This window comes from Botryllus schlosseri, chromosome 8, assembly GCF_051294905.1.
Source record: "Botryllus schlosseri isolate E-star chromosome 8, Bs_hap1, whole genome shotgun sequence".
NCBI classification, from domain to species: Eukaryota; Metazoa; Chordata; class Ascidiacea; order Stolidobranchia; family Styelidae; genus Botryllus; species Botryllus schlosseri.
In genome coordinates, this window is record NC_137243.1 from 1,115,542 (window position 1) to 2,203,122 (window position 1,087,581).

Here is a 1,087,581-nt window from a genome sequence, read left to right on the forward strand (position 1 = left end):
GAAATATAAGCAATTTATACTAAATGAATACTAGTCGATCCTCAAGATTACCGGACCACGACCTGACCTATCGATCTCGCCTTCCGTGACATGCCACCCCATTTTTGTCGCTTGCTTTTCTATACTATCTTCTTTTACTTTTCATTCAGTGTGCATGCCTCCTCTTTACATCGCCTAGGCCACGGTGGGTGTCTGATTCCAAAGACTCCAAGTCGTTTCGACACACTCCTATCTTTTCATTGTATCGCAATATTTGTGGTGTAACTGACAAAAATTGCTAACATACCGAACCGAACCAAACCGAGCCGCTTACGTGGATCAGTTGCCGAGGAGGAGCCAACATTAACCTACAACACTTTATGGATTCTGGAGTCGACTTCGTAAAGCGTAAAATAGAACACTATGCAGTACAAATCTACTATTACCAAACATGCAGACTCGGATGGATGGATGAATAAATATGTATTTCGTAAAGACAGTCATAAATTATGGTGCAGCCAGAAAGACATTGGGAAAGAGGGAAAATAAAACAGTAGTCGAACTGTGACGAAGCAAACAAAACATGACGTGTAGTCATCCTAAAACTGAGCGAACGAGGAATGCAAGTTGAGAAACTTTCTTCTCTTTCTGCGCATAAACGATCAAAAAGGATGAGAAAATGAATAATATCGTTCTGATGTATGAAAACTCTGTTTTGAACTAGACCAGTGGTTTTCAGAGTGCGTGAATTTGAGAAACAGAGGACGAAATTGACGAATGGGGGGGGGGGTCAAATATAACATTCTGTCAATTTATTTAATTGACAGTCTGGTTTTCTGCCGGGTTCAATGTATAATCGAACTCGACTGATGTAGAATGAAAATCGACTCAATGCTCGACTCATCCTAGCCCGCGAAATGTGACAAGGATCAAATCGGGGAAAATTTACTTCAAATTACAGAAATTGAACTTATTTACGAATACTCTTAGCTTTGTAGCAGCGTGTTGTTGTAGTCAATAAAAAAACTACTTTTTCACTTGCCAAAATTAAGTAGCCTATCAGTATCAAAATCCGTTAAATCAGACGTGGCGTACCAAACTCGAGTAATTGAAACAAATGTAGAACTAAAGTAGCCTACTACGGAAAAATAGTACTTCGATACTGATCACCTCAATAAAGATTTGTCGAGTTTGATAAAGGGGCGATGAGACAAAATAGTGTGGGAACCACTGGCCTAGATTATACGACATTTTGATAACTTGACCAAAATCAGAAGTTTCAGCCGAGACGCATTGTCGCGCTGGCGGGCCTCTCGATGCAATCACTAGACGCAGTGAGGTCACTCACACAGAAGACATGCACGTTATAAGTTCATAGTCGAAGGTATTATACACGTGCACCCGGTGATGACGTTGTACTTCATTTTCTTTCCGTTCTTACGAACAATGATCGATGCGGTCATGTTGTGCGATACCAGGCTGTGATCTGGAGACATCATGGCCAGATCGAAGCAATGCTCACACAGACAGGCTTGATGGATGATAACCCGCGGATGTCTGTAACGTAAAACATTACACATTAAACATTACAGATCTAAGTACACATCTAAAATATTACTATAGATTACTGGCGCGCATAATATACAGTGTTTTTTAGAGAGTTTTAAAAGAACTGAGCCATGTATGATTTTCACAAACCGCGAAAACATTATAATGAATATTCATTGCAAATCAGTGTAGCTTCTGCTGTTCCTTTTCAGAAACCAGTTTGAAAGGCGAGGTTTCACTTGAGAAAGTGTCATCGTATTGTACTGTCGAAGCGCAGAAGCATGATAACAATTGCATAAATTCAAATGAGATAATATACTGGAGATAAAATCAGCATTACAGAATAGCGGGGTTTCGATTCCGAACCTCAACCTCCCCTGCGTACGTCATTGCACAATAGTCACAATTCGACTATTGATCGCGCGTAATTGCCTGCACACCATGATGACCAAGACAGGCGACCGAGCGTGTTATCACGAACTATATGTGCGAGTTGGGTGCGTGTCTTGAGTCTTGACGTCTAGCGCGCGGAACCTCGGTTAAGATCTAAATTATAAATCCCACAAGAGCGACTCACCTTGTCGGGTCGAAGTCAACGATTGGTCCGGACGGCGAGATGCTCCTTGATTTCAGGTCGTCAGATCCGGAAAAATATTCGTCGAAATCCGGGCATCGACGCGACCCCGAATTAAGCTGATTTTCGAGCCTCTGAACTTGTTCGCCGGTGAACGAGTGCGATTGCCTGCGATAAAATGAGATTTTGATTAGCGGGAGCAGTGGTTTATAACCGAGCATGGTTATAAACAATAGTTTCTCTGGATTATTACAGCGAATGGGATTAGGCAATACGATACACTGATTGGGAAGAACTTCAAAGCTGATCAACAACTCCATCAAATGGTGGGAAGATTTAGCGTTTCATGTCCTGTCCACTAAGGCAAACACATTTAGGGTTCAGTTACGTATGCACCTTCAAAAATATCATTTCCGCTGCAGAAAACGATGTGGCTGTAACGCATAGAGGTAAATTAAGACCCATGGTTATTTTATGATATCGTTACCCAGCATAGTTCCATATCTATGTTTCTCACTCTACAAATCGCTTTACATTTGGTTTCGACAGACTAATCTCCCGCTGTTAATTTAGGCCTATGGAAAATATTGAAAAGCGGTTGTTTGATTCGATCGGAAAGACATTTTCAGTATCTGATTCAAATCACCTGTGATTCGATTTTACCCGTGCCCTAATAATGACCTCTGTATCAGTCCGATCTTGCAAAGTGGGCTTCTGTGGCGTTGTAAATCGATAATAATGCGTTATACTATAGATCGAGCATTTTATGCTGAAACCCCGGCGTTGATATGTCAGACCTCCTAGCGTGCAATGATTTGCAGCATATAGCAACGTCAATAACGCAGTCGTTGCGTCAGAACGCTCCCGTCTCGTCTGCTTACCTGCTCCGCGAGCGGTCAATTCCTTTCTCTTGATCCAGAAAGTCTGCGCAAATATGTTCGTGATACTTTCTTGTGTTCTGAGAAGGCACGGCTGTTGCCAGGTGGAAAATAATGCAAATCCAACTCAGTCCATTGATTGTCATCTTCGATGCGTGGTTGTCGTTCTGTCGCGGTGGATGGTGAATTTCAATGTTCCATAATCTGCAGCGGAACGTTTTTATATCCTACATTTGTGAAAGAGATTTTAGGACGAAAAAATGTGGGCCGATCGCTTTCTCTTCGACGCATTCGAACGTAGCGTCGATTCATCGTACGATTCAGTGGATACTATTTACTATTTAAGCCTGGGTTTTTCCCCCGTAAATTTCCTGTAAGAGCAGACCTGGGTAACTAGATAATTCTAGTTGTGCAATGAGAGTAATTAAGGTACAATGTAGCGTTGGGACCCCGGGAAATCCGGATCCCGGAATCCCGGGATTTGAAGCAATCCCGAACCCGGGATTAATCGCAATGAAATCCCGGGATTTGTAAACAGCATCTACCAAGGCTTACGTAGCGTCATGTCTCTATAAAGCAGTGTTACAAACTCGGCTGATTGTCTAAAACAATTCACAATTATATGATAATAAAACCAACTACGGCATAAAATGAACTGCACAATCATTTACGTCATAGTCTACGGATCGTAGCAGTGTAACTCAGTATCGGGGCGTTGCAAAGACGATGCTGTGGAGGTGACATACAGGCCGGGATAATAGCGAATTTTGAAGATGTCAGTGCGACGAAAAAATCAGTTGTGTGGCAAAACTTTTTGTTTTGTAAATCTACAGAAAAAGCCAAATGTAACTTGTGTCAAGACGTTTTAAAAGCTTCAGGGTCCAGCACAGCGGTTCCCATAGTGGACGATTTTGAAAAATAGGGGGCGATCAGCGGCGAAAATCAGTTCAGTGAGATATATTTAATCAACACGGGCAAAAAATGCATGTGAACATGGCTTATTCTGCATACGACGCCAAAGTTGACTAAAATATGGTCAACTTAACGGCGGAAACCGGTTTTTGGAGCACCTACTCGGAAAAATTACCTTTTTAATTACTCAATTCTTTGGCGATCAAAGTAGTTAGGTGAATGATTTTCCCGTTTATATTTCCTCTTCTTCGGATCCGTAAATATGGGGTGATAGGGGATGGGGGGCGAAAATGTGTGCCAAGGTTGATAAGGGGGCGATGAGACGAAAAAGGTTGGGAACCACTGGTATAGCATAAAGGGACTGGTAACGTATTTAAGGTCCGTACGCATGATAGTAATTAAATCAACCCGCATGACTCAATCGGGCAAGTCAAAAAATATCATTCCTTTTATAAATCGCATCATCCTCGAGGAACTTCCTAGCCAACCGGGGTAGAATTCTCAAAATGCGGTGAATTTTTCCCACTTTGCGGTCGGTTCACTAAAAAAAAAAAAAAAAAAAAAAGGTCTTCAATTCGCTCAGAGCTGAAATCACCGCCTTTCCTCCGAAATACCCGCCGGAGCTTCACTTCTGCGCTAATTTGCGGCATATCACTCGCAATTTCCTCTATATCTGACCTAAATTTTCAAAAAAGAGGACAAAAGAGTGTCCTCCGAGGACACTTTCAAAAAAGTCAAAAAAGAGGACAAATCTTCTTAAAAGAGGACGTATGGTAAGCCTATTTAAGGCTGACGGCTATAACTTGCCAATATGTCACAAACGGATTCGGTACTTCGTGATCGAGCACAAAAAAAAGTCCGCAAGTGTGTGGAAGAAGAGCTTATGGCAATGTAACGGAATGATGGACGTTTTTCGATCACGTTGGACAAATCAACTCCTACACGAAGCAGGTGGTACATGAATTTAAACGCTCATTATCCGGAGGCTTTCGATCGCTGCGTTTCATTCGTATTCACGGGAGCTTGTTATTGCGTCAATATTACAAGGAATAAATGTTGTCTGTGTAGCTTGTATGTGCATTTTCCTACTTTGCCAATCCCGGGAAATCCCGGGATTGAGGAGCGATAATCCCGATCCCGGGATTTGAAATTTGATCCCGAAGTCCCAACCCTAGTACAATGTCGGTATTATCATTCTAATCTAATTTGTGATATGTTTTTATGCTCTAATTTTAATTCTAATCTAATGTCCCATTTTCCTGAAAGCGCTGGTAGAACAGCATAGTTAGAAACGAGCCAAGCTTGATGTACAGGCAATTTTTATTCGCGCATGCTTATGAACGAACTCTGATATTTGTATTCCTTTCTACTTTATTCAATCTCCAAGTTTTTGCAAATCCAATAATTCTAATTCTAGAATCAAGTTTGAAAAATTTATATGTATCTACCATTCTAATTCTTATCTAATTTGCAAAAGCTGAAAATGTTCTCGTTGTCTATGAGTAATATTGGGTATGAAGACCAACGGCCACTCGATCGACTATAGTTGAGTGGTCTTGGTATGAGATCAACGTGATTTTATGTGAATTTAGTTGCCGTATTCACGATGTTTGTCACATCAACGAAAGAACAGAACAGTCGAAGTACCATCAAATGGTGAATTATCCAGATACCAATCAACTTGCGCAACGTAAATTGCAGGCCTGCGTGAGTTGCAGGCCGCTATAGCAGGCAGCGTCTTGACGCGGCGGTTGGAGGCCTGATGACGCAAACAAGTTTCTATGTGCATCGTACAATTAACTTAAACTGATCATATTGAAGAAAATAAATAGATTATACGGTGATGCAACACGACTAAAAGTACACGTGTCACAATATACCGGATCGCGCGATGTATCCAATTGTTCTTGCGTTGGAATGGTCCATCGATTACGCTCACGTTCGTGTCTGAGTTGAGAGAATGCGATCATCGAAAGCCAATCTTTCATTTTCGGAAAAAAAATAACTTCGTATAAAAGCAGTTCACGCAACTTTACGCGTCAGTCTTCAGATATTCGGGGGCTCTTTCTATTCCGCTGACAGGCAGTTTTGGCGCCACCTATAGTCCTTTTATGTATGATTTTGCAGCAACTGTGTCGGTAATGATTCAAGCAAAACCGATCAAATTGTCTTCCCTGAATATGATTTGAAATCAAAGCCAGAATGATTGAAACTTAAATTGTAACCATCGGCAGCTCAATATCATTTCAAATGTGCACTGTTCGCGCAGTTGGTCTCAGCTCTAGCGTGTTTCCAAGTGTCAGCACAGTTCAGTTTATTTATATTTTCATCACACCACAAGATTATGATAAACTAAAAGATAATAAGGAGTAGAAACGACTTGGAGTAGTCTTTTAATCAAAAGTTGACCTTAGCATAAATTATGCAATTCATTTTTTCGCTTATCCTTTTATGTTATTATATTCTGGTGATGGGTAGGCCTATTGACATAGACAAGTGGTCGGTAACCTATGGCTCTTTTGAGTATAAGAATTTTTAATTTTGTAATAACTTTATCAATATTGCAGCAACTTGTTGGTAAATTTTCATAACGGCAAGAATAATTATTCTCGTGGTAGCCTAAACATGTCTTTGAGAGGTCAAGACAGTGGGTCATCCAGGGTTAGGACCTCGCATCTCCCTTTCAAAATCCTCAAATTTTCAAATTGCTGTCGCGTCGGCGACTAACGTCACTCGCGAATTCGATGTAGCTGACATCGCGCCCCTCGAAATTTTGGATTGTATGATACCTTGATTGATCGAAAAGAATATAGCAGACATGGAGACGCTTGCATGACAATGCAGTTTTCGAATACACATCTTCTTCCTGATCTACGCCAAGAAATGAACTGCCTTGTAAGTGACATTCACAATTATAGAAATTCAAATTAACAACAACGCCATTGCTATCGATGTTTTTGATTGGTAAGTAGCTTTCTAGTACCGCGGTTAAATGTAGGTGTGTAGCGCAACGTTTTGTTAGCCGAATACTGGAGAAGTCGATCAATATTTAGATATTCGGAATCAGTACGACAATTACGTTCGATTAATGTCGGTGATTATAAATGCTCAGCTATTTACGATGAGTCGCGCTATCCCGGGTGATGCTTGGCCCGTCTGTGCCTTACATCCGGCTTCGTGCTTATTTTCGAACAATAAATTTGAAAATTACTTGATTTTGGGAGTAAAAATGTTCAAAATCTAGTCATTCATAAGCAATGAACATCGATAGAAAATACCAATGATAATCATTGAAGGTTTCAATGTATGTAGGCCTACTTCTGTAGTGATAATGTTATTTGGCTCCACCTACGCATGTGAGCAGAGAAAATATGGCGTACACTACGAATTCCATGTGTAGGCCTATTAGTGCTACCAATGACTCTTTGAGAGTTTTATTTGAAAATGTTGGGTCAATATGGCTCTTCGGTCGAAAAAGGTTCCCGGCCCCTGATATAGACCGTACGCCAGCCGTTCCCAAACGTTTTCAGCTTATGGCGCACTAAAAAAATTATAAAACTCTCGTGGCACACTTAGGCAGAGAAAGGTTGCTTTATAAAAAATGGACGTGGTTGTTTATACGAACAGTACATACAACAGAAACGATGTACCCGCATTTCGTTCCTTCTCGCAATCTCATCCCCGTCAGCGCTCGGTGTCTTTAAACGCCGAGAAGTGGCCCGTGCTACAACTAGGGTTGCATTTAAAACAAAAATCAATTTAAAACAAACATGTTTAAAACAATACCCTTATTTAAAACATGCTTTTTATTGTTTTTATGTTTGTTTGTTTTTTATCAAACCATGACGTCACCAATATTCAATTTTGACGTCATAGTGGATTGGTATTGACAATTGAAAATATAGGGTAAATATAGCTCCTTTGACGAAATATCTGTACTATAATTATTGAACCGACTATTTTGAGGGTTCCAACCATCCCATATCGATATGCGTCGGCTAAATTGGGTGGTAAGTGTCCGTCGGTTCATACAACATGTTTTGGGAAGTATTTACACAATTATGGCACAATTTTACAGCTTAAATAAAAAACAATTTTACTTTTTTTCAAACGGCCTTTGTTTATAACACTGTTTAAAACATGTTTTAAACAAACGTTTTAAAACACCGTTTGTGAATGCAACCCTAGCTACAACCTACAATTCGTCAGCTACGGAATCAAAAATAAGGAATATAGACATGGTGTAAATGACCATTGTAGTCGGCAAGACATCACGAATACCACAAACACCAGCAACAACCCGCATTTCGTCATTAGCTCAAAGCAGCGTCTCTCGCTTAAGCCTCCTTTCCTGTGCCTTTGTGTAGCTCATGTTCATTGTTGCCTCGGTCACTGAGCTGAGTATCGCACGTGACATTGATTGATTGCTTAGCTTACACGTCTTGACCAGGTATTTCTAGAAATCCCTGTCTTGACTGGTGTTTAGGTTGATGGACGTGTACAATTGGCCAGAAGATCGCATGCGATGGTAGAGAGAGGTCGACTGTTGTTGCTGTTGTGCCTTGTGGCAAATTCTGTTTTAATCCTTGTAATAAACTTCGCATTAATTCCCGGCAAAAATGAAAAGCTATGGTCACGAAGTCATGAGAATGCAAATGATAACATCATCGTGGCTGTTTTTGCACCAGAATAGGATTTGGAAGGAGACAGCCGAAACTCGTCCAACTTCTTTTGTATAGAAAGAGTTTTTTTTTTTAAATCGAGCATTTTCGTAAATGAATTTAGCTGATCTTCTGCTGAAATATGGCTTGATTTATTACGATGTCATAATGGGTTTCATCGTGATTATTTATCAACTGTCAAAGAAGTGAGAGCGCCTTCAAGTCGCATGTGTTAGTCTTCAGACATTTTCGAAAATATCTATATAGCCTTGCTCATCTAAAATAAATTCCACAATATTTGTGTCGCACCCAATAATCTGTGGCGGCAAACTTATGTGTCGCGGCACACAGTTTGGGAATCACCCCCGTACTCATAGCGATAAAGTTGTGTAATATTCATTATACCGTTATATAAGGGTGTGAATATACAATCGTATTAAGTGAAACCAGAACCTACCTCAGACTTACATGTTACATCACGCTATAAATCAAACTTAACATAATAGTCCAAATGATGCTTGCACGTAGGGGCTAAGGAAGGTATGCACAATGCACATATGCAGGTATTATTTATAACCGCGATATAATTCTGAGTTAAGTAGGCCTACGTTTCCGCGTACCACCTTATGGGTGTGAAACACACTTTTTTCGCTAAGAGTGTCGTGGACTTTTCAACATCTTACTGTACGTTCATATCGCATTGTGTTTTGAGCGGATGAAAATAATATACGTTCCCGACTATGATTATGTGACTCTGTGCTATGCAACAGGGCAAAACTTGGCTGTAATGAAGAAAAAGCCTAACAGAGATCAACCATGTGCTATGATGTTCCTGACGCTCTATCACCAGTAAAACTCAATATATATCCTGTCATGCGACAGGTAGGCTAGCCTATTCGTCCATGCGTTTGACGCTTGTCTGCGGAAATTCTTTTCCCGGTTATCAGAAGCTGCCTTGAGCGGCTTATACATAGCTAAGGGCTACCATGCGTCCTGAGATGTCGTGAATTAGCACCGAAGTAACGCTCCGGCTGGTATTTCGGGAGATGAGCTGGAAAGTTGAGTTTTTTTAGTCAACCACCGGATAATGTGAAGGAACAAACTGAATTTCGAGCGTTGACCAAAAAAAAATAACCGGTTTTTTAGTCATTTGCCATTTTTCAGGATTTTCCACCTGTTTTGCAAGATTGATTTTTTTAAAAAGTGTCCTCTTTTCAGATTCCCAAAATATGGTAACTTTAGCTAATATGTTCGCATTGATATGAGGAAATTGACGAGAACTAGGCAATTCACAGAAACAAACAACAACTGTCTAACATATTTTTGGGAAGTCGAGAACATCCCAGAATAATTGGTTTCCAAGGTCCCCGTATACGGAACTCCATATCTTCAAACAAATGTCTCACGAACATCTTACAGCAAAGTATGTAAATTCTTTGTGAAATCGTTAATAAGTATCTCTTTGCCTAGTTTATGTTCTTGTCACCAGTGCCAAATCAATATCTTGACCATTCTTTGGGTTACCTCCTGTGAGGTTCAGTTTTCATCTGTCTTGATACATTGGGAACGTGTTATATTCTGCTTCAAGTTTCATATTACAACCAGTCTCTGATACTGCTGGCTGTAGCCGACTTGATGATCTCCCGATCCCTTCGCTACAGCCTGGTTCTGAATTGAATTATATAGACTTTGGTTTGTACTCGTGTGTTTTCATTTTCATGGAACCGAATAAATTCTCTCTCTCTCTCTTTTAAGGGGTCAAAAAGAGCCGCGGTTGGGCATCGCTGAGCTAGGTACACGACAGAACTCCCTATACATCCCTGCACTATACGAGACACGCTTGCTTAGCCGGAAAAATCCAATATCTTCTTCACACATAATATTATATAACAACATCGTATAATCATACATGATCACAGTCACGGGGAGCACAACAACGTAACAAAAATGGGCTGCGATAGTTTACGGAGAGTATATTTCGGACTTGTGTGCAATTAGAAACGTCGAGATAACTCAAATTGCAAGCCTTCAGGAGTGATTGTAGTCCAGGATAAAACACAGTGCAGTAAGACGAAGAAAATTATTCCTTCCATAACAGGGGTTTCCAACCTGGATGCCATGGACCTTGTTCAAGGGGGGAGGAACTGTCATATTGTTTGTTGCAATTGTATCATTTTATCATTCTAATTAACGGTTACCATATAAACCAGTGTATCATTTGAAATAATGTTCCTTAATTTTTTTTAAAGTTGAAAATAATTTGGGAGTCCATTGATTTTTCAAAGGGGCCACTGTGTAAAAAGGTTGGTAACCCCTGTTCTAAAGCAACGCATGGCTGAGCAATTTCAGACTCAAATCTGGATAGTAGAAAGATCTCGTGGATATTTTCGAGATTTGATGACTAATGCCGGAATTCACCGACTGTCCCGTGTTCTGATCATGACAATGCTGACACCAGTTGGTTGATCAGTCGGTGAATTCCACAAACTACTTTGGTAATTTGGTATGGATTTTGTGTGATCTGCTTCGTGCTCAGGGTAGGTAAGTGCCCTTCACCATCACTAATGGACCTCTAAACTTGCCACATTTTTTCTGATTGTTTGATTGTGAGTAGAAAATGGAGCACGCTTTTGTGTACAATCTTAGAGTTGGTCAGTTCTAGGGAACAAAGAGTTACAAAATATAGATTTGAAAAATACAAAATATGCAATATAGCGATGATAATTGTGCCATTGAAGCATTTGCTTTGCAGTCGACACGAACTCTGCCGGCAGTCTGGAGCAGAGGAGGTCGATGACCAAGTATACTTGTATTTTTTCAGAGTACTCAAGTAGATTTGGCCTACTTGGACTAGTTACTCGAGTGATAATGTTTTTGACTACTTCCACTTCAACAGTTTTTAGGCAAACTTCGTACTTTCTACATTTTGGCTTTTGAAAAGTAGAAGGTAGATTGATGATGTATTAGCATCGCATTTATGAGTGAAACTGTCATAAGAACCTATTTGAAATGCCATTAGTAGGCCTAGAACCTGATAATGACCAATAATATCCTCTCATTAACACACTTTGATAAAATTGTCGGACATTCCGGCAACGTCACAACATAGAGATTATTGATTTGAAGTTTCGGAAATGCACATAAACTAAATGCCATAACATCTGAATATCGGCTGAATATATCGTGGTTATCAATGCGAATGCTTAGTTAACGATTTTATTGGTATCGGCTCAAAAATACGATATCAGTTTGGGTCTAGTCATTCATCCAATTACCTGCTAAAAGCATTCAAAGCCTTGACCAAAATCGACTTTTGTGAACTTTTCGAGTAGTACTTTGGAGGCTTTATAATTTCTACTTCCACTTCAAAAAGTTTTGACATTGCTCGTCATTTGCTACTTATACTTGGAATTGAGCATAAATTTATGGCTTTACTTTCACTTTGACCGCCTCTGCTCTGAATAAGGCAGTTTCGAGTATAATTCTTAACAGGCGAGGGCCGCATAGTTAACCGCTACATGATTTCATTTTAGCATCAATTTCTGCGATTCTCAAGTTCCTCCTCGCTGTTACGAATTTCCGGTACATGATCGGATACTCTGCTGTGAGACGCATAAGACTGTTGCCTGCCGTATCCCAGAATATTCGACATTTCCCCGTCAGAAGACGATGGCGTCAACAGCGATGACATTTCGCTGAATTTTTCGCTGTCATCTTCAAACCCGCTTTTCTTTGTACGAAGCCACTGGGGTCTAACGGGGATCACACGTTCCCCAACCTCTCTCACATGATTTGCTACGTCGCGTCGAACATCAGACACGTCCCACATGCTCCGAAACGAGCGATACCACGGAATATTGTGTTCCGTCGTCACAAAAGGTTGGTACGAGAACGAAAAATGATGGGCTATCGCGGCAATCAGCATCTCGACACATATTATGAAATCTTGTAATCCGTTGGCCATTGAATCTCTCGTGTGCCAACCCCATTTCTCTTGAAACGGGATCACTTGAATGATCACTGCGATCGCCACGGCTTGCCAAAACGAAGCGAAAACTACTAATTTAACACACCATAGTTTTGACACAGGATGGATTGGCTTTAACTCTTCCCGCGTCGCCAAGTAGAATAACAAGAGACAGTACATCGCCCAGATTTGAGATGCATTATTGATGAATACAACCCACACCCAAGCATACGCGGGACTGAAGTTACCTTCATGGTATCTCCCGGATAGTTCGCATATAAGTGCAATAATTGTTGTGATCGGCCGCAAAATTGTGTATTGCAACACACCTTGCTTGCAACGTTCAATGAAAATACCTCCCATTGGCCACGGGCTGAGACAACAGAACGGAAAAGTGTGCTTTTGTTGCGATTTTGCGCCCAGAGTCCCAGCCAATTCATATTCTCTGGACAGATAATTCAGGAGATACGCCATGAAGTTGTAAATAACGTAAGCTTCATAACATTCGCGAGCCGTATCAAAGTAAATAGCGTAGTCAGGGATTATGATTGCTATCAAGGAGTCAATAGAGTATATTGGCACCATCCACAGTATTCTGATGATGTGCTTCTGAAGTTCAGGCTGTGTGTAGTAAATCAGATGTTGTAGTATCGTCCAAAACGATATCGGGATCGTGAAAGTAACGAATATCAACGCTATCAGCCATGATTCCTTTTTCGGCTTTGTTTTATTCCATTCCAAATATACTGCCACAAGAGGCACTGTCACTAGCAGTAGAATGATGTAAATCACCAAAACCACCGGCCTAATCCAACTCCTCCATCCTTTCAAAGTAATCCTCGAGCGGGCTGGTGCCTCTTGGTCATCCATTTTATAATCTAATCATGATGGTCATTGTGCAAGTTTATCTGCATGACAAATACACGAGTTAACAAACTAAACAAAGTAATAACAATTTCTAACAGGGCTCAAGCAGAGTATTGACTGAATCCGATAACTGTCACAGGCAAAAAGATATGTAAATGATTGGTAACATAGAAAAAGGGTAAAGCGTTATGACCAACTAAAGTGGTGTTACTTTTTCAAACACATGACCAAGATATCCTAGCATAGATTTGCAGTGATGCCAGCTACATGGAAAGCTCACAATGTAAACTGAATATCATACACAGATCTGAAAGCGAAATACAACACTAAATAAGACTAAAATGATCAAGATTACCTCTAGCAGAGTGGTTCTTAACCTTTTTGGAGCGGGGACCTGTAAATAGGTGTGTGTGGTCGCATGCACCCCGTAACCGTGAAATTGCGCGAGCTGATTACTAAAAAATGGTCAATTTGATTTCTTATAATCCATTCGGTTATTGTGACCTGTGGTGAGCACTGAAAAGACGAAATAAGGACAATGCAGTTTTATAGGAATTATTTACATTGGCCTTTCGCGGACCCCTTAAAACTATTCGGCAAACCCCCAAGGGGTCCACGGACGACAGGTTAAGAACCCCAGCTCTAGAATGTAGATGTAAAGCAATCGTGGCATGATATGTGTACTACACCATTCATGAAAACGACATCCATTAAAAATTGGTGCAGCGAGACTTCCATAACCATAGCAGAATGTAAATTTGAATTCTACAACAGTAATCGACTATGGTGCCACAGACATAATAATAATAGCAAGAATCTAAACATTAAAATGACATCAAATAATAATCAAAATCATCTCCTTTACAAATTTACAGCAAATTAGATTGTTTGATGGACTGAAGCACTCATATCATATCAATGAGTGCAGGATTTCCTTTCAATTCAAGATCAATAACACAGCCATCATCACACAATGGGGAATATGCATCAGGCTGCTTACTTGTACAATTGTACATTGTAGATAATCGCGTGAACAAAATAATCCATCATGTCCCATAGAGAGCTTTGCAGTATATTTGTCTGTACAAATTTCTCATAAATAGCCCATGAGGATAGACCAACAAGTGTAAAAGAGAGATCTATGGTTTTCACAATGGGTTGTATGATAACGCTGAAACAAAACAGTTTCATTCAGCTAATCATTGTCATGTCACAGAGTTACTGAATAAATAAAGTTATTGTTGACAAATAGGCTATTTACAAGTTGAGCAATGAGCAACACAAAAGCTTAATCTCTAGTGCGAGCATTGGCCGCTGATCACATTATCACGGTGTTCACCAAATTTATACAGGTCTTTGCGGGTAACAATTCCCACGACACGATAATCATCGTTTACAACAACAAGATGGCGCAAACCCAAAGCTCTAAACAGTCGGAAAATCCGTGGAAAGGATGAATCTTCATGACAAACATACGGTGATGGATTTACATACGGCTCAAGATCAATATGTAGTTCTCTCTCAGCGGCTGACACATTCAGTAAATTGATGCTGTAAAATCGAGGGTAGCTATCACGAAATACAGACAATGGTAACGGGCCGATGGATTCTCTCTCTTGGAAAACTTTATATTTGATCAAAATCAGCAACTGGGACCTCAATATGACTCCATGGAATTTTCCACGGTCATCAATAACTGGATACCCCCCATGATTACAACCAGGTTTTGATAGATTTTGGACAATGTCTTTGACGCAGGCACGCAGGTTTAAAGTAATCGGTGGATGAAACATGATTTGTTTGGCTTTGAAGCATCCAGATAACGGTGGGGGCTCCCAGTCTAACACGGGTACATGGTCTAACTCAATGTGCATATCGTACAAGCCGGTATTAAATAGATCACCAACAAATTTAGCGATGAGGAGTACAGCCATGAGAGGCAGACTAAATGAGATATTGCCAGTCGCTTCGATAAGAATTACAGTCAAACTTATGGTCATCCTCACAGTGCCACCAAGCTGTGACGCAGCACCGATAAGCGCGTATTTTTCAAGATCTTGAGTCCATTCACTATTCGGCAATATCGTATTTAATAACACACCGACTAGGCGACCCCAAGCTGCCCCTATCAGTAGTGACGGGATAAACAATCCACTCGGCACTTTAAGACCGTACGTCCAACAAGCCAGAAAGAAATACGGAAGAACAAATGCAACTAATGTAACGCACGAATATGCTCCTAAAGGATCATGAAATAGGCTTTTCACTCCTGATTCAGGGGTAGTAAACAATAATGTTGCCATGACATTATACTCTCCATCGGAACAAAAAAACTGTAACTTCATGGGATCTTGACCCAATGGTTTACATTCCGTGTTGCAGTACATTAACGTAAAAGAAATCATACCAGACACAATAGCCACGATGCACGCTTCTAAGACATGAAAAATTCTGCTTTTGACATAAGTCATGCGATATTTCATAAGACGAATGTTCAAAGCATTGAATGCGGCACCGGACATTCCCCCGAGCGCAGCCATGATAAAGAAGACTAGAAGATCTTGCAGCATGTATGTGCTGTCAAATTGCCCGAAATTTATGAGACCAGGGTACGATAAATCCCCCGGGTGATCATGATAGACACTAAGCAGAATATTCAAAGTGTAGCTCGACAGAATAGAGCATAAGAAAATCCTCCACGTCAAAGCTTGGTTCCAAAAGCTTGCGGCTTCTTCAAGACTGAACAAAACTCCGCCAACCGGGGCTCCAAACGCGGCAGAGACACCGGCAGCCGCCCCGGCACAGACAAAATCTCTTTTCTCTCTATCGTTCCGAAAATGCGTGAACAACGGAGTTGTAATGCCAGTAGTGATGGACCGACCTTGCGATATTCCGGCCGCAATTACAGCCCCTGAATGCACCATAGGACCTTCTTTTCCAACAGCTAAACCCCCGGACACAGTTGCGATTATCCCCGATACTTTAGCAAACAGAGTTTTCAGTCTTACAACTTCCGGCACCTTTACACCATTAAGGTAACATTTGATTTGCGGAATTCCACTGCCAGCCGCAACAGGTGCGAAAAATGTGGTGATGCTCGCAGCAAATGCGACTAGAAGAGTGTTGATTCCGATCCACATAAAGAGAGGCCTCCATAAACACGTCTCCTGGACACATTCTTTGATTGAATCTTCGAGCGCAGACATTTTCAAGCTCGCAAGCTGATCGATCGAAATGTCGATTACTACTGCAGTAATACCGGTCATGATTCCAATAGCGATGCATATTAGCCAGCGTTGTATGTTTATTGCAGTCAACTGTCTTGGGGATGTTTCAACCTCTTCCCTTATGAACAGTTCGTTTTCCACTTCATCATAATCCAAGGCTTCCACTTGTTTTACATTTTGCTTCCTCCAATTCCCGATTTTATTATGGGCAGTCGGAACGTTAATGACTTCTGCTTCGTTGGAATTGAATTCGTTTATCTCGTTTGGCACCAAAGGATCCTCATCTCGCGTTGACATGGTATCCGGAGTTTACCAACACAAGACTCGATCAAGTTTTACGAACGCGACCACGCGCTAATTACACCGCGCCATAACTAACCGACCACTGATAAATTAAAAGTCAGTTATTGTAAATTACCATCTCACCAGCTAACAAACTTGACCACCAAGAATTGCCCATAAACATAATGCAGTCAAGAAAATAATGTCTACACTACAACAGCGGCTAGTTCTCAGTTCTCAGCACAGAGAAAAAGCTCACCGACTCAGTACATACGATCTACATCCCACCGCCTACTGGGAAGAAATAAATAAATAAATGATAGGTCACGTGAATGGAAAAATAAATCAGCAAATATAACGGTGGAAATTTATTCTCATAATTTTAGCGATACTCTCTATTTCTTTAATTTCAGATTGCAGTCAAGTACATGGCTCGTCGATTGATACCGCGATTCTAGTCGCATGTAAATAAATCCGGCGATTATTGATTATGATTTAGCCTCAAATATCTGTCTATAGGGGGCGCTCGTGGTATATGAGTAAAGAGAAATACGGTAGGGAACTTGGGAACTCGGGATAGCGCGATCGTTCTGTTCATGTTCAAACTGTTGTTCAAAATAACTTTTTTCCCGCACTCTGGGGATTCACTGATTAAATTGTTAGGTTGTCTAAAAAAGGCTACACTGCTAATTTTGCTCATTTCAAACCAGCCGAAGCCGCGGCTGAGCAAATAGAAATTTTTGAATTTATTTAAAATAAATTACAAATGACTTTTTCCAATTTTATTGTCAACCATATGAAATTATTGAGTTGTATACAAAAACGATGCAAAAGAAATTTGACGCAATTCCAACCAGTAGAAGCGAAGTTATTTGAGTTTTGATCTGTATTAATCCTGGGATTACCCACCACCAATTAATGCTATTTTAGAGCATCGACAAGTTTCAACTGCAATAATTTCGCTCCTACAGGTTGGAACTGGAAGTGAGCAAAAATCGAGAGAGAGAGAGAGAAAGAGATTAAGTCTTGGAAAAAACTGTGATAGGCCAATTATATTTAAAATCAACCACGTCCATCTAATAGCCTACTTGAATGACAGGGATCAGATCAACATACTATTTCCAAGGTCGCACGCATTGCAAATCACTGCTGCAGATGGATCGATAATAACAAATCGACCAAAGTAATTCAAGTGCCAGTTACGTCATATTTCCCAGTGTCCACGACACCTATATGAGTATATACACGCTGAAGAGATCATACAGACGTCATGAAAAGCATTTATAGTGAAGTGAACATGATAAACAATCTTAACGAAACGCTCAAATGGAACTTCACGGAGTGGTTCTCTCTGTCGTTGTATAGAATTCGAATCTCCGTCGATCCTCGCTACTCTGCCGCACGGCCGTTCGTTGCTCAGTTCGATTCAGAATGTTGTCAATAACGCCTCCCCTAGGGTCGTTCAAGCCACCAGCCAATGGCAATTGTGATTGATTCGTCAAGTGGACATCAGCCTCTGCGGATGGAGACGGATTGCGAGCTTCTGTAATACGAATCATGCTTTGACGTTTTAGATGGAAAATTTAACAACGAGGATGCTGACAGGTAGAGCAATCAAATACATGAAAACTGGATTCATGAGAGAGAGAGAGAGAGAGAGAGATAGAGTATACTTTCATCCAACCAAAATACATAACACACGGTAGTGATGGTGGTACAGAAACATGCATGCACAGTATTCGGTATTAGATAGGAATGATCGATAAGACCGTGAAGGTCATCTAGTCTGATCACACCAGCATCAAACAGGTACACTTGACTCTAACTAAACAGTCAGTCATGCATAATCAGCTGTAGAGTATAATAGATACTCGATCAGCTCTTGAGTTTATCTTTATCATCACCTGTGGTTCTCAAACTTTTTCACATCAACATAGCCTACCGATAACAATATTGACTACCTCAATCAACCCATTTCAAAAATAGTTATATATTGACAGCGAGGACAACAACTAAAATAATGATGTCATAATTTCAGTGGAATAGTGGATGATTAGGCCTACATTCAAATCGATATAAACCCGAATATTTTCGGCTGACACTTGTCGGAAACTAAAAGAACATTCAGTATCAACAATCGTATCATCAAATATGACTTCACCGGCATCAAAATTCGAATAATCGACGCGAACAGATAGCATGAGCTCAATGTCTTATTATTAGGTTATACACGCACTCCTGTTGGTACAAACTAGTTTTGGCTTCTTTTGATGAAGGACATAATTCACACAACAAAATTGAGTGGAGCGCTAGAATTTGTTTTGAGGTATTGAAATAAATAAGTATCAAGGGGGTCTATGCATATTGTAGTATTTTCTGTTGGATCCCTTTTAATCCATGATGACCTCTGCCCGCAAGGTTATTTTATGTGGCCCTATGAGAACGTGATAGTCTAATAATGGATTGACCAAAAGCTACATTTTACACTATTAGGCACACAATAGAGAAGTCAGCCTCTAAATACGCAGCCTAGAAATGAGAAATGCACAACTTGAGCACATAGTAACAATGTAAAATATTTTCTTCCTATTTGTTTCGTATATTTCGTTCTTTACTTGGTATCGTACTCGTTCGTTAAGACGAGAGTTGTTTGTTCTGCGGAAAATTGAATAGTCCGACCTCTTAAATCGTAAACAATCCTGATATTGTCGGGTCTTGAACGATGCCGCTCCATTGACTCTTCGGTCTCACCTGAAAACACACGTGTGTGCAGGAGTGAGTGAAATGCTGGACTGATCACAACACCAAAATATGTAGCACGAAGTTACGCAAGTTAGCGGAAATGACATTTCTATCAACCCACAGCTGCGACAAAGTGCATTGTAGTAGATACGGTCGAAGGAATACCAGTTGATATTTATGTTATGTGGAACTGGCATTATTTACTTTGTGGCCGCAAAAAAGGTACATATCATCATATCATTCCTACTACATCTGCATTTACTACTCACCGTAAATATTATAAATACATCGGTCGTATTTAAATGGAACGATAACAAAATAAAAACTTATCTTTGTGCAGCGGCAGTACCATAACCAATGATCGTTTCGTGAGGTGTGGTTATTGCTAGTTGAAAACTATTACCAATACCCCGCCCTGACGACCCTCGTGGTCGGCAGTGGCAATTTCTGACGGGTCTCAAGGGACCTTGCTATCGAACGTAATCACTAAATCTAGTGGACCTCGGCTTATGGAAACTATGTTGTACAATCTTAAAATAGTTGTTGAGATTACGACCTCTCTTCAGATCAAGCGGGTGACGGCATGTTTGGTGACACGATTGTGATATAGGCCGACATTTGCTGTAAATCCCGTAGTCTTTATAAACATCAAAACAGAGCTGACTCGTGAAATACCTATACGCCGCAAAGCAGCTCTCCAATCTTCTTCAGTCTTGACAACCTCCCCGTAAGCGGGAGGTGGTGTAGGAGTTCTAGCAGTGCCAGTGCTGCTCCCGCCAAACATGGTCAACATCATGGAGGGGACACTTCTGGAAGTTCGTGTCCTATGACGAAATCTTGAAAGCGCTGAGCAATAGGACCGCCTGAAGAAAAACAGTGAGAGTTAGCCGAAAGCTTGATATATTTGTAGTTTATATGTATAGTAGCCTACAAGTCGCACGACCTCGAATATGCGAAGTTAACGGTCGGAAACGTCTTGATCATATAAAAATCAGACCTGCCTACGTACGTGCATTGCATACCTTCCTTCGTTCCGACGTTTTGGATTAAAATGTTGTACTCGATTTATACCGCGGTATATGTCTGAGGTAGGTTCTGGTTCGTGTGCAATGGATATAATAGCCTATATTCACACCGGCATATCAGGGGTGCTACACGGGTGGAAATACACACCCTTTCCCTTCATAGTGTATGACTTCAATATTCAGAAAACCGTTTCTCAAAACTCGACTCGGCTCGAATCATTACAATTATTGATACTCTATTCAGAATCGAGCACTCGAAGAATTGTGTCAAGCCCTAGTCCCATATGTGGCCTACTATGGCCTTTGGTTATGCAATCTCATTTCGAACTGTAATAACTGGGGCGATTCTTTTTTGACCTAAAAACGGAAGATTTTGACCTAAGAGATCTTAATTTGACAAAATTCTGCCCCCATGTATGTAAATTTGTTTTCCCTCATAATGTTTGAATTGTACTAGCCTACTTATCTTCATTTCTGGTTGGAACTTTCTGCGCTTACAAAGTAGTTTGGCCGCAAAAAACATTTTGACGTGAAAACCGTCAAATTTTTACTTGACAAAACTTTATTTACACTGAAGTTGTGCGTATACATCATAATTTTTCATCATGCGATTCTTGATTTAAGAGCCAATGCCCATGCAGTCTTGCTTCAGTTAGGATATCGCGGTACGTTGAGCATAACACCACGTCAATATATTTGTTTCATTCGACCGTTTTAGGATTCACAATTAGCAAACAAATGGTCGTCTACAATGGTTGGCCTATAAAGGAGGCAGCGGTAATGTAACATGTCAAATGATAAGTTCACCGACAGTACAAACATCTGCAATACAAACGAAGTGCAGGTTGCAAAAGAAATTTGACTTTGTAAACAGTTTTTGACAATGTTTTGACCGAACGCTACAATTTTGACCAAATTTTGACGTGTCAAACAAAAATTGCCCTACTAATAACTTACTCCGTGTAACAATGCGCCGTAGCAATGACAGCGATGACAGCCGACACGAAAACCACGATCGCCAGCAGTGCGCGAACAGACTCGTCGCTCCCGAACGACCATATCGCGTCCATCACGTCGGACATTGTTCCCGGGTTGTGCGTCGCACGGGATGATAGCTCTCTTTGCCGATTAGTTTGCTTCTGAAGACAACATGCTCGACCTGTGACATCAGGCCAACCGATTCGTTTCGAGATAATACATAGGAAGTTTCCTTTTTATCTTCAAAACAAGCGCTGATATTTCAGAAATGATCAAAATCAGTCAAATTTGCCACTCAAGTAAAAGTAGAAGTATAAGGCCGTAGATATATAAAACTAGAAGTATAACTATTTCCAAGACTCGTCAAAACTGTTTCAAGTTGGGAGACGTCAGACTTCGCGTCGTCGGGAGACGCCTTTCACACTTTCATGTGCGTGTGTATCTGTATGGAGTTTGCATTAGCAGAAGGAGATCGGCATTTGATGCCTGTGACGTCATGTTTGATGATACGATTGTTGATATAAAATGTTCTTTCCGATTCTCTACTGTAGTTGCTGACGACTGCTCAGGACGAGTGTCAGCCGAATACATATTCGCAACCGCCCTCACAACCCGCGATCAAAAAGTTTAATAATCAGGCAAGCTTTGCGACCCATGATGTAACTCACCACTGTATGAAACGAGGCGTGGAAGCCAGTTTTTGTCTTTGACATGTCAGCGTGAAAAACAATCACAAGAGTGCTGCCCGCCCTTTCCGTCATTCTCGGTGGCGGGATGTCCTCACCGCAGTACACTCCCCACGTGACCTGGGTCGTTCGCGGCTCTGCCTCGACTGATGAAGATTCTTCAGTTCTATCGGAATCGAGGTATTCTTCTGCAATGTACAGCATGTCGAAGTGACACTCGGCTTGTGCGAATGGGTTGAACTGAAAAACGAGTCGGTTATAAGCAGGGGCGGTTGCGTTGCGGACAAACGGACGCCATGGAGCGGTCGCCTTGCTCGAATCACTCAAGTCCAGTTTCAGGTGTGTTTTATAAGACAGTAATGGTCAGTTCCATTGCGGTCTCTATTGAAAATGATGGTTTTCATATTATGTGAGACATTGTTAAACTTTCGAATGTTTACGCTTATATTAATTGTAGAAGTAGGCTACTACATATTGTGTGTTCGTTGTTTACTGTACTATAGTCTTTGAAATATTCTGGAACATTGATATTTGACTATCATTCCTAGTATGAGTGAGGATGACTCATTTTGAAGGTGTTTTGGTTTCTCTGGTACGCTCGAGTTGAATGTTTTTGATACTCGGGTTTAATTGGTTACAATCTGGCTCCTTTCGTTGCATACGTTGCTCGCTGTATGAACCGGTTTGAAGCTGCATTTGCTATGTGTGTGAGTTGAACTGATATCTATTGAAAAGTAACAGAAAGGATTTCAAAGCCGCAGGTAGAACGGCCCAGATTCAGAACGTCATCGGTCTCTGCTACTCGAAAAATTCAATGACTGATCACCTCGGAATCAAAAGCACATCAGTGCAATGCAATACGCGCGCGCGGCCTCGTCGTCCAACTACCATATAATCGTCAGAATGAATTACATTACATGAAATCACATCTCTCTATAAGTAGGCCTATATGCCGAACCATAATTGTAGAACAGTATTTCGTCGGCTATCCGACAGGATGGAGGATGTCAACTGTCCAGTGTCCACATTTAAGTACATAATACAAGCAGATTCTGTAGGTCTACTGAATGCTGAATACTATTGTGAGCGCTCGAGATTACTGAACCACTCTACCTCATTATTAGCCACCTCCCAGTTTTAAATTATAGTAAGCACCTAAGCAATAACTCACGGCTGAATTGACATATCCCTCCTCCAAACTAAACTCATGAAAGAAGAGATAGGTGTAGCGATCTTTGGGCGACCGAATCTTCCAAATGCACGTGATATTGTTCGGGTAATTTTCCGGGAAATTCGGCGACGTGAATTCTCCTGAATTGCCGATCACCATCCCACCAGACGAGCAAATAGAATCTGAAATTCAAGCGACCATGTTGCCGGTATAGGGCATTGTACCATGCTTTATCTCCTGAGATCAGACTCGGAGCACCGGATAATTCGAGTTGACTCATTAGACTAGAGCGAAATGCCCTTAATTTAATTAGAATGTAATTTCTGCTTTTCCTGAAAATGCGACAGGCAGAACTATCCATTCGAAACGAGCCAAGGTTGGTGTGCAGACATTTGACATTCTCATGCTTACGAGAATGAACTCTGGTTTGATAGGAACTGAACTTGATTTATATTATTTTTCTTTCTAGTTAGGAATTGAGTCTGATTTCTAAGTTTCTGCGAATTCAATGATAGCCTACTAATTCTAATCTCGCTTAAAAAACAATTGTGTAGCTATATTATTCTAATTGTAATATCTAAAACTTTTCTAGTTATACAATAATCCGTTTAGGCCACAGGTCGCATATTCTCTTGATACCTGTTTCTATACTCGTCAAATTATAACCGAGATCTTCAACATGGCCGTCGTGGTCGTCATCAGCCGCTCCTGGAGAGGCTGGGTTGCTACTTTGTACGCTAGCCACAACGTCACGGGCTTTACAAAGTAAAATAGTTACCCATACTGCATACACACCACCCATACTTAAACCTAAGATTGACAGCAGGAGCCCTACCCTAGCCACATCGCAATACAAGTAAGTTTCGTGACTGATAATTTTACCGCATTGTTAACGTCACAAAGGATGTGGTTATCCCAATTTGCAACAGTTCCATTTTCGTCTACCCACGCGAAAGGGAGATAGGTCGTAAAAGTTCCTTGTTACATATAGGCAGGTGGCTGGCGATGATAGCAAATCGTATATTATGATCGCGGTTCTATATGATATTGTATCAGCTCAAAACACACAACGTACAACGCGATGTATGCCTAATGAACAGATTGGAGGGAGCGCATTCTGCGCAACGACCAGATCCGTCATCATTGATCTCCATCTTTCGGCTGTCTTTTTTTGGTACTTTTCCTTAGTTCATCTCTGGGCATTTTGTAAAGACCCCGTAAGCACAGCATCGAAGGTGAGAAGCCCACATAAACCTAGGAAACGTGTCATTGCCGAGCTGGGTTCCCACGCGTCAACGGCGATGGATTCGCGAGCTACGCTTTCCCCTCTTCGTTCGCTTCAACTAACTGTACTAACACGCACTGGCCGGTGGTGATATTTACTGCGGAAATCCAAACCGGAGGAATGCTTCGGACCATGAAGCGGACTTGTTTTGAATGACACACCCAGGCAGACTTGACCGACTACATAATTAGGCAACAGAACTGTACACTGTACAGAGCGAAACGAGCCAAGCCTGATGTACGGACATTTACCATCAGGGTTGTAATGATCCAACAGTGAACACAAGTCGCGATTTTCCGGTGACTGGCGTCAATTTCTTGAGTACTGAAAATGACTCAGCCCGAGTCAATTTGTGTATTGACTCGACTTGTAGGCCTACTTGGCCGTTCCACGTTTTGTTATTCGATCAATCAGTACTCGTACATCACAATTTGGACCAGAAATTGTCAAGAATGATAAGAATTTGCGTATTCTGAACGGGTTGAACTCGAAACTGAACGCAATACAATGACTCAACTCGGTGATGGATTGAATTCGACTTGAGTTCTTGACACAGTGCAGTTACGGTTCTCGTTACAGCCCTGATTTCCAATCTAGTACTCATGGGAATTAGCTCTGATTTCATATGAACCGAACTGGAAATTTGTCGTCCTTTCCAATTGGAATTTCCATCAATATTTCACTCAATACTAGCCAATCTTCAGGATTACCGGACCACGAAATAACATCGACCTCGCCCTCTGCCACCTCATTTCGCCGCTTGCCGGCTTGCGTCTTATATTCTCTGCTTTTCTTTTCATTCAGTGTGCATGCCTTTTATTTACTTCGCCTAGGCTAAGGTGGGTGTCCGATCTTGAAGGCTACTACAAGTTATTTCGACACCTTCCTATCTTTTCATTATATCGCAGTCTTGTTATGTTTTGAAACGATGAAAATATTAATAAACCTGATTGATTGATCCAAGTTTTCGAAAATTCAGCAATTCTCTAATTCAAGATCAAATTTGGAAAAAACAAAATTTACTTGTTGTCCAGCTCTGCCTCACATCAACTATTTTACAGATAGCAACGTGGTTTGAAACTGATGCGAAAAATAACAATATGATTGAATCCGATTCAAATTGTACAAAGCTACAAGTGGTAATAGTATAAAAGCCAGACAAACTAATCTTCATCATCGCTGTCTTTCTTGATTCCTCCAAACACTTGATCCGGAACCACCCTCTTCCTAATCTCCAGATTCTCTTTGGAAGCCGGCATCTCCTCCTCATCGTCATCCAAGTCGATTTCATCCGGGTTGTCAGTGGCCGTGGGCTGGGCAGAAGTCTGAGGTGGTTTGTCGCTTCTGACAAACAGGATTCCCTTATTCGGTTGCACTTGCTCTTGTTTCTGAGAGCTGGCCGCCTGGGCCGCTTTTGCTTCGAGTAGTTTCATCTCGTCCACTCCAGCGTCGCCTGGTACCAGATCCGACGCAGTGCCTGGGATGAAGAGGCGGTTCAGTAGGGATGGGCACAATGTTTCAATTGCACGAATCTGATTCGAGTATTGATTCTAATGGTTCGATCGTAGTACTGAAGCAAGCACTGAAAAGACCCCCTCGATGATACCAAGATATTATTTATAAACACGAATTATAATTAATAGAGTAGATTCCACTGTGGATGCCTAGAAACCTTGATTGACCGTATCGTAGCATACCAATCATGTAGTACAAACCTACTGGTGTTATCGTAAATCACATATCTGTGAAGTTCTGATCAACCCACAGCACTGTCACAAAGTGGAATGAACTAGGTAGGGATGTAAAAATACCAAATTATCCTTAATGTGATGTAGAATTGTCGTTGTATTCTTTGCGGTTGCATAAAAGGTACATATTTCAACTTTCGAAACCATTCATACTGCAATGACATTGCAGTGAATGACACTTGGAGCTCCATACTCGATTCACAGTATTCTGGTAGTTTTTGTCTGCTTGCAATACTTACCTGAACGGTTTTCAGACTGAATTAATTTGTACGTAACAGTTTGGCAAAACTAGACTAGCAGTAGCGGACAGACACTGCCAATTTTCTGCGACACATGGACAAACTGTGCTTTTACAAAATACTTAATTGAATAACTTTAACATATGTCCAAAATTGCTACTTCTACTTGTATTTATTAAAAAGTCTACTCATACTTAAAATAAATATATTTCAGGGTTGATATGAATCGAGTCATGACTCCGGTGACTCGAGATTTTTTGGTGACTCGACTTGACTCGAATCAGTTTTTCAAATGCGTAAAATGACTAGACTCGAGTCAATTTTTGTATTGACTCGACTTGTAGTCCAGTCATTGTGCATGACTCGAACCAAGTCATATGACTCGAGACTAGGACGGGCCAAGACAGACATTTCATTAAAACTTCGAAGAACAGTACAGTCACCAGATTATTGGTATTTCGTCCATCAGTCCAGATAATTGGAAAATAGAGCCAAAAACTGCTAGGACTGAGGAAAATTACGATATTATGAACGCGAGTCGTTCTATATCATTTGCGCAGAGTGGGTTGAACCGGATTGAACTCAAAACTGAATATAATGACTCGGACTCAGACTTTTGTCAAAACACTATGACCTGGACTTGACCCTCTACTAGCTGACTTGGGCTTGACTCGGTGGTGAGTTGAAAATGACCTGACTTGACTCTAGTCAAAACTATAAAAGTGAAATTGACATGTGACTCGTTTGTGTCTTGGTCACAACCCTGATGTATATAATAAATACATGACGGGCCGTCTATACCTGTAGTGTTAGACGCTGCAGCCAACATCTGCGCCGACATGAAATTGACTTGCGTGTTGTACGTGGCTTGCACGCTGCGTTTGATCCGCAGCATTTCGCGGACCGTGTCTTCGTTGCCGTGCTTCACTTCGAACATCTTCCACGTCTGCCAAAAGTCGGCGGTGGTTCTGAAAAGACGAGAGCACGTCACTCCACAAACAAACAAAAAAGACTGACAATGATTCAAAACCACGGACATACTCACCTTGGATCGCACATTTGCGAACAAAACGCATAGATAGCCCTCGCCCGATCGATCTCTCCCAGCTTCTGTTCCAAATCAGCAAAACGGAGGCACACGTCTTTAGCTTGTTGGTCTTCCAGAGTTTCGATAGCTTGCTGGTAAATAGCTCTAGTGTGAGTCACACCGTAGACTTCGGCCGCTCTCTTGATGTAAATGTTGAACATGTCATATTTCTCTTCGGGTAGGACAGATTTAGTGGCACGATCATAGACGGCCATCGCGTGTCGCGCAAGCCCGTGTTCTTCTTCTAATTTCGCGTAGAGGAGGTACAGATTCTTTGCGAATTTCGGAGGGCACCCTTCCAAAGCCTGTTCAAACAGATCCCTCGCTCTTTCAAGCTTTTTACCGCCATACCTCGCAATGAATTTAGTCAGATACGTGTTCCATATGTCAAAAACATTAGGCCATTTGAACATAGCGACTCCACGTTCGTATGCCTTAAAAGCCTCTTCGAAATAGTTGTTATCCTCAAGAAACATTCCATAATTGATGACAATTTGAGGAGTGGCTATCCTCAAATCCAGAATCCTATCATACACTGCTTTGCAAGTGTGAAAAGTGCCGAAACTTTCCTCCAAATCTGCATACATCGACCATAATTTCAACGATCTGTAAACTCTGCTCTGAACGGGCTCGTTATGATCAAAATATCCAGCTCGCTTCGGGGGCATAGCAGTGGCACGTTTTAATAATGTTATCGCACCGTCACAGTTATCATGACGGAGTTCCATTTCTGCCCATTCGCACCACACGCTAGCAAGATCATCAACTGCTTTGTACGAAACTAGAATCGCTTTTTCAAAAATGGTGCGTGCATCATCAGTCTGATCGTGATCCTCGTAAAATTTAGCGAAAGACACCCACAGAGTATGAATTTTTCCGACAGATTTTGGTATTTCGATAGTTTGAATCGCTTCCGTGTAGGTGTCGATGATTTTTACCAAGTCTTCTTTGTACAATTCCACTCTTTTGAGCCATTCGTTAACGTTGTGCGGGTTTTGACGGAGAAGAACACTATTCAAAAGCAACGGTCTTCTCGTGATCAAATCTTCAAATCTTGCGAGCCTCAACTCAATATCCACATCATCTTCATCTTCCGTCTCTTCCATTTTTGACGTAATAACAGACTCCTCAAACTGAGCATATGCGTCGAAAATTTGGGTAAAATCACGAACTGTGGTCACAGTTTCAATGGCTTCCTCGTAAATTTCTCTAGCTCTCTCAAAGAGCCCGCTTCTTATGTAATAATCGGCTAAAGAACACCATAATTGCCCGAGCTGATCCGTGAATCGTTTCAGCCCTCCGCGTATAATCGCTTCCACTTTTAGCGAGTGAACTTTATCTGGGTTTTTAGAGATCAACTCACACAGTTCGTGCCAAAGTAAATGGGTCGTCTTCCCGTGCTTTGAAGCAAAACTTTCATCATTTACAATCTCTGCGAGCTTCGTAGCTGCTTCATCGTAATGATCGATAGATTTCAAATAATCCACAAATTCCTCACTTTCTTCAGGCATGAGTTTGAGCATTCTACGGAACACTCGAATAGCTGTTTCGTGCACCGGGTATTTTCTGACAAAATCAATGTACAGCGGCCATATCCTGTCGTGTTGAGTAACTGGTAATGCTTCCAGGCAACGATCGAAGGTTCTACGAGTGCGTGTAATCTTCTTTTGCTCGACGAGAAATTTGCAATAATCTATCCAGATTCTGGGCATTTTGTGCATAAACACGAGGGCGCGTTCGTGGGCATTGTTGGCGTCTTCGAACTCGGGATCGTTGGGGCATTTTCCCTTTACTTGACTGCGTCTAATGCGAAGGTAGTTGTACCATAGCTTGTAGCTACCCGGTAGTTCGCGGAGCGCGCGTTCGTACACCAAGTTCAGTTGTTTGTAAGGAGAATTTTCTTTGTGTTCAATGTATCTGAAAAGAAACGTTTTACGTTGAACTTGGGTTGTACCGTAATCTAGTTACAAGGTTCCTCCTCACAAGTTGAGTAATTTTCAATTCTCTTCCAACTCAAGTCAGAGTCCAAGTCACACTGTTTATCATTACTGGTCAGTGAAGTTGTTCAAAAATAACTTTTTTTTCCGGATTCCGGGCATTCACTGATTATTTTGTTAGGTTACCTAAAAAACACTGCACACAAAAATTAGTCGATTCCAACTGGTAGACGTGAACGCACAGGAGTTTGAAAATTTTGGATTTATCATAAATAAAATTTAAATTTCATTCACAAATTTTACTGTCAACCCCATGAAACTGTCGAGTTGTCTACCGAAACGATGCAAAACAAATTTGACGCAATTCCAAATCGTACATGCGAAGTTGTTAGGTTTTACATTCATAATTCTGCGATTACCACCGTCCAGGCTATATTTGAAAATACCAAATTTTCAACTGCAATAACTTCGCTTCTGCCGATTGGATGCGAGCAAAAATTGTTAAGCATCGTCCTTTTAGACAACTTGACGATTTAATGGGGTTGAAAGTAAGATTTGAAAAAAAATTTTAAATTTTTTTAATCGTAAATTCAAACTTTTCAAACTCCTGTGCGTTCACATGGCTACCAGTTGGAATCAAGTCCAAATTAGTGTTTGCATTGTTCGTTTAGGCAACCTAGCAATGTCATCAGCAAATCCCAGAAATCACAAAAAATAGTTATCAAGTTGAGTTCAAGCCATGTTCAAGTAATTTTTCACAATTCTGATCGAGTGCAACGAATCCATTGCGTTCATAATATAGGCATATAATATACTCATTTGTCTCACTCATGGTCAGTATGTCTACCTTATCAAAGTACTGAAGTAGGTTGTGCCTACTTTTAGACTACTTCTATGTCAGTTGACTTGGTAGAGTCATGCACAATGACTCAAGTACGAGTCGAGTCAAAACACAAAGTGACGCAAGCCAAGTTATTAGAACCCTGGAATGAACTTATACCAAAATGAAGACAGTTCATTCTCACCTCAGCCACGATTTCACAGAGTACGGATTGCGGAGGATCTCCTCCTCATACAACAGATCTTCATCTTCGATTACAATATCACTTGACATCGGCATGATTATATAATAACCTTGTAAGTAAAAATATCAAAATTATTATAATAGCAGAAGGTGACATTTACTGTTTGTACCCTGTACAGACATCGACATCAGCATGCTGTCACATGTTGTGTAGGCCTGCTCACACAATCGCAATATGCAGGTTTGAAATTGCAGCACTGATCACAAATTCCACATTACCAATAGCAAAAATTTTCCGCACTGAAGTTAATTCGGCAATCATTGACCAGAAACAAGCTAAATTTCTTGCACTTTACTGCGAGAGTCCAATGATAGCCCCATGAAATCAATTCCCTTCGATGAAAAGAGGAAAAAAATAGAGAACCTTGTTTCTTATACGGCATTGTATGTAAAATATTATGAATCGCCAACATTGGCAATCTCTCGCTTACACAATTTTAATATAGTTTCAATATTATATTCATTATCTACGTATCATCGCAATTTAATCAAATCAAAGCGTTTCAAATTTCCTCAAATTTTGAGGTCCATTTTTCAAATTCGGAGAAATCATAAGTAAAATTTTAATTTTTTCGGTAGTATCTTGACCATGGTTACGTTTTTCTCATTGTTTCAAAGTTGATCATGGTCAAGATATTACTGAAAGAAAATGAAAGATTTACAAAATCTTTCTCTTTCAGAATGTGTAAAATGAAGATAGGCTACTCTGATTCCACCGTGACGATATATTAAAACCTAAGCTTCTTTTTACACAATGAATATATTATTGAAATGCACAGTACTGATGGATTCAGGAAAACTTTAAAGAATCATGAATCATCAAGAATTTCAGAACCATTTGAAATATGCTGTGCACATTGACTTTTTATTAGATTTGGTGAATTCAATTCAACTTGCAATCTATGGGATCATTGTCCTTGTTTCAATTCTTCCCGCTTTATTCACTGAAAAATTATAATTTACAATATTGTCCATTGCTTCATCAACTTTATCTTCTATGTTATCGAGAGTGACCCAATCTGAATATTCCGACATGGCTTCTGCGACTTCTTCTTCATACTTTCTCAACTTTTTCAGCAAATCTTTTTCAAACTCCTGTTCTTTTTGTAGAGTAATCATTTCACGTTGTTGCAGCAGTTTTTCAAGTCGAATCTCCCGATTTTTCTTCATATCTTCGTTATACGTAGAATTATATTCCATGCACTTTGCATGATGAGCTTTCTCGTCAAAAGCATTTGTTTCTGATTGGATGCTTGCTCTCTTGTTCAAAATTTCATATTGAAAAGCGGCAGCTATTGATTGTAGGAGTTCATTATATGACTTATACGCCAGTTCACCTCTTTCCATATCTCGAGCTGTCGGCTTGGGTTTCTCGAAATGAATTCCCTCTTTGGATGGGGCTCTGCCTAAGGACCTGGGCTTTCTGTGATGGATTTGAGACGTTGAAATGTAACTTTTACTGCATAATTGAAGTAGCTTACACTTAGTTGGCGTTTTGATCAAGACTCGAATTCCAAAAGTCACAGTCATATTTCTTGCGCGAAGTATCGCCTTTAAGTATCGACTTTACAGACCAATCGACATAAAAAGTACCGGTAAGTAAAATAGTAAAGCATTAATTATAAAACTTCAAGCGTGACATTGAAAGTGACGACGGGGTTCACCACACTGGCGTTAACAACGGTACCGACGACAACATAATTAAGGATAACGACTAATGTGACCGACAGAAACGCAGTTGTTTGTATCTACACCCCTGCAGAACACTATGGTTACGTGATACACAATCAAAGTTAACATTATCTTGAGATTAATGGAATTACCCATGTCGTTTAGACTAATTCTTCCTTTCTCTGTTGCTTGTCCCTTGTTAAGTAATTCTTGACGCTGTTTCTCATTCCACGCCTTCTTTTAACATGGTCTTTCCTTTTCTACCATAGACCAAGGTGGGAAATTGATTGATTGACCCAGGGATATCTAGACTAGATATCTAGACTTTGCCTCAATCGCCCTTTCCCCCGTCGCTCCCCCGAGATGTCATATTTTTTAGTCTATCGTCGCGTTGTTCCTGTCGTTTTCAGAAACTCCGTCGCCACTTTATAAACACCGACATCATGTGTGCACTATGGTCGTATAGGTGCTCCGTGATGTTTTGACAATTTCAAAACGACACCTGCCCGTTATAAGGTAGAAAATATATATCGCGTCATGATGAAAATGTCTGATTTTTGCTTTATTATAAGTAACTATGTAATATACCTATATTTATTACTTTGATGAATTGCGTCAATAGTTACGGCCGTAAAATATAGACGGGACGGGACTCTTAATGAATAACGTTCGAGGAGCTTCTCCGAGAGATCCGTTATTATGTACGGTATTTTCAATGGTTTCCAAAGTATGTGGAAGCTGGAAATGATTTTAGCTTCGAACCACAAAAATCTAGCAAATTCGATAGTGCAATTTTTTGAGGTTTTTAGCAGAAAGCATTGACGACACTTGGCAGGAATATGATTTAGATTTGCCGCTGCATTAAAAATGGCGATGAATAAATTTCGATTAAAAGACTCCATATGTAAACCACTACGTGCGCTGTGGGTAAGGGGACTGAGAAATGGTTTCGAAACCGAAGAACAGCTTGAAGCGCACAAAAAATCCATGCGAAAGTACAACAAAGCAGGATATGATTACGAATATCTATTCAATCTTGAGAAGCATCAGCTCGTTTACAAAGTAATTCGTCTTCAACGTCAAGTCGACAGTTACACCATCATGAAAAGTGTGACTAACGTTGATGGACGTGATAAAATCAGAGTGGACCATCCTGATCCGGAGAATGTTGTCGACCATTCTGAGTTCAACCATAGACGGGTGGCATTCAAGGTTGCCTATCTAGGTTGGGATTACATGAGTTATGCTTGGAGTCAAAATTCCGATCGCTCCATAAAAGGTCACACGAACAATGTAGAGAGAGTCTTCATGGAGGCTTTGCTGAGACAACAACTGATTTCCGGTGTGGGACGAAAAATAAACTTGGACCGCGCCGGGAGAACTGATTCCACCGTAAGCGGACTTTCACAGGTTATAGCAGTCAACGTGCGTTCTAACCTTGACGAAGGCTTTGGGGTTTGGAAAATGAAGACCAAAGAAGAGAGAGATCACGAGAAAGAATCATTAAAGGGTAAGAATTGTACTTGCATGGTATAGCCTATCAGGCATTTTTTTCTAGTAGTGTATCTATATTGTCAGTGTTGCCAACTTTTCTACTTGAGTAGCATAAATATTGGTATTGGTTACTATCTTGACCCCTCCATGAACTATATAGTTAATCAATGTCGTCAACATGATGCTATACTCGAGTAGAATAATGAAATATTTTTTCCTCTGCAGTGGAGTAGGGGTTAAACCCGCTCAGAGGCCAAACGCCAGACGTCAAATGGCCAAATGTCTGTACGGCGTTTGGCGTCTGTTATGTTCAGACGCCGAGTAGCTATACGGCGTTTGGCGTCTGGTATGTTCAGACGCCGAGTAGCTATACGGCGTTTGGCGTCTGGTATGTTCAGATGCCGAGTAGCTATACGGCGTTTGGCGTCTGTTATGTTCAGACGCCGAGTAGCTGTACGGCGTTTGGCGTCTGATATGGTGAGACGCCGAGTAGCTATACGGCGTTTGGCGTCTGTCATATTGAGACGCCGAGTAGCTATACGGCGTTTGGCGTCTGGTATCTCAGTAAACTGAGCAGAGGCTAAATCCTTTCATGGCGCGACTATATGATATCTAAGATTGCATATTGTTAAATGTTTGTCATAATATGCGGTGGCAGAATCCCAAATTATCTATTGCATGTTCAGCTGTATCAAATTATTGTATCACCGCCCAGGGTTGCAATGAATCGAGTCATCATCATCATCATCATCATCATCATTGGTTTATTAGCAATTTTATCAGTTCAATACACCACAAAAAATGCGATACAATGAATAGACAGGAAGATGTCGAAGCGACTTGGATTTGTCTATGGAATCAGACACCCACCTTGGCCTAGGCGATGTAAAGAGGAGGCATGCACACTGAATTAAAGTAAAGGAGACAGTATAGAAAAAGAAAGCGACAAGAATAGGGCGGCATCTCATGGGAAGCGAGATCGATAGGTCAGTCGTGGTCCGGTAATCTTGAGGATGGACTGTATTTATTTATTTATTTATTTATTAGTAATTGCATGTCATGACTCGACTCACAATTTTTTTGATGACTCGAGTCATTTTCTTGAAAAGGGATTTACTCATTGTATGACTTATTGAAGAATGGTATATCAGGACTGATAAATGAAAAATATGCCCAAACCTGCCTTTTATCTGTTACAATAACCATGTTTAGAATGGAAAAAATAAACATAAAAATTATCCGAGGCCTTCGATATCGCCCCCGCGAGTTCCATAGAAGTGATCTGAAGCTGTACTCGATAGGGAACAGTAAACACATGACATGGACTCGACCCATTGCTCGTATCGGACTTGACTCGTTAGGGATTGCTCGGACTTGACTCGCCGGTGAATTGAAAACGACTCGACTTGATTTCTTGAAACCAAGTGACTTGATGACAACCCTGTCACCATACCCCATATTTGTACACTCGCAATGAATTTCAGACCCAAGTCTGCAGTATGTAATGAAACTGCAATACCACAATATGAAATAGCCAACGGAACCACAGCAGAAGGCAATAAAACCACGGTAAAAGTCATTAAGAAATGAGCAGTGGAACCACAGTAAAAATGACTGAGAAAGAAGCATTGGAACAGTAAAAAGTCATTAAGAAATGAGCAGTGTGGAATCATAGTAAAAGTCACAAAGAAATAAGCAGTGGTACCACAGTAAAAGTCAGAGAAATAAGCAATCAAACCACAGTAAACATTGATAAATTAGCAGTGGAACCACAGTATAAACGCCGTTAAGAAATATAATTCACACAGTACATATATCATGCAATAAAAATCATCATCAGGATCAGGTATCTGCTGTCCCGGGCAACAGTCCTCGTGTGTCCATCGACCACAGCCGTCACACGCAACCTGGAAACGAGTTAGAATCAATATACCTGACAAATGTAATCTCGTAATTGCATACCCATTTCATGTCTTTTTGGGTGGTCTTGACTACTGCATTTAATGCAATAATCTCCATATTCTTTCACATCTGCAGGAAAAACATGCAACGTATTTAATATGGTTTGCATCTGACATGGACCAACATACCAGTCGCATCAAGCAAGATTTGACCAAACTGCTGGCGGTAGCTTTCGCAAGCTCGTCGGGAATGATTAAAATTAAGGTTGCCATATGGGATCCAGTGGTCAAGTAGAGTTTGGCGGCCTATTAAATGAAAGTTTGCATACCAATTTTCTCAAATCTTAATACATGAACGCATCACAAACCTTCAACGCAAGGACACCACAATTAAATCCGTCATTTTGAACACCGGTCCTTATTAATCCTGTATATCTCGCAACTGATTCTCTTCTTGAGTACGTTCGTATAAATTCGCTGGATTAATACAGAAATGAAATATGTCTCTTGAATACGACCTCATCGACTTACTCAAACTGTTGCAAGACATTCCCATAGCGATCCTCGTGGCCCATTGGATCGTATAGTAGAACCATATTTGATTCAACGTCAGATATCTAAAAGAGTATATACACACATTACACTAATACAGAATATATCAATTTATTTTAAATGAATTCTAGTTTTCAAGTAATCGCAAGCCATGATAATATCAAGCTTTTTAACACTCAGTCAATTACCCCTAAATCACAATCAAGTAGAGAGTCTTCACTGAGGAATGCAACATGGCTATACTCGGGTAAAATATTTACACACCTTGCACTTCGCGTTGTCGACAGCGTGAGGTACACGATGAGCCCAGTGTACCGCCTCGATATGCTCATCTAGCTTTTCTGACGTTTTGATTTCGCAGAGACCACAATTATGTTCGTGAACTGTTATGATTCTAATGAGGTGTGTCAAATCCTCAGCTAGAGCAATCGCTGTCATTGCTGCAAGGAAACTCGGTTATCATAAGCATCGAAAGACGTCTACCATACTGTAGCAGAATCTTTTGTTGGTCGGCGTTAAAGCTCCCAACTTCGACCCTTTAGCAATCCTTCGTGAGCGTGACTACCCTCAGATAACATCCTAGACGCTAGATGGCGTTTGGTGGCTACAGTTTTGAGACGCCAAGTAGCTATACGGCGTCTCACATTTCGGACGCCAAACGCCGTGTAGCTACTCGGCGTCTCAAAACTGTAGCCGCCAAACGCCATCTAGCGTCACCAGTTCAGCCGCCAAACGCCGTATAGACATTCGGCCGCCGCGCGGCGTTTGGCGTCTGGCGTTTGGCCTCTGAGCGGGTTTAACCCCTGTTGCTGCAGTGTTTCTTAACTATTCAAGTAGCCTTGAGCTGCCATGAAATGTTTTTCATATCCCCATCTAGAATTGAAACACCACTTTGTCAAATCGCCCCAAACCCCGGTCTTGAACCCCATGGGGTTTGCAACACAACTTCTGTGGATTTCAGGAACAGAAGATATTAATATCGAAGGTGTCGTCATGCTCTGTTTTTTGGATACAGTATAATTGACTTGGTTGTAGGTGCACCGAAGCGTCATAGGTTCGTTCCAGAATGGAAGTTACGGCCAATCCTGAAATGCCGGAGTGTGATAGTCCAACACCAACAGGTTTCACACTCCTGTACTAAAGCACCCACCCCGCCGGCCTCAAGCCACCATTCTCTCATAATTCCGAAAAATACTTTCATTTTTCATCATGACCCTACAGCTATTTTGTCGTAGAGAATGGCATAACTAAATTGAGAGCAACAATTTCCTTGAAAGAAAATTTTTGAGTTGAAAAAATCCGGCCAATAATATTCCACTTCATATTTATATTGCATCTTGATTTAGGTCATTCGTCCGAATAGCGTATAATTTCACACTGCATCTCGTACCCCCTACTTTGGTGATTTGTACCCCGGTAGGGTCCAGGTAAGAACCGATACTCCAGAGTCCAGATCAGTGGTTCCCAACGTGGGCGATATCACCCCCCACAGTGGGCGATATTGAGAAACTGGGTTGTAAAACCCAATTCCATCTTTTGAAATGATGTAAGCAGCCTTTTGATGTACCTGTATCAGGCTGAATACAGTTCCCCAATAAATAGAACTTTTTCCGCCCTACTTCTTGTGTGTTGCATCCGTTTTGTCAATGTCTGCAACTATCTCGACTCTTCCAGGGAATAATTCATTCTTCTACCCCAGTTATTGTTAATAATTACTTTGCCGGAGCATTTTGTTACCACTATCATCATGGGCAAAGGTTTTAGCAATCGCTTAAGTTTTACTATGTGGCTGGCCACCCGCAATCTTATTCATACAATCTTCCTCGACTGTTTCGTTATTCAGCATGTACTTACCCACACCCCTTGTTAAAAAAATATTGTATTGAAATGTTGACTGAGTAAACCCATTATTTCAGAGATTCCTGACCCAAATTACATCCCGAATTACCTGAAATACTCTGTCAAGGACAGATCACAGGACTCCAGAGAAATCCCGTACGTTCAGCTTCTCAATGAAGCACTTCCAACAGATATTAGAGTGCTCGCTTGGTCTCCAGTTCTAAGTAAATTTTCACTTCGCGGCGGTTGCGTGAGAAGGACATATCGTTATTTCTTTCCAAAGGGGGATTTGGATATTGACTTGATGCATCGAGCTGCTCAAAAGTTAGTCGGTGTGCACGATTTTCGTAATTTTGGGAAAGTGTCCTCGGAAAACATGGATCATAATTTTGAAAAAGAGCTTGAAAGTTTCGACATTGAAATCATGGCTGGAAGATGTGATCCCGCGTTACCAGAGTGCGATATCTGCTGTGCCACAATATCCGCGTCTGGATTTATATATAATCAAGTTCGCTTGATGATGTCGGTTCTAATGAGCATTGGATGTGGTGTTGAGGAACCGTCAATCATTGACACCTTGCTTGATACAGACAAGATTCGAGGTAGACCTTCATACTCAAGACTCGGAGGCATACCTTTACTTTTTTACGATGCGGAATTTCGTGACTGTGATGTTGATTGGCGGTGGGATGATGAGACCTTGCAATCGGTAGCGAGCACCATGGCAGAACTCTGGTCGCACAATGCAATGAAGAGTGAAATAATTCGAGCCATATACTCATCGGCCCTTCAAAATTTGAATCATCAAGATAGGATGGATATTAGGAACGCAGTGCATTTTGATGTAATCAAATCGGAAAACCAGTCGTCCCGAGGCAAAAAGATCTTGGAGATGGAAAAGGCCAAAGATGTCAAAGAGTTTCGTGACAAAGAAGTGGAACGCACGATCAGAAGGCTGCAAAAAAAGGGACGTTATAACGATGCGAAGAATGTGAAGGCAGGAACCAGTGATGTTTATGTGGGCTGGGCGTCAGATCGCTAAAGAGAGGTGACGTCTTGACATGCTCACCTCATCCCGCCAAAACAGCTCGTCAAGAATCAGGTGAAATTGATCTTGTAACTGTTTCATTTGCTCTTTTATTTCGCAAATATATTTCACACAAAAGGCGGGTATCATCATGATTCATTACAATTTTGACCAGTGGAAAATGCCACGCGATTTCAATACAGCTAAAACAATGCAAGTTGAAGCGACTTGGATTAGTCTTTTACTCATATAGAGTTTTAATGTTTCCTGCAAGCCAATACGACAGCTATGATGACACGAAAATACACATGTTGTATCCTTGATCGGTGGATAATCCACGATTTATCAACGAAAAACTCACATAACTCCGCTTCTACTGGTCGGAATTGACTCAAATTTGTTTTGCAACGTCTTTGAAGACAGCTCCACAATTTCATGGGGTTGGCAGAAAAATTTGGAATTTTTTTTTTTAATTTTTCATAATAAATTAAAAATTTTAATTGGATCTGCGGAGGCCTTTACTGGTTGGAATCGAGTGAAATTTGGTGAGCAAGGTTTTCTACTGCAACCTGACGATTTAAGAGGTGACCGGCTTGAATCGGGAAAAAAAAGTTATTTTTGAACAGCCCTACTGTACAACTGCACAGTGTACGCACAGTCTCACAGTCACAGTTTTTATTTTTAAACGGGTTTCCAGCCGAAAAAGGGGAGTGGTTTGAAATTGTTTCAAATTTACCAAGGTAGCATCAATCTATTGGGGTTAAGTACATGCGTAAAATCCGATAATATATGGATAGCACCAGCCTCCTCGTGATAACGAACTTTGCCAGCGATAGATTGCCGTCAATTTGCGATTCCTCTCGATCTCGCTTCAATACTAACTATTCACCAACTCGGATGTGGTTGTGAACAATTGGATACGCAACCGCGGTAACGACGAACTATTTCACAAATCAAAATGATCAAGTCTGTTGTGGAATCTGTTCTGTAATGGCACCGATTTCGGGTGAATCAGGCCTGTCCCGTCTTCTAATAACTCGGCCTTGACACTCATCTTCCGATGCTTTAGTATTAGCGCTAATCATTTACGCCCGTTTGAGTCGGTTCGAGGCCAATTGCACAGATCAAGTCATTCAATTTCACGTTGTCACTCTTATGCCAGCATCGCATAACAATCGCATGAATAGAGGCGAGGCCTGCTGTAGACTCGATAGTTCAGGCTAGTGACGATATCAGGCCCGCAGGCGGACGCGCTAAATAAAACGAGCGTCGATAACGCTCAGCAGATGTCAATGAACCGTTTCGCACACAAATGACTCGCGCCGATCAGCCAGTCGAATTTGATCCTGAAATGGTGCGATTTTAATTATTGGGTTGTCTTTGCAGCAAGAGCAATATCATCATTGGTTTATTAGCGATTTTATCAGTTCAATACACCACAAAAAATGCGATACAATGAATAGACAGGAAGATGTCGAAGCGACTTGGAGTAGTCTATGGAATCAGACACCCACCTTATTGGCCTAGGCGATGTAAAGAGGAGGCGTGCGCATTGCACACTGAATGAAAGTAAAGAAGACAGTGTAGAAAAAGAAAGCGACAAGAATAGGGCGGCATGTCATGGGAAGCGAGAACGATAGGTCAGTCGCGGTCCGATAATCTTGATGATGGACTGTATCTATTTAGTAGTAATTGCTTGTATTTCGACTTGTTGTATATTGGCGCATGCCGCGACCTTATCAATAGAAATCCATATCTACCAAATGCTCTATGGTTTGAAATTCGACTCGCATCTTGTTGCGCTCGAGAGAGTCGGTTCAGCAATGAAGTTTATTGGAACGTAGAAGGTCCACGTTCTAACTAATCGAATTAATTCAGAATTTGTGCCACCGTGTTGCATCAATTATTTGACAACGCCGTGCACCGCACAGTGCGCCGTATTAATAACGAATCAAGCACTGACATGTGACATTACGGGATTACGAGGGTATAAAGCAGACAAGAATTAGTACTACAGATGATTGCAAACGAGAAAGCTCACATCTACAGAAATTCATATCTTGCGTACGGTCATTCCAAACCTAGACTTCCGATGTTGACACCACTACCTTTTCAAATCTCCTGAAATTTGGCACATGCATAGATGAGCTTTCCAAACTGCATGAGCTACATTTAATAAAAATTGGACAAAAGATGGGACAAACGATCGTCATTTTAAAAATTGACAATTTTCCGCTTATTTCGGGTCTGCACTGTACTTTGCTTTATCAATACAGTATTTGAAGAGCTTCTTTCAAATACAGAAGTTCAATATACAATTGAATAGTATATTCATATTGTAATGAAACCAAATAAAATGAAACTCGTTAGGGGTAATCGTCAGCAACAATACAGTATTAAAGAAGGTGTAGCTGGATGTTGGAATACAGTTGATAGAGATTGAGAGAGAGAATCTATATTCGTATACGTTACATATCAACATTACGCTGCAAAAATGTAACAGTGAAATGCGACATGCAAGGTAGACGGGAGGCTTGATATTTGTCAATTGGATTTCTCGGTAGCTTTTCTTGTTTTAAACATGTTTGTTTTAAATGCAACCCGCCTACATTGGTATCATTTTTTTTTATCTTTTCTCTGTTCACGATATCATTTATCCGGTAGAGCTGAATGAGGTATCTTGGAAAATGTAGGGGAAGTAAATATTAAATAAATAGCATTTGTCTTGTGGGGTTCAGATTTCCAGGACAGGAACATTCGGCGCCAGCAGCCATATCGCCTGTGGACATATGTATAGGCTATATCGAAGCTTTCGGTCAGAATAACGGCAGTCCTTTTTGGCCAAGGTTTTCTCGTTGCCGATCGTCCTGACAAACTTCTCGGAGTCGCATATGTTACATGGACTAAACATTCATATGTCTTGGTGGGTTAGGTGCGTCGTGGCGCGGTAATGACCGACGCCGAAGTGCCCATTTCTATAAATCATGCGAATTTTTTCTTGGGAAGGGTACCCAATAATAAAGATATTTGGCAATATTAAATCGCGGTGATCCGGGCCGCATGCTGCCCGCGGGCCCAAGTTTGCCAACTACTGCTTTAGATCGGTAAAAGATGGAAGGTGCTCTGTGGTTCAAATTTGAAGCAATTCCACATGCATCGGATATAGAAAGCAAAGGTAGGTAAAGAGCTTCAGCTCAAACCGAGCGAGATAGTGTAATGGTTATGCGTCCGGCTTCTCGAGCGGTAGGTCGTGGGTTCGATCCCCGGCCGGGTCATACCAAAGACTCGAAAAATGGTATCCGCAGCTATCCTGCTAGGCGCTCAGCAATCACGGATAGCATGGAGGAGAAAAAAAAACGGGGGCGCAGACTAGATGACCTCATGGGGCCGTATCGCAACTCCGTCGCCAAAGCATCTCGATGGTGCAGGCGAGAAAGAATATCATCTCTCTCTCTCTCTCTCTCTCAATCTAATTGGTAAAAATCCTACAATTACACAGGAATAACTGCACCGCAGTACGAGCAATGAGCATACATTACTGTGGTTATCTGATCAATTCAATTTATTTATTGCTAAAAATTTTATCATCTTAATACACCACAAGACTGCGATACAATGAAAGATAGGAAGGTGTCGAAACGACTTGGAGTAGTCTTCGAAATCAGACACCCATCAGCTGACCTAGGTGGTAGAAAGGAGACTTGCACACTGAATGAAAGGTGAAAGAAGATAATATAAAAGGACGACAGGTGACAAAAATATGGCATGTGTCGAAAGGCCAGATCGATATATCAGGTTGTGGTCCAGGAAACTAGAGACTAACTATTATTTATACAGTAAAAATTGTTTGTATTTCGACTTGAATGTCGACGTGCTCGATGACTGTCGGATAGCAGACAAGGCTCCACAAATCAGGTCCGGCATATTTGATGGAGCGAGGATTCTTTTGTCCACCTAATGGTAGTTGGACGACTACCGAGGTAGATAAGTTATTGAAGTTTTCGGGACAGTGGCCGCAGCGGAACTGATACATACACTTGGCAATTTCTAGTTTCCGCATATCTTTTACGTTTAAGACACCGAATCTCTTTCAAAGACTACCCCGCGTCGATTCGACACGTTTCTGTCCTTTTATTGTATCGCAATCTTGTGGTTTTCTGATCTGATAAAATTAATAATATGCTCATACCGATACTAATAATACACGAACGAATCTTCGAGAAATTTTATAGTGTCACTGAACCATAACAAGCCATTGACAGGGTAATGTTCAGTTGTTTACAGATTGAGATTTGTGGCTGAATACAATGAAGGTGCCAGATTTCCTTACGTATTGCTATTACAATGACGGTAGTAGTAGTAGTAGCTATTACCCGTATTACTAATACTTATATCAGGAAGGAAGGGAATATATTTTCACATCTTTATAGTCTACAACTGGTGTAACGCTATTGCCCAATCATTTATTATATATAGGCCCATCGAAAAGAAATGACGTAATTTCGTGAGGATCAAGAAAGATTGTAACTTGTAACAGCGCATGCAGACATGCCAATAAATTACTTGAAACCAATCTATTTGTGGCTTATATTCATTGCACGGTAACTGTAGCAATAGACCTATGCCCTTTATTCATCCCATTTATATATATGATTGTGATTTGTTTGGTTGATTAGCTAACTTCACCAAGCATTCTTGATTGTTCTGAACTTACAGAAGTAATAAGAAAATATATACCTCTACTCAAGATTCTTTCATACCATAATTCGTATCAACGTATGCCCCACTCCACTATACCAGGAGTGATCAATCTTATTGGTTGTGAGTTGTGATCAATTTGCTGTATGAATGACAGGAACTTATGTTGGTAATGAATTGAGTTTGTCGAATATCGAATCTAGTGATTTGAGGTAAATATATAAAAAGTGCAATGTAAAAGAAATCACATCGCTGCTACATTTTGTCATTGGAAAATCATTTTTGATTGACAGCTTTAAATAACGCGGGTTTACAACTGAGAACTTTACGTTCTGGTAGAAATAGCCATTCTGATGCACCAGACTTTGGCAGCTACTAGGTACGGATAACTTTTGGCATTGAATTATTTTCTGCCATTACAGGAATTTTTGTAGCAATCTGAAATTATGCAGTGATTCTAAAGTACGATACCAATTTCTCCCAATGCTACACTGCCAGAATGATACTGATTCGGATATTCTTCACTGAAGAGAATCAAATAGATTGGATGGTACCATCACCGGAAGGGATTTACTTCGATGACGTGTTGGAAGCGATATGCCAAGCGAGTGAAAGAAAATTGGTTGTTACGTCATTCGAGTATAAAGATGAAGAGGAAGACTTGATAACCGTGAGAAATGAGCAGGATTTAAAAGCAATGATTCATTTTTGCCACGGTCAAGCAATTGAAAAACTTGTGATATACCCGAAAGCTTGTAAAAATCCAGGGAAACGAAACAAGTTCGGATTGAAAGTTGCAATAACTCCCTCAAAACACAGCCAAGGAATTTCTCAAAGTGATTTACCTAATCGACAGTCTGCAATGAACAATTCGATGACAGGTGGTAATCAAGCCTCTGTGGTAACACAGAATGCTTTTCAGACCGACTCAGTTTCTGCAAGTCACGGTAATATCGTGAATGAGATGGACGGACTTTCAAATTTGTCTTTGACTTATTTAGAAACTCTAGGACATGGAAATAGCGGAGTTGTGTACAAAGTTATACATAATAAGTCAAAAATGCATATGGCTGTTAAATCCATCCCGATTGATTTGACAGGCAGGGAACAAGAACGGATTAAATCAGAATTAAAGATTTTAAACGAATGTAACAGCTCTCCGCAAACTGTCGATTTCTATGGTGCTTATCTAAATGAAAACCGCATATTTTTATGCATGGAATTCATGGATGGAGGCTCGCTGGATCGTTACGGCAAAATCCCAGAACTTGTTCTTAAAAGAGTATGTCGCCGCGTTGTTTCCGGTTTGCGGTTCTTATGGAGTAAAAAGATAATTCATCGAGATGTTAAACCCTCGAATATTCTTGTCAATACCAAAGGTCAAGTCAAGCTATGTGACTTTGGGGTGAGCAGGCAACTAGTGAACTCGATAGCAAAAACGTACATAGGCACAAACGCGTATATGGCACCTGAGCGTGTCCATGGTTTGGAATACACAATACACTCTGATATTTGGAGTTTGGGTCTATCAATATCAGAAATGGCTACTGGAAGTTACCCATACCCGGAACTAGCGTCAAAGATCAAAAGCTCCCGCGGAGTAATACCTATGGAAGTCTTACAATGTATTGTAAATGCAGCCCCTCCGCAGTTACCAACACACTGCTTTTCTCTGGAATTGGTTGACTTTGTTCGCGGCTGCTTGCAAAAAGACGCTTCCAGCCGTCCGAACCCTGATATTTTGTCACTACACGCTTTTGTAAATATCGAAATGAACGACCATGAAGATGTCATCATTGCGAACTGGCTCTCACAGAGATTATCATTTGCTTCGTCAAAAAGATGTTGACGTTTAGTTCGTTTGCAGTGATTTAGTGAAAAGCGTCTTGTTATTTTTCAAATGCACGCAAATGTATCACGAGAACGCAATATTTCAAGAACTCTATGCTATGATATGTTTGATCTGTTCACCTTAGCTGAAATTTTGTTGTATAAAGCAGGGGTTCCCAACCTTGGCGGCCTTCAAAAATTTTGAAAAACAATGCTCCCCCTATTTTTTCACCTTTTCAAAAATTAAAGAAACATTATTTTATTTGAAAAACTGCTTTATACAGTAAAAGGCATAATAGTACACAATAAGCATGATAGTACTATAGCCTCATCAGTTTTTAGGCTACATATTCAGCTGACGTGATGGTTGAGATTGTTTTTACTCTGACAATGTCTAAATTACTGGTTTGGCCTCAAGAGGGAAGATAATTTTAATTCATTTCTTTTGTCATAGTGGAGCAGACTTGTAGATGATAAATATTTTCATGCCTCTTCTGAAAAAGGCTGAAGGCACCCCGGGTTGGGAACCCCTGGAAAAGAGAATCCCTGTTAGTAGCTTTGTAGGATGCAGGGATTTATGACCGAGAGGTATTTTGAACTCGGATCCCTTAGGCTTGCATTATTATAAATGCAATGATAATGTCAATACTTTATCATAAAGTTATCATGTTCAGATATAGTTTCATCTATTCTTATTGTTCTATTTCTATAAATATTTCATTCCTTTTATTGCTTGCAGCCGATGTGTGTAATCTAGCTTAGTTAATCGAAATGGATGATGCGTTCAGTGATGAAGAATTTCATGACTGTATGGACAATGTAAACGAAACAAATGCGACACAAGATGAACGCAAACAACATCCTTTAACCGATGAGGAGGATTCTAGTAGAAGCGTTGATGTGAAAGCAAATTGTGAGCCAACTGATGCAGATATCTCTTCCAAGTCAGAGAGCATTGATGTGAATCACGACATAAAACTAAATAGCCCTGATTCTTTGAAGCAAGATGATAGCTGCAAAGCGAGCCAACCAGTTCCACAGACGTCGGAAGCCGGCGATCCACTAAGTGATAAATTTGCAGACGCAAATTTGGAATCTTCTGAGGAAAGTGACGACGAATCAGCTCTGTCAGAAGAGGTTGTTCGCGACCGGACATTAGAAGCTACAAAATTAAAAGAGGAGGGAAATGCGGAATACAAAAATGGAAATTTCCAAGATGCAATGCGACTGTACACTGACGGAATTAAACTGTGTCCAAAATGTTCGCGGAAGGAGCGTGCTGTTTTACACTCGAATAGATCAGCCTGTTATGTTAAACTCGATCGTACTGATGACGCTATCAAGGACTGCTCGGAAGCCATCGATCTTCATCCGCAATACGTGAAAGCTTATTTACGCCGAGCTCAACTTTATGATGACACAGAAAAATACGAGGAAGCGCAGAAAGATTATGAGAAAGTATTAGAACTCGATAATTCCGTTACTTCCGCTCGTCAAGCGTTGGCGATGTTGCCGGAAAAAATCGAAAAGAGAAACGAAAAATTGAAACAGCAAATGATGTCGAGTTTGAAGGATTTGGGAAACTTATTTTTGAAGCCGTTCGGCTTGTCGACAAACAACTTTCAAATGCAGCAAGATCCAAATTCGGGGTCTTATAATATTCAATTTAATAATAATCCAGGGCCGCAGGCGAGTAACGGGCCTGCAGGAGGAGAATGATTGATTGCGAATGTTTTTGTTCGCCATAAATCACCAATAGATATCTGAAAAACTTCATTATACAGGTGAATAATATATTCATACTGAAGTAAACCCGAATATTTTCGGCTGACACTCATCACGGGTAATCATCAGCAACTTTATTTGGCTCTTGGACTATTGACTCTTGGAAGCACAGAGCTTCACTATGAAGTGAAAGTGAAAATTAGTATATTCACTTCTGATTTCACGATTATGTCTCGAAAATGCTCTATGAATAGTTGCATCGCTTTGAACAGAGCAGAAATAATAATAAAATCACCAATGGATATCTTGAAAGTAACCCGTACATTTTCGGCTGACACTCGTCAGGGGTAATCATGAGGAGTCAGCAACTAGATTACCCCCGTCGAGTGTCACCTGAAATTGAAAATATTCGGGTTCATTTCAATATGAATAACGAATATACTATTCGATTGTATATTGAAGTTCTGTACCTGCCAGAAGCTCTTCAATGGAAATCTGAATATTTGAATTGCTTTAAACAGAGTAGTAACATTATAGAATCATCAATGAATACCTATTATTTGTCCTGGTTTAAGGTTTAAGCCACAAAAATGCTCCATCTTAATATTTGGATGGCTTTGAACAGAGAAGAAAGCATAATAAAATCACCAACGAATATCAATATTTATCTTGATTTTTAGTGTATGCCTCGAAATGCTTTTTCACTTTTGAATAGAGCAGAAAGCATTATAAAAAACCTAGGCATTGGTACAATTGTTCGAGTGACAATAAAGCCAGTCAGTTTCGATACGCTCTTTTGAGACTTTTCAAACCTATGTTCAGAAAATATGATCGTATTTCTACATCGCCCGAGTTTTTCTATCATGAATCGCATTTTCATGTTTTCGCACATTTGAGCAATCGACTGTCAACATCTTTTATGCCGCAGGACTATTAGACTCGAACAACAAGCAGCTAGAATATGACCGCGCAAAGTGGAACGGTGTCACCGACCGCAAAGCTTGCCGTTCTTGTTCTGATGTCTTTTATGACAACCATTTACTTGATATTGATCCGATGGACCAGAATCACTTCCTCGGAGAAATATATCACAACAACAGCAGTAGCGATGCAGGTAAGTTGTGTCTGATTGCTGACGCTTTAAAGAGTAGATGTGATTTCGCATGTATTTTGGACAATGCGGAACAAAATAATTTTGGAATCCTTAGTGATGAAATATTGAAAGTTATGCAACAGCAAACTATTGTTACTCGTTGCAATGGTTACCTGTCCCTTGCAAGCAAAGGTGGTCAAAATAATCAGCATCGCCACTCAAGTAGAAGTGGAACTAGCTCTGTAAATTTCAACTTGATTATTAGAAGTAGTAATTTCCAAGACATGGCAAAACTACTTTGAGTGGAAGTAGAAAATGAGAGACGACAAGGTTTGATTGATAAAAAGGTCAATGTCAACAGGGGCCGATTTTTTTTTTGTCAAACCAAAAATGTTTCCCTAAAAATTCTTAAGTAATGGGTATTCTTGTCTGCTAACACGTCTTTTGTGTTTGTGAAATGTGTCCTCTTTTTCTAATCTCGAAATATGGTAACCTTGCAATATGTATCTCCGCGACTGATGCAAAATGGCTAATGACACTAGAAATAGGTAGAATCTTTGAAATTACATTCAGTTACTGCGACAAATGGTCCATTTTTTACGGTTCTTATGAATAATTTCTCACAGAGTGATGCAAACTTATCCCAAACCTGCTTTCTACTTTTCAAACTAGCAGAAAGTACGGTAAGTAGTTTTCCTAGAATCTGTTCAAGTAGAATTAGTCTAAAACATAACCACTCGAGTGGAAAAACCTTCATTACTCCGAAAAATTAGAATTCGTTACTGACCACTTGAGCTTACAAGCTCATATTAAACAATAATATGGTTTACTTTTTGCATAACATTGTTAAACCTTGTGTTTTGCAACCAAAGTTGAGTAATTACAGGTTTTTACTCTCAGTTGTGTTCTGCTGAAGTATATTTTATGTTTACAGTTGTCCATTCACTAATCAGCAAAATTTTGATCGTATTATTCCAGAAAACATATGTAATTTTGTACAAAATTTTGTTTGTTTTTTCAGGAATCCTTGAAGTTCATGTTTGCGTTTGCCATCCTTATTTGGGAGAGTAAAGGTATCTCGTCGGCGCTACACACCATCAAGTTAGAAGCCTACGATCAACCAATGAGCACGTTAAAGATGGCAGTGCCTTCCGTCGTGTACGCTTTGCAAAATAATATGAATTTCATAGCTCTCAGCAATTTAGACGTGCCTGTTCAGCAGGTGCGAGTCAAACTTGCTTTTCTTTACAAGAACTGCGGTCACTTATATTCACTTGCAGGTTCTTTACCAATTGAAGATTCCCGCTGCTGCTTTCTGCTCCGTTCTATTGATGGGCAAGTCTCTTTCCTACCAGCAATGGAGCGCCTGTTTCATGGTTTTTGCAGGTGAGGATACGTTTTGTTCATTTATCACTAGGTTTGTGCAAAATCGAAAACCAGGGTGACTCGATCTTGAATTGAGTCGAATATTCGAGCATCACTCATTATTACGTTACAACAGTATGAATGACGTGTGTAGTTCAAATACATATTTTTTATGCGAGCACAAACAACACAATGCCAGTTTCACATCACATTATAGATTATTTTGTATTTTTCCGGCCATGCCTATTTCATTGAACTTTGTGAGGATGCTGTTGGTTGACCGTGCCAATAACGCGTTTTCGCATTATGATGCAACAGATAATACCACTTGATTAAAAACTTGGGGCGCTTCAGGTAATCATCGCGAGTAGCCTTGTCCAACTTTAAGCGTCCCGATTTGCAGTTTTTAATCACATAATTAGCAGTCTCCCGGATCAGCTAAATTAACGATCTCTGCCCTACTACTCGAAGGCTCAACGCAAAGTTTAATACTCTATTCAGAATCAATTCGCCCAAGTAGCTTACTCAGTTACCTCCAGCCATATTTGTCACCCGCTATTTTCTAGGCCTTGCGATGGTAGAATATAATCCGTCTTCTGCTGCTGGAACGAATTCAAACCAGAATGTTTTGGTCGGCGTGGGAGCTGTTTTTGTTGCAGTTTTTTGCTCCGCATTTGCAGGTCAGTCCGCCTCTTTCTATGCTTTCACATGGATGAATAATATGTAGCCTATCCGATACAGCATGACCAATATCTGATTTTTGAGCCAATACTGATAAAACCTTAACCAATAACCCCGATATATTCGGCCGATATCGAATCTAGATTGAGGCGCATTTCCAAAAGTTCAGACCATTGATTCGAACAGCTTTACGGCCATCACTATGTTTGGAGATGAAACAAACTAGAAAGGCTGCATCTAGCATACATCGCTGTCTTCCTAGTAGGCCTACCATGCTGTGACGTCACAAAAGTTGACAAAGGCAATACCGATATTTCTATGAAAGGGTGATAGCACTCAACTCGAACGATTAGAAGCACAAATTTTATTCACCATGTTTCAGGCGTGTATTTTGAGAAGATTGTGAAGAAGGATGAAACATCTATCTGGGTATGCAATTTACAGATGTACATGTGGACCACTTCTGCGTCGATTATTGCTGTTTTAACAAAGGACTTGTCTGCAGTCAATGAATATGGATTTTTCTATGCTTATTCGCCTGCCGTATGGGTGTTACTAGGTTGGTAATTCGTGGAGTGCTGAAGATAACAGAATTCCCTAATCTTCTTCTGTGTTCAGTTATTGGCAGTGTTAACGGTTTAATTGTGTCTTTGGTTTTGAAATATGCGGACAATATCGTCAAAGGATTTGCTGCTGCGATTTCAATTGTTCTGTCAACAATTGCGTCCCACTTCCTTTTCCAGTACGACGTTGGTGAGTATTTTGTTGGTTTTTCTTGTAATCTGGTCTCAATTTTTTGTAACTTTGTGAGAGATTTGTCTTCGCGCTTACCGACTCAAAATCCCAGGGTTGTAATGACTCGAGTCATGACATGAGTTTGTCGGTGACTCGATTTGACTTCACGTCATTTTCTTAATTTTGGAAATGCCTCGACTTGACTTGAGTCAGTTTGTGTATCGACTTGAACTCGAAACTGAACAGTAATAAACGCAATTACTCAGACTTGACTCGGTGGTGAATTGAAAATGACTCAACTTGACTCGAGTCAAAACTGTAAAAGAAAGAGTGACTCGTGACTCGGAACCTTGTAACCTGGTTACAACCCTGTAATATCCTGGCCGTGAATCTTGTCTAACCTTGGCTTTGTGGAAGTTTTCCCTTGTAATGTTTCTTGTTTTCACAGGCCTGGGATTGCTTGTCGGCTGCACGATCATATGCGGCGCGATATGTCTGTATTGCTTGCCTTTGCCCTGTTTAGACTCAAAATTTGTGACCGTAGCTACCAAGATGACTGGCTCACAATATGACCAGCTGACGTCAGTCACTTTTGCCGATGAAGATGACGAGATCAATTCAGCCGATTCTACTAAGTAATCTGGCAAATTTGAAAGAATTTCATACCGCAGTACTATGTTCTCAAGCTACATGTACTCTCCTGCCACTGTGGGGTACTGTTATGCAAGCTTAGTGGTTGATGTTATTTTTTGTGTTTTAAAAACCTGTTGCAATATGAGCTTTTCGATGGCGAAGATTCCATCTTGCAGTGTGACTCAAAGTCTTCAATTCTCACAGCCTGATACATTCCTGTCTTTATCTTGTAACATACTAATTCTGCTATTGGCAAACATTTGATGCAGGGCCGGCCAACCCGTGGCCCGCGTGAAGGTTTTGAGTGGCCCGCGAGGTAATTTCCGAAATTAGTAGTATAATACAAAATGGATTGCACAGATTGTGAACTTGCAAGGCCAATCAAAAGTTTGATTAGTCTTGCCGCAACACTTGAGATATGATGACCAAAATTACAGTTCCGACGCATTGGCAGATCCATGAGCCAGTCATATTTTGGTAGATCTTTGTATACTACAGTAAAGCAGAATAATTTGAGATGGATTTATCAAAAGTAAAATTTGCTTCACGTTCCTGCAGCATGTTGTCACTCGATGTCTCGCTTTAAATATTATTACCCCTTCGTGAAAATGAAAGAATGCCTAACGTATGAGATTGAGTCTAATTATAGTCGCGATTACGAGACAAAGTGTCGTTCAACATATACGACCTTGCGTTTGCGCTAGCAGAAAGACCATCGACGATGAAACCTATATAGGCACAAAATGATTGACGCATGTTGGTCGAAGGTTTCGATATCGACATGTCCAGGCGACGAATAGTCCAGTCCTTGCAAACTGAGCCCAGTGATATAAAGCAGACCCGCAATATAGTCAAGTGACAATAGTATTGACCTATGAACTTCGAACAATTTTCGCGTGACCCGCGGCTAGTGACCCGCGTAGTAGTTCGGCAATCAAATGGGGCCCTTTGGCCAAAAAGGTTGGCCAGCCCTGATTTAATGGATTATTCTATTTGTTCAAGAAATTATTGTGGTGACATATTTCGAATCTCTGGGATTTGCTGTTCATTCTTTCATAATTGCGCCTTTAGTCGACTTTCATCAAAATCCACTTACCTTGGTTGCGCCGTAAAGAATTTATGTATATCTAAAAACAGTACATTGAGCCTAAGCCATCTACTCGCCTGGAATTTTTTATGCCTATGATGTCATATTTGGTGATACGGTTGTTGATATACGAAGCTCTTTCGAAATCTGCTAGTTGGCTACGTTTACCCCGGACGAGTATCAGCCGGAAAGATTCGAGCTTATTTCGATATGAATATTTTTCAATTGTATATTGAAGTTTTGTAGGCTACCGCCAACAATCTCTTCATCTGCTGTATGTGAATGTTCTTATGTCACGATTGTTAACCTTGCGTCTATTTGTCCTGTAGAGTCCCTAGTACTTCCTAATTGATCTAATACTGTTCCTTATGATGCATATGCGTCTACACTTTTCTTCGGGTGTTAGCATCTTAGGTATCCGAACTAGTAGCAATTTACGATATTTCATTCATGAAGAGCAATTGCAATTTACTCAGGTCAAATTTCACATCTTCACTGCTGCTCCATTTTCGCTTACTGTGACGAATGCTGGTTAAGTTCATGCAATATCTACAATGTTTTTATATTATGTTCCTGACATGATTTAAAGATCACAACATGATTATTTATTGATTCAAATGTTTGTTTTCACCTTCTCAGAAGATAGTCGACTAAATTTTAATTATGTCTGAACAAGGGGATCCTTTCCAGGGTCATAATTTCGCTGTCCCAGTGACCCGAGTCAGCTCTGCGATGGATATGGACCGCTGGGTCAAATCGAGTGGGTATGAGGATTACTTGGGATTTGTGACCACCATGAATACTGCTGTGAAAGGGAAGAAATTAAGTTGCGAATTTCAAGTGTCTGACGTTATCAAAGGGCTTTTGCACCTGCTCGACACCTTGGACAAGTGGATCGACAAAATAGCTCCAACGGAACAACCGCAGAGATTTGGAAATAAAGCGTTTCGGACTTGGTTTAAAAGATTGGAGTCGGAATCGGTCGGCTTGACTTGTGCGATTCTGCCAGATTATTTACACCGTGCCGCGGCAGAATTATCAGAATATCTGGTGGGCGGGTTCGGTAACCAGACTCGAATCGACTATGGAACTGGACATGAAATGTCGTTCGCGTGCTATCTGTGCTGTTTTTATAAACTTCGTTTGCTTGTAGAAACAGATAAATTGGCGACAGTGTTTAAAGTATTTGATCAGTACTTAAAAATTGTTCGTAAATTGCAAGTCACATATCGTATGGAGCCAGCCGGTAGTCGTGGTGTCTACGGTTTGGACGACTTCCAATTTTTACCATTCATCTGGGGTTCATCGCAATTTTACAGCCACCCCACTATCACTCCTGCTCATTTTGTGGAAGAAAAAATCGTCGCGGAGTATTGTTCGGACTTTATGTTTCTGGAATGCATCAAGTACATCACTTGCGTGAAAACAGGGCCGTTTGCCGAGCATTCGAACGCATTGTGGAACGTGAGCGGGGTGGCTCACTGGGGCAAAGTGAATTCGGGATTGATTAAAATGTACAGGGCTGAAGTGTTGCAAAAGTTTCCGATTATTCAGCATTTCAAGTTTGGTTCGATATTGACCCTCGAGCCTGCCTCTCACCCCCCGCCCATTCGACTTTGAGGTTGTTGTCTTAATTAGCACTCTCGCGTGTTAGTTTCGGTCTCTAATCGATGCTTGGGCGAAAAGTTGGCGTCTGTCAGGGACAAATACATCAACGCCTACACAAAACAACCAATCTCGTTTCTGAATAATTCGCTCTGCTTGATATGAGGGAATTTACAAGGTCGCTTGTCATTTACTTTATATTTTTGCTCAGTGACTTGTTCGCTGCAAACTTTCCTGTAACCATGCGTCGCAGTGTTATAAAGCATATCAAATTAAATGTCATGATAAAGTTACTGCTATAACTAGCCTACAAACACCTATATATGAGATGAAACAGTGGTTCTCAACCGTTGGTCCTCCAAACATATTTCCAGTTTTTTCTCAATTGCAAAATGAAAGAGTTATGACTTGTCCATTAATTAGAGAAGATGGTAATTTAGAATGCCATATGACACGATAGACAGTGTACTATCAACTTATCCTATGTATATATGCTGCAAATGTAGTACCAAAAGGTTTAAAACAAGTCTACAAATTGTTAAAGGCCTGTACTATGTGACAGCTATGAAGACTTAAGAAAAGGTTGAGAACTACTGAACCTGAACCAAATGGTATTCTGATGGCTTGAATATCTCCAATGTTCGTGATTGCGTATGAACCCTATGCAATTTGCAATAATGTTAATTATCCTCTCTCAGCTATTATTCACTATCAGCTTACTACAGAGGTTGACATTTATGGGAAGGGTTGTCGCAAGTGACCACCATGTGATGCTATTTGATGTGCAAAATTTCAAATACAATTTCAGTTACAGATTGTCCCTCTAAACTTACTATGGAAAGTGACGACAGCCAACCTGATGAATCGCTGACGGTTGATGCTGATGAAGATTTTAACGAACCTTTTGAAAAACCTGAGTTTGATCCCGACGAATGGGAGCTGGTGGAAGAAGATGATTGTTTGGTGGAACTTAACGGAATAACGAAAAAGAATTTTCTTGAAACATGCGACCGAGACAGAGTGAAGTTGATCGGACTTTTTGATCCAAAGGGAGAAACCTTCCTACAGCTCGATCAATATATATTTGCCGGCGGGCCCGCCGAAACATTCGGTACCAATGTTATTTTTGAAGAGATACATCAAGAAGACAGTTCCGGCGACGAGGAGGATACTTTTAAAAATAACTCGCCCGAGCAACACAGTAATAATGTCAAGTTGAAATATCACAGCAAGACCGAGCAGAAACTTTCTTTATATCGGGCTCTTTTGATGAATAAGACGTCTAGTTCTGACTCAGGGAGTTGAAATTGGTTGTGTTCTGTGACTAGAGCCCGACTGATGTTATGGTGTAGCCTATGTGTGACGCTACGTGCTTGCAATGTCTGCCTGGGTAATGAGGGGTTGTCTGTACACCGTGCAATGTAGAAATTGACTTTTTGGCAGTAGAACCAGTCGTGTAACTTAATGACCGATCAATTTTTCATGAATTAGCTTAAAATTTTGCAAGTTCTACTGTCTTCAACATCACTTTCCTATTCTCAGGTTGTACCCGTCTATCGTAGTTAAAATTTATTTGACTGATTTCATCCGAATATTCTTGCAAGATGGTCTGTGAGAAATGTGAGTATTTTAACTCTCAGGTGCTCAAAGTAGTCACTGATGCTACTCAATTTCCAGTAGAAGTAACAAGTTCCAAGGCATGGCAAAGCTGCTTCCGGTGAAAGTAGAAAATGAACTCAGCCTCAAAAGGAGATTTAGTCAAGGGCCACATACTTTAAGCCGTTAATCGGCTAAAGTGTAGAAGTCATGGTTGTAACCAAGTCGCAACGCTCCAAGTCACAAGTCAATCTCTATTTTATAGTTTTGACTCGAGTCAAATCGAGTCATTTTCAATTCACCACCGAGTCAAGTCCATGTCCAAATCAGAGGGTCGAGCCCGAGTAATGGTATTTTGACTCGAGTCCGAGTCATTGTGTTGACTGCTCAGTTTCCAGTTAAAGTCTTGTTAAACCCACTTTTTATAACCTTGTTTGGTCGTATCGAATGGTTAGTATTACGGTATAATACCAATTTTGCTCGCTTTTAACGATTTCTTGTCTCATTTTCAAGTACCAGTAGTCCAGTGCCATCAAATGAAAACCCAGTAGTGTGGTTACTGTGCTATTCTTCGAGATAACAATGAAATTTCAGCCTTGGCCTTCTGAGACTGTGGAGTCTACAGTCGTATGACTTGATTAGTAACACTGGTATCCATGACTTCCCTACTTGGCGCTCATGCATTACTGTGATAGCATGGGGGGGGGGTGGTACAAGACTTAGAAAGCCATATAAGGCTATATCTGATCTTACTTGTCCAGCGGCATATGCACATCATGCACTCATGATATGCATATGCTCAGATCGTGTGTATGTGTATCATGAGTCGGTGTATATGCCGCAAAAACATCAAGGACAAAAATAAACTACGTCCTTTCCTTCAAGTCGGGTCAATACACAGATTGACCCGAGTCATTACAACCCTGGTAGAAATAAAATTTGTCCTGAAAATGTTCAAGTCTAAGTAGAAACAGTTTGTAAGCATTAGGCAACCATTTGCGTAAGGCGTCGAAGTAGGCTCTGCGGCTGTTTTCTGTATAACCTTTTAGCGTTCCTCTTATCGTCCACAGTACTGGAATCATAGTGAACGTAAACTTGAGCGTCAGCCGTATCCATTTCAGGTCAAAAAAAGCTCGGCACTGTCGTGACGCCTGACGCTTGGAAGGCTGGAGCAAAAAACACAAACGGTAAACTGACATTCTTATATTACTCTTAGTGCAAGGTGCTTGCCTCTTAATTACATGTTATAGCCCAATGTGGGACCAGCTCTCCTATCTCTTCATTATATTGTGGTGTTTTTGAATCGATGAAAATATCAATATATTAGTGACAATGGCTGGGTGCCAGGTTTTTGACAATTTGTGTGTTGCGTTGTTGCGCGATACTTCTTGGCGTTGACATCGCTGAGCGTTTGTAGTTTATTGCAGAAGGCGGACGTAAAATTAACGAGAATAAAGCGTTGACCGGCAGGAAGAAGAGATACAACCCGTACAGCAGCGGAAAATTTGAAAAATGTCGCATCTGCAAGTTACAAGTCCACCAAGTCGGCTCACGGTATTGTCAAGGTCAGAGTGCGGGAATTTGAAACAAACTTGTAATACTGGGGGGTCTTGTGTACTTTCTTATCAACAACAACTGGTTAGAGCCCGACCGATATCCTTGAATTCGTCTTTGATCAGGTCTTTCTCGGGGATTTTTTGTTGTAAGGATGCTGTGCCGACAATCAAACCAGGGCCAACACCGTAAATGGCGGTGGAACTCCAATTCAACCACATATATTAGTATTTGGGAGGGTGAAGCTGAATAAAAGGTCATCATCGAGCAATCTGGCTGTGATGTTGAGTTCTGGCTGAAGGTGTTGACCTTTTTTCTAGTCACCCCCATCAGAACCTGGGGATGAAAAATGACATGACGTTTATTCGATTTATTTTATCATGTCGCCATGTCTTGCATTTTGGTGTCGCAGTTGTGTAACATACCAACACACTACTCAGTACTCAGGGAACTCAAGGTGCTAGGATGCTGCAAACTATTGATCACCTTTTAAAGGGTTCCGCGAGGCCAAAAAGGTTGAGAACCGCTAGGTTACGGTATCGCAGAAGCATTCATTACCCAATATCCATACCCTTACTGCCAATCCTAATCTTACCATACCCCAACCCTAATTTTACAGTAGTCCAACCATAATCCTACGACATGGCACGACATCTTTGGACATGTTCATGGGGTCGCCTGTTTGGTGATGGTCATGCTGTTCACATAAGAAATTAAGTGAAGGAAATGACTGCCTTCCTTACGAAGTAGAGTATCTCATTCCTCTTCTTTGACAGGCTGCGCGTACAAGAAAGGCATCTGCGCGATGTGCGGCAAGAAAATAATCGACACCACCAACTATAAACAATCTTCAACATGATTACTCGATCACTAGTGAGCTGCTCACTTCGAACCCTGCGCCGCAACTCGGCGCAATGACGCATTTCCTCCCGATACTTCGAGAACGGCTCGTGTTACCGCCGATTTCGGGCGACCGTTGGTTTCTAAATTGCATTATAGAAATATACACGCAGTTGACCGAGTAGTAAATCTAAGCAAACTGTTCTGTAATCCTTACTTGCACACTGACTATCACTCAGGAGTGGCCAGTAACGAAGTACTTCTACTTTTTACAGTTTTCAAGTAGGATTCGCGCTACTTACTCAAGTGGATATGTTCTTGGACTACTTCGACTTTTACTTGACACTTTTTCGATCCGTGCCACGTTCGTTTTACACGCTGTATTTTGAATTGTAGACAAGATAAGTTTGCGTCGCTTTTACGAGCGAAAATGTAATAGTCGAATGAAACAGGCCCTGTATCACGGTGATTGAATAACTCGCTAAAATTGCTCCGTTTTTAGTGTCATTGTAGTAATTTTGCGTTCGTCGCGAAGATGCATCTAGAAACTTTGAAGGCGGCCAGCTCCGATGCACTGCTAAAAGCTACTTTTTTTTATTTCTTGCAACTTTTGGTGTGTCTTGGAGATCGTTACTTGCTCTTGTAAATGAGTAGAAATATACGCCGTTATTTGTATTTCTACTTGTGTTTGGATACTATGATACTATAAAATTCTCAAGATTTTTCAAATCAGATTAAAATTGCAATTACTGAATTCGCGAAAACTTGGACATTGCATTAAATTTCGAATTGGAAAGAAATAACAACAAAAAAATCATGTCCGTTTCATATCAAACCAGGGTTCGTGCACATAATTATGAAGATGGCAGATCAGATGTCTGTAGCATTTTCAGGAAAAGCAGTTACATCAGAATTCAAATGAGTGCGCTGAAACACATCGCAATTAGATTGTAGGCATTTCGCTGTCATTGTTATAATCACACGACAAGGATTATGTCCTAGTCTGTTGGCAAGGCTTCTTTACAAGGAGAGTAAGCCGGCCTCGAAGAGTATTCGGCGCGATGTCTAATAATCAGTCAGTACGTCCTCTGTCGAGCCGTAATGTCCAGAATTCAGCATTTACCAGAATACTGTTGACTCGGCCGTGGAAAGTCATTCTAGCCAAGGCAATACTTCGATGTGACTCTACTTGGGTTGGAATTGTTTCATCGCTTGAGCAGCAACGATTGGCATATCACAACATGCAGAGTGGCCTTGTCGTCTGAACCAATGTTGCGGTCGCTACCGTCTTCCTTTTCTAGACCCTTTCGATTTCAAGCCATGTCAACGTATATGTCCAAGTTCTCGTTCTGAAGCGGGTCCTCATAGAAAGATTCACCGTCCTCGACGGCGTTCTGCGTATTTTGGTAGAGGCCGTCACCACTGTTCAAAGCGTTCATATTGCCATATTTCGGATCGGAGAAATTTTCGTAAAACGAGTCTGTGTTACGTTCCCCGTCTGTTTTAACCTGCAGTTCCTCTTTAGCGTTCGGTTCGATGTAGTATGTCTCGGTCTGATCCTTTGCCACCGCCAGATTTTCGTACTGAGGCTCACTCTGATGCAACTGCGAATTTCGTATCGCTTGGCTATTCCTAGAGTGTGACGATTCCCGGTTATTCGCCGCTCCGTCACACGATTGGCCGGTTTCTTCAATCGTGGATAGTCGCGGACCGGCTTCACCGTTTGAATCTCTTGTTCGAGTGTTTTTCGGAGTAAACTTGGCGTCAGATACGACCGACTTCTCGAGTTTCCTTTTCTTCTCCCTAACAAAGAAAAGAAAACTTAGTTCCAACAGAGATGGAAATCGACGAGACCTGCATGGTTTGTTCATGCGAGTAAGATATCAGTATCAAATTTGTCATCATTTCGAAATCCTGCAAGATTACCAGACCTGTACAGTGTACATGTACAATTAAAATATATAGGAAGGTGTATCCAAGCTACTTGGAGTAGTTGAGATGAGTGACATCATAAATCCATTCTTTGAGCACTGGCGACGTCAAACCATAATTTGATGGGAGTCGAAAATTGGGGGGGGGCAAAGATATGCCTTTTGGATATCTATTCAATGATGGAAATGTTTTTTCTTAACGTTTGGCTGGCTCGGTTAGGTTTATTAGCAATTTTTATCAGTTCAATGCACCACAAAAATTGCGATACAATGAATAGATAGGAAGGTGTCGAAACGACTTGGAGTAGTCTTTGAGATCAGACATCCACCTGGGCCTAGGCGATGTAAATAGGAGACATGTACATTGCACAATGCACATGCACACTGAATGAAAGTAAAAGAATATAATATAAAATGATAAGCGACAAGATCAGGGGGCACGTGACGGAAGGCTAGATCGATATGTCAGGCGAATGAAGAGTCGAAGACACATTGTCAACAATAAAACGGAAACTATGGCACTGATTAGCTGGATATTAGTCAACTTCATTGAGACAGCCTTGTTGTTAATTCATAAATCACAAATGAACTATACGAAGCAACAGTTCTATAGAATTTGAGAAATAAAGGTTGATATTTGATAAATCACAATCTCGTAGCTCGAGGTAGCATGGCCGAGCGGTCTAAGGCGCTGGTTTAAGGCACCAGTCATTTCGATGGCGTGGGTTCGAATCCCACTGCTGCCACATTTTATTTGGACACGGATTTCATTCGGCAAATATTCGGCATTATTATTGATCGAGATAGGAACATTCATACTTTTCCTTCCAATGACGAAATCAAAATTGTATCTAAGGTAGAAATTATGTACACAATGTACTGAATTTATAAATCCATCTTAGCCATTAGGTAGGTGTACTTGTATAGCCATATAGAATGTCTATTGCAGAACACCGGATCGAGGTAGCGTGGCCGAGCGGTCTAAGGCGCTGGTTTTAGGCACCAGTCATTTCGATGGCGTGGGTTCGAATCCCACCGCTGCCAGGGTTTTGCATGATAAGTTTTCATAGCTTGGATTTGACTTACAGAGAAAGAAGATTTTATTGTGAATGGTATTTTCCTTAGCAAATAAATTTCTGGATTCAGAAAATAAATGATATATTGAAGTCTTTGTGCACTATCGAACTTCGTTATTTTTGACGGTGACTTTCCTCGCACCCTCGAGGTTGAAGTCATTGTAACTATATACATCAGGTAAGTGCTAGGGATGGTGTGAACCTCTGAAAGGTTCAGGTTCGTGTGAACGCGAACCTTTTTGAAAGGTTCTGTGTGAACACGAACGTGAACCTCGTGACGTCACGTGACGTCATATTGCTAATTCTAACCCTGTCTTTCAATGAAGTGATAGCCTATATTAATGTACAGTACACGATACCTAGCGAAGACTCGGGCCCCATAATGTCACATTGCAGAAGTACATATTGGCGTTCTAAACGTCGCTAAATGTATCAACCCCGGTAATCAAACGATATAATAATCGCATAAAATCAATACATTCCGTCGCTTTGCCAACAATTTCGACGAAGACTTACTAGGGAATATAAGCTTATGCCTTAACGGTCTTAGCCAGACCGGACAATGTGTTCGGACTTCGGAGTCTGAGTATTGCTACATTGATATTGCGCAGAGTATAAAACGGGTTTCTATACTCGCTACCGATACCGCAAACAACAAGTTATACAGCAGTAGCCATCACCTTAATCGCACGGATTCGGTTTTAATGATACAGTAAAGATATGAAGTCAAGATTGATCCCGTACGCCCGCTCGATTTTTACATCAGAAAACGATATCAATGTCATTGACTGGTTGCATAAGCACCATTCGCTGACTACGTATATCGCTCGTGATGTTGTGTGATTGCGGGTCAAGCTCACAGCAGAGAGTCACTAAATATTCACAAACGGAAAGCTGGATATTTCGAGAAAGTTTTTGTATAAAAAAAAAGCAAGTGAAACTTTGAAAGTTGTCAAGATGCATGCTCGTTTAGTGTTGATTTTTTATGCTACCAGCGCCATGCATAGAGTGACCTGCAGTTGAAATGCAATAAGTTTGAACCAGAGATCTTATAATGAAGTGCAAATTACAATTTACCAAAAAGGTTCACAGTGCAGAACCCACCAAGGTTCTGTTGTGAACGCGAACCTATAAATTTCCGAGGTTCACACACAGAACGCGAACGTGAACCTCACGTTCACACCATCCCTAGTAAGTGCACTATACTTCTTTAAGTGGTTATGTATACTAGTTCTGTGTAACAGTTTTCAGTTTTTTTGGCAAAGCTAGTCCTAGAGTTATTACTAATATTTACTTACTTGGAAATCGCTACTTAACTTCTACTTGAGTAGAAATTTACGGCGTTACTTCTACTTCTGCTAGAATACAAATGATGGCTACTTTGACTACCTCGGCATATCGATCGTCAGAGCAGTGGTTCCCAATTTCTGATATGAAAATATTCCGCGATTCCCACATCTCTGATAAGCCGATTACTAAAAAGTTGGTAAGCTCATCGCGAAAAATGCTAAGCACATTCTCGGCCCCCAGAAACGAAGCCGGTTGAAAACCACTGCTGCACTAGACTACTAGAGCATGGAAGTGAAAAATGCGCTTATCCGCGTACCACTGGAAATTCATATCAAGAGATAGCAATGACACGATGCAAAAAAGCTACAGCGGACAGGCAGTGGCGTAAGAGCATGTGCTCCGCCCCCGGCTTTCGTTGAAAATGCCGTCGCTCGCAGCCTGCTGCCCCTGGCGCAGAGCCAGAACCGCCAAGTGGCTGTTACGCCACTGCGGACAGGGCCCAAGAGCAGGCCTATTCTATGGTCGATTGACACAGATATAATCATAATAAGTGGCGAGATAGCGTAGTGGTATGTTCGACAGCTGCAACACTATACGGACACGGCTAGGCTACCTTAGGGTTGCCATACGTCCGGAATTTCCCGGACATGTCCGGAATTTCACTGCTAAAACTGCGTCCGGGAGGAATTTCTAAAATATGCCAAAATGTCCGGAATTTTGAAGGCTTGAAGTAAGCTCATAATTTTTTCGTAAATCAACATAAACAGTATTATTTTTGTGCAGATTTATGCTACATGAAAATTTTCTTCGCGCTGGACCCGATTTAGTATCACATATATTGGTTTTAATATGGGGACTACCACCCTCGCACAAACTGCGATCAAAAATAAATAAATATATCATTCATTTACAAAAATAAATCTAATTGTAATCGCAATTACAAGATAGCGGTATACTCATAGAGTCGGTTTAGGGTAGGCCGTTTGGATGCTTTGTTCAAATATAGTGGTTCTAAACCTGGGGGTAGTTGCCTTTATTCTGGGGTGCGCGAAGATGTTGAACATAATCAGCTTCCAAAATAGGGCGTGAGAAAGTCCGGGAAAATGTGCCGACCTTTAATTAGTAATCAGCTCATCAAATTTAGAGCTGGGCCACGGAACATTTTCAAATTGGAAATGGAGTCGCGACCATTAAAGGTTGAAAACCACCGGATGTGCGGTGTTTATATAGCTCAGTGGTGCAGTGCGCACCGGCATTAGGCTGATAAACAGCCCTATCGATGTAACATGAACATGACTTAACGATATTCAATTACGCTCCTTGACCGCCCCTAGTCGATAAACAAAGCTTTTCTGGTGTGACGTCATATTGATCGACACTATGCTCATGGCTCATTTTGAAATCCGCTAGTGGGCGCTAAGAAGCGTCCGGAATTTGTGCAACAAAAATATGGTAACCCTAGGCTACCTCTACCATATTTTTGGATCCGGACACCTTTTACAAATCACAAAAGTTTACCAGACTAGAAAACGGGTGATCTGTAACTTTTTACGGAAAATTCTCTCGTGTTAGCTAGAAAAAAGGTCATTTTCCAACTCGACTACCGAAAGACCTGCTCCGATGTCCAGATTCCAGATTTCGCGTCGATGTTTTTTAGTTGTGCCTGTCTGATGGCCTGACTCTGGATGTCAAAGCTATAAAGGAGGACGAATTGCCAAAAAAATGACATTTGGGCGTCCTAGGAGGACATTTTGGATTTCCTGAAAAAGGAGGGAAAATGCTCCTAACGGAAGACGTATGGTAACCAGTGTTGGGATGACTCGAGTCATGACTTGACTCGGGTCAGACTCGAGTCACCTTTTTCGTATGACTTGACTTGACTCGAGTCACTTTCCAAAAATGACTTGACTTGACTTGACTCGACGCCTCAGAAATGCGGATTGACTCGTGACTCGGAGCAAAATTCACGAGTCAATTTCAAGTCATTAAGTAAACAATGTCGATTAAATCACCCTATATTATTATGTTTTGGTTGTTAGCGATACGCCGGTGTCACTTGTGAGAGCAACCAGTCTTCAATAATTGTAAGTTTCACTGATCATCCATTGTTACATCACAAATAAATTGACCGCTTACGAAACCACCACACCTACGTTGTCGTAGTAGCAGTAGATTTATCTAATCGCATCGTATCTTTGTTTCATAGGCAGCTTAGTGCTTACATTGCGTAGTGCTCACCTTTACCGACACTCTTGTATGATTTAAATCGAACGAATATAGTTTATGCCTTTATATTCTCACGGAGGTGTAGGTGGGTAGTGGCTATTGTACGACATCAATTTCTTCAACTTCTCGAGGCTTCGTATTCGATCCTTTATATTGGCTGATAAAATCAGACTGTGGCATGTAGCTATACAGTTACTCACGTATTTTATTATCAGTTCTACGTGTGCGTGAGCGATACAACACCTTTTTGCATGAATATTTAACTTTATAATCGTCATTTGATTCAAGATAAATTGCCAATTAATCTATCCTTCACACAGTTAGCAAAATGTAACGACTTTGAATCATCACATATACTTCGAAAATTCAATTTGACTCGAATCGTGACTTGACTCGTGACTTGACTTAACTTGACTCGAGTCACCTCCAAAAAACGAATGACTTGACTTGACTCGAGTCACCTTTGAAAATCAATTGACTTGACTTGACTCGAGTCAAAATGTGGAATGACTCGAGATGACTCGTGACTCGAAGGTAGTGACTTGATCCTACCACTGATGGTAACCCAATTCAACACCAATGGGTGAAAGAATTACTACCGAAGTGTTGGAGGTTTCTATAGCCTCCTTGTCGTCATCCGGCCAAGTCGTGTCTAAAGCCTAGAAGTGGGTCGTGTTACAAGTCGACAGATACGGAAACATAATGAATAACATCGGCCTGGTGTAAAATGACCAAGGTACGAAGGTAGTCGAACCACGTCATGAATACCACAAACGACAGACATAATCATGATTTATGTGAAAAAGTGCAGTAAAAGCGCAACCATGAGAACTCACCCTTTACGATACATGAGATAGCAAACCGCGATTATTATGATGACGCAAACGAGGGCGGATGCCGTGATTACTGCAATCACAACGTCTGGGTGAGGCGACTTATCTTCATTTGAGCTCCAGGTAGTTCTTCCATCTGCAAGTATTACAGCATTTCAAGTGTTACCGTCACTGCTGTGGCAGTTGGTGTGGCGTTAGCAGTGTGATACTGGGCAAGATATGCTTCAAGTTATAATGCGCAGAGGTGATCAGTAATGAAGTGCTTCTACTTTTCCAGCGTAATCCGAGGGATCAGGGTACTTTTAGACATCGTATTTTGTAGTGTAGAACATATATTCCCCGCATGATTCGGTGGGTAGAATCTATTTCGAAAATTGCGTCAACTTGTAGTGGCATTAGTCATTCTGCGTTGTTCGCGAATATTTCCTGTAATTTTTTATTAACGACCTCTGATCGAGTGCTAAAAGTATGCAACGTCTCGACCAAATCGACTTTTAGAAACTATACTCACTTGTGCAGGCCTACTTTTCAAGTATTCATTAGATGCTGTCGCTTGAAATGTTTTTGACATGACTTGCAATCGCTACTTCTAATTGAATAAGGATTTGCAGCGTTAGGCCTACTTCCACTACTTGACTACCAACGGTGACAACTTTGATATTTTCTGACAACTCATCCATATTCGTTTTGGATTCGACAGTTGCCCAGTATGTCCAGTGTCCACACTCAAGTCGAAATATAAGCAATTTCTTTTAAATGAATACTAGTCAGCCATCAAGATGACCGGACCACGGCCTAGCATAATGATCTCACCTTCTGCCACATGCCACCTCATTTTGCCGCTTGCCTTTTATATTCTCTGCGTTACTTTTCATTCAGCGTACGTACAGTGTACACGTACCATCGTACATACCTCTTTTTTACATCGCCCAGGCCCAGGTGGGCCTATCTTTTCATTTATCGCAGTTTTGTGGTGTTTTGAAATGATGAAAATATTAATAAACCGATACTGATACTGATTGCACGTCGAACACAGTTGAGTCTCATCATCGATATTAAAGTCGACCCTGTAAGGTGGTGCTAAGCGTAGGCATTCGGCAGTGCTAGAATTATGCGATGAAATATACAAATATGATACCACTATTCTTTATATTATATAACTATATACATCACACTGTACTGTCAGACTTGATAAACTAGGTGATGAGGAAGAATATGACGAATAGGACGTTGTATATGTTTGTCTCTAATGTTTGCAGCATATACACCGATTAATGTTTTGCGGCATATACACCGACTCATGATATATATAGGCTGCGGGGAAGCCATCGACACCAGTGGTATGCTACTAGTGTAGTGGTTACGATAAGCGCCCACCAATCTGACGGACTGGGTTCGATTCCCGTCGGAGGTATATCTGGGCTCCTCTTCCCCGCGGTTGCCGTTCTTACGGCGACAAAAAAGCCCAGTAAAAGACCCGACGAAAGAAAGCACTCTCAACGAATGGAAAGAATTAGTAGAAATGGCCGCGGCTTCAAAAAAAGATCAACATCGAAAAGAACTGTGACATCGGACACTCTAGGCCGAGGTGGGTGTTAGAGTAAAGGATCGCTACTGATGCTTGTCGTTCGACATCCTCCTATCTGTTCATGACATCGCATTGTATATTGTGTGTGACTTGTTCGGATGAAAAATATAACCCAACAAAAAATAAATTAATTAATTAAAAAAAGAAATAAAAATCAACTACGCAATTGAATTTTTGAGACATCTAAATCGTTTTTTTCAAGTGGTTTTCAAGCTCGAACCGAAATCGTATGATCCCGATGAAATAGGTGGAAAAATGGGCGGAGATAAAGTATTAATGACCACTGTCGGTATCGGATTTTCTAATACCAGCAAGACTATTAGGTAATAGAACCTCTTCAAATCAAACAAATGCACCCACGATCAAGAGGACGGACGCTCCACTATTCCGCTATCTTGTCGGTGGTAGGCCTACTTAATTATAGTTACCTTAATTTGACAAATTAGAGCGAATTTCAAGTAACTCTAATCAAATTTGTGAAATGTTTCTACTCTCTTATTCTTATTCTTATCTAATTCATGGTTTTCTTTTAAATCCTAGAGCTGCATAGTGCGAAACGAGCAGAGGTGGTCAAAGTAGTCAAGAAAGTTACTCAAGTAGAAGTAGAAGTAGCGACGAAAAATTCGACTCAAGTACGAGTAGGAGTACTTCTTCCATAAGCAACCTGAAACTACTTGAAGTAGAAATAGAATTGACTGACTTTCAATCTACTCAAGTAAGTAAGTAGTCGTTAAAACAATCGTAATTCGTTCGCATGGATTGTCAAAAGGTGCAAATTGAGCTATGGGAAAGGTGCCGAGCTTGATATATATTGATGCATACCAGTGTTGGGATGACTCGAGTCAGACTCGAGTCAACTTTTTCGCATGACTTGACTTGACTCGAGTCACTTTGCAAAAATGAGTTGACTTGACTTGACTCGGCGCTTCAGAAATGAGGATTGACTCGTGACTCGGAGCAAAATTTACGAGTCAATTTCAAAGTCATCTAGTAAACGGTGTCAATTAAATCGCTGCATCTCTTTGATGTTCGGATTGTTCGCGATACGCCGGTGTGACTTGTGAGAGCAAGCAGTCATTCACAGATTGTACTTTTCACTGATCCTCCATTGTTACATCACAAATATGTTGACTGAAAACGAAATGATCACAGCTTACGTTTATGTACTAGCTGTAGAATAGTCTAATAACTACGTATCTCTGTTTGTTAGAAGGCTCAGTGCTTACATCGCGAAGTGCCCAGCTTAGCCAACCCTCTAGTATGATTTGAATCGAACGAATACAGTTTATGCGATTATAATCTCAAGGATGTGTTGATGGGTAGTGTACCATATCAATTTGTTTCAACTTCTCGGCGCTTCGTATTCGATCCTCCATTTTAGCAGTTCTAAGAATTCGTGAGTGATACAACGCCTTTTTACACGTATATTTAACTTGATACTCGTTATTTGATTCAAGAGATATCACCAACCAATCTGTCATTCACACAGCTAGCAAAATGTAATGACTTTGAATCATCACTCATACTTCGAAAATTCAATTTGACTTGAATTGTGACTTGACTCGTGACTTGACTTGACTTGACTCGACTTGACTCGAGTCACCTCCAAAAAACGAGTGACTTGACTTGACTCGAGTCACCTTCGATAATCGATTGACTTGACTTGACTCGAGTCAAAATGTGCAATGACTCGAGATGACTCGTGACTCGAAGGTAGTGACTTGATCCCAACACTGCATACCAGGAGGTATCCAATTTTCGACAGCATAAGCATTCGTCCACATCATGGGATGAAAATGATATGGAAATGCGATACCAATCCTCTGTTTACTCGAACAGCACGTTTTAGAAAATATCATGGTATTGCGCACTCCCCCATATTATAGGCCCGTGGTTTAGTCGAAGAGCAACATGGAGAAGTTTCATAGAATACGGTGTAAACACTTTTGCGCGATTAGTAAACTTTAATAAAAAATATGGTGGATCGTAAAAATGCCATATTGTGTAGCTTTATTTCCGGAAATTAAAGGCATTTCTACACTTGCTTTTATACTCCAACATGTATGTTATCCAGACAAAAGATCTGATATTAATTAGAACTCAAAGTATATGATAGGCCTACTGGGAATTGAAAGCGAAATATAAATACTACTTCTAAAAGCGGAAAATGTATTTCATGTCTTTAGACCAGAAAGTTTCAAAGGTGGTATGCTAAAACAGCTCTAAAACTAAAGTTGGAATCCACCTTTCCAGATTAGGACACGCCACGGACTGCTACATTACGATATGATATAAGTGAATGCTAGATTGCGAAACATCAGTTTCAAACGTTATGATGAGCCATATATACTGAGATAAAATATTTCGTATGGGCGAAGGGCGATAATGCGGTGTGAACGGAACCACGCCAACCTGTTACCTAAATTATATTCACCGATACTTTCGTGAAATCATACTGGTAACTCCGACCGCGAAGCGCGACGAAAATTCTGGGCTCTACTCGACTCTTATGAAAATTAAATGTTTATACTCCGTGAAAACAGCCTCGAAATTTCTCAGTCTGTCTTCCTGATTGGAGGATTAAACTACTTCTACTTGACAAACTGAAAATGGCGAAAAGTAAGTAAGTAGATCATAAAAATATTACGAAGTAGAAGTAGAAGTAGCGAAAATCAGGTCTACTTGAGTAAGTACCAGAAGTAGAATAAAACTACTTGAGTACTTCGAAAAAGTAGAAGTACTTCGTTACTGACCACCTCTGGAAACGAGTCAAGCTGGATGTACGAAAATTTCCCATTCTTAGGCTTACGAGAGTCAACTTCGATGTGGTATGAACTTTACTTGCTGCAATATTGCAATTCTGTACTTCGAAGAACTTGACTTGCTACAATTCCAAAGTTTTTGCGAATCCAGTGAATCTAACTCGCATCTAATTTAGGAATGATGGCAATTTTCTAGTTGCCAAACTTTGTGTAGTAAATAGCAATAAATACGCATTCGATTTGATACCACAGCGACTTACCAGAAATGACTGTTGACTCCGTACTTGTTTGGTCAACAGTGGTCGTTGCTGGTACTGTCGTGGTCTCAGGCGTCGTCGTCGCTACCGGTGTCGTCGTCGTCGTCGTTGTCGTAGTAGTAGTTGTTCTTGTAGTTGTTGTGGTAGTAGTTTCAGTAGCTAAAGAATCAAGACATTGCAGATATAGACTAGGGTTACCATATTTTTGTGACCCAAATTCCGTACGCCCTTTAGCGCCCACTAGCGTATTTTAAATGAGGTACGAAGACATTTCGATCAATATGACGTCACACCAGCAAAGCTTTGTCTATCGACAAGAGGTGGTCACGATCCGGTTCAGGAGTATGTGTTTGTGTGTTGTAAGTTGTAACCACTGCCGAAGCTACATTTTTTTCAGCCCCCTCCCGCACAAATAAACACTATGCGTGATCGGCCAACCGTACGGTAACCGATGCAACTTCTGGGGGCTTACTGTATGCATCCGGTGGTAAATGATTTGAATGAATTACAGAAGATTGCGGAGAGTTAATCCTCTTCGATAATCGATATTCGATATCATAATGATAATAATTAATCGTTAGCACCTTTTCCTTTTTTTATCAGAACAAGGCACACGAGGCACAATGCGATAAGACAGTGTTGGGATGACTCGAGTCATGACTTGACTCGAGTCAGACCCGAGTCACCTTTTTCGTATGACTTGACTTGACTCGAGTCACTTTGCAAAAATGACTTGACTTGACTCGGCGTTTCAAAAATGCGGATTGACTCGTGACTCGGAGCATAATTTACGAGTCAATTTCAATTTATCAAGTAGTCGGTGTCGATAAAAATCGCTGCATAATTTACAAATGTTCGGATTGTTCTCGATACGCTGGTGTGACTTGTGAGATCGACAAATCTCACTCATTCAATCATTTTGCGTTTTACTGAACCTACATTGTTATATCGCAAATATCTATCGAGTTCGAATATAATTTACAAGTTTATATTACTAGTCAATCATTGACGCAGGCTTAAATTGTATCCCTTGGATATGTAGTTGGGTCTTGGATGATGTATCATATCATATTCCCCTATCTGAGGTTTCGTATTCTATGATCTATTTTGGCGATATTTAAAGACTGAGGGTATACAAATGTTATGTAGTTTAGTAGTACTACGCCTTCGTGACCTATACAACCTATTGACCTATTTAACTCAATATTCATCCCTCGATTTAAAATAAATGGCGACTCAATTTGAATTTCAAACAGCAAATAAAATGAAATGACTTAATCATATCTGGTATTTTCGAAAAGACAACTTGACTTGAATTGAGACTTGACTCGTGACTTGACTCGACTTGACTCGAGTCACCTCCAAAAATCGAGTGACTTGACTTGACTCGAGTCACTTTCAAATATCGATTGACTTGACTTGACTCGAGTCAAAATGAGCAATGACTCGAGATGACTTGTGACTCGAAGGTAGTGACTTGATCCCAACACTGCGATAAGACACAATGCGCTGTAATGAACAGATAGGCCTATAGTGCCCGGCGTCACAGTTATTTTCGATGTTGGTATTTTTGAAGCTGCGGCCCTTTCTAGTTCTTTCTATTCCTTGTGAATGCTTTCTTTTTTCGGATTTTTTCTGGGCTTTTTACGGCGGGGAAAGATGAGCCCAGACTTACTCACAGCCTATTTTGGAAGCTGATTACGTTCAACATCTTCGCAAACCCCAGAATAAAGGTAAACTATCTTTGAATAAAGCATCCAAACGGCCTCAACCGACTCTATGAATATACCGTTACCTTGTAGTTGCGATTACAGTTAGACTTATTTCTGTAATAAATGCTATGTTATATTTTTTATCGTAGTTTTTGCGAGGGTGGTTGTCCCCATATTAAAACGAGGATATGTGATACTAAATCGCGGACAGCGAGAAGAAAAATTCCATAAATCTGCCCAAAAACAATCTTGTTTATGTTAATTTACGAGAAAATTATGAGCTTACTACAAGCCTTCAAAATTCCGGACATTTTGACATATTTTTGAAATTCCTCCCGGACGTAGTAAAAACAGTGAAATTCCGGACATGTCCGGGAAATTCTGGACGTATGGCAACCCTAATATAGACTAGCAATGGGCCCAGACCATGCTGCGTCGGTAACGCAGCGAGCTGCCCCAGGGAGTCCCAGAATGAAGCTCTCTTATATATGTAGAACGTTACGATAGCTTTTAACTTGCCATTCAAACTTAATTTATCAAAACGCATACGTAATCCAACGATCCTCAACCTGTTCGCGGTCAGATTAACTAACGACTGCTGGCTAACATTGCTCAAACGGAACACGAATATATCGAAGCAAATTAGAGCAAGAAATTGCCAAGTTTATGAATCAATTCCATTGCAGTTACTGCCCCACAAACTTCAACGAATTCTTCACTACCTCGGAATATAAAGCGTATGCTGCACTTCACACCTATTGTATTGAAATTTTCATCAGATCAAAACACCTCAAAATTGCGATGTAATGAAAAGATAGGAAGGTGTCGAAATGACCTGGAGTAATAGTCTTTACATCAGAGACATGTGCGTCCTCATCGTCGTTCTACTACCATATGCTCAGAACAACCAACAGGAAAGAGCACCGCTACATCAGGTATGAAGGACCGCTTCTTGACAGAACTTCGCCGAAAACCCAACAGTCGTCGAGAATGCCCACACCACAGTCCGCACTCAAGTCAACATATCTGATTTTGTTGCATAAATACTAGTCAGCGCTCGAGATTACAGGACCCACGATCTAACATATCGATAACGCATACCATCACATGCCACTTCATTTCCATCGCCTGTCCTTTCATGCTATCTTCGATACTTTTCAATGTGTAATTTGTGCATATGCCCCTTGTTAAATAAGGTGTGAAAGCAACCAAGATCTTATTCTTAATTGCATATTCCAGCTAGGCCAAGGTAGGGTGTATGATCAAAGGACTATGCTTTGGCTCTTAATCGGACCTTCCTTTCTTCTCATTTTCCCGCAATCTTGTGATGTTGTGAATCGATAAAAATGTCCAAAATTCGAGTGAAACTATGCACCCATAGTTGCCTTTTCCATTTGCAATTCAACATCAGGTATTATTTCCTTTGGCTAGTGAAATTTCAGATTCGGAACAGTGACTATCGACTATACAAAATTATTTATTTCCTGAAATATGATTCGCCACGAGTCACGGCATGGGAATGTCTACTGTTCTGGGTTAAACTAACTCGAAACAGTGGGCCTCACAGGAAGTGGAATTTTGCGATTGGGTTAATTCATCAAAACTAAACTTACTAGAAGGTACGGGGGCCGGAGCAATGCTGTCAGCCATCCTGAATTGAAATAAGAGTATCTCCGATGTCGTCTTTGTTATGGTATTATCTGAAAGCATAGAGATTGGTGATAGATCGCCAGTCGTGGTTATCGTATAAGCATAAAAAAGTACAATCGGGCAAGGCAGCTATGCTGCTCCTTGCCATATCCAACAAATTACTAGCCAGGCGAAAGCCATCGCTCTGAGCATTTGAAAGAATTTGTAAATAGCTTCAGTAAGCGGCTCACAAAAGCATCCTCACTTGAAAATCCCCTTCTCACGTTACCCTCATAAACCAAAAACTGAATTTCTAGTTTCTTAGCGGATACGAATGCATGACACGAGCCGATCTTTCTTCTGATATAAAAACAGCCGAAACTAGTCACACATGATGTCATGTCCTCGATACCGACTGCACCATATGCAGCAATCGAGTTGCCTACCATTCAACCTGCTCTGGGGATATGGGTTCGATGAATCGGATTTATCTTTGATAACACCTTGAGTAATGCCATTGCCGCGTAATGTAAGATCTGCGGGGGCTATACGTCCTCTGCTACTTGCGATCTAGACTTGTACAATGTACATGTACAACTGGATAGTTTTAATTGTCTAGTTACGCTAATTAGACCGGAATGCCGGTAATCTAATTCTAATCTAATCCGTGAAATGTTTCCTTGCTCTAATACTACTTCTAATCTAACTTGTGAAGTGTTTTTATGATTTAGTTTTAATTCTAATCTAATATCTGGATTTCCTGGAAATGCTACAGAAGAACTGTATAGTGCGAAACGAGCCAAGCTTGTTGTACATGTACATTGTACAAGTACATGTACAGACATTTGCGATTCTCATGATTATGAGAACTCTGATTTGATATGAATCGAACTTGATTCAATTTCTAAGTTTTCGCGAATTCAGTAATTCTAATTCTAATCTAATATGGAGCAAATTGTGTAGCTCTAATTATAAATCTAAATTGAAAAAAAAAAGATTTTTTTAGCTGTCCCAGTCTAGTTCAAACCGAATCGACAATGCGTTATTTCTCACCTAAAACAATGCGCTGTCTCCGAAATTCTTTTGTCTACCTTCGTGACAGAGAGAGAATGAGCCTACGAATGGATCCAATATAGGCTAATTTAGGTTTGGGCGACAAATGTTCGATAATATATCCGACTTTCTGATGATCAACTCCTTGTGAGTTCACCTATTCAATATATAATCATATATGCGGTGCCTAAACGCGTATCCTGTGATTACTGTACTGTACACGTACAGTGTACTCTACTTGATACAGTTTCGGCCTTACAAAAACCACCTTCCATGTAGGCGTCTCAATATTTCTGTTGCCGTTCTGTTGTACGCTGAGGTTATTGAGAACGCTACCGAAATTTACTAGTAGGGATGCATTGTAGTGATGAACGCATGATCTTAGTCATTCGATAACGAGTGTTGTGGTTTGTTGCTAGGTACGTCATCGTGCGTGATCGAGTTAGCACAGTCGATCGACTAATTTAGTCATCTAGGAGCTCCGTTGATTGCAGTTCACTTCATATATTATAGATACGCAAAGGTACGTCCCACATTCGAAAACATATCCACGGTTTATATTCAGCCTTGTGCGTCACGTACGAATCAGAAGTTACAAACGCCGACTACAGTCGTGGGCTGCAATTGTTTGATTGCTTTTCAGTCACCGAGACTATCTCGATCGGCTCGATAATAAAGCAGTCATTTGCCGCGTAACGAGGCCGTGAGGTGACCTCCGTGATACAAGGCTACTCATGTTCATTAGGCGTTGTCAAATATAGACAAATATGTTTCCCAAGTGACAGTCAATATGTGGAAGTAGATTCCACGAACTGAGAACGTACCGTGTGGGTGAATCCCTTACAATGCAACATGAAATTGGCTTCCAGGACTTCTATATTCCTCTATCAGGCGAAGTACGAATTACAACTAATTGATAGTATTCTCGACACAGTGGAGTAACATCATCATGCAGACAATTATATGCAGTTAACTCGAGTCATGAAATGGTAGTACGTTCGGGGAATCTCGCAATAGTCACAAAGCGCAACGAAATAGTCATGGTCCGGAAATACATAATTATTTTGGATGGCGTGCTTCGGGCAACATCTTCCTTGTTATTGTTGTTAGGAGGTTATGGTATGTGGCACTCGAATCAACGTTTAATACTCGCCATCAAAATTACCGGACCTCGATCTAACATAGTAACCTCACCGAACGACGCATGCATCATTCATTTTCATCACTAGTCGTTTTGTGTTATCCCTTATATCAGGGGCGGGCAACTCTTCGGTCGGCGGGCCTGATATGGGAAAATGAAGTGCTTGGCGGGGATTACAGTATCGATACATTATTCGCCTATTCAGCCACCTATACAAGGAATAAATCGTATATAATTTAAACGTTAAGTTCAAAGGATAGACACCCAAAACAGTATTTAATTAATATATTACCCTAAAGTAGTTCAATAGCCGTTGAAGTTGATCAGAGTCGTCAACAAGTACTTTGAACTCTGACTGCATGTCCATTGTCCAATGTTGAAAGCCTTAGTAACGATTTCACGTTAGCATCAGTTAATTGAAACGCAACCTTGACACGCTAATGTTCATGGTCGAAAATGTATGTAGGTAGACCCGAACAGAACAAATAGTTTCATCTTTCTCGGGTTGGCAAACTTGGATTCGTTCTTTGACGCATAAAATTTGTCAATACTTTCAGATTACAATTTCCCTTTCAGGGTGAAAACTCTCTGCGGCCGCTCAAAATCCCGTCGCGGGCCGTATGTTGCTCGCTCCTGCCTTATATCTTTTCATCCAGTGATGCATGCCTCCCGTTATTTATATCGCCTATAGGCACGGGTGGGTGTCTGATTTCAAAGACTTCTCCAAGTTGCTTCGAGTTCGACACCTGTCTAAATCTACTTGAAATAGAAGTACTTCAATACTGAAAACCTCTGCCAACGCACTGATCTGACCCTGATCTCATTCCTGACGGACCCACCCCAAAATTTTCAACCACGCGTGACATCACAATCGTCGTCATTACTATTAAAAACGAAGGATATGTACAGGAAGTTTAAATAAAAGAAAAATACGGGAAATAGCGTTTTCGTCGTTTTCCACAATTTCATAAAAGCCCAAAATAGAGAACATGATCATTGACATTGATCAGAAACGGGTTTTTCGCGAAATAATTTAAATGAAAAGCGATAAGGAATTAAATACAAAAAAAAAGTAATATTGTAGAAACGAAATTATGTTTGGTCGGTAGCCTCCCAAATGATTGACGAAATCACAGAAATCGGTAAAACGAAAGAAAAACAGGAGTTTTTTGAACATTCCGCATACTATGAATAAAAAAATCTCTTCGTACAGGGAATGAGTTGGCGACACGCGAATTTTCGGATTAAAGTCAGAATTCAGACGTTGTTGAAGCGATTTTCCTACTTCGCGGCGGGTCCCCGCGGGAGCCGGATTACTCGGAAGGTGTAAAAGTAGCAAAAAGTTCGGGGAAGTGCATTTCAACGGATAAAAAACGCCCCAAAAGTCGCGCGCGCGCGCCAAGTCCGACGCCGCGCCCGACACAGAGTTGTTTGACTGGATAATAAGCCGTCGGTCGCCGTGCAGACAACTAACCCACGGACAGACGCGAAAAATAGTCTACGTCGACGGGCAAACCAGGGTATACGCTAGCGAATTCTGGTAGCTTCATAAACGAATATGGATGCATAATTCAATTGTATACTATAGTTCTGTACCTTCAAGAAGCTCTCCAGATAGGGCAACGTTATAGTTTGCGAACCGAACGCAAAATCCATTAAAACTGGTCATAAACAGAAGCCGCTATCTCATTGATTCCGAAAATATGAATTATGATCTGGACAGGCTTTGCATACCTATTCCATTTCTGTGACAATGCTGTGTGTTTTGATCTCACAGATATGTCATTTCCGCTAACGTGCGTAGCTTTGTACTATATGTTTCGTATGTTGCGACAAGACCAATCGATGTTTACCTTATTGTAAACATTACCGATTTGTATCTGTATCTAGTTTCTCGACCGCGCATCTGTCCGTAGGTTAGCTATCCGAACTCGCTAGGAAAGAAAACAGAAAATGAAACATGATCGCGTGATAGGGAAAAAAGATATAAAAGCAAACTCTCGCAACACAACTCTCGAACTTTATCTAATGAAGTGCCGTGTGAGGCCGGCAAGATGTCTGCATGGGGCACGCGCGCGTCAGACCGTGACCTCGTGCGCCCGCGCGCTGTGCCGGCTCTCCGGGGTCTGATTCCGGATTTCGGACCAACCCCGGTGCGAGGATGTGGTAGAATATCGATGGTTCGAGTTGTAATTATAATAGTTACCCGAGACTGATGTCATCGGTATCGACTGTGACGTTACTGATGTGCTATCGGGGGAGCAAGTACAACTCCTTTGTTGAGTCCTTGGGTTAGGTCGACAATGCTTTGTGTAAGAAGGGGGAGGTGAAGTCGCCCTACCGGACGCTGATGATCTGCGGCTACCCAGCACGCTTTCATAAGGGGGTAACCTAGGGGGCGATGGGTCCCTTCTTTGGGATATTTCTTCTGGAGGGCGATGTAGCAGAGTAGCCACTTCTGAATCGGAAGAAAAATCTTCATCCATAGATTGCTCGTCTTCTGTAAGATCATCTGATGATACAGGATATCGTCTGCGATGATCGCGCGGGCAACCCCCGCCTCTAGCCCCCATTGAATGCGACGCATGTCCATTAGAGGCTGTGTTGATTTCGTGCTGGCGCGTCTTACGATTCGCGGGTTTTCTGACCGGTTTCGCGATTTCTGGAGTCTCCGGTTCGTATTCGTATTCGTTCGGGATTCGAACTTCGAGCACTTCGGATCTGCCGCGGTCCCGAGCGCGTGTCTGCTCTTTTAGAGCCTCGGATTCGTCCACGGAACGCACCAGTACTGCTTTTGCGTCTGCGTTATTACGCGGTTCTGTCTCTTCCGTGCGGTTCGTGGGATGCGATTTCCTTTTCCGCGCCAAACACACGCACAAAATCACGACAGCTAGTAGAAAAACGACAGCGCCCGCCACGCATATCACCAGCATCATCATAACGCGGAACTGCGACTCTGCCGCGGGTTGGTCGATCACGATCGTGGTCTCGACTTTGACTTCAGTGACTGATTTCAGGACGGTGGAGAATTTGTCTCGGGTGAGAGCGCTCGAGAGAGCGTTGGCCGCGCGGGACGCGAGATCTCCTTTCGTGGAGTTGAGAGACTGTGAAAACATGCGGATTAGAACACTAGAACAATTACTAGTCCGTAATATAATTTAATCCAATTTGTGAAATGTTTTTCTGCTCCCATTTCAGCTCTAATCTAATTTCCGGTTCTCCTGAAAATGCGACAGAAGAACTGTATCGTGCGAAACAAGCCAAGCTCGTTGTACAGACATTTACCATTCTCGTGATTACGAGACTGCATACCCTGATTTGATATAAACTGAATATGATTTGTTTTTAGTTCGGAATTTCATTCCATTTTCAAGTTTTTGCGAATTCAGTGATTCTAATTCTGATGTAATTTGGAAGAGCTGAAAATTGTCAACTCTGATATCAGCATACGACAACACTTGGGCTACACAACTGCCGGACCTTTGCAGCGTTTAAGTTAGGGTTCTAGTTTTGGGCTTATAAAGTCGCATGCTTGTCGCACTTGTGCAAGCTACCATTCCAGTTAGAGTTGACGGTGAATTAACCACTTGCTTTGTGAGTAGTCCTAGTTTTAGTCGCGCATTTTGAAAAATCCAGTAGTTTGCACCAGTCTGACGGTATCCGTACATGTTAGTTATCTGCGCTCATACTCACAATGGTGACTTGTACGCCGTCTCTGTTTTCTTTGTCCACGGCGCATCGCAGCACCAGTTGGTGTTGGAACGAAAACTGGACCAGATTGGGCACACGGCGCAACGCGGTGCAGATATCTTGCACGTACACGCCCTGAAAACAAATTCATTATTTGTTCTCTGTTCCATTTCAAAGTTCTTGAATCCCCTATCAAAAATCGAGTGATTTTCTGTCGACGTAAGGACCACCTATATCGGAAGATATTTTGTCTGCATATTTCATCTCTCATATTCGAGTTTTTAATGTATATTTCTTCTCCAAGTTTTGAGGAAGTTATTTTACCACATATTTTATCTGTAAACTTCAAATTTTTACTGTATATTTCATCTCTTTTTAAAAAATCCACGAAATCCAAACCAACCACGTACCTGGTCCATATCTGCTCTTTGAAAGATGAGTGTCACCCTGGCGCAGTTCGTAGGCGGCGGCTGCTTTTGATTGGGGAAACATCCCGGGGCTACGTCCAAAGGCGGCCACACGCCGGGGTACAGCTCGTTTACAGTCTGACAGAGGCCCCTTCCGCGGCATTGCGACGTGAAACAATGTTTCTGGTCTAGAAGCTCGCAGATTTCGCCTTCCCGGCATTTGGCGGTTTTCGGCGCGGTGCTCTTGTGGCACACGGGCTGTCCGCACCAGATCTGTGGAAGAAGGGCGCCGTTTAGGACAAATCTTAACTCAGGTGGTAATAATGGGTATTTGGCCTATTCACTAACATTGAAAATTTTCAAGAGGAAGATATGGGGCTGATATTGGGTACCGGAGTACAACCATAGTTTCTGTATTTTATTTTTTGCAAAGCTTGTACGTGAGTCTAAATTTCTAATACATACCTGGGTGCAGTTCGCGTAACCTTTATCGCAGAAACACTTGTTGCACTCCTCATCCCATCTCGAATCGTGTGGGTAAAGCACCCCGTTTCGAACACAGCTCTCTTCGGCTCCCTCCACTGTGATGTCAACATGGGTTATTACGGTTCCCCCGCGAAAAAAACTTCTGATAGCTACCTTGATCGCAACGCTTCCCGTATCGCCCGGGCGGGCAAGTGCACGTGTAGGAGTCGATACCGTCGTTACATGTGCTACCGTGCGCGCAAGGAGACGAGGCGCATTCGTCCACGTCTGAATCGGAATTGGGCGCTCAGTATCGAGTATGATTATGGCGGGTAAGGATCAACTGTACTTACTCAAGCGACAGTCCGGTCCTGCAAATCCAGGCTTGCAAACGCATTCGTAATGATTATCTCCGTCGATGCATCGGCCGTCGTTATAACTGAACATAAAAGCAAATGATATTAAGCCCAGACTGAGATAATAATAATTTTTCACACTCACCATGGGTAAGGATTGCAGTCGTTCAGGTCTGGAAAGAAAATAACACTGTTACGAGGCTGCTAGTTGGCGATCACGCGCTATTCAGAAACGGCGGCGGTCACAATAAGGACTTGGCCTGACGATTTGAGTTTTGATTGTAACAATTGCACAGATTACAAATTTTACAATGAGTGTGTCCGCGGAAAACCGTCTACTGTGTGGTCAGCATACGATCACTGCTTGGAAAAGTATTGAAACGAGAGTGTGTGTGAGAGAGAGAGAGAGAGAGAAAGAGAGAGAGAGAGAGAGAGATAATACTTCAGAGGACGCATACAATGCTATTCCAATGAGAATCTGGGATTCGAAATAGGTATAAAATTGTGCAGCAATTCTTAGCGGGCCGGGACTGTCTTCACGGCTCTTTGATCCTGAACGATTTGAGTCGCGTACGTATCGAGCGCGGCATTCATACGACACAATGAGATGATTCGATAATTGAGCGTTTAACAGTCGTTTCGCGCTTCGCCGGTTCTCGGGCGCGATGCGATTCCCCGCGAAATCGATTACGAGTCGCGTTTTATCGCCGGATAATCGCGTCGTGACACGGTTTATCAGCGTCAAAAACCAAAATTTCCAGCTTTCCAAGTTTGATCACAATTAGAATTATGAGCATACATATAATCAGACAACTAGCGATACCGGTATATATATATTTCATCATATAAATTCACCTTCTTCACAAAACTGTCCCAGAAACCCGTCCTTGCAGAAGCACGACACGGAGTCGCCGTCGACAACGCAAGTGCCCCCGTTCTGACACGGCTGCGAGCTGCACAGGCTTTCAACGGCTGTAGCAAAAGAGAAATCGTCACCCTCACGAACCGTCACGGACGCAAGACAGCACTCACGGATATGGCAAGAGCTTCCTCGCCATTCCGGCGGACAGCTACATACGAAGGTCGAAGTGCTGGACGCGCAGATGCCACCGTTGATGCACGTGCTCTCGTCACACTGGTCCACGCCTGCATAAAATTATATAATATATTCATTCATATTGAAATAAACACGAATATTTTCGGCAGGGGTAATCGTCAGCAAATAGTAGAGAATTGGAAAGAACATAATATATCAACAATCGTAGAATCATATAATAAATACATTTATATCAAGATAAATCCTAATTTGCATTCAGTTTCTTCATTCACAAAGTAGTTTTAGCGTGTATTGTACTTGTGTATGAATCTAAATAGCCTCAGTATACAAATGAATGTGTTCATATCGAAATAAACCCGAATCTTTTCGAGTGAATTTAATCTCTAATGTACGACTGTTTCACCCCTGCTCGGGGATAATAAGAGGGTTACGATTACGATATCACCGAACGGCGGGACGGGCAATTATCGGATTTATCGAGCCGCACGAGTTTTAATCCAAGACAAACAAAACACGACCCCGTTGGGACCCAGCGACCCCACGACAAGAAATCAGCGAGTTTGGTTTCCTCACAGTAATTCGACACCGGAACGTGTATTCGCGAAACTTGTCATGAGGGCGACTTCTCGCGAGACGCATTTCACGCGCGCTACAGATATTTAGCACACTAGCATTTTCGTGTCATAAATCGGAAGGAAATGACGTTAAGCTATGTGACGTCACAAGTCGCTAAGTTGGCGACTATCGCGCAAAACGTAACTCTTGGTATGTTTGCTAGAAAACAGTCCTCACTCTCTACAATAGCCCCCGTCTACGCATATCCGTCAGGGGTCATTAACCCCCGCCACCGCGTAGAACCCCACCATCTGGAAAATAGCTCCCGCTTTTCAACGCTCCGAAAGATTTCCAGATTTAAGCTCAGCTAATTGTCTTGGACGTCATGACATCGCGCTAGAGAGATTCGGGCGTTTACACGGAGCATTGTTACAGCATCGTCACAAAGTGCAATGAAATTATCATGGTCGAAAAAATACCAAATTATCTTTAATGCGTCGTAGAACTGGCGTTATATTCGTTGTGGTAGCATAGGCCGTTGAGCGAGCGCGCGCGGCGCGATGATTTGCAAACGAGGGGCGGAAAGTCTGGTGACCCGCCGCGAATTCCTCCGGTGTCGAATTACGTTCAGCCATCCATCAGCGGGTTGCAACAACAACAGTTTGTAGGAAAAGCCAGAACTATGGGCATTTCGCGATGCCTGCTCCGTTATTTTGCCGGTCACGAGGTCGTTGTGCGTACATTAATGTAATAATGAACAGGGCTGTTCGAAATTTACTGGTTAATTGATAAAATTGTTACGTTGACTAAGAAAAAAAAACGGTGCTGATCAAATTTGGCACAATTCCAAATTGTAGAAGCGTAGCCGTTGGTGCAGAAAATTATAGATTTATTAAACAAATTGAAACGTTTTTCCTTCAAAATTCACTGGCCCCATGAAACTGTTTAAAAAAACAATGCACACCAAATTTGGCTGAATTCCAACCCATAGTCACGAAGTTAGTGGAGTCTAAATATTATTATTGACTGAAATGCTGTAACATCTAGTCTAGCCTATCATTCCGTATAATTGATGTACAAGTCCACGTCGCTAAGAGTAAACGATATAATTATATATATTTATTGGATTCGAAATCACTACAATAACTGACACAGACGAATGCGCAGAAAAACCTGTGATGTAATAAGCACCACTATCGCGATTTTACTAATAATAATAAAATTAAAATATATAATTATCATATTAAATAAATAATAAAGTTTTACTGCGAATAAAGAATATAACAATATTAATATGGTCGTTGTGACTCTTACATCTAAGGTGACGTCATAACGACGCCTTGAAGCGATATCGGGCTTCATCAAAATCGCGCTATTTAGCGAATTTGGAAACGAATCCAAAAATACATCCTATGAACCGCGACCGCGCAATTAACGGCTAGGAAACGGGGGCGCAATCAAAACAGGGGCGAGATTAGACACGCGAGGGTGATCGCAACGCCATTTTAACCGCTTCCTGAAAACGGAGCGTATTCGTGAAGAATTCCTACATTTCTAAAGCCTTAAGCCGACAAGTCAGGAATTAGCTTCGGATGACATTGGCTGCAAATTCTCGCGAAATCGAACACCGCTTGTGACGCGGCGTGACGTCACAAATACCGAAAGTCTCAGCGACTTGAAAGGGGTCGTTGGCCGCGGACGATTTGGCGCGAGGTATTCGACATTTCGCGACTTAAATCAAAACCGATGCGGGCCTAATCTGATCGAGCTAAAGAATATGAATCGCCTTCTAAGCCCCGCCATCTATCTTGCTTTTATAAATCTAGGTTCTTACAACTCAGGCCAAAAGCGAGTTTTGACTATAATTTGTCGCCAGTTTACGAAGGCGACGTCGCAACCCACGTCTTATCACCCCAAAATAGATTTCTCCTAAATTTTCATTTATATTATTTATTTTATATATTGATTTTTCCAGCTTTCGCAGCCTACGTCACCACTCACGGCAGATTATCCCGAAAGCTCTCTTTAGTTATTATTCAAAATTACTGTATTTATTTCAGATTTTTTTTGGTGCTTCTTAGATATTTTCGGCTAAATCATATCTTTTGACGAGTTCCATTCGAAAATATCCGGGTTAACCGCAATATCGATACATTAACCAACGTATTTATATATTATCTCGCATTTTTGGTCAGTTTTCGCAGCGCGAATTCGAAACCACTTTCCCGACATCTGCCCGGAGTCGAATATCAGATACGCGCGGAAACTTAAAAGCCGCGGCCCGGTCGGCACGAAACAACTGAAATAAATGCGAAACGAGATCTGCGCAATGACGTCACAAAGAGACACGTACGCGAATTGCAGGTCTTCCCTTTCCAGCCGGCCCGGCACTCGCAAATGAAGTCGTCTTCAGAGTCCACGCATCTGCCACGGCCGTGACAAGGGTCAGGGTCGCAGTTGTCAATGTCTAAACAGAGGCGGTCCGGTCAATAACGGAGTTGACTTGAACATATTTCCAGACAAGTCTATTTTGTGAAGCAGAGAGTAATTGCAGCATGAGCTTGCTTCGCTTTTATGAGTGAAATAATCTTCAAGCCTGCGCGAAATACGGGTAATAAATGTATTTTAGATGAATACACCTGTTTTTAGAGTCATTAATCATTTTGCGTTAGTTTCGAAGATACGTTTTGCAATTTCGAATGCAGCAGCCACCGAATAACTGTCAAACGCATATATGCAAACACTCAGCCAAATCTACTTTCTGAAACTACTTCTCGGGCCGTTCATTTCTACTTCCATTTGAAGCACAAAGTTTTGACATTGCTTGTAAAACACTACTTGCATCAATAGTTGAGTAGGCATAAGCAGCATTATGCTACATCTGCTTGTACATAGTAGCGACGCTGGCTACTTACGCACCACCGTGTCTAAACACGTGTTTGGTGATTCGGTTCTATTCGGTTCGGTTCGAATGCTTCTAGAATCTATACTTACTCATCTGGCATCGATCCCCGTTCCATCCCTCCTTGCACATGCAAACGAACCCTTCCACATCGTCTATGCAAGTGCCGCCGTTCAAACAAGTGTTCGGGAAGCAGTCGTTTACGTCTGCAATCAAGCGTATCATTGTTATTACGTCACTCGGTTTTGATTGGTCGAAAGGTCCACGACAGTCGCGTGGCGTTCTGCACTACATTTGGAAACTTGTGAGTAGTTTCTATGTTTCGATGCTTACATTTTCATTCTAATCTAATAACTGGCTTTCCTGAAAATGATAAAGGAGATATGTATAGTGCGAAACGAGCCAAGCTTGCTGTACGGACATTTGCCATTCTCGTGCTTATGAGAATCATATGAATTTAACTAGAATTTATTGAATTCCTTTTTAATTCGGGTTCTAAATTCAGCGTCCACGTTTTTCCGACTTCATAAATTCTAATTCCGATGTAATTTGAAAAAAAACTGTAACTAATCTAATTTGGAATAGCTAAAAATTTTCACTCTCACACGACATCGTTCGTTGAAGTCGCAAGTGTGATGCGTGTGCCTTGTCACAACAATGTCACCGAGTGTGACGCGACAAATCGCCGCGCTTTCGCCCAATCAAAAGCGCGCGAGAGAGCGGAACGGGAGAAAAATGACAGGAATTTATGAAAAGCGAGGCGGGTTATTTAAACTTTGCTTAAACTTGAAGAAATGCCGACACGATCCGCGAAACAGGTGCTTGTTTACAAACGGGGATGCTATCGCGGCTCGAAAACGCGATAAAGTCACGCAAATGACCCAAAAATGCCGATGTGACGTTGGAAAGGTCGAGTAATATGATGTCGCGTAAGGGGCGTCTCACAAAAAGTCTAGAATGTGGGATAAAAGTCGCCAGCGCGGAAAATGTAATGAAGAATATCGACCTTGGCGGTAGAGAACTTCAATATACAATTGCAAAATAAATTTCAAATTGAAATAAACCCGAATATTTTCGGCTGACACTCGTCAGGGGTAATTGTCAGAGCGGAGATTTCAAAAGAACATTGCTGTAAAATGACTAACCCATGGTCGAACACTAAAACAGTACGGTATACAATTGAATAATATATTCCTATCGGCTTGCAATTATCATTATCTACTAGTCACGAGTGTCAGAGGACAATAAACGGGTTTATTTCAAAACGAAGATATCATTTAATTGTATATCGCAGTTCTACACGTCAAAGAGACACTACTAAAGCATCAGCACCGTTTGAAATACTAATGTCGCTTGCGCTAACTCACTGAGATGGCAGTATTTCCCTTCGTATCCTTTGTCGCATTCGCACACGAACTGGTTGTTGGGTCTGCTGGCGCAGGTACCGTGGGCCCCACAGATACCCGACCGCAAGATTTTCTCGCCCCCGTCGCCCGTTAGACGAATGCTGCAGCTGTCGATCACTGCACGAAAACGAATCACCGGTAAAGCATTGCGGCCATTTTGTAACCGGTTTCAAGTGTACGAGTTCGGTTTATATAGATTCTGTACTCAAATCCTCTCGGCATCAGAGATGGGGGATGGTGATTAGTGCTCGTAATTGATAACGGCCTTTTCAAGTAATTGTAATCGTAATAAATTGTTTTGCTCGAGGTGGTGAAAGGAGTCATCGCTGCCCCTCAAGTGTATTTGGTGGTAGTAATATTTTACTTGATTAATTGTACAAGTAGACAAGGAATGTCAAAACTACTCCAAGTATTAGTAGAAAGTGAGATGTCTGAAAAGCAGTCAAGTAAGTAATATTAAAAGTGAATTTAGCAGTTAATCTGAGGTGGCTGCGTTCGATAATACTTTCAATCAAGGGCGAGTTCAGGATACTATTTCACTGACAAAATGCGATGGGAACTTACCTAAAACCTAATTTCTACTTTTCAATGTCTAAAACGTAGATAGAAATTAGTGTTGCCTGAAAAACTGTTATAAGTAAAAGAGCAAATATGCAGGAAAAAATAGTCAAATAAGGAAAGCCTATTTCAAAACTACGATAAAACAAAAGTAAGTTTCTCTGCACATGAACTATGAGATGAACGCGTAAACCCACCTTGACAGGAGCCGTGCTCGCAATGATCTTTGAGTTTGGAGCAGTTCTTGTCCGTGTAATTTTCCGTGCAGTTGCAGAAGTAATCGTGGTTCCTGTTGAAGCACTGGCCGCCGTTCTGACACGGGTTCGGTTCGCAGTAGCCCTCGTTGCGCTGAGGTGAGAAGATACCGTTGATAACGGGCGTTACGTCGTGAATGATTCACGAGAAGAAAATCCCGATGCATTATTGATAACGCTTATAAACACGAGAAGTCTCACCCAGAGTTGAAAAAGTTGAAAACGTTCAGCTTTCTTAAATTAGATTAGTATTAGATTAACTTGAGCTAAATTGCGAATTTGGAAGAAATACTACAACAATCAAGTTCAGTTCACATCAAATATGAGTTGATACTCATAAGCGCAAGTATGGAAATATCTGTACACCGAGTTTGGCTAGGTTTGCATTTCAAGAAAACCAGAAACTAAATTAGAATTAGAATTACCGGCATTCCGCTCTAATTAGTGTAATTAGACAACTAGAATTGTCTATCTGACTAATTCTAGTCTCACCTGACAACGGGAGCCGGAGTAGCCTCTGGGGCAAATGCATTCGAACCCATCTGGCAAGTCTACGCATTGACCCCCGTGCAAACATGGGTCGCTGGCGCAATCGTTGATGTCGATCTGGCATCTCTTGCCGGTGTAACCGGACGGGCAAGTGCAGCGGAACCCGTTTGTGAGGTCCTGCAATAAGGGGGTAGTGACGTCAGGAAATTTGATGACGTGACAACACGGTTGTAGGGACTCGTAGATAATAATCTGCAAAATAAATGCTCTGAAGTTTTGGAAACGCGCCTTAAGCTAAATCTTACGTGGGCCGAATAGATCAGAGCTATGGGTTTTATAGGTATCGGGGCAAAAATCCGATATCAATGGGCCTCTACCCAAAATACCGCCAAGTCCTGTTATTTTGACATAATTCGGTCGAAAAATGCTGATAAAATCCGACATTTACGTAAATTATATAATCAATAAACTCTGATCGTAGTCACAGCCCTAGTGTTTCCAAGACTTTAGGCGTTTCTAAATTAGGGCCCCGCGCATGACGCAGAGATCGGCAAATTGTTAGTTTATTTGTCCCAAACATCTGCAACTAAACGCAATCATTTCCAGCCGACCCTTTGAAGCCAAGCTCTCAGTGACGTCACGTCTGTTTTATGTGGATTCCGTGAATTTTGAGAGCGGGACGTTCGGTTCCCACGCAACGAGAACACAAGAGGCGGGCTGGCATCAAAGCTTAATTCGCGGCTTCTGATTGTTAAATTGCAGGTTCGACCGTGATTTCGCGCACAAAGACAATTCTCCGTAAACCGAGCCGACACGACTTTCGGGGAAATAAACATATTCCGTCTAAAATAGCTAAATTCAGTCGGTATGTTACAACGAACAATAAACAAAAATCTGGTGATACGATTGTTGATATACGACGTTCTTTTGAATTCTCTACTAGTCGCTGACGATTACCCCTGACGATTATCAGCCGAAAATTTCAATATCAACATATTATTCAACAAATTAAAATAAATAATTACACCGCTGATGAGAGTCCGTCGAAAAGCTTTTAGAAAGAAAGTTAACAATGTGAAGCTATTGCTTCGCGTAATAAACATATACGGCCCAAAATATATATAGATTCATTTATTTTGAGACGCCAGGAGACGACAAAATGACGCGAGGTTTTACTACACCGTGTTGGCACATAAATAAATTAAACAAAAAAGCATTAAAATATTTGCTTCAATATTAATATATTATCACAATATATATATTGTAGTTATGTACCTGAAGAGTATCCTTTAAAAACCAAAATCAAAAAGATAAAAAATCCGTTTCAAATCGACCGGACCCGGCACTCGACAGAGATCTCGAGATGACGTCACTCTTGGAAGTAAAACGCAACGACAACAAACAGCCTGTCGAGTGCCATTCAAAATTTGTCACCGACGCCGCCCGGTCCGAACATCGGGCGTAACACCCCCGTGGGACATGATTCCGATTAACCCTCTCACTCGGAACACTAGTACGTGTCAGGGTATTATCATCGCTAGTAGCTTACGGGTTAATGATAAAGTTTTGATAGGCTGGGAATGTCGCTTTCGTATCGAATGAGAGATGGAATCGAGTTGGTAACACTTATAAATAACCTGTCCACCTGCCGTATGTAAACACCCGTGTAGGCACTTGAGCATCTGGTAAGACGCCGGCAAGATGCTAGCAGCAAAGTGCCGTTCACATCAAAGTGCGCGAGAATCAATCCCCGTTCGACATTCGCCAAAAACAACTTTTACGCAGACTTTTCCCAAAAACGGGAATTAGCGGTGATGAATTCGCGTCACGCGCTACCCGCGAATATAAAGTCACCAGGGCCGGGCTCAATGATTAGAGTACTGAGATATAATTATTCCTAGTACTGAAATGATATGCTCTCTGCCACTAAGAGTTAATTTATCAACGAAAATCACAGTCTCGATACTATTCTCCACGGTAGAAGGTTGTAAACTTGGATTGGTCGTGTCATAACATACGAAACATTAATACAAAGCTACGCACGTTACAGTAAATCAAAGTAAAGTAACTAAGTGCAATGAAATAGGTATGTTCGAAAAAATATCCAATCATCTTTAATGTCATGTAGAACTGGCGTTATATTCTATGTGGTAGAAATTTCCACATTTTCCATACTGTTATAACGGTAAGCAACGGAATTACTCAATAATCAGGCACTCGATTTTGCCCACCAGCCCTCCCATAACAACATCACACAATGACGTCACGAGGGAAATAACGCAATCGAAGTCAATGTCGCTCATTATCTCCTAGGCATCTGGTTGATAGCACCTTCGATAAAATCTACACACGTTCGCCAACCAGTCAAGATGTCAAAATAAATCATCGGGGCCGCACTTCAATCAACGCGACGCAATACTCTATTTACACTAGCCGCCAACATAACGTGACTTTTGCGATTATGACATTTATTAGGCGTCGTTTCGTCAAAGCTGACAACGGGAGTTGTCACAATTCAAACAAGAAATGTCCAGGTATACAATTTACAATCGAGTAACATATTCATATTGAAATAAACCCGAGCATTTTCGGCTGACACTCATCAGGGGTATTCGTCAGGAACTGGCAGACAACCCAAAAGGACATGGCATATAGAGGAACAGAACTTCAACACACAGTTGAATAACATATTGATATTGGAATAAACCCGAGCATTTTCGGCTGACACTCGCCAGGGGCAATCGTCAGCAACTATAGTACAAACTTCACAAGAAATTTGTACATAATTATGCGCATTGAGCTTAAGCCATCTTTTCGCCGCGATTATTCCAATTTTTTCGGTGATACGGATGTTTGCATACAAATTTATTTTGTAAATACTCAGGCTTATTTTAATACGAATACATTATTCAATTGTAATCGTATTTCTGTACCTGAAATATTGTTCTATCTTATTCGATTGTGTATTAAAGCACTCCTAGTTTTTTGACTAATTGTAGTACTTGCTCGAGTGATTATGTTGACTGCTCTCACTCGTAATTCACAAAATTTGAGTCAGAACTACTTGTTATCGCGATTCGTATTTTGAAAAGTAGGAAGCGGTTTTGGAATGAGTTTGCGTCACTCCGATGGACCGAGATTGAACTTCAATGCCTTTAATATTCGATTTCTGATATGGGATGTTCTTTTCAATTCTCTGGAATTCGCAGACGATTAATTACCACTGACTCAGTCGCAAATATTCGGGTTTATTTCAATATCAATATATCATTCATTAGCAATCGAAGTTTTGAAACTCCAAGAGCCCTCTTCAGATACAATGTACGACCGTGTCAAAACAAGGCCACCCCCCTGTGATTCCACGACGCACTCGACCCACAAGTGGGAAGATAACACATCAAACGTTTGTCTCAACCCAATCGCACAATAGTCACGCCCGTTCCGATTCGATTCATCATCAATGACGTCACAATGGCCGGGTCGACATCTCGAAACCGTTATCTGACCAGTCACAGGCACTCGGAGAACCCGCTCTCTTCAGCCCGCGACCACTTATGAATCATTTGTCGCAGATGCGCGGCTCGTGACATCGCAAGGAGGCGACAATTGGCAAGCGCGCGTGACGCAACAGTGACTTACAAGCGATTCTCGCAATCTTACAATCAAAAATGTATTGATATAGAAATAAACCTGAATATTTTCGGCTGACACTCGTCAGGGGTGATCGTCAGCGACTGGTAGAGATTTTAAAACAACTTGTGTATCAACAATCCTCACTGGCATACAAATTGAAAAAAAAAATGGCTATATTAAATTAAAATAAATTGAAAGAAATGAAAAAATAAATAAAAACATTCGAGGCGAACAGATGGCGTATGCTCTGCGTGTATGTACTATTGTTAGATTATAAACATGACATTGATACTACGTACCTGACATGTCCCGCCGTGCAGACACTTTCCCTCGCAATCGTCGATATCTGTGTAGCGATAAACAGAGAGAGATTGAAGCAATTGCGAGAGTCTGCATTACAAGGCAACTTACTTTGACCGCAATCCACGCCCTCCCATCCACTCTCGCAGATACAATGGTAGCCGCCGGGTACGTTGTGGCACGACACCGCGTTGATGCACGGGCTCTCCTTACATTCGTCCGCGTCTGAAAATATCGCATGTTTGTTTTCTCGCATAGGTTGACGAAATAAATCTCTGTCTATTTCAAAAAGTCTGGTTCTAGTGGCGCATAAAGAAAATTAGTCGAGGAACAGCTAAACACACGTGTCGTCGTTTGGCGTGAATCGTGATACCGGTGTTCTGTCGTGTGATGTTCTCGCCGCCATTGCTGGCTTAATGTCATCACTGATTACGGTGTAGCCAGGGATTGGTTTTGAGGGTCGGCAACCCCTCCCATTGGAAACCCAGTGAAAATTCTTATCTCCAATAATTCATAGCTTATTTGAAATTCAGTTCATAATTTAGTTGCGTTTTGCAAGCTACTGTCGTCCTGCCAACAGCCGCTAACTTGTACTGTCGTAATGTAACGAATTTTGTTGTAATAACAGACATAAAATTGGTCTTAAACGAGCTGCGGACTATATTTTCGTGATACTTCTCAATTTTCATGCGATTGATATATCAACTATTATCGGATATAGACATGAGACGGAATTATTTCTGGATTCGAACTAGGAGTTGAAACATGAAAGCCGTTCATTTCTGACTGGCAAGTAACGTGGGCAACAAATACTAAACGACGCGCCCGGATGCCCCATTACTCTCTATGCAATCGTAATCGATGACAAACCATTCGAAATGGAACACCCATTTCGTGGCGACGCGTTGCGCTGGTACGGCGCGGAGAGACAATTACAGCTTACACGCGGTCCGCTGTTGAGAATAGAACTCGGATCGCGGCGACGACGCATAATTACTGATTTCCGTAATTGCAGGGTTGGACCGAATCACGTCTGCTACGGAAGCGGACCGAACGTGTCATTAATACAAGAAGCCTCGCAATAGTCGTATTGTACCGAGGACTGGCAATAATCGCAATCAAGAGCTGTTTAGAAGCAACAGCGCGACATTTAAAGCAAGATATTATGTCGGCAGTACTCGAACCTGAATCAGCATTAACTCTGATGATTCAATCGAGTCATCAGAGATGATTCTTTCGAAAACTGAACTTATTCGCTCCTTGCCAATAACAGCTAATTATGAATGACAATTATAGTTTTGATAGTATTTACCATTGTGGAAAACTTTAAAAATATATGGTCGGATAGCAACATACGAGACATGTAGTACAAATTCTAAGCGGAAATGACACATATATGAAATCGCGATCAACCCACAGCATTGTCACAATGAGTAATGATATCAGTGCGGTCGAAAAAATATCAAATTATGTTAAATGTGATGTAAAACTGACATTTTATTCTCTGTGGTCGCATAAAAGGCCCAGATTTAAACTTTCCACGTCATTCATACTGTTATGACGTCGTAATTAGTGACACTCGAATATTCGACGCCCAATATTCGATTCAGAATCGAATCACTCACTCGATCTCGCCCGCCCTTACACGTAGTATAAATTTCAATGAAGAAACAGACATATGAAAGTATCTTTCGTCGCTAACAAGAACGCAGGGATCACAAACCGGCCATTATTTCCGCGAATATCGACCCGCGATTTAGCCGACAATAGACCACGCGAGACCAAACAGACGCCCGTATCGCATCCGCAAAACACGGACATCATTCACATGCTGTAAGTTAATACCCTACGAAGATTCCACGCGCACGATATCAATTCGGGTGCCTTGAAATTCCATATTAGGGAAGAGTTACTCCGCGTAACGACGAAAAGGAATCGACATTGTAGGCGTCAACGCGATCACGTGACCTCCATCTATCAGCATAAATGATGAAATAGATAATTCTAGTTGCCTAATGAGACTAATTACAGCTAAATGCCGGTAATCTAATTCTAGTCTAATTTCTGGATTTCCTAAAAATGCTACAGGAGAACAGTACAGCGCGACAGGATCCAAACTTTGCGTACATACATTTGCCATTCAAATGCCTGTGGCAATGAACTCTGATTTGATACTGAGCTTGATTTTTTGTTGTATTACTGTACTGTGTAATTCGGGATTGTTTTTTGCGAATGCTATAATTGTAATTTTAATCTAATTCGAAAAAACTGTGTAGCTAAATAAGTCTAAATATACCGGTAACATAATTTGGGTAAGCTAAAAATTTTGTAGTTTCCCAACTGTGCCTCTGTCGTAGGAACAAACTGTGTAGCTGCTAGCTATAACATTCTAATTCTAACATGATTCGGAAAAGGTGAAAATTTTCCAGTTTCTCTGGAACTGAGAGGGTTAATCCCGACCGCAATTGCGCAACGAGAGTTAAGTATTACAAGTGAGGATAAAACGCGCTGACTTTCCCACAGATCCGCGACAAGCAAGGAATGTTAGTTGCCGCTTTGCCTGGCACTTACATCGCTTGAGCATATTAACCCGGTCGGCATCCAACACACTCACCTAGAAGACAGGTCTGGCCCTCCCACTTGTCCGGGCATTCGCAGTGGAAATCGTTGATTAAGTCGTGGCAGACGCCGCCGTTCGCGCAAGGGTTGTGTTCGCAGTCGTCGATGTCTGTAGAGTAATAGAAATTGGTCGGTCGCTGTATTTCACCTTATCAGTTTATTTCCTTTTCATAGTAGCATGGCGCAATATACAATTGAATAATATATTCATATTGAAAAATTCCCGGATATCTTCTGCTGACACTCGTCAGCAACTAGTAGACAATCCAAACTCATAACTCATCTTTACGACTCGATGATACGAATTAAACACCGACGATTCATATTTTATAATACGACTTTTGATATACCTCGTTATTTTGAAAATGTATTCTGGTTTATTTCAATATGAATATATTATTCAATAATAATCTCCGTTCTATACCTCGAAAAGTCCCACTACATTATTCAAATGAATCTTAAAGTACTTTTTCCAAGCACCGTACTCAAGTAGCTATAGCCTATTGGTATCACTTGCTCAAGCGATTACGCATTTAGATTACTCCCCCTTGTAATCCGCATTTTCTTTTACACAAAACCATTTCCTAGTGGTGTATAAGTTACAAGTGTAGCCGTAAATGTAAAGCCAAGTAGAAGCAGAAGTAACAATCTACAGGTAAGTACAAAATATTGCCTGAAAACCGAAAACTGTCAAGTACAAGTGGAATTAGTATACAAACATAACTACTTGAGTAAGCGGTGTATTTAAATTTGCAGCCGATGCACCATTATGTCGAAGTCGAAATTGCAATTTGAGATTGCACGGCTTCAACCGGTTGGTATTTTTTAGGCGACCCAACAACGTAATCAGTTAAACTTGAAATTTAGAATTTGCTCAGCAATGACGTCATAATGAGAAACACGACGTGGGGTCGCGCGGGTTCGTATTCGCGTCGCGTCTGGCCCGATTTTTGACGCATGTCCGCGCACGCGCCTCTTATCTCGAGGGGGACTCGAACCGCGAGGGAATTCGGTTCGAGTCAGACAGCGCGCGACCGGCATCCTCCGAAAACCACATGAATCGCGCGTCGTCCGTGACAAGACAGGTGGTTTTGACAGCGTTACTCAAATCAGCCTTGGCTGTATTTCTACCAAATTCGGACAACTAGAAAATTTTAGTTACGTAATTAGACCAAGAGCGAAATGCCGGTAATCTAATTCTAATCTAATTTATGAAATCTTTACATACTCCAATTTTAATTCGAATCTAATTTCTGATTTTCCTGAAAATGCTACAGGTGAACTGTATTGTGTGAAACGAACCAAGCTATTTGCTATTCTCTCTGAACTTGATTTTTGTTGTATTCCTGTGTGATTCGGAATTGAATTCAATTTCCAAGTTTTGCGAACCCCGTAATTCTACTTAAATAATCTAATTAAGAAGAAAAGTAGCAGTCTAACATCGCAATACTTGAGGGAGCAGTATATGTAGGCAAACCTACTTGAGTACTTCGTAAAAAGCAGAAGTACTCCGTCACTAACTCCGACCACATCTGTCAACCAAGACGGGTTGAAATATTACTGCAAGACTCCTTAGTACGTCTTTTCATGTTACCAAATTGTTGTGGTGTTATGAATCGTAAAAAATAATCATACAAAATAAACTATCATCATAGCAAAGATTTCCGAGCATATAAAAACGCAACCAACCGACTATGTCGAACAGTCGCTCGAGACATCCCAAACAAACCCATGTTTTCGCGTAATCGCGCCTCGTATCGAGTTTCCCGAATGCCAACATGGCTGACCTCCTTCCGAGGTAGAAATAGCGACAGAAATCGAAGCGAGATACAACTTTAGCTGCGCTCTCTCAGGAGTATAGGTTACCGCGATTACATCGTCACAAGCGACGTGTATCGTGGCTTATGATATAACAATTCATTAGCGGCACACACAATATCTCATAACAAAACAAAGAGTGGAAATACGAATCGGGACGCGGCGGTGTCGCGTTTCGCTGCGAAACCGGATATGACGAGCTGCCGAAGACCTGAACCCGCAGTAGAAAATCCTTAATCGGATTTGTAAGCCACAAACTACCAATCTAGTTAGCTGACGGTCAACTAATTACTGTTATTTAGTAATTCAATAGTTCTAGTTGCGTTCTAGTTTGAAAAGTAAGTAGCTCTAGCTTCTTTTAGTCGCGTCAAATGTGAGTAGTTCTAGTTCTAGTTGCAAGTTTTGAAAAGTAAGTAGTTCTAGCTAGTTTTAGTTGCGCATTTTCAAATGTGAGTACCTAGTTCTAGTTCTAGTTGCGAATTTTGAAAAGTGAATAGTTCTAGTTCTAGTTGCAAGTTTTGAAAAGTATGTAGTTTTAGTTCTAGTTGCGGCTTTTGAAAAGTGAGTAGTTCTAGTTGCGCATTTTTAAAATCCAGTATAGTTTGTACAATACATGTACGGTACGAAGTCTGCCTGTAACGCTTTGATTTCGCGCGAGATCAAAAAGCGAACACGCTCAGCGCGCGCGCGCGGGTGGCCGCGAAAACAGACTGTAGTAATCCCATTAGTCTGATGGAAACGCACAAGGTAAGCTTATAATAGAGAGTGCTAGATCGACCGTTTTAATGTTGCAAATTGTAAAATTGATACGATGCGGGTACGGCGGTAACGGAAGGCGAACCGACCGGTCGATTGCCGTATAAGGACCTGGTACGCAGTGAAAAATGCATATCACGAGCAATGACGTAACAACGGCGCTGGTAGCAGTACTGACGCGGGAATGATAGCTTGCATAAAGACAAGGGCCGATCAAAATGGAATACACAGTGATTCTGTTCGGAATCCAGTATTCGGCGTTAAGCCGAGTATGAATGATGTGGAAAGTATAAATATGGACCATTTACGGGCCATAAAGAATATAATCTCAGTTCGACGACACATAAAGATAACTTGATATTTCTGAGAATGCAGTGGGGGTTGATCACGTGGCGATAAATTCTCGTTAATAAATGAACTCTTAGTGGAACGGAGCGTAGAATCTATATGCTCATTGCTCAGCCTTGGGCGGGATTTTTTGGATTCGGATTTTAGCACTAAAGACGAAAATAGCATCCGGGTTTCATTTAACCGAACAAAACGGATCCATATCCCGAAAAAACATGTGTTTTCGAGCGCGTATTGGCGGTCGCTGAGGTCAGAATGTCATCGGGTAAGTGCGAAAGTGCCACTTCATCGTGGGAACAAAGACCGCACTTGAATACGAAGCGTCTGACACGTAACGTTCGCGACCATGTTCACGTCACAAGCGATTACTGCGCGACTGTTGAACCTCGCATTAAGCTAGATGCTATATCTTTTTAACATCGACTGAATATATATGGATGAGGACGATAGTAATCGGTTTTTATCGGTATCGGCTCGAAAATCCGGTATCTCGGACTCTAATCCCGATTCGTGTTGCAGGAAAACACAAGTATTTTATGACAAGGTCTCAAAAAGGTCACAATCACGCCGATGATGATCAGCATCCGAAGTGACAACGATAATAACGAGTTGTGCGATGCTGCTTTGGCTCTAACATCGGGCTAATAACGCCGTAATATGACATTTACATAATCGTAATATGACATTTACACAAAATGAAAATTTCTCTTTCACACGCTAATCGCCCCATAACACATTCCTAATTACATTGCCCGACAGTGCCCCTCGCAGGGCAACCGATGTAAAAGCGCTCTAATCACCACAATTGCCTGTTTATCCTGACTAATTACAGGCTTGAGGCACGAATTACGCGCTTTTCTCTGCGAATATAACGCCGGAATGTGCGCTATTTCGCGAGCCGTAGAAATATACTCACTCAGCAAACAGGTCTCCCCGGTCCAACCGGGCGGGCAGTCGCAATGAAACCGGCCCGGTTCTTCTCTACACCTGCCCCCGTTGCCGCAAGGATTCGACACGCACGCGTACTCAGCTGAAATTCGAATAATGTCAGTAAGTCATTCATACATTGAACAACATGTTGATATTGTACATATTGATACGATTGTTGGTATACAATATTCTTTCCAATTCTCTAGTAGTTGCTGACTTGGGACTGTAGTCCCTTGGCGAGTGTCAGCCGAAAATATTCGGGTTTATATCAATATTAATATTTTAACCAATTGACTAATATTTACTCAGTAGAAACTGACTGTATTTCGACTTGAATGTGTTACGCTGACACGCTCGACGACTGATATCTTATAAAACGTCTGCTGTCGCGTTAGAGTAAACACGAAACACAAAACGTGTGAAAAAATCGCGATTTCTCTTAGCATTGTTGAGATGTCAGTTTTGAGGTAAAACATTCGCGGGGATTATCTTAGCGCTCGTACGATGATCCGAGATGCGACACGCTATTAAGCCACTGTCTTGGGACGGCGCCCCCCGGGACTTAATAATCACCGTCACGTCATAACGCGAACCTGTAACGGTTCGGACGCGATTGCCACGGATCAAAGACAGCCTTGTATTGGGTTCGATGTGAGCGAAAATAAACGAAATTTTCGAAAACTTTCAAGTTATTCAATAATCCGATTAAATTCGAGTTGAAATTTTTACTCGGTGGCAAATTTTAGCGGATTTTGCAAAAGTCACAGGAAACGGATTCCTCTCAAAAATGTAATTCGTTTAAACATATAATCGGAGTCACGCGCGGTAAATAACCAAACGCATCAATCTTGTGGTAGAGTCATTCAGCCGCACGTCCCATTTTTTTTTAGCTACAACTGCAATGACTTGGACAACTAGTGTTAATTCTAGTTGTCTAATTATAGTAACTAGAGCGATATGCCGGTAATCAAATTATACTGTAATTTTTGAAATTATCATTCTAATTTTAATCTAATTTTTGGTTTTTCCTGAAAATGCTACAGGTGAACTGTATAGCGCGAAACGAGCCAAGCTTGCTATACAGACATTTGCCATTGTCATGCTTACGGGGATGAACTCTGATTCGATACGAACCGAATTTGAGTCAATTTGCAAGCGTTCGCGAATTCAGTAATTTTAATTCTAATCTTATGTGAAAAAAACTGTATCTACAAGCCTAATGGTAGTCTAATTCGGAAAAAATGCGTAGCTATAATACCAATTCTAGTATAATTTAGAAAAAAATATGCAGCTATAATTCTAATTCTAAAATAATTTGGGAAAACTGGAAATCTTTGTCAAAGTCTACACCTCCCTTACTGTCTCATTTGCAGTTCGAATTACATGTAGGAAATTTATTTTTGCGATGTTGAATAAATTTTAAACTCTCTCTGAAGCGTAGTAAATGAACAATGACCGAATTCGCAGACTTACCTATCTCGCAGTTCCTCCCCGTGTAGCCGTCCGGACATTCGCACTGAAACTTGTCCGGTTCAGGATTGGTGCAGGTACCCCCGTTCAGGCAGGGCCGGTGCATGCCGCAGTAGTTCAAGTCTGCCACAAAAAGATTCTTTCATGCTATCGTGCTATCACAGTTGGCACTCACATACAAGTAGAAATAGTGACTTTTTAAAATACATGTGAAAAGTTTTGCCAGAAAAAACTGGGAGCTATGAAGTAGAAGTAGTTTAAAATTATTAACGCTTGAGTAACAGGCTAATGTAGGCAAAATTTATAGCGTAGTTATGATAAGGGCTGAGCATAACGAATGAAGTACTCGAATATGAATTGAGCAACGAACGGAGTCTAGTACCGAGGGGTAATGTTTTTCGAGAATTAAAATAATAGGCCTCTTTTCATTAAGAGAAATCATTTCGATAGTGTGCGCCGTGCGCCCACCGTGGAAGCATTAAAACCAGATTGGTCTTTTCACGGCATACGAATCACGCAGTACAGAGCAACGTGCGTTAGTGGAAATGGCTTTTGTGCAGCATTTTCACGAAGGGCAATGAAATAGGCATAGTCGAATAAATATCAAATTATCTTTATGTGATGTAGATATGACATTATATTCTTTGCGGTGGCAAAAATTCTTCATTACTCGACACGAAGCCAAATATTCAATTCTGAATCGAATCGCCCAGGGCTTCGATCATTCCCGGCGTTAGTTATGTCAGCAAATCGCACTTACTCTTATGGCATAGCAGCCCGCCCCAGTTTGTGTCGCAGTGGCACTGGAATGGTTCCGTGCAAGAGCCGTGATCGCACCCAGGATACGGCACGCACTTGTCGCAAAAATCGCCCTGCCAGCCGTACTTGCATCTGGAAAAGATTGCGTTCGATTACGTAGGACATGTCCCCGGAGACGTGTCGCATTACTACTGTGTCAAAAGTCAAATATGCGCGTATAGACAGCAATGAATCAATCGGGTGCAAAGCGATCGACGCAGTCGATTCGATGATGTTTTAAATATAAATATCCGGTGTACTCACCGGATGTTTTAAATCCGGATGAAACATAACTGGGTCCGGTTAAATCGGACTTTGAAACTGAACACGCGCAAATCTTTATTCAAGATTACCAGCCACACTTGGGCAAATAGATCATTCTAGCCGCGTAGTTAGAATAATTTGAGCACAACGAAAGCGATATAGTTGTAATCTAATTTGTGAACTGTTTCCACGCTTTAATAGTAAATTCTATTATAATTTCTGGCCTTCCTGAAAATGCTTCAGAAGAACTGTATAGTAGGGGTGTTCAAAAATGACATTTTTTCTCAAATTGTACTGGCTACTTGGTAAAATTGTCCGGTTACCTAATTTAAGCCTACACACCAAATTTGGTTCAATTCCAGCCACTAGCCGCATTGCTACAGGAGAAGAAAGTTTATATTTATTATATAAAAATAAATGAACAAAAATTTCAAAATTTTCTGTTCACCCCATGGAAGTGTTAGGTTGTCTATAGAAACGATGTTCACCAAATTTGGTTCAATTCCAACCGGTGGAAGCAGAGTTATTGCCGTCGAAAAATTTGGATTATCAATAAAATAGTACTTACGGTGACCAATTCTTTAATTATTTATTGTAAGTGTTCGTGTCCACCGTAAACACTATTTTATTCAAATCCAAATTTTTCGACGGCAATAACTCCGTGTCTAATGGTTGGAATTGAACAATATTTGGTGAATATCGTCTCTATAGACAACCTAACCTTAAATTACGTAGCCTAATAATTTTATCCAGTAGCCAATACAATTTGGGGAAAAAAGTCATTTTTGAACAGCCCTACTGTATAGTGCGTAACGAGCCACGCTTGGCGTACATACATTTGTCATGCTCGTGCTAATGTTAATGAGCTCTGATTTGAGTATTGTCGGATTTCCTTCTAATTAGCAATTTAAATTCTAATCTAGTTTTGAAGAGCAGAATTTCTTTATAGTTGTCAAACTATTGTCAAAACTGACAGGCACTGATAGAAATATCAAACATCGACGGTTACATCACCGTCGTAAATACACAACCGCGATCGGGGGTTAGATGAATACCCAATTACCGAGAAGCTACCGTGACATCACAGTTACAAAACAAACACGCGCAAGAGTCAGGTGCCAATTCCCGGGGTTACTCATCCCCAGTCACGTGCTTTCAGAGCGATCGTTCGAAACGTTCACTTTTCCTACACTTCGTAAAAGCCGGCCGAAAAAGCCGCAAGTTCAGAAACTCAAAGTCGGAAATAAATTGCCCTGAAAATCCTCGCGCTATCTATCACACTTTATGGCCGTTAAATTTATCAGACTTGTCAGTTTATGGTAAATATAGATTGATGGAATGGCGGCTTGGTTTTGCGCCCGAAATTGAGAAACTCGAACAGATGATTTATCAGCGCCGTTAAGCACCGCCCCGTGCACATCACACGAGGTACAAAATACTTTCTCGCGAATACATACAAGTTTTATCCGAATTTGGAAAAGTATATCCACTATACATTAAGTTATTATAAGGGCGAGGTAGCAGTCAGTTGAGATTCACCCTGCTTTTAAACCACGGGCGGCCTTTGGCCTCGAGACGCGCCGTTTTTCCGATCCTATCAAGACCCGCCATCGTGAGAAACCCGATCATGCGAGAATTTGGCTGCCCGCAAATTTCGATGCTCACACTTGACAGAGCACGAGTAAATAAACCAGTTCGGGCCGAATTATCTAGTACCGTTACGATACATTCGCATTGATCGAAAGCATATTTCATGGCTGCTCTTCAAAAACTGCAAGTTTAAAGTTAAATTCAGCTCAGCGTTAAGTATTACATACCAAACCATCGATAATTCCAAGTCGCAACAAAATAATAGTGTCGAATTGTATATTGATATTGAGTTAATCCCGAATATTTTCGGCTGACACTCGTCATGGGTAATCGTCAGCAACTAGTAAAGAATTGGAAAGAACATTGTATATCAACAATCGTGTCACGAAAAATCACGTCACCAGCATGAAAATTCGAATATTCCAGGCAAAGAGGCAATTATTGATATGCAATGTTCTTTTCAATTCTCTACTAGTTATTGACGATTACCCCTGACGTGTGTCAGCCGAAACTATTCGGGTATATTTCAATATCAGTAAATCATTCAATTGTATGTTGAATTCTTGTCAAGAGTCTCTTTAAAAGAACAGTTTTACGCGATTTTCGTTTTTAACGCAATCGACCCAAGCATTACTCACACCAATACCTCACGACCTCGGCTTGTTATGGGGCTTTGCCGATCTCGATTTGCCGCCCCCTAACTGCTGTCTATCTCACCCTACATCTCTCAGGAATCCGATAGGAAACGCATGTTTTTTTGCTAGCGGTCGGCAGAATCAACCCGCAGCGTTCTTAATTCGGGGGCGTCGCGGAAATGGACGATCATCGCGTTACTAAGACGGTTGCCGGTATCGGAATCAAACAGAAACGAAGCAGGGAAACGTGCCGAACGCGCAAAAGCCATTGAAACTTCAATCTCGCGTGACCGTGTTTAGCCGCCTGATCGCGACTCGAATTTTCGAGCGGTTGATATCGAATGACTTTGTCTGCTCTTTCTCATGTTGACGGACATGCCAGCAGAATGCCGAAATACTCGGGTAAAATGTGGTTTGGAGCTTAAAGGACGCGGTGAGGTCACGTTGGCTGGCCTACGTTGACGTGATGGAGACGAATGACGAGCTTTATCGCGCTTGCAGATGATGTTACCATGCGAATTTCGGTATTCTGGTAATTTCGTTAATAAAGACCAACTCTGAGTATCAGGTACCGCGGTTAACGAGAAATTTGTGAATCCTACGATAAAATTGGGCCTGATTTCAATTCAAAACACGCGAGTAGCCATTGGAATGCAACGCAAGTTTTGTGACAGCAGAATAAATCATTTATTATATAACTTAGTATACAATTGCATAGTATATTCATAACGAAATAAACCCGAATATTTTCGGCTGACACTCGTCAGGGGTAATCGTCAGCAACTAGTAGAGAATTGAAAATAACATTGTATATTGTAGAATATAAACTGTGTTATGTCAATGTCGGTGTTTCTCAGCCTCTTGGACTGGTAAACCGTATTTTTTTTAAGAACGGTGACTTGTACGTTTGTTGGATTCTATTATTCGGAATACCGTCTAATATCGTTAATTGCACTGTCGATTTTTTGTAAAATCATGTCTGAGAACTCTGCTTAATCTTTACATATTACTGGTAGTGGGCGAGTTTTAGATTAATTTTAAACAGTTTGGCACAAAGTGGCAGGATTTTGACCTTAGATAAAGTCGAAAATACAGAAAAAACTCTATTGCTTCTGTAAACATTATAAATTGATAAATAAGTTCAAAATTTGGTGTTTTATTTCTCTAATTATCGGACAAGCCTACATCCTCTTCCATTTTACAAATGTCGATAAAATTGAAATATATTTGGCTATAGATTACAAGTTTATGCAACCCATTCGGTTTTCTGACCGCGGTAGTTTAGATTCGTAACAGGCGTCTGGACGCGTTTTCGAAATCCTAAGCCTGTTTTCATGTAAGCTGTCACACTCGACGGCCCGTTCATGTGTTGCCGGTCGTGATATCTCTCCCTCGATTGCTCTCAATTAAAAGACTAACGCCGGGCAGGCCCCATTAGACCCTGGATTAACTCAAGAATCCGCCACTACGCAAAGTAATAGCTCCATTAGACCGACATCTTAGCCAGCTGAGTCATGAATCAAAAGCTGCAATTGATTTCAAACGCGACCCGGGATTTCTGACGACGTGTTTGCCGAACCACTGTGACGACATACCGCCAACAAAACTCGTATGACGACAACTTCCACAGAACATGTCTACAATCGATATCAGATACTTGAACGAGTTTCAAATTACACTCAAGCACAACTCAGATTCCATTCAGTAACACTCACTATTTAGTAACATCAAAAAACTTTCAACTTGACAGAGATTTATTACGAAGCGGACACTCGACGGCCAGACCTCTTGATCCGTTTGGGAATGGAATTTCGCGTCGGATATTTTACGTTATTATCAAACAACACTTGTATTAAGCTTGATGGAGTATGACTCTGTCGGATCCGACAAAATAGATCAATACACACTTTCCCACGGCCCGTGTCAACGCAACATTATTACGACTCACGGTCAAAAATGTTCGAGGCATTTTTCTTCCATCGCGTTTTATTATGACAACAAAAAACTAATACTAATGGTGTGCGCGCACACAGTGGCCGGGTTGGTCTTAACACGCCACCAAAACTATATTTAGATCAGTGGTTCCCAACCTTTTTCGACTCATCGCCCCCTTTTGAAGCTCCACACCGATCATCGCCCCCCAGATATTTGGAACCGCACTTCGTCACTTTGAAACAGCACTTCGTCAGTCCCCCCCCAAAAAAAAACGTTGGTCTTTGGCCCCATAGGGTGATAAACCAGACCCCATCAGCCAGTGGACTTTTTGTCGCTACATATCAGCTATACCCAATTTCATGTACTGTTTGGTGAGTCACCGTATTTCGCCTAAGCGCGACAAATTTGTATAATTCATGTTTGAATCGTTCAATATGGTCGATGTGGTATGTTGGAAAAGGTAGGACCCCTAAATAATAGTTAAAAATCTTCGGGCGGAATCGTTGGTATATTGACGTCTTTACATGATGCTATTTCGTGACCTATATCTGCTATGTCAGAAGATATGGAAATCGTCAAAACGTACCAAACTAAAATACGCACATGATTTCATATTGGTACTTCTTTACTGGCAAATTATTTTTTCCTTGCGGAATGAAATTTGTCCTATAGGGTTAAGGTAGCCAGGACAGGAACATTCGACGGCAATCATTGAGGTGCCTACGGACAATTCAACATATATGTGTAATGTGTATATATCGAAGTTTTCGGTCTTCTCGCTGCTGATCGTTCTGGCACACTTCTCGGAGTCGCATGTTACATGGCCTCTAACTTCATATGTCTTGGTGCGTCGTGGCGCAGTAATGGCCGACGCCGAAGTCTCCCATTTCCATAAATCATGCGTATTTTTGTTGGGTGACAGGGACCCCAACATCAAGATAAATGAAAATATTAAAAACCGCGCAGCGAGAAAATTTTTTGAAAAAGTCGCATGAATTTCTAAAAAATTACTCTATCATTCATGTTAATTCACGAAATAAATAAGGGATTCCTTCGATTTTGGGCCCCTCACCCCCAATCGGGGGGTTTGGGATGCGGTAGTTACGGTCTCGACTCCAATATAGCCGTTTTAACGCGACATCGCCCCCTTCGTTGTTTTCGCCCCCCTATCGCCCCCTTCGTCCGTTTTCGCCCCCCTATCGCCCCCTTAGATATTTTCGCCCCCCTAGAATGCCAAATCGCCCCCTGGGGGGCGATATCGCCCACGTTGGGAACCACTGATTTAGATGAATACGACCCTTCTTAGCGACCAAAATATGACCACATAACATATATCCATTATTTCCAAATTATATCAGAATTAGAATTCTAGCAACACATTTATTTCCAAATTACAGAATTGGAATTTTAGCTACATAATTATTTCCAAATAAGGTTAGAATTAATGAATTCGTGAAAACTCGGAAAATAAATAGAGTTCAGTTCGTAACGAATCAGAGTTCATTAACATAAACAAGTTAATGACAAATGTCTGCACAGCAAGCCTGGCTACACTATACAGTTTTACTGCAGCATTGTCAGGAATTATGGAATAATCAGCAATTAGTTTATAATTACAATGAGACTGAGAGCGTAGGAACATATCGCAAATTAGACTAGATTTAGATTACCGGTATTTCGCTGTAATGCGTGTATTAGACAACCAGAATGATCGAGTTATCTAATTATCCACAGCACTACAGAACTATACTCACTTTTTAAAAATCTACCAAAACTTGACCTAAAACTACTCAAAAAACCAGTCGACAGTCAACTAACGAGACGGTATAGTTTGTACATATGCAAAAGTCTGAAGCAGACAAATATCAACATTGGTCAAAATTTACGCAGGACAGAACAAATGAATTTTACGCGGGACCCATGATAGCCTATGTCTGCGTTTTGACAATTATTACATCGCACCGGACGACGGATTAGCGTGGCGTTTCCGGAGAGTCGGAGACGCGCGAATTGGCTTCCGCCCTATCGGAGATGGACCCTACTGTGCTAAAATCGACCTTCGGACCCAACGCGCTGGCAATTTTATTACGACCCCTGAACATATAGGAAGTCCAACCGTTGAAAATTTGCTTGGTACGTGGTACGTTACGCAAATGCGGTAAAAATAGTCAACGTCGATACTCAAGTAGTAGTCATGACCTAAACTTATACTCAAGTACAGCAGAAGTAGCAATTTCGAAGTAAGTAAAAGAGTCGGTATCATAGGCCTAATTTTGCCTAAGATGAGCAATAAAACAATGAAAACTGTTAGGTAGAAGTAGTAGACAAAAAGTGGAAGAAATCATAGCAAATTTTTCACTCTATTTCAAATAGAATTAGCGATTTTTAAGTCAATAAAAGAGTGCGTATTCTGGGCCTAAGTGTTTGCATAAAGAACAGAAAACTGTTAAGTCTTAGTGGAATTCTATTCTTAATATCATAGCCTCTTGAGTACGAAGCGCGAGTAAGCAGAACATGCTAGAGTACTCCGAAACAGCTCGAAATGCCGGTAGTCTAATTCTAATCTAATATCTGTATAGCTCGAAAGCGTCAAGCTTGCTGTTGTACAGATATTTGCAATCCTCGTGCTTATAAGGATGAACGCTGATTTGATATTACCGGAACTTGATCCTATGTCCAAGTTTTCGCGAATTCAGTAAGTCTAATTCTAAATCTAAGTTAGAAAAACTGTGTGGCTATATTCTAATTTTAATGTAATTTGGAAAGAACTGTGGAGCTATAATTCTAATTCTACTCTAATTCGAAAAAAAAATGTGTACCGGTAGCTATAATTCTAATTTTGATGTAATTTGGAAATAACTGTGTGGCTATAATTCTAATTCCACCCTAATTTGGAGAATAAACTGTGTAGCTATCATTTTAATTTTAATGTAATTTGGAAATAACCGTGTAGCTATATTTCTAATTGTATTGTAATTTGGAAAAAAAGACTTTGTAGCTGTAATTTTAATTCTATTCTAATTTGGAAGAGCTGAATAGTTTCTAATTGTCCAAGTGTGCTTGCGGTGTGACTTCATGAGGAACTGAACTGCGCGTGAAGAATTCCTGTCCCGTGTTTGTATAAGTCGGCACGCGAGCCGACATCGTAAATTTGAGACGTTACAACACGGCCATTACGGTGAATAATAGACGGAACCGAACCCGTCACGAAACAATAACGCCCACTTCGAATTGATACATTCAATCGAACGAACGTAATTAAGCCTGATGAACGCGGGCGGGTTTCTGTACTACATTGATGACTACGACTCGACGCTTTGTTATGTCACGGAGAACATCTTTTGACAAATCGCCGAGTGATTGTCGATTATTGAGGGCACAATGCCTTCGTCTGGTTTGTTGATTTAACGCCATCCGTGGGAAACTGCAGCTAATCCACTTCAGCCCGGCAAGTGTTTGACGGGCGCACACAGATCTTAACCCCTTCTAGCGCTTTTGTAGCTATTTTCTCTTTACAGAATCGCGGAAAAACGACAATTCATGACGTAATTGGTCAATATAATGGAAGGTTTCGCGCAAAGGTGAATAAATCAAATCGAATGGGTCGACTCACTTGCATTCAAACGGCTTTTCGCAACTTCCATGCTCGGCGCTACAGCCCGGTTTGCATCGAGCTGCAAAATAAATTTGTGTGTGAAACATAATCGCTAAAGTATGCAATTGAATATTATATTCATATTGAATTGAACCCGAATTTTTTCGGCAGACACTTGTCAGAGGTAATCGTCAGTAACTAGTATAGAATTGCGACAGAGAATAATCACTACAACTCCGGCGCATCTGGGTAGATAAGTACAAATCATCAAAAGCGCGGTTAATCAGAAAATCGCGCGCAATTTAATATTCTCCCCTCCGACAGGATTCACTTCACAATAAGTCGATTTATCATGATATTAATATTTTTAATCATAAATCATCTCTAGGATACCGTTTCGCGGGCGGTTGTCGGGCGCGGGGACGCACATCGGCAAAACTCACGTCTGCAAACATAAGGTAGGAAACAAATGTCACCCGCACGCGATAAAGCGCCCGACATCTAAGAAGCCACCTAGCCGAAACGCGACACGTACCAATTTGACAAAAGATTGCACGAAATCCTGTAGCAAGGCGATTTATTACGCCTGAGAATTCGTCTGTCTAAATTACACGGGGGCGTCATCGACGGGGGATACCCTTTTGGTCGACAGCAGCGAATTCCGATCGGAGAGAGATAGAGAATCTTTATTTGTCAAATCAATAACATATATAACAAAACTGCAATACGGTGAAATATGATATATAGATAACCAGGCTAAAAGCTCTGTATAACATAGTTATCGAAGCCAGCTGCGACTTACTACAGAAGTGATTACCCTCAAAACTTCCGATTAACTAACTGAAAATACAAAGAAATGAAAAAAAACAATGAATAAAAAATAAAAACACACAGCATCATGGAAGCTAAAAATTAAATGATTAAAACAAGGTCATTGCAAACACAACTTAGCGGTAGCGAATCATCCGATTTGACGCGCAATAGAACAATCAATGTAATAAATGCAAATCAATCTGAATCTACTACTGTGGTGCAAAAGACCACCGCTGCTATAAGCACCATAACATGATTTTATTAATAAATAATAATAAAACTACTGTATGATGCCAACTCGCAAACCATAACATTTGTCACGCCATAATCGCAATAAGATCGATCGCGTTTCGAAACAGTGATCCTATTAGTTCAAGTCAAATCACGTATCGGCTCTTAGCGAGAAGTTCTGGGTCAAGCGATCATTGTGACGAAAGACAATGGGACCGTATTGGCAGTCGCCTGCTAGCTGTCAATTTGAAACGGCCGCCTGTAGCTTTGCACCGCGCCTTATCGCGCGAAAGGGACGCGTTAAAAGGGTGGTTGACGTGATAGAGCGTGTCTTATCTGCGACGCAACACATGGCGGGTCTTCTATTCGGGTGAATAACACGCGCGAATGTGACAAAAAAACGCGCGGATCAGCGTATCATTTTTCAAAATTTTGAAGCCCATTTTTGAAATTATGAGAAAATCAAGTTTTTGTAAAATTTAATCCTGTAAATTAATCCTTTCAAAATCTGTAAATGGGCATAAGTTACTCTGATTCCAAACTGACGATTTTAGACAGGCAGACAGACAAAAAAAAGACAGACAGACAGACAAAAAAAAGACAGTGAAACGGTGGACAGCGATAAGACCATTAACTGGTCACATTGTACACTGCACGTACAGTGTACTGTGTACTGTACATGTACAGTCATATTTCCGCTTGTATGTTTTAAATATTATTAAATGTCGTAAAAAGTATGATGTAACAATAAAATTTCAAGAGACTATTGGAGGTACACAACTTCAATACACAATTGAATAGTATATTCATATTGAAATAAACCAGATATTTTCGACTAACACTCGTCAGGGGTAATCGTCAGCAACTAGATGAGATTTCAAAAGAACATTGTATTGTATATCAACAATCCTATTTGGTGATGGTGATATGATTGTTGGTATAAAATTGTTCTTTCCAATTCGCTACCATGCAGTTGCTGACGATCAGCCCTGTAGAGTCACGAGTGCCACTGGGGAGGGCCTAAATGAGAAAGTCTTTCCTTGTACTGAACGCATCATGAAGTATTCGATACCGCGATCACAACACGCTACAAAAACAAAAGGTAACCAGATGCCCACTATGTATAACAGCGACCTCTGAATCGCGACATTTACGGGGAGAAAATTATTCCCATTCATCCCCATTCTTTTGTGTGACGTCACGAGGGAGATATAACGTGTCCTTTCAAAATTCTATTCTTTTCAGCGCCGATTAGTCAGCCGCATTAATACCAGACACTTAGCGGAGTTAAGTTTCGGGGCGGTTTCCTTGATCTCGGGACAATATCGAAGGTATCTCTGTATACTGGACACCAATGTCGAAGTAAAGATATATTATCTGAAGACCGCCGATGTAAATAGTTATCCATCACAGTGTGTGACGTCATACAGTCGATTCTCTCGCCGAGAAAATGTCTGCAGGCCTTCAAATTTTGGAATGCTCACATACCACACCAGATACCACCCTCCGTCAATTAATTATACGGAGATATCGGCGTTTGATATGTCGGGGGCCCAAATATATCAGACAAGATACGCTACGACGCGTCGTAGCGGCACAACAAGAAGCAGACGCAATATGTTCTGATCAAAAGCTAGCACATACTATCTCTTACAATAAAAGCTGTCTGTTAAAGGCACACTGCACTCTAAATACTATGTGGTCTCAAATTAAAGGTTAAAGTACCGGTATAAGAAAAAACATTTCAGCAGCAGACATTATCCGAAAAAAGCCACCGCATTTGAACTGCAGCTAAAATATGGTATCAAGGGCACGCGTCATCACTTTTCCATTCGAAGTGACGTCATAAATACTAGATAACCTTTGCACAGATAATAATATTCATCTTTTAATGTTTTATGAAACAAGGTAAACATAGATGTTTGTTTATGACTGGTACCTTAATAAAACCAAATACTCCAATGTACAAAGTTCTCAATTTCGTTGAAATACGCTATTATTTTCATTGTGATATCTATTTCCGTTGCGTAAAGTTTAACGAAAAGTATTTCATCACCTAATATGTTTAACAAATCAAAGTAAGCACGGATGTTTCTGTAATTACCTTTATCGCATTCGGGTCCCATCCATCCGTCCATGCATTTTTTATTCCCGTTATGATCGCACGTGAAATGGCCGAACGTAAAATCCCTTGGTCGACAATACTTGGTGCAGTTAGATCCGTAATAATGCTCTTCGCATCGCACGCGCACTTTGCATTCGATGTGCGCCGATGCCCCGTTGAACTGTAGGGTGTGCCATTGGTCGCCGGGGTTGAGAATCTTGGTGTGGACTACACGGCTGATTAGTTGGCTGTCTGGCGAGTGGTCTGAAGGGAAATTAAGTCAGTTTAACGAGTTTAGCTATAATTGATAGCAGGGCTGGGCAACTAAAATATTTTTAGCTTTCTCGAAAAGTGTTATAGAATTAGAAGGACCGCATTGCATTACTTATTGAATTTAAATTTGAATTGGAAATAAAAACAACAAAAATCATTGTCTTACCGGTAGTGTTATCCTTGTCGAGCGCTTCCAAGATCATGGTGTACGTTCTCTGCGAAAAAAAACCGTCAATTTTGAGTTATTTCAGTCGCGTTCCGAGGTGCTCAAAGTATAGTCAGCGTTGCTGCTCAAGTAACCTACAAGTAACACCGCAAATTTCTACTAAATTACGAGTAGAAGTTGCCATTCTTAAAATTTTCACTCGGTCGCCACGACAATTCCACCCGCAAAAGTGACGCAAACCCTCCGAAAAATCAGTAATTTTGCTTTAAAAACCGATGAGCAGAAGCAGAATATTCAAAAGTACTGCAGTTACTCAAACGCTATATTTGAGTACTCCGAAAATTGAGTATTCGTTACTGACCAACAGCGGTCGCATTGTGGATGATGTCACGCCGTAAAAATAGACCCATCAACTACCCGCGTACCGCCCTCTTTACTGCCTATAAATCATTGGCTTATTTCGTCGCGATGCAATGAATCAAACATTGACCGCCGACATAAAGAATGTCGTCATCAAGGATCACGGCGTAGTTTGTGTTATGATCGTGGAAGTGGACCGACAGATACGCGTTGTGACTTGCAACAAGGCGCACTTTCGTTTTATAAACCCGAGTCTATTATTTGCACAACGACTCCCTGACAGCTACGCGCGGGTCGCTGTTCTGTTGTTGTTGTTTTAGTATTCAAGGTGTGTCGACTACATCGGTAATTCAACACTAGGCCGATATTCTTGATCCTAATTGATGAACTACCGAATTTTAGCGGGCGCACTTCCGTTCTAGGCCAGCGGTTCACAAACTGGGGTCAGTATACAGTCGAATTTATAATGCGATTCTATAATAAAGGTTTGAGTGCGAAATAACTGACTTTATCATTAGTCCTTAGTTAGCGAATGTGTTGAACAAGTGGTTCTTGAACGGGCTTCACGTGAACCCTAGAGCCAGTTTCAGGAGTTCGCTGAAGGTCAAGACACGCACCTGACCTATATACCAAAGAATTCACATTAATTTGCAGTAAATATATTTTTGTTTTGTGCGAAAAATATGTTTTAATGGTTTTATTCTTTTAACGCTGTTACTGATGAGCAGTTCATTTTGTGCTTTAGAACTCTGTATTAATGTATTAGATGTGTGATGTCGTATATTTTTGTTTTTGTGACTAGAGACGAGGCGAAAATTTTGGGTTTGCCGAAGGCTTGCATTAGCGTAATGGTTCGCCGATGTTAGTAAAGGTTTAGAACCAATGTTTCAAACATTACAGCTGTGCTTACACCGTACTAGAAATACAGATTATTACAAAATCTTTCAGCATTAGGCTTTGCGTGTTGTTTTTTGCATTTTTACAGCATCTTTTTGATTTTTGAAGGGCCGCGAAATATCGGGTATGTATTGCGGAGTCGGTATCTGATACCAATTGGTATTGCAACTGTGGAAGATGGTTGTTTTAGATGCACACCTATACTGCGGTTGGGGACGCATAAAGATGGAGCTCGCTAATTCACAAGGTAACGAAATCATCATTGTTTCGAAGCGGTTTATTACAGCACAACGCGGTTCATTTTCCTCGAAAGCCTTATTTCAAGTTAATCACGACGGGGGAAACATTTTTTACAAAGCGAATCGCACCTGTTTTCGATACTTATTGCAATAGTAAATCTTTTAATTGCGACTTCACAATGTAAAACTAGCAATTTCCGAGCGTCTGGATATTGGAAGCGTGAAAAAATCGGTGAGAAAATCACGATCCTAAAAATGGTAATTTTTAATTAGCGCCGCACAAGAGAAGATAGAAGGTATAATCACGGCGATTAATACACACGGAAGGTCAACAATTACGCCATACTGACTGGCTTGTGATCTGTCTATTGTTATTTTACTCGAATTAATTTCGGGTTAAATGTTGTGTAAGGCGAAATCAATTTTCGGAATCAGTTCAAATATGTGCCGCGACAAACAACCTGCGATCAGTTCCGGGTATCAGGACGCTTCCGGAGAAAACTTACACAAATTACTAATTTAGTTAGTTGACGGTCAACTAACCACTGTTTTTTCAGTAGGTGTAGTACTAGTTGCAGATTTTTTAAGGGAGCAGTTCTAGTTGGGCATTTTGAATACCCAATACTTAGTACAAGTCGGTGTCCTGAGTCGAGAATCGAAAAATTGACTGACAGATCGTGACCTAGGCAAATACTCTCAATATTGGCGACATACTAAAAGTACCATCGCAATAATTATTAGCTACATAAGTAGCGCATCAATACCACTCTCCATAGTGACACTGAGCCTATGTTATACGGAGCCAATTCCCGGAGATAGCCATTGAAATGAAGCACATGAATTTTTTATCATGGTCGACAATGTCGGATGACAGTTGCCATTCATTAAACTCACATTGAGATTCGATAATATGCTCGCCGTCATTCACGTGTGCCCGACCATTAACTTGTTATGTCGACCGCAATAAGTGGCGCGCGCAGAACTATTGCGACCCGCCACTTATGTCCATTGTGACGTCGCGTATTCGCAATTCATACACCGATGAAACATGAAATAGTTTCACCGCATATATATCGCGTATTCTTCTTTAGAGCCCGACCGATATCGTATTTTGAGCCGATACCGATAAAACCGATAACTAATCTAACACCTTCACCGATAACCCCGAGATATTCAACAAACATTCGAAAGATACGACATCTAACTTGCGGCGCGTTTCCAAAAGTTCTCGGCGTTTATTTGAGCAGCTTTGCAGCTATTGCTATACGCTTGAACACGAAATGAACTAGAAAACCGCATCTGGACACATATAAGCAGAGTCGGCCAATAACGAAGCACATCTACATTTGCTACTCAAGTGGATTTTCCCTTCTTACAGTAATTAATGGAGTGGTTACGATCTCAGACTACTTCTACTACACAGTTTTCAGTTTGTAAGCGAAACTAGACTTGGAATTCTTTATTGAATTGTCTTGGTCACCGCGAGTGTTTTTGTGACATTACTAATGTGTGCCACGGGATTTACAACTAGATAATTCAAGTCGTATAATTATACTAATTAGAGCGAAACACCGGTAATCTAATTCCAATCTAATTTGTGAAATGTTTCTTTACTCAAATTCTAATTCTGATCAAGTTCCCGGTTTCCGTGAAAATGCTGTGTTGGAGAACCGTATAGCGGGAAACCAGTCGAGCTTGCTGTACGTACAGTCGTACACGCATTTGCCATTCCCATGTTCATGAGGATGAAATCTGATTTGATATGAACTGAACTGGGTTGAATGTCCAAGTTTTCGCGAATTCAGTAATTCTAATTCTAAATTAAAAAAATCTATGTAGCTATAATCCTAATTTTAATCGAATTGAAAAAAAACTGTGTAGCTATCATTCTATTTCTAGTCTAATTTGAAAAAGCTTTTCTTGGTTGTCCGAGTCTGGTGTGACGTCACCAAGGTGAACAGTAGCATCGACGCTTTGGAGCGATGTTCATTTCCTGATTTACACGTCGCTCGACGCGCCCACCAAATAACACGAAATTTATCAACGAAATTACGACTCATTACACAAAATTCACCGCCGAAGCTATATTGGTCGCGCGTCCCCCGATTTTGGTTTCGCCCGGTTAGCGCGCATCGCCGTTTGCTTTTCCCACGGTCTGGGAGGCCGCCACTTTCTCTTAAACCGCGCCCGGCCTGTTTCTTCAAGTTCCCACTCCGCGCGGCCGAGATGTTATCTTAGTCATGAATGGCCGGGCAAAGCCGCAGCTTTAACAGAAACCAAACTTCGGAATTAACAGTTGCAGGTCCACGATTTTTACGCAATCGGCGCGAGAGCGATTATAAAACGCGGCCCGAAACGCGAACCGATTCCAGGCTATTGGAAACAGGCAAGTTTCAGTATATTGCAAGTTACAACTAGGGCCTAGGCAAAATCGAGTGTACCCGAGTCCGAGTGATTCGATTCTGGATCGAGTTTCAGGCTTCGAATCGAGCCGAGTAAACGTTAAATAACAAAATGAACGCGAACGTGTGACGTTACAGAACACCCTAGGTCACCCCGCGAGCAAGGATTGCAATAAATAGACTTCGTATTCGGTAATGAGACTCGATTCGAATCCCAATGCTATATTGTTCAATGAGAATTCGAGTATTAGGGAGATCTCGTCACATTCCCTGTGAATATTGCCGGGATAACAGTCGCTTATCGTTGTTTTACGTTATCTTCCGGAACTTTTCATTCGGCTATCATGCCGCTTATTTCCATAGGCCCGGAATACTTACTTTTTAAATAATGGGAAATTGAAATTCTACTTGTGCTCGAGTAAAAATTTACGATCCTACTTCTACTTGAGTACGAACGACGGCTACGTTAAATCCTATTACTTTGCATTCACTGTGCTTGGCCCATAGTTACGCGTTCAAGGACAAGATGCATGCATGATTGAAAGACTACTTCAAGTTATCTGGAGTCTCGTGTTTTGAAATGGTGGAATTAATAATAAACTGAAGCGTGATGGGCATCGTAACTGGGAGACGTTTGCAATTGTATAATATATTGATATTGAAATCAACCCGAATATATTTTCGGCTGACACTCGTCAGCGGTATTCGTCAACGACTTGCAGAGAATTGGAGAGAACATTGAACAATACGTATTGTACGCTGATTCCAACAAGTCTCAAATATTTTGAGGTCACCACCAAGCTAGTAGATCCCGTCGGCGGAGTCAAATTTATGCAGATAGCAATCAAGTCAGACGACGAAATAATCAACCTCGAATGTCTCATGACGTGGCGTAATATCGAACACCTTCGTTAAGTGAACAATCGAATCACACTTCCTAGAGTAAACACATAATGACGTCACGGAGACAAGAAACAGTCAGAGTCGTCAAAATAGTAATGTGGTTTCCATAGAAATCGAGTTATTTTACACGATTTTCGGCAAACACGCTATTCGGTGCCCCACATCCCAGATCTTTATCAGCCTCGCGCAAGAGTCTAAAGTGCCGATTGTTTATTTAATATCGAAATGGATCACTTTTACACCATTCCGCGTAACAAAGCTTCCACAACTAGTCCCGCTGCGTCATAATGAACCGTTCCTCGTTATACACACGGCCGTAATGGAACCACAAATGTCAGAATAACGCGATAACAACGAGACGTGTCGGAGCGCGAAATGTCCGCTGCCAATGCTGGCCGTTCGACAAATAATCATCATTCGCGGCAAACACTGTTATCGCGCGAGAGCCAGATGCCAGCCGTCGTGATACCCGTTTGTTCTGTCGCAAAGTTCATTTATATCCGCAATTATAAGCGGGTGTGCGCAAACAAGAGATTATTCCAATTACCGACGCGGGGTGACAAAATATCATTCACGGTCGCCAGCACACAACTGCATATTACAAATATGAATATATTATTCGACTGCAAATTGCGTGGAAATCCTGGTTTTCATGAAAGGTCACGCGCATTGTCGGTCATTGTCTCTAACGGGACGCGACCTGGGAAGTCGAAATTCAATTGAATAGTTCCGTATCAGTACATGCAATGATTACCGAATCATGCTAACCCGGTTGAGAATAGGCGAAATCCCGCTTTGCGAATGTAGCGCGGCAGTTTCTTGCCACAATGTAAACGAAAATCGAGTATTACGCCGATTTTCACCCTATAGCGTAGCCTGCAAATCTGGTAAACCCAAATTAGATTAGAATTCGAATTACTGAATTCGCAAAAACTTGGAAATTCAATTCAATTCCTATTGCGAAAGAAATGCAACAAAATGTGTGTAGTGTACACCGAGCTTGGCAACAATTAAAATGTGTCTAATGGAGGCCTACTAATTCTTATTGAGACATATACCATGGGTGTGCACAAGAAATCCTCCATAGGTGGTGCACGAACATACAGCCCACTGTACCACTGGGCCCTGGATATATCACCTATTTGATTCAGCCATTGGAAGAGTGTGAAATCGCATTTGGTAGCTGCAAGTGCGGTTTGCCTGATTTTACAACCAAGGCCACGGGGAAAATCTGATAAATGCACCTATATTCCACCCATGTATTTCCAGTGCAGTAGAAGAACGACGGCTGTCATTTAGTAAACCCCGTTTCGCCGCAAAGCTTTCCAATTAGAACACGGTTTTAAGTTTCGTCACACAAATCGCGTTACTGACCGCCGGATTGTCAAAAAGACATTTGGCAACTTTTATTTTGTTTCAACTCACAGCGCCGTTTCATCGCTTTACCCCGGACCGTGTTTGAATGCGCACCAAGTCATTGTTTTGAGACAGAGCTTCCAGTGTCGCGTTACGATGGAATCTGGGTCAATCACCCGAGCGTGCCAAGAGAGTTGATTCCCGTCAAAGGGGTGTTGATAGAAAGGTGCGAATAATGAGAAAATGGTCGCCCGGGAAGACGCGCAAAAACGCAAACTCCCTGTTTTCTTGACTAAACTTGACATAGTACAGTTATGACGTCATATATACCCAGAGTTATGTCTCAGTGATTCTTAACAGGGGTGCCATCAGATTCCAGATCGTGATTCTACAATCTACAAGAACGAATTATTAGGCTTTAGTTAGCGAACGTTTCAAACCAGTTCTTAACCGGTGTTCACACTAACCCCAGAGGTTCGCAGCTAGCCAGTCTCAGGGTTCGCTAGGGGTCGAGACTCACACTCAACTTATCTACCAGAAGTCTCAATAATTTACCGTACATATTCATTAGCAGCTTTAGTTTTGTGTGAAAATGATGTTTTAACGCTGTCGTTGATACGCGGTTCATGTAATGCAGTAAATTTCATGTTTTTGTGACAAATCGAAAATTTCGGGTTCGCCAGAGGCTTGTAGATTAGCGTAAGGGTTCGTCTGGTTAGTAAAAGTTAAAGAACCAATGTTTTGGTGACAGCGGAGCGCGACTAACGTACCGATTTACGCCAAATCAAAATCAGGACCGTAGAATATTGGATCAACACGAGCACTAATCCGTATTTACGGGTGTTCGCTAATCCGGGAGTTAAGGCGATTGGAATATTGATCCAGATATCATCCTGTACATTGATCCACTATGACTGTTGCATCGATGTAGACTGCACAGTGCACATGCACAGCACACACGCCATTGCGACAACATATACAAGGCCGCTCTACCACATAATAGCCGTGAAAGGGCCGCCGATTTGAATTAATCACCGCCTGTCTGAGTGTTCAGATTAGAATTCACTCTTGTTGGCTTCGACAGCGGCCGAAAACGCAACCGCATTGTATTGTAACATCCGCTGTGTGACGCCACAACTGTAATTACACGCGAATGCATTCAGGTAACCCGCCGGCCGGCTGATCGCTAATTAGCAGAAAACCTGTTTGAGATTTGGAGATTAGAACGAGCGATCGAATCCATGACTCGGCGTGATTTCAAAATTCTCGTGTATTGTTATGACTAGAGCCCGAACGATATCGGATTTTCAGCCGATACCGATCACACCGATAACTGGAACCTTCACCGATAATACCGATATATTAAGCCGAAAGATACGGCATCTAACTGAAGACGCGTTTTCGAAACTTCAGAGCATTTATTTGAGCAGCTTTACAGCCATTTACAGCCAGATTATAGTTCTATGTCTCCTTACTACCACGTTGTGATCTCACGAAAATTGCCGATATTTGTCACCTCCAACTGCCGATACCGATATTTATTTCAAAGTGCGTTACGAGCCAAATATACAACGCAAAAAATCAACCCAGCTCACCATCCAGGCGAAGGAAAATTTGATGACGATTCTGCCGGGGCTGTCCGCGTTAATCTTACTCAAACGGAACGAGTTACCGCCCAAAACGGGCCCGATCCGTGACCCGAAGGCGCACGACGACGAATCAACTCTCTTGGGCGTCGATTGGAATTCTTTGAGGCACAATTTGAAGAAGGTATCGCACTGATCCTCGCTGCACGTGCCGTACCTGGAAATGTAGTGGCGTCAAGTCATTCTGCTACGTGATATGATGGAGGTGGGAATAATAATAATAATAAATATTACCAATATTAATATTTTCAATTATCTCTACCTCTTCGTTTTTCTGCCGCAATCCAGCAACCTAACTTCTTAATCTATTGCATAGGAATATAAAAGTTTGACTTTTTAAGTGAAATTTCATAAGTTTACTTCACTCTCGACATTTTCCTTGGGGGTGCAGGTTGCCTACGGATTGTGTGTGTATTTACCAGTTTGACTGCGAATAAGGAAGTAATAATAAATAATTTATTGAGCGGACCTTGTATTGCAATGTATCATTCCCTCACTAAGACGCTGTACAGAAGGCCAAGAAACACATAACAAGTATAATGAGACTAACAAACACAAACCTTCCTCGCCGGCCGTCGCAACACTCGCCATTCTCCAGTTCCCCGGCGAGATTCTTCACTTTCAAGATCTGTAGCTCGAAATATCCGAGCGATATCGCTCCCTGCAATAGAACGACAGTCAACTTCAACTTCTTTAACCTTAATCGTATTATACCATGATTACATCAATTCAAAACACTACAAGACTGCGATGCAATGAAAAGATAGGAAGGAATCGAAACGACTCGGAGTAGTCTATCAAATCAGACACCCACCTTGGCCTATAAGGTGTAAAGCCGAGGAATGCATACTGCACGAGAACTAATAGAATATAATTTAAAAGGGCCAAGTGATAAATATGAAGGGACTTATGACAGGCTAGTCGATATATCAGATCGTGATCCTGTAATCTCGACGGTGACTAGTACATATTCAGTAGAATCTTCTTGTATTTGGACTTGAATGAGAGACTGATACACATAGAGAATCATTACTTGTGAATAGTGCAAATCAGTTCAGTAGCATACTTTGCAAAATTGCAATTAAAGTTAAATACGGTATACAGATAGGCAAGGTATGGACGGCAAGATCGATATATATATACTAGAGTCATCAAAGCCAGGAGTATCTTACTATACAGAATGCGTTACCCTCAAAACTTTCAATTAATTAACAAAAACACAAACGTGTAAGTAAAAGCAGCATCATGTAAAATAATTAGAAATTAAATTTACAAAATCAAATCAAGGTCCTGTCATACCATGGCTGATATCACGTGGAATCCAACACCGCAACTGCGCAACGTTCACCGACATCGTATTGGGATAACGAGCGATTTTCCGCTCAACCAGAATACTAAACTCAATAAATTATCTCGAGAATAGTCGATTAGTATTCCTCGATTTGTAAACGATGACTCGCCGCCGTATCGCCGAGATAATCAAAGCCCAAGGGCTTGCGAGACGTCCATGAAACCTTTGTGTTAAGAGACGGAAATTTTCGGTGACTAGACTATTTTGAGCTGGTCCGTATGTTCTGATTTGATGACCGCCTCTAATCAGAAGTGGTCAAAGTAGTCCGCGTTGCTACTTTAGTAGAATTAGAAGTATCGCCGTACGTTTCTACCCACGTAGAAGTAGAAGTAGCAATTTTATAAACGTGTCAAAACTACTTCAAGTGGATGTAAAAAATGCAGATTTCAAAAGCACTAAAGTAAATACTTTCAAAAAGTAGATTTAGTCGATTGGTCGCACATTTCATGAGTTAATCAGAGGTAATAGTTGGGTAATACTACAGGTTGGCGAAACCTATACTTTAGCACTAGGAAAAAGTAGAAGTACTTCGTTACTGATTACATCTCGTAACACGAGAAGTCGAGCAAGGCAACAACCTAGGACCAATGCAATATTAGGTCGCGAGGGTTGCGAATAGAATTCTATTACCGCGCAGTACGCGGCGATGTAGAAGTCCAGTGCGTTTGCGCGCAAGTCAACATTTCAAAATGTCTCGAAGCGTTTGTGCAACGATGTTCACACGTGACCTGTATTGACCGGGCGTCGTTTATGAATTATTCACTAGCGAGACAATTAAGTCGGGCGCCGCATTAATTCAATTTACCTTAAGCGCCAGCAGATCATCGCGCGCGAAATAAAGGGGTGTTCATTATTTCTCAATTTTCATGCTATCTCTGAAAACTGCACGGAGAATAGTACGGTGATTGGCAGATAGTAATTAGTTGCGCGGGCGAAAAATCAAACAAACTGAAGGCATTGCGGAAGGCGTAAATATAGAATGTCTCTCAAGAGAAGGTATCCTGTTAGCTATTTTCAAGCCGAGGTCGGAACGTAAAACCACAACCGTGGCGGTAATTTGCAGAAATGAAACACCGTAACGGCAAGCGATGCCCGCCTTTTGTTCGATACTTTTCAAGCTTAAGCCTCAATCGTAAATAAATCCGGTAAGCCGCGCCGTTAGCCGTCTTGCCAGCGAGTCGGACGTTCCGCACAAAACAATGAGGCTGCCGTAGGCTATTTCCCACGATAAGAAAGGCATAATTACACACAGAATACGTAAATAAAAATAGAATTTAGCCAATTACGAAGAGCTCGTGCCTGTTTTCGGCCTGATAGCCGTTCTCTTGACATCGATTCATTAGCTTGACGTGTCATAATCGATCCCGCGTCCCGTGAAAGCCTACCGCGGTTTTAACGAGTCGGGATCAAATATTTTATCACAACCGGCAAGCTCACGCTATTAGATAGCGTATCTGAACATTTGCGGTGTTGTATATCGGTATGGAGAACGCGATATCAGCGACAAGGAACCCACGTGACTGAAACTGTTAAAAACCTTGAGGGAGGGACCTCGCACAACTATACTGCCGGCTGATCAAACACTCACGACGTGGGGCGACCTGCAGCGCAAAGATTGCGATGTAATCATGCAGTTTGCATTGGCCCGTAAAACCTTCCGAAAGTATTGTAAGCAAACAAATTCGCTACGCGCGAAGAGGTTACTTTTATCGAGTTTGTCATCTTTAAATCAATAAACACCAAACTCTTTCTTATGATGTTCCTGTGTCATAAATGGATTGGGATCACACAATAGTAAAAGCTGGAGTTGCTCGAATGTTAGTGCGAGTCACGTTTGATTCGAAAGTTCGATTCGATTCACTATTCTTAGAAGCGCTCCGCGATTTTACGAATATTTTAACGACACGGCCGCTTGACCCCCAGCAGCGAAAAATAACAGAGCCCGATATAGATCCCATCACATAAATACAAGTTTACATGGTTTTCGTGAAAGGGAATTCTGATTATAACTGCCCGGTGTCCCAGAACGCGGGTTTCTTTGGAATGTGAACATTTTCTGAAATTCTGTTCGCGGGAACATTCAACCTTACTTAGATTCCCACAACGCCGCTAGTTGTGAGCATACATGGTCGAAAATAAATTGGTCGAATTCTATAGACTCGTTGTACGCATTCAATAACCATCAGTTGATTGAAAAATATACTCATACTGAAATCAACCCGAATATTTCGGCTGACACTCGTCAGGGGTAATCGTCAGCAACTATGTAGTATCAGCATAAAATATTCTGATTTACTTCAATATGAATATATGATTCAATTGTATATTGAAGTTCTGCAGCTACATGAAGCCCATTAATTAATTCAAACGAATATTACTAAACTATGACTCGGCCCATGAAACCGCTGATTCGCATTTTTAAGTTGTTTCAAATAAGAAGTCTTCCGATTTTCGCCGCGCGACTGACATCTATTTCCTTCGTGCGATGAATATTGACTATTCTTAACGTGTTTGCATTGAGAGACAGCTGCTGACGATGGCAGATCAAAATGTAAATAAATTACGACGCAAATTACAGCAGGCGTGGGAACACGCTAGAAGAAACCCGGTGTTTGGACGCTAATCCTGTTTCTAGATTAGAGTTGTAACTTTTTATCTTTCTTGAGCACGGTGTTTCGAGAAAGCTGTCCATGTCAGAAGTATCAAAAAGTTTTATCACGCTCGTGATACACAAATCTCGGGGATGGGGCTAATATCAATAACCAACAGTTAGTGCAGCTTTTATTTCGATGTCGGTTCACATCGATTCCAAAGCAAAAAATAGTCGACTGCGAGACCAACACCGTTCGCCGTAAATGGATGTCAAAATCGCGGCGTAAAGTCGGAATTCCGCCGGCCTCGTGAGAACGTCGTGGATTCGTTCGAAAATGACCGCATAAAATAGTTTTGAATTGAATGAGCGAAATTTTCGACATTTCAATTCTATTGTATTTGATCATATTATACACGCGAATACAAAAATTTCTGAAATGCATCGCAGCTAAGTAATCAACCAAGTGTCATCATAGGGTTAACGAAAACAGCTTAAAAATGATTGTTTGAAAAATAGCGAGCAACTTCAAAAATGCGAAAATCGGCGTCGAGTTCAAATTTTGCCGGTACAACGTCACAATGCATAAACTTTCATGCTGTTGTTGAACAATGGCTTTGCGTCTAACAGTCGAGAATACTTTTCTCAGAAGAAACGCACAGCTACGTTGCGTTCCGCCCGGTAGTTTATTGAATATCGCGCGGCATGTATGCATGGAAATGTAGCTTCATACGCACGTAATTTTCTGACGGTGACAATTTTAAACAATAAAATCATGATTGTTCCCTACCACCCTGTCACGCGAATAAACATTTCATTTCAATAAGCTACAATTAAATAATGTATTGATACTCAATTCGGCTGACACTCGTCAGGGGTAATCGTCAGCAACATTGTATATCAAGAAAACCACGGTGCATTCGGTAAATTCGATGAATCTGCAATTTCGAAGACCCGTTATTAGCGAAATGCGTCCTCAACCCGAGAACCATTTGCAACATATTTCGATATTTAGGCAGATTTGTATCGAAAATTACGAATTTATTCAGTGACAAGTTACTCCGGGTACCCCGGCGCCATATTTGCGGTCCGCGGAAAACGGAATCGTACATACCTCGATCAACACCATCGCCGTCAAAACGGATGTCATAAATTGAGCACCCATGCCGCAAACTAGGACGCAGCTTCTCGATATATCCAACAAATTGTCGCAAGTTCTTGCTTTCTTGCGTGCGCAGAAGGTATTCCGATCCCGACAGTTAGTGCATTACTGTAACTGCTTCCTACTAAGCTCAACCAAGCGTCTAGCAATCTATCGTGATGGAATTATGCGATATAGGAAACGCGAGTCAAGTCCGCGCACGCGGAACAAAAATAAAACATTAAAAAATAAAAATAAATTCATTTTATCAAAGACATATCTACCCAAATCTATGTCGCACATATGCAGCGTGAAATTCGGCACAATTTCAAACCGTACTCTACAGCTCGCGGGGCAGTACTGCCGACGCGTGTCGCAATTTTTATTACGCTCATATAACTCACGAAGAATTAACGTCGTATTTAACGACCTGAACCGCGCAATCTCCTCATCAGGCGAACCTGCTGTGACGAATGAAACTCGGCACCAGATAAATTCCTTCGAGACAGGTTGTTACAGTCTCGTATTTAGAATCGGTCGTTGTTAGCGCCATCTACCGGAACGGGGTGAAGTACGAAATCTCAACCGTTCGTAGCGACGCCAGTCGGTCATTTACATCTATCGATTTAAAAACACCACTAGATTGCGATATAATGATAGGAAGGTGTTGAAACGAGTTGGAGTAGTCTTTTAACCAACCACACACCCTGCCTAAAGCAGACTTGGGAAAATAGTTAATTCTTGTTGTCAACGTAGACTAATTGAGCTAAATGCCGGTAGTCTAATTCTAATTTAACTTGTGAAGTGATTCTACGATGTCCTTTGAACTATAATCTAATTTGTCGTTTTCTTGAATATGCTAGAGTAAAGCTGTATCGTTCCAAACGAGCCAAGTTTGCTGAACAGACATTTTCCATTCTCATCCTTATAAGAATCAATCAATCAATCTAATTTGAAAAATACCTGTTTGGCTATAATTCCCATTCTTAACCAATTTGGAAAAAACTGAGTAGATATATTTCTAATTCTAGTCGATAAAAAAACTCTATAGCTATAATTCTAATTCTAATCTTATTAAGGCAGAAAATTTTCTAGTGGACCTAGTCCGCGTTTTTAAGGCGACCCATTTTACGAAAAATATTCCAGATCAGATGGGTAAAATCTTGCGACCCCCAAAATGGTCGTAGTATATTTCCTGATCAAATCGTTACGAAGTTTCGACGCAAAATGAGTTTGAGGACTGAGTAACGTACTTGAATACGGGCCACGGTGTATGTTTTTTCAAGTCCTGTTATCTCGTCACGTTTTCAATTATATTATTGTTAAGTTTCCCCTTCGATATACAATGTGCCTGTAAACTAGTAATTAAAAATAATCGCGACCATGCATTGGGAGCCGCTGGCCTGTAGCATGTAAATAATAGGCATGCGCACTGAATGAAAACTAATGTAAGATAACATAAAAGGACAATCAATGAAAATAGTAGCCCTGTTTTCTATAGGCCTTACTAATTGAAACAACTTGTATTTTCCCTAAATGTGGACATGATCGACCACTGTCCGATGACGTGAAATCGAAATCACGACTGTCACTATTTCTCGCCTAAAACAAGGTCATGAAATACCAAATCGTAGCCTAAGTATCTATTGAAAGATGCTGAAGGATTTAGTTTGGGGCAACATTTCATATTTCATGTCACAGTTAGGAATATTTTTTATTGCTCAACTACCGGTATTTTAGCAAAGGGTAATGACAGCTACAAAAGTTTAAATTTGGTTAGGTCCGTTATAACTTGTCCTCTTTTTTGACGTTTTTGAAAGTGTCCTCGGAGGACGCCCAAATGTCCTCTTTTTTGAGATTTTGTCCTCTTTTTTGATAATTTTGGTCAAATTTACGGCCAAATTCGACTGAGATGCCGTAAATCAGCACCGAAGTAACGCTCCAGCGGGTATTTCGGGCGCTGAGCCGTAAGTTGACCTTTTTTTTAGTCAACCACCTGATAATGTGAAGGAAAAACTGTATTTTGGGCACTGAGCGAGAAAGTTGACTCTCTTTTTAGTCAACCGACTACGAAGTGAGAAAAATTTACCATTTTTTCAGGATTTTCCTCCGCATTTGCAAGTCTGAAAATTCTGAAAAAGTGTCCTCTTTTCAGATTTCCAAAATATGGTAACCCTATTATAACTCTCATGAAATAATTCACAGTCATACAAATGTAATACGGTATATAGATATTTACAAAATCCGGTAAACCAGCATTAGCAAAAGCAACAAGCGAAATGCATGTATTGTTCTGTTAGTCACAGCTAGTGATATAATTTTCATTTTCTTGCTAGTTCTTTATATCTTGGTTCTAACGTGGTGATAACGAGCCGAAGGCAGTGGTGAAGGTTTACACCGGTCTAGGTCGTGCAGATGCGAAATCTATTCTGTATAAAGTTCATGTTTGAAAACGCTGGCTCGAAGCAGTGAAGTTGAGTAAATAATGAGGCCGATAAGGTCCGGATTCAACACTGAAAAGTTCCACCAGTTGACTAGACCTGAGGTAGTATAGCGAAAGTGACGGCGATCGGTCCGCGAAATAAAGTCGTGCGTTAGCCTACCATGCAACAGATATCCCAGCAATTCACACGACCGTTGTGCAGGCACGTGTTGACAACGGGTAAAGATGCATATCGCCACGTCACTAAGGTAAATATCCGCGCGCGGTTTATTATTTCTCACAGGAAAACCCTATTCTATAAAAAACAGCGAGGTTGTGCTCTGAGAACCCGCATGTTTGTTCGACCAAAATATAGCTCTGAATTTCAGCTGCAATTCGTCATCAAGGACCAGTGCGAGAATACATTTCGTTCTCAAATTTGATAATGATATTGTCTGATATTTGCATTCTTACATCGCTGGCAAACACATTGGTCTTTGTTTGAATGTGAAAGTTTTTGAGGCGATACCGATATAACCGATAAGTAGCACCATCGTCGATAACCCCGATATATTCAGCCGGTGTTCCGAAGATATGCTATCTCGCTAAATGCGCATTACGGAAACTTCAACGCATTTATTTGAACAGCTTTACAGCCACGAGCCTGTGGTTTTTGGTGATCGGCAATTCGGCATTATCGATCAGTACATCGAAGTCCCTACATCTTCCTTTCTCTCTCTCTCCCTCTCTCAAGCACGAGAACTGAGCAGCAAATGAAAACTTCTCCGTGCAGTTCAAATACAGCTGAAATGCAAACTTTTGTCGCTAACGGAAATGGTCTTTCATCCAAATTGCTTGTATCAAGCGAACCAAGCTGAAAATTTGATCGTTTCATAGGATTTCCACAGTGTCTAATATCGAAACACCACTGCATAGCGAGAAACGACCAATAAGATAATTTTTGTTCTTGTTTCAGATGGTCGAGTAGTCTAACTCGAAATACCAACATTGTCGACAGGAAGAAAACCCGTGTTTTTGAGGTCCTCTATCTAACAAAAATGAGTCGTATTTGGTGGTACGATTGTTGATATAAAACTTTCTTTCCAATACTCTACTAGTGGCTGACGACTACCCCTTACGAGTTTCAGCCGAAAATATTCGGGTTTATTTTAATACGAATATACTATTCAATTGTATACAGAAATGAGTTGGTTTAGAATATATTGGGAGTACCATTACAAATCGGAATCTATACGCGATATGACTTACTAAATTAGAAGTCACTCCTAGGACAGACAGGCTCCGAGACACCATGACAGCCATCCCACCAAAGCTACTTGACTATAATCGTTCGGACTATTAATAACATCGATCTGCGTGCTATGTCTCTGTACTGTTGTCACGAACAGAAGTTTTAATTACACATTACGGACGTATATTCCACAACAGCAAAATAAACAAGCAGTGATCGAGCATGTCATGAAAATCATCTCGGCGACAATAAATTGTTACGATCACTAAATATTTACGTAATGACGTCTCTGCAATGAACTTGGCCACGCCTAACTTTTGATTGCGGGGTTCGACGATGTTACGAGACATGCAACTCTCACTTTTTACTTATGGGTTTGGACCTTTTGCCCCACAAAACTAACCCCTAACCTGCAGTTCTATTACTGATGTGATGGCCTTATGTGATCTGGACGCGCGCCTAAACTCCGAAAATTGCCTATAGCCAGAAACTTTTAAACCAGTTTTCTCAGCCGTTTTTGGCGCGCGGTGAAGATGCAAAATCAAACTGAAGCCAAACTGTAAAAACATCAATTCGATGAGAAATTCGCTACTCTTTACGTGGTTCTAAAAAAGATTATGCAAGGCGAAGTCTCGCTAAAAACCAATAGCTTTATTTTTAATTTTCCGGCTGCTATTGAAAAGGAAACTGCGACTTTGCTGTTTGCTAGCCTCTACCATACTACAAATATCGCTCTCGAGCTGTCGAAATTTAGCGAATTTTGTTTAAAACGTCGCGTCGGCTTTCACATATAACTGTACTTATATATACGCTACTTTCAAACACTTCGGTAAAATACTCGTATCATTGCGACGTACTGTAGTAAATCAATTAAAAATTTGATGTTTCATTATTGTAATTAATGGACAAGCGTTCAAATCCTTGGACTTTGCCATTGCGTTTTAAATCACAAACAAGGAATTCACGAGATACATTCTTCCCAAATCCCAGGCGAGAAACGTCACTCTAAGTCAAACTACGTCACGATAGTCACAATAGTTGTAGTGCACTAAGCACGACAGCCAGCTATGCGAACCCCATTGCACAACCGATGTTATTACCGGGTATAACATATATCGATTTCGAACGGAATTAATTTCTGTGCAATAACTATTGGGTTCGCTGGAGATTATAGTAATGAGGTTTTATCAGACTGTCGCTGCATGAGAATTAGCAAGAACAAATAGACTACGAAATGAAATCAAACATGCTGCATCACCGCGTATGTTTTAATGACAGTCTCTTCCCTTGTTACGCGACTCGATGTCGATCATATCAAATCGATACCTGATTAGTGATTACTTCTACCCACACACTAACGAAGTGTACCGTATATGCCGTTGCGATGATCATATAATCCATTATTGCAATGCGTGCTGAAAACCGGTGATGGACAATTTATGTAACAACCCCAAATCTGAATGTCACATTTCTTCGTATACCTGATGACTTCACGATGCCAACTTGCGACGGCTGAACGAGGGTGAATCACCGAATTAGAACGCCATATGTCATTGACTTGTCATTATCACGAGCTATTGGAAATTCACAGGACATTCATGCAGACATGCAATTCTCCTAGTTCAGGGGTTCTCAACTTCCCTTGTACAACGGGCCGCATTTTTACAAATAAAGATGCTGCGGGCCGCAGAATATTATGATCATGTATTTGTGGGCTACTATTAAATTTAGGCTACTATAGCCTATTTACCAGTCGTATAATGGCATTTAGTACATTTTCATGCATTCTAAAGCATCAATGGACAGCATTCGTAAGTCTACATTAGCTGTTTTTTTTTTGGTGAGAATATGTATCTTCCAGCGGCGCAAGTAAATCCCCATATGGAGCCTGCATTGCATTCGTTTCTAAATAGGTATATGCACCCCAAACCCTTCCAACAGAGAACTGAACTCCATGTTTCAATGCGTGAGTGAGCATTGAGCAAGTATGAAATAACGGTCACTCCTTCGTTACAGAGGCCATTATCATGAATTCCAGCTCTCAGTGATATGAGAAGTCTGTTGTTCGGGGTCATTTCTGAGCAAACCATTCAACCCTTCTCCATTCCTTCCATGGCTGATGGAGCCCTGCACCAATAATGATGATGATGAGTCAGCTTTGTAAATTTGTTGTTTTTCGGATTTCCTCTGCAAATATGTCTACTCTGATAAAATGCACCCATATAATTAGCTATGCCATGTCTGTGGAGTCGGTGGATTCGTCCAATGCTAGGCTAAAGTAGTCTACGCGGCAACATGGTTCAGAAAATGCGATAAAAGATCGACTGGCATTGCTGTTACTCTGCTTGTCACGGTTGAATCAGACAAATGTAGCTGCGAAATTTGTCAGGTCATGTTGGCCTCGCTACTAAGTTCTGGAAACACCGAATATTCGCACAGTATGTTGAAGTCTTATTGAAATCACACCCTCTCTGCCAGATTTCTTGGGTTTAGCGATATTCTAAGCAATTTTGAAAGATGTGGCTGTAACGTCGCTGCCAATTTTAACAATGCCCGACATATGGATTGCCGGGCTTGCCACCAAGCTAGCTTCGTTTTTTCTAAGATCAGGCGATATGTGAAACTCCAGAAGGAACATGCGTAGGCTAGTATCATTTCAAGCTTCGACGCTTCGGTACGACAACTGTTCCTTGACAAATATGACACATCGATTTTCCATTTATATCTGGGAAAACAAATTCATTGCTCGACGCAGAGTTACAAACTCAGCTTTCGACGTTCTCGTTTCTAGTACTTGTTTCTGCTCAAACCATTCACGGTGTGTGAAACACTTTTTAAAAGTGTTCTACGCAGCGGGATTCTCTTGAAGCAGAGTGCAGCCGAATACCGATTCAAAAGAATAACAATCTAAACTTCAGCATAGGCCTATATCAAGAAACCAGAACACATCAAAGAATGAGTAGTCAAACGAAACAGACAGTGCGATAAGAAAGCTAAGTAGCTAAATTAATATGTATCAATTCTGTGCCAGTATAGTAATTGCTTCCGTAATGAAAGATGTCGCGGGCCGCAAAATAAACGTCGGCGGGCCGCATGCGGCCCGCGGGCCGCGGGTTGAGAACCCCTGTCCTAGTTCATAATAACCCCCAGAAGGTGGCGCCTCTCATTATGCACTTTAAATACGGGTTGCGCACGCCGCAGCAGTCTACAGAGCTCTGATTTCTTATATAGGCTTACGCTACTTACGTGGCATTACATAGTGTGACTCTATTCAGTTCAGCCTATGCCGCTATATACATTACTAGGTATCAGGTATATATTATAGACGAGTAGCAGACTGAAAAACCTTGCCTGTATAATAATGGCCCATTCGTCATTAATTGAGATGTGAATGCCTATCGCACACAGCTACCATATGCTGTACTACCCAGTCCTTTTTAAATAAACATAATAAGGATAGCTGCCTTGTGGGCCCTACAAATGTCTTCTTTGCCAACTCGAAGCGAAAAATAACTAGTACACGTAACGAATAACGGAGTAGGCCTAACTGTTACTAAAATATCGCTCCTGCGTCTCAATAAAAAGCCTGACCAGACTGGAGAGTCGCTTATAGTGGTATATTGTACGTTCCAATGTTGCAACATTGCTGGGTCGCAGGTTCAAGAGCACCCCAGAATCCCTTACTAACTGTTGAAGCTTTCTCTAGGTTCCTCATTATCAACTAATTCGCGTCAGCAGCATCTTTCAAATATACTAGGACTGAAGTGGGACGTGCTGTAAGTCTGCAGCTAAGGAATCATAACAAGATTATCGGAATGGTTTAAAATTACCATATTTATGTCGAATCACCATCAATGCTAAACAAAAATACTCCTCTATTGGCAAACCTGCGAAATATATATGTCATAACATCGCTTGCGCTCCGTACTACATAATCTGGCACCACATTTCGTCGAGTCATAGTTAGTAATCTGACTTGGTCCTATAAGGGCAAGGACCTTGTAGGACTAACGGTGAAAGGCGAAGCAGTAAACAAAGTGCCGAAAGGATTTCTTAATTCACTGGCATAAGTATCAACAGATTAAATCGAAGACTGAACTCGGCTGTCCGTTTCCAATTGAGAAGCCCTCGAGAGCATTTCAAAACATCTGTGCCCACAAAACGACCGTCGCCACTGCCTATCTCGCATATTCATTTTCACGCCGCACGAGTCGTTCATCATTATCTCACTTATGAACGTCACAATCAGCTTTTCATAAATGAATAGAATAAACACGCTGCGATCCGACGTCATCGGAAGCACGTATCCCGTATAACTGGATGGGGCTAAGATCCGCTTAGTAGATTTTTAATATGACATCACAGTAGCCGAGCACGTGGGGCGTGAAACTTCTAGGACAGTTGGACGCATTCGAGGAGCATCTGGTTCCGGCTCCGACTCATGATCTGATGTTGAGACTATACGGTATTGTTTTGTATCATATTTTACTGTTCTCAACTGTTATTTTTCTTTGATGATGACCCTGGATGAAGCCATACTGCCACCCAACTGCTGTCATTTATTACCTTGTGCACCATGGCTATTGATTTCTTGTATAGTTATTTGTTGTTTCGCTATACTGGAGTTATCTCCAGAAACTCCATCGTGGCAACAGCTGATCCGATGACCACATCTGTCCAATGTGGCCGTCACCATAACTCCGTGAATGTCGTCTCATAAATATTGTACATCCAATAAATACAGTCCATCCTCAAGATTACCGGACCACGACTGACCTATCGATCTCGCTTCCCATGACATGCCGCCCTATTTCTTGTCGCATTCTTTTTCTATACTATCTCCTTTACTTTCATTCAGTGTGCATGCCTCCTCTTTACATCGCCTAGGCCAAGGTGGGTGTCAGATTCCATAGACTACTCCTTGTCGCTTCGACATCTTCCTGTCTTTTCATTGTATCGCATTTTTGTGGTGTATTGAACTGATAAAATTGCTAATAAACCAATGATGATTGTATACATTTTCAAACTGAAGTTTTGACACTATGAGTCTTTTCAAATACTCTTGCCAACTTTCTCCGGGCGAATAAAAACAACTTTCTGCCTGACTAGCTTGCCGAGACCTCGAAGAAACAGTTAAATACAGAGATACGTGTCGACGATGGTTTTATTACAAGTGGCAGACCAAAGCACCGGTGGATACGGTTCTCGACAGACACCAACATACAAACACTTAATAATCCGGAGATGAAAGTGTAGCAGTTGTAGTATTGGTGGGGCGGCGCAGATCGCTCGCGATTGATCTCCGACCATGATGCGACTTTCTTCGAGCTACGCTGTTCCCCTACGTATCAAGTCAAACTAGAAATGTACGCGGGTGTAAGCTTGCCGACGAGCTATTTTCTCATTTGTCGGACTAGACTTCAAGACACGTCACAACAATCAACAGACAAGGACAGAGGCTTGCTATTTCTTGCGGAAGATGACGACCTCAGTCGAGTCGTAAGCCGAGACAGCGACCATTTCATCGCCGTGGAAGCCGACCCCGCATATCAGCCGATCCTTAACACTCGTGTACCAGATCTGAGAAACCTGTAAACAGAGTAGTACAAGTATAAAACAGACTGAATTCACGAAAACTTGAAAAGTGAACCAAACATGAATTAGAGAGAAAGACAAGAAAATCGTCATTATATATCAAATCAGATTTCATTCGTGTCATGTCATCGTGCATCGTGAAAATTGCAAATATCCGCACCGCACACCAAGCTAGCTCGTTTCTTACTATACAGTACTCCTGCAGCATTTTAAAGAAAACCAGAAACCAGATTAGAATTAAAATGAGGCCATATTTCTTATAATATATTAGAATTAGATGACCGGCACTTCGCTCTGCCTGTAAACAAAAATAATGCATCCTTTCGCCCTGTGCGGGTCAAAAAGACTTCTCAGCAGTGTTGATTCGAGATATGTCCCGACCTGGATTTTATTTTTATTCTCAATTTTCCAGATTCTAATGAAGGTGTCTTCGCTTCCAGTAACCAACTGAAAAAGAAAAGACCGCATAAGACCAAACAAAGGACATATGATAAATTCAAGCCTTGTATGCCAACCAGCGAATGATCCTCTTTGATCACGCAATCCATGCATGTAATCGCAGCCGCGTGAGCCGCGATGTCCACTTTCATTTGCCGCGATTTGATGTCGAATAAACAAACCCGTCCCGTGTAATAGCTCGCCCCGAGCAGTCCGTCATTCAGAAAACAGATTGCTGTGCAAGGGTACCTGTCGGACATATACTTGAATCTTAAACATATGGTCAATACAGCAACAGGAAGAAGCCTCCATCTTACGCATGTCTTCGAGTGACTTACTTTGCGCTGGAAAACAGTAAATAAAAACACGAATCAACCCTTTCAGCCCTATTTTTTTATTGCTCTTCTGACAGACATACAATTTATTGCTTCGTCAAAATAAATTGGGCTGAGGATCACAAATTGACCTTATCAAGGTCTAATTACTAGTCTTCCCTATAGCGATGGAGTAACATATTGTGTACATTGGATCAGTGGTGACTCTGGAAACTATATGGAATTACCGAAAAAATAACATCTGCTGTGGCAGTATATTAACAGTACAATATGAAGTTTGAAGCAGTAACCAGTGAGATTACCACAAGATCCGAATCGTCTAATTTGCGAAACAGAATAACTGAGGTACGAGGCTTGGAGTCGTAGAAAATGTAATACCTCAGATGTGGGATCCGTCCGATCAGCTCCAAGTTTTCGCCCATTTTCCAGAGGCAAATAGTGCCTTCGTCGTCCGAGGATGCGACATTTACCTGAAGATAAAACATCACATACTCTCACAATGTTCACTTTCTGAGTACTGATACTTCAAACCAGTGGTTCTCGACCGTTTTGTCCTCGAAGACCCCTTTTCGACCGTTACAGACCCCCGCGGACCCACACAAGTTTCCGTTCAAAATTAGCTCAATTATCATGCAACAGTCATCTGTCTTGTGCGAATATTAAATGTAGGCTAGTGATAAACAGCCACAAAATGACTTTCCTTGAAATAACAACATGTGGAAATTGGGCAGACTTTTATTATTCCGAAGCGAATCTTGCAGCTGTATTTATTGTCTTGAAAATCCGCGTATTCGTCTTGATATAAACGAGTGCCAAAAATCCATTTCCACAAAGATATGTGGTGGCGAATGTAATATTAACGCGTAACCCTTCCGACGATAGTTTTTTGTTGTGAGTTTTCAATAAACGTAGGTCTATCACGTCCAGCCCAGTCATTTCTATCGAACATTTCATCTTGAAGTCATTCAGTGGTTATATCACAGGATAAAATGGATTTCGGGGCGTGGTTTCAATTCCTTCATTGGAACAGATTACGAAAAACATTCAAGAATTTTTATTTCAAACCACAATTTGATGAAACTGACTCTGAAACTCCAAATCCCAAATGTTTTGCAAACATTTCGAAGTCACCCTGCTTGAACTTGCTAACTATAACATTTCATTTTTCCACAAACCCCACTAAAACATCTCTAAACAGCAATATGTTTGCATTGGCCGGCTATTGGAAATTTGACAATTAAAATAAGTCGGATATTTCATCTCAGACGACCATTTTAATGATGTGAGCCCTAAAGTTTTAGCAATAATGAAGCAAAACTGCCTCATGCTTTCCCTAATTTAAAGAAGTGAAAATTAGGTTTACAATCATTTTACAAATTTATTGGTTTCGCGGACCCCCTGAAAATGCTTCGGACCCCCGGTTGAGAACCACTGCTTTAAACGATAAGTCGATAACAAAATCACTCACAAACTTCATCATTATATGACACTGACTTGTGACTAATCCTAGAATTGAAAAATGAATAGAATGAAAGACACAGGTTCCCCTACATAATCTTGCAACAGCATGAAGTATTGTTTTTTTTCCACATCTCAAAGTATAGTAGCTTCCAGACGTACTTCTATTTTCGAAGCACCTAAGTAGATTTCGCCTACATGCAGTACTTCCTCAAATGGTCATGATATGGACTACTACATGACAGTTTTGAGTTGCAATGCTTACTTTTTACTTACTTGGACACAGGGTTGTAATGACTCGAGTCATGACTCGACTCGAGTCAATCTGTGTATTGAATCGACTTGGACTCAAGTCATTGCGCATGACTCGAACCAAGTCGTATGACTCGAGACTCAGACGGCCAAGACCGACATTTCATTGTAATTTCGAAGAATAGTAAAGTAACCACGCTATTGGGACTTCATCTGATAGTACTGGTACTTGACAATGCGACCAGAAACTGCTAACAGTGAGGAAAATCAGTAGGCTATATTATAAATGTGAACCATTCGATATCACCAAACAGCGGAGTTATCAAAAGTGGGTTTAACAAACTTTAACTGGTAACTGAGCAGTCAACACAATGACTCGGACTCGGACTCGAGTCATAATACGATGCCCCGGACTCGACCCTCTGCTCGCTGACTTGGACTCGGACTTGACTCGGTGGTGAATGAAAAATGACTCGGCTTGACTCGAGTCAAAACTATAAAAGTGAAATTGACTTGTGACTCGGAGCCTTGTGACTTGGTTACAACCCTAGACATCACTACTTCTGCTTGAGTACCAACTATGATTACTTTGACCACCTCAAGCAAATTCACAACTCAGCCTTGAGAGTGTTGCCATTGCCCATCAGTATTATCATTGAAGGTTCAATGAATGAGAACGATTGTTGGTTTCATCATCTATAGTAAGATGTGATGATTTTTCAAATTATACATTTGACGGGTGGGTTGCATTTATTCTTGAGTCACTTGAGTAATTATTACTTCTTTGTATCAATTTTAAATCGAGTTGAAAGAATGTACTGGCAGGCAAAACGATCGAACATAACAAAATGCGATATCTATCGGATGAAGCTTGCTTTACTGACCACAACCTAACGAATCAAACCCCTCCAAATGAGAACAGGTCGCCCAAGACAACAAAAAATGAACTTATAGGCCGGTGATGGATTAAAAAAGTGTTCCAGCCATTCTAGCAGCATTGCTAGCCAATAGAAATATTTATGCAGGCATGAAATATATTCTCAAACATACCGAGGTGCTGACATCAAGGTTTTTCCTGGAGGCAATTACAGTGACCGGCTGGTTATGAGCGTCCACGGTGTCTAAGACAGAGAACGTGTTCAGATCCAGTGTTTCGACTACGATGATTTTACCATCGCACGTCCCGACCAGAATATGATTTGTGCTCACGGCGATCCCCCTTGACAGAAAGCATCGCAAGTTACATTATTATCACAATGGAAGGGAGCAGGAATTTCCCAATTAGTTGCTTTGTGATACCATTTTGGAATAAAATTACTATTCAATTACTACAATGGACAATACAGATTATGTATGTGAATGATGATTGATTAATAAACAGAGGTGGTCAGCAGGAGCATAGTCAAGGGGGCAGAATTGAAAACAACTCTACCCGCTTTTCAAGGTCGACTCCACCCCCTTTTAAAATCCCTATTAAGAGTAATCTATTTATCCCATTTTCTGAATGCATTCGCATATTGTTTCTGCACGCTGTTGTACACCTTCTTAACTGCCTAAATCTTTAAAATTAACCATTCAACATACTTGCTAGGAAAAAATGGGCCCAGGCTAGATGGCTGCTATGACCACATCTGCTAATGAAGTGTAGTAGAACGAATAACCAGTTAAAAAAAACGAAATGGAAATGATTTGTAGCTAACACAGAATTGACCGTCTGCATCAGATCTTTTGTGTCACATCACATTCACCTGCAGTATGAATCCTTCACCTCACTGAGAACGCCACGATCCTGTGTGCTGTGCCAAAAGAGTAGAAGATTTCCCGGTTGATCGTAGATCTTAGAAAAGAATGAATTATTTACTGGAAACTGTTTGGTATCAATTCCACCTTCGGGAAAAATCTGACCTGGAATCCTCGCGAATGTGTCACAACCAAAACAGTCTGTCGCTCCAGCCTGCACCATTTCGATCCGAACACAAGATTATTGTGCTGAGTGCCTTTTTCTTTCGCAGACACCTTGACAACAACGGAATCACTCGAATCAAAATAGATTAATAATTGTAACAATTTGAGTCAAGTAGCAAGAGGACTCAAATTTAACGCCCGTTTCCACTACGAGTTATATTATCAACGAGAAATAGTTTCGGTGTATTTTCCAAATGCAGAAGCCTAAAACCTCAATTTGTCGTATCATAGCATCCAAACATGTAGCACAAAGCTACTCACATTGGTGAAAATAACATTTCTGTGGAGCCGTGACCAGCCAGCAACATTGTCACAGAGTCAAATAAAGGTAGGTACGGTCAGAAATATACCCAAATACCATTTGCGGCGGAACCAGGGATGTACGGTAATGACTCGAGTCGCGATTTTTTGGTGACTCGACTTGAGTCATTTTTTCAAATGTGCAGTATGACTCGACACTAGGACAGCCAAGACACACATTGCATTGTAACTTCGAAGAATAGTTAAGTTACCCCATTATTGTTACTTCGTCTATCAGTACTGATACTTGGAAAATAGGGCCAGAAACTGTTGACACTGAGCAAAATTACTAAATTATGAATGCAAGCCATTCTATATCACTCGAGCAGAGTTGAAAAAAGTGGGTTGAACCAGGTTGAATTGAAAACGGAACGGTGACTGGGACTCGAGTCAGAACACTATGACTCGGACTCGACACAAGCTGACTTGATTCGGTGGTGAATTGAAAATGACTCGACTGAAAACTATAAAAGTGAGATTGACTTGTGACTCGGAACTTTGCGACTTGGTTACAACCCCCTTTAGAACTAGGAATATTTTCTTTTTTTCTTTGAGGTCATATCAAAGTTACATATTTGAACTTTCCAAATCATCCATATTCTTGGCGTCATAATGAATGGTACTCAAATGCTATACTCAAAGTCTACTACTTACTCACTAATCACCAAATCTACTTCAAAATCTGCATCTACAAAAACACGATTGCAGCGACACCATTGTGCTCGTTTACAAGCAGATTGATTGAAAATAAACTAATCACATATGGTAACCTCATTCTCACCTCTTCGTACGAGAATTTGGCGTTCAGCTGATTGGTGACGTGTACATCGTGTTTGTGAACCGTTAGGAATGACGTCGTGTTGTCTGAAGATTCACTTTTTTATTGTGATGTGGCGACTGCTATCTCTATCGTGTACGTACCTTTGCCGGACCCAGACAGGATGTCGAGATTATTAAACAGACTTGAGCAAGAAGCCTTCAAGGCGACTGGAGTCATTTTTTCATACATTCTCTACAATTAGCCTGGTAATTAGCCTACTTACTGAATCTGAGAAAAGTCACACAAAGAAAAATTCATTTTTAAATGACAAGATTCGTCATGATTGAGACCTAAGAATCCTCTGCAAATGTAAGGAGCATTATGGGAAAACAACCATCCATATCAGAATTTCGACGGATATTGCTTTTAAAACATAAATGGGCAGATTCCGATCTGCCTCCGCACAGGTAGAAAATATCATTTTCAATTGTCTATTTTATTTTGGAGATGGTTCTTTTGATTTGCTCAAAACTTCCTGCTTGTATTTGTCCCAGTGTTGTCTCCGCGTGAAATGCTTAACCTGAAACGGAAGTGGAATATTATCGCTAGTATTGAGATGATTCGCGACCAATTTTCTCACCCAAACAGGAGGACAATCAGCAACAAACTGCTCATTGAATTTTTTACAAATCTGTTCTTTGTCTTGAGAACTTTTATTTTCACGGACACATTCAAAATAAGCATCTCTAGATTTCCAACATTTTGCTCTTTCTTCTGCCGTTGGCGTTTCACGCACCATTTTTAATTACCAACAATTAAAATCTGTAAAATATAAAATAAAGCATCCAGAACTCGCAATTTTCACATGTGTGCGAATGTTAGTTCTACTTTCAGTGCACGTTAAGTAGAAATTACTATTTTCAAAACAACCCCCACAATATTATAAGCACAGACACGTGTCAAAGTAGCAAGCAGCTCATAGACATTCACAGTGAAATTCTCATAGTCATATTCCCGCTCACATATCCGTAGATGGGTAGCCGTCTTATTGGTAGACTTGCATCTTAAGAGTAGAAAAATTCAATCAATCAGCCCAACAAGAAAGAGAATGGAGCCATATAATTGCATTCGCCAGCAAACTTTCTGTAATATTGTGAAAACTAAATGTAGATGACTAACTGATAAATCATGCAATTCCAAGTAGCTAGACATAGATATCCTGTTTATATGACTTTTGGACAATGATAACATCGACTCGACATTGACATAGCGATAAATAAGTGAAGGCGTCAGAGTTTGTTTTGAAAGAAAGCCAACGTTGAAGGATTTTTTCCACAGCCCAACCTCAATCCATTGTTCAAGTAAGTTCTGATTATCTCAGTGCTAGTAAAATTGCTGTGACAGACATTCTGCCACAAGGTAGGAAAAATAGATCAATTTATGGTTAACTACAACAGCAGCTTGCTCATATTACTTGTATAATAATTAGGGCTGAGCACAAGGATTTGACTACTCAAATCTGCATCGAGTATAAATTGCAATGATTCGAGTCGAGTAGAGTGAGATGAATTTTTCGAGTACTGAAATTATTCGCTCTTCTTCACCAAGAGTTGTATTATAAACGAGATTTATAACCTAGTTACGATACAGCAGGGCCGGCCAACCCGTGGCCCGCGGGCCACATGTGGCCCGCGAGAAGGTTTTGATTGGCCCGCGAGGTAATTTCCGAAATTTCTAATATCATCAAAAATGGATTGCACAGATTTTGAGCTTGCAAGGCCAGATCTGATTAGTCTGGCCGCAATACTTGAGATGTGATGACTAAAATATCAGTTCCGACGCAATGACAGATCCATCAGCCATTTGCATATTGGTATATCTTCGTACACTACAATAGAGCAGAATAATTTGCGATAGATTTATCAAAGGTAAAAATTTTCTACAAGCTTAGCGCAATATGTTGTCACTAGATTTCTTGTTTTTAATATTGTTGCCTTTTGTGAAAATGGAAGAACACCTAATGTATCAGATTGAGTCTAACTATATTCGCGATTACGAGACAAAGTGTCGTTCAACATATGCGACCTTGCGTTTGCGCTCGCAGTAAGACCGTCGACTATGAAACCTAGACACGAAATGATTGACGCATGTTGGTCACAGCTTTCGATATCGATATGTCCATGCGCCGAATAGCCCAGTCCTCGCCAACTAAGCCCAGCGATATACAGCATGCCCGTAGTATAGTCAACTGACAATATTACTGACCTATGAACTTCAAAAAATTTTCGCGCTTCGCGCGGATAGTGGCCCGCGCAAAAGCTCGTCAATCGAATGTGGCCCTTTGGCCGAAAAGGTTGGCCAGCCCTGCGATACAGCATCCAAAACATGTGGTACATAGCTACACGCGTTGCTGAAAACGGCACATCTATGCAGGGTTGTAATTGTAATGACTCGAGTCAAGATTTTGTGCATGACTGGAACCAAGTCATAGGACTCGAGACTAGGACGGCCAAGACAGACACTTCATTGTGGCTTCAAAGAATAGTAAAGTCATCCCATTATCCCAATAGGACCAGAAACTGTTGGGACTGAGGAAAATTACGATATTATGGATGTGATCCATGTAATAACAATCGAGCAGAGTTGAAATAGTGGATTGAACTGGATTAAACTCACAACTAAACAGTGAACACAATGACTTGGACTCGAGACAGAGCACTACGACTCGGACTAGAACCTCTACTCACTGACTTGGACTTGACTCGATGGTGAACTGAAATTGACTCGACTTGACTCGAGTCAAAACTATTAAAGTGAGATTGACTTGGGTCTCGGAACCTTGTGACTTGGTTACAACCCTGCATCTATGACGCAGTGATCAACCCATCAATTGTCACAAAGTGCAATGAAATAGGTGTAGTCGAATAAACACCATTAAGTAATCGAATGTGGTGTAGAGCTGGCATTATTTTTCATTGTGGTCCCATGAAGGTAGGCTACTATCTTCAACTTTTTACATCATCCATACCACAATGACATTTTAATGCGTGATGCCATAATACTCGACCAGAAGCAAGTACCGTACTCGATTTTGCACAGCCCAAACGATAATACCAGTATTGAGAGGAAATTTATATACTCTGAAAATCTAAAATATTTTCAATCCCAGTCAGGGTTATTATTCCAGGAGTTGCACTTTGTCAGGCGAGTCATCATAGAAGCTTGCCAATTTCTTCGCCATCCAATTAAACGGGGCGTCGACGCCGTTATTCTGTTTCGCCGAGCATTCGAAATAAATCATTCCAAGCTGTCCGGCCAATTCTTCTCCTTCTTCTGTGGTCACTTGTCTTCTTTGTTCCAAATCTGCCTTGTTTCCGATCAACACAGACGGTATACTTTTTTCCGGGTTCAGATGTCGAGATATTTTCTGCTTCCATTTTTTACAGTTATTTAAACTTTCCAAGTCAGTAACATCAAAAACTAAAGCAAGCAACCCAACGTCGTCCCAATGCTTTTCGCATATTTCAGAAAAAACTTCCTTCCCGGCCGAATCGAATATGAAAATGTCAACGGAGTCGTTCTTATTTCCCAGAGACATCATTTTTTGACAAACCTCCACCCCGGTAGTCATGGTGTAATTTTTCGGGAACATGGTGCCGTCGCTGTGGAACACTTGCGTGATCGCGCTTTTACCAACAGTAGAATCTCCCGCAATTAGACATTTCGCACGCAGCATTTCCATTTCGTAGTTTAAAGTAGCCCCGATAACTAAAATTTCAAACAACTAAGAACAAATAATAGTTACAGTATAAAACAGCTATGATAATATCAGTCTAAAAAAGAATGACATTTCAAAACATACGATTGATAGAATACTCAGCAGTGATAAAGATAATGAATCAGTGTACTACATTTCACAGAAAACAAGACACAGTTGATACCTATTGATACAAGAAAACATGATCTATTGTACACATAACTAAATCACAACAAACACTATATTTATAGTTCCGATTTTATTCCAGCAAACATAACCATGCTATATGTCATTCGCGAGTTTGTGTATATGCTTGTGATAACTACATCACAACGATTAAATTCTTTCTATATTTCAAATTTAGTGAGGTTCGCTCCTGATTGAGTCATTCAAAAAGCTTCGATTGGAATAAATTTGGCAATATGAGTATATTGTTTGTTGCGATATTATTAAAGTTCTGTACTTCTAAAAGCCTATGTAACTAAATCAATAGACAACAAATATTAAATCGATATGAATCAAAACCAATATCATCTTGCAAGATTATCAGAATTATATAACAGCTTCCAAGATTATAAGTGTCAATGGTGGACCACAGTTTGGGAAAGGATACATAATTTATTAAGCACAATCAACATTTAGACGTTATGATCAAACCATCTCTGCAACATTATAATGATTCTTGGTAATATGACTAATTATTTGAATCTCATTCTATAAGTATAAGTATAAATCACTATTTCTGAAATTTTTCCTGAAAATTCAATGCGTTAATCACCATTGTTTGTATTAAAACAATACCGGAGCACCCTTCACAGATACGGGAGAAGTATGTGCTCGCTCTTGTAGAATCGGTCGGTTCGACTGAGGGATCCAATCTTGTTGATCCGTGTTTGGTCTCGGCATGAGGTAAGAAAGATTATCCCCTTCCTCCTCCTGCAAGCAACGTTCGATACTTTGCTGTAAGTTATCGTTGATTTTATTTCCAGCGAGGACCAGATCTCGGAGTGAGTTCGGAAAACTTTCGAGTGTATCCAAAATGACAGAAGCGCCTTTATCGGATATTCCACATCCTTCAAAATCAACAGTTTGAAGCGAACGGTTGCCTGCCATAACCACAGAAAACAAACCAGCCACATAATCACCGATATTATTATAGTCCACGTTTAAAGTTCGAAGTTGCGAGCTAGCTGACATGGCGCAGAACAAATGCGACCAACCCATGTCGGTAATATCTGTGTTTGCGCTTAAAGTCAGCTCACGTAATCCCCGTTTAGCTCCATCAGGCGGAAGTAGACTGGTCAGAAAATGCATCCCAGCATCCGTGATTGCACAATCGCCAAGATCTAAACACACTAACGACGGATGCGTACACAGAGATTTAGTCAAAAGACCGAGCCCAGTATCTCCAAGAGGGGTGCCATGCAAAAGTAAAGTCTCAAGACTTCTGTTCTGGTACATAGCATCAGCGAGCATCGCAGTGCGTTTATGATCACTGACGACGCCGAGATTCAGGTTCAGCTGCTGAATGGAATGAGATTTTCCGAAAGCTTTCATTAATTTATGGAAATCGCGGTCGTCCAACTGGCAGCCTCGCAACGAGAGTAGCTTGATGGAGTCCGCTTTTAAGCTGTCGCAAATATCACGGACTTCCGATGATGTCAGCTCTTGACCGGATATTTGCACTGAGCCTCCAATCATATCTATGCAAAAGTGTACTTCTATAACCCTAGTATGTAGTAAAAATACGTTGGTGCAAAATAAAATAAAAGAGCGGTCGACAATGAGCCCAAACAAGCCCCCGACACATAGTTTCAGATTTACAAGTGCGTTTGAATGAAAATGAATAGGAATGCAGTAAAATATAGGATTATATATTATATAGTCTTTATACGGTAACAGTTTCTGTCACTATGTAATCCAAACTGTTCAATGCCTCTGAAAATATTACTTTTGAATTGAAAATATTTAGAAACAATAGAGTAGCTCGTTGTAAGGGAAATGTATGAAGAATTATGATATAAAATGCACACTGGTAGACTGTTGTAATAATTGTGAGGTGAGTAACGGGTGTAAGAGGTTGTAAAATGGGCATTGGGTATAACAAAGCAAAGCTCCAGAACCATAGATAGAGAGAGAGACATTCATTTTCATCCAACGAAAGTACATCACAAAAAGCAACAACAATGTTACAGAAAAAAATCGCAAACACAGTTTTGGTAACGGAAAGGAATGTTCTATACGAACTTAGAGATCAACTAGTCAGAAAACCGGTACACCGTCTCTAGATGAACACATTGTAAAAATATTATGAAAAAACTAAATAATTATATAATGGTAATACTAGGTAACTTATAGCAGTGATATAAAATTGGCAGCAAAGTCCATTTTCTCAAAATACGGAAATGACTCGACTCGAGTCTGTGTATTGACTCGATTCGGACTCGAGTCATTATGCATGACTTGAACCAAGTCATATGACTCGAGATTCAACGGCCAAGACCGACATTTCATTGTACTTTCGAAGAATAGTAAAGTAACCACACTATTGGGATTTCGTCTATTGGTACTGGTACTTGAAAAGACCAGAAACTGCTAAATGTGAGAAAAATTAGTATATTATAAACGAGAACCATTCACTATCACCAAATAGAGTGATAAAAAGTGGGTTTAACAAGACTTTAACTGGAAACTGAGCAGTCAACACAATGACTTGGACTCGAGTCCTAATAACGTGACTCAGACTCGACTCTCTGACTTGGACTCGGACTTGACTCGGTGGTTAATTGAAATAGAGTTGACTTGACTCGAGTCAAAACTATAAAAGTGAGATTGACTTGTGACTGCAAGCCTTGTGACTTAGTTACAACCCTCCCTACCTGTGGCTGTATACAATATGCAAAAGTGATGCATCATCATAGATTAGGCGCATTGTAGCGACTCAGCCAACGATCACTGCGAGAAGTCGAGAACTGGCACGTCTGAATGGCAATAGCGACAGCCGACAGGTGCCGAATTGAATTCGTGCATTTGGCGAATTCACTATTCTTCCTGCTAAAACAACTTTTTACAAGTTACTTTACAAATTTATATCTCATCTAGCCCGAGTTCCCATGAAATAGAAAACATTTGGGATGCAGGGAGCTAATTACAACAAGCATCATACATGATATGAATAAATAATAAGCATCACGCATCCCCTGTCATTGATTGGATAATAACTGCGGCTACCGCAACCAAACTTTTGGAATGCAAAGGCGTTACGCTCCATTAGGCAATAAAGATTTTGTCGTTTGGGCTATATCAGTTATTTGTACGATGCATGGACAAATTTTGTACCCTCTAACTGCTAGAAACACATTACTTTGCATGAAATAGTTGAAAATTACTTCACCGGGTGATGCAAGTTGTCGACTGAGGGCATAATAACGACTTGAACAACTGAGAAGTCACTGGTCACAGTCGATTGGGTTTGCAGCTTGTTGACCTTCTCTCCTAGCAACAGTCACGCACGAGAAAGGGCTTCCGAACTTGAGCGTGGATTTGAAAATGGATTCGGGTTTACTTTTTCTTTGTTGGGTTCGGATTTGAAAATATAATTTCCAGTAATTTGAATTCCCGTGTGGCTGTGATATCACTATCTGTCGACCAGCGTGTTCATTGATGGCTGACGCAAGGGCAGGAGCAGAGGTAATCACGATCCGGATTTGATCGATTTTGACTTATAAATTGACTTGAAAGTCGGATTTTCCATAGATAGAAAATATCCGAGATTTTCCCACCTAAGCATGTAAACTTAGCGGCATTTTTGGGGCCATCATTTCGATTTGCAAGCGGAAGTAGAACTGTAGAAGGAATTCGGAAATCCGTTGTCTGTTTCGGAGTTGCACACCACCCTACTTCTTTCGACTCGTTTCCTCGTCCCCTAGCGACAAACAGGACCTACTGATCTATATGAACCGCCTATAATTACTAACGGATAGATGCGCATCGCGCAACTCAGTCGTCACACCTGAATACGCAGAGTTATCTACTGTTGAGCCGGCTAAAACCACCATAATTGGTAGTCCCATAGCTGGCGATCCGAGCGCTCAGGTGTAATAAAAGTGGTCTTAATCGGAAGCTAGCGTCGCACTGATTACGAAAATACAATCCAGCAATAGCTGTCAGTCTGAAAATCGGTATTGTTCCGAACACTCGCTCGTGGAATTGGCCATTGGTCATGTGTTACATCATTCCGATTTCAATTCATTTTCAAGTTTTTCATAAAATTTAATCACTTCAAAACATCACAAGACTGCGATACAATGAATGATAGGAAGATGCCGAAACGACATAGGAGTAGTCTTAAGATCAGACATCCACTTGGGCGTAGGCGATGTAAAGAGGAGGCGCGCACATTGAATGAAAGTAAAAGAAGATAATATAAAGTAGCAAGCGACAAAATCAGGTGGCAAGTGACGGAAGGCGAGATCGATATATTGCCGAAAAGTTCATAATTTCAATACTCCACAAGACTGTGATACAATGAAAGATATGAAGGTGTCGAAACGACTTGGAGTAGTCTTCGAAATCAGACACCCGGGACACCCAGCTGACCTAGGTGATGTAAAAAGGAAGCATGCATTGCACAGTGCACACTGAATGAAAAGTAAAAGAAGATAATATGAAAGGACAGGTGACATGTGTCGGAAGGCAAGATCGATATGTCAGGTCGTGGTCCGGTAAACTTGAGGGCTCAATACACCACAACAAAAGGTGCGATACAATGAAAAGATAGGAAGGTGTCGAAGCGACTTGGAGTAGTCTTTGAAATCAGACACCCACCTTGGCCTAGCACTAGGCGATCTAAAGAGGAGGCATGCACTGCACAGTGCACACTGAATGAAAAGTAAAAGAAGATCTAATATAGAAAAGCAAGCGACAAAATGAGGTGGCATGTTACGGAAGGCGAGATCGACAGGTCAGGTAGTGGTCCGGTGATCTTGAGGACGCACTAGTATTCATTTAGTAGAAATTGCTTTTCGATTTGAATGTGGACGGACATGGACGTCGACTGTCGGATAGCCGGCGGGACACTGTTCCACATGTCAGGTCCGGCATATTTGATAGAACGATTATATTTTCGATCGAGCATATGATAATCGGACGCGCGTGTGTCGTACTTGTGCGCTTTTGACTCCGAAGTAAACGAGTCATTGAAATATTCGAGGCAATGACCGCAGTGGAACTGATACATAAACTTGGCGATTTCTAGTTTACGCATATCTTTTATGTTTAGGACACCAAATATCTTCATCAGCGACTTGTTGAATGGACATTATACAACCAGGCCCCATTGGGGGCCTAGCTATGATACGGAATACGTTATGTTGTAGTTTTTGCAGTGGCTCGTGTGCAGTTTTATACTGGCAGCCCCCAAAAGAGGATGCCATATTGTCATTGTGTTACGGCACTCCGATTGTTCGGAACAATCGGCTTTTTCGAAGTTGTCCCATTGCCCTGACTAGATTTAGTTAATATTTTTGTAATCAGTGCGACACTAGCTTTCGATTAAGACCAGTTATATTCAGTGTTGGGATGTCTCGAGTCATAACTTGACTTGAGTCACTTTTTCGTACGACTTGACTTGACTCGAGTCACTTTGGAAAAATGACTTGACTTGACTCGGCGCTTCAAAAATGCGGATTGACGGATTTACGAGTCAATTTCAAGTCATCAAGTAAACGGTATCAATCAAATCATTGTATTTTGTGTATTTGTTCTTATTGTTCGCGATACGCCTGTGTCACTTGTGAGAGTAACCAGGCATTCACTGAATGTACGTTTGAATGATCCTCCATTATTCCATCATCACATATATATTGACCACAAACGAAATGATCACAGGTTACGTTATCGTAGTAGTAGTAGTAGTAGTAGTAGTAGTAGTAGTAGTAGTAGTAGTAGTAGTAGTAGTAGTAGTAGTAGTAGTAGTAGTAGTAGTAGTAGTAGAAAAAGAAGAACAATACAATAGCAATTATCGTATCTATGTTTCTTAGACGGCTCAGTGCTGACATTGCGCAATGATCACCTTTACCAACCCTCTTGTATGATTCAAATCCATATCAATTTGTTACAACTTCTCGAGGCTTCGTATTCGATCCGATTGGCTGATATAATAACAGACTGTAGCATATCTATACACTACACAGTTAGTCGCGTGTTTTATTTGCGGTTCTACGTGTGCGTGATAGACGCCTCCTTGTATCCATATTAAACTTTATATTAGTTATTTGATGCAAGATAAATGGCAAATTATTCTGTCTTTCACACAGCTAGCAAAATATATTGATTTGAATCGTCACTGATACTTCGAAAATTCAATTTGACTTGAATTGTGACTTGACTCGTGACTAGGGCTGGGCACAATGATTCGAGTACTCGAATCTGAATCGAGTATTAATTTTAATGATTCGAGTCGAGTAGTAAAAGACGATTTTTTCGAGTACTGAAATTGTACGCTCATCGCAACTGAAAGTTAATTTACTAACGAGAATTATCGTTTTGATACTATTTTCCACTGAGGAAGCTGTAAAACCTTGATTGACCGTGTCGCAGCATACTAGACATAGTACAAAGCTACAAACGTTACTGGAAAGAACACATTTCTCAAGTCATGATCATCCCACAACATTGCCAAGAAGTGCAATGCAATCGGTATGATCGAAAATATACCAAAGTATCTTTAATGTGACGGATAACAGGCATTGTGTTCTTTGTGGTGGCATAAAAAGTACATATTTGAACCCTGACCTAGTACATTCCGTTGTGACGTCATAATTAGTGATACTCGAATACTCGACTCGACTCGAAGCTTTATACGTGATTCAGAATCGAATCACTCAAGTACTCGATTTTGCCCAGCCCTACTCGTGACTCGACTTTACTTGACTCGAGTCACATCCAAAAAACGAGTGACTTGACTTGACTCGAGTCAAAATGTGCAATGACTCGTTACTCGAAGGTAGTGACTTGATCCCAACACTGGTTATATTACATTTGAGCGGTCGGATCGCCAGCTGCTTTTAGACGACCTCACTGGACCGACTTTTTTCCTCATTTATATTAACGACATTGTTAATGCATCTTTGTTCCGCACAACCCTATTTGCTGATGATACTCACCTCTTCATAACCTCTAACACTGGCAATGATTTGCATGCATCCGTGAATAGGGAACTCCCAAAAGTGTCGAGATGGCTCCAAGCAAACAAACTAAGCTTGAATGCAGATAAGACCGAGATGCTCCTTTTAAATAATGCCAATCATAGTTTCACTGTGAACATCAATCATAAACAAATCTCCATATGTGACTCAGCAAAATATCTCGGTGTCACTATTGATGCTAAAATGTCCTGGAAGCAGCATATTGAATGCACAATATCAAAACTAGCTCGGTGTGTGGGAATAATGACCCGTCTGCAATCTCTGGTTTCCAGATCAATACTACGAACCATATATTTTTCTCTTTTCCACTCTCACCTGCAATATGGAATCGTAGTATGGGGAAGTGCATGCAAAATATTTCTGTGCAGAATTCGAACCCTGCAAAACCGTGCGATACGGCTGATCTCATCTGTACCTTTACGTACCAATTTATCGCCTTACTACCGTAAGCATCGAATTTTGCGAGTTGATGAGCTATATCGCTTCGAAGTATCAAAAGTTGTTCACAAATATTTTTCCAATACTCTGCCTCCTGTGTTTGATGACTTTTTCATACCTGCTAAAAATGTCCATTCCCATTACACGAGATCCTCGTCAAATGGAAATATCTACTTACCCCCACCCAATAGCAACCTAACTAAGAGATCTATCGACTACTCGGGACCTATCATTTGGAATGCATTACCACCACATATCCGTGAATTGCCTTATGATAGATTCAAAAAAGCCCTACTTGATCACCTCTTATCGTTACACTAACACTGTTGCCCTACCTCGCCCAGACATTGCTTCATTGATCATTTGCTACCATCGTTTAATTTTTCTTCTATTTAATTTTTTTAACTACTGTAACTTTTTTTACAGCCAGACTGTTTAGAGTCAAGTGTACCTGTTTGATGCTGGTGTGATCAGACTAGATGACCCTCACGGTCTTATCGATCATTCCTATCTAATACCGAATACTGTGCATGCATATTTTCTGTACCACCACCACTGCCGAGTGTTATGTATTTTGGTTTGATGAAAAATAAAGACTCTCTCTCTCTCTCACTGCCTATCAGGGCTGTGGAGTCGGTAAATTTTACCACCGACTCCGGCTCCAACTCCACACATTTTCAATATACCGACTCCGACTCCTGAGTCTTTAAACGTACCGACTCCGACTCCAGGGTCTTTAAACGTACCGACTCCGACTCCAGCATTATTACCAATTTACTTCGAAAATTATATGCCACATAGTCGGTTCATTGACTATCATACAACCATTAAACATATGCAAACATATGATTGACGGTGGCATGCTAAATTGTTTCATTTTGGCACAGCTCGGATTATCCACTATGCAATTAACATGAAAGAAAGATTTGCTATATAAATATCCTTCCTTTTTCAAGATTTTATAACATGGACTCTCTAATATCCTGAAATGTATGAATCATTCAAATATGGCAGATATCCAATCATGTATCGTAAAAATGTAGATAAAAAATCCAAATGTAGCTTTTGTGTATTAGTCAGCAACTAAAAAACAGATTGAACTTACTAATTTTGTCATTGCACACTATCCTGATTACAAGCACAAACACTCTTACTACCAATAGACATTGGTCATAAATGGAATTTAGTTAAGTAGTCAAAGACCATAGCCTATGTCTAGTCTACATGTAGCCTACTTATAATCAAGTATTCAAGGATTGGGACTTGCAGTCTTTCTTAATCAATTGTTCGACCCAATTATCTAATCTACACTACAAATATTTTTAATTTTGTCAAGTGGGAAGCATCGTTTGGTCATATTTACATCATTTTCATAATTTTACGAAACCAGCCGATGCATTTGCTCTGTTACAGTATCATGGTATAATTCCAAAAATTGCATCAATTTTGACTGCATCGCGAAAACGCATATTGCAATTTTCTTCCCCTGTGCAACTGAGTTGTAATTTGCAAGTAATGTCTAATTCATCTATATAAGGGGTGGGCAACTTTTTTGGCCATTTGGCCTTTGAAGGGACACATGAGATTTACGAACCATTGCGCGGGCAACTGGAATGTTGAGAACCTTTTTTTAGTCGTCCGATAGGAGCGAACCGCATTAGGTAACATTGCAAACAAGACTTATATTAATATGCTCCAAAATTGATAACAATATGTCATGCAACTGTGCAGTGCGCAATCAGGCCCTGGTCGCGCGAAGCGCAAGATATTGACTGAATTATATCAATAAATATGTTGCTAACATACATTGGGGGTTGCATTTGTATACCACTGGGCTCATTTGGCAAGGACAGGATTATTCGACGTTTAGACATAGCAAAATCGACGGTATCAGTGAACATGCCTCTATCATTTTGTGCAAATGTTTTGTCGACGATCTCGCTGCGAGTGCACAAGCGAAGCTGCATGTTGGACGACACGTTATCTCCTAATTGCGAATATAGTTAGACTCAATTCTGTGAATAATATGTACGGTATTTATAATTTTCAGAAGGGGGCTCAAATACTGAATGCAAGAAATCTAGTGACATGCGAAGTACCCAGAAAAATTTCATGTCAAATAAATCTGCTATAAAATATTCTACTTTATGGTCATATAAGAAGATCTGGGATAAATGTGGCTGTGGCTGGCCCCTGGATACGCCAATGCGTCAGAACTGTTTTTCTAGTCATCATCAAATTTCGCGGTCATGCTAATCAAATTTTGGTTTGCCTTGCAATTGTACCTGATGTCATAAATAATTTCGAGAATTACCACGCAGGCCACACCTAACCTTCTCGTGTGCCAAATTTGGCCTGCGTACGTGCCACAGGCTGGCCGCACCTGATCTGTATGGTTATTAATAACAGTGATTGGTGGTACATAAAAATTCTATTGAAAATTCTTTGAAAGCAAATGTTTTCAGGATCGAGAAGTTGGAGTCGCAGTCAGGGTCATTCTCACAAACTCCGACTCCAGTCAGTATTTTCCCCACGACTCCGACTCCAGCTATTATAGTTTTCACGAGTCCGAGTCCATCAAGCGAAAATTACCCAGACTCCGACTCCACAGCCTTGCTGCCTATTCAAGTGTCACGTCTGAGTTGCGCATCTACCCCCAAGTTGGCACAGTAATCTATCTTTAGTCGCACAGACACATGTCCTCAATATAACTCAAACTTCGTTCTCGTACTAAGTTCGGCCTCTTGAGTAATTAAGGTTCATGTCGTTAATTATTTCATTTCACCTACTTGTCTATATTCACCATTTTCGTTCCAAGTTAATCTATACTTTCTTCCCGTTTTTATAAAATTTATAGGTTACTTGTTTCATCATTATTACATTATAACAGTTAAACGGTGACCACATCAATTCTTGGCTTTGATAGCTCGTGTTATATCGGGCCACCCTGTCTGCCAACGATTTCTAAACTACTTTTGTCGCTGCCATTTCGTTTTGACGTCTTCTTGAACTTGAAGTAATATGGTGTACACTGTACAAGTACATAGACTACCACCGTGTGTGCACCGCAGATACTCCTCACACCAGTATCATAGCAATTTACAACATAGCTATGCCAGTATTTTCAAGTAGCCTATAACTAGCCTTGAAAAGATATATTTAAAAATGGTGGATTGATTCGATTTCGCCCATCCCTAATTTCAATTGCCAATAGATTGTTCCGAACATTGCTTCGGTCTTGTGCAAGAACAATATTCCAGTCGCCTTGCAATGACAACTATTTCCTCACAGTATCAGAAGACATCGACATGCATGAGAACAAAGCACCATGTAACTACTAGATCAGTAAATAAAGTGCACTGAGCAGTTTATAATTCTGACATATTTATTGTTATCATCCCTCAATATCATCATAAGAAATCAATTGAGCCAATCTGCCGTTATAAAATACAGTTCATACAGTAGTATCACAGTTCCAACTCTATTCAGTACCAAGTGGATTCCTGCTGCACTCGACAATTTAGTGGTACCATCTTAAAAAGGAGAAAACAGCAACGTAAGACAGAAATACATGAAAGACGGGAACATATGAATTAAGCGGCGACAGCTATCAGCGTTTACATCAGCAAAGGAAACTAAGTCTTCAATGTGGTAGCAAGATGCATAATTACGCATTGGTTCACAAAATATCCGCACAAACACGACTATTGGTCAGATCAGAACATTCGTGAAATTAAGCTCGAATCAAGGTTTGCATAACTGCGCATTTGATTTTGGTACTGCTTGCTAAACAGTTGTTTTATCGAGGGATCAAAATGAAAGCAGAGGTTTCAATACATGTGTAAACCAGTAAACTTGAGCTTTGCAATAACACCTGAAATTTATTGTTGTCCATATTCATTAGCACCTGGTAGTAATGGTAATCAAACGTGGGTCAAAGTTCCAGTATCAATATGAAAGCACCATGCGACATCAAACAGGTACAATAAAATAAACAGGTAAATTCGTGGTAAGATAATGAAAATTCTCCAGCAGATCACTCTGTATATGAATAATTCAAATGCTATAACTATCTGAATGGATCTTCAAGGACACATTCTGCTGTCACTTGAATGAATAGCATTTCATATAAACATACAATATGATAAGATCAATTTGTCGCCTGACCTTGCAGAGTACAAACACTACAGTGCTACCTCAAGGGTCAGTGTACAAAGGTAGCAGAGAGAGAATCATCAACGCATCAAGCTCATTTCACTGTAGCTTGTAGAAGAGCTACAAATCAGACCTCCGAAGTGTTATAAGCAAGTAAACACGACACCGATACAGAGAAACACATGACACTTGAAAAATAATCTGAGAGTAATCGTATAATAATAGCAATGATGTCATCACAAGTTCTAATGGAACTGAAAAATGAAAACAATATATATATATATGGGACACACTTTTGATATCGCGACGATGAGAGTCACCCCAAGCGCGGACATCACATTTGACATGGTTGACATAATCACCAAGTCCTACGGGACATGTAAATATGCTACGACCAGGTCAGGCTTTGTGACAGCAGCTCTATAGCCTGCGGAATTTTGAATTCCGCATTGCCTCAATCGCAAGACAACATCAACGCATACGGTAACAAGTTATTTCAAGAAAGACTCAAAATGCTGAGCGGGGAGTGTAATATCGAAGCACCGATCGGTATGAAATGGAATGAATGTCAGTTACACCGGATCTGATTATTAAACGTACCAAATTATCATAAAAAAGATCGCACAATGAAGTTCGCTTGCTCTGTGGTTGCACTTTCGATCGTGATTTCATAAAACGATAGTTTACGCTGGAGCCCGACCGAACATCGAATCCTATCAAACTTTGAAAAAAATATCTGTATCGGTACAGGTGAAAAAGTAACGGCAATTATTGTGACATCACAGCATGGTAGTAGGGACAGAACCATACTCTACGACTGCTAGACTCGGAATATTGATCCATTTCATATAGCCTAACAGTTGTCCAGATGTATCCTTCCTACTTTATTTCATGTCCAAGCGTAGCAACGTATGTAAAGTTCTTCAAACCAATACTCTGAAGTTTTGGAAATGTGCCTTAAGCCAGGGCCTAGGGTTACCATATTTTGAGAATTGGAAAAGAGGACACTTTTTAGATTTATATTGTCGGACGACAAGACAGGTGATTTGAAAATCTTCATGGGAATTCTGTGGTGTTGACAAAAAAGGCGATTAACCCGCTCAAAGGTTCAGATTCCAGATTTCGCAACATTTATGGCGTTTAGTTGTGCCTGTACAATCGCCTGGCTGTCCAAGCTATAAAATAGGATGAGTTGATAAAAAGTAGGACATTTTGGCGTCATGGGAGGACATTTTCGATTTCCTGAAAAAGGACGTATGGTTGGTAACCCTACTTAAGCTAGACACCAAATCTTCTGAATATCTCCCGAATATATCAGTGGGTTATCAATGAAGGTACTAGATATCGGTTCAAAAATCCGATATCGATCGAGCTCTAGTTTACACCGTTTGTCGTATACCTCACGAGCTCTGACCCATCGCTTTGTTGGAGCGCCGAGTCAGATGCTGTATAACGTGAGGCGGCAGAAGCGAGTTAGCCCCCGCGTCCATTTTCTTGCTCTGCGACAAAACGTTCATCCTCAAACGGCCCGTGCTTTCGGCCTCGCGTTGTCTCTCCGCTTCTTCCACGAGCCAATGCATGCCGCCTCTACCGCGATTCGCGCTGTAAGGACGAGGAAACGGATTCTGCCCGCGTTGTTGCTGCTGCTGTTGCTGTAGAGCGCGTCTCTCTTCGCTTTGCTTTTGCGATCTGGCTTGAATGCGTCTCAATTCCTCCGCCACGCGTTGATCTTCCAGTATCGCCTCCTCCTGCAGCTTTTTACGTTCCATCTCCCTCTGCGCTTCCTCCCTTTCCAATCTTTTCTGCTCCTCCATCCATTTTCTGCGAAGCTCGTTCTTTTCCACCTGTTTTTGCTCGAAATCGCGGGCGTTTTTCGCGATCAAAACATCCTCCCCGACTTCAGCAATATCCTTATTTTCGCCGACATTGCGATCGGAAACCACCCGTATTCTACGAACCTCGTTCTGGCGCATCTCTTGCTCAAAATCGAGAGCGTTTTTCGCCTTTAAAACATCCTCCTCAAGCTCATCAATTTCATCGTTTTCTGCGACGTTCCGATTGGAAAAAACTCCAGACACTGAATTCTGCCCGTATCTCGGAGACTGTCCGGTAGCGTCCAACTCTTCCCAGGAAGGGGGCGGCGGGAATTCTTCGTCATTGTTGTTATTATTGTCTCTAAACGCAGGAACTTGCTTTCGGGCTGCACTAGGAGACGACGTGGCGGAACTGGGCCGGTCAGAGCGCACTTGCACAAACCCACCCGGCGTCATCACGACTTTAGTGCCCGACAGCCCGAGAGAACTCGTCTTTTTCGCTTTCCCGTACCTTCGAATATTCAACGATAAATGCCCGGTGATCACACTCGATACAATCAACTGTACGATATCATCTTGCGTCTTACAATCCGCTAACGGAACATCGTTAATCGCAAGGATTTCGTCACTGACGCATAACTGACAGATATCGGCGGCACCCCCCGCACTGACTGTGTCTACAATGACAGGTTTGCCATCATCGCCGCCGCGGACAGTGAATCCGAACCCCTTTTCACTTCTCGGTCTTTGGTTGATGCATATCTTCATGTCGTCAAATAGCGCGCCAGATACGTTTGGTTGCGCTTGTTGCTTGCTCACACGTGGCGATACCATCGTCAGCCCGCTTGCCGACAGTTTAGCGGTCGGGTACACGACTGGTTTCTGCTGACTTGTGACTTGAAGAGGCTTTTGCGTGGTGCGCGGGACTGCAGGCTTTGGACCCGAGGTTTCTCGACTCAAATTCTGCGGGGCTACAACTTTTTTGGGCTGTTGCGGTTTCAAAACGGTCCCGTGGCTCGAATTCTGCGGGGCTACTATTTTTTTGGGCTGTTGCGGTTTCGGAGCTGAGTCTTCGACGGAAATTTGCTTTCGGACAGGCCGTGTTTCTGTACTGGAACCCAAGCTTTCCCACATATTCTTACGGTTTGCAAAGTTGGTCTTTCTGTATTTCTTAAAATCCGTTTCGCCTGGTACAAAAGGTTTCGGACTCGGGTTGTACTGGTAGTTGCGCGGCAGCGTGCTGCTACCTTGGTATAACTCATGCGCCGATTTCGGACGTTCCTTCATCGTTGGTCGGCCTTTGGAACGAAGCAAGACTTTCGGTACGTTGGAGCTTTGCTCCGCAGGTTGATTTAACCCGTTATGCTTTTCAAAGTTGCCTCGATTGCCTTGATAATCATTCTGTGCTTGAGAACCAGACACTGGTACTGTGACGGTCATTCTTTGCTGCGGCAGATTCTTCACCGGGGTCGTAGGCTCGCCGATTTGCGCAGTTACCTTTGTGGTGTATTTATACTCGACTTTGCTGTCGATCGTATCGGATTTTCTCGGAGAATTTAACGTTGCGTCCACTTTTCTTGGAGGATTTACTGTTGTATCGACTTTTCTTGTAGAATTCGACATCGTGTCCACTTTTCTCTGAGAATGTAACGAATTCTGCGTTTTTAACGGAGCCGAGAACGCTTCGTCGTCTGCAGAAGATTGCGAAGATTGCTCGGAATCGGCGTTCTCAAAAGATTTCTTTTCTATTATTCGAACCGGCTTGTCTGCTTCTGAAGATCTCGGGCTCACAAACTCATATTCGTCTTGATCGTTCAAATTCGCCAATTCCCTGTCGCGTCTCCGTTTATCCTCCACTATCTCTTTGTACGTTTTCGTTCTACGTCGCAAAGCTTTCTCTTCGGCCTCGCGTTCCAAATGGTCGCGTTCCTCCTTCCTACGTCTTGCTTCCTCCGTCACGCTACGCCTTCTGTTCTTCCAGCCTGCTAATTTCGATTTCCACGAGTCTTCATCTTCTTTCAGCATACTCTTCAGTTTCTCCATTTCTTCATACCTGTAATTGATTTGCGCCCTTTGATTTTCTTCCTCTTTCTTTTCCGCGTTCAAATCACTTAAACTTTTCGACCTCATGTGCGTTTGAAGGGCGGCCGCCGGGTTTCCGATCGGCGTGATGAATTTTTTGTAGCTTTCCTCGTATTTCTTTTTGCGTAACGGAGCCGGAATGTGGTTTGATACTCTGCGGCTGGCCATGTCGTCTTTTTCTCTCTCCACGGCTCTGCCGTCGTGTTCGTCGATCGAGTAACTCATTTTTCGACACAGACAGACTATGCCATATCATAAATTAATAAGGTTTAGATATCTGAGTGGAAAAGCAATCGAAAATCATTTGCTGTGTAAGGTAGATAACATAATTCATGCAGACTTGAAAATATAATAGCAAAGAACAGGCAATCTCCAGCAATTTAGCCATTGGCGTGCGTAAAATCATCGAGACTACAGATTTTGCATTGTCAGAGTTTATTCTTTCATTTATGTGGCTCAGAGTTGACTTTTATCAAAATCCACCAACCCAGTATAGGCTAAAAGAATGAGTTCATGTATAATCTAAATATACTACATTGATCCATCTGTTGACCTCGATTATTAGAATTTTCATGCCTGCGACATCATATTTGGTAATAGGACTGTTGGTATTCGATGTTAGTAGCTGACGATTACCCCTGACGAGTGTCACCCAAAAATATCCTGGCTGAATTCGATATGAATATATTATTCAATTGTATATTGAAGTCCTGTACCCTCATGAGCCTCATCACATCAAACTTAACCATTAAATGACTGCGCCTCAATAAACGCAAAAAATAACACTGTCAAAATAGGCCTACCTGTTTCACCTAAAAATCGAGATATCGACAAACACGCATACATTACAGTAGGAACGCATACCTTGTTCTCACTATGAACAATTATGGGCATATTTGCACAAATCAACTCCATATCGAGACTATATTTTCGGAACGATAGGTTCTGTTTATTTATGGTATCGACAAACATAAGGCTCTTAACACGGCGAATCGGCGACCATGCGTGAAAGTAATCCAGAAGTTAGGAACAGGCTACATGTTAAATTTTAATTCTGATCTGTCTGCGAATTTTTCTCGACGAAATCAGAAACAATCGGCACACAAATTCAGAGTAGAATGGAAGAAAGTGAGGCAACTATTCACCAACGATCCGTTTTTCCGCAAACAGACAGGCTTGATTTCTATTTTACAATAACAAGCATTTTAATCTAATCTACTTTCTTAGCACAAATCAAAACTAAGCCCACAATCGCAGAAGCAAAAAATGTGCAGCTAATATTCTTTTCTTCATGACTAAAATCGGTTCGGGAACTCAAAGCTGATTGAGATTCAATATGATTCGGATTTGAAAACCTTAAAATCCACTACAAAGAATCAGAAACCTATTTCTTCTAGAAATCAACGAAATGAGAATTAGACAGAGTGTATTAGATGAAGAAATAGTCAAGTTGCAAAGTTTAATTGACAAATTGAATCATTATGAAATCATCTGTGGCCAAATGAGCATGAAAACATTCGAAATTCGAATCAACGTAATGTTTCATAAGAGTTTTTAGTACCGTATAGAGAGTTGGAAATCACCCAAAAAATCGCAATCTATGCCACTTCTGCTAACAACAATAGGCCATTTTTGAAGCTAGACATATTAGAACCAAACTTAATGCTTTTCCAATTGCAACTCAAGATACACAACAATATCCTGCCCATTATTCCAATGATAATTAATAATTAATAACACTAACATAATCTTCCACTCCCAAGTCAATACACTTATTACACTACCCGTGCGCTACCTATTATGACAATGGATATTCACTAAACGTGCGCGCTGAATAACCAAATGATATCCACAGCGCAATGTTCTTGATCTCATGCTCGTGATCAGTAAGTAAATTTGCAGAGCAAACCTACTACTGGGCAGAGAAACATTTCAAGAGCTCTCACTAGAGACGTACCTAACCACTTCATCTCCGACTCAAGAAGACTTGGAAGTTTAGTCATACATAAAAACGCGCAAGCTGCCCATCTCAGACAGTTTTATGTTGAATGAAACTTTTGACAAACGCTGAAAATCAAACCCGAGAACACTCATTGAGTCATTTTTTTAAATGCATCTGATGATATTGAAACAACTACACTAGTTTATCGGGCTGATCATCAATCTTGAGAATTTGCAACGCATAATCTTGATGTGGCATCACATTCCCCAAACTCAAACCAAAGGTGAGTCAGAATTTGCTAAATGGATATCTGTAACAAAGGAAGCCAGCAACCCGAAAACACTTGATAATACACAGGCAGTTACCATATTTCTCAAATATGTTGCGTAGAACTACTGTGTTGGCTCCCATATCCAAGTACTGTAAGGATATTTTACACAAATTTTGAAGAAAGAAGTTATTCAACCAATGACAATTGGTCGATAACGTCATGAGCATTTTGGCTTTACAACTCAATCAAGCATGCCAACTGTGTTTGAAAATGTATTGATTTTTGCCACTACATTCCATTCAATTCACGGCTAGATTAGACCCTCAACGGGTAAGGAATGCCATGTGTTCACACATTCTATGCACAATTATAATGACATTATAGCCGCTAAGCAACATCGGAGTTTCTTTAAAATAGTGCAAGTATCTAAAAATTTGCTTTAAAACAGAAGAACACCGTCTGAGATACTCCTTTATTAATGATGCTGTTGCTGTGACCGAATTATTTGATCAACATGAAGGGTGAAATTTAGATTGAGACTCGATATTTGTCAATAACGATAGAAGACTGAAAAGGTATCTTGTTGCAGTTACCCTCCTTTCTGATGCTGTGGAAGATCTAATTACACAATAACAATGCTTGAATCCGCTTCTAAGGAAGAACAATTGTTAAGTAATTATCAACTACAAAAGACGAGCGCCGATAAAAGAATCCTGAAACGTTTTAAATTTTCCCCCTTGTAGCAAAACTTGTACACTGATTGAAATAGCAGTTGTAAAGCATTGCTGAGACTAAATCATCCTATATTTTCATTCAAAAGAACTAGTTTTCTTCATCATGGACAACTTGTTTTGCTACCAACTAACATATATGCTTCTAGATCACTAAAATATTAATGTAAAACTGCTTCCGACGTGCAAGGCTAAAAAGTTTCTTACTGTCACACATCACAAACCAACGTACTGGCAATGAAGTATACTTGCTTCAAGTGTTAACAACACACAATACTTCATTATGAAAATTGCAAAGTAAACATTTTTCACATTGGTTATATGATTTCTCAACTCAATACTGGGTAAGTGGTATAGATATTTATGAAGACACACAGAATGGAGCTCTTCTGCAACAAACATCAATAAACGGGGTACTCAACGTATAATTTGATAACTCAGGTGGTATTAGGCAACAACTGATATTCTTACGACAATTAGCAGCAAACTGATTTCATATTGACGTCAATTTCAACAATTACTCAGGCAATGAAAACCTGGCACAGATTTGAAGAATGATAGTCCATCTTGAGATTGTAAAAAATCCATTTCTTCAAAATGATTCAGGTAGTCATTAGCTCCAGCATTCGGTCACATCTACAGGCTGGCGACAATGGCATTTGCAATCTCTAACACAACCCGAATCTTCTGCTACATTACTTACATATAACGTTAGACTATAATATGGAGATATTCCAAAAGAACTAGCAATCCCACTAGAATCACGAAAAGAAAATGAGTTCACGTATTATAAAAGATTCTGTCAACTAAATGTTATGATAGTATGCTACATTGTTATGCTTGAAACTTGAGGTATTGTCGGTTACTTCTGATCCGCCATTCAATCCTTTTTAGGAACTAATTATTAGAGCCCGACCGATATTGGATTTCTGAGCCGATACCGATAAGACCGATATCCAGTACCTCCACCGATAACACCGATATATTCAGCCGATATTCAAAAGATATGGAATCTACCTCAAGGTCCATATTTAACACATCAGAGTATTTCTTTCAACAACTTTACAGCCATTGATATGCTTGAACATGAAATAAATGATCCAGGAACTATAAAAATATATCAAAAGCACCAATCCAGCAATTGCAGATTACAGTTCACGAAGCACAATTTCTCGGAGTGAACTTCTGTGGTCTTCCATAGATGATGTATATAGTACTAAACACATTGAGCAGTCTTTCACTTGGTACCATAGTTAGTGGCACAGCAAGAATTGGATATCTTTCTTCCTTACGGTTCCACCGCCCCCATGCAGGGGATCTTTCCTTCAATGGTTTCACCATATATTGATATTAATGTTGATATTCTTCTGGCAATGCACCTGGAGCCTTCAGCAAATCATTAACAAATAGCTGAAGAGAATGTGCAAAACAACTCAAATTGTCCAAGTCTGCAACTGCTCCATCCGGCCCCTTGGGCCTTGACCATGACCAGCATTTCAACAATCAACATTTTACGCTCTTGTGTCAGAATTGGCCAATGTCATCATGGCATCAAAAATTTTGGTATCAATTATTGGCTTTACTCCACGTTTGCTTGATTTTCTTGCCCTCATGCTTGCATATTTCCTATCATGGTGGCCCCGCAGGCCTCAGTCAGACGACTTCATACATTACTGGAATAATTAGCTCTGTTGGTACCGAACCGAGATATGTTTCGACGCGACGCTTTTCTCTGTCATTACGAGGGTCAGTCCAGCATGATTGAAGTTCTCATTTCTCTTACTGATTGAAATCTTCTGCAGACAACTATCCATCCAGCTGCTCTCTGTCGTTGGTGATCGATTACTGCAGGGGGATTCCCCCGAAGTCAGTGGGGCATAACGGTGGTTAGTTATCTATAATATTTTTCAGATAGGCAGTATGCAGTATGCACTATATGCAGCTTGGCCATTTATTTTTATAATTTACCGTCCTCACGTCTTCTATCGACTTCTCTGACTCCCTGCCACCATGTTGTGACGTCACGAAACTGGCCGATATTTTTTTACCTTCAATGGCCGATACCGATATTTCTCTCCAAGCGTGATATCGACTCGATATTATCGGCGAGCCGATAATCGGTCGGGCTCTACTAATTATTGTCTAACCCCTATACATAATGGAGGCAATACCAAGTACCAACTGTTAACAGAGACAAAACCAAACTACTGGAGCATATCCTAATAGCTCCTAAATCCCATTACAACAGACCTATGAAAGACTGTGGAAGTTCAAGATTTCTATTTTTTAAACGTATGGTCGATAATTTAGGTGTTCAGTCTTACAATGTAAATAAAATAACATAGCAATACAGGGTTTAAAGGACAAAAACTATTCTAGAAATATGATCTGAAATTTTCCAGAACAAAACAAATCCTAATTAGTTAGTATACAGCGGACGAAATCATCGATGGTATGCACTATGCAGCCATAGCCAATTTGGAAACTCCTTACATTAGGTGTCAACTCTTGGTAAGGAATCACTCACATGTAGGGTTACCATATTTTGGAATCGGGAAAGGAAGACACTTTTCAAACTAAGAATACTGGAGTGAAATCCGGAATAAATGGTTAATTTTTTGCGATATTGTGGTTGGTTGACTAAAAAATAGGTCAACTTTCCGGCTCAACGCCATAAATACAGTTTTTCTTACACACTTTACGTTGGTTGACTAAAAAAGGTCGTCACTATCGTTCGAACCACGAATTTCCTATTTAGCGACATTTATGCCCATTTTCACTCGAATCTATCCACTATCTTGGCTCTAAATGCTGCAAAGGAGGACGAATTGCCAAAAAAGAAGCCATTTAGGCGTCCTCAGAGGACATGGTAACCCTACTCGCTAGCAGTATCAACTTGACAAATTACACATAGACTATCACATAACCTGGCCTAATTCACACCAGAGACAGGATACTTCCGTCAATCGGTGAGGTTGTGAAATGAATAACTGAACCAACTTATTCTTACAAATCTCATCTCCTCAGCATTCTTATTTCCGTAACACATAGGCCTTCATTGTAAGCATGAATACTCTTGAAGTAGCGCCGTCGACTAGGAGACATGGTAGGAAGTTAAAAATAAGTTGCAGCGTCAGAGAAACAATTTCACAAATAATTCTGAACCCTTTGATCACACCTGATCCGCTGGTCCTATTTAGGAATGACACTATTCGTATTATTTAAGTCAGGACTCTAGGCTACTGTTGCCAATTACTACACAAAAATACTACTTTCGAGAAGTCAGGATGCTATGCCACACCACAATCATTGGCACCAATCAATCGTCATGGAAAATCAGTGACATAATGCCTAAGGGAATGATGAAGGTGGTGTAATAATACCACTCAAATTATGAGGGAATTTGAATTTTATCTGCAAGAAACTAACATTGGACTACAAGGGACACAACAGATTACAGACAACAGCTAACAACAGCCTCGACTTCAGATTGCTGAAATTGCCAAAAACACTAGGAACAAATATATTTAATAGAGCCATTTCTCCTTACAACAATATTCTGTAAGTCAACTCTCCCTAAAAACACAAACGAAGATATTCCCTTCAAACAACAAGAAGTACGTGAATCATGAGAGTGAAAGAAAATCTTAAACGTGACCATGAGGCAATGGCTTTCAAAGTAGTCAACCATGACACCATGATACAATGCAAGAGAAATGCCAAAAATGTAGAGAAAACTCAGACAGGCCTGATAAAAAAGGCAAACCAGGTGAATATACACTCGATTCAATAGGCCTAGCAAATTTCTATATTTAAGCCAGAAATATAATACTACACTACAGCTTTGAGTTCCAAATGTTGGAATTTTTCACACGGAAAAATATGGGTACATGTGAGAGCTAGAAAAAAGATGTTAGAATCAGCCGCTCATCCTCTCCATCAGGAAAATAAATACCGAGTATGATGTATAGAAATATCAAATGCCACCATAGGCATGGACAATGAACGTTTTTACGTTACTCCGATTTCACTTTCCTTGCATTCAGTAACCGAGCACCGACAATCCCACATACATCAGAGCTAGCAGCAGTATTGCACCTAATTTGTAAAGTATGCTGTAAACGAAGGAAGTCATAAGTTATCACAAAGACGTAAGAAACAGTCATTGCAGAAAGGACAGAGCACATTATGATATCACAGAGTAACTTGGAGAACATGTCCAAAGCAACAAAAATCTGGTCGCACATCTTCTTCATTACTCAGTATGACAGGTATCACGAGGATGACAAATATCTTAGCCAGCAACAGACTGTGGTAGTACAGGTGGACCCGAATCTACCAGCTGAAATCGTACACGATAAATGTTGCTTCAGCATGCGAGGTCTTCAAATGATTTACACTACAGATATACACGGAATTGGATTGAGCTGCTGCTTTGCAATCCAACTCAAAGACTCGGCCAAACTTTCGCATTAGTGAGTGTCCAAAGAGATGTAGTAAAGAGTCGCGATTGACAATGACAATTAGGATCAAGATAAAATTAACGCAGTAGTATGTTAAAATTGCCAACAATGGCAAGCAATAGGGTACCAGATTTCTAATCATTCGAATCAATATTGATAACAGTAACGACAGAGACATTTATAACGCATTATAAAAGTAAGGGGCCCATGGAGTATGATTTGTCAATACATACATATTATATCAAAGTCATTATAACAAGTCCACTTGAAAAGCCGTGCAACAATGACGATAGAATGAATGGATATGTTTGTAATTCAATACCATCATATCCTTACTAAGGCCTGATTATGATCAAAGTCTGGTAGAATTGCAACATGTCAAGCATCCAACAGCTTAATCAATCAACTCAAAGTCACAAATGATAATAATGAATGATGCCTCGTCGCATCCATGTTCGGCCAACAGGGAGTGAAGCCACAACAATGTGTCGAAGACGATGTAGAAACAGATCAAGACCAACTTGCTTTAACCATGATGTCACATTAGATTAAAGACCATGACTTTACAGAATCATTCGCTGTTGAAAGCCTGTCACGATAACGAAGGAGAAAGAAAAATAAATGACGAATGTATTGCAAAACTACACCAAAGACAACAGAGCAAGAATTGGTCTACTGCACAACTGGCGAAAGGACACAAATTCATGAAAATTGGTTTGCAGTGTCCGCCGTTAAACACCGATTCTCAATATGGTGGGATCAACTCCTCTCCAACATAATGAAATTAAGATTTTGGAAATGCTAAATTCAGAAAGTACATAATTGATTTTGTTCTGCTTGTGTAACCAAAAGTACTGGTTATACAAACAAATATAACAAAGTGATCGCTGATTGAGGAAAGATAATGCACCAGCTTGGTTCAAATTTCTAACTCTACAGATATCATACAAAGTAACATTTCCAATATTCTCTTAGGAACACTGGCTTCAGAAAGCAAGACATCACTCTTCAAGAAACATCTGTACCAAATCAACATAGGCATTAAATACATCAAATTTTGTGATGATGTGAGATGAGGTGGAAAACTACTGGGGTGCCAGATGCTAGCAGGACATGCTGCGCAAGTCACAAAAAATGAAACAAGCATTGATTTCCCAGGCAGGAGATATCAAAATCAAGGACTGCAAACTCATGTAGAACAGTACAAAAACACGATAACAAAATGCAGAGATTCAAATCAAAATAACGTTAACCATCTGATTTTGGAGGCGTCCGCCAGCCGGTCTGTTCGTGGATCTCGACTAGTCTCTTAAAAGACGACACAGCGGCTGAGTACGAGTACGATTCTGGCTTTGCGGAAAAGAGAATCCTGGTTTTACCCTTGCATAGTGTGGCAATGACCTGCATAATCAACGATTCAATCGAATAGGCGCCGCTCCAACCCTGTCTGGTTAACAGCTCCATACAAATGGCACCGCCACCAAAAACAAACCCACCGGTCAGTATTGGTTTAACCACGCGCACAAACGGTGGGACAAACGGGAAGTTCTCTTTGAAAAGAAGTTGCAATTCTATGTACGCTTTCTCCTTTTCTTTTGAATTTAGTTTCTTCAAGTCAGCATAAAGCGGACTGTCTCGGTCGACTTGAAGGACTTTTACACTCCAATTGTACAGATTATCGTTAATGATGTCAACAGTATAATGGCCGTTTTTGAAGCTGTCTGATTTATAAATGGCTTTCAGATCTTTCATGATGCGATCGCTGGCTTGTACAGAGCCGGTGGCCGTCCCAGCTATGTAACTACTCCTTTCGTTTTGTTTAATCCGATTCAAAACAGCAAGATTGTGTGTAGATATTCCGTCGTTTTCCTGCTCTTTTCTTCTGACTTCCTCCTCAATGTCATCTTCGATACCGATTCCTGAAATATCGCATTCTTCATCTTCAGACTCGGATTCTCTTTCAGATTCATTAAGCTCGTAAAATTGGCTCAGAATTTCAAGCTCCGCGGGTTGATCCAAGCCGCTTTTACGGCAAAGTTCCCTCGCCAGAAACTCGCATGATTTCAAAATACAGCCTCTACTTCCCGCTTTCATGGGCAATTCCGCAAGTGCCTCCAATACCTCACCCACCATTTTGTTTTCGGACTCCGAGTACCATATTGGCAGACCGCACTCCAAAATTTCGGATATGTTACAGTTCAGCACGATTTGTTCACTAGCCGGACCGATGAAGTGAACGGACAATTCGTCCAAGGAATAACTGGCGACCCGAAATCTAGGATGGGCGATTGGAAACAATTCCTTCAATTTTTCCAATTCTTTTTTCAGCTCGTCGATACGTCTGGCCATTTTGATGGAGCTGGACAATTTCAGACAGTGTGGGAATATTTCGACATACTACTGCAAAAATGTAGAATGACAATTGAAACTTCTGAGTACCATGAAATAGGATACATCGTACTTTGCCACCGTCTCCAATCAAGGTTCTCTATGAAAATGTCAAAATTTATGGCGTTTATACTTGGTTTTGGGTTTGGGTATCATAGGGTTCCCATTGTTGATCGGAAAACGAGGACACTTTTTATAGTTTTTACAAGTCACAAAAATGAAGTAGCATTCATTAACACGGGACATTTTGAAATTTTACTTTTAATATAGCGTATTAGCGTTAAGGGTTGACTGAAAAAAGACATTTTTCAGAGTCAACTCCCAGAAGACCCGTCTCCACACATATTCGGTTAGCATTTACTCTTTTTTTTCAGTCAACCTTGCCGTCGAAATCCAGATTCCACTTCTATTACAGCATTTTCTAGTTGTCTCCATATGGTCACCTGACTATCAAACTATAAGGAGGACGAATTGCGAAAGAGGACATTTGGGCGTCCTCGGATGACATTTTAGATTTCTTTTAAATGGAGCACAAATGTGGTAGGCCTATCGTAGCAGCATTCATTATCATTACCCCGATAGTGAAATTGGCGGCAACGTCACCTGCAATTTTCAGTTTAATTACCTAATTATTCTATGCAAGAAGCCCTTCTGTCACGCACAACTTATTGTCGAAAACAACCACTGTTGGCATTACCCAAACCCATATCATAAGAAACTTAACCATAACCCCCAATCCTATCCTCACCACCAAACCCAACACTAATCAAATCATAATAATATACCCAACCCTATTACTATGACACAGTAACCTAACCTAACACACAACCTCAATTTTACGATACATCCCTAATTCTATGATACATTGACGATCGATTGACCATTGACGCTTGACCCTAAACCAATTATCAACACCATATTATACTTTAACATGGTCATGTAGAACACTGATTGGTGATGGTCATGTTGTTGTGGATAAGAAGTTCACTAGGCCCATGAACGCAACCAACAATTAACAGTAGTGGCAAAAGCAGTTTGATAGCTTTTGGTGTGGCCAATCAATCAATCAGTTTTATTAATATTTTCATCGTTTCAAAACATCACAAGACTGTGATACAATGAAAAGATAGGAAGGTTTTGAAACAACTTGGAGTAGCCTTCAAGATCAGACACCCACCTTAGCCTAGGCGAAGTAAATAATCTTGAGGCATGCACACTGAATGAAAAGTAATGCGGAGAATATAAGACGCAAGCAGCAAAATGAGGTGACATGTGGCGGAGGACGAGGTCGATGTTAGGTCGTGGTAAGGTAATCCTGAAGACTGGCTAGTATTCATTTAGAAGAAATTGCTTGTATTTCCACTTGAAATTGAATGCGGACATGCCAGTCAGGCTCAGGCAGTCGACATTATTTTTCTCCATAGTAAGTTCTGAGTCCATGCTAGGTACTGCTATAGTGGACGAAAACCACACGATTGCATGTTCTGTGGACATGGATTCTTATATTACAGACTGCTCTGGCGTCTGGTCGTAACTTGTAAGACATGATTGATTGCCAACGTGCGCAACATCATGAAATTATTGAAATACCTGGTACGGTAGAGTTATTGCGGAACATAATCAAAATCATATGCAGCGGTGCTGTTTTTTATCCACACAACACACACAATGTACAAGGCGATACACAAGACACAATGCGGTGTAATGAACTGGAAAGAGCAGATAGAAACGACCTATGCTAGCAGCCTAGCACCATTAACGGTCATCTAGTTGAAGTCCACTGCGTCCTATTGGTATTAGCGTAACACTGTAACATATAAGTAAAAGAAAACATGTCTACAAATTAACCTATTGACATCGCAGCTGACTTACTCCGCCGTAATTCTAGGTTGGAAGCTTATGTTAAACAGAATCAGCATTTTTGACCCTACAATTTCAATTTCTCAGCCATGGACTAAACCACCTGATGTGGTGATACACATGATACGGATATATCACGAAAATAACCCTAAAATGAAGTATTTCGGGTCGGGGACAAATTTCCAGATGAATGATCATAGAAAATAGATAAATACTTGAATCATTCCAGGCCGCAATAGATGAAACGGATCAAATCTGTGAAATATGAAGGGTCGCTTCGACAACATCCTATCTTTTCATTGTATCGTATTTTTGTGGTGTATTGAACTGATAAAAATTGCTGATAAACCACTGAACAGCAACAGCGAGATCATCATCATCATTTATTAATATTTTGAGCAAATCCCTACACCACACGATTGCGATATAATGAAAAGATAGGAGGACGCCGAAACGACTTGGATAGTAACAGTATCAGTTTTTATTTTCATCATTTTAAAACATCACAAGACTGTGATATAATGAAAAGATAGGAAGGTGTCGAAACAACTTCTAGTAACCTTTAAGATCGGACGCCCACCTTAGCCTAGTGCAAGCCTGGGTAAAGTGCGGCCCGCGGTCCAAATGCGGCCCGGAAAGCTATTCTGTGCGGCCCGCGAAAGGTTGCTTCAAATTGAAAATATAAAACATACTTTTTATTGTTGCGGCGTGGACTAAAACAATAGGATGTATAAACTGAACCGGAAATTCGTTTACTATCAAGCCTGTTCAGTGTTCATTAACCAGAGGTGGTCAAAGTAGTCAAGACAGCTACTCAAGTAGAAGTAGAAGTAAAGACGAAAAAATCTACTCAAGTCCGAGTAGAAGTACTTCTTCCAGCCACCTAAAACTACTTGAAGTAGAAGTAGAATTGACTGACTTCAAATCTGCTCAAGTAAGTAAGTAGTTTTGAAAACAGTCTTAATTCGTTCGCATGTACTGTCAAAGCTGCAAATTGATGTATGCGGAAGGTGCAGAGAGCTTGATTCGTATTGATGCATCCCAGGAGGTATCAATTTTCGACAGAATAAGCATTCTTCCGCATCATGGGATGCAAATTATAGTATTGATTTGAAAATACGATACTAACCCTTTGTTTACTAGACGACCCGGTTTTCGAAAACATCATGGTATGGCGCCCTCCCCCATATTATAAAGCCCCAATTAAGTATAGGCGAAGAGTAATACGGAGAAGTTGTATCGGATACGGTTTCAACACTTTGCGCGATTATTATACGTTAATAACAAATATGGTGGATCGTTAAATTTATATCAAGTGTGACTTTATTTTCGGAAAATAGAGGCAATACTACACTTGCTTTTATGCTTCAACATGTATGTTCTGCAGACAAAAGAACTGAAAGTAATTAGAGCTCAAAGTATGATACTCGGAATTGGAAGTGAAATACAAATACCACGTCTAAAAAGCGAAAAATACATTTCATGTCTTTTGTCCATAAAGCTTCAAAGGTGATTTGCTAAAACCGGTGCAACGTTCAAAAAAGCCGGATTTTCCAGATTAGTAGGACACGTCATGGGCTGCTAGATTGCGAAACGGTAGTTTCAAACGTTATAGTGGGCCATATTTACTGTGATGAAATATTTGATATGGGCGACAATGCGGTATGAGCGGAGCCAAGCAATCCGGTACCTAAATTATATCCACTGATACTTTATTTCTCACTCCATAACTACTGTCTGCGAAGCGCAACAAAATTTCTGGGCTTTACTTGACTTTTATGAAAATTAAATCTTGGTACTCCGTTAAAAAAGCCCCGGAATTCCTCAGGCTATCTTTCGTATTGGGGGATTAAACTACTTCTACTTGACAAACTGAGAATAGCGAAAAGTAAGTAAGTAGATCACAAAATATTACGAAGTAGAAGTGGAAGTAGAGAAGAAGAGATCTTCTTGAGTACGTACTAGAAGTAGAGGAAAACTACTTGAGTTCTTCCAAAAAGTAGAAGTACTTCGTTTCTGACCACCTCTGTCATTAGCATGCCGCGATTACGCAGCATATATACATACGTCACATGGGTAATCCAGATTTAAAGTAAAGTCAATGTAGCAAAATATGCCGTTACAATTAAAGTCACAAAAAGCAGGGCATGGTATGGTATGGTATGGAACGACAATTTTCCATACTCCATACTTGCCTTACTCTCTCCATACCATACTTGCAATTTTCCCTACCATACCAACATTGTTCCATACCATACTTGATACATATTCCATACATTCAAATACTTGAATATCATAAGTATAGTACCTTTTCTAGCACCTATATTATTGATATTTCGGATGTCATTTTTGCTTAAACTAGCCATGATGCGAATCTAATTCCTGGTGATAGTTATACAGAGTCTGTTTTAGTGAGGTTTGGTTCACGGTGGTGAGGTGCCGTGTAAGTCCACTCTGCAGCTTCCGCGAGCAAAATGAATTAGTCAGCAGATTGTTATCTATGACAGTCCATAAAAGGGACGGGTAACATACGGCCCGCGGGCCAGATGCGACCCGCGACGACATTTTGTTCGGCTCGCGGACAGTTTCCCATCTTACATGATAATGTGGCCCGCGGCCCCACTACTTGCCGAGATTACCCACTACTTGTCTAAACGTCAAATTTTAGTGACTGTATGTTAGTATATAGGTGTGCGCACTGCGCAGCGTGCGAGAGTGGAGCTTACGCGTAAGCTCGTCGAAGCGAGAAGACTTGCATTATCGGCATTTACGATGTACTCAACCCTAATGAATTGAAATCTTGGTAAATTTTGGGTACCGCGCGGGCTTATCAAACGCTTTGAAATCTTAATTAAGGATTGCACTGTGATTTAGTTGATCAGAGAGAAACAGACATGGCGGCGCCTGTATGACAATGCTGTTCTCAAACCCACATTGTATTGTCGTTATCGGCGAGAAATGGCTCTGAAGTGACATATTTCTGTCAATAAAATACATTCATTAAATACGATATACACCCTGTATATGTGGATAAATAGGCGAAAATGTATCGATTCAACAATACGGCCCGCCAAGTACTTAATTGTCCTATATCCGGCCCGCGAACTGGATAAGTTTCCCGCCCCTGCTCCATAAGAATATCATCGCATTTTCGGTACATTGGCATGAGGCACATGCAAGTTTGAAGTAAATACTCGCAAAATAATTTATAATATAGGCGCACCCATAAAATATCCCAGCTACAGGCGATCAATACTGCAGCGATCTGCGTGATTATTAGTACAGTATTTGGTTGAGGTTAACGTGGCGAGAATTTCAAACTATATCTACCCCACTCCCTGATCTATAATCCTAATGTGAGATCGTTTGAAATGTGACCAATATAATGTCTCGCTATGTAAATAAAAGTATAAATGTGCGTACAATATTTCAGAAGAAATGTAATTATCAATCACATTGAGCAATTATTACGTTGCATCATGATTGCTTGTAAGCTGTCGTCACTCAAGGAATGAGGTAGTTGGAGTATCCCACATTACCAATTATTGTGTCACACGATAGACTTCGCTCGAAGACGTCGTGTCTAGACTCTATATAATATCGGATCAACATTACTGTTGTCATTATTACATCACAAAATCATGTCATCCCAAGTGCTCCTAAAACCGCTGCACAAGCGTGTATTTGATCCTGCACAGCGTTCAATAGTTCACGTTCACACATAACAAAAGCGATCGTGTTCCGTGAACAGCGAACAACGTACGCTTCGCTTCATGAAGCTTGCACAGATCACGATAAAATGTATAAAACACCAAAGTATGGGAGTATGGAAATGTCGTTCCATACCATAGATTAAAATCTTCCATTCCATACCATACTTGCATTGTTCCATATTCCATACCAAAATATCGATCCATACCATACCATACTTCCATACCATACCATACCATACCATGCTCTGACAAAAAGTCACCAGACCTTTTTGTTGCCATTGTCACATTACGCATTTTACGGTCTGTGTTTCGAATTGTTACGTGATGCGTTTCGAAATGCCTAATTCGTTAAACAATAAAGTCCATTAGTGCCCGTGAGTTCTATGAGTCATTATCAGTCATCACCCATAAAGGATGTCAAAAAAGAAAGCTTCAAGTTGAAATTCAAAGAAGGTGAGGCGGACAAAACATTTGTTTACTGGAGAGGGGTAAACCCGTATTTTCAGTTTTGGTGCCGAGCACGTTGCCGTATTTAAGGAGTATAATTTAAGTCGGTTGTAGGACAAAAACACGAAGACATACACTCGGTCAAGGGACGGCGAATTTCGGAAGAACTGCAACCTTGGCTCAACAACAAGGCCATTTGGCCAAGCTGTGCACTACCCGGACACCGGCGACCAAGACAATAAGCTTTCTATAGTATCCCAATAAAATTTATGCAACTTCCTTCAAATTTTCTCGCCCTACGCGCGATTTACAGATCAATGGTTTATAGAATTGGGCATTTCGGCGTCAGCCATTATCGCGCCACGACGCACCAAGACATATGAAGTTTAGGCCAACGCGGGACTCCGAGAAGGCACTGCAACTGTGACTCCTGATCAAATTAACTAAGTAAATGTAAAATGAGTTCGACAGCGGGAAAACCGTGGCCGAAAAGGACTGCCCTTGTGTTGACCGAAAACCACGATGTCCAATCGTCCATAGGAAATATTTGGCAGTGACGAAATACCAACTTGAAATAGTGTGCGTCTATTAGTTTAGTACGCATTGGCGGTTTCAATATCTTTCCACATAGCAGACGAGAGGTCACGAAATAACGACATGTAAGGAAGTCCGATTATTTACAATACGACACCTCACTCAGCTATAGCGGTAAAACTGAGTACGTGGGCTGAGAGAGGTTTAAAAAATATAGCAATACATATATGTGCAATTGTGCATTTACGCAATTACCAATATTATTGACCGATTGAATCATGTACCTTGGAAAATTCCACGCTTCGCGCGATTAGGGCATAAAACGTTACCTATTAGTCTATACAAGAAATCTTGCCCGGAAGTAGTGCATCCTGATGGGGGGGTTGAGGGCTTGGTTTATAACTATATGGGAGGGGGTAGGGCAAGACTTTCTCATTACCCGATATCGACACATGCACTGAGTGTAATTCATTGCTTTCAATCTATAAATAAAATCAATACACTGGAGAATATACAGCTAAAATGTTTGACTCAGCCCGTCAACATATTTTCTGTTTCTCATTTGGACCGCGGAGAAAAGTAATTGCCCACCCCTAGCCTAGTGTAATGGTGATGCGTCCGGCTTCTTGATCGGTATGTCGTGGGTTCGATCCCCGGCCGGATCAGACCATAAAGACTGAAAACTAGTATCCGCGGCTATCCTGCTTGGCGCTTAGCATCGACAGATGACATGGAGGAGAAGAAAACGGGGGTGCAGACTAGGTGACCTTAGGTGTTATCGCATCTCCGTCGTCACGAGCATCTCGGTTGTTCAGGCAAAAGAGAATATCATCTCTCTCTCTCTCTTAATAAAGAGGGTACTTGGATACATATATTATTGATATTTATCCTCTGTCACCCTGAGTGATCGGAATTACAGGTAGACCTGCTAGTAGTGATGGGCTCGAAAGCTTAGCGCTCGGAGTTAATATTCGTAAAAGTGGGGTTACCATATGCCCTCCTTTTTCAGGAAATTGAAAATGTCCTCCGATGACGCCTAAATATCCTCCTTTTTGGCAATTCGTCCTGCTTGATATTGTTGGCCTATGCCAGCGACCGGACACAAGGCCGTAACTGCCGCACTTCAAACCCCCTTGAGCTCGAAGCGGGCCCTAAATGATATCGTGAAATACCATAAATTAACGAGTCTTTATTTTGGATATTTATAGAACTTTTTTCAAATTTTCTTCGCGCATCGCGCGATTTACTCTCGCTAGCTATCTTCATATAGGGTCTTCTCAAAAAAAAAATGCAAAATTTATATAGAAAAGCATTTCGGCGTCGGCCATTACCGCGTCACGACATACCAAGACGTTGAAAATGACGTTTCGGCTAACATGCAGCTCTGCGAAGTGTGCTGCCACAAAGCTTTGCGGCGACGAAGCCTCGACCAAAATGACCGCCTCATATTTGCCGAAACCGATATAAACATGTCGAATTTTCCCTTGTCCATATGTGCCAATATGGATGGCTCTTAATATTATTGTTTCGGCAATCAGAGCCCCACATTACAAATGCCACCCGTAGACAAAAATTATGCTGCTCCCAGTGAGGAAATGCCACTTTGAGTCGTGTGCGGCGCACGGAAGAAGTTCTTTAGGTCTGGTAGTGTAATGGTTGTGCGTCCGGCTTCTCGATCGGTAGGTCGTGGGTTCGATCCCCGGCCTTGTCGGACCAAAGACTCGAAAACTGGTATCCGCGACTATCCTGCTGGGCGCTCAGCAATCACGGATAGCATGGAGGAGAAAAAAACGGGGGTGCAGACTAGATGACCTTACTGTAAAAGGCCGTATCGCATCTCCGTCGTCAAAAGCATCTCGATGGCGCAGGCGAAAAAGAATACCATATCTCTCCCTCCCTCTCTCTGGTGCGTTTCAGCGATTCAGAAATCTTTTGACTATATAGCAGACGGAAGGTCACGAAATAACAACTCACAACAATTAAAGTACTTAATTACGGGCCCTAAATCTTCAAACACCAATTCCGTCAGTAGGCCTACTAACGGTATAACTGAGCACGTGGGCTAGAAGTTAGGTATTTGACTGAAATGGAATTCCAATTTCATTGACCGAATCCTAGGCTACAATGAATTCCATTTCGCTGTCAACCGATACCAAGAACACTAGCGTTGTGTGTACGCCGCAAAGGGTTCGTTTGACACATCACCCTATACGGGGCTCAAGACCAGGAGGGCTGATGAAGGGCTGTTACGGTCCTGGCTAGACATCATATGTCTAGGGTAGATTCGGCTGTATTGCCACACGGACACTATATGTCTCCTGGGTCATGTTCGGACTTTGTTGCCCCTCTGATTTCATATATGGGGTGCTAATCCATTCCGTGGTTCTCACATTCTCAGTCCGAATAAATGACTCAGTCGACAAAGGAGCATACCAAACGAAGTAGCCTACCTCTGATCTGTGTGTTCTGCTGTAAACGGATCACATTGTCGTGTCAATTTAAGGTTTGCTACATATCAATTGAAAACATCGGGGCCACGAAGTAAAATTGAATCATAACCAGTCACACTACTAAACAATATTATTTATATTTAAAAACGGAAAGTCCAAGAGCTAAATCCATTGCGAAAGTAGAACTATTAAGGGTTGTGCCTGATCCGCTGTCGGCCGTTTTCGTTGAGAATTTTGTGATAGTCCGCCAGTTCGTAGTTGCGCCGTTTAACATTGCTAGTTCCGCGGTTCCCTGCTTCCGACGTTTAGATTTTAGTCATTTGCATTCGTCCAGAGATTGCAGTTCCGCTCAGTCGTGTAATTACAATAACGAAGCGCGGTCAATCAATAGCTAGCCAATCAACGTCACCCGCGAATTCCCACGCCTTGAAATATTAATTACGGACTGCAGGGTGCGTTAATTGATCAGAGAGAGGCAGACGAAGGCGCCTGTATGACAATGCTGTTCTCAAATCCAGATGGTTTTCCTCATCATCGGAGAGAAATGAACTGCCCTGACTTATGCATTTCTAATTACAGACGTAGGCAATACGTATCCACATTATTGATTATATCAGGTAGCTTTCTGGCTCTGCCTTTAAATGCAGACTCGTAGTCTCTTGTAGTTAGCGAGTTGTTTGTAGGCACTAGGCAGTTGACCTTTATGATCCGAACTTGATGCAGCGCTATCTCTACCTTGTTTTAGCCGTTTTACATATAAGAGTTATGCCAATTGCCAACCAGCTAACGTCTCAACTAAATTAATGCGGAGCCCGCGAACCTTCGATAACGGTACAATCACAGTGTCCTACAGCGGTGTGGACAAACGCAAATCTCGCGGCTCACTGAGATTGGGTCACGTCATTCTTTCCATTTGACCAAAGGCAATTTACGCCACTATTTAGACATACTTGCCGAACGCGAAATTTGATAAAGTTGGTATCAATCGAAAGCTAGCGTAGTAGTGATCATGAAAATGTAATTTTTTCTTCTGCTCGTGGGCCTGAAAACCCCCAAAAGGTTGGCATTGTGACGCCACAATACAGTCTGAAACAACGGATGTTGCTGCTCAAGAGTAAGTGAGCAGCACAGTGCCAAGGGTCATAGTGTGAGTGCTCAATTGCCTGTGCAACAATGGCCATTATGCTTGTGGTTTGCACTGCTACTCAACTTGCTTCCTAATTGCGGGAGCGCTGTTCCGGACAGTATGATTGCGTCACGATGCAAAATTCGAGGCTGATTTTGGGACCGAGAGCGAATCGACAAAGTTGGAAACGTCGCCACTACGCTTTGTCATGATTCGTAGAACGCATGGTTTTATTTCGTTTTGGCGTCGATGTATAGAGTGAGAACAAGCTGTTTCGACTATAAATTATGCTGATCAGATCATATCTTCTAACTCAGGAATGTAAAATGGGAGATGTTGACGTGGACAAGTGCAATCACAGTGACGAGTTCCTGTGCAGAAGCTGCGCTGCGTACCATATACGCGCTGTAGAGCAAGAATTGCGCGACTCCGACCAGGTGGGACTCACAAATCCGCAACTCTTCCGACCCTGCCTTTGCCTGCGCCAATTTTAGGTCAGGCGACTCGTTTCCGAAATGACAGAATCGGATTCTGATTTACCAGGAGCGAAAACGTTGCAAGAAAATGGCAGTAATGTGAAAAGTGAAATATCACAGGTATCTCACGATTTCATGGATGTTCTCTCTGTTTTTTTAAATTCATTGATAAATCTTCTGCAGTCGATAGAACGCATCATCTCGGAACTGCAGTCGCGAAAGGTATATCTGTTCGAGGAAGTAGACGCATTGGTCGCCATGGAAACCAGGTTCGTTCGATTTTCCTATGAAGCTGAAAGAAAGACAGAAGCAAAACGCGCCTGTTAGGGCGCTGCATAGAGTAGTGAGTAGAGTAGCATCCAATTGTAATTCTTGCAATCGACTACGGCAGGGGTGTCAAACATACAGCCTGTGGGCCGCATCCGGCCCGCCATACGATTTCGTCTGGCCGGCGTGGCAATTCTGAGTGAATTGAAAAATTATTGTATTATCCACCACGTTTCTAACAAAAGTTGAGATTTTTAGTAATAAATACTTTGACATAAATAATAATCCCCAAGACTGCTAATGTCCAACATGTACAGATACAAGTAGGCTACATTGTACATAAGCCACATTATAGCTATCTGTCGGCGATGTTGAGTTCTCACTCAAGTAACCATCAGGAAAAAAGTCGGTAACATTGACACTGCATTCCGAGCAGACAAAAAGTACACACTGATATCAGTTCGGAGTGTTCTGAAAAATATAGCAAATAATAGCTATTCACAGAGGCGGAAACGCAAATGAGAAATCGTTTTATGTAAAATACACGGATAATATAAATAGCTACACGAAGAATATAATTGAAATGCATTAAATCGCATTGATGTATACCTTACACTGACCCCAAAGGTCCCAGTCCCGGTTTCCAGAGAATTGGCGATAGAAAAGTAATGAGCGAAATTCCAACATCCGCATTCACAATCTCGTGTCTTTCTCACCACGAACACGCAGGGCCAGCGACGCATCACGACTAAAACAAGGTAACATAAATTCATAGAAAATACACAACTTCGTCATTAGAACCACTGCAGTGCTGTTCCAGGGTGGGGTACACCGATGCCGGTCGATCCGCGATTGCCGATTAAACGAATACTGGTGTTGCTAGAATCGAGCCCGCATAATTCGTGATTACCAGGGCAAGTTTTTGAAACTTATGCAACTTTTTTTTACAACTTCCAGCATCTTCCTAAATACTGACAGGTTATGTAGTAGTGTGTCTCGAGCTGTTTGGAAGAATCTTATATTGCAATTTTTCTTCATTTTTTTCATGCGATATTTTGCAAGTCTTTCCGATTTTTATGCAACTAACTTTTTACTGGAAATATTTAGCACTATATGTAAATAGATCGCTTGATTACACTGATCAACACAATTTTTGTTGACTTTGATCAGACAATTGATTTTGACTAACTTTTGGGCGATGAATCCAAAATAACTTCCGTTTTTCTCCATCACGTCAAGTTTTTGGGTTAGGCACCCACCACATTGTCTCATAACCTACCTTGCCAAGTAATCTTTTCTCACTTTTATGGATGTTGGAAGTTCCGAAGATTTCTATTCCAAGTCCCAAAGCTTATATCAGATCAATAACTCGTGTTGATGCACTACTCTACGTTTTGAATCACCTTCTATTTCAAAATCTTCATCATTAGGCCTGCTGTCCCTAAGATCTTCATCTTGATCCAAATTATCGAGTGTATAGAAGTTTCAAGTTACACTGGATAAGCTGAATGGGGTATTGGACCTATAGCTGATAGTAAATGTAATGTTTATTTTTCTTGCCATATCCTGCAGCTGGCATCAAATATATGTCTGAAATATCCTCGTATGATTGTATCCTCCAACCAAAAATGGGTGAGAGCCTAGATCGATACCAGTACCTTTTTTACTAATAATTCAATCGAGCCCTAGGCTATATAACTTATTTTATGGTAAAAGTGTGGATTTTTATGTGATATGGAAAAATAATATGGTGAAATTCGTGAAAATTTGCATATTTTCGGGATATGTCGTAGAGCGAAAACTTAACGTGATGGAAGAAAACCAGCGGCATTTTGGTAATCAGCACGCCAAAATTAGCCCAAATCAAGTTCAAATTCGTTGTTCAAAGTTGTTGCCCAGTGTTTATTTCACTGTCATTTAAATTTGAGGTCATTCCTGATTTGACATTCACACATTCACACAATTATATTTTCACCGTGACAATATTTTCAGGTTATTGATTTTGTTACAGTGCCTTGTTTTTGTTTGTTTTGGGGTATTCATGGTGTTTGTCGACTGCTATGGTCATTTACACCAGGCCGACATTCTTCTTATTTTCCGTAGCTGCCGACTTATAGCACGGCCCACCTTTAAGCTTATGTAAGACACCGCTGACGCGGGTGAGGTGGCGAGGAGGAGCCTAGGTAAACCTCCAACACTTAGATATCGGAATTCGGATGTCGACCTCGGTCGGACTCGAACCCGCATCCATTGGTGTTGCAGACGCGGATTATACCACTGCGCTATCTCGCCACTCAGAGGGCCTTGGCTACTGAACAATCCGAGTATCTCATGCCGCGATAACTTCAAGGAACTTATCCATAAAAGCAACTTTTTAGTGCAACTTTTGTGAACAATAAGTGCAACTTGTCACGGATTTGACTGCAACAAAAACTTGCTCTAGTGATTACTAATACTACTGGTGCTAATGTTGCTATTGGCGTTGATATTAAATCGTTGCAATGTAAAAGAAAGGTATGGATTTCCAGGTAACATATTTTAATCATTTGACTGGTCCGGCCTGCGACCCAAGTTGAGTTTGGCGCCCCTGGACTATACAGTAATATAGTAAAATAATTTGGTTGGGTTAGAACTCCAATACTTCACGATTGCTCTTCTTCGTAGAAGAGTTGGGCATATCGGGCAACTAGAAAAGTTTCAGCTTCTCCGAATTAGATTGCATTACAGTGGTTCTTATACTTTTTAGACCGCGACCCAAATCTGACTTTTAGTGGTATCTCGCGACCCAAGCAACACACACCAAAATGAATGCATTTGGGTGCCGACCAATTATATTAATAACGAAGGGTTTGGCCACCCAGCGACGGTCAATTATCGCCACCGAACTTTTTGGCACCGCACTTTGCCCAGCCGTATGTTGGCCCAACGCCATATATTCATGTGTCCAAGCGTGGACGGGTTTTGGCCTCATAAACCGGCAACCGCTAGTTGTACTACTCTACACTAACGCGTCCCAGGTCTCCGACGGTGTTTTCCAGAGAAACCAATGTTGACAAAATATTATCATGAATTCAAACCAATTTGTTTAATACAAAGGTCGGCACATTTTCATGATCAAGTCATGTTGTGGTGGCGACTTCTCCGCGTGTCTCGCTTATTGGCCGTGGTACCAAACTCAGTGACCTCTGATACGCTCAAACCAACCACAGTAAATCGCGCGAAAAGCGAACATATTTTGTTGTTGCAATGACCTCAAATAATATTACATACATATCAAAGGACCGCTCTGGTACCGTCGCGACCCAAAATTATACCCTTCGCGACCTATGTTTGGGTCGCGACCCATACTTTAAGAACCACTGCATTAGAATGACTGGATTCGCGAAAGCTTGGAAATCAGGGTTCATTCTCAAAGGCACGAGAGTGGAAGATATCAGAACACCAAGCTTGGCTCGTTTCGCACTATACAGTTCTGCTGTAGCATTTTCAGGAAACCCGAAAGTTAGATTAGAAATAAATTGAGAGCATTGAAGTGTTTCACATAGCTCTAAAATTCGAACCTTGCAAAACAGAGCCATGCGTTTGATGGCCGGCCTGCCCCTTTGAACCAGACTGTCCCAGTTCTACCGCAAACTCAGAATCTTGAAATTTGATGATATATTTAAATAGTGTATTCATATTGAAATGAACCGACACTCGTCAGGGGTAATCGTCAGCAACTAGTAGAGAATTGGAAAGAACATTGTGTATCAACAATCGTATCACAAAATATGACGTCACCAGCATGAAATTTCGAATGAGAGAGCGTTCAATGTACTATTTTTAGGTGGTACACGAACTCCTTTTGTTGACAGAGTTTTGGTTGGTGTATTTTGATAAAAGTTGATTCCAAGGCACACAAATGGAATTGTGAACGGCCTCGCCCTACGAATCGGAATCGGTCGTCTCGATAATTATTCGCACAAATCGGATTATCCAACAGATGTTTGCCGATGGCAGAATTAATGGCCTTTGATCGATCAGCATCAATCTACTAATTCTACTAGTTGCTGACGATTAGCCCTGACGAGTGTCAGCCTAAAATATTCGGGTTCATTTCAATATGAATATACTATTTAATTGTATATTGAAGTTCTGTACCTCCAAGAAGCTCTTCAGATGATATATTTGTATTTGAAGTTGCAAAATGAATGCATCGATATTTTTCGAATGACTTGCCTCCCGTCTTCAATCATTCATTCGTGCTTGCTCGAAGTGTACACTCCCACAATACCAGACATTCTTCCAAGGGCAACATCCATATACGCCCTCCCACCAGTAACCTCACAAAGAAATCAATCGAATATGCCGGTCCTGATATTTGGAACGCTATACCTACATCTACAAGAGACCTTCCTTATCACTTATTCAAAAAGGAATTATTCATACACCTTATCTACTATTACTGACACCACTTGTCTCACCCATTTTTTCGTGTTATTGTTATTATTTATGTTATGCTATGCTGAATTAGATAATCCCAACCAACTGTAACCAAATTCATAAAGATATATTTGTAATTGTTAATGCAGGGTGTGATCAGACTAGTTGACCCTGCCCAGAGTCATATCGATTACACCCTGTCCTACACCGTTAAGTATCTTGTTATAATTTCAAGCGTCAATGTTATTTTCGTTTCGGTTGGACGAATCAATAAATATTTCTCTCTCTCACAAATAAAGATTGGCATTAAATTACTGGCGTTTCGGTCTAATTCGTCTAATTTGACAACTGTCAAAATAAAGTGGAGGATCGAAATAATATAGCACGAGCAGTGCATCACCCTTGTTAAATGCACCTACTGTATAGCACCCCACGTCATAAGAGGTGGTAAAGGTGCGAGTATAGGGTATTAGCTCGTTTTATCAGCTCCCTTTCGATAACAAATACCGACAACGCCTTCGACCCAGGGGTTGTTAGTTGAAATAATCGCTGAGTTACATTCAGATCATTGCGACGTGCGCGAGAACAGGTTGAAGTAGAAATTGCGGCGTCGACGACTCACTACCAGGTCGCAAGTGAGATGTGCGAACGACCTCTTATACTCAGCAATCCAGAAATACTGCAATACCGGAACGAAAAAATTTGTTTGGCGCGACAAGGTAACGGACATCTCCAAAGCAACGGAATTTCGTCAGACAAAGCTCGTCAAACGATAAAAGTAAGTGAAAATGCGGAAAATCCATCAGTGACGTCACACGAATGAAATAATGTTCAGTTGACGAATCGCGACGAAAGCGTTGTGCTTTCCGCAATATCCAAATTCGGCACCGTTTCTGCGCAAGCGCAGCTCACATTTGAGATTGACTGGACCCAGGACAGCGGCACCGCCTTGTCGCGATATCGAAACAAAGGACAAGTAAAAAGGTGAATGGTTATATGTCTGACGCAAGAAATTCGAGGGTAAATGAAAGTGTGGGAGTGCGCGACCGGGGAAAGCAGGGCTGCGGAGTCGGTAAATTTACCACCGAGCCAAACTCTGACTACGACTCCAACTCCACATATTTTCAATATTCAGACTCCCGAGTCTTTAAACGTACCGACTCCGGCTCCGACTCCAACAGTAATACCAATTTACTTCGACAATTATATGCCACAGTACCGGTTAAATGACTATCATATTACCATCAAATATATGCAAACATGATTGACGATGGCATGCAAAATTGTTTCATTGTGGCACAGCTCGAATTATTCACTACGCACTTAACATGAAAGTTTGCCTTCTAAATATCCTTCCTTTCTTCATATTTGATAAACATGGATTCTCTAAGATCCTAATATGCATGAATTGCGCGGGCAACTGGAATGTTGATATAACCTTCTGTTGGTCGTCCGATAAGAGCGGACCGAATTAGGTTACATTGAAAACAAGACTTATATTACTACGCTTTAAAATTGATAACAATTATGTCATGCAACTGTGCAGTGTGCAGTTATGCCCTGGTCGCGCCAAGCGCGAAAATTTTTCAAATGTAAAGAATGAATTCTATCAATAAATATGCTACTCACATATATTGGGCTCATTTGGCGAGGACAGGATTATTCGGCGTTTAGACATAGCAATATCGGCGGTTGCGGTGAACATGCCTCTATCATTTTGTTGCAATTTTCTGATTTCGAGAATTTCCTCGCATGCCACACAAAACCTTCTCGCGAGCCACGGGATGGCCCCCTGATCCGTGTCGTTATTAATATCGGTGATGGATGGTGCATAAAAATTCTATTGAAAATATTGTGAAAGCAATTGTTTTCATGATAAAGAAGTTGGAGTTGACGGTCATTTTCACCAACTCCGACTCCGACTCCAGCCACTATTGTTTTCACGACTCCATCAAGCGAAAATTAACCAAACTCCGACTGCGACTCCACAGCCCTGGTGGAAAGTCGTCGTCAAGAATAAAAGCATAGATACCGAACTTACCAAATGCATTGTCGCGGTGCACAAGGCCCGTGCAGCCGATAAGCGCCACTGTCGTTGTTGTGTATATATAATAGATTTATAATGTCTTCATATAGCGTGTCTATGACCGTCGTTGAGTACTGCGGTGAAAAGTCGTTGAAATCGAATCTATTCGCAGGTAGCTGTGGTTGAATATGATTTGTTTGGCGATTTTAACTCAATGGTTTTGTTCGCCATTTTCACTATAATTGTTCGAATGCATTATATCAATGCGATCGTTGACAGAGTGCAATCTGTGACACCCTTGAAAAGGCGGATACTTCGCAGAATTTTCGGGTCACGACTCATATATGAGAAGCACGGACCAGCATTTGGCATTTCCTCAACGACCGCTGACGACATCGTAGTCGCAGATACCGGCAACCATCGGATTCAGGTTCGTGGGTTAACTCGTTAGGTTGAGGGTCACTCAGAGATTATGGTCGTCGTGCTTCAAGATCTTCGACGTGAACGGACGAGTGAAGGGAGTCTTCGGGAGCGAAGGAACATCGGAAGGTCAATTCGATTTGGTGGCCGACGTGTGTGTGACGCCACGCGGATGTATTGTCGCCTCGGACCCGCTCAATGAACGAATCCAAATATTCGACGAACGCGGGAGGTTCGTTCGGACATTCGGTAGCGAAGGATATGGTGAGATTGCGTGACGTACGTCACAACCGTCGATGAAGGTGACATCGATTTGGTTCAGAGGGCGGAGAGCTACCCTACCCTTTCGGAGTAGCAACGGACGACAAGGGGCTGATTTACGTTGCTGACGAGTACAATCACCGAGTTCATGTCTTCACCGAAAGCGGGCAGCTCGTTCGGAAGATCAATTCGGAGGAAAAGTGTTTGATGAACCCTCGGTATATTTCCGTGACTCCGAACGGCAGAGTACGTGAGTCGTCAGTGTCATATATATATTCTCGTGATATTTTACCTTTTCGCAGGTCGTTGTCGGAGACTACTGTAGAAACAGACTTCAGGTTTTCGACGACTACGGCCGCCATTTGTTCGAGTTGGGAAAGAAAGGAAGGAACGCGTCTCAGTTCAAGGATCCGGAAGGTGTCGCCACAGATCTCGATGGCAACATTATCGTCTGTGACAGCGGCCACCACCGAGTTCAGGTTTTCACAAACGACGGAACCTTCGTGTCTTGCTTTGGGACCAAGGGTTCTAAGCCAGGGCAGATGAAGACACCGATAGGAGTTTGCGTTTTGTCAGACGGGGGAATAGCAGTCGGTGACAGTGACAACAGGAGACTCCAAATCTTTTGAGCGACGATATATTGTTCTTCGAAGTGGAGACGTTCGAAATACCGGTCATGTGATGTGTCAGACACAGCGATCGGAAAAGAAAGCTGTCGAACAGTTATATAAGTTTATTTGCCATATATTGAGATCCTAAAAAGAGGACACTTTCAATAAATTCCGAAAGCTGCAGCACCGGACAGGAAAACTGGTGCTTCTGCAAAAAAGGTCATTACTTTGACCCGACTCCCGAATTACTCGTTTTTTTACGATAGTGTTTGATGTTGACTAAAAAAAGGTCATCCCGCTGACCGGACGCTCGATTTACCCCATTTTTTTACGAAACTCTCACGTACGCTGCGTCGAGGTCGCATTTTAATCCTTTTCAGTGAAAAGAGGACAAATTCACAAAAAAGAGGACATTTAGGCGTCCTCCGAGGACACCTTCAATTTATTGAAAAAAAGAGGACAAATCCTCCTAAAAGAAGACGTATGGTAACCCGATGTGATACCAGTTTGAAATCTTAACCATTATTAGAACATTTGGACTGAAAAAATAATTGCCCTATCTACGAGTAATGCTTGGCAGCAGGGTATCCAGCTAGGGTTACCATATTTTTGTGGAGCAAATTACAGGCACTCTTGAGCGCCCAAATGGGGTATGGAAACCGAGGAGATGTTAAGTCACAATATGCGAAAATGAATAGAAAAAAATTGTAAATATGTCTTTGTGTGAGAACTATAGAAATTAAACATGGAACGGCAACGACCGATTTTGCAGCTTCGTTCCGCTTCGTTGAGGCTGGAGTGGTGAATTGTCTTGCGTAAGCGACTGTAGGATTTCTGGCAATCCAAAAGCTATCTTCCCGAGCGCAGAAATTACTGAATCTGGTCTTGATCGAAAGCTACTGTTGCACCGATTCCGAAAATATAAATTAAAATATTGATCAGGCACTGATCCACGATTAGACGTAGTGGCACGTATGAAGTCAGCATGTACATATCGAAAACGTTAGGGAGAAACGGTGGCTTTTTCTACTGGCTATGACAACCTACAGTTAACAGCAACTAAAATAATTTCAAGCATATAATAACTGGAAGATAATGCTGAAGTAACCAAGTATTACGGAAGCGTGATGTGCCGTGTGCTGTTGAAAGGGGTATGCAATGAACTCGCAATGAAGTGAAATTGATGTACAGATTAACTGTACTTCGGCAGGCCGTATTACTGTAAGCTAAAATAGCCATAATTGCAAATTATTAGCAACTTCTGGCGAAGGTATACTGCACCACATCAACGAATCCTAATGGATTGAGGATTTATGGGAGCGTATTAATCTTTGAAGTCGGTTCAAAATGTCCGGCCTGGAAATCATTGTACATAATGAAAGAGTCACAGGAATTGATTGTATCATTGGATTGAATATTCTGACATCGCAACTTCAGTTGTTTTTGTACAAGACATACGAAGTACATAATGCATATTGACAAATCTTTCTTCACTTCTCTGTAGTACCCCATCCACCAATGAATTGTTCGATGCTGGCCTATAATTATTATAATATTCCCCACAATAGTATCACTAAAGTCCCAATCACACAGTGCGGGAATCATTGTGATCATTGTATTTCGCGACGCGAATGGAGCAGCGGACGAAAATAATCTACTTAGGAGTTATAGCTTATAATCTACCAGGGCCGTAACTACCGCACCCACACCCCCAATTGCGGAACTCGAAGGGGCCCAAGATTATGTTGTTGGTCGTTTGTTGGAGGATATTTATTCAACTTGAATTTTTTTTCGCGCTTCGCGCAATTTCATATCCCGGGAAATCGAGATTTAAATATCATCAGTTAGAGAAAAATGCGCATATTTGAGAGAAATAGGCATATCGGCGCTGTCCATGACCGCGCACCTGCATTAAACGGGATTATGACTCTAAGATATCAGGTGGGCCACAGCACATTTTCAAACAGCAAAATGGGCCACGGCCAAGAAATGGCTGAGAACCCCTGGTTTAGAGCCTTATGGACGGACGACAAGGGGCTGATTTACGTTTGTGACATGGACAATAACAGAGTTCAACTTTTCTCGGCAAGCGGGCAGTTCGTTCGGGAGTTTGGTTCGGGTCGTTTGCATAAACCGTATTATCTTTCCGTGACTTCAAACGGCAGAGTAGGCGAGCGGTTTGTTCCGTATGAATACTTTGACCTTTGACAGAAATGACAGTGTTCATGTTTTCGACTCGTACGGCGGCCGCCAGCTTTTCCAGTTTGGAGCGGCAGGATCACGCAAGTCTCAGTTCAGGCATCCGCTAGGTATCGCCATAAAGAATCAAGGCAACATCATCGTTTGCGACAGCTGGAACGACCGGGTTAAGATTTTCACGAGCGACGGACAGTTCGTGTCTTACTTGGCTCTGATCCGGGACAGATGCATGATCCGACAGGAGTTTGCGTTTTGTCAGACGGACGGATCGCGGTCAGTGACAGTGGCAACAACAGAGTACAAATCTTTTGACCAATTAGAGTTTGGCAATCGAACGACAGATGTTCATTTTTTTTATTGTCATCGGCGTAAATTGTGTCGATTTTTACGAAAAATTACGGTAATCTAATTCTAATCTAATATATGAAAGTTTCTATGCTCTAATTTTAATTATAATCGAATTTCTGGTTTTCCTGAAATTGCTACAGAAGAACTGTATCGCACGAAACGAGTCAAGACTGGTGCACAGTGCACACTTTACGGACATTTACCGTTCTCATGCTAATGAGAATTAGGTCTGATTCGATATTATCTGATCATGATTTAATTACCAAGCTTTAGCAAATTCAGTAAATGTGATTGTAATTCTACAAATCTAATTTGGAAAACCTGTGCAGCTATAATTCTAATTCTCATCTAATAAGGAAATAAACTGTATAGCTATAATTCTAATTCTAGTCTAATTTAATTAGGAAAAACGGAAAATTATTACTATGTTGTAGTGGGCGCAGGTATAACATAAAAATGGTACAACCAACTCCGCAGGTTAGTAAAGAGCCATGGTATAATCTGAGGTGGTCAGTAACGAAGTACTTCTACTTTTGTGACGTACTCGAGTAGTTTTCCGCTATTTAGGTACTTACTCAAGTATATTTAACTTCCCGCTACTCCCACTTGGCAATACTTTGTGATTTACTTACTTACTTTTACTTTTTCGCTATTTTCAGTTTGTCAAATAGAAGTAGTTTAATCCACTAATCAGAAAGATAGCCTGAGGAATTTAGGGAATGTTTTCACGGACTATCAATATTTATTTCTCATAAAAAATTCGTAAAGCCCAGAATTTTCGTCGCTCTTCGCACACATTTGGTATCCAGTGATTAATATAATTTCACGAAGGTATCGGTGATTATAAATCAGGTGGCGGGTTGCATGGTTCTGTTCACATCGCATTGTCGTCCATATGAAATATTTCACCACGGTAAATCTGGCCCATCATAACGTTTGAAACTGATGTCTCGCATTTATCTATCATATCGTAATCTAGCAGCCCATGACGTGTCCTAACCTAGAAAAGTGGACCCTTAATATTTTTAGCTTTACACCCGTTATAGCAGACCACTGTTGAAACTTTCTGGCATAAAGACATGAATTATATTTCCGCTTTTTAGCAGTAGTATTTATATTTCTATTTTAATTCCCAGTATCATACTTCGAGGTCATATTAGTTTCAGTTCTGCCGTCTGGAGAACATATACGTTGAAGTATTAGGCAAGTATAGAAATGCCTTCATTTTTCAAAAATAAAGCTACACTACCTGTCACTACATGACATTTTTACGATCCTTCATATTTTTTTTATCAAGTTCACTAATCGCGCGAAGTTTTAACACCGTATCCGATACATTTCCGTATTGCTCTTCGACTAAACTACGGGCCTTAGAATGTGGGGAAGGGCGCCATGCCATGATATTTTCTAAAACGGGCCGCTCAAGTTAACAGAGGATTAGTATCGCATTTCCATATCAATACTGCCACCTTTATCCCGTGTTGCGGACGAATACTAATGCTGTCGAAAATTGATTCCTTCTTGGATGCATCAATATGAATCAAGCTCTGCACCTTTCGCGTAGCACAAGTCGCAGCTTTTGACAGTCCATGCGAACAAACTATACGGTCGTTTTCAAAACTACTTACTTACTTGAGTAGATTTAAAGTCAGTCAATTCTACTTCAAGTAGTTTTAGGTAGGTTGCTTTTAAAAGTACTATTTCTACTCGTACTTGAGTATATTTTTCGTCGTTACTTCTACTTGAGTACCTTTCTTGACTACTTTGACCACCTCTGGGTATAATACACACAACACGCTTGGAGGTCGTTTATCTGTATATTTCGCGTGGCGCAGTATTTCGCGTAACAGTAGGCCTACTTGCCTTTACTTTTATTAGATATGGACAGAAATCGTTCGAAAAGACCTATACACTATAGTCTTGCTTGAGTTTCCTAATCCAAGGACGGAGGTTGACGAGTTCATAATTGCTATTTCTGCGCATGGCACACTTAATCGCGAGATTCATACATACGTGAATAGATTTGGGCGAAGGTATACTGACCATTGTTTTAGTTACCAGATCGTCCAATAGAAAGCTGGTGTTGCGCAACATTTTCACATGGAAATTTCGGGTCGCGACCATAGAAGTTTCAAATTTCGATTTAGGATTGAACGGCTTCTACCGTTTGGAATGGAGCCAAATCTGGCGTGTTGAGTTAGTTAGGCAGTCTAACATCTAGGGCATTTTTTTAACAAGCTTAGTGTTCAGTGTCATTGGTCATGCTATCGTGAAAATATTTAACGACACTGTCTGAATGAAGTTGACACAGTTCTATCTAATCATCGTCGCCGACACCGACAAGATAGCGTAATGGTTAAGCGTCCGGCTTCTTGATCGGTAGGTCGTGGGTTCGATTCCCGGCCGGGCCAGACCAAAGACCTGATTAGTAACACTGGTATCCATGGCTTCCAGTCGCTCATGCATTACTGGGATAACAAGGAGGGGTGATTCATGGCTTAGAAAGCCGTAAAGGCTATATCTGTACTTCCTTATCCAGCGGCATATGCACATCATGCACCCATATGCGCAGTTGAGTGTATCATGAGTCGGTGTATATGCCGCAAAATCATCAAGGACAAAAATAAACTACGTCCTTTCCTTTCCTATGCCATGACCACAGATGATTTGACGAGCATGACGCTAGGATGTGGTCGTATCGCTGTGATGGTCTGTTTCGAGCATTGAACGAATAAGTAAACTGTCAGTCTATACCTCAGGGGCGGCCAACCTTTTCGGCCAAAGGGCCACACGAGATTTACGAACCATTGTAGGACGACACGTTCTCTCAGAGTTGCGAGTATAGTGAAACTCGATTCTATAAATTGGGCGTATATTTGGTTTTTCAGAAAGGGGTACCAATGCTAAAAGCAAGAACTCGAGTGAATATAAATCGCGCAAAGTGCTAAAGAAAAAATATCGAGTTATATAAATCTGCCACGAAATATCCCACTTTATCGTCATACATAGATCTACAAAAATTGTGGATAAGACAATGCGTCGGAACTGATAATTTAGTCATCAATATTCCAAATGTCGCGGTCAGGCTAATCAAATTTTAGGTTAACCTTGCAAGTTCACAATAAATTACCCCGGTAAATAATTTGCTTTTTATAATATAACTAATTTCGAGAATTAGCCTACTTTGCGAGCCATTCAGGACCGTAACTGCCGCGCCCCAAACCCCCCAATTGAGGGGGCGAGCTCGAAGGGGGCCCAAAATTATTTCGTGAATTAGCATAAATTATAGAGTATTTTTTGAATATTTATGCAACTTTCTCAAAAAATTTTCGCGTCGGGCGCGATTTCAAATTGCCGAATATCTTGATTATTTGGTACTCCTCCCTCAAGAAAAAACTTGCAGGGTTTATAGATATGGACATATCGGCGTTGGCCATTACCGCGTCACGACGCACAAAGACATATAACGATTTAGGACAAATTACATGCGACTCCAAGAAGTGTGCCAGAAAGATCAGCAGTGTGAAAACTTTGGCCGGAAAGGAATGCCCTTACGCTGACCGAAAACTTCGTTATATACACAATATACACATAGGTTTAATTTTCCATAGACGCCTAAATGACTGGCGTCGAATGTTCCAGTCTTGGTAATCCGAACCTCAGAAGACAAATACCATCCCGCAGGGAAAAATTATATGCCAGTGAAGAAATACCAATTTGAAATCGTGTGCGTCTTTTAGTTTAGTACGTTTGGGCGACTCTATAATTTTTGATATAACAGACACGATGTCACGAAATAACATCATGTAACGAAGTCATATCAACGGGTCCGCCCACCCGATGATGTTTAATTATTATTTACGGGCCCTACAGTTACCAATACACCTCACTCACTGTACCGGTAATTCTGGTAACGTGAGCAGAGATGACAAGAAATTGATAGCAATATATATGCAATTCCCAATCATACTAACCGATTCAATCATGAATTATTGAAATTTTTCGCGCTTCGCGTGTCTAGGCGAGAATAGCTGACTCACCGAACGGACACCCAACATAGACGACAAGTAGTGTCAAAGAGCGCACAGTGAAAGGGGGGGGGGGGGTCCGGAGGCGAAGCCCCCCCCAGAAGTTCGGTTTGTCGCCCTATGGACCACCGACCTAATATACCTATCAGTAGTTTTAAAAGATCGGTTCGCCTCAATTTTCCTGCTGCAGCCCGCTGAATATATTTTAGGGTTTAAATCTCGATTGCAAAATTCAAGGTGTTGAACACTTGTGTATTGCTTAAAGAAATGGAACATGAAACTTGAAACTGGCAAAGCACTTCACAAATTTCGCAATTTGCAGCATTGTGATGGAACATGAAGTTCATTGATAGTAAGCAGTGCTGGGCACAACGAATCGAGCACTCGAATCCGAATCCAGTATTAAATCTAATGATTCGAGTCTAGCGTGAAATGATTTTTTTCTACCACTGAAATTAAACGCTCCTTGCCACCAAAAGTTAATTTAGCAACGACAATTATAGTTTCTTTCGATGACATCTGACACTGAGGTAGCCTTGAAACCCTGATTGAATGTATCGTAATGTACAACATGCAGTACGAAACTACTCGCGATAAATGGAAATGACAGCGGTATGAAGCATTGTCACGAAGTCCAACGAAATACGCATTGTTGACATAACACCCAAATCATTTGTAATGAGTAGGGCTGGGCACAATGATTCGAGTACTCGAATCTGAATCGAGTATTAATTTTAATGATTCGAGTCGAGTAGTAAAAGACGATTTTTTCGAGTACTGAAATTATTCGCTTCTCGCCACTGAAAGTTAATTTATCAATGAGAATAACAGTTTTGATACTACTTTTCATTGTTAAAGCGTTGAAACCTTGATTAGCCATATTGTAGCATGCGAAACATCTCGTACAAAGCTATGAAGGCTGCTGGACGTAGCACATTTCCGAAATCATGATTATCCAACAACATTGTCATCAAGTGGAATGAATTCGGTATGGTCGAAAAAATACCTGAGTATCATTTATGAGAAGGATAACAGGCATTATATTCTTTGTGGTGGCGTAAAAGATACATATTTGCACTTTGACGTATCGTATTATGGTATGACGTCATAATGAGTGATACTCGATAACTCGACTCGACTCGAAGCATATTACGTGATTAAGAATCGAATCACTCAAGTACTCGATTTTGCCCAGCCCTAGTAATGAGCAGTCGGACTGCCATTATATTACTTTCCGCATCTTGGTACTGTCATAATGAGTCATAATACTAGATCTGAAACCTATCATTCGATTCAATATCGAATCACTCGGGCACTCCATTTTGCCCAGCCCTATAGTGGCAAGTTACTGAAGTTCGCGTCATTGCGAGAAACTGAAAGCAATGTCGTCATTTCAGCCAGTCCAGGCCAGATTCTAGTTATTTCCACATCTAATGTTCTCGATAGCTTTTCAACCTCGTCAGCGTTGCCATCCCGACAGAGCGAGGTCCCGAAAGACAGCAGGTCACACGGAAATTCCCGCCGACCTTTCGCCGCGCAGGTCATCCGATGTCAGATATAACATGTGCTCTCTCGGTCTAACGTCGAATTGATCTCCGCTACAAACGATATCTATCTGGCGGCCCCGCAACGTTGACGACAGACGGTCCGTTTGTTTTGCCGAGCCCCGGTTTACCGGCGGCAGAGACGTGTAGGCCCTTCGTATGTCGAAGTATTGCGTTGAGACTGGCGCGGTGACGCAGGGAAGCAACGATGGTTGGATTTGGTTGGTCCTTGCGGAGCGTTTGCTGTGACCCGACGCAATACACATATTGTTATAGAACATCAAGACTTTGAGATAGAGCACTTATAGCATGTTCGTATTGAACAAGAAAAACGTATATTTCCGGATCGGTTGACACCTGACACTCAGGGGCAATCGTCAACAATTAGTAGAGAGTTGAAAAGTACATTGTTTTATTATTATTTATCAATAAAACCATGTTATGGTGCATATAACAACGTGGTCTTTTGCACCACACAATAAATTCCATCAATAACACAAGCTACATAACAATTTCAGTACACGATATTCTCATTGGGAAGTCAAATGACAGTAATTACATACGTATATAAAAGAACATTGTATATCAATAATCGTATCACCAAATAGCTTGCGGTCAATGTATACCATTTTAGGTGACACACGGCCTCTGCCGAGAGAAGTTAGTGTGTCCACAATAGTACATTGTGACTTGTGAACAATTGAGTGAACGGGCGGGGCGATCAACAAGTAGGCCTTACCTGCATTTTTCACGGCGTAATTTGAAAGCCGCCAGAGCGAGCAAAAGCAGAAAAACTAAGACGGCCGTTGTCGTTCCTGTTAAAGAGAATCACGACAGGTTCCAATCAGACGGATCATAAAACGTTCAGCTTCTCTAAATTATCTTATAATTATACCTACCCAGATTTTAAAAAATAGTTTGGAGTTAGATTACTGAATTGGCAAATACTGGGATATTGAAAGAATGGCAAATGTCTGTACACCAAGCTCGATTCGTTTCACACTATACAGGTCTCCTTAAGCGTTTTCAGGAAATAACGAAAGTAGATTCGAGTGAAAATGAGAGCGTATGAATACGTCACAAATTAGATTATAATCAGATTACTGCTGGTATTTCTCTCTAATTATCCAACTATAGAATCATGCAGTTCTCCAAGTGTGGTGCCAACAAAGTGACGATCAATCCGAAATAGCGACGGAACTCTTTCTCTGTCGTTCGTAAATTTACAGAACTTCCAGAAATCATAAGAGGCAATTGTCAGAACATTACGACACGCATACCTGCAATCGCTTTAATTTCAGAGTCGTCCGTTACTGACAAATTCGATTTTGGAGTTCGGACTGTGTGTGGCGGAAAGTCGCCTCGGCGATTGACTCCTAAAAGAGGGCAAGAAACATGTTGAATTGTCGGGATATTTATTACGTCTGACTGTGAATTACAGGGAAGGCCAATCGATTCAAATCAATGACGATACCTTTGTCGTGAATTCCTACTCAAGTAAAAGTAGAAGTAGCGAATTCCTAGTATGTAAAAAGTTAGTATTCTAGGGATAGATTAGCCTTTAGCGTAAAGAACTAAAAGCTGACAAGAAGAAGTATAAAGTTAGAACTAGTTCATGATATAGTGCGAGTAGGCAAAATTGACTTCAAGTACTTCGTTACTGACTACCTCTGTGGTTCGAGTCGTACTAGAACCATCGTTGATTCTCACTATCTCCAAGCACAAAGTAATTAACCAATGCGAGTTACACTCACGTGACGTTTCCTCGGATAATCGGTGCGACCACACCGCTACCATTGTGTTTTTGATGGAATATTCGCATTCGTAGAAGGCGGAATCGATCCCGGGCTCAAAGTTCATTATTTTTATTTGTCCGTACGTACTGAGTCTGTACTTATGAGACGGTTCTGCAAAGGAAATTGACACATGCGTTATGCAGTGCCATTCGTAACGAGACTATACACACCTGATCAGGCTTTAAACACTACATAATTCTAGTCGTAGAGGGCGAAAAAACAGTAATATGATCTAATTCGTGAAACTCATTAAATTCCCAATCTAATTATTAATGGTTTTTCTGAAAATGCGACAGGAGAATTGAATAGTTCGAAACGAACCAATCTTGCTGTATCAATTGTAATCAGATTTCCAAGGAAAGTGTATCTAAAATTCTAATTCTAATAAAATTCGTAAAAGCTAAAAAAAGTATTTGTCACCTACGTACCTGATATCACTTCCTTGGTGCCATCGTGCAGTTTCCACCATTTCGCGGTCACGGATGGGTTGCGTACTGTGTGACCCAACGTGGCATCACTTCCTTTGAATGCTGTTAATGCGACGTATATTACAGGAACTACGTCGAATTATCGCACCGCGTCGATATACTGACCTCGTGTTGGGTTCGAGACTGTTTTACTGATACTATCACAGATAGTATCTGCGTTGCCATGATAAATATCTTGCTTGGTGGTATTTCGATGACCGTTTCGAATAGAAACACATTGCTGGAAGTAAGGTGGTATAGATTAGTCGCAACCGTGATTTCATGGACAATAATAATCAGTGATACATGTGCATTTCACGGTTTGGAAATAAGTGAAGCAAATGGATTCCGTTGCAAACACATTAATCGCGACAGTTAGAGATAATGTAGGATCATCTTCGGACCCGGAATGGCATTTCGTAAATAGGATCCTGGAATCAGACCGAATAGCGATATAGGTTGCGAAGTATGAAGTTGAGTGGATGCATAAGAAATGCATGTTTATATTATAACTTGAAATTTATAGTAGGAAATAGGCCTACTTGAACGTAAATAATCCCTCGGGACATGGAGCAAATATCGAACATGCTAGTGTTAAACAGTTTCACGAAGCCTACATAACTCATCAAGAGAAAAATCGAACATGATCGTACGCAACATTACAACTATAGAGCATCGGCATTGAAACAATATCTGATAAAATCTACGATGAATCGGCGATGTGTACGCTATTCGTATATTAGCCGTATATAAAGGGACTACGCAGACTTGGACAAGTAGTGAATTTTTAGCTTTTCCAAATTATATTAGAATTAGAATTATAACCACAGTTTTTCCAAATTAGATTAGAATTAGAATTATTGCATTTGCGAAAACTCGGGCATTGAATGAAGGTCAGTTCATATCAATTCAGACATCATTCTTATGAGCATGAGAACAGCAAATGTATGTACAGCAAGCATGGCTCGTTTCGCACTATATAACTCTCATGCATCATCATCAGGAGAACCAGAAATAAGAAGTAAAATGAGCATAGCATAGAAATATTTCAAAAATTAGACTAGAGTTGAAATTAAAGCAAAAAACGTTTCACAAGATTAGTATGGAATTATATTACCGGCATCTAGCTCTAATCAGTCTGATTTAACTAGAATTATCTACTTGTCCAAAAATTGACGGGGTAGCGCATTAGTTGTGTAAACTCCATATAGCTATACCTTCGTTGAAGTGTCCCATCCGCAAAACGGGTCCCTCGACATAACACACATGCGACAGCGATCGCAATGTTCGCACGATTTCGCGTACGATTCGCAATTGGCAGTCGAAAGCTGGTACACAGCGTTACGAGTTCCCACGTAGAGATAGTCCTTACTTTGAGACAGTGTCATACTGAGGATAGCGGATGCGGATGGACGGTAGGTTGCCAATTCCAGGGTCTCTATTTCGTTATTCTGCGGTTGTGTAAAAGATGAGTTGAGAATTAAACGCGATGACATAATAAGTGTGTTGTATTATTTTATTATATTTGTGAAGACTATCATTACTTCTCTATAACAAAATGCCTCGCACAAATGTTATACCATTTCCGAACGGCTTGCGGTATCTATATTAGCGCAAATATGATTCAATCTTATCATCATCATCATCATCATCATTATCATCATTATCATCATTGGTTTATTAGCAATTTTATCAGTTCAATACACCACAAAAAATGCGATGCAAGGAAAAGACAGGAAGATGTCGAAGCGACTTGGAGTAGTCTATGGAATCAGACACCTACCTTGGCCTAGGGCCTGGGCCTAGGCGATGTAAAGAGGAAGCATGCACAGGCACACTGAATGAAAGTAAAGAAGACAGTATTGAAAAAGAAAGCGACAACAATAGAAAACAAAGCGCGTATTTGCTCGCTTAATCGGTAGACGACAATGTGTTTCTAAGCCCGCGCCAGTACGAGTGTAAAATTTAACGAATACCGTAACCAAACTTACTATTGTGACGGAAACCACTTTATGAATCCGACCGCTATCCGTTGCAACAAATAATACGTCGTGCGTCACACCGGATGCATCCGTAACTTGCTGGACTACGATCTGAACAGTTCGTTGCGAAAATACATAAGTAATAAATAAGGGTGAGTTTTTGCAGCTTTTGCAACTTTTTTTACAGCTTCAGGAAGCTTCCTGGATACTCAGAATCTATGTACTATGATGTTTCAAGCTGTTTGTAGGAATTTTATAGTGCACCTTTTTCTATTTTTAATGCAAATTTCTAATGCAAACTTTATCAAATATTGCGCAAAATGTAAAGAAGTAATTAAAAAAAGATGCTACAAACACTTTCTAGCATGGTTCCATTCCGTTTGATTTGCATTAACTAAGAGCTATATGATGGATTAGCTGCATCTCAATGTTATCTCTGACGCAATGGCTTGCACTGGGTCACCTTTTCTGGCTATTGATTTTGTTAAAATCGCGAACACCGAGTTTTTCTGCGATGCATTTGGTCAAGTTTGCAGACCTTAGAGGTTTGGAGAGTGGCATTCGACTTTTTAGTGGGAATGGGTTTAGGGTTAGAGGCTATTCTGTTCGACGCTTTGGGTAAGTCATTTTCCGAATTACGTTATTTTCTTGCTGTGAACCGGAAAACAAATGTAATTCTCGACGATCTCGTCAGATCGTCCGTGAAATGGGAAAGTAACAAATTTGACATGTCTGCCGTCAGATAGGGTTCAAAGCTAAAGAACATCAAAGTGTATACATCAGGGGCGGGCAACTTCTCCAGCCGGCGGGTCGGATATAGGAAAATTATGTACTCGGCGGGCCGGATTGCAGAATCGATGCATTATTCGCCCATTTATCCACATATACAAGGTGTAAATCGCATTTAATGAATGTATTTAACGACAGCAATGTCACTTCAAAGCCATTTCTCGTCGATAATGACGAAGACAATGCGAGTTTGAGAACAGCATTGTCATACAGGCGCCGCCATGTCTGCTTCTCTCTGATCAATCAACACACGCAGCAATCACTATTTAAGATTTCAAGGCGTTCGATAAGCCCAGCACCCCAAATGTACCAAGATATCAATTCATTAGGGCTGAATAGATGACGTGATAGCGTCGTTGTTCAACTGTGGGGCCTATTTTGTCTCGATATTGGATTCATGCATATCGCGGCTTCTACGACATTTGAAAAGTGGCCCTTACATCGTAAATGCCGATAATGCAACTCTTCCCGTTTCGACGAACTTACGCGGGAGCTCCATTCTCGCACGCTGCGCAGTGCGCATACATGTATTGTATATAATAACATACAGTCACTAAAATTTGACGTAGTAAGCAAGTAGCGGAGAATCTCGGCAGACTATAGCCGCGGGCCGCATTATCACAAAAGACGGAAAACTGTCCGCGGGCCGGACAAAATCCCTTCGCGGGCCGGATCCGGCCCGCGGGACGTATGTTGCCCACCCCTGGTATACATGATCGTGGTCGATTGAATAGCGAGTATAAAAAACGAACAAGCATATACCCTCGAAATCTCAAACTGTTAGGCCGTACTACGGAACCTTTCGAGTATCTAATACCCTAATAATTAAAACAAAATAATAAATGCATTTTTTACTATAACTTGTTCAAATTATATGCAACTTTCTCGCGGTTTTAGTGCAACAAAAACTTGCCCTAGTAATAATAACCTTTCAAACATCGCAGCCCAGAGGAGGGGCAGGAAAACTTCTTAGGTTGAGAACGACTATGATTACAAGTGTGACTGGGCAATGGGCATAGCCGAGTAGCTCATGGTAACGTCACAATAGTGTGAATGATGTGGAAAGTTCAAATATATACCCTTTACGCGACCACATAGAATCTAAGGCTAGCTCCAGATTACGTTAAAGATCATTTCATCATTTTCGACCACACCTATCTCATTGCATCTTGTTACAACTATGTGGGTTTTGATCACTTCACAGATACGTCATTTCCACTAACGTGCGTAGCTTTGTAATACATGCTTCGTATGCTACGATACGACCGATCGTGGTTTACAGCCTTCCGCAGCGGAAAACAGTACCGAAACTGTAATTCTCGTTGATATATCAACTCTTAGTGGCAAGGAGCGTATCATTTCAGTACTCGAAAAAATAACGTCTCACTAATCGACTCGAATCATTAGAATTAATACTTTTATCCGGATTCAAGAACTCGATCATAGTGCCGATTCAAAACAAAGCTTAGCTTTATGACACAAGAAACTGTACTTCGTTTGTTTTAGCACAAGATTCGATTGCATAATCAGCGATTTTAGTGAAACAATGACGATGCATGCAGTAGCAATCGACAATGAGCTCATATAAAGCCGCGTCAGCTTCATATTCGCTGTTACTTCGGTACAATTGCGTGGGTTTAGCATTCAGTTGCGGTTGTCTGCTTAAAAACCTTTTTGTTTTCAATTCCTACAGTTTTGTGGTGTACTTTAATCAAGTGCAAACACCGCTTCGGCCCTTACTGTATGACTTCGGACCAGACGCGTAGCCAGGGGGTCGAAACTCCCTGCTTTCAAAACGCAAAACCCCGTACTTTTGAAATGACCATTCTGACGCTAATTAATATTCAGTTGCAATTCAATAAGTCGTATTATCAGTGTTGCGCGCGGCCGCGGACAGTTAGCGAAAAGCGTGTTGCCAATTAGCTAGATTCGTCTGCGCACAATGTAACGCGACGTGATCTCCCGCTGAGATGATAGCGAGATTAGGTAATTGATTGCCGCGCACTCGGCAATCGTCGTTGGCCTGATTTATCGCGTCTCCAACAAGCCTAGTTCCGCTGGCTTGAAGAATCGCATCTGCAATAGGCCATGTACTCGCTATACCATCGCTGGCCTACACAATCGCATCTGCAATAGGCCTGGTACGAAAGATATCATCGCTAGCCAAAGCGTCGCGTCTCGGGCCTAGCATGCTTTGGCTCTTATCTCTCGATGGCTTGGAGACAATGCCGTTGAGAATTAACGGTTAAGGTGTATGCTGATTAGCGATAGTGATTAAAGAGTGACATCGCGAAACTGAACGACTTCGAATGTCGGCAAACACCTGCGTGCGTCGGGTGCCTTTATTTTGTGCTAGGAAACTTATGAAAATTATGGAAACTTATGAAACTTGTGAAAACTTATGAACCTTATGAAAACTTATGAAAACTTATGAAAACTTATGAAACTTATGAAACTTATGAAACTTATGAAACTTATGAAAACTTATGAAAACTTATGAAACTTATGAAGCTTATGAAACTTATAGAAACTTATGAATCTTATGGGAAATTATGAAACTTATAAAACATGAGGTAAATTAATTCAGATTCGAAGTTTATTGTGAGACCATTGCCTCGGTATTCGATACCAAATAGGGATTTTTAAATCATGATTGCAATAATGGCAATCAAGATTTACATAGACCAGTGGTTGCCAAAATCTTCAACCTCGCGGCACCCTCTGTAAATGGAAAATAGTCAGCGGCACCCTAGCATTATCGACCTTTTTTGGCTAGCAGCACACTGTAAACTACCGGAAGATTTGACAGCACCGATGTTCGATAGACACACGGAGGTGATCTCTGACGAAGCTATTTTACCTATTCGGTGACCGCGAGTAGGCTTTGCCTTCTTGTAATATACTTGAAACCATGCGGTAACTAAGCGCCAGCACGCCTAATAAGAGAATGCTGGGGACTGTTCTGATTGCAATATGAATTTATAAACTTGAACATCGACGACGCTTCATTTCTTGGTGGTAATTAGGAAGGCAATGAGGTTTTGAAAACCGCATTGTCTCACAGGCGTCAGTATGTCTGCGATCAATCAACGCATCGTACAAAACTGGATTACCCCTTCTCGGCACGCGATACGTCTGGTAAGTCGTAGTAGGTCTGGTCCGAGTTCGCGTGGATATTGGTTGTCGGCATGACAGAAATAATATTTTTACAAATAAACTTCACATCGAGACCGACGGATTATAATTTAGATCAGTGGTTCCCAAACTTTTTCGGTGTCAGGGCCAAATTTAGAATTGCAGAGCACGGTCGGGGCCGCACGAATACCGGGGCAATTAAACGGACCCAGAATGTCCTCAAAATATGATGATTGGTCGATGTGCGGTGATTCTATCTACAATCCTACATATAATTTTTAAAATCATAATCATTGGGAACGATAAGTAACAACATATTCATACGTCACATATGAGTGTATCACGACTAGGGGTGGGCAAAATCGAGTATCTGAGTGATTCGATTCTGAATCACGTAAAATGTTTCGAGTCGAGTCGAGTATTCGAGTATCACTCATTATGACGTCATAACAAAATGTAGTATGTCAAAGATCAAATAAGTACCCTTTATACCACCACAAAGAATATATAATGCCTGTTATCCATCTCATTAAAGATAGTTTGGTATTTTTTCGAATTTTTTCGACCATACGGGTTAATTGCACTTTGTGACAATGTTTTGGAATGATCATAACTTCGTAAATGTGTTATTTTCAGTAACGTTCGTATAGCTTTGTACTGTCTGGGATGCTGCGATACGGCCATTCAGGGTTTCAAAGCTTCCACAGGCGAAAATGGGATAGAAACTATAATTGTCATTTATAAATTAACTTGCAGTGGCGAGGAGTGTAGAATTTTAGTACTCGAAAAATCGACTTCTACTACTCGACTCGAATCATTGAAATTATTACTCGATTCAGATTCGAGTACTCGAATCATTATTCCCAGCCCTAATCACGACTTCGCGAGTATCTTCAATAATATCGCGAACCGAAAAGGTTGTCTTAAAGCATAGTTTAAGTTTATCTAAATACTTGAGTGGCATTGACGTCGACTATTATTTCCAAAGATACCAATTCAGCGTCAATCAGCAAACGCGACTGTGTCGCAATCTTCATATGCTAAATTGCTAACGCGTGACCCAATTTGATTGCCGCGCGGGGAACGTTCAAGATTGCGCAATGTGCACAATATCTCAGATGCGTTGATAGACGTCTCATTGTTTTGATATACTGTTCTTCACAACAGATTAAATAAAAATGCTAACTCTCCGGACGAAGCTTTAATTCTTCCACAATTACGAACAATGTTTATGTAAATTGCATAGTTAATTTAGGAGAATACCAGATAGCCTGATTCCGACATAATTGTCTACTTAAAGCGAAATGCTGGTAATCTCTAATTTATTTCTGATATTTTTCAATGCATTACAATTTTGAATCTAATCTACTTCTGGTTTTCCGGAAAATAGTACTGAACTGTATAGTCCGGAACGACCCGAGGTTGTTGTACAGACATTTGCCATTCTCGTGCTTATAACAAAGAGCTCTGACTTAATTGTTATGAACTGAATTTATCTCAATTTCCACAACTGGTCGTGAAAATTATCCGAGTTATCCAACTTCACACTGACAACGCCCACGGTTTTCACTTGGCATTCGAAATAAATTCAAGCAAAGTAAAGGTGAATGAGTCCAGTATAATTCGCGGTAATAAATTTTTTCTTTCCAGTCAGGTTTATAATATAGGATGAAGCGGGTGCGGACGGTTTCAACTAAAATTGATTGATTTTTTGGCTTGTATTCATTATATCATTGCGATTGTTGCTTTATAATGTTTTTTTTTTAATTCTCTACTAGCTACTGACGATTACCCCTGACGTGTTTCAGCCGAAAATAATCGGGTTCATTTCAATAGGAAGATATTCCTAAATGGTATATTGAACGGCTCTTCATCCAAGAGCTCTTTATCTTCATAAGTTTCCATAAGTTTCATAAGTTTCCGTAAGTCTCATAAGTTTTCTTAAGTTTCATAAGTTTTCATAAGTTTCATAAGTTTTCATAAGTTTTCATAAGTTTCATAAGTTTTCATAAGTTTCCATAATTTTCATAAGTTTCCTAGCACAAAATAAAGGCACCCTGCGTGTTATACATGGGAACAACACGCTTGAAAAAATCTCTCGATAAAAAACTTGAAATCACACCTTTCCTCATGTTTGTTTCCAATCGTGCATCATTTTCAGTCATCGCGCCCAGTAATCCGTATTATTAATGTTCCGCGCTGTCAATTAGCGACAAGCGTGTTACCAAGTAACAAGCAGCACAGCACGCGGTCTCTGCCGAGTTGGTTTGCCGTTTGTACGCGAGTGAAATTAGGTCATTGCGCACGAGCTAGCATTGCTGCATGCGCGCCATCCTCGCTAATTCATTGCGTCAAAGACAGGCCTGAACAATCGCTTGCGTAATCAGTCGCGTCTCTAAAAGACCTGTTGCGCACGACATAACCGTTGGCCTGAGCAATCGCATCTGTAATAGGCCTCGTGCGCAAGATGTCGTGTCGCTGGCCTAACCTATCGCGTCGCCGGCCTCGCAGACTTTGCTGCTATTTACTTTCATTTAGAGACAATGCCGTTAATTGCATAGAACGGTGACATCGCAAAACAGAACGACATAGTATACTGAAACACAGCTATTCGTGTACTGTAAATGCAGGGCGCGTACTATACATGGACACAGGCTTTTTCCGAGAATTTGCATGCCATTTTAAGGATGCATATTATACATGGGGGCGTACTAATACTTGAAAAACTACGGTACTTTGTCCGCCTAAAATATGTCTGGACCAGCTGTGTTATTGATCGTTTGCTATAGAATAGTGTTATTCTACGCATAATTTCAACACTTCGAAGAAACTTCTCGCGGCTCCCTTGCGAGACGTAAATGACACACTAGTGTGCCGCGGCACACCGATTGAGAACCACTGCATTAACATATAAGAGTCACAACCTTGTACACAATCATCGAAAAAATCGGGCATTTTCCCTTCAAAAATATCATCGCACTTCGTTTTGGTGAGTTTATCAGCCTCGTTGTGCAGGTGTCTGCATGTGAATTCGGATCAGCTTCAGCTGAATACACGTTTAAAGCGACTGGTATATAGTTTAGAGCAGGGCCGGCCAACCCGTGGCCCGCGAGAAGGTTTTGAGTGGCCCGCGAGGTAATTTCCGAAATTTCTCATCTCATCAAAACTGGATTGCACATATTGTGAATCTTGCAAGGACAACCAAAAATTTGATTGGTCTGGCCGCAACACTTGAGATGTGATGACTAAAATATCAGTTTCGACTCATTTACAGATCCATCAACCATTCACATATTGGTATATCTTCGTACATAACAATAAAGCAGAATAACTTGCGATAGATTTATCAGAGGTAAAAATTTTCTACAAGCTTAGCGCAATATGTTGTCACTCGATTTCCTGTTTTTAATATTGTTGCCCTTTTGTGAAAATTGAAGAACGCCTAATGTATCAGATTGAGTCGAACTATATTCACGATTACGAGACAAAGTGTCGTTCAACATATGCGACCTTGCCTTTGCGCTCACAGTAAGACCGTCGACTATGAAACCTAGGCACGAAATGATTGACGCATGTTGGTCGCAGCTTTCGATATCGATATGTCCATGCGCCGAATAGCCCAGTCCTCGCAAACTTAGCCCAGCGATATACAGCAGGCCCGCAATATAGTCAAGTGACAATATTATTGACCTATAAACTTCAAAAAATTTTCGCGCTACGCGCGGATAGTGGCCCGCGCAAAAGTTCGTCAATCGAATGTGGCCCTTTGGCTGAAAAGGTTGGCCAGCCCTGGTTTAGAGTTTACCTTGTTGAATTTCGCGCCATCTCGTACGAAAAGTGGACCGCGAGTCAGGGTATGTCTGCTTTTATTCCGGGGAGGATAGGCGGGCACAATTTCCTTCACAACCAGATTCATTTCCGAAATGAAATCCGCAATAATGTTCAGAGTCCGCTTACTGGGGTTGATATCTTCGTTTGGGCACATTCCCGGACGGAATGTATTAATCTGCAAGGGGGAGACATTATAGGGCAATGATCACCGTCGCATCAAAAGCTATACATTCATTCCAAGCGTCCGGACATCATATCATCACAATCGGACCATTCTAGCATGGCCAATGGCCATGTAGTTGAAACACTAATAAAACGTTAACAAATGGCTGTATTATCCAGCACATTTCTTACAAATGTTGAGATTTTTGTACGAAATATTATCATCAAAACATGTATGTTAAATTGTTCATGGGCCACATTATAACCATCCGACAGTGGTGTTGTGGTTTCGCTCTAGTAATCATCAGCAAGGAAGTGCCGTCATGTACGCATAATTCCGAGAAGTCAAATAATGCCCACTCAATTCTGAGTCTTTACGGAAAAATGGATTAAAAACTAATTATTCACCGCAGTGAAACCACCATAGTGAGAAACCGGTATATGCAAGTTACATGGAGAATATAATTGGTACACAAAAATATAATTCAAATATCCGTGGACGCACTCTCAATTTCGCTTTATGACTTAACAGCACCTCTGCATACGGAGAAACCTGAATCGCGATATAATAGTAATGAACCAGCTTTAATATATCTCTCGTATTCGTCATAACGCATGCAAATGCGGTATATATCGTCCTTACAGCTACACTTTAAGCAGTTTATATTACCGTGTTCAACCGGCCATAATCTTAATTTTGCTAATTTCATTGTTTGCTAATAAAGGTGTTGCTAGAGTAGAACCCTATGATCCGACATAATGTAATATATTATTGTGTAGGCTTAATATAATTGAGTATTCAAGCAAACAAAAAAACAAGGTTATGGAATTTCAAACTTTTGAATGGTCCGGTTCGCGACGCAATTTGAGTTTGACGCCCCTGGTTGAAATCTCTCGCTTGAAATCTATTTTTGCACAGCAACGTTGTCGCCGTTATAACAAGATTTTGGCATAACTCACTGTAATAGAAGGTTTGTTGCCGACAGCGCTCTGTAGCTGATTACTGTTAAATGCAGTTTGAATATCGCTCAGTCTGAACGAACAAACCGCACTCGATTGCGGTTCAGCGTCCTGAAAAATACGGACGCCATTGAAATGTCGATGCTAGTCCTATAGCATCGGTAAAGTAACAGCTAACCAGCGTCATAAAAGTGCCGTATACAAGATCACCGCTACCTTTCACCATATCGGTCACGAGATTGAAGTGGGACCTGTAGTTTTCAACATCAGTGGAACATTGTAAACGTAGTTTCAAAAGAGAGGTCCATTTCATGTTGAATGCTTCTGATCCTCCCGCATCATTTGCGCAGACCTTAAAAACGTATCAGAATGTAACGTAATGCTTAGATTGCAGGCATGACTATAGTAAAGTAAACATTTTCAAACCCGATTCTTGGACGAAATGTCGAAACCAAATCCAAATTAGTAATTCAACTTCAGGTATTCGATTAGGTATTTAGCTCTTCCTTCCAAAAGTCGTAAATTCAAATCTGAAATCTTCACACCCGTATGTTGAAATCCAAATACCGGATCGTGGTTGGGTGAAATCCTTTTCATCCAACTATTGATATATTACGTAACAAGTACAAAAAAAAAACGCAATGGCTCAAATTCTAGCCTTCAGCATCATTAGCAGACTTGTACGAACTACTATCCGAAATGCGCAACTAGAACTGGAACTAGAACTACTCGCTTTTTCAAACTAGCAACTAAAACTAGAACAAGAACGCAACTAAGAGATTCGATTCCGAAACAACATACAAATTACTGAGCTGAGCTGAGCTACGAAATATTGGATATAGAATCGGCATTTCAAATGGACGGAGTTTCGAGCTTGAAACGGGGGTATCGTGACTCATGACATGTGTCATGCCAAACGACGACAAATGTTTTTCCAGTTGTTTTACAACTACTGGTAAATGATTATTTTTAATTAGCAACTAAAGCTACTCAATTTTCGAAATTCGCTGCTTGAACTAAAGTTATACTAAAAAAAACAGTAGTTATTTGACCCTTAACTCACTATAGATTAGTAGCTTGTACAAGTTTGACTATACAAAACCGACTTGCCGACAATAGAAGGTATCGTTAACCATGAAATTAATCGTCTATACACGTTGACTTCAACGGTAATAATCTTACTTGCGTTACAGTGGCTCTTTGAACAGGAACAACCATTTCACGCGCCGTCTCCACAGAAACAGCGTACACTTTTCCCATGCCGACGGACGGTTCAGCGATGGTATCGTATGCGAAAAACGAAGCAACATAACGCGGATCGGAGCTGATATTCTGCTCGTTCGCGAGAACGGTATATCGATCAAGCGTTTGTTTCATGAGTGCCATCTCCGAGTCGACGCGGCTTCTCGTAGTCGAGAAAAACGCAGTCCCGCCGTTCGAGGACGGTACAGCCAATGAGGTAACTGAATCGTTCGGATCATAACTGCACAGCGGTAAATCGAGCATATTTTCATCATGCAGAACATATTCGCTTTTGCTGTCCTGGAAGAGTTGGGAGATGTCTTTTCAGGGGATGGTAACGACGTTCTTATGGCCCAAAGAGCATAAGAGATTCGGACTTGTACAAACTAATGGATTTTCCAAATCCGATACTAGAAATAGAATATAAGTACTTTCAAAACCAGCAGTTAGTTGACCGTCAACTAACATTGTGCCGTAATTGACTAAAGTGTGTCGATTTGCAATGAACGAAAGATACAGCACTCACTTTTCTTACAAGCAATTTGTTCTTGGGCGCCATGAAGTTGGTGCCGCAAATTAAAACGTGAGTGGCGTTCAGCTGGTGAATAACTTGAATCAAATTCCCGCATTCGGGATTTCGTCTGTTGCAAGGGTGACTTCGCTTCGACGGCCAAGACAGGGACCGAAAGACTGGTCTGCTGATATCGCCTGTTACACATTGGATAGATGATGCGGGTGTCCGGCGATAGCGAAAGCGGTATTATTACTGAGGTTCAGGCCGAATACTTTTTCTCTGGCGCCGACGAACAACGTTTGTCCGTCGTTGCTAACAAGCAATGTCTTGAAATCGGAGGTCTGTTCAGGTTCGAAGGTACGGAAGGTTTCCAAATCTGTAAGATATTGTGATATCTGCTAATAATTAGACCAAGGGAGATCAACCTTTTTGCTATTCACGGCCACATTTCGATTACGTCGATAGCATATACGGCCGCATGACAACTAACAAGTCTCGGACAGAATATTTTCAGCTTCTTCGAATTAGACTAGAATTAGATAGCTACACAGTTTTTTTCAGATTAGATTAAAATTAGAACTACTGAATTCGCGAAAAGTTGGACATTCAACCACGTTCAGTGTACGTACAATAATAGCAAATGTTTGTACAGCAAGCTTGGCTCGTTTCGCACTATACAGTTCTCTTCTGCAGCATTTCCGAAAAAAACAGAAATTAGATTAGAAATAAAATTAGAGCATAAAAACATTTCACAAATTAAATTACAATTGATGACCGGAACATCTAATTAGTCTAACAAGACAACTAGAATTATCTAGTTGCCCAAGTCCGCAACGGACAGCCGGTAAGGACTACATGAACGCCAACTATCAATGTTGAATCGACTACTGGTACTGCAGAGCCCTTTTGGTTTCTGCGCCATAGCCGGTTGCCTGTGAGATACCTTGCGCGTGACAGTTTTAGAAGCAGAACGCCCTATCTCAGAATGAGCGGCAACTTATGGCGTCGGGATTTGTGAGCATCACCATCCGTCTCCGTTATACCACGATTTTACGAGGTACCGTTTCAGATAACGTCAACTTGAAAGAATTCTACACATTTTCGTCGGCTACTAAAGCTTGCATTGATAATTGCAATGATAATTCGAAATGGCAACGGCATAGCCCATAAAGTAGGCCAGTTAATTACAAAGCGTGGAATTTAATTCACGTCAGCACTATCGGACCACAAATGATCAGTGTAGCATTTGGTTCCATACTGACAGCGATGGTGGTGACCTACAATTAATCCCAGTGATAGGTATGATGGGCTTGATCCATATATAGGTGGCGATTGAGTAGTCGATGAACAGTTGAACACCTCACAGAAGTTTGCTCAAAAGGACAATACAAATGTTCAAGGAATGGCGATGATCTTCATTTGTGATTACTGATTATGCTATTTATTCTGTATGCCGACTTGCGGACCAATCCGTGAATTCGAGATGCATTTAAGCGGCCGCCAACACCTGGTCATTGAATTACGCGTAATTATGCATTCAGTGGCCGCATGTGGCCTCAGGTTAAGCAGGTTTCATTCGTTCACAGTAGCCGCCGCCGAAACCAATTCGCGAATGCCGCCAACACCACACAGATAGATATAAATAGCTTAATGACGATTCGTAACCTGGGCTGCACATAATGACTGATTTATTCGTCAGGCATTCCAAACAGACCGGCCGTCTGATTATTTGGAGTCTATAGTGATACTGTTCGATGCCGAATAGATTCATTTGTCAGACATTCCAAGCAGACTGGCCGTCTGATTTTTCGAAGTCCTGAGTCGGTGCCAAATCTTGGAATGTTACACGAATGTTCTGCGTTCTTTTCGGATATTTATAACGTTTGTTTCTAAAACCGTACCCCGCAATCAACTAATTGTTCGTTTTCGATATCAATAGGTCACACAGGCAGTATATTTCCGACATTTAGGGCTCGGCTGCTGAACGAGAATTAGGCTTCGAGTCGAGTATCTGCGTATCACTCAAAGCATGGATGATTCGGAAAGTTTAAATAAGTACTTATTATTCGGCCACAGATAAAATGATGCCTGTTTCACACCACATAAAGATTATTTGGGTGTATTTCCACTGTAGGCTATTCATTTCACTACACCATAACAACGGCGTGGGTGGACCACGACTTCTCGGAAATGTCATTTTCCGCTCGCGTACGTAGATCAATTATGTTATATGACCAAGTAAGGCTTAACATCGTGGCGGGATAGCGTAGTGGTATAATCCACGGCTACAACACCAATTGGTTGTCGGTTAGATTCCGACCGAGGTCGGATCCAGAATTACTACCCAAGTGTTGGAAGTTTATCTAGGCCCCTCCTCGCCATCTAATCCGTGAAAGCGGTGTCTCATAAAAGCCTAGAAGTGTGCCGCGCTGCAAGTCGTCAGCAACGGAATAAAAATAAACAATACATCGGCCTGGTGCAAATGACCATGGTAGTCGACAAACACCATGAATGCAACAAACAACAACATCATCGTGTCAAGTCCTACCTACATTTCGAAATAGATACACCGTATTACGGCTGTACCTTTTATTGCTAGCCTACAATTCTAAAATTTTGCGGACGCAGCGCAAAATTTAAAAATTGTAGGCACACAATTGAACATAAGTTACATAACTGTAGCATCACCAAACATGATAATAACGTTCCATCAAAAATTCGACGGACTGCTCACAGAAAAAGCTCGATACGTAGAAACAGCCAGTTATTTGATCCGCTAAAATACGAACGCAACGCACATGCCCGATTGCCCGTGCCCGGGTTACAATTATAAACGCGTTCTAGCTTGCCAACAGGTACTTACACTCGCGATAAAACCAAACCACAACATAAATAATATTACTAGATTGTACTATACTATACGTTACCTGTACCATTGCATCCCTTCCGTGAAAGCTTACAAACTCTGAGAACAGAGCCTGAACCCCAACCTCATCCTATTGCTATCACCCCACTCAAGATTGAGAACCATACATCACCGGTATAGATATGTTTATATAAACTACTCTATATTCTATAGTCAATATGAAAACACATGAGTACATACCTGAAGTTGTTGGCGATGCAAAGGAATGTGACTCCAGCAAGCCCAAACATTGCCAACAACAGCTCATTAATCCCAATACGCAAAGCAACCTTGCGGTCATCTTGCCGTCTCAGCTGATGTGCAGAGTATACTTACTACTGTTCTATAGCAATCAACTGCGCAATAAGGTAAATATACCGGAGTGCGATGGCTTGATTGCAGCACTTCAATTAATCCCCTGATTGAATGACAGCGAGCAGCTCAATATGTACAGTGTACAATTGTACATATTGAGCTGCTCGCTGTCATTCAATCAGGGGACTACGTATACGTTAATAGGTATCCTAATGTGAAATGATGTAGTTATATTCGCATTGGTTATAACAACTCAGAGCATGAGCCTACGAAGGACGAAGAACTATTTAACCACTTACACCTAGTATCACCTTTCGTGACCTCAACACACAGTACAAATCACAATGCTACCTCAAAAATCATCCACCATACGCCGCAGTGACGAAATAGGAACTTGGTTTTGCTCAGGAAATACAGGATGGAAATAATTGTCGTCTCGGTGTGCGACAGGTTGTTTATAGCCTCTTGCGAGAAAACGGCGGTAATGAAATGGACTTTATTGAATCGAAATAATTCCGTTATCTATTTCCTGCGTGCTGGTGCTGTACTCCATACGACATTTTGTCCTTAACCGTTGAGGAGGTGGAAGTGCTGCAACGAAACAGTCGTGAACTTTCAATGAGATCTCCTAAATTTGAAGTCCAACTGTTATCTCGCATTAGGGAGTTAGGAAACACTTGATCCAAACAGGTCAGCAGGTCCTCGCGTCGCGTCATCGGTAGCTGACTGATTACTCGCGGCTAGTGTCATATGATTGTTTATTGTCCTTTAAGTACTCGTCTTTTTACGAAGAAATCAATTATATATGCATAGGCTACCAAATCTAAATGATGACGATTACGATTAAAACTAACTAAGATAAATAGGTGCGATTTGAATTAACTTCATTATAAATCAACAATTATTTATTAGCGATCATCAACTTTTAAAATCTGTGTTTTCGGTAGAACGGATATAGCAGAGGTCTCAAACTCAATGCCAATTTCCTACGGTTTGATGGCGCCGCAGACCGCTGCACCAATAATAGGGGGATTCAATGTATTTTCAAGAAGGCCTTATTTGACGGGACCTTGCAGACTGACATTCCACACACATCCTAAAAATGTGATATACAATTGTGAATTCACGCTGCCACCGAAAAAATAACATTTTTAGATATTTGAATAAAATTGTTGCTGTACTTGACATAGTTTGTCCAAATAATTAGTTGTAGACACCACGCGAGAGCACAAATGCATCAGGATAGTAAAAGCTGTCGCGTTATAATTTTGCTGCCAGCGGACATTTGACGTGCCGCAATTATAGGTAGAATTTTACAATTTTACAATGATTGATCTGATATCAGAGCATTGGAGCAGTACAGCCTAATCCGTATTTAGAGTATACTCCTTATCAACACCGTAACTGCCGCACCCCAAATCCCCCAATTGGGGAGGGGCGAGCTCGAAGGGGGCCCAAAATTATTTCGTGAATTAGCATAAATCATAGAGTATTTTTTTAATATGGAATATGGAATCTCGGTCCATTTTTTGAAATAAATCCTGCGTGATGAGAGCTTTTCTGCATAGAATAATTAAGCAATTGAACAGAAAATCCTGCGTGACGTTGCCACCAAATATTTATGCAATTTTTTTCCAAATTTTTTGGCGCTTCGCGCGAATTCAGGTTTCCATTTTTCTATATTATTGGGTATTGGGCCATTACCGCGCCACGACCCACCATGACATACAATCAAGTTTTAGGCCATATAACATGCGACTCCAAGAAGTGTGCCAGAACGATCGGCAGCGAGAAAAGCTTGGCCGAAAAGGTCTATGCCCTTATGCAGACCGAAGACTTCGTTATATAGGCTATACAAAATACATATAGGTTTAATTGTCCATAGGCGCCTAAATGACTGGCGCTGAATGTTCCTGTCTTTGCAATCTGAACCTCACAAGACAAATACCATCCCGCCGGGAAAAATTATATGCCAGTGAACAAATACCAATTTGAAATCGTGTGCGTCTCTTATTTTAGAAGCCTACGTTTGGGCGATTCTATATTTTTTGATATAGACTGGAAGTCACGAAATAACACCATGTAACGAAGTCATATAAACGGGTCCGCCCACCCGAAGATGTTTAATCATCATTTATGGGCCCTCCCATTTTCAAGACACTTCACTCAGCTCTACCGGTAAATCTAATTACGTGCGTAGAGAGGACAATAAATTGATAGCATAATAAATATGCAATCGCCGATCTGATTGACCGATTTTATCATAAATTATCGAAAATTTTCGCGCATCGCGTTGGCTCACAATACAGTACAGATAATTTTGTGACTAACGCGAACAACGTGATTGGGGGGGGGGTCGTTTTATCACCTTATGAGAACCCAAGACCCACGTTTTTGGGGGCCTGACGAGGTGCTGTTTCATTCCTGCCAACGGGTATACGGCCGAAGATGATTAATTATTGAGTGGTCCTACCTTTTCAAACACACCTCACTCAGCTCTACCGGCAAATCTGATTACGTCAGCAGAGAGAAGATAAATATTGATAAAAATATATGCAATTCCCGATCATACTGACCGATGAAATCGTGAATTCTAGAAATTTTGCGCGCTTCGCGCGCTTAGGCGACAAAAGCTGATTCACTAAACAAACTCCCAATGAATATAATGAATAGCGGTAAACAGTGTATCGCCTGAGGGGGGTCTGGGGGGCCAAGCCCCTCAGTAGTTCGGTCTATAACCCTATGGGGGGCCCAAGACCAAAGTTGTGGGAGGCTGAAGAAGTGCTGTTACGGACCTGCTCCTTATAACCAGGCTATTTATCATGTCATTACCGAAGTCAAATTAAATCAGCGTTAGAGTTACCTCCGAATATTTTAACAGATCCATAACAACTTGAATATAATGTGTGCCATTGCAATAGTAATGTCCAATGTGTTACAGCTGTAAAGCGTAGGCTACGACTAGTTTATACTCGATAGTAGCATTGATAGACATACCCAAGATGACACAGGATGTAACCAACTATACATCAAGAGGGCAACACAAAAGCCAATGGTTGCTATACCGACCTGATTCGATATCTAAATAAGTTACGAAACACAAGCTACGACCTTTTGATATTTTACTATTTTCCATACCAGTTTGATAGTTCGTTGCGTCCGCGGTTGTACCAAGTCGCGGCGTTCCGCGTCACAAAAGTCCTTCTCTGGTTGTATCTTTTGACGCGACTCAAGTCGAGTCATTTTTATTTTATCACTAGTTGAGTCCGCGACCAATTCCAAATCAAAATTTTCAGTACGAATCATCAACGGGTCATGTTTAAACCATCATAAACAAATAATGTCACGTACAATAGGTAATCTTCCACTGCGTCGTAACTTATGAAAGTGATGTAGGCTAATAATGCAGTTTGATGAGTGGTATCTGGCTTATGGAGTAGTTTTATAGCAAATTTTAAGTTCTCAAATTAAAAAAATTGTAGCTAAATATTGTCGAAATACTTCGAAATCCAAAATGCCGTCGCGGGCCTCGTGTTTGAGACCTCTGGGATATAGTCTGACATCAAGCCACTAACTCGTAATTCGGTTTTGCAGGGTTCGAGTTTTAGAGTAAGACACTAATATGAGATTCCAGCAGGGCCGCACACAATTATACCATACATGCACAACATAAATAAGCGTGAAGTAAGCAGACTTAAGGACCATGAGTTTGGTGGTAACCACGCTGAACCATATCCCATATAAAATCGTTGTCGAGGACAAATAAAATTAAAGCAATAAGATATAATGCTGGTGAATTGATTAGACATATAATATAATAAGTGTATTAGTCGATCATCAGTTATAATAAATCATAATGTACAACATGGGATGTTGAACGCATGTATGTTTGCTCATTGCGTTGCAGGGAAAGTGAATTTTGCGCGTAATGCAACATTTACTGAACTCTAGAGCAGAAACATTCTGCGGTGAATGGGGTGACCAACATCGTCGGTCATGTATAGGCCCAAATATCGAAAACATGATATCCTAATCCAGTGGTTCTTAACAAGGCTTGAAGCCAATAAGACACATACTGAACTCAGGTTTCCCTAGGCTCCTCCTCGCCACCTCATCCGCGTCAGCGGTGTCTTACAAAAGCCTAGAGGTGGTCCGTGCTATAAGTCGGCAGTTACGGAAAATAAGAAGAATATCGGCCTGGTGTAAATGACCATAGTAGTCGACAAACACCATGAATACCCCAAAACAAACAAACAAGGCTTGAAGCCAATAAGACACATACTGAACTGAGAAATATGGTTCGTGATATGTTGTCTGTCATGGCCATCATTAGATGCGGTAGGCGCATTGCGACTGTCTGGTATAGAATGTCGTGTGCATAGTGGCGTGCCAAGAGAAGTTGGGGTTCGAGAACGTGTCCGCCCTCAAGATTACCGGACTACGACATGACCTATATCCATCTCGCCTTCCGTGACATGCCACCCCATTTTTTCGATTCCTACTTTCGTATGCACGCAATATTTCGGTTCGCAAAGAATGAATTATGTCGTATCACGCTCAGTTTCAAGGTCAAACCAGGTAATGACTTAACTTTCATTCTAATGTCGCATGAAGATTCATAAGTTTTGAAACTCCATGTTCAAATAATTGAAATCCATATACCCAATCCAGTCGTAACTCGAATTCGAGAGCTATCTAAATACGACGGATTCGATGTTGCAAAAGTGGCCTGGCTTTTGCGTTTCAGTGTCCAGACTCATTCCTACGTGAATTCAATCAACAAGAATCAAGATAACATGTGAAATTTCTATTTCGTGCAAGAATATAGCAAGTATCAATAGCAGTATGTTATATAATACGAATAATATTTGCTTAAAATTTACATGCTAACAAATTGCCTGAGTCGCGGCGAAAAGTGTATGAGACCTCAGATATAGGTTGCTGATTTATTCCTGTCTATATCAACCCCAATATCAGTTTGATTTCACAACACAACACAACGAAAACATATTTTTCCTAGTATTAACTATACAAAATCCAATGAAGACATGCATAGACAAGGGTATATATTAAAGAATCTCACATGCATAGCCACATATACTTGGAAAGAGCAGCACACCGGGGGCCTGAATATACGCCTTTTGTTTCATCCGTACGCGCGTCAAGACTGGAGTTCAAGTTGTAACAGTTGACGACATTCCCAATCCTACACAATGAAGAGTCATCATAGCTGGAGCCAAGTTTCCGACAGCCTTGAGAATATTGGGTCACATCCTGTTCTTGAAAAGCCATTTTCTTCCGAAAGGGTCTTTAGCAGAATAAACAAAGGGCTTTAGACGCACTCCAGGTCAACAAGCGTTGTGAATATTCCCTCGTGCACCGTAATGTCATGTAGTATACCGCGCAGAATTTTGTAATTATTGCAAAAGCACAGTAAAGCAGTCTCTTGCCTGCGAGTTCCAACTGTCACATACACTGCACTGTGAAAGTATATCGCGTTAATTGTACGCTGTTGTCATTAAAATATTATCCTTGGTTGATCAGATATCGCATATCCTGGAATGACATAATGATGAGGTATACATGACAATCGCAAAACAACGGGACAACATCAACAAAGACGAAAAAGGCTCTCAAGTTCTTTGTGATCCTCAAGTTGTATATAATGCGAGAGTGCCGTAATGAAACCCGGATTCGCGATCAAAGTTTACGCTTTGAAACGTAGGCCTACCATGTTTTATATTCCAGCAGTTCGATAGGCAATGGTCGCAGGTGTTGGGCTGTTCGGCATTCACGTAAAATATACGACCACTGTAATGCTTATATCCCCGTTTTACTGGAGTTGATGAACCGGGTCCAGGCTACTAACAAGATTTCGTCTCAGGATTGGAGAACCCAATGCAACCAAGTTGAATTTATTAGCATTGTTAATCAGAATCATTCGATTTCTACAGTGCGTATATCTACATTCTACAACCGTGTTTGACGATACAATTGGTACAAGACAGCAAGAAAATGTGGAAGAAGCTTCTTTTTTGCATGTTGCTATTTATCAGCATGTACAGTATGGTACGCAACTTATACGCATCCGTCATGATAGAATGATACCTTGAATTACGTTGTCATATCACGCACAAACATTTATTTGTCGTCTTGTCGAGCAGTTTCGACAATTTACTGCGTCTCGGTCCAGGTTGTCGTGTCTACGTTTGATCTTGCGATAGTTCGAAAGCATCAGAAATTGAAATGTGAAGTACGATTGCTCAAATCCATGATTTTTGTTCAGATTCATGCAAAGGCTTTGCTGATAACTGATGAATGCGACAATGATGACGATTGCAAAGATAACCTCGGATGTGATTACCAGTAAGTGTTCGTGTTTGGATACGGTGACGATCAAGACTTCCAGTGCAATACGAGAGTAATAACCAAACTAGCATTCTCGTTGATCAATTAATTGTAGTGGCGAGACGTATCATTCCAGTATTCGAAAAAGTCGTCTTTCACCACTCGACTCTTTACAATTTATAGCCTGCACGATTTGAATTGTAGTCCTCGAATCATTGTGACCAGAAACACTTTCAATAACCTCGACGTCTGTCATTTTATGTGTGATACACGCCACACTGCTCTCAAAATGACAGTTTATTCACGCGGGAGTCATTTTCAGAACAAAGATGTGCCTCATCGGACACAAAATTGAGTGGGGGATTTAAAGAGAGAGATGAAGTAAGCAAGAGGAGAATGCTGTATTTCGTAGTTTTCGTCTCGTGTCAAACGTAGACTGTCGAGTCATAGAAATAACCGTTACAAAATGATCATCAGATTTGATGAATTTAGTTCAAATACACTCCTTGAAATTTAAACTGTGTTTCTTGATGAGATGAAGTAAGATATTCCGCAAAAAACGCAGACTGCAGGCGCGGATGAAGCGGGTATCTATTATAAAACATGAGCTAACTATAATCATGACCAAGTGGGAACTTTTCTACTCCTGCCGAACGCCGGGATGCTGTGGCAAGCTGATGAGACAAGAGTAATGTATGAAAACTGTATAATTATATTGTAATAAGCGTCAGTTGTAATGGATCCACGCAGAATTAGAGCTGCCCTGAACGGTCGGTTTCGCAAATTTTTGTTGCTGTAGGCTCGGTGAACACTGAACATATAATAAACACATGCAATTGAATACAACATCGACGCTCGGCGAGAGAACCTTTTCTTCCTCGGCCGCTATTCTGTGGAACAATCTTCCATTTTCTATCAGACCATCTGACTCACTATATGTTTTCAAACGCAAAATCAAGACCGTTTTATTCACACGAGCGTTCGAACTACAGTAGTGTTCATTCCGCCCTACAGCTACAACCATGCACGCCGTATTTTAGGCATATCGTTTACTTTTATATTTTTATTGCCTTTTACGTACAGCGCCCTATACTGTAGTAATTATGTGTTATTATATTCGGCGCTCTATAAATTATTATATTATTATTCTCATTAATAATATATTCTTATTGAAATATCTTTTCGGGTTTATTTCAGTATGAATATGTCACTCAATTGTATGTTGAAGTTCTATACCTATCCAAGAGTGTCTTCAAATGTCAGAATGCTGTAATAATGTTAAAATCACACCATTTTTTAAATTCAACCCTATAACCATATGCAGACGCTGCATCACGGCGGCAGCGTGGCACAATTCGAAGAGGCACTTAGCGTAAGATAAAACGAATCCTTGCATCGTAAAAAAGTAAGTGTAACTGTAAGCGGACATTGAATTAATACGAAACAGATGATTGCAAGTAGAGTCAGCGTACACCTATATCGTATTTTGGAACCGAATATCGAAAACTAGCAATTTCACCGATCACCTCGATAGCGATATATTCAGCCGATATTTGAACGATATAGCATTACAGCGCATTTCCAGAATTTCACAGCATTTATTGAACAGCCATCCAGCTATTGCTATGTTGGATATGAAATAAATTAGAAATATTTCACCTAGATACCAGTAGGCAGAGGTGGTCAGTAGCTAACTATTTATATTTTTCCTGAATACTAAAGTAGGTTTTGCCTACTTGCCCTCATATTATTCAAGTAGTTATGATTTGAGACTATTTCGAGTTTCGACCTCTACTGCACAGTTTTCACTTGTTTCGGCAAAATAGGCCTAGAAGGTACTATTTCCCTTGTTTGAAGATAGTTGCGGGGGACATAGCGCAGTGGTGACGATAAGCGCCTACTACTCTGGCGGACCCGATTCGATTCCTGTCGTAGGTTTATCTGGGCTCCTCTTTCCCCCCTCTCGCCGTTCTTACGACGACAAAAAAGCCCAGGAAAAGACCCGACGAAAGACAGCACTCACAAGGAATGGAAAGAACTAGTAGAAAGAGCCGCGGCTTCAAAGAAATTTCAGCATCGAAAAAGAACTGTGACATCGGGCAGTCTAGGCCGAGGTGGATATTAGATTAAAAGGATCGCAACTGCGTGTCGTTCGACATCCTCCGATCTGTTCATTACATCGCATTGTGTCCTATCGCATTGTACATTGAGTGTGACTTGTTCAGATGAAAAATATAACAGAATGAATGTTGTATAGTTAGTTCTACTTGTACTCAAGTATAGAAATTAACGACGTAACTTCATCGTGAGTACCAACGATAGCTACTTTAATCACATATGTGCAAGCTATAAAATAGATCGATACTCCCAGTCCAGCAGCAGATTTTAATCTCTCACTCATCTTGTGCCGCCGAGAAAATTGAAGATAATATTACCTCTAATGGCCCATACGGATATTTCTTTTAAAGTGTGATGTCCAAACAATACTATCGGCGAACCGATAACAATCGCTCGGGCTCAAATCAATCGCTAGGCCTCAAATTACATGAAATAATGAAGACTGCGGTCATCACAGTAATTCGTCTAGTACCGGAACTCAATGGCTTTGCCGTCGCATTGAGTTGCTCGCGTCGTCGCTGCAATTGTTTGCTGACTACAGCGGCGTTTTGTCTGCGTTGCTGATGCGTTTCCTATTGACACGTCCGCCAGATCGAGTTTCCTCTTCAAGTGATTAGTGATATTATAGAATGTAAACGTTTACATTCTATAGTGATATAAAACTGTCCTGTAGGTTGTTCAGAATTGAACGACTTTCAAAAAGTCATGGTTTTCAGTACGTTTCCCTTGCCTTATGCCTTAAAAACAAATTCTAGCTACTTTTTTGTAACTCATCCCTTGCATGTGTGGGCATGTTGAGCTGGAAGAACAATGAACATCGGCAGAAAACGGGGGATTCCCCTACAATTTGAGTCCCACGATTTTACTTAGCCTACTAAAATGCCATTTATGTCATAGTTTAAGCAGCTGTTGTGGTTTGGGGTGATGTACGACCTCACTATAAATATTTTTTCGGGTTCAGGACACCATTTTGATATTGCACACTGTCTTGGAAATCCTCAAACTTACTTAAAACTTAGCATCATTTTGCACGATTCACCATGCAAAACAATATAACTGTAAATACACCATCCAATTGCACAGCGACATTGTAAATATCTTATTATTCAATGAAACGTAAGAAAATAAAGTGGAACAGGATAATGAAGCAAAACAATAAAAACAAATAAATGGATTTATTTGACAAAAATCCAATACCAATCAGGTGGATGAATGGGTTGATTTTTCTTAATTTTGAAATCTTTGCCGGAGATCTTCCGTGGCTTGTAAGAGACTGTCTGGTGTTTTCTGTCGTCAGGTATGTACATAGCGCGGTCGGTATTTAAATTCATCATACGTGCTGCTGTATCGTTAAGTTCTTGACCACTATTGACAGATTCCCGAGCACTCCTGAGACGCGGATTACTATGCTACCCTGGCACTGGAAGACTCGACCTGATGGTGTTCCACAGCTATAGCATCAATAAGAACCAGGATTCTGTCCTAATCAAATGCACAATTAAAACATGACATAGGTCTCTGTGTCATTGAATAGGTTTACAGTCAGAAATGTAGATGAATGATCAGATTAATTTTGTGCAAATCTGAAATCCCTGCTATGGGGGTGTCAGCTGCCTCTGACTAAAATATATGTGCTCTAGCTGTAAGTTCACCTTCATTACTTCATGCTGCTGCAGACCGCTGAAGAAAACAGACTTTTTGCATGTGATAAAGAAATTAGAAGGCATAGCATTTTACCATGATCGAGGGTCCCAGATTAGCAACGATTGGCGCCAAAGACAAAGAATAGTTTTTTTTTTATTAAACTCGTGCAATAAGCTGCTAGAGTTGCATCGCCGCAGTAAGTGGCCAGGTAAACATATACAGAGAGCTCTTGTATATCTGCACAAGCACCTGATTCTCCCCATAACAGTGATTTTGAACTTGCACAATATGTATCTGATCATCCATCTAAATTTATTGCTCTGAAAGTCACTGTAAACCAAATAAACGGCAGAGATCTATGCCAGTATTTTTAAACGTTGATTTGCCTGAGACATCTTTTTCGTTCACATTGGGGGTATAGTGGTTAAACACCATTGAACGAGTCTTCCAGTTTCAGAATGACATAGGTATCCGCATTTCGTGAGTGCTCGGGAATTCGTGAATAAGTGTCAAGTACTTAACGATCCAGGAGAATGCATGATAAAATTATATCCCGACAACGCTATGTACAATGTACATTATACATACCGTACGACAGAAAACAACAGGTCTGTCTCTTACTACCCGTGGAAACTCTCTGGCAAAGAGATCAAAATTTGAAAAATTCAACCCATTCATCCACCTGATTGGTATCGGATTTATGCGAAATTAATCCATTTCTTTGTTATGTTGTTTCGCTTCGTTATCCATTTTCACGTTATGTTCTTACGTTTCATTGAATAATAAGATATTTACTAGGGATGGTGTGAGCCTCTGAAATGTTCAGGTTCGTGTGAACGCGAACCTTTTTCAAAGGTTCTGTATGAACGCGAACGTGAACCTCATGCCGTCACGTGACGTCATATTGCTAATTCTAACCAACTCAGGCCACATACCGCTACAATGCTGGAGTGCATATTGACGTTTTAAACATCGTCAAATGTATCAGCTGGGGCAATCAAATGATAAAATAATCTCATAAAATTAATATCTTCCGTCGCTTTGCCAACAATTTCGACGAGGACTTGCGAGGGAATATAAGCTTATACCCTTTAACGGTTCAGGCCAGACCGGACTATGTATTCGAAGTCTGAGTATGTATGGCAACGTTGATATTGAGCAGAGTGTAACATGGGTTTCCATACTTGCTACCGATATTACTCCATTAACAAGTTATACAGCAGTAGCCAACACCCCAATCGCACGAACTTGTTTTTTATGACATAATAAGCATATGAAGTCAAGATTGACCCCGTACGCCTGCTAGATTGTTTACATCAGACAACGATGTCAACTTCACTGATTGGTTGAATATGAATAAGTATCATTCGATGACTACCTAGATGTAGTGTATTTAGCTCTTGATGTTGTGTTATTTCGGGTCACCCTCATAGCAGAGAGTCACTTCGAGCACACTTTTGTATCAAAGTAAGTTAAATTTTTGAGATTGTCAAGGTGCATGCTCGTTTAGTGTTGATTTCGTACGTTTCCAGCGCCATGCATGTAGTGGCCCGCAGTTGGAATGCAATAAATTTCAACCAAAGAAGTTGTAATGAAGTAAGAATTGCAATATATGAAAAAGGCTCATATTGCAGAACCTACCAAGGTTCGTTTGTGAACGTGAACCTCTAAATTTCTGAGGTTCACACACAGAACGCGAACGTGAACGTCACGCTCACACCAGAGTTGGATAATTTGTAATTGAGCTGAATGTAATTAATTACATTTTACAATGTAATTGTAATGTAATTGTAATTTGACAAAAATTTTGCTCAATTACAATTTCAATTACATTAAATTGCTATTGAGACCTGACAAGCACAACATAAAATAATTGACTTATAATGCATTTTCTTCAAATGTCGACAAGGAATTTGGTGGATCCATTCGCGGAAAGCCCTTGACTGCGCCCTTGCGGGCGAAGTTTTTTAATTTTTACCGCTGCGCTGGCCTCGGCTGCCATTGTATACAATTATTAGATTACTAACCAACGGATGGATTCGCAACACGTGACTCACGATTGAATACGCCGAGAAGCGAACTGCTGAGCCGGCTAAAAGCAGCAGAATTGATAGTCCCATAGCTGGCGATCCAAGCGTCGAAATTTGATATGTATGGTCCTAATCGAAAGCTAGTGTCGCACTGATTCCGCAATAAAAGTATATTTCCAGACAATGGTACCATCCCAAAATAGTCGTGAAAGTCTGGAAATCGGCATTGTTCTGAACAATCGCTGGGCGTAATTGGTCATTGTTGTGGTCATGCTGCTGCAGCGCTCACACTTTTCAGAACAGTCGGCCTTAAACGGCTATTTTTGAGCAGTTACATTGCCCTGACGAGATTTTAATTTGTATTTTCGGAATTAGTGCATCAATAGCTTACGATAAAGACCAGATGCATCAAATTTGGACGCTTGGATCGCCAGCTCTAGGACTACAAAGTTTGCTGCTTTTAGCCGGCTCTGCAGTACGTTTGTCGGTGCATTCATCCGTGACTCACATCTTGCGCATCTATCCGTGGGTTGGCAATCTACAATACGATTTCAGATCACGATGCTGCATCGTTACTTCGTCTGGCTAACTAACCAGACCACTTGATATTATATAACGTCTTATCTGACAAAGCAGGGTTTTGTTTTTACTCATCATCATAATTCCTACGTCCCTCGATAAAAATAATATTATTTCTTTAATTATTATATACTATATACGCAAATCCAACACGTGCATATATTATAATACTTTTTTCAACGACATACTGCATACTGGAATAGTTAGAAAACGTTTTTGCTTTTTATTAATCAACGGGTATTTGCGTATTATGAATGAAACATGAATACTTGAATTGTTGTTAATTACGACGCTACGGTTGTCAAGGAGCACGGTTGAATTTATGATTATTCAATTACATGTTCAACAGCAGCAATTGTAATTGTAATGTAATTGAAGCATGCAAGGAGTAATTGTAATTGTAATGTAATTGAAACATGCATGAAAGTAATTGTAATTATAATTGTAATTGAACTGAAATAATGTAATTGATCCAACTATGGTTCACACCATCTCTAATATTTACAATATCGCTGGGCGATTGTATGGTTCATTTACAGTTGTATTCTTTTACATGCTGAATCGTGATAAAGCTAAATATGCTCAGTTTCGGGAATGTTTGAGGAGTTTCAAGGCGCTGTGCAATATGAAATGGTGTCCTGAATTCGGAAAATATGTACAGTGAGGTTTTGCATCACCCCACACAACAGCTGCTCAAACTGCGACATATATGGGATTTTAGTAGGTCAAGGAAAATTGCAGCATCCAAATTTTACGGGAATCCCTCAGTTTCAGCCGATATTCTTAAAGCTCAACATGCACACAGATGCAAGGGATTAGTTACAGAAAATATTAGCTAAAATATGTTTTTAGGGCATAAGGCATGGGAAACGGACAGAAAACCATGACTTTTTGAAAGTCGGCCAATTCTGAACAAACCTAGTGTAATTCTATACGTCGCTAATTTGCTCAGATAAGCATTACTACGCAGTGCGAAATACAAGGGGTAAATTTTTCATGCCGCTCAATTGACCGGCAAAGTTGTGCTGATCCATGTATGCCGCTTACCTGATTTGCAATCAAGTTACGAGGTTGCGAGTCACAAGTCAATTTCACTTTCATACTTCTGACTCGCGATAAGTCGAACGATTTAGTATTCGCCACCGATTCCAAGTTAGGGTGCAAAGGATTAAAGGATCATAGCTAGTGTTTATAACTGTTCATGTTCAGTGAGGAGTTCAAGTCATGTTCAACTCACTTTTTCACGACTTTGCTTGGATGATATCGAATATAATAATTTTGTCACCCCTTCCTGTTTACTCAAACGTATAAAAGCCAGTTTCTGGCGTTTGTTTTTAAGTAGGCTAGGCCTCTCGGTAATGATAATCGAGATACTATTAATGTGGTAGCTTGACTATTCTTCGAAGTCGCAATGAAATGCTTATTGTATTGGCCAGGGATATCTAGTTCTAGTCAATTACTTTTCAAGCCCAATTCGAAGGTGACCCAAAATTATATCGCTAGTCAACATAAAGTCACATTGGCACAATAAACTACAGCGTGTGTTCTGTGTTGATTTTGCTGGGGACCACGAGTAAGTTATAACTTTTCCAATGGACCGCTTCGTTAATTTCGTTGAGGTTTGAGAACCACTAATCTAGATGCATCATTTTAGTTTATTTCATTTCCAGGAACAGCAGTGGCTGTGTGGCCGTTCAAAGAAATAACTTGAAGATGCAGGAAGAAGCTTCAAGCTAGATGCTATATCTTTTTATTGTCGGCTGAGTATATGGGTGTTATTAGTACCCGATACGATCAGACTCTGTTGAAGACTCGAGTCATTTGCAATCCTGCCGTATTAATGACAGTATACGCGGCATACCTAACGTAACCTTGTTTGGCGCGTATGCTTCAACTCTCAGGTCATGCGAACTCAAGATGTTATTTCCTGTTATTATTATTATTAGACTCACCGCTCCCTTTCGCGACAAATGCAATCCATGTGCACTGTGCAGCGTTCGCAAATTTGCCCGCGTGCCTAAAATGCGCCTAGCAGCAATTTCTCGAATGAGAAAGCCATGTCACTGAGTTTTTATGAAAGCGATAGCATGGCAGCTGGGTACGCACGAGGTACAGTTCTCGCAGTTACATGATGCGCGGTCAATAATCAATCCGGTATTGACAAGACGAATGACAAATTTACTCAGCTCCACCTTGAAATGATCGCGATATCGCCGGCTGTCAGTACTCGCGATGTGATGAGGCTTCGCTGCTCAACATCTTAACGAGTAAAACTGGTGCACAGACGAGACATTTGCCTTCTCAGTACGAGAACTGGCTGATTTTATGTGTAACATTCTAGTATAGAATTAAATTCAATTCCACGGTTCCGCGAACTCAGTCATTGTAATTCTAGTCTAATTTGGAAAAGCATAAAAATTTGTAGTTTCCAAGTCCAGACCTGTTAAGTGTGTAGACGTAGAATGATTTCTCAATGCACATCCCATAGTATAACCTTTAATTTCCATACCGTTCCGATTTGAAATGCATAGAAATAATCGATCAAAAAAACGTTGCTTCGTTACTGCGCCAAGCATACATGCTGCATTCAGTGCATTGAGGAATATTGATCAATGTAAAAAGTGACGAAATCACTCGCAATTCACAGGGATAGATCTTTCCCTGATGGTTTCCAAACACAAAATGGCTACCTTCAAGCACTACTGTAACATTGACATAAACTAAGTCATGATATGCAGAATGTGAACACTTTTTTTGAGTGGTCATCAAACAATATCAGAAACGGCGATAATTTTATTTCATTACCTTGGGTAAACAAACCTAACTCAATTGTGATAGAAGGTATATCGAGATAAGGTAACTGATGGTCCAAGACATCAGCAATAGTATCGACCGACCAAATTGCTTTACAAAATTTGCCAATATCAGACAAAAATACGTTGCTTGTAAACACTTTAATCTTTAAACTATTCCTATCCAAGTTTTCATTCCCAATGCATTTTCTTGACGATCTTTTCCTTATATCTCGCATCAAGCTCGTCGTTGGACTTCACAACTGCGACAGGTATTTTAGCGCACACGAGTTTATCATCGCCACTCAACAATTCCCATTCAACGAAAAGTTTTATCTGAACAAGAAATGTATCGTGATTTCATTTTGTCAAAAATTGGGATTAAGAATTGACTAGTTTAACCGAGTTATGGGAAAGAAATTACAACCGGCTGTCAGTCAGTGGCTACTAACTCCGAGCATCTACGATCTACATCAAAGTTGGCTAATGATCAACTAGTGAGTAGGGCTGCACAAAATAGAGGGAGAGTGATAAGATACTGAATCGAGTTATTAGGCTTCGAGTCGAGTAATACTCATTATGGCGCCACTCAAAACAGTACTTATGTGTGTGGAAAGTTCAAAACATCTACCATGTGAGCGACCACAAAGACTAGAATGTCAGATCTACAGTACATCACACATTGTTTGGTATTTTTTTCGACCATACCTATTTAATTGCAGTTTGTGACTAAACTGCTGGTTGATCACAACTTCACTAGTTAGTCATCGACATGTCGAAAAGAGTCTAAATTATGTCAAAATTGTAGCGTTAGGTCAAAAAATGTCAAAATCGTTTACAAAGTCAAAATTCTTTTGCAACCTGCATTTCGTTTGTTTCGTAGATTTTGCACTTTTTCATGTAAAAATTTGTCAGTTTCTGAGTCTAAAAAAAGTTTTTCAGGCCAAACTACTTTGCAAGGACACACAGTTCCAACCAGAAATGAAGGTTAGTAGTACAATTCCAACATTATGTGGCAAAACACCTGATTTGCATACGTTACAAATCCAGTTTTCTAAGGTCAAAAAATGTCAAAATTTTGATTTTTAGGTCAAAATCATCCGTTTTCAGGTAAAAAGAAATCGCCCCAGTCATTTCCGATAACGCGTGTAGCTTTGTACTATACGTTCGTAGGCTATTTTGTGATACAATCAATCGAGGTTTACAGCCATCCACAGTGGCAAAGAGTATCGAGACTACAATTCCTGTTGATACATTACCTTTAAGTGGAAAGGTGATCATAATTCCAGTGCTCTAAAAAATCATCTCTCACTACTAGACTAAAATCAGTAGAATCGATACTCAATTCAGAATAGAGTTAATCGAAACACCGTGCCCACTGCACAGCCTTACTAGTGAGTGATAACTAGACTAAAATCAGTAGAATCGATACTCAATTCAGAATAGAGTTAATCGAAACACCGTGCCCACTGCACAGCCTTACTAGTGAGTGATGAGGGCGGATAGTTCTTGTTAATACGGATGTACAATACATGAACGGATAGTGTTTGATGAACTTACTGCTGGATATTCACTGAGAATAGGCAGAGTAGCCTTGTAAACCACTGCGGTCCCAGGATCCAGAGGACAAGTCAATCCAGAGTTTTTGCAGCCGTCCGGCTGATCAAACGGAAACGGAACTGGTACGCCCGCCACCACTCCATAAATTTTCACCGCAACTGATTCAGCGCTGCTACCTGCAAGTTAGAATCAATACGTCAAGTATTTTTCACGCGACTTAATGATAACGAGCCAAATTCCAACATCCACGTTTGCGATTAATCTCGTGTATTCCTAACAAAGCATACGCAGGGCGAACGTCAGATCACGGCTACAACAAAGCAAGCATAGATATACGCAAACTTATATCGCCATCAGAGCCACTGTTTTAGCGGTTTATCACTGCATTCAAAAGGCCTGTCACCGTATTGTTGCCAATTCCATTGTTTGCGAATATCGTCTGATATAGGCCTACTGATAATTCATTTTATCAGCATCACTCTCACACGCACCAATGCAATAAAACCACCAACCTGGAGTAAATGTAATTTTCACAGTGTAATTGCTGCCATGCTTCAATTGACAGGGATTTGCTTCGCAGGGTTCAACATTGATGGTCACGTCTCCTGCTTTGGATCCTAAAACAGGTTATATGATACGTAAATTTGAAGAAATTGGGTCAATCTAGACGAGGGATGGTTAAACTACGGCCCGTAACAGAGTTTCAAGAATCGGGATAACCGGCTTTCATCCCTAATTTTGACGATGAGAACGACCAGCTTCAAAATTATTGTCAATGTTTCTGATGCATGTGCGTTATAATCGAATCGAAGTTTGGTTTTTTCTAAATATACAAATGGATATCTATTATCTCCGTGCCATATATCACTATATAATCACATACCAATATTGAATTTTGGCTTAGTATCTCAATTTTATATATACAGTGTGGCCCGCGAAGGGATTCAAATGTTGAATGCGGCCCGCATGCTTAAAAGTTTGCCCAGCCACTGTTCTAGATGAACACATAACTAGAAGAAAAAATACATTGATAAATGCCAAGACTAACCAGAACTTGCATAAATTTGAAGAAATTAGGTAATTCTAGGATAAAGTACGAATCCATAAACCATAAGGAAAAGTACATTGATAAAGTTCAAGATTATTTAGCACTTCTATAATCACCAATTACTCAACAGACGGCATTGCAGCACTTACCACAGTCTTCAAATTGAACGTCAATTGCGAACGCGCAAACAACAAAAGACAATAAGACTAGCGACTTCATACTGTGTTACAGGGTATTGGATACTTCAATAAATGCAATGTACAAGTGCTGTAAAGAGATTGAAAGATTTTTACAGCAAGCGTCTTGGCATTGCACTCTCATATCTAATTAACAGTCAGCAGCCACTAGAAATCAGCGTTGCCATTCGGTCCGGGGTTCGTGACAGAATACTGGATTCTGCGACTAAACAGCACTAGATCGACAAAGCATAAACACTATTTTAGAAATGTAGGTCAAAAGTTATGGATTCAAGTTAATCACAAACTACGTATGAAATGCATTAATTAGGACCATGGGTTCAACATGGACTTCTGAATGTGACACCATATACGCCCTGCTGAGTTCAGGGTCGCGATAAATGTCGCCAACGCAGGTCCCTTACTCTACTACTGAGTGACAAAAATGCATATAAGCAAGGCGGAACAATAACCAAACAGGCTTTGATTTTTAATTGCCACCCCTTGCAAAGTACATCAAAATAGAATCGTATTTTAAATGGATTTTAGTGGACTATACTTCTAAGAATATACTTAAACACTAGTTTAAGCCAAACTACACTGACTAAATACAGTGCGACAACAGACTGAGATTGGCGACGACGCCGAAGTGGAGCCGACCTCAACTGGAGTCGGGTTGTTCCACTACACTGAGTTATATAAACAGCTAGTTCCCAATGTTGTATGTAATCCATAACATATAAACGGAAAAACGTACTGATCCTCGTCTAATTACCGTTCTACCTTGATTTCATAAAAGTTATTCATCTATCCGGAAAGTAGTAATTAAAAATGCATACACTAGTGTTATAGTTACTATAATATAAGAATCATTTCGAAAGCGCGTGTGATCGGAAGATAGTTGACCAAGACAATCGATGGGGCACACTCTCCGACTTTTGGACCCGAGTGGCGTGATGATCGTGCGGACGTCTCGATGGTCATTCAAAACGCTGCGGCGTACACTAATCATAAAGTTTTGGGTGTGGTTTTGGAATGGAATACTCACTATCTGTTACTGTTTAAAGTGAACATGTCCCACATTATGCTGTAATATTACTTTCACATGGGACGAATCAAGAAATGACCTTGTCTACCAGTCCGCGAAAAGTTCGTGTACTTACGCGTAGCGGTCAAGATCACTGTTAATAATTGACAGCAAATCATGTTAAACTCTTCAATCAAAACATATGTGTTACTGATTTCTGGAAATCCTTATAATGTATGATGAGCTGCAATCAATTTTCATCGTTGAGCATTTGTGTTTTCCGAAGACCGGCCGGTAATAAAATTTTATTTGAAACCAGTCCACACCCGAAAAGGTATTACCGACCCATGATCTCAAGAACAAAACCAATTTTGCCACTTCGGTTTTATATCCTCACATTACCCTATACTGAAATTTGTTCCAACGCTATGTAGTTGCTTGCTTTGAAGACATCAGAATAATTTTTATTTTATTTCCGTCACTTCAAAACACCACAAGACTGTGATATAATGAAAATATAGGAGGGTGCCGAAACGATTTGGAGTAGCTTTTCAATCAGACACCAACCCTGGTCTCGACTTTGAAATATGAGACCTCCTTATTTTGACGGTCAGCGAATTTACTTCAAGTCCACGTTCTGACCAAATCAACACTTCTGGTGCCTACATCAATCAGTTTTTGACGATGCTGTTTGCTATCAAACCTTCACTTACCGCATGAGGAATCTCAATGGGTGTTCCGTCATGTCTAGGGTAGAGTGTAAGACAAGCGATGCTACAGCCTACGTCAACTGGATCCCACAAATTATTCCAGCACTATACATCGCTGATGAGAGAAATCACACCAATTGTCAAACACCGGACAATACTTTATATCAAAATACAGCATCATATCTTTATTAAAATTTCACATAGACATAGTTAAATATTTACTACTGCCAGTCGCGGATCTTGTCGCAATTTCTGCTCCAACGCCATGTATCTGTTGGGTGCCATTTGCTTGTGCCTAAAAAGAACAGTAAATAGGTCTGATCCAGCATATTCCTTGGAGTGATGCTGGTGTGATTTTGACACTCAGTACTCTGTAGCGTTGTGAAATTTTAATCATGTAAAACTAGGTATGCGGAGTAACAGCAATTATTATGTGGCTACACTCCCTAACCTGACAAAATTGGGACCCCTACTTGGTCTGTTCTGAAGTGGCAACTGGGGTCCCTGACTCTTTCGCAACTATAACTGCCACCCTCTGTTCAAGTTATTTGCATCCGTCGAAACTGAGTATCTTCCGTGTGAAGATTTCGGTGAGTTGTTATTGTATGATCACAAGTAAAGCTCGAGTGATATCAGATTTTTCAGCTGATCCAGTATTCAAAGATACGGCATCTAACTCCTAAACTTCGGAGCATTTTGGAAGAGCTTTAGAGCCATTGCTACGTTACGAAATAACTAGAAAGGCCGCATCTAGACAATTGTAACGTAAAATAAATCTTCAAATCTAGCAAACACAGATTATAGTTCTATGGCTCCCTATCACCATGTTGTGACATCACGAAGATTGCTGATATCTTTGACCTCACATGGCTGATATCGATACTTCTTTCAAAGTGTGTTATCGACTTAATATTATCGGCAAACGGATAAAATCGGTCAGGCTCTAATCAAAAGTTATTGCGATTGAGAGCCAAAGTATGACTTGAAATCGGTCATACCTGTTCAATCTCAGTTCCAAAATGTGAATTCTGAACATAGCCTCAGAGCAATAGTTATAATATTCCTCTTCATCCTCTTTCGTCATAGAAACTTGCTTCTGCTGATATTCCTGTTGTCGGCGATGGAGTTCAGATGTTTCCTGCAAAATTTTCTCATGTGGAATCCAATAATATATTCATATTGAAACAAACCCGAATATTTTCAGCTGACACTCGTTAGGGGTAATCGACAACAACTAGCAAAGAATTGAAAGGAACTTTGTATATCAACAGTCGTGTCACAAAACATGGCTCACAATCTACGGCACTCGGATAACACAGGTGAAGACGTACCTTTTCAAATCGGAGCTGTATCAGATTGGCCTTGTCGATCAGTCGCTGCTTAAGATCTGCCATGCAGTCCTCCTTCAACTGGATAGCCTGCTTGGGCGAAATCTTTTCCGGATTTCCGATCTGAGCGAGGAATGGAGCCAGATAATCCATCTCCATTTCTTGGCGACGTAATTTTTCTTCTTGCGCCTGAATTTCCTGTAGACGATACACAGACATTGTCAGTGACAATGTAATTTTGTTCGGTTTTGCCTACCAGCACTACTTAATTGAGTGGTCGAACAGATTTTAGGCAAACCTACTTGCTTTTTACACTTTTGACGGTATTGATATTGGAATAAGTTTGCATAATTTTTGTGAGTGAAATGGTCATACAAAACTCGTGTAAAAGGCGCTGCATCACCGTAATTCAGTGTTTATTCAAAGATTTCAACCTTTTGTCCTATTTTCAAAAATACATCTTACCACTTCAAAAGTAGCCACCTCTGATTTACTAGTCAAAGTATGCCAGTATGAGCAACTCTACTTTTTGAGCTACATACTTGAGTAGACCTTTCATTTTCTACTCCCACCTAACGAAAATCGCTACTTCTACTTGTAATTGAGTAGTACTTGTTGAATAATCAATCACTAATTACCTTGAGAAAGTCTACCGATATATAGAAGTAGCTTTACATAAGAAATGCCAGGATACATGCATATATGATGCAGCAACAAGGACCATCTTATTTAACGTTATTAAAAATGTCACACCATTTCTTTTTTCTTCCGCTTCGCCTTCTCGTTTCTCTCCGTGTCATAAACGGAAATCGATAGTTCGTGCATCATTTCCTCGCGTTGCCTGTCCATCAAAATCTCGCGGACTTCCTCCTCAGAAGCTCTCACCGACTGCAATACAAAAGAGCCTTGCAAGAGAAACAATGTTCTAAGGAAATTAGGTAATGATTAGGGCAGGTTTTTGTTGCAGTTAAATCCGTAGAAACTTGCATTTATTTTCGACAAAAGTTGCAGTAAAAACTTGCAAAGTTGCACTAAAAAACCACATATTGCTCCGTTGACTAATAAAAAAAATGGTCAACTTCCCAGTTCCACTCCCGAAATACAGTTTTCCAACCACATTCTCTATTGGTTGACTAAAAAAAAAAGGTCAACTTTCCTTCTCAGTTGCAAAATGTTGCATGAATAAAAATGGACAAAAGTTGCAAAAAGTTGCACTATAAGATTCCTTCAAACAGCTTAAAACCGCATTCTACATATCTTACAAGTATTTAGGAAGCTGCCGGAAGCTGTAAAAAAAAGTTGCAAAAGTTGCAAAAACTTGCCCTAGTAATGATATATTCAGTCGATATTCAATAGATATAGCATCCAGGTGTAAGGTGCATTTCCAAAACTACAGGGCATTTATTAGAACACTTTTACAGCCATTGCTATTCTTGGACATGAAATAAACTAGAAAGGCTGCATCTCGACACCCGGAAGCTGAAAGGAATATGTCAAAATTCCTAGTCTCGGAGTCGCAGATTATAGTTCCCTGACTCCCTGCAATCATGCTGTGACGTCACGAAAATTTCCGATATTTTTTACCTATAAAGGAGGATACCGATATTTCTTTCAAATTGTGATCTTGACTCGGTATTATCGGCGAACCAATTAATCGGTCTGGGTCTTATCATGATTTCAGTCCAAACCTATAGAGCTCGACTCACTTGAATGCATTTCTGCTCAATCTGAATCAGCACCACCAATTGGTCGTAAACAGACAGATGTTTCGAAGGTGCAGCGTGCGAATCGACCTGAAAAATCAAGGAAACTTGATTCAAAAGGCACTATTCAATTCAATTCAATTTATTGCTACAATTTTCATCATTTCAATACACCACAAGACTGCGATATAATCAAAGATAGGAAGATGTCGAAACGAATTGGAGTAGTCTTCGAAGTCAGACACCCACCTGGCCTAGGTGATGTAAAAAAGGAGGCATACACACTGAATGAAAAGTAAAAGAAGATAATATAACAGGACAGGTGATAAAAAAAAGGTGGCATGTGTCGGAAGGCGAGATCGATATGTCAGGTCGTGGTCCGGTAAACTGGAGGATTAACTAGTAACAGCTTTGAGAGCTTCTAAACATCTTTTGAATTCAAAGTATATCCCGGATAAGGTCCTGAGCCCATCAACGAAATTACAGTGAAAGGCATATATTCATTAACGCCATCGGACTCCGGCACAGGTCGACTGTATTTACAGAGTCATTGCAACAGTACAAAACACAATGTCCCACAATGTCCATGATCCAATCACATATCCGATATAGAAACTATGTGTCAATTCTAGAGCTGGTCAAAGTAGTCAGCTTTGCCTCTCAAGTAGAAGTAAAAAATGAAAGATGTGACAAATACTCAACTGAGCAGTTTTAAAAAGTGGATTTGGTTGAGGCATAACATACTTTTAGCAGCTAATCAGAGTATCTTCACGAATAATTACACTACAAATAGGTATAATCTTTGATGATATATTCAGTTACAAAGATACAGGGGCTATTTCACAGGGATCTTTCATGACAATTTCACTCATTAAAGTGATTTAAACTCATTGCAAAACTACTTTCTACTTTAATAAATATAATATAATTCGAAATGCGAAATAAAGCCTTACACTAACTCTCTCCCTGACAGGATGTTGAGCTTACTTGAAACGTGATTGACATGTCTGGAGTCCATTGGAGATTGCCGATTTTCTCTTGGGCGTTTGGGGGCTTGAAAAATTCCCTCGTAGAGGCCGTGACGTTCTCGTGTTTACGATGGTAGGTCAGCTGGATTTTGTCTTCAGCTACGATGAAAGTTCGATCGGCTACGTCTGCGTTGGCGTCGATCGTTTCGTTGCGATGGAAGTGTTCGGATATTCTCTGCAATAGTAGACTTGCAGAGTTAGACAACCAGAAAATTTTCATCATTTCCAAATCAGAAACAGAATTAAAGTTAGAGGCTACATTGAAGTGTCCTAATTTGATTAGATTTAGAATTGAAATCCCCAAAAAATTTGAAGATTGAATTAGACTCCGAATTAGAAATAAATACATTAAAATCAAGCTCAGTCCATATCAGATCAGAATTCACACTCATAAGCGCAACAATGGCATATGTTTGTACACCAAGCTTGGCTTGTTCCGCACTATACACTTCTCATGTAGCATTTGTAATGATATGAAAGATCTGAAAAGTACTCCAGTAAAAAAAGTACATATGGTCAAGGGATTGCATAACTTGGATCTATTCCATTCGATTCTTAAGACAGTTTCACACACAAGAGTGATGCTAACTATACCCCAAACTGCTTTTCACCTTTTAAATTACCAAGTCTAAAACGTAAGTAGCAGATTTGTCTAGAAAGCCTTCAAGCAGAAGTGGAAGTAGTCAACAACTATAGTCACTTGAGTAAGTAGTACAAGTTGGCAAAATTACTTGACTACAAGGAAAAAGATAATGAACACCTCTCCTTATCATGACGGGGAGGATAAGGAAGCAGCACTCACAAGGATGGGTCTCGGAGTTCCTTCCGCCTGAGCCGGGGCCAGTTTCTTGACTCGCTTTCCGAATATTACATGCCGGAAGTACAGGAAATCTTGTCTGTTTTCAAAATATTCCTTCATTTCTTTCGAAGTCTCTTCTCTCTTGTAAAGTCCGTCGACTCTGGAAGCGTTCGTCAATTACGTTTTAGAGAGAGAGTGAGAGGGAGATAAATCATTTTTCATCTCATCAAAATACACGATAAACAAACAGCGGCAGTAATGATATAAATGCTTCTTGCCATTATTAGCTAATTTATCACCGAAAATTATACTTTCGATCATATATTCTACTGTAGAAGCCTTTAATCGTAGATGGGTCTTGTCGCAGCATGCGGAACATAAAGTACAACGCTATATACAATGCCACATACTCTTTAATATGATGTAGAACTGGCATTATATTCTTTGTATTTGCATTAAAGGTCCATATTGGAACTTTCCACATCAATGATACTGATGTGATGTCATAATGACTGATATTCGAAGACTAGATTTTGTAGCGAATCAATCAGGTACACGATTTTGCCCAGACAGATCTCTTTGTTGGATTACTATTTTGTTTGGGGAAACAGTTATTTCCCTAAGACGATGATCTTGAAACAACAATGGGAGCCATTCAAACCTCGCCGTGTGGTAGAATATCATGGTTCTTTCGGATTCCGGATTCGGCGTTTTCGCGTGATAAGTGTGTTCGCACAGCGACCTCTGTCGACCTTCCGTAAAGTTCTCAGTAATGACTCCGCTTTCTTCTGTTCGTTTTTTAAGCTTGTCTTCTCTGTTCGAAAACGTCTCCATGACTCGCTTCAAATTGTTCACTAAAACAAAGTAGACATGTTTGTTGATACGACTTCTGATATACAAAGTTTTTTTTCTTTACTAGTTGCTGATGATTACCGAATATTTGGGTTTATTTCAATATGAATGCATTATTCAATTCAGTATGCCATTACTTGTACTTCTACATGAGTACCCACAATGTCTATTTTGGCCGCCACAGCAACGAACATACTCACTTTCATTGTCATTGTAGACAGACAATCTCAAAACAAGACCTTCCTTCAACAGATACGGCGCGTATTTTTCCAGTTTGGCTTTCTTGTACAGTATCGTCTTTTTTCCCAACGGACATCTGAACAAAATAAATGGGTATTGATTGAAAGAAAGTGAGTCTCATACAGACTAAGTACAAACTACCTACAAACTAAATACTATAATAAATAGTTCTAGTTGCGGATTTTGAAAAGTGAGTACTAGCTCTGGTTCTAGTTGTGTATTAAAAATAAATAGTTGCCAAACCACAAGAGCACGTATGTCGTTATTGCTCTGCAGCCATTGCTAGCTCAGAGTCATCATTACTAACAGTAACGTAGCCAGGGTGAGTTTCGGGGGTCCAAACCCCTCCCAGCATCCCATTTCAAGCTTGCACTAATGCTCATGTGGAAAACTGACATGATGGCATTAAAAAATAATGAGTTGATTCAGAATTGAGCCTAGTTTTAGTTGGTCAGTGGTGGATTTTAAAAGGTCGTTAGTTCTAATTCAAGTTTTAGGTGAGCCTTTTGAATAGTGAGTAGTTGTAGTTGTAGTTATAGTCGCGAATTCTGAAAATCCAGTAGTTTATACAAATCTGGTCTGATACCGCAAAAAATTACACCTTGAATCGTAATCCTTTTCCGAAATCTCGATGGATTTGACCCAGGACGCCGGCATGTCGAGATGTTTCTCCTCCTCTTTCTTCTCGTCATCCTCATCTTCAAAATCATCGATGTCGTCATCCAGGTCGGGAATCTGCAGACTCGGTTCTTTGCTGCCAATCAGCATCAGCTCCCACGACACCGTGTCCGACAAATTGAACGACAGGTCCTGCAAAATATCAGAGCGTTGCCAAATATTTAATCGATAGTTTTATTTGAGGAGACTGTTGAAGGTACAGAACTTCAATATAAAATTTATTAATATATAGAAATTGAGATAAACACAAATAATTTCAGTTGACACTCGTCAGGGGTAATCGTGGAAAGTGTCAGCTGAAAATGTTTGCGATTATTTCAATTTAAATATGTTATTCAATTGTATACAGCAGGAAAAATTCCTGCCAGGGTTGTAATGACTCGAGTCATGACTCGACTCGAGTCCCACTCGAGTCACGATTTTCTGATGACTCGGCTTGACTTGAGTCATTCACTCAAAATATGGAAATGACTTGACTCGACTCGAGTCAATCTGTGTATTGACTCGACTTGGACTCGAGTCATTACGCATGACTCGAACCAAGTCATATGACTCGAGTCTCAGACGGCCAAGAACAACATTTCATTGTAATTTTGAAGAACAGTGAAGTAACCACCCTGTTGGGATTTCGTCTATTGGCACTGGTACTTGAAAATGCGACCAGAAACTGATAAAACTGAGGAAAATGAGTATATTATAAATGCGAACCATTCGATATCACCAGACAAAGTTATAAAAAGTGGGTTCAACAAGACTTTAACTGAAAACTGAGCAGTGAACACAATGATTTGGACTCGGACTCGAGTCATATTGCCATGACTCGGGCTCGAACCTCTGCCAGATGACTTGGACTTGACTCGGTGGTGAATTGAAAATGACTCGACTTGACTCGAGTCAAAACTATAAAAATGAGATTGACTTGTGACGCGGAGCTTTGCGACTTGGATACAACCCTGATTTCTGCATCATTGACAAACACTCACTCTGCAAGCATTCGCGCAGTCTTGCATATTCGCCCAGTAATTCCAGTTGTTCCAGACGCATTCGATTCCCAGGAATTTGCCTGAAGTTTGAGGATAAGCCACGCCTGGATGGAATTAAAACAGAGGTTGTCAGTATCAAAGTACTACTACTTGTACTACTTGTCATTGCGTATAAAGTTACTGGTTACTTTAATTTCTACTTGAGTAGCAACCCTGACTACGTTGACCAGCTCTAGAATTAGAATTGCACAGGTAGAAATGGAGGAGAGAGAAGGAGCTCACCTGTGAATGGCTCAATGAAGAAATCTTCTGGCACTTCCCTTTTGCCGGAACGAACCAAAACCCACGAGTGAATGCGAAGTCCGTATAGCGGGTCCGGAGGCGGTTTTTCGACTTCCTGGAATTATTTTTGTCATATTTGCATGAACCGTACAAACATTCCAGCTACTGAGTTGGGATGGTTACCATGATTTGAGTATTCTAATATGAATCGAGTGATCCCAAGATTTTTTCGGGGACTGAAATCACCCTGTCCCTGCCACTAAGATAACTATACTTTTGATAGTGTTTGCCACAGCGTAAGTCTTGAAACGTCAATTGGTAGTATCACAGAATACGAAACATGCAGCTCAAAGCTAAGCACGTTACTGGAAACGACATATCTGCGGAGTCTGATCAACACACAGCATTGTCACAAAGTGCAATGAAATAGGTATGGTCGATAAACACCAAATTATCTTCAATGCGATGTAGAACTGCCATTATTTTCATTGTGGTCTCATAAAAGCATGCCTACATATTTTACCTTTCCACAGCATTCATATTCATACAACGTTACTATGAAGCCGTACCAATTTATAATTGTGAAATGTTTACACCAAATATGGTCTAACATGCAGGTTTTCAGTGCGTTTTCACAAATGCAATGTCTTACGAGTATTCTTTCCTCTTCCTCTTTTCTCAATTTCTCTCTCTCCTCCTTCTCTTCTTTCTTTCTACGTTCCTCCATCTTTATTAAAAATTTGCTGCGGAGATCGCGGGGCGGTCGTACGGCGTATTTCTTTTGTTCTTTTTTAGGAGGATCGGGTTCGGGCTGCAAAATATTTACATCTCTACCCAACAACTCGGCAAATCAAATGTAACATTTGAAATCTTGATAATAAACATATCATCTTCCAACCTCTTCCTTGGGTTTCAGAAGCGGGCATATTTCTCTTGATTCGTCATTCAGACAAACTTCCTTAATCGCGTAACCGCTGACAACGTAGGCATCGTAGCCTGCCCCCAAAAGAAAGGAGCACAGAAGATTGCTGAAGTCGAAACAGTTGCCTGGAAAATAAAATGTACATTTTGAATCATAGTGAATTTTTATGGCAACTTAAATACATGTGTACTAACTTTTTGTCTTTCTGCAACATTCACTATCATTAATTTGTATCGAGTATTTATTATATCACATTGAATTGGTGCTCTTGAGGCTCAAAATGCATTATTCATTGAATAGATATTTTTTGTATCTATTCCGGCCGAAAATTATGTATCTATCCTGTAAATTTACTAAAGTATTGTAGTTCTTACATTGCATAATGTACTGGGATCATCTTTCTTATTCTGTGACTTAATCTCTTTTTGCTTTTATCATCTTGATATTGTGATCCATATTAAAGACAAAATACAATCCGATTCTACTGAATGAATACTTTAGTCTGCATTGAGATTACCAGACCACAATATGACATATAATTTTGTTAACTAAAACACGACACATTGTTTTCATTGCTTATCCAATTTATGTTATCATCTGTTACTTCATATTCATGGTCTATGCCTCTTATTCACATGTTCTAGGCCAAGGTGGGTGTTCGATTGAAAGAATATTCCAAGTCGTTTCGAGTATGCAGTGTTTTGAAATGGTGAAATAATTCATAAACTAAACTGAAATGATTAACTTATAACGTCAAGATCCCATCTACGTACCAAAAACTTCACGGCTACAGCTGACCCTTTGACCACAATGTGGTTGTATCGGTGTTCATGTTCCGTATTATATTATTTTGCACGACATTTTCGAAGTGAAAAAGTTTGTCTTGTCTGTCTAACAAATAGAAATTTCATCTTTCAAGATGAACTACGCGAATAATATTGCTATTGTGATTTGGTATGGTATGAAACTGAATGTATCATTACTATAATTAGCAACTAAAAGACAAGGAACTTCAAAAAATCGACATTACCTTTCTGCTGTTTCAAAATTGTGGTTGGCGAGAACAACACTTCTGGCAAATCTGTTGGTTTCTCGAGCGGCGTCATTGTGATGTAGTCTGAAACAAATTCCGCGCATCCTTGCCAATGATAAAGCTCTTTAAATTTGAGCAGCGTTGGGCGGATGGTGGTGCAGACAAATTTCTGGAAAGAACAAATTTATCCGATATATTTTTGAGTTGAATCTGGATGTAAACAAAAAGTAATTAGAGTTGCCCTACCAAGGAAACATATTGCGGTGAAAGAGATTGCACTCGGCAACGATAAGCAGCAAGCCAATCAAGCCAATGAGAAGTCACCATCTAGAGTAGACATTTTGTGGGACTTTGTAGTAAGCTCTCATGCAAAAAGCCTGGAGTTAGATATTTTGCACTGCGGAATATATTGACACAGGCATCGTAGTCTAAATTGCTGTTTGTAACGGAATGCAATCTCCTAAGGCCTGGTGATGGAAGCTTAACACCCGATATGTTTTAAATTTTCAATCCATTTGAGTGTTTGCAAAATGTTAGATATATAAAATCTGGTATTGTTCAAAGGAAAAACTTTACACTTGCTAAATGCTTGACATGAAAACAGATTTATTGCTATTTCATATTTTAGCTGAGGTACATCACGATAGACAGATAACTTGAATGCAAAAAGTGAAGTTTATATCTTAGATTCTGATATACTACTCAGTGCTCAAAATGAACTAAATTTTCACCTCGATCCCGCATTCATTGAGGGGATTCAAAAACAGTGGTTTCCGGTCTCTGAACAAATGGACATATTGGCGTCGATAGTTCTCTGCATTTTCGAGCACAGATTTCTCCTTCTGGCTGTTCTCTTTGTACGAATCCGGAAACTCGGACATATCAAACTTTGTACCTTGGATTGCTGTGCTGTTATACAAAGTAACTGTGTAATCAAATAACAATATAAAAATGTGTACTTTGCACAGCAAGGTTAAAGATGTAGGTACATCATATCAGAACATGTGTTGTGAACTGAGCCATATGTAATATGTGCGCCTGTATGGTGCTCATGTCAAAACATTAATCATGATAAATTGAAGTAGTACCAATGCCATTTCAAAGATACTGATAGACATTTTTACAGAATTATTCATGTTGAAGTATGGTGAACTAATAAGTATTTTGAATAACCAGAAGAAGACTGATAAAGTATCACAAGGAAATTAGAATGTAGAAGTTACATAACAATATTTTGGGATGGGATTCAAAGTGAAAATTTCGAATACACTTTTTGAATAGGCTTTTGGAAGTACAGAAATTCAACATAGCAACAAATATGCCAAATTTTTTCCACTCATTTCCACTTTGGACTCTCTTCAGAAGTGAATGTCAGAAAAGCTTTGAGTGGAAGTCATTTGGCAATATGAACGCGGTACATTGTTTGTTGCAATACACTTTTTAAAAATACAGTCACCATCTATATCCCAAATTTATATCTGGAAATCTTGTGAATAAACCAACTCACTCATTCTGAGGTACAATGATCTGAGTTTCTTCCAATTGTTTCTTCAAATCCCCAACATTCGCCTCGAGATCTTCAGGCTCTCCATCTTGATTTTCCTCCTCCTCGGCCTCTTCATCCTCCCTAACTTCCTCTTCTTCAATTTTATCCATGTATTAAGGCCGGTTCATGCACGACCAGACTGTTTGGTAATTACTATACTTAGTTATAATGCAATCATTGAAAATAAAAGATTTAAAAATTACTATTAAAACACTATACTTCAATCCGTTTCGAGAGCCCCCTATATTTTTATTATATCGCTATCTTGTGGTGCTGCGATCTGATCAAAATTTCAATAAAATGCCCGACTGGCTGACTAGCAATAGCCAATTGAATGTTATTATACTATCGCATGAAAGTTCTCTCTCGATTTCCTTTCCGGGATACGGCACTGTACTATCAGTAAGCAATAAAAGGGAATGACAATGCCGTACTTATAGTGCTCATGTTATTGTTAAGTACGAGATGTAACCGGGAATTATTCGTGGAGTTATTTAGAAACCATAATGGCATTTTCAGAGATCAAAAACATTACTGCTACGGTGAAGCTAAGCTGAGTACTCACGTTTGTGTTGCTAGGTAACAACGTCATGCATGATTGGGTGATACGGTATATTGGCTTTGTGATCTACAATGGAAAACTGTTTTCCATGGATCTACAATATAGTCCTCAAGTTCAAGTTTATTCATAAAATTTCATCATTTCAAAAATCACAGGACTGCGATACAATGAAAGATAGGAAGGTGCCGAAACGACTTGGTCAGCCCGTTTCCAACACAGATAATGCCAAATATCTCGGGGTTTTACTGGACTCGAACATGTCCTGGAAGAGTCATATTCAGTCCCTAGAAACTAAATTATCACCGAAGTAAGGCCTGTTCTACAGCCTTGGGCGCTTCATGCCAGCATGGGTTCTTCTGATACTCTTTAAATCCTTAATCCAATCGAAGTTACATTATGACATCCTCTGTTGGGGGGCTGCCAGTAAAACTGCACTCAAGCCACTGCAGAAACTACAGCATAAAGTACTCCGAATCATAGCTAGGGCCCCAAAGGGGCCTGGCTGCCCATCCAATAAGTCGCTGCTGAAGAGATTCGGCGTCCTAAACATAGAAGATATGCGAAAACTAGAAATCGCCAAGTTTATGTATCAGTTTCACTGCGGTCGTTGCCACGAATACTTCAATGACTTCTTTACCTCTGAATCAAAAGCGCACAAGTACAACACACGCGCGTCCACGTCGTCCAAATATCATATGATCGACCGAAAAGATCATCGCTCTATCAAATATGCCGGACCTGACGTGTGGAACAGTATCCCGCCGGCCATCAGGCAGTCGACGAGCATGTCCATGTCCACATTCAAGTCGAAATACAAGCAATTACTACTAAATAAATACAGTCCATCCTCAAGATTACCGGACCACGACTGACCTATCGATCTCGCTTCCCATGATATGCCGTCCTATTTCTTGTCGCTTTCTTTTTCTATACTATCTTCTTTACTTTCATTCAGTGTGCATGCCTCCTCTTTACATCGCCTAGGCCAAGGTCGGTGTCCGATTCCATAGACAACTCTTAGTCGCTTCGACATCTTCCTTTCTTTTCATTGTATCGCATTTTTGTGGTGTATTGAACTGATAAAATTGCTAATAAACCAATGATGATGATGATGGGTAGTCTTTGAGATCAGACACCCACCTGGGTGTCCCAGTGCAATTATTTGTCGAATTTCGAGACATATACATGATTCGTTAGTTGGAATAGCCTTTTAATTACTTCGAAACACTACTAGATTTTTTGCTGACCAACTGAATTTATAACGATTTCTTTTCCCGTTATCATTCATGATTTCTTCGATTATTATTAGAGCAGCAGATCAGCTGTAGTAAAGCGCTAATCGAGACTCTACGTAGGTTAGTTATCTGTAATGAAATAGCATAGTGGTAGAAAATAAATTCATAAATTGAAAGTTTCTTAAATCAAGTTCAAAGTGAAAGTATGCTACTTGAGATTTTATTTATTATGAAAAGTGAGTATGGATTGCTATAATTCAACGCTGTATTTCCCAATACTGTTGCTAACAGGAAAAGCAATTGCATTTGACATATTTCTCGATATTTCCTAGGTCTGATTGATGGAATATTACTAAGCAACTTGAGGGATGACTAGGGGTGCTTATTATTTGTTTATGTATAGACAGGGGTATAACTAAGTCACAACGTCTCGAGTCACAAGTCAACTCTACTTTTATAGTTCTGACTCGATTCAAGTCGAGTCATTTTCAATTCATCACCGAGTCAAGTGTGAGTCACAGTGCCGTGACTCGAGTATACGGGTCCAAGTCATTGTGCTGACTGTTCACTCCGTTTGGTGATATCGAATGCCTAGAATTCAAAATGTACTAATTTCCCTAATTGTGCACAGTTTCTGGCTCTATTTTACAAGCACCAGTAGGCTACGCACCGATAGACAAAATACCCATTATGTGGTAGCTTACTATTCTTCGAAGTTACAATGAAATGCCGTTCTATATAATATATAACTTTCGATTGTGAAAGGACATGGTGCAAAAAACCATCCGCAGTTATACGCACCATTTCCAATTATACATATACAATATACACATACATACAGCGTAGAAATTCTATCTATATAGTTCAAGTGTAAGTCGTTGCTTCAAGTCTTGTTCAGAACAAAGACCAGAACTTCCTTATGCGATCGGCCTAGTCGCATGGTGCGCATTTGCCGCAGTCTGATGATATGATTTTGTTTCAGGCATTTTCTTCGTCGTTTCTGGGCAATGCGAAGGATCCCCGCGCAATTTCAACCCGAGTGCTTCCAACTCGTCAACACCAGTGTTCAGCATCATATCACCTCATTATCCAAACGAATACAACAAGACGTCGGACTGTGAATGGACTATAAGCGGAAATGGTTACAGTTACGAGATCTCTTTTGTTAAAAAAGACCTTCACTTTCAAGATCCGTATGGAAGGAATTATTGTTCCGGGTCATACGTCATCGCTTTTAACGGAGGTACGAACTACGAACTTGCTCGCATGTTAGTAGTTGCTTAGTATCCGGATATGTAGTTAATATGTACTGTCGTATACTGGCATAATAGAAAATGTTTGAATCATGAATGTGTGATATGGCATTTGGAAGCAACCTACTATGCTTGAGAGGCTATGAATATCTTGAATATGAAATGAATATGCATTCAACTTCGAATCTTCAATTGTAAGCGGAGTAATGATACTCTTTTAAACCAAACGGGATGAAAGATAATCGTCAATGCATTTCTAGTAAAGCTCAACATATGTTTTCGGCGTGTGAAATGCAGAGATGGTCAATTAGTCAACGTTCGTACTCGAGAAGCAGTAAAAATAACAACGTAAATTTAGGCTCAAGTACGAGTATATGTAGCGATTTCCAAGACATGTCAAATCTATTTCAAATGGAAGTACAGCAAATGAAGGCAGCAGGAGAACAATTCAAGTCCCATCCTTTTAGCAGGTAAATCGCAAAATGCTCCTTAGCGACTATTGCGAAATGACAAATGACGCTGCAAATAGATGTAATTTCCTAATTTATAACCAGTCACGGATGGGCTAATAGTCTATTTATTGTGACAATTTTGCTGATAACCGTACCGCAAATTGAACAGAAACTACTTTCTACTTCAGAAAACACATACTGTAAAAAGTAATTTAGTTTTGCCTAAAGAGACTGTTAACTAGAAGTGGAATTAGTATATGTACATAAAAAATCGCGTCAATAGTAGTTTAATCCTACGTATGTACTCTGAAAAAATTGCAGTGCCGCGTTACTGACCGCCTCTGGTACAATGACATGAATTATTCCCATGGTGATTTCGAATATGCTACAATGAGGTTACCACATACATGGCTTACCATTCTTTATTGCAGAAGAAATCGACTGCTTGTGGCCAACAGATCCTCAAATGCATTGTTTCGCTTTCCACCAGCCCTCATGCGGCGGACCTAAGATGAACCCTACATGCAAATCGAAAACGAATCACAACGGCACCCTTCGTATCACCTATATATCTGATGGTAGAACGTTAGGCAAGCAGAATGTTACTGGGTTCGGCATGAAGATCAAGTTCACGAAATGCTGGAGCGAAGCGAACAGCACATCAGGTGAGCGTATCAGCGCAGGGTTGAGTTGAGTCTATATCCTTCAAAAACACAACAAGATTGCGAAACGATTAAGATATACAAGGTGTCAAAACGACTCGGAGTAGTCCTTAAAATCAGACACCGATCCTGACCTGCATAGGTCAGGGTGAAGAAGAAACATGCACACGGGATGAAAAGGAAAGGTCGATAGCATAAAGGAGAAGCGATAAAAATGAGCTGGCATGTGTCGAAAGGCGTGGTCAATGTCAGATCGTGATTCATGTATTTATTCATTCATTCATTTATTCATTTATTAATATTTTATCCCGTATTCTCTAACTCTGACTATAGTATATATTCAAATCCATCAGCTTACATCTTTACTTGAATGCGGACACACTCGATGACTGTACGATAATGCATGGTAATGAAAATATATTAAGTTATCGAGAGCCGAATATAGCTATATATCATCCCTGCACTAGGGCGCTTTACACAAGGCTATTAAATATAAATATACCCATACGTATAAAAGACGAAGCGCATAGTTATACGGAATGAATGAACACCGAGCAATGAACACTGCCGCTGTTGGAATGCATGTGTAAATGAACGTATGATTCTGAAATACTGCTTTTTGCAACGCATTATCCCCAAATTTCAAGCTTTTCCGTCAGTCTCTTCATATTAGTACACCGATAGCCTACTACCAAACCTTGTAAGTGACAAAATATTATTTCGCTTGTGCTCCGGACAGTGCAGATTAACGCGCACTTGTTTTAATTCCTGACACATTAAAACTGATTACTGTAACGGCGCACAAGACCTTGTGATGCCAGTCTTTTTCATTTTCCAGATACTCACGCTGTGAAATAGCCTACAATTGTGTACTGTAAAATATACATCCCTCGTAAACGGGTTTTACTATAGGCATATGACTATGAGGGTACCATAGTCAATGAGTTGTCGAATGAACAGCAACAACGTAGCGTAACATGCTTCTCTGTTTAGGCGTTCCAACAGCGACACATCATCCCACTCTATCCCACAAAACTTCGACCGGGGCCAATGATATAGGCCCCGTTTCGACTCCATCTCAAAGTGAAGACTAAATTTCTCGTCAAATGTTCCTTTGGTAATGTGGTTTGGTTTATTGAGTCATTTCACCGGTACTTCAAATGATACTTCGTATCTTCTTTAAAAGCAAGTAACAAAGAACCGAAAGGCATCAAAGCCTAGACCAGTGATGCATGTGTATATGGACGTGTGATTCTGAAATACTGCTTTCGAAACGCATTATTCCTCAATTTAAAGCTTTTCCGTCAGCCTCTTCATATTAGTACACCGCCACTACCAAACCGTATAAATGACAAAATATTATTTCGCTTGTGCCCCGCACAGTGCAGATTAACTCGCACTTGTTCGAATTCCTGACACATTAAGACTGATTACTTTAACGGCGCACAAGACCTTGTGATGCCAGTCTTTTTCATTTTCCAGATACTCACGCTGTGAAATACAATTGTGTTCTGTACAATATACATGCCTCGTAAAACGGGTGTTACTATAGGCATATGAGTAGAGGTCTCAAACACGCGGCCCGCGGGAGCATTTTGTGCGGCCCGCGACGGCATTTTGGAATTTCAAGTATTCCATAATATATTCAAGTGCCATGTATCTTTTTTTTAGAAATAAGAACTCAAAGTTCACCCTAAAAGTACTATAAAATCACTGAAATCCCAACAAAGTTCACTATTACAAAACTTTCAAAAGCTTAAATGCGGTAGAAGATCAGATATTATGTCACATTTCTAGTTCATGATGATAAAACATGACCCGTTGATGATTCGTGACTAAAAATTGTGATTTGGTTTGGTGCGAACTTCTCGTAAAATTACTCGATTTCGGATTGACTGGGTGATTTAATAAAAATGACTCCAGTTGAGTGGGTCAAACGTTAAAATCAGGGGACTTACTATTGGGAACGGTGACTTGGTAATCCTACGGACGCAACAAGCTATGAAACGGTCATGGGGAATAGTAATATATCAAAAGGTCGCAGCTTGCGATGCGTAGGGTATATAGCTATCTAATAAGGTCAGTATGGATACCATTGGCTTTCTGTGACCCCCGTGACGTAGTTTGTTACATACTGGGTGTTGTTTGTTCTCTATATCCATGATATTATCGGTGGCGAGTAGGACTATAAGGTAGTAGTACGCTCTACAGCTGTAACACCAATGAGTTATTCGCCGATTTGACACTTCTATTACAGGGGTTCTTGACCAGACTCCGTAGACCCCATCGGTGTACGAAGCACCAAATTAGGGTGTGCGAGATGCATTGTGCGTCCTATATGCGGTGGAATATTTTCTTGGCCAATTTATTCAACTGGAAAATAGTCTTCGCGCTACGTGCGATTTTATGTGATTTGACTTTCTGATTTTAATATAGGTACGATCGGTAATTGTGTTAAAATGGACAGGGGCTACGAGAAATCTTATTGGAAGCACAATGGGCACGATCGCCAAAAAGGTTAAGAAGCAATGCTATTACTATGGCTCAGGAATGATTATATTTAGGCTGTTATTGATATGTTCCTATATTAATCGAAGTGAAAATCTAACGCTGATTCAATTTGACTTGGCAATGACAGTAACAATAGCCTATACATATCACGACTATATCAAAACCAGGATTAGGCTGCACTGCTCAAATGCTCTGATATCAGATCAATCTTCAGTAAATTTCAAAATATTCCACATAAAATTGTAGCACGTCCAAGCTCCACTAGTTGCAATATTACAACTCAACAGTTTTACGATGTCCTGATGCATCCTCTCGCACGATGTCTATAACTCAATAATTAAAAAACAATTTTATTCAAATATTTGAAAATGTGATTTTTTTCGTGTCAAGCGTGAATAATACAATAGTAAATTACATGTCCACAATGTTTGTGGAATGCCTGTCTGCAAGGACCCGTCAAATAAGGCATATACTTGCAAATTATACACTGACTATCCCTATTATTGATGCTGCGACCCGCGACGTCATCAAAAACTAGGAAATTGGCCCGCGAGCACATTTAAGTTTGAAACCTCTGCATATTAGGGTACCATAGTGTATGAGTTGTCGAATGAACAACAACAACAACAACTTAGCGCAACATGCTTCTCTGTTTAGGCGTTCCAACAGCGACTGAAACACATCATCCCACTCTATCCCACAGAACTTCGACCGGGGCCAACGTTATAGGCCTCGCTTCAACTCCATCTCCAAGTGAAGGTACATTTAGGACTGAATTTCCCAGTCAAATGATCCTTTGGTAATGTGTTTTGGTTCATTGAGTCATTTCACCGGTAGTCCAAGTGATAGGCTACTTCGTATTTTCTTTGAAAGCAATTAACAAAGAACCGAAAGGCATTAAAGCCTAGACCAGCGATGCATGTGTAAATGGACGTGTGATTCTGAAATACTGCTTTGGAAACGCATTATCCCAAAATTTCAAGCTTTTCCGTCAGTCTCTTCATATTAGTACACCGCCACTACCAAACTGTGTGAATGAAAAAATATTGTTTCGCTTGTGCTCCGCACAGCGCAGATTAACGCGCACTTGTTCGAATTCCTGACACATTAAGACTGATTACTTTAACGGCGCACAAGACCTTGTGATGCCAGTCTTTTTCTTTTTCCAGATACTCACGCTGTGAAATACAATTGTGTAGTCCCTTGTAAAACGGGTTTTACTATAGGCATATGAGGGTACCATAGTCAATGAGTTGTCGAATGAGCAACAACAACGTAGCGCAACATGCTTCTCTGTTTAGGCGTTCCAACAGCGACTGAAACACATCATCCCACTCTATCCCACAGAACTTCGACCGGGGCCAACGATATAGGCCCCGCTTCGACTCCATCTCCAAGTGAAGGTATATTTAGGACTAAATTTCCCCGTCAAATGATTCGTTGGTAATGTGGTTTGGTTCATTGAGTCATTTCACCGGTAGTTCAAGTGATACTTCGTATTTTCTTTGAAAGCAAGTAACAAAGAACCGAAATGCATCAAAGCCTAAGACCAATGATTCTATTACTGATATCAAGCTGTATATTTCTTAGGGCTGAGTTCATTCGGATAGTATGTAACTTGTACTCTGTAGTTCTTCGTGTGACGGTAATTTATTTTCCAGCGTCACCGCCACCAACACGGGACTGGCAGATCATTGTGATTGCGATGGGAGCCGGATTCGGGTTTCTCTTCCTTGTCATGATCGCACTTTTTCTGTTTCTGCTGCATCGGAGGTACGGGTTCGCGGCAGAAGCTCGGAATGTATGAGCCAGTGCAGTAGTGACCTTTCAAGGAAAGCATAGGCGAACATGCCGGATACATTTCTAGGGTTTTATTAACTGAAACTCAGCTACCATCAACTACAAGGACGCAATGCATGCATTTTGAAGCACTGACATCAGCATTTTGAGCAACTGAGGAACGAACAGAATCCACAGAACGAAGTAAACTAATTACAGTTATCAACACATAGACACCGAGAGTCTTGAGCGATCATCCCAGCCCTACCAGCAAATGTTACCCTCGGAATAGAAGATAACTCTGGTTGAGTTCCAACCAGGGTTCATACAAACCCTAGGGTTCGCCGAGCCTGTCTCAGAGGTTCGCCGAAGGTCAGGACACACACTCGACTCATATAGAAGAAGCCACAATGATTCGCAGTAAATATTCATGCAACAGTTTTGTTTTTTTGTAACATTCATGTATTGATGATTAAACACAGACACATATTTGTCATACCCACATTCATTCACTCGCGATCATATACATTCAGTGTTGAATGAACAAGGCTGATCGCTTTGAAATAGCCATTTAGCCAATCATAATCTGGTAAGTATTCAGAAGTTGCGATTGTAGGCCTACAGTTGAGACCAGATTTTCGAATGAAGGATTTGTAGACGGTTGGTCACAAAATGACAAACTCTCAATAAATATTCAGAAATTGACAGTTTCTTATATCAAGTTGATATTGAAAAGTCAACCAACATTTGGCTACAATCAACTACAACGACATAAGGAACTTACGGGCGAGCAGAACACAGAACAAAATAAACTAATTGCGGTAAATACGTGAAAGGGAAGTGTTTATATTTTATCCAAGTGCCCGGAGCAATGACAACAGTGGGCAAATCGTGGTTTGTACTTTTCAGATCCAACTCTTCGCCGCCAGAGAACCCGCAACCCAAGAATCCACCCGTCGCGGAAATGCAACATATTTACAACTATCCGCCGCTCGAACCTCAGCTCAGTAACAGGGCGCAGTATGAATGCTAAAGATGCGAGATACATGCGATGTATCCACTGACAACGTCAAGTTGCACTCCTGGCTTCAATTACACGTCGGTTCCCGGATATCAGAGCAGTGATTCACACAAAATTAGAAACCACGAAAGTTTTGTTCCGCGCTTCAGCTGTTTCCCTATTACCGTAGCACATTATATAACTCCCATCTAGATTAACGTACAACGTACAGCCCACCGGAAGAGAAAATCCTCCTAATTCAGTGGTTCTTATTTATCCGGGGCTCGCAGAGTCTGTCTGGAGGTCAGGCTACGGCTGGACAATATCGAGTACCAGAATCAAGTATCCTTCCCTATGACGTCATAGCAGTATTGACGATATAGAAAGTTGACCTATGTACATTAGGGCTCTTCAAAAATGACTTTTTTCTCAAACCGTACTGGCTACTTCATAAAATTGTTAGGTTACCTAATTTAAGCCTACACACACAATTTTGTTCAATTCCAGCCAGTAACCGCTTTGCTACAGGAGAAGAAAGTTTCTATTTATTATATAAAAATAAATAATAAAAAAACTGAAAATTTTCTGTTTACCCCATGAAAGTGTTAGGCTGTCTATAGAAACGATGCTCACCAAATTTGGTTCAATTCCAACCAGTGGAAGCGGAGGTATTACCGTCGAAATATTTGGATTTGAATAAAATAGTATTTACGGTGACCGATTCTTTGTTGATTTATTATAGTTGTGCTCACCGTGAATACTATTTTATTCAAATCAAAATTTTATGTGTTCATTACATCGCATGGTGTCATCGCATTACATATTATTGTGTGTGTCTTGATCGGATGAAAATATAATTTCCTGATGATTGGTTATTGTCTTACCATACAATTGTCTTCACTTAGCCTAGTAATACGACAATGCGCTTTATTGCACTACTGCAAAAAGAGGATTTTGCTGATAGTGAAAGATCCCATAGATAATAATTAATACGCTCTATAAAGTTGGTATGTTACGATATGGTTTCCCTGGGTTTTCGAGCTTATAAATATAATATCTGATGTACCATATATGTCATTGATAGGCGTACAGACCATTTCCGATTTCAATGAACAGCATTTGTCTGGGCCGCTTGTGAAACTGCGAGTTTGGAATCAGTAAAAAGTTAGAATCAATCGAAAGTCAAATTTCAGTCAAATCTTAGTATAATTTCCACGTGCATTTAACCAAAATTCTCAAAAAAGAGGACATTTAGGCGTCCTCCGAGGACACTTTCAAAAAAGTCAAAAAAGAGGACAAATCCTCTTAAGAGAGGATATATGGTAGCCCTGCCTAATATAAATGCATAAATTATATTCGTTTGATTTAAATCATACAAGAGTGTATTGGTAAGGTTGAGCACTGCCCAATGCAAGTACTGAGCGATCTAAGAAACAAAGATACGTTGCTATTAGATTAATCTGCTACTGCTACAATAACAACGTAAGCTGTGATCGTTTCGTTTGCGGTCAATTCATTTGTGATGTAACAATGGAGGATCTGTGAAACGTACAATCACTAATCAGTGAATGACTGGTTGCTTTCACAAGTAACACCGGCGTGTCGCAAGCAACCCGAACATACATAAGATACGGTGATTTAAGCGACACCGCTTACATGAATTGAAATTGACTCGTAAAATTTTCTCCAAGTCCGAGTCAATGCATATTGCTGAAGCGCCGAGTCAAGTCAAGTCAAGTCATTTTTGCAAAGTGAATCGAGTCAAGTCAAGTCATGCGAAAAAGTTGACTCTAGTCATCCCAACACTGTTCACAAGCAGAACGCGAACGTGCCTCACGTTCACACCGTCCCTAAATGTAACACCGACACCACTTAGGTATAGACAAGGCGTAAACATACACAAAGAACTTCATTAAGCTGTTTTATTTGCATTTATAGAATTAAATCTGTTACTTTTGGGCTTCATTTCCAAATCCTATTCAATGATTAGTGCAAAAGCAATAAAAATGTATTTAAGTAACGTCTGTGTTTCAAGAAGACCTCACACATCCAGGATAACAGTAATTCCAGGTTACGTAGCCTGTCAGCTAAACCTACAATACTTTGGTAATCTCTTTCTACTCCCAGGAACCTCCTAAATCACTGTAATATTAGCATATCAATTAACGCTACGAGTGACAAGATTAATTCAAAAAATACGAGAACAAAACATGAAAATAAAAATAGAAACATCTCAATTTCGATTACCCATAATGTCGTTTTTTAAAAGACCTGGACTCTGTGATTGCCAGAGTCACTGACCGCAATGCCCCCGTCCGACAAAAGGCAAACTCCTTGTAGCCCATTCATCTGTCCTGGGTTAGAACCCTTGGTCCCAAAGCAACACACGAAGCCTCCATCGCTCGCGAAAACCTGAACCCGATTGTTCCCGCTGTCGCAAACAATAATGTTGCCGTGATGATCTGTGGCGATTCCTCGCGGATTCTTAAACTGAGACTCGTTTGTTCCTTCCGTTCCCAACTCAAAAAGATGGCGGCCGTCGTACGAGTCGAAAACCTGAACTCTGTGGTTTCCCGCGTCCCCGACAACGACCTGCGATAAGGTCGAAGGTAAGGAAAGTTTATATGGAACTAAAGACTCGCCTATACTCTGCCGTTTGAAGTCACGGAAAGATAATTCGGTTTATCCAAACGGTTTCCTTCCGAACCGAACTTCCGGACGAACTCCCCGTTCGCCGAGAAGACTTGAACTCGGTGATTGCCTGCGTCACAAACGTAAATCAGCCCCCTGTCGTCTGTTGCAACTCCACAAGGCCGGTGAAGTTCTCCATTTCCTGAAACCAAACCAATGTCACTTTCATCGAGAACTGTGATATCATGCAGCGTCACCTGATCCTTTGCGACCGAACGTACGAACGAATCTCCCGTGCTCGTCGAATATTTGGATTCGGTGGTTGCCCCAGTCCGAGGCGGTAATATGTCCCCATGACGTCACACACACGCCATGCACCCAATATAATTTACCTTCTGATATTCCTTCGCCCCCGAAAGCCCCTTTCACAAATCCGTTTTCGTCGAATATCTTGAAGTACGACAGCCTCAGGTAGGGCCACAGTGATTCGAGTATTCGAATCCGAATCGAACAATAATTGTAGCAGAGTCGAGTAGTGGGAAATGATAATTTCGAATACTAAAATACGAATATATGTTGCCATCCCATCTACCCGACGAGAAATTACGGTTTCGATACTATGTCCCAATGTAGACTCCTTCAAACCTCAATGGATCGTGTCGCAGAATAAGAAATACGAGGTATGCAATATAGCGTCGCAAACTCTGTCAGCTTTTATTTATTTTCTAGGCAACAGCACACCCTGTGCAAAAAAAAAATTGATTGGAAAGTGGTCAGCTGTGCCTTACCAAAGTGTAATGAGGTTCACATCCTTGAGATGCTCTGTTGGCTATGCATGGGTACGTGCTATATACGCTCCCGCAAAACAGATGTACGCAAAAGTCGATGTAGAGCCGCGTTAGTTTTAAAGTTGTTCCATCATGAAATGTGTGATGGGATTTGGGATGGTGCATTGTTATAATGTCCTGTAACCGCGTACCAACTTTCAAGGTGGGAATTCAATGTTTAACACGGTAATTCTGCTATTAAAATTGACTATGTATATGTATATGCTATGTTCACGCAAAACAGATATGCGTAAAAGTCGGTATTCGACTGCGTTAGTTTTAAAGGTGTTCCATCATTAGATGCGTGATGAAATTTAGCATGGTGCATTGCCATAATGTCCTACAACTACGTATCAAGTTTAGAGTTGGGATTCAATGTTAAGCATGGTAATTCCGTTATTAAAGTTGACTATGTATAGGTACGTGCTATACGCTCCCGCAAAACAGATGTAGGCCTACGCAAAAAGTCGATGTAGAGCCGCGTTAGTTTTAAAGTTGCTCCATTATGAAATGCGTGAGGAAATTTGGTATGGTGCATAATCACGATGTCCTACAACTACGTACCAAGTTTCATGGTGAGGAGTCACATATTAGCATGGTAATTCTGTTATTAAAGCTGACTATGTATATGTACACGCTACCGAAAACAGATTTAGGAAAAAGTTGCAATAGAACTGCGTTAGTTTTAAAGTTGTTCCATCATGAAATGTGTGATGAAATTTGGTATGCTGCATAATCACAATGCCCTGGAGCTCACCTAGATACGTTTTTAATGTAGTTACACATTCTAGTTGTTTTGATGTAAGGAAAAAATCATTCGATAACTCGATACAACTAGTTAACACGCGTTGATGTAACTTTCCTCATTTGTATGCATAGCCTACGCGAAATTGGTTACCGAATTTTTCGATTAGTTTGTATTCCGTATTTTATTTAAAACTGAAACTGTTAAGTACTATACTTAAAGTGTTAAAAAATGTGAAAAAGTGTACAAGTAGAATTATTATTATGTCATGAATAAGTAGTTTACAAATTCATACGATTTTTCTTGTTGCGTTCCGGGATAAAATGTAATTTTTCGCTCTTTTTTAGTGACATGAAAAGGAATGAATCGTATGAAATGTGGTCACTACAAGAATCGATCGAAAGCGCTGTTTCACGCCGTCTTGCATCGGTCACGATTAGTTTTACTTTTCAACTAACTTGTTGTCTGTCGTTATATTCATGAGACTCGCTTTCATGCGGCTAATTTGTTCCTATCATTATAACGTCAGGGATCGCGTACCTGCGGCGAAGGTGTTCGTTTAATTATAGCGACGAGAGCCGGGCCCCTGCGGCTAGTCCGTTGGCATTTTAGTGCTGAGTTAAATACCCTTATACTCGACATGCAAACATTATACAGGTAGCGGTTGTACTGCGAGCTGATAATAAGGCTTAAAATGTGGAGACCTCGGAAATCGAAACCGCGATCTGTCTGCCCTCAAAATCGCATTTTATATTATTCTAGGGATTACTATTATCAAGTCGCATTTAAGTAATTAATTAGTGATGATGCATTTATCCGTGCGATATCGCAGTCTTCGTGAACATACATACTCTAACAACATCAAAATCATCACAAAGCAATATCGACTTTTGCGTGAAATCTGTTATGCGTTTTACTACGGTAGTATGCGCACCTGCTTACAGGTGTCCAGACGTGGACTTTCTACTATATTCGCTCCTAACATTATAGCAGCACCCGACGCAGCTTACATTATTACGTTATAAGACGCCGGCGGCGTTTCACTGTCGGTTTAATGACCCTTATTCTAGTGACATGAAAAGGACTGAATCGTAATTACGACTTCGGAACGCGCACATGCGAGTGATTTGTTTCCGTAGCTCCGAACTTGAGAATCGCTTGCATGCGTCTAATGAAAATAAGTCGTAAAATGTGGAGCCTGCAGAGACCGTAAAAATCATGCATCAGAAGCGTAGGGATTAATATTATCAAGTCGCAGCGCTCAAAATCGCATTTTATAATAATTAATTAATTAGTGATCATGTCTAGAATTTTGATATATCATCATAAAACCACACCAATGATATATATGTATATATATATATGTATATATATCATTGAACCACACCTAGTTCAGCGTTGTTCATATTATCCGTGAAAATACAAAGTCCTAAATACACATAATAATAATATCTGGCGAATAGAGCCTTGCATAGACATCATAGTTTTTGGTTATCATGACAATAACTGGTTTCCGTTAGCGAAGTGTTATTGCAGATATAAACTTCCATATAAATCAATTGAATTCAAATTCACATTCTCAAAAACGTGTTATCTGAGAGCTCATATTATCCGCGAAAATACAAAGTCCTAAATACACATAATAATATTATCCATAGAATATAGCCTTGCATAGTCATCATAGTTTTCGAATTTATGTATATTTTCGATACTTTGGGCGTCCTGTAGGTGTGATAATTAGGACGACGTGGCGAAATTTCACGATGAACGTAAATAACCTCAGGGGCAGACTCGACACGCATGATTGGTGCGTACCAAAATTGCTTAGCCTCACTACTCATGTGGATTCCGGCGCAGTGCGTTTAATCGCCAGGAAGTTTCGGCCTATATGCGACGAGTATATTCGGCCAAAATCTTTTCGATGGCTCACTTACACGGCCCATGTAAGGTAGGGTTGACATACGGCCGGATTTTTCCGACATGTCCATAATTTGAGTGTTCTAAATACGTCCGGAAGTAAATGATAAAATATGCCTAAATGTCCACAATTTTATCAAATTGTAATTTGCTTGCTGTGAAATTTTCTTTAGTGTTATTACATTTGGTTTTAATACAGGTTGTTGTACCATCGCAAGAAAATTGTAATTAAAATGAATTAGAAATACGTATAATTTATCAAAACAAGTGTGATAGTATTTGCAATGATGAGAGAACGATATTTATTCCTGGTATCTCTTAATGCAGTTTTGATGCATAAGTCAAAGAAGTGGTTTTGAACCTTGGACTCGCGATCCTATTGGGTCGTTTTTTCGGGGGATCGCGAATGAGTTGAACGTATTCAGCTTGTCATATAGGCCGTGAGTAAGTCTGAATGAAGGTGCGGACCGTTTCCAGTAATCACCTGACTAAATTTTGAGGTGGACCAGGGAATATTTTCAAATTGGAAATCGAGTCGAAATCATAGAAAGGTTGTAACCTCTGGTCTAAGAGCATGCAAACTGCTGGTGCGAATCGTCATTTCGACCAAGCAATAGCCTTCTCCGTGTGACATGGATTTGGACATGGACATGACTTAATGATGTACAATTACGTGACCGACATGGGCCCTTCATAGTCATCATCTCCACCAGCCCTAACTAACTCAGCTAACTCGGCGGAGACCAGAACAAAAAGTTACAAGTAACCAACTAACCGTTATTATTTAAAGAATTGATTAATAAACTTTGAAATAATGTCTACCTCATTTCCCGATCGCTAGGGGACAATAAAGACTGTCCGGATTTTAGTTGCTTCGAGACTTTAGCTATGGATCCTGCGTAGTTATCTTGTTAATATCCATATACACTTTTTTAGGTTCAATATACAGCTACATATTTTCGTTTGAGACAGTAGTTTTCAAACTTTATCGACACGTCTTCCTTGATGATAGTGATAAAACTCGCCCCGCCTCCTTACCGTCATATCAAAACATATTAAATAGAGAAACAACAATATTTACAATCCCAATGCATTGTTTGGTGGCATGAGAGGCGTTATGACTGTTAAGAAACTTCTCAAATATGGAATTCGGACTACGTGTTTATGAGCCTGGGGCAAACCGCGCCGAACGCGAAAAAATCCCAGTTGAAAATTTGTTAAACATAATCATGTGCAATCGTAGCACGTGGCGCTTCGATATTTTAGCGATTTTGGACGCTCAAACGTTCCTGACTATGAGACAAATCAAAAACCAATGGCACAGCTACATGCATTGTCCAGTTACACTTTATTCAGACACATCTTCTGATTAGTACAAGATTCGTTTATCAGTCAAAATCTAGTATCAGTGGATGGATGGTACGACGCAGTTATGACTTTTTAAACCGAAATCAGAACAAATTAAACTCATTCCGGGTTCACGAAACATCATTTCTCTCAGGTGGCTTTGCGCCCCCCTCAGATACTTTCACGACCCTAAGGGGGCGCGCCCGCGAATTTGAGAACCAGTGGACGGAAGGATATCATTTTATCATTGCAATCTGATAAAGAAAATGGTCTAAATGTGTCGTAGCTATATAGGTTTATATTTAGAACAAAAATCAATTGAAAGCAATCAAGTTTAAAACACGGTCCTTGTTTCAAACATGTTTCTTATTGTTTTCGGTTGTTAGCCATGATTTCCTAAGAAAAAATAAGATATGAAATTACAAAACAGTGGTTCACGCTATAGTGCATCGCACGGAATTCCCGAAATGTGGTTTGCCTATTATAATCAGCAAACAATTACTGCGACGCAAGCTAGACTCGGGAACCCTCTGTGTTCGAAGTAAGAGACAAATTACTGCTTGAATACGCGTTTTCTCGTTCGTAATCAATCATCTATGGCGTGTATTCTTGTCCACTTGACGCACTCGTATTCTAGAATTGTCGCGCGATTGCCGGGCATATCTCACGGTGGATCGCACAATGAAACATTTCATTAAAAGTGGGTCGCGAATTAAAGAAGCCTGGGAATCACTGTCCTAAAGGATTCGATTCCAGATCGAATAAGCTTTGACCTGAACTATCGTAACAATACTCGATTTAATTTTGGAACTTGATCGTTGCGCATTGACTATTTATTATAAACATCCAGCTCGGAATCTGTGTACAGTACATCAGGATAAAGAAAAAAGATCCACCTGTTATTTTGGACAATATTCTTCAGGCAGGGTCTCAAACAGAAGGTGTGCTGACAAGGCAGCATTTTTGGTTCCTCGAAACGATCCAAACACACCGGACAAATGATAAGTTCTTCAATCCGCTCCATCACAAATTATTGAGTATATGTGCGTCACAATCGCGATCCAAATCCGACCACACGAACGACTGTGCGTTTGGCCTATCAAGTCTGTCAAGTATACTTTTAATTTGCAACTGCACTCTCAAAATCTGACTTTATAAACTAGCTGACCTTATCCCATTACTAAGCAAGTGCAAGATGCATATTTACTTATTTACTCAGTCAACAAAACTGATTGCGATCGCACGGAGCATCACCTGCTTTCGACATCGTTGTTCCTATCTCGCAAATATTTTGACCCTTGTGCGATTTATAATTACCAGTGCCAATACACGTCATAAAACGTATCGCATCAAAGCAGGGGTTCGTAAACTTCCATAAATTCCCATGGACTCCACTAACCCCCTCCTCAGTTTAAGAACCCCTACACTAAAGGTCACAGCAGAAGCATGAATATATGAAGCATATATATAATATATTTTCGATAGAATATGTACGTCCTATCTCACGTAATATATATGCTATATATTGCGGCGAATAGCATTGAAATACAAATGCAGTAATTTCATGATATGCAAGAAATAAGATATACCTTTGTCTTACTGTAGTGATTTCATGGCCTACTGAGTAAAGTTCGCACTAGGCAATATTTTATTATATTATAATATTGGTAGCAATATTATATTATCTTGGCTATGATACGCACAGCCGTGATAAAACGTTATGGGCCGATGGGAAACGTCGGAAGGAGACGAGATTTGTTGATATCACAAACCCATTGGGTAGTAGCGCACATCGACGGCGCACGATTACCATTTCAGAAATTGGGTAAGCGCAAATGCGCCATACGCCCCTCAGCAGTGGTTGTGACAATGCATGCGTCCACTATATAAAAACTATGCAGTGATGTAGAGGCTGTAAATTAACTAGCTTGGCGTGTGATATCTCCCAATAGAAAACTCTCCCGAACGTCAAAACGAATCGAATCTTTCGCTGGCATTACAAATTTGCGTCCGAGGGTTTCGTCCGGAGCTGGACAAGTACCAACAGATGCTTTCACGCCTCCCCCGTTTGGAGACACACTTATCTAGTTCAGTGGTTCTCAACCGCCGGTCCATGGCAACTGTCCTGCCGCTCCGCCAAATATTTTATAATTCCAGGCGTTAGGGTTGCCATATTTTGGAAATCTGAAAACAGGACACTTTTTCAAAATTTTCACACTTGCAATACCGGAAGAAAATCCTGAAATATGTAAATCTTTCCCATTTCGAGGTCGGTTGACTAAAAAATAGTCAACTTTCCGGCCCAGCTCCCGAAATAGCCGCTGGAGCGTTTCTTCAGTGGTGATTTACTGTATATCGCTTCAATTCTACCCTAGATTTAAACCAAATTCTCAAAAAAGAGGACATTTGGGCGTGCTTCGAGGATACTTTCGAAAAAGTAAAAAAATGACGTATGTTAACCCTATCATATGTCCACTGGAAAACGTAAGAATTTGGACGTTTTTCCATGAAATTAGAGAAATGAAACAGGAAATTTTAAACTGATTTCGAAATTTGGAACGTATTTTTCTGCATTGAGTCGTATTATAGACTTCATGGTTTACTTTGGACTTTGCGTAGGCCCACATCACGATGCTGCATGTGTTGTGCGATATTGATCAAAAGTAGCCTGCGAGAAGTTCAAGGCAATAGTTATATGTGAAAAAGAAGAAGACTTTTTAAACAAAATCCGGTAATTTCCGACTGTACAATTTAGCGATATTTGGCAGTATGATAGCGGGCAGCAAACTACAGTCCAATCTTTTTCAAAGAATCTGAGCAATCAAGATCATTTTAGTGGAACCTCAATACAGGAACTTCAATTGAGCCACCTATAACGCGTCTAATATCAAAAAGGCAGATTATATTCACTAGATCAGTGCTCTTCAACCTTTTTCGACGTGGTACACCCTTTTAACGTTTGCTCAAAACTCGTACACCCCTGTTCATTAGGGGTCTTCAAAAATGACTTTTTCCTCAAATCGTACTGGCTACTTGATTAAATTGTTAGGTTACCTAACTTAAGCCTACACACCAAATTTGGTTCAATTCCAACCAGTAGCCGCATGGCTACGGAAGAAGAAAGTGTGATAGTGTAATGGTTATGCGTCCAGCTTCTCGATCGGTAGGTCGTGGGTTCAATCCCCGGCTGGGTCAGACCAAAGACTCTAAAACTGGTATCCGCGGCTATCCAGCTAGGCGCTCAGCATCCATGGATAGCGTGGAGGAGAAAAATACGGTGGTGCAGACTAGATGACCTTGCTTAAAGGTCGTATCGCATCTCCATCGTCAAAGCATCTCGATGGTGCCGGCGAAAATAAATCTGATCCCTCTCTCTCTCTATTTATAATATAAAAATAAATAACGAAAGTATTAGGTTGTCTATAAAAATGATGTTCTTCAAATTTGGTTCAATTCCAACCAGTAGAAGCGGAGTTATTGCCGTCAAAAAATTTGGATTTGAATAAAATAGTATTTGATCACAGAGTCTATTCGCAGCCAGTTAGGCCGCCCGCCACGCAAATTGGAATTTATTTCGTGTCAGCCCAAAACAGCATGACATTACGAACGATAATCAACCTAAACGTAACAGTAATGGGGAGAGAATAGGTAAAGCTACTGCTGCAGAAGCGGTAATTCAGATCAGCGATGATAGCAGGCGCACCAGCCTACTGCGTGTCAGGCCTGCCCCACACCACACACAGTCGATAGTAGCACATGGGCTGCAAGAGATGTCAGTAACCTCAGATCGTATGCCGCTATACACAGTCTATTGTCGCAAATTTGCATCACTAATAACAAAATACTAAATTGCAAATGTATGGCGAAATATTGGACATAAAATCGGCATTTTAAAACAAAAGGGTTTCGATTTCAACATGGAAGCTGTTTCGACCCTGGCTGGCTACGTCACTTCATTTATGTGCATTGCGGTACATTTATTAACGTCGGGTAGGAAGTACTGATTCAAGAAGTCTGAGCTATCGCGGCGGTTTCCTCAAAAATCACTAACAGACAAATGACTAACTGAACACATGTTTGTTGATAACTGCATACTTTCCAACACCAAACGGAACCATTGGGCTATTGCCGACGGCTAAATGAATGGGAGAAATATTTGCTTATGACATCACCATCAAGCGGTGTACAGTATTACAGTTGAGATAACATTGTACCATATTGCTCATTAACCTGTGCATCAACCTGTACTGACCCATAAACCTGTTTTTGTGATAGCTAGCCATCGGCTCACTGTAATTCGGATCTGGTACACCCCTGTACACCCCATCCGAGTGGTACACCCTTTGCAAATTCTGGTACACCCTCGGGTGTACGACAACCCCGGTTGAAGAGCACTGCACTAGATCCACAATCAGTGCAAAACGAATGGGAATTTGAGATTGCTTGCTGTCGCCAATACTGACTAGCTGAGACTGAGATGATCTTAAGATGATTGTTACAAACAACTAACAATTACGAATTGAATGATGGATCAATGTGGCGAGTAGTGAACTTTTCCTATTGCGAAGCTTGCCTGAGCTTTATACTGGCACAGCTCGCATATCCGATGCTTTTAGAAACAAACAGCAATCACCACACTCTTGGCGAGACGAATCTGTATTCACGCCCAAAGCACCGAAAGGGTGGTACACGAATACAGAACCTAGCTCATATCACATAACTTATAAAACGGTCATAAATACCGGGTGTCTACGTGCATGCATAATTTGAATTAAAATGTTGTAGTTGGGTTTGGTCAAATATACCCCCGCCAATCCCAGAAGGCCACGTCGCCTTAATTACCACGCCTACATTGCCACATCATCCGCCCATTGCCGCACCTATGGGACGCCTATTGCCACATCATCCGCCCATGACTGCGTAGATCATAAAATTCTCATCTCGAAATTGGCGCGTTACGGACTTCGGGGCCCACAACTTGAGCTCATGAAAAGTTACCTCACTGGACGCCAACAAATGGTTGCGATCTCAGACACCTTGTCCTCTCCTCACCCGGTGACCTGTGGTGTGCCCCAGGGCTCAGTACTTGGACCGGTCCTTTTCACCTTATATGTCAACGACATTTTTGAAACCTGCTCATTGAACACCACACTGTTCGCTGATGATACTCACCTCCTCTCTTCCGCATCTTCGACGGCAGAGCTAGATGCCCTGACTGGTGACCAAATGCTCAAAGTCCATGAGTGGACGGCCCAGAACAACCTTTGCATAAACGCCTCGAAATCACAATTGCTGACAGTACATTCAAAAAATAACCTAACGGTTAATATCGCTGGTCAGCCCGTTTCCAACACAGATAATGCCAAATATCTCGGAGTTTTACTGGACTCGAACATGTCCTGGAAGAGTCATGTTCAGTCCCTAGAAACTAAATTATCACCGAAGTGCGGCCTGTTCTACAGCCTTGGGCGCTTCATGCCAGCATGGGTTCTTCTGATACTCTTTAAATCCTTAATCCAATCGAAGTTACATTATGGCATCCTCTGTTGGGGGGCTGCCAGTAAAACTGCACTCAAGCCACTGCAGAAACTACAGCATGAAGTACTCCGAATCATAGCTAGGGCCCCAAAGGGGCCTGGCTGCCCATCCAATAAGTCTCTGCTGAAGAGATTCGGCGTCCTAAACATAGAAGATATGCGGAAACTAGAAATCGCCAAGTTTATGTATCAGTTTCACTGCGGTCGTTGCCCCGAATATTTCAATGACTTCTTTACCTCTGAATCAAAAGCGCACAAGTACAACACACGCGCGTCCACGTCGTCCAAATATCATATGATCGACCGAAAAGATCATCGCTCCATCAAATATGCCGGACCTGATGTGTGGAACAGTATCCCACCGGCCATCCGACAGTCGACGAGCATGTCCACATTCAAGCCGAAATACAAGCAATTACTACTAAATAAATACAGTCCATCCTCAAGATTACCGGACCACGACTGACCTATCGATCTCGCTTCCCATGACATGCCGCCCTATTTCTTGTCGCATTCTTTTTCTATACTATCTTCTTTACTTCCATTCAGTGTGCATGCCTCCTCTTTACATCGCCTAGGCCAAGGTGGGTGTCAGATTCCATAGACTACTCCTTGTCGCTTCGACATCTTCCTGTCTTTTCATTGTATCGCATTTTTGTGATGTATTGAACTGATAAAATTGCTAATAAACCAATGATGATGATGATGATGATTTACACCGCGACATAAGACTGAGGTAGATTCAGGCTTCATATGTCATGGTGCGGGGCATACGATACTTATCGTACACCCCGCATGGCGTATATCCACACTCCACAGCCTGTACACCAGTGGCATTGGTGGTACACGGTTAGAAATACACACTTTTTGGCTTAAAGCGCATATTCAGCCGTCTCGCTATTAGCTGTAATAAAGGAAGACCTACAGTCGTCTTATATAGGCGTGGTGAAAGGGGTCGAACGGTAGGGGGCGCTGGTACATCAGTCTTTCTTCAAGAGGGCGGTAGCTCAAAAAAGTTTGGGAACACTGTTGTAGAGTGTCATCGTGTCGGTCGGTCGAAACGGAAGCGTGATACACTGATACCAATTGCTTAGTTTCAAATCAACTTATAAATATTGCAGATAAAATTGGCATTTCAGAAAGACTGGGTTCTGTTTTCTTACACCAACCGCCTCTGCGTACGCCGTTGCACACGACGTACCATCACAGCAGTCACAATTCGAGTACTGATCGGATTTAAATGTCTGCAACCCCCGATGACCAAGGCGGGTGTATTATCAAAAATCATAGGTATGAGTTTTGTCTGTCTTCCGGAACGAATGGCACGCGGAACCCATGGTGTTCCGTGGAACACCGGTTAATACCGCTGATTTAGTCATTGCAATTATGTCATCTAGCTGCATTAGTTATTGCGAATATAGTGAAGTCGTTCCGGACAAAGATGACACTGCTGATCTATTCTATTCACAATCATTCACCGAAAAAGATGCTTATACTATAGCTCTTTATTATACATGACGTATACGGATTTCGTCCAAACTGAAAACAGAGGGAATGTTAGGCCTATATATCGCCAGTTGCGTGATATTGTGGCGAATAGCCGAATATATTCTATTCATTAAGCGAGATCGGAGCAGAGACCTACAAATACATTAGGTATAGCTTCAATACGGGAAAACACCAGAGTCGTCAATGCGTGTAGTCGAAACTATCGAATCTTGCGGTGTTTTAAAAGCTTAAATTTATTAATCAACTGATGAAGATCATAGATACACTTGATAAATGACAAATATGACTCGGAGGTTCGCCAATATATCCTGGATGTTTTCGAAAATATTCAAGTGTGAAAGCACAGTACTAATACAAAATAATCCATATTTACTGGATCCAGCGAGACTACAGCGAAGCTATTCTCACGAAATCTTTTGGCTGGGCCCCCTCTCAGCTGTAAATAGCAAAGGAATAGATTGGTGCCTAAATATTGTGAAATAATTTCGGCACTAAAATTATCCTATTGCGTGTAATGTTGAGTGACAACGAGATCGAGGAAGATACAGGTGGATATTCTCCTAATGTAGCACTGTAGCAAAAGTGCAGCGGCTTTGTCAGAGGCTCGCAGCGTACCATAATCGGGGTGTTTAGATTTCGTAGGTAGGCGAGAGCGACCATAAATACCAAATAGTCTGTATCATTACTCGGTTAATTAAATACCCGGGATATCCCCGATTGAATGCAAACACCCAGAACCACACGCTGCAAAGATGCTTTGTGTCTTTGTGTTCGACGAAACTGTTCTATATTAAGAGTGAACATAGCTCTATAGATCAGCAGACTCCAATTATAGTTGATACTTTCGGGCCATGTCTAATTAACCATAGTGACATATTTTGCCAAACCCACTTTCATTCAAGGCTGCACGAGAGAGGCCGGTCGCTTTGAAATAACCAATCAAAATATGGAAAGTACAGAAGTTATATATGAATATAGAAACCAGATTCATTTATAAGAATACCAGACGGAATGGAGCGTTAGTAAATGGCTGGCTGGTAAAGGGACAAGCTATCGATAAACATTCATAAATTGAAAGTCTCTCTAATGAAGTTCAAAGTGAAAAGTATGCTACTTGAGATTATATTTGTCATGAAAAGTGAGTATGGATTCCGATATTATAACGCTGTATTTTCCCAATACCGTTGATAGCAGCAGAAGGCAATCGTTAAGACTTGTGATGCGCGCAGCAGACTCGTTATTTCTCAGGGCTGGTTGGTTGATGGGCATGTGGAGCAGGGGTATATATTCTTGAAACTGCAATAAGGCGGATTTGCATTTACATTATCGGATTTCATCTGACATCATCTCAAACAGTGTACACATTTAACTATAGTTCAAGTGTAAGTCGCTGCCTCGAGTCATGGTCAGACCAAAGACCATCAGAACTTTCATGCTATTACCACGAAAAGATGGTAGCAAGTCGGGTGGATTGGCGGTACGCCGCGTACAAATGCTACACATTTGACGCAGTCTGATGTTGTAATCACTGTTTCAGACATATTCTCTGTGGTTTCTGGGCAATGCGAAGGGTCCCCGCTTGATCTCAGCCCGAATGCATCAACACCAGAAGTGTTACACATCACATCACCTCATTATCCAAACGAATATAACAAGACGGCGGACTGCGAATGGACGATAAGCGGAACAGGATACAGTTACGAGATCTCTTTTGTAGAAAAAGTCCTTGACTTTCAAGATCCGTATGGAAGGAATTATTGTTCCGGGTCATACGTCATCGCGGTTAATGGAGGTAGGTCAGGTTGGTCACGAGCTAGAACTATAGAAGTAGCGATTTCGAAGTTTGTGTTCTAGAACTAGTTTTGCGTAAACACACCGGAATCTGTCAAGTAAAAGTCGAAGTAGCCTACGATAAAAAGAGAATCACCCGAGTATGATAAGTACTAGTTGTATCAAATCGCACTTGAAGTATTCCGGAAAAATTGCAAGACTTCGTTACAGACCGCATCCGGTGAAATGACATGAATTATTCCATTAGTTATTTCCTATATTCTCCACTTCGTAGTTGGACCGCTAGAACATTTTCCGCTTTACTAAATTAGATTAGAATTAGAATTACTGGATTCGCAAAAACTTGGAAATTCAATGAACTTCCGAATGAGAAAGAAATACAAAAACAAAGTTCAGTTCATACTAGAGTTGTAACCAAGTCATAAGGTTCCGAGTCGCAACTCAATCTCTCTTTCATAGTTTTGACTCGAATCAATTTGAGTCATTTTCAATTCCTCGCCGAGTCAAGTCTGAGTCTAAGTCGGTGAGCAGAGGGTTCAGTCCGTTTCACATTGATGAGAATCGAGTCCTTGTTCTAGCTGTTCAGTTTCGAGGAGAATCCATGTTCAACCCCCATTTTACAACTTTGCTTGGGTGATATCGAATGCCTCTCATTCATAATATAGTCATTTCCCTCGCTCTTAGCAGTTTCTGGTCCTGTTTTTTCAATTACCGGTACTGATAGACGATATTCTTCGAAGTTAAAATAAAATGCCTGTCTTTGCCGTCCGCGTCTGGAGTCATATGACGCAACTTAGTGAGAATTATTTACTTGTCGAAGCCTGCACTATAAGGGCAGTCAACGTATTCACGGTCTGCCATTTTGTATTGCAGAAGATATCGATTGCTTGTGGCCAACAGATCCGGAGATGCTTTGTTTCGCTTTCCAACAACCCTCATGCGGCGACCCACAGATCAACCCTAAATGCCAATCGAATACGTATTACAACGACACCCTTCGTGTGACTTATAGATCAGACGGTAGAACCTCAGATAAGCAGAACGTTACTGGGTTCAATATGACGATCAAGGTCACGAAATGCCCGAGCGAAGCAAACAGCACAGGTGAGTGCATCAGTGTGGTTGCGCTATACATTGCGAATTTGCAACGACATATAAAATGATTCCAATTGCAAATTTTATTTATGTAGGCTATTATCTTCATTCATTCATTTATTCGTTTATTAATATTTGAAGAAACTCTTGACGTCACAGAACTTCAGTATAGAATTGAATAATATCCATCTCAATACGAATATATTAATATTGTTCTCATAAGTTCAAATTACCATAAGATCGAGATAAAATGAAAAAAATTGTTGGGAGTTGAAACGACTTGGATTAGTCTTTCAATCGTAAACCCACCTTGGGATATCTGGAACATGAAAGGAAGAAACGCATACTTTGAATGAAAATACCAAATAATCTTCAATGTGACGTAGAACTGGCTTTATAGTCTTTGTTCTCACATATATCCGCATCATTCACACTATTGTGACGTCATCATGAAGGGTAATCGACTCGACGCCTAACACTCGACTCAAAATCGAACCACTCAGGTAGGCCTTCTTCATTTTGGCCAGTCCAAATAAACTAGGATAACATTATATCCTTGATACCAGACACATGGGCGTTAACCTAATACCATGTCCTGTTGTCTGAGCGACTGAGCTACTGTACCGTAGGTCACACATACACACTTAAAACGGCTGTCTTCGACATTTGCGAGTACAATAGTCCGTTAATGTTATCACAGGATTGGGATTAGATGACCAGCAGACAGCAACGCAGCGTAAACTTCCTCTCTCTTTAGACGTTCCAACACCAACCGCAACATCTCCTCATCCTTATACGCACAGTATTTCGACTATAACGACCGAACCACCTCATCAGTGGCCCGCGCGCAAACCGTCGACTCCATCTCATAGCGGAGGTATATTCTCTAGGCGTAAATTTCCCAGTTGACTGCTCATTTGGTTGTGCGTGATTCAGTGAATTTGAAGTGATACTTCGTTCTCAACAGAGTTGTAAGTAGCACAGTCACAAGGTTCCGAGTAACAAGTCAATCCTACTTTTATACTTTTCACTCATTTTCAATTCACCATCGAGTCAAGTCCGAGTCCAAGTCGGGGGCGGAGGGTCCAAGTCATAGTGTTTACTGTTCAGTTTCGACTTCAAGGCATATTCAACCCTCCTTTTACGACTCCGATTGGGTGATATCAAATGCCTCGCACTCATAATTTACCTATTCTCCCCATCTCCTCTTACCAAGTACTAGTACTAATAGATGAAATACGAAGACATTTAGGCGTCCTCGGAGGACATTGTCGATTTCCTGAAAAGGGAGGACATACGGTAATCTTAGACATAGAGTCATGTGACTTGGTAGAGTCACGCGTAATCACTCGAGTATACAAGTCGAGTCAATACACAAACTGTCTCAAGTCGAGTCGAATCATTATCTGTATTTAAAAAAATGACCGCAGTCATGTCAACTCACCAAAAAATGGTGACACGAGTCGAGCCATGACTTGAGTCAATCCAGCCAAATATTTTGCTAGACATTTTCGCTACAAAAGTCTGTAATGTTATGAGAGTTAGGGTGACCAACAGAAAGCAACGTATCGTAAAATCAGTCTCTGTTTAGACGTTACAGCAACGACCGAAAGATATCATCAAATGCATATCCACGAAAATCCGACTTCATCTCAAAGCGAAGGTATATTATAGGCCTAAATTTCCCCGGTCGACTGCGTATTTGGTTGCGTGGTATGGTTCAGCGAGTCATTTCTCGAACAGCTGAAATGATACCTCGTTCTCAACAGCGTTGTAACCAAGTCTCAATGTTCCGAGTCACAAGTCAATCTTAGTTATATAGTTTTGACTCTCGAGTCAAGTCGAGTCACTTTCAAATCAACACATAGCCACGTCCGAGTCCAAGTCAGGATGGGTCAAAGGTCAAGTTCTAATCTCATTGTTGTGACTTGGATACGAGTCCAGGTTATAATGTTTATTTTTGTTCAGTCTCGAGTTTAAGTCTTGTTCAATTTTTACAACTCTGCATGTATACTCGCGTTTGTACTACTTGTCACCATTATGGATAATAGTCAGAAGATGAAGTATACTACTTTGTCGAAGTACTGAAGTAGGTTCTGTCTACTTGCACTACTTCCTTATGTAGCTATGATTTTAGACTACTTCTTAACAAGTTCCAGGGCATAACGCACAGTAGTTTCCAGCCAGATTTGTCTCGAGTCATGCGCAATAACTCGGGTATAAGTCGAGTCAATACACATAGGGACCCAAGTTGAGTCGAAATATTTTCCATATTTACGAAAATGACTCCAGTCAAGTCGAGTTCCCGAAAAATTGCAACTAGAATCAAGTAATTACCACACTGGTTCGCAAAATTATATTTTCGTTGAAACTAAGGGAACAAAGCACCCTACGACCTACACGATTGGTTCTATTTTTTAGCAGATCGATAACTATCACCTTCGCCCACAACCCCAATATATTCAGAAGGTATAAGAAAGACATGGAATCTCTCTTTGTTCAGACGACGATACAACAGCCTCCACAGGATCTCATCATCCTCACACGCACAATATTTCGACTGCAACTGAAAGCGAAGGTAGGCCTACATTCCCCGGGCTGGTCATTTGGTTGTGCGTGATTCAGTGAGCCATTTCTCCAATAGTTTTAAAGTCGTACGGCGTTCTCAAAATCCTATTTTCTTTGAAGGAAAGAAAGAGTGCCGAAATCCGACACCAGTAGTTTTGACCAAGTTTCTTATAACTAGAGCCTGACCGTCATCGAACTTTTAACCGACACCGATAACATCGATTTATTCAGCCGATAATCATAAGATATGACCAGCACCGTAACTGCCGCACCCCAAACCCCCCAATTGGGGGGGGGGGGTGAGCTCGAAGGGGGCCCGAAATTATTTCGTGAATTAGCATAAATCATAGAGTATTTTTTGAAAATTTATGCTATTTTTTCAAAAATTCAAGTAGTCATTTATATTTATTATTGGGCATTGGGCCATCACCGCGCCACGACCTACCAAGACATACAATCAAGTTTTAGGCCATATAACATGCGACTCCAAGAAGTGTGCCAGAACGATCGGCAGCTAAAAAAGCTTGGCCGAAAAGGTCTATGCCCTTTTGCAGACCGAAGACTTCGTTATATATACAAAATACATATAGGTTTAATTGTCCATAGGCGCCTAAATGACTGGCGCCGAATGTTCCTGTCTTTGCAATCTGAACCTCACAAGACAAATACCATCCCGCTGGGAAAATTTTATGCGAGTGAAGAAATACCAATTTGAAATCGTGTGCGTCTCTTAGTTTAGAAGCCTACGTTTGGACGATTCTATATTTTTTGATATAGCAGACTGGAAGTCACGAAATAACATCATGTAACGAAGTCATATTAACGGGTCCGCCCGCCCGAAGATGTTTAATCATTATTTACGGGCCCTCCCGTTTGCAAGACACTTCACTCAGCTCTACCCGTAAATCAAATTACGTGAGTAGAGAGGACAATGAATTGATAGCATAGTATATATGCAATCGCCGATCTGATTGACCGATTTTGTCATAAACTATCGAAAATTTTCGCGCCTCGCGCTAGCTCACAATACAGTACAGATAATTTCGTGACAAACGCAAACAACGTGATGGGGGGTCGTTTTATCACCCTATGGGAGCCCAAGACCACGTTTTTTTGGGCCGGACGAGGTGTTGTTTCGTTCCTGCCAACGGGTATACGCCCGAAGATCTTTAATTATTATTGAGTGGTCCTACCTTCTCAAACACACCTCACTCAGCTCTACCGGCAAATCTGATTACGTGAGTAGAGAGAAGATGAAAAGTGATAACAATATATGCAATTCCCGATCATACTGACCGATGAAATCATGAATTTTAGAAATTTCCCGCGCTTCGAGCGCTTAGGCGACAAAAGCTGATTCTCTGAACAAACTCCCAATGAATATGATGAATAGCCGTAAAAGTGTATCGCCGGAGGGGGGTCTGGGGGGCTTTGCCCCCCAGAAGTTCGGTCTATAACCCTATGGGAGGCCCAAGACCAAAGTTTTTAGGGCCTGACGAAGTGCTGTTACGGCCCTGGATATTCAAAACTTGACAGCATTTATTTGGACAGCTTTTTCCGTTGCAATGCTGTCACATGAAATAAGCTATAATGGCTACTAAGCTATAATTAAATAGAAATAGATCAACACGTTCTCAGTCTCGCACTCGCAGCTGATTACGGTGCTCCCAAATACCAAGTTGTGACGTCGCCGGAATGGTAGATATTTTGACCTCTGACGATGACATTCAAAGTGTGAAGTCGACTCTAGTTCTAGACGATATGAGAGCCGAGTTGAGCCGAGCATTTTTGGTTGCGACTTGCAATCTTCGTGAGACAGGGATTTATTTTGCAGCTCAACCACCGTCAACAACGCTGGAGTGGCAGACCATAGTGATTGCGATGGGAGCAGGGTTTGGATTTATCTTCATTGCCATGATCGCACTATTCCTATATCTGCTTTATCGGAGGTACAGGCATCCTGCAGAAGTTCGGAATTTCTGAGTGATTATTAATAATCTATTCACATCCAACTTGAACTGCATATCCAGAATTTTGTCCCATGTCTAAATGCAAGTCCAAATCCCGTAGTTGCTGAAATTTGTTCTAAAGTATCAGAGATTTTATATACAAGTCCAAACCCAATAAAGCTTGACCTTAATCCATATCTGATCCAAATCCAGCCAAATTCAGTATTAGTGTATTAGCAATTTCATCAATTCAAAACATCACAAGACTGCGATACAATGAAAAACAGGAAGGTGTCGAAATGACTTGGAGCAGTCTTTGAAATCAGATGCCCACCTGGCCTAGCCCTAGGGGATGTAAAAAAGAGGCATTTACACTGAATGAAAAGTAAAAGAAGTCAATACAAAAGGAAAAGCGACAAAATGAGGTGGCATGTGTGACGAAAAAGTGAGATCGATATATTTACGTGGGGGTTCGGTCAACTTGAAGGCTGGCTAGTATTCAAAAGTCTTCAGATCCGTATTTTTTTCGAGTCCCAACCCATGATCATCTCTGCACCGCAGCCAGTAAATCGTGGTTTATATTTTCCAGACCCGATACACCGCCACCAGAGAGCCAGCAACCACCAAACTCAGAAGTCACGGAAATGCAACCGCCACCAGAGCCTCATTACGAAACACCGTATGAACCTCCGCTCTCTAACAGCGCACAATATGATTTCTAAATGACACACGCGTTTGAAGTAGCACTCTACACATCAAACTATGCATCGGTCCCCGTAACTCGAAGCAGTGACTCACAAAAAAGTGGAAACCACAAACGTTGTGCCCTGTCCTTTGCATCAGCGGCTCCCCTTTTAATGCTGTGCATTATATCACTTTGCATCTATATTAACGGACCTACGTGCAGTCGGAACCCTCGCGGTAGGTTGAGACACGCAGCCCACTCTTATAGCATAAGTCGTACTGATTCGAAGTAAATATTTATTATCGTCTCTTTGTTTTGCGTGAAAATCATGTAATGGTTATGTTCTTTTACCATCGTTATTGATGCTTAGTTCGTTTTGTGCACCAGTATTCTAATTTAATGTATTAGATGTTTGCTTCGGAGTCTCGGCTAAAATTTGGGGTTCGCAATAGACGCTGGTGGTCAATGGCTATGTTATTGATGTGACCTGTCTTGAAGAAGTATTACTCCAGTAATGCAGTTAATATGCAGCACTCATTTCCGTCGCTTCTTTTTATGTTATCCTTTCTTGAATACGTGCATGCGTCGTATTTACATGCTCTAGGTGGGGGTATATTTAAAAGACTACTCGTCGTTTTGGCACACGCCTATGTTTTCTTTTATCGCAATTTTGTGGTGCTTTGATTTAATGAGAATGTCAATATTATAATGAGTATCTACTAGAATGCAAATACAGCAGGTAACGATTCCTGGTCAAGTTTACTTCAGGTGGGGTAGAAAAGGTTTGCGAAGTTGCCAAGTAAGTAGTTTCAAAAGGTAGATTTGGTTGCGGCACGGCAGGCGGATAATTACCAAATCGCAAGTCTTCTTTGTGAATAACGTAAAATTATTAATGACACTACAAATTGTGGTGCCTTTGTCGAAAATACATTCAGTTACCGTGATAGAAGGGTTATATATTGCTTACTTTTTTCTGTCAAATTCACCGCTTACTTTTTTCTGTCAAATTCACTGCAAACGTAACCCAACTACTTTTTAGAATCCAACAGAGACGGGCTATAAATTTCACTCCTGCACGTGAATGCAAGCGTGTACCGAAACTACATTATAATATCCAAAAGTGTGAACGAAGTAGTTTCGCCTAACAAACCTTCTAGTAGAAGTGGTAGTAGACTGAAAACAATGCCACAAGAGTAAGTAGCGGGTGGCGACTGACAATAAAGGCCTCACACGGCCCATCTCCGTCTCCTGGCATATACAATGCAATTTTGCCATGAATATTTTCCCTTGTTTGCTGGTGTGAAGCCTATCTATTCAAGTATGCAGATTGCAGAACTAGTTGAGAATAAAATTACTTACAGCTCATCTTCCAAATCGGCGCCTTTGCAACAAAAACTCAGTTGCGTGATTGATGCATTTATTTATTACGTAACAATATATAATTTCATCGGATGTCTACGCTAAACAATCATCAAAAACAGCTTGATCTTGATTGTAGATACGAGATAACGAAAAATACATTATTAAACCGTTGACATTTCATCACGTCCCACTGCAAATTTCCGTCTCATAATGACGTCACAGTGTGTCTCAAGTTTGGTTATCCACGCGACAAATTTGAATCAAAGACAGGGAGTATAGGAAATAGTAAAATCATCAGATAACTAGAGTTACAGTAGAAGTACCAGCGCGTTGAAGGTAAAGTTTTGAAGCGCGCTTAATACACGAACATACACACAAACAATCAAACAGGAGGCGGGCCGTTCGTGTAAGTCAGCATGGGCGTGAATGAATACACGTAATTGTTCCGACGCAAGCAACCGGCTGTGTCGTCACAATAGGCGCCGAAAAACCAGATTAAAAACGCGACAGCGGCAAAAATGATATAAAACATCAGGGCGACATAAAATACTCTGCAGCAGAACGAATCAGTTTTTTTCTCGCCCGATGATATCACGCCGCCTCTTAAAATCGGGGAAGGTTTCTCTGCGCGGGTCGTGGTGATGCGAGAAGTCTGCCTTAAACGCTCTAAAAAATGCGTATCGTAATGAGTTTCCGTTGTGAAGTCTGAATGTGCCATAGTTTCGCGATCGCCCGTCATCTTGTCAGTGTCGTTTGCTTTTCCTGAGCTGAAAGTTTGAGATAGGTTTAGAACAGGCGGGAAATAGAGCAGAGATGAGCATTGATTTGGGTATAAAAAAACGTATTTGATGATTTCAGCCGGATTTAGGTCGGATACGGATTTACGATCATTTTAATTGGCATTAACAGTCCCGTGTTGTGTGTCTATACATAGGTTAGCCAACTGATGTCAAATCGCGGGAAATGCAGCTTTACAGATTGCGAAAGGTTACATGCACATCAAGCATGAAAGCAATCAAGCGTCATTGGCACAGCCGCGTATATAGATTGGTATGTAACGCGCGAACGGAGAACGTTTTCATGCTGTCAACTCGCGATAGGTATCAGGTGATAGTCTACCATGTAGATGACTGAAGTCGTTTCAACACCTTCCTATTGAATAATAAATTACTATTCGGGTTGATTTCGATATGAATATATCAGTCAAACGTGTATTGAAGTTCTGTACCTCCTTCCGAACCTAATTTTTCGCTATATCGCTTTCTTGCGATGATTTGAATCGACGAAATTAATAATAAACCTAATTAATAATAAACCTAACGGTAACGGGTGCCTATATCGAGTGGTCTGCAGTCAACTCGCTATATAGTATATATACTATCGTCTGCAATCGAGATTACCACATCTACTTAACACGCCACTTCATTTTCATCGCTTGTCGTTTTTATGTCATCTTGTATTGGTTTTCATTCGGTGTACACTGTACAAGCCACTTATTCCATTCGCATGTTCTGGGTCATGGTGGGTATCTGAATTGACGATATCTCTTCGTCAAATCGACTCCTTCCTAGACAGCCCCAAGATTACCGGATCTTGATCTGACGTATCAGCCTCGCCTATCAACACATGCGTCAGTCATTTTCCTCACATAGGCCAGGTGGGTGTCTGATTTCAAAAACTACGCCAAGTCGTTTCGACACCTTGCTATCTTTTCATTCTAGCGCAGTCTTGTGGTCTATTGAAATGATTATATTGTTAATAACAAACTGATACTGAACTGATACTATATTTCCATTCATTATACAGTAACGATTTGGTGTTTTAAAACGATCTATCGGTTTACCTAGATGCAAGTGCGAGCAATCACACCTGAATCAATTTCAATCTACCACACATTTCGAAGGCAAATATGTCAAGAAACGCAGTGAAATTACCTTCCAATACTCGATACAATTGAATAGTATTTTAATATATTTTGTATATTGAAGTTCTCGACCTCCAAGCTCTTCAAGTTCTCGATATACTGTCGGCGTATGAACCTAAAAGCTTACAGTACCTTCCGCTAGATTCGGTAGCCTCGTACGGATTAACTACGCGATCAATGAATAGTCTCGCATTGCGTTACGCTCAACTAGCGCTACTGATCGCGAATGGACAGACCGAACTGATGACGCGATTAAATAATAGTGCAAACGTTCCAGACTGCGCTACTACTCTCAAAAGTCACGCGACCAAAACGAACGAATAGCAACACCCGAGAATCGCGATTGAAATTACGGACGACCGGAGCGCGCGTTTTATGTCACGTGACGCGCGTGATAACTTTTCGATCGACAACAGGTTTTAATGGTTACTCTCGCAGTTACCTGCGTAGATTCGTAGCGAAAAGATCGAGGTCAATGTCAAAAGTTTCATTCCGCATGCAAGCAGCGCCTTTCATTTGTTATTTGGCAAGTATGGAAACGCAAGCAGAGGTGGTCAAAGTACTAGCCATCGTTGGTATATAGTGGAAGTAACTTCATGAATTTTTACTCAAGTACTCTGATTAATAAGACTACTCCAAGTCGTTTCGGCAGCCAGCTAGCTTGTCATTGTCTCGCACAATCACGTGGCGTTTTGATTTGACGAAAATTTTAATAAAATGATGTGTGCAATTGGATTGCCAAGTTTCACAAGCAAAAAGGAAGTATACTAGGCTTGGTTTTGCCTAAAAACTGAAAACTGCCAGGTACAAACGGAAGCAGTCGAAAATCATGACCGACTACTTCTGTGGTTCTCAAAACTTCTTTTAGACACGCCCCCTTATCGTCATATCACAAAATCCAACCTGGATAATAGTTTGAAGGCATGGAAGGTTATGACTGTTGACGAGAGAATTCTCAAATATGAAATTAGGACTATACACTGAGCAATAATATGAATTGTACGTAAATCGCAGGGAACAGTTGACCGCAGCTTTGCGTCCCCGTTCAGATGCTTTCACGCCCCCCCCCAGTTTGAGAACCACTGGATTAGAGTATTGCTTTTTTATTGACCACCTCTGAATGGAAGTTCGAAAGAGACGGAATCATGCATCCTCCGACATATTCACAACCGATCGCAAATTGACTTTTTCAAATAAAAAATCGGGCCGCAACAGAAATAGGGCTGAACACAATGATCGAGTGCTCCAATCTGAATCGAGTATTCCAATAGTAAGCGAAGAATTTTTGAGTACTGAGATTACATGCTCCCTGCCACTAAGAGTTTATTTCTCAATCAGAATCATAGTTTTCCATATCGTCATGTTATAATGAGGGATACACGTATCGAAGCCTAGTACTCGATCCATAATTGAATCACTCGAGCACTCGGTTTTGTCCAGAACATAACGCAGGCACAGAGAACATGCAGAAAAAACATAGCAAGTCATTCATCGCAGTCACCATGGCGATCTCTCAACTAACCTGTGCAATTGAGAAGCGTCGACCTGTTCGGGGAAGGAAAAATGTGAAACACACCATTCGCGACAAATACCCCCGTTCTCCGATGTAAATACTACAACTGGATTAGAAAATTTCGTACCAAAACGAATCACAGGAGCTACGAACACTAGTGCGAATTCTACTTTCTATTACAATTTTTTGCCGTATACCTTTCTTTGGAGCATCTTCAATCGTATCGAGTCCGAGGAAGAAACGCTCGAGTCAGAATCAGAGCTTCTCTCTCTCCTCTGAAAAGAGACAAAAGCAGACAGCGATGAAGTTCTTCAGAGTGCCCAAGTAGATTTTGAAAATTTTTACTGCTTTGTGAAATTTTTAGACTAATTTCACTTTTTGAACAGTTGTTTACGCAAAAGTATATGCTTTTGTGACTTTGGGCAGTTTTGGGATAGGTCTGCGTGAATTTTGTAAGCGATAATGTCAAATAGTCCCTACGATTTCACGCATTTCCAGAGTCATTAGTCCTAAGTAGTAGTTTTAGGATGAGTATGCATCACTTTTGTAGTTAAAAGTGTCATGGAAACTGGGCCAAACTCCCCTCAATCACTGCAACGGAATATGTTTTTGAAAATTGCAGCTAATCGTAGTGTCATATTAATAGATACGTACAGCGAATTCCAAATAACATAACTCCGATAATATGACCCATCAACAAAATCTACTTTTCGAAAGAACTTAGAACTGTAAAAGTACTTTTCATATTTTTCATTTTCTACTTCTAATCAAAGTAGTTTTAATATGTATCGTACATTGCTACTGCTACTTGTAATTGAGCAGAAAATATACAGAGTTATTTCTAATTGAGTAGCAAAGCATCACAAATAACATTGACTACATCTAGTGAAACGGGTCGTAATCTGCGCACAAACCATTTTTCTCCTAGCCGCCTTCATTTCGTGTTCCATGTCCGCCAGGTCGGACCGGACCGCGTCCAAAAGAACTTTGAGACGCCCTTTGGTGCACTGGACCTTTGTCGAGAGAGCCCGCACCCCGTTTCCGTTTTGCGGGCCACCAGGCGGCGTCAAATAGAGGCAGAGACCGCCCATCGCGGTCATCTGAAAAGAGGATATATTTCAGGAGTTGAGCAGCAGACTTGGACAACTAGGAAATGTTCAGCTTCTACATGCTATATTACAATTAGAATGATAGCTACACAATTTTTTCCAAATTAGATTAGATTTATAATTCGCAAAAACTAAATTAGTCTGTCCGAGACAGCTGCTTTCAATAGCCTACCTTTGATATCGCTTGAGTCGCGTCGCTCTTCATGACTTCCAGCGTTCTCAAGTTTCGTTTAATCTCTTGCAAATCGGACGGGGCACTTTTTCGAAGCATCTTTGTGATGTCATCGCGGCGGGAGTTTTGCTCGTCAACCCAAGAGGACATTTCCGAGAGCCTTTTGTGAAAGTCCTGAAAACGGACAGCAGAAATGAGGTGAGAGCAGTCAATGTTGCCAAACAGGTGAACGTACAAGAGATTAAGTCAATTGCTACTCAATAACATGTAAAAATAGCAATTTCCAAGGCATGTCAATAGTATTTCAATTAGAAGTAAAAAATGAATGCTATGAAAAGTATACAAGTAAGTTGTTTAAAAATGTACATTTGGACGAAGTCTCGCATATTTGTAGCAGTTAATTGTAAGGGGCTACTAGAAATAACAATACATATTTCTGCGACTAACGCAAAATTCGTAAATATAATCAGCTATACATCACACTTTGGCAGGTATTACAGGTTCATAACGCACTTAATACTTAAAAAGCAGAAGTATACTTCATTGGTGATTAACTCTGGAAGTCATAATTGTACAAACTACTGGATTTTCTAAACTCGCAACTAGAACTAGAACTACTCACTTTTCAAAACCCGCAACTAAAATTAAACTAGAACTACTCGCTCTTAAAAGTTACAACTAGAAGTAGAACTAGTCATGTTTCAAAAGTTGAAACTATAACTATAACTAATCACTTTTCAAAATCCGCAACTAGAACTAGAACTATTCGCTCTTCAAAATCAGCAACCCAAAATAAACTGGAACTGCTCGCTCTTCAAAGTCGCAACTACAATTAAAGTTAAGCTACTCGCTCTTCAAAGTTACAACTAGAACTAGTCACTTTTCTAAATCCGCAACTAAAACTAGAACTACTCACTTTTCAAAAGTAGTAACTGCAACTACAATTAGAACTACCGGTACTCAAAAACCTCACTTAGAAGATCGTAAATCAGCTAGATAAGTAGTTTGAACAAGTCCGCTGGAAATGCATCTACCTGCGAATGCGCCAAGCTCTCCTGCAGAGATTTCGTCCAGTCGGCCGATTTCTGTTGGAGGGACTCCCAATCTTTGTTTAGCTTTTCCACTTTTTGTTTTGCTTCCTCATCCGCGAACCAGGACGACGAGACTTTGACGGCCAGGACGACAGCGCGCCGGTCTTCGAGACACTTCTCCAAATCCTGAACAAGAAAATATATGTCCGTCTCAACATTTGTTTCGTCGCTCCGGGGCCTACGAGATTCATGGAAAATATTCATGAATATCGTAGGCCCCGGTGGCTCGTACTTTAATGTTTTCTCCTGTTACTTTTCATTGAGTGTACATTAGGGTTTCAAAATATAACTATTTTTCCTAATTTAACTGGTTATCCATGATATTGGAATGCCACACACCCAATTTGACTCGGTCGCAACCTGCAGGGAAGTAGTTAGTAGACAATAATACTGGATTTTTTACTTTTTCAAATTTCACTTTAGACATGGGGCGATTACAGCATCAATGTTATCGAAAACGATCACGATTACTCAATTACGATTACGAACACAGCTACATCTTGCAAGTACGCAACACAGTAATGACTATAACCGAAAATCTCACCTTGATCTCTTCCACTTCTCGTTGTACTTCCTCCACACTTTTCTCAAACTTTGACCCGGACAGGCTCATCTCTCGATCTGTGACTTTCTCGGTGGCTTCGAGCCACGCCAGGGTCGAGTCCAGGTCGCTTTCGAAGCGAGTCTTTTTGTCTTCCTCAGAAACGCGGGCTTTCTTTGGTGGGGTGGATTCGAAGCTCACGGCGTCCTGAAAAATTTTATGATTTGTTTTACCAATTTTAATTTGAAAGGTGTTGTTAATTCGTCTCAAATCGGTGTGTTACCGCATAGAAAAATAATAAACAACAGATGTATGTATATTAAATTAAACTTGAATTAAATTTCAAAAATTCAATAAAACAAAATAATAATTAGTCTCAAATTAAAAATTGACGTTTTACTCTCAAATAGAAAATATATTCAAATAAAAATAAAATTTGAATTCATAAAAATTAATAAATTCGGCCCAAATGAAAATCCACACCTTAGCCGCAGAGTAGGGAAATACAAAAATTAGAAATGTTTCACATATTAAAATAAATTGAAAAAAATATATTATTAAAAAAGATCACTAAATTGTCCTCACCCTTGGCGTGGAAGGCTGGCTGTGCAGCAGAGAGACTTCGTCATCGTCCATTTCGAGCGGGGAAATTTCTAAAAATCAAGGTCAGTTGCGCGGAAAATCACAATTAAATCGAGCTCGATCGAACCCGGAATGGAATCGTCGTCCGCCACGTTGTTGGTCTCCAATTCGGAGTGACTGATGTCGTACAAGTCCCATTCCAGGCTTTCCGGGGTAGCTCTGTCAAGGGGAACGACATCAGATTACAAAAAACAAATTTCGTCGTCAGGAAAACCACTAGAGGTCGGCGTTGGTACACAATTAGAAGTAACGTAAAGTTCTACGGAGTATTGACGGTGATTAGTCCCAGAATTATGAATGAAAAACTCAAATTACTTCGCTTTTACCGGTTGGAATTGCGTCAAATTTGTTTTGCATCGTTTTTGTGGACAACTCAACAATATCACGGGGTTGACAGTGAAATTTGAAAATTCAAATTTATTTTTAATAATAAATTAAAAATAAATAATAAATTCACCTCCCACTGTGGGTCCCAACCGAGTCGCGTGATTTCCGATTACGAGTCGCGGGTGCTAGGTGAGAATTTTGCACACGGCCCGGCGTAGCCACAGGCAACGCTGAAAAATAAATAACCAATATAATAAATAATGATTTAAATAACAACTATGTCACTCACGAGAATCCATCCACGGCAGTTGGGCCAGGTCCGAGTCCTCCAATAGCCCCTCGATCGGTTCAGGCTCCTTCTGAAAATAGGAAAGGAATCGCATGAGTCACTAGATACTCACGACACTGTTATCACTTCAAACCGGAAAAGTATTGTAATATTTTACATCCAAGCATTCGGGTTTGGCCAATCATAGTCGATGGAGCGAAGAATTCAAATGCTAGGAGCCTGTTAGCGTACGATCAACAGATTGTTTGGTATGCGAACGTAAACGCGTGTCCTCAAAAACCGTAAAACTTTTATAGCTACACAATCTCACCATCGCTTTCAGCAGCTTTTTATGATATTTGTCCAGCCGTCGGACTACGTCCCGACAGTATTTTTGCAGCTCCACCAGTTCCTCTTCTATCACGACGCACTCTTCCGCCTCGCTGGCTTGTAGCATGCGCTGACCCTTGCGGTGAAGTTCGATAATTTGAGGTATGTGGTCTTGCAGGGTGGCGTGGAATTGCTGAAAACGCACGAAAACGGATAAATACATAGTCATTTGCTCTCCGTTCTATCCAGACTTGGACAACTAGCTAATTTTAGATGTGAATTATACTAATTAGGGCTATATGCAGAAAATCTATTTGTGAAATGTTTCTATGCTCTCGTCATCATTCTTATCGAATTTATGATGTTCCTGAAAATGCTACAGGAATACTGTATCGCGCGAAACGAACCAATCTCGGCGTACACACATTTGCCATTCTCGTGCTTAGGAGAACTAGCTGTGGTTTGATAGGAAGTGAACGCAATTTTTGTTGTATTTGTTTTCAATTAGGAACTGAATTCAATTTTCAAATTTCAATTCTAATCTAATTCTATAGCTATAAGTCTACCAATTGAACTAGGAACAGCGAAAAATTATCTAGTTGTCCAAATTTGGTCCCATCAACGACATGTCGCGCATAATCACCGATACCGCGTCCGCTATCATATCGAGCGATGTATATCGCCACATCTCGCGCCACAGCGCGTCCGCGCAGTCACTATTCATCCCCAAAACACGGTACACATCTATTTAGAAATCTTAAATAGTTGGAAGTATGTTTCATTAGCAATAGCAGAGTACTTGACATCTGGAAGCGGGACTGCGCTCTCAATATGACCATAGTAATACAACATTATAAGTTTAGTACTGTAAATTCATCCTGACATACTATTTCGTAGTTTGCGCGGATCAGGTGTAAGACTGTCTACGCTTCTCGCCATTGCATTTCCGCCGGATTAATTTGCCCTGTCCGTATCAGGTAATCATGTATCACTTACAGATCGCTTTCCTAATCATTACTCTACCTACAATTACCCTCTTCTTTAAAACTCTACTGTTACTGTCGAGTGCTGAGTACTTTAATTGTTCGCAATGCACGAGATTTTCACTTGCCACAAGCCTACGAAGCTGCCGTCGCGTGCATACGTTTATTACAAACATAGCATAGCATCGCAGGGTCATAAAACTCGGTGCGACAATAAGTTACCCAATGTTATAGCTTTAATCCTGACCAGTCTATTTTTTGGTACACAATGTGTGCTGGAAGTTTTCGATTCGAGTCTCGCGATTACGTTCTGGTTTGAGATTCAATTTCAATTTCCAGAGACCGGCTGTAAGGTCAGGCGTACGATACTGGCGCTAAACAGGTATGTTCGTGTGTGAAGCTAGCGTAAATGAGTCTTAACTAAACTGCCGTGGTTTGTTGGAGAGAATCTTCATTGGCCAACTGCGCTAATCAACAACATGCACAGCAAGAACTTAATTGGGTGAAATGTAATGTGCGGAATTACAGATAAGCAAGTTAGAGACGAGAGGCTAGAACTGGAGCCAACCAGGCTAGGAGCATCTTACTACAGCAGTCGTTACCCTCAAAACTTAATACTAACGATCAAAAACATAGATATAGGAAAAGAAAAACCCTCAGCATCACGGCAAAGACACTGTTCCTTCGTAATATCGACTGACAACTATCTAAAACCCCATCTCTACGTGACTGCTTGATCGCGTACAGAAAGTGCAACAGTGAATCATAGCGTGCCAGGCACTTCAGTTCTAAACCACATCATATTTAGAGCGCAGTGCTCCCTTATCCTTGATTAGTAATAGCCGATTCCTTGCTAGATTCCGTAAACAATCCATCTCGTCTGACGACCGTATCAGAAAGCGATTATGAACGCATAACGTTGCGTAGCAGACTGTTTGCACGGCACCAATCCAATTGCCGGGTTGACATTCGGGAACTATTGAATTGAGGACGCATTTCAAGTCACTCCGAGCGTAGCTGTTTCGGTGGGAACGTATCATTTCACAATTACGACCGTGTCAAGTCCGCTAATAGCATCAATTTGGACAATGGGTTTCTATCCCGACAAGTATGAGTTTCCTTAATAATAGCCAAATCCTCAACACTAGGGCTGGGCGGGCGCAATGATTGGAGTAGCCTGCTAATCCTACCGATTCTTCGGAGTGCTTAAATCATGTGCTCCGTGCCACTAAGAGATATTTAGCAATGTTAATTATAGCTTCGATAGTATCTTCCGCCAAGCCCTAATTACAACCATGTGAAATACGCTGATAACATCAAATTGGACGATACGTTTCTATCAAGGCAGATATGAGCTTTCCTGAACTTAACAAACCTCAATAAACTTAAAATGCTCTCCAACTGAGCGACCAAAAACCTGACGAAACCTTGCAGCACATATGCACCGTGCAGTATGCGCGGCACGAACACCCCTATCGGCGACTGGCGGAAAATTTCGCGGGAAAAGCAACCATTAAATTCGGCAAGAGTAAATAAAAACGCCGCGTTTGAATTGCAAAGCAAACAAGTCCACAATGCCTATCGCGGCTCGTCGAATACGCTATCCACACACAAGGGGTCATTCCTGTGGCATGATAACATTCAGATCAGAGAAAAGACTGTAATTTACGACTAGACCTTCAGGGCAAGGTTCGACAACTAAAACATGTTCAGAATTTTCAAATCGGATTATAATTGAAATTAGAGTTACATATTTTTTCTAAATTAGATTAGAATTAGAATGACTGAATTCGTAAAAACCTGGAAAATGAATTCGATTCCGGTTTAAAAAGTCATACAACAAAAATCAAGTTCACAAAGCACAAAAATATTTGACAAATTAGATTAGAATTGAATTATTGGCATTTCGCTTTAATTAGTCTAATCAGAAAACTAGGTTGAATCCAATAATCGATAACAATATATTTTAACCCGCAATTTATGATACGGGCAAATGGAGCATATCCACTAATAGACAGGTGCGTTTACGAGTGTAGACAAACATATCGTTATAAATCATGGTTACGTCTGGACTCGGGACAGAAAATGCGTCTCCGTAAACAAGACCAAGTAAAGTAAGCGTAATTCGCGCCAAATTTCAAAAACTTACCGTTTGCTTCCGATTTTTCGACAGCCAAACTTATAGCACCGCTCTTATCAAAACCTCTACGCAGCATGAACTAAAATCTGTGTCAAGCGCGATCAGCCTGGAGCGATCAAGGTTGCGCGTTAACCGTCCGTTGCCGGATCGTGCCACAAACTGTCCTTTGAGGGAATCAACCGATATGTTTTCTCATCGGATAAAGGGTTAATCGGATCTCAAAGATTAGCGAATTGCGAAAAGCTGACACGGGCTAACGGGCACGTCGGCGGCAATCATCGAAATTGGCACATTTTGAATTTCGCGGTTTCGAACGCAGAATATTTACAGCCGTGGCTGTCGAGATTACGGGCCACGAATTCACAAATCTACCGACATTTACATTTTCATGGCTTGTCCTGTTTAGGCTATCTTTATCTTATGTTACTCTTCATTCAGTGTGCAACTGTTCATTCGACGTTCTGGGCCAAGGTGGGAGTTTGATTGAAAGACTACTCCAAATCGTTTCGACTCATTACATAGTGTACTACTTTTCATTTATTAGAAATTTTTTGATATTTTGAAATGATAAACTGAATTAAGTTAAGCCATGTCGCATGAACTTCATAATCGGTGATCAAACCTCTTTTTCTTAAAACCAAGCGCTCAATCCAGACTACAGGACAATTAAATCGTTCAAATTATCTCATTAAGCAAAAAGCCGGTAATCTAATAGTAGTCTAATTTGTGAAATGTTTCTACGTTCTCATTGTAGTTAAAATCTAATTTATGATTTCCCTGAAAATGCTACAGTATCCAATCTTGCTGAACAGACTCTGATTTCATATGAACTGAACTTAATTTTGATGCCTTTCTTTACAATCCGGGATTGAATTCAATCTCCAAGTTTTTGCGAATTCAATCATTTTAATTCTAATCTAATTTGTAAAAAAAACTGTGTAGCTATAATTCGAATTCGAATCCGACTTGAAAAATCCGAAAATTTTCTAGTTGTCGATCTCTGAACCCAAAGTGAGATTTCATTTCTCACTTACTTTGACTTCCAAGAGCTTTTCGCGGTTCTCCCGCTGCGAGAGGTGCTCGACGTTGGTGAGACGCAGATCGGTCTCGGTGAGCCACACCACCAGAGACTCGCGGTGCGTCTCGAAATCTTCCCGGCGCGATATGGTGTGCTTGAGCCGGCGCAGAATGCTCGTGACACGCGTGGCGATCGCGTCCCACCGCGAATTCCCTTCGTGTATCTGGAAGAGAGATAGTCAAGTCGTGTTTATTCTTTTTAATCCATGTTTTTACGTTGTGTAGTTACTTGCTGCACCTAGTTTGATTGACTACTACGTCAAATCATACACATATATACATACGTACAGGATTATACATATATAACAACATGCATAGTTCAGTCACATATTTTGTTTAACATACTGTTGCATTCTTTATAACATATAGTGGTATTTATGACTGTACAGTAGTGTTGCTCAATAATAACTCTTCTACTGATTCCGGGAATTCACTGATTACATTTTTAGGTTGCCTAAAATAATGCAGCGCACAAAATTTGGCTCGATTTCAACTTGTGGATGTAAACGCACAGGTGTTTGAAAATTTTGATTTTATTAAAATTTTACTGTTATGTTGTCTAAAATAACGACTCTTAACAATTTTTGCTCACTTCCGACCGATAGATGCGAAGTTATTGCATTTGAAAATTTTGGATTCGCAAAAATAGCCTGGACGGTGGGTAATCCCAGATTGATGTGAAAAAGTCAATCTGCCTCGCTTATACGAGTTGAAAATTAAATTCTTCCAATTTTCCACATTTGGTATGCAGCTTTAATCAGCGAATCGCCGGAATCCGGAAAAAAAGTTACTTTTTGAACAACCTTATTGCAAACACCTTCAATGGGTGAAAATGAGAAGCATTATACACACTGTTAGTCACTGGGTATAAAATAGGTGTGCTTATCATATTTTACCCATAGCGTGGAGTGTAAACAGGTATACCGCACTTCCAGGTATTACTTGCGATTTCATACTCTTCCAATGGGTGAAAATATGTCAACAAACCAATCGTTATAGAGAAAACATAACCTACAGCAGAACAGCACCCCGAGATATATCTCCATAAAATTGGTGCATTTGACCCACTTTCACCCATTGGAAGGGTGTAAATACACCCATTTTCCACCCATGAATTTACAGTGCATAATGCGACTATGGCTGACTTGATGACGTAATGTTCGTATCGCTGGACATCATTTCGCTGAACTATTTCGCTTATTTTTGGAAATCTTTGATATCTCATGCTCACTCACCATTCCCTTGAGCTTGTCGGTGGCGTCTGTTCTGTTCTCGCGCGCCAGTTTGCGGTATTGCTTGTTGATCAGCTCTAACTGGGTCAAGCTTTCGTGGACACGTCTTTGGAAACCCTGAAATGCGATTGAATCATATATTATTGTTGAAAAAAGTTTGGATACTTTGGGATGTCGCTTTTTGCATTCTGTATTTTGTGAATTAGTTTCAAGTTTCTTTGTAAAAACCAGTCCTGGAATCCAAGGCTGCCTATGATTTGACTACGTGTTCAAAACATACCTCATATTTCTTCAGTTCCGCTCTGGCGACTTCGTGGGTCACCATGGAGGAATGCGGGTACATGACGACCTGTTCGGCCGAGCGTAACCAATCGGTGAAACTCGAATAGTCGTCCATGAATTTTTTCCACAAGCGCTGCGTTTCCTCGATTCTAAGAAGAGAAATTGCGTTCAATGAATGACTCCGGAGCAGGATTGGATAACTAAATAATTCCAACTGTCTAATTAGACTAATTAGAGCGAAAGGCTTGTAATCTAATTTGTGACATGCTTCAATACTCTAGTTTTAATTCTAATGTAATTCCTGGTTTTCCTTAAAATGCTACAGGAGAACAGCATGTATAATAGTCATAGTGAAAAACAAGTCGTATTATACAGCTTAGATCATTTTCGTGATGCTGTGCAGCAGTGTTCACTCGGACCCGACAATCGACGGTTCCGTCAGCAGTGCTACCAATTTCTAACCAAACCTCACCCCAACTTGCGTTCCATGGACAAGGAACAAATGTTCCGCCATCTCCGGTCCAAACTCTCGCTGGCCTTTTCTATCGAAGACTTCTCCGAGTCGTTCGAGCACGCGTCCACGTCGTGAAGGAGAACTTCGCACAGATCGAGAACCGATGCGACCCCGGAGCTGTGGCGCTCGATGTCGCGCTGCAACGCCTGAAATGAGAAAGAGATGAATGATCTCACTAGATTGAAAACCACGGCGTTAGATGTGGAATTGCGAGTAGCTTCCTGAATGGTGGATATGATTAAAGCAGGGGTAACCAGCTCGAACTAAGTAAAGAGCCACTTTTCAACTTGTTAATCAAAGTCAGAATGGGTACGGGGCCACATTTACAACTTTTTAGGCGCCGCGGTCCGCTTAATTGCAATGTCGAAGCATAAATTGCGATCATAATTTGCTCCGAGATATAACTGATTCGTAAGGCTGCAGCGTATAGGTCGCAGAAATGTCATAAATCCCTATGAAATAGATATGGTAGAAAAACCCAATTTAGAGTTAATACAGAGTAACTGACATCGTTTCATTTGTGATCGCATAAAAGTCCCTTATTTGCACCTTACAAGCTATGACGTCACAACGAACGGTACTCGAATCACTCACGCAATTTTCTACATCCGTAGTGGCTAGAGAGGATTATCATTACTGCGAAAGTTTTGATCCTTCGCATCCCGCATGCATTAGTACTGAGGCGATTAGCATTTCGGTAATATTGCGTTAATCCCGATGACAAATCAATCCGAGTATCGTCGCGAAAGTAGGAATATATATTTTTGCTCACTGACCCGTGACGACGCAAGGGTCAAGTACATTGCTCGGCGCGCTACCGACCACCGTCGGGCTCGAGAGCCGGAACAGGAGATTCGTTTTATCTTAGCCAGACTGGTTCAGAATTTTAAAATTGCTTTGAAAATATGATTTTCTCCCGGATATGTAAAAATGGCAAGATTTTATAGAATTTCCTATCTATCATATAAACATCCGGATTATCTTGGACTCGGAATTAAAAACTACCAGCCAGAGCAGGACAGATTCTGATTTGAGATTTCCTTATGTGACCTTCGTCCCTTTATAACTCCTGGCAACCTGCAAATCCATGGGTGGAAAATAGGTGTATTCATCAGATTTACTCAGTAGCGCGAGGTTTGCTTTCAAACCCCTTCCTTATGCAGATGTAACCCAAGGGTGCAGTGGATACTGCTTGCGTGAACCCCCCTTTTGAGATTTCTCGGAGTTTATAAGAATCAGTGTATATGACACATTTTCACCTAATCGGAAGGGTGTGAAACCACAATTCGGTACCTAAACGTAGGGTGAAAATATGAGACACATATATACGATTTACGTTTACAATATAACCTTTCTCGTCAACCCACGTTTAATCAAATCTAATATGGCGTTAGCAGAAACGCACTAGTTGTCAAATCCGACTTATAAGAGCAAAATGCCGGCAATTTCATTCTAATGTAATTTCTGGTTTTCCTGAAAATGCTACAGGAGAACTGTATAGTGCGAAACGACTACGAGCCAAGCTAGCTGTACATTGTACACTGTACAGACATTTGCCATTCCCGTGCGAATTTGAAAGACCTCTGATTTGATATGATTCGTGTTGTCTTTCTTCAATATTCGGAATTTAACTCAATTTGCAAGTTTTTGCGAATTCAGCAATTCTAATCAGATTTTGAAAAGCCGACAATAATCCAACTCAGCCAGGTACCTTTTGCGTGCTGCTATTTCGCACCGACGTGTCAACGTTTGGCGCGTATTCGTCGTCGTCACCACAGACCAGATTCCACGATAGTTGCAATGGCGACGTAACGACACCATCGTTACGAGGCCCCTTCCGTTCTTTCCCGCGCTCAGACACGGTAAAAGATTCGTCATATCCGCTCAAACTATGCAACCTCCTCAACCTCTCGTGAGCAAACGCGAATCGCTCATCAACATCGTCGTTGTGATGTGGCGCGTCTACAAGGTCAGCCCTCGCGGGTGTGAATATGATGTCATGATTGCAAAAGTCGCACTTGCAATATCCGTCGTCAAATTCGTCGCTATTCCAACCGTGGTCTCCGATCCCGAAGCTGCTAGTGTACAGCAAGCCTTCTCCGTGGACGGAAGTTGCGTCGTAAGGGCAAGAATCTGCTGATCTAGAAAGAGATTCTCTATCTCTCTTCTTAGTAGAGATCGAGTCTATTGAAGTCATGAGATCAGCGTTTCCATGCATACATTCTCCGTTTGGTAAAGCCCCGTTGCTTAGCATAGAGTCAGAAAAGATAAGCTGTCTCTCTATTACCGGTTTGCTGTCAATAGACTGATTGTATGTACCGACAGCTGAAGCCATCAGTCCATCAGTGCTTTCCCGCTGAAATTCTCCGTTCTTCAAAGCGCCTTTGCTGAGCTTAGCGTCCGAAAAGCTAAGCTGTCTCGGTATTGTCGGTTTGCAGCCAACAGACTGACAGTATGAACCGACAGCTGCATTGTACTGGTTTGATAATGGCGTGGAATGCTGCGGAAGACCCTTTTTCTCGCAAGAATCTAGGCTGCGATATCCCGACGTTGACGCTTCGTAGCTCGCGTCAACGCGAGAGAACGCCCGCGAACTTGCAACCCTGTCAGGTGTAGACGCGTTGTATCTCGGGCTAGCACTATCAAACGACAATGAGCTAGCATCACGCTCGGACTGTGAGGTAGAATTCAACTCGAGCTGTGATTTTTTTCTGCGAAGTGTTCGGTTCGGTTCGATATTCCACGAATCACCCGAGTTCAATGCGATTACAGTTTTCAAAACAGCAGACATGAGAGAGATGTCAACGCTTTTAGGCCGATCGCGGGTATGCGTATGTGACGTCAGAGAACGCCGCGATGAATTCATTGTCATTTCATCACGGCTCGACGAATCCCCAGTATCATCGAGGTTGTAGCTACCTGTACGATATTGATGTGGCCTGGTCCTGGTTTTGTGTCGCTTCGAGGGTGATTTTGGATGTAAATATCGTCGCTTGCGACATGTTTTACATATCGAATCGTCCTGGACTTTGACGGGAGGAATTCCGAAATAACATGCTTGGAGATGGGCGGATTCAGCGATCAAGTTCAGCTGCTGGATGTAATTCGCAACCTTTTCGTGGTAGGTCGGGCTGAATATCATTCTCGCCGTTCAGAGTTTTGACAGTCCACTACAAGATGTTCTCTCTCATGGCACAAGATCCTCGTACACCAAGTAGTAACCTAACAGATTTATTCACCAATAAGCTGCCATTAGGAACAAACTATACAGAAAGATTCCGGTGAATTGGCGTATAGTAGATAAAAAAGGCTTACTCGTTTTACCAACACTGACCTAGACTGACCTTGCAATACATAACATAACATAACATGGTTGGGTTATATTTTTGATCTGAACAAGTCACACACAATGTACAATGCGATAAGACACAATGCGATGTCTTGAACATATAGGAGCTGCTGTAAGTTAGCGAGTATTATCTAAAATTCTATCTAATTGGAAGCAGGGTACTGGTTTAATGCGGGTGTGATCAGACTAGTTGATCTCTTAAGGTCGCATATCGGTCATTCCTATTCGACGCCGAATATTGTGTTTGCGCTTTATTCTGTGTCATTGTTGTTGCGGTTAAAACAAGTCTCCCGGCATATGCGCAGATTTACAAGCTGACTACAAATCAGGGTAAGTGTGAAATAGTGTGCATGTCTACTCCAATGTCAATTTATCACCGATGCGAGAAGTTACCAGTTCGATACGAGTTAGGATTTCGCACCGAATTGAACACACGCTGACCTATTTCGCGAGGACACGTTACGCAGCATGATATGACGTCATAACCTCAAGGGTATTGGAAGACATGTAATAGCCTCGGACAGATGACAAGGCACAGATGGCGCAAGTGTCAAGTTACGCGGTTGGCAAGAGTGCTACCGTTCTCCGTCAGCAGTTTTATCGAGCGGTTGGAAAGTCGTAACAAATTCGGCATTGCAATCGTTGTTTCACTGCATTCCCGGACAACCAGATATATACTTCGAACGACGCTCACTGCGGAATTGAGAAACGAAGGCTAATCTGCGCTCAAGATTACCTGACCACGATCTGACATATCTATTTCGCCTACCGTCACATGTTACTTCATATTCATCACCGGTCATTTTATGCTTTCTTCATCTACTTTTCGTTCAGTGTGCATGTGCAATTGTGCATGCCTCCTTTTCACGTCGCCTAGGCCAGGTGGGTGTCTCATTTCAAAAACTACTCCAAGTCGATTCGACAAACTTCATATCTTTTCATTGTATCGCAGTCTTGCGTATCGAAATGATGAAATTGTTAATAATGAATTGAATGAATAAAACTGAACTGGCTATATAGTTTATATGTCTGCAGCTTACCGATACTCGCAACTGTAACCACATCCGAAACGAAGTGAAGCTACTCCTCGACACGATGGGCTCGTAATCCTATTTAGGCTGCGACAAGAGGCTGGTGCGAGAAAACCCACCGTTGGAATATCTTGCCGCAAGCTCTTCGGAAATAGCCGGAAATCAACCGAGCGTGATATCCCGCTTTAGTTCGAATCTCAAGGCATTACGTAACGGCTGCTGCGAGACGGAGGAGTGTCGACAATCACAACAAATAAAACATCGGATAGTACCGGAAGGTTACGTTTGGCTATAGGCCTTCGTAATCACTCTTCTCTGTCACGAAGCTGCAGTTATAGTAACCTGCCGAACTACTACCATAATCTACAAGTCTTTGTCGAATCAAAAAAAAAAGAAAAAAATCTACTACATATATATTGATATATATGTATTTATAACCACACATTACTACATTACCACATTAATTGCTCCCAACTTACCAACTAACTGAAATACTACTACTACTGCATATCTAACCACCACGTAAGCCGTAATAAAGTTATGGCTGATATGTTCTGAAGGATGCGGGTCAATGTTTCAGTGGGCATTAGCGCTGAGCCTCTGACACAGCTTCGTCAAACCCTGGTTAAAAGCCACTGTTGTAACATCTGCCTGATTGATTTTTCGAGACACCCGCATAAAACCCAACGCTGTATAATGGGACGAGTCACCGCACTGAAGCTCCGGTTCCTGGTCTGGTCACATCACAAAAGCACATACAGCTTCCGGGCATTGGAAAAGAACTAATTCGCAGCGTCATAGAATAGAAAACAGTAGTTCCGACTAGCTACCGGTCTTTACATCATGATTAGCTATTTGCAGCCAAGACAGCACAAGGTATCCAGCGGCTGAAACATCGATATCATCGACCGCGACCAATAAGCAAAGCGACGGTTCGCATTCTATCGCCAAACCTTATTCGCAAGGTATTAGGAGCAAGCCGCTCATCAACTTTACGAGCGCTGGTTTATATTGGATTTCGCGCGATGCAGCGCGACTTTAATGAGCCCGTGATTGATCAGGAAACTTATGACGACAACATGCTTTGTTGTTACCAGATAGCCATAGTAAAGCAATTTCAATAACGACGCTTGCTTTGCGTATTACAAGCACGACTGTACCGTAATCTCAAATTCAATAGACTTGCGGATAGTTGAGCCTCATCCATTATAACGCAGACCAAATAAATCGATGCCAAGCCATTAAATATTCAGCATGCCTACAAAATATACTGCCTGAAGAGACACTTGGAGGAACATAACTTTAGAACATTGTACGTAATACGATTGTTGATATACAAAGTTCTCTTTAATTCTCTACTAGTTGCTGACGATTACACGACGAGTGTCAGCCAAAAATATTCCGGTTTTGTTTCAATATGAATATACTACATACGCTACTGTAACATAAACTCGCAGATACACCCGCGATAGAAGAACCTCTCTTTTAACTGAAACGCATAACCTAACCACTGATCTTTATAAATATAACCGCAATTTCTCGCTCAAAGCTTCTCGACTGCCTCTGTTCAATGACGCTCAGGGTGAATAATTCACGCGATTTGAATCTGTTGTCTGACACTGCGAAACGTAACATATATGACCAATATCGCGACGATTCGCAATATCGAGAATAGCGTGCAACCTGTCTCTGAGCTGAGCTGGGTCGCTATCAAACGAAAGACTTCCTGCGCTGTGAGTCGGACGTTCTCGTTACTCGGCACGCCGTCGTGTGACTAACGAGCAAGAGGCTTAGTCGACTCTTCGCGAGAAACAATAAGCAATATGCATCTTTGGAGTGGTACTTCGCCAGCAATATGACAGTCCTTCAACACATCCGTGCAGATACTGAATATTACTGGTAAACGCTCAAGATTTACGGAATGCAATCTCACTTATCGGCTTCGCCTACCGACACAAGCCACTTCATTTTCATGCGCGCTTTATTTGTGCTATTTATCTTCTGTTACGTTTACTTTAGTGTGCAGTGCATGCCTCTTATTTAATGTTGTGCCCAGGTTGGTGTTCGATTGAATGACTAGTACATGTCGTTTCTAGTCCCTCCTATCTTTTCATTGTATCGCAATCTTGTGGTGTTTTGAATTGATAAAATTATTAATTAACTGAAATGAACCGGATGCCTTTCGCACACTATGGGCGTTGCCGAAATAGTGAAAACCACACCTCTTGTTCGGTGAGCCTTTGCGAGATTTCGCTTTCCGCGCACGTCCTGTGGACCACGGGTTCCGTGAGCCCGTCTTCAACGTCTTGCAACCACGAGCGCAGATCGTTCATGCTGTTCTCCAACTGACCGACAGCTTGCAAAGTTTCCCTCAGCTTCTTAGATCTAAAACACAGCACAGCCTTTGTGAGATATCGCTAACGTACGAACGGAGGTTGATCTGTAACGAAGTATATCTACTTATTCAGAGCACTCAAGTAGCCTTTGCCTTTGTGGGATCACTTACTATGGTAATTATGTTCTTAGGATACTTCTTAGTTTACTTGAACAATTTTCAGACAAACGTACTTGGTTTTAGCACTTTTAAATTGGACAGTAGTTTAGGGATAAGTGTCCACGATTTTGAGAGTGAATTCGTTGCTAGAAACTCGTGAAATAGCCCCAGTATCACGGTAGGGTGACCAAATGTCCTCGAAATCAAAAATATCCTTTGTGGTCCTTTATAGCTTTTGAGAACCAGGCGATTGTACACGGACAACTAAACATCCCAGATCTGTGATGACTGCAAAGTTTGGGAATCGCTGTTTATTCCACTTTCAAAATCAACTAACTCAGCACAAACCTGGACTTGTTCATGTTCTCGAGATTCTTCCACCACTTGTTGAGCTTGTCCAGCTTGTTCGTGACGTCACGAGAGCGACTCTCGAAGCGGCCGCCGATTAATTTCTGTCCGAGGTTGCAGATTTCGACTTTGCGATCTTCGGCGCTGGTCAGAGCTTGCTGGTATTGCTGAGATATAACAAAAATCGACTGTGAAACGTAATCGGAGCGAAATGCAATCAGGACATGGAAAACAAGCACGTTAGCGAATATATAGAAGAGATAATAGGCAAAAACATAACAAGTCATGAAATATTTGCAATCTTCGAAGCTATATATGCGGCTATTGCGATACAGAGGCTATTCGAGGTGCAAACATGTCCCAAAACTGCTTTCAGTTCTACAAAATACAGTGTGTAAAAAGTAAGTAGTTGAGACTAATGGAACTGTAAAGTAAAAGTGGAAGTAGTCTAAATACATGAGCACTCGAGTATTGCAAGTAGGCAAAAGCGACTTGAGTTTCCGAAAAAGTAATTTTGTATACAATTGAAAAATATATTTCTATCGCAATAAATATGGATATTTTTGGCTGACACTCGTCAGGGGTAAACATTTTGTGATATGATTGTTGACATACAGATATTTTCCAATTCTCTACCAGTTCCAGTGTTAGCCGAAAATTTTTGGGTTTATTTCAATATGACTACATTATATTCAATTTTACACTGAAAAAGCAACAGTTCTTCGCTCATTCACTCACCTTTTCCAATTCCTCCATGACATCCTCGAGCGGCAATTCGACGGCTTGCGATATTTTCGATTCCATTTCATTCAACCACTCGCAGAGGTCGCGATATTTCGCGTCAAAGTCTTCCCATTCGCCCAGTCTGCAGCGATTTAATTTTCATTATTTTATAATATATTTTCGAAAAAATTTAAGTTTTTAAATTCTTTTTAATCCCTCAGTTTCATTCAAAGAGAAGCACGAGTGACAAAGCACGGCTTCGCTGCTCTTCAACGCAGGCCTTTCATAATCTACTCCAACCCACCTAGCCTCAATAAGGCTTCTTCTTTGCTGGGTCTGATTCCGGAGCTCTTCCCATTGAGACCGGACCAGGTCCGCGCGTTGACGCAATAGACCAACATCGGCGGGGCAGAAATCTTGCGTTAAATTGTCGATATTTTCGTTCAAAGATCTGAAAAAGAATCTGAATGTTTCAATCTATATCAGAAACGGAAAAAGACCGATATTTCGATTAGCAAGAATGTCACCAATGCTGATATCACACCAAAAACCCCAAAAATGCTTCGATGGGCATTGTAAACTATGTACCAATGGTATTCAACATTTGTGTATTGATCAAAAGTAAATTTCAAAACAATGGTTGCTTACCCGTGAATTTTGAAATATCAAAATTAACATAAATGTAATTACGACAAGTATGTGTAACTCAAAAGGAAAAATTGGAAACTTCAATAGCACAGTTCTCTAGGGCCTAGGCAATAGAATACTGCTAAATTGTGCTGTCGAAATGTGAAGAATATATTTAAAAAGTCTTCTTAGCTTTCACTTATAACTAGTCTCACACGAGTTGTATTTTACTTTTAAACAGTTTAGTACTACACTGGCAGCGACAATAATTCAAAACCAGACCATGAACTCTATATTACGAGGCAGTACATAAAATGTGTTCGATATTTCAACATCAATTGGAAATTTGCTATTGCATTTCTGTAACCTCCAACCTCTTGCAACTGGGATAGTTGACATAGACCAGTGTTCAAAAACCACTGATCTATGCTACGTTGAGATCGGTGCTCGAATTTCTCACCTCAGTTTATCGCCAGTCATGTCGAACACGATTTCCCTGTCCCGGCATTTGATCATGGCCGCGTGAATCCCGTCCTGGTCATGGAGTAAAGACATGGCCAGCATTTGTTTTGTGTCACGCAACCAACCGGTGATATCGTTGACCTTTGACTCGCACGAGCTCCACTCGGACATGATTCGCTGAAGGGTTCGTCTGCGAGATTCAAAATGTGTTCAAGCTCGATTCAATGATCGTAATCAATGAAATCCACCATTAAAATACTCGAAAAGATATCCTATTATATATACGATAGAATAGGTTTGGATTTAGGTTACGGTTATGAATGTTCCTACAATACCCTAACCCCAAACTCTAATTCAATTATATACACATGGATCTCCTATTTTCATTAGGGTTGTTAAAAAATAACCATTTTCTTCAAATTTTACCGGCTATACAATAAAATTGTTAGGTTGGGTCAAAAACGCTGCACATCAAATTTGGCACCATTTAAACCAGTTGAAGCCAAGTTATTGATGATCAAAATTTAGTATTTTAGTATTTATGGTTCTTTAATATATTGAAGAACTTGCCATCGCAAATGCTATTTTTTTTTAAATCCAAAATTTTATACTCCAATAATTTCGGTTGCAATTGAACCAAATTTGTGGTGCATCGTTTTTTTTATCGAATAGCGAGCAAAATTTGGAGAAATATTTTATTTTCGAACAACCCTGATGTGCATAAATCGAGTTTGGTAGAGAACACAGTTGATGATCACATCAAACACCATTAAAACTGACGAATTCATGGGGAACATTGATTGGTGATGATCATTGTGAACACTTATCGATATGCATAAGCAAGTACACTAGAATGGAAAAACGCTTCATTTAAATATTTATGAGTAATTCCTACTTTTTCTGTTGAATATCCTTGTTCAGTTCCAGCCAATCGTCATGAAGAGCTGACAGCTCATTTCTGAAATCTTCTGCGTCTGATTGTTCAGTGAACGGTAAAACTTCTTTCCCTGCTTCTAACGTTTGACTGCAAGTACTTTCGTTGATCGCGGCCATCCTTTCCAATGACTGCAAATTCCAAAACGTAGGATGTCATTAAAGAAGTGATTACACTATTTCAGAGTACTCAAGCAGGTTTTGCCTCCTGAAAATATTCGGGTTTATTTCAATATCAATATATTATTCTGTTCAGTTGCGAATAAAATCATCCCCATTTTCAAAATAACTCACGTCCAACTTTTCGAGATCATTTCCAATTCCTCTCATCGACAGACGGACACTCTTTTCGCTTTCCAAACACCGCAAAGCTTCCTTCGTATCTGCCATCCATTTCGATAATGATTTCTTGTTACTAACGTAAGAGCCCCACGCTCGAACGGCTTCATCCACAGAAGTTTTTCTGTTTTCCATCCCGTCCATCACCAGGTCCCATTGGGTTTGCAGTTGATCGAGTTTGTGTTTGAATTCATTCCTGAATACAGTGGTGGTGTGAGATTTATATACTGATGAGTACTCAAATGTGAATCTTATGTGACATAGAACTGGCATTATGTTATTTGTGGTGGCATTTAAGATACATATTTGAACTTCCAGTATGCCAGTGACTTGATATTTAGGAGCCCTACTATTAGAAGGCACTGTCTATTTCTGGCATCATTAGACTGGCAATTTCTGCCTGTATATCTTCTACAACAAACCTTTCGTCTTCTGTTCCGTGTTCCAAAAGCTCTTCACCGTCAGATAGGATCGATCTTAGCACCTGTTGTCGACTCGCCATTTCAACCACAAAGAACTCCATCGTTCTATGAAGAAATGACAAATTTTCAGCATGTCAAAGCTGCAAATAACTGTGTTTCCTACCTTGATTGGTCGAGTAAACCCTGATAACTTGTCGCGAGGTCAGAGGTCAAGCTCACTTCCATCTGCGTGATGAAAAGCATCCACGATTCGCATTTCTCCACAAAATTCAAGTGCTGAAGGTGCATTGATTGTAGATGCTGAAACCTGTTGAAGACCAGTTGATGAGAGCCATCCATAACATTGCTTACGATGCCGGTGACACTTATTTATGCAGCCTGGCACTGGCTCGTCAGAACAACAAGTTAAAGAAGATTTAATGCAGTGAATGTCTGCTCTACTAATAGCAGCAGTTTCAAAGACAGGTCAAATCTACTTCAAATTGAGTTTTCTCTTCCAAATTTACAGTAAACCCATTGAAACTGTTGAGTTGTCTACAAAAACGATGCAAAACAAATTTGACGCAATTCCAACGCGTAGAAGCAAAGTTATTTGAGCTTTTCATTCACAATTCTGGGATTACCCACCGTCAATGTTATTTTCGCTAACTCAAAACTTTCGACCGCAATAATTTCGATTCTACAAGTTGGAAGTAGACAAAAATTGTTACGCATCGTTCTTTTAGGCAACTTAACAATTTCTTGGGGTTGACAGTAAAATTTGAAAAACTAAATTTTTGAACAGCCCAAGCCGCATAAACAAACCCTAACAAACCTCTCCATAGTCTTCTTTGAAAGTTCTCTCCAAGTCGCGTTGACATTTTGTAGCTTGCTGACGTGAACTTCTAACAAAGGCAAGTCGTAGCCGAGGTTGTTGAGGTCATTGAGCGATTGAGAATACGTTTTAAACGTCTGCAACTGGATTCTCACTTCCTCCATTCGGCTCTGAATCAGCAACAATCATTAACAATTAGAGAAAATATACAATGAAAGCGACCGTCCAGCGTTGGTCAGTAATGAAGAACTTCTACTTTTCATACCGCTCAAGTATTTCTATTTTTAGACTACTTCCACATCTACTTGGAACAGTATTTGGGGTAAAAACACACTCTGCCACATTTCAGAGAAAAATATCCGACCAACTTGACTACATATCATGGGATTATCTGTAAATAAATACTTCAACTTTATTAAAGTACTCCACTAGGTTTTGAATATTTGCATTATTTGGTCAAGTAATTACGTTTTTACACTACTAACAAACGGACCAACCTCCAACAGCGTTTCAGCAATTGCCGAGTCATCTCGATCCAAAACATCCGCGGCTTCCAGAAGCCAGGACTCGATGAACTTCAGTTTTTGCTTGAATTCGTTCATTTGGAGCTTGACTCTGCCGACTTTTTCAAGGCCGGCTTGAAGACGGTGTGCAGCATTCGTGATAGATTTCTCAAGCCTGGCATAAAGAGTACTATATGTATAAGAGAGATCTCTTTACCTGACATGAATTTCATTGATAATTCCATATACTCTGTCTTGATAACCAATATCTAAATCTATATATAATTTTACTATATATATATATACTATAGTTTGCCTTACCTTTCACATTGTAGTCTGCACGTTTGAGACGAAGCAGATACCGACGAAATTTGGTTCAATTTTTCAGGGAAAGACAACAATTCCGGCAATGATTTCTCAAGTTCCGCGCACACATGAAGCAATTCCTTAGGTTTAAATTCAGATATTACTCAAACCGGATCAGATATTATGTTCGTAATATTAGTAACGCTAACCTGTGCTTTCACTTCACAATGATGGGGATTTTCCATTATCGCAACACCAGACAGAACTTCCTCAGATTGTGACATGACAGTGAACAATCTGTTTTCCACGTGCTGATAAAGGTTTTCGTACTGCTGCCAGATTTCAGAGCTTTTTCGAAGATGAGAAATTAATTTTTCTGCGTCGGAGTAAAGTTGGTTCCATCTGCAAATGCAATGAAGGTTTTGAACAATTTCGAAAACACTTGATAGTCAATATTGTAAGTGTAATCCGGTAAATTTCTACTCAATTACGAGTAGAAGTAGCAATTTTCAAGAATGGCGAAGTTATATGAGTTTTTCATTAACAATTCTGGGATTACCAGCCGTCCAGGCTATTTTAGCGAAACCAAAACTGCAATAACTTTGCTTCTACGGGTTGGAAGTGAGCAAAAATTGGTAAGCATCTTTCTTTTAGACAAATTCACAATTTAATGGGGCTGAAACTATGATTTTTTTGTTTTCGATTTTCTCATATTAAATTCAAAATATTCAAACTCATGTGCGTTCACATCTACCAGTTGGATTCCAGTCAAATTTGGTGTGGAGTGATTTTTTAAGCAACCTATCAATTTATTCGGTGAATCCCCGGAATCCGGGAAAAAAGTTATTTTTGAACAACCCTATTGCTCAATTAAGTAATTTCAAAAAGTAGATTTGGGTCACATAATTTCATCAATTAATCAGACGTAACTATTTTCAAAATCAACTAATTCAAACTAATTAATGAAACTACAGATAGTTAAAATCACCGAAACTGAATTCAGATACCGTGATACAGGGGATATTTAACGGGGCTCTGATGACAATTTCACTTATAAAAATGATTAGAATCTGTCCCAAAACAACTTTCTACCCTACAAAATTTAAATTGCAAAAAACAAGTATGTTTGCGCAAAAATCTGTTCACTAACAGATGGAAGCAGTCAAAAACTTGAGCAAATGGTGCAACTAAGTTGATAATTCCACTGGCAAACGTGATGCAAATCTGCCCGGAAAATTAAGCTTTTAGTTTACAAAATCCAAATCAAAAGTTGGTTCAATTGAGTGAATAGTTCATAAACAAAAACTACTTAAGTATGCTGAGAACAAGTAGTCTGTTACTCCCCACCCGTTATATTTCAAACCGTTACCTGTTGTCAAGACTGCTGATTTTATCTCGGACATCTTCAGCGGTAGACGGATTGCATAAAGCTATCAACGACGCAGATTCGACTTGAAGGAACTCTTGTTGGGAAAAATGGTGATCGAGCTTGACTCGAAGACCTGGAGAATGGAGAAAGATTGTTACATCTTTGCTAACATAGGTCTTTTATTTGAATGTAGACGTTAATCATATTCCGCCATGTACAAATGGATGTAATGAAAGGACCTTCAAGTTTGGATAGGTGAGAATTCAAGGCCTCGGCAGACAGGCAGGGAGTCGTGCACTTGATAAGAGTTTGTTCTGCATCGTCTAGTTCTTTGATAGTGGACAGCTCGGTTTCGCGGAATCTGAAAATTAAAAAAATCTCTCAGTACTATTTCACCGTCTTAACATCGATATCACACTTTGAAAGAGATATTGGTATCGGCCATTAGTGGTGAAAAATTATCGGCAATTTTGCAACGTTACAGCATGGTAGCGGGGAATCAGAGAACAATACTCTGCGACCGTCGGACTGGGAATATTGATCTATTTCTTATAGCTTATAGGTTTCCAGATGCAGCCTTTGTAGCTAAAAAGCTGTTCAAATATATGCTCTGAAATATTGGAAATTCGACTCAACCTAGATGTAATATTTCTTTATTACCGGCATCAGTCTGGTGTTTTAAGATAATATCACTCACCTTTCCCATTGATTCAGCGCCTTTTTCAAACTGATCTTACTCTGATTGACCTCGTGCTCCAAGAGCGCCCAAGATTGATTGAGCGCGGCCAGTTTGGGACTCCCGGCACCAGGCTCAGTGGACTCGGCTCGAAATTTGTCGTTCTTCGAGGCTACCAAGTCTGAGATGAAAATGTGGATGACTTCATTAAACATTTTCAAAAATCACATAAACACACCAGAGTTGTCTAAGTAGTAATTTTTAATACTCAAGTAGAAGTAAAGTCCTAAATTTCTACTTGAGCGCTAGTAGAAGTAGAGATATACAAGGCATCTCTGATAATCTCCGAAAATATATTCGGATACTGTAATACAGGGGCTATTTCATTCGGTTTTTATGACAACTTCAATCATGAAAGTCAACCACGCTTATCACATTGTTCTCACACAAAATTAAGATGGTAAGTTCAAGTTTTGGCTTAAAAATTGTTGAGTGGAAGTGAAAGTAGTTAAAAAAACATATCCACCTAATTGAATACTATTTTCATATTGAAATAGACCGGAATGTGTAAGTAAGCAGCATAAGCGGGAAAACCCAACTGTAGTTCCACGAAAAGTAAAAGTAACTCGTTACTGACCCCTCTGTAAGTAACCCACCTTTATATTCTTTTTCTAAATCCCTTATTTCGGAATATATTTTTTTCAATTTAGGCTCGAGACCCTGTATGTCGAGAATCGCTCTCTGAACTTTTGGCTTGCTCGCAGCCAACGGTTGGTTTTGATAGAACTGAAATGAGAGTTTATTTATTTTGTCAACCATAATATACAGAAGGCATCGTTAATAATCATGCATGTCATTAAATGTTTTTGCGTCAAAGAAATGAAGCGCACCTGAAGGTATGAGTCGAGCCATTGCCGAATTTCTGAAACAGATTTTTCATGAGCTTCCCATCGGTCTGCCTCAGAGTCCAGTTGTGACTGACAATTGTCAATCTGAATTGGGTTTAAGAACATATAAGTTGCCAACAACAAATTGCAAAGGCAGAACCTCTCGTTAGTTCTGGATTGCAAGATAACTGTCACAATTTACCATGTTAAAATAGTCAGAAAGAGGGTTATTCAACAAAAATTGCAATAACATCATATATCAAAAATGTTTTCAAAATTTTAGTAATCAAGGTGATCAGATGGTATAAGTTCAATGTACTCAATGTGCCAGTGTCAGCCAGAAATATTTGGATATATTGCAATATGAATATATTATTCAATTATTTCTTTTATCAAAATGAATTGGAAACAAAGCAAAATCACTATAGGCTGAAAAGGTGAAAAGTTTAAATACGAGGATACATATGTACAGCCCGCTTTTAATTTACAAATAAATACACCAGTTGGCACGATATGAAAACAAGGTACTCAATTATAAATACTAGATTGAAATGGAAGGAAAATTTCAACAAAATTTAATATTGCAGAAGAAAATGCGATTCAAAATGGCTACAGGCGTACGTTTCAGTGGTGTAGATCAGAGGGAAAATAGAAATATACACGCTATTAGGCTTCACATAACTTTGCTGTAACCATAGTCATGAATTATTGTAACAATGGTTGTCAGTAGCAATGACACGGTGAATTACACTACCATTGACAAATTATGCCCACAGCAACAATCCGTAAGTTCTAAAACTCACTCTCGCTCTTAAAATATCCCATTCCGCGTTCATATCAGCTAATTTCCCAGCAATTTTCGAATCAGTTTTTGAAGACGCGTTGATGTTATCAACTGCTTGCTGTCTGGCCCACATGTCCGCTTGATATGTCTGTAAACATGCAATATATTTGTAAAGCACTTTTTGGGGTACTCAAGTACTTTTTGGAGTACTCAAGTAGGCTTTGGTTGCTTGCACTACTTACTCAAGTCGATGCTTTGCGACTGCTCCCACTTTTACTTAATCTTTTCGAAGCAAAACCACTGACTTTTTAACAGTTCCGGATTTTTATGATTGTAATAATTTTTCAATTTTTTGATGCCTCTCAATTTTTACTTCTCTCAAAGTAGCCTTGAAATATCTCGGAATTAGCTACTTCTACTTAAAATTCAGTGGAAATTAGCGGCATCACTTTTACTGCCCCAGCTCGTTACCTTGTACGATATCAATTGAGACTTGGCTCTTTCTGCCCCGGTAGTTTCATAACTTTCTCCTTTCAAGTTGTCCAGATGGTCATTCGTTTCCGCAATCCATTCCGCCATCTTGGATATTGATTGCAGGGGAGACAAGGAACCGAATTTGGCCTGAGACCGAATATATAAAATAAATGAACGAAATAAAAAATTTAAAAAATTATAACCTCGTAAAGTCTTTCATTTAACCCAGGCAGTTTGTCGCCCATCCTTGCGACATTGCATTCAATGTTTTCGACGCTCTCGCGACACTTCTCTTTTCCAAGCCTCTTGAGCGACTGCAGATTGTCTGCTGTTTTCCTGAAATGCCTTGCCAAAATCTTGACTTTCTCAAATTCACAGACACATTCGCCAAATTCATTACACCTGAAAATAAATATATGCACACATCAAACATAATTTGGTATATTTTTGACCTATTTCATTGCGCTTTGTGACTTGCTATGGATTTATCACGATTTCACAGATATCTCATTTCCACTAGCGCGAGTAGCTTTGGACTACATGTTATGTATGCTACATTAAGACCAATCGAGGTTTCAAGGCGAAACTATAATTCCAGTTGATAAAATAAATATCAATTCATTGGAACCAACAAGCTACACTGCAGAATGGCGCAAAATATTCAGCATTCAGAACTCCTCAAAATAAGAATTCAATGGAATCAGCAAAAGCTACTCTGTAGAATACTATGAATATTCAGGTTCATCACTGCCCAGCTACATCTCTATAGGTTACGAAATTTAAATGCCTTCATTGTGACGAGTAAATAGCCTGGGGCTCCGTCACACATGACTCGTTAACCGTGAATGTTTACAAGCTATTTTTAAACATAGCAGACATTTCATGGGCTACTAGTTACAATATAAAAGGGTACTAGAGATGGTTGTAATGTTGAAGATTGATGACAAAGTATCAAATTGGAAATACAAGTTAAAAAATGAATGGAAAAAGTGAATATTCTTCAATATCATAGGCAGTGTCGTAATTTCTAAGATAGGACCTTATATATAAGAGTGCTATGTCTCATAAAACTATTGCCCTATTTCTAAGATTTTAGAGATTCATAAGACATTCTTTATTTTAGGCACTGTGGTCGTAGTTATGACTGAACCAATTTGATGTTTACAAATTCTGCGTTCAAACAACTTTGGTTGATGAAAACAACAAAAAAGCAAACAAATAGTAGCCAAACGATAGCTAGAGTCAAACTCTATTTATAAACACACAAAATAAAAAGAATTTAGTTACTTTTCTTCCATCTCATGTTCGCCAAAGTCAAAGCTTTCCACTTCAGCGACAATAGAAATCGGCCGTTGTACGTTTTCAATGGCCCATTCTGTCAATTTCGTCGATAATTCTGAAAATCTAATAAAAAACACATTTTTAGAAAAACGCAAATTCGGAAAACGAGCTAGTAAATTTCGACGTACTCTGGTAATATCTTTTCTATTGAGCGAAATCTTGTAATTTCCGCATCAACCTTTGACCTCAGCGCAATGAGTTTCTCAGTAGTACCGTTCAGCTCTGTTTTAAGTTGGTCGCATGCCACAATGCCGAAAATGCTCTCACATTCATCGACTGACTTTTGAAGTTCTGTGAAACAACAAGATTTGCACAAATTGACAATAATAATTGATATAATCAGCCAAGATTAAAAGACATGAAAATTTGCAGTGTTAATTAGGGTTGTTTAAAAATAACTTTATTTTCCAAATTTTACCGGCTACTTGAAAAACTTGTTGGGTTGGCTAAATAAACGCTGCACACCAAGTTCTGTAATAGGATTATTGAATAAAAGTTATTTTTGAACAGCCCTAATATTTATGCCACAGAACGATTCCCTGCTTCATTCTTACCATTATCTGCGTCTTCCATTCTCTCTTGAATGTCAACCATTTTCGAAATATCATCGCGCAAGTTGTGAATGTTTTCCTCGTCCGCTTCACCGCTCTCAAATTCCATCTCAAATTGTGAAATTTGACGATTCAAGGTGACAAGTTTATCGTCGACAGCATTCCATATCTTGCATAATAAAAAATTTTCAATTTATAAATCTGTTGGGAGACTCTCGAGGTGGAGTACTTCAATATACAATTTAATATTATATTCATACAGAAATAAACCAGAATTCAAAAGAACATTGCATCCCAATAATAATCGCATCACCAAATATAACATCACAGGCAATTGAATAAATCAATTTTTGATGGAATATGTGTGTTTCCCAAAAATCAATGTTTCCTAGTAGACATTTTAAAAAAGTACTTTGTATATCAACACCCTGAGCCATCTGTTTTCCTTGATTGTTCATATTCTTTCGTATGCCTGTAACGTCATATTTGGCGATACGATTGTTGATATACAATGCTCTTTCCTAGTGTTCTCTACTAGTTTCTGACGATTACCCCTGACGAGCGTCAGCCGAAAATATTCGGGTTTATTTCAATATGAATATATTAGTCAATTGTATACATAAATCTGTTACTAAACTACAAATTTTACCTCCGCGGTTGCTAGGAGTTGCTGCTGTTTATCGGCTGCTCTGTTCTCCAAAGTCGAGTGCTTTGCCTTCATTTCAGTGAAGGATAATTCATGACGTTTGTAAACCGGTTGGGGAAGTTGTGCGGACATATCGAGGCAGTAAGATCGATGATTTGAAAGGTGGATGAAGAATTCCTGATGTAAACGAAGTCAATTTACACAAACGGTTGATATGATTCCATCAATCGATGAAATACCAACCAGACTTTGAGCACTAGATAATTCCTGTTGGCGAATTATACTAATTAGGGTGAAATGGAAAGTAATCTAATTCTAATATAATTTGTGAAATGTTTCTGTTCTCATTTTAATTCTAATCGAATTTCTGATTTTCCGGAATGAGTTCTGAATTGATATGAGCTGAACTTATAATTTTTTTAAATTTCTTTCTCCACAAGGTTTTAATATAATTTCCTATATTTGAATATTTGTACCTGTATTTCTAATTGTAATAAAATTTTGAAAATCTCCAAATTTTCTGATTGTCCAACTCCGACACCAACACTGTCCAGGTAATTTCACAAACATAAACAAAAGCTTACCTTGAATTTTTCAGTGTGAGCCTGTAATTCAAGCAAGTCTCTAACAATAATCCTCGGAAGTTTGATTTTCTCCTGGCCGGTATTCAACGCCTCGGAATAATCGTGCAGGAGCTAAAAACCGTCGAAATCAGCAACACATAAATCTCAAGTTTTTCTGTAATTGACACACCTGCGCAAAAAGCGATTCCTGCGAATTTCTCTCCTCTAAAGTATCGCTTTGGTCATCCAAAGCCGCTTTTGTTTCATCGCAATCCTTTTTCAATTGTTGCAATTCGGTATCGCATACGCTCCATGCGGGAAACACAATCTGTAACATTCACGGAAAAGGTCACAACACATTCAACATCATTAGTATTCGCGTTAAATCAGTTACATTGAGACAATATTGACTAGAGCGCGTCTGATTATTATCAGTTCGCTGATAATATCGAGTCAATATCACACTTTGTAAAGCATATCGTTGGCAATTGGAGGTGAAAATATCAGTAATTTTCGTGACGTCACAACATGGTAGCAGGAAGTCGTAGAACTATTCTGTGACTGCTAGACTGGAAATATTGATCTTTTTCTTATAGCTTGCATGTGTCCAGATGAAGCCTTTCTAGTTTATTTCATGTCCAAGAATCACAATGCCTGTAACGCTATTAAGGTAAAAGTTTTGAAGTTTTGGTTATGTGCCTTATCTTTTGAAGACAAGTCAAATATATCTGGATTATCTATGAAGTTGCTGGTTATTGGTTTACTCAGTGCCAGGATAAAATTCCTGATATGATTATTAATAATCTCTAATATTGACACAATGATATTATTACTTGTTCCGCTTTCTCTTCGAGTTGCTTTATCCTGTCTTCATTTTTATTCACGAACTCTCGAAATTCTTTGAGTGTTTCGGATACATCGGCGTCAACTCGCAAGTCGCAAATGTCATCGTAGAGATCGCCAACTTCAGTCGACAGGAAAGCCAGATCAGACTGCGAAAGATGTTGGGCATCAAAAATGACTCTCAAGAACTGCAGAAATCAGCACGTCGACAGACAGATTTTATTTCCAAAATAAAAGGGTTTCAATCAGCGAAATGGTTGCCAACGATAAGATCATTAGGTCATCCAGTCAACTGGTCACCTTATACGGTCATATATAGGCCTATATGCAGGGGTACAACTATTACTACTATGAATGAATATTTGCAATACTTGAAATTCCGTTCTTTCCATGTCTTTTTCTGCGACTTCCAACTCTCTGCGACTTGCTTCCTCTTCCAACACTCCTAATCGATGACTCAGAGATTGCAGAGCAGACTTGATCGACTCGGCAAATTCAGAGTCCATATCCGACGTGGAGATCTGTCACGAAACGGATCAAAAGTAAGAATGTCTGATGAGATTCTTGGGGTTGCAAAACTTAAATGTACAATTGAATAATAAATTCATATGGAAATAAATCTATTGATCTGTCAGAATGGACAACGACCATGAATTTGGCTGCTGAAAACATTTACTGGATAATTCCACCCAAAAATAGTACATTAGGCTTAAAGTATCTGTTCGCACGTATTATTCAAATTTTCGTACACACTGTTTTTTCCAATTCTCTACTATTTGCTGAAGATCACCCCTGACGAGTGTCAGCCGAATATATTCAGGTATATTTCAATATGAATCAAAAATGACAATCAAACTTTCCAAAGTAAACTCACGTTGTCCTTGACGTTACGTAATTGCCCCAGTTGACCATGGACACTTTCCAGTTGCGAGTGCAACGCTTCCTGGAGCTCAAGCTCATCTTTGAAACTGGCTTGTCGAGACAGACGGGACTCAGTTTCATCCATCCACGAGGAAACCGCCTGCAATTATACAGAAAGGGAGATTTTTTTACAAAACTGACATTAGGTGGTATTCACAGGGAGACGCGGTATGAGTGAAGTCTTCTGGCGAACGTAATAATAATCAATTTATTCCTGCAGCTAAGCAAGAAAAATATTATGTAAATATAAGAGAGCAACATTAAAATGAAGGAAAACTGCTTCCGCTGTTGAGAGTGTGAGCGTACAGCAGACAATAACAATTAGATCAAAGTAAAGAGTGGTAATCTTGCTGCAACATAAAACAAAAACAGCAACTGCATTTACTTATAAAACATTACTACGATAATACAATATATTCTTCGCACGTGGACGAGATTAAGGTAACTTGTTGCCAACCTGTAGCGCAAGTTTGCTTTTCTTTCCGAGTTTTTGTAAAGCTTCTTGACTTTCCAGCGACTCGGATTTGAGTTCTTTCCAGCAATCTTGCAAATCCTGAAGACATTCCTGAAACATTGTTTTTTTTTTCATGTGAGAAGGGATTATAAGTAGGGCTAGACCAGCGGTTCTCATCTGCGGGTAAATCTTTACCTTGATATGATCAACCGCAGGCTGTCCACCGACAGGAATACTTCCAAACGAGAGGACCGTACTAGCTTGAGATGAGCGCCGCCTCTTCACGGAATTCCTCGTAGATGCTGTTTTAGAGTCGAGGTATTTCAGCAGATCATCCCAGTTTTTCTTCATGTCTTCAGGAGTCAACTCTGAATACATGGAACACTAGTTGAGCATTCAATTCAAGCAGTCGACAGAATGAATGTGATAGATTCAATTTTCGAGATATCACATTGCAAACTGTGGTGTCGCTAAGAGACCAGTGCTTCTTGATGGAGTTGTATAATGGTAGAATGTCTGGCTTCTTGATTAGTAGGTCGTGGGTTCGAATCCCGCCTGGGTCAGACCAGAGCTTGTAAAACTAGACTTATACAAGCTACCATACCAATCTAGTTAATTAACGGTCAACTAACTACTGGCTTTTTGAGTATGTTAGTTCTAGTTCTAGTTGCGGATTTTGAAAATCCAGTGATTTGTGAAGGTCTGCTGCTTGGGTCAGACCAAAGCTTGTAAAACAGGTATAAATGACTAAGTCCTCATTAGGATTGAATGGAGAAGAAAAATATTGGTGCTGACTTGATCTTGTATCTCTATAGGCAAACACACACTCATTTTCGATGTAATGTTACATTTGTCGACAACTACCTGTCACGTACAACAGGAATACATACCGGCTTGTTCCGATTTTGCCAATATGCCGCCAAGATTCGCGACCTTGTCAAGAAGATCCTGGTAGACTTGCAATTCGTTTTTCAGTTTAATCAAGTCTTCTTCTGATGCAGTCTCTGTGTCCAGTACCTGAAAAGCAAATCAAAGATCGTCATCATCAACCGCATGGGACGCAACGTAAACATACTAAATGGCTGTCGGTCGCACATAAATGAAGATACTCTTAGAGATACAGATCTAGAAATACAATTGAATAGTATATTCCCATTGAAAAAACCCCGAATATTTTCGAGTAACACTCCTCAGATAGATCTAGTAGAGAATTGAAAAGAACATTGTATATCAGGGGTAGCTAACCTTTTCGGCCAAAGGGCCACATGAGAGTTACAAACCATTGCGAGGGCCACTTGAATGTTGATGACCTTTTTTTAGTCTTCCGATAGGAAAGCCGGATTAGGAAACCGTCAAAACAATACTTATAATAATAAACATCAAAATCAATAACAATTATGACATGAAGACTGGGAGTGTAAGCAAAATTTGTCAAAGATAATGACTGAATTCGTCAATAATAATGTTACTTCCATATATTGCGGGTCGCCTCTGCATGCCGCTGAGCTCATTTGGCAGGGACAGGATTATTCGTCGCTTGTACTTATAAATTTCGAAGATTTTGGCTACTAGGCGAAATATTGTACTTTATGGTCATGTACGACGATCTACGAAATATGTGGCTGGCTCGTGGCTACGCCAATACGTCAGAACTGATATTTTAGTCATCAAAATCCCAAATTTCCCGGACAGGCTAATCAAATGCTGGTTATTTGAAACTAATTTCGAGAATTACCCCGTAGGCCACGGGTTGGCCGCCCCTGTTGTATATCAACAATCATATAACATACATACAATGTCCTTTTCAATTTTTCACTAGTTGCTACCAATTACCACAGAATAATGTCAGTTGAAAATATTAACGTAAATTAAATAAGGATATATTACTCAATTGCATAAATGAGTCTACACAGACAAGAATTTCTATCGATATTCACCTCGGATTCACCCAACCAATCTTGCATTCTTTTCACTTGCTCTTCATAACTTTGTATCGTTTCATCTTGTTTCGCCGTCAAAGTAGCCTGAAAATACGTCAGATCTGTTTCAAATGTATGAGATGGAAAGAATTCGAACGCCAGCATCGTCAAAGACAGCTATTAGAAATAACTAGAAAAGCACTATTTTCATCACCTGATATTTTTTACCGTTTTCTTGAATATCCTCCTGCAGGGAATGCAGTTGATCTTTGACAATGTCAATTTGTTCGATCAACTCTACGTTCTCTCGATCGCCACGAGACAGTGACAGAGTTTTGTCTATTAAAATTCATATAATTAGGGTTTTAAAAAAATTCCTCTTTCTTTCTTTAGGACACACAACGGGTCTACTAGGTAATTTCTCCTGAAAAATTCCACAATATTTCAGCTACACACTCCGAAAAAACACCAACACAACATGAATGTTAGTATAAGCCTAAATTTGTTAATTTCACACCACAATTTCCTATACCGGTGCTGGCTGAAAGTGGTGGTGAATTTTGATTCATGGCACAGTTGGAAGATCTCTGAGACCTGGCTGAGAGTTGAGCCACTGGGCGAATGGCTTTGGGGTCCGAGGTACCTTCACCTGGTTCAAATGGAAGCTTCACATCAAAAGTTGAAGAGACAGAATTTGAATTCGACAGAGAAGCAGTATCATAGTTACTGGAAAATTGGAGATTTCAGAAACACGGCAAGTCGTAGGGCAAAATATCGAGTACATGAGTGACACAAGAGATGAGATCACGGTGCAAAATTAAAATGATATTTTCACACATTCAACGTTCAAATGATATCGTAATTGATGAATTGCAAGTGCTCAGTAAAAGTGTATGATAACAGAACACAGTGTGTTTTGGTGATGGTGAGCTATACCTTTCGGACTTCTTGACTTCAATTCGCCTACACAAAAACGAGTTGTAGTAAATCATATTCATTCCAAGAGATTCTTCGGTATACAGAAGTTCCACATACAATTGTATAGTATATTCACATCGAACTGATTATTCGAGTTTATTTCAAAATGAATTTACATTGGAATCACATATTCATTCCTTCAATCAAAAATTAAATCACAACACGAGATAGCAGAGTAAAAAATTGCCACAATGGTGAAATGAGTAAATGCTCAAAGCGTACCGCAAAGCTCGGATATTAGTCGCAGTTTACGTTCCACCTCGGCGGCTGTTTTTTCGCAGTCTTTGATGTGTTTTTGCAGGAACGCCAGGTCTGCGCCAAGGGACCCGGCCGGTTCAGCGTCTGTGGCTGAGACGAAAATTCATTGATGAACACGTTGTGGCAAATTGTCGGTGAAAAATTCTACAATCGCAGCCAACTCTTTACAGAGTTGCTACATTTATACGAGGTCCACAATTGAACGGAGGCAGTAAATAATACTTAAACACGAACCAGACGCCATTTTTTCCTGCAATGTTTTGGCTTCTTCCATCCAATCCGTGACTTGCTTCAATTCTTCCTTGTAAACAGCCACCATTCTGCAGTACTGTTCATCTTCTAGCATCTTAATCTGAGACGTCAAGTTTAAGCAGCATTTTAATGATTCGAAACAAAAAGTGAGGGATGATTTTTTTTGATATTCATATTATACACTAATAGTTAATTTATCAAAGATACTATTATCCACTGTGGAACACTGTAAAGCTCCATTTGTCATCTCGCAACATCGAAAATGGTAGTTTAAAATTTCGTCCGTCAGCGGAAATGACATATCTGTGAAGTCGTGGTCGACCCACAGCATTGTTACAAAGTGCAGTCAAATCGGTATGGCCGAATAAATAAGACCTAATTTTCAAAATGTGATGTTCATTGTAGTCGCATTAAAGGTACATATTTACACTTTTCGCATCATTCATACTGATGTGAGGTCATAATGAGTGATGCTCAAATACTAGACTCAAAGCCTGATACTCAATTCATAATCAAATCACTGATGTACTGGATATTGCGCATGCTTAAGCCAGCAATTATTATACAAACCTCAATAACGCTTTGTTTTGAGTGTGCCTGCATTCTCATCGTGTCCCAACGGTCGCACAAGACCTTGACGGTAGTGTTTAAAGCACCCTTCCCGGCGTATTCGTGCGACAGAGAACTAGTCCAGCGTTCTACAGATTCCAACTTGCATTGCAGACGATTCAGGTCGTCAATCAGGCTCTAAACCAGGAGCGGGCAATTATCTTTCGCAAAGGAACTCATTATCACCATCAGTTTAACAATAATTTGATCAATTCAAAACACCACAAGATAGATAGGAAGGTGTCGAAACGACTTGGAGTAGTCTTTGAAATCAGACACTCACCTGAACCTAGGCATTGTAAATAAGAGGCATGCGCACGAGATGGAAATAAGGGATAACATAAAACGAATAGTGACGAAAATGACTGACGCATGTGTCAATAAGCGAGGTTGATATTTCAGATCGAGGTCCGGTAATCTTGAGGGCTGACTAGGGCTACAAGTGAAGCAGAAGATATCTTGGCATTGAAACTATATACTGCTGCTCTAAATTGAAAGCAGTCAATGATATGCTTACACCAGCTGCTTAGTAGATGTGTTACCTAATGATAAAGTCATGTTTTATTTCCAAAAAAGAAAATAATTATTCAGTGTCATTATTTGAAACAATGGTTAACAGGGAACATTTTAGCTCTTCTGTAATCACATTAATCCCACGGACACTTTTTTTCTACAACCAAAATGTAATTGTTTGTCAGTACATCATGATTGCCAAAGTGATGCAGTTTATGTAGACCAAATGAATTTCTCTATATCACATGTAAATCTCACTTTAATTTTGTATTATTTCATGTATGCATGTGTCACATTCAATACCAATGACTCATGACCTAACCTGATTATCTTCGAATTGTCCTTCGAGACTCCTAGTCGTGAGGACTTGATCCAGACGGCCCTGACAGGCGTCCAGCCTGCCGGTGATTTCTTGAATAAGAGACTGTGCGTTGTCTCTTGGAGCCGACGACAGCAGAAGCTCCCGAACTCTCTGGCTCAGCTAGAGAAAGAATGAGCAAATAATGACAGGTTTCAAAGACAGAGAATTGCTCGAATAGTCTCTTGAACTTCAATATACAAATAAATAATATATTGATATTGAGATAAACCCAAATATTTTCATCTGACACTCGTCAGGGTTAATCGTCAACAACTAGTAGACATTTCATAAGAACATTGTATATCAACATTCAACAATCATATAACCAAGTAAAAATGATACCATGAATTTCTGTATATATTTCGAATTTTGATTATAAGCTCCAGTAGTGATTTCTGAGATTCCCAAAAACGATTTCCACTGGCAGTAAAAAGCGAGAGGTATCAATAGTACTGAATTTAGTGATTTCAAAAAGTAGATTTGGTCGCACCATTTAATAGTTAGAGTAGTCGCTCGGTTGCGACTACTTTTGAAATTGAAGGATGCTCAAAAGCGGCCAACATAAAATGACTATTGACAAAGTCAATGTGTAGACTTTTTGAAAAGTAAGTATTGTGATACGATTGTTGATATACAATATTCTTTTCAATTCTCTACTGGTTACTGACGATTACCTCTGACGAGATATCGAGGTTTCTTTCAATATGAATATGGAATTGCTTGAGAAATTACGAAATGTTGAATGAACTTACAGGATCTTCTTCATCAGAACTTTTGTCCTCCTGCAAATATCCTTGTGCATACGGACTGCTTGCATCGATTGGCAGTAGCAGACGCGGAATTTCTAAGACAAAATGACTTGTTATCGAGATTTTGTTCCTTTCAAATTGTCTGCCGAAGTATGGTGTGGGAACGATACGTGGGAATTTTCAAATTGGGTTATTACAGTTGGCGCTACAGTTTTCTCCAAATTGTGATTGAATTAGAATGAATAAATTGGCTAATCAGAAAGAGACAACAACAAAAATCATGCTCCCTTGATATCGAAACAGTATTCATTCACACAAGCACGAGAATGACATATGTACGTACAATAGGGCTCTTCAAAAATGACTTTTTTTTTCAAATCGTACTGGCTACTTGATAAAATTGTTAGGTTACCTAATTTAAGCCTACACACAAAATTTGGTTCAATTCCAACCAGTGGAAGCGGAGTTATTGCCGTCGAAAAATTTGGATTAAGAATAAAATAGTATTTACGGTGACCAATTCTTTAATTATTTATTATAGTGGTGCTCACCGTAAATACTATTTTATTCAAATCCAAATTTTTCGACGGCAATAACTCCGCTTCTACCGGTTGGAATTGAACCAAATTTGGTGAACATGGTTTCTATAGACAACCTAACACTCTCATAGGGTGAACAGAAAATTTTCAAATTTTTTAATATAAATTTTTATATAATAAATAGAAACTTTCTTCTCCTGTAGCAAAGCGGTTACTGGCTGGAATTGAACCAAATTTTGTGTGTAGGCTTAAATTAGGTAACCTAACAATTTGATCAAGTAGCCAGTGCGATTTGAGAAAAAAAGTCATTTTTGAAGAGCACTAATGTACAATTGTACAGCAAGGTTGGCTCCTTTCACACCAAACAGTTCTTCTATAGCATTTTCAAGTAAATCAGAAATTAGATCGGATTAAAATGAGAGAACAGAAACATTTCAAAAACTATACTAGAATTAGTTTATTGGCGTTTTTCTCTAATTGGATTAGACAACTACAGTTATCTAGTTGCACAGGTTTGTTGATCACTTCAAACCAGCTCGTTGTGAATGTTATGTTACCTGAAAACATCTTCGAACATGACAACAAACCTTCTTCAAACGCCGGTCTTTTGGAGCTTGATACTGGCGAGATAACGTCAGCGTCCAGCAATGAAGAGCTTTCTGATGATTCTAAATAGCAAGAGTCTTGTTTCACACATGAAAAGGAGAAAGTAAAGTAATAAATTACCAGAGTCTGTTCTTGCAGAGTCGATACCCTTAGAAAGGAATCTAGAGAGATGCGTTAAGCTTTCCGGGCTTTTCTTTGGAGATTTGGAAGAATCGTGCGCTGTGTGCATTGGTGATTCTTCTTCATGCTTTATGACCCGGACAGCTTCTATCGATTCAAATACGGGAAGCCGGCCCGAAGCTTTTTCATTGCCATCCACACGAGAAGATGCAGGAGCAGCTAAAATATACAGAATATATATACAGGATATTCGTCGTTGTAGAATCGAAGTAGTTTCCATTTTACAAATTTTGAGAAAATTAGCTTTATGCGAAGTTTTCACTTTCTTTCGGCAATACCTTGGCCAAGGTTACCTATGAAACAATGTGACAAGCATAAACACGATCAAGATGTGTCTGTAAACATATGAAAATTTCACAAAAACTTGATTTTCCATCAAATTTGAAAAATGAGTGTCAAAATTTGAAAAATGGACATAAGGTACTTTGATTCATAAGCGATGTATTATGTTTTGTTATGATTTTGACGGCATCCGCTTCTACTGAACAGTTTTCAGTTTTAGGCCAAACTATGCATAGAATATTTACTTTTTTAGTCACTTGGTAATCACTTGAAGAGTTTTCAGTTTTTACGGCAAAACTAGGCAAACAACCCTTAATTCTACTTAAGGAACCAATGACGACAACTTTGACTACCACCGCGAGCTCGTTACCTGTTTCCAGCGAATTTATCTTGTCTTTTAACTTCTTCAATTCTCTCTCATATCCGTCGATCTCTCTCAAGAGTTTCTTGCGCTCTTCGAGATCTTGGTAATAGAAAATAAAAAATCAATTAAAAATAAAATTAAAAAACACTAATGTCGCAACGCAAAACATACAAATCGCCTCAGGGGGTTGGCAATGAATTACTTCTACTTTATAGAGATACTGATGGCCTACTTGTGCTACGCTAGTGTTTATGATTTAAGATTATTTCAACTTGAACATATATTAGGCTTTACAGACTTTTAGCGCAATCGATTTTGAAAAAGCAGAATGTAGTTTAGTGATTATAAAATTGTCATAAGATCCGCGTGAAATAGCCCCGGCATAAGAATAACTGAGTAAATTCAATTTATTTGTAGTGATATTCGTCATTTTGCCATAATCAGGAAGATGCACCTCCGACGTTAAGTATGCGACCCATCAAATGACTCTAATTTTTAAACTAATGATGGTTTTTGGACCTTTCTACTTCCACTTGAAATAGGTTTGATATGTCTTGAAAATTGCTTCCTCTACAAGCACTTATGTAGAAATTTACGGAGCTACTTCTGTTTATGGTTGAGTAGCAACTGTCACTATTTTCACCACCTCTGTAAGTTACAGCATAGGTATGCGCCAAACACTATTCACCTGCAATGCCTGCCATCGGCAGGTTATCGAGACGATGCCTGGCTTGTGACAATAGATTTTCGACACGCTCTACTTCTTCGTTGTACGGTTCGCTCTCTTCGAGCAGAGATTCAAGAGCGTGGATATCCGTGGTCACCGAGAGTTCGAGATCGTCGATCGCCCGTTGAGTTTCGTGAGCGAGGTTCAGAGCCGCACTTTCTTGAAGCTGTTTTGGCTCATCTGGAACAAAATGATGATTCTCAGATGCGCAGTTGTAAATTTTTGTTTGCAGAAAAGAATTTTTGATATGGGTAATTATACTTTTTCTGAGTACTGTAGGTTTAACAGTTTGAAAGAAGCCATTTTCGATTACCTTATAAAGTATGTGACCCACGACCAAATCTACCTCTGGTGAATACAAACCTGTGTCTGCAGATGGCAACAAGTTTTGCAAGGCCCGCAATTTCTCTTTCCATCCGGCCAATTTTCGCAGAACATTTTTCTTGGAAGAAAGCTGATCCCGAGGGTCGAGATTCACATCTAGGTTTGGGTATTTTCTAGCGAGCCTTTCTACTTCTGCAAAAAGAGAACGAAGACGCCAGACTAGATAAACGGCCATCTTGTGACAAGAATAACTTCTAATACGATGTGGAATACCTTCGTGGATAGCTTTCGTCTCCCTGTCCATGTCTTCAACGGCCGAAATTGCCGATAAAATAGTTTCCTCTCTCTTTTTGATATCTGACTCCAAATCTTTGCATTCGGAAGACAGCTAGAAATACAAATCGAGATATAAACCAGACGGAATCTTGTTGAACCATATTGCAAGTTACATCAATATCACAATATAGCTTTCGGGACTTCCTTAATCGCAGTATAATTTATTAACTCGAAGACTTTTCGCGTGCCCCTTATCACGGGTTAACGGCGCAATGACCGTCATGTAAACAGAATTTCAAAGAAAACCAATTTGGGGAAGTATGTAGCAATGTAATTCAAAAAAACAACACTATCAAAGAAAATGAGCGAAAATTACATTACATAGAGAAGCGCTGGACACACAAACAGAACACGATTGATTAATATATTCATATTGATATAAACACAATTATTTTCAGGCTGACACTCGTCTGAGGTAATCGTCAGCAGCTAGTACGGAATTGAAGAGAGCAATGCATATCAACAATCGTAATACCAAATACATCATCACAGGCACAAAAAACTCAAATGTTGTGTCATAGATCATTAAAAATAGTGCATTGAGCTATCCGTTTGCCTGTATTATTCGAATTTTCATGGTGGAGACATCATATTTGGTGATGCACTTGTTGATATATAAAGTTCTTTTGTATTCTCTACTAGTTGGCGACGATTAGCCCTGACGGCCCAAAATATTCGGGTTTATTCCAATATGAATATATTATTCGTTGCATACGGAATTTCTGAACCTCCAAGAGTTTCTACATATAGCAGTAGCCTACATATAAGTAGAAGTAGAGTAGAAGCAAGTATTTTATGCTAGTTTCGTTAAAAATACTGAAAACTGCACGTAGAAGTGGTAGTCTCCCACTCAATGGCCGACAGCGATACAATTATCGTGGCAAACCTGGTCAATTTTCCTGGACAAGAAGGAGGAAGAAGGCAAAGCTCCGAATTGCGCCGACGAATGCTCAAAGCTCTCTTCGTCAACGCTGGGCGTTTCAACACCAGCACCGACTTGTGGGATTCGGTCTCTCATTCGATCAATGTTGCTCTGCAGTTGCCGCAATTCCTTCCTCAGATTCTGAATGAAGGCAATCTGACTTGATGAAACAGTGCTCAGAAATAATTTTATCCATAGTATATCTTGGATGTCTGTTACAGATAGATCACTGCTTGAAAGAAATGACGTGTTGGGTCACCAAAAAGAGTACCTTGTGATCTTGTAGTTTTGCTTTAGCGTCAGAAAGATCGTTCAAGGCGAGGGGCTCTGCTAGAATGCGTTCCGCTTTTTCGCGCCACTTTTTCAGGAACGCGTCCGTTTCATCCACTTCCTCTTGATAGTCGATAGCCTGCAACCAAATCAATGTGAGATCCACAATCGGAGTATTGTACATATTGCTACAATTGAATAGTATATTCTTATTGAATTAAACCCAAATTATATCTTTGGCTTGGGTGATCGTCAGCAACTAGTAGAGAATTGTAAAGAACATTGTATATCAACAATCGTATCACCAAATATGACGTCTCTAGCATTAAATTTTTTGAATAATCAAGGCGAACAGATGGTTGAGACTTAATATCCTAATTCATACATGAACTTCCGTCTAGGATCTTCAATTTAGGCGTATTTTGACAAAAGTCTACTTGAAAGTACACAAAAAAGAGTGAGCGGCCTCTCCCTACGACACAAAATCTGTCGTCTGGATACTTTTCGGCAGAAATAGAACTATCCAGTAGGTGCTGGTCAATTACAGAATTAATGGTCGTCGCCTGTTTTGATACAAGCTTCAGGAGAACGACATTTTCTCCGAACGAGATGCGTGTGTTCTGATAAATCTCGGGATATGCTGTTTTTGACGATTACCCCTGACGAGTGTCAGCCAAAAATATTCAAAGTTTACGTCAATATGAATACACTATTTCATGGTATGTTGATGATCTGTACCTCCAAGAAGCTCATCAAATATTGCTGCAAGCCAACCCACCGAGGTAAACTTTCTTGACCTGGCGTCGGCCAGACTGTTGACTCTGGCGTACTGGTCATTGAGGGCGCTTATCGCGGCGTTGATCGAGATCTTGCTGCTTTCGTACGATGTTTGCTCGGAGATTTCGGCAGCTAACGCGTCCAGATTGACGAGACGTACGTAGACTTCGTCCAATTGAGATTTAAGGACCTTGACATAAAGAATATTTTAATAAATTGACAAAAATGGTTCAAAAATCAGACAGACAGTCATTTAATAACTTAAGTCAGGAATATCTGTACAGATATTCCAGACGGTCAAGAGCCAACTAGCTAAGTAGAATCAACGCTTTCAATTTTTTCTCAATTAAATGTAGAAGTGCCAATTTTCAAGACAAGCTAAAATTCAAGTAAATACGACCCTCACCCGATGTTCAATTTCCGCAGTGGCGCAGTCTTTGATATCTGTGGTCAATCGTCTTTCAGCATCGGTGAGCAAAGATGAGATGTCCAGCAATTCTTTCTGATATTCCTCTCTCAATGATTTGGCAGCTTCTAGATCCTTTAGCGTACAAAGAAGATGCTATAGCTGGTGATGACCAATGTAGTCCGTGTTGCTACTCGATTATTAGCAGAAAGAGTGATATACAAGAAATTGTGAAAAGTACTTTAAGTGGAAATAGAAAATAGCATGTCTGAAAAATACTGAAATAAATCATTTCAAAAAGTAGATTTGGTGGATGTGTTGCATACTTTAAGCAATTAATCGAATCTGGCTACAGTCAAAATTGTAAGATATATCCACACGAAAAAAAAATGAAATATGACACTACAAACATGTTGAATCTTCGAAAATATGACAATATCCATCATAGAAGTGATTTAAACTTATTTCTAAATTACTTTCTACTTTTTAAAACACAAATCGTACGAAGTAAGTAATTTTGCCTAAAAACTGCGCAAGTTAAACTGTACCTTTGGTAGTTATAGTTAGTAAAAACCTACAACAGAGAATGGAAACGGCACCTTTTCTTTCCCCGACAGTTCGTTTTCCACTTCGTCGAATGCGACTTTAATTTTCACGATCAAGCTCGTGATTTCCGACGGAAGTACCGTGTATTTGTTCAGATACTTTTTCTGTTCGTCGTCCATCCAAGACTCGAAATATTCTCGTTTTTTGGACAAACGCTCTTTCAGCTTGAAAATAATACAGTAAGATTTTGAGGTTAGGCAAAACATTCGAAAATACTCTGGCTGGTACAGAGCTTCAATATAAACTCGAATAATTTATTCATACTGAAATAAATGTGGGATGAGTCTCAGCCGAAAATCTTCGGGCTTATTACAATGTAAATATATTATTTAATTGTACATTAGACAAAGTAAAATTGAAATTCTCCTTACTTGATCCATAGAATCCATTTTGTCTTGAACTTGAGCAGGAGACGGAGTTAGATCTGTACAGCGTTCGGCTGAAATTCGAGCGTCCGACAGCCACTGAAGAAGATCTTGAAGTTCTTCTTGAACTGATTCACGGTACGACATTTCAGAGTTGACTTTTGACACTTTTTCATTGGCTTCTTCTTTCAGGCTGACGCAAAAATAGGTTCTCAATTTGTGTCCGATGCAGCCTTTGCGTTTGTTCATTTTAATATTATTGCCATCAATTCAAAACACTGCAGGATTGCGATACAATGAAAAGACAGAGAGGAGTCGAAACGAGTCAAGTGTGTTGTACAAGCATTTTCCATTCTCGTGCATACACGAAGGAGCTTTGATTTGATATAAACTGAATTTCATGTTTGTTGTTGTTCTTCCGAATTCAGAATTTAATTCATTTCCACGTTTTTACAAATTCAGTAATTATAATTCTAATCTTGGAAAGCTGAAAAATTTTCCAGGTGTCAAACTCTGTCTGATCTCTGTCCGACAATCTGGAGCGCTGACTAATATCCATTCAGTAGAAACTGCTACTATTTTGACACAAATGTCAGTAAAACTACAAACCTCTGTAACTTGGATTCCACGTCATCCACTTCTCGAGAGATCATCTTCGATATGGCGCGTTCCAGATTTCTGGAAATGCTTTGCGAAGTATCCTGAATTGCGGTCATGTTACGAGCTGTTGCGTGAAGATCTTTCGATAACGATGCCAGGAGAGATCTGAACCAAATAATCAAGTTAGGACTAGAGCCGGAATGACACCGATAAAACCTATAACCAGCACCTTTACCTATCACATCGATAACTCAGCTGATATTTAAAAGATACGGCATTTAGCTTAAGGCGCATTTCCAAAACTTTACAGAATTCGTTAAAACAGATTTGCAGCCATTACTATATTTGGACAAGAAATAAACTAGAAAGGATGCATCTGATCAATTGCATGATGCAAGAAATAGATAAATACTTCCAGTCAGCAGTCACCGATTATGGTGCTCCGATTCCCAACTACCCTGTTGTGACATCACGATAATTACCTATATTTGTTACCTGTCATGGCTGATAATGATATTTTTATCAAAGTGCGATAATGAATCCATATTTAATAATCAGTATGACTCTATTTATGACCCATATATATTGGCAGCGTAGGAAATTAATCCTCAATTACAAGCAGAAGTTGAAATTTCCGTGGCAAGTCAAAACTACTTGTGTGCTTCAAAAAGATAGAAACACTTCATTGCTGATCACCTATAGTGAAAACACGCGTGAGAATTGAAGTAGAAATAATTTCAAAAACTCTGCACCTCTGCGTTTGAAGATCAAGGGCAGTGCATTTTTCGATTTGCTTTACTGGCATTCTGCTTTTGATACGCTCCAGAGCTGACTTTGTCGCGGAGATATCTTGGTGGTAGCTCTCCCATTCCTGAAGCTGTTGTTGAAACAGACGTTCCACTTCCTGCAAAAGTATATTTCAGCTCGATCAAAAGAGAATCACGTATTCACACATGAGATTGGAATTAGACTAACGAGAATTCGCTTCAATTTGTCGAACTAGAGAACGGAAATTATCTAGTTCACCAAAACCTGACAGATCAGAGTACCATGTTTCAATTCACTGCTATAACATTTATGTTATCACACTTTACGATCTTTCCAATTCTCTACTAGTTGCTGACGATTACCCCTGACGAATGTCAACCAAAAATATTCAGGTTCATTCCAATATGAATATGAATGTTTTTTTTCTACAATTGTATTTTTGTTTGTTAATCTAAAAGTTGTGAGAGTATTATTTCCTGTAGTAAAATACTTCTGGCCTGGGTGGCTCATCATGGATGACTCAATTCAAACCTCACTGATCTAAATGGCACATTTAACCTATTTGTATTTTTATGATGTACGCTATTGATTTGCATGATTGACAAATAAGATCGTCCCCTTTCATTCTCTGTTAACATGTAATAATAAAAAGAATCCTATTTTATTCCTTTTTTCTGCCATAACATGAAAAATGTAGCTGTATCTTACCGCAGACTTTGCTTGTAGTCTTTCGATTCGATCTTTGACACCGCTGATACATCGGTTCACCGACATCCTTCCAGTAAAACTACCAAGAGATATGCTTTCGGAAACCTTCTGCAGTGCTTGCACTTCGTGATCCAGCTGTGCGATCTCACTTAATACCGTCTGAATAAAATTCATTTTCCACAATTGATACTTTGCTTAAAACCAAACAAAAGTTCTTTGTTGGCATTTGTAGGTAAAGGAACAATATTTAGCAAAGTGGGGAGAGGTATGCAAACAGTTTCATAGAATTACCTTGAAATTCTCCACTTTTACCCTGGCGTCGTGTACAGAGTTGGGCATCGATCGTTTGGCTGCAACTAAATGAGTTTCGGCTCTTTGCACCTTGGCTTGTACTTTTTCAACCTCTTCGTCAAACCCTTCCCAGCTTACAGCCGACTTCTAAAGGACGCACAATACAAGACAAATAAGTTTAATAGGAACGAAAATGAAGGCCAGAGACTCCACAATGACATTAATATTTCCATTAACTTTTTTGTCCGGATTCCGGGGATTCCCTAATTACATTGTTAGGTTGCCTAGAAAAACGCTGCACACCAAATTCGGCTCGATTCCAACTGGTAGATGTGAAAGCACAGGAGTTTGAAAATTTGGAATTTATTTTAAAATGTTTATTGAGAAAATTTTAAATTTTACTGTCAACCGCATGAAATTATAAAGTTGTCTACAAAAAACGATGCATGACGAATTTGACTCAATTCCAACCCGTAAAAGTCAAGTTATTTTAGTTTTCCATTATTAATTCTGGGATTACTCACCGTTCAGGCTATTTTTGCAAATGAATTTTTTTTAACTGCAATAACTTCGCATCTACCAGTTGAAAATGAACAATAATTGTTTAACATCGTTCTTTTAGACCACCTATCAATTTCATGGGGTTGAGAGTAAAATTTGAAAAAAAAATTCTAATTTTTGAAAATAATCTTTGACTTTGAAACTCTTGTGCGTTCACATCTATGGGTTGGAATCGAGCCAAACTTGGTGAACAGCGTTTTTTAGGCAACCTAACAATCCAATCATTGATTCCCTAGAATAGAGAAAAATACTTACGTTTGCACATCCCTACACTCCTATTTGTAGTGTCATTAATCATTTTGTGTTAGTGTCATTAATCATTTTGTGTTAGTGTCATTAATCATTTTGTGTTAGTTTCCTATAACGGGTGTAGTTTGTAACCTCTCAACTATGTCTGCTTTCCAAAAATACTCACTTGAGTAATTCTGATATATTTCATTTTATACTTCCACTTGAAATTGTTTAAACATATCTTGGGAATTGCTATTTCTACTTGTAACTAAAAAGATGCTTACAGTGTAACTTCAACTAAACCCGCACTCTGATTACTTGGACCGCCTGTAATTGTGATTAAGATTTTACCTCCAAAGTGTCCCTGATTTCATGAGCCATGTCCAGCAGATTATCAGCTCGACCCCTGGCGCTGTTAACTGTTTCGTTGAGAGATTTTCGTGCAGTGTTGGAAAGAGCGGGGCTGTGCTCCAAGTCCTTGGCTACGACACTCAGCTCATCGATGTTGCTCAGAACTTCGTCCTCGGTCATGAATAAGGCCTACGCGCAAATGAAATCAGAAATTAGAATTGGGTAAATAAAATGAATATATTATTCTCAGAGATTAAAGTATGGTTCAAGATAGAGAGATAAAGAAGAGATTGAAGTTGAAAACGTGACATTGTTGTGTGACATCAATTAACCATGTGTTGTTCATGTGCTTGAAACTTACAATATTCAATTGAATAATATATTCATGTTGAAATGAAACCTTATATTTTTGGCTGACAAAAATTCAAATATAATCGAGCAAAACAGTGTCAGCCAAAGTATCCCGATTCATTTCAATATGAATAGGTTACTTAGTCTTATCAAACATACATTTCTGCAACTGCAACACCAATGTTAATTCGATGTTTCAAATTGACATAAGTAACAAAAGTTTTAGAAACATTAGCTTAGACTACAACTAAAGAACTAAGCATAAAGTATTCAGAAGAGATGCTGTATAGTGTTTATAAAAGTCATACCAAAGCAAGTTTAAAACTAATTCCTTGACAGCAGATATCTTTTTTACGCCAATGAATTGGAATACCTTTCTCATTAACAGTCAAGAAAAAAGACGTTACAGACAAAATACTCATTTTCATTATTGGAAATTCAGCTCATACCTACACAAGTACACAATATTTTATTGCAAGATAACATCAACACTGACAGGACTATGTGACACATGACAGAGTCATTCCATGATGTTAAGGCCATCACATCACTCAGTCAAACAAGATTCAAAATAGCTTCTTTCCCATGCCATACAGGATTTTAAATCATATCTTAAATTCCTGTCAGTAATAAATCTGAAAGATATTAGTGAAAACACAAGATATCAAGTCAAAGGGAACAGAAGTGAAGTAAGCTTACAGTGAAAATATCCGCTAATACACACGCTACCGGCTAACAGTAACATATCACGCTACGAAATAAGGGTTGACATCTGGATGCAGAAAAAATAGAAATGCTTGTGGTGCAGAACAGGGCAATGCGGTGAAAAATTGAAAAGGTGCCAGTGTGATGAAACAATTATCAACTCACAGAGTCGTCAGAACTGGAGCTTTCCTCCTCCTTTCACGGGAAATGATAAATCATTATATCGTAATTGCAGATAGTTTGTGTCATGAATTCAGCAACTTAATCTTTGACTAATGATGAAATTCCCATCAAATAATTGGGAATGAAGTTGAAGGGCGATCAGCCAATTTGATTTGTGATTTAACAAAGAAAATTCGATGAGAAATTGGCAACATAAAACATAATGGTTATATCATCAGCATTGATGTTAAGTTTATTACAGACTTGTACAAACTATCAGCCTAGTTAGTTGAGGTCAACTAGCTAGTGGTTTTTTGAGTAGTTCTAGATCTAGTTCCAGTAGCGCATTTAAAAAATAAGTAGTTCTGTTGTGTGATGTTTTTGTGGTCATTGCCAGCTCATAATCATCACTGCTAACGTTGGCGTTGGTGAGTTTTGAGGTTGAAACCCCTCCCGTTTCAAACTAGCACTGATGATTACATGGACAGCCCATTCAATTCCGATAAAATAATAAGTCGCTTCTGAATTGAATCTAATTAGTTGTGTTTTAGTTCGGTATTTTCAGACTCTAAACATTTTAGTTCAAGTTCTAGCTCTAAAAAGGAACCAGTAGTTTGTACAAGTCTGGTTTATCAGGCCTACTGTACTCGTTAGGTAACACACTAAGCACTCTCATGCCAATAGTCATGCAGCAACCTGATATTGATGGAGGACGTCCGAAGCCTGAATGTTCAAAATACATTTTACCAATTCAAATATACACGGTATATCACAATTATATATCGGAATAGATCCTTCCGATTCGCCAATCGCCAGAGATACTATACATTCTGAACTACAAATCTTTTGTTACGGCATTTTAAGATCTCGCAACAAACAATTTATTCCACTTGGATGCGATATTCATGTTTTTACCTGAAGAAGCCTACGTTTAAAGAGAATTATATTATAAGCCAAGAAGTAATGTGCCTGTTGTTACCTGATGCTCCAAAAGCAGTTGTTTCGCGTGTCTCGGCGAATTATCTCCGTTCAGCAATTGAAGTTCTGCGCTAGCGCTGCCCAATTGCGACTGAACCTTTTTCAAGCAATCGGAGTATTTTTGCCTCACCGCGAACGCGTCTTCGAGGCGAGTCTACAAATTACGGTAGCATTGAATCGAATTATAACCAAGTTTGACTTGTTTGTGAACAAAAATTTGGAAAAAAATTTCGAAACCTGTTTTGCCAAGATTGCGGACGTTAAAGATTCTTTCAATTGATGTACTTGGCTGAGTTTTTGGTTGACAGATTTAGGAGGCTCCTCCCCTTCCTCCCGGTACTTTTCAACATCTAGTTCTCCGAGACCAATCAGCATCCTTAGTCGAGATTGCACTTCCTCTTGGATGAGCTGAAAAAAAGTATTTTGGAAAAATGACGGACGATAGAAGTGTGGAAGCAGGTTTGTCGTAATGTGGGTATGATTTTACTTTTACTTCAGTTTTCAGTTTTTTAGACAAAATTAGGTCTAAAATACTAACTTTTTCACTAAGTCAGAAATTGATACTTCTACTTCTACTTGAGAACCAGTGATGACTGATTTGAGTCCCTATGCTGAAAATAATCACCTGTAATTTTTTCATTTCTTCTTGTACGCTTTGCGTGTCGAGCTTCAAAGGCTTGTCGCATTCGATGGCAGCCTGTATTTCCGAGAGCCATACAATGCCGTATTCCAGCTCCCCTTGAAAATCGCGACGCGACATCAATCTGAAACGCAATCGGCGTTGTTTAGAGTCGGCAAACTTCAGCTGTTCCGCAAGAATTTAGTATTGAGCAGCATATTTAAAATAATAAATCTCTTGACCTTATAATACAGTTATAATAAAGTTCATCCTGCTGCGGCAAGTGATTTTCGATAACTTTAAAAAACAGACTTCTTGTCATTCAAGAATTGTCAGTGAAACAGGCAAACTACCTGTGGTCTGAAGACGCATATCGGATATCAATTTAAGGTTCAACATATTTGTCGTCGCAGCGTCTAATTCAGAATTTAGAAATTTGCGCATTGCCTAAAATGGTTTGAAATATAGCAAATAACACAGACCTTGACAAAAGCGGGGATCATGCTTACACAGCAAAATTAATAATAAGTTACTAGAAAAATACACTTTCTATTAACATCGATGGCTAGGCCATAGAACTGCTTCTGTCGTCGGGAAAGTTAATAAGAAATGTGGCCTAAAGTTTTTAGTATATGTAGCAGTATAGTATCTACACAATAATTGGTAAAACAGTATAGTATAGGAATGTTTGTGCATAATAAAAAAATACATTGAGCTAAAACCATTTGTAGGCCACGATTATTCAGATTTTCATGCCGCTGATGTCATATTTTGTGATACGCTTGCTGATATGCAATGTTCTTTTCAATTCTTTACTAGTTGCTGGCGATTAGCCTTGGCGAGTGTCAGCCAAAAATATTCCGGGTTATTTCAATATGAATGTAATAGTCAATGGAACAGTATATGAAGATGGATTTAACGCTATTTTAAAGCTGAAACTGACAAGTATCGAACGCGAACCTTCTTTCCAAGTCACGCTGTTGATCTCCGATATCAGCTTGCAACTCATGAAGGGCGGTTCTCAATTTTTCAACTTTCTCACGAATAACACCTTTGTCGATGGTAGTCATGTCTTCGCAAAGTTGTTCCGCTAGACCGGATATGGAACGGAGTTCGATCTGCGCGCTGGTCAGTTCCGCGGCCGTTTGCTGAATAACAAAAACATTCGTGCGTCGAAATATTTTCGACTATGACACATAGAGTGAGATAATCTTTATTTGGCAATCATGGAAATCAATAACATACATACTGTACCACAGATTAGGTGAAATGTGGCATATAGATAAGCAAGGTACAGACAGAAAGCTCGTTATAACAGATTCAACAATGCAGAACCAAAACCTGGAATTAGATAGTTAGATTAGATAGATAGTTCCACTTGACAAAATACACTGATTCGAGAGAATTGCCTGTAATTTAATTGCAATCTAATTTGTGAAATGTTTATAGGCTGTGATTTAAATTCTAATTTAATTTCTGGCTTTCCCGAAAATACTACAGAACTGTCTAGTGCGAAAAGAGCCAAGCTCGATTTGGTGTGAAGTAAACTTTATTTTTGATTTATTTCTGTCTATTTTTACGGATTCAGTGATTCCAACTCTAATCTTATTTAGAAAAGATCTGTGTAGGTAACATTCTAATTTTAATTTAATTTAGAAAAATTACCTGTGTAGCTATCATTCTAATTGTAATATTCTTTAGAAAAAGCTGTATAGCTATCACTCAAATTCTAATATAATTTGGAAAAAAGCTTAGTAGCTATCATTCTAATTCTAATATCATTTGTAAAAAAGCTTAGTAGCTATCATTCTAATTCTAATTCCAATCCAATTTGGAATAGCTGAAAATTTTTCAATAGTTCAAATCTGTTTCCCACTTGACATTCCGAAAGCCGGTGTTCCGTCCTCGAAGGACTGCCTGCGCTAATCAGCCTTTTATATTCTTGCAGTTCGTCGGCAAGGTGTCGCGATCGACATTCAAAGTTCTCCCGATTAAGAGACATATCTCGGAAACGTTCGATTCTCTGCGTGCTCTGTTGCATGAGACGATGGAAAATCGCGGTAGCTGTAATGAGAAAAAAGAATTTTCACTTTACTGATAAATATATGCTTGGTGATTGAGCTTTATTTGCTGGTACTTGAGCAGGACAATCAAATAATAGAATATCTGCTATTTTAGGAATGCTTTCTAAGACCAAAGTCATGCTCAAGAAGAACTAAAATAATGCTGTAAATTTGTACACGACTATAAGTAGAAGTAGCCATTTCCAATCCAGACTAAAAAAAACTAAATGTAGTTGTGGTGTATCTTATAGCTCTGTTCTAATCGGGTCATCATGTATCAGTTCATTATTGCTCTCCTTACCATTAGTTTCCAAAATTGCTATTCTATTTAAAATGCTACTGTGACTGACTGCGTTCTTTAATCGCATTTTACAATGTATGCTGAAATTTCAGTCAGTGAAAGCCTATGAAATTACAGTATTGCGGGTAAAAACACAGTTTACCTTTCAAGAGCTCTTCAGGCTGCCAAGGCTGACCAGAGTTTTTGAGCGAGTCTCTCATCTTTTCGATGGAGTCCAGCCTCGGCTTTTTCTTGGCGAGAGTATCTTTAGTGGCCTGCGTAAATTGTGACAGAGAGATCGCAAAACAACCAAGATGATAAGTTTTGACAATTTTGATAAGGTACCTCTGCTTTTTCTAGTAGTTCGCGCGCTCGTTCTGACGTGTAGCCGGTGGGCATGCCGTCTAGTTCTTGTATGAGAGCTTGGCCTTTGCTCAGGTAATCTTCGAACTGATCCAATTCTTCGGAATATTCTTTTCTGGACACCATCATTTCAACCAGTCTCTCCTCTTTTTCCACGGCGGCGGCACAAACCCTAGAATATAGGAGACGGTGAATATATCAACATAATATTGATAAAAAATAGCTCACGGATATATAACTGTGCAATATCGTTATCGTTTAGTTTTTCTTTACCAATTCATCAACATATATTTTCATGAATATTATTACAATAACTTTTAATGATGTACATTTATATTTATAACATATAGGCCTATGTATGACTTTGTAACGTGACCAGGAGACTTGATGACCTAATGGTGGTAACGCTGATCACCATTTCACGGAGATATATTCTCTGAATTTATGGAAATAAACTACCGTTTGGTTAATAGGCTAATAGTAATTCGAGTACCACCTTTTATGTCATCGTAACAATTGTAATGATTTGAAAAGTCTAAATATGTATGTTTTTTGTGGCCGCAAGGATCATGTTTCCAGTATGTATTTCTGTAGCGATTAGTGATCATTATGAGGCTTGATCACTACTTAACAAAAATATATCTCCATGAACATGCTCTTAGATGCTGAGATACGGCAAACCAAGCTTTCGAAACTCCGGGGATAAATGATGTCGTTATGGTGATCTACCACAGAGGACATGCCACTAAGAGAACTTTTAACCTACTGGTTAAATTGGTCTTCGATTGACTTGATCTTAGCATCCAAAATGTCTCGGTCGGTATCCGATAAGTCAGGCCTCATCTGCGCTGCCTTGTCTTGAATCTTCTGAACTAGGTCTTGGTACGCGACAGATTCCGAAGATATTTGCTACAATGTAACAACATCCATTTACTTGTGAATGTATTGATGTCAACCCACTACTTTGAGACACTTACTTTGTACTTTCCGATGTGGTTCTCTAAATCTGCCAAGGGGGCGGCAAGATTTACTTCAGGGAAAGTGACAATGTCGGCTTCTTTCAGCCAACGATGACAACGGTCGCAATCGGCCTGTAAAACAATATTTCAAGTGTCTGAAAAAACTCATAGAACTTCAGTGTACATTTGTATAGTATATTTGTTTTGAAATAATCCAGAATGTTATCGGCTGCAACTAGTGGAGAATTGGAAAGAACATTGTGTAGCAGCAGCAAACATCAAATATGTCATCATTCGCTTGCAAATTCGAATAGTCGGGGTGAACGATACACACCAACTTGGAGAATTTGTGTATAATCTAAAAATAGTACATTGACCTTAACCCAGGCTTGTAACCAAGTCACTAGGCTCCGAGTCACAAGTCAATCTCACTTTTATACTTTTGACTCGAGTCAAGTCGAGTCAATTTCAATTCACCACCGAGTCAAGTCCGAGTCCAAGTCAACGATCAGAGGGTCGAGTCCGAGTCATGGTATTATGACTCGAGTCCAAGTCCAAGTCATTGTGTTGACTGCTCTGTTTCCAGTTGAAGTCTTGTTAAACCCACTTTTTATAACTCTGTTTGGTGATATCGAATGGTTCGCATTTATAATATACTCATTTTCCTCGTTTTTAGCAGTTTCTGGACCCATTTTCGAGTACGAGTACCAATAGACGAAATCCCAATAGTGTTGATACTTTACTATTCTTCGAAATTACAATGAAATGTCGGTCTTGGCCGTCTGAGTCTCGAGTCATGCTCAATGACTCGAGTCAATACACAGAATAACTCGAGTCAAGTAATTTCCGTATTTTGAGAAAATGACTCGAGTCAAGTCGAGTCATCAGAAAATCACATTACAATCCTGCCTTAACCTAACTGCTCGCCGCGATTATCCTAATTTTGATGCTGGTGACATCATATTTCGTTATACAACTGTTGACATACAATGCTCTTTCCAAATCTCTGATAGCTGCTGATGAGTGTAAGCCAAAAATATTCAGTTTCTTTCTCAATATGAATATATTATTCAATCGATTATTTCTAGTATTTACAATCTGGTTCATGAAAAATATTCATGAAAATATGTACGACGGAGATTAGGAATACCTGGAAAAGTTCTCTTTCGGCCAGAAGACTTTGCAACGATTCCATTTTTTTCTTCCAAAGATCCTCCACCTCTATGTAATGATCTCCCAAACCTTGAAACAAAGGCAAGTCAGATCTATGTCACATCAGTAAATCTCACTCTGAGAAATTAAGCCTTCGTTGAGTTCAACGAAGATCAGAATTATAGTCGTTAAATTCGAACGAAACCCATTTATGGATGATGACGGTGTTAAGTGCAATTCATGACAGGATGTTGTGTTGGGATGTGTTATGTAAGTAATATCAAATACTCCTTCAGTTATCTATCAAAGTTTGATAATAAAGTCAGTTTGAAACGTGTTATCCATGCCAGGTAAGGAAGATGCAACATTCATACATTCAAAAGTGCAAACGGAGTAATTCCGATTAAGATATTGAATAGAGATCGAAAAGTAATATAGTGTCATAATTCTTGGAACATGATTCCTGATCATGATCTTAGTCTTCAAAAACCAAACTTTTTGAACCCCATTTCATGTTATAGGCCATAGAAGTTTATTATCATACAGATGTTAAATATTTCAAATAACAATACATTCATATTGGTACATTTACCTACATGATCAGTAATTAAGTAGGTTTTGTGTGCTTGCAGATTACAGGTTTTTAGGCAAACTCGGCCTTGAATACTATTGGCTATGATGTAGAGCTAAAGACATAACATTGATGAAATATTTGGAGATGAATAGTTTTGTGAATCTCTCTTATTAGAGCTTCTCTGCCACTCTTACACCACACTGACGCTCCTAATGAGAGTCAGTTGAAAAGCTTACAGTGAATACATGTACCAGTATGAATATATCATCTATTTCACGTTATGGGTTAGTCGGAACACAAACTCAATTCCATTAGAGAATGCAAAATTGTACGCACCATGCATGAGTCCTACTCCACCGCATTCCCCACATATAAATACCAAGATATGATACCTGATAACTTGCCTCTCGTACTTATACCTTCGGGCTTGCCCTCGCAAATCAGCAGTAATCCAGCGGTAGTCACGTCGTCAACAGTCTTCTTGTGACGCATGATTTCGCGAAACAAAGCCTAGGTTTAAAAAACGTATGAAGGAGCACGATAATCGGATAGGACGTACCAGAGTTTGAAAATATTCATCTTTTTCAAAATAGAATAGAATTTGAATTATAGCTAAATTGAACTACTACTTGAAAATTGAATACTGATATTTCGCTCTAATTAATCATCTACAATAATATAGTTGTCCAATATAAAGCAGTGCATAGGTAGCCCTCAAAAACATTAACACTAGAATGACTTACTCTGTGATCTTGAATAAGTTTAGCGACCGTATCCGGAGAGAGAGGCGGGCAGTGAGGCCCCTGTAGGGATTCGCGAAGATGTTCCAGCCAAGCTATCGCCTGTAAAGTACATATTACATGCGTTCCGGGGTAACATAAAAACGTATCATTAATCATCATCAGGGTTGAAATTAATATTTTCCTTCATCAACAGGGCTGGGCAACATCTAGCGCCAGAGTTATTTGATTCTGAATCGAGTATTAAGCTTCGAGTCGAGTATTACAGTATCACTCATTATGAGGTCACAACAGTATAAGTTCAAATATCTAACTTTTATGCACCAACAAATAATATAATGCCACTTATTCATCTCATTTAGGATCATTTGGTATTTTGCGATTACCACTACACAGATACATAATCCACAAACATGTGTAGCTTTTTACTATATGTCTCGTATATTGAGATACGATCAATCAAGGTTTTCCGTTTTTTACAGTGGAGAATAGTATCGATACCATAATTATTTTTAATAAATTTACTCTTACTGGCAAGGACCGTTGATAAATTAATTCCTAACGGCAGGGAGCATGTAATTTAAGTATTCGAAACACCATCTTTCACCGCTTGGCTCAAATCTCACACTCATTGAGATTTGAGTGCCTGAGCACCCAACCTTAGTCATAAAACGTCCAACATTCTCACCTGCTGCGCAGTCGCCCACAGGTCCTTTCTTTTTCCGATCGCTTGGTTCATGTCGGCGGTTTTTTCGAGTGCAATTTTCTGAACTCGGCGGAAAAATTTCTGCAAGTCTTCCACGTCGGCGCGTAGCTTGTCTCGTTCTGGACTGCTCAAGCTGAGAATGAGCGTTTGGTGACAGCTGCTCATCTCGTCAAACTCCTCCTTCTTATGAGACAGCTCTTTGCACAGTATCTGTCAAGTTAACGATCGCGTGTTATAATAAATTGCGCAACCAACTCAAAATCAGAAGAGGGTTAAAACCAGACCTGTACAAACTACTGCATCTTCAAAAAGCAGAACTAGAACTACTTCGAAACTAGCAACTAGAACTAGAACTCACGACATCTAACTAACGTAACCAACTAAAACACAAATAAATACATGAATTGGCAGCACTGATAATACAAATTACTGAATTTCAAATGAGCTAAGAAATACATTGGGGATAAAATCTGCATTTTAAAAGGACAGGGTCTCCAGTTTGAGAAGGCCCCTGGCTAAATCACTGTTAGTAGTGACGGCTCTGGTCCAGCAATGGCTCCAAGAACATCACACAACAGAACACCGGGTATCACGATTCACGCCAAACGACTAAGCGTGTTTCATAGTTGTTCGGCTACTCATTTTTTTTAATGCGTAACGAAAACTAGAACTGGAACTATACTCACTTTACAAAATCTGTAACTAGAACAAGAACTACTCAAAAAATTAGTAGTTAGTTCTAGTTCAATACCAACTAGCTAGATTAGTTTTTTTGAACAAGTCTGGCTCGAACAGCAGTATGTGAATCAAAAAATTTGAAAAAAATCGTACGTTGTGTTTTTGCCGAGCCGCATTCAATTCCTCAATAGAGATCGTCATCGGCACTGGTTCTTCAAATTTGTTTTTCTGCTCCACAAGCCAAGCATTCGTGTCTTCCAATTGCTTGCAGTATTCGTGCAATTCGTTGGCCGTGTTGCAGAGCATCTGATAACGAGATTGAGCCTTGTGCTCGCAGTCGACCCATTTCTGCTGCACACATCTGAAAAAGACAATATTGAATTCACTATAACCGATGATAATAAGAGATTCTATACTACTTTCCATTGCAGAAGGCTGTAAATCTCAATTGGTCGTATCAGATCATACGAAATATGTAGCACGAAACTATGCACTCGATTCAGACTCAAATAATACTAATATCGCCATGATATTGCCGTAATATTGATAACATTCAGTAAAATTTCAATATTATCTTCAATTCAAATATACCGAGTACAAACCTATATTTTTCTTCCACAGATTCAGCATCGTGGCTTGACATCCTGGGTGTAATATTCTGCATTTTTTCATTTAAAACGTGCAGAATCCCTTGTAAACTATCCATCTCATCAACAATATCCTGTTAATGTAGAAAAGGATTATCGCAAGGAGTAAGGAACAGAAATCTCGAGCGCCTAGCAGAGGTAGAACAGAGTAGTGAGCTTCCCTACTTAAGCAGAAATGGAAATAATGCCGTAAATTTCGACTTAATTGCAAATACAAGCAGGAATTTCAAAAACGTGTCAAAAGTACTCAAAGTAGGTAGTCTCAAAAGTAGATTTGAGAGACTCTGCGTATAATTTTAACTTTAACCTTCGAAATTGCAACACGCATCTTTGCGAATGACACAGAATAACAAAATGACGCTACAAATTGGCGATACTTTTCCCGTTACCGCATTCTCATGGAAATTTAACTCTTAAAGGTGATGGGAGCATACCCAAAAACTCACTTTACTGGAAAAGAAAGCGTAAAAAAGTATTTTTGTTAGAAAATTGTGTCTAAAAACATAAGCGCTCAAGAAAGTAGTTCAAGGAGGTAAAATCTACTTGAGTACTCATAGAAGGGCTTCGTTACTCCCCACCTGTGAATGCCAGTAGGAAAGTGTACGCACCTTTGCTTGCATTAGCTTTGTCTCTGTATCATCGTCTATGTTACGAAACAAATCGTCGATTTTTGATTTCACTTCTTTCACGACACCTTGCACGTAGTTGAGATATCTTAAAAGAAAAAATAGTACATTGAGCTTAAGCCATGTGTTTGTCTTGATTATTATTCGAATTTTCATGCCGGTGGCGTCATATTAGGTGATACGATTGTTGATGTACAATGTTCTTTCCAATTCTCTACTAGTTACTGACGATCACCCCTGACGAGTGTCAGCCAAAAATATCCGGTTTTATTTCAATACAAATATATTGTTTGATTGTATAATGATGCAAAATCTGTATTAAAATTCAATTTCTGCTTGAAGTCAAAAGAAATTTGATTGTATAGGATTGTACATTAAAACCAGATCAGTGCCTAAAGCACCTAATTAATCTTTGAAAAATATTAGCAGGCGGCTTTACTACAGAATATTTCAGATTTTGAGATATTTTTTCAATTTCTACAATTATATTTTTTAAACTATAAGCCATGGATATGAAGATTTGCATATAAAGTGATGCAAAAGTAATTTGAGTTGATATTCCAGACTTAGATTTCAATATATTTGCAAGTGTGGCAACGTCAATCTACATTTTCTTTAGCAAAAAAACGCGATTAAGTAGACTCACGAAGTAAAGTCTTCGGAAGCTTCCAGGTTTTCTTCCTGTGCAGCGCAAAGTTTCTTGGCGATACCGAGAAGGTGCTCCCATTGAGAGTAAACCTCTTGGAATCCCGGGTCCATCGCTGATTCTAGAGAAAGGATTTGAAACTCGAGTTTCAACATGAAAAAATTGTTTTCGATCCATTATGAAATATCAGGGGTCAAAGTAGTTATCCTTGGTAACCGAGTAGGAGTAGAAGTATTGCATCGAATTTTGATTCAACTCCAAGTAGTTGTAGTGATTTCCAAGATACTTCAAGCGAAACTAGAAAATGAAGGCCTGAGATAATACAATTTGATGAGAAATTGATATTGAAATAAACCCGTTGATATACAAAGCAATTCTCAATTCTGTACTAGTCCCCCGATACTGACTTCTGCAAAATAATGAGAGAAATGTCGACTAACCAGGGCTGAGCAAAGAACGATATCTTTCTTCCAACTGCTGCAGGAGAACTTCCTTATTCTGGATTTCGTCGCGCAGTTCTCGGCAGTTTGGTAAATTTGCGTATCTGCTCGGCACTTGACTCTGTATACTCTCTGCGGCTCCGTCTACTGGAGTGTCTCCGATACGTTCCAAGATAGCCTTGGTCTCGCCGAGCCAACCCTTGAAAGAAAGAGTAATTTTATTGAAAATTTCGTCAGATTAAAACACCACAAAATTGCGATACAATGAAAAGATAGGAAGGAATGGGAACGACTTGGAGTAGGCTTTGAAACAGATACCCCCCTGGCCTAGAAAGCATGTAAATAAGAGGCATGTACACTGGATGGAAAGTAATAAAAGCGTATCATAAAGACAAGCGATGAATATGAACGCGGAATGTGTCTGTAGGCGAGATCGATATGTCAGATCATGTTACTGGAGACTGGTCATAATTCCAACACCGCATCCTAGACTGCTAGTTTTGATAATGTATGTTCAATATGTTGTTTAGATATTTTGCGAGTCACAGATAGATGTTATTTATTATGACATCATTAAGACAGAAATACGGACGCAATACCATTCAAATTTTGGCAGCTAAAACCGACCTGCAGTTCGGATAAAGCATCGGCAACGGCAAGCCAATCAGTCGCGACGTCATTGGCTTTCTGCATTTTGTCATCAAGCATTTCTTGGAACTGTTCCAACTGAGCCTTCATCGGTTCCATTTCTTCCGGGTGCAGCAAAATGCTTTCGGCGATAAATTCTTGAATTTCTACAGAGAGAGAGGGAATGTTATTATATAAAAAATAAACAGCACCAAGATTGATGATACAGAAAAATCACGGAGTATTTAGACAGGAATGATTGATACAACCTTAGAGTAAACTAGTCTGCACACTGACTGTATATAGATGGTAATTTTAGGTAATTATGTAACTCATAGCTACGGCTGGCCAAAATGCCAGATTATTAACTGTTTTTACTATACCTATGTCATTGCACTTTATGACAATGCACGACTTAACAAATTTGTCATTTCCACTAACGTGTGTAGCTTTTTACTACATTTTAGGATGTTAAATGCAACCAATCGAGGTTTACAGCCAACAGTGGAAAATACCATTGACATCATAATTCTCGTTTATAAATTAACTCTTAGTGACAAAGACATCGTAATATCACTAATCTCAAAAATCATTCCTAACTGCTTGATTCAAACCATTAGAATTAATACTTGATTCGTATTTAAGTATTCAATCATTGTGCCAGCCCTAGCTAGAATACTTCCATTAACTTACTTTGAAATTTACTACAATAGTTATGCATCTACATTAGGGTTGTCCATAATTTGGAAAATCTTACAAATCCTCGGTTGTAATGTCTTATTCGATAGATTATTGATAAAAAACGACACTGAGCCTGAAAGAAGCTCACAGAAAGGCCGTTAAGATTTCGTGCAAAGCGTTTGAAAGTAGCTGCCGAAGAATGGGCGTGCCACCGACCATAGAACGGCGAGAAGACTAGTAATCAAGAAACCACGGCTCTTGATTGGATAATCGGCTATGCTTCAATGACCACGTCAGCAGCAGCTTGCTGATTAGGTGAACTAGGAGTCTGCTACTGGCGGCGATTCTGAAAGCGCATTGTATGTAGGTTGACAGATAATGATTTAGGATTGATTAAGGGTATGTTGAGGTACGAAATACATGATGAACAAACAACAGCTGCTTCACAACAACGTCTAAAGCATGACTGCTTTATTGTGAAAGAAACCGCCGTAGCCTATATGCCTTGTTTTCAACGAGGGAAAGCATAGGCGCTTATGCAAGTGGCGACGGATTCCTAGTTTCAGAAATAATATATCATTATTGAATACAAAGATAAAGCTTAACAATCACACTATAGTTTGTGTGATCTCATTGGGCTCCGGTTGTAGTACATAGTTGAATCAGCGGGTTATGCTTGGCACTTGTCAGATGCTTGCATCAAACTGTATTCACTTGCAAGTGTTGTCAGAGTCCTTGATGATGACGCAGAAAAGAGGCGTAAAAGTAAGCACATAATATGCTGGATATGATTTGTCAAATTCCTTAATAATCGCGCAGAAAAGGGGTGTAAAGGTAAACAGAGACAATGCTGCATAGTGCATAGTATCCAGCATAGTTTGCATATCATATCAAGCAGGGCCTGTGCTTGCATTTAAACCTCGTTTCTGCGACATCATTAGGGACTTTGAAAACATTTACAAGTGAATTCAATTTGCTGCAAACATCTGATGAGTGCTAAGCCTAACTGTCTGATTCAGCCGATCGCTAGAGCATTCAAAACTTCAAATATGTACTGCAACCTGAGCCCAATAAGATCACCTAACTTATAGTGTCATTGTTAAGCTTTATGTTTGTATTCAATAATGATATATTATTTTTGAAATTAGGAATCCGTCGCCACTTGCATAAGCGCCTATGCTTTCCCTCGTTGAAAACAAGGCATGTAGGCTACAGCGGTTTCCTTCACAATCAAGCAGTCATGCTTTAGACGTTTTGTGAAGCAGCTGTTGTTTGTACATCATGTATTTCGTACCTTAAGATACCTTGAATCAATCCTAAATCATTATCTGTCATCCTACATACAATGCGCTTTCAGAATCGCCGCCAGTAGCAGACTCCTTGTTCACCTAATCAGCAAGCTGCTGCTGACGTGGTCATTGAAGCATAGCCGATTATTCAATCAAAAGCCGTAGTTTCTTGATTACTAGTCTTCTCGCCGTTCTATGGTCGGTGGCACGCCCATTCTTCGGCAGCTACTTTCAAACGCTTTGCACGAAATCTTAACGGCCTTTCTGTGAGCTTCTTTCAGGCTCAGTGTCGTTTTTTATCAATAATCTATCGAATAAGACATTACAACCGAGGATTTGTAAGATTTTCCAAATTATGGACAACCCTAATCTACATTCATGTCTAAATACTATCGATGACAACTTTAACTACGCTTCCTTACCTTCAAGCTCCACGGCTGTGAAAGCCAAGTCTTTAACGATTCTTTGTGACTCTTCCAGACTGCCCGGGTTTCGAGCCATGCACACATTCACCGAAGCCTGTTTCTCAGTCAACCACGACCTGATTTCTTGGAGTTTCACGTTGAAATCTTGTTGCTTATGGACTATGCCTTTCAGACGATCCACAAGCTGTGTGGCTGCGTCGTGGACCGTCAAGTAGGTCGTCTGAAAGCAATGTCTATTACGGAAAGCAAAGTTGGACTGAAAAATTTTCAATTTTTTCAAATTAGATTACGATTAGAACGATAGCTACACATTGTTTTCCCAATTAGGTTAGAATGAGAATAAGTGAATTCGCAAAAACTTGGAAATTTAATTAGATTCCTAACCGGAAAGGACTACAACAAAATTGTTGTTCAGATCAGGAAAACCAGGTATTAGATTAGAATTAAAAGGTGAGCATAGAAACATTTCACAAATTAGATTAAAATTAGAGTACCGCCATTTTGCTTAAATCAGTCTAATTGGACGACTAAAATTACCTGGTTGTTCAAGTTTGACAGGAAGCGGCTCAAAAATAACTTGGTTTACACGGGGAGTATGTGAGGTACCTGCAGTTTTTCGAATTGCGTCTTCACTTGACCTTCCAAAGGAGCTTTGTCTTCGTATTCGTTTAAGAGACGTTTGCTCATCGAGGATAACGATTGGACTTCATTCCTGGAAATGCATCGACAGAATAGTTGGTCAGTAACAACTACTTGAACTTTTTCATTTAAGTTTTGCCAATTTTGACAACTTACCGAAGTGTTACGTTTTTAGGCTACTTCAATTCCTACTGGAACAGAGGTATTCAGTATCGAAGTACATCTGCTTTTTCAGAGTTTGTATTTGCACTATGTAGGCTACACAAGCAGTACTTCCGTGTTCAGGCAACATCACTTGTTTCCAACAATTTGAAATTTGTACAGTAAATAGAAGTTTTGGCACACGTTTTCGTCATTTTAACGAGTGAAACTGTCATGAACACCAGGCAAACGATATCCTGTGTCAGATCGTTTGAATTATTCTCAAAAATCACACCCATTTTTAATGAAATTGGGTATTCTGAGAGAGTCACAAAGATGCACGCTGGAATTTCAAAAGTGCTCACTCAAGATGAGCTGCTAATAGTATGCGGCACATCGGCCAAATCTACTTTTCGAGACTATTTCCTTGAGTGCTTTTCACATTTTCACATTTTTCTTGTTTTCTGAAGTAGTTTTGACATGTTTTTAACATCGCTATTTCTAACTCGACTTGAGTAGCAACGCTGACACCTATGCTTTTAATCCCACGACGGCTACCTGAAATTGTTGATCTCCTCCAAAAGGGCTTGAAAGTCTTTCAGTTGCGTCTCGAATTTGGTGGCGGATTCGCGCGAAACGTCCAGGTCCGAAGGAAAGTCCTGCGAGGAAGCCACCATGATTTGTGACGACTTCCCCAGCAACCATTTCTCGGCAGCCTGCATTCCCTCGAAATAGTCCTGGTGCACTTTCACCTGCGACAAATTGAAAGCGATCGCCGTCAGTCAAAAATATTCAGAGGTTTACCTGAGCATGAATAGATTGCACATTTTTTTTCATTTTACATATCGTAAGTAGGATGTAGTTTTAGGACACGTCTGCAGCAATGTTATGAGTGAAATTGTCACAAAAACTGTACTTATATCACCGTAACTGCGTATATTTTTAAAAATTGCACCTATATGCAGAGTCATTTGTCATAATTTATTGGCCGCGATATACTGCAATTTGGAAAGTAGTACTTTTAAAATGTAACCATCTTCGATCAACTGCCAGAAGTATGCGACTTTTCGAAACTAGTCAAGTCTTTTCAGGACCTTTATTTTATACTCTGAGTTCAAATAGATTCTACATGACTTGGAAATCACTACGTACACTTGTAATTGATTGAAAATTTATGCTTTAACTTCTACTAATACTCGAGCAACAACGCTAACTACTTTGTCCGCCACTAGAAGAATTTCAGAGTAAACACTCACCCCAGCTTTGAGTTCATCCACTTTCTCTTTGCTGATCTTGATCAAGCGTTTATGATCTTCGTTCAGCAACTCGACTTCTCTCGTTTCCCTGATATTATCCGGAAGACGACGGGCTTTTAGCACCACCATATCGATCATTTCGTTATGCTTTACAATCTCTTCTTGGTAGCTCATGAACCTGGCAGTGACAATGTCATTATGTAATGAATTGATTAAATATCGGAGGTTGTCAGTTACAGAGTAATTATCTGTCTTTGAACTCAATTGGTTATGATTAAGGCAAGTTTTTGCAACTTTTGCAACTTTTTTTTACAGCTTCCTGCAACTTCCTACATGCTCAGAAGTTATCTAGTATGGTATTTTAAGCTGTTTGAAGGAATCTCATGTTGCAACTATTTCCAGCTTTTCTCCATTTTTTTTCATGCAACTTTTTACAGCTTTTTCGATTTTTCATGAAACTAACTTTTTACTGAAAATATTAGGCACTATATGTAAATAGTTCGCTCGATTATTTCACTGTCATTTAAATTTGAGTTCCTTTCTGATTTGATGTTTATTTAGGCTAAACCGCCGAAAATTATATTTTCACTGGGTCAATATTTTCAGGCTATTGATTTTGTTGAAGTCGCCAACATTGCGTTTTGCTGCGGCGCCTTGGATAAGGATCAATTCGAGTATCTCATACATTAATAATTTCAAGGAACTTGTCCATAAATGCAACTTTTTAGTGCAACTTTTGTGAAAATTAAGTGCAACTTTTCACGGATTCGACTGCAACAAAAACTTGCTCTAGTTAAGATTTTTGATATTTTGTACTTGTATTTGACAGTTTTTAGGCAAAACTAGACTTGCAATACTTACTTAGAAATCGCCAATTCTACTTTTACTTGAGGATGATTGTACAATGGTACTTCTACTTCTGGTTGATAGTAACAACAACTACTTTGACTGCCTCTATTAAATGTGGATCAACGCTTACTTTGCTAACTGCCCCTTCTTCTCGTACAATTCGTATTTGATGTCGAACTTGGCGTTGATTTTCTTCTTCATCTCTGACATCCAGTCTTTGAAAGAATTCAACGAGTCCTGGAAGTCCTCGTAATAGCGTAACGTACGACGGAGGTTGCCGCGCTCGTTTTGAACTCGAGATAACAGTTCCTGAATTGAAATTTGTTGTCACATTAGGACACAGTCTGTGATATAGTACATAGTTTTTCACCGTATTATGATGCCATTAGTAGTTTCAAATTCAAAATGCTTGTTTGCACCAGTGTTGGGATCAAGTCACTACCTTCGAGTCACGAGTCATTTCGAGTCGTTGCACATTTTGACTCGAGTCAAGTCAAGTCAATCGATTTTCGAAGGTGACTCAAGTAAAGTCAAGTCACTCGATTTTTGGAGGTGACTCGACTTGACTCGAGTCAAGTCAAGTCAAGTCACGAGTCAAGTCAAAATTCAAATCAAGTTGCCTTTTTGAAGTATGAAGCATGATTACATCATTGCATTTTGCCATAGCTGTCTGAATTACAGATCGAGGGGTCATTGATTCTGCACCGATCAACGTATGTATAGCTAAATATACACGAAATAAGGCGCTGTATCACTCACATAGACGTAGAACTGTTAAACTACGTGAGTAATTGTATTGTATACACTCAGTTTATAGTTGCTAGCCAAAATAGAGAATAGAGAAACGAATTGATAAGATGCAATACATTACCCATTTATAAATTGACATGATACATTTCGAGTCCGCGCCAATGGTTGAGGAGTGTACAAACTATATTCGATTTCAATTTCAATAAAAAACACCCACCTGGAAATCCTCATGTTGAGCGGCTGTCTGCTGTCGCAGTTCTTCCGTCAAATTTGCATCAAGAAGCTGACAAAGTTTGGAGCTCTTGTCGGAGATTGACGAGAGGAGAGATTTATGCGATTCGAATTCAGCCAACACTTCGTCAAGCTTATCGGAACACTCCTGTTTGAGAAAAGAACGTCATAAATTTCGACTTGACTTCAAATACAAGTAAAGATTTCAAAGACAAAGTTGTATATGTCTACTTCGCTAGAAGTAGTAGTAGTGATTTCTAAGACATGTCAAAAACACATCAAGTAGAAGTAGAAATATTGCCGTAAATTTTGACCCGACAGTAAGTACATGTACTAATTTCAAGGATTTCAAAGACATGTCAAAACTATTTAAGGTAGAATCGAAAGTAACTCAGCAAATTTCTACTTAATTTGTCACTTCCATGACATTATAAACTACTTCAGGCAGAAGTAAAATGATGTCTGAAAAGTAATCTACCAGTTTCAAAGAGTAGATTTGACGACGGGTCCCACACTTTCAGCAGTTACTCATAGGCCACTAAATTGCTTAACACACATATTTAAAGAGCATCTTGGAGGTACAGAATTTCAATATACGCTTCAATAATTGATATTGAAATAAACCCGAATATTTTCGACTGACACTCGTCAGGGGTAATCGTCAGCAACCAATAGAGAATTCAAAATAACATTGTATATCAACAATCGTATCATATTTAGGTCATGTTAGAGCTTCTTTCAATACAAAATTATATTGTACCAACATACCTGAGCGTTCTCAGCGTCAATATTCTCAGGTTGCGTGAACATCGCAAATCTTTCATCCGTAGTTTGAAGCCATTTGTCAAATTCTTCCGCTTCATTGTCGAGGTCAGTTTGAAGCTGGATGGTGTCCTGGAACTTTCGGAGCTTGTCCTTGGTGCGGATGATCAGTGCTTGATAGCGGGACATCATCTGGGTCACCTGAATTTCGGAGGCAATCAGTAACGAGTATAGACATTTTTCCCGAGCGCTCCAAGCCGTGTTTGGTTACTTACAGCCCTACTCAAGTTGTTACGTTTATGGACTTCCACTTTCACCTCTACTAGATATTTTTAGGAAAAACCACCTGGTTTTGTTTCTATTTTGTGAGCTTGCCATCACTTTTCGGAGAGAAATAGTCATAAGAATCGCGTGAAATAGAACCTGCATATTTTTCAAGATTCTACCTATTTACAGTTTCATTAGTCGCGATATGTCTTCCAATTTTCAAAGTAACTAGCTCCGAATAGCTGTCAAAAGCTATGCGACTGCTCCACCAAATCTACTTTTTCAATCCGCTCAACGAGAACTACTAAAAAGTTTAAAATTTTCATTCAGCCACATCGTTTATACTGTTATGACGTTATAATGTGTGATGCTCGAATACAAGACTTGAAGAGCAGTACTAGATTCAGAATCAAGCCCCTCAGGTACCCCATTTTGCCGAGCCTTACTTGGAGAGCTTCTTGGAGGTGCAGAACTTCAATGAATGAATAGCATATTGATATTGGAATGAATCAGAATATTTTTGGCTGACACTCCTCAGGAGTGATCGTCAGCAGTAGTGAATTGTAATTCAGTAAAATTTACGCTGTTACTTCTACTCCTACTTCAGTATCAACGCTGACTACTTTTACCACCTCTGCTGAATTTTATGACACAGTTCTGTCCGAGAAAAATGCTGACTTCACTTACTTGCATGCTGACGTTTCCATCCGCGCTTCCGCACGAACCGACAAGTTGCTGCGCCGCCCGGTTCAATTTGTCCAATTTAGATTGGTTGGCCGAGATCTCGTTGGAATAAGACTTGTAACGGTCCGATAATTCTCGATTCTCAGGCAGTGACCCGGTAAGTTCGATCTGCAAACGATATTATTGAACTTTACTTTGAAATTTGCAGTAGAAAGCACTTTACGGATATGTGTATATCTGGACTCGAGTAAAAACTATAAAAGTCTAATTGACTTGTGACTCATAAACTTTTGACTTGGTTACAAGTTACAACCCTGGGCCTTAGTAACGTATTAGATTTTATAACATAGAAAGTATTTATGGGATATGTTCATATCACATTTATTATGAGTAAAATTGTAATGACCGTGTGGCAAAATCCCTGTATCAAGGAAACTGAATATATTTTCAAAAGCAGCACCATTTGCATTGTCATTCGTTATTTTGCGTTAGTCGCAAAGATGCAACCTGCAATTTTCACAGAAGCCATCTACGATTACCTGCTACAGTATGCAATCTATGTAACACAGCTGAAATCACCTCTGCATCAGGACATTGTTCCATCGCAGAAATCCAATCCAGGAATTCGGAGCAAATTCTGCCGTATTTCGCCGTTTCTTGCACCAGAGTTTGAGCTTTTGTCAGAGACTCTTCCAGTTTTCTCTTATATTCGCTCCATTCCTCACGTAGGGTCTAAAATTTGATGCGATTTTGACAGAACAGATTCATGGCGGTACAGAACTTCAACACATATTTGAATAATTATTACTTCCTTTACAAAAATTGAAAATTTACTAGTCTGAATAATTCAATTCAACAGTTCACAAGAACATAGCATTTCAACAGTTGTGTCACCAAAAATGACATCACAGGCATTAAAATTTGATGAATCAAGGCAAACAGACGACTAACGCTTAATAAACGGTTTTAGTGACATACCGTAATTTTCCAAGTATAGTACGCCCCCATGCATAATACGCACCCTTAAAATGGCATGCAAATTCTGGGAAAAAGCCTGTACCCATGTATAGTACGCACCCTGCATTCACAGTACATGAATAGCTGTGTTTTACTACACGATGTTGTTCTGTTTTGCGATGTCACTCTCGAACAATCAAGACACAACCATCGCTAATCATTATACAATTAACGGCATTGTCTCTGAACGATAGTACAGAGCAGCCAAAGCCTGCGAGGCGGGCGGCGCGATAGTTCGGGCCAGCGACACGACGTCTTGCGCACGAGGCCTATTAGAGATGCGATTGCTAATCATTATACAAGTAACGGTATTGCCTCTATATCAGCGGTTCTCAACCGGGGGTCCGCGAAGCAATTTCAGGGGGTCCGCGAGACCTCTATATTTTTAAAATGTTTGATAACCTAATTTTTATTTTATTTTTTAATTTGAGAAAGCATGAGTCTGTTTCGCACCACAACTGCTAAAACCTCATGACTCATATCAGCATAATAATCGTCTGACATGGAATGTGGTAGTGTGGAAACTCATTTTCATTGCCAATTTTCGAATAACCTGCTGATACAAACATATTGCTGTTTAGAGACGTTTGATGGGTTATTTAAAAATATATATATATATGAAGATAGTAACGTCAATCAGGGTCACTTCGCAATGTCTGCGAAACCTTCTCGATTTGAAGTTGTCAGTCTCATCAAATAAGTGAATAATCGTTTGAAATAAAAAAATTCCGAAGTATTTCCATAATTTATCCCAATGCAGGGAACAGCTTCTTGGACGTACAGAACTTTAATATGCAATTAAATAATATAATTATATTGAATGAACCCGAATATTTTCGGGTGACACTCGTCATAAATCGGATAAAGATATACCTGCTCTTAAAGCTTGACTATCAGATTCGGCGCATTCTAATTACGGATGCCCTATCGGCAAAGCTGATTTTTTGATGAAAAAGGAGTGTTTCGTTGCTATCAAAGCATTACGCTCCAACCCTGAAATTAATATCACCAGCAGTTATATTGGTATGCAGCCTTGTATTGTTAATGCTCAATTGTTCATGGTCGAAAATGTTTGCTCGTAAATTTATATGTAAACCCGAACAGAACAAGTCGTTTCATGACGGTCTTTCTGCAGTCTTCTGGTTGGAAAACTTGGATCCATTCTTTGGAGCATGAAATTAGTCTATACTTTTAGATTAGGATTTCACTTTGACGGTAGAAACTCTCTGCGGGCCGATCAAATTGCCGTTACGGGCCGAATCCGACCCGCTGTTCGTGTGTTGCCCGTCCCTGCGCAAGATGCTGGACGTCTAATGTTCAGAAAATATGTGTTTCTTCATTTTGGTGCCATAAATGTTGCGATCACACCAAAAGTATCGTCGGAAGCGTTATGCGTTAATATTGCATTAGCCTCCATCTATCTTTGCGGAAATGGTTTTCGGCACTCCTCGTTCATATCAAAACGAAGACGCGGATTTTCAAGACACGACCACTTACTTCAAGAAATACAGCAGCAAAATTAGCTTTGAAATAATAAAAGTCGACCAATTTCTACATAAATAGTATGATGTTATCTTCAAGAAAAATCATTATTTTGCTGTGTATCACAAGCCTACAGTTCATATTTGCACAAAACAGATGAAGGTTGCACCATAATAGAGCTAAAATTGAACTAAAATTTGAGGGGGTCCGCGAGGGTCCGTGACGGTCAAAAGGGGTCCGCGAAGCCAAAAAGGTTGAGAACCACTGCTCTATATGATAGTAGATATAGCAGCCAAAGCCTGCGAGGTCGGCGACGCAACATCTTGCGCACAAGGTCAGATGCGATTGCTCAGGCCAACGGTTACTCCATGACACCACGCCTGTTGGTGGTGCGATTATATTGTGCGCACATGGCCTGTCGATGAATTAGCGAGTACTGCCGCGCTCGCGTTCACCAATCAATGAATGACCTACTTTCGCTCGCGTGCAAACGGCAAACCAACTCAGCAGGAGATTGCGTGCTGTGCAGACGACTCTCGTTAATTGGCAACACACTTTTGCTAATTGGTAGCGCGTAACACTGATAATACGAATTACTGGGCACGATGGCTGAAAGTGATGCGCGATTGGAAACAAACATGATGAAAGGTGTGAAAAGTTTTTTATCTAGGGAGATTTTTTTCAAGCGTGTTGTTCCCATGTATAATACGCACCCCCACCCCCACCGATTTTAGGGCAAAAATTCATGAAAATTTTGCGGATTATACATGGAGAATTATGGTAGTTTCAAGTCTCAGCATCATCTTCTCTCTCCCTAAATTGCAGACCGACCTGTAATTGCAGATTGATGCTTTTATCCGGGCTGCTTCTTTTCCCGGTAGAGACGGCTTGCTTCAGTTTTTCGTCACCTTCCGGCGTTTCAGACTTGAGGGCTTCAAGCGCCTGTTTGCGAAAACAAATTGCAAGTTTAGCAAAGAGTGACAAGACGAAAAGAATATCGCAAATAAAATGAAATTGTGACTAGGTATACTCAAATGTGTTATTGCTACATCCGATCACTCATCTGCACATTATGAAGGTATTTGAGCATTTTGATTTTATTTGGTATATCCTGTTTTAAATGTCATACAATATGTACAGAATAGTGATCAAGCAAAAAGATATTACATTTTGATTCAACCTAATTTTAAATGAAAAAACTGGAGCAATTCAGGATTTAATGTTATTGGCGGAGATTCACGCCAACCAAAATAGAGATATCTATCAACGACACCAAAGCGGGAGCTTCTCAAACATTTTTACTGCGAATTTCTGCGGATTAACATTGTCGATTCCTATCTCCAATGTTTGTTATGTATTTTGGTTGGATGAAAATAAAGACGCTCTCTCTCTCTCAAGTACCATACCTTGATGTTTTCCACAAGCATTTCTTTAGTGCAGGAGGTGTCGGAGAGGCGAAATAATTCCACTGACTTTCCAGAGAACCAGTCGGTGAAAACGTGTAACGCTTGGTGATATGTTTTTGCGCTTTCCGCTAAGATCTCCGCCTCGTTTAGCAATGCTGGAAAGAAAATGAGTCAAAAGCTGTTACATTTCTTTACAAAGTCAGTGGCTAAGTAACCTTTTGCTATTTATAGACTTATGTCAAATAGCCTCAGACTGCCTGTGATACTGTTGAGGTAATTCCAAAGCACTATACCCCGAATAGAATTAATTTCATTGAAGAAATACCTTGTACTGAGTTCACCAACTCCTGGTAATGTTCTCTGATCTCTGCCAAATCCACTCTTGTACCAGAGACATCTCCGGTTAGCGAAACAATGTTAGCAGCGCAGCCTTGTACATTTTCCACCATGGAGCCTTTGGCTTTCACGTCGCGGTAGAGCATTTGGCATTTTTCGAGGTCGGAAAATAATGCTTCGGGACTCAATGGCTGCAATTAAGTAACAGTTAGGGTGTAATATTATTTGCATGTTTGTTTTAACCAGGTAATGTAACTAAGGCTGGTCTCAAAAGTTTGGAAAAGATAGTAATAAAGTTGTTATAGATACTTTTGGAAGTACAGAACTTCAAAATACAATTGAATAATATATAGATATTGGAATAAACCCATATATTTCACTCACTTTCACTCATAAAAGTGGTGCAAAACTCTCCAAAAACTATGTTTTGCCTTATGTAATAAAGTAAGTGGTTTTGCCTAAAAGTTATTTTAATTTGAAGTGGAAATAGTCTGAAAGTATGTACTGTACACTGGAGTAATTCAGGCTGGAATAGGAATAGCAGACATAAATTTTGATTTTTCAAATTTATTTCATACACCATTCTCAGAAATGACATTACCAACAATATTAACGAATAAAGACAAGCACACACAGTACCTGTCCCTCGTGCGCTATTTTCTCAGCCTTGACGGCGACGTCGGTATTTTGCAGCCAGTTTTGTGCCGATTTCACCTCCTCTTCATATCTCTCCCACGCACTGATACATTTTCTGAGCTTCTCTCTAAAGAAAATATATAAATTTTCAGAGCAATATATCTGTAGAGCAGCTACCATCAGCCATTACATCCACTTGCTAGGCACTATAGAGTCAAACCGATAACCCAGATATGTCCGGCCTATATTCAAAAGGTATGGCATTTAGCTTAATGAGTATTTCCAAAACCTTCGCACCATTTCTTTGAACAGCATTACAGCCTGTAAGTTGTGAGAAATCGATCAATATCCACAGTGTAGCTGTCGCAGATTATAGTTCTCTGATTCCCTACTACCATTGCAAATATTTTGTTTTATCTAATGGCCGATGCCGATATTTTTTTGAAAGTGCGATACACGGAATTATCGTCAAAGCGATAAGACGATCTGGTTCTATTAGTGACGTAAAAAGCAAGATACAATACCTGATATCTTCAGCCTTTGAGATATTTTCCTGCCAAGACTGCACCAGCTCGGCAACCTGCGATCTTATAGTGGGTTGACCTTTCAGGGCGGTCGTCGGTAGTATTTTGTCGGAATGTCCTGCAATTTAAGATTGTTTATGATTTCACCGAGCGTGGCGGCAGAATAGAAAACACCAAAAAATATTCACCTCGTGTTATATTGATCTTCACTTCGCCTTCCTGTTTTCCACCGAGGAGAGTGTCGAGCTTGTGAAGCCGCTGCTCCAACATCTCCTTACCACCTACAAAATGAAGTCGGATTGAGAAGAGATACATCAGAAATGTCTGCGGCAGATTCACAAGAAACTCCAGGTGATACTGCCAAAAATGCCCAATACCGCACATGTTGATCCATCAAGTGCAGAGGTAATCAAAGTAATCATCGTTGGTATTCAAGTGGAGGTACATCACAAATTTCTACTCCATTCCAAGTATATGTAGCGTTTCCCAGGACAGGTTAAGTAATTTCAAAAGGTAGCCTTGGTCAAGGGTCACATAGTATTAGCATTTAATGAGAGGTGGATACTTTGGAAATTTCAAGATGCATCTTCGCAACTCACGCAACATGACTAATGATACTACAAATAGGTTCAGACTTCGGAATACAGTCAATTACCGCAATACAGGTGCTGCTTCTCCCAGTTTTAATTACAATTTCCATCATAAAAGAGATGAATATTCACCCTGAAACTACAATCTATTTCTATTAACTCAAATATATAAATAAATCAGTGTGACTGCTGCTTTATGAGTCAGACGTGACTTGGCCTCCAGAGAACCGATAAATATGGCTTAGTGAACCCCTGTTATCATAGATATGGATGGAACAAACCTGTTAGATTGGAATAAGTCCCCAATCTGTGAGTGAAATCGTTGTTCCACTCCTGCGCTTCCGTGAAAGCCGTCTGGTAAGCTTGATGGTCGTACAGGTTCTGTTCGCTACGTTTCAACGCGTCTTGAACTTGTTTCGATATGGCGTGGTATTGAGCCGTGAGCTGGTTGAGTTGAGTCAACTCCGGAGAGCTGCCAAGTTTGTGAGCCTTCCTTTTCAATCTCTCAAACTTGTAGTTGGGATCGGTCACATCTTCCGCAATTGACTAAATTGAAAAAACGAAGACTTGAAATTTCACACAAAAGAATATGACGCTCGGAAGATTTTGACCTAAAAAATCTAACTTTTGACATTTCTTTACCTTAAAAAACTTAATTTTGACAAAATTTTGCCGTCATGTATAAACATTAGGTGTTTTCCCACATAATGTTAGAATTATAATACTTATCTTCATTTATGGTTAGAACCGTATGTCCTTATGAAGTAGCTTGGCCTGAAAAAACTTTTTTGACTAAAAATCTGACAAATTTTTACATGAAAAAACTTTATTTTAACAAAATCTGGACCTATGAAGAATTCCAGTAGTTACATCACGCATCATCGTAGAGATAATTAATATTTGTTGTAGTACAACGAAAGATACTTTCCTACATTCTCGGGTAGAAAGTGTCTCTCCTTACTAAATAGCTTGCCAAGAATGGAGAAAGAACGTTCAACAGCAGCAGTTGTTGACTGACAACACTCAAGTTGTGCGTAGACTGCTGGTGACAAACCGTGTCGCTTCATTCCGACAATGTTGTCTACATCACAATTTTTCATCGTGCGCTTCTTGATATAGGAACCCACGCCCACGCAGTTTTGCTACAGTTGGGAGATTGCGGTACGTTGAGCATAACACTAGGTCAACCTATTTGTTTCATTTGACCGTGTATGATTCACAATGAGCAGACAATGGACCGTCTACAACGGTAGGCCTATAAAGTAGGCTACAAGCTGTAAAATGTCAAAAGATAAGTTCACCGACAGAGCAAACATCCACGATACAAACGAAATGCTGGTTGCAAAAAATTTTTGACTTTGTAAATCGTTTTGACAATTTTTTGACCTAACGCTAAAATTTTAACTTATTTTGACGTGTGAAAAAAAATCGCCCTTCCAGGTACCTGCCATTGTACTTTGTGACTATGCTGAGGATCACTAGTTCACACATATGACATTTCCACAAATAATTATCCATACTTGAAGCGAGTTATGTTGCGATTTCTTCAATCCAATAGTGGCTCGCAGTCCCGACTCCCCTTGAAACCTGTCTTCCACTTCCTTGAGCCATTTCGTGAGTTCCTTTACGTTCGACGCAAAATCGGTGAGCTGTTCGACGTAGCTTTGCAGGCTTTGTTCCTTTTCCTGGTGTAACAAGATTTTTGGTTCTATCTAGAAAGAAAAAAGGCAAAAGAGATTTACCTGAAGGATAGCCAGAAAATTGCGCCAGGCTTCCTTGCACTGCTTGGTCTGGTGACGGACGTTTTCACTGCTTTCCGGGCGCAGTATGTTTGGAAGCTCGTCGCCTAGACCAATCAGGCTCTGCAACTTGGCTTTGCCCTCGTCAACACTTTTCAGAAGTTCCTAAAATAAAACGAAATGAATTTTACAAAAAAAATGAAAAATATAAATGTTTCTGATTTTTTTTTCGCATGACATCACACAGAAATGACTCGGGCCTTCAAAAATCTAGTGACTTGACTTGATTTGAGTCAAAACGTACCGTGACTCAATATGACTTATCATTCGAAGGCAGTGAATTGTTGTCAACACTGTCATTACCCTCAAAGTTTGGCGCTTCTTCGATACATCCCCGAGATCAAAATTTTTAAACGGAAAAATAAGTTATTTTTTCGTGTTGGTGAAGGAATATTAGGGTAGGAAGTGGGTTAGGGTTATGGTTTGGGTTAAGGAATCCCAATAGTAGGGTTGTAGGTGAGAGATATTAGGATTGTGGGTGAGAGATATTAGGATTGTTGGTGAGAGATATTACGGTTGGGGGATGACAGATATTAGGGTTAGGGGTGATGAAATCCTCGAACTAGCGTCCGAAATCCCCCTAATATATTTTATCCCCCAACCCTAACATCTGTCATCCTCCAACCCTAATATCTCCCACTCACAACCCTAATATCCCTCGCCACAACCATAATATTTCCCACCGAAAACCCTAATATTGGGATAAGAGAGAGAGAGAGAGAGATTTATTTCTTCGTCAACCAGAATAAACAGAATGAGTAAGCATGAAAAATGCTCAAAACAAAACAAAAACACATACACAGTAATAATAGTGTGTAATTGCCTCTATAACGGTATAGACGGGTGCTGGCGATATGATCCTTACGATCTTCATGTCAAGCCGGAACCTAACCCTAACCCACTTCCAACCCTAATATCCAGCACCCACAACTCAAATTCCATCCAAATCTTAACACGAAAAATAATTTATTTTTCCTTTCATAAATTTTTATCTTGGGAGTATATCGAAGAAGGGTTCAAAGTTTTATCGTCATCTTTTTTCCATCGGTACACACTTATTCACATAATTCGGCATTTCTAGACAAGATAGCGTAATGGTGAAGCGTCTGGCTTCTCGATTGGTAGGTCGTGGGTTCGATCCCCGGCCGGGTCAGATCAAAGACCTGATTAGTAACACTGGTATCCATGACTTCCCCGCTTGGCGCTCATGCATTACTGGGATAGCATGGAGGGGTGGTGCATGACTTAGAAAGCCGTAAGGCTATATTTGCACTTCCTTGTCCAGCAGCATATGCACATCATGCACAGTGCACACATGGTATGCATATGCACAGATCGTGTGTATGTGTATCGTGAGTCGGTGTATATGCCGCAAAAAAAACTTCAAGGACAAAAATAAACTACGTCCTTTCCTTTTCCTTTTCTAGCATACCTGAATTCGCTCCAATTTCTGCTGGGCGGTCTTTTTGTCACCGGAAACGTCGCCGTAACGCTGGACCAGCTCCTTCTTCAGTTTCAACCACTGATCAAATTCTCTGGCGCAAGTATGGAAGGCTTCCAGAAGGTTCTTCTCGCACTTTGTTCGGAGTTTAGCCAGTTTCATTTTCATGTTATCATATCTGCGCAGGTGAAAACAGGGCGGGGCTCATTCAATGATATTGCAATAAACCAGGATGTTATCGGTTGACACACAACAGGGCTGGTAGTCAGCAATTAGTAGAGATTTTCATAGAACTTTCTGCATCAATAATCGTATCAAGAAATGAGACTTGATGTATAATTTTCTTTTGAAATCTGAAATACTTGCTGACAATTCATGTATATGTATACGAATATTATTCAGTTGTGTATTGAATTTCTGTACCTCGGTGAATCTCTTTAAACAAATACTTACCTTTGCAAGGCAGTCGTCACTTGTTTCGATAGCTGATCTATTTCAGAACTCTGATACGATCGACACAAACCATTGAGTTTTGCCTTCAGAGAGTCAACGCCCTCTTGCATGTCGTCCAGATCTTGAAGCAAAGACTGAATACAAAAAATAGATTATTTTGAATTTTCAGAATAGTTTCATTTTGCAACATCTAATATCATTCCTATATCTTCACATATTGCCTAATTTTATTTCTACATTTTCCAAATTCTAATTTATTGTACATATTTCAAGTATAACTCCTAATTAAACTTCTAATCATTAACACCATCCTTTATAACTGGTGCTTAACCAGGGTTCACACAAAGCCCAAGGTTTCGCTGAGCCAGATTCAGGGGTTTGCTGTAGGTCAAGACATACACACCAGCTTGCAGTAAATTTTCATCATAATCTTCTGTTTTGTGTGAATGTCATGTTCAATGGTTTTGATCTTATAACACTGTTGTTGATGCACAGTTCATTTCACGCACCAGTATTCTGTAGCAGTGTATTAGATTGTATTAGATCGCTGTATATTTTTATTTTGGGGGTTTGCCAAAGACTTGTAGATTAGCATAAGGGTTCACCAGGCAGGTAAAGGTTCGGAAACACTGTTTCAAAGTAACAAGACATCTGTAGATTTCTGCGCTGTGAGTATGTTAAATTGCAAACGTACCTGACAGAGCTTTTTAGTTTTGAAAGCGTTGGCCGGTTTGGTGAGTTCTTCCGTTTCTTTTTGAGGAAATCTACCTTCCAGCTTGCTCAGTTTTGACTCGAATTCGGTGAGAGCTTCTCGCAGAGCTGACTTTTCAACACTGGGAAATTAAATACACAAATGAATACTGGTATTGAAATGAAGCCGAATATTTTCGGCTGATACACGTCAGGGGTAATCATCAACAACTAGTAGAGACGTCACCAGCATGAAAATTCGATTAGCGAGGCAAACAGATAGCTTAATCTCAATGTACTACTACTAGATAATACACAAGCTCCTTCTCTTGTCACAAAACAGGGTGGCGTATTTTGACTAAAGGCGGCTCAATGGCACATATATGGGGAAACGAACTGGAATTTATCAGAGAATGATCGATTTGGAAACATGTTCAAATAATCATGAACGTTGCAAGTCTATCACAATATCCATAGAACCAAAATATGACGAATAATAGCCGGTGAGTAGCATAGTACTCAAGTAATTTTTGCATACTTTCACATAATGCACAACTTCCTCAAATGGTTATATTTAGGACTACTTCCGCATTTACTTTACAGTACAGTGCAGTAATTAGGGCAAACTACGTCTTTTAATTTTCAAATTTTCATTCTACTCGTATTTGAGTATAGAGTTATGACGTTACTTCTACTGGCTTGCCAACGTCGACTACATTGACGATATCCGATGATACTTTAACATACCCGTAGCTCTTTTCATAATCCAAAAGCTGGGTTAGCTTGCTCTGAAGCGCGATCTCGGATTCCGTCATGCCGCGGTCCCAAGACCTCCATTCTTCCTTCAGACTGAAAAAGGCGGTACGAATTATTTAACCCAGTGTTTCACAAACTTTTTCTAATTGTTTTTTTTTGCTACACTTAGTACCACCTGGAGCATGAATAAATTATTTCAGTAACAGGTACCGGACTTTATTAGTTATTGGTGTTTACTATACCATACCAACAATTAGACTTGGAGAGCTAGATAACGCTAGTTTAGGGTTACCATATTTTTGTGAATCAAATTCCGGACACTCTTTAGCGCCCACTAGCGGATTTTAAAATGAGGGTTGACATATTGTCCGTCAATATGACATCACACTAGCAAAGCACTGCCCATCGACTGTATACACAAGTGGTTCTCAACCGGGGGTCCGCGAAGCATTTTCAGGGGGTCCGCGAAGCCTCTAAATTTACTAAATAGTTGGTAACCTCATTTTTATTTTTTAATTAGGAAAATCACGAGGCAGTTTCGCTTCATTACTAGTAGAACTCACATGAACAGAATGGCCGTCTGAGATGACATATCCTACTGTGCTGACTCATTTTAGTGGCTAAATTGTCAATATCCTACCAGTGTTGGGATGACTCGAGTCATGACTTGACTCGAGTCAGACTCGAGTCACCTTTTTCGTATGACTTGACTTGACTCGAGTCACTTTGCAAAAATGACTTGACTTGACTTGACTCGGCGTATCAGAAATGTCGATTGACTCGTGACTCGGACCAAAATTCACGAGTCAATTTCAAGTCATCAAGTAATCGGTGTCGATAAAAATCACTGTATCTTGCATATGTTCGGATTGTTCTCGAAACGCTCGTGTAACCCTGGAAAGCGATCAATCATTCATTGATCGAGCATTTTACTGAGCCTCGATTGTTCTCTCATAAATAAATTGACCGCAAACGAAGTGATCGAAGCTTATGTTGTCGTAAACTCTAGTAGTACAGTAAAGTAATAAAATACCAAAGTGTATATTCTGTCTCTGTTCTTTTACCTTTACCAAACCTCTTGTTTTATTGAAATTTAATTCGAATATACGTTATATTGTCGTCGAGCATTAGAGCATGCTCGAATTGTATCATATCTATTTTTAAATGGGTGATGTATTACATCTTAACACTTCGTTTCTCCATTCTGTATTTTGGTTTGTGCCTATTAACTGAGGCCATGCAACAGTTCTACGCATACGTGAGCGATACAACGTCTTCTAGCGTGTATATTTACCTCTATATTCGCTCAGCGGTTCGGAATCAGTGACCACTCAATCTGTATTTCAGACAGCTAGCAACTTACAATGACGTAATCATGCATCACACTTCGAAAATGCAACTTGACTTGAAATGTGACTTGACTCGTGACTTGACTTGACTTGACTTGACTCGACTTGACTCGAGTCACCTCCGAAAATCGATTGACTTGACTTGACTCGAGTCACCTTTGAAAATCGATTGACTTGACTTGACTCGAGTCAAAATGTCCAATGACTCGGAATGACTCGTGACTCGAAGGTAGTGACTTGATCACAACACTGAATCCTACTGATCCAAATATTTTGCTGTATAGTGGTGATTTGTTAGGGATTGTGTAAAATTAAAAAGTTGGATTCAACAATCACGGTGACTTCGTACTGTTTATAAAAATCAATTTTCTCCTGTGATATCCATAACTGTTTTCTATAATAGTTTCAAGATGAGCTGCTTGATAGAAATATCCAGGCCTGACGTTATATGTTCAATGAAATAAATTAGTTTGTCAATTTTGATGCCATATTTGTTGCGATCGTACCCAAATCTGTCGTCGCAAGCGTTACGCGTTATTTTTACATTTGCCACCACCTCTGTATGTGGAGACAGATTTTCAACACCCGTTTAAATCAAATCGAAGGCGCAGATTTTCAAGACACCACCAAGTATTTCAAAACATTTAGCTTCAGAATTCGCTTGGAATAAATAAAAATCTTCCCAATTACTACTCAAATAATAGGCTTTTATGCTATTCTCAAGAATGATCAGTGGTCACTCCGTTACTGTGTATTGTTTGTTTTGTTTGTGTGGGGTATTCATGGTGTTTGTCGACTACAATGGTCAATTGGTCATTTTCACCAGGCAGTTTTTCCTGCATTTTTGATTCCGTATCTGCCAACTTGTAGCACGACCCACTTCTAGACTTTTTAAAAGACACGGCTTACGGGGATGAGATGGCGAGGAGCAGCCGAGATAAACCTTCAACACATAGGTTGGAATTCTAGTGTCGACCCCCGCTAAAACTTCGGCGAGTTCGCGGGGGTCCATGACAGTCCAAAATGGGTTCGCGAAGACAAAAAGGTTGAGAACCACTGGTTTACACTATACAGGAATGGAGTGGAACATAGGTCATGAAGTGGGCTATCTTTAATGTGAGCACTGGTGATTGCTACTTGCTAGGTTCTGCAATAGATTTCTCAACGGGCCAGATGAAATCATCTGAAGGGCCGTGTCTGGCCTGTCAGGATTGTGTTTGACAGTCCTGCTCTACTGTTAGGTCGGTGCGGTTATCTGTTTATGTGTTTTAATGAGGTCCGAAACTACATTTTTTTCTCCCGCTGTAACTTGTTGGGCACTTACTATATGCATTTGGCTCTTAAATTTTATGTATGAATTCTGTCAAAAATATTGATTCTTCCATATATATTAGGCTTCTATAAAATGCACCAACAGGTTGCACATCTGGTGATTTCCAAACTTTTACGGCCGCGACCTCATTTCCGACTTGAAAATGTTCCGTCGCAAAGCTCGAAACTTGATCAGCTGCATGATTACTAAAAAATTCAGCTTGCCCAAACTTACTCACGGCCTAGAAAGCTAATTACGTCCAAGATCATCGCAATCCCTAGATAAAGGCGAACGACCTCATGGAACCACTGTCTGTGACTGAAGCATCCAATCGGTCTTAACCAACTCTAGGAATATACAGTTAGTTAGCTTAAAATTGCGATTACAATCAGACTTATTTCAGTAAGTGATGGTTATTTATATTTATTTTGATTACATTTTTGGCTAGGGTGGTGCCTGGTGCCTATACTAATATCATTATACGTCGCATGAACTCGCGCGCGGCGCGAAGAAGAATTTTGAATAGCATATATCTGCTTGAAAATAATATTGTTTATGTTGATTTACGAAAAACTTTTTGAGCCTGCTTCAAGCCTTCAAAATTCCGGACATTTAGGCATATTTTAGAAATTCCTCCCGGACGCAGATTTTTCAGTGAAATTCCGGACATGTCCGGGAAATTCCGGACGTATGGCAACCCTACGCTAGTTGGACTCAGCAGAGGGTAATGTCAGTAATCTAACTCTTATCTATTTGGTGAAATGTTTCGATGATCTCATTTTTTCCCAATTTTTGAAGTTTTTGTGAATTCAACAGTAATTCTAATTCTAATCTAGTTCGGGTAAAAATGTGGGCGTTTCTTTGATATACCCCCGAGATCAAACACATGTTCCCAATGATACCAATTAATGTTTCCCATGGACATGCCAAAATTTATAAACGTCAAAATAAATTGTTTTTGCCTTTGCAGCGATAGATATTAGGGCTGGGTGGGGGAATGGAGATATTAGGGTTGGAGGTGGGTTAAGGTCAAAGTTGGGGTTAGGGTATCCCAAGATTAGGGTGGGAGGAGATGGGGATATTGGGGTTGGAGGAGAGGGGATGTAAGGGTTGGGGGAGGGGGATATTAGGTTTGGAGGAGAGGTGGGATCCCCAATATCCCGCACCCACAACTCCAATCCCAACACGATATAAAACTTATTTTGAGGTTTATAGATTTTGAGATGTTCAATGTTCATTTGAAGCATTTATTGATGTCATTGTGAGCACTTACTTGATCTTGGCGGTATATCGAAGAAGCGCCAAAATGTGTAGATACAATTCCAATTCTTATTTAATTTGGAAAATTTCTAGGTGCCGCTGATGAGAATCACCGATTTAACCATTGCTGGCGAATTAATAAAGAACAACCTTGCAAGTTCCGTTTTGATGACGTCCTGTCCGACTTGTGCTGTGTTGCTGATGACCTCCTCGCCGATTTCTGTGGCGTTGTCAAGTTTCTGCCGGCCGTGAGATCGAGAAGCTTTCAGAGCCTTAAAACAGCAGCATGATTGGAGATTTTACACCGATATAACTACATGAAAAAGTATATCAACAATCGTATCACCAAATATGACATCCCCATCTTTCTAATAACGGAGTCGATGGCTTAAACTCAATGTACTATTTTATACGACACACAAACTCCTGATTTTGATTTTGATAAACGTGGACTCTTCAGCCCATGAATGAAAGAATAAATGCCCTCAACCAATTCTCTTGTCTCGATAATTTTTGGCACAAATACAATTATCCATTAGGCAATGGCTGATAACAGAATTAATGGCCGTTGCCCATTCTGATTCTAGTTCCAGGGGATGTATCAATTGATTCCACCGTGAAGGAGTTTGTATATAATCGCACATTGAGCCTAAGTTATCTGTTGGCCTCTATGATTTGAATTGTGATACAGTTGACTTCATATTTGGTTACACAATTGTTGATATCCAGCGTTCTTTGACTTGCTGAGGATTACCTCTGACGAGTGCGAGCCAGGTTTATTTCAATATGAATAGAGCCACGTTGATAACTCACGAGAATCTTATTCAATTTCTTCTGCAATATCTCCTTCTCGCCAGCCATGTCAGACCACCTATTCAACTCCTCTTTGGCTGAGTTGATCCAACCGCAGAAATTCTGTACCGCTTCGTAATATTCTTCGTGCCTCTTTACGCACGTTTTGAGATGATTGTGACGATCTTTTGCCAAAGTTAGAACAAGTTCGTATTGATGAAGCATGTCCTGCGAAACAGAGGCATGCACACTGGATGAAAACTATTACAAGACAATATAAAAGGACAAGCGACAATGGAAAGGGCGTACCATCAACGACGAAAATATAGCCGTCATATTCCTGTACCTAGATCTGTTGCCTGAGTCACTAATCAGAAAGTAAACATACCGCTAAACTTGATACAGAAACCCTCGGCTACTAAGGCTAATTTTGGGGTCATTTTCAACATCAGGCTACCATGAAAAAATAAATTCTGGAACCAGTAAAGTGATATGAACTTCTTTATGGTCAAACCTTAAATTGCTGCTATTCTAGAGTGATTTTCGATTGACTCATCAAATCTCAATGCTATTTTCATGCTGTCAAAAACTTGGGATATTGTGAAGTGCTAATATTGAGTACCAGTAATGAATGAATGAGACTAATAAACATTTATATTCTGATACTTAATTCTAGTGCGTCTCAATGAAAATAGCTGATTGTTTTATGAGATCTAAAAAGAAAAAGCATACCTGGATTTCATCTTGGTCCAAATCAACGGCTTTCTCGTTCAAAACATTCACCGCCTCTTCATGGGATTCTACGTCTTGCAAGATCAACCTAAAACAAGACAGGAACTCAAGATTCGAGTTGTCTCAGTCGTGAAGACTGTTGGAGGTAGAGAACTCATTGAATACTATATTCATATTGAATGAAACCGGTGCATTTTCGGCTGAAACTGGTTAAGGGTAATCGTCAGCAACTGGATTCGAATCCAAAAACAACTCTGCATATGGCTCAGTGTCTCATACTTGAAGAACTGGATAATTCTAGTTGTCTAGCAGGACAGATTATAGCGAAATGCGGGTAATTTAATTTTAATCTAGTATGTGAAAAGTTTCTTGCCTCTCTTGCCTTTTTGTGAATGCAGTAATGCAAATTCTAGTCCAAATCCAAAAAAAAAACACTGTAGAGCTATCATTCTGATTCTCATTTAATTTGTAAAAGCTGTAAATATTGCACACTGTCCAACTCCACACGATGGAGGTGTGCCTTGCGTGCCTTGGAGTCGACTTTTATCAAAATAGCCCGACCCAAACTCTGTCAACAAGTGTACCACCTGAAAATAGTACATTGAACGCTCTCTCTTTCAAAATTTTGTGCTGGTGACGTCATATTTTGTGTTACGATTGCTGATATACAATGTTCTTTCCAGTTCTCAACTACTTGCTGATGATTACCCCTGACAAGTGTCAGCCGAAAATATTCGGGTTTATGTCAATATGAATATACTATTCGATTGTGTATTGAAGTTCTGTACCTCCAAGAAGCTGCCCAACTCTGGTGGAACATTCGACATTGAATTACTTTGCGTTTTGGTAGTTACGTAATTAACATTCCAATCTAACTCATGATTCCAATCTCACTGATACAGCCATTCTCATTGCGAAAGCATACATGATTTGATATAAACTGAAGTTGATATTATTGTATTAGTGTCTGTGAATTCATTAATTGTAATTCTAATCTAATTTGGAAATGCTGAAAATCTTCTAATACTCCAACTCCACTTACTTATACTTCTCTAGCTGGGCTACTTTATCCTTCAGATCCACAGCGGCGGCGAGAGATCCAGACAGAACGGCTTCGTTTTCACGCAGCCAGGACGAAAGTTCATTTCGCGCTTGAGAATATTGACTCCAATCGAGCAGCTTTTGCTCCAATTTCGCTTTGCAGTCGGACAGCTTTTCGAGAAATTCGTCGTAACTGCTCTTCAGCGCGTTCTGATCCCTTGAAGATTGATGTGAGCATTGAGTTTGACGTAAAATAGTGATAAAAAATGAAATGATAATAAAATAATAGAAAAGGTCCAAATCGGAAAAAAATAAATTCCCAAAACCTGTCGAGTAGAATTGGAAGTAGTCCAAATCAAGAAAAAAAAAAAAAAATTTTTTACTGAAATCTGTCGTGTAGAGTTGAAAGTAGCGATTAAAATAAATATCAAAAATAGATTCCCAAAACCCGTCGAGTAGAATTGGAAGTAGTCCAAATCAAGAAAAAAACGACAAAAATTTTTTACTGAAATCTGTCGTGTAGAGTTGAAAGTAGCGATTAAAATAAATATCAAAAATAGATTCCCAAAACCTGTCGAGTAGAATTGGAAGTAGTCCAAATCAAGAAAAAAAATGACAACAAATTTTTACTAAAATCCGTCGTGTAGAGTTGAAAGTAGCGATTAAAAAAAATATTGAAAGCGAATTCCCCTAAAAATTGTCCAGTTCAAGAAGTCTAAATCGAAAAAAAATCTGTTTTGTTACGCTATCGGTATCGATCCCAAATTCTGATACCGGTCAGACTGTAATTTGAAGACTTGAAAAAACGGTCTTACTTCTTCATATTATCTTTTCCGGCCATCACTGTTTTCATCATGGCGCGTTCACCTTTGCCGAGAGCCACGTTGAGTTTGATCTCTCCCTCCTGCTTCTCCAAAGTCAGATCCTGGAGAGTTTCCTGAGCGGCAGCCAGTCTGGAAGGTAATGTAAGTTTCATGCGTAGCCAGAGATGATCAAAGCATATTAAGTTACTGTTATAAGAATATATCATTGTGTATGCGCGATTTCTTCAAATTATTAAATTTCTTTATCATTAAAGACACGATTAACTGAGCAAGTAAAATCTCTTCATCTCATCGTTGGCCCTCAATTAGAACTAGAAGATATGATAGAACTACTTCAAGTGGAATAGGAAAATGAAGATCGGAAAACTACTCGGATAAGTATTTTCAAAAACTAGATTTGTTCAAGACGTCAAATACTTTTAGTGTCCGATCGAAGGTGGCTGCTTTTCATATCGCAAGATGCATTTTCATGACAAATTTAAATTGTAAACGTAGCAAAAACATATATCAAAACAAGGTTTTACTTCACAAAATTCAAAGTCTAAACGGCAAGAAGTTTTGCCAAATAAACTGTTGAGTTCAAGTGAAAGTATCAAGAAAAACATGATCACTTGGAAAAGTTGCACAAGTAGATAAACCATACCTAAGTACTCCGATAAAGTAAAACAGGACGTTATATGTTTTTGCGGCATATACACTAACTCATGATACACATACACACGATCTGTGCATATGCATACCATGAGTGCATGATGTGCATATGCCGCTGGACAAGGAAGGTGCAGATATAGTCTTGTAAGACTTTCTAAGTCTTGCACCATGTACCACCCCTACATGCTATCCCAGTAATGCTGAGCGCCAAGCTGGGAAGCCATGGATACCAGCAGTACAAATCTTTGGTCTGGCCCAGCCAGGGAGTGAACCTACGACCTACATATCAAAAACCAGGACACTTCGCCATTACAGTATCTTAAAGTACTTGGAAACTGACCACTTCAGTATGCAATGCTGAAAAAAGATTTCATACTATGTCAACTCACCCTGCTTCTATGTCGTCACAGCTTTTCGACATGGCGACCATCATGAGACAAGTGTCCAGTCTCGAAGTAGCCGACAGAATCCATTCCTCGGCCGTCTCGAAAGACTCTTCGTACTGACGATGGTCCGTTACGATCTGCTCGCATTCTCTCCAACGTTCCTGGGAACACAGAAAATGTAAAACGAATTCTAGTGTTGACAAGATATGATTTGGGTTGGGCACAACGATATGTGTACTCAAACCCCAAGCGAGTATTAATTGTCAAGATTCAAGCAGACTTGGACAACTACATAATTTTAGTTGACTAATTCAAGTGAAATGCCGGTAATCTATTAGGGGTATAGACCTTCAATATATAATCAAATATTATATTCACTTGAAGCTACTCTGTACATCATCCATACTCTTAATAACTTATTAGTCAATTCCTATTCAAATCACTCAGGCACTCGACCCCCAACAGCCCTAGTCATAACAGGAAATACCTTGACTTTTTTAGAGATTCCGTGGTAATTTGTAATTAGCTGGTGGGCTTTTCTGGCGCCGGCACTTTGCGAGGAATCTCCATCCACGAGATCGTAGGCTTGCTGCATCAGGGTTTCTACTTGCTGAGACTTGCTCGCGAGATCTTTGACTATCGCCTGGATAGAATTGAAATTATGGTCACACTGATGTCTGATTTGAAACTCTTGGGGGCACAGAATTTCCATATACCATTTAAAAATATAATATACTCATATTGAAAGAAACCCAAAATATGACAATCGAACCTCGACACGTTCCATTCTCTCCTTTTTCTGTTTCAACTCAGCATCGAGATCATCTTCGTCTCTCATTTTCTTTTCGATATCTTTCAACCACGATGACAGTTCCTTACGATTCTCTTCCAAAGATTTCAAACCAGACAACGACGCTAAGAGTTTACTTTTGACTTCCTATTAGAAGAAATATTTTTATAATACCTTGAATTTTTACTAAATTACAATAAAGAGGTTGCGATTTCCGAGACATTCCAGAACGGCTTCAAGCAGAAATTGACAATAAAAGGCCTGAAAATTAGATTTGGCCAAGGTGTGGCATAAATTTAGTCGTGAATCAGAGTTGGTATACTTTCTAGATGTAATTGCATAATGCATTTTCACGCTAAGGCAACATGACTGATGACAAAATATTGGAGACAGTAGGGCGAAATAGTTAGTGTACAAATCTAAAAATAGTAGGCTATATTGAGTTCAAGCCATCTGTTCACCTAGGTTACTCTAATTTTTTAGCCGGTTACGTCATTTATTGTGATATGATTGTTGATATACAATGTTAGGGTGGAGTGAAAAATGGAAAATTTTGAATTTCAAAGCGGACAAGTGATATGTGGTGACAAATATCAAATTTTTTTTTTAAGAATTTTGGACTCGTGCCCCCTCTAGTGGCCGTGCAATTTCACCGAACTAGCCAAAATTAGCTAATTTCCCCATATATTGATGACCGCTTTCGCTAGAAAGCTGATTTTGGGCTTAAAAGATGCGGAAGTAACAAGTTTCAATCTCACTTCCACAGAACTTTGTCTCAAAAACGAACAGAAAGAAAGTTACAAGCAAATTATTGATTTCTAGACCCTTTTTGCAATGTTCTTTCCAATTCTCTACTAGTTGCTGATGATTACCCTTGGCGAATGTCAGCCGATAATATTTTGGTTTATTTCAATTCCAATATGAATATATCATTCCATTGTAATAGGCTATTTATGTCATTTCAGAGTTCTTGAATCACTCCTACTATTAATGAAAGATCTTTGCGACAAAGCAAATTGATCGGTGACTCCGCTAATAGGGAAATTTACCAAAATATATTCAGTTACAACGATACAGGGGCTATTTCGTCAGGTTACTATGATAATTTCACTCGAAAAAGCGAAACAAATCTATTCAAAAACTAATTTCTGCTCAAAAAGAGCCAAATTGTGTCAAAAACTTGAGCAGAATTGGAAGTAGCCGACAAAAAACTCTTCGAGAAAGTTGAGCAAATTAGCAATATCTAGTTAAGTACTCCAAAACAGTAGAAGTAATTTGTTACAGACCAAATCTCTTCCGCAACTCGTAGCAAAAATCATATTTGAGAAATAGAATATGAGGAACGTAATTACATCATGCTGGCTCAGGAAACGCAGCCATTCTTCTTTCATGGTTGTAATCTGTTCCTTTACTGATTCGATACTGCGAGGTAAATGTTCGATGGAATGGTTTCCTGCTTCAACCGCGGCATTTAGTTTTGACTGTCCGTCGCCCACTTTAGCGGCGTGGCTTTGCAATTTCTGTAGAACGAGCAGAGAGTTTTGAAATGTACTCAAGTAATTAGTTTAGTAATGTAGATTTGGTCAGGGAGTAGCATACATTTCATTTTATTACCTGAACCCGTCCTTCCAAAACTGGAATATCGGCAGACGTGTCGGAGCATTCGGCTAAGACTTCTTTCCCGGCCCGATAAAACGCGTAGAAAGATTCCACAGCGGCATGGAACTGTTCGTCGAGATGACTTTCCAAAGCCTCCACGACTGAAATGGAATGAAAATCTGTTTAGGACAAAAATAGATTTCAAAACATTCAGTAGAAGATCATTGAGCGATACTATATACAGACTTGTACGAATACTGCATTTTAAAAATGAGAAGCTAGAATTAGAGCTAGAACTACTCATTTATCAAAATCCGCAACTCGAACTAGAACTAGTCACCTTTCAAAATCCACAACTAGAACTTCTCAAAACACAGTAATGAATTGACTGTCAACTAACTGGATATCAGATGGGCTAATCAAGGAATCCCCAACCTGTGGCCATGAGCCTTTTTCAGAAAATATTTCATAACAAAAAAATTTAATGAGCTGATTTTTTAAATTATCATCTCTGAATATACTCCACTATAACTTCACGGACCCTTTTTTCAACATTTTTTGAATGGCTGAAAAAATAGGTGGCCATTTATTTTTTGAAGTAATTAAAGGGGTTGCAGAAAAGGTTGGGAAGCGCCCTGGCTAAAAAAACCATTTTAATCTTAAAGAAATTACATAAGAATAACAAATCTGCTCACCATCCACAGAAAGTTTATAGACGTTGTCGTAAGTAATCGTGAGTGTTCCCACTTTTTCCTTGACCTTGTCCAATTCATTGCTTTGATATTTCCTGCATAAACTGTTCAGATGTTCTTTCGCCGATTCGACATTATCACGTTGTACTGAGAGATCGTCATGGATTTCCTGAGAATATAAAGTAAATGGTGACTCTTCATGATGAAACCCTCGATTTCCAATGGCAAGGAACGTATAATTCCAGTACCGGTACTCGAAAACATCATTTTACACTATTCTCGACTTAAATTATTAGATTTAAAACTTGATTGAGATTCGAATAATCCAATCATTTAGACCAGCCCTAGTTGTTCTTAGGCTAGTAGCAAATTTACGAATGCAAAGCAAAAATTCTGCAGTATAAGAATTGGCTGACACAAAGACATATAATAACGGCTCTCTGGTAAATGAAAATTGTGCAATATGCATTAAATTACCCGGGCTTTGTTCAAATTCTCCGGCCTCTTGTCTCTGGTCAGATTTTTCAAGGAATGTTCCTTGTGGTTGAGCCAGTCGATCAGTTCCTCCACGTAATTGGAGAGCATCGATTTTTGTGAAGTGAAATCTTCCAGCTTTTCCTGAGCCTGTTCGATGTGATAAAGAGAGAGATACAGAGGTTATTACTTGTCAACCATGCAAATCAATAACATGCATAACAAATGCAATTGGGTGAAATCATACATGCAGATATGATAAGCCTTGGACAACAAGATACCGTTATTCTAGTTATTTGATTTTATTTCATTCTAACTTGGAATATTAATAGTTTTTACAAATTCAGTAATTCCACTTCTAATCTAATTTGGAAGAACTGTGTAAATATGATTCAAATTCTTAACTAATTTAGAAAACCTCAAAATTGTCATCCAGGCCTGGAACATCACAGAATTGGTTACCATCCAAACTTTACCAATAAAATAAAATAATGTACGCAAAAGAAAACACAGCATCACGTAAAAATTACAGCACTCTTGAAAGTTCAACCGACCACACACCTGTTTGTAAACGGCGATCGCTTTCTCCAATTTATTCCTCATGTTATCATTCACTTGCGCGAGCTCATCCATCTCTCCAACAGACAGCTCTTTGCGATTCTTCTCCAAATCCAAAACTTTGTCTTGCAATGTGTCGTACAGAGCTTGATGTCTGCAAAACATTCACGATTAGAAAATATCAGACCTGCGATACCTTTTTCAAATCTTCGATATTTTGACTGGTTTAGTGTCTTGTGTCGCATTGTACATTGTATGTGACGTGATCGGATGAAAAATATATCATCTGATGAAGCTTACGAATGTTAAATGGAACTCACTTATCGATATCTCCCTCAATGGCAGAAAGCTTGCTCTTGAGAGCAGCACTGTCCTCTAAACTTGAGATAGAAGCATTGAGATCGCTTATAGAAGTATTCATCCAAATTTCCATCTCCTCATCGGCTCCTGTGAATTAAAGAATATGTCGCTATCGGTTATTAAAGGTTGCTATACAACACATAGTTTAATTTATCAGTGGTTCCCAGATTACAGGCACCTCGTTGAAATGCATTGCTTAACATAATGTAGCAACATTTTCCCCCTAGATGTCAATTCATTGAGAGACAACCCACAACACATAAATCTCACCATTTTCAAACTACATACACCCAACTCAGACCTCTCATTGGATTCAATATCTCATTTTAGCTTAAAAATAGGTGGCTCGAAGAATTGACCACTGCTAAAACGGATATGCACATTTTATATGTGACATTGCTAATCTCCATAATCGGTATTCAATTCATACTTTCTGTTGATGATGAAAACCATAGTTGAATGCAACATTTCCATCAACCAAACAAGGAATACATTTGCACCTGAAAATTCCTTCCACAAGCTCAGTTGCTTCGACAGGCTTTCAATCGTTTCTTCGACTTTATCTTGAACGTCCAGATATCTAAAATAGAACATAACATTAAATAGGCCGGAATCAAAATCACAGCAGCCGGCAATTCACTCTAATGAGTTTAATTAGTCAACTAGAATTATCTAGTTGTAAAAGTCTACAGCCCAAACCACCAAAGGTTAGCAATCAGTTAGGTGCCGATAAAGATAATACCAACCTGTCCACGATATTCTCAAGCTCTTCGTGAAGATATGCCATGTCACAGACGATGATTTTCTGGATTGCAGCAGAGAGAACTTTTCCCTTTTTCTTCATCTCGTCCATTGCCCCTTGCTGTTCGTCGAGGCCCTCTTTCAAACCCTGAAAAATCATGCTGCCAATTTACACTTGAATGTATTATTCTCGTATTGAAATAAACCCTGACACTCGTCAGGGGTAATCATCAGCAACTAGTAGAGAATTTCATAGAATATTGCAATTGGACTTGTGAGGCAATCAGCTATCTTCATGACATATACTAATGTAAGTAACATAAAGATTAGTCAATTTTAATCAATTGCTATTAGCATTAATCGAACTTGGTCGTATCGTCAAGTTTGAGTCAATGTTAGGACCCGGTGGACTGATAAAATTGAGTCAATAGGACAATTTGGAAGAAATTTCGGTATTGGCCAATAACGGTGAAAAATTTCAGCAATCTTGGTGACGTCACAACATGGTAGTGTGGAGTCAGAGAACCATAATCTGCAAGTGCCATACTCAGAATATTGATATATTTCTTATAGTTTACAGGTGTACAGATGCAGCCTTTCTAGTTTATTTTGTGTTCAAGCTCTGAAGTTTTGGAAATGCGCCTTAAGCTGAATGCCATATCTTTTGAATATCGGCAGAATATGTCGAGGATATCGGTGGAAGTGTTAGTATTGTCGGTATCATTTTATCGTAATCCTGAGCTGTTCTTGTCAGGATTGTAACCAAGTCACAAGGCTCCGAGTCACAAGTTAATCTCCCGTTTATAGTTTTGACTCGAGTCAAGTCGAGTCATTTTCAATTCACCACCGATAGACTAAATACCAATAATGCGGTGACTTTACTATTCTCCGAAGTTAAAATGAAATGTCTATCTTGACCGTCCCATTCTCGAGACATAATGACTCGAGTCGAGTCGTGTCAAGTTGAGTCATCAAAAAGTCGTGGCTCGAGTCGAGTCATTACAACCCTGTGTTTTGTATTCGTGAAGTTATCAACGGTCTGAGCATAAATCTTCAATAAGTAGGACCACCACCAACCTCTAACTTGGAAAGGTGCCTTTTCACTTCGTCAATTGTGAAATGCCTGGGAGCTTCTGCAGCCTCCGCAATTTCCTCCGCATTTTTGATAACTTTCCAACTCTTATCCCGAGTGAGCTCGTAGCTCTTCAATTGAGCCATCACTTTTTCCAGGAGCTCCTCAGTCTCGTCAATTGCAGACTCGGCATCTTCCCAGCTCATGTCAACGAGTTTCAGGTGATCTGAGATAATAAGTAAGGCAGCTTTGCAGCAAGGACCACAGTGGCATATTTGGGTGGGATACTGACCAAACATAGGGTCATAATTGAATGAATGTAATCAATTGCGATAATGATTACTTCAGAATCGTGTGATTACAATCAAGATTACAGCAAATTCTACCAGCAGTCGATTAAGATTACATGGAAAAGCAATCACAATAATTCACGATTACACTTAACTGTAGAGATTCTTGGAGGTACATAACTTCAATGCACAATTGAATAGTATTTTCATATTGAAATGAACCTGGATATTTTCGGCTGACACTCGTCAATTGTCAACATATAGTACAAAATTCAAAAGAACTTCAAAGCATATCAACAATAGTATCACCAATTATAATGTCACTGGCATCAAAATTTGAATAATCGAGGCAACAGATGGCTTCAGCTCAATGTACAATTTCTAGATTACACAAGAACTTATTCCATGACCACAAAGTAGGTTCGCATATTTTGACAAAAGTCAAGAGCCAGTCACACAAATGAAAGATTGGCAAGCAACTGCCAGCGAAATCTATCGTCTCGATAATTGATTTGCAAAAATAGAATTGAAATTAATAAAATTCTCCTTATACTGACAGGACTGAAATCCAGTAATTGGCATGAAAATTACCTTTTACAGTGTCACTCTGAGAAGGGTCAGCATCAGTGAGTTGCTTTCCTTTGCTCTGAAGACCCGATAATTCGTATTGCTTCGATTCAAGCTTTTCCTGTTCAAGAAGAGATTGAATGTTATTACGGAATTACAAGACAGTGGTGGTGGGCTGTGGGGTTGGAGGAGTGGTTCTCACACCAGGGGGCGTACAAGCATCTGAAGAGGGGCGCGAAGCTGGAGTCAACAGATAATTTACCTCCGATTCAAAGGTATTGCTCCGTGTATAGTAAGTATTTCATATTTGAGAATTCTCTCATCAACAGTCATAATTTTCCATGCCATCAAACTATCCGTTGGGATTGCTAGCATTCTGGTTGCATTTACGGGATACTATGGAACTTATTTTTTAAATATACGGCAAAAGCAATACCTTGAGTTTTTCGTTCTTTTTACTTAACTCCTGCAGATCGTCTTGAGTCACCTTTGTGAGATTTATATCGGACGAGGCGTTTTCTTCGATCTCATCCAAGGCATTGACAAGTCTGTCCTTTCTGAAAAGCAAAACAGATTGGTGCATATTTTGTGCATTCCTGTCAAGGCATAAATGTGGATTTCGTAAAGTGTGTGATAATGTATTTCCAAGTGCTGCTGAAGTAGACGTGGCATTGAGATTAGTTCATAATTGCTTTAGTGCAAAAAGTTGCAGTAGCACTTGCTCGAATCATAGATGATATGATGTATAAGAGTATGATCAGAAGACATCAGATTATCTCCAAATTCCAAGATAAGATAATTCCATCAAAGGGTAACATTATGAAACCAATGGTGGTTATGGGGAGCGCACGTCAAGTACACAAACAGTGTGAACATTGTTGGTATGAGTTCATGAACAACAATGCTGAGGCCATGGGTATCTCAAAGACCATGTAGGATAGTCAATCAGTACAAAGATGTGCGTAATTCTTGCAGCAGTCATGATACAATTCAATAAAATTGCTCAGGTCGATCTATGTCCAGCTAAATAATTATTTATTCCAGTACAGCAAGGTGAGGAGACATAGGCTGCCCTTATTTTGGTAACCTATAATTAACGAAGAAAGCTATGGCAATAATAACAAATTCTACTCGCCTCAAACCTATACATAAAAGGGGAAGGCTCTTTAGCTAGTTTATGAATGGTGTTACTTAAACAACTGAGTCCGTACATTGTGATGACATGAAAGGACCATTGTTTGATAAGTAAGGCATTGTGTATAAGTAAATAGAATAGTACAATACCTTAAATCCACCATGAGACACCATAGCTTACTATTTCCACGCTGCCAATACCAACAACTCACCAAAATATATATATTGTCAGTAGTGAGGCAAAAGAATATGTTTTTTATTTTGGCAAGGAGTGGTTATTTAATCTCACTCGAGGGTTCTTGAACTGTCCATAATAATAAGGTGATAACCTAGCTAACATCAACAATTTTCCTCAATATCTGGAGTTCAATTGTAGATGCCTTTTTGTAAGTTGAATTTGGTGATATATATGAAAAATGTATGTTCACAATAAGGTAAAATGACATATAGCTCCACTGATAGAGCTTTTATGTATTAACATTCCGCTACCATGATACAGAGGCTGTTTCGCCCGATTGATATAGTAGTTTCATAGAAAAAAGTGAACCAAAAGCTCAAGTGTAACAGTAAGTTGAACTTGGTGAGATATTAAATTTTTGTGTTGAAGTTTTTGAATCTTCATAACATCTTTTAAAGTTTCCCTTGATAAGTGTGAGCTAGAACAGCTTCAGGTATGGTAAAATGAATAAATGATTCACATCAATTATTTACACATATTCCACCTGTCCAGAAAGTTTTTCCAGATATTATCAACTTCATCAAAATGCTCTTGCTTGATCGTTATCTCAGACACGATGCGATCAACTTGTGATTCCAATCTGTTTAAAAATCCTTTCACGGTAGTTCGTTGTTTCGAGGATGTGTTGTCCAAACCGGTTAACTGCGCCTGTTGCAACACTCTATCAAGTCCCGATCCAGCCCTGTTGTGGAAATTAATGTATTATTCATTGCATATTCAACATATGTAGCAAGAAAGCGCCATTTGCTGAGTGACACTGAGTATGAAACAGAATGTCACATCGTTTTCACACTATGATCAAACTCTTTGCTTTGATACTTGGAGTGTTCTTTATAAGTTATCTTCCACAATGAGAAGGTCGTACTTGAGTGCTTCTCAAAGTCATGAGAGCAATCTTCAAAAATGTCAAGGGTTTTGATATGAGCAAATATTTTGGAAAAGCTTTTGGCATCGTCTAGGAACGCTACTAATGATGAGTGCTGAGAAAAATTGAGCACCTGAGTGTGATCCGATTCCGAATCTAGTGCTAGCCTTTAAATTGAGACTAGTAATAAAGTAGGCTATTAAGTGAGACATGTTACCAGTAAGACAGACTTGAGTAATTCAAATACCAACCTTTTATATGATCACAAAGTGCACTGAATCAAAATTCATTTCTATTTTTCAACAACAATTTAACATAGCGATCCCTACTTCACATATATGCTGTTTTCATAAACCAGGGGTGGCCAACCTTTTTTCTATTCACGGCCGCATTTCGATTACTTATGTGGCCTACGGCCGCATTCCAGGACATAGTCGCTATGAACTAACTGGACACCAAATACCCATGATAAATTCTCCATGTCCAATCCCATTGAACTCCGGACTAATCTACTTTTTCATTTCGTCTTACTATTCGCATCTAAATCGCTAGTGGTCATGGTCATGTAATGAATAATTACCAGGAGTGGTTATGGTCGCAAAAAAATTTTCAGATTCATGAATTAATTTCGTCATTAATATTAGTAGTTAGACATATTACTGTCAAATATTTAACCTTTCTCAGCCCATGTGATCAGATTCACGGGTAGAGTTGATGGAGGGGTGTTTTTGAAAATGTAGGGCAAATTTAAATGATGATGCATCTTCGGGTGGGCCAATTGTTATTAGTCACTTTGTGCCTACTGTTATTTCTTGACCTCCCATCAGGATTGTCGGTATCGTGATAAGATATTGGAATCTCCCAAACGTACCAGAAACAAATTTCTTTCGTGAGGAGCACACGATTCCAAGTTGGTATTGCTATATGGGGTGCATCATTTTCCTCCGCCGTTCGCATCTGTACTCTAGGGCTCAGATTGCAAAGGGCACTAATATATTAAATTCGAAAAATGAAGATGCATTGAATCGTGGCCAGCGCGAAGAAAATTTCAAGATCAATTAAATCTCTCAAACATTAATTTATCTCTCAAAAATTCGGGCATAGATTAATTAAAATCTTTCAAAAATTCGGGAGTCAATTCATAAATTTAATTTTCATGTCGACGGCCGCCAACACATACTAATTGAATTACGTGTCCACGGCCGAACTAATTTCCTTCCACGGCTGCAGGTTGCCCACCCCTGCCATAAACGCACGTAGCCTGGTGCTGTATGTTCTGAATGACACAATCAAGGTTTCAAGGCCCCCAAAGTGAGAAGAAATTAGATAAAAAGAAGATTCTTGTTGATGAAATTTCTCCTATAGTAGCACCACGCGTATAATTTCGTACTCGAAAATATCGACTCTCATTACTCGACTCGAATCATTATGACCAGCCATACACATCATAATATGAAATAAAATTGTGTGGCATGGGACGGGAACATGATTTTCTGTGTTCACAAATACAATGTGATCGTATTCATTAATTCAGAAGCTTACATAAGGCATAAAAATCATGTTTCGTTACATTACAAAATCCAATTTAGCCTTGATTCTTAGTTAGACTTGGTAACACAAAAAAAAAAACTGGCCACCTTGAATAAGAGCTTTACTTTACAACGCTAGTGTGATCTACTATTAATGAAAAGCATAAATAAAATATGAATATACTATACAATTGTATATTGAAGTTCTGTACCTCCAAGAAGCTCGTCAAATAACGAAAATATGGCAACCATAACATACTTCAAGCACTCTTTCAACTTTGACTTCAAGTCGTGGGATTGTTGCTGCCATTTCGTGAGTTGCTCGGAAGTGATCACGGCCGACGTCAGTTCGTTTTGAATCTGTTGAAGCTCTTCTCTGAGATCTTGAGTTGCGTTGTGAAACGGCGACAACTTGTCAAGGGCGTCTTCGCGTGCCGATACAATCTCGCAAACGCGACCGAGAAACTTCGTACATTCAGTGTATCTAAAAGATATTAATTGAAGTGAATAAGAATGTGTTGACTTTTACTTGACAGGAAATATCCAACAAAAATGATGAGAAAATGGGTTCTGGGGCCTGCCTGCAAATGATAAGTTTTTTCCCAATAAAAACTGACGAAAAAGTCAGATTTAATACTGGAAAGGTTATATGTCAATGATGACAGGCATTTGCCAACATATTTTCATTTCATCCCGTAATCAACTTCCGTGCAGTTATATTCAGGGCTGTAATGACTCGAGTCATGACTCGACTCAAATGGCGATTTTTTGTAGACTAGACTTGACTCGTGTGATTCCCTTAAAAATGGAAAATGACTCGACTCGACTTGATTAACTTTGAACATTGACTCTTCTTGTATTCGGGTCATTGCACGATGATTCGACCAAGTCATATGCCTATCAGTACAGATACTTGAAAAATAGGCCCAAAAATGTCTTTTATCTGTTTGAAAAATCTGTTTGAAAAAAAGAATTGGAAAAATGAGTATATTATGAATTCACAGTATTCGATATCACCAAAGAGTTTCAAAATGTGACTTCAATTTGAACTCGAAACTGAACAAAATGACTTGGACTCGAATTCGACCATTAGCACACCGACCTGGACTCAACTCGGTGGGGAATTGAAAACGACTCGACTTTACTCGAGTCAAAACTATAAAAGTGAGATTGACTGGTGACTCGGAACCTTGTGACTTGGTTACAACCCTGCTCAGATCAGTGATGAAATTCTTAGAATTATTAAGTTGTCTTTTTTGATTTTGCAATTTCACCTTCAAACCACTCCAGCTATATCGGCTTGTAAAGGGGCTATACGATATATACAGTACCATTTCATCGTCAGCTCGCATTCATACCTTGCAATGAGAGTTTTTCTTTCTTTTGGATCACACATGGTCCGCAAATCTTCAAGATGCGACGCAATCTCCTGATATTCATCCTGATGAGATTCGATTTCATTCCGCTGAGCCTATCAGATAGAGTAAGTTGAGTGTGTTCAACTGATCATGATGTACATCGTTTTACTGATAGATGGAAAGTTGAATGCACTGGCGCGAGATGTAAAACAGATAAAAACGCAAAAAGAATGTAATTTGATTGCACTGGGCTGATATGTTCTCGTAAAAACATTTTTCAGGCTTGCATCGATGAATATGGATCTGGAAAAGAAGCTGCGTTAATAATAACTGCTCCGCATTTCCAGATTTTTCAGACTCTTTCTTGTCCATATTCCTACATCTTGGTGTCAGCTCAGTTCAGTATATGGCATGGCGCGTCTTTGTGACGTCGTTCGCACCAGATGTCCTGCAAAAATTTGCAAATTTCGCGCGTGAGTCAATGCTCGCTGCAATCGAAAGTGGGCCATGCTAGCCAGACTTGGACAACTAGATAATTCCAGCGAAATGCCGGTAATCGAATTCGAATTTAATTTGTGAAATGTTTTTATGCTCTGCGGAATGAAAATGATACAGGCGAACTGTATAGTGTGAAACAAGCCAAGCTTGCAGTACAGACATTTTCCATTTCATTTGAAGAGCTTCTTGGAGGTACGGAACTTCGATATACAATTAATTAATATATTCATATTGAAATAAACCCGAATATTCTCGGCGGACACTCGTCTGGTGTAATCAGGGTTACTATAGTTGCTGACGATTACTCCTGACGAGTGCCAACTTGAACTATGCGGGTTCATTTCAATGAATATACCATTCAATAATAATTCCATTCTAATTTGGAAAAAAAACTGTAGCTATAATTGTAATTCTAATCCAATTTGGAATAGCTGAAAATTTTCTAGTTTTGTCCAAGTCCGATGCTATCATTTCGTTGACCTCCGCGACTGCATCGCACGTGAATTTGTTGAGTCGCGGCAAGTAGTAGCTGCCTGGTCAGCATCTTCGTGAACACTCTTATGAACCATTTCAGTCTACGATTCCAATGGCGTCTTTGAGGTGCGGGATTGCGTAAGGTCTGAATAGGAAAAGTCGAAATTTGCCTACACGAATCCGTGTTTACGTGGTCACAGAGGATTCCTACTTATAGACAGAATATCTAGGAGCCCATACATGAGGCACTATACGAGACAGTACTCGCCTAAATAATGCAATACAATCATCCTAAAAGCGTGTTTTTGGAGCCAAATTTTCGCACGATATTAGATATCATCAATTAAAATAAATACTGGTTTGGCGTTACTTCGCATCTATCAAACCCCATGTTTGCTACTTTAGTTGTTCACTAACGAATTCTTCGACGGACTCAAGTGAATTTTGTCTACACTGCAACCACTATAGATACGTTTTTAGAATATACTTTTACGGTTTTCGAGGCAAAACTGTTTATATTATATTCTGGTATTTCATCTTTAGTTCATACGTTGTTCGTGTGGTGTTATCACGTAACCTCGATTTGTGACCTGACCATTTCTTCTCCGTTCTGATATTTCATTGTTATTTCAAACGCCTTCTGTCTTGTTATACAATGTGAATTTCATTGATCGTGGTGCAAAGGGCGACGAGCGCCAAATCTTTCAGTTGGATAGACAACAACAACTTAAACTTTCACGTTTTCGATATTATCACGTTGAAATTAGTGAAATGGCATTCACAACTGGGTGACGCGTCCCCGCACGTGAAACCATATTGTAATTTCAAAAATTACACACATTCATCGCATTTAATTAATATGATGTTAGTCGCGAATCTGCATATCTGTTACGCACAGCTCACAATCTCTACCAGAATAATCGCAAAGCATTGCGATTTACATACGCGTAGGTAGGTTACTTCTGATTTTCTAGCGAGACATGAAGTGAATAGTGTGATTGCTCGACAACGTAGTATGTTATTGATAGATGTTCAATCAATGTTCATTCAATCGCATCAGCACCAGCGCACAAAACGGCAAGATCAATCAATCAATCAGCCTTTTTTTATTGATATTTTCATGATTTCGAAACACCACAAAACTGCGACACAACGAAAAGATAGGAAGTTGTCGAAACAACTTGAAATAGTCTTTGAGATCAGACACCCATCTTGGCCTAGAGGCGAAGTAAAGAAGAGGCATGTATACTGAATGAAAAGTAAAGCAGAGAATACAAGACGCAAGCGACAAAATGAGGTAACATGTGGCGGAAGGCGAGATCGATGTTAGGTCGTGGTCCGGTAATCCTGAAGGCTGACTAGTATTTATTTAGAAGAAATTGCGAATTCCCAGTAATCTAATTCTAATCTAATTTGTGAAATGTTTCCATGCTCTAATTATAATTATGATCTAATTCGGAAAAGCTGAAAATTTTCTAGTTATCCAAGTCTGGTAGTTGTGCTTCGTTGACGCGCGTGTAGCGAACGTGCGCTGTTGACTCTGAGGTGAAATAGTCGTTGAAATTGGAGGGACATTGACAGCAATGGAACTGATACATAAACTTGGCAATTTCTAGCTTCCTCAATCCTCATATCTTCGATGTTTAGAACACCAAATCTTTTGAGTAGCGATTTATCAGTTGCACATCCAGGCCCCGTGGGGCTTTGGCAATGATACGGATGATTCGATGTTCAAGTTTTTGCAGTGGGTCAATCGTATCATGAATCGAGCAAGAGGAAGGGCTGGATTCACATCGCACGCGATCGAAGGTTAATTTCGTTCAAACGTAATACTTAGCCACGTTAATTCCCACTTGATCTAGCTTGAGCTTATCGAGAAACGGTCAAATCGTCAGAGACAAAGAAAATCGTGTTATTGACAGAGATGTCTTAATTTATCGTATAACTACTTCCGATGCAAGTCTCTTACGTCACTCTTTTAGCCCATTATTTCGATATTTTCCCACTCCATGACCATCATGTCTCTTCTCAACGTTTTATTAGACTTCGTCAAGTCGCTTCGATGCTATCCTATATTTCCGTAGCATCGCAATGTTGTGAGGTTACCACAGATAAATATATTGGTAATTCGAACGTATTATCATTCTAAAACACAAATATGTACATTAATAATAATACCTTGAGAGGTGTCGCTGTCGCATTAACATTAACAAATAACAGAGTAACCGCGGACGACAATGATCCATGGTAATTGGTAATGTATCGAGTACGTATGGCGTCACAATCAACAAGTCTAAAATTGGAAGCGTGGAGGTTCTATTTGGACGCCCGGCTTTGCCAGTGAGAAAATGGAGCCCACTAGAAAGTATAAAGTAGCCATTTAAGGTGATCTGGGACCGACCAACGATATTTTATTATTGTTATTTTATGAAGTTATCGTTGATTCCGGGTAGTCCATATAAATAAATAGAAGAACCACAATGTGCTATTTGGGGTCACATTGGCGTTCGTTTTAGTACAAGGAAGTTTCTCAGGGCCGGATGATATTTTTATTATAACCATAACATCAAGACGGATGTAAAATTTGCGATATTTCCATTTTACGTGTATCGTCTATCATCCATAGTTACAATGGCTGATTAGTCACGTTATTTACAGAATGAATTTCGTTTCTTCGCTTTTGGATTATTCGATTTATACCGGGGTACATTTCCAGCTACTGGTTGCTAACTGATCTGGAATTGTATCTATAGTTATCCATAAATGTTTATCGGCCTGTATGGATCCGAATAATCTTTGCAGAGGACAAGCAACGCAAGGTCATCGGATTTTCAACTCCCAACTCGATTGCATGTTATAGCTTCAGACTCCTTACATGTATCATGTACGATTGTACGCGGTGCTGCTATCTTATCGGATATGACACACGAGATATGCAGGTCATGGGAATTCCTCAGCGGTGGAGATCTGTCTTGCTGAGTTATTGGTTTCTCAGGGTCAAACTTTCGGAAATAATCTGTCATGTTCACTGCACAGTGCACACTGCACGTCATTTATCGCCAGAGATCCACGAATATTTACGCAAATTTGACCGACTGTATTGCAGTGATTACGACAAGCTGTCAAATTCGGATCGTACACATCTGCGAGTATCCTCGTATGTGATCTCACAAAGCGCTTGATGCGCGTCGCCCAAATAAGTTTCTGTGGACCAGTGCCTGCACTTCACAGAAGACATTGTGTCAATATCATGCATCAAAAGAAATATCGGTATCGCCCATTAGTGGTTATACAACATCGACCATTTTTGCGATATCTCCATACAAATTGTTGGGTTTGAATCATTTTCACTCATTGACTGGGTGTTAAAGCACAATTTAGTACAGATGCGGGCAGCTTAGGGCCCGCAGGATTTTAAGCTGCCCGAAAACAGTTTCCGGTGTGTACATGATAATGTGGCCCGCGGCCACTGTCTGCCGCAATACCCCAATCCTTGCTTGTTGCGTCAAACTGTGGTGACTGTAGGTTATTCCTTATTTTCTTTGCTCATTTATGCGTCACTGAATAAATCGAAGTTTGCCAACCTGAGAAAGATGGCTGATACTACTTGTTCAATGTTCATGTTCGGGTCTACATACATTCGCGAGCAAAAAAAAATTCGACCATGAACATTAAAAGTACAAAGCTGCGTTCCAACCTAACTGATGTTCCAGTGCAGTGCATCTATTGACGTATACCCTACTTTAATAAATTCATTGAATACTGTTTTGGTCCGTATGCTTTAAACTTTACATTAAATGCGATATATTCCTGGTATAGGTGGATGAATCAGCGATTACTGTATCGATTCAGGAATCCGGCCCGTCAAGTACTTAATGTTCGCACATCAGGCTCTCGGACTGGAGAAGTTGCCAGCCCTAATTTAGCACATGAAAGTGTCAAAGATCAGATATATATCTGGGCTCCATAAGAGACGTAAAAGAAGCTAAAGTGAATATGCGGTTTCATCGGAGATGTACACTGTACAGTACATGGTGTGTACTGGAGATAGCGTGGTGTCGCCTCACATTCTCACATTCTTGAGGCATATGTGTTGGCGATAGGAAGGAGTAGGAAGAGCACGTCATAAAACGAACCAACTGGCGACATTACGACATAACTGCAATGTGAGACTACCAAAAGCACGTCAATATCCGCATAGGCAGGTTATTGACGGTCAACTGCTTAGCCTGCATGCGTACGCCGGGCGCAGATGTTTCTGACAGTCAGCATTTATGCAGTTGCGGAACTGACTTGACGGGATTGTTTATCTATAATTCTATAAAGACGGTCCTTCTATTTTATATTGCACAGACGGTTGATGGTTGCGGGTAGAAAGCGTCTAGTCCGACTGAGGCAGAAAATAGGTTCAGGCCAGATCGTATGAAATATCTCGTAGATATCGCGTGTCATATTATAGCGCGGCGGCTAGTGGTGTCGGTAAAAATCTATAAGTTTCGAAGTTTTTCTGGGGCTGGGCAGTGGGCACAATGATTCGAGTACTATAGAATCTGAATCAAGTATAATAATTCTGATGGTTGGAGTCGGGTAGTGAGAGATAGGCCTACGTTTTCGAGTTATGAAATTATATGCCTCATTGCCGCTAACAGCAGTTAATTTATCAATTATAGTTTCGATACTGTTTTCCACTGAGGGAGTATGTAAACCTTGATTTGTTGTATCGCAGCATATGAAACATGCAGTACAAAGATACGCACGTTAGTGGAAATGATATATCTGCATTTTCTCGAAGTGCTATGAAATGAGTTTTGTCGAAAAAATACCAAATTTTCTTTAATGTGGTGTAGAGGTGGCATTATATTCTTAGTGCTCGCATTAAAAGGTACGTGTACTAAATCGAGTGATTCGATTGGAGTACTAACGGGAGAACAAGAGAACAGCAAAGGACCTAATGTTTGCAGGCCTGTGTAAGGTGCGCGCTGCGCATCGATGGGGGTTACTTCTTGACGACTGAGGCATTTTACATTGCGTAGTGCGTAAGTGTGTATGTTCAAATGTTTAGTACTATAACTATATCCCTATTGTCCAACGGGACACAATCTATCAGTGATTACACCATATGCTTGCAGTTTGATTACCAAGTTGAAAGTAAATGAAATTATATATACGCGTTGGCCTAAAACTGCAGCATGGGTCGCGCATGTCGGCTACATGAGGTAACAAAATGCACGAGCATCGACAACAGCAAAATACCCAGTCTTTGAGCTACATCCCTAAATGCTGGATATCATTTATTACCCGGGTTGATCAATCCGCAGTACATCGTAAAACCAGATTTTCGTAATCAACTTTCCGGCCTCGACCCTAAGATTTTCATTCGCATTTGATAGATCGCCAAGGCTTGGACGGTAGACCGAGGCAATGCGAAGGGTCAACGGACCGCAATGTAACAATTTAGCGTTACAGCCTTGTTTTGTCGCTTCATGCAGACTGCAGACTCACTTCAATACTTGTTAACATTTCTACCTAAAACTTTAATAAAATCTATCTTTGCAAAAAGTGCATATTTTGGCATTTTAAAATTTGCATGTTTGGGAGTTTTGGCATTTGGTTCCCGAAATGGCAAAAATAACACGGCCTGAGTATAAGCCTTCGAGTATTCAAGTATCACTGATTGTCAACGACTGAGGATGATTCAGAAAGTTCAAACACGCTTCAACCAAGAATATAACGCCAGTTCTCCACCACAATGAAGATAATTTGGTATTTTTCGACCACTTTTTAAAACGTAGAAAGCACTTTTCAGGAAAGTTTAAATCAGTTTCATGAGTGAAATACAGCAGTTGTAAAATGGGTGTGTAATAACCCTTGTATCGCGGCAGCTGGATATATTTTCGAAGATTGCACCTTTTTAAAGTGCCATTAGTCAATTTGAAGTTGGTCATTTCGAATGTAGCCAGCGCTGATTAAATGCTAAAAGTAGGCGAATCCTAGAAAAAATTCCAACTAACTTGAAATAGCTTGGAACAGACTTGTAAGGCGCTACTTTTACCTCCAATTGAGTAGAAATGTACGGAGTTAACTTCAACTTGAGTAGCAACTACGACTACTGTGATTTGGCTGGACGGAGGGCAGTAGCTTTGAGCGGCGATAAAAGCGAAAACAAATATTTAAATTCCATGATTGAAGCGTCTCTAAACAAACCGCGCAATTCGGTAAATACGCAACTGACCTCGGTATTGACAAAAACAGACAATACAAAACCGAGTGATCAAGGCGTACGACTCGCATATTCCCAACAAAAGACGACAGTTTACGCTTTAAATTACCGAATCAGAAGCACCACATTCTTCAAAAGTAGACGCGAGATAACAATCACTCTCTGCCGAATTCGGTTCGTAATCCGCGGATAAGGCTATGGGCGAAATCGAACAGTTTGACAACTTTTTCCGAATTAGGTTTGAATTAGAATTATAGTTACTGTTACTGAATTCGAAAAATCGTGGAAATCGAACAAAATTCCGACTTAGAAAAAATACAATAAAATCAAGTTGAGTTTGTAATTTGTTACACATTTGTTCATTCACATAAGCTCGGCTCGTTTCGTATCACGCAATTCTCCTGTAGCGTTTCAGGAATACAAGAAATTAGATTAGAATTAAAATAAGAGTACAGAAACATTTCACAAATTAGATGCGTCATTTCATTGTAATTATACAACTAGAATTATCTCGTCGATGTTAGAAATCGACTATAAATTCTAGACTTCTAGTCCAGTCGATTATTCCAAAATAACTCATTATGACATCATACGGGTATGCCTGATGCGATAAGTTCAAAGAAATACCGTCAATACGAGCACGAAGAAAAGATATACTCTACCAATTCTGTACCACATGAAGATATTTTTATACATCGTCGACTATAGCTGTATTTCATTGCACTCTGTAATAATGCAGCGGGCTTTATCACGACTTTTCAGATGTGTCGTTTCATTCTTTCGCGCGTAGCTTTTCACTGCACCTTTTCGGTGTTGTGATTCGACCAACCGAGGTTTTGAGCCTTCCAAGATGAGAAAAAGTACCCCAACTATAATTGGCGTTGATGATGTAACTCTGAGTAAAAAAGGGGTATTGTTTCAGTGCTCGACTCGCATCATTACTATTAACATTCGATTCGGATGCGATTGCTCAAATCATTGCACCCGGCATTACCCGCGGAATTTACCTACTTCTCGGTAATGGAAATTTAACATTGCATCGAATATGCGGCGTGGATGTCACCTTGTAGCTTCTACTGCAACCTCAGCCGACCCTCCGCGTATCTGAATCACGATGTGCTAGCTCAAAGTTCACAATCAGAAGAGATTGTCGATTCATTGCGAAGCGACCTCTACGAACTGCCAGATGGTGTGCCTTATTGCACAACGCAGTGAGTCACGTAACCCGAGGAACGTTTGCGCTAATCTGCAACCTTTCGGGAACCCCTATGAGTCATAAAAACAAAAATCTATCACAATACAAATCGAACTACTACGCTCTCTGCGTACGCGACTTCACACAACGTACCACCACAACACAACTCGAGTACTGATCGGTCCTGGTTACATGCATCCAATGATGGCCAAGACGGGCGTGAAATCACAAATCATATGTATGAGTTTAGTTTGCGTCTTTACGTACAGGTAATCCTGGAGAACACCGGTTAATGTTGAATCCGAAATCATACTTTGGGATGTAAACCTTGAAACGATATAGAATCTGCGCTCGGATTGCCGGACCACGATGTGACATATCGAAATCGCCTACAGACACATGTCGCTTCATTTTTAGCGCCTGTCTTTGTATGTTATCTGCTGTTCCTTGATTCAGTGAGCAATGTGCGTTCTGCATGGCTCCTACTACATTTTCTAGGACAAGGTGGGTGTCTGATTGAAACACCACTTCCCCCAAGTCGTTGCTACCCCGTCCTATCTTTTCAATTTATCGCAATCTTGCGGTGTTTTGAAATGAAAACAATTATTAATAAAATTAAACAGAATTGAAAAAGAATACGGCAGGTGTCTGTGCAATCTTTCTGTCACGAGATATAGTCAAAAATTACAATATGGAATGCAATGAATATGATGTTAATTCCTTTACTTGCGGCCTCGCAATCCCGAAAGCACCTTGTAGTTTCTCGCAACTTTTCTCGCTATTTTAGGTTATCGTCTATTACCCTTCACTCAATGTGCATTTTGCAATGTGCATGCGTCTTCTTTGCATCGCCTACGCTAAGGTGTGCGTCTGATTTAAAGACTACTCCAAGTCGTTTCGACACCTTCATATCTTTTCATTGTATCGCAATATTGTTGTGTCTTGAAGGCTAAAATCATTAACAATAAACTCAACTCAACTGAACAACCTGACATTACTGCGATAAGACAGTTCTTCAAAAATGAAGCATGGAGACAGTAATTGGATTGTACCCGAATTCAAAACTAATCGCTTTCGCTAATAGTGTCCCAATGGCTGTACTTAACATTACAGCAAGCTGACTTGTACGCCGGAATTCAAGGGCCGTCTTCGAGTGCTATTCAACGGCTCTGGCTATCCAAACATCAAATTGATCGCGAGAACAAATACACGCGCACATCGCCAATCTATCATCCGTGAATTTCTGAATAGAAACCGTCGGCTGTTGCTAGGTAGCCAAAAGCCAAGCGCAGGGTGTAAAATGAAATTTGTAATGTAAACAAGCCCGGGAAAGCCTTCTAATTTTAAAAATAAGCGAAAAGCGGAGACAGAGCGACATCTGCTGGAAATCAGTTCTTCGTCGGCCACAGATAATGTGTTTGAAGAACTCTTGGCGGTACAGAACTTTAAGAAATGCATGTGCGATTATGGAATTTGATAGTGTGATATTCAGTGTAACATCATCATCATCATCATCATCATTGGTTTATTAGCAATTTTATCAGTTCAATACACCACAAAAATGCGATACAATGAAAAGACAGGAAGATGTCGAAGCGACAAGGAGTAGTCTATGGAATCTGACACCCACCTTGGCCTAGGCGATGTAAAGAGGAGGCATGCACACTGAATGAAAGTGAAGAAGATAGTATAGAAAAAGAATGCGACAAGAAATAGGGCGGCATGTCATGGGAAGCGAGATCGATAGGTCAGTCGTGGTCCGGTAATCTTGAGGATGGACTGTATTTATTTAGTAGTAATTGCTTGTATTTCGACTTGAATGTGGACATGCTCCTCGACTGTCGGATGGCCGGCGGGATACTGTTCCACACATCAGGTACGGCATATTTGATGGAGCGATGATCTTTTCGGTCGATCATATGATATTTGGACGACGTGGACGCGCGTGTGTTGTACTTGTGCGCTTTTGATTCAGAGGTAAAGAAGTCATTGAAATATTCGGGGCAACGACCGCAGTGAAACTGATACATAAACTTGGCGATTTCTAGTTTCCGCATATCTTCTATGTTTAGGACGCCGAATCTCTTCAGCAGCGACTTATTGGATGGGCAGCCAGGCCCCTTTGGGGCCCTAGCTATGATTCGGAGTACTTTATGCTGTAGTTTCTGCAGTGGCTTGAGTGCAGTTTTACTGGCAGCCCCCCCAACAGAGGATGCCATAGTGTAACTTCGATTGGATTAAGGATTTAAAGAGTATCAGAAGAACCCATGCTGGCATGAAGCGCCCAAGGCTGTAGAACAGGCCGCACTTCGGTGATAATTTAGTTTCTAGGGACTGAATATGACTCTTCCAGGACATGTTCGAGTCCAGTAAAACTCCGAGATATTTGGCATTATCTGTGTTGGAAACGGGCTGACCAGCGATATTAACGGTTAGGTTATTTTTTGAATTTACTGTCAGCAATTGCGATTTCGAGGCGTTTATGCAAAGGTTGTTCTGGGCCGTCCACTCATGGACTTTGGGCATTTGGTCACCAGTCAGGGCATCCAGCTCTGCCGTCGAAGATGCGGAAGAGAGGAGGTGAGTATCATCAGCGAACAGTGTGGTGTTCAATGAGGAGGTTTCAAAAATGTCGTTGACATATAAGGTGAAAAGGACCGGTCCAAGTACTGAGCCCTGGGGCACACCACAGGTCACCGGGTGAGGAGAGGACAAGGTGTCTGAGATCGCAACCATTTGTTGGCGTCCAGTGAGGTAACTTTTCATGAGCTCAAGTTGTGGGCCCCGAAGTCCGTAACGCGCCAATTTCGAGATGAGAATTTTATGATCTACGCAGTCAAACGCTTTTTTTAGGTCGAGAAAAATGCTACATCCCACATTTCGCTTCTCCGAGATATCATAGTACTGTTCGGCCACTGTTAGGAGGGCATGAGCGGTTTGGTGTTTGTTTCGAATTCATCGACTGGGCAATGCCCGCCCCCTTTTATTGCTTTTACTACACCGCATCACAATATTGAGGTAATACGAAAATACGGGTAAATGCTGACAAGTCACTATTTGTTACCATTTCTTTCAAAGAGACGTTTGAAGGAACAGAACTCCAATATACAGTTGAATAATATATTCGTATTGAAATAAACCAGAATATTTTCGGCTCACACTCATCGAGGGTAATCGCGTCAGCAACAACGATGCGAGTAGAACACTGGAAAACAACATTGCATATCAACAATCGTATAAACAAATATAACGTTACCGGAGAGAGAGAGAGAGAGAAAGAGTCTTTCTTTTCATCCAACCAAATACGTGAAAAACAGACGTCAATGATGGTGGTACAGAAAATATGCATGCGCATTGCGCAATGCACAGTATTCGGTATCAGATAGGAATGATCGATATACGACCGTGAAGGTCAACTAGTCTGATACTATAGATAACTAACCTGCGTAAACATGCGTAAACTTACATGCGCATCACGTGATTCACGGCCGAGTGATGCTACAGTAGCAGATTTGTTGTCGCTTCATAGCATGAAACGGCAACGTAATTGCTAATCTCAATGCCCATCCCAGCACAATGACCATGACAATCGTCCTTGCGTGGTTGCGATTGCTCATAACAATGCCGATTTTCATATTTTGAGGGTATTTCGAGGGGTTCCATTGCCCTGATCAGATTTTGATGTATATTATCAGAATCAGCGCGACTGTAACTTTCAAATAAGATCAACTTTGATCAAATTTGAGCGCTCGGGTTGTCATCTATGGGATTAGCAATTGCGTTGCCGTTTCATGCTATTAAGAGACAACAAATCTGCTACTATAGCATCACTCGGCCGTGAATCACGTGATGGGCATCTATCCGTAGGTTAGTTATCTATACTGATACTCTTATCACACCCGCATCAAACAGGTATACTTGTCTCTTATATACAGTCTTGCTGTAAAAACGTTAGTTAGAAAAGGAAAAGAAATGGAAAAATTAAACGATGGTAGGACAACAGTGAATTCGAGGCGAGCAGATCGCTTTGCTCAACGCACAATTTTGACATCATACACGAATTCCTTTTGTTGGCACAAACAAGGTTGACGGATTTTTATGAAAGTCGACTCCACGGTCCACGCTCATAAATGAAAGAATTAATGATTTAATGAACGGCCTCTCCCGACGACGTGAACTCTGTCTTCTCGTTAATTTTTCGCACAAATAACATTATCCAGGTAATGTTTGCTAAACGCAGAATTCATGGCCGCTGCCTTTTCTGATCAGCGCCATTGGTTTCTTGGTTTATTTTCGTTCTTTCAAAGACATCATTAAAATTGCGACACTATAAAAAGGCATAGATTAGATTAGAATTAAAATTAAAGGATACGCATATTTCTCAAATTATATTAGAATTAGATTTCTCGCTCTAATCAGTCGAATTCGCTGTCCAAGTCAGCAAGAGGTATCGTCGATTTCTAGCGGCCCATTCGTTGATCGTTCTGAACTTGAATTGACTACATCGAGATGATGATTGATGATCTAAGGTCTACTTGTGACGATTACCTTCATTTAATTTAGCCTACGTCTTCATATTTATAGCTGGAAATATATAAACTATGTATCGCAGCGAAGTTTGCTATATTATAAGTGACGGTATTGAGGAATTATTGAGGGAAATTCTAAAAACCTCATATGAAGCTGTAAATATAGTTGACATTACCTGCTCCATTCATAATTTATACTTGACCGATGATGGCTGCTCAATGACATGGATGTTTTTATGTTTGTTTTGTTTAAAGCGACACAGCAGTCAGTGCGCTCCCACTTCCTTGATATTAATATTGTAAGTAAAATTTGAAAGAGTTGTCATGACAGAGTCAGAACTCAGACACACTCATACATTATTAGGGATCACTCAAATTAACGGAAGACACCATTTCCTCAACAACAACATATGTGCATAATAATCTATGTAAACAATTTGAGTTTTGAGAGATTGTATTGGGATACTTCGATTGTACAATGTACATCCGCCGTTACGGAACTGGAAAATCAAATGAAAACAACTTTATTGATTCTTTTGTGCTCGGTTACAGACGATGGCCAGCAGCAATGGGCAATGTTGTCGAATTCGCTGATCTAATTTACCGCTTCAGGCCAGGTAATTATAGCTGCAACTCTGCAAATCAAATAGACGCAGCAGAGCATACGTTCGGCTGTTACGCCAACGGATGTGAAATGCGTATCATATTCATATCAATTCAAGCAGAGGAGAACACTATCAGATTGCCGTAAGATGAATAGATAGGAATGATTCTAAACGACTTTGAGTAGTCCTTCAATCAAACACACGCCTTGGCCTATAGGCATGTCACATATGAAGGACAAGTGATGAAAATGAAGTGGCATTTGTTGGTATAGGCGGAATAGATATGTCAGATCGTGGCAGGTAATCTCGAGCGTAGGTTAGTATTCATTTGGTTAAATCTACTTGTATTTTGACTTGTGGACAATGGACACTGGAAATGCTCGGCGATTGCACGATGAGACTGTTTTAGTGTCAACATAAGGAGTTATAATTGAGCTTAAGCCATCAGTTCTCCTTGATTATTTGAATTATCATGCATGGCGGGAAGTCATATTTGGTGATACGATTGTCGATATGCAAGTTCTTTTCAATCCTCGACTAGCTGTTTGCGATTTTCCGTGACGAGTGTTAGCCGAAAATATTCTGATTTACTTCAATATCAATATTATTCAATTTTATATTGAAGTTTTGTGCCTCCAACAGTCTCTTCGAGGCTGTTTGTCCCACTCTCGAAACAAGATTACCGGTATTTGAACTAGTCGAGTTTATATATTTGCACTCTAAACTGCACACGAGTACTCGCAAACAAAATTCCCTGAAAGGCGCGCTGTAGTAAGAATGGAAATTGTATCGGATTAGAATTATCATTTATATTTGACGCACTTAGCGTGCAATTGTACTCAGCAATTGAAGCGATATCGTATGGATACGTGTTGTGGGGCATGCAAGCCTATTTCGACACATCAATCGCATAATTGAGTTCATAACGGGCTTCTCATGAAACGCCCGCAGCACACTTACAAGAGAAGAACCGTTCCCTTTATATCAGTACATCAAAGCATCTGAAGGGGGGCGCGAAGAAGCGGCCAACTGATTTACTTCCGATTCACGCGTGTTTCTCTCTGTATATATACCGAATTTCATATTTTTTTAATTCTCTCATCAACAGTCATAACCTTCCATGCTATCAAACAATCTGTTGAGGTTGCTAGCATCCTGGTTGGATTTTGTGATATGACGATAAGGGGGGCGCGAAATTTTTTACTTTCATTAAGGGGGCGAGTCTAAAAAAAGGTTGGGAACCACTGCTTTAAATGCATTTTGGCGCGATTAATGCGATGGCTGCTCGCCTGTATACACAAACATACTCTAACAAGAGATTGCATTGTTGACAAACATACCTGCAGTACGTCGTCAATTCCACGCAGTCTCTCTCGTTCTCTTTCTCTCTCTCGCCTAAAAGCTTTTAATTTCAGTCAAAACAGAAAAGTCATATGTTCATTGTTTATATATAAACGTGAAGAGGCCAATATCGCGATAAAATTTCGATTTGCGTTTTTACCGATCATGGAATACGATTCGGGATGAGCAGACGGTCAATAATCCATCGAAATGATTTCATTGAAAGCAGCGTTTTAAGAAGCGTGTCGTTTCATAAATATATTTCTGTTCCTTCTTCTGCAGAAAAATTGCTTGTGTCATTACTTCTATATGGATTAGCCATACGCAACGAATCTGTCGGGTGTTATGTGATTGCACGGTGTATGAATAATGCGGTTAGAATTGTATAGGCCTACATATATCGGTATACATAATATAATATAGCCTATAATGTATATTTATAAATCATATTACCGACATTAATATCACTAAGCTGCATTTTACTGCATAGTTATTCCCACAGCACATCAACAAAACATATGTGTTGGTTCAATATCGTATCGTCATAACCGTCACTATATCCAAATCCAAGCTTAATTATTTCAGCCACTGAAGGAGTTAGGGTGCTTTTTATTCGCACACGCTTATGCCCTAATTGAAATATATACAGTTATTTTCGAAATTCCAAAGAGATTCGCGGCACTGGACTGGCTTATTCGCGTCGATCACTGTACGCCACTGCACAGTGCACACTTAGTGCACATGGACACTGGACAGTGCACACTGCACCGCCACAACAGCCATCACAATTATTATCCCGCCTTATTGGCTATTGCCTGTAGCCAATAATGGCCAATATGAGCGTATGATCATCATCATCATTGGTGCATTAGCAATTTTTATCAGTTCAATACACCACAAAAATGCGATACAATGAAAAGATAGGAAAGTGTCGAAGCGACTTGGAGTAGTCTATGGAATCAGACACTCACCTTGGCCTAAGCGATGTAAAGAGGAGTCATGCACAGCACATTGCACAGTTGCACACTGAATGAAAAGTAAAGAATATAGCAGAGAAAAAAAGCGACAAGAAATGGGGCGGCATGTCATGGGAAGCGAGATCGATAGATCAGTCGTGGTCCGGTAATCTTGAGGATGGACTAGTATTTATTCAGTATCACGAATCACGAATCATATGTATGAGCCGAGTTTGTGTCTTGACCTCTTGAGACTGGCTCAGCAGCCAGGGAACCCCGGTTAAGAACAAAAGCAATAAAACGTGATTTGCACGCGAAACAAAAAGATAACAATTAGTAGAGCCCGACTCTTGGGCCGACTTATTTGCTAATCCGCCCATGTTAATAATCCTGTGTACATTTGTAGTAAGGTTGATTTTACCGTAAACTTGTTGGTACGCAACAAATTCATATAGAGCCTCAAGGTTGAGGACCACTGGTCTTCGCATAGAGGTTGGCTTCCATAACGCCCAGCCCATCCTCGTGACATATAGTAACCTTGCATGACGTATGTAACGAATCAATAGCATGGGCTCGTTGACGCGTCGTAGTACTATCAACCTCCGGCATCGCGTTTACGTCGATAGTTTACTACGGGTCGACGCCGTATTGTACCTCACGCAATGTGAGTCGAATATTGATTCTCCATTTCTACTTCAAATTGCCCGCGTTACGACGCGGCACAGGGTATAGTACGTTGTGAATGTTATGTAGTTACCAGCTATCATTGCCGGAATGCCGGTGTCAAATGAGTTGAAAGACTGGTTGGTAGATTTGACATAAGTCAGCAAATGTAGTTTCGTTCAAACATGAGCCTGTCTGTTCCTCTCCTTAAAATGCCTTAACAAGCTGCTTGCTACATTGCAAGTATGAGCAAATGTAGTATATAAAGGTCCTGTATAACGAGTGTCACATTCAACCGTCTTCGAATTGGCATAAACTACGACAATAGGTAGATTAGTGATGTTGATAAGATACATTCTGATATAACTAATCGGTATCAGTTTATTAATAATTTCATCATTTCAAAACACTACAAGACTGCGATACAATGAAAAGATAGGAAGGTGCCGAAACGACTTGGAGTACTGTCTTTGAAACCAGACACCCACCTGGGCCTAGGGCCCAAGGCGAAGCGCACTAGATGGAAAGAAATATGGGATAGCGTAAATCGACTAGTGATGAATATAGAGATGTGTTGATCGGCGAGGTTACTATGTTAGATCAAGGTCTGGTAATCTTGAGGGCTGACTATAGTATTCATTCAGTAAAAATTGCTTGAATTTCGACTTGAATGTAGTGACTTTGTTAGCTTCAAGTTTCGTGGTGCTCTTCCATTTTCATTGATCACTACTAGTCACTTTGGTCCGAACTGTCGATTCCAAGGCCAACTTTCGTCTGTCGCGAGTAATATATATATACATATATATATATCGGCTACCCTATGTCACTTTGCACCTTTCCTTGAGGTTTCAGTAAGTGGTTGCGATGACATTGGAATCGCGACGAAACAATGCTATGGGCTTGTGAAATTACAAATGTGATTTCAGTGATGACTCGCTGTTCACAATCAAACTCTAATGAGATAAATCAACGCATTGCGTGTCTTACATCAAGAAATTAGCAGACCGCAATTATATTCTAGTAAAAGGTTTGAACTGGAATCGCGTGTTCTGCTGTTGCTGGCGTGGTGCATATAATTTATTGCTGTAACGTGTAGCGCATATATATTTGTATTGGAGGGATTGATGTCATATTCCATTGAATCATTTTACTTTTCAATATGATTTGATATCATCATATACCGTGTTATGGTATATATATTTTTTCAGCTTCGCCTTTTCTCCGAGCAGGTGCTGTATCGACGATGACTGTTTTTGACTTCACAATTAGAGTGTGACGTCATAAAGCTTGTTCCGAAAGCTCGTGGCGTCTGGAACGTGCTTCACTTTAGTTACTCGACTTGGTCAGTTTTCTGCTAGTTCTGTATCGGGATGGGGTCCGTTCTTATCTCGTATCTCGTGTATGGGATGCTGCTATTGGCTGATGCAAAGAAAAGTAGGTGCTATAATATTGTGATAGCATTGATTGCTAGCTATTACTTGATTTGTTGATCTCGGCGTCGTTAGTATACTTGATCAACTTTAGCTTTCGCCAGTTCTCTATCATATCGTCCGTGTCATGTCGCGTCAATCAATTTCAATGTCTGTGGTCGGTTTCTTGCGATCCATACATTTGAAAACCATGTTCAATTGCTGAACTATAGGCTGATTATTTATTTTTAAATTATTTCATTTGCCTTGATCTTTACAGGACTGAATAATTTAATTGGTGTAGTGATCCTCTTGATGGATGCATTGTAGCAAAGCGTCACTGTTTGTGACCTTCCGCATGATTCGTGGCAGTATTGAGATTTTGACCAGTGCATACTGGTGTTAAGTTGATTCAACTTGAGTCACTTTGATAAATGAAGTTGACTTGACCGACTCAGTGCTTTAGAAATATGGATTGACGGGTGACCCGAAGTGAAATTTTCAAGTCATTATCATTGGTATCAACTGAATCAGTGTATACCTGCCGGCGGGTGCTTCTTATATAGCAGCCAGACACCTAACAATGTTTACCTTGATCACCAATGAATGATTCCTATGAACATGTCAAAATTTATAAAGATCAAAATTAATTATTTTTCGTGTTAGGATTAGAGATGATAGTGTTGAGGGTTAGAGGTGTGGGATGATGGGGTGAGGGTATTAGTGTCGGAGGTGGGTTTTGCGAATATTGTAAGATTAGGGTTGTGGCCGGGAAGGGTATTATGGCTGGCGTTAGTGATACAATACTCCCAACCCGAATGTTAGGATACCCTAACCCACCTCCAACCCTAATAACCCTCACCCACAACACTGATATCCGTCATTTCCAACCCTAATCTTATGATACCCTAACCCCCCTCCAACCCTAATTTCCGTCAACCCTCACCCCAGCGCGAAAATTAATTTATTTTGACATTTAGAAATTTTGACTTGCTCATGAAAAACATTTATTGGTGTGGTGAATATTGCTAGATGTATGACTGCCTTCGAAAAAGAGACTTAGGCCTATACCTGAAGGCTATGTTATGTCACCGGTATAGTTATCAAGTTGAAGTAGTTATGGTTTTTAGACTGTAGATATCTTACTTTGAATCACTTGTTGGGGTGACCGTGCATTTAATTGCAGTCCTGGTAAACGTTTATATAGTTTTTCAAGGTATTCTTCTACATCAATTTGGTGGGTAGTCCTGTGCTGCAAATATCACAATATATGGACCTACTGCAGAGCAATGCATAGCGAATAACTGTTTTGTGTTTGATTTGTGTGGGCTTACTTAGCAACAGTTTGATCGCTGAGTCAGTTCGACCTTAGCAATTGTATGTTATTCTAGGATTACCATGTGTCCTCCTATTTCAAGAAATCTATAATGTTCTCCTCCGACACCCAAAAGTCCCCTTTTTTTGCAGTTCATCCACTTTTATAGCTTTGAGAGTCGGGCGACCGTATAGAGACAACTAAATACGCCATAGTGGATGTGAAATCTGGGTTTCGACAGCAAGGTTGACTAAAATAACGGTCAACTACAACCGATTATATGTGGGGACGGGTCTTTCGGCAGTCTAGTCGGAAATTTGACCTTTTTTTAGTCAGCCCATCAATATTAGCAGACAAAATTTCAAATCCATATTAATGAATGCTGCGTAATCTTGACAATACATGTCGTTGATCTATTATATATTGTCCTGCTTGCATATCTTTTCATTCTTTAGGTTATAAATGCTCGGAAAATCCCGACAAGCAGTGCAGATTCCCGTTTACATATGAAGGAAAAGTCTACAATGAATGTGTTGATGGTTGGGATTATTGGTGCTATATTGATGATGCCGAAAATTATGAATATTGCAAATTATGTGAAGGTCAGTGAAGATTATCTCATTACAACTGCCGATACAGTGAGTGATCCTTATATGTGAATGAGAGCCAATGAGAGCTCATCATCTGAACTGTGGTAATTATTCGTAGGCCTTTGTATAAGTCCTCCCCGTTTTGCATTAGCTAATGCTGTGGTTCTCACCTATTCAGCTAGGAGACCAGTATATTTTTAGACAAATTTTGCGGACCGGTGCACCTTGAAAAAATATACATTACCAAAAAATGTAATTACGAAAAATGTATGCACCTCAATATCAAACATCGGAAATTTCAATGTAATGACAAATCTGCAGCTGGTTTTTGATGTTACATGTGTTAATCTTGTTCTATTGAAGTTTCTGCAAAGCCAAGTCAGGTTCTGGCTCGTTTTATTGATATTTTTATCATTTCAATACTCCGTAAGATTTCAATGAGATGAAAAGATAGGAATGTGTCTGAATGACCTGGAGTAGTCTTTCAAGATAATGATATAAAATGTGCAAGAGATAAAAATGAAGTGGCATGTGACGGTAGGCGACGACTAAATGTCATATCTTGATAATCTTGGTAATCTGGAGTGTACTCATTCTGAAGAATCTGTTTGTGTTCTGGCTTCGATTGTTCGGTTTCTTTTGAAAGAACTGACTCGCCTGTTTGCTAGCCTCTATTGTGCTGCCGAATGCCCCTTACTGCTGAATTCAAGGAATTTTGTTGAAGAAGTCTTTCCAACTTTCAAATATGACTGGCTTTGAACGAGTTGTAATCTACTTTTAAAATCTTTCGGTACAACACTTAACAGCATTGTGACGTAGGCCAAAACAAAAGTACTCCACAAATTCTATATGGCAACACGTTTTCTCGATCAATTAAAAATTGTATATTGCATTTCTCCTGTCAATGGTTTTTTTTTTTAAATTTATGGCATTTTGCAATCAAGCTGTAAAAAGTAGGCGACAATTAAATATATTTGGCATACCAGCAGGAAAGTTGATGCAGATTGTCGGTTGAGAATCTCTGCGGTAATGTATGCCGAGCGAGATAGTGTAATGGTTATGCGTCCGGCTTCTCGAGCGGTAGGTCGTGGGTTCGATCCCCGGCCGGGTCATACCAAAGACCCGAAAATTGGTATCCGCAGCTATCCTGCTAGGCGCTCAGCAATCACGGATAGCATGGAGGAGAAAAAAAACGGGGGCGCAGACTAGATGACCTCCTGGGGCCGTATCGCAACTCCGTCGTCAAAAGCATCTCGATGGTGCAGGCGAAAAAGAATATCATATCTCTCTCTCTCTCTCTTTGAAAGAAATGGCACAAACGTAGGACCAGATTTAAATCCGCACTAGATATGTTCCTCATCCAGCCTGAGATGTATATCATCGGCTACAGAATTGAATTTGGAGTCCTCAAAATCGTTATTTTTATATTATTACTAGGGCTGGGCAAAATCGAGTACCTGAGTGATTCGATTCTGAATCACGTAAAATGCTTCGAGTCGAGTCGAGTAATCGAGTATTACTCATTATGACGTCATAGCAGAATATTATCTGTCAAAGTTCAAATATGTACCTTTTAAGCGACCACAAGAATATAATGCCTGTTATCCATCATATTAAGGATACTTCCAGCATACCGATTTCATTGCACTTGGTGACAATATTGTGGGATGATCATGACTTCGGAAATGTGCTATTTCCAGTAACGTTCGTAGCTTTGTACTTCATGTTTCGTATGCTGCGATACCGCCAATCAAGGTTTCAAGGCTTCAACAGTGAAATTAGCATAAACTCGTTGATCGTTGATAAACTCATCGTTGATAAATCAACTTTCAGTGGTGAGGAGCGTATAATTTCAGTACTCGAAAAAATCGTCTTTTACTACTCGACTCGAATCATTAAAATTAATACTCGATTCAGATTCGAGTACTCGAATCATTGTGCCCAGCCCTAATTATTACACCACAAGGATAATTGAAAACGCTTTTATAAATCACTGTTGGACAACTAGAAAGTTCTTGAGCTTATCCCAATTACATTAGAATTAGAATTATAGTTACACAAAGTTATAATTCCAATGACTTGGGAAATTGAATTAAAGTTCTGGCAAATGTCTGTGTACGCCAAGCTTGGCTTGTTTCGCACGACACAGTTCTCCAGTAGCATTTTCAGGAAAACCAGAAATTACATTAAAATTAACGATAGAACATCAGTCAGAACACTTCACGAATTAGATAAGATTTAGATAGTCGGAAATTTTTGCTCTAATTAGTTTGATTGGACAACTAGAATCATCCATTTGTTCAAGTGATGTTTTGTATTTGAAACTAGAGGGGCTCGAAGTCTCGGACCATCATCAAAGGCTAAGAGTCAGTAAAAGTTTTAGAACCACTACTGTTGAAAGTCCCCACTTATGGTTGCTAAAGCCTATGTGACGGATGTATTTAATAATTCATTACGCTCTACCAGTCCACGTCTGTATTTTTAATACTGCAACAACCTTTATCAATGAAATCCACTTGAACATGAGAATTCAATCTTACAGTTCCGGACGCGACAACAACGGATCTCATCAATGCAACTTCTGCTAAAACAACTCCGTCTGCTGATTCCAATTTATTATCAACTGTGTGGGCGACTGCAAAATCCGTAATTACGAGTAAGGCACCGACAATTGATATTGAACATGAGGCATCTGCAATATCTGTATTGCAATCAACGACAACTGTTATTCCGGTATCAAGTTCAGCCTCGACTCTGCAGACAAGTCGGTCTGCCGAAAGCCGGAATAATCCAGGTGAAAGATATTGTGCTTTAAAAATCTTTCGAAATTTTATACTTTTTCAGAATAGTCAAGTAGGTTTTGGCGAATTGCACTACTTGCTAATGTGGTTATATTTCCACAGTACTGCCGATTCTGCTTTTTTGTAGACTACTTCATAGACAAAACTACTCAATTTTTAGGTTTTTGATTCTGTGCAGGAGAAAGTAGTTCTCATGTATGGAATGGAAGGTTGGTTTTAAGGCACTTCTTGGTGAATAAAATTGTCATGCAGCTGAGCTAAATACTCCACGATTCACAGTAATTTTTATTTCGAAAAATAGCACCTCACTAATCGCTTTGCGGAAGTATCGAAGATGTAACCTGCGTAGGCGCTGGACCCGGGTATGCTAGGCTTGTGCGGCATACATAGGAATTGTTTTGGGTATGCGGCATACCCAGAATTCCGTTAGGTCTGTAACTGACTGGCTGGTGAATTGATTGATTTGGAAATAAGCAATGTATTTCGTAGTGCTGCCGAACATGTGAGCAAATCTGCAGCAATACATTCAGGCGCGTAGCGAAACCCCGTCCTTTTGAAATGACCATTCTGACATTAATATTCAATTGCAATTCAGTAAGTCGCATTTTATCAGTGTTGCGCGTGGCCATGGCGGATTAGCGAGAAGTGTGTTTCCAATTAGCGAGAATCAGAATCGTTTGTGCACAATGTAATGCAACACGCGATCTGCCGCTGAGATGATTGCAGAATTAGGTCATTGCTTGCGGCACGCTCTGTAATCGTCGCTGTCCTGATTTATCGCGTCTCCATCAAACCCAGTTCCGCTGGCTTGACGAATCGCATCTGCAATAGGCCCGGCGCGCACTATGCCATCGTTGGCCTACTTATTTGCGTCTGCAAAAGGTCTGGTAGGAAATAATGTCATCGCTGGCCTAACTATCGCATCTCGGGTCTAGCATGCTTAGGCTCCTTATCTCTCGATTGTGATTAACACTAGAACGATCAAGTGGCTTTTTTGACGCATTTTCATTATTGAAAAGCTGGCCTTCAGTCAAATCTTACGCTGTTCGGCTGAAACTTCTTGACCATTTTATGTAGGTCACCTTACCTATGATTTTCATCACTCATCTAGTACAAATAAAAGAGTTATACACAGAACTACCTACAACTACCGAGTGGCTTTTTTGACGCATTACAGTTTTTCTACCTTCAGGCATCGCAGTTTCATATTCTTGAAAGTGGGTATGTATCTGATAAACGCAGAAAAGCCGTTTGTAACAACAGAACTTTGTTAATATCGACTTGGTCTAACTGTGTTAGCAACAACATCCCTTGTAATAGAAGGCCCTGGATCTTCCTCGTTCCGAGTCACCAAAGCTATGTAATATTATATTTCTGAAGCTCAGCGTGTTACAGGACATGCCATTTGAAATGTACCATTAGACCAAGCCGACATCTGTATTGTCCATACTAATATACTAGGGTTGTACAAGGGCAAAGGGCCTTTTCTCCGGTCTACGGGATGGATCTTTGGGGGGAGAGGGAGCTGAATCTAGTGAATTGAATGCATATGAGGACTGAGGGCATGAGTGCATTATGTTTAGTCAGGCCCTCTCGAAGAACAGGTTTATGGAAGTCATGAGCTTTCTATTGACATGAGGAGTAAAAAAAAGGTGTGGACTCGATAAAGATAATATTGTTTTCGTTCATTACATGGTCGAAATGCCAGCAAATAATTGGGGTAAAATGTCAGATGCTGGACGCTGCTGCTACCAAGTATCTGTACAAGGGCGTCTCATATTTAGGCAAGAATAGGACAGGACACCTCTTCCATAATCTATACATTTGCCAAGCGTAGTAATGTAAAGAGTCTGATGTAATCCATCTCGAAACAATGTTACGTGAATGTGGCTGTATACGCTTGGAGAAGCAAACGAAGTCGCAGTTGACACTATTGTCAAAAGTTGCTTGAAGCTACCCAGGACCAGAAGGAACACAGGCAGCTTCATTTAGCCACACTTTTCAAAGCTATCATCTTGTTGATAAGCGTAACGGCGAGATGCCAGTGTAGAGATCGAAGTTGTACACATATACATTGAGTTCACTCCAACCGGAGGTAACTGTTTCCTTCATAAACAACACAAACAAGAAACACAACACAAACAAGAAACCAGTAACAGTTGAATGTTATAACGAAACAAAACCAGGTGGTCAGGTTGCAAGGCAGTATTCTATGACGGTACCAACAAGTTGACGCCGGCCCGTGCATGTTTTCTTAGAATGTGAATAATCTTCTACTTGCCAAAATGCTGATACTATAAAAATATGCAAATCAAGGATTAGTTGCGAAATTACATTATGCAAATCTTATCTGATAAGCTTTATGATATGTCAGCAATAACCAACAATGATGATGTGGCTAAAGCGGATCTGGAACCTACTCTAAATTTTTAAAGAACGTGCTCAAATACCAAATGCGCACCATAGAGCAACACTTATATGTTACGCCAAAAAACGGCGATTTGTTTTTATAAGTGTTGACCTAAGGTGTATGTAAAATATTGCGAGTAGCTGTGAGCGCAATAAACAATGGTTTCTGATGCCGTTTGTTGAGATTTGTGCTGATTTTTAGCTCCGGTAAATGCATTTAATCGAAGAAAATTCAACAAGCGTCAAAAAAGCCACAAGGTAATTTTAGGTAGTTCGAAGTTCCGGTAGTTCTAGTGTTGAAGATTGACATTGCGAAACTGAATGACATCGGATGTCCGCAAACATGTGCGTGCGATGCGTGCGTACATACGTACTTGACTTCCGCTAATACTTGAACATACCCATCAGAAGATGAGTGTCAAAGCTTGAGTTATTAAAGATGGGAAAGGTTTAAACCACCAGAAATCGATGCCATTATAGGATATAGACTTCATAACAACTCGGCTATGCGCCTGAATACATTGATCGAACGCGAGTATTTAGAAGATGCAACGCGAGTTAGCAAGACCAAGATGTCGACATGGAAGTGGCACTGCGCTCTAAAAATGTGGCCTCAAATTGAAGGGCGAAACGCAAAAATTTTTTAGCCGCAGCCATTGATATCAGATCGCCGGCGTAATGGAGCTGCAATTTATTGAAACTTCCACAGGAACTTCACGCTCCAGCTGTCGCGGCTGCGCGTCGTTCCTTAACCCGTTACATGGCACGATGTCTTCACCGTCGCACTTGCTCGACGCGATTAGGCAGTCTCGTAGAAAACGATGTTTAGGTAGTTGTTGACATATTTGCTTCATAACATCGGCTGACAACTATCTAAAGTTCGTTCTCTGCGTTACTGCCTAATCGCCTAAATGCCTAATTTTTTCGTTTTGCCCTTCAATTTGAGGCCACATCAGTTTTAGAGCGCAGTGCCACTTTAAAGATGTCAATTTCCATAGGCGTGAAATGTGGCGATTGTCATCTCGTGCCGTGCAGGAATATGATATCTGATGCGCTGGCCGGAACTATCGCGTCTTCTGTGATTGTGATGTCAGACTGGCTCAGACATTGAACATGGACGGAATTGATTGAAATACATACTGACCGTGAACAGACAGCGGCGTAATTGATTTTGATTAACGATGGTACTAAAACGGAAAGATCAGAGAATGTCTTGCAGGCTCTTGATATCGAAAATTCTGACTCTTCTGAAAGCAGAGTTACTAATGAATAGAGTCCAGAACAGACTTTCCAGTTGGAAAAGAATTCCTGTAACTTCAGTTTATTAGTCGTCGCCAAGGATGCGTATTCGTTTGTTCTTGAGGCGGAGCGATTGAAATCTCCTGATTGTTGCGGGAGATTGCGAGCTCGCTAATAGACTACACAAATGCACAGTCGGACTCGCTAAATCTTATGGTAGCATGATGTGCCGAGCATATGTATATCATATGTGCGAGTCCGTTACACAAGGATGCTGTCATTCGATCGATGTATTATTGGCATTGGTGCATGTACTTTACCGTAATAAACTGATGCTACCTTGGTAAATTTGAAATGAATTCAATCAATTGAGCTAGCGACCGGCTGGCTATAATGCGCCTGCTTAGTAGTGTCGTAATTTTGTCACCAAATACAAGTGACAGGTGATATTGAACGCTTGCGAGTCGGCTCATTTGTCAATTCTGACGCACTATGATGCTAGCCCTTTGTGACGTTATCAATCCCGCATACCTAGGGAAAATTAGGGTTCAGCGCCTATGGTATCCTGCAATTTCAAGAGTAGCCACCTTCCAATTAACTTCTAAAAGTATACGACCCCTCGACTGAATCTACTTCTTGAAACTAAACTATCTGAGCACTTTGTCGACCTTGATTTGTGATTTCTATGTGAAGTCGTGTTGTCATGGAAATCGTCACTTCTACTTGTACTTTAGTAGAAATTTACGCCGTTACTTCTACTGCTACTGCTCGAGTACCAACAATGAATACTTCAACCACCTCAGGTTGTATCACGACTTTTAGCTATTTCGATCCTGCACTGCCACTGCAATTTCTCCATTTTCCAAATCCAAAATTTTGCACTCCAATAACTTCGCTTCTATTTGTTGGAATTGAGCCAAATTTGTTGTGAATCGTTTTTTCAGACAACCTAACAATTTCATGGGGTAACCAGACAAATTTGAAGACATTTTATATATATTTTTATTAGATAAATCCAGAACTTGGTATGTAGCGTTTTTTTAGGTATCCCAACAATGGAATCAAGTACCCAGTGAAATTTGAAAAGAAGTTATTTTCAAACAGCCCTATTGTACCAGCATCCAACTTCTTGCATTTTGAAATGCAATTGAGAATAATAAAATTACTAAACCCTAAGGAACGCGGTTTATTTCAAACATCCTCATAATGTTTTTTATTTAAAAATGCACTGTTGACGAATTTTAGAACCAAGCTGCTGTGGAAAGTACCCTACCTATAAGCGGCTATACCTATGTGATCGGATATTATATATTCTGCCAGTTAGCTTCTCTGTATTTCTAATGCAGTGGTATTATTATTGCCAACTTTTTTCAATGAACACCACATCAACTTGATAATTTGATTTTTCAGATTCCGAAGCAACTACCACAACGGCTTACATTGATGCGACTTCTGAATCTGCAGATTCCGATTTATCATCCACTGTGCGTATGACTGCAAAGCCAGTAACTACAAATGAGGCATCGAAAATTGACCCTGATAATCACATCGAGGCATCCGCAATCTCGTCGAGCGCTACAGACGTGGAAGACAAAGCTACAAATTCACGTTCCTTGTCTTTCATTGTTACCTCTGTATTAAAATCAACAACGACTGTTAGTTCATCTTTGCAGACGACAAGTCCACCTTCTGAAAACAAAGAAAGCAAAGGTGAAATATAGCAGGCGGGTTGTGTTCTGAGGCGGGCAGTAATGAAATACTTGAATATTTTTGTTTTGATAGTACTTCCACTTTGGTTGAGGGTTTTAAGCAAAACTGCTCTCTTTGTAGACTTGGGATTTTGTGGAAAGTAGTTCATCTGTATGTCTGCATCGCCTCAACGAATGAAATTGTCATGCAGACCGAGCGCAATTGTACCCGTTTGTGGTGTCATTAATGATTTTGCGTTAGCCGCAAAGATGCACAATTTCATTATCCAATTCAAACGTATATTCATATTGAAGTAAATCCGAATATTTTCGGCGACACTTGTCGGGGGGTATTCGTCAGCAACTTCTAGAGAATAGAGAATTTGTATATCGACAACGGTACCGCCAAACATGGTCGAATTCTAAAAGTATGCGGCAAATCTACGTTGTGAAACTACTTGTGCACTTTTCGGCCTTCATTTTCAGTTCAGTTTTGACTTGTCTTGGAAATCAATACTTCCACTTCTACTTGATTTAAAGTAGGCGTTTACTTCCACTGGAGTACCAACCATGACACTCCAGTACCGATGATGACGACTTTTGACCTCCTGTGGTTGTATTATGACATATACAGCTACTGCGATCTTGAATTGTTGGATTGCTCCGAATGTTGAATATGCCGCTTGATTTCTTATGTAAAAAAACTGGCATTATTTCTTTTGACAGTGTCGAGATGTTCGATGAATAAAGAATACCCGTGCCAGTTTCCGTTTGAACACGGGGGCAAGCAACACTACGAATGCATATACAGCTCCTGGACCCGCAATTATTGGTGCAAGAACAAAGAGCCGTTGACGCACTTTGCCTATTGCGAGATATGTGACGGTATGCAATGATTTGCATTGAAAGGGAATGATTGCAAGTGTGGAATCGGCGCTGAAACTGTTATACACAGTGTTTCAGTTTAGCACAGTGATTTGAGGTGTTTAGTTCCTAACGATCTCGAGTTCTCGACAGCGAATCGTGTAACGCAGGGGGTTCCAGACCTTTCAGAATTTTAATAAATCAATGACCATCATCACCAACCTTTGAAAAAGTTCGGAAACAAATATTTTCATTGGTAAAAATACCGTTTATACCTGGGGCTCCCAGCCTTTTTTACGCCGTGGTCCCCTTTTGAGAATTTTTGAAAGTCAATTGCCCACTGCTTTTTCAACCACTTCGCAAAGTTGAGGACCGTTGTTTATACTGTGAGCTAGCCGGTTAGTTGAAATGATAAAATGATATCAATACAACACGCGATAAACATGATCGCAAATTAATAGTTGTTGCCTATCCGGTATTGATGGTCAGGCTTGTTTTTGCCGTGGCAATGTCTTCATTGCTCTGTTGTTGTTGAAAAGAACCAGCTACCTGTCATATTGGATATGCAAGACGCTATGTTGCGTTGTGTTCATTGTTGTAAATCCACATCAATGGCAACGGCACATCCTTCTTCTAGCGGGGTAGCAGTTGCAAAAATTTTAGAAATATATTTAGCAATCTAACTGTAAAACAAAAGTAGCTTGCTGCTATGCTAGCATTTTTATGAAATTTTAATTCATTTCTTTTATTGTGGAGTCGACCCAATATTAAAATGTCAATATTAATAAACCTAAATGTGAAACAGTACGTTAACTTGATGTCAAGAAGTACCTTACAGCTGGTCTGCTATTTTTGTTCAATTTTTATTTAATATGGAGTAGACTTGAGTTGAACATATTAATACTAATATATTTGAATATTATATTGAAATGAACCCGGATATTTTCGGCTGACACTCGTCAGGGGTAATGGTCAGCAAATGGTAGAAAATTGGAAACAACATTGTATGATAAATTTATAAGCAAAACAAAGTTGGGAAAGTCAATATCCCGATTTGGCTGTACCGTACTTGATTTCATCCAATTCTTTTTTTTGTTCCAGTAGAGTGGACGTGGCTACATGATAATTTTTCAAAATTTTCAGTAAAACGGGCTCGTGCCCCCCGGGTTGGGACCCCCGCTATAAACTGATGTGAAATTTTTCAGAAAATGAAGTTGCCCCTGAAAATCCGATGACCACCAAAAGCCCCACCACTGTCCTCTCCTCAGCAAGGCCCGTCGACGAAAGGCTTTCAAGCACCACAAAGAAAAGGATATTGTCTACAGTTGCGTCGGTGATATCGTCAGAGAGTCCCTCCCCCAGTACCCAATTCTATTCGCCTAAATCAAAAGTTTCACTGACGACATACAGTGATGCAAAGCCGAATTCTGAAAGGCAGCAGATGTCTTCGACCACAGTGGCTCCTGAACAGATCAACTCCACCCCCGAAAAGATCCTTTACGATCCTGCGGTTTCAAGAGCTTTCATCACTACCAGGCCCACTACTACGGAGCTTGATCAGAAGGAGATTGCAAGTTCAGCCAAGCCCGAACCTACACCCCTCGTAGAGATTCCGATTACCCCGAAATCCAAGCCTGCAACCGAGTCCTCTCCTCCTACCCAAAGCCAATATCAAGGTGTGTCAAGCTGTCTGTAACAGATGGTAGATTGTGTTGGTTTGTGTTGTGGTCGGTAGCGCACTGGCTTGCATCAGCATGTGTTGTTGTGTTCACTACATGTCGGTTCTTGGGTTTGGTGAAATCGACTACCCTATATTGATTCGATTCGGAATCGTTCATGTTTGAATGTTGTAAAAAAAGTTCAAATAAGCATCTTTTATCCGACCTCAAGGTATATAATTAGAGTTCTACATCACGTTAAGATAATTTTGCATTTTTTGACTTACCTATTTCATTAATGAGCATGTAATTTTAGTCCTCGAAAAACTCGAATCGTTGGAATACTCTATTGAGATTCGAGTATTCGGATGATTGCGCTCAGCCCTAGTTATTATATTCCCTACATGTCGGTTGGTGTAAAGTTGAAATATTACCAACTAATTTTATGGTCTCGCCAAGATTTAGTCAGCAACCAAGTACTTTTTACTGCAGATTATGTTTGGGTCTTTTTTGCCTAATTTGGGTGCGCTGAATCCGAATTTGGACATTTGTTTTCTCTCGCGTCGCGTTTTGGAGATAGTCTATCTATTGGTGGGTGGCGGTCAGTAACTTTTGCATTTTCATAGTGCTCAAGTAGATTTTGCGTTCTTGTCTTTTTCTTGTGTTTTTTGACTACTTCTACTTAGCAGTTTTTAAGGCAAAGCCACTAACATTTTAGAGTTTTCATTTGTGAAGGGGAAAGTAGTTTTGTGGTACGCTTGCATCGCTTTTATGAGTGAAATTTACCTGACAACTGAGCGAACGCTCAAGACGTGTACCGATATAGTTGGTTGACGGTCTCCCAACTAGCGGATTTTGAAAATTGAGTTGTTCTAATCCTAGTTGTAGTTGTGGGTTTTCAAAAGTCATTCGTTTTAGACGTGGATTTTGAAAGTATTAGTACCAATTCTATTTGCGTATTTTCAAAATCCAGTAGTTTTTTCAAGTCTGGAAGGAACCCTGTATCTTGGTAACTGAACCATTTCTGAATATTGCACCTATTTGTAGTGTGATTTTGTATCGGCCACAAAGATGCATCCTGTGATTTCAAATGTAGGCAACCGCTTAAAGTATTCGACCCATCCACCGAATCTACTTTTTGATTTGAGCGCGAGTATTTTTCGTACCTTTATTTTCTACTTGCACTTGAAGTAGTTTTGAACTGTCTTCGAAACTGCTACTTCTACTTTTAATGGAGTAGAAATGCACTGCATCACTTCTAGTTGAGTAGCGACGAAGACTACTTTGACCACGTCTGGTTTCAACAATGCACTGTTTCATTTTTTTTCGTTCTATCTGATTAAAGAAGACATCGCGCCAACATTCTTTGTGGAATGTGGAGATCGGATATTATTTTCAGAAATGAGAATAACTTTGTAACAACGATCTCAACTTCATCTCATTGATTTCCAGATGAGGAAGAAAGCGTGCAAGTTTTGGATTCGCGAAATTTGAAGACTGCAAACATACTGGCGGTGTCTACCACGGATGAAATTTCAACGGGGATGACAACCACGCAGAAAGCTATTGATTTGAGACTGGTCAAAGTCCCGACGCATCGCAACTCTGCCACTGATAACTACAATCAAGATGAAGGTATGCGTTGCCGTCTGACTGGGTTGTAATGACTCGACTCAAGTCGCAATTTTTCGGTGACTTCACTCGACTCGAAGGAGTTATGTGAGATTGACCAAGTCGCAAGGTTCCGAGTCACAAGTCAATCTCACATATAAAGTTTTGACTCGAGTCAAGTTAATCTTTTTCAATTCATTGCGACCCTACAGACCACCGCTGGTGGATGTCATGATCATATTTGTTGAGACATCACCGAGTTTCTACGCTTCTCAGATGGCGAAAAAGCCAACGGCAAATCAGGCCACGTTACGATTATCCTCATCATCTTGTTGCTTCTGGTCATCATCACCGGCGTTTTTGTGATTGTTCTCTGCTTGCGAAGACGCCGTCTCAGGTTGGTTGGTTTTACTTTTCTCTACAAGTCTCTGGTAAAGATTATGGCGGGGCAAAATCGAGTGCCTTAGCGATTTACTTGAAACGATTTTTTCCTCAAATCCTACTGGCTACTTGATAAAATTGTTAGGTTACCCAATTGAAGCCTGCACACCGAATTTGGTTCAATTCCAACCGGTAGCCGCATTGCTACAGGAGAAGATAGGTTTTTATTTACTATAAAAATATGAATTGAAAAAATTTCAAATTTTTCTGTTCACCCCATGAAAGTGTTCGGCTGTCTATAGAAACGATGTTCACCAGATTTGACTCAATTCCAACTATCGGAAGCGGAGTTGTTGGTGTCGAAAAATTTGGTGGTGCCCGTAAATACTATTTTATTCAAATCCAAAATTTTTCGACGGCAATAACTCCGCTTCCAGTGGTTGGAATTGAGCCAAATTTGGTGAGCATCGTTTCAATAGACAACTGAACAATTTCATGGGGTGAACATAAAAATCTGAAATTTTTTTATTCATTTTTTTATAATAAATAAAAAACTTTCTTCTCATGTAGCAATGCGGCTACCGGTTGGAATTGAACCAAATTCGGTGTGCAGGCTTCAATTAGCTAACCTAACAATTTTATCTAGCAGCCAGTAGAATTTGAGAGAAAAAGTCATTTTTAAACAACCCTAGTGCGCGCAGCTTTGTAGTACCTATTTTGTATACAACGATGCTACCAGTCGAGGTTTACAGCATTCCGCACGCCGTGGTGTTGTATAACACTATCGCAGGTATGCTTCTCGCAGATATATCAACTCTTTGCTTCAAGGAGTATATAATTTCAGTGAGATTGAGCATTAATTATTATCAACGAAAACAAGAGTTTCCATACTTTTTTTCACTGTGGAAGCCCCGGTTATGATATGCCGTTTGACTTTGTCATGTGCCTGATACTTGGATTTGATTTACCAAACAGAGCTTCGAAACATCAAGAGGCTGAGATCGGTGAATCGGGCGACAATCTGCTGAAACAGAACGGAAGCGACAAAGTGAGTTTTTAACGGAAGGGGTCAAATCCGTCGGTGTTTGCTACTCGGGTAGAAGTAAAAATAAAACCAAAAATGTCTACTCGATTACAGAAAGTAGGTATTTCCCCAGTCATTTCAAAACTACTACCAAGTAGAAGTAGAATATGGAGATCTTGGAGAGGTATTTAAGAAAGTAATTTTTAAAAGTAGATTTGGCCGATAAGTCACTTAGTTTTAGCGGTTAATTGTAGGCGGCTAACTTTTGAAATTGCGAGATGCGTCTTGGGATCGATGCACCATGGCTGATGGCAGCATATGTAGTCACTTTCGTCTAGTGATGATGAGAATTTCGCTAAAAAAAGTGATGTATGCTCATGCCAAAACTACTGTCTGCTTTACAAAATTCAAATGAATAGTATATTCATATTGAAATGATCCCGAATATTTTCGGCTGACACTCGTCAGGGTTAATCATCAGCAACGAGAGTCGGCCGAAGATATTCGGGTTCATATCGATATGAATATAGTATTCAATTGTCTGTTGAAGTTCTGTAACTCCAAGAAGCTCTCAAAAACCGAAATGATAAAACGTTGAGTAGTTTCGCCTACAAAAAGCAATGCACGTTATTTAAAACCTACTTCGAGTACTAGCAAAAAGTAGCTCAGTATTTCGGTTTTTATCGAATGTCAAAAATTTATCGACGCTTCAGGCTCGATGCATCTTTTATTACCGCGGGCTTCATTTTCAGAGCGTTTCCGCCGACGGAAGTCAAGAGATGCAGCCACTAAACGAGAACTGTAGCAAAACAACACCAGGCGACTACGTCGTCATCAAAGATGGGACTGATTCCAAAATAGATCGCAAGGCCACCGTGACTGTTTGATGTCGGCCGAGGCTCCGTGACTTACTGTGATAGTTTGACGATGGACATGCGTGAAACGTCCGTGTGTGCAGGCCTGGGCAACTAAAAAATTCTCAGATTTTCCTGATTGGAGCAGAATTAGGATTACAGCTACAGTATTTTTCAAAATTCGATTTCAATGGGAATGACTACATTCACAAAAACTTGAAATTGAGTCGGATTCCAAATTAAAACGAAATAAGTTAACTTCAAGTTAACTTCATATTAAATCAAGAGTTCATTCCCATAAGCATGAGACTGGAAAATGTCTGTACACCAAGCTGCGCGCCATACAGCTATCCTGTAGCATTTTCCGGAAAACCATAGAGTAGAATGATAACTGCAACATATTAAGCCTAGGTAAGTAGATACGAATTAGATTAGTCATTTTACTCTTAATTAGTCAAATGAAACAACTGGAATTGTGTAGTTGTCCAAGTCTGCTCGCGTGTGATCAATGTGATCATGTATCGCTAACTCTTAGTGGAGGCTAAACACTATGATATCTGTTGAACCATTATTTAACGAATCATTTTCAAGTGAAGTCCGAATCAGTTGCAGTTCAATTCATGTAACCTAACGAGAGATTTGTTTCGAGTATTCGACATTGGCCTCGACGCATACCTTTTCTCTATTTTTGCGTTTGGAGGCGCGCATATTGTGTTAAATGCATATTTACTTGACTATACGATTACGTTACTTATTTCTGCTGATCCCGTTTTATGTTGCGTGCGGTAACGCGCAAGTGTTGCGACACGTTCAGCTGCTGTCGACTATTGCAATTATTTTCCTGTCGCGGTGTTCGCGCGCTGAACGGGGTTACTTCGTATGGGGTGGTGTTCGTCACTCGCAAGTTCAAAATATTTTTTGTTAGTACGATTCGTGCGTTCGTTGTTGAGTTGGACTGTTCCTTTATTAATATATGTTTTGTTGGTATCGATTCTTGGTTTTTCGAGCGGGAGGAAACGAGGCAGCGTTACAATGGTTCTTCTTCTCACCTTTACTACCTTGACGAACTCAGAATTATTGCTTAGCCACAAAAAAAACAGAACTCTACCACGTCACACATTTAATAGGTTGCTCTAAATACTAGTTCACAAAATGTGATGTGCGTCAACGAGAGTCTAACAATGGTTCCCAATGTGGGTGATACCGCCCCCCATCCCCCCAGGGTGCGGTCTAGGGGGGCGATGGCGCGTTAAAATCGGCTATATTGGAGTCTAGTCGCAGAAATAACCTTTTTTTTTATTAGTCAATTCCCGAAAATTTAGCTGAAAAAGTGTCAACTCGCCGATGATAACAGTTTGTATGCCCATTTTTCGGTTTCCAACATTTGGGGGGGGGGGGGATGATCGCTGTGGAGCTTGAAATGGGGCGACGAGTCGAAAATTGTTGGGAACCGCTGGTCGTGATTTTCATACGAAAGGAGGATAACGAATATTTGCTGCGTGTCAGTGTAACTTCTGCTGAGTTGAGCGTGTGTCTTGAGTGAAATGTGATCATTTGAAGACGATCTATATGCCTCAAGAAATGCATTTCCGGTTTCTTTGCTCGTTATATTATAGACTTCGCTCGAAAGAAAGATGGAACCAAATGCAGAGTGTGTTGATCACAAATATTTGAACTAACCGATGGCAGATTTCTGAGCTGATACCGACCAGTGTTGGGATGACTCGAGTCAATTTGCAAGAATAACTTGACTTGACGCTTCAAAAATGTGGATCGACTCGTGACTCGGTTTACGAGTCAAAATATCAAGTAAACAGTGTCAAATAAATCGCCGTATCTTATGTATGTTCGCGATACGCCAAGTGTCACTTGTGAGAGCAACCAGTCATGCATTGATTGTGTACGTTTCACTGGTCCTCCATTGTTCCATGACAAATTCATTGACCGCAAACGAAATGATCACACCGTACCTTGTCGTAGTAGTAGTAGATTAGTCTAATAGCAACGGATCTCTGTTTCTTGGATGGCTCAGTGCTTACGTTGCGCAAAGCCCCCCTTTACATACCATCTTGTATAATTTGAATCGAACGAATATATAGTTTATGCATTTATATTCTCATAGATGTGTAAATGGGTAGTGCATTGTATCGTATCAATTTGTATCAACTTATCGCGGCTTCGTATTCGATCCTCTCTATTTTGGCTGATAATATCAGACTGCAGTATGTACCTTAGTTAGGCTACTCACATATTCTATTAGCAGTTCTAGGTGTGCGTGAGCAATACAACGCCATTCTGTACGTATATTTAACTTTATACTCGTTATTTGATTCAAAATAAATGGCCAGTTAATCTGTCTTTCATACATCTAGCAAAATATAATGACTTCATCACTCATGCTTCGAAAATTCAATTTGACTGGAAATGTGTCTTGACTCGAGTCACCTCCAAAAAACGAGTGACTTGACTTGACTCGAGTCACCTTCGAAAATCGATTGACTTGACTCGAGTCAAAATGTGCAATGACTCGAGATGACTCGTGACTCGAAGGTAGGCCTAGTGACTTGATCCCAACACTGATACCGACACAACTTGTACCTTCACCGAAAACTCGGATATTCTATAGTAGGGATCACCAAAGCGGGCTCCAGGTCGCTCGTAAGGAACAGCTGAATCGCCCTCTTTGCCTCGCGTGGCAGTAGCAAATATTTAAATGATAGCTTTTGAAGATCGAAAGTTTCCCGTGAATATCAGTTGAACAGTCGAGTGAGTCGACCCTGAGGAACATGCTAACGCAGTTCCGATTGAGGGTGTTGCTTCCTCGCACCCAAGGAGCGAGCGGAATCTAATTGTTAGCTTCTACTTCCGAACCTGTAGACGCGGAGATTGGCGCCCAGTACGGCAACGCAACAGAACTCGAAGACGCTGGTTCGAGTCCTGGGTAGAGTTATTTTTCTTGGTACCGACCGAAAGGAAAACCAGCCCAGTTCTATGAATATCAAAGTGAGGAGATTCAACCCATGGAGTGCAAACGGCGGGAGTAGATGGTAGCCCTTCGCATTAATAAGTACCCAAGAGGTAGCCATTGCTTTTAAAAATATGGTTGGTGAACCCAGCTTCAGAATATATAAATATGCGTGAAAGTAGACACTCGGCACATATCGGTATCCACAATCCACATGCTTGGCGCGAGTTCTTCAGCACGATTTTCCAATTTGCGGTGATGAAGCGCTGATTAGAGCTCCTCGTTTCACAGTAGAAAGCACTCCTTACAGTCGGTCGTCTATCGGTATTGGATGCAAACATGTCAGTGAGCTTACGAGCTTGATAACATGTGGAATCAACGTCCAGAACAGTTTCTCGACGTATAGCTTATCCATTTCGAACTGAAAGTTTGATAAGATAACACCGTTGTGCTTTGTTCGTTTCCAGGGTTACTGCTTTTCAGTTGATCATTTGTCGAGATGTTCACGTTCACGTTGATTAGTTTAGCAGTAGCGATGACAGGTAAGAAACGATTCTATCCAGAGTTTGTTGATATAGCGGTGAAATGAGAAACGACTGATTGCATTGCATTAGCAATTCTTAACTAAAAGAGTCGTCCGCAGTATGTGGATTTCTGTTATCCGTATGTAGGGTTACCATACTGGATGTTGTTGATGCAGGCGTCAGGTCGCGGGAATGCGACGAAATCCGCAGTCATCCGGTGACTGACGGTATTCTCGACGTTCCCGGTCTGTATGATGATACTGGGTGTTGGAATATTTTCCTCTCTGACAATGAACCATACTCTGGTGTTCTCATCGAAATTTTAGACTTGGGAGTGGAAGCAGGCGTCAATCTCACGTTCAAAGGTAAGGTGACAGTCGATGACCAGACTAACCACTTGTTTGATCAGATCAGACTCTGTATAGTTTTCTTTCTTATCCACACAGCATGGCCGCCACCAATCCAGTTTTCCCATGAAGTTTCAAAATGTGTGGTGTCTGTATTTGGTTTCGGGTTAAGGATATCTTAGCAGCATTCATTAGTACCGTCACCCCAACCCGAATCCTACGATTCCCCAACGTAACTATACCCGAACTCTAACCTCACCTTGAACATCACTACTCTGAACTTGCAATACCCACCCCTAACATAACTATATGACCCCAAACTCGAATTTTTCGATAACCTAACCCTATTTAAACGATGTCCAACCCATAACCCAACCTTTAATCCTAAATTCAACAATGATCCTACTATACCCGAATCCTAAACTAATTGAAACGCTCATGGGAACACCGTTATAGGGTGATTTACTTTTGAAAGAGTATAATTAGGTCAAAATTGTAGTGTTAGGTCAAAAAATTTACTTACAAAGTTGAAACTTTTCTCACACGTGCATTTCGTTTGTATCGTAGATTTTGCACTGTAGGTGAACTTATCATTCCACATTTTATAGGTTCACTGTTGTAGACGGCCCATTGTCTGCTCAGTGTGAATCATAAACATTCGAATGAAACAAATAGGTTGACGTAACGTACCGCAATATCCCAACTGAAGCAAGACTGCCTGGGCATTGCATGGTTCTTATATCAAGAAGCGCATGATGAAAAATTGTGATGTAGACACCATTGCCAGAATGAAACAACGCGGTTTGTCACTAGCAGTGTACGCAATTTCTACCAATATGCGTAATCAAACTACTGGAATTCTTCATAAGGGCCAGATTTCGTTAAAATGAAAAAAAATTCACGCAAAAAGTTTTTTTTATGCCAAACTACTTCATAAGGACAGACAGTTCTAACCAGAAATGAAGATAAATAGTACCAATTCTAGCATTATGTGGGAAACACCTAATTTGCATACGTTGGGTCAAAATTAGTCACATTCCAAGATTTTTTAAAGTCAAAAATTGTCTTAAAATTTTGATTTTTAGGTCAAAATCTTCCGTATTTTAGGTAAAAAAATCGCCCTACTGGTTAGTGATGGTTGTGCTAGATGAGACAGTCCACTACACTAGACTGGCTGGTCCTGCACTCTTCAGCGAAAAGAGCGTGTAAAGTGTATGTGTATCCACACCCTAAAGGTGGTACATGAAAATAGAACCCAAGTGAGGATGATATCGTGGTTATAAATCGTACATGCCTACACGCAACCATCATTTGGATCAAACTGTTGTGTTTGATTTATACCAGAGATCTCAAACACGCGGTCCGCGAGATCATTTTGTGCGTCCCGCGACGGCATATTGTAATTTCAAGTATTCAACAATATATTCCAAGTGCCATATCTATTTTTCAGATACAAGAACTTTAAGTTCACGCTAAAACTACCATAAAAACCACTTAAATATCTACAAAAGTCACCATCACATCATTTCTAAAAGCTGCCTTGCGGTAGGAGATCAGATATTGCGTCGCATTTCTAGATCATGATGATAAAACATGACCCATTGATGATTCGTGACTGAAAATTGTGATTTGGTGCGAACTTCTCGTAAAATTACTCGATTTCGGATTGACTGGCTGATTAAATAAAAATGACTCGAGTAGAGTCGGGCCAAACGGCAAAATCAGAGATGGACTTGCGACTCGGAATGGTGACTTAGTAACCCTACGGATGTAAAAATCTGTGAAACTGTCGAGGTGAATAGTAATATATCAGACGGTCTTAGCTTACGTTATAGGTACCACCAATAATTGTGTTGAAATGGACAGGGTTACGAGAAATCTTCTGGGCGACACAAGAGGTACAATCGCTAAAAAGGTTAAGAAGCAATGCTATTACTATGGCTCAATGATTATATTTAAGTTGCTATTGATATGTTCCAATCATAATCAAAGGCAAAATCTAAGGCGGATTTAATTGGACTTTGGCAATGAGAGTAACAACAGCCTATAGGCTACTTATCACGACTATATCAAAACCAGAATTTGGCGTGTATAGTGAATAGTAAATTACATTTCCATGATGTTTGTGGAATGCCTGTCCGCAAGGTCCCGTCAAATAAGGCCTAATTGGAAATTATACAATGAATACCCGTATTATTGATGCTGCGGCCGGCGGAAATTAGGAAATTGGCCCGCGAGCACATTTGAGTTTGAGACCTCTGTTTTATACCGTGGTGTAAGTGTGAGTTAGGTTCTAGTTTGTTTTACTGCGGGTCTATATTCACACCCGTATATCACGGGTAGTATACGGATGTGAATACACACTCAGACCCCAAAGTCTGATTTACGATAGCCGAACTCTATATTAAGGATACCCAACCCATTAAGGATACCCAACCCAAAACCTAACCATTAATACTAAAACCAACTATAAATGGTTGCTGATAAGAAAGTCTGCTGGGCCGTCTGGTTTTATATAGAGCTTTCAATTATACTGCTATGCCCGCCTATTCCTGTTTCAGGCTACGAGGAGTACGGGTATGGTTCCAAGACTAAGGAGCCGAGCTGCTGGTTCTGGACATTCAACAAAACCTGTCTGTTCAACAGCAAAGAGTTGAACAGCAGATGTAACGGCCACGCGCATTTCATTAGCTTCCACGGCCCCGTAGTTTTGGAATTGCGCGCGCCAACAAAGTCGTTTACAAGCTGGCGTCCGCTTTTTGGGATCAAATACTCGTATATTACTCCTGAATCTTCCTTGCTGTTTAGTTGTACCGGTAAGTGGAGAGGTGGCGCGGATTCGCAGTATTAGAATTGTGGACGTATCCAGTCCAGAGGTGAGAATCCAAATTATCCTCAATAGGTTCTATCACAACGTATTGATTTGCAGTCACAAAACTTCGTGCATCATTATGCAGAAAAACAGTCTTTTTTATATATAGCATACGACAGAACTTTGCCCATATTAAAACAACTCTAGTTATCGGGAAAAAAATGCAGTCACCCATTGGCGGTATAACCGGTAATGGTAACCGGTTTGCTATTGTCGTGAAATTTCACGAGGTGGCTATACAGAACCTGCTTAATCTCCTCATTCAGTATAGTATTTCTTGCGCGTACCAAGAGATGTGGAGCGGATTCTGTTGCCATTTTCTACTTGATTTCAGCTCTAAATGCGTGTCCGAAAGTGGACAAAGGATCGAATTCCGCAGCGGACAACGCGACGATGACAGTTCCCAGCGTGGGAGAGACGAAGTGCCCGCATTTGTATGCAGGTGCTCTCATTGCTGTGGATGTGTTTTTATCGATTATACTCCTCATCCAGGGCGTAATGTGAGTCATTAAGTATCTTTGATGATAATCGCAGAACTACACAAATCCAAAGACCTCGTTTCAATTATACTTAACCTTTACGAGTTATCCATTCATTCGTTCATTGATATTTATTGACTCCTCCAATCGAACCCGCACGGCGCCGCCTTGACCTAGAACAGGGCCGGGCAGCATACGGCCCGCGGACCGGACCTGACACGTGACGGAATTTTGAGCGGCATTTATACAGTTTCCGGTAATACATGATGTGGTCTGCGGTCTAGTCTGTCGCAATCCCCCAGTATTAGCTGGCTACATCACATTATGGTGACCGTAGGTTATTTATTAGGTCTTTGTTTTCTTTATATTGAATGTGTCACTGAATGATTTCAAGTTTGCCAACGTGAGAAAGATGGCCATGACACTAATTGGCCCGTTCGGGTATACATACATTTTCGAGCATGTTCGACCATGAACAATAACATCAACTTGGATACGAACACGAACCAGCTAATAACATTAACAAGGCGATGCTGCTTTCTAATTGGTGCATTTCAATCTAACGGATGTTAATGCGCTGTCTTTGCTAAGGGTTTTTACGTTTGCCGAGTTCTAAGAACTTGTTCACAACTTTGATCGACCACAGATATCTGATAGACTCCAACAGCTATAATCTAAGTACATTAAGTCGGTAAATTAATTGCATACTGTATTGGTCTCTATGCTTCAAACTGAAGTTTACACATTAAATACGATTTATTCCTTGTATAGGTGGATGAATACGCGATTAATGTATCGTTTCAAGAATCCGGCCCGCCAAGTACCTAATTTTCCCGTATCAGGCCCGCCGAAAGTAGATGTTGCATGCCACTGACTTAGGACATGTAAATAAGACACGTGTATATAATGAATGTAGAGTAAAAGAATATGAAATGGGTTCCCAAATTAGGGGTCCGCTTCGAGTTGACCTTTTTAGTAGTCTCTGCATAGTCGCCTTACACTGAAAACAACGAGAGATGACGGATTGCAAAAAATAGAGTATGTGGGCGTCCTCGGAGGACGTTTTAGTTTTTATTGAAAAAGAGGACAAACCCTCTTTAAAGAGGGCATATGATATATGAGATTGTACTTTTACCGAGACTTATAGGCAAGACGTAGTATTTATTTCTCAAAAATATAATGGTGTACTCAACATACATGCTGAATTGCTGTTTTAAAAAAGGATTTCAAACGAATTGTCGTACCTTCTTATATAGTTGTTATTGCAAACAGTGTTCGGCGTTCTGTGCTTTTGTACATGCGATGATCTGTCGCAAGTTCTCTGGCGCAATTTCGAATTTAACAGACCTATTATCTGGACGTTCGTATATATTTCAAAGATATTTTGTGTATAGAATTTCTCGAACTCGTAAAAGATATCATTCTTCATTGTCAAAAGTCAAGTGTAGGCCTACCGCAAAGTATTCGTGGGCTGAATCTGAAAAATGAACTTGATCTGTTGCTTATTTGTCTGTTTTTATAATTTTGCCTGCAGCTACTACCAAGGAAATGTGAAACATCATCCGACTCAAAGTGGCAATTATACTTCTGTTTTACTTGCCGACAAACATCTCTTCTTTATGGGTGTTGAAAACGGGGTTGTAATCTAACTTTTATAGTTTTTACTCGAATCAAGTCGAGTCTCGAATCAAGTCGAGTCAATCTGACTCACCACCGAGTCAAGTCCGAGTCCAAGTCGGGGAGTAGAGGGTCGATATCGAGTCCAAGTCATCGCGTTCACTGTTCAGTTTTGAGTTCAATCCGGTTCAACCCACTTTTTCAACTCTGCTCGAGTGATTTAGAATGGCTCGCATTCATAACATCGTATTTTTCTTCAGTCGTAAGAGTTTCTGACTCCCATTTTCCAAGTATCAGGACTGATAGACGAATTGCCAATAATGTGGCGACTCCTCTTCTGTAGAAGTTACAATGAAATGTCTGTCGTGGCCGTCCTATAGTCTCGGGTCATACGACTTGCTTCGAGTCATGTAAACAATAGACGGGTCAATACAAAAATTGACTCGAGTCGAACTATTTTACGCATTTAAAAAAAGGACTTTAGTTACATCGAGTCACCAAAAAATTGTGACTCGAGTCATTACAACAAGGGTTGGAAATATGGTAACCCTCAAATTCAGTATGCTTGTGAAATCTTGAAATCTGGCTCACTGTGAGTCGCGGTAATATTTGCCCGACAATCAACTCGATTTTTGCGTTTTCTTTCCAAGAAATTCGCGTTGCTGTAGGCCTACTCCAAGTCCAAAGTATTGTCACCTCGATGAAGAGGGTAAGGGCGAGGTGATGTCACGCGATGTACAAGACTCGGCCGGAGACCAGCCTTCGTCTTGTCCGGACAGCGTCAGCCAGGAGACTACAGACTGTCACGCGGGAGGCGATAGTGCCCAATCATCGCACGCCGATGTCGTGATGCAGCACGCGCCAGCAGTTGAGACCGCCGTTAGTTCCGCGAGTGACATAATTGCGGTCGATGACGCAGCGGCTGATAAGCCGCTGGATGCGAGCGAGTCCGGGCCGAGTGGATAAATGTTTGGGTGAGTGGCAGATATTTAATATTTTCACATCCGAACGCTGATCCGGTTTTCAAATTCAAATCTAAGTTGAATCCGCTGAGTTAATTTCGTCTCATTCTTATATTGACTGAAATTCAGTCTTATGCAATCTACTGGAGATTCTATGCGCAGGACTAGAACTACCCATTTTTTAAAAGTCCGCAGTTAGCACTCGTCTATATCTACTCGCTTTTCAACATCTGAGACTAGAGCTAAAACTACTTACTTTTGACGATTCGCAATTAGAACAAAATCTAGAACTATTCACTTTTCAAAATCTGCGACTAAAACTAGAAATAGAACTCCTTACTTTTGAAGATCCGCAACTAACAAAAGCTAGAACTACTCGCTTCCAAATCCGCCACCAGAACTAGAAATAGAACTAAAACGACTGTACTTTAGAAGATCCGCAACTGGAATTAGAACTAAATCTATTCACTTTTCAAAATCTGCAACTGAAACTACTCAGAAACCAGTAGTTGGTTGACCGTGAAGTAATTAGATTAGTAGTTTGTGCAAGTCTTCTGAAATTATAGTTAAAAGTGTCTTGCAAATTGAAAAGTATCAGAAATTTTATAAACCGGTCCAAATCCAGCTTCATTATAATCGCAAATCCATACCCGATCCAAATCTGGTCTAATAGATCTTTAGTGATTTAAGTCGGGTTTGAACGATTTTCAAATGGCTTATCGATAACGTTATTTCACAGGTTTCCTAGAATCTGCTGATATCTGAATGCCGACGAAAAGATGCTGTTTCGACTACTATCGCGACCGTTCCTTGTTTTGAAATATACACATTTGAGTGTGTTCGATGCTTCCTACTATTGCAGCGTAGCCTGTATTGGGTTATGGTTAGGACCGGGCAGAATCGCGCACCTGCGTAACATGAAGAATATACTGCCAGTTCTACATCATATCATTAAATAGGATTTTATTTCGATCACACATGGCTATTTCATAGTACTTCTTGACAATGACGTGGGTTGATCACGACTTAACAAATAGGAGGCTATGACATGGTCAGCAACATGCGTAGCTATGTGAAGGCCTACTATGTATGCTCGATTGCTCGTATGCTGCAATCGGGCCAGCCGCGGTTTCAAGACTTATAATGATGGTATCGAGACTATAATTTCCGTTGACAAATTGGCTATTGGTAGCAAGTAGCGTATAATTTCAATACTCTGACACTCGAGTATGATTTGAGTGCCACTCGAAATCATTATGTCCAGTCCAGGCCTATTTATGAGTATATGACAAGCTCGTGAATGAACAATACGTTGCGCTACACACCTACATTTTAACGGCGGTATACCTAGAAAGCTACTTACAAATCAAGACCATGGATCGCTATGGCGTTGTTTGTTATTTGAATTTCTAATTGTGAATGTCACATCCAAGGCATCTCATTTCTCGTCGTGGATCAGGAAGACAATGTGTATTTGAAAACTGCATTGAAATACAAGCGTCGACCTCGCCATGTCTGCTATACTCTTTGATCAATGAAGTTGTCGTGCAATCCATAATTTCGTGGATCGAATTCGCGAGTGATGTTAGTCGCCGCCGCGACAGCAATTTGAAATGTTGAGATTTTGAAGGGATACGAGAAAGGAAAGGGGGATACGAGACCCCAACCCTGGATAACCTACTGTCTTGACCTCTCAAAAGACATGTTTAGGCTGCCACGAGAATAATTATTCTGGGCGTAATGGGAATTAACTAATAAGTTGCTGCAATATTACTAAATTCATTACAAAATTGGAATATGTTTAAGAGCCATATCTTATGCCCAAAAGAGCCATATATGGCTCGCGAGCCATAAGTTCCCGACCACTGTTCTATAGTGACGACAGAAAAGGAAAGCAAGTGATTATTAGGAGCTGGAACAGCTTTTTTAAAAGCGCTCTGGTTTTGTGCACTGATTTGAGATGTTATTTCCGAACAATCTGAAGTTCTCGAAAGCGCAACATGTGACGCAGGGGTTCTCATTCTCAACATGGGCCATGAGCCCTTGGTCATAGGAAATTACGAAATTGTCGTCTCAAGTCTACTTCACGATAACAAATGTAATATGTTGAAATGTAAGCTGCAATAAGAGACATGAAACTGCCATGAGACTTTTTCATGGCGGGGGGCAGAAACTATTACAAAATTAATGTCTCTAAGTATACTTCACTATAACAAATGAAATATGTTGAAATGTAAGCTGCAATAACAGACGGCATCCCGATTGAGCTCTGGGACATAAACTTTGAACATGTTCCTGGCCTAACTAGGAAGTTATCGAAGCTTAAGGTAATTGTCATGCCATTACTTCTGAAGCACAATTTCTTGGGTATTCTGTGTGTTGCTGTTCTTTTCGTTCGCAAGTTTTCATTTCCTAATTAATTTTATTACTTATCTATTCCGATAATTGCTTATGGCATGGGTTGCTCGGCTTTGAAGTCTTTATCATATCTAGCCTCTCGTCTACCCTGCATGTCGCATTTCAAAGTGTTGCATTTTAGATGTGTGTGATGTTGACTTGTAATGTGGACAATTAAATATTTCTCTCTCTTTAATATGAGATTCGGCAGGCTCTTTCTATTTTTATTATCTATTCTGATAATTGCTTATGGCAGTGGTCGGGAACCTATGGCTCGCGAGCCATATACGGCTCTTTTGAGCATAAGATATTGCTCTTTAACAAATTTTAATTTTGCAATTAATTTATCACTGTTGCAGCTACTTGTTAGTGTATTATCATAGCGGCCAGATAATTATTCTCGTGACGGCATAAATATATCCTTGAGTGGTCAAGCTCAAGAGAGTGAGCATCCTGGGTTCGGGGCTCGTATCCCCCTTTTCAAAATCTTCAAATTTATGTTTCTGTCGCGTCGGCGACTTACATCACTCACAAATTCGATGTAACCGACATCGCGCGCCTCGAAATCTTGGATTGCACGATACCTTGATTGATCAAAGAGACAAGCAGACATGACGACGCTTGTATGGCAATGTAGTTTTCAAATACCCATTTTCTTCCTCATCTACGCCGAGAAATTAACTGACTTGGACGTGACATTCACCATTATAAATTCAAATTAAAAACAGCGACATAACTATGTTCTTGATTTGTACGTAGCTTTCTAATACCGCCGTTAAAATATAGGTGTGTAGCGCAACGTTTTGTTAGCCGAATACTAAATAGGTCGATCAATAATCAAATATTCGGAATCAGTGAGCCAATTAGGCCGACATTCGATCGATATGAATGATTGTAAATTGTGAGCTACTTACGACGAATACCGCTATCACAGGTACGGCTTGACCCATCTGCGCCCTACCTGTGCCTTACCTCTTCTATCGCGCTATATTTTCGAATGACAAATTGGAAAATTCCTTGATTTTGGAAGTTGAAATGTTCATAATCTAGTCATTCATAAACATCGATAGAAGATACCAATACATTGAAAGTTTCGAGGTGTGTACTGCTGTAGTAATCATGTTTGGTTTCACCTACACATGTGAGCAGAGGAAATATGGTGCACACTACGAATGTCATGTATAGCCTACTAGTGGTACCAATACGTCACGAATTCTCAATTGTGACGTAACAGTTGGTTGACATTTAAGGCTCTCTTGAAGTTGCAATTGCAAATATTGGGTCAATATGGCTCTTTGGTCGAAAAAGGTTCCCGACCACTGGCTTATGGCATGGGTTGCTCGGCTTTGAAGACTTTGCCAGATCTATCCACCAAACCAGACATCACGACACTATCAGAGCAACAAATCTCCATCGTCGCATATACTGAATAAGTAATAACAGAACTATAATTAATGTACTGTCATGTTAATTAAATGTTGCTTTTATACCATTCCATCATACCAACTACCAGTTACTGTATAAACCAGTTTTTAATTGAAATAACAACCCCTGATGTAGGCTATTAAATTTTTCAGAAGATGAAGTCACTCCTGAAAATCCGATGACCTACTCCACTAGCACAAGTCCCACTATCCACACCTCAGCACGCCCTGTTAGCGAAAAGCTTTCACGCATTCAAACGAAATGGATCTCATCTACAGTTACCACAGTGAGATGTTCGAATATGATAATATCTGTAAAGTATATTTCTGCTTTCATTTCGTTTTGGTGTTCGCGTATAATGGCATTTTTACACTAAACACCGAATTACCAAGTACTGAAGGCAGATACGGAACAGACAGTCATCATATTTCAATCACGCGCCTTAGATGATCAAGATTTTAGACCTACAAGACTAGATTAAGGCTATGCTGGTGTATATTTGATGCTGTTATTTTGGTATATATGGTGCGTCGACTACATTTGTCATTTCAGACCAGGCCGATATTATATTTCATGATTCGTGATCTGATTGCTGTCGATTACCCTTGAGGAGCGTTAACCGAAAATGTTCAATATGAATATATAATTCAATTGCATAATATATATTATCATTGCAATATTTGCTAATCGTTTGTCTGATGTGTTTGCGAGCTTCGAGTCCCGTGCTTTGATCTGGTCATCTACGGTCTCGTCATCACACGCGTTTTGTCGATTGTGAAAACGGATCAGACAACTCGTGAGTATCGGAAAGTATAGAAAGCGTATGTTTTCAGGAAGTTGACTACGCGTACTCACTACTCATCGTGACACCCAGCGAATGAGAAACAGTATACCGAAGACGGCTCATCGACGTGCATTCAACCGACTGCGTCTATGTAGCGATGAATGTCAGATGAATATTTGAAGAACTTGGAGATACAGAGCTTCAATAAACAATTGAATAATATATCCATATTGAAATAAACTCGAATATTTTCGACTGACACTCGTTAGGGGTTACCCGCAACAACTAGTAGAGAATTGAAAGGGACTTTTTATATCAAAATTCCGATCACCAAATAGGACTTCACTGGCATGAATTCCCTATTATGTGCTGACGATTACCCCTGACGAGTGTCAGCCGAAAATATTCGGGTTATTATCAATATGAATTTAATATTCAATTCATGTTTGACTTGGCGAGGTTGAGAAGCAGGCCTTCAGAGGTGGTCAGTAGCGAAGCACCTTTAAGTTTTCCAAGCACTCGCGTAGTTTTTGCCTACTTGCACTGTACTTAGACTCATGTTTTAGATTATTTCCGTTCATAATTTATAGATTTTTGGGCAGAACTACGTGCATTTCACACTTTGGACTGAGTAAAGTAAAATGCAAATTTGGGGCACGTTTGCGTTACGTTTATGCGTGAGATTGCAATTGCAACTGCTCGAAACAGCCCTACGTCAAGGTAGCATGAATATATTTTCGGAAAAGGTACCAATTTGTGTAGCTCTGTTGGTAATTTTGCGTTACCAGTGAAGATGCAACCGGGATCTTCGTAAGTGGTAACATCCGACTGACTGCTAAAAGCATGTGAACCATCGAGCAAAATCTACGTTTTGAAACGATTAACTTGTATAGTTTTCAGAGCATCATTATCTTCTCTCGAAGTTATTTTGACGTTGGTCCTAAATTGATACCTCAACCCGTAATTGAGTAGAAGTTTGCGATGTTACTAATCGCGTTTCTCTTTACAGTTCATGGTGGAGTCCTATTCTCATTTAATTCTGCTCCTAAATCTGCATGGAAAGATTTGAATGCATCCGTCCTGCTCGACAAATGACCGTACACGCTTTAGCAGTTCTTATGTTAGCGACAGGTAGGATGCACGTAAAACAAATGCCATGTTACAATACCCATACGTGTTACCTACACAGCAGACTCTAAATCGATCAAGCATCCACTAAGGTTGTATTTAAAACAAGTAGCGCTTTAAAGCACTTTGCTTAAAACGTGTTTTAAACAATGTTTTAAATAAATGACATTTTAAAAATGATGTATTTTTTAAAAAGTTGTATAATCATTTCATAATTGCGTAAATACTTCCGAAAAAACGGGCGGACTGAGCCTTCGGATGACTTGCGCCAGATGTAGTAGATATAGGCTACCATATGGAATGGTTCAAACCCTACAAATTGTCGCAAGTTCAACGGTTATATAGTACGTAGATACATATCCGTAGAACGGAATGGGTGCTATGATGATGACCGCTGACCGTAAAAATATTAGATAAATGTGTAGTCCTGCTCAAATATTTTTTGTCGGTTTAAGAGGGTATTCAAGGAAAATCTTTTTCGTCGAAGGAGCCATATTGACTCTGTATTTTCTGTTGTTGTTAAGAGGCCATAAAACAATTTCAATCCATGGTGACGTCATAGTTGAAGATTCTTGACGTCATGGCTAACAAACAAAACATAAAATAAAAAACATTCTATAAACAAGGGCCCTGTTATAAATATGTTTGTTTTGAATTTATTTTTGTCTTAAATGCAACCCTACCTAAAGCGTGATGTTTGGTTCATTGACTTTTCCACGTCGTTTCGACTCCGTCCTATTTTACCATTGTATCCCAATCTTGGAGTGTTTTGAAATAATAAAAAAGTTTCATCATCTGAATCTGCATCTTGTATTCACAATCGTTCTCAACTTTAACGACAAGGTGGACTCTCTGACAATATTGGCAGTTGTAACTTCCACGAGCGCGTGAATACGACAGAGGGAGCAATTAATGGACCCCGAGGGAATGAGTTGGCTTGTTGGATCTTCGAACCACCGATCGAAAGCCCGAAGCAAGGACTTTTTATCCAAGTGAAAAGTGTCGATTTTAAAGAATACCCAGACGTCTCTTTCTACTTTGAAGGTAATAATCTCGGTGAGGTATGGCAACGCCAGAAAAATTGGATTTAAATTGTCGCTGTGGAATCAAAGTAGCTCATGTCCATTTTAAACATTCAGAGAAAATAAACTCTTTATCAAGTTTTTATTTTCTTTCGGCCATATCTTGGCCATGGTTAACTTTCAAACAATGTGAAAAACATAAACATGGCCGAAAAATATGAAAATTTCACAAAAATATGAATTCTATCAGTTTAACACCCACCAAAAGGATCTCAAAATATGAAAAATGAAAATGAACTTTGATTCCGCCGCGACGAAATTTTCAAATCCAACCCTTGTTCCTGATATAAACGCGAAATTTCGTATTCTGTAAGTTCCTTATTTTTTCGAGACACGCCAATATCCAAGTCTTAATCCGGTAATGAGTAAAATTTATTTGAAAGTCGCATCAATTTGGAAATTACTAGAGATTCCATGTCTTACGCCGACTATTTCCAAGCGTGCATCCCCTAGTTCAGTGGTTCTTTAACCGGCGTTCCGCGGAACAAGGCTCCTACCAGGAGACAGTCGCAGGGGTTTCGCGGAGCTCAAGACAGACACTTATAACTCATACATATTTTGCAATGATTTGGGCGATTTTGTTTTACCCAAAAACGGAATATTTTGATCTAAATAAATTTGAATTTTGACATTTTTTGACCTAAAAACACTTAATTTTGACCAAATTTTGACACCACGTATGCAAATAAGATGTTTTCACACAGTGTTAAAATTGAACCACTTATCTCCATTTCTGGTTGGAACTGTCTGTCCCTGCGAAGTAGTTTGGCATGAAAAAACGTTTTTGACTTGAAAACTGACAATTTTTACATGAAAAAATGTTATTTTACCTGAATCTAGCCCTATGAAGAATTCCAGTAGTTACATCACGTATTATGGTGGAAATAATAAAAATTTGTTGTAATAAAATGAAAGATAGGCTACTTTCCTATATTCTAAGTAGCTTGTCATGAACGGAGAAAGAAGGTTCAACAGAAAAAGTTGTGGGCTGACAACACTGAAGTTGTGCGTACACTGCTGGTGACACACCGTGCTGCTTCATTCTGACAATGTTTTCTACATCACAATTTTTCATCATGCGCTACTTGATATAAGAACCAGGCAATGTCCAAGCAGTCTTGCTTCAGTTAGGATATTGCGGTACGTTGACCATAACACCATGTCAACCTATTTGTTTCGGTTGACCGTTTATGATTTGGAATGAGCAGACAATGAAGCGTCCACAACGGTAGGCTATAAGCTGTAAAATATCAAATGAAAAGTTCACCGACAGTGCAAAATCTACGATAGGCTACAAACGTAATGCAGGGGTCAACAAAATTATGACTTTTTTGACATGTCAAAACGAATCGCCCTAATGATGATACACTAGGCTTACTATACGTCCTCTTTTAAGAGGATTTGTCCTCTTTTTTGAGATTTTGTCCTCTTTTTTGAGATTTAGAGCTGATTTAGAGCTAGTGATATGCCGCATATTAGCACAGAAGTGAAGCTCCGACGGGTATTTCGGAGTGAAAAACGGTGATTTTAGCTCTGAGCGAAAATATGACCTTTTTTTTTTTTTTTTTTTTTAGTCAACCGATCACAAAGTGGGGAAACTTAACCGGTTTTTGAGAATTTCACTGCGGTTTTGCAAGTTGCAAATTTCTGAAAAAGTGTCCTCTTTTTTGATTTCCAAAATATGGTAAGCCTACGATACGCTATCTTGGTCATCATTTGTTGCAGGCAATTCAGCGCGGTCAGTAGTCTAATTGGAACTGTTGCGTTGCGTTGGTACGTCGTTTCGCAGTGGCGTGTACGCAGGGGAGGTTGAGTTGGAAATGGAAACCCCATCCTTCTGAAATGCCACATCTATCTCCAATATTTAGAAAATCATTTGGAATTAAGCAATTTGGTATCACGCTGTTGCGTTCTGACCGAAATATATGTTGACTCTCTCCCAGATGAAGCCTTGCATTTATGAAAGATCCGATACCAAGGATCCTTAAGCTGTGGTTTATTAACCCATTCAGGGTGCATGACTGACTAGGTTTAGGTGGTTTTAGGGCACTGCTTAAACTACAACTAAAGACTGTGAAACTAGATATGTAATCATTTTCGGCTTATATCTTAAAGTGATGACTTCTTGTTAGTCATCAGATAGCTTTTTAGGCATAATATAGAATAGATCATGAAGTGAGGCCGCGATTAGGCGTATGTAGTAATAAGCTCCCCAAATTTCATGGTTAGGCTAATCAACATATTCGGCTGCACTTAGTTTACTTTTTGAGGCGTAAACTTCGAGACAGTTCAATCTCAAAGCTTGCAGAAGTGATTCCATCCAACGTAGATGCATCGGATTCATCGATATTACATATCAGACACCATTACACGCTCTCAGTATCAGTTTATTAATATGTTCATCATTTCAAAACACCACAAAACTGCGTTACAATGAAATGATAGGAAGGTACGTGTCAAAACGACTTGGAGTAGTCTTTGAAATCATACACACACTTGGGCCTAGGAGATGTAAAGAAGAGGCACGCACACTGAATGAAAAGTAAAGCAGAGAATATAAAAGGCAAGCGACAAAATGAGGTGACATCTGGCGGAAGGCGAGATCGATATGTTAGGTCGTGGCCTGGTCATCTTCTAGGCTAACTAGTATCCATTTAGTGGAAATTGCTTATATTTCGACTTCAATGTGGACATGCTCGACGACTGTCGGATAGCAGGCGAGATGCTGTCCTACAATTGCGGTCCGGCATACTTGATGGAGCAATGCGTTTTCTTGTATTCCGATTTCCGACCTGATCATAATGGTAGTTGATCTCCGAGGACGCGCTTGTGTTGTACTTGTGCGCTTTTGACCCCGTGGTGAAGTAGTCGTTGTAATTGAGCGAAAGTGACCGCAATGGAACTGTTACATTAACTCGGCAATTTCTAGTTTCCTCATATCTTCTCTCGCCTAGGTCTTGGACGATTTCTGTACAGATCTCAACATTCCCACCCAACGTGCCTGTTTTGGACCTTCAACGGCAGTTGTGAAATGTCGAGCCAAACAATATCGTCTTTCTGCCCGGCATCGGTCTACCTGCAGGACGTTCGCGATCGACGGGTGATTTTGTATATAAACACATCCGGATATTTATTGAGCAGTTGGGAAAATGGAACCCTCAGTGTAGATATCCGGTACCAGTTCGTGAACTGTAGCGCTCAATATACAAAAGGTAAGAGACCAGGTGTCCACGCCCGGCGTACAATGATGTGGTCAGCATGTAAGCGGTTTCTAACGCATTCCGATATAATTACGATATGATTCTGATTCGATAATTAGGCATAATGCCAAATGCGGCCCGCGGAGCTATTTTGTGCGGCCCGCGAAAGGTTGCTTGGAATTGAAAATATAAACCTACTTTTTCATGTTGCTACGTGGACTAAAACCATAGGATGTATAACTGAACCTTGCTCATTAACATACAGTGATTACGCATCCTATACGTACCTCATAATCCTAATCCAGATTCAAAATAAAGTTAATGTAGCAAATTATGCCGTTACAATTAAAGTCATAAGAAGTCACTAACTCTTATTTGCTGTCATTGGCACATTACACATTATGCGGTCTGTGTTTCAAATTGTTATGTGATGCTTTTCCAAATCCCTAATTTGTAAAACAAGTCAATCAGCGACCGTGATATCTATGAGTATATCATCACCCATAAAGGATTTCCAAAAAAAAGAAAGCCGAAAGTTGAAGTTCAAAGATGGTTCGGAGGACTAAATATTTGTTTTTTAGTATACCCGCCTTTTCAGTAGTGAGTACCGAGCACGTCGCCGCATTTGAGGAGTATAATTTAAGTTGGTTCTATGACAAAAACACGAAGACATACACCGGATCAAGGGCGGCGAATTTCGGAATAACTGCAAGCTTGGCTCAACAGCAAGGCCCATCCGGCAAGCTGCACGCTTTTCGGAAACCAGCTACCAAGACAATAAGCTATATAGTATCCGCAGGACCGTATAACTGCCGCACTCTAACCCCCCTCCCCCCGCCCCCGATTGGGGGGAGAGCTCGATGGGCGCCCAAAGTTTTTCAACAGTAAATTCATATTTATTGACTCAAAGAACTTTTCGCGTGCCTCTTATCAAGAGCAACCGGCACGATAAAGGATACAGAACAGAGATGGATTAAAAAACCAAATGGCGAATTGTGACGCAATAATGCAAATTTATAAATAACATGGATGGAAATTCAGCCATAGCAACAATGCAGCGTATGCAGCAACAAGCAACTTGAAAAAGTAGTGAATCATAACAAAAATTCCGCGCTTCGCGCGATTAGGGAATATAACGTTGCCAATTAGTGTATACAAAAAATCTCGCTCAGAAGTAGTGTTAAAAACGTGCATCACGATGGGGTTGGATCTGGGACGATGCCCCCAGGTGTTTGGTTTATAACTCTATGGGGGGGAGGGCAAGTCCAAAGTTTGAGGGGGATTGACGACGTGCATTTTCGGCCATCCCACATACATTTTAATGTATTGAGAGTAAAACGGGGATGGGGCTTTAAAGAGAGTTCAAAATGTATCATGTTTACCATTGTTTCAAAATATGACGACTAACAAATATTTAATTTTGGTAATTAACTGTCACTTTCTCATTCCCCAATATCAACACATCCACTGAGCACTATTTAGTGTGATTCTCTGCTTTCAATTTAGAATCAAAATCAATACGCTAGAGAATACAGCTAAAATTTCTGACTCGCCCGCCAACATATTTTCTGCTTCTCATTTGGCCCACTGAGAAAAATAATTGCCCACCCCTGGCTTAGAGAGTAACACCATAGTGTCCTATATGGTGTCGACATAAGCAAATCTCACGGCTCAGTGAAATTGATTCACGTCACAATTTCCATTTGATTACAGGCAATTTGACGGTCATTTTTGACCGGCTTGCCGAGCATTAAATTTGGTAAAGCGGATATCAATCGAAAGTTGACTCTGCACTGATTACGAAAATATAAATTTTATTCCGCTCGCGGTCCTGAAACCCCCACAATCAGCCTCGAATTTTTCATTGTTATGGAGATTGGCATTGGGACGCAACAATGCTATCTGGCTCCTTTTCTCTTGAGCTACTCTCTCGTTTCGACAGACAGCATTGTTGCGTCCCAATTCTATATTTCAGTATCTAAATATTAAATTGCTCTGACATATAACCACCATAGATACGTTCACCACGGACGAGAATAAGAGAGGCCAAGTAGATGCTACAAAGGATTGTTCACAAGCCAGCAACACGTCAACAATCGTCTTGGCTATACTGCTGGTGATATCGATTATATGCCTAATCATTTCAATATATAAGTGAGTATTTGTTTGACGCCTGTCATGATACTCAAGATCTTACTATATTTTATCTTAATCAATCCATTTAATCACCAAACCAGTGAATATGAGATGGATATTAAATCATCATACAAATCGACATCTACCTAAATGCTTCGATAGCATTACAGAATTGGTTCACTCCTCGTGTTCATGCTTTTGAAGGAACACGAGTTAGGAATATAGAGTGTAAGTAGAATTTTTAGATAACGCACAATGTTTCCATATATGGTTTTTATATGAAGTCCCTACTTCGTACTTGCGACTCAACCAATACAGCTGTGGTGTGAATTTAGCAGAGAATGTGCATCGTCAATTATGGACTATGGTCAGTTAAGTCTAACCCCATCTTTGAATACGATTCGATAGATTGATTGTCCTGAATTCCCCCCATCATACCATAGCCCACTATGACTCGCAATCAGGACCGAAACAGCAATTCGCCAGGTTCCCCAAAACGTTGATCTTGGCCCCCATAGGCTTACAAACCAAACCACCTCCAATCAGCCTATACTTTTTATCACCAGTTATCAGCGAGATTTGTATTCTTTAGGTATCCTGATCTGTCGCCTAGCCACGCGAAGCGAGAAACATTTCTCTAATTCATGATTGAATGGGTCATTATGATCGGGAATTGCATATATATTGCTATCAATTTCTATTCTCCCTTAGCTGACGTAATCAGATTTGCTGATAGAATGGAGTGAGGTGTTTTGGAAAATGTATGGCCCGTAAATAATAATTAAACATATTCGGGCGGACCCTTTGGCATAATGACTTTCTTACACATGATGTTATTTCGTGACCTCCTGTCAGCTATATGTCAAAAGATATTGAAATCACACAAACGGACAAAGAAACTAAACTAAAAGATGCACACGATTTCAAATTGGTATTTCTGCACTTTCAAATAATTTTTCCTGTGGGACGGCATCTGTCTTGTGCGGTTCAGATTACCAGGACAGAAACACTCGGCGCCAGCCATTTAGGTGCCTATGGACAATTGAACATATATCGAAGTTTTCTCGCTGCTGATCGTTCGGGCACACTTCTCGGAGTCGCATGTTACACGGCCTAAAACTTCATATGTCTCGGTGCGTCGTGGCGCGGCAACGGCCAACGCCGAAACGCTCATCTCTATAAATCATGCGTATTTTTCTTTGGGGAAGGGTACCCAATAATCAATATATTTGACACCATTAAATCGCGCACAGCGCGAATTTGTTTTTGAAAACCTAGCATAAATTTAAAAAAAAAACTTTATAATTTACGTTAATTCACGAAATAATTTTGGGGCCCCTTCGAATTGGGGAGTTTGGGGTCCGGCAGTTACGGTTCTGCTCGTAATTTAAACTACGAGTAATCATTTTTGATGATGAAATCAATGACCGCAATGTGTAATTGATTATTTTTAGAAAGTAGTGTAACCATAAGCCCTTATTTAATGCATGCGGTAATGAATTCGAAAAAGGACAACCGCTTATCAGCCCTTTTCACGTAAATTTACCTGTTCTTCAGAATGCGGCAAAATCGAAAATCTCAATCACATGATAATTTCGTAGCGGTACACTTCGACCAAAGAGAGGAGTTGAATGATCGCAATACTACTGGCGGGGCGGCGACACCCTCAGCGATACCGGTCGGTGTTTATGCGACCGTTAACAAAACGTCAGCTGAGTCGGACGATATACATCAGGTATGAACTGATTAATTGACCACAGCCTTGGGCAACTAGAAGTATTTTTAGCTTTTCTAGATTAAATTAGAATTATTAGTTAACCAAACCTGATTGGTCAAATACGCATGGTCAAGGTTTCTTGGTACTTCAAGGTACTTATAACAATCGTTGAGTAATATTTCCATCTGAACAAGACACACACAGTGTACAACACGATGTAATGATCAGATAGGAGGATGTCGAACGACGCGCAGTTGCGGTCTTTATTTAGACTGACATCCACCCCGGCCTAGAGTTCACAATGTCACAGTTGTATTGGATGTTGATCTTTTTGAAGCCGCGGCCCTTTCTGGTTCTTCCCATTCCTTGTGAGTGCGTTCTTTCGCCGGGTCTTTCTGGGCTTTTTTGAAACCGTAAGAACGGCGACGGCTGGGGAAGAGGATCCTGATATTAAAGAGTTGTTTCCGACTGATCGTATATTAGTCACTATTTAGATCAGTGGTTCCCAACCTGGGGGGCGTGAAAGCATCTGAGGGGGCGCGAAGAAGCGGTCAACTGAAAAATTTTTCGCGCTCTGCGCGATTTACCTCCAGTTCACGCGTATTTCGCTCTATATAGACCGAATTTCATATTTTTAATTCTCTCATCAACAGTCATAACCTTCCATGCCATCAAACAATCTGTTCAGGTTGCTATCATCCCTGTTGGATTCTGTGATATGACGATAAGGGGGGCGCGAAAATTTTCACTGTCATAAAGGGGGGCGTGTCTAAAAACAGGTTAGGAACCACTGATTTTGATGATTATATAGTTTCATGAAACCAACCGAAATTGACAGCAGGTCCGGTACGTCTAATGCAGTGGTTCTTAACCATTTTTCCTCCGGCGCCCCCTTTAAAAAATTATCGTGCTCTAGCACCCCCCCCCCCCGCGCATCCCATATTGTAAGGACTGTAATAAAGACAATCGGTAAAAGGGAGGGCCGTTCCAGCACTTCACCAGTCCCCCTAAAAGCCGATTGTCTTGGGCGCCCACAGCGTGATCAACCAAATTTCCAGGGTCTTCGCTAGTCGCGTGATATCGATATTCAGCAAAGTTTGTGTTGCCTGGTAGCCCTAAGCGTCAAATTTTTCTATAATGCATAAATGAATAGGTGCTAATTGCATATATATGTCGCTATAAAATTTTTATCCTCTCGGCACACGTAATCAGATTTACCAGTAGCGCTGAGTGAGCTGTTGTCTTGGTAAATGAAGGCCAGGTAATTAATAATTGAACATATTCGGGCGTGCCCGTTGGTACAAATTACTTCATTACATGTTGGTATTTTGTTAACTCTTGTCCGTTATATAGTCAAAAGATATTGAAACGCATAAAGGTAAACCAAAGTAAGCACACGGTTCAAAATTGGTATTTCTTCACTGGCAAATACTTTTTCTCTGATGGATGTTATTTGTCCTGTGGGGTGCAGATTGCGACGACATCATAATTCGAACCTATGGACAATTAGACTTACATCCATCGAAGTTTACGGTCAACATAACAACAATCTTCTTCGGCTAAGGTTTTCTCGCTGACGATCTATTTGGCACCCTTCTCGGAGTCCCATATTGACCGGAACTTCATACGTCGTGCATCGTGGCGTGATAATGGCCGACGCCGAAATGCTTATTTCTATTGTCTATAATTATCCGTATTTTTTCGTCGTCAGAACATGATGTGTAATTTATGTTCATTCATGGAAATCATTAAGGGCACCCTTCGAGTTGACCCCCTCGATTGGGGGTTTGGGTTGCAGCAGTTTTGGTCCTGGTTAGAGGTGAAAGTCCAGTCGGTCTTTTCGGAACTTTAGTATTGGAAATATTTCGCGATTTAATAGCGCTCGAGGACCACTCGACTATAATAAACCATATAATAATTGTATGTGGTATATTCAGGGTCAAATCAAGGTTGTTATAACAACAATCGGGTACGGTCTCATACCCTGTGGTTCGAACCAGATGTACACATCCCGAATTCACATCTGCGATTGGCAATACGGGAAAATTATTGGTATTGGATTTTGTTTTAGTGCTTTGTATGACTAAGTAAGTCAACTACGAATGGGATCCAAATATCTGCTCAAATTGAATTTAGTACTGAATCCATGTATTAATTTTAACATGAATGTATTCCAAACAAAGCAACACATAATATATAATGTTCATGTAAGGTTGTGGACCACAATAAGATGGTATGTAATCCTTTATGTCTGATACGATCAAGAACTATTCCGACGATTTAATTTTGTAGCTCTCAAATACAAGTATATTTAGATATTCCTTTCGTGCACAAAGCATATTTTATGTACAAGGGGCTCTCACTCTCAAAACTGATATACAGTGCCACCTTCTTTGATGTCTACACGCTGTGCGCTGCAGGATATAACCCCTTCTTCGGAACATTTTCTTGAAAATAACCCTAGCAAGCGTGACTGTATAGTGTTTTAACGGGAAATTGACGATCTAAATTAAAAGTATGCGCAATTCATTTTACACGAACTATTTTAACCAACTACATTTATGAAAACATAGGTAGGAAACGTCGCCGCGAAGCCATTTTTCTTCAGCGCCCCCCATATCGCTCCCTGAGCATTTCCGCCCCTTTCAAAATCGCTCCTTGGGGGGCGCTGGAGGCAAGGTTAAGAACCACTGGTCTAATGTAACTGTGAGCATAACTGTTTTCAGGCTGCTGACAATAACGCCGGAATAGTGAGTGACCTGTACGCTTCTGTTGACAAAGGAAAATCAAGCGGCAATGTGGATTAATTGAAATGTCTGAAGCGTGTCCGGCGAGTCTTTTACATATAGCATGCAAATCATGGCGCGAAATGTGCTAATCTACAGACGAATACAAAAAAAAACGCATCGCCCTATCAGGTGCGCCGGACCTGAAGTGTGAAACAGCATGTCCCTGGCTTTGCGACAGTCGTCGAGCATGCCCACATTCAATTCGTAGTAGCCAGCTCACAAGATTTCAGGACGACAATCTGACATATTTACCTCACCTACCGACACATGCCGCATTCATTTTCGTCACTTTCTTTTATGTTATTCTTTCTTAAATCCTGTGTGCATTCCTCTTATTTACATGCTGTAAGCCATGGTCGATGTCTGATGTAAAGACTACTCATCTTTTCGTTGTATCGCAATTTTCTGGTTTATTGATATGATAAAAAAATTATTAACATGATAATGAAGATCCATGTTTCCGGAGTTGAACAAATGCTTTTTGTGTACATCGTCGTTATAATAGAGAAGTTACTGAGAATAAGTGTGGAGCGAAAATTAGAGCTTACAAATTATAATTATTTTGAACCCGAAATCGATAAAACCGATTAAGTTTCACTTTCACCGATAACCCTGCTAGATTCAACCAATATTTAAAACAAATATGGCATCTACAGCTTAAGACGCATTTCGAAAACTTCAGAGCACCGATTTGAACCGCTTTACAACCAATGTTACGCTTTGTATCCCCTTTTTTGGGACTCCTACATACACGAAAGCAGAATCACCCACCCCTGCGATATATCTCCATAAGATTCGCTTTGTTCGACTCATTATATAGGGTAGAGTGGGGCAACGCGCCTACCCTAAGCGGGAAACGTCATAATATCCACCAAACTAGTCAAAATGAATTGAATTTCGGAATTTGCACGCGAGATATCGTCCCCACTCTACCACAATCGTCTGAAAAGTCCAAGTATCAATTATCATATGTAAAATTATCATTCATCTATGTCCATCAATTTGACGTTTTGCTACATGGGTGCGGGGTAAATCGCCTCCATTGGCGTTTCACCCCGTTATACCCTCTTAAATACCGCATGGCACTCAGTAACCGATGAATGTTTAATCCATATACAGACCTATACAAGCTTCTCCGCCTCATCATGGCGTACCTATTCTTTTGAAAACAAATTCCATCCAGATATACCAACTGATTATAATAAGTCAAAAACAAAGTCGGAATTTATTGAAATGTATCTTGTTTAGTCAGAGGGATAGCCAATATTCGCGAGCCGAATAGCAATTTCAATAGAAATGGCGTTCTCCGAGAAGGCATCCTTGAGGAACCCATAAACGGCTACTCAATCCATATTTACTGGATTTTAACGGGTGGAGCGTTTTACCCCACGGTAGGGGTAGGCGTTTTAGCCTCGAGGTCGCCATTGTTTGCCGATCAGCTACCAGGCTGTTATTTATGTGAATTCGCCTCCGGACTGTGGCTTAAATTCAATTACGCGCTGGTTAATCATAAATAAGACCGGAAAACTATCTGCAGCATCCGTTAAATATGACATTTCACTTGGTTGTAAGAGGCTTTCTTTTGGTAAGAATATGTGTAAAAGTCATAAATTCTCATAAAACGTTACACATCTTCATTAGGGCGTGGAAATCAAAGTGGGAGTTTCGTCTGACCATTAGGCGATATTTGCAATACTGTGACGCATTCAACGCTAGCTTTGTTCTAATATATTGATGGTAGGCGTCTTACCTCGCCGGTGCGTCTTACCCCACTCTACCCTACGCTGGCACAAAACACACGATTTTCCTCTACAGTGCACGATCTCCACCCACCTAACTTTGTTTCCTCCCGAATATATAAAGATATGCGTGAAAGTAGACAGACACGCGACACGTATCGTCATCCAGATGCTTGGCGCGTGTAATTCAGTACGATATTCCAATTAACGAGTGAGATTAGGAGTAGATAGTGAACCAATGATGATGCAGCGTTGATTGGAATTATATACACGATTTAAGTAGAAAGCACTCTTCGGAGTCAGTTGTTCGGCTGCAATTGAAGGCATATGGATCAGTGAAGGCGTAAGACCTTAATAACGTGCGGCGTGAATGTCTCGGCTAGATTATCGGCGTATTGATTTCGAACTGAAATCGATAAGATCTAGTCATTGCTTCGTATGAATTTCAGTTTTGTTAATTTCCAGGGTTATTGGTTTATATTTGTTTATTCGTCGAAATGCTGACGTTGATTAGTTTAGCTGTAGTGATAACAGGTAAGTAACGGTTCTATCAGTAGTTTGTTGACAGCGTTGGAATGAGGAATAGTGATTCCCATTTCTTTAACCAATGTAGTCGTCCGATAGGGTGGACTTCAGCTACCTCGATGTATGGCTGGTCACAATGATTGGGATACTGTAATCCGAATCGGGTATCAATTCTAATGATTCGAGTCGAGTAATGAGATGAGTACTGAAATTACACGCCCCTTGACACTGAGAGTGGATATATCTACGAAAATTATCGTTTCGAAACTATTTGCCATTGTGGAAACCTTGAAACCGTGAACGTAACACGTACTACAAAGCTAATACGCACGTCCGTAAAAATGACACCTCTTTAAAGCTGTGATCAGTCCAAATCTTGTCGTGATGTGCAACGAAACAACCATAGTCGAAAGATACCAAACAGTTTCTAATGTGATGTAAAACCGCCATATAGTAACATATAAGGTGAGTATTCGAACTTCCACGTCTTTCATACTGTACTGTCATGGCGTCGTAATACATGATACTAGAATAGACCCCTCTTGAAGCGCAGTGCTTGATTCAGAATCGTGAGATACTCTATTTTACCTATCCCCTTATCTGTATGTTGTTGATGCAGGCGTCGGATCGCAGGAATGCGACGAAATCCGTAGCCGTTCGTCGATTTCCGGTTCTCTCTACGTACCCGGCCTCGATAATGATACCGCGTGCTGGAATGTATTCCTCTCCGAAAATGAACCGTACTCGGGAATTCTCATCGAAATTCTCCAATTGCAATCGAACGCGGGCGAAAATCTCACGTTCAAAGGTGAGATGATAGTCGATCACCATACAAACCAATGGTTTGGTTCGGATGTACTGTAATTTATCATCCACAACAACCACCATCAGTATAGTCAAGGTCAGTGCTTTTCAACCTGTTTGAGATTCATTCGCACTTTGTTTGGAAAATGAATTTCATTCACATAAGCCAACCGAAAATTGTTACACAGAAAGAAAATGAAGATACTCGAGAATATTCTGTTCTGATGTGCAACAAATTGACTACTATAGCTTTTAGGCCGTGAAGTGTCTCATTAAAAAGGCAGCTATCCTCCCGCGTTTTGATTTCAACTATTTCACTAAAACGCTTCTCGGCCAAGCAAGTTGTTGGGCTTCGTACAACAACGCTCACCTTAGTGTTTGGATGGCCAGGTCTTGAGAACTGTTCTGCACCCCTATCCAAAATACAGCATATTTCCCGCGACTGAAAAATGCTTGCTGGCAGAAATCGTTTTTGAGAGATGATGCAAAGGTCCCGGAGGCTCAAGTTTGTCGAAAGGGTGAAAAATCAACATTCTTGTGCTGAGGCTTGGTGCCTGATATCTTAGAAAAAAGGTCCGATACCGTCAAGGACAGTAGGCACATTAGAGCTCGCTACGTTACGATACGTTGCTCCAACTTGTATTCTGATTTTAATTTTTCGATTTCCAATTTTCTGTCTAGCGAGTATGTAAGAGCAAATAAAGTCACGATTCTGTTTGTTCGGCTCTTCAGCTCAACCTAACTTGAACATTCATAACAATTTGATAATCTTGAAGCAGCTTTTTAGACTACCACCAAAATCTGAATTTTTGTGCATCACTCGACCCTAGTTTCACCCATGAAAAGGGAGTTCATTTTACTATTACAGTAGTATGCTACGATATAACGGACATGTATGACATACACAACGCGCACACCATAATTCTACCCAACACAGCTCTATAAAATATGTCTGACGCACGCGATTTCAAATTAGGGTGAAATAAATTCCTCTGCGTGTCGCATTTGCACTACTGTCTACTCAGTTTGCAAGAACGGGGCTATATTCCGTGCCAACAACGGAGCATATTCATATCGAAAGGTTTGGCCATCCAGCGTCGGTCATTTTAGTTTTGTCGCCACTGACGTTTTTGCCACCGTATTTTATCCGCGGCATCGCATTTTATTAGGGGTATGTTGCCCAAACTTCACGTGATCATGTGCCCCGACGCAGAAGGGGTTGGCCTCGAATTGAAGGAGTTGCACACCTCTACACTAGTTGCTCCCAACGGTCTTCGTCCTGTCCAGAAAAAACATTCGGACAAATCTTATCATGAATTCGAACCAATGGTCAGCTGATTCTAATGATCAAGCCACATTTTCTGCGCGTCTCGCTTATTGACTACAGTACCCAATACAGTGACCTTGGATATGTGAAAACTATCGCTGGATTTTTTGCAGTAAATTAAACAAGTATTACATTCATATTAACCGACAGCTCTCGTATCGTGTCGATCCAAAATTATAACCGCGCGGTCAATACTTTGATTACGCTTAAGGGGGTTTTCATTCGCACCAGTGCGAACCGTCGCACAGGTCGAAAAGCACTGGTCAACGCTCCTCGTGAACATGTCAAAATTTGTGGCTTTCATAGTTGTTGTCAGGGAATCGTTGCAGAATTAATTACCTTACCACCGCCAACCCTACGTTACCCTAACCCAGGGGTGGGCAACTTTTTTGCTATTCACGGCCGCATTTCGATTACTTATGTAGCCTACGGCCGCATTACAGTGCATAAGCCATAATGAACTGACTGGGCGCCAAATATCCTACCCTTGTTAAACCATCCATTTCTATTTCGGATGATCTCCGGACTTATATACCTTCTCATACCGGATTAGTACACGCACCGAAATCGCAAGTGACCAAGTTTTGAATAATAACTGGGATACGTTATGGTCGCGCGAACATTTTTTCAGGTAAATAAATGAATTTCGTCATTATTATTAGTAGATTCACATGTTACCATGAAATATTTATCCTTTATCAGCCCAGGTGATCAGATTCATCTGGTGGAGTTGATGGAGGTATAGTGTCTTCGAAAATTTAGGGCAAGTTACACATGATGAAGCATCTTCGAGTGGACCAATTGTTATTAGTCACTTATTTGTTGCATGCTGTTCCCTTTGTTGCATGCTGTTATTTCTTGACCTCCCTGGATTGTCGGAGGCTATAGTGTGGTGGTTCTCAGCCGGGGGTCCGCGAAACCTCCAAATTTGAATAATGTGCGATTACCTAATTTATATTCTTATAATTAGAGAAATCGCGAAGCAATTTCACTTCGTAATTGCTAAAACTCAAGGACTCACATAAACAGAATGGCAGTCTTGGATGAAATTGTCTACTGTGTAAACTCATTTTAATTGCCAAATTGCCAATAGCCTACTGATACGAACATATTGCTGTATAGAGATGTTCTGTTGCGGTTTTGGAATAAACTCGTTTCCGAAAAAAATCTATTTCTCCTGTGACATACATAACCGCTATTCCAGAATAACTTCAATATGAGCTGCTGTATAGGAATGACTATTAGGCTGGACGTTTTATATTGGTGCCATGTATGTTGAGATCAGACCCAAAGGTGTCGTCGGAATCTTCACGCGTTATTATTACATTTGCCACCACCTGTTATCTTTGTGGATTTACGGCTCCCTTTCATGTGAAATCGACGGCGCGGATTTTCGAGACACGGCAGAGTATTTCAAGAAATGCAGATACAGAATTTGCTTTGAAATAATAAACGTCTTCCCAATTTCTATATAAATAGTAGGATGTTAATTTCAAGAAAGGTCATTTTGATTCTGTTTATCACTAGCCTACAGTTGATATTTGCATAGGACAGATGATGGTTGCATGATAATAGAGCCACATTTGAACTAAAACTGGCGGGGTCCTAAAACTGGCGGGGTCCGCGGGGGTCCGTGACGGTTCAAAGGGGGTCCGCGCAGCCCAAAAGGTTGAGAACCACTGCTATAGTGGAAATATATTGGAATCGAATAAACGTATACCAGAAACATTTTTTTTTCGTGAGAAGCACACGATTCCAAGTTGGTATTTCTATATGGGACGCATCATTTTCCTCTGCTGTTCGCATCTTTACTGTGGGGCTCAAATTGTAAAGGTTGCTACTATATTAAAATCGTAAAATGAAGTATAGCATTGATTCGAGCGTAGCGCGAAGGAAATTTCAAGATCAAATAAAATCCCTTATAAATTCTGGAGTCAATTCGTAAATTCAATTTGCCTGTCGACGGCCTCCAACACATGCTAATAAAATTACGTGTCACGGCCGCACAATTTCCCTTCTACGGCCGCAGGTTACCCACCCCTGCCCTAACCTCACCATAACTACATCTCAAACCTCGCCGAGCGAGATAAGAAATGGCGATGCGTCCGCCGTCCGGCTTCTTCGTCGGTAGGTCGTGGGTTCAATCCCAGGCCAGGCCAGTCCGAAAACTAGGCGCGCAGCATCAACGGAGAGCATGGAGGAGAAAAATTGGTCGTGCAGAGGTGCAGACCTTGCTCAAAGGTCGTATCGCATCTCCATCGTCAGCGCATCTCGGCGGTGCAGGCGAAAATAAATTTGATCTCTCTCAAAGAAACAACAATACCCTGATTTTACCTAACCAATCCCTAACCCCAACTTTATTTTATGATATGCCATCCATAATCTAATCCACAGAATTGGTCAGTAACGAGGTGCCTCTACTTAGCAAAAGTACTCAGGTCGGTTTTGCTTCTTCACCACATGAACGTTTTTAGGCTGCTTCTACTTATTCCAGCCCTAAATGATTGTACTTGTACTTCAGTAGTAATTTATATGTATGCATAGGCCTATACGTAGTGAATATATTTACAACATCTGCCAATCCGTATTACCCTAGCGCTAACCTCCAACCCAAATCCTACGACACCCAACCCTAATCCTAATCCAAATGCAAACGCAGTCAATTTTGATATATTCATCGGGAACGCTGATTAGTGATGGTCATGTCATGTTGCTGTGAATATAGAAGTAAACTAGTACGCCTGGTCATGCAGCTTTCAATAATATTTCGATGTCTATTTGCGATCGTAACTCAACTGTTTTCAGGATACGAGGAGTACGCGTACTGGTCCGAGACTAAGGAGCCGGTCTGCTGGTTTTGGACCTTCAACAAAACCTGTCTCTTCAACAGCAAAGAGTTAAGAAACAGATGTAACAGCAACGCCCATTTCATAAGCTTCCACGGCCCCGTAACGTTGGAATTACGCGCGCGAACAAAGTCGGTTGAGACCTGGAGTCCGCTTTTCGCCATCGAATACTGGTACATAACTCCTCAATCTTCGCTACTGTTTAATTGCACTGGTAAGCGGAGACCTAGCTGAGATTTGAAAGGTTAGAACCGTGGTCGTATCCAGTGGTTATGTCCCAAAAATCTTGTTTCAGCCCGCTATGTCACTGAAAGTCGGTATTTTTTGGCTGGTTAATGTTACAAAAGGTCATATTTCTACGTTAACGGTAGAAATTTTGCTGCACGTTTTAAAAACATAAAATAAAAGACGTCGGCTACTTGGGATCTCTCAAATCGATTTATCAACGAAGATGCAAGCAAACCGAATCTCTGACCTCGTATAAAATGTCTGCGGAACTGGCTCTATAGAACCGGTGCGAACCGGCTGAATCGCACCACTGGCGGCCAGTGTCGCGTTTGTTGAGCGTTTGAAACGACATTGTGACGCACCTTGAAATTTTTTACTCTTCGATTTAGCTGAAAACGCGTGCCCCAATGTGGACAAAGCACCGAATTCCGTAGCGCACAAACGGCCGACGAGAGTCTCTACCGTTGGAAAGACGCGGTGCTCCTATTGGGATGACGCGTTCATCGTTCTTGTGTTCGTGTTTTTATTGGTCGTCCTCGTCCTCCAGTTCATAGGGTGAGTCATTACGTGGCTATAATTGTCAACGAAGCTGTGTGAAGAACTTCGAGGGTGATTCGATGTTCAGCCACTTGGTTGCACAAATTCAGACACCTTCCTTCGTTCGTTTAGTTAGAATTATATCCACTCGAAAGATTGCGACAGAATGAAATATAGGAAGAAGTCGAAACGTGCTGTTGTAGTGTATCAAACACCACCTTGACCTAGCTAGAACATGTAATAAGAATCATGTACAATTGCACCCTGATTTAAAAGTAGCTGATGTCGTGAAAATGATACAGGGGAACGGTATATAGAGAGAGTCATTCTTTTCATCAAACCAAAATACATAACACACGGCAGTGGTGGTGGTACAGAAAATATGCATGCACATTATTCGGTATTAGATTGGAATGATCGATAAGACCGTGAAGGTCATCTCTAGTCTGATCACCATATTGCACCATATTGCGGAACAGGCGAAACTGACCGCTCAGACACTGTCATTCTCGTGCTCATGAGAATTCGGATTGGATGTGAACTGAACAAGGTTTTGTTGTATATATTATTCTAAGTTAGAAAATGAGTCCATGCCAATCCTAATCTAACTCGGAAAAGCTGAAAGTGTTCGACTGGGGGTGCTTGGATTGGTTGCATTCACACTCACTAAGCTTTTGAAATCGTATCGCGGTGACCGCTGGTCGACAGTCGCGGTCTTATCGATCATTCCTATCTAATACCGAATACTTTGCACGCGTATTCTCTGTTCCACCATCACTGCCGTGTTTTATGTATTTTGGTTGGATGAAAATAACGACTCTCTCTCTCTATAATTATTAGTATTTGTGTGTTCTTTCTCAGAAATATGAAGTGTAGCCGATCGAGAGATTATAATCGCATCGAAGATGTCGAGGCTGAGTCGATATCACGCGACGCTGAAGATTTCGCCGAAGACACGCCTACGCCTCGCCCCGACACCGTCAGCCAAGAGACGACAGGCCGTCACGAGGACGGCGAGAGCAGCCAATCAACGCGCGCTGATGTTCATATAGGAGACGCGCCAGTTGAGAGCCAAGAAACTACCGGTACTGATGCAGAGTTTGCAGACTTGATAACTAGATTAGATTAGATTAGGATTACCATATTTTGGGTGCTTACTATGCATCAGGTCTCTAAATGTTATAAATTAATTCTTCCATATATCAGTATCAAAAATTTATCCACTTTTAAGTCCACGTAATCAAAGTTAGCGGTAGAACTGGTGGAGGTGGTGGTTTCCAAAATGGGGGATCGTCTCACACGGGTAAGACCACTCATGAGCCGAAATTTATTTTTTATTGTCTAGTTTTTTGCGAAGACAGCAGTATCCATATAAAAATGAATGTGGGACAGTAAATCGCGCAGGGCGCGAAGAAAAATTTGAATTTGCATAAATCTTCTCCAAAATAAGATTGTTTTCTTGACGTAAGAATAAATTTGAAGCTACAGTACCTTCAAACGTGCATTCTGTTCTGTTTAGGCTACTGGTGAGGAGTTCGGACTTTGACAACGAGATATTGATAGTTGTCTCAGTGGATCAATTATAGTGGAATACCTGCAATGTAATTCTAATATAACTTGTGAAATGTTTCTATGCTCCGAAATGCAGTAGTTCTAAAGCTGTGGGGCGTGAAAAAACCCCGAAGGGGGGCGCCAAGCTGCGGTCAACTGAAAAAATATTACGCGATCTGCGCGATTCACCTCCAGTTCATAGTTACTGCTCGTGTGTGGTCTGAATTTCATATTTGAGAATCCTTCCGTCAATAGTCGTGACCTTCCTTGCCATCAAACTATTCGTTGAGATCGCTATCATTTTGGTTGCATTTTGTGATCTGACGATAGAGTTCGCGAAATTTTTCACTTTCATGAAGGGCATGTGTCTAGAAAAAAGTTGAAGAGCCACTGCTCCAATGTAAATAATGAAATAATTTCTGCTTTTCCTGATAATGCTACAGGAGATCTGTATAATGGGAGACGAGCCAAGCTCGGTGTACAGATATCTGCCATTCTCGAGCTTATCAGAATGAACTACGATTTTACATGAACTAAAATGTGTTTTTTATCGTTCTTTCTATTTCTATATATATCTAATTCTAGTCCAATTTTGAACAAAACTCTGTAGCTGACGATAGTTTCTGATCGAATTTGTAAATCATGAAATTTTGCTTCGTCTCCAACTTGTACTTATGAAGGTGCGTCTGGAGGTTGCAGTAGCGAAGCCGCTATAATCGCCACCAGTTCAGCGAGTGACTCCGTTGCGGGAGATGTCGTAACGACTGATAAACCGGTCGATGTGAAGGAGATTGCAGTCGGCAGTGAGAGACGGGCGTAAAAGATTTGCTCGCTTTATAGGTAAACGCGGATAGTGTTCGGGTGAGCGAGTCGTGTTAGAATCTGGAAATAGTACAAGGAGCTTAGGCCATCTGTTCGCATGGATTTTTCGAATTTTTATTCCGGCGAAGCGATATTTGTTTGATATATTATTTGGAGCTCTGCTTGTTGCTGACGTCAGCCCCTGGCGAGTATCGGCCGAAAATACTTGGTTCATTTCAATATCATTGTATTATTAAATTCGATTATTTCAATATCAATGTATTATTGAATTTGATAACGTTACTTTACAGGTGCGATTCTAGAATCTGATATCTGAGGATGCAGACAGTTATATGTTTCGACTAAAATTGCAACCGTTCCTCGTCTTCAAAAATACACGATATTTTCGTTCTCGTGTTCAATTATCAAGTGATTTATATTTTTGCACCGTGCCTCTTTATGTTGTGATACTGGCAGTGGTGTGACGTGTGTGTTGCGACCACGTGTCGTATGATGGCGACAGTCTCGAAAAGAAGAAAGTGCGTAGCACACGCGCGTCGGTTGCTCCAGTTCAGTGAGCTATAGGCAAACCTTGTCGTCGATACCCGAATGCAGTTGGCCGGAGTATTGACCATGTAGACCAGGGGCGTGTGACTTGTCCAGTCGGCGGGCAGGATGTGGGTAAATTAAGAGTAATGGGCGGACCGGATTCCTGAATCGATACGTTGAACACGTGTTTATCCATATATACAAGGATTAATCGTATTTAATGTAAATCTTAAGTTTGAAGCATAGAAACCAAAACAGCCTTCAATGAATTTTGTGTATTTGAATAGCTGTCGAAGTCAATGAGACATGTGCTCGATCAAAATTGTGAACAGGTTGATTACTGGCTGCATGTCGCACACAGAAAACAAAAATAAAGCATAACTAAGAATCACTATATGCGTCAGAAGAAAAAATGAAAAACCTAGAGCAGTGGTTCCCAACGCGGGCGATTTGGCGGTCTAGGGGAGCGAAAACAACGAAGTGGGCGATAGGGGGCGATGGCGCGTTATAACGGCTATATTGGAGTCGGGACCGTAACTACCGCACCCCAAACCCCCCAATTGGGGGTGGGGGGGGGGGCCGAAATCGAAGAAAGACCAAAATTATTTCGTGCATTTACATGAAGGATAGAGTCATTTTCTAGAAATCCATGCGACCTTTTCAAAAAATTTTCGCGCTGTGCGCGATTTAATATATTCATGTATCTTGATGTTTGGGTACCTGTCACCCAACAAAAATACGCATGATTTATGGAAATAGGAGATATCGGCGTCGGCCAATGCTGCGCCACGACGCACCAAGACAAATGAAGTTAGATGCCATGTAACATGCGACTCCGAGAAATGTGCCAGAACGATCAGCTGCGAGAAAACCGTAAACTTCGATATATGTTCAATTGTCCATAGGCGCCTCAATGGCTGGCATCGAATGTTCCATTCCTGGCGACCTTAAACCTACAGGACAAATGCCATCCCGCAAAGAAAAAATTATTGGCCAGTAAAGAAATACCAATATGAAATCATGTGCGTCTTTTAGTTTGGTACGTTTTGACGATTTCCAGACGTTCTGACATAGCAGATATAGGGGGTCACGAAATAGCATCATGCAAAGAAGTCAATATAACAGCGATTACGCCCGAAGATGTTTATTTATTATTTAGGGGTCCTACCTTTTCCAACATACCACATTGACCATAAGGACCGATTCAAACATGAATTGCATAAGTTTGTCGCGCTCAATATTGGGGGGGGGGGCGATGATCGGTGTGGAGCATCAAAAGGGGGCGATGAGTCAAAAATGGTTGGGAACCACTGACTTAGAGTCACTATAATTTGACGTATGGAGCAAGTAGGGAAGAATTGAGGCAGACTGTGACCGTATGTTGAGCGCCTCTGGTAGGCTGTTGTATACAAACGAGGGGTTGGGATTTTGTCAAAATTTACCAATATATCATCAATTCACGAGGGTTGAGTACATGCGTAAACGCCGGTAATGCAAGCCTGTCCGTATCGAGAACTTGAGCGTGAGCTCCACTCACGTACTATATTCACACAAACATACGTTATATAGAATAACTTACAGTCACTATATCAATTTATGTAATAAGAAACTAGTGGGGATTGCGGTGGACTATGGCCGAGCGCCACAATATCATCACAGTGTCCTATATGGTGTCGACACAAGCAAATCTCACGGCTCAGTGAAATTGTACACGTCACAATTTCCATTTGGCTACAAGCAATTTGACGGTCATTTTTGACCGGCTTGCCGAGCATTAAAGTTGGGCCTAGAACCCCCACAATCAGCCTCGAATTTTTTATTGTTATGGAGATTGGCATTGATACGCAACAATGCTGTCTGGCGAAACGAGAGAGTAATGAGAGCTTAACCGCTCAAAATCACGTTGCGGTCCTTATGTTGCCCGTCTCTGATGTAGACTGTAGTGTAGACGTAGAGGCTTGATGTTGCCCTGCGACTACAATACTATACTCATGATAAAGGCCTGAAAGAATTCTAGTATACCTGGTAGCAACATGGATGATTTCGAACGTTCAAACATGTTGCTTAAATGAGACCACATAAATACCTGCCACACAGATGATAGTTTGGTATGTTCTTGGCCGTGCTAATTTCAGTTTTAGGGCAGTACTGCGGGTGGATCACTGATTCGTGGAAAAGTCGTTTCTGCGAACGTGCGTATAGCTTTGTGCCTCGTGTTTTGAATGAATACGACCGACAGAGTTTTAAAGCTTCCAAGATGGGAAGAAAGTATTGTAACTATAATTTCTGATCTTAAGCGTCCTGTCTGGACTATATTTAGTACAATTGATATTCGATTCGTATTATAGCATCGTGATGCCCAGCCATACTAATGATGTATAATCGCCTTAGTAGAAGGGGAAATAGCCTATAGAGTGGTGGTGTGATTATTTGACGCAGCATCATATCGCAATCACGTATTACCACCAGGGTCGAATCCGAGATTTCAAATTGGTTTTCTGGGTTTATCCTGATGACGATGCTTATGCTCTTCATAAAGCCATATTTAAACAAAATATAAATGACGCGAAGACAATGAACGTTGAGACATACACATCAAAGTGTTTTGGTATTAAATTTAAAAGTGATCTTTTGAAGTCGTTTGTTAGCTAACTCGTGTAGTTCAATGCGGAGACGGCATTAGGTGGTTGGCACACATGCATATAATCCGCATCTGTTATAAACGTAAAACGCGATCCAATGTTGAAATTGCAGAATATGTACAATTTACATGTACATTGTACATGGGACACAGACCAGCGTCACATAGCGCGCACCCATCCTCCGCAGAACGCGGACTGTTTTTCAATGACCAGGAGCATAAAGGTTTATAAAATGACTGTGAATTATACCCCCTGAAATAGCCAACACAGAAAAAGCGTAACAAGCGCGTACTCGGATATCGGGACGCTTTAAAGCAGAGGTCTCAAACTCAAACTTGCTCGCGGGCCAATTTCCAGTTTTTGATGACGCCGCCGGCCGCAGCATCAATAATAGGGATATTCAATGTATCATTTCCAAGTCGGCCGTATTTGACGGAAGCTTGCGGACAGGCATTCCAGAAACATCGTGAAAATGTACTTTACTATTGTATAACTATTCATGCTTGACACGGAAAAAATCACATTTTCAAATATTTGAATATAATTGTTTTGTGCCGGGCATAATTTGTTAAAATAATGAGTTATAGACATCATGTGAGAGGATACATCATGACATTGTCAAACTGTCGGATTATAATATTGCAGCTAGTGGGCCTTTGACGTGCCGAAATGTTATGTAGAATATTTTAAAATCTATTGAAGATTAATCTGATATCAGAGCATTTGAGCGGTGCAGTCTAATCCTGGTTTTGATGCAGTCGTGATAAGTATGCTATTGTTACTGTCATTGCCGAAGTCAAATTAGATCAGCATTAGATTTTGCCTTCGATTATTATTGGAACATGTTAATAAAACTTAAACATAATCATTATTGAGCCACAGCAATAGCATTGTTTCTTTAACTTTAGCGATCGTATCCCTCGTGCTTCCAATAAGATTTCTCATAAACCCTGTTCATTTCCAACACCATTTCTAATGGTAGGGCCTACATACCTACCTACCTACCTATATTAAGATCAGGAAGGACATTCACATAAAGTCGCGCGTAGCGCAAAGACCATTTTTCAGTTGAATAAATTGTCCAAGAAGATAACATAGCATAGGCCTAATTCCACAATGCATCTCGTATCCCCCGATGTGGTGCTTCGTACCCCGAACGGGTCTACGGACCCTGGTTAAAAAAAGGCATAGAAACGTCCAATCGCCGATGAATTCATTGGTGTTACAGCTGTGGAGCATACTACTAACTTACTCGTCACCGTTACTGTTGAGATTTCAGTTTTTTAGTAGTTTCTGGGTGAACTTCAAGTTTTTATAACCACAAGAGATATGTGGCACTTGAATATATTGTCGAATACTTGAAACTTCGTAATGCCGTCGCAGGCCGCACAAAATGTTCTCGAGGGCCGCATGCGGCCCGCGCGTTTGAGAACTCTGCTTTAGAGAATCAACGAAACACTAGAATACTCGTATCTCCCGAATACCCTTCTGTGGAGTCGCTAAAGCAGTATTTTACGGATCAACCACTCATAATTGCATGTTGTGACCAAGCAGAATCGCAAAAGGTAAACAAATCGGGCCTTTGCAATGCATTAAGAAGTTATTGGTAACAGGAAGCAGACCAGGAGCATATATCCGATTCTCAAAAGAGGATATTATTATTACGAAAACGTTTTTGAAATAACAAAGTATTGACTGCTTGTTGAGGAGTAGTCAAATATACATAAATAGAAGTATCGCTATTATGTTAAGCAATGATTTTTCATTTTCATAACTGCAAAATTGATGTATAAGAGCAAAAGAAAAAAAAATATAATAAATTCGTTAATCTGGCATTTTAAAATACCAATTCAACCGTTCTCGGCAGTCAAGTCAGAAGAGACGGAAATAAAACGAACGGACGCAGTTTCCTTCAATCGCATCATACCGAACAAATTTAATTAGGTATCTATTCAAATTATAATTTCAGATTTATGTCAACACGGTGTGTACTGTATAACCTAGGGCAGTTAAAAAAAACTTTTTTTCACAAATCTTGCTTGCTACGTGATTAAATCGTAGAGCGAATAGTACGAATAGTATGATGTCATAATGCCACAATGCATTGTGAAAAATACGGTCACAAACTTCGTTTAGATTTCGTGAAATCTACATTGGTCCGACGAAGAATATAGATATTATTGACTATCGCTTGAGAAATCTATTTACCCATATTTTACCTGCTTGTCAGTTCATCTACTTTTCGCGGTCGTAAATTTCAGAATGCTAAGTACTCTATTCGAAAATTATCTCATAATTCCTTTTAACGTGGCTATTTCAATAAAGCGGACTAATTTCCAGCGACTCCGTATCATACCTTCTTTTTTGTTAACTGGAGATTTCTTCATTCAAACTCCACCATAGGCCTTTGTCAATATAGAAACGAGTGGAAAAGACATCCCTACCTCGTTAGGCATATCTAGAACACGATTTTTGGTCATGTCGGAGTCACGAAATTCGCCACCGCAAATTATTATTTTAAAAAATGGGCGAAATCTCAATTTGGCAGAAATCAGCATCTAGGGCTGGAAGTGGGTCAAATTTGGTGTGCATTATTTTTTTCGGCAATCTGACGATTTAATCACACAGCAAACAAGATTTGAAAAAACATGTTTTTTTTTCACCAGTCCTAGTAAACTCTCACGAAGGGGATTATCGTGATAGTCTCAGGGGTTTGGCGGAAGTCAGAACACACAAATTCTTCGCGGTTTATGTAAAATCGTGTATTGATTGTTTTACCATTAACGCCGTTGTTGATGTAGGCTGGACTACATTTCATTTGGTGCATTAGTATGTAGCCTGTTGGATTTGTAATGTGGTAGCGAAAAGTTGAGGTTCGCCGAAGGTTTGTAGATTGTCGTACGGGTTTATCAGGTTAACTGCCTCTGATTTGATTCAATGGAATCTTCTGAAAAAATGAACATCGATTGCACTACACTTTGGGAATAGACTGGAGAAACTATATGGATTTTAATTGAAGGCTTTCTACCCTTGGAACTGAAAGTCGGTCATATCTTTAGGAAGCGCTCGCGAGATGTAGCGTTACAATATTAAATTTGCATCCGGAATTTGGTGTCATGATCTCGAGAACAACTACGAGTCGCGTGACAACAGTTGCCGAGAGCCTGGAGGCATTTGTTCCGGGTCATCTCCGACGGTCCACGACTGCTCTGGACGCATCCCATTCGCAAATCTCGGTTGAACCCCCATATCGTTTCGGGCGTGGGGCGAAAACTCGTATCCCGCTCCGTTTTGGGCTGAGCGGGGTGGATGATACTCCACACGTTTGTGGCCCACATCTTCGCGCGTCTGTTGTTTGATGGAATGTCGCGTTTTTCGAAGTCTGAAAATACGAGGTACATATGTAGTAAGGCTTGGAGAGGAAGTCAAGTTGTAGTGAATACATGTATGTCGAATTATCTAGCCACACCCCTTCTTTACAGGATGCGTGGATGTTGTATAGTATAACATTGGGATAGCAATCGTATCGCGAACATGCCCAAGTTCACCGCTATTTTGGAAATCAAAGTCGAGCGATTTCAATTTTTGAATTAAAATAAAGATATCGTTTGCTCAAGATGCTCAAAAGCTGATTGCAAACTCCTTGATCAGGCCCGAGAAAATGTTCAGGTAATTTCTGAGTCAATATCGAAATCCAAGTGATAACCAGATTGCAAACTGTCAATGCAATCCGAATCCGACCAAAATCTTCAATCCCAAGTCAAACCAATATCTGTCCAAAGAATATTTTTACTCACCGCCTTGTAACCACTACCAGCGCGATTAATGCGATCGCAAGCAACACCGCCAGAGCTATCACCGCTGGAAGAAGGTCACCATGCACACTTTGTTGTTTGTCAAAAGACGCGTTGGGGTCGCATGGCGGAACGGTGCCTCCGATCTCTGGTTTGCCTGAAATAACATCACAATGAATGGACTCGGACTCGACAGTCTGCTCACTGACTTGGACTCGGACTTGACTCGGTGGTAAATTAAAAATGACTCGATTCAAAACTATGAAAAAGAGAGTGACTTGTGGCTTGGAGCCTTGTGACTAGGTTGCAACCCTGAAGTAAGCTGACTCTTGATCTGTTCAGATGCATGGGTCACGGCTAAGCTCTGGTACATGCTAGGGAAACGTAGAAAATTGTAAAGAGCTTTAAATATGAGAGTCAAATCATCAATTCTACCAATACCAATTTTGTTACTGCCAGAGGACGTTTGACTATCGAAAGTACAGTACAGTAGCTTACAGTAAAGCACAGTATTTGTATCACTTAGGCAAGAGTGAATTTGAGTCTAAGCCCTTTCATAAGACCATTTGGTCAGCTTCGAAGCTAGCTAGTCAATCCTGCTCTCTCGTTTTCGAATAGGAATAGGCAAACTTCTTCGTGCCGTATTGAGCTAAATCCGTTTCGCAATGTCTCTTGAAAATGCGTCCCGAGTCTACCACTTCCACCTACATTTATAAAAATAATTCACGAAGTCGGCACGTATCATAACTTGGTGAAAAGGAGAGGCCTATCATGAAGTGATACTGCTTTTCCAACAATATGCGCGTCGTGTTATCTGTTCTGCGTCACGAATTATGAAGCGAGCATTGCCAACGATATAACTTGCACAACTCAGCATCAGGAAAATACGGAAGGTGCGCTTGGCCATTCTGGAATGGCGTAAAAGTATTTCTGATTATTGCAACTGGCGTGGCATAATTCCCGAGCTCAATTCCAGATCGCTGTATCACTTGAGCTATGTCAAACATATGCCACGCGTATAAACTCAATCGAATTTTCAACACTTCGGTAAGTCGTCTTATGACGTCACTATAAAACGACATATCTCCTAAATGAATTCACCATGTAAATGGGCTAAAAGGAAATAAGTGAAAGCTTGTGACTTATTTTTGGATTTGATTTTTGATGAGTTCTTACCTCCTATACCCAGAATTGGACAACGAGATAATTCTAGTTGTCTAATTTCACTAAATTAGAGGGAAATCTCAGTAATCTAATTTTAATATAATTTGTGACATGTTTCCATGCTCTAATTCTAATTCTAATCTAATTTCTGAAATGTTCCTAATATGCTCTAATTTTAATTAGAATGTTGTTGTGTTTATTTCCCATTCACAATTTTATTCAATTTCCAAGTTTTTGCGAATTCAGTAATTCTAATTCTAATCTACTTTGAAAAAAAAAAACTATATAGCTCTAATTACAATTCGAATCTAATTTGGAAAAAGCTGAAAATTTTCTAGTTCTCCATGTCTGCCTATCTAGGGTTGCCATACGTCCGGAATTTCCCGGACATGTCCGGAATTTCACTGAAAAATCTGCGTCCGGGAGGAACTTCTAAAATATTCCTAAAATGTCCGGGATTTTGAAGGCTTGAAGCAGGCTCAAAAGTTTTTCCTAAATGAACATAAACAATATTATTTTCAAAATGGGAGGACGCATCGGCTTAGATCGATACCACTACCTTTATTCTTAATAATTCAATTGAACCCTTGACTAGATAACTTATTATATGGTAATAGTGTGGATTTTTATATGGTATGTAAAAGTGATATGGCTAAATTCGTTAAAATTTGCATATTTTGGGCATATGTCATAGAGAAAAAACTTGAGGTGATAGAAGAAAACCAGTGGCATTTCTGGAATCAGCACGCCAAAGTTAGCCTAAATCAAGTGCAAAATCGAAATCAATAATTTTTTTGTTCAAAATTGTTGCTCAGTGTAATTCTCGTTGATAAAATAACTTTCAGTAGCAAGGAGAGTATTATTTCAGTACTTGAAAAATCGTCTTTTGCTACTCGACACGAATTATCAAAATAATTACTCGATTCAGATTCGAGTACTTGGATCATTGTGCCCATCCCTACTGGCGAGCAATGGGGATAGTTGGAATTTTCGTTTAGCTGCAGTTCCTTTACGGTGGATCTCTGATGAAAAAGATTGCGGCCAAAATAGTTTCCCAATTTGATCTTTCATATAAGACCGCATCAAATTTATACCGGCAGCAAGAATAAGATTTTTTTTTAATGTCATTTTAATAGCTTAAAAACAGGTTTCCAATTCTAACAGTTTCACTTCTACATGTTAGAACTGAGTGAAATGTGATGGGCAGCGTTTTCTAGACAAACTAACGATTTCATGGGGAAGCCAGTAGAATTTAAAGAGAAAAAAGTTATTAATAAATGCAAAAGTTTCTACCTAAATAACTTTGCTTCTACAGGCTAGAATTGGGCCAAATAAGATGTAGGCCTAAAGCATATTCTTTAGCCAACCCAACAATTTCAATAATATTTGATAACAACAAAATGAACAAATATATATCTTTGCCACAAGCAATGCAATGAGATTTCAGAATTCTGTGATTCGACACGGACGGTTGCCGTATCTGTAAAAAAAGGAAAATCGGTTTATTACCATTTTTTATTAGTTCAATACACCACAACAATTGCGATACAATGAAAAGATTTGCAGTAGTCTTTGGAATCAGACACCCACCTTGGCCTAGGCTGGGTATCAGCATTTTTAGGATTCCGCGAAACCTCTAAATTTGAAAAAAAAATTGTATTATTTTAAATTAGGGAAAGCATGAGACAGTTTCGCTTCATAATTTCTAAAACTTCAGGACTCACATCATTAAAATAGTCGTCTGATATAAAATATCCTAATGTGCAAACTCATTTTAATAATTGCCAATAACCTACTGAAATTCCGGAGTTCGTTTCCTAATCTCTCGATATGTACGTACAAATGCCAGTTCATGTTGACTTCTCTACACGTATAAACAAATGCCAGTGATACCAGTGCCAGTGCCAGGGTGGTGATACCTTGTGTTATGCTATGTTTAAGCATCTGCCGGACGAAGGTCAGTCAAAAATGTTGGAAATCATAAATCTGTCATGGGCCACAGGTGCGATGCCAAGCTCATGGAACTATTCAATTATCGTTCCCATTTTGAAAGCTGGTAAAGACCCTACTTCTCCTTATTCGTATCGACCAATATCACTGACTAGTCATTTCTGCAAGATAGTAGAAACGATGATCGCAAACAGATTGACATGGTACCTAGAAAAATATAAATTAATCCACTCTTCACAGTGCGGTTTCAGGAGAGGGCGACGTGCTCTTGATCATGTAATCAGTCTCCATGACTCAGCTTATAAAGCGGTGAATAATGGGCGATCGATTCTGGCGGTTTTTCTAGATATAAGACGGGCATATGATATGGTGTGGCGGGATGGACTGATTGTAAAACTCCAAAGTATGGGAATATCCGGGAAAATGTTGAGGTGGATCAAGAATTTTTTGCGTATTCGGACATTTCAAGTGCGTATTGGTTGTGCCTTATCAGATTTGTGCTATCTGGAAAACGGCATTCCTCAAGGGAGCGTATTATCACCTATACTGTTTACAATCATGATCAATGACCTTCCATCAAACATAGGATCAAAAGTGGGTCTTTATGCTGACGATTGTGCAATTTGGGAATCTGGTTTAGATATTAATGAACTCGCTGCTGATATCCAGTCTAGCTTGGATGCATTCGTCCGATGGTGTTCGAAATGGGGATTTGTGGCTTCGAGAGAAAAGAGTGTCGCCATGTTAATCACAAGAAAGCGCAATTTGGATGCACCAATACTTCGGTTGGGTGAAGATGATCTAACATATGTAGACAATTTTAAATATCTTGGAGTATACTTTGATAAGAGGTTGAACTACAAAATTCATATTGATTACGTTATAAAGAAGTGTGCCAAACGCATAAACTTGCTAAAAATGCTTTCGGGCACCACCTGGGGCGGGTCTAAAGATGTATTGTTGATGTTGTATAAATCATTAATTCGCTCGGTGATCGATTATGGAATGGAGGCCTACTTTTTTGCCCCTAAAACACACCTTAAGAAAATTGAAGTGATTAGGAACCAAGCCCTGAGAATATGCTGTGGCGCCATGTGTAGTACGCCGATCTGTGTACTTGAAGTTGAAAGCAATGAAATGCCTCTTCACATGAGGCACTGGTACGCATGTTCCAAATATCGATATCAATTGACCACCCAGACGGACAACCCTACTTATTCGGTGTTGCAAGAGTCGTGGGAGGATATGTATGCTCTTATTAATGAGCGATTCTCAACTTTTCGTACCTTTACTCATGTCAATGCCTTGTCTTGTGAGAATATTGCAGGAAACGTGATACTATCGACACCACCATGGGCAACGTCACTTCCCGATGTAGATTCCTCACTATCACCCTTAATTAGTAAAGAAACATCTACAGAAACTGTCATAGTACTCTTCAAGGATCACATATCTGCCAACTATGAAGAACGCACTGAGATCTATACAGACGGGTCTAAAACAGAAACGGGATGCGGATATTCGGTTTACGTTCCTGCACAAAATATAAGTATTGCGTGCCCGCTTCCAAGAATTCTCTCGATCTTTTCAGTGGAACTCATTGCGATCAAACATGCCTTACTATGGGTACGGCAAAGTCAAGTTACTACGAAAGTTGCAATATTCAGCGATTCCTTGAGTGCATTGGACGCGATCAAACATTCGGGACTATATCACACGGCACTGGTGAATGAAATTATTGAGCTGAACCATCAGTTGCGAACAGCAGAAATCACCATTTCGTTTGTATGGGTGCCTGGACACTCCGGAATACGCGGTAATGAATCTGCAGATCAATTAGCTAGGACGGGAGCTGCTAATACACACATACGTCGGAATCATGCTATCCCACTCGCCGACGTACGGTCGTACTTGCTAAAGAGCTGCAAAGATGAGTGGGACCGCATTTATCAATCCACAGATACTGGGAGAGCGTACAAAGATCTGCGACCCTCGGTACATGACAGACTATCGGAAGTGGATACAAGGTTGGGAAATTCGATTTTGCTGCGGTTAAGAACGACGCATTGCAGACTAAACCACCATCTCAACAAGATTGGATGCATCGACTCGCAACTGTGCGAAGCATGTGGTATTGAGGAAACCGTAGAGCATTATCTCATGAATTGTAGAAAATACCGCTATCAAAGAGAACGCTTACGACGTCATGCAGAGTCGAAGAATGTAAATTTCGACATGCGAACCCTACTGACTGATCCACAAGTACTGCGATATGTTGTTGAATATGTTAGATCGACTCGAGGAATATTGTAAAACCTTTTTATGTGCATATGTGTAGGCCTAACTATCTCAGTTATATATTATGAACTTTCTGTTTAACTTGTTTCTGTCCGTGGCGCAAAAAGCCTTCAGTTGTGATAAGCGCCACTCATGCCAATGTTTTTACCTATAATAATAATATGCCAGTTGAGTTATGTATTAAAATATAGATTTAGATGGATTATTTTATTCAATTCGATACTGATATGTGAATAATGACTTGCTCATAAAGCGGCCAAAACGAATTGCAAACAAATTTCAGCGCAGCTATTGGGACTGGATATGCGAATAGATTCATGCTGATTTATAAATGCATTGCAGGCATAATCCGGTATGACGAATGTTATTATAAAGATTTAGGTGGTTAAGATAGGTCAACATGGTTTGTTTGTTTTGAGGTATTCATGGTGTTTGTCGACTACAATGATAATTTACACCAGGCCAATATTCCTTACGTTTATTCCGTAACTGCCGACTTATGGCACGGTCCGATTCTAGGCTTTTTGTAAGACACCGCTTACGCGGATGAGGTGTCGAGGTGGAGCCTAGATAAACCTCCATCACTTAGGTAGGAATTATGAAGTCGACCTCGGTTGGACTCGAACCCACAATCCATTGGATCCACGGATAGCATGGAGGAGAAAAAAGCGGAGGCGCAGACTAGATGACCTCAGGGCCGTATCGCAACTCCGTCGTCAAAGCATATCGATGCTGCAGGCGAAAATGAATATCATCTCTCTCAAATTATTTGACTTGAGTTGACTCGAGATTTCAGAAATGTGGATTGACTCGTGACCCTGAGTAAAATTTACGAGTCAATTTCGAATGGCTGATCTTGCATATATTCGGATTGTACGCGAAACGCTGGTATGACCTCTGAGAGTGTGCGTTTTACTTAGCCTCCATCGTTCAATCACAAATAAATTGACCGCAAACGAAGTGATATGAGCTTGCAGCTTACGTTGTCGTAAACTATAGTGGTAAAGTAATGTAATGGCAAAGTATCTATCTTTGTTCTATAGACTGTTCAATGCGGTTGATATTCACTTCAGCCAAACCGCTTGTATGATTTAAATCAAATTTTAATATAGTTTATAAGGTTATCTTACTCGCCAACCATCTTCGCATCTCGGGCATGTGAAGGTGGGCTCATATCAATTCGTTTTTTAGGTTTCATATTCTCTTCTCTATTTTGACTGATAACTATATAGACTGAGACTACACAGTAACTTATACATAGTTCAGCAGTTCTACGTATGCGTGAGCTATACGACGCCTTTTCGCATGTCTATTTAACTCTATATTCGCCCCTCGTTTCAAAATAAATGGCGACTTTCCAACAGCTATCAAAATGCAATGACGTAATTATGCCTCGTACTTCTAGAATCAACTTGACTTGAATTTTGACTTGACTCGTGACTTGACTAGACTTGACTCGACTTGACTCGAGTCACCTACAAAAATCGAGTGACTTGACTTGACTCGAGTCAAAATGTGCAATGACTCGAGATGACTCGTGACTCGAAGGTAGTGACTTGATTCCAACACTGTGTCGTAGCTGTGGATTATACCACTACGCTATCTCGCCACAGCGTGGTCGTGAAGGCACAATATGAACAAATGCTAATTGCATTCCAAAAAGGATAACATTAAGGAGTCCTCGGAGGACATTTTCAAAAACCACAAAAATGAGGACGTATGGTAACAGTACCAATTACCATAATTTCCTATACGCACCCTGAAAATGGCATGTAGATTACGGTAAAAAGTCGGTATCCATCCATGTGTAGGGCTCTTCAAAAATGACCTTTTTTCTGAAATCGCACTGGCTACTTGATAAAATTGTTAGGTTACCAAACTTAAGCATACACACCAAATTTGGTTCAATTCCAGCGAGTAGCCGCATTGCCACAGGATAAAAAAGTTTCTATTTATTATATAAAAATAAATTACAAAAAGTTTTTCTGTTCACCCCATGAAAGTGTTCTGTCATGAAAGTGTTCTGTGGTCTATAAAAACGATGTCCACCAAATTTGATTCAATTCCAACCAGTGGAAGTGGAGTTATCGCCGTCGAAAAAATTGGAATATAAATAAAATAGTATTTACGGTGACCAATTCTTTAATCATTTATAGTGAATACGATTCCGTAAATACTATTTTATTCAAATTCAAATTTTTCGACGGCTATAATTCCGCTTGTACTGGTTGGAATTCAACCAAATTTGGTGAGAATCGTTTCTATAGACCACCCAGTACTTTCATGAGGTGAACAGAAAATTTTCAAATTTTTTGTTATTTATTTTTATATAATAAATAGAAACTTTCTTCTTCTCTAGCAATGCGGCTACTGGTTGGAATTGAACCAAATTTGGTGTGTAGGCTTAAATTAGGTAACTTAACAATTTTATCAAGTAGCCAGTGCGATTTGAGAAAAAAGTCATTTTTGAAGAGCCCTAATGTATAGTACGCACCCTGCATTCGCAGTACATATGCGTAAATGCCGATTATACAGACTTCTCGTGTTGACAAATTTGCGCGCAGGATAAGTGACCAGCGATGGTTTATGTATTAGTATTCGTTGTCATTCTGTTTTACGACGTCACTAATGAACAATTATGATGTAACCATCGTTAATCATTAAACAAGTAAGGAAAACGATTGCGCGTAGGATAAGCTACCAGCGATTGTTATATTCGATGTCATTCTGTTTTACGACGCCGCTGATGAACAATTATGATATAACTTAATCGTTAATCATTAAACACCTAACGGCACTCTCTAAACGATTGTAGATAGCAGTCAAAGCCTGTGAGGCGCGTGACGCGAAAGTTTAGGCCAGCGACGATGTCTTGCGCACGAGGCATATTATTACAGATGCAAATGCTCAGGACAATGATTACATCGCACGCACCAGGCCTGTTGGAGATACGACTGTTTAGTAGAGGTCGACCGATTATCGACATGGCCGATTATCGAGGCCGACATTTTGAGCTTTTCCAATTATCGATATCGGATATGAAGGCCGATATCGCGGCCGATATTTTATATTTGAGAAAAAATCAAAAATATTGGAAATTCAATGCTCCGTGTTCTCAATCTTAAGAAATCGACGACGCAAAGGGCGATATACGACAGATTTACCCTTGCAGGACGAGTGTAACTGGGTGAACAATGAGCATGCAAAAAACTATGCTTCCTGCATTACAATCTACCTTTTCTGGACTGATTAGAAATTCTGTATCATGTTTTGCTTTTTGGGTTATCCCAAATTTCAACGAATGCGCACAACTAAGCAATAATTATTTTCAATTTCGGTTTTTTCGTATGTTGTTCAGCTTTCTGTGACATGATCAAGTGCCTTCTTGCCTATTATATATTATTTTGGTGAATTTGTTCTCAGCGCCTTCCATATTAAAATCGGCCTATGATATCGGTTATCGGCCTTGTGAGTGTGTCGATATATCGGTATCGGCATCGGCCTGTACAAATCAATATCGGTCGACCTCTATTGTTTAGGCCAGCTATTATATCTTGCGCACATGTCCTGTCGCGATAATTAGCGAGGATTGCCGCGCGAGCGTGCGTGAATTAATGACCTTTTTGCTGGAGTACAAATAGCAAATCAAGTCAGCAGAAGATCGCGTGCTCTTGCAGGAACATTTAAAACTTTACATAAAATTTTAGATATCCCTGACTGTTGTGTAGCGCAGACGACTCTCGCTAATTGGCAGCGCGCAATATTGATAATACGAAATACTAGGTACGATGGCTGAATGTGATGCGCGATCGAAAACAAACATGAAGGTGTGATATCAAGGTTTATTTCGAGGGAGATTTTTTTCGAGACTTGTGCACAATGCGCACCTCCCCCCTGATTTTTGGACCAAGTATTCGGTAGAATTTTGCTCATTATACAAGGACAATTCCGGTAGTCTTACCATGTATACTTTCCGTCTCAAAGTAAGACCCAAATTGATCGAAAATAGTAGCAGTGCTTCATGGGCCTACCTTTCAGAGTTAGGTTCTGAGTAAAGGGAAGCGTTAGAGAGACATGGATTTGCAGCGTTGGAATAATAGGCCTACTGTGCTAAGGAGCTCACAAGACATTCACTAGACTAGATAATGTTATCAAGGTACATGCCACTTACTATACTTGATATCTAAAACTCAGAACAATATATAGGCTACTTTCCGGGCATCTTTTTAATACCAGGGACCGCGATATTTCTTGACTAGGAGACTATAGCATAATTTGTCTTAAAAACAAGACCAAAGACTGAAGCATAAAAATTGTCTCCACAAGCTATTTGTGTATTCTGTGTTCTTATTTTAGACAACTTTTCGGTCAGGGATCACAATGTTTCTTAACTAGCAAAATTCGTCCTAAAACAAGAGCAAAAAACTGCAGCATCAAAAATTGTCGCAATAAGCTAGTTATGTGTTGTATTAAATTTTCTTAATAGACGTCTTATAAGACGCGTTAATTGGGCTCATTTTTGAGACCGAAGAATCGTGACAAGTCTATATGGTCCTAAAACGCTGAAACAGTCTCAGTTTTGAGACCTCATTTCATCATTAAGACTCAAATTGCTGAAAATCATACTGAATCATACTAATGTCTCAAATATGAGACTAACTTAGTCTAATTATTTTTGTAGTGTATTATCTATAGTTTGTTACGGTCTGTAAAATCATGAGATTAAAACTAACTTTATGCTCTGCGATCAACCGATTTCCGTTTTCCTGAAATGCTAAATCCTGATAATCGCGATAATCGACTTCAGTGATAATCCAACTTTATGAACTCTTCCCTGAATGTCGTGAAATACGTGGATAGGGGTTTAAGGAGAGTTTAAAATGTATCATATTTACCATTGTTTCGAATTATAACGACAAATTATCAGTATTATTTTTTATTAATTAACTGTCACTTTCTCATTACCCAATATCAACATATCCACTGTGCAGCATTTATTAATAATGTAATTCCATGCTTTAAATTTAAAAATAAAATTATTGCAATGGAAAATACAGCTAAAATATTTGACCCAGCCGGCCAACCTATTTTCTGATTCTCCCGCGGAAAAAGAAATGCCCGCCCCTGCCGAACAGTCATAGTAGTTATTGTGACTAATTATAGCCATGCTGGTATAGTAGCATGTAATCTGGCATAACATTCTAGTTTCGATCAGAAACAGAACAGCAACATACAAAAATAAATAGTTAACACAGCCACACAGGCTTGTTCACTTTCATGCCTTCTCGACTATACCAAGAAAAAAGAGGATCATTGCTTCAGATCTAACCTAGGAGAGACAGAGTTTATTGAGTAAAAATCACACTCAACTAAAATACAGGCTGCATCATTACGAGCTTTAGGGATCATATGATATCCAGTCAGCTGCATCGATGGAGCACAAAATCGTCTAAGAAAATGTATCAGAGCAGTGGTTCTCAAACTGTCTGGCCCGGCCCCCCTTGGAAGGGGTGGGTGGGTGGGGTGTGAAAACATGTGAAGAGGGGGGCGAAGCTGCGGTTAAATAAAATATTTCACGCCCTATGTGCTATTTACCTCCAATTCATGGTCATTGCTCTGTGTATAAGTCCTAATTTCATTTTTGAGAATTCTCTGATCAACAGTCATAACCATCCGTGTCATCAAACTATCCGTTGGGATTGCCTGCATTTCGATTGCATTTGTGATGTGACGGTAAGGTAGGTGCAAAATTTTTCACTATCAAAAAGGAGGGCGTATCTAAAAAAAATTGAGAACCGCTGTATTAGAGGATAAAGTGGGAGTCTATTATCCAGTAGAGTGTGAGAACACGGACTGTGATGTTTTGAGTTACTGGAATACAGAAAACCTTTTCCCTGATCTTAAGGTCGCTTCCTGAGAACACGTAGGCATGACTGTAACATTTTCTCCAATGGAAAGACTTCAGCCTTGCAGGAGATCTGTAAAGTGCAGGTGTCGTCAACTCAAAACGGGTCGCGGATCACTTTTAAATTTCGTGCAGGCAAGAATGCAATAAGGAGAAAAATAGGCCACACAGTTGAGTAACCAAGTTTTTAAAACTTTACGTCAGTACCAGGGCCGTGCAGTCGGAGTTTCGCTAATTTTTTCCTTAATGAAATCGGAGTCGTGGTCGGAGTTTGTGAAAATGTTCCTGCCTCCTATACTCAAACTTCTTTATATTAAAGCAAGTGCTTTCAAAGATATACTACAATTAGTCATATTAAGTTGAATAAAAATAATATGTACCAACCAGGGCTGTGGAGTCGGTATATTTCATTGTGGCACATCTCGAATTATTCACTATACAATTAACGTAAAAGAATGCCTTTCTAAATATCCTTCATTTTTTCAGTTTTTATAACATTGACTCTCTAATATCCTAATATGCATGAATCATTCAAACATGACATAAATCCAATCCTGCACAATTAAAATGCAGATCAAACAATCGAAGTGTAGCTCTTGTGTGAGTCAGCAACTAATACAAAGATATAATTGAATGATTTTCTCATTACACACTATTAATAACATTGTTCAGAAACGAAATTTAAGAAGTAGTGAAATAACCATAGGTGGTCAGTAACGAAGCAGCCTACTTATACTTTTTGTAAGTACTCAAGTAGTTTTCCTCTACTTATGGTACTTACTCAATTAGATCTGATTTTTTTCTACTTCGACTTCGTAATATTTTGTGGTCTGCTTATTTACTTTTCGCTATTTTCAGTTTGACAAGTAGAAGTAGTTTAGTCCCTCGATACGAAAAATATCCTGAGGAATTTCGCGGCTGTTTTCTCGGAGTACGAACATTTAATATTCATATTAGTCCAGTAAAGTCCAGCAATTTTGTTGCGCTTTCATCACAGTAGTTATGGAGTGACAAATATGTTTTCACGAAAGTATCATTGAATATAATTTAGGTACAGGATTGCTTGGTTTTTTAATGTTAAACCAGTTTTAGCAGATCACGTCTGAAGCTTTATGGACAAAAGACATTAAATATATTTTACGCTTTTTAGAAGTGGTATTTGTATTTTACTTTCAATTCCGAGTATCATATTTTGAGTTCTAATTACTTTCAGTTCTTTTTTCTGCAGAACATACATTTTAAAGCATAAAAGAAAGTGTAGTAATGCCTCTATTTTCCGAAAATAAAGCTACATCAAATATATCTATATTACGATCCACATTGTTATTAACGTATACCAATCGCGCAATGTGTCGAAGTCACATACAGTACGACTTCTCCGAATTGCTCTCCGCCTAAACTTGGGCCTTATAATATGGGGTAGGGTGCCATGCCATCATATTCTCTAGAACGGGGTCTTCTAGTAAACACAGGATTAGTATCGCATTTTCATATCAATACTATATATATCAATTTGCAGCTTTTTACAGCCCATGCGAACGAATTGGGACTTTTCAAAACTACTTACTTACTTGAGTAGATTTAAAGTCAGTCAATTCTACTTATACTTCCAGTAGTTTCAGGTTGCATGTGGAAGAAGTACTTCTACTACTAGTACTTGAGTAGATTTCCTGGCTACTTTGACCATCTCTGGAAATAGCATGTCTAGTCTACATACAAGTATGCAAGGACTAGGACTTGCAGTCTTTCATAATCATTTGGGCCTTGTTTTAAGCATGTTCGTTTTAAATTGCTTCCAGTTTTAAATGCAACCCTCACTACACCACGGTACATATAAATTGCCTGCTGATGCGGATCCGCTAAAATTCGAAAATTATGTCTCAGCATTCACAATTCGCAATGTAGAGGTAGGCCTGTATAGGACTCGCGAAAACCTAATACCACAATGCATTGCGAAGAATACAGCCACAACGTCGTCAAATCTGCATCGGCGCGACAGAAGATACTTTGGGGTATCGGTATCGATATTAACCTGAGAAATATATTTTGCTGTATTTTACCTGTGTTTCAATCCATTTTCTTTTCGTGGTGTCCGATTTCAGCCTTGAAAGTATTTTATTTATTTTATTCATTTATATATAACACCATCGTTTTGACGAGACTATTTCAATTGTGTTGAATCATTCCCAGCAAATCAGTGTCAAATTAATCAGCAATTTCATTGTCTCAACTCTATCACATCCCAGGTATCAAGATGTAAACCCGTGAAAAAGCATCAGGCATTCCTGAAACACGACATTCGGTCATATCAAAGCATCGAAATTTGCCACCGTAAATAATAAATTAACAAAAATGGTCGAAATTTCAATTTAAGATTGCGCCCTTCAATGGTCGGAATTGACCCAAATTATTTGTGCAGAGTTTTCTTAGACAGTCTGACACTTTTATCACTAAGCGAGTGAAATTGAAAAAAAATTAAACAACCCTACTTTGTAGCTCTAATTCTAATATCATTTAGAAAAACAGTAGCTCTTATTTTAATCGAATTCTAAAAAGCTGAAAACTTTCTATATGTCCAGGTCTGGACGTGACTTCGTTTCCGGTCGGTCAAGGACTTTTACCTATTTTAATGGTTTTGATTATTCTGATCTCAGTTGATACAATTGTAAATAACGAGTTACTTATATGAAAGTATTTTGATAAAGCTACCACATCGAAGCAGAAAGATACAGCAACATCTTGAGCGCATACATATATATAGAAGAATACGTTCAGGACGGGTTCATTGCTGGGACAGGTAAGTTGATCCATTTGGAAACATTCTCATTCAGGTGGGACCCTCAAACTTTTCTCCCATTCTGACCCTGCCTTTGTTTTTAGTTCATGTGACTCCATACCAAACTGGCAGAATCGGACTCCGATTTACGAGAGAGAATGGAGAAGTTGGTAGAATATTGCAAGAAAATTAAAGACGAAATATCACAGGTCCCGCCGCCCGTAACTTTACAAATATATCTTCCTGTTTTCTATTTTCCTTGATCAATCTTCTGAAGTCGATAGATAGTTTCATCTTGGAACTGCAGTTGCGAAAGAAATGTCTGTTCGAGGAAGTAGACGCGTTAATGGCCACGGAAAGCAACAGCAAGCACAAATCTATAAAAGTAAGTGAATCTGCGAAAAAAAAACACCGGTGGCGCCGCACAAACCAAAAACCTTTTCAGTTCACAAATGGCGACAAAAATGTTGTGCTTTCCGCAATACGCAATTTCGGTGTCGTTTATGATTATCCGCAGCTCGCATCGGGGTGTGACTTATCTCCGCAAGGGGTGCCAAGAGGCACGACTGGCGGCCCAGCAATATCAGGTTTGCTCAAATTCTTGAATGGGTTATGTTCAGAATTGCAAGCATCAGGGAAGCATTCACGTTATATGCTGAATTGTTAATTAAATGATGCGGCGTTTAGCTAATCCTAATGCTACAGGGACGCCTGTTTTTTTTTATCGTAGTAAAAATATGTTTAGCTATCGTTATAACCAACACCGTATAGCATGAGGTAGGATACCATTGTGCAGTTGGCATATAATTCTTGATTGCGTGTCATGCAAGACACTTCTATCTGTCAATGGGGGTCAGTACCGAAGTAATCAATCACTCTAATACTATAATATTCATTGTGCATTTTTTTCCTTCTAGGAATTGGGTGTCAATGTCGCCAACTTGTTCCTAATGGTGAACGGAATAAGACTGTAATACAATTGTTGGATGCAGACATGGGGTGGGGTACTTCATGAATGTAATCGATTGCGATTACGATTACTTATGAATCTCGCGATTACGATTACAATTACGATTACAGTTAAATCATGAAGTAGACCAGTGGTCGGGAACCTTTTTCGTTTGAAGAGCCATGTTAGCCCTATACTTTCCATTTTAACTCCCAAAGAGACATACATGTCAATCAATTGTTACGTCACAATCAAAAATTCGTGACGTCATCATAGTACTAATTCAAGCTCACTACATGGGATTCGCCGTGAGCGCCATATTTTCTCTGTACAAACTCGTAGGCTACTAATCATCCTGTGATAGCGCAATTCATCGTAAATAACCCATAATTTATATTTACTGGTTTTAATCTAAATACCTATAGCACTGATTCCGAAAATCTAGATATTGATCGACTTCTCCATTCGGCGGTAACATCAACGTTGCACTACACGCCTAAATTTTAACGGCAGGAAAGCTACGGGAAAGCTACTAATCCATTCGGACGTGGATAGCGAAGCGTTGTTTGTAATTTGAATTTGTAATTGGAAGGTCACTTTCAAGACAGTTCATTTTTCGGCGTAGATCAGGAAGACAATATGACAACTTGGTGCCTAAAAATAAACTTTTTGCCTCTGACTGACAACTTTTTACATGAAAAAAACTTTATTTTAACTTAATCTGGCATTCTGCAGAATTCCATTAGTTACATTACGCATTGTGTTAGAAATAATTAAAAAAATTGTGGTACATCAAAAGAGACTGTCCAACATTCTCTGGTAGAAAGTGTATGTCCTTACTAACTAGCTTTCCATTAATGGAAAAAGAGCGTTCAACAGCAGCAGTTGTAGGCTGACAACACTGAAGTTGTGCGTACGCTGCTGGTGACAAAACGTGTTGCTTCATTCTGGCAATGACGTATAGGCTACTCAGGGGTCATCAACACGCGGCCCGCGGGCCGCATGCGGCCCGCGAGGTCATATTCTGCGGCCCGCGACTTGATTTGAGATTTCGGAAGAAAGCTAAGAAAACACTTTGAAATGTTGAAATTGACGTGCAATGGTACAAACACTGCCAAGACCGAGACGCTTAGAAAACGGCTTAGGGTAGAAGTACTGAAACTGGGGGCTTAAAAGCAGCTGAAGGGGGCGCGAAGCTGCGGTTAACTGAAAATTTTTTCGCGCCGAGCGCGATTTACCTCGAACTCATAGTTATAGATTGCTCTGTGTATAATCCAGAATTCATTAGAATTCTCTCATGAACATTCGTAACCTTCCATGCCATCGAACTATCTGTTGGTATTACTAGCACGATGGATGCATTTTGTGATATGACGATAAGGGGGGGGGGGCGCGTAATTTTTCAGTATCATAAAGGGGGCATGTCTAAATAGGATTGAGAAGCACTGGCTTAGGGCTTCCCCACACGATCTAGCTTTACGTGGAGATCGTCTTTCAGCTAGTAACGTATCTCGCTAGCCCCCAAAAGCGTTTCCAGGTATATCCTGCACAGCTCAGAGTTCAAAATAAAATGAAATTGATTACCGTGATCCTTTATTGTATTTTGAGTCCTTAAAATATCACTTCTTTTGTTTTCAATATGCCAATTGCCTATGTTAGGTAGTACAGTGTGGTACTGACGTAGAGTTTCAAAACGTGGTTGAATACTTGATATCGATATAGAATTCATGCGGCCCGCGGCCGCTACAAAATTTGAAAAGTGGCCCGCGACCCGATTTGAGTTGGCGACCCCTGGGCTACATCATCATGCTGCACGTGCGCGCTGCTTCATCGCGTCAACCACAGTCATGAACTATCGCATATACAACACGCAAGATGTAATCGCTGGCTTAAACGCTACAGTCCAACAGGCGTGGTGCGCACTGAATGCAGGGGGCGTACTAATTTAGGGTGGAGTGAAAATAACTTTTTTTTCAAATCAAAAAAGGGGGTTCTTCCCGACAAATGAATTCAATAAAAAATTGATTTTTGGAATTGCCCAACTTTTCAGCTGGCAATCCCCAATTTCTGCGCGGGAGGGGGTGAAATTGCCCATCACGACAACCACTAGTCGTAGAGTCATGATATATAGCTCAAAAGCTGCAGAAACATCATGTTTATATAAGTCCTAAGAAGAAAGTTTTATCTATTGTGAACACAAAACGAGTTACAGCCAAAAAACACTAAAATTTTGAAGAGAGTAAATGGCGGGAGTTACTATGTTACATGTTAGTGTGATTTACTCAAGAACAGCAAAATAAATCAATCTCATTATGTACAAACGTACCGTCGTAGGCCTACGTACGAACAGCAAACTGACTCAGCAGGAGACGGCGTGCTGTGCTGCTCGTTAATTGGCAGCGCGTTACAATGATAATACGAATTACTGGGCGCGATGGCTGAAAGTGATGTGCGATTGGAAACAAAATGGAGAAAGGTGTGATTTCAAGTTTTCTATCGAGGAAGATTTTTTCCAGGGCTTGTTGTACCCATGTATAATACGCACCTCCCCTATTTTAGGGAAAAAATATCGGCACAATTTTGCGCATTATACATGGAAAATTGCGGTAACTACTTATAAATTCTAGCTGTTCCGTTTGATACGCAAGCCAATCCATTTGATACGCAAGCCAAAACAAACAAAAAGTCCATGGCAATATTACTAATGGTATGCTAGTGCAACATTGGTGAATGCCTACACTTTGTACATATACAATTAATAGTGACGCAATTGTACGTTCTATTTTAGATCAATCATCTGATACCGACGAATCATCTAGCACTGACAGTGACTCTATTGACGTATCCGATGAAACCGGTACATTTTCTAAGAATTTTAAAAATACGTTTTCAAAATATGTTTCCGAATTATGTAGTATCTTGATTTCGTAGCTAATTCATTTTTGGTATTGATAAGCTTGCGTTCATTGTTTCATCGGGATCATGAAGACTTTTGAAAAGAGCGTTACATCATTTGTCACAGCATGCAGTTAGACGTTTCCAAAGTATTTATAGGTCAAGAAAGTAATAGGCCTACCTAAATGAACATAAAAGTTATTGGTTTCATCAAAATAGCTAAAAAAAAGGATTGGCTTATTTACGATTGTATAAATTTAAATTTTGCAGAATTGAAGAACCTCTCCGATACTATTGTGATGTTTCCACAGAGATGCTTGAGCAAGTGCAAAAATGTGTACCAAGGAGAAATATTAAGTCGTGTACTGAGTAATCGCCAATGTGCAATTAAATTCCCGCAAGAAACTGATCAGACTAACAAAGAAGTGAAGATTCTCGAAAAACTTGGAACGCATACGCACGTGATATCACTCATCCAATCTGGCGCCGTCGACAGCATATTCAATGAGAGATTTCTAGTGTTGGAGTTATGCTGTAAAGATGATTTGAATCAATATTTAACAAACACATCTTACAACTTGCAACTGAGTTTGAGATACTGCATACAAATTATCGAAGGCATGAAATACATTCACGATAAATGTATTATCCACAAAGACTTGAAACCTGCAAACATTTTGCTCACACTGGACCAGCAACGTGTAAAAATTGCCGATTTTGGTATAAGCCAGGAAATCAAGTCGAAACGTTCAATGGTTTTTTGTGAATATAGGTTTGGTACTGTTGGATACCGCTCTCCTGAAAGTTTTGGAAATGCTTACATATCATTAAAATCAGACACTTTCTCTTTGGGAGCTCTATTTCACTACATTATGAGCTATGGAAAATCCTCATTCGGACCTGAGCCGGATTTGAGGGATTCCAATATAATTAAGGGGAATGTCCGTATTGCTCACCTATTAGTTCCGAACCCTAATACCTTTTCACACTTATTCAAATTGATGATGAGCAAAGAACGCCGCTACCGCCCGACTATTTGGCAGATTGAAGATCATCCCTGTTGGAGATTAGAAGACCATGATTGTGAATTTGGTAAATACCAGATAACATATTCCTTCATCATACGCCATAATTCCAACGAAAATTAAGTTGCTTTTGTCTTATTTTGTTATCCTTACGTTACCAACAAAATGGCAGAGTTTTTTTTTGTGTATTTGGTTTCCTTCGCTGTTGTACACAGATTCGTTTTCGACATTTTAGTGTGTTTCAGTGCTAGGGTCATGGATAAGAGCAGCGTCTTGATCAATATTGGCAATTCTTAATGATGGTAAAGTATTCAACTGATAAATATTCAGCAATTGGATTCTTTAGGTCTCTCTCTATCGCAATCTTGTTTAATTTTGGAAGATCACACTTATAGTGGGAAAGACATCATTCCGACCACGGTAGTCTTCATGATAAAACTCTTAACACAGTGGAGTCGATATTTTTTCATTTTATTTTTGTGATGTTGCTATCAAATGCCCCTGATTATTTTTTGTTCATACGATGCTGTACATATATTTTCAAAGTTTTGCCATATTCCATTGTCTGGTTCGTGTGCAAGGGCAGCCTTCACTAGATTTAAATGGGCAATAATAAGGATAAGAAAGCGGGTGAATTTTGTTCATCTGACCTTTGCTTCATAACCTCAATCTCATTCAGGTTTGTAACCAAGTCCCAAGGCTCCGAGTCACAAGTGACTTTAATAGTTTTGACTCGAGTCAAATCGAGTCATTTTCAATTCATCACCGAGTCACATCGTAGTCCAAGTCATTGAGCAACAAGTCGAATCCGAGTCATAGTATTAAGTCTTGAGTCTGAGTACAAGTCGTTTACTGTTCAGTATCGATTTCAAGTCAGGTCCAACTTACTTTTATGAAACGCTTGAATGAAAGTCTCGAATAATAATATGCTCATTTTTCACACTCTAAAGAAAACAGTTAAATACGGTTTCTGGGCCTATTTTGCAGTTATCGGTCCTGATCCATACGAGACTTGGATAATTTATGTATAGTTATGTTGAGTCATATGACTTGGTCCAACACTAGTACAAGTCAAGTCAATACACAAATTGACCCGAGTCGAGTCAAGTCGAGTCAAAAAGAAAGTACAAGTCATTACAACCCTTAGCTCATTTACTGGGACAATTCATCATTATAACTATGGTAGCGTTCGGTATAAATCCCTGGCTATAATCTTATAGAGCGTTATATGATAATTCTATTCAACAATTGGAACTCCTCTGATTCTATCTTCAACCAATACATTTACTTGATGTGGTATTCAGTTATTTTTCATTTGTGAATGTGCAAACATCCCACTGTGAATATTATTGCTGGCAAGCAAAGGGGTACTTCCGTCGATGTTTTATCAATAAAAATTCCATTAACATTGCGCCGCCTCATGTGATGAGTAGTGATCGTACTGATGAGTGTTCCTATTCACAATGGTGTGCAGAATTCGCATGGACTAATGTCGATGACATCGACATCTGCAACATGTTACGTTTTGAGTCCATCCCATTTTTAGTAGTCTCTATGCATCCCACTATGTAGTCCAGTGGTTTCCAAACTGTGAGCCGCGGCACGCTGATGTGTCACCTACAGGCTTGGCGGTAGTAATCCCGTTTCAGTGATTTTGGCTTGGCCATCTAAACATTTTTGTGATGAGCCTGTTCGGTTATTTTCGTAGTAGTCGACCCTTTTTGGTAATTCCAACACATTGGATGAAATAGAGGGATGAGGCTATATTCCTCTTCTTCATCATTAGACTGAAACAAAATATGGATGTCAATTTTTTTTTAGATTATGGATGTGTGGATGAGATCGATGACTCAAATGATGAAAGAGCTCATTCGCCACAGGTAGAAGTTGTTGACCCATTCGATGAATTTGCCAATTTAAGTGAGATGCTCAAAATTCTGGAAGCAGAGGAAGAAAGAATACAGAATAATATGGGTAAGTAAAAAGCCTGTAACTAACATGTACATGTATAAGTACCCAATATCCAACCTATCCAGGGCTCTTCTGACCACGGACTTATTGTTTAATAAAACTGGTATTAATCTAAGCTCGTGTCGGACTGATTCCGAGAATAAAACTCTTGTCGGGACAATGGACCTACCCCGAAATGGCCCCGAAAGTTTGAAAATCGGTATTCTACTAAAAAATCGCTTGACGCAATTGGTCATTATTCATTGTCATTGTCATGGTCATTGTGCGGGTTATGCTATTGATCAGTGGCAGATACGAAAGTCATTTCATCAGCCAGGGGCCTGTTGGAAGTGATTCGCGTGAAGGCTGGTCGCGGACATCAGGCTCCTGATCGACTTTGCAGCAATGCATAGCATGCAAGCGTTACAATGATAAGACTATGTTACAGTATGTATCATTTGATCGATTTTTTTATACAACTTTGTTTTACTGGCGCCAAGTTCGAAAATATAAATATTTTTTGTAACATCGATACTTTTGAATTTTTCATACGCCCTTATTTTTTCTGAAGACTACTTTTACCTACCGGTATGTCAAAATTGTGTTTTTTAGTATTTTTTGAAACTAAAATATGGAATATCTCAAAGAATCGAGCCAATTCGGAAAAACCAATGTCATTTTTGGATATTGCGACCTGCAAATACCCCAAAACCATTGAAAATTTCTTTGTACCAAAATTTGTGTTGACCAGTGTTATCTTTTCATAGAAAAAGTATAAAAAGCTAAGATTTACTTCGTACCATGTAATGTCCAAGGGTATATAAAGAGAATGGCCTTTTCAAGGGTGTAAATATATTTTTTTCTAAAGCCAATCTAGCAAAACTGATGTGAACAGCAACCTTGAAAACCCTAGAAACGGCTCCTAGATGATCTGCCAAAAAAATTATTTGCATTTTATTGACCAGTAGGGCATTTTTTTAAAAAACTTTTTTCCTAAATCTTGCTGGCTGGCGATTAAATTGTTAGGTTGCCTAAAAAACGGCGCACACCAAATTGGAAATCATTCCAACCGGTGATTGCGGAGTTCTTATAGTTTGAAATTTTTAATTTACTAAAAAATGCCAAAATCTTTTTTTTTTAATTTTTGTTGCACTAAAACGGATCATGCTCCTGATTTTTGACAAAGTTCTCTCCAAACGATTCCATTCAGAACGACGATCCGTGGCAGAATTCTTGCAGCGATATCGGGACAGAGGACGAGTGATGAAGTGATTGGCTTTAGTTTCGTCATAAAGCTCGAAATGTAATCGTTTGAATCCGTTCGCAGATGTTTCGGGACTAAAGGCAATGTCGTAGGTCAGGTGGATTTTCCACAAGGCGTTTGCTCAACGGCCTCTGACGATCTCGTGGTCGCAGATTCCTTCAATCATCGGATTCAGGTTCGTGTTTTGTTTCGACAACTTTTCTACGCAACAATCGCGCTTCCAGATCTTCGACGTCAACGGACAAGTCAAGGGATGCTTCGGAAGCGAAGGAACAGCAGATGGACAATTCTCGCACGTGGCAGACGTGTCTGTGACGGCACGCGGACATATTGTCGCCTCGGACTATAGCAATCATCGAATTCAAATATTCGACGAACAAGGAAGGTTCGTTCGGAAGTTCGGCAGCAAAGGAACAGGTGACGTGTGCGTGACGTCACAGTGGCCAGTGGCAGTGAATTTGGCCCTGTTTCAGGAGACGGAAAACTGAACAATCCTATCGGAGTCGCAACGGACGACAAAGGTTTGATCTACGTTTGTGACAGAGGCAATCGCCGAGTTCAAGTCTTTTCGAAGGAGGGAAAGTTCGTTCGGCAGTTCGCTCCTGAAAGTTTGAAAGATCCGGGTTATATTTCCGTGTCTTCAAACGGCAGAGTACGTGAGATGTTAATCCCATCTGAACTCTCGTGAATTTCCGCCTTTTCGCAGGTGGTCGTCAGTGACTTCGCCAATAACAAAGTCCAAGTCTTCGATTTGCACGGCCGCCATCTTTTCCAGTTTGGGACGAGAGGAACGGACGAGGGTCAGTTCAAGAGCCCGCGAGGTGTCGCCACAGACCATCACGGCAACATAATCGTGTGCGACAAGTTCAACAACCGCGTTCAGGTTTTCACGAGCGACGGAGAGTTCGTGGCTTGTTTCCAGAGGAAGGGTTCTGATCCTGGTCAGATGAAGGAGCCGACTGGGGTTTGCCTTTTGGCAGACGGACGGGTCGCGGTCACTGACAGTGGCAACCACAGAGTGCAGATATTTTGAACAACGTGATTTTGATGTTCTCTCCAGCCACGAGCGTTCCTACGACGCGAGCTTGATCCCGACTCAATTGCAGTAAATTGGAGTAAATTCAATTGTGGAGTAAATTCATTTGTGGTGGTGTTCTGAAGAATATGGCTGCGGCCAATTTGTATTTTCCATTTCAACTTTCAATTTGATACCGCATCATTTTTAGTGCAGCGCCCCTTTAATGGATGAATTCGATCAATAATATCGCTACTTGCATATATTGGGGGTCGCCTCTGTAGTATAGGCCTACCACTGGGTTCATTTGGCAAGGACACGATTATTCAGCGTTTAGAAGCGAACCCGCCTCCGTCATTTTGTGCAAAGGTCTTCATCGCGGACAATGTCGGACGACACGTTATACAGTTCGACTGAATTCTGTAAATTACGCGTATTCATAATTTTCAGGAGTGGGCTAAGGGCCGGAGAGAGTTGAACTATAGATTATGACTGGAGTGACGACTCGATTGTTCTCCCATTGTCTGCCCGCAGAATGGTCATGATCAGATAGCTGCACCCAAAATAGCATCACGTTGTACCTGTTTCTACAGCGGTCAAGGCGGTTTGCGTGTATCTGTCGAAGCTGCGTTCACTTTAGTTTAGGGTTACCATATTTTTGTGGATCAAATTCCGGACACTCTTCAGCGCCATCTAGCGAATTTTACTATGATGTTTGACATATTGTCTGTCGTTATGACGTAACACTAGCAAGCTATGCCTGACGACCAGAGGTAGTCACGATACTGATCAGGAGCGTATGTGGTTGTGTATTAGAACCAGAACCGAAACAAAAAAAACTTCTGCCCCCTTCCGCCCATATAAACACTGATCTTGGGCCCACCATAGGGTATTCTATTCAATGCAACGACTACTTCACCTCGGAATAAAAAGCGCGCAATTACAACACACGCGCGTCCTCGAAGAACAAATACCAGCATATAATCGAGACTGAATACAACAAAACGCATCGCATTATCAAATATGCCGTGATAATGATGATGAACTTCAGGGCCTAGGGGGCTTACTATATGCATCTGGATCCTATATTCTTCCGGCCGTAAAATTTTTTGAGAATGAAATATCCCAATAATATTGGTTCTTCCATATATTAATATGAAATGTTGATCCTCTCTCCGCCCACGTAATCAAAGTTAGCGGTAGAACTGGTGGAGATGATAGTAGTATATACGATCGCTCGCATGACGCAATGGGTTTCTTATGGGCCCGCTCGCACATCGTATTGAAAACTCGTGTTGGCATATCGTACTTTTGGACCCCCCCTATCGCTCGCACATCGTAATGTGTTCTTATGGGTGCGCTCGCACATCGTACTTTCAAGTATAGGCTGCGGCGGTGACTCGTATTGAAAACTCGTGTTGGCATATCGTACTTTCGGGTGTAGGCATCTCTCGCACATCGTACTTTCGCATGTCGTACTTTCGCGTATAGGCTGTGTTGGTGATTCGCCATGTGTTCTTATGGGTGCGGTCGTGATGCGCACTTTCAACCATCTCTCGCGCGGTGTTGAATATGTATGAGTCACCAACAATAACCGCACAAACGGAAACGTGGCTTGTTGTGAGGATTAAGCAGTGCGACCTATATTTCGAATGACCTGCGCGCTGAATTGTTTCCGTGCAGCTGTGTGCTACTATCGATTATTACACTAGGTCAGTCAGTGCGAAATAGTTTGCTAAATCTAGGAATCACTTCCAAGGTAATATTTTGGTAATTAGTTTACTGCAGAGCCGGCGTAGACGGTGATTCGAATATCAACAATAACCGCGTTCACAAACTAACACTTCAAAAATGTGTGAAATAGTTTGCAAAACCCCGCGATCGCTGACAAGATAATGTCTCGGACATAACCATCTTTCGCGACTTGGTGTTACAGGCATATCGATCGCTCACGCGGTGAAATATTCGTGAGCATCACTCGCAGAATTATATTTTGGTAATTATTTTGTCACAGAGCCGGCGTAGACGACGATTCCAACACCAACAATAACCGTGCACACAAACTAACACTTCAAAAAAGGTGTGAAATATTTGTAAAATGCTAAGATCACTCACAAGATAATGTCCCAGACATAACCATCATTCGTGACTTGATGTTACATACATACCAATCGCTCACAAGGTAATATTTTGATAGTTTGGTACGGAACTTGATTTCACTCGTAAGATTTAACAAGTAACGAATAACAGACCGCCAGTGTCGGTAACTTGAATAGCGACAAATTGTTACTTATTTCCGCTCTAACCCTAATCCTTTGCGAAGTGAACGCTTATTCAAAAGGGTGTGATATAATTTTAAAATCCAACGACCACTCACCGGATAATGCTTCAGACATAGCAATCCCTCATACCCGCTCACAAGGTAATATTTCGGTAATTAGTTTGTCCCAGAACCGCCGCAGACGGTGATTCGAAAACCAACAATTTGTCACTTGCCCGCGATCGCTATATGTTTCACGCCTCTCGAATAGTGGCTGACTTTAGTTGCGTGATAAGATCCATGAAAATATTCAATCAATGTGTTAGTTTGTCAACTTGAAATGTAACTCACTACACAAATCAAGTTGAATCGTATTTGAATGTATTGATTCGACCCAACTCAAATCCTTTGACAAATCCTATTAACGCGATCTGTTGAATCGAACGTAACCTGAATATTACTGACGCCAACATTCACCCGCATCGGATCATTCACACATTCCGCTGTTTTAACACTTATAGAATCAATACCAACTATCTCTAACCCGATAATATTCAATCATTTTGGTAATTTGCCAACTTTAAATCCATTCGCGGGATGTACTAAAGGTAAATCCAAATAATCCAGAATGAAATATTTGGACTTTGACATTGCGCGAATTGAAATAGGTTTGACAAACATGACTACCAACTTTCACCCAGTCACATTTCAAGATTATACTTTGAAACAATCCTTGAAACTGACAACTCTATTCATGACTCCGTTTCCGTTTGTAAAATAGAGTTTCAGAAATACTATCGCGATATTTTAATGTGTTACTACACACAATCGAATCAGTCAATGAAATACCACCTGTTGTAAATATTTCTAACTTGACAACCACTTGTGCATACCGTGATCAAGTTGCGACGCGATGAGTTAAATCGGGATATATCAATCTATTTGTCGAAACCTTGAACAAACTATCAGGTTATTTTTTGTTGTAATCGAGTGAACGGAAATAGTATTACGTCTCAACATTTTAACATCTTCCCATACACAAAAGAGTAAAATACAAAAAAAAAACTTGTCAAGTCAATCCGTTTGTAACTTACCCAACCAAAGCAAAAAGTATCCTTATGAAAAGTAGACAAGACTACGTGAGTAATCACCACAATCCAAAATCCAGAGCAAGTTCGGTTGCATTCATAGTCCACCAACTCGTATTTTTATTCCACTTTAAAAGTCGTTACTATTCCGCAAGACAAAGAAATTACTATGTGGTATATTTTGTAAGACAAAAGTAATTACTTCTCAGTGTCGGCGACTTGAGATTAACATAATATGTTTGAGTATACGAGATTTGACAGTCTGACCATCGTAGTTGAGAATTCATTTCTTACAATCGAACACAGGTGTTATATCAAAAGTGATCATACTGTAAACATAAGGATTGACGCATTGATTTGACGTATGTAATAGTTGATCACGACTTGATTATTAAATTATTCGCGTTAATTAGACCCGCGTTGTGTTGAAAGTTATGACAGTAACAAACTTTTCGGAAACGTTGTTATTAACATATTGATTTGTAAAACTATACTTGTCTGAAATGTTCTTGATTTGGAAGATATTCCGTGTTGGTACAAATCACTCTGCGTATTGTGGATATCAGAAAATATTTTACAAATGTAATTGTTTCAGTACCCAAGACTAAAGATGAAACAACAATTTCGTTTGCTGATTAACAACCGGTGCAATACTTTATCATCATATTCCGCGGTGAGAATTGAAACACTTTCGCGCATTACCCGGTGTCAAGATATCACACTAGGTGAATTGACATACCGCCGCTTGAATAATACCTAATCCGTTCGCACCATTTCACATACTTTGATCATTACAAAAGTAAATTGTGATATGTTTGTTAGATGCATCCAATTCAGTTAGAAATTTCTGGTGCACAACAATCGTAATATCAAAAAAGTACTTGCTACACTGTTATTTGCTAAACGTGTTTTGCATTGTTGTTCATTTGTAGTATTGATTGAAATTGTTCTTGAACCCTCAAATAATAATTCCTGACATTAAACCAAGCCGCTGAAAGTCGTTACCATCACGAAGATACAATGTGTACGATGTTTGTCAAATGTGTCCTACCTGGCCAACAGAAAACAATTTTTACTCACTCGAAATGAAACCAATGTGATGGTCTCCATTCGATATTTTGTTTGTATCAAATTCTTTGCAATGAACACATTTGCGTGGTTGAGCTTTACATCATCAAGCTGTTATTTGTAAATCAAGATTTCGGTAAACTTGTAAATGTATCGTTTAACTAACCGACATTTAGTGATTGGGGAACATACCAGACGATACACATCCATCTCCGAAATACTGCATTGATCTTAATATCCATCATCGTGATAATCGAAGTACATTTCTTTCGAATTCGTAACAACCGACTACGACATGATAAATTTTTGACAAGTTATGCTTAGAAGATTGGTTGCATATCGCGAAAAAAATAATATACCACTCACATTGATACTGTTACTCCATCGATCGATATTTTCAAACGAGTAAAATTTATTACTTGAGTTTCCCCGCTTAATGTAAATGAAAACTCAGCCGTCTTTTAACATCACAAAGACGGTGTGGGTGTGATGACATTCGATCTACATCAAAACTACCGGCTATGATAATGTCTGTGGATCGATGTTTGTATACCAGCACATTGCATGCAATGTCACACACCTCCATTTACGCGTATACTGATATGGGCAAACAAGCGCGACGTATGTCTGGATGGTATTTTTTCGTGGAAACACAGGGTGTAACATGTTTACTTTGAATATTGTTCATTGGTTTATCGATTCAGAGTTGATATCCGGATCCGGTTACATACTTTATCAGGGTTTCCGATTTCACACTGAATGTCGAGACATACATGACCAATAAAGACACAATATAGTAAACACGCGGGGGAAAACTCGACCTGGAATTTGTTATCACGTAGTCTTGTCTACTTTTCATAAGGATACTTTTTGCTTTGGTTGGGTAAGTTACAAACGGATTGACTTGACAAGTTTTTTTTTTGTATTTTACTCTTTTGTGTATGGGAAGATGTTAAAATGTTGAGACGTAATACTATTTCCGTTCACTCGATTACAACAAAAAATAACCTGATAGTTTGTTCAAGGTTTCGACAAATAGATTGATATATCCCGATTTAACTCATCGCGTCGCAACTTGATCACGGTATGCACAAGTGGTTGTCAAGTTAGAAATATTTACAACAGGTGGTATTTCATTGACTGATTCGATTGTGTGTAGTAACACATTAAAATATCGCGATAGTATTTCTGAAACTCTATTTTACAAACGGAAACGGAGTCATGAATAGAGTTGTCAGTTTCAAGGATTGTTTCAAAGTATAATCTTGAAATGTGACTGGGTGAAAGTTGGTAGTCATGTTTGTCAAACCTATTTCAATTCGCGCAATGTCAAAGTCCAAATATTTCATTCTGGATTATTTGGATTTACCTTTAGTACATCCCGCGAATGGATTTAAAGTTGGCAAATTACCAAAATGATTGAATATTATCGGGTTAGAGATAGTTGGTATTGATTCTATAAGTGTTAAAACAGCGGAATGTGTGAATGATCCGATGCGGGTGAATGTTGGCGTCAGTAATATTCAGGTTACGTTCGATTCAACAGATCGCGTTAATAGGATTTGTCAAAGGATTTGAGTTGGGTCGAATCAATACATTCAAATACGATTCAACTTGATTTGTGTAGTGAGTTACATTTCAAGTTGACAAACTAACACATTGATTGAATATTTTCATGGATCTTATCACGCAACTAAAGTCAGCCACTATTCGAGAGGCGTGAAACATATAGCGATCGCGGGCAAGTGACAAATTGTTGGTTTTCGAATCACCGTCTGCGGCGGTTCTGGGACAAACTAATTACCGAAATATTACCTTGTGAGCGGGTATGAGGGATTGCTATGTCTGAAGCATTATCCGGTGAGTGGTCGTTGGATTTTAAAATTATATCACACCCTTTTGAATAAGCGTTCACTTCGCAAAGGATTAGGGTTAGAGCGGAAATAAGTAACAATTTGTCGCTATTCAAGTTACCGACACTGGCGGTCTGTTATTCGTTACTTGTTAAATCTTACGAGTGAAATCAAGTTCCGTACCAAACTATCAAAATATTACCTTGTGAGCGATTGGTATGTATGTAACATCAAGTCACGAATGATGGTTATGTCTGGGACATTATCTTGTGAGTGATCTTAGCATTTTACAAATATTTCACACCTTTTTTGAAGTGTTAGTTTGTGTGCACGGTTATTGTTGGTGTTGGAATCGTCGTCTACGCCGGCTCTGTGACAAAATAATTACCAAAATATAATTCTGCGAGTGATGCTCACGAATATTTCACCGCGTGAGCGATCGATATGCCTGTAACACCAAGTCGCGAAAGATGGTTATGTCCGAGACATTATCTTGTCAGCGATCGCGGGGTTTTGCAAACTATTTCACACATTTTTGAAGTGTTAGTTTGTGAACGCGGTTATTGTTGATATTCGAATCACCGTCTACGCCGGCTCTGCAGTAAACTAATTACCAAAATATTACCTTGGAAGTGATTCCTAGATTTAGCAAACTATTTCGCACTGACTGACCTAGTGTAATAATCGATAGTAGCACACAGCTGCACGGAAACAATTCAGCGCGCAGGTCATTCGAAATATAGGTCGCACTGCTTAATCCTCACAACAAGCCACGTTTCCGTTTGTGCGGTTATTGTTGGTGACTCATACATATTCAACACCGCGCGAGAGATGGTTGAAAGTGCGCATCACGACCGCACCCATAAGAACACATGGCGAATCACCAACACAGCCTATACGCGAAAGTACGACATGCGAAAGTACGATGTGCGAGAGATGCCTACACCCGAAAGTACGATATGCCAACACGAGTTTTCAATACGAGTCACCGCCGCAGCCTATACTTGAAAGTACGATGTGCGAGCGCACCCATAAGAACACATTACGATGTGCGAGCGATAGGGGGGGTCCAAAAGTACGATATGCCAACACGAGTTTTCAATACGATGTGCGAGCGGGCCCATAAGAAACCCATTGCGTCATGCGAGCGATCGTATATACTACTGATGATGGCAACATAATTGCACATCGTAAAGTTCATGTCGCACGGATAAGACTTATGAGCCTGTATGCCAGTCCGCCCCATCAGGTTGCACATCTGGTGGATTTCAACCCTCTGTGGTCGCGATTTCCAATTTGAAAATGTTTCGTGGCCCAGTGCCTTTGCATAGACTTACTAACGACATATTTTGGGAGCCGATTACGTTCAACATCCTCAGAACCTCGGAATAAAGGCAAGCGACCAGGTTTAGAACCACTATCTTTGACTAAAGCATCTAAATGGCCTTAACTAACCCTACAAATATACCAATCTTCTATAATTGCGATTACAATTAGACTTATTTCAGTATAAATGATGGTTATTTTTATTTATTTTTGATCCAATTTCTTTGCGAGGGTGGGCGTCACAATAAAAAATTTCAGAAAAATTTCAATGAAAAATTTCAAAAATTTCATTTCAATCTGCTCAAAATATTATCTTTTATGTTGATTTACGAAATTTTTTCATCCTATTTTAGCCTTCCAAATTCCGGACAATTAGGCATATTTCCTCCCGGACGCAGTTTCAACAGTGAAATTCCGGACGTATAGCAACCCTACTTTAGTTTAACAATTCAACATTTAGTCGATGGTGGCAAGTATTTATGACACTGATAAATTATAGATTACCAATCTACACGGTTAGTAATCTAGTGATAAGTTCTCCATGATCCAGACATCGAAATATGTGTTTGCACAAGTCGTCGCGAAATCTTCGACTATAGCTGAGCACACTGAGTTCACGACGCGACGACGACAGGGGAATCACCCTGTCGTACACTATTCTTGCTAAATCATGACCTAGTGCACATTGATCTAACTGAATGTCTTTCCTTCCATCACAACGCCATACTTCCCGTTTACAAATGTTTATTCAAACCAATTAAAATAATGCATGCGCGACACAGAAACACACAGACTGCTTTTCAAGACGCGGCACAGACTTTGTCTTCGCTCATTTACGGCAAGCGGCGTCATCAGTGCGGGTGGTCCGAGCGTCTTTGTCTGCAAGGTTTTGAATCAAGTCACTGACAACTAAAACGAATTGTCAGGGCCAGGCAAAACCGAGTCAAATGGGTTTCGAGTCGAGCATGAATTGTTATGATTCAATATGATTGAGAGACAATTTTACCGAGTACTAAAACCCCATTAACTAAGAGTTATACTATTAACAACAAATATTGTTGTTATACTTTCCAATATAGTAGCCTTGAAATCATAATTGGTCGTATCACAGCATGAAAAACTTGGAACTGACAACCGAAAAAAAAACGCGTCAGTGTGTGGAGCAGAGATCAGATAAATTTTAAAACCTGAAAATGGAAGAGAAAATTTTCAGCTGTTGATACAAATTGGATTTAAAGTAGAATGATAGCGACAGTTTTTCCATATTAGATTAAAATTAAACACTTGGAAATTGAATGGAATGCTGCATTAGCAAGAAATACAACAAAAACCATATTCTTCATATCAAACCAGAGTTCATTCTTATAAAACACGAGAATGGCGAATGTCTGTACACTTGGATTTTGGCTTGTTTCCCACTATACAGTTCTCATTTTGCAGTAATTAGATTAGAATCAAAATTGGAGCACAGAAAACATTTCACAAATTAGATTACCGGCTGACCTAGTTGACAAAGTTTGGCTGCACCACTATCCCCTACCCATTCTCAATTTACCTGGGAGCAGCCCTGATGATGTCATCCACTCTCAAGATCATATCCGCGGCTTCCGACGCGCTCATCATAACTTGACGTTTGACTTGAAACGATTCGGTGATGCCCAGCTCGGCGACATCTCCCACGCAGCCCTGGCTCATGTCTGACAAACAACGAATTGCAGTGAATGGCAACAGAGTTATTTACACCACCAGACTTGTGCAAACTTCCAATCTGGTTAATTGACGGTAAAATGACAACTGGTTTTAGTAGCTCTAGTTCTGGATTTTGAAAAGTGGGTCGTTCTAGTTGCGCAATTTAAAAAAATAGTTACCGAACAACTAGAAAACATGTGTTGTCGTTCAGCAGGAATCCTGTGATGTAATTCTTGCAAACATTGCTTGCTCAGAGTCATCACTACTGACAGTGGCATATACAGAAGATAAGTCATAATAGGTGTCGGAATCCCTCCTAATTCAAACTAGAAACCCTGTCCCTTTGAAATGCAGATTCTGTGTCCAACATTTCTTTGGTCAGTTGCAATTTGCAATTCAGTGATTCATATTATCAGCACTGCCATTTTACTAGAGTTAGTTCTAGTTGCGCGTTTTCAAATGCGAGTAGTTCTAGCCGTGCATTTTTAACGAGTAGTTCTAGTTGTAGCCGCGCATTGTGTAAATCCACCATAAGTCTGAAATTGGAGGGGGGGCGAGCTCGAAGGGGGCCCAAACTTATTTCGTGAATTAACATAAATTACAGAGTATTTTTTTATAATTTATGCAACTTTTAAAAAAACGCGATTTCAAGGTGCCAAATATCATGATTATTGGTACTCTTCCCCCAAGAAAAGAACACGCAAGATTTTGAGAAATGGACATTGTAATATAGTTCAATGTATTTAAAACGTTTCCGTAAAAACCGCACAACCAGTCCTCTCGCCTCACAATCACACTTCCCCTTGATCTAAAGATCACAAGGGGAACCAACACATAACGCAACGATGTAACTTCCAACGTGAAAATCAGGTGAACAATTCTAAAACAGTGTATACATGAAACGGCAAACTTCCCCTTGGTCTGAAAATCGCACGGGAAGCCAAGTCAACGTGATAAGTGTGGAAACGGAAAAAACTGATACGCAGTGTACACATATCAATACATCAAAATGAAAGTTAAATTTCGATATATGCCTGTGATCTATTGACGGGGACGGGGAGTCATTTGGTCCTCGTACCCCCGTGATCTACTGATCACTGAACCAAATTCAAAGCTTTTGAGTGTAACCCCGCAGTGAGCCTACATAAGACTGTCTGGCCAATGGGCTAATTCGGAATAAATTAACACGAGTCGTTTGCTATTAGAAGCACACAAAGTGGATCCCACAACTACAACATACTGGCGTACAAGAAGCGAAAAACTGCGGCGTAGATGTGCCTCAAACGACGGACGAAAGCGATGATAACTGGAATTTGTAGCATACAGAATTCGTACTTGAAGGCTAAAACTTGCAAGGTATATGCAATCATCACAAGGCATAAGCATTACGCGCGAACAAATCGAAATTTAAAAAAATCACTTATTCTTAGTCAGTGGCGGCTCGTGACAATATCGGGTGGTGGGGCAAGGGCTGCGAGCGACTTTTATTAACATGACGTCACAATGGCGTTTTCCAACGTAAAAAAGTAACTTTAATATGATGGTCACATGAATTTCCCGACAACAGTGATTTTAACGTAGGTGCCGCGAGAGGTTTGCCGGTGAGCCGTGACTTCAAGTGTGGTAACAAATGTTTTATTCATTTTTTTAATCAAAGGATTATTTTACATAATGTACGTGAACTAAGAATCGTCCCTATGCCACGAATAAATTATCAGGTCATACTTAGTAGCATGCGTTATGATTTCATGGTATAGTTAGAGATTACGCAAATCGATAGCAGTGGCGGCTCGTGACAATATCGGGTGGTGGGGCAAGGGCCGCAAGCGACTTGTTATCAATATGACGTCACAGTAGCGTTTTTCAACGTTCATGATGGCCACATGAATTTCCCGTAAACAATGATTTTTAACGTAGGTGCCGCGAGAGGTTTGCCGGTGGCGTGACTTGAAGTGCGGTAACAAATGTTTTATTCATTGTTTTTTATTCAAATTATTATTTTACAAAATGTACGCGAACTAAGAATCGTTCCCATGCCACGAATCAATCATCAGGTTATCCTTAGTAGCATGCGTTATGATTTCGTGGTAGAGATTACGCAAGCGCCGAGTAAGACTATACCAAAAATACACAGACCAACTACCTACAAAGAGCAGGTTTGCGCAATAAGTTTCGACTCAACTGAATAGGGCTGTAATGTTTTTTTTAATACGTAAGAAATTCCGACAGCAGTGCGATCGTCAACAGCCACAAAGCTGTGGAATCGTTCGACTGGCATACCAAATTTCGTGAACCGAAAAATCACGACTAGTTGTGACAAACACGTAATGTCAGTTGTTTCGTCAGACTGAATAGATAGAAATTCAGCGTCAACAATCTCGGTAAACAAATGCTGTAGATAGATGTGATATATCGAATCAAGCACATCATTTTGAATAGTCTTTGAGGTACCCTTAGCTACTGTCGCGGTGTCGAGATGTTCGCGCAAAATGCTATCAATGGAAGTCGTGTATTTAATTAGATCCAAAAATACCCCCCTATTGAGAGAGCATTCCTTCTCATCGTGGCCTCGAAGGGGCAATTCATGAACTCCAATAAATTTAATGGCATCAATCACCCGAGAGAGAACATGCCTATTCTTATCTACAAGCTCATTGTGCTTGCAGACTGATACGCGATAACTTTCATTGAGCTGCGACATTACATTTACTCTGCCAAACAATTTATATTTAACTGCACTAGCCATGTGCACTTGGGATTTTTGGTGCGTTTTCAGACGCTCTGACAAATGCTTCAGATCGCGATAACCAATTTTGTTCCAACAAGAGCCACTGCTTCCGGTACCGGCACTGTCGAATAAAAGACAGTAAAAGTAAAACAAGGCGTTTTTATCCTCGCCATAAGTAAGCCATTCATTTTTATCGAAATGCGCTGAAGAAAAGGCACGAGTGCGCTTTCCTCCGGCGTACGATTGGATCAATGGGCAATTTCTAGGCTGATACGGACCTAGTCGCTTTACCTCTAATTTTTGCTCTAAAGGCAGCTGGCTAAACGGCGTACGGAGCAAAGATTCAACACGATTCATGTTCGCACTTGACCTGACTACTTATCTGCAGAAATGGAAATGACTATAAATCGAGAGATTGCGTATGCCTAACTGAAAAGGTCAACGAGTTCGGACACATACGCAATTGTTATCTCATAGATTGGACAAGGAAATGTCATATTGAATCCAAAACATCATTCTGAAGAACTACGGATAGCAGCCTCGGAAATTCGGTCCCGGTACAGCTTGGGAGATTCTGGCCTTGAGGCTGGAGACTGTCACACGACACATACGGCTTAAGGTCTATAGTGTCTATATGTCTGCTGCAAAATCGCCTACGGAAAATATATTACCGAATAAATACGTGGATGAAAGCCGAAAACTTGGTACACTGCTACATGAAATCATCGAGAAGTATAGCCTCACGACCGTTTTCGGTATGGTACACTGTCAAAATTAATACGAACAGATCAACGCCGAATTTTGCGTAATATTTACTGAGGAATCGGCTGATCAAGCGATCAGCTGTTAGCCGCCATCGAAAACGAAACAGCTATCGCGCTTGACAGGGGTTGTAATTGTGAGCAAATGGCCCGAAGGCCACCATTCCACGGTGGAATTGACATTGGAGAATATAAAATAAAACTAAATATTTGAATGCAAACCGAGGATGTTAGTAAACTGTTTCATGATATCATCATCTCATCACCTATCTCAGTATGGAACACAGATACACCGGCTTTTGCGTGAAATCCGCAATGCGTTAGGTAGGCTAAGTGTCAGATCAGCGCACATCTCTACCATACTCGAACTTAATAACGAAATTGCTGCCCTAATCATTGAGTGTCAACCTTGAGACTTGGCACAGCGTTCGATACTAAAATCAAGACATACCATGTAAAAGTTCATGACGGATCTAGCTAAGGAGCATCGTTAAAATCAATGGAGACCAATACCGGCTTTGCGTGAAATATGTTTGCGATACATGACCGATCAGCACACACTCGACTTTGGAAACGGAATTACTACCCTAAACTTTGAGTAGAAACCCTGAAACTTAGGACAGTGTTAAATACAACCATCACGACATGACATACAAAGTTTCAAGAATTATCATGTTGTGAAACACCATCAAAATCGACCTGTACCAGCAACGGTCGACTCAACGCATATCACGGTATCCGAGTTCAGATATAGATACGATTGTTACATCACACCATAGGGGCGAGCAAGCATATTTGCCCCGGTTGCTCGGCCATTTTACGGATAGGAGAGAGTAAAGCAACGTTTCTTAAGTGTGCGCAGCTTTGAGAGAATAGATAGTGAAAGCTTGTTATGAGCGCTACCGGGGCAAGCCCCGGCTAGGCATTCACAAAGCGAAAACAGAGAAGAGAATTCGATTTTCGCGGAGACTTCGCTATGTATGGGCATTTGCCAGCGAAAGCACAAGAAGAACGCGGGTTTCGCTGTGATCTCGATATATATTGAGCGCTGTGCGTCTATCAATGGTTAAATTGTTATTGAACAGAATTTTAGGTGGGGCAATGCCCCAGTTGCCTTATAGGACGAGCCGCCACTGCATGATAATGTGGCCCGCGGCTCCAGTCTGCCGAGATTCCCCACTACTTGCTTACTACGTCACAGTTTAGCGACTGTTATTTTATACGTGTATGCGCAGCGCAGCGTTGCGAGAGTGGAGCTTACGCGTAAGTTCGTCGAAGCGAGAATACTTGCATTATCGGCACTTACGACGCACTCAACTCTAATGTCGTCTGTGGTAATCATGATTTTGTCGACTGCAATGGTCATTTACACCAGGCTGATATTTCATATTTTTGATTCCGTAACCGCTGACTTGTAGCACGGCACACTTCTAGGCTTTTGTAAGGCACCGCTTCTGCCAGGGGTCGCCAACACAAAACGGGTCGCAGGCCCCTTTTCAAATTTCGCAGAGGACGCGGGCCGCATGAATTCAATATCGACATTAATTAGGCCACACAGTTGAACAACGACGCTATCTCGTCACCTTCTCAGCTCTAATGAATCTTGGTAAATTAGGGTTACCGGGCTTATGGAACGCCTTAAAACAGTGGTTCCCAAACTTTTTCGGTGTGAGGGCCAAATTTAGAATCTCAGAGTACGGTCGGGGCCGCACGAATACTACGGCTATGAAACGGACCCAAACAGTCATCATGGCTATTTCGGAGTAGTTTTATTACCCTGGCGAGATTTCAAATCTGTACACTGTTTACCGCTACTTATCTGCTGCATTGGATGTCCGTTGAGTGAATCAGCTTTTCTCGCCTAAACGCGCGAAGCGCGAGAAATTTCTTTAGTCTCATGACTGAATCGGTCAATATGATTGGGAATTGCATGTATTGCTATCAATTTTCATCCTGTCTCTGTTCACGTAATCTGATTTACCGGTAGAGCTGAGTGAGGTGTGTTTGAAAAGGTATAGGCCGCCTCAATAGTAATTAAACATCTCCGGCGGTATACCCGTTATCAGCAACGTAACTGCACTTCGTCAGGACCCCGGGCTCCCATAGGGTGATAACCTGACCCCGCATCACGTTGTTCGCTTTTGCCACAAAATTAAACTGTTTAGTGAGACAGCGCGACGCGCGAATATTTCGATAATTCATGATAAAATCGGTGAATAAGATCGGGAATTGCATTGTTGTCCTCTTTGCCCACGTAATCAGATTTACCGGTAGAGCTGAGTGAGAGGTGTCTTTGAAACTGCTGACCCCGTAAAATTAAACATCTTCGGGCGGGCGGACCCCTAGGTACGACTTCTTTACGTGGTGTTATTTCGTGACCTCCTGTCTGCTATCAAAAAATGTAGAATTGCCCAAACCTACTAAACTGAAAGATCACGCGATTTCAGATTGGCATTTCTTCACTGGCATATAATTTTCTTTCCTGCGGGCTGGTATTTGTCTTGTGAGGTACAGATTGCCAAGACAAGAACATTCGGCGCCAGTCATTTAAACGCCTATATGGACAATTAAACATATATGTATTTTGTTTATATAATGAAGTTTTTGGTATTTCGAAGTTTTTCGTCAGCATAAAAGCAGTCCTTTACGGCCAAGGCTTTCTCGCCGCCGATCGTTGTGACACACTTCTTGGAGTCACATGTTACATGGCCTGAAACTTTATATGTCTTGGTGCGTTGTGTTGCGGTCATGGCCAACGCTGATATACCCATTTCTATAAATCTTGCGTATTTTTTCTTGGGGAAGAGTACCCAATAATCAAGATATGTGGCGAATCGAAATCGCAAATAGCGCGAACATTTTTGAAAAAGTTGCATAAATTATCAAAAAATACTCTGTAATTTATGCTAATTCACGAAATAATTTAGGGCCCCCTTCGAGCTCGGCCCCCTCAATTGGGGGGTTTGGGGTGCGGCAGTTACGGCCCTGACTATAGGACTACCAATTATACTGCTTTTAGCCTGCTAAGCAGTATGCATCTCGGCGTATTCAACCGTGAGTCACGTGTTGCACATCTAGTTATCATAGGGGTTACCATACGTCCTCTTTTAAGATGATTTGTCCTCTTTTTTGATTTTTTTTAAGTGTTCTCGGATGACGCCCAAATGTCTTCTTTTTTGAGATTTTGTCTTCTCTTTTGAGGTTTTTGGTAACATATAGGGCCAAATTCGACTGATATACATTAAGTCAGCACTGTAGGAACGCTACGGCGGCTATTTCGGGAGCTTGACAGGAAAGTTGACCTTTTTGCGGTCAACCACCTGTTAATGTGAAAGAAAAACTGTATTTTCCGGGAGTTGAGCCTCTTTTTCTTTTTTAGTCAAGCGACCACGAAGTGGGAAAAATATACCCTTTTTTCAGGATTTTCCTCCGGTTTTGAAAGTTATCAATACCTATTTATATCTGTAGCTACTGCTCGTTCAACTGGAAATTTAGGGCACATTGCATTGAAACAGCAGCGACGTAACGTTAGCAGTCTATACTCACAACTTTGTTCAATTCTATAATTAAAAACTACAGAGGCCAAGCCGAGCAAGAGTATTTTATAAATATAAATTTTATTTATAATCATAACTCGATTTCTTAATATATTTTTGGGGCCGCAAGAAGGCTATCTGGGGGCCGCACTTGGGAATCACTGCCTTAAAATCTTAATGAGGGATTGCGCCGTGTGTTGATTGATCAGAGAGAATCAGACATGGCGGCGTCTGTATGACAATATTATTCTCAAATCCACATTGTCTTCGCCATTATCGGCGAGAAATGGCTTTGAAGTGACATTGCTGTCGTAAAAATACATTCATTAAATACGATTTATTCCTTGTATATGTGGATAAATGGGCGTAAATGGGCGAATAATGTATCGATTCAGCAATCCGGCCCGCCAAGCACTTAATTTTCCTATATCCGGCCCGCCGACTGGAGAAGTTTCCCGCCCCTGCTCTAAGCAGTGGTTCTAAAACTGGAGGGCGTGAAAGAACCCGAAGGGGGATGCGAAACTGCCGTCAGCTGAACTTGTTTCTCGCTCTGCGCGATTTACCTGCAGTTCATATAGTTATTGCTCTGTGTATAGTCCGAATTTCGTATTTCAGAATCTTCCCATCAAACTATTCGTTGGGATCGCTGTCATGTTGGTTGCATTTAGTGATATGGCGATAAGGGGGCGGGAAATTTTTCACTTTTATGAAGGGGGCGTTTTAAAAAAAAGTTACAGACCCACTGCTCTATTGCAGTGCTCTTCAACCGGGGTTGTCGTACACCCTAGGGTGTACCAGAATTTGCAAAGGATGTACCACTCGGATGGGGTGTACAGGGGTGTACAAGATCCGAATTACAATGAGCCGATGGCTAGCCATCACAAAGGCAGGTTTTTGGACCTGTACAGTAGGGTTGTTCAGAATTGATCGACTTTCAAAATGTCGTGGTTTTCAGTCCGATTCCCATGCCTTATACCATAAAAACATATTCTAGGTACTTTTTTTCGTAATTTATCCCTTGCATCCGTGTGCACATTGAGCTGGAAGAATATCGGCTAAAAATAGGGGATTCCCCTAAAATTTTAGTATCGCTATTCGGACTAGGCTAGTAAAACGTCATATATAAGCTGGTTTTATGTAGCTATTGGGGTTGAGTGCTACATAACCACACTATAGAAATTATTGTAAGTTCAGGACACCATTTTCATGTCCCACACTGCCTTAGAACTCCTCAAAACTGCCTAAGACTGATAGTCATTTTGTTGGATCACCTATCCTACACTCCTCAACCCTACCCGAGATTGTTCATCAATTGCCAGGATCACCACGTGCAAGAATACAACTGTAAATGTATCATTCACTCACAGCCACATTATAAACATCACATTGTTCAAAGGAAACGAAACAAAAAGGCAAAGAAACAGATCAACTTGGCACATTGCATTGCACTGGGATGCAAAGCTCACTAGAAGTCGTTTGGGAGGGAAATTTGAGGCCTTGGCAATGCTGGCATAGTCTGCGTATTCCAACGCATTTGAGAAAGGCAAACTTCTTGGCAATCGAACTCTGGAGAGTGCTACAGGAAAAGCACAGGCTGATCTGTCATTTGAACTGCTGGAATTATAATTTATAAAATAATGTCAGAGCTCTTGTGTTTGACACAACACCCTCAAACAATGGAAAAAATAAAGGTGCGGTTCTTTCACTTGAAGAACTGATAAACAGGAAATTTTTCTACTTTCTACTTCTGCTTGTCGCCATCATATTTATGAACTAGTCATCCGGGGAGGTCTGGAAGTGAAGTGTGTTTGGATCTGCGACCACAGGCCCTGAAAACTCAGATTTTGATATTTTCCAAGAAGTGGAAAGATATTGATCAATTAAGAAGCTCTAAAACACTTCCGTTTGATGAATGCAGCTGGTTGACGATCAAAGCTGATGAAGCTAAGCAAGAAATAATTCCACTGATGAAGCCATATAATGGAAAGCAGAAAGAAGTCTTGATAATAAATGACTACAGAGCAGTGTTGGGATCAAGTCACTACCTTCGAGTCATGAGTCATTTCGAGTCATTGCACATTTTGACTCGAGTCAAGTCAAGTCAATCGATTTTCGAAGGTGACTCGAGTCAAGTCAAGTCACGAGTCAAGTCACATTTCAAGTCAAGTTGCCTTTTCGAATGCCTACGCCATTGCATTTTGCTAGCTGTCTGAAATCCTGATTAACTGGTCATTGATTTTGAACCGATGAACGAATATGAAGTTAAATATACACGTAAGACGGCGCTGTATCGCTTACATATACGTAGAAATGCTAAACTGCGCAATTATACTGGCATAGCCTCAGTTTATAGTTACCAGCCAATATAGAGAATAAAGAAACGAATTGATAAGATACAATACATTATTCATTTACAAATGGATATGATACAATTCGAGCCTGCGCCAATGGTCGAGGACTAGGCTATATAGCCTAAACTATCTTCAAATTTAATTTCAATTAAGAGGTTTGGTTCAGGTACAGAGAACAGTAGTATACATTTTTCTCTTAAAATACTTTACTATACTAGTTTACGACAGCGTAAGCTGTAAGCTTCGATAACTTTGTAAGCGGTCAATTTATTTGTGAGAGAACAATAGAGGCTCAGTAAAACGCACGATCATTGTGAATGATTGGTCGCTCTCACGGGTTACACCAGCGTTTCGCGAACAATCCGATTGCAAGATACAGTGATTTTTATCGACATCGATTGCTTGATGACTTGAAATTGACTCGTGAATTTTGCTTCGAGTCACGAGTCAATCCACATTTCTGTTGCGAAGCTTTAATTGCTTATGACCTGTGAACTCTCATTTCGTATTTCTGTTCCTCTCATTTGGTGATTGGGTCAATGATTATTTGATTGTTGGGTTAAGACGTAGTGTATAAATGCGTTTGTGTGTTAGCTAGTGCTTGCTGTTAATTTGCCTGTGTTGTCTACGCTGAATGCTACTAGCTGCTGTAAGAACAGATTATCTGCTTCTGTAAAATAAATTTAATTCGATTGAAGATATATCTCAAGCCTCGACGGATCAGGTCAAGATAGATCGTTCATAAAAGGTTATGCGCCCTAGTTAATCTCGTGTCTACAGCCACAATGTCAGCAATTTCAAGCCTAGATAAACTGAAATGCGGTAAAAACAGTAATTGGACGTCGTGGAAAGTCCAAGTGAAAGGCCTCCTCATGGCGAATGAGTTGTGGAATAGTGTTATGGGCAATGACACCGCAGAAGGAGCTGCCTCTAGAAAAATGAAAGCCGCTGGAATTCTACTCTGTAACTTGAGTGGATCGGTGTTACCAACGATACCTGAAGATCACCATGATGATCCCAAGGAAATTTGGAATGACTTGAAAGCGAAGTTTGAACCACAGAATGCTACGCTTTATCTCACATTGAAGATGGAGATCGATATGTTGCCGACATTCACGGAAAAGAACGTCCTTGAGAAAATTGAGGAATGTCAAATGCTATTTCAAAGGATGGCGAGCTTGGGTCGTGCCGTTGCCGAGACCGACCAAGTTTTCGAAGTGATCAAGCACTTGCCTCCTAGTCTTGATGTAACTCGAAGCTATATTCTGAATGAGATACAGAACAAGCCGAGATTTTCGTTGAATGATTTGTTACTGCGCGTACAAACTGATCTATCGATTCGACCGAAAGAATCTGTACAGGCGTACCACGCAAGAAACAATGCAAGACGAAAGAGTGGAAAACCGAAATTTAATGGAAATTGTGATCATTGCGGAAAGTATGGTCATAAGATGTCAGACTGTTGGAATCGTCCTGAAAATAATGAAGAACGTGAAGAAAAACGCGTGTCTTGTGAACGTGGAAAAGGAAGTGAATTCAGGAAACACCGAGAAAGTAGACAACGTCAAAGTGCTAACTATGTCGACGACGAAAACGGCAATAGTCGCGCACGAGCATCTCGTACTAAGAAATCATCGAAGCATGCGATGTTTTATTCATCTGACGTCGTACCTTCCAAGTATCTTGGATCGAAGAATTACATGCCACGTGTTGAATCAATCTCTAGAGTCAAAAGACATTACTTGCTTCACACGTCAGCATTTTTGTCTCGAAATCGACAATATGTGATATGTGATAGTGGTGCAACTAGTCACATGAGTTGCAGGAGAGAATTGTTTATCGACATGAAGCATTGCCACGAAGAAATTGAATTAGGCGATGGAAACCTGATTTACTCTAAAGGAATCGGAGCTCTTCGAATAATTATCTTCCGAGATGGCGAAGAATATGGCATTGCAGATTTGCAGAATGCTCTTTATGTGCCGGACCTATCGACAACGTTATTCTCGATTCGAGCTGCTGTTTCCAGGCATCAGTATGAAGTTACTTTCAACTCGAAGAAGCTTCGAATTCTGGATCGATACGAGGGTCATATTGTTGCAACTGGATCACTGAAAAATGGTCTCTACATGTTAGATTATCGACCTTGTAACAAAGAAGAAATGAAGATACCGTTGGAAACCAATGAGAACAGCGGAATTCAGGATCTTTCTGCTGATGATCATGACGAATTGAATCGTGATATCAATTGTTTTCGTACTGGTGCAACTCGTACAGACACTGGAGAATCTGACACCGATGATGCAGAGCTAGATCGAAAAGACTCTCAAATCATGCGATGTGCAGAAGGAGTTTCATCCGGACATCCTGTTAATGATGATGAACAAAACGAAAAGTGCTTTGGTGGTACCGCATCAGCTGATGTATGGCATCAACGTTTTGGTCACATTGGCGAGGAAAATCTTCGTAAAATGGTTGCGAAGAATATGGTTAACGACTTGAAGTTTAACGAGTCGAAGAACATGAAGTTTTGTGAACCGTGTGCTTTGGGGAAATCCACGAAGTTAGCATTCCCGAAACGATCTGAACGCCGTGCAACGAGGACGTTGGAATTGATTCACTCAGATGTTTGTGGACCCATTTCACCAGAGTCACACGGTGGTTCAAGATACTTTCTAACGTTTACTGACGATTACAGTCGAATGTCGTGGGTGATACCTCTTAAACGGAAGTCCGATGTGTTCGCCGAACTGAAATTCTTCGTTTTAAACCAAGAAAAATTTCGCCGTCAGTCAGTTGGATGTATACGCACGGACAATGGCGGAGAATACGTGAGCAACGAATGCGAATCGTGGTTGAAAGAAAAAGGCATCCGACATGAGAAGTCTGTACGGTCATGTCCTTCGCAAAATGGAGTTGCAGAACGCTTGAACCGAGTTCTCTGTGAGAGAGCTTCTGCGATGCTTCACGGTGCAAAATTACCTGGTTTCTTGTGGGCGGAAGCAATAATGACAGCCGCTTATCTGAAGAACAGAAGTCCAACCATTGCTCTCAACAGCAAAACTCCATTTGAAGCTTATCATGGGACTAGGGCTGGGCACAATGATTCGAGTACTCGAATCTGAATCGAGTATTAACTTTAATGATTCGAGTCGAGTAGTAAAAGACGATTTTTTCGAGTACTGAAAGTATACGCTCCTCGCAACTTAAAATTAATTTACTAACGAGAATTATAGTTTTGATACTATTTTCCAATGAGGAAACCTTGAAACCTTGATTGGCCGTGTCGCAGCATAAGAGACATAGTACAAAGCTACGAACGTTACTGGAAATAATACATTTCCGAAATCATGATCATCCCATAACATCGCCAAGAAGTGTAATGAAATCGGTATAGTAGAAAAAATACCAAAACATCTTTAAAGTGACGGATAACAGGCATTATGTTTTTCGTGGTGGCATAAAAGGTACATATTTGAACTTTGACATAGTATATTCTGTTGTGACGTCATAATGAGAGATACTCGAATACTCGACTCGACTCGAAGCATTTTACGTGATTCAGAATCGAATCACTCGGGTACTCGATTTTGCCCAGCCCTACATGGGACTAAGCCGAATGTAAGACACTTGAGAATATTTGGATGTAAAGCCTATGCCTTAATAGAAAAAAGTGAAAGGAAGAAAAAGCTTGATCCGAAAGCTGAAGTGTGCAATTTAATCGGCTATGATTTATTATCCAAAGGTTACCGTCTGTGGTCTGAAGACAGAAAAGAAGTTCTGATTCGGCGACACGTGAAATTTGATGAATCCCGATTTGGCCAGGAAGGAGAATCGACTGAAGTTCAGCCTGAGTGTCCTACATCGTCATTCATCTATCCTTCATTAAACAGTGACGAACAGCAATCAGCGGATAACCGATTGGTAGAAACGCCGACGAATGAACAAGTGGAAGGAGTGCGTCGATCAACGCGACGGAATGCAGGGAATCCTCCACCAAGACTTGCTTACAATGAGAATTTCGAGCAAATTGAAGACACGGAAGTGCTGACTTATGCGATACCCGCAGCAGTTCATCAGTTGAATGAACCGAAAAACTTGAAAGAAGCCTTCCAGTCAGAGCACTCTGATATGTGGAAAGACGCTGCAAATGAAGAAATTGCATCGATGAAAGATTTAAAAGTATGGGATCTCGTTAATATTCCACCAGATGCGAAGGTTTTGGGGAATAAATGGGTTCTCAAGTATAAATATGACGAAAATGGAAACGTCACGCGCGCCAAAGCAAGACTTGTAGCACTTGGAAATACCCAGAGATACGGAAAAGACTACGAACAAACCTTTTCGCCTGTGGTTCATGCAAGTTCATTTCGAGCGTATGTTGCATTGGCAGTCGACGAAAATATGGAAATACATCAGATGGACGTCAAAACCGCTTTTTTACATGGTAGATTGGACGAGACCATCTATATGAAACAGCCCGAAGGCTTCGTACAGAAAGGACAAGCGGATAAGGTGTGTCTCCTGAGAAAGTCCATATATGGTTTGAAGCAATCACCGCGATGCTGGAATCAAGCTCTACACGAGGAATTGATTAAGGTGGGCTTTAAACAAACGAAATCTGATCCTTGTATTTACAGTGGCGTTTACGACGAAGGAGTCGTACAGTTGGCAGTTTACGTTGACGATATACTCTTAGCGGGGAAAACGAAGAAGGTCATAGAGAAGACGAAGTCTACTTTGCAAAAGATATTTAATGTCAAAGATATGGGTATGTTACACCATTTTCTTGGTATGCGTGTCAAGCAGACAGATGATTGTATTTGGATCGGACAAGATTGTTATGCAAAAAGTGTGCTGGAACGATTCGGAATGTCCGAGAGTAAGCCTGTGTCTACTCCAATGGATTCGGGAGCAGTGCTGGAGAAAGCGAAACCGACAGACAAAAGGTTTGATTCGTCGACATATCAAGCTGCAGTTGGGAGTCTACTTTATCTGGCGATGTATACTCGACCCGACATTGCGTTCGCAGTTGCTAAACTAGCACAATACAACAGTGATCCAACCGTATATCATTGGCAAATGATTAAACATTTATTGCGTTACATTCGAGGAACTATTGATTACGGTATAACTTATAAGAGTGGTGTCAACACTGTTACAGTTTTTGCAGACGCTGATTTCGGTGGTGACCGTGATGACAGGAAATCGACCTCGGGGTACATTATCTTGATGGGAAGTGCTCCAATTTGTTGGAGATCAAAGAAACAATCAGTAACGGCGCAGTCCACAGCTGAAGCAGAATTTATCGCACTGAATCTCACCGCTCGTGAGACCGCATGGCTTCGTCAGTTATTTGAGGAGATGGGAAAAAGCGTCAAAGTGCCGATCACCATCTTTGAAGACAACCAAAGCGCGATCGCGATGTGCCGAAACCCGGTTAACCACCAAGCAACGAAACATATAGCCGTGAAATTTGGATATATCCGAGACGAGCTCGATGCGAACAGGATTGACATCGAGTACGTCCCGACTGAGAAGCAGCTTGCCGACATATTTACAAAGCCGCTACGTCGACAGTCTTTCTGCAATTTGAGGGAGCAAATTGGAATTTCTCGTATTCCTGAATGAGAGATGCTGCATGTCATAAGAGAAGGAATGTTGCGAAGCTTTAATTGCTTATGACCTGTGAACTCTCATTTCGTATTTCTGTTCCTCTCATTTGGTGATTGGGTCAATGATTATTTGATTGTTGGGTTAAGACGTAGTGTATAAATGCGTTTGTGTGTTAGCTAGTGCTTGCTGTTAATTTGCCTGTGTTGTCTACGCTGGATGCTACTAGCTGCTGTAAGAACAGATTATCTGCTTCTGTAAAATAAATTTAATTCGATTGAAGATATATCTCAAGCCTCGACGGATCTGGTCAAGATAGATCGTTCATCAATTTCTGATACGCCGAGTCAAGTCAAGTCAAGTCATTTTAACAAAGTGACTCGAGTCAAGTCAAGTCATACGAAAAAGGTGACTCGAGTCAAGTCATGACTCGAGTCATCCCAACACTGCTACAGAGAATGTGCAACAGGTACCTTGGCGATTGTAGCTGCTCAATATATTGTTTATCGTTTTCGCAAGCCTGGTGCTACTAATAGCACTGGATGGATGAGTCAAGTACTGTCAAAAATGTACTGTCAAAAATGTTCATGGGGAGAGAGCAAATGGGCTTTTCTGAAGAGTTCATTAGAAAGTTGCCCTGTTTTATGTCCCAGCTTGATTGAAATCTGGTAATGCATGTGACGCACAGTATATTGATCTCAAACTCCTTCATGGCATGACAGACTTTTCATTGTGCGATTTCACAGTTGCTGATGTGGCATATAAAAAGATGCGAGAACATCATTGGCATCTCACCGAGGAAACGGTGGTATCAACAATGTTCTCGGCTAAACCAAAGATTCCTGACAAAGTGAAGGAAGCGATGGCTGCTAAATTGCTGCAAATGCCAATCCTTGAACAATTTCGCAGAGGTAGGCTATACCTCTGAGTCTAATCTCTGACTCTGTCTCTGAGTCAATGAGTATGGTTATTTAATTGAACCGGAATCATGGTTTCTATTCAATGCTATACATGTTGAACATGATTGGTTTAGTCTTCCAGTTTCGGAATGGCATACTGATTCGCATTTCGTGACTGCTCAAAAATGTGTGAGTAGCGTTGAAATAGTGAACGGCGCAGCAGAGCGTTTGGTGAAATTGAATACCGACTTTGATGCTTTCAAAACAGATGACAAAGAACAGCGAGCGAGCCTCTTACGAGCCGTGGAAGATAACGGGAACAGATATGCCGATTTCTCTAAAGCAACCATTTCATCCGGACCTGATTTAAGTAGTATTTGCCAAGTTGATCTGTTTCTTTGCCTTTTTGTTTCGTTTCCTTTGAACAATGTGATGTTTATAATGTGGCTATGAGTGAATGATACATTTACAGTTGTATTATTGCACGTGGTGATCCCGGCAATTGATGAACAATCTCGGGTAGGGTTAAGAAGTGTAGGATAGGTGATCCAACAAAATAACTATCAGTCTTAGGCAGTTTTGAGGAGTTCTAAGGCAGTGTGGGACATGAAAATGGTGTCCTGAACTGGCAATACTTTCTACAGTGAGGTTATGTAGCACTCCAACCGCAATAGCTACATAAAACCCGCTTATATATGACGTTTTACTAGCCTAGTCCGAATAGCGACACTCAAATTTCAGGGGAGTCCCCTATTTTTAGCCGATATTCTTCCAGCTCAATGTGCACACGGATGCAAGGGATGAATTACGAAAAAAAGTACCTAGAATATGTTTTTATGGAATAAGGCATGGGAATCGGACTGAAAACCACGACATTTTGAAAGTCGATCAATTCTGAACAACCCTACTGTACAGGCTGACGCACAGGTTAATGAGCAATAGCCTATGGTACGATGTTATCTCAAGTGTAATACTATAGAAATTAAACATGGAACGGCAACGACCGATTTTGCAGCTTCGTTCCGCTTCGCCGAGGCTGGAGTGGAGAGTGGATTTGCGTAAGCGACTGTAGGATTTCTGGCAATCCAAAAGCTATCTTCCCGAGCACAGAAATTATTGAATATGGTCTTGATCGAAAGCCACTGTTGCACCGATTCCGAAAATATAAATTAGAATAATGATCAGGCACTGATCCACCTAGAATCCGTCCTCCAAGTCGAAATATCGGCATTGTTCGAACAATCAGAGAGTCGCAACGGGTCATTGTTATGGTCATTGTGTTGCGGTTACCCGATTGTTCTGAGCAATGCCGATATTTCAGACTTGGAGGACAGATTGTAGGTGGATCAGTGCCTGATCATAATTTAAATTTATATTTTCGGAATCGGTGCAACAGTAGCTTTCGATCAAGACCAGATTCAATAATTTCTGCGCTCGGGAAGATAGCTTTTGGATTGCCAGAAATCCTACAGTCGCTTACGCAAAACAATTCTCCTCTCCAGCCTCTGCGAAGCGGAACGAAGCTGCAAAATCGGTCGTTGCCGTTCCATGTTTAATTTCTATAGTAATACTGTACACCGCTTGATTGTGATGTCATAAGCAAATATTTCTCCTATTCATTTAGCCGTCGGCAACAGACCAATGGTACCGTTTGGTGTTGGAAAGTATGCAGTTAACAAACATGTGTTCAGCTAGTTATTTGTCTTTTAGTGATTTTTGAGGGAACCGCCGCGATAGCTCAGACTTGTTGAATCGGTACTTCCAACCGACGTTAATAAATACCGCAATGCACATAAATGAAGTGACGTAGCCAGCCAGGGTCGAAACAGCTTCCTTGTTGAAATCGAAACCCTTTTGTTTTAAAATGCCGATTTTATATCCAATATTTCGCCATACATAATTTGCAATTTAGTATTTTGTTATTAGTGATGCAAATTAGCGAAAAATGGACTGTGTATAGCGGCGTACGATCTGAGGTTACTGACATCTCTTGCAGCCCAAGTGCTACTATCGACTGTGTGTGGTGTGGGGCAGGCCTGATACGTAGTAGGCTTGTGCGCCTGCTATCATCGCTGATCTGAATTACCGCTTCTGCAGCAGTAACTTTACCTACTCTCTCGCCAATACTGTTACATTAAGGTTGATTATCGTTCTTAATGTCATGCTGTTTTTGGGTTGACACGAAATAAATTCCAATTTGCGTGGCGGGCGGCTCAACTGGCTGCGAATAGACTCTGTGACAAAATACTATCTTATTCAAATCCAAATTTTTGACGGCAATAACTCCGCTTCTACTCGTTGGAATTGAACCAAATTTGAAGAACATCGTTTTTATAGACAACCTAATACTTTCATGGGTGAACAGAAAAATTTCAAATTTTTCGGTACTTATTTTATATAATAAATAGAAACTTTCTTCTCCCGTAGCAATGCGGCTACTGGTTGGAATTGAACCAAATTTGGCGTGTAGGCTTAAATTAGGTAACCTAACAATTTTATCAAGTAGCCAGTACGATTTGAGAAAAAAAGTCATTTTTGAAGACCCCTGATGAACAGGGGTGTACGAGTTTCGAGCAAACGTTAAAAGGGTGTACCACGTCGAAAAAGGTTGAAGAGCACTGCTCTATTGTAAATGATAATCTAATTTCTGATTTTCCTGATAATGCTACAGGATAGCTGTATAATGTGAGACGAGCCAAGTTCGGTGTTCAGGAATGAAAATAAACTATGGTTTTACGTGAACTGAATGAGAACCTACTGTGATTTCCTATTTCAGTATATCTAATTCTAATCCAATTTCGAACAAAACTCTGTAGCTGAAGATGGTTGATTATCGAATTTGTCAATCCTGAAAATTTGCTTTCTCTCAATCTCATTGTACTTATGAAGGTGCGTCTGAGGGCTGCAGTAGCGAAGCCGCTATAATCGGCACCAGTTCAGCGAGTGACTTCATTGCGGGAGATGTCGTAACGACTGATAAACCGGTCGTTGTGTAGAAAACTCAGAGTCGGCAGTGAGAGACGTGCGTAAAAGATTTGCTTGCTTTATAAGTAAACGCGGAAAGTGTTCGGGTGAGCGAGCTGTGTTAGAATCTGGAAGGAGCTTAGGCCATCTGTTTGCATCGATTTTTCGAATTATCATTCCCGTGACGCGATATTTGTTTGATATATTATATGGAACTCTACTAGTTGCTGACATCTGCCCTTGGCGAGTATCAGCTGAAATACTGGATTTATTTCGATATGAATGCATCATTAAAATGGATAACGTTGCTTTACAGGTGCGATTCTAGAATCTGATATCTGAGGATGCAGACGGATATGTTTCGACTAAAATTGTGACCCTTCCTCGTCTTCAAAAATATACAATATATACGTTCACGTGTTCAATTATCTAATGATTTGTATTATTGCACCGTGCCTCGTGTGTTCTGATACTGGCAGTGATGTTTGTGTTGCGACCAGGTATCGCAGTATGAGGACAGTCTCGAAAAGGAGAAAATGTGTGTAGTACACGCGCGTCGGTTGTTCCGGTTCAGTGAGCTAAAGGCTAACCTTGTCGTCGATACCCGAATGCCATCGGCCGGAGTATCGACCACGTAGACCAGGGGCGTGCGACTTGTCGGGCCGGCAGGGTTGTAACCAAGTCACATGGTTCCGAGTCACGAGTCAATCTTACTTTGGTGGTTTTGACTCGAGTCAAGTCGAGTCATTTTCAATTCATCACCGACTCGAGTCCGAGTCCAAGTCACCGTTTAAAGGGTCAAGTCCGAGTCATAGTGTTATGACTCGAGTCGAGTCCAAGTCACAGTATTGAAGTCATGTTCAGCTCATGTTTTCAATCCTGCTTGGGTGATATCGAATTCCTAGCTTGCCAAACATGCTCATTTTGTCCCTATCAGAGTTTTGGCTACTTCTTCCGGCTACATCTTAAAATTGTTGGATTGCCTAAAAAAATCAAATTTGGCTCAATTCCAACCAGTAAAAAGCAATGCTGTGAAAGAAAATTTTAGATTAATTACAAATAGAGATTTTCGAATTTTACCGGCTATCTCATGATATTGTTACATTGTGTGAAAATATGATTCATAGCAAATTCCAACTAGAAGAAATAAAGTTATTAGAGTAGAATATTTTGGATATGAAAAAATAGTCGGCTTACTACTAGTATGTAATTATATTATATGAAAGAATTTCTCACTAAAAATACTTCATTTATTTTCAAATCCAAAATTTTCTCCTATCATATCATTGATTCTACTTTTTAAAATTGAGCCAGATTAAATGTCCTTTTTATGCAACGTAACAATTTCATCAAGTAGCCACCGAGTAAAATAAAAAAGAAGTTACTTTTGAACAGTGCTATTCTACAAACATCACGCAGCATTAGCCATTCATTATTACTCACGTGTACAATGCACATACCTAACAAAACCTCAAATTGACAGAGGGTATTGTGTGTTTTCACAGACAGCAGATCACATCAATGATGATGAGTTACACTGCAAAAATACCAAAGTGGAAAGGAGATCCTCAGATATAATAGAGCGGCATGGCCTTAGAATAAATCCACCTCTACTGAATACACGTTCCACTGGTGCACTAGATGCAGGAATTGATAAGCATTTTTGAACCACACCGAAGAGCATAGGATACTCATTCTTTCGAGTCGCCCAAAAATGCAAAGAATCATCGCTTTCAAATCTACACATGAGCTTATCAGTCTCTTATCAGATCCATAAGCTAATGGAAAGCAAATTTCGGATCGAACACGCATGATGTGAAGAAGATGTTTTCACCAAACGGTTTGGGATTACCGATAGGCCAATCCAAAGACTCATCAGTTGTGATCATGTTCACATTTACAAACACTCCTGCAAAACGCTTTAAAATAGAATTTTTCAATGCTTCAACTAATGCGCGCAAGTAATTGACAGTGACGATGTGCCTAATCGCATGGTTGTTGAGTGAGAGCAGGGTTGGTACGACCCTGATTGGCATTGGGACGCAACAATGCTGTCTGGCGAAACGAGAGAGTATAGTTCAAGAGCAAAAGTGCCAGGCAGCATTGTTGCGTCCCAATGCCAATCTCCATAACAATGAAAAATTCGAGGCCGATTGTGGGGGTTCCAGGGCCACGAGCGGAATAACATTTATATTTTCGTAAGCAGTGCAGAGTCAGCTTTCGATTGATACCCGTTTAACCAAATTTAATGCTCGTCAAGCCGGTCAAAAATGACCTTCAAATTGCCTGTAGCCAAATCGAAATTGTGACGTGAATCAATTTCTGAGGCGTGAGATTTGGTTGTGTCGACACCATATAGGACACTATGGTACCATTGTCTGTCGTTTTTGCGGCGGCATATTTGATATCAGACGAGTGCAACGAAAGCAGTGGTGACAAATAGCGATGTCGGCAGAATTCGTCAGATGTGTTGAACTAGTCATTACGATTCACAAATTTATTCATCTTCAAGTCATATAAAATAAGCCGAGTCATTGACTTGGGTCGAGTCATGCGTAATGACTCGAGTACAAGTCGAGTCAATCCAAATATTGACTCGAGTCGAGTCGAGTCATTTTCCCATTTCAGGAAAATGACTCGAGTCAAGTCGAGTCACAAAAAAAACGTGACTCGAGTCTGACTCGAGTCGAGTCATGACTCGAGTCATTACAACCCTGCGGGCCGGACATGGAGAGATAAGAGTACTGGGCGGGCCAGATTCTTGAATCGATACATTGAACGCGTATTTATCCATATACAATTATACATTATACAAGGATTAATCGTATTTATTGTAAATTTTAAGTTTGAAGAATAGAAACCAAAACAGCATTAAATGAATTCTGCGTATTTCAATAGCTGTCGAAGTCAGTGAGACATCAAAGATGTGAACCGGTTCATTCAACTCTGGCTGCATGTCGCGCACAAAGAAAAGAAAAGGCTAACTAAGAATAACTGTTATTTTTGTCAGAAGAAAACAATGTATAACCTACAGTCACTATAAATTGACGTGGGGATGAAATTGTGGAGAATTGCGTCGCAGGCCGTATGTTGAGCGCCTCTGGTAGGCTATTGTATGCAAGCGAGGGGGTTGGGATTTATTTATCAATATATATCATCAGTTAGGGTTGAGTATATGCGTAAATGCCGGTAATGCAAGCCTGTGCGTGTTGACGAACTTGCGCGTGAGCTCCATTCTCGCACTCTACTCACACACACACGCTGTATAGAATAACTTACAGTCACTATATCATTTTACGTAATAAGAAGCTAGAGGGGAATTGCGGCAGACTGTGGCCGAGCGCCACATTATCATACACGACCGGAAACTCTTGAGGGCCAGTCAAATCATGTTGCGGGCCGTCTGTTGCCCGTCTCTGATTTAGACTTTGGTGTGTAGAGGCTTGTCGTTGCCCTGCGATTAAAATACTCTACCCATGATCAAGGCCTGAAAGAATTGTAGTATACCTGATAGCAATATGGATGATTTCGAACGTTCAGACATGTTGCCTAAATGAGACCACAAGACATAATATACCTGTCACACCGATGATAATTTTGGTCCGTGGACATATGAGCATGCGACATTACAGCATGCGAGACTTCGGCATGCGACCCATGAGCATGTGGGTTTAACTACGGGTTAGGGGTAGGTTAGGGTTGGATTTATGGTTGGGTTAGGTTTTAGGTTAGGTTAGGCTAGGTTAGGTTAGGCTATGTTTCGGGTTAGGGTAAGTTTTAGGGTTATACAGTCACATGCTGAAGTGATGCATGCTGATGTGTTCCATGCTGAACTGTCGTTTTCCATTGTGTCGCATGCTCATAAGTCGGGCAACCGATAATTTGATATGTCCTCGACCGTGCTAATTTCAGTTTGTGGGGCAGTACTGCGGGTGGACCACTGCTGGTTTCTATACGAACGTGCGTAGCTTTGCGCCTCGTGCTTTAAATGAATACGACCGATAGAGTTTCAAAGCTTCCAAGATGGGAAGGAAGTATCGAAACTATAATTTCAGTACTCAAGATAGCGTGCTGTCTGGACTATTTGGTATAATTGATATTCGTGTATTGTGATGCCCAGCCACACTAACGATGTATAATCGCCTTAGTAGAAGGGGAATAGCCTATTAGAGCGTGGTGGTGTGATTATTTGCCGCAACACCATATCGTAATCACGTATTACCACCAGTGTCGATTCCGAGATTTCAAAGTGGGTTTCTGGGTTTATCTAGGCTCCTATGGTCACCGTCCAATCCGCCGTAAGATCGTAAGTTCTTTTGTCAAATCCTGATGACGCTGCTTATGCTCTTCGTAAAGCCATATTTAAACAAAATACAAATGACTCGAAGACAATGAATGTTGATACATACACATCTAAGTGTTATGGTATTAAATTTAAAAATGATCTTTTGATATCGTTCGTCAGCTAACTCGTGTAGTTCAATGCAGAGACGGCGTTAGGTGGTTGGCACACATGCACAATTGCACATGCATCATCAGCATTTGTTATAAACGTAATACGCGATCCAATGCTGAAATTGTAGAATATGTACAATTTACATGTACATTGTACAATGTACATGGAACACAGACCAGCGTCATATAGCGCGCTCCCAATTCGCAGGACGCTGTTTCTTTTTCAATTACCAGGAACAGAAAGGTTTATAAAAGCACTGTGACTTATACCCCTCCTGAAATATCCATCACAGAAAAAGCGTAACAAGCACGTACTCCGATATCGGGACGCTTTAAAGAACCAAGGAAACGCCTCCAGAACACCCTTCTGTGGAGTTGCTAAAGCAGTATTTTATGGATCAACCACTCATAATTGCATGCTGGGACCTAACAGAATCGCAAAAGGTAAACAAATCGGGCCTTTGCGATGCATTAAGAAGTCAATGGTAACAGGAAGCTAACCAGGAACATATATCCGATTCTCAAAACAGGATATTATGATTACGAAAAAGTTTTTGAAATAAGAAAGTATAGACTGCTTATTGAGGAAGAGTCAAATATACACAAATAGAAGTATCATTATTATGTTAAGCAATGATTTTTCATTTTCATAACTGCAAAATTGATGTATAAGCGCAAAAGAAAAAAATATAATAAATTCGCTAATTGGACATTTCAAAATACCAATTCAACCGTTTTCGGCAGTCAAGCCAGAAGAGACGGAAATAAAACGAACAGGCGCAGTTTCCTTCAGTCGCATCATATCCCACAAATTTAATTAGTTATTGATTCAAATTATAATTTCAGAGATATGTCAACACGGTGTGTAGTGTATACACTCTCACAAGGGGGGGGATTACCGTGAATCCACCTAGCTCGTCGTCACCTGGTGCGTAGCGGATTGGCCCTGACGCGAAGAAAGATATGATCCGATCTACCGCTGAGCCGGTCTCAGGGGTTCGGCGGAAGTCAGAGCACACAATTTCTTCGCGGTTTATGTAAAATCGTGTATTGATGTGTTTCCACACAGTTGTTGATGCAGGCTACATTTCATTTGGTGCATCAGTATGTAGCCTATTAGATTTTTAATGTGGTAGCGAAAATTTGAGGCTCGCCGAAGGTTTGTAGATTGGCGTACGGGTTTATCAAGTTAGTAGCAAGGTTAAGAACCCCTGATTTGATTCAACGGAATCTTCTGAAAAAATGAACATCGATTGCACTACACTTTGGGAATAGACAGGAGAAACTAGACGGATTTTAATTGAAGGCGTTCTACCCTTGGAACTGAAAGTCGCTCGTATCTATAGGAAGCGCTCGCGAGATGTAGCATTACAATATTAAATTTGCATCCGGAATTTGGTGTTATAATCTCGAGATCAACTACGAGTCGCGTGACAACAGTTGCCGAGAGCCTGGAGGCATTTGTTCCGGGTCATCTCCGACGGTCCACGACTGCTCTGGACGCATCCCATTCGCAAACCTCGGTTGAACCCCCATCTCGTTTCGGGCGTGGGGCGAAAACTCGTATCCCGCTCCGTTCTGGGCTGAGCGGGGTGGATGATACTCCACACGTTTGTGGCCCACATCTTCGCGCGTCTGTTGTTTGATGGAATGTCGCGTTTTTCGAAGTCTGAAAAGACGAGGTACATATGTAGTAAGGCTTGGAGAGGAGGTCAAGTTAATAGTGAATACATGTATGCCGAATTATCTAACCACGCCCCTTCTTTACAGGATGCGTGGATGCTGTATGGTACAACATCGGGATAGCAATCGTATCACGAACATCCTCAAGTTCACCGCTATTGTGGAAATCAAAGTCGAGCGATTTCAATTTTTGAATTAAAATAAAGATATCGTTTGCTCTAGATTCCCCAAAGCCGATTTCAAACTCTTTGAACAGGCCAGAGACAATGTTTAGGTAATTTTTGAGTCGATATCGAAATCTAAGTGATAACCAGATTGCAAACAGTCAATGCAATCCGAATCCGACCAATATCTTCAATCCCAAGTCAAACCAATATCTGTCCAAAGAATATTTTTACTCACCGCCTTGTAACCACAATCAGTGCGATTAATGCGATCACAAGCAACACTGCCAGAGCTATCACCACTGGAAGAAGGTCACCATGCACACTTTGTTGTTTGTCAAAAGACGCTTTGGGATCGCATGGCGGAACGGTGCCTCCGATTTCTGATTTGCCTGAAATAACATCACAATGAATTGACGGCCTCGCAACTCAGGGGTAAAGCTATGAACTCTGAGTGTTCCAAATGCATTCAAACCTATATATAAGTCAGGGTTGTAATTACTCGAGTCACGATTTTCTGATGACTCGACTAGACTCAAGTCATTTTCTAAAAATACGGAAAAGACTCGACTCGAATCAATCTGTGTATTGACTCGACTTGGACTCGAGTCATAGCGCATCACTCGAACTAGGTCTTATGATTCGAGACTCAGACAGCCAAGACCGAGATTTCATTGTAATTTCGAATAACAGTTAAGTAACCACACTATTGGGATTTCGCCTATTGGTACTGATACTTGAAAATGCGACCAGAAACTGCTAAAAGTGAGGAAAATTGTTATATTATAAATGCGAACCATTCGATATCACCAAACATGACTTATAAAAAGTGGATTTAACAAAATTTTAACTGGAAACTGAGCAGTCGACACAATGACTTGGACTCGGACTTGAGTCATAATACCATGACTCGGACTCGACAGTCTGCTCACTGACTTGGACTCGGACTTGACTCGGTGGTGAATTAAAAATGACTCGATTCAAAACTATGAAAAAGAGAGTGACTTGTGGCTTGGAGCCTTGTGACTAGGTTACAACCCTGAAGTAAGCTGACTCTTGATCTGTTCAGATGCATGGGTCACGGCTAAGCTCTGGTACATGCTAGGGAAACGTAGAAAATTGTAAAGAGCTTTAAATATGAGAGTCAAATCATCAATTCTACCAATACCAATTTAGTTACTCCCAGAGGACGTTTGACTATCGAAAGTACAGTACAGTAGCTTACAGTAAAGTACAGTATTTGTATCACTTAGGCAAGAGTGTATTGGAGTCTAAGCCCTTTTATAAGACCATTTGGTCAGCTTCGAAGCTAGCTAGTCAATCCTGCTCTCTCGTTTTCGAATAGGAATAGGCAAACTTCTTCGTGCCGTATTGAGCTAAATCCGTTTCGCAATGTCTCTTGAAAATGCGTCCCGAGTCTACCACTTCCACCTACATTTATAAAAATAATTCACGAAGTCGGCACGTATCATAACTTGGTGAAAAGGAGAGGCCTATCATGAAGTGATACTGCTTTTCCAACCATATGCACGTCGTGTTATCTGTTCAGCGTCACGAATTATGAAGTGAGCATTGCCAACGATATAACTTGCATAACTCAGCATCAGGAAAATACGGAAGGTGCGCTTGGCCATTCTGGAATGGCGTAAAAGTATTTCCGGTTATTGCAACTGGCGTGGCATAATTCCCGAGCTCAATTCCAGACCGCTGTATCACTTGAGCTGTGTCAAACATTTGCCACGCGTATAAACTCAATCGAATTTTCAACACTTCGGTAAGCCGTCTTATGAAGTCACTACAAAACGACATAGCTCCCAAATGACTTCACCATGTAGATGGGCTTAATGGAATTAAGTGAAACTATGAGTTGGGGATTCTCGCTTCATCGCCATCGACTTTACGGTTGGTTGAACTTTGTATTCTCTTGACGCATTTTTGGATTTCATTTTTGATCAGTTCTTACCTCCTCTACCCAGACTTGGACAACTATAGATAATTCTAGTTGTCTAATTTCACTAAGAGGGAAATCCCAGTAATCTAATTTTAATATAATTTGTAAAATGTTTCCATGCTCTAATTCTAATTATAATCTAATTTCTGATATGTTCCTAATATGCTCTAATTTCAATTAGAATTTTGTTGCATTTATTTTTCATTTACAGTTTCATTCAATTTCCAAGTTTTTGCGAATTCAGTAAGTCTAATTCGAATCTAATTTGGAAAAAGCTGTGTAGCTCCAATTCTAACTCTAATCTAATTCGGAACGCTGAACATTCTCTAATTGTCCAAGTCTGCCTATACCCGTACCCGTAATTTTCCATGTATAATGCGCAAAATTTTACCGATTTTTGCCCTAAAATAGGGGGGTGCGTATTATACATGGGTACAGCAAGCCTTGAAAAAAAAATCCCTCGATCAAAAACTTGAAATCACACCTTTCTTCATGTTTGTTTAAATCGCGCATCACCTCTAGCCATTGGGCCCCGAAATTCGTATTATAGAGTGTAACGCGTTGCCAAATAGAGAAGCGTGTTGCCAATTAACGAAAAGCGTGTTTCCAATTAACGAGAGTCGTCTGCAAAGCACGCGATATCTTGCTGAGTTGGTTTGCCGTTTGCACGCGAGCGAAATCAGGTCGCTGATTGCTACAAGCGTGCGCGGCAATCCTTGTTGATTCATCGCGTCAACGACAGGCCTTAACAATCGCATACACAAGAGGCCATGTGCGCAAGATTTAATCGCTTGCGTAATCAGTCGCATCTCCGACAGGACTGGTGCGCCCGACATAACCGTTGGCCTGAACAATCGCATCTGTAATTGTGATAAACCTCGTGCGCAAGATGTTGTGTGTCGCTAGCCTGAGCTATCGGGTCGCCGACCTCATAGGCTTTGGCTGCTATCTATACTCGTTTAGAGACAATGCCGTTCATTGTATTTTGATTAGCGATCATCATGTCATGATTGTTCGACAGTGACATCGCAAAACAGAACAACATCGAATACTAAACCGCAACTTTTCATGTACTTATTTACTGCGAATGCAGGGTGCGTACTACACATTGGTACAGGCTTTTCCGCAGAACATACACGTCATTTTAAGGATGCGTATTATACATGGGGGCGCACTATATTCGGAAAATTACGGTAGTTATATTCCAATTTGCGAAACGTTTCTATTATCATCATCATCATCATCATCATCATCATCATTGGTTTATTAGCAATTTTATCAGTTCAATACACCACAAAAATGCGATACAATGAAAAGACAGGAAGATGTCGAAGCGACTTGGAGTAGTCAATGGAATCAGACACCCACCCCGGCCTAGGCGATGTGAAGAGGAGGCATGCACACTGAATGAAAAGTAAAGAGGATAGTAAAGAAAAAAGTTCTCATTTTGTTGTTGTTTGTGGTATTTATGGTGTTTGTCGACTAGTATGGTCATGTACACCAGGCCGATGTTACTTATTTTTTATTTCGTATCTGACGACTAAGAGCACGGCCACTTCTAGGCTTTTTGTAAGACACCGCTTACGCAGATGAGGTGGCGACGAGGAGCCTAGATATGCTATCCTTCGATTTCTAATGCAATCTCTGGTTATCCTGAGACTGCTACAGGAGAACTGTATAGTACGAAAGGTGCAAAGCTTGGTGTACATAAATTTCCCATTCTAATTCTCATACGATACAAACGCGACTTAGTTTTTGTTGTATCTCTTTCTAATTCTAATTTTAATTCAATTTCAGTCATTCCAATTGTAATCTGTTCTAAAAAAAGTAGAAAAAATTCGAGTTGTCCAATCCTGCTCTGCGAACCACATTCCGAGATACGTACCGCCTGGAATTGCAGGAGTTCCGACGCCGCAAGGCAGAAAGCGGTACGCGATCTCGAAACTTAATTTCCTTGACTTCCAATCTTTTATGACGTTCGATGAAAGCTCGATTTTGGCGTCTTCCCCTTCAACTTCCAAAGTAAGCAGCTCCTGGCCGCTACAGCCCGGCATCATTGTTCTCATGGCGATGATCGCGTCGTCTCTCGAGCAAGTGTTGTTTCGACGGATGTAGAGAAAGCAAGATGGGGTCTTGACCTTACGGTACACGGGTGGATTGCCTGCGATAGAGAAGGAATTGCCACATAAAGTAATGTTACCCTATGCTAGGGTTACCATATTTTGGAATTATGAAGAGGACACTTTTTCAAAATTTTCAAACTAGCAAAACCGAATGAAAATCTTGAAAAAAAAAGGTCAACTTTCCGGCCCAGCTCCCAAAATAGCCGCCGGGGCGTTACTACAGTGCTGACTTATTGTGTCTCGGCAGAATTTGGCCGTATATCTCACCAAAATTCTCAAGAAAGAGGACAATATCTCAAAAAAGAGGACGTTTGAGCGTACTCTGAGGACACTTTCCAAAAAGAGGACAAATCCTCTTGGAAGAGGACGTATGGAAACCCTACCCTATACCCACTGCATGACCGGTGACAGATCTGGTAAATAAACCGTGGCTGTACTCAGAAGCGATTGACATGCTTACCAGGTCGGTAACTTTACACAAATCGCAATTTTCTCGTGACTCGACTTGTCATTTTCTTAATTAGCGAAAATGAACCCACTCAACTTGAGGTAATGTGCGTATTGACTCGACTTCTACTCCGAGTTATTGCGCATGATTCAACCATCAAGCCATATGACTCGATATTCGGGCGGCCAAACAGGCATCTCAATTTAAGTTCGAAGAATAGAAGTAAGTTTTCCACAGTATTGATATTTCGTCTATCAATACTGGTATTTGGGAAATAGGGACAGAAACTATTGAAAGAGAGGAAAATTACTAATTATGAATGCGAGGCATTCAATATCACAGAAATGGAGTTGTGAAAAGTGGGTTGAACTGGATCTCAACTCAAAACCGAACAGTGAACATAATGACTCGAATTCGAGTCTCAACATTGTGACTCGGTAACGAACTGTTACACCACGACTTGGACTCGAACTTGACTTGGTGGTGAACTGAAAATGACTCGATTTGACTCGGGTCGAAACTATAAAAGTAAGATTGACTTGTGACTCGCGAGCTTGTGATTTGGTTACAACCCTGGACTAGAGTCGCAATTGCGCATGACTCAAGTCATAAGATTACCAACCGGGTCACGACGCACCACTGGGTCGCGAAGGTATTTCAGGTGGGTCGTAAACAATTTTCTAAAATTGTCAATTTGCCAACACGTTATCTTCTCACGATTAGTCGGCTAAATACCCGTTCTCCTCATCTAAATTATTTTTGCGCCCATAAGTGCTATAATCCACGATCCCGTGATCGTAATAGTTAATGAACGAGCTTCTCGCGACAGTCAATTTGATTGATGCGCGAAGTTGGACGGTGTGATTTTGTGTATGCCTTAAAATAAGCCTACATTCCTTTCTCCAAAGGTTTTGAGATCGTTGCTTAGAAAATGCAATCGTGCTCGATTATAATCAGCAAACAATTTCCGCGACACAAGCTATACTCGCGCCCCTTTGTGTTCGACGTAAAAGACGAATGATTGCTTAAATGCGCACTTTCTCGTTTGCAATCATTTATCATGTATAATCTTGACGACTTTTTACATTCGTTTTCTTAAATTGTCGTGCAAGTTCCCTTGTAGGCGTCTAGTGGACTTGTGAGACGTGCGTCGAATGACGATCTCATTATTTCGGTTTTATTTCATATAGCGGGTTGCAGAATGAAACTTTCATTTCGGGCGGGTTGCGAACTGACAAGATTGGGAAGCACTGTTCTACATGACTTGATTCAAGTCTCGTGTATCAGGACCGATGCTTCAAAGACGGGACGGACACTGCCTTTGCCTTGGTGTCGACTTTAATCTAAATTACGCCAACCAAGTCTGCGCCAACCGAAGGAGTTCGTGTACCATCTGAAAATAGTACATTAAGCCCTCTCTTCGCACTGATTATTCGAACTATCACGCCGGTGAAGACTCTGTGATAGCAAGGTAACAAGTTCCGAAAATACTGCCACGGCCAACGCACGGCATCGGTATTCCCAATCTCCTAAGCAATTTGTCATGGGAGGATATACATAATATTCGCTAGAAATGTTGAAATGAATAGGCATAAACTCACCCGAAAACCAGAAAGTGGTGTCCAAATTGCCTCCAAAATCAATCTTATTTATCTTCACCCCAACGATGTAGTCTTCTTCCAAAGAATTATTCAAATACCAGCAAGATTTCAGGCCAACGCCGTCTTTCAGCGTCTCCTTCGGGTATAAAGGTTCCGATACGGTTCCGTGTGAAGAGTCGAAGTACTGCGATCGTTGACATGAGCTGGCAACGGTCATCCGAGTAAACTCTATAATTACAGACCATAAATGATCGGAGATGGTCAGTAACCAAGTACTTTTATGGTTTTCGGAATAATCAAGTCGGATTCGTTTCTACTGTTTCAAGTGGCTATGCTTTCAAGCAAAACTTGATAAATTTTAGACATTGGACTAGTTGTAAGTAGTTTTAGGACAGGGGCGGGCTACATGCGGCCCACGGGCCGGATCCGGCCCGCGATGGGACTTTTTGCGGCCCGCGGAGAGTTTCCGCCCTGAAAGTGAAATTCTAATCTGAAAGTATTGACAAATTTTATGCGTCACAGAATGAATCCAAGTTGACCAACACGAGAGTGATGGTCATGAAGCTACCTATGTTCTGTTCGGGTCAAGGCTGCGTTCCAATATAATTGATGTTCACGTGCAGTCTTTAAAGGGTTTCTAGTTCAACATGCAGCCAAATCTAATAATAGTCAGATTATATTTTTGATCTGAACAAGACACATACAATGTACACTGCGATAAGAGAGAGAGGGAGAAAGGTGGGGGGCATTCGGTTTCGCCTGCACCATGCTTCTGACGACGGAGATGCGATACGACCGTAAGGTCACCTGGTCAGCACCCCCGTTTTTTCCTCCTCCGTGCTATCCGCGGATGCCGAGCGCCTAGCATGATAGCGGCGGATACCAGTTTTTCGAGTCTTTGGTCTGACCCGGCCGGGGATCGAACCTACGACCTATCGATCAAGTAGCCGGACGCATCACCATTACACCACCTTGCTCGGTAAGACACAATACTATGTAATGAACAGATAGGAGGATGCCGAACGACCAGTTAGTGTTGCGGCTGCGGTCTCTTAAACCTCGACCTAGTGCCCGATGTCACAGTTCTTTTTTCGATGTGTTGTCTCTATTTCGCGGCTCTTTCTAGCTCTTTCCATTCCATGTAAGTGCGCTCTTTCATCGGGTCTTTTTCTAGGCTTTTTTGTCGCCGTAAGAACAGCTCAGAAAAAAACTTCCAGCGCGGAATCGAGCCCCGGCCGCCAGGCGGCAGGCGCTTATCGTCATCACAACGCTATCCGAGTTCAAAGAACTTGTTGACAATTTTGACTTCAACTCGTTTAACAGCAGCTATTGAATTGCATTAGGCTATTATATCCATTAAATACTGTTTTTGGGCTCTTCGCTTAAACTAAAAGTTTGCATTAAATACGATTTATTCCTTGTATAGGAGGATAAATACCCGATTAATGTATCAATTCCGTAATCCGGCCCGCCGAGTACTTTATTTTCCCATATCAGGCCCGCCGACCTGAGAAGTTGTCCGCCCCTGTTTCAGGATATGTTTCTATCAGTGAAATTGTTGTCATGGGTGAATTTTTTTCATAACGACTGGGTGAAATATCCACTGTAACTGCATTTAAAACAAACGGTGTTTTAAAACACTTTGTGTTTTTAACAGTGTTTAAACAAAAATGTTATTTTTCAGAAATCAAAATGTCTTTCTTCAAAAGTTATATAATTACGCCATGTAGTATGAGTATACGGGCGATTTGAACCAGATTTAGTCGACGTATACGATGTGGAATGATTGGAACCCTCGAAATCGTCGTCGGTTCAACACTCAACAGTTATACCACGTAGATACAGATCATTGCTACGGAATGGGTGTTATGATGATGATGACCGCAGACCGTAAGAATGCTGCATAACGATGCATTCCTAGTTGAAAATACTTCTGGTTCGTTCACGACAGGAGCCATATTTACCCTATATTTTCCCCAATGACGTCAAAACCAAAGACGTCATGGCTAAAAAACAGCAATAAAAACATGTTTTAAAAAGGATCATGTTTTCAACATGTTCATTTTAACTTGAAGTTTCTTTTAAATGCAGCCCTACCTGTAACTGAATATATTTTAAAAAGTAGCATCGATTGTATGGTCGTTAGAGTCATTTTGACTTGATGAGTTGATGGCAATTCCTAAAGCAGACAACTCCGGTTAACTGCAGAAAGCATGTTACGTCCCAACCAAATCTGCTCTTTTTAAACCTTTACTTTCTACTTCCACTTCAACTTCACTTTCACTTGAACTTCCAGTTCACAATCAATCCAATTTGATACCCGAATGAACAAGTTGACCGGAAAGCGCATATTTCAGGCGTAATGGAATCGCTATATCATTCCCTTTCTTAAAATTATGGTATATAGGACGGCCGACGCCGCGAGTAAAACAGATAATTCTTGATATCCAATATTCATCCTATTGCTAATATTCCACAGTATGGAAAGAAGCCTTTCGACTGACTGCCAGTCGGAGCGTTTAACACGGAAATGGAAATAAATGTGATGATGACATATAGCCATTACTCACTAAACATGGTAACAAAAGTTGGATTACCAAACTAGAAAAGTGCCGATTTTTGGAACTTTCACGGGAAATTATGACGCGTTGACTAAAAAAGGTAATCTTTCCAATCCTAGCCCGAAAGACCCGCCTGAACATCCTCATTGCAGATGAGATAGAACATATGGTAACCCCAATCCATGATAGAGGATATGCGGGATCTTACTGTCAAGAAGGTAACCGCTAACCATTTTAATTTACACTCACCAGTGAGCAACGTTATCAACAGCAACATCGTCGCCGCTCCTAAGGTCTCCATTGAAATACTCTGAAGTCTTTCTTAATTATTTTATCGTACAGCTGACGAAAAATTGAATCAAACACACTTAGCAAAGTAATTGCCGTTCATTCTCAAACGCTAGAAGCGATGACGCATAAATTATGCATCGTATAAATTTGTTCCCTATTTTTACGCAATCTCGATGATGAACGGGTCATAGTTTTTGCTACCGGTACTGACACTGACAGCATGTGAAAATAGTGGCTTTAGCTCTGGCTGTTGACATCGATTATGCGTAATGCGAATGATAGTGGAATCAAAGAATGGAAAAAGCATTATGTCGTTATATTCATATGTAATATATATTGTCATGTATAGGCCTACCATGGAATTCAATCCCAAACTGACGTTTAAATACCGTGTATAGGCGGCCTACGTGGAGTTGAATCTATACAGCCAGTTATCGATCAGAAAGTAATCTCTTCCACAGCGTGACCAGAGTATTTACATGTTACGATATTGATTGCACCACATTCTTTATCCGTGCTGCTGTCTCGCAGGAGTATTTCCGGCTTGAAATCGCATATTAGTTCCACGACATAACACTTATACAATTGAATAATATATTCATATTGAGATATACCCGGATGTGGTAGACTACTAGTTGTTGACGATTGCCCCTGACTATAGTGTCAGTCGAAAATATGCGCGTCTATAAAATATGAATACACTAATAAATTGTATGCTGGTGCTCTGTACCCTGTTCCTGAACCTGTCTCAACATAATAAATTAAACGTAAATAAATTCACACTACATTCTCGCCGTATATGCTGAACGTTTACCTAGCAGAAGAAAAAAAACAGATCAACCGAAATCCAATGAAGTTTTATGGCATCGCCTAGGAAAACTATACCTTTCGTAGTAAGTTGAAATCTACAATACCGTACGCTTGGTATATCTCTCCATGCCTAACCGCCTGCTGAACTTAACAATAATTGCGGTTAACTAGATGGATCGAATGAAAATCCGCGCCTGCACGTACAATGCTCTGATCAATGTCCAATCCTGAAGCAATCACAGCTTGCGATATCGCGTACTATTCACCTGGATCCGAGCCACAGGCAGGCTTTCTCCATGCTTATGCGAGCTTGGATCGATCGATTGCGTCTCCGTTGGGAATTGTTAAAGCACGCTTGGCTATTGATCAACATATCACTCGTGACAGCCTTCAATTAATTAAGTGCAGCGGTCACATAGACCGAAAACAGTCGATAGACTGTCATGCGCTAGTTCATTGATTAGCATTAAGAATCAGGTGGTAAATGGGAAGCATCTCGTTGTGAATAACGGCCGAGTTTGACTAACCGGCGCTACCGAAACTGAAGAAAATTATAACAGAGAATCTGAAGCTAGCGAATCCATACTGTATTCAAACTTAGCAACTGAGATTGCAGAGAAATTGTCAATTGAATTATATTGACAAGCAATTTGCTCCAACTCAAATCCCCGCAGTTTTTTGTAGTTGATGGCACTCGTACAGACCAGTGACGTGCGGTGAGGTACATGGCTGGTTAGGCACGCCCCCCCAACCACACACACACACACACACATACACACACAAACACGTACGCGTGTAAAGTACCTGATAAAGTGACCTAAAATGTGAATAACAACAGCAGCGGGTATACAGAGCATTTTCTTTGCACACTGAAAGCCGTTGCAATTCCACATTCTACAATAGGATAGGCTACATGTAGGACTAGTCGCTGTTGTGCTAAATGGGCAAGTTTAGACCATTGGACGGATAATAATTACTATCTCTTCAAGTACCGGTATATATAAATAGCATCCTCATTTACAAATACTTTTTCAGTAAAAAAACGCTAGATTTCCCGGCTGTCGAAAGAAAATGCACTACTTGACGCCAGGTCAAGTCAAAATACTCTCGATCGAGTGTAAAAACCACTAGGAGTGGCACCACTGACCACAAACAACAACAACGCAACGGGTTAATATAGGTATTGCAGTCGATCATAGTGCACAAAGGCCACAAACAACGACAATGCAGCCTATGCAAGTAGCTATCACATACCACAATTTAACGTAGCTATGGATGGAAAATACATAACAGCAACATAAGTAAGGGAATGTATCTGCTCCGCATTACGTATTGGCCGTCGCTAGTCGCTACTATATAATTCCTACAAGACTGTTGGATTCCGAAATCGATAGCGCGTTTCACTGTACTGCGATTGTCCAATTGTTAGCGAATAGTTCATAGACAGATTCGTTTGTGCCTCACCTGGCTATTGTTTCTCTGCGATGGCATTGTCTGTCATAAAACTGAATGTCACCTTCTTTGGCGATTTTAGGGGGGTTCTGGGGCGCTGACATTGTTAATATTTGGATTTGCGGAATCAGTGTGACGATAGCATTGGATTGATACCAGTTATTATGAATTCCGAGCTATTTATGATGAATTGCATTGTTACAAGTGAGGCACGACCCGCCCGTGCCTCACCTGTCATTTCACGCTGTATTTGTGAATATTAATTATACAAATTGATGATGTTGGGTGAAAAAATGTTCGAATTTAGTTATTTATGAACATGGATGTAAAATATCAATAATCATCGACTCATCGAGGGGTTTCAGAATTTTCACTTACTCGCCCAGACGACAGGTGAGGCACTGCCTCACCTGCCTCATTGGACCGCACGTCACTGGTACAGACACTGAGTTATGTCATTGTGAAATTCCACGGCTAACCATAAAGAGGGAGCATTGATCGACATGATTGTCATTATTTTGACTCTGTGACGTCGACCGCAGCTTAATATAACAATATATTCACCATCGACCATCGTGTGACTGCCAGCACGGAACAATTCATATGATCCAAATTTTATAAAGCATATCACCGCAATACTTCCATTGTATACAGTCGACTCCTCTTAGTTTGTACACCGGATAACACGGACAACTGCTTTATCCGATGAAAATTCTTGGGAACAGAGCAGAAGTAAAAATTGCACGTAAAAAACTACGGTTAAATCGGATAATTCTCTTATTTCGGACACGGGGTCGCAATTTTTATCGTTAGAGGTTTTGACACGATAAGCAGTACTTCGTTCGTTTTAATACAAGGTGAGTGATTATAGTGAAACAAAGTCGATCCGCCCATCGACAATGAACTCTATATGTGTGTTTTACATAATAATATAATAAATAGTATGGAGTAATTCTTGAATCGTTTTGCATCAAAATACAGTACTGTAGGCACATTACAACAAGCCTAAAGGTGTAAATCCTGTGCGTTTCGTGCGATCAGTGCCAATTACTGCAGTATAGATCAGTTACAATTCATGAAATACGCAACATAACTGTAATTTCAATGTGTCGTCTGCCTTCACGCATGACCGTGTGTCGAAGAATTGATTTTCTGCTTAATTCGGACAGAAATGAGCGGAACCAAACTGTCCTAATTATCGTCGACTGTATTAACAAGCAATTTTCCCAAAATTTAACCAACACTATTCCAATCGCGTCAGTTCTTTTTTTTAATAGTTGATGGCACTCGGTACGCACACACACCATGATGAAATTTAACGGCTATTCTACGAAGAGGAAGCATTGATCGATACGATTGGCTTTATTATGAGGTCGACCGCAATATAAAACAACAATATCCGCGCCATCGTCGGTCTGCAAAATCCGAACAGTTCATAGTATCAAAAATATATCACTGCATTACTTACAGTACAGTACATTGCATACAAGTGTATAATATATATATAAACATAAACACATTTGAAGTTGAGCATCACACACAATAACTTATCTGTTTCCGAAATGTTTTCCAGTTCATGTCCAATGTCCATACCAGAATTGTGCAACTAGATAATTAGAGCGAAATTCCGGTAATCAAATTATAATTTAATTTGTCAAATGCTTCTATTCTTTAATTTTAATCATAATATAATATCTGTTTTTCCAGAAGAGGCTACACGAGAACAGTATAGCTCGAAACAAGTCAATCTCGGTGAACAGACATTTGTCTCTCTGATTTGATATCAACTGAACTTGATACAACTTTTACGTTTTCGCGACTTCAGTAATTCTGATTTTAATCTAATTTGGGGCAACCCGTGTAGCTTTAATTCTAGTTCTAATCTAATCTAGAGAAGATGGAAATATTCTAGTTGTTCAAACCGCAGTAAGCTCTCCGTCTAAATATCTCTTTATCACTTCGAAATCGTATTTCACAATGTTCGACCTATTTGCACGATGTTTGGATGAAGTCTACACCATTGCAGTGCGTCACAAACGCGACGCCTCTAACGTGTGGGATGCCCGGCTTGAGTATTTGATCTAATACTGCAGGAATACTTGTACTTTCTGAAGTGAATAGGATATGCTGTAACACTTGCTGTTTGATTGAATAATATATTCATATCGGAATGAACCCAATATTTTCAGCTGACACTCGTAAGGTTAATCAGTCAGAAATTAGAAGAGAATTGGAAGTAACATCTAACAGTTGCTGCCGATTACCTCTGGCGAGCGTCAATTGAAAATATTCAGGGTTATTTCAATATGAATATAGCATTCAATTGTATATTGAACTTCTGTACTTCCAAGAAGCACTAGTTGTTTAACAGACTCGTCGAACCCTTGCAATTTTATCTTCCAGCTACGCTAATATTCCTAACACTCTTTTAAATCGGAAATAAATGTACGCATTGTACGGACCATAACAAATATCTCACCAAACACCATTATGAAACTTTGATTAAGCGCCAGTTACCACAACACACCAGGATTGCGTACAATGCGCTTACTCAACTGCAGCTATCACGTGTTTCTCATCAATACGCATCATGACTCACCATTCAGCGTTAGGCATATTGTTATATTTACTACGGGGATGGGCCTGGCAATAAGTGTCGTGTAATGAAATTGGTTCTGGACCGGATGTGACGTTTGTAAGAAGCAATGTAACAGTGCAGTATCGTGTTGCTTTAAACTATATGCTGACTTATTTTAAAAGTAAAATGAAATTTTGGGATATGAATATGCCACAATTAGAAGCGAGACATCTTGAGAACCGCGTGAAATAGCCATCACACCCACTGCTAAATATATTTTCGAATATTGTGCCATATTTGTAGCGTCGTCCGTTTTTTTGTGTTATTTAGCGCAATTTCGAAATTAGTCACCACTCACCACAGATAAACTGCAAAAAATATCCGAACCCACGAACGAATCCACTTTCTGAAACTACTTACTTGAGTGATTTTCAGACCTGTCATTTTCTATACGCCCACTTGATGTAGTTTTGACACGTCTTGGAAATATCTACTGCTTCTTGTAATTCAGTAGAAATTCGCGGCATCATTTCTATTCGTCTTGATTACTGACTTCTTTGACCATATCTATGCCCGCGTGCGTATATGAAATATATTGGGCTGCTAAAAGTCCTTCAATATTTCATCATCATCATCATTGGTTTATTAGCAATTTTATCAGTTCAATACACCACAAAAAAATGCGATACAATGAAAAGACAGGAAGATGTCGAAGCGACAAGGAGTAGTCTATGGAATCTGACACCCACCTTGGCCTAGGCGATGTAAAGAGGAGGCATGCACACTGAATGAAAGTAAAGAAGATAGTATAGAAAAAGAATGCGACAAGAAATAGGGCGGTCCAAATGGTATTTACCTTTTCGGAGAGAGATGACAGTACTCAATGAAACGGATAACGAATCGTGACTACCAACTTAGGAAAATGTCGGGTGCAGTCAGGATTGTATTAAGTCACAAGTCAATCCTACGTCCATGGTTTGACTCGAGTCATAGTGATCACAGTTCATTATCGAGTTCAAGTCGGTTCAACTCACTTTTTTTAAACTCTCGGGTGATATCGACGTCCTAGCCTTCATAATATGCTCATTTTTCACTCATAACATGTCTATTCAAACCGGTGAAATACAGTTTTGAGACATATTATTTGGTCGAGTCATGCGGGATGACTCGGGTACGAGCCAAAGGAAAAACGGAAAATGACTTCGAGTCAACTAAACATTGCGACTCCAATCCGACTCGAGTCGAGTCACCACTCGAGCCATTTCAACCCTGGGTGCAGTCACGTAAAAACTTCTCTCCAACTGATGACACGCGTCCTATTAAACCGACAATCTAATACTCAATCGTTTATTGTAGTGTTAAAATTCGCTCGTCAGATCCCATATATACTGATATCCCAACCCGGCACACGGTCGCAGATCGTTTCATTCCCGCAACAACGATAAACCACCATTGCTTCTCACGCGTCATTTATTCAATAACGACTGATTTCATCCGAGAATATGAAATCTAATACAATATAATTCGATTTTTCATATCTCCTCAGCGCATATTTTCAATGCCGGAAAGTTCTAAAGCGCGACGCGACAGTTGCATTCTCGCTGTTAGCTTATCGCGATACAAAGCTAAATTTTCGCTGCGTCATTTTAAAAATAGGAATGTAAATGAAGTTGTATGGACGGAAGGGGTGGTGAAGTCCTGTCCACGATGTCGCATAAATTGTGTGATAATTTTCCTTCGCCTTAGAATAATTTGGACCACAATCCTTCCTTGCTTGAGCTGAAATGAACAAAAACACTTGTCTACTCGCTTGAAAGATGATTGCAGGACATTGGTATAACATTTACATTGCCTTGAAGGATTTTTACAGTTAGTTAAAGCATACCAAGGTGTCGTCGCCCATCAGAACAGTATATTAAATATACAACCATCTCTGTCTGCATTTTGGCTCTCAGAATACAGTTATCGTGATCAGTGATAAGTGTGATAAACCGCCGTCAATTCTACTGTTGACTGCCAAATATTATTCCATTGCATAATTTCGTTGTATTAAGGTTAGTTACATATATGGTAACTTGGACTGAATCATAGGTCACTGTGAAATACATAACAAACCACCTTGAAAAGTGATCTAGAAATCTGAATTAAAATTGAAAGAATGCTCTGAAAGAGAATTTGCGAAGTCAAAAGGAACGACGGTTGACGAAATTCATTGTCCCACGTAAATATCTAACATGTCGGGTTCCTATTATTAGGTATGTTTTCAATCATATCTATAATGACCAGTATATAAGACACGAAAGGTCCGACTCACCAGTCCACAGTCGGTGACATACCAGGCAGACATTGCCTGGTCTTCTCTTCCCACTCTAAACCGCATTTGTTACCCCTCATCCGTATCTGCACGCCTGCCGAAATGGAATTGCCTCTGTAGCAACACCGGCTCCACCCGCTCCATTTCCAATCACAGCATTCACCAGCGTTGCAACTTGTCGTTTCCCGTTTGTATCCGACGCAGAGGCCGTCGCCACGCTGTCCGCCAACGCACAGCCTCGTTCTCTCCTGGAAAATCAGGAAGGTTTGCGCACGCGTTCCATATATCCTCTTGCCAACTCACTCCTAACCAGATTTAGATAATTAGATGATTCCTGTTATCTAATTACACTAATCGGAGTGAAATGCCGGTAGTCGAATTTTAATCTAATTCATGAAATTGTTTGTGCTCTATTTTCATTCTAATCTAAATACTGGTTTTCTTGAAGATGCTGCAGGAAACTGTATAGCGCGAAACGAGCCAAGCATGGTGTACATATATTTGTCATCATGCTTATGAGCTGAACTGCGTTTTCATATTAATGAAACTTGATGTTTGCTGTAGATCTTTCGTATTAGGAACAGCTCGATTCCCAAGTTTTTGTGAATCCAGTAATTCCAACTTTAATCCAATTTGAAATTAAAAAAAACTGTCGAACTACAATTATAATCTAATTTGGAAAAGCCTAGAATTAGAATTATTGCATTCGTAAGGACTCGGAAATTGAAATTAATGCCGAATTAGATTAAAATACAACCAAAATAAAGTTCAGGGTATATCAAATCAGAGCTCATTCCCATACACGCATTAGGATGACAAATGCGTGCACTGTACACCAAGCTTCATTCGTTTCTGCGCCGTTGTTATACAATACACTATGTAAATCTCCTGTAGCATTCTCATGACATCATAAATTAGAATAAAAGTAAAACAGGAGCATAAAAACACTTCCCAAATTTTACTCTAAACAGTCTTATTGAAAAATCGGAAATATCTAGTTGTGCAAGTGTGGGCATGGTGCGGCGCGCGGTGTCATCCAAGTTATAAAATTTAGGGCGCTAGTACTTTTGAGTTGGAGACACATGCACATGCTAAACCGTACCTTAGTTCCCACTCCACACGAAGCGCTGCAGGGCCCGTAATTGCTCCATCCTCCCCAGTAAGCGCAAGGTTGAGTATTACACATCACTGTTTCGACGTCGGGCTGCCTGCCACAAGTGTGGGACCGTTGCCTGGTTTTCGTACCGCCGTTGCACGTGGCAGAGCACGCGGTAAACGCCGACCACTCGGTGTAAGTGCCTTTGAAAACGGAAAGGTATAAATATTTAGTATGTGAACCGGCTACAACGATACCTTTGTCGCTAAAGAAATGGTAAGTACCAATTCAGTACGGGAACATTTTAAGTTGTATGAAACATATATAAATGGTTCGCGTTCTTCATTACTGCATAATTCGACGATGTGGCTTGGGGCTTAAAGGTTAGGGTGAAAAATATTTCCATCATATTGGAGGGAGGATTAGTATTCCAAAATAAACGGTGGGAAACGTACACCGCCTTACATGGAGGATAACTCCATTTTTATTGGCCGTGTACTCCTTTACAACTTACATCGAAGAGGAAAAACTCACTCCGTGGCAGTATTCCCTGCAAAATCCGTAAATGTATTAGAGTATGGGTCCGTGGAACCATTGGAGGTCCGTGCACTAGTTTGAAGGGGTCCATGAAAGACCAATGTTGAAACTTTAACTACATTATCCTATATAACATCCGTACTTACTTTCTAGACTTATGCACCAATATCAATTGGACAAATATACATCAGCGTATGTGCAGTGAAGAGGTAGTACGGGTATATTGGGTATAGGCGACGGATATTGATTACAAACAGAATAAATAATAAAATTTCTGTGAACGGAGCCAGTCAATCGACACACATAGTACAGCAATATAAAAATCAATTTCGTTACAATTGAACTGCGTCGGATTACCTGGATCAGAGCCGCACGTTTCACTCTGAGTTTCGTCTGCTAGCCCGCAGCTGTGCGACCTTCTCCTGACGCGGACACCGCCGCCGCACGTCGCGGAACACGACCCCCATTGCGACCACGGGCCGTATTCTCCCGTGTGGGTGTTACATGAAACACTCTCCGTGTCATCATCCAAGCCGCAAGTGTGAGAACGGCGCCTGAGAATAGGGAATCTCAGTGTGGTTTGAAATAATAGGACTATGGAGTTTGGTCGCGACCCAAACTTTAATAATCCCTGCAAAGTATGTGATATCGTAATACGTGATCGGATTTTGTCTTTACTGACCTGAACTTGGTGCCGCCGTTACAAGTCGCAGTGCAACCGCTAAACTCGGTCCATTGCGACCATCGGCCTTCACCTGCGTTGCAGGACCTGCTTTCGAAATCGCTCCCCATACAGCCGGTCTGCCCTTTGATTCCTTCTTGACAGTAGCGGCTTCTGGACTGCTGGCCCGTCCCGCATGACACCGAGCATTCGCTCCACGATGTCCAACCGGACCAGTACGGACAAGGGCCCATGCTGCAGTCCTGTCGATATTCGAGATCATGTGATGATATGGAGAAGAACTATAATTTTTTTGGCCTTTTCAAATTAGATTACAATTAGAATGAGTTCATACTAAAAAACTTGGAAATTGAATGAAATCACGGATTAGAAAGAAGTACACAAAAACTCAAGTTGCTCAATAAGCACCAGAATGGCAAATGTATGTACACCAAGCTTCACTCGTTTCGCGTCATATAGTTATCCCGTAGCAATTCAGGAACACCGGGAATTAGATTACAGTTAAATTAGAGCATAGAAACATTTCATGAATGAGATTAGAATTAGTATACAATTAGATAACTAGAATTGTCAAGTTGTACAAGTCTGTAAGCACCAGAAGGTATCTCCATGGATACCATATTTTCAGATCCGAAAAGTAGGACACTTTATTCAAGTTTCAATAACAGACATAAAACGGGGAATTTATAGAGAAAATTGTGATTTTGGGTGAGTGCAGGGCCTACGATACTTACGGCCTAATATGGCACATTACACTCGCAGGATATAAGAGGCCGACGCTTACAAAATGACATCACGACTGACTCAATGATTGCTTGCGATCTCACTTCTCGATACCAGATGCCTCGCCATACAAGTCTAATGAAGTCGTACAACATGCAAAATTAGTACTTTCAGATGAAACAACCCAATTAATAGCCAAGTGACAGCGTCGCAATGTATTTATCTACCAACGCAGAAGAAGACAACATAACGAGAATCCCCAACTATAAGTATCGTAGGCCCCGGTGAGTGTCTTAGTCAACCTTCGCGGCAGTTCCAGTAAAACCCGGTTTTCACAACGTGTAGTTTTTTGTTGGGATAACCTTTATCGTCTTCGATGTCTGATCGCCTAAAACTCAAAGCAGCAAAAGGGCACGCCATGCCAAATAAGAGGACATTTGGGCGTCCTTTTATTGAGAAAAGAGTACATATGTACATATGGAATCTCTAGGTAACTCACTATAGCCGGTATAGATAATCTACTATACTCACGGTTAGTTCGACTTGAGGTTCCAAACCGCAGTCGTGCGTCCGCGATCGTGTTTTAGTTCCCCCGCCGCAAGTCGCGTCGCACGGCGTCCACCTCGTCCATTCCCTGTAGCTTCCTTCGTACGCGTTGCAAGCTTCCACTTCCACCTGCGGTTCGAGACCGCACGTATGCGATCTGGTCTGTAGGAGAAACCACAACTTACGTCGGCGCAGGCGAGGCAGTGCTGTTTTCTTAAGATACTACTAAAGTTTTCCTTCATTAAGTCAAGACACCTTTGATTTTGTAATCTAGGCTCATCCTCACGAATGATCCGCGCAAGCGGTGTCTTGGAAAAGCCTATTAGTGTCGTGCTACAAATTGGAAATCGAGGAATCATAATACAGAATGTCGACCTGGTATAAATTACCATTGTAGCCACACAACAAAATATTACTTAACTTTTCCGTAAGTCAAGCCCTGTTTTCGTCCACTACTTTTAAAAGCCGGAGTCTTATTTCGGTGTATATAACGATCTCGACAAATATACCATAAATAGTGTCTGACGGTAAGCAGCTATATCGTGGATTTTTTTTCCAAAATACATCTTACAGTTCATTTTCAGCCCAAGTATTCTACTTCCAGGTGCTACCAGGGTTGGATTTCATAGCTTTACTTACAGAAACTCTTGGAGGTACAGAACTTCAATATACAATTGAATATGATATGCACATTGAAATATACCCGATTATTTTCGGCTGACACTCGTCAGAGGAAATCGCCAGCAACTAGTATGGATTAAATAGCACGTTGTCCATCAACAGTCATATCACGACGCATTATAGCATAACGTTATTTGAAGGTACACTTAGTATCACACTGCGACTCTCTCTGGGATACTAATATGGCGCAAACATGCCGCCAGAGTCTCTTAATGACAGAGATACTTTTAGTTTCACAAACAAAATACACACTTTTTGTATGGGTGATGTGATAAAAGATGAGAGTCTGATCAAAAGCATACATGTTGGGCTGAAAAATATGGAGTTTACTACATTGGTCGTGGACTAGCACTCACGCACACCAACCCAGGGCTTAGAGTCATATCTCTATCGCTTACACGAGAATGGGTTCCGCCAGCGCACGTTCTCGAACAGACAGTCCACATCGACCATTCCGTGTATCTCCCGCTGTCTATATTGCACAAATCGACTTGCGTGTCCCGCGGCTGTCCGCAGGTATGATCCCTGTGTCTGGTGCGCGATCCTCCGCCGCACGATTGCGAGCACGGGCTCCACATTGTCCAAGGCAGCCATGCACCTTTCAATATAGGAATGTTCAATTGACGAAAATCAGTATACTGAAGAGTGAGATGACAATTGAAATAGGAAATATCGTATTGTTCACATATCTAGAACTGAGGTTAGCGAGAAAAATATCAAATAATAAATGACGTCACCAATTAGTATTGTATTGCATAAAAATATCGAAATTGTTACGTTTCTGCTGGCCCCGCAAACTATATTACAGTTGTATACCCCAGTTGCAAAATGCAAGGAACTTGGCATCAAAACGTTTAAGTTGATTATGAGATTTGGAATGTGCTTTGTACCAAACTGCCTAAAGGTAGCCTACAACTCGTTTAATACCCGTTATATGTGAAAGCCAAGAAGACCTTTTAAACAAAATTCGGTAAATATTGACAATAGGCCTACAATTAAGGGACATAGTGTCAACAAACATCAAAGTAACCAAACAATCAAATTCAAGTTATTGATTTTTAGCTGGACTTCGCCATATAGAAACAGGTTGAGAAATACTGCTTTAAAGGACGCATTTAACACAGCAATGAGCTTGGATCCTTACCCGGATCAGTGTTACAAGCCTTCGTTTCGATTTCGTCCTCCAGACCGCAGGAATGTCGCCTCGTTCTACGCATCACACCTCCATTGCAAGTCGCCTGGACGACAAACAAACATAGTTATTCATATTACATTCTTTATCCACTGTAAAACTGGTAAGTGTCAGCATAATCTGGGAAGCAACCTGCCCCATAAGGCAGGTTTTGTGCGCCACGTCTGTAAGAGGGAATTTGAATCAAATAAATATATTTACATAGCTTAGTCTTAGGGATATAGACTAGTACATGCAATATACATTGACTATACGGAATTAGCCTACACGATACACCTACATTTCGTCTACACAAACGTTCATATACACTCTAAAATTCCAAGCGTTACATTAAAACACTATATGACTTTTTTCCATCTCTCGAGATGCGTGAGTGTGAAGTAAACACCGGCATAGCGAGAGAGCGACGTCTGTTTTCGCGTGAGTGACATAAAGGTGAGCTAAATCGAGCTCATTCCTCATTTTACTCTTCTCGTAATATTACGTCACAAACGATGTGGTATGGCACGCTCGATGGTGTGACAATCGCGGGAAGAGTGAGAACGTTCACAAAATTTTCCGTTGAGTGAAGTTGGCTGCAAGAGTTATTCGTAGTTGGACGCCATGGATTTAAAATTGGCCGATTTTCTGCTAGGACACGGTATAGAGCAGAGACACGTCGACTTATTGAACGGTAAGTGTTAAGTATATCGATCACGCAAATCATAGAAAGCTATTAAGGTAGGTTCTCTTTGATAAAGTTATGACAAGTAGCGCTGTTTTACATGTATACAGCTCGACTATTATTTGCTAACGTGCAGCAATGTTTCTTGGTGGATTGTACGCTTTAGATACAGATGGCACAGCCTACAACTGTTCTTCAATTTTGTGTTGTACCGGTAACGTTGCATCATATGATACTTGCATCAACGCGCATACTTATTTATACATTTTACGAGCAGTGTAACGATAATGCCGAAAATATTTGTGTAATTTCTTGTTCTGCATCCAAGTATATATCTATCAAGAATTCTCAGCCTGTGATTCAAGGTTCCCACCACCATGTAAATCTTTATATTTGTACTTATTTTGTTTTAACATAAAAATGAAGTCATGTGCTGTTCTGGTGTAATGTATTGTAAAGACTGGTCTAGGTTCTTGTCAAAACAGCTACCCTGAATTCAATTGCGTTAAAACGTTTGTACAAGCATCGGGGAGTATATTTTGCATATACCGCCGCTTCAATGTATTGCATTTTGAGTCCAAATTCAATGCATTTGCCTAAGAAAGTAGTGATGCTGTTGAGTTCTGCAAATATTCTGAGTTCACCTATCCATGGCCACAAATCAGTCACAAGATTGGTGACACACAGTATATTATTAGCAAGAATGTTGATCAGGTGTGGTGATTTTGAAGGTTATCCTGCTAAAGCTATTGATGTGATTATTATTTCATACGTTTGGGACTAAACAGTATGTATTTTCTTTCAGAAAATGAAGTATGTAGCTCGGCTTTTGGATTACTGGTGGATGATGATTTTATTAAAATGAATTTCAAAGTGGGTATCATGCGTCGTTTGATGAGCCTGAGAGATGTGAGTATATTGTTTCCATATTCGTAGCTACGAATTTTCCATTGTAGAAAGGGAGTGATATTTATCATCTAATCTTGTCTTGCAGAAGTGGTTGATGTCTATCGAACACAGCGAGATCACCCATGTTCATGCTTCAAATAGTGATTTTGAACATCCAATGACTTCTCGATCACAAGCTCTTGATGTGTGTAGAACTTATTAAAGTAATTATTGCATTCACCTTTACATGGAAGTATATTTTACAGAAAAGTGAACTCACTCAGATGGAAAGAGAAGTTAGTACGGAGTACTCGCCTGTCTTGCCTACATCAAGTACTTGCATTTCGGTGTGAACATTTGCAGAACTATATTCCATCGAATGCTCGCATAAATTGAGTACTATCACATTTTAGGCGGGAGAAGTTCAAACAAATCCAGGAAGTAGTGAACCCGGAATCGCAACTACCAGCAAGAAAATGACATTACCCAAATTCAGTGCCCATGTTGCATCCGCATTGCATCCGCATTGCAACATGGAAGAGTTGCCCATTGTATAAATGCGGTTGTGGAGGAGTGCATACCATGTCTTATCACAAGGTGATATGACATCCAAAGGAGAATATTCCGAATTCTCGAGACTGCTTTGTCAAAAGTATGCATGCCTGCAATTTATTGGGCGTAATCACTGGGTAAGTGTATATTACAAGTTTCTCGACCTATAGTCATTTAACGAGTTTCTCAATTACAGACACATTTCTCGAAAAAACTCTCACAAAAGATACGAAACATTCGTCACAGGAAAAAGAGAACGATCAAGATACCATTATATACAATCGAAGGTAGCATCTATCATAGTCTCAATCAGTTCCCTGTTTTCGTAACCCTTGGGTAATATTTCCTCAAGGCGTTGACCAAACAAAGTTTGGGAACGAAGCAAGTCTGATGAAAAAGTATACAACACATTCTCCGGACTGGGCAAAGATCAGCGTACTGTTTCGAAAATTGCATCGCTCGCGTCGCGATGTATTGGCAGAAATGACAACACAACGTGTGCGAGAAATATCAAGGAAATTTCCATATCTTTTCAATGTGAAACTAGTGAGTATGTTAACTCTTGGAAAGAATGTGCTCAATTTACTCTCATTTTCAGTGATTACGTGATAACTAGGGCAAGTTTTTGTTGCACTAAAATCGCGAGAAAGTTGCATTTAATTTTGACAAAAGTTGCAGTAAAAAGTTGCATTTAAAATTTTTGTTGAATTATTAAGGTACGAGATACTCAAAAGGCTCAGTTGTATAACCTAGTTCCTGCACAGCTGTCGAATTTGTTATTTCGCTATTTGGCGGTCTGACGAAACCGCCCAAAATTACATTTTATCCCGGCACACAGCAAGAAAATTATGCAATGCGGGAATACCAGAAGAAGTGGACCCAGTGGAAATGTAATTTTCAGCGGTCTCACCTGGGCGTTCGTGAAATGGGAAAACTATTTCAAATTTAAACGACAGAATAAATAAAGCGATCTATATACATATTATTCGGGCAACGTTGTGCTTGGCAGGGGGAGTTGAACTTCTCTCCGTTGTGTCATAGATAACACTGAGATGCAGCTAACCTATCATATGGCTCTTCGTTATGCAAACTGAAGGAAGTAGAACAATACTAAAAATAGTTTATGGCATGGTTACTAAATCACTCCTTTACATTTTTACGCAATATTTGATAAAAGTTGCAGTAAAAATTGGCTATAAAAATACAGAAAAGTTGCACTATAAAATCTCTCCAAACAGCTTAAAACACCATGGTACGTAGATTATGAATATCTGCGAAGCTGTTGGAAGCTGTAAAAAAAGTTGCAAAAGTTGCAAAAACTTGCCCGAGTGATAACTGATGATAACATAGTAATGCCCTTTTTCAATGTTCAGATCCGAGAAGAATTCGAGCTTTTGACATGGTGCTCGCCAGCAGAAATCATACAGCGCTACCGCACTATGCTTTCCACCGTGGATACAATGGACGTTGCAATGTCTGTAGAAACGGTCAGTACCGTATACTAGATCATTTATCGTTCACCTACCTACTGTTTTTTGCAGCATTATTTGACAATCATTTAGAATTTTAGATCAAAGTGGAACCCCCTAAGGGATGATTTTGAAAGAAGGGGGCAGAAAAGTACAACTGGTATACATGTCAAACCAGGGTTGTAACCGTGTCACAAGTCAATCACACTTATATAGTTTTGACTCGAGTCAAGTCGAGTCATTTTCAATTCACCACCGAGTCGAGTCAAAGTCATCGAGCAGAGGGCGGAGGCCGAGTCATGGTATTATGACTCTGAGTCCAAGTCATTGTTTTGACTGCTGAGTTTCCAGTTGAGGTCTTGTTAAACCCAATTTTTATACCTGTTTGTTGATATCGAATGGTTCGCATTTATAATATACTAATTTTCCCCACTTTTAGCACTTTCTAGTCACATTTTCAAGTACCAATACCAATAGACAAAACCCGAATAGTGTAATTACTTTACTATTGTTCGAAATTACAATGAAGTCTTGGCCGGTTAAGTCTCGAGTCATGTGACCTGGTTCGAGTCATGCGCAATGACTCGAGTCCAAGTCGAGTCATTTCCGTATTTTGAGAAAATGACTCAAGTCATCAGAAAATTGTAACTCGAATCGGACTTGAGTCATTACAACCCTGTGTCAAACTAACCTGATTTAAACCCAGCTATATGGATTTAATCCGTATAATTTGCCTATTTTCCAACTATGGAATTACATTGTAGCTCTTCATAATTACACATGAAAAAGTTGGCCAGGTAATATACGGTACGCGGAGTAGTATAAAACTTACTGCTATTTACGCTTCGCCATTAGCCGTTATCTAGACGCTAGTAATATGTGCAAGAGCTCGTCGCCGACAAATATCTGAAGAAGTCTATCAGCAGTAGAAGTAAAGTTAATGTGAGCTGCATGCGGCTCTGAGAGTCAGAGTCGCAGTTGGGAATCGCTGGTCTAAAAAGTTTGTGATCCTCTGATTTAGATCAAGTCAAGAAAACCGTAGCTAATATTTCAACTTATTACAATTGTATTTACCAAGTACTCCATTAAGATACATGGAGATATGCACGTGACCTAATCATAACATTATTAAAATGATATTTTCCAGGAAGAAGATGAAAGTAAAGAGGTGAAAGGTCTCGTATTCCTCCAAAAAGAATTGACAGATAAGCGCTTAAAATCAACATCAAATCTATATATAGATTGATATAAGCCCGCATACATTGCCTATGTATATGTAGCTATTGAACATAATTGGGAGGTTTAACTTTGTAATTTACAATCTCCACCCGTTAAGGCAGGGGTGGGCAACATACGGCCCGCGGGCCGGGCCCGGCCCGCGAAGGGATTTTGTCCGGCCCGCAGACAGTTTTCCGTTTTACATGATAATGTGGCCCGCGGCCCTAGTCTGCTGAAATTTCCCACTACTTGCTTACAACGTCAAATTTTAGTGACTGCATATAGTGCATGTTATTATATACGTATATGCGCAGCGTGCTAGAGTGGAGCTTACGCGTAATTTCGTCGAAGCGAGAAGACTTGCATTATCGGCATTTGCGATGTACTCAATCCTAATGTCGTTTGTGGTAATCATGGTGTTTGCCGACTACAATGGTCAATTACACCAGGCTGATATTTCTTATTTTTCATTCTGTAACCGCCGACTTGTAGCACGGCACACTTCTAGGCTTTTGTAAGACTGCGCTTATGCGAGGGGTCGCCAACTCAAAACGGGTCGCGGGCCACTTTTCAAATTTCGTAGAGGTCGCGGACCGCATGAATTCATTATCGAGATTTCTCAGGCCACACAGTTGAACAACGATGCTATCTCGTCACCTACTCAACCCTAACGAATATATGTGTTGGTAAATTAGGGGTACCGGGGTTATCGAACTCCTTGAAATCTTAATTGAGGATTGCACCGTGTGTTGATTGATCAGACAGAAGCAGACATGGCGGCGCCTGTACAATGCTATTCTCAAATCCACATTGTCTTCGTCATTATCGGCGAGAAATGGCTTTGAAGTGACATTACTGTCGTTAAAATGTATTCATTAAATGCGATTTATTCCTTGTAGCCTATATGTGGAATGCGGATAAATGGGCGAATATTGTATCGATTCAGCAATCCGGCCCGCCAAGTACTAAATTTTCCTATATCCGGCCCGCCGACTCGAGAAGTTGCCCGCCCCTGCGTTAAGGCCTTACCGAACAAGAAGAATACTCGGACCAGTAGGACCATTGCCCTTGACTAATCGTGCAGTCCCTGGTTTGTTCGTATTCGCCCACGCAACCCGCTTGACCAGTGATTCCGTGTCGACAATCGCGATTTCGCGATTGAATTCCTATGAAACAATATCATTGTGATCGAAGTAAAAAAGTGTAATTGCTAATCTGTCGCATCTGAGCAGGTTGGACAACTAGAAAATTGTAGTCCGACTAATTAGAGCGAATTTAAATTTAAAAGCTTCTACGAATTCAGTTATTCCAATTTAATTTGGCAAATGTGCAGCTATAATTTTTAATTCTAATTTATTTCCCGGAAAATTTGATCCTTTTCTAGTTCGCCAATTCTGCAAGAAAACCGCAGCTCACCCTGGAAGCATGTCGAAGAACACATAGACCAGGTCGACCATTGCGTGAAAAACGGACAGGGCCTAGAACCGCAGTTTTCCGATTGCATTTCCGCGTCCGGCCGACAGGTATTCGATCGCTGTCTCGTCCTCTGTCCCCCGCCGCACGACGCGGAACACTGCGACCACATAGACCAGGGCGTGTACTCGCCAGCTGAAACCAGAGGTGTATCAGATGCGAAATATTTCATTTGAATCACACTATAAACGCTAGGGTTCCCAGGCTGAGGCTTTTTCAAGAGGGCCATCAATAAAAACGTACTATATCGAAATCCACTCTACTATAACAAAGGAAAAATAGTAAAATTTATCAAAAATTCTAGTACATCAATAATACAGCCCATTGTCAAGCCATTGTTATTGCCAAGCCCATAGTTCCTGTTATGTTCTTGATCTTGTTTGAACAATAACTCAATGCGACAAGGTTGCAATACAGAATCAGTATATTATCAGCATAGTAACTTAACGGCAGCGACACGATCCAGAGTTCAGTTAAATGAAAGACCACGAGACAACAGAACACAGGGTATAAATACAAGCATGACACACGAGGAAATAATGATTGGCTGAAATTACTAATCCTATAGAAAGAAAGAGTTCTACGACACCGAACGTAAATGCACGAACATAACAGTCCTCCCTTGTAAGTCAGAGGGTTGCCCACATTTACGGTCTATAGAAATCGGTGGGTTTCCTATTTCTAAGAGGATTACGTCTGCCCGACGATCGAGCAGGACTAGCTGCAGGACGTTGTGCCCTATTCCTGACCAATGGTTGCTCAGCTTGGGACTGTTGAGGCTGAGCAACTTCCTGTGTGGCTGTATCATGACCAGTGGAAATCAAGCGTGGTTGGAGTTGGTTTTTGTGCCTCCTCCAATACCCATGATCTGTTTTTATGATGTACACAACACGCCCCAGTATTTCCGTCACCACGCCAGCAACCCACTTTGGTCCGCTTCGGTAACTGCGAGCGTAAACCGAGGAACCAATCTCAAAATGAGTGACTGATTGTCTAGGCGTAACGGGTTTCGATTTGTCGAAGGGCGAGCACAAACTTAACAAATTGCGCGGCTGCCGACCATGTAAAATCTCGGCAGGCGTTTTCCAGTCTATGCCCGGGTGCGGTGCACATCGGTACGTAGCGAGAAGTGTTTGGAGCGCGAAGTTGAGATCTTTTCCCCCGTCGCAATTTTTTATTAATCCAGCTTTTAAAGTCTGGACGAAACGCTCCGCTTTCCCGTTCGAGGCAGGGTGAAAAGACGGTGATACGATATGGCTGATTGCCAAATTAGAGCAAAACGTATCGAATTCATTCGATGTGAATTGCGGCCCGCCATCCGTAACAATTGTTATGGGCAAGCCTTCGATAGAGAAGACTTCCCTCAAAGCGTTGACCACACACAAGGTTGTGGTAGAACCGACATTCATTACTTTAACGAAAGGATATTTCGAATGCGCATCGACGATGACAAGAAACATTTTATTGTTTATTGGACCTGCGAAGTCCAAGTGAATTCGATCAAAGCTTTCAGAAGTTTTGGGCCATTCGCGATACTGACGATCAGGCGCTTTCATTACCTTACGGCAAGCGTCGCAACTCTTAACGAGATTTTCAATGTCGATATTAATGGAAGGCCATGCGATGTAACGTCGAGCCATCTGCTTCATTTTCGCGATACCCCAATGTCCTTCGTGCAACAATGATAAGACTCGCGAGCGAAGTGACTGCGGAATTACTACGCGCTGAAAACCATCAATATTGAGCATGACTATGTCTTCGTGCAGAGAAAGCGAATGTTTGCGAGTCGAAAACCAAGAAAAATCATCAATGTGCATCTTTGGATTCCAATTACCATGAGTGACGGATAATTTTACTATTTTCATGGTTTTGTCCTTCAGCGTCGCGTCGCGAATTTCATTGCGAGTTAACGGCAAGCCATCGAATGCCATATTAATAGCGTGAACGATCTCCGCGTTTTCACGAGTTTCCAGTTCGTCAAACTCAGGGTCTGGGCCTTTTGGTAGGCGAGATAAACCGTCGGCGTTTCCGTGCTGATTAGTCGGTTTAAAGCGAATATCGTATTGGTAAGCCATTAGCGTTAGTGCCCATCGCTGTAAGCGTTGCGCTGTAATCACGGGAATTTTCTTGTCGGGCGAGAAAATAGCTAAAAGCGGTTTGTGGTCCGTCACGAGCGTAAATTTTCGACCATACAAGAATTGACGAAATTTAGTGACACCGTAAATGATTGACAGAGCTTCCTTCTCTATTTGAGAGTAGGATTTTTGCGAATCGGAAAGCGTTTTCGATGCGTGCGCGATCGGTCTCTCTTCGCCATTGTGCTCGATTCGATTGAGAGGACAGCGCCGATTCCGAATTGAGAAGCATCAGTTGACAAAATGAGCTGCTTGTTTACATCATAATGAGCTAACTGCGTAGCGTCGATTACGTCGTTTTTGAGAAAGCAGAAAGCTGCGTCACAGTCCGTATTCCAAATGAATTTCGCGTCTTTTTGAAGAAGACGGTACAAGGCAGCGGCTTTATTCGTGAAATTAGGAATAAACGCGCGATAATAATTGACTTTGCCCAGGAAAGCCTGTAGCTGGCGAACATCCTGAGGTTTAGGCAACTGTTTGATTGCTTCAACGGATTTGTGAGACGGGCGTTTGCCGTCCTTGTCGATTATGTGACCAAGGTACTCGATACTACTTTTGAAAAATTCACATTTAGCGAAGTTGACGGTGAAACCGTATTCGGTGAGGCGCTCAAAGAGTAGCGATAAGTTGCGAAAATGATCGCGTTCATCAATGCCAGTAATGATTATGTCATCGATAAAACCAGCAACACCGGGTAAGCCGGCGATCATGGCATCAATACAGCGTTGAAAATTTGCGGGACTAGATGCGACTCCGAAACACATGCGTCGATAACGGAATAGACCGAATTGCGTGTTGATGACACACAAATTCTTCGCATCATCATCTAATTCTAGCTGAAAATAAGCATCGGCAAGATCAATTTTCGTGAAAATACAACCACCCTGTAACTTGTGAAGAATTTCATCCAAGGAGGGCAGGGGATGTTGATCTATCTGAATTTGTTGATTCAATGCTTTGAAGTCACCACAAATGCGTACTGATCCATTAGACTTAGTGACGGCAACAATTGGTGCTGCCCAATCACCGTAATTGATTGTTTCGAGGATACCTTGATTGACTAATCTATCCAATTCGGTTTGAACAGCGATTTGCCTTGCGAAAGGCAAAGGGCGTGGCTTGTTGAATGCGGGCTTGGCATTAGGTTTCAAGTGAATTGTCACCTTTGTCTTGGTGCATCGTCCTAATACATTAGAGAAAACGGAGGGAAATTTGGACTGAAAAGATACCAATTTGTCGTTCGAATCACAAATGTCAATAGTATTACATGATTGCGATTTGACCATCTGCGAGGAAATTGCATCCTAAGCAGACGTTCCCTTAGCGGTCATGGAGAAAGCATCGCTCCAATCGAGACAAAAAATGTTTTGCCCACGGTGTTCGTCGAGGACCACCAATTTTAAGCCAACTCGAACTTCAGAACCCACCTGCACGCTTACAGTGCAAATACCTTTCACTTTCAGTGGCTTGTCGCCATACGCTACGAAAGAGCAATGGTATGCTGAGAGTTTCGGAGAGCCCAAAGTTTTGTACCCAGTCAATCCCACCATGGCGGAGGGTGTACCAGTGTCCCACTGTGTCGGCAACGGAATGCCGTTGATGCTGGAGTTGATCCAGAGCTGGTTTCCCACGCGTCGATATAGTTGATCGATGTCGAAGGAGAGGAGTGGCACTGAGCAGAAATTGACGGATGTGACCTGTTGCGTGATACTAGGTTTCGTAGACATGCACACAGGTTTGATATGACCTTTACGACCACATTTCTGACATACTGCATGTCGATACTGACAGTCTTTTCTCTGGTGATCGATGAAACAGCGGCTGCAGGATTTCAGTCTTTCCGGGAAGTTGCCCTGAATGGATTTGGAAGGTTTTTTCCCCTTCTGATAGCTTCCAGTCATTTTGTTGACGATGGAAGTATCTTTACCGCTACTCAGGGTTCTGGCCCTGGATAACCCTATCGGTTTCCAGCGTTCTCACGTGTGTTGCGGCTACTTTGAGAACGTCGTCGAGGGATGGATTGGTTTGTGTTAGACAATGCCGTCTCACATCCGCGTGCGGCGTTTCTTTAATGATGAGATCGCGCATTAGCTCATCAACGTAGCTCTGATCACAGCCATCTCTTGAGCATATGAAGTTGCAATCCTTGGAGATTCCGCGTAGAGTAGCGATCCAATCGGCGTACGATTGTCCCGGTTGCATTTTACAGTTGTAAAATTCGTACCTGATGGCTGCTTGCACATGAATTGAGTCCTTGAAGTGTGTAGACAACTTCTCAGTCAACGCGTCGAAGGTTTGCGCACTGACATCAGCAGCACCAAACAAATTACGTAGGAGCGAGTACGTTTCAGGTCCGACCCATGAGAGTAGACACGCTCTTTTCTTCTCCATGTTGGAAATGCCGTAAATTGCTAGGTGATGGTTGAATCGTTGCAGATATTGGTCCCATTTCTCCTTTGATTTGATGAACGAATCAAACTTGGGAGCGGTAGCTTCAGATGTTGACGCACCGGGACTCAACCTCTGCGCTAATTGCGATATGGCTTGCTCATGCTGCAGCTTTTGCTGTGCCATATCTTCTTTATGCTGTGCGCGTTGTTGGTCCAAATCTTCCCTGTGCCGAGCATTTTGCTGCTCCATATCTTCTTTACGCTGTGCATTTTGATTTGCCATTGTTTCTTCATGCTGCTTTTGTTGCTTCGCCATCATTTCTTGCTGCTTCGCTTGTTGTTGCGCCATAATCTCTTGCTGCTTCGCCTGTTGTTGTACCATCATCTCTTGCTGCTTCTCGAGAATTTTCAAAATACCCGATTCCATGATATATATTCGTCGCAGAAATAACTTCGATCCGACTTCTGACACCAATTGTTATGTTCTTGATCTTGTTTGAACAATAACTCAATGCGACGAGGTTGCAATACAGAATCAGTATATTATCAGCATAGTAACTTAACGGCAGCGACACGATCCACAGTTCAGTTAAATGAAAGACCACGAGACAACAGAACACAGGGTATAAATACAAGCATGACACACGAGGAAATAATGATTGGCTGAAATTACTATAGAAAGAAAGAGTTCTACGACACCGAACGTAAATGCACGAACATAACAGTTCCCATCAAGATATCCAGTTGAATGTAGCCTTTAAACAATGTTACCTCTGAAGACTAAGTGATTTGTATATTTAATATGCAATGCGGCTGGCTCTTTTCATCAACAACCAAACAATCAAGACATTGTCAGAGCACAAACAATCTCGACCATCATATTACTGAACATGTAATAACTGATTAATGTACTATCATGTTCATTTTCTGTTGTATGTGTGTCATTATATCATTCTAACTACCGGTTACTGGAGTGCCGGGAAAACGAAGTATAGTTGGCGGGCCGGACTCCTGCATCGATAGATTAGTCACGTATTTATCTACCTATAAAAGGAACAGATCGTATTTAATTAGGGTTACCATACGTCCTTCTTTAGGAGGATTTGTCCTCATTTTTCAGGTTTTTGATAATGTCCTCCCAGGACGCCAAAATGTCCTACTTGTCCTCTTTTTTTGAGAATTTTCGTTAAATATAGGGCAAAATTCGACTCAGATACAGTAAATCAGCACTCAAATAACGCCCTGGCGGCTATTCCGGGAGCTGAGCCGGAATGTGGACATTATTCTTAGTCAACCGACCACGAAGTGGGTAAATTTACCATTTTTTCAAGATGGTCCTTCGATATTCAAAGTTTGAAAATTTTGAAAAAGTGTCCTCTTTTGCCGATTCCAAAATATGGTAACCCTAATATAATGTAAACTTCAAGTTTAAAGCATATAGACCAAAACGTAATGTGCTGCAATAGCTGTTGAAGTCAATGATACATCTGTGGTCGGACAAAGTTGTCAAAAAGTTCTTTGAACTCTGGCTCCATGTCGGACGGAGAAACCCTTTAGTAAAGACTGCACGTAAACATCAGTTAGATTGGGAGGCAGATTTTTCTTCCTAAATGTTCAGTTCATGGTCGAAAATATTTGCGAGCAAGTTGATGTAGATCCGAACAGAACAACTAGTTTCAAGGCCATTTTTCTCAGGATGGGGAATTTGGATTCATATTCAGTGACGCATAAAATTTATACAATCGTTAAGGTAAGAATTCATCTTTCAGAAAAGAAACTGTCTGAGGACCGTAAGTTGCCAGCCCCAGGATTACTGTATAACCTAGCCTATTACATGGAAATAACCTTTCCCAATGTTTTAACAAGGTTGGGAAATAGGGGGCATTTGCGTTTGAGTTCATGAAGTTCTACTTCGCACAATCCTGTAATGAGTTTGCACCATCTTTACTAACATACTGACTAACATTAGGAGGTAGTCGAAGTATTCATCGTTTCTACTCATGTAGAAGTATACGTAACTTCGTAAATTTATACTCAGGTACATTTTGTGAGTAAGTAAAATAGTATGTATTTAATGCTCAGTTTTTGCAAAAAAAAACCGTGGATTGTTAAGAAGCAGTAGTAGTGTAATATCCTAACCACTCATGTACTGAAAGCAAGCAAATCTACTTGAGTATACTTCGTCATCGACTGCCTCATCTAACATTACATTGCCCAACTTTCAATACATTATCAGGGAGATTTTTCAACACAACACCTCCATACTTACCACCATTGTTGCACTTTCGAAGTTGAGTATCGATAGGTTGCCCGTTAGAGCACGTCGTAACCCTGGTCCTGCTTTGCTGCCCTTCGTGACACGTAGTACTGCATCGCGACCATTGACTCCATTCCAATAACCGGCAGCATTGCGTCGTTCCACATCTACGCTCCTATAGAGGATACGAGGTCAATACAGCGGATGATACCAAAGGCATGGATGCATAGAATGTCGCCGGATGTTTGACTTCGTTACATTTGTATTGAAGGAGATACCTTCTTAACCGGGTTTCAGACAAACCCCAGATGTTTGTTGAACCAATCCCGGGTATTCGGCGAAGGTCAAGACACCCACGCCCGACTCATAAAGAAGAGGTCACTCAGATTTGTAATAAGTAGGGCATATTCATTATAGGACATAACATGCCATGCGCAATGACTCGAGTACGAGTCGTGTAGATACACAAATCACCTCGAGTCAACGAAAAATTGCGACTGGTGTCATTATATCCCTGGTAGAGACTCTCAATACCAACCTCTGAATCCATCGGGTTACCGCAAGTGCCGTGTCTGGTTCTGGTCTGAACTCCCGATCCGCATGTAACGGAGCAAGCGGACCAGAGAGTCCAAGGCCCGTATCCGGGCTTGTGCCCGCACAAACTATTTTCCGTCATGACAGGTAGGTTGCAGGAATGATAGCGCTGTCTCGTCCGTTGACCTGGTAACATACAATAATGGCACATGTGTAGCCAACCATTACTTTCAATAGGGCTGCTAACAATGATTCGTGTATTCACATCTGAATAGAGTATTGATTCTGCTGATTCGATTCCAGATGTGAAAGGTGATTGTTTTCAGAGCTGAAAATATACGCTCCTTGTTGTCACTAAGACTTTTCTTATCAACTAGAATTATAGTTTCCATACTATTTATATGTCCCACCATGAAAGGCTGTAAATTTCCATCACTCGTGTTGCAGCTTACAAAACATGCAGTAAAAAGCTATACGCGCGTAAGCGGAAATAATGTATCAGCGAATTCGTGATAAAAACCCACAGCTTTATCACAAAGTGCAATGAAACAGGTATGGTCGAAAAAATACAAAATTATCTTTAATGTAATGTAAAACTGATATTACATTCTTTGTGGTCTCATGAAAGGTACATATTTCAACTTTACACATCATTTTATACTACTATGGTGTCAAAGTGAGTGATATTTGAATACTCGACTCCATTCGAAACCTAATAATCGAAATCGAATCGAACCAGGTACTCGGGTTCGACCAGCATTACTTATAAGTCATGGTTGCCAATTCGGTCTTCAGAATTTGCTGAAACGGCACATCAGAGAAACTTGGTAATACTTTCGGGACTCCATATATAAACAAACACGAAAGAGATTATGAACAGCAAATTCCCGATGATTCTATTTGAAGAGCTTCTTGGAGGTACAGAACTTCAATATACAATTGAATAGTATATTCATATTGAAATAAACCCGAATATTTTCGGCTGACACTCGTCAGGGGTAATCGTCAGCGACTAGAAGAGAATTGGAAAGAACATTGTATATCAACAATCGTATCACAAAATATGACGTCACCAGCATGAAATTTCAAGCGAGAGAGCGTTCAATGTATTATTTTCATGTGGTACGCGAACTCCTTTTGTTGACAGAGTTTGGTTTGGTGCAATAATTTTAAGCACTCATCCACACTGATAATAAGTGAATGCATTCCTGTTAGTGTAAAAATATTGTAGTAGAGAACAATAGACTCAAGGCCTACCCCCGACGCAGGTCTTTGAACAGGGGGTCCACTGGGTCCATTGTCCGTACGAACCTCCGTTACCGCAAGACCTACGTTCCGAGTTTGGCGATAGGCCACACGTGTGGAATTGAATGCGTGTCTGAAAATCGCAGTATCAAGTTAAAATTTACAGTAATAGTAATAATATTAATTAATACATCTCAGAAGCATATAATCCACGACATTTGCAGCATACTGATATTCACCAGAAGTAATCAGTAACGAAGTACTTATACTATTTCCGAGTACTCAAGTAGGCTTTTATAACTTACTCAAGTGCACTTCAAATTCAAGGCGTGGAGTAAGACACCACATTTCAACATAATTTATGTGTTAGCCAATCTTGTGTGTACCAATGCACAATATGGTGCTTATCTCCACGTCTAGAATACAGAGTTAGACACCACATTATACATTGACAAACACAATATTGACGAGCACATGATTTTGGACTAATTCCACTTGACTCGAAATTTTTCAGTTATTTATGAACACTTAATCCTGCACTTACCTGGAAGTCCCTATTTCTACTTGTACTATAGCAAAGGAAGCAGACACGAATTATTGCTACTTTCGAATTACCCCAAGTAAGTTTTGCCAATTTGTACTACACACGCGAGTGCTCATAATTTATGTTTTTTTTTAGGAATAACAGGCCTCATCCTGGATCTTGTGTGGCATATTTGTACATTCAATTTTATTGTGCGCACCCTAAATTCCAAGTCGAGTTCACTACGATCGTACTGGACGTAAAATAAATTGTGGACCAGTCAAACGAGGATAAACTTCAACAAATTCAACATAGCATTCAATACCTGCTGGCCTTCGCAAGTCCCGCTGCACGTCGACCAGTTCGACCATTCGCCATAATATCCCGGCCCGCCACATTCGGCCACTTCGACTTTGTCCTCCAGCCCACACGAATGTCTCGCTACTCTGGTCTTTTGTCCGCCCGGGCATGTCCGAGTGCACGCGCCCCAAGGTCCGAACTCGAGATAGGTGCCCGGGTTGTCGTTACAACGTCTAAATTCAATTACAGCATGCCATGCGAAATTTCATCAGCTTCTCAACTTTAACGGTTAGGGGTTCACGCAATCACCTAACAAACGTTAGAGGCCCGTGCTAATAAAATGATAAAATATACTGTACTACAGTAGTATCTGTCATCAATTTCCTTTCAACCTTTCAGATACGCACAGCGCTCTAAATATGATGTGGTCTCGAACTAAAGTCGACAGTGTGAAAAATATTTTGGCAGAAAATCTACTGTTTATTCGTACTGTAGCGTAAAGATTTTCACCAATTGGGGATAAGGGGTAAGAGGCAGGGTTGTAATGACTCGACTCCAGTCCGACTCGAATCGTGATTTATCGGAGCCTCGACTTGACTCAAATTTGTGTATCGACTCGACTTGTACTTGGGCCATGGCGCGAGGCTCGACTAATTCATATTGACTTGAGACTGCAACGGCCAAGACAGGCATTTCATTGTATATTCGAAGAATAGTAAAGTTACCACAGTATTATTATTACGTCTATCAGTACTGGTACTTGAAAAATATGGCATGAAAATGTTAGGGAGCGTGAACATTGCTGTGCTATGACTGTGAGGCGTTCGATATAACCCAAGTAGAGTTGCAAACAAGTAGGTGAGCATAATGACTTGGAATCAGACTCGAGTCTTAACACTTATGACTCAGAGTCGACCCTTTGCTACCCGACTTGCACTCAGACTAAACTCGGTAACGAATCGAAAATGACTCGACTTGACTCGATTCAAAACTATAAAACCAAGATTGACCTGTGACTCGGAGCCACGTGAATCAGTTACAACTCTGACAAGACGTAAATGTTTAAGGTAAAATTTCACGAAACCTCAAGGTGTAAGGACGCTGAAACTGTTCGGAAACACCGACCTAGTATCAGTTTCAGCTTCCTCAGTGCCGCAGATATGAAGTCTTCGCCTTGTCATATATCCACCCCCACAAGTGCGCGAACATTGCGACCACTGCTGCCACGGACCGAATCCCGGATTGCCGCCACAGAATCTAGTCTCGACCATGTCTTCGTTCTCGCAAGAATGTCGCTGCATTCTGGTTTGGGTTCCGCCCGGACATGAAGACGAGCACGCGGACCATTGCGTCCACATTCCGTAGTGACCGGGACCGCCGCTACAGTACTGGAAATACAATGGGCGGAATGAAATGCATACCGTTGGCAGAATTCACCAGAGTTGCTGGTCAAAGTACACATCGTGGGTATACTGCAAGCAATACCTACTACATCATCCGAAAAAGTAGACCTTCACTACTTCTGTCAATCACATCTCTCCGACCTCAGCATATATCCAATTGACTATCGATCCACTAACTATACCTTCGATTCCACTTCCTTTTCGACATGCGGACATGTGTTGCTTTTCGATCTCTGCATTGTGCCGTAGCCGCACGTCACTGAGCAGGCGGACCATCGCGACCAATCCATGTAACTGCAACAGGGCTGCGTGTTACAGATCTTTTCCTCTCTCTGCGCTCCCGATCCGTAAGACTCAGACAGAGTGTAAGCTGAAAATGTGGACAGCCATTACAGCAACATATTCAGTGGAGAATTCACATTCCATACACAGCACAGGGAGTTGGTTTATTTTGTACGAGTACAACGATAATTTCATAGATCACTCAATTGACAATCTCTAAAACTGATTGGAGCAAGCAAGATTTCATTTTTATAACTTGTACAACTACTGATAGTTATAGTTGTTTAATTTGACTAATTAGTGCGAAATGCTGCTAATCTAATCTGTGAAATGTTTCTATGATATGAATTGAACTTTATTTTTTGTTGAAATTCGTTCCAATTCGGAATCAAAATCAATTTCCTAGTTGTTCCCACTGAATTACTTTTAATTGTAATCTAATATGAAAAAAACGCATAAGATTTCATTCGTATTCTAATATTATTTGGAAAAGCTGAAAACTCCCTATAGTGTCAAAATCTGAATAAAGAATTGGATTTCAGACGGATACTTGCCGATAACACATCTGTACGTACACTCGTACAGTGAATAGTGTATAGTTTACACACGATACACATGAGAAGCGAGTGGCGCAGTTGGTTAAACACTGCAGTCGCGAAGAGACCACGATGGGGACGCATGGGAGCGAGAGACAATGAAGAATGACTGCGAGAGAGACTCAAAAGACGTTTCCAACAAAACTAAATGCAAAGACCAATGAACCTTACGAAATTCATGTCGGGGAGCACAAAGCCTAGAAAGTCGAGAAGCTCCACTGTGTTGAGCAGATTAATACATACACGATACACATTGTGCAGAAAACGTACGCGCGATCGATCAAGAAAAAGGAGAAGCGATCAAGTATCATGTTACGCTCGGTCATGGGCTGCCTAATTATTATCATACACACTCATCCAGGGATATCTAGATATCCCCGGTACATCAATATTCTGTGACATCGCTAAAATCGCAATGGTCGTGTCAGTGTAGAATTACTCACAGCATGAGTGCACTCGTGTCCTGTAAGTCACACCACCGCCGCAGTTCTTGGTACAAACGCTCCATTGCGAATACTCTCCCCACGAACCGCTGCCGCCACACGACTCCGTTTGAATCTGGAATAGACCAACGACGCGTTTACATGGGATGGTCAAGCTAAATCAATGTATACATATTGACTCGATACCAGGGCTTGGCAAAATCAAGTGCCGAAGTGATTCGATGCTGAATCAAGTAGTCGGCTTTGACAGTATGAATGACACGGGAAGCTTAATGAAGCAGCTGCTGCAAACAATATAATGCCAGTTCTACATTATATTAAAGACAATTTGGTATTTTTCGTCTAGTCATTGCACTTTGCGACAATTCTGTGGGTTGATCACGACATAACAGGTATGTCATTTACACTTACGTACGCAGCTTTTATACGTGTTCGTATGCTGCGATATGACGTAATTGAGGTTTTATGGCTTCCATAGTTGTAGAGCTTTTGGAGATACAGAACTTCAATTTACAATTGAATAGTACATTCATATTGAATAGAACCCGAATATTTTCGGCTGACACTCGTCAGGAGTAATCGTCAGCAACTAGTAAAGAATTCAAAAGAACATCGTATATCAGCAATCGCATCACAAAATATGACGTCACCATCATGAAATGTCGAATAAGAAAGCGTTCAATGTACCATTTCTAGATGGTTCGCTAACTCTTTTTGTTGATAATGGTGATAACTACAATTCTCGTTCATGAATTAATTCTCAGTGACGTGGACCGCGTAATTTCAGTATTAGGAGAATTACCTTGCACTACTGGAGTAAAATAATTACAATTATTACTCGAATAGTTTTTCCAGCCCTACTAAAACGTGCTAAACGCTGTGTGATTTTTGACATAACTCAATCAAAATTTGCTATTAACCAAACTCCATACATGCACAGTGCACAATCACCTCGTTTTCTCCAGAACAAATCTCATATCGCGACCTCGTCCTTCGCCCGCCAGAGCAGGTCGAGCTACACACAGACCAGAAACCCCACTGGCTGTACCCGCCAGCACTCCCGCAGTTGACCCGTTCGACTTCCCTCTCGTCGGTGCAGGTTTGGAATCGGACTCTCGTCATGGAACCGCCCGGACAAGACTGCGAACATTGAGACCACGGCTGCCACTGCGAATAACCGCCTGACGCACCGCAAGCCCGCGAGTCTTGTTCTGATGGCTTGCCGCATGAGTGTGATCGAGAGCGGAACTGCGTTCCGCCGTAGCATGTCTGGCTGCATGCGCTCCATTCGCTCCTGAAATTATGTTTTACTAGATCAATGACTTATAGTCAGAAGAGGCAAGTGAGGCAGTTATTTGATTTTCGTCTCCGCAACCCCAGAGAGCAGGCACGACCGTTAATTTGGGAACCCCGGCGGTAACCATAACATATTTATAGAGTAAGCGCTGAATCTCATAGATTTGCGTCAATTTTGACCGTCGTGCTTTTTACTCAGGTCAGCAGCGTAGGTTCACGTACGGCAAGACTTAAGTCGCGACTTACCATTGCGAGTAATAACCCGCGGAACCGCAAATCCGAGATTCCATTTCATCCTGCAAACCGCACGAGTGGCTGCGGCGACGCAACTGTTGCCCGCCATCGCACGTTGATGAGCACGCGGCCCACAGCGACCATTCTCCGTAATTTCCAGAGCCTGGAAAACGATTTGACAAGGTCACTTTTCCATCCTCAGACTTCCTAACCCCACGTTTTTGTTATTATTTTTACGTAAAAGTGTGATGGTGGTGATTATCACATCAAAGATTTTGGGATTTGTGATTTGAGATTTCGGAAGAATGCTTAAAACAGCGCATTTTGGAATGCTGAAATTGATCTCAGTTACAAAATATTGTTGTTGTCGTTGTTGCTGTGCCTAATATCATTATTTCTCACTAGATGATAAGGCTTCGGTGATGGTAATAGCATTCCGTGGATGATGAGTGAGCTGATGTGAAAATGGGCCTTGACGTGTAATGGCCCAGACACCACCAAAACGACTTGGGGCTTACCCACAAGATCAATCTTTACGGGGAGATAGTTTTCCAGCGAATACCATGTCTATAGCTCAGTGGTTCCCAACCTTTTTCGACCCATCGCCCCCTTTTCAAGGTCAACACCGATCATCGCCCCCCAAAATTTTGTGTAAATTGGGCATACAAAATGTAATCACCGGCGGGTTGACTAAAAAAAAGGTCAAATTTTCGGCTCGATGACTAATTTGACACACTTTTGCAACTGAATTTCCGTGGGTTGACTAAAAAAAAAGGTCATTCGTTTTAACGCGTCATCGTCCCCCTATCGCCCCCTTCGCTATTTTCGCCCCCTTCGTCATTTTCGCCCCCCTAGACCGCCAAATCGGGGGGCGATATCGCCCGCGTTGGGAACCACTGCTATAGCTAACCACAATATCAATTTCTTAGTCGCGGAAAATTGTTGTCAGGTTTCTTGCGCAGCTCATAGTTCAGAATAAAAGTTATGATTATGATCATTTTGTTGTATTTGTATTTCCTTAATGAAATGTTATTTCTTTTGTGGAAACTATGCCCGTCGCGAATGTTAGCGAGCACAGCGTTGTACTCACGTCAACTTTTAAAACGTGGTTTCTAAACGGTGTGTCTTATTTTGTCTCGAAATTGTATTATTGCGGCCCGCGGCCTCTACGAAGTTTGAAAAGTGGCCCGCGAGCCGTTCCGAGTTGGTGACCTTACATTAAATAAACTGAACTACATGATAAATTGACACGTAAACTGCTATGGGAAAAGCGGAAAGATAGTGAATACATGCCCACCGATATCGGATTTGGAGCCCATACCGATAAAACCAATCACTAGCACCTTCACCGATAACCCCAATATACTCTAGCGATAATTATTGGAAAATGACATCCAGCTAAAGGCACATTTCCAAAACTTCATTTATTTGAACAGCTTGGCTCATCTTGGACATGAAATAAACTAGAAGTTACACTAATTACCTGGTTGTGATTTTAGACTATTTCTGTTCAACCTAATAGTTTTCAGTTTTTTAGGCGAAAGTAGACAAAGAATACTTCTACTTGGTAATAACGACGACTAATTTGACAACGTCTGAATATTACTGCGTTTCCGTGCACGGCCGGCTCTCTCTTCGTTAACTTGAACCATATTCAGTTCATGTACAGGTTTCATTACGCGACGTCTCGCGCAACGTGACACAGTGATTAACGAAACCGTTTAAAGATCATTTTACCCGCATGGCAAATCGTGGTTTCAACTTCTTTCGGTATGTGTCTGCATATATCGCCTCTGCTTCTCGACTGCGTGCCCTGCAGCGTAATAAAAGCACGCATCATGACTTGGAGAAAGCGACATCAACTTTCTATCGATCCAAGAACCACATTGTAAACTCATATTCCTGATATATAGTTTATCTTTACATAATTATTGTTAAAAAATAGTGCGATTAATCTCAAAAAAAACTTACTCGATTGCAAGTGACGCTACACGCTGACCACTGGGTCCATTGCAATTTTCCACAGCATGAGTGTTCGTTGCATGGTTTAGATTCGACCTTGTCCTCAAGACCGCACGAGTGAGTCTGAAATGAGAAGTCTCGGGGTCAAACTTGGTCAACTAGATAATTCCAGCTGTCCAATTAAACTAATTACAGCGAAATACTGTAAATCTAATTCTAATTATTATGTTTCATAAATTTTTCCATGCTTTCATTTTAATACTAAACTAATTTATGGTTTTCATGAAAATGCTAGCGGATAACTGTATAGTGCGAAACTAGCCGAGCTTGGTGTACGGGCATTTGCCCTTCTCAAGCTTATGAGAATCACCTCTATAGTCTGATACGAAGAAAACTTGGTTTTCGTTGTATTTAATTCAATGTTCAATGCATTTTTCGAATTCAGTAATTCTAATTCTAATCTGACCTGAAATAAAACTGTGTAAAACATGGTAATTCTAGTTTAATTTGGAAAAGCCAAGTATGTCCAGGTTCTCCAACTCTCCTAATGCTACAAATGTTGGAGGTATCACAAATTAAAGATGGGATAATCCGATAAAATCTGGCTGAAACGAGCAATCGACCCTGAAATATGAAGCAAAATATTATCATTCACTAAATCATATTTCATTCGATATTAACAATGACGTGTGCAGATTTGATATTTAATCGCTGACGGCACAGCGGGACGGAAACGTGAACTCCTTACGGAATATTCGAGAAACTCCTGCGGAGGGATTTCGAGAAATGTATCTGTCGTCGATGCTTTCAGTCGCGTCCCCGATCGCAATTTTCGTGACAAGTCGTTAAATATCACGAATGTAACAAGATTGACATCGCAACAATGAAACTGAGTAACAAAAAACGATGTTTATTTAGCTTGGTTGTAGTTAGATAATAGATTTGACGTCAATGGTTATTATTCATTAGAAAATCATGATTTGCAGTAAACGCACTTTTTAGTTCTGTCTACTTCCATGCTTGTTGTACCCTCCCTTCGTCAATGTGGAGGTGGACTAATATTTAAATATTTCCCTCCGTCCGGTCAATAAATAAATAAATATTTGTGTCTGTAGTGCCACGTATTGTTTCTGTGGTGAAATGGCTAATCATAATGCTGCTTTTTCTTTTAATAAAATGAACTTCTTTCAACAGAATCGGTGTGAAATTGATGTGAAGTATATCGGAATACCTCTTTATTCAAGGCAGCGATAAACAACAAGACACGTAAATAAACATTATGTCTCGTTAATACGTACTGAGTAACAAGCTTCCGTCATAGCCAAACGATAGAATTTCACACCTTAAATACTTCTTTTCTAATCCAAAATTATCGACACCCATAACTTCGACTGTACTTGACGGAAATGTCACAAATTTACTGTGCGTCGTTTTTTGTAGGCAACTTAACCATTTAATGGGTTAGCCAAAGACATTATAGAGATTTTTTTTCAATAAATGCAAAATTTTTTACTCTAATGATTTCGATTCTACACATTAGAGATAAGCCGAATTTGATGTGCAACGATTTTAGGCAATCTAACCATTCATGAGATAGCTAGTGAAATTTGTAAAAGAGAGGTTGTCTCACTACCATACTGTGTCCGGCAAAAATATTTTGAATTAAAACCCGAATTTTTGACGCTGGACAATGGTGGCATAAGACGGAGTCTTTAGATATGGTCTTACTTGAAGTCTGGACTTGTATCCTTCGCCGCAAGACGCAGAGCACGCGGTCCACATAGTCCAGCTTGAATAACCCCCATCACCAGCGTTGCAAGCCTCCACCTGCGTAGTCTCGCCCAAGCATCCCGCTTCACCAACTTGCGCGCCGTAACAAGATCTGGTTTTGCGTCTGGAGCCTGTCCCGCACGTAACACTGCATTGACTAAAGCCAGACCAACCGCTCCAATACCCACAAGCCTGACCCACGGGCTGCGAGCATTTCCTGAACAAGTATATACACTTGAAGACATGTTCATCAGCAATTTTTTGTGAAGCCACAACATATGGTAGTAGGGATAGGGAGTCATAGAACTATAGTCTGCGACTGCCAGACTGGAAACATTGAACTATTCTGAGTACTGCCAGAGGTGATCAAAGTAGTCGTAGTTTCTACTCAAGTAGACGTAGAAGTAATAATTTCCATCAAGTACAAATGTAAGTATATTCTATGCAAAATTTTGTCGGAAGAAAACTGAAAACTATCAACTAGAATCAGAGGAAATCTACTTTCATAACCGCTTGAGTAAGCTTGGTGTAGCATGGTACTCAAGTAGCAGTAGAGTATAGCATCATTGATTTCAACTTAACTACGGGCAGAAGTAGCGAACTACAGGCAGATGTAGCGATTTCAAAGTAATTTGAAATGCAAGTATTCTATAGTCAGTATTCGGACTGAACTGTTAAGTAGAAAGAGTATAATCTTGAATCAGGGGTGGCCAACCTTTTTGCCATTCACGGCCGCATTTCGACTACTCATGTAGCCCACTGCCGCATTCCACGGCATAGTCGTAAATCGTAATGAACTGGGTGGATACCAAATGCCCATGTTTAAGTGTCTATGTCCATTTCTGATGGTGATCTCCGGACTAATCCATTTAATTATACTGGCTTGCTATACGCACCGAAATCGCGAGTGTTCACTGGTCAATGGTTGGTAATAGGTATACGCATTATCGCGCGAAGCACGGAAATTTTTTAACATTTACTGATGAATTTTAAATAATATTAGTAGTTTTACATATTACAATCACAAATTTATCCTTTCTCAGCCCATATATGTGATCAGATTCACTGGTATTATTGATGGAGGGGGTGTTTCGAAAATTAAGGGTAAGTTATAAGTGACGAATGACGATGCATCTTCGGTGGGCCAATTGTTATTTATCAATTTGGTTCATGCTGCTATTTCTTGACCTTCCATCAGGATTGTCGTTATAGTGAGGAGTACACGATTCCGAGTTGGTATTTCCATATGGGGTCATCATGTTCCTCTGCTGCTCGGAACTGTAATGTCGGGCTCTAATTGTAAAGGGCCCTACAATATTAAAATCGAAAATTAAAGTCTCGCTGAATCGTGCAATGCGCGAAGAAATTCTCAAGATTTATCAAAATCTACTAAGAAATCGTGAGCCAATTCGTAAATCAAATTGCGTGTCGATGGCCGCCAACACATACTAATTGAATTACGTGTCGACGGCTGCACAAATTTCCTTCTACGGCAGCAAGTTGGCCACCTCGGGTCTTAAATCCTAACCGCTTTGAGTAATTATTCCGAACAGGCTAAACCTGTATACTTAAGTGCTCGAAACAAATTCAAGTAGCCTACTCCGTTTCTGACTAACTGTGTTTACAGGCGTACAGATGCGACTTTTCTGGTTCATTTCATGTCCAAGCTTAGGAATGACTGTAAGTCCATTCAAATGAATATTCTGAAGTTTTGGAACTGCGCCTAAGCCGGAGTCATATTTTTTTAATGTCGGCTGAATATATCGCGGTTGTCGGTGAAGGTTCTAGTTATTAATTTTATCGTAATCGGCACAGAAATCCGATACCGATGGGGGCTGATAATAATGTTCGTCTAACAAGCTTGTATTGTATTCCATACCTGTAGGCATTGCAGTTCCCCTGGCAGCGGCCTTCCCCGGGCAAACATCCGTTGCATCTACGCGTTCTGGTTTGCATCGCAATCCCGCAGTAACCTTGACAAGCGCTCCACGCACCCCAAGGTAGCCAGTTGCATTCTATACGAAATTGAAAACCATTTACAAAACCCATGCTTATGCAATTCAATCTAATTCAAACTACCAGCACAAGCAAACTAATTTCCGAATCAGAGCGATTGCTATGTATACCTTCGGCCTGACTTGGACTTATACAACTAGATAATTCTAGCTATATCGTTCTAATCGTCTAATTATACTAATTACAGCGTAATGCCGGAAATCTAATTCAAATCTTAAGTCCTGAAAAGTGGCTTTGCCCTCATTTTAATTCTAATCTAATCTAAACTCCGATTTCACATTAATTTAACTTGATTTTTGTTGTAGTTCTTCCAATTCGGAATTTAAATCAATTTCCAAGTTCTTACGAATGAAGTAATTATTCTTATGATCGAATCTGGAAAAAAATATGTTACTATAATTCTAATTCCAAGCTAGTATGGAAAGGATGAGCATTTTCTATGGTTGTCCAGCTCTGTTGTTAAATGTTAAACGCCTGCTACAAGTCATTTCTGCAGCTTCCTATCCATTCATTTAGTGGCAATTTTTAGTGTTTTGCATACTGTAAATAATATTGGTGACACGATTGTTGATATACAACGTTATTCCCATTCTCTACTATAGTTGCTGACGATTACCCCTGACGAGTGTCAAGCCGAAAATATTCGGGTTCATTTCAATATGAATATACCATTCAATTGTATATTGAAGTTCTGTACCTCCCAAAAAGCTCTTCAAAAAGGTATGAATGACTAATGAACGATTCTCTGTACTTACTGTCTGGATAAATCTGCGGAGACGAAACATAATGAGTCTGCGGTCTCGTGCGGTAAACAGCATGCGTCTTGGGCGTGATTCGCGGGAATGTCGGTCTTGTTATCGGTCGAAATTTCGGCGTCCTGGTCGGGTATGTAGCGCGCGATGGTTGTTTCGGAGGCGGCGGATAATATCCAAGGGGTCGGGTCGAAGGCCGCGGGTAAAACACGGGAGCCGAAGGCTTCTTTACGGTCACGGCTTTCGAGCCGTAACCCTTATTTCCGTATAAACTTTTTAGTAACTTTTCGAACAAAAACGGATTCTTTCTCAAGCCGCGCCCTTCGCCTGGGAATAGCACTGATATGAGATTGAGCTCCTCGATTTCTTTTTGAAGATCTTGAAGCTTTTTGGGTTTGTAACATTCCGGCGTCTGAAATGGAGCTCCACGTAAATTGTAAACTTGGTACATTCGGCATTAGTAATTTAAAAACTATTATTATTATTATGAAAGCGACACTTCAATATTACGTTGATAGATTCGAAAAAGAGTGTATCACTGAGAATGAGCGGTACTTGTGCTATATAGCACTTGATGAATTTGAAACTTGGCATTACTAGGAATGCCATATATTAGGGTTACCATCCGTCCTCTTTTCGAGAGGATTGAGCTCTTCTTTTACTTCTTTGAAAGTGTCCTCGGAGGACGCCCAAATATCATCTTTTTTGAGATTTTGTCATCTTTTTTGATAATTTTGGTTAAATATAGGGCAAAATTTGACTGTGATACAGTAAATCAGCACTGCAGTAACGCTCCGGAGGCTATTTCGGGAGCTGAGCCGGAAAGTTGACCTTTTTTCAGTCAACCAACTGATAATGTGAAAGAAAAACTGTATTTTGGGAGCTGAGGCAGTAATATGACCGTTTGTTAGTCACCTGACCACGAAGTGCAAAAAATTAATATTTTTTCAGGATTTCCGTCCGGTATCGCAAGTCTGAAAATTTTGAAAAAGTGTCTTCTTTTCAGTTTTCCAAAATATGGTAACCCTACCATATGTCCTGTATTTTCATGAAAACCGAGATGGTCACCGAGGACACCCAAATATCCTCATTTTTCACATTCATTACCGTGAGTGACTGGGAGACCACTAAAATGGTAATATCGGCAGCAAACCAAAATTCTCGGGTTCATTGTATTTTAATGACAAATGTAAAAAGTGTCCTGTCCACATTCGTTGATCTCAAAATATGGTAACCCTGTGTATTCGGGATAGTCATGCTGATAATGTCAGGATTATGGGCCGACAAGTGCCGAATTCACCCGCGATAAATTCTACGCTATCATACAGCTTCAATTGAAAGTCCACACGTAGTTTGAAACTGTGTGCGAAAAATGTTTACCTTGTACTTTCGTTAGATTCTACTTACTTTTACTATATACTTCAAGTGGCAATGGTTTTAAACTATTTTTACCTCCACGTGACACTTTCCAGTTTTTTAGACAGAACAACGATGACTACTTTGACCACTAGAACCCACGGCGGACCTGGGATATATATCTCCATAAGAATTTGGTAGCTCAAAGTGCCATTTACCTGATTTACACCTTGATTTACGCACTACGGTGGAAATCAGCTAAATACGCTCACTTTATTGTCTACCCATGGGTTTATAGTGTACCCTATGGTGAAGATAGGTGGAACACGCGATTTTTGCTTACAGCGCATTAAAGAATGGAAAATGTTGCATTCATTTTCATCGTTGGTCGTTTCAAGTTATCCCTTATTTCGTTCCATCCAGTGTACACGCCTCTTATTTACATCGCCTATAGGCCGGTGGTTCTCAACCTCTGGGACCCCCTTTGCACCGTCACGGACCCCTGCGCAACAAGTATGGCACCAAAATTGAGAAGCAGATTTTTAAAGATCATGCAACGCCCCGCCTCGTCATTTCTATCTCGCAGCTCATCTTGAGGTTATTCTGGAATAGCGGTTATGTATATCACAGGAGAAAATGGATTTTTGCAAATAAGTTTTTATAAAACCCCAACAAAACATCTCTGATCAAAATCAGCAGTATGTTTGTATCAGAAGGCTATTGGCATTTAAAATGAGTTTGCACAGTACGATGTTTTATGTCAGACGGCCATCGTGTTCATGTGAGTCCTGAAGTTTTAGAATTTATGAAGGGAGACTTCCTCGTGATTTCTCTAATTGAAAAATATTACAAATTATAGTTTATCAACCATTTTGAAAATTTAGAGGTTTCGCGGACCGCCTGAAAATGATTTGCGAAACCCCTGTTGAGAACCGCTGGCCTAGGCCCAGGCGGGTGTCTGGTTTCAAAGTCGTTTCGACACCTTCCTATCTTTTTATTGTATCGCAATCTTATAGTGTTTTGAAATGATAAAATTATTATTAAAACTGATAGTGATAATGATAGTCTTGCACATGGTCATCAGTTCGATTCGACAAAACAGCGAAGTAAAGTCACAACCAGGCTGGTATTAAATTCAAGGGTTAACCTCCACTCACGCCATTCGTCTCTGAGAAGCAACAGCGTTTCCTCTTCACACATTTATTCTTCTCGACCTTCCCTGTCAGACAGGGGACTCTGTCCTCCGTTCGCACCGAGCATTTCATGACTGCAATAGGAAATATACAAATAAGAACAAGCAACTTCTATGGCATTATAGAGCCGCTTGCCTCTGGCCTCTCCTAAAAACCGTTGAAGACTTTCCTGGCTGACGCTCGCTCCTGCTGAAGCTATTACGCCGACAAAGATGGCGAATATATAACGCCTCATTATTCAGCTTGGGAGGGATCAGCGTAAGGGATGTGTCTAAAAAAACGAAATACAAAGATAGGATCGAAAACAATACCAGCACTTGAATAATTAACTGTTTTCACGTGTACATGGCGGTTTGTGTCACAGGTTGAGGTAAATCCTACTAATTGTACAGCAGTGTGCTTCTTTTGCGACATTAATAGAATTTCCCACACTTTGTGTCCCATTTAGGTAGCAGGGGATCTCTGTCAGCACGCTATTATCGGACGAGAATCTTGGGGGCACAGAGCTTCACTATAGAATTGAAAAATATATTCATATTGAAATAAGCCCGAATATTTTCGGTTGACACTGGTCAAATATTCAACAACCAACAATCGTCGATATACATTGTTCTATTCGATTCTCAACTAGTAGCTGACGATTACAACTGACGAGTGTCAACCGAAATTTCAATATGAATATATTACTCCATCTCTATAATCTGTTGTAGTATTGAATCGCTGAAGCATGATTTCCGATCCGAATCAGCATGTAAGATGTAACAAATCGGCTGTAACTGATATAGCATATACGGTGGTTTAGATATTACTTCTCACTGTGCGTGCCAGACTATAAGGCAAGAGCTGCGGTCATGGATATATTCTGATTCTAGTCTGAGCAGCAACTCAAAATAACAGGAATATGTTCCAGTCGCGAACTTATAGCTCACACGTCGATATAGTTATGCCGTAACAATCGTCCATAAAAGCGTTGTTTTACGGGAACATGCAATCACGAACACGGGGATTGCTTTGGTATGTCAAGAACTTGAATGCTACGTACCCTGCAACCGAGTGAATCACTTTTGAATGGCCAGCTTGGGTTTTATCAGAGGCGGCCTCGTTTAGAGAGCACGCTAACTTATCGCACCATGTCGTTATAAAGCTATACTTTTATGCCTTTACGTGTACCCCACTGATTTAATGAGGGTATTATATGCGGCCATTCATCCTTGCTGTAACGAAATATCCTTCTTTAATCGACGATTATACCTTGATGAGTGCAAATTTCTTGACTGCCACTCGACATTTGCTTCCTGGCCATTCTGTTGTCGTGTTGCATCGTTCGTTCGTAATCATATATCCCATTCCGAGGGTTCGTGATAATAGCAAGTGCTCAACTCATGCCGGAATTGTCTGTAACGTATTCTTCAAACTGACATCGTAATTATGTTTTAATCAATAACAATATTGGTGCATGACAGAGACTTTTCCTTCAGCCTTCATGGAGATGGGCTGCAACTGTCAATCGCTTCATATCACAGCAATTCCGACTTGAACGTGAACTGAACACCCTAAACACCAAGCCTCAGAATGCGTAGCCTGCTTTCTGTAGTACAACATAGCATAGAACAGCTGAATACCGTGAGTAGGCCACGGTATTGGCAAAGAAAGAATGTCGGGCGCGGGATATAATTCGTTAGGCAATCAACGGATCTAATACCGATCTCTAATTAGATTTCGGTCACGGTGTAGTAGCCTATAGTTGTGGGTTACAAAATTATCAATTTGACTTCTCGTTTGCCAGATCGCGAGTGTTGTGACAAGCATGCATTATGATTGTACAATTGTGGAAGGATATTGAATAGCTCCACCTCCATGAGAGAGTTTACACGTTTACTGCAATTGCTAACTAGAGCCGGGCACAACGATACGATTACTCGAATCTGGATATTTCGAGTACTAAATTATGTGATCATATTTCCACTAAAAGTTAATTTATCTGTGAAAATTATGGTCCGGATAGTATTTTCCAATGTGCTGGCCCTGGAACCTCCAACGATTGCATCGCGGATTCCGGAACGTACATTAGGGCTCTTCAAAAAGTTTTTATTTATTATATATAAATGAATAATAAAAAATTTGAAAATTTTCTGGTCACCCCATGAAAGTGTTAGGCTGTCTATAGAAACGATGCTCACCAAATTTGGTTCAATTCCAACCAGTGGAAGCGGAGTTATTGCCGTCGAAAAATTTGGATTTGAATAAAATAGTATTTACGGTGAGCACAACTATAATAAATAAACAAAGAATCGGTCACCGTAAATACTATTTTATTCAAATCCAAATTTTCCAAAAATCCAAAATTCGTCCTCCTCTACAGCTTTTATAGCGAGGATAATGGACAGGCCCCATGAAAATCGGCCCAAATGACGTGAAATCGGTAATACGACCGTTCGAGCGGGTCATTCCGGAGTCGAATGAAAGTGACGACATTTTTTCAATTTACGCTTTGGTAAAAGCGTCCTTCTTTTCAGATTATAAAATAATAAGGAATCTCGTTATTTAGGAGAATTTTTCCTCCACTTTCAGGAAAGCAAAAATGTCCTAAATGTCCTCCATTTTGGAAATTCGTCCTCTTTTGTAGCTTTGACAGGCAGCAGGGTAAACTAAAAAAACGGCATAAATGACGCGAAATCTGTAATGCGGACGTTCGATTTGGTCATTCTGGAGTAGCACTGGAAAATGACCTTTTTTTATTGTTAGTCAACACCGCAGCAGTATCGTGAAAATGTGACTAATTCGGGAGTCTCACTTTTATGATTTGAAAAAAGGGTCCTCATTTCCTGGTTCCAAAATCTGGTAACCCTACTATAGATAGTGATACTCGCTCGAATACTCCACTGGGGATGGTGTCTTCGCCATCTATACTTCTCTAAGCTTGTAATTCTATCTAGTAAGGTACTCATGATTTCTGGGCAGCACCTTCGTCATGGGGACAGTAGTTAAACTATGTACACTGTACAGTGTGTAGCTTAAACCTATAGTCTTGAGGCTAAGTTTCTGACTTCAACTGAGAAAAGTTAAATCGCAAAAGTATAATATTATAATACTGCATATAATACTGTATTGCAATAATAAAGAACACAAACAATAGCACACAGAAACACAAACAATAAACTTTAACTTAACAATATTTTCTTGTCCGTAGACAACACTTCCTGGTAAGGTGAGCCTATATGCATCAGGCTGTACACAGTCCTGCGCTGATCGTCAACGTGATTTATAATCGTGCAGTGCCGGATTCTTATGATCGCTAAGCTAATTGAAATCCATTACACAGCATGAAGAGTGATTACAATCTAAGCAGCATGAAACCGACCTTTATCGCCGGCAATTTCGATGTATGTACGAATCTGTATAATGCGAAAAATAAAATTTGCCCACAATGTGTGATTGCAAATAGAGACAGTATCGATAGCGGTGTAAAGCCAGTGCATATGTAATTCGCAGTAAATGTATAAGAGGACACGCGGCGGTCGTATGTCTATTGCGCTGAAGTCTGTGGAATGCCTTCATCTCAGCGTGTTTGCTCGCTCTCCGGCATCTCCCCGTGGTTCTAGAAGGCTCTCTATGGCCTCTGTTGCAAGCGCTGAAATCACGCCGGGCATGATTGTTGGCAGATTTTCATCGTGATACGACTGACTAAATCTTTGCCCAAGCTGTCCATGTTTTCGGCTAGGAGTACTTTCTCTCGGTCTCCGGTCATTTTAGTCATCTGATCGACGAAGTCATCAGCCGGGTTGATCGCGAGAGCCATAATCTGCGGAAAAGATCACGTTTTTAAACCAAATTTATCGAGCGAAGCGATACAATGTCAATATCTATCAGCTTCGCATTTTGAAACAAGATCGATTCTAATTGTAGTCTGTTTACGACATGGGAATGTGTTCTTGTTACCGAGAGTTAATTTGCCAGTGAACGACGAACTTTATTTGGACTATACAAAATTAGTGGCCATGTTATTTCCATTTCTACTCAACAGGTTTTATGCAAGAATACTCACTTTTTAGGCTTTGAATTGCAAAGCTTTTATGAGCAACATATCCATAACAACTGGGAAAATGGCCTCTGCACATCACGGTAACTTAATACATCTTGCCCCAACTTATCGTGTCATTATTGTCGAGAGGGTGTGTCCCCCGATTCACCATTAAAAGTTGCGACCTCTCAGCCAAATCTACTTCTTGAAAGTGTTTACTTGACGCATCAACCTGGCAATGGTACGGATTTTATTGTGGGCCTGTAGCTGTCAGTAAACCGGGACACTAATAAACATATTTATTCCGACAGCGTTGGTAAAATTAAATGATACCGTTTACATGTCAGTATAATTTACCTGGACGTTATTCTGTCTCATTTCGGTGGAGACTGCTTCCAACTGCGGCATATCATCAGTCTTCCCGTCCGTAACCACCCAAAGTATATCATCGACGTCTTTTCTATTTCCACGATCCCTGAATCGTCGCTGGGCGTACTCTAGCGCGCCTCCTGTTTTAGTTCCTGAAAGATATCAATTTAACATTATAGCAAGTGTATAACGTCAGTAGTAGTATCGTGACATATTCTTTGTATTAGAATTAGTTCTACTGTCTGTCCCAGCATTCATCAATCACGAGAAATTTGCACTCTTATAGATAGAAATCAATAAGTTTACGAAGGACTTATCATCAACTATAACTATAGTGCATGTCTTTGCTATAATCTTACATTCGGAGTATAAAGTAGAGCTCTTGATTGAAATCAATTGACTTTAGCGGCAAACAAATATTCACCTGCACCCATTCTTTTCATTTTCCCGATTTGTCGGATGAGTTGATTCTTTTTGTACCGCCCGAAATACATTAAACCGTCGGATCTCGCGCCATCGCTGAATTGGTATATGCAGAACTGCACGGCCTCTTTAGAGACGGGGAATTTCCTGTGATTGAATGCGGTGTGATTAGTTACGGAAGAAACGTGTAGAACCCCCCAATTAAGCCAGCCTCCCACACTGATGGAACTGTCACGTCATTATAACATAATTTCAGTTCACGGTTAAAAGAATCAGATCGAAGGCACTATTTTAGAGATAAGTGAATGGAATTATTAGATTCAAATTACTGAAATCGATTGAAATATCGTTTGAAATTCCTAAAGGCAATGAATAACTTAAAATTATTGGTGTCGTAGGTCAGACATAAAAGAACCATCCTATTTTTACATCACGTTCATATATTGTTCGTCTTTTACGTTTTTGTCGTAATCTTACATCGCAATTTCGGTTATAACAATTTCGGTTATAACAATGCGTCCGCAAATCTCAACGATACTTGGTGATAAGATTGTTGATATGCAATGTTCTTTCCAATTCTCTGCTAGTTGCTGACGATCACCCCTGACGGGTGTCAGCCAAAATACTCGTGTGTATATCAATACGAATATTTTCAATTTTTAATTAAAATTCGGTATCTACAAGAAGCTGTTCAACTATGCATGACATAATCTTACCGAACAATGTCTTGTACAAATTTCTTCATATTTTCCCAATCGTGCGTTCTGATCGACCCAGACGAGTCCATGGCAATGATAATGTCTTTCTTGATATTTTTACATTCCACTGAAAGAAATTATCAAAGTCAGACATGGAATAAAAATATATTACAGTTGCTGGTCTGCATTGAATGTTTTTTCTTTTAGGAATTCTCAATCGTAGATTTTGAAAAATAGTTCTAACAGTATGGTCGTAAAGAGATGCCTACTTCTCCGGGTAAATAATTACTCACGTAGCAGATTTAGCGACATTTACAAATAACACACTATTACTGCTACAAGTGTTAAAGTGTGATGGACCAATCGATTTAAACGCTGATTAAAACCATCCTAATTACACAGCAGACAGGTCAAAACAAGGTATCTTTGTCCGTTTCAAACCGCAAAAATAAGGTTCCTAACGAGAACGTGTGACTGCCATGCCAGGAATTTGCGAAATGTTCTATTAAACACATGATTCGATCAATGCCGATTGTCTCGACTAGTTCCACCAAGCACCGATTGTCTCGAATTGCCAAAACAACGACACATTGAATCGATTTGTTGTTTTTTTGGCTACCGGCAAAACTTTACATTCCATACGGAGTATTTCAGGAAAAGGATAGCCCTCCACGAAACTATGTCAAGTGGTCATTTCCACAGTACCCAATCTGAATTTATCTCCATATTGGGCTCGAATGATATGCAGCATCCAAACGTAACAGCGTATCGCAAGCGTTCACATTTGGTTGCCATGGTTTCAAGTATCGCATCGTATCGTGATAAGACGGTACCAATCGCCAAATGACCTTAAAGATGTTATCATCAGCAACAATCGAATTCCACAGCGCACACCGACAACTTGTGAATTCGACATTATCGTGTACCAAGCCAACACAAATAAACTCGATTTTGCACGCATCAGCATCAACAGAACGAGCGATTACGGCGGGGATCAAAAGTCGCATCAATTCCGTTGCGGATTAAGGTTTACAGTAGTCGCATACAGCTAAGTATATTCGATTACAGTCTGGAATCTAATTGGCGCAAATTGCAGGAATATACAAGAATCCGTGACAAAATACGTCACGATTGACATCACAGTCGCAATGATATCGAAATCATTATACGTTATTACGATATTACGAAATTGGAAAACTTGTTCGTTTTTGATTTGACGAGCATCAATTTTAACTCGGTTTATATTTACAGTAAGAAGGTTAATATGACGTACGTATGAGATTTTTCTTTGATTTGGTATATGTTTTGGCCATATCATCGCAAATGTTTTGGAAAACAAACTCACCACAACACGGCTTCTTGATATTCCACCACAAGTCCCGCTTTTCCCCCACGCACTTCGTTTCCGATCCGTGGTCTGATAGAAGTTCGTAGCCGGGCTCTGTACACTCATAGTGACAGTTTGTCCCTTTTCGTAGAATATCGCTGTCGCATACGATATGGCCGTGAAGAAAATCGCCGATTGGTTCACATTCTGGTTCGATTTCTGCAATCCAAGTAAAAACAAGTTAGCACACGAAACACGGCTTTTGTTTTGGCAGCGCTGCAGGTTGAACCCGGAAACATTTTGCTAAAGCTCTCAGAATTTTCACAGATATGCCAATTACAGAAGTGTTCTCCGAAATGACTTAATACGAATGCGACTCATATAGTCACTTTTGCTACACCTAAACATTACCTGTATCATCCATATCAAGTATATAATGGAAACATTAGTCTTAACCTTTGCCGCTGGATTATGACTCACGGCGGCGATTTCTATGTAATCAATTACGCCTCAGATATTCGGTAAAAAGATACAATCGCAAAACGCATCGTGTCGCGTCCCGATATATCTCGTGTACATAATCAACGCTTGCCTTTACGTTGCTCGGCACCCTCAGTAAGTCGGATTATAATCTATGGCGGTGTCTGGAGGAGCCACCACACGAGATGACCGCGGAAACCATCGAGATAACGTGAAATAGATTTATAATTGTATAAAGTTATAGCCGTACTCCGTACATAATTCGAGTTGGTACGTACATTGGAAATGTTGAGAAAATATTACGATAGCCGATTCTCGGTTTAGGACGCAAGTAAGGAACGACCCTGACATTCAAGCATAGAAATTTCAAGAACAAAGCGGTCGACTGATTGGAACTCGTTAATAAAATTTGCGGTGCGACCGTCTACACATTCAACCCGGTCATTTGCCGATAATTGACCTTTCGCAACTATTTCAAAGAATCAAAACAGGTACGACAGCAGTTTTACGGCGCAAAGTACACCAATTAAGAACAGCGATATCTCCTCTCTATTTCAGAGACACATTATTAGAATCTTCGATTGAGAAATTCGTACGATATCAAGGAAATTAAATTTCGGGGGAATGACGTGTGACAACGTATAGTGGTACTTTGTCATCAGTTAACTGTGGGGTAAATCATCATCATTTCACTCTCAAATTTCAGTAAACGCGGTTCGACAATGTCCCAAGCTCATACCTTTACAGTAAACAGACGGTTCGGTCCAGTATGCAGTGTCGTCGTCTCTCATGCACACAGATGCAGCCCCGCCCATTCTCTTGTACCATTTGTCGCAAGTGTAGAAGCAACGGGTTCCCAACTGACCGGTTCCGTTACATTTCATGTTGCCGTTTTCGGGCTTGGGAGTCAGATCGCATCTGGCTGTGAATTGCAATGAAAACATTTTATTATCAATAGTTCTAGACTCCATACAGGTCATGAAAATGAAGGATCGTTCAATTATACAAGAGATGACTGAGAAATGACGAGACTTATGACAGTGCAGCGCTCCGTATAAGACTGCAAGTTTAAATTCATATAACAACACACCAAACTAACACGTCTATTCCTGATTTAGATAGAACACATTATATGTTTAATTCATGCATCAACACACCAATCTAACAATCCAACCCCATTATGTGTTGTAGATATGCGTAAAACTATCATGTGTTCTCTAGTATCAGACGTATAACTTACGTATCAGTTTGCAGATTGGCTGTTCGTTCGACCACTTCGCCCTGTCTTCGAATTCTTGGCACGTCATAGAATCGAGCCCGCGTATTTCATATAGTTCGTCGCATTCGAACGTACACGCTGTCCCGATGTCTCCCGTTCCTTCGCAGGCCATGCGGCCGTTTTCCGGAGCCTCGGGCATGATATGACATATCGCTGGATATCAACAAAGTTAGAGTTAATATATGATGGAAAGTGAAAGTGTAAGAGATTCAATGTCAACAAATGCGTTTGATATAATGGGGATCTTTCGTATTTTGAATCATAACATAGATAGATATCTGACTTGGACAACTCGAACATTTTCAGCAATTATCCAGATGTCCGAGCCTGATATGTATGATAGAGGTATAGGCTACTCACGGATGCAGACGGGTGGTTCGCTTGTCCAAGTCGCAGCGGTGTTGTCCACTTTGACACATTCCGCAGCCGATTGACCGTACAGTCTGAAGCCAGTTCCGCAGGCATAGTCGCACACAGTACCAACTTCACCTTCGCCAACGCACCCCACATCACCGTTTCTCGGAGATTCGGGCATATCGACGCATATCGCTACAAAAGAACACCATGGTCAAGTAATACAGTCAAAAAATTTGGAATGATTACGACAAACGGAATTACAGAAGCAATTCATGAATATGCAGACGCTATGGTTACCATCGCTACACTCAAATCGTCATATGACCACAGATACCGTACTTGAACCACACTTTGCTTCCAATTTTATATGTTCCCTGCTAGAATTCATGTAGAGACAGTATACTTGATTGATGCAGCTGTGATCATAGTAGTTGAGTTCTATGATCACACCCGACACCAAATAGTGTGTTTGCTTTTTTCTGTAGCATTATTCTTGGCCATACATTTCGGTCGCGTGGGAAATAAAAGTCGCCCTCCTTCTACTACGATACTTTTAACTTAATTAACATGTTGCATACAATGATCTTGATGCATAGGCTCATAATTTGATGACTCTACATCCGTCATGGAACTCACGCAAGGCGGATTATCATATCGTACTCAAGAGGCTGATTTCACAAGGTGTGCTTGACATGGGTGTTGTTGTACAAAACAATACAAAGCCAATCCATTAAAATTGTTTTGCGCTATTGTTTCTCGCGACAAAGTCACCGGTCGCGAATGAATTCTGGTTAACCGATGCGACCGCATTTTCGAGCTTCCATAATTACCAAAGAAAGGAAATCAGTTCGCTTACGTTCGCAAACAGGTGATTCATATTTCCAAATCGCACTCCCGCGGAATCGGACGCATGTTGTTGATTCCGCACCGACGATTCTGAAGCCTGGTTGGCATTGGAATGTGCACTCGTCTCCTAATTTCAGCCCGGTGCATTCAGCTTCTCCGAATTCCGGGGACGGCGCGTCTCCAGCACAAATCGCTACACGAAAGGATGAGTATCATATTACCAAGTGTTATTTTAGTATGTTTGGTACTTTACGTTGTATCACAAGACCCGGAATTATTAATGAAAGGGATCGTGTCGATCATAATATAGTCCTCGTTGGTACTCAAGCCGAACTAGACTCTACTCAATTATAAGTATAGAGTGACTTTCAAGTTGAGATAGGAAAATGAAGACCCGAAAGGTACAATTCCGTTCACTTACGTTCACAGACAGGGGCGTCAGCGCTCCACATCGCCCCGTTAGCTATTTCAATGCACACGCTCTCCGCCTCTCCCACGATCCGATAGTTCTCTTCGCAACTGAAACTGCAAGTCGACCCGGCCTCTCTTCGACCAGAGCAAGTCATGAAACCCTTGCGCGGCGCGACGAGTTGATCCTTGCAGATTGCTGAACGGAAACAACGACAATTAGAACTTGGAGGTACAGAACTTCAATATAGAAATCAATCCGAATATTCAGGGGTAATCGCCAGCCACTAGTAGAGAAATAGAAGGAACATTGTAAATCAACATTCGTATCACCAAATATCACTCTACCTAAACACTCGGGCGCTTCGTTGGTCCATCTACCGCCTTCACCAGTAATGACACAAGTCGTGTGCCATTCGCCCGATATTCTGTATCCCCTCTCGCATTGGAAATTACACGAAGTACCAATCTTGCCGCTGCCGATGCAATCTCTGGCGCCATTTCGCGGGATCGGGATCGATGCCATGTCGCAATTCGCTGCAAACAGATGAGAGTGTGATTTGCATTGGACATACGGTGTCTTCTTACGAAAATGTTGTAAACCTGTATTTCATCTCTCGTGTTCATATTATCAACAATATGCGAGGGGCTAAGGAATGTCAATTGCCGTATCTAAATCAAAACTAGCTTTTTTGCAGCATTATAGACTCAGTGGTAGCACGATCTGGTTTCAATCTATTTTGACACCATGCATTGGTTACTATACCAACAGGAAATGCTAACCAATTGCAGATGAATGCGTGGTACGGGTCATTTCCTGTAACAAGATCAGACGCAAGTCTTCTGAGGGGTAGTACTATTGTATCACGCTCGAATAAGTTGATAAAATAGCAATCGTTGAATGTAAGCCGCGTTGATTTGTATGGGCTGAAAGACTACTCCAACTCCTGTGGTGTTTTTCAACTGAAATGGACGTTGTGGTATGAAGACATTCAACTCACGTAAGCACACTGGCGTTTTATGACTCCACGTGGCGAATTTGCCGTTTTTTTCGCACGTAGAAGTGGACGAGCCTTGCATTGCGTATCCGAAATGGCAGGCGAATCCGCAGACTGTTCCAATAGCCCCGTTACCGTCACATTCCATCATACCAAACCGTGGTTGGTCAGGTAATTTACGGCAAATGTCTGTTGATAGAGCAAAACATATATAGAGACTCATTCCACACTCAACATGAATATAATATTTACCGTTTCTGACGCATTTCGGCGCTTCCCTGTTCCAAACATAGTCTTTCCCTCTCTGGATGCAAATGACCATGTCGCCGCCCATGATGGTATGACCTTCGTTGCAAGTGTACTTGCAGAAAGATCGCAGCGATAGTCCCCCTTTGCAATACTTTTCCCCGTTTTCAGGAGCCTCCGGGTACTCGGGACAAGTTCCTGCAACCGGAAAAATAAATTAATAACCTCTGCCATTGGGTATATGCATGGTCCTATGTTAAACTCCTATATGGGGCACAGGCTATATGCACTGTCCAATGGTAAACTCCTATAGAGCATTGTCAGCAAGTAAAGCATATTTTGGCACCGTGCCATGTCTCAAAAACTAGAGCTAACAAGTTTTTAGTCGATATTCGTTGACAGCGATTCAAAATTAATCACGAGCGACTTCATTCAGTAGCAAACTGGTTGTTGACTAGTATGTATTCGATTTTGGGATGAAAATTTAGAAAGTTTGCTATTGCGTGTAATGACGTTTGTTGCATAGTTTGTTTCGTTTGAAACCAGTTTTCTGTAATCTAGCGATAGCGTGTCGCTGATCTAATCTCGTTTGTAAATCCTGACGATGAGATTAATCGCGAAAGCACTAAAACTGATTCATCCTTGTGACCCGACAGGTGTATTAGCATAGGATAATACTCTAATCCGACATACTAATCTGAAATTAACTAAATATAGACCCTTCTGAGACGTCGGCGCTAAGCAACGGAATGCATGTGCGTGCGTGCTGAGCGTGCCATCGTAAGCGTATACAGAGAACAGAAGCCAAGATCACTGTAAACTTTTCACCAGACAACGACTGATGTTTATAACACATTCCAGGTAATATTGTCTCAAATATGTTTGTGACGTCAAATTACCTGATCACGTGATTTAAATCCGAGAAAGCATGTCAGAATCTGCGTAATTTAAGATGGCGCCGTTACTGCATTTCCGTTTGAGGTCAAACTCGTCGGAACCAGACTTGGACAGCTAATTATAGTTATCTAATTAAACTAATTAGAGTGAAACGTTGGTAATCTGATTCTAATCTAATTTGTGAAATATGTTTATGCCCCAACTTAGTACTAATTTAATTTCTGGTTTTCCAGAAACTGCTACAGGAGAACTGGATAAATACAAGCTAAGCTCGGTGCATCGATATGTTCCATTCTCTCGCGTATGAGTATGAGCTGTGATTTGATACGAACTGAGCTTGATATTTGCTGTATTTCTGTATAATTCGGAATTTCATTCAATATTCAAGTTTTTGAGAAATCGGCAATTCTAATTCCTATCTTATCTGGAAAAGCTGACAATTTTATAGTTTCATTTCGTAATACGGTCGCACTGCTGACGAAGACCTACGATACATACTTTCCAATCTCGCCGGGATCAGCTTTCCTGGTGCATCGAAAAGAATCACTTTCTTCGGCCTTTTCTTGATAACTGTAACGGACGAAGGATTTCAATATCAACGCCAACAAATAGATGTATACCAATGATAGGAAAGCTCGTAAGTAGCTTTTACAAATGTATACAACCACATACGCATAACACAAACTCACCACATCGTAAATTCCTCAACCATCTATTGCAGTTGGGTCCGTTGCAACAACATCTGCACACGGAACCTTGCTTTTTCGGTGTACACTGCGTGCTGCTAGGGTTCTGCCATAAACGAATAACAATCGCCTATTACAGAAGGCATTGATGGCGGTCGCCTCAACGGTGGATCAAAATCGGTAGTATTAAGGTGGGGGTCCGCACCGCTTTTACATAGCAGTGTACCTATAAGTTGAAATCTTTAAATTCGATAAACATTTATTCAAGTCTTCTGGGATATGGATAACGTACTTACATTTAGAGCACAGTATCATAAATTTAGGCATCCATTACGCATAGTCAATATAGTACGTACCTGTTCTTCATTGTCCAGACAAGCCGAAATTTCCTTGCACCCAGTTATGGCAACTTGTGGCAAACCTGAGTTTTCGTGGTACCTTAATACGGTTTGACAGCTCTGCGAACAACAGCGGATTGGCGACTTTGCGGATACACGAACGGCTGCAAAATACTAACCTCCTGATTTTCATCACACTGTTCCGAACGCCCTTTCATGATGCACGTCCAGACATCCATATTTTGGCAGCTCAAACATCGTAGACCTGGCACCGAAAATATACGATTATGATGCGCAGTTACGGCAAATTGCGATACTGAAAATCATTGCGTAGTCAGAGTTTGGAATGTACGCGTAAAATGAGCATACTCAATGTTCGAATCGTGTTTAACAATCTCAAGTATGGATTTGCAAGGAGGTCAACGATAAAGAACATTTTAAATCAACGCGATCTATCGTATATAAAAAATTGACTCACCGTTTGTGTGGGTGGAAAAGTATAAGACAAAGCATACGCTAAATAACAAGTTTTTCATTACCACCATTTCTTCACAGTCGATATATATTGTTAGATATAAGTTAACGTTCTGAAAAATTCAATGCGCGATTAGATTTATATTCAAAACGTCCGTGAACGAAAACGAAAAATCAATTAGACATGTCCAATGCAGCGATCGCTTATAATTTAAATAGCATAACTGTCGGATGATTAATACGAATTGAATTCTTATAATTTCCGACTCAACACCGAGAGCAACGCTGGATCTACGTTAAGATTAAGATTCTGCAAAACACCCCTAATCCGGCGCGCGAAGTTAAAATTTGCAACAAGGAATTCGAATATGACTTGTATATTCTGTCCGTTTGCGGCATATAAACCGCACTCACACGATCTGTGCATGTGCATACCATGAATACATGATGTTCATATGCAGGTGGATGATAAAGATGAACAACTGAACATTATCGTACGATGAACAAAGCAAAACATAGGCATAAAACCCAACGAATATTGTCACGTTACGCGATTCTGTACAGGTGGAAAACTAACAAACATGCAAACTATATAGGTTCGCTCAGGTATATAAGCTATCAATGTTAATATACGGAACTCGTAAATATATCTCCCGAGTTGAAAATGCTGCCTGCAACTACAGTATTCAAAAATCACAAAACAGCTAATTGCGTACAATCCGACTGGAGAGTTGAGCCTGTCTAGTCAATGCTGATGACATGAAACTGTCAGAATAAGATATCGTCCAACGGATCGCAGCCATTTAAGTACTGTTGCAACGCAGCGGATTGCCTGGTAACGTCAAGAAAAAAAATCTCTCAAAAATAACGAGGTTATTTACGAATTGTTCCGCGAAAAAGGCCCGCAGGGTCGACGATGGCAAAATATTCGGCGCAACATTGACATGGTACCTACATTTCTCTGTTTTCAGCAAATCTCACAACGCATTAGAGCGGGCCAAAGGTCGAGCTTATTTATTCCTACCCGTGACAGGATCAAAGCAATCGGGCAGTAATATTTCATTAATATTTCGAATTATCCTTGACATTTTACGATGGTTTTTAGAAGGACTGTTATGCGTCACGAAACTGCATAAGATATGTGGTTGACAAGGAGAAAATATTATTCGTACAGGTAGGATTAGAAATATACGCGTGGGCCAATATTTGTGATGTAAATGTGGAATACGTTGATCTTGACCCTCGCATATATGCCAGAAGAATCTGGGAATTTTTCATTAGTACTCCGATCGTGAATGTTAGACTTAATCTTCAGTCTAGTGGTTGTTAACCTTTATTAACCTGGCGAAAGCTAGTGTAGTTGCAAAAACAAGAATCAACCACATTACCCGTTTATTACATTATAATGAAATACTGGTGCAAAAAATTAACTCCTCACCTGCAAAAGTGTTAAAAGAACGAAACCATTAAGATATGATTTTCACACAACACAAAAATATTATGACGAATGTTTACCGCAAAGGAGCATGGCGTTTGCTGTAGGAGTTGGGTGCGTGTTTTGACCTCCTGCGAACCGCTGAGCAGACTTGGACATCTTCAGTTTTTCCTAATTAGATTACAATTATAATTAATGCAGCAAAGTTTTTTTTTTTAAATTAGACTAGAATTATAATTATAGTTACACAGTTTTTTCAAGGTAGTTTGGAATTAGAATTACTGAATTCACGAAAACCTGCATATTCAATCAACTTCTGTTCATATCAAATGATAGCTCATTCTAATGAGCATGGCAATGGCAAATCTCTGTACAGAAACATTAGTATAGAAACATTTCACAAATTGATTAGAATTAGATTATCGGCATTTCGCTCTAATTAGACTGGCTCAGTGATCCCCTGTTAAAAAACCATTGATTTAGATGTAAATGTATCACCAGAATTCTGCATTGTACAGCAAGAGAGAAAAGGCGAGATTGTACAATAATAGAAAGAGGATTTGCTCATATTTGAACGGAGAATGACGGAGTAGGTGTGGTTAAGACAGCCATTTAAAATCCCAACCGCATTTTCGACAGTGCCAAATATACGTTCGCTACTAATAAGGCGGTGACACCAGACACACGGATTTGCCAATATACGGTTTCCGCTCTCAATTTACAGAAATGATGCTGGTCAACGAAATTGGTAGCCGCACAACGCAGATAGGCCTGGAGCAAAAACACCGATATTTTGCATCACTTTCTTGGAATTCCGTACGGTTCCATGAGGTAGGCGTAAAAATAAATATTTAAACGCCAAATATTGCATAGGGTCAGTGGCAGGGAGTGACAGATCAAGAGTCCGCTAGCGACACAGTCAAAGTTCGCATTTCCTTTGACGCATAGCACGATCTAGTCGATCCCTAGCAGGGAATCTCTACTGGCGCCGACGAGTCAGTCATTAATTGAATGCTAAATCGGATAAAGCTAGGTTTTTCGACATGGCGAGACTTTCTACAGGAATTCCTTGACTTGTTGACCTTCGCACGAACGAACATAATTGGTAACATGAGTTTTCTACATTCTACATACGCAATTTACATTCGTCAATATGAAATTAGAGCTAAATCCAGAGATGCTCAAAGTACCCAGCATCGCTACTCAATAAGAAGTTGAGGAATATGTATATTCAATTCTGTACAACTATCGATTTCTATGTCCTACCAAACCTACTTCAAGCCGGAAAAGAAAACGTCACGTCTGGCAATACTCACGTACCAGTTTTGAAAGGTCTATTTGATGGAAGCGTTGCATTCATTGTGTATAATAAATAAATCGGAAATGGATTATACTTTCGAAATTGGAAGATGCGTTACACAAAACAAAATGACTAAGGACTTCACTAAAAGAGTAATTTTCGGATATATTCTGCAGCCACGACTACCTGTTGATACGATAAATTTACACACACAATCGATGCAAACCAATTACAATATACTATATATTATCTGCCTTACAAAATCCAAAGTGTAAAAAGTAAGAGGTTTTACGTTAAAAATATGTTAGGTAGAAGTAGAAGTAGTATGAAAAGGTATACACTTGTGTAGGTAGTGTAAGTATGCTTGAGTACTCGATAAAGTACAATTACTTCTTTAGTGACCACCTTTGGCCAAGCAGGCCGATTATCGGTTTTGCAAGAATATTGAGTAGATATTACTCTTTGAAAGAAATATCGGTATCGGCCGTTGGAAGTAAATATTATCGGCAATTTTCGCGAAGTGAAAACACGATATTAGGAAGTCAGAGAACTATAATATGAGGCTGGTAGAATGGGAATATTGATCTATTTCTTATAAATTACGGGTGTCCAGATGCAGCCTTTCTGGTCTATTTCATGTCTAAACAGAGCAATGACTGTAAAGCTGTGCAAATATATGCTGTGAAGTTTTGAAAATACACATGGTGCAATGTGTTAGGGCTGTAGTTTTAATGTTCTTCCGAAATACTGAGGATTTAGAATTGTGATTAGAGACGGAATTTAAATGCAATTGCCGATATTGTTGAATTTTCAATGGGCGGCAATAAACAATTTGCGGTGTTATGGAGAATATCGTGTTTATAATGCTGCGCGGTTATGTAAAAAGCTTCTGGAAACGGCACACGCAGCGTCACGCACGAAACGTTTCCAAAATTTGCGGTTCCATATCAACCAAACAAGGATATGCCAATTTATAAGCCGCTTTATGCGTGTTCATACTTCATACGCGTGGGTATTAATTCACGCAGTGACGCAGGCTGTCCGCAAGAGAGAAATATACCCATTACCATCGCTTTAATCAGGTAACCAATAGTTACTGAAAATTATTATGAAGAAGATACACGGTCAACCTATGTATTACAACTCTAAACGCTACGGAGCGACGATTCCAGTAATATTCTACTTACATTCCAGGTCATTACAATAAGTGGAACGCATAATAGGTCCTTGCATGTACGACATTTCCAAAAGTCATTGTCTTTCTGGAACATTTATGCGTCCAAAGAAAACAAAGAATACATGTTAATATTTCATCATGGACAATTTTAAACGACATGTGAATGATCTGCGTGATACAATATAAAGAACGGGATTGAACTCTATCCCTGTGATTATATCCTGATATCAACGTAAAGAGAAAGCGCGTCACGTGCATTTGTGGGAACGTTTATACGCGTAGCCCGTGCAGACTTTTTGTCAAAAGTTCAAAATCATTAAGGAAAATTTGTTGATTGATTACACATTTCAAATATTGCAGTTGCCAAAATGAATAACTCTCGCCGGTATCTGCCCTTTGCGACAATTTTCGCGGAATAACGTTTTCTAGTATCCATTATGTAATTCTTGTCGATTCTCTACCAGCAGTCGCTGGCGATTACCCCTGATGACGAGTGTCAGCCGAAGCCGGTTCATTTCAATATGAATGTTTTATTCAATTGGGTACTGAAGTTCTGTATACCTATATGGGTGTCTACAAGATTGTTGTCGTGGATATTATTTAGTGATTTGAGGGGCTACTAATCACACGTGGCATAAATATGGCATTACATTATAAAATTATTTTTCTCGCACTTGAATTAATGATTAAGTACAAAATGAGAAAGTACATGCTGAGTGGTAACGATAAAGAAGCTTTGGCAGTAATCCCCAAAAATCATCCTATACATAAAATATTCGTTATATCTGCAACGGCTAATACTTTAGCTCCGTTTATTGTTTACTGAGTAGCATGAGCGCGAATGTACAAAACACCATAAATACTGTGTATAGCTGAGTACGTGAAAAAATGACAGAAAATATCATTCTCCAAAGTATATTTCTGTGTAGGCGTGTCGTGATAATTCCAATGCTACACAAGAGAAACGTAAATCAGCAACGTAATCGTTTTCGATTTGTGCCGTTTTGGGACGATATGGTGATATTTTAGTCGTGATATCCGCTAAATTCGCGAATATATTGGTTCTTACGTGCCACAAAGTGCGTTTCACGTTCTCTGTACACTCCGCTTAGCAGACGCTATTTTCAAGCGATAATTGTGAAGTTATTATCACTCTTGGGAAGTTGAAATATTACAGGGGTCGTTTCGGCGCTGCCTTTAATCAGAATTCCAAATGTCGCAATTCCTTGGTATTAAATATGTCTCGATATAGAACGGACAAAGGCTCGATTATCAAACGCTCGAGACCGCAATTACGGAAAGATATGTCGCGGAATGCGACCCAACTGGTGGCACCATGCCTGGCCAGCAGGCGAAATTGCAATCATTGCGAATCGATACACTGAAGATCTCTATCGTAGAATTGTGTGCGTTGACAACTGCCAGCTGATGCATTAGAATTATCTATCGCGGCGCTTCAGTAGGTATAGAGTTTCAAATCGTTACGTTCATTTACCGTCTCATATTCGTCATATTAGCTTAAAATCGAGTAACGTATTCATATTGAAGTAAACAGGAATATTTTTGGCTGGCACTCGTTAAGGGTAACCGTACGCGACTAGTAGAGAATTGGAAAGAACATCGTATATAAAAAATATCACAATACTAGCTGGTTCGAGATTTGTACACTTGGGACGTTTTTACGAGTTATGTAACAAATCATCCCGCGCGTGAATCAGTAAGGGAGGCGACGTCAAAAATTTCGTTATTGATATCAGTGATTGTGTGTCACCGTTATAAATTTTTCTGTCTGATGTTTGAACTTGAACGTAATAACAAGGTGTGTGGTAGGTAGTGTCATCAATCATTTTGCGTAAGTCGCTAAGATACGTATTGCCATTTCGATAGTAGTTACCTCATATTAACTGGTATAAGTATGGGACCTTTCGACCAAATCTACTTTTTATAAATACTTGCTGACTGCCTTTTAAAGCTTCTATTTTTATTGCAAATTGCAGTATTTTTGACATGTCCTTGAAGTTTCTACTTCTACTTGTAACTGAGTAGAAATCAAGGTCGGTGTTTTTCTGCTTAATATTCGAATTTCAACATAAATGTAGTAAAGAAAAAATGCAAAACGGTGCCAATCTCCTTAAATCACAATCGTCAAACCATATCCTGATATATTATGTAGTCAATACACGCGATGGTTGGTTCGCTGCAGGGTTGTAATGACTCGAGTCATGACTCGACTCGAGTAAGACTCGAGTCACGATTTTCTGATGACTCGACTTGACTCGAGTCATTTTATCAAAATACAAAAATGGCTCGACTCGACTCGAGTCAATCTGTGTATTGACTCGACTTTGACTCGAGTCATTGCGCATGACTCGAACCAAGTCATATGACTCGAGACTCATACGGCCAATACCGACATTTCATTGCAATTTCGAAGAACAGTAAAGTAACCACCTTATTCGGATTTCGACTATTGGTACTGGTATTTGAAAATGCGAGCAGAAACTGTTAAAAGTGAGGAAAATTAGTATTTTATAAATGCGAACCATTTGATATCACTAAACAAAGTTATAAAAGTGGGTTTAGCAAGACTTCAACTGGAAACTGAGCAGTCAACACAAAGACTTGGACTCGGACTCGAGACATAATACCATGACTCGGACTCGAACCTCTGCTGGATGACTTGGACTCGGACTTGACTCGGCGGTGAATTGAAAATGACTCGACTAGACTCGAGTCAAAACGATATAAGTGAGATTGACTTGTGACTCGGTGCTTCATGACTTCGTTACAACCCTGGTTCGCTGTTGATCTTAAATCCAAAGCTGGACAAACATATATCCAAATTATATTAGACTTACAGTTACCAAATTCGTAAAAACGTGAATATCGAGTTCAATTTCGCAATAGAAAGAAATATCCCAAAAATCAAGTTCGGTTCTTATCAAATCAAAATTCATCCTCATGAGCACGAGAACGGCTAAGATTGGCTCGTTTCGCGAGGAATTCTATAAACTAAAATATAATTTGAATAGGAGCATAGAAAAATTTCACAAGTGACATTAGTCCTAATTCGTCCGATATGAAAACTAGAACTATTTAATTGTCCGTACCTGGTGATTCGGGCTGTTAAAAAAAAACGTTTTCTTCAGAATTCATTGGCCATGTGATAAAATTGTTAGGTTGCTTAAGACAACGCTGCAGATCAAATTTGGCTCGATTCCAACCAGTTGAAGCGAAATTCTTGCAGTTGAAAGTTTTGAATTTATCATTAAAAAATAAAAAATAAAATTTCAAAATTTCACTGTCAACCCCATAAAATTGTTAGGCAGTCAGTAGAGATGATGCATAGCAAATTTGGCTCAATTCCTCCCCCTCGAAGCGAAGTTATTGCCGTAGAAAAATTTCTAATTCCATAATTTTATATTAAATAATTAAAGAGTTACCCACCGTAAATACTATTTTATTCAAATACAAATTTTTCTACTGCAATAACTTCGCTTCTAGGGGTTGGAATTGAGCGTGCGAAATTTGGCGTGCATCATCTCTACTGACAGAAGGAGGTATCCAAAGAACATGGGAACAAGTCACGGCAAATACCGAACAAAGAGCGAACATGCAGACTATGCTCCATATGGCACACAAACAACCAATCAGGGAAGACCATGAGCGAACTCTCATAATACTAATCTCAATGTTCAAACAGGCGATATGGACCGGGAGAAACAAGAAGCTGTCGAGAAACGCTAGATAGATCGCCAATGACTGCTGAATTCCTTCAAGGGGAGAATAACGATGAGGAACCCGATCCCGCAAGACCCACAGCTAGATAATATCATCTCGAACATAAAGAACAACATAATGGGGCGTACCTTCCGATGAAGCGAAATTGAAATTCGAAATTATTGAGTCTATCAAATTTGAGTGTTGCGCCTTCTTACCGTTATGTGCTTTCCACCGTGGAATTTAACATATCATAAGAACATGATAAACAAAATGTAGTCTACTGAGAGCCTAACAATTTTATACGGTTGACAGAAAAATTTTGAAATTTTATTTTTCAATTTTTTAATAATAAATTTAAAATTTTCTACTGCAAGAATCTCGCTTGTACTGGTTGGAATTGAGTCAAAGTTGGTGCGTGGCATTGTTTTAACCAACCTAACAATTTTAATACGTAGCTAGTAAAATCTGAAGTAAAAGTTTTTTTGAACAGCCCTACTGATGATACCTCTTGATCGGTTGATTGATACTTAACTAATACCTAGGACTTATTTGGCATATACTATGTATTTGTCATGAAGAGCGTTCGTAGAGTTATTGTATATAGCACCAGTCTCGTCTATCTGGAGTCTCGGAGTCTGAATTGTAAAAAATGACCTAATTCAGTTCAAATAACGCCATTCCTTAAATATGTCTATAAATATAGTGCGATTCGTGGGATGCGGTTCCCTCTGACCAACGGCCACTTAAATTAACAGATAATTAGGTATTAATCCGACTTTAATCATTGCCACTGCGATGTCATCTTATTGCGCGGGCAGGAATTTTGTTGAATCTAGATTCTAGAATTATCGAGACTATTTATCTACGCACTGGACAGATTCGCCTTGACTACCCCAACTCATACTCAAAGTTGTCCAAGTCGCCTGTATACAAAGTCCAGAAATAGTGTATTTGGTACATACTTGAAGCGCTTCTTGGAAATACGGAATTTAAATATACAATTCAAAATTATACTCATATTGAAATGAACCCGGGTATTTTCGGCTGACACTCGTCATGGGTAATCGTCTGCAGCTAGTAGAGAATTGCAAAGGACACAACAATTGTCAGCCGAAAATATTCGGGTTCATTTTATTATGAATATACTATTCAATTTTCACATATTTGCGCAAAATAAACGGTAAGTGTTGGCCTACCACGAATGTCGATTGACCAGCTGCCAGTAATGAAACAATACTATTCTTGAGTATTCAAGTATGTTTGCCCATACTTGCACTAGATATATTTTGAAACTACATTTATCAGTTTTCGGTAGTTTTTCAGCCACAATTACGCCATAGTATTTCGTTATGTGTATATCGATACGTGTACTTGTATTTGAGTATATATTTTCGACCTTACTTCTTTGAGTACTAACGACGGCTACTTTGACCACCTCTGGAAGTGATAAGCCTTATGTCGCATAGTCAAAACTGAATGGATGGAGATTTTGGTGAATTTTTCCATACTGTTTATCTTGGGTGAGTTTAGACGCTAGATATGACCATAATCCTCGACCACAAAATCTCATCTCTGAGGGACAGACGTAGCGTATTTCCCGAATTCACAGAAATAGTTGCGGTGCAAACGAAATTACCAGTGCCGATGGCGATGTATCTCAGGGCACGCGGCTGCAATTGCGTTTACCATAAATGGATTGATTTATTGAGTGTTCGTCGCATTGGGAAAACTGTTAAGAAATATTTTCGTATGGAGATTGTACAGTTGAACACGATATACCATTTTACTTACATCAAATTATCACCTTAAAAGCGTCATTAAATATATTCCAACGGCGGTGAAAGTATTAATCGTTAGTACTCAAGCAGAATGTAAAAGTAACTTCGTAAATTGCGACTGAACTACAACTAAAAGTAGACATTTTGGTGACATGTTAAGTAACTATAAAAGTAAGTATTCTAGGCCTCGATTTGAATAAAAAACTGAAAACTGTTAAGCATACGTATAGAGGTAGTCTAAAGCCTTTAATTGAATACTACGAGTCTTCAGTATTACCGGACCACGACCTAACAGCGACCTCGCCCTCCGCCACATGCCACCTCATTTTGTCACTTGCGTATTATATTCTCTGCATTACTTTTCATTCAGTGTGCACGCCTCTTCTTTACTTCGCCTAGGCTAAGATGGGTGTCTGATCTTAGAGGCTACTCCAAGTTGTTTCGTCGCCTTCCTATCTTTTCATTGTATCGCAGTCTTGTGATGTTTTGAAACGATGGAAATATTAATAAACCTGAGTGAAAAGCATAACAACTTGAGTAAGTAACGCAAGCAGATGAAACTTACTCGACGTACTCCGAAAAGTAAACGTATTTCGTTACTGACCAATGACCATCTATGAATACGATGTTTTCTTCCGTGCAAGCAGTACATCTAAATAAACGATAAATCAATAAATCAATGTGGTGATTGTTCAAGACACTTGGTTGATTACTGAATACTGTAATTAGTTTACTTCGCTCTGTTCATTCTGTTTGTAACTCAGTTGCTTATGTCTCTATGCTTGGAAGTGCATGTCTAAGTTCCGTGTAGATTGTAGCCTAATTTCAGTTAAAGGAGACTACAATTTTATTGACTGCTATTGATACAATCGACTCTGGGAGGGCTTTCTTGCAAGAGAATTATATCCGTGTTTCAGTACAAAATGTGCTGAGAAGTGAAATGATTGGAACTTAACTTCAATACTTCGGTATCAAGGCGAAATTAAAGTGAAATCGTTGACAACAAATTAATGTATGACGCGATTATTGATATTCAATGTTTCTTCCAATTCTCTACTCGTTGCTGACGATTATACCCTGACAATTGTGAGCCGAAAATATATGGGCTCATTTCAATTTACTATGAAATTGTATATTGAAGCTCTGTACCTCCAACAAGTTCTTCAAATTAATATAAAACAGAACGATGAAACGTGCGTACTCCGAATCGGCACTTTGAAACAATCAGATCGCAGGATATACATTGATACCAGCACCGGGTTGACAGGTCACGTTTATCGATTCAAAGCACATTGCAATCGCTCACGCTTATCTGCGAATGCCAGGCAGACACAATTGCGTCTATTTCCAGGAATTGAAACAGTCGCCAATGTATTCTTAACGCGCGATCCTAGAAAAAGAGGTCCCATCGAAATTCAACTTTACAAGGCCCGGCGAAAATCTTTCATCAAAATGTTTAGAAAGTCATATTCAAATGAGTGTACGATATATCATGTATATCAACCGAAACTTCAGCACCGCGGAAGAGTACTCTTCACAATTAATACCTCTCTACATCTGTCGCACTTGATTCGCTTGATACGAACGACAATAATTTCCACTTGCCGCACTTGACACTCGGGAATGCGTTGGCAATTAGCATACGCCGCGCACTTGGCAGGGTTGCATGAAAACTCGTGTGTATCGATACGGAATTTGTTCCGTAATCATTCTACTTACAACGTTATAATCTTTCCGATAAAGAGCGTTTATTTTTCTCTAATTGAAAGTTACAGGAACATAAACACTGCAGCCAGCCAGTGTCAAACACGGTTACGGTGTACCGATACATATCATTGTTGGGTGGCTAGAAACTTTGCAGTTTTTTCATATTATCCAGTTCATATCAAATCGCACATTTCATTCTCCTAACTACGGGAATGGTGAACATCAAGTTTGGCTCGTTTTGCACTATACAGTTTTGACGAATTTTCAGTAAAACCAGACATTATATTAGTATTAAAATAGGAGCACATGCATTTCACTAGTTGGATTATATTTAGATTACCGGCATTTCGCTGTATAGTCAGTCTCATTATTTAGTTTCACAAGTCTGGTACACATAGACGCTGCTCAACGTAACACAACTTCGAGTTCGCAGGAAATTCATGTACCACTCTCGGTGGTACAGAACTTCAATATACAATTGTATATTATATTTATATTGAAATAAACTGGAATATTGTAGGCTGACATGTGTCAGGGGCGAGAGTCAGCAACTAGTAGATACTTGGGAAGAACATTGTATATAAACAATCGTATCACCGGGTTACAATTCCAACATGAATCTATTATTCTATTGTAGAATCATGTATGCTGTCAGCTGTTCTATAAATTTTGAACGTACAATGAAATATTGTCTCCGTCAGCATGCTCTGCATAATCTGGACACGATCTATATAGAATACAATTATATTGTACGGGAAAGCAGTAAGGCGCCGCGTGGATGCTAACTTTGCGTCGATGTCTTCAATGATATCTATCACAGGAAAAATAAGCATCGACACGTGATCCATATAGATAGGGTTCCGGTTTAAATCATTTTGCCTCTGATTAAAATCGATTTTAATCGAGTAATTAATTCAAATCATGATTTTTTTGATTTTTTTGGTTTTTTTACTCATAATAACAACAACAACACGAATAAAAGAAATTGCGATGAATGACGACACTGTCAATCAAGGTTATGAAGGATAATGCTTGAACTTTCATAATGGGGGCTGTGAATCATCAGTTCATCACCCACATAGCTGAAAACGTTTAACCTATGTGGTAATGATGGGTCGTTAGAATCATTACTGATCTGTTCTAGTAGCGAGGAACATGTTGATTTATCTCGGGACCATCCATTATAGTTGCATCTTCATCTTGATTGACGGATTGGTCTTTGCCAGCAAACTGTTGATCTTCCTGAACTCTTTATCTGCTTTGTTAGTACCATAGTCCATGAAGTGATCTTTCACTCGCAGCATCACTTCAACATTTGCCTGTGGCAGGCAATCACGACTCTTGTTTGCAATTGCGGCTGCACATGACTGATGCCCCTCACAAGATGCAGCATGTGCAACGGACGAAAGGCGAGTCTTGAAAGCTTTGGAGAACACCGGCATGATCCATCCAGAATATTGCTGGCTGATGAATTAGATATGGTACCGAGATACTCGATTCTGCATCGAAAATTCCTAAAAATCAAGGGAAGATAAGGGACATTCAGTGTGTGTGGAGTGTACACAATTATGCTTACCAACTTTACAAACATAATCAATCCAATTCATTGTTCGATTATAGGTTTCCAGCAGACTAATCATTGCATTTTGGTTCCATCTGTGAAAATATTCATTTTGCCAGGTCTCGAACTACTCTTTTTCGATTAATGTCCATTGTCCAAGCCACATCCTCTAACTCGAGGATCTAGAATCCATGAAACTAAATGATGGTCTCCGTCAAGAGTTAATGCTCTTATAGCTGCATCTTTGACAGCATGAGACTTTATCGTCCGCACAAAGAGCAATAGTCTTTTTAATCTTGAGCTTGAGCCACATCCAGCTTGATAAGAGAAGGGCACCAGATTGTCCAGAGATGGCTGCAAAATGCAAGATTTTTAATTTAGACATGCGATTAGTCAAAAAAGTTTTAAAACCACTGGTCTAAATCTTTCCTTTCTATATGTTTTGATGTCGCTATCATTGCTTACAGTTATTCTATGTAATTGGAGCTTGCTTGTTCTGAGCACAGCATGCATGTTTAATTCAAAAACCAAGTGCTGTATTGTCTCTCTTTTTCTGAAGTAAAATTAAACGTAAATGGCAATCTTACGAGCTACCATATTTTGGTTAACATATACAAGCGTGATTGCCCAATAGATGTTTGCCAATGGCAAAAGTTATGGCCTTTGATTGCTCAGCATCTAGCTTGAGGGGGTGAGTCAAGGGTGAGATTTTCACCGAACGTCATGCGCGTGTTCTGATAAATCTAGGGACATGGTGTTTTACGGTATGCGTTCCTGTTTACGGTACACACAGATTCGTTTCTATTTCAATCCATAACCAGTATTCAAGCAGCTACATAAATATGAATCGCACATAATGACATGGTATCTTACTTGTGTTCACATTCCACAGCTAGTTGGCCCATTGCTCCAGCCCGCAATAACTGCGAACTGATTTTTGCAACGCTTAGGCATCAGAGATTAGGGAATCTTTCGATAGAGACTCCGGATTGCGCTTCCTTTTCGGTATCGCACGAGTGTCTCGAAAATAGCAGCTGCATGTCGTAGACAACTAACTATCCACAGCAAAAACACTAACATATTGATTGACTACCGCTCTTTGCTCTTTTCCCGCCTGTCTGTCAAATAGCTGAACCATAACGGTGCCGGTGACGAAATACCACGTCCGGTTAATATAAAACGCACATGATTGTCCGATAATAAACCACAGTCACGCATCTCGTCAGAAAATTTGAAAAAATCAAAAAAATCATTAAAATCAAAATGGTGAAATTAAAATCAAAAATCAAGGAAAAAAACCTGATTTAAATCACACTGATTTAAATCAGCCTGATTTAAACCAGAACCCTACATATAGATATCGAAAAACGCGCGTGAGACAAAAGCTGTCTACGACATCGCAATGTTAGGTGACGCAATAACGCGCAGTGCAATGACTGTAATCTGAGAACGTTGGTGACAGTTCAAGAAAGGTATCGACAAGCGTGCCATGGTCGCCAGTATTATCTGCGTGATCATCAACAGGACCGTGGATTACAATGAATCCGAAATACAAACTTGACTAGATAATGCTAGTTTTATTATTAGACTAATTAGAGCGAAACGATAATCTAATTCTAATTTTATTTGTAAAATGTGTCAATGCGTGATATCTAAGTTCTCACTATCCTGTAAAGCAGTGGTTCCCAACCGGGGGGGGGGGGCGTGAAAGCATCTGAAGTGATATTGTTTATGATATTTTTCACTATCATGAAGGGGGGCGTGTCTAGAAAAAGGTTGGGAACCACTGATGTAAAGGCTATGGGAGAACTGAAGAAAGTGTGTAGCTATAATTCTTATTCTAAGCTAATTTCGAAAATCTGAATATGTTCTAGTGATCTAACTCTGTGTAAATCCCAAAGTATCTGCGTTCGTCTAATCTGTACAGGACCACTTTTCCAATTTATAGCTTCATATATATGAGTGCTCATGTAGATTCTTCGTACTTGCGTTATTTACTCAAATTTCGTATTGCATGTACAAAAAATGGGATATTTGATTACAATGCTACGTCAGTAATATGTGTAAGTTAATAGCGCTTACCCGCATGTAATTGCATTGAACTTACGAAGTTCAATTTATCACGGGAACATTTCCTTTGATTTGAGTTTGAACGTAAACTATAGGAAAAGAATCTACTGCCGTCGATTGCAGCGTCATATAACAGACGGATGCAGTGGCACCGTATTATGAAATGGAGACGTGTCTAAAAATATAGCAAATAGACGTCGCTTATGCAAATATCCCGTTGGTATATTTTATGAGGAGATCATTCTTCACAAGCTCTTTAACACCTAAAAGGTCGTTCTGAAATTGGACCGGGATCGTGAAATTGATAGATATTGTTTCATAGGACCTCAACTACTGGCAAACAGTTGCACATGCGTGATTCTGAAATTAAATTACTGTACTATATTCATCACGCTTGTATATAATAAGAAAAGGCATAATCCTATTTTAAGTCCGGAAGGTGTTAATACGGTTCGACTGATCAATGCGTTTTGTAGTCAGTTGATTAAAAGACAAATGAAATTGTAATTAATCACACGCTATGATTCATAATGCGGTGCGAATGAAAATGGCACAATGTTTGATGTTACCAATACGTTAATATGTAGCATTGAGTATTTATCTGCACATTACACGGAAAACTCCTCTTGTGTTCCGGATAGCCGAGCAATAGTTTTATTTTGTTTCGAAGTAGGCTGAAATTAAAATTATGACTACACAGATTTTTCCAAATAAGATTACAATTAAAATTATCGTTACACAGTTTGTTTTTACAAGTTACATTACAATTAGAATTACTGAATTCGCTAAACCTTAGACATTGAATCAAGTTCGGTACGTATCAAATTAGAATTCATGCTCGTAAGCACGCGAATAGAAAATGTAGCCTACGTACACCGAGCTTGGCTTGTTTTGCAATATACAGCTGATGTGTGGCGAGATAGCGTAGTGGTACGATCCACAGCTACAACACCGAATGGGTTGCGGATTCGAGGTTTCTCTAGGCTCCTCCTTGCCTCTCATCCGTGCAAGCGGTGTCTCATAAAAGCCTATACGTGGGCCGAGCTACAAGTCGGCAGCCACGGAGTAAGAATGAAGACAATCGGCCTGGTGTTAATGACCATAGTAGTCGACAAACACCACGAATACCACATAAAAAACAGCAACATACAGTTCTTCTTTAGCATTTTCATGACATACAGAAATAAGAGTGTCGAAACATTTCAAAAATCAAATTAGAATTATTAGAGCAAAGAAACATTTCGCGAATAAGATGAGTATTAGATTACCGGTATTCCTCTCTAGTCTAATTAGCTGACTAGAAGTGTCTATCCGAGTTTGCACTCTCCTATTACGACACAAATATATTGACGTGGTTAAACTGGCGGATTATGAAGCTGGGGTATGCGAACGCGTTGTTATGCAATTTATAAATAAAAGAAAGGAATTTTCGACAGAAAGTTTTTGTGGCCTATGTCTCGTTAAAATAGCGCGACATTTGCAGGTAGACGATCATCTACATTCATATACGTATGTCTGATGACGTATCACAACACAAAAGATATGCGCTACAGCCCACAGGTAACAATGTATTAGTCGAAACTTGCAACGAGTCAAAAAAGTCATATCTAACCAGAAACGATACAAAAATGTTGGTGATAGATACATAAAAATACCATGTCATGCATGGAGATTGGTGTCGCGAAGTTTATGCATTAGTTTCGTAGGCTGTAGATGGTATCCCGCGGTGATGACTCGCGGCAAATGCCAAATAACAAATTCCCCGTACGAGTGAGATGAGCGTGCGATGTTTGCCTTCGTCAGCCTAATTAGAAGATGCCGTGTGCTAAGATTATCGGGAAGCATAAATAATCGTTAAGACAAAGAGGTTGGTGGTTGTTAAATCCGCGGTTGCGTACGTGGACTGTGATTTCGAAGAGATATGGACGATGTTGAACCATTGTTCTCAAGAGCTTGGGTAAATATAACTGGATACTGCGGATATCGTAATAATACACCAGGACTTGTAAGTAGTTATATAATGCAAAGTTTGAACACACAACTGGAATTTCAAGATGAAAATAGCATGACACTGTTGTCTTATTCGATTGAAAAGTCAATCGTTAATGACGTGTCGTGTTGGGCAATCTCGAGTGTCTGAGTGATTCGATTCTGAATCGTGTATTAGACTTCAGGTCGAGTCGATTTTACTTGAGGATGAGTTATTATAGTACCACAACAGTATTTAATACACGGAAAGTTCAAATATGTCCCTTTTATGCCACCACAAATACACGCCATTTCTACATCATATTGAAGATTATTTGGTATTGATTGGCTATATCTATTTCGTGTCACGTTGTAATAATGTTGTGCTGTGTTATATTTACTGTCGTGTGTAGGTTGCATTTAGAACAAAATTCCCTTTAAAACAAACATGTTTAGAACAAGGCCCTTCTTCAACACAAGTTTTTGTCAGCCATGACGCCATGAATACTTAATTGTGACGTCACAGTGGATTGACAAAGGGGTGACCAACCTTTTCGGCCAAAGGGCCACATGAGATTTACAAGGCATTGCGCGGGCCACTTGAATGTTGATGACCTTTTTTAGTCTTCCGATAGGAGCTAACCGGATTAGGTAACGGTGAAAACAACACTTGTAATAATAATACGCATCAAAATCAATAATAATTATGACATGAAGACTAAGTGTGCAACTGTGCATTCACGACCTAGCCACGCGCAGCACGAAAATTCTTCACAGAAAATGAATGAATTCGGTCAATAATAATGTTACTTCCATATATTGCAGATCGCCTCTGCATATACCGATGGGCTCATTTGGCAGCGATAGGATTATTCGGCGATTGGACTTATAAATATCGAGGATGTCTGATAATATGCGAAATATTGTACGTTATGATTATGAACAACGAAATACGAAAAATGTGGCTGGCCCCTGGCTACGCCAATGCGTCGTAACTTATATTGTAGTCATCAAAATCCCAAATTTCGCGGTCAAGAAACTCAAATTATGGTTATTTGGTCTCGGTAATTTATATTTGGAAAATATAACTAATTTCAAGGATTACCACGCGCACAACTTGAGACCTTCTCGCGGGCCACGTGCTGGCAGGTCCTGGCTTATGCCATTGAAAGTATGGGGTAAATATGGCTCCTTCGACGAAAAGGGCTTCCGACCATTGTCATCAACATACCGAAAATATCTTAAACCGGGACTACATCGTTATGCATCATTTTTACGGTCGACGGTCTTCATCATCAGAACACCCATTCCGCACCAATGATCGATATCAGTGGTTCTTAACCTTGCCTCCAGCGCCCCCCAAGGGGCGATTTTGATTTTAAAGGGGGCGGAAACGCTCAGGGGGCGATATCGGGGGCGCTGGGCTCAGGGGGGCGGTACGGGGGGCGCTGAAGCAAAATGGCCTCGCAGTAGATGGTGTAGTATAGTAAAACATATTATTAACGAGTTTTCATAGCAGATTAAGATTCGATAAAACATGTCAAATCTCGAATTTTTTCGACGGTGTTTGCTACATATATGTTCTCTCAAAGATTATACATCAATTTCTGACGGTTTATACAAGTTTTTCACTTTTATTTCGCGCTAAGCGCGAATTTCCGTTGCCAAATTTTTAATTATTGGGTACCCTTCCCCCACGAAAAAATACGCATTATTTATCGAAAATAGTAATAGGCATTTCGGCGTCGGCCATTACCACACCACGAGGCACGAAGACATATGAAGTTTCAGCCAATATGGGACTCCGAGAAATGTGCCAAAACATCGTCAGCGAAAAAACATTTGCTGAAAAGAATTGCCCGCATGTTGACGATATATTTCGATATAAATATGTCTGGTTGTCCAGTTTAGATGGCCCGTGCCAAATTTTCATGTCGTGACAATATGAACCCCACAGGACAAATAACATCCATACAAAGAAAAATTATTTGCCATTGAAGAAATACTAATTTTGAATCGTGTGCTTATCTTGGTTTAGTACGTTTATGCGATTTCAATATCTTTTGACTATAATAGCCAGCGGATAATAGCACACAAAATAACAACATGCAGTAAAGTAATTTTACCAACAGGCCTGCCCGAATATATTTAATTATTAATTACGTGCATGCATTGTCCAAGACAACAGCTCATACAACGATATCGGTGATCCTTATGGCGTGGGCTGACAGGATAGGAAATAATAGCGATATATAGGCAATTACCAATATTCTTGTCCGATTCATTCATCCGTTATAAAGAGAAAACTTTTGAGCCTAGGCGACCAAGCCTCATAAAACTTTGCTCAACATCAAAATCACGCGACGCTGGGTCTTGGGGAAAGCTCCACAGAATTTAGGTTTATCACCCTATCGGGGCCCAAGACCAACGTTTTTTGAGGCGGCAAGCGAATTGCTGTTACGGCCCGTCCTTTTACCAATTGATTTTATCACAGTCTTTAACATATGGTGTGGGGGGCGCTAGAGCAGTGAAAGTTATGAAAGGGGGCGCTGGAGGAAAAAAGGTTAAGAACCACTGATCTATATCTACTTGATCTAACTGTTGAACCGACGACGATTTCGAGGGTTCCAGGTTCCAGCCACCCTGCATCGTATACGTCGACTATATTATGTGCAAATCGTCTGAAGGCTCATGCTACATGATTTTTTTAGGAAGTATTTACACAATTATGGCATAATTAGACAACGTTTGAAAAAAAAGTTGTTTATTTAAAGAGGCATTTCTTTAAAACAGTGTTCAAAACCAGTTTTTAAAAAATTGTTTTGAAACACCCCAATTGTAACTTTGTAAAGCCAAGATTTTCAAGACTTTGAATTTGAACGTAGCTCGTAGAATTTTAGTGGATATCGGTATTGTGGGATCGACACGACAATACTGTACTTTACAGTACACGATAAAAGCGCATTTTCACGATTTCATACGACATAAGTTTCAGGTACAGAATATCAGTATACAATTGAATAATATATTCATATTAAAATAAACCCGAATATTTTCGGCTGACACTAGTCAGGGGTAATCGTCAGAAACTAGTAGAGAATTCAAAAGAACCTTGTACGTCAAAAGTCATATCACCTATTATCGAGTCACAGGGACGTGATTTAATATATTAGTATTAATTATTATAACATAAGATAATATATAATAATTTCATTGAGGATGCATGCAAGAGATATTTTTGCTAGGTTGTATACTTTATGTCAGCCTGTATATTTGCATTGACCCACACACGTGTTCCTTTTTGGCATATTAGAGAATTTTCGGTAATTGAATATACTATTCAATTGTATATTGAAGTTCTGTGCCTCCAAGAAGCTGTTCACGAAACATTATCCAATTTGTTAGACGTCAGTCAGAAAGCCTGAAATCGTTTAATAGTACCTTAGGCGTCGTAAACTTGTTGGCTGTATTTGTGTCCCGAAATCGGCAACAAATCTACAATAAAAATCGCACATCAAAGACACGTCAATTTCAGTGGCAGCCTAATTCTACAAAACTCATATCAACCAATCGCTCTGATTTATGACACATTGGCCGTCCAAACCTTTACAGTTAACTATAACTTTCCAAACCGTGCAGTTTCTGTGGTTACATTTCGGCACGCGGACGCGTACGTGAATTGAAACTAATTTTTCTTATTAAAGTCGATCGCCCGCATGATAAGTTCTCAATTTTAACAAAGTAGTTTGTGTCTGATTCCCGGGTTTACTCATACACGGTGACGGTTCGAAGACGACATAACTCAACTTAACCATAGGTAGTTGAACACGCCAGGTCAGTTATCAATCCAGAGCGGAACAGTTTTGAAGTCGCAAATTCCTAGTCATCCCTCGACGACAGTGGAAAATATTTATCGTTTTTATATCTTAGAAACCTTGTCTGTCGGAATACCGAGCACGTGCGCGCCAAGCACCACCATTCTGCTTATTACTCAGCCGATGATTATCACACTCGCGTGCGCTGGTAGCGTAAACATACCGTCCAAAAATAATTCTCGGGACCAGTCGGAGATAATTGCCTGTATGTAGGTGAGAATCGCGAGGAATCATATCAAGGCATAGTAACAACAAATGATATGCCGGTAAGCTGGTAGAATCCCCGCCTAATTTCGATTAATATGACGAGTAACTCCTCGTGCCGCATTCGTACATGTAGTTTATTGAGGAATGGAGATTAATCTGAAAGATCGCTACACGGGATTGTGGCATCATCGCATCTTCGAAATGGTAGAGACTGATATCTAAACTGTTAGGAATTATGGCGGCAATACGGCCGTAAACCAAACTTTACGTTGATTGGTCGAGAGACAATGGCCATGGATACGACGCAGCAACGGAGGACGCTGCATTTACCTAAGCCTAGTTGGCACTACGATGTATTCCTATAGCCGTCTAGACTGTATAAAAACGACAAGATTACAGTTAAATGTTTATTTCGTCATCAATATTAAAATTAGGAAAGAAAATTAAAAATTTAGTAACGTATACTAAAATATAATGCCGAAATACTGCTGAGTATGTAATGCAGTGCTACCAATGGCAATGAACTGGGGAAGAACAGATTTTTCCATTCATTTCCTTCCAACGCAAAGGTCAGGAAGGCTTGGGAATGCAGAGTAAGAAGGCAGGATTTCAATCCTGCTTCCACAAGCTTCATTTGCTCCTCATCGCCGACCTCACTGCAGTTGCAGTGACTTAAAAAGCCCAGAAATCACAGTCAGCCAAGATACAAGTCGGCAGCTAACGACCCGATGAATCGCGAGCCGATGCGTGAGAGAGTGGAAAGAATGTCAAAGACAAGAATAAATGCATTGATCAGTTCAAATACTGTCATGTCGTGGAGCACAAAGCCTTAAACAGACTAAAAGCACCACTGTTGTGTACAATAATAATAATAATTTGCTCCCACCACTTTTGCAAGGAAGATTCTGCTGCTAGTGCATTATAGATACACCAATACAGTCACGTCTAAAGAGAGGTGCGATTCCCAGTCGCAATCTCCGTGGTGAAGCAGAAGATATGTGCATTGCAAAGAGGCGGACCCTGAACTCCATGCCGTGTCAACTGTCTTCCTCCAATGTTGCGGATGCTGCACATGCATATCCTACATTGTTATCGGGTGATCATGATTTAGAATCGCCATCGTGTAGTCTTGAAATGGAATCTTCAAATCCATCACCTGAATCTTAGGGTTTTGGAGTGCTTTGAGGGGAACAAGACAGCAGATAGCCTACTCCATATGCAACATCTCTTTTCAAATCACTTCACGGACAGTACAGTATGAACAGGTATTCAATATCGTGGGGGTTATTGCACGAAGAAAGGGCCTTTCAAGACTACTAAGCATCACTCATGTGAATGTAGCAAAGATCGGTCTTGTTCTTTTTCCATATGGATATCTGGGTGCTTCACATGATAGAGTGATTCTAGCTGAGCAGACCTCATCCGCACTGGTGTGCTTGAGGTATCGTAACAGCACATGCGATGAGCTCATGAAATTTGAACTTGAGCAGAAATCACAGAAAATTAGTTTATATTTGACTGCTGCTAGATAATTACAAGTAAACCACTCTTATTGGCATCAAATTCAGGCCCAAATGTATGTCACAAATAGTCCTGCCTTCTTATACTCTGCATTCCCAAGCCTTCCTGTCTGTTCTTCCCCAGTTCATTGTCATTGGTGGCACTGCATTCATAAACACAGCAGTATTTCGGCATTATATTTCAGTATATGTTATTAAATATTTTATTTCCTTTCCTAATTTTATTATGGATAAAGAAATAAACATTTGACTGTAATCTTGTCGTTTTTATACAGTCTACACGGCTATAGGAATACATCGTAGTGCCGACTATAAGTTTAGGTAAATGCAGCGTCCTCCGTTGCTGCGTCGTATCCATGGCCATTGTCTCTCGACTAATCAGCGTAAAGTTTGGTTTACGGCCGTATAGACGAGGGAACGGCTTTCGAACTCCTGTTGCTTTCTTAGCGATGATGAAACATTGGCAACTATAATAATATTATGAATCACAGTAGTAAGGAATACACGTACATGAACAACGAACACGATGTCATTTGACACTTGTGCATGCGGGTTGAGATACTGTAAATAGTGTGTTGGCCTTGGAACCTGGGCGTGATTTACCCGTGCCTTATTATAATCGCACTCGATCACAGTCAATATAGACGCAGTATGGTGAGGGTTCTAAAGCCAAATGTTCATATGTTTCAGGGTCATATCTAAAAATGCGAACATCCCAGAACCATCACGAAGAACTATTTGAATATTAGATGTTACACATCGAATAGTCTGCAGCTACGGAGTCATAAAGAACATCGGTCTGGCGTAAAATGACCATTGCTATCGAAAACAAGACGATGAATACAACAAGTAACAACAACACATGGACAAGTTAATGTAGACATGTATCCGGAATACTGTTCGACCACAAAACAGCATTAGCTATAGAATAGCACAAGCTGCAGGGAAATGGGACGAGATTCAGACGCCTGTTAGGGTATTAGCGACGTGACAACGTCAATAGTAGCTTATCGCACGAGGCCTGTTAGCAGCAGTGCAGGATCTGTTCCGATGGGTCGCAGGCGCATTTTGAAAATCAGCAAATTCTCCTTAGAACGCCGAAATGCTTCATATCTTGAAACGTGTGACGATCCGAACAAATAAACAAACAATGAGCAACACATATTTGCACAATGCACAATCGTCTCAGCGTAGGCTACAAGTGATTCGAAGTGTGCGACTACAATGGGCGTATATCAGGGGCGTGTATCACATCCAGGCGCGGACAACTAGATAGTTGAAGTATTATAATTAGAATAGACTAATTCAAGCGAAATGTCGGTTATTTAATGCTAATAATATTTGTCGTTATCCTGCAAATGATACAGTCGAACTGTATAGTTCGAAACGAGCGAAGCTTGGTGTGCAGACATTTGTCATTCTCGTGGTTATGACTCATAACTTATGAGATGTAACTCTAATTTGATATGAATTGAACTTAATTGGTATTCCATTTCTTTCTTTTTGCGAATTCGGTAAGTCTAATTCCAATCTAATTTTGAAAAAACTGTGGGGCTATAATTTTAATTCTAATGTAATTTTGAAATAAAACTGTGTAGCTATAAATCTAATGCAAACCTAATTTGGAAAAATGTCTAGACGTAATTCTAATTTTAATCTAATTTTGAAAAAAAAAACTGTGTAGCTATAAATCTAATTATAATCTAGTTTGACAAGTAGATCTGCGGAGCTATAATTCTAACGCTAATTCAATTTGGAAAACAATGTGGAGCTACAATTCCAATTCTAATCAAATTTTTAAAAAACTGTGTAGCTATAATTCTAATTCTAATATATTTGAAAAAATGTGTAGCTATAATTACTACGCTAATATAATTAAGAAAAGCTGAACACTTTCTAGCTGTTCGACTCTGATCACATCCCGATGCTACTTTCGTCCGGTATATTGACCCGTCACTTTTAAGTAACCATCAGATTTAAAAGCCAGATAAACGTATTATATCTGTCGGCACGCCGTGCCGTTTACACAGGCCGATTAAGAATGGATGTGAATTAATTAGCGAGACTAACAATGCTTGAAATCGTGTAAGATATGGGCGTGGAAGATGGAATGTTCGCTATTTTTACATGATGAATATTTGCTTCGATCCTACAGCCTGCAAGTTACATTCTTAAAATATCCATCCAGCGTTTTATCCTGAGGAGTTCCACTATACATAAGCGGATATGCAGCATATTATCATATACTGCATTATAAATTTATCATATACTGCATTATAAATACTATTATAGTATTATAAATAGTCTTTAATATATTATGAGCACAATGCAGGTTTTAGAAGAACTAAATCTTAATGACTTATGGAATTCAATTGACAATAACAATGCAAGTGAATAGTATATTCACATTGAAATGTAGCCGTATAATTTCGGCTGACACTCGTCAGGGGTAATTATCAGCAACTAGTAGAGAATTGGAATTGCTCATTGCAATATGAATATACTATTAAATAATATATTGAAGTTCTGTAAATCCGAGAAGCCCATCTAATAACAATCCTACTAATATGCAGAATGGTGATACTCATATGGGACACAGGTTTAACGGGTTTTGATCATCGAGTATCATATCAAATCCCGTTGCAAACAACTTCGAATGTGGGTGTAAGTTTCGACTTTCATCGGCCAACAGAACTAACCGGTGGAATCAAGGAACAGAAATGGTTTCAAAGTCTGCTGTGATCAATGAAATCTGACTCATGTAGACATGACAGCTTACAAACAACCGAAGTTTATTAATGTACAACATAGGCCTTCGTTATCGGAATTGGACATCTAGGACATAATCTGAAAAACGTTCATATGACTAACGATGTATTTTGCCCTATCATCGTACCATTAGAATAATAGGTGTGAAGACTTCGTAATTATGTTCTTCAAAACAACATCACCCGCCTACACAAACACACGGATGCGACAATATGCGAGAAACGCCGCTTGGTCATAGAATAAAGGCTATGGCCGTCACGCCCTCTCGCATAATGTGGGAATGATGGCGGTTGCATTGGGAGAATAGTGCAATGGGCGCAGTTGCTCTCGGAAAATTTGTAATGTATATTCCTATATATGGTAGTTGTATTGCAGTAGTCCTAAATTTCTTTCGTTCCATGTTCAAACCTTTATGTTAAAGTAGGCTTGCAGTAGAGCTGGACTCAAGATTACCGGACCTCAATCTGACATATTAACCTCGCCCATCGACTCATGCGTAATTTTTTTTTCATCACTTGTTTTATTTTATCCCTTATTTCTTTCAATCCAGTGTGCATGCCTCTTATTTACATGACCTAGGCCGAAGTGGCTATATTCTTATGGTGTTTTGCAGGACCGTAACAGCACTTCGTCAGCCCCCCCCCCACCTCCCAAAAAAACAGTTGTCTTGGGCCCTCCATAGGGTGGTAAAACTATGGCATTTGTCCTATGGGGTTCAGATCGCCACGACAGGGACATTCGGCGCCAGCTATTTGGGCGCCAATGGACAATTAAACATTGTATAGATATATCGAAATTTCGGTCAGCACGAGGGCTTTCCTTTTCAGTCAAGGTCTTCTCGCTGCAGATCGTTCTGTCACACTTCTCGGAGTCGCGTATTACATGGCCTATATTAACTTCATATGTCTTGGTGCGTCGTGGCGGAGTAATGGCCGACGTCAAAGTCTCCGTTTTTATTAATCATGCGTATTTTTGTTATAGGAAGGGTACCCACTAATCAAGATATTTTGCAATATTAAATCGCGCCCAGCGCGAAAATTATTTGTAAAAGTTGCATAAATTTCCAAAAAAATACTCATAATTTATGTTGATTCACGAAATAATTTCGGGCCCCCTGCGAGCTAGAACCCTCCACCTAATTGGGGGGTTTGGGATGCGTCAGTGACGGCCCTGGTGTTTTGAAATGATAAAATTATAAATAATAAACTGATAGAACTGGACGAAGCAACTTGTTTCATGTCAACACGATTGGTACCAGTTTACGCTAGAAAATATAACCTCCTACAGCGACCAAGTTCAAGAAGCAGAACAGGGAGCCAGAAAACGAGACTTCTCCATTGCTTTCTGTGTGATATACGTAGCATTGGAACGATATTCAAAAATTTGCACCTTTGAATGACAATTTAGTGATGGGCATTGGGCCAGAGCCGATATATTACAATTATGTTCTCGATTGCAAACTGGAACAGGTTGAAGGCTTTTGCAATAACACAGAGAAATTAGACACCAAACGTTAGGCTAACTTGGAACTTTAAAACGTAATTTAGAATGATTTCTGATCTCACACAGAGTTCATGGTCCACTTTAACCTTATGCTATACGTCGCAGTTCTAAAAGTGTTGTACAATATTGTGTTAATGTAGCCTATACAACTTGTTCAAGACTATATAGTGACACGTGAAAGCTAAAGCTATGCTAAGTTAAAATTTAACGAAATTCGACACCGCAATTCAGCGACAATTGGTAGTGTAACAGAATCTATAGCAAACAACGAAGTCGCACTTCTTTCGAAAGAAACCCACCAGTCATGATCGGGTTGGTGGTTATAACAGGAACTTTAATGGAACCATCCACAACAGGTGTAATATCAGAGATCAGCAAACCCGTCATTAAATTAAAGTTCCTAGTCTTGTTTTGAGTTTCGTCGTGATCACATTCTGGGTAGATTTTTTTTTTTTGAAATTTTACCGATCCAAAAGCTGAAAAAGGCGGGTAGCCACAGTACTAAACAATGCGATTTTGATTGTATTGATTGCGTGGTGTTTTGATGACGTTTTTGATTTATTTACCAGGAACACATGCCCGGGCAAAGGGAATCGAGTTCTTTATGTTTTGGGAACAACGTAACCTACGTATATGCTGCAATCGGTGCGAATTCCTTATCGAATTATTCACTGATCAATTATTTCATGTTGTCGGCCCACCTTATCCCACGTCAAAAACGTATTTCCTCTTCACCTTCCTGTCTTTATGCTGTCGCAGTATTACGTGCAACGATAAAAATCAAGCAACGAATGACTAAATTCAAATGTATAGGCGGGGAACAGGTTTCACTTTCAACGGTCATCTAACTACATGGGATTGTCGATACTAATTTTAGGATTTGTGGGATCGGTACTGGTTTATTTTGATAACTTGCTATCTCTCCATGAACACATCGACGAATAGTGGACGTAGTCCATATTTGGTTGTATCTGCCTTTACCCAGTTCGGGCAATAACTTTAATTTAAAGTATATGTTAAACTATCATGGCATAGGATGTGTTACGATTACATGTGATGCAACAAATAGATAGATGGGAGACTGCTTTGCAGGGAATCGTTGGTCGAGTTTCACGTTAGGGAAGCGAGTGGCGCAGTGTGCTCAGCGACATCGGCACGGCGCCTATGGTTGTTGGTTCGAGTCTCGGCTCTACCAAGTTTCTATGTGTATGAGATTTCTCTGGGCGCCTCATCGCTGACCTCGCTGCCGTAGCAGTGTTTCCAAAGCCCAGAGTGAAGGTGACACGAGCCAAATCTCGGCAGTAAAGTTCGGGCTATGGCCTAGTGAAAGACGAGAGTGACCGATGATGAAAGAGAGCGAGCATGGGAGTCGTCCGAAACATTACAAAGGCCTGACGGACTGAAACTACTGAAATCAATGTCGTGGCGCAAATGACCGTATAGGCGATAAGCTACACGGTATGTGTGTGTGTGAATACAACAAACGAACAAGGTTCACGTCACTGTTATAGCTGCACAGAAAGTAAGACGAAACAAGAAATGTACTAAGGCCAATTTGGTTGCTTGTTTTGAGGTATTCATGGTGTTTGTCGACTAGTATGGTCATTGGTCAATGACCATTTACGCCCGGCCAATTTTCCTAGTTTTTATTCCGTAACTGCCGACTTGTAGCACGGCTCGGCCCGCACTTCTAGGCTTTTATAAGACACCGCTTACGCGGATGAGATGGCGAGGATGAGCCGAGATACACCTCCAACACTTAGGTAGGAATTCCGGAGTCTACCACGGTCGAACTCGAACCCGCAACCCATTGGTGTTCCAGCTGTGGATCATACCACTACGCGATCTCGTCACAAGGCCAATTTGTGTCGTAAAGCGTTATGCCATATCTACGCCAGTGGCTCCTAACCGGAATTCCATGCAGCTTGTCTCATGGGTTGCTCTGCAGGTCAAGACACTCACTCAACTCATACATATGATTTGTGGTCACACGCCATTATTGGTTGCAGTCAATTAGGCTGGGTCGGTAATTGTGAATTGATTGTTGATTCAAATTCAATTGTAAATGACGTGGGGCAAGTCGTGTATAGCATGGTACCGTTCCCCAGACTTGGACGATTGAAAAATTTTCAGATTTTCCAAATTACAGTGTAATTAGAATTACAGTTACAAAGTTTTTTTCAATTAGAGTAGAATTGGGATGATAGCTACACAGTCATTTCCAAATTACATTAAAATTATAATTATAGCCGCACAGTTATAACCGTCCTTCTGATATGCCAACTCGGTCCCCAACATTTATTCAATAAAATATCTTCGTTTTCCGTGACAATCACGTTTTAATGGTTCTGTTCTTTCACGGAGTTATTGGGGCACAGGTCAATTTGCTCGCGAGTCTTCTTTAGTAATGTAGATGTGTCACGTGGTAAATTCTTGTTTTTGTGATTTGGGGTTCCGCGAAGGCTTGTAGATCACCGTTAGCATTCCGCGTGTTAGTAAAGGTTAATAACCACTGATCTACACAATAGTCTTGGTTGCTATATGTCAATTTTCAGCATTTTTGTGCTCTGCTTTGTACAGGACTAGTAATTAGTTACCGTCATTATTCCATAGTATGTGCCTTGCTTTCTTATTTATACCATGTGTTCCGTGATCACTGACTATTGGTTCACTGCTATTTGAATAGTTAATTATATAGTGGTCACCTGCGTTAGTGATTCCGTCGTTGAAGATGGAATACACTGGTAAATTAGGACACACGATTAAAGCACAGAACGTGACAGAGGTACGGGGCACGTTGCACCGTGCGATATCATCATGGTGTGGTTGCTATACCTACGTCACGATATCAAAACAATACATAACATGAAAACCACGACATTTAGACTCAAATTTTTCAATGTCCGAGAAGCATTGTTGTGGTAAAGTTGCTGCATATTTGTAATCAGCGAATTGAAGTCTCCATAAATAGGCCCTGTAATTTTAATCGATACATGCAGTTGAAAGAAAGAAACACAATCGACCATCCGATTACACTTTGACACTGCAATACATGAATTCCAAGTTTTAAAGGAAGAGTAATTTCTCAAGAACCTATAACAAAGCTCATCCGTGATCCGATAATATCTTTCTCGAAATGCTTTGAGGACACAATCCATTGTTTAAAGTTGATTTGAAGCATTGTTTTGGTGCTATCGGAATGTGTCTTAGCAAGCATAATCCTGGGCATGGGACGTTTTGTTGACCATGGCGAAAAGTCGGTTTGGAATGCTGCCAGAGCGAATCCCACGTCCGGAATCGATGTCACTTCGGTTCGCTTCGTAAACACGAGTAACAACTATATAACGTCAATTGAAATGAGTAGCCTGAAAAAACGGCGTATTGACGAAACTATGGTAAATCAGGCGCTAATTCTGATTTTCGTGGGACCAAGAAATATTTATTGCAAACGATGACTAACTCAATCAAATTCATGTTGCCTATTCGCATGTGCGGCATGTTTTCTAGAGATATCACGCAGATACTGTTGGAGGTACAAAACGTCAATATACAATTGAAATATTATATTCAATACAGATATTATGCTGTTTGGGTGAATCAAGGTCAGGGAATGCGAATTGCTATAGGGACATGCAGTATTCGACATATTATTACGGATGTTATTGTCTAATGTCTAAATATTCATTTTTGTCATAATCGAGTGCATGCTTGCGTGAAACTATAGTATAGTTGCTGACAATTACCCGTGAAGACTGTCAGACGAACATACTCAGGTTTTTTTTAATACAGATATCGCACAGTTTGGAAGGGACAAAGAATGCAATTTGCTATACGGAAACGCAGTAATCATCACTATATATCGCAGCATAATTGCATGTGTCTTAATTATCATCATTGTCATAATTGAGTAGATTGCCTATGGCTTAACTCTGAACTAATAATAACTTCGCGATAGGTTTACATATCGACATTAACGGAAGAGTCGGTGTGACTCCATAAGATTCAAAATGGCGAAGGACGGTATTTCAAGTCAGTCCCGTTTAGATTGTAGCATGTATGCTTTTCTGGTGAAAATTTAGAGAAAAAATAGAAAATTTGATATATTACGCATTATCATATGTTCGAGATTATAACAAACGTTTTATGTGAATTCGATTTAGAGGGAACTCGAAATCGGTTCCCAGTATCCGTAATATACACGCGATACGTAATTTTGAGTTTTGATATGCCGCGTGGGCTGCACTGATTAAAATTGCTTCAGCCTTTAGCACTGAATTCACACGAAAACCTGTCAGTTCGTGGAACAGATATGTGCCCGGTGCCTATATTTACTGATTCGTAATTGATCGTGAAGTAACGTGTCCCAGCACCGGTCCAAATATTTACGAAATTGTTCGACATAATTGGGCTCAATTATCAAACCTAACAGGCATCTGCGTCGAGATCACAGATTCGGCGAAACCATCATCCCCCATATTAAGGAGTTGAACAAATATAAATAGCAACATCAATAAACCCACAGGAAAACACCGATCATCTCGGTCGAAAAAGATTACAAACGTGTCTCGCATGCGGGAATCGCCTTCGTAATCCATCCCAGCATTTGCGCAGTCTGCGTAAAGATCGTATAACCAATCGTTTGGAATTAAAGGACATGCCGAGTCTCATCTCTTTAAAATTCGCAAGGAGAAAAGACGACAAATGTAGAGATGAGTATCATTATAGTATATAGGGCTGAGACTGTAGGTGAGAAAAATTTCCTTTTATGGAGACTCTCCTCAACTATAAAGCAGAGCGACGTCATTGATATAAAACGAGTGATTTCACCGCTAAAGAATAATGATCAACTATTACTGCTGATCAATCACTGTAGCGGCCGAGAATAAACACTACTTTTCGTTTTTTTGGGACGTACTGACGTCGCTATGATGTGATGTTGAGCGTGAGAAGATAAGGGCCTACATCGAGGAGAATTTGAAAGTAATATTATATCAACTCGAACTCGTCAATTTCAATATGGGAGTGAAGATCAATGCGCATTGCGAAATGATCACATCACTTAAATACAATTGTCATGAGGGATGTGTATTTTGTGTATACTTCTAAAATTAAACATTTCAAGGACCACGGCCAGATACCATTAGTATTCTGTATATAATACTACACATACAATGAATTAACTTGAAGTTGAAAACCCTACATAAGAACGCATCATTTCAATCAGGCTTTAATTTTTGACATATATTACAAACATACTATTAAGTATATACCTGTGGAATTGCTAAAGACATTGTGAACCTTTAATGCTCGCATTCTCTTTAGTTGGCCGATCGCATTCAAAAGAACCTCAGTATAAAAATTATGTTTGTTGAGAGTGACAAGCATAAGTTTAAAATTGTTTTCAATTATTTATCCTCGCTGCAAGCAAACGCTAGAGAGAAATATTACTGTCCGTGGCGCACAAGGCTGGAAACGACGACAGGCACCACTCAAACTCACTATTATAATAATAATAAATGTAAGTTTCGCGGGAATATCGTCATGTTCGGTCAAAGCTATTCTTTTTATTTCGATTTGGTTCATTTGGCATTGGTGCAGTCAGTGTTATAACATCTCGTTTTTAATCGCACATATCCTATCGACAATTGACAAAAAAAGATCATAAAATTGACTAATAACTATGAAAAATATATTAACGTATGTTATGTAATTCGTTGTGAAATTTCATATTCAATTTTTAGTTTTTATCTCCACATGACTAATGTTCTCTCCTGATGAGAGTCTACTAAATGTATAAATCTAACCGTCGTTCTTCAACTTGTTACTAGCAACTTATCATCGAAAATTGCTGATAAGTCAATTAAGATATGCTAAATATAGTATAGAGTCGAGTGTGACGCAGTAGGACAACCTCTGAGTAAACAGTCAAAGGTTGAAGCCCTATCCGTGTGGTATGGAATTGCATCACGATTCTTCGGATTAACAGAATACAATGAATATCGCTTCGGTTATGCTGCCGTGGAATTAATACGATCATATCACGAAAAGTAAATCACCTATATCTTGGGCATTCGATACGTTTCTGGATAATGCGACTAAGCGCATTTTACGTCAATAGGGGATATAGGTATAGGGCAAGAGTGGGATAGTGTCAACAATGCGTAGGCCCTACCTCACACCTATTATCAGCACATGAATTTTGCTAATAACCATGAAAGTTATGCCGATGCGCACTTTGTTTACTTTAAAATGGTATTGCCATTAGGAAAAGATAACGAATAAGCATCACCCCTAAAAAGTATGACGTTGATCATGTCCATGTACATTCGAAGCTTTACCTACAGATATGATACCCTTAGAATGTTTTGATTTGGATTTTAGTCCGAATGCTGAGCGTGATTTCGGCTTTTAGACTAATCGTAAGACATAAAGAAACTCATAATTTTGCATTATGCCATCTAGTCACCGAATACAGATTCCAGATTGCACTGTCACTCTTATCATACAATATAAAATTATACATGATCAGTTATGACATTTTCATTCTTGTGAGCAGTGTGGAGTCCCCAATATTCTCATGGCGGGTTATAGACGGGTTTTGGCAGTGGCTGGCGTATAGGATGGAACATAATGAGCATATAGGTACACAGTTTATACACTGACAGATTCACTCTATGCATTTAATACAATGCTACTCCTAGTCTTTAAGTAAAGTTATGCATTTATTGTGAGATTCGAGCACCGTCTGTGAAGGCTTTCACAATAATATCACGTCGCGTTTTGTTTTATGGTAGCGCAGTCAGATGACGACAGAAGCATTGTCCGACACATTGCATTTATATCTAGTAATGGTTCATTTGAATTCCATTTTTGTGAATTTGTTTTCGTTGAAGTCTGCGGTGCAAGATTCTTTTTGCAGGTGATGATTACCATTCTAAACTTTTAAAAGCAATATATTGCATATATGCCTATATCGTTGGTTACATTTCCAAAGAAACAAGTTTTTGTATGTAAGGAGGGAATTTAAGAAAAGTTTACTTGCACAGGTGCTCAGTACGTCACTGATCTGATAAAAGTAACGAGTTACAAAAATATCGTTAATGGCAATGAAATTATACACAAAGTAACATACCATGACTACAAACACAGCTGAATCTGGAGAAATTAAGGTAATGATATTGCAAAGTAACATCGCCAAGATTATTCGCCCACACAAGTCGGAATCATTAAATATACATCTCATCGTTTCTAGTCTTCCCATGGGCCCTACGATATATAATGTGGAAATGGTGTTTGGGAATCAAGCCATGTGGTTTGTCAAAACGACAATACCTGACTTGCAAATTTCGGGCCAATTGTGACAAAGTGAAAGACCGGCACATCGGTACAAATATTTTGATGACTCGGTCACGATCTCGGATAAAAATTTTAAAAATTATAAATGAACATTCAATATATACTTTGCTTGAAAATATATTAAAAATAAATAAAAACAACATTAGGCTTAATGACGGGTCATAATTTTTATATAATCATAACCATCTCTTAGAGATGCCCCCTACCCAATGATGATGATAATGACGGTACTTTGCGACTTACATATCTATTGCCTGTGAATAAGCATAAGCTTTTGAAGAAATGCCACATTTTTTAGAATAGTTGCGAAAACCATTTTCGAAAACGAAGCAATCCAACGCGCAGGGGGTTTCGAAGATGAAAGTTGTAGTTTCTAATGGCATACTAGTGCCACCCAGCGACTAGATTGGAATAAATCCATGGATAAAAACGCAAACACGGCGTATCTATGTATATTGGCTACATTGTCGTCCATTCATATTATGATATTTCCATCGGTAAACCACACTTCCATTCAATGATATGGACCCGTATAATTCGCTAATTGAACAGAAAAATCAATAATAATATTCAAGATTGGTCTGATTATATTTTCATCTGAAACAAGACAAACGCAAATGTAATGCGACAAGACACAATGCGATGTTTGAACAGATAGGAGGATAACGAACGACCAGTTGCAGTTGCAGTTGATGTCTCTTAAACTGGCATCCACTTCGGCATGGTGCCCGATGTCACAGTCCCTTTTTCGATGTTGGTCTCCGCGGCTCTTTCCATTAACTTTCTAATTGTAAGTGCGCTCTTTCATCGGGTATTTTTCTGGGCTTTTTGTCACGTTAAGAACAGCGACGTGGGGGAAGAGGAGCTACCGTTTTGGGTATATACATTTATAAAACTGATTGTAAAGGGGTCAGTGCCCTACCAACCATCAGCATCACCGCACCGACACCGACAGTCGTCAAGCATGTGCGTCCTAATTCAAATCGAAATACAAGCAATTTCTACTGAATCAATGCTAGTCAGTCCTCAAGATTACCGGACCACAATCTGAGTGAAGTCGGATGGATCCGTAATTTGAATTTGCTTTCAAAGTCAGATTTTAGCAGGATTTTCCGGACTCTGGATTTAAAGTTGCCAGCCAGAACCGAATGTATCTTGTGTGTCTTGTAGTATATCGCATTTTACATTGTGTGCGTGTCTTGGGCAGATGAATATATAATCTGACCATTGATTGATTGATTGATATCTGATTCCGAAAATTGGGATTCTGGCCATTTCTGGTGCATTAACTGTATGTGTTTTAGGTAGGTTAGTTATCTATAGTGTTACTCAATCAATCAATCAATCATGTTTATTAATATTTTCATCGTTTCAAAACATCACAAGACTGCGATAAAATGAAAAGATAGGAAGGTGTCGAAACAACTTGGAGTAGCCTTTAAGATCAGACACCCACCTTAGCCAAGTAGGCAAAGCAAACAAGAGGCATGCACACTGAATGAAAAGCAATGCAGAGAATATATGACGCAAGCGACAAAATGAGGTGGCATGTGGCGGAGGGCGAGGTCGATGTTAGGTCGTGGTCCGGTAATCCTGAAGACTGGCTAGTATTGATTTAGAAGAAAAAACTCCGCTGCTATAGTGGTGACGAGTGGTAAGACCTTTACAGGTCAATTTTGAGTTTAATTTGATGATTCTGTAAATTTTCTGTCGGTATACAGTAGTCTACCAGGTGTGAAAGCAGCGTTCAGCTTGTACCCTACTCACCGGTGTAACCAGCAGACGATGAGCCATAAAGTGATTGACAGCCTTCAGATAATCGTTATGCTTCATTGCAGTCAGATAGAAACATGAAATACATGAAGCGCATGTGAATTGTGAATGAGTGAGTGATAGTTTTGTAAAGTTGAATAGCATCAGTTTATTAATATTTTCATCGTTTCAAAACACCACAAAACTGCTATACAATGAAAAGATAGGAAGATGTCGAAACGACTTGGAGTAGTCATTTAAATCATTCTTTGAACCGATAGCAGACGATATAGATAATATTAGGATCTTGGTTGCTTTCACACCCTACCGTATTTTGCGTCCACTTGCAACGTAATAATTTTATTTATTACATGAGCTTTCGGAGCTCCTCGGCCAAGGCGAAGTATAGAGAAGAGTCATGTACTGTACACTGAATGAAAAGTATAGCTGAGAATATAAAATCAAGCGACAAAATGAGGTGGCATGTGGCGGCGGAAGGTGAGGTTTATATATTAGGTCGTGGTCCGGTAATCCTGAACGCTGACTAGTATTCATTTAGAAGAAATCGCTTGTATTTCGACTTGAATGTGGAGATGCTCGACGACTGTCGGATAGCCGGCGAGATGCCGTTCCACAATTTAGATGCAACACACAGACAGTCAGTCATTTACTGAAACTTACATAATAAGACCAAAACATCACAAGATCGCGATATAATGAAATGGAAGGATAGGAGGGTTGTGACATATATGTGATTATATGGATAACCATAAGCACATTCATCACTTACAGGCGGGTAGGGCCATTGCCCATTGGTAATGTTATTTTCAAAGCTCAAAACATGAGAAACTAATCAAACTATATAAACTGTTCTTTGCAGAGTTGATAGATAATGAAGTATTCTATCGATACTTTTTCAAAGTAGGTGCTACCCAAGTATAGGCTAGTTGATGACATTGAAATAATAGATACCGTAGCCTAAAACACCCAAAGCTGACTACTTTGACCACCACCACCAGCTCTATGATATTTATATTTCAGAGACTAGCATTGGATCTATGGCAGACACCATACTCAAGCTGAATAGGCTGAGCTACAATCACCGTCTATGCTTTTCAAGTATTCTAAATGGAAAACGCTCCATCCGCTGTACCAGCCATGCCCACAATATCAACAGAACATGGGTTAATCAAAAGACCGTCACTTGTAAATTAAATCGGGACCTTGGGCTTGATATTAAATGCACATATGTCGCAACAAGGTATTTCGGGGTGTGCCAAAGGCGAGCTATGCAGTTGGCTGATGGTGTTACTCAAAAAGAATGGGACGCAAAATTCTGGGCTAGTCGAGAGGCCACGAAAGCGTCCTCGCACAGATCCATACTGACGAAACTATTCGAGAGAAACAAATGGTTTCGAAAATCTCCGATAGAAATCCGTGGAATGTATTTTGTCATTCTAAAAGACGGTGCTGAATTCACGCACGCCCCAGATCAAGAAACGACGCATCAACGACTTCTCAGTGACGATGTCCTGGCTACAACTTATGTAACTGATTACCAGCAACGACCTGTTATCATACCATACAGGTAAAATAGATTTAGCCTGCTATGGATAGTAGTGGCTCGCTAGTCCGTTGTCCAAAATATTATAATATCTTTCTCTTTACTCCGACCAGACCTGGATATCAAATGATAGATCATTTATCATCATCATTACAGTTGATTAGTGATTGGATAACTGATCATTTCAGACAGGCAGATTTTGATTCCAAATTTAAATAGGGCCTATGTAATTATCTAACATGTTTTATTATCAAGAGATGGCCCGATATTTTGTCTAATTTGTCCAGTTAAATTTCTTCCCTGATTGGTGACGATTTGCTATGTAGCCTATTCTGTTATTCAATTGTGATGTAGAAAAATGAATGCCTGCGCTAGCTTTCAGTCGTTGTTGAGTGGTTTGTGTTTTTCGTTCAAGTTTTTTGCCTGATGGGAATAGAAATTGATCAGAAAGTTTAGTTAATCTTGATTCCAGGTAGCCGATTGAATTTCAACCTTCATATTTATACGACAGTTGCATGATAAAACTGAATTGGCTACCTTTTTTGTATGACACCCTTCTAATTTGATAATCTGTTATTAGTCTAGACCAGGATTTTGGTATGCTGTCTCAAATTTTGGTGACGAGCTGTAATCCAAACAACTGAAATTGGAACGAAATATACAGAAATTTAGTATGTAACAGAATGAGACAGTTCTCGATCTAGACTTCTTTCAACCTGCCGTTCTCAAAATGAATCCTTTTTTGCAGATATGTTTCTTCCACTGAATGGGATACGCTGATTGAACCGTTTGTAAAAGTGCAGTTGTACTCGGCTAGTATGACATATACTGCAATCATGGAAGTAATTACACTACGAAGTAAGGGCGAAATAAAGTATGACACAAGGTATGTTCAGTTGGACGTCTATATATATATGAGCTGGGGCAGTCTCTTGTTTCTCGAATCTGTTACCATATATCAATAATATTCATTACAGTAGTTATGATCTATTATATATTTTGACTTGACGGTACCCTAGTATATTCATATTGAAATAATCCTGAATGTTTTCGGCTGACAATTGTCGGGGTTAATCGTCAGCAACTAGTTGAGAATTGAACAGAATGTTGTATAGCAGCAATCATATCATGTATTCTGTATCAATTCTCTACTACCCTGCTGAGAGGCAACTCAAAATATTTGGCTTTATTTCTATGTGAATATACTAGCCAATTGTATAATGAAGTTCTGTATCCCCAAGATCCTCTTCAAGTATTTTACTTGCTGAAATCCCATTATTCAATAAGTCAAACAAACTGAACCCTTTTCTTAAAAATGGCCAATATTCTTCAGTTTAGATGCACAGATCAATATCGATAGTCCATTAGTACTGTCGTTCTTGGATTACCTCCTCACAGAAGAGAGGATTGAGCATGCCCAACGCGCTCTGATGAACTACATGGAATTCTGTCACGTTCTGAAGCGGAAAGATCTCGTCGAAAATGCATACGGGTGGGAATGTGGGATATCATCTTGCCAAGCTATATTTTGACAAATTTTCTCCATAGTTCCACGGAAAGTTTCGTCCCGTATAGACTTGGACAACTAGATAATTCTTGTCTAATTGTAATAATTATAGTAAAATGCCGATAATCTAATTCTAGTTTTTGAGATGTTTCTCTACTCTAATTTTCATTTTAATATAGTTGCTGGTTGTCCTGAAAATGCTACAAGAGAACTGTATCGTGTGAAACGAACCAACTTGGTGCACAGACATCAATGTAAAATTTACAATTCTCGTGCTTATGATGATAAACTCTGATTTGATATTAACTAAACTTGATTTTTGTTGTATTTCTTTCCAATTTGGAATTGAATTGAATTTCCAAGTTTTTACGAATTCAGTAATTCAAATCTAATTTAGAAAAAATACTGCATGCCGCTATGACTCATTTTAATATAATTTGTCAAACTCTGTCTCAAGTAATCACCGGTAGATCTATTCTTGCTGATGTGTTGCAGGAAGGCGAAAGACATGGTCAAAATTTTTTCGTCGCCATTCATGGTCGCATCTCTTCTCGTACTTCAAAACACTATCTACGACGAAGACATCTACCATTTTTCCGATATACTGTATCACTGGGTGGGAGAGAAAGATCGATATCTACTCGCAAGCTGCGCGTGTGTGGCTCTTCGGTGAGTTTTGTAATAGGATAGTTTAATCCAGTTTAGGCACGGGCGTTGAACAGGGTTTAGCAAAATGATTCGAGTTGAAAGAGATGATATTTTCAATTACCGAAATTATACGCTCCTCGTCGCTAAGAGTTAATTTATCAACGAGGACAATAGTTTCGATACCATTTCCCAATGTGAAAACCTCGATTGGTCGCATCACAGCGCATGAAGCATGCTGTACAAAGTACTTTAGTGGGAATAACATATTTTTTTTTAAGTCTTGATCAACCCACAACATTGTTATAAAGTGCTGGCCGAAGAAATACCAAATTATCTTCGATGTGGGGTAGAACTTTCATTATTATTGTATTATTCGAAATTTCCTGTCTGTGACGTCATATTTTGTGATACGATTGTTAATATACAATGTTCTTTCCAATTCTCTACTAGTTGTGACTGATTACTAGGGCTGGGCAAAATCGAGTACCTGGGTGATTCGATTCTAAATCACGTAATATGCTTCGAGTCGAGTAGTCGAGTATCACTCAGCATGACGTCATAACAGAATGCGACACTCAAAGTTCAAATATGTACCGTTTATGCCACCACAAATAATAATATAATGTTGTTATCCATTTCATGAAAGATATTTTTCGACCATATCGATTTCATTGAACTTAGTGACAATGTTATGGGATAAGCATGACTTCGGAAATGTCCTGTGTCCAGTAACCTTCGTAGCTCTGTACTATGCTTCGTACGCTACGATACGGCCAGCCAAGGTTTCAAGGCTTCAACAGTATCGAAGCTATAACTCTCATTGATAAATTAACGTTCAGTGGTGGGAAGCGAATAATTTCAGTACTCGATAAAATCGTCTTTTACTACTCGACTCGAATCATTGTGCCCAGCCCTACTGATTACCCCTGACGAGTGCCGGCCAAAAATATTCGGGTTTACTTCAATATGTATATGTTATTCAATTGTATATTGAAGTTGTGTAGCTCCAAGAAGAATGCGAATGTGGCATCGGCGATATATTCATGTTGGCCATTGATAAGATGTTCTCAACAATACATATTGAGTAAATTTCATCTTCTTTTTCCTAACATGACTCCGACAGTTACTAAAACGTTGGCTTATGTTGCGAGTTTATGCGTACCTTTTCAGACATGGAAATTTTGAGACGGCGCTTAAATATATCGCCAGCTCGCTTACTTCGGACGGAAAGGGCAGATCGGAAGCGCCTGTTTCAAAATTCATCGAAATGTTGTTGGATGCTTTTAGGTAAATGTTCGGTTTGACTTCCATCCATATAGATGCAGTTGATCTATTTTGAAATTTCCCTCACAATATTCACGAAAATGGGGCGTAACCTATGTGCACGATTGTTCACACAAAGTCTGGCGCTAACACATGCATTTGGAGTCGACTTTTATCAAAATACGCCAACCTAGTTTGTGTAGGCTTACCATCTAAAAATAGTACATTGAGCTTAGAGATCTATTTGCCTTCATATTTTATGTTGGTAACGTCATATTTGGTTGTACAATTGTTGATATAACATGAGGGTTGATATCACTACATTATTCTACTAGTAGAAGTTGCTCATATATGTGGTCATTCTAAACTTAATCTCCCAAAACCCTAAACCTGGCTGTTGAAACTTGATCAACCCAGGTTTTTATGCAAGCAAGATATATTGGAGAACTGTTGCAATGTGAGATTGAATTAGCTGAATACTACTTTTGGTCATATCATCACGGTATACATTGTAACAGGACTGGTGCATAAAATCAAACCCACGACAACCTAGTGAGGGCGGGTTTCTCGCTAGGTCGACTAGGCTTTTTACTTCGAGCGTTTGTGGGTTATCATGGAATTTAGATGTCAGTAACAAAGTACTTGTACTTTTTGGAAGTGCTCGAGTCAGTTTTGTCTACTTGCACTACTTCTCAAACAATTATGGTTTTGGACTACTTCTAGTTCCAAACAGCTTTCAGTTCTGGGGGCAAAATTAGGCCTTACCTTATCAAGCTCAACATATCTTTATTGTCCCCTAAATACTGGATGTTATCAGTAAGTTTACAGTAACGTTACACCTTGTGGAAGACACATTAATCATTAGCGTGGGAAGTTGCATACCTCAGTGCATGTGAAGGCCAACAGTGTCGCTTGTCTTGCTTATATATTGTGTTACGACTATTTTTCCAGGTATAGTGACGACCCTGTGCGTTGGAGATTCAATCGCGGAATCGTCGAGCAATTCATAGCGTTTATGGCCAAAGCAAGATTTTTCCCGCACACCAGAAGCGTGTTGGATATAGAGAATTGGTTCAAGAGCATCGGAAATGAATCGTGGCAAAGCGGACATTACAACTTCTCTGAAATTAAGTGAGCACAGTATTATAGCACTTGTGCTGTGTGAGTACAGCTTTTCTTTCATGAAAATAGTGTTGATTTCTTTCATTCATGGTTGTGTAATGGTAACAATTTGGTCCCGTGATCAGTGGAAACTCCTTTTCTGCACTTACCCTATGATTAGTATTAAAATTATATCTACAGACTTTTTCAAAATTTGATTAGAATTACTGAATTCGGAAAAGCTTTGAAATTGAATTACATCTGCATCGGAAAGAAATCCAGCAAAACTCAAGTTCAGGTCATGTGAAATCAGTTTGTTCTGATAAACATGAGAATGACAAATTTCTGTACACCGAACTTGGCTGATTTCGCAATATACAATTCTATTGTAGCAGTTTCAGGAAAAGCAGCAGACTGCTGCTAATATTAGATAGAAATATTTCACAAATTAGATTAGAATAACATTACCGGCATTTCGCTCTTAGAGGGGTAGCATAGTGGTGACGATAAGCGCCTGCTCACCGACTCTGGTTAGATTCCTTGTTGGAGGCATATCTGGGAGTTGTCGTATGACAGTTATCTAGTTGTCTAATCCTGTGAAGTACAACAACAAATGCAAGCTCTAAGTCACAATATTTCTCTTAGCATCATTAGAAATGCTCATGTCCACATCAAATTCCAAATACGTACTGACTCTGATGATGTTCCTTACCATAATTCGGAACTCAATATCCACACCCACCTTATGCAGTAATGCTCATGGTGTAATGGTGTTATGATTGCGTGTGCCGGGATGATCTTATCTTTTCTATCGCAGATACAATTATTGTCCTCTCTCCGGCGCGGGACTGCGTAGAAAATCTTTGACTGATGACGAATATCATTATCTCGCCAAAGTGGTCATGAGAGAAATCTTGGGGATGACACACTCCATTGTAAGTTTTCGATGTGCAGTTAATTTATCAACAGGAACTATAGTTTTGATACTATTTTCCACTGTCGAAGCTTTTAAACCTAGATTAGTAATATCGTAGCATAGCATATGAAACACATATTCCGAACAATGAGTTTTAGCGGGAATGACATATCTGAGCAGTCATGATCAATCCACAGGATGTTATCTTCTTTTCATTCACTGTGCATGCCTCCTCTCTACATCACGTAGGCCCAGGTGGGTGTCCGATTTATAAGATTACTCCAAATCGTTTCGACACCTTCCTATCTTTTCATTGTATCGCACTCTTATGGTGTTTTGAATTGATGAAGTTATTAATATACTGATGCTGCACTGTTACGTCGCTATAATGAGTGATAGTGATAGCTAGTGATTTCACAATTGTAAATTATCAAAATGGAAAACTATATTTCTATAGGTCGTTTTGGCCGGGCTTGGATGCTGTGAAATTCTGAAAATACTCCTTGATCTAGATGCCATATCCGCTGTATAAAGGCGAGATGCTTGTTATCAAAATTACGATATCGGTCAGGCTCTAACTGAAACTATTTTACAGGACGAAGGCGGTCATATTCTGGCTACCGGCTTTTCTCGCACGGACAAGCGGGAGGTGAAATCATTCCTGACGATGCTGTACGAAGAAGGGCCGTTCGACCTGGTGGTGGACGGGATGAACGTTTATTATTTTGTGGCCAGCAATGTGCCCGGAAAGGAAAGGGAACAAAGCACTACCATGGTGCGTATATTGGCCTGCTATATTCTGTCATGTGTAATAACAGTTGCTTTAGGATTGGCAAAAATGATTTGAGTACCATACTCGAATCCGAATCGACTATTAAATCTAATGATTAAAGTAGGGTAGTGAGATAATTGTTTCGACTTCGAGTATTGGAATGATGAGCTAAAATTACCACCAAGAGTAAATTTATCAACCAAAAGGTTTTCCACTGTGGAAACCTCCAAACCTTGATTGATCGTACCGCTGCATACGAAACTAGTAGTACAAAGATAAGAATGTTACTGCAAATGACAAAATCTGTGAAGTCATGATCAACACAAAGCATTGTCAACGAAATAGACAGGTCGAAAGAATATCAAATTATCTTTAACATAGTGTAGCAGTGGCATTATATTTCTTGTAGTCACATGAAAGGTACATATTTGGACGCTTCTTCGATATACGCCCGAGATCGAAACAGTGTTTCACGTAACACCAGCAAGGGCTTTCCATGAGCACAATACAATTTTATAAACGTCAAAATAAATTGTTTTTTGCCTTTGGAGAGACAGATGTTAGGGTTGAAGGTGGGTTTGGGTCAAAGTTGGGGTTAGGGTATCCCAAGACTACGGTTGGGGGAGGGGGGGTATTAGGGAAGAGGAAGGAGATATATTAGGGTTGGATGTGGGTTAGGGTCAAAGTTAGGGTTAGGGTATCCCAAGATTAGGGTTGGGAAGGGGTATAAGAGTTGGATGCGGGTTAGGGTCAAAGTTGAGGTTGGGGTATCCCAAGATTAGGGTTGGGGAAGGGGGATATTAAGGTTGGGGGAGGGGTGTCTTAGAGTGGGATGTGGGTTAAGGTTAGGGTTAAAGTTGAGGTTAGGGTTTCCCAATATTACGGTTGGGGGAGGGGGTTGGATGTGGGTTAGGGATACCCTAACCTAAACTTTGACCCCTACCTTACCCCTAACCCACATCCAACCTTAATACCCCCTCCCCCAACCCGAATCTTGGGATACCCTAACCCCAACTTTGACCCTAACCCACATCCAACCCTAATATCCCTCCTTTCTCTTCCCTAATACCCCCCTCCCCCAACCGTAATCTTGGGATACCCTAACCCCGACTTTGACCCTAACCCTCATCCAACACCAATATCTCCATTCCCCCAACCCTAATATCCGTCTATTCAAATGCAAAATAAATATTTTGACGATTATAAAATTTTATTGTGTTCATGGGGAAACATTTACGGGTGTCATGGGGAACACTGTTTTGATCTCGGGCGTATATCGAAGAAGCGCCCATATTTGAACTTTCCACGGCGTTCACACTGTTTTATGACAAAACAATGAGTGATACTCGAATACTGGACTTTATGCCTAATACTTAATTCAGAATCAGCGGAGTTCCTGTCTGTATTATCTATTTCTCTGTTTGCTTTTGTTGACTGCCTTTTACTGCTCACTTTATAGACTGTCGCTTGGCTTAGGCATCTGATCAGCGAGAGAGAACGGCGCTTGGGAAGAAAATTGAATTTGTTGGTCGTGTTCAAGAATCACATGAGAATGCAATTTCAGGACATGCTCGATAACGTCGCGAAAGTTTGGTTCACGAGTGACGAGTAAGCGTAGTTATGTATGTAATTGAATAATGTGTTCGAAGATCTTCGGCTGACACTCCTCAAACGTTTACAATCTTGATCGACTATTGGCGAATTGAAAACAACTTTGTGTATCAACACTCTTATCACCAAATATGATAACACCAGCATAAAAATTCGAATAATCGAGGCGAACAAATCACTTCAGTGTATTTCTCGAACTACCTGTGTTCAACCAGAAACCAAACAGACATCGCAAAACAACTTTCTACTTAATAACGTCAAAAGTGCAGAAGTTCGAATTCTCAACTAGTTGATGACCATTACTTCTGACAAGTGTCAGCCGAAGATTTCTGGCATATGTCAATATCAATATAGTTTATTCAATTATATATTGGAATTCTGTACCTCCAAGAGTCTCAACAGCCAATTGAGTGACGGTGCAGGTAGGAAATCTCCACTCGTATACTCCAGAGAGGTAGAAGTACTGCGTTAGTGAACCCCTCTGGTTCGCTGCAATTTTGTGCCCTGTTAGTAACGAAACTCGAGTCGTGCCAACGAAGTCAAAGTTGACATTATGTCTTTTGGTGGTCTGTGTGAAGCATTGTCTCGTCTACATATGCGAGCCTACTGGGTATCACGTTGAGGGCAGTCCAAACGGTAATCTCTCTCTCGCAGCGCTGAAGATGATATGTTTTTCCTGTACGCCGCGATTCTTTGTGGAAGACAATGTAATCTATTTACTCTCGACTTGATGACGGATTTCCGCGCCCGTGTCTGTAGTAATTTTGACGCCGTGACGTCTAATCTCGTGTACAAGTGGCAGCAACTTCATCAGGACCTTCATTTGCTGAAGATGGCCCGCAGGATGGTAAGGCTTCAATTACAGAATAAGTTTAGAAACCAGCGATTTGTGAACCATACTGAGAATAGACTTCGATAACTAGATAATTCTGGACTAATTATACCAAAATGTTGGTAATCTAATTCTAATCTAATTTCTTAAAAATGATTCTATACTCTAATTTTAATTCTAATCAAAGTAAAGACTCACTGATTGCCATAACATTGGCATTATACCAAAACATTTTGTCTGTGGATGAAATATTTGTACAAGTACATTATACAAAGAAACCCCAGAAGTTGTGCTAACCCCTACTATAAATTACTTGAATTTTATACCTTGTTGATATATCTTTATTGTCCATTGATGCGTTGTTGGCACAGATTTGCGATGCAGCCTGTATAGTCCACTAATCAAAATATAACCTTCAATAATTGAATTGAAGACCTGCGCACATCAGGAGTTTAGCGAGATGAAAAGTTGGTTTTGATTCTAATTAAATTAAAAACGCTTTTCACTTTTGTCAAGACACCCCAGGTGTTTGATGTATCTATACAACGAACGAACAGCACCTGGCACATTCCTTACACCGACGACGGGATATTTCCCAGCAAATGGCTGATGTTGAAAGACACTGGAAAAAGTTGATGTCGTGCATCATTCATTTGCCTATTCTTAATATAAATAATTTTTGAAAATGTTGCCTTGTTGGTATTGCAGTTCTGATCGCTTCGATGATAGTCTTACAACAATTCAGTTTGTCAGTTTACTGACACGATTATAGAGAGGTGGGAGATATCGTAGTGGTGACGATAAGCACCTGTCGCCTATGAGTTCGATTCCACGTTGGAGGTTATTCTGGGCTCCTCTTCCCCGCGTCGATATTCTTACGGGGACAAAAAAAAATACTAGATGAAAGAGCGCACTCACAGGGAATGGAAGGAGCCACGGAATAGGGAAAAACATCGAAAAAGGAGCTGTTAAATTGGGCACTAGGCCGAAGTGGATGCCAGCTTAAGAGATCGCAACTGCTCGTTCGGCATCCTCCTATCTGTTCATTACATCACATTGTGTGACGTCCTCTTTTAAGAGGATTTGTCCTCTTTTTTTACTTTTTTGAAAGTGTCCTCGGAGGACGCCCTTTTGTCCTCTTTTTTGAAAATTTAGGTCAGATTTAGAGGAAATTGCGAGTGATATGCCGCAAATTAGCGCAGAAGTGAAGCTCCGGCGGGTATTTCGGAGGGAAAAGCGAAAAGAAGACCTTTCTTTTTTTTAGTCAACCGATCACGAAGTGGGAAAAATTTACCGGTTTTTGAGAATTCTTCTCCAGTTTTTCATTTCTGAAAAAGTGTCCTCTTTTTACATTTCCAAAATATGGTAAGCCTACATTGTGTGTGTCTTGTTCGGATGAAAATATAAAGCGACGAATATTTAATATATTATTAAATATAGGAGGCTTGAACAAGACTTGATTTCAATAATCATGAAACAGCTCGGGTGTGGTCGCGCAGTGCGTTTATAAATGAAGACAACGCGCAAGTCGACGTAGATTATCGTCCGTTTTATTGGAACTGATGCGGGGACGTTGCGGACTTTGCATGATCATGATCAACGCAGTTCTGGTGTTCTGTTCATCTCTAGATTACTAACCTATTACGTTCATCAATCCAATGTTCGCTATCCGGATTATCATCATCATTGGTTTACGATCAGATAGCCGGATTTGTCTCAACTTCAGATTAAGAATGTCATGGGCCTGGTCGAGTAATTTGGTTCAATACTTTTTGTGTTTCATGACCTCACTTGACGACGGTGAAAGCGAGTGAATTGTGTTTCCGTTCCGACCTACTAAAATACAATGAAGTATTGTTATTGCATTAATGGATATTTCCTTTCGTGTATGAGTTGTCAACGCGTTTTCAACCGTGCAGATTCATGGCCCTATAATGTACAGCTCTACTAGTATTTTGAGTTTATTAGTCAGTAATATGCTAAATATCTAATCTCAACAAAAACTATGTACTAGGACTGAAATATGAATCCAGTCGTCCGTCCAGTACCGGATCCGAGTCCGGGTATGTTACCGGGAAACGGCGTTCGTGCGTTTAGGTTGAGTGAGTTCGTAAATAGCTGGAAGCCAATTTGAGGTCTGACTGTTAGCGATGTTGGTGTATACAAAGCAGAATGAATGACACTATGGATACAGTCATACGTGATCCATTGCTGAAGAAAGCATTCTTCGCATCTTGGACGTTCAACGACAAGATTTACGTTCACGGAGGAATTTCAAGATACAATGATAAAGCTGAACCATCTCAAGAACTTGTCGCAATTGATATCACTTCCCGTAATGTAAGTCTTCTTCATTCCAAAAGCACAGGACCGAGAAGATCGCATCACAAATGCGTCATGTTGGAATCGAATGTCGCCTGCTTGATTGGTGGCTGGGACGGCAGACAGAGGACAAGCGATGTCTGGGTTTTCAGAATGAATGATCAAGAGTGGACGTTGTTAAATCCCAATAGCGACAGTAATCCGCCAGCAGGACTTAGCAGTCATACCTGCACAAAGATCAGTGAAGATGAAGTCATAATATGCGGACGAGAAGGCGGCGTGAGGATGCAACGGCGATATGGAAGTGTGTACAAACTGAAAATCGACTTGAGCAACAGTAAATATTGTTACGAAGAACTGCCTGTTCATGTATCATCTCGATCTGGTCATGTTGCATGTCTCGTGGAGGGAGATGGCAAGCGAAAATCCAAGTTATCTTTACTAATTCATGGTGGACGGGATTCAGATTCTATTGAAATCATAGGTCACTATCGTAAGTTTCAATCTACAGAAACTAGTATCAATGATAATACTCTCGTTGACTCTATAGGCCTACAAGCAGACAATTCTTTTAAATCTCCGAATCCTATGTTTTCAAAGGCTAAATGCCCACGTATCAGACATCATACAACATTATGTGCTGGAAGATATTGCATGATTCACGGTGGAGAAGTCTTTGGAAAAGCGCGTGACACAGTGTCCGGAGATTTATTTATTTGCGACATGATCGCCAATATTTGGTGGATTGCGTCAAAATTGCCTTACCATGGCGATGGGGCATCGTTAAAGCGAATGGGGCATTCTTTATTTTATATCAATAATGTGTTATATATTATTGCCGGAATCGGATTGAACGGCAAGTCGGCAGAGGATTCGGTGATCAGTATTCCTGTGTCGAATTTTAAGACTTCATCACAGCCGCATGAAAGAACCACATAAAACTACAGATAAGAGACTGTTGTCCATTGGAATGATACGTAATCGAATTGGAACGCACTAGTTAGTACGTAACAAAAGATAGAGCATATGTTTATGACAACAATTACTATTTATTTCGATTTGAATCATTATTAAGTTTCGCGGTGTCCTTCAGATACAGTTTTCGAAGTAAAATAGCTTTCCAGTTCTTAGAGAATTTATATATCGATTAACTTGATCTTTATCAAACGCACTTGGAATGTCAGATAGATATATACTCATAATTTGAACTTTTGGACATGTTTTTGTGGTATTGATAGTTGATACCACCTTCTATCCATTTTAAACCAAACTATGCCTAACGGGCTGTAGCATAAAAGTGGACCCGGGTTGGGTTGCAACCGATGGTTGGTATTGAAACCATAGTTAGATCCACAACTGGTCAATATTAATATCATTGACAGGGTTGTAATGACTCGAGCCGCACTTGAAGCACATTTTTTCGATGAATCGACTTGACTCGAGTCAATTTTTACATTTCTTTTGTCTGCTTGAATAAACGTGTTAAGAGTACCAAAAATTAGTATATATTATATGGATTCTATATCAACCAAGCTAAGTTTTAAAAAAGTGAGTTGAACTCAAGAGTGAACACAGTGAACACTGAACAGCGATATGGACATGGACACTATATGACTTGAGCTCAGACTAGAGTCTCTGCACTACGATTGGCACTCGACCCTTCGCACCCTGACTTGACTAGGTTGTGAATTCGACTTGAATCGAGTCAAAAGTCTAAAAGTAAGACAGACTTGTGACTCGGAACCCTATGACTTGGTCACAACCGTTGATTAGTCAAAGGGAATGAAGGGATTGTTTTGCCGGAAATATTTCGTTACGTCGAGTCCGAGGTCAGGTTCAGACCCGAAAATCCGGACCTGACTTGTATGTCTGCTGTAATTGAAGTGTCTATTCGTCTTGATAAGTACCACAGTTGATTTAGCTGAAATGAAAATGTGGTTCTTATCAAGAGAAAGAATTTGTTCTATATGTAGTCATATTTTACCCTTGAACGCGGTGTCTATGATACGAAAGAATAGAGAAGCGTGTTTATAGTGTTTACATTGAATATCATGCACGGTATGCACGCATATGTCTGTTTACATAACAATAGAGTTACGAGCTAGATATCATATTTTATTGTTTGCTTTTAGCCTTTAATTGATTTGCATCGTTTGACAGATCGCGATATCGCGATTACTATACGGTGCGTATCAATCATCAGATGATACTTCGACTCGGTAATGTTTTTAGACAGCTTGCTATTGAGAGCTACAGCGCCGAACGCAATTCACAGAGTTCTAGAACAGAGAAAAGATGGTTCTTTACTATACAGCTGCAAACATTCGGGCAAAGAAGAGATACGATTGTTTGATGCCGAAACGCAATCCGACAAATTGATATTCATAAATAACTCTGGATTAGAAATAGTCAATGCGTCATTAAATCCAACTGGGGATGTAGTAGCGTTTACAACTATCCGTGCAAAGAAAAGCGCGGAATCCACCGATTCAGAAATCACAGGCAGCGCGAGCAGTGAAGACGAAATATTTAACAAAGTCACTCAGAATGAGCTTACGGCACATCCTACCCATCGTCTTTCGTGGCAAGTCTGTAGAGATGACGGAGAAACTAAACCCAAAACGGACACATCAACGAAACATTACACTGTGCTGAGAGGCAGGTACACCACGCATTTAGCAGATGTCCACCCTAGCAGCTGGATGAAAAAATTCGATGCGTCTCGAAGCAAATACCAAAGAGTGATCTTCACGGATTGCAACAACATCGTCGGCAACGGTAAGTCGAAAGAAAATCGCGTGTTATTAGTGATGCACAGGAAATTCGTCGGACTTTATTCGGTCATACTCGAGTCTAAACTTGTAGAAAATGCCGGTGGTATTGGTTCACGGAGAAAGAAGGTAGAGAAATGGAACATGGTCAATCGGCCCGTATCTGTACTTATAGCGAGAAAACCGCTGTGGTCACAGTGGCATGCACCTACTCAACGATTATATTTTCTATCGGTGTCTAAACATCGAAGTGTTGACGGAGAAATGACGAGTAGCTCGTATGCCACAACGCTGTCCTGTGAGCAACTGATTACGTCGTCACAGGCATGGTCGAGGAGGATATACACAATCAAAGTTGACTTGAACCTGAAGCTAGATACCATGACCAGTCGAACTACAAGGTATGTACTGCGAGATATGGACCAGACGGTAGCCTCGTCGGATATTAACATGAAAATATTGGAACTTGAATACGGAGGGATAAGCTTAGCATGGCAAACACTTTCCCATACCAATGACGAAGATGGGTCGATGTACAAAATATTGCTGGTCGATAAAGACATTCTAGTAACAGGCCTACAAGAATGCAATAAACAAAACGAGTCACATGAAAGGCGCTTTTCATTTTCCTCTCATAGGAACAACGTCATCATTAGCAGTAAAGACAGCCCTGCTTTTATGCATTGCCTAGCTATTGATATCGTTACTTGTCAAGACCCACAATTACGAAATCACTGCCACTACATCATTCCTGCATTCCCGTTCCATAATTTGTCGGATATTTGTCAACTACCTTTTCCTGTTAAGAGATCGGGTTGTACTGATCAGCGGAACAGTGTTACGGTCTTTGATTGTGACAGTAATTCTGTTTACGGACTGCGTATGGATCCAAAGATAGCTGTCAAGATCTATTTAAACCCTGACAGTCACCTAGCGGACAAACTCGCCATCGCAAGGTTTGGGTATTTGAACATGAGTGATTTTTCTAGCTTCCGCGAAGAATTTCGTGACATCATTCTACACTTTGGGTCTGATGATATGGTTCTACGTGGAGACAAGGTTTTGGGAACGTTTTTAATTAACCGCGTGGCCAATGATTTAGTCGCAGAATTTTCAGAAATCCGATTTCTAAGATGGCTCTTGCCACATTCGATTCCTTTTCCACATAACCAAGACACGTTGTTGTCAATATCTTATGAACTCTCTGTTATAAAAGAAGATATAACATCACAAATATCTCAAGCCGTGGATTTTGAAAACATGACTTCTGCTGGGGACAAATGGAATGATACATTGACCGCTATCAAGAACAGCCGATATCAACCGTTTAAACTTGATGGCGTATCGGACGAGCTGGATGTTTTAACGTCAACGCCCGAGCACAACACCGATACCATGCGTTATTTGAATAAATTTGAAACTCTCTACGAAAAAGAGGTAGCAAATTGTGAAGTAAGCAGGATTGATTCGGGTAATCCACAATCACGAGATAAAGGCAGTTTGCAGCGTATTACAATGGCATTGACGTATGACAAGTTGAGTTTACATTTGAAACAATTTTTACCTGAAATACTGTCAAAAAGTATCGCGAGGAGTTACGTGAATGCTCAAAAATCTGCAGTGGATCATTATATGACTTTGTTCGCTCTCACGCATATCGATGCGGATAGAAGAAAATTTCTGTATGATGCTATCAGCGAAGGAGAATGGAAATTTCTGCAACTTATAAAGAGACTCTACCACACTTGCGTTGCTATCTACTTTCCTTTTCCGATTGGATTACAAACAATGATAGCCTGTCTGTCTTTCCGTACGTGTGTCGCGACTCATTTATTCTACGACCGACATAATGCCGAGGTTAATAAAAGCGAACTTTCTCTGCCAAGTAGACACGACGAGATACTGGCATTGTCGTTTGACTTTTTACAACTGGTGGATACGAAAGCAGTTCAGCTAACGCCAGAATTTCTGGAGCAGCTGCTTCACGATACGCCGGATCATAGCATCTACTGCTCGCTCATTGAAGGCATTTTGAATCGCGCTGAGTTGACTTCGAAGGAAATTTCTGATGATATGTTACAACAGTGGAGTCATTCACGAGCGAGGTTTTATTCGGCGTGTAAAACTATGAAGGTATGTTAATTGCTACTACCTTTAGAGCAGGGTCTGCGGACTTGTTTTAGGGGGTCCGTGAACGGGCAATAAAAATCAAGAAGCTACAAAAACAATCCCTTGAGTATGACGTCCTGAGTGCGACTGTGACTACCCTGTGTAGTCATTAGTAATCGTATTTTAGGCATTATGGAATATCTTAAATAGAATTGAGCTTGATGTGATGACCTTTCAATCATCAACTTCTGTAATATATGGGGTGCCCCCAACCGCCCACCAAACTTTTAGGGGTGCACGATCGCTTTCGAGCCGGGTGGCCCACCTTTTTGCTATTCACGGTCTTATTTTGATTACTTTTGTAGCCTACGGCCGTATTCCAATGCTTGGCCGTAATGAACGAACTGGACGCCAGATAGCCATGTTAAACTGTCCATGTCCATTTCCGGCGAGCTCCGGACTAATCTACTTTTTTAATATCGGGGTACTATATACTGACCGAAATCGCGAATATGAATAGTTACTGGGATTCGTTATGGAATATTTGTTAAGATTCACGAGTGTTTACAAAAGTGACTCTCAAATGTTTACCCATACTCAGCCCATGTGATCAGATTCATCGGCAGAGTTGATGGAGGGAGTTGCACATTTTTTTCGAAATCAGATTAGAATTAGAATTACGGAATTAAAGAATCTCTGTACAGTACAATGTGCATTGTACATTGTGCATTCTCAGCAAAAAGAGTGTGTGTTGACACCCGAAAGGTGGTACATACCATCTTATCGTCCCTAGGCGCAAGCGTCATTTGCATTAAAATGTTGTGTTTGAGTTATACCGTGCCGTGGAGTAGCATAAGTCAGAGGTAGGCTCTCGTTTCGTGTACCAGGGTGTCTATTCACACCCGCATGCCACGGTGGTATACGGGTGTGAATGCACATTTTTCTCGCTAACAGTGTACCTCACACAGACGTACACTAAGGTTGACCCGTTTCGCATTACACGGTTTTCATGTGTCATTTTAAAGAAAACTGGAAAAGAAATTAAAATCAAAATGGGAGCATAAAAACAGTTCAAAAATTTGATTAGAATAAGATTACTGGCATTTCACTCTAATTTAGCGGTTCTCAGCCGGGGGTGTGCGGACCTCTAGGGGTCACTAAACCGCAAACTTTACAAAGGGTTTTATAACCTAATTTGTATATTTTGTTTAAACTAGGGAAATCACGACGCAGTTTCGCTTCATTACTGGTAAAACTCCAGGACTCACATCAACAGAATGGCCATCTGGGATGAAATATCCTACTCTGCAAAGTCATTTTAATTGCTAAATTGCCGCTAGCCTACTGATACAAATCATGACTTCGAAATGTTTGCAGAAATCCGTTTTCTCCTGTGATATGCATAACCACAATTCTATAATAAATTCAATATGAGCTGCTAGATAACAATGGCCAAGCTGGACGTTATTTGTTCATCAAAATATCTGTTTCACCATTTTGGAGCCGTATTTGTTGCGAACAATGTGTCGTTGCAAGCGTCACGTTATTATCACATTTCTCACCGCCTATCTTTAAGGGGATGGATTTAAGGCACTCCTTTATATCAAATCGAAAGCGCGAATTTTCAAGACACGACCACGCATTTAAAGAAATGCAGATTCCGGACTGTTTATCACTAGCCTATAGATAATATTTGCACCAGACAGATGACGATTGAACGATTATTGAGCTAACTTTGAACTAAAAGGTAAGGGGGTCCGCGTGGGTCCGCGAAGACAACAAGGTTGAGAATCACTGTTCAAATTAGTGTATAAGTAGACCAATATGAATATTTAGTTGTCCAAGCCTGGCTCCAGCCTATCTATAGATTCTCAACATACGTAGGTTATTATAACCAGAGGTGGTCAGTAACGAAGTACTCCTACTTTTTCGAAGTTCTCCAGTAGTTTTCCTCTACTTCTGGTACTTACTCGAGTAGATCTGATTTTCGCTACTTCTACTTCTACTTCATAATATTTTGTGATCTACTTACTTACTTTTGGCTATTTTCAGTTTGTCAAGTAGAAGTAGTTTAGCCCTCCGATCAGGAAGGTAACTTGAGGCATTTCGGGACAGTCTTCACGGAGTATCAACATTTAATTTTCATAAAAGTTTGAGTAGAGCCCGGATTTTTCGTCGCGCTTCGCGCGCATTGGATACGGAGTAACCAGTATTAATTTCACGAAAGTATCGGTCAATATAATTTAGGTAGCGAGTTGGCGTGGTTCCGTTCACAATGAATTTTCGCCCTTCGCCCATATGAAATATTTCATCACGGTATATGTGGCTCGTCATAACGTTTGAAACTGATGTTTTGCAATATGGCAATTACTTATCATATCGTAATCTAGCAGTCCGTGGCGTGTCCCAATCTGGAAATGTGGACTCTGACTTTTTTTGTTAGTTTAGAGCTGTTTTAGCATACCACCTTCGAAATCTTCTGGACTAAAGACATGAAATACATGTTCCGCTTTCAGAAGTAATATTTATCTTTCACTTTCAATTCCCAGTATCATATATTTTGAGTTCTAATTGATATCAGTTCTTTTGTCTGGATAACATACATGTTGAAGTATAAAAGCAAGTGTAGTATAATGCCTTTAATTTCCGGAAATAAAGCTACACAATATCGTATTTTAAAGATCCACCCTATTTTTCATTAACATTTACTAATCGCGCAAAGTGTTTAGACCGTATCCTATACAACTTTTCCGTATTGCTCTTCGACTAAACTGCGGGCCTTAAAATATGGGGGAGAGCGCCATGATATTTTCTAAAACGTGCTGTTCGAGTAAACAGATGATTAGTATCGCATTTCCATATCAATACTATCATTTCCATCCCATGATGTGGACGAATGCTTATGCTGTCGAAAATTGGATACCTTCTGGTATGCATCAATATGAATCAAGCTCGGCACCTTTCGCATAGCTCAATTTGCACCTTTTGACAATCCATGTGAACTAATTACGATCGTTTTCACAACTACTTACTTCAGTAGATTTAAAGTCATTCACTTCTACTTTTACTTCAAGTAGTTTTAGGTTGCTTATGGAAGAAGTACTTCTGCTCTTACTTGAGTAGATATTTTTCGTCACTACTTCTACTTCTACTTGAGTAGCTTTCTCGACTACTTTGACCACCTCTGAGTATAATCTATAATAATGTATCACGCCACTGTCAAATAGCGTTATCGTCGCTAATGTAATAGGCTACCCTGCAAACTGCGTACCTATCACCACGTCTATGCGTTCTATGTTTTCAGAAATTGTCTCGCTGTACAACGCGCCACAAAGCTGACGTTGGAACGGCAGACCGAAACCTGGGTTTCAAGACGCCGCGACAAAATCCCGTTCATTTCAAGCCCTTGGACATCTTCTTGAATCAAGTTTATCGCAAAGGAAGAGAGCTCGACATGTCTGTGACGTCGATAGCACAGGCCACCATGCAGAATTCCATACGAGAACACGGCGCAGAAAGCCTCCAGCATATTCCGCATTAAAACCGCGTCAAATTTCTTGGGAGTCCCGGATGTGGTTGAAACAAAATGGAAGTCTTCGGAAAGGATTGTTTTAATTGGAAGTTGATTGCTTGTGCCACTGAAAACACCTGGATCGCTGGATGTCGCAGATGAGAATTTGAATTTAAGACAGAAATATATGCGGTACCGATTTTATATCATCTATCTCATTATATCACCAGACAGCGCAATATTATCTCGTATCTCGTATTTTCGTGACTGACAATAGTATTGACTATATTCAGGAATCACAGTCATATTTCCAATGAAAAGCTAATTCCATACCTATACTCTTGTAAAACGAGTGTCGGTTTAGTCAAGATCTGTATTCTTCAATGTTGGAATGTATGATTGTAAAACATTGCAGTTTTACATAGCCGAACAGAACAACGATGATTGAATTTATCCCCGCAGTCGCGGAAAGTGCTCACAGCCATATCCGACTAAAGGCCGACTTCTGCAATGTTTTAAAGAACACAGGGTAACGACGGTGACCTAAATCGGAGGCGAAACCTAAACTTATAATCTCATCGTGACTTGCATCCTTGATTTTTCGCACAGTGTTGATTTTTGTGATTATACTGCGACACAGAATCGTCATGAATAGCATAGTTCGTGAAACGTTCGTGGTAATTATAAGCAATTTGTAGATCTGAGTCAATCAATGGAGGACTTGAGCGTAGAACACAAAATGGCGATAGATTTCGTCAATGTAGTTTCACAACTTAAATGAATTATTTAAGCTAAACTTGCATTTGATTCACTATGACATTTTCTGAAGTCGGTAGCCGTAGGCTAGCTAAAGTTATTACTGTCTCGGTATCGAAAATCAACAACATGCGCATTTGATCCACACATCTCCATATCGTATGTAACATTTTGATTATTTTCAAATGCAAATTTTCAAAAGCCATATTTCATTTGACAACCCGAATCCATACAAATCATCAAGTTTCCACTGTCGAACATAGGCAAAAACGTTACCTAGGTCAAGCTATATGTTTTATCTTATTCCTGTAACCATAACACAGCATTAGTTGATACGCGTCTGATCCATATATACATCTATTTTACACTCGCTGATCAAATATGACGAATTATCGCACGTTGCTTCACACTGTTGTAAATTGCCCGCCCCTTCAACGATTTCTGCGATTAGTATTTAACAGAGAATAATATACCGGAACATCTTCTCCAAATATATCATCAAACATCATACAAATTGACCTGACGTGACGTATATGATCATGATCACATTCGATGGTGTCGTTATACATGCATACCTGCATTTTATATTACCACTATAAAGTTTAGTCTTAAGAGACTGTGGCAACGTATCGCCTACTAATCTATTACGAGTCTCATTGCCTTCAAAATAATATCACCCAGCAGCATTTATTTTCGAAAACGCTTGATCACGATGAAAAATCAGAAAAAAAAATCTAAAATTAGCGCATACGCAAACAAAATATTGCTTGAATTCAAATCCGGGTATCTGTCTATATTGCAATATTATACCTAATACAACATAAGGACAGTACGAATGCATGCACGAGGGGGTTCATGTGAACTCGAACGCGAATATATGAGGTTGCAAATAGGCCTATACATTGCTATTTCCATACTGGACCGACGCAAATTACTAAGCTACAATATCAAAATCCGAATTCTGGGACGCTAGTATCCATATATGCGCCTATGAAAAATTACTAACACCTTGCAACTCAGGTGTTCTATCGAATACAGATGCCTTGCCTTTGGTTCATATGGCATGCTTTTCCATTCTTACAACTTTCATAAACGAATATGTACGTTTTATTTGAGTCTGGTTGATAGAGGGGACACATATCTGTTTTGGTCACGTGGAGAAACTTTAAGCAGCTGAGACCATATAGCGTGCCAAGTTCAACTATAGCAGTAATTCGATTGGTGAGATGATGACATTTTTGCGGACTGCAATGAAAAAACAATCAATTTTCAACACGAAATTCCTCATACAATACTGGAGAATACGAAGCTTCAGCTAAGACTATATCGACATCACGTATACAGCATAGGCAACTGGTATATGTTTCGTATGAAAGACATAAGACATAAACAAATTATTATCGATGATGTAATTGATTGATGCGACTCACTCAAAGAGGTAAGTATTTTCCATGTACCATAAAATAATAAATATAAACATTTTAGCATCATGAATCGTGCATGGCGGTGGAGCAAATTAGCTGCAATGTGCGCCAACTTCAACGCCATTCGATAAAAATAATTTAAGCGGAGGTTCCCGTTACATCGCTACGTTGCGTTGTGCTCGCTGGTATAACCCGTATCATCGAGTGTCTGATCAATGACTTTGAGAACTTTTCCAGATCGTCATATTTCTGTTGCAATATTTCCAATTCCGCGCTGAGTATGCTGTTCTCTCTGGATATCTTTTCGACATCGTGTCGTAACTGTTGTTTTTTCAAGTCCAGCTCTTCCTTTTGCGTGAGTCTTTTCACGCGACAAGACGCCGCGTATCCGCGGTTTTTTAACGTCCTGCGACGCTGCTTTAGAGCTTTTACTTCTTCGCCGTTTAGTCCCTTCAAATTCCGATTCAATTCTGGAACGCTGAGGTTTAACAGTTCTTGATCTGTCAAAGTTATGGAACAACCCGATATTACGTTGGGTCGGTTGTCGTACGGTCGCAGTGGATTTAGCACGTTCGGTGTCAAAAAGGAATTCCGACTTTGCTGATGGCGATCCATCGTCGAAGGGTACCCCCGGACGACACTCTCGCCGGTATCCATATCTGTAACGCCTATCTTTGAACGCTTCATTTGTATGATAAGATTCGGCTACTGCGATGATTACAACTAGAACAGAAGTCGAAATGTCAAATTAATTCACTTCAATATATATGCCAGTATCAGTAGCAGTTTATCAATAATCTTATCATTTCAAAACACCTCACTGCGATACATTGAAACTATAGGAAGGTGTTGAAACGACTTGAAGTAGTCTTTGACATCAGACACCCACATGGTCCTGGGCAATGGAAAGAGAAAGCATGCACGCTGAATGAAAATTAAAAGAAGATAACAGCAAAGAACAAGCGACAAATGACGTGACATGTGAATGAAGGCAAGATCGATATATATTAGGTCGCGGTCCGGTACATTTGGGGGCTGACTAGTATTCATTCAGTAGAAATTACTTGTATTTCGACTTGAATGTGGAAATGGTCGACGACAGTTGGATGGCTGGCGAGATACTGTTCCACCAGCGTGTACTCAAAGTGCCTTTGTAACAGACCCCCGTCTGTAGTTGATCACACACGATTCAACAACTGTTGCAGAGACTTTATTATACGTCTGTCCGCCGAAGCGGCCAGAAGCCAAAGAGCAAGTGAAAGCACGATGCGATAATACTACAACTGACGTAAGGGGCAGTATAGAGCACGGCTGCCACACTATTCCCCATCAAACTTGAGAAGTGCCTATAAAAACACTCTCACAAACTACAATAAAAAAAACAAAAACAGCAACATCAAAACCGACAAGTTCAAAATCACCAACAAAATCGCAAACATCCGCATGACCGCATCACATTAGCAGAACACTAACCCTAAACTAACATCAGTGAACAATTCCCTAAACTAAAACCCTAACAACGCCGCGCCACATCAACGGGAGAGTCACACGCTCCATCCCCTCTTCATGACATCGGACCGGGAGAGTCACAAGCTCCATCCCCTCCACGCGCGCTCACATCAGTTCCGCCAGTGAAACAGTCATTACGAATTGAAGCCATCAGTCAAGTCTTCAAACTTCTCATATCGATGCAAAACTGCTTCTTCAATCGGTTCAAATAGCCAATGCCGTAATCGAATTTCCGCCAACTTTCAGCATACCGTTACTGCCCAGGAATCTTCAGACTTGCAGCCAAAATTAATGAAGTAACGTTTTTAGCGTGCTCGCCATTGTAACAGACCCCCGTCTGTAGTTGATCACACACGATTCAACAACTGTTGCAGAGACTTTATTATACGTCTGTCCGCCGAAGCGGCCAGAAGCCAAAGAGCAAGTGAAAGCACGATGCGATAATACTACAACTGACGTAAGGGGCAGTATAGAGCACGGCTGCCACACCTTTGAGTACACGCAGGTTCCACTGGACTTGAATGATATGACATTGGAAAAAATACAGGAACCAAACGCGTGGTCCGTTTGTATTCTGCGTTGCTGCGTATCGCTGCTACATGCGGCTAGAGGCAGGGCACGGTATGGTATGGTATGGAACGAGAATTTTCCATACTCCATACTTGCCTTACTCTCTCCATACCATACTTGCAATTTTCCATACCATACCAACATTGTTCCATACCATACTTGATACATATTCCATACTTTCAAATACTTCAATATCATAACTATAGTACCTTTTCTAGCACCTATATTATTGATATTTCGGATGTCATTAATGCTTAAACTAGCCATGATGCGAATCTTACTCCTGGTAATAGTTTCACAGAGTCTGTAGTTCACATTGGTGATGTGCCGTGTACCTTTACTCTGTCTACAGCAGTGGTTATCAACCGAGGGTCAGCGGACCCCTGGGGGTCCGTGAAGCATTTTCAGGGGGTCCGCGAAGCCTCTAAATTTGTAAAATTATTGCCAACCTAATTTTTATTTTTTAATTAAGAAAAGCATGAGCCTTTTTCGCTTCATAATAACTAAAACTTTTGGAATCACATCATTGAAATGGTCGTCTGAGATGAAATATCCGACTGTGCAAACTCAGTTTAATTGTCAAATTGCCAAATAGCCTGCTAATGCAAACATATTGCTGTTTAGAGATGTTTTGTTGGGCCTTGTGAAAAAATGAAATGTTGGAGATAGCAAGGTCAAGCAGGCAAACATTTCGGATTTGGAGTTGTCAGTCTCAGCAAATTAGTAAACAGTCGTTTGAAATAAAAATTCCTGAATTTGTTTTCCGCATCTGTCTCAATGAAGGAATTGAAACTTCGCCACAAAATCCATTTTCTCCTCTGATATACCACTAACTAACTCCAATATGATATGCTAGATAGAAATGACTGTAGGCTGGACGTGAAATTTTCATTAAAAACTCACTCCAAATTCTACCATCGGAAGCGTTACGCGTTACTATTACATTCGCCACCAATACATCGTTCTGGAAATGGATTTTCGGCACTCATTCATATCAAGTCGAAGACGCGGATTTTCAAGACAATAAATACAGCTGGAAAATTCCCTTCGAACTAATAAAAATAAACCCAATTTCTACATATAGTGTGCTGTTATTTTCAACAAAAGTCATTTTGTGGCTGTTTATCACTAGTCTACATTTATTATTTTCACAAGACAGTTGACGGTTGCACGATAATTGAGCCAATTTTGAGCGAAAATTAGAGGGGGTCCGCGATGTCCGTGACGGTCCAAAAGGGATCCGCGAAGACAAAAGGCTGAGAACCACTTGTCTACATCCTCCGCGAGCAAATTGAGATATTCAGGAGATTTTTTATCTAGGACCGTCAATACAAGGGACTGGCAACATACGGCCCGCAACGACATTTTGTCTGGCCCGCGGACAGTTTCCCGTCTTACATGATAATGTGGCCCGCGGCCCCAGTCTGCCGAGATTCCCCACTATACTTGCCTAAACGCCAAATTTTAGTGACCGCATGTTAGGTCTGCGCACTGCGCGGCGTGCGAGAATGGAGCTTGCGGATAAGTTCTTCGAAGCGAGAAGACTTGCATTATCGGCATTTACGATGTACTCAACCCTAATGAATTGATATCTTGGTAAATTTTGGGTAAAGAAGCTTATCAAACGCTTGGAAATCTTAATTAAGGATTGCACTGTGAGTTAGTTGATCAGCGAGAAGCAGACATGGCGGCGCCTGTATGACAATGCTGTTCTCAAATCCACATTGTATTTTCATTATCGGCGAGATATGGCTTTGAAGTGACGTTGCTGTCGATAAAAGACATTCAATAAATACGATTTATTCCTTGTATATAAGGGCGAATAATTTATCCATTCAGCAATCCGGCCCGCCAAGTACTTAATTTTCCTATATCCGGCCCACCGACTAGAGAAGTTGCACGCCCCTGCTCCATAAGAATATCATTGCATTTCCGGTACATTGGCATGAGGCACATGCAAGTTTGAAGTCAATACTTTAGGCGCACCCATAAAATATCCCAGTTGCAGGCGATCAATACTGCAGCGATCTGCGTGATTATTAGTACAGCATTTGGTTGAGGTTAGTGGCGAGAATTTCAAACTAAATCTACCCCATTCCCCGATCTATAATCCTGATGCGAGAGCGTTTGAAATATGACCAATAAGATATCTCGGTATGTAAATAGTATAAATGTGCGGTTAATGTTTCAGAAGAAATGTAATTATCAATCACATTGAGCATTAAGTACGTTGCATCATGATTGCTTGTAAGTTCTCGTCACTCAAGGAATGAGGTAGTTGGAGTTGCCAACATTACAAATTATTGCGTCACATGATAGACTATATGCTCAGAGACGTCGTGTCTAGACAGAATATCGGATCAACATTACTGTTGTCATTATTACATCACAAAATCACGCCATTCCAAGTGCTCGTAAAACCGTAGCACAAGCGTGTATTTGATCCTACACAGCGTTCAATAGTTCACGTTCACACATAACAAAAGCGATCGTATTCCGTGAACAGCGAACAACGTACGCTTCATAAAGCTTGCACAGATCATAATAAAATGTATATAACACCAAAGTATGGAAGTATGGAAATGTCATTCCATACCATAGATTAAAATCTTCCATTCCATACCATACTTGCATTGTTCCATATTCCATACCAAAATATCGATCCATACCATACCATACTTCCATACCATACCATACCATACCATGCCCTGGCTAGAGGCCTTTAATGGGGAATGGCAAACCAACCAACCCACGATTACAAAGTATTTCTTGATTGTAGTAGTTTTAATGGTTAACGAATGTGACTGTTTTCTCAATAGCAGTCGAGTTTCATCATGTGCGAGGCCATATGGTGGGGCTACTTATATTTAAAGAGTTTCTTGGAGGTACAGAACGTCAATATACAATCGAATAGTATATGAATATGAAAGTGTCGTATAAAGTCGTTAATCAATCCTGGATCATTGCCTACTGTGCAGCAGGTCACACTTGCACATTAAACGTACACTAGTTCAGCAGTACACAATACATGTATTACCATTCCAAAGTTTTCGTCATTCCACTTATACGCTATAATCTGAATAAGGTTTATATAGGCCTATAGCCCTATACAATACTATCATAGCTACGGTAATTCCACGTACATTAAAATCATAACGTCTGAAGAAATACATCGCACACCGCTTCGACTGAATGCTTTCTAGAGAGGAATGGATTTTCGTAGAACTATTGTCGACTACTCAGCTAGCATGGTAAGTATTTTTTATTTATCCAGTTGCTGCGCGTGGCGTTCGGCTCATCCCGTTTCGTTCTACAACCTGCGTCATTAGGTTGTGAAACGACATTTATTGTGCTGATATGACGTACGCTATACGCCTTTAGTCGGAAAATGACTTTCAACAAACTTGACTTGCTCGTGCTGCGAAGAATTGCTTGGTAGACTGCAGCCATTCGTCATGCAGACGTATTTGCAACCGTGCGATAGCAGCAGATGATGTTCTATGGCGTCTGTTCTGTGCTAAACAAATTCACCGATTGCCCTTTACGGTTGATAGCGACTCATTCGCCATGGGTACCATTTTGATACGGTCTACGTATGCTACATCGACACTAAATATAAAACAATGATTTTCCTTGCAGTTGTATCATACTACTGATAAATAATCGTGACACCAGAGCCTAGTGTGTGCGTACGCACTGACAGCCTTGTTCTACGCAGCCCTATATTTGCGATATGTACGAGTATTATGCTTCGTCATCGTGATATCTATTCAATAACACGAGCTCAGTCGTAAATATAGAAAGGCTAGGTGGCTCTTTCGTAGTAAGTTTCGTGTTACATATATAGATTGACCGAGATAATACAGAAATGATACGCGTGCACCTTGAACCTCGTTAACTCAGTGACCCTAAAACAGCATTTTTCCCTCAATAAATGCGACTGAGTATGGCCGTACAAAATGGAGATCCGATACAATTACGTTTTCCCTGAAGGAGTCTCTTGATTGAACAGCACGCAAAATCGTCCTTGTAAGTAGAAAAATTATTTCGTTTGAGCTAATTGTAAGTTCTGTAGTGACTATAGTCATATAGACTATAGGAAGTAGTTCTCGATAATATAGGTAATAACTCATAGATAGGTAATAAGATATTGGTGTATGCTGTTACGAACTGAAATCGATACCCATATGCACGGTCAATTTTACCCAATGGGAAATTATCATTTATAGTGACTCAATTCCCTGTCTCAATTCGTGTGACATATGCAATGCATGCAGGTTTTTTGTGGATTGCAAAAACACCAGTTCGGCAAAATGCGCCTTCTCCGAATAATCAAACGTGAAGCATATGAAGAAAATTAACCAAGAAAAGAATTCAAATTCACTGACTGTTAATATCCACGCATAGTCACAACAGTAGATGATTTGCACGCGCCGATTATTGATGTATCTGTGTCCGTAATACCAAATTCACCTGTCAATGTTGATCAATGGTATGTGTGTGAGAACGATACACATTCGACTGTGAAAATATCCCACTTCGTTGTGATCTCATTGGCAGCATGATTTCATATATGGAACATTACTTAAATTTCTTCGACATGTAAGCAATCACGAATCAACTGAGTCATCACTGAAAGGCTGATGAAATGACAAAGATTGGTGGTAATTTACAATGTCGACCAAAGTACTGCAAAGTTAGTTGTCGTCGAGAAGAACAAAAGGGATCTTTGTTCGCATTACGATACGGTCGCATGCTCAATGCTCATGCAGAAAACAACAAATGCAGCATATCCAAATGCAGATTTTTTTCCTCGCAGGCCGGAAATCCATTTTTGGCAGCTTCAGTCAGGCGTAATCGTTCTTGCACTACCCAGCGCCCATATAGGCGAAGGCGATTTAGCTGCAGCAGTTTTACAGCTGTCTTGACAACGGAGGGTGTCGAGAGTCAGGTACACTACAACGCTGAGTGGCGATTAACTCTCGTGGGGGTAACGGATAAAATTCAAAGGCGAGGTCAAGTGTAGAACTAGGGTCCATCAAACTCTGTAGAGAATATGTATATCCGGGCTAATCGCCTATTTTAGCAAAGGTCCAATCATAAAGGTTAAATCTATTATAACTTTCATAAAATACAGTTTAAGTCAAACAAGTGTAATAAAGCATAACTATTTACCAAATCCGGTACAGATGTATTAGCAAAAGTAAGAAACTATAAATGTATTTGCTTTTCTGTTAGTCAGAGCTATGGGAGAATTGGCATTTTTCTATTTCCTGCTAGTTTTTTAAATCTCGGTTCTAAAATGGTGAGGGCGATTTTAAGGAAGTCGTGAATGTACTTACTTATATGCGAAATCTATCTTTATAAAGTTTCTATTTGGAAACGCTGACTCGCAGCTGTAAGTAGACCCAAGTATAGTGAGAACTTGCACTGCTATTTGCGAAACTATGATGGCGTAATGGTGCGATCGATACCCATAAAGCCGTCCTTGTCCAACGGAATATGCACATCGTGCGCTCATGGTGTGCATATGCGCAGATCACGTATACCATGGGTCGGTGTATCCGCCGCAAAAACATCAAGGACAAAATGGACAACGTCCATAAATGCTAAGACAAATAAGATCCGGATTTGACACCGAGAAGGTCCGGCAGTTGAGTAGCCGTGGTGTATATATACACTAGTTGTCATCAAACATTTTGAGTAGGGTTAGTTCGGATATCAATAATTTTCACTATCCGGATAACGGATATATCCGGATATTTTGGAATTTATCTAACCGGTTAACCGGATAATAACTGCTAAGTGAGACAATCGATTTCATTAGGTCTGCATGTAAAACGGATCGCAAAATCATTACACAGTGTTATTGTAGAGTACCTACCTACGCGCGCAGTATAAGTGAATGCGAGAAAAACCACGCAAATTTAATGTTCACTGCTTCTGCAATGCCCTCTTTATAAAGCACAGATGCATCAATTGTGGGATCCTGTAGCCGGGACCGGAATTTTGTAACAAAGAGTCCACGTTCATTGAATGCTTTTTCAGCTTCCACAGAAGTGGGCTGAATAGAAAGCAGCGCTTCGTAGAGAGTCAAAAGGCTGGCAGGTCGTACGCCGGAAACTTCAACGGCTTTACATCCTTTTGACCATCCTTATGTTTAGGTTTGGAGTACTAGAAGGACGACTAACTGATACTGGAATTGATGCCGACATGATACCTCGCTCTAATTCACGTGATCAGGCACGCAGCCAGTCGAAAATGTAGGGGGATTGAAATAAAATCAGGGGTTTCGATTTTTTTTTCGAATTAATCATCAGCGGAAATCAATTACGCTTGCACGCACGCACATTTTTGCGAACATTCGATGTCATTCAGTTTCGCGGTGTCACTCTCAGAATCACTAATTAGAATACACTTAACGGCATATCGTCAACAAGCCATCGAGAGATAGGAGCCAATGCATGCTGGGTCCGAGATGGTTAGGCCAGCGATTATATCGTTCGTAGGCCTCTTGCAGATGCGATTGTGTAGGTCAACGATAATATCGTGAGCACCATCTCGCTAATTGGCAACACGCTTCTCGTTAATCGGCCGCGCCAACACTGAATACGACTTATTGAAGCTTACTAAAACGTGTAAAATGCATTAGCAACGATTCTTTTTTATCCGGTTAACCGGCAGAAAAATATCCGGATATCAGATAGTGAAAATACCTGTGGTTAACCGGTTAACCGGTTAACCGTTATCCGGATAATCCAACCCTAATTTTGAGTTACGGTATTGCAAATTGTAACATAACAGTATAAAACCTTGACTTCAACTCTTGCAACCCGCAATAAGTATGTCGCTCTCGAAAATAGTAATTTTGATTCTGGTCTTGTCAGCGAGTGTCTGTCACTCGAGACACCGCCATCGTCAAGGAGGGCGCGGACGTGGGAATTCCGGTACCACGGAGACAAAAGGTGGGCGCAGTGCAGATATTCTACTCAGGGATGGCAAGACATCTTTCATGATCGAGCCGTGGATCACAAAACCGCCACACAAGCATATTAGAATGCGAATTCATTCACTCACAATGAAAATAGGCTATTAAATAATTCTGTTGTGTGGTGAATGGTGATATTGTAGTTCTTCACCTGGACTGCTGAGTGTTTGAATTTAGTCTGATATGACATCAAAGCAGTGCGGAGCAGTTCCTTAGTTAAGTCATTTCACAAATTCAATCGCGGGATAAACATGATTCAACAATATTTTATGCTGAAAATAGAAATCAGCTGATACCTGTGTTCTTCATGTTCGGGTATTTTACTTCTGCTTCTATACAATACTTGACTGTGGCCTGTAGTGGAAGGCTAATCTATGCATTCATTGGTATCATTAGCCTACAATTACAATGTTGTGTGCAGTGCAATATTGTCCGCCTGGCGCTAAACCGTGATATATTTACGAGTTACTTTATTATAACTATGTGCATTGTGCATGTGCACTGCAGTGACTGCACAGTGCACCAATGTCGCACATGAACTTTTCAGTTCGCAAGGGTAAACTCTATTCGAGAGTTCATTTATGCTCAATTATGACCATGTATAGTCACACTCTCCAAGTTTTCCCGTCCCTACGTAAACGGCACACTACAATTCCCATGTTGTTGCTATGTGATAGAATGCACCGGTTTATAATCAGATGAAACATGTTGCCAATATAGGGAAATGCATGTGTTGTGGAATCATTAACGAGTCGCGATCAAAGACTCAAAATCTGCAGTTTAACCACCCATACAATCTAGAGTTCTAGACTATATATAATATGATAGGGAGCTCGACAGCGATATTACATTCCATTCTATTTCAGGCAAGAAAGCGTTCAGAATGTTCGATGTATTTCTTCGACTAGGCGAGTGTGTGGCGTGTGGACAGTGCCCTACCGAAGAATATCAAAGGAATTATCCGAGGAGCAAAACGTGTGACGATTGCATCAATCCATGCTACATTCCAGAACAAGGTCGTATAAGTGTAGCGTACGCCGTTCATTCTAATCCAGGGCCGGCCAACCCGTGGCCCGCGGGCCACATGTGTCCCGCAAGATCGTTTTGAGTGGCCCGCGAGGTAATTTCTGGAATTTCAAATATTATCAAAAATGGATTGCACAGATTGTGAACTTGCAAGGCCAATCAAAAATTATGATTAGTCTGGCCGCAACACTTGAGATGTGATGACTAAAATATCAGTTCCGACGCATTGGCAGATCAATGAGCCAGTCACATATTGGTAGATCTTCGTACTATACAATAAAGCAGAATAATTTGCGATAGATTTATCAAAAGTAAAAATTTTCTACACGCTTCGCGCATCATGTTGTCACTCGATTCCTTGCTTTTAATATTGTTGCTCCTTTGTGAAAATGAAAAAAACGCCTAATTTATCAGATTGAATCCAACTATATTCGCGATTACGAGACAGAGTGTCGTTCAACGTATGCGACCTTGCGTTTGCGCTCGCCGAAAGACCGTCGACTATAAAACCTATAGGCACAAAATGATTGACGCATGTCGGTCGAAGCTTTCGATATCGATATGTCCAGGCCCCGAATAGTCCAGTCCTTGCAAACTGAGCCCAGCGATATACAGCAGGCCCGCAATATAGTCAAGTGATAATATTATTGACCTAAATATTTCGCGCTTCGCGCGGCTAGTGGCCCGCGCAATAGTTCGTCATTCGAATGTGGCCCTTTGGCTGAAAAGGTTGGCCACCCCTGTTCTAATCGGTCGGCCAGGATACCAATCAGACTCGACATCCATAGATAATTCTATAGTAGTCAAATTAGACTAATTAGAGCGAAATGACGCAATGTGGAATGTTTCTGTGCTCTAATCTTTATTCTAATGGAAATTCTGGTTTTCCGGCAAATGCTTCTGGAGAACTGTATAGTGCGAGACCAGCCAAAGCTTGCTGTACAGACATTTGCTATGCTTATGATAATGAACTCTGATTTAATGTGAATTGAATTCCATTTAATGCCCAGGTTTTCGTGAATTCATAGCATCTCTAATTCAAATCTAATTTTGAAAAAAAAATGTAGCTATCATTCTAAAAAATGTGTAGCTATAAAGTTTTATAATCTAGTTTAGAAAGCCAAAAAATTTCTAGTCGTTCAAGCCTGGTACGAATGTATTTACGAAATTACTGACCGTATTCGTTGGCTATCGTGTACCACTCCATCAAACCATAGACTGCAGCGGTATTGAAACTGACCTGATGTTGAGCGATAGGTTTCGGGAGCGGGACACTACTGCGCAGTGTACACTGTGTGCACTGTGCAGTGCATAGCTTCTCCTTGTTTGTGATTTTGAGTGACATTGTGCGTTTCGCTCTAGTACCGTATGCTTGCTAATGATACACAGCTGGTTGAAATGAATAAGAACAATTGAAAGCTCCGACCATGTTGTAAAGCTTCAATTATTGCAATACGAGAATTCTAAGCAGACAGAGACACATATGGCAAGTGGCATGTCCCACTGCGAAATACCAAAGGGTTGGTAGTTCGTGTCTTCAGAGTACCTTCGTAAGCAGAGCTGGACTCGACAACTGTAGACCATTTTCAGCTTTCAGTTCGATTAGAATTTGAATTATAGCTACAGCTGCAAAACCAATGGGTTGCGGGTTCGAGTCCGATCACGGTCGACACCAGAATGCCTACCTACGTGTTGGAGGTTTATCTATAGCAGGGGTCACCAACCCGGTGCCCGCGGGCACCAGGTAGCCCGCGAGGACTAGATGAGTAGCCCGCGAGCCCATTCTAAAAATAGGTGGAATAGCAGCATTTACCAATATTCGTCAGATTATTACCCGCGAGCTTTTAAATCTATAGATTTATTTATTCAGCTCTTTTTGTTTAAAACACACTAACATGTAATTTACATATATAAACACTTGAAAATATCTTCAATTAGAATTAGTAATATATAGATGTAAATATGTGATAGAATCACCAGAAATTCAAGATACGGCGCATTGCCTATAAAGGCGACATGACGGAATGCCGTCCACAGTCTTCTTGAATTGGTGGGGGGTTCCGTTATGATAGCTCGACGATCAGGACAATGCCAAATTAGTAAACAATATTACTATTCGAAGTCTGATAACCGTGAAGTACTAGCAGATTTTCAATATCTGTATACCCAATACGTATTGCATCTTTTGGCACAGTTTGTTTCTGTTACACTCAACGCAGTTTAATATACCATGTTTCTAGCTTTCTGTAATCGTTGCTGCTGTCCGGTATAATGATATCTTTTCGTTTCTGGATGCTGAACAGTTGGAGATTGAAATTGTAACACTGCAAAATGACCCCCACCTAAGTCTGCAGCAAACGTTTGGTGCATTGTTGATACGGAAAAGTAGAGTGGTGTATGCGCAACAGCTATGAAGGCTGCAAGCGTCTATGGTTCAACTTATCGTTGTGAATCAGCCTTTTCGGACATGAACTTCTTCAAAAATAAACACAAAACACCATTAGGCCTAATTAATGCACATCTGGTACACTCACTCAGAATTCCAGTGTCAAGTTAAATACCAGAGTACAGTGCACTAGTTGATATCATACAATGTCAGGCTTCCCACTGACTGCTATAGAAACAGATAACATGGATGTCCAGTCCTGCCCAGTGCTATGAATATCAAAGGGAAAATTCATTGTGTTGTGCGTGAACGGCGGGAGTAAATGGTAGCCAGCCGCTTCAATCATTACCCAAAAGTAGCCCTCGGCTGCAAAAAGGTTGGTGACCCCTGATCTATAGGCTCCTCCTCGCCATATCATACGTGAAAGCGGTGTCAAGCCTAAAAGTGGACCGCGCTACAAGTCGGTACCTATACTACCTACGGAATAAAAATACAGAGATTGGCCTGGTGTAAATGACCATAGCAGTCGAAAAACACCATGAATACCACAAATAAACAAACAGCTACAGCTTGGCTCGTTTCGTAATATACAATTCAAGTGGCATTTTTTAGAATTAATAATATAGTATAGAAACAGTAGGGCTGTTCAAAAATAACTTTTTTCTTGAATCTTGCTTGTTACTTGATTAAATCGTTAGGTTGCCTTAAAAAACGACGCACACCAAATTTGAATTCATTCCGACAAATATTCGCGGTTTACGTAGAGTTTGAAAATTTTGGATTTGCCCAAAAACGCAAAAAAATTTTTTCTCAAATTTTTTTGCCAACCCCATGAAATTGTTGGGCTGTCTTCAAAAACTATGCAAAACAAATTTGACTCAATTCCAAGCCGTACAAGCGAAGTTATTCCAGTTTTTCGGTGATAATTGTTGGATTATCCACCAATCAAGGATAATCCCAGAATTATCGAATAAAAACTGAAATAACTCCGCTTCTACGGCTTGGAATTGAGTCAAATTTGTTTTGCATAGTTTTTGAAGACAGCCCAACAATTTCATGGGGTTGGCAGAAAAATTTGAAAAAAAAAATTTTGCGTTTTTGGGCAAATCCAAAATTTTCAAACTCTACGTAACCCGCGAATATTTGTCGGAATGAATTCAAATTTGGTATGCGTCGTTTTTTAAGTCAACCTAACGATTTAATCAAGTAACCAGCAAGATTCAGGAAAAAAAGTTATTTTTGAACAGCCCTAATAAACAGTTCGCAAATTTGATTAGAATTTGATTACAGGGATTTCGCTCAAATTAGATAACTTCTAGAAGTCTGTTCTTAAGTAATGCAGGTTTATCTAGGCTCCTTAACACTATCCGTTGCGAGTAAGCGGTGTTCTGCAAAAGTCGGTTGTTCATGAATCACATAAATGTTGACCAATGACCAATGAATGGACCATAGATGGCAATACACCATGACTATACTAAAACCCCAGAATCACACAAAATTCATGAATCGGAGCTGCAATAATGTCGAGTATTGAATTCTATGGTGCGTTTTATATCTGCCCATAGCTAATATCACAGAACAGAACCACTGTTGTTCATTTCAATTTAATGCGGAGTATTCATGGATAGTATGCTACTCTGGTATATATCGGTGTGTCAACAAACTTTTCTCATTTAGAATGCAATTACTGGAACGATAGCTGCAATTGCACCTTAGATACAGCAAGCATCGTCAAGACCTGCAGGAACTGCCTAAGTATGCTTCGACATTTCATTCATCCTGAACATATTTATCGGGGAAACAATGACCTGTATATAGGCTTATATCCGATAATACGTGTCACGAATGAAGAAAATTGCTAATCAAGTCCTGTTCCGGTACCAAATCTACATCGAGGCTCAATACCGTAACGTAGTTGATATTGTGTAGGTAACGACACATATATAAGGACATAAGTTGAAATCCAGCAAAGCGAACAATATTACCTCATATAATTCATCATCGCAAATTCTCTGCTCAATTCAAATCCGACTTCCCCAAATCGTCAAATCGGTTTTTGTGTTTTATCTATGAGTTTTGCCTCTGGTACACAATACGCAATTTGAAATCTGCATAGGCGACACCGTGGAAGTATAGGCCTACATGAGGTAATACAGTGTATTGACATCGGGTACCGTTTCACTAATTGACTCCCGTCACAACTATTGCCGATAATAATCAGGGCGATGACCCTGATCAAAAGCTTATCACTTTGTCAGTTATTCAAATAGGAACAATATTTTAGCCATTATTCTTCATAGATCAGTTCAATTTACCATGTTCCATTCCCAACTTCGTAAAATATTAGGCGTATATGGAAATAGCTACATTCGAACTGCGTCAGATCCTATGATCAGGTATCGTATATGCACCTTTTGATGGTAACAGCTAACAATGAAGAAGCCAAACCACTTGTTTGATTACATCACTGAAATGCACTGGGATATATGAATATTGAATATATCCAGTATACGTATTTGAATTCGATCACATCCTGTCGTAAAATATTTGTACCTCATGCGGGTATTCAAGCTAACAATGAAGAAACGTAATAAAAAATCGTTGTTGGATAACATCAGTGAAATCAATAGCAGCAATGTAGTTGGTCAATAGTCAATTTGCGGGACTTTGGCTGCGTGATCCGTTGCGCATCACATATAACAACGATCGGCTGGTTGTAATTTTTGAAGATTTAGATTTAGATCTTTGCAATAAGCACAGCGACGCAAAAGAATGTAGCTTTTGCTATAGTCAGTCGATCGTAGCTATGAGCCCCGCGAGTAGAGGGGGATAGCGTAGTGGTGACGATAAGCGCCTATACCGCAGGCGGCATGGGTTTGATTCCGCGTCGGAGGTTATTCTGGGCTTGTCTTCCCCCCGTCGGTGACAAGAAAGCCCAGGAAAATACCCGATGAATTGGAGCACTCACAAGGAATGGAAACAGCAAGAGATAGCCGCGGAATAGAGACTAACATCGAAAATGGAACTGTGAAATCGAGCACTAGGCCGAGGTGGATGTCAGTTGAAGAGACCGCTACTGCAACCGCAACTGGTCGTTCGGCATCCTCCTATCTGTTCATTGCATCACATTGTACATTGTGTGTGCGGATGAAAATATATTCTGACGAATATTAAATATAATAATAAATAGGCTATAGGAGGCTTGAACAAGACCTGATTTCAATAATCATGAAACAGCTCAGGTGATGTCGCGTAGTGCGAATATATCTGTTCAGTGTTCATTACACCGCATTGTGTCTTATCGCATTATGCATTGCGTGTATCTTGTTCAGATGAAAATATAGACCGACAGTTACAGATTTATTGATTGAACCGTCGACTGAATTACACGCATATTTTCAGATATTGATGTCACAAACGAGTGTCTGTCGTGCACGCCACTGCCAGAGGAAATATGTTCCCATGTCCCCTACAAAGCCAACAAACCGTGAAATGTGGATGCCATGCCGATACATGTTTCTTCGTTATTATACTTAAATATATTGGTGTTTGTGTCTGTATAGCAGTCAACACAGGAACTTTAGGCATTTTATCGCGGGTTAGGGTGTTCCTGCTTACAGTTATAGATGTATTAGAAGCAGAAGAAAGAAGACTTGGACAACTAGAAAATTTTCAGCTTTTCCGAGTTAGATTACAATTTAAATTAGAGCTACATAATGTTTTCGAGACTAGATTAGAATTAAAATTAGAGCTTCACAGGTTTTTCCAAGTTAGATTAGACTTAGAATTTGAGCTACTACACAGCTTCCAAATTAGATTAGAATTAGAATTTGAGTCAACACATTTTTTCCAAACTAGATTACAATTGGAATGACTGAATTCGCAAAAACTTGAAAATTGAATGACATTGTGAATGGGAAATAAATACAGAAAAAAAACAGTTCATATCAAATCACAGTGAATTCCATTAAGCATGAGAATAGTTTACGTCTGTACACCAGGCTTGGGTCGTTTTGTACTATACCAGGGGTCACTGCACTCGCGTTCGGCGATCTGATTTGTGATTTTGGAAGAACGCGAAATAAAGCATTTTGAAATGCTAAAATTGATTTCAGTTTCAAATTATTGTTGATTCAGAATAAGCTATTCGCCTGTGCCCAACAACACTATTCCACACTAGCTGAAACGGCTTTGGCGATGGCCACAGCATTCCTTTGATGACGAGTCTGCTTGCATCAATAAGCAAACTGCCTTGACTATTGCAATGGTCTAGCTCAGTGTTGTCAACCTGGGGGGGGGGGGGGCGCGAAGAAGCGGTCAACTGAAAAAATATTTCGCGCTCTGCGCGATTTTCCTCCAATTCACGCGTGTTTCTCTACATATAGACCGAATTTCATTTTTTTTTTATTCTCTCAACAACAGTCATAACCTTCCATGCCATCAAACAATCTGTTGAGGTTGCTAGCATCCCGGTTGGATTTTGTGATATGACGATAAGGGGGGCGCGAAATTTTTCACTATCATAAAGGAGGCGTGTCTAAAAAAAGGTTGGGAACCACTGGTCTAGTTAGAGTCAAGACACTGCCGAGACCGTGATGCTTTCAAAACGGCATAGGGCGTCCCCACAAGATCAATCTTTAGGATGAGTGATTAGCAATCAATCTTTCAGCTGGTAACATGCCTGGCTAGCCGCAATATCGATTCATTAGTCGCTGGAAAGCGTTGTCTGGTATCGTGCGCAGCTCATTGGTCAAAATAAAATTAAGTTTATGTTCATGATATTTTTTGTTGTATTTGTACTATATTAATAAAATATTACTTTTGCTGTAACCATGAGCATCGCCTATGTTAATCAGCACGGCGTTGTGCTAACCTAAAGTTTTGAAAACTAGAATGTTGTTCGCAGACAACAAGCTACGATATGCTATTCGTCACAATAACTACTATGACTGTACGATGTAAGTAAGGTACTGACACTGGATGTCCCCGCGCGAGAGGGATATTCTTGTTATCTCGCTGCAAAATGCCTCAGACAAAGAGGCATTTTCAGGAAAACAATAATTATGATTAGAATTAAAATTAGAGCATAGAAACACTTCACAAATTAGACAAAAAATTGATTACTGTCATTTTTGCTCTAATTTAGTGAAATTAGATAACTAGCATTATATATAGTTGTCCAAGCCTGGAAGAGAGGAGGTGGGTATATCGCAACGGAACAGTGCGGGACTGAATGAGAAGGTTTCAAAGGTATTATCGAAGGCTATAGTGTAACCGCTCGGATCAGTCCAAGAACTGAGCCTTGGATCAGGTAACCAGATCGGAAGAGGACAAAGTGTTAAAGATCGCAACAATTTATTAACGAAACCCATGTAACGTGATGATTTCGAATGGAAAATACTAAGATATGCGGCCTACTCGGTACAGTCGAACGCCGTTTTGGTATCAAGAAAAATACAGTAAATATCATAGTGTATCCTACACTGGTGTAAAGTTAGGGTTACCATACGTCCTCCTTTTTCGGGTTTTTGAAAATGTCCTCTTTTTGAGAATTTTGGTTAAACACTGGACAAAATTCGACCGAAATACCATAAAATAGCACCGAACTAACGCTCAGGCGGGTATTTCGGGAGCTGAGCGAAAGTTGACCTTTTATTTAGTCAACCACCTGATAAAGTGAAGAAAAAAACAATATTTTGGGCGCTGAGCGAGAAAGTTGACCTTGTTTTTAGGCAACCGACCACGAAGTGGGAAAAATATACCATTTTCAGGATTTTCCACCGGTATTATAAGCTTGGAAATTTTGAAAAAGTGCCCTCCTTTCCCGATTCCAGAATATGGTAACGCTAACCCTATGTAAAGTAGACAGCACAAGTATATCGTCCGACGCCCTGCGCTTGGGTCGCAACATTTTCTCCATTTCAACATACACAATTGATGCCAATATATGTGCGCTAGCTTTCCGATCGAACGTGGAATTTCACACGGCCGATTTCAGAGGAAATCTACTGCGGTACTGGTATACAACTACATTATATTCTGCGCACGCGGTCTTGTTGACATGGCAAGAATGATGAGGTCGATTCGGTTCCGAACGCAATACCGAGAAACATTGCCAAATTGATGGCGTGCGTCGGAAGTGTCGACACTTTTTATCGTCTCTAAAAGTATAAATGCGGGAAGGGGGGGGGGGGGGGGGGGGCGATGAGAGGCAGTGTTGGGATGACTCGAGCCATGACTTGACTCGAGTCAGACTCGAGTCACTTTTTCGTATGACTTGACTTGACTCGAGTCACTTTGCTAAAATGACTTGACTTGACTTGACTCGGCGTATCAGAAATGTGGAATGACTCGTGACTCGGAGCAAAATTCACGAGTCAATTTCAAGTCATCATGATGCAAGTAATCAGTGTCGATAGAAATCACTGTATCTGGCATATGTTCGGATTGTTCGCGCAACGCTGGTGTAACCCGTGAGAGCGACCAATCATTCAATGATCGTGCGTTTTACTGAGCCTCCATTGTTCTCTCACAAATATATTGATCGCAAACGAAGTGATCGAAGCTTACAGCCTACATGTCATAAACTAGACTTTAGTAAAGTAGTTTAATAGCAAAATGTCTATTTCTGTTCTGTGTTCTTAACTTAACCAAACCTCGTGTTTTATCGAAATTGAATTCGAAAATAGTTTATATAGTCCTCAAACATTGACGCAGGCTCGAACTGTATCATATCAATTTGCAAAAGGGTAATGTATTGCATCTTACTAATTTCTTTCTCTGTTTTCTATTTTGGCTGGTTACTATAAACTGAGGCTGTGCAATTACTAACGTAGTTTATTAGTTCTACTTATATGTGAGCGATACAGCGCTTTACATGCGTGTATATTTAACTCTATATTCCTTCATCAGTTCAAAATCAATGACCACTCAATCTGTATTTCAGACAGCTAGCAAAATACAATGACGTAATCACGCCTCATACCTCGAAAAGGCAATTTGACTTGAATTGTGACTTTACTCGTGACTTGACTTGACTTGACTCGACTTGACTCGAGTCACCTTCAAAAATCGAGTGACTTGATTTGACTCGAGTCACCTTCGAAAATCGATTGACTTGACTTGACTCGAGTCAAAATGTGTCATGACTCGAAATGACTCGTGACTCGAACGTGGTGACTTGATCCCAACACTGATGAGAGGTCGCCCAAGTGCAAACATTACTATGACTGGGCGGGCGCGTACAATCGTTATCGTCGCCCCCTTATAACGCACATTTTGATACAAATAAATCAGTTAAATATCTTGGCATGATCATTGATGATAAACTCGGGTGGGCTGATCATCAACAATATAAAAACTAAAATCTCGCGTGGTGTCGGGGCTCTCTATCGCCTTAAAAACTTAATTCCTCATCAAACTCTTACATCAGTCTACTATTCCTTAATTCACTGCTATCTCATTTATGGGATCCTAGTTTGGGGCCCTGCTGCGAAAAAACATCTGCAGAAATTGCAAGTCTTGCAAAACCGTGCCATACGAATTTTATGTCGAAAATCTAGATAGGCCTATGAAAATTGTAATAGGCTGTATCGAAGCGTTGGAATATTGAAAGTGGAAGACATTTTCAAATTTGAGGTAATGAAATTCATGCATATAGCTATCATCAGGGTGAACTGCCACTATATTTTGATAATCTGTTTAATATACCTTCAGATATACCCACCGACATCGTAGCCTACTAGATTTTCTTCGAACTTATCTCTGTCTGTGCAACACCACTCAACCAGTCTTGTGCAAAATTCAATCAGTTTTATTGGTGTCAATATTTGGAATAAGCTTCCACCTAATCTCCGTAATTTAGACTCTTGTGCATTTTAAAAACAATTTTTTCATTTCCTTATCTCTAACTACCGCTAAATTGTGTTTGCATTGAATTTTCAATTGTTGCATATGATACTGTGTCTTGTTTTATTTCTTTTCGTTCTTCAGTTAGTTTTTTAATATTTTTTATTTATCGACTGAATATTGCTCCTGTCCTGGGTGACTCGGCTCTGATGACTTTGTCATATGTTACATGTCGCATTTCACTGTTACATTTTTGTAGTGTAATGTTGATATGTAATGTGTACGAATAAAGATGCTCTCTTTCTCTCTCTCTCTCTCTCTCCTTATAGCAGTTCCCTGGCTTCGTACCGGTACCTCATCTCGAGTTATATTTTATTTTCATCTGAACAAGACACACACACACAACGTACAATGCGATAAGACACAATGCGATGTAATGAACAGATATGAGGATGCCCAACGACGCGCAGTTACGGTCCTTTAGACTGGCATCCACCTCGGCCTGGAGTGCCCGGTGTCACACAGTTCTTTTCGATGTTGATCTTTTTGAAGCCGTGGCCCTTTCTAGTTCTTTCCATTCCTTGTGAGTCCTTTCTTTCGTCGGGTCTTTTTCTGGGACGCCGGGGAAGAGGAGCCCAGACGGATGAGTGGCTAGCTCAATGCTGGCACCGCGTGACCGCATCGAGAAGTGTTGCTCATGACTATCAAATTATAGATAACTAACTAACCTACCCGTAGGTTAGATGTCTATAAACAAATACACTATTCAACAGTGCTTCCCATGACACTCAAAAAGCTGACTTTATTTACATTTTCATTTGCGGTTGCGGTTAACGAGAGTCCGGCTTTCGCATGTGAAAATAGATTTAATTCACAATTCTATTTCAAATTTAGTAGAAATTGACGGCATTACTTCCACTTGTATTTTAGTATCATCGATGGCTATTTTGACCACTTATGATGGTCAATAGGTAAGTGAATCCGTCTATTGATATGAAAACTGATATTTTGCATTAGGACCAGCCAAAGCCAGGTATAGGTATAGTGACTGCGGACTAGTGAGGTAGCAAATTTAATATTTGCAACAGAGAATAGTGATGGATTTGAAGTACTGGATTTTGTGCCCGGGCTGCCTTGTCAATGTCCGTGTCATTTACTCATTGTCATGTACTCAATTCGCCTGATTTCAAAGACTACCGTACTCCATGTCTTTTCGACACGTTCGTATGTTTTCACTATATTGCAGTCTTGTAGTCCAATATGGAATCGGTGTCTCATGCACACCAGCACCAAGGACATACTATTCCGAACAGAGAACAGACAGGTGTGAAGACTTGCCTATTCTACCACGATGCAGATAAATGGTAGTCTCATGTGTACAGGACTTCTGCTATACTTACAGTAGTTTTCTGAATGATATTCATCTCTCTCCCCGCTGTATATGTAGGCTACAGATTTCCTAGTATTATCATTTCATGTCTGTCTCGGCATTAAAATTATTGTTCGCATATTCCAGCAGATCCATAAACCTCAAAATGTCTCCAGAATCATACTAGTTACATTATGATGGTGTAGTAATTGTAGAATACTCGAAGAATTTCTATAAGGACCGATTACGTTCTGTGAAATGTCGTCCCACAATCGAGTCCAGTATGTGAAGCAGGAACAGCCTTCTTTCTTGAAAAAGTTCAAGGAAAAGGTTGGAATGAAACCTGAGGCTACTGTGGAAGATAAGAAGCAAGCGCTAGCCGATGAGTGCGACGATGAAGAAAAAGATGATGAAAAACCAGTTATTGTGGTTCTTAATGAAGGGGATTTAACAGCGGATGAAGCAAACTCTCATCAAGAAGTGGCAAGTGATGAAAAAATAGTATTTAAGAAACCAACAAAAAGGAATCGTGATAGCGGCCTTAACGCTTCTACTAAGAAGCCTAAAGTTGACGAAGATTGTTCAACCAGAAAGCAGAAGACTTCCAAAGACAAAAAGTCGAACACGCAAGCAGCTTCGAAGTCCTTACTCTCATTTGATCATGATGATGATGAATAAGACCGAGCTGAAATATATTATCCCTCAGGTTTGGGAAAATGATATTGGTATGTTTGCGATACGTATCAATGCAGTTGCCCCACATTTGAGCATGCAGCACAATGAAAAGCAACAGATTAGTGTGCAACGCTTGAGCATGTGTCTTTATAACCCCAGAATTACCCGTTACCCACATGCTCCAACACATGATATTGGTATGTTGTAATACGTACGGTAACCTAATATTGGCTCATAATATTCTCTTCGGGTACTGTGACCAATGACCATTCTACTGTATTTGCATCTATTCGTGCCGGAGTGCATGAAGTGACGAAATAGTCAATATTTCAGTTACAACACATTTGATCATTAACTCAGGAAAATGATTCAAAGCAACTGATGTATCAGGAAGCAGTTAATTTGCAGAAAATTGCGCTTTCATCCGTGCTGTTGAATGCTGACATATTTTCATGGCTTGATTTATGTTGATTTTGTTTTGATAATAAATAATGAATTCATGATGCAATTAGTTTACTGGTCATTTTAATTTACCTCCAATGGGAAAGTTGGATATTGTTTTCTGCAGCGTTTCCACTACATTTTCAAGTAAGGCGTCGCAATTTTCAGTGCTCAGTAAAACAGGACGATCAGGGCATCCAGACGAAACGGGAGGACATCCAATTTCGAAGCCATGGCGAATCCAAATTGTTGGTTTCGATCTACATCCGGCGGTTATTTTAGAGAGCAAGGTATCTTCGCATTTTTCAACCATTCCTGTTCACGCGATCGCAATTCGTGAAGACTCGATAATTGTGTGGGTAATTACGAGATCGTAGCTTCACGTAGTCCTGTACAATGTAGGGTACATCGGGTGCATATTTCCTCGGAGTACGGAGACGGCTGCGTCAAATTTTGAAGGTGATTCGCGCGCACCAGTGATTCTTTACCGGTCGGGTTATATTTTACCGGTGTCCCCCGGAACCCCAAGGGTTTCTCAGTGGTTCAAAGGGGTTCAAGGGTTTCTCAGGGGTCCAACACGTCCGTCTTGGCCACCGTTGGTTGCAGGTAGTCCGTATACAAATTGTGATTGTTGTGGCGGTACGTCGTGTGCAGTGGCGTATGGAGCAGGGATTGGCGTCCAATATCGAAACCCCGTCCTTCAGAAAATGCCAGTTCTATCCCAAGTATTTGCTAGCTCATGTGCAATTAAGCATTTGGTATATCACACGTCTCGCTTTCCTGGACTGCTCTCTGATTTGTAACACTGATTAGTAACAAATATTGACAGTAACGTTTTCGTTTTGTGTGAAAATCTAACATTTGTTACAGCCAGGCAGTGATGAAATAAGTGTACCTGTTTGCTGTGGGTAATCAGACTAGTTCACCTGCAAGGTCGTATCGATCATTCTATCTGATAGCGAATACTGTGCAATCTGCAGTGCATGTATTTTTCTGTGACAACATTATTGCTGTCAATTCGTTAGATGTATTTCGGTTGGATGAAAATAATGACACTCTCTTAAGCATAGTTCACATTAAGTAAAATCGTACGGCGCATAGGGCGGTAATGATTTTGTTCATAACACTCTGTTGTTTGATGCACACTGCGCAGTTCATTTTGTGCACCAGTAGTCTAAAATAATCGGAGGTGTTCAGTAACGAAGTACCTACTTCTACTCTCCGCTACTTGGGTACTACTATTTATTCAAGTAGATCTAATTTCCCGCTACTCCTACTTCGTAATATTTTGAGATCTACACATTACTTACTTGCCAAAGTAGTTTAATCTGCAAATCAGAAAAATAGTCTGAGGAATTCCGGGGCTGTTTCCACGGAGTATCAACATTTAATCTTCATAAAAGCTGAGTAAAGCCCATAATTTTAGTCGCGCTTCGCGCTCTGATTTCACGTCTTCACGAACGTATCGGTGAATATAATTTAGGTAGGGGTTGCGTGGTTCCGTTCTTAGCTTTACACCCGTTTTAGCAGGCCGCTATTGAAGCTTTCCTGACAAAAGACCTGAAATATATTTTCCGCTTTTTAGAAATAGTAGGCCAATATCTCTTTCAATTCCCAGTATCACAATCTGAGTTTCTAATTAGTTTCAGTTCGTTTGTCTGGAGAACATACATGTTGAAGTATGAAAGCAAGTGTAGTATATTGCCTCTATTTCCCGAAGATAATTAAGCTACACTATATGACATTTTGACGATCAGCCATATATTTTTATTAGCGCTTAAACTACTTATCCGAGTTGCTCTTCGACCAAACTTAGGTCGCCCACCTTATATTTTCTAAATGGCATTGTTCGAGATTTGCATTCCTATATCAATGCTATCATTTTCATCCCGTGATGTGGACGAATGCTTATGCTGTCGAAAATATACCTCCTGGGATGCATCAATATGAATCAATAATCTCTGCACCTTTTGCATAGCTCAATTTGAAGTTTTTGACAATCTATGGCCTATGCGAGCGAATCACGGTCGTGTTTTCACTACTTTCAATACTAACTAGCCAGTCTTCAGGATTACCAGACCATGATCTAACATCGACCTCGCCCGCCGCTACATGCCGCCCCATTTTGTCACTTGCGTCTTATATTCTCTGCATTACTTTTCATTCAGTGCGCATGCCTCTTATTTACTTCGCCTAGGCTAAGGTGTGGGTGTCTGATCTTAATGGCTACTTCGAGTTGTTTCGACACCTTCCTATCTTTTCATTGTATCGCAGTCTTGTGATGTTTTGGAACGATGAAAATAATAATAAACCTGATTGATTGATTGTTTACTTGAGTAGATTTAAAGTCAGTCAATTCTACTACAAGTAGGCTATGCAGTTTTAGGCTATAAGGACCATACTTCTACTCGTACTTGGGAGTAGATTTTTGCGTCGCTACTTCTACTTGAGTAGCTTTCTCGACTACTTTGACCACATCTGAAAATAATGTATTAGATGTGCATTTGGTGTGTAATTTGGTTGATTTTTGTGACTCTACGAAAATTTAGGGTACCCCGAAGGCTTGAAAATAGGTAACGCCACCTGTGATTGATTTGAAATTTACGAGATAACTTCTAGTTTTAGTAGGAATACTGACTACTTTGACAACCTCTGGAGTTGAACTAGAACGGCATCTCACTAAATTGGGTTCACCAGGGCAAAGAATGTTTGCCCCAGGTCATTCAAGGTTAAGAACCACTTGAGTGCAATCATGCCATGACCGATAATAACCTTTGGTTGATATTATTTTTATTGATTGAATGCATATTATAAAAGCATTGGTCAGTAATATTTATTGCTTCATCGAATGAAAATATATTCATTGATACCCGATTTACTTTTTGTTGGTCCAAATCCGATTATTTTATCATTCTCAAGCAAAACCATTCGGAAAGCATTTTCCCGATATGAATATTTTATCGTGCGAGAACATGACGTACAATATTCTGCCAGGATCACAGTGGCCAGATGTCGTAACAACATGTCAGTTAGTGGGTACGGTACTGCGGAAATGTATTCTGCAAATTTCCAATATCGAAGAAGAGTTTGATTAGAAGTAAATTCGTATGGTAGTCTCTTCATATCTTGAAGAGAGCAAATCACCGATATCTGTGGGATAAAGCCAGACTATACCGACTATGGCGACAGAAGTTTCTGATCTTCTCACAATGCACGATGTGAGAAATCCTCGCAAACGAGGTTTTCTTACCAGGACTTGTTTCTATTGGTATATTGCAATGAGCAATAAAAGCCAGGTTGGATTTACATCAGTGGATGACATGCGAAACAGAGTGTTGACCAACGACAGAGTACAAGAAGCCATTGAAAAGACCTTAAACGACAACAGTTCCACCGTCAATAGAACAGAGGCTGTATTAAAAGTCGAAATGACCGCAAAGGAAATGATAGGAACAGTCACGACACGTGTAATCCGATTTTGTGGATGGATTTATATCACCCTGCTGAAACAGGTTTGTGGGTCTGTCCAATTCAGTCCAAAACAAATGGAACTCGTTAAAGAGCTCTCCGAACAAACTTGCCCGGTTGTATACATGCCATTACATTTCAGCCATTTGGATTATATCCTCCTGTCGTTGGTACTTTTCCACAATGATATCAAGGTACCTCACATTGCTAGTGGAAACAACCTGCAAATACCCATTATAGGGTATTTTATTAAAAAAGCAGGCGGATTTTTTATTCGACGGAAAATTGAAGAAAAAAATGGAAAAGATTACATATACCGAGCTGTACTACAAGCGTACATTACCGAATTACTGAAAGAAGGTCAAAGCATCGAGGTATTCATTGAGGGAACCAGATCGCGAAGTGGATTACCAAACTTACCCAAAACTGGATTGTTATCAGTGCTAGTTGATGCGGTCACAGAGAAGAATGTTTCCGATGTCACCATAGTTCCAGTGCATACAAGTTATGAAAAACTGCTCGAAGGCAACTACAACAATGAATTACTCGGCAAGGCCAAAAAACCGGAAAGTTTGTGGGACACTTGCAAATCAGTGGCACGCTTATTTTTCGGTTATTACGGGAATATCAAAATCAATTTTGGGAAACCCATATCTGTGAAATCTGCTTTGAAGGACATAAATCAATATTTACGAGATCCTTCAAACGTTGACAATGATGGTGATTCAAGTTTTGATCTGATTTCGTCTGTTATAAGTCGACGTCATGTGTCTGATCTTGCTGAGCATATCGTATATCACGGCATGACATCTGGTTCGTTCATGGCCAGTCATCTAATCGCTTATTTATTGGTCAATCGATTCCGAGCGGGTGTTGTTTTAGAAGATTTGATCGACGCGTACTGTCGTTTGAAAATCCAGATCACCGGAAAAGGAAGGGACTTAGCATTTTGCGGCGAGCCACAGGATGTAGTGCTACGAACACTTGACTTGTTTGATGACAGCATTGTTGATGTACATTGCATAAACGGGGATCAAGAATCTTCACCAATATCAAATTCTGATGCCAATGATGTCTCCACTGATAATGCAGACAGCGAAAAGGCAGACAGCGGTATATTCGTCAATGGAAATGATGATATACCCGTTAATTGGAGCGTTGATAATGTAGAAAAGTCTACATTATTTATCAAGCCTAATATCACCATACCTTCCATATTTGAACTCGCTTACTACGCTAACGCGTTGACACCACTATTCGCAATTGAATCAATCATATGTCTGTCTGTGAACGCGGTCACAGGATTTCGGTACTACATGATTGATACTGTATGGAAAAACGCAGGCACGAACGATATCTTCGAAGATAGTCTTCCGCAAAAAATGAAGGTCTCGTTCCGCAGGAGTGCTTTGGTCGAGAAAACTTTAGAACTATGCGACTTGCTACAGTTGGATTTTCTACTGTGTGATGTTTTCATGAATCTGGAGGATTGCATTCAGGACCGTGTGCAGGAATTGGTGTCTGGAGGTTTTTTTCTAAGTACTGTGATAGGCTCGCAAAAACGGATACATCAATCTTACGGTATTGATGATGAATATAATATGGTTGATGACGAATTGCTTAAAGTCAATTTGCATTCGATTCCGCAATTTCTCAGCTATCAAAGTGTTTTAGCACCTTTTATTGAAGCATTATCACTCGTTGTCGAACAATTGCCGGCTCTATCGACTCCCATGTCGACAAGAGATTTCTTGTCAAAAGTTCTAATACACGCACAACTTCGTGTCAGAACTGGCTTAGCGACAAGAATTGAATGCTGCTCTAGTGAAACGGTTCTGCATTGCATACGTGCGTTTGAGCAAAATAACGTTTTGCGTAACGTAGACGGACTGTTATCAGTCGTAGGCGATTGCAACGATCCTGCTTACTTCAACACATTGCTGTCGAAAATTCATGTATTTCTGATGTAGACGTTCGTGCGATTTTTGCAGTTTCAACATAGCACCCTCGCTTCTTGCCCTAATAGCAAATTCTTTTTGTGACAAATTTCATTGATTTTGGTTCCGTCAAAAATTGAAAATTTTGTAATCTGTACCAATACAATGTTTTCGTGTTCTACGGCTGGTCTTGGAGATGGGGTTCTTCCTATGTTAAGGCATCTGTTCTTGGTCAGCTGTTCTTTATGGAATGACGTTCAATTTCCTCCCGGATTCGATCCTGCAAGGTATGCAACAAAGCAATATTTAGAAATAGCTCCATAAAGGTTTGTAGTAGGGATGGTGTGAACGTGAGGTTCACGTTCGCGTTCTGTGTGTGAACCTCGGAAATTTAGAGGTTCGCGTTCACAACAGAACCTTGGTAGGTTCTGCACTGTGAACCTTTTTCATATATTACAATTTTCACTTCATATAACATCTTTCTTTGGTTCAAATTTATTGCATTTCAATTGTGAGCCACTCTCTGCATGGCGCTGGCAGCATTATAAACCAACACTAAACGAGCATGCACCTTGACAATCTCAAAAGTTTTACTTACTTTGTTACAAAAGTTTGCTCGGAATATCCAGCTTTCCATTTGTAAATATTTAGTGACTCTCTGCTGTGAGTTTGACCCGCAATCACCCAACATCACGAGCGAAATACGTAGTCAGCGAATGATTCTTGTTCAATGTTCAACCAACCAATGAGATTGATATCGTTTTCTGATGCAAAACGTCTAGCAGGCGTACGGGGTCAATCTTTACTGGATCATTATAACCTAATCCGTGCGATTGAGGTGTTGGCTACTGCTATATAACTCGTTAATGGGGTCGAAATTGTTGGCAAAGCGACGAAAGATATTGATTTTAAAGGGAGTATTATGTCCTTTTTGGCTCAGTTGATACATTTAGCGACGTTTAAGACGCCAATATGTATTTCGGCATGGTGGCATTATGTGGCCCGAGTTGTCGCTAGGTATCGCGTACATTAATATAGGCGACCGAGCGAGATAGTGTAATGGTTATGCGTCCGGCTTCTCGAGCGGTAGGTCGTGGGTTCGATTCCCGGCCGGGTCATACCAAAGACTCGAAAAATGGTATCCGCAGCTATCCTGCTAGGCGCTCAGCAATCACGGATAGCATGGAGGAGAAAAAAAAACGGGGGCGCAGACTAGATGACCTCATGGGGCCGTATCGCAACTCCGTCGCCAAAGCATCTCGATGGTGCAGGCGAGAAAGAATATCATATCTCTCTCTCTCTCTCTCTATCACTTCATTGAAAGATAGGGTTTGAATTAGCATCATGACGTCATGTGACGTCATGAGGTTCACGTTCGTGTTCACACAGAACCTTTCAAAAAGGTTCGCGTTCACACGAACCAGAACCTTTCAGAGGTTCACACCATCCCTAGTTTGTAGAGACTCTTGGGGGTACAGAACTTTCATAAACAATTGAACAGAGGTGGTAAAAATAGTCATCGTTGGTACTCAAAAAAGAAGTAAATCATAAATTTCTACTCGAGTAGAAGTAGCTATTTACAAGTAAGTAAAAATGTAGGTATTCTAGGCCTAGTTTTTGCCTAAACTGTCAAGTAGAAATAGTCTATAAATATAACGACTTCAATAAGTTGGCTAAACTTGAAGTAGAATACGCTACTTCGTTAATCGTAACTGACTATGACCACCTCTGCAATTGAGTAATGTATACATATTGAAATATGCCCAACTGTTGATGTCAGCAACTAGAGCAGTGGTTCTCAATCTTTTTTGACACCCGCCCCCCTGACCCCCCTTACATTTATCGTCATGTCAAAAAGAGCACATCATCTAATACAGAGGTGTGCAATCTTTCTACTAATCATGGCCGCATTTCGATTACTTATGTAGCCTAAGGCCGCATTCCAGAGCATAGCCGCAATGAACGATCTGGACGCAAAATGCCTATGGCAAAGTGTCCATATCCATCCATTCCCGGTGAACTCCGGACTATTCTACTTTTCACAACGGCCTATTTGTACGCAACGAAATCGCGAGTGGCAATGTTATGAATAGTTGCTGGGAGTGCATATTGTCGCGCGGAGCGCGAAAAGTTTTCAGAGGCGCGAATGAATTGTAATTTCTTGAGGATTCCCATTCCTGCTCCAATTAAGAAGGGCGCTACTGCATTAGAATCGAAAAATGTAGTCTTGTTGAATTGCGCGGTGCGCGAAGTAAATTTATCGAATGAATAAAATCTCTCGAAAATTCGGGAGTGAATTCGTAATTGCAATTTGCATCAGTGTTGGGATCAAGTCACTACCTTCGAGTCACGAGTCATTTCGAGTCATTGCACATTTTGACTCGAGTCAAGTCAATTGATTTTCGAAGGTGACTCGAGTCAAGTCAAGTCACTCGATTTTCGGAGGTGACTCGAGTCAAGTCGAGTCAAGTCAAGTCAAGTGACGATGAGTCTAGTCACAATTCAAGTCAAGTTGCGTTTTCGAAGTATGAAGCATGATTATACGTCATTGCATTTTTCTAGCTGTCTGAATTGCAGATTGAGTGGTCATTGATTCTGAAGCGATGAACGAATACAGACTTAAATATACACGCAATAAGGCACCGTATCGCCCACATATACGTAGATCTGCCAGCTAAAATAGAGAATAGAGAAACGAATTGTTAAGATGCAATACATTACCTATTTACACATAATGATATGATACAATTCGATTCTGCGCCAATGGTTGAGGAGTATATAAACTATATCTATTAAAATTTCCAGGGATATCTAGATATCCCTGTAAAATTTCAATAAAACTAGAAGTTTAGTTAAGGTAAGAACAGAGAACAGAAATGGATATTTTGTTATTAAATGACTTTACTACCAGGGATGGTGTGAACGTGAGGTTCACGTTCGCGTTCTGTGTGTGAACCTCGGAAAATTTGAGGTTCGCGTTCACAACAGAACCTTGGTAGGTTCTGCACTGTGAACCTTTTTCATATATTGCAATTTTCACTTCATTATAACATCTTTGGTTCAAATTTATTGACTTTCAACTGCGGGCCACTCTATGCATGGAGCTGGCAGCATAAACATTCAACACTAAACGAGCATGCCCCTGACAATCTCAAAAATTTACTTGTATTGTTACAAAAGTTTGCTCGAAATATCCAGCATTCCGTTTGTGCATATTTAGTGTCTCTGTGCTGTGAGCTTGACCCGCAATCACATGACATCAAGAGCGAAATACACTGTATTTTGTCAGCAAATGATCCTTATTCAACCAATCAATGAGATTGATATCGTCTTCTGATGTAAAAATCTAGCAGGCGTACGGGGTCAATCTTGACTACATATGTATACTGTATCATAAAAACCAAATCCGTGCGACTGGGGTGTTGGCTATACTGCTGTATAACTTGTTAATCGGTAGCAAGTATAAAAACCCATTTACACCCTGCTCAATATCCATGTGGCAATACTCAGACGCCGAACACATTGTCCGATCAGGTCGAAATTGTTGGCAAAGCGACGCAAGATACTGATTTTATGGGATTATTATATCATTTCATTGCCCCAGTTGATACATTTGGAGACGTTTCAAACGTCAATATGTACTTAAGTACTGAGCTATTATGTGGCGCCGAGTCGTCGCTCGGTATCGTGTACAGTAGATTAATATAGGCAATCACCTAATTGAAATATGGGGTTGAAATTACCAATATGACGTCACGTGACGTCATGAGGTTCACGTTCGTGTTCACACAGAACCTTTCAAAAAGGTTCACGTTCACACGAAGCTGAACCTTTCAGAGGTTCACACCATCCCTATTTACTACTATAGTTTACGACAACGTAAGCTGTAAGCTTCGACCACTTCGTTTGTGGTCAATTTATTTGTGAGAGAACAATGAAGGCTCAGTAAAACGTATACTATCAATAAATGATTGGTTGCTGCACGGGTTCCAGCAGCGCTTCGAGAACAATCCGAAGATATGCAAGATACGGTGATTTTTATCGACACCGATAACTTGATGACTTGAAATTGACTCGTGAATTTTGTTCCGAGTCACGAGTCAATCCACATTTTTGATACGTCGAGTCAAGTCAAGTCATTTTGGCAAAGTGACTCGAGTCAAGTCAAGTCATGTGAAAAAGTGACTCGAGTCTGACTCGAGTCATCCCAACACTGATTTGCATGTCTACGGCTGCCAACACATACTAATTGAATTAGGCGTCGACGGCCGCACAAATTCCTTTCTACGGCTGCATGCGGCCGTACGGGCTGTGCACCCCTGATATAATAGTATACATAAGGTATATCGTACGCCAATTTTGAATCCGCATTACAGTTGTTTAGTCTCTTACATCATTGCTGACAAACTTCCCCAAACTTGTTTGAAAATAACAAAAAATCATTGAAAAGGACATCAATTTATTTCAAGGTAGGTTGCACTGAGAATAATGCTGATGCACAGTACATACAGTGACACATACAGTGACAGAGAGCACGGCGTCGTTCTGTCCTGCCATGCTAAATTTGATCAGTTTTGGAAATGAATTAAATTGTGTTGATTTATAGCCAAATTGAAGGCGAAACCCGGCAACCTACATTGCATCTAAGTCTGTCTTAGGCAGTGCAGTTCGCCAGCTATCAACAACAGCCACCTAGCGCACAGAGATTTAGGCTACTGCCAAAGCTATACAGTAATGAATGAAGCCAGCCTATACTCCGTTGAGTGCGACTGCTGGAGCTTGAGTTTGTAAAGCTTTCTAGAATACGAATTAAGCTTAATCTTCAATAATCGTATCTTCAGAATGGTTGTGAAGCACATGTTCATATAGTCACAATTTATACAGACATTGACAAAATTGACAAAAATTTCTCGCGCCCCCCCCCCCCCTGAGAGCCTCCCGCGCCCCCCAGGTTGAGAACCCCTGAACTAGAGAATTCGGAAGAACTTGGTGATTGTTGATGTACAAAGTTCTTTGAATCCACGATTACAACTGATTAGTGTCACGTATAAAGGTATAATTATTTTTCGACAATGCTATATATCATTGGTTTAGGAGCCGTGCCCGCTGGTCCTATATTGCGTATATGACTCGTTTGGGGGAGTTGTATGTTGGTGGGCCGTACAATCGTACATGGTCGTTTCGACATCTATATCTGTTCATTGCAACGCATCGCGTCTTGTATAATCTATTGTACTTGGTGCCTTGTGCAGGTAAAATACTCGCATCGATGGTTTAGTAACAACTCATATCTCCCATATCACGCTCGGACTTGTAAAACCTTCGCACGCAGCAATTGATCGAAGATACACTATAAATCACGAAGGTCCCGTTATTTCGGTTTGGCGCCTATGATCACGGGAGCTGGGTCATAAGGTCAATGTGTTGTCAAACTAGAGTAGTAGTCACGTTACTAGTCTTGTCGGCCAAAATTACCAAATTAGAGCGACATGTCGACCCACCGAGGTAGGCTACCCTACATGATTCGTTTCGAGTAAAGGAACTGCTGATAGATTTATTGCGAGCGAGCTTCGGATTTGCAACAACTTCGAATAATATGTCAGAAGAAAGTGAGAACTTTGCAAGGTAGTATCCAAACCACAAATACGGCTCACGGAATTCAAACTGCCGCGTACACTGTTCGTCACTTACGAACGGTGACGAAATTGTGGTGTTTTGAAAAAATAAAGTTATTATCAATAAACTGATAAAGATTACAGTAAAAGGTAATTGATCGTCAAGAGACGACACCAAGCATTTTATACCAGCACGTACTTACAGATTTTAGTTATAGGTATATTCATGCTGCACAATAGAGAAAGAAAGATTTAGTTACCCAATCTGATCTTCTCCGTTGATTCCGATAAATGACATGTGCGCTGTTGAAAGCTGTTTCAGGCCTATATGTTGGGTGCTTCAACGTACCGGCGATCTTAGATGTACACTAAAGAAGGAAATGTTACAACGCAGGATATTTGTAGGCCGGCATCCTAATCATTCATTGATCTAGCCCAAGGGTTATCGGCCTTTTCTTGGCCGTGGCCCATTTTCCGGTTTGAAAATGTGCTGTGGCCCACCTCTTATCTTGGAGTCGTAATCCTGTGCAATGCGTGCTAATCGATGGCGTCGATATGCCTATTTCTCTAAAATATGCGCATTTTTCTCATAATTTACTGATGATATTTCAAAGTACACCTTTCGGCCCATGAAATCGCGCGAAGCGCGGCGAAAATTTTCATGTCTAATAAATGTCCTCCAACAAAAGATCAACGAAATAATCTTGGGCCCCTTCGAGCTCCCGCAATTGGGGGTTTTGATGCAGCAGTTACGGCCCTTATAGATCACAGGCTAAAACTCTGTGTATATTATGAACGTCCGCTGCTCCATTCGCGCCGAGAAACACAATCATCAAATTCATGCATCCGCTGTGTGACTGGGATTTTAGTTCCTCTATTGTGGGAAATAATATAATCATAGGCCTACTCGGTCAGCTTCAAACAATTCATTGGTGAATGGGGTACTACAGAGAAGTGGAGAAAGATTTATTTAATATGTATGCTGTACAATGCACATTGTATGTCTTGTAACAAACCAAATGAAGTTGCGATGTCAGAATATTCAATCCATTGATACAATCAATTCATGTGACTCTTACATTATGTAGAATGATTTCCAGGGCAGACATTTTAAACCGATTCCAAAGTTTAATGCTCTCCGCTAAATCCTCAATCCATTACGATTCGTTGCGGTGGTGCAAATACCTCCACCAGAAGTTGCTAATAATTTCCAGTTATGGTTATTTTTATCTTACAATAATACGACTTGCCTTAGTACAGTATATCTATACCTCAATTACACTTCATTCCGAGTTTATTGGACACCCTTTTAGCGGCATACGACGTACGACGCTGCCGGAATACTCAGTTACTTCAGCATTACCTTCCAGTTATTATATATCCAGTGTTGGGATGACTCGAGTCATGACTTGACTCGAGTCAGACTCGAGTCACTTTTTTGTATGACTTGACTTGACTCGAGTCACTTTGCAAAAATGACTTGACTTGACTTGACTCGGCCTGTCAGAAATGTGGATTGACTCGTGACTCGGAGCAAAATTCACGAGTCAATTTCAAGTCATCAAGTAGGCTAATCGGTGCCGATAAAAATCACTGTATCTTGCATATGTTCGGATTGTTCGCGCAACGCTGGTGTAACCCGCGAGAGCGACCAATCATTCAATGATCGTGCGTTTTACTGAGCCGTCATTGTTCTCTCCCAAATATATTGATCGCAAACGAAGTGATCGAAGCTTAACAGCCTACGTTGTCGTAAAGTAAACTAAACTACTTTAATAGCAAAATGTCTATTTCTGTTCTATGTGTTCTTAACTTAACCAAACCTCTTGTTTTATTGAAATTGAATTCGAAAATAGTAGTTTATATAGTCCTCAACCATTGGTGCAGGCTCGAATTGTATCATATATCAATCCGCAAAAGGGTAATGTATTGCATCTTATCAATTCGTTTCTCTATTCTCTATTTTGGCTGGTAACTATAAACTGAGGCTGTGCAATTATACTTACGTAGGTAATTAGTTCTACTTATATGTGAGCGATACAGCGCCTCACTTCCGTGTATATTTAACTCTATATTCGTTCATCGGTTCAAAAGCAATGACCACTCAATCTGTATTTCAGACAGCTAACAAAATACAATGACGTAATCACGTCTCATACCTCGAAAGGGCAATTTGACTTGAATTGTGACTTGACTCGTGACTTGACTTGACTTGACTCGACTTGACTCGAGTCACGTCCAAAAATCGACTGACTTGACTTGACTCGAGTCACCTTCGAAAATCGATTGACTTGACTTGACTCGAGTCAAAATGTGCAATGACTCGAAATGACTCGTGACTCGAAGGTACTGACTTGATCCCAACACTGATATATACTCGAAATTATTTTAGTTGCTTTTAGCCGTAGGTTGTCATAGCCGGTGGAAAAAGCTGCAACAAATATAACTAAACTTACATTTATTTTAAAATTTTCTAAATAGCTTTGTGGCCCACCTCAGATGCTCCTGTGGCCCACCCCTTGAGAACACCTGATCTAGCCTAATATACTACTTCCATGTATTGAAAAGATTGGAAGGAATTCAAACGACTCGGTAAATCCAATCAAACTATACCACGTCACATTGAAGAACTTGTTAAAGAGGCATGCACAAATTTTAATGATATTCGCTCACGCTAAGGGCATAGTTGATGGACATGCGAGGAGTTCATACTAAAGAACGAAAACGTAGTCAAAATCAGGTCTGTACTCTTGCCGCTGATCGAAAAGACTGGTCGCCATTAGGTATATATTCCCTGACGTTCAATTCGCCGTAAACCAGTAGTATAGCTGATAGGGATGGTGTGAACGTGAGGTTCACGTTCGCATTATGTGTGTGAACCTCCGAAATTTAGAGGTTCACGTTCACAAACGAACCTTGGTAGGTTCTGCACTGTGAACCTTTTCCATGTATTACAATTTTTACGTCATTATAATATCTTTCTTTAAATTTATTGCATTAATTCACTGTAGGCAACTCTACGCATGGCACTGGCGGCATAAAAATCAACACTAAACGAGCATGCACCTTGACTATCTCAATAACTTTACCTGCTTTGTTACAAAAGTTTGCTCGAAATATAGCCAACTTTCTGTTTGTGGATATTTCGTGACCCTCTGCTGTGAACTTGACCCGCAATCACACAACATTAAGAGCGAAATACGCTACATTTAGGTCAGCGAATGATGCTTATTCAACCAATCAATGATATTGATATCGTTGTCTGATGTAAAAAAATCTAGCAAGCGTACTGGGGTTCATCTCGATTTGATATGTTTATTGTATCATAAAAACCAAGTCCGTGCCGTAGAGGTGGTGCCAGCTGCTGTGTAACTTGTGGGGTGAAAGCCGTTTTACACTCTGCTCAACATCAACGTATAGCAGCACTCATACGCCGAATACATGCCCGGTCTGGCCTAGATCATTAATGCGTAAGCTTGTATTCCCTTGCAAGTCCTCGTAGAAATTGTTGGCAAAGCGGCGGAAGATACTGATTTTATGGGATTATAATATCATTTGATTGCTCCAGTTGATACATTTGGCGACGTTTAAACATACGTACTTTAGCATTGTTGCATTATCTGGCCCGAGTCGTCGCTAGGTATCGTGTACAAACTGTACTGTACATTCATATATATTATTTCACTGAAATGTAGGGTTGGAATTGACAATATGACGTCACGTGACGTCATGAGGTTCACGTTCGCGTTCACACAGAACCTTTCAAGAAGGTTCGCGTTCACACGAACCTGAACCTTTTAGTGGTTCACACCATCCCTAATAGCTGACTATTTCGTCGACATGAAAGTTTGAACGCGGTAGGCCTACCGAATAAAATACAGTCCGGAATTCGTCAACGCAATATCTTGCACAACTTGAGGTAGGCTACCTAAAAAAACAACTCCGAAACTAGGCGAAACCATCGTTGTACAGAGAACAATAGATAATTACGCATTTCTGAATACGCCGACCGGGCTGAATTTCTGCGATTTGGCGCGCAGCAAAGTAAAAGTATTTTACGTACAATATTTCCCTTTCACCGATCGAATTTGTGTACAACAAAGTATACCTACATAGATTAGTGGTTCTTGAGATTTTCAACCTTTGCTAACCTCCTGCCGAAACTCTGCGCTAATAATTCGCCAGCCTTCGGCGAACCGAAAATTTGTCAAAAGTCACAAAAACCAGAATCTTCCGCATTAGGCCTACACCGGTGCACAAAATGTACTGTGCATCAAAAACGGTCTTAAAAGAATAAACCACTAAAACATAATTTTCACACAAAACAAAATGATCATAATAATGAATATTTACTGCAAATCATCGTGACGTCTGCTGTTTGTCTCGACTTAGAGCAAACGCCTGAGACTGGCACAGCGAATCCGTGGTGTTCCCGTGGCCCGGTTACGAACAATTGATATATATATATCATAAATACAGGGATATCTAGAAACTCTAGATATCCCTAGATATATCCCTAGATATATCCCTAGATATCCCTGCATAAATATAGCCGACATATGGAGTTTGGGAATCTATAATAAAATATAGACACTCTTACTTGGTCGTGCAATTCCTCACTTTCCAATAGATTTCTGAGATATGATATGTAGCCTGACGCAAGTTGTAGTATTTTGATCTTGGGCACTTTCGCGTTTCCGGGAATATTCGGTATCGTGCATCGCAATTGAGCAAAAGCGTGGTTTATGCTAACGTTCCGTTCTCTCTTTCGTCGGTTTGTTCTACAGCGGTGATTCTGGTAGACATTCCTCGGAGTCTCGCAATGACCTTTTGAAGAATATGTCCGACGTTGATGAATATGATTTTCACTGCACTGGAAGCTTGGAACGCCATTGATATTGACTGTGAACGAGTTGGTTATTTGATGCCGGGAATCTGAGACGCGCCCATAACTGCAATACGTGGATTGCATTTCGTTTTCCGACGCGTAAGTTCGCTGTGTTAAATCAATCACCGGCTCCATTGCAATGCTTTCGTAACTAGGATCATTCCCTACATCACTGCAACAGTTGGAAGATGCGACGAAACGATCTGCTTCGTTCAGCTCGATTGTCCTGTCCATAGCAACAGTGAACTGATGCACTCCTGACGATTCCATTGCACATGATAGTCTGACGGCCGTGCAATATTTTGAAAGTCCATGTCACATTGAAAAGATATCTTCCATAAAATAAACATTTACCAAACATATCAGTGACGTCTGAGCCAATTAGGGCGTCTAATCTCGCATCAATACACAGACTGTAAGGATTTTGGGAACAGTCGCTTTGAAGCTAAGAAGCTGAATTAGGCCAGCCTTCGTAACAGATGCTTTTGTATATGCGGTCTCGATGATAATGCTGAGTAAATAACGATTTATCGTCATTGTCTTCAGAAGTAATTTGCCTCGCACAGACTATTTATATTATTTCGCTTTACATTTGTTTATTGTTTTTGTTAAGAAATTTGTGAATTTAAATTACAAATACTATTCGGCCTACGCTATTGTATTAAATTGTTAAACTAAATGGTTGCACATTGTGCAATGCACAATCTTTGAAAAATATAGAAGTTTGATTCTAATAGGATGTATCGAGGCGTTAGGATATTAAAAGTTAAAAGTTGAAGACATTCTCAAATTTGCGGTAAATAAATTTATGCATAGCTATCAACAGGGTCCTGCCACTATATTTAGATCAGGGGCCGCCCACTCAAAACGGGTCGCGACCCACTTTTCAAGTTCGTAGCGGCCGCGGGCCGCATGAATTCAATATCGATACCTTGGCGTCATCATGAATGATACTCAAATACTGGTCTCGAAGCCTAATATTCGATTCAGAATCGAATCACTCAGGTACTCGATTTTGCCCAGCCCTATTGCTAACCCATGTTTGCGACTATAGAGCTGGAAAAATCGAGTAGCATGGTGATCCTGATCCGATTCCTAGTCGAATATTACGATTCCAATATAGTAGGGTATTGGAGTACCACCATGATAACGCCCTAACAGTATATTGTCAACCTCTGGTAAGTTAAAATGCATCCTTTTTGCAGACACAAAGTAAATAATGCAAGTTACACGTCGTCGAAAATAATTTTAGAATTCTTGACTATATGTACATTTCACAGTCCTTTATTTGTGACGATGCCGCTCATTAACTTACAGAAATTTCGTTTCAATTAACATGCTTGTCTCTATGCTACATGTTTTGGACAACGAGATTTCAACTTCGATTATTTTGCTATTGAAGCATGCGAGAAAGACTTCCAAATCACGCGCAATAAAAATCGTAACTGCAGCTCTACTGACAAACCAACTATAGTTCAGTTTCATATTTAGCTGATCGTATGACTTGGGCGAGACTGGTCGATCCCTTTTAAATCCGCAACAATGCCTTTTCAAGATGCGACTGATATCGAGTTCAATTCAATTATCGAAATAGTTTGGTTGCCGTTTGGGTGGCGTGCTTAATCAGCAAGTGTTAATTCGAGCAGCGAAAGAGGATTGGTTAACTGGTTGGTGCAGTTGCAATTTTATCCCTTGCGGAACAGGGATTCTCGGATAGAGACACGATATGCACCCTAACCATCAGTATCGGTTTTCAACTAAGACACATGAGAAACTGTGCGACGGCAATTAGCAGCATCAAGTTGCATATTTGAACCAAAACAAATGTAGCATTGTGTCATTATGGTAAATTATTGGCTCAATCGAAATTCCATCAAATTGGTCTTTAGATAGATAGATATGATATTCTTTTTCGCCTGCACCATCGAGATGCTTTGACGACAGAGTTGCGATACGGCCCCATGAGGTCATCTAGTCTGCGCCCCCGATTTTTTTCTCCTCCATGCTATCCATGATTGCTGAGCGCCTAGCAGGATAGCTGCGGATACCAATTTTCGAGTCTTTGGTATGACCCGGCCGGGGATCGAACCCACGACCTACCGCTCGACAAGCCGGACGCATAACCATTACACTATCTCGCTCGGGGTGACAGGGTGAAATCAGCCCGCAAATTTCTTTCTACTACTGTAGCGTATATACACTAGAGTTGCATTTAAAACAAAAATCAATTTAAAACAATCATGTTTAAAACAAAGCCCTTGTTTAAAAGATGTTTTTTATTGTTTTTATTGTTTTTTTGAAGCCATGGCGTAACGAATATTCAATTGTGACGCCATACGGAATGCCATTAACTATTGAAAATATAGGGTGAATATATAGTTCCTTTGACGAAATATCTACTTACTTACTATAGCTGTTGAACCGACTGTTTTGAGGGTTCTAACCATTCTATATCGTATACGTCGGCTATATCGGATGAGAATTGTCCGTGGGCTCATACAACATGTTTTTTGGAAAGTATTTACACAATTATGGCATGATTTCATCTCTTAAAAAAACACGATTGTTTTAAAAGGCCTTAGTTTTAAACAAAATTGTTAGTTAAAAATTGTTTTAAACAACCAATTGTTTTAAATGCAAGCCTAATATACACACCACATCGTGGACGTCGATGTTCCATTTGGTGGCAGTATGGGGCGCTTAATTGTGTAATTACTATGCTAATGTAATCACTCCCACATACTTTGATTACATAATGAATACAGATTATAGTTGGACGCGTCTCAATTTAAGGGCAAGGTTAAGCAGTTAAACAAATAGTTTTACCAATCACTGGCACCGATTGCAGTTTCTTCATTCTGTTCTACAAATAACAGTATACTGATATCACATAGTTCGTATTATGTACGGTATGGCGTGACAAATGGAGAGAGTTATTAATTTGATATTTACAATTGGAATTAATTTGATATAATCGAACACATTTAAGACGTAGCAGTGACAGCACTGCCTTTTTTGATTATCGAAATCAAAATTTCGAAAAATTCACGAACTAAGATAGATAACTCCGCCAGATGTACGTGTTATTCGCCGTCTTGATTTCAAGAACCGCCGCTCATTAGTTATTCAACTGTATTTGTCTATACGGCCTATCTAGTATATGCTGATCAAGTTACCTCGGCCCAACTTAACTACCATAATTCATCTTCATCATCATCATCGTAATTTGACCCTTTTCGCGTCTTCCAGAGGAAAATTCTTCACGTTTCATTATTTATTTATTACCAGAGATAGTCAAGTAAAAGTAATTGTAATTTAGCGTGAATTAACTGCGTTACTTCTACCCTTACTTCCACTTTAATAGCAACGCTGATTACTTTGCCACCACTACTGTTTGTTCCACTATGTTTGCCTGTAGGCTGATCATGTTATTTTTCCTTTCTCAACGAGCATATTCATCCTTGGATCTCGACCATGGGTGTCAAACACGGCCCGTCAGACGATTTAATATGGCCGTGGAAGCAATTACGAGTAGCTGCAAAATGCTATCGTCTGCGGTCGTTGCCCCAAATATTTCAATGACTTCTTTATCTCGGAATCAAAAGCGCATAAGTACAACACACGCGCGTCCACGTCGTCCAAATATGATATGGTCGACCGAAAAGATCATCGCTCCATCAAATATGCCGGACCTGATGTGTGGAACAGTATCCCGCCGGCCACCCGACAGTCGACGAGCATGTCCACATTCAAGTCGGAATACAAGCAATTACAACTAGATAAATACAGTCCATTCTCAAGATTTCCGGACCACGACTGATCTATCGATCTCGCTTCCCATGACATGCCGCCCTCTATTACTTGTCGCTTTCTTTTCTATACTATCTTCATTACTTTTATTCAGTGTGCACGCCTCCTATTTACATCGCCTAGGCCAAGGTGGGTGTCTGATTCGATAGACTACTCCAAGTCGCTTCGACTTCTTCCTGCCTTTTCATTGTATCACATTTTTGTGGTGTATTGAGCTGATAAAAATTGCTAATAAACCAATGATGATGAATGATGATGCTGTATTATATCCAGCACATTTTCAACAAAAGTTGAGGTTTTAGTACGAAATACTTTGACATAAATAATCCCTCAGGACAGCAACTGTCGAACATTTTCCTAGATAGGCTCAATTATACGCGTCGGACGGCACATTGTTGACTGAGTTTCCACACCTCATCCCGGGAAGGCAAAAATACACAACACGCTTGCGATTTAATGAAAAGATGGGAGGGTGCCTAAACTATAGGCTTACCATATTTTGGAAATGTAAAAAGAGGACAATTTTTCAGAAATTTGAGACTTGCAAAGTCAGAGAACAATTCTCAAAAATCGGTGAATTTTTCCCACTTTATGATCAGTCAACTTTCCCGCTCAGAGCCCAAAATACCGTTTCTTCCTCCACATTGCCGGGTGGTTGACTAAAAAAAAGGTCATCGTTTCGCTCAGAGCTCAAAATACCGTCATATCACTCGCAGTTTGCTCTAAATATGACCTAAATTTTCAAAAAAGAGGACAAAAGGGCGTCCTCCGAGGACACTTTGAAAAAAGTCAAAAATGAGGACAAATCCTCTTAAAAGAAGACGTATGGTAACCCTAGCCTAAACGACTTGGAGTAGTCTTTTAATCAGACACCCACCTTGGCTCACAGCATGTAAATAAGAGGTGTTTAGCGTTACTATTAGTAGAGTATATTATCATAACTTGACAAGATTCAAGAATCGAGTTCGATGCTCTAAAACAGAGGTCTCAAACACGCGGCCCGCGTGAGCATTTTGTGCGGCTCGTTACGAAATTTTGGGTTTTCATGCATTCGACAATATATTCAACTTACCCATATCTTTTTCATATTTGACTTCTTAAAGTTCAATGTAAAACTATTTAAAAAACCTGAAATCTCATCAAAGTTCAATATCACAACATTTGCAATAGCTACCATTTCGTGGAAGATCAGCTATTATGTCAGATTTCTAGTTCATGATGATAAAACATGACCCGTTGATGATTTGTGTTGCCCCCATGATGTATAGTTAGTTACATCCTGGGTGATCTTTGGTCTCCTTATCCATGTTATTATCGACGGTGGCGAGTAAGGTAGTGGCACGATCCACAGCCGTCATTCCAATGGATTCTTCGGCGATCGGACATTCCAGGGGTTCTTAACCAGGGGTCGACGTATGCCTTCGGGGTACGAAGCACTACATTAGGGGGTACGAGATGCATTGCGGAATTAGGCCTATATGCTATCTATAGCTTCAAATTATTTTGCAAACCAACAAAACGTGGAATGTTTTCGGGCTAATTTATTCAACTGAAAAATATTCTTCGCGCCACGCGCGATTGCATGTGCACTGACTTTTTGGTTGATACCATCATAACTGGTGTCGAAAATGAACAGGGACACGAGAAATCTTATTGAAAGCACAAGGGGTATGATAGATAAAAAGGTTATGAGACACTGTTATTATTATGTCCCTATAAATGCTATATTTAAATTGTTATTGATATGTTCGAATCGAAGGCAAATCTAACCAGAGGTGGTCAGTAACGAAGTACTTCTACTTGTTCGAAGTACTCAAGTAGTTTTCCTCTACTTCTGGTACTTACTCAAGTAGATCTGAATTTCACTACTTCTACTTCTACTTCATAATATTTTGTGATCTACGTACTTACTTTTCGCTATTTTCAGTTTGTCAAGTAGAAGTAGTTTAATCCTCCAATCAGAAGAAAGCCTGAGAAAATTTGGGGCTGTTTTCACGGAGTATCGACATTTAATTTTCATAAAAGTTGAATTTTCGTCGCGCTTCGCGCACAGTGAATGCGGAGTATCCAGTATGATTTCACGAAAGTAACGGTGAATATAATTTAGGTAGCGGGTTGGCGTGGTTCCGTTCACACCGCATTGTCGCCCTTCGCCATATCAAATATTTCGTCACAGTATATATGGCTAATCATAACGTTTGAAACTGATGTTTCTCAATCTAGCATGTACTTATCATACCGTAATCTAGCTGTCCATGGCGTGTCCTAATCTGGAAAAGTGGACTCTGACTTTTTTTCAGTTTTAGAGCTGTTTTTGCATACCAACCTTCGAAACTTTCTGGACTATAGACATTAAGTACATGTTCCGTTTTTAGATTTCTATTTCACTTGCAATCCCCAGTACCATTTATTTTGATTTATAATTAATATCAGTTCTTTTGACTGGATAACGTACATCTTGAAGTATAAAACAAGTGTAGTAATGCCTTCAATTTCCAGAAACAAAACTACACAATATAGCATTTTTACGGTCCACCATATTTTTTATTAACGTTTACTAATCGCACAAAGTGTTCACACCGCATCCAACACAACATCTCCGTATTGCTCTTCGACAAAACTACAGGCCTTATAATAGGGGGAGTGCGCAATACCATGATATTCTCTAAAACGTGCTGTTTGAGTAAACAGAGGATTAGTATCGCATTTCCATATCAATACTATCACTTTAATCCCATGATGTGGATGAATGCTTATGCTATCGAAAATTGGATACCTGCTGCTATGCATCAATATGAATCAAGCTCGTCACCTTTCGCATAGCTCAATTTGTACCTTTTTATAATCCATGTGAACGAATTAGGATCGTTTTCACAACTACTTACTTACTTGAGTACATTTAAAGTCAGTCAATTCTACTTATACTTCAATTACTTTTAGGTTGCTCATGGAAGAAGTACTTCTACTCGTACTTGAGTAGATTTTTTCGTCGCTACTTCTACTTCTACTTGAGTAGCTTTCTTGACTACTTTGACCACCTCTGAATCTAACGCAGATTTAATTTGACTTGGGTAATGATATCAACAATTGCCTACTATCAGGGCTTTACCAGAAACCCGGATTAGGCTACATTGCCCAAATGCTCTGATATCAGAACAATCTTTGGTAATTTCTAGAATATTCTACCTATAGTTGTGGCACGTCGAATGTCCGCTAGCTGCAATATAATGACGCGGCAGATTTTACAATGTCATGATGCATTTATCCTCTCTCATGGTGTATATAACTCATTATTTTAACAAATTATGCCCGGCGCAACGACAATTTTATTCAAATATTTGAAAATGAGATTTTTTTCGAGTCAAGCGTGAATAGTACAATAAGTAAATTACATTACATTACGTTACATTACATTACATTACATTACATTACATTACATTACATTACATTACATTACATTACATTACATTACATTACATTCTATATTTCGAACTTGGTTAACCTCATTTACTGGCGTTCACTGCTGAAGAGAGCCAGTCGAAAAGCTTCCAGTGGAATAAATTTAACAATATGAACGTATTGTTTAACTGCAATATTGAAGTTTTGTACTCTGAAAAGCCTATTTAAATTACATTTTCACGATGTTTGTGGAATGCCTGTATGCAAGTTCCCGTCAAATAAGGCCTACTTGGAAATTATTCATTGAATATCCCTATTATTGATGCTGCGGCCCGCGGCGTCATCAAAAACTAGGAAATTGGCCCGCGAGCACATTTGAGCTTGAGACCTTCATCATCATCATTGGTTTATTAGCAATTTTATCAGTTCAATACACCACAAAAATGCGATACAATGAAAAGAACGGAAGATGTCGAAGCGACTAGGAGTTGTCCATGGAATTAGACACCCACCTTTGGCCTAGGCGAGATGTAAAGAGGAGGCATGCACACTGAATGAAAGTAAAGAAGATAGTATAGAAAAAGGAAGCGACAAGAAATAGGGCGGCATGTCATGGGAAGCGAGATCGATAGGTCAGTCGTGGTCCGGTAATCTTGAGGATGGACTGTTTTTATTACCTATGCTCTAAAATTATGCTCTAAAATGCAGCACCGTAACTGCCGCACCCCAAACCCCCCAATTGGGGGGGGGCGAGCTCGAAGGGGGCCCAAAATTATTTCGTGAATTAGCATAAATCATAGAGTATTTTTTGAAAATTTATGCAATTCAAAGCGAATTCAAGTAGGCTACCTGTTCATCCATATTATTGGGTATTGGGCCTTTACCGCGCCACGACCCACCAAGACATACAATCAAGTTTTAGGTCATATAACATGCGACTCCAAAAAGTGTGCTTGGCCGAAAAGGTCTATGCCCTTATGCAGACCGAAAACTTCGTTATATAGGCTATACAAAATACATATAGGTTTATTTGTCCATAGGCGCCTAAATGACTGGCGCCGAATGTTCTTGTCTTTGCAATCTGAACCCAGGGATATATAGAACTCCGGGATGGCTGACTTCATTTTGGCCATTACCTAAGTAGGTCCAGAAAGTTACCTGCAATCTGCCTCGAAATATCCACTTTTCTGCAAGCTAGCAATACAGCTGTTTCTAGAATAACGATCCTCAACCTTTTGCGGAATAGTTAGTTAAGCTAGACATTCTTCCATTATCACAACCTTACTGCTGTATAGCCAACCTAGTAAAGTTCAACACTGCTGTATAGCCAACCAAGTAAACTATCACAACTCTGAATTTCAGTAAATCATGAATGTGTTTAATTTCTACACATCATATAATCTGCATCAGGCCATAAATAACAGAGTGAATAACGAATAATATCAGCGTCTTCTACCTATTTACAAGCCATTGTCGGAAACCTTGCAGCTGGGATGGGGGGGGGGGAATAGGATTGATTAAATCAACCGTTTCAATTCGCGTTAACCGACAATTACCATGGAGTATAGGGTTGCATTTAAAACAAACATATTTAAAACCAGGCCCTTGTATAAAATATACTTTTTTTAAGCCATGACGTCAAGAATATTCAATAGTGACGTCATATTGGATTGACATTGACAATTGAAAATATAGTGTAAATATAGCTCCTTTGACGAAATATCTGTGCTATTGCCGTTGAACCGACTATTTTGAGGGTTCCAGCCATCCCATATCGATATTAGTCGGCTATATCGGGTGGTAATCGTCCGTAGGCTCATATAACACGTATTTTAGAAAGTATTTACACAATTATGGCATAATTTTACAACGTTGGAAGAATTTTTTTTAAAAGGCCTTTGTTTAAAACACTGTTTAAAGCATGTTTTAAACATAGTATTTCAAACACCGTTGATTTTAAATGCACCCCTGCCATGGAGCATTTCCAATAACAAAAAGATAGCACGGCCTGTAAGGACTCGAAATTGTGATAGCAGCATTGTCAGCTTCTATGTCACTCAATGAAAGTTGATCAAGAAATCAACACACCATTGATACTTCTCTTCAGGTTCAAATGTAGCCTCGGGTAGAAGTTTGGTACATATCATTATCAATTCAAGCAGCATTCGGTAGACCCAGTTGTTGAATTCAGCTGATATTTTGTTCACCGAGAAATAGTTTCATGACCGCAGTGAAGAAATTGCCACCATGGCTTAACGGTACATCACGAATGGGCCTCCTGAAGCATTTCATGCCATTTATCAGTTGAGAAATATTCAGTATCATTGTCTTGCAGATTTTCCGATAGAGCGATAGATGATTCCATGTAAAAAAATCATCTCGGTGAGGAGGCACGAGATCCAAATATTCAAATCGTGGCCATCTTTGCCAAGATTTCAATGGAATGTGCCCAGTATAATATATCAGGATATCCACTGTTGACGTGATGCAAATGCTGGAACATCGCGTTTGTTTTTCCGGAATCTGCAACAAAAATAAACAAATAATGTATTTAGAGACACAAATTAACCTTAAGAATATATATAGATGTATGCAGAGTTGGTCAGTAGTGAAGAACTTCTACTTCATTGCAGTACTCAAGTAGTTGTTGCCTATTTTCGAAGATACATCTTGTAATTCTGAAGCAGCCATCTCCAAACTTGAGTACCTTGCAGGCATTTCACTTTACAGCTACTTAAGGAAGTTAAAATACCAGTACGCTCGGGAATACGACTGTTACTTGAGTAGCAATGCAGACTACTTTAACCACATCAAGATTAATGTAAATCGCTCATGTAATAACGTATCACTAGAATCAGCCAAACTTACCTTGGGCCGACTGAGGAGAGGTCCATGCGTTATTGCAACGATTTGACTAAACCTTGCAAATTGAAAGCAATCTTCAAAGTTTTCTCTTCCTCCATCGTACAGGCCTATAGCCTATAGGCTATAAGTGTTTATATGGTAAAGACAGGCCGTATCTCAGGGTCGTCTCGTGTCCTGACGATTGTGTTGGCTTATCCATTCAAGGGAGTGGGCATCTTCATGGCCTCAGTAAGAGCAAATGGTCAACAAATGTTGTGGCCATATACTGGGAGTCAGCCATTGGTAGTTCACAACAGTGCACTTCTGTTGAAGTATAATTCCAGTACTGTAGCATTGAGGTGCCGCTCATTAACAAACATATGCCTGCCTTGTTTTACCAGACATGTTACTGATGAATAGTATCTGTAACAAGAGATTGGATTCAACAGTTGTTATGGACACTTACACAACTGCAAAGACCTTGACGCGTTGTGTTGTGTTTGTATTAGATTCAAATGTTTGGTTATTCTCAATTGAAATTCCTCTTGAATCTTGCACACCGGTGGTGTACTCAGTGGCTCTAATTCTTACTAGGAATAATCCAGCAATGATCTGGAATACCGGTAAGCCTGCAATACCAGCAGCCAGCACTACCTGCATACTCACATATTAATCTATAGTACAAGATCTTAACTGACAAAGTCCCTCCTAACGGTCGCCTTCATAGTTGACACGGCACAGTGTAAATGTACACTTGTACTTGTGCAATGTACAGCCTTGGATGGTGACATACATTCGCATAACATGCCGGTAAATGAAAAACATACCGCAAGGCGTAATCAAAATCATACTGCGGATATCAATGTTAACGTTGGAAATTATTCTACATTTTGTTATCTTCTCACGATTATCAGCGCAGCAAATCATGTTACATAAGATACTACAGAAGCAGAGATATTCCGAAGGCGAGTAAATGGCCGTACCGGTATACCGGTAAATTGCTGCTGAAGGAATAGGGCTAATACCGCAAAGTTTCAGACTACCTGAACATCTCATAACCTAGTTAACCTCTAGCTTTATATAATAACATAAACATGGATATTATATGCCTCTACCGCTCTCAAAAACTTAAAATTACACACAGATGAAGCGGCTGACCGTAACGTGAATCAAAACTGAATGCGCGAATCTGGACCCACTTAGGTAATACCGCGATGACGCAATTGACGCAGTCAGCCATCCCGGAGTTCTATATATCCCTGTCTGAACCTCACAAGACAAATACCATCCCGCTGGGAAAAATTTTATGCCAGTGAAGAAATACCAATATGAAATCGTGTGCGTCTCTCAGTTTAGAGGCCTACGTTTGGGCGATTCTATATATTTTGATATAGCAGACTGGAAGTCACGAAATAACATCATGTAACGAAGTCATATCAACGGGTCCGCCCGCCCGAAGATGTTTAATCATTATTTACGGGCCCTCCCGTTTTCAACACACTTCATTCAGCTCTACCGGTAAATCTAATTACGTGGGTAGAGAGGACAATAAATTGATAGCATAATATATATGCAATCGCCGATCTGATTGACCGATTTTATCATAAATTATCGAAAATTTTCGCGCTTCGCGCTGACTCACAATACAGTACAGACAATTTCGTGACAAACACGAACAACGTGATGGGGAGGTCGTTTTATCACCGTATGGGAGCCCAAGACCCATGTTTGTTTGGGGCCTGACGAGGTGCTGTTTCGTTTCTGCCAACGGGTATACGCCCGAAGGTGTTTAATTATTATTGAGTGGTGCCACCTTTTCATACACACCTCACTCAGCTCTACCGGCAAATCTGATTACGTGAGCAGAGGGAAAATAAAAATTGATAACAATATATGCAATTCCCGATCATACTGACCGATGAAATCATGAATTCTAGAAATTTTCCGCGCTTCGCGCGCTTAGGCGACATAAGCTCATTCGCTAAACAAACTCCCAATGAATATGATGATTAGGGGTGAACAGTGTGTCGCTGGAGGGGGTCTATAACCCTATGGCGGGCCCAAGACCAAAGTTTTTTTCGGGATGAGGGGGGGGGGGGGCTGACGAAGTGCTGTTACGGCCCTGGACGCATGAGACATATTAAGTGACCCGGGACATATCTTCGAATGGATTTCAAGTCATCAAATATTTTGCATTCTTAACCCAGCCAGTGACAAGTGACCGAACCCTAAATAATAATAATTATTATTCAGTGGATTCAGTGGCGTTGTCGATATTACAAAACAGCCTCGGCATGTCCTCTGTCGCAATACATTTACTATACACTCACAAGTTTACTAAACAAGTATATTTAGTTGGCTCTGTCCGCGGCTACATATTCCGTAGCTATAAACGCTGCGCACAAGTACAACACACGCGCGTCCACGTCGTCCAAATATCATATGATCGACCGAAAAGATCATCGCTCCATCAAATATGCCGGACCTGATGTGTGGAACAGTATCCCGCCGGCCATCCGACAGTCGACGAGCATGTCCACATTCAAGTCGAAATACAAGCAATTACTACTAAATAAATACAGTCCATCCTCAAGATTACCGGACCACGACTGACCTATCGATCTCGCTTCCCATGACATGCCGCCCTATTTCTTGTCGCGTTCTTTTTCTATACTATCTTCTTTACTTTCATTCAGTGTGCATGCCTCCTCTTTTTCATTTCATCATTGGTTTATTAGCAATTTTATCAGTTCAATACACCACAAAAATGCGATACAATGAAAAGACAGGAAGATGTCGAAGCGACAAGGAGTAGTCTATGGAATCTGACACCCACCTTGGCCTAGGGCCTAGGCCAAGGTGGGTGTCAGATTCCATAGACTACTCCTTGTCGCTTCGACATCTTCCTGTCTTTTCATTGTATCGCATTTTTGTGGTGTATTGAACTGATAAAATTGCTAATAAACCAATGATGATGATGATGATACCCCTATCCGCCACCGATATCTTCAATGGTGATACATTGGATCCATGCAGAGGTATGTATAATAGTTGTCAGAAATTTGATATCTCTAATTTCGATCGTTATTTCGTTTCGTTTATTTATTGTCTTCATCGTCCCAAGACACCACGAGATTGCGATGGATTGGAGAGATTGAAATGTGCCGTGATGTCTTTCAATCAGACACCTACCCTGACCTAGAACATATAAATTTGTGATATGAAGGATGTGATGGTGTTTAGATGTAAGAGAGCCAATCAATTTAACTAGCTTATAACGTAGGCCTATATAACCTATATAGTGAAAGTGATTGCTGTTATTCATCAACTGATTATGTTTTGACGTACGAATCAACTTATTTTAGCAGGATACATATAAATGAAGCTCTAAAAATGATCACCTTTATCACAACATCGTGATTTCTTTCTGATTCTGATTGAAAAGATATGCACCATTTTGCGATGTTTGGGATTTGAAGTACAACGAATATTTCAATCGTGTGACCAAATACCTGGAAAAATGGAAGAAGCGAAGCCAACGCACTGTGAGCGAGGAGAACTAATGGGTGGTTTTGGTATTTTTATTCAAGTGAGTGCCGTTACATCATAAATTACTGGGTTACGACTCCTGATTGTAGACTACTGTGTTTGAGTGAATTTCTTCACATTCATGATTTGAGTTACTGATAGCAAGGTTCTTGCTATTAGTCATCAACTGATTATATTATCAAATATGAATCGATTCTTAGTTCATCCGAGTCTACATTTACAAACTTAGTTTAGGTCTCTGGCCAGAGGCCAGCCAATCGGCCAATATTGTGTTTTGCTTGATATAATATCCATTGCTTGCTCAACTTGTAGGCCTATATGTTAACCACTGTTTTTTTGAATGCACTTCAGATGTCAGATCATTAGGGCAAGTTTTTGCGACTTTTGCAACAACTGATCATGATTTTTATATATATATATATAACATATATATACTTAATATGTACGTAACAGTAGTTGGTTTGGTGTTGGTAGGTTGTCCGTGTACGTGTCGGACGTTTAATAGTAGGCCTATACAATTGAATAATACATTCATATTGCAATATACCCGAATATTTTCGGCTGACACTCATCAGGGATAATCGTCAGCAAATAGTTGAGAGTTGAAAAGAACTTTGTGTATGGTATCAACTGTCGCATCACTAATTAAGACATCACATCCATGAAATTTCGAATAATCTAGGCGAGCAGAGTTTGATGTACTATTTTTAGGTAATAATGCACAAACTCCTTCTCTTAGCACAAACTGGGTTGGCGTATTTTGATAAATATGAATTTTGCGAAATATTTGTATATTGAACTTTTGTATCTCCAAGAGTCTATTCAATGTTATACTCTACAACAAATTTGAATGGTTGTTCGTGAAACTGTAGTGACTTATCGAATTGCTTAACTGAGAGAAAATTTACGAATGTGTCTGTATGATATTCAAGACTATTTGGTCTGAATATGGTTGAAAACTATTTTTATATATCCTTTGATGGGACTGTGTGTATACTGTGTAATTAAGCCTCAATATTTTTCAGGCGATCCTTGGTTTTATCGCATTCAGCACGCTGATGTTAAAAAGACTTCGAGAACCCAAAAAACAGCGTAGACGGTGGATAATATGGTTTTTTGATACCTCAAAGCAGGTCAGTCCTTCGAATGCTAAATATATTTGCTATCTTCAGTTTCTATCATACCACTATTCATAGCATAAGTTACGGACTAGGACTACTGTAGGAGACTGGGAGTTATCTACATTTTTGTGTGTGCTATACTGGAATTCCCTGATGTTAACTCGTCAATAAAATCTTCTAATGCTATCAAGTCAGAGTTGATACGTACAAACTACTGCGCAACACATGTTTTCTAGTTCTACAACTAAATTATTTTTAATTTGCGCAACTAGAAGTAGGACTAGAACTACTCTTCAAAACCGCAACTAGAACTGAAACTACTCAAAAACCAGTAGTTAGTTGTCCGTCAACCAACTATATTGTTAGTTTGTACAAGCATGTATGAAGCAATGACAACTTTGTCATATTATAATTTTGCAGGGCTTGGGTACTTTGTTCATTCATTTTGCGAATGTTTTGTTGGCGGATGCGCTGTCTTCTGAAGATCCGTGTACTTGGTACCTTATAAGCTTCCTTTTGGATTCGACTGTGGGGCTCTTGCTCATATATCTCGGACTCAAGGTATATTTATGTTTTTTATTGTCTACAAGAAGAACACAGGTAACCTATAGTGCTGATACAAAGCTTCTATCAATGTCATCTTTTTATGTACAAGACTGTGAGTAGGCTTTGGAGCGAAAATGTCACCATTTGTAAGTAAGCTATTGGATACTGATGCAGATAATATGCTTAAATATTCATCCACCAATAATATAATCAATAGCCACCAATAATTTTCCGAGGCCTGCCCAATGTGTTGCCACTTTATCTTATAGTCTGACAACGGACTGAGAAAAGGGACACAAACACTACGATCACTAAATTTTGTATCTTTTAATGTAGCACATGAAGATTTTCGACAAATTTTCGTCCGTAGTACCTATTACTAATGAGATGATGTGCCAAACCTACCAACTACCAAAAAGCTTTAGCCTATATTTCACTGCATCATTGATATTTTTCCACTTGTCAATTGTCGAAAGGGTTGCACAGCACACTTTTGGAATAGTGTGTTGGTTTTAGAGAAAATGCCACCATTAGATGTCGCAGAACGAATAATTGTTCGGGGTTTAAATTTAATTACCATAATACCAATAACTTGCCAGATTACCATTGGATTATCAACTACGAATACATTCACAAAAATTTTTTCAATACACGGCATTGTGATTCTGTTAATAATAGGTAGATACACGAATCAAGTATCATATGTTTCTTTTTGACATTGCAGTTGGCAAAATATGTTGTTAGTGCCTTTGATTGTACGTCACTGTATTTCGGCGAATATGGGGATCCTCCACGGTGCCATGCGTGGCTGGGACAGTGTGCCATCTATCTCATCATCATGGTCATTGAGAAGGTATGTGGGCTTGTTTGAAATACCATTACCATGAATAAAGATTTCTAATTTGTAATTATTGCTGGAGATTTATGATGCTGCAGGATAAATAAACTATAGGCCCTATCGAAAGTCATGATATTGTATACGATATTGCTTTTAGTTTGTAATTGATAGATTATCTGACAGTGTTTTGCTCGTGAATGGGTGGTTTCTAGTACAGATCGTCATTAGTGGCTCTCATGCTCACTGAAGAGTGTCCGAGTGGTTGCCCGCTTATGGCAATAGCTTTTTGTACTGTTGATTTACGGCCGTCATAAGATGTGAACTGGTTGAGTAGCGTTTCTTTCGTGAATGACCTGCGTTTTGATCACACTCAGCGATTCAATCACATTACACGTGGACGATAAGAATTTTCCAGACAATAACCAAGGCCTGGTGTTGTCCAATTGCTAAAGCTGCGCTACTTTCTAGGAAATGTGTATCATTAATAGGGATGGTGTGAACCTCTGAAAGATTCAGGTTCGTGTGAATGCGAACCTTTTTAAAAGGTTCTGTGTGACATCATATTATCAATTCCAACCCTACATTTCAGTGAAGTGATAGCCTATATTACGCTAGACACGATACCTAGCGACGACTCGGGCCACACTGCCACAATAGTGAAGTAGGCTACATATTGACGTTTTAAACGTCGCCAAATGAATCAACTGAGGCAATCAAATGACATAATAATCCCATAAAATCAATATCTTCCGTCGCTTTGCGAACAATTTCGACGAGGACTTGCAAGGAAATATATAAGCTGACGCCTCGGTCTATAGGCCAGACCGGAAAATGTATTCAACGTCTGAGTATTGCCACGTTGATATTGAGCAGAGTGTAAAACGAGTATCTGTTCTTGCTACCGATATTACCCCATTAACAAGTTATACAGCAGTAGCCAGCAGCCCAATCGCACGTATTTGTTTTTTATGATACAATAAGCAGATGCAATCAAGATTGACCCCGTAAGCCTGCTAAGCTTTTACATCAGACAACCATATTAATTTCATAGATTGGTTGAATAAGAATCATTCGCTGACTACATGTAGTGTATTTCGCTCTTGATGTTGCCTGATTGCGGGTCACGCTTACAGTCGATAAATATTCACAAACGTAAAGCTGGATATTTCGAGCACACTTTTTTAACAACGCAAGCAATATTTTTGAGACGAGGACTAGCAAGGGAATATAAGCTTACGCCTTACGCCGCCTGAGTATTGCTACGTTGATATTGAGCAGAGTGTAACACGGTTTTCTATAGCCTACTTGCTACCGACATTATTCCATTAACAAGTTATAAAGCAGTTAGCCAACACCCCAATCGCACGAATTTGGTTTTTATGATACAATAAACATATGAAGTCAAGATTGACCCTTTATCAGACAACGATATCAATTTCATGGATTGGTTGAATAAGCCTAATTCGCTGATTGCCTTACTTCGGTCATGATGCTGTGTGATGACTGTGATTGCGGGTCAAGCTCACAGCAGAGAGTCACTAAATGTTCACAAACGCAAACCTGGATTTCGAGCAAACAAAGCAAGTAAAATTCTCGAGATTGTCAAGGTGCATGCTCGTTTAGTGTTGATTTTTTATGCTGCCAGCGCCATGCATAGAGTGGCCCGAAGTTGAAATCCAATACATTTCAACCAAAGCTGTTATAATGAAGTGAAAATTGTAATATATAAAAAGGTTCACAGTGCAGAAGCTACCAAGGTTCGTTTGTGAACGTGAACCTCTAGATTCCTGAGGTTCACACACAGAACGCGAACCGCACGTTCACACCATCCCTAATCATTAGATAACTTGTGTATAAATGTAACTGAATGCATTATTTGCTTGTTTACACCAACACGAACATAGACAGGTCTCTGGGAACAATTTGATTGCATAGAACTGATTACACTATATAGAAGTAGGGATATAACTAGCACCGTGAATTTGTAGTTAATTACATGTACAAGTAGCAATTTCCGATGCATGATTTCAAAACTACCTCTAGTGGAATTATAAAATGAAAGGGCTGAAAAGTATATTGAAGAGAAGATTTTGTTGAGGCGTGGTATGTCATGTATGCAGCAGTTGATCGAAGGTACCTGCTCTCAAAATTGCATGACGTATCTAACGCTGAATAACTGTGACCACAAAATTACAAATACGTAGAATATCCGAAAATTATTTAGTCAGTGTGATAAAGAGGATATTTGACGCGATTCTTATGACAATTTTACACATAAAATTCATACAGACTTATCCCCAAAACTACATTCTACTTCTCAAAATGCATTTTCTGCAAAGTAAGTAGTTCTGCCTGAGCTGTGCAAGTAGAAGTATATTCAATTGTATTGTGAAGTTTTGTACCAAATACTGTGTTGCTATCATTCGTTGTTTCCATCCTAAGTCACTCGTCAAGTTGGAGAGGTTGAAATTCAATTCTACAGTAGCTCTCTCATTACAGGTGCTTGTCGGCCTAATGGTGATGCCACAATTCTGGAAAGACGTGAGAAAGTACATGTTCAGTTGGATCCACGATCCCCATGTGGAAGTTATCCTGGTAATGCTGATCATTCCGTTTGTGGTGAACACCGTCATGTTTTGGGTAATCGATAACTTCCTGATGCGTAAAACGAAACGGTTTTACGGCAGCGGATCGACGATATCAGATACTTATAAGCAAGTAAACACGGGACAAAAATCTCGCAACTGTAAAGTGACGTACAAAGTCGCGGTACGATCTGATAGTTTGGAGAGTGCTGAGAGTGAAGCAGTTTCAAAATCGCGCGGTGCGTCCAGGTCCAACAGCCTGCGATATCACAAGGTAGTCCCGTCAGATCATATCGATAGCAAATCCGGTAAGGATAGTGAAGAGACTATGCTGTTGCTTCAAGAGGAAGCCGAAATTCCACGCGGACCTTGTATTAACGATGTGCTGGCAGCGGGGAATCTAACGTTTAGTAGTCTAGATTCTGATAATTCTGATGATACATCAAATACGTTACTGCCTGATGGCCTGAAGCGGTTTTAGTGCCTTGTTATTTTCCGTTTGTGTTCATTATTTCTGTGAAGCTTTATACTATATCGTACTGTCTTCTCTGTAAGACTTGTCGTAGTCTTATTTCATTTATGTTTCTTGAATTTCCTGAAGCCTAACGGGTGTATGTTGCTGTTACTTTAATTTTACGATACGGTGATAATGGGACATAATGTGATATTTACTCCCGTTGTAGTGTTTTCTGTATGTCTATTTACTGTTGCTGTAGTGTTCTCTAGATGTCTGACTTGGTTTAACCATGCTTTTTCGTCTATGAAATGCAACTTTATGGTCCAAGTCCATACAATAAGTTCCACCTATGCTTGAAACATGGTGTTTTAACACTGGTCTTTACATATCAAACTACCATATACACACGCGAACAAGTTCGTGCTGTGCAGATTACTAAGAAACGAGGTTAACCAACTCAGATAAAACAATATTGGCGTCTGATCCTGACTTGTCTTTTACTTTAAACTTGGATTTTGTAAATTGATATATAACCGTTCGGTTGTGTGCTATCGCTGGCTATGCAGCTTGGCTCACTCTGTACGGAATGTTAAAACTGATTATATACAAAACCAACTAAAATACCTGTGCAATGGTTTTACTGACGGACTATCTTACAAGCATTTCCTCTTTTTGTAACATATTTTGTGCAATTTCACGCCGTGTACTCCAATTGGATGATAGTGTAGCAGACGTTACCACGTTTTCGTTGCTCGCAGACGATATTTTTTCCGACAAGTACGATGCCAATGAAGTTTCATGATAAAAGAATATATTTACTTGAATTGAATGCGGCTAGAGTTTCGTGATAAACCAAAGCTCGACTGCCATCAGTTAGACAGATCTGTATTCTCGCGGCGGAGAACCGATTGTTGTTGGGAAATGCTAACATTTATTTCCGTCTTAAGCCCGATGCAGACTGGCGCTCGCAACCGAAGTTGGACATTGGACAACTATAAATCTTTCAGCGTGACCAAATTAGATTGGAACAGTGGTTCCCACTGATGGGGAATTCAATGGGTTCTGGTGGGGAATAGACCCATTTGTTAAACACTATATACAGGACAGTCTACATATTTACGGAGACACATGTGCAATGTGTAGTTACCGTTATCAGTTAACTGCTCTGGAATGTATGTATCGAAAATTAGATTGCATGCTGTTGGCAAAAACTCATAACTCCAGATAATCAATCACGGCGGCACAAACGCATCCGACCGACCAGTGTTACGTGAAATAACGCTCTCGCTAAATTTTGAGGGTTACCGGTATCCGTTCACAATACGTTTTCTGATGCAGTTATAGGCGATTGTCTGGCTTACCGGTGTGATTGTGTGCTTTGTGTACTCAAACAAGCGAATACCTGCTCCGCAATAACAAAAGTTTTGGGTAGTGGGAATGAAGGCTCGAAATAAATCTGAAGTGGATAATGAGGACACAAAGGTTGAGAATCACTGGATTAGAATTATAGTCACACAGTTTTTGTCAAACTATACTAGAATTATAGCTGCAGATTTATTCCAAATCGGATTCGAATTCGAATTAATGAATTCGTGAAACTCGGAAATTGAATCAAGTTCGTTCTCATGAGTGTGAAAATGACAAATGCCTGTACGTACAGCAAGCTCGGCTCCCTTCACAAGATACAGTTCTGTATCTGCTGCGCGGGATTTACTATCACATTTATTGATTTTAATGTGGAGACTACTACCCTCGCAAAAACTGCAATAAAATATAAATAAAAACAACCTTCATTTACTGGAATAAGCAGTGGCGGCTCGTCCTATAGGGCAACTGGGGCATTGCCCCACCTAAAATTCTGTTCAATAACAATTCTTTACCATTTATAGACGCACAACAATCTATATATACCGAAATCACAGCGAAAATCATATTCTTCTTGTCCTTTCGCTTGTAAATGCCCATGTATAGCGAAGTCTCTGCGAAAATCGAATTCTCTTCTGTGTTTTCGCTTTGCGAATGCCTAGCCGGGGCATGCCCCGGTAGCGCTCATGACAAGCTTTCACTGTCTATTCTCTCAAAGCCGCGCACAATAAAGAAACGGGGATTTACTCTCTCCTATTCATAAAATTACCGAGCAACCGGGGCACAATAGGTCTGTGCCCCTAAGGTGTGATGTAACAATCGTATCTATATCTAAACTCGGTTACCGTCATATGCGTTTAGTCGACCTTTGCTGGTATAGGTCGATTTTGATGGTGTTTCACACCATGAAAACTCTTGAAACTTGGTGTGTCATGTCGTGATGGTGTTATTTAACATTGCCTCAAGTTTCAGGGTTTCTACTTAAAGTTTAGGGTAGTAATTCCGTTTCCGAAGTTGAGTGTGTGCTGATCCGTCATGTATCGCAAACAGATTTTACTCAAAAGCCGGTATTGGTATCCATTGATTTTGACGATGTTCAATACTGAGATAGGTTATGACATTTGGCACGGTAAGTCTTAATGTTAGTATCGAACGCTGTACCAAGTTTTAAGTTTGTCACTGAACTATGTTAGTGGTAATTTCGCTTCCTAAGTCGAGTGAGAGCCGACTCGTCATTTATCGCGAACAGATTTTACGCAAAGCCGGTATTGGTCTCTATTGATTTTAACGATGCTCCTTACCTAGATCTGTCATGAGCTTTTGCACGGTGTGTTTTGATTTTAGTATCGAACGCTGTGCCAAGTCTCAAGGTTGACACTCAATGATTAGGGCAGTAATTTCGTTATCAAGGTCGAATATGGTGGAGATGCGCTCTGTTCTGACACTTTAGCCTACAACGCATTGCGGATTTCACGCAAAAGCCGGTGTATCTGTGGTAACGTTAACTGTGTTCCATACTGAGATAGGTGACGAGATGATGATATCATTCTCATTTGCATTCAAATATTTACTTTGATATTATATTCTCCGATGTCAATTTCACCGTGAAATTGTTGCCTTCAAGCCATTTGCTTACAATTACAACGCCCTGTCAAGCGCGATAGCTATTTCGTTTTCGATGGCCGCTAACAGCTGATCACTTGATCAGCCTATTCCTCAGTAAATTTTACGCAAAATTCGGTCTGTTCGCATTAATTTTGACAGTGTACCATACCGAAAAGGGCCATGAGGCAGAGGCTACTTCTCGATGATGTCATGTAACAGTGTACTAAGTTTACGGCTTTCATCCACGTATGTATTCGGTAATATATTTTTCAAAGGCGATTTCGCAGCAGACCTATAGACAGTAATAAAGCCATATGTGTCGTGTTACAGTCTCCAGTTTCAAGGCCAAAATCTCCTATGCTGTACCGAGACCGAGCTTCCGAGGCTGCTATTCTTAGTTCTTCAGACTGGTGCTTTGGATTCAATATGACAGGCCCAATGTATGAGATAACAATTGCGTTGGTGTCCGAACTCGTTGACCTTTCCAATTAGGCTTACGCAATCTCTCGAGTTATAGTCATTTCCATTTCTGCAGATAATTAGTCAGGTCTAGTGCGAATATGAACCGTGTTGAATCTTTGTTCCGTACGCCGTTTACGCAGTTACCACACTTCAAGTCACAGCTCACCGGCAGACCTCTCGTGGCACATACGTTAAAATCACTGTTGTCGGGAAATTCATGTTACCGTAACATAGGCTTACCATATTTTGGAAATCTAAAAAGAGGACACTTTTCCAGAAATTTGAGACTTGCAAAACCGGAGAAGAATTTTCAAAAACCGGTGGATTTTTCCCACTTTGTGGTCATCTTTTCCGCTCAGAGCTCAAAGTACCGTTTTTCTTCCCGCATTGCTAGGTGGATAACTAAAAAAAAAGGTCATCTTTCCACCCAGAGCTAAAATAACCGTTTTTCACTCCGAAATACCCGCCGGAGCGGACAAAAGCTCAAAAAAGAGGACAAAAGGGCGTCCTCCGAGGACACTTTCAAAAAAGTCAAAAAAGAGGACAAATCCTCTTAAAAGAGGACGTATGGTAACCCTACTTGTTTACGTTGGAAAACGCCATTGTCACGTCATCTTGATAAAAAGTCGCTTGCAGCCCTTGCCCCACCACCTGATATTGTCACGAGCCGCCACTGGGAATAAGCCTAATTGTAATCTCAATTGTAGGAGAACGGCATATTCCTAGAGATCGTTAAGGCCGTTTAAATGCTTTATTCAAAGATAGTGGTTTCAAACGGGGGGTCGTTTGCCTTTATTTTGGGGTTTGCGAATATGTTGAACGTAATCAGCTTCCAAAAAAGCCCGTGAGTAAGTCTGGGCAAAGGTGCTGATTTCTTTTAGTAATCAGCTCGTCAAATTTTGATCTGGGCCACGGAAAATTTTCAAATTGGAGATGGAGTTGATCTGGGCCACGGAAAATTTTCAAATTGGAGATGGAGTTGCGACCATAAAAGGTTGAAAACCATTGAATGTGGGGTGTTTATAAAGCTGCCGGGTTCGCACCGGCATAAGGCTGATAAACAATATTATCGGCAGGACATGAGCAATGAACATGCCTTAACGATGCGCAATTACGCTCCCTGTATATTCGAGCTCATCATCCTCCACCAGCTCTACCCCTAAGTCTGATATTATGTGGGCGGAGAGTAGTATCTATATAGTAATATATGGAATAACCAATATTATTGACAGAATTCATTCAAATAATTTAACGACCAGATGCATATAGAAACCAGATTCATATAGCAAGTAGGGATGGTGTGAACCTCTGAAAGGTTCAGGCTCGTGTGAACGCGAACCTTTTCAAAGGTTCTGTGTGAACGCGAACGTGAACCTCATGACGTCACGTGACGTCATATTACTAATTCCAACCCTACATTTCAGTAAAGTGATAGTCTATATTGACGTACACGATACCTAACGACGACTCGGGCCACATAATGTAGGGTTGCCATACGTCCGGGATTTCCCGGACATGTCCGGAATTTCACTGTTCAAACTAGCGTCCGGGAGGAATTTCTAAAATATGCCAAATGTCCGGAATTTTGACGTAGGCTCATAGTTTTTTTTTCGTAAATCAGCATAAAAACAATATTTTTTGGGAATATATATGCTGATGGATGTATGATATTTTTCTTCGCGCTGCGCGCGATTAACTATGACATTTATTGATTTTAATATGGAGACTACCACCCTCGCAAAAACTGCCATAAAATATAAATAAAAACGACCCTCATTTACTGGAATAGGCCTAATTGTTATCACAATTATAGGAGAACGGTATATTCCTAGAGATCATTACGGCCGTTCAAATGCTTTATTCAAAGACAGTGGTTCCAAACGGAGGGGGGTCTTTTGCCTATATTCTTAGATTTGCGAATATGTTGAACGTAATCAGCTTCCAAAATAGCCCGTGAGTAAGTCTGGGCAAAGGTGTTGACTTCTTTTAGTAATCAGCTCGTAAAATTTTGATCTGGGCCACGGAACATTTGCAAATTGGAGATGGAGTCGCGACCATCAAAGGTTGGAAACCACTGGATGTGGGGTGTCTATAAAGCTCCGTGGTGCGCACCGGCATAAGGCTGGTAAACAATCTTATAGGTACAACATGAACATGACTTAACGATGTGCAATTACGCTCCCTGTATTTTCGAACTCATCATCCTCCACCAGCTCTACCACTAACTCTGATCGTGAGGGCGGAAAGTAGTAGGCTTATCTATATAGTAATATACCAATATTATTGACAGAATTTATTCAAATAATTTAACGACCAGATGCATAAAGAAACCAGATTCATATAGCAACCATCCCCCCCCCCCCGCCCAGAAGTTGCATCGATTACCCCATAGTGTGGGCTCAAAATCATTGTTTATTTGGGCGGGAGGGGCCTGAAAACATGTGCTTTCGGTCCCGGTTACACAACACACAGCCACATTCTCCTGAACCGGACCGTGACCACCTCTGGTCTATGAGGATGAGCAAAGCTTTGCTATTGGGACGTCATAAATCATTTTGTAATCCACTAGTGGGCGCTAAAGAGTGTCCGGAATTTGGGTTGCAGAAATATGGTAACCCTAATATAGCGCTGGACCAACCAAAACTATATTTAACAAGTGACGCATCGAAACTTCATGTCCCGAGTCAATGCAAATCTTCAATGTGGTAATATGACCTACTGCGTTCTTAGCAAAAAGAGTATGTATTCACAGGTAGTAGCCTACCTTAACTCGGAATTATACCGCGGTTATAAATCACAGGTGCATTCGTGCATACCTTCCTACGCCCCTACGTGCATGCATCATTTGCATCAAAATGTTGTGTTTAATTTATACCATGGTGTAACAGTGTTGGGATCAAGTCACTATTTTCGAGTCACGGGTCATCTCGAGTCATTGCACATTTTGACTCGAGTCAAGTCAAGTCACTATTCACGTCAAGTTGTTTTTTCGATGTACGAGGTAGCCTATGATGAAATCAATGCATTCGCTTTTAATTTTAAGTCGAGAATCGAATAAAGAATTATATTTGCAAAAAGTCGTTGAATAGCTCACGCGTGCTTACAGTTGCTCAGCTACGTAAGTAACTGTCTAAATTATCCTCCATAGAGAACACAAAACGAAACCACAGATAGTTGAAATGAATTGATATGATGCACTACCCAATTACATAGTCATGGGATACAATTGAAACCTGCGCCAATGGTTGACGAGTAATATAAAGATCAAACTATTTTCGAGATCAATTTAAATCAGAGGTCTCAAACTCAAATGTGTTCGCGGGCCAATTTCCTAATTTTGATGACGTCGCGGGCCGCAGCATCAATAATATGGGTATTCAATGTATAATATCCCGGTAATCTCCGATTAACATTGGAACAGATCAATAACAACTTAAATATAATCATTATTGTGCCATAGTAACAGCATTGTTTCTTAACCTTTTAGCGATAGTACCGCTTATGCTTTCGATAAGATCTCCCGTGCCGCCTGCCCATTTTCAACACAATTTCTGATGATTTGTTTGTTTTTGATAATGATCGTGTTTCGACGACATTGGTCATCTTACATCAGGCCGAAAATTCCGTATTTACCCACTTGTAGCACGAGGCTTTTTATAGGACACCGCTGATGGTACCTATATAGAAATCGGAAAGCCTATTCACGTAAAATCGCGCGTAGCACGACGAATATTTCCCAATTCCATAAATTCGCCCCGGAAATATTCCACAGCATATAGGCCTATTCCCACAATGCGTCTCGTACCCTCTGATGTGGTGCTTCGTACCACGAAGGGGATACAACGGACCCCTGGTTAAGAACCCCTGGAGTAGAAATGACCAATCGCCGAAGAATCCATTGGTGTTACAGCTGTGGAGCGTACCACTACTTTACTCGCCACCGATAATAACATGGATAAAGAGAGCAAACAACACCCAGGACGTAACCAAATACACGTCACGGCGGCTACAGAATGCCAATGGCTTCCATGTAGACCAGATAACTATATACCCTAGGCAACGCTAGCTACAGGTCTTTGATATATTGCTATTCCCCGTGACAGTTTCATAGATTGCTGCGTCCGTATGATTCAACTCGACTCAACTCGAGTCATTTTCAGTTTACCCAGATAATCCAAAATCGAGTAATTTGAAGAAAGGTCGCACAAAACAAAATCAAAATTTTCAGTCACGAATCATCAACGGTTCATGTTTTATCATCATGAAATGGAAATGGAACATAATACCGATCTTCGACCGCGTGGAAGATTTTAGGGGTGATGTGATGGCGAAGTTTGTTTAAATTTCAGGCTTTTGTAGTAGTTTTAGAGTGAATTTCAAGTTCTTAAATCTAAAAAGATATATGACACTTGAATCTATTGTCGAATATTTGAAATTCCCAAATGTCTTCGCGGGCCGCACAAAATGTTCTCGGGGGCCGCATGCGGCCCGCGGGCCGCGTGTTTGAGACCTCTGATTTAAATCATACAGAGGTTTGGTTAAGATGAGCACCGAGCACCAATGACCAGTCTATAGAACAGAGGTTGATACTTTGCTAGTATATTGCTTTCCTACTAGTTAACGACAACGCACGCTGTAAGCTCCAATCACTTCGTTTACGGTCAATTTATTTGTGATAGAACAGGGGTGGCCAACCTTTTCAGCCAAAGGGCCACATTCGAATGACGAATTATTGCGCGGGCCACCAGCCGCGCGAAGCGCAAAAATTTTTCCAAGTTCACAGGTCAATAATATTGTTACTTGACTATATTGCTGGCCTGGGCTGGGCTCAGTTTGCAAGGACTGGATTATTCGGTGCCTGGACACATCGATATCGAAAGCTTCGACCAACATGCGTCAATCATTTTGTGCCTATAGTTTTCATAGTCGACGATCTTTCTGCGAGCGCAAACGCAAGGTCGCATTCGTTGAACGACACTTTGTCTCGTAATCGAGAATATAGGTAGACTCAATCTGATACATTAGACGTTCTTTCATTCATCAGTCAAGTCACAGTTCAAGTCAAAGTGCCTTTTCGAAGTATGGAGCATGCTGTAGTCATTGCATTCTGCTAGCTGTCTGAAATACTGATTGATCGGTCATTTATTTTAAACCGATGAACGAATATAGAATTAAATGTACACGCAAGAAGGCGATGTAGCCTATCGCTCACATGTACGTAGAACTAAGTAGCCTCAGATTATAGTTACCAGCCAAACTAGAGAAAGGGAAACGAATTGATGAGATGCCATACATTACCCATTTACAAATTTGATATGAATCAATCCGAGCCTGCGCCAATGGTTGAGGCTATATAAACTATATTAGAATCCAATTTCAATAAAAAACAGGCTTGGTTAAGGCAAGAACAGAGAACAGAAATTGACATTTGACTATTTAATTACTTTACCACACTACTTTACGACAACGTAAGCTGTAAGCTTCGATCCCTTCGTTCGCAGTCAATTTATTTGTGAGAGAACAATGGAGTCTCAGTAAAACGCACGATCGTTAAATGATTAGTCGCTCTCACGGGTTACACCAGCGTTTCATGAACAATCCGAACATATGCAAGATACAGTGATTTTTATCGACACCGATTACTTCATGACTTGAAATTGACTCGTGAATTTTGCTCCGTGTCACGAGTCAATCCATATTTCTGATACGCCGAGTCAAGTCAAGTCGAGTCATTTTAGCAAAGTGACTCGAGTCAAGTCAAGTCATACGAAAAAAAGTGACTCGAGTCTGACTCGAGTCATCCCAACACTGTGGTGTAAGTCTGAGGTAGGTCTTGGTCTCTTGTGCCACGGGTGTTTATCAAAAGCGCACAAGTACAACACACGCGCGTCCACGTCGTCCAAATATCGTATGATCGACCGAAAAGATCATCGCTCTATCAAATATGCCGGACTTGATGTTTGGAACAGTATCCCGCCGGCCCTTCGACAATCGACGAGCATATCCACATTCAAGTCGAAATACAAGCAATTAGGCTACTACTAAAGGAATACTAGTCCATCCTCAAGATTTCCAGACCACGACCCATGACCTATCGATCTCGCCTTCCATGACATGCCACCCTATTTCTAATCGCTTGCTTCTTCCTATACCATCTTATTTGCTTTTCATTCAGTGTGCATGCATCTTCTTTACATAGCCTATAGGCCAAGGTGGGTGCCTGATTCCATAGACTACTCCAAGTCGCCTCGAAACCTTCCTATCTTTTCATTGTGACGTATTTTGTGGTGTATTGAACTGATAAAAATTGCTAATAAACCAATGATGATGATATATATTCACATATCACACCCGTTATCACGGGAGGTACACGGGTGTGAACTGTGTATTCACAAAGAGTGTGGCACAAACGATCTATTACGGGGTTCTCAAGCGGGGGTCCGCGAAGCATTTTCAAAGGGTTCGCGAAATTAAGAAAAGAGAAGACCAGAAAAAACAGCGATGCGGAATCTAGCGGGTGCTTATTGTCACCACTACGCTTACTTCCACGCTGTTTGAGTGTTTCCGTACTGCGTTGCCACCCGAACATCATGCCTGGGTATGCTTGAGTGTGTCCGTAGTGCGTCGCAACAAGGACGTCATGTCTGGGGTATGTTTGGAGTGCGTTGTACTGTGTACTCCTCGCCATATGATCCGCGCAAGCGGTGTCTTGAAAAGCCCAGAAGTGGATCGTGCTACAAGTCGGCAGCAGATACAGAATGATATCAAAGAAAATAGACCTGGTGTAAATGACCGTTGTAGCCTACAAATACCAGAAATACCCCATACAACAACAACCCGTAGTTATCATAGGCAAGACGCCCATATGTTCTGTATGCTCCTTGTACAAAGAAACCCTTTCAGGAAGGAGTATTGTGACATTCACGAGATTCGCCTTCTCCGCGGTTCGCCGTTTTCGATGTGGACTTTGTAATAGTACGATCGGCCTTCCGTTTAGTACTGCGAGTTCCGCCTGTTCCGCAGTCCGCTCGTTCCGCCGTTTAGATTTGAGTTATTTTGTCTCGGTCCGCAGTCCCGCTCGTTCCGCTGTTTAGATTTGAGTTATTTTTATCTCGGTCCGCATCCGCAGTTTGTTCAATGTTGATGTTGTGATTCGACAGTGTAGATCAGTGATTCTCAAACTGTGTGCCAATGACTCTATAGTGCCACCACAGATAGTCAGGTATGTCGCGAATCATTCTGAAATTTTGTAAAAAATTGTAGCAATATTTAAAAAAAAAATCCAGCTGTGTACAATTATGCATTTACTCGTGAGTTATATACTCAATTCAATTCAATTCAATTCAATTCAATTCAATTTATTATTAACAATTTCATCATTATGACTCGATACAATGGCAAGATGGGAAGGTGTCGAAACGACATGGAGTAGGCGGAGTAAAGAGGAGGCATGCACACTGAATGAAAAGTAAAAGAAGTTGATATAAAAGGACATGTGACAAAAGAGGTGGCATGCATCGAAGACGAGATAGATATGCCAGGCCGTGGTCCAGTAAACTTGAGGGGTGACTAGTATTGATTCCGTAGAAATTGTTTCTATTTCGACTTGAATGTGGACATGCTCGACTACTATCGGATAGCTGGCGAGATGCTGTCCCACACTGCAGGTCCGGCATATTTGATAGATCGACGATCTTTTACTTCGACAATATTGTAGTTGGACGACGCGGACACGCGTGTGTTGTAATTATGCACTTTTGATACCGGGGTAAAGAAGTAATTGAAATTTTCGGGACAGTGTCCGCGGTGGAGCTGATACAAATACATGATTAATCTGTAAATGAACGAATGAAAGGGTTAACCAAAACGTGTCCTTGGCACTACCTTCAAATCTAATGAGTTCACATAAAAGTCTCTGTCAGCATGCGTGACGATTATGAGCCATAACCATACAAGTAGAGACTTGACAGGCATGCGCAAATTCATTGAGACCCTCAATAGGCCTACATGAAATACGTATGATTGTTTATCTTCTCTTTAGTTCTCCCTATAGACCAGGTATCGGAAACTTCCTTCGTCAAAAGAGCCATATCGGCTATTATATTTTCCATTGCCATTCATAAAGAGCCATGCAATGATGTCTATTAAGTGTTATGTCACAATTGAGTATTCTAACGTAATGGTGGCATGAAATTATAGTTCAGTACGTGGTATTCGTCGTAAGCGCTACATCTTTTGTGTAAAAAATGATATGATGTTATAACAGATTCCATATTTGCCCTGTTGCAGAAAAACTACTATATTGGACTGATAAATCAGCAATTCCTAGCGGACGATATATTACGAAAATGTTAGGATTTTGAAAAAGGGGGTTTCCGAGCCTAAATTCCCAGGATACAACACTGTTTCGCCACGAAATGAGTTGTTTCAAATACCACAAGAAGATTGATTCTGGCCGCTTTGAAAATGTATTGACAATTCCCAGCATCATTGATAAATGAGATGATAATTAAGTGCCGAACTAAAAATTGATCGGAGAGTCATATCCCATAATGAAAAGAGCCATATATGGCTCGCGTGTCATAGGTTAGGGTTGTCATACGTCCGGAATTTCCCGGACATGTCCGGAATTTCCAAAATATGCCTAAATGTCCGGAATTTTGAAGGCTTGACGTAGGCTCATAATTTTGTTCGTTAATCAACATAATAACATTATTTCTGGGAATATTTAATCTACATGATATTTTTCGCGATCGCGATTTACTATCACATTTATTGATTTTAATATGGGTACTACCACCCTCACAAAAACTGCAATAAAATATACATAAAAATAACCTTCATCTATACTGAAATAAGCCTTATCGTAATCGCGATTATAGGAAGACAATATATTCCTAGAGATTGTTAAGGCCGTTTAAATGCTTTATTCAAAGATAGTGGTTCCAAACGGGGTGATCGTTTGCCTTTATTCTGGGGTTCGCGAAGATGTAGCTAGTGTGACGTCATATTGACAGACAATGTGCTCGTAACTCATTTTGAAATCCACCCGTGGGCGCTAAAGAGTGTCCTGAATTTGGGTTATAGAAAGTGGGTACCCCTTACACTATTTCTAAGGTTCTCGACCAATGTTCCCTCTAAGTTGCGCAATTGTTCAGTGCTGACACGGTCTCGGCGCACAGAAATCCAAGCTGCGCACAGAAAATCCTATGTGATGACCTTTTTTTAGTCGTTACGCACTGCTGTCCAAAGGACCGCGCAGTGAGTTGGTGAGTGCGCGGACGCGTCAGAAATTAGAGGGATCAGTGTTCCCGACCCCTGCTACAGACCTACTGGATAAGGTCAATACGTTAATTGTGCAAAATTACTTGAAAGTATAAGATTCTAACAACGACAATCATCATGGGTGAGTCTACATTTTATACGTCAATATTGATGATAGTAAACCTGTCAATTATTCGACTTTGTTAACCGCAGGGCAGGGCCAAAGTAGACCCATGACACACGTTGCTAATGGTTACCACGAAGATATCCTGGCATGCGTAAAGGCTAATAGGATTGAGGTATACGAGAAAGAAAAGGCACGCACAGCGAGGTTTGGCGGGAGTGGTCTTCCAGCTTCAGCGGGAGCAGCGCTCTATACTCGTAAGTATCTACAATTTCGCAATCATCAACATACAATCCATCCCGATTTTACGAGACGTTAGCATTTAAATCTTAATTCCACAATTTCTGTGATCAGATCATAAGAGAGAGTATGTGACGCATGATCCTGGATTTTCGACCATAAAGCCTGGTTGCTATCTCGGATTTGCTGAGTCAGGTGCTGATGGAAAGGTCTTCGTAACAATAAAGATTGGGTCATGCATTCCAAATGCTAACTTTCAAGTTTACAACGGCTGCAATGTACTCGTGGATAAGGAGGGATCTCTACGAAACGTCAAGGATGAAGAGATATGGACTGACATTTCAGGAGAAACACACCTCGCGGAGACTTTTACAAGTAAGAAGCATCATCATCATTGGTTTATTAGCAATTTTATCAGTTCAATAGACCACAAAAATGTGATACAATGAAAAGACAGGAAGGTGTCGAAGCGACAAGGAGTAGTCTATGGAATCGGACACCCACCTTGGCCTAGGCGATGTAAAGAGGAGGCATGCACACTGAATGAAAGTAAGGAAGATAGTATAGAAGAAGAATGCGACAAGAAATAGGGCGGCATGTCATGGGAAGCGAGATCGATAGGTCAGTCGTGGTCCGGTAATCTTGAGGATGGACTGTATTTATTTAGTAGTAATTGCTTGTATTTCGACTTGAATGTGGACATGCTCGTCGACTGTCGGATGGCCGGCGGGATACTGTTCCACACATCAGGTCCGGCATATTTGATGGAGCGATGATCTTTTCGGTCGATCATATGATATTTGGACGACGCATTGATGCTATATCCTGAATTCATATAGAATAATACCGTGATTCGCTAATGCTACAGTGTCAACTGTTTTTTATTGTAGTGGAAGTATGTTCAGCTGTCGTTATGACCGGCTTATAGCATGGGGTAAGGATACCGTTATGCAGTTGGTAAATCATTCTTAATGTTCCGTATTATGCATGCACCCCTCTATCGGCCAGAGGTGGTCCGTGACAAAGTACTACTGTTTTTACGAAATACTCAAGTAGTTTTCCTCTACTTGCAGTACTTTCTCAAGTCAATATAATTTTCCGCTACTTCTACTTCGTAATATGTTGTGATTCACCGACTGACTTTTCGCTGTTTATAGCTCGTTAAGTAGAAATATTATATTGTTCCAATGACAAGGAGAGAGAAAGACAGAAAGAGAGAGAGAGAGACACCGAGAAATATATAGAGGTATTTTCACGGAGCACCAAAAATAATTTAATTTACAACAAAGTTGAATAATGTCAGGAATTTCCTCCCTGCTTCGTTCGAAATAGATATAGAGGGAAAATGTGTTTTCACAAAAGTATTGATCAATATAATGCACATCATGCACCTATGGTATGCATATGCACATATCATGAGTCGGTGTATGCGCCACAAAAACTTCAAGGACAAAAATAGACTACTTCCTATCGTATATAATTGAGGTAGCTGGCTGCGCGGAACCATCATATCGTAATCTAGCATCGCAACTATTGTAACGTAATCTAGCAGCCCATGTTGGAAGTCGCTCGAGTCACCTTTTCCGTATGACTTGACTTGACTTGACTTGGCGTTTCAAAATTGTGGATTGGCTCGTGACACGGAGCAAAATTTGCGAGTCAGTTTCAAGTCATCAAGCAATTGGTGTCGATAAAAATCACTGTATCTTTCGTATGTTCGGATTGTTCTCAATACGCTGGTGTGACATGTGAGAGCGACCAATGTCATTCATTCAATGATTTTGCGTTTTACAGAACCTTCATTGTTCTATCACGGGGCCGGCCAACCCGTGGCCCGCGAGAAGGTCTTGAGTTGCCCGCGAGGTAGTTTCCGAAATGAGTAATATTATCAAAAATGGATTGCACAGATTGTGAACTTGCAAGGCCAACCAAAAATTTGATTAGTCTGGCCGCAACACTGGAGATGTGATGACTAAAATATCAGCTCCGACGCATTGGCAGATCCATTAGCCAGTCACATTTTGGTAGATATTCGTACACTACAATAAAGCAAAATAATTTGCGGTAGATTTATCAAGAGTAAAAATTTTCTACACGCTTCGCGCAACATGTTGTCACTCGATTTCTTGCTTTTAATATTGTTACCCCTTTGTGAAAATGAAAGAACGTCTAATGTATCAGATTGAGTCTAACTATATTCTCGATTACGAGACAAAGTGTCGTTCAATGTATGCGACCTTGCGTTTGCGCTCGCAGAAAGATCGTCGACTATGAAAACTAGGCACAAAATGATTGACGCATGTTGGTCGAAGCTTTCGACATCGATGTGTCCAGGCACCGAATAGTCCAGCCCTTGCAAACTGAGCCCAGCCTATGAACTTAGAAAAATTTTTGCGCTTGGCGCGGCTGGTGGCTCGCGCAATAGTTCGTCAATCGAATGTGGCCCTTTGACGGAAAAGGTTGGCCACCCCAGTTCTATAACAAATAAATTGACCGCAAACGAAGTGATGGAGCTTACAGCTTACAGTTCTTTCAATTAATTTGTGTTTTGTTTGGAGCACATGTACGTTGAAGGATGAAACTAATTGAAGTATTGTCCCCATTTTTGCGGAAGTAAAATTGAACGTAAATGGCATTTTCCCGATTTACCATTTCTAATTAGAGTACTGATCACCCAAAGCGTTAGTGCGGTATTCGATACCTTTTCGCCCACACGTGTCGTGTGATACGAGCAAAATTATGGTTTGCGTCACATGTTGCGGTCGAATTCTTTTGCTTTGGAAAATTGATACATCGTGGGATATAACACCACGAACGCCATTCTCTGCATCAATCGCGTAGCTCAGTTTCCAGTTTTTGACAGTCTACGATAGTGTATTTATCCCTGGCTCTTAACGAGTATTTACTTACTTGAGTAGATGTAAAGCCAATTCTACTTCCACTTGAAATAATTTTACGTTGCCTGCAGAAGCACTACTTGTGCTCGTACTTGAGCAGATTTTTGCCTCGCTACTTCTACTACTACTTGAGTTGGTAACTTGACTACTTTTATCATCTCTATGCTATCGGAGAAGGAATGGGGGTGGTATTTTATTTTATGTGGCCTTTCCTACGAGTTTTGACTGATTCTGTGCTGACTCAGGCTTGGCTTAAGGAAAAATAACGGACAATGGTCAATAGGGTTAAAAATAACTTTTTTTGGATTTCCGGAATTCACTGATTAAATTTTCAGGTTGCCTAGAAAAAGAAGCTGCGCGGGGTATTTACGGTGTCAAATCTCGTCAATGTATGCATGTGACATGTTAATCATTTGCAGATATGAAGCTCATTTCATCGGCCGAAGGACTGCAGAAAAATCAGGACGCTGTTGAAGCCGGTCCGCGGACATCAGGTTAGCTGGCGATTCTGTTTTGACGCATTCTCCAAGCCATTCCGTTCAGAACGACAGACTGCGGAAGACTCTCGCTTGACAGAAGTCTTGCAGCGATATCGAAACAAAGGACAAGTGAAAACGTGAATGGTTTGAGTTTCGTCATACAGTTTGAAATCAAATCGTTGAACCCAAATGCATTCGCAGATATTTCGGGACTAAAGGCGAAGGTGCAGGGCAGATGGATCATCCATGTGGCATTTCCTCAACGACCTCTGGCGATATTGTGGTCGCAGATAACAGGAACCACCGCATTCAGGTTCGCTGGTTCTGTTTCAACAACTCTTGCGGTGGCTTATAGATAACTAACCTACGTAGGTTAGTTATCTATAGGTGGCTCCAACATTCGTACTTCAAGATCTTCGACGTGAACGGACGAGTGAAGGGAGTCATCGGAAGCGAAGGAAAAGCAAAAGGTCAATTCTCCTGTGTGACTGACGTTTGTGTAACGTCACAGGGAAGGATTGTTGCCACGGACATGTGGAATAACCGAATCCAAATATTCGACGAACAGAGAAAGTTCGTTCGGATGTTCGGTAGCAAAGGATCAGGTAACGTGAGCTTGCCGTCACAGTGGTCGATGATAGTGACGTCGAACTCGTTCCAGGAGATGGAGAGATGATGTTCCCTGGCGTAGTAGCAACGGAAGACAAGGGGATGATTTACGTTTATGACAATCGCCGAGTTCAAGTTTTCTCTGAGGACGGAAAGTTTGTTCGGAAGTTCGGTTTGGAAAATCAACCGCTTAATCTCTCCGTGACTCCAAACGGCAGAGTAGGCCAGCTGCTAATTCTGTTTGAACTCTCGTAACCTTTCACCTTTCCCAGTTGGTCATCAGTGACTTCAGAAATCACAGAGTTCAAGTTTTCGACTCGTACGACGGCCGCCATCTCTTCCAGTTTGGAACGAAAGGAACGAACGAGTCTGAGTTCAATTGTCCGGCAGGTGTCGCCACAGATCAACACGGCAACATCATCGTCTGCGACGAAGGCAACCACCGGGTTCAGGTTTTCACGAGCGACGGAGAGTTCGTGGCTTGCTTTGGTAGCGAGGGTTCTGATCCGGGACAGATGAAGGTGCCGAAAGGAGTTTGCTTTATGTCAGACGGAGGAATCGCGGTCTGTGAGTTTGGCAACCACAGAGTACAAATCTTTTGATCGACCAAATTTCGGTATTCGAACGGGATATGTTTATTTTCATGTATTGTTTACGTATGCGCGGTATGCGGAAAACTTAGTCCAGGTTGCTGCTAATACGCGATAACGCTCTTATGCTCTTCCTGGTTGTGTATTTCCCAAAGCGCTGGAACAGTGGCATTGCGACGAAACTGTATTAGTTCAAAGTGCGAGACGCATATCACGGGCTAATACGCAATGCGGTTGCTCTGGCACCCTCTGGTATAATCTCAAGAAAAATGAATATTTCCTCACCCGCGTGATACATCTCGTGATATCATCTTACTGTATAAATTCTAGGGTTACCATATTTTGGAAATCTAAAAAGAGGACACTTTTTCTGAATTTACAGACTTGAAGATCCGGTAGAGAATTCTGAAAAAATATTAAATTTTTCCAACATGGACGGTTGACTAAGGGAAAAAAAGGTCAACTTGCTCGCTCAGCGCCCAAAATACAGTTTTCCCTCCACATTGTCGAGTGGTTGACTGAAAAAGGAAAACTTTCCGCTCAGCTCCCCAAATACCCACCGGAGCCTCACTTCGGTGCTGATTTACGGTATCTCAGTCGAATTTGGCTATAAATATGACCAGAATTCTCAAAAAAAGAGGACAAAATCTCAAAAAATAGGAAAAAAGGGCGTCCTCCGAGGACACTTTCGAAAAGTCAAAAAAGATGACAAATCCTCTTAAAAGAGGACGTATGGTAACCCTAATAAATACTTAATTCCGGACACTCAAGTGTAATCGCTACCCCGTACGTTGAAATATACTTCCCATTTAACGAGTAATAGCTGTGGACTGACGTGGCAAATTTACAAAGTACGAGACATGATTCAAGTTAATGCCTTTTGCAAGATGATTGAAGTACAGAATGCACCCTACGAATGTCTGTCGCAATTACAATACCCATCTTTGAAGGTGGTTTTCGGTTATTTCCAGAAACCTGACTAGATGAGAGTATAGCTTTCGAGCAGAGGTGGTCAAAGTTGTCAAGAAAGCTACTCGGGCACAAGAAGAAGTAGCGATACAAAAATCAACTTGAGTACTATAGTAGAAGCAAGGGTTTTTAAAGCGACTTCAAGTAGACGTAGAATTGGCTGACTTTGAATCTACTCAAGTAAGTATGTTGGTTAAGAAGCAGTTATCTGTACTCTCTTGTGGACTGTCAACAGTTGAAAACTAAACTATGCAGACAGTGCAGAGAGCATATGACAAAGTAAATACATCATCTGGTTTCGTAAAATTGATGTAAATATAACCAAAGGCTGCTTCCCACTTGACAAAATTAAAAATATTTGTAGTGTAGCTTAGCTTCTTGGGTCGAACAAATGATTAAGAAAGACTGTCTGTCCTAATCCTTGAATACTTGAGTAAGTGCATGTAGATTAGACATAGGCTATGCTATTTCACTACTTCCTAAATTTCGTTTCTGACCAATGTTTAATAGCAGTGTGAGAGTGTGTGTGTTTGTAAATAGTATAGTGTATTGTGTAATGAGAAAATTAGTAAATTACATCTCTAGTTGCTGACTCATACACAAGAGCTACACTTCCATTATTTTATCTACATATTAATCATACGTGATTGCATATATGTAATGTTTGAATGATTCATACATAGTAGGATATTAGAGAGTCCATGTTATAAAAACCTGTAAAATATGAAAAAATCAAGGATATTTAGAAAGGCATTCTTTCATGTTAATTGTATAGTGAATAATTCGAGCCGTGCGATAATGAAACAATTTTGCATGTCATCGTTAATCATATGTTTGCATATGTTTATTGGTTATATGATAGTTTTTTAAACGTCACTGTGGCATAGAGTTTTCGAATTAAATTGGTAAAACTGTTGGAGTCGAAGTTGGAGTAGGAGATCTCCTAAAAAAAATAGTATTCGGAGCCGGAGTCGGTATGTTTGTAGACTCAGGAGCAGACATGGGGTGATTACTTCATGAATGTAATCGATTGCGATTACGATTACTTCTCAATCACGCGATTACGATTACGATTACGATTACAGCAAAATCAGCGAGTAGTCGATTACGATTACGATTACATTTGCAAAGTAATCACGATTACTCACGATTACATTTAGTTTGCTTCTTGAAACTACTCTTAGAAGCTATATTGAAAGTCAATATATGGATTGTGATGAAAAGGCCTAATGAGATAACAACTTTCTTTATAAATGATGCGTCATTTGCTTGTTGTGTCATAATTTACCCATTGCCCAACTTTATAGAGGACGATTTATCGCACCCACCGATTTGCATTCTTGCCATGTCCGTAACTGCCGCACCCCAAACTCCCCAATAGGTTGCGGGGCTAGCTCGTAGGGGACTCAAAAGTATTTCGTAAATCAACATAAATTACTATTTTTGAGAGATTTAATTAACTTGAAAATTTTCTTCGAGCCTCGTGATTTAATGTATCTATATAACTTGATTTTCAAATGCATAAGGGCCTACGTCCTCCCATAAAAAAGACAGGCCCAATACACAGACATAGACATTTCGCATTTCGGTGCCGGTCATTGCCGCGCCACGACACACCAAAATACAGAAGCAGGCTCAGTCAACATGCGACTCCACGAAGTGTGCAACCATAAAAAGACCTAGGCCGAAACTTCGAGTAAGTGTTCATTGTAAATAGCCGCGATGGACGGGCGTGACGAATAGTCCTGCCAGACCAATCTGAACCCCACATTACAAATGCCACCGGCGGCACCCACCGAGGAATGAAGGCATGATGATTTGTGTGTGAGTTTCACGAAAGTTTTAGTATGCTACATTTTGGCGACTACATTTTTTGATATTATATAACAGACGGAGGTCACGAATTAACATACCATAAAAAAGTAAGTATAGCAACATATCAGATGTCATAAATAATTGAGAATTACGTGCTCCCAGCTGTACCGGTAAACCTGAACATCGGGGGCTGGTAGAGGATTAAAAATGAATAGTAACGGGGCCTACGATACGTGAATATCGTAGGCCCCTATAGTAATATATTGTAATCACCAATATTAGTGATGGAATTCAGTCATCAACCTGAAAATTGACCACCAACGTTTGAAGTGTGAGATAAATAGCTGAAGTTTTGGTCCTGAGTCTAGCTACAATCCACGCTAACGTGATATATAAGTGGATGGCTATGGTGGTAGGTCCAAATGTCAAGTAAGGGATCGCGATAAAACGATTGGGGCCCGTAGAGTCATATGAGAAAAAGATAAAGTAAACATAAAATTCTGCCTTCCACTTAACACAGATGCTGCCATTACGAGAAAAGGCAATGAACGGCTCGGTTATGATATAGCAGCTGTTAGTTTTTCTAATGCTTCATTGTGAAAATCGTAATGTTTCATTTGACGAATACAAAAATTTTCATCTTTGTCCGGTGTACGTACGTACAGGCCTACTGCTGCTCGCCAAGCAACAACGGTCAAACTACGTTTAACTATAAGCATAACCAAACATATAAGTTACTATTGGAAATGAGACTGAGTGGTGATGATTTTCCTGCTACGAGAAGTGGCGTCTGCATGGCGGGTTTTCTTACAATCACGCTACTACGTACGTGTACAATACAATTGTACATCGAATATCTATGTGTGGATGCTTGTTACGCAATGACGAGCAACGCTAGTACTTCTGACGTAATAATGAGCAGTGGCGTTTGAAAATCAAATCAATAAACCAGGGATAACATCTCTTCCTTGCTAACTAATGTCCAGTTTATATCATATAGTCCTTGTATACAAATAAAAAGTAATCGTTCTTTCACAAAGAAATCGATTAGATATGTGAAGTAGTCGATTACGATTACGATTACTTCGGATTTTTTTCGAATGTAATCGATTGCGATTACGATTACTTGAAAATGCTGTAATCGTCGTAATCGATTACGATTACTAATCGCGATTACCCCATGTCTGCTCAGGAGTCGGAGTTGGTATATTGAAAGTGTCTGGAGTCGGAGTTGATGTCTGTGGTAAAATTTACCGACTCCACAACCCTGCTTGCTGTATTGCAAATTCCTGACCCGAATCGAAATTGGGATGAGCTTATCAACGAAAAAGACAAATTCCTGTTTTGCAATGTATTGCCAAGTCCAGAACCGTGATCCGAGGTTATTCACAGTGATGATGTCGAAGTCACCATAGCGAGAAAAACTAATAGCTACTCCTAAGGTAGTGCGCAGCGGATCGACAAATTCTCTGGTCCGACTCCGATCCTTTTTTTCAATTCTCTGGTCCGACTCCGCTTCGGCCGTATCAGGAAAAGCAATTTTGTATTTTTCAAAGAGGCATTCGTTTAAATCATTGTTTAAAACATGTTTGAAAGAAATTGTTTTAGAACACCGTTTGTTTTAAATGCAACCCTATATAGTCGTATGCATCGCAGGCAGTCAGATCAAGGGCTAACGCAGGACCGGTCCGCCCAACTGCCGCGAGTTAAGTGTTCGGAAGTCACTATACATCAATAATCATCTTGCTTTGACACACTATCGCAGGCTGTAGGACATTCGGACCTTTTGCCGCAGTACCCTACTATCTGTGCATTGGGAAACATATGCTTTCTCTGGCCCAGCTCCATGCGGAAATTGAACATTCCGTACTATGATCAGACATGGGGTAATCGCGATTAGTAATCGTAATCGATTACGACGATTACAGCATTTTCAAGTAATCGTAATCGCAATCGATTACATTCGAAAAAAATCCGAAGTAATCGTAATCGTAATCGACTACTTCACATATCTAATCGATTTCTTTGTGAAAGAACGATTACTTTTTATTTGTATACAAGGACTATATGATATAAACTGGACATTAGTTAGCAAGGAAGAGATGTTATCCCTGGTTTATTGATTTGATTTTCAAACGCCACTGCTCATTATTACGTCAGAAGTACTAGCGTTGCTCGTCATTGCGTAACAAGCATCCACACATAGATATTCGATGTACAATTGTATTGTACACGTACGTAGTAGCGTGATTGTAAGAAAACCCGCCATGCAGACGCCACTTCTCGTAGCAGGAAAATCATCACCACTCAGTCTCATTTCCAATAGTAACTTATATGTTTGGTTATGCTTATAGTTAAACGTAGTTTGACCGTTGTTGCTTGGCGAGCAGCAGTAGGCCTGTACGTACGTACACCGGACAAAGATGAAAATTTTTGTATTCGTCAAATGAAACATTACGATTTTCACAATGAAGCATTAGAAAAACTAACAGCTGCTATATCATAACCGAGCCGTTCATTGCCTTTTCTCGTAATGGCAGCATCTGTGTTAAGTGGAAGGCAGAATTTTATGTTTACTTTATCTTTTTCTCATATGACTCTACGGGCCCCAATCGTTTTATCGCGATCCCTTACTTGACATTTGGACCTACCACCATAGCCATCCACTTATATATCACGTTAGCGTGGATTGTAGCTAGATTCAGGACCAAAACTTCAGCTATTTATCTCACACTTCAAACGTTGGTGGTCAATTTTCAGGTTGATGACTGAATTCCATCACTAATATTGGTGATTACAATATATTACTATAGGGGCCTACGATATTCACGTATCGTAGGCCCCGTTACTATTCATTTTTAATCCTCTACCAGCCCCCGATGTTCAGGTTTACCGGTACAGCTGGGAGCACGTAATTCTCAATTATTTATGACATCTGATATGTTGCTATACTTATTTTTTTATGGTATGTTAATTCGTGACCTCCGTCTGTTATATAATATCAAAAAATGTAGTCGCCAAAATGTAGCATACTAAAACTTTCGTGAAACTCACACACAAATCATCATGCCTTCATTCCTCGGTGGGTGCCGCCGGTGGCATTTGTAATGTGGGGCTCAGATTGGTCTGGCAGGACTATTCGTCACGCCCGTCCATCGCGGCTATTTACAATGAACACTTACTCGAAGTTTCGGCCTAGGTCTTTTTATGGTTGCACACTTCGTGGAGTCGCATGTTGACTGAGCCTGCTTCTGTATTTTGGTGTGTCGTGGCGCGGCAATGACCGGCACCGAAATGCGAAATGTCTATGTCTGTGTATTGGGCCTGTCTTTTTTATGGGAGGACGTAGGCCCTTATGCATTTGAAAATCAAGTTATATAGATACATTAAATCACGAGGCTCGAAGAAAATTTTCAAGTTAATTAAATCTCTCAAAAATAGTAATTTATGTTGATTTACGAAATACTTTTGAGTCCCCTACGAGCTAGCCCCGCAACCTATTGGGGAGTTTGGGGTGCGGCAGTTACGGACATGGCAAGAATGCAAATCGGTGGGTGCGATAAATCGTCCTCTATAAAGTTGGGCAATGGGTAAATTATGACACAACAAGCAAATGACGCATCATTTATAAAGAAAGTTGTTATCTCATTAGGCCTTTTCATCACAATCCATATATTGACTTTCAATATAGCTTCTAAGAGTAGTTTCAAGAAGCAAACTAAATGTAATCGTGAGTAATCGTGATTACTTTGCAAATGTAATCGTAATCGTAATCGACTACTCGCTGATTTTGCTGTAATCGTAATCGTAATCGTAATCGCGTGATTGAGAAGTAATCGTAATCGCAATCGATTACATTCCTGAAGTAATCACCCCATGTCTGACTATGATGCGATTCCATCTGATCATTCACCTTATATCGTTCACTATTTTTGAAGGGCGACTCGCACGCTGTCAATGTCATCTAATACAAGTGTACGACATTTGTTTTTGTGTATCTGATATGCCTCTGGACGTCTTTGTGGTCCTGCATGTGGAACATGATCCACCCTCCAGCGGAAATCGAATGCGCTCGACTTCATACAATGAAAAGACAGGAAATAGTCGACATTTGAAGTCCATCAATCAAACACCATGCTTGAAAAATTGCTCAATTGGCGCAAGCAGAACGTATATTGCAGACAATCACGATTCATAAGGCGCGTGTTGCCACGTTCGATATCCTTCAAGCGAACCAATCCGAATCATTAGTCATCATCAGCGATTTTAATATCTATAGCGTACAACGTGTAGGGCGTGTATGACCTATATTTAATGATACAGCGTATACAGAGTGTTTCGAGCTACACTGTGCCTAACATTATTACATGAAGACAGGACTATTCGGCGACCGAACATAATAGAGATCTAAGGCTTTGACAAAACACGGTGGCCATTTCTATGCCAGGGTTTTATGGACCATCTTGTCTGCGTAATTCGCGTATGTCGTGGTATGCCCTGATGCCGAATAGACCCGTGCTCCGTCAGTTCGAAGGGATGTACAGTATTGTATAATGGATTTATTATGGACCAGTCGGTCGTTTATAGATATTTTTCATCGATTTAAAAACACCACAAGATTGCGATATAATGAAACGTTAGGAGGGTCTCGAAACAACGTGTATTAAAGTAGTATGTAGGGATTGATTTAAACGTAACTTAGTGCCCATAAAACATATTCAATTCTTCATGTACGGGCGGTAGGCGTACTATAATCTCCCTACATCATTGTAACCATATATATGCTCTACTGGATTGCAAAATATTACGGGCACGACTGTGATTTACTAATAGATGTACATCCAGTGGATTTGGATATCTGGAAAATCTTTTGAGGAACCTGCCTCACGTCGTCGAGGTTATTTGTAGCAAATACGTTTCGGTGTGCGCCTGCGATTTGAAGCAGCTGCTGTTTGCCTAGCCGGCCCACGTTGATTCCAGTCGCCAAAATCTGCAAAAAAGTGTACGATATTATATTGTCAAATCACTTGTCAAATGTCAGATCTCGACACAACACGAATGATGTGGATAAAATATTTTACGGCCGACTTACATTGATTCCTCGGTTCCGAATTGTTTTGCTAATGTCTAAGACGTCGTCGTTCGACCGACCAGAGGAAACCAAAATAATGAAGTGCTCTCTTTTTCGGTCCCATTTTTCGTAAATGACATTATTTATATATTGAAGCGCCTTTCCCGTGGAAGAAACTGGAAATATAAAGAGAATACCGATTCGTAAATGGAGTAGGCTATATGCCGCTACAGGATCTGATGATAATCTCGCTATTGCGAGCAAAAGGCTGTTCAGTTGACGTTTTCCATGTTTAAAGATCTTTGGAGGGTCATTTCATGATAATCATGCAGTGTATTTCAGTATAATTATAAACTTTATAGCTACATAGTAGCATGAGTTCTATACTTCTATACTTAGGAAAGGGCTCGTGTGTTTCGTAGGATATCCAAATTTGGAAGATTATGGATTCATTGATCAATCAATATTCATTGGTCTCACCTACAAAAATTGAAATCGGGTTGACATACTTTTATATTTTACTTGTATAGCGGATATAGCTGTATTTTTCTTATTCATGTGTGTACGTTTTCACGTCTGCATGAAATGAATGTCGTAAGGTGGCGCAAAATAACATCAGTCACAATGGTAGCAAGTAGCTAGCAACCTGTGGCGAATGTCGACAAAGTTTCTCGCCCTAGCAGATTTACCTCATGCACTTTGGCACTCATTATGCGTTTTATTTCTTTTTACAGAATCATAGACATAAGATATAGGCTTTGTAAGAGGAATTCTAAGTTTATATCGGATTAGGATAAGGTTTGGAATATACAAAATTTATGGATTTGGACTAGCATTTGAAGTTTCGGATTTGGATTGGATTTGGATTGGATTAGGACATAGAAATTTCAAATCCTATCATCTCTGGTATCAACGGCGTCAAAACAAGAGTGAATATTGCTTCAAATCTAAGCCAAATACTGCTTCAACAAATGCATGCTTATCATACACTTATGAAATACTTTTAGACTACTACGAAACGTAAAGATATCATCGGCGTTGGAATCCTCATTCAAACGCAGTAAGCTTTCACATTTTGTATCGAGTTCATTACCGGTCGGTATCTGATTTCACAGACTACTCTAAGTCGTTTGGACACCTTCCTATCTTTTTGTTGTATCGCAATCCTGTGGTGTTTTGATCTGATGAAATTATTAATATACTGAATTAGCATATACCTATATAATATTTGGTAAGGTTGGGATGGTACCGCAACTCTTGTCTCCTACGTCCATAAGTTATCATAATCACCTGTTCCTCCGAACTTCATCCGACGCAGTTCATCTACGATCGGAGCCACGTCCTTGACACTTCGAAGTCGACGCGTCGCGATTTCCGTACCGACATCTACTTCACCCGCGTACGTAAACCCAGCAAACGTTACTTGAAGCCGGTATTGCAACATCAGAGTCAGATAAGATTCAGTAAATTCGACCATCATGTTCCAATCGCGTCTGGTCTTAATCGCACTTCGATCGAACGCCATAGCGATCTTGATTCTGCTGTTAAACAGACACTGAACACAACAGAAATGATCTCGCCTGCTCCACGTGGCTGTTGTCAGGCATTCTGTGTTTTCGTATCTCTTGGTCGTGAACCGGTTGATGCATATCAACTGACAGGTAGAACCGATTCTTGTTCCGTTGGTGCAGTCAAGTCGTCCGTTCATGACCGGGCCGAAATCGTCGCAATGACTTCTTTCACATGTAGGCGCCTCTTCGCTCCACTTTCCATACTGTTCGCTGTCTTCATCATACAAGCACACCAGAGGACGGCCGTGAGACGGCTCGTGTTTTTCGCTACATGAAAAGGAACAAGTAGAACCAAATTCATTACCTCGTGTACATTTCGGACTGTAGCCCATGTCGGGCGGTGTTAACTGCGGTAAACACGTTTTTAACAGGCATCTTGGAGCTAACGAGGTCCACTGTTTCTCGTTGTTGCATTCCGAAGTGACTCGTCTCGAAGTTACAATTTCTGAATTAGTGTTCTGCACCATATAATACGCGTCGCTCTTACACTTGTATATGCATTGCGTTCCTACTCTGTGTTCCGAAGCCTTGAATCCGTCCGGAGGCGTGCAAGTTTGAACGACAGTATCTTTGTCATACTTTGGAGCGTCGCATTGGCCCAGTCTACATATCGGTTGGTCTGCGGTCCATTCTCCTATAGGAGATCCTTCCACTTTTCCTTTCCGACACATCGTGTAGCTCCCGCCTATTCTGTCGTGTCCATCGGCGCAGTAAAACACGCAGAAGCTGCCTCTCAGGTTTATTAACGAGCATATGCGAAAACCGTTTTCCAAGACGGGAAAGCGCGGGCAGGTTATTGGTACGCAGTTCGGTTTCTCGACTCGCGACCACGTACCAATGGCCGTGCCGTCTTTAGGCGGTAGACATCGCGAGGTCTCAAATTTAGTTGCGGTGCCTTCCAACACGTAGTCAGGGTGACAGGATAGTTGGCATACGCTGTCTTTCCCGTTCTTTTTGGTGCAACTTATCCGCTCTGTCCTTTCGGCTACAAATTCCGGCAAACAGATTATAGGTTTACAGTCAACCGCCACTGCTGACCATTCACCTTTCGCATCACCATTCTCACCACGCTCGCATTTTGACACCCAAGTGTCTTCAGTCGTGCCGGTTAAATCGTAGTCGTTGTTACAAGAAAAGGCGCATTCGCTCCCATGAAAGTTCATATCCGAGCACGTAACCTGTCCGCCGAAAGGATCTCTGAAGGAAGGTTCGCATATGATCCTAGAACAAGTACCAGGGGGTCGACTCCATACGCCAATTGCGTTACCGTCGCCATCATCTTGACACGTAGCGGACACGCGTCTGATAGCGGTACCATCCAAATCGTATCCCGTGTCGCAAGTAAACGTACAGACGCTGCCCTGCATGTTGCCCCGAGAACATTGCACTTTTCCGTTTGCAACATCTGTCAGTTCTGGGAAGCATAATATCTTACTGCAGACTGGAAATTCGTTAGTCCAAGAGCCAGAAGAAGACCGCCTTGTTTGCGTGCATGTTGATTCGGTTTCGCCGATCAGTTGAAAGCCGTCTTTGCATGAAAATGAGCACTCGCTACCGAACGTATTTCCAGTGGTACATTTTGATATCCTGTTGGGATCATTCTGAGGATTCTTGCATTTTCCTTTGACACAAGTCGGCTCTTCACTGTCCCACAATCTGCTTCTAGTGCATGTTGCTGTATTTTTGCCTCTCAGGTAAAAATTCTTTTCGCAGGTGTAGGTACATTTTGTGCCCGCGTAATTTAGACCTTCGTACCCATCGTACTCCTTCACATTTTCGCAACTCACGAACCCGTTTTCAGGGGCTGTTCTCTCGGGGTTGCATCTGATGATGACTTTCTTGCACGTTACCGGCTTGTCTCGTATCTGCCACACACCGGTTCGACTGCCTTTGGATTTTCGTGCGCATGTAGCGCGATCCGAGCCAATTCTGCGGTAACCGTCGAAGCATCGTATGGTACATCGAGAGCCGAACTTGATCTCCCTTGGGCAATCGGTGAAGCCGTTTATAGGCGCCGGTAACTTTTCACACGGCGGCGGGGCTGTAGAAACATAACACAACCTGAGGTATAGTCAAAGTGTAATCATCAGAGTTAGATGTCTCTAGTTGTCAAACTACACTTGTTACAGCGAAATGCCAGTAATCTCATTCTAGTCTAATTTGCGAAATGTATCTATGCCATAATTTTAACTTTATCTAATTTAAGGTCATCATGAAAATTGGTACAGGAGAACTGTACATTGCGAAACGAGTCAAGTTCTGTGTTCAGACTTAAGCCATTATCGTGCTGATGAGACTGAACTCTGATTTGATATGAACTGAACTTGAACCATCGTTGATATTCAAGAAGAAGAAGTAGAAGTGACGCCGTAAATCTCTACTCAAGTTCAAGAGAAATGGCGGTTTCTAAGTAAGTGAAAAGTAGGTACTCTAGGTTGTGCATAAAAAAACCCATCAGAATTGGAAGTATTAGCACTAGTACAGTGGAAGTATTGGTAATGTTATAAAATTTATTCTTGCACCGCGATACAAGAGCTATGTCGCCAGTTTCTATGGCAATTCACAAAGGCAAAAAAGACAAAGTGACGATAATTCACCCCAAAACTATTATCGACTTTTCAAAATCCAAAATTTCAAAAGATGATACTCAAGTTCCCGCAGAAGTATCGCTTTCAAAGTAAGTAACAAAAGTAAGTATTCAAGCTGCACCTAGTTTTGCCGTGAAAACTGAAAACTGTGAAGTAGAAGTACAATCGTAACGACTTGTAGTGAAATAGTGAAATCTACTTGAGTATTCCAAAAAAGTAGAAGAATACATCAGAGTACAAGACATGCGCAAACACCAAATGATCATTCGTAAATCCCCCCCCCCTCAAATGGACCTAGAATGTTCATATAGTGAGATAACGTTGGAGCGCTCTATCGTAATCTTGTGTTTGGAATTAATGAAAATATTAATAAAACTAACCGGAACCAGTGTGACACATACAATGCAGATACTTACGAGGTTTACAACCAGACTCTTTCGAATTACACCCAGATGTACCACAGCAGCATCGGCATACCATATTACGAATTTTACTTCCACACTGATTGTTTTTGTTCTGAATCACAAAATGAGTGTAAGTAAGTTACTTACTACGCTAAATATTTTCAAAGACATCTGCAACTCAAAGGCTTCAATATTAGATCCGTAAAATGTAGTTTGAGAACACCTAAAGTGCTGATGGAATAAAGAAACATTTAGCTAAGCTATAAAATCCGACTTAGAATGAGATGCAGGTATAAGAAACTCAATTGAAGTGGGAACTGTCAACTGTCATTTTAGATTTAGAAATCTTTCTAATCCAAACCTTAGGGTAAAGTGTTGACTTAAAAGTTACAAATCAATATGATACCTGTCGAACTTCATTCCTACAGGCAGCCCTCTGCTTGCAACCTTTGGTGATGAGCTGCCGTCCGCTTGCGGTGCGAAAGTCGTTTTGGCATACCTGCCCAAAAAGCACATGAATACAACCAATATTAAATAAATAGTACAGTTACTATACAACCGCATGCTTGGCCCTGCAAATACTTGGCGTATAACATTCCGATATTCTACAACTTGCTAGACCAGTGATTCTTAACCTGTGTGAAGGCTCCGAACCAAGTGGAATCACCGTATACGTACATGCATTCAACGAACGCTTCGGACTTGAAAATTAAAATGTATATAGATATTTCGGTCATCTTATAGCTGTATGGCCGGCTACTCAAAGCGGAAAAATATGAAGTAGGTCTTAATGTAAGATATCTCGCACGATGATTCCGAAAATTTAAATTGTATTGTGATGCAGGCAATTGAACCCGTACAAAATCACAATCAAATATGAAAATCGGCATTGCATGCTTCGCGCTGTGAAACAACGAGGCATTGCAACTGAGTTTCCATTGCTCGGTAGCAATGAGTCTGGGCCAATGTTTCTCGAATCACGGGGGTTGACACGACACCCTATTCCTACAGAAATAGTAACACTCATTTGTAGTAAATATCCGATATAGTTTATGTGTTTTGCGTGAGAACAATGATTTAATGATTTTGTTCTTTAAACACACTTTTTGATGCACAGTTCATTATGTGCATCAGTATTGGCTAATAGGATGCTTTTTATCGTGACTTTTCGCTATGAGTGCAGGTTAAGAACCCCCGCGCTAGACCAGACCTTGGTAACTTATATGTATGGTGGCGTGTGATAAATCATATTTACAGTTAGCGATGTCTGAGCGAGGTAGCGTAATGGGGATGCGTTTGGCTTCTTGATCGAACGCATCATGATCGGTAGGTCGTGGGTTCGCTCGCAGGCCGGGTCAGACCAAAGACATGAAAACTATGCGCTCGGAATACTAGCAGACCAGTTGACCTTAATTGAATGTAACGTCGCATCTCCGTCGTCAAAGCACCTCGAGGGCGCAGACGAAAAGAAATCTGATCCCTCTCTCTTTAGGATTTGTAAAGCTAATCTCATCCCATATCCTAATAGGTAGCCATCTGAAACCCGCAGACAGTAACCGGGTTAGGATGAAACTCACATCGTCTGGATTCGGACATTCCAACATGGCACCGTGCTGGTTGTGGCATTCTTTCAGTGTCGATTTACCGTCGCAAACCCAACATTTAATGCCTGAAAACAATGATGTGCTGATCACGTCTCATATACTGGCAATATACGGCGATGACACATGTCATTATAATCGTAATCGATTATTTTCTTGAATCGGTAGCATACGGTTAGGGAAAAATGACGAATTTGGTTAACGATAAACTCTTACGATATCAGGTAATTACACATTTTATTACTTCAACGTCAATTTATCAACGTAAGCCATTTGAATCGCCAACGTAAGTTACGGTGTAATTATCCCTTGCTACCATTCAAATGATTACTATCATTAACGTAACATCTTTCCGATCAAAGCGAACATGATCGCATGGCATCTTATAAGTTCCAAATATGACCTTATTTTCTGGTTCTGGCCCAATCAAGCTAACTCACCTGCTGCATTTCTCACGGTAAATCCGAAAATAGTAACCGCCAATAAAAAGCATACAGCAGTTCTATCCAACATGTTGGCAAACCTGTATCGTATAATAACAAGGAATGGTTTTACATCTATACGTATACATTATACCCAGAAATTTTAGGAATTACTAATAACATTCCAAACCAAATTTCTCCTGCTGCCGGAATTTCACTGCGGTTTCACGTATCGAAATGTAAACTAACAAATCCCACACAAAAACAATCATGATTGATCGGTGCCGTCTAACTATTGATAATAGTTGATTCGATATGTTATCGCCTGACTGCGCTATCTCGCTATAGACTGCTATGGTATGATATAGCGTCCAAGTTTTAACGCCGATAAGACAATTTGCGCAATCATTTTTAATTCAATTTGTAATTTTGTTCGTGAATATAAGATTTTCGTACGTACAGAAATGCGTTTTCTAATCAGCCTCACTGCGTGTATGTTTTTCGTAAAAAAAAAAAACATTTAACACCAGTTCAATCAACTGAAATATGTACTGCTTGAAGTATACACGTCCTTACAGTTTTGAAAATAGTCTAAATAATCTCTTCATTGCGTATTTTTTATTTATTTATTCAGAATGGATTTTGATTAGACTCTGAAAACCAGCGTAACAAACGAGAAAAAAGAGACCACACTATATATCAGTTTCTCCATAGACTAGATGAGTTATGTTCATGTCAGACTTCGTCGTTGAAAGACCGTTCTCTTGTTGCTATATTCTCGGATTAGTCTAATCACGATTTCAATTGTTCCGTAAATACATATACATGATTGACAAGCCCATGAAGTCGTCGATTCGTAATAAAGGTCTTTTTCGATAATACAAGGAATTGCGCTCATGAGAGAAGCACGCGTAAATGCAGCACAACTGTATGCTGCTTTTCGTAAGAATTCATAATCATAAAGTCTGATTGGTGGTTACATGTGAACGACTTTTGATTGTCCTGTTTGGTACATCCAAATCTTCCGTTGATGAAGGTTTTAAAACCTTTTCAAAATCAAATCATAAATTAAGTAAAGTCGATTGATGACAACTCGAATCATTTAATGGGTTTGCACAATTAGATAATTGGGTAATTCTAGTTGTAGAATAATTGAATCGAAATCGAATTCGTTAAACATTTATTTGCTCTAATTTTAGCTTTTATTTAATTTCCGGTTTTCCAGAAAATACTACAGGGTAACTGTATAGTGCGAAACGAGCCTAGTTTTCTGTACAGATATTCTTCATTTCCAAGTTTCCGCGAATTCAGTAATCCCAATTCTAATTTAATTCGGAAAAACTTATGCAAGCATAATTTTAATATAATTTAAAAAAGTAAGTATGTATAATTCTAATTCTAGTTTAATTTAGAAAGGCTGAATTTTCCTGGTTGTCCAAGTCTGTCAACTGCATTATATGAATGTGAATGCATTATATATTTGTCATAGAATACATTGCGCATTAGTAGAACACAAAATATTACAGCCTTCAAGTCTGAATAATACATAAAACCGATTTTAACAATCTTCCATAGGCCTACCTTACTCGGGATTGTGCGAACGTTCTGTTTTCTTTCGGTATGCAAATCTAAATTTCGTGTTCGCATACAAACCTTGTAAGGTTATGCATTGTCATCATTTTACGAATATACAGTAATTTTACAGCAATATCAATCTCATCGATCCAATTTCTTTGAATTGCAACATCCGATTGATCTCTATAAATGAAAGGAACATGAACTCAAAACTGAAATAAACCTGGTATAGCCGAATATTCGGTCAATCGTATTTTGCGTGCAACATCACAATATTTCGGATGTGAATGATATATTGACTCGCATCTTGGAAACCGGCAGGAGCGAGACCATGACATACAGTCATTGGCGTTACGCGATTCCAAATTGTTCATTAGCTCAGATCAGCGAATAAACGATTTAACGAACCCCGGATCAAATTTTGCCAATATAAGCAGAGGAGATCAGTAACGAATTACCCGATTTACATTCTCTATATAAAATATCCTGACTCCTTCCGCCACAGTATCTCCAGAGAATTTGTGTTGCCAAACGGAAGGGTTATCTAATGAAACAATGGAAATAGAAAAGAACTGACTCACAAGGCAACAGTCCCCGAGCACCAACACTATATGCCCATAATACCAAAAACAATAACAACAACTAAGTACTTTTACTGATTCAAAGTACTCAAGTAAAATGTGATTACTCGCACCACTTCTTAAAGTGGTTATGAATTTAGATTGCTTACATTTCTACTTGACACTTTGTCGTCTTTCTAGGCAAAACTGCCCTTACTACTAAATTCCTAAAATACTGCTAAACCATTCTCCCATTTTTATTACATACATGAAAATCAATATTTCTACTTCCACTTCAGTACAAACGATATCACTTCGACCGCCTCTCATTATGAGATGATGGTAGGACATTGCACTCTACTCAAATCATCACAAGGTATATCAATCGGAGTTGGGAAAAATCGAGTACCCGAGTGATTCGATTCTGAATTGAATAGCTTCTTCGAGTCACGTCGAATATCACTCATTTACCACAAAGAATGCAATGCCAGTTTTACATAACACTAAAGATAATTTGGTCCATTTTTCGACCGTACCCATTTCATTGCACTTTGTGACAATGCCGTGGGTTGATCACTTCAGAGATTTGTCGTTTCCACTAACGTGCGTTGCTTTGTACTATATGTTTCGTATGCTGTCGTCCGAACAGTGGAGGTTCCAACGCCTTCACAGTAGCAAATACTATCAAAGTTATAATGCCACTAGATAAATTAAATCTTAGTGGCATGGAGTGTATGATCTCAATCAGAGTTGGATCAATTACAATATTTCAGTTCAATTACAATTACAATTACAATTACTTTCATGCGTGTTTCAATTACATTACAATTACAATTACTCCATGCTAAAAATATCAAATTACAATTACAATTACAATTACTCCGTGCATGCTTCAATTACATTACAATTACAATTACAATTGCTGCTGTTCAACATGTAATTGAATAATCATAAATTCAACCGTGCTCCTTGACAACCGTAGCGTCGTAATTAACAACAATTCAAGTATTCATGTTTCATTCATGATGCGCAAATACCCGTTAATTAATAAAAAGAAAAAACGTTTTCGAACTATTCCAGTATGCACTATGCAGTATGTCGTTGAAAAAAGTATTATAATATATGCACATGTTGGATTTGCGTATATAGTATATAATTAAATAAATATTAATATTTTTATCGAGGGACGTAGGAATTAGGATGAGGAGTAAAAACAAAACCGTGCTTTGTCAGATAAGACGTTATATAATATCCAGTGGTCTGGTTAGTTAGCCAGACGAAGTAACGATGCAGCATCGTGATCTGAAATCGTATTGTAGATTGCCAACCCACGGATAGGTGCGCAAGATGTGAGTCACGGATGAATGCACCGACAAACGTACTGCCGAGCCGGCTAAAAGCAGCAAACTTTGTAGTCCTAGAGCTGGCGATCCAAGCGTCCAAATTTGATGCATCTGGTCTTTATCGTAAGCTATTGATGCACTAATTCCGAAAATACAAATTAAAATCTCGTCAGGGCAATGTAACTGCTCCAAAATAGCCGTTCAAGGCCGACTGTTCTGAAAAGTGAGAGCGCCGCAGCAGCATGACCACAACAATGACCAATTACGCCCAGCGATTGTTCAGAACAATGCCGATTCCCAGACTTTCACGACTATTTTGGGATGGTACCATTGCCTGGAAATATACTTTTATTGCGGAATCAGTGCGATTAGGACCATACATATCAAATTTTGACGCTTGGATCGCCAGCAATTGGACTATCAATTCTGCTGCTTTTAGCCGGCTCAGAGAGAGAGAGAGAGATGATATTCTTTTTCGCCCGCACCATCGAGATGCTTTGACGACGGAGTTGCGATACGGCCCCATGAGGTCATCTAGTCTGCGCCCCCGTTTTTTTCTCCTCCATGCTATCCGTGATTGCTGAGCGCCTAGCAGGATAGCTGCGGATACCAATTTTCGAGTCTTTGGTATGACCCGGCCGGGGATCGAACCCACGACCTACCGCTCGAGAAGCCGGACGTATAACCATTACACTATCTCGCCCAGCAGTTCGCTTCTCGGCGTATTCAATCGTGAGTCACGTGTTGCGAATCCATCCGTTGGTTAGCAATCTAATAATTGTATACAATGGCAGCCGAGGCCAGCATAGCGGTAAATATAAAAAACTTCGCCTGCAAGGGCGCAGTCAAGGGCTTCCGCGAATGGATCCATCAAATTCCTTGTCGACATTTAAAGAGAATGCATTATAAGTCAATTATTTTATGTTGTGCTTGTCAGGTCTCAATAGCAATTTAATGTAATTGAAATTGTAATTGAGCAGAATTTTTGTCAAATTACAATTACAATTACAATTACACAAAATAAAAATGCTTCAATTACAATTACATTACAATTACATTGAAAAATGTAATTAATTACATTCAATTACAATTACAAATTACAATTGATCCAACTCTGATCTCAATACTCGAAAGCTCATCTCTCACATCTCGAACTCGATTCAGATTCGAGTGTTGAAATCATTGTGTCCATCCCTAATGACTACCTTCATGCAATATCCTATACATACATGGGCGCGTGCAGTAAGGTAAAAAGTGATTCGTAAAGCAATTACCATTGCGAATAGACATAAGGTCAAATGTTCGCTCTCACGAACGCGTTCACAATAGACCTTCTACAAAAGTTAGTGTTCACACGAACTGGAAACTTTTAACACCATCCATATTTCTCACACATTGAGACGCCGATGGCGTGCAGGTTGTATATTATTACTACTCATACTATCGCTATCCTTCTTATCTTGAGTTACGCCTACTTCTACTTGAGTACTAAAATCAATACTTCTATCCTTCACTTCTATGACCCCCTCTCATGAGATTGATAGTGTACGCACATCTTTAGAAGTTGAGTCGAACATACAGCTCTATCCAAAAACAAGATACTGTATATGTATATTAAAGGATCATACATCAGGTTTATATTCAACAACTATCAATAAGGGAATCACATGTAGTCTACATGAGCGTCCCATTTATAAGAAATATTCACGTATATATGGAGAGATTCATGGCAAAATATGTCTGTCGCGTAGATTTATGTGTTAACGTGACGTCTGTCCTGTCCATTTATCCATCAATACAGTCGAACGAGGGATGGCCTGTCGATTATTTTGTCAGATCTTCTGTGAATAACCGTGACACTATCAGTATAATTCTGCATAAATGCCATCGCCTATGCGACACTTATAATTGAACAAATCGATTCTGAATCACCAACTGCACAGTACACGGCATCTACATTATACAGTGATCTGGCTGCAAATTTGAAAATTGTGGTAATACCATCTTATTTCGTCACCGATTTGACTGTTGAAGGTGCCGTTACAACTTTTATCACGAGAATCTCATATAGTTTACGGAATGCTAATTCAATAATGTGGGAGGGCAGTGATATAGTATCGAGTGAAGTAAATGATATCAGCGTATATATTCCTTAGCGCATTATACCGATAGGCCCATTTCGCATGATATCGAATTTCAAGGATCACAGAATGGTCTGGTCTCCCATTTAAATGTAATTAAAGACAAGTAAAACCTTCCGTCGGTAATATTCCCGCTATAAGTGCATCGGAAGAAATTGATATCTTCTCTAGCTCAAGATGAGATCTTGTTACAATTTACAAGGAAGACGAGAAACCCATCTTCAATCGCTGATGAATTTACGATTAATTCATCCTCCAAGTCCTAGATATTGTACGTAGAAGTAGACTGATATTATCAAGTAATTAGTAGAAAATTCTAGATATCAACATCTTCAATGTATGCAATTGAATAACATATTCATAGTGAAATTATTGCCCAATATTTCGTCAGAATCTCGTCTCGGGTAATCGTCAGCAACTACTTAAGGAGCATTGTACATCAACACATCCGAACACCATACTGATGGGGATTCATTTTATTGTGAATATATTATTCACTTGTATATCGCAGTTAAATACCTCCAAGAATATCTCCAAACATCAAAAATCTAGCAGAGCTCGTAACCACTATGATTCCACCAGTTCAATTGCTAAATCATACGCGTATATTTATGATCTTCCTAGCCTGAACTATGTGGTAAAGCAATTAATTTGTAGATTTGCTGTCCTACTGATTTTACCGCTGTGAATTCCAAGTCTGATATATATTTCCTCGCAATTCCTGATTCTCTTCTCTCTCAGCTGGTTGATAATGCCCGTGGGCAGTTTGTTTGTTCTTCGTTATTTAAATATGTTTACGCGCATTAACAATAGCAATTTGGAGTGATTTTCCAGAATACCCAAATTAATTATGGTAGAAACGCAATGTTTTTTTTCTACGTTTCTTTTCTGAATACGGTACGTAAGAATAAGGTCCATATTTACGAAATTCCCTTGATACTGTTCAATTATATTCTCCCGAACCTGATCAATTGTATCGCGAAATGAAGTCGGTAACACTTGGATAGCAAATTATGGACCTGGAATTTAACGAATGATGTGCTGTACTGTATTGCAATTACAGGGAGATGAAAGAGACGACGTACAGAGTCCGCAATTATGTGGGCGATGATCTTCAAGTGACCGTTAAAAGGCAATTATGCGTTATGGATTTTCTGGCGATGAAAAGTCAATCTGTAATCTGTATGCACGTGGAGTCAGTTTTATTACCGCTATTGGAATTTCTGTCATGATCACATTGCCATGGATGAATTAAAAACTGAACGTAATGAAGACTGCATAAAATTATATCGCCGAGTTGGAGTATATAGCCGATTTAATAACAATATTGAAATCATCGTTTTGTAGGTTTCAGTTTATCATACATATTCATGTTAGCTCATTTTGTGACCCCTGTTTACGTTAGGTTGGGAAATGCGAATGGAATCGTTGTTTTCAAATCGTTACCACCACATCGTTGACAATGTTTTGATCTTAAAGATGACCGACCTTCTGCTATGGCATACAATATCTGAATTGAACCAGACAACATATGATGCAATGAAGAGAGTTTATTGATTTTTAATCAGTAATATTTCCAAGATTTCAACGTGAATTAAGTTGATTACGACAACGCGCAGCGAATGGGCCTTGAGATTCAAAACTTGACCAACGACCGACCCTTTATTTGCCCCTTCTTCAGCTTCGCGAGCACATCCGGGACGTCTTCGAGAGACACGTAGTTCAAGTCAGGGGGTGTCAACTGCAACATAGTTAACGAGATTAATTTCTTACACATAAAACGTATGCTAAATCTGACATCGCTTACTTTCCGTGATTTAATCATTTGTAGTGAGTTAATCCGTGTGATGTAATGATGTTCATATCTAACTTTGACTTCATTGGGCAGTGTTGTAACCAAGTCACAAGTTTCCGAGTTACAAGTCAATTTGACTTTTATAGTTTTGACTCGAGTCATTTTCAATTCACCTACGAGTCAAGTCCGAGTCCGAGTCAAGAAGAAACGGGTCCAGTCCGAGTCTTGGTGTTTACTGTTCATTATCGAGTTCAAGTGGGTTCAACTCACGTCTGTAAAACTCCCGAGTGATAGAAGGCCTCGCATTCATAATATAATCCTTTTTCTCACTCTAAACGTGTTTGTTCAAACAGATAAAATACAGTTTGTGGGCATATTTTCCAATTATATCGGTCCTGATTTACGAGACTAGCCTTATAGAATGTGTCGAGTCTATGACTAGGTCCAGTCATGCGCAATTACTCGAGTACAGGTCTAGTCAATTACCACCGCGTCAAAGAAAAATCGAGTCGTGTCATGACTCGAGTCATTGCAACCCGGACTTTGAGATTATTGGACAATGTATGTATGTCGCAATGACGCTTGAACTAGTGAGTAATACACGAATGAATTAGTATACTAATCGAAATCTCATAAAAGTAATTGCGCACCTTTTTCGTAGCAACGAGCTCGATCAACTCCTTGAGCTGCTCCAAAGACCCGACGTACACACCAAAAATCTTTTGCAAGCTAAGAGCAAATATCGGCAGGGGAACCGACATCGCTCCCCCAAATAAACCGACCAGAGCCATAGCGCCGCCCTGAAAGAAATCATCAGCGATGCGTACTGGTGACGCGGTATGATTAAAGAGTAGATTGCTATTTAAATTATCTCACTGAATATGAAAGCATTACGTTTTAACCAGTCCAGAAGACATGTGGCGGTGTATAGTGGGACGTGATTCAGGTTAGCCCTCTGGTTTACCGGACCACGACCTGACATATCGATCTCGACTTCAGACACATGACACCTTTTTCTTTTGTCACTCGTCCTTTTATATTATCTTCTCTTACTTTTCAGTCATTGTGCGTGCCTCCTTTGTTACATAGCCTAGGCCCAGGTGGGTGTCTGATTCCGAAGACTACTCCACTCGACACCTTCTTATGTTTCATTGAATCGCAATCTTATGGTGTATTGAAATGATGAAATTATTAGCAATAAATTGAATTGAATTGAATTCTACAAAGCAGAGTTGGAAAACTAGAATTGGAATTACTAAATTCGAAAAAAAATACTAGGAAATTTACTTGAATTCTGAATTACAACTAAAATCAAGTTCAGTCCATAGCAAATCCGCGTTCATTCTTATAAGTATGGGGATGGAAAATGTTGCACTTTTCGAAAGTAAGTGTACTGGATATGTTACCTTGCCAAGTAACATATCCAGTACACTCTGAGCGTAGCACTCCTCACATTTTGTCGCCCATGGCGCAGAGCCATAAACGCCAAGTGGCTGCTACGCCACTGCTTGATATACGGGTGCAGCTGTGTGAATACACTCATGTTACACGGAACTAGAACCCACCTCAGACTTACACCACGGTATAAATCAAACACAACATTTAATCCAAATGATGCTTGTAGGGGTGGGCCTACTTAGCAGAGATGAGCGGATTTGGAATTTCTATGTCCTAATCCAATCCAAATCCGAACCTTCAAATCCAAATCCAAATCCTAATCCATAACTTTTTCATATTGAAGTCCATGTCCAATCCTAATCCGATTCCAACTGGAAATTCAGAAAAAATGCTAATTTATGGAAGGGAGGGATTGGAAATTTTTCTTTCACTACCAACGATCCCCTCGATTCAAGATAACTTAGTAACCATGAGTAAATTAATAGCTGATTTAAATAAAGTTTGTCGCCTCTCGCCACACGACAAATCAATTTCCCAGAAAATCCGTAAATCCAATCTAAATCCTAATCCGTTCAAAAAAATCTCTTATCCAAATCCAATCCAAATCCGAAAATTTTTCACAAATAGTTTTTTTATAAATCCTAATCCTAATCCATGCTCATCTCTGCTACTTAGGGACGTAGTAATGTATTCACGTAGGTATACGTAAGGATTTCTAACCGCGATATAATTCTTAGATAGGTTCTGCTTCCGTTTGCCTGTACACCTTTTTGGGTGGAAATCTACTCTGTTTTCGCTAATAGTATATATAATCCATCCTGTCTGTATGCGTCTCCAGAAATTTACTTTTGTCAAATATTGAAGACTGCGACCGGTGCTCTCGGTGGAGTTTACAAAATCAATGATAGCGTTGATTTCTCCGTCGACTGCTTTTGACTTCGTCAATCCGATCAATTCCTGTTCGGAAAGTTTGCTGTCCCAGAATACAGTATCATCAGCGCCATGCTCGCTAGCCATTCTTAGCTTTCCATCCTGTGTCAAAATTGAAGTATTCAAGCTGTTGACTGAGAATAATATCGATGCCTGATGCATACGTTGATATCCGCAATAATGATTTTAACTCCATCAGGCAAAGTTGCTCTGGCAGTTTGTAAGCACCACAGCCCCAAACCACCTGCTCCGATGATCAAGAGCGTAGCTCTTCCTGAAAATATGTGTTTTATAGACAGTTTGTTACAGTACAGATCTTGACCCATATATCGAACTACCGCCAGGTGTCGTTAGATAATAAAGTCTGATTGCTTCTGTAATACTGAATAGAGGATAATGGCTTGTGGTGTGGCTATCATGAGGCTAAGAGCAGTCTATCAGTTTTATTAATATTTTCATCATTTCCAAAACACCACAAAACTGCGATACAATGAAAAGATAGGAAAGTGTCGAAACGACTTGGAGTAGTCTTGGGAATCGGACACCCACCTTGGCCTAGCCGAAGTAAAGAAGGGGCATGCACATCGCACGCTGAATGAAAAGTAAAGCAGATAATATAAAAGGCAAGCGTGCACCACAATAGCAGATGACACCACATCATTTGGGTTAAAGTTAAGGCTATATTTAGGGTTATGTTGGGTTAGGATGTAGATAGGGTTAGGGCAGTGGTTCATAGCCTTTACTAAACCGCGGAACAGTGGTCTGCAAGTTTTCGCGGGATCCTAAGTTTTCGCTGAGCCATAAAAACAATAATCAACTGCAATACACATCTGACCTCTATCGAATCCCTGAGACTGGCTCTTTAAACACCTGTTTTGGGCAAGGGTAAATTTTGTGGGTAGGATTGCGATTAGAGTTAGTTTTTGGGTTGTATTGTCACACAGGCCTACTACGATGTCGCATGCTGAAATGTCGAGCAACCATGCTGATATCGATAAATACTGTTCGAGCCACAAGTTTCAATTCTGGATGGTCTCGTATATAAAAGTATAATAGAAACCTATAAGTCAAGTCGCGCTGACATATAGGCCTATAAAACTCTCCCGTCCTAGTTTACGGATCGTTCAACTTTGATTACTGCGACTATTGCGTCACAAACTATACTACAAACTGAACTATGGTAGTTGTGCCACGGAAGATTTTTAAAATTACAAATGAGCCACGACTAAAGGTTAATATCTATGGCAAAGCGCATTGTGCAATTGTAAATATACCGTACATCAAAGTGGCTTCTACGATGGTCACTGCTGGTCACTCTAAAAGTGTTCAGAAATATTTAATACCAATTGGAATCTGTTTGTCTCCATTTTACAGTAGCCGAATTGAACATTTTATATGGACCGACATAATCGCTGGTTTACTATTATTTGCATCTATTGTATTTTGCGCTGAGTCCGTTACTGTAAAGTTAACGTTATGTTTGTGTACCTTTGAGGTTTAGGAAATATTCTATTGTCGGTTTAACTTTTTGAACCGCGTTGTACCCGGTCACTCCAGAACAACAAAGCATGCAGGCCACGTCCATTCGCAAACAGTCGGGTAATTTGATGACGATATCCCTCCTTTTAATCGGGACGTACTCAGAGAATCTGTAGAAGGAATTGTCCAATTGATACAGTATTGTAAATACAATCCTTAAACACTCTATAGATAGATACCCTCCATCTCTTCCGCAACCCATTGGCTGAGACATGGGGCACATAGCACCATCTCCTTTATTGCAGTATTCGCAGTTGTCGCAGCCAGTCCAAGGATAGATGGCAACTTTATCTCCAACCTTCAATCTATCGTCGTCTGTAGACACAAACATAAATATATGGGGTTATAAATCCTACGTGCATACCTTCCTATGTTGGCGTTCTTACTATGTCATACCAACAAGAAACACATTTAATGCAATGCATCTAACTATTTTTTCTGGAGAAGATTTTCCACCGGGATATATCATATTCCTGACAGGACATCGGAGATAATGTTCACAATGTGGTGTTATGCTCCTTATTCAATTGCGATAAATCCATTCTTCTGTATTGTGGATTAAACTTTCGTTCAGCCACGGTAAAAGGAATCCTGATCCATATACTGTATGTTACTCAATATACGGAATGATAGCCTCACGGATAGTAGCCTATAATTGGCCAATCTCACCAGTGGGTGCTCTTGCTTTGAAGCTGCTGTGAAGTGACTAGTACAGTGGTTCTCAACCGCCGGTCCGCGGACCGGTGCCGGTCCGCGACGACATTTTTGCCGGTCCGCGAGGTAAATTAGGATTTTATACCTAAATTTCAAGATGCAACGTGCTAATGGCTTTACCACTCATCAAATTGTAAACTGATTCAGTACCGCTTGAGGTAACATTAGGCCTAGAAACATGTTCGATTTGACTTGAAGTTCGAGATCGCTGGTGACAACATATACGAGCGGACTCGTTAAACCGCTTACTTTGCACGATCATTCGTTTTCGACTCATACATTTTGTGGATGACAAGGTATCTATGTTGCCTGCTGTTTTACTCTCGACATAGCAATTTTACCTGACTCAGCAGACACACTACAGTAAAATCACATGAATACCATCATGGACATATTTAATTACGAAAAAAACTAGAAATGTCACTCTCTAGGACAGGGGTGGCCAACCTGCGGCCGTAGCAGAAAATTTGTGAGGCCGTCGATACGTACTTCAATAAGAACGTGTTGGCGGCCGTCGACAAGAAAATTGAATTTACGAATTGACTCCCGATTAAACCCGCGATTCAATGCGATTTCATTTTTCGATTTCAATATCATAGCGCCCTTTGCAATCTGAACCCCACAGTACAGATGTGAACATCAGAGGAAAATGGGTGCGATCAGAGGAAAATGGTGCACCCTAACAACTTAGAATCGTGTGCTCCTGACGAAAGAAATTTGTTTCTGTCGCGTTTGGGCGATTTTAATATCTTTTCACTTTGACCGACAATCCTGATGGGAGGTCCACTTTGACCGACAATCCTGATGGGAGGTCAAGTAATAACAGCAAAAAAGTGACTGTAATAGCAATTGGCCTACCAGAAGATGCATCATCATTTATAATTTGCCATACATTTTTGAAAACACTCTCTCCATCAACTCTACTGTTGAATCTGATTACATGGGCTGAAAACGGATAAATATTCGATGGTAATATGTAGAACTGCTAAAATTGGACGAAATGCATTGGTGAATCTGAAAAAAAAAATGTCGAGCCCACTAATTTGTTCATAACATGACCAGATTGACCACTCGCGATTTCAGCACGTATAGTAAGCCGGTATGAAAAACTAAATTAATCCGGAGTTCAACGGAAATGGACATGAACACTGCATGGTGGGCAGTTAACATGAGTATTTGGCGTCCAGTTACCTCACTACGGATATGTCCAGGTATGAGGCCGTAGGCTACATAAGTAATGTAAATGCGGCCACGATTAGCAAAAAGGTTGTCCGCCCCTGCTCCAGTACAATACTTGCAAAAAACGTTTGCATACCTTGTATTTCGGGTTTATTTCAATCTTAGAAGGTCCGCCGGTCCGCCATATATTTTTTGAAATTTTACCGGTCCGCGAGGTCAAAAAGGTTGAGAACCACTGGACTAGTACATGGTGAATTTGCAGTGGTTTAAGCTACTGCAAAGGACAATAAATCTTAGGCAATCGTACGATTAAGTATCCGAATTATACCACCGGTGGTTCGCGCGCCACAGTTTGAGTACCACTGCGCTAGCGAGAAAAACTTTTACAGTGTACCAACATATAAATGTCGCAGGCACGCCGGGAATCTATATTTCAACATGTCCGATGTATCTTACCGACCGACGAATCGATAGAGTGCACTACGCCCGCAATCTCATGTCCGAAAACAGCCGGGAACGTGAAACCGGGTAGCGACGACACTGGCAAGACTTGACCGCCTCCGAGTAGAAGCTCGTCGTCCGCCATGTGTACATCTGAATGACATATCCCGCAAAACGTTGTCTGTGGAAAACGAACCCGTTAAATGCAGAAGAGATCAAAGCAGCTAGCGTTGATGCTCAAGTAAAAGTAGAAAAAATGCCATGAATATTGACTCAATTACAAGTACAAGTAGCAATTTTAAAGACATGTCAACACTATACTTCGAGAAGTGGTATCAAAAGAAGATGTAAAATATACTCAGGTATTCCAAAAGGTAGATTTGATGGAGGGGTTACTTGCTTTTAGAATTTAATGTAGATGTGCCTTTGGAACGTAACCAATGTATCTATAACCAGATGCGATTGTCGATAATATGTCTATATCCAGTTACCATAATACAGGGTCCCTATCGGCCGGTTTATGCGATAATTTCGCTTGTTAAACTGATGCGAGCGTATCCCAAGACTACTTTTTACTTTACTAAATACAAAGTGTAAAAAGTAAGTAGTTTTAAAGAGACATTTTCGCGTACAGAACTTTAATATACATTTAAGTAGTATATTCATTGCATAAATATATTGAAATACGGGAATATATTTATGCAATGAATATAATACTTGATTGTAAGTAGCTTTGTGTGAAATACTGTTAAATAGAAATGGCAGTACTCTAAAAACATACCAACTCGAAGGAGTACTACAAGTAGGCAAAGCTACTTGAGTACTCCAAAAAGTAGAAGTACTTCGTTTCTGAATACCTCTTGTTAAACGGGTTAAGCATAGTTCACCTTTACAACCAAGCCGCCAGCCGGGGGATCAGGCACTTTGTCGTACGATTTAATGACCATCTTCTCTTTAGGTGCGGGTATCTCGGCTCGCTTCATTCTTGTGGTATTAAACAAGACTAAATAACAATCTGCTCGAATATCTGAGCACTTCCAAGGTTAGTTTCTCCGGAAAAGCATACCCAATGCTAATGCAATACCTTGCTATACACTTACACACCACTTGGGCAAGATTGTATTGTGATATAGATGTCCGGTCGTGTATATATCTATATACACTCTTAGTGACGAATGTGTGTATTCACATCATTGTAGCATCCTTTTGGGTCTGAAGACACACCCTATTCCCTAAAAGTGTACGTACTGTACACAGTACATGGCACGCATAACATAACGAGCGTATCGCGTATCCAATTCATTTTTTTAACAGCCGATATTAATGCAAACTCCTCATTTAAATTATATTGTTATTTTATTATATGCTCAATGATCTAGCAATGAAAGGGAATAAAAGCGACCAAATACGTAATTTCCGATGCCCTTTCGTAGCAGTACCGGCAGGTATAATATTTGATTATCTTATTGGCGAATATTTGTGAGTACGGTCTACAATCTTACTTCGGTTGGTAATCATAGAGGGCTACTTTATAACATAATTATTTGCTCTTTTCACTTTCATATCAACTGTGGAAAGAATCTGATTACCTCCAAACATGTACGTACGATACCAACCTTAAAGACGTTTCCCCCGTCAATATCATGTAATGTCAGTTTGGCAATTATATAAAATGTCTCCGTTCATGACTTGCGTGGTTATTATGCATTTATTTCACGGTCGACGAAGTAAGTGAACTCTCTCTCTCTCTCTCTCCATCTCTCTCTCTCTTTCTTTCTCTCTCTCCCTCTCTCCATATCTCTCTTTTCCTTACACCATACATTCCAGTGAAGAATAAAAGCAGTTTGAAGATTTCATGTAAGCATGAGCCCTCTTTCCCCAGTGAGCACCCGATTGTAATGCATAATTACATGTACTTCGCGATAGGTGGGAACGTCGGTACGTGATTTTATAATCAAGATGGACGATTATTCGTTACGGCCGCTGCAGTCTAGGCACTCGATATCTTCGTTGGAAGTCCGTAGATTTACAGACAGACCAATTCCTCATTTGCATTCGAAATGGTGTCGATATTATTATCTCAATCTCTCCCACTATTCCGCAAAGTCGGATAGTAGAAGTCTTAAGACTTTATGACCAAGTATAAGAATACTTTTTCTGCTGGTATTATGCTTCATATCTTCGTTTAACCAACGGAGGCGCGTTTCGTGCGGTTGTAGCCTTGCGTTGAAATCTTGACTACAGATTTACGACATATATAGTTCAATTCTAAACGCTATTGCGGTATCAACCAGACTGAGTAACTTTATTGAATGAAGCGAATTTACTAGTCACACAAAAGCGGACAATGCATACGTTAAAATACAGAGAATGCGATGGATCCATGTGTACTTATCACAAAATCACTGTGTTTTGTATGACGCGTTGGTAACTCGAACCCGTTCAGTATGGGAATCAACGCAACTAACATATTTTCAATAAAAATCTCAGTTTTAATAATTTATCAGTGAAAGACATCGCCTTGAGAATAGCTAATGGCTTCTGCACACAACCGCAAACATCATATTGAATCGGTGGGGGTCTGGCGTGCACAGTCGAGTCGAATTCACCGTACTTAGAGTGTACACCAAGGGCAGGCAACATCTGCCCGCGGGCCAGATTCGGCCCGCGACGGGATTTTGTCCGGCCCGCGGACAGTTTCCTGTCTTACATGATAATGTGGCCCGCGGTCCGCGGCTCCAGCCTACCGAGATTCCCCGCTACTTCTTAAACGTCAAATTTTAGTGACTGTATGTTATTACATACGTGTGTGCGCAGCGTGCGAGAGTCGAGCTTACGCGTAAGTTCGTCGTAGCGAGAAGACTTGCATTATCGGCATTTACGATGTACTCAACCCTAATGAAGTGATATCTTGGTACATTTGGGGTACCGGGCTTATCGAATGCCCGGAAATCTTCATTATGGATTGCACCGTGTGTTAATTGATCAGAGAGAAGCAGACACGGCGGCGGCTGTATGACAATGCTGTTCTCAAATCCACATTGTTTTCGTCATTATCGACGAGAAATGGCTTTGAAATGACATTGCTGTCGTTAAAATACCTTCACTAAATACGATTTATTCCTTGTATATGTGGATAAATGGGCGAATAATGCATAGATTCAGCATTCCGGCCCGCCAAGTACCTAATTTTCCTATATCCGTCCCGCCGACTGGAGAAGTTGCCCGCCCCTGCTGTATACTGTACAAATTCAAAAAGGTTTCGCAACTCACTCATCATAATTGAATGAAAAGTACTGCAATCATTTGTCTACTTGAGATATCGTGTATAGACGAAGATCTAGCTATATTAAGGTAGATGCGAACATTCTGTTGGTTCCCATGCTGTGTAGGCGAACCTCGACATTTCAAAGGTCCGTAATACGTATTTGCTAAGGTACTCTGGACGGTTCTACGCTGTGAAAACTTTTGTGCAAAGCATGATTTTACAGTAGCTTATTATAACATCCTTGATCAAAATTCACTGAATTGAACTTCCCATAACTATCTACATGACGATGGCTGTAAAGACAGGAACATGAACACCAGACTAAGATATAAAATAAATAAATATACAATTAAACAAGATGTGATGAACACCTGGTGGTGTCACACAGTGCTTATGCGCTTATTACTGATGTAATGAGAGTGAAGTATTTCTGTCTAACCTGTGAATGTATTGGTGGGGTATATCCAGTGGTAAGATTCGAGCTTTATTGTCAACCGATTTTATCACAAAACTTCAATTTTCCAACCGGCTCCGAGACAAAAAGGGACATACCGAAACCAGTAAGCTAACCGGCTTAATTGTTCGAGAAGGTTCGACAGAACCGGTGATAACCGACTGAATCCAACCATTGGTCACATCTGTGCTTGGAAATATATGAGATATCTTATCGATGCTGATTGTAGCCGAATTGTAATAAAAACCTATATGCTTTCCTCAAACGGTCACCAGTCACTACAATATTCGCAAACTATGTAGTATTCGCGGAGTCCCGAATATACATTGCAACAAAAATTCCAAAGTCAAACTTCTCAAATTCCGACTCCGTCGGCCGCATTTGACGCAGTCGCTGTTTCGGACTGCGCAATACTTGCAATAAACACTATGCAAACAACCAGGAAATACGCACTTTTTTCACTTCCGGAAGACTCATTTTGTAGTGTCCACAATAAAGAGTCGCGAGTCGATACCGCGAATTGATCAGGATGATCTGAGATCTGCAGCAGTTCCTGATTCCGCGATACCACTGAATGGGTAAAAGGTGTTATCTCATTTCGAGATCGCCATCTGCATGTTGGATAAGATGCAATGCATAATACCACAAAGGCATATCTCAAGGCTGCCATCATGCTTGATGCCAGATTTCAGTTTCTAGCATGCAGCCGGAAAAGCTGTTTGGGCATGTTTTCGTACTGTACGAAATGAATCACCGCCTTCTCCGACACTGCATGTGAAAACCTTGTGCCAAAATGATGTGTTCCTTCGTTTCATATATATCTCGCACCCTATATAGGGTTACATTTAAAACAAAAATCAATTTTAAACAAACATGTTTAAAACAAGGCCCTTGCTTAAAACATTTTTAACACTAGAACTACCGGAACTTCGAACTACCTAGAACTACCTTGTGGCTTATTTGACGCATGATGAATTTTCTTCGATTAACTGCATTCACCGGACCTAAAAATTAGCACAAATCTCAACAAACGGCATCAGAAACCATTGTTTATAGCACTTGCAATATTTTACATACACCTCGGTGCAACACTTATATAACAAATCGCCGTTTTTTAGCGTAACATATAAGTGTTGTTTTCTGGTGCGCATTTGGTATTTGATCGGGCTCTTTAAAAATTTGGAGTAAATTCCAGATCCGTTCTAGCCACATCATCATTCTTGGTTATCGCTGAAATATCATAAAGCTTTTCAGATAAGATTTGCATAATGCAATCTCGCAACTAATCCTCGATTTGCATATTTTTATAGTAGCGGCAATTTGGCAAGTAGAAGATCATTCACATTCTAAGAAAACATGCACGGACCAACGTCAACTTGTTGGTACCCTCATAGAATACTGCCTTGCAACCTGGCCAATAATATCCCCCTGATTTTGTTTCGTTATAACATTTAACCGACACTTGTTTCTTGTTTGTGTTGTTTCCGAGGGAAATAGTTACCTCCGGTTGGAGTGAACTCAATATATATGTGTACAACTTCGATCTCTACACTGGCATCTCGCCGTTACGCTTAACAACAAGATGATAGCTTTGAAAAGTGTGGCTACATGAAGCTGCCTGTGTTCCTTCTGGTCCTGTCCTGGGTAGCTTCAAGCGACTTTTGACAATAGTGTCAACTGAGACTTCGTTTGCTTCTCCAAGCGTATACAGCCACATTCACGTAACATTGTTTCAAGATGGATTACATCAGACTCTTCACATTACTATGCTTGACAAATGTATAGATTATGGAAAAGATGTCCTGTCCTATCCTTGCCTAAATATGAGACGCCCTTGTACAGATACTTGCTAGCAGCAGCGTCCACCATCTGACATTTTACCCCAATTATTTGCTGGCATCACGACCATGTAATGAACGAAAACAATATTATTTTTGTCGAGTCCACACCTTTTTTTACTCCTGATGTCAATAGAAAGCTCATGACTCCCATAAACCTGTTCCTCGAGAGGGCCTGACTAAACATAATGGATCCATGCCCTCAGTCCTCATATGCATTCAATTTACTAAATTCAGCTCCCTCTCCCTCCAAAGATCCATCTCGTAGACCGGAGAAAAGGCCCTTTGCCCTTGTACAACCCTAGTATATTAGTATGGACAATACAGATGTCGGCATGGTCTAATGGTACACTTCAAATGTCATGTCCTGTAACACGCTTAGCTTCAGAAATATAATATTACAAAGCTTTGGTGACTCGGAACGAGGAAGATCCAGGGCCTTCTATTACAAGGGATGTTGTTGCTAACACAGTTAGACCAAGTCGATATTACAAAGTTCTGTTGTTACAAACGGCTTTTCTGCGTTTATCAGATACATAACCACTTTCAAGAATATGAAACTGCGATGCCTGAAGGTAGAAAGACTGTCATGCGTCAAAAAAGTCACTCCGTAGTTCTAGGTAATTCTGTGTATAACTTTTTTATTCGTACTAGATGAGTAATGAAAATCATAGGTAAGGTGGCCTCATAAAATAAATAAAAGTAGAGAAGTTTCAGCCGAAGAGCGTAAGATTTGACTGAATGCCAGCTCTTCAAAAATGAAAATACGTCAAAAAAGCCACTTGATCGTTCTAGTGTTAAGCCACGACGTCACGAGTATTCAATTGTGACTTTATAGTGGATTGGCATTGACAATTGAAAATACAGGATGAATATAGCTCATTGGACGAAATATCTGCACTATTGCCGTTGAACCGACTATTTTGAGGTTTCCAACCATCCGCTATCGATATACGTCGGCTATATCGGGTGGTAATTGTCCGTAGGCTCATACAACATGTTTTTGGAAAGTATTACTGACAGATGGCACAATTTTACAACTTGAAAAACACAATTTTTTTTTATAAAGGCCTTTGTTTAACACACTGTTTAAAACACCTATACCCTATACCTTATACCCTATACCTTGATTCTGAAAGGCTACTACCCGACGCGCGTGAAGGAACTATAGGAACGCGAATTCCCAACCAGAGATACATTGGATCAGATATGTGATGATCATGTGAATTCCTTCGCGCATATCATATTTTCCGCTTCATTCCAAAGTCACCATCCCAGTATCAGCGTCGAGGAGTGTCCTCTAAGTAGTCGTACATCCACGCTCTCCCGAAAGTTTCAAAAGCGAACCCTATTTTCGTGATGGGGGTGAGTGATGTGATTTATAGACACTTTGTGGTGTCATAAAGTGTTGAGTAAATTTTTGGTATTATAGGATGACTTCGTTTTATCGCTTCTGTTCATTCTGTAGTTGGTTATATCTGTGCTTGGAAGTACGTGTCATTTTTTCGCCAGAGTAGATTTTATACCCTACAAAGCTCTGGTTCGTTTATACACGAACGTGAACAAGGACACCTTACCTCATAATGGTAATTCCAACACATATCACTTTTTCCCTTCAAGTATGTCTATGTATATAAGATGTGCTGGAGTCAATAAATCAGAGTAATGCTGGATTGCTGGTGTCATTAGAAAGATGTCACACAGGACGATGTGACTGTATAAAAAATTTCTTTTTTCGTTTTTAATATCTTTTTGGTCAAATTTAAAGTGGATCCGGGGCTAAATGTCGGCCCACAAAGAATCCTTATCCGCTCTAATAAATCGTCCCAGCCCTGGAGCAATTTGGCAAGGTGGAACCTAAATATCATTTGCAGTTTCTTCAAGACTCTGCCACGGGGGGCGAATAAAGCTTATGATCTTATTCTCAGTGCGTTTGAGGGTCGAACACGGATCGACAATGTAGGATTGGCGATATATCATTTACAACTGGGAGTGCGTGTGAAATACCAAGCAAAATTGTTACCTATGCTTGCTTTATCTTATATATTGGTGTTTTATATACACAGTGCACCACCTTCCAAGGTTTGTTTGTGAACATGAACCTCTGAAATATCGATATTCACAGGTAAATAAGTTGGTCTGGTATAAATCTTTCGTTTTTGAAGACACGAGTTTGTATAGTATACTGGAACACGCCCTGCAAAGCCGAATGTTGCTTAAGCATGCCCGCGGGAGGGTTTAACATTGAGCAGAACGGATTATCGTGCAGACAAGAGCGGATTTTCGAGATTCGTCATAAATACTTGAATTTAGCTCTGCAAGATACCGGCATAATGCACTCCACATGCGACTTAGCTGAATAGTATGATCAGGAGGTTGTTCGTTCGCCTAGAAGTGCTATTGCCACTAATGAAATCATTTGCTATAAACGAGTTGAATAATATATAAAATAATGGTATTTATGTGAATATGGATATTTTATTCAATTGCATACTGTAGTTCTTTACCTCCAAGAGTCTATTTAAATACGAATCTTAGTTCAATATTTCGATAGATAGACGTTTGTTGGGTTCGTGTGTATTTGTCTCCATTCTCCATAGTCTCATTCGAGAAATCGTGTAGGTGTTAGAGGACAAGAGAGGGAGAGAGAGAGAGAGAGAGAGAGAGAGAGAGAGAGAGAGAGAGAGCGAATGGGAGAGAGAAAGAAAGTCTATTAAGCAAGGAACCAGGGAAGGAACATGAGTAAAGGATATTTAACGGGCAAAAACACGAAAGTGGTCGCACTGTAAACGAATAATTGTACTGCAATTGAGGTATGATTGGTAAACGACCACATGCGCCAAACGTAACGACCCGTGACACAACTGGAGGTAATCATGCAGAAGACGTAATGAATGCGTGATTCTATATCCAATTTTACCATATCGCGTACTTTAAAGTGAAAAAAAAATCAGCAATATGAGACGCGCCACGTTGAAAGTGTCTGGCGCTGACGTAGTGATAGACGAGATCCCTATTCCTGAACCTCCTCCGAAAGGCGTGGTAGTAAAGGTCAGTTTTGCGCTATTCAATTTTTAACAATACATAGTTTTATGGGCCAATCCGTACTTACAATGGAAACCCGGATACTGAGCACCTGCATGCAATCTTCAATGCTGCAGCCTGCTGCAAAATCAACGGCCAATATCCCTGAGCTTATAGATGACATCATGTTTTCCGCTCTCAAACTGGTTCGCGCTATTAGCGGATATTGTGGGAATTGCGATATAATTTCGATCAGCTATGCGTGTCTTTCGATCAATGCCCGAGACCCAATTTGACCACTGATATCGTTACACTATGAATTCTTATTAAGAACAACATCATGGCAGCCGTGCCATATAAGGAAAGATGATGCATTTGGTCTCACATCACAGTGTAATCCTGGAAGGATGCGCGTGATGGAATACTTATGCGGCCTATACTGATTCTCATATTACTTATAGCGTCTCGTGAGCTTATGTACGCTAGTGCGGAGCGGACCGACAAATTCTCTGGTGCGACGCCGATCCTGTTTTCCAATTCTCTGGTCCGTCTCCGGCCGTATCAGAAAAAGTACTGATCCGGCTCCGGCCAAAATTGAAAAAGTCCGGCCGGATATCCAATCCGGCTCCGGTCCATGCTCCGCGCTAATGTACGCTCTCACCATACGAGTTTATTTATTTCAAACACTGCTTAACGTTGCTTTTTAGACCAAGTTCTGCGGCATCTGCCACTCCGATGCTCTGTGGTTGGAAAACGTGGTAAATGACAAAGAAAATCCTAATCACGAGTTCGCTTTTCCTCTGCCAATTACCCTTGGACATGAAATTTCTGGAGAAGTTTACAAGATAGGCGAAGATGTCGGTGAGAATGAAGGAACCGATCTCATAATTATAAGAATGTTGTTCTGGTGTTTATTAGCAGACTATAGGATCACTCTGTAAAATTTTCGGCAGCAATTTACAGTAGATCGGCATCCAGATTACGAAATTTCCCCCCATCAACGATTCCCTCCGAACCCTGTCCCCTTTCCAAGCTTATTACATTTTAACAATTAACACTATCATAGATTCTGACTTGAAGATCGGGGATAACGTCTTTGTATATCCGTGGATCGGATGTCTGGACTGTGACGATTGCAGGAATGACCGCACGCAGATATGCAGCAAAGATGGAAATACTCTTGGATGGCAACACGGAGGAGGGTTTGTTGAATGTCAATAAAATCGCATGTCGCGTAGCTCCAGAAGTAGTCGGTAACGACGTACTCAAACAGGTTTTGCCTACTTTTCGTACTTGTACTTTGATATTGCGTACTTTCATTTTCTATACTTAACGCGAACTACTTTGGCCATCTCTGCTTAGTTTCATGCGTAGTAATCCGACACACCTCCCGGGCGTGCAGAAATGTCTTGAGTCAGGTAATCTTAATCGTCACGACTTAATCCGTCGCAATGGATTGTCTTCTTGCATACCTACTACGAAAACCTTTCTCAAATCGGAAAGATTGGGCGTTGGTTTATTCTGAAAGTAGAGTAACTCTAGAAAAAAGAGATCAGATACAATTGTTGCTACGCCAACGCCCCGCGAGAGTTGAACTTTGACATTGCTGTTGCCGATAACTCGTGAATAACGCCGTTCGCCAGCATTTGACCTTTTAATGAGGTGTTCAAGCGCCATCTACCGTTGCAAACATTGCAATGGCGACTGCTTTTATAATTCACGGATTAGCCACTGCCACGTCATCATCATCATCATTGGTTTATGAACAATTTTTACCAGTTCAATACACCACAAAATGCGATACAATGAAAAGATAGGAAGGTGTCAAAGCGACTAGGAGTAGTCTATGGAATCAGACACCCACCTTGGCCCTTGGGGGGCCACGAGACAGTTGCAGGGGGGCCACGATAATGAAAGATTTTTCACCAACTTTTTCATTTGACTATTTTGAATTCGTGCTATTTTTTCGGTGTCGTGCAGTCTGCTGCGTAAGATCGGAACCACTGCATCACAGTGGGTGCTTCGTACGTCACTGTTACGCTAACGCGTGAACTTTCAAATATGATCACAACTGTGGTAATGTCGAGGATCAGAGATGGCTGAATCTGGCATGCAGATAACGAAGACGGGGTCCTAGTTAGCGGTTGTACCTCCTCAGCAGGCTAGTTGTAGTTTCTCTATCACTCTCTGTCGGGAGTAAGGGGTTGGTACGATATTAAACAATATGAGTAATGAATTTACGGTTCGACGATATCGAGTAAATATCTCGGGTCTACGAAAAAAACGCAGATCGCACCGTTCTAGGGCTAGTCTTTCCCGGAACGTGATGCCCGAAGAACTATATCAAAGGTACATTCATTGCAGCCCTGGGCAGGGTTTGCGAATGGTGGCCTACGGTGGATGTTCCCAGCTGGGCAATGTTACTGACTTGAACCTGTACCTGTGTGTTGTTCTGCCGTATGGGGTGGGCGGTATGCCGGTATGAAAATCATGCGGTATGCCGTACGTGAGAAATCTGTAATGCCGGTATCCCGTATAGTTGTATTAGGCTACGTCAAGATGTACGGATGGTGCTCCAGCGATGATTGGTGTCAAAGGGGGGTTCGTCACGCTTGTGAAGAAAGAATGGCCCCACGTGACGTCACGGTAAGCAGGGAGCCACCGGTGGTAGAAGCCTGCGCAAGGGGGCCACGGGGAATAAAAGGTTGGGAACCACTGGCCTAGGCGATGTAAAGAGGAGGCATGCACACTGAATAAAAGTAAAGAAGATAGTATATAAAAAGAAAGCCACAAGTAATATAGGGCGGCATGTCATGGGAAGCGAGATCGATAAGTCAGTCGTGGTCCGGTACAGACTTGGACAACTAGAAAATTTTTAGCTTCTCTAAATTAGATTAGAATTAGATTACCGGCATTTCGCTCTAATTTAGTGAAATTGGACAACTAGAATTATCTAGTTGTCCAACCATATACTTGGACAATTAGAATAGTTTCAGCTTTTCCAAATTAGATTAGAATTAGATTACTGACATTTTGCTCTAATTTAGTGAAATTAGACAACTAGAATTATCTAGTTGTCCAAGTCTGGTCCGGTAATCTTGAGGATGGACTAGTAAAGATCATAATGTCCTCTCTAGTCAAATTTATGAATATTTCTGGCGAAGCAATATATTGTAGGGATGGTGTGAGCCTCGGAAAGGTTCAGGTTCGTGTGAACGCGAACCTTTTAGAAGGGTTCTGTGTGAACGCGAACGTGAACCTAACGCCGTCACGTGACGACATATTGCTAATTCCAATGGTATATATTAATGAAGTGATAGCCTATTAGTGTACACGATACCTAGCGACGACTCGGACAACAGTGCTGAAGTATATATCGAAGTTTTAAACGTCGTCAAATGTATCAACTGGGTCACTCAAATGATATAATAATCCCATGAAATCAATATCTTCCGTCGCCTTGCCAACAATTGCGACGAGGACTTGCAACGGAGCATAAGCTTCCGCCTTAACGGTCTATAGGCCAGACCGGACAGTACATTCGACGTCTGAGTATTGCTACGTTGATATTGAGCAGAATATAAAACGCTGCATCCCAATCGCGCGAATTTGTTTTTAGGATACAATAAATCTATATGAAATCAAGATTGACCTCGTATGCCTGCTAGATTTTTTACATCATACAGCGACATCAATTTCACTGATTGGTTGAATAAGCATCATTCGCTGACTACCTACACCTACCTACGTGTACTGTATATAGCTCTTGATATTGTGTGATTGCGGGTCATGCTCACAGCAGATAGTCACTAAATATTCGAGCATACTTTTGTAACAAAGCAAGTAAATTTTTTGAGATTGTGAAGGTTCATGCTCGTTTAATTTTGATTTTTTTATGCTGCCGGCGCCATGTGTATAGTGGCCCGCAGTTGAAATACAATAAATTTCAACCAATGAACAATGAAGGGAAAATTGTAATATATGAAAAAGGTTCACACAGTGCATAACCTACCAAGGTTCGTTTGTGAACGCGAACCCCTAAATTTCTGAGGTTCACACATAGAACGCGAACGTGAACCTCACGTTCACACCATCCCTAATATATTGTCTGTCGCGTCTCAAGATGTGCAGAATTTACAGTCATGATTAAAAGTAAGACCCCCATTTCATGATAATCAGGTCGCATCGGGTAGGACTAGCTTAAATAATAAGATATGCATTATTTTATTACTAGCTTTGGATCGTACGTAGTTGTTCAAGAAAGCAAGTTCGCTGTAAAGGCGCCCCCGACTATCGAGATGCACCATGGCGGGATGTTGACTTGCTCTGGGCTGACCACGTTTTCTGCAGTCTCCAAGATCAAGCCTCACTTCGAAGGAACAAAAGGTTAGCATGTGCGTCGTGATGCGACGTGACTGAAGTCTTACTTAGTAGATTTCTCCTTATCCTACGCTTCGAATGATACGATAGATGTTGACTCCAAACAACGCACCAGTATCCAAAATTGCAAATCGTCCAACTGCCAGAGGCTGTGATCGTGTCCAGAATGTTAGGAACGAAATACAGATGATTTGCGGTCGATATGTCATCAGCAAAATCCGTGATGGTCGGTTCGAGGGTCACGTAATTGGCATTGCGGGGTACCACAGCTATCCGTTCTATAATGAGCATTCCCAACAACGCGTGTGATGCTCTGGCGGTTTTGTGGTTTGTCATAAATCAGACTAGGCTGTCCGCTTATCATGCATGGTACGGACAATATATTGATATGCGTTAACGTTTGTAGCAGAGAGAAAAAAATCGAGTATATACTAAGAATCTACTACATACGCTTATTCACTGCTGACGATTTCGCGGTAGAATGATATTTATATGATTGCAGGGACGCAATACCTATTGGTGATAGGAACAGGCGGACTTGGGCTATTCTGCCTTCAATTCGCCAAATTCCTTCTTCCTCCAAACACTCGGATTATCGCTGCTGACATTGAGGTGGGCTATCTTTATGGTAAGCTGTGGACTGATCACCACTTCACAGAAACATCATTTCCACTAACGCACGTAACTTCGTGCATATATTACATATGTTTCGCATGCTGTGATACTGTACCAATCGAGATTCAAAGCCTGCCACTGTTGGAAATAGTATCGGGAGTATAATTGTTGCTGTTAAATTGGCTCTTAGTAGCACAGGAGTGCATAATTTCAGTACTCGAAATAATAACCTCTCTCTTCTTGACCGGAATCATTACATTGCGGTTGCAGTAGGCCTGCTCAGTACTTGCATCATTGTGCCAACTCTGTTGGGCTGGTGGTACAATTCTCAGCGACATAGTTATAATTTCTAATGCATTCTATTCCCAGGAGAATAAGTTGGCTACAGCACTTGAGCACGGTGCGGATGACGTGATATGGTGGGATCGTTCTAAAACGCCGAAGGAAACACCGGATGACGACGATGATTTCGTCCGACAAATGTTGGAAAAATCGAACGGCGGTTTTCACGGAGTTATCGACATCGTGAACTGTCCCGCCACCGTGACGAGAGCAATGAAAGGAATGCGCAAGGTAAAGTGAGACCGAACTTCTGGTTTGGCTGAGATATGGGCATGCGGCACTTGAGCATGTGGGTTCAATTCTGGGTTAGGGTTAGATTTAGGTCAGGATATAGATAAGTAGAATGTCCCGAGATTTATTGGAACACATGCGCATCAAGCCCGGAGAAAAGGTCGTATCTGATTCATCCCATGAAGCCTATAGAAAAGAAGTCGAGAATTCTGCCATTATCAAGCAACTAATGTAACCCTTTTTCCTAGCGCGGGCTCCTAAATTCTTTTGGGCGGATGAGTGCCCGCCTTTTGTCGTGGAATTCGGAAACTTGATGCCATTATTCATTGTATCGCCTACTCATATTTCGGGCAACCCGAATTCTGTTCTCAACGCGAACCCGAGTCTAATCTGGGTTCGCTGTGCAGGGCGGGGCGTTGGCGCTCGTGGGAATGTTCGGCGGAAATTTGGACCTGCACCTGCGAAACTTTATCCGTCTCGTGCCGACGGTGTACGGGATCAAAGTCGGTTCCTTCTCCACTTTCTGCAAGCTGTTGGAATTCGTTGCACAGCATCCGGTGGGTCATCATGCTTAACCAGACAAAACATATTTCAAGTCAGTCGGTGATTTCTTGCTAGTCCTGCTGTTTTCACAGTCGTAAACATATCCTGCAAAATGTAACTTTGCATGCACTTTGCCAATTTTACATTCAGATCAAATACCCGCCGTGCAGTTTCCACAAACTAGAGGAGCTTCAAGACGTTCTGAACTTGATGAACGCCAGAAAGATTACAGGCAGAGGGATCCTACAATATGAATGAAACCGCACAAGAGTCAGTGAAGAGAACAACGAATAGCTATTCATATTATGATGCATCGACCAATAAACGTATCGGATCATACCTAGTAATTTATTACGTAAAACTAACACCACTTGCAGTGCGATATTCAAAAGTGCTAGCAAAAATTTCTCCGTTATAAGCACAGATTGCAATTGTCTGACAAGCAATATTGGTAATGTGGTCGGTAAATATGGACAGATCGTCAGACCAATTTCTACTCAAATAAATGCATATAGACATCCTGATGATCAACAAATTGAAGTTGGTGTTCCTTTGTACTCATCACAATAGATATAAGTGCACTGTAAACGAAAAATTGTGCGTTAGTCGATTTTCACCATAGCATTGTGTAAATCTGGTAAACGACAATTCCATGTCCCGATTGTGATTTCACATCCGCGCAATGGGTAACAATGAGACAAACACACCGATCCTAATGAATATATGTCCCAATTACCAACCCATGTTCCACCAATAGATTTACAATGTGTAAGCAGCTGTAGCCGGTACGTCGTCGATCCGTCTAACTGTCGGATAAGGTCAAGGATTCAGATGCAGTTGAGCACACTCCACTTTTCATAAGGCCGGTCTTGTTACTAGGAGGTTCGAAGCCACTATGGCTCCACAACAGGGCGCTAACGCAACCGCGTATTAGGAATGGTGCGATCCTGAGTTACGAATCCAAATGTCATCACTGACCGAAGGTCACGAATGCCACACGACATTCTGGAATGTAAAAGTCGGGGTCTGCAATATTCTTTTACGTTGATGTGCAGAGCCAATTTGCACGTGGCATCGCAAGCAAATATTTGCGACTCCATATATCTGAGGATCTGCTGTCTTCACAGCAAATATAAGGTTATATGACGCAACGCGAGGCCATTGAGCTCAGATAACGGCATGGGAAAGGAGGGTTGTGCAGCTACATCCTGTGTTAGTGGATATTTTCGCACTTCACAGAAATATAACTTGGTTAGTCTAGAATTCGGGGATACTCAACTGATTTTTGCAAAGGTCCAGTTACAACAGTCCGTTATAACTTGCAGGAAATAATTTACTGTCGTGCAAATGTAATACGGCATAACTGTATACAGAATATGGTAATGCTAGAGTTGCCGTACGTCCTATTTTATGAGGATTTGTCCTCTTTTTTGAAAATTCCTGTTAAATGTATGTGAAAATTGGACTGAGATATAGGAAATCAGCACGGAAGCAACGGCCCGGCGGGTCTTTCGGGAGTCGAGCCAGAAAGACAACTTTTATAGTCAACCAACAGAAATCTCATTGAAAGTGGGTAATTCAGGAGTCGAGGCGGAAAGATGAGCTTTTTTTTTCAGTCAACCAACTCCAAAATCGGAGTAAATTTACCAATTTTTCCGGATTTTTCTCCGGGTATTGCAAGTATGAAAATTTTGAAGGTGTGTCCACTTTTCAGATTCCCAAAATATGATAACCTTAGGTAATGCGGTATTAATAAAAGCAATAAGCAACATATATTTATGGTTTTGCCAGTCACAACTAGTGGGAGGATTGGTATTTTTTTAATTCCGCTGGTACTTTAAATCTTGAACTTGTTAAAAAAAAAATACCAAGTAAATACTAAGGCAGATACGGTCCGGATTCAACACCGAAAAGGCCCGCCAGATTAGTAGCCCTGATTTAGATAGAATAAAACTGCTGCGTGGTTTATTGCGCATAATGTAGGCTTACCATGTTTTGGAAATCTAAAAAGAGGACAATTTTTCAGAAAGTTCAGACATGCCAAACCGGAGAAGAATTCTCCAAAACCGGTAAATTTTTCCCACCTCGTGATCGGTTTACTAAAAAAAAATAAAAAAAGGTCATCTTTTCGCTCAGAGCTAAATTCACCGTTTTTCACTCCGAAATACCCGCTGGAGTGTCACTTCTGTGCTCATTTACGGCATATCACTCGCAATTTCCTCTAAATCTGACCTAAATTTTCAAAAAAGTGGACAAAATCTCAAAAAAGAGGACGAAAGGGCGTCCTCCGAGGACACTTTCAAAAAAGTCAAAAAAGAGGACAACTGCTCTTAAAAGAGGACGTATGGTAACCCTAGCATAATGATAATATTCTCACTTATGATAACTGTTTGTTTTTATAGTTACGATATCCACAGAACGCTTTAGATTTACCAGACACGCGGCATGATGGAGCAAGCGAGCTTGACAGCACCCGGAGTACCTCTCGAAATTCAACGAGGAGAAATTCCGGAACCGCCCCCAAAGGGGGTCGTCGTGAAGGTAAATTTCGTTAAACAACACCGATCTTGATTTTTATAAATTTGGGTTATCGTCATATCAACATTTATATTAATAAGTGCATCGGGTCAGGTGTTAAACAATGTCCATTCAAGTCGTCACTTTCGCTCAAAACCGCTATGCCTGCGTTGAGGGGTTGATAATAGATTGGAAAATGCCGCTTTCAATGGCATTATACTGGTTTGAATTACACGTTGTACAGCTTGTGAAATATCTTTACTGCGCAGTCTATCATTATAATCATTGGCTAAGATGAATGTTGCTAAACCTATTAATGCGGAGGCTCGCGTACAGAAAACGTGCTTGTTTCAACTCTGTTCGAAAACAATACAATTCTTCAGAACATGGAAATATTGGCGATTCATTCCAGTGTGGTTTGTCGCGTGCGCTCGATAACATAAAAATAAAATTCAGCACACTTATCTATATAGTCGTGATCGTTTGGCTCTTGCTATAGTTTTTCCACTGTTACCTTTTATGATCTTACGAATCACGACAACGGAGTTTCTCTGTTTCCAAAGCTGGGTTACATTCTTACACCAGGACCCTATAGGGTTATGTATAGCATTCATCAAGGTACAAGCCTAAATAGCTATACAAGACGGTATCTTATGTGAAGCCCCAACTAATGATGCTACATATTCATATTTTACCGAAGACCGACGACATTGAGAATAGTCTGCGAACAAATTTCAGACTTTTTGATCTAGTAACTGCTTCAGTAATTAAAACATTAATGACAATATTAGCATGGCTAAGTTACATGTATACTAATAAATCCCTACGCGAAACACACCCTGAATCAGTCTATTAGCTTATTGCAAGTTTACAGGTAATAATAACCCCCATCACACTAACATATGTAAGGATAAATAAACGGTTCCAAACATCATTTAACTACAGCGTGGGGTGAAGGCTACAGACTGCGCGCAAAGCAATACATCTGTCCCGGTCGAGCAATGTCAATTGTCCATTCATGATGAGCCATAATTTAAGAAGAAAACATATTTCATATACCAACGAAATTTAAGATAAATCAAATAACCTATTATCAAGTAATATGTCCGACAAAGCTATGTCCTATGCTTATTATGGAAATACTACAGTGCAAAAAAAGTGTAATTGACTTGAAGACTAAAAAGTGCGCAGTATACGGGTCGATAAACAAGAAAACTTCCGCGAATATATGGACATCAGTCCAGCAATCTGATTATTCCATTCGATCCTCATAAGCTAAGGGTAATCATATAATTAGAATCTAAAATACCTAACATCCTCCCTCGAAATGCGATGTCGTCCATTTCCCGCCTAATCAGGACTCGCATCATTTCATAGACACAATACTGCGGGATATGCCACTCGGACGTCATGTGGCTTAAGAATGCTGCCGACGTCACGAAAGACCCGAAAAATACCTTTGCAATGAAAATGCCAGCGACAATGGGCCACGAAGTATCGGGACAAATCTTCAAGATCGGAGCATTGGTCGGTAGGTACCTTTTTCCTATACCCTGCCGCTACAGTGCTCAGAAATGCCCAATTGCCCATATGCATTCAATCGCTCGTGACGAATAAACATTAAACAAGCTGTACTCTTGTCTTCCTTACAGGGCGAAACCGAATATATTTCTTGTAATGTTTAGTATAGATAACTAGCATGCGGATTGCGGACATATGTACCTGACTGCACGGTTGGGCAACCATCAGCTCCGGATAGAAATCAGCATTGCTACGAAAAATCGAAGAGCCGCGATAGGTAGCCTAATTGCCACGGTTATTGTATTTGGCGTTCTGATTGTTCAGAATAATGCTGATTATCGACTTTTAAGGGGAATTTTAGGGCTGTTGCACTGTCCTGACTTAATTATAATATCTATTTGAGGATTCACTGCGACACCTTTCGTTCAAGACCAGTTTTAATGTATTGTTGCGCTCTGGTCGCAAGCTATAAGATTACCAAGTTTGTTCACGAAACTGCATGCTGCGGTGTCTGGTTGCCCAACCGCGCAGTCAGGTTTCTTGCATCCGTAAGTTAGGTTTCTATATTCTCATTATCGGAGCTCAGTGAATAATAATTCTCTAGCCTTGAAGTTAACCATAATGACCAATATTCAGATGATCCAAGCCTAAAAATCGGAGATGACGTGCTCGTATATCCGTGGATAGGCTGCGGGAATTGTTTCGATTGCGATAACGACAGAACGCAATGCTGCTTAGGACGAATGCACAAAGTCGGATGGCAGCATAGCGGCGGGTAGGTGTGTTTGGCGAAAAGAACAGTACGACATTTTGCGCCTGTTACGTTACAGTACGAAATAACGACATATACATCGTGCTATATACTATTCTACAGAACTGGGTGATTTGTAATGGCAATCGCCGATTACCTCATTTTAAAGTAATGTTAATCCTAATCGTTCGTTTAACATATCTCGATTTCTTGGTAAAAGACGATTACTTGACTTTATATTATACCATGCAACATTCGTGGGATCAAGTAATTACCGACGATTCGCAAGTCCCTTCGAGTCAATGCAACTTTTAAGTCGAGTCAAATCCAGTCCTAACTAAATCGCTACAAATAACATGGGAAATAGATCAGTCAGTGAATTGAAAGTTGACTTGAAACCGTGACTCGCTAGTCACGAGTGATTTCATATCTCTCATAATCTAAGTTCTCTCATTTCTCAGAGTCCGAGTCAAGTCAAGTCATTTTAGAGTGGGGACTCGAATCAAGACAAGTCAGTAAGATGTAACACGAGTCAGAATATAGTCAAGTCTTCACTCATGCTTTCGAGTGACTCAAGCAAACAGAACAATCGATCTCGGTTGTTTTCATTGGGCCGTGGATGATTGACAGGCCACGCAGTAACCGTGTTATCTCCCTGTAGTTTGCAATGGTTAAATAGAACACACGCCTTAAGCAAACCATCTTATCTCATGGCGCATAATGCAGCATCACGTCATTTTTGTCCCAGCTTCGGAACGTACGTCACTGTGTCAGAAAGCAAATATGCTGTAAAGGCTCCACCGAATATTTCTCTAAACGTCGGCTGCATGCTGACATGTTCCGGCCTCACAACGTTTTCAGCCGTCTCAAAAATCAAGCCATATTTTGAGGGAAAGACGGGTAAAACTTGTTTTAAGATTGGTGATAATCCAGCAATGAATTAAAGCATTGAAACGTATTCATTCAGGTCAGCAAACTATATTAGTCATTGGTGCGGGTGGATTGGGACTGTTCTGTCTTCAGTTCGCGAGAGCTCTCTTGCCCAAAGGAACGCGGATCGTCTCAGCCGACGTGGAAGTGCGAACACACAATAGCATGTACAATACGACTGTTCAAAATACTTCTTCTAATTTCACTTTTTCACTGAATAAATTGATATGTTGCCTACAAAAACTACTGAATTCATAAAAAAACGGGAAATTTATTGAAATTCGATATTAAAAAGAAATACATATGAAAACAAAGTTCATTCATGGCATGTGACGGACTTGGCGAGAGTAAATACTATTATTTTCGAAATTGATAGAAATTTCAATCTGGGTGTAAACCGCTTCTACTGGTTAGAATTAGGCAAAATTTGTTATTCAGCGTTCTTGTAGCCAACCTAACAATTTTAACATTGAAAAAATGAAACTATGGAAAAAGTTTTTTTAACAGTCCCACTGTACAAACTAGCACCATCCAATCTTACGCATACATTTTCTTGACTCAGCAAGCAAAACTCGACACGGCTCTCGAGCATGGTGCGGATGACGTCATCATGTGGAATGCCGCACAGACTTCGGACGGCAGTCCGGCAGATGACGACGAATTCGTTCGTCAAATGAATGAGAAATCAGGAGGAGGATTTGATGGTATCATTGATATAGTCGGGTCGAACGGGTCGGTGGCAAGGGCGCTGAAGGGTCTCAAAGTGGTGAGAATTGCTTGGCGCTGGGCTCCCTCACAATGCGAAATATGTTGAGCTGCTTTTATGCAGAAGTGGTCAACGTATGACTACTTTGCTATGACTGTTACGTTCCTGCAGAAGTAGAAGGAAAGCCGTAAATTGCTACTCAATTACCAGTAGAAGTCTCGATTTGCAAGACATGACAAAATTATTACGCTTGAAGCAGAAATCGGCGTGTCTTGACACAGACTCAAGTATGTAGTTTCAAAAAGTATATTTCGTCGATGCGTCGTATACGGTCAGCAGTTAATCGGAGATCGATATGACTTTCAATAACATTGCAAGATACATCTTCGAGACCAACGCAAAACGACCAGAGGCACTGCAACTTGGTACTATCTTCGAAAATATGTTCAGATACTTGGACACATAGGGTTTCATATGAAGAGCTCACTCATAAAAGTGTCGCAAACTTATCCACAAGTACTTTCAACTTTTAAAAAATCAGCATGTAAAAAAGGGAGTAGGTTTGCGTGGTGTGAAGATGTAATAATCATACGGCAGTGTGGATTCGGAAGGTCGCTGAAATCTGACCTAGCCCCATACAGGCCTGTTCACGTAGACATTCACAGCTCGGTTAGGAATGTCTTGTGCTACTAAACCAGGCTGCGTAGAGTTTGAAATAATAGGATGTGTATTCCCACCCGTGTACCACCCCTGATATCATGGTGTGAATATCCACCCATAGCACACGAAACCAGAACCTACCTCAGACTTATACCGCGGAAGAAATCGAGTTTAATATTTAATTCCAAATTATGCATGCACGATTGCACGTGCACGTAATAGGAGAGTAAGGAAAGTATGCACGTAGGCACATAGGATTTATGACCGCGATATAATTCTGAGTTAGGTTATGTTTTCGTGAACCACTCTTTCCGGTCTTTGAGATGTAAATACACACTTTTTCGCTAAGTGCAGCAGTACAATCATTAATACGCATTCTAGGATGGAGCCTTGGTTTTGGTCGGATTGTTCGGGGGTCAGCTGACGATCGATTTACGAAGATTTTTGTGGCGAGTTCCGAACATCCATGCCATTAGAGTTGGCCCCTTTTCAAACTTCCTAAAGATGGTGGATCTCATCAGCAAAACTACGGTGGGTGGACTATAACCTACATGGAATCAATCTTAAAAGTATACGACTCTGTTCGCAAATATGTACCAGGGAGATTGGTAAATGCGAAATTTATTTCATATTTCTACGAAACATATGCTACTTTGCGGTATGGACAACAGTCAGTTGCACAAATTCACAATATCATAGGCAAGCCCATATATTATACTTATATAATTATACATATATTAATCATGACTGCCACCACGCGACAATAATGATCACTTTTTTCAAATAGATCAAGTATCCACCGATCACCTACTTCAAGCAGGAAGAGCTCAACGGCGCGATAGAACAACTAGTTCAAAGGAAAATAAACGGACGCGGTATATTGAAATATTACTAAGCGAATGGGATTTGGAATCTTCACGGTATGAAAGTTGGATTCGACGGCGAAAGGGTTGCTATAATGACGAAAGAAATGTTTTCATTTAATTTTGAACAATTTCAATAGAACGATTCGAAACTAAATTACATTTTCAGCACTGATGTGCTCTGATGGCTGGCTATTCCTACTACTTTATACTATTATGAGTATACTGCATACGTAGTTGGATCTATCAGCTATATGGATGCTACTGCGCACGCAAATGGACATGGTATTCAAATTAGAACAATCTCAAGTACTTTAAAACGGTCGTTTTCACGTTCGATTTTCGACAAGGAGTGCATACTATCCTCCGTAAAATCAGTCTTTGTTTCCTACAAATAGAAAATGGCTTGTTCAGGTGCAAGTGGGTCGTTAAACTCGAAAACCATTATGCGCTTCAAAGGCTAAATACAGTACAAAGACAAAGGCTTTCCGAACTGTGCAGCTAAAATTTTCGAAGTTATAGTAGAAAATGCGTCTCAGTGGCTTGTCCTTGTGCCCAAATGTATACTTCCATACTGAGGTCTATATTCATTTCCTACATATTAGTATGTTGTCATCAGATTACCGCTTCCCTACACGTTTTTAAGTGGAGAAGCCTACGTTATTAACAGGTTGCTAGCACAGGAATCAGCCCAAACCGATCGACATGTCACTAACGTGGGTGGTGAATTTAGTATGGCGCTCTGCAAGCTTCTAGTAAGCGCTGTGATTGCATTTAAACAATAAAATGCACCGACACCGACGATGTAAGCTATTATAGATCTGAGTGTCATACCACAAGTATCAGGAATGAGAGGGTGTCAAAATATAATTCACCGCATGCCAGAAGATATATTTTCAGTTACTTAGTAATATAGATATTTAGTCCTATATACAGGCCGTGTTATTTTTGGCATTTCAGGAGCCAGATGCCAAAACTGCCAAAAATAAAAATTTGAAAATGCCAAAAATAAGCAATTTTTGGCATATGCCAAAAATAACACGGCCTGCCAAATAGTGTATTTCGTTCGTGGTATTGTGTTAACAGGACCACGTTACAAGCGAGAAGAGCGTTTGTGAAAGGCAGGTTTCTTAATCTGGGTCCAGCCCACCCATTAGGAGTGAAAGCATGGTGTCCTAAATGGTGTGGGCACAGCGAGATTGAACGGCTGACTGTATTTGGTTTACGTCATACTTTCCATTTGTCCAAAGGCAATTTTACGACCATTTTTGACTGGTTTGTCGAGCGCTAAATTTGATAAGACAGGTATCAATGAAAAGCTGCCGCAGTACTGATTATTAAAATATAAATTATATTCTGCTCATGGAACTGGAACCCCCAAATTCAACCACGATTTTTGCGTTGTGATCGAGTTGAACATTGTGAAACTGTCTGGCTATTTCTGAGCTGCATAGTCTCGTTTTGCCAGACAGTCTTGTTGCGTCAATGTTCTTAAACAAGCTAACCTTCCCAGGACTCTTCCATGCGAGTTGGTAACATTAAAGCCACCTGAAGTGACGAAAGTCCTCCGAAAATATATCGGTAGACTGTGAAGGAGAAATGATAGTTGGGCTACTAAATAGAATGTGTTGAGAGGCAACACTGGAAAAGGATCGGGAAGAAAATTCTTTCCGCAATGAGATCGATGGCACTGGCGAAGTGATCTCTTTTCATGATGCATGGAAGCCGGTTCGGCCCTCCAAAGATCTCGAAGCTCTGAACACCTTTTGTGGATGACTGGCAACATTCTTTCCCTCAACGGCTACTGTTTGAAGCGGATATTTCCCTGATTCGCTGGGCGAGAAATGAACTTAGGAGAAACTTAGCTGGCCTGAGTTTGGAAGCACTGTTACAGTGCAAACGATTTAAGTCTATTCAACAGCTGTAACAATCTGCTATTGAGCGTGTTTGTTAGGCTTTTCTTTTCTTTTTGCTTATTGGCACCGATTCCGATGGATACGGGACATTTTGTGGTTTCGTTTGATATTGTTAACCTATGGAATCGTTAGGTTTTTTCTTCTTCTTATTGTTTGTTGGCACTGATTATACGTGGATGCTGCACATTTTGTGGTGTCTTTTGACAAACTAGCCCAAATAAAGCGTTTTTGTGACTAATTCGAGGCTGAAACTATCTATTTAGAGGACAATGCCAAAACTGCCAAAAATAAAAATCGAAAAATGCCAAAAATAAGTTATTTTTGGCAGTTTTGGCATATGCCAAAAATAACACGGCCTGCCTATATAGGTGTAAGAAGTGGACGTTAAGCTGACTGTTGGCATCGCTGCCACAAATATGCGATATTTGTCGGTGTTCAGAACAGTTGGCACTAACTCTGAAGTCAGCGTGCCATTTCACATGAGATACACAGTATTGTCCCAGTAGCTTGCAGTTCGGAGGTGTATATAGGTTAATCGCAACGCTATACTTACCATTCCGAAAATTGTATCCGACATCGTCACGTTATATTCTTCGTATACACACATTGCTCTCCTTATAGATCAAACTATATACTTATGTTTCGTATGGAGTATCCAAGGCTGCGTTACAGGAGCCTCTTATTACAGATCATACATTTGTGGAGAAATTACTCGGATAGATATAGGAAGCGATATCCCGAAAATAGGTAGCAGTGAACATGACAATATGAATTAAATCATTTATTTCTTCCTCAACAAATTATCATATCAGCAATCAGCATCAATAAATGCCGATACAACACACTAGAACAGTAGGCCTACTTCCCAACCTTTTTCTGTTCTTATCGTCCAGGTTTAATTGCGGTCCCAAAATGAGTTATGACCAAATGAATGAGAACGTCAAATCAACGCACAATTCGTCGCGTGAGTAACGAGTTACACCAGAGGCCCACAAGTGACTGCAAACGAGACAGCACCTATGCGTATTTTACATCGAACGAAAAGGGGTTCCGGTTATAGCTTTTGTCACGCCAATTTTTGGCTGATTATAACGACAAATCGAGCGGGATTACTGCATTTCCCGTTCAATGCTCGCAAAGCCTACGGAGGAAAGAAATAATTGCAATTCTCAGGCTTACACACTAACACACGGCCGAATTTTGCGCTCAACTTAATATGACTGTCACGAAAATCTGGCTCGCGAATTATTGTGAGCACAGCAGGAACGCGGCCTACGACGATTATGGGCGCAAATATACAATTTAATTTTGAGAAGGAGAACCTATATTTTCTCATCCAAGTTCGTCCAAGTATTTGGCATGTTTGGCAAATTGATTAGGAAACATTAATGTTAGGAAATTATTCTCGGCCCATCTGAAATAACTTGCCATCGGTTGGGAAGCGGTGTCTCGAAAAAGCCTGGAAGTGGGCCGTGCTGCAAGTCGGCAGCTACGGAATCGAAAATAAGAAATATTGGCCTGGTGTAAATGACCATTGTAGTCGACAAACACTGTAAATACCACAAACAGCAACACATACATTGCGCTAGGAAGTAGAGTCTGTTACTTGGCACAGAGAAAATGTGAGAATCTAGCGCCATCAGCCACGTTCATGAAGCCGTTGAACTTGTCGTTTCGGTTCGGAATGTAAGCGATTTCACCATGACCCTTTTGTCGGATAGGATGATCCAGGAACCAGTCCGGCTCGTATGAAACTTTTTCTCCATTCGGCAACAGCGGGAATTTCCGGTTTACACTATGCTGTAATACATCGTGTAGGCTATACAGTACAGATATAGTAAACATTTTAATAATACTGGTAAAAAAAAGGAAAACAATTGGCAGACAATCTAGGAGTGTTTTCTGGGATTTTCGAGGTTGCTGATTACTAATATGACATTGATTTTTCCAGATTCACTCTATTTAAGAATATATCCATACCCATAAATAAGCCAAAATTAGCCTACTGTATTTACCCCAAAATATTTCGCCTAGTAGGAATTGAATCGTGTTTTATAGCGAGCACAAATATATAATTGACTTTTTAAAACACTGATGTGGTCATCAGTTATTCAATCAATCTGAACTTGGCCTGGTGCGAGATCTTTATATGTTAAAAGGGAAGTCTGTCAAGCATAAAAATCGTACTTATTCCCAATAGAAAATATATTATCCCCTGTACCAATTGGTCATTCTACCACGATGAAAGAGGAGTATAGAGCTATCAAATATGTTCTTGAAAAGCTTGATTGGTATACTAATATGCGGCTCATATCTGTTGACTTTAAAATGATCAGTTTTCTGCTGGGTCATGGAAATAGGTAGGGTATAAGGGTATAGGGTATAAGTATCCATGTTTTATACTTTTGTGGGACAGCAGGTCAAGAGTGGCGCTAGAAACACTGGGCAGAATGAACTATAGTCTTCAAGTTAGAACTGCTGCGCAATCAGTGAGCATTTGTTACCCAGAGACATAATTGAAAATCACAAAGCACCCAACTACAAACAGTTGGTCCAAAATTCATACATGCACGGGGAAAGCTCGGACTATGAGCATTAACGTTAAGTTCATGTTCAGTCATCTTGCTATATTTCCTGATCATCTTGGTGATTAGAGTAGGGAGAGAGGGGAAAATTCCTCCAAGATATCAAAACAACAAAAGAAGGATATCAGGGTGGATGAGATAAACATATGAGGGCAGACTATTATTGAAAACGTTCTAGTAACTGGCTGATATTACCTGACAAGCACAAATCGTACAGCAAACAATTTCATTTCAAGATTTTAACTTGTTATTATTATATTTCCAGTGAATATTTTGACTCAAAATAGGTGCTCTATATGATATGAAACTGATTTAAATAATGCAACTTTATTTCAGTATTTTATGTAGGTTGAAGATACTTATATATCGCTGGGGTTTAGGTACGTGATATCCGTGAAAGTCTTCGTCTTCTTTAAATTCAATACCGCTAAAATTTAATGATGTTACTGTATTATGATTTAAAAGTATATAAGAGTGTACAAATCACAATTAGATTGAATTCTGAGCTAAATTTACCCCCAAAAGAATCATAAAAACAAGGCAATTGCTAACACAGGCATGATGAAACTGCATCACACGCCAACTATTCAAACTTTTATAATACGTCTGAACTGTGTTTTATGTAACCCTTAGAGCGAGAATGTGAGATTTTAGCCACAATTACCCCTGAGTTATCTCCGAAACCTGCATGAGCCAATTAAAGAAAAAGCTGTCATATTCGGAATCAGTGCCCTTCCGAATCCCCAAAACCACTCTTACTTTGTCTGCTTAGAAATAAGTGTTGGCATCTGTAAGATATTCACTATGTAATGTAAATGTATTAAAACTAGAAGCTATATAGTAATATATAGTTATAAGCCATTTAATAAGATATGACTGACGAAAATGCAGCAACGTTCCAGACTCACATCATATTCAAGTGCTGTCAAAAGCATCTCCATTCGATAATGATTGGAAAAATAAAATCTGATCGCCGATAAAACACTGCCGGAGGAAATGACGGCAAGGGTGGCACCTTCCGACTCGCATTCACTCATCGCCTCTTCTTTATTAACTCCAAGCGGTGATTTCATCACGAAATAGCAAACGTCACCGGACATAACCCCGTCGACGCATTCGGGTGTCGCCATAACTGATAATGTAAAAACTCACTCAGTTGCATTTTAGCAAAGAGGAAACATTATAGAGCAAATTGTTCCTTAGTAGGGCTGGGAAGAATCGAGTGCCCGAGTGATTGCTTGACTTTATTATGAACCCGGGTTACTCATACGCTGTTACGTAATCACGGTACATAAATTAAATAGACTTCAAAGTGAACGCATTTCCGGTACCATCCATACAGCCTGTAGTTTTAGTTTACGCATTAACATTGATGAATGGATTTTATGATCTAAATTCCAAGGATCTTTTCGCGGTCCGCTCATAATCGCGTTTCGGGCCGCATTTGGTATGGAGGATGTGGAAAGATTGGATATGTAACTTTTATGCGATAACTGAGAAAATATCGCCAGGTATAAATTCCACATTAAGAATCCAGTGGTGTCTTTTCGACCATAGTTCGTTACACTTTGCGATAATGCTGTAGGAGTGTAGGGCATCACAACCGAAATGTCCCATGCACTAACGTGCGTGACTTTGCTCTACACGTTTTGGATGGTGTGATGCGACCGATCGATGTTTCAAGGCTTCCGCGCTTGGACAAAGGTATGGAAACTATTAGGGATGGTGTCAACACGAACCTGAACCTCATCACATCACGTGACGTTATATTGCTAATTCCAACCCTACATTACCGTGAAGTGATATATATAGGCAGTGTATACTATACCTAGCCACGAGTCAGGCCACATAATGCCACAATACTGAAGTATATATTGGGGTTCCCATACGTACGGATTTGCTCTCCATTTACAGGTTTTTGAAAATGTTCTCGGAGGACGCCTAAATGTCCTCTTTTTTGAGATTTTGTAGTATTTTTTGGGAATTTTGTTAAATATTCAAAATTCGACTGAGATACACTAAATCAGCACTGAACTAACGCTCCGGCGGCTATTTCGGGAGCTGAGCCGGAAAGTTGACCTTTTTTTGTCAACCGACCACAAAGTTGGAAAAACTAACCCTTGTTTTCGAGATTTTCCTCCGGTATTCTAAGTTTGAAAATTTTGAAATAGTGTCTTGCTTTTTCGATTCCAAAATATGGTAACACTAGTATATGTTGACTTTTTAAACGTCGTCAACTGCTGGAGCATTCTTGAATTTGTGTGATTTCGAGTCAAACTTACAGCAGATAGTCACTAAATATTCACAAACGGAAAAGTGGATATGTCGAGCAAACTTTTGTAACCAAGCAGGTAAAATCTTTGAGATTGTTGAGGTGCATGCTCGTTTAGTGTTGATTTTTTATGCTGACAGCGCCATGTATAGAGTGACCCGCAGTTGAAATGCAATAAATTACAACCAAAGATGTTATAATGACGTGAAAATTGTAATATATGAAAAAGGTTCACAGTGCAGAGCCTACCAAGGTTCGTTTGTGAACGCGAACCTCGAAATTTCCGAGGTTCGCACACAGAACGCGAGCATGAACCTCACGTTTACACCATCCCTAGAAACTATGATACTTTTTGATAAATATAAGTATAAGTGACTCGAATCATTGCAATTAATATTTGATTCAGATTGCGCATCATTGCGGCAAGATGTGGGTATATGAATATCAATGTAGCATGTTCCTTTGACTGCTATTACCTATCGGTGTATAACAGGGGTGGGCAGACCTGCTTCATACGCGAGCCGCATATCAAAAATGTTAGTTTTAAAACAGCAAAAATACAAAAATTCCAAAATACAAATCTATTACGTCACAGTGAAATGTTGGATATCGAATTAGGTTTATTATTGTGTTTGTGATACCTGCGCTGCAAGGTGTTTGAAATCAGGTTGATATGACGTCAAAGCAGTGCGGAGCAGTTCGTTGAAGTGCTTATGTATGAGCATTTAAGTAATATTTGACCTGGGTAATGTGTTTACTCCGTAAATATCTGTCTTCGTTGGGTAGCTTGTGGCAAAGTTTTGGCGTTTGATTTCGTAATAACGTTTCAAGTTACTAGACTTGTAATTATTGAGCTAATATTGACAGATAAGGCCTCCATTATCACGGAATGCAAACTGTTCCTCCCATTCTGTTAAAAAGTTCTTTTTTTCTCTTCATGCTTTCTTTTCCTGCAATTATCGCTCAACGACATTTTCTCTGTAGTTATTACTATATAGTATTTTTAACACGAATGGAAGAGTCGTATTCAACATTATTAGCCCGGAAATTATTGTGTCATGTTCTACCGCGATAGTTGATTATTGAACACATCATTGATTGATGACCATTTGACCATGCACCATTGTTGTGGGTGAAACGTTTATTTGAATTCGATTCGAGAGCTAAATTGACATGTTCTAACCATGTAATGCTAATGCTACTATTTATAGTCAGGTTAAAATTTTATAGCAAAATAGCGAAACGCATGTGCAAGCATTGAAAGAGCCGGATGTGGCTTGCGAGCCACAGTCTGCCCCCATGGTGTATAAGATCCGACGTAACTTAAATATTCCACTTACCGTGCGAGCCAACAGCCAGCAGGATCATCGCCAGATATATCTTCATTTTTCTACTAGGTGTGTTGTCGAGTCTGTAGTGCGAATCCCCTCTGTACTACTCGATTTTAAATACCTTCCCGGGGACGCAATTCCAGGAAATGATGTCATGTGAAAACGCGGGTAGGATGTTGCGAGAACGGACTTCACGTCCGGACGCAAGCCGCGGAACCAAAGAATCAAGTCCCAATTGCACGATTCTCCGTTTAAGTGTATACATTCCTATGTGTGGTGTGTTGCTGCTAAAACGAGTGATGGAAATCGACACATGTATTACGAGTAGAACGAGTTTTGTAACAACACTTGTGTTGCATAGCCTACATTTCCTAGCTTTGGGATTAATCTATGTGAAATAAAATAGATCAAACCTCAATCGCCATATAGAATAGATTCCATTTGTAAATCTAATGGCGGAAATGGGCCATGTAGCACGGCTGAAGTTTTGTTTCATTGGATGACAGACTTTAACATATCTCATGTTAGGTCGCACAATGAAACTCCCATTATAGGAGGCCGCGAACTGAAAGACGGCTTGGAAGCATCGTCGCGGTAGACTATGTTAGTACATACCTATAATCAGGGCCGTAACAGCAATTCGTCAGGCCCCGCCCAAAACGTTGGTTTTAGGCCCCCCACATAGCGATGATGAACCGGACCTCTGGGGGGCGTAGCCCCCCAGACCCCCTCATCCTATCCGCTGTTTCCCGTTATACTTGTCATCTAAATTGGGCGCCTTTGACTGGCCCAGCTTTTCTCGCCTAGACTCGCAAAGCACGAAAATTTTTTATAATTAATGATTGAATCGGCCAATATGATCGGGAATTGCATATATATTGCTATTAATTATATCCTCGCACTGCTCACGTAATCAGATTTACAGGTGAGGTGTGTTTGAAAAGGTAGGACTCCTCAATAATAATTAAACACCTTCGGGCGTATACCCGTTGGCAGGATCAAAACAACACTTCTTCAGGCCCCCCCAAAAAACTTGGGTCCTGGGCTACCATAGGGTGATAAACCTGCCCCCAATCACGTTGTTCGCTTTTGCCACGAAGTTTGCTGCACTGTGTAATGAGCCAGCGCGAAGCGCGGAAATTTTCGATAAATCATGATAAAATCGATCAAAAAGATAGGGAATTGCATATCTATTGCTATCAATTTCTTGTCGTCTCTGCTCACGTAATCATACCGGCAGAGTTGAATGAGGTGTCTTGGAAACTGTAGGGCTCTTTGATATGACTCTGTAACATGATGTTATTTAGTGACCTCCTGTCTGCTATATCAAAATATATAGAATCGCATATAATTGGCATATGGCATATGGCATATAATTTTTCCCTGCGGGATGGTATTTGTCTTGTGAGGTTCAGAGTGAGTTTTCTCGCTGCCGATCGTCCTGGCCCACTTCTTGGAGTCGCATGTTACATGGCCTAAAACTTAATATGTCTTGGTAAATCGTGGCGCGGTAATGGCCAATGCCGACATGCCCATTTCTATAAATCTTGCGTATTTTTTCTTGGGGGTAGAGTATACTAAAAATTCAAGACATAAGGCAACTTGAAATCGCGCGTAGCGCGAAAAACTTTTGAAAAAGTTGCATGAATTTTTCAAAAATACTCTATAATTTATGCTAATTCACGAAATAATTTTGGGCCTCCTTCGAGCTCGGGCCCCCCCAATTTTGGGTTTTGGGACGCGGCAGTTACGGTCCTGCCTATAATGTACCAATTCGAACTGTCCAATATTGTACATAATACATTTTCTTGACCTGACATTTGTCGTTTTTTTTGTCAGAACAGTTGGCAGATAATGTTAAGTCTGCATGCCCTTGCATTGTCACTCTTACCCAAAAAAAAGTGTGTATTTACACCCCAAAGGGCCGAAACCAGAAGCTTATACCGCCGTCATAAATCCTACGTGACTGCGTCCATTGATTTCACTGTCCGCGTAGGTTAACCGGAACACTATACTTGCAAACATATCAAACTCGGAAATTAAATCTGACATCACCACGTTACATTCTTTGCGTACACACATGACTTCCAACTCCCCTTATGGATCAAACTATACCAATCTACATATGCTACGCCTGGAAGGCTGCGTTATAGAATCCTCTTATTACAATTCATGCGTTTATAGAAATGTTTCGCGGGTACATATTGGAAGCAATTGCCTGAAAATAGGTGACAGTGAAAACAGCGGAATGAATTCAATCCTTTATTTCTTCCTCAGCCAATTATTATATCATCATCATAAATAAATACTGCTACAACACAATAGAAAGTCCATTACTTGGCACAAAGAAAATAGAAGAATCTGGCGCCATCGGCGATGTTCATGAAGCCATTGAACTTGTCGTTTCGGTTCGGAATGTAAACGATTTCACCATGACCCTTTTGTTTGATAGGATGGCCTTCGAACCAATCAGGCTCGTAAGGAACTTTCTCCCCGCTCGGCAACAGAGGGAATTTCGGGTTCGTCCTATGCTGTTATACAACGTATTCACGTATAAGATATAGTAAACGAAAATGCAACCGCGTGTTAGACTCACATCATATTCCAGTCCCGTCAAAATCATCTCCATTCCGTAATCGTTAAGAAAACGAAAGCTGATGGCCGATAAGGCTCTGCCAGAAGGAATGACTGCCAGAGTGGCACCGTCCGATGCGCATTCAGTCATCGCCTCTTCTCTGGTAACTCCAAACGGTGTTGTCATCACGTAATAGCAAACACCGTCGGCGCTAGCCCCGTCCTTACAACCGCTTGTCGCCGTGACTGTAAATGTAAAATCTCAATCAGTTGCATATTATCAAAGAAGAGATATTAGAGCAACATGCAACTTACTACATAGTGGTATACGACAAAATGTATATTTAAACTGAAAAGTTTATTGATTTCGTTATCCCCTATTACAGTGGTCGGGAACCTATGGCTCGCGAGCCATATATGGCTCTTTTGGGTATAAGATATGGCTCCTTGCCAAATATTTATTTATGTACTGAATTGACCAATATTGCAGCGACTTGTTGGTAAATTTTCATCACGCCCAGAATAATTATTCTTGTGGCAGTATAAACATGTCTTTGAGAGGTAAAGACAATGCCGTCTTCAGGTTTAGGGGCTCGGACCCCCTCTTTTCAAAATCATCAAATTTAAGTTACTGTCACGCCGGCGGCCAATATCACTGGCGAATTTTATGTACCCGACTCGAAATCTTGAATTGTGCAATATGTTGATTAATCAAAGAGCATAGCAGATATGGCGTTGCCCCTTTCAAAACACAGTTTTCAAATAACGTTGTCTTCCTGATCTACGACGCGAAATGAGCTGTACAAACAACGCCATAGCTATCCACGTTCTTGATTGGCAAGTATAGCTCTGTGTAGTACCGACGATAAAATTTATGCGTGTAGCGCAACGTTATTTTACCGCTGAATACTCTGAGAATTGAGAAGTCGACAACTATTTAGATTTTCGGAATCAGTGTGACAGTCACATTCGATTAATATCGGTTATAATAAATTCTAAGCTTCTTATGATGAATTGCGTTATTAATGTAGAGGCTTGGCCCGTCTGTTCTTCAATTCTTGTTTCGAGCTTTATTTTCGAACAGTAAATACCAGTTTGTACAAAGAAAAGATGGCGCACACGAATAATCCCATGTAGTGAGTTTGAATTAGCGCTACCATGACGTCACGAATTTTCAATTGTGACGTAACAGTTGATTGATATGCATGGCTCTTTGGGAGTTGAGATGGAAAAAATAGGGTCAATATGGCTCTTAAGACAGAAAAGGTTCCAGACCACAGCCCTATTAGGTTGAACACTTGAACAGTGCCTATGAGTCGGGCTGGGGAAAGTCGAATACATTGGTGATACGAATCGAGTGTTACAGGCTTTAAATCGAGAAGACTCTTCGAGAATCACTCATGATGACGTGGCTAAAGTGTCTGGATCGTTCAAATAGGTACCTTTTATGCGACCGCAGAGAAAATATTGCTACGTATGCGCCACCTTACGAATGATTTAGTAACTTTTCATATACGACCAAACTTGATGCCAAAGCTTCTACGTTAGGAAAATGATATCGAAATTAAAATACGTTTTGATAAAATAAGTATTCGTGGAAAGCGCCGTACAATCTTAGTACTAGGAAAAATCGGATCTTAATGCCCGACTCGAATCATTGTAATTGATACTCGATTCGGATTCGAATATTCGTATCATATTGCCGGTGTACGATTCGGCATAACTTCAATGTTCCACTTACCGAAAGCCACAAGGATCATCGCCAGATATATCTTCATCTTTCTACTTTGTGTTTAGTCAACGAAAGAAAACTGTTGTGTGATTACTCGCGATATTACTCGATTTTAAATACATTCTCGGCGACTTAATTTCACGAAGTTATGTCATGTGAAAACGCGGGTAGGATGTCGCGAGAATGATTTCATGTCCGGATGCAGGCCGCAAAATCGAACAGCCAAGTACAACTTACACGCTTTTGCGTGTAACTACATACAATGCTATATATGCGTCGTGAGTCGGAACAAGCACGAGAAATGTGAATCGACAGATGTATTTCGAGCGGTGCGAGTTTTGTAGCATAACTTTTCACCTTATATGTCTCTGAGTCGATACATGATTGCCGAATTTTTGTAAATGAACTGTGCGATAGCATAAAGCAAATCAGATTGCCATAGGCCAGGAGCGGGCAACCTGAAACGGCCCGCGACGGGATTCTCAGCGGCCCGCAGGCAGATTCCTGTCTTACATGATAATGTGGCCCGCGGCCGCAATCCGTCACTATTTGCTTACTACGTCAAATTATGGTGACTGCAAGTTATTCCTAATTTCCTAGTTTTCCTCGATTCTTTGTTTTCGGTTTTTATTCACATTAGAAGCATGTTATGTTCAGTCTCAAAGGGCCTTTCGACACTTTTCCCTTCAATCGCGTGCCTTGTCGCATGCCTGAAGATGGATCGAAGTGATATTTTGGCTGATAAGTGTAATGTTTATGGGCGGCACGGACAAAAATAATAGTGATTGTTATGCGTCACAGAATGAATCCAAGTTTGCCAACCTGAGACAGATAGCTATGAAACTATACTTGTTGTGTTCGGGTCTACAATCTACATACATTTGCGATCAAACATTCTCGACCATGGCATCGCTGCATTCCAATCTAACTGATGTTGACGTGTAGTCTTTACTTGGGGTTTCTAAGTATGACATGCAGCATCAGTTCCAAGAACTTGTTGACAACTTTGATCGGCCACAGATGTCTCATTGACTTCAACAGCTCTTGAAGTAGGCTACATTGCATTAATAAATTCATTAAGTGGTGTTTTGGTTTCTATGCTTTTAACTTGAAGTTTACATTAAATACGCGTATTCCTTGTAAATAAGTGGATAAATATGCTATTAATGTATCGATTCTGGAATTCGGACCGCCAAATACTTCATTTTCTCCTTATCAGGCCAGATGCTGGAATAGTTGCCCGCCCTGTCTTATGCCCTACGCAAAAGAATAGACTAGATTCCACGTACTTATACTCACCTAATAGCGTATGCCGGACACGTAGCACAACTGCGGCGTTGCTGCTTTGGATAACATTTTTTAAAAATCATATTAATAAGAACATGCAGGGCGATATATTTATGCTGTGTGTAGTATATCTCTGCGACTGCATGTCGGATTATCGAAATTTTAGAGCAGTTTTTAAAATATAAAGTAGGGCCTTGCAGAATCGAGTACCGGAACGATTCGAGTCTGAATCAAGTGTTCGAGTTTCACTCTAGATGACGTGATAGTATGAATTGTGTGAAGAATTCAATATGCACCTTTGGTGCGACCACAAAGAACGAAATGCCTGCTCCACGCCCCATTAAAGGTTATTTGGCATTTTCCGGCAGTAGGCTACCTGTTTACTATACGTTGCGACAATGATGCGGATTTTGATAACGACTGCACAATGCACATTAGGGCTCTTCAAAAATGACTTTTTTTCTCAAATCGTACTGGCTACTTGATAAAATTGTTACGTTACCTAATTTAAGCCTACACACAAAATTTGATTCAATTCCAGCCAGTAACCGCTTTGCTACAAGAGAAGAAAGTTTCTATTTATTACATAAAAATAGATAATAAAAAATTTGAAAATTTCCTGTTCACCCCATGAAAGTGTTAGGCTGTCTATAGAAACGATCCTCACCAAATTTGGTTTAATTCCAACCAGTGGAAGCGGAGTTATTGCCGTCGAAAATTTTGATGTGAATAAAATAGTATTTACGGTGAGCGGAACTATAATAAATAAACGAAGAATCGGTCACGGTAAATACTATTTTATTCAAATCCAAATTTTTCGACGGCAATAACTCCGCTTCCACTGGTTGGAATCGAATCAAATTTGGTGAGCATCGTTTCTATAGACAGCCTAACACTTTCATGGGGTGAACAGAAATTCTTTATTATTTATTTTTACATATAAATAGTAACTTTCTTCTCCTGTAGCAAAGCGGTTACTGGCTGGAATTGAACCAAATTTTGTGTGTAGGCTTAAATTAGGTAACCTAACAATTTTATCAAGTAGCCAGTACGATTCGAGAAAAAAAAGTCATTTTTGAAGAGCCCTAATGCACATATATGTCATTTAGGCCTACACTAGCGTGCGTGGCTATGTAGACAACTGTATCTTTTGTATGCTGCGATACAACCAATCGATATTTGCAGCCTTCCACTACAGAAAATACAGTATAGAAACTATAATTGTCTTTGATATATTATCTCTTACTGGTAAGGAGCGCATAATTTCAGTACTCGAAAGGATCATCTCTCGCTATACCCGGCACGAATCATTAGAATTATTACGCAATTCATATCCGAGTACTCCAGTAATTATGGCCAAAATGATAGAAAGTTTCCGTTGTTTATGATGTGCCAGATCTGGTAAGAAAGGTGTAGCGTGTACCGGTTACCGGATTTCAAGTCTATTATCTCAACAGCGCTAGCAAGTCACCATTATATCGTGTATAAGCACGAATGGGTGATGTCATGATAACAGTATCGTGTCTTTGCGTCGTTTCAATGCCGAGTCCTATACGCAACAATACGTTTGCAGCTACAATACTCACTGGGAAATCACATCCCAACGCGCCAGAATCGTGCATGAGGTTGTCAAACGAATCGATCGGATGACACCAAACATGACTCAATCACGCATGTGAGTGTAGGTGGATATCGAATTAGCGAGATGACACGGAACCCTGTATTCCGTCGGCAATTTGAACCGCGCAATCCGGTGTATTACGTAATCATGACACGATATCTTGAGTGCAGGCCGTAGTCTTTCGTCAGGTGGTACACGCCTCTATGGTATGAAGATCTTTTTCATACGAATCGACCGGATATACATCGAAGACTTCAGCACACCTCTCTCGTTAAGGGTTATTGTCGAAATGCTCTATAGCAGAAAAACAACAGATTCAAGTGATAGCCAACATCCCAATATCTATCGACACAGTAGGCTTTTATTCGAGCACGACCGATACCGGACTTTCCAGTTGATCCTGATACAACCGATAACTATCGCCTTCAGCGATAACGCCGGTATATAGTGCAGGGATGGTGTGAACGTGAGGTTCCCCTTCGCCTTCTGGGTGTGAATTTCCGAAATTTGGAGGTTCACGTTCGCAAACGAACTTTCGTAGGTTCTGCACTGTGAACCTCTTTGATATATTGTAATTTTACGCGTAATTTCACGACAACTTTGGATGAAATTATTGGCAAAAATTTTGCCTTCAGACCACTCTCTGCATGGCTCTGGCATTATGGAAAAACACTCAGCACTAAACGAGCAAGCACCTTGCCAAGTTGGAAAACTCATTTGCTTGGTTGATAGAGTTTGCTCGAAACATTCAGCTTTCCGTCAGTGAAAGTTTAGTGACTCTCTGCCGTGAGCTTAGCCCACACTCGCACAACATCAAGAACAATACGCACTACATGTATCTAGTCAGCGAATTCCGCTTATTCCACCGATCAATTATTGAAATCAACGAAATTGATGCAAAGAATGAATCGTTGTCTAATGACAAAATGTAGGCGTACTGGATCTACGTTGATTGATATGTTTATTGTATCATAAAAACCAAATCTTTCCGATTGGGGTGTTGAACTTGTTTATGAGGTAATATCTTCAATATTACTATTCAATTCTATATTGAAGTTCTGTACCTCCAAGAAGCTCTTTGAGGTAATATCTGTAGCAAGTATAGAAACCGGTTTTCACTCTGATCAATATCTATCTAGCAATATAGTCTGACGCCTAAGTATACATTACGGTCTAGCCTAGACCGTTAAGACGTAAACTTATGCTCCTTTGCAATTCCTCGTCGAAATTGTTGTTAAAGCGACGGAATGCACTGATTTTATGAAATCATTATAGCATTTGATCGTTCCAGTTTATACATTTGGTGATGCGAACGAACCAGAACCATTCAAGGATTCGCACCGTCCCTAATATTCAGTCGATATTCATGATACGTTAAGGTACGTTTCCAAAACTTCCTATAGCAATTATTTGAACAGCTTTATACAGCCAGTGACTGTGACATGCATGCATACATGAAATAAACTCTAGACGGGGAAAATTCATCGCCATTGTCGCCGCGTGATCGTATAGTATGATTCTCGGCAGTAGCTCGTTTCAGGGTGTTGTAATGTCATTTGGGCTCCCCGTCCCGTAAGTTTCTGTTCTTACAGCATCTTTACAAAAAAGCTCGGGATACAAGGAAAACGAATGAAAATATGTATCATACTATCTGTTCGTACACTGACTTACTAGAGTCCTAACGTTATATGCATGGTTTGTCTTGAGCGGTTTAAACTTTAAAGCAGTGGTTCTCAAACTTATTCGGTGTCAGGGCCAAATTTAGAATTTCAGAGCACGGTCGGGGCAGCACGAATACCAAGGCAATTAAACGGACCCAAAATGTCATCAAAATATGAAAATTGGCATTGCTCCGATCAATCATTTGACGCCATTGGCCATTGTTATGGTCATTGTGTTTCTGCGCTCCCATTGTTCAGAACAGTCGACCTTTGGAGGCTATTTCGGAGTAGTTTTGTTGCCCTGGCGAGATTTAAATTTTCATTTTTGGAATCAGTGCGAAACTAGCTTTCGATAAAGACCGGACCTATTAAATTATGCGGACGCTTCGGTCGTGAGCTATAGGACTACCAATTATGCTGCTTTCGGGGCGATTTAGTGAGTCAGGTTTTATCGCCTAGACGGGCAAGCGCGAAAATATTCTGTAATCCATGATTGAATCGGTCAATATGATCGGGAATTGCATATATATTGCCATCATTTTTTATCCTCTCTCTGCTCACGCAATCAGTTTTACAATTAGAGCCGAGGGAAGCGTGTTTGAAAAGGCAGGGCCCCTCAATAATAATTAAACATCTTCGGGCGTATATAACAGTTGGCAGGAACGAAACAGCACTTCGTCAGCCCCCCTCCTCCCCAAAAAATCAGTAAACTTGGGTTTTGGGCTCCCATAGGGTGATAAACCTATCCCTATCACCTTGTTCGCTTTTGCCCCGAAACTAGCTGTACTGTTAAGTGAGCCAGCGCAAAGCGCGAAAATTTTAGATAATTCATGATAAAATCGGTCAATATGATCGGGAATTGCATATCTATTGCTATCAATTTCTTTTCCTCGTTCCTCAAGTAATAAGATTTACTGGTAGAGCTGAGTGAGGTGTCTTGGAAACTGTAGGGGCCATTATTATGATTCCGTAACATGTTATTTCGTGACCTCCTGTCTGTTAGATCAAAAAATTATAGAATCGCCCAAACATAGGCTTCTAAAACTATGAGACGCACACGATTTCAAATTGGTATTTCTTCACTGGAATATAATTTTTACCTACGGGATGGCATTTGTCTAGTGAGGTTAAGATTGCCAAGACAGTATTTTGTATATGTAACGACGCTTTCGGTCAGCATAAGGGCAGTCCTGTTCGGCCAAGGTTTTCTCGCTTGGTGCGTTGTGGTGCGGTAAAGGCCAACGCCGATATGGCCAATGCTCATTTCTATAAATCTTGCGCATTTTTTCTTGGGGATGAGTACCTAAAAATCAAGATATTTCGCAGCATGAAATCACGCCTACATAAAAAAAATTGAAAAACATGCATAAATTTTCCAAAAAATTGGAATTGGTATTGGAATTGGTTTGGCGTGCGGCAGTTACAGTCCTGATCTTATCTATATCTATAGCTACTGCCTACTTTCCTGCAATCTTAATTAAAAACTCCTGACTCCAAGCCAAGTTGGTGTATTTTATAAATATAAATTTAATTTTTTGTCATAACTCGATTTCTTAGTATTTTTGGGGCCGCAAGAAGGCTAGCTGGGGGCCGCATGCGGCCCTCAGGGCCGCGCTTGGGAATCACTGGTAATGAAGCCTCTGATTATTACACAAGTATATATTCAATTGATTGATAAGAAGCCTATCACCGAATTCGATTGAACAAAGCACGAGTACATGGAACCAAGGCTACGGGATCACGTCGTTCGTCGGTAATACATAACACAGCGGTTCCCAAACCTTATCATCATCATCATTGTGGTGATCAGCAATTAGGCAATAATTACTTTCATCTGATTAGTTACGTTGTACAGATACAGTGTCGCCTTATCGTTACCGTGTCATTCTATTCTCTTCTGTTCTGCTGTCAGTTGTGTTCTATGTTGCTTAAAGCCACATTGGTTACCTTTGCTTTAATAAAGCCTCAGTTAGTTATTCAACGCAATAGTCAGTTTACGACAATTTAAGCAACATAGAATTATGGCACAAAGGATTCTGAAACCAGACAAGCTTGATATCAGTCCGGACTCCGCCTTTGCTGAAAAACAGTATAAGCATTGGAAGAAGACCTTCGATAATTTTCTTTCATCATTTGATCAAGATACACAGATCGACAAGTTGAAGATCTTAACAAATTTCGTGTCGTCGTCTGTCTATTCTTATTTTGAAGAAAGTTCGACTTACGATACCGCAATAGAACTTCTCGACAAAATTTATATCAAGCAAAAGAACGAAATCTTCGTCCGCCACATGCTGGTAACCCGTATTCAGAAGCCCGAAGAGACGATCGAGGAATTTTCCCGCGCCTTGGCAGATCTAGCGAAAGATTGCACATTCAAGACTCTCTCGGCGGAAGATCATCGCAAGGAGTCCATCCGTGATGCTTTCGTTACTGGTCTCCGATCAAACGTTATCAGACAGAGATTATTAGAAAGTGACGGGGCTGTAACCCTCGAAACGGCGATCTCAAAAGCCCGCTCATTAGAATTCGCTCAGCGAAGCTCTAGTATCTATTGCAGCACTCCATGTTCATCTGTCGGCGTCGAACCGCTGGAAAAATCTTTGAATCCCGAAGTCGAACTATCATCCACAGAAACTCACAATCGACTCAACGCAATGAGCAAAACAATGAAACCTGATCGGAAGTGCTTTTTTTGCGGTCAGTCATTCCACTCCCGATATAAATGTCCAGCGAAACGGAGCGAGTGTGGCTATTGTGGAGTCCTAGGTCATTATGAAGTGGTTTGCATGAGAAAGGCCACCGACAACAGGAAAACAGTAACTGCAATGATCTCATACTTCAGCGCCATCGGAGTACCCAAATGTCTCATAAAAGCAAGAATCGTGGTTAAGATCGGCTGCCACATAACATTTGCTTTAATCGACTCCGGTTCCGCGGAAAGCTTCATAAGCACTGGATACGCCAACGAAATTGACCTGAAATCCACTCCGTACTCCTCTACGGTTACATTTGCTTCTAAATCCCATTCCCGCAAGATTGAAGAACTCTACAGACCGGACATTCTTGTAAACGAAACGAAATATACGGAATTCCCACTTAAAGGGATGGAAGATTTATGCGCTGATGTGGTGCTTGGTCTCGATTTCATGAACTTGCATAAACGGGTCATTTTCAATATGGACGGAGATAAAGATACCTTGGAACTCCCTCGAGATCAGAAGTACAGTGTACTGTATGCGGAGTTGCTCAAGCGTGTGTCGAAGCACCGCAAATTTTCAAGTTTATGACACCGAATTGTAAACGATTGCCACTAAATCCAGAAGATACAGCGAAGCCGATCTACATTTCATTAAAGCGGAAGTTGCGAAACTCGAGAAGGAAGGAATCATCGAGCCGTCCTCATCGCCTTGGCGAGCACAGGTTCTTGTTGTAAATGACGGTCGACACAAGAAGCGCATGGTCATCGACTTTTCTCATAGACGGTCAACAGGTATACCTTACTAGACGCCTATCCTTTACCAAGGATCGATGACCAAGTCAACAACATCGCACGTTTCAAAGTTTTCAGTACGTTAGATCTGAAGTCCGCGTATGATCAAGTGGCACTATCACCTGATGATCGTCCGTATACGGCATTCGAAGCCGCTGGAAATCTTTACCAATACCGTCGATTGCCATTTGGAGTCACCAACGGGGTTTCGGCATTTCAAAGAATAATAGACAACGTCATAAAAGACAACAAGCTCACCGGCACATTCGCTTATCTGGATAATATTACTGTTTGCGGTATGGATAAGGACGACCACGATCGAAATCTCGACGCGTTTCTCAATGCCGCTCAGCGATTCAGCCTCACTTTCAATCATTCGAAGTCGATCATCCGTTCTACGGAAATAGACTTGCTCGGTTATCGCGTGTCGCATGGCGTGATCAAACCGGACCCAGAAAGACTAAAGCCGTTAATCGATTTATTGCCGCCACGCAACAACCCAGAACTAAAACGAGTGTGTGGTATGTTTGCCTACTATGCCAAATGGTTGCCTAACTTTTCCGACAAAATCCGTCCTTTGTATTCAGTCGAAAAATTTCCGCTTTCCGAAAACGCATCTATCGCATTTAACGATTTAAAACGCGAGTTAGTTGACGCGTCTCTTGGTAGGATTGACGAGACAAGTCCGTTCACAATGGAGTGTGATGCTTCCAATGCTGCTATTGCAGCTATCCTCAGTCAAAACGGTCGACCGGTCGCGTTCATGTCAAAAGCATTATCGCCAAGTGAAATACGCTACTCCTCTGTTGAGAAAGAAGCGTCCTCAATTATCGCGGCAGTTCGTAAATGGGCTCATTGTTTACATGGCAGACATTTCACTCTTGTTACTGACCAAAGATCTGTCGCGTTCATGTTTGACGGCAAATCTAAAGGTAAAATCAAAAATACCAAAATCCAGCTGTGGCGTGTCGAACTTGGTCAATTTTCGTATGATATCGTACACAAACCGGGGGCACTGAATGTTGCGGCTGATATGTTTTCGCGGACCACATCTTCGTATTGCGCATCGATTTCACCCTGTGAGTTGGGTTCTAATCTAAATCGCATACACGACACTCTGGGTCATCCAGGAGTCACAAGGCTGCATCATTTCGTTCGTTCGAAAAATCTCTCGTTTTCCCTAAATGACGTCCGTGAGACCTGCGCTCGTTGCCGCATTTGTGCTCAAATCAAACCAAATTTTTACAAATGCAATCCGCAAGTGCTTGTGAAAGCAACGAAACCTTGGGAAAGAATCAACGCAGACTTCAAAGGGCCTTTGAAATCTAACAAATCCCCTTTCATGTTCGTTGTCATAGACGAATATAGTCGTTTTCCGTTCGCCTTTCCATGTCGCAACACTTCCGCGCTAACCGTCGTTTCGTGTTTGTCGACACTATTCGCTGTTTTTGGACTTCCGGGATACGTTCACAGTGACCGAGGCACCGCTTTCGTGTCCAATGAAGTCAAGGATTATTTACATTCTCGCGGGGTTGCAACTAGCTTCACTACGCCTTACCACCCAACAGGAAATTCGCAGTGCGAACGCCTTAATCAAACATTATGGCGAACTATCAAACTCATTTTGAAATCAACCGGAGTCTCAGAATCATGTTGGGCTGACGCCCTTCCTCATGCGCTACATTCAGTTCGATCGCTACTTTGCACGTCAACTAATTCAACACCACATGACCGATTTTTTTCCTTTCCAAGAAAAAGTATGGTGGGGAATAGCGTGCCATCCTGGCTATTGACACCGGGGCCAGTTTTCTTACGCAAATTCGTCAGAAACAAGGGCGATGAACTATGTTCTGAGGTCGAACTTCTTGAAGCCAACCCGACTTACGCACGTGTTCGTTTTCCTAACGGCCGCGAGTCAAACGTCTCACTCAACGATTTGGCCCGTTTTCCTACTGGAGAAGAAACACCGTCGACTAATCCTGAAACGAAACAAGCTGAACCTTGTTCTGTTGATATCGATGGCCACGAGCCAAGTCGCGAAGTTTCTAACGTTGAGTTGAAGTCATCTGATGAAGAGCCTCAAGAATCTAACCATTCAGAGGATGCACCAGATGATTCGAGTAGAAATCTAGACGTCGAGCTTCGGCGTTCAACTAGAGTTAGGCGCCAGCCGGATCGGTATGGTAATTTTGTTAGTCATTGATGTTTTTGTGTCATTCTTATATGTGAATTTACAAAATGAAAGGGGGGTAGAAAGTGGTGATCCGCAATTAGGCAATAATTACTTTCATCTGATTAGTTACGTTGTACAGATACAGTGTCGCCTTATCGTTACCGTGTCATTCTATTCTCTTCTGTTCTGCTGTCAGTTGTGTTCTATGTTGCTTAAAGCCACATTGGTTACCTTTGCTTTAATAAAGCCTCAGTTAGTTATTCAACGCAATAGTCGGTTTACGACAATCATCATCATTGGTTTATTAGCAATTTTATCAGTTCAATACACCACAAAAAATGCGATACAATGAAAAGAAAGGAAGATGTCGAAGCGACTAGGAGTTGTCTGTGGAATCGGACACCCACCTTGGCCTAGGCGAGGTAAAGAGGAGGCATGCACACTGAATGAAAGTAAAGAAGATAGTATAGAAAAAGGAAGCGACAAGAAATAGGGCGGCATGTCATGGGAAGCGAGATCGATTGGTCAGTCGTGGTCCGGTAATCTTGAGGATGGACTGTATCTATTTAGTAGTAATTGCTTGTATTTCGACTTGAATGTGAACATGCTCGTCGACTGCCGGATGACCGGCGGGATACTGTTCCACACATCAGGTCCGGCATATTTGATAGAGCGATGATCTTTTCGGTCGATCATATGATATTTGGACGACGTGGACGCGCGTGTGTTGTACTTGTGCGCTTCTGATTCAGAGGTAAAGAAGTCATTGAAGTATTGGTACACCGCAGCAGCGTTCAGTGTATTTTTGGGTGGTACACGATGCCGAGGGCAAACATCTGTTAGATAATCCGATTTGTGCGAATAATTATCGAGACAAATTTCCTGCCGTCGGGAGGGGCCGTTCAGTTCACACTTCCATTTGTGTGCCTTGGAGTCGAATTTATCAAAATACACCAACCAAAACTCTGTCAACAAAAGAAGTATACATTGAACGCCCTCTCATTCGAAATTTCATGTTGGTGACGTCATATATTGTGATACGATTGTTGATAAATGATGTTCTTTCCAATGTTCTACTAGTTGCTGACGATTACGCCTGACGAAAATATTAGAAAGTAGCCGAAAATATTCGGGTTCATTTCAATATGAATAGTTGAATATGAAGTTCTGTACCTCCACGAAGATCTTCATTACTAAGAACGGATATGTTCTACTCATAACTTCTGGAAAATATCACCGTCAAGTAGAAGCAATGTCGCTTCTCGCAACCAGAACGCCGTGTCGGAGGCCCCAGTGTAAAATCACCGTAGACAATTTCTCTTATAAAGCCAGCACACCTTGAAGTGGGTATAGTAACTGCTCAAATACTTCGCAGTTCTCATAACACATAATGAACCACGATTTCTAGGGATTCTGTCGACGGCTATTAGTCCATTGATGTGCAGGATTAGCATTGCAAAGTAACAATGACCATTTCCGGTACAGCTGAAACGCGCCACTTTCAACTCATCACTAATAATAATAATAACAGTAGGCTTGTGACAAATAGCATAAAAATGACTATTTTTGAAAATAACATCACACTATTTATGTGGGAATTGGGTAGGCGGTAACGATTTCTGTAGCTGTATTTCTTGAAATAAATCGTTGTGTCTTGAAAATCCACGCTGAGCGAGGGCCAAAATTTTATTTCCACAAAGATAAATGTTGGCGAATGGTATAATAATGGACAGCGCTTCTGACGAACCCTTTGAGTATGATCGCAACATGTATGCCGCCAAAATTGAGACAGATATTTTTATTCAACGTCTAACGCCCATTCTAGACATTACTATCTAGCAGGTCATCTCGAAATTGTTTAGGAAAGGTGGGTATGTATATTACCGGAAGCAATGGATATATGCAAACATTTCAAGTCACGCTGATTGACCTTACTATTCATACTTTTTTCCACAAACTCGAACAAAGCATTTCTAAACACTCCGTCCCTCGTGGAACTTGAACCCGGTGGATGTTTCTGTCGCAGACCATAGACTATCTGTATGTCTGTTTGTTTGTCGTAGCTGATAAGGAACCGATATCGAAGTGGACCATGTGTTCCGTTAACTATTTTGAGTCCACGTAACAGCTAGTAGCGTAGGGTACGAATCTAGTTAATCCGAGAGTGAGATATCGCGGATTCTTAGAAGAGTTACAGTTGGACATTGACTTCGATCTGTGTATTAGGCAGTGGCAACATCATACCTGTGTTCTTTCATATTAGCACCTGCATATAGTAATCGACCACATCGCGAAAACGTAAATGAATTCAGTGCACGAAAACAAAAATTGGAACATCTCCCTTTAGAATACAAAAATCTCGTTGCTCAAAAGATTTGAACTTTGTGGTTGTCACAGTCAATGACCGCGATGCGCCCGTCCGATAAAAAGCAAACTCCCTCCGGCCCCCTCATCTGACCTGGCTCAGAACCATAACTTCCAAAGCAGGACACGAAGGCACCATCGCTCGAGAAAACTTGAACCCGTTTGTTTCCTCTGTCGCCGACGATGATGTTGCCGTGCTCATCTGTGGCGATACCTTGCGGATATATGAACTGAGACACATTCGTTCCTTTCATTCCGAGCTGGAAAAGATGGCGGCCGTACTCGTCGAAAACCTGAACTCTGTGGTTGTCGGAGTCTCCGACAACGACCTATGAAAAGGTCAAAGGTCACACGAGTTCAACCTTACCGCATACATAGATATACACCCCCTAACAAACCATAGCTCCCCATGAACTCACAAAATGTTACCCATGAGCACCACGTCAAAATTTATACCGTCAAATTTTTGGGTGTTGCCGGTTGGGGGTGAGGTACGTCAGGATAGGTTGAGGGTTATCGACATTGGGAACGAGGGTGAGGAATATTGGAGTTGGGGATTGGTTAGGGTTTGGAATATGAATACTACTACGATACCCAAACCCAACACCTAATCCTAGTGTCCCTAATGCCGTTAACCTTCAATCTAACCCTAACGACCCTAACCCCATCCGTCATCTCCCAACCCTAATATCTTTACCTCCAACCGGAAACGCAAAGAATTTCGAGGCTTTTAAATTTCGACGTGGTGTCAAACATTTATAGTTGTTTCGCAGGGAAAATAGGTTTGTTATGGGGTGTAATATATCGAAGAAGAGCCGCCTACTCTGCCGTTTGAAGCGACGGATAGATATCGCGGCTGATTGAAATGGTGCTCTTCTGAACCGAACTTCCGAACGAACTGCCCGTTCGCCGAGAAGACTTGAACTCGGTGATTCTGTTCATCACAAACGTAAATCAGCCCCTTGTCGTCTGTTCCTACTCCAACAGGGTAATTCAGCTCTCCATCTCCTGAATAAGAATCAACGTCAATTCCACCAAAGTCTGTGACGTCACGTAACGGCACCTGATCCTTCTCTACCGAAAGTTCGAACGAACCGCCTGTATTCATCGAATATTTGGATTCGATGATTGAGCATATCCGAGGCGACAATCCCACCCCGTGACGTAACACACACGTCAACCACGTAATCGAATTGACCTGTTGATTTTCCGCAGCTACCAAAGACACTCTTGGCAACTCCGTTCGCGTCGAATATCTTGAAGCATGAACATTGTAGCGCGGTCACGAGTTATTGAAACGAATTCCACAAACCTGAATCCGACTGTTGTTGGTATCTGCGACTACGATATCGTCAGCAGCCGTTGAGGAAATGCCTCGTGGCCAATCCATTTTCCCTGCATCGTTGCCTCTCATCCCGAAATATCTACGAATAAATTTGTTTCAACTTGTCACCGCTGCACTCCACTACGGCCATAAACATGCTTTATAGCGACACAAACTATTCACTTTTTTACTTGTCCTTTGTTTTGATATCGCCTCAAGTCGGTACCAACTCTTGTCACGTTGCCTTGCGTTCTTGTGGCGGAAGACCACTCCCCCGATAGCTGGGCGCAACAACGGTCTGAACGGGATCGTATTAAGAATGCGCTAAATGAATCGCGAGCAAACCGGATGTAGGCTACCCCCTAACCGTGGTTTATCATCCGGGGTCGAGTCACCCTCACATACAAGCTGCGCGGCCACGGTGCCGAAATTGGATATTGCTGAAAGCACAGCATTTTCGTCGCGATTCGTCAACTGAACACGTTTTGACTCGCATGGCGTCACATATGGGTTTTTCTGGGATTCACTCACATTTATCTTTTGACGAACTTTTTCCGGAGAGATTTCGTTGCTCTGGAGATGTTTGCGACCTTGTTGCGTCAAACAAAGTATTTCGCTCTGGAATCGCTGTATTTGATGCGTGCTGGGGAGAAGTTGAAGTGCACAAAACATAGCGAAGAAATAAACTTAAATTCGAAACTCACCCCTCAATTGGAACTGTTCGTTCGCATAACTCACTTGCGACCTGACAATGAGTGATCAAGGCCGCCATTTTTATTTCAAGCTCTTCCCGCCCACTCTGTAATGATCTGAATGGACCTCTTGAATTTTTTCTACGAAGGAACCCAGTAAATTCCATAATTATACTTCTAATCTAGTTATGAAAACTGAGAAGTTTTGAGTTGTGCAACTTTGCTACGGAGAAGAGATCTAATCGTATACATTTGAATTCTTACCCATACCAAATACTTCATTAGATTATTTCCATATAGTTGATTACAATAATTTCAAATGGATTCACTACGGAAACATCATGCTTCTAACTAGCAAAGTTTGTCTTCTGTCTTGTGTCTTCGGCATCTCAATACTCGGAAATCGCACTAACCCGGATTCCGTGGCGACTAACGCGTCCACTTCACCGAACAGACATTTCTTTCGCGACTGCAGTTCCGAGATGAAGCGTTCTATCGGCTGTAGAAGATTTATCAACGAAATTTGAAAACACGGAGGATATCCGTAAATCATGAGAAACTGACCTGCGATATTTCACGTTTCACTTTCCTGCCATTTTCTTCCAGCTTCATCGTTCTTTCTCGTAAATACGAATCCGATTCAGAAAGTTTGTGCACTAGTCGCCTGACCTGAAATTGATGCAGACAAAGACAGGGTCGGAAGGAACGCGAAGTTGTGTTTCCCACCTGAGTGAGGGAGCGATGCAAATCTTGCTGCAATCCGCGTGTGTGACTCGCTATACAACTTCCGCACAGGGACAAGTCACAGTGATTGCACTTCTCCTCGTCATAACTTGTCATTTGGCATTCCTGATTTAGAAGACATAATCTTAATACCATACTTCATATAGTATAACATGTCATCTCTCGCGCTATTCGTCGACGCCAAAATAAAATAACATCATCAAAAACATATTCCAGAAAACGGCGTTTCCAACCTTACATTGCTGCAGCTGTCTCTGTTGAGTCGGAATATCGAGCAAGTTCACGACCATCAAATTTTCTGGCAGCCCTTCGATGTCATTACTCAGATTGTGGCGAGCACGACATGCCGGGCAGCAAATACTGAATAAAGGTTTTCTCTCATATATAGTGATGCGACATAGTTATACTTAAAAGTAGATTTAGCGGTAGCTCGCATACGACTGCATCTTGTTTAGTTCTGGGCTGTAGTGACGTGCGGTCAGGGGAGACAAGGGAGTCAGTGCTTCACCTATCGCCCGACTGAGTAAAAGATAATTGTGACACCTTCGACAATTATAACACCAATAATTATGTTTATTTTCGATCGATGTAGCGCGAAGGGAGAGGTGAGGCACAGACTGGTAAAGCCTCACCGGTGATAGCGCAATTTATCATGAACAGTTTAGAATTTATAATAACTGCTAATAATCGAATTCTACTGTCGCAATGATTACGAAAATCGAACTATTAATAACGTCAAGACATCAGAACCCCCCAAAAACGGCAAAGTCTGTGAAATCCGGCATTGTTACGCACAATGACAGCGCAGAGACGCAATGGCCAGGCGAGGCGCAGATGGACTTGCCTACTTACGGATCAGCTACCACTTGTAAATCGGACCCTAAAAGGGTGAGTTCCTCGCCAACCTGAACCTCACCGTACTTCACTACTGGACTGGTAGTTCAATATACGACAATTGGCTTTTCCAGATATATTATACGAACAGTTATTTAAGCTGTCGGATCATAAAGGCTTGCTTCAACAAACGGCTACCCCCAAAGATATATTGCCGCAAGTTGTTCACAAATATTTTTCCAATAGTCTGCCTCCTGTGTTTGATGACTTTTTCATACCTGCTAAACATGTCCATTCCCATTACACGAGATCCTCGTCTAAAGGAAACATCTACTTACCCCCACCCAATAGCAACCTAACTAAGAGACCTATCGACTACTCGGGACCTATCATCTGGAATGCATTACCCCCACATATCCGTGAATTGCCTTATAATAGATTCAAAAAAGCCCTACTTGATCACATCTTGTCGTTACACTAACACTGTTGCCCTACCTCGCCCAGACATTGCTTCATTGATCATTTGCCCCCATTGTTAATTTTTTTCTTCTATTTTCCTTTAACTAAACATTTCTTTACAGCCAGACTGTTCAGAGTCAAGTGTACCTGTTCGATGCTGGTGTGATCAGACTAGATGACCTTCACGGTCTTATCGATCATTCCTATCTAATACCGAATACTATATGCACGCATATTTTCTGTACCACCAGCACCACTGCCGTTTGTTATGTATTTTGGTTCGATGAAAATAAAGACTCTCTCTCTCTCCCGAGCGCGTGGATAAACAGTTGTATGTGGTACGGCGTGAATTAAAACGCCCTCTGGCGGATTTCGTCTTGCCTTCCCGCAACTGTTATGCATGACTAATTACAGTGATCGTGTAGTTAGACTTTGTTCAAAGGTGCAATGTTATTAATTGCGCAATACATCTCATTGTTTAAAAAAGACGTAATTCATTTTCTCGAAGTTCCCGCGAAAGCTCGAAGACGATCAATATATGCCGCTTCTCGCCAATAAGGGTACATGTTTCCCTTCGTGGACTTTTTATCTGCAATATATTGTAGTTGTGAAATTAAGCATATATTACCTGTCAGATACGCGCATTTGTGCCGACATTCCCATGTGAGTTAGTTCATTTACCAACAGATAATACAATATTCGTTAACGAAATCAATCAACATTTTTTGAAGCTTGAATGAGTATCTCTTTATATTCGTTGTACAAGTGAAAATTCGAAATTCTACCTTTTTTCAATGAAATGTTAGTTGCGTCCACGTCAATATTAAATTCGTTATGTTTAATCCATTGATGTATTGAATAGATATACTGTTGAATGTGTTGCGTTTTAGTGCGCATTTGTAACAAATTGTATGTTGTGTGCTGGCACGGAAACTCACGATTTGGTACACCTTCACCTCTGAGATGCTGTCTATTCCAACAAATTTAATACGCTTACTCATAGATGCAGTATTGCAATATTGATTCGTATTTGTTTCTTGTGGGAGCATTATCATCTCAAGCTTTTGAGAAGCTATTTCCATCAATCACATTCAGCTGGCGTCCATACATCGGCAGTTCGAACGAGTCGAATGCAATAACGGATAATTGCGCTTCCCCTCGCTGCTACGCATACAACGTACTCGATACGATAATGCTTTTAATGACGTAGCCAGTTTGAAAATTGGCTATCAAGTCTCTTTATATAGTACGTGGTCTATTTTCCTCTTGAGCTATATCTGATAAGTGGAAATTATATTGTCAGTCATCGAATTGCGTTTGAGGGGGTTGCCAACTGCGATATCGGACTATATCACTCCATCAGCGAGCATGAATTTTTGCACTACGACTCCGACAACTTGGTGAGTAATGATTCCGCACTAAATATTATTCGATACCTTGTCATATAGTATCCATTCGAGGGTATGTGTACTAGTTACTCTACGGTGTACATGTACAATGTACGTACATGCATGATATTGCCTGATTTTGACGATAGTTTCAATGTAAACACACCATTTACGGCAGACGTGGACAATTATATATTTCTAGCTGTCAATTTTTGTAGTATGTCTTTTAAATTCTGAATTGAAGTCAATTCTCAGGTTTTTGCGCATTCGGTAACTTTGATTTTAATATAATTAGGAAAACAATGTGTAGCTATAGTTGTATTTCCGATCTAATTTGGAAAAAGGTGAAAATATTCCAGTTTTCCAACTATGATCCACGGCGTATGCACGCAAACGGTCTGTCACTATACTGTCGTAAAGAAATTCGGGGTTGAACGAGAGACGTAATTACGTTATCGCAATTATCACTAATGATCATCAAATGTGTCTTCAGCCAGATCGCACTGACATCGTGGTACACATACTTTCTTTTATTGCCGGACTTTTGCCGGAGTTATAAGATGGAGAGTGAGTGTGAGAGAGAGAGAAGGGGGAGAGAGGAACCGTCTTTATTTTCATCCATCCGAAATATAGAACGAACAGACAGCATCAATGATGATACTGCTGAACTATACGCATGTGTACAGTGTTGGTTGGGTATCGGATAGTAATGATGGTTACGACCTTAAAGTTAACTACTCTGGCCACATCCGCATCCGCATTATCCGCACATCCGCATCTTCAATTCCGTCATTCCTAATCGCGGACCCAAGTTATAGCCTTTTTGTGGCTCTCATTGACGCCTGAAATCCCACCAAAATCTATTAGACAGCCACAAACAGCGGTAGTTTGTTTCTATGATTAGTTCTATATCGATTTCCGAATATCAATAATAATATCACGAACATTAGTTATGTCTAAGCCGCTTCTGAAAATCGAGAAGAGAATTTCTGCAGATTATAACGTACTAGCGTCAAACGCATGGACGAACACGGTCACATAACGAGACATATCTTGAGCTCTACTTGTCACATAGAGATTTACAGATTGTGTTTTCGGAAAAGAATGTGTTCAACTGTTCAGACAATAACATCAAAATAACGGCTAATAGACAAGCCTATATCGCAATGAGCCCAATATTACTCAGCGTATATTCTTCCCGCAGACACGTGGATATGAATACGCAAAGAGTTATCATATAACCACATATATCTTATGTTGTAATGCAGATAGACATCCGCAGTTTGTTTCAATCGCGTCGCGTTCGCCAATCTGCGTCTATAAATTCTGCAATTTCGATAAACTGACTTGAGTGTTTTTATACTGCCCCAAACGTACCGAGGAGTTTGAAATTCGGCCCCACACCAAGGAAGGTTGTGAACCACTATACCCCTCAGGATATGGTTGTTATGAATTTTAATTAAAATCAACGATCAATTGATAGTAGCAAAAAAATGACGAGATGACAGATTTGCGCGAACAGAATTTAGTTGATATTATCAAGTCGGATCTAATTCTACCACCGCATTTCAATAGCAACTACATATAATTGGATTTCTCATTATGCTTTTGCTGTGTGTGAGTCGCCTCCGCGGGTTTGCGGTCTGTATTTGCATTTGTCTGAAGTTTACGCGATAAGCCGTGCCTGCCGAAAACTGAAGACTGCGGCCGGCATTAAATTGTTTTTCCTTCATTGTAATTGGATTATAGAACAGAACTGTTATTTTTAAATACGAGATGGTGTCAGTCAGAACACACGAGTTACTATAAATAATTAATAAATGATGTATTCTGGGTATATTTCAATCGCCGCGACGGATAAATCAATTCGTTCTTCATGGCAGTAACGGGATCCAATCAGACACGGTGATTTGTACAAAAAACTCAATATTGGTTGCAAAATCGGCTTTGATAAATCAGTACACTTGAATTGGTGTGAATCGCCTAAACCCGTGGTTCTCATCTAGGATTGACGCGATCCCCTGGGGTTCGCTGGTTGTCAAAACATATACACGACTCATATACCTGAAGTCAAACTGATTTGCGGTAAACATTCATTGTGATCTTTTAATTTTGTCGAAAATCTCGTTCTAATGGTTTTCTTCTTTTGACACTGTTGCTGATGCGCAGTTCAGGTTATGTACCAGCATACTGTAGTAGCCTAATGTACCCTATGTGTTATATGGTAGATATTAGTTTTTGTGAACGTATAAAGCTCCACGCTTGCACATTAGCGTAACGGTTCGCCAGGTTAGTACAGGTTATGGACCACTGGCCTGACAACTTACGTTCAGACCACGAGTAATCCTGCATTATTGGTGAAAGGTGGCTGATTAAATTCTGAAACGCACATAACATATAAGTCAATTGCCGAGAGATGACGAGAATCGACATTTTAGACTGCTTTTATTGACCTAATTACCTTTTCTTACAATCTTGATTTTATGAAGTAGAAATTCTAATTTAGATATGTTTGAATCACTCTATAAATTCAATTGTCATAACAACTATGGTAGGCAAAATAGCCCCGTTATTACGATAACCGCATATATTTTCGAAAAGTTTTCCGATTTGCAGTAAGACTCCAAAAACATGTTATATGAGCCTACGGACGACGATTACCACCCGATATATAGCCGACGTATACGATATGGGATGGTTGGAACCCTCGAAATAGTCGGTTCAGCCAGCTACAGTACGTATAGATATTGATAATTGGCACGGAATGAATGTTCTGATGATGATGACCGCCGGCCGTAAAAATGCTGCATGACGATGTAGCCCTGGTTAAGATATTTTTGGTCCATATATAACATGGGTTGGAAGCCTATTTCGTCAAAAGAGATATATCTACGCTATATTCTCAATTGCTAATATAAATCCACTATGCCGTAACAATTGAATATGCGTGACGTCATGGCTCAGAAAAAAAAGCATGTTTTAAACATGTTTGTTTAAATTGATTTTTGTTTTAAACACAACCCCACACCACGGTATAAATCAAACATAGCATTTCAATCGGAATGATTTGTCGCTAATTAACCTATGTGTTCGCGGGAATAACGGCAGGTAGATCCTGCGCTATACATTCGCCCCTACCTCATTCATTTCTATTAATAAATAAAATGACCGCTTACGGCGAGCTTTTGCCGTAATTTCTCTCCTCTGCACCGACGGTGATAAATGGAGAGACATCGTCAGCTTCATTAGTTGCAACTGATTTAATTTATGCATATTTAATATAGATGTCACCAGGATGAAAACAAGTTTTGCGTTGTGCTATCGCAAAGTCATTTTATGAGATACGGTTTACATTCCAAAAAAGCATACTTGTTCGACTGCGATTAATACGGACAAATTCGTTTTTCGATGAAAATTCTTGGATTATCTATCGATCAAGGATAATCCCAGAATTATCAAAGAAAGACTGAAATAACTCCACTTCTACGGCTTGGAATTGAGTCAAATTTGTTTTGCACAGTGTTTGAAGACAACAATTTCATGGGGTTGGCAAAAAAATTTGAAATATTTTTTTTTTGCGTTTCTGGGCAAATTCAAAATTTTCAAACTCTACGAAAATCGCGAATATTGGTTGGAATGAATTCAAATTTGGTGTGCGTCGTTTTTTAAGGCGACCTAACGATTTAATCACGTAGCCCGCAAGATTAAGGAAAAAAGGATATTTTTGAACAGCCCTAATGGTTATCTTAGGACACAGACTATTGTAGGACAAATATACTTTCCACTTTAGATTGTGATTGATGATTGATGACTTCATCAATACTTGATCGTAAAAATAAACTGCAAAAACATTAGGTTTTGCCCGAACGCCTTCATGTATACGTGTCAGATGAATAGCGTGTCGAATGTGTACCGCGACACTACACGCACACTATGACAACGACATTCATAAAACTGATAAAAACCTTTCCCGAAACTAATTTCAACTTTTGAAATCCAAAGTGATTTCAATAAATAGCGCGAGTATGCATAGCCTTCTGAGGTACTCCAAAATAGTAAAAGTACATCGTTACTACCACTGGTAACAACCAAGGCTGGATCTTGAGTGAGGGCCATGCATGCAGTCTGGCAAAGATAGCAGTGGTTCTCAACCTTCTTGACCTCGCGTACCGGTAAACTTCAAAATCTAAAATTCACCTATATTTAATTATGACAAATGCATTCAACCTAAATGTAATAATGGAAACTTCATTTAATGCTGCCTTTTTGATACGAACTATTTATACGTGGTTTAAATGACATTTCTGCGAAGTTTCGCAAAGTCCCGTCGAAGACCATTAACTTGAGTGTAATACTTCTGTATCCTTTGAAATGAATGCGACTTGATGTTTGCTATACTATGCTGTCAGGTATCGCTTAATCGAAATGACGGAATATAACGAAGTTTGCGTAAAAGTCACCGTAGCTTTCATATAAATACCATACGAAAATACGTTCTACCGTTCTAAATTTTTTAAATTGAATGTATATTTATTTAATTAATAGATAAGCGACCAAATTCTTGCTCTTTGGAAATGAGATATAAACTAGAATGTATCTGGCGGACCGACTGGAAACTTGTCACGGAACGCTCACCGGCGGCTGGGAGCCATTGAACTAGAATTCAGGGGTCGCCAACTCAAAATGAGTCGCGGGCCACTTTCCGAACTTGATCGACGCCGCGGGCCGCACAATTGTAACGTCGACAACTTAATACTTGGCACCTGATTAGCTATTAGCAAACGTGAAAAGACACTATATTGACTACATCAATGTAACCTGCTGTTGTCTAACACGTGGCGTACATATTGTTGAAAGGAATCACTGCTTTGCATTAATACAACTCTATCAAATATATGTATTGATTATAGCTTGATGTATATTCTGTAGTATGCGCCGCATCCGATATCTGGCCGCGCTTTCCTGCAACAGGATGCACTCGGATTGACCATACTATTCCAACTCTTCCACGAACCTCAACAAAACGCCTCTAAACATCAATATGTGTGTATCAGTAGGTTACTGGCAATTTGGTAATTAAAATGAGTTTGCGCAGTATGCTATTTAATCTACGACGGTCATTCTGTTGATGTGAGTCATGAGGTTTTACCAGTAGGCTAATGAAGCGAAACTGCCTCATAGTTTTCCTAATTTGAAAATAAAATAATAATTAGGTTATTAACTAATTTCCAAATTTGGAGGTTTTGCGGACCCCCTGAAAGTGCTTCGCGGAACCCCGGTTGAAAACAATTGCATTGTGTTGCACATGACTTGCCAATTGCTAGTGCAAGGGAGAGGTGGAATCAGTTTCATTGCCCTGTCGTCTTTTGTGAGCTCGGTATTAGAAATGTCAAAACTATTTTTTAGCGCAGAAGGGTGATATTGAATGCGCGGGAATAAATCTTTGAGTAAACGATGACGATTTTAAAATTAAATTATTTAGATCAATCAATCAAATCATTTAGAAATACAATAATGATATATATTTTCGGAAATCTGAAATCATGTCGCGGGCCGCAAAAGCACCCCTGGCGGGCCGCATGCGGCCCGCGGGCCGCGTGTTGGTGACCCATGAACTAGATAATGCTAATCGTCTAACTAGATTATTCTGAGCGAAATGCCTCTAATCTAATTCTAATCCAATTAGTGAAATGTGTCTATATGCTCGGAATTTATTTTTAATCTCATTTCTGGTCTGCCCGAAAATGCCACAGACCTGTATCGTGCGAAACAGGACAAGCTTGGTGTACAGACATTTTCCATTCTCGTGCTAACGAGGATGAACTCGGCCTTGATGTGAACTTAAAGTGATTTTCGTTATATTTCTCTCTAGTTGGTAACTTAATTTTCAAGTTTGAGCAAATTCAGTAAATCTAATTCGGAAAAGAACTGTGTAGCTATAATTTTTAATTCTACGTTGATTTAGAAAAAGCAGAAAATATTCTAATTCATGGTTCCATGGTTCCCAGCATGGGCGATATTGCTCCCCAGTGGGCGATCTCGAGAAACAAGAGGACGGAAATATCAAAGGGGGCGACTGGGGGGGGGGGGGATAGGGGCGAAAATCTTAAAACGTCCAATGAGAAATATTTAATTAACACGCAAAGAAAATGCACGTGAAGACGGCCTGTTCACATTCAGCATATGACGCGAAAAGGTCAACTTAACGGAAAGTAGACGCGTAAACTGTTTTTCCTAGCACCTACCACCTCGTGAAAATGGAATTTTTTAGTAAATTCACCAGAGATTAGAGTTAGGTGAATACGTTGTCCGATTGTATGTCCTCTTTTTTCTGATCCGTAAATATAGGGGGCGAAAAGTTTGTGTCGAGATTGATAAGGGGGCGATGAGTCGAAAAAGGTTGGGAACCACTGTTCAAATTTTCCACCTGTGAATGGTTCTGTAGTAAACCGGCCGTATCTAACCACGTGTTCTGCGCTTTTGAACCTAATCATCCGAGTCCTTTGCATCACGTCACATCAACCGTCACCGAAGATCAACGTCACAACCATATATCACCATATAGTGTGGGTTGGGGTGTGCGTAATTGAGTGCCAATGCGAGTAGAGAAAGCCACATCTAATAGGCGCCGTTTCCTTAAACGAGATTATAAATAATACAGATACGATGGCCACAGCAATAGGAACAGAGCTTTCCACTCTCGTCTTGAAATATTCATTCGATAATTGGAATCAATCGCGATGCGGTGGAAACGGTGAAATTAAAGTTCTTCGTGCACTATTATGTAACGAATGAAAATGTCACCCTCTCAATAGATATCAATTGGAACTCCCTACTCTCACCCTCTGGATATTGGCGTATAGACACACCGCTTATTTCGCCGTTTTTCACACTAACGTAGACCGTAAATCGGGTAAATGGCATTTTAAGGCACCTAATTGTACTTTCACGCCTTCGCAACGGGTGGAAATGAGTCAAATACACTAATCCTTATGGAGATATATACCGTGACTAGTGGGGTTCATACGTACCACACCCTTCGGGAAAACGGTGCGTAATCACAACCCTGTACCACCCGTTATATACAGGTGTGAACCGGGGCCTACGATACTTAAGTATCGTAGGCCCCGTGTGAACTGTGAATATACACGCGTGGTACGCGAAACGAGAATTCACCTCGGACGTACTCTAAGGTATTAATTAAACATAACATTTTAATCCAAATGATGTTTGCACATCGGGATATATGAAGGTAATACCTGGTATATGCACGTATAGGCACGTAGGTTGTGTTTTCGTGGGCCACCTTTAAGGTGTGCGATGTGCATACACGCCCTTTTCGCTAAGAGTGCACGGTAAACTCCTTCTTGCGTCCCTGCGTTACGTGTCAGCGTCAAATCTCAGGTAGGTTAGTAATGGTCAATATAAATAGGTAATGATGTGCATCAAAAGTCCTTAATGCCATAATTACCATCGTCGTAATCTTTGACCTAATTCCGAGCGATCGTACTGCCGAATTGTACAGAAACGAAAATGTAAATGATCGTCCTGGGATTAACCAAATTAGAGTCACTGATTGATTGGATTGCTGGTCGAGTATTCGATACGGCCTGCTGAAGATGTCACGCGTACTGAGAAACACTAGTTTGCTCCATTACGCGTAATGGATATTAGTGAGCGAGAGAGAGAGAGAATATCTGCTTCTCCCGAGTTCTCTAACAGCGACGGCTGGATTCTTTGTAGACGGCCAGTGGGAATCGAACCCGGGACAAATAGCTTGCGAGACCAAGAGATGTTGATTAACTTTGTGTCGCTTTTATATGACTTGGAAATGTTCCAAACACAGATTGTAAAATGCGAGATTGCTAGGGCGGTGTTGGAGAGTTTGATAGCTGCATGTCTCTTGAGTCTGGTGACTGGGTATGGGCGATATCGAGTACCTGAGTGGTTCGATTCTGAATCTCGTATTTGACTTCGTAACAGTATGCATGTGCAAAGGACAACTATATAGTAGCATTTTACGGGACCGAAAATAGTAATGTGTCGTTTCTACATCACATTAAAGGGTATCTGATGTATTTTCGACCATATACCTATGTCATTATACTCTGCCACAATGATGTGGGTCGCGACTTGACAGATCTGTTATTTCCAGTAAATTGAGTAGCTGGTTTCCATATTTAACAATATTATCTAAACTACAATTCTCGTTATAATTCTTGTTGGCAAGGAGCGTAAAATTTGTCTGCTGATAAGAGAAATGACTCTTGATTATTTCGTTCCCCCGATTCCAATCACTATAGCATTCACACGGTTCCATAATTATTTGTCGCTTTTCGTGACCTGGCTATTGACGAAAATGTCTTCCAACGGACTGATCGGCGATGAGTATAGAAGTCAGTATACGACTTTAAGAGCCAGTAGTACTTTAATCTGCAGAGACTATAAGACGGGAATGAATCTTCTTTCGATTTTGTTCGAATTGAAATAGCAGTGTTCCCTGCCCTGATTCAGAGCAGCTTGAATATTCTGTTCCAATATTACAGTCGACTCTGTGTAAAGCTGGAAACACCACATTAACATCCGCCTGTACGACAAATTGCGTTATCGCTACCTTGTGCAATAGAAGGTTGAGATTTTGAGAACAACAAAGTCGCGTATCCTATAATTAGGCTTCCAATAACGGGGCGTATGGACGGTGGGTGCTTGTAATGGCGAATATACTGAGTTGTTGCTCCAGTCAATCTGCATAGATGGGCCTAGCCTATATCCACCTCTTGTAGCATTGTGTTTCCGGTATATTTGCTGTATGCTTCTATAGTGTCGTTCGTCAAACAAATTGTTATCCAGAGCATTCTGAACTTAGTAATGGAATGGTAAAGAGTAGAGACGTCAGCCTGACCGTGATAATCGTGATATTGGAGGCGGTTTATAGCAGTATATCATCTCGTGACGCACCTTATTAGCACTGCAATTGTGCGTCCGTGGACTCATCGAATCTTCCATTGATAGACGCAGAGACAGACTCTCTATTCGACAAACGTAAAAGTTAATAAAATGCACATTGAAAATGAAATTGGGTGAAATATGATATACAGATAAGCAAGCTATATGCGGGACGCAGCGTCATCAAAGCAGATTCGCCCAAGCTAAGAGCATCACACTACAGAAGTTGCTACACTCCAAACTTTGGATTGAAAAACAACACAAGATATAGAAAATAATCGGAAACGAAATGAATAAAATAAGGTAGGCTATAACATATACATGGTCATTCGTCGTTGCAAATACAATATAGCTGGAGTACGAGAGTAGAGAGTCAAACAAAACGCAAAAGAAAGTAAATTATGTAGTTTAAACGGCATATGCTTAGACCAATATACGTGATTGAATCATAACAAATCACATCATCAACGGTGTCAACGCGAGCCGAGCTGGCAAGGTGACAGACACTGTTCCTTACCTGTCTATGAAGATTATATTCTCAAATTGGTTTTGATCCATACGCCCGAACCTGTCGTTCTGCTTACGGTATATCTCCTCAAACTCGAAATATATCCGAGTGCATGGTGATATGCTCTTAAGACTTAAGTGGTGCATGAATCGTCTTTGAATATTTCGACCATAAATTCTCAAGGTAATGTCGATATTTTTGATGATTGGAGACTTTGGAAGGGACCATTTATCAGGCTTACCTATAATGTTACATCTGCATTAATCCTAAATAAGATTACATGATCAGTGATAAGCTGATCATGATCACACATTCACCTGGTGTGCAGGTGCAAAAGCAAGTATAGCGTGGCCGTTGCTCAAAGTGAAATAGAAGTGTATACCCGTAACTATCGGAGTATACGTTGCTATCGGAGATGAATTATATTAACTATTATGTCGACTGGAACGTTGCCAACTCCAGAAGAAATGAAGTTATATTGACCATGGCCATATATCTAAGGAATTGATATACGTTTCTCAGTACGTACGTAAGTCAGCTAATTATAGTGAACAGAGCGAATCGAGGTTACAGCAATACGTTTGCCACTAAATCAGCAATAAGTCTAGATATGCTAAATTGGGAATGCGTTTGATATAACGTCCGTGTTATCACAGTGTTAGTAGTAGTTTTGTATCACCCTTTCGCTCCGAAATCACTCCTCGAAAGTGGGTACATATAAATCCCCCCACTGACTGCTTGTCCAACATAGACATGCAAAATGCGATTTTCAAAGTTCCCGTGGGCTGTTAGCAAGAAGAACTCGTTGTAGAAGTTCAAACTTACTTTTAAAGATCACTTACTTGAGTACTTTCAAATCCAAACCTTCAACGATTGCAACTTGATGTAGTTTTGTTGATGTTGCAAATCGATACTTCTAATAGCTGCTGTTGATTGAAAGTTTACAGCGTTCCTTGTGATGAAGTAGCATCATGCGAACTTGATCTAGTCAAATGAGATAATCTTCAAGTGTAAATCTCCTAGATCTTACCGTTGAAAGATGTGAGAAATTCGTAGATCCTTTCCATAATTTCGACCCCAAACTGACGCTATTCTTCCTTCTGATAAATGTGTCTCACGTAGGTCCAGATACAGTGAAAAGTCATATTTGAGACGAGATCTACTGGTCTTCGCGTGTACAGTACCCAGCGGGTCTATTCCGCCCTGTTGTCTGTTACAGCCCACGAGATCAATGGTAATAGTTGTAAATATTCTTAAAATTTGTCTAAAACGATAAATCGATTTATGAAGTTTATTGAAAATTACTATCGACTCAGAAAAGAGGTTCTAATATTGCTTCTAGTAAATTTGATGACTTTATGACACGCCGCTGCCTCATCCGTACGCAGTGTCAATGTGTTGTCACGCTCGGCAGTTGTCAAATACATCCATCTTCTTTCAATGTTATTTAGGTTCATGTCCGCTTAGGGATAGCTTCAGTAATTACTAGCAAATGGTGTTTGTACCCAGCGACAGTCTTCGCAGCGATTAAATTAATTTTCCGATGGCCGGGTAAGCAAAATATGAGACGAATATCATATGTAGACTTTCCACTATCTGTAAAACTGTGCGAATATTGTCGCGTTTTTATTGTCGCAATCGAGGTAATTTCAAGGCAGTAGATTAAGATCCAAACAGGGACTTTAGGTAAAGGGTTTGAATATTGTTCATAGTGAATTTTACGTGACGTAAATATTATATTCGTTATGTATGTAGCTGCGATATCGCTCCTTGATGTGTTTGCATTGTAACGTATACGCTATTAATATGGGTAACAATACGAATGAGTGTGTATACATATACTTTGACTTGCGTGATACATGAGTTGATGTCACTCACAATACTCATGTTATTTAATGCCACCATACGTCCTTTACAGCATTGACAGTCAGGCCGCTGCACAGGCACAACTATATAAAACGCCATAAATGACGCGAAATCTGGAATCTGGACGGTCCAGCGGCTCCTTCGGGAGTCAGGCTGGAAAATGACCTGTTTTTTTATAGTCAACACAAAAGTATTTCCCGTAAAATTTTCAAATCACCCGTTTGCTATAGTCCGGTATTATAACTTTTGTGATATCATATAAGTGTCCTCTTTACCGGAACCCAAAATATGAGAACACTAATGTTTTAACACGTCATGAACGCAGGGGCATAATACACGTTATGGTTTTTAATCTTACGAATTTAGAGTTCTTTTGAAAAATTGTATTGCCAGTCTGCCCTGCGTCTTTTTGATCCAAGATCTATATTGCTTGCAGTTTTAGTTATTATATGATTATCAGAGGTTCTGTCGGCCTCTATTTCACAAATATTCAACACGATTCCATGATTTAACTATACGAAAACCGCTGAAAAGTAACATTTTCTCCGGCTATAATCCGATTATGACTATATCAGTATTACAAGGTCACACGAGATCTATTATAAACTATACGAGAATAACCGCCGAACATCGATGCTACTTAGCCTGCTGCGTCCTGCGTTACCCCCCTACGCTATATTCACTGCTAATTATGAATTCAAATAGGAGTTGGAGTTAAAACTTGGCGTGTGGAGAGCTGATGGTATGTCTCCGTTCGTTCCATATTCTTGTCGAATTTTATAAAGTACAGTACACTTTGTAGGTGACAAGAAGCGTATCGGAGATATTAATGCGTGCATTATACATGAAGCGCAAGACTCGACATAACGAGGAATTGCACCTCTCACCATATTATTCGTAGTTCGTACTGCATCTCTTTGTGTGTTACTATTGTGATGTTTACAAATATAGGCATTCTACTTTCCAATTTACTGAAATGAATTTCGAATATTGGCGTCAGCAGCGTATACAGTATTATAATTATGTGACTTCATCATTCGATGATTCCAAAATAGCGTGCTGCTAAGACATTGGTAAATCTGAATATTGATTAGTACCCTAGTACGTTTAATATCTCCCTTCTTAAAATCTCATGGGTCATTGTACGCGACGCCGCTAGCCTTATAAATGCAGAGCGGTTCGCATCGTTCACACTCACGCGCAACTACGATCTGTGTACAAATGATGGATTGTGATGGACTTATTACTATTTATGAAGTATAGATAGGTCATAGTTAGGGTGAAGGATTTCTGGCCTGTGTAGGATTGAGACACCCGGACTATGATCTCTTGATTGCCTATTGATTCTGTGTACGCTAAGTTCTCAGGAGCTTGTAAGTGTTGAGATCTTTTCAGAAGCACGTAAAGCGAAGTATGTAAGCATACCATAGTAAATCATTTGCCCACGCATGCTATAAGGATGGAATATGTACTTTATCGCTAGAACATGAATAGCTAGACAAGATTTCTAAAAATGTAGCATATAACAACTTGATAGTTAATAGCTTCTTTGTAATAATAGCCATCAAAGCAGCCAGACTCCGTGATCAAATTTGCAGCGCTTAAATATATTTTACAATGTAGAGAAATAGCGCCTCTACCGGTCGGAAATCGCATCGATCGTTGTGCCTGCATTTTATCTCTAATTCCAAGTAGAAACGTACTTTTGAGTATTTGTAAATATGGCATTGTATTATGCATTATGCAATACCGGATGCTCCGTCGTATAATTGTAGCCTATGTCCATATTCTGTTAAATTTACAATATGTTTGTAAGTGTTGCTGTTTTTCTCACGTCTCAGCCGAGTGATACATTCAGTTAGCGCATTAGACGAATACATCTATCAGTTGTCGAACTGCCAGGCTCTTTTAAACAGATTGGAAGTCAGTTAGATACCTTAAATCTATGATGTATATATAATGTGTCGGTGTTTTAGAATGTAACCGTCGTCAGCTGTTAATTTTGTTAGCCAATACCTCTTGATCATGAAATGATGTTACTCAAATATGCACAGAATACATGGGAGTCTTACCGATAGTACTGGATAGCATATTTCATGTGTTGCATATACATATTCTAACGTAATAAGCATAGGACAGTCTGTTAGTCCGGATGATGCACTCAGAATGGAAGCGACATTGGCAGGATTGGATTTTGGAGTCTCGGGACAGATTTTCCGATCGCGCACAGAAGGTGACTTACGTGAAAGGTGATTTTCGCCGCTATTGCTGTATGGTAGGATTAGCAAAGCGTACATGGTACAAGGATTTGTGTTTATTAGGGATGGTTCGAACACCTGAAAGGTTCTGCTTTGTGTGATCGCTATCTTTCATAGAAAGTTGGCTATTACCACGAACGTGAACAGTGAACACGAGCCTGTGACGTCGCGTGATGTCACAATGCTTCTACCAAAGCCCAAGTTTCTGTGAGGAATAAATATACCAACAGAATAGTTTTCGAAGACGCAATTACATCACAGATTCATTGCGACATTCAAGCTCTATTACTGAGCGGGAATGTTGTCTCGTAATCTCACAATCTCACGACAGGCCGATTCCACACAGGGCACTTATATGTCCATTGTTCATATAGGAGGTTAAAGCTCTCATGAAAGCAATCCATTTTGTTGTTCACAACCAGAATATAGAGTCCTGTTTCATTCTGAGTTTTCGGAATAGATAACGCTGAAGATACAATTTCCATCTTAGTTTTCTGCTCCATGTTCTTTCTTAATGCTTCTACTATAACGGGGTTTTCAAACTTTTTTGTGGGCGGTTGCGCGTACACCAGAATTTGACAAGTCGATGACTAAAATAGTCCCACTCACGGATTCATTTCCGAAGGATAATAATCTGGTTTTGTAATTTTTGCAATTTAGTTCAACACTGCCATTTCCCCGACTCCATAGAGCTAGTTCACGGACCCAGGAGGGGATATTGGACCCCGGTTTAGGAACCTCTGCACTATATAATGTAGCGAGTGATAGAAAAGAGAGGTTGGATGGGAATCTGATCACGGATTGAATTTCTGGAAAATTATTATTTAACAGCAAGGTTAACAGTGTAGAACCAACTGAGGCTCCTTTTTCGAACGCCAAACTCCGAAATATCGAGGTTCGAATCTACCAAACACGGACTAAAACCGAACGTTCGCGTCACAAATAGCGTTTGTTCTGTTGTGGAAGATGATTCAACTTGAAAAAGTCACCATGATAAATGATTAATATGTCCATTCCTAAATTTTTGAGCGAGTATTGCATTAACATTTGAATAATATGTTCAATTGCATATATTACAGTTCTGTACCTCCAATAGTCTCTTTAAATTATTATCACTTTGCAGTGCCACATAACGAATTGATTTTGGACAGGGTGTAATAACAGCGATGAAAGTGCACATATTCTCAAAATAACTTTCTTGTATTGTATAAATAACATACTGCATTTCGAGTAGAATATACATTTGATAGTGCAGTGCCTTTAACTGCACGGTATGCCGCGCCAAATGATTCAAATCAGGAGATATATTCCTCGATTTCTGCTCAGCGTGAGTCCGATGTTGTCGAAATAAATTTCTAGTCGCTAGATGGCGACAAACTTGTTTAAATGCAACACAACACACAAGTCATAACCGAACGGATAATTCTTGAGCATGGCGTGGTCAATTTCGCGATGCTTACCGACCAAGTGCGACCAATTGTATTTTTTGTGTTGATAAACTCCCATTGAACAAAGTAATAATATGAGCGATCTCAAAATTAGATCGTGTTGTTGGTGATTCTTTCGATTAAACTAACCTCAATTCTTAGTGTATCTTTTGTGATACGTTTCCGACATCGTAACTACAGACCGGCTATCACCCCAATCCATGTAAAAAGACGACCAATAATTTGAGGCCAGCGGTAGCCTATGTAACCTTTACTAACCTGACGAACCCTTGCGCCAATCTTGAAGCGTTCTGCGAACCCCAACTTTTCGCCTACTGACAAAAGAAAAATTCTACCGCATTAAACATCTTGTACATCACTATAGAATACTGCGCACTCCTAGCGAAGACAGAACCTAACTCAGAATTATGTCGCGGTCGTAAATCCTACGTGCATTCTGACTCATATATCAGGGGTGGTACACGCACAAATGTACTGTACATCAACAACAGTGTTAAAATGATATCAACACCTGATATGAACTTGACCGTACAGCATTTAGTTATACCATACGAGATACGTGTAAATCTTTCGTGATTTGGAATAACAACAATGCTATATATTTATGGGCGTGACTAGAATGATAATTTGCAGAGATGGAATTCAAATTTGACAACCAGTTATTATTACACCTCTCACGTATACGAAGGATATGAAATCACAGTGTATAAATCCAAAATGGTCGGGGCAAGGGAGAGAAATGTTGGCTATTTTTCTCGTGCATAACTGTTTTTAGTCTTTTGGTTATTGTAGGGTTACAATACGTCCTCCTTTAGGAGAATTTGTCCTCCTTTTTCAGGTTTTTGAAAATATCCTCCTTTTGGAAAATTCATCCTCCATTACAGCTTTTAGAGCTAAGAAATGGGCATGAATGACGCTAAATAGGAAATTCGTGGTTCCAACGAAAGTGAAGATCTTTTTTATTAGTCAAGCGACTTAAAATATTAAAGAAAAAAAACTTATTTCCGGAGCTGAGCCGCAAAATTTACCATTCTTTCCGAATTTGACTCTGCTATTCTAAATCTGAAAATTTTGAAAAAGTATCCTCTTTTCCCGGTTCCGAAATGTGGTAACCCTAGGTTATTGGTAACCTACACCTCATAAAGAATTCTACGTGAAGCTGCAACCTATTGGAGAATACCGGTATTAGAACCCAACAGTGCGAATAGATGATATCTTGCAGCATCTACATAAGACATTGCAGGGGATGAACTAAAACACGATTTATTCGCGGAAAAAATATATGCTTTCGATTGCCCCGACGTATTTATTTTTATATAAGTCCATATTTCACAGGAAATGAAAAATTTATTAGTCAAGGCCACTTGCGTTGCGCTCTTTGTGGCGAACCATGCATGTTATATCGAACGATGCATCCGCGTAACTAGCTTCGCTTAAACGGTTTGCGTGCATACTCTGAGATACGGTCTACCGGGAGGGATCTTTAAAGCAATATCTATGTTACCAACAGAAAGCCATTGAGATAATATGATTACGATAGATCATGCCCATTGATTTCAAGAAGCTTACATGACAAATAATTCAATACTGGAGTGTTCAGTTTTATTGCTCTTCTATAGACTGCTTGGGAAAGTTAAGTTGCTACACCGTTGACATCGATTTTATCAAGATTGTGTTTTGCCTTCAATTTCTGAATGTTACTGCTGTCTGGGCTTCAGGGTAATCATGAACGAGACGAGGGTGTAGTGACAGTTTCGGCGCAGGGTCTGACCGGCTGTACTGATGAGCTAAATAAGAGGGTTGTCAAAACAACAATAATAATAAGTGTTTCCAGATATCGTAAAGGTCAATTACTGAGATATTGGCAAACGATTGTTACCAGTAATATTCCTGTAAGCAAACACACGGTGATTCCAGGTGTCCCGAATATGTAAGCTAACACCACATCGTGTATCTGTCTCAGATTATAGATTATATTGGCATTAGAGTTGCTTATGCGCAGTAGGAGACGCTGAGTAGAGAAGTAGACATTGTACTATCGCTGTGGAATCAAAGTAACTTATCTCCATTTACCCAAGTTGGTTAGATTAAATTTATGTGAGGGTTTCATTTACGTTCGGCCGTATCTTGGGCATGATTAACTTTGAAACAATGTGATGAACACAAACACGATCAAGATATGGCGCTACAGAGGAAAATTTAACAAAATCTTGATTTTCTATAAATTTGAAAAATGGATCTCAAAATTTGGAAAATGGGTATAAGCTAATTTGATTCCATTGCGACGATACGAATGTATTATTGTCGCTACTTACAGTTTTTAAGATACATTATCTCACCATGAAACCATTACTGCTGTAGAATCCTGTAACTTCGCTCTCGAAATTATCAATATGGGACGGCCAGTTTTAGTAGTAACATATTATATTCCGACCAATGCCAACATATAATACTTGGCATTAAAGTTCATAAAATCAAACCTATCACAATGTCGTATAACAACCCCCGCGGTAATTGTTATATAGCGCCATGGTACTTGATTGCTACACTCTGCAGGTTGCAGAAAACAAAGCATCTTTTACTGATTGGTAATCCATACACTCTGTCGCGCATTAATCTCTGCCACTCAAAAATCAGGAGCGCCATTATCAAATTAGTCCGCTTACAGAGCGCGCGCACATCCCCACTGCAAGGGTAGAGATCGTAACGGTCAAACTTGAGATAGAGGAATTTTGGGCGCGCCGGTAATGCAGTTCGAGGCTCGAGTGTTTGAGAGATTATCTCCTTCGAATATGTAGTTTGTTTTTACTGTCGTCAGAATCTGTGCAGTCTTATTCATTGAATGTAAGTAATCCCTTATGGAAAATCGGAAGGATTGATTAAGATAGCAATTCGACAGAGTTTCGACTCGATGCTCGAGGCAGGATGTCCATCGGCAACTGTGTCGTTGCTTCACGATGCGAAGAGGTGCGGGGGAGCCCTTCATTGAAACAGCAGCTCTATGCTGAACAGCTGACAAAAAGAAGGTATAGCTACCATGTCGTGGCATCACATGATATTCCAACTAATTTCACATTAGTTCATGATATTCATTTCGTGTTACTAACTCCCGAAAAACGGGCGTGTCCACTAAACGTTATGTAAGCTGTTAAACGTTGAGTTTTAATTAGTCATAAATGGTGCTTTTACAATTCCCTACTCCCTCCTCTTCCCGTATTTATATACTTCCGCTTTTTTGGCTTTGCTCATCCGATCCACCATTTAATTTAATGTTTCTCATATCCCAAATCCATACCAATACATACATGGTTCTGTTGGAGAGGCAAAGTAATAAAATTGATCGCGTGCCTGATTGTACAATGTAGGTTACAACCACATAAGCATCGTACTTAATCCTATGTCGCATTAATTCTTCAGAGCTTATCGTAGTAAGATGAATGTATCATATGAATGGATCTAAATCCTCATTTTACAAATATATATGAAAATAATGTTACTTGCACGTAGCACGGTAATGTTCATTGTTCAATCATCGCAGACTATTTTTTACCGAGAATACCAACACCAACTTATTTCAACACATCAAGTTATGGTATTCGTATTGTTCTGATGAAATGGGATAAGTGAAATATGAATTTCGTGTGCGGACGCAAAATATTTACAGATGAACGTTCCAGCAGATTGTTACTAGATTGTTTTTGCTTCGTAGGGGAAAAATTTAAACTTCGCATTTGCTTTCGCTGTCGATTACGTATGTCAAACATGCATGTATTGTACAATTTACATTGCACACGTAGAGTATAAGTGCGCTTGCGAATGGACAGACGTGAGTATCAATATGTATTTCCCGGTGCTACCTCACTGCCACAGCTAATCCATAATTCATTGCGAAGACTCGAAATATCTCGCATATGTATTTTAGCATAAGTAACAACGGCGCAGGACCGGTTTTAAACAGCGCAAACAGTGAGTGAGAAACATAAAATGAGACGAATCCGATCCAAATGTAATTATTGATTTGCGCCGTGATGTGGTTGAAACCGCTGAGGCTTTCGACATCAACAATATTATGTTAATGCATCCTCGTTCTTACTACGCCAACGCGCACTTGGCTATGATAGGACGGGGATTATCGTTTTAAAGCTATCTCTCTCTAAATTCTCTATATTGAGTCGTCCACCTGCATAAAAATTAAATATGAGAAGAGACAGTGACCATGGACGACATACGATATACTGTTCTACTGCGCTACTGCGCGATGTTATTTTCAAGATAATAATCAAATGATATGGTCAATATTATGGTACGCAGAATGAAGACAGAGATGTTAACGGATGCTGGAGTAATGATAACTTCTGTCCTGTCGTAGACTATTTGCCGATATGCTATATGAAATATCCACCTCTCTCTGAGAATTGGTGGTGTTCCGAAATGAATAAGATGTATGATATAATAACAAATATATTTACCGACACCAAAAATATTCCGATTTTCTGACAGGATAACGTATAATCTTTGCAGTCTTTGTATGAATTTTCAGTCACATGTTCGCCTAAAATATCGGGTCTGAAGCTTTGGTGATCAGGCTTATAGCGTGATGCTTATACATTGCAAATAGAGCTGTACTGTACATTGATAGAAACCCACCGTATTGAAATAGGTTGCAATTTGACCATGCCACACAATGAAAGAACGACAGTTGAGCATTTGACACTTTAGCATGCGTAACTTGAAGATGTGACTCTATAATCCATGACCAACCCTAACCCAAACGTTAATCCTGAAATTAACCCTCATATGTATGCTAATTCTGGGCCTGTAATGACACAAGACATGACTCGACTCGAGTCGCGATATTTAGTTGACTCGACTTGACTATATAGTCATTTTTTAATATACGGAAAACGACACGACTCGAGGCAATTTGTGTATTGAATCGACATGCACTCATTTGTCGCTTGTTATTTGACTCGAGACTCGGCGTTCAAGACAGGCATTTCATTAGCTCGGATAGTATAAGCTACCACGATATTGGACTTTCGTCTAACAACATGCTGGTGTTTGTGTAAAGCGAATGAAATAAGTATGTTGTGAATGCGAAACATTCAATATCACCCAAGAAAAGTTGTGAAAGATCAGTTGAACCGGATTGAGCTCGAAAATGAACAGTGACAACAATTACCACGACCCGGACTCAGACTCGGGCCTGACTCGAAGCAAAAATACAATCTACAATCCTCGCTAACCCCAACCCTATCCCGAAATTTAATCTACATGCTCAAGTATCGCATGCCCAATCGCTATTATGCTGATTGCTCAATGCTCATATGTCTACAGACCGTGGTGTGATACTTCAAAGTATCGATGCCTTACAGTTACACAACTTATTAACTGCAACGGGCAGAATTGGTGGTGTTCCGAAATCTATAGGGCCATAAATGCTTTCCCTCAGCAACAGCATTCGCACTTAACTTGGAAGAAATATTTTCTGCATTATTTGCATTCGTTTACCTAAGAGGCGGCCAACTTCTCCAGTCGGCGGGCCGGATATGAGAAAATTAAGTATTTGGCGGGCCGGATTCCTCAATCAATACATTAATCGCGTATTTATCCACCTATACAAGGAATAAATGGCATTTAATGTAAACTTCAAGTTTAGACCATAAGCATAAGGCAAAACGCAGCATTTCATGACATTAATAATGTAATGTACTTCAATAGCTGTTGAGACATCTGTGGTCGATTTAAGTTGTCAACAAGTTGTTTTAACTATGGATCCATGTCAGACGTAGAGGCCCTTAGTAAAGACTGCATATAAGCATCGCAGTTTATTGGGACACATCTTTGTCTTGTTAATGTTCATCATCGAAAATATTTGCTCGTGAATGTATGTAGACCCGAACAAAACAAGTAGTTTCAAGGCAATCTTTCTCGCGTTGGCAAATTTGGATTCATTAAGTGACGCAAAAAGTTGTCCATGTTTCAGGTGGGAATTTCTCTTTCAGTGTAGAATATGTCTGCGGGCGGCGCAAAATCCCGCCGCGTTGCCGAATCCGGCCCGCGGGCCGTAAGTTGCCCGCCCTTGGTTCATCTGAAACATCATTTATGATACGTTGCAAAATAAGGTATCACGTATAGCAATCTGAAGAGTGCTCGGCCAAGTGAGACCCTTAATCGATTCGTCTTCCTTGCCGATAAAATTCTGCGGTGCTACTTGGAGCGGGTTGCGTTGCGAATGTCCCTTGGGATCCCGCGCGGTACAGTACACTTCAACATTTTTGGAAGTTACCGCTGGCGTCAGGCAGCCGCGGCTGCGTAAAATCAGTATTCTGATGTTTTTGCATCAAAACGTTCGCGCGTAAGCGTGGCCGTAAAACCTTTATCATTTATGTAGATTTAGGGCTACCATAGTTTGTAATCGGGAAAAGAGGACACTTTTTCAAAAGCTTTGAGACCCAGGACACTGAAGTAAAATCCGGAGAAAATAGTAAATCTTTCACGACATTGTGGTTGGTTAACTGAAAAAAGGTTAATTTTCCGGCTCAACTCCAGAAGTACAGTTCTTCTTTCTCACTTTACGTTAGTTGACCAAAAAAATTAAAATAAGGTCGTCACTTTCGTTCTAAACACGAATTTCCTATTTAGCGTCATTTATGCCCATTTTCACTCGAATCTATCCACTATCTTAGCTCTAAAAGCTGTAAAGAAGGAAAAATTGCCAAAAATGAGGACATTTAGGCGTCCTCGGAGGACATTTTCAAAAACCTCAAAATGGTGGACAAATCCTCCTAAAGGAGAACGCATGGTAGCCCTACGTAGATTCGAGATACCGTTTCATTTCACCTGAAACATGGCAAGATATCGCGTGATTGCAGTCGTACGCAAAACGCGGCTCTACCTAAATGTTCATGTTGATTTTGAAACCTAACCAACACTTGGCGCAGCAATATCATAAAATATTAGCCTTAAAGTATAGTCAGAACGACGTTATTCACACGAATGCAAGTTACAGACTATGTCGCATATAATTTCAATTTCACCTTTCTGCATCCTATAGGTCGATATGCCAATGCATACGTGGAAGTCAAAGTAGGTCTTAAACTAGCGGAGAGAAAAAATTTAATGTGGGAGAGATATCCTTTATGAATAACGATTAAACAAGCATCCTTGAGCTCGGAATGGGTTTTGGATGAACTGAAATTCCAAACGGCAATAATTAACCTAATTCGATTATGAACGTCATTAATGCGTCGAAAAACTCGTTTATATTGTATTAATACCTAAGCTTGATTTTGTCCAACATCAGAATTTAGGAAAACACCTCTGAATTAATGTAACAGCTAATCGCGATCCGTTTTTCTCGACAGAGTGTGTAGAAAGAAGCATAAGTTATGGCACATCAATTCGAAATATGATCTTCTTAGGTCACATTCTCATGAATTTTCCTAAGTACCATGTATATATCATCATTAAATATATTTGGAACCAAAGAAGTTTTCAGCGTTAAGTAGTGAATCCCGGTATGTTCAATAGAGAGGCATTATGTAGAATGCGATAGGCGTGGAAGCCGTGCCTTTCCAGGCAGGTCAATAGTCCTAAAGCAAATGGCTGAACTTTTCCGAATTTCAAGATGCTCATGCTATGTGAATGCAGTGTGGGTGTCCTTCGCTTTGACCATATCTTTCTGCCAGCAGTTCATTCATATACACCAATTATTTTCAGTATATACAACTTGGAAAATGTTGACATTGAACCTGAATGTCTTGGCTTCGTAAACTGTTAAGGTATCCGTGAGAGTCTGCCGACATCAGAAAGACAGCAAATGATTGTTGATTATAACTCTATTAAAACATGCATTTTAATCAATACTGCGTGCAATATATAACGGGATATATTAGTAACAACGGAGGGGTATAGGCCTACTATTGTCCTTTGATCTGTCAATGAAACCGATCCATTTTAATATATCTACTAAAGTCGTGGATCATTTGAAGATCTACTACGAAGGGAATCGATAAAGAAAGGGCATGTCACAGCTTTACTGTACTCTATTGGGGAAGATGATTACTGGATTATGCCTCCATTAATTTAAACGAGTAAAAGATAATGGTGTATGCGTACATGAATGTACAGTAGATTTGTTCGTAAATAACATTTTTATTTTATTTTTGCGACTATTCCATAAAATTGTTAGGTTGGCTAAAATTATGTTGCACACCTAATTTGCCTCAATTCGTACCGGTAGAAGTGAAGCTATTTAGAGTTTGGAAGATTTGATTTGATTACAAAAAATATGATATTTTTATAATTTTATTGTCAACCCCATGAAATTGTTAAATTGTATAGAAAAAGGATGAAAAAAGAATTGACACAAATCCAACCCGTAGAATTCGGGGATTACCCACCGTTATTGCTATTTATCAAATCCAGAACTTTCAACTGCGATACCTCCGATACCTTGTGTCGTCAGAGTCAAAGATAGAGGAAACATATGTTATCTGTCTACATCGCGAAGGCTCTTCCTGAAGACGTGTCGGAAAAATTGGTTGTTCATGAGACGTGACGTGGTGATATGTGACGGATGTACTTTCAGTAATGTTTCAAAATTTGTTGAGTTTACTGATTTTCAGGCCGCGAATGACATCTCACGATGTCTACGAGCAAAGAGATACAGTATAGCGTCTTATTTTACCGCCGTATGAGTTGCGTACCAAGTAGATATAACTTTTTCATGTCGCGATTGCGCAATTTCAAACTTTTCAATCTATTACATTGTTGAGCTCATACTCTGTTGTTGGTTTCTATTGCACAACTGCTCTCTGTTATACCGATTGCGTGACTGACAATTATAACTTTCTTTGGACAGGGCGCACCACAGCACCTATCTGCGCATCGACGGGGGCGATGTCACGGCCTACCCTTCCGCGGATACATCAGCTTCCCGATTATTGGACCACAGTTCAGGTTTGTTAGACTTATTTTGCAGTTACACCTCTCACTGTCCACATATAGCTTGAAAGTCAGGTTCAGTATGTTCCTGAACTTAAGTATTTAATGGTATATTCAAAACAGGTGACGACACGTTACTCTCATTTCCTTTTATCGCTATCTTTTCATGTTTTCAAATAGTGAAATTATTAATAAGCTGAACAGAACTGAAACTTGTACAAGAGACAATTAGATATCGATTATTTATACTAATAAGTCGTTATGGTTGCGCAAAACTTCGCGATTCAAAATCGCTATCCTCCTCCAAAAGTAGAAAACACACACATTGCATTTCCCGATTACTATTGTTTCATCGCAAAAATCGCCCAAAGTTAACGTAAAATTGAAATGATTTCAATGGCGGAAACCTTTTTGTCGAAATTGAATCTGGAAGATATTGTCCGAGACATTATACGATAACAACCCAATTATTTTATTCGCGGGAGTTTCTTTTCTTATTATCTTAGATGACATGTCTGCCATATCGTTTAGGTGCGGAATGCTGCGAAAGGATAGTCATAAACATATCCGGACTTCGTTTCGAAACGCAAGTTAAGACACTTAATCAATTCCCGGACACTTTACTAGGCGATATAGAGAGGAGGAGGCAGTTTTTCGACCCAATTCGCAGTGAATACTATTTCGATCGGAACAGAGCCGCATTCGACGCCATATTATATTATTACCAGGTAAGGAAAGGTGTTGTAAAATGGCTGCATGGGATATTGCAATCCGCTGTTCAAATAACGTGGATTATCGCAGCCTATGCTTCATTTAGTTTAAAGTTTTCCAAGATTAAGTGCGAAGACCAGTGGTTCCAAACCTGGCGGCCTTGGCCTTTTTCATGGCGCCAAACGTTTGAAAAAATCATCTGTGAGTCTACTCCACTGTAAAAAAAATTAAAAGTAAATAGTAAGACACCAATAAGCGAAGCCTTGTCCTTGAGTATACTTACGTTGTTTTAATTTTAGATTTATTATTATTAATATTACTTTTTTCAAATTTGCGCAAAGGCTACCCCTCTAAAAGAAGTAAGTGCGATGAATGTTAGCTAAAGATTGGCTTTAAATGTGTACATGAAAATGTGGGAGTCGTACAATGCTCTATGTTACACAGCGTGACTACCAGCTACTGTATAAACTTGTTATCTAATTGAAACACCATTTCTAAGTTGTTTAAAAAAGTGGAAAAATAGGAGGGCATTGATTGATTGAAAATGTTTTAAAGGGGGCTACCGTCTAAAATGTTGTAAAGCTCTGGATTCTTCTATTCTATTCGTCAAGCGTCAGGTCAAGGATACTATAATCTCGGGGAACCCAGCAATAACGCACAGCTGATTGTGATATGATATGTAAAATATTGCTTATTACCATATGCATCTTGAATACAGTTATGGTTACTGCAATCGTTTCTTGGATAAGGCTTTATTCAAATTTTCGCTGCCCGAACCGGACAGTGCTAGTTCGGATCAATGATAATTTAATCGCTATAGCGCATCCCGCGGTATGGCGCTACGCTACGATGACTATCGCGGAGAATTGCTTTGTAACTGATGTTCATCCCACAAAGAAGATAGCAATATGTGATGGCCGATATGTCACTTGCAGAATTGGCAATGTAGTCTGCTTTAATACTTTTCCTAACATTCCCACTAGTAAACTATTTTCCTTAGACTCGGCAGTCTGCATAGAGTATATTAGGGTGAACGTAATGATCATTTCGTGGTATAGTTGAAGGTCCAGTTCATCGCATGCGTTATAATCTATGTATCGGTGGCGCGTAGTAATCTAGTGGGAAGGTCGCAGTCGCGTTGGTGCTGTACAGAGCTAATTGTCGCCTTTCAAGGTTAAACCGCCACGGTCTCTGGGCGTTTAAATAATACATAACGGGTTAAAAAGCGCTCACGGCTTCCTTTCATGTAGAACTTGTGCTATGATGCAGTCTCAATAATTTATGCAGCGTATCCACGCATGCGTCGAAATGGCATGAGCTCACGATGGTTGCTTTAACGCCGAGAAGGCGACAGGGAGTGTTTAGCTTGACCCCAAATTGTGGAATGCGTTCAGCCGCACACGTTATATTGAAGATGCAGACCACATCGCCACTTGTACCATAGAAGGGAAAGCCCATTATACACCTCCTCCATATTGAGCTATATATTTACGACATTTAAAAGCTTTGTCAATGCTGAACAGCATTTGAGAAGAGGTAGCCCCCATATTCATACAAATATATGGCAATCATCATGCAGTAACAGAACTACCATCATAAACTATTATAATTCGGTCATTGGTACCGAAATCAGGCTATCTGGTTGTAATAGACAAGGGTGCGATGTAGCAACTGGAAATGTACATGTGAGAATAGAGACGCTTATTTTCCGAACCTTTTACTAGAAATCTCTCCGACGAGTTGCACGTTCCATGTGTTACAGATCTCAATAGCGTTTGACCTTCGGGGCTGTTATTTTGTCCCGAAACAACCACATTAGTCGTGCACGAATGTTGATGTATAACTTTACGATGATTTAAGTTCATGGTATAGTGTAGTATATATCAAGTACCTAATAATATGATTATGTCCAATTATCCGATTATGGGCTTGGACGTATCTTCCAACCAGGTCAACTAGCAGTATGACGCAACCTTCATGCGCTATTCAGTTGGCGTATTCAAGAATAGATCTGTACTCGCGGGAAATCGAAACGTATCGCATATTTCATACTCATGCGTAACCGTAGCAACATGATATCTTACATTTACAATGGTCAGTAGCGAGTTGGAAACACTGTTTATAAAGACAACATATAGTTCTTGTGGACCATCCAAAATTGAGAGAAAGCGACAAGGCTCGGCACACGTACATTGAATAAATTAGTCCGGGAAGATTACTGCGATCCGATGACCTTACAAGCCAATAACGCATGTAACGCACTCGTATTTATCAAGAAAATTAATATTTATAACGAAGACACCTAAGTAAGCAATATCGCAGTACTCAGTAAGAGAGTAATGAATGAATGAACTGTACGTACAGGGTGGAGCTCAACCGAAATAACTGACATCGCCGAGCTTATTTCCACTTTACATCATATGGTTTCAATTCAACCAACTGAAGCAGTCCGGTCATGATGTATATCGATTGTGCCATTGCCTAATCAGTCTATCCCGGAACGAATGTGGTCATAATTCGTTACGTCAATGATAACTAAAACGTAATGATAGGGTTTGTGTGTTGCTGAGACCTCCTGAGAATAATCGCCGATATCCTATTTCAAAAATCAATGTCAAGACATTATTGATCCCGCCGGAAGCGGCTTTCAATCGTGATCCCGTAGAATGTGGGGAGAAAGGAAAATGCTTAATGGCCTATTTTGCACCGAACCAATAGTGCACACGACTTGAATGAGAGGTTGTGTAGATACAATTTGCCTTCTTGTTCATGTTCGAAACCATGATGGTGAAATCACCGAAAAAATAGCGTAGGGATCTTAAACCGAGGTCGACGGACTAGTTTTAGGGGGTCTGGGAAAGGGCAATCTCGGAATACATCATTAAGAAACCACAAAACTATATTGTTATTCGGTAATGAGGCAGTGAGGGGAGATGTGAAAGTGGCGATTTTTTTTTTAATGATTACGTGACCTTATTAGGCATGAAATAGGCGAAATAGATGTTAGTTAAAAGTCATTTTTAGTCATTAGAAAACTTTCAAGCAGGCATTAAAAACCGATATAAAGATTTGACTAAGGCATGGGCGGCCAACCCGTGGCCCGCAAGAAGGTTTTGAGTGCCCGCGAGGTAATTCTCGAAACTAGTTATGTTATCACAAAAAATTAATTGTACAGGAAAGTTATTGTGAAGTTGCAAGGTCAACCGAAAATTTTATTAACCTGACCGCGAAATGCGGAACATTGCTGTCTAAATATTAGTTCCGACGCATTCGTGTAGCCAGGGGCCAGCCACATTGTTGGTAGATCGTCGTATATGACCATAAAGTAAAATGATTTTTGGCAGATTAATTTGATACCTTTCTCTCAGTACTGGCGCCCCTCCTGAAAATTAAAAATTAAAAATACACCCAATTTGCAGAATTGAGTCTATCTATATTCGCAATTATGAGAGAACGTGTCGTCCAACCTGCGACTTCGCGTCTGCACTAACAGAAACAGCGTCAGCGTTGAAACCTTTGCACAAAATGATAGACGCATATTCGCCGGAATCTTCGATATTGATATGTCGAAGAACCGATTAATCCTGTCCCTGTCTAATTAGCCCAGTGGTAGCCAACACAGAGGCGACCGGCAACACATGCAAGCAATATTATTTTTGACCGAATTCATTAATTACCTTTGAAAAAATTTAGCGCCTCGCGCGGCTAAGACATGGATGCACATTGCACAGTTGCACACTGCACAAAGAATTTTCATGTCTAAATTATTATCGATTCTGATGCGTAGTAATATAAGTATTGTTTTCACCGTTACCTAGTCCGGTTGGCACCTTTCGGACGACTAAAAAATGGTCATCAATATTCAAGTGGCCCACCAATATTCAAGTGTTCGGGAGCCCCTGCTATAGTACATAAAATCATCGTGTTTAGATCGAGTATACTTTACTCGACGGCAGTGTGAGCTTAGAGGATGTGCGAAATGTTTTGACCTCGACAAAACGAGCATATAGATGTAGCACCTTCAAACGATACTCATCCTCCCAATGGCTGGCACAGTGTTGCATATCATGCGAGAGAAGTTTGTGAATGTGCGCCGCCTCTACGATCTGCCTTTTGCGAAATTGCGGAGGATAATAAATATTTCATGACGCGCATCAGTTTAGAACGTTGATGAAATTACTGATAACACAGGGCATACTCAATGACACGTCAAGAGTCGGGAGCAAACGTGCGCTCTCGTAAATGCGTTTACTCGCGGAGCGTAATTGCCCTATTCTTTAGTTTGAAAGCCGTGAAATGAACGGGTTGAATATGATGGGTAGTGACATAGATTCTCTTGCCGGCCTGCAACTCGTAATTTACCCTCCGAAGGGCGTGCGATTGATGTGACAGCTTTAGCCATCTTTCGTGTGGCTATATATTGTGGGGTAAGATATATGCTTCCGCGTGATTTGGTATAGGTGACGGCAGTATGGATTTGGGATATGTTCTACATGGGTGAAATATTTATGATTGGTTTAGCGCAAATTGATAAACTGTATATTCGAATGAAACACAATGTACTGATGATTAAACCTACCTTTGCCACAAGCATTATTGCAAACAGTCACAATTTTCACTATATATCAGGGTCAGTTTAGATAACTATCTGACGTTTCAACCGATACCGATAAAACCGATAACTAGCACCTTCACCGGTAATCCCGATAGACTCATTCAACATGTTTTTTGGAAAGTATTTACACAATTATGGCATGATTTTACAGCTTTAAGAAACACGTTTCGATCCTTAAATGATATAGGGATGGTGCGAACCCCTGAAAGGCTCGGGTTCGTGTCACCGCAAACCTTTCTGAAAGGTTCGCTGTGAGCGCGAACGTGAACCTCTGACGCCACGTGGCGTGACATTGCTAATTCCGAACCTGCGTTTCAGTGAAGTGATATATTAATGTACCAAGCGTCGACTCTGGCCACGTTATGCCACAATGCAGAAGTACATGCTGACTTTTTAACCGTCATCAAAGAGATCAACTGGAGCAATCAAATGATGTAATAATCCCATAAAATCAATATCTTCAGTGGCTTTTCCAACAATTTCGACGAGAATTTGCAAGGTAATACGAGCTTACGGCTTAACGGTCTAGGTCAGTCCGGCAACGTATTCGGTATCTGATTTGCTACATTGATATCTAGCAGAGTGTGAAACGGATTTCTATCCTTGTTTCCAATATTACTCCATAAACAAGTTAGCAACCCGCCAACCGCCCGGATTCGGATTTTATGATACAATAGAGATATCAGATCAAGATGGATCCAGTACGCCTGATAGATTTTTTACATTAGACAACGATGCATTCTTTGTATCAATTTCATTGATTGATTGAATAAGCATCATCCGAAGACTAGTGTATCTCGTTCTTGATGTTGTGTGACTAGGGGGCCAAGCTCACAGCAGAGAGTCACTAAATATTCATAAACGGAAAGCTGAATATTTCGAGCAAACTTTTGAAACAAAGCAAGCGAAATTTTTGAGATTTTCAAGGTGGATGCTCGTTTAGTGTTGATGTTTTTATTCTGCTAGCGCCCTGCATTGAGTGGTTACTGGGGATGGTGTGAACCTCTGAAAGGTTCAGGTTCGTGTAAACGCGAACCTTTTTGAAAGGTTCTGTGTGAACACGAACGTGAACCTCGTGACGTCACGTCATATTGCTAATTTCATCTCTATCTTTCAATGAAGCGATTGCACACGATACCTAGCGACGACTCGAGCCACATAAGGCCACAATGCTGAAGTACATATTGGCGTTTTAAACGCCGCTAAATGTATCAACTGAGGCAATCAAAGGATATAATACTCCCATAAAATCAATATCTTCCGTCGCTTTGCCAACAATTTCTACGAGGACTTACGAAGAAATATAAGCTGACGCCTTAAAGGTCTAGGCCAGACCGGACAATGTATTCGGCGTCTGGGTATTGCTACATTGATATTGAGCAGAACGTAAAACGAGTTTCTATACTTGCTACAGATATTACCCCACTAACAAGTTCTACAGCAGTAGCCAACACCTCAATCGCACGGATTTGGTTTTAATGATGCAGTAAAGATATGAATTCAAGATTGACCCCGTACGCCTGCTAGATTTTTTGCATCAGAAAACGATATCAATCTCATTGTTTGGTTGAATAAGCATCATTCGCTGACTACGTATTCGGCTCGTGATGTTGTGTGATTGCGGCTCAAGCTCACAGCAGAGTGTCACTAAATATCCACAAACGGAAAGATGGATATTTCGAGCAAACTTTTGTAACAAAGCAAGTAAAACGTTTGAGATTGTCAAGGTGCATGCTCGTTTAGTGTTGATTTTAATGCTGCCAGCGCCATACATAGAGTGGCCCGCAGTTGAAATGTAATAAATTTGAACCAAAGATGTTACAATGAAGTGAAAATTGTAATCGATGAAGAAGGTTCACAGTGCAGAACCTACCGAGGTTCTGTTGTGAACGCGAACCTCTAAATTTCCGAGGTTCACACACAGAACGCGAACGTGAACCTCGCGTTCACACCATCCCTAGTGGTTACAAAGATGTTGAGTGGCCAAAGATGTTACAATGACGTGAAAAATCGTAATATATTAAAAAGGTTAATGGTGCAGAACTTACCAAGGTTCGTTTGTGAACGTGAACCTGTAAATTTCTAAGGTTCACACAGAGAACGTGAACGTGAACCTCACGTTCACACCATACTCTGATTCCGAAGAGTACACCATTGCAATTGCCTTATTTCCATATTGTGGATAAGTGAGTATGTATTCCACTGTTCTTTCCGCCGGTTGAAATATAGATCTTTGTGTAACTTGGACCCCAAATGGAGCATGGTGACTAGTGAGCTTGCTTAACAAATTCCGTGAATTATTTTCCCATTTCTAGAGCGGGGGTAGGTTACGTCGGCCTGCGAACGTACCGATTGACGTTTTTACGGATGAAATCAGATTTTATGAACTCGGAGAAGAAGTTCTCGACAAGTACAAGGAAGACGAAGGTTTTATCAAGGAGAAAGAGAAACCGCTTCCAACATCCGAACCACAGAAAAGTGTTTGGCTTCTCTTTGAGTAAGTGCGACACCCTACATCAGTGTTACATGTTATAGAATGAGTCATGATCCATACCATCGCACATGGGGAGTTCGGGGTTTCATTATATCCTCCCTTCAATCGTGGGTAGTGGAAGATATATTTTAGTATCATTCATAACAAACTGCACCGCTTTGTTAGATATTGGACCTTACATTTTCAAGGTACACCCGACGAGAAAGCGAACATGTAATGCTCGAAGAATCAAATCACTCAATTGCTCGAATTTGTCCAGCCCTAGGCTAATTATTACTCCTATAACAAATATTTGAAGAGCTTCTTGGAGGTACAGAACTTCAATATACAATTGAATAGTATATTCATAATGAAATAAACCCGAGTGTCAGCCGAAAATATTCGGTTTCATTTCAATATGAATATACCATTCAATTGTATATCGAAGTTCTGTATCTACGAAATGACCAAACATTTTCTACATCAATTTCAGCTTGGTATTGGTCATTTTTTCGCCAGTTACAAGAGACCAGAAAACAAAGACACCAACTCAAAGTGAAGAATTACTATCTATTCATTCCAATCAATATCATGATTCCTAACAGCATCAAAATGAAAATATGAATATACTATTCGATTATAACAGATATTATGCTCTTTTTGACGATCTCACTTCATTCTAGATATCCAGAAAGTTCCACTGCAGCTAGATGCGTAGCGATCGTGTCCGTTTCCGTGATTTTACTCTCCATCGTTTCATTTTGCCTCGAAACGATCCCCGCCCTTAGCCAGGCGCATCTTTACCCAAATATGACTGCTTTGAACTCGACAAATGAAAGATACAAAGCCATGTTCAAAAACCCGTTTTGGGTCATCGAGACGATATGCATCTGCTGGTTCAGCATGGAAGTGACGGTGCGGTTCTTATGCTGTCCTATCAAATGCGAATTCTTCAAGGACATGATGAATGTGATCGACTTGGTCGCAATCGCACCGTATTTCATCACGCTGGTAACGGATTTATCGAGTGAGGTGGACGCGGACCAGTCGAATAAAGGAATGTCTCTTGCCATCCTGCGTGTGATCAGGCTCGTGAGAGTCTTCCGAATATTTAAGCTGTCGAGACACTCGAAAGGATTGCAAATTTTAGCTCAAACTCTCAAAGCCTCCATGCGCGAGCTTGGCTTGCTGATATTCTTTCTCTTCATCGGAGTTATCCTTTTCTCGTCTGCCGTCTATTTCGCTGAAACCGATGGAGAGGATACCAAGTTTCTGTCGATTCCTCACGCGTTTTGGTGGGCTGTAGTTACGATGACTACCGTGAGTACATTTCTTTCGAATAATCTACCTACATCGATCCAGTGATGGATATTCTACGACTGCACAGTTGACATACCCAAACATAGGTACTGCAACCCCTTGTTGATTTGCAATCACATTCACCTTCTCTTCACAATCACATATCATTGATGGCTGAAGCGATGTATGTATGACCCATGCTTGTGAAAGCTTAAAAGCGATTCCTCACCCTACCCTTGCTTTTCGCCATATGACCACTTCTTCCAGATTTTCGATTAATCACGGTCAAAGATCGTATAAGCATAGTGTCCTAGAATGGCGCGAACACAAGCAAGGCTAACGGTTCACTGCAATTGGGCTACGTCACACTTTCCATTTGGCCAAAGGCAACTTTACGGTCATTTTTGGCCGGCTTGCCTAATGCGAAAATTGATAAAATTAGTATCAACTGAAAGCTACCGCGGTACCGATTGCGAAAACGTAAATATGATTCTGCCCGTGGCCCTGGAACCCCCTAAAATCAGCTTCAAATTTTACATTGGAACGGATTTTGGTATTGTGATGCTACCATGCCGTCTGGAAGCAGGTGAGGAGCAGCGGAAGCGTATTGGCCACTGTTGCGCAAGCGGTTGAGCAATAACATTCTCATTATCGTGCGCACTTGCTCCTGTGTTGCACCATGTTAAACCAGACGACGTCGTTGCGTCACAATACCAAACTCCGTTACAACTCAAAATTCGAGGCTGATTTTGGAGGTTTCAAAGCCACGAGCAGAATAAAATTTGTATTTTCGCAGTCGGTACCGTGGTAGCTTTCAATTGATAACCGTTGTATCAATTTTTGCGCTCGGGAACCCGGTCAAAAATTGCCGTAAAACTGCCTTTAGTCAAATGGAAAGTGTGATGTAACCCAATCGCAGAGAGCCGTGCGATTTGATTGTGTCCATACCATTATATGACATTATGGTATAATTATAGGCTGCATATGCCATAGTCAACTAACCTACGTATATATTTACAACACTTGACTGGACAGTTGAGCAACCATATACTGTAGCAGAAATCGGCATTGCTGCGAACAATCGGAGCGTCGTAATAGGTCATTGATTTTATCTTTGTATCGCGGCTCTCCGACGGTTCGAAACGATACCAATTTTCGGTTTTAGGGGCAATTTTGGGGTAGTTGCAGGCCATTGCCGGTTATAATTTACATTTTCGTAATTGGTTTTCGTTCAAGACCACTTTTAATAAATTTTGCGCTCTCGTCGCGAGCTATAACCCCGTCATATCGGTTTACGAAGCTGTATACCTGAAATTACTTGCAAGATCTGGTTTCCAACCATACTTTCACGTGTTTCACATCTATCCGTAGGTTAGTTATCTAATATCTATACATTCACGCTGTCCCTGACATTATCCTACGAATTCACAGGTCGGCTATGGTGATATGAAGCCTGAAACACCCATCGGCAAAGTGGTCGGATCCCTGTGTGCCATCGCGGGTGTGTTATGCATCGCCTTACCCGTTCCCGTAATCGTTTCCAACTTTAACTACTTCTATCACCGGGAGTCTGATGGCGAAGAGCAGACGCAGTACAGCCACGTTACCACTTGTCCTTACTTGCCTCTGTTCGGAAAGAAGAGTAATTTATCGTCAGAGGCTGGAACGCCAACGAAAGTTGGCAGCCGTGCTTCGTTGCAAATGACGGACAGCCCTGCTGTGCTTTTATCCTTTACGCACGCTGGGAAAGACCTGAACGCAGTGACACCGATTCGGAATTCTGTAACTACAAGCAAAGAGAATTCGTTCCTTTGTAACAGCTGTCGGACTTCTCCAGAATGTACCGGTAGAAACAGAAGATATTCCAACTCACCTAATTTATCGCACGTCGAAACAGATGTTTAACTGAGTTTACTCGTTCGCACGCGTACACATCTAATGTGAGTAAAAGTTTTAAAAAGTGTAATCAATGATAAGTCGACAGAGGCAGGGAGATATTTCGAAATTGAATATGTTACCTCAAGTTTACAAATATACACAGTCACTAACGCGAATTGATGATGGTTTGTCTTCACGATTAATGACTCTGGAAGGATTGTTATCATCAAAGCCCGTATAAGATAAGATTGGACATAGAAAATATATTTTATTAATATAACTGCTACACGATTGAATACGAAATATATATGATGACTCTTCAACTAAGACCTATTTCTACCCGAATATGTGTCAGTAGTGGTGTCCGAGAATACACACCAAGTTGACATGGGGTGGGGATATTGGCATTGCGTGCTGTAAGATGTTGCAGTGAATGAACTAACTCAGTGGTTCCCAACCGGGGAGGAATTCCCCCCTTGGGGGGAATTTTGCAATTTTTAGGGAGGAATTCCCATTTAGAATTGTAACGGATTTTCCAAATTGTTCATGTCCGAACTGTCATGTAGTCAACCAGTTATATCCGAACGTATGCTCCTCATGGCTGTTTTTTGTTTGCTGAAAGTATGTTCAAATGCTATTTGAAATCTCTTTTTCACATACAAATTCCCCCCTTTTTTCAAACTAGTTCAGATGTGCTGCAGTTTGCAAGACAATTTTGTAGACCAACGACGGCCTCTCAATCAACTATATCCTAAGCGAGCAAATGTTGAGCCTAATCTATCATAACAAGGCCTCTAGTGAAAGTATTTACCTTATATTTTCAAGTCAACATTTTCAGACAGTGACAAAATATTCCAACGTCATCGATTCAAGTCAAAGAACGGCTACCCGATCGAAAAAAGACATATTAAACTTGGTGCAATGTTGCCGAAACGTAATGGGTGTCCTAAATTTCAATGAGCTCCAGCAGGGAATCTGATCACGTGTATGTTATATATCAGGGCTGTAACTAAATTTCGAGGCTCCGAGTCACAAGTCAATCTCACTTTCATAGTTTTGACTCGAGTCAAGTCGTGTCATTTTCAATTCACCATTGAGTCAAGTCTGAGTCCAAGTCACAGAGCAGAGGGTCGAGTCCGAGTCATGGTATTATGACTCGAGTCCGAGTCCAAGTCACACCCCAGACAACACTGTTTGGTGATATTGAATGATTTGGATTTATGATATACTAATTCTCCTCACTTTGAGCAGTTTCTTGTCGCATTGTCAAGTACCAGGATCAATAGACGAAATTCCAATAGGGTGGTCGCTGTACTGTTCTTCGAAATTACAATGAAATGTCGGTCTTGGCCGTCTTATAGCCTCGAGTCATATGGCTTGGTTCGAGTCATGCTCAATGACTCGAGTCCAAGTCGACTAAATACCCAGGTCAAGTCGAGTCGTTCCCGTATTTTGAGAAAATGACTCGAGTCAAGTCGAGTCGTCAGAAAATGGAGAGTCGAGTCAGACTCAAATCTGGTCAACCCTCCTATATACGAAAGTACCAATATTATTGGTCAAATGCATACGCAAACTTGAAAAAAAATCGCGAGACCAGCAAATCTATGCATACTGATTTTTCACAACAGTTATATTAGCGATTGGTGCATGGTAAGCCGAAAACACAAATGGAAGTGTGGGGTCTGTTGAGTCAAGCGTTCCAAAATTTGTTTGATTGCGAGCTAGACCATTGTTTTTGGAGGTCTACAAAGTGTTATTACAGCTCTGCTAGAAACAAACACTCGGTACAGCCCGTCTTATTCTCTCAGTCAACAGGTGATTGCTCGGGCAGATTTATCTCAAGGGGGGAATTTTGGCTAAAATTTCGGCCAAGGGAGGCACGAGATGAAAAAGGTTGGGAACCACTGAACTAACTGAAAGCATGCTGGAGCATATCGCGATCTCCATACACATTGCATCCACTGCGGACAACGGATAAGTGCTTTTACTTGTGTTACAAATAGGGTTGCATATAAAACAAATGGTTTTTTATAACACTGTCTAAAATATGTTTAAAACAGTCTTTTAAACAAAGCCCTTTCAAATTTTTTTTTAATTGTGTAATTATCACATAATTTTGTAAGTACTGTCCAAAAACTTGTTGTATGAGTCTACGGACGATGATTATCACCCGATATAGCAGACTTATTCGATATGGGATGGTTGGAGCCCTCGAAATAGTCGGTTCAACAGCTCTATATAGTACGTAGATATAGATCCTTGTTACGGAATAATGTTCTGATGATGATGACCGCCGACCGTATAAATGCTGCTAGACGATGTAGTCCTGTTTAAAGACATTTATGGTCCGTATATGACAGGGGTTGGAAGCATATTACGTCAGAGGATCGATATTTCCCCTATATTTTCAATTGTGAATATCAATCCATAATGACGTCACAATGGAATATGCGTGACGTCTTGGCTTAGAAAAAATATGTTTTAAATAAGGGCATTTTTTTAAACAGGTTTGTTTTAAAGTGTTTGTTTGTTTCTGGCATTCATGGTGTTTGTCGACTACTATGGTCATTTACACCAGGCCGATATTGTTCATTATTTTCCATAACTGCCGACTTATAGTTCGGCCCACCGCTAGGCTTTTTGTAAGACCACTTACGCCAGTGGTTCCCAACCTTTTTCATCTCGTGCCTCCCTTGGCCGAAATTTTAGCCAAAATTCCCCCCTTGAGATAAATCTGCCCGAGCAATCACCTGTTGACTGAGAGAATAAGACGGGCTGTACCGAGTGTTTGTTTCTAGCAGAGCTGTAATAACACTTTGTAGACCTCCAAAAACAATGGTCTAGCTCGCAATCAAACAAATTTTGGAACGCTTGACTCAACAGACCCCACACTTCCATTTGTGTTTTCGGCTTACCATGCACCAATCGCTAATATAACTATTGTGAAAAATCAGTATGCATAGATTTGCTGGTCTCGCGATTTTTTTTCAAGTTTGCGTATGCATTTGACCAATAATATTGGTACTTTCGTATATAGGAGGGTTGACCAGATTCGAGTCTGACTCGACTCTCCATTTTCTGACGACTCGACTTGACTCGAGTCATTTTCTCAAAATACGGGAACGACTCGACTTGACCTGGGTATTGAGTCGACTTGGACTCGAGTCATTGAGCATGACTCGAACCAAGCCATATGACTCGAGGCTATAAGACGGCCAAGACCGACATTTCATTGTAATTTCGAAGAACAGTACAGCGACCACCCTATTGGAATTTCGTCTATTGATCCTGGTACTTGACAATGCGACAAGAAACTGCTCAAAGTGAGGAGAATTAGTATATCATAAATCCAAATCATTCAATATCACCAAACAGTGTTGTCTGGGGTGTGACTTGGACTCGGACTCGAGTCATAATACCATGACTCGGACTCGACCCTCTGCTCTGTGACTTGGACTCAGACTTGACTCAATGGTGAATTGAAAATGACACGACTTGACTCGAGTCAAAACTATGAAAGTGAGATTGACTTGTGACTCGGAGCCTCGAAATTTAGTTACAGCCCTGATATATAACATACACGTGATCAGATTCCCTGCTGGAGCTCATTGAAATTTAGGACACCCATTACGTTTCGGCAACATTGCACCAAGTTTAATATGTCTTTTTTCGATCGGGTAGCCGTTCTTTGACTTGAATCGATGACGTTGGAATATTTTGTCACTGTCTGAAAATGTTGACTTGAAAATATAAGGTAAATACTTTCACTAGAGGCCTTGTTATGATAGATTAGGCTCAACATTTGCTCGCTTAGGATATAGTTGATTGAGAGGCCGTCGTTGGTCTACAAAATTGTCTTGCAAACTGCAGCACATCTGAACTAGTTTGAAAAAAGGGGGGAATTTGTATGTGAAAAAGAGATTTCAAATAGCATTTGAACATACTTTCAGCAAACAAAAAACAGCCATGAGGAGCATACGTTCGGATATAACTGGTTGACTACATGACAGTTCGGACATGAACAATTTGGAAAATCCGTTACAATTCTAAATGGGAATTCCTCCCTAAAAATTGCAAAATTCCCCCCAAGGGGGGAATTCCTCCCCGGTTGGGAACCACTGACTTACGCGGATGTGGTGGCGAGGAGGAGCCTAGGTAAACCTCCAACACCTAAGTATCGGAATTCTGAAGTCGGACTCGAGCCCGCACCCATTGGTGTTGCAGCCGCGGATTAGACCACTGCGCTATTTTGAAGACACTGTTAGTACAGCGGGATCAGCAATGAGGAGCCCAGATAATCTCCGACTCATAAAAACTAGCCCGAACCGGGGTTCGAACCAGCCACCAGTCGCCTCCCGTTTCGTTTCAGAGTGATTTTTGTCTTACACACAACTCTAGTTACGAATCGTGTCGAAAGATGCAGAACTGTAGTTAATGCAGGCTAGAGCCATGTTCAGAGATCGGGCAAGATATCTGATACCATATTTGTGTCTCGATCGGTGAATGTACGGGGTACGCCCGACTGCTGAATCGCACAAGTCAACAACACCAAAACCAATTGCAGCGGAGCGCTTCCCCATGGTCGCAAAATATATTGAGTACAGCCTTTTTAAACGCTATATCCAGCTGAAAGTATCCTAGGTGAAATGTAAGGTTTAGCCATGCAAAACATCTGTCTCGCTCCAACGGTCCAAATTGTTTAAGGACGCTGTTCGTCACTTGCAATGTGTGTCCTGCCGTGAGCTGTACGAGCTCCAACCTTCGTCTTCGCTGTCCAATGCCGACGAATTTTCTGAAATCTCGAAGCAGAAGGATCCCATTCAATGAATCTTTGATCAGGGCAGAAAATTGATAGATACCTCAACCAGTGTTGAACAAGTAACAGCGATGTTCACAAGAGCAGTCAAATCAAGTCCCCTCGATTTGAGTTAATTTCGAGAAATCTATAATATTTCCAGTTTCGTTGTGTTTGTACTAAAACGCCACGGTTTATTACAAAAAATTGTTGGAATGCTGCCCATAGGTCATCCAATCGAAATAGTAATATAGTTCAATGTACGCGTTTTTATTGACTGAAATACTGCATGTGGCCAATACAGACGGCGGAAAATAGCTATGAGAATATTAGCGGGGTAGCTATGTAGCGGAAAATAATGTTTTTAGCGTGTTGAAGATACCTGTTCCTAAATTTAGTCGAAATTGATAAGAAATGATCAACTTAATTCCCACACAGCCGACTGAACATATTTACACATGGTTGTAATGAGTTTGTAACGCCAGTCAAGGCCACTATGGCGGCAATTCAGGGCATGCCGAATCCGCCTGAACGTGATGTCGCTGCTGAGCGTTGATGGAACTGACAATCTCGAAAGCGGAAATGCAATCTATAATATAAATAATTATTGTTGATCAGGCGACTTTGGCAACTAAAACATTCAAGTCACGTTATTGAAATGACTCGAGTCAGGTCAAATCTTTCGTACACCGTGACTCGAGTTCTCCCAACCCAGGCCGCAACCCTACCTAAAAGGCATAACGCTGTGATTCTGGCACGACAACCGGACACACACTGTGCGCTTGGGGTGGGTTTAATTTGTTTTACCGTAGCATCTCTTCGGTGTCGTTCCCGGTTGCAATTCCTTTGTTTAGGCTCCACAACGTCACCGTACGGTACGTTTCGATTCGCTGTAATCGGTACTTCCGATTACTTTCTGTGCGTAAGTAACGATATGGTACGAATTTCACACAGTATATCCAAAATAATTCGACACCTTTACCGAGATTGCTCTAATAACGAAATAGGCGACGGGAACCACACCAAAATATTTACTTTAGCGTGGCCTGCAAATTACCCTCATAGTATGAAGCAGTTCAGTCCAGATCAGTTTATTATTAATAAATTTATTCATTCAAAAACACCACAAGATCACGATACCATGGAAAGATAGCAAGGTCTCGAAACGACGTGGCCCTATATCACGGGTCGATAACTCAAAACGAGTCGCGGGTAGGGTTGCATTTAAAGCAGATGGTTGTTTTAAACAAAGACCTTTAAAAAGAATGTTTGTTTTTTTAAAGTTGTATGATTATGCCATAATTGTGTGAATACTTCCCCAAAAACATGTTGTATGAGCCTACGAACGATTTACACCCGATATAGCCGTGGTATACGATATGGGGTGGCTGGAACCCTCGAAATAGACGGTTCAACGGCTATAGTACGTAGATATAGATCATTGGTACGGAATAAATGTTCTGATGATGATGACCACCGACCGTAAAAATGCTGCATGACGATGTAGTTATGGTTAAGAATATTTTTGGTCCGTATATGACAGGGTTTGGAAGCCTATTCCGCCAAAGGAGCTATATTCACCCAATGTTTTCAAGTGTCAATGTCAATCGACTATGATGTCACAATCCAATATTCGTGACGTAATGACTTAAGAAAATAACATTTTGAACAAGGTCCTTGTTTCAAACATGTTTGTTTAAATAGATTTTTGTTTTAAATGCAAGTCGCGGGCCACTTATCAAGTTTCCTAGAGGCAGCGGTCCGCATGAACGCAACGTTGAGACACAGTTCAGCAACAACGTTTTCAGACTTTTAAGTCAGTATAACGCTGTGCTGTCTAACAACTATAACATGGGCGTCGATCATAGATACCAAAAACAAGTATTATTTTATAAATGAACTATGAGCTGCGTACACGCTTGGTATCGACTTAGGGATCGGTATTGGGCAGGGTTGTAACCAAGTCACAAGGCTCCGAGTCACAAGTCAATCTCAGTTTTATAGTTTTGACTCGAGTCATTTTCAATTCACAACCGAGTCAGGTCCGAGTCCAAGACACCGAGCAGAGGGTCGACTCCGAGCCATGGTATTATGACTCGAGTCGAGTCCAAGTCATTGTGTTGACTGCCCAGTTTCCATTTAAAGGCTTATAAATCCACTTTTTATAACTCTGTTTGGTGATATCGAATGGTTCGCATTTATAATATTCTAATTTTCGTCATTTTTAGCAGTTTCTGGACACATTTTCAAGTACCAGTACCAATAGACGAAATCCCAATAGTGTGATTACTTTACTATTCCTCGAAATTACAATGAAACGTCGGTCTTGGCCTTCTGAGTCTCGAGTCATATGACTTGGTTCGAGTCATGCGCAATGACTCGAGTCCAAGTCGAGTCAATACACAAATTGACTCGAGTCGAGTCGAGTCATTTCCGTATTTTGAGAAAATGACTCGAGTCAAGTCGATTCATCTGAAAAACGTGACTCGAGTCATTACAACCCTGGTATTGGGTCTAGCGAGAGACTGTACTATCTCCTCGTAAAGCGTGATCTTGTGGAGGAGCCTAAGCCGGTTTCGAAGCGTCTCGGTAATGCTAGTGTCTGGGCCATTACACGTCAAGGCAATATGTCCAGCCCATTCTCTAGAATTACCACATGTCCTCGAATCGGAGTGATCACCCTTTTTCGGTAAATGTTTCAAATCCAGCTGTTTTCAATTTTGGTAAACTAACTTTTAAGATTTGATTAAAGTGTCCTCCTTTCCCGATTCCAGAATATGGTAACCCCACAGTCCCATTGTCCGATTATCCCTGTATGGAATGCTGTTGTCATCGCCGAAGCCGGTTCAGCTAGTGAGGAGTAGTGATGATGAGCAGTGAGCACAGGAGAATGGCTTATTTTGGAATAACAACAATAATATTTCAAAACATAAATTCATTTCATGATTTCAAAACGCGTTCTTCCGAAATTTCAAATCAGATCGCGCACCGCAAAATACGACCACGCGGGCCACATGCGGCCCGCGTGTTGACTACCCCTATCCTAGATGATGTAAAGGAGAGGCATACAATTCATCTCGAGATACCCGCTATAGCAGTTTGCGTCTTCCGTAGTGCGAACGCGTGTTGTTGTAGTACTGATGGTGTTTCGACTACACTACGTAATTGTACATCAGACAGATATTTTTTATTATGATTCATGACCTGTCGGCTTACAGAGAGAGAGAGAGAGAGAGAGAGAGTCTTTATTTTCATCGAACCAAAATACATAACAAACGGCAGTGATGGTGGTACAGAAAATATGCGTGCACAGTATTCGGTATTAGATAGGAATGATCGATAAGACCGTGAAGGTCATCTAGTCTGATCACACCAGCATCAAACAGGTACACTTGACTCAGAACAGTCTGGCTGTAAAAAAAGTTTAGTTACGAAAGGAAAATAGAAAAAAAATTAAACAATGGTAGCAAATGATCAATGAAGCAATGTCTGGGCGAGGTAGGGCAACAGTGTTAGTGTAACGACAAGAGGTGATCAAGTAGGGCTTTTTTGAATGGCATGGCGTACTTTCGCTTGTGCCTTCTATAAGACACCGGTTACTCGTCGAAATGCAGGGTTACATTGTCGCCAAGAATGCCCTCATGTTGTTGATGCAAACTTCGTCCTAGCTCTCGTACGATCTGGTTCGAGACGTAAATTGCGTCGAAAGAATTACATTACATTCATAGAAAATCACCAGGCGTGACGCATGATCTCGCCTGTTATTCAGAAATCGATTGTACGAGAGTAGAGAGTAGGCCATCAGCCCTCAGGCGGGTTGAACGTGGGTTAGCGTGCTGCTGTTCGAATCGATCGCTTGCGATCTTGCAAATTTGAGAACTAAACTAGTTCGCAAATTGCTGCTGCAATAACATCCCAGGAGGAGCGATTGTAGGTAAAGTACCACGATGTTTCGAAATAGATGCTTTGTAGCGTCTACGTCTAGTTCCTAGCACGTTGTTGTAGCAATAGCTAGTCTACAATAGCTCGACTCGAAGAGCGGTAGCATCGAAAGCATTCGAGCTGAGAGCTGTTTTGTTTCGTTACTGTCTTGGTATATATAGTTACGTACCCACAATGAAGTGTACTCTGTTTTCGTCATTGGCTCAACAGGTCTAGCTCTACTGCTTCTGGTTACATATTCAACTGTTTACGAACGAAAGGAATTCACGATGGGTCTGAGTGGATGTATGTCATGCTTGAAGTACTTGCTGTTCGCTTTCAATTTTATTTTCTGGGTAAGTGCCTTATACATGTGTTGGTAGGGTAAATTCATTAGAACGAATTGGTTTTCCGGAATGTATTATCAAGATAATACTCTAGGGAACTAGCCTACTTATTGATCGTGGAAGGCCACACGCTTGTAGTAAATTCGTTAATGCTATCGATGTCGAAGAGGCTAGTTGAGATAAGTACCCACACTCAAACGTACCACAAATCCTTCAATTTAGTCTTAAACAATTGTGCTAATATGTTACACCGTTGGTAGCAAATCTTATGCCATTGGTAGTGTGAGCTTACGTTTGTTGAGAGATTTAAGCGTGTGCCTTCGAGTCCATGTCCAAGATGTTCATTGTTCAGCCTCGCCACAAATTCGAGTTTTGAACCTATACTGAGCCAGTACCTTGCCCGTTGCACTGATTTTCAATTGAAATGAATTATTCATAGTTCCAAGTTTCACCGGGATCAGTGATGGCTTGACACCTTCCAACAATGAATATCCGCTGTGAGGGCACGAGATTACGCGAACAATACGATCCGTTACGACTGTCGTCATTACTGCCTTGGTAACATAATATGAAACGAGATTACTATATAGGACAGCAGTGTGACAGTGTCTAACGCGTTGCGATGATTCCGTGGGACATATGCGTTATTGGCAATCAACGGTAATCAGTGTGCAATGCGTTCGCTAACCAATGATATGGACTCGCGTAGTTACTGGTGGCGAGTCGTAGTTACTGGTGGCGAGTCGTAGTTACTGGTGGCCAAGACCGGCTTGTGATGACAAATCATATGTATGAGTTGACTGTGTGTCTTGACCTGATAGCTCGGAAATCGTAACGAATATCGGTCTGATGTAGAATGGCCATTGGCCATCGACCATTACCATAGATATCGATAAACTATGAATACTAAAACAACAACTGGTCAATTCAATAGCGTAGCATTTCGCGCAACCCGTCAACTCTTTAATCGATACAGTTAGCGAGCTACCAGGCCCAGATTAGCATTCAGAATACACATGGGAACTCACCATTGGTGCCAATTGCCGTAATCAATCCGACGTCTTGCCACACGCAAGCTGCGTACTGCAGGGCTGCGGAGTGTAATACGCCCTCAGTAGGAAGGCCGCCTTATCGAAAGACGATGGTCAAATGCCGTATGGATCGTGTGATTACAGGTTCCCTATACGAATGACATTAAGATGTTTAGCCTAACGAGTATTAGAGTAAATTGAAACCGGCCTGAACCTTCTGAAAAAGTCCTGCATTGACCAGACCTGGTTAAACTAGTCAGCATTCGTACTCTGGTAGAAGTAACTTCATAGACTTCTATCCAAGTTCAAGTAGCGATTTCCAAAACGTGTCAAAGCTACTTTCAGTGGAACGAGAAAATAAAGGTACGAATGGGGCCTACTTATCGTCGGTCCGAATTTCGAAAAGTATTCAAGTAACCATTTTCAAAGAGTAAGATTTAGTCGTTGCATCGGCGACTAATGCAGAATGACTAATTGTACCTCGAATCGGTGCGATTTTTCAAAATAAAGGTCATGTACACATTGCCATAACGATGCATTGTGCTTGGGCAATATAATTTTGGTTGCAAGTACGCGATCATGCAATATCATTTTGATGCAGTCAGCGAAACCTCATCCAATTTTTGTGGAAACAATAATTTTAAAATGAGGGTTCTTTTGTAAATTAATGGCATAGTTTAAATATTTGTAGGCTACTGTTATTTTCCGACATTCTAAAAAGATCCCGGATCACTATACTCTCATCGAAATGAGTGTGTGTTCACACTATACAAAGGCGGTACATGAAAACACGCAATTTCATAGATCATTAACCCCGTTCTAGGTTAGTTGATCAAATGTTTCACGCGGAACCGGTTAGCGTCTGAACATAATTTCCTATTTGTGTGTTTCAATTTAGAGCCAATGTGAGGCAATAATCGTTTATCAATCGGCGCGGTTTCCAGAAATAACTTTTCACATAATTTTGCCGTTATTAGCTGATATTGTTAGGTTGACAAAAAACGTTACACACGAAATTCCGTCTAGTGGAAGTGAAGGTATTGTTATTTGAAAATAATGTATTTATTATAAAAAAATTCAAATTTTACTGTCTTTGCCATGGAATTGTCGACTTGTTTACCAAAACGATACACACCAAATTTGACTCAATTCCAACCGGTAGAAGCGAAGAGTTTAAAATCTGGGATTTGAAAAAAATATTACTTATTGCTTGGCCTCTGGTAATCCAAGAATTATTAATGAAAAACTCGAATAACTTCGCTCGTACGGTTGGGACTGCGTCCAATTTGTTTTGCATCGTTTTTGTAGACAAATTAACAGTTTCGTGCGGTTGACAGTAAAATTCCAACTTGCAAATTTTAATTTTTTTATGCTAAAATGAAAAGTTTGAAATTCCTTCAGTTTACATCTACTAGTTGAAAGTGAGCGAAATTCGGTGTGCAATGTTTATTTAGCCAACCTGACAATTCGATCAAGTAACCGCAAAATTTGAAAATAAAGTTGTTTTTGAAGACAACCTTTCTGTGTACTCCATCACTAGGTTAATTTTCTCAGATATTCCGCGGTACACAGTTTGGGAATCGTTGCGTTAAACCCCCATTAATCCATTTGCAGCTGGCCGGAGTCGGAATACTGGCCATGGCCATATTCTTCCGATTCGACGGATCCACGAGCAAGGTGCTGGAATCCGACGCGGACCAGCGTGACATGTTTTACGCCGTCTGCTACGTACTGATGGCGGTTGGAGCCGCTATCATGGTGGTTGGTTTCTGCGGGTGCTGCGGTGCCGTTCAGGAGTCTAAAATGCTCTTGTCGATGGTGAGTTGATTCATTCGTGATTGTAACGTTGATAATATTCCCGCGGAATCGGCTGTGCGATAATGTTCTTGAACTTGATGTATGATTTGCAATCGGCGTATATTAAGAGCTGGTCGAAAGTAACCACTGCTGGTACTGACGTAGACGTAGAAGCAACGTAAAATTTCACATAATTAGCGATTCCCAAGTACATAAAAAGCAAGTGTTCTAGGTCTAGTTTTGCCTAGAAAACTGAAATCTAGCGATTCTCTAACTATAAATTGATTATCAAACTTTGTTGACTCATCGCCCTCTTATCAAGCTGTGTGGCGAGATCGCGTAGTGGTATAATTCACAGCTACATCACCAATGGGTTGTGGGTTGAGTACGACCCAGGTCGACTCCAGACTTCCTACCTGAGTGTTGGATGTTTATAAAGGCTCCTCCTCGCCATATCATCCGTGTAAGCGGTATCTTAAAAAGTCTAGAAGTTGGCCGTGCTGCCAGTCGGCAGCTACGGAATAAAACAAAATTTAATAAAATACCGGCTTGGTGTAAATGACCAATTGACCATTGTAGTCAACAAACACCATGAGTAAAGGCTTAAGCTCTTTCCAAACTGGATGCTGAACGTTACTCCCGACGACAATCAGCCGAAAATGCTCTGTTTCATTTCGATATGACTATACTATTCAAAACGTTTATACTTGCTTTACGAGATTGCCATTTGTACTACGCCTTTGTCTCTAGTTTGCGATTGCCCTGTTTCTGCTTCTTGGAACCGAGATCGGTGCTGGGGTTTACACTCATTTCAACAAGGATAAGGTAAGACGGAGTGGATAACCACGGTGTCTGTGGATATTAGGGTTGTTCAAAAATAACTTTTATTTCAGATTTTAGCAGCTATTCGCTGCAATTATTGTGTTGGCTAAAAAAAACGTTCGCACCAAATTTGACTCAATTCCGATTAGTAGGAGTGAAGCTACAGGAGTTTTGAATTTATATATAAAAAAAATCAAATTATACTGACCACCACATGGAAATGTCCCAACTAGCCTAATAAAACAATACACAGCAAATTTGGCTCAATTCCAACTGGTCGAAGCAAAGTTATTGGAGTTGCAAATCTTGGATTTGAAAAAAAAGCGGTATTTACTTTGGGTAGTCCGAGTATTATTAAGGAAACACTCGAATAACTTCACTTCTAGGGGCCGGAATTGAGTGAAATTTGTTTTGCATCGTTTTTGCGGACATCTTAACAAGTTCGTGGATTAGCCAGTAGAATTTGGAAAAAAATGGTATTTTTTGATAACAAATTCAAAATTTTTCAACTCTAATAACTTCACTTCTTCTGGTTGGAATTGAGCCAAATTCGATGTGAAGCGTTTTCTTAGCCAGCCTAACAATTTTAGTTTATAGATGCAAAAATCGGAAAAAAAGTTATTTTTGAACAACACTGGTGGATATGCTGCTATCCGTTTGATTTCCCCAGGTTGTGTCGGCCGTGGATATGAGTGCAGTGGACGCATGGAAGATATCGGCGACTGCTCGCAACGAGACGGCAATGGTTGTGCGTGGGATCGAGAACGATGTAAATATCGTAATCGTAACTTGTAGAGTAGAGTGTCGGAATGTATTCTGTACACATTTGAAGTTACGTCGAAATGCCGGTAATCTAGTGCCAATCTGATTTGTGAAATTTTTCTATTTTCTCGCATTAGTCGTATTAATTTGATACTAATTTCTGGTTTTCCTGAAAATGCTACGGTGGAGCTGTATAGTGCGAAACGAGCCAAGCTCGGTGTACACACTGTACACTGTACAGACATTCGACATTCACATGCTTAAGAGTATGTAATTTGGTTTGATATGAACCGATCTCGATTTTCGTTGTATTTCTGGCTAATTTTCTTGGTGGTTTAATGTAATTTCAAGGTGCTTGCGAATTCAGCAATTCTGATTCAGAGCTAATTTGGATAACGTGGAAATTTTCTAGTTGCAAAACTCCGACTTCCAAGGTAAAGGTTCCCAAACTTGACTCCACGCGTGCCGCATTGTACTTACTATGATTTCCCGCACCATTTCTCTAAGTGCGGTTATTTCGGATATTGTGCTACCGTATATAATCAGGAACCATTTTAAAGCTAGTACCGGACTGCATATCATTTTATTACCGACCAACAATTGAACAATCTTTTATTACGCAATACTGTCTGAGGAACGTTTTATTTCAGTCTGACTCGCCTGGTCTGATAAGCAACCTTTTCACTGATATCAGGTACAGCGAAGTCATAGAGTTCAGGAGTAAAGTGACAATATCTTCATTCTCTATCCTCTGGTTCGTTGCTATTGGTAACTTCCGCATATAATGCGTAAAAGATGCGAATAAAAAATAGAATAGCTCCATGTCGAGTTCTCTCAGAAAAATCTAGTATACGTACTTCATTTCACGTGTGATTACAGTACAAGCCAAATATAATCGTTCTAGTTATAATGATTGAGAATGGATTTAATGAGACCGCTCGAAAGTCGCAGTGCAGTATCTATAATTCTAAATATAACATCGATTTTCTCTCGCAATCCATCGCTGCAGTATTGTGTTTAGGCCGCATCTTGAGGTGGACTGTATAAGGAGGTCGTGTGTAGGCAGCATATTAGTGGCATGTGACGTATAAATTGGAAAATGAAATCGCGCGAGTAAGATAGATGGTCACTAGTGACTAGTCTTCTCGAAAAAGCGCAGCGGCACAGTCAGAGCTGATATTTTCATTATTGGCTAGCCAGACCCGGATCCGCGGCTTATCTATTACGTTAATCTGCTGAGGATGATTAAGCAATAGATATCGACTTTATTCTACGGCACTTATATCTCTGTTTAGCGAATGGCGGTAAATATGTTAGTTCGAGCACCAATTTTGACGATTCGGGTCAGGTAGTGATATTTACGGTCGATGTATTTGAGAATCGAAATTATATACCGCCGGGAGTTAGTTTGCCAAGTGAAGTCGTTGTTTCCGTGTTGGCCTTGAAATCGGATATTAAATTGGTGGTGGAAATGCAATAAAACTCAAGTTCATTTCAAATCAAATCCCTTTCTCAAAAGCACGAGAATGGCAAATGTCTGTACAGCTAGGGGTGTTCAAAAATGACTTTTTATTTCAAATTCTACCGGCTACGTGATAAAATTGTTAGGTTACCTAATTTAAGCCTACACACCAAATTCGGATCAATTCCAACCAGTAGCCGCATTGCTACAGGAGAAGAAAGTTATGTATTTATTTTATAAAAATTAATAAAACAAATTCAAAATTTTCTGTTCACCCCATGAAATTGTTGGGTCCTCTATAGAAACGATGCTCATTTTTTTATTGCCGTCGAAAAATTTTGGATTTGAATAAAATAATATTACGGTGACCAATTCTTTAATTATTTATTATAGTTGTGCGCATTTTTTTATAATAAATAAAAAACTTTCTTCTCCTGTAGCAATGCGGCTACTGGTTGGAATTGATCCGAATTTGGTGTGCAGGCTTCAATTAGGTAGCCTAACAATTTTATCAAGTAGCCAGTAGAATTTGAGAAAAAAAATCATTTTAAACACCCTTACTGTACTGTACACCCATCTTGGCTCGTTTCGCACTATACAGTTCTTCTGTAGTGTTTTCGTGAAAACCCGAAATTCGATAGAAATTAAAATCGGAGCGTAGATACATTTCTCAAGCTAGGTTAGGATTAGATTACCAGCATATAGCTCCGATTAGTCGATAGATAACTATAGTATCATCTAGTTTTCCACGTCTGCTCATTACGAATGTCGTGAAATGTCATACGTGCTTGACCTTCTGTACATGAATTCAGCTGGACTGCTGCGGTTACTACAGCGTGGCCGACTACTGCAGCCTGAAGGAAATATCTCTCGAAAGTGTGCTGGGCACTTTCGTGCAAAGTCGAGGCGTCGTGGAATGCAACTCCGGACCTACCAAGAAGATCTCGGACATTTGCCCGACCGTAGAATCGGTACGCTACGCTGTATAGCTATTTGTTTGATCGCGACCAATACTACACTCTAGCGAAAAGGGTGTGCGCTCACACCCAAAGGGTGGTACACGAAAACGGGACCTTACTCAAAATTATATCGCGGCTATAAATCCTACGTGCATGTATTGTATAATTTGGATTAAAACGTTGTACTCGTTTTATACCGCGGTATAAGTCTGAGGTAGGTTGTGGTTTCGTGTGCCATAGGTGTATATTCACACCAGTATACTAGGGGTGGTGCACGAGTGGAAATACACACCTTTTCGCTATGAGTGTATTGGCTGAAAAATATGAAGTCATAACGTTTACACAATACACGTAAACAGAACATATCAAACATACCAGACTTTCTTTCGTGGGTCTCTGACGGTCCGTGGACATATGAGCATGCGACATTACAGCATGCGACGCTTCGGCATGCGACAATTTGGCATGCGACACATGAGCATGTGGGTTAAATTACGGGTTAGGGGTAGGTTAGGTTAGGTTTATGGTTGGGTTAGGGTTAGGGTTTAGGTTAGGTTAGGCTAGGTTAGGTTAGGTTAGGCTATGTTTCGGGTTAGGGTAAGTTTTTGGGTTATACAGTCACATGCTGAAGTGACGCATGCTGATGTGTTCCATGCTGAACTGTCGTTTTCCATTGTGTCGCATGCTCATATGTCGGGCAACCGTCTCTGACAGCTAGTTTCGCAACCGAGACGCGTCTTGATACACCGATGCTTTTGAACGCAGCTTCGTTGTCTTTGTACAGGCGTTGAACGGATGCCGCGATCGTATGAAAGCGGTGCTGGAGAGCAACCTGAAGATCGTCGTTGCAGTTGCCATCGGCGTTGGCGTAGTACAGGTATCTAAGGGAACTTTTTAAGCTATACATTTCACCCTCTGACATTTTGACCGCTAACTGCTTTAGTTTTCGTAGTTAGGGTCTTTAAACATTTACAAAAATCAATGCCTTTTGATCCGTTTGAAAACATTAAGAAACGTCACGTTGATTTGATAAATGTAAGTGGTAGTGGACGCTGTTATATCATCTACGAGAATTATAGTTATATAATCGAATTATACATTTTCCCAACATGGCATCTTCGTGTTGTGTAGAACTGGTAAAGGTGCATATATAGCGGTTCAAGTTACAGTGATGCAAGTATCAATTCGTAACCACCAACATAAAGTATGAGATGGTGCGATGTGGCTATTTACTCGTGATCAGAAACTTGACATCGCGTCTCCAAACCGCTCATAAACATCGGGTGGTAATCTATAATCGATCGGGTTTTCAGCCGGTGATCAATAGTGTTGCCGTTATCGCAGTAGGGATGACGGCATAGGATTGATGTATCATGGTACCTTACTTTGAGGATGGTGGTATTTAGCCGAATCGATATGAGAATCTAATTAAGGTTGCTAATTTCTGGGGCTACATGTTACCTCGTGGTTGTGAGGTAGTTGTGTTCTCTCCATTACGGCTTGAGACGCACCTTCAGTCCTTCATAGCATTCGCTGGCCCTCAAGTCGGCAAGCACCGGCACCCAATTCTGAGAATGCAAAAAGTTCACACTCCGTAATAGTCAGTCGATCAATCCTTATATTTTGCCTATTCCTTTGTTTGCCAATGACGGTGTTGCTGGCTCAGAGCACATAGTATGGCCCATTTTATAATTTGTAGGGCTAATATGTATATTCCCTTGATAATAATGCGTTCCAGTGTAAACAAAGACGAGGATTTGTAGGTAGCATTTTGGAATCATTTGACTGCTCCGGCCCGCGAGCGATCACAAGTTTTGAATCCGTGCCACGACCCAAGTTGAGTTTGACACCTCTGGTCTGAAATCATACCCACTCGAAGTAATACAAATGGGCGAAACATACTTGGTTACGTCGAATGTAAAAATATTTCATTACTGGTCACCGTATGTTGATTTACAGCGACGTAGTCACGCAGTTAACTTGATATAGCGAGAACGCATTTAATGCATTTTCCAGTTTAGTCCGTATTTTCGAGATCGCAAAACCACTCTTCTTCCATATGTGTTTTAATTATCGTTTATCTCAGGGCGTTCTGAAACTCGGCTACCCGAGGAAATTGAATTTTCTGGTACTGTGATAATTTTCTTCCACAATGTCAATTTTGTGTTCCACGCGAGAACAAAGAGCAGTTTACGAAATGCCTGCATGGTTTCATTACCGCTGTTATGGTTTTATTTGACCTAGTTTTAGATTCCAACCTAAAAAATACTTTACCTACTATCATACATTGACTCTAGATTCCCATTCTTTTTTATGGGCACGCCATGCATGCATGTAAATCTAAGTGGTACGCAGCTCAGAAAACTTTAAGATCCAGTGGTTTATCTCATCATAATAATTTAGTCGTTGTAAAGAAGCATTTGTAAGCGAGGGCGGGCAACATACGCTGGCAGTTTCTACCCTGAAAGAGAAATTATAATCTGAAACATGGCAAACTAAAACATGCTCCGGCCCGTTGCCGTATGGTTTAACTGGCTATGACTGAGACTGAGACCATTGAAAAATTTTAGGCGTCACTGAATGAATCCAAGCCTTCCAAGTTGAGAAAGATGACCTTGAAATTACTCGTTCTGTTCGGGTCTACATACATTTGCCTGCAAAACTTTTCGACCATGAACATTGCCAAGACAAACTGTGCCTTCCAATCTAACTGATGTTCGCTGTTCAGTTCACATATACAGTCTTTGCTAAGGGGTTATACGTCCGACATGCGGCCGAAGTTCAAAAGAGCTCGTTGAGAACTTTGATCGATCACAAATGTCTCGTCGACTTCAACAAACAGCTATTGGAGGAGTACATCACGTTAATAAATCCATTAAATGCTATTTCGGTCTCAATGCTTCAACCGTAAAGTTTACATTAAATACAATTCGAATAACTCCTTGTATAGGTGGCTAAATGCGCGATTAACGTATCGATTCAGGAATCCGTCCCCCCTAAGTAATTCATTTTCCCATGTCAGCCCCACCTACTGGACAAGTTGCCAGCCGCGAGTTTAAAGCGTGTGTTCGTGTTTGGGATAATCTGAAAGCTAGTGCGACGATCTTGAATGTATGGGTCAAACTCCCGGCGTATGTACTGGATATACGCACACACTGTAAACAGTGCAGTGTGCAGCTGTGCGCGCCGTTAATTTAGGCTTTGGAACAGTGGTTCTTGAATCCGGGGGTGCAAACGGGTTCAGCCAAGACACGCAACAGACTCGTATAGTAGAAGTAACACTGATATGCAACAAGTATTCATTATCATATTTCTATTCTGTGCGAAAATCGTGTGTTAACGGTTTTGCTCTATCTACATTGTTGTTGGTGCATACTTCACTCTGCGCAACAGTATTCTATTCTCTTGGCGAAAGGATTGTGTAGTACCAACCCGTGTAGCACCCCCTGAAGCAGAACGTACCGCAGACGTATACCGTGGTATAAATTGAGTGCAACAATTTAAGGCACTTCTTCGATAGTAGGTAGACATCGAAAAATGTTCACCATGATCACCAATGAATGTTTCTCATGAACACGAATAAAAATTTATAAACGTCAAAATGAATTGTTGTTTTTTGTGTCTTTGGAGAGACGGATATTAGGGTCGGGTCGGGGGGTATTAGGATTGGGGAAAGAGGGATATTTGGGCTTGGGAGGGGATGTTAGGCTTGGGGGAAATTAGGGTTATTGGAGGGGGGATATTAGGGTTTGGGAAAGAGGGATGTTAAGGTTTGAGGAAAGGGGGATTGGAGTGGGTTAGGGTCAAAGTTGAGGTTAGGTATCCCGAGATTAGGAAGGGGGATATTAGGGTTGCGGGAGGGGGGATATTAGGGTTGCAGGAGGGGGGTATTAGGGTTGCGGGAAGGGGGATATTAGGGTTGCGGAAGGGGGATATTAGGGTTGTGGGAGGGGGGATATTAGGGTTGCGGGAGGGGGATATTAGGGTTGGAGTTAGGGGGATATTAGGGTTGCGGGAGGGGGATGTTGGGGTTAGGCTATATTAGGGCTGTGGGAGAGGGGATATTAGGGTTGGGTGAAAGGGAGATTGGAGGTGGGTTAAACCCCGGGTAGGGGTAATCTAACCCCAACGTTGAACCTAACCCACCTCCAACCCTAATATCCGCCTAACTCCAACCCTAATATCCCCCAACCTTAATACCCCCGGCCCCCTCCCGCAACCCTAATATCCCCTAACCCCAACCCTAATATCCCCCCTCCCGCAACCCTAATATCCCCCTAACCCCAACATCCCCCCTCCCACAACCCTAATATCCCCCTCCCGCAACCCTAATATCCCCCCTCCTGCAACCCTAATATCCCCTAACCCCAACCCTAATATACCCCCTCCCGCAACCCTAATATCCCCCTAACCCCAACACCCCCCTCCCACAACCCTAATATCCCCCTCCCGCAACCCTAATATCCCCCCTCGCACAACCCTAATATCCCCCTAACCCCAATATCCCCCTCCCACAACCCTAATATCTCCCTCCCGCAACCCTGATATCCCCCTAACCCCAACCCTAATATCCCTCTAACCCCAACCCGAATATCCCCCCTCCCGAAACCCTAATATCCCCCTAAACCCAATATCCCCCTCCCACAGCCCTTATATAGCCTAACCCCAACATCCCCCTCCCACAACCCTAATATCCCCCCTCGCACAACCCTAACCCCAATATCCCCCTCCCACAACCCTAATATCCCCCTCCCGCAACCCTAATATCCCCCCTCGCACAACCCTAATATCCCCCTAACCCCAATATCCCCCTCCCACAACCCTAATATCCCCCCTCCCACCCTAATACTCCAACCCTAATCTTGGGATAGCCTAAACCCAACTTTGACCCTAACCCTCCCCAAACGCAAAAACAATTCATTTTGACGTTTATAAATTTTATTCGTGTTCATGAGAAACATTCATTGGTGATCATGGTGAACACTTTTCGATGTCTACCTACTATCGAAGAAGTGCCCAATTTAATCCAAATTATGGAAGGTATGCACGTGCACGTAGCCACGTGGGAGTTATGACCGCGATATAATTCTGAGCTAGGTTCTGTTTATTGTATTATTGTTGGCCTGGTTAGCAAAGGTTAAGAACCAGTGCCTTAGAGAAATGTTCAATGTTCAGCTCTCAACGTGTATGGCAGTATGATTACATCATCCTGTAACGGTATGTGCTTTGCCTTTCTGTCCTGCAATGGGCGTCGTTGCGTCGTTACAAACTTGCAATGGAAGCGGAAGTTGATAATTATCTCTTTCTGCAGCTACTGGGGATGATCTTCAGCATTCTGCTCTGCCAAGCCATCGGCCAAGATTACACTTCGGGTAAACTGGCTTGAGGACAACACTTACTGTCAGCAACAACACCGGTACTCAATTCTCAGCACCGAGACTATTGCATTTCATACATTATTACATTAACATTTGTCCAGCCGTACCACGGTCGAACGCCCGCCTCGGTATACGTTTCAAGAACGCGCTTGGAAATATTCGATATCTGGTTTAAAACATGTCATACGCGACGCGAAATCCAAGGCAGTTTAAAATTTCAAGCTTTATAGTTCGATCTTCAATAATTTCCAGTACGCCGCGTTCAATTATTCATTGCAGTAACGCAACGACTGTTTGAAAACTGTTGAGTGTTGATACACACCGCCTACGCCCTCTGTGATGTTGTTTCGCCGTCATATTCCAGGGCATTTCATTTTCGTTTGCACGAATATTGCGTTTTGATATGATACAGTTTTGATTTGCTGAAGGTCAATAAATTGTCACGTTGTTAGCAACTGTCCGGATCTGTCTCATGAGAAAGTGCAAGGGGATTTAGACGCGTCGCATATAGCGCTCGGAATTGATAAAGACCCCCGATTGAATGAAGGCTGGAATGATGCACGTGGATAACTAGAAGATTCTGGTTGTCTACTATAAATTATAATCGGAGTGGTGAAATGTTCCTATGCTCTCACCTGGTTCAAGAGAGAACTGTATACTGCGACACGAGCAAAGATGTTCGGTAGGGGTGTTCATAAATCAGTTTCCTTCTCAAATTGCACTGGCTTGGCACACGTCAAAGGTTCATAGAATAGATTAAAATAGACTTATTGTGCTCGGAATTAATAATGATGGTGGATTCCGCAGCATTGAATTCTCAATTGCCAGGACAGTAGAAAGTATACGGTAGGCTAGTTTTCGACTTGGTAAAAGTTCTGAAAGTGATCTCATAAAAATAATGGAGCAAATCGACACGCAAACCGTCCATAGTACCGTCATGATCTATGTTAGGACTGGCTACTTGATGAAATATCGCAGGCCCCGGGTTACCTAATTTAAGCCTACACACCAAATTTGGTTCAATTCCAGCCAGTAGCCGCATTGCTACAGAAGAAAGTTTCTATTTTTGACGTGAAAATAAATGAACAAAAAATCTAAAATTTTCTGTTCACCCCATGAAAGTGTTAGGTTGTCTGTAGAAACGATGTTCACCAAATTTGGCTCAATTCCAACCAGTGGAAGCGGAGTTATTGCCGTCGAAAAATTTGGATTATCGATAAAATAGTATTTACGGTGACCAATTCTTTAATTATATATTTTAGTTGTGCCCACCGTAAATACTATTTTATAAAAAATCGCAAGTTTTCGACGGCAGTAACTCCGCTTCCGCTGGTTGGAATTCAACCAAATTAAGTGTGTAGGCTTGAATTAGGTGACCTAATAATTTTATCAAGTACCCAGTACAATTTGAGAAGAAAAGTCATTTTCCAAATTCCGTCATTTTAAGTCTGGTCTAATTTGGTATAACCTGTCTAGTATATCTATAGTTCTGATTCTAATAATATCTGTAAATGCTGAACGTGGTGTAGATGTCGCCCAAAAATCTTGCAACGTGCAACCCATATCGACGAATCACGATCATTGCAATATTTATAGATATACGTAAAAATAAGCACAAAGCAAATAACTGTTTCAGACAGCAATATCCGATGCAGGACATAAATTAAGAACAATGGCATATCAGTCAGTTAACTATGGACAAATATATACAATATGGGAGGTACTTAGGATTGCAAACAAGCGCCGTACGTCTCCCGCGTCCAGGTGAGGAGTTAGATTGTGAAGTACGCATATCTTGTGGCGGATTCGTTCTGAGTCGTGCCGAATTGTGATAAGTGGTGTGTCATCGTAATCGTCAGGACCTTGCGTGCCAGTGTGGACGTTTTAACTAAGTTTTCCAGTCAATGTGTAGTACCCTGTTTATTGGTTCTAGGATTATTGACCTTGAACTAGCGATTGAGTCTTACATGGCTACAATTTAATACTAAGTTTCGATCATATTTTCAGTGGAATACCAACGTTGAAATAAATACTATTATGGCTAGACCCCGTCCGATCTGTTCGCCACTACTCGAGAAATATCGCTACCGATCATGAGTGGTATAATATATCGGTGATTTTCGCGACGTGTCAATATGGGAGTAGGGAGTCAGCAGTAACTGGAAGGCCGATCTGTTTTTTTTTCTCTATAGCTTACAGACGTCCAGATGAAGCCCTTCTAATTTATTTCATGCCCATTATCCAATCATTGCAATGGCTGAAAACAATTTTTAAAAAGCTGTTCGAATAAATGCTCCGAAGTTGTGGAAGTACACCCGAAGCTAGATGCCATATATTTTGAATGTCGGCAGAATCTGTCGGCGTTATCGTCGAAGGTTTGATTTGTGTCGGTTGAAAAAATACGATATCGGACCGGCTCTCCTTCCGACACTGTGCACGCCTTGATATAGCCTATATGTAGGCTACATTTTTGTCCAGATGGTTTATGAGCAGAAAATCCTTGACTAAATGCCATCAGTACATGACCGATACTTTTCTTGGCTACTACACCCACATTTAGCCGTTCTGGCGGGTCTGCGGCTGAGTTCATACGCGTACTTGAATCACAACCAGAGAACCGATAACAATACTAAGAAATAACGAAAAAGATGATATGAACTACGTAAAGACTAAATAATGAGTGACGCAATACTGCATTTCTCTGCGCGCGATTCCTGTCTCGTGAAGAACACAACGTATGAGTCGCGTCGTGTGTATATGACTAGTTCAAGACGCCGAACACTTGTTGTATATTCCCGTGGCAGTCACGATGTGGAGCGTCATCGCTGGCATGGATTTCCGCATACTTTTCCGGCGATCTGTCGCGCAAACTGCGAGTTGAGCTGCTGGAAACCGCCAGCAACGATTTGAATGTTCGACTCGTCTCCCGACAGTTCGCGCAGTTGATCCAAATCGAGACGACCCCGCGGCGGGACTATTCCAATGACGTAAATCTAAACAGGTGAATGAAATTAAAAATCTTTAGTAGCAGTTGCTGGGGGTCTCGATACGCCATTCTGGTATTGGACTCTTTAGTCGGAGCAGCTATCATCAATCAGAGCACGCTTCTTGTCATGTCATTAAAAACTCTTGGGGTATTTTGTTGTATTAAGGTAGATGTTTTATTCATTTAGTCACGGAGGGCAGTCGGGTAGCGCCCGGAAAGTCGGTAAGCCACATCTGTTAGGATGCGGTTTGATTGTGTATATATATTTGTAATTTGGTTGGCTCTTTACGGTATGCTTGGTAGATGGTAGTGAAATGAAATTCGGTATCGCGGGGCCCAAAAAAAAGTGTGATATCGCAAGCAAAATTCTCGACAATCGCTCAATTTTGAGTAACGGTAGAGGTTTGCTTCAGTTCTGTGTTCATTTTCCTTGCCTACAGCTGCCGTCGTGCAGAAAGTGATAGGTAGTTGCAATTCAAAGAATTTTTATCAACGATACTGAGATTACTGTAAAACTTTGCTTCACAAAAATGTTCGCAATGTAGAACTGTCAAAGGTTCGTTTGTGAATGCGAACCTCTGGTCCTCCGCAGTACCATATGACACACTGCTTCCAATTCCAATTTTACGAGAGGGCTTATCATAGTGAACGACGCGCCACTTCCACGAAGCGAGTGACTCGTTGGTTGTCGACTCCTTCACTTTTATTGCGTCGACAACATGCGGTTATATATGTCTGGACTGGAACTAAACGAGAGAATTTTCCATACCTCTACCCCGGCATCACGCAGTAGCTGAGCCGGCGTTGACAAATCATCGGCGGCTTTTCCATCAGTGACGACGATCACAACGTCTGCGACGTCCGGGCGATTCCCGGCTTCCTTTGTCAAGACATTTTCCAGGATATGCGTCATAGCTTTTCCAGTATGCGTGCCTAAAGAGATATGTTACGCACGTGATTACGTGATAAACTGGTGTGTATTAGGGCTATTCAAAAATAACATTTTTTCTCAAATCGTACTGGCTACTTGATAAAATTGTTAGGTTACCTAATTTAAGCCTGCACACAAAATTTGGTTCAATTCCAGCCAGTAACCGCATTGCTACAGGAGAAGAAAGTTTCAATCTATTATAAAAAATTAGATAACAAAAAAATTTAAAATTTTCTGTTTACTCCATGAATGTGTTAGGTTGTCTATAGAAACGATGTTCACCAACTTTGGTTCAATTTCAACCAGTGGAAGCGGAGTTATTGCCGTCGTAAAATTTGGATTAGAATAAAATAGTATTCACGGTGGGGACCACTATAATAACTAATTAAAGAATTGGTCACCGTAAATACTATTTTATTCAAATCCAAATTTTCCGACAGCAATAACTCCACTTCCACTGGCTGGAATTGAACCAAATTTGGTGTGTAGGCTTAAATTAGGTATAACCTAACAAATTTATCAAGTAGCCAGTACGATTTGAAAAAAGTCATTTTTGAATACCCCTAGTGTGTGTGTATACCCGTGGTACTCGAAACCTGGACTGACCTCAGACTTACACCACGGTATAAATCAAACACAACATTTTTTAAGTCCAAACGAAGTTTATAGGTAGGAAAAGTGTATGGCGTAGAAAAGTATGTTCATACCTGATCCTGAGTAGGGAATCTTTCGGAAGGCTTGTATCAGACCGAACTTATTGTATGGATAATCTTTCAACATAATTTCACTCTCCCTATCCACCTCTGCATTGTACCGGAACACTGCGAAGTTTGCCGATTCGCTAGAAACTTCAAATGCTCTGCAATAAAATATTTGCTTTAGTCGGTTATATAGTTTACCATTGAATAATATCTTCATATCGAAGTAAACCCGAGGCTGATACTCGCCAGGAGTAATCGTCAGCAACTAGTAGAAAATTGAGAAGGAGATATTGCATATCAACCACCGTATCACCAAATAAAAAGAGCGCTCGCGAGGGGCAATTTTTCTAAGAACAATCACGCAGAACAGCTGTAACATAGAGGCTAAAACCAGACGCATTTGGTACCGTCACCAAATTAGGCAATTCCCAATCGATTTCGTGCTATTCGATACGTGTAATAACCAAGGCCTTTACTTGAGACTACCCGAGCACTTGTAAGCTTGTAATACTTCGATAAAACGGGATAGAACAAGAACCTTATGATATTTTCGATAAAGGTCTTCACAGTATTCCAGTTCTCCGCCCCGATAGATGACGACGAATCCAGCGCAATCACCGCATCCATTTTGGCTTTCGGAGGGCATTGCTCTGTACAAAAGGGCGCGTGAATATCCGTGTCCGACTCCACATTGCTACAAAAACTCACGGGCGCAACACGGTACCGCACCGCTCCAGTCGTTTACAGAAGTGCCGATTTTATCCTTGCAGACGTTTGTATCCAGGTCTTCCGGGTATAGTTTGTATGAGTCTTTGGTGCAAGTGAACTTGCATACTGATCCGACGTTGTTTTGATCGGTGCATGATACGTTGCCGTGCTGGAGCAGTTCACGCGGAGGAAAGCACTTCTCCTCTGTAAGCACAGGGACTACGTTGGAACATAAACGTCCATGGTCCACTGATATAGACCTCAAGATATAAAACTATATACACTGTTCACAGCCGTACATTTAATATCTCACTTATTTTTTAAAACTACATTTCCCATACTGCCACCGGTGAATATTTCTGTGTCATTTATAGTTTGAATTGCATGTCTAAAGTTTTTTTTTACGATTATGAGTATTTTTTCTTTCTTTTCTTTGATATATGGGATAAGCAATTGGTGCCTGACAGAATCATATGCGAATACTCTCTTCGCCAATTTATTTCATTGTAGGGATTGGAGTGATTGTTTTAAGCAACATTCAAAAAGCTGCGACACAAACTCGGGTCAATTCCAACCCGCAGAATCGAAGTTACTAGAATAGAAACGTATTTTGAAACAAAATAGCAGCCTACTAGCGGTATGAAACTATCATTTAGCTATGCCAAAAACTGTTGCTCATTATAAGCGAGACGTGATGCTTATTTTCGTACTTAAATGATGTTTATAATTGCCTGGAATCAAGAGATATTGCCATATATTTAAATTGAATATGACACCAATTCTATTGAAATAAGTATATTTTATTAAGATAATAAATTTAAAAAGTCTCAGCAACTCTGATAAGCAATTTCACCAAATAAACAACAACAGTAAAACAGTACCTGCTGCTGCAAGATTACAATACTTTTTTGGCACATAACTATAAATTGGTGGCTATGATGGCAATATGTTATGAATTGTATTAGCAGGCTCTTTAGTAATGCATGTGTTCGTTTTTTAATTCGTTTTTATTAAATCTAAACTCTAATAACTTCGCTTTCACGAATTGGAATTGTGCGAAATTTGATGTGCGTTGTTTTTATAGGCAACTTAAAATGACTTCATGTAAAACCTAACACTGTATATGTATAATTGTATATGCACACATTCACATCAATCGTTGTGTCGGTATAGGCAATGCCCGTATATGTTTAAACTATTGAAAAGTTATCGCACATATTTAAAAGACGTTAGAATGTGACAAAAAACACTTACGAACACACTGCATGGAAGCTTTCGTCCAGAAAATGCCGGAATCGTTGTACGTGCAGCGCGATGTCCTATCTCCCACCGGCGAGAATCCTTGGTCGCATTGAAACGAACAAGTTGACTCCACGTTGTTGCTGTCGGTGCATACCACCCTTCCGTTTTCGGGGGCCTTCAGAACTTCGGGTATACACCCACCTTGCAAAGCATCAACGTAATTAATCGCCCAAAATGCGGACTTGAGTGGGAAGCTCAATGCTTAGACAATGATTCGAGCACTCGAATCCGAATTGAGTATCAATTGTAACGATTCGACTCGAATACTGAATACTCGTTTCCGAATCGAATCACTTATCCTAGATTTTGCCCTTTTTACTTACCATGACAAGTGGGAGGTTGTGCTGACCATGACGATCTTAAACCTCGAGGATTACAGGTGATTTCAGGCGCTCCGATCATAGTGAAACCAGTGCCGCACGAGAAAGCGCACGTCGAGCGTATGTTGTTACCGTCAGTGCACGTCACTGCTCCAAATCGTGGGTTCTTCATGACCGGGCATTTCTCTGTGCGGAATTGACGCGTCAATTGTGTAATGTGTATTAGACCAGTGATTCCTAAGGTGGCAGACGTTAAACCCTGCTGGATGTGAATTTGAGTACTTGGGAAGATAATATTACAGATTTCGGTCAATTTACTTAATTTTTCTGCCAAGTTCAATGTATGTACACAGTCGAAAAGTAATATTCCATCGTTGGAAAATGTGTTTTAGCAGTAGCATACAAGCAGAACTACGTAAGTCGAACAAGTAGTTCAAACCTACTTGAGTAAGTGAAACGAGTAGATATCACCTACTTAGTGAGTTAAACACGTAAAAACTAGGGATGGTGCGAACCCCTGAAAGGTTCTGTGTGAACGCGAACGTGAACCTTTTGACGTCAAGTGATGTCATATTGGTAATTCCAACCCTACATATCAGTGAAGCGATATATAAATGAACATACACATAATAATATCAATAATCGTCGGATTATATTTTTTATCTGAACAAGACATGTACAATGCGATAAGACACGATAAACGTACTGTACCCGATACCTAACCACGAACCAAAGATGTGGAATGACGTGGAAATTGTAATACATGAAAAAGGTTCACAGTGCAGAACCTACCAAGGTCCGTTTGTGAACGTGAACCTCTAAATTTCCGAGGTTCATACACAGAACGCGAACGCAAACCTCACGTTCACACCATCCCTGGTATAAACCTACTTGGAGTACTACAGAAAAGTAGACGTACTTCGTTTCTGATGATCTCTAGATTTTTAGGGAGATAACGATATGTCGAACTTGATATGGGGGGCGTTCAGTCAAAAAAGTTTGGGGACCCTGTATTAGGCTATACGATTCACGTGAAATCGTTTGTGTCGGTAATGTGGTTATTCAATTCAATTTATTGCTACAGTTTTCATCATTTCAATACACCCCAATACTGCGATACAATGAAAGATAGGAAGGTGTTGAAACAAAATGGAGTAGTCTTCGAAATCAGACACATACCTGGCCTATGTGATGTAACGCAGTCGTGATTATATAACCGAGTTTATATCATGTTGGTAACAACACTCACCAATGCATCTTACAATTGCTCTCCGCCAAGTCGTGGTCGTCTTCCTTGCTTGGCACACGGCTTTACCTCTTTGTTGAAGAGCGTAACCTTCTCGGCATCCGAACGTGCAGAATGATCCCGCGAAGTTCCCGTCGTCACACGACACAACGGCGTTTCTCGGCACGGGAGGGGTGTCCGTTGGACAAGTCTCTGCAAAAATTATTCGCTACAATGTCGACCTCGTCAACTTTTCAAAATGCGACCCAAATCTGAGGTGTTGAAGATCTCGCGACCCAAACTTCTCACATCGGAATGAAATGCATTTCTAATGTTAGTATGCTAGCCGTCTTCTCGTGCTCATCTCGATCGTGTCAATTACATGTATCTAACTGAATGCTTCGGTTTCCCCATCCAGTCGCCCCTTTGGTATTTTCGCCCCTTGTTTCTCAAGATCACCCACTGGAGGGAGGGGGCGATATCGCCCATGTTGGGAATCACAGATTTATGTTTTAGGTCTTGGAAGGTGGAAAGTAGTTTTTGCATTGGTTCCTTGTACGTTTATGAGTGAAATTGTCAAATGACCACCAGCTAGATCTAATTTCACAAATTGCCGCAATTTGCAGTGTTATTAGTTGTGTTGCGTTAGTGGTGATAATTCATCCTTAAAGTAGTCACCTTTTCAATCGACCAAATCTACTTTTACGAACTTCTTACGAACCATACATTAAAAAACCCTGTTTCGAATGAGAATACTCACCACTGCATTCAGGTACTGGCATGTCCCAATTCGCACTTGCGCCTACTTTTGCACAAGTTGTCAGTTTGCTGCCTTTCACGGTCAGACCTGGGTCGCATTCGAACTTGCAAGCCGATCCAATGTGATTTGAGTCGTTGCATTTGACGCTTCCGCGCTTTGGAGCCCTTGGTGTCCGGGGAAAGCATTTAGCTGCACGATTCATTTCGTGGATTTGAGTAAGTGTACGAATAAGGCTGCCAATTTTGCACTTACGTTCGCATATGGGCGGCTGTGTGTCCCAACTACCCTCTTCCCTGCAGTTTGTGGTGATATCGCCGATAAGATTATATCTAATTCCACATTCGAAAGAGCAGATGGAGCCGATGTGGTTTGAATTTGTGCAGAACACATCCCCGTTCTGCGGCCGGATGGACGGGAGATCGGGACATTTAACTGTGGAACGGAGTACAGAAATAATGTACAGAAATTATATTCGTTCATCGCCGGTTTAGTAATAATATTATACTTTCTAAACACCACAACCACATATAATGAAAATATAGGAACCAGACATATAAAATCTACTATATATGTAAATGTGCAACTAGAACTGCAGAACTAGAACTGGAACTAGAAATAGGAAGATGTAAATCGACTTGGAGTCGTCTTTCGAATTATAACTATCATTATACGGGACTTGAAAAGTGAAGAATATTTACTATGTATGAATATATTTGAATGGATCTAACCGATGCATTGTGGCGTTTCGTTGTCCCATTGCATTGTATCGTTGTTCCTCACACACTCCGTCTTAGCTTGCCCATTCAGGTAAAGACCCTCGGCGCATTCGAAGGCACACACGGAATTGATGCGATTGGTGTCAGTGCAGGACACGGCACCGTTTTCCGGGGCTGCTGGCACTGCCGGGTCGCATATTTCTGGAAGCACGTCAAGATTATCAGCCCGTATATGGTACTGCTAGAGAATGTTCATCTTTTCCATGTAAGAATAGACTTCGAGTTATAGTTACACCGAGGCCTACGATACAAGTTCTTGTTTAAATTAGACTACAATACGAATTACTCAATTCGCTGAAAAAACATGGAAATTCAATTTAAAGTTCGTGTTAAAAGAAAAAACAAACCAAATTCAGTACATAAGAAATTAGAGTTCATTCTCATAAACATGATTATGGGAAATGTCCCCACACCATTAACTTGACTCGCGCTCTATACAATCATCCCGTAACATTTTCAATAAATCAGAAATTAGATTAGGCTTAAAACTGGAGCATAGAAACATTTTGTAATTGAGATTGAATTCGAATTTCTGAATCCGCGAAAAAATTGAATTAAACTCATAATTTGACCGAAATACAATAGAACTCAAGTTCAGCTCATAGAAAATCAAAGTTCAGTCTGATTCAGGAAAACTGGAAATTAGATTAATTAAAATTAATTGAAATAAATAAAATTAGAACATTTAAATTCAAAGAAATATAGTAGTAGAAAGACATCGAGCCAAATCAGATTTCGTTCTCGTAAGCAATGTGGCCATTAATGTCTGTACGCCAAGCTTGCATGGCTCGGTTCGCATTATACAATTCTACTGCAGCATTTTCATCTATATCAGAAAATAGATTAGTATTAAAATTGAAGCATAGAAAATTTCACAAGTTAGATTAAAATTATAGCCGGGGATATCTAGAACTTAAAGGTATCCATGAATTAGCATTTCGCTCAAATCTGTCTGACTATACAGCTAGATAATTCTAGCTCCAGGTCTTATTGTTAGAAGTAGTCTCGACGCGTGATAAAAAGCTTTACCAACCTATACAGGACGGAGGAGGTCTGCTCCATCCGCCTCCTCGCGACGCTCCACGGTGTACGCAAAATATCGCATCCGCTCCTACTAGCTCGGAGCTGGGTTGGCATTGGAAGGAACATACCGAGCCTACGTTGTTTCCGTCACTGCACGAAGAGATCAGCAGGTTTGATGACTTCGGCAGAGGCGGACAGCGAGCTGAAGACGTGTGATACGCAGTGGTTAGTGGATTATAGTCGTCTTGTAGGTCTTACTCAATGTCAAAACACGCCATAACAAGGACATACAAGGACATACAAGGACATGTCTGACAGGTACTGAAGTAGGTAATCCAAAAACTTCGGCTTGGTTGATGTATCACATATCAATCGGAGGCAAGATGCATCTCCGCGGCTAATCCGAAACGAGTTTTAATTAAAATGATTTTATCGTCAAATAGTGAAAGACGATTTTATTCCAAGCTCTGAAATGATCGCTCCTTTCCACTCGAGAGTTTTAAAATATCAACGATAATCATAGTTTGTATCCCTTTTTCCCGAACGAAGAAGCCTCAAAACCCCAAGTGGTCGTAACGCAGCATAGGCTATACGAAACGTGTATCGCAAATCTATTGATGTTAGCGGAAATGACATTTCCGTGAAGCCCTTATTGACCAACAGCATTGCCATAAAGTCCAATGAAGGCCTATGAATGGTCTAAGAATTACCACACTCTCTTTACGTGGCGTATAACGAGCCCTATTTTCTTTGTGGTCGCATAAAAGGTACATATTTGAACTTTAAATACCATCCATACTTGTATGATATCATAGTGAGTGACTCGTCGCCCAATACTCGATCCAGAATCTTTGAAAATATTTTCTCGGGGATGGGGGGGATTTGGACCGGGGTTATGACAATATCACTGATATAAATGAAGAATAGTCATCCTAAAACTAATTTCTAAATTTCAAAATCCAGAGTAAATAGTAAACGGCTTTGCCTAACTCTTTTCAAATAGAACTAAAAGCAGTCAAAAATCACAACATCTCGAGTATGTAGTGGAAATATAGGCCTTACCAACGCATGACGGAGGGCTGTTATTCCATGAAGCGCCGCCTAACTCGCGTTCGCAAGTTGCTCTAGCGTCTCCTTCCATTTCGTAACCTTCGTCGCACGTGAACCGACATATCGAGCCGATCGCGTTTTGTTTGGTGCACGTCACCCGCCCGTGTTGAGGAGCCAGACTAGCTGGTTCGGTACAGATGGCTGAAATAGTTGTTAAAATCAGATGGAAGCATACTTGGTTAAAGTAGTCAGCGCTGCTACTCAAGTAGACGAGAAATAACGCAGAGCAAGTATTGCGAGTATAGGCATACATACTATGCAGAAATGCTTCCTAACCAGTGGGCCAGGACCGTTGGTTGGTCGCGAATATATTTTAGGTGGGTCGCAAAAGCATTTCTTCACATTATAGTTTTAAATTCAATATGTCTTAGATGAATGCTTTCAGTAGTTACGGGGTACCAGCAATCTACTTATTGATATGATAGCAGTTTTGCAAGTAAACAAAATAAACTTCTGTAATACTTACGAACTTACACGGGGTGGTTGGTCGAAAATAGGTGTAGGCCTATAGATAGGTATACCTCAATTTAAGGTATTTCTGAATATTTTCCTACTTTGAAAATTAGGCCAATCAAGTCTATACTTGATCTGATAGTATATAACATACGTAAACTAAACTTTGGCAATAATAGTTAATTGCAAAGTATACATTGCTTCTTTCCTCCATACTTTGTTTTCCATTCGCTTGGTCATATCTCATTGTAGTTCACACAATAAAACTTGCATTAATAGTGAGTCGGGAACTGAAAAAGGTTGGGAAGCACTATACTAAAGTTGTCCGAAGAAGAAGTATTCCGTTACTGAACATCTCTGGGTGAAAGTGCAATTTTATCCTGTACGCGAAAGAAAGTGCAGCTCGGGAAGAACATAAAATGAGATAATTTCACAAAATATCGGCCACACTCACGTAAGCATTTGGGAGTTGGCTTGTTCCACGCCGGAGTCTTTCTCAATCTCAGGCATGTCGCTTTGATACTTCCCACGAGCTTGAAACCTTGATTGCACTTGAATGTGCAAACAGATCGTAGCTTACTACCCCTTGTACAAGTGACTCGGCCGTTTCTTGGTTCATCCGGTTCGGAGGCGCACCTCACTGGTAATAGATACATAATTACGTTCTGGCGTTTGGCTGCATATTACACCGGGAAATCCAGATTAACAATAAACACTACCGTCATTTTACCTACACTACGTATTGGCTTTTATTTACATATTACGTAATAAAATATATCGAACCGTTACAATATCTGTGTCGTGGTGCATCATTGTGTACTCAAAGGTTACGGGGGCAATCAGGGCAACGATTAAAATCGCGCGGCTCGCGCTTGAATGACTTTGCGCCATTTGTTATTGCCGATACATCTGCAGCTTTTAAGCAAAACCGGCATCGGTCTGTATTGATTTTGACGGTGTTCCACACTGAGATGGTTGACAAGGTTTTGTAAAGCCTACACATCTCGATGATGTCATCCAACACATGTGCCAAGTTTCGAGGTCGTAACTCAATGATTAGCGGGTCCACAAAGCATAAAGGGCAATAAACTTCATAACTGTGTGTCAAGCAAGACAATAATGACAATATTATTATTAATAATAATAACTGCTATTGTCCGGACGTATTTCATGAATAATCCGACTGTTTCATGAATAATCCGTTGCGTGTTATATGCCGAGGTATTGTAAAAGTTTATTCAGCGGACAGGTATAGTTAACCTGGTTTAATAAATTAAATTACTCACCAACACATGTAGGTTTTGCTTCACCCCAAGATGACTTCCCATTGATGGACCTGCAGGTCGTCCACAAGTCCCCGTCTAATTGATACCCCGCGTTGCACCGGAACGTACATGCAGAACCTACTTGGTTTCTATCAGTACAAGCCAAGCCTCCGTTTCGTGGAGATTTGGGAGTGAGGGGAAAGCACGGTGCTGTTCGTAATACAAATCGTTTTAAAAGTCTCCGATTCGTTACCGTGTCAAATACACTGCCCTACCGACACACTCTGGAGATTCCTTACTCCATTTCGGTTCGTCCCCATCGTCCAGGCATACAGTTCGTCGGTTACCGGCGAGAGATAGCCCGTTGTCGCATTGGAATGTACAAACAGAGCCAGCCTTATTCGAGTCAGAACACATCACTCTTGCATTACGAGGCACGATCGTGGATACACGTGAGCAGTCACCTTGATGGCGAAAGAATAAAACTGTTTTACAGGCGGCGGGCGTACTGTATAGCTCACTTCAAATAATCGTATTCATGTGAATTCATATTGATTGGAAGAGACACTTGGATTTACACAACTTCAGTATACAATTGAATATCATATTCATATATTCCAATAGACTCGAATATTTTCGGCTGACGCTCGTCAGGGGTAATGGTCAGCAACTATAGTATAGAGAATTCAAAATATTGTATATCAACAATCGTATCAACGACGTCACTACCAAGCTCCATATTGAGTTTCTTACCCGATCAGATCATCAGTACTCTATATTCTGTATGCACGAGGGTCGGGGGTGCCTATATGGGGTTAATGTTTCTGCGTCTAAGACTAAATGAAATCCAACTTATACAAGGTATAGGCCTGCGAATACTGGTTTCCAGAATACAGTTTGTTTCAAATTTGTTGGTACCTTGCTCTTCGACCAAAACACCCAAAAATGACAAATTGACAAATGACAAATGACTTATTATTACATGTTTTAAATTGTGATTGATTTCCATATAAGTTGATCTTTAAGACACTCACCGATACATCTCGGGGTCGGCTCATCCCAAAATGCTTTTATCCCTTGTCGCACACATCTCGTTTTTCTGCTTCCAGATATAGAATATGTGGGATCGCATGTATACGTGCAGATAGAACCAATTTCGTTTTCTTTGTTACAGCTGATCGAACCATGCCTTGGCGCTTGCGGAACAGCGGGATCGCATTTTCCTAAAATAGTATTCCCGAGTCATATATGCATAAAAAAGAAATTATTTGGGTTAATGTACTGATCTCAGATGATATAAAAGGTCACACCTTTGGAATTGTGCTTAGGTCAAGTGATTTTCACCTTTACTGAACTGGCGAACCCTTTCGCTAATCTGAACCACGTATTTCTCCGAGTCACAAAAACAGTAATATGCCACGTTACAAATCCAATACATTACCATGCAACTGCATGGCGCACAAAATAAACTGTGCATCAACGAAAACTTTAAAAAGCGACATAACAAAAGGATGAAAGCATAGCAGAAACAAAAACAAATTATTATAATGAATAATTGCTACAATTCAGAGGGACTTATGCAATACGAGTTCCTTCAGCCAACCCCGATTAAGAATCATTGACTTATAGGTACTTACGAACACAGCTTGGCGGTTTGACGTCCCACGACGCCTCTCTACTTCTTTCTATGCACCTCATCCTGTTACTTCCAACGAGCGTATATTCCTGGCCGCACGTGAATAAACAAATGGATCCAACCGCACTTCCTTTCGAGCACGTAATGTTGCCGCCATTCGGTGGGTTCGTGGGTTCATCTCCACATGTTGCTGAGAATCATCAAGCATAATTTTACCAGAGGGAGAGTATTTCAATATACAATTTAATAATGTATTCATATTTATATGACAGCATGACGGCATGGGTAATCGTCAGCAAGTTTGGTTGTATCATGATGATAAATTTAAACTAGACTTTTAACTCATATTGAGTTGACACAGCAGCCACTATTAATATGGAAAGTCATGCGTGACGGCATCAATCGTCATCGTACAAAACTAAACTAGAGAGGTATCAGCCCTAACTCACACCTATGCACGTTGGAGTCTTTTTATCCCACGTAGCACCAATGAAGTTCTCAGTGCATGTAGTGGTACTACTGCCGAACATTGTAAAACCAGGCTTGCATCGAAAGGTGCACACGGAGTCGACCTCGTTTTTCTTGTTGCATACCACGACGCCATTCGTTGGAGGAGGGGGTGTCATTGGCCTACAGCGTGCTGTAAATAGATTTGCAGAGTGCAGTTCGATGGTACAATGTAAAATTTAGGCAGGAGCTGATAAACCGGTCATCGGTTAGCGGAAAATGACTAACGACGCTACAAATACAGTCCCCTCAGCTTAATTCTCCACTGCAACTACTGCAACACAAACCTTCACACGAAGGAGGCGGATTGCTCCAACTTGCTCCATCCTCTTGTTCGACACACCTTGCTGTTCCCTCGCCCGTTAGAACATAGACGCGGTCGCAAGTAAATGAACACCAAGATCCTATTTCGTTCTCCCGCGTGCAAGATATCTGTCCTCTCGTGAGCGATGTTAGCGGTGGACAACGTGCTGAACAGAATGATAGTGAGATTAAAAAAAAAAAACATTGCCTTGACCAACAAACTGCACTCAAATGACTCGGTGTCATAAACATAAACGATATGAGAAAACTAGCAATTCCATTGCGGTAAGCATTTTGGACAATACAACCATGCCAAATCGATATTAAAGACGATTCATAATCTCACTCTACTAACCTATGCATTTGGGTAGTGGATAGTTCCATCGCGCTTTGAAATTCTCTTCAACGCACTCTATTTCCGATTCTCCCTCCACCGCAAATCCATCATCACATTCGAACGTACATACCGATCCAAGCTCCTTGCCATTTGTGCACGACACCTGTCCTCTTCGCACGAACCGGGGATGTCTCGCGCATCGCGCTGAACAATTAAGTCACATTAATTCATTCATGCTTTGATTGATGATCGGGAAATATATAACTGACTCGTATTAAAATATGCTTTTAGCAAAGACAAACAAAGTGCAAACATATAATTGGTATACATGCGATGTAGTATCGCTTTTATGAGATATTGCTAGGCATTTTGAGAATGCTGTAAATGAGAGGTTCCCAAGCTGAGGGCCATCAGCCGTTTTCAGGTCGCAAGGAAAAATTATCAAGTTTTTAGGTCTATAGTACTATGCATCAAAAGAAATAGAAAAAAAAACAATAAAATTGCTAGAACAGCAATAAGTTACTTTTGGATCTTGAGTTTACTTCCCTCCATAAGCCACCAAACCAGAAATTAAGACATTTTGGAAACAACCATCACATTAACTCAATATGTAATAACTAATCAATGTACTGTTATGTTTACAGTGTGTGTATACTTCAACTACGTACCCTTTACTGTATAAACAATTTTTTAAATTTAAATACCGTATCTTCATTTTTTCTAACAGTTGAAAATAGTAGGGGGCCAATGTTTTATTTTTGGAATTTCTTGAAAGGCCGACGGTGTAAACAAGGTTTGGAACGCTTGCTTTAAATGGTATAGCCTTTCGACCTATGTGTGATAATGCGACTGAAATTCTATCCAGTGACTTACGATTGCATCTTGGTTTCTCTGTACTCCACGCTGCACCAATAACCTGTTCGGCACACCTCGCCGTATCTGACCCAGCCAGCGTGTATTCCGGATCACATCCAAAAGAGCAAAGGGACCCAATTTCGTTGCCGTCCGTGCACGAAACGGTGCCATTGTTCACTAGCAGTGTTTCAGTCTTGGTGCATCTCGCTGAAATACGGAATTTAAGTAATGAACATTTTGAGCGATTCAGAGGTTAATTAGGTAATAAATTACAATAAATTAAATTAATAAAATACACCACGTGGCTTTGTGAATTATGTGCTTCAGAGTACGTGAGCACATGTAGAGGTATATCCAGACGTGATCAAAGTAGTCCACGTTGCTACTCAAGTAGAAGTAGATTTAACGCCCTAAATTTCTACCCATTTGCGAGTATAGAAGTAACGATTTCGTAGATGTACCAAAACTGCTGCAAGTGGAAGTAGATTATGAAAGCGCTGAAAAGTATACGAACAAGTAGTTTTGTAAAGTAGATCTGGTCGAGGTGGCGTATACGTCTGTCAGTTAATCGGTGGTCGCTAATTTTAAGCTCGAGATATTTTTATCGCCTCCCTAATAGCTGGAGGTCATCATGGATGAGGTAATTCTACGTTTCCACGACACCCAAGTAGCTTTATCTACTTGTGTCACTTACTCAAGTAGGCGTTATCTACTTGTATCACTTACTCCAGTGGTTTTGTTAGTGTGCTACTTCTATATATTTGCACTATATGTACTTGTTCTTGTGCGACTTCCAGATTTACTACATATAAACTTTGAATTACATAGTTCTATCTACTTGTTTCATTTAATCAGGTGGATTAGCGACTTGTTTGAAGTATTCAAGAAGTTTTCCCTGTATAATACGTCTACTTTACCGGATTGTAGTACTGAAACACCAATTTTTGGCCTACTTAATACTGCCAGGGGAAAAGCAGTCTTGGGATTCACTTCACTTCAACGACGCGTTGTTAACAAATTACGAGAGTTCATAAATAAGTTCAATCTGCGTATAGTGTGAAGCAGTTTCCCACGAATGACAGTACAGTAGGAAGAAAATTATTTAATTCAGTCTCACCGATGCAAGCAGGGGGTGACGAAGTCCAAGATGCTCCGGCCCCTCGTTGCTCGCAAACCACGGTCTCGTCGCCGACTAAATCGTAACGGTGCTCACACGAAAAGGAGCAGGTTGATCTCAAGTTATTTTCGTCCGTGCATTCTAGGTTTCCGTTCGCCGGAGCCTGCAGTTTGGAAGGTTGACATGTCGCTGGAAATGGAAAAAAAGCCAAGAGTTCAGTTATGAGCGGTACTGGGCACGGTAATCCGAGTAATCGAATCTACATTATCAATCGTAATGATTCCAATCGAGTAGCGAAACCCGATATTTTGAGTACCGAAATTATACGCCCCTATTTCCACCAAGAGGTATATTATCACGAGAATTATAGTTTCGATCAACGAATCAATCAACAAACACAACGATACGCCAGTGAGGTCTATTAGGAGCAGTTCCCAAACGCCCGTACAACGAGCATAAAGTTCCAGTGTTCAAAGCACCACAAAGAAGCGCGATAGATCTGGAACAGAAATTGCAGTAGCCTACATTTCATTCCTTGATTGTGTCTGTCATGCAAATTCTACATGGTTGATATTGACAGAACGTTTATCGTGCTGTCATTCAATTAGATCAACATAAAAGTCCACAAGTAACCACATGCAATAAACAAACAACAGGCCAGGGAGTTTGAGACGACTGATACATGGTTCGTTGCCCACGGGGATGTATGATAAGCAAAATAATTTGGTCAACATACTGCTACAGATTGAGAACAGATTAGTAATAACTTATATCCTTCACATCGAAAAAAACATACGTGCGCAAACTGGCGACTCCGAGCTCCAGGCAGCTCCTACGCCCCTATCCACGCATGTGGTTATTTCGTCTCCGACAAGTCTGAAGTTCGATTCGCACTGGAATTTACAAACTGAACCCTTTTCGTTTCCGTTGCTGCACAGCAGATCTCCGTTTTCAGGACGAGCCGGCACCGCCGGGTTACATCTCGCTGTATAAGATTATTACAATTCAATAAGCGCACATGACATATGTGTAATATATAGCCTAAAATACTCATATATAACATACATCACATATGTGCGTTATTACAGTGATTCTTGGAAAACTAGATAATTCCTATAGTATAAAAAGACCAATTAGAACGAAATGCCGTTGATCTAGTTATGATCTAAGTTGTGTGCTCACAATTTAATTGGAATCTGATTTTTGTTATCCTGAAAATTCTACAGGAGAACTGTATAGCGCGAAACGAACCAATCTTAGTATGCAGACATTTGTCATTCTCGGGGTTACGAAAATGAACTCGTATTTGATATGAACTTCATTTTCGTTGTATTCCTTTCTAATTCGAAATTTCATTCAATGTCCAAGTTTTTGAGAAATCAGTCATCCAAATCAGAATCTAATTCGGAACAAACGTTGTAGCTATAATTTTGATTCTAATCTATTTTGGAAAGATTGAAAATTTCCTAGATTTTCAGCTCTGATCACAGTGTGTAATTATAGGCTTATAACACCTACCGTTGCATACAGGAGGTGCCGATGTCCACTGAGCCCCATTCCCTCTCCTTATGCATTCCATTCGGCTCTTTCCGACCAGCGTATGGCCTTTGTCGCAGTTGAAGGAGCAAACAGAACCCAATCGTCCTCTACGGGTGCAATTTACTCTCCCGTGTCTCGGCGCTTCGGGCAATGAATTGCCGCATGTTGCTGTGTAGATGAAATAGTGGTAAATGATGTAAATGTAAGTAAATAAGTTAGTATTCCAGCCCTTCGCTTTACTCATAGATTACTAACCTATGTATATATGCGCAACTCGAGCCGTCACACTTGAATACCCAGAGAATTGTACTGCTGACCCGGCTAAAAGCAGCATGACTGGCAGTCTTATAGCTGGCGACCCGAGCCCTCAAATGTAATAACACAGGCCTTAATCGAAAGCTAGTGTCACACTGATCCCGAAAACACTAATTTACATCTGGTCAGGGCAGGGCAATGTAGCGATTGTGAAATAGCCGCCAAAGCCGATTGTTCCAAACAATAGGAGCGCCGCAACATAATGACCATAACGATGGCCAAATGTGTCGAGCGATTGTTCGAAACAATGCCGATTTTACGACTTTGAGGGTTATTTCGGGGTGATTCCATTGCCTTGGCCAGATTTTAGTTTGCATTTTAGGAATCAGTGCGGCGCTAGCTTATTACGACCAAATTTGAGCGCCCGGGTCGCCAGCTATATAGGACTACCGAAAATACAGCTTTTAGCCGGTTCGGCAGTGTACCTCTGGGTATTCAACCGTAACGACTGAGTCGGAAAATGCGCGTATATCCGTTATTGTTCTATTCTATTCTTTACTCGAGTCAAAACTGTAAATGTAAGATTGACTTGTGACTCAAAACCTTGTGACCTGTTTACAACCCTGGGCTAAAGTCATCGATACTCACGTATGCAAGTGGGCTGTTCGCTGGACCAAAGTGCTCCCCGTCGATTTTTTACGCATACCGACGTCCCTTCGCCGTCCATTATGTGTCCCTGGAAGCATGTATAGGTACACACAGACCCGAGCTCATTGCTGTTAGTGCAGAACACCGATCCTTTGGCCGGTGCGGTAGGCGGTGAATCTCCACATTTAGCTGGCAAGTATCGTAATTGAAGTTAATATTTTCAAGATATTGATAATATGGAGCTGTGCTCAATGATTAAAGTAGGCTACTCGGATCGGAATCGAGTATTTATTCTCGTGAATAGGGTCAGGTAGTGGGAGATGATTCATACTGCCGTAACGTTATAACGAATGATACTCGTATATATCGACAATCATGATTGACTCACCAACACAAAACGGTGTCTGTCTACTCCACGAAGCGCCTTGCGACTTTTGCAAGCATACAGTAGATCCGAATCCAACCAAATTATACCCGGTATCGCACTCGAAGGTACACACCGAGCCCAATTCATTGCCGTCTGTACAGCCAACTTTACCGTATCGGGGCGCCGCCGGCGTTGTAGGACTACACAATGCTGTACAATACATAAGAGTTATATAGGAAAATCTCACGTATATTTAAACACTGAAATACTCACCTCGACAAACGGGCAGTCGTGCGTTCCAGGACGCAAAGCCCGCAGATGCCACGCACTCGATCGTGCTCGCGCCAACTAATTCATATCCAGTCTGGCAAATTGCGAAACAAGACGAACCAACACGGCTGCCTTCAGAACAGCTCAAATACCCGTTTGAAAATGTCGCGTCCAACGGCGAACAATCCGCTGCGGACAATAAGAAATTTTGAAGTGTCCATCGTAACGAATGGAAACTCTAGTACTATATTATTTATTCGCGGTAAATCTGGTAAATACGCATACGATCCGTAGAGCAACCTTGACCTATGGAAAATAATTGATGTAAATTTATAAAATCTCAGCAATAAAGTCAAATTGTCGGAGAGGTCAGACTACAGAATTGCGGTAAATGAAGAATTGGCGAGGTTTCAAGAGATAGACTTGATTGAAAATGAAGAACTCAAATTACAGAAAATATGCTGAAATATGCTGATTTTTTTATTCCAAGTATAATTCAGTTATATTATTAGATTAAATTCATTAAATATTAAATTATTACTAAATTCGTTGTTGTTGTTATTATTATTATTAAAATGTAGAGGAAAATATAGTGACACTTCTCGCATTAAAGAATTTCGCGTCACCGCAACGTATACGCACTCTAACCTGCACATTATTATTTACAGAACATTACACGCGGAACGACAAAAAATACACCGTCTTAATGTTACAAAACTAGTTTTACCGATTAGAGTTAGCTACAGACTCCTCAGTTTGAGTATTCATATTCATTTGCATTGTCAAATAACGCGCCGCGTTTCCTTGACGTATTCGATGACATCCTCCATCGTGTAGGCTATTTACTTGTCAGCAGTTCCGTTACACTAAAACCAGTATCGTTTCGTATAGAGCGCTTGATCTTAACATGTTGCCTTATAATCAAGCAACCTATAGGATAGAATGTCTTTTTGTTCGAACTGCGCGATCGTGGTAATTGAAGATCATAAATCATAATAATCAGATGAAACTTACCAATGCAAGTAGGTGTTACCGAATTCCAGAACACTCTATCTCCGCGCTCGACACATGAAACTTGTTCGTCGCCCACCAAAGTGTGGTCTTCGTAGCATGAAAATAAGCATTCTGACCCCAGCTGATTTCCGTGGCTGCAGCTAATCTCGCCATTTTCTGGACGGGACAGCGATGTGGCGCATTCAGCTGCACAAATGAATATATGCGTGTCAAAAGCAAATTATTCAACATCCAATTATATATAGATTCACAGAGACTCGAGCAATCTCCCTGCAGATTGTTATCATGAATTAATAATGACTGAGCGGCACTGCCCTCTAAATATGGTGTGGTTTCAACTAGATGTTGTAACTGTGAAAAAATATTACCAGCATTCTTTATTCTTAGAAAGTCACCGTATTCGAACTGCAGCTAAAATATGTTCAGGAGGTATACCATTCACTCAATCTCTGTGGTATAGAGATCAGACTTATAGAAACTGCTGGATCTTCAAAATGCGTAACTAGAACTAGGACTAAACGACCTTCGAAAATCCGCAACTTCACAAACTAAAACACAACTAACTATCGATTCAATTCCAAAGAAAGTCACTAATTTTTATTTTATCGGAATCGCATCGGCTAAAATGGGAAGAATTTTGATCAACAAATCTCGCCCCTGGCTAAGTCACTGTTAGTAGCGATCACTGTGAGCTAACAATGACTGCAATAACACCGCACAACAGATCACCGGTATCAGGATTCAGGCCCAACGACGACACGTGTTCTCTCTTTGTTCGGCAATAATTCTCGTTAGAAATCGCACGTAGAATTAGAACTATGCTCACTTTTCAAAATCCGCCACTGGACTATAACTAGAAGTGCTTTGAAAACAGTAGTTATATAGATGACCGTCAACTATCTCGATTGGTAGTTTGTAAAAGTCTGTCCTCACCTGTTGGCTTAATTTCAACAACAATCACTTACGGACGCAAATTGGCATCTCCGAGCTCCACACCGGTCCTTCTCCTCTATCTATGCAAGCGATGGTGCCCGATCCTTTCAGGGATAATCCGTCTTCGCAGCTGACATGACACACCGAGCCCATTTCGCTGTCTCTCGAACATGACACTACTCCCTTGTAAGGTGGGAACAGGGCCGGCCTGCATGTTTCTATTCAAAATTGAACGGAATGCGTTATTTCAATGCAGATGCAGCTCGTCAAAAGAACTAGTAGGCCTGGAGAATCGTTTAGCATAGCATTTAGTGACATTTTTTTCGGACCGCATACTCCTATTTGCAGAGTTAGTCAGCAACTAAATATTTCTACATTTTTGAAGTTGGTTTTCTCTTGTACTACTTACTTGTGCGGCTTGGTTTTAGGCAAATCTATTTGTACGAAATTGCGAAATTTACAAATACACAGTGTTAATTCTGCCTTTACTCGAGTAGGAACACTCACTGCTTTGACCAATGCCAGCCCACGACTAGATCTACATTTGTAACTACTCCCAAGCGTATAGCCTACATGAGGACTTTTCAGGCCGTGACATTAAAACTCCATTAGAAGTAGTTTTAACATAAAGTGGGAATCGCTGATTGAACTTGTAGCGTGGTAGGAATGTATACTGCGTTCATTCTACTTCTTCATGAGTACGGATACTGGGTACTCATCTCTGCTCATACCTTGACATATCGGAGTCTCCGAGCTCCAGATCGCTCCAGTACCCCGCGAAACGCATTCTGTATTTTCCTGCCCGGATAGGATGAAGCCGTCTTCGCACCTGTACGTGCACATCGATCCTATTTCGTTCCCGTCCGTGCATGTCGCGAATCCGTTTACGGGCGATACAGGCAATGTAGGATAGCATGTTGCTGGAATAAAATGAATGAATCCAGTATAAGCGTCGATGGACCCGGGGTTGTAATGACTCGAGTCGCAATTTGTCGTTTACTAGACATGACTCGATTCAATTTATAAAACTTGATTCAAGTATCGTGTAGCAGGGCCGATACATGAACAATAAACCCAGAAACTGCCTTCGATATATTCGAATAAAAATGTTTAGAGTGAGAAAAATGAGTATAATACGAATGCGAGGCCTTAGATATCACCCTAGAGTTTCACAGAAGTGATTTGAACCTGACTTGAACTCGATAAAGAACAGTGGACGCAATGACTTGGACTCGGACTCGAGTCTTAACAAAATGACTTAGATTCGACCCACTGATCCGTGACTCGACTCGGTGCGAATTGAAAATGACTCGACTCGAGTCAAAACTAAAAACGTAAAATTGACTCGTGACTTGGTTACGCTACTGGCTTGGACATCGCCAAAAGTCTCCGATTTTTCTGGAAGTAAATTCTGTCTTTGGTATTCGGTGATGAGATACTTCTACTTTTTCGGAGTAGACAAGTAGACAACTATACTTGCACCACATACTCTAGTAGTTATGAGTTTAGACTACTTACACTTCTACTTGGTAGTTCTGTTTTGAGGCTACTTGTATTTCTACTTGAGTAGCGACGATGACTGTACTTTGACCGCATCTTGTACTAAACGTAGAGTTGGTCGGTAACGAAGAGCTTCTTGGAGGCACATAACTTCACTATACATTTGAATAGTATATTCAGCATTATATTTCTTGGAGGCGTTACATACCAGAGCATGTCGGCGGCTCCGCACTCCATCTGGCCCCAGTTCTCGCTCTTCTGCATTCGATTCTGGCCGTTCCGTGCATAGTGTAGCCGAAATCACACATAAACGTACACACAGCTCCGACTCTGTTGGAGCCAGAGCATATTTTGTAGCCGTGATCCGGATCGACGGGTGTATCGGGCGGACATCGTACTGTGAAATGAAATGATTTCAATTTCGTGGTCTCTTTCTCGCCATAGAAAGCGCTGCATCAACCGCATAGAAATATGCACAGGCGTACAGCGTTGCACGCTAATCATTGCCACAAAATAAGAATGAATCGTATGAGACAGTGACCTGGAACCGGCGTCTCGTTTTAAAATATGCACGGACTGCACCGTTACGAAAAGATATACAAGGGTGCAGTACAGACGTGTCAAGCTCAGCCATGGGTTTTTAAACTACGGTCTGTCGAGTAGTCTTAAGGGGTTTCACGAAAGGCCGAAACAATATCAGGGTCGAGACAAAAAAGCCAACAGTACCGACCTATTTCGCCGAAACATAGGTAAACGAAGACGGAACTGCTTGACAGCTTTCTAGGCTGTTAATCTACTACACGGAGCTAAGACATGCACTTCAAAGCACATTAAAGGCAACTGCACTACGACCAGACTGAAATGAGCGAAATAAACTATTTAAAGTAATCGGACATGTGTCTTGAGCAATCACTATACACCAAGTATCGTGGATTTACTGCCAATCCGGGGATTTATCAATCCAGCGATTGGGGAGAAGATGGATGTAGGATTTCCCATAGTAATCAGCATATTTTGGTATCCGCGAATAGGATCCCTGATATATGGATTTAGCGCAATGACTCGGCATTTTCCTGCTGTCACCGACATGATTCTGCCAGTTTCAGTCCCTTTCCTTAACGCGTATTAGTAACATCGATACATTTTCCATGATATATTGGAAATTGAAGCCATTCATTATTACGTAGTGAAGGCTGGGAGCTAACAGTGTTGGGAACACTTTTGAATTGTTATGATGATGGGTAGTATGGTGATCTGTTAGTATGTGTGCAATTTTGGTACGTGCCGTATCAGTAAACATGGTCCAGAGGAGCATGAGTTCCTCACAACACATGTGTACCAAGCCAAAAAAGGATGAATATCACGGGTAGGCAATTGGCCACCACTGCAGCGTGACGTCTTCGAGAAAGGTTCATCTTACAAACGCATGTCGGAGTCTTTTCATGGCTCCAAATTGCTCCCACTCTCATTTCGCGGCATTCCGTGGTGGTCGGTCCGTCGATGTAATAACCGTCGTCGCAATAGAACGTACATTCCGACCCGATTTCGTTTCCGCTACTGCAGATGACCCCTCCGTCATTGGGAGCTTGGGGTAATTCTGGGGCACACCGAGCTGTGATTCATAAAATTTGTATTTAATGATGGTGAAACTATATTCAGCGTTGCTAGTCAAGGATTATCCTCGGTCCGCAGGCTTTTTTGCGAATCCAAAATTCGCAAGTGTAACAACGTCGCTTCTACCGGCTGGAGGTGAGCAAAAATTGTTAAGCATCGTCTTTTTAGACAACATAACAATTTCATGGGTTGACAGTGAAATTTGAAGAAGAAATTTTTTGTTTTAATAAATTCAAAATTTTGAAACACATCTACCAGTTGGAATCGAGCCAAATCTGATGTGTAGCGTCTTTTCAGTCAACCTATCAATTTAAGCAGTGAATCCCCGGAATCCGAAAAAAGTTATTTTTGAACAACCCTACTGTTCACCACCTCTCGTATATATGGTAAGATTACTAAGATCCGTATCGAAGACCAGGAAGGTTTCAGAATTTTGATCCGTTATGACGATACAATTAATTATATGGTTGGCGATCGAACGCGATATAATCGCTTCAAAGCCAAACGCTCACACGCCATCAGCGATATCTCCCGTCGAATGCAGCCGTTGCGATTGTTTAGATTTGATATTCGCATACTTTAATGACGTCGACGATAAAATCTTATAATTTCCTAAATTTTTCTTCTCGAAAAATTACTGTCGAATTTCGCAACCTCGATCGTTTAATGGTGGAAGTCCGCACGTTTCGGAGAAGATATTATAATTTCATCACGAATAAAGAAAAAAATAATTTATCCACGCGCCAGTTTGTTACATAAGCACTCGAAATCGCATCAAAATCGACGGCGCAGAAACGTTTCTATGAATTTGGTGCCGTAGACAAAAACACTCTGCCAGTCGAATTCAAAAATTTACGTGATCATATTATGACAAAACGAATTGAATAGTATATGTATATTGAAGTAAATCCGTATATTTCCGTCTGACACATTATTCGGGTTTGCTTCAACACGAGAATATTATTCAATTGCAGGGCGCAGTGGTGAGCGACGGCGCCATTTACGCAGGCGGCTCGGATTCAAGTCCCACCATAGGCGGTTATTGATTATTGATTCTTGACATTCTGCTCCTTCAAGAAGCTCTTCAAATACTCATAATATCGTAATGATGATATCGAACTCGTTTCCACGCGCGTTTTATAATATATTGCGAATGCTGTATAGCGTATTAGTCGCGTATAACTTGTGTTGTGTCCAAATTGAACAATTTCTTTCCTGTATTACTTGTTGTCTGGTATGCCTATGTATTTATATTCATTGTAATGAGTCGCCGGTACCGGTCGTACCGGTGCGACAAATAAAAGTAATCTATCTATCTAAATTAGGATAGTCTATACATAGTATAGAATATAATTGGCAGCATTGAAATGACATGGTGCAAAAAACCATTCGCAGTTACACGCACCATTTCCAATTGTACGTACACAAATACCTGATTTTAACTATAGTGGGACAAGTAGAATGTATCCATCTATATCTCTGCATGTGTCCAGTTTTTATCATTGACTTGACGGGAAGTTGGTATATATTTTACTCGAATTGCATCTGTTTGAACCGGAAATTCTCGTTTCAAGTATGCGCCTATGGTATTTTCTTACTGAGATACTATCAGAGATTGTGCTCACGAAACGGAAATTTTAACGAGATATAAAAATGCGCCAGGTCGATATTTCATTCGGCTCTGCAGGGAACAATTGTTTTCGCGTCGTTCAAATAAATTGACATACTGGAAGTGATTAACCGGAAGTTTCGTATCCCAAAATAGACAAGTGACCAATTTACAAACATCAATTTCTCATTGTTCATACTGTCAGACAGTTGAAAAATTACAGTCGCAAATTGTAATATATTAATCATATAGCATACGCGCTGATTGATACACTCTGCTTAGCGTGTCGGAACGCAAGCTATAGCACTATATTTATAGAGATATCGGCGATATCATGGAATTTTTGGTATAAAATCTTTTTGCAATCAAGTTTTGTCTATGTCCCCGTGGGTTATATGACAAGTTTTTGGTATCACGTTGTATAACTCCCAGAGTTACATGAAACCTGCGTATTGGTTCAGTTGTGGCTGAAGACGTTTATTAGATATTGACGATATCATGGAATTTTTGGTATAAAAATTTATTGCATCCAGGTTTTCGCTATGTTTCCGTGGACTTTACGAATAGTTTTTGGTATCACGTTGTATAACTCCCAGAGTTACATCAAAAGCGCGTATTAGGTTAATTGTGGTTAAAGCCGTTTAAGAGATATTTGCGTTATTACGGAATTTTCGGTACACAAATATTTTGCGACCAAATTACCTCTATTTCCCCGTGGGTTAGATGAAAAGTTTCATCAAACACGCGATAGTTCAGTTGTGGTTAAAGTCATGTAACACGAAAGCCCTGCCGATTATAATCGGTTCGCCGATACTATCGAATCGATATTACACTTTTTGGAAGAAATACAGTTATCGGCCATTAGAGGTAAAAGAAATCGGTAATTATCGTGACGTCACAACATGATAGAAGAGAGTCAGAGAGAACTATAATCTGCCACTGCTATACTGGGAATACTGATCTATTTCCTATACAGATGCAATCTTCTATTTTATTTTATGTCCAGGCATATCGATGGCTGTGAATCTGTTCCAGTAAATGCTGCGAAGCTTTGAAAATGCGCCTTAAGCTTGATATGCCATATCTTTTGAATATCGGTTAAATATTAAATCGGGGTTATCGGTGAAGGTGCAAGTTATCGGCTTAAACGGTTTCGCCTCAGATATCCCATATAATTAACACTACTGGTCAGAGCTCGACATTACGGGACTATGATCTGACATGTGTATTTCATCTATCAACACATGCATTTTGATTTACTTACATCGCTAGTCGTTTTGTTATCTCATGTTACTATCCATTGAGTGTGCATGCCTCACATCTACGTTCTAAGGCAAAGTCGATGTTTAATTGAAAGGACACTCCAATTCGTTCAAACACATTCCTATATCTTCTCATTTTATCGCAATCTTGTGTTGTTTTGCATTGGTGAAATTAATAATAAACTCAACCGAGCATCCTGTATATATGATGCAAATATTAATCAATTAGTTTCGTTGATACTGTATGATAAACCGAGCGAACAAGAATTATTATGCCTAACATTGCGCTCGCGCAAACACAACCCAAAAGAGCAAACTCATCCTCACGTATGCATCGAGGCGGCTGGAAGCTCCACTGCAATCCATTGCCGGTTCTTATGCAAGCTGTCGTGTCCGAGCCTTCCAGAAAGTATCCTTCGTCGCAATGAAATATACACTCGGATCCAAGCTCTCCTTGTTCCGAGCAGGTTATCCCTCCGTGAGTTGGAGTGATATCTTTGGTAGCGGTGCATCTCTCTAAAGAAGAAAAAGCGATCAATCATTTCACAACATTCTCGATATCAGCGCTTGTAGTAAAGGAATGCAGAACGTGGCCCACGACGGATAAGATATCGCATTCCAGCATAAATAGAGCTAGAAAGATAAAATTAACTGGCACGCAGAGATGGTCGTTGTGTCTCACGCAGACGTGGAAATAAAAGTAGCAAGTTTCAAATGACTCAAGAAGAAAAGTATTATAAGTCTAGTTTTGCCTAGAAAACTGAACACTAGGGCTGTTCAAAATTCACTTTTCATTTTAAATGTTACTGACTATTTTGGAAAATTGTTAGGCTACCTAAAAAATGCTATCCAGTAGAAGCATTGCTGTATAATAAATAGGTTCGGATTTCTTTAATAAAAATTTACATAAAAATTTTTCACATTGTACTGACTACCCAATGAAATCTTTAGGTGGTCTGAAAAAACGATGCACAAAGAATTTAGCTTAATCCCGTCCAGTATGAGCGAAGTGATTGGAGTACAAAATTTTGGATTTGAAATAGATAGTATTTACGGTGGGAAATGCTTTCATTATATATTTCAGATCAACCCACCGTAAATACTATGATTTGAAACCTGAAATTTTTAGCATAAATAACTTAGCTTCCACTGATTGAAATTGAGACAAATTTATTGTGCATCGTTTTTTTCAGACAACCCAACAATTTCCTGTGGTTTCCAGTAAAATTTGAAAACTATTTATGATTTTCATTAAATAAATATAAACTTATTTCTTATATAGCACTGCTTCTACAGGTTGGAATTGAGCCATATTTGTTGTACATCGGTTTTTAGGCAGCCTAACAATTTTATCAAGTATCCGATAACTTCTGAAAGAATAAATTTTGAACAGCCCTACTGAACAGTGTTAAATGGAGTGGAAGTATTCTAAATCGTAACCATGAAGTGGTACAAGTAGCTAAAATCTACTCGAACTAGTAGTAGAACCACCTCCACCGATTACGCTGATTAAAAATTATGGTATCTGGTTTAACTTGCATTTTCAGAGCAGAGCATTGCGTCTCGACGTTTGCAAGCAGTGGTGCTGGTAACGAAGCATTTTCACTTTGGCAGAGTATACTTGAGTACTAAGTACTTACATGGTTGTGATTTTTGGCTACTTCTACTTCTACTTGATAGTTTCAGTTCTTTTGAGCAAAACTACTCCTGGATATACTTTTTACTTACTTGAAATCGCTATACTTCTACTTTTATTTGAGTAGGAAATTACGATTCTAATTGAGTACCAACGATGATCGAACCGATAATATAATCGGTCAGGCTCTAGTCAAAATGAAAAAAGAGCTGAACTACTTGAAGATTGTCGGATTTTCCAAATAAAATTATAGCTACACAGTATTTTTGAACTTCGATTGTAATTAGAATTACCGAATTCAAAAAACTTAAAAATTGAGTTAAGTTCAGGATTAAAAATATATACACCAAAACCCAGTTCAGTTCATATCAAATGAGAGATCATTCTCATAAGCACGAGAATGGCAATTGTATGACATGTGCACCAAGCTTGACTCGTTTTGCACGATACATATCTCCTGTCGCATTTTCAGGAAAACCAGAAATTAGCAGCGACCAAAAACATTCCACAAATCAGAAAAAAGTTGGATTACGGGCATTTTATTCTGATCTGTCTAAATTAAATAAATATAATGATCCAGTCAAGATGCTTAAATCTGCTTCATACCAACGCATGAAGCCGACGCCATCGTCCATCGCGCTGCTTTTCCTGTTTTCAGGCAGGATGTGAAGGGATCTCCTTCCTGAATGAATCCGTCTTGGCAGATGAACGTGCAGACGGAGCCGATCTCGTTGGCGTTTGTGCAGAAAACGCTTCCGTTACGCGGAGGGAAAGGTTGCGGCGGTGAGCAGCTTTCGGGAAAAGTTCGCTTCAACAGCTCCAAGTCCGATTCGCGATCTGTAATGAAGCGTACGCGGTTCATGGATTTCTGTATCATCGTATGTAGCAGGGATACTCAACTATTTACAGCAATGGCTCTCAAACTTTTTTAGACACGCCCTCTTTATGATAGTGAAAATTTACGCGCGCCCCCCTTATCGTCATATCAGAATGCTAGCAATCCCAAAGGATGGAAGGTTTATGAGTGCTGATGACAGAATTCTCAAACAAGAAAGTCGGTATATAGACAAACCAAAAACCACCAGTTGAAGGTAATTAGCGCGGATGGCGAAAAAATATTCAGTTGACCGCGGCTACGCACCCCCTTCAGATGCTTTCACGCCCCAAGGGGGGGGGTGAGAACCACTGATTTACAGGAAGGTGTCAGTTACAAAAATTTAAAAAAATTAGTTCCGATATAACTCTCGTGAATACAGAACTGAATAGTTTATTCATATTGAAATAAATCCGAATATTTTCAGCAGACTAGCGTCAGACGCATGTACTGATACTCAAACATAACGGGATACATCTTGCTTTTTACTGGTTATAGACATTTTTAGATTCTTTCTGTGAAGTGTACATACAATTTGAGTAGCGCCAAAATAATGGATTGTACCCAAGCAGAAATCGTACTACGTCCAGTATTACTACGCGTATATATTTTCCTCGCAAACTTCTTCAGGTGTATGTATCAGGGATGGTGTGAAACTCTGAAAGGTTCAGGTTCGTGTGTACGCGAACGTGAACCTCATGACGTCACGAGACGTCATATTGCCAATTCCAAACATACATTTCAGTGAAGTGACAGTCTATATTAATGCGCAAGATACCAAGCAGCGACTCGGGCCACATAATGCCACTATGTTGAAGTACATATAGACGTTTTAACCGTCGCCAAATGTATCAATTGGGGCAATCAAATTAAAGTAATAATCCCGTAAAATCAATACATTCCGTCACTTTGCTAACTATTTCGACGAGGACTTGCAAGGGGATATATATGCGAACACGTTAACGGTCTATGCCAAACCGGACAATGTATTCCGCTGCTGAGTATGGCTGCGTTGACATTGAGCAGACTGTAAAACGGGTTTCTACTTGCTACCGATATTACCCCAATAAAAAGTTATACAACAGTAGCCAACACCCCAATCCCACGGATTTGGTTTTTATGATACAATAAACATATGATATAAAGAATGACCCCGCCTGCTAGATTATTTTTACATCAGACAACAATATCAATTTCATTGGTTGAAAGCATCATTCGGCGACTACCTAGATGTAGTGTATTTCGCTCTTGATGTTGTGTGGTTGATAGTCAAGCTCACAGCAGAGAGTTACTAAATATTCCAGCTTTTGTAGCAAAGCAAGTAAAATTTTTGAGATTGTCAAAGTTGCTTGCTGCTTTAGTGTTGATTCTCTATGCTGCCAGCGCCATGCATATAGTGGCCGCAGTTTACATGCAATAAATTTCAACCAAAGATGTTATAATGAAGTGAAAATTGAAATATATGAAAAAGGTTCACGGTAAAGAACCTACCAAGGTTCGTTTGTGAGCGTGAGCCTCTAAATTTCCGCGGTTCACACACAGATCGCGAACGTGAACCTCACGTTCACACCATTCCTAGTATGTATCAATGTACAAGATGACTGAAGAGCTATTATATCACGACATATATATTATGAAGAGCTTCTTGGAGGTACAGAACTTGCCTATACAATTGAATAGTATATTCATATAGAAATGAACCCGAATATTTTCGGCTGACACTCGCCAGGGGTAATCGTCAGAAACTACTAGACCAGTGGTTCTCAAAGTATGGGTCGCGACCCAAACATGGGTCGCGGAGGGTCAGAAAATGGGTCGCGACATAGTGATTCAAATCTGTCAAAATTCAATTTTCTTAGTGGATTATTGCTTCATCATACGCATTTCATTTAGCTTCTTAGTGGATTATTGCATCATAAGTGGTTTTCTAAGAGTTTCAATGGCAGCGCAGCTACACTAGGCGTAACTACTTAGCCCAGTAGCTGCTAAAAAGACTAAGTTAAGGAATGGAATGCATTTTGATCGCGAATCTAAGCCTGCGCCAGGCCACTGTTATTCACATGATGCAATCGCACAAGCTCGAGCAGTAATTAGTCTTTACCATCTCCACACACCAAAAATACTACACCATCTTGGCAGACAGTAAAAATCATATTGATTTAAAACAAAATTAATCCAGATTGTTTGTATCAAACGGCAACAGACTATAATTCATTTGCGTGTCTTCACTGTTCGAGTGTTCGTCTTTGAGCGCAAAATGGAGAGATCTTCCACTGTGCTGTAATATGATCTGCGCGCACTTTCGTGATTACATCCTAGCTTTGGTAATTAAGGTCAAGATACCTCGCTGTCATCGAAATTTGTTTGCTACTTCCATCTGATCTGATACATTGTGATTTGCGAGGTGATCATCGATTATCTGCTGCGTTGCGTCATGATTCGAGCGCGCTTAGCATTAGCATTAAAGGATGAGTAAGTATTCCTACAAGCAAGAATTTTTAGACTTGGGATTCACTTGTATCAATGATCATGGTGCTGCAAAGCCACAATGTGTGCTGTGTCATAAAGTGTTGTCAAACGAATCTCTGAAGAAGAACAAACTTAAGAGACATTTGGGAACAAAGCACCCGCAACATGCGAAAAAGAATCGTATTTATTTTCAGCACCGAGAAGCGGTACTGAAACGAAGCCGATTTTGTTCAGCAACGAATCCAGCGCTTTTAGCCTCCAAGCAAGCCACGCTGGCATCGTATGTAGTCTCGCTACGAATAGGTAAAACGATGAAACCGCATACGATTGGAGAACAGCTTGTTAAGCCTGCAGCCATTGACATGGCCAGACTCGTATGCGGCGACGACGTGGCCTCGAAATTGCAGTCCGTCTCACTATCGAACGACACAGTCAAAAGGCGCATCGAAGACCTTTCACTGAATATAAAAAAACCAAGTGGTTGCCCGAATGAAGAAGGCGGGAAAGTGGAGCTATCAATTGGATGAGTCAACCGACACTGGAAAGCACGCGCAGCTAATGGTTTATGTGAGGTACGAGGGTGATATGGACCTCGAAGAAGAATTTCTGTTTTGCACACCACTAGCAACAACAGCAACGGGCAAGGACATCTTCAACGTCGTGGACAACTTCCAACAAAAAGAAGGCATTAACTGGGAAAACTGTGTCAGCTTGTGCACTGACGGCGCTCCCGCAATGCTTGGTGCTCGACAGGGCTTTACTGCACGAGTCAAGCAAGTCAATCCTAATGTCCAAGTCGTCCACTGTCTTCTGCACCGTGAAAATCTTGCTGCGAAACATTTGTCTCCGGATCTTTCGGCAGTGATGCAGGAGGTTGTTGATGTAGTCAACTTCATCAAATCCAGTGCTGTTAACTCTCGTCTGTTCGAGCAGATGTGTGTCGACCATGGGTCTCAATTCCAACATCTCCTATTCTACTCCAGTGTGAGATGGCTTTCTCGCGGTAAGGTCTTGCGCCGTCTGGTAGATCTACGAACGGAACTGAAGGTATTTCTCAATGAAAAAGTACATCGTCATGCCATTCGGTTCGAAGATAAAGAGTGGATGCTAAAAGTATGTTACTTAAACGACATCTTCACCGCACTCAACGATCTTAACACATCAATGCAAGGCAGAAATCAAAACATTATCAGTCTCTCCGAGAAGCTGTCTGCTTTCAAAGAAAAGCTGCAGATCTGGAAGAAGAAACTGGAGCGTGGACGAACAGCAGCGTTTCCATCCATGAACGAGTATCTGGAGGAATGGAATCAGATTGCTATTAGCAGATTGGGTATCATCAAACCCATTCTAATGGACCATTTGGAAAACCTGATCACGGAGTTCGATCGCTACATCCCAGACAGAAATGAGGCATCTCAGTGGTGGGTCACAAATCCGTTTTTGGCAAGGGTTGACAATTTACCAGAGGATGTTGCAGGACTACAGGAAGAGTTTATCGACCTGCATCATGACCAATTCCATCGACTTCTTTTTTCCTCTGCGTCACTTGGAGAGTTCTGGACTTCGGTTAAAAAGGAACAGCCAATAATCGGTAACGAAGCAATGGCTTTTCTGCTCCCATTTGCGACCACTTATCTGTGTGAGCAAGGATTTTCCGCACTGACGGTTGTTAAAACCAAGGCTCGCAATCGCCTCGATCCTGGAGACGATTTGCGCATTGCGCTCAGTAAGATAGAGCCGTGCATTGAAAATATTATGAAAGAGAACTTTCAGTTTCATCAATCACACTGAATGAATGATCTGTCTCTAATAAATTGTTCTTTCATAGTACTGTGTACTATAACTGGTTGTCTGTGTCTTATCTGAAAAATTAGCAGAGTGGTAACACAAAAAATACATTTTTTTATGTTTGAGATTTGGGTCGTGAGGTGATCATGAAACTCAGATTTGGGTCGCGCTCAAAAAAGTTTAAGAACCACTGTACTAGACGATTGGAAAGAACCTTGTTCATCAACATTCGTGTCACAAAATATGACCTCACCAGCATGCAATTCCGAATAGGACAGCCTCTAATGTACTATTTTTAGATGGTACACAAACTCTATTTGTTGAAACAGCCTTGGATGATGTATTTTGATAAAAGTCGACCCCAAGGCACACAAATGAAAGTGTGAACGGCCCCTTCCAGCGACGCGAAATCTGTCGTCTTGATAAATTTCCGCACACGCGGGATTATCCAACAGATGCTTGCCAATGGCAGAATTTATGTCCTTAGATTGCTGCGCATCAAGCTTGGGGGGATTAGTCAAGGGTGAGCTTTCCACCGGGTGTGAAGCCCGTGTTCTAAATAAATATAGGGATATGCTGATTTATGCGTTAAATTCTGCCATTGGCAAGCATCTGTCGGATAGTATATCTGGTGACGTCATATTTTGAGATATGATTGTTGATATATAATGTTCTTTCCAATTCTTTAGTAGTTGCTGACGACTACCCCTGATGAAGTCAGTCGAAAATATTCTGGTTTATCTCAATATGACTATACTATGTTACTATCCAATTATATATATATATATATTGTGATGTAATAATGATACGTGTTTGCAGTTTGTTTCATTTAATATAACTTTCCAATCTACGTCTATCAATGCTTAAATATTCGACACAGAATATACAGAAGTGTATTTGTATACGCATGTTTTAAGATGTTCGTGTTAAGTAATTGCGTATTTTCATGTGGTTCCATATACGCACCATGCAGATTGAAATGCGGCCCCGACTCTGACAAAGGTTAGGCACCAATGATCAAAACTATAACACTCCTTGATAAAATACATCGCAGTAGCTAGGGTCGTTTACGCACTCGACAGAAATCGTCTGTCACCATCGCCATACACGACTCGAATTTTTACAATCAATAATTGATTCGGATTTGAGTATTCGAATTATTTTTCCTAAGAAATACAAAGGAAGAGAAATTATGCCCGGAAAGGGCTTTGAAAGCCAGTGTTTATGAGGCTAACTCGTAGCTGACGGAACAGGTGGTAAGCATTGCATGGCAGGTCTTCACGATGACGCCATTACATAAAATGACATCGCATTAGCTGTACCGCAGTAATTCAATATATCATTTATCAGTTCTGATCAGCTGCTATGTTGTTATAGAATAGGATTTGTTTGATGATTTACCTCAATGGATTTGTTCTCCATGTTAACTATAACTGCCTAAGCCTTAGATAACTGTATCAGTTCACAAAGTGTCCTTGTAAACGTTTGTGTGATGTGCTAGTGTTGTGTGTTATCATTATGCCCAATGTTCAGCCATTTATTGTTGACAGTTCATTTACGATTTTACGAGAATTGAATAACTCATTGATTACACACCGACGCATTTTGGAGGGGGAGGGTTCCAGGCTGATCCCACTGGCAGCTCCAAGCAGTTGGTGTCCGGTTCCCCGGTCAGAAAGTAGCCCGACTCGCATTCAAACGTACACATCGATCCCACGTCATTACCAGAGCTGCACACGACATTTCCGTTCTCCGTGAACAATTCTTGACATCGTGCTATGTAAAAACAGGTACAGAGATGTGATGACGACGGCGAAATACGTGTAAATATCGACGGTCAGATTGTAGAGATTAACAGTGTCTTTTCTTTGCGCTAATGCGATGTATATGTATACCGCAATGGCTCAAACCAACGAAACTACCATCGATAACAGCGTCGTAAAATGCAATTCCCATTCTTAATCTCCCCGCTAATGCGACCAAAATATGCGAACGAATATAGAAGTCGTTGTCGCATGACATATCAGCAAATGATTGCGTTCATGCCTGAACTTGCGTGACGCGCTATTTCTCAAAAAACAAGACAAGCATCTGGCGCCTGTGCATCGGGATTATTTATTTGATTTCAGGAAATAGTTCTCATTTTAGAAAACGTGAAATATATACGCCCGAGGACTCTACCCTTAGGGAAGCTCAATTGAGTAATACATGTCTAGCTGCCTTGTCGCAAAACAGGTGAACATGAAATGAGTGTGACATCCAAGATGTCGTACAGGCTTCAGCACGTATCGCAACAGAACGCATCTCTTTATATCAAGTAAGACGGACCACAACTTTTGTATACAATCCTACAGCCGTAGAGCAATGTAACATTGTCCAAGTTCACGACGAAATACGAGCAGATTCTGCTGAATACGAGTATGAGATTTAGATTACCAGACCACGATCTGGCATATCGATTTCACCTATACCAAAACAAGCTATTTTCATCGGTTGTCCTTACCATGTTATTTTCAGTTGCTTCTAATTCCGTGTATAATGTACTGTACAATGTACAGTGTACATATCTCTTATTTACATATTTTAGCCTAAAGTTGGTGTATGCTATCGACCCCTCCTATCTTTTCATTTTACCGCAATGTTGCGATGTTTCGAAATGACGAAATTGCTGATAAACCAAACTGAGCAGCCCACAACATGTTAGCAATAAACAAAGTGAGAGACCAAATCGTGCAGTTTAAACTGTAGAGTTCATGTCATATACCCTCTTAGCGAGAAATCCCGTTTGATAAGGACTGGTTCACTTGGATGACGTATTTTACCGGTGTCATAATCAAATGGTATTGGCACCATAAGTCTTGGACAACTAAAGTATTTTCAGCTGTTCCGAATTAGACTAAAATTAGATTTATAGCTACACAGTTTTCTTCAAGATTTGATTAAACTTAGAATTACTAAATTCCCGATATTCAATGTAGTTTAGTTCGTATCAAATCATAAATCATTCTCATGAGCATGAGAACGGCAAATGTCAGTACAGGGAACTTGGCTTGTTTCGCAATATACAGTTCTCCTGTAGCATTTTCAGAAAAAAACCATAAATTATATTAAAATAAAATCAAACCATAAAATCATTTCACAAATTAGATCGCCGGCTTGATTCAGTCTAATTAGGCGACTATTATTAGCTAGCTGTCAACTTCTGGTTTTTATACGGGACTGATTCATTCATATGAAGTAATTTGCGGGCGTCATAATCAAAATGCACTGGCACGTTGTAACCATGCGAATACCTATCCACGTTACAGCCAAAGGTCGCGACAGGTCATGTCGCGCGAGGCCGATACGTTCTGCGAAGGTCTACGTAAAGTCCGGCGCGCACTATCACGAGGAAATGGTATTTCCGCGAAATCAGGCTAGGACGCACAATGCCAGGGAATGGTTTTGCAATACTCACGTGCGCACACCGGAAACTCCACGTTCCATTCGTTGGTAGTCTTTTTAGCTTCGCAACTGACCGAACTCTCGCCAATGACGATAAAGCCTTCGTCGCATTGAAACGTGCACGTCGATCCTACCTTGTTGTAATTCGTGCACGATACGGTGCCGTTCATGGGAGCGAGAGAAGTCGACACTCTGCACCGCGTCACTGTCACAAAAGATAATCGTGTGCTGATATCATGAACTGCAGTTAGTCTGTTACTTCGACAGTGGAAGTCGAATCAAAATATCAACAAATAAACGTAGCGTTGACGAGAACAAAAGCATGGTTTCGTCATACTGCATGCATTGTGTAGTTCGTGATACTATACAGGTCTTGTGGTTCTCATTATAATAACTAGAGCCCGACCGATTATCGGCTCGCCGATAATATCGAGTCGATATCACACTTGGAAAGAAATATCGGTATCGGCCACTGGAGGTAAAAAAATATCGGCCATTTTCGTGACGTCACAACATGGTCGTAAGGAGTCAGAGAAGACGCAAAGTCTTCACTGAATGTCAGTAAATTATAAAGATAAATGGCCAAGGTGCAATGCACACAGGCCCGTAGCCCTACGTGAAAAATATAATTTCACCGTTATGCCCCAGTGACTTCAGTGGGAATCCCCCTGCGGTGATCGAACACCAGAGACAGAGAGCAGACATCGAGTGAATAGAAAGTTATATGCAGAAGATTTCAATCGATTCATTTGAGAAATGAAAACTTCATTCAAGCTGGACTGACCGTCGTGATGACAGAGAAAAAGGTCGCGTGTAAAGCGAAAAATACCAGTAATGTATGGAGTATTGGAGTCATCTGACTGACAGGCATCCGTGATAAGGAATATGCGGGCATAGAGTGCAAGAAAATCAAGCAAAAAGAGCCAATAATTCATACGAATATTTTTGATTCCATAATGACATGGGCCAATTCTGACAGTGTGTAAAAGATTGATCAGCTGATTGTTGAAATGCTGGTCATAGTCAAGGGGATGGGTGGAGCTGACGTGAACAATTTGAGTTGTTTTGCACATTCTCTTCAGCTGTTAATGATGTTCTGAAGGCTCCAGGTGCACTGCCAGAAGAATATCAATATTTGGTGGAACCAATGAAGAAAAGATCCCCCGCTGTCGTGGAATCAAAATAAACAAAGATTCCCAGTTCTTGCTGCGCTACCAACTACGGTACCAAGGGAAAGACTGTTCACTGTGTTTAGTACCGTATAGCCTTCATCATTTATGAATACCATACAAGTTCACTCCCTGGAGAAAACGCAGAGAAATTATGCTTCGTGAATTGTAATCTGCAACTGCTAGACTGGTGCTACTGATATATTTTTATTGCCCCCCAGATCATTCATTTCATGTTAAGTATAGCAATGGCTGTAAACATGTTCAATTAAATACTCTTGAGGTGTTGAATATGCGCCTTGAGCTAGATTCCATATCTTTTGAATATCGGCTGAATATATCGGGGTTATCGGTGAAGGTACTGGATATCGGTTTTATCGGTATCGGCTCAAAAATCCAATATCGGTCGGGCTCTAATAATAACCCCTTCACGATACCCCTGAAGAAATATAATTTCAATATACAATTGAATACTATATACATAGTGAAATGAACCCGAATATTTTCGGTTGACACTCGTCAGGGGTGGCTTATCGTCGGCAACTAGTAGAGAATCGGAAAGAACTTTGTATATCAACAGTCGTAACACGAAATATCACACCACCAGCATGGCAATTCAAATCATCAATGCGAACAGAATGGCTTAAGCTCAATTCACTGTTTTAGATTATACATGAACTCCTCTGGGCTCCTCCTCGCCGTAGCATCCGTGTAAGCGGTGCATTATAAAAACCTAGAAGTGGGCCGTGCGACAATTCAGCAGCTACGGAATAACAATGAGGAACATTGGCCTGGTGTAAATGACCTGACCATAGCAGTCGACATACACCATGCAGATTACAAACAAACAATACATGAACTCCTTCTGTCGACACAAACTCCTTTGCGGATTTCGATAAAAGGTTATTTCGATTTCAATATATTATTCAATAGTTTATTGAAATAAAAGGATAACGATATCGCAAAGGTTTGAAAATCTTTAAATTGTTTCGAGCGATAGTACAATGTTACAGTACTGTGATACTTGATACTGATAGTATTCAAATCGGTACCCCCTCCAATTTGCTAGGATATATATGTCAGACTATTTGTAATGAATATATTTCACGTATTGTAATAGGCAATCGAGTATTTGATCATCGATATTAACCCGATCGAAACGGCACACTCATTAATGATTACTGAGCGTATTTTCACGAACACGCTTTACTTAATCCAAAATTTCCTGGGTTGTTCTGGTCGTAGACAATTACAACTATTACAGATGGATAGCTATTATCAATACGCATACGTCGAGCCATAAATAACATCTTATACTATCGAATAGCCTGTTCAAAATGCAGATTGAATACATAAAAACGTTTTGCGCAAAATACAATTCGCCACGACGTTCGCGTGAATGTGCGCGCGTGAGATAAACCAGCGCCCGTGACCTAAATCAGCGCATCTCCGAGACATCAAATTCATTTGCAGATCTTTTCTCCTAACATGTGCTGGTTATGCCCATTGCCCATCTATTGGAATACTTATAATCAAAAATTAGTCGCACAGAAGATTCTTCGAACTGGAAGTAAAATTATGTTACGAAATAACATGCGCGGGTTTTAGCAATGTATTTTCTGTTGCTGTTGAAGATTACGCATATTGAATATTTTTGCTATTCATACTAATACACCAATACTGCCATGATGTTCTTCAGCGAGCTACAAGATCTCCGCTATTGATATGACAGCAAATTTATGTCCGTAAATGGCTTCACTTCTGGTGGAAATGTTTCACGTCTTTCCCGTAGTAGCGAATAAAAAGAAATGCACCGGCACATCAATGCTCCGGTCGCGATTCTGGTATTGAAAAGTATTTTCGTGTCTGCTCGAGATTTCCGTCCACAACGCGCAGGTCATTTATGAAAATTTGACGACCAGCAAAGCCAGGCATCAAATCCCGGTTCCATCTAATCAATGCACTTTCTTGATTCAAAGTATTTTATTCGTCCATGATTCACGAGAGAGGCAAGAAAATTCGGCGTAACTCTGTCAAAGCAGTTGACCTATTATCATTGCAGTGTGGGCAACGAATATAATTGCAATAACTTCAGTTGCCAATGCTATAATGGTTTCTTACGTTTTTCCATGTGTTGGTGCTAGATGTGCTGGTTTGTTATTATTTCGATTTGCTATTGCATTACACACGTGGTGCATTATTTCATGATATATTGCGCCATGCAATAAATTCTTTTACAAAAATATGGTTGAATGTCGATTTTCAATTTAGCGGATCGAGGTATGTAGAGTCTGCGGTCACGAACGCACTTCGAAACTGATTGCTGCGATGCGCGTGTTGTACAACAGCAATGTTAGTTTCAACACATGGCACTAACTCGTACAAAGGATAGACAAGCGATTACATATACCGACGTAGTGAAATGAATCATTTGAACGTCCGCGATACTATGTTATTACCCAAACAATAACACGCGGTAATATATTTGCTGTTGTGATTAGCGCAGATTCGCTGTTACAGATTACGCATATCGATTGCTGCTTTTTATACTAATACAGCATTACCAGCATGATATGTGCAACGAGCTACAAGATCTCCAACGCGCAATCGATATGACAGCAAAGTTATGTCCGTAAATGGCTTCACTTCTGGTGAAAATGTTTCAGATCTGGCCCATGGTAGAGAACAAAAGCAAAATATGGCTGAATGTCCAATGTCCATTGTCAAATTAGCGAATAAAATAGGTGTGTAGAGTCAGCGGTCGAGTTGTGCACTTCGAAGCTGATTGCTGCGGTGCGCATGTCGTGAACACTGGGTTTTCAAAATGCCTATTTGTTCAATAGACAGCCCTTGTCTCAAAGCGATTGTGTACATCACGATTATCGATAAAAGGCTTGCATAATATGACCTAATCTTTTTTCAAATGCCCAGTAAAATATCAGTGAAACACTGTATTTTATATTGCATGTATGACTACCTGTCAATCCAACCACTATATATTCAGTTCTAGTTGTTGTACAAGAGCAAGGTGTGTTTCGACAAAGCACTATCTAGTACTTAGTAACTCGTACAAAGCTAATATATACACCGGCGCGGTGAAATGAATCATTGAACGTCGTCGATACTAGAATAACTCACGGCGCGTGTATGTGCGCCGAATGCGAGACGCCTGGCATCAATCGCGCTATATCCAACTGTAGCCATCGCTATATCAGCGGTCGTTACTCTCGATTGTATTATCGTAAGAACCTCACTCAGGTCATTTTAGAATCCTGATATCCTTGCGAAATCAGTCAGGCGATGATTCTATCCCGAGCAGGTCTTTGTATGACGTAGTCGCAAATTCAAAAATCAAATTCTCTTTTATTTTCTAAAAGTTGAGAACACTTCTTGGTATAGGGGCATCACCTGTTTCTCTCTCGCTTTGAGAGTAGCTCAGTTGGTTAGGCGGCTGTTTCACGATTACAGCGATATATTGGGTGTCGGTTCAACTCCCGTGGTTCAGATTTTATGAACATTTTACTAAATGCATTGAAATTTGGACTTGAGGCCGGCCGTTTCGATCGGGTTAAACAAATGGCAATTGATAACAGGAACGGATTCGATTTAACAGAGAGGCCTTCGTAAATTGGAGCTTTCAACGGATACATATATTTAAAACTGATGATCGGTGTTAATTCGCTCTCGCAAAGGTCGTGGTAGGCGTCTGATTCGGTTTAGATAAACCAAAACCACTTCGGCCACTGTCATAATAAATAGTTCGGTACGCGCGCGTCGCTAAATTCAAGCGCTACGCATTTTTGTAAGACGCGCCATTCTTTGAAGTCACGAGAATGATTCGCATCTTCAGAAATCGCGCGTAATCATCACGATGGACGTTATCGCTATTTAGGCGTAGGGTGCTGACGAAATCCATGACTACTAAAGGTTCGTTGTTGTTGTTCATCATCACCTTCACAAACCACATTTATACTCCAAGTTTGCGCAATAAAATTGACCATTGTACGGCGAAAGAACTCGGATACATTCTTGACTGATAGCGATATTTTACAACATGTAATCGATTTTGTAGCTGCATCAAGACGTCGTATATAATTAATGACAATTAACTCTATATTGCGAATGTGTTGTAGTCCTTATCTAAAGCAATCAAGTAGCGTGTGTTGTTGATGAATTTAATTATTTTGTGGTACAAAAGACCTTCGTTGCCATAAACACCCCAACTTGAATTTATTAATTAATAACAATTATAATGATATTAATATCAATCGGTGCGTCAGAAACACGTTTATGTATGTCTAATATAGGCAAAATATCTGATGATTCCATCACAATTATCTTCCTCGTAAAAGTTTGATATTATATGCATTTTGCGATGTATGCATACGAAGTGGAATTACGATACGTTTTGAATGGTCCGTGGTAATATGAGCAATTGAGCATACGGTAAAACTAACATGCGACACTTCAGCAGGCGAATAAAGTTAGGGTAAGTGTTAAACCTGTAATCTTATTGGACTGATTTTAGAACAGAATGCCAATAATCTAATTCTAATGTAATTTCGAAAATCTTTCTATGCTCTACTTTTAATTCCAATCTAATTTCTGATATTCCTGAAAATGCTACAGGAGAACTGTATAGTGCGAAACGAGCCAAGCTTGGCGTGCAAACAATTAACACTCTAGTTCTTACGAGAATGAACTCTAATTAGATACGAACCGAACTTGAAGTTTGTTGTAGTTCCTTAAAATACGGACTTTTATTCAATTGCCAAGTTCTCAGTAATTCAGTTAATATAATCCGGCAAAGTTTTCCTACTCTGGTTGAGGTTACTCGTGGGTTAGGGTTGTTGCTATTATAGGGCTAGTTGTTTTTGTTATACAGTCACACGATCAAATGTCGCATGCCCAACTGTCGTTTTCATTCTGTCGCATAATCAAATATCGTGAACCCGTTTCCAATCTCCCAATACCTGATTCAACGCAGTACGCCTTGCCCAGTTGATCAGCCAGCTCGTAAATGGCCGTTTTTCCAGGCTCTTTGTCGGTTATGTGAACGCGCGACGGATCTCCTTGCGCGATCTTCAGGAGACGCTCTTCGATTATCTCCAGGTTATTCCGAGGATGGAATCCCACAGCGTACGTCTAAAAGAGAACGAAACAAATGGCGCGAAAAGCTAATATGAACGGCAGACTTGGACTGCTACATAATTCTAGTTGTTTAATTACACTGAATAATAGGTAATCTTACTCCAATCTAATTTATGCAATGGAACTTCTGATTTTCCTGAAAACGCTACGGGAGAACTTTATAACGTAATAATGAAATTCTGGTTGTCCGTCCAACTCTCATTACGACACGCTGACGTTCATGCCATCAAGTTAAATAACGACCTCTATTGTGTAGTTAGTGTCTAATCACGGAACTCTAGATAAGCAGTGTTTTTGTTTCGGACTAAGCCACCAGTAGCCCGTCCAGACATCACACGGGTCGTTAATATGTATATCATAACTATGCCACGCCGTAAATAGCTCTATAACGAGTATGGAGAACAAAACTATGGAGTTAAAATCGCCAAACAAAGTATATCCAATAACAAAAACCACGTTGCTGTTATATATCGAGATGCTTAATTTTCGTTCCGTAATGTTTTCTAAATATACGTTCTCTCAGACACACAACATGGTAGTTGAGAGAAGGCAGAGAACTATACAATCAACGATTGCTAGACTGTGAATATCGATAAATTCCTTATAGCTTCAACGTTGTAGATACAGCCTTTCTGGATTTTCCACGTCCAAGTATATGGCAAGGGTTGTAACGCTGTTCGAATATATGCTTTTGAAGTTTGGTAAATGCACCTTAAGCTAGATGTTATATCTTTTGAGTATCGGCGGAATAGATCGGGGTTATCGGTGAAGGTACTAGTTATCGGCTTTATCGGTATCGTCTCAAAATCAAATTTCAGCCTGGCTTTAATCGAAACCAATATTGCGTTTCTTCAACTACAAAGCTGTACTTTGGATCGAATGTCGTAAGGTCGGGACCTAATATTATTTACGTAGCATTTCTACTGGGAAGCTACAGTCTAATCGAAATTGGTTATTTCCTGAATTATTTTGACAGCCCGGGCGTATTTATTTATAACATACATTATATCGTCACGTTAGTCGGCGATAACTTATGATATAGTAGACAGCACAGACCGGCACTATCTGGATTTCTCCCGGCATTCTTTAATCTCGCGTGCAATGTTCTTTTGAATTCTATACTAGTTACTGACGATTACCCCTGACGAGTGTCCGCCGAAAATATTCGGGTTTATTTCAATATTATTATATTATATTATATATGTGTGTATTGAAGTTATTCACATTTAATGGTAACTTGAAATCTATTCGATCATTTGACTCACCGTAACTCCAGATCCCCAAAGAGAGTTGAGATGATTGTCAATGTCGTCTCTGCCCCTCCCGTCCGACATTACAATCACCACGTCCGGTGCGTCATCACGATTTCCGTTTTCCGTAGCCAAGATAACTTCGTTCACATAATTCAACGCTTTTCCAGTATGCGACCCTGTCGTAGATAAGTTTTGACATTATGATTTATATCATCTTTTGCTTTCTATGGAGCAAAAATGATTATTCATCCTGTACCATTTTTGAATCGCAAATAACTCACACCCGTGATCAGGTCTGGACACGTTGATTGAATTACCCGAATACAAATCGAGTATTGATTGTGATGATTCGGGTTTAGTAGTGAAAAAGGATTTTTTCGACTACTGAAATTAAACCAGTACTAACATTTTCATTATCAACGTGAATTATATAGTTTCGATACTTTCCTCCCGCCACCGATTGGTCGTAACACAGCAAGACTTCTAATACTTGATGATTACTTATTCCAGCTGTCTAATTAGACTGATTATAACCAAATGCCGGAAATATAATTCTAATCTAATTTATGTCTTTCCATAAAATGCTACGGGAGAACTGTTTAGGGCGAAAGGAGCCAATAATGGCGTAGATACATTCGCCATTATCATGGTGTTGCGGATTAACTATGATTTGATATGAAATGAACTTGTTTTTTGTTGTATTTCATTGGAATTCGGTATTTTATTCAACTTTCAAGTTTTGCGAATCCGTAATTTAAATATGGCAAAATCTGTAATTCTGTAAAATCTGTAATAACTGTAATTCTAATTTTAAAAGGCTGAAACTTTCCTATAGTTTCCCAGCTCCGATAACAGCTTCTAAAACATGTAAGATATAGCTCTTTAGATAGAAAAGGAGTATCTGCGAAGTCGCGATCAACCTTCAGCATTCTCAAAAAGTACAATGGAATAGGTGTGGTCACGAATTACCAAATTACCATCAATGCGTTGTGTAACATACATATTTAAACTTTCCACATCATCCATGTGGCGTTATAATAAGTGATAATTGAATCTTAGACTCGATTAGTACTCGATTCGGACTCAAATCCATCATGTACCTTATTACGCGCAGCATCAGTGGTTCACAGATTCATTGCATAGTCATATCATTGGAATTCAGTTTTAGCAGCGAGTTGCATTTCAACCAAACGCGCTCAGAGTCTCGAATCAATACGTATTGGAATCAAATCCAAGCGGAAGTACTCTACGTACTAACAAACAAGAATGCAACAATCGAGTATCTTTGCATTCAAATTCGATGATGGCGGTTAATTCCCGGGGAAACGTGGCTTACTTCCAACACAATCTACAACAAACCTTCCATCGGCCGTCCTAGTTTTCTGAGAGATTTCAACAGCGCGTCTTTGTCGTCAGTGTAGTTGTTTAGGTGAACGACCTTATCTTCCGTCACTTCTCGGTTGTACGGCACTGCCGCCACGTTGATTCCGTCCTCTGATATGTTGAGACCCCTGAAGTAAATAAACGCCTAAGAGACTTTCCGGCTACAAAAATATATATACAATTGAAAAATATATACATATCGAAAAAAACACGGTTATTTTCAGCAGAGATTTGTTACGGGTAATCTTCAGCGACTAATAGGGATTTGGAAACATCGTATGTCAACCATCGGTGGTAACATGTGATACGGTTGTTGATATACAATGTTCCTTTCGATTCTCTCTAGTTCCCGACGACTACCCCTGACGAGTGTCAGCCGAAAATATTCGTGTTCTTGTCAATATGAATATATTAATAAATTGAATGTCACTAGAGTGGTTATGTATTTAGACTACTCTCACGTCCAACATATTTCAGTTTTTTGGGGAAAAATAGACTAAAATCTTTCTATTTATATACGTACTTTATATTTACTTGTAAATTCTTTCTTATACTTATACTTGGATTGAAATTTAATACGTTAATTATACTTCAACTTGATCCCCGATGGCGACTACGTTGACCACATTTGGCTACTTCGATAAATGTCGTTGTAAACTAATTTAGGGAGAGACCCATCATATATTCCCAAAATTTTTAATATCCAGAATTATACTGATGCATTAAGTGTTTTCGCCATCGCGATAATGCATCTTTCGGATAACGAAAATACAATTTCGTTTTATTATAGATGAAATATAGAAATATCGACTGTATAGAAATATCGAAAATTCAATTTCGTAACACTATTTAAGTAATATGAATTTTCGATATTGTTAATTTTCGATATCACAATATGGTCGTATAGTTTTGGTTAGAAGAATCTATCTGAAAAGCACGCACGGAATCCAGCTGTGATAATGGTCGCATGTATACATCCGACCTGGCAACCGACGTTATAATAATGATTGTTATCGATGTATCGAAGGGGATATTTAATCCTTTGAAGTTGAAAAACGCTTAAAAATAATACTTGACGAATTTCTGTAGCAGCATTCTCATCATTTTCCTTCCTCTGCCCTTCGTAGAAGTTGAGAAGTCAAGAACGAAAACGACATCCGCTTTTGGTGGACATTTCTCTGTACAAAATAGGATGAATATTTATTTTAGCAGAAGAACTGCCAAGAATGATGAATTGAACTAGTTGTTCGTCTCCATATAACAGTTTTGGTTTTGGAAAGAGTTTTTAAACTTACTTAAGCATATATTGAACGCAGCGCCGAATACCAAGCTATAGAATAATATATCAAGGATTTGTAGTAATGATCATAGCATCAGATATCCAACTGAAGTCAATCCGGCACGCTTTATATCTATTACGAATTACGATATCACGATTACTGTCACACTACTCCCTTATCGTGGTTTGTTGTTACGCATTCTCAATCCTGAGTGAAGGAGGAATTATATATGCTCTTCCCTAATTATTCAGCGTTTATCAGATATATGATAGGTCTCGTAAACATAAATGTTATCAATCGGTTCTAGTACAAACTACATCTTTATGCTCGCAAGTAAAACTTTGCTTCCAACATTCAGTCATGGGTATATGAGGAACTATGACTGAATATATAAATACAAAGCTCTGTTTGAATTCTTTTTACCTACCCATAAGGAAAGCATAATAATTCTTAGAGCTCATAATCATGTTACCTATACATTTGGGGAAAAGTTTGTCCCAATTCCCGTCCTCTCTACACGCAATGTAGTCTTGTTGCTTGTTGGAATTGGATAGCCGATAACCAACATCGCATTCCACAGTACAGTTGCTTCCCCGTTGGTTTTCATCTTCGCAAATTACCTTTCCATATTGAATCGACGGAGGATCGGGGCAAGTACCTGCAGAAAATGAAAATTTTATTTGCAGAACGCTCTGCTTTCAATCAGGTTTATTTAAGAATACCTAGACCCAAAGAATATGAATGCAATGATCAGCATATTAAAATCGTTATTCTCTATAGTCTGATGAAGATAAATTTGCAGCATCCTGAAATATACTCTAATTTGACAATACACATTTATTTTTCTTATTTGTAAGCCTAATTATAAATTTGATAGATTTGCTGTTGTCACGATGTAGCAAAAACTAATGTGATATTTATTGCGACCCACATCCTACCCAATTCAAGTGCCACTGTGAATGTGGATACGTAGAAATAACTACGCAAAAGCTTACAAGACCGCGTCAAACAGCAGGATATGCTCCCGATTTTTACTACGAGCCGCATTTTATTTCATTTGTGTGTTCTCGAGTCACAAATGATTACAATCAGTCAACCTATTCTATGTCAGCAAAAGTAATGCGTTTATCATTTACAATTCTCTCATTGACTTGTACCATTCATATAATTGATGATCGCATTTGTTGTTTTATTTATCAAGTTTTATTTTGAAACTGCGTATTATAGCTAACGGTATTCCTGCGAAAGTGTCAGCTAGATAAACTGCGGTGATTCATAAACAATATCAATGCATTGTTCGAGTATATTGTAAAAGACGGTTAAAATCTCACAAATATGCGATTGTTCAAGAGTCATCTCAATTGCAAGGCAGTTTTCAGTAGGCCTACTTGTCATCCGAAACGGCGTCTTTCATCATTACCGCTTATTAGCAGAAACTTATGGTTTACTGCTGATAATTCCAGGACCGCAAACATTGTGTTTCTTTCCGCTATAGATCCAGACGCAGATGCATGGACAGTAGACAATGGTAATCATCACACTACAAGTCTAATAATAACCAGCAATGATTTGCATATACGTGGTGTCGGTCCCTAATTGCATATGTGTGTAGATACTTTATAAACAGAATTATTATGATTTGTGAATGAAGTATTGACTCTGAAGGAATCTAAACTGCCATTGCACGTATTCTCGTATGCATGAAACAAAATCGTGTTGTGATCATATTTCAGAATAGCTTTATTAATTTCTGATAATGTGCCACAAATTGAACTACATAGACAATAAGAGGTCGAATACTTGCCAGAGTGTGTATAGATTGTTTGTAAATTTTGTACACAGCGCACAAATCGGACACGATGGAATGTTTGTTAGCAGTGGAATAACTATTTTTATCGCAAGGACGTGACTTTTCAATGAATCATTGTTTCAGTTATTCATCCCGACGCGTCTGATGGTGCTTTGCAATATCACGATAACGCCCCTATCGCCACCATTTTAGTTCCAGTGTGATCAAGATATGCCGTGGGCCGCCTTATTTGCGATATTGGGTGACACTGATTGTGTTACCTTCCGATGTTATCACACAGTAGTGAGCCAAAATCAGATATTTTTACGCATTTTATGCCTTCGAGCGCAACGTCAAATTGAACAAGTCTACAGTTTGATATCATTTCCCGATTGCGATCGTGATGTCTAGAAATTCTATTTCAGCAGAATATACCAGCTTTCCCGTTACTGGATTTCCACGTCTCGCGGCATTGAAGCCATGTCAAATTCTTTTACACCTCTCTTACCACAGCTGATGGTAATTATATAGTATAACATGTAGAGTGAGAGTCCGAAGTTAATCTCCGCACTCATTGTTGACTTCGAATACATATCATCTTGGAGTATTTGGCTGTATTAAGTATCAATATCAGATACGACTGAGTGCGCTCGGCTTTTTGTCTGGCAAATTAAGACAACTGTAAAGTAATAGACTGCAATGTGACATGTCATTCATCATCGCTGCAAATAGCTGAGCTAATCAATCTGCAGCAAGTTTTTTGCAACCAATCGATGCATGTTATAGTATTCACGTTTGACGACGGGAAGGGACAGATTGGTTTTATTTGCATTTATTGGATATTCATCGACTTAGGCCGGTGGTATTTTATTGGTAGTGGTAAAATTTTCGATTTATTATCAACAACTAGAAGAGAGTTTAAAATAACAGTGTAAACTATATCAGCAATCACATTTCAATATGAACTCATTATTCGATGTCTTATATGCGTTCTACGACTCCTTCACAAGGCAGAGACGTTGACCTTTCTAACATTTAATGAACTTTGTAACCATTGAGATAAATGATTACGGTAAGGTTTAACCTTCGACCGAACGTTATTTTTCTCATTTATAACGGCTTGAAAATGCACTTGAAGAATTTTTTTTAAGTCGGATGCTCGTAAGACATGGAAGAAAGTCGATCGTGTGTCTGTGACTGAAACGTGCATGGTTGCGGGATTTCGTCATCAAGTAATAATGTTTACGACATCTCTTTGTGGCGAGCATATCGACGTGTGTCATGGCACGTATATAGTTAATTCTACAAGTTAAAATGTCGTCGTGAGCTATTATATGTGGGGTTAAAAGTTGCGTTACAAAATCATAACCATGACAGCCTTATCTCAGAGTTAAAAATATTATTACTCTAACTTATAAACTCTTTAACGTTAATTTTCCTTCAAATATTTTGTATTTGCCTCTTAATTGACGTACATTCGACTTGCATTTAGCTAAATGTGTTATTATATTAACATATGATAACGAAAAAACACAGTCACGGAATTCTTAGACGAACTCAAACACTCGTCAGCAACAAACAACGGATTTTTTCCGACTGGTGCCAAAGAAACACGCATGACACTTATAATTAAAAATACTGTTAACTGTGTTGTATATCCTTCATCCGATCGACGCCTAAAATATTCAGTGTACATAATTCAGCTGACTGTTAGGCATCTTAGTTGCCTATTGCATCAGGTAAAACAACTTCAACAACTTCGTGATGTATAACGAACTTACCATGCACTCCTGCAAATATTCCATAGCCGAATACTAGCAATATAACACGGACGTTCATTGCCCTGATCCGACGTATGTGAATTATTCTAGGACTCTATGATACGCTAATTATGCGAAGAAGACCTTGAAATAAATAAAACAAAAATTGCTCATACAGTGTACTGTTCAATCGAATTCAATGTGCTGTCAAACTGTTCTATGGAATATATACTCCTTTCCCTCTGAGAATGATTGCGATGACGAGAAGTCCGAGGCTTGAATCATTGCCCTTCTCTATGAGCTTTCACTTTCCATCATCTACCCTTCGTTTAGGAAGCTGTAGCCCGCTAATGACGACGTGTGTATTTCTGAATCTCTTGATAATTAAGTAGCCTATATACTATCATTTTCCAATATGATCAAAGCATTTTCGTTAATCAGAAGACGAAATGCAAAAATTCGTACGTTCCTTGCAAATCCGTTGGCAGATATGAATATAATACCCACATTCGTAGATGCCTTTATGGTCAAGATTAAAAATGATACGCTCAATGTTCTATTCTCACCTCTATTCTCCTTTTCTGTCAGAAAAATCTAGTTAGATAGCCTTTAGTGGAAGAAAATATCTTCATCGGTGACAATTGATTAAGGCGATGACTTATTACTAAAGTTTTAGGACATACACCGACAGTGACGACTCAATGTCGTAACTACGAATGGTTCCAGTGACTTATTATAATGCTTGACTACGGTGCAAACTATTTTGGGTGCATGCTTATTCTTAACAACCTCTATAATTCTATCTTGATAGGCTCTGGATGAAATTATGCAATAATGATTTGCACTGAATAATAATTCGGCGTAACTTTCATCCTGCGGCGATTGATGCCGAGAAAATAATAAACAGCAACAAGAATGATCAGAAATATTTCCGATAGGTAATCATGTTTAATCCGTTGCGCGAAAATCGACTTTTGTACCGTTTGATATTCTGTGCTTTTCGTTAATTATAATTCCATTCCAGTTTGGTTTTACTGAACTAGTTTTAAACACAGGCGTTGTTTCCTTCAGGCGTGTAAATAATAATTTAATCGGTCACGTATCCTTGGTTATAGCCCCACAAAATATAGCAAGCCGACAGAACAGATGCATTGGTTACTGGATGTCAATCACTATGCAATCGAAGATAAAGCCATTTGTAGACGGTTTTCTTTCCGAACATGATATCGTAGGTACTGGCTACCAACATATCTGTCCTACAGCTATAAGTGGTGAAGTGGTGATGATTGAATAGTATATTCATATCGAAATAAACCCGAATAGGGGTAGGCTAATCAGGGGTTATCGTCAGCAACTAGTAGGCTACACCTGACGAGTATAAGCCGAAAATATTCGGGTTCGTTTCAATATGAATATATTATTCAATTATATATTGAAGTTCTGTACCTCCAAGAAGCCCTTCAAATTCTGATGACGGATATATTTTTAACCTGAAGATTTGGTGTTAGTTTTAAACCAACTTTATCACCGCTATTCTGCAAGTATTCTCTCAGTATTCAATGGCTTCGATTTACGAATGCTTTAAAACATAACCTGAAATCCCGCAATACATAAAACAGACACACAATGTTCCGTAGAGCACTGAGCTAAAGATTGTTGTGGGAAATATGGTAACGTTATTACCACCGACGCCAAATTATTATTAACTCAATCGCCTTTTCTTCATTCGAACGCAGTCGCATCTTCGTTACAATATTGCCGAAAAAATGGTACCTTTTTCTATCAACATTTCTCTTCATACTGCGTTTTGACGGATGACGTTATCGCATTGTTGTTATCGTGGTCTAGGATGGGCTGCACATAGTTATGATATTACGAAATTATAGGCTATCTGCAATCAAAACATAGTAGGTTTATGATTGTGAAGACACGGCGCACTTAGATATCCGAAATATTCCAAGTATCGCCTTCTGACTTGCTTAGAATCATTAATTAACTAGGATAAATTTGCATTTATCATTGTAAATCATCTAACGTTAGGTTTCTTCGAGAATATTTCGGAGGTTTCTCTTGCTTGAAGTTGAAGGTAATTCAATCAGTCTTGACACGGTTTGGGTACACAAACTATACATAATCTGGATTTTGATATTTTCAATCAAAGGAATTTTGGTCTTCATGTCATTGATGTTAAAATAATATCTTGGTGGTTCGCACGTTCATTAGTACCCACACAATTCGATCTGCAGATCACGTAAGTATCGTAATTACCCCACAAACATTTTTACACTGGTACACCGACTAGTTAACAAGGTAATAGGATTTCGGCGATACAATTTCGGTAATATTATCATCGATTACAATCGCGTGTACCTGGTTTGACTTGAAGCGCTGTGTGTGAGTGTAGTTTTCGCAAATTTTTATATGTTGAGATTTACCACAACAGAGTGAGCAACAACAGTTTGGACGTTTGTATGTATAGCTGATCATCGTTTCACAATGCTAAGTTATTCCTGAGTGATATTGAGGTGGGATAATATTATGTTTGATTGTTCGTGTGGAGAATTGTTAATCGCACAGAGACTTGCACATTGCGAATGAAAAATGTTTAAGTTATCACTGCGGTTATTGCATCAGTAAAGAACTGTAGCGCAACGATACGATTTGTGATGTGATACAATCTATCATTGTAGAATGATCATGATCATCGGCATATTCACCTTCACGAGTCGAGCTCAGAATTCATTTTAACGCATTGGTTCTCAAACTGGAGGGCGTGAAAGCATATGAAGGGGCGCGAAGTCGCCTGAGAGAAATAAAGATTATGGATTCGTATTGAGTTTAACTGGCGATGGAAGTTACACGTTTCAATAACGGCAATAATCCTAATTATAGTGCGATTTTAAATGTCATGGGAGCGTCGTACTATCCATACGCCGATGCTATAGATTGTGACCAATACCGGACCTTGCGCCGATCAGAAGATGTCTGAATTAGGATTAACTGTGGCGAATTCGTGTAGTGTATGTGTTAGCTGATACTTTTATGTTAGGCATATGTCTGTCAAGCATCTGTGCAGAGTTCTTAGAAAGACACGAAATTATGGAGTAATAATTTAGTCCGACATCGCATTAAAGATAATTTAATGTTTTTGTCGGCTATACATATTACGTCGCATTCAGTGCAGAGTTGGATCAATTGTAATTTGTAATTGTAATTGAATGTAATTAATTACATTTTTCAATGTAATTGTAATGTAATTGTAATTGAAGCATTTTTATTTTGTGTAATTGTAATTGTAATTGTAATTTGACAAAAATTTTGCTCAATTACAATTTCAATTACATTAAATTGCTATTATGACCTGACAAGCACAACATAAAACAATTGAATTACAATGCATCCTCTTTAAATGTCGAGAAGGAATTTGGTGGATCCATTCGCGGAAGCCCTTGACTGCGCCCTTGCGGGCGAAGTTTTTTTTAATTTTTACCGCTATGCTGGCCTCGGCTGCCATTGTATACAATTTTTAGATTACTAACCAACGGATGGATTCGCAACACGTGACTCACGATTGAATACGCCGAGAAGCGAACTGCTGAGCCGGCTAAAAGCAGCAGAATTGATATTCCCATAGCTGGCGATCCAAGCGTCGAAATTTGATATGTATGGTCCTAATCGAAAGCTAGTGTCGCACTGATTCCGCAATAAAAGTATATTTCCAGGCAATGGTACCATCCCAATATAGTCGTGAAAGTCTGGGAATCGGCATTGTTCTGAACAATCGCTGGTCGTAATTGGTAATTGTTGTGGTCATGCTGCTGCAGCGCTCTCACTTTTCAGAACAGTCGGCCTTAAACGGCTATTTTGGGGCAGATACATTGCCCTGACGAGATTTCATTTTGTATTTTCGGAATTAGTACATCAATAGCTTACGATAAATACCAGATGCATCAAATTTGGACGCATGGATCGCCAGCTCTAGGACTACAAAGTTTGCTGCTTTTAGCCGGCTCTGCAGTATGTTTGTAGTTGCATTCATCCGTGACTCACATCTTGCGCATCTATCAGTGGGTTGGCAATCTACCATACGATTTCAGATCACGATGCTGCATCGTTATTTCGTCTGGCTAACTAACCAGACCACTGGATATTATATAACGTCTTATCTGACAAAGCACGGTTTTGTTTTCACTCCTCATCCTAATTCCTACGTCCCTCGATAAAAATAATATTATTACTTTAATTATATACTATAGACGCAAATCCAACACGTGCATATATTATAATACTTTTTCAACGACATACTGCACCCTATCCTTAATCCTAACCCATAGGAGATTAGGTAAATAACATTTTACATTTCCAATTACGTGAGCCATAATTACCGAGCATTCAAAACACGCTTATATTACGCCACAATGACATCTCACATAGCATACTATGTACTTGTACGCACATGAACGCATTTATTACTACACAATCTGAACTAGACTTGAATTGTTGTTAAATACGACGCTACGGTTGTCAAGGAGCACGGTTGAATTTATGATTATTAAATTATATGTTCAACAGCAGCAATTGTAATTGTAATTGCAATGTAATTGAAGCATGCAAGGAGTAATTGTAATTGTAATTGTAATGTAATTGAAGCATGCAAGGAGTAATTGTAATTGTAATTGTAATTTGATATTTTTAGCTTGGAGTAATTGTAATTGTAATGTAATTGAAACATTCATGAAAGTAATTGTAATTGTAATGTAATTGAACTGAAAATAATGTAATTGATCCAACTCTGATTCAGTGACAATGCCGTGGGTAGATCATGCCTTAACAAATATTCGCTTCCCCTAACGGCATGGCAAGATGGCGTAGTGGTATGGTCCACAGCTGCAACACCAACGGGTTGCGGGTTCGAGTCCGACCGGGGTCGACTCCAGAATCCCTGTGTTGGAGGTTTATCGATAGTCTCCTCCTCGCCACGTGATCCGCGTTAACCGGTGTCTTGTAAAAAGGAGCCTAGAAGTGCATGGGTCATGCTACAACTCAGAAAATACGGAATAAACAATAAAGAGTATCGGTTTGGTGTAAAATGATCAATGTGGTCGGAACACCATCAATATCAAACAAATAATTTCCCCTAAAGCGGGTATAGCTTTGTACTGCGTGTTTCGCATGCTGCGATACTACCAATCGAGCTTCCACAGCATCAACAGTGAAAAGCAGTACCGAAACCACAATTCTCGTTTTTAAATTACCTTTCAGCAGGCCTATTGGAAAAGATCTCTCACCTTTCGACTCAAATCAATCATTAGAATTACTGCTCAATAGAGGTTAGAGTACCCGAATCATTGTGCCAAGCCTTAGTCATAGTAAGCCATAGGTTATGTATATATTATTTCATTTTCAGGACATCAAAACTTTACAAAATTGGCCGATACGCCGACAATAGACTTCGAACCAAACAGTTGCAGACACCAGACATGCGACTGAGCAATATTCAGTGTCACTCCTGTCAAATTTTAGAGTGTAAGGTAAGAGGCATCGGGTGTAAGTGTCTCATCAATCTTGAACCTTAGCGTCATTGAGTTTAAGAAAAATAAACGAGTTAAAGCGTTAACGAGTTAGCGCGTCTAATACGTAAAAGTTAAGAAAACATTAGGTCGTAAAAGCGCGAAAACTCAATACCTCGCAGTACCCTTGAACGTTGCAATTTGCACTCAGATTCCGGACCATTATCATATTCCAGAGGTTCCCAAATTATAGGTGCCGCCCATTCTCCGAGGTCGCAGAGACGAAAATTAAATACCAATGACTGGGCCTATTACATGAATGCCAATTAAGCGGATGCTAACGGCGGCTCATTCTGAATAACTTGATTCGTTTTTTCAAAATAGAAAAAAACACGACCTCTGAGGAATGCGAACCTGGCAAACAATTGTTAAGGTACCGAATCAGTCGAAGCGTCATTTTAAAGCGCCACGAACTATAGCTTCAGGTTGGTTTCTGGCCATCACCATGAAAAATAAAGTGTCGGGTGCATAATAAACATCTATAAGATCGTAATCTGTCCATCCAGGAAAACTACAAGTGACTAGTAGTGCCATGTGTTAACAGTATAATACCCTACACAGCAGTGTTGGGATGACTCGAGTCATGACTTGACTCGAGTCAGACTCGAGTCACCTTTTTCGAATGACTTGACTTGACTCGAGTCACTTTGCTAAAATGACTTGACTTGACTTGACTCGGCGTATCAGAAATATGGATTGACTCGTGACTCGGAGCAAAATTCACGAGTCAATTTCCATTCATCAAGTAATCGGTGTCGATAAAAATCAATGAATCTTGCATATGTTCGGATTGTTCGCGAAACGCTGGTGTAACCCGTGAGAGCGAACAATCATTTAATGATCGCGCGTTTTACTGAGCCTCCATTGTTCGCTCACAAATAAATTGACCGCAAACGAAGTGATCGAAGCTTACAGCTTACGTTGTCGTAAACTAGTATAGTAAAGTAATTATTCTCTATTTTTACCTAAACCAAACCTCTTGTTTTATTGAAATTGAATTCGAATATAGTTTATATAGTCCTCAACCATTGGCGCAGGCTCGAATTGTATCATATCGATTTGTAAATGGGTTATGTATTGCATCCTATCAATTCGTATCTCTTCTCTATTTTGGCTGCATGGCAACTATAAACTGTGGTTTGGCAGTTCTACGTATATGTGAACGACACAGCGCCTTCTTGCGTGTATATTCAACTCTATATTCGTTTATCGGTTCAAAATCAATGACCACTCAATCTGCATTTCAGACAGCTAGCAAAATGCAATGACGTTGTCATGCCCCATACTTCGAAAACGCAACTTGACTTGAATTGTGACTTGACTCGTGACTTGACTTGACTTGACTCGACTCGACTTGACGCGGGTCACCTCCAAAAATCGAGAGACTTGACTTGACTCGAGTCACCTTTGAAAACCGAGTGACTTGACTTGACTCGAGAGTCAAAATGGGCAATGACTCGAAATGACTCGTGTTTCTAAGGTAGTGACTTGATCCCAACACTGCTACACAGTACACGCACGCTCGGCGAGGACGAATAACTTATAGATCGTTATCTGCATTTCACGTCGCAGCATACTTGACTATATTTCGATGGTATATAGATAGAAATCGTTCCAAAAAGACCTACATACGTTACTATAGTCTTGATCGAGTTTCGTAATCTAAGAACGGAGGTTGACGAGTTCATAATTGCTATTACTGCGCACAATAGTCGCAAGCTTCACGCATAGGCCATGAGTTGGTTTGGGCGAATGCGGTGGCCATTATTTAGTAACCAGCACGCCAAATTGAGAGGTGGGGTTACGCAACATTTTTGAATCGAAATTTGGGGTCGCGACCATAAAAAGTTTGGGATCCCCTGTCTTAGACTATACTTGCGCCCTTTCACTATAGCAATGGAGTGCCATATAGTAAGCAAAATATATAATAACATCGCAGAAATTATACATTGCACTTGAAAAAAACACAGGGCCAACATGGGATAAAAAAATCACCCCAGGAAATATGAATGTCATATATTTATGGAGCCATGGTGCATTACATAAACAAATGAAGCTTATACAAAGAAACTTTACAGATATCTCAGCATACTTCACAATTTTGTCGTTCAAAGTGGCAATAAAATGGTCATTTTACAAACCCTTTTATCGTGTCTGAACATCATGCAGTTCTCAATAATCCAAATTCTTATCTTCGTCCGAGGTTTTATGACAAATATTGTATTTTCTGCGAAAACAAATCGACCATAAGAAGCAAAGGGGACATATATTTGTTTGTTCCCGATGGGTCAATTTTCTAATCGATCAAATTTAACTTGCTTTTAACCTCTCTAGCGTCACCTAACCAATGTTGTTTTAATCGTCAGAGGTCAGCGAATGGATTTTCAATAATTCAACTAGACGTGGAATGACATGACGTTTCAAAATCTTACCTAAATCAGTACTACACATAGCCGAGGGCGATCTGCTGAAATCGGCATCGTTCAGGCAGTTTCATTGAGCTATCATGAAGGTAATTGTTGCGGGTTACCCTAAAACTGGAACAAAAAGCACGGCCTCTGCTTTGGCCCATTTAGGATACAGCGTGTATGATTCGCTGGAAAATGTTATAATTCTTCGGAAAGAATACACGAAAGTGATAAATGAAGGGTGGAAGATCGACGATTTTCGCAAAATGTACGGCAATGTTGACGCAGTCATCGACATGCCAGCGTGTTTCTTCTGGGAAGAGATATTACAAGCCTTTCCAGACGCTAAGGTATGAATCCAATCAGTTCATGGTGTTTGTGGTATTTATGGTGCTTTTCGACTATAGTTGTCATTTACACCAAGTCGATTTTCTTCATGTTGATCCCGCATCTGGCGGCATGTAGCACGGCCCAGTTCTAGGCATTTTGACACACCGTTTGCGCGGATCAGGGGGCGAGGAGGAGCCGAGATAAACCTCCAACACTTATATTGGAATTCCGGATTCGACCTCGGTCGGACTCGAACCCGCAAGCCGTTGGTGTTGCAGCTGTGGATTATACCACTCAACGCTATTTAGGCACCCCAATCAGTTCAGTTAAAAGTTTGATCATTCATCATTTTAAAACACCGCAAGATCTCGATAGCATTAAAAGATAGGAAAGAGTCGAAACAACTTGAAAAAGGAGCACAAGAAGGACAAGAGACGAAAATGAAATGGCATATGTCGGTAGTCGACGTCTGAGACCCAGTAATCTCGATCACAGACTATAGTATTTATTCAAGGGTACCTGCTTGTATTTTGACATGAATGTTGACGTGCTCGACGACTGTCTGGTTTCTGGCGAAATGGTGTGGCGCAGTGATGATAGCCTATACCAGTGGTTCTCAACCTTTTTGGCTTCGCGGACCCCTTTTGACCGTCACGGACCCTCGCGGACCCCCTCGAATTTTAGTTAAATTTTAGCTCTATTATGGTGCAACCTTCATCTGTCTTGTGCAAATATGAACTGTAGGCTTGTGATACACAGCAAAATAATGATTTTTCTTGAAGATAACATCATACTATTTATGTAGAAATTGGTAGACTTTTATTATTTCAAAGCTAATTTTGCTGCTGTATTTCTTGAAGTAAGTGGTCGTGTCTTGAAAATCCGGGTCTTCGTTTTGATATGAACGAGGAGTGCCGAAAACCATTTCCGCAAAGATAGATGGAGGCTAATGCAATATTAACGCATAACGCTTCCGACGATACTTTTGGTGTGATCGCAACATTTATGGCACCAAAATGAAGAAACACATATTTTCTGAACATTAGACGTCCAGCATCTAGCGCAGGGACGGGCAACACACGGACAGCGGGCCGGATTCGGCCCGCAACGGCATTTTGATCGGCCCGCAAAGAGTCTCTACCGTCAAAGTGAAATCCTAATCTAAAAGTATAGACTAATTTTATGCTCCAAAGAATGGATCCAAGTTTTCTAACCAGAAAAAGACTGGCATGAAACGACTTGTTCTGTTCGGGTTTACATATAAATTTACGAGCAAAGATTTTCGACCATGATCAATTGAACATTAACAATACAAGGCTGCATACCAATATAACTGCTGGTTATATTGATTTCAGGGTTGGAGCGTAATGCTTTGATAGCAACGAAACACTCCTTTTTCATCAAAAAATCAGCTTTGTCGATAGGGCATCCGCAATTAGAATGCGCCGAATCTGATAGCCAAGCTTTAAGAGCAGGTATATCTTTATCCGATTTATGACGAGTGTTACCCGAAAATATTCGGGTTCATTTTAATATAATTATATTATTCAATTGCATATTAAAGTTCTGTGCGTCCAAGAAGCTGTTCCCTGCATTGGGACAAATTATGGAAATACTTCGGATTTTTTTTTATTTCAAACGACTGTTCACTTATTTGATGAGACTGACAACTTAAAATCGAGAAGGTTTCACAGACATTACGAAGTCACCCTGATTGACGTTACTATCTTCATATATATATTTTTTTAAATAACCCATCAAACGTCTCTAAACAGCAATATGTTTGTATCAGCTGGTTATCCGAAAATTGGCAATGAAAATGAGTTTCCACTCTGCCATATTCCATGTCAGACGATTATTATGCTGATATGAGTCATGAGGTTTTAGCAGTTGTGGTGCGAAACAGACTCATGCTTTCTCAAATTAAAAAATAAAATAAAAATTAGGTTATCAAACATTTTAAAAATTTAGAGGTCTCGCGGACCACCTGAAATTGCTTCGCGGACCCCTAGGGGTCCGCGGACCCCCGGTTGAGAACCGCTGGCCTATACCCTATAGAGAGATGCGTTCTCTTGTAATTCGCGCCGAGCATAACATATGGTAAGGTAGCTGGAAGGCCAGTACGGAGTGAGTTGTTTTGATGTGCTTTGGATTCCGAAGTGAAGAGTGGTTGAATTTATCGGGCGGCGACCGCAGTGAAACTGATACATTCGTAATTTCCAGATTCCTAATATGCTGTATGTTTAGAACACCAAATCTATTGAGCAGTCGATTGTTGGTCAGAAAACAGGCATTTATACGGAGAATCACGGCAATATTTTTGGCGACACTGTACGAGTCCCGATCGCAGAATTTCGAAATTAATATCCTATATGCTTCCGTAAACTTGCATTAATGTCGTACTGCAGGTGATCCTAACCATCCGAAATAGCGAAGATGAATGGTGCCGAAGCTTGGTTTCACTGTTCAAAGGAATGCATCGTCTCGAAAATCGATTCATAGAAATTTTTTCTCCGACTGCCCGGTATTTTTGCAAATACATAAACAAGTCAACCCGTGAGTTTTTTATGCTTCTCTTGAAACACCGATACATACAACACAGGCCAGCATGGAATTCTCAAAATGATATGTTTGGTATTAGACGGTCGTAGGATATAAGTCCAAGTTTGACCTGTGCGACTGCATTGCACTGTCTGCATTCTAATATACGACTAACTGGTACTATATTTGGGAATAGGCAACTATATCCTAATGGTGTTGGTAAATAAATAACCATACGGTCTGATATTTGCCAAAAAATGTACGCTCGTCAAGACATAGGCCTACGCACGTTGTTGTTTGTGGTATTCATGGTACATTTGTCGACTACAATGGTCATTCACACTGGATCCATATTCCGGGTTATGATTCCGTATATGCCGACTTGCAGCACGACCCACTTTTGAGATTTTCTAGGTCACCGCTTACGCGGATCAGATGGGTGATGTGGAGCCTAGCCCCTATATATAAACCTCCAACACTAGGTAAGGAATTCTGGCGTCGAGCTCGGGAGGATGCGAACCCACAATCTATTAGTGTTACAACTGTGTATTGTATCGCTACGTTATCTCGACACTTACATTTATGTACATTGTACAGATCCTCTGATCCATGGCAACCGCCGCCCAGACCCGTGGGCTCTGTCTGCTCCAATCAACAAACAACTAGCAAAGAAAATGTATAAGAATCACAATGCATATGTAAAGCAGGTATATGCGAATGGATAACGGTTTTAATGCATTGTATGAGCAATATGATGGTGTTTCTCAACCTTTTCGTCTTCGCGGACACTTTTTGGTCCGTCAAGGGCGCCCCGGATCACCCTAAGCTTTGGTTCAAATCTAACACAACCTGCAAGCACCATGGTCGAAAATTAACTGTGTGATAGAACAAATGAATGCAGAAAGGCTCAAGTTGAAAATATCACCATACTGTGCGTAATTTATGAAAACCTTTATTGCTTCAAAGCGAATTCGGAGTATTTCGGTTGCATTTAAAACAGAAATAATTTTAAAATAAACACGCCAAACCATATGTCCCTTGCATAAAACATGTATTCTTTTTTGTCTCTTAGCCATGATTTTAGCATCAGGCAAGTAACAATGATATATTCTTCAAGGAATGGCGATCGAATGACAGTATTACGTTAGAAATTTAGCAATTGGTTTAATGTGTGTGTGACAATTTGTGCGAGAGTTGGGTAGAAGTCAATTACAAATTATTATTATTATTATTATTATCAATAAGTATAACATATTTCGTGGGAAATTTACACAACTATATTTTTGCTATGATGAATACTTTTACGAAATAACGACGCGGGCCACAGGAACAAGTCGAGCGGGTCAAATTTGGCCCGAGTGCCGCAGGACCGCCTCTCCTGCGCAAAATGATCTTCGATTGCGCTGCTCAGTAACAAGGGGGAATGCACTCTAAAAATTATGTGGTCTCAAATTGAAGGACAGATCGAAAAAAATAGGCCGCAGCCGTTTTCTTCAGAAGGCCACCGTAATGGAGCTGCAATTTATTGAAATTTCCACAGCAATTTCACGATCCAGCAGTCACGCAGAGAGCGAACTTTATATAGTTTTCAGCCGATGTTATGAAGCAAATATGTCGAACACGTCCTATGTCCTAAAGAAAAGGAATACACTAGGCCCGATTGACATAAATCTCCTGACTGAACATCTTCCGTTAAACGCGGTATCTAAACCACCTCGGCGTGTACGACGTATTTCCTTCATAACATCGGCTGTCAACTATATAAAGTTCGATCTCTGCGTAACTGCTGGAGGGTGAAGTTGCAGTGGAAATTTTAATAAATTCCAGCTCCGTTACGGTGGCGTTCTGAAGAAAATAGCTGCGGCCAAAATTTGTTATTTTTTCGTTTTGCCCTTCAATTTGATACCACATCATTTTTAGACTGCAGTGCCCCTTTTACTGATGAATGCATGATTGTGAATAATACTTGATTCCCATCGTTACATGACCAATGACTATGGCCGTTGGACATGTGAGCAATGATCATGCGACACTACTATAAAGCATGTGAGACACGTAGATGCTGGTTAAAGTTGCAGGAGGTTAGAGTTTTCGCTACGTTTAGGTTCGAGTTCGGGCTCGGGTCTGGATTAATTTTACCGATTGTTTCGAGGTTAATCTTAATTGTCTAAAAGTGACGCATTTTAAATTGTCACTTGGTCAACTGTCGTTTTACATTGTTTCACATGATAATATTACACGGTATCATTTAATTTGGCCTATATGTTTACTTCGAGGTGGTTCCAAGAGATCAACTCCTCGTCTACAATGTCTCAGAAGGATGGGAACCTCTCTGTAAGTTTCTCGGTCATCCTAGTCCGGTTATCCCCTTTCCACATCGCAATGTGAAAGGCGCAATCGTGCACGGAAACGACACGCATCCGCTAATGAAACAACTAAGAAGAGAAGCGTGGATTTCATTTATTGCTCTGTCTTTCGCATCCATTTCCGTTGGATACGTGTGTTATAAGTATGGGCGTACGGCCCTCTAAATGTTGCCAAGTTGATATTTACCGTGGCGAATGACATAGTCGATTATTTTATTCATAGCACTATGAACTTACATATTCTATCGCAGTCGTATCGAAGAGCTCATTTTAAAACTGAACCGTACCATATACTTATAAAATCTGCAATGAAGATAGCAAGTTGATATCATCCATCCACTATTCGCTAGAGTATCCTGGAAACCGCGTTGAGTATGGGGGCGAGGGTTTAGGCCTACGCCACCAACGGTTTCGAACGAAACAAACAAACATGCTGCTGTCGCTCTGTTTCGCCGTAACAGAAGTCGTGGTGTCGCAATGGGAAGGCAAACAAAGGCACACATTCTACACAGTGATCGTCAAATCCAAGTCCAGCTCATTGTCTGAAAAGCACAAATCCATCATTCCAATCCAGAATGGCTAAAAGCCGTTCAAAATCCACCTGAGCATTGAAAAATATTAAATCTATGTTCAAATCCAGCTACGTAAAAGACCGGTATCCGAGTCCAGCCGAAATCTTCATATTTCCTTTTCATTTTAAACTCCAAATTCATGTTCATTGCTCAGATATGTTTGGTACCTTCCAGAGAGGAATGTAACCGAATGAAGACGGTTATAACTTATAAATACCCCGACGTTGTCAGCGACTTGACTGCCGAGTCGAGCCCTCTCGGACTGTGTTCAGAAGAATGTTTACAGTTCAGTGAGCATTCGAGCAAGCAAGCTCAAAATGTTTGCTCAGATGAGTAGGCATTGTTAGGCCGGACGACGTTTTATTCCAGTTCTGGCTTAGGTGCGTATGCCAGTAAAACAGCAAAATGAAGGTAATCGTAGCCGGATACCCGAAGACCGGGACAAAGTCCATGGCCGCGGCGTTAACTCGATTAGGTTACAGCGTATACGATGTGTTGGAAAACGTGGTTTATCTACAAGACGAGTATATAACGATAATCGGAGATGGATGGACCACGGACGATTTTCGTAGAATGTACGCAACCGTTGATGCCGTGTGTGATATGCCCGCATGCTTTTTTTGGGACGAGATTCACAAACCTTTCCCGACGCAAAGGTAATGCACAAATATATAGTGGAGTGTTTCTTTATATATATTTAGATAACTGACCTATGGATAGATGCTGGACAGGCCAAGACTTTGACATTACTTCACGGTTGGACACTGGACAGCCAGTTCACGTTAGAAATCAGCATTCTTGCACACTGCAGAACGCCGCAATAGGCCATTGATTCGGTCATTGCAATACGGTGCTCCGATTGTTTAAAACAATGGCAATTTTCGCCTTTTAGCGGAATTTTGGTGTCTTGCAGTGCGTTTGCTAGGATATAATTAGGGCTGGGCAAAATCGAGTCTGAGTGATTCGATACTGAATCACGTAATATGCTTCGAGTCGAGTCGAGTATTCAAGTATCATTCATTATGACGTCATAACAGAATGCACTATGTCAGTCAAAGTTCATATATGTATCTTTTATGGCGCAACAAAGGATATAATGCATGTTATCAGTCACATTAAAGATACTTCTGTATTTTTTCGGCCATGCTGATTTCATTGCACTTTGTAACAATGTTATCGGATGAATATGACTTCAGAAATGTGTTATTTCCAGTAACATTCGTAGCTTTGTACTATATTTCGTATCCTTCGATGCGGCAAGTCATGGTTTCAAGCCTTACACAATGGAAAATAGTATCAAAACTACAATTCTCGTTTATAAATTAACTTTCAGTGGCGATAAGCGTGAAATTTCAGTACTTGAAAAAAACCGTCTTTTACTACTCGACTTGAATCATTAAAACGAATACTCGAATCATTGTGCCCAGCCCTAATTATAATAGGCCTATATATTATTGGATTCAGTGCGACAGTAGCTCTTGTTCAAAACCAATGTTACTTAACTTATTGCTCGGGGGTCGCAAACTATTACATTACCACATCTGTTTACGAAACCCGCCAGAATTACTAGAACTGTCCGGCTGCCCAACCATATGCAAAAATGCATCCATCCATAGGCTAGCTATCTATATGGTTTGTCAAACTGGGCGGCTTGGGCGGGAAATATCAAAGGGTCCATATTGGAGTATAAGGAGATGCACCTAGCTGGAGTATGGTTCCTACACGGCATATGCGCACCATCACCACCGTCATTTTAGGCCCTTTTTCACTTTAGGATCGAGTACATGTGTGTATCCTTCGAGATATCAATAATAAAATAATTATCGCAATGTTTCAACAGTGTACAGAGTGTTGTAAAGGTATTGCCAAAGAACTATATATGAATTCACGATATCAACATTACTACTGTTAAGAGATATCGTTACGAACTACATAGCCTTATTTAGGTATTTATTGGACTCTCTCAATCTCATGAGAGCTGCGATACATCGTTTCGGAGATATGCTACTGTACCCGTATCATCAACCCAAAGCGATCTAAGCATTTTTTTCACACGCAGATCATCCTCACATTAAGAGATGATGAAGATGTGTGGTGGAAAAGTGTGATGAACCAAATAAAAGCATCAGATGGATTTCTTCCGAGAATGATCGAGATACTGTGTCCAACTTCCAGAAGGGCCGCTGATAGTATTATGGGTCCTATGAGTGAGTAAATAACTCCCATATTCATGCAAGCTTGCTAAGCAAGGTACCCACTTGCTTACGTAAGTTGGACAGTGTTGGGGAAGGTGGAAGCCATCCAAACTAAATAATCACATTGAAGCCTGACAGAAATTATTGCACCATGCCCGTCGTCGAGTCCAGGAAGATATGAAGCCGAAGAAAGTGAAATGACAGAGCGCGGGAGATCATTCAAGCATGACAGACTAACACCATTAATAGTTTAGCAACCCGTGGGCTTGTGAACTATGGCGGCTCTTTTGCCAACATTGATTACATTTCCAGCAAGGGTGATGTTCGGCGGTCAGTATCGAAATCCATGGTCGTTAAAACCAACAACTCTAAACGAACAACTAGCGAAAAAGTGCTACCGATCGCACAATGCTTATGTTATGGAGGTGAGATTGTATGTATTTATTTGCCTTCTCCGTACTTACACGTAGGCCTACTCCCATACACATATTCCCACAGCACTGAAACAAAGTGCAATGAAATATGTATTTGGTTCTTGCGGTCGCATAAGATGTGCAGTGCATACCGAAACTCTCCGTGTCGCCTATGTTTTTGAGTGAAATGATGGTGGGATACTCTAATACTTGATTTTTCCCAGCCGTGGCTTTACAGTTTGGGCTAATTTTGATTTTTGAAGATACACCGGTTCGCAAAATATTTTGTTGAAGAACCACTAACTGACGCTACTCATTTCTGTCTCGCTGTTCCACTTCACGATCATTACACTCATACCACTTACTCACCTCCAGACTGCTCCTAAAGACAAACTCCTCGTCTACAAGTGTTCCCAAGGATGGGACCCGCTATGTCAGTTTCTGGGCGTACCAGTACCCGACGAACCGTTTCCCAGGAAGAACGTGCGTGGCAACGTCGTGAATGAATTTCAGGAAACTCCCATTTTCAAGCAGCTGCAGAAGGAGATGATGGTGTCTGTTTTAAAGTTAACTGTTGTCTCGGGTCTGATCACGTATTGCGTAGTAAAATACGGCCCTGTCAAAATTGCCGAGACTGTCTACGATCAAGCGAAAAGCACGTTGCAAAAACTTCCGTTTTGGAAACTTTGAATTGAGGAGACTCTTTGGAGGCACAGAACTTCAATATACAATTGAATAATTATTATTATAATATAGTCATATTTAAATAAACCCGAATATCTCTTGTTGACATTAGTCAGGTTTACAGGTAGATACGGTCCGGTCGAAATTGACGAGAACGTCTACGACCAAGCGAGAAGTGCGCTGCAAAAAATCCCGTCTGGTAACGTTGAATTTTTAAAAGAATATATTTTGAAGAACGTGATTATGTGGAAGACGTCCTAATATCGCCCACGACAATAGTTTTCAGAGCGCTTTATTTTTCACGTCAGCACGGCACCCAGTTCAGACAAGGAGGAAAATGACTTGTCACCTGTCCACCAAGTGTCCTTTTCACGTACACGGATCTAGACACTTGGTGGCCCTAGGAGCAATAACAATACTACCAGCCAGCTGTAGGGTTGGGACTTCGGGATCAAATTTCAAATCCCTGGATCGGGATTTTCCGGGATTTTCGCTCCTCAATCCCGGGATCCTCAATCCCGGGATTTCCCGGGATTGACAAAGTAGCAAAATGCACATACAAGCTACACAAACAACATTTATCCCTTGTAATATTGACGCAAAAACATGCTGTCGTGAATACGAATGAAACCCAGCGATCGAAAGCCACCCGGATAATGAGCGTTTATATTCATGTAGCCTACCGCCTGTTTCGTGTAGGAGTTGATTTGTCCAACGTGATCGAAAACGTCCATCATTCCGTTACAGTGCCATAAGCTTTTCTTACACACACTTTTTTTTCTGTGCTCGATCACGAAGTCCCGAACCCGTTTGTGACATCTTGGCAAGTCATAGCCGTCAGCCTTGAAGGCCTGACGAATTCGCTCACTTTGGAGCACTTTGTTTAAATTCTAGCACGTCCACAGCAGTTAACTGGCTAGGAAGCTCATCGAAACGAGGATTATGGGATTTATAAAATGAATCGATCTTCCTCGGATTCATTTTTGACTGATCTATCTTTGACGTGCCCGATTGAGTCATGGTTGATTTAATTACTATCATGTGTACGGACCAAAAATGCGTTACCAGTCCCTTTGTGCTATACCAGTGGTTCCCAACCTTTTCGACTCATCGCCCCCTTATCGAGCTCGACACAAATTTTCGTCCCCCATCCCCTATCGCCCCATATTTACGGATCCGAAAAGAGGACATATAAACGGGTAATTTATTCACCTAACTTAGATCGCCAAAGAATTTAGTAAATAAAAAGGTAATTTTTCCGAGTAGGTGCTCCGAAAACCGGTTTCCGCCGTTAAGTTGACCATTTTTTAGTCAACCTTGGCGTCGTATGCAGAATTAGCCGTGTTCACGTGCATTTTTTGGCCGTGTTGAATACATATATCTCACTGAACGTCCTAACATTTTCGCCCCCCAATCGCCCCCTTGCTTTTCAAAATCGCCTACTGTGGGGCGATATCACCCACGTTGGAAACCGCTGTGCTAGACCCTGAAGTTTTCAAGACGTCCTGACACAAGTTGCATTTGGCTTTTTCTGTAGATTTACAAAACAAAAAGTTTTGCCACACAACTGATTTTTTCGTCGCACTGACATCTTCGAAATTCGCTATTATCCCGGCCTGTATTTCACCTCCACAGCACCATCTTTGCAACGCCCCAATACTGAGTTACACTGCTACGATCCGTAGACTACGAAGGGAGTGATTGTGCACTGTGCAGTTCAATGTTATGCCATAGTTGGGTTTATTATCATATAATTGTGATTGTTTTAGATAATCAGCCGAGTTTGTAACACTGCTTTATTACAAAAATAAGAGACATGACGCTACGTAAGCCTTGTAGATGCGTTTTACAAATCCCAGGATTACATTGCGATTAATCCCGGGATCGGGATTGCTTCAAATCCCGGGATCCCGGGATCGGGATTTCCCGGGGTCCCAACGCTAGCCAGCTGGTAAGTGTATTCGAAGGCACGATGGTACCACAATAGGAATTAACAATTATTAGAAATACACCTGTAATTGGTGGGCTGTCACACTTAGAATGTATTTGGGCAGCTCCACAGTACAGAGTGGAATAAGGGCATCGAAAACACAATAACAGTGACGTCAGATCAGACGACGTGTTAGGTTATACTCTATTATACCTTATACACTATCATAGGCCTACCTTATTAGAAGGGCTGGGCAAAATCGAGTACCTGAGTGATTCGATTCTGAATCACGTATTACGCTTCGAGTATTCGAGTATCACTCATTATGACGTCACAGCAGAATGCATTATGTCAAAGTAGAAATATGTACCTTTTATGCGATCACAAATAACATAATGCATGTTATCCGTCACATCAAAGATACTTTGGTATTTTTTCGACCACTCTGATTTCATTGCACTTCATGACATTGTCGTGGGATGATCATGACTTCGAACATGTGTTGTTTCCAGTAACGTTAGTAGCTTTGTACTATATCTCGTATGACGGCAAATTAAGGTTTCTAGGCTACCTCAGTGGGAAAATTGTATGAAAACTATAATTCTCATTACTAAATTAACTTTCAGTTGCGAGTAGCATATAACTTCAGTACTCGAAAAAATCGTCTATTACTACTCGAATCAAATCATTAAAATAAATACTCGATTCAGATTCGAGTACTCGAATCATTGTGCCCAGCCCTACTTATGAGATGTGGGCTCCCGTAATATCGGCAAAAATCATGTTACGAATTTTGACTGTTGGCTACTACTGAAATACTATATTATTATGCAGACAAGGATATTGCATTGCCCATATCATCATCGTCGTAGCATCATTCGACCAAGAGATATGAAGACCAGCTCGATAGGCAAGGCATCTGCAGTAGCATTGAGTTAATGATTGGATACTTTTCCGCAATTCAAACGATATGGAAGTTGTCGACGCAGTGCTTTTGCGTCACTCTCTTCAGATATACAGCAGCGCGCAGTCGGAGTTCAGTATCAGCTGTATTAGGAAATTCATCATTTGAAAACACCACATGCTGACTGCGATACAATGAAAAGGTGGGAAGGTGTCGAAACATCTTGGAGTAGTCTTTGTCATCAGACACGCACCTGGGCGTAGGCGCTGTGAAGAGGATGCATGCATGCTGAATGAAAAGTAAAAGAAGCTAGTCCATAAGGACAAGCGACAAATTGAGCCGGCATGCGATGGAAGGCGAGATCGATGTCAGGGCGTGGTCCTGTAAACTTGATGGTTGATTAGTATTCATTCGGAGAAATTGCTTGTATTTCTACTCGAATGTGGACATGCCTGACGCATATAGGATAGCCGGCGAGACTCCGTTTGACAATTCAGATCCGGCATATTTGATAGAGCGATGGTCTTTCCTGTCGAAGCCAAATCCTGTTAAGATTATAATCCAAATCCAGCATTGACTACAATGCGTTCGAAATCCACATAATCAATGAAATTTTATTACATAGGCCTATATATGTCCAAATTCAGTTTCCGAGAAGTCTTCACCAAAATCAGATCTAATCTTTTATCCGATCTCATCTAAGCTCTTTGCTCGTGTCTGCTTATGCCACCCTTCAACGAGAAGTGAAACCAAATGAGCACGGTTATTCATAGTTGGACATTGTCGGCATCGGCACGAGTATCCATGCAATGTTAATGTTATATATTCAGCGAAGGAATCTATCTAAATATGGACTACGTAGGCTACTAACCCTAAAGTGAGCAAACAAGCGCAAAATGTTTGTTCTCGTGAGTATGCCTCCAATCCTGACGTTTCACACGAGTTCTGTCTTGGATGCGTATGCTAGTAAAAGAGCGAGATGAAGGTTATCGTAGCCGGCTACCCAAAGACTGGGACCAAGTCCATGAACGCGGCGTTAACTCAATTGGGTTTCAACGTATACGATGCGTTGGAAAACTTGGTTTATCTGCAAGACGAGTACATAAAAATACTCGAAAATGGATGGACTACAGAGGACTTTCGCAGAATGTATGAAACAGTTGATGCCGTGTGCGATACGCCCGCATGCTTTTTTTGGGACGAGATTCACAAAGCCTTTCCCGATGCCAAGGTAATGATATACAATACCATATCATAGTACACCGCGTATCCCAGGGGCTGACAACATACCACCCACGGCCCAGCCCGCGACGAGATTTTGAGCGGCCCGTAGACAGTTTCCGGTGATACATGATAATGCGTCCCGTAGCCTCAGTCTGCCGCATAACATAGATGGTCATGAAACAGTATGTACTATTCGGTTCCTCATACATTTGCTAGCAAATATTCTCGCCGACGCCGACGTGCAGCCATAGTTCAAAGAGCTTGGTGACAACTTTGAATTTGATTGACCACAGAAGTCTGATTGGAGTTAAATGGGCACTGCGCGCTAAATATCATCTGGTGTCAAATTAAAAATGAATTGGGCAGCAGCCATTTTCTTCTGAGATCCACCGTATAATGAACTGCAGCTAAAAGAAATCTCATTGAGTACGAAGTTTAGAACCGAAGGCATGTGTATGCTATCGCCCATAACATCAATGTTAGAAAGAAAATAACAATGTGTGCTAAGTGTTGTGGCAACATTGCATAACAACTAGGCTATATATGACAAGGCAGTGGATAATAAATGTAGCGCTATCAGCCTGAATTCACGACATATCAACTGTTCTACACATATAGCTAGGATGGCCATTAACACGTAGCCTATGTCATTGTCTACCGGGTGAACGATCGCGGCAGTTAGGCGTCTGGATCACATGCTCATTAAAAAAGGCAGTAGTGGATAAACTAAACTCAGTGCATAAACTCAAGTAATATCATGGAGATGGTCACTTCACTGATTAATTATGCGGACGATACTGGTCATGTTATAATATAACTTACATTGTCTATTGTCCGTTTGGATTGCTTTTAACTGTGTAGTTGGTGAGCAATGTAAGTTTTAAACAGAGACTGTTAAAATTGGGAACAAGTCCGCTATCGGGGAGCATAGTCAATGTCCGTTTCTGAGATAGGCTTCAAGTTCATCATGATCATAGGTGTCTAAATATATCAATTGATGACAACTCGGCAGCCGTTCTGATCATTTCTTACGTGCAGATCATCCTCACATTGAGAGATGATGAAGATGTCTGGTGGAAAAGTCTGCTGAGCCAATTGAAAGCATCAGATAAATTTCTTCTAAAGATGATGGAGATGCTGTGTCCAACTTCCACCAGAGCCTGCATCAGAATTCTGAATCCTATCTGTGAGTAATCGGCCCCCTCACTGGATAAATGCTTATGCCGAGCTTTCTAAAGAAGGTATAGGCTCCACACACGAACCTTAGTTAATGGAAATGTGAAGATTGACGAAGCCACCCACGCTATTTACACGTCATATATCGGTTATGATTTATTCCTTCCAGGTTTTGGTTTAATTTTGTTAGCTTACGAATCACACCCTTTTTGCACATAACAGCTAGTCATGGGGGCTAATCGAATTCCTGATTCTAAATCAATTTCTACGTTATGAAATTACTCTGCGAACACGCCCACATCGACTACCCGATCAGACCACCGCTTTGGTGTTGTTGCATATCTTGCTCACCCAACTTCAGTAACCAACCATTTTGGTATACGTAATCCTATCAGCCCGCACCCGATGTCTCATAGGCTATGATGACTATCTCACTAATGTTGATTACTCTCCCAGCGACAGTGATGTTCGGAGGTCCATATCGAAATCCCTGGTCGTTAAAACCCTGGACTCTGAATAACGAACAACTAGCGAAGAAATGCTACCGAACCCACAATGCTTATGTTATGGAGGTAAGATCCCCTGAATGCGCAGTGTTGAGCGCATTCTCTTTATGCTTACAATTATATACTACCATAGTGCCATCACTCAATCAACGAATATCGTTAGAACCATTCGAAAGTGAAGCTTACTATGCGGAATACAGTGCTGGCCGAAATAGTCCACATTGCTACTCAATTAAAAGTATAATAGCGTAAATACCTACTCCATTACAAGTAGAAGTAGCAGTCCCCAGTTGTGCCAAAATTACTCCAAGTAGAAGTAGAAAATGATAGGAGTGAAAAGTACTCAAGTAATTTTAAAATTAGATTTGGTCGAAGCGTTGCATACTTGAAGCAGCCAATCAGATGAATACTTTCGGAATTGCGACAAGTGCAATCGTTGCTGACACAAAGTGACTCATAATACATATCGAGTTGCCATGATGCAGGGGCTAATTCTGTCTGAACCTATTCCGAAACTAAATTCATATTCACTAATTCCAATGCGTACAAAAGTATTTGGTTCTAAAACCGTTAAGTAGAAGTGGAAGCATATGCACCTGAATTAACAGTACAGATAGGCAAATATAAAAAGTTAGAAATCCTTCGTTTTCGTTACTGATGGAATCCGCATGTCGAAATGTCACATAATGTTGACATATATATGTTTCTTCATATCCTATCTTATCTCCGTCTCTATTTCTCCCATTTCTATTCAATCATACCAATTATTCACCGCCAGACTGCTCCTAAAGACAAACTCCTGGTATACAAATGTTCACAAGGATGGGACCCACTCTGTCAATTTCTGGGAGTACCGGTACCCGACGAGCCGTTTCCCAGGAAGAACGTGGGTGGCAACGTCGTGAATGAAATTGATGACCATCCCATTTTCAGGCAATTGAAGAAGGAGCTGATGGTGTCTGTTGTAAAGCTAACTGTTGTCTCGGGTGTGATCGCGTATTGTACAGCTAAATATGGCCCGGTCAAAATAGCCGAAACTATTTACGACCAAGCTAAAAGTGCGTTTCAAAAACTTCCGTTTGGGTAACTTTGATTTGTTAATAATGCTGTTTATCTTTTGGGGAGAATGTAATTATAGCTTGCTAGATGTGTGGATTATTGTTTCGATTCACGCGCAAGACTCATACCAAGCCGTTCATCCAGAGAATACTTTACTGATAGATATATCCTCACATAAAGCCACTGCAGCCGCACAGTATACCTAATGTAGCAGCACTGTAACGTAATAAATAGGGCGATTTTTTTTATCGAAGAAACGAAAGATTTTGACCTAAAATATCTAAATTTTGACTTTTTATGCCTAAAAAACTGAATTTTGAGCAAATTTTGACCTCATATGTGCAAATTTGGTGTTTTTGTGCATAATGTTAAAATTGTACTACTTTTTATCGTCATTTCTGGTTGGAACTGTCCGTCCTTACGAAGTAGTTTGGCCAGAAAAAAGTCTTTTGTCTCAAAACTGACAATGATTTACATAAAAAAAATAGTATTTTCACGAAATCCGGCCCTATGAAGAATTCCAGAAGTTACATCACGTAGTATGATAAAAAGAATTAAAAATTTTTGTGTACAACGAAAGATACTTTCCTACATTCCCAGGTGGAAAGTGTCTTTCCAATACAAAGTAGCTTGCCAAGAATGGAGAAAGAACGGTCAACAGCAGCAGTTGTTGGCTGACAAAGTGACAACACTGAAGTTGTGCGTACACTGCTGGTGACACACCGTGTTGCTTCATTCTGACAATGTTGTCTGCATCACAATTTTTCAGCTTGCGCTTCTTGATATAAGAACCTTGCAATGCCCAAGCAGTCTTGCTTCAGTAAGGATATTGCGGTACGTTGACAATGAACCATGTCAACCTATTTGTTTCATTTGACCGTACATGTTTCACAATGAGCAGATGATGATGGGCCGTTTACAACGGTAGGCCCATAGAGTAGGCTACAAGCTGTAAAATATCAAATGATAAGTTCACCGACAGTGCAAAATCTACGATACAAACGAAATGCAGAGGTCAACAAAATTTTGACTTTGTAAATAATTTTGACAAAGTTTGACCTAACGCTACAATTTTGACAAAATTCTGACAAATTTTGACATGTCAAAAAAATCGCCATCGTAATAAGCAATCCAAGCAAGCCAAAACATTATTTACTGGCAATTTTCATGAAGTTATAAGCTGATAAACCAATGATGATGAAGTTACACCAAGTTAACATCTTACAGAGGTTACTACAACACGCACGCAAGAGTCCAGGAAAACACGAAGTCGAGGACAGCTGAAGTGATGACATCGATATCATAGCTTTTACAAAAAAGGCGCGGAAATCATTCAGGCATAACAGACTAGTGATGCGTTGTGAAGTAGCCAAGCTAAGGAGCTTTTGCTCGTCATTAAAACTGCTATGGTTGCAACAATAAATGTACAAATTCTTCGCGGAAAAAAATCCTGTCGCGTGGTACCGTATTAAGTGCGTGGGGAGAAAATGAGAAAGAGCTATCTGATACTTATCCTGTCGCAAAAGACGATTGAAACAGGATAAATTCGTGTAGCGACCCTGATACGGCGTCACATACCTAACAGGGAAGCCGGTGTGTTCCTGGGCTCTGGACCTCGTCTCTCTGCGATCGCCGCCTGCTGCGCGCTCGCTACACGAAACGCCTAACACAGTACACGCAGTCCATACGGTCATAACAAGATTATATTCCACGACACAGTACTCAAAACGGCGTTTCACACTAGACTCATATACAGTACATACAAATTGATAACGGAACATTCGACCTAACAATACGAGACATAGGCCTACACACAGCACACAAGTTCACCCAAACCGTATTCCAACAGCTAGGCCTAAACCTACACCAGCAGCAGCCTTGCCATCCACAGGCGAGGGACTAACTACGGGACAATATCACTCCCCAGATGCTAGCGCAGCATCGTCCGTGATCTTTCCATGCCCCAGTCAATCTATCTGAACATAGATGCCGACAGGATACATCCACCTCAAGCCTACAAATACAATGCTAACTACCTGCTACTTCAAAACCTAGCTGCCTAATACTACAACTACTCCATGCTGCTGTTCCCGACTACTCATACTTCACGCTACCAAACACAGAGACATACTCACTCACGTCCAGCTTCAGCCACGCACTCAGCCAACTCTCCACTCAACCAAGTCAACACAGTCTCCAACCATACCACGTGCAACGTAATTTCTAAACGGCAAATACAGAACATTCTAGAAACCCCGGGTTGCCACATTCGAAACAATGAATTAAGTTTCAGGTTAATTTAAACGATCGGATTCTATAGTGCAATATCCACCACACCGAGCGAGATAGTGTAATGGTTGTGCGTCCGGCTTCTCGAGCGGTAGGTCGTGGGTTCGATCCCCGGCCGGGTCATACCAAAGACTCGAAAAATGGTATCCGCAGCTATCCTGCTAGGCGCTCAGCAATCACGGATAGCATGGAGGAGAAAAAAAACGGGGGCGCAGACTAGATGACCTCATGGGGCCGTATCGCAACTCCGTCGCCAAAGCATCTCGATGGTGCAGGCGAGAAAGAATATCATATCTCTCTCTCACCGAGGTGACCGAGCTAACCAAATATAAACAGAGCTATGTACAGTACAGTACATGCATGAATGCAGTCAGGGGAGGTGTGGAACGAACTCGATAGTCGCGGGCCAGAAGCATGAACATTAATCACATTGATTAGATGCTTAAATGAAACGTTATTCGTCTGAAAGTATTAATTAAATGCTGCATGTGTGCTCAATCGATTTACATCTTCGACGCAAAATGTCGATACCTTGATATCTACAAAGTCAGTACAGGACCCACAAAGCACCATTGCAAACCACGGGTATCGTGGTGTCGTGTGTACGCCTTTAGAGTATTTCGCACATTATCATCATCAAGCATCATAGCCGACCAAGCAATGTGAAGTCAACAGAATACCTGCTCGAGAGATAAGGGATAAGCGCAGCACTAAGTTTCTGATTGGATATTGAACATTGAACAAGTTGATTTTAAACGATATGGATGTTAAAGGTCAACTGCATCTTAAAAATGACTTTGCCTTATATCGTACGTTATGTGGTTAGGAATATGAATAAAATAATAAAAATTGAAATTACATAACAGTTTTCAAGTAATTTAAATTATAAATCGAAAAGCTAAAAAACGGATATGAAGTCATTCAGCTATGAAATGACGTCATGTGATTGACACGGCTAAAGTCCTGGTATAGCTCAGTATGGTAAACAGATAGTTATTAGTGTTGGGATTGATTTTGATACTGGATTTGATTGTGAACGTGGAAGGTATGAAGAAGATGAGGCACGGAGGTACATCTGGTGTCGGGTATGGTTGCTCGAATACGCGATATTCGGTACCCAAAGTGTCTTTTCATCGCTGTCCAAACCCTATTGCTGGAGAGGATTATGAAGACTGTGAAAGTGATATCCAATCCCTGTCAACTGATGATAGCTTCCACCCAACAGAGTTAGATGGCGAGTCAGAGTGAGTACTTGAACAGTGTAATCATATTTGTACCAAGTCTTCACCAAGATATTGATTTGCAGGCATTCAGATTCAGAGGAATGTCTGGAGAATAGCAAGAAGACCCAGTTTGTGATTGTGGACAGAAATAAGCTGGTGAGCATTTTTCAACATTGTCCAATGTGTCAATCAGAGTCGGACGTGCAAGAGTCTGGTTTAGGTAGCACACTGAGAATCAAGCAAGACTGCACAAACTGCTCAGTGCTCATACTCCAGATTTTGATTTACGGGTAGTGTAGATGCCGTTACATCCTTTAAAGATGAAATAGCCTACTTGACTGTATCAAAAAGAAACAAACTGCTCCATTCAGCATATATGCATGATACATATAGGCCTAAATTTAAGTTACAATAAATAGCATCTTTGATTCTGTTGTTTACCATTATGACAATCCATTTTCAGATTCATTGGCATATGAAAGGATTTGCGATGTTCTCTACTCCACGCGAATGAAAAATGACATACGCCATCTATCGGCGAATGGAAGCACTGCTGGAAGTGAATCATTCAATGCCCTCCTCAATCATTTCTGCCAAAGTTATATCACTACAACCATATTTCAGTCAAAAAGCCAGGTAGGTACCTTGCAGTGTCTCGGCTATTCAAAACAACCTATATCAGATTTTGGTATGATTACTAGCCTCATCAATTATGCATTTATGTAGGATGCAGTTGGCAATCCTGCATTTCAATGAAAATTGCTCGAAAACTCGGAAAATGCCGAAAGAAAGAGCACCGCGGTCAAATACCCGAAGTACAAAAATGGGGAATGTACGGTCCACAAGATACTTGAAAATTCAACATTTGGTAACTGCCGTCGATCTGACTGCATCATAAGATTTCGTCATATTGTTATGCCTGTTCTAGATTACTGCAATGAGCTTGTCGAAGAAGTTCAAGCACTCATCAGAACTGGACCAGAAACTGATGTTGAGTTAAGCGATTGTGCTGAGACCGTTCCACCTCCTCTGACTAACAGCATAATCAAAATTAGCAGAGAGGAAGCTATTGCCTGACCGACATAAAACTCGATATGCTTTTCTGCCTGACACAGTAGTTATTTTGGTCGATGAGATATATGCGTTTATTATTTGGAATACAACTGTACATTCACAATGTGGCGTTACTGTACTGGAATCCTTTATAAGAATTTGACGTAAATTTTGTTCGGACAGCAGTAACAACGCATGCAGGCAGGATTTTCCGCTGCTTTTTGCCACAGAATCCCCATACCAAGCGAACACAATTTCTGTAGGCAGTATGTTTCAACTTCCTGAAAAGTGAAAACAAGTGTATTAGTGCGAGAAAAGTATTTGGCGACCGAATCAGAGACTCATCCTATTCATGCATTGAACTCGATGTTATTATTCTGCGGCCATATTCCTGTTGATATCCATAGTAGGACATCTGCAATACGTCAACGTCCAGACACACTGAATTACATCCTGGCAATTCTGTGATACACTTTAATTCTGTCAGTAACTCTCGGAACCTCCTTACAGCAAAAACTTATCAAGATAGACAAGATACATGACTGAAACGAGCTATTACACTACACACTATATATACAACTGTATTTCATGTAGTCTCGACGAGTGGCTTGCGCTGAGCAAGCTAGGCTGATCATGACCCACCTGAACCAATCCGGCATTTAAACGGTAATTTTGTAAGTACGTGCAAAAATGATACTTACATTCGACATCCGAGTACTCGGACTCAGTCTCAATATCACTTGGCAAATCCGTTACAATGGAAACCTCGGGCATAACTGACTAGAATAAAACCTGCGAGAACACAAACAGCCGCTGTGACCGGTGTTGATAATATGTGTCACTCACTTGACGTCACAATGCACATTGTGCTTTTTCTGTAAACATGCCAATATTGGAACTTTCAGTCAAAATTACGGCAATTTCCGATCGAGTTGAAACAGGGAAAGTCGGTAATTTCGTTATGAAAAAAAATTCTGAACATGATTCCGCAAAGTTGTCATGAAGATGCAGTTGACCTTTAAGTCTATTTTCAAATCCAAATCCAGCTACGCAAAAGTCCTATCAAAATTTGGCTTAATGTTCAAATCTGTTTTTCAAAGCCACATCAATAATTCATAGCTCATATTTGCGTACTACCATTGAGAATGAAAACAGTTATTCGTAGTGCGACATTGTTGGTATCTAGATCTAAACGAGCAGAGCATTCGACACTATCGCTATGAAAGCTATATAAGCAATCTAAAGATGGACTAGGTGTAGCCTACTTACCTTAGAGTGAGCAAACAAGCGCAAAATGTTTGCTCATACGAGTATGCATTCATTATCTAGCCTAGCGATGTTTCACACCAGTTCTATCGTAGGCACGTACGGGTACGCATGCAAGTAAAAGGGCGAAATGAAGGTTATCGTAGCGGGATACCCAAAGACTGGCACCAAGTCCATGGCCGCGGCGTTGACGCGATTGGGCTTCAATGTGTATGATGCGTTAGAAAACGTGGTTTATCTCCAAGACGAGTATATCAAAATAGTCGAAGAGGGGTGGACCACAGAGGACTTCCGCAGAATGTACGAAACGGTTGATGCCGTGACTGATATGCCCGCATGCTTTTTATGGGATGAGATTCACAAAGCGTTTCCCGATGCAAAGGTTATTTTCCATGATGCTATAATACCGAGTATCCCAAAGAGGGTGCTGAAAGTGGGCTATTAGGGAGAGAATGGCTGTAGAAATTACTAAAACAGCTTACGGCATTATGGTTCTGATTGTTGACCGACTTGCCGAGCGCTAAAATCGATAAAACGGCTATCAATGGAAAGCTGCTGCTGTACTGATTAAGAATATATACATTTTATTCTGCTCATGGTCCTGGAACCCTCTCAAAACCAGCCTCGAATTTTGCATTGTGATCGAGTTTGTTATTTTGACGCAACAATGATTTCTGGTTCTTTCTTCTTAGCTTCACTCTCGTTTTGCCTAACCGAGTTCTTGCATCACAATGCCAAACTCGATCACAGTGCAAAATTTGAGGCTGGTTTTGGGGGGTTCCAGTACCATGAGCGGAATATAATTTATATTTTCGTAATCAGTACAGCATCAGCTTTCCATTGATACTCGTTTTATCGACTTTGGCGCTCGGCAAGCCGGTCAAAGATGGCCGTAAAGTTGCCTTTGGTGAAATGGAAAGTATGACGTAACCCAAATGCAGTGAGCCATTCAATCTCGCTGTGTCCACCCACACCACATAGGACCCTATGGTTCTACACATGTAGCGGGAGCGCTCAAAACGGCTTTCGATTGTGACTCGGATCCCGAAAGAGTTTTTGTCATTCCTATCATAGATAACTACTGTAAAGATAGATTCGAAAACACATTACTGCGTGGTTGAGGACATGCTGGATATAGCGAGCAATTTCTGGCTGCGTGATAAACAGATAGGGTAATCTTATAGGCCTAGCGAATGAAAATATTATTAAAACTGATCTTAAACAACAAAAAAGAAGATACTGTCGCATTGATTCCGAAAATTTATGATTCTAACTGGTGAGCTTTAGAATTTTATACAACGGCTGTTAATTGGAAACGTTATGAGATAGGCTATACTATATCTCCTTCAATTTGATCATGATCATATAGCAGTCTCGTTAAATCAATTGATGACAATTCAGTAGCCGTTCTAAGCAATTTGTTACGCGCAGATCATCCTCACATTGAGAGACGACGAAGATGTGTGGTGGAAAAGTGTGATGAATCAGATGAAAGCATCAGATAAATTCCTGCCAAGGATGATGGAGATACTAAGTCCAACTGCCGGCAGGGCCGGTACTCGGATTGTGGACCCAATGAGTGAGTACCGGGTAAACAATTCACACATTGCATAAATTCTTACCCACCTTGCAAAAGAGGGTAATCTCTTACCTATGTAAATTGAACAATGAGGATTGGGGAAGCGAGTCAACTGAACACTTACGCCTCCAAAATCTATTTTAGGATTTACGTGCTACGTCTTTATGTTCATTACCATTATGCTAGCGAATAAAAACTAACCACGGGTAATCTGAATCTGGAGTATCTGAATCAACTTCCACATTATCAATTTACTCGCTATAGTGAATACCCCATCAGACCACCACTTTCTCGGTGTTGCATGCCTTACCCACCCAAACAGCAGCCTGCAACCATTTTGGCACACGGTAATTCGAATCCAGTGGCCTTTTACACTATACGACGAGTTTCCCACCAACATTGATTACTTTTCCAGCACGCGTGATGTTCGGTGGTCCATATCGAAATCCCTGGTCGTTAAAATCCACGACTCTAAACGAGCAACTAGCAAAGAAGTGCTACCGGTCTCACAATGCTTATGTTATGTCGGTAAGATCCTCTACATATTTCAGATTGTAGGTCTTCTAAACAGTTATACTACCATCCACCATTCCCAGAATATTTTAAACTTGGTCGGTGTGGTCTGCATTATTGCTGCCTAAACAAAACATGTATTGTCGTTCTAAAACCGCTGTGGAAATAGTCTGAAAACATATCCACAGTAGACAAAGCCTTCTGGAGCCCCCCTAAAAAGTATAAATACATGTTTACTATGACCATGACCACCTCTGATGGAATCTGAATGAAATGTTGATTCCTCCTAGCTCATCTCCTTCTTGTCATTTCGATTCACGCGACTGTTACACTCATAGCAATTACTCACTTTCAGACTGCTCCTAAAGACAAACTCCTCGTGTACCAATGCTCGCAAGGATGGGATCCGCTTTGTAAGTTTCTGGGGGTACCAGTTCCCGACGAACCGTTTCCCAGGAAGAACGTGCGTGGCAACATTGTGAATGAAATAGATGACAATCCAATTTTCAAACAGTTGCAGAAGGAAATGACGAGGTCTTTTATCAAGTTAACTGTTGTCTCGGGTCTGATCACGTATTGCACAGTTAAATACGGCCCAGTCAAAATTGCAGAAACTATCTACGATCAAGCGAAAAGTGCGTTGCGAATGCTTCCGTTTGTTGGAATAATATTTCGTGAAGAATGTAATTATAGCTTGTTCAGAGATATTGCTCGTTGTTGAAGCTTCCATAGTTGCATGAATAAATTTATAGTAATTGGGTATTCGCATTAACCACGATGGTTACGAAGTACAGTATTATCGCTAGGTAAAATTATTATTGTAATAAGGTTCAATGTATTTTTAAAAAGTTCTCACATCGCCTTCGCGCAAGTTCCGTCCATCACGTGACGGAGTATCTCTAGTGAACTAGTCGGAGCGTCGAGAGCACACATCTAGTCATTAGGTAATCGAAATTACACTTCCTCTTATCTAAAGATCATAAGGGAAACCAATACAACGCGATAAAACTTCAGACGTGGCAATCAGGTGAACAATTTTAACACAGTGTATAAATTAGGGTTACCATACGTCCTCCTTTAGGAGGATTTGTCCTCCTTTTTCGGCTTTTTGAAAATGTCCTCCGAGGACGCCTAAATGTCCTCCATTTTGGCAATTCGTCCTCCTTTACAACTTTTAGAGGTAAGATAATGGATAGATTCGAGTGAAAATGGGCATAAATGACGCTAAACAGGCCTTTTTTTAGTAAACCTAGCACAAAGTCGGGAAAAATTTACCATTTTTCCGGATTTTACTCCAGTATTGTAAGTCTGAAAATTTTGAAAAAGTGTCCTCCTTTCCAGATTCCAAAATATGGTAACCCTAGTATACATGAAATGGCACACTTTCTCTTGGTTTACGTAATTTCTCGCAATATCAGTAACTTCATACTCGCAATTGTACCTCGATGGCCTGTAAAGGTTCAGTATGTATTCTTAATAAGTTCTTTAAACTAAAACAGCATATACCTAATTACATCTCCTTCGCGCACGTTATTTTTATATTGAGTGACCGAGGATCCACTCGGAGCGTCGAGACCACATATCTAATCATTAGGTTAATCACAATAACAGTTATATCATATATTATGCTGTTTATTTAACCTATACTTGGTTTTTGCCATATGGAAAAATGGAAAGGAGTATATAGGTAGGGTTGCATTTAAAACAAACGATTGTTTAAAACAGCATGTTTTAAACAAAGGCCTACTTAAAAAAATTGTGTAAGTGTGTGATTTTATAAATATGTGGACGTAATTTACTATAGTCTACACTAAATACTCTAGCGGGCGGCGACTGACTCTGACGGCCTCACAGCCCCGCATCGTCCCGTAGTCTACACTGCAATTTTATTCTCGTTTATTGATGTGACGAATAAAATACTATCTATCTATATATATACTAACACGCGGTGTCTGTAATGGTTCGAATTCAAGAAGTCGATATCCGTTCCGTATTGTGTTTGAAGGCAAGGCATAGTCCTCAGCAATCTTCACATGGGATTTTTACCCTCGACTCTTCTTCTGGTGCTGAGACTGAGTGGATAAATCTTTATACGCTGAACACCCACACAGCGATAGCTATGCATATGACGATTAATACCACGTAGAGCCCAATGAGATAACGGTTGCAGTGCTGTTTCGAAAAGTCACGGCCGGGCGTCGTCCGCATATTTCGCGTCAGCAGACTCACAATCAATGCAATGATTCTATATAGTAACTCGCAACCGGTTACAGTACCTGTAATGACAATTATATCGAAATCAGTGTGAAATGCGGTTACGTTCATGATTGCGGAGACAGAAACCCTTTTTACAATCAGATTTCAAATGCACAAAGCATAAAGGTTATTTGATTCAGTTGACGACTTTAGAACTCTTCAGACGCAGGCTTCTTAAGAAAGTTATACTACATCCACAATTAAAGCTACATGGAAAACATATCACAACTACTACAGAAAGGCAATCGCGTCCCTGCGCGCTACATCCTGCTCTACGTTTCAAGCGTACCGAAATAATGCGTTTGGGGCTGGTCGTTTTGCAGTAACATGTATTACAAAAAGAAGATGTTTTAATGAGCCTAACCACCTCAAAAACGATTCATGAATCTGGTATGCGGGACCGAAAATATTCGTATTCGTAGTAGTCTATATTGACCTTTTTTATGTATCTTAATTCTTTCTTGGTGTGACGAATAAAAAAACTATCTACCTGTTTCGGTAAAAAAAAATATTTGCTCTGCCCGACACTATTACTTCGTTTCCATGCACGGCCGCCGGACGGCCGAAAGGCCATGTCACATGCGTTGCACATGTCGGCCGTGTTTCCATGACCAGGCGTAATCCGACCGTGAGTTGGCCGAACTAGGTGGGCGAAACGTTCGCGATGATGTTTTTGGCTTACTTACTCAGTAATAATTTCATAATAATCACAAGATTGCGATAAATGACTCGGTAGAAACGAGCCGAGACGACTTGTAGCGGCCATTCAATCAAACAACCCGCTTTGACCTGGAACACGTAGGCCTAAATCCAACATGTGAAATGGTCATGATGAACCACTTGCTTAAAACTAACGGAAGATAAAATAAGATTGAAAAAAGATAAAAATTAGGTGGCATATTTTAGTATGTGGGCGATATGGATATGGGATATCGTGGTCCGATAATTTCGAGCACAGACTAGTAACTTGCTGTCTAGTAGTCTACCGGTACTACTGTTTCGTCGTCGTGATTCAGACATGGACTCCGAGTGTCTTGTTGATGACTTGCTTACCGCAGGGGAATGTGAATAAGTTCACCTAGTTTGTTGTCAAACCGTACTTTGAAACAGAACACAAACCCTCGAATTGTGGTAGCAGGTAGCAGCGTATGTGAGCAGATCGCGAAGAAGATTTCGGTAGCCTAGGGGTAATTCGCAGCAGTACCGGTACTACTAACTTCCGTTACAATCATAATTAAATTCCTAGTTTCTCAATGCGTCCAAGATCTGTCCGGAGTGTCAGATACGAAAAGTGAATTGTAAGTAGCAAATAGCGATCAGCTGATCGAAGACACAGCGGAAGCATGGCCGAACAGAAATTATCTCGTTCGTCGGCCGAGTCTCTCGAAAACGGGCCCGTCGGCCGTGCATGGAAACGCAGTTATTGACCGTCATAACTCGCAACTTTACTATTCATGAACGACGTCGATTGACTGTAATTGTCGGACGGCAAGGTCACAATCGGTGCGGCAGATTAATTTTTGCTTCATCTCGTATCACTGCGCTGTCACTATGTTCCTAGCAAACGCGATGAGTTTCACATTCCCCGGCTAATAAAATACTTTTGTTGTCGGAGGTCACAATAAGGCCTTATTCTTCAATTAATGGTCAGATTATTAATCATTTTCGATTTGTAATTAAACATCCTGGGGAAGACCCGTCGCATTACGTTAGCACACCAGCATAATATGACTGCTCTGCTGGGGCTGATTGGTACAGAATTGAAGTGTCTATTGTCTTTGATACACCGCATAATTTGGTTGGAAAAAAAGAAGAATGACGCCTTTACAAAACACCCGAATATATCTAATATTACACTGTGTTAATAAAGAAGAGCTGTGAAATATAAATATATCGACAAGACTTCCAAATATTCTTACTCCACTGCTCTGCTAAGACTTTTAGCGTCATACCACGCTATTTCAATGAGGTAATATTGTCGAAGGTCCAAGCCTTTAATATTGCTCATTCCGGATATGTCAAAAGTCATTGAGTTACAATCATGTACGGTTGCGCGAAATTTCGTGGAATCGGAAAGGTGGATGCGAGTCTCATTACGATCTTTGCCTTGTTTTATTCTGCTCTAACGTTCATATCGAAGTACTGTTACTTTTCAATGTCCCTTCGCACGTCTCTAGACTTCAATCATTGTCGGAATACCCGTTAATTGTCAGAATAGGCACGCAAGTGTTTCACTTATAGGCATCCCGCAAGATTACCGGACCACAATCTCACTTATCGGCCTCGCCTAGCGACACATGCCGCATTCATTTTCGTCGCTTTCTTTTATGTTATCCTTTTTCCAAATACACTGTGCACACCTCTTTTAGATCAAGGGTCACCAACGCGGTGCCTGTGGGTCCCAGGTAGCCCGCGAGGACCAGATAAGTAGCCCGCGTGCCTGTTCTAAAAATATATCGCGTACCAGCATTAGGGCTGTTCAAAAATAACTTTTTGTTCTGGATTCCAGTCGGTCAATCATTAAATTGTCAGGTTACCCTAAAAAACGCTGCACACCAAATTTGTTTCAATTCTAACAAGTATAGGACTCCGCAGATCCAATTAAAATTTTTAATTTAAACAGGAAATTAAAAAAATTTTTTTTAAATTTTCTGTCAACCCCATGAAATTGTTGAGCTGACTTCAGAGACGATGCAAAACAAATTTGACTCAATTCCAACTAGTAGAAGCGGAGTTATTGGAGTTTTTCGTTGATATTCCTCGGATTATCCTTGATAGGTGGATAATCCGAGGATTATCAACGAAAAACTCCAATAACTCCACTCCACAGTCAGATTATTACCAGTGAACTTTTAAATATAAATATAAATCACACTAACGTGTAACTTACAAATGACAATACATACATATTACATATATATAAACACTTAAAATGATGATGTAAAGTATCCTCAATTACAATTAGTAATATACCAACATGTAGCCTAATAGAATCACAACATATCGAAGACGTGGGATACGGCGCTCTGCATACACAGGCGACATGATGGAATGCCATCCACGGTCTTCTTGAAATGGCGGGGGGTCCGTTGTGGTAGCTCGACGTCCAGGACAATGCCAAAGTAGTAAACAACATCACTATTCGGTAGCAGATAGCCGTGAAGTAGGCTACACATTTTCAATATCTGTATGCCCATTACGTATATTGCATCTTTTGACACAGCTTGTTTCTCTAACACTCAACGCAGTTTAGTACTATATGTTTCTAACTTTCTGTAATCGTTGCTGCTGTCCTGTATAATGAAATCTGTCTTGTCTGGAAGCTGAACAGTAGATTGGAATTGTAACACTGCTGCAAACTGACCTCCAGCACCTCAAAGACCGCCAGGCTGCAGCAAACTTTTGGGGCCTTGTTAGACACGGAAAAGCACAGTGGTGTAGCCTATGCGCACTGCGCAGCAAATATGAAGATTGCAAACGTGTTTGTTTCAATTTATCGTTGTGCATCAGCCTTGTCGGACATAAACTTCATCAAAAAGAAACACAGAACACGCCTCACAAATGTACATCTGGAACACCCACTCAGAGTTACAGTATCAAGGCACATACCAGAGTACAGCGCACTATAGTTGATCGCATGCAATGCCAGGCTTCCCTCTGACCAATGTAGAAACAGATAACATGATGTCCAGTCTAAAGTGTCACATGATTTATTTTAAAATTTGAGTTGACTGTTGTTGTATAATTTACACGCAAAGATTATTGTGGGCTGTCTCTCGTGCACTTTGTGCATTTGGTCATTGGCCATGACACCCAATTAGGCCGTAGATGATGAGTAAGAGAGGAGGTGAGTATCATCAGCGACCAGTGTCGTACTCAATGAATAGGATCGAAGTATATTGAAAGGAGAATATTGTGATCTACGTAGTCACTATAGTCATAACGCATTTTTTAGATCAAGAAAAATACTACACGCCGCATTTCGCGTCTCCGGGATATCGTAACTGCTCAGGTTCTCAGTGCTCAGCCACTGCTAGGAGGGCATGCGAGGTTTGATGTTTGTTGCGGCAGCCAAATTGGTGAGGGGCAATTATAAACCTTTTGGCGAGGTATGAAGATAGGCGGGACATGAGCAACTTTTCGAAGACAAATCCCAATACACAGGGCCGTAACAGCACTTCGTCAGGCCCCCCCCCAAAACTTTGGTCTTGGGCCCCCCATAGGGTTATAGACCTAACTTCTGGGGGGCTTCGCCCCCCAGACCCCCCTCCGGCGATACACTATTTACCGCTATTTTTCATGTTCATTGGGAGTTTGTTTAGTGAATAAGATCTTGTCGCCTATGCGCTCGAAGCGCGGAAAAATTTCTACAGTTCATGCTGATTGAATCGGTCCATATGATCGAGAATTGCCTATATTGTTATCAATTTTTATCTTCTCTCTGCTCACGTAATCAGATTTGCCAGTAGAGCTGAGTGAGGTGTGTTTGAAAAGGCAGGACCACTCCATTAATAATTAAACATCTTCAAGCGTATACCCGTTGGCAGGAACGAAACAGCACCTCGTCAGGCCCCCAAAAACGTGGGTCTTGGGCTCCCATAGGGTGATAAAACGACCCCCCATCACGTTGTTCGCGTTTGTCACGAAATCATCTGTACTATATTGTGAGCCAGCACGAAGCGCGAAATTTTTCGATAATTTATGATAAAATCGGTCAATCAGATCCGCGATTGCATATATATTATGCTATCAATTTATTTTCCTCTCTACTCACGTAATTAGATTTACCGGTAGAGCTGAGTGAAGTGTCTTGAAAACGGGATGGCCCGCAAATATTAATTAAACATCTTCTGGCGGGCGGACCCGTTGATATGACTTCGTTACATGATGTTATTTCGTAACTTCCAGTCTGCTATATCAAAACATATAGAATCGCCCAAACGTATAGGCTTCTAAACTAAGAGACGCACACGATTTCAAATTGGTATTTCTTCACTGGCATAAATTTTTTCCCAGCGGGATGGTATTTGTCTTGTGAGGTTCAGATTGCAAAGACAGGAACATTCGGCGTCAGTCATTTAGGCGCCTATGTACAATTAAACCTGTGTGTATTTTATATATAGAACGCAGTCTTCGGTCAGCATAAGGGCATAGACCTTTTCGGCCAAGGTTTTCTCGCTACCGATCGTTCTGGTACACTTCTTGGAGTCGCATGTTATATTGCCTAAAACTTGATTATAGGTCTTGGTGGGTCGTAGCGCGGTAATGGCCTAATACCGAATACTAAAGATAAATGGCGTCTTGAATTCGCGCGCAGCGCGAAAAAAATTGAAAGATTGGCATAAATTTTCAAAAAATACTTTATTATTTATGCTAATTCACGAAATAATTTGGGGCCCCCTTTGAGCTCGGCCCCCCCCATTTGGGGGGTTTGGGGTGCGGCAGTTACGGTGCTGCCAATACACAAAAGAACAGATATCGATCTGTTGGCTAGCTGGTAAAAAGGAAAGATATTTCGAAATAAATACTTCCATATTAATTGTACAGTGAGTAGGTCTATTTCGAGGTATGCCACAATGAAACAATTTTGCATGTCATCGTGAATAATATGTTTGCATATGTTTAAGGGTTATATGAAAGTCAATAAACCATCACTGTCGCATATAATTATCGAAGTAGATTTGTAGTACTGTTGGAGTCGGAGTCGGAGCTCTGTGAGGAAAATAGTCGATGTCGAAGCCAGGGCTTTGGAGCAGCCGTAAATTTGCAGTGCTCCAGCTCCGGCTCCGGAGCTTTCTTCTATCATACACTAGCTCCGGCTCCAGCTCCGGAGCCGCATTATTACCACTGCTCCGGCTCCAGCTCCGGCTCCGGCTCTGTAAACTATCGAAGGTGCCTGTGTTAGTATATATCTGGGGTGGGCAACCCGCGCCCTGCGGGCCATATGTGGCCCGCGAGAAGGTTTTAAGTAGCCCGCGAGCTCATTTCCCATTATATTATCGAAATCCTGTTATATTATCGAAATTGGTTTGCTCAGATTGTGAACTTGCAAGGCCAACCAAAAATATGACTATAGTCTGGCCGCAACACTTGGGATGTTGATGACTAAAATATCAGTTCTGACGCATTGGCAGATCCAGGGTCCAGTCACATTTCAAGTAAATCGTCGTACATTACAATAAACTAGAAGAGTAGTATAATTTTTCTTCGCGCTTCGCGTGTTTAATTGGCACACGATTTTTTGCTTTGTAGCCTACCCCCTCCTGAAAATGAAAAAACGCCTGATTTAGCCGATTGAGTCTAACTATATTCGAAATTACGAGAGAAAGTCTTTTCGCGTTTGCGCTCGCGGAAAGATCGTCGACGATGAAATGTAGGCACAAAATGATTGTCGTATATTACCGGAAATCTTCGATATCGATATGTCCAGCCGCGTCCTTGCTCTTGAGCTATACTCTCTCGTTTCGCCAGACAGTATCGTTGCGTCACACTGCCAATCTCCTCAACAATGAATAATTTGGGGCTGATTGTTGGGGTTCATGGGCCACGAGCGGAATAAAATTTATATTTTCGCAAGCAGTACAGCGTCAGCTTTCGATTGATACCCGGTTCATCAAATTTAATGTTCGGCAATCCGGTCAAAATCACCGTCAATTTGCCTTTGATTAAATGTAAAGTATGACGTGAACCAATTTCATTGAGCCGTGAGATTTGGTTGTGTCGACACCATATAGGACACTAGGCTAACACTGTCCAATTTCGCGGCCCGATTAACGAACTATCATGAAAGAACGAGTATTTGCTCATCCAATTCATAGCAACAATGAGATGGAATTTCTAGGCTCGTGCTCGTCATATTGACATGTGCATTGTGCAACGAAATCACGTTTTTATCCTCTCTCCCATTTCGCGTAATACATAGTGATCATTATTTTCGAACCGTACAATTGGCCAACAAGGTTGTGCTGATGATGAAATTGCGGGTATGCCGAATACCCATAATATTCACAGGCATATCTAGCATACCGAGGTTCGGCATTCATGTATGAAAATTGTACATTGAACTTATGACTGCTCTGCTGTTAAATCCCCAGGAACATGGTTAGTCGGATAAGGTAGCGCCAAAGAGGAAAAGATTCATAATTTCGTGAAGGCCTGCTGCTGAATTATGTGAGCTCAGCAGATATGGTTGTTGCATATATAATATCATCATATGAAATACGTCGGAGCCGGAGCTACCCGTCAAATAACTAGCTCCAGCTCCGGCTCCGGCTCCGGCAGAATTTTATATAGAGCTCCGGCTCCGGCTCCAGCTCCGGTAAAAATGCACGGCTCCGGGGCTCCGGCTCCGGGCTCCGGCTCCGGCTCCAAAGCCCTGGTCGAAGCCAAGTAGGAGTAGGTGCGTTTAAAGGCTCGAGAGTCGGAATTGGAGTCGGTATATTGAAAATGTCTGAAGTGGGAGTTGGAGTCGGTGGTACAATTTACCGACTCCACAGCCCTGGTTAAAGCACACTGTGTAAAATTTGATTGACACGTGGTATGAAGGGAATGTTAATTGAGTTTGCAGAAGCTAGAGGTCGAAGTTGATCATCATAAATTTTGGAATTTACTTTCATTTTCTTCTCTTTTTGCTACATTACGAATGTGCTATTTTTTGAGTTCTGAGTTTCTTAATGCAACAAACCTCCATTCAGGCTGGAACTGACTTAATGATCTCCCGATCCTTTCGCTACAGCCTGGATCTATATTGAATCGTATTTCGCTTTGAGGTGGAACTATAGAGCCGAAAAAATTCTCTTTCTCTCTCTCTCTCTCTCACTCTTTTTAAAAGTCGGCTTTCAGGATTTCTTCGCCGAAATAGGAATGATTAGCATGATTTTACCAAAGTTATTTCGGAATCTGAATTGGAAATTCAGGATTCTGAATTCCGAATTACAAGCCGGAGCCGGATGGAATCGGATCCCGAAAATTAGGAATCCGACCATCTCTGGTTGAGTGTTCCTCAAAATCAGTGAACCATTGAATAACGTTTGTCGTTTTGATTTCCGCTTCATTTGAAAGGACTGCGTCCCTAGTAACTGAGACATGGCAGTGGTACTGTTACCGTAGTTTATTTTACTTTAGCATAATATATATAGATATGTTATATACTAACCGTTATTTTAGATATATATTGGGGATTTTCGCATGGTTTAATATGCTTTCAGGGCGACTGTTATAATAATGCTGTCACTGATATAATCTACACAAGACGAAATGCCTGTCGGCTGTCGGATTTGACTAATCCAATTCGTGAAATCTTTCTATGCTCTAATTTTAATTCTAATATAGTTTCTTAGCTTCCTGAAAATGCTACAGGAAAACTGTATACTACGAAATGTGCCAAGCCTGGTGTACAGATATTTGTCATTCTTATGGTATGACGCTATATAAAAGCTATAAGAGAATGAACTCTATAATAGTATGAACGCTATAGCTATGGTATATCAGAAGTTTGGAGTTCGAATCAAAGATCTCTCACAGTTCGCTCAGAATAAAATAATGTAGCCTACCTGCATCTGTTTTAGTTTCTAATTTAATAATTTATTCATACTGGAATAAACCCAAATATTTCGGTATTAGTATAGTTTCAGTATGTCGGCCTAATTGTTGCCTAGATCACAATTGTCTCAGCATTTCATGAACCACATATGTATTTCTATCTTGATTTATCCTCGTATGTTTGCAGATTTTATGCATCATTTTCGAAAGGATTTGCACTTAAATGTTCTATTTCATCCGACAAATGCAGTAAAGAGAGTTCGGGTGTTTCCGTGGCAATTCAAACGCTGAAATGGCAGCGAACCCTAATAACGGCGTACGTATGACGATATATTTCTTGATTCATATCTGTTGGAAAAGTGCCAACTATACAAGCTTTTGTAGTTTTTCTGACGCTTAACTGTATAGCCTATTTCATGCAACAAGTACTGCCATGTAGGAATGGCCATGCAGGATACCCTACTTAATAGCCTGGTATGAAATCCTTTAATAAAATGGTCACTAAGATCCTTACCGGGATACTAAATCAGGGATTTCCGACCATAAACCTTTTTTAGAAAATATATGAAAAAATTTATAATAAATATCTATGTCTAATCCACTGTAACTAGAGAAATAACTTGAAATTTTATAAAAATACCTGTACAACGATGCCTTACTGCTTTATCTTGAGTTTAGTTTCTCCGCTTCTACACCAAACCGGAAATTAATACATCGTCAGAGTAAAAACAAGCTCACCCATCATATTAACTGAATGTGCATTTAACTAATTAATATACATGTATTGTGTGCTGTATTTATATCATTTTATCATTATATTTATAACTATACAAAAAATGCATAAACCATTGTTTTTTTATTAAAATAGGCTATAGTTTCTCAAATTTTTGAATGGTTGATTGATTTTTCATAATTTTCATAGGGGGCCGCTTTGTAAAAAGGTTAGCAACTCCTGCACTAAATAATGTTATTCAACGTCTCTTGGGATTTAGAGCCTCAGTTGAGACCCGTTACTTGACGAAAGGTGATAAGTTCACAGTATGTGATTGTAGACTTCTATTTAGGAGCTACCTCGGGCCGCGCCTCGACGCCATGGGCCGTCTCGAATGCTGGGCTCGAGTGGTTACGGGATTGGAAGAGCTGTAGCAGAACTTCAAGGTATGTCCGTCTACCTTTTGACATTACCATTCATTATGGCATCCAATCAGTATCAAAGATCTGGAAAGTTGAAATATGTAACTTTTATATGACCGCAAAGTTATCTTTGTGCTTTGGATGTTGCGATACAACCAATTCAACTTATAAGGCTTCTATTTTGGAAAGTAGTATTGAAATTATGATTTTCGTTCATATATTATTATATCACAAAATGAGACCATAATGCTGGCAATCTCGTCGGCTAGTTTGATGGCATGGAAGGTTATGACAGTGGATGAGGCAATTCTCAAATATGAAATTCGGTCTAAAGACAGGGCAACAACCACGAAATTGAGGTTAATCGCGCAGAGCTCGAAAAAAAATGAGTTGAAGTGAGTTTCGCGGCCCCCTTCAAATGCTCTCAAGCCCCCCAGTTTATGAACCAATGTTCTAGACATATCTTTACTCGCTTGCGATTATGATTTCACGAAATCGCAATCAATTTGTGATAATAATATTTATTATTTGCACCGTATTGATATCATAAATTATGGTTCAAAATTATATTATTTTCAAGAAACAATGTAGTCTCCTACGTTTCAAAATAGGCCCGAATGATAACCTCATTAACCTGGATACTGAATTCGTATAAACAAGCAACAGATTGCTGATAAGCAGACACTTAGAAGTTAACAAATAAGCCTCCTGAAGAGAAAAAAAATCAACGATTTCTGTAACATCACTTTACTAGGTGATTGTGTGTTTAATCGATTACTAATTGCAATCACTGAAACTTAACTAGCCTCGATTAACCGACCTCATAACTAACTATTTTTGTCAATCACTAGAGTTATCCAACTATAGACCCATATCAATATTACCAGTTTTTTCTAAAATTTTGGAAAAATTATTGCTGAATAGATTAACCAACTTCACAATGAATTTAATATAATATCTAAAAAACAGTTTGGGTTTAGAGAAAACCTGCATGCAGCAATTGATAGTGTTCATAACATCTATCATAGCTTTTTTAACAAGCTATCAACCATTCGTGTTTATCTAGATCTGCAAAAGGTATTTGGCACAGTCGATAGAATAATAATACTAGGCAAATTACACTACTATGGTTTTAGAGGAGTTGTGTTTAAACTATCGGAGTCCTACTTGAACAACAGAAGCCAATTTGTTAAAAGTAACGAATTTTCATGCGATAAATCAATAGTTTAAATGGGTGTACCACAAGGGTCCGTACTAGGTCCCTTCTTGTTTTTGATGTATATAAATGACTTAGATAAAATGCCGCTGACCTTACTATCCAGTTATTTGCAGTTGACACATCCCTGGTGCTATCATCGAACAATATAACTTACTTAGAGTCCTCTTACAACTCAAACCTACAAAAATATTGGATTGGATGAATAATAATAGATTAACTATAAATACCTCAAAAACTCACCCTATGCTCTTTGGAAGGATTTCGAAAAGAAATATTGATATAAGGCTGAATGGGGGAAGCCTGATTCTTCAGACAGGCATAAATTATCTAGGTATAGTTAGTGATAATAATCTGACATGGGGTGAGCATATAACCACTATCTGCAACAAGCTATCTAAGGCCATAGGAATCATTCGAAAGTCACGTTTTATATTACCAAGGTCCACGCGTATAAGGATTTGTCATACCCTATTTCACTCTCATCTAACTTATGGTATCATCCTCTGGGGATCCACATTAGAGAAACATTTGGATCGAGATAAGAGTCTGCAAAATAAAGCCATCAAACTAATGTGCCTTGCCAATCGTGGAGATCGCGTTAACCTTTTATATTATAGTCAAAAGATCTTGAAAATTGATGATCTCTATAGATGCATAAGTACTGCAATAATACCCTACCTGACATTTTCTCGGACTATTTTACCCCTATCAGTGAACATCATTCTGATTTTACAAGAGGTTCTCTCTTGAATTTGTATTTACCCAAGGCTCAAAACCCTTGCCTATCAAGGTCCTCTAATATGGAACTCCATCCCTTCCCATATTAGGAGCAATTCTTTATACCGGTATGTATTTAAAGCCATGTATCACGCCTTTCTTATTGACTCATACAAAAGCTAAGAGTGTTTTTAAGGCCAACTAGTAGGCTATCAGTCAACATATTTTGTTTGTTCTGATGCACTTTCTATTCATTTCCTCGGTTTATCCTAGCATGTGCACTAGGGCTGTTCAAAAATAACTTTTTTTCCTGAATCTTGCTGGTTACTTGATTAAATCGTTAGGTTGCCTTAAAAAACGACGCACACCAAATTTGAATTCATTCCGACAAATATTCACCGGTTACGTAGAGTTTGAAAATTTTGGATTTGCCCAAAAACGCAAAAAAAATTTTTTTGCAAATTTTTCTGCCAACCCCATGAAATTGTTGGGCTGTCTTCAAAAACTATGCAAAACAAATTTGACTCAATTCCAAGCCGTAGAAGCGGAGTTATTTCAGTTTTTATTCGATAATTCTGGGATTATCCTTGATTGGTGGATAATCCAAGAATTATCACCGAAAAACTGGAATAACTCCGCTTCTACGGCTTGGAATTGAGTCAAATTTGTTTTGCATAGTTTTTGAAGACAGCCCAACAATTTCATGGGGTTGGCAAAAAAATTTGAGAAAAAATTTTTTTTGCGTTTATGGGCAAATCCAAAATTTTCAAACTCTACGTAACCCGCGAATATTTGTCGGAATGAATTCAAATTTGGTGTGCGTCGTTTTTTAAGGCAACCTAACGATTTAATCAAGTAACCAGCAAGATTCAGGAAAAAAAGTTATTTTTGAACAGCCCTAATGTGCACTTACGTTCATCCTGCCAGTACTACAATTCACTGTTACCGTGCGATGTATGTAATTTATAGCCAATGTACGCCTATCAGCTGCAGTTGGCTCGATGATCAACAGATCACTTCGCTGCCTCTTCATCTTGCAATCATAAAACGTTTTGGCCTTCATTCTATGTACTGCGTGTCGTAGACGTCTCATTTGTTTTAAAATTGACACTGTAGCCAATTTTTTTTGGCATGTCCCAGTGTGTTTCTGAAGTTTACGCTGTTTTGTTGGCTTTATATTTTTCGATGATGACTAAATCCCCCCCCCTCTCTCTCTATTGCTTAATATTGTTGTACTAACCAATTTGTATACTTATAATTATAAATTGTTACCCTACTTCCAGTTACAACTGATGGTCTGACATCAATAATGAATATGGCTTTAGTACAGGGGCGACCAACCCGTGGCCCGCAAGGTGATTTTCGAAATTATAGTAACATTATCAAAAATGGATTGCCCAGATTGTTAACTTACAAGGCCAACGAAAAATTTGATTAGTCATGGATGTGACCACTAAAATATCAGTTCCGACACATTGGCAGATCCATGGGCCAGTCACGTTTTTGGTGTAGACCTTGGTACATTATAATAAAGCAGAATATTCTACGGTAGATTTACGGTATCTAAAGTAAAAATTTTCTTCCTGCTTCACGAACGGCCGCAATATGTTATTGTCACTCGATTTCTTGCTTTTAATATTGTTACCCCCCTCCTGAAAATGAAAGAATGCCTAATAATGTACCAGATTGAGTCTAACTATATTCACAATTACGAGCCCATGTGTCGTCCAACATGCGACCTTGCGTTTGTGCTCGCACAAAGACCGTCGACAATGAAAATTAAGCATTAAATGATTGACGCATGTTGGCCGAAGCTTTCGATATTGATATGTCCGGGCGCCGAATAGTCCATTCCATGCAAACTGAGCCCAGCGATATACAACAGACCCTCAATACGCTCAAATAACAATATTATTGACATATAAACTTTGAAAAATTTTCGCGCTGCGTGCGGCTAGTCGCTCGTGCAATGGTTCGTCAATTGCATGTGGCACTTTGGCCGAAAAGGCTGGCCACCTCTGTTTTAGTAGTAGGTATTGGTTGCATAGAACCAACGCGGTATTCTTTTCATTAATAAAGACAGACAGATACTACAACTGTGCCTGAATGACAATGCACCCAGATGAGAAGTGTTGAAAATAATTGATAACATGCAACAAAGCACTGCATATGTATATTAATAGCTATTCAGCATTGATGTGTAGGCCTACATTATTTACTTGACTTTGAGATGTACATTCTTGTTCACTTCTCCCGCTATTTCCTTATGCTTCTTCCTTTGTTGTTTTAGCTATTAGTTAAGCGTCTGTTGGTCAATTTTCTCCAATTGTCAGTATCACACAAAAGAAATTCAGGAAAGAAGTTGTTAGCTGTAGGTTAATGATCTATTCTTTCCCGTTCTTTGATCACAGCTTCAGCTTCGCACAACAATAGGGAATTATGTTATTTGTTTTGAGACTTGGTATCTTGAGGCTAATGTAATTCCGTAAATCAACTTTAGCGGTATATTTTCAAAAGAGTCGTTTGTTTGATTTGCACATTCTTGGAGTAAAGAGTTATACATGAAAAAGAAACGTAGATAATTGTCCGATAACACATCTGCCTTTGGAATGGGATATTTGCTTCTATAGCCTAATGGCGAGGTACAAAATGTGTAGGTGGATTACGGTAGCCTGATGTTTTTTATTAATGCGCATTGTGATCAAGCGCCCAATCGACCAATATTTATCGGTGGATCATGATCATATTGCATGGAAAAATCAGATACTAGGCTTATCTGCATTACATATTCTTTTGATCTTTTGATTTACGCTCAACTGCCTGTTATGTTCCAAATATCGAGAAATCTTCATGTGCGCTTATGTCAATAATTGACAAGTCCTTTCCTGGATCATCCTAGGCTATCAAATTTATCCATGAATAGTGAGACAGCGGGACACCCTGCTCCAATGTATTACACATAAGCCTAATGTGTCCTATGTATACATGGGAGTATAGTAACTTATGATGATCAAGAATTGATTATCAAGTGATACATTACTTCCTGGCTATCCTATTTTTCAATAAAGGAAAATAGAGATGACGCATTTGTGAATAGGGGGACAAAATAGTTCAATGTATTGTAGTACATATAAATATACACATACCTTAAGTCTAATTCGTCCTATATATAGCCTACATTGGAGCATTGTAATTTATGAATTGAATTATTAGTGACATTATATATATTACCTACATTTTATAACCTTACAGACCGTCACCAGTCCGTCCAGAAAAGAACATTCACAAGATGGATGAATTCACATCTACGAAAGGTGAGATCACAGCGAGCTATCATCAAACCGTACCTGTATAAGAAATATATTGCACTTGACTTGAAGACGCTACTGTTTTACTGCTATATTTTTGAAACATTGAGTAATACTTATAGGCATACATCTGCTTTATTGGCATCAGTGGATATTGTCAGACTTAACAGACTGCGAATCTAGGTACCGTAGTTGACGGTCAACTGACTACTTACTTTTTTGCAGTAGTTCTGGTTCTAGTTGCGAATTTTGAAAAGTGAGTACCGGTAGTTCTAGTCTATTTTAAAAATCTGAATATCGCGATGGCGAACTGTGTACGGAGTTGAAATTGCTGACTTTATTCTTGTGCCCTTGCAGTGGCGACCTCCCATGGAGATTACAGATCTATTCGAAGACATCAAAGACGGAACCAAACTCATTGCGCTGCTGCAGATTCTGTCCGGGGAGAGAATGGTACGTTGGGATTTTCGAGCTGACATGTTGCGTTGCAATACATGCGGCTGCTTTGCGTCGTAATACTATCATCCAGGCTTTTCCGAATTTGAATAAAATTAGAGTTACGACTACACGGTTTATTTCCGAATTCGATTAGAATTAGGATTGCTGAATTCGCAAAAACATAGACACTCGTTTAAACTCCGTGCTGGAATGAGATACAACAAAAATCAAGTGCAGCTTGTATCGAAGCAGAGTAGATTCTTAGAAGCATAAAAATTACAGATATCTGTACAGCAAGCTTGGCTCGTTTAGCACCTTACAGTTCTTCTGCGGCATTTTCATTTATCATCATTAATCAACTTTTCGCTTAATAATGAACCATTTGAATGAGTGCTGTATCATGGTGTCGACTTTTTTTCAGGTGACAGAAACCAGCCGGAAATCAAAGCGCGTCGGTTATCTCACAAATATTCAAAATGCCCTACAGTTATTAGAGTCAAAAAAGGTAACATTTTGTTGTTATCATATTTTGTTGAGCTTGAGCAGCCTGCAGCAGCGGATTTTGAGGTAAATTTCATAAAGAATTAAATTTCCCTGTTTGTTAAAACGGGATGATGTACAATAGGGCCCTAATCACAATGATTGTCACAAGCAAGACTCACTTTAATTGCCTCACTAGATTTGAAATAACATACCTAACGAGGAAATTGATCAATATGACACTCTCTCATAGCCTTGCATGCAAGGATTGTGAGATTTTTCTTGTAAAAGACCATTTCTGGAAGAGAAGTTTGGTCTTCTAAGCGAATGACTACGTCCTAACTGTTTTGCAGATCAAACTTGTCAATATCAACGCGGCAGATGTCGTCGATGGCAAGCCGTCCATTGTTCTCGGTCTTTTGTGGTCAATTATTTTATACTTCCAGGTGAGACACATGTAATAAACTAGCCTGTCTATTTCCCAGCATTGTGTAAATTCTGTATGTAAAATGGCAAACTGTTCGCTGATAACAATGAATCCAATTCTCTATCAATGCTTCAGATATATCGAATTAAATTCCTACCGTAACTAACCACTTTTCCAATCGGGGCCTATCAGATTGGGTGCTTACATCAGTTATTAATGAGGGACTGCTAATCATATAGAACTACTGCAAAAAACTCTTTGGATTTCCAAAGCAGTGTGCATGATGTAGCTAAATGTTATGTATAACATCAATTGATAAGCACCAGAGACTCCTTGCTTGAAGTAGGCTTCTTTACAGGTTTCGAATGAAATCACAATATATTTTATGGAATTAGGATAGAAAATATGATAGATGTATAAATTTTTTCTTATTAATCTTGAACTTTTAGTAGTTAATCACCTTCTATAATGTTTCATGATATGCGATACTAACATGGCCGTGTTGCAATTTCAAAGATTCGACAAACCCTCTTGCCTATACTGACGGTGAGTAAGGATTCTGCATGCGGATTACCCTTCATTTCATGCATCCCTGTCTCGTCACTTCATCTGTCACGCCACCATCATGTAGTGTTTTGTGTTGTGCAATATGTTGTTTTGTGTAGGATTATACACTGGTGTCGTGAATATCAATTTGTTAATTGATCATCGGGGTTGTAATCAAGTCACAAGGCTCCGAGTCGCGAGTCAATCTCACTTTTATAACTTTCAATTCACCACCGAGTCAAGTCCGAGTCCAAGTCAGCGAGCAGTCTTGTTCTTGGGAGTCTCGAGTCATATGACTTGGTTCGAGTCATGCGCAATGACTCGAGTTCAAGTCGAGTCGATACGCAGATTTACTCGAGTCGAGTCATTTCCGTATTTTGAGAAAATGACTCGAGTCAAGTCGAGTCGTCAGAAAATCGTGACTCGAGTCGAGTCATTACAACCCTGTGGATCACCCTGATGTAAACGTCTGGACAAGATTGCTATGATGTTAATAGTGATGGAGTAGGATTGGGCAAATGTAGTGCCTTAAGGATTCGTTTATGAATCAAGTATTAGAGTATTACTCATTACTTTGGCGAATTTTTCTTTTCCTAAAAACGAAAGATTTTGACCTGAAAATCAAAATTTTGACGTTTTTTTACCTTAAAAACTTAATGCTGTGAAAATTTTGCCCTTGTGTATGTCAATTGGGTGTTTTCGCACATAAGGTTAGAATTGTACTATTTATCATCATTTCTGGTTCGAACCGTCTGTCCTTGCGAAGTAGTTTGGCCTGAAAAAACTGCCACACTACTAAGTACAAAATCTCATCGACATAGTAATTTGCCTGCATATTGCTCACTCACATTGCGTTATTTCACGAAATTTCACAGCACCTGACTGAGTGAGGCAATTTTAATCGCCGACTGCGTCTTTAATTTTTCATGTGCCATGAAAAATCTGAACCATATTAGCGACTGTTGATACTTTTGCGTTCATCGCTTAAGATAGTAGTTTCAATATACAATTCTATAATAAGCCTATATTTATATGGAAGTAAACCAGAATATCGTCGCCAACTAGTAGAGAGTTGTAAAGGTCTTTGAGAGAGGACAACACTATTCGCTGACAATTACCCCCACACTTTCGTTTGGGTGCCTTGGAGTCGACTTTTATCAAAATATGCCAACCAAGGCTGTGCCTACATCTAAAAATAGTACATTAAGCTTAAGCCATCTCTTCACTCCGATTAGTCGAAATTTCATGCCGGTGACGTCATATTTTGTGATACGATTGTTGAGATACAATGTTCTTTCCAATTCTCTACTAGTTGCTGACGATTACCCCTGACGAGTGTCAGCCGAAAATATTCGGGTTCATGTCAATATGAATCTATTGTACTGCTGTACACTGAAGTTCTGCGCCTACAAGAGTCTTCAAGTAGTTTCAATACCAGGTCAAATGTGATTTGCACCTTGGCTCGAGAGTGTAATATGAAAGGTTCTCTCTCCCGATGAATAAATATATTCAATTTCAGTTTCACCAAGACACAGGCCCACATTTATAGATTGAGCACTACGCTATAGAAACGCACATTCACCGTAAGCTTCAATTATTCTGATCATTGAACACATGTTTGTGGCAGAGAAATTGCACCAGTATCGGGGAACGATCTCGTAATGAATAATTTATGTAATGTGTTGTTTCCTTGAGTTCCATTTATTATTCAAAAATACCCTTTTTTCCGGGATTCACTGATTACTATGTTGCTTAAAAAATGCTGCACACCAAATTTGCCTCGATTTCAACTGGTAGAACACGCATTAGTTTGGAAATTTAAGATTAATTATAAACAATTTTTCAAAAAATTTCCAAATTTTACTGTCAACCCAATGAAATTGTTGAATTGTCTAAAGAAAGATGATTAAGAATTTTTGCTCATTTCCAAGTTTAAGCGAAGTTATTGCAGTTGAAAATTTCGGATTCGTAAAAATAGCCTGGACAGTTGGTAATCCTAGAATTATTGCAAAAAAACTCAGTTATCTTCGCATCTGCGGGCTGGAATTGCGTCAAATTTGTTTTGCATCGTTTTTGTAGACAACTCAAACCATTTCGTGCGGTTGACGGTAAAATTCGGAAACACAATTTTTAATAATAAATTCTAAATTTTCAAACTCCTGTGCGTTCACATCTACCATTGGGAATCGAGCCAAATTTGGTGAGCAACCTAACTATATGATCAGTGAATCCCCAGAATTCGGAAAAAAAATTATTTTTGAACAACCCCAATGTTTGTGCAAGGCCTCGGAAGTGAAGCAACCTCGGAATTGCTACGAGTAATATATTTAATCTGGATAAGTAGTTCTTAAACTTTTTTGATGACGGACCCCTTTAAGTTTTGCGGGCGGTTAACTGTACCCCCAAAATTCTAGAAGCCAACGGCTAAAATATATGAAAAAGGCCGTCACGTCAAGCTCAACTATATGTAGGCTATTCCATGCCTAAAATATGATAACTAAACTAGACTAGCAAGGTAGTAATATTCCCAGTGACCGCATCATTACCAAAGGATAATTATCTGGTAACTTGATGATGCTGTTCAACCAACATTGTTCTAAACCTAGTTCACGATCCCCAGTTTAGAAACCCCTGATCTAGATGAACCAGAATTAATAGTAAGCCGTCTTTGTGCATCTACAGATCGAACAACTAACCGGGAACTTGCCTCTCTCCGGTGAACTGTCCACCAGCACCTCGAGCTTAGATTCCATGTCCAGCGGCCCGCCTCAAAAACGAAGAACTGGCGCTAAATCAAAATGGAAAGGTGCGGCCAAAAAAGCACTTTTACAGTGGGTGAAAAAGAAAACCGCAAAGTAAGATTGTTATTGTGTATTGTGAGCAATGCAACAGGCCTAAAGCTATTATTATCGCATTTTGCATCAATATCACTTTATTACTGTTTTCATCATTTCAAAACACTACACAAGACTGCGATACATTGAAAAGATAGAAAGGTGTCGAAACGACTTGGAGTAGTTTTTGAAATCAGACACCCGCCTAGACCTAGGCGATGTAAATAAGAAGTATGCACACTAGGGGTCTTCAAAAATGACTGTTTTTCTCAGATTGTACTGGCTACTTGATAAAATTGTTAGGTTATCTAATTTAAGCCTACACACCAAATTTGGTTCAATTCCGGCCAGTAGCCGCATTGCTACAGGAGAAAAAAGTTTCTATTTATTATATAAAAATAAATTACCAAAAATTTCAAAATTTTCTGTTCACCCCATGAAAGTGTGAGGTTGTTTATAGAAACGATGCTCACCAAATTGGGTTCAATTCCAACCAGTGGAAGCGGAGTTATTGCCGTTGGATAATTTGGATCATCAATAAAATAGTATTTACGGTGACCAATTCTTTGATTATTTATTATAGGTGTGCCCACCGTAATTACTATTTTATTCAAATCCAAATTTTCGACGGCAATGACTCCGCTTCCACTGGTTGGAATTGAACCCAATTTGGTGTGTAGGCTTAAATTAGGTAACCTAACAATTTTATCAAGTTGCCAGTACAATTTGAGAAAAAAAAGTCATTTTTGAAGACCCCCAAAGGCCCCAATGCACACTGGATGGAAAAGAAACAAGACATAGCATGATAGGACTAGCGTTGAAATGACGCATGTGTCGATAAGTGCGGTTGATATGTCAGATTAAAGTCTGGTAATCTTGCGAGCTGATAGTGATCATGTTGCCTAGATTGCTCAAAAACCTTTTTTTTTGCACGGGAAACTGTGAGGTTGTTTAAAAAATGCTGCACATAAAATTTGGCTCGATTCCGACCCGCTGAAGCGAAGTTATGAAAGTCGAAAATTCTGGATTTGACAAAAATTCGATGCCGAAAAACTGTTGCTGCTCAGTACTAGCTGCTGACGATTACCCCTGGCGAGTGTCAGCCGAAAATATTCGAATTATTTCTATCTGTATGTACTTGTCAATTGTATATAGAATTACTGTACCTTCATCTTTATAATTGCTGGAACAAAAAAAATAGTGCTATATATATGAAATGAATTTGACACCGATTATGTTGAAAAAAGTAAATTATATTGTAAGAAAAATCACGGAAAATTGCGATGGCTGCGCCAAGATTCCAAAAAATATTCTTTGGCACGTGACCAGAAATTGGCGACTATGATTAGACGAGATAATTCTAGTTATCTGATTTTACTAATTGTATTTTAATTCTAATTCCAATTGTAATCTAATCTGTGAAATGTTTCTACGTTCCAATTCTAAACCAATTTCTGGATTCCTTGAAAATGCTACGAGAGAACTGTGTATTGCGAAACAAGCCATGCTTACGAGGCTGAACTCTGATCTGATACCAGCTGAACTTGATTTTAATCTACCGTAATTTGGAATAGACTGTTTAGCTATAACTTTAAATCTAATCTAATTTGGAAAAATTGTGTTGCTGTAATTCTTATTTGAATCTAATTTAGAAAAACTGAAAATTGTTGACAAACTCTGACTATGATGTTATGATATTACGGGCACTGAAGTCATCATAGGCCCGATAACAAACTCACTGCCGCTATCCACATAAAACGATGTATTATTACCAAATATACTGCAAGTTTGTTGTGCACTGCCTTTCAATCCTCGCTGGAGACAGAATACAGAAGTTTCTCCATTATATAGCCGTGCACAAAGTCTCTCAAAGCGGCTGTCATTAGCGCCTTCCTGAGCCTCGAAGTTTTTTTTTGTCGAATTTTTGAGTTTGTCAGCTGGTTTTGAGGTGTTTTATAATTTTTTTTCCGTTTTGTCATTTTGTGCATTTTTATGGGTTTTCCGAATTTTGTACTTTTTTTTTGCGATTTTGTCGTTTTTTTCAACTTCGACATCAGTGCACACTTGTTGAAGACGGGTAGCTTCGGTTCTTAGAGCGGCTCTTGGAAGGCTCGGACAGCCTAAATATCGGAAGTCCGCAGTTCTTTAAATAGCCGACGCTTACCTTTATCTACCATTTGAGGTGACCATGACTCACATTGCTTGCCCACTCAGCTATAACGTGACGTGGGTCTGCTCTCTCCTTATCAACACAACTTCTAATGACGCTATTGTGTGTGTACATAACGTTACGGCAATGCCGCGGCTGATTCATTTAACCGATATGCACTATTGACATTTCCTGTTGATTTATTTATGACGACATTGTCTGGCTGTATTGAATGGATCGATGGATCGTTGAAGTATGCCGAATATTGATTATTATCTAACTTCTCTATTGCTCTACTTCTCTTTGTGCTAGTTGGGCCAGTGTGTTGGTTATTAAATCAGCTTCAATTGCAACTTAATACCTACTAATTATTAAATAGGTGACTGGCTGTACTAAACTTCAATATTGATTTCATTGCCATAGCGGTACAATTTATTACCTAAGACACTTTTCACATGCCCCTGATCAGGAGTTAACTGCGCAATAACAAGCATACATACAGACATTCGAATGAAAACCAAATTTGACAAAGTATGATGTAATTTTGAGACTGCAGTAACATACGTCCCGTTGTTGCGCTGTTCACTCTTGATAAGTGGTTCAAACCACTTTTTTCAACTCTGCTGAAGTGATGTGGAATGACTCGCATTCATAATATCGTAATTTTCCTCGGTCCTAACGGTTTCTGGCCCTATTTTCCGAGTATCAGGACTGATAGACGAAATACCAATCATGTGGTAACTTAACTATTCTTCGAAATTACCATGGAATGTAGGTCTTGGCCGTCCTAGTCTTGAGTCATGTGACTTGGTTCGAGTCATGTGAAATGACTCGAGTACAAGTCGAGTCGATACAAAAATTGACTCGAGTTGAGTACTCGGTTTTTCCCAGCGTTACTAGTCGTAATAAAATAGTGCAAGTAAAAAAATTGATGTGTACATCTTTATTCTGTAGTAATCCGGACGGATTGAATGTAGTTGTCAAAGATTTCGGACCAAGTTGGAGAGACGGAAAGGCTTTTAACAAGATGATCTACACAATTCGGCCCGAGCTCGTCGATCCGGAACAAATCGCGCAGAACTCAAACATACAGAACTTGGAGCACGCCTTCGACACAGCCGAAAAGCATCTCGGCATTCCCAGACTTCTAGAGCCTGAAGGTTTGTGTGGAATGCTCTCAATGTTACGTTTCTGATTTTTCTATCATGCTGTGTGGCTGTTTTTTCCTACATGTTATTTTGTTAGCTACTAATTAGCCGATCTCAAGTTTTTCATAATTTTTCAAATTCTACTATCAACCAGGGTTGTAACCAAGTCGCAAGGCTCCGAGTCACAAGTCAATCTCACTTGTATAGTTTGACTCGAGTCATTTGCAACTCATTACCGAGTCAAGTCCAAGTAAGCGAGCAGAGGGTCGAGTCCGAGTTATGGTATTATGACTCGAGTCCGGGTCCAAGTCATTGTGCTCAGTTTCCAGTTCAAATCTTGTTAAATCTACTTTTTATAACTGTTTGGTGACATCGAATGGTTCGCATTTCTTAAATACTAATTTTCCTCACTTTTAGCAGTTTCTGATCGCATTTTCAAGTACCAGTACCAATAGACGAAATCGCGATAATGAGGTTACCTTACTATTCTTCAAAATTACAAAGAAAAGTCGGTCTTGGCCGTCTGCGTCTCGAGTCATATGACTTGGCTGAACTCGAGACTCCACAATTTCACGGGGTTGACAGTAAACTTTGAATTTGAATACCGTATCTGGCCTGCGTGGACTTGCGATCACACAAGTCCTAATTTGAAAACTTCAAAGTAAGATCACGCTTTTATTTCAGATGTCGACGTGGACAGGCCGGATGAAAAATCGATTATGACGTACGTCGCGCAATTTGTGAAAGGATTTTCAGAAGTGGGCGATATGAAAGATGACACGCCGCAGGTAAATTATCGCCGGTTATTTTACTGCGCTAAGGCACCGGGCAATCGAATGATGTCAATGCATCGTTTAGGTTGACGAAGACATCCTCCAATACGAAGAAGTGATGGAATATCTTCACGAGGCCGAAACAAAACTGGCGGACGTCCACAAGAGGTTCAGATACAGGAATCAGGACTACGCCGACCGCTTGGAATTTCAGAAAGAATTCGACAAATTTGACGATCGGGTAAATCATTTTTTCCTATGGCTCTGATATGCGGAGTGAGAACTGGAATATTTTCAGCTCTTCCAAATTGGAGTAGAATTAGAATGATAGCTGAATTGCTTGTTCTAAATTAGATTAGAATTAGAATTGTAGCTGCACAGATCTTTTTCTGAATCGAATCAGAACTAGAATTATAGCTACACAGTTTATTCCAAATTAGGTTAGAATTAGAATTATAGCTATACAATTTGTTACATATTAGAATTAGATTACGATTAGAATTATAGCTACACAGTTTTTTTCCATTGAATCAGAACTAGAATTATAGCTACGCAGTTTGATTAAAATTAGAATTATAGCTATACAATTGGTTCCATATTAGAATGAGATTAGACTTAGAATTATAGCTACACAGTTGTTTTTTTCGAATTGAATCAGAACTAGAATTATAGCTACGCAGTTAGTTCAATATTAGAATTATGACTATAGCTACACAGTTTTTTTTCTTCCGAATTGAATCAGAACTAGAATTATAGCTACGCAGTTAGTTCAATATTAGAATTATGACTATAGCTACACAGTTTTTTTTTTCTTCCGAATTGAATCAGAACTAGAATTATAGCTACGCAGTTAGTTCAATATTAGAATTATGACTATAGCTACACAGTTTTTTTTTTCTTCCGAATTGAATCAGAACTAGAATTATAGCTACGCAGTTTGTTCAATATCAGAATTAGGATTATAGCTACACATTTTTCTGCATTAGATTAAAATTTAGAATTATAGCTATACAATTAGTTCCATATTAGAATGAGATTAGACTTAGAATTATAGCTACACAGTTGTTTTTTTCGAATTGAATCAGAACTAGAATTATAGCTACGCAGTTTGTTCAATATTAGAATTAGAATTATAGCTACACAGTTGGTTCCAACTTATATTAGAATTAGAATTATAGCTACCCATTTTTCCCGATTTCGATTAGAATTAGAGTTATAGCTACACAGTTTTTTCCTAATTTGATTTCACCTAAAATTAATGAATTCTCCAAAACTTTGAAATCGAATTATACTCTGAATTAGAGAGAAATGCAACGGAAAATCAAGTTCACTACACAGCAACTTACGACTCATTGTTATCAGCATGATAATGACACATGCGGCATTTTCAGGAATACCTAAGATTATATCAGAATTAAAATGAGCCCATGGAACATTTCACCAAGAAGATGGCATTAAATTATTAGATTAAAGGCATTTCGCTCTAAATAGTCTAGTTGTCCAAGTCTACCGACATGGTTTTGTCTACACGCCTTGACCTTCTGTTTTACAGGCTCAATTACTGCGAGATAAATGGAGCAATGGGCAAGCCTCTTCCATTACAGCGCAACAAATTGAAGAAATGGACAAACTTCTGGATAAGATCGAAAAATCTGGCAAGGTATGTTGATACTACTGATCCTTATAGACAGTTTTTAGTTTTTTATACACTACCAAACCTGGAATAGGAATACTCGCATTTTTTACGGAAATTTCTACGTCCCCTTGAGTACAGACGATGGCTGATTTGACCTCCTCTGCTCTCTGATTATATCTGCAAAATTTGCAACTACACTTTTTTAATCGCTTAGAAATGGCACCGAGAACTGGACAGCCGATTACCGGGACAGCTGGGCGAGGTCGGGGCCTGGCTACACGTCGCGGAAGAGGTTTTGTCTCGTCAATATGGTAACGAACAAAATCAACCGTCCGCGGACGCTATCAAAAAACAGATGGAGGACCACAGGGTATGTGGCAGAGAATATACTTTATCTTCACTCAGCAAAATCAGTAGTTTCTTCGACCATATTTTATCAATAGCATATATGACAAAATGTCTCTCCATATATATAAAAAACATGTCATGTTGTCCATCGGGATTCTTGCATGTAAAAAAATGACAGCATTCATGTTTTGTCTCTTTCTCAGGCCGTTTTCAAGAACAAAAGGATCATGGAGCAGATGTTTCAACGCAGCAGAAACACGAGGACTTCTCAAATGGGCCGGCAGCCCGCGATACCCAAAGAACAGCTGGACGATTTCGGTCAACGGTTTTCGCGTGAGTTATCGTTCGTGAACGATGTTCACCAAATTTGACTCAATTCTAACCAGTGGAAGCGGAGTTAGTGCCGTCGAAAAATTTGGATTTGAATAAAATAGTATTTACGGTGGGCACAACTATAATAAATAATCAAAGAAGCGGACACCGTAAATACTATTTTATTCAAACCAAAATTTTTCGACGGCAATAACTCCGCTTCCAGTGGTTGGAATTGAGCCAAATTTGGTGAGCATCGTTTCTATAGACAACCTAGCAATTTCATGGGGTGAACAGAAAATTGTGATTTTTTTTTCCATTCATTTTTATATAATAAATGAAAAACTTTCTTCTCCTGTAGCAATGCGGCTACTGGTTGGAATTGAATCAAATTTGGTATGCAGGCTTCAATTAGGTAACCTAACAATTTTATCAAGTAGCCAGTAGAATTTGAGAGAAAAAGTCGTTTTGGAACACTCATAGAGTTCTGTACACTTCTGATTTCCATTGCGATGCGGGATGTTACAGATAAACCTCGGCCTTATATATTGTTTCGTTTCACAGGAATAAGTTCGGAGTCGTCTGCGCGAACGGCCAAGCTCGAGTTTCTGGACGCTCAAAATCAAGCCAGCGCCGTGCTCGCCGCCGCAGAGTCGATGCTCAAACCTTGGAGCGTGAAACCGGGGACGAAAGAGTCCGTCGAGGACTTGCTCCGAAGCTTTCAGGTACTCCAAATTAAGTTTGTGCGCCTGCTGTCAGACTTTCATAACTTGAAATTTTCCAGATTTACCAAATTAGATTAGAATTAGAATTACACCTACAAATTTTCTTTCAAATTACAGTAGAAATACAATAATAGCCACATAGTTTTTTTCCAAATTGGATCCAAATTTATATTACTGAATTTGCAGAATCTTGAACATTGAATCCAGTTCCGTTAATATCGAATTACATTTCATTCTTATGAGCTTGAGAATAGCAAATGTCTGTACAGCACGCTTGGCTCGCATTTTCAGGAAAACCATAAACTAGATTATAATTACAATGAGAACATTGAAACATTTCATGAAGTAGATTAGAATTAGAGAAACAAAGATTCACAAATTATATTTGAATTAGATCACCGGCGTTTCACTGTAATTAGTGGGGCAGTCTAATCCGTGGAAATTTGCATTTATTTTTCACAAAAGTTGCACTGAAAAGTTGCGTTTATGGACAAGCTCTTTGAAGTGATTGGGGTATGAGATACTCTAATCGATTCGTATCGAAGGCACTGTAGCGAAACTGAGTCTTGGCGACTTCAACAAAATCAATAGCCTGAAAAAAATTGCCCCAGTTAAAATATAATTTTTGGCGGTCTAACCTGAATGTTGTACGTCAAACCAGAAATGACCTCAAATTTAAACGACAGTGAAATAATCAGGCAGTCTATTTGCATACAGTGCCAAATATTTCCAGTAAAATGTTGGTTGCGTGAAAAATCGAAAAAAACTTGCAAAAATTTCATGAAAAATCGAAAAAGTTACAAAAAGTGGCATGAAAAAATGGAGAAAAATCGCAATGTAAAAACCCTCGAAACAGCTAAAAACACCATACTACATAACTTCTGAGTATTTAGGAAGCTGCCGGAAGCTGCAAAAAAAAGTTGCAATAGTTGCAAAAATTTTCCCTAGTAGTTAGTCTAATTACACAACTAGAATTACCTAGTGTTTTAAGTCTGGTCCAACGGAACGTTCTATCTTGTGTGTTTTATTGAAAGAATACTCAAGTCGTTTCGACGCCTTGCTATCTTTTCTATTCACGGCATTCTCGTTGTGTTTTGAATCGATGAAACACTTAACAAACTGAACCGAAGTGATTTAGGCCTATCGTTTGACCGATCGCTGTTACTTCAGGAAACGGTACTGAAGCCGAAATTGATGGAGAAATTTAAGGCTGTCGGTGATAGACTGCTCAACGCGGGCCAGTCCTACCTGGCTTCGTCTATACCTCCGGAAGACATGGAGGCGGCAGAAAACCTTTTGCAAACGCAAACCGCGCAGGTGTGTTGGGATTTGTTAGAGAATTATTGAGGCCAAATACTGAATTACAACACGCCATGGTTTGTTAGAACATTTTGGATGTGGAAAACGATGTCACTGAGTATTAGGGCTGTTCAAAAATCACTTTTTTCAAATTTTACTGCCTTGTTGATAAAATTGTGAGGTTGCCCAACAAAAAAAACGCTGTACACCAAATTTAACTCAATTCGAATCTGTAGAAGCATTGATATATAAGAAAAAGTTTACACTTATTTAATGAAAATGATTATAAATTTTTTTTCAAATGAAAAAAGGATGCACGACAACTAGTGTCAGAAGAAAATATTCGGGTATATTTCAATATGAATATATAATTTAATTGTATATTGAAGTTTTTTACGTCCAAGAGACTCTTCATTTTCATTACTGGAAAGAATGTACTCTCAGTCAGGGCATGGTATGGTATGGTATGGTATGGAACTATGGTATGGTGTGGATCGATATTTTGGTATGGAATATGGAACAATGCAAGTATGGTATGGAATGGAAGATTTTAATCTATGGTATGGAACGACATTTCCATACTTCCACACTTTGGTGTTTTATACATTTTATCGTGATCTGTGCAAGCTTCATGAAGCTTATGTTGATCGCTGTTCACGGAATACGGTCGCTTTTGTTATGTGTGAACGTGAACTATTGAATGCTGTGTAGGAACAAATACACGCTTGTGCAACGGTTTTAGGGGCACTTGGAATGACATGATTTTGTGATGTAATAATGACAACAGTAATGTTGATCCTATATTCTATTGAGTCTTGACACGACGTCTCCGAGAAAGTGTATCGTGCGACGCAATAATTGGTAATGTCGGCTATGATGCAACGTACTAATTGCTCAATGTGATTGATAATTGCATTTCTTCTGAAATATTGTCCGGACTATTTACATAGCGAGATATCTTATTGGTCACATTTCCAACTATCTCTCATTAGGATTATAGATCAGGGAGTGGGGTAGATATAGTTTGAAATTCTCGCCACGCTAACCTCAACCAAATACTGTACTAATAATCTCGCAGATCGCTGCAGTATTGATAGCCTGTAGCTGGGATATTTTATGGGTGCGCATTGTTTGGCGAGCATTTACTTCAAACTTGCATGTGTCGCATGCCAATGTACAGGAAATGCGATTATATTTTTATGAAGCAGGGGCGGGCAACTTCTCCAGTCAGCGGGGCGGATATAGGAAAATTAAGTACTTGGCGGCCGGGATTGCTGAATGGATACATTATTCGCGCATATATACAAGGAATAAATCGTATTTAATGAATATATTTTATCGACAGCAATATGTCACTTCAGAGCCATTTCTCGCCGATAATGACAATGCAATGTGGATTTGAGAACAGCATTGTCATACAGGTGCCGCCATGTCTGCTTATCTCTGATCAACTAAATCACGGTGCAATCCTTTATTAAGATTTCAAAGCGTTCGATAAGCCCGGTACCCAAAATTTACCAAGATTTCAATTCATTAGGGTTGAGTACATCGTAAATGCCGATACTGCAAGATTCTCGCTTCGACGAACTTAAGCGTAAGCTCCACTCTCGCACGCTGCGCACACCTATATAATAACATACAGTCACTAAAATTTGACGTTTAGGCAAGTAGTGGGGAATCTCGGCAGACTGGGGCCGCGGGCCACATTATCATATAAGACGGGAAACTGTCCGCGAGTCGGACAAAATCTCGCCGCGGGCCGCATCCGGCCCGCGGGCCGTATGTTACCCGTCTCTATTATGGACGGTCCTAGATAACAATCTGCTGACTATCTCATTTTGCTCGCGGAAGCTGCAGAGTAGACGTACACGGCACCTCACCACCGTGAACTAAACCTCACCAAAACAGACTCTGTAAAACTATCACCAGGAATTAGATTCGCATCATGGCTAGTTTAAGCAAAAATGACATCCGAAATATCAATAATAAAGGTGCTAGAAAAGGTACTATACTTATGATATTGAAGTATTTGAAAGTATGGAATATGTATCAAGTATGGTATGGAACAATGTTGGTATGGTATGGAAAATTGCAAGTATGGTATGGAGAGAGTAAGGCAAGTATGGAGTATGGAAAATTGTCGTTCCATACCATACCCTACCATGCCCTGCTCTCACTGCTTGAATCAATACAATTGACCCTGATTCCAGAAATCAAATTCTTGTACTCAGGTTTACTCTTAAATCGAACATGAAATCAATTGAACGTCCGCATTAAACCAAAACTTGATATTATCACACCAGATCGATGCCGTGTGCGCACATCTTCAAAGTGTCCAAGACACACTGGACGCTACTCACAAAAACTGGGTCCAGTTCGACAAATGTGTCGAACGGCTGGCTCCGTGGCTTGAGCAAGCTGAAAATGTCATCAAGACCAAAGGAATAAAGGGGAAGGTATGGTTTTAATGTCACGCAGTGCCCGTAAAGCAATGGTTCTTAACCTTAAATAATATGGCGAGCCACAAATTTTTGTGTAGTCGCAAATACCTACCTAGAACATTTGGGCTGGATTGTATTGTGCTGACCGACCGACAAGATATCGTAATGGTGAAGCGTCCGGCTTCTTGATCGGTAGGTCGTGGGTTTGATCCCCAGCCGGGTCAGACCAAAGACCTGATTAGTAACACTGGTATCCATGACTTCCCTGCTTGGCGCTCATGCATTACTGGGATAGCATGGAGGGGTGGTGCATGACTTAGAAAGCCGCAAAGGCTATATCTGCACTTCCTTGTCCAGCGGCATATGCACATCATGCACTCATGGTATGCATATGCACAGATCGTGTGTATGTGTATCATGAGTCGGTGTATATGCCGCAAATAACATCAAGGACAAAAAGAAACTACGTCCATTCCTTGATTTGTTTGTTGTCTTGCCTACATTGTTGGCGTTATTTTTAAAGAGGGCTGATTGTGTTGATTACTGTCCATTCCTTGTTCCGTAATTATTTATGTTGATTACGCACAAGGAAATTGCCTATATAGTGTTTTTATGTGTTGCGTTTGGACTGCTTGAGCTGTCATTTAGTTGATAAAATGCAAACCAGCGTTGAGTTCGTAGTGCGTACACGATGCATTACATACATCTTATTCAGTAGCCTACTATAGATTACTGGTCCACAAAATGAACTGTGCATCAACAGCAGTCTTAAAATGAACAAAACGATTTTCACACAAAACAAATTCGCTGCTCTATAAATTATTATATTATTATATAAAATTATTTGATTATGTTATTGGAGGTAGAGGGTGTTTTGTATGAAAAATTTTATAAACACCGATCTACATTACTTTCTAACGACACAGTTTTAGTTTGTTTCTAATCCATTTTTTTAGCCGTTGCGACTTTTCCAATTTAAACTCTAGTAATTTCGAATTTTCCAGGATTTTTTCAACGATTTGCCGGAATTCGAGAAGCTGCACGCGACGCTTAACGAATGCGGAAAGTTTCTGGTCGACACTTGCAATCCTAAGGTGTCCGATGAAGTCGGCAAGCGGCTGGCTGCTTTGAATGGGAAATGGAAAAAAGTACACACAGTATGTGATCCACTATGAAAGCAGATAATGTGCATTTTACTCGTTTTGAGAAAATTAACTTTTGTGAAGTTTTTATTCTCTGTCGATTATAACTTGGCAATTAGGGCGGTTCAAAAATAACATTTTTTCCTTAATCTTGCGGGCTACATGATTAAATCGTCAGGTTACCTTAAAAAACGACGCACACCAAATTTGAATTCATTCAAACCAATATTCGCGATTTACGTAGAGTTTGAAAATTTTGAATTTGCGCAGAAACGCAAAAAAAATTTTTTTTCAAATTTTTCTGCTAACCCCATGAAATTGTTGGGCTGTCTTCAAAGACTATGCAAAACAAATTTTACTCAATTCCAAGCCGTAGAAGCGGAGTTATTCCAGTTTTTCGATGAAAATTCTTAGATTATCCACCGATCAAGGATAATCCCAGAATTATCAAAGAAAAACTGATATAACTCCACTTCTACTGCTTAGAATTGAGTCAAATTTGTTTTGCATAGTCTTTGAAGACAGCCCAACAATTTCATGGGGTTAGCAGAAAAATTTGAAAAAAAATTTTTTTTGCGTTTCTGGGCATATTCAAAATTTTCAAACTCTACGTAAACCGCGAATATTGGTTTGAATGAATTCAAATTTGGTGTGCGTCGTTTTTTAAGGTAACCTGACGATTTAATCATGTAGCCCGCAAGATTAAGGAAAAAATGTTATTTTTGAACCGCCCTATTGGCAATGGTTAACTTTGAAACAATTTGACAAACATAAACATAGCCAAAATATGGCCGAAAAAGTACGAAAATTTACAAAAACTTGCTTTTCTATAAATTTTTTATAATGGTTCTCAAAATTTGAAAAAATGGACGTAAATAAGCTCCTTTGATTCCGTCGAGACAATATGAATATGCGACAAATTCCAACACTTCATGCGTCATTTGAGCATGTGGCTCGAATGTAGGCTTAGAGCTCAGTTAGTGTTAGGATAACGGTCAATCTTACGGTTGGCGTTCTGTCCTATGTTCATAAAGGTAATGCAACTCAACTAAATACTCGCCATTTCGTAATTTTACACAGCGTTTTGAGTCCGAAAGTTGCATTTTTTCAATTCAATACATTCTCTTCGGTGCAGACTTGCAAGAAACACATGCTTGAGGAAGAGCTGGTGAAATTACGCAATGATTTCAAAGCGGGCGTCGTCGGCTTGCAAAGCTGGTTGGAAACGGTGGAAGCTTCTCTGGAACATGCTTTGCCGTTCGAAAGCCAGGCTGTGGAAGATCATTTGCATGATATGGAGGTATGTGTTTTGTTACTGTAATTCCGTGTGGCCTGCTGTTTTTGACGATGTCTTGCTAGCGCCGCCTGTGAGGTTGCGTTAGGTCGATACAGTCAAAATGAAGCAACACAGTGTGTCACCAGCAGTGCACACTCAACTTCAGTGAAGTTGTCAGCCAACAACTGCTGCTGTTGAACGTTCTTTCTCCATTCTTGGCAAGCTACTTAGTAAGGACAGACACTTTCTACCCGATAATATAGGAAAGAATCTTTCGTTGTACTACAACAAATTTTAAATATTTCTACCATAATGCGTGATGTAACTGCTGGAATTTTTCATAGGTACAGATTTCGTTAAAATGAAGTTTATCATGTAAAAATTTTTCAGTTTTTAAGTCAAAAATTTTTTTTCTGTCTAAACTGCTTCGTAAGGACTGACATTTCCTACCAGAAATGAATATAAGTAGTACAATTCTAACATTACGTGCGAAAACACCTAATTTACATACATGAGGGCAAGATTTTGTCAAAGTCAAGTTATTAAAGGCCAAAAAATGTAAAAATTGAGCTTTTTAGGGTCAAAAATGTAAAAATTTTGATTTTTCAGGTCAAGGTCCTCCGTTTTCTAGGTCAAAAAGATCGCCTTAATTATGATCTTCCAAAAGTGTTTATTACTTGATTTCCTTTGCCATATCTGTAAGTCGGTCATTTCGAATGAGGCACTGAGGTCTCGAGCACTCCCAAAATCTAGAAATACGGTAGGTAATTCATTACTGACCAAGTCTTATTTGCAGGAGGTACGCGGCGAAATGCAACAAGCCGAAGACAAATACAAGGAGGTCAGCGGTATCGCGCAAGCTCTCGTGAAAGGCACGCCTCAGGAGCAAGTCAACGACATGCTCGTCACCATGACAAAGATCAAAGACCGCTTGCTGACAGTATGCGTGGCGTGCCGAATATTTTCTTTCGTTTGTTAATCCCTAAATTGTTACGTTGCGCAGGCCAGAGGTGGCGTTAACAAGTCTATAGCCGACGGCAAGGAATTATTGGCGCCCCTTCGCGGATTTTCGGAAGATTTGGAGGTCGTCGAGACTTGGGCCGCCGAGGCTAAGGCTTTGATGGACGAGTACGCAAATTCAGATAAAGACATCGAATCACTCTATCAGAAGCATCAGGTAATTTTAGTCGTTATATTTAGTCGAAAACACGTGTTGAAAATTGGGGGTGTTGAAAACTGACTTTTTTTCTGAAATTGTAATGGCTACTTGATAAAATTGTTAGGTTACCTAATTTAAGCCTGCACACCAAATTTGGTTCAATTCCAACCAGTTGCCGCATTGCTACAGGAGAAGAAAGGTTCTATTTGTCATATAAAAGTTATTGAAAAAAAATTTCGAAATTTTCTGTTCACCTTATCAAAGTGTTGGGTCGTCTATAGAAACGATCTTCACCAAATTTGACTCATTTCCGACTAGTGGAAGCGGAGTTATTGCCATCGAAAAATTTGGATTCGAATAAAATAGTATTTACGGTGGGCACAGCCATGATAAATAATTAAAGAATTGGCCACCGTAAATACTGTTTTATTCAAATCCAAATTTTTCTACGGCAATAACTCTGCGTCCACTGGTTGGAATTGAACCAAATTTGGTGTGTAGGCTTGAATTGGGTAACCTAACAATTTTATCAAGTAGCCAGTACAATTTGAGGAAAAAAAGTCATTTTTGAACACCCCCAATATTCATATTGGGATAAACTCGAATATTTTTGGCTGACACTCGTCAGGGGTCATCGTCAGCAACTAGTCGAGAATTGGAGAGCATTGTATATCAGCAATCGTATCACGAAATATACTATTGAATTGTATGTTGCAGTTCTGTACGTCCGAAAGTCTTTTAAATAGATTTCATTATCGTGTATTCGTAACGAAAATATATCGAGTTTTCTTCCAACCTTTTTGCCTTTTTTGCAGCAATTTTTCGCAAATTCCCAATCGGTCCAGGAAAAACTGGGCAAAATCGGGCAGGCCCTCGAAAAGTTAAAGCGCCACGCGCTGCCAGGTTAGCACCGCGATGTCACATCACCGAGTCACATATGTTCTGACGGACGCGCTTTTTTTCAGGCATGGACTCCACCCTTCTTCAAGACCGCGTCACGGAGGCCTCTGCCAATTTACAGCTGGCCGCCAAGCAAGGCAGCGAGTGGAAACCGAAATTGAAATCTGGCACCGAGTCGTTAAGAGAGTATCGGAAACACTTGGGGGCGATGCAGAGATGGGTGCAGCACGCAGAGAAGTTACTGGATAAGCCTGTCGACGTAGAAGAGCCCAGGAAATTAACGAAAGAGCATCAGGTAACTGTAGGGTTGTAATGACTCGACTCGAGTCACGATTTATTTAATTTCAAATACGTAAAATGACTTGACTCGACTTGGACTCGAGTCATTGCGCATGACTCGAACCAAGTCATATGACTCGAGACACAGACGGCCAAGACCGACATTTTTTTGTAATTTCGAAGAATAGTAAAGGAACCACCCTCTTGGGATTTCATCTATTGGTACCAGTACTTGAAAATGCGACCAGAAACTGCTAAAAGTGAAGAAAATTAGTATATTATAAATGCAAAGCATTCAATATCACCAAACAGAGTTATAAAAAGTAAGTTTTACAACATTTTAACTGGAAACTGAGCAGTCAACACAATGACTTGGACTCGAACTCGACCCACTGCTCACTGACTTGAACTCGGACTTGACTCGGTGGTGAATTGAAAATGACTCGACTTGACTCGAGTCAAAACTATTGAAGTGAGATTGACTTGTGACTCGGAACCTTGCGACTGGGTTGCAACCCTGGGTGATTGGGACGGTTTCTGATTTTGTGTTGGTTCGGGGGATGTGATTGGGGAGGCCAATAGGCCGTTTTCACAGCGAAATTGTTAAGAAATCAGAATAAAGCTCTGAGAGCGGACTTTTAGTTCCATCTGCCCTAACCACAATTGGGTAACAAGAAAATTTTCCAACTTTTTCCAGATTAGAATTAAAATTGTAGCTACTCCGTTTTTTTTCTTCTTCAAATCAGATTAGAATTAGAATTACTGCCATCGTAGCAAAAATATAACGGAAATCAAGTTCTGTCCATGTTAAATCAGAGCTCTTATAAGCACTACACTGGCGATACAGTTCTCTTGAAGGTTTTTCAGGAAAACCACAAATTTGATTAGAATTGGAGCGTAGAAACATTTCATCACAAATTTGATAAGGATTAGATTACCGTCATTTTCTCTAATTATTCTAAGTAGGGGACTAGAACTATTTGACCCTAACGCAGCAGCGTGCCAAATCCTGGACCTGTTATTTATTTATTTATTCGGTTAAATTTTGTGTTCAGGAATTTTTCGGGGAAGTCGACACCTCTTCGTTAATCGCGCTGGTGGGCGCCAGCAAAAAATGTCAGGCCTCGCAGATATCGGAATCGCAAAGGTCGAAGGTGATGGACATGACCAATCAGGTTCAACACGATTACGCTTCCGCCTTGAAGAGATCGACGCACAGACTCCTGAAACTCAAGTATGAACCGCAAGCCTATTCTGTAATTGCCTACGTTCAATTGTTAGTCGCTAAGGCAAAGTTGCCATTGATATGGATTACCTGAGGACAGTCAAAAACTGGCACCGGCTGCTTTTCGCAAAACTGAAAAAGATGACCTTAATGAAATGCGAAACCAATATTATATATACAGTTGGATTCAGAATTTCAACGCCTAACCAACTAGGCGATGAAGGTAGGCGAGAGCAAGGCAACCGACCGTGTATATAATCAGAAAGACCGGATAATCTTGTTGTAAAAAGAGACAAGTTTTTGTTTGTTCCTTATGGAATCCACAACGTATACCTAGTGCGAATAAGTAGGTGCTATTCACGGCGACAGAGATATCTTCTTTCGAACAAGCCATGAGTGACCGCTTTTTCTCAACTAATTAGATCGATACTATCAAAACATGGTACCAGTAAAGCGTTTCATTAAAAAACTCAGTGGCTCAGCTTGCGGCTTTTTGATCCTGTGAAACATTCTCAGATTTCTGGAAGCGGAAGAGGAGTTTCGGGCCCTGATCGCGGCTTGCAACGCACAAGTCAACGACGAAGAAACGCAATTGGAAAAAGGGACTAAAACAAACCAGGAGCTTTTGGAGGAGCACAAGGTTAGGAATGAGAAATTATTTCAGTCATATTTTGGGGGGATCTATGACTTTACGGGGTACGCGATGAAACAATTCGTAACGTAATCGTCGCAATTGCAATGATGTATTTGAGGTGCAAAACTCAATGATTACGTAGGAAGAGACGCAATATTCATGCACACGATCTGCGCATATGCATCAGGGATGTTCAGAAAGACCTCTTTTTCGAAATTTCGGGGATTCACAGGCACAGCCTGGAACAGGAGTTTGAAAATTTTGAATTTAATATAAAAAATCAGGGTTGTAAATACCAGGTCGCAAGGTTCCGAGTCACCAGTCAATCTCGCTTTTATAGTTTTGACTCGAGTCAAGTCGAGTCTTTTTTAATTCACCACCGAGTCAAGTCCGAGTCAGCGATCAGAGGTTCGAGTCCAAGTCATTGTGTTGCCTGCTCACTTTCCAATTAAAGTCTTGTTAAACCCACTTTTTATGACTCTGTTTGGTGATATGGAACATTCGCATTTATAATATACTAGTTTTGGTCACTTTTAGCAGTTTCTGGTCGCATTTTCAAGTACCAGTACCAATAGACGAAATCCCAATAGCGTGGTTACTTTACTATTCTTCGAAACTACAATATAATGTCGGTCTTGGCCGTCTTAGTCTTGAGTCACATGACTTGGTTCGAGTCATGCGCATCGTGCAAACCTCTCCTGCTTTACAGAAAATTTTTGACGACGCTTTCGTAAAGTTCGATTCGCAACTGAACGCGATGGATTCTCTCTGCGAGAATTTAAAGGAAGCCCTGCCCGGGGATTACGTGTGGGGGCAGAAATTGATGGATCTCAGAGAGAGATACGAAGACGTAGTGGCAGCGGAAGAGGAGATGTACCTGTAAGTGAATTGAAATGATAATGAACAGGAGGTTGAAAATTTTGAATTTATCATAAAATAAATCGAAACATTTTTTGTTCAAATTTTACTGTCAACCCCTTGAAATTGTAGAGTTGTCTACGAAACCGATATGTAACAAATTTCACGCGATTTCAAGCCGTAGAAACGAAGCTATTTCAGTTTTTCGTTACTAATTCGGGGATTACCCACCGTCAAGGCTATTTTCGTGAATCCAAATCCAAAAATTGTTAAACCTCGTTGTTTTAGACAACTCGACAATGTCATGGGGTCGACTGTAAAATTTGAAAAAAGGATTTTATTTTTTAAAATTAATTCCAAATTTTCAACCCAAATCCCCTGAAATCGGAAAAAATAAGTTTTTTGAACTAGTAGGCCCTGCCCACTGTCACTACTTCTGTATTCATGGTTTTATATGCCTTTTAGTTTTACTGGAACAGTTTTTGGGCGGTTTTTGTTTTTTCATTGTATCATCCGTTATTGTACGGTGATGATGTTGTTGTCATCTTTTTTTTTATTTATTTTTCAGCAAACTGACGGAATTACCTGAAAAATGGGAGGAGTTCGGTAAGAAAGTGCAAGAAGTGAAGGACTGGGTGAAAGAGGCGGAAGAAGTGATGGCGGCCGCCCACACCCGGGTTGAGCCGGACCAGGACAGCTTTAATGTACAGTCCAATATATAAATTATTATTATTTGATGTGATACAATTTTTAAATTTGGCATGGGCGTCGCATTTTTCTATACTTTTCATCAGACGGTAATGAATTACTTGTACTTTTTTGTAATGATGACGTAGGTTTTACCTACGAGGTTGTGTTTTAGGACATCTACTTCCATTTATAGGACTAGCACCGATAAAATTCGAAAAAGTATCAAAATTGTCAATTGTCACCACAAAAATAAGTCAAAATTGCAAAATTTTGAAGCTTATTGGGTTAGTATTTTATTTTTCTGCCCGAGCGTTCGATAGTTTTGTTCTCCGTCGTGAAATTTTGTAATATGGCTTAATGAGAAACCTAAAATATATACGAAATTTGCTGTCGTAAATTAGTCTCTCATGGTTTTTTGAAAAGCCAACATCCAGATCTACATTTAGCTAGTTTTTTATTTGGCCATGGTCTGACTGGCAGAATTTCGCTGCAAACTTGTGAAAGAAAAATCAAATTCTGAAATTTCAAAACAAGATTTCTCCAAGATGAGTCGAAGATATTCGTTCAAATTTTAGCAGCAAGTAGGACTGTCATATTACTTCCTAAAACAAACGTTTAATTATAAAAGGGTAATCACAATTTTGAGGTACGGCGTTTGGCGTGTCGTAGCACTATTTCTCATGTCAAATCCAAATACTATGGGCTAGGACTACAATTTGTGATATTTTGATTACAGCGTAGCGACGACTAGCAGCTGTGAAAATATCATGGTGATGGGGGTAGCCCGTCGCGATGTGCTAGCCGCCTGAAATTTTATCCAAATTATTTCATTTCTTTTCTCAGATCACCGCTGCCAAGTTCCAGAAAGTATCGGAAGCAAAAGGCGCGCACTTAAACGCTCTCGAGCAGTTGAGCGCGGATTTGTCAGCCCTCGCCAAGCACTCGCCCCCAGAGCAAATCGAGAAGAACAGGGAGACTCTGATGCGGTTGACCGCGAACTGCAAATCGGTCATGAACGCGCTGCCGGTCACAGAAAGGAGAGTGGAGTCTGTGCAGAATTGCTTGCGCTACAAAGATAACATACAGGTGACATATGCGCGATATCCAACTGATAGGAATATTCACTAGAATTGGTCAACCAATAAATTTTCATCTTTTCCAAATTATATTAGAGTTGAAATTATGGCTACACGATTTTTTCCAAATTTAATGGTAATTAGAATTGCTGTAATCGCAAAAACTTTGAAATTGAATTCCATTCCAAATTGGAAAGAAATATTGCAAAACTCAAGTCCAGTCCATATCAAAATTTGAATCGTTTTGGTATGGACCATTTAAAGAGAGAAGTGTTGGCGTTTACTGAGTCTTATCTTGTGCAGGAGTCTCTGTCTGAGCTCGACCGGGAGATACAAAGACTCGCGTCGTTATCTACCGATGGTAACATGAAACCGCTCGACAGTCTTGAGACAGCGTTGCAGGCTCTTGACGAATTTCAGGTACTTTTTCAACATTGACTAAATACTGACAACATGAAATACACATACAAATTTTTATAGTATCTATGGGAATTTTCCATTGATTTCTCTTTCTTCGCTGCGAATAAACATTCACAAAATCGACTAAATCAAAATCAAAATTATATCACGCCGTTGAAGTCCTGTTATCTTGGCACTTGGCATTATCTTCTTGATACCATTTTAAGTTTGTTTGTCTATACGCTAGTCTGCATTTTCTTATTACTCTAGTGTTGACGAGTGCTTGACACGCCCTTTCACTGAGTGCTCCAACGATTGCCTCTTATCTGGCACTTCAGTTTCTCGATAGAGCTATTCTATACTGCTCACAAGCAGGTTTATCTATTTTTCCCACTGTGTTTGTTAACGGATGGAAGGCTTGCTAGGTCTTGATAGTCTGGGTTTCATGTCGTTGACAGTGTAGAAGTTATTATGTAGAATTTGTATATACGGTTGAAGTTGACTTTTGAAAGTTTTCGCATTGTGGGGATATCTGCAAAGGTATTTTAAATCGATTGATTTTCCATTTATGATATTATCACATTTGTTCTTTGCGCTGACTTGATCGCAAGCGGTCAGCAACTTAGTAGTTTATTATAGGGTTATCTTGCAATTTTGAAAGTAGCAAACTCAGATTTACTGCTAAATGTACAATTGAATAGCGTATTGATATTGAAATGAACCCGAATATTTTCGGCTGACACTCGTCAGGGGTAATCGTCAGCAACTAGTAGAGAATTGGAAAGATTGCACTGGTCTACAAATTTCAACTATTTTTCAGGTTTGGGTTTTGAGAACTGATTTTGGCTAATTCTGGGGCGCTGAATCCGAAAATGGCCGCAGATTCTCTCTATCGCATCACGTTTTTGAGATGTGAAATATCCCTAATTTAAAAAAAAAATTAATTTTTGAACCCCCTCTGCTAGATTATTGCAGGTAAAACAGTGTTTATTGCGTCAGAATTCCTTGTTTTGACAACAGAGGGGGGTCAAAAATTGATTTTTTTTAAAATTAGGGATATTTCATACCGTATCTCAAAAACGTGATGTGGCGAAGAAAATCTGAGGTCATTTTTGGATTCAGCACCCCAAAATTTGCCGAAATCAGTTGTCAAAACCCAAACCTGAAATTTTGTGTAGACCAGTGTTGAATATCAACAGTCCTGTGTTCTTTCCAATTCTCTACTAGTAGCTGACGATTACACCTGACGAGTGTCAGCCGAAAATATCCGGATTTATTTCAAAATCAATATGTTATCCGATTAAATTGTAGGTAGTTACCGACGTTTCCTAAAAGTGTCCCTCTCGCGATTTACAGGAAGACATGAGCGCGTTGGACGCGTTGTCTACGCGTGTCACGGACGAAATCAGCCTCGGCGAGGAGCTGCATTCTGACGAACAGTGCCCGGCCTTTCTGTACACGGAGGTGTCGGAACTCAAGAAAAAATGGGAGGACCTTCAAGACGCTGCGGCAAAAAAGGAAAAAGAACTTACGGTATGTGGTTATCACACTAACTGAATGTTATCATGTATCTTATGTGTTGTGTTTATATCATTCTGAGTGCCGATTACTTTATAAAGCAGTTATTGATAAAAAATTTTGAAAATTCTTATTTTTTCAAAAGATTGAAAAAAAATAGGGTGTCCACTGATTTTTCAAAATTTTCATATGGGATCCCGGTGTAAAAAACGTCGGGACCCCCACTATCGCCTAGTCTGACCTTCACTACCATATGTTCAATGTGTCCGTTCAATTCAAGTGTCATAATTGTCATATGGCACTTGAAATGCCTTGCTCTTCTTCAAGCACTAAACTAAATATCATCGGCACAGCGAAAATGGCACAGCTACAACATTCCTATTTATATTCCCTACTCAAGTGTCTGTTCATGTTCATGCCGTCACTTCATATCTTTTCGCTAGTCAATCCATAAGTGCATATATTCGTTAAGGAAGGTTAGTGCGTTACAACTAATAAAAGGAGATATTCTGTTATTTAGACTTATAATAATTGTTGTTTGTGTCTATTAATTGGATTTTAAAGATTGATTATGTAGTCAGTTTTGGATCGAACAGCAAATTTGCTTTTCTTGGCCACTTGATTACGTAGATTTCAATGATAAAATTGAGCAAGACATGATCATTGAAAGGTTTTTTTTTATTGTGGTCCGATTGTAAATACCCAATTCATGACGTAGTGCTTGAGGCTGCTTCCAAAGCTACCTTCATAGCAGATTCAGTTAATAGTATCAAGGTCCAACGCTATTTGAATGAGATCATTATCAGCACAGAAAAGTATTGACGGCTGCATGAAATTGTGAAATATTGTTCGATTTTATGCCGGTTTGACGTCATATTCGGGACTGCAACTGTAGATATACGAAGTTCTTTTGGAGTCTCTACTAGTTGATGACGATTACCCCTGACGCGTGTCAGCCGAAAATATTCGGGTTCATTTCAATAGGAATATACTATCCCATTGTATAATGAAGTTATGTATCTGCAAAACTCTCTTCAACGGGAACCACCAGGCTTGCACAACTAGAGAATTTTCACCTTTTTCAAATTGGATTAGAATCAGAATTATAGCTACACAGTTATTTTTGCCAAATTACACTAGAGTTAAGGTTATAGCTACGCAGTTTCTTTTTTCAAATTACACTAGAATTAGAATTGTAGCTACACGTTGTTGTTTTTTCAAATTACATTAGAATTATAGATGTACAGTTGTTTTTCCAAATTACACTAGAATTAGAATTATAGCTACACGTTTTTTTTTCAAATTACACTAGAATTAGAATTATAACTGAACAATTTTTTTCCAAATTAAAGTAGAATTAGGATTATAGCTACGCAGTTTCTTTTTTCAAATTACACTAGAATTAGAATTATACCTGTACGGGTTTTTTCCAAATTACACTAGAATTAGAATTATAACTGAACAATTTTTTTCCAAATTAAACTAGAATTAGGATTATAACTGAACAATTTTTTTCCAAATTAAACTAGAATTAGGATTATAGCTACGCAGTTTCTTTTTTCAAATTACACTAGAATTAGAATTATAGCTAGTTATTTTTTTCAGATTACTCTAGAATTAGAATTATAGCTACACAGTTTTTTTCAAATTACACTAGAATTAGAATTATACCTGTACGGGTTTTTTCCAAATTACACTAGAATTAGAATTATAGCTAGTTATTTTTTTCAGATTACTCTAGAATTAGATTTATAGCTACACAATTTGTTTCCAAATTAAACTAGAATTAGAATTATAGCTACACAGCTTTTTTCCAAATCACATTAGAATTAGAATTACTGAATTCACGAAAACTTGCCAATTGAATCAATTTCACTTCATATCAAATCACAGCGCATCGTCGTGAGCGCAAAAATAGCGGGTGTCTGAACAGCAAGATTGGCCCCGTTTCAAACTATAGAGTTTGCTGTAGAATTTTCTGGAAGACCAGAAATTAGATAACAATTAGATTAACGACATTTTGTTATCATCATTCTAATTGTACAATTATCTAGTTTTGCTAGTCTGCCATGAATGTCGTTTTGAAAGTTATATTTACAAGCAATTGCTATCGCTACCGAGCTCATAACTGGTCCCCCTCTTCGTAGGAAACCGTCCAACTGTGGCAAGAACACGAAAACATCTTGAACCAAATCAAAAACTTCCTGGAACAAACCGGCCCGGCGCTGGAATCCAAACTCCGTCTCAGCAACATGAAAGGCATCGACCACGAACTGGAGGCCAAGCGAAGGCTCAAAGATCAAGTGAACCACGCCGCCATGGGAATGGAACTGGCCCTGGCCAACATTGAAAAGTTGGAAGGCAGGACTAGCCAGACGGGAATGGGAAAATTGAAAGAGGAACATGAATGCATCAATGGAAAGCTTCTAGAGGTGATCCTGACATGCTAATGCGGTGATTCTTAATCTTATTAGCCAGGACACTTAATGTTTTTATAATTTTTCCAATATATCCATTGTTAATAGCTACGCTTCTACAGTAGGGGTTGTTAAAAATGACTTTTTTCTCAGATCGTACTGGCTACTTGATAAAATTGTTAGGTTACCAAATTTAAGCCTACACACCAAATTTGGTTCAATTCCAGACAGTAACCGCTTTGCTACAGGAGAAGGAAGTTTCTATTTATTCCATAAAAATTATTGAAAAAAAAATTCGAAATTTTCTATTCACCCCATGAATGTGTTAGGTTGTTTATAGAAACGACGTTTACCAAATTTGACTCAATTCCAACCAGTGGAAGTGGAATTATTGCAGTCGAAAAATTTGGATTTGAATAAAATAGTATTTACGGTGGGCACACTTGTAATAAATAATTAAAGAGTTGGCCACCGTAAATACTATTTTATTGAAAATCCAAATTTTTCGACGGCAATAACTCCACTTCTACTGGTTGAAATTGAACCAAATTTGAAGGACATCGTTTCTGTATACAACCTAACACTTTCATAGGTTTAACAGAGAATTTTTAAATTTTCCTAAATTTATTTTAATATAATAAATAGAAACTTTCTTCTCCTCTAGCAACGCGGCTACTGGCTAGAATTGAACCAAATTTGTTGTGTAGGCTTAAATTAGGTAACCTAACAATTTTATCAAATAGCCAGTGCAATTTAAGAGAAATTAGTCATTTTTGAGCACCCCTATGTACAGGTTGGAATTGAGCCAAATCAGATGTGCAGTTTTTTTGGCCAAACTAACAATTCGAGCAGCTACCCGGTAAAATTTGAAAACAAAGTATTTTTAGCAACTCTAGTGGACGCCTATTGTGCCAAAGTGCGGATGATTTTTTGAACTACGCAATCATATTCGTATTCTGAGTTGTCAAACTGCTAAATTTCGCCATATTTTTACCATATGCTCTAAAAACCACATGGTGACTAGGGCTAGTTTTTGTTGCAGTCAAATCCGTGGAAAGCTGCATTTATCTTTCACAAAGTTGCAGTAAATAGTTGCATTTATGGACAAGTTCCTTGAAATTATTTGGATATGAGATATCCAAGGCAATGTAGCAAAACTCAGTGTTGGCGATTTCAACAAAATCAATAGCTGAAAAAATTGACCGAGTGAAAATATACTTTTTCGGCGGCCCAGCCTGAATGTACGTCGCATAAGAAAGGACCTCAAATTTAAACGACAGTGAAATAATCAATCGATCTATTTACATACCGGTATAGTGCCAAATATTTCCAGTAAAAAGTTAGTCGCATGAAAAATAGAAAAAAAACTTGCAAAAAGTTGCATGAAAAATCGAAAAAAAGTTGCAAAATGTTGCATGGAAAAAAATGGAGAAAAGTTGCAATATAAGAATCCTCCAAACAGCTTAAAACACCATACTACATAACTTCCGAGTATTTAGGGAGCTGTAAAAAGAAGCTGCAAAAGTGGCAAAAACTTGCCCTAATGAGGACACTTTGGCCCAGCAACAAATCTTATGAATAAAGACAATGTGGTTAGTTTTAAAAACTCGACTCAAGTCTAATACTCGGATAAGCAATGTAACAACAAATTTACAGGTGAAGTCTGCTCTCGACGCGAGCATTGCCCAAGTACAAGGCATCAAGCAGGACTGGATCAGTTGCGACGCTGAGATGGACCAGATATCGGACTGGACAAAAACTATGCAAGCCAAGGTAACCAGTGCTATTTCAGGGGCACATTCAGCAAATTTGTTCATCAAAGTTCATGTTTGTATCGTGGCAATTTCAATTCAGGTCGGCGAAGTGGAGCGTTCTCAGGACACGCCTGATGATCAGTTCTCCAAAGCTCAAGAGCTTTTGGGAGAGATCCAGGCTGAATCTCACAGACTCTCTCAGTTAGAGGAACGTCTTGGCAACATAGAAGGATTGGAATCACCCACCACGCTACATGCCAAGCTGGCCAACGTTCGGAATCAGCGAGAACAGGTATTTTTTTGATTTCATTCCAACTTGTATTAGTGACTGGCCGAGTACAAAATTTTGGATTTGGAAAAAATAGTATTTACGGTGGCGAGTTCTTTCATTATTCATTGTAGATCTAACCACCGTACATACTATGATTTAGAATCCTTAATTTTAAACATCAATAACTCGGCTTTTACGGATAGGAATGGAGCCAAATTTGGTGCGCATCGTTTTTCAGACAACTGACAATTTCATAGTGTAGTCAGTAAAGTAACATTTGAAAAAAAAAATTATTTATTTTTATTACATAAATCTACTACAATAACTTCGGTTCCACGGGTTGAAATTGCGCCAAAATTGGTGTGCTGCGTTTTTTTAGGTAAACTAACAATTTTATCAAGTAGCCAGTAAAATTCGAAAAATGGTATTTTTGAACAGCCCTACTGGCCGCGCTAATCTTGAATGTTGTTATCAGGACTATGTTCATTGCAGTATGATTTATTTACGTGCACCCCTTATCTCTCATCTCTCACAACTCGACTCAAATCATTAGGATTAATACTCGAGTCAGATTGGAGTACTCAAATCATTGTGCTCAGCCTTAGTGTCTCATGATCACGGTGTCCCGACGCCCGTGTTTTCAGGTTTTGAGTCGGGCGCAGACTCTCGTGACGTCGCTAGGAGAGAATTTGAGTCACCAAGACAAATTCGACTCTACCGCTCAGCAAGTGGAGGAGAGCCTTCGGCTCGCGGAAAGAGAGCTGGAAAAAGAGATCGAGCCCTGCATCTCGTCAGACGACGCACAGGACAGGAAGGACGAATTACTGGTTAGTTTCGAGGCGAGGTTCAAACTTTGAATTGGCCGTGATCCAGGGTTGTAACCAAGTCACAAGCTTCCGAGTCACAAGTCAATCTCACTTTATAGTTTTGACTCGAGTCAAGACGAGTCATTTTCAATTCACCATCGAGTCAAGTCCGAGTCATTGTGTTCAGTTTTGATTCCAATCCAGTTCAACCCACGTTTTTCTACTCTGCTCGAGTGATATAGAATGGCTCGCATTCATAATATCGTAATTTTTCTCAGTCCTAACAGTTTCAGGCCCTATTTTCCAAGTATCAGAACTGATAGACGAAATACCAATCATCTGGTGTCTTTACTATTCTTCGAAGTTACGATGAAATTTATGTCTTGGCCGTCCTGGTCTCGAGGCATAAGACTTGGTTCTACTATACACAAATTGACTTGACCCATTACAACCGTGGTGTGATCGGTCCTTATTCCCACATTCTTACAGCAAGGGTTCCTAAACCTTTTGTAGCGCGAACCCCCAAGCGGGAAATTTTTCAGCACTAATAGGAAATGTAGCTACTGTTTTTTTGAAAATAGGCTAGAATTAGAATTGTAGTTACAAAATTAGTTCCAAGTCAGATTAAAATTAGTATTACTGAATTCACTAAAACTTTGAAATTGAATTTGGTTCACTCCGGATCTAATCCTAGTTCTTTTCATAAGCATGAGATTGGCAAATGTCTGTACACAAAGAGTGGCTAGTTTCGCACTATGCAATTATCCTGTATCACTTTCAGTACTAGCAATTAGATGATAATTACAATTAGAGCATAAGAAATTTCAAAAATTAGATTTGAATTACATTACCGGAACTGGGCTTTAATTAGTCTGATTTGACCTGAAATTATCTAGTTGTTCAGGTCTGGTACCAGTAGAGGACATTGTATGCTGAATCTTTTGCTGCAATTCTCAATATTCTTATATATCATGAAAAAGTACCCATCCAGCAAACGAAACGTTCTGGAAAACGGCCGTGTCGTTCAGAATCTGTCTCGGCATGAAACTGAATAATCATTATGCTTTATGATTGCTCTCGCAAATTTCTGAATTCCAAATCTGCCGATTGCTATCGAAAAACCAAATTTTTTGAGTTAGGAACAAGTATCTGATTTGCCGTGAATCCAGGATTAATTGCTCTGTTTTAGCAAATTCCCTGCTTTTTTGACTGACCTTTCACGTACCACAGTTTGAGAACCATTCATTGTCTCAAAGAATTGAAAATTGTATTCAGAAATTCAGTCACAGTCTGGAACAAGTCAAACTCGGGCTGACGACTCTACAGTCGGAAGCAAAACTTCTGAAAGACCCGTCCAAGGCTCACGCTAAGAAACAGACTCTTCAGCACAAGTAAGGACGCATTCACGTTATAATTTGCTCTCTGATGTGTTACATCCGTTTCTAATGTCCTTAATGTGTTTCTCATTTATTCATTCATCTCTGCCTTCTTTTCCAGGTACACGGACGTTATGAACAGGATCAGGAGCAGAAGCCACAATTTTGACGAAGCAGTGTCAAAGTGGCAGCAGTTCGAGAAGAAATTATATGCAGTCAAGCAGTTTATTGATAGGTAAAACGCGACCGGAGTGCTTGCATTTGTGGAGTTATTTTCCTTCTCGAAAATCGTGAAAAAGTGGCAAGTCAAGTGTCACAAATTGACATTTTCCTTTTTGTCACACGATTCAAAAGGGATATGGGACGTTATATATTTTTGTTCTTGATGTTTTGCGGCATATACACTGACTTTTGATATATATACACACAATCTATGCATTTGCATACCATGAGTGCATGATGTGCGTATGCTAATAGACAAGGAATGTACAGATGGCTTGTAAGACTTTCTAAGCCTTGGAAATTATGATGTATGGGAATCTGACCATGATTACCAATCAGGACAAATCAATATTGACTCCCAATACAAGTCTGTCTTATTAAAATTCTATTATTTTTGTCGCCATAAATCTTTGTCGTCTGAATTTGCTTTCGATATGATTTTTCATCACAATTTGGGTTAGCTATGCCAACGATTTAAGCATTGTCCCTCCCACACTTAACATCACTTATGAGCCTCCCCCCTCCCATCAATATATTTTGATTTGCAGGTGCGAGTGTGTCGTAGCTGCCGACAACAGCGCCTTGCCCGGCGACCCGCAAAAACTCAAGCTGGAACTGCAAACCGCTGACAAGTTATGGAACGAAGTACCCATTAATAAAGTAAATATATATATTTCTATTTCTACTAAGCATTAGCCTGTCGAAAATCTCCATCTTTTTGTGACATCTGGCCGCGGAATTGCTTGGAAAATAACGTTGTAACTTTTGTGTGCTGTGTTCGACTTCAATTCCTTTTGTTCAGAATGCGTTGCGAGATGCCCGCGAATTTGTGGACGAAATCGATAAAGTCTCGCCGGTAGATACGGAGACGGTTTTGCATGAAATCAATCAAATGGTGAGAAAGTTGGTGTGTCGAATGTTTGTGGATAGATACCGCCAGCGGACTTATACCAGGGATGTTTCTTAATAATAGGCAGCAAATTTTGGTAGAAGAGAATACCTCATATCAATATTAGCACCCTGTAGTTTGGTTGGAGAGCTCCTTGGATGTACAGAACATCAATATACAATTGAATAATATATTCGGCTGACACTCGCCATGACATCCCAGGTGGTGCCAACAGAGGGATCTCATTGTAGTCTAAAAATAGTACATTGAGCCTAAGACAATGTGGTTGCCGCGATTATTCAAACATTTTATTCTCGTGACGTTGTATTTGGTGGTATGATTGTTGATGTTCTTTCCAATCCTCTACTAGTTGCTGACGATAACCCTGACGAGCATTAGCCAGAAATATTTGGGTTTATTTCAATACGAATATACTATTCAATTGTATATCTCTATCAGTTTTGTTGTATGTAACTGGTCATCAATGATAATAGCATGGAATGTGACGGAGATATGAAGGAAAACCATTGTGTTAATTTATGTTTCAGGATGCAACTTTGACTGGATTCCCGCAGCAAATTGCCGACCGCCAACGTATTGTCAGCGCGGCGCTAGCCTCTCATTTGCAGTACAACCAGACTGTGGACGGATTTACATCCTGGCTGATGCGTTTTGAGAAAACGTTAAGATCGACCACAGATGTCTACCTTGAAGAAGTCCCTCTCGCTGTTGATGTCATTAAGGTTTGTATCAGTTGCATAAAGTGGGTAAGTTGAATGCACTGGTCGCGTAAATATAATCGTTTGTGTGACTTCTGGTAAGTGGAGTTGCAGGATTTACTAAATTGTGAATTGATTGCACTGGGCGCATGCGGGTAGGTCATGCATATGTTCTCGACAGGTATGTATGTATTGGTGTAAATATTTGTGGTTTCTCATGAAAATTGATCTCATGCTGGTAAGTCATGGTTTAAGTTCTTTTTAAGTTGTATTTATTATCGCATGGTGGTAAGTCATGCGTATTTTTGTAACGGGTAAGTTCTGCAGAAGAGGAACTCGGTCTTTGTCAAGGAGATGATTCATCGGACAAGCGCCCCGGAGAAACATATTTTGTCGTTAGATGATTGTTGATGTGGAATGTTCTTTTCAATTCTCTACGAGTGTTAGGCAATTACTGTTCAACTATATATTGAAGTTCTGTACCTCTAAAAGTCTCTCGGTTATTAGATTGTATAAGTATATATATCTGTAATTCTGACATCCTATGCGAATCCTCCTTTGCTGTCCATTATGTACTTGGTACAAAAATTCCAATAACTCTCGTTCTCTTGTGTAATGTGTGTGATGTTTGTTTGGATACTTCAACAACTTATATTCATAATTCGTTATGCATATTATCATCTTTGACAATACGTAGGCTATGTTATTCAAGTTTATTTTGCATGTATTGACAATTACTAATATGCTATTGATATAATAGCTGTGCTGTGCAATTAAATCCTGGAATGTCTTTGCAATTATTATATATACAACATACGCCTCCACAGTTGAGGGTAGGTACCGAAAATACTCGACAGCTACAGCGGTAAAAGAAGATATTTGCTCTGCACTGCATGTTGTCCATTGCAACTTCACAATTCATACTAGGCCGTCGGTTCACGACGTTTTAGCCGATAGCGCATAGCTTTGCTGCGATTTTCGAATTGCTGTGCCAACAATCTGTGCGACAGATTAATTTGTGCCTCAAACAGAAGTGGTCAGTATAATGCAGTACTTCTACTTGGAAGTAATCATCTAATTTTCCTCTACTGGCAGTATTTACTCAAGTAAATCTAAGTTTTCGCTATATACAGTTTGTCATGTAGAAGTGTAATGTTTATCCAATAATATGAGAGATAGGTCAAGATCAGACCTGGGCAAAGTGCGGCCCGCGAAATGTTGCTTTGCATTTTTAACAATAAACCTGCATTTTATAATGTTGATGCGTGGACTAAAACCATAGGCTGTATCAACTAAACAGGAAATTCGTCGACTTTCAAGCCTGTTCATTAATATGCCACGATAAAGCTGCCTACGTACCTTGGGTGCGTAATCCAGATTTTTAAAAAACACAGGCTTTGTGGCAAAGTATGAGTAACAATTAAATTCACAAGAAATCACTCTTTCCATTAGTTTGACTAAAACCTTTGTTGCCATTGTCACATTTCGCATTATACGGTAGGCCTGCGTGTTTCAAATTGTAACGTGAGGCGTTTCCAAATCCCTAATTCGTAAAACAATTCAATCAGTGCTCGCGATTACCACATGACTGAGCTTATCTATCACCCATTAAGGATGAACGGGCATGCCCAAATGAGAAAGCTGAATTTGAAAGAAGGTTCAGGGCACTAAATAATTGTATACTGGAGTCAGGGGCAGTGGCGGCTCGTGACAATATCGGGTGGTGGGGCAAGGGCTGCGAGCGACTTTTATCAGCATTACGTCACAATGGCGTTTTCCAACGTAAAAAAGTAACTTTATGATGGTCACATGAATTTCGCGACAACAGTGATTTTAACGTAGGTGCCGCGAGAGGTTTGCCGGTGAGCCGTGACTTGAAGTGTGGTAACAAATGTTTTATTCATACCAAAGGATTAATTTACAAAATATACGTCCCTATGCCACGAATCAATTATCAGGTCATCTTTAGTAGCATGCGTTATGATTTCATGGTAGAGTTACAGATCACGCAAATCGATAGGCCCTAATTTTTCTAAGCCCGTCCGAAAGTGTTTCGTACACGATCCTGGTGTGTTACGACCACTGAGCTGGTGGTTACGGCCAGGTGATAGGCAAACAAAGCGGAGGCACCCGGCGTACGATTGGATCAATGGACTGGACAACTTCTAAACCTCTAATTCTAGCTCTAAAGGCAACTGCGTAAACTACGTACGGAGCAAAGATTCAATACGATTCATGTTCGCACTTGACTTGACCTGACTAATTCCAATGACTAGAACTAGAACTCGAGAGATTGCGTAAGCCTAACTGGAAAGGTCAACGAGTTCGGACACATACACAATTGTTATCTCATAGATTGGGCCTGTCATATTCAATCCAAAACATCATTCTGAAGAACTACGGATAGCAGCCTCGGAACTTCGGTATCGGAACAACATGGACATTTTGGCCTTGAAACTGGAGACTGTGACACAACACACGGCTTACTGTCTATAAGTCTGCTGCGAAATCGCCGTTGGAAAATATATAATCAATAAATACATAAATAAAAGCCGTAAACTTAGTATAAGCTGTTACAAGAAATCATCGAGAAGTAGCACACGTACTCTCATAACCCATTCCGGTATGGTACAATGTCAAAATCAACACAAACAGACGAACACCGAACTTTGAGTAAAATAGATCGAGGAATAGGCTGATCGAATGATCAGCTGTTAGCCGACATCGAAAATGAAATAGCTATCGCATTTGACAGGGGGATTGGTTTGAAGGCCACAATTTCACAGTGAAATGGACATTGGCGAACATAAAATTATGTGAATATTTGAATGCAAACCGAGAATCTTGAGAGAGAGAGAGAGTCTTTATTTTCATCGAACCAAAATACATAACAAACGGCAGTGATGGTAACCGAGAATCTTGGTTAGCTGTTTCATGCGATCATCGAGATATAGCATTGGAAATATCATCACCGATCTCGTTATGGAACATAGACCATAGATTAGCACAGACCGACACCGGCTTTTGCGTGAGATCCGCAATGACGTAGGTAGGCTAAGTATCAGATCAGCGCGCATCTCTACCATACTCGACCTCGAAAACGAAATAACTGCCTCAATCATTGAGTGTCAACTTTAAGACTTGGCACCGCGTTCGATACTAAAATCAAGACATACCGTGCAAAAGCTCATGACAGATCTAGGTATGGAACATCGTTAAAATCAATAGAGACCAATAACGGCTTTTGCGTAAATTTGTTAGCGATAAATGAAGAGTCAGCTCTTACTCGACTTTGGAAACGAAATTACCACCCACATAGTTCAGTGACAAACTTGAAACTTGTTACAGCGGTCGATACTAACACTTACCGTGCCAAATGTCATGACCGATCTCGGTATAGAACATCGTCAAAATCAATGGAGACCAATACCGGCTTTTGAGTAAAATCTGTTTGCTGTACTATGTACATATTGTACATGATAGATCAGCACACACTGAACTTCGGAAACGGAATTACTACCCTTATCTTCAAGTAGCAAGCCTGAAACTTGGAGCAGTGTTAAATACTACCTTCACGACATATCATACCAAGTTTCAAGAATTATCATGGTGCGAAACACCGTCAAAATCGACCTATACCAGCAAAGGTCGACTCAACGCATATTACGGTAACCGAGTTCAGATATAGATACGATTGTTACATCACACCTTAGGGGCGACTAGGCATATTTGCCCCGGTTGCTCGGCCATTTTACGAATAGGAGAGAGTAAATCACCGTTTCTTTATTGTGCGCGGCTTTGAGAGAATAGATAGTGAAAGCTTGTTATGAGCGCTACCGGGGCAAGCCCCGGCTAGGCATTCACAAAGCGAAAACACAGAAGAGAATTCGATTTTCGCAGAGACTTCGCTATGTATGGGCATTTGCAAGCGAAAGCACAAGAAGAACGCGGGTTTCGCTGTGATCTCGGTCCTATTGATTGCTGTGCGTCTATAAATGGTTAAATTGTTATTGAACAGAATTTTAGGTGGGGCAATGCCCCAGTTGCCCTATAGGACGAGCCGCCACTGGTCAGGGGTAACCCCGTCTTTTTAGTTTTTGCTGAGTATGTTGCCGAGATTAAGGATTTTAATTATGACAAAAACACTTGGTCAAGGGATGGCGAATTAAAAAAAGAACACGCTAACTTCGCTCAACATCAAGGCTATTTGATTTGTACTCTGCTAGGAATGCAGCGACCAAGACAAGCTTTGTACCATCCCGTATACATTTCAGTGTAGTGGCTGTCGAAATTGAGGGTGCGGGAAAGCATCTGAAGGGGGGCGCGAAACCCAAGAAAATGAAAAAAATTGGGCGCTCCGCGCGAATTCCTCCGGCTTATACTATAACTTTTGCTCTGTGTGTTGTCAGACTTTGAGATTACGGAATTCTCTCATCAACAACCACCTTTAATGCCATCAAACTATCCGTTGGGATTGCTAGCATTATGGTTGCTCTTTTTAATATTTTGTGATATCATGTGGGGGGGCGTGAAATTTGTGACTATCGTAAAGGGAGGCGTGCCTAAAATGTTTGAGAATCACTGTTTTAGAATCTTAATAGAAAAGCGTGGATAGGGGTTTGAAAAGAGTTAAAAATGTATTATTGTTTCGAATCATGACGGCAATCAGACCGCCACATTCACTGAGCAGCAATGTAATTTAGAAATAAAATAAAATACGTCGTTGAATATATCTAAAAATGCTCACTCGGCCCGCCAGCGTATTTTCTACTTCTCATTAGGCCCGCGGAGGAAAATAATTGCCCACCCCTGGTGTATACTATTCACACCCGCATACCTGGGGTGGTACACGGGTGAAAATAGCCTACACACTATTTTCGCTATTATGAGTAGAGCCCGACCGATTATCGGTTCGCCGATAATATCGAGTCGATATCACACTTTGAAAGAATTATCGGTATCGGCCATTGGAGGTGAAAAAAATATCGGCTATTTTCGTGACGTCACAAGAAGGTGGTAGGAAGTTTGAAAGCTACAATCCTTGACCGCTAGACTGGAAATATTGCTGTATTTCATATAGCTTACACTTTCAAAGTGTCCAGATGAAGCATTTTTAGTTTATTTCATGTTCGAGTATGACAAAGGCTGTAAAGCTGTTGATATAAATGCTCTGCAGTTTCTAAAATGCGCCTTTTGAGGTAGATTCTACCTTATTTGAATATCGGTGTTATCGGTGAAGGTGTTAGATATCGGTATCGGCCCAAAAATCCAATATCGGTCGGGCTCTAATTATGAGTGCATTTATTTCCACAGAATTAGGCTACTATAGCCACGCAATTGCTGTCACGATTTCTTCACTGCTGCACTATATATATCACTGGTTTTGAGCATCTTGGCGGTTGTATATAGGGTTGCATTTGAAACAAAAATCAATTTAAAACAATCATGTTTTTTATTTAAAGCCGACGTCACGAATATCAATTATGACGTCATCGTGGATTGACATTGACAATTGAAAATATAGGGTAAATATAGCTCCTTTGACGAAATACCTGTATACGCTACTAGTAATGTTTAACCGACTATTGTTAGGGTTCCAAGTCCAACCCTCGAATATCGATATACGTCGGTAATATCGGGTGGTAATTTTCCGTAGGCTCATACAACATGTTTTTTGGAAAGTATTTACACAATTTTAGAACTTAAAATAATTTTTTTTAAAGGCCTTTGTTTAAAACGCCGTTTGTTTTGAATGCAACCCTAGTTTTATATCATTTCATTGATATTTCATGTGAGCAATTTCACGATCTCGCTAAAGTATTCATGGGCTGAATCCGAAAATTTATTTGATTTGTTGTTTTTGTGTTTGTTCTTGTAACTTTTGCTTTGCTAGCAAGGAAACATAAAATATCATCAAACTCAAACGTACCAATTCTTCTCCCATTTTACTCGCCAGCAAAAAATATCCTATTTTGGGTGCAGAAAATATGGTAATCTTATTATATGATTTCTTTTCTGCCCACTTGCAGGACGGCCCACTTCTAGGCTTTTTCGGACACCGCTTACACGGGTCCACTGGCGAGGAGGAAGCTAAGTAAACCTGCAACATTTGGGAAGGAATTCTGGAGTCGACCTCGGTCTGAGCCGAACCAGCAACCTATTGTGTTGCAACTGTAGATATTACCACTACGCTATCCCGCCCCATGTGGTAGGAAGGTAGGTGCTACATCGGATGATTGGGCCTCTATGACATCCAATCTTCCCTCTAAGCTGCGCACGTGCGCAAATGCGCAGTGCTGAAACGGTCTCTGCGCACAGAAAATCTACGTTGCGCACAAAAAATTAGAAATGATGTTTTTTTTTATAGTTGTTGCGCACTGTTGTCCAATGGACCACACAGGCGCGCAGATTCGTGAAAATTAAGATTGAACATTGCCAGGGCCAAATAGTGTTATCACTGAAGTCTGAAACCGAGGTACAAGTGCGCCCCGCAAAGGTAACTATTGCGCTCGCGGTGAGGAAATTAGAGTTCACAATGACCTGCGCCTCACGGAAGATATCTTTTTAGTATGGCCTCGTACACGTGAGCGATACTGATATTATTTCAATAGCGAAATATTTTCTGGGAATGGCGAAATAACCTGGTTTAACAAAGTTATAAATAACAATGGGCTAGCTCGAAGTTAATCTGCGAGAAACTAACGCATGATATAGTCTTCTTCGCGTAGCATGAATATTGCGCAAGATTTACTCAGGACCGTAACTTTCACACCCCAAACCCCCCAATTGGAGGGGCCGAGCTCGAAAGGGGTCCAAAATTATTTCGAGATTTAACATAAATCATGGTGTATTTTTTGAAATTTTTCAGGAATTTTCAGGCCGTAGTTTGCCCACCCCTGTTCTACACATATTTAAATTAGCGTGTGTTGGCGGCCGTCATTATGCAACCAATTGTTGCTGGTTCTAGTCTCGGCTCTGTCATGTTTCTATGTGTCGTAGGTTTATCTAGGCTCCTCGTCGCCGACCCTGTTAACGTAGCGCCTTGAAAAGCCCAGAAGAAGAGTTAACCGAGCTTCAAAGTCAACAGCAGAGTCCTGAAAGTGGACGCACGTTAGCGTGAGAGAATGAAGAATGGGAGTGCGCGTGCAAGCGAAAGTCGTCCTCATTACCCAAAGCAAAAATACTAAACTTTAGGAAATGCACTGTCGTGGCGCACAAATTCTAAACAGGCGATTATCACCACTGTCATTGATGTGTAAAAAAAATATTATTAATAACAATACAAACAATCCTGGTGGGAGGCCAAGAAATAACAACATGCAACTATAAGTGATTAATAAGAACCGCAAGATGCATCATCATTAATACTGTACCCAATATTTTCGAAAACACCCTCCATTAGCTCTACGGGTTAATCTGATCACGTGAGCTGAGAATGAATAAATTTTTGATAATAATATGTCAAACTACCAACATTTTCGATGAAATCCATTCAAGGGGCAAAATTTTCGCGCTCGGCGCGACTACACACATAATTCTAGTCATCTAGTGTCTTTTCTTGACATTTATACTCGCGATATTGGTACATAAATTATATATTGTAAGCCTGTTGGGATGTTTTGCTTCTACAATAAGAAAATTTGCGCATTTCATATCTCAAGAAATAAGTAAAGGCACAGAACACCACAAGGGCTGTCCGCGGTGTTAAGTTCCCAGTATCAAATTTCATATGAGCATTTGTCGTCCATGCGCCATGGCGACTCTCCGCTGGAATCCGGACGTATTGTATATGTAATCAAAATGCGGCTTTCGGCGTTATCGGTATATTATACAGTCAGGGGTGTACGAGTTTTGAGAAAATGTTAAAAGGGTGTACCACGACGAAAAAGGTTGAAGAGCACTGGCCTATACGATATCATCAAAGCAATTAATGTCTGGTTTGTTTTAAATAAGCATATCTATTATCTCCTTGTCCTCGCTATATAGCCTAGGCCTAATCAAATACCAATAATGCGTTTTGGATTATAATCCCAATTTTATATAGTGCGGCCCACGAATGGATTCAGATGTTGAATGCGGCCCGCGAGCTCAAAAGTTTGCCCACCCCTGGCATAGAGTAAAGTGCGTTCTAGTGCAACTATGATGTTATCGACAATTGACAAGTATTTATTATGACGTCACAAGCCGGCACGGCTGCACCTATATGTCTTCGTTGCTGCATCCTATGTTACTGACCGCTGACAGACTCTAGATTACTATAGATAACTAACCTATGGGTAGATTAGTAATCTATATAGACCAGGGATGGCCAACCTTTTCGGCTAAAGGGACACATGCAATTGACGAACGAGTGCGCGGTCCACTTGCCGCGCCAAGCGGGTAAAATTTTTCAAAGTTTATAAATGAACTAGGTCAATAATATTATTACTTGAGTATATTGCGGGTCTGCTGTATACCGCCCGCTGGGCGCAGTTTGCGAGGACACGACTATTCGGCGTCTGGACACAACGATATCGAATGTTTCCGGTAATATGCGACAGTCATTTTGTGCTTACATTTCATCGTCGACGATCTTGAGAAAGCTCCGGAGCTGGAGCAGTTAAAATTTACGGCTGCTCCAAAGCCCTGTTCACGACAATGGATCAATGGCAATTTCAACAGTTCAATGCATTTTTCCACAGCGGTTTTTCTGTTTTTGCACTTCCTCTTCCACGAATCAGTCATTCATCGGATCTTTACTGCGGCTATCAAGCTCGGTGTACTTTCTGGTCTTTTTAAGTCACTGCAATCGCAGTGATGTCGGCGATGAGGAGCCCAGATAAACCTCCAACACATGACAACTTGGTAGTGCTGAGACTCGAACCAACACACCAATAGCCATTGGTGTCGTGACGGCGTCGCTTAGCACACCGCGCCACTCGCTTCACGATGCAGTGATCTTGAGTCAGATTTACAAATAGATATAGCCTACCCAAAATGTTGGCTGATTCAGTCAGCGACTTGTTTCTTATTACATTAGAACTCTTCGCATGCAGGCTACGCAAGAGGTTGCTATACATATACACAATTACAGGGATATGTATAGATGGAAAATACATAGATATATCTGTATGGGAATTTATTTTCTTCGCACGACATGTCGGCCGTCGCAACTACTAGAGTCATGCTACGCAGTCGGTTTGCGAAGTCGATAGCGCATTGTATAACTGCGCTGGAATTGTCAAATAACAGTAGGAGAGGCAAATCCATCTGTGCCTCACCTGGTCATACTTTCTCTGCGCTGCCGCTGTGCGTATCATTGTCGACTTCACGCTCCTTGGTGATTATGAGGTTCTGACGTTATTCATATTTAGATTGTCGGAATCAGTGCGACAATATCATTTGATTAATACCAATTAATAATTTGATTTTAATACAAATTCTGATATGTTTATGATGAATTTGCGATATCACCGACAAGGCTTGGCATAGGCTATATGTGCCTCACCTCTCCTTCACGTTATATCTTGGAACAATAAATAGTAAATTTCGTGATTTTATATGTTAAAATGTTTCGAAATTAGTCATGCATGAGGATCGAAGGAAAATACACATAATTATTGGAGTTATAACCATTAAAGGTGTCCCAATTTTCTTTTACTGATCCTGACGACAGGTGAGGCACTGCCACCCCAGACCAGACTGTTTGCTACGTTCTGCTGTCGTTGGAAGGATTAAATTAGTCGCGTATGTAATCATAATCATCCGTCATACTTTCGCACTGTACCAAAATCTAATCGTAGCGTTCAAAATTGCGTGCCGTACCGTGACAATTAGTTGAGCAGTGTCGCCGATCCCCGGTATAGGAACATGTGAAGGCTGAAGATCATTTATTAACGGGAAAGCTCAGTCACATAACAAAGAAACTAGACGAATGAACGAAGTGACGTGAAATAATGAACGTGAAATGTTTGCATGCGACGGAAAATAACGAATGACACTGCATGACTACAAATAGGGTGCAAGTTTCGAAAACAGGTGCTGTTGCATCCATACTGAGGCTTTTTTGACCAGTGGTTATAACAATTGTTGTCACAAAGGCGATGAAAACATGCCCGAAATTAGATTATACTCTACAAAATACTACTAATAAGTAGATTGCCTTCAAGTTAAGGGGGTCGTTATCCCAAAACATAACGTTAGAAAATGGTGCAAGTGAGAAAAAGCGTCTAGAATACTTGCCTTGCAAAAGTAGAGGCACTTCGTTACTGATCACCTCTGGAAATATGAAATTAACAAGTAGATCGCGGACGTTTTCAACAAACAGCAGAAGACTGTCACCTTGACGGAAACGCCAAAGCAATTTCCGGCCTATCACGTAAATTGGTTATGATTGTAATGAGGTGAATTAGTCGTTTTGTCGCGGTGGCATCACGTTTGGAAGGTGGGAGAACAGTCGAGGTCCAAGGTGTGATGGAATAGACAGGACCTAGCTGTCGCTCGTTCATCTGGTTCACACAAATGTAAGACATGTAACTGCCGGAAAGGTGCACATTGGCCATCATTACTCAAACCGACGGAATCATCACAAGAAATAGAACGGCTGCATCAGATCCCACCTTCAAACAATATCACCGACATTCAGAAGGTCGCTTCGCGTCAAGGTGACGCATTGTCCGGTTTGATGAACTAGAAATCCTGATATTTGATGATGGTTATGCGCACCATCTGGCCAAACACTGAACAAAAAAGTACCATTAAGCCAACTAAATGGTGAATACAAGAATTGTTTACATATTAACTTGCTAATTTCGTCGGAATTGAGTCCCCATCGACGCGTGGCCTGCCTCAAATATTCGCGACAACTCACGGAAATTAGGCACGAACTGTAGATATTTTCCTTTTACGGAAATATGGGCATCAATCCAGTCGTAAGGTGCGTGTTTCCAGTGAATTCGTTCTAGCAATTACGCAGATGATGGATGTTCACGTGACGCTCGAGGACATGCTTTAGACTGAACTCCTTCCCACAAATATCACATTTATGATTACTTTTGCCAGTATGTCCGTACGTATGTCTCTTCAGGCTACTTCCATGATGAAAGGCTTTCCCACAAATATCACATTTATGATTTTGTTGCTCAGTATGCATAACGATGTGTTTCTTCAGGCCACTTCTCCAATGAAATGCCATCCCACAAATATCACATTTATGATTTTGTTGGCCAGTATGAATAACGATATGGCTCTGCAGGCCACTTCTTTGAAGAAATGCTTTCCCACAAATATCACATTTATGATTTTGTTGGCCAGTATGAATAACGATATGGCTCTTCAGGCCACTTCTTTGAAGAAATGCTTTCCCGCAAATATCACATTTACGATTTCTTTTGCTACTATGTATATCCATATGATTCTCCAGGTGATCTTTGTGATGAAAGGCTTTCCCACAAATATCACATTTGTGATTTCTTTTGCCAGTATGTCCGTACGTATGTCTCTTCAGGCTACTTCCATGATGAAAGGCTTTCCCACAAATATCACATTCGTACTTTCGTTGGCCAGTATGTATATACATATGATCCTTAAGGCGAATTTTGCGATGAAAGGTCTTCCCACAAATATCGCATTCGTACTTTCGTTGGCCAGTATGTATATACATATGATACTTCAGGCGACTTTTGAGATGAAAGGCCTTCCCACAAATATCACATTCATGATATTTGTGGCCAGTATGTATATCAATGTGGTTCTTCAGGTGACCTTTGTGGTGAAATGCCACCCCGCAAATATCACATTTATGATTTCTTTGGCCAGTATGTATATCCATATGCTTCTTCAGGACATTTTCGTCATGAAAGGCTTTCCCACAAATATCGCATCCCATATTTATTAGGCCAATATGCATATTCACGTGGCCCGCGAGGGCATTCTTGCCTGTAAATTCTTTACCGCAAATATCACACTTATTCCTGAGGCCAAGATGGATGTCCAGATGGCGCTTGAGACGAACTGCTCGAGAAAAGTATTTCTCACATATATCGCATTGATGATTCAAGCCAACACTCATAATTATAAGGATATCGTGGTCATGTTTAGAAAACTGAATCTATAAAAGAGGGTCGATTAGGTTTAGTAATCAATGGTATGATTTATCACACACACATTCGACTTTTGAATGGCAAAGCCCACATATATGCCAGAACCTAGCAGAACGCCGAATATATTCATGTTGAAGTTGGTTGAATGAAATCCGTTTCAAGAAGTCTTAAGGATATTTGTGTAAACATATATGCCTCACAAACCAACTCAAGACCCGCGTGCAACGAATCTGTAAGCAAAGTGCCCTACACTGGTCTGGACAAAAGGAATCACACGGCTCACTTCGATCCGGTCGCAACATATTCTCCATCAAGGCAATTGCGGAAATATTATGCTAACTTCACATGCGCTATACAACGAAAGCTACAACGGTATTGATTACGACAATACAAATTTATTCAACATCTGGTTGAAATCAGACTCAAATTTTGCATTGTGACGAACAATGACATCGAGAAAAGCGATGTCTCAACTGAGGATTAACAAGGAGATAGAAAAGAGCTATGCGGTTGGCATCATTCACTCTTCCCGACTCGAAAAAAAGCATGTAAACAGAGATTGCTCTTCTCGGATTTCCTGACATCCAGCAACCAATTCCTAGCAGTTTGGTGACTATGCGGATTCAAGCGATATCGCAGGCCTACATTGCTAGGGCAGTTATCAATTAAGGGACATATTAATTGGTTACCATCGCCGTAGAGCCGGACGATAACTTAGAACATTTGACTATAACACCCTTAATAATGTCCAGTCACTATGTCATATGTGAATATTCACCTTAGAAGCATTTTATACACTATACGAATTTAGTAGCTCAAGAGAAAAAGAGCCAGACAGCATTGTTGCGTCCCAATGCCAACCTCCATAACCATGAAAAATTCGAGGCTGATTGTGGGGGTTCCAGGGCCGCGAGCGGAATAAAATTTATATTTTCGTAATCAGTGCAGAGTCAGCTTTCGATTGATACCCGCTTCACCAAATTTAATGCTCGTCAAATGACCGTCAAATTGCCTGTAGCCAAATGGAAATTGTGACGTGATACAAGTTCACTGAGCCGTGAGATTTACTTGTGTCGTCACCATATAGGACACTATACTATCACAGTTATGCAGGGCATACCCATGCCGCTCCGACTTGATTCGAAGTTTTTACTTATTGCAAAGTTGCCATTCGCAAAATCTCATCCACAGAGACATCAGTTGCATTCCTCAGCATGTCAGTGTTCGAATATTTCTCTGCTACTTGACATTCACCGATCCAGGTCGTTACAAATGGTGCTGATTGCAATTGAGAATGGGCTATGCCAATGAATGGTATTTATGAGTTGAATAAGCATATCTTGTAATTCATATAAGCGTTGATACTAGAGCTTTGTATGTGTTCAATACTTTGCGAACTTCAGGCAAACTATATGGTAACACACTGAGCTTATAAAGCACATTAGTCATTTTCTGGTCTTTCAATGTCATCTGAGCCGCCTTCTTGTCATATAGAAACAAAAAGCATTGGTGTGTTACCACGATATTTGGATACAATTAGATGGTATTCGCCGAATGTGGAGGTTGACATGAAGAGAGGACGATAACTTTTGATAGGAATTAGATCTGTCGCGACGCCCATTAGTCTTATAATTCGCCTGTGAGAGTACTATAGGAGTGTTGCAGAGAATATCATATAATATCATGTTGTATCGTGAAGAAATCTACATTGAACCGACGAAGATATAGATGTCGACTATCACTTGAGAAATATATTTACCCGATTTTACTTGATTATTATTAGTTTATTTCAAATTTGGTGTGCAACGTTTTTCTAGGCAACCGCAGACGATTTGACAACTAAGCCGATGAAATTTGAAAAAAAAAGTTTTTTTTTTGAACACCCCTAATGAGCATGCAAGATTATGAAAAACTAAATAGTTGCGCTTCCGTATGCCACCCTTTATCATGTGACTTGATAACTCAACCCTCACCTTTAAAGTCACCCTTATATATTCGAACCCCAAGCTTAATACTAACGTGGCCCTAAATCTAACCCTAACGCGAAATTGAAATCGCATGCCCAAGTGTCGCATGCTCATTGCTCAAAAGACCACAGACCTATCAGACATGTTTATGGCGTTTATAACGTTTTCAATAAGTTACCGGGATAGCTGAAGAATGTGACGTAATTCGTCGGACCTCATTCTATTCCGAGATCAAGTCGCGCCCTTACCAGCCAAGAAAATGTTAGTAATGTCAGCACTTGCGCAACCTCATCGCTCCGAAAATCGAACCAACAAACAAGCGGTTACAGACAGGCACCCTCAATAGCTCGGTGACCCAATGACACTACGCACAGACCTTATCGCTCTTGCAAAGATAATAAGCGCATTGTCAATTGCCGCAACGCGATTACTAATCCAGATGACACTCGCTGCGTTGTTCCTCAACTGAGACACCGTCTCCTGTCACGATTCCGAAATTCCATAAGTTGATATGGTTCTATGAAATTCCGCGCTAGACAAACCAGCCTAATATTACCATATTTACCTTTAATCAGATATAGAGATATTGCGACCCAAGCGCAGTTAGCGTTGCCTCTGTCTAATACTAAATATGTGGCTGAATATATGACCATCCGCGACAACCCTGCTGCCTGCTGTACTTCAATTAGGTTAGCCGAGGTTAAACGTACGTATGGTCGTCGCCTAGATCAAATGATTGGGCGGTTATATTGCATCCATCTAGGCTCGTCGAGTAGCTCGCTAACTCGATTGAGACCACTACCTCGTTTTCTATGCGTCCTATTACCCTAGTCTGCCACAGACAAGGTCAAATGCAAACACGAACAACAGAATAGGACCACAATCTACTACCAAGAAAGTTCACGTCAACTTCAAGGTTAGTTACAATATAGCTTAACAACAGTAACTCTCCAGGCTGGCTCTATACTTACAACCGAAATAAAAAAATACGATGTCCTGAATGATGGCCGAAACCTATACACCACAACATAAAACAAATAATGCCCTTTTGTCCATTACATCCCTTACCTAGCCTGACTCCAATCCTCGACCCAGTATACTTGCACTCTTGCGGCAATGCGATGCGACGCAACAGGACGGAACAGGCCAACACTCAACTTCAAAAGTGACGATAAAGTCACGAGGGTAAAATCTCCACAGAGGGCGCTATTGAGCGGTCAGGCTAAAGGCTCGACAGAATCACAGCGCCATATCTCCTGTTACAGTTAGGGCTGGACGAAATTGGTTTCGAATATGGACGGTTTTGTGGTTAGTCGAAACACGTATCTTTTATGCGACCACAGTTCTATATCACATTAATTTCAACCAAATCGCAGATATGTCATTCCCACTAACGTGATTAGCTTCTTTCTACATGTTTTATATGCTGGGATACGACAAACGACCAATCGCCGTTTGCAGCCTGCGACAGTGGAATATAGTATCGAAACAATAATTCTCGCCGATGAAATGACTCTTGGGACTGGGAGCGTACAATTTCTGCACTCGAAACAATCATTTTTCACTATTCTCGACTCAAATCACTCTAATTTAAACTCGATTCAGATTCGAGTATTCGAATCATTGAACTGAACCTTAGATTCAGATTAGTCTCTGGACAGAACGGAAGAACTCTCGATGAGAGTCAAAGCGGGAGGACGCCAAATGCAATAATAACCTCTGCGAGGAATAAATTGGATCTATAGGATGATCATTATTATCGTCCACGCCTGACATTTTTTTCAATATGTCGCATGTTCTTTCGCCCCGAAAGAGCACAACATACACTCGTGCCAAGGCGAGTCATTTCACTTCTGTCGTCGAGAGAGAGAATCAATGTTTCATTCAACCGAAAGACAGCAAACAAGACCGACTCCAAGCCATAATAATACATGAGTTTGAGTCTGATTCCAAGCCACAGTATATCCAGTCACGAATCGTATGCGGGTCACTTTTTATCGTCTTACTCTGGCAGTAGGCTATGGAAGGGTTTACGCTGACACGATTAGTCCTTTCTAGTTTGATTTGGATGGATCAATATCAGTAATCCGGAAGTGACCGGTCATTATATATTTGCTAATTTTCAAAAGTCACAACTAGAACTAGAATTACTCACTTTTTAAAACTTGCGTCTAGAACTAGAAGTAACGACCTTTAAAAATCCGCAATCAACTGAAACAGTAAACGCAACAAAGTTCAATTCCGAAGCAACACATTAAATTATATTTAGCGGAATCTTTCCACGTGAATATCAGTACTACTGATTCAGTAGGCTACAAGTTTGAAACGCGAGGGGTTTCAACCCTGTTGGTAGTGATGAATCTGAGCTATCAACGATGAATGAGGGAATTGTGTAGTGGTGACGACAAGCGCCTGCTGCCCGGGCGACCTTGGTTCGATTCCGAGTGGGAGGTTATTCTGGGCTGCTCTTTCCTCGCGTCGCTGTTCTTATGGCGACAAAGAAGCCTAGAAAAAGAACGCATCACATACCGGTAGTGCTGAGTGTGGTGTGTTGCGAAAGGTAGGACCCCTGAATAGTAATTAAACATCTTCGGGTTGCCCCCTTGGTGTAATGACTTCATTACATGATGCTATTTCGTGATCTCCTATATCTGCTATGTCAAAACATATGTAAATCGTCCAAACCTACTAAACTTGAAGACGTAGGCCTACATCGGTATTTCTTTACTGAATATTCCCTCGAGATGGCATTTGTCTTGTGGGGCCGCCAGGGCCGCCAGGACAGAAACATTTGGCGAGAGCCGTTTAGGCTAGGGTTACCATATTTTGGAAATCTGAAAAGAGGACACTTTTTTAGACTTTTCCCACTTTGTGGTCGGTTGACTAAAAAAAGGTCAACTTTCCCGCTCGGTACCCAAAATACAGTATTTTCCTACACATTGTCAGGTGGTTGACTAAAAAAAGGTCAACTTTCCACTCAGCTCCCGAAATATCCACCGGAGCGTCCCTTCGGTACTGATTACGACATCTCAGTCGAATTTTGCTTTTATGACCAAAATTCTCAAAAAATGGGACAAAATCTCAAAAAAGAGGACAAAAGGGCGTCCTCCGAGGACACTTTAAAGTCAAAAAAGGTCAAATCCTCTTAAAAGACGACGATTGGTAAGCCTAATTTAGACGCATATGGATAATTAAACATATATGTATAATTGCATATATATCGTATTTTTCGGTCAGTACAGGGCATTATTTTCCGCCAAGGTCTTATCGCTGCTGATCATTCTGGTACACTTCTCGGAGACGCATGTTACATGGCCCATAACTTCATATGTCTTAGTGCGTCGCGGCGCTGTAATGGCTGACTCCGAAGCGCCCATTTCTATAAATCCCGAGCAATTTTTTTGGGGAAGGGTATCCAATAATCAATATATATGAAAAACAATAAATCGCGCGTAGTGCGAAATTTCCAAAAATACTCTCTGATTTATATGTTAATTCACGAAATAATTTTGGGCCCCCTTCGAGCTCGCCCACCCCCAATTGGCGGGGTTTGGGGTGCGGCAGTTGCGGTCCTGGGCATGCCGTATCATAGGGATGGGAAAACTGCGGCTATACGTATTCAGAAGTCGGACCAACTATTAATATATAGGCAGGCCTACCCATCGCTGTAACTCGTTATATAGCCTATGCAGTATAGTTACATTTATCTAATGTTTCGCGTCGCCAGGTGTGAATTAAGATGGCACTTCAAAACAGTGCTTGTATGTGTATCGTTGTCGTTCAGGTGTGTTCGTAGTCTAGTTCGAACTAATACGGGTTCCAAGTCTGTCACAGTCTAGCATACAGCTATCATAATTAAATATAGCGCCTCATCCCTTTGCTTTCCATAATGGGAAGGCATCAGGAAGTCTTTTGCTGTTGACATGTCACATAATTACCATGCGATTATCACAATTCAAAAAGGCTACCCTGGCGTTTTCGAGCATTGGAAGACACTGGGAAATCGAAAACTGTTGGCATCGCATGAGTCAAGTAGTATATGCAACGAGTGTGAGAGGAATACAATTACCACTACAACAATTACTTCAAGGACATGCGTGTAACGAACGACTGATCACATCGTCACAATAGATAATCGTTAGATTTGATTCTATTTGAACAAGACACACACAATGTACAATGCGATGTAATGAACAGATATGAGGATGCCGAAGGACCAGTTGTGGTGGCAGTCTCTTGAACTGGCACCCACCTCGGCCTAGTGCCCGATGTCCCAGTTATTTCTCCGATGTTTGTCTCTATTCCGCGGTTCGTTATTGCCCTTTCCATTCTTTGTGAGTGTGCTCTTTCATCGGGTCTCGGTCTCGGGCCGTAAGAACGCGGGGGAAGAGGGGCCCACAATAACCTCTGTTGCGGAATCGAACCCGGGCGGCAGGAGCGTATATCGTCACCACTACGCTATCTCTCTGCAAAACCTTCAATGATTATTATTGCGATTTTGTCCATGACGTTCATTAGATGGTAAGTTCAGTACAAAATTACTCATTTTGCTTATTTATCGCCCATAATTTGGGTCAAGGTCATCACTTTGACTCGGCTCCCGAATTACCTGCTTATCTACGTATGCTAGTAACACTATAGGGCAAGTTTTTGTTGTAGTCAAATCCGTGGAAAGTTGCATGTATTTTTCACGAAAGTTGCATTTATTTTTCACGAAGTTGCACTAAAATGTTGCATTTATGGATAACTTCCTTGAAATTAGGTTATGAGATACTTGAATCGATCCGTATCCAAGGCACTATCGCAAAACTCAGTATTGGCGACTTCAACAAAATCAACAGCCTGAAAAAATTGACCCAGTGAAAATACAATTTCGGTGGTCTAGCCTGAATGTACGTCAAATCAGAAAGGACATCAAATTTAAACGACAGTGAAATAATCAAGCAATCTATCTACATATAAAGCCAAATATGTCCAGTAAAAAGTTGGTTGCATGAAAAATCAATCATTTGCATGGAAATTCGAAAAAAGTTTCATGAAAAATCGAAAAAGTTACAAAAAATTGCAACATAAGAATCCTCCAAACAGCTTAAAACACCACATTACATAACTTCTGAGTATTTAGGAAGCTGCCGGAAGCTGTAAAAAAGTTGTAAAAACTTGCCCTAGAAATCACTGTATTCAATATATACAGAAGATTGGAAACGAGTGGTGCAGCTCGTTACGCGCCAGCATCATGACACCAGTGGCAGTGGTTCGAATCCCTGTTCGGACCAACTTCTCTGTGCCGGAGGTTTCCGCTCGTCATCGCTAACCTCGCTGCAATTGCAGTGTATGAAAAAAAAAACTAGAGTGAAGGTGAGCCGAGCCAAAAGTCGGCTGCAAAAGACTCAAGATACGGACGCACGAAAAACGAAACTGACCGATGGTGCAGAGATGAGCATGGATTTGGATTAGGGTTAGGATTTGAAAAATATGGGATTTGTGAGATTTTGTCGGATTTGGATTGGACTATGATTACCGAACACAAACTTTATTCAGATCAATTATTATTGTACACTACACTGTGGTACACTTGGTGCCAATGCACAAGGGAGGTGCTGCCCTATGCTAAGTTATCTTGTAAAAGAAAAAATTCCAATTCCTCCCTTGCATAAATTAGCATTTTTTCTGAATTTCAAGTTAGAATCGGATTAGGATTGGATACGCATTTGAATATACAAAAGTTATGGATTAGGATTTAGATTAGGACATAGAAATTCCAAATCCGCTTATCTCTGCGATGGTGGGAGAGCCCGAGCATGGAAGTCGTCCGAAATATGACAAAAAGGTGGCCGCAAAGGACACTCATGCTAATGAAATTACAGTGCTGGCCGCAAATGGGCAAAGGTAATTGACCTTATAGACGGTAAGCGCCAATGTTGTGAATAAAACAATATACAGCATATTGTCTTCAACACGGGCTAGTAGTATTTGATCCAGCAACTAGAGCAGTGGTTTTCAACCTTTTGGCATCAAAAAATGTTGCGGACCGATGAACCTTAAAAGTCAGAATTTAGGTCTACTATAAATTCTATTACGACAAATGTATGCAACTCAAATGTGTTATTGGAAACTTCATTCAATGTTGGCTTCAGTTTATTAAGAATTTTCATCGTTTCAAAACACCACAAGACTGCGATACAGTGAAAAGACAGGAAGGTCCCGAAACGACTTGGAGTAGTCTTCGAAATCAGACACCCCCCAGGCCTACAGGCGATGTAAAGAGAAGGCAAGCACACTGAATGAAAATTAAAAGAAGATAATACCAAAAGACAGGCGACAAAAGGAGGTGGCATGTCACGGAAGGCGAAATCTATACGTCAGATCGTGGTCCGGTGAACTTGAGGGATAACTAGGATTTTGATATTAGATATGTATGCGTGATTCTGTTGACATTTCTGCAAGGCGCAGCTCGCGAAGTCCTGTTAAAGACCACTAACTTGATTGTGCATTTTGTTCGGTATCCTTTGAAAGAAATGCGACATTGCTGTTTGCGATATAGTGGCTCGTATATTACACGGCCAAATATATGGCTTAATTGCACCGAATGTATTTATGTATGTATTTATGTATTTATTCTTCACAGAAGTTGCACTAAAAAGTTGCATTTATCGACAAGTTCCTTGAAATTACTTGGGTATGAGATACTCCAATCGATCGGTATCCAAGGCACTGTAGCAAAACTCGGTGTTGGCGACTTCAACAAAACAATATAGCAGCGTCAAAAAATTCACCCAGTGAAAATATAATTTTCGGCGGTATAGCCTGAATGAAGCGATCTATTTACATATAGTGCCAAATATTTCCAGTAAAACGTTGGTTGCATGAAAAATAAAAAATAAGTTGAAAAGGTTGCAGTTAGTTGCAGAGAACATTTGGAAAAGCTGCAAAACGTTGCAATATAAGAGAGAGAGAGAGAGAGAGAGAAAGAGAATCTTTATTCGTATACATTACATATCAACATAACACTACACAAATGTAACAGTGAAATGTGACATGCAAGGTAGACGGGAGGCTCGATATGACATAGTCTTCAGAGCCGAGCCACCCGGGACAGGAGCAATTTTCACAGTCGATAACTAATGAATAAAAAATGAAATTAAAATAAACTAACGAACGAAAGGAAAAATAAGACACAGTATCATTGACCAATTTGAAATACAATGCAGATACAATTCAGTGGTAGTTAGAGATAAGATTCCTACAAACAGCTTAAAACTCCATACTAAATAACTTCTGAGTATTTATGAAGCTGCCGGAAGCTGTAAAAAAGTTGCTAAAGTTGCGAAAACGTACCCTACTGATCACTGTCCGCCACGAACTATAGATTACTAACCTACGGAGGTTAGTAATCTATAGACGAACTATATGTTACGACACCATACGGAAAACTACGTTCCCACGCTATAAAACTAAATGTACAAGTGTGCAGCTACAGAATGAGAATGAAGAAAATCGACCTAGTGTAAAGTACCAAAATCGACAAACACCATGAATACCACACACAACTATTTAAAATTTGATATTTTATTTCTCGAAGGGTCAAGCGTCCAAATTCTTTCATTTTGGAATTCTCATATTTTTGACAGATCGCCAGGAAACTTGCCAAACGGACCGGCGGTTGAGAACCACCATTTGACAGACAATGCAAGGCACACGAGGAACTAATGATTGTCTGATTGACGGTACTTTCAAGTCTTATATAAATGTGAGTCAAACGATATATGGACGTTGACCGATAGAAATCGGTTTGCTTCCTAACAGCGACGACAAAAGACCAAGAGTACTTGAATAAAATACTGGAAACTTGCTAGAATGCAAAACTGGTTAATCAAGACAACAATATTTTTAATCCCCCGATTACAGACGACAACGATCGTCCCCAATCCGCCCACCGCAGTAGCTAGTGGCGACATAAAGTCAGTTACCATGACTACGATTGAACTTAAGGCCTCTGCACACTGAGCTCGCGACCCGATAAAACGAGAGAATCGCGCCTGTCTGCGACTGGACCATGCAGACCGGAGTCGCCGGCAACTCGCGACATGCCGTCTGCGACAGGGTTGCGCAACTCCGCGACAAAGTTGAAAATTTTCAACTTTGTCGCGAGTTGCGAGCGACTGGTCAGCAGTTACTGATCGTTAGCTCTATGTCACCGCAATAGTTTGTCCGGGTATTGCGTGTTTTGGCATCTATAATTGTTTCCTCATTGAATTTAGACTGATTTGAGGCCATTTTAAAACTTGAAGCTTAACTGCAAGAGCGCATTCTACTGTAAGCAGGACCGGTACTTGGTAATTACCAAAGGCCAACCAGCTCCGGCAGTACCGATACCGCGAAACTCTCAGTCATTGTAGGCCCTATGTCTCCAAGGTGGATTTATTATATATATACCTTGTCTGATTCATTTTAACCTGTACAGTGTACATTGATTGGGAACTGGGTTAAGCAGGTACATATAATCGTGGTATGTCATGGGTTCACTGATGTATATTTCAGATACCGGTACATCTCAGTACACGACGTCTGAAAATCTTTTTGTTGACTAGGTAGCAGCGGTGTAACTCTTGATGTTAGATTTCGTCTATTATCCTCTTTATCAGACTTCGGTACGAATTGTAGTGCCTAATATTATAAGTCAGAAATGGACTATGCATCATTATGGAGAATGAATCAACCAGGCCTACGGATCAGTTTCCATGCTTGATACCTGAGGGCGAATCGAAGATTGAAAAGGAAAGAATCCCAGAGTTATATTTGAATATTGTTAAGACTTAATTCATTTACAAGAAAATTATAATGCATTTGAAGGTTGTTCTCTATCATATCGAGAAATTAATGTATGAGTGCTTGACAGTTGATGCAGTCACTGAGGCAGTGGAGTACAGAAAGGGTTGGTGTCTGTAGCATAATAGGCTACAGCTAGAACTGCCAGACATTTGGATCGGCAACCGGAAATAGCGCCTTTAACTGGGTCACCCAGATTATGCGTTTTCAGCATTGAAATATGATATTGGTTCGTTAATGGAAAAGTGTGTGCATATAAGACGTCATCTTATTCATTGACAAACCCATGTATACCCATCGAAATATTCATTTTGCGATCTATCGGGAGCTGTGCAATGTGTATCCATTGCGAGACTTCGGACAGAACGCGCAAGAGCTGTAGTTGCCGCTTGTGGGCAGTGCCGGGACCAGTGTGCATTGCTTCGAGACTTACGACTCGCAACTCGCAACGCGCAACTCGCGATGTTGCGTCGCGAGGTCAGTGTGCAGAGGCCTTTAGCAACGCACGTCGTATTGTTTCCGATATCTTATCCCGTTCTGGTTTTGTTGCGTTGTCGCTCATATTCCTCGATCTCTCCTTGACTTTGATCATGGGATAGATGAATAATCCTACTAGCGCAAGCTGGTTTAATGCCAGCGCCCTAGTGATTATAAAAAATGAATATCCGGAGAGTGGGGCTTGATCATTATTCAAAATGTACGCGCATCCTACTTCCCCATACTCTACTCATATAGCGGTGGCTGGACGTAAATTATCGTGAGGGTCACCGAACATACGATCAATGAAAACAAAACTGCGAATCTGACATAGTGCACTGTCTTCGGTAAAAGCGATTTGACGACAACGTTCGATGTGATAGAGTTCTGTCTTACCCACAAAAACATATAATTTGCGGACATTGCTACTCCGGAACCTACGGTGCTGATGTCGGAGAGCACTTCACAATTACCGGCCGTTCCGATGTACGGTATCATCAAGTCTATGGTTAGTCTTGGGAGACTCACAAATATCGAAAGCAACCGAGATATAAGATATTATCGTCCATCCGAAGAGTCCACTTATTAAATCTTCTGCCATATTCCACTATGCTCGCGAGTACCCATATCGTGGTCAACGTTACTAAGATGTTTAAAGCAGTTCCCAGTTGCACAGCCGATTCTCCATATGATGCAGCGGTCGCAGAGCCGTTTTGGTTTGTTGAGGAGTTCAAAAACGTTTTGTTATCCATTCCTATCGTAATCTTGTCCGTCAGTCTCAAGTCTACATTTCAAGTATAATATTCTGACGATTCTATACTATTAGCCTATCTCTCGTGTACAGGAAGTTCCTGGTGCAACATTCTTGCCCTAGATTGCCCTTTGTGGCAGTTATAGTAGTGATCCCTCGTATTGTCACTTGCCTTTCAGTGCCTGGCTGCCTAGGCGCACCGAGTGTTGGGCGCTCAGCAGCAGGAATGCGTTTATAAAGTCCTTGGAACATATGCTGCGTCGTGAACGATCAGCTACCTAAAGAAGAGGTAACGATCATTTTGTTACTGTATTCCAGTGGCGGCTCGTCCTATAGGGCAACTGGGGCATTGCCCCACCTAAAATTCTGTTCAATAACAATTTAACCATTTATAGACGCACAGCAATCAATATATACCGAGATCACAGCGAAACCCGCGTTCTTCCTGTGCTTTCGCTTGCAAACGCCCATACATAGCGAAGTCTCTGCGAAAATCGAATTCTCTTCTGTGTTTTCGCTTTGTGAATGCCTAGCCGGGGCTTGCCCCGGTAGCGCTCATAACAAGCTTTCACTATCTATTCTCTCAAAGCCGCGCACAATAAAGAAACGGTGATTTACTCTCTCCTATTCGTAAAATGGCCGAGCAACCGGGGCAAATATGCCTACTCGCCCCTAAGGTGTGATGTAACAATCGTATCTATATCTGAACTCGGTTACCGTCATATGCGTTGAGTCGACCTTTGCTGGTATAGGTCGATTTTGACGGTGTTTCGCACCATGATAATTCTTGAAACTTGGTATGATATGTCGTGAAGGTAGTATTTAACACTGCTCCAAGTTTTAGGCTTGCTACTTAAAGATAATGGTAGTAATTCCGTTTCCGAAGTTCAGTGTGTGCTGATCTATCATGTACATAGTACAGCAAACGGATTTTACTCAAAAGCCGGTATTGGTCTCCATTGATTTTGACGATGTTCTATACCGAGATCGGTCATGACATTTGGCACGGTAAGTGTTAGTGTCGACCGATGTAACAAGTTTTAAGTTTGTCACTGAACTATGTGGGTGGTAATTTCGTTTCCAAAGTCGAGTAAGAGCTGACTCTTCATTTATCGCCAACAAATTTACGCAAAAGCCGTTATTGGTCTCTATTGATTTTAACGATGTTCCATACCTAGATCTGTCATGAGCTTTCACACGGTATGTCTTGATTTTAGTATCGAACGCGGTGCCAAGTCTTAAAGTTGACACTCAATGATTGAGGCAGTTATTTCGTTTTCGAGGTCGAGTATGGTAGAGATGCGCGCTGATCTGATACTTAGCCTACCTACGTCATTGCGGATCTCACGCAAAAGCCGGTGTCGGTCTGTGCTAATCTATAGTCTGCGTTCCATAACGAGATCGGTGATGATATTTCCAATGGTATATCTCGATGATCGCATGAAACAGCTAACCAAGATTCTCGGTTTGCATTCAAGTATTCGCATAATTTTATGTTCGCCAATGTCCATTTCACTGTGAAATTGTGGCCTTCAAACCATTTGCTTACAATCCCCTGTCAATTGCGATAGCTATTTCATTTTCGATGTCGGCTAACAGCTGATCATTCGATCAGCCTATTCCTCGATCTATTTTACTCAAAGTTCGGTGTTCGTCTGTTTGCATTGATTTTGACAGTGTACCATACCGGAATGGGTTATGAGATTACGTATGCTACTTCTCGATGATTTCTTGTAACAGTATACTAAGTTACGGCTTTTATTCATGTATTTATATATTAATATATTTTCCAACGGCGATTTCGCAGCAGACTTATAGACAGTGAGCCGTATGTGTTGTGTCACAGTCTCCAGTTTCAAGGCCAAAATGTCCTACGTTGTTCCGAGACCGAAGTTCCGAGGCTGCTGTCCTTAGTTCTTCAAACTTCAAAGACCATTCAAATTGATGTTCTGGATTCAATATGACAGGCCCAATCTATGAGATAACAATTGCGTATGTGTCCGAACTCGTTGACCTTTCCAGTTAGGCTTACGTTATCTCTCGAGTTCTAGTCATTGGAATTAGTCAGGTCAAGTCAAGTGCGAACATGAATCGTATTGAATCTTAATTCCGTACGTAGTTTACGCAGTTGCCTTTAGAGCGAAAATGAGAGGTCTAGAAGTTGTCCAGTCTATTGATCCAATCGTACGCCGGGTGCCTCCGCTTTGGTTGCCTATTATCACCTGGTCGTAACCAGAGATGGCCACAGTCCGGTTCAGGAGCAGGAGCAGGATTTCAACGTTTTTTTACCTGGCCGGACTGGATCCGGATTTCGAATTTGGGGTGACGGTCGGATTTTAGGGTCTATCGATTTGCGTAATCTATAACTCTACCATGAAATCAAAACGCATGCTACTAAGGATGACCTGATACTTGATTCGTGGCATAGGGACGATTCTTAGTTCACGTACATTTTGTAAAATAATCCTTTGATTAAAAATAAATGAATAAAACATTTGTTACCACACTTCAAGTCACGGCTCACCGGCAAACCTCTCGCGGCACCTACGTTAAAATCACTGTTGTCGGGAAATTCATGTGACCATCATAAAGTTACTTTTTTACGTTGGAAAACGCCATTGTGACGTCATGTTGATAAAAGTCGCTCGCAGCCCTTGCCCCACCACCCGATATTGTCACGAGCCGCCACTGGTTTATTTGCAATTTTATCAGTTCAATACACCACAAAAATGCGATACAATGAAAAGATAGGAAGGCGTCCAAGCGACTTGGAGTAGTCTATGGAATCAGACACCCACCTTGGCCTAGGCGATGTAAAGAGGAGGCATGCACATTGCACAATTGCACACTGAGTGAAAAGTAAAGAAGATAGTATAGAAAAAAGCAGGCAACAAGAAATGGATGGCATGTCATGGAAGGCAAGATCGATAGGTCAGCCGTGTTCCGGTAATCTTGAGGATGGACTAATATTCATTTAGTAGGGTTACCAATGTCCTCTTTTAGGGGGATTTGCTCTCCTTTTTCGGGTATTTGAAAATGTCTTCCGAGGACGCCTTTGAATGTCCTCCTTTTTAAGACTTTGTCCTCTTTTTGAGGAATTTTGGTCAAATTTATAGCAAAATACGACTGAGATGCCGTAAATCAGTACCGAGGTAACGCTCCGGTGGGTATTTCGGGAGCTGAGCGAAAGTTGATCTTTTTTTAGTCAACTGACTACGAAGTGGTAGAAATTTACCACTTTTTCAGGATTTTCCACCGGCATTCTGTGCAATGTTCCCTCTAAGCTGCGCACGCGCGCAAATGCGCAGTACGGACAAGGTCTCTGCGCAGTGCGCACAGAAAATCTAAGTTGCGCACAAAAAATCCAAAGTGATGACCTTTTTTTTAATCGTTACGCACTGTTGTCCAATGGCCTGCGCAAAGAGTTGGTGAGAGTGCGCAGATGCGTCAAAAATTAGTGGGAACATTGATTCTGTGTTTGAAAATTTTGAAAAAGTGTGCTCCTTTCCCGATTCCAAAATATGGTAACCCTACATTTAGTAGTAATTGCTTGTATTTCGACTTATATGTGAACATGCTCGTCGACTGTCGGATGAGCGGCGGGATACTGTTCCACATAGCGGGTCTGGCATATTTGATGGAGCGATGATCTTTTAGGTCGATCATATGATATTTGGACGACGTGGAAGCGCGTGTGTTGTACTTGTCATTGAAATATTCGGGACGACGACCGCAGCGGATCTGATACATAAACTTGTCGATTTCTAGTTTCCGCATATCATCTATGTTTAGGACACTGAATCTCTTCAGCAGCGACTTGTGGGTGGACATGGACAACCAGGCCCCTGTGGGGCCCTAGCTATGATACGGAGTACCTTATGTTGTAGTTTTTGCAGTGGCTCGAGAGTATCAGAAGAACCCAGGATGGCATGAAGCGTTTAAGGCTGTAGAACAGGCCGCATTTCGGTGACAATTTAGTGTCTATGGGAACGAATATGACTTTTTCAGGACATGTCCGAGTCCAGTAAAACCCCGAGATATTTTGCATTAGCCTATCTGTGTTGGAAACGGGCTGACCATCGATGTTAACGGTTAGGTTATTTTTTTGAATTTACTATCAGCAATAATTGGGATTTCGAGGCGTTCATGCAAAGGTTATTTTGGCCCGTCCACTCATGCACTTTGGGCATTTGGTCACCAGTCAGGGCATCCAGCTCTGCCGTCGATGATGCGGAAGAGAGGAGGTGAGTATCGCCAGCGAACAGTGTGGTGTTCAATGAGGAGGTTTCAAAGATATCGTTGACATATAAGGTGAAGAAGAGGACCGGTTCAAGTACTGAGCCTTGGGGTACACCACAGATTGCTTTTTTACAGGGACCAGATTAGATATCCAGGGAGTATGGCAATCTACGGGAGCTATTTTCTCTGGGCTCCTCATCGCCGACCTCACTACTACGGTAGTGCATTGAAAAGCCCAGAATGAAAGTGAGCCGTGCTACAAGTCGGCAGCAACGACCACGATGGGGACGCATGGGAGCGAGAGAGAGAATGAAGAATGACTGCGAGAAAGATTGAAGGACGTTCCCAAGATTACAAAAAAAAAGCAAAGACCTCTGAACATTAAGAAATTCGTGTCGTGGAGCACAAGGCCTAAAAAGGCGATAAGCTTCACTGTCTTGTGCCCATTCCTACATACATACATACGGGAGCTATTATGTCAGCATCAACCAAACTATCAATTTTCTCCTTCACTTGTGCTTCAAGTTCCAGGGGTATTTTGCGAACAGGCATCTGTACAGGATTGATGATGTCATCAATTTCCAGATGAAGTTTACCCTCTAGCTTTCCCGTACCATTGAACACATCCGAAAATTGTTCACATATTTGATCAAATTCCATTGTGGCAAAATTGGCGAATTCAGGATCCTTCGCTGTAAGAGCTTGTACTGAAGGTTCCTCGGTCATTATGTTTTCAAAATTGATCGTAATTAGTTCCATCCTTTGAGCATCTGCGGAACCTATGATGGAATTGTTCGGCTTCTCAACCACTACAACTTCTAGCAAGTGTTTTTCACCATTCGTTGTTATTCCGAGAGGCCTTATCACTTCCTTATTATATACAACCAGTCTCATAGAAGTAGGTTTCAAGTTGAGCAATGAGCATTGTTGTGTCACCAGTTACATTAAAGTAATCTCGCCATAATAGAACATTTACGGTTGCGCCACAATCAATTTGGAATTTTACATACATGTTAACCAGGTATAGCAGAGCAAATATTTTCTTAACATGGGATTCCTCCGTAGCATCTCACATGTTCAAACGAAAGAACTTCGTCATCCTCTTCTTCATCCGACTCAATGCGATCAGCTGATATCATCATCACAGTTGCCTGACATGCCACGGCAAAATGGTCTTTTCCGTTACAGCGTGAACAAGTTTTGTCGTTAGCCGGGCAATATCGCCGACCAAAAACATGCACCTTTCTACAAAACTTGCACAGTTTGAGCAGCTCTTCCGATTGAGGTGTACTACCATCATATCCTCGATTCATTTTAGAGTCCCTTTCAGCAGTTGGCAATTTTCTTTGTTCATACTTATTTTGTATCGCATGAATTGCAACGTCATCTGACGTTAGAGTCATTTTTTCCATTTGCAGAGCAGTTGACTCGAACAATCTGCAGCTCGAAATACAGGAGTCCAATGTAAATACCGTCTCTTGTAGGAGTTTTCTTCTCAGCACAACATCGGATATGTCGCACACAAATTTGTCTCTGAGAAGCTCATCCTCTAAGGCAGGGGCGGGCAACTTCTCCAGTCGGCGGGACGGATGTAGGACAATTAAGTACTTGGCGGGCCGGATAGCTGAATCGCTACATTATTCGCCCATTTATCCTCATATACAAGGAATAAATCGCATGTAATGAATGTATTGTAACGGCAGCAATGTCATTTCAAGGACATTTCTCGCCTATAATGACGAAGACAATGTGGATTTGAGAACACCATTTTAATACAGGCGCCGCCGTGTCTGCTTCTCTCTGATCAATCAACACCTGGTGCAATTCTTATTTGAGATTTCAAGACGTTCGATAAGCCCGGTACCCCAAATATACCAAGATATCAATTCATTAGGGTCGAGTACATCGTAAATGCCGATAATGAAACACAATATCCTTAACAATTAATAATTTGGGGCTGATTGTTGGGGTTCCAGGGCCATGAGCGGAATAAAGATTATATTTTCGCAAGCAGTACAACGTCAGCTTTCGATTGATACCCGGCTCATCAAATTTAATGCTGGGCAAGCCGGTCATCAATCACCGTCAATTTGACTTTGATAAAATGTAAAGTATGCATGACGTGAACCAATTTCATTGAGCCGTGAGATTTGCTTGTGTCGACACCATATAGGACACTATGATGCCACCATAAGGAACATAATGCCTGTTTTCCATCACACGATAGATACTTTTGTGTATTTTCGACCATACCGATTTCATTTCACTTCTTGACAATGTTGTGGGATGATCATTACTTCAGGAATATAGTGTTTCCGGTAACGTTCGTAGCTTTGTACTATGTCTCATATGCTGCGACACGGCCAATCAAGGTTTGAAGGCTTCCTCAGTGAAAACTATAATTCTCGTTAGCAAATTCACTTTCAGTTGCGAGGAGCGCATAATTTTAGTACTCGAACAAAATCTTCTTTTACTACTCGACTCGAATCATTAAAAATAATACTCGATTCAAATTCGAGTACTCGAATCATTGAGCCCAGCCCTAATGTCGAGCTAATGACAGATATACATTTATTATGACTTCCATGTGCCATCAACCAGAGATGAGATAAGAGAAAATGCGGTCAAGCACGAGTGATGCGGTCATGCACAGTTGGGTAAGACATGACGTCATACCTTGCTACTTTACAGCAGACTTGGACAACTAGATAATTCTAGTTGTATAATTTCACTAAATTGGAGCGAAATGCCTGTAATCTAATTTAATCTAATCTAATCTAATCTAATTTGTGAAACGTTTCTATGCTCTAATTCTAATTCTAATCTAATTCGTCAAATGGTCCTATGTGCTAATTTTAATTCTAATCTAATATATTGTTTTCCGGGAAATACCTTGTTGTCCGCGGCATTTTGCAGCGAGTTAACAAGAATATCCCTCTCGCGCAGGAAATTCAGTGCCAAGCCGCCATCGCATTATATACACACCGTACTTACAATCATAATAGTAATTGTGACGAATAATGGCCATGAGTTAGTACAACTCCGAATCCGTTTCAGCTAGTGCGGAATAGTGTTGCTGGGCACGGGCGAATAGCATATTTTGAAATAACAACAATAATAATTTGAAACTGAAATCAATTTCAGCATTTCAAAATGCTTTACTTCGCGGTCCTCCAAAATCACAAATCAGATCGCCGGCCGCATGTGGCCCGCGTCTTGGTGACACTTGGTGAGTTCAAAGCGAGCCAAGCATGGTGAACAGACGTTAACCATTCTCGTGGTTATATGGGAACGCACTGTGATTTGATATGAACCGAACTTGATTTTTGCGGCATTTATTTCTCATTCACAATTTCACAAGTTTTTTTGCGAATTCCGTAATTCTAATTATAATCTAATTTTAATTTGGTAAAAGATGTGTAGCTTTAATTCTAATTCTAATCTAATTTGGAAAAATTGTGTAGCTCTAATTCTAATTCAAATCTAATTTCGAAAAATTGTGTAGCTCTAATTCTAATTCTAATCTAATTTGGAAAATATTGCGTAGCTCTAGTTCTAGTTTTAATCTAATTCGAAAAAAAAACTGTGTAGCTCTAATTCTAATTCTAATCTAATTTGAAAAACCTGACAATTTTCTTGTCGTCCAAGCTTGCTTTACTGGGAGGCATCATCATAATACATACAATAACCCACGTAACACTAATGTTACGCGTCGCCAGGTGAGAATTATGATGGCATTTCAAAACACAACAGTGCTTGTATGTGTATCGTTGTGGTTCAAGTGTGTTCGTAGTCTAGTTCGAACGGATACGGGTTCCAAGTCTGTCACAGTCTAGCGTACAGCTATCATAATTCAATACAGCGTCTCATCCTTTTGCTTTCCAGAATGGGAAGGCATCAGGAAGTCTTTTGCTGTTGACATGTCACATAATTACCATGCTATTATCACAATTCAAAAAGGCTACCATGACGTTTTCGAGCATTGGAAGACACTGGGAAATCGAAAGCTGTTGGCATCGCATGAGTCAAGTAGTATATGCAACGAGTGTGAGAGGAACACAATTACCACCACAACAATTACTTCAAGGACATGTGTCTAACGAGCGACTGCTCACAGCGTCACAATAGATAATCGTCAGATTTGATTATATTTGAACAAGACACACACAAAGTACAATGCGATGTAATGAACAGATAGGAGGATGCCGAAGGACCAGTTGTGGTGGCAGTCTCTTGAACTTGCATCCACCTCGGCCTAGTGCCCGATGTCGCAGTTCTTTCTTCGATGTTTGTCTGTATTCCGCGGTTCGTTATTGCCCTTTCCATTATTTGTGAGTGTAGCGGTCGCTGCAACGGCTTGTTGCAAGACACGCTGGTATAGTGCTTGATTGGAGTCGACGCTACAGCTTACAGTTCCTGTTGTACGCACTAGTCACTGACTAATGACCGCTCCGAGTATACTCTTGCAATCCTGATCACACACGCAGATCCAAGGAGCTTTCTTTACTAGCACAGAACAGCCAAATAGTAGTAATCGTGGTCAGAAACTTGTAGATTTACCAGGTTCAAATCATACTGCAACATATTAACGAATATAGAAAGAACAAAGTTAGATGTATCTAATTGTATGTGTACGACTCTGCGACTGACTCGCGAACACACGCGCTATGGCGCTACACTGGCATTCTCTCAAAGCACGTGGCTTGTGCTTCGCAGACTACTATATCAATAAGAGATTAAGGTCGTGGGGAATGAGGGAAGATTATTGGCACCCTGCTGGGACGGATCTTACAGTGAGTATGCTCTTTCATAGGGTCTCTTTTGTCGCCGTAAGAACAGCGACGTCGGGGAAGAGGTGCCCACAATAGCCTCCGTTGCGGAATCGAACCCGGGCGGCAGGAGCTTATATCGTCACCACTACGCTATCTCCCCTGCAAAACCTTCAATGATTATTATTGCGATTTTTGTCCATGACGTTCATTACATGGTAAGTTTAGTACAAAATTACTCATTTTGCTTATTTATCGTCCATAATCTGGGTCAAGGTCATCACTTTGACTCGGCTCCCGAATTACCTGCTTTTCTACGTATGCTGGTAACACTATAGGGCAATTTTTGTTGCAGTCAAATCCGTGGAATGTTGCATGTATTTTTCACGAAAGTTGCATTTATTTTTCACGAAGTTGCACTAAAATGCTGCATTTATGGATAAGTTCCTTGAAATTAGGGTATGAGATACTCGAATCGATACGTATCCAAGGCACTGTCGCAAAACTCGGTGTTGGCGACTTCAACAAAAATCAACAGCCTGAAAAAAATTGACCCAGTGAAAATATAATTTCGGTGGTCTAGCCTGAATGTAGGCTATACGTCAAATCAGAAAGGACCTTAAATTTAAACGACAGTGAAATAATCAAGCAATCTATCTACATATAGTGCCAAATATTTTCAGTAAAAAGTTGGTTGCATGAAAAATCGAAAAACTTGCAGAAATTTGCATGAGAATTCGAAAAAGTTGCAACATAAGAATCCTTCAAACAGCTTAAAACACCATATTCTATTACATAACTTCCTAGTATTTAGCTGTAAAAAGATGTAAAAAAAGTTGCAAAAGTTGCAAAAACTTGCCCTAGAAATCACTGTGTCCAATAATATACAAAAGATTTGGAAACGAGTGCATGGTGCAGCTCGTTACGCGCCAGCATCATGACACCAATGGCAGTGGTTCAAATCCCTGTTCGGACCAACTTCTCTGTGCCGGAGGTTTCCGCTCGTCATCGCTAACCTCGCTGCGACTGCAGTGCATGAAAAAAAACCTAGAGTGAAGGTGAGCCGAGCCAAAAGTCGGCTGCAAAAGACTCAAGATACGGACGCACGAAAAACGAAACTGACCGATGGTGCAAAGATGAGTTGTGCATGGATTAGGATTAGGATTTGAAAAAGATGGGATTTGTGAGACTTTGTCGGATTTGGATTAGATTAGGATTACCGATTTGTTTCTGACCGGATTAGAATTTGGATTGGATTTACCGATTTTCTGTGGCGAATGGCCACAAACTTTATTCAGATCAGTTATTAATGTACACTACACCGTGGTACACTTGGTGCCATAATGAACAGGAGAGGTGCTGCCCTATGCTAAGCTATCTTGTAAAAGAATAAATTCCAATCCCCCCCTTGCATAAATTCGCATTTTTTCTGAATTTCAAGTTAGAATCGGATTAGGATTGGACGCGGATTTGAATATACAAAAGTTATGGATTAGGATTTAGATTAGGACATAGAAATTACAAATCCGCTCATCTCTGCGATGGTGGGAGAGCCTGAGCATGGAAGTCGTCCGAAATTTGACAAAAAGGTTGCCGCAAAGAACACCAATGTTAATGAAATTACAGTGCTGGGTGCAAATGGGCAAAGGTCATTGACCTTATAGACCAGATAGACGCTAAGAGCCAATGTTGTGAATAAAACAATATACAGCATATTGTCTTCAACACGGGCTAGTACTATTTGATGCACCAACTAGAGCAGTGCTTCTCAACCTTTTTGACATCGGACCGGTGAACCTTAAAAGTCAGAATTTAGGCCTACCCTAAATTCTATTACGACAAATGTATGCAACTCAATTGTGTTATTGGAAACTTCATTCAATGTCGGCTTTCAGTTCAGTTTATTAGGAATTTTCATCAATTCAAAACACCACAAGACTGCGATAATGAAAAGACAGGAAGGTACCGAAACGACTTGGAGTAGTCTTTGAAATAAGACATCCCCCCAGGCCCACAGGCGATATAAAGAGAAGGCAAGCACACTAAAATAAAATTAAAAGAAGATAATACAAAAAGACAGGCGACAAAATGAGGTGGCATGTCGCAGAAGCCGAGATCTATATATCAGATCGTGGTCCGGTAAACTTGAGGGGTAACTAGGATTTTGATATTAGATATGCATGCGTGCGTGATTCTGTTGACATTTCTGCAAGGCGCGGCTCGCGAAGTCCTGTTAAAGACCATTAACTTGATTGCGCATTGTTAGGTATCCTTTGAAAGAAATGCGACGTTGCTGTAGTGATATAGTGGCTCCTATATTACACGGCTTAATTGCACCGTCGGAATGTATTTATGTATATATTTATTCTTCACAGAAGTTGCACTAAAAAGTTGCATTTATGGACAAGTTCCTTGAAATTACTAGGGTATGAGATACTCCTATCGATCGGTATCCAAGGCACTGTAGCAAAACTCAGTGTTAGCGACTTCAACAAAACAATAGCAGCGTCAAAAAATTCACCCAGGGAAAATATAATTTTCAGCGGTCTAGCCTGAATGAAGCGATCTATTTACATAAGTGCCAAATATTTTAAGTAAAAAGTTGGTTGCATGAAAAATAAAAGAAAGGTGCAAAAAGTTGCATGAAAAATCGAGTTGCAATATCAGATTCCTCCAAACAGCTTAAAACTCCATACTACATAACTTCTGAGTATTTAGGAAGCTGCCGGAAGCTGTAAAAATAGTTGCAAAAACTTACCCTACTGATCACTGTCCGCCAAGAACTATATGTTACGACACCATGCAGAAAACTACGTTCTCACGTTCTAAAACTAAATGTACAAGTGTGCAGCTACAGAATAAAAAGAATCGACCTGGTGTAAAGTACCATAATCGACAAACGCCATGAATACCACACACAACAATTTAAAATTTGATATTTTATTTCTCGAAGTGTCAAGCGTCCAAATTCTTTCATTTTGGAATTCTCATATTTTTGACAGACCGCCAGGAAACTTACCAAACTGACCGGCGGTTGAGAACCACCGTGTTTACAAACAACGCAAGCCACACGAGGAACGACATTGTCTGATTGACGGTAACTTCAAGTCTTAAATGTCAGTCAAACGATATATGGACGTTGACCGATAAAACTCGGTTTGCTTCCTAACAACGACGAAAAAAGACCAAGAGTACTTGAATAAAATACTGGAAACTTGCTAGAATGCAAAACTGGTTAATCAAGACAACAATATTTTTAATCCCCCGATTACAGACGACAACGATCGTCCCCAATCCGCCCACCGCAGTAGCTAGTGGCGACATAAAGTCTATTACCATGACTACGATTGAACTTAGCAACGCACGTCGTATTGTTTCCGATATCTTATCCCGTTCTGGTTTTGTTGCGTTGTCGCTCATATTCCTCGATCTCTCCTTGACTTTGATCATGGGATAGATGAATAATCCTACTAGCGCAAGCTGGTTTAATGCCAGCACCCCAGTGATTATAAAAAATGAATATCCGGAGAGTGGGGCTTTATCATTATTCAAAATGTACGCGCATCCAAATTCCCCATACTCATATAGCGGTGGCTGGACGTAAATTATCGTGAGGGTCACCGAACATACGATCAATGAAAACAAAACTACGAATCTGACATAGTGCACGGTTTTCGGTAAAAGCGATTTGACGACGACGTTCGATGTGATGGAGTTCTGTCTTACCCACAAAAACATATAATTTGCACCCATTGCTACTCCAGAACCTACGGTGCTGATGTCGGAGAGCACTTCACAATTACCGGCCGTTCCGATGAACGGTATCATCAAGTCTATGGTTAGTCTTGGAAGACTCACAAATATCGAAAGGAAGCAACCGAGATATAAGATATTATCGTCCATCCGAAGAGTCCACTTATTGGATCTTCTGCCATATTCCACTATGCTCGCGAGTACCCATATCGTGGTCAACGTTACTAAGATATTTAAAGCAGTTCCCAGTTGCGCAGCCGATTCTCCATATGATGCAGCGGTCGCAGAGCCGTTTTGGTTTGTTGAGGAGTTCAAAAACGTTTTGTTATCCATTCCTATCGTAATCTTGACCGTCAGTCTCAAGTCTGCATTTCAACTATAATAGTCTGACGATTCTATACTATTAGGCTATCTCTCATGTGCAGGAAGTTCCTGGTGCAACATTCTTGCCCTACACTGCCCTTTGTGACAGTTATAGTAGTGATCCCTCGTATTGTCACTTGCCTTTCAGTGCCTGGCTGCCCAGGCGCACCGAGTGTTGGGCGCTCAGCAGCAGGAATGCGTTAATAAAGTCCCTGGAACATATCTTGCGTCGTGAACGATCAGCTACATAAAGATGAGGTAACGATCATTTTGTTACTGTATTCCATTCCATTATGTAGGATGCAAAGCTTGAAAGTCAACAATAGGGCTGTTCAAAACAACTTAAGACGATGCAAAACAAATTTGACTCAATTGCAACTAGTACAAGCGGAGTAACTTGAGTTTTTCTTTGATAATTCTCGGATTATCCACCGCTCAAGGATAAACTGAGTATTATCAACGAAAAACTCAAATAACTCCGCTTCTACCAGTTGGACTTGAGTTAAATTTGTTTTGCATCGTTTTTGAAGACAACTCAACAATTTCATGGGGTTGACAGAAAAATTTGAATTTTTTTTTCAATTTTCCGTAATAAATTAAAAATTTGAATTGGCTCTGCGGCGGCTTATACTTGTTAGAATTGAACTAAATTCGGTGTGCAGGGTAACCTGACAATGTAATCAGTGAATGGCTGGAATCCGGAAGAAAGTTATTTTTGAACAGCTCTAGTTAACAACTGTAGCTGCATAGACTACATCCGCGGAATAATATCAATATTGATTATTGTTTCAATGCATCCTTACTCCTTATAGTGACAAGTCATTTATATACCTGCAATTCTGAACCTCATCAAGACTCATGGATTTTTCCTGTGCGAGTTCTGCTTCGCTCTTCATATTCTCTACTGCAGTGGTTCCCAACCTGTGGTACGCGTACCACTAGTGGTACGCGAAGGTCGTCCAGGTGGTACGCGGGTAGATTCTGTTTTTTTTCGACCGAAGGGAGTTATTAGTTAAGGTGGGGTTGAACACAAAGATCGTTTTCCAATAAACTTCAGGCTCAGCGTGGCCTCCTCGTAATCGACTCTAGCTTCTCACGCTATTCCCCAGCTGCTAATTTTCCCTTCTACGTGGGAGTGCGAGCAAGGATTTTCATCTCTGATGACTATCAAGTCGAAGAAACGAAACCGACTTGTTGCGCCCATGCATGACTTTCGATGCGCTGTGAGCAAACATATGCCACGCATTGGCCAGATAGTGCAGTGGTTCTCAAACTGGGGGGCGTGAAAGCATCTGAAGGGGGCGCGAAGCTGCGGCCAACTGATAATTTTTTTCGCGCTTCGCGCGATTTACCTCCATTTCATTGCTTTTGCTCTGTGTATAGTCCTAATTGCATATTGAAGAATTCTCTAATCAACTGTCATAACCTTCCATGCCATAAAATTGTTCGTTGGGATTGCTAGCATTCTGGTTTCATTTTGTGATATGACGATAAGGGGGGCGCGAAATTTTTCGCTATCATAAGCGGAGGCGTACGTGTCTAAAAAAGTTTGAGAACCGCTGAGCTAGTGGAAAATAAGCAAATGCAGCCATCGCAATAAAACAATTGACGTTTGTTGTTTGCTGTTATTTCATTATTATGTTGTTCTTCTTGTGACTGGCGGTGAAAAAACAATTTCATGCATCCCATCAACCCTGGGGCCTTTTGCTGATAATGCCTAGTTTAATAGTATTTGCTATTATGCCTCGCCTACGTCAAATACGTCATTATGACGTCAGAGACGATGGAAACATTTTTGACCTCCTTCAGCGCGCGTAACTTATGTAGGTGGTACGCGAGCACTGCATAAAACCTCGAAATGGTTTGTGGGTGGGAAAAGGTTGGGAACCACTGCTCTACTGGATGTGCACTGTGCAGTTGTGCACTGCAATTTCGATTACTTTCACTCTCATTTTAAAGTGTATGTTTTTCATTTGAATAATTCAGGAGCATATATTCATTGCTCGATATAACCTACACATCAATTTCATTTGGCGTGCAATGACAATCACTGACATACTATTGACATATACATTTTACAGTCGCTGTGCAATTAAATCCCGAAATATCCTTGCTACATTTATACGTACGTACAATCGACGAGAATAGGGTGTACGAAAATGAATTCGATGATGTGATATGCAAAACTGAGTAACCTGATTGGATGTATGACATCATGTGATTGCAGTCATGTGATGTCTATTTGACGGGCCAAATTCAGCACACCGAGTTGCGGGCTATACTTGACTCATGTTAACAACTTTCGACCGCAAGATTTGCTGATATAGGCCTACTCGAAAACAAAAAGGACAACCGATATTCTATAATAACTGGTGATAGAATGGCTGGACTCGGTGTACTGTAAGAGACAGACGGAGACCATATTGTCATCAATTCGAAATAAATCACTAACACATTCACATGAAGATGATAGAAAATAGAGTAGCACAGTGTATAAAAAGCCATATCAATTGTGAATTGGCGCCGGCGGCGCGTGACATATCAGTAAATGTAGCTATTGTGAAAAAACATGTAACGTCTTCCACAGCTACACCAATAGGTAGTTGGTCCTGTATGCTTAAGTGTGGGAAACTTATCACACTAGGCTCCTAATCACCTCCAGATATGTGATGGCGGTGTCATATAAAACGCCTAGGGTGAATGCCGGTCGTGCTGGATTGAATTATTATTGGATCAAGTCTAGCAAGCAGACTAACAAGTGCAAGATTTTAAGCTATTCCAAATTATATTAGAATTGTATTTACCTACAGAGCTGTTGATGAATTAGATCAGAATAAAGTCGCAAAAACTTGTAAATTGAATGAAATTCCCAACTTGACGGAAATGCAACAAAAATCAAGTTCAGTTTGTATCAAATTATAGAGTTCATTAGTATAAGACATGCAAATTAAATGACTATATACACCAAAGCTCTATTTAGCTCGTTTCGCACAATACAGTTCTGCAGCATTTTCATGAAAACCAGAAGTAAATTAAAATTAGAGCATAGAAACACGTCACAAATTAGACTGCCATCATTCTCAAATTTGTCAAACAAGATTATCTCGTTGTCCAAGTATGCGCCCTAGTGTAGGCCGAAATGACCATAGGACACCACAAACTAGAAAAGGCAAATGTATAATTAACAACGAGGAAAAAACACCGTGACTATGCGTACAAAATCCACGAAACTTGCTAGGATACAAAACTGGTTAATCAACACGTCAACGTTTGTTATCGCCCGATAGACGACGACGATTGCCGGCAATCCGGCCATCACAATAATTAATTGCGCCGTAAAGTCAGTTAACATGACGACAATCGAGCTTAGTGATGAACGTCGTATTGTTTCAGATAGATCATCACGTTCTCTTCTGGCCGCGGTGTCGCATCGAGTTCTTGATCTCATTTTGACTTTGATCATGGGATAGATGAATAATCCGACCAACGCCAGCTGGTTTAATGCCAGTACCCCAGCGATTACGTAGCCTGAATATTCGCGGAATGTATTATCTCCAGCTGCGTACTCGCATCCGAATTCTCCGTGCTCATAAAGTGCTGGCTGAACGTCAATTATCGTAAGGATCACCGGACATACTATCAATGAAACCAAAACTGTGAATCGAACATAGTGCACTGTCTTCGGTAAAAGCGATTTGACGACAACGTTCGACGTGATAGCGTTCTGTCTCACCCACAAAAACAAATAATTTGCGGACATCGCTACCGCGGAACCTACGAAGCTCATGTCGGAGAGCACTTCACAATTACCGGCCGTTCCGATGTACGGTATCATCAAGTCTATGATTAGTCTTAGAAGACTCACAAATATCGCAAAAAAGCAGCCCAGATATAACATGTTATCGTCCCTCCGAAGAGTCCACTTCTTGAATCTCCTTCCATATTCCGCTATGCTCGCGAGTAACCATATCGTTGTCAATGTTACTAGAATGTTCAAAGCAATTCCCAGCTGTTTCACCAATTCTTCGTATGATTCAGCCGTTTCAGAGCCGTCTTGGTTTGTTGAGGAATTCAATAAAGATATAAAATCCATCCCTGTCTTTGTGGTGGCCTAATATTGTCCGAGAAGCAACTAGATAAGTCTAGCTTTTCCAGTGTTGGTCAGAACGACGCTTCATTAATATCTCTCACGTTCAGGAAGTCCCCGTGGAAGGTAAAGATCCTATTGTTTCTGTTTTGTTACTCATATAGCAATATAGAATGCAGAGGTTATGACTGTATGTTTCCATGCCGTTCTCTCAGTACGCAAGTAGACTAGGACAATGTATCACATCTCCGAAGCTCAAAGTTCGTTATCCATTCGAACGCATCATTCCAGTAACTACATGTCTCTTACAACCAATATGCATATAGATAGACGTCCCTTGGTGACATTCTGTAGGAGTCTACTGCTGTAGGCCTACTATATATTGACAACTGCTTTGTTCATATCGACGAAAACAAGAAATACATATATAGATTTATTACTTTATCCATAAACCAAAACTAGAAAAGAAAGCATAGAATGTTTGTACCGGACGTGGTATAATCGTGATTTGCAATCGGTTATTTATACCAGTGAACAGTGGTTCTCAACCGGGTTGGAAGGATTGAATTGGATCAAGTCAGACAATAACCTCTGACGGTGTGGGCCATAGAACGCAACTCGAAAACGACACCAAAAACAATGTCATTAACAGCGAGAAAAAAATACCAAAAGTATTCGTACAAAATCCACGAAACTTGCTAGAATACCGAACTGGTTAATCAGCACATCTACATTTGTTATCGCCCGATAGATGACAACGATCGACGGCAGTTCGCTCATCGCAATAACAAGTTGCACCGTAAAGTCAGTAGTTGTGACTACGATCGAACTCACCAACGAACGTAGTATTGTTTCTGAAACTATGTCGCGTTCTCTTCTTACAACGCTGTCGCATCGAGCTCTTGATCTCTTGACTTTGATCATGGGATAGATGAATAGTCCTACCAACGCAATCTGGTTTAATGCCAGAGCCCCAGTGATTACATAGCCTGAATACGCGTGGTGTATATTATTTTCCGGTACATACTCGCATCCAAATTCCCCGTACTCATAAACTACTGGTATTACGTCAATTACCGTGAGGATCACCGGACATACTATCAATGAAACTAGAACTGCAAATCTAACACAGTGCACTGTCTTCGGTAATTGTGCTTTGACGAGGACGTTCGATGTGATAGAGTTCTGTCTTACCCACAAAAACATATAGTTGGCGGACATTGCTACTGCGGAACCAACGAAGCTGATGTCGGAGAGCACTTCACAGTTACCGGCTGTTCCGATGTGCGGTATCATCAAGTCTATGATTAGTCTTGGAAGACTCACAAATATTGCAAGAAAACAACCTAGATATAGGATGTTATCATCGTCCCTCCGAAGAGTCCACTTGTTGAATCTCCTCCCATATTGCGCAATGCTTGCGAGTAACCATATCGTTGTCAGTGTTACTAGGATGTTCAAAGTAATTCCGAGTTGTTTCGCTGATTCTCCTTGTGATGCGGCGGCCACAGAACCGTTTTGCTTTGTTGAGGAATTCAAATAAGATGTATTATCCATTTCTGTCGTAATAGGCTATTGTCCGTGCATAGTGTGCCTATACAGATTTCCAGTGTTAGTCAGAACGACGGTCGACGGTACATATATATGTTTCACGTGCAGGAAGTCTCAGGAGGAGTAAAGATAATTTTGTTACTTTTACTCATATTACACAGTAGAATACAAAGGTTGTGTTTGTTTTGTAATGTTTATCAATTCGGTCATCAGTTTGGGAATTTTACTCATTTGCGATACATAGGATTGTCATTTTGCAAGACGCGGCCATAGAAAGGTCCATCACATCGCCAAAGCTCAAAGTTCCTCTACGCATCATCCAACAGAAGTCACTGTTTCTTACGAATACAAATAACCTATACCTCTCTTTCTTCATGTTTGTTTGCTTCATGACATAATGTATAAGCTGTATAGAATCATGGGGCATTCTACTATAATGACAGCAGCTTATTGTTCCTATCGAAGAAAACACATCTGGCAGCTATAGCATAGTGAGGGGAACAGGTTATATATGTTGGTTTACAATTAAATTGAAACCACAATTAAAAATAACATAGAACAGAAGTTTGTACCAAGGGCATATTAGTAATCGATTACGATGATTAGCCTAGAGTTTAGTTACATAAATATTAACTGAAGGAATAGTGCAATGTATGAAATCAAAAGAAGCTAGGCTACTTGCTATGCCAATAAAAAACTCTCTCTCTCTGCTATGCTGCTGTTAGAGCTGTAAAAATGATTATTCGTCTTTCAACTGTAAGTTTGTTACTTGTTTTCAATGCTGCGAGAAAGTAGGTTTAACTGAAATCAGAACGAAATTTGTCGCTGTTTTTCACTAAATGCACTGTGACACGATATTTAATTTTTGTATGTCCCGTGGGAGCCCAGTTAATATTCATCTAGAACACGAATAAGTTCTGATGATTGAATGCGGGTATATATCCATATTGAAATGAACCCGAATATTTTCGGCTGACACTCGCACAGCGGCATAATCGTCAGCCCTCAAGTTTACCGGAGGAGATAGCGCAGAGGCAACGATAAGCACCTACGAATGGGCGGCTCCGGTTCGATTCCCGTCGGAGGTTCATCTGGGCTCGTCTTCCCCCGCCGTCGCCGTTCTTACGGCGTTAAAAAAGTCCAGAAAAGAGATCCGACGAGAGAAAGCACTCACAAGGAATGAAAAGAAGTAGAAAGGGCCGCGGCTTCAAAAAGATCAACCTCGAAAAAGTTTGTTACATCAGGCACTCTAGGCCGAGGTGGATGTCAATCTCAAAGGATCGCAACTGCGTGTCGTTGGATATCCTCCTATCTGACCATTACATCGCATTGTACATTGTGTGTGACTTGTTCAGGGGAAAAATATAACCCGACGATCCAAAAAAATACCAGATCGCATCGCAGTCTCGTGGTGTCTTGAGAGAGAGAGAGAGAGAGAGAGAGGGAGAGAGAGAGAGGGAGAGAGAGAGAGAGAGAGAGAGAGAGAGAGAGAGAGAGGGAGAGAGAGAATTTATTCGGTTCCACGATCATTGATAATACATAGATAGAAAAATACAAAGCAAAGTATGTAAAGTATGTAAAAGTGTATGTAAAGCAAAGTATGATTGTAGGCTGTAGCGAAGGGATCAGGAGATCATCAAGTCAGCAACAGCCTGAGAGGATGGTTGTAATATGAAACTTATAACAGAATATAACACGTTCGCAAAGCAAAAAATATAACATGTTTACAAAGCAAAAAATATAACATGTTTGCAATGTATCAAAAACAGATGAAAAACAACTAAGTGGGATCATTCACAATGGACGTGATATAACACAATGGCACTGGCTACAGGAACACAAACTAAGCAAAGAGATGCTGATTGACAAATTTATAAGAATTTTCATAATTTCCTACAAGATATTCGTGATGAAATTGTTAATAATAAGTTTAATTGAATTGAAGCATTATATTGTCGACTTTCAGAGGTATCACAACGTTCCCTGTAGGCCAAGATGTTATCTATGTTGCTTTTCATTCAGTGTGCATGCCATTCCATGCTTGTATGTCCTACTGTCCTAGTTAGCCGAAGGTGTGTCTGCGTGCGTTTAAACTTTAATGACTAGACCGTGGCGATTCGACAGATTCTCGTTCTGGTTCGCTTTATGGATTCGGGAATTACAGGCAGACAGTTTTATTGAATGAGAATCGCAACCAAAATACCATATCTGGTGCAGCGATACGAGCCTTAGGGGCTCCTGTGGATCGTCTAGTCAGCTGAAAAACGAGCTAGAATCAGTCGAAACGACTTCAAGGACAACTCATTCAGTCATTCCTATCTTATTATTGCATTTCAATCTTGCGGTGTTTTGAAAAAGGGAAATTATGATGCCGCTAGATGACGATTGAAACTGGTAGCACAACCCTGTGAACTGCCAACTTCCGTTTTATTTGATACTAGTTGGCGCTCAAACAGGGCTGGTCAAAGTTCGGATTTCCCAGTCCAAACGAAATGATTTTGTTAGGGGGTGTGCGATGGGCTGAGAACGTCGTGGAATTATATCAGCTTATTGACCTTCTGGTTGAACGTGGAGAGCATTGAGGCAGTTTTTTAGAAATTTTGGAACATGCTACTCCATATCTGATGCTCCTACATCTATAGTTGTCTACATAGGGATTATCAATGGTATCGAATGCGTACCTGAGTTTCAGTTTTTGACCATATTCAGGTCATATAGCCCAACTGTAGAGTTTGTGGAGCGATTCCAGAATCTGTACCACGGACCCTGTGTAATACGGTTAGACATACTATCTACGGTGTATGCCTACAATATGTGTGACATATGTTTGTGCTGATAATGACATGAATTGTGCCACTAAGGCACTAATTACTAAAATCTCAAACATGCAGACGATGCAGTCAGATAGAGGAAGTATTATTGGGGCCTTTCACAGCCAACTTTCAAACTTTGAATTTCCTTATGAAGTGGTCATATACTTGTGTGTCATTTTCCAGTTTTACACAAGTGTATCTGTTATCGTTTTATGGCATATTATATTATTTAACAAAAATGGGTTCAATTTGCCAGTTAATTCTGCATAGTTAATTTAAATTAATTATAATCGTGATGAATAATGATAATGAAATGAATGTTTCTAATTCACCAAGCAGAGTCGTGCCTGAAGGAAATGAACTACTGGGTGAAACTACCGGAAAAAGCAAAAGTTTAGTGAAAAACGACACAGAAAATCAAGAAAAAAGGTGAACTTATGCTTGTTATCACATATGTTAGATGAATTTTGTTGATATCAATTATCAACGATGAATGATCAACATAATATAATATTTGGGGAATGTCTAACTTACTTAATATCTAAATGCAAGTTGGCATTAACTGAATTAATTACTCTGCCTTGCCAGAATGACATTGCAGAATTACATTTTTCAAATGAACCGTATGAGATTCGAAATAACGAGACGGTTTATCCCAATCGTATACATCTGTTTTTGTTGCTGAAGTGCCTGACCTGTTCTTATGCAATATTGAATATCATTTGAAGACCTATTAGCCTATCTCTATCAATAAGACTTTATTCTTTCAGGCCAACATGGGACAGCCGTGCACAATCATTTTGCGCTGTTCTTGGTGCTATAATTGGAATGGGCAATCTGTGGCGATTTCCATACATGTGCTATGAAAATGGCGGTGGTGAGTCGGAATATTGTTGACTTGAACAGCTAGATAATTTTAGTCGAGTAATTAGACTAATTAGAGCAAAATGTCTGTAATCTAATTCGAATCTAATTTGTGAAATGTTTCTATCCTTCAATTTTAATTATTCTAATTTATGGTTTTCCTGCATATGGTGCAAGAGATTTGTTTAGTGCAGTGTGCAGACATTTGCGATTCCCGTGTTCAGCAGACTGTACTCTGATTTGATATGAACTGAACTAGTTTTTGCGAATTCAGTAATTCTAATTCTAATCTGCAGTTTATATCACCCATATGCAGGGTTGTAATGACTTGAGTCATGACTAGGGCGGTTTTTTTTTACCTAAAAAAAGGTAAATTTTGACCTAAAAAATCAAAATTTTGACTTTTTTGACCTAAACAAACTGAATTATGACCAAATTTTGACCTAACGTATGCAAATTTGGTGTTTTCCCACATAATGTTAACATTGTACCATTTATCTTCATTTCTGGTTGGAACTGGCTGTCCTAACGAAGTAGTTTGGCCTGAAAAAAAAAACGATTTTGGCTTAGAAACAGGCAACTTTTTACATGAAAAAAAACAACATTTTAACGAAGTCTGGCCCTATGAAGAATTCCAGTGCTTACAATACGTATCATGGTAGAAATAATTTTTAAAAATTGTAGTACAATGAGAGATACGTTCCTGCATTCTTGCGTAGAAAGTGCACTGTTGGTGACACACCGTGTTGCTTTATTCTGACAATGTTTTGTATATTTATTGTCATTTGTTATGTGCCATTGATTAAAATGTGTATACTCCTACAGGTGGCGACTGTGTACTAAGGCCTTGCGGCCCCTCGTCGTCATCCTGGTCCGTACCGGATTTTCACTGGTGTGACAAATAAAATGATTGATTGGTTGATTGATTGATGTTGTCTACATCACAATTTTTCATCATGCACTTAGTAATATAAGAATGATGCAATGCCCAAGAAGTTTTTCTTCAGTTAGGATATTGCGGTACGGTGACCATAACACCATGTCTACCTGTTTGTTTCATTTGACCTCTTATGATTCACAATGACCAAATAATTGGCCCTTTACAACGGTAGGCCTATGAAGTAGGTTACAAGCTGTAAAATATCAAATGATAAGTGCACCGACAGTGAAAAATCTACGATACAAACGAAATGCAGACGTCAAAAAAATTTTGACTTCATGAACAATTTTGACAAATTTTGACCTAACGCTACAATTTTGACAAATTAAGACATGTCAAAAAAAAACGCCCTAGCATGACTCATATGAGCCCAATTCGAGTCATGGTTTATTGGTGGCTTGAGTTATTTTGTTAAATACATAGAATGAGAGACTAGGACGGCCAAGACAGTTTGATTGTAACTTCTAAAAATAGTAAAGTTACAACATTATTGGTTTTTCGTCTATCATGTAGGCCAGTGGTTCTCAACCTTTTTCGCCTCGCGGACCGGTAAAATTTCAAAAAATGTCTGGCGGACCGGTGCACTGTCAAAATTGAAATGAAGCCAAAATGTAAAGTATGCAACCGTTTTTGGCAATTATGTGATGCTGGAGAGTGACATTTGGAGGGTTTTGATCGTATTTAATAATATTCATGATGGCAACCATGTAATTTTATGGTAGTGAGTCTGCCAAGTCGAGGTAAAATTGCCTTGTCCAGATAAACGTGCTACCGCTGACAGTCGTTTACAGTCTTTCGCGCCAAAGGCCGCGGGTTTAAACGGCCACGCCAACTCAATACCGACCGACAATATCAAGAGAAGAAGTGTATCGGCGTCGAACCAAGCACCTTGTCGTGCTACCTTGCTCATTGCCCACTGCCACCAGACGCAGGCTACTCCGGCAACTGCGAATACAGTGCGTGCCGCAAGAAAACACATTACAGAAGCCATACCGGCCATCCGCAAATCCGAGCCGAAAACGCACTTCGTCAGCCCACCCCCAAAAACGTTGATCTTGGGGGCCCCACAGGGCGATAAGCCAAACTTCCAGGGGGCTTCGCCCCAAGACCCTACACTTGCGTGGCTGTTTTCATAAGTACTTGTGATCATATCCATTCTACTCAGCGTAAGCAGAGAGTTTACGTAGCTTATCGCGACAATGGCGACAATTTTCGATCATTCACGACTGAAGCGCTTTTCTCGCGATCGAATTTTAGGCCCAAATTTCGGAGTCCCACATGTGAACCTAAACTTCATTATGTGAGGATACGTCGTGGTGCGGCAATGGCTGACGCCGAAATGCCTATAAATCATGCGTATTTCACGGAGAAGGGCACCTAATGAGCAAGACATTTAGGGACACTAAATCGTGCAAAGCCCGAAAAGAAATTGAAAAATGTTGGAAAAAGTTTCAAATAAAACGCCATGATTTATATTCATTTGCGAAATAATTTTGGGCCCTTTTCAAGCTCAGCCCCTCTCCAATTGGGCGGTTTGGGATGCCCCAGTTAGGGTCCGGCAGAAAATAAATGAATCGAAAACCAATGATCAAACTGCGCTGCTTAGCGATGAGTGAGCTCGTATCTGTTCTGTATTTGTCGCTCGCATGTCGTCAAATGAAATGTCTTGTACTTTAAGTTAAATCGAACATGTTTCTAGCCCTAATGTTAGGCTACCTCACGAAGTTTTGAATCAGTTTAAAATTAGATGTTTTATTTATTTTATCAAAGGACAAGCCTTCAACATTGCATCTTGAAATTAAAGTATAAAATTGTAATATTCCTCGCGGACCGGCAGGAATGTCGTCGCGGACCGGCGGTTGAGAACCACTGATGTAGGCTACTGGTAATTGAACAACAGGGAAATACAGAAACTGTTAATAGTTAGGAAATTTTTTATATTATGAATGTGAGGCATTCGATACCACCTACGCAGAGTTGTGAAAAGCATATTGAACAGGACTTGAACTGGAGACTGAACAGTGAACACATTGACTCGAACTCAGTCTCAACGCTTGTACTTGACTTGGCGATGAATTGAAAATGACTCGATTTGACTCGAGTCAAAGCTAGAAGAGTATAATTGACTTGTGACACGGAACGGAACCTTGCCGCTTGGTTACAACCCTGTCGATATGTAACCCAATGCACCGCGTGCCTTTTTGTTATGAAACACTAGTGCAACTATGTTATTGTGACTAAATAATGTCTTGCCTGATTGGTCTTAACTGTATTGTTTTGACTGCATTTTATTGAATCTTACATAATTGCCGATCTTTTACATTTCAGGTGCCTTCTTGTTGCCATATTTATTCTGTTTAGCGTTTATCGGATTTCCTCTCTTTTTTCTTGAAATGGCTCTCGGACAATACACGAGGCTTGGTGCGGTCGGAGCTTGGAATATCGTACCGTTAATGCGAGTAAGTGTTTTACTTATATCCAGACCAGCTGAGGCAAAATTCCAAATTGTATACCGTAACAAACATTTAACCTCCTCGCACATTCTGCGTTAGGAGCTAGGATTGTTAAAAAATAAATTTTTCTTCAAATTCGACCGACTATTCCATAAACATGTAAGGTTGGGTCAAAAATACGCATACGCTACACAACAAATTTGGGTAAATTCTAACATGTAGAAGCGAAGCTATTAGAGTAGGATAATTTTTAATTTATTAAAGAAAATATTACTGTCAACGCCATGGAATTGATAAGCTGTCTAAAAACTATGCATAACAGGCTCGATTCCGAGCAGTAAAAGCATGTTATGAGAGTTGTTACATTCTTCTCACCATAAATAGTATTATTTCAAATCCAAAATTTTAAACATGAATAACTTTGCTTCTGCCGGTCGGTACTCAATAATATCATGGCGTTGATGGAGAAGTTAGAAAAATATAGCTTCACTACTATAATATACCATTGTAGCCTACTGTAAGTTCAACGATTTACTTGTGGTTCATAGAATCTTTGTATCATCTTTTTCAGGGCATTGGAATCGGCAGTGCCATCTTAGTGACTTATTCAAGTATCTACTTCATTGTGATAATTGCGTGGGGCTTTTTCTATTTTGTACACTCTTTCACGCGTGGACCTCTGCCGTTTAACACGTGCGGTAAGTGTTGCTACCTTGCGACCTTGACCATAAGTAAAATTCAGCTGCTTCAACGGCATTGCAAGTGTTTGTAGTTGGAACCTGGCCGGTTATTTTGAAAGGTGAAATTTGTAACTGATGCAATTTTTGCGATAGTAGTTTAAGAACTCTACGTGATTGCAAGTTAAAGATCGGTTCTTTATGATTAAGCCTATCCCCAGTATATACAGGGCTGTGCATAATGAATCTGAATCGAGTAATAATTCTAATGATTCGAGTCGAGCAGTTTAAGATGATTACTGAAGTTATGTGCTCTTTCCCACAAAGTGCAATGAAATAGTCCAAAAATTACAAGATTATCTTGAATGTGATATAAAACATGCATTATATTCTATGTATTCTAGTATATTATATTCTTCCACGCTGTTATGATGACATAATGAGGGATACTCGAATACTTGACTTGAAAAGTAATACTCAATTCAGAATGTCGTGTTTACAAAATAAGCAGCTTTAATTATAATAGAATAGTTGTTGGTAGGTGAATAGAAAAAATTGATATTCCCACTTTGTCCATAATGCGGGGTTACGCACATTACATACAAAATATCGGATACACAATACTGTATATTTGTACAGACTCTTGGCCTTACACAGAACTTAATGTACAGTTGAATAATATATTCATATTGAAATAAACCTAAATATTTTCGGCTGACACTCGTCAGGGGTAATCGTCGGAGACTATAAAGGATTGGTTTTCCTTTCAATATGAATCTATTATTCAACAAACTTCATAGCAAAATGGAGCAGATATGATGTAAATATGATGGAGATATTTTCTGTCATCAAAATCAGACGAATTGGTTTTAAAATGGATTGATCTTTGTATTCTTTTGAATGATTAATACTAATTGACAATAAATCTCTCGTTTTTCAGATAATGTCTGGAACACACCTTTCTGCCGTCCATATTCATATACCTTCGGTAATCTCTCACAAGATGGGAATGTTAGCAGTTATATGTCTGTACACGAAACTGCAAATACCTCCATATCTGATGCGGTCACATCTGAAAACAGAACACTACCAATTAAAGAATTTTGGAGGTATCCGGCTTTCGCGCAGTTTGAAATGAAAATCGTTCGCGCCGGAATCAGAGTTGCTTATGTTCAATTTTCAAATTTTGAGATTCATGTTTCAAATTTATTGAAAATAAGTTTTTGTAAAATTTTCGTGACGTCACAACACTGTTAGGTAGTCAGAGAACGATAATCTGCGACTGTTACACTGGGAATATAGATGTACTCTACTTCATATAGCTTACAGGTGTTTAGATGGAGCCATTCTGACAGGGTTGTATGTAATGACTCAGGTCACGATTTTCTGATGACTCGACTTGACTCGAGTCATTTTCTCAAAATACGGAAATGACTCGACTAGAGGGAATCTGCGCATTGATTCGACTTGGACTCGAGTCATTGCGCGTGACTCGAACTAAGTCATGTGACTCGAGATTCAGACAGTCATGACCAACATTTCATCGTAATTTCGAAGAATAGTAAAGTAACCACACTCTTGGGATTTCGTCTACTGGTACTGGTACTTGAAAATACGACCAGAAACCGCAAAAAGTGAGGAAAATTAGTAAATTATGAATGCGAACCATTCGATATCACCGAACAGAATTATAAAAAGTGGGTTTAACAAGACTTTAACAGGAAACTGATCAGTCAACACAATGACTTGGACTCGATCTCGAGTCATAATACCATGACTCGGACTCGACCCTCTGTTCGTTGACTTGACTCGGTGGTGAATTGAGAATGACTCGACTTAACTCGCGTCAAAACTATAAAAGTGAGATTGACTTTTGACTCGTAGCCTTGTGACTTGGTCGCACTCCTAGTTTTGAAAATGCGCGTTGAACTAGAAGCCGTATCTTTTGAATATCAGCTAAATATATTGTGGTCATGTCGGTATCGGCTCAAAAATCCGATATCGGCCTGCCTCTAGTCATGAAATTCTTGCTAACCGCTGTAGGCTGTACTAATGTGGGATTAAGCATTCATCATCATATTTGCCAGTAATTATGTACTGCGAGAGGCGAACGGCCTGGAAGATTATGGAGATTTCACCAACTGGCAGATGACGTTATGCTTGATTGTTTCGTGGATCGTTACCTATCTTTGCATCATCAACGGAATCAAATCGGCCGGAAAGGTGCAGTCTGAAACTGATTTTTGAATTTGAACTGTTAAATTATTAACTAGTCGCAGACGATTAACCCTGACTAGTGTCAGCCAAAATATTCGGGTTCATTTGAAAATGAATATATTATTCAATTGTATATCACAGTTCCGTACCTCTTTGATCAATTTGCGTATGTGTATAATTTTCTGAAATTTGCTCGACAGGTCGCTTTATTCACGGCAACGTTACCGTACATTTTAATCGGAGTGATCCTGGTAAAAGGCTGCACGCTTCCGGGAGCAGCGGATGGCATATATTTTTATCTCAGACCGAATATTACAAAATTGACAGAGCCGAAGGTATCGGAAACGTTGCTACACTCATCGAAGCTTTCTCAATATTTATTGAATGATATTTTCATTTTGAAATATACCCTACCGTAATATTTTAGGTGTGCAGTAGTCAGAATATATTAGTGACCAGTAGATATCTCAAAAGATCTATGTATATCAACAGTCGTATATAACTCTGGTTCATTTCAATGTGACTATATTATTCAATTGAATATTGAAGTTCCGTACCTCAAGAATGTCTAAAATGCCTTTTGGGCATAATTGCGTAAAATTTGTCTAAGATATCCAAAGTATTTCCTTAGTATGTAACTATTAAACACACATGTTAATATGTTCTAACGATGTATCTGATATGTTTGTGCATCGTTAACATCTCAACGTATTTGCAGAGCCCAGTACAATATTGAATAACTTCCTTTGGTGCTTTTATGACCTTGACAAGGACAGATGTATTTTAAAATATTGTTGCAGTAATGTGTACGGTGTCTGTACATACCAAAGTAATCAAGTTGTTCGAGTAAGAGTAGCGATCAGGGTTGTAACCGAGTCGAAAGTCAATCTCAGTTTTAAAGTCTTGACTCGAGTCAAGTCAAGTCATTTTTAATTCACCACCGAGTCAAGTCCAAGTCAGCTAGTAGAGTCTCAAGACCGAGTCATTTTGTTTTGACTCGAGTCAAAGTCATTTTGTTCACTGTTCAGTTTTCAGTTCAACCCGTTTCAACCCACTTTTTTCAACTCTCGAGTGATATAGAATGGCTCGCATTCATAATATAATATTCCTCAGTCTTAACAGTTTCTGGCCCTACTTTCCAGTTATCAGGACTGATAGACCAAATACCGATAATGCTGTAACTTTACTATTCTTGGAAATTACAATGAAATGTCTGTCTTGGCCGTCCTAGTCTCGATTCGTATGACTTGGTTCGAGTCATGCACAATGACTCGAGTACAAGTCGTGTCAGTACAAAAATTGACTAGAGTCGAGTCATTTTGCACATTTGAAAAATGACTCGAGTCATTACAACCCTGGTAGCGATAGCAGTAAAAGTATGGAAAACCTACATCCCGAAAAGTGGAAGTACTTCTTTACAGAACAACTCTGCTAAATACAGCTAAAAATAGTAGTCAACTTCTGATGTGTTTTAATATAAATTCTTATCTACGATTCGACATAGGTTTGGATTCAAGCCGGGGGTCAAGTATGTTATTCTTATGCCATTGGATTTGCCGCCCTCATAACTATGGGCAGTTTCAATAAGTTCAACAAAGATTGCTACAGGTGAGTTTGAGATTTTTGAGGAATATGGTATTGTAACTAATTTCAGTGCTATATCTCACAGTGTAGCCATCGCAGAGATATGGGGCTTAGCTCTAATATTCACTGTACTTTGACTTTTAGAACTTCTATGTATCTCGTCGGAAGCTGCGCTTTGACATCATTTCTAACTGGGTTCGCAGTATTTAGCATCCTCGGAAATCTCGCTCACGTAACAGGCAAGAACGTTTCAGACGTCGTAGATTCAGGTAAATTTCTTCTTTCACTTTACATGTTTGAAGTTTGAGTAGATTTGAATCGTGAGTCAATTTCAATTCGTGCCAATTATCAATTGACATTAACGAGGAAAATGAAAAAAATTAGGAATGGCTTGTTGATTTTATCGGGTATTAATTCTGACTTAGTAACCCATGAACATCACAACCCTAGAATACTGATAAGAGTACTTGATCCGAATCAAGATATAATTGATGCTCGATTTGTGTTCGAGGTTTTATTTTAATGATTCAAGTCCAGTAGTAAAATATTTTTTTTCAAGTACAGAAGTTATACGCTCTTAGCCACTAATAGTGGATTTATTAACAAGAAATATAGTTTCAATTAATGTTTTCCGTTGTGGAAACCTTGATACCTCAATTGGTCTTACCACCGTATCCTAAACATGTAGTACAAAGCTTATATATGTTACTGGAATTGATACATCTGTGAAGTGATCAACCCACAGCGCAGTCACAAAGTGCAATAAAATAGGCACAGTCGAAAAAATTGTCAATTACATTTAATTTGGTGTTTGCCTTGCATTGTTTTCTTTGTGGTCACTTGAAAGGTACATATTTTAAGTTTACCAACCAGAACCTTAAATCAAAACATGCAACTTAAGACTTCCACAAAACTGAAATGTTGGAATTTTAGACACTCAGCTTCAATTTGATCACAGAAAAAACAAACCACGTCATTCTTACATCCAACAGGTCCGGGTCTCGTGTTCGAAGCTTTTCCTACGGCGTTATCGTTATTACCTCTTCCTCATATTTGGAATATTCTCTTCTTTTTTATGCTGATCATGATTGGTCTCGATTCTCAGGTAATTTGCACGAATTTCCAGAATGATTTTGTGGTACCATTGTTGATATACAATGTTCTTTCCAATTCTCCACTAGTTGCTGACGATTACCCCTGACGAGTGTCAGCCGAAAATATTCAGGTTTATTTCGATATGAATATGCTATTCATTGTATATTGAAGCTCTGTACCTCCAAGATGCCATGCCTTAGGAAAATTTGTCCGTGATGAGTACCGGTGTCAAACTTGATAAACTTCTGTTCTTTTGCAGTTTGCTTGCGTCGAATGTTTAGTTGTGATGATCACAGACCAGTTTCCAATACGTTTCAAGGACAGACGGTCGAAAATTGTGCTGCGAACGGCGCTATGTTTTACGATGATGGTCGTCGGTCTGATATTCATCCCATCGGTATGTGTATTGTTTATAAGAACGGAAGATAGCAATCTGTGATCTTGTTCGATTTTTGTATCAAAAATAAGTTGCGTATCTGCGTCTGTTTTGGCCGCTATTTCTCATGGCAATTCTTTGGTTTGCCTGTGTCATTTATTGTTATTTGACCCATCAGCAATAGGGATGTTCAAAAGTGAGTTTTTTCTCAAATTGTACTGGCTACTCGATAAAATTGTTGGGTTACCTAATTTAAGCCTACGCGCCAAATTTGGTTCAATTCCAGCGAGTAGCCGCATTGCTACAGAAGAAAGTTTCTTTTTATTATATAAAATAAATAAACAAAATTTTCTGTTTGCCCCATGAAAGTGTTAGGTCGTCTATGGAAACGATGTTCACCAAATTTAGCTCAATTCCAACCAGCGGAAGCGGAGTTATTTACCGTCGAAAAATTTGGATTTGAATAAAATAGTATTTACAGTGGGCACACCTATAATAAATAATCAAAGAATTGGTCACCGTACATACTAGTTTATTGATAATCCAAATTTTTCGACGGCAATAACTCCGCTTCTACTAGTTGGAATTGAACCAAATTTGGTGAACATCGTTTCGATAGACGACCTAACACTTTTATGCGGTGAACAGAAAATTTTGAAAATAGAAACTTTCTTCTCCTGTAGCAATGCGGCTACTGGCTGGAATTGAACCAAATTTGGTGTGTAGGCTTAAATTAGGTAACCTAATAATTTTCTCAAGTAACCAGTACAATTTGAGAAAAAAAGTCATTTCTGATCATCCCTAATCAGCCAGTGTCAGTTGAATCACTTCTGCAATTTCCCATTCGAGTTAACAAAATTTTACAGGGCGGCGTGTATGTGTTTGAACTATTCAACAACTACGCCGTGAGTGGGATCGCCATCCTCTGGACTGCGATGATGGAGGCTGTCGCAATCGCATACTTTTACGGGATAGAAAACTTCTACGGGCATATACGAGAGATGATCGGATACCGGCCCTCGCCATTCCTGAAGATAACTCTGTTGGTTTTTACGCCCTTGTTGACATTGGTAAGAATCAAAGGTGGTGTGTAGTGGTCATACTTTGGTTGTGAAATTCCTTGAATTCCAAGGCGTCCAATTTGAAACCATAATAACTTGTGGGATTACTGCAAGCAGGCTTGTAACCAAGTCACAAGTCAATCTCACTGTTAATGTTTTGACTCGAGTCAAGTCCGAGTCCAAGTCTGCCAGCAGAAGGTCAAGTCCGAGTCACAGTATTATGACCCGAGTCCAAGTCATTGCGTTAACTGCTCAGTTTCGAGTTTAAGTCTTGTTAAAACCACTTTCTATAACTCTGTTTGGCGATATCGAATGGTTCGCATTTAAATTACACTAATTTTCCTCACCTTTAACAGTTTCTGGTCGCATTTTCAAGTACCAGTTCCGATAGACGAAATACCAACAGTTTGGTTACTTTACTATTCGAAATTACAATGAAATGTCGGTGTGGGCCGTCTGAGACTCGAGTCATATGACTTGGTCCGAGTCATGCGCAATGACTCGAGTCAACATACGGATTGACTCGAGTCAGATCATTTCCGTATTTGGAGAAAATGACTCGAGTCAAGTCGAGTCATCAGAAAAACGCAAGTCGAGTCATGACCCGAGTATTTACAACCCTGTCTGCAAGTAGTCATCACCTACTTGAGTGCTTTGAAAAAGCGAAAGTACTTATATAGTGACCACCTCTGTGAAATAATTACGGCAATGCGCAATAGAACATGCAGTGTAGTAAATAGTATAGTAGATATATCGTTGAAACCGTTGTTAACACGATTTTGAAATATGCCAACTAAACATCAACTCTTTTTACAGGGAATTATGTTATTTCATATATTCCAATACCGGCCGCTGTCTGTGGCGGGGTACAATTATCCTGCGTGGGCGAACGGAATTGGGTGGATAATGTGCCTGTCATCGCTACTCTGTGTTCCAATTGTGTTTGTTCACACTTTGTGGAATGAACATGGAACTTTCAAAGAGGTGAATGATATGTCATAGAACAGCAGTTCTCAACCGGGGGTCCGCGAAGCCTCTAAATTTTTAAAATGGTTAATAACCTAATTTGTATTTCTTTAAATTTGGGAAATCATGAGACAGATTCACTGCGTCGCTGCCAAAACTTCAGGATTCACATCAACAGAATGTACGTTTTGTTGTGGTTTGTGGTAAAATATAAAAGCTGCAGTCGTGCAGGTCAATCAGGGTGACTTCGAAATGTTTGCAAAACCCATTTTCTCCCGTGATATACATAACCAATATTCCGGAATAACATATAAAGATGAGCTGCTTGATAGAATCGACTAGACTGGACGTTGTATGTGCATTAAAAAATATGTTTCTCAATTTTGGTTCCATATATGTTGCCATCACACCCAAATGTCTCCTCGGAAGCGTTACGCGTTATTATTATATTCGCCATCACATATAATGGCGCGAATGGATTTTCGGCACTCGTTCATATCAAATCGAAGACGTGGATTTTCGAGACACAATCACGTGTTTCAAGAAATGCAGCTATACACTGCTACAGAAATCGCTTTCAAATAAAAGTCTACGCAATTTCTACATGAATAGTATGATGTTATTTTGAAGAAAAGGCATTTGCTGTTGTTTATCACTAGCCTACAGTTGATATTTGCACAAGACAAGATGACGGTTGAACGATAAGTGAGCTAGATTTTCTCTAAAACGTTGGGGGTCCGTGACGGTTCAAAAGGGGTCTGCGAAGATGAAAAGGTTGAGAACCACTGTCATAGAAGATAAAATTAGAATTTACAGCGTTTCCTAATTAGATTATAATTGGAATGATAGCTACACACTACACAGTTGCTTTCAAATCAGATTAGACTTGCTGAATTTGCGAAAATCTGGAAATTGAATGAAATTTCAAATTAGAGAGAAATCAAAAAAATACGTTCACTTCATATCAAACCAGAGTTCATTGTCACAAGCATTAGAATAGCTACTGTCTGTACATCAAGCTTAGCTCGTTTCGCACTATACAGTTTCCCTGCAGCGTTTTCAGGAGAACTAGTAATTAAATTAGGTTTGAATTAGATTAGCCTACCGGTGTTTCGCTCTAATTCGACAACTGAAATTTTCTAGTTGTTCAAGTCTGATAGGAGGGTGTTTGTAAATCTTTTTTCACTCGATATTTTTTGAATTTTAGAGGTTTATGAAGTCCATGCGGAAAATTCCTGGTCAGTCGCGGCAAGGGCGGGTTGCAGCGGAAGAGAAATTGTTCATATCTTCGTCTTTGTCGTTTGGAGTTGACAAATAATATATTTTGTAATTTCTCGGAGAATATATATTTTCACTGTTTTTCTATGCAGTCGACTTCATATCGTTTGATATTTTTGAATTGACTCTCCAGTTATTACTATTTTATGACCGTACTACCTCGAACAGGACTTGTATGAAGCGTTAGTTTTGATGTCACCACCCAGGAGTGAACTTGCGTGTCAATATGCTGTTTGTCAATGGTGCTGCGTGCATTTGGGACTTCCTTGCTATGTGAACAAATGAACTACCAAGCAGGTTCACCATACGTCCTCCTTTTTCAAGGAATCGAAAATGTCCTCCGAGGACGCCCAAATGCCCGCCTTTTTAGATATTCGTCCTTTATAGCATTGACAGCAAGGCGATTGTACAGGCAGAACTGTAAGACGCCGTAAATGACGCGAAATCTGGATTGCCTATAAATTTGAAGAGCCCTAAAATAATAACACTACGACCTGATTGAGTTCGTCGAAGTAGAGGTAGGACTGCAGGCCAACTTCTCTACTGACCATGACCACCCGTACGACGAGGTGTGGTTAAATTAGTCAAACATGGTGTAGGCTACAACTCGTAGGTTGCCGATTGGCAAGAGATCGTGTACTGATGCTGCATATAGGCAAGTATCGGGCCGCCAACGTGGCAAAACGTTCAAAGCTATTTCTCATCACCATTCTTCGTGTTCGTGACCGCACTTTGAAATATCTGGACGGAGCCTACCGCATAGTATGATTGGATTTTGGCGAAAATTTCGGCACTTCGCCAAGTCCTTTCTTTTCATTGTATTGCAATTCTTGTGGTAGCCTATCTGAAATTTATGAACATGGTAACAAAATTATAATGATACTTCAACATCGACCAGCCCTATAGAAATAACTGCTGATCGACAGGGCCGGCATGCTAAGTTGGTTCTATAATTAGTTATTTCAGCGCTTTGTGTCGCCCAGTTTCGTCACCAATTTTTGACCGCACAGTAGTTCAGTGTGCGCAAGCACATAGAATCAACGGTGAATGTGTAGACCCATTATTCTGCAACCTATTTGACGTGAAGAATAAATAACGAATCTGACAATGGAAAGTCGTTTGGTCGCAATGCGCATTCATCGTGAACCATGTTGCAATAGAAAGAGAGAGAGTCTTTATTTTCATCCAACCAAAATACATAACAAACGGCAGTGATGGTGGTACAGAAAATATGCATGCATGCACAGTATTCGGTATTAGATAGGAATGATCGATAAGACCGCGAAGGTCATCTAGTCTGATCACACCAGCATCAAACAGGTACACTTGTCTCTGAACAGTCTGGCTGTAAAAAATGTTTAGTTAAACAAAGAAAAAAGAAAAAAAATTAAACGATGGTAGCAAATGTTCAATGAAGCAATGTCTGGGCGAGGTAGGGCAACAGTGTTAGTATAACGACAGGAGGTGATCAAGTAGGTCTTTTTTGAATCTGTTCTAAAGCAAATCACGGATATGTGGTGGTAATGCATTCCAGATGATAGGTCCCGAGTAGTTGATAGATCTCTTAGTTAGGTTGATATTGGGTGGGGGTAATAGTAGATATTTCCCTTTGACGAGGATCTCGTGTAATGGGAATGGACATTTTTAGCAGGTATGAAAAAATCATCAAACACAGGAGGCAGACTATTGGAAAAATACTTGTGAATAACTTTTGATACTTCGAAGCGATATAGTTCGTCAACTCGCAAAATTCGATGCTTACGGTAGTAAGGCGATAAATTGGTACGCAAAGGTACAGACAATATTTGAATTCTTTTATACTGCTATGATAATTTTGGCAGGGATTAGTCGTTCTTTGTTTGTCTTTCGATGAACCGATAGCAAACAATAATACTAAAATTAGGATATTGAAATCTTTCACACTTTTCCTGTCCAGTTAGCTATGTTATTGAAATTTTTATCAGATCACTTACAAATTAATAATTTGATTCGTTACATGAACTTTTGAAGCGCTGCTTCTTCATCAGGTACTAAAGGGAAAGTGCAGGAAATGAGAAAAGCAAAAATGTTTTTAATTCAAGCATATATGTTTGTCCGTAACTCGTACCAACTGAATTATTTTGCTCGGGCTTGCCCTACTCTGACGTAACAATCACCGGAGCGTGACAATCACGAGCTACGTTTCATTGAAGACAAAGCTGGGAATTTCACACGTCATTCTCAGCGGGGTGCATTTTACTGTTGCAGTAGCGTAACTTATGATCTACAAATGTAGCCTTGGCCAGAATTACGATCGGGGCAATTGAATTTGCGACTGATTGATATTTCCGGTTGTCTTGTATGTCCTGTTCCACCATTCGTAGTTTAGATGTTAGTATACTATCGAAAACACTACCGTACGACGAATATGGTTTCCTGTTTACAAATGTTAGTCGTTATACATCATCGGAAGAATGTGGTATGGGAGGTATAGGACGGAGTTGAAATCGCTTACTGTAGTCAGTAATTCATTGAACGCCAACCCAACAAGCATGTTGGTACGTATACAGACATCCACATCGAGTGAGAAATACAGAAATAGTCTCAAAAAAGTGAGCAGGTATTCGAAATTGATACATTGCATTGTGTCTTGTAGCCTATATCGCATTGTACATTCGGTGAGTGTCTTTGGCAGATGAAAATATAATCTAACAATTATTAATTTTGAGTCATGAGTCGTGTTGAACATGAGTCACTGGCTATTACTGGGATAAGTGTTGGGTAAACGTTATCAAATGATATCAATTCAACCTAGATATAGTACTTTTGGTAACACATTATTGAATTTTGCCTTGGAATATGTTTCAGAAATTATGGTCAGACGGACATGATTAGTTCCACACATTTTGACCAATATGGCATGGTTAGCCAGGTAGCTAAAATGAAATTAATGTAGGCTACAATGCACGTGTAACTTGTCTGGTTGTCTGCCAGCTCCACTTAATTAAGGTAGGCCTACTATACACGAGAGTGCCTGTATTCAAGATAAAATATCAGCTGTTGCCAAATGAATGCTTAGCTTAGTCTGAAACCACTTCTCTTCGAGTCTTGACATATTGATTTAATCAACCTTGTAATGATCAAGTTCATTTGGTTGCTCATGTTATGGGACCATTTATTTTTCATCTTCAATACGGGACCTCCCATACCACTCCTTCAAAAAGGAATTATTCAGTCACCTCATCTCCCATTACCAATGATCCGCTTGTCTCCCACCAAATTTGTAGTTTCTTTAGTATTTTATTTTTATGCTGAGCTGAATTGATTGATCCCAACCAATGCATCCAAATTTATAACACAATATCTGTATTTGTTAATGCAGGGTGTGATCAGACTAGTTGACCCTACCCAGAGTCATATCGGTCACACCCTGTCCTATACCGTAAGTTCATTTATTGTTGTTGCATGTGCCAATGATGTTTTCTTTACGGTTGGACAAATCAATAAATATCTCTCTCTCTCTCTGTTTTTAACATGTATTTCCCTGTCTTCTTGTAGGTCAAGTTTGATGTTTGATTAATTATTCTTGAATATTATCTGTTTGAAATGTTTTCACAATATTTTGGACTTGTGACATTGTTCGCTTCGCAAATTATGTAATAATTGATGATGATTGGTAATATATGCGGTGTTGGAAGGTCTTAGTTCACATGATCTCATGCCACTTTCGAAAGATGGTCCGGAAGTTATACAAAAGTATTTTTCTCCCTGTTATAGTATAGAAGAGGATGTTTCCAGTTTTATTTACTCTCGCAATCTTGAGATTTGATGGTTTCATTGCTTATAGACTCGTAAAATAGCCCATTAGTTTATCTGCCTTATTTACATGTTGTATTAATAAATTTTGTTCTCTCAAACGTTCTACTAAACTCATTTTGTAGGATTTGTGAAGAATTTGGCACTGTAGGGTAAATCCCGGCCTATTCTTGATATCACAATATATTTGTTCATATACAGATTGTCGTCATGCAGCGAGATTACTTTGTCATAGTCTCTTTGAGATGCAGTGTAGGCCTATATTCATTATTTCAATGTAAATGATTCGAAGGCTGTAAAGTGGTGAAAAAGTAATCGCAATTATATGATATCTATTTGTATTTCGTTTATTAATTATTGCGTAATCTTTTACTAAATTCTAAATTGAAGACATTCACAAAGACTCTGCTAACTGGGACAAGTGGATCACATATTTTTGTTGACGAACCGAGTATACTATAAAAGCGATGTTTTTGGTGGATTATTTTCGTGGATTTCTGCAGTATTTGGGCCTGCTCAACAAATCAGGAAAGTTAATGTTCTTAGGGCTTGACAATGCCGGAAAAACCACTCTGCTTCACATGTTAAAAGATAATAAAATGAGCGTCCACGAGCCTACGTTGCATCCGACATCGGAACAACTGACGATGGGCAATATATCTTTCACGACGTACGATCTGGGAGGCCATTCTCAAGCGAGGAAAGTGTGGAAAGACTATTTTCCTGCCGTGGATGGTATTGTGTTTCTCGTTGACGCTGCGGATCCAGAACGCATGAACGAAGCGAAAGTAGAACTTGACAGTTTGCTAACAGATGAGCAAGTCGCAAACGCGCCTGTTCTTGTTCTCGGAAACAAAATCGACAGGCAGGATGCAGTAAGCGAACAAGCTCTTCGGGAGTTTTTCGGATTGCGTACAACTGGTAAAGGTTCAGTTCCTTTGGATAGCCTTAACGGCGCGAGACCAGTCGAACTGTTTATGTGTTCCGTTCTCAAAAAGCAAGGATACGGCGAAGGTTTCCGATGGCTGAGTCAATACATTAATTAAAAAGGAAAAGCGGACATGCGTTGTACAGTCATGATACTATTGTCCGATTTACATTGACAGCATAGCAACCGCGTGTTCAAATCATCAGAGATTCTTTCGCTGCTGTCTTGTGCAATCGCAATTCGAGTGGTTCCACCCTGACAGCTGGATAATTCTAATTAAAGTCAAATGACGGTAATCTAATTCTAATTTAATTTCTAGTTTTCGTGAAAATGCTACAGGAGAACAATAAAGCACGGAATGAGCCAAGCTTGCTGTACAGACATTCGTCATTCTCAGGAATGAACTATGATTTGATAGCCTATGAACTGAACTTTATTAAATAAACAAGTTATCACGAATACAATAATTCTAATCTAATTTGGAAAAATCTGTGTAGCTACATTTATAATCTAATTTCGAACAAAAAACTATCTATTATTCTACTTCTAGTCCAATTTGGAAATAACTATATAGCTATAATTCTAACTAATTTAGAAAGATGAAAATGGTCTAGTTGTCCAAGTGTGTTACCACGTTAGTGTTAAAAGTTGAACCTTAATTTTGTGTTTTGCATTATAATCTCTACATTGTTGCGTTCTCGCTACCCCGAAACAGTCTTCTGTATAACAGTTGGTTGTAAATTACGCAAATCGAAAGTTTACAGCAATGAATTGTTATCTTCGTAACTGATCTGTGATTTGACATGGGCTTGCTATGCTGACGGTGTGAGTTGTTCTAATATTTTCTGAAATTATAGTGCATATATATCGAAAAACGCGTCGGAACTTTCATGTACAATACTATTTAAAATATCTAGGGTAGGCTAATTATGATGAATTCTGGCACTGACTTGGACTGCGTGTAGTTAAATTTCTGAAATTCGGTATATGAAGTGCCAGTTACTGTGGGACGAATATTCTTTTGGTGTGTGTCGTGCTATCCAGCATTTGTTCTGATCTTGTGGTGGACAGTAGTGTAATTGCGTTGATGATGCTTAATATGCACCAGTGGACATGTCCGCCAAGATCCCTATATGTCGTGTGTGGCAAGATGAAATTTGTGTAACATTTCCGGAAGTTATTTTCGTTCTAACCCAGCGTACGCGATTGAAACTAATATCAGTTTAATATTATGCTTGTTGGTATTGTTGAATGTTTATTTTGGAAAATGGCGTTTCCTCAATCATTTCTAATTGTTTGCGTCTGAATTTCTCTATATTCCGTGAATTTGGATAAATGTTACGTCAATATACTGGAGAGCTTCCTGTTAATGTAAAGACACGGCAAACATGAGTTACAATATTTTGATCAAGATTTAAGGTTGCAGGAATTGTATCAAGTAATACCTTTCGTCAGTTAATGGTGGTATTTACTATGAGAAAAAGCATCCGCGCCCGTTTGAATTGAAAGATTTTTGTATTTTCGGAAACTCTATGATCTAAATCGTAATGTTGGAATTGGAATACTGTACGTGATTACATTCTCTGTCATGGCCTGCGTGTTATGCAAGCTTCGTCACTTCAGCAATGGTAAAGCAAGCATGTCTCCTGTTGAAGTCTTGACATTGTCTGGTTATCGAGTACAATTGTGAACTTGTGCATTTGATTTATTGTGAAGTGCACGGCTAATCTGCTTTTAAATATGGACTTTATTGTACATGGGATAAATATTGCATATTGCTGTATGTGAATGTGAATTTTGATATCTTGATCGAAATGGGTCTTTTCTTGATATCAGAAAAATTTTGTTAAACAAATTGCTGATAAAGTGCATATTCTTGCAAGGAATTATTATTCAATTAAATGGCTTATTATCTTCTCTGGTACGGATTAGTTGTGTGCTTTGGATATCTCTGTTTGCTCATTTGTTGCCGGATTCCGTAAATTTCTTCGAATATGGTCATGTGGTAATTTTTCTCTTACTGTATTTCCAGAGTAATCATCCCAGACGTAGTTTAATGTTAATAATCGACCTGACGAGCTCCTGACTGGGGATTTGCGACATACTTCAAGCATGGCATCGTGGGGCGGGCATACTTTACCTGGTACTTTCTTCATACTGTTCGGTATCTACTATCTGATCAGCCACATATCAAGATACCTCAAGTAAGACGGCTGCTAAGTATTTGTAGAGTAGTCGTATATAGAAAAAAAAGAAAATAGTATGGAAACTATAACTTGGCCTATAACTCTCAGTCTCAGTGGCAATTAGAGTTTAATTTGAGGACTCGAAAAATTCGACTCGAGTCATTAGAAATGTCAACTCGATTCTGATTTGAGTACTGGAATCATTGTGCTAGCCCTACTTAACACCTCAGATGCAATGCTCAGTTTTAGAGCTTAGGCCATCAATGATTCGTAAGTAGGGAATTTTTTTACCTAAAAAACGGAAGATTTTGACCTAAAAACTAAATTTTGACTGTTTTTTACCTTAAAAAAATTTGATTTTGACCAAAGTATGCAAATTAGGTGTTTTCCCACATAACGTTAGAATTATACTACTTATCTTCATTTCTGGCTCGAACTGTCTTTCCTTACGAAGTAGTTCGGCCTGAAAAAACTTAGTGACTCATTAACTGACAAATTTTTTCATGAGAAAATATGCAATGTAAAAAAAATATGAAATCTGGCCCTATGAAGAATTTCAGTAGGTATATCACGTATTGTAGTAGAAATAATTAAAATTTGTTGTCGTACAACGAACGATACTTTCCTAAATTCTCGGGTAGAGAGTGTCTGTCCTCGCTAGGTAGCTTGCCAAGAATGGAGAAAGAACGTTCAACAGCAGCATTTGTTGGTTGACAACACTGAAATTGTGCGTACACTGCTAGTGACACACCGTGTTGCTTCATTCTGGCTATGGTGTCGACATCACAATTTTTCATCATATGCGTTTCTTGATATAAGAACCACGCAATGCCCACGCAGTCTTGCTTCAGTTAGGATATTGCGGTACGTTGAGCATAACACCATGTCAACCTATTTGTTTTATTTGAATGTTTATGATTCACAATGAGCGGACAATTGGGCCGTCTACTACAGTAGGCCTATAAAGTAGGCTTCATGATGTAAAACGTCAAATGATAAGTGACAGTGCAAAACCTATGATACAAACGAAATGCAGGTTGCAAAAATTTTTTGACATGTCAAAAACGCCCGATTCATAAGCAACTGATCTCTGTTGTCTCTCCGCTTCTGTTTTGAATCGTTTGCCTCTTCAATAAAGCAATTAGTAAAGAGTGTTATATCATAAGAAGAGAATACATAATGTCCATGTCTTTCTGTAAAATCTTCCCCTTACAAACTTCTACAAGCAGCAAAAGCAGATCGAATGTTGAATAATTTGTACTTTACAAACATTTGACTTCCGCACCGTACAGATGTTGCTGAGGCATACTTACATTACAATGGTACCATGTGATATATGTAAATATTTCATACGTGAATGATTGCATGAATATTTGATAGCTAACTAGAGTAGCGTAGTTACAAGAAAACAGTGGTCATGTGATTAAAACTGCTGTCTGTAGTCTTCTACCAATGGTTTTCCTTTTCCTGTAATTCATACCTTCCGTCTGCTGGTACTTCATATGTGTGTGCTTACTCTCTTGCGCACACTGTAGAGTGTAGACTGTAGACTGCTATGCAAGAGTAGTTCAGTTCTGTTCTGTTCACGAGGCTGTCCGAATGCAGGGAGGGTAATGGATTTTTGACCCTGGTATCTCAATCCATTTTCTCGATGCTCCATATGGTCAGTGATTGAACATGATTCATTTAACTTGTATTGATAGAACTGTTGATATGCAATGTTCTTTCCGATTTTCTACTAGTTGCTGACGATTACCCCTGACGAGTGCCTGTTGAAAATATCCGGGATTACTTCAATATGAAGTTCTGAGGCTCCCTCCAAGAAACTATATAACTTGTATTGAATGTGATTTACACCCCTATACGAAATAATATAACCATATAATGTCTTTCAGCTAACCTTCCACGCCAGGTTCGTCTATGATTCAGGCGGCCATGTATTCACACATGTTGTATGAATCATTGCAAAAGCATTAATGTCAGTCTGGTCACTGTAGCAATCTGTTCTGTTAGGGAGAGTTGTTGTGATTCAGTTCATCAACTGTAGGTTATAATGATAAGCGAAGGCTGCAGCAGGTGTAACTAGTGTGTGGACTTGGTAGCCAGAGTATAGTTAGGTGGTTATTACACTCTACTATCTTTTCATTGTATGGCAATCTTGTGGTGTTTTGATCTGATGAAACTGTTAACAATAAACCGAACTGACCGGGTTTATGATTACTGTTCTGATTATTATGATGCTAATGTGATTATGTCATTCTGATTTCGAAGTTTTCAATACTGACAAGGATATCTTTATTGCAGGAGTCGGTATTTGTTGTTGTGAAATGCATTCCTGTAACGTATTGAGGTGGTCTATTTCAGGAAATAGGGTTACATGTAAGCACTGAATTGAAATTGCGGTTTTTGAAGATTCAGTTTGCTAACAGGACTTACCATAGTACCAAGAAATGTGTATTATGGTTGTTGAAAATGAACTTTTTTTCCTGATTTCTGGGATTCACTGATTAAATGGGTATGTTGCCTAAAAAACACTGCACACCAAAGTTAGCTCGATTCCTACTGGTAGATGTGATCACACAGGAGTTTGAAAATTTTTAATTTGATATCAAGAATGAAAAAAATGATTCAAATTTTACTGTCAATCCCATGAGATTTTTGAATTGTCTACAAAAACGATACAAAGCAAATTTGACGCAATTCCAAACAGTAAAGCGAAGTTAATTGATAATTCTAGTGTTAGCCTACTCACCGTCGAGGCTATTTTTTCGAGTCTAAAATTTTCAACTGCAATAACTTCCTTCCACTGGTTGGAAGTCAGCAAAAATTGCTAAGCATTGTTCTTTTAGACAACTTAACAATTTCAGGAGGTTAACAACTAAATTTGAAATTTTATCCTCATTTTTTATAAATTGAATAATTTGATAAATTTGGTGTGCAGCATTTTTTTAGGAAACAACCCTAATGTGTATTCGTCACTATGAAAACAGCTCAAACTTCCTGATAGATAGTTTATTTTGTCGTTAATTTTCAATCATCCGACTCGCCATGGGTAGCTATGGAGGGCATGTTCTGCCTGGGACGTTCTTTATAATATTTGGTGTCTGGTACTTGATAAGATTTTCGGCCGAATACTTCAAGTGAGTTGAAACTTGCAAGTAGCGCTGCATGCCGGGTGACATCGCCACCAATCAATCAATTAGTTCTCCGAACTAATAAAATGGTTTTATTGCCTGTTGTAAAATCTTAGAATAACCTCGTAACTAAACTGGGTTCGTGTCAGTGTTTAATTCATCCTTCCATCTGAGTATTGCGTGCTTTGCCTGCTGGGTAGCATGGTTGTGGCTTTGGTGTGGCATGTGGCTTTGAATAGGTTGCTACCTCTCTTGGTGGTTCACCAATGGGAATTAGGACGTTGTCTCGTTACAGTTATAGGCTATTGAGAAACCATGTTGATACTACCCATTAGCCAGTATCGATATATAGCATCATCATATACCTTTGTATTGTACATTGTTGATGATTTCATGTTGGGCCTATACCTGCTAAGGTGTTAATCCGCTGTGTGAATATGGATTGTGAATAGTGGCAGTCACAGTTCGTCAGTTAACCTTTATAGATGCTGCAGATCGATTAAGACTTCACAAACGATATATGATTCAATCCTTATTACTTAATTGCTGTGAAAATTAAAAAAAAAATTCGCCTTTGTCTGAGATCACATGCTAATCCTTACGTAGGCCATATTTAAATACGACTCTGTTGAATATTAATTACAAAATATCTATTATGTAACTCGGAAAGCGACATTGAATAGCGATTCAATGATGCAATTTACATGACTTAAACGGATTATGGGCATATATCAGCACTTGAAATCATGGACTTCTAACTTAATTCTGTCCAAAATTGCGAGTTCCAAAGCAACTCGAATATAAAATCATCGTTGAATTTGTAAGACTAAAATCCTACCTTGCTTAAACTTATACAAAGGCAAGATTTAGTGAATGGTTCAAGAATACTGGTCTGTCTGTCAATATTTATTTATGGACTTCGTTTACACAAGTTATCATCTTTAGATCGTTTTGGTGAAGTTGCCAGCAACCTTTGATCTGGATTCAAGACATGGGTTAATTGTGCTAATAATGCGTCACTTATACTGGTTCGGCTATGTCAAAAAGTGTTTTGTAGAACTTGTACTTTACAAGAGGTCTTACAACTATGTACATGGTATGTCACGACAGGTTGCCAAATAATGCTGTAATATTTTCTTGATTGTTTTGGACCGCTTGTCCACCATCATTGTGGTGTATTAGTGGATGAAATGGCATCAATTTGCTCTATTTAAAGTAATTCATTTCAACAAGTACCGTGTAAATCGACTCATAGTCCCAGAGGCAGGGATATAGGATTGAATTTCTGAGTTTAATTGCATAATACTAATCAAATTTAAGTGTCATTATGACACTGTCATACATGCAAAATAGGCTAATTTTTCAGTATACAATCAAGATACCGTATCTGTTGACGTTGTTAATGCTTATTTGATGTATTATGTGTAGCTATGTTGAGAAATATTTCAAATGTTCCTCAATATTCATCTATTACTCCTGGGTAAGAAAGGTTATGAGCTGGTCACCAGCTAGTCTACAATCAAATCTTACACGAGTAGTTCTGTTGGGTTAATATAGCTCTTAGTACTTCAATTGGAATTGGAAGAACTACAATGTCATTATTGCTTTGGTATTAACACTGACATAAAGTTGATTAAAGTGGTCAATCCAGCCCTTATCAGTGGTGATGGTGATTCATCTTAATACTTATATACAAACACTACGAAATGGACCTGAATAATTTGACATGTCGGGCTTGAAATTACAAATGTTACAACAAATGTTGTTCACCTAAATCAGAAGTAGGCCACAAGCATACAGGCGTAATCCTTATCCATTGCTAATAACTTTTCGTGATGTCATGCTTATTCATACTAACATTACATTATTATCTAACTGTGATGTGATGTGAGAATTAGAATGATGGCTACTGTTTTTCCACAACGGATTGTACTGAATTCGCAACAAACTTTGAAATTGAATGGCATTACAAATTAGAAAGGAATACGAAAATCGAGGTCACGACATTTCACTCTAATTAGTCTTATTAAACGACTAGAATTATACAAATGAATAGTATATTCATGTTGAAATGTTCTTTCCAACTCTATACTAGCTCCTGACGCTTACCCCTGGCGAGTGTCAGCCGGAAATATTTGGGGTCCTCTCGATATGAATATGCCATGCTATTGTATATTGAAGTTCTGTATCTCCAAGAAGCTCTTCGACTAGAATTATGTGATGGTCCAAGTCTACTGTAGGTGTCTGTATCTGTGTGTCGCATGGTCTTTGCACGACTCATCATTGACAACCATTTATTTTGTAATCGACGCTTGGGTTAACGTTTGCTGTTTTACTTTACAGGCACCGAAGCAAAAAAGACTTCAATTACTATGCAACTTTCAAGTGCTGCGGCATCCCGTTCTCTGTGCACGTCATCGAGGGATGCGTGAAGATATTTTTCATATCCTGCGGTACGTTTTGACGTAGAGTTAGACCAGTTTGGCCAGATTGCCAAGTACCTTTTACTTGTGTTGTCATTTGCAAAATGTTCAGAGGTTTAAAGCTTGTCCGTTAAGTCGAGAAATAGAACACCAGATTTTAATCTGGTATTAAATTTAGAACGATTTTTGACGTGATGTTCAGTTGACAGCGTGCTTTGATTTACATTCTACATGACAATGCTGTACTAAACAGTTTAAAAGTGGCATACAACTCATTTCGGGGCAGTAGGCTAGTAGGGTTTGGCACAATGGTTGAGTAGGCTGCTCGAATTTTAATCAAGTTAAATCTAATGATACTAGTTTAGTAAGGTCAAATTTTTTCTTCAAGTATTGAAGTTGCACTCTCCCTGCCACTGAGAGTTGATGTATCAACGTTGTTCCGATACTATTTTCCACTGTGTAAGTCTGTAAACCTGGGTTGCTTGTATTGCAGCAGTACAATTTACTGAATTTAGCGACATGTAACAGTATGGTAGAATCTATTACTCCGCAAAGTCGCATTACTGTCAAAATTAACCCAGCACTCAAAATTAAGTTTGGTGACTTCACGGGACTTTGCCTTGCAGAAACTTCGATACGCAATACGAAAAATGACAGCAGCAGCCAATGCTTCACATAAATTTCAAGTGTACAATTGAATGGTATATTCAGGGTTGCCATACCGTCCTTATTTCTAAGATTTGTCCTTATTTTGAAGCGCCACGTCTTAGAAAACTCGACTGTCCTTATTTCTAAGAAATGTCCTAATTTTCGACTTGCGTCCTTATTTTGTCGTATTTTCAACCACTACTGAACTTCGATCGTTTTTCTCTGCATAATATTCTAAAATTATGCTTTTGCGTCGAGATTTTATGACATCATTCATAACTGAAAGGAACTCTCGTGACGTACACACCACAAGATTTGATTTCCAAGTAGTGAGATAGCTAGGTTTGTGAGTGGTGATTTAGCAGTTTCGTCTGTACCAATAAGCTACCCCAGCGGACATCATTGTAGCAATAAATAGCGGGCCCAGATTCCTGCTGTTTGGTCTACAGCAGAATAAGCTCAAGCTGTGGGGAAGGCAGCATTTATTGCGTAGTGAAAAAAGGCGCAGTGCAGTCAACACGTTGGTTAAAAAGTAATAAATCATTAATAAATTTAACTAAATTATATAGCATTTGAGCATATAGATTTAGCTACTAGTAAGGCTAAATTCTGAATCTGATTAGTTTAAATTAGTTTAAACGCTGGAAGGGCGAGTGTTTCGCACATTGCAACATCTGCAATTGTGACATTAACCTGGAGGCCATAGGAAAGACCGCTATTTCAACTCACATTCATACCCCAAGCCACAAGAAGTGTGTCATAATGATTAATTTGAGCCTGTCGCTGATTAATTTTTCAACAAGTCGATCAGCAGCAACGACCACAGACTACTAGGCAGCAGCTGCAGAGGGTACCTGGGCATTCCATACTGTCAAAACCAGCGATCATTCCTTGCCAACCGATTGCACATCACAAATGTTCAAAGCAATATTCCCCGATTCCAACATCGCAAATAAATTTTGTTCGGCCAGGACCAAGACTACAAGCATTATATCTGGAGTTCTTGCTCCATACGCTCAAAACATGATTTTGTCTGGACTTAGGGCTTTTTTCCATCTTGGTTTACGCCTCCAATCACAACGAAGTGAAGAAGTTTGGTTTATCACCTTATAGGGGGAGGAGTTCCAAGACCAACGTTTTTTTGGGGGAGGGGGGCTGACGAAGTGCTGTTTTGGCCCTGAGTAATGGTCAACCTAGACCTGAGCTGTCGTGAGATCCATGAAGAACTTTCTAATAACAAAGTTGCTGGAGCAGATTGTTCCTGACGAAAAGTATGGAATGTGATATGCCACGACTCATATAAATACAATGTACAAAAACGCATTTTCATGCTAATCTAAATTTTCGACTGTCCTTATTTTTGGGTCGATGTCGATGGCAACCCTGGGTATATTGGTATATTCGTGTTGAAATGAACCCGAATATTTTCGGCTGACAGGGGTAGTCGTCGGCAACCAGTAGAGCATTCGACAGAGCATCGTATATCAACAATCGTATCACAAAATATGACGTTAACTGCATGAAATTTTGAATAATCTGAGTGGAGAGAGCGCTTAAGCTCAATTTAGTACAGGCACTGCTTCTGTAGCCACAGGCTTGGTTGATATACTTTGTTAAAATTTGTCTGTAAGGCACGCAAATGAAAGTGTGTACAGCCTCTACCAACAACTTTACCCATTTACCCAACTTTTACAATACTTTTACCCATCTTTTATCGTTTACTTAGACTAATGAAGGTTCTTCTTGCCGTTGGTTGTGTTCGCAAGGCAGACTGCGGTTATAGTCAAACTATCAAATGTTGTCTCGCCAATTTCCTTATCATCTTATCCGCGTCGTTTTATTGGATTTAAATTGTGCAGGTACTCTCGTGGAACTTTTCTATCCCGGCGCGCCGCAAGGCGCATTGCACAGGGCCGACGGAAATTTCACGCATCCAATGAACTGGCAGCACGCCACGATGTACTTGTTCTTTGGTCTCAGCGGATGGTTCGATATCGTCTCGTATATGGCCAGGGATGTCGTACCAAGAGGTGAGAGTATTTGCGACATGACGACTTGGACAAAGAGATAATTTTAGTGCTGGTAATCTAATTCTAGCCTGATTTGAGAAATGTTTCTATAGTTTGTTTTTGTGTTTCTTTCTAATTCGGATTCAAATTCAATTTCTAACTTCTTGCGAATTTAGTAATTCTAATGTAATTTTTAAAAAAACGTATAGCTATAATTCTAATTCTAATTTGGTTTGAAAAAGTGGAAAATTTTCTGGTAGTCCAACTCTAATGCAAACACATGTTCAAAGATAATCGTTCTTCAATTACCGATGCCAATTTTTAGGTCTCGACCGAATGGCAGCAGGACTGGCGCTCTTTGTGGAAGGCTACCTCTTTTACTTTCATTTAGACGGGAGGTCCATCATCGATTCACGCTGTCACGTACTCTTGGTAAGAACAAGTCTCGTTTGTTTGCAGAATTCTCGTTCGTAAGTGAGAGAGTTAGCCTGCTGCGTCCTCATTGGCAACAAAATGCATCGATTCGTTCCGGCTAACTCTAGTCACAACATAATGTTTGTTTGGTTTTGCTTTATAGCATCTAAATCAGGGGTTGCTATTGCATTGCAATTGCACGATATTGGTCGATTATCCCTCGATGGCATGCTGTGGCCATCGCCAAAGCTGTTTCAGCTGGCGAGCAATAGTGATGTTGGTCACATGAGAATAGCTTATAATTTTGATACCGAAATGAATTCCAGTATTTCAAAATGTCGTGTGTTGGTAATCCTTGATCTAAATCTACACATATAATATAACTGATTTTGATGGAAATCTTTTAAAAATTTTACATGGTTCGATTAACAATTGGATAATATATTTATATTGATATAAATCCAAATATTTCTGGCTGGCCCACGTCAGGGGTGGTCGTCAGCAACTAATAAAGAAACGGATGTGTATATCAACAATCGTATCACAGTTCACCATAAGATTGGTGATATACAATGTTCTTTCTACTTCTCTACTAGTTGCTGACGATTACATCAGTATCAGCCGAAAATACTCAGGTTTATTGCAATACAAATGTATTATTCAATTCTATATTGAAGTTCTGTACCTTTAAGAAGCTTTCAAAATAATTTCGCTGGTTTCAGTGATGTATCTTTTATGAAATTGACACAAAACCCTATTTCAAACGTTCGTATTGGGAGGCATAAATAATCAAGATTTGAGGTGTTGCGTATCAGCTTTTCACTACCCGGATAATGGATAAAAGGGAGCCAACATAGCCATCTCGGTAAATGTTTGCCGTCTCGTGTGTGTATAACCTGACGGTGTAATTGCGTCTGTTTCAGGATGCTAGCGCACTAATTGACCTAGCGTGTGAGTCACTCTTTGCTTAAGTAGGCTCGGTCAGCAATTTTGATCGACCTATTCTGCTTGTACATTGAGCTGGAAATTATTAGCCCAGGCCCAAAACGTCTCATTTTAGCCGAGTTTGCAATAAACAAAGGTGGCTATTGAAAAGCACTCGTAACTCGTTTCAAAGAGGTCGATTTTGTTTAGGATTTCTATACTTTTAGCAGTTAATTGGTGGTGATTACTTTTGATATGTCTTCGCAACTAACCCTTAATGACTAATAACACTAGAAATAGGTAAAATCTTTAAAAGTGTGTTCAGTTTTTGTGCTACAAGGACTATTTCATGTGGTTTACAATTCCTCTTCACGTGGCTCAATTCCAGCCAGTAGAAGCGGAGTTATTGCCGTCGAAAAATTTGGATTATGAATAAAACAGTATTTACGGTGACCAATTCTTTAATTATTTATTGTAGTGGTGCCCACCGTAAATACTATTTTATTCAAATCCAAATTTTCCGTCGGCAATAACTCCATTAACTCCGCTTCCACTGTTTGGAATTGAACCAAATTTGGCCAATATCGTTTCTATAGACAACCTAACACTTTCATGTGGTGAACAGAAAATTTTCAAATTTTTGTTATTTATTTTTATATAATATATAGAGACTTTCTTCTCCTGTAGCAATGCGGCTACTGGTTGGAATTGAACCAAATTTGGTGTGTAGGCTTAAATTAGGTAACCTAACAATTTTATCAAGTAGCCAGTGCGATTTGAGAAAAAAAGTCATTTTTGAAGAGCCCTAGTGTTGAATCATGACCTTATCTGTCTCAGTATTCACTTTCAAAAAATTCAAGGTTTGAAGAAGTACAGTAGCCTGTAGCTGCGGCTAACGGAACAATAAATAGATTTCGCTTATTTCTTTTGCTAATACTGCTTTGGCGCTTTGCCGTATTTTGTATATAGTTGTTAGGCTGTATCACCTTTGTATGAATGAAATATTTTAACTGGACCTTTGCTAAAATATAGTTGATAGCGCAAATCTGCAAAATTGATTCTGCATCGGCACCATTCTAGAATTATTTTTTATCTTTCAGGTGCTCGCTGTGTGGCCGTGCGCACTCTTTGTGTTTCTGGAAGTTTTCTTTACGAAAAATCGTATGGTGACCCACGTTCTCCAAATGCTTTACACGATCCTGCTTATCTTCCAAGGGGTCTGGTTTTGGATGGTGAGTAACTGTAAGGTTTCGCTTATTTTTCTATTGCTTGTGCTTCAATGAAAAATTCAAGTTTTTCAATGTTTGAAATATCTGACCCCCTACATCAGTGTTTCTTAATCAGGGTTCCTACAAACGCCGGTGCTGCAGGTCAAGACACACACCACACATACATCTATTCATTATCAATGTTTTGTTTTATATGGGAATCATGTTTCAATGGTCTTGTGATGATGCACACTTCATTTCGTGCACCAGTGTTCTGTGGTAATGTATTAGTTGTGTGTAATAAGGTGGTCTTTTGTTTTTTGACTAGGTGAAAATTTGTGGTACGACGAAGGCTGCATATTAGCTTACGTCTTGCTGGGTTAGTATAGGTTAAGAAGCGCTGTCTTATATTTTTCAATATTCTTGGAATGTTAGCAAACTTTCAAAGTGAACATCAGATATATCTGACCATTGCCAATCAATCAATTTGAAATTATCATTGATCGGTTTTGGATTGGATTTTGATGTTTGCGTCACCGTGCTTATCTTGGTTTAGGAGACGCAAATAGTAATCAATGTTGTCGTGTAAATCTGTATTTTTCGCATTTCTTTGGTAAGGTGGTGATCGAGAATGTTATAATGCTTTTTTTCTGCCAGGTCGCATACATTCTCTATCCGCCCGACCACAAGACTTGGGACCCTTGCTACACCGAAGGAATGCCAGGTACGTTGTCGGTCTCGCAGTCTTGATTATGAATAGTTCACTCGTAATTGAGGCTTGACAAAGTCGACTAGCAGAGTGACTCGATTGTAAATTGAGTGTTAGATTTCGAGTAGTGTATTCTAGCACCATTTATGCGACCACAGGGAAATTAATGCCAGTTTTACCTCACATTAAAGGTAATTTGGTATTTTTTGACCGTACCTGTTTCATTGCACTTTGTGTTATTGATGTCTAAAAATAATGATTTGACTAAATTGGTGTTTACGGTGGCCAATTCTTGATTATTTATTATAATTGAGCCCACTGTTGAAACTATTTTATTAAAATTTTCGACATCAATAACTCCACTTTCGCTGGTTAAAATTGAGCCAAATTCGGTGAGCATCGTTTCTATGGACAACTAAACAATTTCATGGGGTGAACAGAAAATTTTAAACTTTTTATTATAATTGTGCCCACCGTAAATACTATTTTATTCAAATCCAAATTTTTCGATATCAATAACTCCGCTTCTGCTGGTTAGAATTAAGCCAAATTTGGTGAACATCGTTTCTATAGACAACCTAACAATTTCATGGAGTGAACATAATATTAAAAAAATTTCATTTCTATATAATAAATAAAAAACTTTCTTCTCCTGTAGCAAAGCAGCTACTGTTTGGAATTGAACCAAATTTGGTATGCAGGCTTCAATTAGGTAACCTAACAATTCTATCAAGTAACCAGTAGAATTTGAGAAAAAAGTCATTTTTGAACACCCCTAATGACCAATTTAGGTTTCAAGGCTTCTTCCACAATAGAAAAAATTTTCCAATCCATAAAAAATTTTGCTGATGAATTGACTGTGGTGCCGTACGATGCAATAGCGTCATCTTGAATGGTGGTAATCTCCGTTTTCAGGTCACGATAACGAAAATACGTGCAGCGGCGACAAGGAGCAGCTGTCCCATCTCAATTTGATGTTCCTGACGATGTTCTGGACGTGGGCCCTCGCCATTGTCATTATTGTGGTGATGGTGATCTATTTCCTCTTGTACAGGTGAGACTTTTACCGCAGTTTTGACTAGGCATTGGTTTGAATGGTGGTTTTTGGCAGAGGTGAAGTACTTCTTTTCCTGGAGGGAGACCGTTTGAACAGTATTCCAGGCAATTTTTACAAATTGGATTTTGTAAATTAGAAAGTAATTTTGGATTGGAATATTAGCCTGTATCAGCCTTTTTCGTTGACAATGTGGACATGTACTTTGCAATGTTGAATGTCGGCTCGTTAAGTACTAGTACTCCTGTGCTGATCAAGTAGAATTACTCCTGTACTGACCGCCTATGGTTGTTAGGTGTAAGTAATGCGATTCGGACGCATTGTGATGCGACACGCATGGTTGACCGAGTTGTAATGACTCGTTCACAATTCCTTAGTGACTCGACCTAACTTGAGTCAATTTGTGTGTTGACTCCAGGGTTGTAACCAAGTCGCAAGGCTCCGAGTCACAAGTCAATTTCACTTTTATTGATTTGACTCGAGTCAAGTCGAGTCATTTTCAATTCACCACAAAGTCAAGTCAGCGAACAGACGGTCGAGTCTGAGTCATGGTATTATGACTCGAGTCCGAGTCCAAGTCATTGTGTTGACGGCTCAGTTTCCAGTTGAAGTCTTGTTAAACTCTCCTTATATAACTATGTTTGGTGATATCGAATGTTTCGCATTTATAATATACTAATTTTCCTCACTTTTAGCAGTTTCTGGTCACATTTTCAAGTACCAGTACCAATCAGACGAAATCCCAGCAGGATGGTTACTTCACAATTCTTCGAAAATACTATAAAATGCCGGTCTTGGCCGTCTGAGTCTCGAGTCATATGACTTGGTCCGAGTCATGCGCGATGACTCGAGTCCAAGTCGAGTCAAGACACAGATTGACACTAGTCGAGTCATTTCCGTATTTTGAAAATATGACTCGAGTCATTACAACCCTGGTTGACTCTATCAAGTCGTATGATTTGAGACTCTAACGGCCGAGACAGGCATTTTATTGTGACTTCTAAAATTAGTAAAATCTCCACATCAATCGTAATTTGTGTATCAGGATTGGTAATCGAAAAATAGGGTCGGAATCTGTTTAGAGTGAGGTGAGCTCGATAATATGAATGTGGGGTATTCGCTATCACCCAAGCAGAGTTGCAAATAGTGGGTGGAACATTACTTGGACTCGGTCCTGTGCTCCTCAAAGCTATAAAAGTAAAATTGACTTCTGACTCAGATCCCTGTGTCACTTGACGACAACCCTGACAATTATAATTGACGCGATTGAACCTGATTGCAGATTCTTCAAAATGAGACGCACGTTAGATCCGTCCTTTCACAAGTCCTGGCGGGACGAAATGATGAGCCTGACCGCTTCGAACAAGCAAAATGGCATGGCCGGCGGTCTCCTGGGGCACGTTGACGATGAGGACGAGCTCTGAGCGATTTTCGCGGACCAAAGACTTTCAATATACAATGAGTAATATATTCACATTGATGTGAACTCAAATCGACTGATACTCGTCAGGGGTTATCGTCAACAACTAGCGGAGTATTGGGAATACGAATATATGGCAACATCCCATTTGTTCGTTTCGATTATTCCAATTTTCATGCCTGTAACGTCTTGTGGTAGGATTGTTGATATACAATTCTCTACTAGTTGTTGACGATTATCCCTGACGAGTGTCAGCCAAAAATATTGGGGTTCATTTCAATGTGATTATACTATTCAATTGTATGTTGAAGTTGTGCACCTCCGAAAGTCTTTTCAAAAGACGGTTTGTCTTGACAGCCGTTTTCAAGCCCAGCGTTACGCTCGCAGTGTGTTCGTAGTGTAGCCAGTCTCGGCGAACGTAATTTATTTGCGTAGATCTATAATTTAGATGTGGTAGAGTTCAATATATTTCGCGAATCGGCGTAATTTAAGGTTTAATTTTATAAGGTACGATCAAATATTATATCTGCGTTGATATGAACCCGAATATTTTCGGCTGACACGTAATGGCTTTTCCCAAAGTTTGTAACCACTGTAAATTGAAGCGTGTTGTTCGCTGGCATACAGGCGTACTTTATTTTCATTCCAATAATCAACAGTAATAGTCTACTTGCAGAAATCAGATATTTTCAATGTGCAGTCTATTAATTTATTTCAAAAACTTGGATGTTTTGTATTAACTATAGCCTGAGTGATATTGTATTTTCAAGCTATCACTTTCACCGATAACCTTGATATATTCAACCGATATTTAAAAGAATATGGCATTTAGATTAAGACGCATTTCTAAAACGTTACAGCAGTTCTTCGGGCGGCTTTACAGCACTTGCTAGGCTTGGGCATGAAATTAACGAGAGAGTCTCCATCTGGACATCTGTCTGATAAGAAATATGTCTATATTCCTTCTCTGGCTGTCTCACATTATAGTTCACCGACTTTCTACTACCATGTTGTGACGTCATAATAATTGCAGATTTATATTATCGGTGAATATAGTGGGTCTTTTGCACTAGAACTGTTATATTGGTATATTATTAAACATATAGAGGTACCAAAACGCACTACGCAGTGAATTGGCAATTTATGAGATGAATTATTGAAATTTGCTATGTCGTGTTTCTCGTCAGTGCACAGTTTTGATGTGGTACATTTTGTGATTTGTTTTTTGCTGGATCTGTTATTATGCAACTTTTGTTCTATGATTGTGGGCTGTGTGATGATATTTTTCCAATCTTAGCAGTAATTTATAGTTCTCTTATTTAATTGTTGAAATGAAATACCAAGGAAGACTTTTTGAATGATGTGATCGATCACATGAGCGTGCTGAATTTTTCTGTGGCGAAATTAAGGATAGCCTTTATGTAAATCTATTTTCGTTATCATCTGTTACCATAATCCCTATTATATAAACAAGACTTGTTTTAAAATGTGGCAGTAATTGTATTAATTTGCACCATTGTCTCTTTGCAGAAGATGAAGTTTAAGACATATTTTTCAATTATTTAACGTGTGAAGTGTTGCATGCGTGATTCATTTTCCTTTATATTGTTAACAAGATTTATCTGTTGATGTAATAATAGCAGAGTGAGTTTCATAGTGTCCTAGCACCGTTGTTCCAATACATGCGTTTGAACAAAGGGAGTTCTTTTGGCGTCCTGCAGTAGGTTGGTAGCTAGTGTATAGCGGAATTGGAAAACTAACTTTTCCAAGTAGGATTTAAATTAGGATTATAGCGACACAGTTATTACTAATTAGATCAGAATTCCTGATTAGATCGAGATACAACAAAAAATCAAGTCAATCAATCAATCAGGTTTATTAATATTTTCATCGTTTCAAAACATCACAGGACTGCGATACAATGATAAGATAGGAAGGTGTCGAAACAACTTGGAGTAGCCATTAAGATCAGACACCCACCTTAGCCTAGGCGAAGTAAATAAGAGGCATGCACACTGAGTGAAAAGTAATGCAGAGAATATTAGACGCAAGCGACAAAATGGGGTGGCATGTGGCGGAGGGCGAGGTCGATGTTAGGTCGTGGTCCGGTAATCCTGAAGACTGGCTAGTATTGATTTAGAAGAAATTGCTTGTATTTCGACTTGAATGCGGACATGCTCGACGACTGTCGGATAGCCGGCGAGATGCTGTTCCACAATTGGGGTCCAGCATACTTGATAGAGCAATGCGTTTTCTTGTATTCAGTCCTGATCATATGGTAGTTGTTCTTCGATGACTTCTCATTAGTTATTATGAGAATCATCGTTGGTTTATTAGCAATTTTATCAGTTCAATGCACCACAAAAAATGCGACACAATGAATGGACAGGAAGATGTCGAAGCGACTTGGATTAGTCAATGGAATCAGACACCCACCTAGGCCTAGGCCAGTGGTTCCCAACCTTTTTCGGCTCGTGGACGCCTTGGCCGATATTTGAGTCTAAATTCCAACCCTAAGAAAAAGTTGCCCGGATACTAAAAAGGTGCTTTTTAACGCACAGCCATTTGTTGACTGATCAAAATATGCCAAAACGTATTCAGATATGCCCTAACTATATTGAATGCGGACCGCATTACACTTTCGTAAAGTACCGCTGACAACTTCCATATCAATTATTTAACACTAGGTGTATTGTTATCAGTGGTGGCTTTTGGTGTGGTCGGTCACCCAGGGGCCCTTGGTCGAAGGATCTCCCATCTTTGGTTTAAGTGCTTTTTCAAGGATTATAGCGAATAAACGTGGAAATCCGTGTACCAATCAAGAAGATGATTCCGTACAGATGGGTCAATCATCAAATCTCTGCATTTGTTAGAAAAGTTCCATTACCCGAAAATCAAACCTTGACGTGGTGTGTTGGCTTATTACTAATGTCCCCCGATAGCTTGCCAAATAAATGTGGTCTATTAGCCTGCAGCAGTTGTATCGCTGTTTGATTATTTCACGCTACATGCCATACATCTTCAACATGAAGACATGAGATATATTTAATTGGGTCACATATATTTTATAATTTTACAATGTATATAATAAAAGAAGGCGCAGGAGCTGCAACAATTCAACATTGAAGCCTGCTTCATAACCGTGTTACAGTGTCATACACGTGAGTGACGTAATTCAGGTCCATATGGCGCATTAATTTAGGTTGGTAATAATATAAACGAGGGGGGGTCTGGGGGTGAAGTCCCCCAAAAGCTGCGATTACATACTTATAGGGCCCCGAGAAGTCTCGCCCAGGACCCTCCAATAGTAGGGCCACCACTGATTGTTATCAAAAATTTATCTAAATCAAAAAATTATCTAATAGTAAGGGCATTTTATGAAATATTTCACAAATCTGTGAACTATATAAATCAAAAGAAATTAGGTCATGACTTTCCGTTGTTCCGCCTGTTTTTACTTGTCGGGTAGCTCCTGACTACAAATAAATCACCAAATTCGCTTTTGCGATCGCCTTGAGTTGAATCAATGAATTTCGTGTTTTTCACGTTAGCAGAGACGTTGGCTTATAAAGGTAAACATTTTCCCCAACGGCCTTTTTGTGCTGCATTCCCCCCGACTTTTCCCTGCTTGGTAGCAATTTGGTCGATATAGGCTGTCGCTGGCCCAACGACATTGTCTCACCATAGTGTTCTAGAACATGTGTTCTAGTGTTCTAGTGTTCTAGAACACTATGGTCTCACACGTCTCACTTTTTCAAGGGGTGGAAGATTATAGAGGCATATAATAGGCTTACCATACGTCCTCTTTTAAGAGGATTTGTCCTCTTTTTTGCCTTTTTTGAAAGTGTCCTCGGAGGACGCCCTTTTGCCCTCTTTTTTCAGATTTTGTCCTCTTTTTTGAAAATTTAGGTCAGATTGAGAGGAAATTGCGAGTGATATGCCGCAAATTAGCGCAGAAGTGAAGCTCCGGCGGGTATTTCGGAGGGAAAAGCAGTGATTTTAGCTCTGAGCGAAAAGAAGACCTTTTTTTTTTTTTTAGTCATCCACCTGTTAATGTGGAGAGATAAACGGTATTTTGAGCTCTGAGCAGAAGTGATGACCTTTTTTTTTTTTAGTCATCCACCTGACAATGTGGAGTAAAAAACGCTATTTTGAGCTCTGAGCGGAAAAGATGACCTTTTTTTTTAGTCAACAATTAACCGGTTTTTGAGAATTTCACTCCGGTTTTGCAAGTTGCAAATTTCTGAAAAAGTGTCCTCTTTTTTGATTTCCAAAATATGGTAAGCCTAGCATATAAATATATATTTAGCTAAGAGTCCGCAAAAAAAACCTTCAAAGAACTAGTTTCATACTTTGCAGTTCTAACATAAAAGTCGAAATATGTTGCGAACCCAGTGTATCTTGCGTTACAACGCTAAAGCCAAATTCCCCCCTAAAAGTTTCGAAATTCCCCACAAGGAGGGAATTCCCCCCGGTTGGGAACCACTGGCCTTGGCGATGTAACGAGGAGGCATGCACACTGAATGAAAGTAAAGAAGAAAGTATAGAAAAAGAAAGCGACAAGAATGGGGCGGCATGTCATGGGAAGCGAGATCGATAGGTCAGTCGTGGTCCGGTAATCTTGAAGATGGACTGTATTTATTTAATAGTAATTGCTTGTATTTCGACTTGAATGTGGACATGCTCGTCGACTGTCGGATGGCCGGCGGGATACTGTTCCACACATCAGGTCCGGCATATTTGATAGAGCGATGATCTTTTCGGTCGATCATATGATATTTGGACGACGTGGACGCGCGTGTGTTGTACTTGTGCGCTTTTGCTTCCGAGGTAAAGAAGTCATTGAAATATTCGGGGCAACGACTGCCTATTGCGGTTTCAATGTAGCATTTTCAGTGAAACCAGTAATTAGATTAGAATAAAAACGAGCCCGTGGGAACATTTCACAAATTGAATCGTCGTCATTTCTCTAGTATGTAGGTAATTGTATAGTTAAATCATTCTGTAGAAAAAAGTGACCTTTTGCGCATCATGTATTGCTTCAGTGCTCTTTTCAACCCTTATGACGGTTTTTTCAACCCTTATGACGGTTTGCACTAGTGAGAATGAAAATTGTCCATATTTCTACGTCATCTTTGGTTTATTAGCAATTTTTATCAGTTCAATACACCACAAAATGCGATACAATGAAAACACAGGAGGTGTCGAAGCGACTTTTGTAGTAGTCTATGGAATCAGACACCCACCTTGGCCTAGGCGAGGTAAAGAGGAGGCATTTCTGACGTAGAATAATTCAAATTAACTTAATGGGATATTAAGTACAGTGAGCCCGTAGCTTTTGTCGTTTGGACACATTTCTAAAAACTTGTTGGTAGCTGTGCTTTTCTAGTTCACAAGAGAGGAGCGCTCCCGAAGCGTTTATATTGCAAAGTCTGAGAGAATTTTTCCGCACGAGAGGATTACGTCAATGCCTAGAGAAAAGGAAGTAGTGGAATTGGTTAGATAAAATTATATTAAAGGTCAACTGCATCTTCATGACAACTTTGCGGAATCATGTTCAGAATTATTTTTCATAACGAAATTACCGACTTTCCGTGTTTCAACTCAATCGGAAATTGCCGTAATTTTGACTGAAAGTTCCAATATTGGCATGTTTACAGAAAAAGCAGAATGTGCATTGTGACGTCAAGTGAGTGACACATATTATCAACACGGGTCACAGCGGCTGTTTGTGTTCTCGCAGTTTTTATTCTAGTCCAGTGGTTCTTAACCTTGTCCCCAGCGCCCCCCAGGGGGCGCTGGCGGTTTTGAAGGGGGGCGGAAACGCTCAGGGGGCGATATGGGGGGCGGTATGGGGGGCGCTGGAGAAAAATGGCTTCGCAGTAGATGATGTGGTGATAGGACATATCCTTAATGAGTATTCAGAGCAAATTAACACCGAAAACTCCGTTACATATAGCCTTCAAAATACATATAGGTTTAATTGTCCATGGGCGCCTAAATGACTGACACCGAATGTTCCTGTCTTGGCAATCTGAACCCCAGAAGACGAATTCCATCTGGCAGGGAAAAATTATATGTCAGTGAAGAAATACCAATCTGAAATCGTGTGCGTCTTTTAGTTTAGTACGATTGGGCGACAGGGATATTCCTGTTGGGCGATATCCCCGTTGAGCGATTCTATATTTTTTGATATTGCAGACAGGGGTCACGAAATAACATCATGCAACGAAGTCATACCAACGGGTTCGCCCGGCCGAATATGTTTAATTATTAGTAACGGGCCCTACAGTTTCCAAGAAACCTCACAATGTTCGCTTTAAGTTTTGATGAGTCTGCGCACACTCAACAACTCACTGCGCTGACCCCTGGACAACAGTGCGTATCGACTAAAAAAGGTAATAACTTCGGATTTGTTGTGCGCAACGTAGATTTTCTGTGGGCAGAGACCGTGTCAGCACTGCGCACGTGCGCAGCTTAGAGGGAACATTGCACCTCACTCAGCTCTACCGGTAAATGTGTTTACGTGAGCAGAGCGAGGATAAAAATTAATCTCAATTTACATGCAGTTCCCGATGATATTGACCAATTCACTCATTAATTAGTGAAATTTGTCGTGCTTCATGCGACTAGGCGAGAATAGCTGCCTCAGTAAATGGACACCCAATGTAGATACCTAACAGGCTTTCAGCAAATAGAGAACAGCCTAATGGGGGCCTGGGAGTGAAGTCCCCCGGAAGCTTGGTTTATCACCCGATGGGGGCCCAGGACCAACGTTTTTTGTTTGGGGGGGGGGGGGGGGCTGACGAAGTGCTGTTACGGCCCTGGTAACGAATAATTGTACCTGCGGGCACGCCCGAATATGTTTAATTATTAATTACGTGCCCTGTATCTTCCTAAACAGCTCACTCAGTTTATCGCGACTTATATATGCAATTACCACCTATTCATTCATGCATTATAGAAAATTTTGGTACCTAGGGCGACCAGGCCACACAAACTTTGCTGACCATCGAAATCACGATAGGGGGTTCGTGGGGGCGAAGCCCTCAGAAGTTCGGTTTATCACGCTATGGGTGCGCAAGGCAATCGTTTTAGGGGGTTGACGAAGTGCTGTTACGGCCCCCCTCTTACTCATTGTCTTTATTACATTCCTTAAAATTATGAAGTTGGGGGGGGAGCACGATAATTTTTGAAAGGGGGCGCTGGAGGAAAAAAGGTTAAGAACCACTGTTCTAGTCAGTTATGGCCGAGGTTTCCATTGTAACGGATTCGCCAAGTGATATTGAGACTGAGTCCGAGTACTCGGATATCGAATGTTAGTGTCATTTTTGCACGTACTTACAAAATTACCGTTTAAATGCCGGATTGGTTCAGGTGTTGATGCGCTCGGTACCACGTCAGTGGAACCCCCTGCAGCTTCATATGATGGGACATAATCAGCCAGGTTGGAATTCCGGTACGCTTAGCGCAATATCTTTGGTGTGCCAAGGCGGTTCTCGGCGTCACACCTGTGTGCAATGTGCATTCAGTAGAATCTTTGGTGTGCACGAGACACCGATTCCATATTGGATAATCAGCCTAGCTTGCTCAGCGCAAGCCACTCGTCGAGACTACATAAAATACAGTTGTATATATATACGCTGTAGTGTAATAGCTCGTTTCAGTCATGTATCTTGATATCTGATATCTTGATAAGTTTTTGCTGTAAGGAGGTTCCGAGAGCTACTGACAGGATTAAAGTGTATCACAGAATTGCCAGGATGCAATTCTGTCTGTCAGGACGTTGACGTATTGGAGATGTCCTACTATCAACAGGAATATGGCCGCAGAATAATAACATCGAGTTCAATGCATGAATGGGATGAGTCTCTGATTCGGTTGCCAAATACTTTTCTCGCACTAATACACTTGTTTTCCCTTTTCAGGAAGTTGAAACATACTGCATACAGAAATTGTGTTCGCTGGGTATGGGGATTCTGTGGCAAAAACCAGCGGAAAATCCTGCCTGCATGCGTTATTACTGCTGTCCGAACAAAATTTATGTCAAATTCTTACAAAGGATTCCAGTTCAGTACGCCACATTGTGAATGTACACTGTACAGTTGTATTCCAAATAATAAACGCATATAACTCATCGACCAAAATAACTACTGTGTCAGGCAGAAAAGCATATTGGGTTTTATGTCGGGCAACAGCTTCCTCTCTGCTAATTTTGATTATGCTGCTAGTCAGAGGAGGTGGAACGGTCTCAGCACAATCGCTCAACTCAACAGTTTCTGGTCCAGTTCTGATGAGTGCGTGAACTTCTTCGACAAGCCCATTGCAGTAATCTAGAACAGGCACAACAATATGACGAAATCTTATGATGCAGTCAGATCGACGGCAGTTACCAAATGTTGAATTTCCAAGTATCTTGTGGACCGTACATTCCCCATTTTTGTACTTCTGGTATTTGACCGCGGTGCTCCTTCTTTCAACATTTTCTGAGTTTTCGAGCAATTTTCATTGAAATGCAGGATTGCCAACTGCATCCTACAATAAATGCATAATTGATGAGGCTAGTAATTATGCCAAAATCTGATATAGGTTGTTTTGAATAGGCGAGAAACTGCAAGGTACCTACCTGGCTTTTTGACTGAAATACGGTTGTAGTGACATAACTTTGGGCAGAAATGATTGAGGAGGGCATTGAATGATTCACTTCCAGCAGTGTTTCCATTCGGCGATAGATGGCGTATGTCATTTTTCATTCGCGTGGAGTAGAGAACATCGCAAATCCTTTCATATGCCAATGAATCTGAAAATGGATTGTCATAATGGTAAACAACAGAATCAAAGATGCTATTCATTGTAACTTAAATTTAGGCCTATATGTATCATGTATATATGCTGAATGGAGCAGTTTGTTTCTTTTTGATACAGTCAAGTAGGCTATGTCATCTTTAAAGAATGTAACGGCATCTACACTACCCGTAAATCAAAATCTGGAGTATGAGCAGTTTGTGCAGTCTTGCTTGATTCTCAGCGTGCTACCTAAACCAGACTCTTGCACGTCCGACTCTGATTGACACATTGGACAATGTTGAAAAATGCTCACCAGCTTATTTCTGGCCACCATCACAAACTGGGTCTTGCTATTCTCCAGGCATTCCTCTGAATCTGAATGCCTGCAAATCAATATCTTGGTGAAGACTTGGTACAAATATGATTACACTGTTCAAGTACTCACTCTGACTCGCCATCTAACTCTGTTGGGTGGAAGCTATTATCACTTGACGGGGATTGGATATCGCTTTCACATGCAGTCTTCATAATCCTCTCCAGCAATGGGGTTTGTACAGCGATGAAAATATACTTTGGGTACCGAATATCGCGTATTCGAGCAACCATACGCGACACCAGATGTACCTCCGTGCCTCATCTTCTTCATACCTTCCATATTTACAATCAAATCCAGTATCAAAATCAATCCCAACACTAATAACTATCTGTTTACCACACTGAGCTATAGCAGGACTTTGGCCGTGTCACTCACATGACGTCATTTCATAGCTGAATGATTTCATATCCGTTTTCAGCTTTTCGATTTATAATTTAAATTACTTGAAAACTATCATGTAATTCCAATTTTTATTATTTTATTCATATTCCTAACCACATAACGTACGATATAAGGCAAAGTCATTTTTAAGATGCAGTTGACCTCGATGCCTTGTGTCCGATGAATCTTTATCTTGCATTACTTCGAATTACTATTCGAATTGCTGGGCACGACGGCTGAATGCGATAGGGTTGGTGATCGTACCTTGCAAATGACCAAGAAACCTTGCTGAATGTGATGCGCGATTGGAAACAAACATGAAAATATTTTACGCTTTTTAGAAGTGGTTTTGTATTTCACAAGCATTCAAGGAGTAGGACTTGCAGTCTTTCATAATCATTTAGGCCTTGTTTTAAACATGTTTGTTTTAAATTGCTTCTTTGATTTAAGGCCGTAAGGTACTGCTGGACTCATAAAATTTTCCAAATTTTTTTTATTGCAGAATCCTAAAGTATGAAACTAGTTCTTTTCAAAAATGTATTGCTCTTGTCTGATTTCGAATTAGAAGTATGTTAAAATACGATTTGAAATCACCCATTTTCGTAGAAAGTCACCCCCATACAAGTTCATTCATTTAAACTCACTCAAAAATGTCTGAAAAATGTCCCTCTGCCGTGCTGATATTATACAATAAATAGAAGAGCCATATCTGTAATTGATGAAGCGTGACTTTCAAAACATTCAGATGGCCAGCAGCCGATCGCTCACCTGGGAATAGCTGAAAGCTGACAATATTATGAGTGTTGTTTATCATATTCAGAGCAGTGTTGGGATCAAGTAACTACCTTCGAGTCACGAGTCATTTCGAGTCATTGCACATTTTGACTCGAGTCAAGTCAAGTCAATCGATTTTTTAAGGTGACTCGAGTCAAGTCAAGTCACTCGTTTTTTGGAGGTGACTCGAGTCAAGTCGAGTCAAGTCAAGTCAAATTGGTTTTTCGAAGTATGAGTGATGATTCAAAGTCATTACATTTTCCCAGATGTGTGAAAGACAGATGTATTGGTCATATATCTCGCATCACTAACGAGTATAAAGTCTAATATGCCAAAGGGCGTTGTATCGCTCACGCAGACGTAGGGCAGCTAATGAAATATGTCAGGTAAAATAGAGGATCGAATACGAAGCGTCGAAAAGTTGAAACATTATTGATATGGTATAACACACTACCCATCTACACAACCGTGAGAATATAAACGCATAAACTATATTCGTTCCATTCGAATCATACACGGAGGTCGGCTAATGTGGGCACTGCGCGATGAAAGCCGTCTAAGAAACAGAGATACGTTTGCTATTAGATTATACTACTGATTGCACATTAACGTAAGCTGTCATCAGTTCGTTTTCGGTCAATTGATATGTGATGTAACAAGGGGACACTGAAAGGTACAATCAGTGAATGACTGGTTGCTCTCACAAGTGACACATGCGTATCACGAATAATCCGAACATAAAAACGATACAGAGATTGAATCGACACCGTTTACTTGATGACTTGAAATTGACTCGTAAATTTTGCTCCGAGTCACGAGTCAATCCACATTTCTGAAGCGCCGAGTCAAGTCAAGTCAAGTCATTTTTTCAAAGTGACTCGAGTCAAGTCAAGTCATACGAAAAAGTTGACTCGAGTCTGACTCGAGTCAAGTCATGACTTGAGTCATCCCAACACTGATTCAGAGGTGGTCAAAGTAGTCAAGAAAGCTACTCAAGTAGAAGTAGAAGTAGCGACGAAAAAATCTACTCAAGTACGAGTAGAAGTACTTCTTCCATAAGCAACCTAAAACTACTTGAAGTAGAAGTAGAATTGACTGACTTTAAAAGTACTCAAGTAAGTAAGTAGTTGTGAAAATGATCCTAATTCGTTCACATGGATTGTAAAAAGGTACAAATTGAGCTATGCGAAAGGTGACGAGCTTGATTCATATTGATGCATACCAGCAGGTATCCAATTTTCGATAGCATAAGCATTAAGCATTCATCAACATCATGATAGTATTGATATGGAAATGCGATACTAATCCTCTGTTTTCTCGAATAGCACGTTTTAGAAAATAGCATGGTACGGCGCCATCCCCCATATTATAAGGCCCGTAGTTTAGTCGAAGAGCAATACGGAGAAGTTGTATAGGATACGGTGTAAACACTTTACGCGATTAGTAAACGTTAATAAAAAATATGGTGGACCGTAAAAATGCCATACTGTGTAGGTTTGTTTTCGGAAATTAAAGGCATTAATACACCGCTTTTATACTTCAACATGTATGTTATCCAGACAAAAGAAATGATATTAATTATAACTCAAAATATATGATACTGGGAATTAAAAGTGAAATATAAATACTACTTCTAAAAGTGGAGCATGTATTTCATGCCTTTAGTCCAGAAAGTTTCAAAGGTGGTGTGCTAAAACAGCTCTAAAACTAAAAAAAAGTCCGAGTCCACGTTTCCAGATTAGGACACGCCATGGACATGATAGATTACGATATGACAAGTAAATGCTAGATTGCGAAACACCAGTTCCAAACGTTATGATGAGCCATATATACTGTGATGAAATATTTCATATGAGCGAAGGGCGACAATGTGGTGTAAGCGGAACCACGCCAACCCGCGACCTAAATTATATTCACCGATACTTTTGTGAAATCAAACTGGTCACTCAGTATCCACTGTGCGCAAAGCGCGACAAAAATTCTGGGCTTTACTCAACTTTTGTGAAAATTAAATGTTGATACTCCGTGAAAACAGCCCCGAAATTTCTCAGGCTATCTTCCTGATTGGAAGATTGAACTACTTCTACTTGACAAACTGAAAATAGCGAAAAGTAAGTACGTAGATCACAAAATATTACGAAGTAGAAGTAGCGAAAATCAGATCTACTTGAGTAAGTACCAGAAGTAGAGGAAACCTACTTGAGTACTTCGAAAAAGTAGAAGTACTTCGTTACTGACCACCTCTGATCATATTGTATATTTTTCAAGATTGCATTGGTATATTTTGATAGATAATGGTTTAATTGACCAGTGGGACAAAGACATACACTACGAATGCATTTGGCAATAGTAAAAGATAAAACCATGTTAGAAAGGTATACCAATGGTTCCTGAACAGCTGAACTGAACAATCTAATCTAACAATCTAAGAAATCTTTTGAGAAAGATTGGAGCTTTCACCGCATTCAACATCTGATAATGGTGGTTCGAATTCGGAGGGAATCATTTTCCTCGCAATTTCTACATTTTTGATGCAGTCGTTCCAAAGATTGTGAATTATCTGACTGTGGCTCATCTGGCAAAGGATATTGGAACTGCATAGGCTACAGCATAAGGGTTATGCAACTCAAATTCGTATTGGAGTGTCACGATGTAATTGATACTAAAAATTGTATGTTTGAAAGGTCTCGGGGGGAATATGGATGTAGTATCTTCACCCATACCACCTGAAATGGGTATCTTGACAATGTCGCAGTGTTCTTGATATGTTGTTTCATCTTTACAACATCTAACTGATGTCCAATTCAAGGTTTGCAAATTTTTCGAATATGGTATAGCAGTTTTGAGTAAATAATCATCAAATCACTCATACTTTATATGACTTATTTTGCATTTAGGCACATTCAATTGTCTTCAAATTTAGCTATGCACTGAATACAGCATGCCTGTGCCATTTAAAAGCAACAGATTTCAAAAACCCGCTCTACTTTTTCACCAAAATATTTTTCAATTTTCAAAGTTGATTTTCTCCCAGTTCTAGTTTTTGGTAATGTGGTGTCACGGGGACAGGAAATTTTGATATCAGAATACCTTCAATCCTGATAAAACTTGGCTCAGTACAAGCAGTAGGACTGTTCTACCTGCTAAGACTATTGCTTTTGCTATAGGAGTTATAGTGTACTTACTATGGTACCGTAAACCGGGGTAACTTTGGACGATTCTCAACAATTCCGCTTTGTATCTTGGAAATGCTAGGCTGCAGGGGAGGCAAGTTCTGTGTTTTCAGGAATCATGGAGCAAAGATTAGAATTACCTAATCAAAAATCTTCATGCTCATAAATAAATACCTTATTTTTGTAAATTATCCGTGTCCAAAGTTACCCCTGCATGTGGGATAACTTTGGACAATGTAGTTTTTTGTATGCCTTTACACTCTTTTGTTTATGAAACCTCGTAAATGAGGCTTATTTGGTAAGAGTTGATGAGAGCAGTGGCTAAAACTGAAACAAAATAGTTTATGTCTGGCCTATTGCATGATTTTTACCTATTCCACCCCTCCCCCCCCCAAAAAAAACAGAAAAATTAGCTAGTTTATGAAGGCTAATGCCCCCTTATTCATCCCTTATCTCAATTTTCCCTCATGCCTTCACCAATTGGAACTTACAAATAACATATAGTGATGTGGAGTATCCCACTGGCAGTGTCAGCAATCGACAGCAAACATTAAGCATGATACCGTGATTTATTGCCGATTTCAAATATATTACTGTTCT

The 1,087,581-nt window shown here is 40.3% G+C and overlaps 69 protein-coding genes, 10 long non-coding RNA genes, 3 other non-coding genes and 2 pseudogenes across 123 annotated transcripts; 45 read left to right on the top strand and 39 right to left on the bottom strand.

Annotated features, from left to right (window-relative positions):
- Positions 1 to 962: 962 nt before the first annotated feature.
- Positions 963 to 7,682, bottom strand: LOC145445644 (interleukin-17B-like). 2 transcript variants are annotated; one of them, XM_080323848.1, is made up of 4 exons: positions 7,542 to 7,624; positions 2,983 to 3,183; positions 2,105 to 2,269; positions 963 to 1,536 (listed from the first exon to the last, which is right to left on the bottom strand). In XM_080323848.1, the coding sequence occupies exons 1-4, from the start codon at positions 7,568 to 7,570 to the stop codon at positions 1,344 to 1,346; spliced, it is 588 nt and encodes a 195-aa protein (XP_080179974.1). In that variant the 5' UTR covers positions 7,571 to 7,624; the 3' UTR covers positions 963 to 1,343. The 2 variants fall into 2 exon arrangements, with proteins under 2 accessions (XP_080179974.1, XP_080179975.1); XM_080323849.1 differs by having other exon boundaries at positions 965 to 1,536; positions 2,983 to 3,146; positions 7,542 to 7,682.
- Positions 7,683 to 10,416: 2,734 nt separating this feature from the next.
- LOC145444593 (transmembrane protein 184C-like) lies at positions 10,417 to 13,389 on the bottom strand. Its single transcript, XM_080322604.1, has one exon. The coding sequence runs from the start codon at positions 13,387 to 13,389 to the stop codon at positions 12,088 to 12,090; it is 1,302 nt and encodes a 433-aa protein (XP_080178730.1). The 3' UTR covers positions 10,417 to 12,087.
- A 33-nt stretch (positions 13,390 to 13,422) lies between these two features.
- On the bottom strand, positions 13,423 to 17,088 carry LOC145444572 (H(+)/Cl(-) exchange transporter 7-like). Its single transcript, XM_080322573.1, has one exon. It carries the CDS (start codon positions 16,908 to 16,910, stop codon positions 14,682 to 14,684), a length of 2,229 nt encoding a protein of 742 aa, XP_080178699.1. The 5' UTR covers positions 16,911 to 17,088; the 3' UTR covers positions 13,423 to 14,681.
- A 1,075-nt stretch (positions 17,089 to 18,163) lies between these two features.
- LOC145444596 (uncharacterized) lies at positions 18,164 to 24,353 on the bottom strand. The gene is made up of 7 exons (XM_080322608.1): positions 24,137 to 24,353; positions 23,498 to 23,679; positions 22,309 to 22,566; positions 21,620 to 21,801; positions 20,313 to 20,500; positions 19,575 to 19,646; positions 18,164 to 18,438 (listed from the first exon to the last, which is right to left on the bottom strand). Exons 1-7 carry the CDS (start codon positions 24,297 to 24,299, stop codon positions 18,230 to 18,232), a joined length of 1,254 nt encoding a protein of 417 aa, XP_080178734.1. The 5' UTR covers positions 24,300 to 24,353; the 3' UTR covers positions 18,164 to 18,229.
- On the top strand, positions 19,966 to 20,103 carry LOC145445654 (U4 spliceosomal RNA). Its single transcript, XR_013917100.1, has one exon. It is a non-coding gene; the product is annotated as a U4 spliceosomal RNA (small nuclear RNA).
- A 1,393-nt stretch (positions 24,354 to 25,746) lies between the features above and the next one.
- On the bottom strand, positions 25,747 to 30,939 carry LOC145444570 (pre-mRNA-splicing factor SYF1-like). Its single transcript, XM_080322570.1, has 4 exons — positions 30,819 to 30,939; positions 27,815 to 29,773; positions 27,571 to 27,737; positions 25,747 to 26,259 (listed from the first exon to the last, which is right to left on the bottom strand). Exons 1-4 carry the CDS (start codon positions 30,911 to 30,913, stop codon positions 25,946 to 25,948), a joined length of 2,535 nt encoding a protein of 844 aa, XP_080178696.1. The 5' UTR covers positions 30,914 to 30,939; the 3' UTR covers positions 25,747 to 25,945.
- On the bottom strand, positions 30,928 to 32,714 carry LOC145444622 (uncharacterized). The gene has a single exon (XM_080322642.1). It carries the CDS (start codon positions 32,405 to 32,407, stop codon positions 31,778 to 31,780), a length of 630 nt encoding a protein of 209 aa, XP_080178768.1. The 5' UTR covers positions 32,408 to 32,714; the 3' UTR covers positions 30,928 to 31,777.
- Positions 32,715 to 33,017: 303 nt separating this feature from the next.
- LOC145444582 (tRNA pseudouridine(38/39) synthase-like) lies at positions 33,018 to 39,499 on the top strand. Its single transcript, XM_080322586.1, has 2 exons — positions 33,018 to 34,058; positions 38,412 to 39,499. The coding sequence occupies exons 1-2, from the start codon at positions 33,416 to 33,418 to the stop codon at positions 39,374 to 39,376; spliced, it is 1,608 nt and encodes a 535-aa protein (XP_080178712.1). The 5' UTR covers positions 33,018 to 33,415; the 3' UTR covers positions 39,377 to 39,499.
- Positions 34,796 to 37,299, bottom strand: LOC145444623 (uncharacterized). Of its 4 annotated transcripts, XR_013916724.1 has the most exons (6): positions 36,760 to 37,299; positions 36,475 to 36,560; positions 36,312 to 36,420; positions 36,133 to 36,249; positions 36,005 to 36,073; positions 34,796 to 35,949 (listed from the first exon to the last, which is right to left on the bottom strand). XR_013916724.1 is itself a non-coding variant. In XM_080322646.1 (5 exons), exons 1-5 carry the CDS (start codon positions 36,931 to 36,933, stop codon positions 36,068 to 36,070), a joined length of 492 nt encoding a protein of 163 aa, XP_080178772.1. In that variant the 5' UTR covers positions 36,934 to 37,299; the 3' UTR covers positions 34,796 to 36,067. The 4 variants fall into 4 exon arrangements, 3 of the variants coding, with proteins under 3 accessions (XP_080178772.1, XP_080178770.1, XP_080178769.1); XM_080322646.1 differs by having other exon boundaries at positions 34,796 to 36,073; XM_080322644.1 differs by having other exon boundaries at positions 36,005 to 36,249.
- A 4,287-nt stretch (positions 39,500 to 43,786) lies between the features above and the next one.
- LOC145444591 (dual specificity mitogen-activated protein kinase kinase 5-like) lies at positions 43,787 to 46,628 on the top strand. Its single transcript, XM_080322602.1, has one exon. It carries the CDS (start codon positions 44,559 to 44,561, stop codon positions 45,906 to 45,908), a length of 1,350 nt encoding a protein of 449 aa, XP_080178728.1. The 5' UTR covers positions 43,787 to 44,558; the 3' UTR covers positions 45,909 to 46,628.
- A 30-nt stretch (positions 46,629 to 46,658) lies between these two features.
- On the top strand, positions 46,659 to 48,542 carry LOC145444612 (tetratricopeptide repeat protein 1-like). Its single transcript, XM_080322629.1, has one exon. It carries the CDS (start codon positions 46,661 to 46,663, stop codon positions 47,606 to 47,608), a length of 948 nt encoding a protein of 315 aa, XP_080178755.1. The 5' UTR covers positions 46,659 to 46,660; the 3' UTR covers positions 47,609 to 48,542.
- Positions 48,543 to 48,575: 33 nt separating this feature from the next.
- Positions 48,576 to 53,849, top strand: LOC145444604 (CMP-sialic acid transporter-like). 2 transcript variants are annotated; one of them, XM_080322618.1, is made up of 7 exons: positions 48,576 to 48,728; positions 49,729 to 49,929; positions 49,988 to 50,093; positions 50,639 to 50,752; positions 51,136 to 51,312; positions 51,372 to 51,506; positions 51,937 to 53,849. In XM_080322618.1, exons 1-7 carry the CDS (start codon positions 48,576 to 48,578, stop codon positions 52,125 to 52,127), a joined length of 1,077 nt encoding a protein of 358 aa, XP_080178744.1. In that variant the 3' UTR covers positions 52,128 to 53,849. The 2 variants fall into 2 exon arrangements, with proteins under 2 accessions (XP_080178744.1, XP_080178745.1); XM_080322619.1 differs by lacking the exon at positions 50,639 to 50,752.
- A 22-nt stretch (positions 53,850 to 53,871) lies between these two features.
- On the top strand, positions 53,872 to 55,628 carry LOC145444611 (serine/threonine-protein phosphatase 2A activator-like). Its single transcript, XM_080322628.1, has one exon. The coding sequence runs from the start codon at positions 53,872 to 53,874 to the stop codon at positions 54,826 to 54,828; it is 957 nt and encodes a 318-aa protein (XP_080178754.1). The 3' UTR covers positions 54,829 to 55,628.
- Positions 55,594 to 56,355, top strand: LOC145444627 (general transcription factor 3C polypeptide 6-like). The gene has a single exon (XM_080322650.1). The coding sequence runs from the start codon at positions 55,594 to 55,596 to the stop codon at positions 56,116 to 56,118; it is 525 nt and encodes a 174-aa protein (XP_080178776.1). The 3' UTR covers positions 56,119 to 56,355.
- On the top strand, positions 56,297 to 59,484 carry LOC145444630 (cysteine-rich PDZ-binding protein-like). Of its 2 annotated transcripts, XR_013916725.1 has the most exons (5): positions 56,297 to 56,433; positions 57,531 to 57,596; positions 57,837 to 57,974; positions 58,740 to 59,077; positions 59,306 to 59,484. XR_013916725.1 is itself a non-coding variant. In XM_080322654.1 (4 exons), exons 1-4 carry the CDS (start codon positions 56,418 to 56,420, stop codon positions 58,820 to 58,822), a joined length of 303 nt encoding a protein of 100 aa, XP_080178780.1. In that variant the 5' UTR covers positions 56,297 to 56,417; the 3' UTR covers positions 58,823 to 59,484. The 2 variants fall into 2 exon arrangements, 1 of the variants encoding a protein (XP_080178780.1); XM_080322654.1 differs by having other exon boundaries at positions 58,740 to 59,484.
- On the bottom strand, positions 59,461 to 75,461 carry LOC145444617 (uncharacterized). 4 transcript variants are annotated; one of them, XM_080322634.1, is made up of 5 exons: positions 75,161 to 75,459; positions 74,092 to 74,178; positions 70,770 to 70,925; positions 66,163 to 66,295; positions 59,461 to 60,606 (listed from the first exon to the last, which is right to left on the bottom strand). In XM_080322634.1, exons 2-5 carry the CDS (start codon positions 74,126 to 74,128, stop codon positions 60,117 to 60,119), a joined length of 816 nt encoding a protein of 271 aa, XP_080178760.1. In that variant the 5' UTR covers positions 74,129 to 74,178; positions 75,161 to 75,459; the 3' UTR covers positions 59,461 to 60,116. The 4 variants fall into 4 exon arrangements, with proteins under 4 accessions (XP_080178760.1, XP_080178762.1, XP_080178759.1 ...); XM_080322636.1 differs by lacking the exon at positions 70,770 to 70,925 and having other exon boundaries at positions 75,161 to 75,461; XM_080322633.1 differs by lacking the exon at positions 75,161 to 75,459 and having other exon boundaries at positions 74,092 to 74,925.
- Trnal-aag (transfer RNA leucine (anticodon AAG)) lies at positions 61,399 to 61,480 on the top strand. Its single transcript has one exon. It is a non-coding gene; the product is annotated as a tRNA-Leu (tRNA).
- Trnal-uag (transfer RNA leucine (anticodon UAG)) lies at positions 61,697 to 61,778 on the top strand. The gene has a single exon. It is a non-coding gene; the product is annotated as a tRNA-Leu (tRNA).
- A 1,705-nt stretch (positions 75,462 to 77,166) lies between the features above and the next one.
- LOC145444565 (protein jagged-1b-like) lies at positions 77,167 to 126,075 on the bottom strand. Its single transcript, XM_080322563.1, has 26 exons — positions 125,577 to 126,075; positions 121,082 to 121,182; positions 120,471 to 120,678; positions 112,719 to 112,767; positions 112,280 to 112,543; positions 109,150 to 109,210; positions 101,075 to 101,205; positions 100,318 to 100,437; positions 98,831 to 98,944; positions 94,988 to 95,101; positions 92,485 to 92,598; positions 92,373 to 92,419; positions 88,444 to 88,617; positions 87,895 to 88,045; positions 87,101 to 87,256; positions 85,826 to 85,939; positions 85,185 to 85,298; positions 82,252 to 82,365; positions 82,075 to 82,191; positions 81,365 to 81,392; positions 81,217 to 81,302; positions 81,038 to 81,151; positions 80,864 to 80,979; positions 80,402 to 80,671; positions 79,995 to 80,126; positions 77,167 to 79,405 (listed from the first exon to the last, which is right to left on the bottom strand). Exons 1-26 carry the CDS (start codon positions 125,625 to 125,627, stop codon positions 78,380 to 78,382), a joined length of 4,086 nt encoding a protein of 1,361 aa, XP_080178689.1. The 5' UTR covers positions 125,628 to 126,075; the 3' UTR covers positions 77,167 to 78,379.
- Positions 126,076 to 134,423: 8,348 nt separating this feature from the next.
- LOC145444609 (WD repeat-containing protein 54-like) lies at positions 134,424 to 140,690 on the bottom strand. The gene is made up of 9 exons (XM_080322626.1): positions 140,542 to 140,690; positions 140,402 to 140,484; positions 139,261 to 139,371; positions 139,104 to 139,192; positions 138,406 to 138,574; positions 136,006 to 136,115; positions 135,388 to 135,547; positions 135,254 to 135,319; positions 134,424 to 134,866 (listed from the first exon to the last, which is right to left on the bottom strand). Exons 1-9 carry the CDS (start codon positions 140,627 to 140,629, stop codon positions 134,741 to 134,743), a joined length of 1,002 nt encoding a protein of 333 aa, XP_080178752.1. The 5' UTR covers positions 140,630 to 140,690; the 3' UTR covers positions 134,424 to 134,740.
- LOC145444632 (uncharacterized) lies at positions 140,679 to 142,026 on the bottom strand. The gene is made up of 2 exons (XM_080322655.1): positions 141,021 to 142,026; positions 140,679 to 140,960 (listed from the first exon to the last, which is right to left on the bottom strand). Exons 1-2 carry the CDS (start codon positions 141,177 to 141,179, stop codon positions 140,877 to 140,879), a joined length of 243 nt encoding a protein of 80 aa, XP_080178781.1. The 5' UTR covers positions 141,180 to 142,026; the 3' UTR covers positions 140,679 to 140,876.
- Positions 142,027 to 142,776: 750 nt separating this feature from the next.
- On the bottom strand, positions 142,777 to 144,128 carry LOC145444624 (intraflagellar transport protein 27 homolog). The gene has a single exon (XM_080322647.1). The coding sequence runs from the start codon at positions 144,120 to 144,122 to the stop codon at positions 143,559 to 143,561; it is 564 nt and encodes a 187-aa protein (XP_080178773.1). The 5' UTR covers positions 144,123 to 144,128; the 3' UTR covers positions 142,777 to 143,558.
- Positions 144,129 to 144,164: 36 nt separating this feature from the next.
- On the bottom strand, positions 144,165 to 147,299 carry LOC145444614 (leucine-rich repeat-containing protein 73-like). Its single transcript, XM_080322631.1, has one exon. It carries the CDS (start codon positions 145,836 to 145,838, stop codon positions 144,927 to 144,929), a length of 912 nt encoding a protein of 303 aa, XP_080178757.1. The 5' UTR covers positions 145,839 to 147,299; the 3' UTR covers positions 144,165 to 144,926.
- Positions 147,300 to 155,150: 7,851 nt separating this feature from the next.
- Positions 155,151 to 160,577, bottom strand: LOC145444569 (uncharacterized). Its single transcript, XM_080322569.1, has one exon. The coding sequence runs from the start codon at positions 160,057 to 160,059 to the stop codon at positions 157,339 to 157,341; it is 2,721 nt and encodes a 906-aa protein (XP_080178695.1). The 5' UTR covers positions 160,060 to 160,577; the 3' UTR covers positions 155,151 to 157,338.
- A 6,316-nt stretch (positions 160,578 to 166,893) lies between these two features.
- Positions 166,894 to 171,575, bottom strand: LOC145444603 (ubiquitin-conjugating enzyme E2 Q1-like). The gene has a single exon (XM_080322617.1). The coding sequence runs from the start codon at positions 169,588 to 169,590 to the stop codon at positions 168,490 to 168,492; it is 1,101 nt and encodes a 366-aa protein (XP_080178743.1). The 5' UTR covers positions 169,591 to 171,575; the 3' UTR covers positions 166,894 to 168,489.
- Positions 171,576 to 179,326: 7,751 nt separating this feature from the next.
- On the top strand, positions 179,327 to 188,465 carry LOC145444584 (uncharacterized). Its single transcript, XM_080322588.1, has 9 exons — positions 179,327 to 180,196; positions 180,254 to 180,355; positions 180,419 to 180,504; positions 185,489 to 185,702; positions 185,760 to 185,908; positions 187,230 to 187,380; positions 187,442 to 187,634; positions 187,693 to 187,877; positions 187,934 to 188,465. The coding sequence occupies exons 1-9, from the start codon at positions 180,047 to 180,049 to the stop codon at positions 188,258 to 188,260; spliced, it is 1,557 nt and encodes a 518-aa protein (XP_080178714.1). The 5' UTR covers positions 179,327 to 180,046; the 3' UTR covers positions 188,261 to 188,465.
- A 7,709-nt stretch (positions 188,466 to 196,174) lies between these two features.
- On the bottom strand, positions 196,175 to 208,488 carry LOC145444595 (semaphorin-3C-like). Its single transcript, XM_080322607.1, has 9 exons — positions 208,336 to 208,488; positions 200,616 to 200,717; positions 199,842 to 200,075; positions 198,751 to 198,865; positions 198,586 to 198,687; positions 198,116 to 198,268; positions 197,642 to 197,737; positions 197,101 to 197,176; positions 196,175 to 196,604 (listed from the first exon to the last, which is right to left on the bottom strand). Exons 1-9 carry the CDS (start codon positions 208,444 to 208,446, stop codon positions 196,322 to 196,324), a joined length of 1,272 nt encoding a protein of 423 aa, XP_080178733.1. The 5' UTR covers positions 208,447 to 208,488; the 3' UTR covers positions 196,175 to 196,321.
- Positions 208,489 to 209,456: 968 nt separating this feature from the next.
- LOC145444147 (semaphorin-4B-like) lies at positions 209,457 to 214,591 on the bottom strand. The gene is made up of 6 exons (XM_080322068.1): positions 214,346 to 214,591; positions 211,493 to 211,615; positions 211,252 to 211,433; positions 210,666 to 211,025; positions 209,662 to 209,835; positions 209,457 to 209,594 (listed from the first exon to the last, which is right to left on the bottom strand). The coding sequence occupies exons 1-6, from the start codon at positions 214,443 to 214,445 to the stop codon at positions 209,457 to 209,459; spliced, it is 1,077 nt and encodes a 358-aa protein (XP_080178194.1). The 5' UTR covers positions 214,446 to 214,591.
- Positions 214,592 to 220,408: 5,817 nt separating this feature from the next.
- LOC145444634 (uncharacterized) lies at positions 220,409 to 221,325 on the top strand. Its single transcript, XR_013916728.1, has 3 exons — positions 220,409 to 220,528; positions 220,746 to 220,825; positions 221,130 to 221,325. It is a non-coding gene; the product is annotated as an uncharacterized LOC145444634 (long non-coding RNA).
- A 4,621-nt stretch (positions 221,326 to 225,946) lies between these two features.
- LOC145444423 (uncharacterized) lies at positions 225,947 to 230,219 on the top strand. Its single transcript, XR_013916673.1, has 2 exons — positions 225,947 to 226,036; positions 228,849 to 230,219. It is a non-coding gene; the product is annotated as an uncharacterized LOC145444423 (long non-coding RNA).
- On the bottom strand, positions 229,655 to 232,852 carry LOC145444415 (NPC intracellular cholesterol transporter 2-like). Its single transcript, XM_080322404.1, has 4 exons — positions 232,728 to 232,852; positions 232,043 to 232,147; positions 231,531 to 231,706; positions 229,655 to 230,306 (listed from the first exon to the last, which is right to left on the bottom strand). The coding sequence occupies exons 1-4, from the start codon at positions 232,795 to 232,797 to the stop codon at positions 230,163 to 230,165; spliced, it is 495 nt and encodes a 164-aa protein (XP_080178530.1). The 5' UTR covers positions 232,798 to 232,852; the 3' UTR covers positions 229,655 to 230,162.
- A 1,776-nt stretch (positions 232,853 to 234,628) lies between these two features.
- LOC145444394 (dynein regulatory complex subunit 7-like) lies at positions 234,629 to 246,087 on the bottom strand. Its single transcript, XM_080322374.1, has 17 exons — positions 245,847 to 246,087; positions 245,071 to 245,248; positions 244,337 to 244,508; positions 243,283 to 243,431; positions 243,037 to 243,195; positions 242,385 to 242,499; positions 242,103 to 242,206; positions 241,043 to 241,251; positions 240,402 to 240,517; positions 240,011 to 240,203; positions 239,353 to 239,509; positions 238,510 to 238,725; positions 237,526 to 237,612; positions 236,573 to 236,707; positions 235,823 to 236,017; positions 235,490 to 235,629; positions 234,629 to 234,786 (listed from the first exon to the last, which is right to left on the bottom strand). The coding sequence occupies exons 1-17, from the start codon at positions 245,993 to 245,995 to the stop codon at positions 234,702 to 234,704; spliced, it is 2,559 nt and encodes an 852-aa protein (XP_080178500.1). The 5' UTR covers positions 245,996 to 246,087; the 3' UTR covers positions 234,629 to 234,701.
- A 1,756-nt stretch (positions 246,088 to 247,843) lies between these two features.
- On the top strand, positions 247,844 to 255,549 carry LOC145445155 (uncharacterized). The gene is made up of 6 exons (XM_080323300.1): positions 247,844 to 247,918; positions 248,665 to 248,925; positions 249,819 to 250,052; positions 253,218 to 253,963; positions 254,222 to 254,333; positions 255,249 to 255,549. Exons 1-4 carry the CDS (start codon positions 247,888 to 247,890, stop codon positions 253,361 to 253,363), a joined length of 672 nt encoding a protein of 223 aa, XP_080179426.1. The 5' UTR covers positions 247,844 to 247,887; the 3' UTR covers positions 253,364 to 253,963; positions 254,222 to 254,333; positions 255,249 to 255,549.
- A 1,698-nt stretch (positions 255,550 to 257,247) lies between these two features.
- Positions 257,248 to 261,524, bottom strand: LOC145444148 (uncharacterized). The gene is made up of 4 exons (XM_080322070.1): positions 261,477 to 261,524; positions 258,228 to 258,528; positions 257,988 to 258,172; positions 257,248 to 257,931 (listed from the first exon to the last, which is right to left on the bottom strand). The coding sequence occupies exons 1-4, from the start codon at positions 261,522 to 261,524 to the stop codon at positions 257,602 to 257,604; spliced, it is 864 nt and encodes a 287-aa protein (XP_080178196.1). The 3' UTR covers positions 257,248 to 257,601.
- A 7,826-nt stretch (positions 261,525 to 269,350) lies between these two features.
- Positions 269,351 to 278,201, top strand: LOC145445554 (uncharacterized). Of its 3 annotated transcripts, none has more exons than XM_080323743.1 (8): positions 269,351 to 269,633; positions 271,390 to 271,644; positions 272,517 to 272,747; positions 273,496 to 273,615; positions 274,330 to 274,401; positions 275,242 to 275,316; positions 277,141 to 277,255; positions 277,845 to 278,201. In XM_080323743.1, the coding sequence occupies exons 1-8, from the start codon at positions 269,600 to 269,602 to the stop codon at positions 277,975 to 277,977; spliced, it is 1,035 nt and encodes a 344-aa protein (XP_080179869.1). In that variant the 5' UTR covers positions 269,351 to 269,599; the 3' UTR covers positions 277,978 to 278,201. The 3 variants fall into 3 exon arrangements, with proteins under 3 accessions (XP_080179869.1, XP_080179867.1, XP_080179870.1); XM_080323741.1 differs by lacking the exon at positions 269,351 to 269,633 and adding an exon at positions 270,727 to 270,990; XM_080323744.1 differs by lacking the exons at positions 269,351 to 269,633; positions 275,242 to 275,316 and adding an exon at positions 270,728 to 270,990.
- Positions 278,202 to 279,340: 1,139 nt separating this feature from the next.
- LOC145444388 (nesprin-1-like) lies at positions 279,341 to 387,370 on the bottom strand. 12 transcript variants are annotated; one of them, XM_080322355.1, is made up of 141 exons: positions 387,136 to 387,370; positions 385,192 to 385,311; positions 384,195 to 384,642; positions 383,096 to 383,320; positions 380,927 to 381,124; positions 379,507 to 379,627; positions 379,095 to 379,191; positions 378,219 to 378,439; positions 377,147 to 377,289; positions 376,901 to 376,980; positions 376,361 to 376,487; positions 376,044 to 376,194; positions 375,486 to 375,632; positions 375,012 to 375,177; positions 374,332 to 374,477; positions 374,070 to 374,237; positions 372,700 to 372,864; positions 372,415 to 372,570; positions 371,931 to 372,088; positions 370,882 to 371,019; positions 370,068 to 370,283; positions 369,026 to 369,113; positions 368,315 to 368,521; positions 367,652 to 367,773; positions 363,572 to 363,673; positions 362,829 to 362,967; positions 362,135 to 362,268; positions 361,673 to 361,859; positions 360,184 to 360,345; positions 359,962 to 360,126; positions 358,723 to 358,987; positions 358,040 to 358,132; positions 357,852 to 357,969; positions 357,331 to 357,454; positions 356,681 to 356,882; positions 356,356 to 356,510; positions 355,781 to 355,891; positions 353,030 to 353,182; positions 352,454 to 352,618; positions 351,506 to 351,700; positions 350,724 to 350,885; positions 349,887 to 350,065; positions 348,908 to 349,085; positions 348,210 to 348,403; positions 347,478 to 347,583; positions 346,869 to 347,091; positions 344,477 to 344,643; positions 343,850 to 344,048; positions 343,410 to 343,530; positions 342,746 to 342,851; positions 342,093 to 342,211; positions 341,644 to 341,851; positions 340,795 to 341,022; positions 340,110 to 340,208; positions 339,759 to 339,876; positions 338,791 to 338,882; positions 337,659 to 337,772; positions 337,448 to 337,590; positions 336,664 to 336,853; positions 336,482 to 336,593; positions 335,852 to 336,039; positions 334,936 to 335,123; positions 333,982 to 334,120; positions 333,594 to 333,764; positions 333,358 to 333,510; positions 333,075 to 333,101; positions 332,382 to 332,411; positions 331,161 to 331,349; positions 330,018 to 330,164; positions 329,727 to 329,885; positions 329,003 to 329,154; positions 328,260 to 328,415; positions 327,657 to 327,843; positions 327,279 to 327,449; positions 326,680 to 326,814; positions 326,275 to 326,463; positions 325,498 to 325,635; positions 325,191 to 325,367; positions 324,242 to 324,356; positions 324,008 to 324,160; positions 323,606 to 323,824; positions 322,924 to 323,016; positions 322,212 to 322,430; positions 322,073 to 322,153; positions 320,950 to 321,041; positions 320,159 to 320,317; positions 319,285 to 319,461; positions 318,697 to 318,814; positions 318,427 to 318,552; positions 317,759 to 317,875; positions 317,441 to 317,565; positions 317,245 to 317,331; positions 316,198 to 316,324; positions 315,503 to 315,675; positions 315,311 to 315,418; positions 314,807 to 314,953; positions 314,304 to 314,453; positions 313,923 to 314,081; positions 313,280 to 313,417; positions 313,111 to 313,221; positions 312,530 to 312,703; positions 311,884 to 312,049; positions 311,458 to 311,620; positions 311,276 to 311,392; positions 310,192 to 310,390; positions 309,986 to 310,135; positions 309,534 to 309,662; positions 308,734 to 308,835; positions 308,500 to 308,629; positions 307,865 to 308,024; positions 307,407 to 307,528; positions 307,168 to 307,300; positions 306,008 to 306,200; positions 305,814 to 305,938; positions 305,487 to 305,667; positions 304,990 to 305,159; positions 304,339 to 304,482; positions 304,176 to 304,280; positions 303,709 to 303,949; positions 303,377 to 303,546; positions 302,480 to 302,671; positions 301,697 to 301,843; positions 301,408 to 301,534; positions 300,670 to 300,836; positions 300,050 to 300,212; positions 293,406 to 293,593; positions 292,932 to 293,082; positions 292,655 to 292,768; positions 291,377 to 291,583; positions 287,221 to 287,412; positions 286,911 to 286,980; positions 286,752 to 286,851; positions 286,362 to 286,453; positions 286,238 to 286,305; positions 285,656 to 285,859; positions 285,055 to 285,237; positions 284,021 to 284,194; positions 283,654 to 283,839; positions 282,937 to 283,014; positions 282,749 to 282,771; positions 279,341 to 280,069 (listed from the first exon to the last, which is right to left on the bottom strand). In XM_080322355.1, exons 3-141 carry the CDS (start codon positions 384,230 to 384,232, stop codon positions 279,685 to 279,687), a joined length of 20,781 nt encoding a protein of 6,926 aa, XP_080178481.1. In that variant the 5' UTR covers positions 384,233 to 384,642; positions 385,192 to 385,311; positions 387,136 to 387,370; the 3' UTR covers positions 279,341 to 279,684. The 12 variants fall into 12 exon arrangements, with proteins under 12 accessions (XP_080178481.1, XP_080178480.1, XP_080178486.1 ...); XM_080322354.1 differs by lacking the exon at positions 385,192 to 385,311; XM_080322360.1 differs by lacking the exons at positions 385,192 to 385,311; positions 387,136 to 387,370 and having other exon boundaries at positions 339,786 to 339,876; positions 384,195 to 384,739.
- LOC145444422 (uncharacterized) lies at positions 350,175 to 503,986 on the top strand. The gene is made up of 2 exons (XR_013916672.1): positions 350,175 to 350,308; positions 503,904 to 503,986. It is a non-coding gene; the product is annotated as an uncharacterized LOC145444422 (long non-coding RNA).
- Positions 400,497 to 419,509, top strand: LOC145444398 (uncharacterized). 2 transcript variants are annotated; one of them, XM_080322377.1, is made up of 10 exons: positions 400,536 to 402,109; positions 403,855 to 404,001; positions 406,532 to 406,783; positions 411,849 to 412,148; positions 412,853 to 413,011; positions 414,196 to 414,666; positions 416,101 to 416,283; positions 416,536 to 416,656; positions 417,616 to 417,688; positions 418,417 to 419,509. In XM_080322377.1, exons 1-10 carry the CDS (start codon positions 402,046 to 402,048, stop codon positions 418,549 to 418,551), a joined length of 1,905 nt encoding a protein of 634 aa, XP_080178503.1. In that variant the 5' UTR covers positions 400,536 to 402,045; the 3' UTR covers positions 418,552 to 419,509. The 2 variants fall into 2 exon arrangements, with proteins under 2 accessions (XP_080178505.1, XP_080178503.1); XM_080322379.1 differs by lacking the exon at positions 414,196 to 414,666 and having other exon boundaries at positions 400,497 to 402,109.
- LOC145444407 (uncharacterized) lies at positions 421,869 to 429,126 on the top strand. Its single transcript, XM_080322397.1, has 6 exons — positions 421,869 to 422,025; positions 422,184 to 422,372; positions 424,916 to 425,170; positions 425,561 to 425,726; positions 427,973 to 428,296; positions 429,024 to 429,126. Exons 1-5 carry the CDS (start codon positions 421,983 to 421,985, stop codon positions 428,286 to 428,288), a joined length of 969 nt encoding a protein of 322 aa, XP_080178523.1. The 5' UTR covers positions 421,869 to 421,982; the 3' UTR covers positions 428,289 to 428,296; positions 429,024 to 429,126.
- On the top strand, positions 433,198 to 442,317 carry LOC145445293 (uncharacterized). Of its 2 annotated transcripts, XM_080323473.1 has the most exons (5): positions 433,198 to 434,021; positions 434,862 to 435,062; positions 438,055 to 438,312; positions 440,316 to 440,454; positions 441,994 to 442,317. In XM_080323473.1, the coding sequence occupies exons 1-5, from the start codon at positions 433,946 to 433,948 to the stop codon at positions 442,175 to 442,177; spliced, it is 858 nt and encodes a 285-aa protein (XP_080179599.1). In that variant the 5' UTR covers positions 433,198 to 433,945; the 3' UTR covers positions 442,178 to 442,317. The 2 variants fall into 2 exon arrangements, with proteins under 2 accessions (XP_080179599.1, XP_080179600.1); XM_080323474.1 differs by lacking the exon at positions 440,316 to 440,454 and having other exon boundaries at positions 433,205 to 434,021; positions 441,994 to 442,161.
- Positions 447,002 to 455,736, top strand: LOC145444406 (uncharacterized). The gene is made up of 7 exons (XM_080322396.1): positions 447,002 to 447,215; positions 447,826 to 448,014; positions 452,143 to 452,397; positions 452,801 to 452,966; positions 453,810 to 454,033; positions 455,180 to 455,360; positions 455,612 to 455,736. The coding sequence occupies exons 1-6, from the start codon at positions 447,179 to 447,181 to the stop codon at positions 455,317 to 455,319; spliced, it is 1,011 nt and encodes a 336-aa protein (XP_080178522.1). The 5' UTR covers positions 447,002 to 447,178; the 3' UTR covers positions 455,320 to 455,360; positions 455,612 to 455,736.
- Positions 460,587 to 530,322, bottom strand: LOC145444408 (uncharacterized). 2 transcript variants are annotated; one of them, XM_080322398.1, is made up of 5 exons: positions 528,848 to 528,960; positions 526,038 to 526,265; positions 523,751 to 524,026; positions 462,289 to 462,442; positions 460,587 to 461,873 (listed from the first exon to the last, which is right to left on the bottom strand). In XM_080322398.1, the coding sequence occupies exons 1-5, from the start codon at positions 528,897 to 528,899 to the stop codon at positions 461,624 to 461,626; spliced, it is 960 nt and encodes a 319-aa protein (XP_080178524.1). In that variant the 5' UTR covers positions 528,900 to 528,960; the 3' UTR covers positions 460,587 to 461,623. The 2 variants fall into 2 exon arrangements, with proteins under 2 accessions (XP_080178524.1, XP_080178525.1); XM_080322399.1 differs by lacking the exons at positions 460,587 to 461,873; positions 462,289 to 462,442 and adding exons at positions 519,100 to 519,736; positions 520,153 to 520,306 and having other exon boundaries at positions 528,848 to 530,322.
- On the top strand, positions 472,065 to 473,865 carry LOC145444895 (uncharacterized). Its single transcript, XR_013916814.1, has 2 exons — positions 472,065 to 473,435; positions 473,603 to 473,865. It is a non-coding gene; the product is annotated as an uncharacterized LOC145444895 (long non-coding RNA).
- On the top strand, positions 475,166 to 483,610 carry LOC145444074 (uncharacterized). The gene is made up of 8 exons (XM_080321984.1): positions 475,166 to 476,399; positions 476,483 to 476,587; positions 476,656 to 476,763; positions 476,824 to 476,965; positions 480,116 to 480,184; positions 480,493 to 481,314; positions 483,069 to 483,221; positions 483,510 to 483,610. The coding sequence occupies exons 2-8, from the start codon at positions 476,537 to 476,539 to the stop codon at positions 483,608 to 483,610; spliced, it is 1,446 nt and encodes a 481-aa protein (XP_080178110.1). The 5' UTR covers positions 475,166 to 476,399; positions 476,483 to 476,536.
- On the top strand, positions 484,528 to 485,105 carry LOC145444421 (uncharacterized). Its single transcript, XR_013916671.1, has 3 exons — positions 484,528 to 484,636; positions 484,686 to 484,878; positions 484,935 to 485,105. It is a non-coding gene; the product is annotated as an uncharacterized LOC145444421 (long non-coding RNA).
- LOC145444315 (T-complex protein 1 subunit beta-like) lies at positions 493,799 to 495,282 on the bottom strand. The gene is made up of 2 exons (XM_080322259.1): positions 494,627 to 495,282; positions 493,799 to 493,950 (listed from the first exon to the last, which is right to left on the bottom strand). The coding sequence occupies exons 1-2, from the start codon at positions 494,764 to 494,766 to the stop codon at positions 493,923 to 493,925; spliced, it is 168 nt and encodes a 55-aa protein (XP_080178385.1). The 5' UTR covers positions 494,767 to 495,282; the 3' UTR covers positions 493,799 to 493,922.
- Positions 530,323 to 535,181: 4,859 nt separating the features above from the next.
- On the bottom strand, positions 535,182 to 570,550 carry LOC145444391 (uncharacterized). The gene is made up of 25 exons (XM_080322371.1): positions 570,416 to 570,550; positions 567,906 to 568,314; positions 567,014 to 567,149; positions 565,093 to 565,351; positions 563,374 to 563,487; positions 563,140 to 563,215; positions 561,415 to 561,565; positions 560,824 to 561,166; positions 559,873 to 559,987; positions 558,734 to 558,921; positions 558,274 to 558,536; positions 557,174 to 557,381; positions 556,338 to 556,458; positions 555,085 to 555,266; positions 554,559 to 554,721; positions 547,708 to 547,899; positions 547,321 to 547,457; positions 541,453 to 541,546; positions 540,707 to 540,906; positions 539,613 to 539,789; positions 538,359 to 538,600; positions 538,034 to 538,230; positions 537,146 to 537,342; positions 536,044 to 536,291; positions 535,182 to 535,508 (listed from the first exon to the last, which is right to left on the bottom strand). The coding sequence occupies exons 1-25, from the start codon at positions 570,521 to 570,523 to the stop codon at positions 535,472 to 535,474; spliced, it is 4,557 nt and encodes a 1,518-aa protein (XP_080178497.1). The 5' UTR covers positions 570,524 to 570,550; the 3' UTR covers positions 535,182 to 535,471.
- Positions 535,773 to 665,985, top strand: LOC145444419 (uncharacterized protein KIAA1143 homolog). The gene is made up of 2 exons (XM_080322408.1): positions 535,773 to 535,783; positions 664,953 to 665,985. The coding sequence occupies exon 2, from the start codon at positions 665,061 to 665,063 to the stop codon at positions 665,478 to 665,480; it is 420 nt and encodes a 139-aa protein (XP_080178534.1). The 5' UTR covers positions 535,773 to 535,783; positions 664,953 to 665,060; the 3' UTR covers positions 665,481 to 665,985.
- On the top strand, positions 541,839 to 545,647 carry LOC145445502 (uncharacterized). 3 transcript variants are annotated; one of them, XM_080323693.1, is made up of 6 exons: positions 541,839 to 543,257; positions 543,319 to 543,399; positions 543,466 to 543,741; positions 543,801 to 543,891; positions 543,957 to 544,150; positions 544,978 to 545,647. In XM_080323693.1, the coding sequence occupies exons 3-6, from the start codon at positions 543,610 to 543,612 to the stop codon at positions 545,107 to 545,109; spliced, it is 549 nt and encodes a 182-aa protein (XP_080179819.1). In that variant the 5' UTR covers positions 541,839 to 543,257; positions 543,319 to 543,399; positions 543,466 to 543,609; the 3' UTR covers positions 545,110 to 545,647. The 3 variants fall into 3 exon arrangements, with proteins under 3 accessions (XP_080179819.1, XP_080179818.1, XP_080179817.1); XM_080323692.1 differs by having other exon boundaries at positions 543,319 to 543,741; XM_080323691.1 differs by having other exon boundaries at positions 541,839 to 542,173; positions 542,970 to 543,741.
- LOC145444420 (uncharacterized) lies at positions 570,540 to 571,989 on the bottom strand. The gene is made up of 2 exons (XR_013916670.1): positions 571,703 to 571,989; positions 570,540 to 570,722 (listed from the first exon to the last, which is right to left on the bottom strand). It is a non-coding gene; the product is annotated as an uncharacterized LOC145444420 (long non-coding RNA).
- On the bottom strand, positions 573,541 to 584,701 carry LOC145444793 (P-selectin-like). Its single transcript, XM_080322803.1, has 18 exons — positions 584,303 to 584,701; positions 584,004 to 584,089; positions 583,843 to 583,944; positions 583,490 to 583,592; positions 583,299 to 583,370; positions 581,910 to 582,101; positions 581,661 to 581,846; positions 581,008 to 581,196; positions 580,673 to 580,858; positions 580,262 to 580,444; positions 579,409 to 579,597; positions 579,010 to 579,201; positions 578,509 to 578,691; positions 577,308 to 577,508; positions 575,981 to 576,089; positions 575,266 to 575,411; positions 574,830 to 574,993; positions 573,541 to 574,253 (listed from the first exon to the last, which is right to left on the bottom strand). Exons 1-18 carry the CDS (start codon positions 584,367 to 584,369, stop codon positions 574,089 to 574,091), a joined length of 2,715 nt encoding a protein of 904 aa, XP_080178929.1. The 5' UTR covers positions 584,370 to 584,701; the 3' UTR covers positions 573,541 to 574,088.
- LOC145444063 (uncharacterized) lies at positions 596,244 to 598,441 on the bottom strand. Its single transcript, XR_013916601.1, has 3 exons — positions 597,853 to 598,441; positions 596,995 to 597,333; positions 596,244 to 596,932 (listed from the first exon to the last, which is right to left on the bottom strand). It is a non-coding gene; the product is annotated as an uncharacterized LOC145444063 (long non-coding RNA).
- On the top strand, positions 611,857 to 659,145 carry LOC145444418 (uncharacterized). Its single transcript, XM_080322407.1, has 5 exons — positions 611,857 to 611,862; positions 652,025 to 652,150; positions 653,040 to 653,189; positions 657,263 to 657,340; positions 658,988 to 659,145. Exons 2-5 carry the CDS (start codon positions 652,030 to 652,032, stop codon positions 659,074 to 659,076), a joined length of 438 nt encoding a protein of 145 aa, XP_080178533.1. The 5' UTR covers positions 611,857 to 611,862; positions 652,025 to 652,029; the 3' UTR covers positions 659,077 to 659,145.
- Positions 620,109 to 630,899, top strand: LOC145444397 (mitochondrial ribonuclease P catalytic subunit-like). Its single transcript, XM_080322376.1, has 12 exons — positions 620,109 to 620,132; positions 621,041 to 621,587; positions 622,312 to 622,449; positions 622,897 to 623,055; positions 623,566 to 623,739; positions 624,889 to 625,005; positions 625,933 to 626,112; positions 626,900 to 627,017; positions 627,594 to 627,773; positions 629,230 to 629,378; positions 630,036 to 630,228; positions 630,730 to 630,899. Exons 1-12 carry the CDS (start codon positions 620,129 to 620,131, stop codon positions 630,847 to 630,849), a joined length of 2,079 nt encoding a protein of 692 aa, XP_080178502.1. The 5' UTR covers positions 620,109 to 620,128; the 3' UTR covers positions 630,850 to 630,899.
- On the top strand, positions 632,240 to 633,488 carry LOC145444404 (kelch domain-containing protein 9-like). Its single transcript, XM_080322392.1, has one exon. The coding sequence runs from the start codon at positions 632,386 to 632,388 to the stop codon at positions 633,472 to 633,474; it is 1,089 nt and encodes a 362-aa protein (XP_080178518.1). The 5' UTR covers positions 632,240 to 632,385; the 3' UTR covers positions 633,475 to 633,488.
- On the top strand, positions 634,712 to 641,256 carry LOC145444393 (uncharacterized). The gene is made up of 2 exons (XM_080322373.1): positions 634,712 to 637,439; positions 640,720 to 641,256. The coding sequence occupies exons 1-2, from the start codon at positions 634,758 to 634,760 to the stop codon at positions 640,954 to 640,956; spliced, it is 2,919 nt and encodes a 972-aa protein (XP_080178499.1). The 5' UTR covers positions 634,712 to 634,757; the 3' UTR covers positions 640,957 to 641,256.
- LOC145444414 (transcription factor MafK pseudogene) lies at positions 642,351 to 649,016 on the bottom strand (annotated as a pseudogene). Its single transcript, XR_013916669.1, has 2 exons — positions 645,105 to 649,016; positions 642,351 to 644,255 (listed from the first exon to the last, which is right to left on the bottom strand). The product of XR_013916669.1 is annotated as a transcription factor MafK pseudogene (transcript).
- A 2,915-nt stretch (positions 665,986 to 668,900) lies between the features above and the next one.
- On the top strand, positions 668,901 to 671,504 carry LOC145444396 (glycerol-3-phosphate acyltransferase 1, mitochondrial-like). Its single transcript, XM_080322375.1, has one exon. The coding sequence runs from the start codon at positions 669,098 to 669,100 to the stop codon at positions 671,354 to 671,356; it is 2,259 nt and encodes a 752-aa protein (XP_080178501.1). The 5' UTR covers positions 668,901 to 669,097; the 3' UTR covers positions 671,357 to 671,504.
- Positions 671,324 to 682,230, bottom strand: LOC145444413 (uncharacterized). Its single transcript, XM_080322403.1, has 3 exons — positions 681,539 to 682,230; positions 677,199 to 677,306; positions 671,324 to 671,603 (listed from the first exon to the last, which is right to left on the bottom strand). Exons 1-3 carry the CDS (start codon positions 682,094 to 682,096, stop codon positions 671,556 to 671,558), a joined length of 714 nt encoding a protein of 237 aa, XP_080178529.1. The 5' UTR covers positions 682,097 to 682,230; the 3' UTR covers positions 671,324 to 671,555.
- An 8,161-nt stretch (positions 682,231 to 690,391) lies between these two features.
- Positions 690,392 to 693,147, bottom strand: LOC145445248 (uncharacterized). Its single transcript, XR_013916935.1, has 2 exons — positions 691,904 to 693,147; positions 690,392 to 691,558 (listed from the first exon to the last, which is right to left on the bottom strand). It is a non-coding gene; the product is annotated as an uncharacterized LOC145445248 (long non-coding RNA).
- A 2,073-nt stretch (positions 693,148 to 695,220) lies between these two features.
- Positions 695,221 to 701,804, top strand: LOC145444405 (store-operated calcium entry regulator STIMATE-like). Of its 2 annotated transcripts, XM_080322393.1 has the most exons (5): positions 695,224 to 695,468; positions 696,454 to 696,561; positions 696,970 to 697,110; positions 697,820 to 697,948; positions 700,433 to 701,804. In XM_080322393.1, exons 1-5 carry the CDS (start codon positions 695,400 to 695,402, stop codon positions 700,997 to 700,999), a joined length of 1,014 nt encoding a protein of 337 aa, XP_080178519.1. In that variant the 5' UTR covers positions 695,224 to 695,399; the 3' UTR covers positions 701,000 to 701,804. The 2 variants fall into 2 exon arrangements, with proteins under 2 accessions (XP_080178520.1, XP_080178519.1); XM_080322394.1 differs by lacking the exon at positions 696,970 to 697,110 and having other exon boundaries at positions 695,221 to 695,468.
- Positions 701,805 to 711,558: 9,754 nt separating this feature from the next.
- LOC145444402 (uncharacterized) lies at positions 711,559 to 718,894 on the top strand. 2 transcript variants are annotated; one of them, XM_080322388.1, is made up of 10 exons: positions 711,559 to 711,629; positions 713,637 to 713,813; positions 713,885 to 714,052; positions 714,150 to 714,410; positions 717,352 to 717,426; positions 717,476 to 717,548; positions 717,613 to 717,724; positions 717,824 to 718,016; positions 718,073 to 718,239; positions 718,293 to 718,894. In XM_080322388.1, exons 2-10 carry the CDS (start codon positions 713,810 to 713,812, stop codon positions 718,620 to 718,622), a joined length of 1,383 nt encoding a protein of 460 aa, XP_080178514.1. In that variant the 5' UTR covers positions 711,559 to 711,629; positions 713,637 to 713,809; the 3' UTR covers positions 718,623 to 718,894. The 2 variants fall into 2 exon arrangements, with proteins under 2 accessions (XP_080178514.1, XP_080178515.1); XM_080322389.1 differs by lacking the exon at positions 711,559 to 711,629 and having other exon boundaries at positions 711,849 to 713,813; positions 717,352 to 717,411.
- Positions 718,895 to 725,488: 6,594 nt separating this feature from the next.
- LOC145444392 (P-selectin-like) lies at positions 725,489 to 733,229 on the bottom strand. The gene is made up of 7 exons (XM_080322372.1): positions 733,070 to 733,229; positions 732,606 to 732,697; positions 731,435 to 731,527; positions 731,041 to 731,140; positions 727,756 to 730,077; positions 726,487 to 726,641; positions 725,489 to 726,384 (listed from the first exon to the last, which is right to left on the bottom strand). The coding sequence occupies exons 1-7, from the start codon at positions 733,140 to 733,142 to the stop codon at positions 726,199 to 726,201; spliced, it is 3,021 nt and encodes a 1,006-aa protein (XP_080178498.1). The 5' UTR covers positions 733,143 to 733,229; the 3' UTR covers positions 725,489 to 726,198.
- A 6,971-nt stretch (positions 733,230 to 740,200) lies between these two features.
- Positions 740,201 to 748,030, bottom strand: LOC145444403 (6-hydroxyhexanoate dehydrogenase-like). Its single transcript, XM_080322390.1, has 8 exons — positions 747,554 to 748,030; positions 746,682 to 746,847; positions 744,512 to 744,647; positions 744,282 to 744,442; positions 742,958 to 743,067; positions 742,710 to 742,895; positions 741,116 to 741,265; positions 740,201 to 740,411 (listed from the first exon to the last, which is right to left on the bottom strand). Exons 1-8 carry the CDS (start codon positions 747,647 to 747,649, stop codon positions 740,307 to 740,309), a joined length of 1,110 nt encoding a protein of 369 aa, XP_080178516.1. The 5' UTR covers positions 747,650 to 748,030; the 3' UTR covers positions 740,201 to 740,306.
- Positions 748,031 to 754,905: 6,875 nt separating this feature from the next.
- LOC145444150 (uncharacterized) lies at positions 754,906 to 769,480 on the top strand. Its single transcript, XM_080322072.1, has 16 exons — positions 754,906 to 755,277; positions 755,958 to 756,111; positions 756,317 to 756,452; positions 759,485 to 759,636; positions 760,133 to 760,242; positions 760,615 to 760,818; positions 761,226 to 761,375; positions 761,512 to 761,613; positions 763,789 to 763,902; positions 765,256 to 765,409; positions 766,036 to 766,174; positions 766,899 to 767,050; positions 767,118 to 767,227; positions 767,643 to 767,846; positions 768,828 to 768,977; positions 769,234 to 769,480. Exons 1-16 carry the CDS (start codon positions 755,185 to 755,187, stop codon positions 769,339 to 769,341), a joined length of 2,232 nt encoding a protein of 743 aa, XP_080178198.1. The 5' UTR covers positions 754,906 to 755,184; the 3' UTR covers positions 769,342 to 769,480.
- A 2,513-nt stretch (positions 769,481 to 771,993) lies between these two features.
- On the bottom strand, positions 771,994 to 777,560 carry LOC145444416 (uncharacterized). Its single transcript, XM_080322405.1, has 3 exons — positions 777,423 to 777,560; positions 774,719 to 774,942; positions 771,994 to 773,025 (listed from the first exon to the last, which is right to left on the bottom strand). The coding sequence occupies exons 1-3, from the start codon at positions 777,466 to 777,468 to the stop codon at positions 772,828 to 772,830; spliced, it is 468 nt and encodes a 155-aa protein (XP_080178531.1). The 5' UTR covers positions 777,469 to 777,560; the 3' UTR covers positions 771,994 to 772,827.
- Positions 777,561 to 779,664: 2,104 nt separating this feature from the next.
- Positions 779,665 to 781,880, bottom strand: LOC145444417 (uncharacterized). Its single transcript, XM_080322406.1, has 3 exons — positions 781,729 to 781,880; positions 780,010 to 780,233; positions 779,665 to 779,944 (listed from the first exon to the last, which is right to left on the bottom strand). The coding sequence occupies exons 1-3, from the start codon at positions 781,763 to 781,765 to the stop codon at positions 779,747 to 779,749; spliced, it is 459 nt and encodes a 152-aa protein (XP_080178532.1). The 5' UTR covers positions 781,766 to 781,880; the 3' UTR covers positions 779,665 to 779,746.
- A 6,429-nt stretch (positions 781,881 to 788,309) lies between these two features.
- LOC145444151 (uncharacterized) lies at positions 788,310 to 789,578 on the top strand. The gene has a single exon (XM_080322073.1). It carries the CDS (start codon positions 788,310 to 788,312, stop codon positions 789,576 to 789,578), a length of 1,269 nt encoding a protein of 422 aa, XP_080178199.1.
- Positions 789,579 to 793,601: 4,023 nt separating this feature from the next.
- On the bottom strand, positions 793,602 to 798,279 carry LOC145444399 (uncharacterized). Of its 3 annotated transcripts, none has more exons than XM_080322382.1 (11): positions 797,312 to 798,279; positions 797,061 to 797,183; positions 796,899 to 797,003; positions 796,748 to 796,833; positions 796,347 to 796,451; positions 796,002 to 796,285; positions 795,826 to 795,940; positions 795,631 to 795,742; positions 795,382 to 795,574; positions 795,142 to 795,326; positions 793,602 to 794,647 (listed from the first exon to the last, which is right to left on the bottom strand). In XM_080322382.1, exons 1-11 carry the CDS (start codon positions 797,366 to 797,368, stop codon positions 794,321 to 794,323), a joined length of 1,692 nt encoding a protein of 563 aa, XP_080178508.1. In that variant the 5' UTR covers positions 797,369 to 798,279; the 3' UTR covers positions 793,602 to 794,320. The 3 variants fall into 3 exon arrangements, with proteins under 3 accessions (XP_080178508.1, XP_080178507.1, XP_080178506.1); XM_080322381.1 differs by having other exon boundaries at positions 796,002 to 796,116; positions 796,174 to 796,285; positions 796,899 to 797,183; XM_080322380.1 differs by having other exon boundaries at positions 796,899 to 797,183.
- A 1,184-nt stretch (positions 798,280 to 799,463) lies between these two features.
- Positions 799,464 to 835,055, top strand: LOC145444400 (potassium voltage-gated channel subfamily A member 1-like). 5 transcript variants are annotated; one of them, XM_080322384.1, is made up of 7 exons: positions 816,630 to 817,629; positions 817,685 to 817,811; positions 823,652 to 823,749; positions 824,266 to 824,462; positions 831,376 to 831,557; positions 832,217 to 832,853; positions 834,264 to 835,055. In XM_080322384.1, the coding sequence occupies exons 2-7, from the start codon at positions 817,711 to 817,713 to the stop codon at positions 834,735 to 834,737; spliced, it is 1,689 nt and encodes a 562-aa protein (XP_080178510.1). In that variant the 5' UTR covers positions 816,630 to 817,629; positions 817,685 to 817,710; the 3' UTR covers positions 834,738 to 835,055. The 5 variants fall into 5 exon arrangements, with proteins under 5 accessions (XP_080178512.1, XP_080178513.1, XP_080178511.1 ...); XM_080322386.1 differs by lacking the exons at positions 816,630 to 817,629; positions 817,685 to 817,811 and adding an exon at positions 799,464 to 799,771; XM_080322387.1 differs by lacking the exons at positions 816,630 to 817,629; positions 817,685 to 817,811 and adding an exon at positions 810,648 to 810,764.
- Positions 835,056 to 843,657: 8,602 nt separating this feature from the next.
- On the top strand, positions 843,658 to 856,435 carry LOC145444411 (CD9 antigen-like). Its single transcript, XM_080322400.1, has 7 exons — positions 843,658 to 843,782; positions 846,419 to 846,622; positions 847,352 to 847,426; positions 848,094 to 848,192; positions 850,460 to 850,618; positions 851,391 to 851,483; positions 855,918 to 856,435. Exons 1-7 carry the CDS (start codon positions 843,717 to 843,719, stop codon positions 855,990 to 855,992), a joined length of 771 nt encoding a protein of 256 aa, XP_080178526.1. The 5' UTR covers positions 843,658 to 843,716; the 3' UTR covers positions 855,993 to 856,435.
- A 1,123-nt stretch (positions 856,436 to 857,558) lies between these two features.
- On the bottom strand, positions 857,559 to 909,484 carry LOC145444389 (complement receptor type 1-like). The gene is made up of 43 exons (XM_080322368.1): positions 909,328 to 909,484; positions 906,230 to 906,415; positions 905,550 to 905,655; positions 904,454 to 904,605; positions 903,107 to 903,270; positions 901,664 to 901,835; positions 895,535 to 895,726; positions 893,674 to 893,853; positions 887,553 to 887,783; positions 885,638 to 885,826; positions 882,246 to 882,437; positions 881,034 to 881,222; positions 880,057 to 880,245; positions 879,358 to 879,543; positions 878,393 to 878,578; positions 877,382 to 877,567; positions 877,130 to 877,318; positions 876,742 to 876,930; positions 875,818 to 876,006; positions 875,096 to 875,284; positions 874,300 to 874,488; positions 873,201 to 873,389; positions 872,346 to 872,531; positions 871,975 to 872,157; positions 871,632 to 871,820; positions 871,182 to 871,370; positions 870,579 to 870,767; positions 869,820 to 870,008; positions 869,566 to 869,754; positions 868,734 to 868,919; positions 867,779 to 867,967; positions 866,727 to 866,918; positions 865,646 to 865,834; positions 865,170 to 865,349; positions 864,918 to 865,106; positions 864,182 to 864,370; positions 862,936 to 863,118; positions 862,565 to 862,753; positions 861,311 to 861,514; positions 861,141 to 861,252; positions 860,609 to 860,760; positions 859,740 to 859,903; positions 857,559 to 858,977 (listed from the first exon to the last, which is right to left on the bottom strand). The coding sequence occupies exons 1-43, from the start codon at positions 909,383 to 909,385 to the stop codon at positions 858,804 to 858,806; spliced, it is 7,698 nt and encodes a 2,565-aa protein (XP_080178494.1). The 5' UTR covers positions 909,386 to 909,484; the 3' UTR covers positions 857,559 to 858,803.
- Positions 909,485 to 916,286: 6,802 nt separating this feature from the next.
- Positions 916,287 to 922,870, top strand: LOC145444412 (uncharacterized). The gene is made up of 4 exons (XM_080322401.1): positions 916,287 to 917,634; positions 920,023 to 920,170; positions 920,753 to 920,862; positions 922,432 to 922,870. The coding sequence occupies exons 1-4, from the start codon at positions 917,383 to 917,385 to the stop codon at positions 922,684 to 922,686; spliced, it is 765 nt and encodes a 254-aa protein (XP_080178527.1). The 5' UTR covers positions 916,287 to 917,382; the 3' UTR covers positions 922,687 to 922,870.
- Positions 922,871 to 923,418: 548 nt separating this feature from the next.
- LOC145444410 (uncharacterized) lies at positions 923,419 to 926,491 on the top strand (annotated as a pseudogene). The gene is made up of 4 exons (XR_013916668.1): positions 923,419 to 923,749; positions 925,153 to 925,300; positions 925,601 to 925,713; positions 926,077 to 926,491. The product of XR_013916668.1 is annotated as an uncharacterized LOC145444410 (transcript).
- Positions 926,492 to 930,129: 3,638 nt separating this feature from the next.
- On the top strand, positions 930,130 to 933,280 carry LOC145444733 (uncharacterized). Its single transcript, XM_080322741.1, has 4 exons — positions 930,130 to 930,450; positions 931,482 to 931,629; positions 932,076 to 932,191; positions 932,904 to 933,280. Exons 1-4 carry the CDS (start codon positions 930,199 to 930,201, stop codon positions 933,210 to 933,212), a joined length of 825 nt encoding a protein of 274 aa, XP_080178867.1. The 5' UTR covers positions 930,130 to 930,198; the 3' UTR covers positions 933,213 to 933,280.
- A 3,147-nt stretch (positions 933,281 to 936,427) lies between these two features.
- LOC145444734 (uncharacterized) lies at positions 936,428 to 937,873 on the top strand. 3 transcript variants are annotated; one of them, XM_080322744.1, is made up of 5 exons: positions 936,428 to 936,717; positions 936,780 to 936,852; positions 937,160 to 937,332; positions 937,423 to 937,564; positions 937,625 to 937,873. In XM_080322744.1, exons 1-3 carry the CDS (start codon positions 936,521 to 936,523, stop codon positions 937,208 to 937,210), a joined length of 321 nt encoding a protein of 106 aa, XP_080178870.1. In that variant the 5' UTR covers positions 936,428 to 936,520; the 3' UTR covers positions 937,211 to 937,332; positions 937,423 to 937,564; positions 937,625 to 937,873. The 3 variants fall into 3 exon arrangements, with proteins under 3 accessions (XP_080178870.1, XP_080178869.1, XP_080178868.1); XM_080322743.1 differs by having other exon boundaries at positions 936,439 to 936,717; XM_080322742.1 differs by having other exon boundaries at positions 936,445 to 936,852.
- LOC145444735 (uncharacterized) lies at positions 937,815 to 938,669 on the bottom strand. The gene is made up of 2 exons (XR_013916780.1): positions 938,451 to 938,669; positions 937,815 to 938,030 (listed from the first exon to the last, which is right to left on the bottom strand). It is a non-coding gene; the product is annotated as an uncharacterized LOC145444735 (long non-coding RNA).
- A 373-nt stretch (positions 938,670 to 939,042) lies between these two features.
- LOC145444731 (uncharacterized) lies at positions 939,043 to 941,867 on the top strand. The gene is made up of 4 exons (XM_080322740.1): positions 939,043 to 939,397; positions 940,447 to 940,594; positions 941,010 to 941,122; positions 941,463 to 941,867. Exons 1-4 carry the CDS (start codon positions 939,146 to 939,148, stop codon positions 941,826 to 941,828), a joined length of 879 nt encoding a protein of 292 aa, XP_080178866.1. The 5' UTR covers positions 939,043 to 939,145; the 3' UTR covers positions 941,829 to 941,867.
- Positions 941,868 to 952,091: 10,224 nt separating this feature from the next.
- Positions 952,092 to 994,245, top strand: LOC145444390 (nesprin-1-like). 2 transcript variants are annotated; one of them, XM_080322369.1, is made up of 39 exons: positions 952,092 to 952,220; positions 952,969 to 953,062; positions 958,227 to 958,288; positions 958,640 to 958,735; positions 959,142 to 959,225; positions 959,554 to 959,646; positions 960,144 to 960,173; positions 962,856 to 963,028; positions 966,111 to 966,316; positions 966,989 to 967,092; positions 967,163 to 967,318; positions 968,630 to 968,737; positions 968,928 to 969,083; positions 969,265 to 969,394; positions 969,938 to 970,098; positions 971,269 to 971,415; positions 973,701 to 973,853; positions 974,843 to 974,995; positions 976,116 to 976,280; positions 977,053 to 977,196; positions 977,260 to 977,433; positions 978,231 to 978,318; positions 978,381 to 978,610; positions 979,650 to 979,828; positions 980,336 to 980,459; positions 981,163 to 981,332; positions 981,880 to 982,015; positions 982,845 to 983,087; positions 983,381 to 983,497; positions 984,833 to 985,009; positions 987,142 to 987,426; positions 989,068 to 989,184; positions 989,266 to 989,457; positions 990,081 to 990,263; positions 991,518 to 991,633; positions 991,740 to 991,853; positions 992,389 to 992,500; positions 992,643 to 992,735; positions 993,278 to 994,245. In XM_080322369.1, exons 1-39 carry the CDS (start codon positions 952,197 to 952,199, stop codon positions 993,503 to 993,505), a joined length of 5,517 nt encoding a protein of 1,838 aa, XP_080178495.1. In that variant the 5' UTR covers positions 952,092 to 952,196; the 3' UTR covers positions 993,506 to 994,245. The 2 variants fall into 2 exon arrangements, with proteins under 2 accessions (XP_080178495.1, XP_080178496.1); XM_080322370.1 differs by lacking the exon at positions 960,144 to 960,173.
- An 8,810-nt stretch (positions 994,246 to 1,003,055) lies between these two features.
- LOC145445408 (uncharacterized) lies at positions 1,003,056 to 1,006,066 on the bottom strand. The gene has a single exon (XM_080323601.1). The coding sequence runs from the start codon at positions 1,005,495 to 1,005,497 to the stop codon at positions 1,004,388 to 1,004,390; it is 1,110 nt and encodes a 369-aa protein (XP_080179727.1). The 5' UTR covers positions 1,005,498 to 1,006,066; the 3' UTR covers positions 1,003,056 to 1,004,387.
- Positions 1,006,067 to 1,039,347: 33,281 nt separating this feature from the next.
- Positions 1,039,348 to 1,052,739, top strand: LOC145443987 (sodium- and chloride-dependent betaine transporter-like). Its single transcript, XM_080321890.1, has 14 exons — positions 1,039,348 to 1,039,556; positions 1,039,898 to 1,040,004; positions 1,043,260 to 1,043,390; positions 1,043,956 to 1,044,082; positions 1,045,002 to 1,045,170; positions 1,046,149 to 1,046,284; positions 1,046,479 to 1,046,613; positions 1,047,783 to 1,047,886; positions 1,048,007 to 1,048,131; positions 1,048,855 to 1,048,967; positions 1,049,217 to 1,049,354; positions 1,050,200 to 1,050,403; positions 1,051,211 to 1,051,378; positions 1,052,568 to 1,052,739. Exons 1-14 carry the CDS (start codon positions 1,039,423 to 1,039,425, stop codon positions 1,052,676 to 1,052,678), a joined length of 1,902 nt encoding a protein of 633 aa, XP_080178016.1. The 5' UTR covers positions 1,039,348 to 1,039,422; the 3' UTR covers positions 1,052,679 to 1,052,739.
- Positions 1,052,740 to 1,056,794: 4,055 nt separating this feature from the next.
- On the top strand, positions 1,056,795 to 1,059,394 carry LOC145443989 (small COPII coat GTPase SAR1B-like). The gene has a single exon (XM_080321893.1). It carries the CDS (start codon positions 1,056,901 to 1,056,903, stop codon positions 1,057,477 to 1,057,479), a length of 579 nt encoding a protein of 192 aa, XP_080178019.1. The 5' UTR covers positions 1,056,795 to 1,056,900; the 3' UTR covers positions 1,057,480 to 1,059,394.
- Positions 1,059,395 to 1,059,429: 35 nt separating this feature from the next.
- LOC145443988 (transmembrane protein 45B-like) lies at positions 1,059,430 to 1,075,187 on the top strand. Of its 2 annotated transcripts, none has more exons than XM_080321891.1 (8): positions 1,059,430 to 1,059,565; positions 1,065,025 to 1,065,134; positions 1,067,612 to 1,067,782; positions 1,068,087 to 1,068,193; positions 1,070,200 to 1,070,331; positions 1,070,965 to 1,071,031; positions 1,071,932 to 1,072,070; positions 1,073,353 to 1,075,187. In XM_080321891.1, the coding sequence occupies exons 1-8, from the start codon at positions 1,059,474 to 1,059,476 to the stop codon at positions 1,073,492 to 1,073,494; spliced, it is 960 nt and encodes a 319-aa protein (XP_080178017.1). In that variant the 5' UTR covers positions 1,059,430 to 1,059,473; the 3' UTR covers positions 1,073,495 to 1,075,187. The 2 variants fall into 2 exon arrangements, with proteins under 2 accessions (XP_080178017.1, XP_080178018.1); XM_080321892.1 differs by lacking the exon at positions 1,059,430 to 1,059,565 and adding an exon at positions 1,061,562 to 1,062,687.
- Positions 1,075,188 to 1,081,574: 6,387 nt separating this feature from the next.
- LOC145444030 (uncharacterized) lies at positions 1,081,575 to 1,082,511 on the bottom strand. The gene is made up of 3 exons (XR_013916591.1): positions 1,082,117 to 1,082,511; positions 1,081,884 to 1,082,025; positions 1,081,575 to 1,081,823 (listed from the first exon to the last, which is right to left on the bottom strand). It is a non-coding gene; the product is annotated as an uncharacterized LOC145444030 (long non-coding RNA).
- Between the last annotated feature and the right edge of the window lie 5,070 nt (positions 1,082,512 to 1,087,581).

What these genes read in the sequence shown, in the direction of transcription:
- LOC145444593 (XM_080322604.1), bottom strand. Translation starts at nt 13,389, where the DNA reads ATGGATGACCAAGAGGCACCAGCCCGCTCGAGGATTACTTTGAAAGGA.
- LOC145444400 (XM_080322383.1), top strand. Translation starts at nt 817,711, where the DNA reads ATGTCCATCGGCAACTGTGTCGTTGCTTCACGATGCGAAGAGGTGCGG. An exon ending in GAACAGCTGACAAAAAGAAG is followed by an intron (nt 817,812 to 823,651) that starts GTATAGCTACCA and finishes TTCTTTGGACAG; the next exon opens with GGCGCACCACAGCACCTATC. An exon ending in ATTATTGGACCACAGTTCAG is followed by an intron (nt 823,750 to 824,265) that starts GTTTGTTAGACT and finishes CATATCGTTTAG; the next exon opens with GTGCGGAATGCTGCGAAAGG.
- LOC145444407 (XM_080322397.1), top strand. Translation starts at nt 421,983, where the DNA reads ATGTTCACGTTCACGTTGATTAGTTTAGCAGTAGCGATGACAG. An exon ending in TTTAGCAGTAGCGATGACAG is followed by an intron (nt 422,026 to 422,183) that starts GTAAGAAACGAT and finishes TTGTTGATGCAG; the next exon opens with GCGTCAGGTCGCGGGAATGC. An exon ending in CTCCTCATCCAGGGCGTAAT is followed by an intron (nt 425,727 to 427,972) that starts GTGAGTCATTAA and finishes TTTCTTTCCAAG; the next exon opens with AAATTCGCGTTGCTGTAGGC.
- LOC145444612 (XM_080322629.1), top strand. Translation starts at nt 46,661, where the DNA reads ATGGATGATGCGTTCAGTGATGAAGAATTTCATGACTGTATGGACAAT.
- LOC145443987 (XM_080321890.1), top strand. Translation starts at nt 1,039,423, where the DNA reads ATGAATAATGATAATGAAATGAATGTTTCTAATTCACCAAGCAGAGTC. An exon ending in ACAGAAAATCAAGAAAAAAG is followed by an intron (nt 1,039,557 to 1,039,897) that starts GTGAACTTATGC and finishes TTATTCTTTCAG; the next exon opens with GCCAACATGGGACAGCCGTG. An exon ending in TCTGCCGTTTAACACGTGCG is followed by an intron (nt 1,044,083 to 1,045,001) that starts GTAAGTGTTGCT and finishes CTCGTTTTTCAG; the next exon opens with ATAATGTCTGGAACACACCT.
- LOC145444582 (XM_080322586.1), top strand. Translation starts at nt 33,416, where the DNA reads ATGGCGATGAATAAATTTCGATTAAAAGACTCCATATGTAAACCACTA. An exon ending in CGAGAAAGAATCATTAAAGG is followed by an intron (nt 34,059 to 38,411) that starts GTAAGAATTGTA and finishes CCATTATTTCAG; the next exon opens with AGATTCCTGACCCAAATTAC.
- LOC145444397 (XM_080322376.1), top strand. An exon ending in TACAACTTCTCTGAAATTAA is followed by an intron (nt 626,113 to 626,899) that starts GTGAGCACAGTA and finishes TTTCTATCGCAG; the next exon opens with ATACAATTATTGTCCTCTCT. An exon ending in TGGGGATGACACACTCCATT is followed by an intron (nt 627,018 to 627,593) that starts GTAAGTTTTCGA and finishes ACTATTTTACAG; the next exon opens with GACGAAGGCGGTCATATTCT.
- LOC145444315 (XM_080322259.1), bottom strand. Translation starts at nt 494,766, where the DNA reads ATGAGCCAGGGCTGCGTGGGAGATGTCGCCGAGCTGGGCATCACCGAA. An exon ending in ATCATCAGGGCTGCTCCCAG is followed by an intron (nt 493,951 to 494,626) that starts GTAAATTGAGAA and finishes AAAACCTTGCAG; the next exon opens with ACAAAGACGCTCGGACCACC.
- LOC145444393 (XM_080322373.1), top strand. Translation starts at nt 634,758, where the DNA reads ATGTTTTTAGACAGCTTGCTATTGAGAGCTACAGCGCCGAACGCAATT. An exon ending in CGGCGTGTAAAACTATGAAG is followed by an intron (nt 637,440 to 640,719) that starts GTATGTTAATTG and finishes CTATGTTTTCAG; the next exon opens with AAATTGTCTCGCTGTACAAC.
- LOC145444074 (XM_080321984.1), top strand. Translation starts at nt 476,537, where the DNA reads ATGGAGAAGTTGGTAGAATATTGCAAGAAAATTAAAGACGAAATATCA. An exon ending in TTAAAGACGAAATATCACAG is followed by an intron (nt 476,588 to 476,655) that starts GTCCCGCCGCCC and finishes AATCTTCTGAAG; the next exon opens with TCGATAGATAGTTTCATCTT. An exon ending in TGACGTATCCGATGAAACCG is followed by an intron (nt 480,185 to 480,492) that starts GTACATTTTCTA and finishes TAAATTTTGCAG; the next exon opens with AATTGAAGAACCTCTCCGAT.
- LOC145444731 (XM_080322740.1), top strand. Translation starts at nt 939,146, where the DNA reads ATGAAGGTTATCGTAGCGGGATACCCAAAGACTGGCACCAAGTCCATG. An exon ending in AAGCGTTTCCCGATGCAAAG is followed by an intron (nt 939,398 to 940,446) that starts GTTATTTTCCAT and finishes TGTTACGCGCAG; the next exon opens with ATCATCCTCACATTGAGAGA. An exon ending in ACAATGCTTATGTTATGTCG is followed by an intron (nt 941,123 to 941,462) that starts GTAAGATCCTCT and finishes ACTCACTTTCAG; the next exon opens with ACTGCTCCTAAAGACAAACT.
- LOC145443988 (XM_080321891.1), top strand. Translation starts at nt 1,059,474, where the DNA reads ATGGCATCGTGGGGCGGGCATACTTTACCTGGTACTTTCTTCATACTG. An exon ending in CACGCTGTCACGTACTCTTG is followed by an intron (nt 1,068,194 to 1,070,199) that starts GTAAGAACAAGT and finishes TTTATCTTTCAG; the next exon opens with GTGCTCGCTGTGTGGCCGTG. An exon ending in AAGGGGTCTGGTTTTGGATG is followed by an intron (nt 1,070,332 to 1,070,964) that starts GTGAGTAACTGT and finishes TTTTTCTGCCAG; the next exon opens with GTCGCATACATTCTCTATCC.
- LOC145444396 (XM_080322375.1), top strand. Translation starts at nt 669,098, where the DNA reads ATGGCGACAGAAGTTTCTGATCTTCTCACAATGCACGATGTGAGAAAT.
- LOC145444411 (XM_080322400.1), top strand. Translation starts at nt 843,717, where the DNA reads ATGGGTCTGAGTGGATGTATGTCATGCTTGAAGTACTTGCTGTTCGCT. An exon ending in CTTTCAATTTTATTTTCTGG is followed by an intron (nt 843,783 to 846,418) that starts GTAAGTGCCTTA and finishes ATCCATTTGCAG; the next exon opens with CTGGCCGGAGTCGGAATACT. An exon ending in TCGGCGTTGGCGTAGTACAG is followed by an intron (nt 851,484 to 855,917) that starts GTATCTAAGGGA and finishes CTCTTTCTGCAG; the next exon opens with CTACTGGGGATGATCTTCAG.
- LOC145444403 (XM_080322390.1), bottom strand. Translation starts at nt 747,649, where the DNA reads ATGAAGCGAGCCGAGATACCCGCACCTAAAGAGAAGATGGTCATTAAA. An exon ending in CTGGCGGCTTGGTTGTAAAG is followed by an intron (nt 746,848 to 747,553) that starts GTGAACTATGCT and finishes CGTTTTCCACAG; the next exon opens with ACAACGTTTTGCGGGATATG. An exon ending in TCATTATTGCGGATATCAAC is followed by an intron (nt 742,896 to 742,957) that starts GTATGCATCAGG and finishes ATTTTGACACAG; the next exon opens with GATGGAAAGCTAAGAATGGC.
- LOC145444603 (XM_080322617.1), bottom strand. Translation starts at nt 169,590, where the DNA reads ATGGCCAGACGTATCGACGAGCTGAAAAAAGAATTGGAAAAATTGAAG.
- LOC145444622 (XM_080322642.1), bottom strand. Translation starts at nt 32,407, where the DNA reads ATGACTGTGACTTTTGGAATTCGAGTCTTGATCAAAACGCCAACTAAG.
- LOC145445293 (XM_080323473.1), top strand. Translation starts at nt 433,946, where the DNA reads ATGGAAAGATTTGAATGCATCCGTCCTGCTCGACAAATGACCGTACAC. An exon ending in AGTTCTTATGTTAGCGACAG is followed by an intron (nt 434,022 to 434,861) that starts GTAGGATGCACG and finishes TTTAACGACAAG; the next exon opens with GTGGACTCTCTGACAATATT. An exon ending in CGTCTCTTTCTACTTTGAAG is followed by an intron (nt 435,063 to 438,054) that starts GTAATAATCTCG and finishes TCTCTCGCCTAG; the next exon opens with GTCTTGGACGATTTCTGTAC.
- LOC145444148 (XM_080322070.1), bottom strand. Translation starts at nt 261,524, where the DNA reads ATGTCGGAAAAATCCGGCCGTATGTCAACCCTACCTTACATGGGCCGT. An exon ending in CCCTACCTTACATGGGCCGT is followed by an intron (nt 258,529 to 261,476) that starts GTAAGTGAGCCA and finishes TTCGTATTTTAG; the next exon opens with TATTCGAAATTATCATTTCC. An exon ending in CCGTGACTTCAAACGGCAGA is followed by an intron (nt 257,932 to 257,987) that starts GTATAGGCGAGT and finishes ACCTTATCGCAG; the next exon opens with GTCGTTGTCGGGGACGCGGG.
- LOC145445644 (XM_080323848.1), bottom strand. Translation starts at nt 7,570, where the DNA reads ATGAGATTGCGAGAAGGAACGAAATGCGG. An exon ending in CGAGAAGGAACGAAATGCGG is followed by an intron (nt 3,184 to 7,541) that starts GTACATCGTTTC and finishes GTTCCGCTGCAG; the next exon opens with ATTATGGAACATTGAAATTC. An exon ending in ATTGACCGCTCGCGGAGCAG is followed by an intron (nt 2,270 to 2,982) that starts GTAAGCAGACGA and finishes ATTTTATCGCAG; the next exon opens with GCAATCGCACTCGTTCACCG.
- LOC145445155 (XM_080323300.1), top strand. Translation starts at nt 247,888, where the DNA reads ATGCTACTTGAGATTTTATTTATTATGAAAA. An exon ending in GATTTTATTTATTATGAAAA is followed by an intron (nt 247,919 to 248,664) that starts GTGAGTATGGAT and finishes ATTTTGTTTCAG; the next exon opens with GCATTTTCTTCGTCGTTTCT. An exon ending in CGAAGCGAACAGCACATCAG is followed by an intron (nt 250,053 to 253,217) that starts GTGAGCGTATCA and finishes TTCTCTGTTTAG; the next exon opens with GCGTTCCAACAGCGACTGAA.
- LOC145444418 (XM_080322407.1), top strand. Translation starts at nt 652,030, where the DNA reads ATGTCGCTCTCGAAAATAGTAATTTTGATTCTGGTCTTGTCAGCGAGT. An exon ending in CGGTACCACGGAGACAAAAG is followed by an intron (nt 652,151 to 653,039) that starts GTGGGCGCAGTG and finishes ATTCTATTTCAG; the next exon opens with GCAAGAAAGCGTTCAGAATG. An exon ending in GACCTGCAGGAACTGCCTAA is followed by an intron (nt 657,341 to 658,987) that starts GTATGCTTCGAC and finishes GCATATTTTCAG; the next exon opens with ATATTGATGTCACAAACGAG.
- LOC145444617 (XM_080322633.1), bottom strand. Translation starts at nt 74,188, where the DNA reads ATGCTTTCAGATAATACCATAACAAAGACGACATCGGAGATACTCTTA. An exon ending in GGAGTCAACAGTCATTTCTG is followed by an intron (nt 66,296 to 70,769) that starts GTAAGTCGCTGT and finishes TAATACTTGCAG; the next exon opens with ATGGAAGAACTACCTGGAGC. An exon ending in TATCTCATGTATCGTAAAGG is followed by an intron (nt 60,607 to 66,162) that starts GTGAGTTCTCAT and finishes TTTCTTTGTTAG; the next exon opens with GGAGAAGAAAAGGAAACTCG.
- LOC145444734 (XM_080322743.1), top strand. Translation starts at nt 937,214, where the DNA reads ATGACATACGCCATCTATCGGCGAATGGAAGCACTGCTGGAAGTGAAT. An exon ending in TATTTCAGTCAAAAAGCCAG is followed by an intron (nt 937,333 to 937,422) that starts GTAGGTACCTTG and finishes GCATTTATGTAG; the next exon opens with GATGCAGTTGGCAATCCTGC. An exon ending in ACTTGAAAATTCAACATTTG is followed by an intron (nt 937,565 to 937,624) that starts GTAACTGCCGTC and finishes TGCCTGTTCTAG; the next exon opens with ATTACTGCAATGAGCTTGTC.
- LOC145444609 (XM_080322626.1), bottom strand. Translation starts at nt 140,629, where the DNA reads ATGTATGAAAAAATGACTCCAGTCGCCTTGAAGGCTTCTTGCTCAAGT. An exon ending in CCTGTCTGGGTCCGGCAAAG is followed by an intron (nt 140,485 to 140,541) that starts GTACGTACACGA and finishes GTGAATCTTCAG; the next exon opens with ACAACACGACGTCATTCCTA. An exon ending in CACATTCGCGAGGATTCCAG is followed by an intron (nt 139,193 to 139,260) that starts GTCAGATTTTTC and finishes TTCTTTTCTAAG; the next exon opens with ATCTACGATCAACCGGGAAA.
- LOC145444604 (XM_080322618.1), top strand. Translation starts at nt 48,576, where the DNA reads ATGACCGCGCAAAGTGGAACGGTGTCACCGACCGCAAAGCTTGCCGTT. An exon ending in TAGACGTGCCTGTTCAGCAG is followed by an intron (nt 49,930 to 49,987) that starts GTGCGAGTCAAA and finishes ATTCACTTGCAG; the next exon opens with GTTCTTTACCAATTGAAGAT. An exon ending in CTGTTTCATGGTTTTTGCAG is followed by an intron (nt 50,094 to 50,638) that starts GTGAGGATACGT and finishes GCTATTTTCTAG; the next exon opens with GCCTTGCGATGGTAGAATAT.
- LOC145444389 (XM_080322368.1), bottom strand. Translation starts at nt 909,385, where the DNA reads ATGAACGTCCGTGTTATATTGCTAGTATTCGGCTATGGAATATTTGCA. An exon ending in GGAATCTCCAGAGTGTGTCG is followed by an intron (nt 869,755 to 869,819) that starts GTAGGGCAGTGT and finishes TATTACGAACAG; the next exon opens with CACCGTGCTTTCCCCTCACT. An exon ending in AGCAATTGTAAGATGCATTG is followed by an intron (nt 863,119 to 864,181) that starts GTGAGTGTTGTT and finishes AATTCCGCACAG; the next exon opens with AGAAATGCCCGGTCATGAAG.
- LOC145444388 (XM_080322354.1), bottom strand. Translation starts at nt 384,232, where the DNA reads ATGTGTGATCCAAAAGAAAGAAAAACTCTCATTGCAAG. An exon ending in AAGAAGGGGCAGTTAGCAAA is followed by an intron (nt 349,086 to 349,886) that starts GTAAGCGTTGAT and finishes TGTCACTGCCAG; the next exon opens with GTTCATGAGCTACCAAGAAG. An exon ending in AAATGGATTCTATGGATCAA is followed by an intron (nt 327,450 to 327,656) that starts GTAAGGAGAATT and finishes ATTATTTTCAAG; the next exon opens with CTGAAAGAGCGTTTGTCCAA.
- LOC145444398 (XM_080322377.1), top strand. Translation starts at nt 402,046, where the DNA reads ATGGGGTCCGTTCTTATCTCGTATCTCGTGTATGGGATGCTGCTATTG. An exon ending in CGAAAGCCGGAATAATCCAG is followed by an intron (nt 406,784 to 411,848) that starts GTGAAAGATATT and finishes TTGATTTTTCAG; the next exon opens with ATTCCGAAGCAACTACCACA. An exon ending in CTATTGCGAGATATGTGACG is followed by an intron (nt 413,012 to 414,195) that starts GTATGCAATGAT and finishes GAAATTTTTCAG; the next exon opens with AAAATGAAGTTGCCCCTGAA.
- LOC145444413 (XM_080322403.1), bottom strand. Translation starts at nt 682,096, where the DNA reads ATGGAATCGTCAGGAGTGCATCAGTTCACTGTTGCTATGGACAGGACA. An exon ending in GTGAGGAATTGCACGACCAA is followed by an intron (nt 677,307 to 681,538) that starts GTAAGAGTGTCT and finishes TTCCTTCTTTAG; the next exon opens with TGTACATCTAAGATCGCCGG. An exon ending in AACGGAGAAGATCAGATTGG is followed by an intron (nt 671,604 to 677,198) that starts GTAACTAAATCT and finishes CATACCTTGCAG; the next exon opens with GATCGAATCCGGGAGGAAAT.
- LOC145443989 (XM_080321893.1), top strand. Translation starts at nt 1,056,901, where the DNA reads ATGTTTTTGGTGGATTATTTTCGTGGATTTCTGCAGTATTTGGGCCTG.
- LOC145444399 (XM_080322380.1), bottom strand. Translation starts at nt 797,368, where the DNA reads ATGGTCGTGAACTTGCTCGATATTCCGACTCAACAGAGACAGCTGCAG. An exon ending in GACAGCTGCAGCAATGTAAG is followed by an intron (nt 797,184 to 797,311) that starts GTTGGAAACGCC and finishes CTTCTAAATCAG; the next exon opens with GAATGCCAAATGACAAGTTA. An exon ending in TGATAAACCACGGTTAGGGG is followed by an intron (nt 795,941 to 796,001) that starts GTAGCCTACATC and finishes GATCCCGTTCAG; the next exon opens with ACCGTTGTTGCGCCCAGCTA.
- LOC145444408 (XM_080322398.1), bottom strand. Translation starts at nt 528,899, where the DNA reads ATGGAGACCTTAGGAGCGGCGACGATGTTGCTGTTGATAACGTTGCTC. An exon ending in CACCACTTTCTGGTTTTCGG is followed by an intron (nt 524,027 to 526,037) that starts GTGAGTTTATGC and finishes TCTCTATCGCAG; the next exon opens with GCAATCCACCCGTGTACCGT. An exon ending in CTGGTAGTGGTTACAAGGCG is followed by an intron (nt 461,874 to 462,288) that starts GTGAGTAAAAAT and finishes TCGTATTTTCAG; the next exon opens with ACTTCGAAAAACGCGACATT.
- LOC145444627 (XM_080322650.1), top strand. Translation starts at nt 55,594, where the DNA reads ATGTGCAAAATTTCAAATACAATTTCAGTTACAGATTGTCCCTCTAAA.
- LOC145444406 (XM_080322396.1), top strand. Translation starts at nt 447,179, where the DNA reads ATGCTGACGTTGATTAGTTTAGCTGTAGTGATAACAG. An exon ending in TTTAGCTGTAGTGATAACAG is followed by an intron (nt 447,216 to 447,825) that starts GTAAGTAACGGT and finishes TTGTTGATGCAG; the next exon opens with GCGTCGGATCGCAGGAATGC. An exon ending in CTCGTCCTCCAGTTCATAGG is followed by an intron (nt 452,967 to 453,809) that starts GTGAGTCATTAC and finishes GTTCTTTCTCAG; the next exon opens with AAATATGAAGTGTAGCCGAT.
- LOC145444793 (XM_080322803.1), bottom strand. Translation starts at nt 584,369, where the DNA reads ATGGTGGTAATGAAAAACTTGTTATTTAGCGTATGCTTTGTCTTATAC. An exon ending in GCCGAAATGCGTCAGAAACG is followed by an intron (nt 581,847 to 581,909) that starts GTAAATATTATA and finishes CTCTATCAACAG; the next exon opens with ACATTTGCCGTAAATTACCT. An exon ending in TGACGCCCCTGTCTGTGAAC is followed by an intron (nt 580,445 to 580,672) that starts GTAAGTGAACGG and finishes CCTTTCGTGTAG; the next exon opens with CGATTTGTGCTGGAGACGCG.
- LOC145444572 (XM_080322573.1), bottom strand. Translation starts at nt 16,910, where the DNA reads ATGTCAACGCGAGATGAGGATCCTTTGGTGCCAAACGAGATAAACGAA.
- LOC145444392 (XM_080322372.1), bottom strand. Translation starts at nt 733,142, where the DNA reads ATGTTGGATAGAACTGCTGTATGCTTTTTATTGGCGGTTACTATTTTC. An exon ending in AGAGTCTGGTTGTAAACCTC is followed by an intron (nt 730,078 to 731,040) that starts GTAAGTATCTGC and finishes ATGTTTCTACAG; the next exon opens with CCCCGCCGCCGTGTGAAAAG. An exon ending in GATGAAGTTCGGAGGAACAG is followed by an intron (nt 726,642 to 727,755) that starts GTGATTATGATA and finishes TTATATTTCCAG; the next exon opens with TTTCTTCCACGGGAAAGGCG.
- LOC145444151 (XM_080322073.1), top strand. Translation starts at nt 788,310, where the DNA reads ATGGCACAAAGGATTCTGAAACCAGACAAGCTTGATATCAGTCCGGAC.
- LOC145444569 (XM_080322569.1), bottom strand. Translation starts at nt 160,059, where the DNA reads ATGAGTTACTCGATCGACGAACACGACGGCAGAGCCGTGGAGAGAGAA.
- LOC145444623 (XM_080322644.1), bottom strand. Translation starts at nt 36,933, where the DNA reads ATGACAGCGATTGCTCTAGCTGAGGATTTGACACACCTCATTAGAATC. An exon ending in AATGTCTTGCAACAGTTTGA is followed by an intron (nt 36,421 to 36,474) that starts GTAAGTCGATGA and finishes GTATTAATCCAG; the next exon opens with CGAATTTATACGAACGTACT. An exon ending in GTGGTGTCCTTGCGTTGAAG is followed by an intron (nt 36,250 to 36,311) that starts GTTTGTGATGCG and finishes TTCATTTAATAG; the next exon opens with GCCGCCAAACTCTACTTGAC.
- LOC145444570 (XM_080322570.1), bottom strand. Translation starts at nt 30,913, where the DNA reads ATGCCGATGTCAAGTGATATTGTAATCGAAGATGAAGATCTGTTGTAT. An exon ending in TCTGTGAAATCGTGGCTGAG is followed by an intron (nt 29,774 to 30,818) that starts GTGAGAATGAAC and finishes GTTTCTTTTCAG; the next exon opens with ATACATTGAACACAAAGAAA. An exon ending in TGCAGCGTCTAACACTACAG is followed by an intron (nt 26,260 to 27,570) that starts GTATAGACGGCC and finishes TCTTCATCCCAG; the next exon opens with GCACTGCGTCGGATCTGGTA.
- LOC145444417 (XM_080322406.1), bottom strand. Translation starts at nt 781,765, where the DNA reads ATGAAGATATATCTGGCGATGATCCTTGTGGCTTTCG. An exon ending in GATGATCCTTGTGGCTTTCG is followed by an intron (nt 780,234 to 781,728) that starts GTAAGTGGAACA and finishes TTACATTTACAG; the next exon opens with TCACGGCGACAAGCGGTTGT. An exon ending in TGACGGGACTGGAATATGAT is followed by an intron (nt 779,945 to 780,009) that starts GTGAGTCTAACA and finishes GTTGTATAACAG; the next exon opens with CATAGGACGAACCCGAAATT.
- LOC145444596 (XM_080322608.1), bottom strand. Translation starts at nt 24,299, where the DNA reads ATGGGTGGTGTGTATGCAGTATGGGTAACTATTTTACTTTGTAAAGCC. An exon ending in TTTGACGAGTATAGAAACAG is followed by an intron (nt 23,680 to 24,136) that starts GTATCAAGAGAA and finishes CTTGAATTTCAG; the next exon opens with ATTCTATTTGCTCGTCTGGT. An exon ending in GATTGTTTACGATTTAAGAG is followed by an intron (nt 18,439 to 19,574) that starts GTCGGACTATTC and finishes TTCGTATTACAG; the next exon opens with AAGCTCGCAATCCGTCTCCA.
- LOC145444624 (XM_080322647.1), bottom strand. Translation starts at nt 144,122, where the DNA reads ATGGAAATGCTGCGTGCGAAATGTCTAATTGCGGGAGATTCTACTGTT.
- LOC145444614 (XM_080322631.1), bottom strand. Translation starts at nt 145,838, where the DNA reads ATGATTGGAGGCTCAGTGCAAATATCCGGTCAAGAGCTGACATCATCG.
- LOC145444394 (XM_080322374.1), bottom strand. Translation starts at nt 245,995, where the DNA reads ATGGATAAAATTGAAGAAGAGGAAGTTAGGGAGGATGAAGAGGCCGAG. An exon ending in AGGAAGAGGAAAGAATACTC is followed by an intron (nt 242,500 to 243,036) that starts GTAAGACATTGC and finishes AAATAATTCCAG; the next exon opens with GAAGTCGAAAAACCGCCTCC. An exon ending in ACATGTCAATCACGTTTCAA is followed by an intron (nt 237,613 to 238,509) that starts GTAAGCTCAACA and finishes TTGATTTTTCAG; the next exon opens with GTCGATTCGCACGCTGCACC.
- LOC145444390 (XM_080322369.1), top strand. Translation starts at nt 952,197, where the DNA reads ATGGCAGCGAACCCTAATAACGGC. An exon ending in AGTTATTAGAGTCAAAAAAG is followed by an intron (nt 959,226 to 959,553) that starts GTAACATTTTGT and finishes ACTGTTTTGCAG; the next exon opens with ATCAAACTTGTCAATATCAA. An exon ending in ACTTGCTCCGAAGCTTTCAG is followed by an intron (nt 970,099 to 971,268) that starts GTACTCCAAATT and finishes CTGTTACTTCAG; the next exon opens with GAAACGGTACTGAAGCCGAA.
- LOC145445408 (XM_080323601.1), bottom strand. Translation starts at nt 1,005,497, where the DNA reads ATGAGTGTTGGCTTGAATCATCAATGCGATATATGTGAGAAATACTTT.
- LOC145444611 (XM_080322628.1), top strand. Translation starts at nt 53,872, where the DNA reads ATGTCTGAACAAGGGGATCCTTTCCAGGGTCATAATTTCGCTGTCCCA.
- LOC145445502 (XM_080323692.1), top strand. Translation starts at nt 543,610, where the DNA reads ATGCGGTTGTGGAGGAGTGCATACCATGTCTTATCACAAGGTGATATG. An exon ending in TTATTGGGCGTAATCACTGG is followed by an intron (nt 543,742 to 543,800) that starts GTAAGTGTATAT and finishes TCTCAATTACAG; the next exon opens with ACACATTTCTCGAAAAAACT. An exon ending in ATCTTTTCAATGTGAAACTA is followed by an intron (nt 544,151 to 544,977) that starts GTGAGTATGTTA and finishes TTCAATGTTCAG; the next exon opens with ATCCGAGAAGAATTCGAGCT.
- LOC145444416 (XM_080322405.1), bottom strand. Translation starts at nt 777,468, where the DNA reads ATGAAGATATATCTGGCGATGATCCTGCTGGCTGTTGGCTCGCACG. An exon ending in GCTGGCTGTTGGCTCGCACG is followed by an intron (nt 774,943 to 777,422) that starts GTAAGTGGAATA and finishes TTACATTATCAG; the next exon opens with TTATGGCGACACCCGAATGC. An exon ending in TGACAGCACTTGAATATGAT is followed by an intron (nt 773,026 to 774,718) that starts GTGAGTCTGGAA and finishes GATGTATTACAG; the next exon opens with CATAGTGTAAACCGGAAATT.
- LOC145444591 (XM_080322602.1), top strand. Translation starts at nt 44,559, where the DNA reads ATGATACTGATTCGGATATTCTTCACTGAAGAGAATCAAATAGATTGG.
- LOC145444630 (XM_080322654.1), top strand. An exon ending in TGGAGCAAAAAACACAAACG is followed by an intron (nt 57,597 to 57,836) that starts GTAAACTGACAT and finishes AGTTTATTGCAG; the next exon opens with AAGGCGGACGTAAAATTAAC. An exon ending in CGGCTCACGGTATTGTCAAG is followed by an intron (nt 57,975 to 58,739) that starts GTCAGAGTGCGG and finishes CTTCTTTGACAG; the next exon opens with GCTGCGCGTACAAGAAAGGC.
- LOC145444412 (XM_080322401.1), top strand. Translation starts at nt 917,383, where the DNA reads ATGAAGGTAATTGTTGCGGGTTACCCTAAAACTGGAACAAAAAGCACG. An exon ending in AAGCCTTTCCAGACGCTAAG is followed by an intron (nt 917,635 to 920,022) that starts GTATGAATCCAA and finishes GTCGTACTGCAG; the next exon opens with GTGATCCTAACCATCCGAAA. An exon ending in ACAATGCATATGTAAAGCAG is followed by an intron (nt 920,863 to 922,431) that starts GTATATGCGAAT and finishes GTTTACTTCGAG; the next exon opens with GTGGTTCCAAGAGATCAACT.
- LOC145444150 (XM_080322072.1), top strand. Translation starts at nt 755,185, where the DNA reads ATGAGACGCGCCACGTTGAAAGTGTCTGGCGCTGACGTAGTGATAGAC. An exon ending in GGATGGCAACACGGAGGAGG is followed by an intron (nt 756,453 to 759,484) that starts GTTTGTTGAATG and finishes TTTTATTACTAG; the next exon opens with CTTTGGATCGTACGTAGTTG. An exon ending in CAATGAAAGGAATGCGCAAG is followed by an intron (nt 760,819 to 761,225) that starts GTAAAGTGAGAC and finishes TTCGCTGTGCAG; the next exon opens with GGCGGGGCGTTGGCGCTCGT.
- LOC145444147 (XM_080322068.1), bottom strand. Translation starts at nt 214,445, where the DNA reads ATGACCGCAAGGTTGCTTTGCGTATTGGGATTAATGAGCTGTTGTTGG. An exon ending in ACAAATTGCTTGTAAGAAAA is followed by an intron (nt 211,026 to 211,251) that starts GTGAGTGCTGTA and finishes CAACTCTTCCAG; the next exon opens with GACAGCAAAAGCGAATATGT. An exon ending in ACGGCACTTTTATGACGCTG is followed by an intron (nt 209,595 to 209,661) that starts GTTAGCTGTTAC and finishes CGTATTTTTCAG; the next exon opens with GACGCTGAACCGCAATCGAG.
- LOC145444391 (XM_080322371.1), bottom strand. Translation starts at nt 570,523, where the DNA reads ATGAAATGCTCGGTGCGAACGGAGGACAGAGTCCCCTGTCTGACAGGG. An exon ending in CGTGTGGAGTGGGAACTAAG is followed by an intron (nt 536,292 to 537,145) that starts GTACGGTTTAGC and finishes CTGATTTTCCAG; the next exon opens with GAGAGAACGAGGCTGTGCGT. An exon ending in ATGTCACCGACTGTGGACTG is followed by an intron (nt 535,509 to 536,043) that starts GTGAGTCGGACC and finishes TGTTCATTTCAG; the next exon opens with CTCAAGCAAGGAAGGATTGT.
- LOC145444565 (XM_080322563.1), bottom strand. Translation starts at nt 125,627, where the DNA reads ATGGGTGCTCAATTTATGACATCCGTTTTGACGGCGATGGTGTTGATC. An exon ending in GGGCCAGACCTGTCTTCTAG is followed by an intron (nt 92,599 to 94,987) that starts GTGAGTGTGTTG and finishes CGATATTTTCAG; the next exon opens with ACGCGGACGAATGTAAGGAG. An exon ending in GGGACAGTTTTGTGAAGAAG is followed by an intron (nt 81,393 to 82,074) that starts GTGAATTTATAT and finishes TTTTCTTTCCAG; the next exon opens with ACCTGAACGACTGCAATCCT.
- LOC145444404 (XM_080322392.1), top strand. Translation starts at nt 632,386, where the DNA reads ATGAATGACACTATGGATACAGTCATACGTGATCCATTGCTGAAGAAA.
- LOC145444419 (XM_080322408.1), top strand. Translation starts at nt 665,061, where the DNA reads ATGTCGTCCCACAATCGAGTCCAGTATGTGAAGCAGGAACAGCCTTCT.
- LOC145445554 (XM_080323741.1), top strand. Translation starts at nt 270,939, where the DNA reads ATGAAGTTCAAAGTGAAAAGTATGCTACTTGAGATTATATTTGTCATG. An exon ending in GAGCGAAGCAAACAGCACAG is followed by an intron (nt 272,748 to 273,495) that starts GTGAGTGCATCA and finishes CTCTCTCTTTAG; the next exon opens with ACGTTCCAACACCAACCGCA. An exon ending in CTATATCTGCTTTATCGGAG is followed by an intron (nt 277,256 to 277,844) that starts GTACAGGCATCC and finishes TATATTTTCCAG; the next exon opens with ACCCGATACACCGCCACCAG.
- LOC145444415 (XM_080322404.1), bottom strand. Translation starts at nt 232,797, where the DNA reads ATGAAGTCGCTAGTCTTATTGTCTTTTGTTGTTTGCGCGTTCGCAATT. An exon ending in GAAAATTACATTTACTCCAG is followed by an intron (nt 231,707 to 232,042) that starts GTTGGTGGTTTT and finishes TCTAACTTGCAG; the next exon opens with GTAGCAGCGCTGAATCAGTT. An exon ending in TTCTCAGTGAATATCCAGCA is followed by an intron (nt 230,307 to 231,530) that starts GTAAGTTCATCA and finishes TTTCTTGTTCAG; the next exon opens with ATAAAACTTTTCGTTGAATG.
- LOC145444632 (XM_080322655.1), bottom strand. Translation starts at nt 141,179, where the DNA reads ATGGTGCGTGAAACGCCAACGGCAGAAGAAAGAGCAAAATGTTGGAAA. An exon ending in CTGATTGTCCTCCTGTTTGG is followed by an intron (nt 140,961 to 141,020) that starts GTGAGAAAATTG and finishes CTTCCGTTTCAG; the next exon opens with GTTAAGCATTTCACGCGGAG.
- LOC145444405 (XM_080322393.1), top strand. Translation starts at nt 695,400, where the DNA reads ATGGAAGAAGCGAAGCCAACGCACTGTGAGCGAGGAGAACTAATGGGT. An exon ending in GTTTTGGTATTTTTATTCAA is followed by an intron (nt 695,469 to 696,453) that starts GTGAGTGCCGTT and finishes AATATTTTTCAG; the next exon opens with GCGATCCTTGGTTTTATCGC. An exon ending in TCATATATCTCGGACTCAAG is followed by an intron (nt 697,111 to 697,819) that starts GTATATTTATGT and finishes TTGACATTGCAG; the next exon opens with TTGGCAAAATATGTTGTTAG.
- LOC145444402 (XM_080322388.1), top strand. An exon ending in AACAAAGGACAAGTGAAAAC is followed by an intron (nt 717,549 to 717,612) that starts GTGAATGGTTTG and finishes ATGCATTCGCAG; the next exon opens with ATATTTCGGGACTAAAGGCG. An exon ending in GTTCGGTAGCAAAGGATCAG is followed by an intron (nt 718,017 to 718,072) that starts GTAACGTGAGCT and finishes AACTCGTTCCAG; the next exon opens with GAGATGGAGAGATGATGTTC.
- LOC145444733 (XM_080322741.1), top strand. Translation starts at nt 930,199, where the DNA reads ATGAAGGTTATCGTAGCCGGCTACCCAAAGACTGGGACCAAGTCCATG. An exon ending in CAGAATTCTGAATCCTATCT is followed by an intron (nt 931,630 to 932,075) that starts GTGAGTAATCGG and finishes TTACTCTCCCAG; the next exon opens with CGACAGTGATGTTCGGAGGT. An exon ending in ACAATGCTTATGTTATGGAG is followed by an intron (nt 932,192 to 932,903) that starts GTAAGATCCCCT and finishes ATTCACCGCCAG; the next exon opens with ACTGCTCCTAAAGACAAACT.
- LOC145444595 (XM_080322607.1), bottom strand. Translation starts at nt 208,446, where the DNA reads ATGAATCTGGTTGTGAAGGAAATTGTGCCCGCCTATCCTCCCCGGAAT. An exon ending in ATGGCGCGAAATTCAACAAG is followed by an intron (nt 200,718 to 208,335) that starts GTAAACTCTAAA and finishes CGAACTGTTCAG; the next exon opens with ATCGTAGTCCAGCAAGTTAC. An exon ending in TGAAATTAAAGCGATTGCAG is followed by an intron (nt 197,177 to 197,641) that starts GTATGCGTGTCG and finishes TCTCTTTAACAG; the next exon opens with GAACGACAACGGCCGTCTTA.
- LOC145444584 (XM_080322588.1), top strand. Translation starts at nt 180,047, where the DNA reads ATGCTGATCAGATCATATCTTCTAACTCAGGAATGTAAAATGGGAGAT. An exon ending in TTGGTCGCCATGGAAACCAG is followed by an intron (nt 180,505 to 185,488) that starts GTTCGTTCGATT and finishes AGTTACATTCAG; the next exon opens with ATCATTGCGACGTGCGCGAG. An exon ending in CCGGCAACCATCGGATTCAG is followed by an intron (nt 187,381 to 187,441) that starts GTTCGTGGGTTA and finishes TCGTGCTTCAAG; the next exon opens with ATCTTCGACGTGAACGGACG.